The sequence below is a fragment of the Numenius arquata genome, chromosome 1 (assembly GCF_964106895.1).
Source record: "Numenius arquata chromosome 1, bNumArq3.hap1.1, whole genome shotgun sequence".
In the NCBI taxonomy this organism is placed as follows: Eukaryota; Metazoa; Chordata; class Aves; order Charadriiformes; family Scolopacidae; genus Numenius; species Numenius arquata.
Window position 1 is genome coordinate 24179740 of NC_133576.1, and position 1153433 is coordinate 25333172.

The 1153433-nt window shown below is 39.3% G+C and overlaps 12 protein-coding genes and 2 non-coding genes across 23 annotated transcripts; 7 read left to right on the forward strand and 7 right to left on the reverse strand.

Annotated features, from left to right (window-relative positions):
* The first annotated feature begins 10751 nt into the window (after nt 1–10751).
* On the forward strand, nt 10752–518502 carry EPHA6 (EPH receptor A6). 2 transcript variants are annotated; one of them, XM_074161043.1, is made up of 19 exons: nt 10752–10854; nt 51476–51540; nt 141007–141670; nt 281257–281412; nt 289452–289787; nt 367661–367785; nt 385332–385379; nt 385805–385967; nt 397055–397163; nt 401851–401921; nt 405783–405908; nt 413328–413513; nt 437252–437374; nt 453471–453532; nt 465891–466100; nt 503247–503396; nt 512800–512993; nt 515330–515479; nt 518388–518502. In XM_074161043.1, exons 1-19 carry the CDS (start codon nt 10752–10754, stop codon nt 518500–518502), a joined length of 3156 nt encoding a protein of 1051 aa, XP_074017144.1. The 2 variants fall into 2 exon arrangements, with proteins under 2 accessions (XP_074017144.1, XP_074017152.1); XM_074161051.1 differs by lacking the exons at nt 10752–10854; nt 385332–385379 and having other exon boundaries at nt 51484–51540.
* Nucleotides 518503–532096: 13594 nt separating this feature from the next.
* ARL6 (ARF like GTPase 6) lies at nt 532097–551095 on the forward strand. 2 transcript variants are annotated; one of them, XM_074148436.1, is made up of 8 exons: nt 532097–532175; nt 535425–535575; nt 537988–538049; nt 539816–539884; nt 542301–542395; nt 546043–546172; nt 547594–547649; nt 550185–551095. In XM_074148436.1, exons 2-8 carry the CDS (start codon nt 535453–535455, stop codon nt 550208–550210), a joined length of 561 nt encoding a protein of 186 aa, XP_074004537.1. In that variant the 5' UTR covers nt 532097–532175; nt 535425–535452; the 3' UTR covers nt 550211–551095. The 2 variants fall into 2 exon arrangements, with proteins under 2 accessions (XP_074004537.1, XP_074004529.1); XM_074148428.1 differs by lacking the exon at nt 532097–532175 and adding an exon at nt 547764–547776 and having other exon boundaries at nt 535453–535575; nt 550185–550221.
* A 13300-nt stretch (nt 551096–564395) lies between these two features.
* CRYBG3 (crystallin beta-gamma domain containing 3) lies at nt 564396–661642 on the forward strand. The gene is made up of 23 exons (XM_074166384.1): nt 564396–564563; nt 580222–580300; nt 594831–595267; nt 609409–614039; nt 614130–614392; nt 615375–615422; nt 615766–615881; nt 616939–617086; nt 623456–623595; nt 624952–625066; nt 626243–626278; nt 627395–627528; nt 629352–629478; nt 633684–633826; nt 635527–635653; nt 636636–636668; nt 640623–640732; nt 641245–641371; nt 651329–651468; nt 654926–655049; nt 657309–657467; nt 658089–658248; nt 659635–661642. The coding sequence occupies exons 1-23, from the start codon at nt 564445–564447 to the stop codon at nt 659721–659723; spliced, it is 7605 nt and encodes a 2534-aa protein (XP_074022485.1). The 5' UTR covers nt 564396–564444; the 3' UTR covers nt 659724–661642.
* Nucleotides 661643–662359: 717 nt separating this feature from the next.
* On the reverse strand, nt 662360–676495 carry RIOX2 (ribosomal oxygenase 2). 2 transcript variants are annotated; one of them, XM_074153509.1, is made up of 9 exons: nt 676064–676495; nt 674579–674698; nt 673226–673354; nt 670169–670272; nt 666755–666857; nt 665954–666119; nt 665291–665379; nt 663920–664030; nt 662360–662616 (listed from the first exon to the last, which is right to left on the reverse strand). In XM_074153509.1, exons 1-9 carry the CDS (start codon nt 676493–676495, stop codon nt 662455–662457), a joined length of 1416 nt encoding a protein of 471 aa, XP_074009610.1. In that variant the 3' UTR covers nt 662360–662454. The 2 variants fall into 2 exon arrangements, with proteins under 2 accessions (XP_074009610.1, XP_074009618.1); XM_074153517.1 differs by having other exon boundaries at nt 662361–662613; nt 676064–676485.
* Nucleotides 676496–684315: 7820 nt separating this feature from the next.
* GABRR3 (gamma-aminobutyric acid type A receptor subunit rho3) lies at nt 684316–715407 on the reverse strand. The gene is made up of 9 exons (XM_074145981.1): nt 715280–715407; nt 707672–707784; nt 698037–698104; nt 696295–696518; nt 693360–693442; nt 692353–692493; nt 689417–689569; nt 687082–687278; nt 684316–686079 (listed from the first exon to the last, which is right to left on the reverse strand). Exons 1-9 carry the CDS (start codon nt 715405–715407, stop codon nt 685777–685779), a joined length of 1410 nt encoding a protein of 469 aa, XP_074002082.1. The 3' UTR covers nt 684316–685776.
* A 37832-nt stretch (nt 715408–753239) lies between these two features.
* Nucleotides 753240–844531, reverse strand: DCAF6 (DDB1 and CUL4 associated factor 6). Of its 5 annotated transcripts, XM_074168262.1 has the most exons (22): nt 844202–844517; nt 827434–827495; nt 821185–821277; nt 815812–815997; nt 810697–810810; nt 809521–809656; nt 807461–807675; nt 804958–805051; nt 802062–802181; nt 801593–801838; nt 796131–796298; nt 789052–789111; nt 782280–782385; nt 778478–778593; nt 777588–777671; nt 777105–777417; nt 772143–772184; nt 766484–766622; nt 760383–760539; nt 758685–758773; nt 756783–756888; nt 753369–753813 (listed from the first exon to the last, which is right to left on the reverse strand). In XM_074168262.1, exons 1-22 carry the CDS (start codon nt 844293–844295, stop codon nt 753749–753751), a joined length of 2805 nt encoding a protein of 934 aa, XP_074024363.1. In that variant the 5' UTR covers nt 844296–844517; the 3' UTR covers nt 753369–753748. The 5 variants fall into 5 exon arrangements, with proteins under 5 accessions (XP_074024390.1, XP_074024398.1, XP_074024363.1 ...); XM_074168271.1 differs by lacking the exon at nt 772143–772184; XM_074168289.1 differs by lacking the exons at nt 789052–789111; nt 796131–796298 and having other exon boundaries at nt 753240–753813.
* A 472-nt stretch (nt 844532–845003) lies between these two features.
* Nucleotides 845004–853455, forward strand: MPC2 (mitochondrial pyruvate carrier 2). The gene is made up of 5 exons (XM_074153774.1): nt 845004–845206; nt 849472–849512; nt 851124–851208; nt 852276–852387; nt 853209–853455. Exons 1-5 carry the CDS (start codon nt 845101–845103, stop codon nt 853264–853266), a joined length of 402 nt encoding a protein of 133 aa, XP_074009875.1. The 5' UTR covers nt 845004–845100; the 3' UTR covers nt 853267–853455.
* Nucleotides 853456–860941: 7486 nt separating this feature from the next.
* Nucleotides 860942–879685, reverse strand: MPZL1 (myelin protein zero like 1). The gene is made up of 5 exons (XM_074152950.1): nt 879450–879685; nt 876103–876316; nt 871389–871521; nt 867951–868056; nt 860942–861396 (listed from the first exon to the last, which is right to left on the reverse strand). The coding sequence occupies exons 1-5, from the start codon at nt 879654–879656 to the stop codon at nt 861295–861297; spliced, it is 762 nt and encodes a 253-aa protein (XP_074009051.1). The 5' UTR covers nt 879657–879685; the 3' UTR covers nt 860942–861294.
* A 22192-nt stretch (nt 879686–901877) lies between these two features.
* On the forward strand, nt 901878–901949 carry TRNAP-AGG (transfer RNA proline (anticodon AGG)). The gene has a single exon. It is a non-coding gene; the product is annotated as a tRNA-Pro (tRNA).
* A 442-nt stretch (nt 901950–902391) lies between these two features.
* TRNAP-CGG (transfer RNA proline (anticodon CGG)) lies at nt 902392–902463 on the reverse strand. The gene has a single exon. It is a non-coding gene; the product is annotated as a tRNA-Pro (tRNA).
* A 2327-nt stretch (nt 902464–904790) lies between these two features.
* Nucleotides 904791–942822, reverse strand: RCSD1 (RCSD domain containing 1). The gene is made up of 7 exons (XM_074148729.1): nt 942673–942822; nt 914804–914911; nt 912134–912223; nt 910704–910775; nt 909211–909414; nt 907705–908381; nt 904791–906835 (listed from the first exon to the last, which is right to left on the reverse strand). The coding sequence occupies exons 1-6, from the start codon at nt 942676–942678 to the stop codon at nt 907719–907721; spliced, it is 1143 nt and encodes a 380-aa protein (XP_074004830.1). The 5' UTR covers nt 942679–942822; the 3' UTR covers nt 904791–906835; nt 907705–907718.
* An 8769-nt stretch (nt 942823–951591) lies between these two features.
* Nucleotides 951592–957620, forward strand: CREG1 (cellular repressor of E1A stimulated genes 1). 2 transcript variants are annotated; one of them, XM_074151807.1, is made up of 4 exons: nt 951592–951904; nt 953821–953940; nt 955226–955410; nt 955969–957620. In XM_074151807.1, coding segments are annotated over exons 1-4 (579 nt in total). In that variant the 5' UTR covers nt 951592–951631; the 3' UTR covers nt 955970–957620. The 2 variants fall into 2 exon arrangements, with proteins under 2 accessions (XP_074007908.1, XP_074007916.1); XM_074151815.1 differs by lacking the exon at nt 955969–957620 and having other exon boundaries at nt 951632–951904; nt 955226–955411.
* Nucleotides 957621–968858: 11238 nt separating this feature from the next.
* On the forward strand, nt 968859–1026118 carry CD247 (CD247 molecule). The gene is made up of 8 exons (XM_074155044.1): nt 968859–968962; nt 1015461–1015567; nt 1018174–1018227; nt 1019613–1019696; nt 1020419–1020454; nt 1021466–1021522; nt 1023495–1023533; nt 1024988–1026118. The coding sequence occupies exons 1-8, from the start codon at nt 968905–968907 to the stop codon at nt 1025051–1025053; spliced, it is 501 nt and encodes a 166-aa protein (XP_074011145.1). The 5' UTR covers nt 968859–968904; the 3' UTR covers nt 1025054–1026118.
* A 12634-nt stretch (nt 1026119–1038752) lies between these two features.
* On the reverse strand, nt 1038753–1089382 carry POU2F1 (POU class 2 homeobox 1). 2 transcript variants are annotated; one of them, XM_074144568.1, is made up of 16 exons: nt 1089355–1089382; nt 1084668–1084733; nt 1077651–1077751; nt 1074685–1074738; nt 1072923–1073042; nt 1071027–1071206; nt 1064963–1065089; nt 1055553–1055647; nt 1053073–1053246; nt 1049181–1049322; nt 1046879–1047024; nt 1045835–1046014; nt 1043126–1043231; nt 1042351–1042696; nt 1041450–1041538; nt 1038753–1039318 (listed from the first exon to the last, which is right to left on the reverse strand). In XM_074144568.1, the coding sequence occupies exons 1-16, from the start codon at nt 1089380–1089382 to the stop codon at nt 1039008–1039010; spliced, it is 2265 nt and encodes a 754-aa protein (XP_074000669.1). In that variant the 3' UTR covers nt 1038753–1039007. The 2 variants fall into 2 exon arrangements, with proteins under 2 accessions (XP_074000669.1, XP_074000680.1); XM_074144579.1 differs by lacking the exon at nt 1089355–1089382 and adding an exon at nt 1085914–1085935.
* Nucleotides 1089383–1153433: the final 64051 nt, after the last annotated feature.

Genomic DNA, 1153433 nt, shown 5'->3' on the forward strand with positions numbered 1-1153433 from the left:
CAGTTAAGAACTCCATGTTCTCTCCCTTTTCTGGCTTCTGACTATAAAATAATTTAAAGTGGTTTTGTATTCTGCATTTTGAAAATCCTCATCCTTGTTCAAAGGAGTTAGAAGTGACACAATTTAAAAAGCAGCGTCAGTGGCACTATTTTATTTCATCTTCCTCATCTCCATGAGAACAACATTTACCCTAATACTTCTTAGGGCAAAAAGCATTAACTTCTGCCTACTGTTTACTTTCAATATAGCGTAAAGTGAACATTTCAGGATTACCAGCAATCCAGCTTGAATAGAGGTTTTGGAAATTTAGGCTTAGATTATTAAAAGCATCTGTACCAAAATATTTCAAATGCTAGCTTGAGTTGTTGTGATGGACTGATTATCCCATGATCAGCAGTTCAAATAGATTTGCTCTCTTCCAAAAACTCTTTTTTCTTAGAAGCAGCTACATTTCTAAATTCAAATATCGAGTTCTGTGTTTATTTAATAACCATTTATTGCATTTTATGTCCAGTGATTATATATCGCTCTCAGATTCTGGAATTAAATAAAGATCACAGATCAAAAGATGACATGATTCATACTGCATAATGCTATATAACATTATAAGATTTAAGCTACTAATTCAGTTGCTAGGTTCCCAGATATACTACCTGCCCATTATTATTGTAGTTTTCCCCTATTACAGCAGCAGCTGATGACTACAACAAATATATTTAGCTCTGTGTATTCACAGAAATATCTTATTCTTCATAAAAATGATGGTGGTATTCAGGTAGACTCTTCTGAATTGATTTGGAGGGCATTATAATTTATATTTGTTCTTATGTTATCTAATAATTATTAACAAAGTTGACAAAGTATTTAAGGTGATCCAAATAAATAAATTTAAGGAACCAAAGTGGAAACTTTTCTGGTTTATGTGTTTTTCTTTTTTTTCTGTGAGGTAATTATTTTATTTTAAATCATCTTTTAAAGATCAAAAGGAGCTTTACTGAAAAACTGTCAGTTTCCACTAATTTCAGTGGATAGTGTGGTCCTAATAGGAGTCTTGTTGTGTGTTGTGGGTTGGAGATAAAATGTCTGGAATATAATATTGACAATGCTTGCTCCTCAAAGGCTTTAAAGAAAAATGTTTGTTTATCCTCAGTCCCTTTAAGCCTTGATTGGATCTTTTTAAACAGCCGATGCACATAGGTGTTTTTTATATAACTTACACAGAACCACAGTAAATTATACTGTGAATTAAACCCTGATGAATAGAAGCAACCATGCATCTAGAAAGTAGGTGTTAAAAACCTACTTCATCATTAGAAAACACTGCGAGGATTAGTGGCGAAATAGAGGCAGCCAGCTGAAGTTGTGGTAGCAAAGGCTCTTACATAGCAAAGTCAGGCAGTTCTTCAGAAAGAATGAAGCATAGCAAAGATAAAGCAACAGATACCTGTGTAAAGACAATCACTGTAAGCAGAGAAGTTTCACAGTTCAAAATAATCCCTCGAAGGAGTTATTGGCACAAAGTTAAGTCATGAACACACCTTGGATTTTAACTTTTTACTATTATTATTACCTGACTTTTTGCTAAAAGAAATTTAAACCCTTTCCTATAGAGTTTTGACAAGATATGCATGTTCTTGATTGATTTCTTTTTAGACTTATGACTTCTTTAAAAAAATGCCCATTTTAGTAATTCTGGGTGTTTTTTTCCCTCTATAGTGACACATTATGGAATAAATCTCACTTAATCTCACTTCCCCTCACTTAAAAATGCGGGAGGGGAATTCGCAGTCAGGACAAAGGGATGAGACTGTTTTTAAACTTTGTGACCTTTGGTCACTACCTGTTTTATCCATTACTGATAACTCCCACCTACGTGACCAGTTCAGCTACCTGTGATTAACATTAACGTCAGCAACTTTGGTGTCATAGCAAAAGCCTACAGCAAAGGTTAGGACACAGTTGAGTTTGTCTTCCTGAAGGCTACATTCTAACTCGTGTAACAAGTGATGTTTGTAATACTTTGCTGTCTCACTCGATTTTATACGCCGGAACACTACTAATCCTGTGCATTGAATGGAGCGGGGATCAGGCACTGAAACACTTTTTATACTAACAAAATAAAAAATCTGCCATACTAATTCACAAGAAAAAAAGCCTCAAATCTTTCTTTTTAACAATCGAGTCTTTGTCATTTCAACTGAAATTATTTTTTTTTAAATACAAATGGAATTTCTGAGGTTTTATAAATAAGGCTTGTTAGTACAGAACAACAATCTTTAACAATTCTCTTAATTCTTTATCATGAATAGCATTTGGATCCTTCCCCTGCTACCCTAACTTCATTTCCTAATTAACTGTAGCCTAGGGGAGAAAGAAGAGAGTAGAACAAAAACTTCGTAGATGTTGTAGGTGTTTTCAGGGTGCCATGGCTGTCCACTCAAAGTGTTAAGCCTAAGAACTTTCCTTGTAGTCCAGTCTAGCCCAGTCTCACTTTATGTGCTTTATTTGTAGGCAGATACAGGGTACCTTCAATCGGATTAGGTTTGAAGGGGAGATGTCTCCAGGAATACAGCTGTATCCACAGATACTGAAAAGGGTCTGCTGATCACAATGCCACAACCCAGCCTCTAATAAAGTAAATACATCATTTATAAAAACAATAAGAATGTAAAAAGCTGGGAAATTCACATATGAAAATTATGGAATTAACTACAGTTTGAGGATGTTCCTATAGTAGTTAATACCAGTCTGCAATTTGTTATCAATTTTATCATCTTAAAAATTAAACAATCCCTAAATGTTAACTTGCCAAATGCATAGTTAGAATATGCAGGCTACTTGATGTCCTCACGAAACAGATAATTTCTTGTGATCACCAAAATCGAGAACAAACATTTGAACTGCAGTGTTAGGTTGCATATTTGGAAAACTTAGTATATGTGCTAAAATATGTATGTGCATACTTACTGTTATACATCCATACATATACATACACATCTACAAATATTTAACAGTAGGTCTGAAGGCACAATCCCATGTCTCATTACAGTTATGTGCAAAATTCCCTTGGACTTCCTAATTTATTCCTCAAGTGTCTAATAAATGAAATGTCATTGCTGGTGGAAAGCAACATGATGTCCAAGCAAAACTGCAATTTTAGGGCTTCTGAAACTAATAAATGTTAATTGTGTCTAAAAGTGTTAGACATTTTGTGGCTACGTTAAGTAAATAAACTTGATGACATACTGCTATTTTTCAAAGTTAAATTAATAGGTTGTTGGTTGCATTCCAAGATGTCTCTTTCATGTTTTAAGAGCAAAGTAAAGGTTGCCTGAGAGGTCCAAATTTACTGAAGTCATTGTGAACAGCTGCTTCCTATGTATCTGCCAAGGACAGACATTTTCAGACTTAGAATAGTTTTTTTAATGTTAACACTTTTTCAAAATTAGTTACAGTTAAAATATATTTACGTTGAATTTAAGACTAAGTGACTGCACTGGATTAGTTTGGTGGTGGTAAAAGGACCATTGCATATAACTGAAAATAATTTGGCTCATCATTTCTGGGAATAGTTCAGATTATATCAGCTACATTGACATAATTGCCACCCATGTCTCACTTATGATATAGTTACTACATTCTATTGCTAGTTTTTCATGGGAACAATTGCTTCCTGTAGAGGAGATTAGCTCAACTTGATGTGCAGAAATGTATACATCACATCACACCAGTTACTAAGATAATGCAAGCATGAATAGGAGTTTCTGTTCAAACAGAACGTTAATCTGTGGGAATGATAAACACGTCTCCTCCAGTGCCTGAAGCAATTTCTGCATTAAGCTGTAGTTGGATAAGGGCAAAAAGATATGTCTTTATAATAAGTCTGGTTGTTTGCCTTTATTGTTATTTGTACTGAGCCAACCTCGGTGTTTTCTCATTTTCATCTACAAGGCAGCAGTACCAAAAGGGAAAAACAATCAGGAAGATTCAAATCTTTAAGTAGATACAGTATTAGTTCAAGTAAAATAGTATATAGCCACAGGGTTTGATTTCAGAAGCAACATATATTAAAGCATATGAAAATTTTTCCATTTTTCTAAAGTATTATAAAACTCCAAGTATTTAGATACAGACAGCTCCAATTTGTCCATAGCTAACATCATTCAAAAGCAAAACACCAGTTTTTATCACAACCTACAATATGAATTCATCTTTTTGACTTCACTTTTGGTTTCACAATTTTTATGAGTATGGTGTGAAATTTAAGTTCTTGCCTCTTCGTAAAAGGGTCCAAATTTAAATTTAAGTATATTTTAAAGATGTAAATATGTTTGTTAAAGTTTTAGAAGTAATATTTCAATGAAAATTTGGAACATAGGTAATTAAAACTGGGCACATAATCTTGTTAATGTGACCCAGAATGTTTATAGCATTACTGTTATACATTCACTTATGGCTGTATTTACTATTACTTCTAATTATTAAAGAAATATCTCACTATGATCATTAGTCGGTTCTATATATTCTTAGAAAATAATCTAAGAAGCTTTATGTGCTGTTAAGAGTGCAATCTAAGTCTCCTAACTTCTGGGAGATAAACAGTTAAGACACAGCCTTGAAGTATGCCCCCATCGCTCTCTCGGTTATGTCAAGGGGACTGTTTGGGTAGCGTGAATAGAATCTGGTTCACTCTCTAGTAACTACTGTTGAGTTTTTTCTCTTTTTTTCCAAAGCATTTTGTTTGTGAATAAAATTCTTCTGTGATTCGGAGACCAAACTCAATTTGCGATTAATTCACCTGGAATTATTTAATTGACTGGGATGGATAAAGCCCTTATATAAAAGCTTACTTGTCTTGGACTCCCAAGTTCAAATATGTAGTAATTAGTATGTAATTCTGCTCTCTTACACTAGTTTGGATGCTCTACTAAACCACAGTCATAGCTACATCTCTGACATACCTCTGCCAATACTATGAGGAAGACGTTGGCTCCTCTATCGTCAGTGAGGCCACAATATTTATTTTTGTGGTCTGGATGTTCCATTGCATTCCTTCAGGATCTGTGATTTAATTCATTCTGCTGCCTTTTTTCTGGAATCCCGTTGCCCCATTGCAGTAAGATTCAACTCACTAAATTTAAATATTGAAAATATTCACTGCCAAGCAATTTGTTATTCTTGAAAGATTTCAAGGACAATTCTATTACTATTAGACCTTTCTGCAAAACATGAAGTTCTTAGAGTGTATCTTCTGCTTTGCCTATTAATCCAAATAATTAGACTTACTCGAAGAAACTGAAAGTGAGAAACATGGCAACTGGTTTGCCTGTATCACCCCTTTAAAATTTGGATGTTTTGTTTATTTTATAAATTAATATGGAAACGCAAAAGCAAATACTGGTGATGAAGAAAGGGCTGTCATATAGGCTCTTTTGTAACTGTAATGTATAAAAATTTGAAAAAGTGTAATGTTTTGTGTAACATAACTTTGAAAAATGTGTAACATTTTATGATCTTGTACATCATATAATCTTATAATCGTGATTCAGTAGTTTTAGTGTAAAAATAATTTGAGGCAATTCAAAGCTTGTGCATGTAACAAGATGGGGATGAAACTACTATACTGCACATTTTGTCAGTAATTTCCCTAAAACATTGTTCAGTATAATTGGTTCATTGTCACTTAATTAAATTGCACCTTCTTACATGGTGCAAAGCATTAGAATTAGGGTGCTCAGAATATGTCCACGCTATATACAAGTCTATTGAGAAGAAAAATGTAATCTAGTAACATAACTTACATAATTAACAGGCAAGACTTGGCAAATGACTTTCCTGGATCCTGTATGTGTAGGAATCATTGCCTATAACAAAATATTCTGCAGCACAGTAAATTCATGACTAAAGTGTTGATGTAATTCAAATAATATTTTTAATGTCAGAATTCAAATATTTATTCAGCCTAGTTTCAGTATGCTTATCTTTCTAACAGATTTCTTCGAATTTACACTTTTCTTTTTGATTATCATCTGGGTTTTTTTCATTGCCTTTTCCTGCATCAATAATAGAAAAGGTAATAAGCCTGAAACTTTATGAACCTTCTATTTTTTTCCCTTGATGCTGGGGTTGTGTGTATCTTTTGAACGTGGAAAATTGACAAAATCCGCAAATACTTTAAAAAACTTCATGTGAATTGCTGCACATACAATAAGTACATTTGGGGACTATGGTAGGTAGGAGGAAAAGTGTCAGTAGTGATCTAGTGTCAACCTGTCATTAAGTATGTTAAAGATGGTAGTAAAGAAAAAAATTATGTGTATAATTCTGCAGAAACAAGAATACCATGTATAGCAAAATGGATTTAACTTTCAATTTTATGGGAAAGTGTAATTTATAACCCTGAATAAGAGACACACTATTAAAAGGTTAATTTCTGGTTAGACTGCCCAATCAGCGGCGTATTTATTCACTAAAAAAGCTATTGGCTCAGATTTTAAGGGATCAATATTACATTATATTTTTTCTTCGTATACGTGTTATAGTTTAGGTCAGTATGCACGAGTGCTACTCTTGTAAAAAATCCCAATGTAGGTGTCTTGGTCCAAATATTACACTAATTTTAAAATCAGTGATTCCTATTGAGTATGGCATGGAAAATGTCCTTTAAATTTATTGTAAATCTGTTCTTTTTCAGTGTCTTAATTAAAATGTTTACTTTGATCACAGTAAATCATACACAGTTGTGAATGATAGCTCAAAGGACTAAAACAAAATGCTATATTAATGGGGAATTTTAATTAAAAAAAAAAGGAATGCCTTTTCTTTTTTACAGGAAGTCGCAGTTTTATTATAATTAACACAATCATGGTACATTAAAGATAAACTATGTACATGAAACTACCCAAAGAAAAAAGGTCAGCCTATTACATGTAAATCTATGCCTAGGAAATAGGCTATATTTCCCTTCTTGTTTGTCTTGTTTAATAGAAATATGTTCCCTTTATTTATGAAAATGACAATGAAAATAGAGTAGCTATTTTTTTGTTCCCAGGACAGAGCAAATTCTGGCTTGTTTTAAGAACAGGGATATATGGACTTCCTTGCACCTACAAAAACATACTCTCTAGAAACCTGACTATGAAGGTTCTCGAACTGTGGTTCCTCTTCTTTGTTTTTCCTGGTGCAATTATCCCTTACAAAATTTATTGCTGCACTGTTTGCAATACTAAGTGGCTTTAAGTTTCAGAAAAAAAGAATGGGTCTATAAATAGGACTCTACATTTTTTATATTTAATATTTTTGCTCTCCTCCATTACCTTTACCCTGTTTGCATACATCTGAAAGATTAAAGCACAGTGGTTAAGATTTAATTTGGAATTCATGGTAATACACAAGGTTATAAAAATTTAATCTGTGTGTAGATGAATGAGTGGTGTTTTTTTTGAAGTTGTTCCCCCGGAAATTCTGTAGCCAGTTAAAAGTTGGTGAAGGGACACTTTAGAGAAGATGACACCCCTTTTAGCTGTTTTGTTACCTAACAGTTTTCTGTGGCTTGTGGAGCTCAAGGTTACCAGGAGGCAAAGCTGTGCTTTGCGTGTGAGAGGAAACACAAAAAAGATTTTGTCTATGCTCCTATCACATCTTTCACTGCCTCTTTTTTGCATTCAGCTACAGTCTGACATGACACGTAAAAGCAAAAGAAGTGGTATGCCAGACCTTCTAAGCTCCTTGAAGAAGCCTAATTTGGCTTCATTAATGGCAAGTAAGGCCGCATAATGTGCATCGTGCCCATATGACGTGTATGCAGGTGTACACAGACATGCACAAGAGCATATAAGTATATGGAGACTGCACACACACATATAAATATATACATATACATGTGTTACTTGGGCTGTCTGAGGAAACCCTATTATAAGAAGCCCAAATCTGTATCATGCAACAGCAGACCTGAGGGAAGGAATGTCAGTTTACTTTTGCTGTGCAAATTAACACCTGAAAAGTTGTTGTCAGTGGCTGCAGCCAAGCAGTGGTATTGATAATGCATGGGGCCCAAATGATTCATCTTAATTTGAGGGGCCTTTATATATGATGTCCCGCTCTAATTTTTTCTGGCAGTCTGGTTGGGAAGCACCTTACTACTGAACCGAGAATCAGAACAGAAGAAAAATTTGAATTCTCACCCATTATCCCAAAAAGCTAATCTTGTAATGTCAGTGCTGCTTTCTTTATGACCACGTCAATTCTAAAACAGGACAGTATTGTGACACATAGAATCACAGAATAGTTTGGGTTGGAAGGGACCTTTAAAGGTCATCTAGTCCAACCCTCAATCTAAAAATGGAACTTTCCTCCTTTTCTCTCCCCCATGGATCTAAGGCAAAATACTAATGACTATTTCACTATTTATAAATATTTGCTGAAGCTTTTGCTGTTAAACTTCTTTTTGTATAAAGGTTTGTTTCAGTACTGAACAGCTAAATATGGGAAATATTGCATTATTGTAGGCCTGCTGTAATCTGAAAAAATCCCTCTAAAAAATCCCTCTGAAAAATCCCGAATATTTATTTCTGTGTTGGCTTTGCCCGCTGAACAACTTGTTTGAAAATAATCCTTAAATTAATATTTTCTAAAAATATTCTTTATTCTTGCTTTACAGAGCAATTTTTTTCCATACATAGCTTCTCTGAACACCTGTCTAGGCACCTCAACAGGAACTATGAAATTCTCTGCTGCAGGATGTTGTAGCTGCACTACCCACTGCCTACGATGGGATTTGTGGACACTAAGAAGCCTTGGGAATCAAGACAGCATTTTTTCTCGGACGTGTGGATTTAGACGCCTGGTTTTAGGAACTCATATTCAGAAATACGGATATGAGGATCTTCCTATGGGGTAGGATTGGGGGGTGGGTTTTTTTTCTCCCTCCCTTTGTACAAATCCAGAAATTGAAATACACAGTGAATTAAACAACCGAAAGAGACCCAGGGTGCCCGGGGTGTGCTCCAAGTGCGGCACTTCCACGGCCAGCGCCTCCCGTCCCACCGCCAGCGCTGCCTCCCGCCGCCCGCTCTCGGCTGGCCCGGGGAAGGGGCGGGGGGGTGGCCACAGGGCCGGCAGATCTCAGCGGGACACACACCCTCACCTTCCCGCCCGAGCCGCCTTCCCCACCGCCAACCCTGCACAGCAGCCTATTGCCCGACTGGGAAAAAAATAAATGAAAACAACAACAACAACAAAATAACAACAAACAAAAAGGAGTGAAAGTTCCGGGGATGCCCCAACGCGGCCGCCTCACGCTTCCCTTCTCCTCTGCCCCCTCGGCGTAACTTTGGGAAGCGGCGCCCCGCCGGCAGCCGCCGCCGCCGGTTACTGAGGCCCTGGGCGGGGCTGGTTCCCCCCTCTCCCGCGAGAGCCCCACGCCGCTACCAGCGGGTGGAGGCCCGGGCCGGTGCCTCGAGGGCAGGGCGCAGCCCCCGCCCCGCAGCCCGCCCGCCTTTAAACGCCGGCAACGGCAAAGCCCCACCGTCGCCGCCGCGGCCCTTCCCGAGCCGAGCGCCTCGGCCGGGTCTCGGTTGTTTTTCCCCCCCTTCCCTTGTCAACTAACCCCCTCTAGCGCCCAACCGGCCGCATTTGACCTGCGGGCTGCCGGCAGCGGCGAGGCGAGGGGGCGCTTCTCCTCGCCTGCCTCACGCCCGCACCGCACCGCGCTCCCCTCAGGAGGGGCGGCTGAGGAGGGGCCGCCGCCGCTCCAACGGCTCGCCCGCCCCCGCCCGCCCCGCCGCGCGCGCCGGGCCTCCCGTTGGCTGGCGGGGGCGCCTCGTGCCCGGAGCGCCCCCCGGCGCGGGGCCGCGCTGGCCTCCCGGCGGACCCGCCACCCGCCGGACTGGGCGCAGGCGGGGCGGCCCCGCGGCCGCGCCGGAGGGGGCGATCGCTCCAGGGGCGGCAGGGGAGCAGCGGCGGCACCACCAAAAAAAAAAAAAGAAAAAAACCCCAGAACTGCAGCCGGCTGGGCGGCACGCAAACCGGGAGGGAGCAGCGAACATCACACGAGAGCCGCCTGGTTTCTGATTGCTCCGCGGCAGAGAGGGGGGAGAGACAGAGACTGAGAGGGGCGAGCGGCGGAGCCGGCGACGAGGATGCCGCCCCGCAAGTTTCCCTGATGCCTTCGGGAGCGTGAAGGAGGCGCCCGGCCCTTCTCCCCCTGCCCGCCTCAGGACCTCGGCGGCGGTGGCGAAGCACTCCGCTGTGGCAAACTGAAGCCCCCTCGGTGCTGCCTCCGGCCGGGGATGCGGGGGGCCGTGCGGCGCGGACGGGGGAGGAGGCTGCTCCCGCGGAGGAGGCTGCTGAAGCTGCCGCGGGCGCTTCTGCGGGGCTGAAGGTGCCACCGGCCGGAGCCGGCGGAGGGAGCGGGGCGCGACCCCCCCCGCCGCCGCCGCCTCGAAGTTGCCGGAGCTCTCCCGGCTCCCAGCGCCGCCGCCCCTCGCGGCAGGGCGGCAGCGGGGGCTACCGGCCCCCCCTCCTCACCCCCCGCCCTCGCCCTGCGGGCCGCCGCCGTGCCCCGGGACCCCGCTGGTGGATGCGCCCGCCCCGGCCCGGGCAGCCCCCGGCGGCAGTGCAGGCAGCGCAGCCCGCCGGGCCGCACCGGACCCCGCCGGGCGGGGGAACCGCGGCGGCGTTCCCCGCCGGCCTGAAGGAGGACGGGGAGCCTCGGCGGGCCGAGGACGCGGGGCGCTCGGAGGGCACCAGCCATGGGGTATTGTGAGGTGAGGGGATTGCTCTGGAGAGTCGGCCTCTTCCTCCCCCTGCTGACAGCGCGCCCCGCCGCCGCCGGTCACGTCGCCAGCAACCAAGGTAAGGGCGGCCGCGGGGCTCGGGGGTGCGGGCGGGCTCCCGACAACTTTTCGGCGGCCGCAGGGTGCGAGGGGCCGGCGGGGAGGCGGGTCCGAACCTGCGCCCGGCCCGGGGCAGCGGGGTGGCGGCCGTGGCGGGTGTCGGGGCGTCGGAGTGCCCGCCGGCCGGGCGCGGGGCTCCCGCCGGCCCCTGTCGGTAGCTCGGCGCGCTGAGGAGGCAGAGGGGGTGCGGGGCCGGGCGCGGCGGCCGGTCACCGCCCGGCGGCCACCTGCTTCTGTCGTGCGTGTCTGCGGCCCCTTGAAAGTTGGGTGTTTAACGAGAGGGAAGCCGGGGGGCTCTGCTGTCAACCCCCCTCTCCGAGCCGCGTCCTCCGAAGGGGCGAGGTGCCGTCCCCCGCCGAGCGGCACCGGGGGCAGAGAGATAACGGTGGGGCTGGCGGGGCGGCTGCGGGCTCTCCACAGTCACCCCGAGCCGGCGGCGTTTGTGGCTGAACTGCTTGAACAGCAGGTGACGGAGAGTTACCTCCCGGTGAGATGGAGCGGTAGCATCTTTTTAACTTGAAATGTGGTTTTAACGTTTATTATACTCCTGCCGAACTCAAAGCGCCTTCAGAACGGGTTTGAGAGAGCTCGCCGCGTGTTAAGAGAAATTGCTGCTCATCAGCGAACTGTTCAAAGGTGCCTGACTGTCCTTAACACCTAATTTTTACGTGCTACGGTCTGATTGTCCGAAAAAAATCCCATTTAAAGTCTTTGTCACCGGTGCATGGTCATCAGGTCTTCCTGAAGACAGTAGTTTAATTCTTTAGGTTGTAATGTGTGCGTTGAAGAAAAATGCCTCTGGATTAAGAAGGGAATCGTCCTGTTTTAGGAAAATAAAAATACAAATGCATAGCACACCCAGAGGATATCAAATTTTGTTAGGAAGAACTGAAAAAAACCCCATAACTGATTGTGAAACATCATGTTATATGTTATCGAACATCTGGATAGAGCAGAGCATTTCCTTAACTTCAGCATTCAGCATTTCCTGTTCAGTGTACATCCCTCCACTTAAGTTGTGGAGGATGTAGGATGCATCTATTCCTAAATTAGGAGCGTCTTCCCTACTTTTATTATTATTTTTGTATAATTTAGATTTCACCTAATGGGGTTTTAGTATGACATGAGTGAATATATGGGAACTGAACGGTAGCTCTAAATTTTGCTTCTGACAGAAATTATTTTACCCACTATGATTGAAAGGAGCTCTGAAAATGGCTGTGGTGGAAACTAACGGTCAGAGAAAACAGACTGGTTTTAGTCGTGGAGTACCATCAGTACTCCACGACTAAAAATATAGTTCATATATTTTTGCACTTTTGTTTTACAATCAATTTTCAGTGTTCATTTTATCCATATGGGTAACAGTAAGAAGAGAGATAAAATATCTGGAAAATATGACAGTATGGCCACAAATACACTGAACAATCAGGGTCAGTTATCACAGGGACATTTCAAGTTAGAATTATTCCTTCTTGTGCACGAAATGTGATGAATAATTTCAGTTTGTATAACATAGTCATACCAATGCTGTATTAAAATTCGCCCTTACTCATATCTTAGAAGACATCAGATTTTCACAGTAGCACAACACAGTTTTCCTTTTATGTCACTCTCATTAGTGCATGCTAATGTCTGCTACATTACCGCAAGGCCTAACAAGACACATGAAGGCGTTTTAAAAAAATCTGTTCGCTGTGTTATAGAATAACCAACGCACAGTATATGCATCAAAGGTAAAGAAATTTTATTAAGTAATGCAAGTTAAATTAGGTTTCTAAACTAGTATTTGAGATTCCTGGGATTAAATTATTAATCTTTAAATAGTGTTTTAAAAAGCAGGTGAGAAATGGGGAAAACAGTTACCATTTAACAGTTTAGACCAAAGAAAGGTCTGTCAAGGATGAAGTGGCTTTTTGATGTTGACCTAACTTTTCCCAACAAGTTCAGGTATTGACGTATTGGCTGCATAGGGTACTGATGAATTACCTAACTTGCGAATAACTTCTCTTTCTGCACCTTGTCGCAAAACTTGCAATAAAATGAGCAACCTCTTATCTTTGGTACTGTCATTGTAGCATAGAAGTCAAACAGTAAGTGCAACTCAACAAAACACATATAGACTGAAAATTTACTGAATTAATGCAGGTGCTTCAAAATGCACTCCCGACCCTATTAATAAAATGCTAGCAAAAGAGTTTACTTTTAATGATGCCTTTCTCTAAATCCAGGAACTGGATAAAAGAAAATTATTACAGTAAAGAAGTTACGCATTGTGTGAACACTTAACTGTGTAAGTTTATAATGCCAGTTACTAACATTTGGAATCCCAGCTGTAAAGAATGTTTTGAAATGTTGTGCAGTTAATAGAGGGGGGACTCTTAAACTTTCATAAGGTGATATTTTTAGAATGAACATCTTAGAAACATGTTTGCAATAATTGCTACTGTGCTTGCATTAATAATTAGAACTTAGCTTGCCTTTACTATCTAATATATGTGGTCTTCTATTTTGTATTTACAAACATACTCGAATTAATACTAAATTGCAAAGGAATGTTTTGTTTGGGTTTTTTGATTGTTTGGGGGAATAAGGAGGAAGGGAAGTAAGTTTGTTAGTCTGACTCAGTAAATGAACAGCTCTTCCACTTCATTCTTAATGGTTTATTTCCTGTTATTAAAGAGGGATTTTTAGATAATTAATATACTCCAGTCTTATAAATTATTGTTATTACTATGTTGGGATTAATATTTTTGTTTGTTTTCCTCAAACCAAAAGAAAAATATATTCTTTTGTATAGTTCCAAGACTCTTCGGTTGTCATTCTTCACCCAGTAAATCAATGTGTGGTGTCTTACAGTGTCTGTAGCAAGGCAAACAGAAACAGTACTATTGACAGGGAAGTGAACCTATTCATTCATCTTAATGGAACGGTGAGTTCAAAAACAAATTATGGCCATGCAAAGGGCTAGTTTTTACTGCTAAGAAAAACCCTGTAGGTAGGCAAGGCTGTGGAGCTGCATAGGAACAATATACCACTGCAGTCTGAAACAGAACTGCTTGAAACATGAGCCTCAATTAATGGTGTAGGGTGCGTGCTTGCATGTTCATCTAAATTTTCATTAGTTGTTCCTGACATCCATTTATGAACAAGTTGCATTATTATGCAAGATTTCAGCTTGTGTTGTAGGTTTGTTGTTTGGTTGCCAGAACACAATGAATTGGGCAATTACTCCTTAAACCTGAAAATACAGATAATAGCATCTGAGCTGTGAACTTCTTTGTGCAAAACATATATCAGCTTTTAAGATAAGGTTGCATCAGGTAACAGTTTGATGGTATCCTGTTCTAAGCAAGCATGCATATGTTTCCACAAATATGTAAACCAGAAAGAATTTTTGTACCCTGGTTTCTTTCAAACTGTATCTGCCTTGTCTATCACCAAACAATTAATTTCTGAAGTAAACTACAGAACTCATGGAGTTTATAATGTTTATGTCTATCAGTGAACTGTAAAAGGAAGTTCTTGCTTTTTCAGTTACCAAGTGTCAATACATCTTGTCAGGTTATGCAAGGTTGGTCTTTTTATGCTTCCTTCTAAAAGGCACCTGTATTCATTTTCTTCCTCTTACAAAAAAAAATGAGTTAAGAAATTAAGTCAAATGTCAGTTCCGAAATTCATATAGCCTTTATTTTCACAGTGATTACACTTGATGTAAATTGGGTAGCTCAAGTTAGGTAATAAAGCTTTTTGATTCTGGTATTAAAATCTTAGGCAGATTACTAATGACCTTGAGTTATTCATCAGTTCAAAGAAGTTGGCTTATTTTTATTCACATATTTATTTTTACATAAGTGTAGTCCATCACAGATAAGCACTCTTTCTGAATACAGCACTCAGAATTTTCCTGTAGCAACAAGGAGACCAAGGACTAAGTGTCTGTAGAGACTGAACTTCTCTCTGAATGAGACTGATGCGTTACTGCTAGAGCATATCTCTTACTTTAAGGTACTTACAGATACTGTGAAGAAGGTTTTGCTGATGCCTGTATTGTACTCGTCCTTGTGGATTGTGCTGTTCAGTTGCCCGGCTAGTATTTTTTGTGAGCATTTACAGCATTACAGAAAAATGAGAAAATTAAATAAACAAAACCATTGCAGTAAAAGTATGTCATTCTCTTGAGCGAAATAGTATTTTAGTCTCAAGCTATTAGGAAATCTTAAAAAACATTTTTACCCATGTGTCCCACATCCATATAGACTCGAGTGATAATGAAGATTTTGGAACCTCTACAGCTGTAGATATGCATGAAATGACTTTTTATCCAAAAGCCTCGATTTATATGCCATAAGTATGAGATGAACAGGTGCTTCGTGATATATTCCTGGTGTTGTATTTGGCAGTACTGAGTGCTGTTTGGATATTTTGGTAATTTGTTTTGGACAAATGAGAACAATTGGTATGAAAATATTAAACATTAAAAAATGTATAGCTTAAGCAGATATAGGTTAAAACCAAGTTCTCATGTAATTTGAAGGTGTGAAAACACCACAGAAGAACTAAAGTGTTTCCAAAAGTATACAACTTGGCCTTGTTGAGAAAGAAGGCAAGTCAGAATTTAAGCTAAACGTTATGAGGGAGTATGGAGAAATAAACTGAAGAAAATAGTTGACAGTTAGTGAGCAATGTTTTTTCCATCTCATGATTTATTTAGAGATAGGTGTTTTCAGTTTCAGCCAGCATATTGCCTGTGTTAGGAAACAAGCCAGTGTAGTTCTTGGAAATCAGACTGACACCAGCGCGGAGGGGACGACGACTGCCCTGCATCTGTCTACTCTTCTGAGGTCCTTTTCAAAGTGTCTGCTGCTGGCTGCTCTCAAGCTGGCCTTCAGTATTGGATAGCATATACCTTGGGTTTTATCCAGAGTGACCATTCTTATCCTCCTATGAATTTAACAGCTAATTTTTGGCCAGACAGCACTTCTTTTGGCAAGTCAAATAGTTCACAAACGAGAGGGGAAAAAGCATGCAGGAAACTGATTATTTTTTTTTTCTTATGGAAATCTCCTCATGTTTCCAGATACGTATTTTTAGACCTAAATAATTAGATCTAAACTGTACTCGAGGGTTTGTTTAGGGTATCTGATGTTAGACTTCTCACTTGAGAGTTTTGGAAAAGTCTAAAAGTTCAGTAAATGGTTTGTCAGTAAGATATAGAGTAAGTTAATATGCAATTTTTTTGCTAAATATTTTTTTGAAATTAAAAGCCTAATATGTTTACAATCTGTATCAACTGATTAGCAATATTTAGAAACTGATACACACGTAAAATGTGAGAAACATTTTATTGTTCTTGTATCCCACTATAGCATAGCTATGCTAGGATATATTCTTATTCCAGCTGTGTGGGTAAGATGGAATGTTTCCATTAGGATCACTGGATTTCTCTAACTTGACATTGACACAAAGAAGAGGCCAGCCTTTTGTTTGTTGTGCCTGTTAACATGCTGAACTCTCTGAGATACTGGTAGATAGTGTGGAAATAGACAAATAGAGAAGGAAATTATTTGTCCAAAATCTACTCTGACTTTCAGGAACCATGTTATCATGCAGAAGAGGTCAAGAAAAAAATATCTGTTTTGAACAACACATCTTAAGAAGCTGTTTTTAAACTTGTAAATGATATGCCAATCTTTATGATAAGTTGTTGGAACTAAGAATTACTACTGAAGATTTCTGCTACATGATAAAAACATGAAATTGTTTGGAGGATTTCTTTCTGATCGATACAAATCAACTTACTCAATTTTATGAGAAAATGATTCCCCAGACCTTTTTCTTGGATTACTTTCTAATTGTTGAGTGCCACTTCCTTATCACTTTTGTTTTTGTGAACTTCTGTCTTGGCAACTTGTGTAAAATTTAGGATTTTTCTAGTAATGTTTGTTTTTTCTTACTTGGAATAGGTTTGTATGACCTGTTAAAAACCTACAGATCTATTTATTTGTTTATTTTTTCACAGGGTTTCAAAAATTAATTTTTAAACTTTTCATTCAGTTTTTGTACTTATTTCTCAAAGTAATAGTTATTCTGAGTTCTGTTGTAAAAATGCCAGAATATTTTCAGACCATACAAAAGCCCATCAAATTTAAAAGTTAAATTATCTTAAAATGGTTCATTTCTCTCATAATCCCTTTAGTCTTCCATTCTACCACTTATTCCAGCAATCCTTGTACAAGTTCCAAGGATGCTTTCATTATCAGTCTTGCAACACCTTTTCTTTTTTTTTTTTTTTTGTGTGTAGGTAGACTGTTGATCTTTCCCATGTCTAAGAACAAATCTGTTCAGAATAGGTAGGCATTAAAGAGAAGGCACTTCAATTAATCCAGCATCCATTTGTAACGTAAGTACTAATTTTATTGTGTTACAGAACACAGCTTAGAGACCAATCTTGGCTTTAAATCAACTGCATGTTTTATATGGATATCTGAAGCTTCCATTGTATAAAACAAAAAACAAATAAAACACCAAAGCCATCCCAACAAAACCCAAAGCAAACACCCTCTGAAGTTTTTCCTGGTCAGTAGGAAATTTTTGCTCATTTAATTGTCTCATCCCCACAACATAATACTTCTGTATTCTGCATTTCTATCACTTACTGTCTTGGATCTCTGCATTTGGACTAAGTTCTGTTACCCTGTAAAAAAAAAAAAAAAAAAAAAGCTGAATACCTTGATAATTTAATAGAGTTTTATTAATTTTAATCAATGAAGATGTTTTTATGATGCTTTAGATACTTTTATAGATAATAAAAACCCACAATACACGGGTGTTTTCCCCCCACTTTACGATACTTTACAAATATTTTTCTGCTCTTTAAACAATTGTTTTACAGTATGTCATAGTATGCCGCAACCTTTAAGCCAACGGATACTATTACTTTGTTTTATGAATCTATTCACATTCTAAGCATATAAAGCCTCAATAATTATTATGTGTATTTAAAGAAAATAGGGATATTTTGATATTTAAACTAAGACTAGATTAAAAAATGCTGTACTATTTTTGACTGACATTTCTTTTGACATTCCAATAGGGTCAGTTTTTTAAAGTTCAAAAACATTTATTTTATGAGGAAATTATATCTAGATTGAAATTAAAATTTCCTTTCTGTAGAATAATCTGAGGATTTAAAATGTATTTTGTCTCTATAAACATTAAAATGTGGAATTTACATTTAACAACAGTTCTGAAATCCTGATTCAAAATCCTAGAAACATTTCATTATTAAAAAAATCTTAATGATATGACACATCATATAATAAACTGTGAATGTCGAACATGGACTTGAAACAAGGTGAATTAAAGAACTTTAGATTTGAATCCTTTCCCTGTTCTCTGAAAGTCTGTAAGGAGTAGGATATTATAAAATCTGTTTTTAAATGAACCCAAGCTTTTCAAGCTTTTATCCCTAACTCCTCATGTACGCTTCTCTGCCAAACCCCACTCTTTGTTTCAAAGTTCTGTGTAAGAGTGATTCATTTCTATGCAAAAAAGGAGCCAAACTGAAATTTTGAGGAAAGACTAAATGCTGATTTTGTTTGTATTACCTGCCAGAGAAGACCAAGCTTCATTCACTTGGTTACCAGCATCATGACCCTTAACATTTCCTTAACTGTGGTGTTAATGTTGCTTGAAATACTCTTCTGGAAAACATGGGGGTTGAGGGGGGGCTGGTGCAAAAGAGGAGCCCACACACACTCTCCAGGATGCTGCTGTAGGGGAGGATGTATGACCAGGGCTGGCCTCTATCTACAGATCTCTCTTCCTTGCTCCAGCTGGTACAAAACAGCTCCAGCATAAGAAAGGTGGAAAAGGTCTTTTTTCTTCTCTCCATTCACTCACTTTTCCCTTTCTCTTCTTCCACTGTCCTCCACCTTGTATGTGTTAATACTTTAAGATTCTACTTAAAGTCTCTAGGAAAAGCCAAAAATTTAAAGGGGTAATACTCTTGATTTTAATAGAAATTCTTGGTATGTGTTTAGGTAGATGTTTAAGAAGCTGATAACGTTTTTTGCTCTTAAGAGAGGTGGTTTTATTTGTTCAAAGTTGACTGAATTCCAGACCATCTTTGAAGGTGTCTGCTGACAGGTTCTCAAAAAAGAGTAATATCAGATTCACAGGGGCTAGATGCACAGCAGCTCCTCATAGGTCAGTGCAGCTCCATTGGATAGCACAGGCTCTTATGTGAAAAGCACTAATGTAAGCATAGCAATCCAGAGTGAACATTTCAATATACAGATATGTTAGCTGCATTTGTAATACGGCATTCCTTCATGCCAACAAGTTTTTGAAATTTTAAGTTTTAGTTTAGAATAAAATCAGTGCTAGAAAATAAAAATTTCTATGCAAAAAGAAAAGTGGGCAGTTGGCACCATCTGTAACAAATGACTGTAAAGGTACACACACAGAATGAGGACATAGTAAAAGGTATATTTACTGGGAGCTCTACTGTCTCAATCCATTTAATGGCTTCTGCACCTAGAACAAAAGGGGAAAAGTCACATATAGCAAACAGTATCATTGATGCATGCAATGAGTGATTTGTCTTGGCTGGGACCCTTGGTTAGAGTGCACTTGCTGCTGTAATTTGTATTCTCTGGCTGCTGGTTGCTTCTTAGCTTAAAATAAAGGAATAAAAGAATGTATTAGAAATCATTCCATAAAGAAAAGCACTAGCATTTTAATCTTGGTAAAAGTGATTATCTCTCTGAAATTTCCCAGGCCAATTTTCCCAGTGGGTTCCAGCTGCTGGTTTAAAACCAAATTCTATAGGAAAGTTTCTGCTAAAATTTAGAATTAAATTGTTCAAATATATTTTGGACATGTTAAAGTATGAAAGGACACCTAGCTTTTTTTTTCTGTGGTGCTCCCCATCTTTGTGGCTGAAAATTGATTGCACGAAAAGCATTTGGATGGGGGATTCATATTTCAAAATGTGGTTTGAATGGAGCACTTTCAGCTAAACAAAGTGGGACCATATAAAATTGCATAGTCCTTCATACTCCATGTCTGGCTGTGGAAGATTTTTGAAGGAGAAAGTAAGGGAAATGTAAAAACCTTTGTCTCTGTTAGGTTGCTTTTGTTTGTATTGCTGAAATTGCTAAATGCTTACATGCCAGAATGATACAGCAGGAACATCCACTCAGAGGGTTAAGTTGAATTTAATCATTCCTTTTACTGGCCTTTATTTCTTAGAGGAACATTTAATTTAGGTAAATATGAATAGTGTTAGTATTTAGGAATGAAGAAACGTGATGAGAGGTGTTGCACACGTGAGATTCTCAGCCAAACTGGCGCTCGGGCTGCCATCAGATGCGATGGAAACACAAACTCTGTGACAACAGTAGAAATATTTACCCTGTGATTTTGGTATATGATAAAAAACATCATTAAATTACAGATTTCCAGACTAAGAATTTCAGAAAAAATAGCTTAATTTGCTTCTGTATGAAATCTAGAGAAACACCTGATGGTAAGGGTAAGAATGTGCCTTTGTAAAATGGTGTATATTGGAAGAGATAAAGACATGTTGTATTCAAAGGAAGAGGAATCATTGTGTACGCTGCACAAAGAAAGAAGGTCTACTAGAGAGAGGTACTGTATAAAAGCTGCTTCTGAAGAAATCTGGGAATGTAAAAGCTGGAAATCAGGAAATCAGATGGTATTCCATGTCATGTTAATGGTTCCTCTTGATGCAGGTGAATATAGTGATGTTATCATATACTCCATTTTTCTACAGGCTAAAGGGCATCTTCTCTAGTGTAATGCTAGTGATTGGAAGAAGTCTAACATTCCTTGTTGCTGTTGTTTAACACATGGCTCTGTGCAAACATTAGGCTGCAGGCAGAGTTATTTTTTCAGTGTTGAATCTCTTCAAAACTATTATTTTTCACAATATTCCTTTGAGCAGGCCTTCTATGTCTTTATAGCCACTGAATTAAGGAGAAGAGTTAAAGGCCAAAGCTTTTAGCTTAGGTGATCAGTTTGTGACACCCACTGCATATTCCAAGAAATTTTCATGTGCTCAGAGGTAGGTGGCAGAGGTAGATATGATGTTTTGGTTTTCAGTGTAGTCTTCAGCTAAACTCATTGTTAATTTTTTCTTCCTGTACATAACTAAGTTGTTCTCTGCTAGGAATATTTTGTTCCTGTTTTCAAAATCCATGCTATATCAAAACTCAGTTTGTCAAAATGTTGAATGCAGATGAAGTGTATTTGTACTGCACAAATCAAAGATGTGAAACTTTCTTGCCATTTTGCGTATGTGGTCTCTTTAACAACCTGCCCAAAGTCAGGGCTTCAGTCCCACAGCAGAAGCCTTGGCCAGCTGGCCCATGGAGCTTTTGACTCCCACAGTCTTGGGAGCCAGCTATCTTTGATGTAGACAGTGAACCATAGTGACTACTTCAGTTGTGGCTTTTCCTAACTTGTGTGGGACTTGCTAATTCCATTAGTGTAAAAATGTAGTTAATACAGAATTTCCTTTCCTATTGCAATTTTTATATTTTAAAAAGTTTGGTTTTTTCTCTCCCTCTTCACATATCATCATTCACATAGGATGATGGTTTATTTAGATTGACAGTGTAATCCTCTACTAAATGATCTGAATTATTTAAGGCAAGAGAGATGACATCTTGCATGGCATAAGCATTAGACGGTAATGAAGGCATGCACCTTGCCAGTAGATTATGTTAAGCAGCAAAGGAATTTTGGAACTTGCAAGTAAAGTAAGCTAATTTTCAGGTAGCACACCACGGTTGTCCTCTCTAGGTTGCATAAAAGCTCTAATGGTCATGACCTCCCATTCTTTGGCTCATTTTATTACTTCAGTTGTCCTTTCCCTTCTTTCCTCTTTTTACCTTTCTTAACCTTATTCTTTCACTAGATGGCTTCTGTCCATCAGTGCCCACAACTTCCTTTTTTTTTTTTTTTCTCCTTTTTTTCTCATTGTCCCATTCCTCATTTCGCTGCATGTGGTTCGGGATGTTTGTCTTTCTTTTGCCTTCCTTGTTGTTCCACTCTCTCTGAGCTCGGAATGAGATGAGAGAATACAGATGAAGGCTTTTTGTACTTGTTGACTTGGAAGCCAGAAGATACAATGAAAGGACCATCTTGTGCAGCCTCTCAATCTTAGTATGTAGTATGCTTAGTTGCTCTGTGGTGACAATATCAGCACAGGCGAATTGATACGCGGAGTCTGTAAAGGATGGAATGCACTAAGTATGGATAAGCTTTGGCAGTGCCAAAATTTCAGATTACTGTAGTGAACATGTTCTGGTTGGGTAAATGTGAACTTATAGCAAAGGACATCAGTGAATGTCTATCAAGATGCTTGAAATCACAGAAATGCTAGTGTTCTTTAAGTAAAGATGCAAAACATATTTTCCCTTATTTCGCTCTTGGAAATGTTTGAACGGTTTTGTTTGATTTTTTTTTTTTTTTGTAGAAGTCCACTTCAAACACAGGGTTTGACATAGAATTTTTTAGGTTGTAAAATGTTGAAAAGGCAAAAAACTATGTTACCAGATGAGACACTTAAGTAACATGAGCCATAACCATAGTTAGAATGGAGGTCACACTTGTAGGTAGTTTCCCATTTTGTTCCTTTCTCATGGCACACCTGTTGTTGCCACAGTGTATCAAAAGTTCCAGTAATGCTTAGCCTATTCACTTTACTAATAATAATTTTCCTTACTAATTTTGTAACAAGTAGTTTTGATTTTAAGTAATGTCCTGAAGCCTTAGCATTAGTGGGTTTCCATTATGTTAGAGCAAATTAGGGAATTATTTTTAATGGCTATAGTCCGATAGATGTATTTTATACTTGAGAGATGTGCCTCAAGAAATAAAAGCTGATTGAAATTGGTGCCACAGATGGATATTTTGAAAACAAAAAAGAAATTCAATAATAGATTAGGCTTGATTACATGTTGACATTTAGAACTGCACATAGATAATGTTAAAATTTACTGTCAACGGGCAGTCTTCCTTATTTGCATTTGTACCTCCATTCTTGGTTCAGGTGGATCATGCTACATACATTGTAAAGGTTAATGAACAAATTACCATATAGCTCATCTAATTGTTCGGGCTTTAGCCTGGAGGGCTGAATATTTTATAATCTAGTTTGTCTTATGAGGAACCTAATTTGTATAATTTTTTTTGTTGTTTTATGAAATTCTGAATTGCGTGAATGTTCAGATGAGTGCAAAATAATTTATGAACTGATTTTCTGTCCTGCCTTCCTCCATACACTTTACTGCACTGCAGTTTAAGCATAGCTGTACCTGACTTGCATTCTTTCTAAGAGAGAAGAGAGTGAGGATCGTGATCTTTAGTTACTTCCTTTCCAATTAATAAATGTATCAAACAGTGATCCCCATATAGAGCATTATTTCATCTTGCTATGTAGTTTTTGTCAACAATACCTAGCTGTTTATTCCTATTTCATTTTGCCTTCTAGTCAGTTTTTTAATGCAGAACAGTACAATTACCTCCCTCAATAGAATTACAAAATTGATCTTTCCACCCAATTGGCCTTTGCAAAAATTTAAGCCTTTTCCATTTCATAAGAGTGGGGAAGAGTGGCTGGAAAGCTGCCCAGCACAAAAGGACCTGGGGCTGTTGGTGGACAGCCGGCTTAACATGAGCCAGCAGTGTGCCCAGGTGGCCAAGAAGGCCAACAGCATCCTGGCCTGTATCAGGAATAGCGTGGCCAGCAGGAGTAGGGCAGTGATGGTGCCTCTGTACACAGCACTGGTGAGGCCTCACCTCGAGTGCTGTGTTCAGTTCTGGGCCCCTCACTACAGGAAGGACATTCAGCTGCTGGAGCGTGTCCAGAGGAGAGCCACCAAGCTGGTGAGGGGTCTAGAGAACAAGTCATATGAGGAGAGGCTGAGGGAACTGGGCATGTTTAGTTTGGAGAAGAGGAGGCTGAGGGGGGACCTCATTGCCCTCTACAACTACCTGAAAGGAGGGTGTAGAGAGGGAGGTGTTGGCCTCTTCTCCCAAGGGAATAATGGCAGGACCAGAGGAAATGGTCTGAAGTTGCGGCAGGGGAGGATTAGATTAGATATTAGGAAGAATTACTTTACTGAGAGGGTGGTCAGGTACTGGAACAGCTTGCCCAGGGAGGTGGTGTAGTCGCCATCCCTGGAGGTATTTAAGAAATGTGTAGACGTGGCACTTCAGGGCATGCTCTAGTGCCCGAGATTGTTGGTTTGTGTCTGTTGGTTTGTGTCTGTTTGTTTGGCATTTGTTTTTTTTTTTGTGTGTGTGGTTGGACTCGATGATCTCAAAGGTCCATTCCAACCGTGAAGATTCTGTGATTCTGTGATAAGGTGACTAAAAAGTCCCAAGAGGTTGTTAACCCTGCCTCTCTGCCTTCCAGTTACAATAAATATCTTTTTCTTTTACAAACAATAGCTTGGAAAATAACTGTGTGTTGTTATTACTGCTCAAGAACTGAAGATTCTTTGGCATCTCTACTTTTTTGTATTTTTATTTAAAACCCACTTTTGCAGTTTGCAGGGATCCCTTCCTTTGCAGCAGAGTGCACCCTCAGCAAAATAGCTGATGACATAAAACTGAGTGGCTGATATGCCAGAGGGTTGCGGTGCCATCCAGAGGAACCTCAACAAACTGGAGAAAGGAGCTGAGAGGAACCTCGTGATGTTCAACAAAGGGAAGTGCCAAGTCGTCCACCTGAGGAAAAACAACCCCATGCACCAGTATGTGCTATGGACCACCCAGCTGAAAAGCAGCTTGGCTGGAAAGGAGTTGGGTGAGGGCACCAAGGCAAACGGTATCCTGACTGCATTAGGCAAAGTATTGCCAGCAGGTCGATGGAGGTGATCCTTCGTCTCTACTCAGCACTCATGAGGCCACACGTGGAGTACTGTGTCCAGTTTTGGGCTCCTCAGTACAGGAGAGACAGGGACATACTGGAGAGAGTCCAGCAAAGTGCCATAAAGGTGACCAAGGGGCTGGAGCATCTCTGCTGTGAGGAAAGGCTGAGAGAGCTGGGACTGTTTAGCCGAGAGAAGAGAAGGCTTGAGAGGATCTTATCACTATATTAATACCTCAAGGGAGGGTTCAAAGAAGACAGAGCCAGGCTCTTTTCAGTGGTGCCCAGTGACAGGAGCAGAGGCAATGGGCACAAAGAGAAACACAGGAAGTGCCATCTGAACATTAGGAAACACTTTGTGTTTTGAGAAACACTACACTCTGGTGTTTCTTAGCCACACTATTATGGGGTTTGGGGTTTGGGAACACCACGCTGAGGGTTACTGAGCACTGGCACAGGTTGCCCAGGGAGATTTTGAGTCTCCCTCATTGGAGATATTAAAAAGCTGTCTGAGCACTGGCAACCTGCTCTAGGTGGCCCTGGTCGAGCAGGGAGGATTGGACAAGATGACCTCCAGCGGTCCCTTCCAACCTCAACTATTCTGTGAATCAACAAAACATATCACTAAGCAATCCATATTTTAGCTGTGAATGTTTCTGTTTCACTCAGACTTGTCTCTTCCTAGCCTCAACAATATCTGGAGTGTATTCTAAGCTTTCCATTGCATTTAATTAAAGGACTTGGACAGGGAAAGAACATCTATGGAGGAAGAAAGTAAGTTGATTAGAAATTGAGAGTGGGTTAAAGTGGGTTTTCCTTTGAATTGTAACTCCGTAATTATATTTAAAACCCCAAATAATAGTCTGTTTGTATTTTTTCATCCATTTTGTTCTCTTCATCCTTGTGTGTGGACTGGCATAGGTGAATGTGTGCCATTTTGAATTGATAAATAATTTCAGCATCAAAATCTGCATTGGTAAAAGTGAAGCTGTGAATAATTAGTGTTCTCCCAGATGTTTCTGCACTGTGTCACATCTGTAGGATCATTTCAAGAGGAATCAGCTAGGATGTAATTTTACTAGGCGCTATTAAAGTGTGCAGATTCAAGAGAAACAAGCTTGTGTGTCAATGAAAGGCACTGTGACTTTCTTAAAGGGAAGTATAAGAAAGGACAGATGGACCATTTGAATATCAGAGCAGCAAACCAAGACCAAAGCTAGAGATAATAATCACATAATGAATATACATGCTATATATTCATTTTATTACTGTAAGGCAATGCCCAGAGAAATACAATGGCTTCTAGATCAACTGTGACTGAAGAAGGTATCACAAGGCACACCATAGAGAATGGGAATTTTATAACATCTAGTATACTATAATGATGCTAAGCCAAGGCTGGTGACAGAAATCAAATGCACATACCAGTAGGTTTTAATAAACCCAGACTTCCAAATATTGTGAGTTAGAGCCTGGAGTTCTTTTTATTTCTTTTGTCTTGCAGAGTGTGGCAGATGGTTTCAAACTTTTGCATCTAGCCAGAGAACCAAAAAAAAAAAATGGTTCTTTGGTAATAGCTCACTACAGCTGCTGGGTTTTGAGAGAATTGCTAAATCATGACTTGGGACTTGAGTGCATTAATATAGGTCCTGGTCATTTTCTTTGTGTTCTCTCCTCAGCTGTCAGTATTATTTCCATGTTATTTGAATAAAAGTGAAATGTAGCCTTTTGAGAAAAAAGTAGTTTTGAGAACCCTGTTGAGCTGTCTGGCCTAAGTGTCTTCTTCACCTGTACACACACCTCGGAACAGGAGTTGACAACATGATCTGTTAGCAAAAAATTTACATTAGTGTTCTGTACAGCCTCCTTATCATCACCCAGTGAGCTTAATAACTACATATGTCAGGGTTGGTGGAATCAGATTATTTCATGAAGTTGGGAGGTTCCGTTAATTAACCTGAAATTCTAGAAGTAGGAATGAATGAAAAAATCCCCAAGTAGGAAAATTTTTTTCACAACAGAAAAACAGCATACTTTTTGTCTATTTGCAAACAAGGATGGCTGAAGCGAGTCATCTGGAACTGCACTAAATTATGTAAATAAAATTAAAGATACACTTTAATTCAAAAGTGCAAAGTTTGGTTTATATAAAAGACATAAAGGGAATGGGTAGAACTGGAGCTGCTGCATCACAGAAATCAGGTCTAAGTACCAGACATGTACCAGTCCATGCTGATAGTATGGAGTGTGAATGTTACCAATATCGGAGTGTATCAAAGCAATATCAAAGGCTGGGAATGGAAGAGAAAGACAGTGGAGCACAGTTGTCTGTTTGGGTTACTGATGTTAAGCAGAAGGTTTTAGGTTTTTTTCCCTTCCTATTGTAGGAATTTTATTTTGCCTTTGAGACACTAAAAATTGGTTGAAGTGAATACTAGAGTTGAGTGAAGTGTTCTGATGTGATCAATGGGCCGAGGCAAATGGTATGAGGTTCAACAAGGCCAAGTGCCGGGTCCTGCCCTTGGGTCAACAACAACCCCATGCAGTGCTACAGGCTTGGGGAAGAGTGGCTGGAGAGCTGCCTGGCAGGAAAGGACCTGGGGGTGCTGGTTGACAGCTGGCTGATAATGAGCCAGCAGTGTGCCCAGGTGGCCAAGAAGGCCAACAACATCCTGGCTTATATCAGGAATAGCGTGGCCAGCAGGACTAGGGAAGTGGTTGTCCCCCTGCACTCAGCACTGGTGAGGTCATTCCTCAAATACTGTGTGTTCAGTTTTGGGTCCCTCATTACAAGAAAGGCATTGAGGTGCTGGAGCATGTCCGGAGAAGGGCAAGGAAGCTGGTGGGGGATCTGGAGAACAAGTCTTACGAGAAGCAGCTGCGGGAATTGGGGTTGTTTAGCCTGGAGAAAAGGAGGCTCAGGGGAGACCTTATCGCTCTCTACAACTACTTCAGAGAACATTGTAGCAAGGTGGGGATTGGTTTCTTCTCCCAGGTAACAAGCGACAGGACAAGAGCAAATGGCTTCAAGTTGCACCAGGGGAGGTTTAGATTGGATATTAGGAAAAATGTCTTGACTGAAAGGGTTATCAAACATTGGAACAGGCTGCCCAGGGAAGTGGTTGAGTCACCATCCCTAGAGGTATGTAAAAGACAGTAGACATGGTGTTTAAGGATGTGGTTTAGTGGTGGTTTTGTCAGTGTTAGATTAAAGGTTGGGCTCAATGGTCTTAAGGTCCTTTCCAACCTAGATGATTCAATAAGGAGAAACCTCTTTGCAGGTGACAGGTTTGTGTGTCTTGCTCATATTCTCAGAGTAAAACCAATTGCCACCATCTGAGCAGATGAGAATTTTCTACCTCTCCAGGTTGTATGGGACTGCCAAAGCTAATTGTGGTTGGAGATTTTTTTCCTTCACTGTAGCATGTAATATACTTTGCTTATTAGGTTCATAAGGACTCCTATCTTAAAAAAAAAATAGAAAAAATAAAGTCCTGTTATTGACAGGTTCTTCATAATACATCTGCTTAGTTAAGGGTCTTGTTTTTCACAGTGTGTTAAGGAAAGGGAAAAAGTTAGTGAGTTGATATTCAAGCTATGCAAAGAGTGATTGAATAAGTGTTTGTTCTTTTGCACTAATGTACTTAAACTTTTAAATGTGATTGTGGATGCTTGACTCTGACCTAGGGGATTCTTTCTTTTCTGATATCCGGTGTTCTTATGTCAAAATGAGATGGGATTACACCAAAATCAGTGAATAGAATGACGTGATTATTTGAGCTGGCAGGTACTAACTTAGGTTGACTTACAGTTACTCAGCACACACAAAAAAATTGCTTTGAATGTCTGGGGCTTGGGGTGTTTACCACATGGAACATATGTTAGAAGGTTTTTGATCGGTTTTAAAGTAAGAGAAAGCTATGAAAAGTAAATATTCTTGATGTGAAATGCTTTATGAATAATATAAGGTTCTTCTTGGTCAGCTTCATGGACGTAGTATTCTTCGTGCAGAAGTAAACATTTATGCAGCTGTAACGAACATAAGTATGATTTTCATTGTGGTAAAGTGATACAATTTATGACTAAAGCTCCTGAAATGGTAGTGGGCTATCCTTTTTTCAGCTAATAAGATGGAACAGTATGTTTTTTGTGAGAGAGAGGAGAAGAAAATAATAAGAAGGAAGAGAAGATTAAAAATCAAGTTCTTTTGGCTCTCTCTTACATGAATGTTCTAATTTACAAAATTTGGAGTTTAATTTTGGAGGAAAAAAAATCATTTGTTCAATACCACATCATCTCTATGTGTAAGCATACATATTTGTAGATTCCAAGCAGGTTCTAACACTTTTTTAAAGTACATTATTTTAAAAAATATTAAAAATAAATTCATTCCCGTGTAGGGTAGGGAAGAAATGCCACCAACTTGAGTCCACTGATTCCATTTTTATTGCTCAAAAGTGCTACAGTTCATAAAATTCAGTTTTACAGGCTGTTAGTCCATAATGTGGGTTATGTCCTTTGGAGACTTATGTTAAAGATAAATGCAGTACTTCAGAAAGATCTATATTGTAGTTCTGTGAAGAGGGTTCAAGAATTCTTTAACTACTTGTTACTGTGTTCCAAAAGGAAATGGGTTGGAGGGGAGAAGTTACCATTGGCCTTGGAAGACCGGAGGAAATTAGCAATGGAAGGGTAGGTTTATTATTCAGCAAGTGACTTAGTTTCCTTTGAGGAAACATCCCCAGCAGTCACAGGGATGGATGAAGGGATAAATAGGAAGAATCAACAGATCAACTCATGGCTAAAAGACTGGTGTAAACGGCAGGACTTTGCATTCTTTGATCACGGGCTGATCTACAGGTCACAAGGCATGCTGGCAGCAGGTGGGGGAAGCCTAACCCAAAGGGAAAAAAGGATATTGGGACAAGAATTAGCAGGGCTCAGTGAGAGAGCTTTAAGCTAGATTTGAAGGGGGACGGGGTTGGAACCAGGGTTACTAAAGTGGTACCCGGGAGTGGCGTGCCAGTGCTAGTAGGTAAAGGTGCCAGCACGGCCTTGCAACCTGTTGCAGCAGTTGATGTGGGAGAGAAAGACATATGTGGCAGTGAAGACATGAGGAGTAGTGATAAGATGGTAACTGCAGAAATGTCTGCACATGGACAGGTGGGAATTAGTGCTTGCCCTCCCAGAAAAATAGTGGGACGATTAGCCCAGCTGAAGTGCATCTACAGGAATGCACACAGCATGGGCAACAAACAGGAGGAGCTGGAGGCCATCGTACAGCAAGAAAACTATGATCTAGTTGCCATCACAGAAACGTGGTGGGAGGACTTGCATAACTGGAGTGCTGTGATTGATGGCTACCAACTTTTCAGGAGGGACAGGCAAGGAAAGAGAGTTGGTGGGGTGGCCCTTTATGTTAAGAGCAGTATTGTATGCCTAGAACTTAGCAATACGCATGATGACAGCGTTGAGTGTCTATGGATAAGAATCAAGGGGAAGACCAATGAGGCAGACATCATGGTGGGAGTTTGTTATAGACCCCCAAACCAGGATATAAAGGCTGATGAAATGTTCTATAAGCAGCTGGCAGAGGCCTCACGATCACTCCCCCTTGTACTCATGGGGGACTTCAACTTCCCAGATATCTGCTGGAAATATCACACAGCAGAGAGGCAACAGTCCTGGAGATTCTTGGAGTGCAGGGAAGACAACTTCCTAACGCAGCTGGTGAGGGAACCGACTAGGGAAAGTGCCCTACTGGACCTGCTGATAGTTAACTTAGAAGGTCTTGTGGGGGATGTAAACATTGGAGGTCGTCTTGGACAGAGTGATCATGAAATGATACAATTTTCAATTCTTGCTGAAGCAAGGCGGGTGGCCAGCAAAACTGCCACCTTGGACTTCCGAAGGGCAGACTTTGGCCTCTTCAGGAGCACGGTTGAAAGTGTCCCTTGGGAGACAGTCCTGAAGGGCAAAGGTGCCCAGGAAGGCTGGTCGTACTTCAAGAAGGCACTCTTAAAAGCACAGGAAAGAGCCATACCCAAGTCCCAAAAATCAAGCAAGAAGGGAAGAAGACCAGCCTGGCTAAATAGAGAGCTTTGGCTGGAGCTCAGGGACAAAAAGAAGGTTTATGATCTTTGGAAAAGGGGCCTGGAAGGCAGGGAGAAATACCAGGAAGCGGTGAAGATATGCAGGGGGAAAATTAGAAGGGCCAAGGCTCAAGCTGAGCCCATCTTGGCCACTACAGTTAAGAATAACAAAAAGGGTTTTTTTCGGTATGTAAACAGTAAAAGGAAGATTAGGGATAACGTGGGCTCACTGATGAATGAGATGGGCACCGTAGTGGTGGAAGACACGGAGAAAGCAGAGTTGCTGAATGCCTTCTTTTCTTCAGTCTTCACTGCTAAGGCTGTCCCTCATGAATCTCTGGCCTTGGAGGCAAGGGGGAGGGTATGGAGAGAGAAAGTTTTTCCTCCCGTAGAGGAGGACCAGGTTCGGGACCACTTGGCCAAACTGGACATTCATAAGTCCATGGGCCCTGATGGGATGCACCCACGAGTGCTGAGAGAGCTGGCAGATGTTATCGCTGGGCCACTCTCTATCATCTTTGAAAGGTCATGGAGAACAGGAGAGGTGCCTGAAGACTGGAGGAAGGCCAACATCACTCCAGTCTTCAAAAAGGGCAAAAAGGAGGACCCTGGGAACTACAGACCAGTTAGTCTCACCTCCATCCCTGGGAAGGTAATGGAGAGACTCATTCTAGATGTCATCTCCAAACAAGTTGAAGAGCGGGGGGTTATTGGAAGTGGGCAACATGGGTTTACCAAGGGTAAATCATGTTTGACCAATCTGATAGCTTTCTACGATGCTATAACTGGTTGGTTGGATGAGGGGAGGGCAGCAGATGTCATCTACCTTGACTTCAGCAAGGCTTTTGACACAGTCTCCCATAGCATCCTCATTGGGAAACTAAGGAAGTGTGGGCTGGATGAGGGGACAGTGAGGTGGATTGAGAACTGGCTGTGTGACAGGACCCAAAGGGTAATGATTAATGGAGCAGGTTCAAGCTGGAGGCCTGTAACCAGTGGTGTCCCCCAGGGGTCAATACTTGGTCCAGTCCTGTTCAACATATTCATCAGCGACCTGGATGAGGGGACCGAGTGTATCCTCAGCAAGTTTGCTGACGATACCAAACTGGGAGGGGTAGCTGACACCCCGGAGGGCCGTGCTGCCATCCAGCGAGACCTGGACAGGCTGGAGAGCTGAGCAAGGAAGAACCTCATGAGGTTCAACAGGGAAAAGTGTAGGGTCCTGCACCTGGGGAAGAAGAATGTCAGGCACCAATACAGGTTAGGCGGGGACCTGCTGAAGACAAGTTCTGAAGAGAAAGATCTGGGGATCCTGGTAGACAGCCAAATGACAATGAGCAAGCAGTGTGCTCTTGTGGCCAGGAAGGCCAACAGAATCCTGGGCTGCATAGGGAAGAGTGTGGCTAGTAGGTTGAGGGAAGTCATTCTCCCCCTCTACTCTGCACTGGTGAGGCCAGAACTGGAATACTGCATCCAGTTCTGGGCTCCCCAATTCAAGGGGGACAGGGAACTACTGGAAAGAGTCCAGCGAAGGGCAACGAGGATGATTCAAGGATTGGAGCATCTCCCTTGTGAAGAAAGGCTGAGAGAGCTAGGACTCTTTAGCCTGGAGAAGAGGAGGCTGAGGGGCGACCTTATCAATGCTTATAAGTATCTAAAGGGTGGGTTGAAGGAGGAGGGAGCCAGACTCTTTTCAGTGGTTGCCAGTGAGAGGACGAGGGGCAACGGGCACAAGCTGGAACATAGGAGGTTCCACTCAAATATGAGAAGAAACTTCTTCACGGTGAGGGTGACAGAGCCCTGGAACAGGCTGCCCAGGGAGGTTGTGGAGTCCCCTTCTTTGGAGATTTTCAAGACCCGCCTGGATGCAGTCCTGGGTAACATGCTCTGACGTGCTCTAGGCAATCCTGCTTCAGCAGGGGAATTGGACTAGATGATCTCTATGGTCCCTTCCAACTCTAAAAAAGTTCAGTGAAATTCAGTGAGGAAAATACTTTACTGTAACATTACTGGCATTGAAAGTTTTTTTTTAATTGTTCTTGACAGCAGTAGTAGTATTTACATTAGTCGTGTGTGCTAAGACTGTTTACACTGCATTGAGTGGCTCTCTTGATGGTAACTGGAACACTGGATTGGGAAAGACCCGTTACCACAAGCAAATGCCTCTTATGATGCTGTATAAAAAAGTGATTACTTTTCATCTTAAATCTAGTTAAGTGTTGTTCACTTATTACCCCCCATTGGAAGGTGGTTCTGAACTTCACTGCTATCAAATTAAAATGTGTTTATAAGCAACATTTATTAGCGGTCAATGCTTATTCATTTATTCTTCTGTTGGTGTCGTCCCAAAGCTTAAGAACATCTTTCCATTCTCAATTTTTATCCAACTACACTCTTGCAGGAGGAGTTGTATCTCTTCTTTTGGGTTTTGGCATGCTGTTTTCACCACTTATTCAATAGATAGGTGATCGCTATGACAGTTACAGTTGCCTTTGCCTGTTATTCATGCTGTTTTAATCTATTCTTTATTGAACAAAGGTGGCCAGAACCACGTACAGTTTTGCTGGTGAGGTTTTATTACTACTTAGTGCAACAGTAGTATTTTTATTAGAAATATCCGGCACTGTCTGTGATGGAATTTGTCTCCTCCATTCCTGAGTCGTTTGATTGGTCCTTGGTTGTCTTGTCATCAGCTGATATGTGCACATCTATTTGACTCCCACTTCATAAAAGAAATTCTCCTTAGCTCCCTTTGGATTGTCTTATGATTTGTATTTAATGTCCTCCCTTCTTTATTATGCCGGGTACAAAGAATCATTCCTTCTCTCCCCATAGCCCCCCACATAGTGTTCCAGCCTTCAGTTGTGTTGGCAATGCCTCCCAACTTTCCCATGAAAAAATCTCATAGAACAAACGAACTTTGGCCAAGGACATTACTTAAATATTAAATAAGATCAGTGTCGTGACTAACCTTTGAGGAATTACACTATGAATTGCACAATTAAATGCTGTCTGTCTCAAAAGTATGCCTTTTATGCACTTCCTCACCTCTTTTGCTCTCTATTTAAAGCAGCTAAAAACTTCTACAACTTGTTTCAGTTTCCTAACCCAGATTTATTTCTGACATTTGTACAACAAAATGTACATGATAAGATAGAATGTTTGCTACCAGTATGATGTTGCCACACAAGTAGTAATTTAATGATATCTTAACTATAAAAACACAAATCATATTTCATAATTTTTGTAGATTTAAAACACTTTTTAGTTTGTTTAATACTGAAATAAGGCTGAAAATGTACTGCATTCTTGAAGTCAAATTGAATGAAATTATCCTCAAATTTAGCTGTAATTTTACCTTAATGCATTATAATTCAGATGTCAGCTTTTTCTTCCATAATTTAATTCTGCTTGGCTATTAGAATCGCTCAGTACTTACTCTTGTTTTATTGCTCTTAGATGAAATAAATTAAGCTGTATAGCAATATAAAAGATAATATTCATTGTTACAAATTTGGCATTTACACAAATGAAACATCTTAAATTCCCCCTTCATCTGTTTTAAATTGAGATTTAAATCACTTGTTCTGATTGAGAGCAAGCAGTGGAAATAAGGGGACTGTGGACAATCAAAAAGCACACTGAGATTCTGATCAAGGCATTCATTATTGTTGGTGGGAAACAACGTTAAACAATAATTGATTGCATTCATGTAGAGGGTAGAGAAACCTGCCGTGAGATAGTGTTACATTCATAGTCTGAGAATGATTTTGAATAGGTGGGAAAGTGAGAGTAGGAAGCACAGTATTTCAAATTGCTCAGGTATGGCACTAGCTAGCTCTTGTAAGAAAAGAGGCCTTAGATCAATGTGGGTTTATGAAATTTATGTAATATCTAAAATTGAATATATATTTATTATCTCCCTTTATTGTTGCTTTTTTAACTAGGGATATAATTGTATACTTGATTTTCATCCTAAAATATTTCGTTTTAACAATGATCCTCTCTATCTCTCTTATTTAATTCTCATTATAATCTCACTAATCCTTTTTATAGGTAGAGAAAAAATATATGTAAGTAAAAAAAAAGTTTGGCCTGAAACTGTACTTAGATTCAACAGTTTAATTTAATGTATGCTAACTCTGTTGAGGATACTGTTTACTCCAGAATAACTCTATTATTGCTGAAAATGAAGCCTCATTTCTTGCAGACAGGCCTCTATCACACGAAGGGAAGACAGCTTCAGTTGTCCTGTAAATTGTCACATTTTTAAAGACTGTGATTTAGAATTTTAGATAAATCAGTTACTGATGACATATTTTGGATTCTAGATACAATTCTGATGGCAAGTTGTCCTAATGAAAGCATGTATGTGCAAAAACCTGTTAGCTGCCTCCCTTTTCCAACTTGTACATCATTCCTGATGTGCGAAGAATAGTAAACGTTTCTTTTTAACAGTCAGTGTTCATCATATATCCCATACAGCCCCTCTATCCTTTATCACTTTTCAATCTTTCCTGACTGTGTAACAGTCTCTGTATTTTCCTACAACCCCAGTTCTGTCTTCTGTTGTGAAATTTTTTTACTGTTCAATGAAACACATTTTCTTTCTTTCATTCCACTAAGTCTTCCCATACAAACGGTTGTCTTCAGGCTAACCATTTCTCCCTCAAATTTCTCAGTCTTTGGCCCCTCTGAAGCACTACCTCCATAAGGCTGTATTTCCTTTTAGCCTCATCAGTTCACAATATGCTCTTGCAAAGTTCATTGTCTTACTGCTCTAGTCAACCCACTCAATCCATTCTCTGCTCTCTAACCGTGCTGTAATATATTTCTTTTAAAGGAAACTAGAATAGCAAAACATGCAGTTTTGGAAGGTTTCATTAGCAGAACTTAAAAACTTGTGTTGATGATATTTCTAGTAGGTCACTGCAACCCAGTTTTCTCTGTGCTTTGATTATATCTGGTAAAATATTCAATGAAAGGTGGAAACAAAAGATTCTATGGAACTGCATATGTTGGGGCTTTAAAGGAGGGGTTCTGTATGAGCTACAAAATTTCATAAAGGAGGAGGATAAAGTGTTTTTCAAAGTACTTATGTATAACAAACTTTGGGAAGAAGTACAGGGGCAGTAGTAATTTTTCAGGGTTCGTCTTTGTTGTGTTGGTAAAAGCTATTTAACACTAGATCATAGATACATATGTACTGGATACTTAGATATGTAGATATGAACCTCATGAAATTCAGCAAAGTTGTGGATGCTCCGTCCCTGAAGGTGTTCAAGGCCAGGTTGGATGGGACTTTGAGCAATCTGTTCTAATCGAAGGTGTACCTGCCTGTGGCAGGGGGGTTGGACTAGATGATCTGTAGAGGTCCCGTCCAACCCGAACCATTCTATAGTTCTATGATTCTGTGACATACTGGATAGCCTTCCCAGACAAATTGAGCATTTTCACTATATTGTAATCTTCAGGTAGGAGCAAAGAGTAGTTTTAAAATTATTCCCCATTTTTCCTTTAATAGAATATAATTCATCTCCACAGTCATGGTGCTGTTTGTCCCCTTCTCACATTTTCTGGGCTCAAACATTTCAGACAGAATGGCAAAAGAGGAAAAAAAAAATTTGTAGAAAAATGTTATAAAGCAGATTTTAATTCAAACAATACCTTTGCAGTAATCATTCAAATATAAAGGCTCCCATATTTTGCAGTAACAGTGTGGATGTAGTCTTATATAGTCTATATTTGGCATTGCCTTCAAACTCCCTTGGCAGCACTCCAGCGATCCTCAGTGACATTCCCCTTGCATCTCTGGGTTGTATAACAGGCACTTAAGTCTCAAGTAGCCCTTTGAAGCGGTTCTTTGAACTAAGTCACTGAGTGCTACTGCTTTTCCCGCAGTAGTGATGCAGTGCTGTGCCTGCCAAATTATTGTGCCCAAGACATGTTCATTTCAGGTCGTGGAAGTCTCACAAATGCTTTCCACCTTCATGCGTGTTACATATGACAATCCCTTGTTACCAAAAAGACTACTTTCAGTCATATCAGAAGTGACTGTTTTTACTTTACAATGTTTGAGCAGGAATTTTTTTTTTGTTTATTTATTTTTAAAAAAGTATTAGTACTATGCTATTAGGTTCCAACATATTTTTTTTCTTCTGCTGATGTTAAAAGAGCTGTGGACTAGGAAGAGATACATTGAACAATGTTCCCTGCATCATATCCAAATCACCTCTTGCGCTCCAGAAAATTTGAAAAAATCCTAAAATATTATGGAAAAGCAGTCTTTTTACTTTCTCTTCTTGTTTTGAAATCAGAAAAAAAAGTTTATTTTCTCCAATTAGATTATCATATAGTCACAAAAGAAAAAACGAGGGTAACTGTATACTGTTGAGTATGAGACCAGTTATTTAACCGACGAAGCATTCCAGTTTACTACATGAATGATGGCATTCTCAGATCTATTTTATGCTCTTCAGTTATCTTTGAAATTTTAATCTCCGTGTATGTGCATTAAAAGTATATCATTCAAAGCTCAAAGTCTGTATACAGTAGAGGTGAGTACTCCATGCTGTCCAATCTTTTAAAGCAATTTGATCTTTGGTTAGATAGTCAAAACTTATTTCCTGTCACATAAATGACAGGATGTTGTATATTTATTTGTTGATAACGTTAAAAGTATTGCAAACCTGATTATTTTGTAAAAACAATTGAGCCTTCATGCTGATGTTCCACTGTAGGTAAAGAGACAGGGATATTCAAAGCTACCAATTATTAGCATGTACTTCAGCTTGACAGCCTGACCTAGCACCTGTAAAATGTTCATGCTGTGAAAGCTTGGTGCTTGACACCATAAATTATAAATGAAGAGCTAGTGGAAGAAGTGACAGACTGACTCAGTGAAAGAGAGAATTACAAAGCTGAAAAAACATTAAACTGACTGGCTGTGTGGATATTTAATCAAAGGAGATAAGAAACATTTTATCATCATGAATATAAACCTAGGATATCTCTGGGAATATTTGTCAAGAGTGGAAGAACTCTTCTTTCTAATAAGTTGCATTTACTTTGGTATGTTTTTGAGGCTCCGCATTAAAAAATGAAAACATTGAATATAGCCAAACATTAACCTCATGTTTTTTGAATTGCCTTTTGTGTTCCTTCCTGGAAGGTTTTTTCCTATGAGGTCTACTAAACTCTTTTTCTGTATATCATGGTCACTTTCAGACTACAGCAGTGAGGCCAACTGTATTAGATATTTCACTTCTAAAGTGAAACTTACCAAGCAAATGAGATGCCACTTCAGGAAGCAAAGGAGAAAAACTGATCATTTTGCTTGAGAGCGTTGACACCTTTGAAAGTCATGACTGCTTCAGCTTTGCTATGCCCAGTTTGTGGCTCTACTGATGACTTGCCCTAACTGCTGACAGCTAAAATAATTACTAATCCCATCATCTTTAAAAAGCAGAAAAAATACAAATGTAGGCTTGATAGCCCTCCCCTATCCTTTGTATGTCAGTGCTTTCTTAGGTCATTAGGTAGATCAGGGAGGATGTCCTTTTATTTGAGTATGAAATACTAACTTCATCCTGCTTATGTGGCTTTGGCCTAGTTCTGTAACAGATAATAATAATGTCCTGTCACTTATGGAGGCTCATTTATATGACTGGTGGATAAATTCTGGGTGGTTGTTCAGACTGCAACAATGCAACAGAAGAGGATTGAAGAGCTATGCTTTTCCACTCTCTGTACCACTTTGTTAGCATTATTGTTAATTTGGGAAAGCAGGGTAGTCAAGATCTGCGATTTATGAGCTATTTGAACTCTTTGCTTTCTGTATTATACCTTTTCTGTCTACAAAATAGGAATGACCTCATTTCATTTTGTGCTGTAAAAATAGGGACTGAGTGTAGGTAAACTCCTATTTAGCTGTTTAGTGTTAAGAAGTTACGCTGAGCTACAGAAGTAGTAGAAGTCAGAGAGAGTAGTAAAGAGTCTTTGGTTTCAGTGGATGGGTCTGTGCCACTGCAGAAGTGCCTGCCTTTGTGTTTCATGTCTGGAACTTCCTGGACTGCTGTTCCCGCATCTGATTTGACTGAATGTTGGAGTTTCAGCCTCCTGATTCTTGCTCTCAGCCTGTCTGAAGCAGTATGATCTGTGGCTCTGACCGCACCGGCAAGAACACGCACCCTCAAGGGCCCTGCCATAAAGCCTGAACTGGTCCCTTGCCTCAGTTCTTGAGCTAGAGAGTCTCAAACAGCTCTTCACGGGGCTGTGCTGCCAGTCAAGCATGAACTCTCTTTAGTTGCTTCAGCTTAACATCTGTCTATTCAGTTCCTCAGAGTCACCAAACAGCTAATTTTTCATTATGGTTATTAAGTAACTACTTGAGTAAGCAGTGGCCATCTGTCTTCCCAGTCCCCATTCGTCACTTTATCAGCTGTCCTCTTCAAAACTTCTTTCCTTAAAGTGACTGTTGTGGAAAAGGTCTGTATTGATTCTGGTCGAATGCATCTCTTAACAACCTTCCCAGTTACACATGGGACAAAGATAACAAACCCTTGCAATACCATTTCGTACTTCACTCATAGAGAGGCAAGGTCTTTGGATCAGTGCAGTGCAAGAAAGCATGGATGCCTACAGTGGGTTTGATTATCCGCATGAACTCTGAGGGGAGTTGCTCCCCACCTTGAAAAGGACATCCTAAGAAATGCAGAGTATAGGAGCAATAGTTATTGAATTATTAACCTGGTAATTAGTCTGACCGACAGTTATGTGTAGGTGTTATTATACTTTTCCAGAAGCTCTTGTATGGTTTTTTCACTTACGGATTGTTGTTGCATAAACATTTTAGTTCATTTTATCACCACTCAAAAAACTAGTATAGTGAAAGATGTAAAAGCAAATGCTTGTAAGAATGCAGAAGAGAAGAGGTTAACAGCCAAGTGGACAATATTAAATCTAGCATCATGACTCCACAAACCAAGTCCGAAACTAATAGAATTGACTTCAACACAGAAGTCCATTTCCTTACCAGTGCAAGGAAAGATAAATCCATTTGTCTGAATTTCACTTGTTTCTAATTTCCCTAATGAAGATATACTCAGGTTAATAAACAGAGCTGACAAAACTGTCAGGTATTCATGTTCATTTAGAAAAATCTGCCCAATAATCTACTGTTGACATGAACATGATGGTGAATTGAATATCAATTAGCTTTTTCAAGTCAGAATGAAAATTATTTCATAAGGCAGCTGGGCTTCTATCATAATTTTGCAACTCCTATTTTTAACAGGGTTAGCTCTTGACCTCCAATTATCTCACATGTGAAACCAAAAGCTTAGGAAAATAATACAGCTATGTGACATAAACCAGCTCTGGTGTTACCTTCTGGGCCTGTGGAGAACATTAATTTATCTCACTTATTTTAACAGGAATCCCTGCTGAAAGGGAGTATCTTGGAAATGAAAACCGAGTCCGTGGTTAAGAACACACTGCTTCCCTGGTACCTAAATCCCCTTTTTTCCCATCTTGTTCTTTGTGAGGAGTCCATTAAAGTAGAGCAGTCTGCTTCTACCTACCGGGTCTTATTCTTCAGTTCTATGTTCGGTGCCTGTCCTGCAGGGCTGACATCGCAGTGCTCAGCCCTTTCTGATGCATTACAAATGTAGGAATTCATCCCTTCTGGCTGATATGTGGATTTGAAAACCTCTTCCTGTCTTACTCCCCTATTTAGAAGTGCAGTGTTCAACTAAATCACTTTGAATTCACTTTGACGCTGCTCTTGGGGAAAAATCTGTTATAGGCTAGGAGAGGTAGGATATTACCAATTCATTATCCATTCCACAATTACTTGAGGAAAACTTGGGGTTTCATCTGTTTCTGAGGTAAACCCATTTCTTTTAGATGTGAATATGCTTTCTTTTTACCTCAGGAATTTTATTTTTCTTGTGCTTGTGAATAAGATTCACAGTGGAGAAGCAAGCACTTATGTTAGACCTCAAAGTACACAATGGTTACAGTTATCTTAGGGTGAAACAACCTGCTAAGTGGCAGAATACATAGTTAAGATCTAACTGTGTGCAATTTAGTATTACATTATCCCAGAAATATTTCAATGCAGAAAATGTCATGTATTTCTGCACTGACAGATATATTTTCTACATGCTTGGTTCGTTTGGTGCCAATGAATGTATCAGGTTGATTCCCAAGGCTCTGCTTGGTATTTGTGAAATGATATATGGAACCTGCGTTACTGGGAAAGGCCATATCTTTTACTGACTGGTGTTACGTGCCTGTGACTGATAAGTTGTTTAATTTCTCCTCTTTCCTTGGAATATTTGTCTGTATTATGAATAGGGCTTAAAGTCGTGTGATAAGGCAGCACTTTGATATTGAAAAAAGGAAGTCAATGTGTTATCCTAGTAGAATAACCATTTAAACACTTCTGTCTTTCGTAAGTTGCTTTAGAGAGATGTTCACCATCAGACTGGTGATATATGCCTGTGCAGAAAAACCATTAAAGCATGGACAGTTGCATTGGAGTGGAAGTATTATATAGATATTATATTATTTAGGTATTCTATAGATATTATTATACACTCCAAAACAAGGAACTCCTGTTGTTGGTCATCATGCAGGAAGTCTTTCCTCAGTTCTGTTATAAAACAGCAGTAAATGTAATTTCTTTTTCCTTCATTCATCTGTTTATTCTTTTTTGAATCCAGAGAAATAAGTTTCACAAGATGTTTTGTACAGAAAGCTGCTCCCAAGATTTCATTCCTTGGCTTATATAATTGTAAAGGCTAACAGTTGGCCAAATGGTCTCTCTTTTAATTGTACTAAGACTACTTCAGGAGCGAACTCTGCCTGTTAAGGATGTCTAAACAGAAAAAACCCTTTTTATAAACAAGAGCATCTAGGCATAATTGACCAATTTTCAGAATTAATCAGTTGTTTCTATTTTGTTTGTTTGTTTGTTTTTGTTAAGAAGCATTTTAGCACTATTCTAAGTAATTTTAATGCTATTAAAAGAGGCTACAAAAGTAATGGAAAAAACCAGAATACAAAATTTTACTATTACTTCTTTTGGGTGCAACGATTCTTATTTCCTGCAAATAAGTCTGTCCATTTCAGTTTTTATATCTTACTATGTCTTCGGGTCCAACTTTGTAAAATAGATATTTTAGTTTGTTCAAATATTTCTTCATCCTAAAATTAATAAAAAAAAAAAAAAACAAGTATCAATCATGTCATTTAAAGTCGAGGTGTGACAAGATACACGTATGTTCAATAGGCTGTGTACAGGTTATAAATTCCATTTTGATAAGTGTTTAAAGTATTGCAATTGCTTATTTTGCAATAAAGTGGCATTAAGAAGGAAGTAAAAATGCTCTTTTTAAATTAAGAAATGTTTTTGGTTGGATACTTTAAAACCTAAAATTAACTTAAAGCTTGACAACCTGTAGCCACAGACTTATTACTATTTTAAAATCCACTCTCTTGATTTCAGAAAGGTAGGTGTTAACAGTACTAAAAATAAGCCACAGTAAATGCAATAGGCAACTAGCTGATTATATGTTCTAATTATGGTATTTTTATTATTGAAATAATACATAAGGACTGGCATCTATTGTTCCCTGAATATAAAAGCCAAAGGCTTTCTCCAGAAGGGCAAACTTTTATGAACATCTGGCAAAATTTACAATATTTTCAACAGTCATTTCTAGATAAAGAAAATTTAGACATGAAGTAGACCATTTACAGATTTTTAGAAGATGTGGGTAAAAGACAAATACCTTAATCCCTTGGTGCTATAGAAGTCATAAAATGAATTTGGCCTACTTGTTGAAGATTAAGTGTCAAGTATTGCTGGGTTTAATTCAGATTTAGCTTTTTTTATAGAGACTTCGGAGGTGCTGAAACACACATTAGATTATTTGTTTAGAATCTCTGGGTTTTTTTCATCCTACCATGGCTACATGCCTTGTTATTTTGAAATAATTGTAAAATTGCATTTTTGTTCATTCAAATGTAAGTTGAGTGGAATGTTCATATAACTTTACTTTCCACAGATATAATCATATGTGATGTTCATGATGTGTTCTTCTAAAGTAATGTGATGATACAGTCAGGGATCAATTGCATAGCATTAATAATGAATATAAAAATCTGAATGGTTTGTGAAGCAAGTGGCTTATTTCTTCCTTCTATCTTCATAAACTCTGAATACTGAAAAGTATATGGAGTTGAAAAAATAAATATTTGGCAAATGAGTTGCAAACAGAAAGGAACACATAAGCTTGCAAAAGTGATATTTAATGAGTATAATAATCAGCTCTGGTCTTCAGTATGTCTTATCCACTTAATTGTTCAAATGAAATACCATATTATTCTGAGGTTCCATTACTTGCTACTTCCATTTCACTAGCTTCGGGGGTTTGACAGTATGTGGAATAACGGTACTGAGGATACATATGGAATCAATTGCCTCTGCCTCCATCAGTTCTCAGTAGGTACAAGAATTACTCTTTCATTTTAAAAAATTACATAAATTAGATCTCTCAGTGTGATGTCTTAGGATTTTAGGTAGCAAGAACAAAGTACAGCATTTGGTTTACTTATCTCACTTATTTACATGGGACGGTCGCATAAAAATATGCATTCCATAGTCCAAATGCAGTAAAATCTTCCACCAAAAAAGCACAAGAGGAGAATAAATCAGAGCTTCATCTTGCTTTTTCTATTTAACACTTAATCCAGTGGGGTTACTGTGATGTAACTGAGGGGTCTGCACTGGTTGGCAACGCTAATAATAATACAACATGAGAATAAAGGTATTCATGTTGATTTTTCAAGTGAGAATGGAAGAAAGGCAATGTGAAAAAGGATAATGTAAAACTGAAGCTTTTGGTATGAAAATGTTGGTTTACATTCTGGTGAGAGATGGAGCAGTAGGATTACAGCAGTCTTCTGCTCTCAGGAGAACATGCATGTTTGCACGTAAGGTAAGGAAAGGATAATTATATTCACTCTGAAATAGCAGGAGCACTATGAAAGTGTAGGAAAGCATAAAATGATATAGCAAAAAGCATAAATTTTAATTCATTTTTAAAATGATCTTGTTAAGAAGTAAGTAATAAGGTGCTCTAGGAAAAAAGGTTGAATAAAAATGGTGGGTAGTGTGGCATTTTATGCAAAAGAACTAGTGTTTGTTTTTAACATGTTAGCTCAGAGCCACAGTATTTTAAATTATATATATCTAGGTAGTAGTAGGGAACAGTAAGACTGAAACAGATGACTGAATCGAATCAGAGAAGAGGGTAAATTATTCCTTAAGCATCTGTATGTAATGTATGGAAAGAAAAATGGTGCTGTGGGGGAATTAATTTTTGAAGATGCTCACTTGGAGACCTCATGTAACTGGGAGTAAAACACCACCAAGTTAAAGACAGGCAGTAATCCAACATAAAAAATATTGCACCCCGTCTAATAATGTTGCAAATTTCTTAAGACTGAGAAGGTGAATTTATTATGAATGAGATGTTGGGTTTTGTACATGAAAAATTATTCTGATCAGTTCTCGTTCATTAGAGGAGAGTTCTAATCGTGTGTTTGTGTGAGAGTGCAAATATGAAAATGAAAAAGGTGAAAGCAGAAATTCCTTTTAAAAATTCTTGGTTGAGAAATCGTTGATCAATAAAAAAAGGCCAGTTTCGGATAAACGTTCAACCTACATTAGAGGTAACATGAAAGCAGAAACTAGAAATATACATACTTGTAATAATTAATGGAAAAGAGAGGATACATGTGAAAATCAATACAGGTTAGAATATATGAAGTGTAGAAACTTGAAAATAGAAGCTAAGTGTGTTCAGTAAAAGCCCAAGTCTCACAACACTCAGGATAATGGGAATTTCTCTATTGTATTAAGAATAAAAATGTTTGTGTGAATGGTATTGAACTATTTTTAGAAAGATGCAGAAAATAAGGTGTTCAGAATTGAGAAAATTAGAAATTAGTAATTTATTCACATAATGTGAAGAATATGAAGTACTCCCCATCTGGTGTAAATAGTTCTCTTCAAGAGTCCTGAAAGAATTGGCAGAGGAGATCTCTGGGCTACTGATGGTAAATTTAATGAGTTTGGGGACTCAGGGAATTCAAGAATATTGGAAGACCATAGGTGTTAGAGTACTGGTTTGAAAAGAAAAGGGAAGCACCATTAACCAGGTAACTAGATTTTTACAAAAATCACAGCCTTGGAGAGGATTTGAGGAGTCATTTAGCTTCCCGCCTCTGCCCCAAGGCAACATGAGATTATGTAGAAACCAGGTCTGACAGTGTTGAAGGTGTCTTAAAAGCCTCCTATAGTGGAGATTCCCCAGCTTTCCAATTAGTCACAACTATCGCTCTTCTTTACAACTGTAGGGGTAGTAAGGATTTTCCTGAAGTTTAATATAAAACTCTTTTTACTGTAATTTAAATCCCTTCTTCCTTTTTGGCTATTAACATAGAGAACAGATTATTCTCTTCTGCCTTAAACAGCTTTTTGCACACTAGAAGATTGTTAGTGGGTAGTCCTTCTAATTTAACCTCCAAGGTAAATGACTCCAGTTCACTCAGACCTTCCGGAGCACAACCTTTCTAGAGCTCTCATCATTCCCATTGCTCTCCTGTGGTGTCTTTGCAACTGATCCAGGTATTTTTTGCAGGCACTGAAAACTAGACACAGCACTGTTGCTAAAGGCATACAAATGCTGAGGAGAGGGGAAGGATTACTCTATATATTTTGCTGGCTATAATCCTGTTTATCTCAGTCAAACAGTGTTGTCGATACTTTGTTTACTATATGATTTGCTATGACTCCTGTATATTTTCCCGGCAGAATTGGTATCTAGACAGGTGCTCTTCATCCTTTATTACTGCAGCTCGTTAATCTTGCCTAAACTAGATAGCTGTTGCATGCAAAGTAATGGAAATGCTGGAAAACGATTCAATTGATACGTCTATAATGAATGCCAGTTCATTTGTTTTATGGAAAACAGGCTTGGTCAAAAAACCCAAGCATTTAAATAATTTTTCCCAGTTGATTACATGTTAATTGACAAAGGTAACTTGCATATTGCATATCTCCCTCTTCTTTCTGTCTTTCTCAAGCAGACAAGCTACAGAGGTAATATGTTTCGATTTTGTACAGTATGACAAAATACCACAAAGTGTTCTGACAGTAAAAAGCTTACCAAATTTTTTAGAAAATGGATTTTAAAAAACTGTACTAATTAGTAAAGTACTTTTTCAGTGACTCTTTAATCATAGAATCTGAGATATTCCTTATGCTCCATTCAAAATTCTAACTGGTCAACATTTTTCATTAGTAACATGGAAATAAATATAAAATCAATAGGTGACGAAAGAGTAGTGAGTAAAGAAAGAGGATATGCAGACAGGGAACAGCCTTTATTACTTGGTAAAGGTCAGTCCTTCAAAGTTAAACTTCTTTTAATATAAATGAATGGATCTTTGTACATTCAAGAACAAAAATGCAACCCAAACTGAAAAATAATGATGAAAAGGAGTGATTCTGTAAAGGACAGTGATCTTGATAGACTAATAACTGCCTATTGGTGCAATGCTGTGCTATAAAATAGGCTGATGTGACCTTGGGTATATAAACAGGATATAAAAATAGGCAGAGTTCTTTATCCTAATGTATGTTGTTAGAAGGAATGATTTCAAAATACTGCAGGTGATCCTATTTTTATAAATTAAAAAGACCATAAAACCTGAAAAGAACTGCAGACACTTTAGAAAAGAACAACAACTCTCTTGGGGGCTGGAAGTGAGAGACTTCAGAAGCTCAGTATGTTTGTCTTATAAATATAAAGTGAATGCAGTCAATAAGTAAGTTCTCAGAGAAAAAAAAAAAGCCACTGTTGCCTGTTTCTGAGTATCATCTGTCATGACTGCCTACCCTTCTGGAAGCTACTGAAACTTTCCATCTTTTATTTGGGCATCTTTTACCCAGTGCAGCAGAGAGACATCACAGAACCTGTGTAGCTCCTGAGTGTATGGTGTGCATTTGTGGGCGAAGCCACGGAGCAGACAACTAGGGCAAACACGCTGCCAGGCTAAGCAGCAAATGCTGCCTGTTCCCAGTGCAGGCACCTGGCAAGTCTCTGCTGGCCCAGCAGTTGTCATCTGGGTGGGATGTGTTGGACTGAGCTGATCTGTGTCTCGCCAAGTTGACTTCTTCTGAGTCTTGGCATTTTTTTTTTGTTTTGTTTTTTTTTTTTCCGCACTTGTATTTTTCTGCAGCTCCCTGAGTTATCGGTGTTGTCTTAAGAAATTAATGTCTGTTTGTCATTCTATTTTCCTTGCAAATCTTTGGCTTACCCACTAGAGAAGTAGCAGTGAAATGTATTAGTCCATAATGAGCAGGAAGTTAAGCTGCGTCATCCGATGGCCTATTCTGATGTCAGACTATGATTCCATGAAGCAAATTGGTTGAAATCCTTTATTCATTTAAAACTGTTAGATCAGACTGTCTGGAGATGTGTAGAGAGAGAAGAGGAGAAAAGAAACTGGTGAAACAAATGTTTGGAAGGCTTTTTCCTTGGTTGTACAGAGAGGATTGTAGAGTTCATCTTCAGTATTTTGAAATTAGAATTAAAATTCCACACTGTCAGTCCTTTGGAGCTCTGCTCATCATAATTTTAAATAAAACAGTTCCCTCAGGACGGGGCAAAACCTCTGAAAAGATTAATTTCAATTGTAAATTCTAATAATAGCAGTGTTAAGATATGTCCAAAAAAAAAGGAAACTGGAGCTCAATATGGCATAATGAGTTATAATAATGTAATATCTATTAAAGTATGTACTGGAAAACAAAGCTAAGCACTTTTAAATTCTAAGTCTGAACTGTGCAGTTAACTAAAACAATAGGTTTACAGCTGTATGTTTAAGTCTGTATATTATTGTTGGGCAAGTGACAGTATCCCTAGCTCAGTTATTTAAGTAAGGACGTGCAAGTGCTAAATCTGATTTATTTTTATCCAAGGAGATTTTTTAAAGAATTTTCAAGTTAATTTTGACTTGTGACATGACTTTGTAAGGGCAGACCTGCACTCTTTCACTCGTTTACTCTGTGAGTTTTACACTCTATATCACTTCCAAAAACTGGCTGCTGCAAGGGGACATTGGATGTCAGAAATGTCAATAACATTGCTTTGTTGCAACCAATTTATTTATAGCTTTTTTCATAAATATGAGCTGCAGTAGTTCAAGACACGCTTCTGCTTATCCTGGTAGTTAATGGCTTGTCCATAATGGCCACTTTGCATGAAGTCCTTTTGAAGAGGAATGGGACTTTTTATGGCATATAAAGGAGTATAAATAAGTAAACATAGGCGGCAAGGGTCACTAAATATAGCTTCCTGCTTCCATTAACTTTTCAGGGAGTTTTCTCTTGTTTTAAGCATCGTATGTGTAGCGTCCACCAACTCTTTCTAGTCGCTTTGCATGTGAATTTCCAGTTCTTCAGAAACTTTCCCTGTTCTGCAGTCAGAAGAGAAGTGTTCATTCCTGTATGCAATTCAGATGTATACATGTGGACCTTCCTCTTATTCTGGATTTTTTTATCAGAGTGAATTTTCTTCAAGGAGCTGGGAATTGGAAGCTTCTTGGCAGTGCAATTTTTCTGCCATCAGGTCTGTGCTGCTGGGGATAGACTGCTTCTTAATTACCTCATTTAAAGATAGCTTGGGTATCTCTGTCCCCCACTGAAGTCTATCATGTAGATATCTCCAAATCACTGAAGTATGTGAGGATTTTTTTACTTTTTTACCTTACCCATGTCCTCATTTTTATAGCTGGCCCTGTTGATTTCACCACTTTACTGGGCTGTGTATTTCTTTTCGTAAACATAAATGTTTACTTGATCTGCCCGTATTTGCACATTTTTTGATTGATAATTATTTTATGCCTTGTAGTACAAGTACTGTTGGGAAGACAATCTCAATTTTTATGATTTTCATTTCTGACTCAGAAGGTGATAGCATTCAAATTCTGGTTAGTAGTTGGTTGATGGAATTCTCCAGTTTGAGTTTCTACCAGATTTCGTGGATATAGGTGAGCTTATGTGAGCATAAAAGATGCTTGATATGTTAAATGTCTCAAAAACTGTATTTTAAAAAGACTCAGTTATTTGATGGGGTTTGCTTGGTAAATGTATACAAGAAATGTTATTAGATTATAGTTCAACTAAATTTAAACTTAGCATACTTTCAGTGATGAATTTACTCTAGTTCTTAATTTTTTTAATGTATAGCTTTGAGCTTTCAAATAGCACTTGATTAATTCAGGCAAGGAATTAATTAATTGAGGCTCCACTGAAGAAATGAATTAGTTTTCCTTCCTATATTTTGGGGCTTGTCCTTGGATGTATTAGTTTTGAATATCTGGTTGATGTTTATTAAATCATGATCCTGCTACCACAAAAATTGTGAAACTGGCACTTCAAGCCCCAATGCTGGTTGTAGAAACAGTTAATTTCTGCCTGCAAATCTGTAGGTTTAGCAGTAACATATAGTGTTTTTCATTTTATTATTATTTAATTCTGTATTAAAGAATTAAAATTTAATTAGAATAACACTTTATAAGATATAACTTCAGCTGAAAACCAAGTATATTGATAAATAATCCATGTTTGCTGGGTGGAGAGAGGAGGGGAGGAGAGATGGAGAGAAGGGAAAAAATGCTTAAGTGAACTGAAGTATTCTCAAAAGCCAGCTGAGTATTTGGTCTTCTCTATGAAAAGGAAATGTCTAAATCTAGTGGCTTAATTGTTTTTGGAGGTGATAGGTCCCCGGTACATTATACCTTTACATAGGAAACTGCTGCATAACAGACCAAAGAGGAGGACACTTTTCTGACTCTTCAACAAGAGTATGATGGCCTGATGCAAATAGAAAATACTATGACAGCTGTAAATCACAGCTTTGTAAGTAAGCAGAAGGCAGCAGTAGTCTCACTGGGGTTAGTGATTCCACTTTTTAGAAGTAAAATAGGGCTTGCAAAAAAATGTTTATCTTCAAGTTAGTCACAAAGCTTCATAAACTGGTGAAATGGTGAAGAGGTGGAGGGCAGAATACTCCCCTTTGTTGAATATTCTTTTAAAAATGTAATTATTTTCTTCAAATAAATCATTAAACTTTTATTTGGTTAATGCTGAGCTTGTTTTACCTGACTGCAAATTTGCTGATAAGACTATTTCAGTTTCAGGTTAAAAGTCAACATACATTCAAATATAGAGGAACTCTAATTGTCACTAATACAAAACACAAAGAAAGATGGTAGGTCAAGTTTCCTCTAATAAGCTGGCGAGTTCATACAGTTTCCATGCCAATGTGCCTTTTCCATAAGGCAAAAAAATATGACTTGGCTTCTGATGATGATGTTGATGTACTGCTTTATAAAAGCACATTATAGATAGCTCTACATTGATCGCTGGGATAGATAAGAGGTGGAAGATAGTGGGCAACAGTGTAAACGCCCCAAATGTAAGGATAGTGGTGTCATGTTGCAAACTACTAGCTTCATTTTTCTCCATCATTCAACCACCTAAGGAAGAACTGGAATTTTTGAACTGTAAGGAGGAACTGAGCATTCGAAACACACTAACTTGATGATTAAAGTAAACTGCCCTATACAATGCTTAAATTTATGTTTAAATCCTAATTTACATTTCTTAAATTGGAGGGTCAGATCAAACAATTCCATTAGAGGGCAGTAATACATGTAGGTACAATGTCTCATGTACTAAATATTTAGTTAATAGTCAGCTTCTTTATCACTGAGTTGGGTTCTGCATAATTTTTGCATTATTAGTGAAAAGAAAAATTAAGCTAAGACATTACATTAAAATAATGAGAAAGGTTTTGTAATATACAATAATGCACATCCTGTCATGTATTAAAAAACCAAAATGAGTATGGTGGAAATGATGCAAAATGTATGTAGCAGCTTTCAGCACTGTTGTATTCCAGCTAAAATGTCAACTTCGAAGTTGTTAGTTTTTCTGTGTTCTTTCTGAATTCTATGGTTTGTATATTGTATAACCAAATTTCTGGGAAGTTTATGGTTTGTTTTTTTTTAAAGCATCTTACTTTTGAAACTCTATTTTTCTTTATTTTATTTGCTTTAATGCTTAAGTCCATGTGCAGACTTTCTAGATTTCCAGACAAGGGATTGTAGAAACGTGCAGGCTTATTCAGGCACCTTATAATGATTAAGCATCAGTAATGTGTTGTGATTTGGCAATTATTTCTGCAAAAGATTAAGGGTTTTTTATGAATTGTATCTTCTGAGACATTTGATAATGAAATAAAAGCCATGAAAGCCTAACTGTTTAGATTCTAGTTTTATTCATACTCCCAACATTTTAGTTGGATTAATAGCTTTAAGCGTATGTACCTGACTAATATGGCTAGTTCAATTCATACCAGTTTAATACTTTACTGTACTGTATATGTTTCATCCAAGCAATACCGCAAACATACCATTTCTTTTTCCATTTTCAGTTGTGTTACTTGATACTACAGCTGTCCTCGGGGAACTGGGATGGAAAACATTTCCTTTAAATGGGGTAAGTCACTCACCGTTTTGGTTTTATTGTCTTGATTTTGGCATTCTGCCACTCTGGAAGTGAATGGCCATTATACCTGGGTGGATATTCTTGCTATGTCCACAGCAGAATAGACTTGTCAGAAAGATTTTAATTTTTCTCAGGTCTGGAGGAGCCTGTGTTGTGACTCAGAATAACAGATGTGAGAATGACATAAGTATACATTATTATACCCTTCTCTTGCTTTTCAGAGTGTTAAGAATCTGTCTTACTTTAAATCTGATTCTAACTGTTACACATCATAAAGTTCAATATTAAAAGTTCCTACACTGGAGGAATGTGTTATGACTACATTTTTTTGTGAAATAAAAGGAAAAATCGTTTTCCATTTTATATCTTGAAACAAAACTTTAATGATTTAAGTGAAGTTTAATATGGACTTTAGCATCTGGTGAAATGGTATCAGGTTAGCTAAATCAGAAAAACATTATAAACATGTTAACGTCATTAAATCAGTTTAAACATTTATAGAAGATATTTAAATAGTTTTGGTTTTTTCCTGCACTGACCATTCTATATTGTAGTTCCCTATTCCAGTTTAATGTCTTACATGGGTTCACTGTACTGTTAGTACAGATTGCCCGGAGGCGCTTGACATTGCGTACAGAGTGTTAGAAGTTGTCTGGTATACTTGGAGATGGTGTGACCAGGTGAGCGTGGGGAAGAGGAGCATTTTTACTCTTTGAAGTTCAACCATCAGTGTTTTGCCAGTGGCTACACTTTCAAAACCTGTCTTCTCTATCCATCTAGCTAATGCATGTAACAATATCAGAGGCGTTTGTATTTCACTTCTTAATTAAGATACAGTATACTGGAGCATTGAATACCTATTGTATCAGCTTCTAGTTCTGATGTCACTGTACACATTGTGCATCACTTATTTGTGTATTAGCTGGCATTATCTCTTAATTCTTGTGTATGAGGCATATAATTACTTGCTTCTCTGAAATATGCTCAGAAAATACTCTTTCTCTGAGTGAAAAATCTTTTTTCATTTTTAGCCATTTCATTTCTTGTGATCTGTTCCAGAAGGAAGCAGAAATTGTCTATCCTCAGCACCTTAATAATCCATTTTTATAAAATGCCCTCTGTGTGTCTGCCCTCCGGGATTTCAAGCAATGTGACATTTGTTAATCTCAGCCTATTTTCAACTTTATGGGTTACTCTTTCTCAGGGTTTTCTAGTTCTTTGTATCCCCAGACATAGTTTCAGTCTGTTACAGATACTTCTGCGTTTTACATTTTGCATGCAGTCTCATGCAATCTGAGTTACAATTCTGAAAGTTTTATTTCCTTCAAAAGTCCTAGACAAAGCAAATACTGTCATACGCTATGATGAGAAAATACAGCAAGGAATTTTTGCTTTAGCTTTGTGGTGAGCTCCATTGAATTGAACAGGGAGGCTGGCATTTAGAAAGCATACAAGATATAATTTCAGTTATTCTGTAAATTCTTAAAAGCTTTAGTTAGTTCAGTAACAATAACCACAATATACAAGCAGAAAGAAAACTGCCCTCAAAGTTGATTTAAAACATAGCTATTACAACACACCTGTTTTGGTTAGTCATACATACCCTTAACATTAGTTTTGCAGTATATTGAGGTTGTCGAGTGTTTTGGAACCTTTGCTGTGTTTTAAGAATTAGCTGCATATATTGGAATACACTGAGTTTACATTTGAATCAGTACTTGGGATTCAATTATTAGAGAAGAGAAAAGCAGTTTGTAGCATGAGGAAAACATACAGAATAAGGCTTCCTGGGACATAAAATAGACAGAAGAGGCTAGAGCGAAAACTGTGAGAGGAACTCCATAAATTAACTATGGAGAGGTAGTTAAGAGAAGTGTGCATGTGCTGTTAACTCAGGAAGAAAATATGTGTAATCTGTTGATGAATTAATCTGAGCTGTAAACAGAATAAAGATTCCTGTGTACTACAGCAAAGAAGGTTTTGAACAAACTTTTGGCAAGTTGCACAGGTGGTAAACACGATTTGGAGAAGGATGAAAGAACTACAGAAGGGTAGGGGTTGGAAGGGACCTTTGGAGATAATGTAATCTAACACCCCTCCCAAAGCAGGTCCACCTAGAACAGGTTGCACAGGAATGTGTCCAGGCGGGTTTTGAATATCTCCAGAGAAGGAGACTCCACAACCTCTCTGGGCAGCCTGTTCAGTGCTCTGTCACCCTCAAAGTAAAGAAGTTTTTCCTTATGTTGAGAGGGAACTTCCTGTGTTCTAGTTTATGCCTGTTGCCCCTGGTCCTGTTGCTGGGCACCACTGAAGAGAGTCTGGCCCCACCCTCTTTTTTTATTTCTCTCTTTTTATTTATTATTTTTTTATTTATTTATTATTTTTATTATTTCCCTCTTTTTATTGCCCACCCCTTAGATATTCATAAACTTTGATGAGGTCCCCTCTCAGTTTTCTCTTCTCCAGGCTAAACAGACCCAGGTCTCTCAGCCTGTCCTCATTAGGGAGATGCTCCAGTCCCCTGATCGTCTTCATAACCCTCTGCTGGACTCTGCCCAGTAGCGATAGAGACTATAAGATATTGGTCACATTCAGCAGGAGATGGCTGGATATGCATACAAACAAGGTCCTCCATTTCTCATAAAATTCCAGGAAAGGCTGCTGTGAGCAATAGGACCAAGTACCAGTGCTGCTGCACCTCTGAAACGGTGCTGAAAGAAGGAACAAAGTTTAGATATTTGAAGATACTGAAAAACTGCATAAAGCTATTAAAATATGAAAAGTTACATTACTTTGGCTTATAAAATATGAAGATATTAAAGTAAAAAAGTAAACTGGAATGTATTTCTAAACTGTTTCTATTTAAGTTATTCTGGGATACTGTACCTTCCACAAAGGTAAGAAGAAAATTGAGCTTACAATTGCTCATGTAATTAACAGAAGATGGCGTTTGTATGCTTCCTCATGTCACTTTTGCGTGCAATCTCTGAAACAAAGGGCCAGTGTTCCTGTTAATTATTACTTGATTCTTATTAAAATGTAAGGCAAAATAGTGCTTTTGGGGTCAGCTAATAATTCCCATTATACATACTGATTGACTAAAGAACAGTAAGACCGTTGTCTTTCTAAATCTTGCACAAACATCAGAGATGTTTTATGTCCACAGTGCTATCTAATCTGAGTCATTTATCTGTCCTAACAGAATTCATAATATGGGATAATTATTGGTGTGATTGAGATTATCACTGCAGAAATAAGAACCTATTTGTCCCATGATGGGCACGTCAGCATTTTCCCTTTTCCTGGATAGGAGTGACAGGTTTTAGTTTGGTGATGCTTTGATACAGGTTTTTGTTCAGATACTGACTAAATCTTACATGTTAATCAATTTTTTTTTCCCAAAATAAATGTGTGTGTGGTGTTTACGTGTGTAAGAAAAATGTCATTGACACTAACATTTCTGAGATTATAAGGATGGGATGATAGGTTTTCTTGAGACTGTGACATTAACAGAAGTCATTAATTTACTGGCATATTCAGTCACAAAGAACGTTTCCGTTAAATTAAATAGCAGCTGAAATATTAATGCTTGGGATTTGGATAATATTGAGTATGCCTCAGAGATTTTAAACTAACAGGCTAGGGTTGAAGTAGACGAAAAAAAATAGAAGGTATTCTTTTGGAATTTGCAGAACTTCAACCTTCACCACCAGGACTTTTTATTTATAGTAGATTCATAACATAATGTTTGCAAGCTTTCAGCAGTTTTGGTAACTTCTAGAGGTACCTACCCGAGCAAGTAAAGATACAACACAGTAGTTTTGTACGTGGCATTTGTATGCAATCCCATCATTTAGCTGCAGAGATGAGTCATGCACAACTGTGTTATCAATTCCTTGGTGATATAATGTGATTTTATTTTTTCATTTTCTTCTCAGTTATTTGTGCAACCTTCCTGAAGCATGAGAATACAATAGTTTTTCTTACAAATGTGCTTGCTTTATTTGCTTGACAGATTTTTTCCTTGTATTTTGAACAGGTAATAAATTGAGTGCTTAGAGCTACAAAAATGCAGCGTAAAACATTAATATCTTTGAGGTCAATAGAATCAGCTTTTGTTGATTGAGTTCCAATTTAGCTTCTCAGTGATGGGCTGTCTAAAATTTCTACTTTAATAATGGACACATTTGATACTTCCTCTGTTCTTTGGGCTACAGTTCAAAATGACCGATTGATTTATGAAAAAGCATATGCTATGGAATGAAAGTACATCTTTACTCAACAAACTGTCACTCCATAACCTTGAAAATGCACAACAAGTTTTTATTGATTGGTACAAAAAATGGGAAGGAGCCCCTTCATAGTTATCAAAAGAGGATGTGAGTGTGAGCTAGGGGGCAGGCCAGTCAAGTTCTTATGAACCGTTATCCAGGGTTCCAGCTGAAGTCTGTTTGCTGACCTTGAGGACAGTATTATTTGTCTTAGGTTTTCTCACGACACCCTGAGGTGCTGTGACTGTTAAAAGGGCAGGTTTTTTTCTAGGGGATTAAGAACTGTTTAAGTGGTTGATAAGGTTTTGACAATTAGGGAGGAAAGGAAAAAAACCTGAAAGCTTAACTGAAAGGTAGTGGTCCACGACCTTCATTTATCCATTAGCAGTACTACTAATAAAATAATGTACCTTAAGCAACTCCGGTTGTTGGGGTTTTTCCTTCTGACTTTAATGCAACTTTGTTTGTTATTTTTTAAAAAAATATTTATTTCCCATTGCATTAAGAAATGTAACACAATTTTGTGAGCAAAGTTTGCTCATGAGCTGTGGTTTGGAGACTATTGTCATAAGGGCCTGTCTATTCCTGAAAAACTTCTACCATAAGTACTGGTACTTAACTCTATGAATGCCTTATTTTGTATAAGCTGAATCTGCTTTGTAACTGTTAATTTGGAATACAGTGTTCTGTATTAATTAGTAATGACAAAATATTCTGCTTCTAACATAAACCTAAATTTTAACTTGTATGTAGCCACTTCATAAGCTCCAGAAACATTTTAAAATTACTATAAAAGAAGGGCAAGGTGACTCATAACACAAAGCTGTGAGAAATTATTTACATGTAGAAGAGGCTCGTACAAGCTACCTTGACTTGTCATAGTAGACAAAACATATAGCCTCAGCAGTAAAGAGCCTCCTAGAAGTCCTCTAAATTATTTGACAGCTATGTGAGTGATAAAACTATTTTAATCCCAGTTTCTGCAGTTATTTAAACAGCTTCCTTGTCAATTGGTAATTTTCCTATTGATTTATTCACAGAAGTAATTCTCTTTTAAATATCTTCTTTCTTTTAAATCTTTTAAGATTTTTAATAACTATCGTTAATATACAGGTTTAGGAGTTTTTCTCTGTTATGAATTTGTTGAGACTGAACTTGTCAAAGTACTGATTTTTTTTTTCCCTACCAGGCTGATTATTTTACCCTCTCTGATAAAATAATTGTTTTACACTATATGCATCAATCAACAATTCACTTTTTAGCTGCTTCTTAGCTAATTAGAAGACATTTCTATAGTTTATGGTAACACATTTTTGAATGGCTTAGTACTGTTTTTCACCAGTACTCACTTACTACTCCTTTTTATGTTGTAATCAGAGATGATACTGGGGTTTTCCAGTGCCAACCTGCAAACATTTCTTCCAATGTAACTGCATCCATCTTCACCTTCATTTTTTAACTGATATCTCTGAAGGTGATCTCCAATATGTCTTGGAACTTTCTTATATGGTATTTAAGATTTTTAGCTATTAATTTGCTTAAGTAGATTGATTATTTTTTAGAATTCTCCCAATTTCCTTTGAAGTCACATAAAACCAAAACAATTCTAACGAGAGAGAAGCTTAGGCTTATTCCTTTATTAAAACCACCAATAAACAAAGCAATCAGCAAAAAAAGTAGAACTCTACAATACAAAGTCATTGGATTCATAAAGAGTAGAAAACAGTGTAAGAAGTTAGCTAAGAAAGTTAACTTTAAAAAAAGAACAAAGAAAGGCAGTATGAATTTACTGTGTGAAATGATAATACAAGTATCGGGTTCAGCTTTAGGCACAACATACACAATATAGTAAGAAGGAGTATAAAGTGGGGAAATAATAAATGAAAGAGAACAGAGCAAGTAATGTGAAAGTGGTAAAAGCAAGATAAGCAAGTGTCTGAGATATAAGACTAAGATGTGCATAGTGAAATCGCTAATACACAAACAGAAAGTGAGGTTAGAGCATTAAACATGCTCAGGTAGCAGTATGGCATCATAAGAAAAAGGTAGGGAGTGTTGGTAGATACGGTGATAACTCGGTCTCAACATGCATTTCATATTACCTTGTTATCTACAAGCAGAGAACTACATTTTACAAAAGGTAACAACAAATAGTACAGATTACAGCATGAAAGAAATGCAAATTCTTCTAACTATACTTCCCAGTCATTTGAATTTGTCTATGAAATAGAAACCAGGTAAGTTATGTATTTGTAAATATATAAATTTGCATATCTACACGGTCACTTCAATATTGATTTAAAGGATGACTGTGATTTGAACATTTCATGTAGCAGTGTGAATTACAATATCATCAGTACTTCTAATCTTCACTTTTAATACTGTAACTATTAGAAATCAATAGATATTTAAATTCTTTATGACCAGAAGGAGCAATTTATCAGATTTCCCTTATATCAGGGGCTGTAAGATTTCAAGACTTGCCTTTGTGTTTACTCAGTAACAAGTATTTCACTGAAGTATATCTTTTTAAGAGTATATATTTCTTACCAAGAAACCATAATTTCATAATTTCTGTAATTTCACAGAATCACAGAATGTTCATGGTTAGAAGGGATCTTTGAGATCATCAAGTCCAACCAAAAAAAAAAAACATCAAAAAACCGAACAAAAAAAAAAAAACCCAAACAAAAAAACCACCAAAACACCACACACCACGCCCACCCACAAACAGACACAAACCAACAGGGCACTAGAGCATGCCCTGAAGTGCCACGTCTACACATTTCTTAAATACCTCCAGGGATGGCGACTACACCACCTCCCTGGGCAGGCTGTTCCAGTGCCTGACCACCCTCTCAGTAAAGTAATTCTTCCTAATATCTAATCTAATCCTCCCCTGCCGCAACTTCAGACCATTTCCTCTGGTCCTGCCATTATTCCCTTGGGAGAAGAGGCCAACACCCACCTCTCTACACCCTCCTTTCAGGTAGTTGTAGAGGGCAATGAGGTCCCCCCTCAGCCTCCTCTTCTCCAAACTAAACATGCCCAGTTCCCTCAGCCTCTCCTCATATGACTTGTTCTCTAGACCCCTCACCAGCTTGGTGGCTCTCCTCTGGACACGCTCCAGCAGCTGAATGTCCTTCCTGTAGTGAGGGACCCAGAACTGAACACAGCACTCGAGGTGAGGCCTCACCAGTGCTGTGTACAGAGGCACCATCACTGCCCTACTCCTGCTGGCCACGCTATTCCTGATACAGGCCAGGATGCTGTTGGCCTTCCTGGCCACCTGGGCACACTGCTGGCTCATGTTAAGCCGGCTGTCCACCAATACCCCCAGGTCCTTTTGTGCTAGGCAGCTTTCCAGCCACTCTTCCCCAAGCCTGTAGCGTTGCCTGGGGTTGTTGTGACCAAAATGCAGGACCCAGCACTTGGCCCTATTAAACCTCATCCCGTTGGCCGTGGCCCATTGATCCAACCTGTCCAGATCCCTCTGTAGAGCCTGCCAACCCTCAAGCAGATCAACATTCCCACCTAGTTTGGTGTCATCTGCAGACTTACTGAGGGTGCACTCAATCCCCTTATCTAGATCATCAATAAAGATATTAAACATGACTGGCCCCAAGACTGAGCCCTGAGGGACACCACTGGTGACCAGCCGGCAACTGGATTTCACCCCATTAATCACAACTCTCTGGGCACGGCCATCCAGCCACTTTTTTACCCAGTGAAGAGTACACTTGTCTATGCCATGATTCGCCAGCTTTTCCAGGAGAACGCTGTGGGGGATGGTGTCAAAGGCCTTACCAAAGTCCAGGTAAACAATGTCCACAGCCTTCCCCACATTGAGAAGGTGGGTCACATGGTCATAGAAAGAGATCAAGTTGATTAAGCAGGACCTCCCTTTCATAAACCCATGCTGGCTGGCCCTGATCCCTTGTCTGCCCTGCACTTGCCATGAGAGCTCACTCAAGATGATCCTCTCCATGATCTTTCCCGGTACCAAGGTCAGGCTGACAGGCCTATAGTTCCCCGGATCCTCCTTCTGGCCCTTCTTGTAGATAGGTGTCACATTGGCCACCCTCCAGTCATCTGGTACCTCCCCTGTTGACCAGGATTGTTGATAAATAATGGAGAGAGGCTTGGTGAGCTCTCCTGCCAGCTCCCTGAGTACCCTTGGGTGAATACCATCCAGCCCCATAGACTTATGCGTGTCCAGGTGCATAAGCAAATCATTAACTACTTCCTCCTGGATTATGGGGGGGTTGTTCTGTTCTCCATCCTTATCTTCCAGCCCAGGAGGTGGAACACCCTGGGGGTAGCTGGTCCGACTATTGAAGCCAGAGGCAAAGAAGGCATTAAGTATCTCAGCCTTCTCCTCGTCCTTGGTCGCAATGTTTCCCCCCGCATCCGGTAAGGAATGGAGATTCTCCCTGACTCTCTTTTTGTTGACGTATTTATAAAAACTCTTTTTGTTGTCCCTTATATTAATGGCCAGGTTGAGTTCCAGCTGGGCTTTTGCCGTCCTAATTTTTTCTCTGTATAACCTAACAAGATCTCTGTACTCCTCCTGAGTTGCCTGTCCCTTCTTCCAAAGGTGGTAAACCCTCCTTTTTTCCCCCTAAGTCCCATCAAAAGCTCTTTGTTCAACCAGGCTGGCCATTTTCCCAGCCCTTTAATTTTGCGCCTCACGGGGACAGCCTGCTCCTAGGCCTTTAGGATTTCCTTCTAGAAGAGCGTAATAATAATTGTGTAATAACTTCTCTCTGTAATTTGTTCCATTGATTAATTAGATCTCTGTTTAAAAAAGGGTTCCTACTTGTCTGATTCTTCTTTCTCAGCCTCATGCTCTATCTAAATTGGTGAAGTCTTTCATTGCTCCTCCTCCTGCTTCTCCAAAGTTGAAATCATTGTGTGGTTCTTTTTTGAAAATATGGACACGAGTATGTAGTATTTACAGACAATTTCATTATTTTCTGCAGTTAGAAATCATCATGCCACTTTACTGTTCTCCTGTTTAACCATCAAAGAGAAGAGATCCCACTAGGCTTTCTCACTAACATAATAATATTGGGAGCTCACATTCAGTTGGTTATCACTGTGACTCATAATCGTCTTCCAGAACTGCAGTTTTATATCACATAGCAATCTATCTGTTAGGTAAAAGTGGCATTTCCACTCCTAGATATGTAAATATACATCAACCTTCAATGAGTGTTCCTGACCAAAATATTTATATCATTCTGTGTGACTTTCGTGTTCTAAATATTTACCAAAGCATTTATCTTTGAAAAGTCTCATTAGAAAAACCTTAACAGTGTTTCATTTTTATAGCTAAAATATTATATTCACGATGCTATATGACTATATGATGTATGATAGTATTTCCTAGTCTCTGTAATCTCTGCTTGAATATTGTAAACTACTTTTAATCATGCATCACGGGACACCCAATATATTGCCTGAAAAAGGTCATAGCATGTTATGTTCACTAAACTGTCTTTATAAACACTGCTTAGGGTCATGATTTGTGGGGTGAACAAGATACTTTAGGGCACTTAAATCAGAATTAAGACATCTAATTGTATTTATAGGTTCTTATCTGCTCTGTGGTTGGAGAAGTGTGACTTAGTGAACAAGACATAGTAGTTCAAAGACATACTCTGCTTCTTAGTATGGCATATCATGGTGGATTAACCCCAGCCAGCAGCTAAGCCCCTGCCCAGTCACTTACTTACTCCTACCCAGTGGGATGGGGGAGAGAATTGGAACAGCAAAAAGTTGTGGGACAGGATAAAGGCAGTTTAGTAAGTTGGGGAAAAAAACTGTGATGCAAAGGCACTCCTTCACCACCTCCCACCAGCAGACTGTTGCCTGTCCAATTTCCAAGCAATGACTACTTTGAAAAAACTACCACCATTATGCCCCTCAGCTTGATTGCTGAGCATGACACTATATGGAATGGAATATGCCTTTTGTCCGTCTGTGTCCCCTCCCCACCTATTGCTCACTCCTAGCTTAGACCTTGAGAGAGCAAAGTGAGAAACAGAGATGGCCTTGATGCTGTGCAAGCACTGTTCAGCAACACTTACAACACGTGGTGTGTTATCAGCACTGTTTTGGTCACCAGTCTAAAACACAGCACCATACGGAAAACTATGAAGAACATTAACTCTATGCCATTCAGACCTGGTAAATGTAATTGAAGTTGTGTGAAAGTCAATAGGAAAAAATTTCAATTCCAAAAAATTACTCCTCTCTGAAGATGTTTCACTGTTATTTCAAGCAAATAGTAGAAACATAGAATTATTTAGGTTGGAAAAGACCTTTAAGATCATCAAATCCAACCATAAACCTAGCACAGCCAGAACCACCACTAAACAATGTCCTTTACCACATCTAGAGGCCTTTTATGTACCTCCAGGGATGGTGACTCAACCACTTCCCTGGGCAGCCTGTTCCAATGTTTGATAACCCTTTCAGTCAAGACATTTTTCCTAATATCCAATCTAAACCTCCCCTGGTGCAACTTGAAGCCATTTCCTCTTGTCCAATTGCTTGTTACCTGGAAGAAGAGACCAACCCCCACCTCTCTACAACCTCCTTTCAGGTAGTTGTAGAGAGCGATAAGGTCTCCCCTCAGCGTCTTTTTCTCCAGGCTCAACAATCCCAGTTCCCACAGCTACTCCTTGTCAGACTTGTTCTCTAGAGCCTTCACCAGCTTTGTTGCCCTTTTCTGGACTCAATGTCTTTCTTGTAGTGAGGGGCCCAAAACTGGACACAGTTCTCAAGGTGCGGCCTCACCAGTGGCCAGTGCAGGCAGATGATCATTTCCCTACTCCTGCTGACCATGCTGTTCCTGTTACAAGCCAGGATCCTCTTTTGGCCACCAAAAGAGGTTTTGGTGGTTTTTGGCCGCGTGGGCACACTTTGAATAGTCTGTGGAACAGTGAACTGCACCATGTGGAGAGATATTGCAGAAATAGCAAGAAGCAAAGTTTTAACTAAGACCAGAGAACATTTTTGAGAAAAAATACATCCAATTGTCTGAATTCTTGCCTCTATTACAGCAGTTCAACTGCAATAAATATACGTAGTTACATCTATGAAAGCTCACCAACAGGATTTCAGAGGTGTCACGGAGGCTGTAGTTTTCATAACAAGTTTAACAGAAGGTAGGGATTTAGTTGTCAGAACATTTTACAGGGATGAAGGAAAAAGAAGGAAGCTAATCAGATTTTCACACAATGTGGGGAATTTACAGAGATAACATTAAGTAAAATATTTGAAGTCACGTATTTGAGCTGTAATTTGGACATAATCAGACACCATGCTCTGCAATGCCATATTTAGAATCCTTTTTGATGGTCAAGACATATTGTATGAGGGAAAAGATAAACTGGGGGGTATTTTTTGAGATTAATTTCTATCTGCAGGGATTAAACAATTAGGGATATCCAAGATCTAGTAAAATGTCTGGGAAAGCTTTTCTAAAGGAATTGCTGTTGCTACTATAAGATGACTTGGGTGTGGGAGTCAAATTTCCATGTTTCTTTTAGGAGCATCTCTTAGAGCATAAAAGGTTCTCTTGGAAACTGTAGGTATGTCCCTGGTACTTTCAATGTCTAAGTAATTTGGTGCATGCCTGAATTTTTTTTTTTTTTGCCTGTGGTTCCTGTTAAAGTGGCAAAAACATTAATTTGCCTGCATGTGTGACCTGAAAACCCTGGCCAGAGAATTAGCTGTGACTATGCTGGGAATTTGAGTATCTATTGGATGAATGAAGGGTTACCAGAGCATGTTCCTTCTCATATGGTTAAATTCACAAAATGTACCAGGCACTATGAAGAAGAGATATTATTTGTCATCCTCATTTTTTTTTGTACATACATTTGGGCAGTATCCTCATTATTTTTCTTTTGGTTTTGTGTGAAACATCTAATTACAGATTCCACAGAGGATAGTTATTGGCAAAATACACCGTTGTGTTCTTATTTGGATATTGCAAACACATTAGGGCCCATTTGTGCTTGCCAGTGTGCAGTCACGGATCTAAAGCATTGATAGCCTAAAGAATGAGATATAATTTTCTGTAAATTAGAAAAAACAACCCACTTGTAGGAAAGCAGATATAATGAAGGAGGAATGTAAATGTACTGGAATGGTTCAGTACAGAACAGCTATATACTTAAATAGTAATCTGTAATAGTAAAGCAATACTAGTCTCTAGACTGCTCAACCAAAAGCAATTTATTGTATTTTTAATGGATTATGTAATAAGTCTGAACTTTATGATAGTTATGCTGCATATACTTTTTCCATTATTTTTCCATTCCTGTTTAATTTAGATGGTGTTGTATACAAATATATTCCTAGTAAAAGTAAAATTTCCTGTATATAGCTGGAACTATGGGCCACCTGCAAAGCATGAGCATTTTTCTTACTGGTTTTCTAGATGGATGACCTCTTATTAGGATATAAAGCTAGGAGCTTGTCATCTCCATTTCATCCTCCATGAGTATTCAAATATTTAACATAAAACATACCAAGCCACACAGCTGAAATTCAAGTGTATCAACTTAATAATGGAACAATATGATCCTTAATGAGTTGGGCTCTTTATTGGTGAAGATCAAACTTCCCCAACTCCCTCCTCACACAAAATACTCTTTGATTTCTTGCTTGACTGTATGCTTTCGTGACTGTTAAGCACTCTTGGGTTTTTGGTTTTGTTTTTAAAATCACTTTTGAATACCATCAGGAACACAGTGAAGAAAAGGAAGCAAAGCAGACAGTCTTGGAATCCTTGATGCAGAGAAGTGCTATTTAAAATACAAACCTTTTTTTCATTAAAAACTTTGTTTGTACTTTGGTTAGAACCTGTCTATGCACTCAGTTCCCAGAAACTGCCAATCAGCAAATGTAACACTATTTACTTCATTTTCTTGGCATGCTGATTTTTAATGTATCTTGTGTAATGCATATCCTTTAATTATAATGCACAAAGAAAATTGATTATTTTTTCAATGTATGTTTTATATTATATAGCAAAAGAGGGCTCAGAGTAGCAGTAGCAGTATTTATATTTTCTGTTATGTTCCTGCTGGTAGGTATGAGAAACACTTTAAGTAGCGGAGCACAGTAAACATTTGACTTTTTCAGTTGTGCAGCCCCACAAAATGTATGCTAAATCCTGTATTGTTTTTTCAAAAATATGTCAGTTGGAAGTTAAAATAAATCAGAGCACCACACATGGGTTGCACATCTGTGTACTGAGTGCATGAAAAATAGCTTTTAAGTCTTTGTAGGTTTCACATTCATATCTTGCATTCAGAAGTTTACAATATCTTGGGTTGGCAAAAGTGGCAGTAAGAAAAAAGTATAATTTAGTGAAAATAAACAGAATCTTGCCTTTTTCTGTAGAGAGAGAAGCATATTTTCAGAAGGAAACATACTGGGTTGAGGGAGGAAGAATGATTCAATTAAATTGCATGGGATATATTTTCAGCAGTGTTGAATTACAGAATCTTTATGGTTTCTGCCAACAGGTAAATACTCTGAAATGAAAAAAATTCACTCATATCTATTCCCAATTAAATATAATATTGTTCTGATATAATTTAGCATTCGCTGTGCACATACATGAGGCTTTGAAGAATGTCAAATTGAATGTTGCCTTCATTAAAAAATAGTGGAAAAGAAAGGAAAAAAGGAATATGGAAGAAAAACAATATTTATGGAAATACTATGTGCATACCGAACATATCTTTACCATCTGAACCATTGTATTTTTAGAGACTAAAACCACTATAATGAACTCATGGGAAATACTCCTTGGAATTCCTATGTGCTTAGTAAATGGTCTCCTAAATGCTTAAGCACTTGATAAATATCCAGGTATTCTGAAAAGCTATCTCTCTGGATTTTTTAAAGCCATAAAAATATTTCTTTTCCAAGAGAAAAAGACAGAAGTGGCAGGAGCAAAAGATGCTTCACTGCCTCAGGACCAGTTGCTGCTTTTTACTCATGTGCTGTATTCAGTAATTGAAGGAAACACTAAGCAAACTGCTGCCTTCTTTTTACCATTTTTAATGACAGGAATAATTTATTTTCTAAAAGTGGATCTTCTATGTATAATGAATCATAGAATCATAAAATGGTTTGGGTTGGAAGGGACCCTAAAGATCATCTAGTTCCAACCCCTGCTGCCATGGGCAGGGACACCACCTTCCACCAGATCAGGTTACTCAAAATCCCATCCAGCCTGAGCTTGAACGATTCCAGGGATGGGGCATCCACAACTTCTCTGGGCAACCTGTTTCAGTGTCTCACCACCCTCACCGTAAAGAATTTCTTCCTAATATCTAATCTAAATCTCTCCTCTTTCAGTTTAAAACTGTTACCCCTCGTCCTATCGCTATACTCCCTGATGAAGATTCCCTCCCTGTATCTCCTGTAGGCCCCCATGAGGTACTGGAAGGCTGCTATAAGACTTCTCTTCTCCAAGCTGAACAACCCTAACTCTCTCAGACTGTGTTCCTGGGAGAGGCCTACATTTTCCCTAGTCTTCCTTTTATCACTGACATACTTATAGAAGCTTTTCTTGTTGCCCTTGGTGTCCCTGGCCATATTTAACTCTGTCTAGGCTTTAGCTTTCCTGACCTGATGACTAGCTGCTCGGACAGTTTTTTTTCTGTATTCCTGCCAGGATACCTGTCCTTGCTTCCACCCTTTGTAGGCTTCCTTTTTCTGTTTGTGATTGTTCAGGAGCTCCTTGTTCATCCATGCAGGCCTCCTGGTGGTTTTACCTGACTTCCTCTTTGTTGGGATGCATCGCTCCTGAGCTTGGAGGAGGTGATCCTTGAATATTAGCCAGCTTTCTTGGGTCCCTCTTCCCTCCAGGGCTTTACCCTATGGTACTCTACCAAGCAGATCCCTTAAGAGGCCAAAGTCTGCTCTCCTGAAGTCCAGGGTATTGAGTTTGCCTTGCACCCTCCTTGCCACTCTAAGGATCTTGAACTTCAACATCTCATGGTCACTGCCTTACTTAACTCCAGAGTCTCTCCAGATGTGACTGGTCTTTCGTCTTCACTCTGCAGAGCAGTGAAGCGGTTCTGCAAGGGCACCTCAAGCTTCGGGGGAAGTCTCTTCCTCCTGCTGGTCCTTGCCGTTGCAAGCTTCCCTTCTTCTGGGTTATTGGCCCCTCTCCCTTCTGTGTGTGTTGGTGGGCGAGTTTTTGGTTGGTTGGCTGTGGATCCACTGAAGACTGTGCTTGGAACCAGCTATCTAACTCCTTCTCAGCCTCCCTGATGGTATGCAGACTTCTCACCGCCTCCTGCAGCTCAGCCACCTGTGGCAGGAGGTCCTCTACCCGGGCACACCTTTTGCAGACAGGTCTGCCACCTATCGCTGCCCCAGGAGAAATATTGAGGCACCTCTCGCAGTCTCAGGTCTGCACTGCAGACTTTGCTCTCAGATGAGTGCCCACCATTCTGCCTTGAGGGTCAGGTAGGATGAGTACCCTTGACCTGTGCAAATGGTCACGAACAGTGCCCAGTTGCTGGGTTATGTGTACTTAAATGAAAAGGAAAGAATTAATATATCCTTAATGATTTGCAGTAGCCTGAACTTATATTAGAAGCCTTTACTTAGAATCATCAGAAAGTTTAAAAAACAAAACAAAACAAAAAAGATCCCAGCTTTACTTCTGAAGCTTTTACAGATGTTTAAATGCTTTGAATGAATTTTGAAGTTACAGAAAAGTAACCAATTTATCAAGAAATCTGCAAAGCTGAAGCATTCTCTAAGCCTCTTTTGAATACTTAAGCACACACATAGTTCCCTTTGCAAATTGCAGTAAATCATTTGTGTTCTGATGGTGCTTTAAATTATGCAATGTAACATGGGTACCAACAGTTTCAACAGTTGTAAGATGGAAAGACTGTAAAGGAATAGTTTTTCTGCTCCACTGGAACTCTCACCAAGTGGATCTTAGTACAGCAATTAGGATCAGTTTGGGGCACAATTAAATACCGCTCTACTTCCCAGAGGTTTTTCCCTTGTGATGCTGAGACAGAGTTTTCCATTTCTTTTTGAGAAAGTGTGGAACCAAAAAGGATTCTATCACTACCATTTTGACATTACCTGCAATCTTTATGTTAGTTGCAGTCCTCAAGGGCTTAATACACTTGGTTTTCTTCCTTGTAGGCGGAGACAGAGTTTTCTCCCTGCTTTTCCTTGCTCCATTTCTTTTTCTTTGTCTGTATTTTATTTTCTGTCAAAAGGTTCCTGTTTTACCAGCTTCCTCAGTGACATGTCCTTCCTTGTCTATGAATTCATGCTAAAAACTCGAGTAGACATACAGGCTATGACTATTGCTAGCTAAATGATGGCCAAGAGGCAGTAGTTAGTGGAGTAGTGTTGGATTGTGTACACTCCTTGCCTATTGACTTCCTCCTTGCTGCTTTGAAGTGATCCCATTTACTGTCTTTAAGAAAAATCTTCCATGAACTCAGGGCTGAGATGAGGTCCTGGACCTCTTATAAACCTTGGAGTAGTAAAACTAAATCTGAGGCTACTGAAAAAAATTACTCCAGCTGTCCTAAAAGAGTGGTGTTGAAGAAATTCTTCTCTGCTCTCTTTGCCAGTTGGTCTCTGTCTCTAAACCTCTAGTACAACACTTGAGCTTGAAAATTCTTCTCTGAGGAACAATTAACATTTAAAGTGTGCACCAATTGCCAGTCTAAAATATAAAGAATTGAAAACTTAGGATTTAAGAAGAGGCACTTTACACAGTAATTTGCACACATGATTTAATGTGCATACCCTGCAAAGGGATCCAAACAAGTACAGAGGCCTTTACCACATGGATTATGTATTTATGTAAGCAGTCATAGCAGAATTGGGTACTCTTCACATATTTCTAATAAACTGCTTCAAAAAGTGGAAAGTAGATAATTTGTAGATATGTTTATTGACTGCTAATAAGGAAACAGTCATTTTTAATAATCACAATTTTGTGAAGAACAAAATTGAAAGAAACTCAGTAGAAAATCCAGGCGTTTATGATTAATAATTATAACTATATTTCAGATTTAAGAGGATAATCCTTCCCTATTGTATTTAATCAAAAGGATCCCTTCTTAAGAGTTTAAAACATAATATGTGACTTGCAGAAATAAATTGAAAGATCACAAGTGCTGTTGAGATGTAGAACAACATTTGAAGAATGCAGATGTTCTAGCTAACTTTTGTTTTGTTTTGTTAAGACAAGCGTATAACCTTGAAATGAACCGAAATGGATGGTCGAACTTGGCAAAATGGTATGGATGTCCTTTACATTTCTGGAGGCTTGAAGATCTTGTGGGGTTTTTTTAGAAACAACCAAAAGTTTTCCAGTGGACACACTCAGACAAGATGAAGGTGGAGGTGAAGCTGCCTCTAATGTTGGAGAAGAATCTTATCAACCAGATCTGTTTAAAAAAACAAATCAATAAAGACTCCCAAAAAAGGCTATCGCTAAATGGAAGAAATACAGATGAATTCAACTAGCAACAGTTATTTTAAGAAGTCTTTTAATATTTTTTTGGAATTGACTAGTGTTAAAAAACTGGGCATATTGCAGAGTAAGTAAAAAAAAGAACGAAAAAGTAGCAAAGTTTAAGTTAGCAGACACAACAGCTAAATTATGTGTTGATATGCTTAATATGGCCTTGTTCAGTGTTTTCTCTGCATGTCTTTTAGTACTTTTTGTCAGCTTTCCAGACTATAAGGAATACTCCCAATTTCCTAATTTTTCTCAAGGAAGAGCTCGGGTTTTTTTTGCCTCTCAGCTAACTGATACATAGATATTTTTGCATTATGCTTATCACTAGTAAGTCATGAAGTGGTGAGCATTAGGCATCTAATTTACACTATAAAATTTGGCTAGCAATGTTCAACTTACTGTACCATAGATATTACTGCATATTCACATGGCGTCATGGTATGTCAGAAGAATGCTACTAATAATTTTATATCAAAATAGTTTAAAAGGCAGATAGAATTCATTATTAACAGTAGCATAACTAAGGAGATTGCTTTGGTTCCCCGTTTCATGTAGGATGGCTAAGGGGATTGACTTTAGCTCCCTGATTCTTGCCATGATGATTAAGGGGATTTGTTTAAACACCCCATTTCATGTGGTATAGCTACTATAAAAGGATTAGTTTTGGATTCCACTTTCACGTGGGAAAGCTAAGGGGATTAGCCTTAGCTTTTCATTCCATGACACAATAACTAAGGGCAATTGCTTTTGCTGCCAATGTGGTTGCATCAAGATTTTTCTTGCCTTTTCTGTTCTTGGTTTTCCTCTGTTCCTACTGCCCAAAGTCATTTTACTTCAGGCTTTCTGCCCTGCAATTAGAAGGCCCATGGCCCATTCTGAACTTTTTATCCATTCAGAGAAATCAATGAAAAGTAATTAAATTCCATGTGGTTTTGTTCTCCTCCTCATTGAAACTCAAATGTTAGTATTTCTTTGGATAAAATCAAGTGTAGCAATTGCCATAACCATCACACTGTGATCAATTTAAAGCAGTATTTGATTTCTGACAATGAACATGACCATGAGCTTCAGCTGTAGATGAAGGACTTGTAGGACTATTTACACTACTTGTTGGAGCAAAACTGCAGAATCTCGAGCAAGTCCAATGAAGGTATCAGCTGAGCCACAAGTAGGGTAGCCAATTCAGTGGGCACCAAATCCAAGCACACAGGCACTCCAGAAGGACAGGATTTGTTACCTAGGGAGCAAAAGCCTAGACTTTATGGCTCTCAGAAACTCTCCTTGTGTTTCTGCACAGCACTGCTTCTGTGAATATACCAGTTCAGTAGAAAAAGCTCCGAGGCCTTTGTACCCAATTGCATTGTGCAGCTAGCACAAATTAATATTTTCAAACCACTTAGACAAATGAGATGTCTATATGTAAATTCAAAACAAGTACTTCATGCACAGCTAATGAATTTATGTCTATGCTGTTAAATAAACCAGGATCTGTGCCCTGGCTTTGAAGGCAGGTGTCTCCACAAAGCAATTTTAAGTACTTACTCTTACCTGAGTCTCTGTCTAGGGGATGAACAGTTTTTAGTCTATAAATCTGGAAAGTAAGGAGCTTCCTTCTTTGGCAATCTCTTTTCATATCTTTTTTATTGTTATTTATTTGTGTAGTGGAAGTGCTTAAAAACTTAGGGTTTTTCCTTCCAAGCGCTTTAACTTGGCCCTATCTTTAAAGGTATAGCTATTTCTTTTGAAGTGGCGTGCTTAAAGTTAAAAAAAGTGTTTAAATTCTGTGAAGAACTGGCCTTGTATATCCGTATTGTGTCAGAATACAAATGTATGTAAGCAATCAGAAAAAAACAGATGTTGGCAGTTTAATAACCATTAGCTTACTACAGGCCTCATCCATACCAGTTGCTGGGAGAAGTCCCTGTCTGACATGCACTACCGAGATGCACCATGCCCAGAAAATATCTAGAGGAGTTGCTAGTTGGCAAAGACCAAAGCCACACTGGAGGCTCTACTAACTAATAAGAAATATGGATAATAGTGCATGAGTGTTCGAAATCTACTGCCCTAGCCCTGTCTACTGTACTAGTACAGACATGTCCTTAGGGACAGTATTCTTAAGAGAATACTTGCAAAAACATATGTTGTTTTCCAGTTTTGATCCTCCACAATGGAATACGGCAGAACTATTTCAGCAGCTACCTGCTGCTGTTATTAGCTATCAGCTCAAAAGCTGGGTATTTCTGTTATGTGTGCGGTCACTTCAGTCTTATATATAAAGTCACGATTGTATATGAACATGAGAGATGTGCAAAGAGATACACACTCCTCGAGGATTGTTTGTGCTTAGATCTGATACATGGAGTTGTACAATTACCTGTTTTGAAATTACAGCACATTCTGGAATTTCTTTTGCACTTTGTGCAACTCAGTAGAACTCAGCGTTTGAATTTGTTCCTTCAGTGCCCTAACTCAGCTTTAAATTTCTAAGGCTCTTTTGCTGTGACACTTTGCCCTTTGCCTCTGAAAATAAAATGCAACAAAATAATTAGAAAAGAAAGCTGATTTTGTATGAAATTTTGCACCTTTCTGAAAAGAAAAAAGGAAAATGCAATGGAGAAGTTCTTCCAGAAACACTAGCGTGCCAAATACTGTAGTAGATCTTGAATCTTGTATGGAGTAGATAGTAGTATGTTAAGACAAACATGCAGCAAATGACCTTAGTAAAAAATAAAATTCTCTGCTATGTATTTGAGGTAGCCGTGCTATGAGAAATTTGGCTTTAGCTCAAGCCCAGGTGATTTACCTGCAGGATAGGATCAGTGTCTGATGAAGATGAAAACAACTTAGATTTTTTTTTTTTTCCCCATTTGGGTCAGTGCAGGAAATTTCGTAAGGGAAAATGTTTTGTTCTTCAAAATTATTTTGATTTATATACTGAAGACTGTTTCTAAGGGTAAAGGATTTCCTTCTTTTCTACAGAAGAGCCAGGATAACAGGGTAAGAGTTACTGCAATGGCTTTAATCTGAATATTCCTTCCTCACGGGAATCATCATGAATCTACAACCTGGTTGCCTGAGTTAGAGATCATTTATAATCTATGATTATTAAATTTTCTATTTCTTGACTCCCTTGGAGTAATGTAACTTCCTGCATGTATTTTAAAGTTATGAATATACAGTAAAATATGGTCCTAGGGATAACAAATTAATCACAAGCAATGGGATAAATTTTGTGTAAGAGTGAAGCTTGAATCTTTATGGAGTATTTGGACAGGTTTTTCACTGCTATCATAGTTATGCCTTTTTGTGTAGTACTGTTGTATATAGCAGGGCTTTTTAAAATTTTCATCACATATGTTTTGTGCCCGCAGAGTTATGGTTAGTCAGAAAAAAGACAGAACTTCAGTGAAGACAAATTTAGACATAGGAACATTTACTAAGAGTAATGAATTGTAGGGTTTTTTAACAAAATGTCAAAAATAGGATAATAGCAGTAACTATAATACATGGTTGTAGTCAACTGCATTACATTATACAGAGGAAAAAAGCCTAGAAAGCTTTTTTGGCTTTCAGCCCCAGAAAACTATTCTCTTTAAATGTTCCATTGAAAAGAAGTTTTTTTCTTTCCAATATCCCTCTTTTTCTTCTCTTTACAAAGTAAATCAATTAAATATTAGTGATACGTTGGCAGTAAGCAGAAAAACTAACCTTACTGTGGTTGCCATAGTTCACTTCCCACCAACTCTTGCAAAGTTTCAGAACAGAAATTTAAACTGAGACTTGACAGTTTTTGACATCAGTACAAGAATGATTTAATATTTATATGAACTGTAGTCCAAAATTGCCTGGCATTTTAGTGTTCTGCGAGCACTTCAATAAAACTTTATGATTGTGTGTGACTTCAACCTGCATCCTGCTGATTCACAGAATGCATAGACATGGAAAATATTCAATTATATATCCTGGCTAATTTGTCTTCCTGTAATGTTATGAAAAAATATATTATTAAGATTTTGTTTACAAGTATTAAAAGTCAGGTAGGGGATGCTTTTGGAAAGCTTTTGAATTTTACCTAAAATAAATGGTTGCATTTAAAACGGCATGTCTAATTATTTTTTAGACTTGTAATTTTACATACAACTATTGTAGGTGATGTGTAGAAGAACTGAAATGTCAAAGAAAAGTGCAGTAAGTGTTAAACTACTTGTTAAGAAGCGATATACTTTGCTGAAGCAACTATTTTACGTGATTGTGCTGGAAATGAAATGGGTTAGCTGCTAAGTTGTGATTTAAGAATAAGGTCAAGGCTATCAAAGATACCAAAAATTTTTCTGAAGATTAGTGAAAAATTGTTTCTGTACAATTCTGTCAGTGATTTTGTACAGTTTTTCAGTCACTTTGAATAGAACCTTTTTTGATTATTTTTTTCAATGTTTTGGCTTCTTCAAATTTCACTTCATTACAAGAGTTGAATGTTTATTACTCATTTTTGATCTGCTCACATTTACACTGATATTTAAAAACTGCTTTGTTTAAATTTTAGGAATGATGACATGTAATTCTTGTAGTTCCTTGGCATAGGATATCTAAATAGTGTTGACTAGTGTCATAAAAGTTCTTCTGCATCAACTGCATCACACCTAGATTCCTTGGAAGTTGAATTTTTAGATACTGTGTGGTTCATATGGCAAAGGAAGTACAGCCCTGTAAAGTTCATAGCCTTGTATGATATGATTTGTAATTACTTTCATTACCCTTGGGAATATGACATTAGAAGAATAATACTTTTATTCAAAATCTTAGTTTGTCTAAAATAATGCCACAGCTAATGCTGACTTACATGGTATTTGAGACAGCAACTTTCTTAATCCCAGGATTTTAAAAAATCCTTTCAAAGAGAAAAGTACATTTTGAGGCCTTAAATTAAAGGCAAATGTAAAGTTCTTACCATTCATGGATTTCCCGGCTTTTTTTCACTTATTAAACAGGGGACTAAATTTTACCACTTGCAGCTGAATGCAGAAGAAACAAGGAGACTGTCTTGGCCAACAGCTGAAAGTGGAGTACTTCCATATCTACACCTTGGTATAGATACAGATGGCATCTCGCATACCTGATGGAACTCCTTGATCTAAAAATGTGTGCAATATAGGTTAATGGGTGTGTCTTTTGTACCTGTTAAAGTCACAGACAGGGGTGATATGGACAGTATATGCCTTAGAAATGAGTGAAACCCTACAGAAACTGCAGTAGCAAAAATCTCTGAACCATTGGCATATAGAAGTGGCATACATTAAATGCATCTTACCAAAAGTAAATTCATCTACCTAAAATGAGAATGAAGGCAGGACAATGACTATGAACAAGAACAAAGTATTACAGTTAAATGCCTCTGGAACTGGAGCGCAAATACTTGGGCCTGTGTTTATGGGCTATATATATGCTCACCTGAGACCACACTGGGCATTTAGCTTAATCTGTAGATTTACACAAGGGATTTACTACATTTTCTGTCTGGCATACAAGCGTGCCAGAACATGGGGTTTATGCATGTAAAAATCCCAGAATTTTTAACTTCAGATATGGCTCTTTTAGTGCATTTAAGGTTTACAGTATGCATCTGTGGATCTGACTTTCCATTTGCCTTGGATGGGGACTACACAGCCAAAGGTCATTTTGTCAGAAAACTAGTTACACAAGTGTGCTAAGAGTGCAACTGGAAGGACCAGCGTTTTAAGGAAGAGGCAATTCAATAAAAAGTTTTAGCTGAAAATGAATTTCCATGTCCGTAAAATTTTTAAATAAAATTAAATACTAAGGACTTTCTTCTTAAGTGCATTGATAGATTGACATATCTTATAAAAAGGAAGCTCAATCTAATTTTAAAGACCCCATAGACAAATGACATAAATAATAAGATTTTCTTTTCTTGGGATCTGATTCTAATTTGAGAATTCTGAATGGCATCTTCTTTTCCCCTGTAGAAATATTGTGCATTCTTTTCTATCCCAAATACAATGAAAATAGTCTTCAGGCCATATGACAATATATTTTGTATATCTGGTATCATACCTTGGTAAAGAGTTGTTGAAAAGTTTATAGACTTCAACTACCTAAGAGAAAATATAACACCAGACAAAAGTACTAAAAGAATTTTGCTTATGAATCCTGAAATTAGTCAAGGGTAAAGGAGTGATCAACACATGCCACATTTTTTACTCTGATTTTCTTTGTAGACAGATAATGAAATACATTTTCCAGCAGAAAATTCAGAATGTTTTAGGTAACCGTGACTATTTTCAGTTTTGTCACTTTCAGTTTAATTAATTAAAAGACTGTGTTAAGAGCAGAGAGCATTTGTTTAATTAAGTAGTTGCTGACTTCTTAATAGCAGAAGTGACGTTATAATATACAAATATCTGTAGATCATTTTCTATGATCATGCATGTCTTGATATGTGCTGAATTTTAGAAAGTATTATTACATCCCAGTAGTTGTAAGTCTAGCTTTTTTGCACCCTGCTGTCTCACAAGTTTTCTGGCTTTTCTGGCAGTTCATTTGGCTTCCTTCTACTCCTTTCCAATCTGTCAGCAGGCTTGCAACATTTTCATTTCTGCTAGCTGCATCGGTTAGATTCCCCGTAGTGTTCAATCTGTTCTGCATTCATTTTGCCACGTTCTGTGCTGAATTTGTAATTGTGTCTAGAAATAGTAACTGACAGTTGGTCAGTTGGAAAATGGGACAGCTAAGAAATTATGATGACATTAGTTTAATGTAGTTAAAGCAAAAATATATAGGGTAATTTGATAATAAAGTACTTCATATGTGACAACAATGTTATTATTGAATTTTCTGAGTTGAGTGACATTTTGCTTTTTTAGAAAATATTAATACCTTGTAATTAAAATACATAGTCTCCATCTTTAAACTTTCACCACCATCTGTCAAATATCCCCAACTACAGCTAGCCTTTGAGATGCTGTGATCCCAGTTATCAAACACTGAGTGAGGATTTGCTCCAGTTTCCCATGCCCACATCATCTAAATTAGTCTAACTGGCAGGTATCTTATTGCCCATATATGTTTATATTGCTATATCCGTTGATTGTGATTTCAGACTTGAATGCCAGCTGAGCATATCCCATCATCAGTATGTCATTGTAGTATTAGAGTATCATGCAACTCTGAGCACTGGAGTTCTTTTTCTTTATTACGCTCATATTCATAGGCATAACCTCTAAATCTTCAACTTGTAAAATACATATCAGAGTATTGTAGATATTAGTATTCAAAGTATTGTAGATAATAAAACAAAAAAATAATAAAAAAAAATGCTTTCAAAACAAGACAAAACTGACCAACACCCCTGAAACAGCCCTTTGGCCTTCCTCTGTAAGAACATAACGAAAACAAATATGCTTGTTTCCAATTTGAAACAGTTTGGAAACAGAGATGTTTGTCTGTTTAGGATAGTGACACTATATGATAGCATCTACTTTTGCGATCTTAAGTGCTTCTTTACTACAACTATGCATTTGTGTTAAGAATATGTCAGCAAATGAATACTAAAGTGCTCCCTAAGAAATTTTTGAATAAAAGATGTGCTTGGGTTCTTAGTTGGGAAGGCCTTTTGCATGAAAGCTATGCTGGAAATGTTCATTACAGTAACTGCTTTAACAAACAGGAATTAGTAAAAGAGTGCTTCCCTTTTAGGTCATGTTAAGCAGGTAGTATTGCATGTGTCACATTCGGGAGTCATTAAGAACTACTGGGTTTGGACAGATATTGAAGGATTAACAAACTAGAAATGTTAACAACTAGGCAAGCACTACTCTAGTTTGAATGATGAAATCTGCTGAAAGAAAGAGTCACTACAGGGATTTTGAAGATAGCATCATTTAAAGAAAAAAAAATGGAAAAAAGAGATGCATAATGTAAGAGACTTTTTCTCAACAGATAACAACATGATCATTCCTTTAAAGTTTGTGAATGATGAGGTCATCTCATCTTGGTACATATTGCTGTTACTTTTTTGTGTTATGTATGACTTCATTACCAAATATAGACATGCTTTAGAATTCTGGTTTTTATTCAGGCTGATGGATAAAATCAGATAAAACACATCATGCCAAATGTTTACCAGATGTCTGAAGTGCTTCAGAAAAATTGCGTCTATAATGTAACTAAATTACCAGAAAAGAGAGTAAAAATAATCGGTGTAAATAATTTGAAAGTGCATGAAAGTGGCATAGTACAATTAGTAAAATTGATGCAATATAGATTAGACATGAGCTTTATCACTATTTCAAAATGTCATGGTATATTAGCGTGCAGTGGAATATACTGGTCTGAAAAATACATAATGATGTTTCACTGCAGTATGAATTTCAATAAAGCTTAGTAGCTGAGTATATTTTGTATATAAATTTTACAGGCCAGTTGCTATTTGGGAGATAATTTGCATCAAAAAAACCAATAAAGAGTAATGGGAAGGTTTTAGTGTAGTATTGCTTCAGGTAGACTAGGTGATGTAATACAGAGCAGAAATCTTTCAGATCAGTAAAATGGATCGTTTGACAGGTAACATTGATTTTGGCACAACACATTTATGTACAAGTTTGGAAATTTGGTCCATTCATAAATTTAAGAGACTATGAAATTATTAGATCAAATGTTAGAAATGCAAATTTATGCGTCCTGTATCCTACCAAGAAAAACTAGCCAATATTCCCATGTTGAGTGATATGATAAAAAAGACTACTGCTTTTGCAAGGGATAAATTGGCAAGGTTGCAGGTACCTTGGAAGGCAGGATCTTGACAAACTGAAGAAGTGGTGTTGAAAATTATCTGAGGGTGTGTTTTTTTTAAAAAAACAAACCAAGAAATGTGATAGAATACCACATGTGTGATAATACATCACAGAAATTTTGGCAAAGCTAGGCATTACTTACACTGCCTGAATGTCCGGGATAGCTTTGAGTCTAGGACAATTAAACTGATACGATATCACCATGACCTAACATATAACGCATTATTCATTGAAAACATGTATTACTCAAATACGTATTTTAATTTAGTATGTTTCTTACTATAGATAATACATATTTTAAACTACTTCACAGTTTCGGAGAACTGTTTAAGCATTTGAGTTGATGGTAGGGATAGGGAATTTTTCTAAACATTCGTTTTGTAGAACCCAAACAAAATGTGCTATCAATTTGCTGGTCAATGGGTCTTTGGTTATGTAAATGTTGTATCTATGTATCTTTTGGGCAGGCATAATCGGAAGGCCTTTCACCTAGGATTTAGTGATATGCAAACTGAATCACCATGGCTTCTGGCTTCAGGAGAACACTGATGGAATAGCTTGTGTTTCGCTAAAGAACACCCACAGAAATAAACTCTTTGTTGTAAACATTTTGCATGCTGTTCATTTAGATCTGCTTTTGGAACAGGTCACTAGAAAACTTTGAATTTATTCGTCTTTTTCCATTATAGCTTACAGAGTCCTCTTTTTCTTTACACGTGTAATGCTCTTCCGATTTAAAACCAAAAGTAGAGATTGAAATGGTGTCTTACAAAGAGGTACTGTTTGTGTTCTTTGTGGTTTATGCTGAACTATACAGACAAGTCAACATTGTTCTGTTGTTTCTCATTTGTTTGTTGTACTGACTGAAAACTTGCAGCCTATAATTTCGTACATTACCAACAGGTCATTCAGTAAGTAGATCCTGCACAACGTTTCTAAAGTGTTAAGAAAATAATTGCAAGTTTAGATTAAAAAGGGAAATAGCTTTTGCTTTTTGGTACCTTTTCTGTTACTGTAAGCTAATTCATCACATCCATGAAGTTTTGAAATATGTTTTAAAAATACAATTAGGGGCTTGTTTTAATTACTTAAAGTCCTATAGGTAAATACAAACCATCTTTCTCTACTGACCTTGCTTTACTCCTGTTAGAAGCTCCAACTGAAGGTCTCAATACTCATACTTTCTTCAATACAATTTTAAAATCTTTTATTACTATTTATAGTAGTTAAAATTCTTTCTTAGATTGTTTTTGATAGTTGTAGACTGTCTTCCAGTGGACATTTTGTTCATGTTGCCAGTTCAAGAAAGAAAAATACATAGAAGATAGGAGAGAGGAAAGAAGACTTGGTCAGGAACTAAATTTAGTACTTCTCCTTTTGATTAAGACAGGATCAGTGCACCCCAGCAATGTGACAGCCCTCTGTTATACAGTGAAAAATGGATGCAGTTAGGGAAGGTTTTGTTTATGCTCTGTGGTAGCCTACATGTTACTATTCTTTTTGTTTTAACTAAAGATAAAGCTGAATTAATGCTGTTACTTTCATGATAGCAGTCTATTAAGAAAAAATCTAATTTGGAATCAGATAGGAAATTCTGTTTGTATTTTCTGTCAAAAATCTGTGGAGTTGTTGTGGTTTAACCCCAGCAGCACCATGCAACCACTTGCTCACTCCTCCTGCAGTGGGATGGGGGAGAGAATTGGAAGATTAAAAGTGAGAAAACTCCAGGGTTGAGCTAAAAGCAGTATAATATATAAAGCAAAAGCGTGCATGCAAGCAAAGCAGAGCAAGGGATTCATTCACTACTTCCCATTGTTAGGCAGGTGTTTAGGGCCATCCCCAGGAAAGCAGGGCTCCAGTTAACTCATTTTTCCTATTGTCCCTCTAGCTATGATTAGTCACCATATCTCTTCTAAGTGGAATGGCAAAAATCAGTCATGAGAAATGGTTTAAAGGCCAGACAGCCTAATAACTTCTGCAGGCACACAAGAGTAGACACACTAATAGAGAAGAAGGAGGTGCAGAGTTCTGATATGATTTAAACAAAGAAAAGAGAAAAAACAGTGAAGATGTTTAGAGAGGGGTAACATGGTCATAGCAACAGGTAATTAAAAAAAGGCTATAGCAGTCATGTTTTGCAGAGACTGAAATGGGCTTGTAGAAATGAGAATGCTCCCTTCTAAGAGACAGGTTCCAAAGGTCAGAAGACAAAGAGTCGTGCCCATGATCTTTAGGGAAGAGAGCAACATTTGAATGTGGTCAGATGGCTCCCAAGTGACAGATCCTGTCACTGTTAAGAGGAAATGGCATATTCTGTTTTGACAATGCTAAGACTGGTAAAGGCAATGCCAGTAAGTCAAGCAAAAAACCTCACAAAATCATAAAACTATAGAATAATTTAGGTTGGAAGGGACTTTTGGGGATCCAACCCCTTGCTCAAACAAAGCTAATTTCAAAGTTAGACCACGTAGCTTAGGACTTTTCCAGGCAAATTTTGAGTATTTCCAAGGATGGAGATTCTTCAGTCTCTGGGCAGCCTAGTTCAGCACTTGACTGTCTTTGTTGTGAACAATTTTTTTCCTTATATCTGTCCAGAGTGCTCATTGCTGCAACATGAGGTGGTTTCCTTGTGTCCGTTCACTGTGTTCACAGCAGAGTCTGGTAGTGACTTCTCTGTGACCAGATGTTAATTAGCTGCAGACAGCATAGGAGATACCCCCTTAGTTCTTTCTCAGGCTGAACTCAGCTTCTCCTTACATCTCATATGCTCCACCCCCATCACCATCTTGTTGAACCTCTATTAGACTCACCCCAGTATGCCAGTGTTGTTCCTGTACTGGGAAGTCATGTTCAACTTGTGTCCACCAAGATTCCCAATCTTTTTCTGTGAAGTGGTTTTCTGGCCAATAGTTGCCAACCTTTACCACTACAGAGGCTTATTACTTTCCAGATGCAGGATTTGGCAGTTGCCTTTGTTGAACTTTCAGAGGTTTCTGTTTGCCCATTTCTCCAAGTCTCTGTGAATGACAGCCCTGCTCTCCATAACATTATCTTCTTCCTCTGCCCGAGTGTCATATGCAAAAAGCCAAAAGCCTAGATAAAGTGAAGGTAAAGAATAACTGCCACACTCCTCTTGGCCACACAGCCACTCATCTCATCATAGAAGTCGATCATGTTGATAAGATGAAATTTGCCCTTAGTAAATCTGTGCTAGGTCTTCTCAGTCACATTATTCTCCTTCATGTGCCTTCTTTTGAGAAAGATTTGCTCCATAATCCTCCCAGGGACAGAAGTTAGGCTGACCAGTCTGTAGCACCCAAAATCTTTCCTTCATGCCCTTTTTGAAGATTGATGGATTTTTTTCTAGTCTGAGATCAGACTTTGGCAGTAAAGACTGAGGCAAAAAACTTAGTGAGTGCCTTAGCTTTTTTCACGTTGTTTGTTCTCAAATCCTCTGCTTCATTGGGCAGTAATCCCACATTTTTCCCGTTTTGTTGCCAGTGTACCTAGAGGAGGCTTTGTTGTCACCTTTTACATCCCACTCCAGGTTAATCTGAGCTTTAGATTATTAAATTCTGTTCCTACATACCCAGGGTATGTATTCCTATATACCCTGTCTATATTCTTCTCAAGATGATCCTGTTTTATTTTTCCATGCACTTCCTTTTTGTGTATAAGCTCAGGCAGGAATTCCCCAATTCCATGTTGACCTTCTGCTATGCCTGCTTGGTGGCTTCTGCATTGCAACAGGACGTTCCTGTGCTAGAAGATCAATCAACCAAATATTGGAGACCAGTCTAGAATGTTAGGGCAGATTTGAGTCATGTAAAGATGAATGAAGAATATTTTTGCCTAGAGGAGTAAGCTTAGAAAGGCTAAGCAATTTTTCTGTATCTTTTCTGCAAACATTTAATGAGTTAAACTTTTGTACAAGTCCTTGGATAAAAAGAAAGTTCTAACAAATTAATTTGACCCGTACCAATAACTTGAACAGACAAATTTGCATGCTCATTATCTTTGATACGGCAAAAGGAAACACAGTATAAAATTATTACAATTTTAAAAGTTAAGTAGAAATGCAGCTTAAGAGGGAAAGAACAGAAAGTCATAATAGTTGTCATTATTATTTCTCACACCAGTCATAAAAATCACTGAACACAGTGCACTGCATTACTTTGATCACAGAAAAGCAGATCCCACTTCCTATTTTCAGCTATAGCTGCACTTGCTCAGAGATTGTAAAAGGGAATTGTTTTCAGGCTGTTGGAATCTTGTCACTTGTTCTCAATGTTAAAAAGACTGATTATAATTTTCTTTTAAAGTAATCTTTTGATTTTAAAATTCTACAACAATATAAGGACGTGTACACATGCACAAATATATGTAGATATGAAACAATAAATGTCATTGTGATGGGGTTACCTGTTTAGCCAGGAGAAAAGGAGGCTGAGAGGAGACCTTGTTGCTCTCTCCAACTACCTGAGAGGGGGTTGTAGTGAGATGGGGGTTGGTCTCTTCTCCCAGGACATAAATGATAGGACAAGAGGAAAAAGTCTCAAGTTGCACCAGGGGAGGTTTGGATTGAATATTAGGAAAAATGTCTTGACTGAAAGGGTTGCCAAGCATTGGAACAGGCTGCCCAGGGAAGTGGTTAAGTCACCATCCCTGGAGGTATGTAAAAGACCTGTAGGTCAGTGTTGGGTTGATGGTTGGACTCGATGATCTGAAAGGTCCCTTCCAACCTAGACAATTCTATGATTCTATGTGGCACTTAGGGACATGGTTCAGTGGTAGTTTTAGCAGTACTAGGTTAACGGTTGGACTTAATTATCTTAAAGATATTTTCCAACCTAAACGATTCTATGATTCTATGATAGTAGCACTTATCAATCCAGTTTGTATCACAAACATGCAAAAGAAAGGTGACAAGCATACTAAGATATTCCCAGGTGGACTAGAAACATGGTCTTGAGAAAAAGTAGAAAGTTCTTTTTGGATGAATGCTAATTAGCTGGGTGCTTTAGAGGAAAGACAGTAGCTTCTGTTTCCTTATTATATCCTCATCCAAAAAACCCAATGTTCTTTTCTGTCTTTTGAAAAGAAATGTGACTTCATCAAAGTTATTAACTGTCTGTATGAACTACCATGCTTTCTACCAGGAAATTGCTGAGTTTCTTGAGGGTCTGTCCTGGCGTCTATCCTATTAAATACCTTTTTCGACATCCTGGAGGAGGAGCTGGAATGTACCCTTATAAAGGCTGTGAATGACACCAAATTGTAAGGTGCAGTTAGTATTCTTGAGGGTAAGATTGCCATTCAGAGGGACCTAGGCAAGTTAGAGAAATGGGCTGATAGTAACTTCGTGAATTTTAACATGGACAAGCAAGGTTCTGTAGCTGGGATGGAGTAACCCATTGCAACAGTACAAGCTGAGTACTGATTGATTTGGCTAGCAGCTTTGCTGAAAAGGACTTACCAGTCCTGGTGGACAGCAGGCTAAATGTGAGCCAGCAGCGTGCCCTTGCAGTGCTGAGTGCTAACAGCATGTGCTGTTGTCATGGTTTCTGCTGGGATAGACTTGACTTTCTTACTAGCTTTCTTACTAGCTAGGATGAAAATAGTGTTGGTAAAACACTGATGTTTTTGGTTGTTGCTAGGTAGTCAAGGCCTTTTCTGCTCCTCACACTGCCCCACCAGCAAGTCGGCTGGGAGTGCACAAAAAGTTGGGAGGGGACACAACCAGGACCATTGACCCTGGCTGACTAAAGGAATATTCCATACCATATGACATCCTGTTCGGTATACAAACCTGGGGGAAGAAGAAGGAAGTAGGAGACATTCAGAGTTACACCATTTTGTCTTCCCATGTAACAATTGCATGCGATGGAGCCCTGCTTTCCTGGAGATGGCTGAACACCTGTCTGCTAATGGGAAGCAGTGAATTAGTTCCTCGTTTTGCTTTGCTTGTGTGCACAGCTTTTGCTTTACCTATTAAACTGTCTTTATCTCAACGCATGAGTTTTCTCTGACTTTTCCGGTTCTCTCCCTCATCCCAACTGGGGGGAAAGTGATTGAGCAGCTGCGTGGTCCTAGTTGCTGGCTGGGATTAAACCATGACATATGTATTAACAGGAGCATAGCCAGCGGTGATGATTATGCCTTTTTACTTAGCACTTGTTAGGCCCTGATTGGAATACTTTATCCAGTTTTGGGCCCCCAGTACAAGACAGATGTTGATTAACTCAATCATCTAGCAGCTCACCAGCATGGTTATGCCCTTTCAGAAGACATTGAGGGAAGTGGGTTTGTTTAGTCTGCAAAAGAGAAGTCTTTGGGAGGACCTAATATCCTCATGTCAGTGCCTACAAAGGGAAAAAGATAGAGCCAGAATTCTTGCTGGCATGCACAGGAATATGATGAGAGACAGTGAGCATAAAATGAAATGGGGAAATTCTGACCAGGTATAAGGAAGAACTTTTTCTCCCTGAGGGCAATTAAGCAATGGGACTGGGTGGCCAGAGAGGCTGTGTATTCTTCATGTTTGGAGGTTTTCAAGACCTGACTGGATGAAACCCAGAGCAATGTGGTCTGAATTCAGTGTTGATCCTGTTTTGATTTAGAGGTTGAACTAGATGACTTCCCAAAGTCTCTTTCACATGGATGATTCTGTAATTAATACATTAAAAAGAAAAATATTTCTACCTGCATTAACTCTTTTTGATCTGTTTAGGGAAATTTGTTGGAAGTTCTTTTCTATTCTTTTGCCTCCAGAATGAAAAAGCTGGATGGAAGCTAAGCATTTTTTGTCATCCTTGGTGTTATTGGTGTAAACTTCCTTAAATTTCTCTGATGCCATGATGTGTAGTGTTTAAAGTTTCACAGATACCTGAATGAACATGTATAATGACTGAAAGGTATTTTGACTCAATGGCCCAATGGCATTTGGAAACAAATACCTCATTTTAACAAATATGATATATAATAATAAAGTACGTTGTCACATATCCTTCTGGCAAATTGCTTATTTTTCACATCTTTGTAAAATATTTTCTAGCTAACATCATTGACCTGTTTGGGATTTTTTCTTATCAAGATGACTTGATGTAAAGCTTGTGTTCATTATCTTTCTTAAAGAGGGATTTGAGGAAGATAAAAAGTTTAAGCATTAAAAAAATAATATCTGACACTAAAGGTTGTTCCTGCAGCAAAACAAATCCACTCTGCTGTCTCTGAGAATTGAGTCCTTAGCGTAAGATGCTGTCTTGGTCAAGTTAAGATGCTTTTGCAATTTTGATTCTAAATAGCATAATAGGAGGCAATTCCTGAGAAGAGTGTATTTCAGTTGGAGTGAATTTCTCTCTAGGCTCTCTACCCTAACAAGATCTAGATATCATTTATCTTAAACATATTCTCAAGTTTGAGGCTGTGATACAGATCCTGTGGACTTTGACTGTATGTAAGGGCATCGGTTAGGAAGATTTACTGTGGTATTATTAACTTGATTAATTTATGAAGTTTCTCAAAGTCAGTGCTCTGGAGAAGCTTTACGGCCGTAGCAGGGGGTCTCAGCTTACCTGTACCAGTGGGGCTCAGTGTTCTGGGAGATGTGTCCCCCTCCTGTGTTCCATGGATTTCCACTCTGTCACTCCAAAAGGGTTCAGCATACCTGATGTTTCTGTAAAGCAAATGGGTTTTAACCTTTTAGGCTTACTGAGTTCAAGATAGTGCTGATAATATAATGCCAAATTCTTCCCATGAAAAACATCAAATCATAGTTGGGAAATGCAGTAAAAAAGAAGTGGCTTATCTCACTCAAGCTACCTCGGGGTCAGCCAGTAGTAGACCCATATTTGGAATTAAGAAGCTCTTAAAGCTTAAGAAGGCTTTTTCTTTCTCTTCCATTCTCACATCATTACACTCAATATAATGATCTGCCTCTTTACAAGAAGTGATTTTTTGCAATTACTGATAGCATACTCAGGGTTCAAATTTGACATTTTAAAAACAATATTTATTGTAGTGAGAACTTACATGGGGAGCATTTCTTTAAAGAGCAGCACTAGATAGTTTAATGGGAAACTGGTTTTACTGCAAGAGTTTAGAAAATGTAATCAAAACGTCTGATCTATCATAATAGAGCCTTTTCTCAGTGTAACTTAATCCTTTTGATCAATGGCACATGAATAGTTTTCTATTTCACAGGATCACAAAAGTGATTTTTTTTCCCCTACTTCAATTGAAGCACGCTTTCAAGTATAAAGCTCGACATACTGTTTCAGACAGCTATCAGCAACCATTTTGTTTCATCAGAGGCTCAGTGATGCCAAGGGAAACTGAAGGAAGATCTGCAAATAGGAGCCAGGAGTGACCGCAGGCGTTCCAGCATAGGTTGCAAAGAGCACATCACTCGTAGCTCAGAACTGTAGCATTCAGACAAAGACTTTAAGAAATACGATGTCAAGAGTGAAACATGCACATGACAGGAACTTTACATTACAACCGCTGCTTTCAGATTTTCTTCAGCCACAGTAAACAGCGGTCACATCCATACTCACAAAGAAACAGACATTGGCAGTGAAATGTGCTGAATTAATTTGAATTCATTTATATAAAAATTTCCCCTCTTCCTCTGATTTGAGGGATATTTGCAAGCCCACACATTTAATACAAGAACAGGTGTAAAATGTGATTGTTTTCCAGTGGGTCTTTTCAAAACAAATGTTTCACATGAATATTTCTGACAGAAAGAAAATGTGAAAGAGTTTGGCCCATATAGAGAAATATAGATTTCAACTTGCTTCCCAAAATTCTAATAAAAATGTTAAAATTTGTGGGAAATGATGCTTCAGCATGGATATGTAACAAGTTTTTGTAGGTGGTTTAATGCTTTTGGGTGGAATAGATGGATTAGAAATGTAATGTGTCTTGTAATATTTTAATCTTTTAATTTTATTTTCAGATACTGTAAAAGAATGAGAAATGAGATATACATGTAAATGGAAAAAAGGCTTTATCAAAAGTTTAACATTCTGTAAAGAACAATGTGTTTAAAACTTTTCTTTTTTTATAGGTGATGGGCCAAATCTTCTCAAGTTAGGCTTTCTAGTGAGTCGTGGGAAATAAAAATCAATAAAGGACAAATCGTCCTAAGAGACTGGAGATTACTACAGATCTGTCACAATTTCAATTGTGTAGCAGAGCTTCTCTGCTGCATTTGATGTTGCTATTTCCCGTCCCACTGAAGTAAAGGATAACAGTGGATTTGTTCACTTACAGAATGTTTTCCATATTGAGAAAAACATTAGCATTAATGTGCAGTAAAAGTTGTATTAAAATCTGAATGCCCCATACTCGATTGCAGGTAAAATAATGAACTTTTTTTCACTGTGATTTGATGTATCATGTCTTTGACAGTAATATATTCAGTGGAGCAGAGAACAAATCTTGAGAATTTGATCCTAGAAGGCATAATTTGCACAAATATTAACAAGTGGAGTATAAAAAACCTCACTCACTCAAAATACGAAGTTCACTGAAAACCTCCCAACTGCAAGGCAGCAGGCCACAGGCCTTAGTATGGTTGTTTCTGCTTTCAGATGTCGTCTCTAATTACAGGATTTTGCAGTCAGATTTTGAGGCTGAGGGTATAGGATCGCTAGTAGGAGAGTGCTGTAGGTGAAGCAACTGGTAAGAGATGGATCACTCTATATAAAGTATAAGTAGTACTGTTAAGGTGATGGTGGTATGTGGACGTGAATTAGACAAAGTTTGTAGGTGGAGGTAATTTAACTCATTAGACTGCTTCAGCCCACAATCTCGCATGCACAAAAGCCTTTCTTCTGGTCTGCTTTAGATAGATAGAGGAGAAAATTTGCCTGCTTTTTCCATTATATCGAATAGTCCAGTAAAAGCTATAACCTCCACCTACAAAGCTTTTGATATCCATGGAATAAAATAGTTTATTTCAACATGTAAAAGCACAAGCAGCTAAACAATAATATAAATAGTATGCAAATTTTAAAAGTTTAAAATCTCAAAGCACAATTACTGCAAACCCTTGAAATACAACAGCTACTAAAATCTTACTTGTCTAGAGAAATTGTTAAGCACTGGACAATTAAGAGTACATTAGGAATATTGTTTCCAACAATATTTTCATTCAGAAGGTAATTGAATCTTTCAATGTTGCATACTTTGGTGGGACTAAATAAAAATGCAAGTTTCAACATGTGCAATGTGATCTAATTTGCATAAAATGCACATTTATAATAAAAATCTAGAGCTCTGTGGGAGTAACTAAGGCTATGTTGTAGATAAATCTTTAGCCTAAGTTCATTTAAATATATGGAAGATTTATAGAAATAACTACACTTAAGAGATTCACGTAAGCAAATTTTAGTAAATGCTTAACTGTTTGCAGTATAAAGACTTAAAAAAGATTATACATTTCTAGAAATACTGAGTTTGACACAGGAGCAGAGAGACAAACTCAATAGAGTGTGTCTGAATGTGTAGGCTATGAGTAATTGCTCATTCACATTAAACAACTCAAGCTACTCCACAGATCTGCAGCCCTGTGACATGTAACCAAGTATCAGAAGCCCAGATTCTGTATAACTCAGGGCAGTATGGGATCAACAACTCCTTCACATTTCCATTCAAATCAGTGAAAACTGAGACCATGAAATGTGCTGATTGTTGGAACATGAGGACAAAATATAAAAAAATTTCGAACAACTGTCCTGTTAATTTCCTGTTTTATTAACATAGCTTGGAAGAAAATTTAAAAGCTGATTAGATATAATTTAGCAGATGTGTATGTGGATGCAGTAAAAATATTTATGTGGTCTTTAAGCAAACACAGATTAAAAAGTATCAAGGAAGCAGCTGAAGCTATTTTTGAAAAGTACGTGGCAGTCCTTCATAATGAGCAAAGTTTCATTCAAATTTGTATGCTGCTTATACCAGTATTTCTGTTGTGTCTTACTAATACTGCTCATATCTCAATGCAGGGGATGCTCCTTAGACATCTCAATGATCACAAATGAGTGTTAAGTTATGTATGTCTGACGTGTAGGCTGAGTATAGTGCTTCAATCTGTATAATAAAGTAAAATTAAGACAACTTAGAAATTCCATCGATTTGTAACACAGTGATTTTATGAAAATTCAGGAACCTTTGGCATCTCTAGTAATATTTTTTCCTCTTCAGCTGTTTTTTACATAGTAGTTTAGGAACTGTTTACTTGTAAATGCAGACTTCTGTGGCTCAGTTTTGCAAATGTAAATGTCTCTGACCATCCTAGCAAAGACTGCAGCAATCTGATTCTGATTTCTGAGGAAAGTCAGTAGGAAGAGATAAAATGTCACACTGTCTCCCGCAAATCTGTACCCACAGAGAGGGCTCTCTAGAATGACATCAGTACCCAGGTTGGTAGTTATGAAGGAAATGTATGTTCAGAATAGCACAAATGAAACGATGTACGTGCAAAGACTAGAATTACTGTTTAGTCTCTATTCCTAAAATTCATGACGGTTTATGAAAAAAAAAAATCTTTGCTACAATATATAATCAGCTTAATAGCATACCTGCCCATTAGCTTGAGAAAAGTAAATCCATATGTAGCCACAGCATTTCTGTGAAAGTCACTCCCCAGAAGGAAATGTGAAATTCCTGACAGCAACTTTCTATCTAATGCCTAAATCTAGCTGGAGCAGCACTTCAGGTAAGTGCTTAACAGTGGAACCCCGAAGCCTGGTTTTCTTCATGCAAGTGTTACATATGTGTGGTAGAATACACTAAATCAGGAGTATGTGCTTTTAACAACATTGCTTTCTTTTCCAAATAAGGAAAAATATCTTTCGTACTTGTCCTTGGAATACTCCATGGCCCAAAGAAATTACTTACTTAATGCCATTCCAGTTTAATGATCACATGAGGCTCTGTAATCAAGTGTACTTTGGAAAAAAATTACACAGGCTGATGAAAACACATAAGGCTTCTCAACAGACTGTCTTGTAACCTGTTCTGCTTAGCTGTGATGAAGAATGTATTTTGCCACAAGAGTGTATTGCTAATCTCTCAAATCAATGCTTCCTATGCAGTAAAGCTTCCATCAGAGATCTAATCCTGTTCCTATTTAAGTCAGCGAGAAAAATAGAATAGGTTTGAGGCCAATATATGCAGAGATCTATGTATTCTCTGTAAATAAACAGACATTCTACTTGTAATCAATCACAGGGCAAAGAGCAGCAAATATTAGGAAAATACATACAGATAATTTGCTTCTGTTACTGTACATTAAGCCTGTGATTTTACTGGCTTAAGACTTCTAGTGCGTAATAGTAGATAACACTAAAGTAAATGTTGCAAGGACAGAAAAGTCATTTTTGTATATTGCAATACTGCGTGTCCCTGAAGAATAGAATGTGGTAGGAAGACCCCCTAGAGTTCGTGTTCCAAATCCAATACCCACCCAGTACCCAATAATACTATTTATTTCTTTGTCTGACAACTTTGGAACATCTATTCTGGTTTCACTCCTAAAAGGTATAAAATATTGTGAAGATTTTTCTTTCTAGTCACTGGCACAGCAAAGAAGACAGGAAAATAATAGTGAATTCGTACTGCTTTGCCTCAAATCCCATTTTTGCCATTTGTGATCTTGTCCCATTATTTAGAATACCAAGCCTTGTTTTCAAAATGTTAATGCATTGAAAATGGTTAAATCTGTTGATAGAGTGTCAAAAAGCTTATGATAAATGGTTTCTTAACTGACAGTGTTCCGTGCCATGGAAACGTGCCATTTCCCATAGAAGATGGACACTTTGTCACTGCAGAGGCATTATGTTTCTAAGACAGGTGGTGTGGAACCAGTGTTGATATTGTCTTTCTTCAGATTGAGTAAATGTCACAAGAAATACAACCTGGTGCTGTTTACCTTTGTCATGAGTGGAAATGACAGATTGCACGTTGACTCTGAGTTACCACCATTTATCTCATCAGCTGTTCCCAGGGAAGTAGGTTAGAAGAGATTGCTGTTCACACAAGTTACTTAATTTTCCTGTTTCAGTACCTTTATTATAGGAGGTGATCCTTTCCTGTCTCAGATATTATGAAGATGAGTACACTAGTGATGGTAAAGCACAAGATGGTGGGAAAAGACCAACTAGATATGATCCATCGTAGCAGCTCAGCTCTGTACATGCTTACTGAAAACATTTTTCCAGTGAAAAAACCATTTCTAACTCACTTAGAAACTAAAGACTAGAAAAGAAGTGGCAGTTCGCAATATTGGTAGCCAGTGCCTATCTGATATTGACTGGGAGGGTATAATTGGAAGGTTTTGGGAAAAGGGCAATATATACAGGTCTGTATACATAAGATCATCTCAGATAAGATATCTTAACTAACAGAGGGAAATGTTTCTTTAGAAAAGCAAATGAGTTAGAGTCTCTGTAGTTTCATTATTCACAGACTCTGCTGGCCCATTTATAAATCTCAAAAAAACTACCCAACGCAGATTTTTTTTTACAGAACTAGATTCTAGAGAAATATTGAAGTAGGTGATGATGAATATGCCTTTATTTCCCAAATGAGTAAAAATGTGTTAATTCTGTGTACAGCAATAAGCTCTTTGATTTTTTTCTCTTAGATGCTAAATTTTGGGCTAAACGTTTAAAGGAGTAGTCCTGAGCATAAGCTTGCTGGAATGTGCATGCTTTCAAATACAGAAATGTGTAAAAGGGATATCAACATCTTGCTTTCCAGCAAATAGGGGGGGAAAAGTGTATAAGATGGTATAAAGCACAGTTTACAGAATGAGTAACTCGAGCTTTATGTGCCCTTCAAAGTGTCTTCAGCTTCTTGAGGTACATGGTTCATTAGTGGACACTTTAAGCATACATTCTAATGATGTAGTGCTTTCCAAGTGGTGTAGTAAGTGCAGTCGCTTACACCTGTTAGGTTTTTTTAGTATACCATCAAATATATTACATACTCTTTGTCAGGAAATGTAGTGACAGGACAAGGGGTAATGGTCTTAAATTGGAAGAGGGGAGATTTAGATTAGATATTAGGAGGAAATTCTTTACTGTGAGGATGGTGAGGCACTGGAACAGGTTGCCCAGGGAAGTTGTGGATGCCCCATCCCTAGAAGTGTTTAAGGCCAGGCTGGATGGGGCTTTGAGCAACCTGGTCTAGTGAAGGTGTCCCTGCCCATGGCAGGGGGGTTGGAACTCAATGATCTTTAAGGTCCCTTCCAACTCCAACCATTCCATGATTCTATGATTCTATGAAGACAGAAGCACAGTAATAGAAAAAGAGTACCTTGTTTAATGTAAGTTGATCTGTGAGACACATTAACAGCAAAACCACGTTATCTGTCGATCTGTCCTGCAACTCCATCCCGCATGCTCTGCAGGACAAGAGTTTTATGCTGGAGTAACCACCACAGCAAAGGCAAGAAACAAGATGTGCTGCAGCTGATTCCAGCCAGCCAGCTCACAGAAGAGACCAAACAGCAGACCAGAGACCAAACAGTCTTGATCTTTCCTTCATTTGGGTCACTGTTTTCATGCTCTGATTCTCACAAAATATTTGGAGTTGGTGTAACATGGAAATTTTCTGTAAGCTAAGCTAAGAAGTTCAACAGTTATTAATGGAATTATGGACAGGCAGGCAGCAGTCACAGAAACCTCATTTCTTTTGGAGATCAACTATCTCCTTTCATATGTTGGTTGGCTTGAAATCTTTTTACTTCTTTCTTTAAAGTCTCCTGTTCTTTTATTTTCAGTAAAAGGCCGATGAGACACTACCATTAAAATGCTATTGCAGAAGCTGAATCAAAGTCATTTCAATGCCTGTGAAATGCTGATGTGAGATGGCAGAGCTATCAATAAAGTCAGTTGCACACAGTTTAATAGAACAAAGGTACTCAGTCCTGAAGGCGGCCTTGGACAGTAAGGAATAAAAAATTTATGAAAGTACTGGAAAATAAAGGTGCAAGTGACAGTATAGCACAAGTGGGAGTGGGGGTAAGTGTTGAGACCTCCAGATGTTTAGTAGGTGAAATCATATGGAAATTATTTTCATATCTTTTCTGTGATTTGTAATGAAGGCATGAACGTAAATAAACAGTAAATGCATATTTCAACAATTTAATACATAATGGATCTGCATCTCCCTCTTTCTAGCTAGATGAATTTTTTACTTTATCTGCAGTAAGTGATAACCAATCCAGAAAGTCTATTCATCTCTCTCAGGTTATGCTTTGGTACACTTCCATATTGACGTTCCTTTGTATCCAAGACAAATTATTTTAGACTGTTCAACATCTTGAAATAGTTTATCCTCAGACTGTTGTATTTTCTCTACCAATAATTTCACAGAACATACCAGGACAGAGAAGCCAGTATTAGTTTATTGTATTGTAATGTTTTCAATAGCTAGCATTTCCACTAGCTTTAAAAGACTCCATCTTCTTTCACAAGTTAAATAGATTTGTTGTGTATTGGCAATTTATCTTCAAATATATACTTTAAAGAAGGTTAGGCAAATGGTAATCTGTTTGCAAATGCTGTAATTAGAAATAGCAATCACAACATCTTTTTAAAGCAGCAATTGCTTCAGTAGTTTGCCATATGTAAATTACTGAGAATTTCTCCTCTGATATCTTGGAGATACCTTTTTTCTGTAACCTTAACATCTGTCACAAGTCCAATGAAATTCGAAATACAGCTTGATGGAAGAGAATGTGTAAGAATGTTTTCACTCTGTGGTGCCTCAGAGAGGGATCGTCATAGATTCTTTCATAAACCACTTGTTATAAGTACTAGGAAAAATCAATTAGATCGATTAGATTAGATCAATTAATTAGATCTTGGGAATAGATTAGTTTAGAAGTTGTATTTAATATGTACAAAGACATATTTTCTGTCAAATGAATCTTGAGAGCCCTACATCTAACTTAGCCTTACAAAAAGGTTTTCTGACATGTTGTCCTTAGAATCATAAAAACCCCCCTCCTGTAAGATAAGCAGTGTAAGTGACACGCTGCACAGCATTCTAAATAAAACACTGGGCCTCCACCAAGCATTCCAAAGTCTGCATCAGGATTGTATTGGAAGGTAATCCGATAAATCCTATTGGAAAACTTGAGCAAGGAAGAGTCTTTTTCAGGTATTTTCTCCTCACATTAAATAAATACTGATATCGTAGTGTGTATGGTAGTAGTAAATGACATGGTGAATCATATTAAGTCATGAAGTTTTACGTGTCATACTTAAATAAATAATCACAAAATAGAAGTTTCTGCTATTTTGAATTTACACAGCTATATATGCTGCTGTTTTAATTTTTCTTCTTAAGGTATTGGCCACATACTAATACTTAAGAGAAAGACAAGAGAATTAAAATAAATATTGTAAAGAATATACATTTGGTATTAATGGATTGTTTTGTAACAATTCTGTTGCTGCTGCCTGGGTGGGAGCACAAGGGATGCTAGTGCTCCCTTTTCTGCTTCAGCAGCCCCAAAGCAATTAACAAAAAGTAGCATTCATTGTGGTAAAAGGCTGTATTTCATTGGAATGCCAATAAAACCTTGAAGACTTTTCTAAAGTCACCAATAACCTCATTTGAAATGCCTTGCATAAAAAAAAAGTAGGGACAGGAGAGTGAAAATTCAGACTTTGAAGCAGAGGTTCAGTCTTAATCCCAGAATTTAATTTTAGGGACAAAAGATGTAGAATTAAATACAACTTTAAAAATCATGCAGAGACAACTTGTTTATTTAACAAGTTGACTGACACCAGATCTCATGGTGGTAAATTTTACTTTCTTTAAAATCACAAGATAGATATATGAAAATTACAAAAGAAAAGTTTCATGCTATTGGTTTAAGTGAATAGTGCAAAGACAGAACCCTATACAAATACGGAATACACCTACAAACAGAGCATGAGTACTGCTTACTGAAAAGGTGGACATCTGTATTTCACATTTTTAAGTGCCTTTTAAGTTTTGTAAATTCCTTCCCTTTTCCCTAGTTATATCTACTGTTAGATAAATAAATACTTTCATAATCTAATGTGAAAAGACAAAACTCAACATATTTCCAGCCTGAGTGGGAGTTTGGGATCATTTGGTCCCAAGAAACCACCAAAAAGATAAATCACAAAATAATCCTCCATATTTTCTTAATCCCACCCATGAAGCGTACCTACTTGGTTGTGGAAATGATAATACAGGACTTGTTGCAGTCTGAGAACGTGCTCTTGGCAGTTTTTTAAACCTTTCTAGTTTAGCTGTGAGAACTGTAGCATAGAATCAATGGTAACAAGGAGAACACAACAAAATATTTACAGCTCATTCCATGCACTTATTCAACATGTTCATTGAGGGGCCAGGATAGGAAAGGTATTCTTCTTGTTGTCCCTTCTTGTATTAGATTCCTGGGAAGAAATATGTATGATAAAAGTAATGCAGAAGGGACTCTGATGTGAGAAAAATCATTAGATCACGGAAGAATCACTTTTATGATATTTCAACAGTAGAGATACACCACAAAATTCACAACTCATGGAGGGGCTCAGGCTATAGGACATGTAGTGAGGAGCAGTCCTTCCTCTTGAAACATATTTAATTTGAATTTATTCAGGAGATAGCACTCCTCAGTCTTAGCACTCCTCTACCTACATTAAGCAGCATTTCATTCCTTTGAAGCTGCAATCGTCTCGTAGTAGGACATCAGTGGTACTTGATGGTTTATCGAGGAATTCTTCACACAGAGAAGGCTGATCCCTTCCCACCTCCTTCCCTACTCTGTACTCTTCCATCTTTTAGGAAGAAGTGCCCTTGTGACTGACCTTTTCATTTTGTATCAATCTATGTGTTTATGAATATACTTGATGAAAACATCTAATTCAGACGTGTACTTCTTTTCACTAAGATCAGATATAGTGACGATCAACTACTTAAAGCAGCAGTGTAGCTGGAGTTAAGAATCCCTGAAATCTCTGTTTTTTCCAAGGGTTACAATAAAGCAGTTTTAAAAGACTGCTGTTTGAGGTAATCAGTTGCTTCAGGGAAGCATGCTGTTTCAGGTACCAAAGCAAAAACCTTTCTTCATATCCTTTCATGGTGAATGTGGGCCGAGTCCTACTTACAGAAATTCCAGTGTTCCCTTAGACAAATAAAAACACAGTGATAAAATATACATTTTCCACTCCCTAACCTCTGTTCTTATCCTAACAACATCCACATGAGGTACAAGTAAAGGGAAAATTTGCATTAAAGTGCATTACGGTGTTGATTTATAGTGGCTAATAGTTCTCCTTCTGTAAACTGTCATAAAGCTTAATGCAAAATGGATGCAGGATTTTTTTATCTTCTCTTTCAAATTCAGTCTCTTACATGGAAGCTAGTGTATCAATTTTTAATTCAGAAAGTGAACTTTTGAAGTCCTGACTGTATTTCTCTTTAATCTCTTTTTATATTATTTTGTCTGATTTTTCTATTTAAAATGTAAGTCAAAGTCAAGTAATGCACTCTACATATTCTGGAGTTTAACGTGCTTCAAGCCCATTCTCTTACAGCTATCTTTACTGCTACACTGATTGAGATTTTTTTTCTTTACCTGTCCATATTTCTGCTCTTTTAAATCCTTGGATATGTCTGGTTCACTCTCTTTTGTCTTCAAAACTGCTGTTCTTGCCCTAATTCTAGCATGTACAGTAGGATTCCTCCAAGTGTTTTTCCTTTGCTGGATATAGATCTTCTTTTGCTTATACTCTCTACTTTCTGTTCTTTAACTAGTTCTATTCAATATTTCTGTTCCAACTTGGTTACCTGCTGCTTTTAGCCTAAGTAATCCATCACATAGGACTTTTATTAAAACTTTCCCGCAGACGATGTAAACAGTGTTCTGTATACAGGCATTAGATATTTTGATGGTAAGTCCTTCGGTGGCGGATGATAAAAACTTTTGATGACTGTATCTGTCCTCGTGATTTTGATTTCAAATTGGAGCTGCTGTAGTTTTCGTGATATTTTTACTTTTTCCACAAAGAAAATTTAGCTTTTATTTTTTTTTGTACCATCTGTACAAATCTTTCCTTTTGGTTTAGTAGCCAGGCTAAAATGTACAGTGTGGCTTAACCTTTTATGCTTATTAAATATCTAAAATGTAACTGTCTTAAATAAGTAGCTTTGCTTCAGTAACATTGAACTTAGCTTCAGTAGTTATCGCTGCCAACGGGCAATGTTGTACTGCCATTATTAAATGAAAAAGTCATTTACTTAATAGGAAATGGTTAAGCACAAATACCCAATCAGTTGAGCTCTATAGCTCTGTGGTTAAAAGTTAGTCTATTGAAAATGTGACACGCATCTGAGCACCAAAGTTTTGGTCACCTTTTGCTGCTTCCTGTAGTGAGGAATTTTGCCACTCAAGTTCGTGATCTCTTCCACTGAAACTAAATACTAAAGGTAAATGTAGATGAATGTGTATAAGATTCTACACATTTAATTCACTACAACCTTGAGTCACCACAGTTATTAGCACCTCAATTGACATTTGATTTGGTTAGTGTAGAGCTATGAAATATAGACTGAAGATGTAAGTTTGTTACAGAGAAGATAATGTGGGGATAGTTTATTAAAGTCAGAGTAGATTTACTATCAATTAGGCACACTTAAGTCAAAAGTAGAAGTTGTCTGAAAGCTGTATTCTTGCAGGAGATTACTGTTCCACTAGCAAAGCACAAGATCCAGACTTACGTTACACAAAGTTGGAGGGAAACTAATGGAATAACAACCCTGTCAACAGACTGAATTGCAGTGGACTGAAATGGCTACAGTTTTGTTTGTGTTAAGGAAATACCAGGAATGAGTATGTGGTCAAAAGAGCAGCTGGCCGAGCAGAAACTACTCATATGGTGTCAGCCTGGGGGAGTTGTCAGTTGGAAAATCTGAGAGACAAAACCAATTTAATAACTGCCTTCCTCCCTTATAAAAAATGCAATGTTAAATTTAGGTAACTGTGTACCTATTATGTGCCTGACCTTTCATGGCATTTTCAACAGATAAACTGTCTTAGGATAGGAGTAGCGGGAGGATTTAAAGAGTGAAGAATGTGCACAAGCACATGGGTTGCTTAAATTCAGGTGTGAGAGCAGCCTGGACATGTTGACCTAAAAAGAGCTTTTATCAGGTTTGAAGCAACCAGTACTTTATTATTTGCTGAAATAGAAAGCAATTAGAATGAACTGTGAAGTCTCCGGGAAAAAAAAAAAAAAAAATCAGAAAAAGAAATGGCTAGATGTAAGGTCCAAGGAAATAGCTGTTTCTCTACTGGAAAAGGTTTGATTTTCTGGGGAAAAAATGTCATATTCTTTGTTAACTGTGACTTGTTTGATTATGCTTCCCTTGTGACTAAGATAATAATGAAGTTTCTCAATGAAGAGTGAAAGTGAAGACATAAAGTGGCTAAACATAAATGATAACAATAGTTGTAATCAATATAAGAGAACATAGTCTGGCCAGTACCTTTTCTCAAAGCAAACTAGGTAATTATTTAAATCCAGCTGAAGAACTGTCTAAATGAACAAATGAATGAATGAAATGAGTATTTAAGTAAATGCAAAATCTGTTTTATTGTCCAGTTCTAAGTGATGCAGGTATCTGGGAGTAGGCTGTTCTTCAGTACCTTGTGTTGGAAACTTTTTCTTGGTTCCTTGGAGAAGAGAGCTCTGTCAGTATGATGGATTTTTTAATGCCCTGTGAAGTAGTTTGTTCTCCTGCTCCTTTCTCTTTGGATTGCCCTTGAATTTAAGGTTGTTACAATAAATGTCCATGTTTTGCCAACGTATTTGGCTGAACAAGTAGGGAATGTTTTGTTCATCTTAATAAACAGGGGACACATTGGGTTTGTAAAGAACAGGCAAATTGCCAGTGTCTGGAAGTTACTGATGTTAGTTTGTGTGTTCCTCCTCAATTGTCCCCTTTTATTATGGTAGCCGATTGAGCTCTGTGAAAAATTTCCCTACGTTAAATTACTTATTTGTGAAAACAATGTCAAATGGATTGTTTGGGCAGATACATTAGTGATTTAAAAACAAAATGTGTCCCTCAGCATAATCAGTTTGGAATGGAAAGTACAGAAAAGATGTCTCTGTTTCCTCCTCCCACATTTACCTTGTTTGACTTGCTAATTTAATCACTAGTGCTGAAGCTAAGGCTCAAATTGTCAGTGGAAGAGGTGAGTGTCTCCCACTGATGTTGTTAGTTGAAATTTCTGTCAGAGTTGAAAGTAAATCACGAAGAAGGAAAAAACCAATAGAAATGGTTGCGGGCACTTGGTAAAGCCATTTTCCAGTGGGGCAGGGAGGCTGTTATACTCATCAGGTATATGGATTTAATGAAGAGCTGCTGCAGTAAGAGCCCCAGTAACAAAGTTCTTGTTTTCACTGAATGAGAGCACTGTTTTACCACTAGTTCATGTGTGGCTTTATAACATGCACAATTATCTCAAGATAAAAACGTGTCAGTTTTATTACTGTGGCATCCTTCGCACTTGGCTTATGGTTGACCATCTTTGATTGGAGTTGCAGTAAAATTGATTTGTCTTGTATTCCTTACATGTTTACTCTAGGAAAAAAGATTTTTAAGAGTGCAAACAAGGCTTTGGATGACTGTAGGCAACAGACACCGTTGAACAGCACTGGCTGAACTGATATATCCGCATTAAATATTTTCTTACTTATTCTGTTGCCAATTCAGAGATGAAATACATATATCACTTGGCTGGAGTTATTTGGTAATAAACATAATAAAGCCGCAAAGTAGTTCTGATTCCTAACATGGCCCTAATTAATTTTGTTATTCTTCAGTGTAGGAATGAGTATTGAAATCACTGGCATTGACTGTACTTATAAATATGATTTTTGTCAGTAAAGGGAGGTACACATATGTTGGGAATTGAATTACTTTCATGCAGAGAAATCGTATTTTTGCCTTAAAATAAGACAGTTGATAACCCACAATAGAATTGATAACCCACAATCCTCCTTTACTCTTCATAAGTGCAAAGCTTATTGTTAGTCACTGAATTATTATATGTTTAGAACTTCTATTTGATTCTAGTACTTTCTCAGGACTCAGATGTCATTTGTTAAATTTATTGGTTAGTATTTCTGACAAAGGCAGATATGCAAAGTATGTTAAAGCCTTAAGGAGCTAGTGTAACCGAAGCCTGTGAACTTTCAACACTGTTCATTCCAAGTCTTATCAAAGTACTCTCTTTTGGGAATTTCTCTGGATTTTTCTTTTTCAGAATTGAAATAGCCTATGCTGACTCTATATCTAGAGCCTGCATACTATGCAAGCTCAGTGAACCTCCATATACTTGATACAAACCTAATTTCCTGGTGGTTTTTTTTTTTCAAGGATTAACAGATATGCAATCAAACTTACTAATGCATAATTTAGATCAGTTAGCATACTCTATGCATGAAATAATGAATGGACTTTTCTTATTCATCCTGTGAATGATGTACACATCCCTGGTGCTCATCCTGTCACTAATTTCAAAATTTCATTCTAGGAAGTGAATTTTAATTATACAATAACTTTTAAGGTGGCAGTTGTGTTACTAGTTACTAGTTGTGTTACCTCGATTAAAAAAAAAATCAGGGAAAATTATATAAGACAATATAGTATATGTAAAAAATTATATGGTGTTTATGTGAAATTTGCTGGTTAATTTCTCTCCTTTTCTATTCCACCTATTATTCTTATTAGTAAAAACTTAAATAATACATCTTGCAGATCAACTTTGCTGACATGCTTGGCTTCATTGTTTCACTATTACTCCTAATAATTTTTATTTCAAATCATTATCTAAACTGTTTAACAAGGGTGCATCTTGTCCTATTGTAGTAGCTACATCGAATTCTTCAGGTAAAAAATCATAGCTCCTGCAAGCTTTGAAGTTAGAAACAAAACCAAATAATGTTCTTCAATTTCCAGAGGAAATTAACCACAAAACAGCAAGTCTTTATTTCCCTCCAACACAGATTCACCAATTGTGTGGTACCATCCAGTTGTGCCTCGGCTGCATTGCAAACTGCATTAGCTTTGAGATTTCACTAGATCAATAAGCTTCAGTTTTCCATGTGAATGTATGATTTGGTAGTTGCCAGACTGATTTGCCTCCTGGGTCAGCATGCAGCTTGGTAAAGGAACCAAGGGAGAGAGGCCTCAGCCTTGTATTGCAGACACCTGGGGAGTGCATAGTCATGGGAGAGGGCTTTCATTTAACAAATGAAGGTGCTTTCATTTACCAAATGCTACAGCTGAGTGGTTCATGGGTGGCCCTACAGACCTCCATTCTGGGAATCACTGCTTTAAAGGCAAATTGCTTCTGCGTTTTTCTTATCAGTATAGAACAAGCTCTACTAGCAGTGCCTTGACCTGTTGTGGGGCCCATCGACACCTTGGAAGCTCCATGATTGCTCTTTGTTGCATCAAAAGCTTTTGCCTTTCTCACCTTTGCTAATGAAGTGTGTATTTTTTGTATTCTACTGTTCTTTCTCTGCCTGTGTTTCTTCTTGCTTTCCCAGTAAGGAAGCAGGAGTTGCCTACCAACTTCAAGAACTTCCTTCACGTGAAGCTTCAATGTGATTACTTTAACCTATGCCACAGATTCTTAACTGTCTTATGAAACACTTTTCATTCTTGCCTTAAAATCTAACACAAAGTTGGCCAAAGGGTTCCCAAAAGTGTAATAAACAAGCAAACCAGAATGTAACCCTGATTTTTTCAGTAACCCAGAATCAGTAAAATTTATTCGTATTACTGTATTCTGGTAGAGTAATACCATCCTTTAAGGCTTCCCGGAGCAGGGAAAAAGGAGCAGTCTTCTAATTTCTAATGTATACCTCTTGCAGTGCAACAGTAGGATGAGCTGATGAGAGATTTGTTTGCAAAATTATTGATTCAATTTTTTCACATTTATTAGCTCTCTTCATTTTGTTCTCAGCTTCCTTCACTTTGCTGCTTCATGCAGCAGTATTCATTTGACTTAATTTGGAAAGATATAATCTGGATACTACTGTCAGTGAGCCCTGAAAATTCCATATTTTCTAATACAATGTTGCAAAAATGGCAGTTCTGACTACCTTAATCTCTAAGCACCTAGATGAGTTTGGCTTTCTGTCTCAAGCCAAATGTGTGTTTTTCCTGTCTGGCTAGCGTGGTCTTCTTACACTTGTTTATGTATTTTCCTTCTCCTGTGTTTGAGTCTCATTGTACGGAGAGTGGCTTGTTACCATAAGCCTTTATTTTGTATTTTGTGATGGCATTTGTTTTAGTGATTTGTAAATGTTGATCATACTTCAGGGGAAGTATCTGCCCACTCTGTAGGCGTATTAAAAGCTTGCTACTTGAGATAAGCATTTCCAGAGCTAAGGATTTATGAACTAGGAGAATAATAGTTGTTTTCCATTCATAGATTGCATTATTTGGCCAATCATGTAGTTCATGAGAGACCTATTATCCAGCATGGTCTTGCCACAAATTAGTTTTCCAAGCTTGGTGGATGAAAAAAGCTGTACCCGTTTTGTCAGGATTTCAACAAAACTCATGTGTGTCATAATCTGTCATAAATGTTGGTGACTGCCTAATCAGATTCTTGTCATATTTCCCTGAAGAAAACCATTTTACATACAGCTTTCCTTTTGGAGAAAATTGGTCAGACATATAACTCAAGGCTCTTTCAAAGGGAACTTTGTCACCAATTCTGTTGGAAAATGAATCAGAAATGTCATTTTCTCCCTCAAGCTGATGGGATTGTCAGAATTTAACTTTCCATTTTTGACTTTCAATATTCATTGCACACAGCAGATTTCTAAAAGTACTTTTCATTTCTCCTCATGGATAGTGAATCAGAGAGGTAATGCAAATTCTATTTAATCTTTCCCTTCTAAACATCTTAGCTTTCAATTTGTATATTCTCAGAGATTGCTGCTTAGTGTTGTCTTAGTATCTTGATAATTTGTTATTCCTGTGTGAGCACCCTGATCCCTATTTTGTCTGAGTACAAGTGGACTTATCAGAGTTTTCTACTGTGTATTTCTTGGCCCTTTTTGTCCTTTAGAAGGCAAAGGCAATGCCAGCTCTGCTGTTGCAGAAAACTAGCAAATAGCTTTACTACAAGAAGTGCAAGGAATTCGCCAATATTTGCTAAGCTTTTAACCTTTGGAAGCCGTGAGTATGTATTTTCTTCAGTACAGCATCATCCAGCTGGTAATCCATGGCTTCTTAATACTGAACTGAGGAGAAGGGGTTTCTCTTTTCATTGCTTTCTGCTTCTTTTAGCTTTCCCACCATGTCAATTGTACTACTGTGTGGAGACAAGAAAAAGTACATAGAGAGATAAGGAGATAATTTCCCGTGTCAAAAGGGTAAAAGTCTCAAGGACCTGAAATTCTTACATCTCATAAAATTGAGAGTTGCAGAAGGATGAGAAAGGCAAGTGTTTAGTGGCAGGAGGACAGCTGTGGTGTAGCTCCCCAATTAGCTGGTCTGATTTGCTGCCCCAGCTACAGCTGGGGGTTGTCCAAGCAAGAGCATTGCTTGCAGCTGGCCATGCTGGAAGGACAGAAATGAAGGAACAAAGGTGACTGAAGATGCGTGGTGAATTCAGGGAGAAGTTTTTTTATGTAGCGAGGGGCAGATTTAGAATGTAATTTTATAAAAAGTAAGGATGAACTTCTTTTCTTGGAGAAGAATTTCTTTGATCTAGGTAAGTTCAATGAGCATTGTAAAGAGAGCATTGTGTTTGTAGGTATTTTTCTCATAGGTATAGCTTTGTGCTCTGGCTTTTCTGAGTAAGAAGCATTGTTGGTTTTCTCCTTTTTTTTTTTTTTTTTTTAACAAGATGCTTATATGAATTTTAATCTTAGTTTAGCTACATGACCCAATAGTGAGTCACTTGGATGTTTTGCTCTTAAGGTCTAGCTGAAGGTCAACTTCCTCCAGAATTTATGTGTCAGTGTTTTTATATCCTGTGAAGATATATTAGTACCTGTTATAAATCCTTCCTGTTCTACTGTTGTTTTTATTAAGATTGTAGTCATGCTTATACACTGCAGTTTGGCAGATAATGAAGCCTGGATCTATCCTGAATAAACTCCTAGTAAGGTTCAGACCTTGCTTCAAAGAGTTTATAATCTATTTCTGGTGTAATACTACCATCCTGCCTTCACAGAGGATTTTTTTTCTCAGTTACTTAATAGCTTGGAGCTGACCTTTTTTGATGTGAAAGGCTCAATTCCAGAAGCAATTGCTTTGGCTAGTAGACTGTGTGAAGTTCAGGTAGGAGTAGTCGATCTACTTTGTGTGAATGCAAGCAGGCAACACCTCTGTTTCTGAAGTTCCTGAAATAATGTTAATATCCCTCTTTAATTGGTGCCCTCTGACACTTTTGCCTGTGTTAACTTGCTTTTCCTAGCTTGGCTCTTTCCCTTAACTATTGTCAAAAGGTTTTTGGCTGTAGTAAAAACTTTAGCAAAATCATTCTGGCTCTCTGTGTGCTATTTAGATATCTCTGCCAAAGAGACCAGAGCTAATGTATGTTCAGTTCCTGCAGCTCTGTACTCCACCTTATCCTACCTTTATATTTTGTAAGGGAAGCTGGTTTTGTTGTTGCTGTTTAAGCCATTCTGCTCTACCAGTTCTTCCTGCATTTTGAAAGGTACGGGGGCAACTTAAGAAGTTGTCTTCTTTCTGCCCGACAACGCTGTGTCCTGGTTTGAGGCCCAAACCATGACACACTGGTAGACTTTAATATGCAAAAAAAAAAAAAAAAACCCCTTGTAATAACACCTATGTCCACCTCTCCCACCCCTCAAAAAATTTCCTCCAGATGTCCGCTTCTGTGTTGTGAATGTGTACATTATAACAATCCATTATGAAAATATTCTCGTTAAACCATTAACTGAGGTTAGGTATTTGCCTTTTTGGAGGGAAGGGGTAGAAATACTAAATTGCTGTGTGTGGAACGCTTGAGATGGAGATGTATTATCAGAGCACTCACAGGTGTTGGATCCCTGTGAAGGCTCATCCGAAGCAAATGTTTGGAGCAGTAGAGGTTCGTAGCACTGAGAATTTTTCTTGGGAAGTTATGCTATGATGTGTAGGCAAGAGACCAACTCTAGACCCGTCTTTCTTTTAATGCACTTACAGTAACTGGGCTGTTTTCATGAATGCATGACTGTTCTGCAACCTGCAAGTGTTGGTTTATGTATTTATTTAAACAGACCCCACAGGAAGCAATATAGCCTGGCAGAGATGGAAGAAGACTAGGTCTTTGCCATCTCCAATCTCTGCTTTAACTCTAGGGGTCTCTGTGTCTCTATTCTTTCATCTATAGTGCAAAGCTGAGGTGCTCATTGGTAATAGATGGCATACTGTATTCAAATACCAGGAGGAATGCTAAGATAAAAATTTCATACCAGAATGAAAAATAAAATCTCATATTTTTAATTACTAATTTATGAAGCAATGCATTAATGATATTGGCTTCATCAGAATGTTTCATTTCACTTCTATTTTCTGAAAACTTTAGAATTTTCTAAAAAGCTTTAGAATATTTGCTAAATTTTAATGTGCCAAAATAGTATATGTTTGTGTTTGGGTTTTTTTGTTTGGGGTTTTCTTGTGTTTGTTTGTTTTGTTTTGAATTTCATAACAAGCTGTCTTCTCACCATCCTTAAGAAACCCAGATGAGAAAATCGGGAAAACCAGTCCTGTTGTTGAAACAAACTGTTCACAAAATATGATTCTTTGTGAAAAAAATAATTAATTGCCAAAGCAATGAAACTGCTGAGTATTTTCCCTATTTGCAAAGCCCTTTGAGATCTACTGATTAAAAAGTTCTGACAGAGGTGATGATAATAGTTATTTGTCATGTTGGCAACTGAAAAATAATGCATAGGAATTCATGGGAAAATTATTAATGTATTGCTATAACACTTGGATAGCTCAAGTGAATAAGTAATAGGTGGATAATTGACAGAAAGTGATGCAAGTAATCTAAATCTCATTCTAGTCTTGAAGTCTGTCAGTAGAGATGTTTCAAAAGTGGAATTTATGACCTGTGGGAAATTCAAATAGTTGATCTACAAAGCATATTAAAATCTTATAAAGGATGAAAAGGCGAAGCAATGAATATTTTCACATAATGAAAAGTTTCCAGAAATATGTAGTTAAAAATTAGGAGCAAAAACTCTTTGCATTTTGAGTGTTTTAAATATTTAAGTGATTCTGCATATTAACATAATTTTCCATATTGATTTCCAAATTAAAATTATACTTCATGTTCTTCTGACTTAATTTTTTCAGAATCAACCTAAATAGCAGGTTTGCATTGAACTATATTTTCTGAAAGTAACTTTTTTGGTTAAGAATTTTTTTTCCTGTTTCTATCCTTATTTTAACACATACAGTATCAGTAGTAGTTCCTTCTGGTAATGTCCTAATCATTATATGATATGTTTCTGTGTAAAAGCTTGAAGACATTTAAAAAAAACAACCTTCTCCTTACGAAATTGTAGAGGAGTAAGATGACATTAGAGTTACCTCTGCCTGTATCTGGGTTTTTCTTACAGTTCAAGTAGGGGTCTTGGGTTCTTTGGTTTTTTTTATGTCCTTATAGATCGCTTGGAAGACAGGTATAGCTTCAGTTTATGATTTAGTATATAGTGGTATATATAGGATATATGGTGTTGTCTGTTTTTTCCCTCAGGCTTGCGTTATGAACTGGTCAGGCTATATGAGGATTGTTCCTGTAAAAGTGTGACTGTGAAAATGATCCATAATGCTTTTTGTGCTGATGTTCCTATTTTGGAAAAAAGGTGCTAGATACAGATCGGGTCTCAGTGTGTCTTATGTGGTACAAAGACAAGAAAAATTATTATTGCTCTCCTAGTGTTTACCCTCTTTTTGTCTTCTCCTTAGTTTGTAAGAAGACCACAGAAAAAAAGCTCAAGGTTAGAAATAAATTAGCAAGATGAGATGTTTTTATAACCAAACACATAAAGTTGTGCATCTTGATGTGAGGATTTAGCAGTTAAAGATAAAAGAATGTCCAGATTTATGTTCCTGAGTGATAAAACGGCTGATGATGGGGACTTTGTAAAAAATGGAAGAGAAGGCTTGGATTTACTTTAAAATTAGTAGAAGTCAATATATAGAAGATGGAAAGATATCTGAACCCCAGTGTATTTATTCGTATGGGTGCTCCGAAGCAATGAAGTTGTGCCTAAACCACAGGAAAAGGAGTCTCTCTTGAATGTAATTTTGATTAGTTATGTTCTTAATTGGATCATATTATACAGTATTCCCACAGCATTAAGCATTTCATTCATGTTCAGAGAGCTCCATGTGGAATAAAATAACATTTCTGTTTTAACAATATTAAATTACATAGAGTGCTAGCAGCATATCCTACACCAGTATTTATTTGTAGGTTCACTTTCATTAATCTCTTGCACATTTTCTAGGTTAGCTGTTCCTCTGATATTTTAGAAGAGAAAGCTGTATTTTGATGAAGGGCCATGCCATATCCAGTCATGCTGAAATACATTTCAGTTTGTCCATCTTTTATTCTTTCATAAGAAAGAATAAGATTTAAAAATAAAGTATACTGAGGTTGTGAAACTTATTGCTCACCTGAAGTGTAATTTGGTACCTTCTGTACGTAGCACAATATTTATGTCAAGACCTGGGTTTTGTTGTTTTTTTTTTTTTAGATTTAAATATATAACAAACCTCCGACTGAAGTTGCCATATGTTATACTGACATTTTGCATTTCAGTGAATGAATACTACTTAAGTATTATTTTTTTTTGTATCAACATATTTCTTTTCTTTGAAATGTGAGTAGCCATTTATTATTTTTATGCATGCAGACCAAATAGGACTTGGCAAACTTTCTTTAAAAAAAGCATAAAGAAGTTGGAGGCGAACCTTCAAAATTCTTAAAGTTTTGAAGATTTGTAATGTTCAAGGGGACTCTAAATACTTCACAGTACTCTATTATATACTCTTTAACATGCTTGGTTTCTCAGTATTACTATTAGTAAATATCCCTTCCACAAAACTCATACTTTCTTGTTATCAAATGTGAAGTAAGACCTATGGAACAATCCAAGTGTGAGTTTTTAAGTTTCCAGCTGCTTTAAGCCAAGAAGAAAACTGGGGATTAAAAACATAGGCCAAGACAAATGTTAGTGTACAAAGCAGAAGGCAAAATAGTTCATTTGTGTTTGCTATAAAACTAATAGAATGTCGCTTCCTGGTTGAAAATAAATATGGCAAGTGGGATCCAGCTTTAAAAGGAAGATACCATGAATAGGAACAGTCTTTCTAAATACAGAAGATGCAGCTTAGTGCTGTGGATTTATTTCTTGTTTAAAGGTTTTCTTTAGCATAGAGTTTTAAAGGGAACGACTCAAACTTCAAATATCTTGTCCAATTCAGCAAATGCTTGTGGCCAGAAAAAGCATGTCATAAAGACTTAATTTTGAAAATACAGGTATGTTATGCTTCTGTATGTTCTAAGCAATATTTTTTCTTTTTTACAGTATATATAATTTTAAAGGAATCTAGATTCCAAAAAGTGAAAGGAAAAATAGGGTGGGCTGTTTTAATCCACCATTCATTTCAGAGTGAGTGGAATATTCTCGTGTCGCTTAACTAAAGTGTGTGTGTGCATACATTTTTTTTTTTTATTTATTTTATTTTGCTAACAAGCAGAAAAATTCTTATTTTACTTCAATCCAGTTTTCTTCCTCACGTGCTTACTACATGACAGAATAATTATTTGGCTCTGGGGTGCATTGCCATAATAATCAGAGAAGACTGGTTTTGTTGGCAAAATAGGCAATAGTTTATGTACCCCCTGAAGGAATCTTGAAGAAATTACCTAAAAGCTTCACAGGCTTGCTGGTCTAGAATTTCACATTTGGTCCATTTTAAGTATGTTTCTATCAAGACTTAATATACTACTCAGATTGGACTTGGTTTTGGTGATTTTTTTTTTTTTTTTTTTTAATGCTGTTGAAGTTATGACAAAACTTGCATTTACTTCGTTGGGATGAGAATGTGTTATTTCATCTAGAATATTAGAGAACTGCAACCTATTACAGTGTTGTGATAACTTGCATTTCAAATAAACATCAACAGATGGAGTTAATATCAGACGAGTAACAAAATAAATCAGTTCCGAGATGTTTCTGGCAGTGAAAATTTGTTCAGCATTCAGTTGAAAGTGGAGTCTTTCCAGTCAATAGTTTAATTTTTTTTTTGCTGATGAACATACGCTCAGTATTGTACTGTGAATATATCCCCATGCAGTAGAAAGTGTCCCCTTTTATTTGGCTTTTAGCACATACCAGAAGTTAAACTCCTCTACCGTGTATCAATTACCACATCTTCATATATCAAGCGCTACGGAGTCAGCTGTTCAAGTAACGTGAAAAAGCAGATGACGCGGCACAGAAAGGCCACTTGGTGACCATTCTGATGTGATACTATACAGCATTCTTACTGCCCAGAACGAAGTTGCTAAGACCACCAAATAAGCCCTATAAAAGAAAATATTTGATATAGCTTTCCTGTGATTTTTGCAGACCCACTTTTGACACTGGTCAAAAGGAGAGAAAAAAGAGGATGACCTTGAGAAGAATGTCCACATTGGACTCTGCTTCTACTATGCATGTTCATGCTACTCCTCCAATGGAGTCAGCTTGGATACGTTTTCAAGAAGCGGACAATGTGGTGTTCGTAGGTTCTTTGTGTGGTGTTCCTCAAAATATGCTGTACAGGATACTTCTCTACACAGTTTTGTAGTATTTTGCTTGGAAACATTGCTGGTGTAATTCTGCGGTATTATAACTTATTCCATGTTGAACTTCAATATTGTTTACTAGGCATTCTGAATATGAAAACTAATTTAGATGCGGATCTCAAAAGGCAATTAGTTTTAAAATTGGCTTGTTGCATTTTTGTGTTTGTATTGAGTGAATTGCAAGAGCTAAATCTTCTCTGTCCAGGAGTTAAATAAAAATGGCGCTTTTTTCTCAGCTGCAGCGATTCAGTGTGGGATCTAAATGTTCCTGATGTGCATTTTGGTGGTCTCTTACCACTTCTTGAAGAGCTTTTGCTTTGTCTATTTCTCATATCACTTATATCTGCAAAACCTCATCAGATACAGCTACCCTGACTAATCGTAAGGATTTTGCCTGTTCCTTAGTTAATGGCTGTGATGAGGATTTCTGTAGCAGCTGGTAGGCATTAGGCAGCAACCCTTGTTACATTTCAGTGAGGCTTGCATGCTCTGATGTTTGTGGCTTTCCTGACAGTCCAGCCCCTGTTGCTAACATTACCAGAGGAGGAGACAAAACTGGCAGCAGCAGCAGCATCTGCTGTCCTTCACTAGGACAACGCTACCTGTGAGAATAGATTTGGATGAAAGAAGGCATCCTTATTATATGTTTTGTGATGCTCTGAGCTGTTACTCAAGTTAGTCTTGCTTGGTAAACACTGATTGTATAAGCAGTTATTTGTAGGGGGTGGGAGATACGTTGGATTGTAATACAGCTTACTCAATGCTCTTGTTAGGTCATTTTCTAATGTTGAAATCTGTAGTTTGTATCACTTTGGTCCATCTAGGTAACAAAGTAGTAATTGGTGATTGGTTTCTTCTTCAACAGGAAATAATATATTATTTCATCTTTACCCCATATCTTAGAGATTTTAATTCTGCCGGATGGACTTTGTTCTCTCTGTGTTTGGCAGCTTCACCTTTTGCTTCCAGAGCTCAATGATAACATTCAGACTCTGTTGGTATCTGCGCTCCCTGTGGCCTTCCCGCTCTCCCTTGGGCTGCAGTACATCATGCTGCCACTAGACCACTGTGTCAGTTCTACTACAGCTTTTTATTGTATTAAAAAAAAAATTTAAACATGGAGAACTTGAGCTGCCATTTATGGATGAGCCATTTAGAGCTTATTGAATTTAAGTAATAAAGGATTCATAGCTTAATAAATTTCCATTTGCCTTACACTTTAAAATATGACATAAAGACAAGCTCGGAAGACGTACTGAACTACTCAAATCAATTGGGATTAAATGTAACAGAGTGATTCATTGATTCAGAATGTCAGTTTCTCACTACCTGATAAACTTTAATTTGCTTTTCTGTTGTTTTGTCTGCAAATGATCAATATTTAGAATATCAATGCAACTGTGCTGCTTAAAAGAAACACGTTTTCTTAAGGGATTCGAACCTTTTTGTGTAGGCTTTTTGTCATATTGGTCATTAACCATTTAATTTGGTATATCTGCTTAATGCGTAAAATTAGTAGTTAAATATGCATAGTGATTTCTGAAGAACCGTTAAGCTCCTTTGGGAGACTGCTGTGGAAAAGAAGTAATAATCTAGGGAAGAGGGGCTCAAAACATCAATCCCTTGTTCCCAGCAAGCCAATATCAAAGCATCCTTCGTGTTTTAGGGACGTTTATGAAATACTGTGTTAGGGTTTGAGATACTGTCACAAAAGATTCATTTAGAATGGCTCATTTAGGACTTTCTGTCCATTAGTTGTCTTCTACTACAGCTGAAAGCACTAGTGTTGGCTCAGACGTCACAACTCATAGTTGTGTGTTTTGGCAATGGCTGTACCCTCAGTAAACACCAGAATGTGGTGTGTGTGTCTTGTATGTATACAGACAACATCAGAATCTCGTTTCAAAGGTTATTAATGGTGCTATTTGTAGAGATCAACATCTTAAAAGAGAAAAGGTAAAATAGAAAAAGACAGTATAAAAAAGTTGAACAAATTGGGTATCTTGACAAGACAGTTGCAATTATAGCTTTAAACCTTCTTAAATTGCATTATAAAGGATTTCCGGGAGTTGAAAGGAAACTGAGGCCAAACACTAATGTTCTGTTACCACAAATATTCATCTTTCTTGTAGAAAATGTTTTTCAACTCCTTTTGTATATCTGTTAAAGGAATCTCTTTATTTTGTCTTTCTGGATACTAGGTGGGTGTTAGATAGCTTTCTAGTTGACTTTAAAATATGAAATTGGCTTTCTGGCTTGTCATGTTCTGTTGTAATTTTGTTCCTTCCAAATGAGCTAACAATACTTCTATATTACTTGGCCTTTTGTTTATTAAGGCAAAGTATTTTAGCAATTATGTCAATTAACGTTCAAAAGAGTTTTCAAAAAAATAACCTAGTAGCAGGAAAAGAGCGGACTGTATCATAAAAGAAGAATGTTAACGTGAGAATGAGATTAACTTTGAAGAAGTTTCTTTTTAAACACCAGCAATAGCCTTCCTTGTATGTCTTATTTGACTTTAAACTTTGATTTTTAAACATTTTACTGTAAAATAATTAAAATGGAAATGGCTTTATAAGACAGCACTTACTGTTAATTACTACTTAGATGTTTTGGTTCTAGATGTATAATTATCTTGGTAAAAGGAAAAGAATCCTCCAGACAGAGTTGGAATTTAATATAAAGAAGCAAAATGCTGTATGACCTTATTGCTCCAGCACTAATTACACTTTAATTACTAATAGGTACTAGTATACATGTTTCAGGAAAAATGAAGTTTTAAAATAAAAGTACAGCTTAATATTCTGAGGTAAACGAACAAAAAATCCTATTTGAATATTTTACTTGTGATTATTTTCTTCCTCTTAAAGTTGTGCATTTTAAGGAGAGCTTTTCAATGTTAGGTGCCTTAATGTGAGCATTTTAACTGTAGTTCTTTGGTAAAATAATGCTACAAGTTATTTTATATTTCATATTTCTGCGAAGTAAAGTCTCTGCTGGAGAGTTTGTTTTTTCCTAAGGAACTGGAAAATTGTTTTATTACGAATAGAAGTCATAGGTAGGTGTTAAGGAGGAAAAAGTACTATCTAAAACTTCTCTTGGATATACTTTTAATTGCACTTTGTTTGTTTAATGATATTTGCATTTTTAAGTTTGTCATGATGAAACTTCCAAAAGAGAAGTGATCTTCCAACACACATAACTTGGGAATAGAGTCTTTAACTGGTGTTGTCTTCTGTTGTTTAACTGCATTTTCCATGTGTATTTACTATGTGTACACTATGTATTTACCACAGCTCTTAGTATAGTCTTATTTCCCCTGTACAGTTTGCAAAACAGTTATAGAAAGGGAGATTGCAGTAAAAGATAGGATTATTTTATTACTGCATGATATATTGAACATGTATCAACAGTTGTCTGTGCAGTAGAAGTACGTTCCCTAGTGTATATGGCAACGGACAAAAGTGGTACTGAGGGGCTTTCAGTATGATTCTCCACTCTGCTGTAATTTAACTGGGTGTAGATAGGAGTTGATATGGATGTTACAAAATTGATGACAGAAGAAGAGAATTTTTATTCTTGGTTATCACAAAACATCAGCTGTGAATGAGCATCTTTTTTTAATATTAACCAAAGAGAGATAAGCACAGTGTTTGGTTAAGTCACTAGGATAATATAATGGAAGCATAGGAGACATCAGTATCAGTAAATTAAACATGCTTGGGATGTTCATTGAAATAACTTGCAGCTATTTTTGAGTTTGTTAGCCTCCAGAAGAGGGTCATTGTGTGCAAACTGCATATTAAAAATGGCCTGTAGAAGCATTTGGTTTTTAAGTCTGGTAATTGTGCCTGGTAGTTATCTGGGGGAGCATTTGGATGTGCACAAAACATGAGGGACAACAATTTGTTAGTACTATCTAATAGTACGATAATATTATATCGTATATAATATCGTCTAATAGAAACTATTTATAGAAAAATAATAGCTCAATTATGTGCCAGTGCCTGGCTGTTTTCCTGGACGTTTCATTTACCAGTTTAGTAGCTTTCTTGGATATTGAAATGCTGACCTACCTTTCAAGCTGCTTTTGAATAAGCTGATTATTATTTATTGATTGATAAGGGAAATGTTTGCTGTACTGAAAAATCCATGAAATAAGTTGTAGGCAAACTAGAAGTTCAGCTGAAAAGCACCAAGGTGCTGAAGCATATGACATACAAGAAGCAGCTGGAGGGTGGGGCTTCTTCAGCCTGGAGAGGAGAAGGCTCAGGAGAGCCAATTGCAGCCTTTTCCTGTATAAGGAGATGTTGTAGAGGCAGGAAAGGGGCAACATTCGCAGCCTGTGACAGTGAAATTTAGTTTGGACAACAATTTTTTTTTCACTAGTAAACTCTAGAGCAAATGCTGAGGAAGATGGTTGGATGTCCCTCCCTGGGGATGAGCTGAGCAAGACTCCAGGCACTCTTATCTAAATCTGCTGCTTGCTTTGCTGGGTAGAAGAGGTGGGAGTAGATGACATCCAGATGACACTTCCTTTTTTGGTTGGTTTTTTATTTTTAATTTCTTTTTCCCTCTGTGTTCGTGCAGACTGCCACTGCTTTTCTGCAGCATGGTGAATTTTGTAAGACCAGTGGCTATTATATTTCCCCTTTTCCAGTCAATGGGAACTTCACTGGACTGCCAGGACTTCTCAAGTATGGTGGATACTGGCTTAGCAACTTCATCTGCCAGTTCCCTCAGGACCTGCAGATACATCTCATCAGGTTCCATGGACTTATGTACCTTCAGGTTCCTTATATGGTCTTTAACCTGGTCTTCTCCTATAGTGGGCAGTTCTTCGTTCTCCCATTCCCTGCTTTTTGTCTTTTATGACTTGGGTGGTGTGGTTAGAGCACTTGCTGGTGAAGACTGAGGCAAAAAGGTCTTTGAGCATCTCAGCACTCTCTGTATCCTGGGTGACTAAGTCTCCTTTTTCCTTCTGGAGAGGACCATATCCGTTCGCTTTTAAGATGTTACTAGTATAAACCATCCTTTAATTATGAGCAGTTACCGTATTCCCTACTGAGGGATACACGCGACTCCTTTCCAAAGAGCATACGCTTCTAAAGAGCACTATTTTTTTTGTGGGTGATATCCAGGTGCTTTCAGCAGGCATGTGACATAGCAGATTTTTGGGTTTAAAGTATATCTCGCGTTTATTCCTATCCTGGATTATTTCCCGTACTAACTCCTATTATGGTTTTCCTAAAATGTTCTTAGCACTTGCAGTGTTCTTGTTTGATGTTATTCTTTCTGCACAGATAAATAACTGTTGACTTGTAGTGGTAATGAAAAGTCTTGAAGTAAGACTTAACTAACTACAAGGAAATTATTCTAGATTTATTTCCTAAGGGCCTCCTTTGTACTGTGGTTTTTGCCTATACTGGGAAATAAGAAATGCAAATGATAGGTTTCTTTTACCGCTTTACAATTTGACTGTCATTGCCGAAGATGTATTTTGGTTTTCATTACTCATATAATTTCCATAATCAGAGGAAGTTGTTCCAGAATCAGTAACTCTGTCAGCTGCAGCATCTGAAGATGATCACTGGGAAGTACAGACATGTTAAATGGTGCAGGGAAGTTCAAACAGCCATTGAGGAATCGTAGTTATGGCTCATCTTGTCTTCTAGATTCTGTTCAGGAACATTTCTTCTAAATAAGAGTGCCGCGGACACTTTGTCATTCAACAGGGCTGTGGTTTATACCTTGTGTTGTGATATAAAACCTATGTTAAATGTACCTTGGAAGTGCTATTTGCGTTTTGCCAGTGGAAAGTACCATTTGAAGTAGGGATAAATAAATAGCTGACATCTTAAAGTATATTTCTATTAAAAATGAACAATATGCACTTTTATTGGAACAAATATACTTATTCCTAGAGCAGTGCTGTAAGAGGGAAGAGGCAGGCTCTGATCAGCAAGTAAAATGTTTCTTTTTGAACGAATACACTGTTGAAGTCTAAGGCAAGGTTGTGAACTGTATCTCTAGAAAAGATGCAAAGTAATCATGTTTTAAAAACCAACCGAGCAAAAAGGAAAGTTTTCTTTAAGAGTCATGATCTTATTCATGTTATTTCATTTTTTTGTTAAGACAATAACAGAACTAATAGAAGAATAGTTTTCTATTGCAGGCAGTGATACTTGTGCTGTATGTGATTAAAGATAGACTTGTGGGAGGTGTCACTTGATGAACACTAGATAACTATCACTCCATGAAGAAACTTCTGTTTCATTTTCTGTTTTTTCCACTTCAGTGGTAGAAAAATCAATGGGTCTATCTGTTTTTTTATTTACTGAGCATGTTACATCAATTCCAAAGCTCATGTGACTATGGGGTGTGATTTTTTTTTTTTTTTTTAATTCAGAGCAAAACCTGCAAAATATTGAAAAGTAAAATTTTATCTCCTACTATCAAAGAAGCGAGAGTTTAGTTTGATATTTTTTTTTTTTAGTTGAGCTTTTTGTCCTTTTTGAGAATGTCACTGAGACTCTTCCAGGCACTTCTTTGTGAGTATATAATGAGTATATTTCTCTATTAGCCCATGCTAATATGCAAATCAAATACACTGATGTGCATAAAACTACAAAACTGCACGCAAACGTATATTTCAAAAAATGGCATGCCCTCAAAAGTAATGGTTTATTTAAATCGCATGCTGAACGTTTTCATGGTAACTGCTGCCACAGCAGTTCCGTCAGTGTCCTATCAAGTCTGTTCTCATTTTATAACAAAATACCTCAATTTCTCTGCAGGGGCCAGAAGCTACTTCATCTGTTTCTCTTGCCCAGTTCATTTAGCCTATAGATGTGTCAAATTTAATTATAAAACTAGACTAGAATATGAGACAAACTTTGATAATACTATCAAATGTTAATAATAAAATTAAATTTACAATATCTTAACATAAATATTTTATCATCTGTGTTGCATAACTTGCTGAATTAAGAAAGCCATTAGTGTCAGGTTATGAATACAGATGAAACACCCAATTCTGTAAAAGGTTTTATTAATCAGTAAGACACATTCCAAATTAATTGAATTGTTAGATCGTAGGATATTAGCCAGCTCTACAAAGCAGCCTTATCCTTGCATTTGTGAGAAATGCAGAATATTCTTCACTGAGGCTAATAAAATAGGATCAACAGTTTGAATTGGAAATAAATTAACATAAGGAAAAGACTAATTAATCTTTCCTTTCTTTAAAACGTAAAGGGAGAACAGACTTTCAGGAATGAAAGGCAAGCTGAAATGGTGTTGGCTTTGAGATTGTAGGGTCTCTTTTCTGGGGGGAGAGACATGCATGCTGTAACAGGAAACCTGGGAAGACAGACTGAAGATCTGTAGGTGCAGAAGGACATGTATATCTGTAGTGATTAAATGCAAGTACTGAATTCGGAACAATTCTTATCTTCATGTTATCAGATTTGATGTTTGGCTTTGTAAATCTCTGTTTTAGAAAAATTGAACTCTAGTTGATACTTGATAGTCTGAAATTCTTAAATATTGTAAGATTTCTTTGAGAAGCTCAACTGAATATATCGCTGCTTGGGGTTTTTCTTGCTTTCTTATTACTATTCTACTTGTCACTTTCTATCTGACTCTGTAGATTTATGGCCCAAATCATGTATCTCAATACTTGCAAACTGATGACCTGAAGCATTCTGGTTTTAATAAAGGGAAAAATAGAGCACAAATGGTTAAATATATTGCCTAGTTGTTCCAGAAAAGTTTGGCAGAACAAGCAGTACTATCTGTATTTCCTAAACAGTAGTTGAGCTCTTCAATCCCAAGTGATTTTTCCAGCTTTCAATAGATTGCTGTTTTCCTGTTGCCCACATCACCTACATAGAGAATGAGAGGATATGACACGGAATTTGTCTTTTAGTACAATGTTTTTGAATTTCAGTTATTTGAAACCCTCCCATCAGAAGGCATCATGGGTGCACTCCATCTTTCTCTCCCATGTTTTCAAAACTTGAGCAAATAGATCTTTTTATATTAAAGTAATGAAAAGGCTTACACTATAAGAATGGTATGAGAACTAACATTTGTATGTTTCTTGGATTTCAAATGTTTATTTATTTCAACTGCTAATTATAATCTGTATATTATTGGAATGAGAAGTATAACATAATTTTGAATGGAAAAAAAAAGTAGGTGGAAAAAGCAGATAAATTCTGTGGGTATTGAACATTAAAGAAAGTTTCTGTGTGTTCATTTTGAGACATACTCCTTGCTGCTGTAAGGGAGGTTGCAGGTGTGCACTGACACACACACACACACGTGCCTCACCCCAAGCAAATGCCTGACAAATAAGAGTGGTAAGTACTGATTCTTAGAAATGGGATTATTTTTTTCTTAGTATGTTTAACAAATAAATATACAAGAATTTTCACAAAATGATTTTAAACTGAAAAGCATAACTTTAAATGGAAGTATCTTCACTCTTTTCCCAGTCTTCATCAGAATACTAATGCCTCAGTTCCATTATGCAGAATATCAATTGCAGTTTTCTTACATTGTCAGAATTTAAATGATGAGAGGTATGCAAGATTAGGCCTGCCTGGTATGCTGAAGTTAAGCATGCTCTGTTTAGATGGCTTGCCTTAAATTTACATTTTGTCTATTACAGAAAGTAAGTAATGTATTTAAAAAAAAAAAGTAAAGAAAAAATATAGGTGTAATCTTGTAATAAAATCTGTGATTCATCTTATGGAGGTAAGGGTTGAATGATATGCAACCATAGGGTCTACAAAATAAAGCTGCAGTCCTCTCTGCTAACCTTCATCTTAACCTTCACAGATGGAGCTCAGTGAGTTAAAAACCCAAAACTTTATTACCCGTGCCCAGTAGAGTAAAGGTTGTTTTTCTTTCTCTGGCAATATTAATGATTTTCAGCTGACTGCATTTTAATTAAAAACACCAGGTAGCCTCTTGGCTCATCACATGGGAATGGTGGTGTTTAGCATCGGCAGACACTACCTGTGCATATGCACGCACACACACGCATAGCCTGTGCAGCCAAAGTGAGGCATTTCTTTGTGTAAGGAAGCATTTCACTCTCTCTTCATTTTTTTTGGGGGGGAGGTAATATCAGTTACCACAGGGAGGCTGTCAAGGAGATAAATTCCTGAGCTTTTCAGAGCTAAAGCCAGGAAATGAGCAAGTGTTTATTGCTTAAACAAGCTCTATGTTATAATCCATGCAAGTTGAAAATTCTTGTTCAAATGTTTGTTCACAAAAAGCTATGCTTGTACGTACAAACACGTGATAACTATTTTTATCCTCATCAAAAGTGAAACGCCACAGAAAATACCATCGATCTCTTTATGTAATTATTCTCTGGATGCTGTGTCTACACAGAAGTCAAGACACTTAAAACAATATTCTTGCTTTGAGAAGTTCTCTGCAACACATACCCAAAAAGTTAAGGCTAAGGCTGAATGGTACAAAATGCGTTATAGAAAGGGAAGACAAAAGCAACAGTTACACTAGTCTGAAAGTATTTTGTTCTACATGCCTTTAGTGCTTTCTAAGCCACCTCTACATTGAAACTTGCATATGAAAATAAGACAAAAATATGATGGAGTATGGTTTCTCCTGCTTAGAAGAATAAAGACAGAATATATCAGACTTTGTTTTACTTCCAAGTATGCTTGGGAAACAATTCTTTGAATTAGAATATCCATTTTAGTTGCGTTTGCTAGTTTCAGCATCTTTATAAAATATAGCACATGGATACACTGACTTTAATGTGAATTGAAAGAAACATGTGGAAAAGATGTTCTTGAGACAGTCCTACAGTACTATTCATCTTTGCTTAGCCAGGTAGATATGGGCAGACTTTGAAATCTCGAGATTCAGCTATGCTTTTAACTTTTTTCTCTTATCCAGTCAAATCAAGGCTCTTGTATTCTGTTGTCCCTCATTTTATTGGGGTTTTTCCTTCCCAAATTTTACTATAGTTTCAGATTGTAATCGGTTTGATGGGGGAGCCCTGGAAAAAACTTAGAAAGATGATAGCTCGCAGCCAGGTTGTCTGTGAGACAGCTGGAGACTTGGGGAGTATTCTGGAGCAGCATCCCTGCCTGTTTACCCTGTTCTTAAATTTCTCTATGAATCTACTGTTTGCCATTGCTAGGGATAGGCTGCTGAAACAGCTGGGACTTTGCACTGTAACTACTAGCCGTTCGTGCCTTCTCTCTACACCACTCTGAGTTATTTTACTGTTTTTTTTCTTGCTCTGCAATGTTTAACACTGTTGATCAATTCTGGCCTCCTGTAATACTAACAATATTGGCTCATATTTCAGGGAGTTTTTTCAGGTGTCACGTTCCACGCCCTTCCGTACAAAGCTTTTGTAATAGAAATCGTAAGGATATCAGCCATTAAATAAATATTCAAAATCCCAATTACAGTGATTCAACACTTTTTCCCATTAAATTTCTCTGATCTTGATAAACACATCCTTAAAGCGTGTAAACCATGACTTGGTTTTTTGGAATATACTTGGGTTTTGTTTGTGGGTTTTGTGTTTGTTTTGTTTTTTTTAAGTTAGTAAAACAAGCTCAATGGATGAAACCAGTAGACTATTACTCTGTAAATGAGAGGTAATCTGCGAGAAGGGAATACCGGCATTCTAGATAGATTATGTGTCCTGGGAAATGCCTAAGGTTCAGGAAACTTCAAGAGTAAGCATAGCAATATTTTATTACTTTGTGTGGATTTCTATGTCTTTAGCACCTTCATATGCTTCACTGCAGTTTTTCGGTGCTTCTGAAGAAGTAACTGACTAGAGGCTCTGGTTGGTTACTGGTTACTTCTTTGAAGAACCAGTGAACCAGAGGGCTTAGAGTAGTTGATCTTTGGGAATAAGTATGAGTAAGCAACTGTAACCCCAATATTGACATGTGTATTAGAATTTACATAATTGATACAGGAGACTTTCATATGGGTTACTCAGCAGGTGATGTCTTCCCTGGAAGTACCTCTGGAGATCCAGAATTAGAGGCAATGCATAGTCTGCTCTCAGCTCAAGAGGATGTAGGTCCAAATTGAGAAGGGAAGCTCTGGGGAAATCTAGTAGTTATATCAGAACAGTGATAAATGATAATACCTGAAAGAAGTCCTGCCTAATAAAAAAAAAAAAAGTCTGCTATGGTACTAACTATGCAAACTGGAAAATAAGTGGTTGAAATACATGTAGTTGGAAAGTAAGTGTTTGTAAGTAGCTGTTATCCTGCTGAAGTCATCTGGCAGAACATCAGTTTCTCTGTTTTATTAAGAAATATCCAAGTGACGCTTTGGAGTGCACACTCAGAAAATCAGCCCTGATTTTCTTAAATCTTAAGAATTTTAGAAACTTAACTAATTTCTTAAGTTTTGTATAATTATACTGTAGCATGCATATCATACTCTATTTCCTATGTTCACTGGTTATTTTTTTGTCCAAAATAATTTAGATAACACAAGGTGCTTTAAAATCTACCGCAATATTTCCCAAACTATTCCTGCCTGTGGAAATTTTTTTATCTGTGACAGAATTTGTAGGATTTGTGATCTTTACTAGCATAAACTATTGTGTTCCTGCTGGGATGGGGAATACGCTCATAACAAGACCTTGGGTTATAACCCATATTTTGAGAATAGATAATATTCATTCGCTTACAGTTTTTCATTTTGTTCTTGTGGACATCAATCTTCCCTCCATTAAAGGCTCCCTTATAAAGTGCTATTAAGATTAAAATACCTCAAACTAAGATTAAAATACAGTTGTGTAATACACTTTATATTTAGAGTACAAAAAAATTAAATGGCGTGAGCACACTGATGAAAAAGTTTAAAAATGGAGGGACTGCCTGGAATGTTTACTTTTTGAGATTACTTTATATGTGATCTGCTAAAAGCTAAACAATATTTTGTGAACACAGCAGGAGAAAAAAAGCATAGACAAAGTGCAACAGCTAAGACAAAATAAAATCTTAAATCCTTGATTTCAAAGATGCCAAATGAGCAGTTCCTAATTAAGTCTTTTTCCTCACTTTTTTTCTAGCCCTGCATTTTTTTTCAGATTCCCAACAAAGCCTCTGAATCACCTGAGTTCACTCAAGAGCTGTTGTATTATATACAAGAGACTATTGTTTTTATTTTACTGCTGTATTCACTACATTGACTGTCATTCTCCCACCTCCCAAAATCCCATGGAAAGGATAACTGTTTAGTTATAACTGCTCAGCGCCAAGGTGTTGAGGCAGTAGTGATTTTAAGAAAATACCCATTGTTTAATAAACATCCTTTTAAGATAAACAGCAAAGGGCACTAGACTGGTGGGGTTATCCTTGTTCCCTGGGATCCTCAAGGTGAAGCCTGACCATGGGCAGGAAGCAGCAGGAGAGGTGGGAGCCTTTTTAGGCTGGATTTCTTCCTGATCTGCAAGTATTTGCACCTGCACACAGAGCCCATCGTGGGAGGTGTTAGTTGTGCTGAACAACCTCAACACTGGCGGATAGAGCAGGGGATTTGCCTGAAGATGCATCACCAGGCAAAGATTTCTTACTGGGCCCCTTGTGTGTGTTACTCATGATTTCTGTGGAAAACTGGCAGGGAAGTAAGCGGATTTTCTGGTAGGGGCAGGGAGCTAGAATGCTGGGCAGAAAAATTACAGAGTCCTGCTGTCTGACTTACCAGAGAACTATGTCACTTTGATTATGACTTGTCTGTGATCATAAGATCTGTATGTATATTTATACTTTATGTATCTATTTATTCTGTATGTGTAAATAGTCATCTTGTATAACATTGAATTAATCTGTATAAAGAAAATAGTGTGTAGTTAGCACTCCAGATGTCCAGTGCTAAAAAGATTTTAGATGCCTAGTTTATATGCTGTGATAACAGTATGTGAAAAATAAAGGGGGAGTGAGTTCTTAGTAGCTCGCTCTGGGATTTCTTGATACGTTGGCAGCAAAGATAGTGTGCAACGTTTATGCCCCAAGCTGCTTCTGCTACACCACTCTCCATTCTCTTTCTCTGTCATGCTATTACAGTTTAGTGTAAATCATATTGCTGAGATGACAAAAAAATAACTTTTCTGCAACAAGAATGCACTTGGAAAGGAGCAGCCAGTATTTTAAAAGTCATTTGGCTTGTGCAGTGCTCCCTGACACAGCAATTGTTTCAGCCCAGAACAACTGAACGCCAACGAACCGCAGTGTAGCGGGAGGAACTGGTGGTGTTACACACTGCTTGTTTGTATGGCAGGGGTAGAAACAGAATTTGAAAATGTTGGGCACAAGCAACTCCACTGCACTAGCAATATGTCATTCATAAGCACTCTGAAGCGATCTCTGAGGAGAACATTCAAAACCAAACTCTGAAGAAATATAAGTAGTGGGAGGTGGGTGGGGGTAGTAGCGTCTCATAATAATGAGATAATATTTGGGAGGTGTGGAATAGCTATAAACCATGAGTCGCTGGCCTGATGCTTCTGATCAGTCTTGAGACCCCTTAGTAAGATGTCTGGAACCAGGATTGTTCTATAACTTCTACTCATTACTATTTCTGTTTTAACTTGAAACAGAAAGCCTGGCCATAAGTCTAAATAAAAATCTTATGTATGACACTAGATACTAGGAAGCAAGGAAGAGGCAAGTGGAAGTGAAGATGGACATGCATTTAGGGTCCTCTGTCTTTCTAGGGGTGGCAAATATGACAGAGCTGTGTCCATAAGTACTGCTGAGAAGTGATCTGTAATATATTTGGGGAAAGGGGAGTCAAAAGAGAGGTTGTTATCAAGTGTGAAAGAATCAGTGTTACTGACACACCACATGAAGCAATTGGGATATAGAGAGGACCTGCTAACTCCTGAAGAGCTCTTGAGTTGATACAGAAATCTTCTAGCACTTTCTAGACCAAATGTGATTTTTCTGTAGGGTAGCATGGTTTTCTTCTTGATGGAAAAATGTTTGGGTAACAGTTATAATGCCATTTTTATAGTAAATAGTTTTTCCCTATCAGGTAGAGGTTGTTTAAAGCGACTTTCATCTAAATTTTTTTTAGGTGTTTTTTTTCTTTTCCTTCATAATCCTGGGTCCAAGTGCCTCTTTTTCTATATACAAAGCTTATGTAGGAATACACATACAGGGTAAAGAATTAGGAAATCTTTGAAGTTATGGTGGCTATTTGTATCAAATTTTAAATAAATGTCTTCTATATAAAGTTGGATATAGAAATCCCATTTAATGGAAAAAACATTACTTTTATCTATAATGAGAACAAAAATATTACAAAAATATTAGACCCTAGTTTTGAGGAGTTTTTAATTCATTCATGTGTATTTATTTTGGTTTTGCCAGCTTGAGGCTTGAGTACAATTTTTTTTTTTTTTTCCAAACCACAAGTGTTACATCCAACCTTCCAGTCCATTCTGTGTCTGTCTTCTCTTTTGTTCAATCAACTACTTGTTTTCTATTTATAATGCTAAGATCAAGTTTTCTAGATGTGGCCAGAACAATGAGCAGCATGGCGACTCATCAGAGCATTAAAAAAAAGTTAATATTGACAGCTGTGATACTCTTTCCTCCCACATCAAATTCACGTTTTTGCCCAAAAGTTTTATCTGATACTTCTCATCTGCAGCAACTGTAAAAGATGAACTTTAGAGTTCCTGAACTGACTAACCAGCTAATTAGCCTTTCTGAGAAGTAGCCTGTTTGTTTTCAGAAAACAATATTTAATAGTGGAACTGAAATGAAAGTTTAGATTATTATTAAGTGCTGTTATTTACTTTGTTATACATATTTTATTGCTTTCCTGTTGGTGGTGGCAAAGATTAATGAAACCTTTATAAAGCTGGATAGAAACAAGGAGGGAAGTATATTAAACTACCCTAACTTGCTGCACGCTAATTATTGTGTCAGGTCTCATTAGAAAACAGATGCACACACAGAAGTATGTTTATTTTAACATATCTGCTTCAAGAAAGGACCCTGCAAATTTTAAAAGGGATTACAGGTGAATATTCTACATAAACCAATCTATGAAACAGTTTTCCCTTTGACTATCCTCCATTTCATGTTTCAGCAGAAGAGCAGAATAGGAAGAATTAGGAAAGACTTTACTGTGTTTTGGGGGTAGTGGAGGGTAGGAAAGGACTTGAATTCAGCACACTGTGTTCTAAGGAAGTACTTGTTCTTGCAGGTATGTAATTTCAAAAAAGATTATGAGACTGAGTAGCAGATGACATACCTCAATGTTTTTTGTACCTACACTTCATATGCAACACTCCTAAATCTGATAAATAAGGGCAGAAATCTTGACATAGCTGTTCTAATGAGAATCAGAGCGCTTTGTATTGAAAATGGGGTATGGAAGAAAAATGTGCCATTTAGGTGTCTATGTATAACGAATAAAATGCAGCAAAAATAATATAACTATTTTTATGAGAAGTCAATAGAAACAGTCTATTTCAATTACTCACAGACAATCATCGTCTGTCTACTCCCATCTACATAGCTGTGATTGACCAAGGGGAGAAAAATGTGTTGAAAGAATGACATTGATCTCTGGTGTCTGCAGTTATATGGTTATTTCTACCTGCTCTGGGCTGTTTCTTCATTCTCGGGTAGTCTCAGTCCCTTGCTCCTTTACATGAGAAGACTTGGGTCCTGTGGTCTCTTCCTTAGAGAGGAATAGGAAGATAAAATCTGAACATGAAATTGACTTTTCCTCCCTTCCCAGGGACTTTAAGTTCTTGTGGAACCTCTTAATTCTAAAGAATGGAATTTCTCTTCATAATTCTCAAAGCTGAATTGTATTGCTTTCTTCTTCCTGGGCCCATGAATATTCCAACATTTGCATTCCAGAAAACTGCAAGGTCTGTTAAAAGCATTATTTAAAAAAACAGGAAAACCTACAGAATAGGTGTGTTTCATAGCAAAAATTTAGCTCAGTCTACAGAAAATAAGTTAAAGATTTTTAGTCATGTTCTATAAAAATTGTCTGCTTTTGGTATACATTCTTTCAACGTTATTAATCTAACTTCTTTGAAAGCTTTTTTTTCAATGTTTCTTAATTAGACCAGATAGTCATAGAACTATTTTAAATAAATGATATGTGAAGACCCTCACTGATTTAGAAGTTCTAAATAAAAATCTAAATCTTGCTAGTGTCCTCCATAAAAAAAAAAAAAAAAAAATCCTGTGAAGACATATCCCAAAAAATGTTTGTTCTTTTTGCTGCTCAGAAATTACATACATGAATGGGATTTATTCTTATGTTAAAAGGATATCCTGCTGACAGGCAGTATATGTAAAGTAGGAAGATTGGACTAACATCTCAACAGTTGTGTTCAACTATAATTCTCTGTGTTCAACAGAGCATCATTCTCTTAGGGGGAAGTTGGTTGTGACAACTGAAAGGTCTTGAAGAAAAACAAGTGTAATCTTTAATTTGGTAAATGATAAATGAACCTGATGTCTAATTTAACCTATAGTTGACATTCCATGACCACAAATAGCTGCAGTGATTTGTCATTAGCTTGTGTCTGCTCAATATGTCTGCAAACAAAGTTATCTACAGTGGGGTCCAAATATTGCTCTAAGTTTCAATTAGATGTAAATATCGTATTATACTTAAGGTAATGAAGTGAGTATAAGGATAACTATTATAAATTCTGAAAGGTAGAAAAAAATAAGGTGAAAATTATCAGCCTATGCTTAAGTATCTCCTAGAGTTAAAAGCAAATGAAAATACATCAAGATTAAGTATCTTTATGTTAAATTGTATGCTTTTAAATGAAAATTGTGGGTCAAGTTGTTATCCTATGTCATATATGGTGCTCTTTGAACTCAGACACTCAGAATTTCACTGAATTGCCTAAGTATAATAGTTTGTAGGAGCTTTTTGAGAGTTTGGTATTGCTACATATTTTTTCTTACTATCACCTCTTTGGTTTGCAATTTTCAGCCTTATAAATTCCTTTGTGAATTTTGTGCCAGACACATGTGACTCAGCCATGTGGTCTGTGCTCACAAAAAGGTCCTGAAACACCTGGTGGGGGGGAATTGTGAGATTGTCACATGTTGCTGACTCTTTTTGTCAACACTTAGCACCAGACAGCTAGAAATATCTAAACTCTAGTTTTGTTTTCATGAATGGCATAACTGAAACAAATACTTCATAGTTGAAGGTTTGGACACTTACTGTTATTTCACCTAGAAAGGGATCATTTCTATGGGACCATAAGTCTCTGAAGAAGCTTCAAAATCTCTGCCACGAAAGAATAAAAGTACAGCAGAGATGCCTTCATTAGGCCTCACATTCAGTGAGGGTAAATCACTTGATGTGGTGGGACACTTCTACCTTTTATTTTTAGTTCGATGTTCAAACCATCCCTTCAAAGTGATAAAAGATGGAGACATAAACATCCTTTATCCATCACTGAGAAATGTTTTTTTGGAAACTGCAGTTGACTTGATCAGGACATGCTCCTAACACAGAATGCCCACATGGTGAGTGATGCCTCGTGTTACAAACCAGGTCCTTCTGGAAGGCCAAAGTTTGTTCTGTGTATCTTAGGGTGAATTATGTGTTCTTCTGAGAAAATGGTGAACTAAAAATAGAGCAAGTAAATAGATAGATCTCTCCACAACTCACTCTGTAGGGTTTTTCCCTTCAGAAATCTGAACAGACCTATGGAAAAATATACTTACTGAAGGTCTGTCCGTCATCATCAAAGGAAGTTATTCATTAAAGTAATATGTTCTAGCTGTTTTCCAATTTGGGTGAACCTAAAGAGATTGCAAAACTACATAAGAAGATAGCCTGGTCTACTTTGCCAAGTATGCAGACATGAACAAAACTTTGCCCAATATGTACCCATGTAATTCAAAGTTGTGCATGCAACACAAAGAATAGAGAGGATCCACTTTACACAGTTTATGAATAAAGTTATATGAAATGTTGTTCTGTCTACCAAAATAGAGTAAAATATAGTAAAATGAATTTTTCTCCTTTACTCTCAATAGCTTTGCCAGAAATTGATTTAGAGAGTATCTTTGTTTTTTTTTATCCAATTGAAGATATGGGTAATAGGAGGAGGGGAGGCTGAAAGAGGGCGTGAATTATTCATTATCGTAGTTCATATCTTTTCCTCTTCAGACGTATCTGAAGAATGCACCACAATGTAGAAAAGAGGAGATGACTGAGAGGTTGCTCTGATGGTACTGCACTCAACTCTAGTGAAGGGAGTGTTTTCGATACCAGTTTATATATACTATAGGGCAATTAGGACCTTGATGCTTCTTCCATTTGTGTGCTGAGAAATGGGATGAAAGGAAGGAGCACTGGGTAAGGGTAGCAGGTTGTTTCCTTCCAGTACATTTTAATGAGTATGATTGAGCCTGGGCTCTCCAAGGAGACAGTACTACTTTACAAGCTCTTAGTAAATAAGCAATTACTTGGGAAGTATGAACAAACTGATTTTTCTGGAAAACATTGGCGATTGTGTTCTTTTGCTTTCTCTTGCCCCTTTATTTTCCACTGTGTTTTGGAGTTCACAGACTATATGCATAAGGTTGATATGGATAGCGTTTTATTTTTGTTTCTTTTAAAAATACTGTTGACTTCTGATTTTTATGTATTTGTACACTTTGTTAAAGGTGTTTCCAACATGTAATGGGAGTTATTCTGCAGAATTCTTGTGCACTGCTCTGAATCAACCTAGAAAATGAGTAAATTTGTGATCCATGTAGCTAGAATATGCAAATAAACTTAGGAAATTATATGCAAATAAACTGAGTTGCTACTTATATTATTCAGCTTGTCTCACTTTCAATAATTAGTTCTTCTGTTCACTTCTCAGATTTTATTTCCAGAACTTTTGGGGTCAGTGAAATGGCAGGATACGATGCCATTGCTTTTGGCTTTCACTTGAGTATATCAACATGATCTCTTGCAAGCCAATAAATAATATTTTTTTTTACCTTTAATAATTCCAATAGCTCTAATCTTAGGGTTTTTTCCCCTTTTGATATTCTGATTGCTCAGAAGGGGTAAGTAGCTTGGAAATAAAATGAGGTGGTGAATCATGTTATCGCTAAGTACCAGTAACACTTCTTAGATGATGGTGCAAGGCATGAGGTGGTGGGTGAAAGATGCAGGTCTTCAGCTGCTCATCAGCAGTTTGCTAGCAGGTATTTCAGCCGGGTGTGTGCCCCAGAAGTGGGCTTCAGTTTGCCTGGTAGCACAACAGGTGGAGAGGGCAGTTTTGAAGGAGCCATTAGTAACGTGCTTAAAGGAATACTGTTGTGTTGCAGTAAAGTTTTGAAGTGGCATTGCTTCAGTTCATTTGAGTGTATGTGGTGTCAGATAAAGGCATCTGCACTGATACAGCAAGTTCCTCATTACTGTAACTTGCAGCACATGTTGGTAAAATTCAGTGATCTGTCACTTAACCTTCCCCTCATTATCTTTAGTTTTGCTTCTTTAGTTTTATGTCTTAGTTTAAATTAATGTGTTAGTGTTTGTAAAGCACTCCAAAGATGAAAAGTCTTATTAGCTGCTTTGTATAATTATTATTTTTAATTGTTTCCATTTGGTATAGTTTCAATTAAGAGCACTAATTGACTAGTGCTAATTCAATAAGAAGCAGAAATGGCAGGACCTCTTTTTTTTTTTTCCCTTCTCCTTTTTAAAGATTAGAGACTTTAGGAAAGAATTGGGGAGAGACAGGAAGAATGAATGGATAGATATTCTTGTGGGTTTTACTTCATCCATATTAACCTCATTGACTGCTTGCTAATGGCAGTAATTTAAATATGCCAATGCCCATGTAAAAACAGACTCTGGGATCCACCATTTCTCAGTGGGAAAACCTGGATCTTGGAGAGCTATTTACAGTTTCCACCATCACTAGTACTGAAATGTTTTTTCTCTGAGCAATTAGAAAATGAAAATGGGAGACTCTGAGTCACAGCCAGCTTTCTGAGTGTGCGTAGCCAGGACTGCTGTTTTGCTGTGATTCTGTGGTATTCGTTTAAAGCTCTGCTTCTTGGCGTGATAAAAGCAGAAGAGGATCTTCCTGCTGCTGAAGGGGAATTTCAAATAACAAAATTGAAGATTCATAGCTTGTAAAGCAAGTAAAAGGGAACTAATATTTGGAACGTTGTGCATTTAAGTCAGATTTGTGACTTGATGTCAAGGTTTTTGATGTCACAATTTTTGAAGGGGTTTTGAAGCAGTCAGTTATTTGGCTCATAGTCCTGTGTGCATTAAATCATAAAGCAGGCAAGGTCAGGCCTCAAACCGAGGGCTGAGGATATCTTCTACCAAGTGTCTCTCCCTGCCCTGATGTTATTCTGGCTTCTCAGCAGGCCAAACCAATTACCAGGGTTGAGGTGCACGGGGAGTGAGGGTATGGCAGGAGGGGATCCTACGGACCAGCTCCAGTTCCACAAGGCTTGTTGGGTCAGAGTCAGTGCAGTACTGACATGGCTGCATGGAGCTGATCACAAACAGCTGAGTAAGATTAATAGGTGACCTCTGAATTTGTAGAAATTTCTGAACGAGAAATGTAGAGACTACTCATGTTTTGTGGGTTTTTTTTTTTTTTCTTAAGGGTCCCTCCAGTTTAATTTTTTTGCTGTGTTTCTAAATATCTCTGGACACAGAGATTTTTTGGAGATCCAGTGAGTTCCCCCAGGCCGTATAGCTGATGCAGCCAGCTATTGTGCAGCATTACTGATGTATTATAACATTCCTGCTCCAGTTAGCTGGGAGGGGCGGAGCCAGCATTGCTCCAGCTCCCTGTATTCAGGAAATAAAGCAACACAGCAGCAAATCAGTGTTCTGCTGTTAAACAGCTAATATCTATTGGAGCCTGACTTAACTATACCTAAAGTCTGATTTATTTATTTGTTAGGTGTAATTTTTTTTCTCATTCATTGTTTGTCTAATTCTAGTCATCAGGAAGTATAAGAATTTACATGTATGTATTTTAAGTCACAATATCTCTTATTTACTAATGGGTGGCAAAACTTTTTTCTTACATACATACATCAGTTACTCCACAACAGACCCATGTATTTCCTCATGCAGGTATTGCTGTTTAACCTATTGCATTCTGCATGTATTCTTAGGTAATCCCACAAATCTCATTCAGCCAGGTGAGGATTGCCAGCCTCTTGTTCTTGTTAGCCTGCAAGCATCAGCATTATTCAGTGTTTTGTCTTGAGAGGGACTCTGCAACTGCTGGCAGCCTCTCTGCTAATTGTAGCACACAGTTCTTATGATTAGCTAGATCCAGCTCTAATCTAGTAGCCCATACCTCTAGACCACCTTTTTATTCATTATTATTACTATTATTATTTTCTATAAAACAGGTCAGCAAGCTATGGTGCAGGTTCCAGAGATGGCACAGGCAAATTTTTGAAGGGCATGCTGAGTGCTAAGAGCTATAGTATCTTGAAAAGGTATAGACTTTCTGCTCTCACTTTCCATTAAATTCTGAGTATGTTGGAAGTGTTGCATTACATAGGGGATAGGATGCCTCTGGAAAGGTGATCAGCAGCACTCTTCACCACTGAATTGTGGCATCCCTCACCACCTGCTGAGGTTTTACTAGCGTGTCTCATTTAAAAAGAAAATTACAGTCTGGCACACTATCCTTGCAGATCCTTGATGCAAGTCATTGAGCCTTTTATAGTCCATAACACGTTCAGGGAAGCAATGGTCTTGTTCCAGAGTATTGAGGAGAATGGCATTTTATATGTTAGTGGTTGGCTTCAATTATATATCAGGTTGTTATAAACAGCCTTCATATGTATACACATATGTGTGAATTCTTTTTTCGTTTTTCTTTCCATTTTACTGTGAATCTCTTTTCTGAATGTATTTTGCCTTCTCATGATCTAGAATGGAAGGAAAAGTGTATTGTTATTTCTGACTCCTGTTTTATACTTTCTTTTTCATATCTAGACAGCAGAAACATTATTCCATGAGTAACTCTTTCATTGGTGCCTTACGATACTGCTGTTTAGAATCTGGTCAGTAAAATGGATTGACTGCCTCAGTAGTTTGAGCCCTGCATCACATTATATATTTAGAAATGTAAACATGTTTCTTGACATCTTGATCTTTTCTAGTATGTGCACAAAGATCCCTGTTCAGGACCTGTGACTTTTTTTTTTTTTTTTTCCTTTTTTTCTGGAACAGCCACAATGCGCTCTACAAAGATAGAGCAGGGCTGTCCTATTGCCTTCTGATCCCAAAGTCCTACACTGGGTAATCTCCGGGTGAGAGTCGATTGTTTTATGTACCTGAAGTTGGCCTCGCTTGGATTGTAGAGCTCATCCCTCAAATGCCACCAAATCCTAGTCTTGCTTGCCTGAAGGAAACATTCATGAACAAGATCAGTTTCCAGAGCAGAGTGAAATTGGATCATCTGGAGCAGCTCATCCTCACAGTTATTCATATTCAGTGCTTCATGTAAATACCAGAAAAGCAACTTTCTGTTCTGGATTTATAGTTTTGAGTGCATTAACAGCTTTCTGAATCGTCCTGGCCACTTCAGCTGAAGAGCAGCTGTTCCACAGCCCAAGACCTATTAAGGCTTGCATTTGGAGAACACAGAATAATCTGCCGCTTTCTTTCCTGTATTCTCTTATTTATAATTCCCTAGTTATTCTTTATTTTTTATTTTTTTTAAATTCTGATTTGGTTCTTCCCTTTTAATTACATTTACTTCTATAGATTCTATGAGGAGTTTGCCATCGACTATCATAGTCTGTGCCTATATGCTGCTGTCTGTGTAGAAAACAGATATCATGTTTTCCTCTAAACCTGTGCTGCAATTGTGATTATAATTCTACAAAGCTAGTCTAATGCATGCTATATATTTATGCACTCCCTAAGCAACTTTAAACCAGTTTGATTTAAATGTATGACCGTAAGTAGTTTAATTGCTGTTTTATTTTGCTAGCTATGCCAACTTGTACTTGCTAGGAGATAAGTGAATAGCTGTGAAGTTTTGTCTGCTTTTTTTTTTTCTATTAAAAATTTTCTTTTAAATAGGCACATTTCATAAGTTCAGTATTATTACTTGTCTAATTGGGCTTTGGAGATCTGAGCGTCTGTTTTTGCATACAGAGTTGTATATCTTGAAAAAAGGTGGAGACAAAGAAAAATGAGTTAGAGGGAATGGGGGGAAATATTAATTCAATGCCTTTAACTTACAGAAATTCTGTGGTTCTTTTTGATATTTTTTAATCTTGCTGACTTCAGTGTCATGTTTTAAATGCCAACTGTGTTTTAAAATGTTTATTTTCCAAGCATATTAATTGGAGAGAAATGTTTTTCTGCAATTCTGTTATGTAGTGTAGCTGGTTTTGCTTGAATGTCAGTCACTACAGCAGCTAGATGCTTAAATCTGCATTTGCAGGTGGCAGCCAGCAGCTGTGCGTGCCAAGTGTGGGTCCTTCTCTATTGTTTCCTAGCTTAGACCTTTCTGATCTTATTTCTATGGAAATCATCTCAGTGGAGGTAGTATAAGGGAATTTTAAAAACTTTTAAAACTCTCTTTACTTTAACCATTCAGCTTGTTTCCATAGAAATGGGATCTAAAAGATTGTCAATAGCAAACAGTTGAAAGTGAGAATTCACTTGTAGATTTCATCAATGACTCCTAGCTGACAACTGCAAATACTGATGGCCAAAATGAGTAGTAAACCATTTATAAAAATGACAAAATAGAAGAACCAATTAAAATATTAGAAAAAATATGCTTTCTTTTCATCTTCATTGAATGTCATAAATGTGGAGATGCTTACTTAACTGTTCTTGCGTACACGGGTTGCACAGACACACTTGTAACTTTCTCTAGACTGTCTTTTAGGATAGCAGCAGTTCTATATAACGTGGTCCATCCCTTTTATTGTTAGGGACCTGACCTGTTCCAAGTGGACATCTGTGAGCAATGAGGGATATACATCAGAAAATTGCATTGCTACAGTTAAGGTTCATGAATTTTCAAATGCCAGCCTATGTCTTTGTGTAAGAAGTAATTGGCAGATACATTTCTGAAATAACCTCGCTCTCTGAAACCAACGGAGTAAACCAGATCTCTGTAGCATGAACCTTAGATATTTTGTTCCTTGATTTAGAAAGGAAGTCTTTCTCCTGTTGCCAGATAGGTAATAAGACTTACTACCATTGAGGACCTGCCTTTACAGATGTGTTTTCTTAGGAGGTAGTTAAATGCAGAATGGCTGAATTCAGCAGGTTTCATTTCCCAATCTCCCATCCTGTGTTCTTTTCATGCACAGCTTCTTCCTTCAATTCTCTGTATGGAAAGCCAGTGCTTATCCCTACAGGTTTTGCTCAACAACAAAAGACTTGTGTAGAATGTTTTACCCGGGGGCCCCGTTGTGTACTTGATATTCAAATATGTTGCACGCTAAGTCTGCCACAACCTTTCCTTATTCAGGATTGAGCTAAGATACACTGGTTAGGTATGTGTAAGTGCAGAACCCTTCATTTTTTTTACAGAATTATCCTTTGAGTAAAAGGATAAGGGGAAAGGGAAGGGAACTTTCTAGCTCAGGATACAAATGCAGCAAAACTTGTAAGGACAGAGGGTCTCTTCAGTTCCTTAAACTGCTGAGTAAAGACATGAGTCTAAGTAACCAGTGTCCCTACCTTTTCCTTTAAATGAAGTAAAATATCAATAAAAAGAATCTTGAGTTGTGCAGGAGGCTAAAACTGCCATCCTAGATTACCAAACTGCTGCTGGGATCAGTGTCTGAATAACTGTTATCTGAGATTAAGAACCTACTATTAATTCATCAATCAGTGTGACAACTTGTGGGAAAAGTGTCTTTCATTACACATGAAGTTATCTAGATATCAGCTTATTATGAAATAGTTATATCAAGCAATTGAAAATGTCTACCCCATTAATTGGAAAAGGTTCTTACAGTACAATTTGACATAAAAATAAAATATTGTAATGAATTCTTTAAGCACAAATAGGGCTCCTGCTAAACAGTGAGAATCTGCTTGGCCTTGCTTCTACGCAAATGGCACAATGGAGATTGCCAGCGTGGGAAACGAGAGGCTCAAGTGACATGGTCGGGAAGTGCCTGCAGTGCAGGTCTTCACATGGGAAAAGATGTGCCATTTCTGTCTCTGGTGCAGTGCCATCACTGCTCTCTGCTGCCCGTAGGCAGCACCTGCGACTGGAACTCAAAGAGGAATCATAGGGTTGATGTGGGAACTTGTGACTTCATGGTGCTGCCAGAGAGGGCTGGGAGATGACAACAGGGCAAGCTTAATATCCTCTCAGTCCTTCCTGTTCTACATTCCTCCTCTAAATCCCATGTTGCATACGGCTAGTACTGGGCAAATCATGCCAGTTGTCAATTTAACATTTCTTTTCTTTAAGCAGCACAATATGACCTCAATAAGGGTTTGCTTAAGAGGCTGACCATGGTTTAAAGATAAGTCAAGATTCAGAATTTGTTGAAATAACTTCAGAGAAGTTATGACTGCTTCCATGAGGCTGGAACTGGTCCACTGTGTTTACTTTTCTGTAGCGTGGTATCACTAAGGCTTTTTCTGATCAGACAGTAATGTGTTTAACTTAAAATATGTGAAATGAAATTTCTCTTTTCATAATGCTCATACAGCCTTCGGTGATACAACCTACTGAATTGTAATAAATGGCTCTTGCTGCTTTTGTATATCTGTAGTGTTTGGTTCAAAATTAGAAAAACAAAAAGTGGGAAACAGTGAAAACAGATTTTGGTATTACATATATTTAGTAGAAGATTTACATTACGTAATTGGCTCTTTATAGTGTTCTCCATACAGCTGTTAAATATTAGTGGTTCTAAAATGAAACAGAAGAAAGATTGTAAAGTAGCTTTTAGAGATATGAAAACCGCTGAGATTTTATCTAACTATAGTCTCAGTGTGGTTTGTAGCCTAATCTCATATTTTGTACATGAATGTGACAAGTAATCTTAAAATCTTCTTTCTACCAACCTTCAAATTCTATGTTGTTCTATTTTAGTGACATTTACTCCTCCTTTACGCCAGATGTGAAAGTAAAATGTAATCTCTTATCCATGCTGTCGTCGATTACAGTGTTAAAATAGACTTTTGAAGTCTTTCCTCCAAACCGTGTTTTTGACATTTCTTCTTCATAAGTCCTGGAACTCTAGTTGTAAGAGTTAGCTCTACACTGCTTCTGCTTCCATCAACATTATCGGAGGTTTTCCTTGTTTGAAAGGAACATAATAAAAAATTTTGAAGGTAATGCAGTGCATTGGTACACCAGGGGTCTCATTTTGAAGGAAGTCTGAACTGTCAGCTTCTGCATGTCAGGTTAAGTATTTTGCGGGGAGCTACCACATTCTTGTGCAAACATTACCAATGTATGCTTCCACTTGTTTAAGATTTTAGTGAAGAATAGTTTTGCACAACTGAAATGTTTATAAATACTTTTCATTTAATTAATTAGGAGGTATAACATGAAACACACCTAGAAGAAAACTAGTGTGTATTTGATAAACTGTTTGGCTTTTTGTTGTCTGCACTGAATTTAACTATTGCTTAATATTTCCTGGCTGTTTTTATCAGAAGAAAAATGCAACACTTATGTAAAATTAAAAGTAGATTGTATTTCATGCAGAAATAATGTGTCCTTGTCAGAGACTATCATGGTTCTGTCAGACTTTTCAGTAAATTACATTGACATTTGAGGCGGTGGAATTCACCTCATTTGTACTTAGTATCTGGCATTAGTAATTAAGAGCAACAAATTAGTAATTAAGTGTAACAAATTCATAGCTTTACTTATAAGCACACCTTATACAGTATGTCTCAGTGCGATGGCTAGGTTGAAACATTAGACGTTAAACATTTTTGAATGTATTTTATGTGTATAATGAATAGACTACTACTTCTGTTAAACATTTCTGCAAATGCCTCTTAAATGTTTTTCTTGCCCAATGCATGAATTCTTATAAATTGGGAGTGTAAGCAGGCTGTCTGGGAGCACAATGGAAAGGCACTGGCATGAAGCACGCAAGGCTTTCTTTGAATAAACTAAAGCACTGTCCATGTTTGATCAATCCATCTTGTTGCATTCTTTTAAACCAGTTATTGAAGTGCTGAGCCTTTACTTTTCTACAGAAGTAATAGATTTATATTATTAGCTACAGGGTTAGCAGCTAACTTCAGGGCTTTAATTTCTAAGTTCAAATCAAGATATTGATTCAAAGTGAATATATAAATATTTCTGAAGATAATCTCACGATAAGGGAAGGGTATGTTGGATTTCTTTTTTTTTTTCTTAGTATTTTAAGAGGAAGTAGTATGTTCAAGTTTTTTTTTATTTAAGCTAGTTTTCTCTGGTTCTGAAGACTGCTCTGTATTTTAAAAATTATGTTGTCATCACACCTGCTACTCTTTTATTCTGTTTTTTTGGTGGTGTGTTTTTTCTTGATTGTTGGGGGTTTTCGTTTTGTGTGGGTTCTTTGAGGGTTTGGTCTTTTGTGGTTGGGTGTTTTTTGTGGTGTGGAAGGTGTTTTTGGTTTTTTGTTGGTGGTTTTTGGGGTCGTAATTTTTGAGTTTGGTTTGGTTTTTGTGTTTTTGTGTTTTGTTTTTGTTTTTTTCAGAGACCTCTCTGGAACATATGGCACATCCTCCTTTTAATGTGTTTTCATACACAAACAAATGCAGAAAACCTTTTGTGCTTCTATTTGGTTTGATTTTTATTTTTTTTTTACTAAATCTACATTGTGGTTATATTTGTGTATAACAGAAATTTGTGTAATAATGCTTAAACTTATAGTACCTGTTTTATATGTGGAAAAAAGGTGATATGACCTTGGCTCACCTAACAGATATGGTAGGCAAAATGGGGATCAGCAGCCGAGAGACTCTTCCACTTTGTTTTTAAAGAACCTCTTCTGGTGGCTTTTAAGGCTTGGAGCTGTGGATTTTAATTAATTTTATTTAAAATGATAAAATAATACTTTAATCACTTTTTCTAATTCTTCATGGCTGTGGAATTTGAATCAATTCAAGCTGTGTGGGTTCATGCTTGGCAAAAGAGGCCTGGCCCACCAGAGCATGAATGTCCCCTTTTCCTCTGCCAAAGCCAAGATCTATTGCTTGTTACAGGGTAGACTTCAATTATATAGTTCAAACCAATTTGGGGACAGTGGCACAAAAAACCCTGTGCTAACTAGTCCTTCGTTGTATAATTTTGACCAAATCTGAATTCGTTCTGGTCTTGCCGTGAACGCTGAAGTAGCAGCTTTGCCTTTCTGAATGTGTACAAGTGTCACAGGCCAAAAGCCTTTGGCCTTATAACAATCTCTTAAGAGTCAGCAGATTGTTTGCCAATTTTTTGCCATTGTCTGGCTATGATAAGAAGTATGTTTTGTGATTCTTAGGACAGGATCTTCAGGAAAGGTTATCAGTTTTGCCGTGATAGGAAGAAACCCCAGAAGTAATGGCCTGTAGAGGACTTAATTTACCCTATTTTTCTGCGTAGCTCCCAGGCATATGCTGCAGTGACCAGGAATCCCAGTCCTCTGATTGCATCTGGCAGCACTTGGAATGCCATGAATTTCAACCACTGTTTAAAATCAAAGTTTTCAGGCTAATGGAGCCACGGGGTTTTTTTGGTTTGTTTTGGGTTTGTTTGGGGTGGGTTTTTTTTTTTTCTGTGGTTTTGGTTTTTCTTTGTTTTTTCTCTGCTGCTTCCGCTGTGATCGATCAATTCACTCCCAAAGAAGAAGGTGCGCTCTTCCACTTCCCCCCTCCCCATGTTGTTGTTGCGTGGGTTTTGTATTTCGTTTTTATATAAAGATTGTGTGAAAGGTCTCGGAGATGTGCTTGTTCTGCAACTTCCATGTTGTGACATCATTTGTTCTTAAAATTCAAGTAAAGCCAGCTAGTTTTCTACATGCTCACCTGGGCCTTAGAAGTCATCTGATGTCAGGGAATTTTTCTGAAAATGAGGACCTAATTCTTAAGTGATATCTTCTTCCTTCACAGAAAAAGATGAACAGATAAAGCTTTTCTCTCCACATGTCTTAAATAGTGAGAGATAGATATATATATATAGATATATATATGTAAAAAACTTTTTATTGCTTACAAATGGTAAACTAAACTTGTATTTCATACATTTTCTCAATCCCGTAGGCCTCAGGCCAACCCAACCTTCTTTGTAATAGTGAAGTCAGTAGGCACTATGAATATTCAGCTGCTGAAATACTCAAAATGCATCTTTAGGAGTGTAACTTGAATTTTAAAAATACCGATACTTTGTGTATTAGAGCAGAAAAATATGTAAGACTTGTTTTAACATGGGGCTAACAGAATTTAAATTTGTTTGAACAATGATGTGTAATGTCCATATCTTGTTTTTGTACTCAGAATTGCATACTGTGCATGATTTTAATGTGTGCTTTGCATTGTTATGTGTGTACACCTGTATATAATATAAAATTTTAAGATGCCCTACAGTGAATTTAACCAAAGTAACTGCAAAATATGAGGAAGTTGGTAAGAGTGGGAAATACTCCATGAACTTTCCAACTTTTGCTTTCTCAATTTTAAGCTTATGCATCTTTTCTACAAGCAAGTAAGTTTAGTCATATACATGTTCACAATAAATCTATTCCAAGTATGCTAAAGCATGAACATGAATCATGTATATTTTGATGTTTCATAGTATTAAAACAATGTATTCTGGCATTTTGAGGGATATTTATGAACAGTTTTTTAGTTTATCTGATATGTCAGTTTATATCTAGAATGCCATAAGACAATAGTACATCTAAAAGCCACACTAAAGCTGCTGGTAGGGCACTATATTTTTTTGAATACAGAACTATAACTAGTAGGAAGTTGACTCAATTGTATTGAAGCTATTTTGTGGATGTTGATGATCCTCTAGAGTAGCAGATTATGTAATAAATTAGGCATTTGTAGCCTAAGCATTTCATATGTCGCATATTGGTAACTTTTTGAAAATTCATGTTTTTGAGAGCCTCTATGCAGGAATCTTCACCAAAATTTAAGAACACTTTAGAAAAGTTGATAGAATGTGAAACCTTGGGGTTGTGTAGGAAGGGGTGGGGGAAAACAAAAAGTCCTCCTTCACCTCTGACCTGACAGAGAACTGAAAGAACAATGGTATGTTGCCTGTGACAGATCTTTTTTTTTTTTTTTTTTGGTGGAAATCAGTGTAATACAGATCCTATGGAGCAAGAAAAGTAACATCTCTATATACACAGTTAAAATGTTTCTAGGGCAATTGTGTAAACTGGGACAACCTACATCAAACACCTCAGACCCACCAAACCACAGTGGCTGCATCCCAGCTGCCGACTGCTGCCAGTGCCTGGCCAGTACTGTGTGCCTGAGCTGTGGACATTGCCTGGAGGACTGCCAGAGAGCCAGCCCACCAGCATAACAAACAGGACTGTTACAGCACTTTTTTTGGCCATAGATGATTGAATGACGTGCCCAGGAATATTCTCAGACTTATTAAATTTGCTAATATAAACATGGCAAGTATCTCCCTCTTCTACTGAGTGAGCCATTTTTAGATGTTTTTTATTAATAAAAATTTGTTGTAGGGTTTCTAAAATAAAACTTGTACCATTCAGTGGTTGGTATCTGCTTCTAAACTGCTGTCTTTCCACTAAAATTTAAGTAAATAATCTTAGTTAAGCCAAAGGTGCACATACATGGGGTGCTTGTGTGTATGTGTATACATGGACTCTGTGTATATGCATACACATAATACGTATTCTTCTTAGTTTTCAAACAATTTTATTTTCTTTTCAGTGGGATGCCATAACTGAAATGGATGAACACAATCGTCCTATTCATACTTACCAGGTATGTAATGTGATGGAACCAAACCAAAACAACTGGCTTCGAACAAACTGGATCTCCCGTGATGCTGCACAGAAGATTTATGTGGAAATGAAGTTTACCCTGAGGGACTGCAACAGTATTCCATGGGTACTGGGAACATGCAAGGAAACTTTCAATCTCTACTACATGGAATCTGATGAGTCTCATGGAGTGAAATTCAAGCCAAACCAGTACACTAAAATTGATACTATTGCAGCTGATGAGAGCTTTACCCAGATGGACTTGGGTGACCGCATTCTTAAACTCAACACAGAAGTTCGTGAGGTGGGGCCAATAAACAAGAAAGGTTTTTATCTTGCTTTTCAGGACATTGGAGCATGCATTGCTTTGGTCTCAGTCCGTGTTTATTACAAAAAGTGCCCTTTCACAGTCCGTAATTTGGCTATGTTTCCTGATACTATTCCAAGGGTTGATTCTTCCTCTTTGGTGGAAGTACGGGGCTCCTGTGTGAAGAGCGCTGAGGAACGTGATACTCCAAAATTGTACTGTGGAGCAGATGGGGATTGGCTTGTGCCTCTAGGACGATGCATCTGCAGTGTAGGATATGAAGAAGTGGATGGCTCCTGCCATGGTAAGGAAACATTGCTGGATTAGAGATATTTTTTTTTTTTAATTAAAAAAAAAAAAATTCTTATGATGTAATATGCACAGCAAATAGCTTGTTGAATATTGGAAATATTGCATCACATTTTCAAGGAATGTCCCTTGTCCAGAAATAAGCAAGGGTATTTGAAGTCATGATACTGTGAATTTCTAAGAAACATTTAGTTACTAAAGATGACCTTCATTTTGTCTAACTGTAGGTGTCCACAGTGTTAACATGTCTAGATCAGCAAGTCGCCTTGACTCCTTCTGTAGTTACGGGAGATAAGTGCATGCTTTGGAGCAGGATTCCTCTACAATGTTTTAGATATCTATTGCAGAATAAGATGAGCAGTAACTGAAAAAAAAAAAATATCTTTTTTCCTCCATATGCTTAAAAAGAGAAACTAGTCAATTAACTCGGGCTCCAACTTTCTTGTAAGCACATAAAGACAGAGGAGACGAATTCACCTGAAGAGATATCATTATCCATGCTTCTGTAAAACAAAGTTTACCTCAGTTAGGTGCTGAATGGTGTTTGCCATATTCTTGTGTCTTAAGAATTGTCTCTCTGAGGATATCTGTGCTTGATGGCTTCTCCTTAAGAATTTTGCAGAGACTGCACTCTGTGCTGGTATGTATAGAACAACATAGCACTGCACCTTGTCAATGTGACAGCGAATTAAGAATGTTTCAAATGAAGGTTTCAATTTGGAGATGACTACAAAGGGAAATATATTTTCTTCCCATATCAGCCCCTCACTTTCATAAGCAGGACAGCGAGCACTTGCAGGAGCAAAAAGCATGTCTTCTGCACAATCTAAGTGTTGCTGTGGTTCATTAACCCTCTGCTACTCTTGAAAGAGGAGTTGTATTTGCCAGACTTAGTGATAACTGGATTTCATGCACAAATGGAAAAATTCAGATTACTTAAAATTTTCTGCTGTTTAGAACATGAATACATTGCTAAAATGCTGTAAATGCCATAGTATACTTGAGTAAAGCCTGGGACTCTGACCTTTTGTGGATTCAGTTTGAGGCTACTATCCATGTAGAATATGCACATTGAGACTCTTATTTTCCACCTGCCAGGGCTGCTGGATAGGTGACACTTACACATAAAAGGCATGCATCTTTTCATATTGCACAATCTCTTAGTTGTTTTGTTAGCTTCAGAAAGAGTTACTAGAGGATACGTGTACTTTGTGTGTTCTCTTCTGCTGTACGTAATAGTTTCACAATGACTTGAGAATAAGGTACTCTTTCTGTAGTAATGATTGTAAAGAAAGTCTCGGTAGCCACTGAGATACCAGTCTGCTTTGGTTCAACACTTGCTTTGGAGCAAAAAGAAAGAGTCCATATCCATAAATTAGCGAAGTGACATTGCTATATTGCACAAATATTTTGCTCAAGAGCTCCTCAGATTTGATGGTATTAGGCAAGCTGCACAGCAACCTTGGATAATATAGAGCATTAAAAGCACACTATGCATTGTAATCAGAAAATGAATCACTTTGTTGTCTGGTCTCACTGGCATTAATTATCAAAATATACTTCTTGCAAAGATACAGTTTTGACACTGCTGTTACTGGAAGCAAGTATAATTTTCTACATAAGGTCAAGAGGTTTCTCTTAATGGTATAAGTATTTTCTTCAAGACATTAACGCTCAATGAATTTCTGTCCATTATGTGAGTGAGTCACACTGTAGAACTGTATGTGAGCAATATAACCAGCAACAAAAGCCCACAAAAAATGTCAGGAAACTTTTCCGCTATGCGTTGACTACACTGGTTTATTCAATTGTCAGTCCAGTCTGCTGCTGATCTGGTACCTCCTAAATGAAATGGAATACCCATAGCCATGAGTCTTTGCATATTCTTATCTGTTTGCCCTGAGAGTAACGAATTGCTAATTTAGAAAACTATAATAGAGCTTCTGTATGTGTTGTGAAATAATTTTTGTAGGTGTCTGATGTTGTCCATTTAGTCATCTCCAGTGTACTTGAATATGACAGGTTTTCAAAGTATGCTTGTCTTGCATTCCTTCATGAATGTCACGCCTAGGGCAAGCTGATATGCGTAAGATACTTTAAGAACTAAAGAGCGACGATTTCATTTCACTCATGCCCACTCTCCAACTATGAGCTGGAAGAGTTACTGTCAGGGTGGCCACATTTCCCTTTGTACCAAAGCTCCTGGGGGAGGTGCATGCTCGGGCAGCACATTTTTACAATGTGACTGTTTTTAGCATTGTGCACTGAAGTGAGATCACTACTTACGTTGATAGCAATTTTTCACATAGCCATAATGTCCCATTTTGAGACTTTGCTTTTTGGCTGAGACATGAATCGGACATTAAGAGATTAAAATATTTGTCATCTGTCTCAATACATCCTGAACTAACTCTTTCATATCCATTAAGTCCTAAAATACCTGAACGTTACTGACTTTCTTAGGGAAAATTTGTTTTTGTAGAAGCGGGGGGGTTGTGGGGAGTGGTAGGTGAGGGGAGAGGAGAAGCCACTACATCTTAGTCTGCTAAGACCTGAGTTGTATTTAATACAGTCTTCATGTCTTCAGGGTCCTTCCCCCAAAGCCCTTTTGTCCCTCCCATTCCACCTCTGGAATTACAAATCTGAGTCTTGGAAGTATTTGATGCCATTCTGTCGGTGGTTCTCACAGACAGACTCTGTGACATACTCAAAACTGATAACTATTACTTTCTTCCACATGAAAACAACTTTCAAAATAATAATTTTGTATTTTGAAATCTGTTCTGACAAGTAATTGGGCGGTGGGCAATGCTTGCTAATATTGAGTATTTTTTCCTATTTGCAAATGGTATAAAACTTTGAATTATACACCAGCACATGGCTCAGGCTGGAATAATGTGCTCTTTGTGGCAAATATGGCCTATCTGTTACAGAATTAAAAAAGTAAATTTGTGTTTTGATATTTGTGGAGATATACACTCTCTAGTCAGAAAATAATAAATGGCATAAGGAATGGTATCCTGCCTTTGTTATTGCTCATAGTTTCACAAAGCAGCATGAATGGGAATAAAAAAGTCTTTGATCAATTTTACCACTGCTGTTAAAATCATAGGGAAGCAAGTAAAGTAGATTTTGGCAGTTGAAAACAACCTAACTGGCAACATTTCAGTTATTTCAATATATGTTGGCTTTATACATATCTCTCCTTGTGCATCTATCAATATTCCCTATCCAGTGTATTTGCTTTTAAAAGCATCATTTCAGAGTGAAAGTATCTGAAAAGAATTCACAACTGGATTAAAAAATCCGTACTTCTTAAGTATAGACCCCAGTGTGTCTGGAACAGTTCAGAGACTCATTGATAGAGAATTTTTCATTAATTTGGGGACTTTTTTGAAGTCAGTGGGGAAAAAGTCACATTGATTGCAAGAGGTCCACAGTTATTTGTCATGTACATTTCTTAATGGCATAACCTGAAAAAATACCATCTTCTCCGATTGTGTAAACAGTCGATCACTCTTTGATTTGAATTTACTTTCAAGATTATCTTTTTTTCTCAAAATACTGAAATAGTAGGAGCATTCACATATTCTTCTGTTTCTTTAGGCATTAATAAACAAGTCAGTACAATAATTTGGCAATGTCTCTAATATGAAGTGCTTTCTTTGCTAAATCATTGGTATCAGCGCCATTCACAAGTCATAGCATAGAAGGTGGAGATGCTGCACAGGACTCCAATAAACATCATTTAAAAGTAGCAAGTTCAATGTCATATCTTCTCTAAATGTCAGTCCAAAACAAGAGTTGAGCTAAATTTAACAAGTGTATATATCAGGGCTTTGGGTGGGTTTTTTACACAGAAAGAAACAATCATGACAAGAAATACTATATAAACTTAATTACAACAATTCAGGTTGTCTTAGTTACAGTATAGTAATAATTGGGTGACTGTTAACTGAAGGCTGATTCTTTGATGATTTACCAAATTTTTTCTGAATTACTCAAGGTGAGTAATTAATTGTAGAGAAAAAGTCAATTATATATAGCAAATAATAATTGTTATTGTAATTTCAGAATTTATTTTAGAGTCATAACCAATCAAACACTATACGGGAGTGTATTTTAACTGTAAAAAAAGTTGATTTTTCCTGGGGAATATTCTCAGGAACCCCCTGGCCCCCTAAAGGATGTTGTGTGGTATGGCTGAAGAATTTTTTTTTTAAATGTAAAACAACAGGTATTGACAGACTCATCTGATTTTATTTTAATTAAAAACAAATGCAATTAGAAGTGGGAATGCAGAGTTCAAATTCTTTGAACTTGAGTTGACTGAACAACACTTCCTAGGGATGCTAATACCTGAACATATTGAGCACTTAATTGATCAATCGCTTCTTTCTGTTATTCATTACTTGAATTTGTCATAACGTTCCACTGTTAGGATTTCTGTCTTGGCAGCCTGTCTTCAGCCATTTCATCTGATTCAATTTGAAAATATTTTCATTTTGCAAATATGAACTAACCCTGTCCTCATATATGTACCTATAGCTTGTCTTTGTTACTGGGAAACCAAAACGTTCATGATACAGTCATCTTCAGTTATCTGTCTCCTGGCATCAAAACAGGAAAAGGAAAAAAATATGTACGTTGGAACAGCAAGTTTCCCGATAGTCACAGAGATACAGTATTGTGTAAGGTTCCTTTTGTTTTTTCTCCTATATATTTATTTACTCATGAGATATATGCTTCTTTGCCAGCCGGTAGGTACTGAAGGAAGATCATAGAGTCATAGAATGGTTGGAGTTGGAAGGGACCTTAAATATCATCGAGTTCCAACCCCCCTGCCATGGGCAGGGACACCTCCACTAGAGCAGGTTGCTCAAAGCCCTATCCAGCCTGGCCTTAAACACTTCCAGGGTGGGGCATCCACAACTTCCCTGGTCTCCCCGGAGCCTTCCCTTCTCCAGGCTGAACAACCCCAGCTCTCTCAGCCTGTCTTCATAGGGGAGGTGCTCCATCCCTCTGATCGTCTTCAGATGATATGCTCATCAATAACAACTCCATGGTTATTCTTCATTATCCTTTGTTTCCTCTGCGCTGTTACACGGTGTGTTTTGTTTAGCAGGTATCTCTTGATGACAACCCAGAGAGCAGGGAGGATGGGAAGGCTACAAAACTCACTGACTTCTTCCCCCTTCTTGGGTGTCAGAGAGGGAAGCTGTATATCACGGTCTTTTCTGCACTGATCTCCTCTGGAGAGAATTTAAATGTTTTTTGTTGTTTTCTTAAACAGTATCTGTGACTTATTATGTGAATCCAAGAATTATTAAATAGTTGTGGTGGTGGTGTTTTTGTTAAAGAGCCAAATCATTTATTGGAATTTACAGCAAATTTCTAAATACTCAAGTGCTCTAGAAGGGATTCACACTATTTCACTGTGCTTAAGTAATAATAGTTTATTTTACATAATTTATGTGAATTTGAAGAACTTCAGATTCCAGTGTTTTTAATGGAGGTACTTAAGACCTTTGTGATTACTACTGATATGTGTTTTGCATTGAAAAACCTACTCTTTAGCCTATATCAGGCTACACAACATTTGTGAACACTCACTGCATACTTTAACTTGAATTCTGAATGTTGGTAAAATGGCATGGAGGTTTGACATTTCCAAATTCAGTTTTTAGGTTGAACAACTAAATAAGAGGTTTTTAGTGCAATCCAAGAACATGATGCATGAAAAAACTTGGAATTGTGGATAATCACAGGTCTGTAGGTAGTACAGAAAAGCAATTGATAATGACTTGTTCAAAGCTTCTGAATATAATTAATCACAGATAACTACTAACATAATGCAAAAATTGGACTTAATTGGAACTAAAGAACTGTAGAATTTAGAAAAAAGTATATATTTACAGTAGACTAAAACGTAAGTGGTTATCTGAGAGGGGGACATTAGCAACACTTTCAGTACTTTTATGTTCATATGTACTGTTTTTAATTCCTAACTGCTAGGTCATGTGGCAAGCTATTTCATACTGTATCTCTTTCGTTTGCACTGTGCTTTTTCCACATACCCATAAAGAACCATTTTGTCCTTAAAGCTTGCAATTAGTGTGGATTAAAAATAACATTGAAGTGATTGAAGGAGGGAAAAGATGTGTCATGGACCATGTGGAATGAATGCGGTATTATTTACTATCAGGGAGGTGAATTTTTAGTGATTTGGATGAGTCTGAAGAGATCTGACTTGGCTGTATTCAATCACTTTGCCTTTTTCTCGATGTTCTTACGTTAGTTTGACTGTTATATTTCTTTTAATTTATATGTTTGTGCCCTTTTTTTATGCACTGGGTACGAGGCTAGCTCCTGCAAAGCTTTCAAAGATACGCACAAGTGTTGTGTGGCTTTGGTTCTTTTTAATCGTAGCGTTATGCTATCTTCTTTTCAGTGTCCTAAAACTGAGGACATCTCTTAAGTTTGTTATTGAAATGAACGTGTTTTTTTACTGCAGCAAAATGCTAAGAATTACGTAAGTACTGGAGGGCACCTGTTTTCAATGACTGCCTGGATTAGCAGCCAGAGAAGTCTCAATGCCATATAAATTCATGTTGTAGCTCAGTTCTAACCCTTTTTACTTAATCTACAGACATCTGCAGATTTGTTCAGTCAAATAAATTGTAATACAACAAATTTGATAAAACAGCTGGTAAGGGGTGCTGCTTTAGAAGTGAGGATTTAAAAAACAAGCAAAAAAACCCCTATTAATTTGATTTTTACATATCAAGGAAGCTACACTGATACTAAGAACGCAAATTGCTTGCACATTCTTGTCACATCACACTGACTTGCGTTATTTTGAGCAAATAAGGAACTTTACAATAGCCACCATAACCTGGTTTTCAATATATTTAATTGTAAAAATTCCAATTAAAGCTTTGATTTTCTAACTGCAGCTGAATAAAGTATGCATATATAGGAAACTTACTATTTGCAAACTGAATTAATCTTAGGAAATTACTGTTTTTCACTTTGATTCTGAAATGTGCATTGAAGAACACTATTTGGTGTGAAACCTACTTTGACAGTGGAACAAGAAAGCCAGCTTAGGTTAAATAGCAAGTTTCAAACTGAAAAACTGGCACTATTTTCTGTTCGTATGCATGGACGTGAAGTTTCAGAAGCAAATGCACGCTGATTACTCAGATATGTCTTACCTCAGGTTTTGTGCTAGTGTATACTGTTGAATATTGATCCTACCAGCTATCCTTGATAAACAGTAGACAAAAATTGTCAAAGGGCCTGCAGTGATTGATTTTGTTGGCGGTGTGTGTGTGACTCAGTAATACAGCTGCATGATGTGACATTAGCAGCAGCCCATAGTAAATTACAGTTATTTATTCTTTCTCCACTGAAAGAGGTACACTCCAGTGATGATCACACGCAAAACTTTTAACACCACTGGAAACAATTTTGTTTAAGTTCTATAACATGCACATATAAATACAAATGTATTTGTGTATCTATTCAACTATGTGTATAATTACCATATTTTAAAATTGTTGATTTATTATTATTTTCTAATTTGCTGTGCAGATTTCTTAGCCACTTTAATATCCTTCACATGCACATACACCTCACCCCCCCCTCATATGGGGTTTGGGTGGCAAGGCTGTGGTAGCGGGGGGGCTGCAGGGGTGGCTTCTGTGAGAAGCTGCTAGAAGCTTCCCCTATGACTGATTGGCTCAGCCTTGGCCAGCAGCTCTATCAGCAATAGTGGTAGCACATCTGTGATAACATATTTAAGAAGGGGAGAAAAAACCTGGCTGTGAAACAGCAGCCAGAGGGAGGAGTGAGAATATGTGAGAAAAACAGCTCTGCAGACACCAAGGTCAGTGAATAAGGAGAGGGTGGGGGTGCTCCAGGTGCTGGAGTAGAGATTCCCCTGCAGCCTGTGCGGGTTAGCGGTGGAGCAGATATCCACCTGCAGCCTGTGGAGGACGCCAGACCAGAGCAGGTGGGTGTGCCCAAAGGAGGTTGTGACCTTGTGGAGAGCCTGTGCTGGAGCTGTGAACCTATGGACAGAGAGGAGGCCATGCTGGAGCAGGTTTGCTGGCTGAACTTGGGACCTTGTGGGAGACCCATGTTGGAGCAGTCAGTTACTGAAGAACTGCACCCCGTGGGAAGGACCCACCCTGGAGCAACTCAAAGAGAACTGTAGGCTGTAGGAAGGACTCCCGTCGGAGAAGTTTGTGGAGAACTGTCTCCTGTGGGAGGGTCCTCATGCTGGAGCAGGCGAAGAACTTAAGGAGGAAGGAGTGGCAGAGACGAACTATGATGAACTGACTGCAACCCCCATTTTCCCTGTGCCTCTCTGCCACTTTGCAGGAGGAGGTAGAGAAAATCAGGAGTGAAGTTGAGCCCAGAAAGAAGGGAGGGGTGGAGGCAAGGTGTTTTAAAATTTGGCTTTATTTCTCATTACTTTGATTGGCAAAAAAGTAAATTAATTTCCCCTAAGTTGAGTCTGTTTTGCCTGTGACAGTAATTGGTGAGTGATCTCTCCCTGTCTTTACCTCAACCTGTGAGCCTTTCATTCTATTTTCTCTCCCCTGTCCAGCTGATGAGGGGGAGTGATCGAGTGGCTCTGGGCACCGGCCAGGGTCAACCCACCAAGTTTCCCCTGTGCATTAGGCTTACGTGAGGCACATCTCCCTGCTGTAGGGTTGTAGTGGGGCTGTGTCCTAGGATTGTGACACAAGAGATGGCAACAATTTTGGTCCTGGACTGTTGTGCGGTAGGCATGAAGGGGCTGATGCATATAGCCTGGGAGCTTGCGGGGGGGCTTTTGTGCTCTTCTGCATGTGTGAGTCGCCGAGGTGACAGAGAGGGAAACAAGTCTGTGAGTCTCTAGGTCTCCTTCACAAAACTTTTGTAAATCTGTGTGCAGATGGATTTCCCTATGTATGTGTGGCAGGTGTACCTGCCCTGGCATAGATGTGAAAAAAGCCCACAAAAACCTGACAAAGACCCACCAAAAGCCTGTGGAAACTCCCTGTTACAGCTCTTGTTATGCCAACACAGTGGTGGTCATCAAGGAAGCATTTTGATTGAAAGGTGAGGAAGTTGGGGTTTTCATGTAGGGGGGCTACATGACTGTATATGATCAATTCAAATCTGATCTTTGGGTATAAACTGGTGCCCCGTGAGAGAGCCATTTTGAGTTGGTCTCCCTCAGAGCAGCGGGTCTGCAGTCAGAGATGCTTCCCTTGGGTTGGGACACTATCCAAGGAATCTCCTTGAGGTTTAGAGCGCACGTTTTTTAGGTGAGTTTTTGTGCGTTTTGTCATCAACTATAAACCTTAGGAATTCTTAAATTGGCTGTGTAGTATTAACTCCCAAATAATGTTCTGAACTTGTGGATTGTTAATGGTTGTTGGAGTCTCAAAGTGGTTTTGGTTAGAGTAAAACTTAGTGTGGTTTTGTCACCATCTTGTAAAAATAAATCCTGTTTTGAGTTTGTTAGTCTGTCTGGCTTGATCTTGTGAGGTTCCTTGGCAATATGATAAGATGCTGTCTTCCAGTTGGGTCACAACAGCCCCATGCAGCGCTAGAGGCTTGGGGCAGAGTGACTGGAGAGCTGCCTGGCAGAAAAGGACCTGGGGGTGTTCATCGACTGTTGGCTGAACATGAGCCAGCAGTGTGCCCAGGTGGCCAAGAAGGCCAACAGCATCCTGGCCTGTATCAGGAACAGTGTGGTGAGTAGGACTCGGGAGGTGATCATCCCCCTGTATTTGGCACTGGTGAGGCCCCACCTCGAGTACTGTGTCCAGTTTTGGGCCCCCTACCACAAAAAAGACATTGAGATGCTGGAGCGGGTCCAGAGAAGGGCAATGAAGCTGGTGAGGGGTCTGGAGAATAAGTCTGATGAGGAGAGGCTGAGGGAGCTGGGGTTGTTCAGCCTGGAGAAAAGGAGGCTGAGAGGAGACCTTATCGTTCTCTACAACTCCCTGAAAGGAGGTTGTAGAGAGGCGGGGGTTGGTCTCTTCTCCCAAGTTACAGGCAATAGGACAAGAGGAAATGGCTTCAAGTTGTACCGGGGGGGGTTCAGATTGGATATCAGGAAAAATTTTTACACTGAAAGGGTTCTTAAGCATTGGAATGGGCTGCCCAGGGAAGTGGTTGAGGCACCATCCCTGGGGGTATTTAAAAGACAGGTTGACATAGTGCTTAGTGACATGGTTTAGTGATGATTTTTTTGTCAGAGTTAGGTTGATGGTTGGACTAGATGATCTTAAAGGTCCCTTGCAACCTAGACAATTCTATGATTCTGTGATTCTAATGGTAACAATCTAGTCATAAACAAAGTCTTCGTCAAGTCTTATATTTAGTTTGTCTGTCCCAAAATAGACTTTTGAAAATCTGGTATTAACAAATTCAAAAATATTTATTTTTCAGAGATAAACTGAGGCATGCTAACGTACATCTCATTGGTAAAAAGGGGAATAACAAAGACCAATAGGCTGGATGCTATGGTATGGTAAGAGGTGAAAAAGGAAGGCACTAACCCTGCATTACTGTCCTGCGTTCTTCACTGTGATGGACATTCCTCATGTCTGTCACATCCTAGAGAGACTAACAGCAACAGTGCTTCTCAGTTCTTGGGTAATTCCGCTTTTTTTTGCTTACCACACAATTATTTTTCTTGTTCTGGGAGTCAGTAGCTAATGATTGAGCTCAATCATTTCAGATTAATTTGACTTGGAAAATGTTCATTGCACTTTACACATGATCAACCTTAACTGTTTCAACAATCAAATATATTGAATGTAGGTAAGTTTTGCTTGAGTAAAAACTGTGTCCTGCGGTACTTAATGGATGTAAAAGTTCAGCATCAGTTGCTTGTGTCTTGTTACAACCGTAGGGGGCTTTTCTCCAGCTGGAAGAGAAGTATGATGGGGATTTTCTTACGGTTGAGTATATTCTCCTCAGTATGTAGTTTTCCTCAATGTGCTGAAAAAAAGTGTATCTGAATTCTGAAGATGTCTTTTGTGACAAGCACATGGAAGAGAGTAAAACTGTAATGGTTCACTTATAAAGGCCTAATAACACTTGTGCAGTGCAAAATGCTTTGTGTTAGGCATTGAATTCACTGAAAGTTGTGAAAGAGAAATACTTTGTGAGGAAGCAGTGATTTACAAACTTTGCCACTAATTGGACAAAGGAACGCTTTGACTGTGTGTACAGCACAATTATGTAAAAATCATGTCTTGGGGACTTCCATACGCATGTGTGGCTTATTCAGAGTTTTTTCTATTTGTTTTCATTGGAATTCAGTTTCTAAAATGTTTGTTCATCATTGACTTTTTGTGACGGAGCCCTGAATAATAAGTATAACCTGAGAAAAAAATCGTAGTCAGGGTGCTCAGTGAAAGTTTCCAAGTTTTTACACTACAGTAGGTTATGGATTTTCTTAATAATGATAAGCAATTTCACTTTAACCTTAACACTTTATGTAAACATGTATGCTTATATAATGTTTGGAGAGAATTCTGGCTCAAACTTTTTGGACTTTAGGAATTAATTTGGTTTTCTTAACGAAGAAAAGAAAATTTGTTTTTCTCGTGCTACTGCTGAGTGCAAGTGCTTAGATTTATAGTTTGAACAAATGGAAACATTTTAGAATATTATTATTATTATGATATAGATGATGTCCCTGTGAGAACTCATAAAGTTGAGCTCCAAAATCTGAAGGTAATCACCTGTACTTCCTCTGAGGCAGGTTATTAATGAGTAACACATTCACAAATAAACCATAAAACACATTCTGTAATGGAACTGTTCCCATAGAGGTTACCCATCATTTTATTCAGTCAATTATTAAAGCATTTATGCTGAGAAATGTAATTTCAAAAGCAATCAATAAAGGGTTTCCTCTTGCATGGTGTAGCCTGGGAATTGCAAGCAAGAGTGAAGTAGCTGCGCAAAGACATTTCTGACAGAAAGTTTGTCTTGAATACAAAAGAAAATGCATGAGTGTTTAAAAACTTGAACTGTTATTTGCTTTTTGTAACTCTCAGTAAGAATGCAAATGAGATGAGATTTGCTTTAGCCAACAGATTTATCCTTTTCTTCTTAAAAATTAAGGTTGAAAATAATATCAAAAGCAGTCCTTTTATGCAGCAAGATTGACAAACTATAAAGTCATTCTGTGCATTAGTATTTAAAAGATTCTCAGAAATCACACCCACCCACGCCCCCGCCTCCCCAAAATGTATGTCATGTTAGAGGCATCATTTGAGTAAAGCAGTTTGGAGGCTACTCACAAGCTTAAAGCTCTTGCCAAATGGGACGAAAAAAAATATTGGCTGGCAAATGCAATACTATTAACTGCAAGATTTATGACTGACACCTTTGTATAAGAGAAAAGAGAGAGGAATGAAAACTCCCATGAAAGTTGAGGTACCAGTTACAGAGATTTCTCTGTCCTCAGTAGTTTAGATCAGGTTTTGCACCATGATACTTGAGGGGGCAGAAGCTGAGTGATCACAGCTCCTCTCTATATGCACAACAACATCCCTGGCAGCGTATCTGCTCCACCGCTGCTGCAGGGTCAGAGAATGAGGGCTGTATGTTGCTCCCTGGGTTTTGTTGTGTGGGGAGAGCTCAGCGCCTTCAGCTTGATGGAGTTGAAAGTGATGGTCAGTTCTTCACTGTGATGTAGAGCACTGAGCCTGCAGCTTTCAAGAGAAATGATGAAGATGGATGCCTTTTGAGCTGCAGCGCTGTTTGAAGACTGTTGCAGGTCTCTTGGCAAGAAGAGAGGATTAGTAACTGAAACTTCAAAAGGTCGGCTGCTATATTAGTTTTGGATGCAACGTTCGGAAAGTTTTTGATTCTTTTTGGTCTGTAGTGCCATAGTGCTTTGGTGTGTTAGCGGTTTTACATCTTCTACGGGGAGCTGGAGAGCTCTGTACTGGGGAGGCAGCATCATGTGCTTGCTTGCAGAACCATTTCACATGGCACCTGGTGGTAATGTAAAAAAGGAAATGCAGCTGAACATCTGACACAGTTTAGAGATGCTCTTTTACTTTTTTTTTTTTAAACATCTGCCCCTGTTCTGGCATATCTCTTATAATCTTACAAGGGTGCTGTTGCTGGTACTTGTTTTACTGCTTTTTGGCATTATCATCATTATTATTACTGATCTACTTACTTTGCTTGCTAGGCATCTCACTTCCCATATCTGTGTACTCTGAACAAGTTCCGATGTGCTCTTTTGGTCCTACTGCTCTCTCAGCATCAGTCTTGCTGGTGTTTTATGTAAATATTTTATTTTGTCTCTCAATTCTTTGTGTCTATCTCAGCTCTCACATAGTTTAGAGTTCTTAAAATAATCTCACTTAGATATTCAAAAGACACACAAGGGGTTTTGTGCTGTTCTATGCAATGTTCCAAACATTTAGAAAAAAAACCAAAAAAACAAACAGCCCCAAAACATGGCCTGAAGACAGAAAATCCCTAAAACCTATGGTTCATAATTTTATTTTGATGTGTAAAAAGTGTATTGTATTTAAAGAGCTCACTTGCTGGGAAACATTTGGAAGATTCTGGTGACAAGTTTACTTGTATATCCCAAAGGTCTTACTTTCATTCTCCTTTTCAGGAAGTCAATGGCAGAAAGTTTTCTGTTAAGATTTTCAGTGTTTTGTTAATTAAAAGATAAATACTTCTAAAGATAAATGGGATAAAAGAAATAGTCCACATGCTGATCAGTGATTAAACTTGACTGTAGGATATGAAGAGAGTTGAATTGAATATCCTTTGTACATGCAAATCCTGTTTTCAAGATGGAATGTATTCATCTTTTGTTTCTTCTGTATCAACCTACTCTAAGCAGTGGATGCACCTCTCTAAGGTGCTTTCTGGCAAAAAGATTGCATTTGATTGAATGTATTTCTCCACAATTTTTCCCATTGTTGTTTGTGTTTCCCTCTTTATATGATTTTAGTTCCAACCTTCTTTTCTCCTACTTATGCCTTATTTTCCACTTCCTTTTATGTAAAAAAAAATAAATAACAAAATCCTTTAGTGTTTTCTTGAGTTAGTAAAGTTGAGTTTGTAAAAAGGGAATGAATAATTTCTTGATGTTTAAGAACACTGTACCTGTGCTGAACATTGTTGTCTAAGTGTACAGGATAGAGTTTGAGGACTGAGGTGTTTTAGTGCCTACGGTATGGAAAAAAATATAGCATATAGAAACTCAAGTTAATTCTTATTGGTTGGCGGATATTATCTTTTCCCTACAGTTTTATGCAGTTGATTTTTATTTTTTTAATAAGGTGGATTTTAAATAGTGTTGTTACAGCTGATAGTTCATAGCAGCTGCTTAATAACCATTTGAATGAACGTATCCTGATGTCCTTTCAGCTGCAGTGAAAAGTGAGATGTCTTTCTTGTGCTCTGCATTACTAATGGAGCCAGCCCAGACCTCCGCTGGAGCAGCCCCCATGGCCCCTCTTGTAGGAGCCCTTCTCTGCTGTTGGTCTCCATGTCTCGCCTCTTCCTTCCTTCTCTGAGACACCAACTGCTGATCACTCTGATTCCTCACCAGCAGCTCATGGAGAGTCTGTCTCGGACCTGATCTCCACACTATTACCTGTCACCTGGACCTTACCTGGCATGTGTCCATCATGTTTAAGAGATGTCATAATCCAAGTGGCAATACATAGGTTTTTGTGATTGAAGTAGATCTAAAAAGCTAAATTAACAGAGACTTGTTTACTGTCTGACACACTTCCAAAATGCAGTCCCATAGTTATAGCTATTTAATTGATGTGCTAAAAGTCCATTTCTTGAAGGGTTTTGGGGGTTTTTAATTGGTGGGTTTTTTTGGGTTTGGTTTAGCTCCCCCCCACACACACACACACCCCCCTCTGCTCCCCCCTTAATTTTACTTTTCAGAGTTCCATCAAACCACAGGAGAGTACTCTGCAGGGAAGAATCTTGACTTCATGAGAGGTGGCTGACCTGCTGATGCTGGTCTTTTGAACAGTAATTTCTATGAATTTTTCTATCCTGCAAAGTAAATATCTCGGCAAAGGAAGGTGATCCTTGGAAACCAACCTACTGCAGTAAGCTTGTGCTGTTTGAGGGATATGTCTGCTAACAGTAGAATAAATTATGTAAAATAGGTCTCGTACCTACCAGTGAGACATCTAACAGAGTCAAGGACTGCACTTGAAATGTCTCTCTTTAAAGAAGCATTGCTTCAAAGGGATAATGATCAAAGCATGAATAAATTCCCAAAGGACATGGAAATGTATGCGTAGAGAGATTATACTCCAAATGCTAACAATGAATGTTTAGTTATTTGGTATCTGGCTATTATATAATAATAGTTATGTATGTGAAATGTCTTAATTTTGCTGTGACAGCTTGACGGTATTCCCAGATGTTAAATATTTCAGAGCTTATCTTACATATATTCATAAACAAGATGAAAGTGTTAATTCTAATTAAAATGATGAACAGTTCAGTACCAGACCTAATAAAGTCCCTGTGGAACAGTACATTTAAGAGCAATGTATCTTCTATGCAGAGTCAAAATTTAGATTTCAATTTTACTGTAAACCAGTATTCAAGGAAAAACTGAATAGTCAAGATAGAAAAACTGTGAAAATTCATATTCAAAAGTCATTTGAATATTTGCAGTATTTTACATACTAGTATCTATGTGTATCGGCAGTTTAGGCAAGAAACTGGGGGTGGGGAGACCCAAACCTTGCAAAACTAATGAGTATTCCAGTGTTCTGAAGTATATATTTCACTCTGTGAGTAAGATCTTAATGGTCATATTCGCTTGTTGCAACTTTGTTTGCAATTATTTTAAAGCGATACTTGAGAAACCACAATTTTTAAATATAATATACTTTAATAATACAAGTATTGCATTGTGGAGAAACCTTATGCGTGTGTATGTTTAAGATGCCTTCATAGAGATAGTGACAATTTTAGTGTTGAATTGTTGGGATATTAGAGGCTGGAGTAATAGTTAAAGATGTAAAAGTATTTTTCATTTGTAACTCAGAATGAATTTTCCACCACATTTAACAGAAAACATAAAAGCAGCTGCAAAGTCACACGGAGTCAGGAGGCAGTAAAGGCTCTAAGGAGAGACCCAGGGGAATGCCTGAAGACGTGGTTGGTTTGTAGCATTTAGGATGCCAGTAAAGGCAAATCCTAGAGTAGGAGGATATGTATGGTTTTCTTTTGAAAATCAGAACAGTCATTCTTTGACTCACAGTAAATGAATAATACATTTGATTACTTCTGCATGTACTTCTCTTTGTAAGCAATGTGTTGTTATCATTTGGCATATTTATCTCATTTGCTTAAAATAATACACACAATTACCATAATTAGCAGGTCATGACCAAACCATGTTAGTATGAGAAATTCAGTGTTGTGATGGAATATGAGTTTGCAAAGTATCTCTTTCAATTTCCAGTAAAAGTCTGGATTCTCTTTAAAGGAAAGTTCTGGGGGGAAGTTTAGATTGATCCTTCTATATTATGCTTTTTAAAGTGCTTTTCTTAAAAACATGCAGTATGTTGATGATGCAATATTAAAAAAGAAAAATTATAGATTGACTGCAGTATTGAAAACTCAGAACTGTCTTTTGAGTAGCTTTTGGATATCGATATTGTTGGATCCTCTTTTTTAAAAGTTATTTTAATTATTTTACCATAACCATGCAAAATGTTTCACTTCTGTCACAAAAATCATATTTTAATCACACGTGATTAATATCTGGGTTTGAGAGGTCAGTGTTTTGTGATTTTGTGGTGGTGGTTTTTTTTTCTTTTAAGTATTTTACTTTTCATATATTGACTTGGCTTGTGTGGGCTATACAGTTTTTTGTAACTTGATCATTTGATTTTGAAGTAAAATTTCATGTGTGAAGTGTTCTTAACACTTGCTGAAATTCCAGATATTTAGTGAAGATTCCCAAAAAAACCCCTACTGTGTTTCACAGAAAAACAGATAAGCAGAAGAGAAAGAAATCCTTAATGTCTCTAATGAAACGGTCACCTTGTTGATAAAGTCCCATTACAGAGATTTTTTTCAGTGCTCTGAACTGGTTGAGATCTCTTCATGGCTCCTGGTCAATCTGGGGGAGACTGGCTAGGCTACTCTTGTTAAACTTCAGTGGATTTCCCTCTTTGATAAATGGCTCAGATTAGCTGGAAAAAAAAAAAGTTGTCATGAGTTATTATACATATATGTAATGAATCTGAATTTTGCTAGTGCAAAATGCAGACCAGTGTTTTGTGTATGTTTTAGTCCCTGGCAAGACTGCTAGAGTGGAAGTAGAGCAACAGTTCCAGATTACTGCCATTCTCATCCTCCTCTGCAACTAGTATATCAGTAGTTTATTAGCTATTGTGTCCCAATCTGTTAACCACCACCAAGTTCTACAACCACATCTCTCAGTTGCTATTACCAGTTTTAGAATAAAAACTGCAAGAGGAGAGAAGAATTTATTCACTGTTTTGGATGAACCTGAGTTTCAGAGAACTCTGCAAAACCTTCCTCTTTGGTAAATTATTTTCACCCCAGCCTGAATGAGATAAAATTTTCCTACCTCAGGAAAAATAGTCCCATCCATAACCTAAGAAAGAAATCTGGTTTCAGAAATTTTTAAAGGGGAGAAAGAGAACTTTGCTATACATATTTATTCTGGATAGCTGCAAGTGTTATGGTTGACAGCAACAGAGAACACTAAAACAGTTGAAGAAAGCAAATCTCTCTCCTACAGCAACATCACTATATCATGACATAACAGAATAAGGTAAATAATAGCAGTAAATGGTGGAATGGAATAACGTGATAAGGTATAACTCATGTTGTCTGATCACAGCTGAAGATGATCCAAGAAACACTTTGTTGAAAGGTAGTCTTGGACAGGGAAAAAGCTTTCTCTCCTCCCTGCTTTGTGTGGTGATGATTGGTAAGCTGTGAACTTTTAAAGCTTTCTACAGTAAATAACTAGAATGCAGAAATCGGTTATTGATGTATTAGTGGCTCTAAAACCTAGGCTTTAATGTGATATCAGGAGTGAGGTGTGGTATAGGGCCATAGGAAGCAAACTGAGTATTTCTTTTAACACAGACATTACATAGACTTGCAAATAATTTATTAGAGTATACTTACTCCGAACTGTGGATTTTTAAGGGGTGGTTCAGAAATTTCAGTGATAAACTGAAAACAAGACCAATTACATTTTTCAGAGTTTTTCTGAAATATCTCTATTGAACAATCATTATAAGATGGAGCCTGTTCAGTACATCTTTCAGACTGGGAAAGCTGCAAAATCCAATGTGACTCGATAGCTGAAATTAATAGGGACTATACATTTTTCAAACAGAAAGATTACTCATGTTTGCTATGGCAGCAAGAACGTACCAGCATACATATACTCAAGCACAAACCTAGATACTGATGTGTGTGCCATCTTTAATAAATAAGAATTTTAGAGGCTTTTTTCCATTTGCGGAGAATGAGTGTTGTGGGTGAGCTAGCAGACTTTTTGTTGCCTCCTATTGCTGGAGCTGGTTTTCTACTATGGTAATTAGGATAAACCTAAGGATAAGCGGACATCATTTAGCCAGGTCCTTTACTATTAGAACCTTTAAAACACCTCGCTTGTCCTTTACTGTTTATGTTAGTTTAGGACTCAGTTTTTGCATCCTACAAGGCTGATGGGTACACATGAAAATACTATACACTAAACTCAGATTTTTTCAGTATCAGGCCATTTAATAGTTAGCGGCTCTGGGTTATGAATCTGATGGGATTTTTTTATTATTTTGGAGTGGGATGACAATGCAATTTAGAGATGGTGAGTGAAAGTTTTGTAGTTTCGAAAGGAAAATATTGGCTAATTTCCATTAAGGTTATGCAAATCAGAACCGAGTCAATGGTTGACTAAGTAATTGTTAGTGCATGTGTGCAAATATAATCAGAAAAACATCTAGTCATCAACTTTATAGCTGTTAAATACTTGTAGAGGCTCAGATTAGAGGGAGGACAACATTTACAGGGATCAGCAGGCACAACCACCTTCATAATTGTCCATTACTGTGATTTAATACTTATGCAGCAGTTCATATATTTTTGGGGGGATTTTTTTTTTTAACTGTAAATGAGCAATGTATGAACCAAAGTTGTAGAAAAAATGTATTCTAACAGTTCAGGCTGCTGACATTTACATGCAAACGTATTATCATGCCATATTTAAACTTAGAACTAACTCTGTGATGTGTTTAAATCTAGAAACGCCATAACACAAACTACTGTGAATAGAGAAGCCTTGCATAAATTGAATTCTTCTAAAGGAAGAGGTGGCCTGACTAAATGAGAATATATTTTAAAATAGCCCACTTATACCCCGGGCAGCTGTAGCAAAAGAAGTAATCACAACATAAATCAAAAAATCTGCAAATAATTTTGGGATTGCTCTCTGTGGACATATTTTGTTGTTTTTAAAAATATAGGTCATACTAATCACCATAGCCTACAGAGAGAAATAGTCTTTTTTTTCTTTTACAGTAAATGTAAAAATGTTCCTTGCAAGCTGTCTGTGGATAAAATTATATGCCTTCATAAAATATATTGCCTGGTCTAATGATCCAAAACTAACCACATCACTTTAAAAAGCAGCATTGAGATAGCTTTTAGCCCATGAGTGTTGAATTAGAATAAACTTCTGTGTGACAATATCGTAAGGGAAAAAGATCCAAAGGAGAAATTCTTTTGTACCATACCACTGTTGTATCAGTGCCTGGGTGCTACTAGTTTTGTGCGTGTCTCCTGGTAGTACTTCAGAGAAACTTGTATCCACAGTGCAGCAGACAGGTCTCCCTCCCATGTTTGTGTACTGATGCAGGTCAGGAAGGTGGGGGGACCAGGGCTGGATGCTGGGAGATGCCCCCTGGCAGACAATATCTTGCTGTGGTCTTGTCCGGGTATGTGCACTAGCTGTGGTGTTTGATAGGAGTCAACTTGTCTAAATTATTCTGCCTACTCCTTGCTGTAATGGAGACATAAGGAGCTGAATCACAGTTCCCACAGAAGGAGGCTGGTGTGGGTGTAGCCACTCCTGCCATCCGGGAGCAGCATCAGCAAGAAACCCTCCCTCCCCGGGAGAAGAGCGAGGCTTCATCTTGGAAAGATCATGAGGGAAATAGCACATGTGATGACCAAGGGCCTAGAAGTGGGATGGAGAACTAAGTTAGCTTACTGTGTCAATACACGTTTTATTCATTTACCAGTCTCTGTACTTATCTCTTTTTACTGGGGCTGCAGTGTCCAAGCAAGGTCTGCAAGCGCTTCAGCACCTGAAGTCTCTGCTGGTATATTCTGTCAATCATGACCGGTTAGCATCTCTGGTCCCGAAATCTCTGTAGCAGAAGTTGTTAATTATGGTACTGTCTCTTTTGCATGAAGTTACTTCTCTGTAGCTAGAAACTACTGCATTGTAAACATGTTGTGAAAGTTGTAATTTCCTGATCTTCAGAAAGACGTTTTATCCACAGTGTGGAAACTCTAATTTAAAATGTTTAAAGTTTTTGTTTGTTTGTTTTATATGAAGTAGTATCTAGTCTTGTAGCCATACAGATAATATAATTTGTAAGGAGTAGCAAACAGTGATGGAATCTACTGGACAGTAGTATTCACATTTATCAGAAAATTATTTGTACATAATGGTATATAAAAAAAAAAAAAGGATTTTCTTTCAAGAGAAACCTATAAAACTTATCTCTGTTTCTGATTTATGGACTTTCCTACTCTTTAGGAATAAATTAGGTAAACCTGAAAGAAATGAAGGTGCAGTAGCTGTAAAACAACCTATTGATTTCTGACTAAATCTCTGTCTTTGGTAATTTTTACAGTTGCCTGTATCCAAAAAACCCACAGTGTAGTTACTAGAGAAGCAGTCTAAGTAATTGGTATTTGATTGGCTCTTTATACCTGTACCTTATCCCTCTTTACCTAAGTGTTAATAGCATTAACAGAGCAATTTAACCTGAAACTCAAGGATGAGAGGACGACAAAACTTTTCCTTCAGAAATGAGTAGTAATAATATTAAAGAAATTAATGTAGTATTTATTTTTGGCCTTAGCTTCCAGAACATCAGTACTTCTGTTTTTCCACATATATTCTTCTAGGCCTTTCTGCAGCTATTTTGTTATCCATTTCTGAAGGGTGTGGGGTTGTGCTTTCTTGGAGTTTTTTTTTGGTTAGTGGTTGTTCTGTTGGGATGTGTTTTGGGTTTTTTTCATCTTGTTTTTCGAGAGGGCTCCCGCAGGCATATAAAACGCGGACATTCTGAAGATCAAACAGAAGGTTACAAGATCTGTCATTACTGAGAAAACTCCATGATAAAGCTATTAAAATAATAATAGGTAGCTCCTTTTCTCAAAAAGGTCTTGTAACTGAGAGAAATGCGTGACCTCAATTCCACTGTGAACAATTAGATACAGCAAGTATCTTGAAAAAGGAATAACTTGAGAAAAATCTTTAAGTATTTTTCTTCTGCGTTAAACTTCTATGCTAGTGATAGGTAAGAAGATAGTGAGAAGGTAATGAATCCTTAAAAAAAAATAATCAGTACACTGTGCAGTTTATTGAGTATGTTAAATGTAAGGGAAGTTAGTGGTATTGTTTTGGGCTTTACCATCTTAGTCATGTGATTTAATTCCCTGTGAAAATCATCAGCAAAAAAATAGTATAGTTTAATCCTTGCTACATTTCTTGAAATCATTTTTTATTGGTTCTGAAATGTTACCTTACTGGTATACTCTGAGCTTCGGGGAGCATTCATTCTGCATCCAAACTGTACACTAATGGGGTGGAAAAAGAGAGGCAATGCTGGTTTTTATGTGTAAAAAAAGAGGTTGAGTGCATTTGAAAAGCCATTCTGACTTCACTGAAGAGTTAGAGCAAGCACTCTCATATTAGCGGCTGTATGTGAGATTTTATTGTTAGCTGTTTGATGGTTGGTTGTTTTTGTTTTTTTTAAGGTCACAAACTTCGAAACAGTTTGGATGGGGTTTTAAACTAATGTTAATGTTTATAGCGTCATCAGAAATGCTCATTATTGGAAGGTGTGAGAGGCCAGTCTCCTCTGATTCTTTGTACGGGAGACAGCTTGGCTCTACCAGCCAGTGATTCAGAGCAGGAGTCGAACGTAATGCACTGACATCTCCTTGAATCAATTGATCTCTCTCCATCACCTGAAAAAAACATTCTCAAGGCGAACCTTACAAGGCTGAAGTTGGCTCTTGTCTGTGTTGTCTTAGGAGTTATATAACAACATTGTCAGTGCATTGAAATTAAAAATAAAAAAAAGGAATGTATTTTATTTATTAGCAGCATCCCTGAGACAGTTCACTCTTCTTTTACCCATTGCATTTAAATATTGTCAAGATGTTACATTTCAAAACATAATACTTCCCTCAGGAAAACGCTGTGGCAGAACTTGCCATAGTCAGTATTCATAATGCATCTGCCAAGGAGTGTTTATCTCTCTTCTCCCTCAGGTTGTGATGCTCCTCTTCGGAGGGGATGTCTGCTGGTCAGTGTATTTCTCATTCTTTCAGAACAAGTATTTGCATATCAAAGGCTTGATAGGAGTAAACATACTTTATACTTCCATCTGTCATTCTCTTCCCATTGAGACACAAAATAAGAACAGTGTAGCAAGCAAGAGGTTTATTTTTTGTCCTTTAATTCTATACCATAGATAGAGTTTTCTATAGCTGTATTTCTTCCTATTAAGGTCTTTTGATTGAAGCTATCCTAAAAATAAAATCAGTACTCTTTGAAGAAATGGTGCTTCTGAGAAAAAAAACAGAACACCTTCCTCTTTCATTTCTTAACTCTATATTTTGTAATATTTAAAAGGGAACCAAAAAAATCATTGCAGAGTGTCCTCAGTCTTTCTTCATTAATAAAACTTCAACTCTAAGCATCTTTATCTTCCTGCAAATTTAATATTCTTTAATACTCTTTTCTAAAGCAGGAATAATTCCTTGGTATCTACTGAAATGAGAGCAGGTTGTGTTTTCATTTCTCGCTGCTTTTGCATTAGTTTTCAGTGGAAAATTTTCTTTGCAATTTCAAGGAATAAAATTGTCCAGAAACTGGTATTAAGAATGTATTAGAGATTGTCGGTAGAAATCAAATTGCCGTTAGTCTTAGTGTGTGCATTCGTGTTTATTTTAAAAGCTGAACTCATTCATTTAGGGAGCATTTAGGTGAGCATCCAGCTCACTTCCCTGTGCCTAGTGCAAGCAAAGCAAGTCTGATGCTCTCAGGGTCTTACAGGGCTGAGCAGCAGCTACACAAGGATCCTAGGGGAACAACAGTTCCTCTAGTTATTGACTACTTCTGTGGTGGTCTCCATAGGTTCAGCAAGGAAAGTAATACCAGTCCTCTGCTGTCTCCCATGGAAGCAATATTTTTCCTCTTTCAGCTTGCATCATACAATTTTCAGGGTGAAAATTCAGATTCAGTGCTGAGTTTCTGCTCTGTTTTCCCTTTTTATGATTTCTAAAGCTCTGCTGTTTGTAAATTGACAGGAGTTTGTTATGTGAGACCAAACAGAAGATCAGCTGAGGTTTCTTTTTATTTTAGTTTGAAACCAAATCTGGATTTACTGCCAAAGAGTTAAATTATCTTTGATAGAGAGGATGAGCTCACAAACTCTTTGGAGCAGGGCTCTCATATATTTTCATTTATACTTGTACAGTGCTGAGCCCAGTAGGGTCACAGCCTCAACTGGGGTCTTTGAGCAGTATTTTAAAGCTATAAACTTCTAAGACATCTGCTCAGCAGTTCAGAATGCAGGATGCAGTCAAAGGCCTCACTCTCTTTTGTCCTTAGAAGCCATTTCTTTGACAAAGGTTAGTGTGGAAGAAAAATATTCAGCTAAATGTCATCAATCAACTCTTGTGTCCAAAAAAAAAAGAAAAAAACACCTCAAAAAGCCCCAACCTGCCTGTGAAAGATCTGCAGATAAAGCTGGTGTTTTTCCTTTTCCCCTTGGCAAAGATTTCATAGGTTAAATTAAGCTGACAAGAACCACTGTTAATGCTACATAGCCTTAGTCATTGGACAGGTGTAGCTGCTAAATTAAATTCTATTTTGTTGTATGGGAAGGGATGCAATCCACAAACTCCATAAACTCTTCTTTAGATTTTTTTTTTTTTGAGTGATAGGACAAATATGCCAAAAATAAGTTGCTTAAAGTGCACAAGGTGCACCTGCCTATCTTAGGACATTTTGCTGCTTTCTTTAATCGTTTTGCTTGACTCTTCTCATACCCCATCAACAACAGTACTGAAATAATCAGTGGAATGAGTGCAATTCCTGACATTTCTTTTCTTGGTCAGGCTTGGGATTCTAGAGCTGCCTTCTAATGGACCTATTCATGGTAGGAGTTTGAAATAGAGCAGTTTGTGACAGGATGGTCATTAAAACAGTAGATTCCTTTATTTCTTAAGGAAAGATACTTGTTCCATGACTTGACTTTTCGGTCTTGTATACCATAACTTGACCTTTGTCCTCTGCATTGATTGAAGGGGACACGGGTGACCCAATAATGAAGATTGTTTCATGTAGATTGCTTTATAAATTAGGACAGTGATGTAAAGTGGCATCCAGTTCATACTAGAACTTGATAGAGAATATGAAGAATGTTATGTTATCGGCATGACCTCAAGCATGAAAAGAAGGTAGGTAGATACTCCCTACTAACCACAGCTTATACATTATAATATTGTATTAATATTCAGATATAGTGAATTCCAGTGACCTACACTAAAGGATGACTACATATTGGATGATTTATGACCAACTCTTCATCTGGCAGGAAATTTTCCTAAGAAGGAGGAGATAAAAGAAGGCCACTTGGAAAACTGAATGATTATTCAAGTCGAGTGAAAAAAAAAATAAAAAAAAAATCCAAGACCCTGTAATTTTAGCATGACAAATGGGTCTAGTAGACTTTTGACAAAAGGCAGAGACAGAAATCTTGGGTAGTTCTTCAAAACGGTTGCCTCTTTCAGTGATAACTTGCTTATATGTTGCTTTTGTTTTACTTGAGCTGGTTGCTTTTCACTTTAGAAGCCACAGATGACTATTTTTGAGAAACAAGAAATACGTCAAATTTTACTTTCCAATAGATGCTGAGAAGAATGAATGAAGCCACCCTAATTCTGGACTATCTGCTTTTCCTTTGTATTGTTAGTAATTTCTGTTCCAATGGGACTTATGATATAAAAACCTGTAGCATTACAAAGATTTTTACCTGTGACTTCACCCTTAAGAAGACATACATGTATAACTGGTATTTTTCAAAAGTGTGGCAATTTTGTGGAGAACTTTTTTCAATTTGGCAGTTGGACTAGATGATCATCGTAGGTCCCATCCAAGGGAACTATTCTATTCTATTTAGCAACATTTGAATAACTGAAATAAAATTCAACTAAGCATTTATTTTGAATTCTCAACTCTATATTCAAAAATAATGATAGCAAGTTTATATTTTTTATTGGGGAAAAAAAACACAAAGGAAAAAAAAAAAAACACAAAAAAAAAACCCCCACATAAAACCCCCAAAAAAGCTCAAACAAACACCAAAGCCCACAGGACAAAAACCACTACACACAAAGCCTGTAAAAAACTCAAAACAGAAAAACCCTAACAGGCTACCTTAAAATGAAACTTAAGCGCTGTAGTAGAATGGAAATGAGTTTTGTTATTTATTAGTAGAATTTAGAAATCTTAAAGGGAAAGATGCTTTGAAAAGTCTAAGTAAATATGTAGCTATGCGTGTTTCAATTCCACGTGATTTCAAGTCACATTTTGATCTAAATGTGCATATCAGTCTTCCGATACATTTTCTTCACAAAACATTTTAACATTTAGAAATGTCTGGATTAGTTTAGGAATCACCCTTGGGTATAACGTTTTCATAAACTTTGAAAATCGGTATAGTCAGATAATGAAGAGGGACTGGAAAGCAATGATGCGAAGTAGGACAGAAGTGTCTAAACTGGGCTTTTATCCTGTCTTTTGCTGCAGGTGGCAGCAAAGCCAAGAAACATTATGCAAACAGGGAGACATTGTCTGGGTATCGATATCCTTCATTTATTCCTACTACTGCTGAACTGGTCTTAAATGCTAGGTCACTAATAATTTCTTTTAGTCTCTGCTAGAAAATAACTGCAGGAATGTGAAAAGTCTAAGAGATTCCAATAAAATATAATGGTGTATAAGTAGTATCCAACATGACTGGCAGATTAAGAAACCTGCTCTGAGCCAGAAGAATGGGTCTCCTTTTATATTTGCTAAACTTTAAGTGAATTTTATCAAATGCCTTGTTGGTAATGAAAATATCAAAATTTTTTTTTTTCTTTTCAATTTCATGTAGATTAGATTAAAATGCAGTGTTGCTAGTTTTAAGTTGCAAGGTAAGATTTTGTAAAAATATTTCTGTATGTACCTCTGTATGTCAGCAGGGTACCCCACAGAGTCTCTAGCAAGACTGTAATCTTAATTCAGGGAGTTGCATATGTTTTTCATTAAAAACTCTTTAGCAGCCTTACCCCCTCTAAAGACATTGAAACAGTATTGTAGCAATAAGTACAAAGGATCTACTTGAATTATTCAAACAGTGAAACAGTTCAAACTGATTGTATCCATCGTGGCTGAATTTATCTTAAAGTAAATTGTTAGCCTGGAGGTTAATGCAGGAAGATCATACAAGAGCTCCAGGAATCTAGGGCTCTACAAGGTCAACAGTGTTGTAGAACTGGGCTTGAGAAGAGGGAACCTAAGCTGCTTGCATTTTTTTGGCCAATTGCAGTGTCAAAAGTGAGAAGGCTTTCTGCTGAGAGTACACCTATTACAGTATTGATTTAGCCAGCAGCTGAAGGGAGAGAGGATTGAGAATTTCAAACTTAACAGGAGGTTTGTTTGAGGAGAGACAAATAATACAAACTGGTCACTGTTGGAGGAATTATGGCTTGTGTTAGCATGGTGGAGTAATCACAACAAAAATGGGAAACCAGGTGGTTTGTGTTTGTCAGGAAAAAAATGGTGATATTCTTTAAAGATTTATCAATACTAAGAAAACAGATTATAAAGTTATAAGTAATATTCCTTATATTTTGTCACTGTGTTACTTATCTTAACCAAGTGCTCTAATGATAGAACAAAAACCTGTGCAAAAGTTGCCACAAGAACTTTCCTGAAAATAGAATTATAGTCCGTTTGGGTACAGACACATACATGAATGCAAGGAGTCAACAAGACATTGTTGGGCAGTGCAATGTCTACAGTTTTAGTTGAGAATTAGCTTTTAAAATGTTTTTTGTGTAGGCTTGATGGAGAGCAAGGGAGCTTCTCAGTAGGAATAATGAAACTATTCTTCAGATCCTTATGAATCAGGGAAGCACAAAAGTGCCAAACAGGAAAGTTGACAGGGTCGGCTTGGTAATGAGGGTTGGTATCTGAATCCAACTAGAGATAGCAGAGTTGGTAGTAGGCTGAGATAACTGAGCTTGGGTAGACCACAAGCAGCTTTCATAAAGACAAGGTGCTTATATCTGATGTTATAAAGGGGGAAGAAAGGAGGGATGAAGGAGGAAAAAGATGGCATGCAAAAGCACGCAGAGGTGATCTTTGCTCGTGCCTGTTCTGAATACTATTGTAGAGTAAACTGTGCTGTCAAGGCAAGAGAGGAAGAGTTACAGTCTTAAGAAATGAACTTGAATATGCATATGTCTTGGGGATGTAATAGGAAAACAGCCAACAACTATCTCAGTGGAGGAGAAAGCAGGAATTGGATAATAGCTTGGTCACTTAATCTACCGCAGAAGTGGGTAGGAAGAATATTTATAAAGCTATGCTTGAACTAAGTTGATTAAAGTCCATTTGAAAAGAAATACTTAGTGGCTTTAGGCCTACTTATCAATAAATCAGATCATCCTAAAAATGGTGATTTGTTTACTCTTTATAGGAGGATTAATTGATTATTAATTAATGAATAGGATTAAGTAGCAAACAGAAAACTTTGAATATATTGAATATTTTATGTAAGAGCAGGAGTTTCCAAAAAGAAGATAGACTTAGAGCCTTAGAAAAATTCTGTTTAATTAAACTAGTATATTTAAATTTGTCCGAATATTACTCCAAAGGAGGAGCTGGCTAATGCTCCTTTATCTCACTATTTATTTTACTACATACTATAGGAACCCTTGACAATACATCATTGTTTAATATCTTTTATTTGGAGACGTATTTATGGGTATTATAATCCTCTGAAAGTATATTAAAAACATTCCCCTTGCACAGGTAGAAATACACACATGTGCACTCTCTCCCACATACTGACCTCATTCTTTTTTTTCCAAAATTACTTTTATGTGATGCAGCAATGAATTCCTTCACAGATGGACCGTTCTTGTTCTTCCAATATTAGAGAACAATTATCATAGCAATTAGATAAAGAGATTGGGTTCTGTTTCACGTGGGATACTGTGTGATTTAGATTGATCAAGTAAGAACTGACATGATTTTGAGTCTGAGGCTTGGGTTTTGGGGGCTTTTTTTCTTGCATAAGTATATTTTCAAATATTTGTGAAATTTCTGCCATAACATTCTTATTGGTTAAGGTGCTTGGAACATATGCTGGTAGTCCCCAATGCTTTCCAAATAACTCCAACATTGTCATTTTGTCTTAAGCTCACGCTGTTCATTTTGACAAATGTCTAGTAAATTTTAGAGGTATTTTAAACACTTTTATAGTGCCAGTTGTTTTAACTTGGAATCATAGAATGGTTAGAGTTGGAAGGGACCTTAAAGATCATCGAGTTCCAACCTCCCTGCCATGGGCAGGGACAACTCCCACTAGAGCAGATTGCTCAAAGCCCCATCCAGCCTGGCCTTGAACACCTCCAGGGATGGAGCATCCACAACTTCCCTGGGCAACCTGTTCCAGTGCTTCACCACCCTCACAGCAAAGAATTTCTTTCTGGTATCTAATCTAAATCTCCCCTCTTCCAATTTAAAACCATTACCCCTTGTCCTGTCACTACACTTCCTGACAAGGAGTCCCTCTCCGGCTCTCCTGTAGGCTCCCTTCAGATATTGGAAGGCTGCTTTGAGGTCTCCCCGGAGCCTTCTCTTCTCCAGGCTGAACAACCCCAGCTCTCTCAGCCTGTCTTCATAGGAGAGGTGCTCCATCCCTCTGATCATCTTCGTGGCCCTCTGCTGGACCCGTTCCAACAAGTCCATGTCCTTCCTGTGTTGAGGACTCCAGGTGGGGTCTCACGAGCGCAGAGTAGAGGGGTAGAATCACCTCCCGCGACCTGCTGGCCACACTTCTCTTGATGCAGCCCAGGATGCGGTTGGCTTTCTGGGCTGCCAGTGCACACTGCCAGCTCATGTTGAGCTTCTCATCCACCAACACCCCCAAGTCCTTCTCAGGGCTGCTCTCTAGCCATTCTCCGCCCAACCTGTGTTTGTGCCTGGGATTGCCACGTCCCAGGTGCAGGACCCTGCACTTGGCCTGGTTGAACTTCATGCGATTTGCATGAGCCCATCTCTCAAGCCTGTCCAGGTCCCTCTGGATGGCATCCCTTCCCTCTAGCATGTCGACCGTGCCACCGAGCTTGGTGTCATCAGCAAACTTGCTGAGGGTGCACTCTATCCCACTGTCCATGTCTCCAACAAAGATGTTGAACAGCACTAGTCCCAGTACCGACCCCTGAGGAGCACCACTCGTCACTGGCCGCCAATTGGACATTGGACCATTGACCACAACCCTTTGGGTGTGGCCATTCAGCCAGTTCCTTATCCACTGAGTGGTCCATCCACTGAACCCATGACTTTCCAATTTTGAGACCAGGATGTCATGCGGGACAGCGTCAAACACTTTGCATAAGTCCAGGTAGATGACATCTGTTGCTCTGCCCTTGTCCACCAAGCCTGTGGCAGTATTGTAAAAGGCCACCAAATTTGTCAGGCACAATTTGCCCTTGGTGAAGCCATGCTGGCTGTCTCCAATCACCTCTTTATTTTCCATGTGCCTTAGCAGAGATTCCAGGAGGATCTGCTCCATGATCTTGCCAGGCACAGAGGTGAGGCTGACTGGCCTATAGTTCCCTGGGTCATCTTTTTTTGCTTTTTTGAATATTGGGGTTATGTTCCCCTTTTCCCAGTCAGCGAGAACTTCGCCAGATTGCCACGATTTCTCAAATATGATGGAAAGTGGCTTAGCAACTTCACCTGCCAGCTCCCTCAGGACCCGTGGGTGGATTTCATCAGGTCCCATGGACTTACGCACCTTCAGGTTCCAATTTAACTTTTCACATTTTGTCCATGTAAAACTTCCAGTTGCTTTCATACAATTTTGAATTAAGGCTGAAAGTGAAATCTTCTTAATTGCTGTATTGTCTTTTAAAATTATGCATTTTATGTAAAACTTCTTATTATTTTGATGAAAATTCTACATATGTTGACCTAGGAGGATTAATTTCCTTCAAAAAAAATTACTTTTTAAGTATTCTGCTGTGTGAGTTGGAGCTGTTGTTCTGCTTTGTATCTGATTTGGATTGAGAGCACAATGCTCATGAATGTTACTTAAAGATCTAATGGCAAGAGAATACTGTTTCCCATTTCAATTTTATTGTGTAACACTTGACCTTTTATTGGAGATGATACATTTTTCCGAGAATAAGCTGCACGCATTCAGGGATCTGAATTTGATTTGTAGTCTGCTTCTATCTGCGTCTTCCAAAAATGTCTTGTTATTGGGTGAATTTAAATCTCAGTATGAGAGTTGTTCCTGGAATGCTCTATTCTGTGGTAGAGTTTCCTTTTCTGACCCAAGGCATTAATTTTTCATCTTGCCTCTGTACAGCAGTGATCTGTGCTGCAGTGAAATTCATTTGGTATATTCTGAGGCTGGATAACCCTTCTGTGATGTTTCTTGGGTGTGTAGTCTACGACCCGCTGAAATGAAATTAAGCTTTTCCTGTCATGTCACTAATGATGATACTGGGACCTAAAAAGGCACACAGGTAGTCCTTTTTAACAGAGGATTTCTATATGCTGCCCTTCGTTTTTCTCAGGACAATCTGTAATGGCAAAAAATTAATCCCTTGAGGGAACGTTGGTGAACCACATAAGAGAGTTTGTATAGCATTTCTTACCCTGAGTCTAGCTGTAAGTGGTGCTATTGAATGTAGACTATCCTAGTCATCAGCACTTATTTTATTAAAAAAAAAAAAAAAAATCATAAGTCTTCGCAAAAATGCAAAGAAAACACTGCAGATTTTAAAAGATCAGTGTGTGAAGGTGGTGATGACTGATACCCTACATAACTCTAAGCTATAGAAAGAATAACTATCTGTCTTGGTATTTTGTACTGTTATTGATCATCTAGGGTCTCAGCAACTTCTATTTTTAAATCATTACATAGAGGCATTCCTGATGGTCTTCATGGAAACGGAATAATTCAGAAATCTTTGGTTTTTCTGTATTATCTTCATCAAAATTACTTGGTGCCAGCACAGGTGTGAAGGGGAGAGATCTTCCATTGGTTTTATGATAATATTTACTAAATTCCAAACTTCAGTTCTCCTGAGTTTACCTAAACTAGTTCTATTAGTAATGCTAATGTAAAGAACCCAGAGCATAAATACTGGCACCAAGCTTCTGGCACCTCCTCCATTTTTTTCTACTGGCTATCAAAGTTTATCTAGTGCATCATCCAGAAGAAGTATTTTTCATTATCCTCAAGGGAAGGCACAGCTGCTGCTCCACTTTGTGTTTCTTCAGTACAGCCTGACAAAGGCTGAGTCTGCCACAATTTTGTTTTGGTTTGTGCAGCATCAAACACATCTTCGGCCACTTGCCTTCCTCTCAGGTCCATCCATGCAGTCCATAACATGGCTATAAATATGCAAGCTCCTGAGGCAGTATCCAGGGCATTTTTGTTCTTTGTTCTTACCTCTCTTTTTCTTTTTTCATTTTTTTTTTTCTCCTTATGGCTCTGTTTCTGTTCACTCATCTCCTCTGTTTAGCCTGGTGTGAGCTCCAAAGTTAATCACGGTGTCTCCCCCATCTCGCTCATTTTAAAGGTGAGTAGGGCTGGCCATCCCAACAGCAGCTGGCCAAGCCCCACATGGGGCTGTCTCAGCTGGCATTGGGCTCCTGCTCCTTGGTAGCACAGGTGATGGGAATGTTTCTGCTGAGTGTTTGCAGAGTGGTCACAGAGCTTTTGATTTGCTCAGTGAATAATCCCAAACTAGTGGCAGCATCCTGATCAGAGAGATGGTAAAATAACTCCGTTGGCTCTGTGCTCTGTAGTCAGGTCATGCTAGCTGCAGGTCATGAGTGGATCCAAATTCAGCTTTGGCTACACTCCATGAGAGGATGCTCACGTGTCTCAAAGAAGAGACTGTGTTTCTTTCAAATAACTTGTCTGTCCTCCAGTTCTTCCATAATTTAGAGATTTGTCTTTCTCCTTCTGAGCAATGAAGGAGATGAGGCTGCTCCCTCTTGCCTGACCTCATGAGGGAAATCACAAGGCCTCCAGCTGTACATTTAGGCACCTTGCTACTATTTTGGTTCTTACATGATTAATCTAAGTATGTGGTTAGCAGCTAGTGAGCTCTGGTGATGAAGAATCCTCGCTTCTGTGTGTGTAAAATAAGAGTAACATTCATCTTGGATTTATCACTGAACTACCTCAAATGGTTTGATTGCTAAGTTTTCCGAACCATGAACCTGCACAATACAGAAAGATGTTTGGAGTTTGCATAAACCAATAAACTTATTTGCCTTACCTTATTAAGTTTATTCATATCGTCCTCTTGTAAACAAGCACTTGAGATCCAAAACAAAACAGAAAATCAAAGCAGTAAAGTCCTTAAGTTAGTTTTGTGAACTAAATTATTTAAAAGACTGTCAGTGTCCCCTGAAAAATTGTACATTCAGATCTTGACTGAAGATGTTTGCTGTCAAGATGCTGCATATCATCAAGTCCCTTTAACACTTGGAAGCTTTAAGTGACATATTCTGGAGAACTCCATCCCACCTGTCTTGTACTTAAAATGCTGCAGAAACACTGAGATTACCTTTACCAAAGGTTATCTTTATGCACCTAGTCTGAAATGAAGAAGGGAAGTTATATACTAGATATAGCCAACCCAGAGCCTAAGAATATTCGTGTTGCCCTTTTGAAGTACATTACAGGAGAAATCACCTGAAATGGATTAGGAGATCACCAGGAACAGTGAAAAAAGAGGAAAGGAAGGGGACTCTGGGTGATACCACCTTTTTGATGATGAAGTCTGTGACTCATGTTCTCACAGGACTCTTGGGAAAGGAGTGCACGTTTGGGGGCACAGTATTTCCATGTTCCATGTGTGATAATCTGACTCAGAACTGACCCCAGTATAGAATAAGAGGGGTTCTTTTGGGGTTTTCTTTGAAAACAACTAAATGTCTGATGAATGGAGCTCACTGCAAAGTACCAACTAGAATGGTACTAATATTTCAAGCTAAGCACAAAATCTATAACTAATTTGAACCTTAATTTAAGTAACACTTTTGAAAAATAGTCAACCAGATATGCTTTAATTGAGGCATTGGGTGGAACATCCCAACCACTACATAATTTGACATATAAAAAGCAATATAGTGAAATGAAAGAGTAAACTAATGAGAGAGTGATTTCGATTCTTAGGATCAGTACAGCTGGAGAGAATATTCTTTGTGTTGGAGCCTTGTATATACTGCATTTTTTTCTTTGATAATTTTGAAAATTATATTATCACTGATCAATTCAAATTGATTTTAGCCTCTTTGTAGTGGTCCAAATACATGCAGTTTTCTCTGTTGAGCTGTCACAGGGGTGAGAATAATTTAATCCTAATTGTATTTGTCAGTTCCTGCAGTGACAATATCATGCTTTTTCACCTAATACTAGAAGAATGATGTAATTGTTTACCATGATTGAACATGAAAGCGTAATTGAATTAACTGCTGTTGAACATCTTGCAAATGTTTTGCTTTGCACTACTGTTACACTTTCCAGTATAGCTATCTGTGTTCTGTTAGGCTAAATGAGAGATTTAGAGTTAAAATAGGGGAAACAACAAATAAAACTTCTGCTAACCAGACACATACACTCAGATTTAAGATGTGCTGGGGTCTTTTGGGTTCTGTGTTATCTATACTTTATACAGAGATGAGAAAATGCATTTAAATCATTTTGCTGTGTTGGCCTCAACTTTTCCATTTGCCTCCTCACTCTTTAGCTGTTGAGTTATTCACATACTTTATACTAAGTTTTTCACTCGTTAAACAATTTAATGTGTTAAAATTTTATCAGCTGCCATGTGTTTGATTCCTAAACTGGCAGTATAATACGAAGAAACATAAAATGCAAGATTTAGCTGTAGATGTATTTGGCAGCTCTGACTGAAGTTGATTTGCTTTGACTTGCCTCTTTATCAGCAAACAGGGGTATTGAGGTTCAAGAATAAAGCACTATTGGCCTAGTTTCCACCTCTACTCCAAAATAGCTAAATGATACAGAACTATTAGATGATTATAAATGAAGTGCTGTATTTATCAATGTACTTAAGTTGTTTAGCATCCTTTTGATGACAGTGAGCAGCTGTGAACCCAGTTTGCAGTTATTGCACTGCAGTTATTCTTTGCGGGTACTGCTGATGCCTCTAAATTCTTTCCTACGTTTTTTTACTAATATTTTTGTAGGTTTTTGTTGCATTTCTGTGTAAATTAATTAGTTCTTAGAAAGTGATTAGAAAATCTACACTAAAAATTACATTAAAGTGAAGGTTAAAAGTATAGATTAGTAATTTCATGGAAAAATACAAGAATATTATTATTAAACCCATAAAAATGCTTAGAGAATATTTAGAGTTATGGAAATGCCTGAAATGTAAAGGACATTAAAACAAGTTCGTATGTACAGTGTCTTATATTGATCCTCAAGGAGGAGGAACTACTCCAATAACTCCAGAAAATTTTCATTTTGTACTTACCGTTTCCTTTTACACATGAATCCTAGAGGAAAGAATCCGTAACATGCAGGGCAGTGCATTTTTAGGAATACAGAATCATCTTGACTCATGAAATTTAAGGACTTGCTAAGGCAACAGCGTGATCGTCATTGTGCTAAGAATATGCATAGTGTAAAATACAATGATATGCTAAAGTTTTCATTAGTCCTCACTTATGAGAATTTCTTTGCTAATTTTTAATATCATAGAATCATAGAATGGTTAGAGTTGGAAGGGACCTTAAAGATCATCGAGTTCCAACCTCCCTGCCATGGGCATGGACACCTCCACTAGAGCAGGTTGCTCAAAGCCCCATCCAGCCTGGCCTTAAACACCTCCAGGGATGGGGCATCCACAACTTCCCTGGGCAACCTGTTCCAGTGCCTCACCACCCTCACAGCAAAGAATTTCTTTCTGGTATCTAATCTAAATCTCCCCTCTTCCAATTTAAAACCATTACCCCTTGTCCTGTCACTACACTTCCTGACAAAGAGTCCCTCGCCAGCTCTCCTGTAGGCTCCCTTCAGATATTGGAAGGCTGCTATGAGGTCTCCCTGGAGCCTTCTCTTCTCCAGGCTGAACAACCCCAGCTCTCCCAGCCTGTCTTCATAGGGGAGGTGCTCCATCCCTCTGATCATCTTCATGGCCCTCTGCTGGACCCGTTCCAACAAGTCCGTGTCCTTCCTGTGTTGAGGACTCCAGAGCTGGACACAGTATTCCAGGTGGGGTCTCACGAGCGCAGAGTAGAGGGGTAGAATCACCTCCCGCGACCTGCTGGCCACACTTCTCTTGACGCAGCCCAGGATGCGGACATTCTAAGTATGGATGAAAAGCATCTTCATAATTAAGAGTACCAGTATGTATTTAAATATTTATGGCTCTGTCTCTATATGTCTGTGTCTGTATTTACACACGTATTTATAGATATGAACATGCACTTTTGTGTGTATAGTCACACATGCGTTGTTCCTGTCTTCTTGGGAAGAAATACTTAATCAGAGAACAATTTAAAAGATTTATACTTTATGCAACAGCCATTATCTCTGTCCAAGGCTTGAAGTATTTTTATTATACTGGAATGAAAAATTTTACATCAGTGGGGTTTTATCAGGTGTATTTTCAGAGGTTTTATTAATCTCAAATTTTATGATACATGCAGTATTTTATTATTTTTACTGATTTGGTTTCCTTCTGACTGTTAACATTGCTGTCTTTAAAACAAGGGAAGAGTGGTTTTGACAATGTTGCTCATTGTTTACTTCACTTTTGTAAACTTTGTCCACTAAAAGACTTGATCTCATTGTAATACACACTCCTTACAAGGCAGGTCTTGTTACCAGCATTAGGATAATATTATTGTACTTCATAGGATAGATTAGCATGGGTCTTCCAGGACTATGACAAACTGTCAAAACAAATATTTCTCATCTTTCTTCACTTTAGGATACTTCCTGAACGCAACCTACTGCTGGATGTTTCAAATCCATATTTCATTAAATGGTTGCAATTAACCCATGTAAATATATTATGTAGTTAAAATGCTGCCTTTGCTTGCTAAATAGAAAAGGTTTTCATATAGGAAATATTTTTTTATCTTAAAAAAAAATATATATGATTTCATTTTACTGTTCCACAGTGCTTCCTGCTTAAGCTGCAAAATGTTTTGTATCAGCTGATCTTTCTATCACTTGATTTTCCCCTGTATTATGAAAAAGAGCTGTATGACAGTGTTCTCACAGGTAAAGCTCAAAATTGTGAGAGGATGCCACAGGAAATACTTCATATGAATATTTCATAGATTTAAGAAATCGAATGCCAGCAATTTTTCTTTAGCCAATGTGGGCTTCTTTCAGGCACACTGTCTTCATTATTTGTCTCATTGTGAGATCCATCCATCCTTCCTTCCTTCCTTAATTAAGGAATGGGGTCAGCATGGGCAAGAACCAGGATGAGCAGCACTGTTTCCTTGGACCTGTGAGCCTCCTGCAGGGTCTATCTGGAGCACTCACTGCTTACCACCCCCAGCAAATCCCACTTCAGAGGCGATAGGAGGAACTGCGCACACCATTGTGTCCACAGGGTAGAGATTTGTAAGCAAACAGTATGAGAGGAAGGGTGGGGGCTGGAAAGGCTCCAGCAAAGCTTCATTGTCTGATACAACAGAACCCTCCAGCCTGCTCTCTCCCCAGGGTGGAGGGACCTGTTCGGTTTGGCTGATGAGAGAAGCAGCCAAGCATAGGCAGCCTTCTCTGTCCTTCGCTACAAAGCCATCTGTAAAGTTTGATGAGCTTGCTGCATCCCCAACCGCCTTGTCAGCTGAATGTAATGTAGCTTTCAAACTCTGTCTCCACATAGCTGTGCAACATCCAAAACACAATCTGGTTGCCATGTTCCTCTTTTCGACCCTAATCTGTAAGTGTTTTCAACCAAAGTCTTAGCTATCAAAAACAAAACATTTTGCAGTAGCACATATGCTTTTGTCACTTTTATATAGCTGAAGGTTTATCAGGGTGTGCATACAATTTTAGTCTCCCACAGGATTTATGAAGAATTTGTTCAACATCAAAATAACTTTAATTCCCGGTGGTTCAGTGTTGCTCAAAAAGTAGTTACAGGGAGTTAGCTTACACACTGAACTCCTGACTGTCCATGAGCTTGTTCCATGACTTAGCTCTGGACCTCAGCTAACTCTCTGCAGAAATAAATCCTGTGTAGTATAAGCAGCATGATAAAGCCAGTAAGAGCCATTAGGCATCAGGGACTTCTTTCATTTAGCAGTACACACCCAAGGAGACTAGAGAAGAAGGCTGCTCTCAGTTTAGATGCTGTTTTTGAATTGTCTAGTTCCACATTTTACTCCCTGTAGGAATGAAGTAAAAGGTGAATTCAGGAAAAACAACACATCTCATTTAAGCAGAAAAGAAACTACCATGAGCGGGCACATGGGAGCAAAAATTATAGTATCTTCTTTAAAAACACATATTAACATTAGTTTCACAAAATATAGAAGAGATGTCAGTAACTTTGTCTTCCTAATGAAGAAACTAAGAAAGGATATCTGAAATAAAGCAAATTATGAATTTTCTATACTTTCCCAGCTCTGCATTTCCAGATTACAAGAAATAATAGAGAATAATACTTAAGAGCAAAGAAACCCGCTGCCTCAAAATTAACTGAGGTTTTCCTTTCAAAAAATCTGAAATGTCTGCTTGAAACTTCAATCCTCTGAAAACTTTAATTAATTCTCAAGCATATTCTTTGACATAGGGTATAAAAATGAGAGTACATTTTTTACAAAAATCTTGTTAGAAGAATGCTTTACTGAACATTTTGGTACAAACCTGCTGCCTTAGATATTGAAAAATGACCCTTAAGATTGCGTTGCTTATTCGTCACTTTGGTTCCGATGTTCTGTTTCAGAGTTAGACTACAGCAGGGGAGAGCATAGCTTTTATAATCTTTTGTTTAATTTTCATATTGCCTAAGGCTAATGGTATTATAATCCTCCTGGGGAACAAATTTTAAATTCTTATTGCTTTACAACCTTGGGAAAATTACACTAGTCTCCTCTGACATTGAGAGTTGTGTGTATTTTTTTCAGTTAGATGCTTTTATATCTAATTATTTCATAGGAGCTATTTCTGTTAAATTCTTTTCCTGTGGCTATATGACAATTGAAAATGCAAATAAAATGCAAATAATGCTGGCTGCCAGTTCCTATCATAAAGAAGGTCTTTTCATAACTTTATCAAACTTAAACTGTTTTGTGTAAGGTACACCTGTACAAATTCAGTGCTGTCTTACAACAGGGAAGGACAGGAAGGCAAACGTGTGTTTGCTGAATTTCCCCTCTGTCTTTCTGCACCAAGATTAAAATAAGCAGGATTTATAGTTCACAAAACTGCCATTTGGTTTGTACAACTGCTCAAAGAAGCTACTGAAACTATGATCTGAAGCTGATTGAGACAGCAGTCTTGGTTGTTCTCTTACAGTCTTGTAAAATTAATATCTTTAATTTATTGCAGTAGATTACTTCCGTGACTTTCACAGAAGTAACAGTGAAAGAAGAATGGATACTATTATTTATACAATTGAACCTGCTGACTTAATTTGACTAAAACCCTCTTTTTTTTTATTCTCTCCAACTTCCAATAATAAATATCAACTTTTATAACTAATTCAATAAAATATAGTTAGGTTGAGAAGATTTTTCATTCTATTTTTGCTAGAAATTCCCTGCTACAGCTGATGCGGAAGACCTTATAGAGACATCAACAGCTACTGAATTTGCAGTAGGTGCACAGATGATGCTTTTAGAAATAGCTAATGCATTTGAATTTGATAGTCTACATCAATTAATATCCACAAGCTCAAGTATCTTGTTTATAGAAAGACTTTTTGACTGGGTCATTAGGTTTTAGAAAGATTTGTAATCTTCCAGGAATTTGATTCCACTGTTAAATCACTGGGGGACTCCTCACTTCTGCTCGAATATACTTGAATTATGACGGCAGGAAGCGAAGATGATTGTATTGTTGGCTCAAGTACCATGCTAAGGCAGATATTACCTCAGGGTTTCTGCTCTCAACAACTGAAATGTCTGTATGGAAATAGTGGTGGTTGCTGATTCTGATCTTGTGCCCGTTATCATCTGTTTATTCTCTGTTAGTTCTGAGTCAGAATCACAGATAGTAACCACCACTCCCATTCCCCCAAGGTTTTCATAAGAAATTAATGATTTTGAAGCTGTTTTCTCCTTTAGATATGTGAAGGTAATCTTCTCATAGTCTCATAAGTAACTCTGAGTTATGCTTCGCTTAACCATATATTTGATGCTCTTAATCAAGAAGTAGAAGCACAATACATAATAAGGTAATGTTCAAGTGAGAGATTTCATAATGTTTGAATACCTACAGCATCAGAAAATTATTCCAATTATCATAGTTTTAGGTAAAATAAACAGTTCTTATAGGAATAAGAAAAGGGGAAAAATGCTAAAATTAAACCGCATGAAGGGATCGATTAGAAATTTCTTTGATAAGCCTCCACCTATTTTATGAGCCAGACTCATAGGAAGATACGCTAAGATTTCTGTGTTTTCTGCTTCTGTAATAGAGAGCTCTCTCCAGGTGAAATAATCCTTTGGAGGCTTGTTGGTTTTTTTTAAAGACCATTTAATCTTGACAATCCAACATTTTAGGTAACTCAATAAAAAATTCAGAGAATAATACATTTTGAATTAAATTAAAAAAAACCTGTACCTGTTTCTTTTGCCTTCTGTGCTTTTAAGAATTAAATATTACTGTTCTAAGGTGATGGGAGATTTTTCTTATTAAAGCAGTTTAGACCTAAAATGTGATATCCATTTGATCCTTTGTAATTTGGATTACCTTTACTATAAATTGCAATATTGGCATCCTGCTAGTGTGGAACCAACTTCAAAATGAAAATTTTAATATCAATTCAACACTTTACACAGTTTATTTTGGAATAATGTATTTTATTACTTTGGATTGAACTGGAGGGCGGTGCATTATTTTGAAATTTCATAGTAATTTTTTTCAGAGCATTTGTTTATGAAAAAATATTTAAAATCTTTAAGTTAACCTACTTCGGGGTTAATCAAAGCAACAAATTCTGATTCACCTGATTTGTGGAGGTTTTTTTGGATCTTACTAGCCTAGGTTTTAAGACTGCAGTGGGCTCCAGAGCGCTTGAAAAAGTAGCATGGGTCTGCTTCTTTCTAAAACAGCTAAAAGAGACCAGACTTCTCTGTCACAAGGATTTCAAAGGTAGCCTGTAGGGTGAGCAAGAACAGGTCATCTGGAGACTGGTTTGTCAGCCACGGAAAAGTAGTAAGAGGCATCATTTACAAATAGATAAAGGCTGTAAAATGCAAAGTTAAATACACACAAAGTGTGATTGGATTGCCTGCATGAAGTAACTAGGTGATTATTTTTTTTTTAAATACTATTTTTTTTAAATCGTGTTGCAGGAATGTTATGGAAAGTGTACTGATATGCAAGTAAAACTCACCACATAGCAGTTTCCCAAATGCACTGACAGAGCATGTTTACTTAGTGTATTTTATACTGTACTGGACAAAATGATAAAAACTGACTGGTAAAGACAATTGTGAAAGAATTGGAGTTGGATAATTTCTTTTGCCATTTCAGTGGTCCTTGCAGAGCGCCCATGGCTCTCTAGTCTAAAACCCATTTCAAGATCCTTCCAGGGTCTTGGAATAATTATCCATGTCTAAAAAGTGACGAGAATTAAGTTAGTAAATATTACTGATCTTGAGTTTGTCACAAATTGACTGTAATCAGAGTGTATAAATTTTCTAAAATTGGTACTACCAATATCACCATGCTGTCTGAAGTGCAGGGGGTGACAAAATGCAAGGTTCTTGTGTGAGCTGATGCAGGCAGGACGCAGGAACAACCACAAAGCCACATATGACACGCAAAGAACAAATTTAATGTTGATATCTCATGAATCAGGGAATCTCCGGAGCGGCACCCAGGCAGAGGCAGGCAAGCAGGGGACACAGGCATTGTGGAGCGAGAGAGAGTCCTTATTAGCAAGAGAGTGAGACAACGAGAGCTCAGACTTGCTGTTCTCGCTTGTATTTCAAAGATTCAGGCAGGCAGGATTCTTTGCTGTGCTTTGATCTTCTTCAACAGCAGGGCAGGAATCTTGGGCATGTTCGATAAGGTGCCCCTGAGTCCATCACAGGCCTATGTTATTGAAATGCAGATGTTCTACTTGTTGAGCACATAATACTAAACAACAATTAGTGTGATCTATGTTTACAGTCCTCCTTGCCGATCTTCCTTTACTTTCCCGCAGTTATTGTCTTCTTTTTTTTGGGGGGGGGGCAGGAAACACATTTATTTATTTATTGTTAATAGAATGTGATCTTCAATAGGGAGGTAATTCATTTTTTATGATAATAGAATACACAGAACAAGATAGAAAATATATTGAAAAGTTTTATATTCATTGCATTTTTAGTGTGAATGGGTTTGTAAGTATAGTTGTTTTTACCAGTGCTGTGAATGACAAAAAGCCATACAAGAAAATTTTATTATACAGCAGTAAATATGTATAATGTCTCACAAACTAGACCCATGACAGGATTTCATGCAGAAAATTGTGAACAAACCTTCCACTCAACAAGAACAACAACAACCGCCGTGCCACCACCCCCACCCCCCCATTTTAAAGATAAATTTTGGCTCAATTCAACAGGAGAACTTTTACAGAGTTCAGAATCAGTTCCCTAAGTTTCTTTTTTTGACTAATAAAAAGAGAAACAAGATTGCCACCAGTTCTGCAGTGTGGTTAGTAAGTATGTTTCAGTATTTTCAGTAGCTTTCATAATTGGTGTATAATTAAACCTAATCAAAATACCTTTTTAATAAAGGAATAATTTGAGGTCGCTTGAAAATTTCACTCTGATAATGGTCAACTGTTCTCCAGTAACTTAGCTCAACTCAATGTTTCCTAAGACACAGGTGAAGTTGAAAATCTTAGTGTAATCTTGTGTATTGAAGTGGTTTGTTTTTAGGAAAAAAAAATATATCTGATGGCTTCATGGGCAATTCTTGTAGTTTTTAATTCTGAGGAAAGGTTTGCATTATTAAAGAGTAGTAGTATGTGATCTGTGTGATCGCTTTTGTGAGTTTTACATGCATCTAGCCAAATCCTAAACAAGAAAACCCCTGCTGCTGCTTCATAGTTTTGTTGAAAAGAATGGTCATAGAGGAAATAATGGTGGTTGTGAAAAACCAGAGGTGTGAGAAGGCAAATCATTGTCTTCCTTTTTCATACCGACTCTTTTATGACACACTGCCTTTAGAAACAACATCAGTGGAAAATTGCTACAAAGAGCAGTTGAGGGAAATAGAGCAGGAAAAGGGGAGGCTCACGTTTCTGTAGAATCAATATTTTTCTAGAATTCTAGGAAAAAAAAAACTGGCTAGCCTTTATATGGACTTTGTAGAAAAAAAAAATGCAAGTGCAAAAAATTAAAGAATTGCATTAAATACTAAGAGGAAAACTAAAAGTAAAAACAGACATGACATCTTGCTATTGGAAAGGAAATGAAGGAAAAGCACACACAGAAGGAAAATATCTATATGTTCACACTAATGGCAGAGCTGCTGCTGACATTGCAGTGAGAGCAGAATCAGGTCCCAAATGAATGGAAACAAAACTATAGTGTAAAAGTGTTTTGAAATGGTTTAGTTTGGGTGGGTAGTGGTGTGTGACAAGAAACTTCTGAAGCTACTGAAAATAGTTGAGGCAGTTGAAAATTAAAGTAATAAAAGTGTATAGATGGTATCTGTGTAAGAGAGTAAGTTGTGACAGAGTTGAGCAAAAAGATAACATACAAGCAGCTGATCAGAGTTAGATTTCTTACAGTGTGAGTCAGAGCCATATTCCAGATTCATTCAAACTTCTTATAAAGCCCAAGGCCTTAATCTGAGCCTACAGTACAATCTGCCTGGGATTTTGGTTCACTGGCTTCAATTTAAATTATCTTTGGCATTTCATTTCATAGTTTCAAGTTAAGTGCTTCCACATTATTAAAATGTTCTGTAGCTTTTTCTTACTATGACACTGCGGGTTTGTGCAATCAGAGAGAAGAAAGGAATAAATAAATGCTGATGTCAGTTGGAGCCCTAAATGAGACTTTAAAGGAGCCTAAAATTAGACCAGCTTCAGAGGAACACATTTAAGCTATTGAAACTTCAGTCAAAAAGTTATATCACTTAGAGAATTCCTTATGCAGCTGTCAAGGGCTGAAACATAACAATAGTAATGCTGAAAATTTACAGTTTTATATTGCTGTATCTCCATTATAATATTTACTTGTAAGGTTTCTACTTAGCTGAAAGCCAGAATGGAAAAAGTGGTTAGTTAACATAAATTCCAGCTACTACTAGAATCTGTGAATTAATCTCATCAGAAATACATTTTTCTTGCGGAACAAGTACTCTATGCTGAACAAATACTCTGTACTCAACCTAAATTATGCCACGGTTTATTATCTTGCATAGTCAGTGTTTGCCAAATTAAGTAATGCCAGATTTACCAAAAAGCTTGAACTGAAGATTAAATGAGAAGGTTGGAGGCAGTCTTGGGCACAGCGATCACGAAATGATAGAGTTTTGATTCTCAGAGAAGTAAGGAGGGGGGTCAGCAGAAGTGTCACCTAGGACTTCTGGAGGGCTGACTTTGGCCTGTTTAGGGGCCAGCTTGACAGGGTCCATTGGGAGGCATTCCAGAAGGGCAAAGGAGTCCAGGAAGGCTTCAAGAAGGAAATCTTAAAGGCGCAGGAGCTGGCCATCCCCACGTGCAAAAAGACAAGCTGATGGGGAAGAAGACTGGCCTGGCTGAACAGAGAGCTTTGGCTGTAACTCAAGAAATGAAGGAGAGTTTGTGACCTTTGGAAGAAGGGGGAGGCAACTCAGGAGGACTACAAGGATGTCGTGAAGTTATTCAGGGAGAAAATGGAGAGGGCCAAAGCCCAACTAGAACTCAATCTGGCAACTGCTGTAAAAGACAATAACAAATATTTCTAAAAATACATTAGCAACAAAGGGAGGGGTAAGGAGAATTTCAATCCTTTTTTGGATGTGACAGAAAACATAGTGACAAAGGATGAGGGAAAGGATGAGGTGCTTAATGCCTTCTTTGCCTCACTCTTTAATAGTAAGACCAATTGTTCTCTGGGTACCCATCCCCCTGAGCTGGATGACAGGGACAGGGAGCAGAATGAAGCCTGAATAATCCAAGGGGAAATGGTTAGTGCTACACCACTTAGACACCTACTGGTCTATGGGGCCAGATGGGATCCATCCAAGGGTACTGGGGGAGCTGGCGAAGTGCTCGCCAAGCCGCTTTCCATCATTTATCAGCAGTCCTGGCTAACCTGGGAGGTCCCAGTTGACTGGAGGTTAACAAAAGTTACACCCATCTACAAGAAGGGCTGGAAGGAGGATCTGGGGAACTACGGGCCTGTCAGTCTGACCTTGATGTCTGGGAAGGTTATGGAGGAGATCTTCTAGAGTGCCATCGTGTGGCATCTATAGGACAACCAAGTGCTCAGGCACAGTCACCATGGGTTCATGAAAGGTAAGTCCTGCTTGACTAACCTGATCTCCTTCTATGACAAAGTGGCCCACTTAGCGGATGAGAGAAAGGCTGTGGATGTTGTTTACCTGGACTTTAGTAAAGGCTTTGACATGGTTTCCCACAGCATTCTCCTGGAGAAGCTGGCTGCTCATGACTTGGATGGGCGTGCTCTTTGCTATGTAAAAAAGCTGTCTGGAGGTCTGGTCCCAAAGAGTTGTGGTGAATGGAGTCAAATCCAGTTGGCAGCCAGTCGCAAGTGGTGTTCCTCAGGGCTCAGTACTGAGGGCTATTCTGTTTAATATCTTTATCAGTGACCTGGATGAGGGGATCGAGTGCACCCTCACTAAGTTTGTAGACAACACCAAGTTGGGCAGGAGTGTTGATCTGCTTGATGGTAGGAAGGCTGTACAGAGGGATCTGGATAGGCTGGATCAATGGGCTGAGGCCAGTGATATGAGGTTCAGCAAGGCCAAGTGCCAGGTCCTGCACTTCGGTCACAACAACCTCATGCTACAGGCTTGGGGAAGAGTGGCTGGAAAGCTGCCTGTCAGAAAAGGACCTGGGGGTGCTGGTTGACAGCTGGCTGATAATGAGCCAGCAGTGTGCCTAGGTGGCCAAGAAGGCCAACAGCATCCTGGCCTGTATCAGGAATAGTGTGACCAGCAGGAGTACAGAAGTGCCTGTCCCCCTGTGCTCAGCACTGGTGAGGCTGCGCCTCAAATACTGTGTTCAGTTTTGGATCCCTCACTACAAGAAAGACATTGAGGTGCTTGAGCGCATCCAAAGAAGAGTAATGAAGCTGGTGAGGAATCTGGAGAACAAGTCTTATGAGGAGTGGCTGAAGGAGCTGAGGTTGTTTAGCCTGGAGAAATAGAGGCTGAGGGGAGACCTTACTGCTCTCTCCAATTACCTGAAAGGAAGTTGTAGTGAGGTGGGTGTTGGTCTCTTCTCCCAAGTAACAAGTGATAGGATGAGAGGAAGTGGCCTCAAGTTGCACCGGGGAGGGTGTGTGTGTTTAAATTGTATATTAGGAAAAGTTTCTTAACTGAAAGGGTTGTCAAGCATTGGAACAGGCTGCCCAGGGAAGTGGTTGAATCACCATCCCTGGAGGTATTTAAAAGAAGTATAGATGTAGCACTTAGGGATGTGGTTTAGTGGTGGACTTGGCAATGCTAGGTTAATGGTTGGACTTGATGTTCTCATAGGACTTTTCCAACCTAAACGATTCTTTGATTCTGTGAGAAATATAAGGTGACTGTACCTTTGCCTGCTCACGATATGGCAGTTTTCTCTTTTGTCAGTGGTAATGGACTTAAACTGAATGTATTTATAGTGATTAGATCTGGAGTATTCAATGTAGTTCTTTTAAGAAAGAAATGAAAGTAAATGTCAAAAATAATACTGTTCTAACACTTTTTTCATCACTATGTTTACCAGTAAGTTAAAAAAAAAAAAAAAAAAGATATTCCTAAGTACTAAAAACCAGAAGAAAATTTAAAAACTGCAATTGTATATATTTAATGCCCGAACTATCAAATTACCCCAAACTTAGGACAGTCCAATAGTATACTGCCAGAAACTGTTCAGCACATGCAGACTTGCTCCTGAGTATTATTTTACGAAAAATTATGTTGCCCGCCCAAACCACCCTAATTCTAGTCCCTAGAACTGGTGGCTGAAGTTCTTTTATCAGTTTATGCAGTTTTGTTTTATAGCGGAGCAATCTGTTGAAACAGGTTGGCAGCGCTGTGACTGAGCTCCGAAATGATCGTAGGAGTGGAGGAGTCATAAAGTTTAGCAGCTGTTTAGAAGATGTTCAGAAGATGTTAGCAGATGTTGAGCAGATTCTTGCAGAATAGGCTGTTTGATTGTAAGGAAATTGTAGCTAAATCTTGTTCAGGAGTTAATCAGAAGCCTTAAAAGGCAATCCTATCATCCAGAAGGTATTAGTTTTATATGAGCGAATATTTTATTTTCATTTCTTTGTTTTCAGAAGTGTTTTACTAAACAGTTCTGTAAGGATCTGAACAAGTTTTACACAACCTTATCTTGGTGTTAATAATAACTTTAGTTACCAAATTTCAAACCTCTTTCAATAGAAAAAGAAATGGGTTTGGTTGGGTGCATGCGTGTGTTTTTCCTTCCCAAGTGTTAGTGATTATTTACACAGTGGTAGCTGTAAGTAGAATATGACAGTGTCTGAGTGAATCATGCTGTGCCTGCATAATCCCTACCCTTTTTCTTTAAATATAACAGCAAAGGAATAGTAACTTTGACATTTCTGAAGAGTAGAGCTACTAACTGAGCTTGTAAAAGAAATGTGAAGTGGTATTTGATAAGCATAGTTTTTGTACTGAATTCTTGACAGGTTTTTGAAGGAAACTTCAAGTGCCTGGAAACCCTTACAGAAGAGCACTATTTTTCTCCTCTCTTATTTCTCCATCCATGCAACATATACATTATCCCCCCAGTCCATGCCACGTTTTCCAAGGAAGTATCTTTATCTCATGGCATTAAGTCATTAGCATTTTAGAAGGTGTTCCTGGCCGCACTGATGTTACATGGGGTGAAAGACACAATCCTCTTCCAGAGGTACTTCACTGGACAATTCTACTAGGGACCTGAGCTATCTTGAGTGGGACATTTTGCCAATTTTTCCTCTTCTTGGGGCACCTATCTTCCACACCTGCTTCATAGTGAAACTCTTCTACCTAATTTTTTCAGTTACCTTCTGGTAAGGACCTTTCCACGTCTCAGTCTGCATAGAAATGGCAAGAAAGACAAGGTGGATTCTGGTATATGCATTAAGTTAATACATGTCTGTGGAGATTAACATTTTTTCTTACTCTCTGCTTATTAATGAATCTACAAGGAATAACTGGAGCCAAGCACATTTCTGATGTCTTTTCAAATGCTTGAGTCATCCCATATTTATATCACCAGTCCTGATCTGAAGCCACTGAAGATGCACCACACCTCACAGCAGTTCAGTTTAAGCTGAGTAAAACTGATTTTAAAATGGAAGGGGCTTTCAGCCTCAAGTATTGTAGAGCTAACACTTTGCTATTTTCTTACCTCACAGATTAACAAGGTATTACATGTATAATGCTTTCAGAACAGATAATAGTTTCCAATATTGTAAGGCACTCTGTCACAAAAAATGTACAAAGGTACAAAACATACAGTGCTCTGAGTTGTGGTATTTTTCACACATACGTTGTCCTTGATGGAGAACTGGGAAGGTGAGGCTGAGCTCATGTGGATTTGTCAGGGGTTTGGTTTTATTTTTTTTCCTTAAGTGCTGGTATGGCATCAGAAACTAACAGTGATTTTACAAACTGTGCACTGTCCAGAGGATGTTAGTCCTTCCAGATATATCAGGTTGTATGGTTAAATACCCTGGTTTCTAAAAAGAAGTCCTGAGCTTGGCTCAGCTATAGGCTATTTTGTGTCTTCAATGGTACTGTAGTCTTTGGATTCCATTTTACATCCTAGCTCTTACTTCATGATATTTGTTCATCAACACCGCATGTTCCAATAATCCAAGACATTGAAAGAACAGCAAAGTTGGAGTACTAATAACATTTTGCTGTGAAGTACCACACCAGCCTTGCATAATGCTGAATGTACAAAACATAGCACTGGAAAAATAGCTTGTATTATGTCTGTAATGAACTATAAGTCTTGTTAATCATTTATAATTGTGCCCAGAAAGGAAAAGGGCAGTGGTTAATACTGATACTGCAAATGGCAGAATCCTGATTAAGTATGAATATGCACGGAAATGAATCTGCTGAGCAGTACCAGGCAACAGATATTTTGAGTCTGATGCTACTTTTCTTGTTCATGAAGTGGAAAAAAAATAGCTCAAGGAGGACAGGCATATTTGAAGAAGAGGGGAGAACAGTGAACAAGACAGATGAACTGAATTTTGCAAAATGGCTTATCTATAACTGCATTTTCATAAGAAACTTCATATAAGATGTTCATAATATAGAGAAAAATATCTATGTCATATAAATAAACACAGTTCAGTAAATGTGATTTTGTGATAATGTTTCTCTAACAGGAGAAATTAAGTTGAAACACCTGAAATTTGTGGTCACTCAGTCAAGAAAGAGGTGTAAGATTTTTGTGGGATTTTTTTGCTGTTTAAAAATAACTATATATAAATATCTGTGGATTTGTGAGTTTCCAGAATTTTGATACACAGGAATCAACTACCTTTTTATTATCTAGTAAGGTGGAGCTTCCAGCATCTTTAGCATTCTTGATCACTGCTTATCCTGTAATGAAGCACACATTTTTACATTGTAAAGGTTTGTTTGCGTGCATGCAGGTTTTCTTTCTAGTAGGTTACCTGTTTGAAAGAACTTATATCTTCTCTTGCTCAGTTTTGCTTTATTTGGTCTCAAAAGCGTCTAAAAAGGCTGATCACATGCACAGGATGAATAAAACCTGCTACACAGAAGAATCTTTTATTTTATGGAATTCATTGTTTCATCAGTACTGCACTTATAGCTTTTTACTTTGCTTCTGTCTTTTCTAGCTACTAATTTTATTTAAAATCAGTAAGGTGTAAGGACAAGTGGTCGTGCATTTGGTATGTGTAAAATAAAGTCCTTTACCCAGAAGTACAGTCTTTTATCTCTGTTTTCTGATGTTTAGTACATCATCAGCACCATTTGAGGTTTTTCGTGCCATGTCCAAAGCTCTACCACATACTATTAATTTTATTTAGCATCCACTGTCAAGCTTTTCAGGGTAGTTGGTTACAGGGTCCTGAAAATATATCAAAATTTCACTCAGAAAGAAAGGCTTTGTGCCTGTTCTGTACTTGTATGCTTGAAGTGCTTCCAAACCTTTTTCATCTTACAGGTGTCTGGAGCGTTCCATGGCACAGCAGATACTTCCTACTAAAATGATAAAGTCTTTATTTTTCACTGCTGTATTATAGACTAATAGCTCACTTCTCTGCATGCCGCTGTAAATTTATGTTAGTTTGCGCAGGACTGGGGCTAATGGAAATATGATTCCCTGAGTTAGACCTTAATATCCTCTGGTTATTGGTGACTTAGAAACCTATGAATTTAGTATCCAATGATAAAAAGATAGAAACATAAAATGAGTCAAAAGATACATGAAAACACTTTCATAACAGTCTAATATTCTTTTTGATCAGTTGCTTGTTATGAGCCATAGGATAAACTTTGTTTCCAATTCTGTACTGAATTTATCTTTACATCTGCCTGTTTACCAATTTTGGCACTAGAATAGAGGGAAAAACTGAGCATGTAGGTATGTATGTATTTATTTTCTCCCTTCCTTTGGCAGAGAGAGCTGGAAATGCAGCGCTTCTGGCATTGTCCCAGTGCAACAGAAATGATTCATGTTTGTCCAACAGCTGACTTGTGAAATTATGTGGCAGAAAGGATGCCTCTTGTCATTTAACATTATTTTAGACCGTAGATACAACGATGAACTGCTTTTCAAATGTGGCTTAACCTTGAGAAGTGACTTCCAAAAGAAGGTCAGGGAGTGCTCCATACGCACTGCTCCAGCAACTCCTCAACTAAACCAGCTGGAGTGCTCCATCCTTTGGGGGCAAACCACACCGAAACAACAGCAAAAACCCTTTGGTCTGCCTACCGCGCGTGTGCTTTGCTTTCTTCTGTCAAAAAGTAGCTTGACTGATATGGCTGAAGATATTTGACAGAGTGCCTAAGTGATATAACCTTCTGGGTCACAAAAATTTACATCAAACTTGGAGTAATGCTGTTATAAACGTAAAGTGACACACCACATAGCTAACACGTTCATGCAGAAGGATTCTCTAATATAATGAATGAATATGACCTTGCTTTAGGCAAGCTGCTTTGTGAGTGAGTGCTGAAAAATACTATGTGGTTCTTATGATATATGGCTTGCATTAGAGGAGCGTGATATTCACTTGTCAGCAGCTCAGCTTGCAAGAATCCAGAGGTTCGGGTTTTGCTTTGTAAGAAAACAATTAAAAATGGAGAAAGGAATTGTAGATGCTTCCAAAAAGAAAATAGGAAGAGTAATATAATATGTTATAAATATAATACCAAAATGTGTAATGTCTAACACATCAACATAGATGTTATTTATATAATATTTTATAATACAAATATATAATAGTAATAACTAACTCAGAAGGGTAATATGAACTCAGTGGCGCATGTATGTGGTGTGTGTTATGCTTATTTTGTCTGGCATATACTTGCTTTTCTATTAGTTCACATATGTTTATTTGAGGCTTTGAAATGTGAATAGACCCCGAAAGATCATTTGGATATCTGCTGTATGGCTATATGCACATGTTGCTATATACACACAATGTTTATATGCAGGAAGATGTCAGTTCTGCTTATCTTCTCATCCACTCACAAAGGCATAATTTGAAGAGGGAAAAATGTTAGATATCTGAGTCAGAGGATGCTGCTGTACTCAAGATAATTTGCTGGGCTGAAGTATCTTTGACAATAAAGAACAAAAGCATGTGAAATGAACACAAAACATTTTAAAACATTTTTTTAAATTCAGTTCAGTTCAATTACAGAATAATAAATCTTTAAAATGAAAGAAAAGTAAAGGTTAATTCCAATTTTATCAAATCTATTTCTTCAAGTTTAATTGATTCAAGTTTTAAAGACAGCATAAAATCTCAGTGAATTCTAGTTTCCCTTAACAAATTTTCCCCATGCTTATGTTTTTCTAGAATAATGCTTTCCCAATAACTGACCTACATTTCCAGTGATGCAGGCTTAGCCCACTCCTGCTTTTCTCCTAAAAACCCTAGTGCAAATAACTGACCTGCTCATCTCTACAGAATGCCTGTTATATATTTATAAGTACTTAATTTGTTGTTCCTTTTGGTTTTTTCCTCAGCTGACCATTCCTCATTCACTTAATTTTTCGTCGCTATAGTTCCTATAACTCACCTTGAAAGTTTCTTGAATTAAAAGTATGGTGATCTTTTCATTAATTTATTTTAAAAAAAACCCCACAAACTCAAACCAAAACAAAAAGAAACGAAAACCAACCCATCTAATACATTCCAAAAATCTTGTTTATAGTTATGTCTGTTCAGTTTGCTTTGATTTACATTAATAAAGCATCTTATTTTCCTTATAAGCTTCACGACTGCTTTTTTCAGTAAAGACTTCTCAAGCTGTATATTCTGAGCTAGGCAAAGCTGCTCTTTGTTTTGGTAATTTTATGTAGTAAAGGATTTCAGGTTTATATTCTCTTTTGTAAAAACTACATGGAGAAAAATAAAAACTTTGAGCTTTTCCAAATTCACCTTTGTTGTTTTTGAAAAAACTTACCGTATGGGTTTTTTGGTCTTCACACAGCTTTGTTAAGGTGATTACTCTCTCCGAGAGACACAAAGTGAAGCCTATTTAAAGAACAAAACTATTTCTGTTTATATATGTCTTTAAAGACACAGATGCGTGTGCTTAGCAGTATGTAGAAAACCGCCATAGATATATAGGACTGCAAATGAACTCTGGAATTCATTCAGACCATATCTCTCACACAACTAGATTAATAATATCTGCAGCATTCCTGATAGCTATTTATATAGATGATTCAGGAATGGATACAGCAAATAAATCCTCATGCTTCACTCTCCTTACTGTTCTCCTTCTTCCAACCTAAATGTTCTCCTTGCTCTACTCGCTGTAGATACAAAGTACAGGTCATCCCACAGTCCTTAAAGTGACCTTCTAACATGGCTGAAAACTTGTTATCATGACCTCAGTCTTCATTTCATGCAGTTAAAGAAGTCCAGGATATTTAAACTTTCTTTAAAATTGCGTTTTGTAGATGCTGAAAGCTCGTTGCTCTCTTCTTAATTTTCATGAGCTGGTTCATATCCTTCCTGAAACGTGGCACCTTAGAGGGGCCAAAATAAAGAGGACAAAATCTGATGCTTTTCTAAAGCTGAATTCAAGGACAGCTCTTTTTTTTGCCTTTTGCATCAGTGTGGTACTTTATGTTAGCCCACTAAGAATCCCAGATTACCTGATTGTTTTCTGCAGACTTCCTGCTTGTCTGCCTGCCTGCAGTTTACTAGTTCTGTATTTAGCTACTTATTATTTCTGCATGAATGTTGGATCTTGCTCTTTCTCATATTGAAAGACTTTTTTTTTAACTTGCAGTTTTGAATTCTTTAAAAATCCTTTGAAATTTAATCTTGTCCTCACATATTCAGTAATTCTCTCCCCTTTTGATGTCTTTTGGAAATTTAATAAAAATAGTTTATCCTCATCACAGATTTTTTGCTTGCAAAGGATTCTTAAACTGGTGTTAGCACTGACCTACCTGCTGGTAGGTATCAGTATCAGAAAACCTTCGGGTTTTTCTCGTAGATATATAGCCACCTTAATTCAAATGTCGTATCTAAGTATGCTTCTTTGCACTTTCAGATTGCAAGAATGGCAACAATATGCAGTTCTTTAGCATGAAATAGCTATCTGAATAGTATCTTCTATTAACAAGACAATATTTCGAAAGCACGCCTTGATTAAAATTATTTCTAGTTTATTTCTTAGATTATTAATAAATACAGTGTTAGACAGACTTACTGCTATGTAGGTTTTAATAAAGAGAGGAACAGTCCTAGGCTTGTAGTTTTCTTTCATTTCAATGTAGGTGCTATGATTTCAGTTTTATTTTAGTGAGCACATGTGAAGCTGAGTGAATAATGTCATAGACTGCCTACAGTAGGTTGAGAGTTTTGTAAATGCTCTTATTTATTCTGTATCTTTTAATAAATAAATAATTTTAGAAGCAACTAAGTTTCTGTTCAGCTATATTGAACCTGCACAAACACTGCAGCTATACACACGGTCCAACTAGACAAGATTAATCTTCACATGCCTTCCCTTCTCTTTGTGGAGCTGCTTTATAAAGGCTCTTTCTGGCCCCAGCTATTACCATAAACTTTTCAATCTCCTTTATCTGCAGTAAATGGGCCTTTTGCATTGATTATTTCTTCCTGATTGAAAAATGGGCAATTATAATCACTCCTTGTAACAAATGTACGACAGAACTATCGATTTCTGAACCAGAAGCTGTTAATGGTTGTACATAAAGAGGGCTTGGTAAATATATGCAACTATGTGTGAAAACCCTGTGCTCACTCAGCAGCACAATCTGATAAATTCTTGATTGACTATGTGTGTCCTGAAGCCATCTCTGGCTGGAGGGCTCCGAGTGAAACTTACTTATATTTTTCCACATTTGAAGGACAGCTCCACAAAATATATATATTATTCTGCAAATACAGTGTCAGGTAGTACCACTGATGATATCACTTAAGTTTGTGTTACTTTGGTGTAAGTGTAGGTCACAGAATTAACACTTCTGTCGCTATTTTTTTCACCTTTCAGCTCTCTACAAGATTATTACAGGTGTTGGCTGTGACTTAAATCCAGGATATACTTTTTTCCTGCCCCACAGGGAGTCTTGTAACTGGAAAATGAAGTGGGATTAACAGCATATTCTAATGTGTTACCTGCAGAGATCATAGTGCTCGTGGAAATGTGAGGCTAGGAAGGACCCCCAGAGATCATTTAATTCAGCAGCTGGCATTGATGCACGATGTACTGTACTTAACCCTGAAAGAGGTTTTTTCTAAGGTGTTTAAAACTTTCACTGAAAGAGACTACAAGCTTCCTATTGCTGCCTTTCATCATCATAAGAAGAGCTTTCCCTGTTTACCTTGATTCTCTATTTTGCAGCTTAAACTGGTTTTCTTTCTGCACATCATCATCTAATGGATAGCATCCTCTTTATCACAACGGAGAAGGATGGGGATTTTTTCCCTCCTCTGTCCCTCTTTTTTTTGTATCAAAGAAAACCCATTCCTTTAGTTTCACCTTATCTTTTTTTAATCTCTTTCCGTTCTTCTTACCACCTTTCAGGGTTTTTCTGCATACTTTTAGAAGTGTAGATGTATATATTCTGAATTTGTTGTAATTTAGTTCAATCACCTTATGTTTTATTCCAGCTATTGTACAGGCAAGTGAAGAAGTTAAATTAAAAATGTGCGATGAACATTGTCAACAAAAAGCATTACCTATCAAGAACATTCTAGAGATATGTTTGGTCTCCCTTTTTTTTTTTTTTAATGAACTTGGATTTGAAAGATACCCATGTACATAAGATTAAAGTTAGATTTATTAATGGTTTGATTTATTTTGGAGAGAGATGTAAAGGTTTTATTTAACGACACAGCCTGGAAGTATATGATTCGTAAATAACTTTAGACATGGGCCACGTGAAAATATGTCTTGTCAAGCTAATGATACCTGATAGACTTTATTGTTTATTTTAAGCATTTCTGTGTTTAGATACCATATGTGTGTGTGTGTGCGTTTGTATAAAATCATTTAAATTCCACTTAGCTGTTGCAGTCTAGAATGAGTTGTGCATCCTCCTGAAGGATGTTATACAGACGGACTTAAGTTAGGGGACTAAACTTAGTAAAAAAGGTTTTGTTCTAGATTTTTTTTTTTTCAGTTTGTCCTTTGAAAGTCTGGTCTAATGAAAAAGTTTTAAACAAAAAATTTCAAAAGTAGTAGTAGTGGTTAGGCCTGAATTAAGTTTCTTGTCATTATACTGAAAAATCAGGATCTATTGAAATAGCTCAAAATCAAATAATTGTACTTGTCCAGTTAGCCCAAGCAGTATCTTCCCAGCTCATTTCAGGTTACCAAGTGCAAGATTACATTTTGCAAACCTGAGACTAGAACAAACACCACTGACATTCTCTCTCCCTTGCTTCTCTCTCTCTTCCCACCCTGTCATCCTCCAGGGTCCCAGTTCCCCACAAGTTTTATTCTCTTGACCCCATTACCTCTGGGATTTTTCTGAGTGGGAGGACAGTGACATTATCCTATGCATGTGCCCTAATTATGACAATCAACCAGAATTCCCTTAGAGGCCTGTGAAGACTGTGGCTGTAGAGGGCAGAAGTTGAATGTGAAATGTAGGAGAAAAGATAGATAAAAGTTTAATATTCCTTAAAATGCCTTTAAGTGCTGCAACCCCTAAAAGCACAGGTCTATAAGCACTCCGTTAGAAATGGAGTAAGTGCTGTAAATCTGTTTGAAACAGCCATGTGCTTAATGCTGCTGTAGTCTTTAAAGAAGATGCAGAATGTGAGCAGCTAATGGTTTGGCCTCAGAAAGTCTTTCTGAAGTGTAGAGTAACGTGAGTGCCAAGTGTGGGAACAGTTATTTTTATGATGAAAGCCTGTGAATGAGACAGGTGTTTAGACAGTATTTAAATAATGGATTTTCTTAACACAGATAAATATTGGATTCCTCATTGCCTCACTACGCCAGCAAATATTTACTCTATTAATGATTAATGAGTACGTTTCGAATGACTTGTAGAATTTATGATGCTGATAGTAAATGTCTCATGAACTGGCCAGAAATATCTTCCAGGGGTAGGTATTAATCATGTTTATAATTGTGGCACCTATTGTCAAACCAAGATGTGGACAATATTGTACGGGGTGCTGTGTTTGCATATAAGTACTCTTGTACTGCTCTGCAGTACTTGTCATCTAAATGCAGACACAGGATGGGAGAAGGCCTGTCTTAAAACTGGCTTAGAGGTAGTGTTGGGGCAATATGCTATCTAGAAGTACCTTGGTAACAGTAAATACTGGTCATTTGGGTTCAGAGCTGTCTATTCCTTGATTCCTTTGCATATAATTTTATTTAACTTTATGTGTTCGTATGGGTTTACATTGCTAGGCAAATCCTGCAATTTTATGCAGTCTCTCCTGTGTCTATTACCCATTTACACAGGTGACGTATACTGGGGGATAGCAGAATTACTCCCTTTCTTTAAGGATGACAGTTGAAACTTTTTTTCCAGATTACTTCTAATTTATTCTTTCCAATCTAGTTGTGAGTTTCTAAATCAGAAATGGTACATCAGTATGTACATGAATAGTACATGGTAGTGTAGCAATAGGATGAGGGATAACAGTTCTAAACTGAAAGAGGGGAGACTCAGATTAGATATTAGGAAGAAATTCTTTACTGTGAGGGTGGTGAGGCACTGGAACAGGTTGCCCAGAGAAGTTGTGGCTGCCCCATCCCTGGAAGTGTTCAAGGCCAGGCTGGATGGGGCTTTGAGCAACCTGCTCTAGCAGGAGGTGTCCCTGCCCATGGCAGGGGGTTGGACCTAGATGATCTTTAAGGTCCCTTCCAACCCAGACTGTGCTATGATTCTATGAATATATTACTTTCCTTGTGTTATTATTCCTGTATTCACCAAGTCAAATCAGTCCAATGTCACTGTGCGGATCTAGCAGGATTGCCGTCATTTCTTATGTCATCATTCGAGAAAGGACTAAATTTGAATTTTGAGTCTATTATTAGTTGAATTTAGAGAACTGGTAACTGGCAAGTAACGAATTTGCTTTGCCTATTGTCTGGATTTTGATCTGATCAGTTGATTTGTTTCAGTTCATAGGTAAGGAAAAAAGTTTAGTGTCGTTTCAGAATGGAATAATTTTCAATACCCTAAGATTTTATGTAAGAAAAGAGGGATCTGCTTAAAAAATGAGAGAAGGAGAGGTGTCTTTCTGTGAGCACATCTGGCGAAACTATCCATCACTGAGGCAGCTTCAAATTGCACTCCTACTATCCAGTGAAGAAGAGGTCTCTTGTCAGTCCCAGCTCTGAGCACTTCAAGCCACACTCATTTGCTCAGAAGATTATGAAGACCTCATGTTCTGTGTCAGCCGAGAGTAGTCCAGAAAGAAAATGTTGTTTTGGTTTGGGTTCATACCAAACTGCTAGATTCTATAAATGCTGAAGTGTGTTTTCTATTATACATGTACAAACATTCAAAGTGAACTCTCGCAAGATACGGGCATGCTGAAGTATTTTTAATGCTGTAGTCAATCAGTAATAAAGTCTATTCAAAAGTTTGTTTACTCAATTTGATCCTATCATCCATTTTAATTATGTTTAAATGTCTTTAATGAGGAAAGATCTGTTAAACCATAAAGTTAGATGGCAGGCATCTTTTGTTCACAGTCTCATAAGTATACATTAAAATAAGTTACTTGAGTCTTTGGGGAAAAAGTCCAAATCGTAATGTTTTGACAATTATGTCACCTCTGGTAGTACTTATTCTACTCAGATGATGATAGTGCCCATTAAAATGAGAGCACAGCACACACAGAAAGAAAATACCCTCTACCATTAACTGTTTTGAATGAAGAACAGAGTAATAAAAATCATACTGAAATTTGGTCTGTTTTTAATTGCTGTGCAGTGCACAGCAATTGATAGCTAAAGTGCTAATTATTTTTAATGTAATTACATTTAATTATCATAATTGCTACTCATATCTCCTGTCCTAACAGAGAGATGTTAAGGGCCTTATTCACAGAATTGTTATGTTCCCATCATGCAGGGTAAAAAATGAATAGGGAACGTACGATGGTTTTTGAGACAAACTTTTCTAGTGACTGCATCTTTTGGGGGCTAGAATTTGCAATAGCTGTCAATTGCAGTGTGAAACTTGGAGTCGGCTTTTCAGAACTCTGCCCATGGCTTTTCCTCTTGGCTTCTGTAAATGGAAATGCAGAAACTGTGAGCAAACACCAGATATTCCCATTTCTCATCTTAAACTTTATCCAAAAAAGTATCCCCCTAGCACTTCAAAAAAAAGTCAGCAATTACACTTACAGTAGTGATTAAATACGAACCATTCTGATTGATTTGTAACATTATCGAAGATTTTTGTTAAAAGAGCATGCAGTTAAGATATTCTGTACTGTATTTCTGACATTAGAGCAGATATTTCATGTTTGGGATGTGTATCAATGATACTCATATTCCACATTGCAAATAATGTATAAGGAAATTCAATTTCTTTTTAAAAAGCACTAACAACTAAATATTCAGAAGTAGTAACTGGATTTTTGCTCGCCTTACTTGAGATGTACTTGAGTGATTTCCTCCTATAAAGTTAAAACTAATAGAAGGATCTCGATGCACCTGAAATTTAGCCCTGGGTCATCATTCACAGTCTTTAGAATGGAACTGTTTGATCTTCATAACAGTTAAGTAGCAGGTACAGTATTCTTTAGAGGGGATCAAAATCTATTAGGGAAAAATGAAAAAATCAAGTGGATATTGATTTGGATAGCCTTGTTTAAAAATATATTGTTAAAACTTAAAAAAAAAACCCTTTAAAATAAATCCAATGAAAAAAGAAGTGTGCATAGCTGAATGATAGAAGGCAATATGCTATGCTAAAGCAAGACAGCACACACAGCTTCCTTTTTGGTCTGGACAGAAGTGGTGCTTGTGCTTCACTGTGCTTTTGATGTATCTGAAATGTAAGCAAGTATCACCTGGCTAGTTGGTTTCTGTTCAGTCATCTATCAGCCATGACTGATAATGTCTACAAAATGTTTTCTAAGTATTTTAAAATCTATTTTTATTTTTTGTAGGTTGTAGTAAATACTGTAACTTCTTGCTTGCAGAAATGTGTCTTCTGGCTTATTCCCGACATCTCTTTTAGATCTCCTTGCTAGCCTACTTTTCTCCAGTAATACCAGGAATATCTAATTGGTGGGATTTGGATACTACATTCAGAATAACTAAATTATGGTTGGGAATCGAAAGCTTTTTTTTTTTTTTTTTCCTCATCAAAGTAGGAAGATGGGTTCTGAAGTGGGAAAGATGGGTTCATATGTTTCTTTTTTCCAGTGATGTAAGGTATATTGAGCATGAGGAGACAGTAAAAGATGGAAGCGGGTGGCAACCCACTGAATTCCACCTGCCTGTTCAGTGCATGCATTAGTGTACATTTGTCAGGATGCTTTCCAAAGTTACTTGATATTATGAAGCAATGTTTAAAAAACCCTACATAGACAGTACTGGCAAAAAAATGCTGAATTTTGCATTTCGGTTGATCTGTATTTATTGATTTTTCAGATACACAATAGAGATGTCCATTATATTAAAAGCTAAAAGCAAAATATTTATTAACCATAGCCATTCTAATTGGTTTTGAATCAGGGGAGAAGATGCTAGTTTTCCACATATAGTCACAGGCCAAGCTGTGTTTGAAGAAGCATGACTAGGTGATGTTTTCATGTAGATCTTTTGTTCATCCCACTTCCCTGAGTAAACTTTTCTCTTTCACCTCTTAGTCATGCGTGGGAAAATGCTGACAATTGCACTGAATTCTGATGTGAAGAACTGTTTGTAGTAAACTCACTTGTTGGTTAAAAATCATTAGTTTTTCCTCTTATACTGATTTGGAGGTGGGGTTTTTTTTGGTAAATCACTCAGCCAATACTTTTACTCCCTTAAAAATGAAGATGTTTGTGATGCTTGCAACTTTATCTTTAGTTCTGAACTTCCATTTAGTGGGAGAAATGACTGAAACAAAGCAATAGAGTCTAGAAACAGCTTTGTTTTAGTACAAAGTCAGTATGTGTGTTTCAACTAAACATTTGAAATTAAGATTTAATATAAGGAACAAGACTTTCCACTGTGTGTCATAAAGCAAAAGCCAAGAACTTTTATCCTGGAACTCCTGGTTTTGCAAGAAGTTCCTCAAAACCATTTCCAGAATCCCAGCACTTCCAGGTTCCTATTCCGAGAAACACTGCTGTTACAAAAGAAAGGGTGAATAACTGCAAATTCAGCCTGGCAGCAAGTGACATGGTTTTGTGACATCAGCATTTGATTATTCACATTTACAATTCAACTGAAATATTTATAGGTATTTCTGAAAAGATTTACATTATACATTATACTTGGTCAGCTTATATTTACAAGTTAATGTATTATCTAGTTAAATTTTTTTTTGTAATTTTGATATGTTATTTGGTGAAGGAATTTCAACAACCTTCAACAAAATTGCAGTAAGGTTTCTGACTTGCCATTTTACTTCTCTGTATCTAATCATTAATTCACCATATGAAATCCTGCTGTTATATTTAAAGTTTTATCACATTTGCTTAACTTCCCTTGTTCATGATCATATTTCTCCTTTTTTCCTTTAGCCTTTGCTGTCATGTGAACCTTGTATAGTTCTTATCAATCATGATTGCTCTATAGAGGTTTTTTTATATTGTATCACAGTACCATGTCTTTTGTCTCATATTCACTAATTTTTCTTTCATATTGCCTCTCTCGAAAGGAAGTTAATCTTTTCCAAAGCACTGTTAGCCATACCAGTTACATCATGAAAAGTATAATGCACTTCAGCATTTTGTTACCCAAAGTAATAGTAATGACTTCCATACGGTCAAAAACTCAGCTCCTCAGTTAATTCTAAGTTTTGGTCCCCTGAGCACCCACTATAGAATCACAGACTCACAGAATCTTAATGGTTGGAAAGGACCTCAGAGATCACCGAGTCCAACCATAAAATACAAAATATATTAATTTTCTTTTCAGCTCTTTCATTAAATGAACCAACTAATTCCCTATGAAACAAAACTTTATAGCAATTCTGGTGATAGTTTGCTGTTAGGACTTCATCAGTAGCTAGAATGGGTGTGATTTATGTTGTTTGCTCAGCCCTCACGTTAACTAAGCTATTATGAAGTAAAGAAACATCAAAAAAGAACAGTTGTGCTTTAAAACTAGAGCACCAAATGCTACGTAATGGGAACATGGCCACTTTGAAATAAGGGAATTAGCCACGACCCATATGGAAAGTGTCATTTTCCATTTGTTGGCTTGGAGATTATATGCTTAGCAGTGTGAAGCTAGATGTCATTTCTGGATTTATAATTGTGTTTACAATATTTTAGTGAACTTCAAAACTGTTCAAACTTAATTTGTGTGCAGTACCAAAATCTAATTTAGGTTTGTATACATAAAATTGCATATAACAGTCAATAGTAACGTATGTTCTTCAATGTAGGCACTGTGAGATTATGCTTCTTTGTAAAGGAATAATTGGTACATATTGGATACTTGTAGCTATAATTGCTCTCCATTGCTTTGTATTTGTCTGTCATTGTACTATGAGTGTAATTCCTAAAGTCACCAAACAAGGGTATTTTTAGGAAGATAATTTTATTTTAGTAGGATGCATTTTTCGCAATAAAATGCTTAGAGGCCAACAATATATTTCTTGTATAATCTTGAGATCGGTAAAAGGGAATGAACTGAAGAAAAGGAAAAAAAACAATAATGAGTGAGAATGGGAGCAGGATATAATAGAAAAATGGGTGTGAATAAAAGAAAAAGGATCATAGGAAATACTGTCTTTTCAGGGAAAGAAATTTGGAAATGCAAAACAGCCAAAAAAGTAGTATACTAGGTGCAAATATGCTGATGAGCGTTTTCATGTCTATTTCTTTAAGTGTTATACCGATATTACAAAAGTTGATACTTAATTTCTTCTCATTGTCCTCATAATGAAAAAAATGGAAGACAAGCAAATTATCAGTTTCTGATTATAGCATTACAGTGAATTCTCTCCTCGGTAAGTTGTATAAACATGCATATCAAATTATATTTTGCCAAATCATAGAATCATAGAATGGTTAGAGTTGGAAGGGACCTTAAAGATCATCAAGTTCCAACCCCCATGCCATGGGCAGATTGCTCAAAGCCCCATCCAGCCTGGCCTTGAACACCTCCAGGGATGGGGCATCCACAACTTCCCTGGGCAACCCGTTCCAGTGCCTCACTACCCTCACAGTAAAGAATTTCTTTCTGGTATCTAATCTAAATCTCCCCTCTTCCAATTTAAAACCATTACCCCTTGTCCTGTCACTACGCTTCCTCACAAAGAGTCCCTCTCCGGCTCTCCTGTAGGCTCCCTTCAGATATTGGAAGGCTGCTATGAGGTCTCCCCGGAGCCTTCTCTTCTCCAGGCTGAACAACCCCAGCTCTCCCAGCCTGTCTTCATAGGGGAGGTGTTCCATCCCTCTGATCATCTTCATGGCCCTCCGCTGGACCCGTTCCAACAAGTCCGTGTCCTTTCTATGTTGAGGACTCCAGGTGGGGTCTCACGAGCGCAGAGTAGAGGGGTAGAATCACCTCCCGTGGCCTGCTGGTCACACTTCTCTTGATGCAGCCCAGGAATGTTTTAATGGAAAATGTTTTAACTGGCAAAATATAAAACTGATTTCGCCAATCTTGTATTATTTTACCTTCGTTTTCCAGTATGCAGCCATTGGTTAGGCACAGAAACTATTCAGTTTTGGATTGTGTTCGAGCTTTCTGTCACCAAAAAAGACTCCTGAGAATCACACTCCTGCTAACTTCCAACTGACTGCAAGTGCATCCCCTGTAGTCTTTGTAAGATTTTTGAAGTAACTTTCCTTTTCAGCAATGTCTCTTCCAGTTCAAATGACTTGTAATTCAATTACCATTATTTTTTTTGACTGATTCTGTGAGAAACATGGGAGTTGTGTTTTGTTTTGAAATAGCTATGGATTTGTGCCATTCTTCAACCTATTTCTTGCCTATTTTCTAACCTTTGAGCAAAAGTGCCTGCACATTCATATCCAAAAATCACCTACACTAGTCTATAGTTGTTCTTTGCAGAGTGTATTCTCCTCTGGCTAATGCAGTGCAGCCTCCCACCCTTCCTACCTCCATCAGTAGGGCAAAATCTGCAGTGATATCTAGGAGTTGCAGGCCCTCACAAGAAGAGTTGTTGTTGTGGCTTGTATTTCAGCAGTTATGGATGTTTCATCTCATGAAACTCAGCGTATAGGATTCTTTGTAGGTGATATCTCAGCTATGATACTGCAAAGCTGTTTCTGCCAAAGGAAAATGTGCAACAGGAAAGAGAAGAAAAAAATCGCAACCTGAGGAGAGTTGGTAACAGGTTTCTAAGCACTACAGGTTTTATTTTCTGGGCATTCAGTTGTAATTGGAGATGAATATGAGTCTATTTGAGAGATCTTCGCTGTTCTGAAGAGGTAATTCTGAACAGTTCTTGGGCTGAAATTTGAAAGATTTTTCTTTTTTTTAATCAGAGTTAATCTCCATGCACTTTTTCCTGCAAAAGTATGGATCAAGAGTGAGACAGCAGTAGACCAGATGGGAGAAGGCAGTATTTAGTAGGCAAGGTTGAAATACACAGAGCAGCGTGGATGCCTGGGCCAACTTGCCATAAATGCTGCAGCTGAGTTAGTGCAGGGCTCTGTTGGGCATCTGCACCCTTTCTGCCCACAGGGTTGCATTGCAAAATATAGGTGTGGTAAAAATGCCTTGATACAGGATGGGATGCTGTACCAGCACCTCCAACAAAGTCTGGTCTGTGCTTTTCTGCCATACTGTAACAGGTCAAGCAGGTCCCATGTGGCTTGGGATTGTTTGTGGAGTAGAGGAATGGCTCAGCTGAACCACTGTGGAGAAGGAAAATGAGGTGGCTGGTAATTGATTCATCTGTATGCAGTATAGGGATAGACTCATGAGGTATATTCATATATCTGTACAATAAAATAGTAAGTCCTCTTTTAGTTTTTAGCCTTAAGCTTTACTATAGTGTGAAGAATACCAACACAAAATGGTATGACACCTGAAATAAGACAATGTAGTACATATTTTTAGTGTTCCTTGTTCAGCTTCTTGCACCATGTTGTTCATGTTTGTTCACTTTGTTTTTATTAACTTCTCATTGAGATGAGTTTTCCAAATTCTAATGAGCAGATTTTTTCAAGTGACAGATTTACCATGTGGTCAAAAAAACCCTAGTAGATAAAAAGATAAAAGGCTAAGGTTTTAATAGAAGATTAGGCTTCTCTAAATCTCTGGGAATAATTAAGATCTAGTTGACCTATGAATATTTATAAATGTGTTAATTAAGGGATGTGTGAGTGAATCCACCTTGCTCTGTCACGTACTCATTAACCCTAGCAACTCCCAGATGTTCATCATATCTGTGTTAAAGACAACCTACAATTCAACTGTATTATACGAGTTTGAGGAGGTCTTCCTAAGGTGGTGTTTAAATTTGTGTATTACCAAAGTAAGTAGCACAGGCTCAAGAAACACTCCACGCCAAAGGGCCATTTCTGTGGCTTCAGTGTTTTCACCAATGTAGCTGTAGGGGTGCTATGATGCTAACCATTCCTTGAAGAGACAAAGGACTTTTCAAAATTGTATTTCTTAGTTATTTTAGTTATTGGATTTGATTCAGTAACTTTGTATCCATTTTTTAAAAATGCCTGACTAGTGATAAATGAGTGTTTATAAGGGAGAGGCTGTGTGTGCTTCTTACTATTAATTAAAAAAAAACAAACCTGAGATTTTTTACATTATTTTTCTGAAATTGCCCTATTAATAACTATTTAAACATTTTAGTGAATGAAGACACTTTTCAGCAATGTAGCTCTTAATTTGAGTAGGGTGAGGAATTGTCTTCAGACTTGCAAGAGCAGTGCCTGGCCAAGGATCCATGAGCAAGAACTATTTCTGACTCCTTTATGGCCAGACTGGACTGTAGTGTTATCTAGCGGTATGTTTACAAAGGGTCACGTTAGCCAAGAAAGGTGAGTGAAATCAATTCAGAAAATTTAAATATTGTTTCTTACTCTGAATCCATTTTTAAAAGAGGTTTTTCCTCTTTCTGGAAGGAGATTATTAGCTGCTGTTTATTCTCAAGAAAGCCGGAGCTAAAGGCACCCTTTGTGAACACTGACCCCGTGCACTTCCAGAACGTTATATGGTACATAGTTAGCCCTATATAGAGCCAAGTCATGGATGTTTAATTAAAGTATACATTGTGTTTTGCTAACACAAGTCTCTTTGAATTGCATCCAGTCTGTACCTGGAGATACTGGGGGTTTAGAAACCCTCTCTGGTTTGTCTTAGTGTTTAATCTGCTGTTGAAATGTAATGCCTTAATCTGGGCTGAATCTGTCCAGTTTCTCTTTCTGGCTGATGGAATTTGGCTTCAGTTTTGGTTTTGTCCGGTCCTTACTTCCTGCAGTACATCAAAAGATCTTTAATACCTGTTGTTTCTTCCCTTTGAAAGTCCCATATACTGTAATTAAGCCACTACTAAATCTTGTTTGTGATAAATAAATAAATAGACTGAGCTCATTAAGACTCTGACCATAGGACATTTTCTTCAGACTTCAAATAGGTTTTCTGGCTTTTTTTTCTGCACTCTTCGTAGCTTTTCAGTCACCGTTCAAAATGTGGTCCTCAGATCAGGATAGGGAGTGAGTAGTAAGACCCACTCACCAAGATCTGCAAATGATGCATTAGACCTTTCTTATGCCAGCTTCTCAATAGGAGTGCTTTTAACTGTGACCCTTATATCTGTTTCAGGGTTAGTGTTTTCCATGATGCAGTCTGCTCGTCTAGACACGGGTCCCACTTTTATGCCAAAGGACACATTGTGGAATAGTTGCAGAGAAGGAGGTAGCAGAAGAAGAACAGGGGAAGGAAGACTTTTCAAAAATTGGCACTGAAATTACTTTTCGGCACCAAGGCATAACACTGATTGTGTTGTTTTTTGGCATTAGTGATAGTTTTAGTCTGATCTGGGAAGAGGTCAGTGACATGTTATCTGAATGGCGACAACTTTTCTGTATTATTGAATAAAAGTAAACTATGTGTGCATCCTCCCTATTGCACAACTGATTCAGAATAATATTAAGAGATAATTTTTCTTTTTTTTTTTTTAATTTCACAGCACATTCATTTTAAGAAAAGTTTTTAACTGTAAGAGTATGCGGGACCTCTTAGGACAGCAGCGATCTAGCCTCAGGCTACATGGAAATAATGGTAGTCAAAGATGAAAAAGCTCTGCTAATCACATCAACTCGCATATCACCAGTGGAAACCCTTATTGCTGTGTATGCAAAATCTGGATTTAGAATAGTTTAAACAGTACCTGGCTGACTTCTGAGTTGCCAGCATAAAAAAAAATAACATTGAATGTCGTGTGTCAAGAACTGGGAATTTGGCTCCAATGTAATAACAGCTGTGCTGACTCCAAATGAGCTGGGTGCCCAGCTGCTGCAGGTCAGTTTAAAGCTCCTGCCTCCCTGGCAGATGCTCGACAGGTCCTAGAGGATGGCCGCAGGCTGCTTTCAGAAATACCTGCAGGTACCTGTGGCCTTCATAGAGCAGCTGGGCAGGGCTGAAGAAACTGCATTTATTAAGCCACCTCCTTTCTGTTTTGCCATGTTTATGGGGTGTCCACATGGCTAACAAGTGATGGAGAGTGGTGGGAATCAAAAAGGGATGAGGCAGATGGAGGGTTTTTGCTGTTAGCTGTTAGTCCTCACAAGTAAATTCTGTTTTCTTCCTGGGCTGCAGCATTTCCCCTCTCTCTCTTTTCCCAGTCTCTCCAAGGAGGAGGGCCATGGCCTGTTGTCCACAGTCTTCCCATAGGAGGAGGAGGTAGAGCAGGAAATCTGGGTAATGGTGTAGCTTCTCCCACCCCTCTGCCCTTGGTGGAGCAGGGCATGGGGGGAATGCTGCTCACTGCAGTAAGGACAAGACAGAAGCCCTCTGAAAGAGTGTAAGTGGCTGTTTGCCTAGAAGGGAACTTAAACAAGCGGTCAGTGTTTTGTATGTCTTTATGTGAAAGAAGAGACAACATGACCCTTCCAGTAAAATACCTAAAAAAAAAAAAAAAATCTTTCCCCCTAATATTTTCCTTAAGCAGCATATTTCTCAATTTTTGATGTTTTTTACTTTACACTTGGCATTCCATAACTTGTGCCCAAAACGTGCATATCATATAACTTAAATTGAGGAGACTTACTTAAATTAAAGTTGCTTTATTAAACTACCCCTCATTCAGTGTTCACTGACGTGTTCCCTACCAGCCATTACAAGAAGATTTATTTGAAGATAGACTTGAAGCAATAAAGACTTGCTTTATCAAAGATCTATTATTACTTAAATTTGATTAGGTTTTATTAAAGTTAAGAATAGTTGGATCCGTTTTGGTGAATTATCTACATATTGGCAACCTAGGACTCCCCTTAGACTGATGAAAAATATTGAAGTTCATAATCAGCTGTTTTGTTTAAAGGGCATAAACAACTTAAAAGGATAGGAACGTTTAAATGTCAGACTAATTATCCCACTGTGGTCATGCTCTCAAAGGAGAATGATTCTCTGCAATGCAAAAGACCAAGCTTTTATTTCCGTACTAACATCTCTTCCCATAAAACTTATCTTGCAATGAGCATTGTTGTTAGAATAAGTATTATTGTTGTTAGAAATTCTAATATCAGTATTCCAAAAATAGAAGTTTCAAGCACATCTTTTGTTGTATCCACCTGGCTATTTCCTCCTCTCATTTAAATTTTAAGCTTTTAAGTGTATTGGGATTTGATTTTTAAGCTTTAAGTGTATTAGGGGTTGGTCATTTTTAATGTATACTTCTCTAACAGTGGGTATGGTGTGAAAATTAATTTCAAAATAGTTCTTTTCTTTTAGATAAAACCTCCCTTTAGATAAAAGATTATTAATGGAAGCATTCGTAACTGGGAAAAATGGCATACATAATAATGGAAGAGTTCTGAGAATTGCTACTTTTATTTTATTTGCATAAATATTTATTTTCAATATCATAGTATATACTGTACTTTTTACACTTCAGGAAGTACACTTCAGACTATAAATACCACGATGCTAAGCTTACTTCCAATGGAAGCAATTGAAGCTGGTTTCAGGATAGCATATAACATACCCTTTATCTTTTCTCTGATGATCTGGTAGAGAATAAACATCTAAAGCTGAGAGAAAGAGATTAACAAAAGGCAAATTAGCAGCAAATAACAGTGCTGGCCATATACCTTCCTTGGTTTTTAAATGGCTTTTTTTTGGCTCTGTCATTATCATCAGCACTAAACACATTTAAACAAAATAGCCTTCTTGGGAAAAAAGAAGTATTCATGTTTGTTTATTTTAAAAGTGTTGTTCAAAGAACAGATGACTGCATGGCAAACTAGGCCAGGATTTTTATATAGTAATATCATTAGAAAATTGTATAAAAGTGTATCATAAGCTTAAACTATAATGAGCTGTGCTACTTGTTAGGATGTAACTCATTTTTTACTTGCTTCGGTATGTGGATTTTCAGAGATTCAACAGCCCATCACTCTCAGAGACGCTAGGCTGTTTTCTTGGATCCAGTCCCACAGGAGTGCTGTATTGTCCGTCCCTAAATCAAGATAACTAAAGGTGTGTTCTGCCCACTACTGAAGTCCGTTGAAGTAAAGCGAGAAGATTCTCTGGCAGTTTGTAAAGAAAAGGCAGCCACCAAATTTGTCAGGCTCGACTTGCCCTTAGTGAAGCCCTTTTGGCTGTCACTGATCACCTCCTTATTTTCCATGTGCCTTAGCATAGTTTCCAGGAGGATCTGCTCCATGATCTTGCTGGACACAGAGGTGAGACTGATCAGCTTGAAGTTTCCCAGGTCTTCCTTTTTTCCCTTTTTAAAAATGGGGGTTATGTTTCCCCTTTTCCAGTCAGTGGGAACTTCACCAATTGCCAGGACTTCTCAATTATGATGGATAATGGCTTAGCAACTTCATCCGCCAGTTTCCTCAGGACTCACAGGTGCATCTCATCAGGTCACAGGAATCTGTGAACCTTCACGTTCCTTAGATGTTCTTGAACCTGGTTGTCTTCTACAGTGGGCAGTTCTTCATTCTCCCATTCCCTGCCTTTTGTCTTCTATGACTTGGGTGGTGGGGATAGAGCACTTACTTATGAAGACCAAGGCAAAGAAATCGTTGAGTACCTCAGCCTTTTCCATATCCTGGGTAACCAGGTCCCCTGTTCCCTTCCGGAGAAGGCTCACATTTTCCCTATTTATCTTTTTATCAGTGACATACCTGTAGAGGCTTTTCTTGTTGCCCATGATGTCCCTGGCCAGATTTAATTCTATTAGGGCTTTAGCTTTCCTAACCTGATGCCTAGCTACTTGGACAATTTCTCTGTATTCCTCCCAGGCTACTTGTGCTTTCTTCCACCCTCTATAGGCTTCCTTTTTCTGTTTTGAGTTTGTCCAAGAGCTCCATGTTCATCCATGCAGGCCTCCTGGCATTTTTGCCCAACTTCCTCTTTGTTGCGATGCATCACTTCTGAGCTTGAAGGAGGTGATCCTGGATTATTAGCCAGCTTTCTGGGGCCCCTCTTCCCTCCAGGGCTTTATCCCACAGTACCCTACCAAGCAGATCCCTTAAGAGGCCGAAGTCTGCTCTCCTGAAGTCCAGGGTATTGAGCTTGCTGTGCACCCTCCTGGCTACCTTAAGGATCTTGAACTCCACCATCTCATGGTCACTGCAGTCAAGGCTGTCCTTGAGTTTCACATTCTCCACCAGCCCATCCTTGTTGGTGAGAGCAAGGTCCAGTATAACACTTCTCCTTATTGGCTCCACTATCATTTGGAGAAGGAAGTTATCATGAACGCATTCCAGGAACTTCTCGGATTGCTTATGTCCTGCTGTGTTGTCCCTCCAACAGATATTGGGGTGGTTGAAGTGAACATGAGGCTGCTCCTATGTGTTTATAGAGGGCCTTGTCTGCTTGTTCTTCCTGGTCAGGTGGCCTGTAGCAGGCTCCCACTGTAATGTCACCTGTCCCTGCTCTCCCTTTAATCCTGACCCATAAACTCGCTGTCAGCTCCTCATCCATCCCCAGGTGGAGCTCCATGCACATGCACTCCCGCTGGTCATTGCCATAGAGGATGACCCCCCTTGCCTTCTACCCTGCCTGTCCTTCCTAAAGAGCCCGTATCCTCCCATTCCAACACTCCAGTCATAGGAGCCATCCAACCATGTTTCTGTGATGTCAACAAGATCATAGTTGATCTTAACGTGATGCTGTTTTAAACTTTGTCCTTAGCATCTATTTTTATCTCTGTCATCCACACACTTAAAACTTGATATATGAAACTCTTGTTTCTTGGTTACTGGAATATTTTATAGTTAACAATCTAATAGGAAGATCAAGACTTTTGCATGAAGATCATGTATGGTAGAAAGGGGTGGGGAGGGCAACACTTTTCAGGAGGTAGTCAGTGACCTGAAACTGAGACTGCTGATTGCTTACTTGTTGATATGTTAATGTGGAGTCATTATTCCAGAGAATTGAAGCTGAAAGTCAACATGTATATTCATTAATTCAGAATAAGCTTCCTCATTGTTAATCTTGGTTGGGGTATCTCTTTCCAGAACACCACTCTAAAGCTTTCCCTTATCACTTCGCCAAAATAACTGACAAATTTTCAAGAGTTTCTTAGAATAAACTTTATTCTACTAACAATAACTTTAGGACTCTCAGCTGAAGGCGCCTTTCTAAAGTAATAATTTTTTTAAGCATTTCGCACTGACAGTAGGGAAAGTTGGATTAAATGTGTTTCTGTAAAAAATTGTGCTTATATTGCAGTCAATGTATTGGACAACCAGAATAGGTTACAGTATTTTAAAATTACTGTGAACATACAATATGTTTATTCTTTTATAAACTACTTTCCTCTGTAATTCTGTGTGTAACAAGAGTTGTGCAACTAATGAAATAACATCTTTTCCCACATCAATGTTCTTTACATTTATTTATGACAAGTTTTCGTTCAGCTTCATTGTTAATGAGATGTCATTAAGGAATCAAAAATCAAGGCTGTGCCTTTAGCTCAGATTTAATTCAAATGTGCCTGTGAGAAACTGGAACAAATGTGTTTTCTCATTAGAATTAAGCTGTTTATGTTAAAGGTGTACAGACTGAATTGTCATTTACACTTACTAATAAAATTGTGTATTACCAACACATTTAATGTTCCCAGACAGTTTATAAGCTGAAATATTAAAATGTCATCTGAAATTCAGTGTCTGTCTAAAAGGCTGTTCTGATTCTCTTAAATTTAGCAAGAAGGCTGGATGTTATTTCTCTAGATTAAACTAAGTGTGTAACCAGAGTTGTTCTATATTTTTTTTAAAAATGTACCATATTTTTATGCATGGGGTGGTGAATTTCCTCTAAACTCTAAATTTACTCTTCCTCTGTCTATCTTGGCTAACTGATTAATTTTTTTAAATCTGCTGTTGGGATAAGTAGTGCCAGGTGGGTAGAATGAGGGAGAGCACCCGCTTTCAGCACTTCCCATCACCTTGGTAATAACATGGATTTCTCCTCTGGCTGCAAGCTGAGCTGCACCTTAATTTAATAAATAGAGAAATGAAACCACCACAATTACTAACATGAACAAAGTCACTTTGGTGACTCACAGTTAGTGCGTTGTCAGCCTAATGAATCCGGTAGTTCGTTTCCAGCCTGGTTTTGTACCACCTGCTCCCAGCCCTGCCCTCTGACTGCCCTGCATGGGGTGGGCATGCTGACGGGACAGAGGCTGAAGGAGTTGGAGACCCCTCAGCCTCCTGCTGGAGAGTGTGGGGGACATTGGAGGTACCAGCTTTGCCTGTATTTGCACTATTTTCTGTTTTAAAAAAAATAAAAATAAATCATTCCCAGTGAAAACATTTGAAATGTAGAGCTCAAGGCTGCATTGGACTGCGCCAGCTGCTCATTTTGTGTCACTTAATAGCTTCTAAGCACGGTTGCAGCAGCTGTAATTTGTGAACTTTAAGCTCTTGCAGCCTTAAATCAGGTATCTGAACTATTTCTTATCATCTGTCAAGGGTAAGAAAAGGGCTTTAAAATTCTGTGGGTGTTTTTTTTTTTTCCCTGAAGATTGCATCGTCTTTAGTGAAAAAGTAAAGTTATATTTCATCTGGGTAACTAATGTTATCTTAATTTTAAATACGCAAAACAGAACTTGTTGAAGTACATTTGTTTTTTGCAGATCAACATTTTCTTTTAAAGGGTAGGGTCTTTTTCATTTAACAAAATTTGCAGGAAATATACCCTTTTCTGTTAGTGAAAACAGTGGCAACTCTCAGTGGCAACTATATTAGACAAATATTTTATTAGTTAGTTATTAGGTGAAACTTTTACAATATTAAAACTTTCCCCCTGAGTATACCTGCTTCCTGTTCTAACTATTTGGGTGAGAATGTTATTAGTGTAGGAGTCATTAAAAATTTTGAAATATTTTGTTTTATTCATACAAGTAACCATTTTTTACTTAAAGTAAGAAGTAAGACCCTCAGGTGCAGAAATCAGCAGCCATCCCTTCACATGTAGATGCAAAATGGATCTTTCCTGCCTCTTTGCTGCTCTGAGGCAGAAGAATTTCTCAACCTATAAACCATGGTGGTCCACAAAACTGTTGGAAAGAAAGAAAAAAATGAATAATGTGGCAATTAAAATAAAAATTGAGCTATTGCTTCTTCTGCAAGTAGGGAAACTATAACCGTGATAAAGTCAAACTTTAGCTCAATATATGCTTTATGTTGTTTCTGACAATGTTAATGGTCTATGTTTTTTCTTAGCTATTATTTTTAATGTTTGGGTGATTCACTTAGATCTTACATGCAGAAAGAATATTCTGCCCCACCAATTGCACAAAGTTACTGACTTACAGATCCTTATCATTAAGAATATGAGTCTGATACATAGCTTGGAAGTCTTTGATATAGGCTACATCCATTTTGTTTAAAGTGACCTGTTTTATTCCTGGGAACAAAAAGTTATTGGGAAGGTGGGGGAAATTTCTGCGTCCCGGACTTCCTGGAGAAGAAGACTTCATCCATTTCATGTATCTGACAGTCTGCTGGGCTAAAAATACAGATGGATAGGAGAGTATCCTGCACAGTATTTGTGACATAAATCAAAAGACTGTTGTACCTTCTTCCTGTTTCTGTTGCCTTTTAAATGGGAATTAAATGTCTCAAGAAAACACCTATTAGGAAAGCAGAGATTAGAAAATCTGAAGGTTTCTTTATTCAAGGAGTTGTGGCTCTTGAGTCTCAGCTTCCTCTGTGTCCCCTGGTGACTGCCTTTGGGATGGGACTTCACAGGGAGTTAAGTCACCTGTTGCATATTAATGCACGCAGACCACTTCACGGCTCTGCAAGCCTATATATTAACCTATGCTTACTGCAACAGCTGTATCACTACCAGGTATTTTAAGATACCTCAGTTTTTAAAAGAACTATATAGAATAATATACTATCTAATTAAATCCCTCTGCAGATTCTCTTAGGGTTTGTGTGATGTTCACTAGGAATGCATGTGTTGGGATGGCAACTTTATAACTTTTCTCATTCTGTTTCTCTTCTACAAATGCTGAGGTGAGGGTTTATTTCTTAAAAGAAAATAGGGAGCTGATTGCTGAGACGAGCTTAAATTTGAAGTCAGGATGGCAAGGAACAGATTGCATATCAAACAATATTTTCTCTGTCAGTGGAAAATAGTAACAGAAGGATTTTCAGTTGGAGAAAATCATATGAGTAATGTAAGTAGTGTTTAAAATTGCCAGCTATTTAAAATGGAAAGAAAATTGCAAATACAGTTGGCAGAGCCCTCACTGGCAGCATTATTTCACTAAGAAGGCCCAAACAGGCAGATGGATAATGGTATATATCAGCTACCAAATAGACGGCTTTTTTGTTTCTCTGCATCTCTACTGCGAAATTTCAGAAAACCTTTATCTTTTAAAAACTAGTTCAATAATATTTAGCAAATAGGTCGGCATCTCCTATCTAAATAGCTTGTGCATTAACAAAAGGTTTAGCTTTGAAGTTCTTGAAATGGCAAATACTGACATAACATGATTAATAACTTGACTCATTCTAACTCTTCCTTTTTGAAGCATAGCTTCCTTTTCTTCTTTTTTGAGTGACTGATTTAGGGACTATTTTGCATCTACTTCTACAATCAAAAAGAGTAGCAACTTTACTATATACAATATATTTTAATAGAAAAATGTCTTGAGCTGCTCTATGATTCTGCTGTGCTCCAGAACCTTCTGAATCACGCAACTGGTGACCTACTTTTTGTAGCTAACTTTCTGAATTACAGCTGAAAATTTGAGAACAGTAACACATACAAACCAACACAAACAAAACAAGATGGGACTTATACTGGAACAAGGATGTTCCTGTGACTGTTGACAGAAGTTTGACCTGTTTTTATGAACATCCAAAATACCAGGTTCTTGCTGCAAATGTATGATCTAAGAGAACCTGCGGTTGCCATCAAAGGCTGGCATGGTATCTCCAGTGTTAAATGATCCTTAGAGTAAGAAAACCATATTGAAAGCGTATAATTTCTGTTCTGGAAGACCATCTACTTCAAGAGAAGGTACTTCTGCTAACCACCTCTCACATACTTCAAGAGAAGGTACTCCTGCAGTTATGGTTTGCAGGCTGCTTTATTGTTCAGTGCAATATTGTACATGTGGAATAGATGTGGTATTGGTTGTTGCGAATCTACCTTGCAGATGTTAAAACAGCTCAAAGATGGAAGAGATGCAGAGTCAACAACGATCTGTATTAGCATGCCTAGCAAAATGGAAATAGAAGAGCACGCTATGCCAGCTCAAGTCAGTAGATGAAGCAGGAGGAGACTGTTACTGACTAATTCAATGAGTTCAGGAACGGCCCTGGCAGTAACCCAGCCGGTGCTGACACAGCTGCAGTCTGCCACTCATGCAGCAACAGAAAAATTACCAATATCCCAGGCACTGTGGATAACCATGCTGCAGGTCACTGTAGAGATGCCAGTTGTGACGTGGCTGTGCAACATTATTGTGTCCTTGGGTGATGCCATACTCCACGTGAGGGAAGGATCTCATGTATGAACTTACTGAGGGGGCATTAGGGGAATGTAATTGATTTAGAGACTGTAAGGACTCTCAGTTTTCAGGGTGCCCAGTTTGTGATTCACAGCAGCTTGGAAAACCAGTGATTTTCCAAGTCTTAGTTCCCATTGATTTAATAGGACTGAGGTTCTGACTACCCTCCAATTTCTGAAGCTAAAAAGATTTTCAGTCTCTGTGTGGCATGCCATATATGTGCAACTGAAACATAAATTATAAGGATAGCTACCAAAAATCAAGGGGTTTTAATATGACTTCAGCTTTTAGCCTAATAAACAGTATGTGCTATCAAAGTATCAATTTTTATGCCAAGTGGATGGTGACAGCAAGGAAGCAACACACCAGGCATGTTATCATCTACTGATAAATTGCAAGGTAGAAAGATGGGTGGACAATTTGGGGGCATCTGGCTCACTGTAATTTAAATTAGGCATTTAAAATATCTTCCCCAGGAAGAAAAATAAAATTTTTTTTGTTCATATTGCTCATTGTAAGAGGTCTCTTGGTATAGTAATCCTTCAGTGCATGAGCTTACGTAGAGGATATAAAAGTAAATGCAGCAGATTTAACTGGAATGTATGTATATTCAGTGAAATGTGATAGAACACTCCTGAAATTCCATTCTTGTCTGGGAATGGATATTACTTTAAATTTCTTAAATATTACCAAAAAATGACTGACAGTGTTACGAGTAATATTTTGAAAAATTTACTGAAGAACACCCAGATGTGGAGATCTGTAAACACAAGCACCTTCCAGGGCTACAGGCTGAGCTGACATCTCTCGTGTATTTAGATCTTGTCACAGATACCCCTGGTGACAGTTGCAACTAGCTTTCCAGCTCACCAAGAAAAGGTCTGTTACTTTACAACCTTGCCAGCTGAAAAAAATTCTTCTGCTCTTTCTGTGACAGGTGTCTTGTCCCAGCACTGCGGTTTCAGATCATTGAGATCCTTCTTCACTCACCTGGTTCAGCTGGGCTCTGGCAGCAGTCACACATTTATCCTTTGTTAAACACACGGGTGTAAGCAGCAGTGAAGTGACACTCATCAGGTGGTTGGAAGCAGTCAGCGTAGCATGCCTTAGCTTGGGGCTGGAGGGATTTTTCACCCCTGCTAGAAAAATTCCACCCATTAGAAATCAAACTTTGATTTATGGAGAAAGCAAATATACAAAAATTAAATCACTTTTATCTCTGTTTATGAAGCGCTTTTCTTATAACTGGCTGAGATTGATTTATTTTTTTTAGGCAATGCTCACATTTCCCATTGTTATTAAGGGCAGCTTAAGACCAGCTGTCATTAACTAAACCACTTTTTTTATTGCAGGTAAAAGACAAATTGTTATTTAGAGTTAGAAAACCTCAAGATACTAGCAGGTAGTAATTTTTAAGTAAGCTTCAGTCCCTGGTAAGTCACCAGGAATGGGGAGTGGTGGAGAGCTGCTTTTCCAGTGTTTTGTGAATCACAGGTGGGGCACTCAGGAAGGGCATAGCCTAAAAGCTTGCTATCAGCTGTGTCCTTTTCCTTGCTTTTCAGCAGGGTCATATGTACAAGTATCTTCCTGGTCTTTTACTGTTTCTTCTCTTGATTCAATGTAGTAGATAGAGGTTCCCTCCCCCCTGAAGAAAACCTGGGTCTGCTGCTCCTTGACAACTCAAGGTAAAACCAAGCGTGCTCAAGGGTGGGCAGATGCCTGTGAGGGCAGCTCATGGGGAGCTGCACGTCACTTGGTCTGCCTCTGGCTGAGGAGACAGGTCTTGGCTCTCCCCTATCCCAGAAGGGGCTTCCCTACTGTCTGCAGAGAAAAGTCTGGGTTACAGAGGAGGCAATCCCTGCTCCAGATCACAGTATCTCCATGCATCACTGTTCAAAGCAGAAAACCCTGTTCTCAGTTGCTTCTCCACCATATCCTCCTGTGATCCTTCCTTCCCCACTACCACCAGTCCTTCCCACTGGTGCAGAAGGTCCCATCCTTCACCCATCCCTCTTCGTTTGTTGCTTCCCCAAAGCCCCCAGAAGCTTAAGCTGAGGAGCAGGAGAGGATGTGGGAGAGAGTCTTGGGAAGAGGACAGTAGAGGACCCCTGCCAGGTACGCAGGAGGAAAGAAAGTATTTATCCCTCTCCTTGACAACTCCTAAAGCACTTGCATTGCTGTGAAACCCCACCTCTCAGCTAAGAGAGCTGATTTATTTACAGCAGCCATATAGGTAAGACATTGTGGGAGACCAGTTGTTCCACAGTTGTGTGACTGGGTGGAAAAGTGGAAAATGGGAGAAGGGAGCTGTAGAGAGGAATCGTAATGGAGCGTTGAGGCAGAAATAAAGAACACGATGAACTAATTATCTGTAAAATTTTGTCTTTTAAATATTATGTCAGTGTTTTGTTTAAACATGTATATGAAATTTTTAATATACGCACATAGCCAAAAGCAATAATCTTCAAAACAATAGAGGAAAAAATAAGTTATGTCCTTTTTCTCATATGCTGAATTTCAGCCCTGAGAGGATTTTACCATTGAAATTATAAATCATTGGTGCATTGCTGTTATAGAATAAATGTGAGAGTCATAATTTGAAATGTAACTCCTGAAGGAATGGGATGATCTTGGATTATTAAAATATTTTTCTGTTCAAAACCAGAACAAGCAGAACGATCTGTCATGGTATTGGCCAACTAATTTGTCAGGATTTACCTTTTCCTGTTTGTTTTAGCAGTAGCTATGATGCATACAATTTGGCTTCCGTGTTGTTTGATGAGTATGTGTTATCCTCAAATGGGGTTTCAATACCTCTGTTTTCAGGAACAGATTTTCAAAACAGTGGTTGTTTGCTGTCATGTATCGTGAGCAGAGGAACTGTCTGTGTGTGAAACTTTTGTTTAGATTCAGGATCCTGTGCTTTCTTCTAAGTACAAAAAATAATTCTGCAGTGAGCGAGTCGATGAACTAACAAACATCCTTCAGTGTACAGGGGCAGGGTGGTCAAAGCCTGTCACACTCAGTGCTCCAACAACTTTTCAGCAAGGAATGCATAAGGTTGTTAGCAGAGATCTAAGCCTGTGGCCTAATTCTCTGTTTTACCTAACTCCCAGCACTTGCCTTTGAAAAGATGCTGGTGGTCACGCACCCTTGAAATCCAGGCTCTCAGTTTTAACAATCCTAGAAGCTAAATTGCATTTGAAGGGGATACCCACAACAGCAAAACATTTTATCAGTGTTGATAGGCGTAATTCCAAAAGAAGTGATCCTCAAGCACCAAAAATGGCTAGCAGCCTGTTTTTCTGAGACAGAGATGAAGAAGCTTTGTAGCTGGGTAGGAAACCGAGAAGGACTGGCTGTGCCTCCTGCCACTGGCCAACGCCAGCTCATGGAGTCCAGCGCAAGCCTCCCACAGGCAGGTCTGCATGCCCACAGCAAACTGCTTTTCAAACGGGAGGAGGTGATCAGCAATGCATGCACCGCTTAACTGAATTAGCCAATGCATCACTCAGAGAAGGTACATTTTCTTCATCATTCAAAAATGTAATAGTCTGACTGGCAGCACAGTTTCTTAACAAAAGATATATTGATTGTCACCATTACCCAGCGTCAAATCCTCCACTTCTCAGCAGGATCCTAATGAAACTGGCCAAAGGAGAACTAGTACATCATTGGATTGAAGTCAATTGAAGTTTTAAATGTTAGCTGATACATTGTGGATTCAGGGCACTGTATCTCAGTGACATTGGACGTATTGCAAAATGTGATACAAATGACCATTGAAATCTGCTGTTCCCCTAGAGAGAGAGAGAAATCACTTCTTCCATGGAGCCAGTTTACAGAATCTTTTTTTCTGTAATGTGCAGTGTCCTCTCATCACTGTTACTGGAGGCTGTTGGATGTTAAGCACTCTTGAAAACCAAACTAACAATACAGAAGTCTGACTTCAAAGAGCTATTTTTTAAAGGCGTGCCAAATTTAATTTTAAAACTAAGTTTCTCTATTTGCTATGTAAATATAAAGAAAATATTTTATAAATATAAATTATAGGTACATATACTTATAGCAAATCTGAATTAATTTCGCTTTTCCTTGCTGCATCAAGCACCCCCCGTAACCGAGAGCAGGTTGTTAACTTCTTTTTTATGCTAAATACCTATACATTCTTACAGCATATGTATACCACACCAAACTGCTGTAACACTATTTAAATTTACAGATGGATTGCAACAAACAAATCCCTGCAGGGTCTAAACATAAAGCAAATAAACAATTATAAAAATATTTTTCTAGAGGATGAGAAAATCCATGTCATTAAAAATAGCTGGTTTTTGCTACTAGAGGCAATTTCCATTTTCATTTATTATTTGTGAAAGGAACAGGCTAGGATATTCACGTTCTTATCTTGTGTAGTTGAGATGACTTACTTTATGAAAAGATTTGTAATACATTGTGCCTAGATGTATGAATGTATATTTAGTGTTATTCTAGAATACTCAATCATGGTTCAGGTGTCAGGACAAATTCCTCTTGGGTAGTTTTTGATCCTGCAGTATGATTGTGTGTGTCTATACAGGTAATAGAAAATTGGAACAGGGATCTTTGGAAAGCAGGGCATCTCCTGTCTGCCTGATGGTTCTGATTCAGTCAGGCCAGTGAGTGAGTGTGCTGCCATAGCAAAGTTAGTGGACTGTTCAGATATGCAACAATACTTCTTAAAAGTGTAAAACTCAACATTACACATTAGCAATATGATCACAAAAATCTGCTTAGGGAGTAAGATAAGAGGCTGGATACGTCTGCATAAAAAATCTGACAACAAAAACTACCTTTGGTGAATAACTTCTGCACTGTAACTTTCTCTTTTTCCCACTCCCCCCTCCTTTGGACTGTTTTGTGGAGTTTTTTTTAATACAAAGTAGATGCAATTAATGGGTGTTAGAATCACTCCTTTTTAATGGATCATACGAGACTATCATATCAAATGCTGAAAATGCTTACAGAAAATTTCTTGTAATGCTAGTAATGTATCTCTAACTGAAGCATGCAGAGGATCATAATGTTGGGGTTTTTTTTCTTCTGTAGTTGCAAGAGGATGCTAAACAACAGCATCAGATAAAAAAACGTAAATTTCTGTCTGCAGTAGCAGCCTATGGTATTTGCAGGTTGCACTTTGCTGTCTGATGAAGACAAAAGTGTATCCTCATCCCACGCTCAACATTTAAAAGGTGAACGCTGAAGGACAGTGAAATAATTACCAAGGAAAGAATATGAACCATTTCTAGATAATAAGCTTTATTAATTAATTAATTTCATTGCTGCTTTTATATACTTATGGCTAGTGAACTGTCAAAAATACCTTTATACTTCTAGTAGGCTCTGTAGCAGGAGTTGTCAGTGGTGTTGGGAATTTTCCAAGTAGAGGCCAATTGCCCCTACCGTGCAGAAGACTTCCAGCATTCCTTCAGTTTTGGGCTAACTACTGCAGTAGATCAGTAGTTTGAAAAATCTGCTTAACCACTTTGTTTATATGTAGAACAGACATAGTGTCTTTCTCTATTTATATAAGAAAGAAATAAGAAATGTATGAGCTCATGTATGGGGGGATTATGAATTCACAGTAGCAGTTTGTGTCTTATGCCAGTACAGCTGCCATGAGACCTTTCCACATAGTCGCCTTCTGCTGCTTCCCCCTCCTGTGTCCTATCCAGGGTGGTTATATTAAAAACTTTTAAATCCATGTCAGAAACAAATACCAGGGGTATTTCTTTGGTGAAGAGGACCAACTGCATTATAGGTTTGGCCAGACACAGCAGCCAGGGGGTGGGCAGCGCTCAGTACTGGAGGGGAGTAAGAGTGGCTTGGGCTGGGGTACAGCAGGATAAATTTTAAAAAGGGATAGAAAGGGTATTAGAACAGCTGCAGTTAATTGGAAGTGATCTAAGGGAAGAAAAAATGGGAGTCTTAAACAGAAGTTTTGATTTGGGAGCATGAAGTCTCTAAGCAGCCAGGTCTGCAAGAAGGTGGCAGTGCTAGGTTAAGGGAGGATGAAGACCCTTGGGGTGGAAAAACTTTATAAAATGCAGACTTGGGGGTAGCCAGGAGATACCAGGGAATGCAATGGCAGAAACTGCTGTAGTATTTCAGCTGTGATGTGAGGGGCTTGGGGAGGGACTCGGGAGCTAGTGGGGACAGCCCAACTCTGGCACGTCTGACTTGTTTTTGGGGCAAGAACTCAGACAAGAATACCATCAATACCTCACCCTGGCACCCTTTAAAAATTAAAAAAAAAAAAAAAAAAAAAAAGGAAGAATAAAGTAAGAGATATTGTAGCCTTACCTAACATTGTCCTTATTTTGACACAAGGTTACCATGTCTTTTCTGATTTATGTATCAGTCATGCTTTTGGGGTTTTTTCAGCGATGTGGAGGTCAGAAGGGAAGTCTCCCAGTCGCAGCAGAGGCATGTTCCAGTGTACAGAGACAGGAAGGGTCTGAGACCCACACATGACACAGAGAGGGTGCTGCGATAATGGAGATGTGGTAGGAACACTGCGCTACCTTTCCCCAGCTTGCAATATGCTATTTTGCAATAGCGCAGTGTAAGAACAGGAGGTGGTGCTACTGTGGGATGAACATGAAGATAAAGTAAAACTTTCTGTTAAATGTTTTCTCATTTTGCAAAGTTGTCTTTGTAGCAGCATACGTGGAGGAGAGGAGGGCAGGTAATTGGGGCTCCCTTGTTGATGCTTGTCAAGTTCTGACCACAAAATCAGTCCTTGCTTCAGTTCTGTTTCCTTTTTAGGTTCTTATTTAAATCTTTAGCCTGTTTGGTTCCTTTTCGCAATTCCTCACAAAGATGAGTCTTCTCTTCCCTGCACAGTCCTCCCTCGCTTCTGTAGTCTGTTCCAGGCTTCACTAATTGAGAGTCTTCACCCACACAGTTGGCAAATTTGGCTATTTATGTCTTGCCATTTAGTCTTCATTATCTTTATTTTTGGCATCTTTACTATACTTTCCTTCATAACAGGTTCATCTCTTCCTTTCTGCAGATAGGCACCTTTTTTCTCTTCTTTTTAAGCCGTAGTTAGCTCTTTCCTGCTTCATACGACCACAGACTTCATGATGTTTTTCAACTTGATCTGCTGTCTTATTCAGTTATCAGTTTTTTTCTGTCACCATATAGCACTAAACAGTCTGTTTTCCTATGCTTCTGCCTCTCTCAAATTAAATTCCTTCTGTATCTATTGCAGAGATTTTTTTTTAATATAAATATCTATATATTTATATCGATGTATAATTTACTCATATTTTATTACATATTTTGCAATAGCTGTTATAAAAGTACTATGCAACTAAATTTCTGACCATAAAGGGATAAACTTTCTCCATTATGCTTTACAATTTGCCAGAATATGAAGATATTTATTGGTTGTAACTGTGTAGCATCTTACTATTCCCTAAAACAGAAGTGTTGAGATTGTTTAATATGCCCTATATTGGTCAAAAAGCTCTGTAAGAATGGGAATTCTAGATCTTCATCATTATGAGCCACTACAATCTGGCTTTTAAAAATAATAATGAATAATAACAAAATTCTACATTTTTATTTGAAATAAATATTCCAAGGATTCATTGGTGGTTTTCATCTTTGCTTCATTAAATTGTCAAAATAGCAACATATTCTTTTTTACAGCCCAGAAAGTAATACTTTGTGGGCTGAGCTTCAAGATGTTACTTTTCAAAACGCAGAAAATAAACCCCCCGAGTTGTCATGAACTAAATAACTTGAATCACAACAGTAGCGACAGCCTGGTTTCCACACTGCTATGCAAGTGTAACTTGCCATTTTTAAAAATACATTTATAAACAGAAAGCAAAACTCAATCTAGATATTTAGTCAGAACTCTTTGCAGTTCTGGTTTAACAAAAAAAAAAAGCAAGCTGTTCAGTATATACTTCAATGATAAATTAAACAACGTTTTCAGTGTTATCAACTGTAATATAAAATATCTGGAGCCAACTGACTGAAGCACATCATTCATTTTATGATGCTGAGCTATGTAAACTGTATTGAATAAAAAGGAAAACTAGAAGTGAAAATTAATTAAACCGAAATGTCCATAATTGAATGGATATTTTCTATTACTCTGTTCATCAGGATACAAAAATAAAATTTATCTGACCTTAAGAATAAAATAAATAGCCTTCATGAGATCTATTTATACATCTTAGATTAGAATACGCTAGCTACATTGGATTATGAAGCTGGATCCACTGGGGTAGTGCAGCCTTAACCTACTTAGTGTACTTTATTTCATTGCCTTTAATTTCTCAGTTTTGTTGCATTTTCCTCTATGTTAATACTTAGCTGAAAAATGATGTTCAAGGTCTCAGTCGATTCTGATAATCATTTAGATCCAGGTCTTCACTTAGCACAAATCAGCCTCCCTTCTATGTATATGAGACTATTCTAGTTCTTTACTTCTGCATATTTGTCCCTGATAATTTAACTTTGTTATGTACATATTAAGTCCTTCCGGTAAGAAATTCATAATATATTGCGATGTTACAACTGACAGTTTTTTAGAATAAAGTTTGAACATTTCTTCCCAATAATTATACTGGTTTTTGAATCCAAAATTGAATTCATGAATAAAAATGTGTGAAGAGGAAACCATCTGTGTCTGTTAACTGCTGAACGCTTTGATTCACTTGGAGATTGATTGCTACCTCAGTAAAATAGGCACTTTTTTTTCTCTCAAAGTGTTACGTGACATTCATTCTGCATTTCCTTTTTTCCTCTTTTATCATTTAGCACAACGGAAACCCACTACAGAGTATCTGTAGATGCCTGGCACAAGAATATGAGCTTTCTTTTATAATGGTCCTTTCCCCAGTTCCTGTGGCTCATCAAGTGCAGCATTTCCTGAATAGCATCCACCACTTTGGGGTTCTCATCTGCACTTTCTGTCATTTCTCTGCCCTGAGGTCCAAATCCCTGACCTCTGCTACACTCAGCTGTGCATCCAACTTCTGCTATCTTTGTAAGACTATTCGAGCTTAGTCATGTAAGGGTTGTATAGACTTCTAAGTAATATAAAACCACATCTGTTTCACCCTGCCTAATCACATCTCTTGAAACCTTCTGGTTTATTTTTGAATCCTGTCATCTAGGAGACAAAGGCTTCAGTCACTCCAGATAACAGAATATGTCTTAGATGAGTGAAGCTTCGATAATGTCAATGGATTCGTGTACTTGCTGTATGATTGCTATTTTCCTTTTCTTGCTTTTTTATTTCTCACTTATTTGAAGAGTTGATGCTTTTAAACTCTTGCAGATATATCCATTACTCATGGGGACTGTGGAATTTTTCTAAAGGACAGGATATTGTCTTAATTATGATATTAAATATGAAATCAACTATTCCCTGTATTAGCTGAGACACACTATAATGCCACTGCAAAATATAACATTAACTTTAAAAAATAAAAAATTGAACAAGTTCGAAACTCTAGTCAACTGGTCAGGGAATAATATGCAGTATTTTTTTAAGAGGATATAGCAAACTTTTCTTTACATGATGGTAGCTTTGAATGAAAAGATAGAAATTCATTCACCTATTGCATAGAAAAACAATTCTATGAAAGTATGTCTTGTCAAATTAGAGGAACTTTATTTGAGTTGTTTCTAATCAGGTTGTATAGAGCTGATAAATTCAGACTTTTCAGCAAAGTTCTCTATGTCTAAGTAAATTTGCCTAGGCTCTTTATGGCTTTGACCAGTACTCTGGGCTTGACATTCAGAGATGTCAATAGATTTGGGAATCAAAATTTCCTCCTTCAAATATTGCCTACGTATATGGTGTATGTAGATGCATACTGATTCATTATCCTCAAAAATATAGGCATGAAAGTCCACACATTAGTTTGAACTTATTCTTCAAGTTTCTTAATAAATCTTCAGTATAAATACACTGTATTATTACAATTCTTTGAGATTTTACATGTTACTGGTGAATATTAAACATCAAAATGCTTTAAGTTCAAATTCTGAAGTGCGAGGCCTCTGACTGAAGTACATTTTCTATAGCATGTGTGATGGAAACACTGTAGATGCTGAAGTTATACCAAACTCTCCTTTCTTGCAGGCTTTATTGACTCTCTTATGACTTTTGACTTTCTTCAGGCTTTATCTGCCAGTCTGTCCTTTCAGATGTAGGTAGAAAATGGGAGTCAGAGTCAAGGTCCAGTGCTGAACGAAAGTGGTACCACTCAGCTGGGTGTACAATACCATACCAAGGAATCTCTCTGTAAAGAAATATAGTGCACTCATAAACCAAACAAAAATATAGTAAACAGTATCTGAAATATTGCCACGTCCCTAGCAACAAATTTGCCAGTGATTCTTCCTACATCAGTGTTCAACATTGTTTTGTTTTCCTTTTCATAATCAAGAAATGAAAGTTTAGTTTGTAACAACTACATTATAATATTGTTAGAAAAATGTTAACAATTCTATACTCTTATACATGCATTGTTTTCCACACAAATTTTCTTTCGGTTTTATCAATTTGCATCAGCTTAAAATGTGCAGTGTCATTTGAATTTCTTCATATCTTAAAATAAAAAGCCTCTCAGTCAAAAATGAAATGAGTGAAAATCCCAAACCTCATTTATAACCTACAGTTTAAGAATAACTTTTTGATTAAAGGCAGGTGATCTTGTAGTCAGATTGTAAAGCATTTTACTGCTTCTTGTAATTTAAGTGAAGCATTCCATATTAGTAGCAGCATATTTGTTTTGTGCTAAAGATTTCAGAGGGTTTTTTTAGTGCTCTATTGCTGTTCGTGTTAAGCAGATTATATCCATTGTATTCATCACCCTCTCTCTCGTTGCATAGCAAGGATTAAACTTCACTTTCTATGTGCAGGTAATAAATTATCTGACTTCTGAGTGTTCCTCCTTGCTCCTACTGAAGTAAATGTGTGATGCCTACTTATCATTTGTTTGCTTTTCTGATGGGCTAGCAAACTTGAATTCAGGAAAAGTGCTTCAACAGTCAGACACAATGCAATAAAAATTTCCATCTGCATTTTGAAGGATGTTACTAAATGAAATTGTTATTAAAGAAAAATCAGGTGCAATACTGATTCCTATCATGCTCTTTCAAGCTGTTTTCCATAGCATGTGGAATCTAAAGTTAACGGAGTATATTACCATGAGGACTGAAGGCAAGCGAGTTCATCTCGAGAAGCAAAAATGGATTTTGATTATTTATGGTCTTGCTTAACTTGGCTTAACAGACTCCTTTTCCTGTGGTATCATGAAGTAATTCCAGTTGATAATCCATGAATGATCACTCTGTTTTGCAAAGAGATGAATGCTCACAGGCGCAGCGGTCAGTGGCACGTTTCACCACATGTGAAGGATCCATTTAGACCACACAGGTTTTCAGAAGGGGTGCAAATTCCTTGCCTTTCCCAAGGCATCTAACAGGCAGTTCCCCTCCTGATACTCAACTGACTTTAGGCTTTAGGGAGCCTTCCCTTATACCTGAACCGTGTTTTCTAAACATTCTCCTAAAAATCCCATTTTAGTAGTTTTCTGAAAATCTAAAGAGTTGTGTGTCTGCTTGCAGTAAGTTCAGTGCCTGCTTATCCAGGTAGGTTAAAAGGTTTTTAGAAAACTGCCCATCTTTAAAAAATAGTCAGATGGAACAAAGAATAACTTTAATTGCTGAGGGCCTCATCGAACTAAATGCTGAAGCTGTGAAATGTGAGGAGCACATTATGCTTTCGGCACTGCAGTCTCCTTAATAGACTTCAGTAAATTACCCTCATTCAGTCTCCGCAAGCCCGGGTGCCGTTCACGTTCACTGCTCCAGGCAGCTCATGACAGTGTGCCAACACCGAAATGCTGACAGGACGCCAGGCTGTCTTTCTGCCTGCCTTTCACCCAAATTTCTGAACGTTATATAGCATCATGTGGTTTTGTATGGGAGACATATTTATTCTTAGTAATCTGTTAATGAACAGCATGCTTTCTGTTATTTTAGGTTGGAGGGATTAGATGTACAATAATAGATGTAGTAGAATGTATGGATCAGTCAAACATGAAGGATTTTTTTTTTATAAAGGAAAAGAATAAGTAAGAGCAGTTATTTTTCATCTCAAGCCATTCTGTGAGGAACTGGGATGAAGAAAGTTGTGGGTTTTTTTTTAAATCCAAAAGAAAAAAAACCCTCTTGAGTCACTTGCATTGTGAAAATCAATACTGTGAAGTTTAAGAGAGGGGGGGGGGAAGAGTTATTTATATAGTAAATGCTACAATTAGTGTTTCTTCAGGCTACAAGTGACTAATGAAAACATGTCATGAACTGGAAAATAACAAATACTTGGGAGGGTCTTTTAAGGAAAAAACAATGAATTTGTTTGCAGGAGGAAATCTCAGCCTTAAATTGCTTCCATTTTTTCCAGTGGCTTCCAGTGTTTAAGTTATCATGTAAATATGCCAGTGACATTTCTTAGCTTTTTTTTGGTGAGAAACGGAAATCTTTATTACAACTCAATTGATTTTTACAACACCTGTGTATTTTAGTGAAAAACTGTCTTTAGCTATAATATTTTACTTGTATGATTTTTATATTACAGTGCAAATCTTTTCTTAGCAGCTGGATCACAACATTTCATTCAATAGGAAAATGAAAGTTGCCGTGCTGACTCAGACAACACCCAGCTACTCCAACTTCCTTTCTTTAATAAAGCCAATATCAAACACTTCAGAGGGAAGTTGAAGATCTCCACAGATGTGATATCATCAGCCACACACTAGCTGTTATCTGGATCTCTAATAATTATATTGCTGTAAACTTTAAGAGCATGAAATTATATCTATACCAACATTTTTATCAATTATTCTGAAAATTCTTGATATAAAAATATATTTTCTTTGAAATATGAAAAAAAATTCTTTATGTCAGATCTTACAGCAGCAAGCATCATCTACATACCACATGCTGTTTGGAAACAATACATCTCAAGTTTTATATTCAAGTCCAATATCCATTGACCGTGATTGGGTTACAAAATAGGAAGAAATTAAATTTCTAAGGTCTCTTGCCCCTTAGTGTTCATTACCTCATTCATTTTTATCATGTCTTCACTATGGTCTTCGGTATTTAACTTGACAGCGCACAACATTTTGATTAAGGAACTAGAGCAATGCAAATCACTGTGGTATATATTAAATAGATTAAAGATTTTATAAGCTGTGGATTTCAAGAAGGAGGTGTATTTGGAGAATCACAGTTGATATGGCAAGTTTCTGTTGAAGTTTTACGAAGAACAATTCTTGTCAGGAAGAGGATACTAAGTAGAGTTTCCAGGCTGCTCAGTGACTTGTCTTACTCAGTAAATGTTGGGCTACAGCAAACAGGTTGTATTTGAGCAACAGCCAAATTACAGGGTCATGCATCCCCTGGAAAGCACTGCAGTTTCTAAGCAAATGCAGGGAAAAAAGACTGACTTCGATAAGCTGATACTATGATATTAATGAGATGTTATTTTGATTCCAGTTTGAATCCAAATACAGTATGTAATTTCACATATATCTGTGAATATATATATGTGAAGACATAAAGCATTTTATCTTTACACTTTTGACACACCTCATTGTATGTTTTGATAAAGAATAGATGTAAATCCTTTTTTTATATATATATATATGTATGTATTCTTTCCTTTAGTGTGATATGGATGTAAAACCCTACATGGCAATGGTTAACTGTGATAAGTCGCATACAGGCTATCAGGTAGTTACATTTTAGAAGGTAATCAGTTATTTTGAATTAAAGATCCTTTAGCATTTGGAATGTAAATTGTCAAATTAATTTATGAAAATTTTATTGCTATTTTTGCAATTGCACAACACATCCTTACAAAAAGTTACTGTGTATAACATGCAGAAAGAAAAATAGCAAATCTGTACTAACTAGGCAGTTGCCATAGAGAGCATATTACGGAATTTCTGGGGTGTAAAAATTGGGATCAGAGTAAAATTGTCAAAAGCACATCTAATTTTTAAAAGTCAATTTGATGTACATATATGTCTTTCTGAAAGTCTTCAGGAAGTAGTTATCAAGTAGCCAGATTTTAGAGGTGCAAATTGATATTTAACACAATTTTCAGAAGCACCGGGAGGAGCTGAGCTTTCTCTAAAATCTGTTGGTTTATATTTTCAGGACATGCTGCTGGTGTATTTTCCACGCTCAGAATTTTCAAGGCTAATTATTACAGCAGCCTGTTCTTTCTTCCCATCTGTGTGTTTACCTCTGAGCAGCTGAAAAGATCAGGGCTGTGCAGGCACACTCCTGGGTGGATTATTTACAAAAAACATGTATCTGTTACAGCTAGCAATTCCCATTATTGAGATAATTACAAGATGTTTATGAAACACTTTGGAGATGTTGTAGCTGAGATGACAAGGTCATTTGGCTGAAGCCACCTGCAGAAAGGAGCCTTTGAAGCTGGTTGCCCCTGAGCTCAGAGGTGGCTATAATGGCCAGAGCAGGTTTTCCAGTATTTTGCAGCAAGAGGCATATCACAGGAAAGTATTTTTCCTCATAACGTTCTTTAAGAATACATACACACAAATTAAGATTTGACTGTTTAATAAATGAGTATGAATAAACATAGCATGAACCTGATCGTTTTTAATCAAGACTTGAATTCAGAGGGTAACAAGCATTCAGAAAACCTTTTCTTAACACATTTGTAATATAACCAGGTTTCTCTGGATTTTTGTAAACCACAGATCATGATGGAAAAATTCCCAGCTGTACAAAAGAATCAATGCAGAGCCTACACTGGCATGAACTTTAAAATAAATCTCTTCCTTTTAGACCCCTCTCAGCTAAAAAAAAAAACAAAACAAACAAAAAAAAAAAGCCAATTATAAATACCTTTTCCTACTGCTTGGTTTTCTGCAATGTTTACTAGATTAACTCCTGCAAATAACTAAACAGGTACAGGGCTTATTATAGCTACAGTACCATCACAGCTAAGCTTTCAAGTGAGTAAAAGCGAGAAAATTGTTTTCAAAAAAATTAAGATCTCTGTCTTAAACATTCTGTTACATCCAAAACCTATACTAAAACCAAAATCTTCTATTTAAGGCCTACATGTAACACCTTTTCGTGTTCCCAGCCTCTTTTGTCTGGCTAACCTAGCCTGCGAGTTATCTTAGGGGACTGAGGCAAAGATAATATAAAATCAATTGAAGGGCTCCCTTTGACTTCAATAGTCTTTAGATCAATATGAGATGACTGTGTTATAAACCTGCTGCTTATAGCCCCAGTGGACTAATTTTGCAAAAGTTTTAAAGCTGGAGAGAGGCCGTACATCCACTGTACACATCTGACTGCAGGTATTCCTGTTGCTTGGTGGGCTGCACCAGAGGTGGCTCTAGGAGACGTGCAGAGCTTCCCAATACAGCAAGTATTCCTGTGGTTTACTGGATTCTTTGGGTGTCTGGAGATGTTGCTGGATTTAAATAGGTGAAACAGCTGGCAAAGGCCTGGTGACTTTTCCCATTACTTCCTGAATATGTTTGGGTATGTGTTTGAGGAATGTGTGTGTATGCATATGTGAATGAGTCTTGTTTTGCACATTACATTACTGGATAATGGCAACTCTCATTTACAATTTCGTGGAGAGCGAATCTAGGGGGTACAGCATATTTCCCCCCTTAATATGTACAGAGGAGACTAATAAACTCATTTAGTGTGCTGTTAGGTTTGTGTAACTGGAAATATTATGTGTACAAAGTGTTCTGGATACTTAGGTTTATTACTTTGGCAGTCACAGTTTGCTTGGTGATATTTCAGAGAGTATGTAAAATAAATGAGAACTCTTCCATTTATGTTGGCTTTCTTATTGATGAGCATGACTTGTTAAAAATCTTTTTTCTGGCTGACTGTGGAATTTGATTCCATCTGAGAATGGCAGAAAATTTTGCTATATTTTATGCAAGAAATTTTGATATTTTTTTTATGCTTACTGATTTTGTAATCTTTGATTATATGCATTTTTATCATAATGCAGGCTCCTATTAATAGATAATATATTAAGTATATTTATTATTCAATTTAAATTTATATCAACATATGGGGAAAATTATATTTAAAAATAAAGGTATTTAGTTAATTGAAGTTTAATTTGTATCAGTCAAAAAATCACTGTGAAGCTCATTACCTAGCTTTACAGGTATATAAAAGGCACACTTAGAAATTAATTCTTAGCTGTCTCTGACTGTCTCACCATTAATAATCAGTTGTTCTTTACAGAATTAGGAATATAAGCAGAATAAATATTTTTCTTTCTTTCTTTTTCCTATTAATTCCCAGTGAGCTTCATCAGATTATAGTGTTGTTGCTATTTTCAGAATATTCCTTATTGATTTCCATATATACCCTGAAGGAGGCTAATTCTAGGTGAAAACAAAATTCAGGAGAGCAAAACGCCCATTTTGCCGTTCAAGTTGCTGGTGTCACCAAGACCTGGTGTTACCTCCTGTCTCAGATCTTCTCCCTTCTCTCTCTCACCTCTCTTCTCTGTCTAATAGAGAGCAGTAGGGGTTACCCTTCTTTGGTGGGTATTCGGCTGAAATGAAAATGAGCAACAGAGTGGTTTCCACCAGTTTACTGAAACTAAAATAGAAGGCTTGGGATTTCTGGGTCGCATTGTAATGTTTGTGGACAAGTAGGCATACATTCCTTATTCCCTCTTCCCCTCCTCTGCTGACTTGATCTCTTCAGCATTGTCCAGTCTGCCACCATCCTGCTCTTTCAACTGAGACCTTGCCGCAGTCCTCATCTCCCTTCATTCCCAAACCTAGTCTCCATTTATTGGGTTCCAATGTCTGTCTCCCATCTCAGGTTGCATGGTTTGGCTCCAGGTTGATCTTCACAAACTGTAGCAGTTCTTCTCTTCTGTCCCTCCTTCACACTCCCTTTCCCTACACATAAACCCTACGTGCTTTGTTTCTGCATTCCTTTTTTGTTGGCTGCCAGCCATAGGCACTTTTTCCCAAAATTGTCATTCAGTCACATTCTCCTCCACTTCCCTGACTTTTTGTCTTTGTCCTTTAAGTCCTATCTGTTTCCTCTACATCAGCTGCTCCTTGGATCTGAGTCCTCCCACCTCTGCAAATATCCATGGTAGGATTTTCCTACCCCTTGCTCTTATTTCAAGTATTTGTCACAATCTAGCCAGGTGCAGGCAGTAACAAGGAGGATCTAGCTTCATCATTGTATCCCTGGCCTTAATCATGTTGGTATGATCTCTGGGGATGATACCTGTGATGACTCATGCACAGTAACTGTGTAGTTCAAAAAAATGCAAGCTGCACTTCACAGTGCCCTTATTCCAGTCCAGCTGTGTGTCTGTCGAAAGCCATGGCCTATCTCGTCAGCCACACTCTCCTGTCCCAGCTTCCTAGTCATCTGTATTAGTAATTTGGCAACCACACAGCGAGCAAGATCAACTTTGTCATTTGCTGACACAAAATGAACCTGTCAAAAAAAAACAGTTTTCTCTTACCTCTTCAGACTGATCCAACTTACATGTAGTAAGTGCTCATCAATTAAATCTTATGCAAGAGAGGAATCTGCTTAAAGTGGCCAAGTTGAGAGAGGAAAGTTGAGTTGAGAGAGGAAAGAAAAGAAATATAGGACTTCCCTTTTTGGCAGCAGTCTACCTTGCATATCCAATCTGCAAGCATTTGGAGTGGCTGCAAATGCCATCAGTCTTGCATATGATTGTGCTAACTCTCTGTGCATCATTTTTTTCTTCCAGAAATGCCAGAATTTTGTAGCTCTTTGCTTGTGCCATTAGGATCACCGGGCAAAAAAAGCAGCTTGCTTTCTCAAGCCAATTTTTTTCCTTTTCTGTTTCCGGTGTCTTTGCAATGAATTATTTGGTTTCTCCTCAAACTGAGCAATCCTTTCTCTCTCCATTTCCTGTTCTCTGGGAAGAACCAAGTTATTTTGTTCAAGACATCTTACAGCACAGTCTCAACTCTTTCTGTCTCTTCTCCATTTTCCCTTTTTTTTTTTTTCATAGTCAAGTAAGTCAGCAACAGGGGTTCTTGCAGTTTTTCATTTTATGAACTTTTGGCCTCATTTATTAGTTCAGTACCCTGGGCATGGAGATGATACTCGAAAGAAAACAAATGATCTTTTCCATAATTGCTTTGCACACACACACACACACAAAATGCTGAAGTATCTTAAGGGAAGGATTTTTATCTAGGTAATCATAACCTGAAATTGAAGCCATGACACAGAAAAGAGACAGATAAGTAGGAATGAAATTAGTACTTATTCAGGGTAGCTCATCCTTATCATCATTCTGCACACTTCATTATGAACTATAGATCTGAAAAATGCTTTTCAAACTACATTTTCTAATGTTCTAAAACACACTTTATCATCAGTTCCTCTTCTGACTTGTATACAAGGATCAATGAAGCAAGTAGTTCTGCCACCTTTTTCCCATGGAAATGAGAAAAATTATAAACTTACTGATGAATTTAGTAGAGTACTATCAGCTACACAGTTTTCCAGCTATGTAATGGATAGCACTGAGCATCAAAGAACATATATTTACTTGAGCAGGTTTGCAAGGATGAGTAAAGAAACAAGTTTGGCTGCTTAAAGAGTTTCTGCTAGTACCTGTAATGCAGGAACAGACAAAAGAATAAGTGAATTTTTAAAGATTAATTATTTTGGCAGCTGCCAAGTGTCTAACATCTACACTGCTGTGAGTACTGAGATGCACAGGGATGGCTACATTTGGGTGAGTGCTCAGTGATCTCTGGATTCTGCGCCACTGGCAGCAGCTGGAGGGGTACAGGGTGGAAGCCCAGGGCAGAGCCTGTGGGAGACTGTGGGAGACAGAGGGCACTGTGAGGCTCTACCTGTATTATAATGGAGTTAGAAAATACAATGCTACTATCTGCGAAACCAGATAAGTTTTCTTTCGGTGTAAGGATCAGAGGCACATGCAGAGACAGCGCAGTAAATTATTCTGTCCCATAAACCGCAGACATGAGCTTATAGTCACTAATTATTTGGATGATAAGTGCTACATATCTCTGATTCTGTAGTAGTCATTTATCAGTGGGGTGCATTGATAGATGAGTTGATCTTTATAATCTAACAGAGTGAGATTCATCATACCCGATTTTAGATGTCTACATTGGAACTAAAGCTGAGGCTTTATTTCTAGTCAGTGGAAAAAAATAAGTGATTTTGTAGCAAGATCAACATGGCGTATTGTAGGTATTTACTTTAGGGGGATATATATTAAGATAAGATGAATCACAGATTGAAAGAGCTTTCCATCCATGCCTAGAAAAGGTTTCTAAAAGTGACTAGTTCAAGTCAGATGCAAATATATAAGCATTTGCTTTTGTTCAGAAAAATGCTACTTATAACATTCTCCACTTCCTATAAAACATCTGCTTTGTATTTTGAGGATAGTGGTAAGAAAAATGGATGCATCTTGTGAGTGTTGTGTAGTTTTCTGAAGTAACTTTACTTGAATTACCTGTATGTCTGGAAAAGCCAATATTTCTTGAAGGAATGGACTACCTAGCTCTGTATCAACTACAAAAAAAATCAGGCTGAAGCAACTGCTGAACATGAGAAGCTTACGAAAGCAAGTGAAAGCTTTGCAGGGAACAGAATGCTACCAAAGATAGCATCGTCGGTATGTTTTCTGAAGCTAGTAACATGAATATGGTGAAAGCCTTTATTACTTGTGATGCACATGCCGATACACAACTCTTTATTAACGATGAAGATCATATGAAAAGGCACAGTTCTGTTGGTCTGAATCGGAAAGACATGCATATGACCTGTAATCCCTGCCCTGGAGTTTGGCTGTAAGTGTAACACAATCAATAACACAACATAAAAGTCTGCATTTCCCTGTTCAGCGTTGCTGTCTTCGGCTTTTCCCTACAGGATTATAATGCCCTGTCCTTGCAGTTTGGTGGAGGTAACAAGGCATGCTTCCAGCTGTCAGCACTTGCCAAAATGCTGTTCTGAGGTGCTTTGTGCCGAGTGCTGACAGCAACCAGCGATGGCAGCCTGTGCCCATCCAGGGCTGCTGCACCCCTGTTGCCAAAGGTCTATTAAAATTAGCCTCTCCGCTGACAGGCAAAAATGTTGTGCTTTTTCCAGTACTGTCAGAATGCCTATAGCTAAATGATTATTCCCCCCTGAGTTGCATCGCCTGACTTCACCGGTAGCCAGTTAACGAGGTCTGAGATCCACTAGTCCACACTTTGACAGTATTCGGATGACCCAAATGGAAAGCACACACTTTGCATACACCAGAACAGGTCTGAGAGGGACACACTTTCAGACAGGTTGAAGCCACCCAGTTATTTTATATAGTACATTGCTGCTGTTTTTAAACTATGCAGACTACAAATAAAAATGGTTTTTCTGATGAAGCAGCAAAAGCAGGCTTGTCCTGTGAGCTGCACCTGAGACTTTCCTGCTGAAATAGTATGTAGAGAGAGGAAAACGAGTAATCTTTTGGCTTTCTATACAGAAGTAATATTTGAAATGTGTTATCAGGCTTGCAAAGACTTTTGCTCAAATTTTTAAATCCTTTCTAAGATTTAACCTAGAAGAAAAGTTGTGCTGTTTGTTGTGTGTCTGTGAAGGCTCTAAAGAGGGGAAATCATCATGATAGTATCCAGTAAATTATTTCCTTATTTACCCAATTGCTAATCTCCTTAAAAAAAACAGATAAAAATTACTGTCTAGGCATCAATTATGTCCTTAGGCATAGAAGTGTTGGAAGTCACTAATTTTCAAAAATCTCTCTTAGCTTTCCTATTTTACATGTTATTTGGTGAGCTTAGCTTAGTTGCAACAGACTTAAGCTCCTCAGCAGAGCAGACATTTTTCTGTAGCTTTGTTTTTCTAAGTCTTTCATAAGGACTAAAGTCATTAGTGTTATTAGAAAACAGAGGGAAAAGTACCAACATGAAAAAGCAAACATTTTGTAAACATTGGGGGTAATTTTATTCTTTCACATAAGCATTTTCAATTTGCAGTAAGCCCTATCATGAGCTGAAATAGATACTCCAGATTGGCAAGTAGTGCTTCTACATTCTTCTCTCCAAGTAAAACATAGCAAAGTTAAATAAAAACTCTGTAAGTGTAAATATCATAATGAAATTGGCTGGTTTTCTAAGGGGTTATTTTGCACACTATTTCTGGTCTTTATGTAGTCTCCCTGTAGTGACCCTCACTCCTGATAGGACTTCGGTATGTGTGGGCCACTGCCAGCTTTGGCCAGGCCAGCTCTCCAGCCTGTGTTTCCTCACTCACTGAGAACAGAATTTCACCTTTTGTGGATATCCTCAGGTGTCAAGACTTAGTCTTAGTAAGCCTAGATTCAATTTAGTGAAAGTTGTTCTCAATTTCTTTGGGAAAAAAAAAAACAAAAGCAACAATCAAAAAAAAAAGAGTAAATACGAAGAGAAGAAAGGTATTCTGTGTCTTTGTTTTCTTTCTTTTTCCCTAGTAAGTTCCATCCTTGCTGAGGAATTTGGTAGGGGGTTTTGCTTTAGTTTTGGAGATGGGGTTCTTTTAGGGGGTCTCCTGTTTCTGTGCTATCTTCCTAATACTGTGAATTTTTTTATTAAAAAGTTTGGGCTAAGGAGGTATTTTGAGAACAGGATGTTTTCAGAGCTAGAGTTTGCTATATTTTCTTTCCCAAGGCAGATACTGCTAGCTAGTTTTTCAGTTGTATTTGCTTCTTAAAGTAGTCTTAGGACTGAGTTGAATGTACTTCAGTGCTCTAGTTGTTCCATTAAGTTACAATTTAAGAATGCTTTTTGTTATGCATTCCATAGTGATATTTAACAAGGTTGTATGTAGCTAAATATAATTTTGTTTTCCTTTTTTAGTAGACCTATTTGCTTCTTCATCCCCTATTCAATGTCATGCACAAAGCTAATGAAGTTCTTAGAACTTAAGCAAAGGATTGGTAGGACAACTCATTAATTACAAGACAAAGTATGTGATTTCTTGGTAGGATAAATGAACGTACATAGACATCTATTTTGCATGGCTGCTTGTAGTACCCAAGGTGACTTAGTAAAGCTTACCTCCGGTTTTCTCTGCAGTACTGCATCTCATGTACAGACATCTCCATAATTTTTTTATTTCCATTTGTAGATGGCCGCCAATATGTTTGTACTCTAATAACTTGGGGCTTGTTTCTGCTGTGATTCTGCACTGTTCTTTCCATTGAAACATTCCAGTTCATCAGGCTCTGTTGCCATACAAACCTCTACATCTGTTTGCCCCTTCTCTGCAATCTGCCTATGGTTCACATATGGTAGGAAGTTTAGACTCCTATCCTTTTCTGAAGGATTGCCTCAGTCTTCAATGTGCACAGTATAGCTTGTCCACTATATATAAATTACTTCTTAGAAAATCTGATAGCTAATGTATCTTTAAGATTCTTCTATAAGATCCTAACAGAACTGAGGATGCACCATACCCAGAAAGGCTGATATGTAGAATTTTAGTTGCAAAGAATAGTTTGACATTGCTTTTCTTTCCAAAGCAGAACAAAAACAACTATTGCCCAGCTAGCCTGTGACGTAACTTTCTTCTGTAAAACATCAATTTATTAGAGTGATACAAATACGACATTTAAAAAATTTCTTTTATATTTATATATTCCAAATCAGCAGGTAATGCTTCTACATTCTTCTCCCCAAATAAAAGATATTAAAGCTAAATAAAATTGTTTCTGCGATAAGACCCTAACAAAATAAAAATAGAAGGGGAAAAGAATGGCAGTCTGTAATAAACTTTTGTACTTTATCAGCTTTAACATACTGTGCTGGACATGAGACAGTACTTTCTCTCACTGGGATTAATATAGTGAAAGAACTGCTCTCTCAGTAATAAATATTCATAAATCCATTTAATACTGATAGGGAATTATGTACACATACACTTAGAGTGGAAGTATAAGGAAAGTATGAGCAGAGAAGTTGCTACAACCCAAAGCCTTGCAGAGGAAATGAAAAATCCTATCAGCTGCATTGATCCTAGGGCCAAATTACTAAGGGTTCCTCATATACTGGGAATACTACCCAGGTACTGGGTACAGGCCTCTTTAATGTATTCATCAATGACCTGGATGAAGGGATAGAGTGTACCCTCAGCAAGTTTGGTGATGATGCAAAACTGGGAGGGGTGGCTGACACACCAGAAGGCTGTGCCGCCATCCAGCGAGACCTGGACAGGCTGGAGAGTTGGGCAGAGAGGAACCTGATGAAATTCAACAAGGGCAAGTGTAGAATGCTGCACCTAGGGAGGAATAACCCCTTGCACCAGTACAGGTTGGGGGCTGATCTGCTGGACAGCAGGTCTGAGAAAGACCTGGGAGTTCTGGTGGACAACAGCATGACTATGAGCCAGCAATGTGCCCTTGTGGCCAAGAAAGCCAAAGGCATCCTGGGGTGCATCAAGAAGAGGGTGGCCAGCAGGTCAGCGGAGGTCATCCTCCCTCTCTACTCTGCCCTGATGAGGCCCCATCTGGAGTACTGTATCCAGTTCTGGCTCCCCAGTTCAAGAAGGACAGGGAACTGCTGGAGAGGGTACAGCAGAGGACTACAAAGATGATTAGGTGCCTAGAACATCTCTCTTATGAGGAAAGGCTGAAGGACTTGGGTCTTTTTGCTCTGGAGAAGACTGGGGGGAGATCTGATCAATGCCTATAAATACTTAAAGGATGGGTGTCAAGAGGATGGAGCCAGTCTTTTTTCAGTGGTGCCCAGTGACAGGACAAGAGGAAATGGGCACAAACTTGAACATAAGAAGTTCCATCTAAACACGAGGAGGAACCTCTTTACTTTGAGGATGGCAGAGCACTGGATCAGGCTGCCCAGGGAGGTGGTGGAGTCTCCTTCTCTGGAGACATTCAAAACCCACCTGGACACGTTCCTGTGCAACCTGCTCTAGGTGGACCTGCTTTGGTGGGGGTGTTGGACTAGATGATCTCCAGAGGTCCCTTCCAACCCATATCATTCCGTGATACTGTGATATATCTCTAATTCCAGAAATGCCTTTTGAGTGTCAGAAAGTGGTAGCAAAGATACTGAAAATATTTTTATCAACAGATTTACTAGAGATGGCAATGATTATGCTGTGTTGGTTTTGTACTGCCAGTCATTCTAAATCTCTCATGGAGAGGAAATCCTTTCTGTCATATGCAATTCATGTTCTTATGATTTAGGATTTCAAGATTGATATTTGGCAAAGATTTACTGTTGTGAAATAGGGGAGATGATTTTGGTTTGATCTGAGATGAAGTCAGGAACCTGCCTTTGCTGCTGCACATTTCCTGTTTTTATCAACAAAAAAGAACATAGTACTTAATCATGCCTCCTTTGAAATTCATTCAAGATCAGTGCCATATATGGGAAGTTGAATGACTGGAAAGAAGACTATAGTGATTAGATGTGTCTGCAGAGAAAGTGGTCAAGACCACCTAAAATCTATTTGCTTTCTCAGTATCTAGACTTAAACCTGTAGATTTCAGTGAACTACAAATGAGTTTTATTCCTCCTTTCCATTGAAAGATGTATATGGATTAATATTGCAGACAACAGACTGTAGTATTTATTTTCTAAACATTTACTCAATGTGAAAATGTTGAAACAAAGGCAAAAAAAAGAACTTGCTGTAGTAATAAAGCTGTGCTGAAAAAAAGCCCCCTCTTTTGGATTATCTGAAAAATCTATTTGATGCCACCTTGGAAGGCACAAACACCTAATTTCTTGGGACAAAATCTAGCCCTTATATTACCATGTTGCTATTTTAACGACCCCATGCAGTAATATACGTCTATAAGCTAGTGAGCAACCTTTAGGGGCATAAAAACTCAATTTCCCAAGATCAAAGATCCCTTTTTTTCCCCCTTGGGAGAGGAAAGCATAAGGCTGTTTCCTCCGTTATTAACATTTTGCCTTAGGGCAAGTGGCAACATAATCCCTATCATTTTTACCTCCTGCTGCTCCACTGGGAAAACACAATCCAGCCGCGTGTGTTTGTGGCTCTTCTTTTCATTTGTGTTTCCTGCTGTGCCTGTGCTATGACAGGGCAGCGGTAGGTGGCATAAATAAAGGAGAAACCTGGCAGAAAACTATAGACAGCTTCTGAGATTTTGAATTTGACAATATTTTGGAGCCTCATCATCTCTAGGAGAAAAGAACATATTTTTTGTTTAAGCTCTCTGTTTTCAGAGCAGCAAGGATAAAGTCCCAGCCCTTTAGCAGGAAGCAAAACCAAGAGCAATGTTTTCGCAGCTCCTGAGAACACACTTAGTTTCATGATTAAATGATAGTTGTGAATGTGTTTTCCGTTGTTATTGGGCTTTGAAACTGGTTTAAAATGAAATTCTAACTCACTATGAGTGAATGGGAAAGGAAGGACTTCTCCATTATCCTTGTGTGTGAAATACTATTCTTCTGCTTGTTACCCATGGAAAGGCTTTAGTGGTTCCTGCAAAAGAAAAGAATTATCTTAGCTATAGGTCTTTTGCTGGTTGATTAAAATAGATTCCCATTAAGGAATTTTCTCATCCTGTTCCACAGCAAAATAAGTCAGGCTGCCTCTTTTACTAAGACCCACTTGAGGCACTTCGCAATTTTGGAAGTGCATGGAACAAAATGGGTGGACTCTGTCCTGATCAGGGTAGCAACCATTTCCCTGTATTCCAGGCTCCCAGTCTGAGCTTTCTGTTATCATCAGAACAGAGAGCTAAGGACGCACCACACCCACCAACCTGATAAAATGTACCTTTTCTGTTGCAGAGAATAGTTTGACATTGCTTTTCTTTCTGGGTCAGAGCAAAAGCAGTTACTGTCCAGCTATCCTATGATAGCTGCAAAACATTAAGGTAAGAGAACAATAAAAATACACGTGTTTTGGGTTTTTTTCTTTTAGGGATACAAATCATAATCGTATGACTTGTAATTTTATGGAATATATATCTTACTTTAACTTACTTCGTATTTGTCTTTTATACTTAGTTGATTTTCTGAACCGAAGTTTTTTCTGTGTTGTAAAATAAGTTAGAAACTTTGATATTTTATTTAGAACATCTTTGCACATATAATAGCAAAATATAAAACAGAAAGATTAACATTGTATTTAGACACAAAATTTCAATTTGTTAAGAAAATTGTGGGTTAAAGTATTTATATTTTTTCTAGAGGTTTCATTGCCAACAGTATTACTTCACATTTCTTTTTGTAACAATTAACAGCAAAAAAAGGTACTCGTAAAAATTTTAAGTATCTTTCTGAATTTGCTTTGCAGTATAAATAAGAGTAGGAGGGGTATCAGTATTTAATCTGTATGTAATTTCTTGATGGAATACAGAACTCATATCAATGACAATGCATCTGTCTTTGGGTGCCAACTAGTTACCTGTGCTTTACCAATGGTAGTAATTTGACTGGAAATTTATAGGAATAAGTGTAAAATTTGCTGGAAAAAAGTGGATCCACTGAAATTAAATCTAAATATGTGATAGGAAAGAAAAAAATGTGTTGAAACTATCAGTACACCTACGAGAATCCGAAATGTATTGAGTGCTTCAGTTACTTCAGTAAGTTGATGACCAAAGACTGTATGTCTCACTTAGAGGAGTAGAACTGAAGTGACAACTGTTGCTCTCACAAAATATGGCCACAAATAATTAAAGTGAAGAATGAAGCTGTTACAATCTCTTGAATCAGCATGAAACTGCATGGGCATTAAGAAAATTGGGTAATAAAAAATTTTCTGCTTTGCATCCTACAGAAGATTGCTCACATTCAATGAACAGGGAAGCAGTCACTTAAATGTAGAGCATAAACAGGCTGAGGCTGATGATATTCAGTATGATTAGACAAAGAAACTCAAGCATAGAAAATCATACATTCCCTAACTGAACATACAGGGTGGAAAATTAATGGATTGAATAAGGGGATTTCTCTGGCCTCTTTTTTGTGTAGACTGAAACAAATTATTAAGAAACCTAGATCCGAGCTTCTTAAACTTGGCATGTGACATACTTCAAAGTGCTTATGAAAGCCATGTATCAAGAAGTTTCTTTCTCAGCATACAAATAGGTGAGGAGAGAGGTTGTGAGCTGCTTCTGTTGCCACTGCAGATGGTAGGATGTGACCAAAACATTTATAGTCAAAACTGTCTTGAAAAACACAATTTTTCAAGAAAAGAAACAAGCTGATTTCTAGTGTTGGCCTGTGTTTCGCAGTGTTTGGTTAGATAATAAATCTATGCATATGGTAATGTCATTAGAAAGCATAAGATACTTTTCTCAAGCGTAGCCTCTAATATTTGTTGTGGTCATAAACACTGCTCTTGAGACTCTCAGGTCCCTGAGCATCAGTTGGAAGGAAGCATCATCCATAGTATTCGGAAATGGAGCTAGGGAGCCCTTAAACTGACTAGTCTTTGCCTATAGACTAGCCGATGGGACTGGAGGGGATGCACTCAAGGGTGCTAAGGAAACTGGGCAATTCAAAGCGGGGCTGCTATCTGTCATCTTTGCAAGGTCATGGTGATCAATGGAGGTTCCTGATGACTGGAAGAAAGGAAATGACACAGTCATCTTCAATAGTTTTTGATTGTGATCACAAAATGATGAGTTTTTGATTCTCAGAGAAGTAAGGAGGGGAGTCAGCAGAACTGTCACCTAGGACTTCTGGAAGGCCGACTTTGGCCTGTTTAGGGGCCTGCTTGACAGGGTCCATTGGGAGGCATTCCAGAAGGGCAAAGGAGTCCAGAAAGGCTGGGCATTCTTCAAGAAGGAAATCTTAAAGGCACAGGAGCTAGCCGTCCCCATGTGTGAAAAGACAAGCTGGTGGGGAAGAAGACCGGCCTGGCTGAACAGAGAGCTTTGGCTGTAACTCAAGAAATGAAGGAGAGTTTGTGACCTTTGGAAGAAGGGGCAGGCAACTCAGGAGGACTACAAGGATGTCGTGAAGTTATCCAGGGAGAAAATGGAGAGGGCCAAAGCCCAACTAGAACTCAATCTGGCAACTGCCATAAAAGACAATAACAAATATTTCTATAAATGTGTTGGAAATGCAAGGAGGGGTAAGGAGAATTTCCATTCAGGGGGAAACATAGTGACAAAGGATGAGGAAAAGGCTCAGGTGCTTGTCCCCCTGTACTCGGCACTGGTGAGACTGCACCTCGAATACTGTGTTCAGTTTTGTGCCCCTCATTACAAGAAAGATATTGAGGTTCTGGAGCATGTCCAGATAAGGACAATGGAGCTGATGAATGGTCAGGAACATGAGAAGCAGCTGCGGGAACTGAGTTGTTTAGCGTGGAGAAAAGGAGGCTGAGGGCCGACCTTACTACTCTCTCCAACTACCTGAAAGGAGGTTGTAGCAAGGTGGGCGTTGGTCTCTTCTGCCAAGTAGCAAGCGATAGGACAAGAGGAAATGGCCTCAAGTTGCACCAGGGGAGGTTTAGATTGAATATTAGGAAAAGTTTCTTGGCTGAAAGGGTTGTCGAGCATTGGAAGAGGCTGCCCAGGGAAGTGGTTGAATCACCATCCCTGGAGGTATTTAAAAGAAGTATAGATGTAGCACTTCGGGACATGGTTTAGTGGTGGACTTGGCAGTGCTAGTTTATTGGTTGGAATTGATGATCTTAAGGGTCTTTTCCAACCTAAACAATTTTATGGTTCTGTAAGAGAGGCAAGCTCAAGAGGATGCAGGCCAATCAGTGTTGTTGATGCTGTGGCCAAGACCATTTAGCATTTGTATTAACCACCTGGACAATGGGGTGAAGTGCATATTCAGCAAGCTTGGGATTTAACACTGAATTTGAAAGCACGTTGGAGGGAAGGGCAGGCATTCAGAGGGACTTCAGTGGGCTGGAGGAATGGACTGACAGAAACCTCACGAAGTTCAGCACAGGCGAGTGCAAAATCCTGCATCTGAACTGGAATAATCCCAAGCACCAACACAGGCTGAGTGCCAACTGGCAATAAATCAGCTTTGCAGGAAAGGAGTGGTAGATTATACGTTAAATGAGCTAGCAGTGTGCCCTTGCAGCACAGAAACACAGCCACATCCTGGGTGATACTAGTGAGACTTCAACCTTCACACTGAAGGCAGTGATCCTTCCCCTCTGTTTGACATTTGTGAGACTGCACTTGGAGCACTGTGCTCAATTTGGGGCTGCCCAGTACTACAGAGAGACTGAAGTACTGGACCGAGTCCAGCGGCGGGCCACCATGTTGGTCAGGGGCCAGAGCACAGGATGTATGAGAAAAGGCTGTGAGAGATGGGCTTGTTCAGCCTGGAAAAGGGAAGGCCGATGGGCATCTAGTCATCCAACTAATGGTGGTCATTATAGAGAAGACAAAGCCAGATTCTAAGGACCACATGGGTGAAAGAAAAGATGCAAGTTGTAACATAGGAAATTTGTTCAGAAATAAGAGAAATTGTTTCCTGGTTGTTTTGAGGGTGGTCAAGCACTAAAGCACGTGCCTAGAAGGGCTGAGGAATCTCCATGCCTGCAGATATTTAGAAATTGACTGGATGAGTCTCTGGGCAAATGATCTACCTGAGACTTGTTCAGGTGACAGTGGGACAGGTGTCTCCACAGATTCCTCTTAACTTGAGTTATTTTGTGGTTCTATGAATTAAGAATATTTTCTGATGAGGTTTTTTTCAATTATTGCCAGGTAATACTGACTTAAAACATCTTTCTTGAACAAACAAATAAAAGAATTTAAATGTATTTTTGAAGCTGAATACACTTAGACTCTTCATGAAAATCTAAAAGGACAGAGAGTAGGAGAGGCTTTTATATTCCCTTTGACTCTTTCGAAATATGAAATGTTATTTCAGATAATGAGTTTCTGGAGAACACAGAACTAATGAAGTTTTAACAGTATTCAACCCTGGGGTTGTGGTGTCTTAGCTTAATTTCGTCCTCTCCCCTGTCCATATAACTAATCAGCTTTGAGAGCTGGAGTGCATATGCTCCTTTTCAAAGAGCAGCAGAGCAGCCACTCTTTCTTCTGGCCTTATGTTCACACTTTTATTACACTCGATGTTTATATTGGAAAACTATAACCTCCAGCAGCTAACTGTGAAAAACAAGGTGGATATAATTAACAACACTGCTTCCTGCTATTCAGAAACAGAATTAGGAATGATCCCTGCTTTGGTTTCTGGCATATAATAAGAAGTCATATTGACTTAGTATTTGGGCTCTTGATTCTCATTAGGAAGTTTTCTGGTCATGGTAAAAAAGACCTTTCTCAATACCTCATACAGATATATTTTCTTATAGGAAACATATGCATTGTCAGTTTCAGATTTGTTATTAAGAATAATTATAATTGCATATGCAGAGCATTTAAAAACAGATTCAAATATGGTTATGTTGATGTTCCTTCAAGATCTCTAACAGCATTTAATCCTGTCAGATGTTAGTAATGAGATTCAGTTGCCTAAACATAGAGTCTAGTGTTGTTCTAAACATCCTAAAGTATTCTTTCTGGTCTCCAGCTCCTTCTCCAAAAGGGCATAGGTATCCCACAAGTCCTGGTTTGTATTTGCCAGCCCATTTCATTTCGGGGCCCTGTCATCCAATTGTGTTTGAAACTGCCAAGGGGACTGCTTTGCCTCCATGTGCTGCATAAGAAGTGGCACCTTCCTCACTGCCATTTCGTAGGAGTGGCATCTCTTTTTTCTATATATGATGCTGTATCTATACACGAGTCTCATTCCTCAGCCCTACAGAAAAGGAATGAGTACCATGTGAGTTAGGGCAAATAAAGCTCTACCTGATTTGTCTCTCAGAACTCCCATTTTTGTATTTATCAGACTTGTGCATTAGCCTTTCTTTTGCATCTGTATATTTCCTCATGACTTTTTTTTGTAGTAGAAACTCATTTAATATGTGATTTATAATGGTGTCCAAAAAGAAGTTTCTTCTTGTCTTCTGTATCTATTAATCACAATAAATATTTTTTCCCCACTACTAGACACAAAAATATGTTAGGAATTAAAACTGTCAGTCTTAAAACTCTCTTTTCTATCCTTTCATAAAAGGTGTTATTAATGGAATAAAGTTTTTCAAATGTTGCTTTATTTTTATCTAAAACCTTACTATTCCATATTCGTTAATTATATAACTTTACATTAAAAAGCAGTCATAATTTTTATTATGCAAAATGCTTTCCTGTCTTCCACATCTCAGCTCTCTGGGAAGTGATATTTTCACTCCACCAGCTGGGATAGAATTCCACAAAACTGTTAGGGTTTTTGGGAGAAGCTGGAGAGCTATAAGAGGAGTCTCTGTGTATCACAGAAAGACGGATTGTACAAGGTAACTTGTTTCTTTGGAGTACTCCATTACATATCCCTCTGTAGAAGAAATTATGAAGGTTTTCCTAGGTTATCTAGGATGAAACTGATCTTTGCATAGTGTTTGAGGAGAAAACCACATTATCCAGTCCATATTGTTTTGCTTTATACCCTCTTTTAGTCTTCCTTTCCATATCACCTTGAACTTCATCAACAGCATTTCTTCAACAATTAAATATCTCTAAATGGAAAGCCTTAAAAAATACATTGTATTTTTTTTGTGTGTGAGTCAAATTCTGGGCTAGAGAACAGATGATGAGTAGACTCCCTTAGGTGTGTGGGTATTTGCATATTCATATAGAGAGGTTGGACTTATTTCAGTTATTTTTGCATTCTTGATCAGATTTGCTACTTGTGACAGCACTTGAGAGTGTGAAGTATCTGCCTACTTTATTTTAAAAATTTAGTCATGGTGAAGTGGATGGAAATCAATTTAAAAGTGTGGGTTGAAAATGAGGAATGTTCATCCAATATTTTTGTGATAAGTAGGGAATAATTCAATTCAGCACAATTGTACTTGAAATATAAACCCATTTAAATCCTATTATTCTAATTGCATCAGCTAATACAACAGAACTAGCCAAATTGATTCCAAAATGTATATATTGAAGTTACTAATTTCTTTTAGAAGAAAATTTGTTGGCCACTTCTACTGCAAACCGTGTATTAAATTTAAACATCCGAAGTTTTAATTCTTCATTATGCTTCAGGATTAATTTCTAGACTTTTTTTTTTCCTGATGCTGAAGAATATAACAGGTACAGAAATCATCCTATTCCAGTCACCTAGGATGATACCAGGACTCAGTTTTCACATTGGGATGAAATGTTAAAAGATACAGCATTGTTTGAGTCACCATTCTTTAGAAAGTAAGATCATGTATCTTTCAAACGTGGAAGGTAGCAGAGTGATCAATGGCTTTTTTGAAAGAATGTGGGAAGTATTGGTATATTCTCGTGTCAATAACCTATCCTCAGTAAGGTTTAATGTTCAAAGTGGCATAGAAGTTTATGTTAAGTATATAGCATCTACTGTTTAATTTCACAGTCACAGTGTTTGCTTTCTCTGTTGATGGCTCTGGGCTGCATCAAGTTTGAAGGCAAACAAATAAAACACAACTTCTGTCTCACAAAATCACATCAGTGGACATCACTGAACGTTTCATGGTTGCTCATTGTTTGAGTGCTAATATAATTCTGAGTTGCTATGGCAGATGTGCAAAAGGCCCAGTCTCGCACCAAGTTTATGTCATTCAAGATCCCTTCAAAATACCCAGAAAGAACAGCTCCTGCACTGCAGAGCTTGAAATGGAAACCCTTATGTCATGGAAATATTTAGAATTTGGCATGACTTTCAGTTCTAACCATCTTCATGTTAAGGTAGATTTCCACACAAAAGGAGAATATATTTTAAATTGAATCAGGACTAGGAAGGAAAATTGACTTTAAGCCCAGTTGAAAGCTGGTTTGATTATGTCACATTTCCAACCTGTAGCTGTTCCAAAACAAAATAACTAATAAATGGAGAGAGAAAAATAGCAGATAGCTTTTAAATATTTTTCAGTTAATTCAAAATAATTTCAGGTATTTTGTCAACCCTCTAATCACTACTGTTGCCTATGAATAAGTTATCTACTTTTAGTTTTATTTCTCCTTATTTTACTTGATCCATACAGATTTATTTTTATGTTTATGTGGTGTATGCACATGAAATGCCATAACAAGAAGAGCTGCACTTTCTATAGTTCTGTTTATCAATATTTGAACTGGCTGACTCTGAAGAATAGACTCATCACACTCTTTTCCTTGCTGTGTTGATGACCAGTTGCTTAGTGTAACTAAACGCATTTGTAGTTTCCTAGAATGAAGGATATTTACATTTTTATTGCACAGGCTGCATACCATTCATAGCTTTGACCTTGGGTTGCTTCTGTTCAAACTGGAACTTCGTGGCCAGTGAAAATTTCTAAGTATATGGATTTCCTGAAGAATCACATTAATACTTATCTAGATTTCCTGGGCTTTGCTGTTTTCCATTATTTCACGTGTCATGTACCTCTACAAACATATTATGTTTTCCTTGAATTTGACTTGTCTAGCGTGCTCTTTACCCATGTCCATGTTTTCAGTAATAGAGTAAACCTGTATGGAATCGAAAACATGAAAAGTTCAAAGTCTACACGTTCATTCAAACTTATCAAGGTGCTTATCTTAATAGTGATGTATTAATTCTTTGTTGCTCTGTCTTTTCATTAAGTAGTGTTCTCGGCTGCTGGCATGGCATGCGAATATTTTATTTCAAACTGTTCACTTGGCCGCCCAAGAGACTGCTAGTTGAATTCTGGCACTATTAGCATGTTTTAGAATGAGAATATATTAATCTTATACATATCTTATACATCTTATATATAAGTACTGCATAGATATTATATATTATATGGAGAGTATAAACATTAGATATAATATGAATGAGCCAAGTCCCAAAGTAGTAGTTAGACCATGAGTAAAGCAAACAACTTTTTGTGGGTAGAAGTTGTCTAGGGTTTATTCCCTCTATATTTCAATTTTCACACTTTGTAGTTTAATTTTTTGAGGAGAAAATGAATATCCTTGCCAAAATCCCCCTACAACTCTTAGTGCATCTCCATGCGTCCTCTTTGTTCCAGTGGAAAAATCTCAGTAAAGACTGCAATGAATTCGTGAAACCCATTGGTATAGAAACTTGTATTTCCCATTTAATACATTGGGACTCTTCATCAGTAATTAAAAAAGCATAGAAACTGGGTGTTTACATATACATTTTTATGTATAAAATTCTCTGCTTTTACAGCTAGAATGGTGAGTGTTTGGAATGCGCTTTTCAGCTACTGCAACTACAGGTTTTTGGAGAATAGATTGAGCATCCAAAGCCTGGCAACGTCAAGGCTTCTCTTCTACTTTTCCTCAGGAAGCCCATGACAAAGGTGGAGTCAGTCGTGTTGCCAGATCTTCCTCTATTTCTCATTTTGTTTTGTCAAGTTTTACTAACACCACTGTACTCTTGTTCTTAAACGTTGATGCAGCTTACCATGCTCATCTATGAGTGGTATGGCAGGCTAAACTGAGCAATCACTAATCTTGTAGCTAATTCTTGTTAAGAAACATTTTCCAAATGGGAGACTACTTCCCTCAACAGTAATATTTAGATTTTCTCATATACTTTGCTTATTTCAGTTTTATGGTGGGAACGCAGAACTTCAATCCATTTGATGGAGGCAGAAACACTGAAAGTCTTTTCACTCCTCCTTCTGATGCAGTCCACACAGCAAATTCACCTCTGAGCTGCTAGAAGTTGTTGTAAGGTACCTCTGTCCACAGTCAGCCTGCTGGAGCTCAAGTTGTTCACAGCTTGGAATCCCTAGCAGTTCTTCAGGACAGCTGGTAGGAAAACAGGCAGGTTGTTACAGATTTGTTACAACAACTTTTTTTTTCCAAAACACCAAATTTCTTCAACTAGCATTTTCCAGGGAAAAACTGTTTTGGTGGTAAATTGCAGGAGAGGTCACTCTATCAGTTTGGCAGTCTTACTACACAGCTATAGCTGTGGCCCTCTGAGTCACAAACGTTCATTTATGTGAATTGAATTTATAAGAAAATGAGTACATCCTAATAGGTATAACGCCTCAAGTAGGGAAGATGGCAGCAGAACCCGAGTGCCAGTGATGCAGATTGGGTATCTACTGAGAGCATGGCATGTTTAGACTGCGAAGTGTCTACCTGTGTGGAAATATACTCTTTTGATTGAGAGCAAAAACTGGGAGCTGCACGGTGAGGACTGTTATGGCATGGAGCTGTCTCAGGGAGAACTTGATCCTTAGTTAGAACCTGTGCTAATTTTCTTTGTAATTAGAGTAGAACTATTATTTTCTCCTAAAGATAATTTGGCTCTTCAAAGCAAACAGCATGAAATATGGCAAAATTGCTTTAATCACTAATATTACTAGATAGAAGACAAAGAGATCAGATCTGTTGTTTTAAGATTATCCTTTTTAATTATGAGAGCTTTTTTCTAACAGGTCATGTTTCTAGTTGGAATCATATTTTAAGCAACCTTCCATATTGAAAATCTTTAATATTTTAAGTCGTGTGTGATTTTCTCATTTGACACTGTTACCAGCTTAGTCTGGCAGCAGAGCTTATCAAAATCCTGTCTCCTCAGCACTGTGAATTTGTTCACATTCTAAAACTTCGGGTTTTATTAAATTAACAAATCAATAGCTAAAAGGATCAATGGATTCAGTAGCAGCTGGTTTAATCTCAGCAGAAATGGATTGCTGCCAAATTCTGTGTTGCTGTTTAAATTGATTCAGCCAGACATCTTTTGCTCAGAAAGTCAACTTTGGTGAAAGGAAAGCATTTTGTTTAAAAACTTTATATAAAATTGGTGGTGCTTTGTGCATGTGTGTGCATGGACAAACATGCACACGCACACACACACACACACATTTCCACCTTTTTTTTCAGAGACCCTAGGAAATAGAAGTTGCTTTACTCAAGACACCATCTCAGCACCTTTTTATGGGTCCTTTTTTTCCAAAGCTGGCACTGCTGTTTACAAAAATGAAAAACTATTTAATTTTTTTTCTGTTTATGTGGTGTTGGTTTACTAGTCTACGTCTCTAAGCATTTGATACTGCTTTCTATTTTCTCAGTCGTTCATCTGTATACATACAATACAGACAATTTCCATTTGTCACGGAATGCCAAACGAAAGGTAGCTAAGTACTTAGTAGGCATTTTACAGTCCTTATCACACGCCATTAGACACTAATGTACTATAATAATGATCTTGATAATTGCTCTCTCACCTCACAGCACACCTTCAACTTGGATAATACATTTTCAGATCTTTTTGTTTTATATAAATTTAATCTCCTTATTAATATTACATAATGAAAATTCTGCTATTAATGTTGAATGGTGAACGTGTAAAGTACCATATGTAGAACTGTAATTTGGATGGGCATGAAACGTTAGAAATTCCACTATTTGATGAGGCCAGTCTTTGGAGAAATTGATAATTTAAATGTTCATTGAATTTTGAACATTTAAGATAAAGAAGTGGACTAGGTCACTTTGTTCAGAGCCAAAATTTTCCAACTTTTTTTTTTGTGTGTGTGTGTGTTAGCAAATTGTTTACAGGGGATTTAAAATGTCATAGGTTATAGAACTTCTTTATCTTCTGTGAGAATATTTCACAACTGAATAGATATTGATGTCTAAAAGATTTTTTTTATCTGGACTACACTTTTTCCTTTGTTTTTCTTTTTCTTTTTTCAACTTTGTACTGTTACTCCACTAACCTATCACACACCGTATCCTCACTGATTACCTCTTCTGTGTATTTATATGCTGCACATATTTGTACACTATTTTCCTGTTCTTCTGGAGTTTGCTGCTTAGCCAATCTCCTCATATTTAGCTATTTTAATCTTTGTTTCTGCAGCACAGTACATTCTCCTTTTTGTTTGTTTGTTTGGTTGGTTGTTTTTTTTAATAATTCCAACTGCTTAAGCTCTTTCTAGAAAAGGGGTTCTCGGAAACGTAGATATTATTGCAGACAAAGTATCATCAGAACTGTTCATCAAAGGTCCTTGCTCAATTGCAATTGTGCAATTGTATGATGATCTTGTCAAAACCCTTAGTTACAAACTCAAGCTTATTTTTCAGTGATTTCTCACACTTTGATTCAGTGTCATTGTTTTTTGCCACTTACAGCAATTGTCTTCTATAGAATGTTTGTTTCCTAGTATTTTTCTTAGATGCATTAGGCTGGATTGACCTACTTATATTGGGCATCATGGGATGCTCATCTGAACTGTTTGACTTTTACGAAAATCTGGAGAGAAATGATTTGTGGTATCATTCAGCCAGGGGACTCTGTAAAAATATTAGTACGTCTAATACAGAGAAGGAAAGCAAAGAACGTAAAAATGCTTGGAAAGCTACAAGTTAGGGGGTTTTATGTATGTGTGTTTTAAATGTAGTGAGTTTATGGGCAGTACATTTTGTACATTATTCTAAAACACGCTAGAATTTTTAGAAGAGCCATTTTGAAAAGACATCTGACATTAAACAAGTTCCACAATGCATATCATGCTAGAATCATGCAAATGATACTTAGAAACCCAAGATTTTTTTTTTCTCCAGGTATATATGCAGTCCACTCATTTTCAATAACAGATTTGAATATTAAATAGTACTTATTTCAATGACAAAAACAATGTGATATGGTAACTGGTCAGTCAAGGAGCTGACTAAAAATAACTACTTATGGGAAGTGAATGTCTAATAAACATGAAAAGACCCAAACCAACACTAGTCTTAAAACAGATACAGTGAGTTCTGTTTGTCTCTATTAGATATGATAGGGCAAATAAAGTCCTTCTTTTTTCTGTCATTGCATGACATGAAGCGGAGGCCTTTTAGTTTTCTGATGTTGGTCCTGAAGGGGCACCCTCTGTAGCCTTCCAGCATGCTGAGCCCAAGTATTGCAAGAGGGACAAGGATATCTTCCATCCTTTCATCTCTTCTTAGTGGCCTGATTGAGTTGAAGTCCTGTCTACTCACTGAGTACATCTGACATTTATTTAATGAAATTAAAGTGTGTTAACCTTTCTTCATTATTTTCCTAATTTTCGTTCAACTATTTCAGCTTTTGGCACACCAGTTGCATATGTTGCATGCTTTTTTCCCTCCCAAAAGGGGAAAGTGACACAGAAGATATCTTACTTTTTTCTCCAGGGTGTCTTTCCCAACAAAATCAAGCCACCAAAATCATGGTGGCCAGTTTCCATTCCAGCCTCTCCTCATTTCTCCCAAAACCAAATCTGCTGGCTCTGAAATGCCAGAGATGAGAGAAGAAACATGTAATGACCTTGCTATTAGTGTGTCATATCTGCACAATCTGCATCCTTATGAGACTCAAAGTATTTCTGCCCATTTATTGTTGAGAGTCCTTAGATTTAAGATTTTCCTGTCAGGAGTTTTCCTTTCTTATTTCTGGGTGCTTTCTAAAATCAATTTTTTCTTTGATCTCTTATCCCTCCTTTTACTATGTCCTGAGGCTCAGTCTATCTCTGAGATCATAGAAATCTCTATGACGAAGGCATCGCTTCTGCCATAGTATGACCCAGACATTTCTCTTTCACAGGGAGTGCTGTGCTATCTAGTCCAGGTCATCAAAAACCCCAGGACAGAGAATAAAGTCATTCTCATCCACATGGCTGTTCCCAAGGTCTCATCACTCAACTAGTCTCCTCTGATTCTTCTGAGAATTTATTTCTATTGTTCAAAAATCCTTCAACAAAGAAAAATATCACAAAAAGATTAGGAAGGAAGTAGTTATGTCAATGCTGGCTATCTAGTCCCTGCAAGACGGAACTCAGGGAACAATCCTTGTGTTATTTACCTTCCTGTCCATATAACCACAGGCCTCTTTCTAGAGTTATAGCTGGCCTCAGAGGGAAGAGATTTCAGAATTTTTCACCTCTGTGCTTACATTGTTTTCCCCAAATATTTCCAATCATGGTAGCAAAGGAGGGGTTTTTTGGCTCCTTTTCAATAGACTATCTTGTTCTTGGGAAACATCTGATCTCTGCTTGTCTCTTCTCCCCATAGCCAAAATAGTCCAGCATCTGTGTCTCCACTGTCCAGGTATTTTGAGCATTTCCTTGATTTCAAGTCAAATATCAGAATCCCCTCAAAAAAGGCTTCTCTACTTTGGTGGGCATTATAAGTCAAACTGGTAGCTTGACCCAACTCAGATAACTGTAGGGAATAAAACACAATTGTTGGGCTAGCCCTGGAAACATAACAGGCTCTTGGCACAAAGCTAGTTCCTAAAGGGCTGAAATCCCAAAGGCTGTTGGATTTCTCTGTGTTCAGACCTGAATTTCTTTTCCTGTTCTTCCCCATCCTCTCTAATTTTGGCAGTAGTAAGTTAAACAAGCTCAATGCTTGGACTGTGCCAGAGTTGGGCCCCATGAGATGGGAGGGTAAGACAATATGCCCTTTATTTTTTCTACTGTGGTATATCAGCAGTTATCACAGCTTGACCTGACAGGTAAATCCATCTTCTCAAATCTTCTTCTTTTGAAAAGTCAAGAGACATTAAGAGGACTGCATTTTGATTTCAAGGCTGACATTTTGAACCTCACTTCAGACCACCTTTGCTGGAAGATCCATCTCATAGCTCATATTGAGCAGCATGGGCACAGAAAACCTCTGTTCCACCTACTGACAAGCCAGCAGATGTCAGAGACTTAGTGTTGAGCATGTCAGGTGATGGACTGTATGCACATTTTTAAAGAGTATGAAAGCATCCTGAAATTCCTGGGAATCTTGCAGGCTTCCCAGGGAAAAGAAAGACTACCTTTCCATGACAGTCCTGGGACAGATCTCGGAGGTGTCAGAAACATCACTAAGAGCTCCATTGCTTTAGGAATTTAGACCCACTTCTAACCTTCTCTCTTCATGAAAATGTGCTGAAAAACAAAGAACCTCTTCTGTTCTCTGTTTCCCTCTACTCCTTTATTTTTTTTTACAAGTTGTCATGGTAACATACTCCCTGAGACCAGGCTGGATCCTGGTCACTGATACTAAAGAAAAGTCATGACTCAACTTACACCTACACTACCTACCTAGCCCAGACTTCCTGTCTACTTTCATCTACCACTTTCTTTGGCAGAAAAAAATCTGCTTTTCTGGCTCTAAATGTTATCAACAAGTTTCTTTTTTTTTTTTCTTTTTTTGTATTAAATGAAAGAGATCTTACCCATAGTATTTCCTAATGCTATTGGGAATGCAGGATTAATATTCATCTTCAGAAAGCTGAATGCCTGTATGTGCAGGTTCATGATGATGACAGTAATTGCAACAGCATCATTTCAGAAGTGGCCCGGCTTGCACATAGTGCACACTGTGATTACAGTTTTTTCATAGAAAGAACTCAAATATGTTTCAGTCTATTAACATTTTCAGAGTGCACTCCTGCCCCTTTTGCCAAGATTTTTGTAGACAAAGTAGGCTAGGTCTCTTCCCGTGTGTTGACAACTAACTGCTGGCTGGCTTGCAGCTCCATGTAAAGCACGTAGAGCTCTATTTAATCTGCTTTTGGTCTTCAGTTCCCTCTTAGTATCTTGACCTTAGAATACATGCCTTAAAATTGACCAGAATTTGGGGTTAGGGCTACCGACAATGTGAATGTGCATATGAACAACACATCCTAAGGTGCCTCCAGTGATTAGTGGGTCATATTCCCTTCCTTGATACCCTTCACAATAAGCTGTGTTCTGGGGAGAGGCAGAGCATGGAGTGTTTCCTCCACCTCATTGTTCAAATTGTCATTACTAGCACCTAGCAATTCTCTTCACTCACCCCAATCCATCACAATATTTCAGTGGGATGGAGAGTGGCAGGCAATAAAATGTCTCCTGGAATATAAATCGGTTCCTAATTTGTTTTTCTCTAAGCCATTATTTCTTGCGTGATGGTCTTCTCCCAGGTGTTTTAGGCCTGTCAATCAGTTGTTGCAGGCACTTGTTTTCCTTTTCCAGGTTATGGTATCTCTGGACCTGGCAGTAACAAAGTGAAACACCTATCAGCTGTAATGCCATGTTAAACCCAAGCAAAATGCAAAGCTTGTCACAAACAAAATCTAAAACACAAACTACATTACCAGAAGGGCAAAGTGTTCCGCACCAGGACCTAGTTCAGTTCCCTGGATGTTGATGAAAGAGTGCTCTGAGCTTCCTGATCGCCGGTGGAAAATTAGTTGCTGTGAGACATTGACTGACAGAATAGGGATGTCTGTGCTTTCCCTGTCACAGGGGAGTATTTTGGGACAGTAACAAGAACTTCTGTGCCTTAGTGCTGCCTGTATCGGCATTACAGATATTTGCCTCATCGGTGAGCCTTCTGTGCTACTTCTGCTGGAAAGTTACATTTACTATTTGCCTGCAGGCCAACAGAACAAACTCACAGGCTTATTGTTTTACAGGTGATCAGCTTGTACAAGAGGGATTGGTTAGTCCTGCTTCATTTGTGAGCAGGTCTCAGGAGAAACTTTCTTACAACATGAGAGCACCTAGCAAGCCACCAATGCTCATGCACTGAATTCAGTCATAGGGAATTTTTTGATACTGCTGGCTATCTAATTATCAAATTGAGACGGACAAAACTGGACCATAGTGCTTAAAAAATAAATAAAAATAAAAACACTAGGTTATATAATAATAAATAAAAATAAAATAAAACCACCAGTGCCTGGCATACACTGAAGAAAAATGAAATAGGCTAGTAGCTAATTTACCATAGTAAATTTAGGTTGGCTGTTTTCTTAGCAGGGCACAGTTTATATTCTGTGCTAGTACTTACATCAAGTGTCCGGGTCTCTGCCTGAACTGACAGCCCCAAAACGTTTTTCTCTCTCTCTTTCTTCTGTTTCAATGGTCCTTTGGTACAGAAGACTCCATCGACTGGACCCTCCTTCCTGACCATGAATTTCTTAACCACAGGATGCATCTTCTGCAAGTTCACAATAAATTCACAGTAATTTCACGGAATCATGGAATCACGGATTTGTTGGAGTTGGAAGGGACCTTCTAGAGATCATCTAGTCCAACTCCCCTACCAAAGCAGTATTTCCTATAGCACATTACTCAGGACTGTATCCAGGCGGGTCTTGAAAATCTCCAGAGAAGGGGACTCCATGACCTCCCTGGGCAGCCTGTTCCAGTGCTCTGTCACCCTCACCATAAAGAAGTACTTCCTCATATTTGAATGGAACTTCCTATGTTCCAGCTTGTGCCCATTGCCCCTTGTCCTGTCACTGGGAACCACTGGAAAGAGTCTGGCTCCATCCTCCCTCAAATCATCCTTTAGATACTTATAAACATTAATAAGGTCTCCCCTCAGCCTTCTCTTCTCCAGGCTAAAGAGTCCCAGCTCTTTGAGCCTTTCCTCGTAAGGGAGATGCGCCAATCCCTTAATCATCTTTGTTGCCCTATGCTGGACTCTCTCCAGTAGTTCCCTGTCTCTCTTGAACTGGGGAGCCCAGAACTGGATGCAGTATTCCAGTTGTGGCCTCACCAGTGCAGAGTAGAGGGGGAGAATGACCTCCCTCGACCTACTGGTCACACTCTTCCCTATGCAGCCCAGGATCCCATTGGCCCTCTTGGCGACAAGGGCACATTGCTGGCTTGTGGATAGTTTACTATCCACCAGGACCCCCAGATCGTTCTCCTCAGAAGTGCTTTCCAGCAGGTCCATCCCTAACCTATACTGGTATCTGGTATTCTTCCTCCCCAGGTGCATGACCCCACACTTGCCTTTATTGAACCTCATTAGATTCTTCTCCGCTCAGCTCTCCAGCCTGTCCAGGTCACGCTGGATGGCAGCACAGTCCTCTGGAGTGTCAGCCAGTCCTCCCAGTTTGGTGTCATCAGCGAACTTGCTGAGGATACACTCTGTCCCCTCATCCAGGTCATTGATAAGTATGTTAAACAAAACTGGACCAAGTATTGACCCCTAGGGGACACCACCGGTTACAGGCCTTCAACTCAACCCTGCTCCATTAATTACAACTCTCTGAGTCCTGTCACACAACCAGCTCTCAATCCACATCACTGCCCCCTCATCTAGCCCACACTTCCTCAGTTTCCTAATGAGGATGTTATGGGAGACAGTGTCAAAAGCCTTGCTGAAGTCAAGGTAGATTTACTAGATTGGTGAAAACAGCTTGTAGTCTATATTAATAGGTTTCAAAATGATTGCAAAACTAAGAGTTAGGATTAGCTAAAGGTTAGGGTTTATATGTTATTATATATTTATTATTATTTATCACCATCTGAACAGGCCTCCTCTGTAATACGACAGCTGGGCATATTAATGTACGTATAAGTGTTCCCAGAAATTGTCTCATACAGAGGAAATGCTGGCTGGCAGTTGCCATGCGTTTGTCTCCGGTTAGAAGTACTAACAAGTTCTGTTTCTTTCTATTCTCTCCATTCTGGGCAGAATCCATAGTCAGTAAAAGGCTGCATTTTTTCCTTTTTGCCTTTGAAGCCCAAGAGAAACCATCAGTCATTTGTTCAGGTCCGTTCTATTTCTGTGTGCTTTGCTTGAACTTAATGTGGCAAAGAAGTCAAGAAAAAGTTAACTCCAGGTCCCTTGAATTATTTTGGAGGACTGAGATGAGTGAAAGTAAGAGGGAATCCATGGCACATTGCATCTGAAGTAATGTTCAATTTGTTATAGCATATTAAATCCTGGCCATTGCCCTACTAACATTGAACCTGACGGTACGCTTGCCAGATTTGCCCCGCCACTACGAGGATGCTATGATCTGCTAGCACTATCAGTTTCATTCCATGTTTCTGATTAGTGCATAAAAGGCCTCCCCAGTAGAATGGCAATTCTGCAGTTTACCTAAAATCACTCGTTTCAGCAGTGAGTTGTTTGGTGTTTAGTAATAAAGGACACATTTAATAAAATATATCCCTTAATAAAACAAAACTCAGCACTAAGTTATCAAAAAATGATTCCAAATAGTAATTAAGAAGCAACAGCCCACTCCTGTAGAACTGATCATTAACTCTCCATCATTGCTTTGAATGTGTGGGAATCATATTTTTTATTTAAACAATGTGCCAACTGCAGGCTGTGCTAAAACGCATAACCATCCGTTGCAACAGCTTGTCTGGCTGCCTGTGCATAAATTGCAATAATTGCAGCTGCTTTCTCACTCCACTGTGTATCAAACACCTCACCTTTGCTTCTGTATCTTTTATACAAAAGATGAGAGACGGATGATACTGTTAGTGGTCATTGAAATATTTTTGTAGGCAAGCAGACACCTCTGCCTTGGGGATTGTCTTGAGGGTTTTGGAGTCTTCCCTTATCTGTGCAGAGGATAACACACAAAAAGTATCTCTTCATCTTTTTATGGTTTAGGGATGGCTTTAGAAATCTGGAAAAACTTGCATACATAGACTCAAGAAGCCATAAAGGGATTGCTGTTGTTTATGTTGTGAAGAGAATTCCTCCTTTTTAGCTGTTTTTGAAAAGTCAAGTTATTTTTTGAATTCTAGTACTTTGCTACAGGCTATGAGTATGGATAATCCAATAATCTTGATGGTTCCTCAGATTTGCCTCAGCACTGGCACGGTGTCTCCCCAGCCTGCCTCCCAGGCTCCTTCACAGTTATTGAAGAGGGTGAGAAAGACACTATTTACATCTTTCACCTCTCTCAGGCATATTAGCTGGCTAAGTCACATTGTCCTGAACCGTAGTCCCATCTTCATGGCTATAGTACTATACCGATCTCAAAGCAAGCTCTTAGAATTTTAGACGAGGTCTCCTCTTGCTTGCTAGAGGTGAGTCATGACTGCTACTTGTTCGGACTCAGGGACAATATGTCTGTCTTTCCCCAATGTCCTGATGCGTCCATGCACCTGATGAGCATCAGCATCAAGGATAGGAAGGTGGTTGCAGCCATAATGCAGTATCGGCACAGGCTGAAACTGGTTTTTCACAAATGCCACAGCGGTCACTTCCTCTGCTTTGCTACAGCAGTGATAGCTAATAGGGACTCTTTTCTAAAAGCTCTTGCAGAAATCTTCTTTCTGAATTGAGAATTGGAGTTGAAAGTTCCTCCTCAAATGAGTTGGAAGTGGTTCTGGTTTCTGAGTTATTGTAGGCTCCTTATGAAAACATGCAATTTGAGTTTTAAACCAACCCATTGCAAAACTTTCAAAATACAGCTCCTGCTTCAGCCTACTGGGACGGGATGCTGAAAGCAGTGCCAGCAACGCAAGTGAGAGACTACAAGAGGGAGCACAAATGTTGCTGAGGTGGCTTACCTAGCGTGACCAGAATGAACTTTTGGTATTTACATTAATGTTTACAATTAATTTTTTCCTAACCTCCTGCTCAGCCCTTCAGTGGAAAGGCTGACATTGCAATCTGGAAGCTTATATTGCTGGGTTTGATTAGATTATAGGGAAAGGAGATTTTTCATCTTCCCACACCTCTTGCCAATTAAGACTACGAGTCTCATAGTTGATTCAAATCTCATTATTCCACAAATGTTGTTAAGATTGTGTGTATTTCAGTTTTGCATTAGAAAGGAGTCTATAAAGAAGCAGCTCTAATATTATGGATGAAATTTTAAAGATTTAATTGGGATCATGAAGGAGATACGAGGAGCATTATGAAGCCTAACACTTTATATAACACTGAACAGAGGTTGCTTCCAGTTTTATAGCTCAGCAATACTAAAACTTAGCAACTCACAAACATCCCCTTTCTGTTGGCTTTTTTCTGTTCTTATACTTCTTGATTGCTGTGTTAAGTCCTTTTTCTGTCTGTATTCAAAGATCGTCTAGGTTCATTGTTCTCTTCCAAATATTATCAAAAATGACTGGGAGTCTAACTGACGGGCCTCTGTGTGATTTTTGTATGTAAGCCTTGAAAGCTTAGCTCTGCTCTATAAAAGAGACTGATTAGTATCCATTCTGCAAGTGCAGTATTTATAATATATGACGGAAGAAAAGGGGAGGAGGACCAAGAGAGCTTGTAATTAATTCCTATTTATTATAAGTATCATAGATTATAGATTTGTAGCATGAGCTGATATCAAGCATAAAATCAGAGATGTTATATATGTTTTCCCAGACCTATACAACCTGTAAATGAAATTACCTTTAACTCGAGTCTCGTGCCTTTCTTAATTGGACTCCCAGTCAAGTCCCTCTCTGTCAGCTGTGATAGATTTGAAATGTATACATGCAAATTTATAACTGAGATGAGACTGCTCGTATTCATTTCCATTTTTGGCCTAAGCTGCTGCTTTCTTTGACCCCTAAAACATTTCTCATTTTAAGAATTACAAATATAATATGACAAGGTGGCTTGCTATTTCCTATCCTTAAGTAATATAAGAGAATCTTCTCATTTTAATCAATGTTTACATTTCATAACAAAAAAAGTTCTTGTATCATATAAATGACATTAATGACATCATGAGATGGAAAGATCTCCATTTTTTGGTTTCTCTGAGTTTTCAAATGAACTTTACTTGAGAAAACTTGTACAAATTGTGAGGAGCAGAAACAATCCCTATTTGTAGCATGTGTAGCAAAATGAAGACTCCAGTCTCACCCAGAGCTCCAGATACTGTAAGATGCATGTTCAGTCTGTGATGCAGTGGGATCAGAGTCTGGTCTATTTTGTACTTCCAAGGGAGTAAAGCACTTATCCTCTTTTGACTCCTATAGCACTTGATCAAGATGCACATATGCTTTCACTGAGTAATCATATAAATAAATTTTTTGTATAAAAATACAAAGAACAGCTCCTGTCTCAGGACAAAGACTTTTTCAAATTGGGAATTCAGAGTCTATTTATCCATGGTTCTGGCCTTAAGGAGCACTGGTAAGAATTCACTCTAACATAGAATACAGGTAGAAAAAATTGACAAGAAAGGCAGAAAAGGTAAAAGATAACATTTTGAAACAAAGTGACAGGAAAACATTTTTTTTAAAATTCCCAAATACAATGATTTTTTATTTTTTGTGAATTCATTAAAGAATTTCAGAAAATAATATATATAGGATATTATGCCCTGAATGCCTTTTATGCCATAAAACCAGAATGGGTAGAGAGGAAGAGCAGATTCTGGAATAATTGTGGAAGAAAAGGCTGGGAAAAGCAGCTTGGGAGGTGAGTGAGATCATCATGGTAGACAAGAGAATTTTCAAATTCTTGGAATGAAACCAACATGGAAGCAAATAAAACAAGTGATCCATGGTGCCACTGTAAAATACATTATATTTGAAAGAGATCTGGAAATTGCTAAGCAAAGCTAAATTTTATCTGTTATGCAGAAATACAGAGTAGGTGATCATACTGATGGTTACCAAAGACCATACAGTACAATTAAAAGAAGTCATAACTAAAATGCTCTGTAAATGCTGTGCTAGAAGGGTGACAAAGTTATATATTTTTTTAAAACTAAACATAATATTACATGCAAATTTGTGATTTTATATATTAATTGAACATGTAGATGGCAAGTATTAGTTGCAGTATTGTGGCTGAGTTTAACAGAGCCAGCTGTTTGTCCCTCTCCAGTTTTCTATGTAAAATTGAGTCAATTAAATAAATAGTATAAAAGTACAATAATAGTATATCAAAGAAATGTGCCAAATGGTACAGTCTGTTGTTATTCTTTTGATAAACACAGATCACTGAATTTTACAGTTCAAAATACTGAACAATGATAGTAGTAGTATCTCATTTACTGTCAGAATTGCAGACCCTGACCTTTGTCGCCCAGTCATTTTGTTCACAGTATGATAAACGTGTATAAAAGTGGAAACAAAAGGTGAAAATTGACTGCTTACAAGCAATCTGCCATCCCCAATTGCGAGATAAATGTAATGTTAACTGCTATAAGGCTAAGACACAACCAGGGTCAAAAGTTCAGTGGGTGAGTGGTAACTGTCTTGCTTCCTGTTATGTGTCTACCCACCAAGTTCAAGTAGCAGGACTCCAAACCTAACTGTCCTGTAGGTTTCTTAATGAGTATTTAAAAGCTGAAATGGAGTCAAACTTCATGAGAATTAAATTCACAATATGATGAGAAATGGGGATGCGGCATCAGTAGTTGTCAGTGTTGTAGACTATGTAATCCTAATTTTGCACTTATTTTTCTTTTGGTTTAGGGATTATTCCAGATATGCTTGATCATCTCTTAAATATTTAAAATTCTATGTATAAAAATTGTTGCCAGGTTTTTTTTAACATATGATTGCCCTGAAATGTTATCAATATCACATATTGTAAACAATAACAAATGTAAACATTTTTTTTTTCAGAATTAAAACTGCCATGTGAATTTATATATTTGAAAATGGCAGGATACCACAGCTACACAATCTTACTTGACTGATGCCAGTAACTTAAAAAAGAACCTTTAATCTAAACAGTCTCTAGTGAAAAGGTCAATTTTATGCCAAATATCTATCTGATTGTATGTTTGCAGCTGTGGAGAAGTGTCAAACAGGGAAAAAGGAAAAAAAAAGAAAAGAGTAAATCCAGTTGTAGGCTGACCTGTTGGTGCTGGTTACTGTTCTGTGGTGTTTGGTTCTCCATTTAACTAGCTACAGCCCTCCCTGGCCTGTGACCTGTGCAGGCCTTGCACCTGTGCTCAGGATAATTAGCTGGGTGACCTTGTCTCTGCTACAAGGCTGCTAGAAGACCTTGAACAAAGTCTCATTGACTTCTCTAAGCTTAAGGTTTTGGTTGGGATTTTTTGAGGATGGGGATAATGATTTTTATTTCCTTTGGAAAGCATTTAACACTGTAGTGTGCATCCAATATAGTTGAAAACTAGAACTAAGCTACTCTGGTACTTCTTCAGCAAACCTAGGAAACATTCATTTTTTGCAGAAATAAAGTTTTTATAATAATATTTACCTTTGTTCTTATGCTTGAATTTCTCTATCCATACCAGATGTGTTATTGGAGAGAGCATTTTTCACATCAACTTGGTTATTTGAGAATTCATATTAAATTCATGGATCATCTCTGTGAGATTCCTGTGAAATATCTTAGTATTTTCAGTAGAAATACTTAACTCTGATACTTGTCATCAGTCATGTGAAATATTCTAGACACAAGGATTGAGGATATGTCCCACATAACTACTTTGGTGAAACACAAATTAGAAACCTGTTCTGCTAAAGGGCACCATCAAGATTTCTGTTTTATGAAAATGAGTTTGGATTTGCATCACCAAAGGATTTAGTTATTCCTGTCTTATAAGGCCAATAGAGGAATATTTGAGACAGTATTCAGAGCTTTCCCGTGGGTTACCAAGGCATTGGTTATATATTGAAATTCATATAAATCCAAATGCATCAGTGGTGATGGGTCTGGAGAAGTTGGCAATATTTGATTATGAAATAAAAAAATTACAAGGATGTTGATGTCAAAACTACTGGGCAATTTGTCTGCTGACTTCTCTCCATTTCATTTGTGATAGATATATATATATAAAACCAGGAATAACAAAAGAGACATGCATGCACCTCCTCTACAGATCACTCATATATGTGACTGAGCTGACAAAGACTTATTGAACCAAATTTTGTACTTTGTTACTTCTTTGTTATTGTTACTGTTCATCAGTTTACGCTATCTACACTACTCTCTGCCATTGCATATAATACTACTAATAATTTGTAAGTTTTAGTCCCTGCTTTATGCAAACATAAAAGTTTAAAGCTTTTTTTAAAAAAAAAAAATAAATTGACCGTATCTAACAAAACAGTTTAGTATTCTTTGCTGACCTGTCATTCACTGGTAGGACAAGGTTGCAGTTCTTATGTAAATTCAAGGCTTCATTTAAACATGGAGTTTCACTATTCTGTAGTCGGTATTCCTGCTCTAGAGAAAGCAACATGCAGTATATTCAGTGGGGATAGCCATAAACGTGTCTGTACATATGTAAATACAATTCAATAATTATTATAATTTGGGGCTAAGTAAAGCAAGTGGTTCCACATGTATTCTGGGGAAAGGGAAAGTAAAAGGGAAGCCCGATTGGACTAATTACAGAATTTTGTGCATTGTTTCCATGGCAAAATTGGCTGGAACAAAGATACAGAAAAACTAATTGTTATTGAGGTGAGCAATAGATGAATGTAGTCGCTCTTACCCTGAGCTGTAATTAAAGAACAATTTTCTGAATGATTGACAGTAATATTTGATAACATAAAAATAAAGAACTTCTGTGTTAAAATCAATGGCAGTATGTCCAGTGAAGTTTCTGAGAGCAGAATCTATCATTAAAAGTGCCTGTATTTTATAGGCAGACACCACTTGTGTAGTAAATTTTAAAAAAAAAGAACAAAAAAAAACAAAACCCCAAACAACCAGAAGCAAAACACAACCTACGTTCTTTTAGTCTAAAATATCATCTACTTGGACTAGATATGGACATAAACTGGACATTTAAATGGATGGAGAAATTCCATAGTATAATGTATGGACTGCAAGTTGGTGAGCTTTATTAAAATAATTTTATGTGACAAATTAACAGCCAGATTGGTGATCAGTATTTGAATATTGTGTGTGCTGCTGACATGATATGCGACTGTATTCAGAAGGATCACATTGCGTTACTCCATGTCTTACAATAATGATAGAATAAAATAAAATTACTTAATATTTAGCACAGTAATGCAGAAGAAACAAAGATGTGTTTGAAATAATTTTTAATGACCAAGAAGATTATTTTCCTGTGAGGTTAGCAGCACTCAGAGACAATATGAAAGAAAATAGTATTTGATTCCCACAGAAGCACAAGAGCTGCATCTTCAGTGTTACCGAATATGGTAAATCAGAGCTGAAATAATTTGGGAGTCACTAATCATGTTTGGTGTGTTTGAAAATCAAGCTTGTGTGTTTTTCTACATACACACCAAAAAGGATTCTGTTTTAAAGACCAAATGCCCGATTTCATAAGAACATTTCAGCATTTTTTGCATCAGTAATTGCACGCCTATACAATTACCTATCTGTTTCTGGGCATTTATATATTCCCTGTGTTTACAGTAATTTTGCATGTGTGCACAAACTCCTGACTTGTACATACAAATAAAGCAGGGCCTTAAATAAATTGCACGTACAATTCCATACTTGAATGTGCAATCTTGGTAACCATAATCAAAAATGTAAGCATGTTTTTAAGCCGCTCCTTTTAAAAATTGGATGTTATAAAGTATTTCTTAAAGTGGGTTAGATTGTGTTCTCATTGCTATGATTTCTTGCTAATTATAATTTCTTGCTAATTATAATAGTGTAAAAGAGACCATTACGTAGAGAAAAAAAATATTGCATAGCTTCAGCTGATCTATTATAAAAGCACTTGGTCTTGTGAAAGTTGTGAACCCAAAAATGAGCAGAGATCTTAAATCTTTAAAAACTACAGTCTTATAATAAGGCCATAACAAGAAATGGTATCCTTGTAAATAGTGACTGCACTATTCTTCAGATTTTTATTGTTAATAACTGCCTGTAAGAATATTACATTCCTTCAAGGTATCCCTTCTGTAGAAAGCTGTTCTACAGTTTTGTAATAAAGTAATAAGTCATGTCAGGGAGAGCTTTAGTAGGCTTTCAGTGTACACCTTGAGTGTGTTCTGAGGCATGAAGCCAAGTGCCATTAATTATTTGAGAAGTGTGCTGGTAACTTACTATTCTTACACAGAAAATCGGTCTGACATAATGCCAGCCAACAAATGTCATTGCAACAGCTAGCAGCCTGGAAGTTTTGGTGCTTGTCAAAAGTTGAAACCTTACAGCTTCAGAAAAATTGCTTCCAGAAAAAGCACCTGCAAAACAAATGAAATTATTGCTATCATAGGAATTAATTAACCCAAGCTCGCAGATTCATTTTTTATGGACAAAGTGTGTCTGCAGATTCAGATGGTCTTTTCTTGCACACAGAATAGAGAAATCCTTGGTGAACTACCTAACATACATACAGAGTTGAAAACAGAAAGGTTTCTCATACTAGGGGGAGGAAAACAGAAGAAAAAATGGGAAGAAGGATAAGACAGAAATATCAGTTTATAGTATCAGTAGAAGGGGCAGAAAGGAAGAACTGCATGTATATTTTAGCATTTGATAAAGGATATCATAAGACTGACAAACTGCTCTCTATATATCAAAATTTTTTTTACGTATATCTAGTAAGAAAGCATTTTAAATATTGTATATGTATCTGATAGGAAGCACTTTGAATCTTTTTACTAGTAGGACATATTTTTCTAGCATTTAGTTATTATGCTCAGATCAAGAGATGATAATTTTATAACTGTCACCACTACTCTTAGGGATCTCTTTTTTAACATTCCAATAGAGAAAAATCTTTTTGGAAACCAACACCACATTGGCCACTACATGAACATATTTATGATACTGGGGAATACCTTACAAACAATAGAACCCATACTTAGTTGAACTAGACAACAAAGCTAGCCATGCAACTCTGAATTGGGAGATCCACCTTTTTACAATTATTGTGACAATGGAAGGAAAAAAAGAAGAAAAAGAGGAGGCCATAGCTTAAATGGACTCGACCATTTATTCAGCTCCTACTCTAGCGCCAGCATTTCAGAGCAATCGTCTGCTGTGGGTTTGCATTCATTGTGATCATGAAAGATACACAAATGAGCACCTCCTTATAGAAATGCTGCCTTCACTTTTATGATATAGAGATAGGTATTGTGCAAAAGGAACTAGCCACAAAATGGATCTCATATCTGCAGAACATTTTTTTCACTTACAGGAAGAAATATTTGATACAGTCTAATACCTATTTGCAGTGTTGTGTGATAAGGTAGGAGTCCTCAACTGTACATAAGAGTGTAAATGATTCTGTGAAAACAGAAGTCTTCATCACCTTCCAAATTGGACACTAATTCCTATTGAATTGATATGGGAAAATCCAGCAAACACAGGTTCTTCCCACAGTTATACTAAATAATATTTCTTACTGCTGTTATTCAGACTTGTCTTTTGTAGTGTTCACTGGAGTGTTGAGAAAGTTATCCTACTTCTGCCTTATCCATGCCCCCAAAAAGCCCTTCCAGCTACAACTGTATCCTAACCACTATTTCAGCTTTCCTTTTTAAAAAGCAATTTGATATGCTGAACAGCTCCTAGCAACATTAAATAAATGCTCCCTATGCGCATCATGATATGGTGTCCTTAGTCTAACAGATTTTCTTGATTTCCATATTGCTCTAGTCTGAGGACTACAGCAGCAACGTTCCAGGTCACTCAAATCCCAGCTTTTTACTGGACATGACTGAAGGAATGAAGAAAGCATTTTCTTAAAAATAAAGCTTTGTAATAATGGAACAATGATTAAAAAGTAATAAAATGCATTATTAAGATTGTACTTTAAAATTAAGAGTTTTAAAAGCTACTGTGGACAGATTTTGGGACTCAATTAATAACTTGTGTCGTTTACTGCAGTGCTGCATCGCCCCGACGTTCTCAGGGTTACATTCTCCTGCTTTTCTAGTTAAAGGTGATTACTGGAGGTGCTGGAGGTGGCTGCTTGGAGATGCAGTGATCTTTCCCTTCCATCAGACCTTCCTGATCCCAGGAGTATGCACTAGTATATTGCAGGAAATTACTTACCTTCTTTTTCACTGCTGTCACATTCCCTGATTATCATTTCTATTGTGTACCTTAATTAGCCTGACTGATTTCTTTTGTTCAGTATCTTCCTAAAACACAGTGATGTTCCTTTAAAAATTATGCAGCGTAGAAAATAGTATTTATACCATCTCCTTTGAAGATTTGTGCAGTCTGTTTAATTGTGGATTTTCTATGGGGTCTGTCTGTAAAATATCAACAGAAATAAAGACTAATTTGGGTACGGAGCAGTGCATTTGAGTATGCATAATTCCCACCTCAAACAATTTATTAGATTTCAGAGATCTCCACAACAGAGTCAGCAGCACAAAGCAGCGAGTCTCTCTTCTTCCATCACTAGTAAATCATCCCAGTCTTCCAACCATTTTGGTCACTTGCCATTTCTGTGAAATGTCTTGACTTTTTGTTTTTCCCAATTCCACAAATATCACTGTAGTGTATTTTTATTCTGTGGCTCATAACAACCTGCCTATATATTATTGGTGATTTGCACGTCATTGGGACAACTTCAAGACAGTGTGACAGGTGAGGACCTTCCAGCATCAATGTCCCTGCCAGAAACTGCTGATAGACATCAGCTATGGAAACTAGGGGCCAGATTCTGCCTTTACCACCTTTACCAATTAACAAGAGGTCTTTATGGCCGCATACAGTACATTTACAGTACATTTTGGTACACAGGTTTTCATTTGATGGAGGAATCATGCAATTCACCTCTGTGCCTGGGAAGATCATGGAACAGATCCTCCTAGAAGCTATGCTAAGGCACATGGAGGACAGGGAGGTGATTCAAGACAGCCAGTATGGCTTCACTGAAAGCAAGTCCTGCCTGACCAACCTAGTGGCCTTCTATGATGGAATGACTACATCAGTGGATGAAGGAAGAGCTACAGATGTCATCTATCCGGACTTCTGTGAGGTCTTTGACATGGTCCCCCACAAAATCCTGCTCTGTAAATTGGAGAGATATGGATTTGATGGGTGGACTGTTCAGGGGATGAGGAATTGGTTGGATGGTGGCATCAAGATGGTAGTGGTCAACAGCTCAATGTCCAGATGGAGATCGGTGACAAATGCTGTTCCTCAGGACTCCATACTGGACCAGCACTGTTCATCAATGACGTAGGCAGTGATGCCTACGACGAGTGCACCTTAAGCAAGTTTGTGGATGACACCAAGCTGAAAGGTGCAGTTGATACACCTGAGGGACAGGAGGCCAACCAGAGGGACCTGGACAAACTCAAGAAGTGGGCCTGTGTGAACCTCATGAGGTTCAACAAGGCCAAGTGGAAGGCCCTGCACCTGGGCTGCGGCAACCTCCGGTATCAGTACAGAAGGGAGGATAAGGGGACTGAGAGCAGCCCTGCCAAGAAGGACTTGCTGGTACTGGTGGATGAAAAGCTGGATATGAGCCAAAAATGTGCGCTCCCAGCTCAGAAAGCCAACTGCATCCTGGGCTACATCAAAAGAAGCATGGCTAGCAGGTCATGGGAGGTGATTCTGCCCCTCAGCTCTGCTCTGGTGAGACCCCACCTGGAGTACTGCATCCAGCTCTGGAGCCCTCAGCACAGGAAAGACATGGATCTGTTGGAGCGAGTGCAGAGGAGGTCCACAAAGATGATCAGAGGGCTGGAGCACCTCTCCTATGAGGACAGGCTGAGAGAGTTGGGGTTGTTCAGCCCAGAGAAGAAAAGGCTCCAGGGAGAACTTATTGTGGCTTTCAGTAGCTAAAAGGGGTGTAAAGGAAAGGTAGGGACAAACATTTTAGTGGGGTCTGTTCCAGTAGGACAAGGGGTAATGATTTTAAACTAAAAGAGGGTAGATTTCGACTAGATATAAGGAAGAAATTTTTTACAAATAAAAATTCCGGTGAAATACCGGAACAGGTTGCCCAAAGAGGTCGTAGGTGCCCCCTCCTTTGAAACATACAAGGTCAGGTTGGACAGGGCTCTGAGCAACATGATCTAGTTGAAGATGCCCCTGCTCATTGCTGGGGGCTTGGACTAGATGACCTTTAAAGGTCCCTTCCAACCCAAACTATTCTATGATTCCATGAATCATAAATCATTGCCACTATAAATAGTGAAACAGCTTGAAAATTTTGAGCCAAAGGTTGCAAAGTTCATGTGTGGTTTTTTTCATGCTTGTTCCTTGTAATAATGCCAGTAATGCAGTGCTGTAGTCATGTGGTAGTACAGTCTCTGTGCGGTTAAAAACTGGAGTCTTCCCATCCTATTAGCTTCTGTTTTTTTACCTAGTCAGCCTTTTAATTGACTCATGCCAGAAACAAATGTGTTTCTCTCAAATCACTGACACATCTTCACTAGTCAGAGGATAATCACTAATTTCTTCCAGACATGTCTAAGTGGCATAAAAGCCGCTTTTGTTTTGATTTTAGCCTGAGTTTGCTTTTCACTTTCGGAGCTTATAGAGGCATACATAAAAGGACCTAAGAAAATGAAACTGTACAGTCATCTCTGGGTTCCCCTTTAGGAGGTATATCTGAGCTAAACACACACGCAAAATAAGTTGCAGTAAGTTGCAATATAGCAACTTCCTTTAAAAAATTAACTATATTGACTCATCAGTTCAGTTTATAAAATATTTAAGGGGTAATTTTAAAAGTTTGCAGACCCTCTTTAAAGCAGTCTAGCCTGTATTATGAATAGCTTTTATTTTTATGGATATGGGCTTGATCTGTAGTTTCAATGCTTGATATTTCCAATCAAATGAGCCTCGTTTCAGCTGCTTATAATTTTGCCAATTTTGTATTCATTCATTCTGAAGCACTCCTAACTGCCATCTATCTGTTGTAGTAGTAAATTTCATTTACAATATTAGTTTTGTAAAAAATACTTCAGCTAGGTCTAATAATTAAGTGGAAAACAAAAAAGAAGTTAACAACATAGAATATACATCTACAGGTAAAATCTATAAATAAGGTGACAAATACAATGGGTAGGCAACCTGTGAAAGTGTCATTCTGCTTATGATTAGCAAAGAAAAGGGCACCAGGTACATGTATTGTTCCTACACTTGTCTCCATCTTGCCTGTAAGTTAAGGGAAAGCCAGAATATGGAGAGTCTTCCTCCCAGATCTTTGAAAATCCTTCTATTACTCGGCAATGATAATCTCCAGCAGCACTACCAAAAGCATCCTAAGTCACTGAGTAATTACTGCTCTGTATGTGAAAAGTGAAGTTTAAAAAGATTATTTTTGCACTGTAAAAGCTATTTGAGTCACCTCAGTGGCAGACAAGGTGTTTCTCTTTGTTGTTTTTAGAAGTCTTTAGCTGCCAACTTAAAAGTCTTTGAGAAGTAACTGATAGCTCCTTAAGAAGTGCAGAATAGTATTCACCTGTGCTGTGTAGTACAGATCCCAGCTCTTTGATGACCTATTGAGTTGTATCTAGTATGACAGCCAGTGATAAAATTAATATCATTGACTGTTTTCCTTGTCTGTTTGAATTTTTTTAATAAACCACAGATTCTTTAAAAACATGGTATGTGACCTGAATCATTGCTTAAGTTATTGTATTGCAACTAATATTTTATACAGAGAAAAAATGCATTGATGTGAACTGAAAATAGTTTGATATATACCAATTATCTCTTTTGTAATTTCTTCTAATCATTTTAATAAACAACCTCAATAGAATAGTGAAATATGGGAATGACAGAAAATAAGTCACTGGGGAAAAGATGAATTACCACAAGGAGAAAGAACAATTAATTTCATTTGCCTATCTTCATTAAGTAGTTATATGTGAGAAAGCAGCCTTATACCTGCCTCTTTTTTTCTTTCCTCTCCCTTGTTCCTCTCCAAAGTCAAGCATGTAATGCTCTTGTCTGTTCTCCACCTCAAAGAATAGAAATATTAGAGAGCAGAAGATATTGGCAAGAGAAGAGATTGACTGGAGCATACAAACACAGATGCATTTAAATGCATGCCAAAGCACACAGAAATATAATCCATCAAATTTACTGCAAACAAAAAAGGAAAATCAGTCTATTGTTCCCCAAAAGCTGGGTCATTCTGTCATTAAGTTTCTTAGATGTGTCTGTTGTCCCCTCCTTACCATCTGTAGGAAATGAACCAAACTAGAGCCTTGCTTTCTTGATACATGATGTCTTTTATTCTTGTGGTTTCAACTAATCAGTATGTTCCATAATTTATGATCTATCATGACTGGTCTTCCTCCAATGGGCTTTTCATTATGCCTCAAATTTCTAGCAACTGCCCCTGCGTAGTCTCACTATCAATTTGAACATGACCCAAAGTGAATAATCTCTCTTTTCTCGCAGCCCATTCATGACCTGAATAAGAGGATCATGTGAAGAAAGAAAAGACATGAAATTACTTAATCAGATAGTACTCACATTCAAACATTGTCATCATAGCTTCATTGTCTTAGTTCTGTAATATCCTAATCTTGATTTTGCGATTGCATTCTGCTTTTTGTAATATACAATGTGCATCTTTTGTTACACTCTTTTCTCCTGTTCTATATACTACTTCTAAAATATAAATTGGTTAAAATAATATCATAGTTCCTTGTTTCTGCTCAGTGGTAGAAGAGAACAGGCCTTATTGGATTGTCCTTTCTATAAAGTGATCAGATATCAGAGAGGTAAGAAGACATTAAAATTTGAATAATGGTATTTATTGACAGAATATAACAAATATGAAAGATGTCAGTCTCATAGTGCATTATCGGGTTTCAGTAAGCGGTATGAGGTGGAAAAGCATAGCACATTATGTGTTTTAGAAAGATTAAAACACCTCTTCCACAGCTACTGATGGTTGCCATTCATTGTAAATGACAACAGTCTTCTTTATTTTAATTTGATTGATGAGTTCTCAGCAAGCTATAAAAATTTTCATGAGAAATATCTTCCCCCACACAGACCTACCTAAAAGTTCCTCCTAAGTTTGCTTTGGATTCCACTTATTTCAACTAACTTGATAACGGTTGATTCAGATGTTGTAAAATTGAAAAAACTGAAAATTGGAATCAACTTCTTTCCATCACAATGACGCGCTCCCACAGAGCAGTGAAAATGCCCCTTTTTTTTCTTTTAAAGCAACAAGGTTTATGACCATGAAGATGAGCATCGCATTTGCATTTTCCACCTTTCATGATGTTTTGTATACATCATAACCCTCCTCAGGCTGGGGAAGAACTTAATGGCCAAACACTCAAGCAGTAAAGACTCTTCTGCAAAAAAGGCCACAGCTGCATTTTCTAGTAATCAACCCATGACCTTAATTACTGGACTGGGCAATTCAAAAGATCCTTAAAAATACTGTCCTTTTAAACCAAAAATTTCTCTTGAAAGAGAGTGCTATGTTTGTTTTGATCCGAAGTGGTTGGTCATTTTGGGGGACAGAAGGGAAGAAGGAATGATTCAGAAGTAATAAGGATTTTAAAGAGAACTCATTTGGCTTTGACTGAAACTGTAACCTGGAATTGACAATGGAATTGACAACTCTTTAATCACGAACTTCTTTATATTGCATCATGTGTATGAAAGGTAGCTATTAAAAGCAAGAATTTAGTATTCATCCTTAGATAAGCCAGGGCAGGATTTTGGTATGAGAAAAGAAGAAAGGAGCAGGGAAGCGTAACACTCTTCCCTGATTTTGCCTTACCTCATCTCTCTCTTCCTTCCAGCAAAGCTAAGAGGAGTCAGTTCCGGTGGCCTATATCTACAATGCTGCCTTCTTCCATGCACCAAACCTGCTGTCTTTCCAATCAGTGTAAAATTACTACTTGCTATAATCACAATTGTATCAGACCTAGTAGCCTTCTTTCAAGGGGAAAATCCCTGCTGTTCCCACCCCTCTTATCTCTAACACCAGAAATACCTTTTTTTTCATCAGTGACAGCAGGGCAGGATTCCTCCCAAATTTCTGTTCAGCAAAGTCAGAACAACACACTGGGAGGAGAACTGCTGAAATTGTGGGACAAAATTAAGCTCTTAAAATTACATTTGAAAAATTGGCTCTTGGATTCTGATAGGCAATCATCTATTATCTTTTTCAGTCCCATCTTAGAATCATAGAATCATAGAATCATAGAATGGCTAGAGTTGGAAAGGACCTTAAAGATCATCTAGTTCCAACCCCCCTGCCATGGGCAGGGACACCTCTCACTAGAGCAGGTTGCTTAAAGCCCCATCCAGCCTGGCCTTGAACACTTCCAGGGATGGGGCATCCACAACTTCCCTGGGCAACCTGTTCCAGTGCCTCACCACCCTCACTGTAAAGAATTTCTTCCTTATATCTAATCTAAATCTCTTCTCTTCCAATTTAAAACCATTGCCCCTTGTCCTGTCACCACTCTTCCTGACAAAGAGTCCCTCTTCAGCTCTTCTGTAGGCTCCCTTCAGGTATTGATAGGCTGTTATAAGGTCTCCCCGGAGCCTTCTCTTCTCCAGGCTGAACAACCCCAGCTCTCTCAGTCTGTCTTCATAGGAGAGGTGCTCCATCCCTCTGATCATCCTCGTGGCCCTCCGCTGGACCCGTTCCAACAGGTCCATGTCCTTTCTGTGTTGAGGACTCCAAAGCTGGACACAGTACTCCAGGAGGGGTCTCACGAGCGCAGAGTAGAGGGGCAGAATCACCTCGCGAGACCTGCTGGCCACACTTCTCCTGATGCAGCCCAGGACACGGTTGGCTCTCTGGGCTGCCAGTGCACACTGCCTGCTCATGTTGAGCTTCTCATCCATAAGCACTCCCAAGTCCTTCTCCTCGGGGCTGCTCTCCAGCCATTCTCCACCCAACTTGTATTTGTGCCTGGGGTTGCCACGTCCCAGGTGCAGGACCCTGCACTTGGCTTGGTTGAACTTCATGCAATTTGCACGAGCCCACCTCTCCAGCCTGTCTAGGTCCCTCTGGATGGCATCCCTTCCCTCCAGCGTGTCAACTGCGCCACCGAGCTTGGTGTCATCAGCAAACTTGCTGAGGGTGCACTCTATCCCACTGTCCATGTCACCGACAAAGATGTTAAACAGTACTGGTCCCAGTACCGACCCCTGCGGAACACCACTCGTTACTGGCCGCCACCTGGACATTGAGCCATTGATTGTAACCCTTTGGATGCGGCCATCCAGCCAGTTCCCTATCCACCGAGTGGTCCATCCATCGAATCCATGAGTTTCCAATTTTGAGACCAGGATGTCGTGCGGGACAGTGTCAAATGCTTTGCATAAGTCCAGGTAAATGACGTCAGTCGCTCTGCCCTTGTCTACCAAGTCTGTGGCAGTATTGTAAAAGGCCACCAAATTTGTCAGGCACGATTTGCCCTTGGTGAAGCCATGTTGGCTGTTTCCAATCACTTCTTTATTCTCCATGTGCCTTAGCAAGGATTTCAGGAGGATCTGCTCCATGATCTTGCCAGGCACAGAGGTGAGACTGACCGGCCTGTAGTTTCCCGGGTCTTCTTTGTTTCCTTTTTTGAATATTGGAGTTATGTTCCCTTTTTTCCAGTCAGTGGGAACTTCACCAGACTGCCACGATTTCTCAAATATGATGGAGAGGGGCTTAGCAACTTCGTCCGCCAGTTCTCTCAGGACCCGTGGATGGATTTCATCAGGTCCCATGGACTTATGCACCTTCAGGTTCTTTAAGAGGTCTCGAACCTCGTCTTCTTGTACTGTGGGTGCTTCTTCATTCCCAGAGCCCCTGTTCTTGCCCTCCGTGACTTGGGCAGTGTGGTTAGGGCCCTTGCCAGTGAAGACTGAGGCAAAGAAGTCATTCAGTAGCTCAGCCTTATCCACATCCTGGGTGACCAGGTCTCCTGTTTCCTTCCGGAGGGGACCCACAGCTTCCCTCGTCTTATTTTTATCCCTGATATATCTATAGAAGTTCTTCTTGTTATTTTTCACATCCCTGGCTAGATTTAGTTCTGCCTGGGCTTTCGCTTGCCTGATCAGGTTTCTGGTGACTCGGACAGCTTCTCTGTATTCTTCCCAGTCTACCTTTCCCTGCTTCCACCCTCTATAGGCCTCCTTTTTGGTCCTGAGTTTGTCCAGCAGTTCCTTGTTCATCCACGCCGGCCTACTGGCTATTTTGCCCGATTTCTTCTTTTTTGGGATGCACCTCTCCTGAGCTTGGAGGAGGCAATCCTTAAATACCACCCAGCTTTTTTGGGCCCCTCTCCCTTCCAGTTCTTTTTCCCACGCTACCTTACCAATCAGATCTCTCAGGAGATCAAAGTCTGCTCTTTTGAAGTCCAGGGTAGCCAGCTTGCTGCGCACCCTCCTTGCTGCCTTATGAATCTTGAATTCTATCATCTCATGGTCACTGCAGCCGAGTGATCTTCTCACTCCTTTTGCCTCAGCTACTAATAAAACTGCTTTTATATCAAGCAAGTCCCTTGGAATCAGAAGCAAACCTGTGTATGTTATCTATGAGTTAATAGTTTTTAATAACTCACTTAATGTGAACTGATAGTGAATCCATAAAAGGCATACCTTTGGGTACTTTTTAAAGAACACCTCATTTTAATATTATTATTTTGCCTTATTATAAGAGAAGGAAGTACTGCCTAGTTTCTCTAGCAATTTAAAGAAAATAGTTTTGAGTATGTCAAAATGAGAAAAAGCCACACGGATCTTCAAAATGGTGTTTATAGCAATGGTTTCCATTGTACTGCTTGAGGAGTCAGAAGGCATATGAGTCTGTACATGTTTGAGTTGCTCTTTCATTTGTTTCAGTTCTGTTTTCGTATTGGGAAGCCAGAAGACAGTAACTGCAATACATGCTGGCATGTGTAAATTTGGCAGCTGGCAGGAGAAAAAAAGAAATCTCTTTAAACTTGTGTGATGAAGTCTGAGGATAATTTTAGAATAATATTTCAGAACTCAAACCTGGCAGATTTATGATAAGATTTATTATATCTTGTTATTATTTATTTATTATAAATTGTTTCTGCTTTAAACACCAGCAAAAAGGCACATAAGGTTGTGCTGTGGCTAAGAATAGCAGGGACCCCTGCTCCAAGTAACTGGGGGCACAGTGAGCTCCGACCATCACAACATCCTCCGTCCCCAGCTCAGCTGCTATCCAGGTTTTTTCCTGACACAATTAAGAGTAGCCTCAGGCTTGCAGTAGTATGTGCTAGAGGATATCGACATCTCCTTCCTCCATCTCTGAAGGTGGTTATGCAGCACCTCCCAGCCTCTCAGGCCAACAGGGTGCAGAGGACCCAGCTGTCAGAGGCTGAACGTTCTGTCAGAGGCTTCTCATGGGACTGTAGGCAAGTCAGACGCATCTTTAAATCTATAGGGATGTCATCCTTGTCTCATTAAGGTGTTGTGAGAGTAAACATATTAAGCATTGCAAGTCTGCATTACTTAAATAAGGAAACCTTATAAATAGCTTTAGCGATAAGAAATTATCTCACTCTTTCTTATTAACAGATGGAACATACATAAAAGATAGATAATATGCTTTTGTTTAGTGATATTAGTGAAGTTGTCTAGATAAGCAGCAGTGAGGACTGTCTGTAAATTTGAAAGCTGTCTCTTTTAATAATTTCACATTTTATACCAAGAACAGATTTTTTTTTTTTTTATGTCCATATACCAAAATAAAAACTGAAGAATTCTATGATCAAAATAGCATATATGTCTAGGCTGGAAAGGAAAGAAGGTGCATTATACCTGCATGGACCAGATTTTACTTATGACCAAATCTTGCTTCTGTTGATAAGACTTATTTTCTTGTTTTACAGCTTGCAGGCCTGGATTCTATAAAGCATTTGCTGGAAATGTAAAATGCTCCAAATGCCCTCCACACAGCTTGACTTATGTAGAAGCTACTTCTGTCTGTCAGTGTGAGAAAGGTTACTTCAGAGCTGAGAAGGACCCACCAACTATGGCATGTACCCGTAAGTCTGATCAGTACTAGTGTCTGCAATTCTCTTCTCCTCTGTCTCATTCATTTTTGTTTTAAAAAAAATGGCATGAGTTTGTACCTTTTATGAAGGATCCCATTCCAGATAACCAAAAGAGACTTTTAAAATCAAAATTTAAACATCATATTTCCGTTTAGTCTAGATATCTCTAAAAATACTGGCACGTGTCTTAATTCGGTGACTTTAAGCTGTAGTTCTGAGAGATAATACAAAGTGTGTAATCATTGTCATATAGATAACAATGTTGAGTTTTAAACTACCAGTTTGCATTTTAAATACAGGAAAATTTGCTTGTACAAAAACTTTCAAAAAACTGAGGAGTCATGTAAAGACAAAAACTGATATGACATACTCTGCTGTATCCCCAAATTTAAATGAAAATTGTAAGAGAAATATCATCCCAAGACAAGCTAATAAAAATAACTCTAAAAAACCCAAGAAAATCATAAAAGGAAGGAAAAAAGATATATGCAATCAGAAGGAGATATAATTAAACTCTCTTCCATATAATCTTCTTTCAACAGAGAGTTATTCCCTCTCATACAACTGTGATAATGAAAATTCTTTAGATTTTTTGGTAATTTTTAAAATACAACATTTTGTGATTTTTGACTGACCAAAATTTGTCATGAAGACAAAACTGACACCCAGCAGTCTAGGGGCAGAACTTCTGACTGAGAAAAGATTTTTACTATTTTGATCAATGTGCTCATGCCTAGAATCATAAAACATAAATTTTCTTTTCACTTAATAAAATATTTCTCATAGATTTTCATACATAGTTCATTACTTACTGTGATTCATTTATTGGTCATAAAGCAACTATATCTGTTTAATCTCAAAACTGGCAACAAACAGTGGCAGTTAAAAATCTGTGGGTGAAATACTATATTTACATAAAAAATCATATTATTTAATGAAGACAATTAAAATCTGTTTGCAAATTTTCTAATATACCTAGTTTTCTGTGTAGCATTTTGTTAGCTCTTTTGGTGGAGGACTTGATTCAAGTACATTTTTTGTCACAGTTCTCTTGTTAAGAGAATTTGAAAAAAAAATAACGTTAAATACATGAAGTATTTTAATAGACGAAGTATACAAGAAGCTTAAAAGAGAAAACCATGAAAACAAAGTACTATTGCAATAACCATCAGTGTATTGTCATAATTTTGGTATCTTTACGCTGCATAAGGCAGCACCATGTAAAAATAACTGAGCTGACACTAACAGAATTAAACTACTTCCTATGCTCATGCTAGTCTTTCTAATGGGAGTATACTGGAGCTTGGAGCTGATTTACAAAGTCATAGGCACTCTGTAATCCTGAGGTCATTACATAGACCAAGACATTGTCCATCCACTAAATGGGAGTGATGGTCACCATAAATGTCATTCCTAGGGTTCAGAGAGGCACCCTAGTCCAACGCACACAATCTGCTGTCAGCTCACTCTGGAGCAAGGCCCATAAGCCTATCTTTTTGCACAAAATATGTGGGGGAATAAACAATGTTGTTCCAGACTTCCCACAGGAAAATGGTGATTACAAATAATTCAACTCAAATGAGTGCCCCAAGCACAGGCCATTAAAAACTTACCCACAGAACTAACCCACATCCCAGGCGCTCTTGACAGTTTCATGCTTAGAAAGATGATTTCACTCATGTATTATGCAGATGTGGTTCCATATTATTTATGTAATTGATTTTTCATCTCCAAAAGACAGTCCTTCTCTGAAAAAAATACTCATACATGGCTTTATGTTTCCATAATTATCTTTCAGGGCACAATTTTAAGCCCTTCTACTCATTACTCTCATTCTACACATGAGAGCTGTGTGGCATCAGGGAGCAGGTACCTACAACACCCCAGTGCTTTACCAACTAAAGCAAGGTGCTGAGAGCTGCTTTGGCTGAAAACTGTTAGGGAAGACTTGCTGCCAGACCTGCTAAGGATGTCAGCCAAAATAACTGAGTGAGTGGAGACAGGGAAGAAATCAGCCACAACAGAGGTACCAGTGCCCCATCTCACCCCAACTTGGGAGAAATAAGAAATAATGAAGGAGACAGTGAACCACATTCTAGTTTCTGCCTTGCTCTTGGTTCAGTGCCACCATGCGTTGCTTCTCATTCAGCCTAGACTGCAAGGTATCAGTACATCATTCTAGACTGCAAGGTATCAGTACTTCATTGGCTGTAACAGCTGATATATTCATCTTATACCTACAATGATGATTATTTCACTAATTGTCAGCTCTGCAAATAACACCGAGACTCTTGACAGGCAGACTGTATTCCAATCTTCTTGCATGTCATCAGTAATGAAGAGTCTGCAGGCCAAATTATTCCCTAAGTGATATCTTTAGCCCCACTGCTTTCAAATTACACTCTCAGTTATTAAAATTATGTTTCTGTCATAAATACAGCCTCACTGCCTTCGGTGGGTCTGTGCAGATGTGGCTAATTTAAATGTAATAAACAAAGATACAGATATGAGACATACTAAAATTTAGATTATTCCTTCTAAACTGTCATGATTTACTGTAATAAAAGGAGTAGAAAAGTTAGGGAGAAAAAAAAAAAAAGAGCCAGTATGACTAAATAGAAAAGGCTGTGCAGTAAACAAATGCCTTTGCTGCGTTACCACTTTTGGGGCAGATCTGCATTTTTGATATTCATTCGCAAATTTGTGTCCTAACATGTGAGATGTAGCATAAGAGATTAGAATGTTTTCTTGTGACTTTTTGAATAGAGTTGTTCTTTCATCAAACACAGAATGAATAGTAGATTCCCTTTACAAATTTATTCCTATTCAAACATTTTGAACCAACTATATTCATATCTACTTTGTGTGCTTCTCCAAGTCCTGCAAAGCAATATGCCTAAGATAGGTAGATATTTTATCCTCTCTCTTGTCATTCCTGTATAGAGTTAGACAGTATTCCTCACTCCAGAATTTTTCCTCAGTACTGGAAAACTTGCATATGCAGCATTATGAAAAATAAGGACCTTGATTTAAGAGACTATGAATTTAAGAGTTTAGCTTCAGGCATCCACTTTTTTCAAGATGAGCTTCAAATCTAATTTCATTAATTCTATTAAAGTGCACACTGTATGCATTTCCAAAATTGTACAGTTCCTATTTTTGCTTCATGTAGCTGTATTTTGTAAAAGAAGAGTCTGCACTTTGCAGAAAAGCATAATAGAATTCTCATTTTAATAAGAGGAAAGAAAATTACATTAGGATATATTGTTAATCTCTTTCTCCTAGCATTTCTCCCTTTGATTGGCACTTGTTGTCAATTTCTTGCTGTTACTCTTTCTCCTTATTGTATTTCTTTGCCATATGTGAGTACTCTATCAGTGATCTCTCTGCATACATAGTGAGCAACAAATAGTATCATATCTAATCCCCTGTCTGATTGCTCTGTGCATAAACTCTAACATTTCCCACTATAATGTAATTGGATAAATTGATCCATCTTTTCAAGGTCAAAGTCAGGCAGGCTTATATTGGGTCTCTGAGCCTGAATGCATCTCTTTCCATGTTATGCTTAAACAATTTTGAACCCAACAAACTTATACTCTGTTCAATAACCTCTGACACAAACTGTATCCTCTCTTTTTAAGAGTCAACACTACTCCAACAGCAAATTCAGTCAATGTGCTTGAAGTCTTTGACTCTTCTGCCTCTATTGTTGGTTTTATATATGTACTTTTTTGTAATTTATCATAATGTTCAGACTTGGGCTATTGGTTTGCAGTCACTGGCTTCCATTCTTCCTGCCTGCCTCACAGAAAAAGAATAAATTACTCTGAAAAGAAAAAAACGTAATTCTACACCAAATGACACTACTTATCTATGCTACATGTATGTATGTATATAAAAAAGCAGTTATGAACTCAAGAGACACAGCCAGATGCTGATTTTGAGTACTCTCAGATGATCATTAATTTTTGCCCTTCCACTGTAAATTCATTAGCCAAATAACACACATTTCGAAGAGTCCAGTAGTTGGTGAAGGACAGTTCTCACTTAAAAACCAACAAAGTGTTTTCCAGACAGTCATCACTCTGTAGTGTTTAAAATACTGCAGTACCCTCACTAGACTTCTGCAGCTTTAGATTTGCTCCTCTTTTCTTCCATGAAGGGCAAAATGCATTTCACTTTCACAGAGGGAGAGGATACACAAAACGAGATGCGAAGCACTGCATGAGGCGTAAACACAGTTTTGTTTCTGTTGGAATTGGCCTGATTCTCCATAAGATATCGATGCATCTACTCCACAGAGAGTGTAGAAATAATTCTTATAATTTGCAAATGAAGCAAAAGACATTGCTCACGTTTGGGCTATGTTTTATCTAAGAAGCATAAGAGCGACATTTTTTTTAATGCTCGTCCATCTGAAGTGTGTTTTACTCTTTTGCATAAAATCCGAAGTCATGAATTTTGCTGTGAGGAAATGATCCATAATTTTCACCAATATACTTGTTTTCCTTAACAATATAAGGAAATCCCTGAGAGCTTTGCACACAGATGTCTGCAGAAGGGGTATTGCTGCCAAGTTTTTGCAATGTGTCAAATAATCTTTGTATAATTTATAAATGATAACAAAGCAATCAGGCCACATTCATGAAAGCCCAGTGACACATAATTTAGCTGAATCTGAGGATTAGAATTAATTGTTTCTCTTTGTTCCAAGTTCTAAATCTTAGTAAATGATTCACTGCATGTCATTACAGCTTAATATTTGCATGAAATCACAGTTTAACTGGCATAATTTAACAGCAATTAAAAAGCTATTTAATCGTCATGCAAATTGGCATGAGGGGCCTTGAGTATGAAGGGTGTCTGAGTCTTTTTTTTAGTATTTTCAGGCGGACAGTAATATACTTTCAGACATCCCAAACATAATTGATAATGTTGTCCCTATTCATTGAAATGTGAATGTACAATAATTCATGTTTTCTCTTACAATTGAGGATTAAGTCCCAAATCATGAATATAACAGCCTTCAATATCTAGTACAAATAAAAAATAAATTTTTTTAAACAGTGTATTTTATCTACTGTATTGGTTCTTCTACTAATACCGTCTACACAGAATATAACGAAAATCTGATAGGAAATTAAAATTTACAGGGCCAGACAAAACTCTCCTATTGCCTAGATTCACATTAATTCCTGTTTTGGCCTTACAAAGTTGATGAAATAACATTAAAAAAACCTGAACTATGGTGACCCATTGTCATAATATCTATAGTTTATGTAAGATTAAATTTAACCCAGTTTTAAAACATTGGCTCAAATCCTTCAAGCAATTACACACATGCTTAGTTTTAAGTGCATGAGTATTACCAATTATGTCAAGGGGATTGCTGATCCGCTTAAAGTTATGCACATATGTAAGTGCGATTAAGACTCATCCTCCATATTCCTAAAACTCCTCATTGGTTTTAACAGTGGGAATTTGTTAAGACCAGTCATTATTTAATTCTCACAGCATGTTTTTAGAGGACCCGTAATTATTCCTGTCTTCTGCACATAAATAATAAGAACTGAAGCTGAAGTAATATGGGCTAGTTTTAGCTTATTCCAATCTCAGGACTGTTTTCCAGAGTAGCTAGAACCATCGACCTCACAGTAATTTTAATGGAAAGTTTAGAGATTTGTAAATCTGAGACACTCTAAGGTTGCAGGGGCTTTTGGACCACATCAGCATCTTCAAAGCTATACCTTATCTCTGTTTTCCACACCATTGGAAAATGCTGTATCAATATAATTCACTTTTGTTAGCAAGTTGCATTTATAAATACTATACTAAATATTACAGTATTTCAAATGCTTCAGTATTAGACTTATCACAAGGTCATAGTCAAAGACCAGGAAGGAAATACTCAAAATATTCTCTGTGACCATAAAATTTTCAAATTACAAAAATAATTTTCATCTGATGGGTTCCAGAAATACTGCTCTTCAGTAGAAATGAGCTACATAACATTGGGCTAAATGATTCCTTGATATGCCGAAAAATAACTGGTCTTGACTGTCAGGGGCTTCTGGGCTGCTAGCTATGAACTCTGCACAGATAGATATACGAGTAAATATTCACACAGTATATTTTTAATTATTTATTTTTTTTTGGCTGAGATTTGAGAGCCTGATTTGTATATGAAATGTTAGGAGGAGTTTTGATATTTCGTTTTCCTTCCTAATGCAAAGTTCTGGCCATTTATTTGACTATACTTTGGGCACAAGGTCTTGCCCTCACTCTACAAGTTGTTGAACTGGAATTTACAAGAGTGTCGATCAATATTTTTGTTTGCTTGTTTAGTTCTTCTCTCATTTTCATAAAGTTTTTTAAAAGGGCATTATAATATTATAATTATCCGACTCCCAGATTAACTGTTTCACTCAATTTGTAGGGTGAAATACACTCTGTGTAAGAATTAGCTGATGTAATTTGCAAATGCTTCATACAGTCTTCCAGTCTGCTTGAGAGGCCCTGAAGTAATGAAAAGCTCACTTGAAGTTAGAACAGTATCTCAATCAGAACTTTATACTTAAGTCTTGCTGGCAAGTTGTATAAATCATGAAAAGCTGCAAAGCAAGCTGAAAGTTTTCAAAGTTCTCCTAAGCATTGGCTAAGCAATCCATGTGCACTGTGATTTTATGTTGAGAGCTGGGAATATAAAGCTTATTCAACTTATTCAGCTGAAAAAACCTGGAGATCGTCAGTTGAGTTTACCACAGTCATCTTACATATATCAAAACCTGGAGTATAAGGCCTTGCATTTTGCCAAATCTGTGTTTCTTACTTAATTTTTATGGGCATATTTTAGGTCTATGTATAAATTGCTTTTGAAAACCATGTGTCTGTAAGTGCTTGGTTGAAATATGTTAGGTGGAAAAAGAAAGATGTAATAAGAGAGGGAGATAAAGTTATTCAGGCTTCCTTTAACAATTTCTGCCTTTCCTTCACCCCTTCACAAAAAACCTATCTGAAAAATCATTAGGTGATAAAGTTCTTCCATCAGACTCTGGAAGCTGATATATAAAGCCTCAGATGATTTACATGTGATCCTACACAGTAAGTCAGCATAACAACTTAAAACTTGTTGGACATACCTTGACTATTGTGGGATCCGTGGAAAATTGGTCACTCATGGTTCATCTGACAGTACACAGAAAGCTTTACCACCTGCGTGCTAGCTGAGAACTTTCCTGCTCTACCTATTGCTATTATCTTTGCATCCCTCCCTGCGGTCTTCAAGAATTATTTTTTCTCCTGCTTTGCAGCCGTCCTTTTAGATCTTTAGCTTGCAAGGTTGATGTCTTCACTGTTATACTGACGCTGATGAGGTGCCAGGTGGGAAAGAAAAAACTTGTAAACTGTCTCTCGTGCCTAATAGTCTTGGCCTGTTGCCACCTAAATCTGTTAATGAACAGCAGCAAAGAAATCCCTGGGGATAAGCAGTGAAGGATAAAAAAAATATCTGGCACTGCAGAACTAATACAAACAATTTTACCTCTTGTAGTTATTCCAAAGCTGTTATTTATTTATTATTCAATTTAGGTCTTATAAAACATCAAAGGTTATAAGTGTCAGAAGAACCTACATTGCTAGGCGTAAAATAAGGAAATACATTTTGTTGTTAAAGCTCTATCCCAGTATCCCACAAAATCAAGAGATATTTAGTGCAAATTTGTGTTATCAAGTCTAGATTCAATGTGCCCAAGTCGTTTTTATGTTGCCTTAAATTATTTCTGAATTAATTCTAATTTATTTAGATTATTCAACTTTTTATGATCTCACCTATTTGTTATTCCTGCTTAATTTTCCAGGACTGTAAGTATTTAGATAATGTTTCCATTGAGTTCGTTATTGAAACGTATCTTTTTTAGCTTTCATTTGCAAATAATTGCCTTAAGACTAATATATTTTTCCATGGTTTGTTTTTTTTCCTCCAAAATGGACAACTTTCACTTAACAGGCTTCTCCCTCCTTATCTGCAGGGCCACCTTCTGCTCCAAGAAATGTGATTTTTAACATTAACGAAACCGCTCTTATGCTGGAATGGAGCCCCCCAAGTGATACCGGAGGAAGAAAAGATCTCACGTACAGTGTCATCTGTAAGAAATGTGGGTCGGACACCAGCCAGTGTGAGATTTGTGGGGGAGGTATCCGTTTCATCCCCAGGCACACAGGTCTCATCAACTCCTCTGTGACAGTGCTTGACTTTGTGTCACATGTGAACTACACCTTTGAAATAGAAGCCACTAATGGGGTCTCGGAGCTGAGTTTCTCTCCCAAGCAGTTCACAGCTATCACGGTTACCACAGACCAAGATGGTAAGTCCCAGCACTCCGTATCTGTTACTGTGCCCCTGACACCTATGCACTTGTTAGTGGGATCACTTCATTTCTTGGAAGTCTGGGTCAGCAAGTTAGGATGTTTTGCAGATTGGTACATGTTTTTAAGTGCTTTTGGTGAGGATTTCCAGCTTCTGCTGATGAGGGCATTAAATACTTCTGGCGGTTGGCCCTTGACCCCAATACACAGGGCACAAAAGCATCTTCCTGTTTAAAATTAAGTGCAAGCTTCAACTACCTGAGTCTAACTGTATCAGTGGTTCATCCCTGTAAGACATTTTAACATCTGTATGAGCCATTTCCTTAGGTGAGGTATCCTAATAGATTCTTTTGTTCCTTCAGTTGTCTACCTTGCGTTATTGTTTTTGAAATTCTTCTTCCCCAATTTCAGTACAAATTCATGTTCAAGGCTGACGTTTATGAGAAACATGGGAAACTAAAAGAGTTCTATTTTTTGGTTTATTTCTGCAACTTTTTCTTCTCTCATCTCTAGAAATACTAACTATGCTAGGAAACAATAGCATAGGTTACCAACAAAGCAACCTTTATAGCAGTGTTATCTTTTGGCTTGTGTTACTGCAGATGAGAAGGTTATTTCAAAATTATCCCTTGCTGGCATTTTTTCCAGAAATGTTTTTCACCTACTGCGCAGTGACATTGCAACTGTAGCTGAAGTGTTTAATGTAGAACGGGAACCAAACTGGCAAAACGATGGTTTTGAGTAGAAGACGTGATAATATGAAAGTAAAAGTGCTAATGTTCAGGAGGATCCTGTTACAGTCCACTTATAGGAAGGCCCTGGGTTCTTTCACTGATCAGCCCAACAAAAATCTGCTTACCTGTGTATCTGGGACTAGTTTTGCTGATGAGGAAGTAATGACTTGTTTGCCTTTGGGCATACAAAAATTAACAGCTTGCTGTGGTGATGATAATGACAATGATGGTAATACTAATAATATTCATGAAAATAGATTATAAATAGCATGAAAACTATTCACTCACCACTCACGTGATGATGCTAACAGAAGAGCTAATTATATAAGATGCCTAATGATATATGCCTTGCACAGAGAATTGCCTCTAGGTCTTAGGCTATGTATCATGTTGTGAACCTGTATCTCTTTCCCTTTCTCAATAAAGGAAAGAAACATGGTGCCAGAAACTACCCCTATGTACACTTATTTTTAGATGTTTTGTTACATGGTACTAAATGCAAGTCACCAAGCATGCACAGGCGGAGGTCACCAGAGATACAGTTTGTTTCTAAACTGGCTAACAGCTGTTTGAACACAGGTCGTGATGTGTATTTAAGTGGTGGGCTTTTAAAAAAAATCCTGTCTTTTTCTGTTGTCTGTTCCTGGTTTATGGATATAGATTTTCACTGCGGTTTACTCAAAACAGGGAAAAGACCAATGTTTTGGTAATTTGTGACACACCAACAGTAAACTCTCGAGAGTAGGCTACTTGCATTCCCTCTAATAATTCTTACATTACTAAAACATGCTGTTGGAAGGGCTTCAGAGAATTTAAGACCAGATTTCCAGAAAATCTGTCAGTTTATTTGGATATAAAAAGACAGCTTTGCAGGAGAAAGCATTGTAATAAATGAAATGGAGGCATCTATAAACTGTAGTTATAAAGATAAAACCATTTTTGTAGGCTTACAAACTGTGTAGTTGTATAAAACCACATGCATGGTAACTATATATTTAGAAGTAAAAGAGAGAAAGATAATGTCATATGAAATATCAAATAAAATTAATGGAGTTTTTGTTGATCGAAGTTATTGAGAGGACAATAAACATTTTTTGTGAGTTCCTTTTAGTCATAAATAAGAAGTGATACAGAGAAAGCTAGGGTATCTAACCTCAGAATAGGAAGCTGTATAACCGAAGCTTCAGAACATTGCAGAGATTTTATTAATGTTTATAAATCACATTGAAGTACTCAGATGAAAGGATTAGTGACCTTTTTATTCTTATTGTTAGCCAGCTATTAGTAAACAATTTATAGTTTTTCCATATTTACCCAAAATACTAAATAATCGCCTTTATATTGCATTTCTTTTTCTATCTATACCACCGAACAGTAAACTCACTGTTACAATCTTTCCTTATAATCTTAATTATACTGAAATGGACAGTACTTATTGCATGGTGCTGCAGATTTGTGTACATGTTCATATAAAACAAACATCCAAGATTGTACACATGACATGACAACAAATCAAAAATATCTTAATATGTACGAGGACTGTATTACCAGAAGTCCAAACATACTGGTTTAAAACAATTTTTCACTTTTGATATGTCTAATATGAAAGAACTAGATCTATAATAAATTATACATATGCCACATATTTATCCCATGTTCATACTACCTTTTTATACGTGCTGGTTTATGTATCTTTTCATACATGCTGTTTTAATAGTTTTGGTATGCACATTGTATAAGGTGCTAGACCTCTTTATAAATTGTTTTCTTCAATTGTTGCATCTTTGTTAAGAACATAGAACAGTATCTTCAGCTGTTGTAAATCCAGACCATTCTGTTAACTACAATAATTTACAGCAGCAGAGGAGCTAGCATTTTACTTTCTTTGAGCACATTGGATTTACTTCCCTCTAGTGGCCCTTTCTTCTTGATGGATTATGTGAAATTAACAGATTCTTCTTTAAACATGCAAAATTTTTAGCTTGTTCTTCAGGGTTTTTTCTCTCTTTTTGGAGAGGATACTGCTGTTGGAATTTGCTTAATAACATAATGCAATGAAGAGTACAGTGGGCATCCATAGAAACTAAAGAATTATATTCTACCACGGTTAGTGAGTAGAGTAGTCTGAAAGCATCAAAGAGGGAGAATATTTGCTGACACAAGTGAACTAATTCAAAAGTGATTAAGGCTCATCTTTATGCACAGAGCTCTACCACAACTAATATTAAAATCTTAACTGCCTCCTCATGCAATCACCAGCATCAATAAGATTAAGTACAGTGCTCAGCTCTAACAATGACAAGAAGCAGAATAAAGGAAAGTAACACTTTGAAAAGGCTTTGCAAACTGCATCCTGCAAACCTCCCTGTAATTTGATGACTAAAGCATTACCAGACCTGATCAAATACTAAAGAAAAAATTGCTAACATTAGTGTAACTCATATAAAATTAACTTGGGAGCATATGTGACTTTTTTAGTTATTAATTTTGTACAAGTATTCATAAATTCAATATCTATGGTTTTGGTTTTCCTCTCCAGCCTTCATAAGGAAACAAAGTTTCTGGGGTCACATTGTCTGCCAGGTGCTGTGAACCTCCTAGCCAACATGAGATTGATAATAGAGAAAAAGATTTCACAGATATTATGTTCTCTCAAGTGTGAAAAATGATCACTTAGATTCACCAAGCTGTTGGTTGGGTCTACAAGTCAAAAAGCAAGGTTCAGCTACGTAAGGCTTGCTTACTGGACTAGAGATGCCAGCTGACCAACCACTTAACCTGTCAGTTGGCTAGTCAGTACAGAAAGAATATATATAGTTCCTGTATAACCACAGCATGTGCTGTGTCTTATCCAGCAATTGTAGCAAACAAGGATGGGGTAGATATATGTTAGGATGTGTTGCAGATGGAGAGATGAGGGAAGTGAGCTATATGATACTCTTGCATAGTTTTGTTTCTAAATGTTTTGAGGTATCAAAATCATTCCTACTTTAAATTCAGATAAATGGACAGATAAACAGAAAAAGATTCTGCTCAGAAAAGCACTTAAGCAAAGTCTCTGTTCAAAGAAGAATATTAGCAAATATTAATTGCTTTCCCAAATCACTGCTGAAGTAATTTGTAAACAACTGAAAGGTAAAACATGTTTTCAAAAAAAGCCTCGTCAAAAAATGTTTAACAATACCGTTGTTTAGAAAAATGCCTAGATGCCTTTTCTTTATGAGAGCAAGAAAGTTTTATACAGCAGTAAATATGCTGAGTATGAAGCAACTGTACTCAATCAACTACAAATCATTGTGTGAAGAAGCAGAGAATTATATATTGAATTGTAATTTATGTTTCTCTTATGACTAATGGAAGGAAGAGACACCTCACTATATAACTTTCTTAAAATGCCTTACAGTCTGCATAGCCTAAAGAAAATTCAGAAGTACTTGATGGTTTTCATGCATAATTAAAGCAGTAAATAATGAATAATTAAGCAAAACAGAACTTAAAACAATAGTTCCAATTTCCAAATAATAGTCAACATGCGTATTCACTCAGTGGGCATTCGTATGTTCTATTCCTTGAGAACTAAGGGGTTTTAACATTACACTCTGCAGAGTGGGACTAGAGTTGTGAGACATATCCTGAGTACATGATTGTACAGACAGATCGCTGCCTGCTCCGTTTCAGTCCGCCATTTCAACTCCATCACCAAGGAGAAGTGCTCTGTAGCTATAGTGATTCTCTGACTGAATAGTTTCCTCATTGTCTGGCCTGCACCTTCACCGCATCATGTCCCTCCTGTGGGACTCCATGCTGGGAGCCCCCAACTCACCTTTCACCTGCAAGTCCCACAGCAGAAACCTCCCCTAAAAACCTCCCCTAAAACCTCCCCTAAAATCACTGTCCAGCCAAGACACTTCATGGGCATCATTCCATTCATGGGCTCCTTCAATATGTCTTTCCTGCTTTGGTGAAAAGTTTACACTAGAGAAATACTCCTTCTGCTATTGCATCCCGGAAATCTCATTTTCTCCTTCCTCAGTTTTGCAGTTTGTGAGTGACTCTGGTCTCTGTGACATCAAAGACCTGCTACTAGTGGACAAAGTCTGAGGCATAAGGGACTTCACTCTGTCTGGTCACACACCCTATCACTATAGTAAAGACTTGTCTAGTTTTGCTGTGTCTGTCTAGTGTTGGCAGCCTGTGACTAGCTGAGGTTTTCAGGCAGACTCAGAAACCGCAAATCTGACAGGATTCCTTTGTCTAATACCTTTTATGTGACCCATTGGCATATATATCTAAGGTTATAAGATGTTTCCTAATTGGATGGTAAAGTCTTGTCTGCATCTGAAAGGGATTGCCTTTCAGCTCATCCCTTTTTCCAAATAAGTTATGGGCAATTCATTGATCCTAGTACAAGTGGTTCCTCAGACATATTTGTAGCCCAGTGTGCATGGTCTGTAGCACCAGCAACCTCTTATCACTCTCTTAGAGCTGTAGGAACTGAGGAATGCATGGAAGGATTTTGGTGTCTCTTCCAGGAATAAACATGACCATATCACCATGAATTATATGTCATATAGCATTATAATAACAATGCAGATGGTGTAAGTTTTTGAGCCTCATCTGACTGTCAGAAAAGCATCTCAGGGGCACTACCAGGATTTTCCAGGATTAATCCTTCTGGCTGATGAGAATATAGTTTCAGGATGCTCATTAGGGTGGCAGGGGAGTTCCCTGTTCACTCATCCTAAGTTGTTTCAATAGTAGCATCTGACTTTCACCCTAATCAAAAGTCAGCTTTTCTTTTTTTCCCCCGAGTCTCACATCTCTACAGATGTGATTGTCCTTTGTAACTTTAAAGTCAAGAAAGCTTCTCTTTTCCTAACGACACGATGAAGCCCTTTGAACCATCTTCCAAACTGTTTAGTTAATGGTTTATAAATCTAAAGGAACAGCTATTTCTAATCACTGATTGTCAAAATGAAATAGCAGGTCACATAAAAGCCTGTTATGAAACAATCACAAAGCAGCCCCCATCAGACATTGCCAGAGCTCAAGCTACATGAAAGAAAGATCATGAAATTTTCATAGATGACAATAAAGGAGAAATTTATGGGATTTGTTTACCTAACACCTACAGCTGTATTGATAGTTCCACCAAACTGTGTACTGTCATGGGAGCAGTGCAGAACAGTGCTGCTGGTGCTCTTTATGTGGAAAATTTGAGGAGAAATATTAACTCATTGGTTACTGGCTAGGGACAGTCTGTAAATGTCCATACTGAATGTGATGTGAAGATAGTAAAAGGGATTACTAACACAAAAAAAAAAAAAAAGTTTGAAATGCGTACTCTCTATTTTAAGTCACTTCTGAACAATACATTTAAATAGTACATTTTAAAAAGGTAATCACCATTATGCAATGAATATTCAGGCCAGTCTGTTAAAATATATGAATGTATATGCATATTTATGTCAGTGTGTATAGAAATTAAGCATTTACAGTTGGAAAGAAAACAACAAGGCAAAAATGCTAAATCTCAATTCTCAGACTTGTTCAACTAACATTCTGTTGAACACTCTTCAGGTCTGACAAAATTCAAAGTTTTGAGGCAAAGTCTTTGTGCAGCATAGTTAGAATCAGAGAATCGTCTAGGTTGGAAGGGACCTTTAAGATTATCAAGTCCAACCATCAACCTAACACTGCCAAAACGACCACTAAACAATGTCCCTAAGCACCACGTCTCCCCATATTTTAAACACCTCCAGGGATGGTGATTCCACCACTTCCCTGGGCAGCCTGTTCCAATGTCTGATAACCTTTTAGGTGAAGAAATGTCTCCTAAAATCCATTCTAAACTTCCCCTGGTGCAACTTGAGACCATTTGCTCTTGTCCTATCGCTTGTTACTTGGGAGAAAAGACCAATCCCACCTCTCTTTTGAGGTAGTTGTAGAGAGCGATAAGGTCTCCCCTCAGCCTCCTTTTCTCCAGGCTAAACAACCCCAGTTCCCTCAGCCACTCCTCGTCAGACTTGTTCTCTAGACCCCTCACCAGCTTTGTTGCCCTTCTCTGGACTTGCTCCAGCACCTCGATGTCTTTCTTGTAGTGAGGGGACCAAAACTGGTCACAGTTCTCAAGGTGAGGCCTCACCAGTGCCGAGTACTGTGCGACGATCACTTCCCTAGTCCTGCTCACCACGCTATTCCTGATACAGGCCAGGATACTGTTGGCCTTCTTGGCCACCTGGGCACACTGCTGGCTCATGTTCAGACGGCTGTTGATCAACACCCCCAGGTCCTTTTCTGCCAGGTGACTTTCCAGCCACTCTTCCCCACGTCTGTAGTGCTGCTTGGGGTTGTGGTGACTCAAGTGCAGAATCCTAGACTTGGCCTTGTTGAACATGTCATTATGTTGAACCTCATAACCATAGTTATTACCCACAGATTTTTATCTGCTGGTCACCTCTGAATGAACATTTTGGCTACTTTTTGCTGATGTTTCTTTACACGTATGCCTGATTACTACATAATAATCATACAGGAAAAACGGCTTTTAAAACAGTCTTTATTTATATCCTGAAGATTTTTTAAATACTTATAAATTTTCTTTAACAAATATGTTCTTTTTCTGCCGGCAGATATTGATGTTCAACCATTTCTTTAATACCACAAAAGTTAACCTGATTCCATTTACTTTCATTTCTCATTCACCAGTGTTATCCATTAAGCTAGTCAGAATATGCATACCTTTAGAATATGTTTCTTTAAGTTAGACAATATGAGGAGAACAAAATGAAATTCTAGTTTAAAGGAGGAGGGGAAAGACCTTAATCAATACTGTATTTTTCCCATAATACACTTACTAGTGTCGTCTTTCAGCTTTTATAAGTTTCTTTCATGGCGTAGCACACTATTATTTATAACAATTAGCAATTTGTCTGTGGCATGAGTTTTTCAGCAATTTTCTAACTTAAGTTGCAGTCATTAAAACACCATGTCCACATGCTGCAACAATTGTTTATTTAATAATAAAGTTTATTTCCATTTGTAAAAGGGACATTTGTGGAGAAAAATTTAAAAATAATCAATACACACAAATTGTAGGCATATAGCACTAGGTTAAGACATATGCCTTTATTTTGCTTGTTCCTATTGTAGTCAGTAGCTGTGACGGGCATTCAGCACATGATTAAGACCCCTAAAAATGAGATGTTTATTCATTGACTTTGGTGATTTTAAACAAGAATGTCAAATAAGCTTATTGGTGCTATCTGCACACCACTCAGCTAAGAACCGTGTTAGGATAATCAAGCCAATCAATGATATATAGTTAGAAGAATCATTATTGAGTATTCCGGTCAGGGTAGGGTCCAAGATATTTCAGATAAAAACTGGTGACTTAGGTAGTTAGAAATCTGTGCCACAAATGTTGATTGACCTACTTAGGAAATTCTTCAGTTACATTAGGAACCTTCTGTTTTCAAAGTTTACCTAAACATTTCTGAAAGCTATTTAATTTTATATTTAAAAAACAGCAACCACAACTCTGGTGTTCCCAGAGTATGACAAGTGAAATGACGATTTCTGTTGCGTTCTTGGCAAGAGGAGTGATTTTGGTCAAGGGTAGTAAAGGAAGACATTCATCACGGCTAGTCAATCTGAAACAAATTGTGTTTGTAGATGTCATGACATTCATGCAAACCTTTAGGGAGCGTGTTCAAAATGAAGGACATGGTAAATTACAAACCAATTTTGCTGATGTTTGCTATGGGGTCTTTAAAGCAATTATGTCAGTAGCAGGTTGCTCCGATTCATTTGCTTCTTAAAATGTAGTTTCTTCATTACACTCAACAACCCTTCTCCTTCCACTTCTGTGACTTTTCCATATGCATTTGCCTTAGGCTCACAGTTTGGAAATAGTTTTCATTTATATACAATAATGGCATTAAGTTGTGCGCATTGGAATAAGGTTGAGAGCACACTCAAAATTGCAGTTTCCTAAGCTTCAGAAGTCTATTTTACAGTTCTGTTAGTTTCAAGGTAATATTTCTAATAACATGCTTTTACCTTTTTCTGCTTGAACTAACAATAAGAGACATCTGTTTACTATCTTCATATCTGTGTTACATATTTGAGTATTTTCCCACTGCGGTAAAATTTATACCGGATCACCAATGAACAAATAATGAAGATCGCTCCTCTGAAAAGATTAAGCTAGCCAGGGTAGGCACACTTAATATTTAGTTTAGAAATGCATGTTGCCTTTAAAAACCCCTGTCATGAGTAAGCCTTCATATATATTGTAGTCTGAATCGTAGTCTGACAGAGATGAGGCAGAGCCTGACAACCAGTGTCAAGATTGGCCGGTGTATTGGTCAGCCAGGAGCAAAAGAAGGGAAAAAAAAAGACACTCTTAATCTGCTAAATCTTCTTTCCATTTAGCATGCAATCTCTGGTTTCCATTGAGAAATAGGTTTTGCATATTAAGTATGCATATTTTTCTATATTTATCCTCTTTTAAGACTTCCCTTAAAACCCTCACTTTAACAGAATATTATCAGATATTCAAGACATGGCTACAGGTTTACTTTTGCAGTAAAAACATTTTAAATTGTTTTCATACTTTGTTGACCCTCTGGAGTGAGTGCAGCTAATTCTGTGAAGGACTAACTATTCAAAGTATTTTGTCTTGGTTGTTTTCACTTACTGAAGTGACATGGAAGTTAGAAAACAGTGCATCAAAGTGCTTAATCTTGCTGTCTACATGTAGAGTCATGAGAGCCAAAAGGAGAAGGAATGTGATATACAGAACCATTCCCAAGGAAAATATGAGTGAAAGGATGAGGCATGTGAATTTTATAATATAAAAAAGAAACTTTTTTAAAAAAACTTAATTTAATAATTTTTTTTTTTTAAATTTATTCAGCAAATTAAATGAATAAATTATGTTCAACATATTTCTTTCTTGGAATAACAATGTCATTTTTGTACACTAAACTCCTCAGTATTTGAAAACAGAAATTTTAAAGCAAGTATTTACAAGAACTCTCTAATTGCAAAATTAGATCCAATGTCCCAAAGCTGTTTCACTGGAAGTCAGTTACAAATATCCCACTGAATAATAAACAAGGGAGGCCTGGCTCAGCTAATGTTTCCTGAACACTCTTGTTGTCTCCTCTACTTTTGCTTAGTTCTTTTGCCATCATTCACAGTACTCAGACAACTAGTCACAACTTTTCTGCTGAAGTTAATGGCAAACCCTATAAATTGCTCCAGTGTTAATTAAATCTCATTCTTCATTGAATTAATCTACATTTGCAAGAATTTTCTTTGTGCTTATTCTCTCTGAATAGAAAGTAATATTTTTAAACTTGTCTTTTCCATGTGATTTTAAATAATACATGCAACAGCTTCTAAATCATGTCATTGATCTGTAATTGTATTGAAGTGTTTAGAGATTAATGTGCATTATCTTGACTCATAAATTCTAACTTGTTATGCATTGCAAACAGCTGATGTATGATCCCGTAAGTTACTGACAAGTTGTTCAGCCGGTTTCCAATACTGTATTTTACAGTTTAGAAATAAATGATCTTTTTATTATATTAACTCAAATCTGTCTGGAAAACAAATTGTCTGATCTCAGTGACTGGTTTATATATACATAATATTAAACTCTAAGCTCCGTTTTTCAAAATTAGATTGTTCTCCTAAAATTATCAAACAATTGTTTTTATCCTGTAATTGAAGATCAAGGAGGACTAAAAAAAATTTTTTTACAGGGTAGAGTAATGGAGTAATGGGATTCCAGAAATTCAGTCTATAGTTCAAGGAGGATGGGCTATGGTCTCAACAATAGAGAAGATATGAGTCTGCCTTCTTCCCTCAACTAGTATATTTTATTGTAATTTACTAATTAGACATGAGGCGAATTTTTGCTATCTCATTGCCATATACTCATAGATATGATTTATTCTAATAAAAGGAAAATATTTTAACTGATATTTAGCATATCTCTATGCCAATTTACAGAAAGGATTGATTTCAGTTTATAAATAATTCAACTCTGACTAGAACATGAAATCTTTGGAGAGAGGAAATAGAGAAAATTGCATTTTTCTAATGCGATATTAAATACTATTTATCTTTTTAAATGCTGGCTTGTGTTTGGAAGTGATTTTTGTATGGTCACAGAAGTAAGTTGACGGCATGGAAGATTAAAGTCTGTACCTTTTCAGATAACATGTGTGACTGTGGAGCTGTATTAGCTTAGTTCCCTGGTATATATTACTTTGATGCTGGGAGACTATCTTTAGGAGAAGAGCATAGTTTTATCTGCATTGGTCTCCCTGATCTTTTCCTGAAACAATCAGGTTCAGTGGTGCCAGTTTCAATGGTAACTTTTGTTACATGCAACATACTGTAATACTGAAAACGTGATTAATCTCAGATGAACAAAGGGATGTTTGTGAGATCTTTGAAGCTAAGTCTCACTGTGAGTGGTCTCTCCTGTTGCAACCCATAGAAGCTGATGTAGAAGGAAGTAAGTTGTGTCCCAAAACCTCCACCCTTGTCCCACACACCTTCTGTATCTCATAGAGCCACCTGCACCAATCATGCTACTAGGGCACTACCACGGTGTTGTAATGTTTTTACATCACATTCCAAGGTATATAACAGGGAAGTTCTGTGCAGGTTCAGGGACATATTGCAGGGGATCTTTGTCTGTTTTCCAAGTAATCTAACATAACATTTACTTCATTTTCTTCCCCTTTAAAATGCTTGCTTTTCTGTTATAACCATTAATCTGTGACATGACTGGTTCATAAAGATGGCCTCACATTTCTAGGTAAGCACCCAAGATATTAGCTGCAAGACTGGGTGGAGAACAATTCCAAAACGCAAAAAAAAATCCATTCGGATCTTGCTTTTCCACGTGTATATACAGTAGCATTCTGGTTAAACTTTCTAGGTAACTTTACATTCTCATAAACATAATAAATCTAAGCTCTTTTAAGCAGCAGTGTGAATAAAATATTCTTAATTTTTCCATTTTTCCGTTTTAAGATGATGGTTATATTGTCAGACATTAAAAATGTGGCTTTCTCATGCAGTTTTAGGGAGAATAAGACTAACATCTTCAAAAATTATTTGAGTGGGTGGAATATATGTCAGTTTTTATGAGCAAGTCACTATTAAGTCTCTCAGTTGATGGAAGATTGCAATTAATTAAAATCTCAATCTGGAATTTCTTTTATAATTAAATATAATTTAAAGGATAAAAAATGCAAAATATTTACTATATATAGTTTTATGTCTATATGCATCTATATATTATAAAAACCTGTCTTTCAATATATGTATAAATAGTGTGAAAATAATGATTTGCCACTGATTCATTAGTCTAATACTAAATACATGTTAATGTGTTAGTCTTTTTGTTTGCTGTAAGAAAATATCAATTTACTTTGTTGAAATAGTTTAATAATTTTGTAATATTTTCATATTTACCAGCTAGATAAATGAGCTACATTTTTATGTAACACTAAAACTACACTTTCATTGAAACTATCCAACACTTCCAAAAAAGTTCACAGGTGAGAGGCACTCCATTCCTTACTGTCTCTGTTACTTTATATTTAAATTGTCTTCCCACCTTTCTGTTTAAGTTTTTGCAGTGACAGGTAAACATTTTAAGTACCTGATATATGTACAATCTATTTCCTCGGTGGAGTATTGTGGATTATGTCGTGATATGACAAGAATTGTAGAAAATTCTGTAGAAAATAAAGAACTTAACCACAAGAAGTTGGGTACCTCTTTCACAGTTACCGATATACACTCTGAGCGCTCCAGCAAGTGAGGGTACGCACAGAGAGTAAGGAAAGTGTGTGCATGTTTTCTGAACAGGTTTTCCAGGGAACTTGGGTCTCATTAAACATCTCAGTGAAAGTGAAGAGCCGAGAGCTGCGGTTCACTGAGCACCTTTGGAAATACTGCCCCATCACTGAGGTGCTTAATGGAAACTGGCTTGTTTTACAAACCAAACCTAGTCCTTTCTTAAACAATGAAATTCACTGGAATTGTAACATTTATTTCTGAAGGATGTGGGGTCACATATTATCTCGAACACTAAGTGCGGAGTAACTGTGAAAGTAAATGATTTAAGCGCGATGTGTTATACAATTACTTCTAATCTCTTGATATAAGGTGAAACACCCAAAACTGCGAGCTTTACACTCTTAGCCTAGTTACTAGGTGGCTAGTGTTTGGACCAAATTTTTCTGTTTCCTAAAGCATTAAAAAATCAGTTTATAGATTTTAGGGTTTTTGCTTTCTTATTCTTTTTCTACTTAGAAATTTCTGCTTGTCTATTGAGTTTGTTTAGATACCTTTACAACGATTAAATATAAAAAGATTTAGTACGGATAAATGTTATTACAGTATATTGTTTGGACTTTAAAGCATGAAAAGATTATTCTGAGTTAAAGCCTGAGATAGTCCTTGTAAGAATTACAGTATTTGCAACAGGAAACAAGAATAGCACTGATTTGTTGGCAGTAATACAAGTACTCCAGATTTTAATAGAGATTGTTTTACTTTTTGTGACTTTCACTGCAATTTTTATGAAAAATAATGTATTCATTTCTTTGAGAAATTATTTTTATGTAGCTATAAAAAACCAAATATGAAATTCATACACCCAAGTTGCTACCGAAATCTTCATTAAAAAGTTGAGGTTCCAAAATTAAATCATTGGAAAGTTTTTCAAGAAACCTTAATTCAGAATCAGGTTTTATGTTTTACTGTACAATCTAATGGCCTACATGGTTTTGGTCAAGTCTGCATGATAACATGTCGATGTTATTCTGCATCATCCTTATCTTTGAGTGCATGTGTTCTCTGTCTAATAAAAGAGAGAATTGCCCTCAAATCATCTTTGGCTATTTGACAGCTAAAATGTGGGAAAAGCTTCCGTGTTAGGATGACACTAATGATCTCAAAACAAAAAATATCAATTCCCCAAAAGATTATTAAAGATTTTAAAAATTGTAAGTCTCTTTCTGGATGGAAAACTCTGGTTGAGAAAAGGCTAGTAAAAAAAAAAAAAAAAAAAAAAAAAAAAACCAACAAAAAAACCCCAGCCAAAACCAAGCAAAAACATTCCCCCAAAATATCCAAATGAAGTCTTTTTAAACATTTTTAATTTACTTCCTAGTTTCTATAGAACAAGAATGGTAGGTTGTTTCTTATTCTGTGATAAAGAGGGGTATGGAATAATATGTGGACTTCTGTTTCTCTCCTTCACTCTCTGTTTTTCTGACATGGGTGGGTGAGTGGGTTTATGCCAATGCTATACACAGGCATATGTGGATGGCTCTATGTAGTCTTTATTTGTTAAGAAATGTATATATGTCAGTAAATATTTTAGCAAATAATAATAGTATAAAATATGTACCTATCTATTTAACTTCTTAAAGGCATATAAAAGAATTCCAACTTAAATTAACTGCTAGTTGTGAGATATTGGACCAAATAACCCAAATTATTCCCCTTCAAAAAAGTTTAGAAAACATAACTGACATTTATTTCACAGTAGTAAATTTAATGACATGTGTCTTTTTGTTTACTTATTTCTCTTAAGCTTTTGCTATGAACTTCTAACAGTGAAATAATACCTAGTATCAATTGTTTTAAAAAAGAGAATATACACTAGCAACAATCAAGCAGTCCAGGGACTGCTATTTGGCTATTACCACACGCTTCTTTAGGTTGATACACTCACCTTTACTTGCTTTGCAATATTTCCTGAGAACGTAACATCGATAGTCCACTTCTGTGCACCAAGTAGTGGCTTACTGCTGCAATAAAAAGTTATTCTGAGTATTTAAGTGGGAAAAGAACTGTTGGAAACATTAAATTCTTTCTGTCAGGCAGCTGGGATTTAACTGGAGCACACTCAGAAGTAAAACAGATTTTCATTGATCTGAGTTGTTGAATTCTTAAGTGTGGTTTATTTTCCCTTTGATTTTGAAATCCGTAAGTGCCAGTCATAGCTTTAAGAATGAAAATCATTGGCATGGGAGTTTAAATTAAAAGTGATGAATTGAGACTGCTAGTGACCACTACCTCAGCCAAACACAAATGCCATGACTGCAGCTTCAAATATTGCTGCACGCTCCATTTTAAATTAAGTGTGACAAATTAGGCAGGAAATTAATTGCTAGCTTGGAATAAAAACAATGATGCTGATTGGAAAAGGCATCATAAAACAATTTTTTTACTTAGCAGCGATCCCATTTGTCATATCAAAAAATAAAGAAACACTAATAAAAATTAGTCTGATTGAAAAAGTGGGCATTTGCTCTGGGTGTGTATATCTGTGGCAGTAGCTGTGTGTATGTGAAGGTGACTTTTCTTTGAGAATGTGTTTGCCAGCTTAAAAACGTAAGAGAAAATTGAATGATGCATGAGACATTCTTGTACCTAGGTTGTAGGTTGTTGGGAGTTAGGTACATATATCTCTATCACTACAGACTAGATATTAGAGTTGCTGTCAACTGTTTTAGTGGCAGCAAGTGCCAGGATGAACAATTACCCTTTAAGAGAGTGTGACCTTAAAGACCAGGCAGAGCTGTAAATCTTATATCTCCTTAACTAGTATCTCATTTATTTTACTTTATGTCCACTATGCACATATATAAAAGTGGACACATCAATATTCAGGAATTCACTGGACAACAGTTTCCCATTTCTAAAGTTTCGGACTTAATGCTAGTTTCATTATTAGTGGGACTATTTCACAACTAATCGGTTATTTGTTCTTTCTAGCAACACATTTGTTACTCACAAGTACTATGAAAATGTCCTTGGTAGTATATAAATGGATGAAGTATTTATCCGTTTGCCTCAGGTGAAAAAAGTATTTTTAAAAAAGCTACAAAAGCTGAAGTCAATGCAAATGAGTCTTTAACTCTTAAACCAAAGACGTAAGTATTTGAAGTTGAACATTTAATATGAGTTAATATAGAGTTCTCAGTGCAAAGGTGAAAGTATAAATAAGAGTACTAAACTGAGCTCTTTGTTTTCCTTGTTACCAAGCAGCTTGCTCAGCACTCCCTTTTATACCCTTGCATTTCCCTTCTGGCCTCATGCGCGATTTCTTTTCCCACTGCAAAGTTCTGGGTGTTGCTCTGCCTAGGAGTGACTGGTAATACAGACATTCATACATACATACATACACCACCAGTTGTCATCAGAAGATTGCCACCTTACTTATTCCTAGAGAGAATAGCATTAAAGGTAAAAATTGCTTTTGAACATCAGAGAGCGACATGAACGCACAGCATACTTTCAGTATCCTCTGCAATTTTAAGTCTTGCTAATCATGAAGTGAGCTAGTTGCTGTGTACTCTCAATCTGTCACTGTGCAAGCCCTATTTATTCTGGAGAGAGCTGTACAGTTTTAATCAAAATTTGTTACTGTGCTATGTCATTCTGCTTATATAGTTAATGATTTTCCAATATTGCTACCATACACATTTTCAAAACTTTAAGATTCAACCATAAACATTTGTTCAAGTCACACTTTTTGTTGTAGAGCCTCAAACCAAGAGTTATATTTTAGTAAACTGTTAAAATAATTGTATTAGTCTCATAACATGACCAGAGAGATAGTCTTCTAATTTGGAAACCTCTTCTTGTGGATTTTTTTGGTTTGTTTGGTTTTTTTGTTGGTTGGACTCGATGATCTCAAAGGTCCCTTCCAACCAAGAAGATTCTGTGTGATTCTGTGAACTAAAACTTGCCTTGCAGCAGAATAAATGTTGCAAGATACTAGATAGTAAAGACAGAACAACTGATGGACCAGAACTGAATGCTTAGAAGAAATTGAGTACCGAAAGAAAAAACACCTAAGCCGTGTGTATGGGTTGCATAGAAAGCTGTAACTTCTGACTGGATTTTGGAAGGACAGCTTTCTGCTCTATTTAAACTCCGGTGTCTTGTAATACCTGTCTATGTATTGTGGGTATTAACTGAACCCTAATGTTAGGGCTAGAACAGGGGACCTTCTGACCTTGAAAGGAAGTTTGCAATCTTTGTGCAGTTCACTGAAGCTCATGTAGTTGTGCATGAGCTTACTAGAGAATCATGCAAATACTAGTGCATGTTTGCAGTCTTGTTCATTTGGCAACTGTTTGAGATTTTTAGCATTGAGACTGAAGATTTACCACTGAAATCATAAAAGATTTGATTCTTTTTACAACTTTTCTATTTAGAATAAGCCTGGATGGACAGTTAGCACGATCTGAAATTCAGTAGTCCATTTGCAGCATTTAAAATCACCGTTTTGAAGTATAATTTTTTAATGGAATTATTAAAGTTCTATAAATTCACTTAGATAAAATCTGAGAAATCTTTTTTTTTATTTTTTCAGAAAATTCTGCTATAAAATATGGTAAAAATATGCTCAATAACTCATTACGTCTTTTGGGAACAGTGGAGACTCTGTGTACCCCTTTGGTGGTAGTATCTATTGGCTATGGGCAGATTCCTGCCTGAAGATTTACAATTATCTGAAAAAGAGTTTAGTCCAGTTAGTGCTTGCTGAATGAGTAAAAAATACTGTATTCAACATTAGAAAATATCCTGCAAGCTCGCTTAGATGAGCCAGCTAAGTACAGCCTGTCACTCCCTTGACAGAATAGTGGATTGGAGGTCCCTGGTTTGATCTGCAGAGGAGTTACTGATGCAGTACATTAACATATTCAGGAGTTTGGCAATGTAAAACCTCCTATCATGCACTTATCTCAGTTGGCAATTAATTTATTTTAGTCCTGCAAACGTTAGAGAATGTGAAAAGGGCAGTTTGTAGTCAGTATATCTTGCAGTTCAAAAGTAAGTGTTTAATTGTTGTCTAAATGAATGGGTTTCAGGCGTTTGATTGCTGCCGATATTGCTCCTCTTGATATGCCTGAGTAGCCCTATATAAACCATTATTTTTTGAAAGAAACATGTTTAGAAATACATTATCCTTACATACTCTGATGCTATCATAGATTCTGCTATGGCTTTTTCAGTGAAGGTCTATGTGTAACCATTTACCAGCATGCTTTTTAGCAAAGATATTTAACTACTCTGCATTCATTTAGAAGTGAGGCATCAGCTAGGTGTCGTGTCTTTTTAAAGACTTAACACTTATGTCAAAAATCACAATATTTTCTTTTTTTGCTGGTAACTGAAATCTCATCTCAGTTATAAAAAACATGATGCTGCTTAATAAAATTGGTTCCGCTTAATTTATCTCTGGAAATTTTAATTATCCTTGTACTGTCCCTTCAAAAGTACAGGCCTTTAATCTGAACTTTGTTAATTTAATAAATTCTGGTTTTCTTTTTTAATAAGTTTTACAAATTACTTTTTCTCATATCCAGTGATATTGTTGACTGGATATAGGAAAGCAATAAATTAAGACATTTATAAAGTCTTTATGCAGAGTCAGACCTACCTAATTTCAGCCTTTCACTTCTTCTTAATAGATGCTATCCCTATGTTTTTGTAAAAATACCTTTAATTTTTTTTTCTTTAAGACAAAATGATTTGTAATATGAGTAGGAGGACCAGTATGATTTCATTTCCTTCGAATTTGTGCTTGGGGATTTTTCCTGCTTCTCCTACTGATTTGGCTGGAATATTGGCGATAATTGCCGCAACTAGTTCACAGTTACATATTTATTGTTAGGTCTGTCTTTATGCAGATATAGATTCTCATGAAAGATACAGAAATATATATTTTGGACTTCTCTAAATTTGTCTGGTTGGCTCCAAAGTTGTTTGTGAAGAGCTAGCAAAAAGAGGGCAGATGATGGGCAGACAGCGTGGTCCCACAAACTGCTGTTGCAGAAGGCTGATGCCACTCCTCCCTAGGACAGAACAGATTTCGGCATAGATTTTTGTCTAATGTTTGATGGGTACGGAGGAATCACGAAAGCTCTTACAAATTGAGTTTTGCTTTTCAATCGCTGTTAAATCAACATCGCAGTAAACCTACTGGATGGCATGCCTCATAGTCATGTAGGTGACAGATCTGTCATGTCATGTCAGACCTCAGGGAAAAGGGGAAGGGAGAGACCCCCTCTCGCACAGTCACTGTACTGGAGAGGGTTGTGCATTGATCTGGAAGCCAAGATTTCTGCATACCCTCTGACTTTTTATCAGTCAAAGCCTCACATTTCTATACTCTGGGCAGCAAATATTATTCTACTCTGAAGTCACCTGAAAAATTGGACATGGTCATTTCTGGAAGATCTGGCATCTTCAACATAACCTTTGTTCTGCCAAAATTAATTTTCGTCTGATACTCAACCATGACAATGTGTAGATGAACTTGGTTTGGATTAACTTAAGTTAATTACGAATTGCTTTAAATTCAGTTGAAATAAGTCATTTGTAATCTAGAGAAAAAAAAAATCCTTCTGCATTATATTTGCTATCCTTTCAGAAAGCCATATTTAAAAGTGATTTATGTTAAACCAGGGTACGTTTTTCTCTCAACAATGGTCTCAGTTTCTGCTCTCATACACAAATATTTTCTTATGCTTGTCACCAGTTGAAAAACAAGGTGAAATCCCACAACTGCATAGGTTCTGAAAACAGTTACTCCTCAGGGCAGAGCTAATGCTTAAGAACATACTAATGCAAATAGGGAAATCTTATCTTTTTGCTATACTGCAGATAAACAGAGAACTTCATGAAGCAGAGCTGGTAAGGCACTCCCTTTCCTCACCACCAAATCCATGCCTTTATTAAGTTCTGAAGCTTTCTGCATATGCAAGTTATGTGTGAATAGGCAAGTGAAATTATTAGAGCCAAAAGCTGAAGGCTTGGAAATTATCAGAGCCTATTTTCCGTACTCTTGAAATACACGGGAGTCACTTGTTGGGTGCCTTGAAGCTCTGGAAACAACACTGTGAGAATGGATGCAGCCAGGGAAAACAGCAAATGACATCTTTATATTTCTAATCACAGAGCAGAAATAGAAATACCCCAAACAGCAAAGAGCTAAAGACATTTTGGTTTTCGCATATGCTACGGAGTGGACATTGAGACAGTTCTGACAGTCTTGGCATTTTCATGATGCTTTCTGGACCTCTAGGGCTCAGATAAGTTGTGAGTAGGATCTCCAATTTGTGACTCAGTCACAAAACCCTCAGTAGTCGGAATGCAGCACATCAGTTGTTACTTTATTCTTTTTATTACTACTACTGCTACTACTACTATTATTTTAAGTATCACCATCCCTCCTATGATCCTTATGAACAGTCAAGGGCTTGAGTGTTAAAGGAAAAGAGAGGAATTCTTAGTTAAGTTATACTTTTTCCCATCACGTTGTGAGATGCTAACCTTATTGTTGATGGAATTCTTCAATTCAGGTCAGGAATCAAGTTTCCATTTCAAGACAATATTTTAAAAGAACATTTTATTGCAGTTGCTAGATCCTAGTTGGGAATGTGTTGTACAGGCATTTATTTAGTTCTTTGGCTGAGCTTGTTACTTGTATCGGCCTGTATTCTTTAGAAGGATTAGAGGCTAGGTCACTTCAGAAAGAGACCTTTTCTTGCCTGTAAAACACAATTTTGGTTGCTAGAGCAGATTGCTACAGGTTTCCATCTTCATGTGTTCTGCATTAATGCTCACCAGCATTCATTCAATTTTTATTTAAAATTTTAATTGCCTCACCAATCACAGAACCTTCTTGGTTGGAAGGGACCTTTGAGATCATCGAGTCCAACCAATGAGAGGACAAAAAAGCAATTGGGGATAAGAAGAATAATCCTGTACAAATTACTACCTTTATAATTCTTAAAAAATACTTTATGATGTTTGCACAACATGTCAAATATCTCCTAAATGTAAAAGACATATTTCTTGCTGCAAGAATCATGAGAAACAGCATTTCCTATTGGTTTTACTGTCTCGGTTGCTGTTTACTGGATATAAACTTACACAGTGGTTTACTAGTTTCTGCTGTGCAAACTGAAAATGTGTTATTTTCTGAAAATCTACTAAATTTTTTTAAAATTCAATTTACTTGCAGTAGTTCTCTTCTGAAGTACTGGTTATGACTCTCATATATAATATTAACTTCATTCATTAACTGGCAGTTGTTTGTTGGGAGGTGGTTGTGTATATCTTCTAAGTGTACCTTCAAAGCTCTGAAATGAAATGAGGTACTGAAAGAGCACTGTGATCTGCTGCTGCTGCTGCTGCTGGTGCTTGTGCAAGGAGATGAAGGTTTGGTCTCTCTTCTCCTCCCCTAAAACTAGTGAGATCCTCCTCAGCAGTCACCCTTTCACCAGCATCTCAGTGCTTTCTGCTTTGCAAGGATGTCAAGAAGTGCTTCCTTCTGGCCCCAGAGCAACAGCTCACAAGGTCTCCTGTAGGCAGTGGCCCTGGACTTCTGCCAGCGTGCTTGGAAGTGGGGCAACCAATATTTGGGGGTCGTTTAAGTGAACACTTTCTAGACCATCAAATGAGCTGTTCAGGCTACCCCAAATGCAATAGCATTGTCTTAAGTGCTTCTGTCTGTTACCTGAGCATGCACACCACACAAATACTGTATTCTAGTTCAGCATAAAATTCCCACTGACGGGCTGCCATATAACTGCTCCCCAGTGGGACCCCAGCAGAGTGTTCGAGCGCTGCTGGGGTGTTAGGAATGGTCATGCTATAATTTAGCCATAGCCTTTAGACTTTGTGTTCATGTCTGCAATGAGACGTGTCAAGGATTTATTTACTTCTGAACTTAAATAATTCTAGCGATATCTGAAACAATTTCAGTCATTTGAAACAGTTCTTGTCCTAAGAAATGGCTTTTCTGTTTTCAGTAATATATAATATTAAAGCCTGGAGTCCAATTATACAATTTTCTGATGAATTGAGTGTTTCTTGTAATTGGAGCACATATAAAATAATGTGAAGATACACCTTTATTCTAAACGTAAAGCGGTCAGCTGTCTGGCTAATAAAGCAGTATGCCTGTTCAGGCTTCATCACTTTCACTGCAGTGTATTTAATTAAGGTCCTGTGTGCCTAAAGGCAAAAGCATTGAAGTTTGAGGGATGGAATGGAGTGACTGGAGACATGTACTTCTATTGGCATTTGCAACGTAACTAGTCAGAAATGTGCTCTGAAATATGATTGATTCAGACAAATGTGCCGGTGAGGAAATTTTAGGTACAAGCCTTCTCACTCCTCGCTACTAGTTCCGTTTTTCCACAAAGAAATGAAGGCTACAATTGATTTTCTTTAAGCTTTGTATGCTTAGATATTCTTTTCTAAAGTTTAAAAACAGGGCTATAACAAATACATGTGTCAAAATGCACACTTTGGAAAAAGCAGGGAGCTGTGGGCTGAGAAAGGCAGCAAACTGTTAAACAGTTGAAACCCCATAAGATTTTAGAAGTGGGTAATTATATGAAAAGGATATAGAAGTAGGAAAGTATTCAAGCTTTACCTATTAAAAAAAAAAAAATCATTTTTAGAGGGTATACAAGTTCAGTTTATATCTCACAGCACAAGTAAATATGGAAAGCCTTCAACGTTTCTGCCTGTGTAAACTACAGCATTTTCATGGTTTTTCATGATTTCCCAGCTCATCACCACTTAAGTCTCCTGAGCATAGTTGCATGACTAATTGATTTTTCATCTTACTGGCCATAATGAATATTGAAAAAATGATACTAATTGAGTATTAAAAAAAAATATCTAAACCATAGGTTTAACGTAAGCATACAGGTAGGAATCAAAGCTTTATTCTTTCTTCAAAATAAATCAGTTTTTGAACTTTCTAATTCACCACCCTTCATACTAATTGTTTGTCTTCCTTGCCTGGCAAAACCACTTAGACAAGATAATTAGGTGTTAGACATGATTGAGGGTCCATTTAAAATTGCATTTTTTTGTAAATGATGGGTCTGAGAAGCTCTGTATACTATAGCCAGTGATTTATGTCAAATGCCAATAATAGGGACTCAGATTTCTGTCTGATAAATAAATTGCTAAACATATTTGCTGTTAAAAAACTAATGTGACATTAGCCATAGCTATACCCTGTCATGGTTCTGTTCTTTGTTTATAGAGATTTTACATCATTCCCTAATAAAGGGTTCTCATTTTTAGCAATTATGAAACCTTTTAGTGCCAGTCATTAACTAAGCAAAAGATACAAGATGATTGATTTATACTAGGTTGGGTTTTTTTCTTTTTAATATTATGGATTGATTCTCAAAGAGTAACTTTGGAAATGTTTTTAGAAATGCAGAGAAAAAAAGATAACTGACAGCATACAATGAGACTATATGGATCCAGTCACTGCTGAAGTCAGGGAGGATTTTGCCTTTTGCTGCCCTTAAAGACAGGCCACGGAATTTTTTTTTAGAATTTCCTGTGGCATTGGGTCCTGCCTATGCTGACAAATGAAGAAACATATCTTTCCTTCTGGAAATTTCTCCTGATATGCACTGTGTATCTAAGATTAACAAAAGTAAATTTCTCGTGATAGTAAAAATCCTCAACAGAGATAATTTTAGTTATAAAGTAATCATTCCTCTTCTGAAAGTTCTGAACTTTGTGATTTCAAGGACCTTGCTGACTGATAGTGATGAGAATTGTATTAATGTATTTTTACTCATGAGTCTATTTTTTACTCTTTTTTTCAACTTAACAGGACAAATATGGTACCCCAGATCAAATCAATTATCCCCTTTATTCAGTAATATTTTTTTTTGACAGTTATCAATACCAGATAATTGAGAGGAAAATTCAAGAACTATTTACCAGTTACATGATCATCATCGGAAGTAAAAAGTAAAAATCATATATTTCAGAGTGGTTAGTAGGTTTTGTCTCTTTCAAAATGTTTTTTTGCTTTATAACTTCTTTTTGTTTATATATCAACATCCAGCCTGCTTTAGTTGTATTTGATAAACATTTACCCTTAGCTAGTGACAATTGAATTGCTATTATTTCATATGGCCACATAAAAATATTAGAAGTGTAAAAAAAAGTCTGACTCTTTTCTTCAATGATTTCCACTGTTGCAGGGATTAAGCTCTGTAATGTGCTGCAGGAATATTTAGGATGAAAACATCAGTCAGTTTCCAATGGCATTTCACAGATCTGTACACAGGGCTGTGTGATACTTCTGCCCATGGCACCCTTGTTGCCCAGGATGGATGGGATCCTCCCGTTCCTGCATCTGACTGTCGGCAGTGACTTCAGAGGGGTTTAGGTCACTTTGGAAGCTAATTGAGATAATGTGGGCATGTAACAATCATTAGGAAGCACTATGAAATCCTCACTGCCACAGAAATAGAACTTTAGACTTCCCTTCTGTAAAGACAAGTATTCCTTTATTCTATAAAAATCTTCACATCGCCCTCTATTATTTGCAGTAGACTTAAAAACGTTCATAACGTTTATGATTCTCAGAGGCTTAGACAGGAACCTGCTCGCTGTCATAAAAATTCATAGTAAAAGTTAGGCCTTAGAGACTGAAGGTGTATGTGACTTCCAGAGTTGGAGACAGTTTGTTTGAGAAGGTCTTGCTCACTGTCTGGAACAGTTCAAACCCAGAAGGTTACGTGAGTGCCTGCACATGTAATCGAAACCACTGTGGGATCATACAGTAAACCACAAAATACTCCATAAGCAAGACCACTCTGTCCAGCCTTTTGCCTAGACAGCAGGGCTACATTTTTTAATAGTTTTTTTGCTTATGTAAGCTTTTTTTTTTTTTACTTTTCTAACCTCTTTACTTATCATACCCTATTCCTCTTCCTTTTGTTTTTTTTTATTTTCCACTCTTTAATTGTATGCTATTGGAGCATATCTACATGACCTGCTGAAAAGGCTTTTTTTTTTTTTAATGGTTCTTCTATTTCTTTCACTGCTGATATTACACAAAAAAAAGGAACACAGCTGCCTGAGGTGCCAATTCATCACAGTAGGGTAGAAATAGCCCATAGTGGTAGGGTACTTTGCAGTACTTTAGTATTTTAGAAGTGATTTATCAAGTTACGAGACAAGTAGTCTATCACTATTTGATTTTTGTGTAAATGGGTTTCAGAATAAGGAATTCCTCACTTGCATAAAAATAATGCAATAATTTTTACTTCATCCTATTATTTTAACTATTTCTTAAATCTATTCCGTACTGTTTTCTGCATTTTCACCCGAACTGTTTGCAGCTAGAAATTTTCTGATGACACTGTACTGAAAATTACTAAGATAATTTAAATATCAACCTGATAAATGTAGCAATAATGCTATCTGATAAATTTACCAACTGTTTTATACAACATTTGTGAATATCTATTCTTACCGTGTTAGCACCCAGTGACCCAGAATAAGGATAGAAGTTCCTGTACAGAAGAACAGCATCAGCAAATGAAGAGAATCCTTGGTAAACAGAGAGTTCATGAAGGCACAATTTAGGGTCTGAAAAATGAGGAGCAAATAAATAAGGAATTGTAAAAAGGGGAAGGGAAAAGGGAAATGTAAAGCAGACAGTTGTGATTGCATGAGCTGGTAAGATTGTTACCACCCTACCATTTGCCCTGATTTTGTTTTGGGGGTATTTCATTTCAGCAAGATGATAGGCGGGGTCTATATTTCTTCGCTCAAAGGGACAAATGATGGAACAGAACAGCAGAATAATCAAATTGATAACAACTGACCATTTTATCATTCGTCTCTTCTGAATATAAGAATAAGAATAAAATAGAGACATCTTCTTTGGGATAAAGAACTTTCAAGTTAATTACAGATTGGGCAGTAAATCCTACTGTTTGTACAACTGTACAATTTTTAGATCATTACATCAACATATTTGTTGGACAATATTTAGTATTGTACTTTCCTGATGAAATGACTTGCCATAGTAGGTTTTCTAAAAATGAAACAAGCTAGAAGTTACGAAACAAGATTTAGTTTCTAAGCTGAATTAAAACAACAAAATTGCAAATGAAATGCCTTTATGAAATTTAAGATTAATTTCATCTATGTAAAATAAAAAGTGCTCATAAGTAAGGTGACATTTTCAGGAATTCTGCAGAATAAGCCTAAACTCACACACCAAAAGCATTCCTAAACAAATGTTAGGGAAGCTGGCAGCATTAATATCTCTTTAGCAAGTTGATCCTTATTAATACCTGGCTTGATATTGTCACCCAGTAAACAAATGACAGGAAAGATGACAGGAAATACACTGCATCTCAACTTAATGCAAAAATAAACTGTGATTAGAATATAAAGGAATACAAAAGAATAACAAAAGATGTGAGGAAAGTCAGGAAAGTGAAAAAGGTTGGCTGAAGTTTTCTCTACATTATTTATGAAGGTTAAATGGAACCCTGTCAGCCTGTGCTAAACTCCTTTGCATGACAGGGCCCTGATCCTGCTCAGGCAGTATCATGTGATTAATATCAATCTGAGAAAGGATAAACTTTATGATAGAAATTAGGCAGAAAGTAAATGTGATTTTCAGAGATGCAAGATGTCCTGGACTGGGTGTAATTTCCCAGAGCTTCTTGTGCTTCTCTGAGACAGACTCTGTGTTTGTAAGGAGAAGGTGCACTGGTGTAAAGACATTGTAGTAGATCCCAAATGCAATTAAACTGATGAGCAAGAACAGGCAAGTTGCTGACAGTTTCGTTGCTTTTATTTAAAATGCTCTATTCTGTAGTGTATTCTAAATAACTACCACCACCTCTGCAAACTTATTATCCCAAATGTAAGGATATACTGGCACAACACAGAACTTCTGAACACTAGTTAAAAAACAGGTGTTTCAGTCGATGTATTACTGTTCTAACATGGAAGTTATCTATCTCTAATATATGCAGCTGGCTTCCCCTAGGGCACTTGAAACTCCGTTATGCTTTATTGATATTTCCTTACAGGTTCCATACATACAAAGCCATTAGCTATCTTTTATTATTGCATTTTGTTTGAATTCAAAGAGGTCAAAATAGAAAAACTGATCTTTGGCAAATAATGTTTCCTGTTCCCACAGAACTCAGACTCATGAATGATAAAATGTTTGTAAGAATAAATGTGCTATCTTATGAAACAATATGCTACAGCATTCCTTTTTTTTATTTAATGGGATTATATTGGCAAATTTCATTACTAATTTTGGATTATTTTTTTCTTTTTTATGTATGATGTGAAGATATTTGCTTAGTGAAAGTCCAGACCAAGTATTTGACAGGTTTATATCTCTCTGTGGTATTGCATTCAGCATTACACTTCAGTGAAAATGTCTCCGGGTGGTTTCCTTTGTGCCTGTGACCAAACTGTTGTTGCAGTCATCACCTCGCCTTAATTCCTCAGTGAGCCTCCCAGGAGGGTTGTGCAGAAAGAAGACAAATGACAACAGGCCAGCTTTTGTCATTATGTCTGTGTATGTATATGGTAAATACCAGAGCAAACCGAAAATATAGAAAACCATCAGCTGCCAGCAGGCCAGAATAGTTGCTGGGCAGCAGTTGACCATTCTGGATGTTAATCTTTACGTTAGCATGACTGGCATGTGGCTTATCCCATGGATATCAGTATGAGCTCTCCTGTGCCTGACAGTAGTTGACAGGAAAAGTTTCTATTGAACATCAAACTGACAAACCCTTATGTATAGCAACTCTCAAGACAAATAGCTGTAATACTTACATAGGCTACAAAAGACTCTCTGAGGTCTCTCACAGCAATGTCTGATATTCGCTTGCAGAATACACATAAAAAGACAAAATGAAGCATGTGGTTTTTATTTTTTATTTAATTTTCAAATATTAATTTAAACCTCATGAACAAGTTTTTAAATTTTATAAATGTCAATATTTTCTTCTCCGTATATGCTTCTCAATGAAGCAAAGACAGAGAAATAAAGAATCAATAACTGCAATTCATAGCAGAAATATTTTTTTTTTTCAAAATCCAGAATTAGAATAGTAAATAACAAAATAATGGGTAAAGGACAAGATAGGTCTGCCTATGAAAATATTTGAATTGGTTTTGGTACACTGTCCATCAGATTTGTTGGGGCAAGATTGTTAGGTAGAAAGGATTAACAAAGGAAACCATCAATTCAGAAGAAGGTATCTATTCAGCTGTATTACTGGAAGAATATACCAATTCCTTTGTCTCCTTTGACATTAGTCAGAATATTGACATACATATGTCAATCGTAACATGTAAAAAAACCCCATATCAACAATAGATAAGTAATATGATACATGCATGAAATACAAACTTCTAATTCATTTTCTCTCCAGACAAAATTAAATCACTTTTACTATCATTTTCAAGGTAAGACTCAATTCCCTGTTACTCATGAAAATACACAGCTTTTCTGAATGTCTGTTTTACTGAGTCCTATATTCCTTTTAAATTTTATGTATCAGACTCAAACTCTGTGGCTTCAGTCCTTGTGCATGATACGGACACGCACAGCTAATGTGGCCTATTTCATGCCCTTCCTACAGTCCTGCAGGAATTTCGGCAAGAAAATATCCTGCAAGCTGATGTAGGAACTGGAGGGAGAGAGTTTGGCTGTCCTTCGTGAATAAGAATCTCTTTTCCCAGAATAACTTCCCTAATAGTATTCTGCTCATGGCTTTATACCCACAAGGAAATGAGACAGCTAGTAAGAAGGACAGCACAGACTTACAAGAAATGCCTTTGCCTTACTTGTTTAGGGATGGGTAAATGGTTGGCAAAAAGAGATCAGAGATTTGTAAGAAAGAGGCCATTTGGCTCTCTGTAACAGGGGATTTTAAATGTACTCAGTAATCTATACAGTATTACATGGCAAAATGAAGATAATATTGTGGTATTGAGAGCTTTGCTAGAGCAGAGCTTCTTAATCTGCTTCAGAGAGAGTTGTTTTATTTAGTAGTGTGAAAAAGCACTGAACCAGGTAACTCTTAGCTTTTTATATTAATTTTTTATCTGTTCAGTTACCGAACTACTACGTTCTCAGCATATTTACTTTGCTAGTTAACATCCTACAGATTAAAAGGCCTAGAGGAAAAGATTGTTTGCTTGCCTTTTTTTTAAGCATTATTCTATGTAAAGCAGAAAATACTATTTGCATTTTCTTTCCATTTATAAGGAAGTTTCTTGGTAACAAATGGAACCTTCAATACAATAAAATTTACATGAAACAAGCTGTCATTTGAGAGCTATGTGGTTGGAATGATGCCAGTCAATAATAGATTGCATACCTCTGGTTAATTTATTAGCCACCTGTTCCTGAATCCATTACAAAAGCACATTAAGATGCTATCAGGTTGGGGTAGTATATTGAGCTTCAGGCCTTTGAGGGTGTTTTTTATGTAAAATGATGCTAATAGAAAACTGAAATGAACAGTAGTACCCACTCCTCTCCATAGAGTAAAAAAAAAGGGGGGAATATTCCATAGGTTGCAATTTCTGCTTCCATCCTCTTTAAGAAATAATAGGTTTTTTATGAAAACATTTTCTCACTTAATTAAAATGGAAGCTAATAAAGAAAACTTAATAATGTACACAAAGATTGCAAATGTTAGTGCAACGGATGTCTTTTACAGACATATGGGAATGTTACAAAATTATGAGGTATTGTAGGCTAATTTGTTTACTGCCTTTCATGAGAGAAGGCATCATTTTCCATATGCATATTTCTGCAATTCGGAGCTCAATTTTTCATAACCTAGCTCCTCAGAGTGTATCAATGTCATATACACAGTTGCAAAGTAGAATTAGAACATCAGAGGCTAAGAAAGTAGTAAGATGGAGAAGTACACTGGGCAGATTGCCAGAGAAAAAGAGATTTCAAGAACATGCTTGGATAGAAAAGGAGATGATCCATCCTTTGTGCTCATTCAGTCTGCACCACTCTGTATTCTCCCTACGCAAATGAGACAATAAGAAAATACAGGTTTACTCTCAATACTGAGAAATAATACTGTCACCCTTAACATTGAGATCTCATGAAAAAGATCCCAAAAGAAGGTCAAAGTGCAGCAGAGTCCAGGAAGGAGCTATCACACCATTGTTTTTAGAAAAGGAAGGAGAGAGAAAACAGCAGAAATGGGAAGAGCATACGTTCTTAAATTATGTGCATTGTACTAATGGAAAATATTCATGTGAACTGAGTGGCCCACAGTGATTAGAAGCTTGGATATATATCTCAGTTGAAGGAAGTTGCACGTGGCGACTTTAGGATTGACTCACTACTAATTAGAGAATAGTAACTACTGAGCAATCAGAAACACATTTCTTCAGTATCTGAATTTGTTATAGACTATCTTATTCAGATTCTTACTGGCCTGATATAACAAGATGATAGCCAGAGGGGTATTGCTCTAGGCAAGATGGTGAAGAGAGAAGAGAAAAGCTGGACATGAGAATCCTAATTCAGCATCTCATCAAAAAGATTGTGAGAAAAAAAAAAAACACATCTGTGATGAATGCAGTATACCACAATTACCAGAATTGATTGAAACTGATTGAATTAGTCTTAGATGAGACAGCAAAAGAGTTTTCATGATATATCAGCCCTCTAAGTAGTAGACACAATTAGAAAGTTTTTAACGGCAGGTTACTTAATATTAAAGGAAGAACACAGTTTTAAGGCAGGAATGTGTATTGTTGAAACTGCTTTACTGCTACCACTTATTTCTGGGAATAAGCTGGAGTCATACTGCTGAAAAAGGCATTTGGGGTAGTTGAATCTCTCTCTAATGTTACTGAAGGATATTCTCAATTGATAGATAATGATTCAGGTTCTGTACTTACGGCTACACTTGGGTTCAGCCAGAAGGAAAAGTAGCAATAAAGCACATGGAAATTAGGGCCAGATCCTTTACTGCTTTTCGTCTTGTGTAGACTCATACAGTTTTGTAAAGACAAAGGAAAATACTGTTATTCTGAGCTGGTGTCTTCTAGATCTCATACTGCATGAATGCAAGTATGTACAGAAAATACATTGTAATAATGAATAAGACTCAATATCTCCTCAAGGAACAGCCTCACTGATATACCATTATTTTAAAAAATGTTACAGATACCTGATACAGGCTCTGCAAAGTCTTACACATTTCTTCAAGCCATCCATGCGTACAGCTTTTCTTCAAACAAAGTAATGCTGAGAAGTGCAAAGCAAATATATTTTTTTTTAGGGGTGTTGGTATGGGGCAGGATTGATACTCAGTGAATCATAGCGTTGTAGTTCAGAGCATTGTCTGCTTGTATAACCAAAGCAGAATGTATGTTTGTAACAAACTATTTTTAACACACTCAAAAGCAGTATCCTTGATGATTTAGTTGTAAGGGACAAATCTCAAATGACCAACACCAGTGGCATCTATCTGTCAAATATAAATAGAGTAGGGCTGATTTCTGACATTCCTTCTCTCCCTTATGTTGCAGCCTGGTGTAAACAGAACAACTCCTTTGGCAATCTCCTTTTTATTAAGGTGCTTCCTCCTGGAAGCCCTGTGGCCACACTGCTCCTTGGCCAGCCAGAAATACTGAGCAGGCACAGGGTGTTTGAAGCCTGAATAGCTCCTTTGATTGCTCTTAGCTGCACTGGGGGCAAAACATCCTGACCCAGACTACCCCAGTGATATGAAGCCTGTCTTTTCCTTCCACTATGCATGCTCTCTGATGCTTGACTTAGGGAGGTGAATGAATTCATAAAGACCAAGTGATTTTAAAAATTGCTGAAGAGTCAATGCATATATTTTCATGTTTTTTGCAACTTTTATGTAATTTTAGTCCATTATTAAAGTGGCATCTGTCTTGCAAATGCTTGTTCATTTTAATATAGTCATAAGTACTGAAAGGAGAGCAAAAGATTAAAAGATCACTATGAGTTATTTTTGTGAAAACATCTCATAATTCCTACTGGATCAAAATTTAATGAAATGAATTTTAAAACAGTAATGTTATACTGTTCCCTCTGTTGTACTGTCACCAAGATCATTGGTAGAGAGCCTAGTTCTGAAAAATCATGTTCCTGTCAGATCAGAAACTTTTTATTTCAGGTTCTGCAAAGAACTAAGTTCTATCTCCCTGCTCATTATAAAATGTGCTACGGTAGTCATCCATGAAACAATACATAGGCCATATAAAGTCTGGATAAATTCAGGGGGTTTTGAAGAAATTACACCCGAGCCTTTACATTTGTGAACATTGGCTAGAAACTGAACAATTTGATGTTGGCTTATGAGAAAGGTGCATTTCATAGCTTTATAAATGCAGTTATAAGTAGAAGGCTTTCTAAGCAAGTCATGTCCTCTAAGCTGGATGGACTCTAAGCTGTCAAGTTTCCCCAGTAGCTGTTAGGAAGAGTAACTTTCTAAATGTGAACAGAGCAAAATGTAGTGTGTGTGTGTTTGCAAGAGAGTTCTGCTGTGAAAAATTATTCAAAACTTAGAGTGAAATTAGAAAGTGGCTAAGGAATATATAGTTACTGAGAAACTACCTTTCTCATAGTGAGAATCTAGAGGAAGCCTGGCATAGAAACAGCATCTGGAAGAGACATAAAAATGAAGAAAGAGTTGAATAGCAAAAAAAAACCCAAATCATTGCCAGGAGGCTATTTCGAGGGAGGATGAAGAACAACATCAACAGGACATTTTGCTGAAGGCTTCCAATGCACTGGGCCAGTTAGACTTGGACAAGAAAGATAAAGACCTTTGCAGAACTGTAGAGCTGTTTATAAGTGCCTAGTGCCTTATTCAGATTTAATATGAATAATTTTGCGTATTTCACTTAATTTGCATGGAAATCAACTCTACCTGTGAAAAAAAGTATCCTGAAGACTTTAGTCAAGTGAGGACAGGCTTACCTCACCCACTGTCCTGCCATTCTTGGTCAATAGGACATTTCCTCTGAGGATAGCAGATGTTAGTCCAGCCTCATGAATATGTTAGCATTTCAGCTGTATGTCCAAAGAGGTAAGAGGAGGTATGAAGCGAAGCAAAGCAAAACAATCTGAACTCAGTGCATAAAAACCTTACTGACACAATAGAAAGTGCTGATGTTCACCACCAAGAATGAAGCCTTAATTCTAGAGACACTGGTTTGTTAAATGTCTTCATGGACATCACATAAAATGGGTCTTGCATTAAAGCACTGAAAATACAACAGTGGTATAATAGCAATAACAAAGTATAGTCTAGTGGGTAGAAATAGAAGATATTATGATAGACCTGTCTTGACTCTGGGACCACATGGTTCTTCAGTGCTCCTCTTCCTCAGCAGCTGAAGGGCAATGTGGAATCAGTACCACGTTGGCATTTTATTGTAGAGCAAAATCTGGAAGACTGTAGTCTTAGAGTGCTTGGATAGATCTCATCTTGTTCCCCTTTTCCACTCTTTCTGTGTAGCTGATGATGGTTGCATCCCTTCAAAAAGATAGGAAACATGGATTTTAATAGACTTTGAGATCCACAAAATATTAACAATCACCACAGGACGTAGAATTAGACTTCCAAAGCCCTTGTCTTGCTATTCAGTACATCACAGGACACGCTCCATTGCCCAGGGGAGTATGCAAGCCCACAGAACAGTGGTATGCTTCCCAGACCGTGTGCTGGCAGATCCACTGGCAGCAGCCTAGAAGAAACCAAATATATGTTGTAGGCTGACATTGTCTCTCTAAGAGCAGTTTTTAGCTAGTAGGTTTTCTTCACTACCTCTTAAATGATTGTCATGTTATAATTATGCAGGAATGAATGCCCATGTGTCATGAATGGAGCATGACAGATCGAGGGTTGTTGGGGAAGAAAATGAAAATGATGTGAAAGTATTAAACGCTGGAGAACAGAGTAAGATAAGGGGAGATGGCAAGGGACTTACTGCAGTATGAGAGTGATGAGAAACACAAGACAGGCATTTTGTTGGTGAGAGGTTTCACGTGCACTTTGTACTAGCCAGTAAGTTTAGCTGTGTCATTGTATCCACTGCTCGGAAAACTCAAGTTTTATTTTCCTGTATGATGGATGTGTCTGAAACGTAAATTTTACAAAACTGCTGAGGAAAGATGTATAAACTTATCCATATTTATAATTTTAATTTACTTGCCTTTATATGAATGCATATGGGCTCTAAATTCTTCCTAGAGTAATCTTTTCATTGTATGAATTGTGCCCCACACAATGAGATGCTAATAATAAGATCTAATCATTAGTTTAGAAATCATAACTCTCTAAATATTAAAAATTATATTTCCATTAGATTTCATACACATATTCAGTTAGACTCAGCTCAAGGAAGTCTGTGACACAAACCAAACGTTACTTGTTTCAGTGCTTACTCTGTCCCCATGTCTATGTGTTACAAATTTCCACAGTTCACTTTACCAAGCAAAGATGTTCTGCCTGTATAATAGGAAAATAACAGTAATAACCTGTACCTTTATAAGTGTCGAAAGCAGCATGTTCTCCCCTGCCATTTAGGCTCAAATTATCCCACATTTCAGATCTGAGTGCTTATAATCTTTGCAGAGGAGCTAAGGCTGGGAAACTCTACTGTTGTTTGCCAAGGCCCCAGCTGGTGTCTCTCCTGTGCTGAAATCCTTTTGATGTATCACCTGGCCAACTAAATAATGAGTGCTGGGCAACAACTCATTGTTGTTCCCAAATCTGGTGAAGTGTCAGGGCATGATCAGAGTTAAAGGAATGCATGCTGTCTTCTGAGCTGGCAAAGCAATGAGTAGTACAGAATATGTGAAAAAATCTGCCAGTTAAAGTGCAGTGAGCAAGCTCTTTCCTTGTGAAGCACTGCCACAGGTAATGACATACTTCAGAGAGTTAAGAGAGGAGTTGGCATTACAAGAAACTCTTTTGATTGACAAATCCTTCTCAGGTAAAGCAACAAATGAGCAGTTCACAGGAAGGAAAGAAAACGACAGGACAAAAAGCAACTCCCTGCAAGGCTTATGAGGCAACTCCCTTCCTCTCCACCCTCACAAGATGGAAGTTACATAAATATTCAAAATAAACATCTGCCTTGGAGGTTGGACCCAACCCTGACTATAAATAAAAAATAATAATTAAAAAAAGAACATAACTGGTAGGGAGTAAAGGGCCAACACAACACAGCTGGCACCTTTTTCTTAAAACTGAGTAAACATTTGCCTTCTGAAAGTATCCTTTTCCCTTAGCTTTGCTTTTGATCACTGTGAAAGTAGCAGATTACAAAGTTCCTGAAAACAAAGGGTCCAGGGAGCTCCATGGCAATTATTCCATCTCTTGCTATGAGGGTTCTCCAGTTAGGAGATTCTTCAGATTTCCTCTTGTGAGTGACTCAGGAAGGTTTGGGAGAAAAGTGAGCTATGTCCTTCTCCCCCTAAAGAGAAGGACATGCAATAGCTTGTCTACTTGTGAAATTAGCTGAATAGCTATTGCACAATAAATTATTCCACAGTAGCTGTCTTTAGACACACGTTATTGTGAAATATTTATTGCATTTTCTAATTATTCAAAGAAAAAAGTTCTAAGATATAAAGACCACACAGGGAGTTAAACAGCTAATTCTTTAATTCTTGTGAGGTGACCTATATAGACAGCTTCTTATCAATGTTCCAAGTGAAGAAAAATGTTCCACTTTTACCACCAATTGTGGAAAAGATGTACTAAACTATACTCACCATCAGTTGTTCAAAAGACATACTAAATAATATTCACCCAGCAAAGTGCAGTATCAGTATGCATAGTCATTTAATGATCCAACACTGCTTGAGATTTAATTTCCATAACAATTCAAGGAAATAAATATGTTTTGTGATCAGCATCGCTGAGTTACTCAGAATAAAATATAAATGAAACCCACTTGTGAACGGTTTGTAGATGTTCAATGAATACATCATAGGCATCCTATTCACTTATTCAATTAATTCTGTCTTTTCCCTTGTAGCACAAGTTTCTGGGTGGGAGGAAAGAAAGAAAGTGGCATCATGCTTCTAAAATGCACTCCGGTCAGTTTTGTTCTGTTATACATGGATGATACTGATGGAGTTAATTGGGCTGCAATGTATAATGGAGGTAAAATTTTGTGCTCACCCTGTGTTTACTTTCCAGTTACCCTGTACTTCTAATTTATTAGTAATTTAGTTCAAAATCCATGTCCCTGCTTCTTTTCTATTCATATTAATTAAACAGATTTCTTGCAAGCAAAATTCTTTCAAGTTTAATAGTACTGACATTTGGACTTTTTTCTTCTGTGAGTTAAGATGTGAGGCCTTAAAAACACTCATTTGGGGGCCAAATGAGTCATCAGAGCTCATTCTGGCTCGCATTTAGTAGTCTGTTCTCCTCAGGATGCGGTATAATGATGCTTAAATTATATCTGCATTTGCTAAGTTAAGATAGGCTGTTCTGTAGGATGAAAAAGAAATGCAGATTTAAAATACCTGAAGGGAGGGTGCAAAGAAGAGAGAGACAGGCTCTTTTCAGTGGTGCCCAGTGACAAGACAAGAGGTGATGGGCACAGACTGAAGCACAGGAGGTGTCATCTGAATGTCAGGAAACCGGCTGACCAAGCACTGGCACAGGTTGCCCAGAGAGGAGGAGACTCCATCCTTGGAGATGTAGGCAGTCAAGTCATCTAAGGATGCAGAAAGTTTCTCTGGGCACCTAAGTTCCCGGCTGACAAAATCTTTAGCTTGCAGGAATAATTCCTAGTATGTGGCATGTATGAGGTTAATTTACTAGTTTTCATAAGACAGCAGATTGCTATTTGGGCAGAATTTGCTTTTCTCACTATTGCTCGTAATTTTCACCCTCTGTAGCAGGAGATGGTTTGCAGTTTCCGTTTGAGCATTCAAAGTCAGTCCTGTCATCAGATCCAGGCAAAGTCAGGAAATTGTTCAACAGAGGCTCTTTCCCAAGAGCCAAGGGAAAAATGTTGGGTCGGCAGTTTGTAAATTCTTGGAAGCTCTTCCAGAATGCATCTGTTCGGGTTTTTTGAACAGGCAAAACTGTACCAACTCTACCAAACTGTACAAAAACATATTTACAATAGTAAAAAATTTATTTTTTTTTTTAGTTTGCCTCCTTGCCATATCACTTTATGATATCTGTCTGCTTTGAGGGTGCAAAGGAGCACAAATTTTAATAGGATTTAGTCTGGTTTGAGATTCTACCTTTCCTATCTAATTATTACTTCATACCTAATCAGGTTTGTTTCCTGTAACCATGTGCAAGGAAGTATCCAAGTTGAATTAAGGTTAAATTACAACTAAAAAAGCCTTGTCCTTTCACAGTAAGAGACAGTAACTTTATTGGAGAATCTTCTTTTGGGCAGCGGAACAGTGATACATCTCTCATTAAAAAAAAAAGGTGAATTAGCATTTCATGTTTCTTCAGCGTAGTAACCGAATAACTGCTGATACCTCTAGTCAGATTAAGACTGGGTTAGCTACTTATGTCAGCAAAAAAAAGGAAGTAATTTAATTCACACTTGACTGTTTGACCCAACTCAGTGTGCATATACCCATCATAAAAGATATCTGCCATAAAAGAAAGCTAGTTATCTTAGGAAATTAGGACACTTTAACAGTGCTTCACCAATTAAACTGACAAGTGTATCTACTGCTAACTTCAGTAGGAATACAGAGTGCCACAACAAACAAAGGCCAGGCCAGGCCATTAAGATTTGTATGGCACCAATACCAGGGCTTGTCTTGTACCATTTAAAGTTATTGCTTTGTGTGAAGTTATTCATGCTATTTTAAAAGGTGCTGTGGGTTATGGATCAGCCTATGTGAAGACAGAAATTGTCTACTTTGAAAAAGATGAAGACTACTGGGCTGCAGCTTAAGTCTGTCACAAGCAGCTGAGCAATTTTATCTTACTTGACCTCAAATAATATTTTTTATAGGCAGGAGACAGAACTGGGACTGACATGAGATCCTGTTTTTGCAGACTGCATGAAAATCTGCCCATATTTAACCTGTGTAAATATCCAGGTACCTGTGAGGGCCCAGCACTTATGAAAAGCTATTTATTTAGAGGACAACATGAGCTCTTAAGGAAAAAAAAGTCGGTACACCACACTTCAAGACATCAAGACTTCAGTTATTTAGTTTGAAAACAGACAGGGGCAATTTCCGGAACTGTGGATCCAACTTCCAAAAGAAGGAATTTTGTACTCTTTTTTTTCTGCCCAGCACCTGAGAGAATGCACATACAGCAAATGCCATATGGTTGATATGTTCCTATGTTGTCCACTGATTAGTTTTCATTCTCTTCTGAATTTTAGTATTGTAAACTGTCCTTGTCTCAGGTTTACAGATAGATAGAAAAGCTAGGGCACAGAGGCATGAGGCAAGTGAGATTTCACTTACAGTGATGCCACAAACCTCAAGAAACCTGTTTAAAATCTGACCCTGCATTATGCTCCCTTTCCCCTCTCTAGCAACTAAGGCTATACTTAGAGCTTAACTAAAACCTTTTAGTGTAGCAGTTAACATTTTAAAAGTCCTACTTCTTTCTAAGAGTCTAGTAAATAATATGTTAAAAGTATACTGAAGTATTTAAACAGTTAACAACTGATGAGTCTGACTAATTTCTATTATATAGATGCATTTTAGGACTTCAATAATTTTTAAAAAAAAAAAACAAACACTATGCATTAACCTAGAAATAAAGAATAGAAAATAGCTGCATATATGTATGCAACATAGATGGAACCAATTCTTTGATATCTCCTTAAAGAAATAACACCTGATAAATAATACTGCAATACCATCCATATTTTCTTTTACTTCAGTAATAAAATGGATGAAAAGACCAGATGAACTGCAGAAAGGAATTTCAGACATCCATCATCTGCTAAAGATCAGTCAAAATATTACTGTGGGACAATCTAGACAAACCCATTATTCCTGCTCAGGATTTTTATTCTGCTGGACAAATTAATTCATGACAAACTCCAATCTTAATGTCAGTGGGATGCCTGACAAGGCAACAGCATTGGTATACTTTCAAACCCTCATGTGAGAAGACATATGACAGTCATTATAATGTGGCTTGTTGATTTTTTTCCTATGTCACGTACAATTCAAATAAGGTAAATTGGTTGGATTTTGCTGAGGATGAATGGCCTTCACTTTTATAAACATTTCAGTGCTGTTTTAGTAATCAGTCGCAGAGGCAATTTATTGTTTTGTATATTGCTTCACTGTTAATGCCATTTGCAAGGCAATTTCTCAAGTAATTCTGATTAAGTAAAAGTCAAAATAGTCTTTGCTACCATGTCCATAGAATGATAGTTGCTGAAGATACAGAGCAAAAATAATGAGAAAAATGGCAAGAGCTCAATTGCCTTAGACACAAGTCTAAACAGATAGAATTTTTATGTTATCCCTCAATCACTTAAGTGGAATTTCTAGTTTATATCTTAAAATGCTTCAGAAGGCAGATATAGGGTGGGTATGTTTTTTTGGCGGGGGGGAGATGTTCTTTTAAGTGCAGAGCTGGTGGTTCAGGAAGATTGTCTTCAGCAACTCCAAGTATTACCTTGACTTTCAGATGTTTATTTTGATACGCTGTTAGTCAATACTGCAATCATGACATTTTATGCTGGAAGCTGGCATGTCAATAAGCCCTTTATTCTCTACAGGCAGTGCAGTGGCATTTGCTAACATTTTATATAAGTTTTTCATTGAGCTGTTAGTGTGTGAATGTCACTAACTGAAGCAAATTGAAAATGAAAAATGAAAATGGAAAAAAAAATTAAAAAAAGAAGGGCAAATTCCCAATTTTTACTTCCATAATGTATGATTTGGGATATCTCTGATTTCTGTAGAATATTTTCTTGGAACAGTCTTCTCATTCAAAATATGTTCTTAATTAAATGCACACCAAATGCCATGCAGAGGTAAGATTCGTATAGGGCCATATCCTCCTTGGCTTGCAAACCATTTTCTTTTGTCTTTGGGACTTGTACTATCTGAAGAATGTGATTTGCTATCTTGAATTATACAGTCTTAATCTTTGTTTAATACCTGAAACAAAAGATATATTTAAGTCCTTTCTTAATCTAGGTCCTATTCTAACATGTTATTGAAGCAGTGTTTTTTATCATTTCCATCCTGTAGTTTTGAACTGATAAAAAACTACCATCTTCAGCTGCCTTTGAGCCTCTTTCTTTCAAATCAGCCAGCGCACCTACTCTGCATCCTCTCAACTAGGTATACTGCTGTGCGCTCTCTCTTCTTCTTGTCTTCTGCTAATTTTCTCTTTGTCTACAGTTTCTCTCCCTGCTCTTCCTCTTTCATCTCAGCATGCAGTGTGTCAGCATTTCATGCTTTTTAGCCCCAAAGCTCCATCTCTTCACACAAAGTAGCAAAAGCACTGAAGAATATTTGTGTCATGGCTGAATTTCTGTTTGGGCTTTTCTTCTTAGATCTGTCCTTCTAAATACTGTATGTGTTTCTGTCTTAACAAGGGAGGTGGTTACTAAGGCTTGCAAGCCAGTATGAGAAAGAAGCATATTCTATAATTCCCAATATTAGAGATTCCTAGGTCATTCCACTGTTTGATTAAGATATGTCAGGTATGAATTAAGGCTTTGGTTTTGAACTGGTGTTTTCAGTATCTAGGAAGAATGTGTGATATGCACTACTGGTTTAGTTCCCAGCGCACTGTAAAGCTCATGAGTTATGATTTTTTTTTTCTGCTATATTATGTGATGGAAACTTGTAGCATAGCCTATCACAATGTAGATTTCGCTGTGTCAAAGGCAGTATGTACACATTTCGAGAAACATCAGTTTTAAATCCTTGCCTTATTCTTTTTTTCTATAAAGTGTAGAAATTAATACCAATTCACCTCACAAAGAGAATTTTGACACTGTATTTTGGAACTCCATTTACAAAACCCTAGAATGGGAACATGCCTTTTTAGAGCTGCAGCAAATATGATCTGGGACCATGTTGACTTAAGATAAATATTGAATGACTTCCCATTGAGTGAATATGATTCATCCTATTCAGTAACTACAGTGGTGGAATAATGGATTCATGCATGTAATTAAGAATTGTATCGGGGTTTAAATGCGTAGCATTTAATTTGGTAATGGCTAGCCATAATTCTGAATTATTCTGAATTTTGAATGTTTTGGTCTGCAATCTTACCTTCTAAACATAATTTAATATATGGATACTAGTGATAACGAGGCAGATACAACATTATCAGCTTATGCAGTTTTATCGTGATTCTTAATGTAACAGAATCACAGAATAATTTAGGTTGGAAGAGACATCTATGGATCATGTGATCCAAACCCAAATCAAATCAAGTCTAATGAGATCAGGTTGCTGAGGGTCTTGTCCATTTGAGTTTTGAATATCTCCAATGATAAAGATACCACAACCCCTTTGGTCAATCAATTCCAATATGGTTTCGCCAAATGGTAAAAAAATATATCGTTATTTCTAACCAAAATATAATGTGCTGCAACCATCACTTCTCATCCTTTCACTGTGCACCTCTGAGAAGAGTCCAGCTTCATTTCCTCTAAACCATCCTATTTGGTGCTTGTAGACAGCAAAAATATCTCCCCTGAGCCATCCCAGGGTTTAGCAGCCCTTTCCCTCCAATGTGTCAATCATTCCTAGCAGATTTGGTATTGATCACAAATTTGCTGAGAGCTTATTCCATCCCATTGTCTACATTGTTAATGAAGACATTAAGTGAAATTGGCCCCAGTAGGGTGAGCATTTTAGGTGTGATGCTTTTTCTTTTTTTCGCCTAAGGCCTCTAAAACTTGTTTTACCAAGCTCCAAAAATTGCCTTCCTTTGAGGACAGTAACTGATGATTGCTGAGTTGTGTATAGCCCTAGGATTTCTGGTACCATGCTGTAACTATTCTTTGAAGGTGTCTGCTATCATCCTGTGCCCATATTCCTTTATGCTGCAGTTAATGTCATCCTAGATAGTTCACTCAACATACAATAACTGCTTGTCATTACTCTCTATTAGTAATAGAGTATATATATATGACACAACGCACTACACCACATAATCATACAGAGCTAAGCAAAAGGTAAAACAAATTAGACAAGGATCAGTCACCTGGTCCTGAGAGAGTTGCTGTGATTAGCTGCATTAGTTGCAGGTAACCAAGCCAAAGGAGAACTTCAGGCAAGCCAAGATAAGTCCAGAAACCTGTGTTGTTAGCTTAACCCAAAGTCTAGCCTGTCACAAAGAATGACAACATCATATTTACTGAACTGTAAGTCTACACACAGTAGCACACTTGCATAATGAACCTAAATTCAAACACTATGTTTATCTTTTCTCCAAAGTATTCCTGATAGGTATTCTAATCAGTAGAGGTTTTTAATCACACCTAGTTAATCAGCCAGAGGTCTCCTACCACATAAGGAAGAAATCTTTCTACTGGGTGACCTGTCTCTGGTGAGAAATGCATGGTATACACCATAGAGAAAAGGTTTGAGGCAACAACTCTGTGACAACCAGCATCACACATAACCAGATACTCAAGCTCTCCACGCTGTGGCTACATGTCTGCATCACCTCACCCTCAGATCAAAGAAGGGCAATGTTGCTGGCATGAGGAACACTATGGAGAGATGCTAAAATAGCCAGCAGATCTGGAGATGAAGGGCAGTGCAAAAAACTTACCTTTATCAGTGACCACAGATTGAATCAAATTCTAGCAGTGCTGCCTAAAAGTTTGGGGTTTGTTTTTTACAAAACTGCATGATTCTTAGTCGGTCTTTTTTTTTCCCAAAAGTTGATTTGTGATTTGTTGCACGATAGGTTTAGCAATGCTTAGTTCACTTATTCAATTGGGCTGACAAGCACTTGGCAAACTTTAAAACTGAACTAAAAAATGGTTTGGTGGCAGATCTGAAGAGAAATGGACCTTGTAGATCTGTTCATTTTCTTACTGAGATTAAGATCTTTGATAATCCAAATTGTTTAAATACTTTTCTTTCCACTGAGAAATAGAATAAAAGAATCATGGGCAGAGTACCCAGCTCCAGATCAGATGGAAGAACTAAACCTAATAGTTTGAACTAAGCTATTTTGAAACTTGTTTTCCCTATATACAGTGATGGAAAACTTAAGTTCATTACACATATTTTCCATGTTAAATCTGTAGTTTGATGTAATACACAATCAATTAACCTATGATGTAGATTTTAGAAACTTTTCTCAGTTTTTTGTGAGGTTTTGTCCTGCAGGCAGAACACCTAGTTCTGAAACCAATAAGCCCAGTGACACCTCATGTGCTGTGGTATTGAAGTCTCAGGCACTCCTGCATGGATTTTCTGGGATTTCATAAGTGTTGAGAGTGGCCTTTTATTCAGTGAAGGATGTCAATAAAAGCTTTCTACTCTACTGAACTACTTTATACTTGTGGAAACTTCCTACCTGGAAGACATCTTTGCAAATATTCAAAACTTGACTGGACAAAGCCCTGAAAACCTGATCTAATTAAGCCCTGTTCCGAGCCTAGAAAGTGCCCTCTGAAGTCCCTTCCATTCCAAATTATTCCCTGTTTCCATGTCCAGAATGACTGGGATTGACCAGCAGCTCAGAAGCCTCTGAGGAGATGGTCACAAACATATAGATGGCAGGACATGGTGGTCTTTTTTTTCTACAACCCTAAGCTAACAATAAACAGGGTTATACAAGTACTCTAAATTTAGGTAGAAGCTTCTGCAAGATACATTTTTATAATAAAATTAAAAAAAAAGTTGTAGGAGCTTTTTTGCTTCGTTTGAGTTTTGGCTCATGTAATTAGCATTTGCAATTTGATTTTACAGAACACTGATGAAAAGCAAAAATATGCAATAAAATGTATTGGTTTAATTAGACTGATTAACAAGATTTTTTTCACAAGCATCTGGTACATGCTTATACTACAGAAATAGGAGGATCCGAAAAGATACTAGTTTATAAGCAAAAAAGGAATGAATAGTCCTCTGCAACAGAAATTCTAAATTGTTTTTGCTTTCAGACTTTTGTGTAAATGAGCTTAAATGGGGAAGTTAAGATTTCTGAGTAGGTCAAATGTAAACCTGAGAACAATCTTATAAGTTACAGTGAGCTCCATACTTGAAAAGTGCTCACTCCAGTAATTACTTCTATATGTTTCTGTGTCTTTTATGTGGAAAGGAAGAGACAGTATAGGAGAGCAATTTATAGAAGTTGTTGAAAACATCACTTCTCTAGGATCATTCATGAGTTTACCCATAGTACCATGCAGTTGTTTTGAATTTTTGATTTTTCACACATCTGTCTCTCATGGTTTGTCCCCAGGTATAAGAACTAACTAGTTCTTATTTGGTAAGGAAGCGAATAGTTACTACCGGAAGGATGCTGTCTCATTTTTAATGGTTTGGGGTTTCTTTCACTATAAACATCAGAAATTAAACACTGGTAGAAATTTACCCAAATGGTTTTATACATTTCTGTTGTGCAGTACATTGGTTATATTTTCAATGAGGGAACTCTATTACGTGGACCAGGAATGACATGGACGATGGAGAGCCCTTTCCTTGATTTCCTTTAACACTAGCTTGGAGAACATATAATGTGTTCTCCATGGTGTTCTTGCCAGAATGGTTTAGATGAAGAGGATTTTCTGTCTTTAAGCAAAAAAAACCCTTAACATGCAAGCATAAAATGATTTTTTAAGGGATTCTTCTGAGCTCTCCGAGAGCAACATTCCATCTCCTCAGTCACTTTGTGATTTCTAAACATCAATGTTTGTGTGAGTGCAGAGCTAAATCATGTATTTTCTTCTTCATGGCAATGTCTTCATGGATTTTTATCATATGGATGTCATACATCACAATCACGTTCCTAAATTTAAGCTGTTTTGAATAGAGCAGTTCATATTTTCTCTATACTTACTAATGACTGAAAGAAAAACTAGGGCTTTTTTCCCTCTTCTTCAAATGCATGTTTCTGAATGCATTGCCTTGGCAAAAGCTGAGATTTTTGAAGAGGCTCATCAAAGACAATAAATATTATCCTATTTTACCTTTATTGTCCACATTCGGTTGAGTAAGATTCCTCCCAGATTTGGGAAAACAACAAACCATTAGTCATGCTCTGAAATGCCCTTGTCTGCTTAGTAATTACAGAGAGAAGTGACACAGGCTGGTGTGGTTCGACACCACAATTATGTTAGCTCTACAGTGAGTGGTTGAGTGAAAAATCTCATTTCAAAAGCTTGCTGATTTTTTTCCTAGCTGTAAAAAAAGTCTTAAAATGAAAAACCATTTTTGATATAATGTACTCATATTCTTCCAAGTGAAGCTTTCCTCCCCACTTTCTCTTTAAACAGCAATAGAAGATATCAATAATAACTATTGTAGGAAAACTTAAAAGAAAAGCTTCACAGACAGCTTTCTTTTACTGGCAGCAACTGTATTTTACAAAATGTTTTCGTCTCCATTTTTGTCTCTGTCTTAAAGCTGTAAAGCAGCTCAGGCTTTATATACCACTTTATACGGTCCTAGAAGGACTAGAGAGGTTTAGGGATGGTATTGTGAATTAATGCCATTTATCTTTAGAGTTAGAAGTTAGCTTTAGGAGTTTATATGTAGTTTACAACATTATAAGTCTCATCTCTAATATTAGTTCAAGCATCCTCTTTGCTCTGGTATGTCCTTTTTTTTTTTCAAATAAACATTTTGTCCCACTGATCAGGTGAAAAAGGAAGCAAAACCTTCTCTCTTCTCAGTCCCCGCTTAAAGAATTATCCAGGAGTAATCCAGTTCCACCGCACTTTTGTTTTTCCCTGAACTGTAAACAATGCTGCATTAAAAACAGCTCTGCTAATATTCTATATTTTGAGAAGCCTCTTAAACCTAAACAAAACCAGTGATTACAGGTATACTTCTCTAGAATAATAAGGGGTTTCCCCACTTGGTGATTATCCTTCATTACTTATGGGTACCTGTCAGTATTCAGCAAGTTCCTCTGGCTAGTCCAAGGGCAATATCAGCTTCTCAGCCATCTTTCCCAGTGTGTTGGCAATGACATTAACAGACTGTTTGTATTTAGGCCTATAAAACCACACTGCAATGGAGTAAAAGCTACCACATGTTAAAGACATGAACGTGAGCTCATCTTACCTCACTGTAAATGTGGCTAGTCAAACGCAGACTAATCAAAAATAATCAAGATGTTAAATTTTAAAAATAAGTTTTAAAAAAATTTAACTTTTAGTACATGAAAGAAAATTAAATGCCCTAGGTCTACTTCATAACTGCGCCCATTGAAATACAATATGGGTATTGTAGACTCATATTGTCTACAACTGGGAATCTCCATTATGGGCTCGAGACAGACAGCTTGAGTGTCCACCTTCAGCTACCCACATAGCCTGCAAATGAGAGGCATGCACTCCTTCAGAATGTGCCCAAGTTAGGTGGTGGGAGAGCCCCTGTAGTTCTCTCCAGTGTACTTATTTCACACCTATGACTTTCACAGGAAAATACTGGGTTTTGTCATAAAATATTTAGCAGCAGGCACGGGACACATTTCAAAAGCAAGGTGATTCCTAAACCTTCTTTTTTCCTCCTCTGATTAAAGCTTTCAGTCACCTGGCAGGAAAAATTCATCAAATTCAAAGGAAAATTCATGTAATGTGAAATGCTGAGGATAATGTTGGTGAACTAATCTCAAAGATTCAGAAAAAACTTTTTTGGAAATGTGCCATTTTATTAATGCCTCTGCTCCAGTCTCTAAAAACAAAATATTTAAAAATTTTATTGTTAAGAGGGGATTCAGTCTTGAAAATTAATCTCTGGTGTCTTTCAGGTACTGTATAGTTTAAAAATACTGCTATTAAAAAGACATGGGTGGCCTGGCACTGACAGTACAGTACGATTGACCTCACAGTGCTTCATCTGCACAGCTATTGATTTTTCTTTTTCTCTTCATTTTGACATTTCACATGATTTAATCCAAGATTCATCATTTTGGAAATGTCAAGTTTAAGGTAGTTTTTTTATTGTTTGGGAAGACTAATCTTTGAAATGGTTTGCTACTTATCTTTTTTCAGACAGTCAGCTAAACACATCGGCACTGAATCAACTCGGAATTGACTGAGTGTATTTTTTATTTCTTTCATAGCGTATTCCAATGTGCCTTTTTACTGAGTAGCTAATTGTATCAAAGTCAAAGATAGCAGCAGTGGTTTGGATATATTTCCAGCATCTCGGCACATTTCATGAAAAAAAAGCTCTCTGGGGATAAACGCCTTTATGCAACATCACACTATGTGATGGGAAAGCAATAGAAAGCAAGCCTGGAACATACTAATGCAGTATATATTACAGAAATAACAGATAGTATTTCTTGATATTTATTCAGCACCTAATAATTAGATTTATAGTCAACAGATGCATGGGGTGAAGAGGAGTAGAAAGCCAAAAGGAAACTGGCCATCTGAGCTCAAAAGAAAAATATAAGCAGCACCGCAAACTTGAACTTGATGATACGGAGCTGGTGCAACTGCCTGGTTCCACTTTACTCCTGTTTGCTCTCCAGATACAACATCTGGTTGAAAGACAAAGAGTTTCTAAAACACAGTGCAGCCTTGAATGTCCTTCTAATGAGTGCTCCAACACACATTTGAAAGTGCTGAATGGCTGCTGAAAATAAAACTTACAATGTTTGTTCGCTGCATCAGTGTCCCACCAAACCCTGAGAGCCACACACTAAACTGTGTGACCTATCAAGAGATGTGTGTGCCACACCTCTATAGCTGAGTAGAGCTGGCCACCAGGAAATTAAAGAGGCTCTCTCCGTGTTTAGGATTTCATGAATCAGAAGATATCTGGCTCCCGGGACAACCCAGCGAGATTTCCTGTTGCTGTCTTGCTTTCTCCTGTTACTCTGGGTCTGTATTATCCAGCAGTCCTTGTGGCAGGTCTTCTCCACTGCCAGGCAGGAGATGTACCTGCCCTTGAACCATGTGGGAGCTGCTTACTTGGTTCCTGAAAAAGCCTAAGAGCCCGGGGCCAGTCAGTTGTGCCTTGATGCTGCTCTCATTGCAGCAGGCTGTGGTTGATCTCTGGCCCATGGAATTTTTCTCTCTGTACAGATCTGATCTGAAATGTGCTTTTCATTTCCAGACCATACTACTCACTTTCTCATCTCTTTTTAGTGACTTTTCTGTATATGACAGAATTAATCCTGTATGCTCTCTCAGTTCCCTGTAGTATACACCTTGTCTTTGTCCTACCCTACAACACAGCATCTTGCCTCAAGCTTAGACTAGCTACTGCTTGTTACCTTCAGCATTTACTGAAATGCTCATCTCTAGCTGTCCTTCCCAGTGTGTTACTCCCTAATGGGCAGCATTATCTTGACATTACTTGGAAACTTTCCCTTCAGGGTTAGCGAGGGAGGGGAGATACGTCTCATGGAAAGTAATCCTCTGTTTTAAATGTCTTGGTGGAAGGTACATAGGTAATATGATAAACAGGGTATGGGAAATGTCTTTTGAAATAGTAAAGCATGTATGGTTTACTTATGTGATGGGGTAGCTGAAATTAAGGTGGTGATTCATGCAAGCAGAAACCATCAAAAGAACCATGATAAAACATTTCAAAGAGAGTGTTATCTCAGTGGGATGAAGGTTGATTAATTAATTTTTGAAATGCTTCTCTGTTCTTTGTCCATTATGTATCGACCGTTACCTGGGCATGGGGGTAGCTGCAGAAAGCTTTGTCCAGTTCCTGTGTCCTCATCATCTTATTATTCAATACGCTTGCTAGGATCCAATTTTCTTCAGTGTTGGTGATTCAAAATTTCTTCTATTAACTCCTACTAACATTCTCATGACATTAAAGAGATACCCCTAAGGAAATAAGAATTTAATATTCTATAAAAGAAGTTAATCTAAATTTGAAATACAAGTTTTTATGAACTGCTGGCTCTAGTACACCTAACATTTAGCCCTTTGATGAGATTATTCAGTTTCTTACCTTGAGGTTTCATAGGTATACAGAGATGTGTTTTTCTACTCTTTGTAAAACAACCCTTTCATTGTACTCAGTGTTGCACCAGTTTTTGTCAAGTCATATAGATGTTTGTTTAATGATTATCCATATACAAATTGAGCTACCTAGCTGTTTCTGGAACTGTTCCATTAATATTGGCAGTATCCTCATTTCTAAGTACTTTGTGGGTTAATGTGGAAACAACATTACAGCTAGCTGACTAACCTGCCTACTCTTTCAAACCAAAAAATTTATTTCTTAGAGAACAATTTAATAGTAGTAGTAACATAGCAGTAGTAAAGGCTTCTTTGTAAAAACCCAGAAAAACCTTCTCCACTCCTGTATACTTGATGGGAGGCTAGATAGTAGGTCCATTCTAACTGAGACTTTAAACATGATTTATTTTTTCATAAACTATTAATGTCTTCATAAGTTGGAATTGGCACAGCAAAGTGGAAATTCAAGAACCTTATGAAAGCTAATCAATAACAAGTAGAAATAATATCTCATTTACTCACTTGCTAATGCAGGAAAGTTTTCCCTTTGTAAAAATTGTTTTAGTGACTGCAGTGCTTTTGTAAGATTACAGGTAGCAGAACTTGAGGCTGAACTTATATTAATAGGGAAAACAAGGCTAGTGCAAGGGCCAGTACTTTGAGTAATAACTGTGAACAATCAGCATAGTTTGACTCCAATGCAGGCGGACCATTTCAGAAAGTGTTTTGTCTTCATCCATAGCATTCCACCTAATCTAGTGGAAGATGTCCCTGCCCACGTCAGCAGGGTTGGAACTAGATGATCTTTAAAGGTCCCTTCCGACCCAAACCGTTCTGTGGTTCTGTGATTTATATCAGAACTACTACTTTACTGGTAGCAACTAGTCAGGGTATGTATTTATCAGGAAATTAAATGACACTACCGACCTCTATCATTTTTATTGTTATTTTTATATTTGCAGTAATTTAATTATTTTCTTTTAATCTGGGAAATGTTTAATGCCTTTTTGTGAAGTTTTGTTAGTTTTATATTTGCGGTATTTTCATTCCTTTCTTTTAATCTGGGAAATGTTTAATGCCTTTTTGTGAAGTTTTGTTAGTTTTATATTTGCGGTATTTTCATTCCTTTCTTTTAATCTGGGAAATGTTTAATGCCTTTTTGTGAAGTGTATGGGGAACGTCCTCTGAAAAGCAAAGCAAAGCAAAGCAGAAGTTCTTGTGTCTTACTAGGTGATTTTAAAGCTTGCTTTTAAAGGAACCTTATCAATGCTGATATCCAAATCCAAATATTTATCATTCAAATGGTTTCGTCTTGCGGTATTTTACTACCACCACACGGTTTCTAGTCATTTATTGAGCAGAGTGAATCTTACCAAGCAGAAGACATGGTACTGCTGTGAGATACACGGGGATGGATGCCTTTGGAATGGTATGCGAGTTGGATGTACGGGGAGGTGAGGGGGTGGGAGCGGGAAAGGACATACTTCGGCACTCTGCAATTAACATTTTGCAGAAAAACATACTATTATTAGAAACTGTATTTGTCCACTGCAAAGACTAACTTTTCCAAGACAGAGATAAACAATGACAAAGAATGAGGGAAGAAAAACAAAATAATGCTGGATATTTCCAGCAATGACTCGAGCTCTTATCAGTTGTGACAGCCATGCAGTCCATGCATTGTGCCATTTCAAAAAACAATAAAGCCTCCAGTGAATGTATCTGCTGATTGATTGATACTCCTGAAGGCCCCAGAGTACTTGAATCTAGTCAAAGTGGGTCAGCACAGTGATGCACACAGCACACCAATAAAAATAATTTGTTAAAGGAAAATGTTATCTCAGCACTTTACAATGTAAGAAACAGTTCTTATCATGAGATTTATAGGTGACCACTCATGAATAAATATATTTGATGCCAGATCTTGAAGAAACAGGATGACAACAAAATGGGCAAAAAAATATTTACTCTGCTCTTCATAATTACTGGGTGTTCTGCAACCATGCAGGATAAGTGTTATCAGTTACATTATTAAATGAACTCAGTAAATCATTTTCTTACACTTTCTCTTTTGCATTTTGAAGACAAAAATTTGTATTTTTTCATATTTTTCAGGACAATTAATGAGAGTGTTTTGGAAGCTATCAGACAGTATTTCAAAGTAGAGCTACTTGAATCGGTTATCTTGAATTATTCCTGACAAAAAGGCTGACATTTTTTCTGCAGATAAAGTGTTTGCAAATAACAACATTGCTACTGATCTCCAGTTCAACTTTATCTTTTTCATTCCATGACATTTATTAGATTAACAGTTTTGAGACTGTAGATTGAAGGTGATAAGAACAGGAGCCATCCTTTTCCTATATGTAAATATGGTATTTATTCTATTCCTTTATCAATATCTCTACACCAAATTTCAGCACAAAAAGATAAGGTGAAGAGCCTTAATTTACCTACTTTCTGATATTTTTTTTTGACCCATACAAGTAATTAAGTATAATTCTTATCTTAACTCCTTAACTCTTTCACATTTGTCTTTTTCCTTCCACGTTTGCTCTTCAACATGATGTTCACTCTTCTTCAGAGAAAGGTGAAAGACTTTTTTACATTCTTGCTTGAACACAGCTCTGCTATGGGTTCAAAAATGAACAGTAAAAGTTTCTTGATGTCGTGAGGTACACCATCACAGCATACATTTGTTAAATGAAAAGTCTTGCTGTGCAGAAAAGAATTGTCTGAAATGCCAACAAGGGCAGGTTGAATAGAGGCTTCTCTTTAAAATTCCTCCCCAGAAAGAGACCCGGGATTTTGAAACAGGGCATGAAGGGATCAGAAAAATGTCCTCTGAAGGAATGGAGAGGACGTGTAACCCCTTCCTCCCTGTAAGAAGTCAGTGAGGCAGTGTGCCACGGGTGCAAGGCAACGCTGCAGAGGGCTGAGCTAATTGCTGGCGCTTCTGCTTAAGGCAGATATTCCTTTGATGGGAAGTCTGAATTTCTGCTAAATGAAATTGGAAGTCTTGGAATGAGCATTCCTTAAAGAATGCCTTGTTGACTCCATCTCACCTAAACATACATCTCTCCTATATGGGGACAGCAATGCTGCCCTTCTAGTTCATTTGAAATGGGAAATCATTTGAAAAGTATGAAGGTTGTGATGGTGGCTCTTTGGCAGGCAGCAGTTGATTAAAAAAGATCATTAACTATCTTGAATAAAATATTGCTGATTCCCAGAAATATTAACAAACCTGTGGTCTAGTTAGCTGTGTCCATCTAATACTTGTCTTTGTTCATGAATGCTAGGACAGCCAAATAAGAAGGAAAAATTCCAATGCTGACAAATCCTATAAACTGTTGGGCAAGTTATGCTGGTTTTTGACAAATTTTGTCAGACTGTAATTCAATGAGGAGTTATGAAAGTAAAAGATAAGTGGAAATAGAATGCTAATGTGATTTAAAACTAAACAAGGCATCTGTCTTTTAGCACCATCAAATGGGGCAGAAACACAAGTCTGTGAACATACAAACACATTGTATGCGATTTCTGGCAATCTCCTTTCTTAAAATGAATGGAAGCAGCGGTAGCATACTTCACATATGTGAATTACATTAGACATGGTAATCAAGTCATTGTAAGTTTAAGGTAGCAGGTTCTGATTGGGCAATGTTATCTGTAAGAAAACAAAGATGACCTTTGGGATGAAACTGAAAGATGAGGTGTCAGAGAAAGAGCTCCATCCTGGCATATACTATAGTTTCTCCTCAAGGGTGGTAATTTGAAGTAATGAGTAGTCCTTGCTGAATGACCTTGTACATCTGCTACACTGCCTATTCAATCTGTAACTCACTTTACATCAATTGCACTTTTAGTACAATTAAATGTGCCATCATAAAGCCCTAAAAATGAACAACATAGTCTCTGCATATGTTCATAGCTATTTAGCCAGGGACTGGGACCGTGGCAGAAGTCCATCTTAAACCTTCTGTTCATGCCAAAGTGCAATTTGTTGATTGAAAGATGCTAGCTGATAGAGCCGGAAGAGGATGGCAGGATTTGCTTAGCATGCACAGAAGCACACACAAAACAATTTGAGAGTGGAATGCATGCTTGAGCCAACTTGCTGCTAAGAGGCCACCTGGATGGTGGCATGAAGAACAAACTGCCCTTTCCCTCCCCACCCCCATAGCCTTATCCTAGGCAATTTAAAATCCTTCACAGCGTAACGTGAGTAAAAATATGCTGCCATGTTGACAGCAAAGAGACATGCCTGCTTTGTCAGAATAATGATATCAAAGTAAGAATATTTTGGACGGTTTGTTTTCACATGGGTTCTGGTAGAATCAGAGTCCTTTTTTTTAATGCATACTTATCATTTGGTACATATTATAAAGAAATTAAACCCTCTCTAACCAAAGTGACCACCATCCTGCAAGAGAATCTGTGAGGATGGAGTGTTTGGAGGGGTTTCCCTGGGGCTACTCAGTGGAAATGCAGACAGACACTTTGCTCACTGAGGTGCTGTTTCTCCTGGAGGCACTTCCCAGCTGACTGTCACCTGTCACCACCTTACTACCAGTGGTTTGCCCACAGCAGAGGAGCAAGCACCCATCTCCTCCTGGTCCCCTCTCACACTCCCCGTGCTTGGTACAGCCATGCCTTGGAAACAGGAAGATTCACCTACCTGGAGTCTGGCAAGACCCGGGGAAGAAGTTGAGATAGCAGTTTAGAGTAAGTAAAAATAAAATCAGTGAACAGTATTTAGAAAGGTGTATTCCTGTTCAAAAATGGGGAAAAAAATAAGAAGGAAACTAGATCAACATTGGTGCTAATCCAGCAAGTAATAAGAGTTTGAAACCTTTAGCTATAGGGGAGAAAAATTCATGCCAATTTTGCACACAACCCTGCAGTATTTAGACAATAAACTGCTTTTTTTTTTTTGGAACTACCACTAGACAGAGATAAAGGCATGGATGTTGGTGATTCCCAAGTTATTCCTAATATTTTTCAAGTATTAAATTTAGGAATAGTTTCAGCATTTTGTAGAGACAAATAAAGGAGCAGTGGGAATTTTCTCCACTGAAGTCTTACCAAAATTCCTCTAGGTCCCTGCATTTCGGCTGCAGTTCATTGCTCAGAATCTTTTTTTCAAAATTATTTAAATGTGAAGTAGCTGATTGTGATTGCATTAAGGCCAAATTCTGCTGTGTAACAATGGAGTCACTTTATTTCATTTGCCTTTACACATTGAGACAACCTATTCTGAATCAGTGGGTAAACAAATGTAACAGAGTAAAATATTTCTGCTGCTTGCAATGTACAGTGAAGAACTGTATTAAAATTTCCTTTAAATTATTTTGCTTTTTTCTGTATTTTAATGTACTTTGATATTTTTGAAACTGTTAATTTACAGAATGGATTTTTTTGTTGTTGTTGATATTTGGTGAAAGCATAAAAGCAAAGTTTTTATATCTATATAATTTTCTTCATTATGGTAGGAGAACATGAAAAATTCATGTACTGAAGAAGAATCTGTTTCAAACCATCTTTTGGAAGATTAGCTGTTAGGATAAGTTATCAACTTTTGTAACAAAAGTGTTAGAACCTCAGTATAATTGGGTGAGCTTCCCTGGAAAGATTAATTTAAAGATCATGTGCATTTCTATCTATAGGTAGCTTTAAGGAAAGCTGACTCTATGTAGTCAGTCTAAACATGCAGCATCTACTGTTGTTGCTCCAAATTCTAATTAGTTGCCTGTGACCTGATCTGCAAAGAAGCTGCATAGCTGTAACTCCCATCTGGATGCTGTGAGAGCATAGTACATTTGGAAATCCAGGATATATTACCAAATACATATATTTCAAAATTGGTAGTAATTTACATTTAATCTTTAATTGTAACAGGTTATACCTTTGGTTATAAGGCTCTACAGCTGCTATATAAGCAGCTTTGACCGTAACGAAGGGATCCTGGACGCAAGCCATTCTATTTGAAATGCAGTTTCACCGTTATGTGCAGAGAGGCCAATATCCAGCTGATTCTGGTTACAGCAATGTTTCTGACACTGAGTTAGTCCAAAATAATCCCAACAGTAACCTGCACTGCTTATACATTATTTAGGATACAAATGGTCTCAGATCATTTCACGTAATTTTATTAATGTTGTTACATATTTCAAACGTTGGGATAGCCTGCTAGGAGTGAGAGACAAACACAGTTTATGTCCTCACTCAGGAAACCATCTATTCCTTTCCCTTCTGTTCTTTCATTCCTCATCTCTTGGATTCAAGCATTTGAGAAAGGGACCTTTTCCTCCTACCCACACTTTTCTTGCTAAATCATAAATAATGGATCATAATTGAGCACTTTGAAGTACTTTTATTGGCTGCCAGTGTCATCTACAGTATTTATCTTGTCTACACTTTACTTCACTGTTTCAAAATGTGGAATATCTGGGACTCAGGCCTGGTAACAGTCTAATCTTTATGATCTTGTTTACTAAGAGTTCAGATGTACAATTCCAGTTTTTCCTTCTGTCATATCTTAAGAACTTTCTTTTACCATTTTGTAAATTTTGCAAGACTAGATTTGTTCTGTCTCAGGATTAGATTCGTAGTATAGTCTGATTTTCAAAATTCCCCTCACTCCTCAGTTGTCTCATTTGCAATGCTTGTGGCAAAGCCAACATGTGGAGTTCTGGGATTAATTTGAATTCAGTAAGATAGCTGTAATCAGCCATCCCTAATCATTGTGGTATATAAATTCTGTGGGATTTTAGTACATCGTTTTGATCAGAGGGTATTTTAATTCTTCAGAAAATGTACTCTGCCTGTGTCTCAGATGGATAGTCCAAAAAACGCCTGTGTGCTCCAAGATGAATCTATGTGTTCACTAGCATCCAAATTTTTTGTCATTCTTACATTTGAACATGTAAGTATATCATACAAGGAGAAAGCAGAAAACTTATAGACGTAAACATAGCCAGGCTGGTTAAAGGTTTTCCATTAAAATTGTCATTATGGTTCATTTTTACTTGTACAAAGTCTGGTTTTATTGGAAAGCTTTTGCTTTCCATTTAAGAAACAGAAGTTTGAAAACTGAAGTTTGGCTATCATCAGAGTTGCAACTTTCTTATGTCACCCTCTTCTGTCTCCATCAGACAGTGTCTGACATCAATCACAATTGCCTAATGTCCCAAGAATTAGTTGCCTCCTTTACAGCCAGAGGAGGAAACTATGGTGCGTGTAGGAAATCTGATAAAGGAAGAAACTCATGACATGAGGCACCTGAACAGCAACTCTTAGGAAATAACTATAGGCATTCCTAAATTAAAGCATTTAGGGTTATGGGATGAATTATAGGACCTTTTTGTTCTTTTTATCTAAAGGCTTAAATGGATAATTACAATAAAGACAAACTTTACTGTCTGCTGAGATTTTCTCTGGGTGGGAAAACACCCTTGTCTTCAGGGATGTTATGAGATAGAAAAGGATTTGGATGGCTTCCAGACAGGAAAACTAAGGACAGAATTATTTTCTGTACACTACTACTGGCCTCTTTGACAACATGACATTTTTACCCAGAGTACCCTCCAAAGGGTCAAAATAAGCCACATGGAAAGAAAAATAACTAGAGTTTTGTGGCTAAATCAATTCTATTTCCTTTGGTTTCTTACCTGGCTGATCCTACTGGCAACATATGTTTGTTCACAAGGTTAACCCATATAGTTTTGTATTGTAGATGGACATGATGAGATAAATAAGCACTGGTTGTTACATGCACTTATTTTAAGTAAGCAGCGTCTAGTACAGTTGTTAGGTAATAGTAGTAGACTGATCTGTACCCATCTTTTTTTAAAAAAAATCAGTATTCATTCACAGAAGAAAAAAGTTTCAAGGAGTAACTAATATGAGTTTCCACAAGTGTTAGGGATAGATATAGTTGTAATAAAAAATGTCTTATGAAAATGAAAGCAAAAGTTGAAAAAAAACTAGAGTGCTGCAAACAGAAGTGAAAATACATTCTTAAAATGAACTACAAAAATGTTCTCTCTAAAAGCCTGTATAGTTTTAATATTTTTTTTCAGAAGTCTGTTTTTCATCTTGTTGTTTTTTCTTATATCACCATGGTTGCTTCACACCTCTGAAGTAATGCATACAGACTTTCACAAGTATGCAGTGAACTTCCAAGTTCAGACCTTACATTTTCCCCATCTAATAACTTTTCAGTAAGTTGGTAAAAGTTGACTGAAGTCAGATGGCATATCTCTATTTTCATACTGTTGTTTCTTACTACTGGATAAGAAAAGTCAGTTTAAACTTCCAAAGAACTTTTGTGTCTTTCTTCAATTTCCATTACATGGTAGTAGTGTAATCGTAATAGAAAATGTGGGAGCAGGAGGGTTGTTTTGTTTTGTTTTTTTACATGCTGACTGATCTGTTCATTCTAAAAACAGTTTGCAATAAATGTATATGTTGACATGACAACAAAAAATGTAATGCATTGTAAAGCCCAGCAGGATCTGCCTCTCATATGCATTTTTAAGTTCACATGCCAGGCAGACTTAAAAACAATCACCGTAGAGCCTTGCTTTCTGGACAGTTTAGATAAAAAGTCAGTTCCTACATAAGTGACCTGTTGGACTAGTGTGGGTACAGCATATAAATGGCTGTAGGCAATGACACATCAGTCAGTCATGCTGCTGACAGCCTGATGTGCCACCCTTGTCTCTCATCCTGCAGATGCTTAACCACCTGCAGCTAAAGTGATTGTAGGTGGCTTTCAGTGCACAGGCAGGGCAGGACTCTAGCTCATGACTGATTCAGTTGCAACATGCCTCAGCCACTTTGCTGCCAGAACACAGATGAGGCAGCTTCAATCTCTACATATTTTCAGTTTGATCGGTAGCCAAAATGTGCTTATTATTTTTTGACCTGTGGAAGGGGACTAGTTATTCCTTATTTTATATACTGCAGGATATATACAGTAAACATTCAAAGTTTTATGATTTACATGCAGACTAAATGTGTGTTATGGTTTGAGAAACCCACAACAATTTCTTGTCATTTGGAGAATTATTCTATCACCCAATGACCCTTCCCCACCTGGGAAGGGGAATTGGGGAAAAAAGGGTTGAAATGCAGAGTTAATAGAATAAGACTAAATAATTAACATTAATAATACTAAAGAACCAATACTGATCCCAATACCAATATAAAATACACAAGGATTATACACAGCCAATTCTATCAGCAGGAAGTTATGTACTCCCAGCAGTGGACAACAAATGTCAAACACTGCGAGTGCTACGGCTAAGGAAGGGAAGGCCTCAGCAGTCGGCCACCAGAGCAAGAAGTTCTCAGGATCACAGCCATCAAGGAAGACTAAAAAAAATCCTCAGCAAACTTTCTAATTTATATTGAACGTGAAGTTCATGGTATCAAATAATCCTGTTGGCCAGCTTGGGTCAAGTGCCCAGATCACACTCCTCCTCATCCCTGTACCTGGCTAACTTGAAAACACTGAGACCTTGAAACCCGCATACCATAGTTGGTTATAAAGTAAATATTATCACAAATTCAGATGCTAGAGTTCTTCTAAAAGTGCAGTTTTCCCAGGTACTGGAAGATAAATTAGTCCTGTGTCGCTCAAACCAGGACAATGTGCTATGCAAACATTATTAAGTAATAAATTTTTTCACATAAGTTTTTCAACCCATTCCCATCTTTGTTGAATTAAATGGCTGCTGTTTTGGTAATGATGATACTTAAGACAGTGCTGAGTTCTTTAACCAAGGGAGTCATGTTAAGGAGTATAGCTCATACTTTAAAGAAAGTAATGTCTCAGCCACTGTGAAACTTATGAAAAAACATCAATCCAGTGGTGTATTAATTTCAGCACCTACTTTGTGTGATTATAAAAGTCCACAGGCAATGCGGATGTCTCTTGGGTAACCCACTCACACAGTTGGGCTAATATTAAAGCTTGTCCCTTTTTTGGTACAACTAACTCCCTGCAGGCATTCCATAAGTTTCCTTGCAGTGGTTCCCTCCATAGGATCTTTTCCTTCATTGCTGCTGCAATAATACTGATGTCTTGAAGCCTCTTCATTCCTGCATTGCCACTCACTCAATGCACATCCTGCAGCCTTCCTCATCCTCCGTCACAAAACATGGATAACAAATGGTGCAGAGAGGACTCCTTCTGTTCCTGACCATCCCAGAGCAGTTTGTTCACCAATGAGTCTGCCCCAGGCCAGAGAAGCAAAACAAACCTCCCCCAGAGAGCCAGCCAAATGTGTGCACCCGTTATCAAGAAATTCCCGCATTTTGCTGGCCTGTCTGCCTAGCAGATTACCTTCCGATCAACTAGCTGGCAGTCCAAAGAGCGGAGCGGATGTGCAGTGGTTTGCTAACTGCCTGACTATGGGGGTAGCATATGCTACCTCAGCCTCCAAATTAACTGAAAAATTACTTTGTGTATTGTACGTAGAATCAAGTGAAAGAGTGCTGCATTTTATGTTTATTTGTGTATGTGACTCCTGTGACTTCATGCATGGTTAGCACTTTGCCAATTCATGATAAACTGGCTCCCTCCTTACATAACAGTTGCTGAATAAATGCAGATGGACTCCATGCTGAATGAACCTAGTGCATCTGAGATATACCAGTGGTGCCATAGATTGCACAGATCCACTACAATATGCAAGATGCAAGCAGATTCTCCATGCGCGTGCAGTAGATTCAGTGAGAAGACACCAGACATCACCACTGCACAAACACACAGAAAGATCAAATCAAAAAAAACCAAACAACAGAATAAGACTCTTCATCAAGCTACTAAGTACAAAACCAAGCCGGGCAGCAACCCTGCTCTGCTCACACATTCATTTTCTATTTCTGTTGATTATGATATAGAAGAGTAGTTGTACTGGATCACACTGTTGGTCCTCCTGGCCTCATATCCTCTCTCTGGCGGTAGCCAAAAACTGAAGATCAGAGATGAATAAGAGAACAGAAAAAGTTTACAAGACTCATTCCCTGAGTACTCACCTACCTTCTGACAAGTTGTACTTTGGAGACTTCCTTGCCCAGTAGCAGTTTAATATTTTATTATTAAATGCGTCTTAAAAAGAATCTATAACAACCCTTGGCAAGGAATTCTGCAGCTTAATTTCACATTTTGTTGTGGGCCCTCTCTGGAAGGAAACGGGAGACCTGGCCTCCCAGGATATGGATAAAGCTGAGCTACTGAACAACTTTTTTCCCTCAGTCTTCACCGGCAAGGGCTCTAACCCCACTGCCCAAGTCATGGAAGGCAAAAACAAGGGCTCTGCGAATGAAGAACTGCCCACAGTATGAGAAGATCAGGTTTGAGACCTATTAAGGAACCTGAAGGTGCATAAGTCCATGGGACCTGATGAAATCCACCCACGGGTCCTGAGGGAGCTGGCGGACAAAGTTGCTAAGCCGCTTTCCATCATATTTGAGAAATCGTGGCAATCTGGCGAAGTTCCCACTCACTGGAAAAAGGGGAACATAACCCCAATATTCAAAAAAGGAAAAAAGGAAGACCCAGGTGAGGCCAGTCAGCCTCACCTCTGTGCCTGGCAAGATCATGGAGCAGATCCTCCTGGAATCTCTGCTAAGGCACATGGAAAATAAGGAGGTGACTGGAGACAGCCAGCATGGCTTCACCAAGGGCAAATCATGCCTGACAAATTTGGTGGCCTTTCACAATACTGCCACAGGCTTGGTGGACAAGGGCAGAGCAACAGACGTCATCTACCTGGACTTATGCGAAGCATTTGACACTGTCCCACACGATATCCTGGTCTCGAAATTGGAAAGTCATGGGTTTGATGGATGGACAACTCGGTGGATAAGGAACTGGCTGAATGGCCGCACTCAAAGGGTTGTGGTCAATGGTCCAATGTCCAGTTGGCGGCCAGTGATGAGTGGAGTTCCTCAGGGGTCGGTACTGGGGCCAGTGCTGTTCAACATCTTTGTCGCAGACAGGGACAGTGGGATAGAGTGCACTCTCAGCAAGTTTGCCGATGACACCAAGCTCGGTGGCGCGGTTGACACGCTGGAGGGAAGGGATGCCATCCAGAGGGACCTGGACAGGCTTGAGAGATGGGCTTGTGCAAATCGCATGAAGTTCAACCAGGCCAAGTGCAGGGTCCTGCACCTGGGACGTGGCAATCCCAGGCACAAACACGGGTTGGGCGGAGAATGGGTAGAGAGCAGCCCTGAGAAGGACTTGGGGGTGTTGGTGGATGAGAAGCTCAACATGAGCCGGCAGTGCACGCTGGCAGCCCAGAAAGCCAACCGCATCCTGGGCTGCATCAAGAGAAGTGTGGCCAGCAGGTCGCGGGAGGTGATTCTACCCCTCTACTCTGCGCTCGTGAGACCCCACATGGAACACTGTATCCAGCTTTGGAGTCCTCAACACAGGAAGGACATGGACCTGTTGGAATGGGTCCAGCAGAGGGCCACGAAGATGATCAGAGGGATGGAGCACCTCTCCTATGAAGACAGGCTGAGAGAGCTGGGGTTGTTCAGCCTGGAGAAGAGAAGGCTCCAGGGAGACCTCATAGCAGCCTTCCAATATCTGAAGGGAGCCTACAGGAGAGCTGGAGAGGGACTCTTTGTCAGGAGATGTAGTGACAGGACAAGGGGTAATGGTTTTAAATTGGAAGAGGGGAGATTTAGATTAGATACCAGAAAGAAATTCTTTGCTGTGAGGGTGGTGAGGCGCTGGAACAGGTTGCCCAGGGAAGTTGTGGATGCCCCATCCCTGGAGGTGTTTAAGGCCAGGCTGGATGGGGCTTTGAGCAACCTGCTGTAGTGGAGGTGTCCCTGCCCATGGCAGGGGGATTGGAGCTCGATGATCTTCAAGGTCCCTTCCAACTCTAACCATTCTATGATTCCATGATTCTATGATTTTATAAAAATCACTTCCTTTCAACTTCATTTGATGCTGTCTAGTGTTTATGCTGCAAGAAGCAGTGATCACTCCTTATGTTCTTCATATCATTCAAGATTTAACCTTCCATTGCGTCCTGCTTTTCAGATTGGAAAGCACAAATCTTTTCTGGAGTCACTTGTGTGCAAGTCATTCCACAACTTCAATGTACTAACTGTGGTAGCTATTTTCTGAACCCTATCCCGTTCTAATATATAATGTTTGAGATGAGGGGACTAAAATTACCCACAATATTCAAAATGTGTTTGAGATGTGGACCTATGCTGTGGCAGTATGAAGTTCCATTTTGTTCTCTTTTCCTTTCTTTGTAATCCCTAACATTCCATTTAATCTTTTTATTACAGTTAAGCGCAGATCTGGCATTTTCATAGATCTTTCTTAGATCTTTCATAGATCTTTCTGTAACTCCAAGATCTTGCTCCTGGCTGGGAATGGTTAGTTCAGGGTTTCTTTTCCCTGGTGCATCACTCTCTTCTGAATTTCATCTGCCATTTTATTATCCAGTCAGTCCTTCCATAGTTTTTCGTAGTTAGTCTTCCTCTTTTACAACCCTGATAGGTTTAGCAAACTTTCTCATATCACCAGATCATTCACAAACATCTTAAACAGCACAGGATAAGCAAAATGTACAGCAGAAGGTTCCTAGTAACCTTGTTCCACTGTAAACAAAATCAGCATTTATTCCTGACCACTGTTTTCTAACCTCATCATCTATCTATCCATGCAAAGATCTTCCTTCTTTTAAGAGGCTTTGGTGAGGGACTTCGTCAGAGGTCTTTAAGAAATCCATGTAGTCTATATTAAATGCACCCCCCTTAACCATATGTTTGTTGACACTTTCAAAGGACTACAATAGGTCATGAAGCATGCCTTCCCCTTAAAAAATCCCATAATGACTCATCCCTGGGAGATCCCAGGTATCTGGGAAGCCACTAATCAGAATACCAAGCAGTTCCATGCAAGGGCTCACACAACTGTGAGGAGCAAAGATTAGAGCCTTGGAGCCAAGGTGGTGAGCAAGGGTTAGAGTTGAGGCCGAGGCATCCCACTTATGGGGTGACCCAACCTCACGTATCCCCCAGGGCTAGGACAGTATAGCATCACTGAAGGTTAACTGTAACTAAAACCCTGCAGGCTTGCCAGGTTGCCCATCAGCAGAGGTGGGGGCACAGGAGGCCCCATGACTCATGCCTCTGGGGCTGCACCCCACTCTCCAGCTGGAGAGCCTGGGGGATACCCCCACTGTGCTCGGCTTGGGGCCTCCCACTCACGCAAGAGGTGCTACTTCTCTCAGCAACCTGCAGTACAGATCTCAGAAGGGCTGTGCAGTTTACCAAACTGCTGTGTGCATGCACAAGCAGTGCATTTGAGATCATGTCTCCAAAGATTATTAGATTTCTGACAGCTTCTTACATTGAAGTACACATCTTCAAACTCAAGGAATGACTTCCACTTTTGTAGTCTGGCTTAAATAAAAAATTAAAGTACACTTTCTCTGGGATTTTTTTCTCTTAATTTATAAAACAAGTTCTCCACAAAACAAATTCCAAACAAGAACTATGTTTATGCAGCGTTATATTTTTGGAGTCCATTCATAAAAAATAATATTAAAAATAAAAGGAGACCTAATTTAATTTCTTATTCTAAGAATAACTCAGATTCCATGTTCTCATATTCTGAAATTAGAAAGGTACATCTGCTTATTATTTTTTGAAGCAGAAAATGGATAAGATAGCAATCTGGCTTCTCTTGCGGTTTTTTTCCATAATGCTGCTTTATATGTAAATATGTGTTATTCATAGAGAAAAAACATTGCATTCACTTATTACCTTAATGAGAGAAGAAATTTAGGTGGCTTGGTAACAACATACATATGAGAACTCTTTAAACTTATGAACTGATTATGTAAAATATGAAACATTTCAGACACTGAGAACAGTGTATATATGACACTTGAAATAGAATTATGTTAACTGAATATTTCAATTCTGTATTTATCATAACAACAATTGTCTTTACACATTATTATTCTGAACCACAAAGTGTCTACAAATCATATAAAATTTTCTTAATTATTTTATCAAGCTGTTTAAACATTGAAATATATCAACTGTTTTCTTCCTTGCTAGTTCCAATTACTTGAGAATGGTAATAAATGTCTCCTATCAGCTATTTTGTATTACTTTTGTATTCAGGATTGTGTGCTTACAAAACCATTGTGCAATAGTGATTATTGTTATCTTGGAATCTGCAGCACCATGCTTGTGTTTCTACCTGTTTTAAAAGGAAGCAAGCAACATCTTTGAAATTGGTATGTAGATGTTATAACAGGATTATACCTGATGGGAGGTTCTGATGCAAAAGATTGCATTATAAAATGTTTACTGCATTGTTTTAAAGATATTGCATGGTGATATCAAAGTTTATAGAATACAGTAGGGTTAGTGTGATTGCCATTTTAATAAAAAAAAATAAAAGCAGTAAGGTTGTTTTGTGAGTGTGGGTTAAAGGTGAGAAGTTTCTACTGGTTGAGGAAAGAGAACTCTGTTTCATAAGCTTTTCTGTATTTTTGCATATATTTATGAACAAAATTCATTAGCTTTTATGTCAGTGCAGTTACTGGTGTGTAGATATGATTGTGTGGAAGACACAGTTTAAAGATAAAATGTACGCACGAATATAGAGAGACGAATATAGAGATAGATGTTTTAAATATACAGTTGCACACATCATAGCTATATTCCTTCCAGTATTCTGTTGTGCAGCTCCGCTGACCTCCAAGCTTGTGGGACAAATTAGGACCATACAGTACACAAGATGCTTTCAGCTGAAGAGGTGCGTTTGCAGAGATGCATGATATGTTTGAGAAAGCACTGAGCAGTTAGTAGGTCCTAGGTGGGGAAGAGCAACATTTGTCTAACTCCTTCTTATGTCTGAAAAAAAAAAAAAAAAGGAGGCACCTTGTGTCTCAGTTCTGTCTTTCCAGTCTAGCCACTGAGAAGAGATGCAGAACATGGACCAGACAGGCTGAGGTCATAACGCTTTTAAGATGCACCATTTATAATCTTTAGAAGAAATGTAATTGCTAAATTTCTCTCATAGAATTTCATTGTGTTCTCTAAGGTCTTCTTTCACTGTTTGAAAGGGTAATGGTGCAGTATTTTTTTTGGAGGAAGGGAAAGTCATCTGTCTCTGGGTTTCTGGACAAGCAGCACTAAAAGACAAAATCCCATACAGCCCCTGAGGGCATTTTTTTGAGCCTGAGTTATTTGGTGAAGCACCAAAGAAGGTGCAGGGTGGTCAGTAACTTTAGACACCTAAGCAGGGTGCTCTATATCTCTGTCTGGAGGCACTATGTGTCTGCACTATTTATACAGGGTCCTGATGTTCCTAACTTTAGATGTTCCCATTGAATTAGATGCCTAAAGTAACTGAGAGTAGATGATCTGAATACCCCAGTGTAAATATAATGAGAACTGACCAGCAAGTGAGGACTGATAGTAAACTCAAAGCTGTTAAAGTTAGAAGAGTTCCTTCTCAGAGCAGCCAAATCCTCCCTTGTCAGACAGAGCCAATGAATTAATTATCAAAACAGCCTTTCTTCCTCAAGATTTTATGCATTTAGTCAAAGTGGAAAGTTTTGGAAGGACATTTCAGGGGAAAATCAATTTGCATAACATGAGCAGTTACAAACCCAATCACAATATATCTGACCACCCATGTCATGAGTAGTTAAGTCAACACCACAAATACTTTGTGATCACGATCATTAATGAAGCATAGAAAATTCTGATTCGTGGCAAAGTTAACACGATGGCTCAGAAAATTAATGCCATTGATGTGGGTTCCTCAAAATGATAGCAAGTGTATATTTTAGGATGAAAAACTCCAATACATAAATAGCCCATTTTTTTTCATTTTTCTTCTCCATAAGGTTATTGGCACAAAATTATTCTATGCAAGCAGAATAATATTTTTGAAAGCTATTATAAAGTTACTCTGTATGATTTATTTGTTGATATTTTTATCTTCCTTTTTGATCACATTTTACTAACCCTTCTTTTCTGAACAGTGCATATAAAGAACTAGTAGATCTGGAGTGCACACATCTGAATTTGCCAGGACTCTTTCATAGCCATGCTAAGATAGTATCTTCTAGATGTCCTTTAAGGAATTCCTATGTGTGTGGAAGATTTTTTTTTTTCCTATATCAAAGATTCCCTTAGTAGTTGCTACGTTTATGTGGTTGCTTTGCCCAGGTTTCACCGTATGTTTGAGTTCAGAGGGACTTGAGAAAATTACCTGTTGCAGAATATTGTAAGATGAATGTGACAGAAACAAAGATCGTTGCCAGTTACTGAGACATGGATCTGAATTAGAGGATCGTACTGTTTGATTTTGTTTGTTTGCTTGCCAAAAAACTTTAAATATCCTGTGTGGACACACTAATTTCTCAAACTTTACAATCAAACTCCAGACTCACAATTGAATCTCAAAGCAAAGTGTGATATTGGGCAAAGATAACTATTTTAAAAACTTGAGGATTTTAAATAGGAAAATTTACTTAATGAGAATAGTAAAAGAGGCTGAACAATATTTTGCTCATGAGAGTATTATTTTTTGAGTTATTCCAATGGAACAATATTGCTTGTCAGCAACAGTGCAATACCAGTGTCTAAACCTGATGGTGCTTAACACCCATGTATACATAAATCAGCTGTCAAACTGAAAGTTGTCTAAATTCTTGAGTTCTGCTTTTGTGCACGCTCTGGATTGCCTCTGTTTTGACAGCATTAGGAACCTTAGACATGTAGTATCATTTAACTCTAAATATCATTTTGAGGATCAGGCACTTAAAAGTTAGACCCTGAAGCACTCAGGTCTACACCACTAATATACTGTGTGGATATGAGCCATTAGTTCTTACAAGCAGCTACCTAAACTGCATAGCTGAGTGTTTTCCCTCTGTAGAATTTCTGCGGTGTGGGAGACTATTTAGGGATAGATAAAAGCTTATTTCAGAGGAAAGCTGAATGTAACAAAGTTGCCTTCTGCTTGGGACTGAGTTAAACAGAAGGCTCTCTAATCAGACAATACATCTGAATTTCAAAAGGTTAATCTAGTCCATTATTTTCTCTCTGAAAATGAGCAACAAGGGACATTGATGGAAGAAAATAGGGAAAGTATCAAATTATACTCTTCCAGCTCCCAGCAGTGTTCAGTAGCATGTTAGTTAATAAGACATGTTTTCTGTGTTTCTTGCCTGAATGTCTGTCAACTTCCTAGCTTTTTGGAGGCCACAGAATTTTTGTGGTCCTCTCTAGAAGAAAACTCTGTACGTGTCAGCAGGTCACCTAGACTTTGTCCCTCGGACAAGAAGAGGTTGTGAAGGGAAGGACAGCAGTTCTCCCTTCCCTTCCCTTCCCTTCCCTTCCCTTCCCTTCCCTTCCCTTCCCTTCCCTTCCCTTCCCTTCCCTTCCCTTCCCTTCCCTTCCCTTCCCTTCCCTTCCCTTCCCTTCCCTTCCCTTCCCTTCCCTTCCCTTCCCTTCCCTTCCCTTCCCTTCCCTTCCCTTCCCTTCCCTTCCCACTATAAGGGCAGAGTTCAACACGCAGAACATTGAAGAACACAAAAACTGATTAAGACAGTGCCAAGAAAAAGAACAGAAATACCAAAGGGGCACAAAGGCAGGAGCTGTGAGAATTCAGAGGCTCTTGCTAAGGCGGCAGTCATCAGATAATTAATTTCTTGGAAATAAAAGACAGGCTCCTTAAGTGAAGTCATGCACTGATCTGGAAGTGTGAATGCTCAGGTTTCTTCCTCACCTGGATCTCTGTCAGGAGATTGTCTATCAGTGCATGAGCATGGATATGTGTAGTACATATAAAACCACAAGCTTCAGGACATGAGCTAACGAGTAGCTAATAGTTGAAGAAGCTTCCCTTTTGAACGGTTATTCCATAAGTGCCCAGGATTCCACAAACCTTCCTTTGAAACATCTCTTACTGCCCGTTGTCTGATCTAATTTCTAGTCTGCTCTGTTTTCTTGTTGTTTTAATTTTTATACAAGTAAAAAAGATGAAAACTCTTTAGGTCCCAATGGTTCTTTAAGTCTGGGGAGTTTTGTCTTTGGGAATAAAAGAGATTCAATCTTCTTGAAAGAGACAAACACAAAAAAGAGGCATTTATTTTTCAAAAGCATTTAATATTTGGGTGACATGTTTTCAGAATATATGAATACAGTAGTGCAGAAAGAGCCACTGCTTCTTCTGAACCTCAAATCCTAGATGAAACAGAAGTTAGAGGTGAAAAAGATTACTTAGGGTGTTGACATTTCTAAAATTACTCTTGTGTTTCTCTAGAGGTCACCTTTAAAGAAGATCCATGCCTGATTTTGTACTAAGCTTCTGTGTTAATAAGAGTGATGAATGTATTGAACACTATGGCTGAAACTAGGGGATACATTTGATCTACTGGCAGCCATCTCAAAGTTCAGGATCTAAACACACAGCTGCAGTCTGCAATCTGTGCCACCTTAAAATGGTGTCTATGACAGGTATGACAAATTGCCCTTTGGAGTTGCCTGTCTCCCTCTAGCTACAGAGGGAATCAAGACAACTTGCCAAAAGTAAACCCCAGTTTTTAAATTATTTAAGTCAAGTAAAATGAATTCCACCCTACCTGACTAGAAATTGAACACCTATCAACAGTGCTTTTCAGTGATTCATGTACATCAAGTACAAACCAGTGACTTATTTGCCTTGTAGAAGCTTTTCTTACTGTCTGCATGCCAGACTTTAAAAGGGTGTGCTCTTCTGCGCATAGGTCTACATACTAAAGATTTAAAAGATACTTGACCCTATGTAAAACAGAGAGAGACCAAACCATAGTGTTTATTGTTATCTAATAATACTTTGTAGTGAACAGATGAGAGCACACTTTTGGAATCTTTTTAGCATATATGTGATATATCATATAGTTTGTTTGTAACATCACTGGGATAATTAATTTATGAAGGCATATTTATTTGGCATCACTATGATTTATAAAATGCTTTGTCAAAATCAACATCTGTAGGGAAATTGTTTGGATATGTACATTTTAAGTCAGTATCAGATGGGTCTCCATGCAGTTACACATATTCACTCAAAATGTTGAAGTACAGTAGCTCTGACATTCTCTGCACATGCCAACAAACACAGCTTTTACAGAAGGTTCACAGAAGATGTTCAAATGAAATATTCATGATTTTCTTGCTAAAAGAAAAACCTCTTTCAGACCTGTAAAGTACTGTTTGACAGAGAATGACCTACAATCTGATGTAGTCTCATATTTTCATATAAACAAGAGCAGGAAAGATTTGCTGAAATGAGTGCACATTTTAGGTTTGCCTTTGTTACATTGCTGGATGAGTAGCAATTAATGGAGTGAAAAGATTGCAGATTTCCTAGTGCTTTTTAACCTTCTTATTTCATTTTCAAACTTCTGAGATCAATTTAGCAGCAGGAAGTTCTGCAGTGCAATTTGGTTCCAGTTGACCCCAGAGGGGTTGCTGCTGAATGACACTTACTTACAGCTCTGTTTCGATAATGACACCTTGCTGCAATAAATGACGCCTTCTTAACCTTGTATTCCAATAAATTTATAGCAATTCCCAGGTTATACTTGGAGGTTGAAAACAAAGTTCTCTGGAGAAATGTGTCACCACAGGTTGTGGCACCTAGTAGTGCTGGCGTGATATTTATAATTTACATAGCACATTGACTGGAACACTTCTTTTTTTACACTGATTAACATCATTGTAGTAGCAATCTGAATCTTCTGATAAACCAATTTCTCCCAACTCCTTCTCTTTTAGCACAGGTTTCCTAAAAATGAAAACCTATAAGGTACTCTGCCTTCATTCTTAAGAGGAATCCTGCATGTCAGGAAGTTCCCCAGGAGAGCATACACATCAGTTTCAAATGGTATGCGCCACTGGCCAACAACCAGTGGCTTGCCATAATGTCTAAGTCAGGAGTAACAGTGAACAGCACAACACATAACATTTGAGCTTGTGAAAGCAGCAAATCTGCTCATTAAGGACACAGAATATAGTATACTGTTATTTCTGCTGTAGCTACAGCAACAGGGTTTATAATAATCATAAGAGGTGGTAAGAAGGGAAGTGATTTGCTTGGGGGGCCTCTTGTGCCCTTCTCTGTAACATCAAATAGTCCGTTACTTGATCCCAAACAAAATGCCTGGAAGAAGCAGATGAAACAAAGGGCTTTTTTTTTCCCCAGTTACCGTGTTCTTGCTGTGCTATTCAGCCACATATGTTGTTGCTACCTGATGTGTGCTGATATGCCAGTGCCACATGACCATAGTGTTGTCTTCTGCCAGACAAGGACAGAGAAGCTCTGATTTAGGGAGATCTGATCCCTCAGGAATCCCAGTCACCTATTAGGTCTTTAAGCCACTTCTTGTCTCCTGCTGCTCCAGCAACAAAAGGCAATTAAGGGAGCCAAGAATCTGCTTATTCTGATGCAAATCCCTTTGGTTGTCAGAGGGCATTGATTTGACATCATTTCCATTTATATGACAGGCAATCCTTTTCAGTTTTGCAGATTTTTTTGGTTTGTCTGTGATTCCTGGAATCACATCCTTCCACTAAGCTTGTTTGAACTGATTTTTTTCCACTTGCTTCAGAAATACAGAGCATATAAAGTAACTCCTTAAAACATACATATATGTAAAACACTTTTGTAATATTTTTTAGCTACTGTTACTTAAAGAAACATGTAATTAAAATATTTTAAATTGTTCACTGTATTATAAATTATGCCAGATACCTCACAATACTTTTGAACTCTGAGGGTTTTCTCATACACCTCATCACGGATAACAGAACATCAACACAGGCTTACTGACAGCTGATAAGGCTTTATTTTATACAATTGCTTTTAAGTATCTTGTGCTATAATTCATTTTGAAGAATCAGGGACTGAGCAGGTCCTGTTAGAAGTATAGATCTAGGAGTGCTTCTGTCTCAAGCTTGCAAAATAATGAATGATAGCACATCTTGTAAACGAAAGAAAATCTGTAGTGTGGCAAAATCATATGGGTGAAAAATTACTGTCTTCATACATAAGATCAACAATAGATGAGAAAGAAATCAAGCAGCAAGGAAGAAAGAATTGTGTTACGGAACAGAGTAGGAAAAAAATTATGCTGAATCTACATTTAGCCTGGAGGAAATCTGAGGGTTGCATCTATCATGACCTTTAGCCCACAACGCTGTAGCAGAATCCATTTTTTTATAATGGTATTATGTTCCCTTGGCTTCCATCCACCATTTCTGAGCAAGCAAAGGAAATCTGCAAGGGGAAAGAATTTAAAATGGAGGGAGAGATGATAATTATGGCTTGCTGGAGGCCTATTTTTCAGTAAATGAAGCGCTTCAAAAGAAGTATACTGTTATGCAGTCTTTTGAATGCAAACCTTTAGGGAACTAGTGTAAGAAAATAAAGCAAAAACATTATTTTTCACCTCAGACTTGTTAATTTGCTAGCTCTAATACCTTGTCAGGAAAACTTCATGCTCAACTTTTAATTCCAAGGTTACAGCCAGTAATAGTATCCCCTCCAAGCATTGTAACTGTGAATTACCACTGAGGTGATTAAGAAGATAAGAGATTCTATTATGTGAAGAATCAAGTATCTTATCAAGTCACCGTACTAATTGGAAGCAGCCTTGTATGATAAGAAAAAGAATTCTTATTGAATTCAGCATAAACCCAAAGATGCTTCCACCATGTGGACATCTTTAATATACAGAGAGATGGGTTATGAACTGAGGTTTTTTTATAAAAGTTTAATTTATGTTCATATTTCCATTATCTTTTTTCCATGTAAACATGTGCTTAATTTTTAGACTTCTCTATAGAAACACACACACACACGTCTAACATGAAAGTGGACAGATATTGAAAATAATGGAACATATCGACAATCACATCATACTGTTATTATAATCAAAAAATTGAAGAAAATCTCTAGAGCACAACCAGAAAAGAATATCAACATAGGTCTCCTGAATCCATACCACATTCCTCACTCATGAAATTGTCTCTCTTCCGTTCTCCTGCAAAGACAGCTACAGAAAGATTAGCAATCAAACACAAAAGAAAAAAGGGTTGAAATACATCTCTACTGGAGGACGAATAATCATATTGCAGAAATGAAGACCACTGTAGATGGTAGGCAGCATAACTGTATCCTTGTCAGTTGACTGATAATACATGTCACATATGTCATTAGTAAACCAGGCTGAAGGATTTTGGGCTCTTAGCTTCTCTGGTAAATCCTTCCTAGGTAAATAGCTCAAATGCTAATAATACTGGAGGCATTATCATTGATCAGGAAATGTTCTTTCATTACTTCCAGTTCTGTTACTGGAGTAAAAAGTCTCCCAGAAGAAAACATCTTTTTATTGCTTATTTACTTTCTTACAGACTTTCTAGAATCAGAAGTAAAATCAATATTTTTCTTACTGTGCCCTCAAATAACATTTTTTCCAAGTGTGGGATCATGAATTAAAATCTCAGACTTCATTTATTGCTATGTATAATATAAAGTCATACTCAGTGTCCAATAGTATAAAATTTCTAATACAGCTACAGAACCTAGGCTGGAGAAATTCTGTATAAATATAATAAAATATAGTAGCATTTTCTGCTATAGAAAAAGGTGCGAAGGTTTTTTTTACTGTTCAGAAAAGCGCTTGAAAATTGGACCTCAGTACATCTCTATAATTAACAATTATAAATACCACATATATGTGGTTTTACAAAAATTTGACAGTGGTGGTTTTTTTTAAACTATAGTTGTATTTGTAAAGAGAAACACAAATCTAGACCACCTTTTCCTTTCAATCTAATATTATCAGTAGTTTACAAAAAGTTTCTAGTATTACAGTTAAGCAAAAGGAGAAAATATTTGAAAGTAAATATACTTAAACCATATTCCATTTCATTAATTTCCTAAAATCTTTGTTGAATGTTTTTTGGATGATTAGGTAAACATAGATTTCGTAGTGTTAAGTATAGTTTACTGTGTGATTTAATTAATGTCATTATCCTGTGATATAAGCTTGAAAAAGTCCTTTTCTCTTAATTAACAGTCTTTTGTCTTCTGACCAACACAGACATGAAACCCAAGTTAACTTAAATTAGTCCTCACAGCATTGTGAGAACTTCCACCCTCAACTGTATTTCCCTTAATGAAAGAAATTGTTCCCCAACAAGAGAATGCAGGCTCCGTGCATGATGTTAAAGCAGGTCTTCTGCTCTAACTATATCGTACGAAACTAGAAGGGATCAATTAATGAGTTTTCAAAGAAAAGCAAGTTTTTCTGAGTGGGCCTCCATCAGTATTTTCCCCCAAATGCAGTTGGGAAGTGGCTGAGGTAGGAGAGAAAGAAGAGGCAGGAAGGGGTCTGGATTCCCTCCTCTGCTGGGAAACCCATACTCAGAAAACATGTGGTAAAGCCCTACATTTTGGGCAGTATGGTCTTTCCTGTGCCTTGAAGCAGGCAGAGGTCTCAAGGAAGGAATAACATGTAATTATACAATTTAGATTATTATTGGTATCTGTAGAAGTATAGAAATGTCTAACTAAATTAGACCACGTTATACCAAATGGCAGTATTTTACACATTGAGACCCACAGCCTTCTCATGATGATGGCGTCCAAAGGAGTAAAGTTGCAGTCCTCAACACAATATGTGTACAGTCCAGATCACCCTTCCCCTCCCTCCCCTCCAAATTTGTATCTGCCAGCCTTGGCCAAAACAGACACAATGCAGAGGGCAAGGAGGGAAGAAAACAACAGTGATGCAGCTGTTCTTGTTTGTTGGATGGTAGATTTTTTAACAAGAAAGTGGTTGTATGTAGCCAATTGGGCCTGTTCTGCCTGTAAAAGGACATTGAGCTTTCATGGTTTCTCTTCACCAAAGAAATAAGATTTGAAATGAGATACCAGAGTGGTAGAGTGCTCTCCATGTACAGACAGACATCAAGTGAGCTTTTGTCATCAGCTCCCCTTGAGTCTGAAGCCTCTTCAAAGTGGATTAGAACCATGTTAAAGTTGTTCAACCATGGAGACCAGGGGAGAAATGCTGGAAATTCTTTGCCTACTTTAAACAGTATGAAACAAGAAATTGGAAAATTAGAAAATGGACTAAAGAAAAAAAGCTTCAGAAATCCTACAGGTCACCTATTTTGAAATCAGGCAGTTACAGATAATGGAAGTCAACTTCAGAAGAAGAGCAAGTCTCTAGACAAATGACACTGGAATACAATCATAATTTAAAATACACATTTTCTGCCGTTTGAGTAGCATATGAGAAAAGGGTTTCTGAAAAAGAAAAGCCAAAGAGATTTAGAATAAAATAAGCTCACTCTGAGTTAAGGAATGAACTTTCATTATTCAATACAAATTTGAAAAGACAAAGAACTTATCAGACTAAATTAAATGAGGAGCTCAAAGCATTGTAGATGACTCATCACAATTCAAGAAATTTATAACAGTGTAGAGGAAAACATAGAGAGCAGATGGTGCAAAGAATCCTCACTACAAAACAGAGATCAGCGCTGAGCTCAAGAGCCAGAAACTATCCTTCAGCTTAGTACCAATGGCAAGAAAATGCTGCCATTAAAGTGATTAAAAGCCATGCTGTGCTTCTAAGCATTTTTTTTTTCAAATGGTTTCATTGGGTAACCAAATTAGAGCTCTCCTGCAGCTACTGGATTTGAAGCAACTAATTAAAAGAACTTCCCATTGATTCATCAAAGGAACATTAGAGCAGTCTTTATAAATGGGCAAATAGGATTTACCTATTTTACAATTTTCTGGTTAAAAAGAGATTTAATAGTAAATGGAAAGGATCTTTAGGGTCTGAGGAACTTCTGCTCTACTGAGCAACTGTTATAAGAAGCTGAAATTTCTCTGTAGAAAGTATTGCTTTTAGTAGCCCTTCACAACAAATAAAGAAACAGAAACTGAGCAAGCTGTGGCTTTTAATTACTTGATTTGATTTGTCTGTTTCTTTGTACAATAAATTTCTGACCGGAATACTTTTCCTAAAAGTCATTATTTCCTCTGAGATGTGAATAGATAACTTCTGTATGACAAATGTAGGATCACCTGGTCTAGTGGAAGGTGTCCCTGCCCATGGAGGGGTTTGGAACTTGATGATCTTTAAGGTTCCTTCCAACCTAAAGCATTCTATGATTCTATGATTTTTATGAACAGATAAGAAATGGTTAATGGTGGCTTTTTGTTAAAAAGCACACTTTTTTTTTTGCCCAGCACCCTAATACAAACACAAATATGCTCCTCATACTCACAGCCTTATGTACACACCTTCCCATTTTGATTTAGGGGATAGGGTGCTGGCACAGGGCTACAGGTGTGATATGAGCCTTGCTGTCTGGGGCTTTCAGTTTCAAGTCCAGGACAAGCACAGCTGGTTTAGGAGAGGATTGAAGTAATTTTCTTTCATAAATTTGCTACTGAGTTGTCTCCCAGGAAGAAGACTTGGGCTATTTCTTATACTGAACTTTTGAGAGGATCTTCTGTTGTGCTAGGACTGTCTTTTGACATGGGCTTACTCAAATGGAAGAGCTAGAGTGGTGAGCTCAGCTGAAAACACAAATTGCTGTATAAATTTGGAAATCAGAACCCAAAGAAAAATGCACCACATGCAGTACATATGAAAAGCTTATAAATGTTAGGTCATCATTTGAAGAACTGTAGTATCAGTAATCTGTATTTTAAAAGCCTAGAAAGGCCAACATAATTATATCCACAGTTTAACCTGGTGTTTTCTTTAATCAAGCTCAATCGTTTTGCAAGGATTTGGATGTCTAACCAGTGAACCCCCAAATGCAGTGAGAAGAAGCCATGATGTGCTAGGAAAGGTGGCCCAGCTGATGTCCTTTACCTGTGAGCAGGTGCACAGGGTGTATAAGGTGTATCTGAAAGGTTGCTATTGCTTCCTCAAAAGCGCCTGCAGATCACATCTCAATACCAGTGAGTGACTCAAACCAGCAAATAGTAAACAAATATATATGAGCAATTGCCCTCATAGGCCCTCGATGAGTGTTCAGCAAATACAAATCCATGTTTGCTAACTCCTGCTTTCCTTTAAACAGACCTATCTTTGTTCTCTGCTTGGAATAGCTGATTTTACCCTAGAGAAATATTATGAGAGCTCAGCTTCACCTGCAATTTCAAGAGTAAAACTTTCATTTTAACTGAGGGAGTAGTTATACGCACTCAGGGATGACATTTTGGCCCAGAACCTATGAATGCTTTTTATTTATTTATTTGTATTTTGTTCTCTTCTGTTACTAACATTATGCTGTTTAAGGACTCCCTGAAAAATAGGTTAATCAGTGTGGCAGGAATTCTTTTTTCCTCTCATTCCCTTGCATTAGAGCTGTGGTTAAAATGGCATAAGTACAGGTGTAGGACAGTTTTTTGTGCAAGCTCTGTTTTATCTACTTAATACTTTTGGTAGCTTTTTGTCATTCGGTGTTACATGTTGGGTTGGGGTTTTTTTCACTTGAGAGAGGACTGGTCTATTATACCACAGAATAGTTATCCCCAGGGAGGAGTGACAATGGATGGAAGTTTATTTTCTGTCTTGGATAAATGCCCTGTCACAGAGAAAGAGATTGTTATGTGTATGTCTGTGTGTAGAGTTTCCCTTTTTTCAAAGGAAAACAACCGGGTTTGTTTTCTTTACCATTTGTTTGCATTTTATAATTTATTTATTGTTTTCATTTATTAAACTTCCTGAAATGTTTACAGGAAAGAAAACTAAGGCGTGAAATTTTGTGACTAGAAACACATACTTATTTCATTTTCCTAGGGACACTTTCATTCAAAAGATAAAAACAGAAGTCATAAAAATGTGTTATTTTTAAGAGACAGCTCCTTGGAAGCTTAGAAGAGATTAAGATTCCTAATAGAGAATGGGGGAGAGTGTGTAATAAACTGATATTTATTAGTGGAATGACAAATAGTGAAAGCTGTGAACCACTGGAAGAATTTTTTTTATGGTAGCTGGTTTGTTCAGCTTACTCAGTTGTCTTCAGGATGTGACTGCTTTTATTGTAACATTTGGGACAGCTGTGCATCAATACTATTAAAAAAGCATTAGTGTCTGTAGAATGTTAGACTTCCTTTGACATGCTTGACCAGATTAATAAAACAAGCAAAGATCCTTTTCTAGAATACAATTTTTGCACCATTTGAAATTATTGCATAGATAACAGTGCATCTTCTCTTCCAAAAGGGCTGAAAACCTGTTTCTTAAAATCAGTTAGCCCCATAGTGAGATAATTTAGCTCTTGGGTGCACCCACCCACTGTGGGCCCCTTCCAAAATCTGCTGGAAGTGATTCTTACTCGCTACGCTGCTGCAGACCTGCAGTATCAATTACAGCAGGTAGATTTTGGGGGCACCTTTGCCCCCACAGTTTGCCCATAACCCAGTCCCTGCCACTGGCTGCCTCTAACGAGCTGGGTCTTCTGTGCACACAGGTACCTCATTGATGGGCTAAAATGCCCTTGCTGTTGGCAGCCCAGCTAGCAGGAACAGGATTCAATGCATGTGTTTTGAGCTGTGTCACTTTACATTACTCCAAAGAGTAAACTGAATGTCCATTTTACACATTTTAATTATGACATTTAATGCAGATTGTCCTGAGTGTAGAATTTACTGTCTCTGAAACATGGTTCTGCTCTGGACATGATGTCCTTGGAGCCAGCAGCTCAACCTGGTTGTGCACAGCCGGTGGTGGGGACCGACACAGGCGCTTCTTTCTATGTTTTTGTATATAACCATTTTTTAGAAGCTGGTCTGCACTGTAACAAAGGAGATAGTGGTATGTACTTGAGACATTAATTCCAGGTTATATCGTTTCCCTGAGAATTGCCATCTGTCATGCTTTTCTGCCTGGAGGTCACTCAAAGTTACCTCGGGTTGGTATCCTAAGACAGTAGGTTGAAAGGATAAACCGTGTGCTTCGTCTTTAACCCTTAGTTATCCTTTTCCCTTTCAGCACCCTCCTTGATAGGTATGGTAAGGAAGGACTGGGCTTCCCAAAACAGCATTGCCCTCTCCTGGCAAGAGCCGGACTTTCCCCATGGAGCCATTCTGGACTACGAGATCAAGTACTATGAGAAAGTAGGTCTCACTTACAGCATCACCCAAACTCAGATCCTAAAGAGCAATATGTTTTGTATTTTTAATATTAAAAAAAAAAACCTTTTAACTTTTCACTTGATCCCGTATACAATGCTATATAAGTAGATGTTCTATTTTGTACTGATTTTTCATTGTTTTACTTCTGACTTGTTAATGACTGTCTTGTTTCCCATCAAAATCAAGTAGAGCATCAGGCAGGCAGTAGATATACCTGTCTCATAATAACTACATTTACAAACATGGATAAATGGATCATATGCTTGAACATATTTTGATTTATGGACTGTAAAACTCTACATTAGAGTGACACTGAAACAATAGAGTTAAGGTGAATATCAATGTGATTTAATTCTGCAACATTATTTTGCAATAATCTATGCTTAAATGGGAGTGCACCAGCCTTGCTTAGAGGGTTACAAAAGATTACAAGGGAGAAAATGCATGGCATTCATGTCAAATTTCTGGCATTCTGTCAAAATTATGTGATTTCACACAAAAGTGAGCAGCAACATGCACTACAAGTAAATGTACAAGGTACATGCATAGCACACCTTGTGAAAGCATAATTGGAAGATTGCTTCTCCCAAATCACAAAATGCATTATGTCATTTCCAGTTGGCTACAGGGCCTTGCACTTGCAGGGTAAAACTTAGTGCTAATCAGTGCCTTCATTCCTAGAGACGTAGGCAGGATTTTTTTGGTGTCTGTGTCTTAAACAGTCACCTGCTAGGTCAGTTCTCTCTATTTCTCTGTCCACATCTGAAAGTCACAATGGAACTAATGGATATGTGAGAAGACCACAAAGAACAGAAATACAAGCCAAGTCATGAAAGAAAGATTTAGGGATGTTAGGCTCTGGAAATTTTCTTCTGTGGCTGCACTTCTCTATTGAGATTGTGCACCTTTAATGATGCAGAAAAAAAGGGTAAACTGGGAAAAAATCCAAACAATTTAAACAGCACAGCTAGAGGGAGAAGACAGATATTTCATAGCCAAAGCAAGGAAACCTTAGTTTCCTACACTAATGGAAGTCATTCAGGTTTTGATCCATTACCATAGTAAGCCACATTATGACTTTCAAATATTCAAAACCATTCATATGGATGTTAAGTTATGGATGTTAAAACTTATATTTATAAAAGACTTTTATCAATAGATTATCTGCTAGCACCTGTCAATACTGAGTGCAATGGCAAATAGCTCTCCTCAGAGGTCTACATATTGCTTAGATTTGTCCGTTGCACAGCAAGACTAGATACACAGGCTTCAGAGCCCTTTGTTATATAGAGTTTAAAGCACTATCTGTTTCTACCAAAAAGAACCATTTTCTGTTTTCACCTTTTATAACGCATAAGGATCTTGAGAAAATACCAAAACTTTTTGAGAGTCAATTCTATATGGATTGTATTGATTTTTTGTTTCTTATTTAGGAATATATTGGTACATATTTATGTGGCTGGCTGACAAGAGGAAACTTTGTTCTGCAGCTTTGCAGCCAAAAATGCAGTGAACATAAGCTGATTTAGGACATAATTAGAGAGCTGACTTGGCCTGTAAGGAGAACAAAAATTTGTAGGCATTCCGTCCAAGATGCTATGAGGTTTTGTCACAGTAAAAGGAAAAAGTTTTATGTGATATAACCAGAGAGAGAATATCATGATCCTGAAATAATACCGTATGTTGGGGCCTGGTAGTTGCAATATCTTATTTCTGCTAGATTATGAATCATTCCAGAAACTGTACAGTTAGCAACATTTGTCACCCTAGACGATAAGTGAGTCTTTACAGCAACACACAAAAAATCCATTAAATGTTTGACCTCAGAGATCTAAGATGCATTCTGAAAAGCATTTCTTCATAGACCTTCTTCGTAGTCTTCATAGATACTAAATATTTGCAAATTATCTCTGTTGATACAGGATGTCTGCCACATTCTGCAGTCTGTTATCTATCCATTCTATTTTATAATCCTTTAATATCTTCCACAAACAGCCCGGTACTTTTAAAAGAAAAAAATCTCTCATAGGCAGTATTGTCTTTCCCTTTAAAAATAAAACTCCAGATATCAATATAATCTCAGTTTCCTTGCTAATAATAATCAACTTTTCTCTTATACTTTAAAACTATTGCTCAGGCACTGACCAAAGCTTTTACTTTTTGAAAGATTCCAGGGCATCATAACCTATTTACCTCTTGCCAAAAAGGTTGCATGTTCTAGTCAGACGGAGGAGTGGGATAAGATATGGCCTTGTTACAGCCTTGTAATGAAGCTGAGTCCTTCTGTAGGAATTCCCTCATGGGAAAGGAAACACAGTACACAGTGGATATAAACCATACCAGCTGCACTTCAGGTTGTGCAGTTGAACTGGAAAATGCTTATTCCTCCTCTTTTCCACCCAAACCCTTAAAGTTAATCATCAAAAATTAATGTTCCCCGAGAGCTGTATTAAGCATACCAAGCTGTATACATATCAGCAACTGTATTAAGTTTAAGTTCTCCCACATGGCCCAAATACACCAGCTGGATTATATTTTCTGTTACACACAAGATAATACATAATTAGCTGAGAAAGCCAGTCAGTAGAGAAGAGATTTTAATAGGATGTACTCAAGCAATATCCCAAGGCATTGCAATGACATCTCTAAACAGAGAATATCTTGTGGAGCAGGATGGAGGGGCTGGCTGATGTTTCTTCACCTTCTTGTCTTTTGATGAAATTTACACTAAAGCCAAATCCCTTTGACAAAGTACTTCACTTTGTTGGCAAACTCAATCTGCAACTCACAGGCAGTTTTCACATAAAAATTTTAACACACCTCCATATGACAGTGAGTGGACAGGATATGTAGGATGTCAGATATGACTTTTCCTCCATTCCTGTATTATTTAGAGTTGAATTAATAAATAAAAGAGAGAAAATAACCAAGCAGTAGAGGCAAGGGGGAAATTAGTTTTCCAATGAGATTTTAAAAAGAGATGAAGATCCAATGAAACAGAGAGATAAAGTGCCAGATTTAAAGAATTAGAAAGCAGTATGACCTTGTTAATTTTTCTATCACTCTTTAGCTGCATTTACTTAACATATGCAGGAAACGATGCTCCTTCTTAAAATCTAATATTAAAAAAAACACCGCTCTTTCTTTGAATATTCATTAATGTGAATTAAAATGAGGCATCCTGAATTTGAGTAGTAAAATACATAAGAGACCTTGAGGTAAATGACTTGTTGGGAATAATGTGAAGATTTAAGACTATCAGTGAGTAATATTTTGAATGACAAAATTATTTTTACAAAAATTAATATGGAAAATTGTAAGCAAGAAAGTAATTTTGTCTTTCAGAGTTGTTTGCCTACAGTAGTATTCCTTATTTTAAAGCAAACCTATCTATCTGTCTAGAAATATGTGCACCATATTATTATTACAAAGCTATAGAAGATTATATATACAATAGATGGCAAAAAGATGTGGCACACAGTGCATGTACAGAGGTATGAATTGATATCCTTGCCATTTTTTTCCACACTTTTCAAGGAACAGTTAATCTTGTGATATGCTCAGTACCACACTGAAGACTAGCACAGGAATAGCACAGTCCTGAGAGCCCTGGGAATGCATCAACCTCACTTTCATGCACGTGCCCAAGTTGTTTCAATCCAGCTTTTTTTCCCATGTGAACTGCCAGTGTAAGGTGTGTGACTTATCCTGGTTTAGGATAACAGATGTTCCTCTTTTTTATAAGAAGCCACATCAAGTAGATCAGACAATCCTCTGAATTTCTGGGTGACATTTTGGAAAGGCGAAGTAAAATTAGTGATTTCTCTTCTATAGCCCTGTGCCTTTCTGTGAGGCCTGCGTGCCATGCGTGAGGTTCGTTGACCCTCAACCACCCTACTACTTAGCTAAACCGCTCCAGTCTTTCCACCTCTATTTTATGCATAATGTTTAACTGAGTGAGAAGGATCACGTTATGTTACAACTTCCCTATTTCCCTTAAGTACCAGTACTTTCTTAGTTCATATTTTGCCTTTACCTTAAATTTTTAAATAATGAAGAATAATAATATATGTACCAGCTCCAATCCACAGGAGGCTGAAGAGAGCCTGCAGACTGTGTCATGTTATTCATGAGCAGGCGTAGTCTGTTGGGTACTGTTATGGCTGAATTGTTAGCGTGTGCTGGTTTTTTCGCCAGCCATATTCTTTTTTTGTTGCTATACCTACCATAGCATGCTTGATACCCTTGAAAGCTTCATGACTAAATTTTAAAGTCAACATCACTGACAAGGGGAATAGGGAAAGGCTTATAAGAATAGAGATGAGCATATGAGCATTTCAGGTGCCTGGCCAGTCAGCAAGTATACTCAGCATAAGATAGCAAGCACTATGTTGTTGTCATTGGATGATCAGCTGGGCAAGTTTTAGCCTCATGCTAATCATACTCTTTTAAAACAAACACTTTGCTCCTGTAATGTTTTTCGATTTTTCAAATTATTTGAGGCGTAAGTAGAAATAGGCTGCCTACAAGTGAAATGTTTCTGATGTGACTAGAAGCAAGAAATGTAGGGCTCATGCCATAATACATCTTCATTACATTGTCAGCACGTACTCATAAAAACAAAAGCACTGAGTTATTTGGATGTATAAGAGTTTTTGGATAGTAGTATTAATCAGACCTTAGTATTTGACCATAGCTGCAGGAACAGATCAGCATGTTGTGGTGAGGTGTCAGGGCTCCAAGGAAGAGCCTCTGGCATTCTCAGCTGTTCAGAGCTCCTGGGAAATGAACCATGTCTGGTGAATGTTTTTAAAAAATAATCACTACAAATGCGCTTTGGGAGATAATCGTTGAAATGAAATCTCCTAGCTTGCTTTAGCATAGTAAGTGATGTTAAACAATCTTCTCAGTTTTCCTATTCTGCTGTTATTAACCTAGTTCCCCAAGGGAAGAACTGTAAAAGCCTTAGATTCTAAAAAGAGAAAAAAAATGTCTCAGAATTGTTGAAAATGAGGGTGAAAAATTATGAGACTCTCTGACCAGATATAATTTTTGCCTACAGGAAAAAACTTAAGGAACCTGCAGCAGCCATTATTAATGACACTGATATAACTACTATTAGGAGAAAAAGAAATCTGGCCTCTAAATATCAATTACATGCAGCAAAGGGTTTATTAAAGCAGTTCTGAGCTAGGCTTTCTCCATTAGGTTCCCAGTTTGGCTAGTGTCCTAATCGTTGTTGTCAATTATTTAGAGATAGCTTCTAAAGTTTTGTATTTAATAATGAAGTAGCCTACAGAGCTATTACTATTGTCATTCCTGCTGAACCAAAAAATCTCAACAAGAAATATAATGCTGTTTAAGCAAGCCTAGTGGACTTGATTTAAAAGAAAACGTAGTTCAGTCTCTGCTGATCTTGTGTTCGTGTCTGTAGCCAATACCATTTTCTCCAAGGAAAATTACATGTGCAATGCTTATTCCAGTAACTTCTAGAAGAGCTGCACAAATATAGTAAAAGTACATTAATCGTTACGAATAAATGGTCTTCAAATTCTTTCAAACACATAGACATAGGAGGTATGCAAACTATTACAAGGCAACAAATTTAGCACCACACAGCTAGTTTCACACCTCTAAAAAAACTAAATCCATTGATTTAGCAGCAGAGGTTGATTCCTAATAAAAGTAATTATTAAACATTTTTCTAGCCATGCAGAATTTGAGCTTCAGACAAAAATAGTTTTAAAAATAATTTGTGGACACAGCAAGAATAATAATGTTAACCGCAGGAATCAGCTGTTAGACTTAAGCATGTGATTAGGTAGGGTCAAAAATCAGATGCTGCTGTTTTATAGTGCAGTAAGTTTCAGCTCACTCTGACAAACTTTAGATGATATTGATGAAGATATTGTGAAAAAGAAACATTGTCTCTTCAGAGAGAATATGTCAATTGCGCAAAAGGAAGGTCCCTTCAGACCTAGACAATTCTATGATTCTATAAGATTAAAATGTTTAATCCTGAATTAACAAAATAGAGAACGTACCAAAACATCTTATTATTGTTGTTGTCATTGCTGTTATTATTAACTAGTTTCAGTGTGTTCACCTTTTGTTTTAGGTGCCATAAGTTTTAGTAGTATCTGAAGTTAGAGTTGTAGTTCCCCCAGGTACCTTAACATACAGTCAGGAGTCAAACTTTGCAGTTGAAAGTTTGACGTATTTTTCCAAAAGTATGGTGGGTTTCATGAGCAATGACCTAAATATAACTAGTGTAGCTGCCAAAGCATGGCCACCTAAGCAAAAATAATTTCCTTATTTATAAGTTAAATACAATTTTCAGGTCTCCATTTCCCTAAAACCTGTCAAAATGTTTCCTTTATACCTTCTTAAAGTAAGAACTAGCTTAAAAGTTCCCCAAAGTCTTCATCTATGAGGCCAAACTATTTTAAAAACTGAAGCTAGGACAGTGTTCTCGTAATACAGAAACAACTTACTGTTCATAAATTGTTCTTTCACAACCATAAAGATGGATTCACAGGTTAAATCAAGATGTGTACTTTGAGTCATAAGTGAGGTTACATCTTTGTATAAATGAAGGAATGTTCCAATATGAGGTATCATTTCACTTGCATTTTTTTTCCTGCAACCCTTGATACATTCGGGAGATGTTTGGGGAGATACAGGTAAAAGACATGTATTCCTTTTGGGGGGAAAACCAGAGAAAGTTCCTTTGTTTTTTCTTCTCTTCACCTGAGACTGGATTACAACTGCACACTAACCATGCAGAAAAGCAGATTGTTATTCCTTTTCCACTTTTAACATTATTTTCACACTGAAATGGAGGCAAAGCCACTGACTGCATAATATAGGCAATCTCTTTTTTATTAAGTAGTGATGTCTTTCTGGGTGAAGTCATTCTGGGAGAAGGGAGGAAAATATAAAGGGAAAGAGGAAGCTCTTTTAAGGAGAGCCATTCAAATTTCATGGAATAAAATGTACTATTTCCATGTTTAATATTAGTATAATCTTTTTACGACGTATTAAATAAAAGCTGTGGGTGTTGGGGGCTGGTTGTTGGAATGAAAAATGTGCGTTAGAGGAGCTTTTCATTTAAATGCGTGATTTCATTAGCCAACTTGAATTCATAGAAAGGGTATGTTATTCACTACCCCCTACATATCTTTACTAGTTCTGTACCCTAATAAAATCATAAATGTTTATTTTGTTGATTTAAAGAAACATAATGTAAAAATTCTCTCTTTTTCTTTTCTTTCTTTTTTAATGTATTAGTATTAATGGTTTCAAAGTGCCCTTTCTTGATGTTTTTGTCAGGGAGGCTGAATTAACAACCTATTATTATGTACTCCTTACCGAGCTGTTAATAGCTTTAGAGTCTTTTGCAGGAATTCACCTGCTGCTTATAGAAACATTTATGTTGCTGTAGGAACTCCACCAGGTTGACGCATCTTGTATTTGCAATGACCTTGCACAAGCTATCTGGTTTTCTTGCATGTGCTGCCAGAAATACTAGCATATTGTATTATCACCATGGCAATTCTTTAGTGACTGAGACAGGTCCTCCTTTTTGAAAAAGTATTGTCACCTATCTGTAAGTTCCTTTTTTAAATTTTCAGATTTTGTTTTGTTTTGTTTTTATCAACTCAAAAAGTATTATTTCTGGTGGTTAGTTAAATTAAAAATGGGCACTTCTCTGATACAAAAATAGGAACAGAACTTGTTTTGTCAGTTTTGGAAGTGTAAAATCAGCAGTTTAATTTACTTGTTAGATTTTAATTTACTTTATTTTTAAGTTACTTGTTAAATTTTGTTCTTTGACATTCATGTTAAACTAATTGGAAAATTATTTCCATTTTTGCTTTATACTCCTCTATTAACTCAATGAGGTGTTTGGAAAAAATATAAATATAAATAACATGCTATATTGTTGATGTAATGCCAGGATCTGCAATATAGTCATGATGCCAGAGATTAATTTAGCCCTTTGGAGTTAAAATTGTAAGATAGATGTTTGCTGTTGGCCTGCACTGAGACACACAAAAATGCACACACATGCTTACAAATACACAGAGAACGTGATATTTCAGTGACTTTTCAATAGCTATTGATATATTTATATCTAAAGAGGTTTGCATAATGAAAAATGCTACACAATCTCAATGGATTGTCCCTATATATAGATATATAGATCAGCATGTTCCCTCTTGCCTCTCATTTATTATTTGTATTGGAGTGATTAAAGTCAAACTTTAGTTAGTGTCAGAGTTGGTATCTCAGAGTCAAAATCCTTCCTCCAAAATTAATTCTTGTTGGATGATGTTGAAATCTATATTAATGTTGTCAACATTATTCTATATTTGTAAGTCCTGATTTTCTCTGAAAAGGAAAGTAGTTGTCTCAGAGAACTGTATACACAGTTAGCATGTGAAATACTCATTATCATATAACATTCATGTAGATTTAAGTTAATCCTAACGGCTTCAATCATTTATTCCAGATTCACAATAGCAACCTGAATCAATTATATGTATAAAAGTAGGTATTTTTCTTACTTAAATAAAAAAGCTTTATTAATACCACTGAACCATAGTTAATAGCTTTCTTATGTGTATCTGTGAACCAAGTAAACAACTATGAATAGTTTTGCTTTAAGTATGGCTTGTTTCCAAGCTGTTGTATACCAATAAGAATCTTTTCTGTATTTGCCAGGTAGGAAACATGCAGTGGCAAATGAAAACAGAGAAGTGTACATTAGCCTCCTCTTCTAAGAATAAAAGATAAATATGTAGAAAATTCAAGCCAGGCTCAAACCAATCTTAAAATCAGACCAGTCACTCTGCCTGTCCTACCATACTGAAAGGCTGAAAAACATTTTTAAAAGGAAATGGAAAGGCTTGTTGCCTCAAGAGGTTTTTAATACAGTATGTAGTATTTGCAAGGGCATTTGTAAATATGTATACATTGCACACAGCAGCTAAAATTTTCAAGCAAGGTATTACAAACCTGACAAAATGTCCAGCAGGTAACAGGAGCCCGAATCAAAATCCTGGACCTAACTAGCTATGGGCATTGTAGTGATACTGGAATTAGGTAAATTAAGCAGTTTTTGTCATCAGCACCATTAGAACTGAGTTTTGTGTAGCTGACTGAGTGCTGTACTACATTTTTAGGATTGGTAGATCCTTGAATTTCACAGCTTTGTCAATATGTTGTGCTTTTTTGTCAAAATAGAGCATTGGCTTTATTGTATTATAGCAAGTCACCATTATTGTAGAATTCTTCTGAAAAATTGAATCATTGCTGTTATATTGAAATTCCACTTCAGTTGTAAGATGCTTCCTTACATCAAAAATGTCTTCAAACTTCAATGTGAAATAGAAGAATGACCATTTTGTGTTCTGCCACGAGGGAGTGCAACAGCTTTGTGTGTACAGCATTACTGTGATTTTACCAGTGCTGGTAGTGCTAGACATAAGAAGATTACCTGTCATATGTTTCAGCAACTTAGAGACCTTCAGGTGTTTGGACTGTGGCCTTTTACATTACAGTTTTTTTTACATCACAGGAGTTTTGCCTTTTTATCTTTCCTCCAGGGTCTTGCATTTTGAAATTATAGATTTCATTATCCAGTGACCTACTTCCCATCTGTAACTAGAAGTACTGTTCCATGATATACAGAGATATGTTGAGTTTGACTGAAAAAAATCACTGATATTCATGATTATTAACTATTTCTTATAGATGAACCAGAGTATATTCAATGAAATAATCAGGAAACAAATTTAAAACAAACCCCCAGTATTTTTCTAAAAAGAGTTTGTAATTAAACTTGTTGCCTAAGGTTGTTTTGGAAGCCACAAGCAAAATTCGTTCAAAAAAATAATTAAGTAAATTCATGGAAGAAAAATCCATGAGCTGTAAAATGTAATGAAGCAAATTTAGTTAATTCTGAAACCCACTAATCTGCAGATTGCTGGACTCTGGGGAGAGTGCTAAAGGTGAGCATGGGGAGAAGGAACTTGTACTGCTTGTGTGTAGTCTGAAGTCTGCAGTGACATATACAGGACCTGATTCAGAAATTTGAACTATGAATCTTACATACCAAATGAATGACTTGGCAGTTAGCCCACTGGCTATATGTACATAGTTCTCTGGGCTTGTTTCCCAACAAAGTCACAGAAGGCTTCCATTCTTCAGTTTTTGCAGGAATGCATCTGTTTCCCATTGAGCTGTATTTGTCAGATGGTTTATTATCTCATTATGAAGTACACCTTACTGTTAGGTATCTCAGAGGAAACTGTGCTTTACTGTCCGAAGATGACAGCAATACTTCTGAATACTAGTTGAGTTGATCTTTACCATTTGTAAGTTAGTTCATACTTGCAAAGGTTCCTTGCTTCTTCCCAACACAAAAAGATAGTGCAGAGGCAAAAAAAAAAAAAAAAAAATTGAGTGGAAAAATAAGAAAAGTCTTCAGGGATAACTGGAAAGGCTGACATTTTTATATGCTGAAGTTAGAAAGACTCCTGGAGATACTGGTGCAGATGTTTTCACCGGTAAATATTTTTAATTAGAAAACATATGTTATCAGAATAGCTCATAACTGCTAGAAAGATGGAATTTAATATCTGCGTTTATCTGACAACTCAAGTCATGTTCCCCAGCTCCCTTTATTATATTCTGAATTGCACCCTGTTCCATCACCAACTTAAGGCACAGACCTGCTTTTATTCCTTTCAATTTAATCTCCTTGTCACTATGATCAGCAGTGTCCTATCTGCTGCCTCCACACCTGGTGTTTCTGTTTGGCTCACCATGTTAACCACACAGCTTTTGCTCTGCCCACCTCTCACCTCATTGTGCTGGCGAGAATGTTAACACTGTTTTAGATTTCCCTGTCCTCATCTCGCCTCATTTAATTTTCTCTTTTTCATGGTTCACCTCACATCAACTCATTTCTGCCTTTCCAGGTATATAATCCAATTAAAATAAGGTTTGGCTGGGTTTTGACCTTTCCATATTTTCTTTATGATTGGTTATCTGTTCTTCCCCTTTTCTTCTTGACAGCTTCACTTTATGTATGGAGAAAGTGATGAGGTGACTGACAGGCAATCAAAATATAAAATATTGAAAAGCCAACCAGGTAAAGCACACTTTAGTATTTCAGCTCCCCAAACTGTTACATCTCAGATTAATCACAAGGGAGATTGAGAAGGGAAGGGAGAAGATTACAACCTGAAGTGGTGAATGCCTTAAAATGCTGCAAGTTTCTTCTCTGAAGAAAATACTAGAGCCGTCGGGAATTTTCTCTGTGGCCCTACTTTTTCCTGTCAGTTTTCATCTTAGTTCAGATTGGTCCTCGGATCTCTGTAATCACTTTTCTAAATTTACTTTAAGTTTGTTGGTCAGATTTTTTAAGAATATGAATGGTATCTTTGACTATTATTTCTATTATTGTAATTTTTTAACACTCTGTATTGCAATGAGAATTGACCTAACCCTGTTGATCATATTGTAGTCAGGCAGTAATTAATGTTAGAAGCACGTTTTTGGACCTATGAGTCTTTTTTCTAATATCTTCCAATTATTATTGCTGGCATTCATGTTAATAGGTATACTATAGGTCAAAATAGTCTTCTAAGAGAAAATCAAGCACAAAATCAGGAAAGATAAAGAAGCTTTCAAAGACAGACTGAGTTTCCCAAGTGTAGTTAATTTGACTGATTTCAGTGTAATTACTTCTCATCTACAACAATCTATGTAAGATGAGGAACAAGATAAGACATGGAGCAATGGGCATTCAGAAATCATATTATGAAAACGTTTTATTGCAAAGTAAGGAAATAATTTTTGAGAATTATTTGGGACAAATTAGTTGTGAGAGGAATATAGGCAGTATAAATCGAAGGCAATTTCCATAAATTAAAGCTGTGGGGGCTATGTTTTTCTTGGAAAACACAGAGGTACAAACTCCACAGTTAGCTGTTATTTGTCTTTAATAGACTCTATTTGAATTGATTAATCACATATTGACTATACCTAGCAATTACCTACTGTTTTATTCTAACATGTATCGCAACATTAAAGTTCAGCTAACTCTGGAGGTAATTAAGTGCCATTGCAGCTGATTCCATGAGAAAAGTAAGGAAGGGGTTGGAGATTTCATTTTGTGATGGAGCAGAGCTATGATTAATAAAAGTCCTATCTTCCAGAATTGTGGCTATTCCTTTAAAATAATGATGCTTCTTCTGTAGGTCACATTGTGTATATCCTTCAAACCGATGTATCTAGGAAAGAGGAAAAATCTGACTAAATGGTCTCATAAAAGATTGTTTTTTACTATTGGTGCTTTTATTTAAACATTGATAATGTCTGAATCATGGAACTCCAAATCTTCTTTAATGTGGTTACTTATTCAGCTTTGACATTGTGCTTTAGTGCACAGAAGAAAGACCTGGTGCTTGTGCTATATAGATTTAATCTCTATTAGTATTTCCTTCTGTTAAGTGATAATGCTCCAAAAAGGCTAAGCAGGATTATATGGCTTAAGTACAGAATTTTCATGTTAGAGGACAATGGATATAAACTAGAAAATGTATTCGCAAGCAGATGATAGTAAATTCAGTTACTGTCTCCCTGGATTCTTTCCACACATATACATTTGGAAGATGTTGGTACACAGTTAAGTATGTTTTCAGCTCGCAAAAGCCTTTGAGAACCCTTTCCCCAGTAAGAAGGCTTTTCAGTTACTCATGAGACCGAATGAGCTATCTTGATTGTCATTCATAAAATAAGCTAGAGACAGCGTAAACTGCAAGAGAGTGATAGTTCCTGGAGCTCCCATTATATATTCTAAATGATAGAAAATTGTATTTGGTTATCATTTTTAATTGCTAAAATAAGGACTGATTTTTTTTTATTAGAGCCGTGTTTCTCTTTCCCACTCAAATATTAATGGTGACAAACCTTGTACACCTGAAAGTGCCTGGATTTTTATGAGTGCTTTACTGGTAGAGTTAATCTTTTAAAGGTTATTTGAGCACTATAAGCAAAATTCTGCATTTCAGCTTTTATTTCCATTAATCTTTTTATGCACTAAACATTTTTAGTTGTATATACTTTTTCTCACCTGTGGCATCAGAACGTAAACTCTGTGATTGCGTTATGAGTTAAACTGATAAAAGATCGTCACATTTTGGTTAGCCTTTATCAATATTTTACTACATTTTTTTTACTACATTTACTACTATTTTACACAAAGTCATCCTTTCTGTGCTGTTTCCCTCTGAAGTAAGGTGGAGATAAAATTAGAGAGTAGCATGTTCATATATAGGTGTGGCATGTGGAGGTTTATCTATTTATTTGCAGGTGTTAAACTCATCAAAGGAAATCCCCTTTCGTTTGAGCATATAAGAAAAATGGTAATAGTCATTGCTATAATGTAGGTTAAGGATATTGAATGAATATGACATTCATTAATAAAGTAGCTACTTTCAGTGAGGCATAATGAAGAACTATCATTTAATCTGATGATATCATACAGTGGAAATGTTTCATTAAGCATATGTTGATGGGACAGATCCCGCTGTTCTGGTGCATTGGAAAAGCAGAAAGCAACTCCGTTAAATCAGTTTGTCTAGTCTTAGACCATTAGCACCATTGTAACTTCCATTCAGTCAGTCTATTTCTTTAGATATGAAAAAATGTCTTGAATATAAAGGCAAGTATAAAATTAGGGTAGATACAGATTCAGATTCATACAGAGGTGGCTGCAGGAAAAGGTTTTATTCTGAAAGGTACTACCATTCATGCATAGATCAAACTGTTGCAGATTTGTGAACACTGTCTCTCATAATCAGAACTGAATCCACTCACAAGAAGAACCACACAAACAATAAGAAAACTACAGTTTTCTTAGAAATAGAGATATCATTTTCAAACTTCATAATGCAATTCTGTTTAACTTGGATAGCTAGTCTGTCCTAAGTTGTGTGACATTACTTGTCATTTGAATTATATTTATGTTTTAGTTACAGATTTTCACCAAGATAAATTTGCAGTGGGCTATGGAAGAGGTCTTATGAATTTCCACATAGCAGATTCTGACTAGTAGTTACATGAGTACATTATCTTCGATAGACTTCTTCAACTTATGTTTAAACCCTCAGCCCCTGTGTTCTCAGAACAGCTTCTCGTAAGTCCCATGCCATCTTAAGATCACAAATCCTGCTCTGATACTAATGGGAAGAATCAGAGCATTTCTTGTACTTCTCATTGTATATGAACTCCGAGCCATATGTAATGACCAATGGTTCACTTACTGCTTGCATGCAATGGGAAATACAGCCATATCAGCGAAACTTTTCTTTTGCAGATTTTGTAGTAGTATACAGACTAGATGTAGTCCTTGACATTTCCCGTTGATCCTGGTCCCATCACTGTGTCCAGGTCAGAGATCTATCACCAAACATACTGTGGCACCTTCTAGCCCACAAATGCATGCTTCATTTTGATGGAAAACATGGTGCATGGCAGGAGGGTTGATGTATGTCTAAATTTTGCCACAATATGAAATCAGGGTCTGGTAAAAGCATGTACTAATATCCAAGAAGTACATCCAAGTCCTGCAATTCAGAATTCACTTTTTGTATCCAGAATCCAAGCAGAAGTAAGTGCATATTACCTGTGGCAAGAGTAAGGCAAAGCATCCCATACTTGTCTGCAGACTAGAATTGTGTTGTTTTATTCTGAGATTGTCCTTAGCCTCCCTGGGAAAGATCATGGCAGAAGAGTGGCCAACCTTGAGAGCCACCCCCATCAACCTCAAATTGTGTCTCTCTGTGGAAAGCTCTGGCTTTCCAGGTAGGCTGCAGATTCTTGTCATTGTCATGAGAAGGGAGTAATGGCAAAGCATCCACTCTTTGGAGAATTGTCTTATGTATGAATCCCATCCAAAAAGGCTGATTTCTTTGTGTGAAAAAATGACATAAAACAATGTGAAGTTTCCAGCTATTAATCATTTTGTCTTGAGTTTGAGCAACTTTCTCCTCAGGTGCAGGCTTATGAAGCTTTTTCTTCTCAAACACACCAAGATGACAGATTCCCTTTCCCCTATTTTATTTGCAGTAACAAATCCTACGCCCTTTCCCATATGACAGCAGTATTACTTTTATGATCATATACTCCTAGACATCTTTTTTTTTGACTCTGTGGTAGATGGCATTAAGAGGCTGCAGAAAAGAAAGAAGAAAGGAAATGGGAGGGCATGGAGATGGGACCCCTCAGGGCTTCCCACAGGTAGCCACAGGCACATGGTGGGGGGTCAACAAGCCAGACAACCCTTGAACATGAGCAAAATACCTTCTACCACACAGAAGGGACAGGCAGAGATGGCCACTCATGAGGAAGCTGTTGCTATCCACAGCCTGCACACATAGATGGAGGGACCCATTTTGTTGATTAAATATTACCATCACGATCCTTGTCACACTCGTTATCTTTGACCAACTACAAATAATAAATTATACTTGATAACTGTCTGTCCACATCCCTGGTTAGGGGTCTGCTATATCCCAAATGCTGTCTTACACAAGCAGTATTTAGCCTGTAATAACAGAAATAACAAAACAGATATCGCTCAGATTATTTTTTTCAGAAATCTTTCCCAGTTCTTCTATGCCACTGGCCTTGTTCTGCAAGCTTCAGGGAGTAAATCTTATCATTGGATCTTGGGGAACGTCCACCAATTGTTGACAAAATTTCCATTTCTATCCTCCTCTGAAGGTACCTATTTCTTTTTACAATTCCATCAAATTTTTCCTAATTCTGAGATTGATTTTGAGCTGGTCCCTGGCTTGTGTTGAAAGACGTGGTCTCTTTGGGCAGAAACATACACACTTCAGTCAGAAACTTCATTACAAAATAAATTCAAGTTTTGTGTTCTCCAAGTTTGCATATCCTGGCCAAGTTACATGTTAAGTTATATGACCCCCCTACACATGAAAATCCCTGGAAGTTGCACATATAACAAGGCTATAAAATTAAATCAGCTATTTATGACACACTGAATGTTTGTCAAATGTCCATAAAGTAGTATGAAAACTCCTCTGTATTTGTAGGAGTTCTCTGTTTCCTTACAAATCTGAGTATTAACCTATTATTCCTTTTCTGGAATACATGCTTTTTTTCAAGTTGAAGCAAGCTTAATCACACAAAAAAAAATCCATCACTTTAGTAGGTTGGCCTGTCAGAAGAAAATAAATACCTTCTGAAATTTCTCTTTAAAAGTATGTCTAAAATCCACTAGCCTGTTCAAAGTGAAGTTATAACAAGTAAATCTTCTGATAGTTATAGAAGTTGTTAGACGGTATATTAATCATAGTCCCCATCCATGAGATTACATATACACTGTCTTACTATTTCAATTTAAAGATTCACTTCTTGCTGTTTCAGAATTTAGTAATAGACAAATCAACACTTCCTTTTACTATGGTTTCTCAAATTATTTCCACTGTTTGAAGTGAGCATTAAATGCAATTATTTTAGATATTGGTGATTGTTGCCTTCCTTCTCCTCCTTCACTTAACAGAATCATTAGATTATTTGTGTGTGTGTGTTTGTTAATTTGGTTTTCTTAGCCATGTCTTTGTACGCCTACCGGGGGAATACTGATACAGCTGCAGCCCTATGCTAATGTGACTTTGTTACACCATGGCTGAAGTTAGCATGTTTTATATAAACTGTTTGTTGTATATAAAGAATATAAAGAATATGTATCTTGCTCAGAAGAGGTTAAGAGTCAAACAGAATCTAACTGAAACCTATTCTTCTCCTGGTTATATCTCTTCTGTGAACCACATTGTTTCCTTCTTAACAGGCTGGAAGCACCCTTTGAATAACTTATACATACTATAATATTACTGCATGGTATAATAAATTTAAATGGTGCCCTATGGGTATCACAGTTGGATTGTTAAGCATATGCCAAGGACATTTCTGCTCATATGCCAGTTTGGAGACCAATCCTGCTGCACTGAAGTAAAGGTAGCCTTAAGGCACTATGTAAATGATTACTGGTTTATCAAGTGACAGTAACTAATGACAGGGAATAAACTCTCTCTTCTTTTAAGTCATCCCCTCATGTAAAAGTATCAGCAGCAGCCTGTCTAGCAGAGCAGCACTTAGCTTTCACACAGCAATCAGTGTGGCTTGTCTCCGTACGACAGCAGCTGGTCTGCCGTGGTAATTCCCAGTGATCTCTACACACAACTCTTATCTCTGCAAGAGTCAGGAATTCTCAGCAAATGCCCAGGATCAACTGCTAGGAGATAAACAGGGGACTTTTGCAGAGGCAGTTTCTCCTTACAGAGTGTGAAAGGGAATTTCATGACAACTACATTACAGCTACCTGGAAAGGGAAATTAAGCTCAACAGCAGTGAAGCAGTTGAACCATGCTAGAAGTTTACAGACTTTAAAGAAAAAGTTAATTTTTATTTTCTTTTACCCACAGGTCTACCCACGGATAGCGCCGGCATTTTGGCACTACCTGCGGGTAGAAGTGAGTAGCGGGTATTTGAATACTCCCACATCTTTACTTTACAGCTTACTAGTATTTACTGACCTCCTAGTTTGTCCATTGTGCAAAAAAAATTAGCTACCATTCTAGTTGCCATTTTCTGTGAATGTAGTCTTGTACTAATTCCATATTGTTTTGACTACAGTGTAATTACTAACCCAAGTCACAAAGCTGTGATGTGTTTCTATGCAAGATTAAAGACAAAAAATTGAAATCTAAGTCAAGGCCATATCATACATTATGACTATAGCACAAAATCAAAGTACAGAAATCCATATCTGCACCTCCTTTTATAAACACATTTTACATTCATGAGAAGAATGTGGCGCTTCAGTTCTGCTATATCATTTTTTGCAAAGTTTGTACAACTCAACTTGATACCATTTCTCCCCTCTTTTGTCCCTCAGGAGCATGAGCAGCTCAGCTATTCCTCCACAAGGTCCAAGGCTCCAAGTGTTATCATCACAGGTCTCAAGCCAGCCACCAAGTATATATTTCATATCAGAGTCAGGACGGCAGCAGGATACAGCGGCTATAGCCAGAAGTTTGAATTTGAAACTGGAGATGAAAGTAAGTTTCACTGAAGGAAAAAAAATCAAATACACTAGAAGTAGCACCTAATTCTAAAACAGTGAGACATTGGGAGTTTGAATGGCTGAATCCATACCATTTGCTTATCAGAAAATGACCACTGCTGTATGATAAAAAACAAGTAAGCCTCAGCCTCACACTCTGGATTTATAACAAGTAGAAATTTTAGCCCAATGCTGCAGCTGAAGGAATGTTTTCCTCTGCATAACTTCCTTATGGGTTCCTTCCAACTTGCGATATTCTATGATTCTGTGATCCTTTCTTTGCTTAAAGAAGGCAAAGACATCCTTTTGATGTCTAGAAATAACCTTAGTCAGGCTTTAAATAAGTCCAGCAGCTTCATGCAAGCTCGCAGAACACCTGATGGAGTCTTTTCTTTGTAGTTTTTACTGCTTTCAGACTCTACAGGTAAATAAAAAAAAAAAAAACCTTTTATAAGCATTTCCATCAACCAATAAGCCAAATAAATTTGCCAGTAAGAAGCGAAAAGCCTACATATTCCTACAGAATATGCAAAAAACTCTTGATGTATAATGTTCATGCTCTGAACAATTTTATATTTAAGTCATGTATTGGCCTTCATGTTCAAAGACACTACAAACAAGGTATTTATAAACATTTGAGATAAAATTATTGTAGTAGATACAACACTACAACACTCATTAATGAAATTACCTTAATTAACCAATTACGTATACTATGTTTTTCATTAGTGTTTTAAAATTCAAGTTGCTTAAGCTAAAGTACAGACTCAAAACTATATAAGTGTTTTCAAGAGCACCCAGGGGTTTGTGTTCCATTTTCATTGCGTCTTAACTTCTATTTCAAAAGTGTTTTAGGGATAGATTTCCAAGTTCTTAATGCCTAATGGGACTTCTTAAAATTTTCTGGGTACTTAAGCCAATTGGTTTGAGTAGGAGTTGAGCACTTGGGTGCTTTCAAGAATTCCAGTAGATCCTCTCTATATCTTCTGATGCAATAAATATGAGGCTTTATGCGCCCAGGGACATAACTCTTATCAAAAGTAAATGTTACTTAAGCGTCTATGAGCCTACATCATGTTTCTGAAAATGCGACTTACCCTTCTAAATCAGGAAGACTGTGGTTCCAGTGACATTTTTCTCATTAGCACTGCTGATAGAAACATCTCCTGGGAGTGAGATTCCACCCACTCCTTCCCAGCCCCACATCTCCTTCTCAGTTGCCCTGTTGCAACTGGCTGTTGGGCCGCATGATGAGCTAGAGTTCACATCACTCTTAAACATTTATCTCCTCTATTACTTCTAAGCGTTCAGTGTGAATCTTGATAGCAAAACATAAATATGCATTATATACTTGCTTTTTACCAACATTTATAGCTTAAGCTTGTGCCTGACTGAAAGTATTTGGTTTGTTATAAATATAAATCATTGTGTGATTTAAAGGAAATGTAGACAGAAGAGTTTTTGTTTATGATCAATTGAGATGGAGGTTGAGAGAAATTCTGCCACTGTTTGAAATGGTACCTGGAGCTAGGTAAAGACTTCAGTTTAATTAAAAGGGTAGTTCAAAGTACTGGTTCTTATTCAAATATTTATACAGTACTGCTTTAGATTTCAAAGGCGGAGGGGAAGCAAAGTAAATGCCTGCTGATAAATCTTACTTATTTCAGATTGAAGCAGTACTCAGTGATGAGTCAAATAATGCCTTGATACTCTCCAAATATCTTACTTCCTCACAGCAGTATTTTTAAAATTGGCCTAATCTTAACTTCAAGGCAATATCAGATTATTATGATCATTCGTTTGTGCCCCTTTCGTGACATGGGCCAAACGTCTGTATCTGTAACTTTTTCAGACAGCTAATGACAAGATTGAAAGTAACATCTACCATATACAAATAGTCTTGATTTAAAGTCTTCCAGTAATGGGGAGCTCACCGTATTTGTAGGTAGATAGTGCCAATGCTTAAGCCTCATAATTAAAAATTTGCACCTTATTTCTAGCCTGAACTTTTTTATTTAGCTTGCATCTTGTGACCCTTTTCCGCCAAATTGAAAAGCCTATCAGAAACCTCATCATCTAAATGTGTGTGCGATTTTAAAGAATTCTCCTGCCTTTCCCATATGATATAAATGTTCCCTCTCACTCTAAAAAAAAGTTTTTCCAAACATTGAATCATTTTGAAGCTCTCTAAAATTTTAACATCCTTTTTGAAGTATGACTTCAGAGCTGAGCCTGATACTGAATTAAACTGGAAAACTAAATCTATTTATGATGCCATAAACAGAACTAACAACACTTACCTCCTTATAATTCAGTTTTCTTTTACTTATAGGTCTAAGCAATTGCTGCCTGAACTAGAGCATTGTCTTACACAGCTGAATAACTAGAACATAGCAACATTTTTGTCAGTACCGTTGTATTCCAAGATACTGACCTACATTTAGATGGAGAGATTGGGGAGGGTTGTGTTGAGACTTGGACTGCATAGTTATATCAGTACATGTAAATGTTAACTCACCTTTGCAAATGCATCTATCTTACAAACCAGTCCAAGTCAAGCTGTGCAGAAATCTATCTTTATCATTTGCTAGTCTGGCAGTATGCAGCTCAGATGAAAATTTTCTGGTTTTTTAATATATATTCTACTCAATTATTCTGAAAGATATCAAATAATATTAGACCGAGGCAGATTATTGCAGCTCCATCCATCCCCACCCTCTAGAAACAAGTTGCTTGGTGAAAATTCTACATTTGCAGGTACTTTTTGTGGTCGTCTAGTTAGCCAGATTTTAATTCATTTAATGTGAGTTATACTGATTTTATATAAAGTTAATGTTTTAATGAGAAAGCTGGAAGAATAGAGTCTTTTAAAAGTCTGTATTGTCAACCGAAAATTTATCAACCAACAATCTCATAAAATGACAAAAAGTATTCCAAGTCATGTTTGATAAAAATCTGTCTCAATTGGCATTAACTTGTAACATCTTTTACCTGTCTACCAGTTGTACATGTTACAGTCTTATCATCTAGAGAAGAATTCCAGGACCAGCTGAACATCCGAGGTTATTCCATTTACCCCACTTGAATATTGACATAATTTGTTAACAAATAGAGGTAAAGTGAGCAACTCAAAATTAGGATTTTTCTTGAAGCGATAGACAAGTTGTAAAAAAGTAATGGTTCATCAGCTGTGAGACGTGTATATCAATGTCCTGAAACATCCTGTCCTTGGCAGGACAGTGCTGTCATGCCTTCTTCCGTTTACTGGTTGAAACACACTGGTGCTACTTCAGTTATATAGGATAAAATTAGATACATCATTATTTGGAGCACTAAGACATTTTGGTATAATTATTAATGGTGGTGCATGAGGCAGAATGAAGACCAACTCTGTAGCAGTAATCAAAAAACAGCTTTTTGGGAAGCGCTCTCACTTAGTGACCAGCAGACTGAGGCAGCCGTTGCTTGGAGAGCACGTTGTTGTTGAACTCTCCTCCCTGCTGCAGAGACCAATAAATGGAACATCTAAAAGAGTAAAATTTGTACTTTCTTTGTGAAAGGAAATGGAGTTACCTAGAAAAGTCAGAAAAATTATTTTCAAGGGAGCAGGGATGGGTGAATGGATGTTGTCAGGCATTTCTTCCACCATTAAAGCTAAGAGGCTGATGCTGGAAAATGTAATACCTTTGCAAAGCATAGTAGCTTTGCAAAGCTACTGCTTTTGACTGTGTTCCTTATTGCCATTTTATTCAGTCTCTCTGTTTCAGCACCTTACAGCAAAGCACTTCTAGCAAAGCTGTCAGGGCTTCATACACTCCAGCACACACATATGTACCACCGCTGTGGCTATGAATTGAAGCATAACGTCACTTGTAATTCCTGCTTTTATGTATAGAATCATAGGATAATTTGAGTTGGAAGGGATGCTTTAAAGGCCATCTAGTCCAACTGCCCTACAATGAGCAGGGGCATCTTCAACTAGATCAGGTTGCTCAGAGCCCCGTCCAACCTGACCTTGAATGTTTTCAGGAATGAGGCATCTAGTACTTCTCTGGGCAACCTATTCCAGGGTTTCACCACCCTCATTGTAAAAATTTCTTCCCTATATCTGGTCTAAATCTGCCCTCTTTTAGTTTAAAATCATTGCCCCTTGTATAGCTACCTGATTGTATTGGGAGAACATGGTATCAGGAGTAACAGCTGAGACAACACAAAAAACTCTGGTCCTTCCTAGGAGAGAATAAAATGTATTCTGAGACTGAAAAAGTATTTGTCCCAGGGCAAACATGCTTTAATCTCTAGCTGTTTTGTCTCTCCCTCTCTATTTTTCTGTCTCTCTTCTAACAAGCTGTTTATGGAAGACTTTTTTTGGGTTTTGGCTTTTTTTTTATAAATTAATGATTCAAAGCATTCTTTTTTTTTCTGGAGCAATGTTTTTTACTATATCACCTCAGAGGCCCTTGTGCCTAGAGGAATTTGTAAAATATTGAACAATTTACAGCTGTTAGGTAGTGCAGTGTTTTCATGCTGTAGCTTTCTTGTGCAGGGCTTGTTCTAAAATTCAGTGTATTTCCCATGTCAGCCTTCCTGTCATTAGGGAAAAAAAAAAAATTGGAAAGGCAACTAGTTGGCTTGTTCCAGAAGGGACCTAAGGGGCAAACTAGCACGTGTGCAGTGTGGACTAGCACTTGACTGAACAGAGTGATGAACGTAAGGACATGATGATTTTTAGTCCAAAAGCAATGTAGACTTTTGTGTGCTTTAAATAAATCATATTAACAATAAAAAATTAAAAATTTCAGAAATACTAATAGAGAACCTGATCAGGTATTTTATGAATGTGAGGACTGTGAAAAATTAATTGGCCTGAATCACTGATCTTGATGAAACAATAATTTCTTTACCATAGGCACAGATGGTGACTTTCTTGTATGCCAGATCTGCTGGATTCTCACATTCTTTCTCCTCTTCCCCATCCACAAAATCTATCTTTAGCTTTCCAGGCTCAAATCATGCTATTTTGGATTTGTCACCAGATATGATTTAGACCCTGGGCTCCATTCTTTACAGAACTTGAAAGCTCAAGAGAGGTGCCCCGAATCATTGATTCTGACAGAGGTCCAATATTGTTTCAAACACATGCTCTGACTCATGCCATGACAGAGAAGCTGTCCCTAGGATTTTTAGACGTAAATTGAATTGCCAATGCAAAATAGAGATTTTTTTTGTTAGAATGTTTGATGTTTTGACAATAGTAAATTAAATTTCTGCTTGAAACAAACAAATGAGATGGCACATATCTTGTATTTAGAAACTGTCTTGCTGGATCTCTCCCCATGTCTGCCTAGTCTTACTGTTCATTCAAAGTAGTCAGCACTGAATACCTCAGAGTGTCTCATTTTAATCTTGAAGTATTTCCTTACTGTGTTTTATATTTTCAGCCATTTGTTCTTCAAATTTGACTTCAGGCTATCTGATTTCTCTAATGTATGTGCCCAGAAGCCCCACAGATTTTACTTTTCCTCTGCATTTGCTAAACAAGAGCAACATCCTTACTCAGATCTCAAACTGCTTGCACAGGCTTTCCATTCATCCACTGGTCAGGAAGCTAATGTTAGGGGTAACGCTTGGAAGAAGTCTTTTCAAGCAAATCCATACCAAAACGTTTTACATTTTTATGCTAGTGATGGCATTCTTTTTCCTTTTTAGAAGTCTTTCTTAAGATTACCATTCCATTGCCTCCTCCCTTTCCCACATTTCCTCTTAGATTGGTGCCCATCAGCTCACTGGACCATAGGAACTGCCCTCCTGAAAATGTTGTTACCCTAATTAGACTTTATATTTTTCTTTCCTATTGTTCTTAAGCACTGTTGTTTAAAATACCTTGTAAATCCATCTGAAAGTCAGCTCGTGTCTATTAATTAGAGTTCCAGTTCTCACCATCCGCACTTATCTATCTTACAGCTACTCAGTATTATCTGTCTAGCTTTCTTTCTGTCAACTTTTTTATCTTTCAATCTGCTGGAAGGTCCACTGCCTGATAGATGTCAAATTGAAATAACTAAAGGATGTAGCTAAGAGACAGAAGTGAGCTATTGTTAGGGTTTCCAGCCCTTTTATACCAAATACACAACCTTTTAAAAGATTGTGGAGAAATTGACTCAAAGAAAAGAAAGGAGAACAGAGCTGGAAGGTTCTGTCTTTCATCCTCTTGCACTGTGACTAATTTCTACACAATTTCTTCCAGTCTGCCCAGTGAAGAAGTGAAGAAACCATGGGATATTTCCCTTCAACCCAGAGAGGAGGGGAAGTGCAGCTCCTCCTCACACATTTAGGTGAAGAACTCAGAGAGGAGCTGAGACAGGGCATAGGTGTAAAGAGTAGATGGTGGGGACAGAACTGACACCAGGCTGGATGCAGAAGGGATTTCTGGTCATGGTGTTTAGCAAAGAAACTGGAAAGATGCAATTAGACACTTTAAATGTTATTTCAAGCATATAACCTGAATTAAGCATGAATAAATGGAGTAAAGAGTTTTTCTGGTTAATATGCTTCTGGGTGCATGTATGATATACATAGTGCAGTTTTAAAATGAAATCACCGCTTTGACTAATCATATTAGTTGCAGCTACAATGTGCTTGAAGAGTTTTGACACCTAACCACTATAGTATACTATCTATAATCATCTGCTGGGTTAACTAATAAATCTTCCCTTTTCCTTGTCTTATGCTACTCATTTTTTGAAGGATGTTTTTGTCAAAATGAACTTATTGAGCAGACAGGCAGAAAGAATGAAACATGCTACCAGATGAAACAGACAGCCCAGTTAGGAAGGTACTAAGCTCCCTTAGGAGTCTTAGCACTGCTAGTGGTTTGCGTATTTCTGTTGCGCCACCACTTCCTCACCCTCTTGCCTGTCAACTCTAACTATCAAATGGAGAATGGCCCCGTACATGAGACACAGCCACATTCATCCCTGATCATAGAGCTACTAATTATCCCTGCATTGGACAAATTTGGGTGGTGTATAGTTGGCAGATATGAGACCATGCACTGGACAGTGTAGAAACAACAAAATACTGATTTTAGTTATATGAATGCTGGCCATGTTGTCTAACAAATGAGATTCTGGAAAAATTGCTATGTACTTCTATGTTTAAATGCAGCACTCTAACATGTACACACAAAGAGGTGAAATAAGATTGAAGGAACTTGCTTGGCTTTGCAACCTATCATAATGGTTTTTTAAACTCAGCTTTTCTGTCTTGCGTAATCAAGAATAGTCTTGAGGAGAAATGCAGGGTTATATACCAATATGCATAGCTGATGGAAAGGAAAAATGAAGGAAGAAAGCGCAGGAAATGACAAAAAAAGATTCAAGAGCATCCACAGCAGAAACAATACATGTTAAACCTCTTGTTATTTACAACTTGAACTTTACCTCAAGAGAAAGCTGGAGAAACAAGAAAGGAACAGAGAGATGGAGGGACATGCAGAATTTAATTTAGAATGACAAAATGCTGTAAAAATGTTAATTATTGACTGTCCCTGATTACTGTCTTCTCACTGCCTAGATAGGGTTTTAGGGAACCTTTTACCTGTGTGTGAGCAGTTTGTGTATGCACATACACATGTGCTTATCTATGTGTTTTTCACTGCACTGTGCCTTTATTGATTTCTAGAAGGATCACTTCAAGCAAAAATAAGTATTTCCATCATTTTGCCTTACCTGCCTCTCTGTCAGTTTTTAACAAATCCACATTTTTAAATTATGCTTGTCTGTCATTTGACATTTTTATCTGACAAGTAAATTAAGGTCATCAAGAAGTTTCAGGCTTGAAAGCCCCTTATAGTGATTTGGCTACTTGAAAAAAAAATCCTAATATATTGGACTCTGGCACCTCTGCCAACACAGTAAAATACAAACAAGAGAAACAGAATGATCACTTTTAAAGTATGTACAGTCTCAGCTAAAAATCATATTGCTTAGAGGTGGAAAGAACTAAGTCATTCTGGAATTTATCCCCTTCATGAATTTGACTCTGGTTCCTGATAGAAAATATATGTTATTAAACTGATAGATTGCATTCTGGTTTATCTAAAACAACAAGAAATAGCAGATCCATTCAGCAGAAATGATCCAGGAAATGTGAATTCCTTCATCTCAATAGCTGCAGAGTGCTTCTTTGCACCATGGAATCAGTCCCTACATTTGTACCTTTAATTCTCACAAATAAAGGCCTTGGGTTGTCTCCTTGGCAGTGAATGTCTGTTGAAGAAAATCACAGCTAATTTATCTGAGCCCATGGTTTGCTTTTCTCCTGATGAATTCGCTATTTTTGCACGCCTCTTTTTCCTAATGAAAATTAAAAAGGGGGGGTGGGGGTGTGGGGAGGTGGGGAGGGAGGGCTGCAGTTTGCCCGCTCACTTCCATTGCAGAGCTGAACAAGACTCATCTAAAACCTCTTCCATTTACAACTTCAAACTGTGTCTGGCTGTAACGATCTTTGCAACATTTAGCACAACCCCTGCTAGTCTGAAAATAGTATTCAGACTTTGATTTGGAGAGCCTGTTACTATTTGCATTGTTACTTGTGTGGCATGATGTTTGTTATGTTGCAATTTTCCAACTAAATCTGACCCTGAGGAACGTAACACAATGCAGAGCTAGAATCCACTCCCGTATCACTAGGTACCGTTTTGGAGATTAGCTATTCAGTGAGTATTTGCTACACCATTTATTAGAAGATGTATATATCTAACTTGTCTGTAGAGAGCTTATGACCACAGATCCTGAATGCCTTGTAATTTACTGCCAGTGCATAACTTCATTAAATTATATGGACAGAAACCTAATGACAGAAATTTAACAAGTTGGTTTTGCTGAAAATTTGACATAAACTACTATTGTTTTTATTTACTTTACTACTATTACAAAGCCAGTTTATGCTGTCAATTCCTAAACCACTCAAAAATATTATTTTGGAGCCAAATGTTTTTCTTGGAAACAGCATTTTATGAGACTTTGGGCAGCAGTGTGTGCATTGTATTGGGCTGCAAAGTGGAAGAATATAGTCAGTTGAGCATTCTCTTTGCAACAACCTAGGTGATTTCCCTAAGCTTTAATCATCTGGTGCCTAAAGAAAGCTGAAGATTTTGCTTATAGAACAGTTTGCAAGTTTAAAAAAATCAATATTTTAGATTTCCTGGTAAATCTAAAATGTACTTTCTTTGCTACATTTACTACTGTTGACAGAGGTCATTGAATAGAATTATTTATTCACCTTTCAGAAAAATGTTATGTTTCTCATGGAAACAGAAAGTAAGAATTAGGTAAATGTCACGTGGTGAAAATGTTCAAGTGTAACTGAATTTAAGAAATAAAACTTTGGAGTCACAAGGCAGGAGACAGAGAAAAAAACTGAGCCTAATTCTTTTTCTGCTCAGGTAGTACTTGCACTGTGAGGACCAACTGCACTGTAAGTAGGTACTTTGTCAATGTAAAGATTTAATATTATACAGAATAAATTCATAAAAAGAGCAAGTGTCCAGAGACCAGATAATTTCAGGTGATCTTTTTAAACTCCTAAATGTCCTACAAAAAGCAGAGAGAAAAACATGAGGCATAAGAAAATCTATATATTTTTTTCAAAACTGGGAGTCATGGTGGACAACAGAATGACCATGAGCAAGCAGTATGCCCTTGTGGCCAAGAAGGCAAAGGGCATCCTGGGGTGCATCAAGAAGAGTGTGGCCAGCAGGTCGGCGGAGGTCATCCTCCCCCTCTGCTCTGCCCTGGTGAGGTGGCATATGGAGCACTGTGTCCAGTTCTGGGCTCCCCAGTTCAAGAAGGACAGGGAACTGCTGGAGAGTGTACAGCAGAGGACTACAAAGATGATTAGGGGCCTGGAGCATCTCTCTTATGAGGAAAGGCTGAGGGACTTGGGTCTTTTTAGTCTGGAGAAGAGAAGACTGAGGGGGGATCTGATCAATGCCTATAAATACTTAAAGGGTGGGTGTCAACAGGATGGGGCCAGTCTTTTTTCAGTGGTGCCCAGTGACAGGACAAGAGGTAACAGGCACAAACTTGAACATAAGAAGTTCCACCTAAACATGAGGAGGAACTTCATCACTTTGAGGATGGCAGAGCACTGGATCAGGCTGCCCAGGGATGTGGTGGAGTCTCCTTCTCTGGAGACATTCAAAACCCACCTGGATATGTTCCTGTGCAACCTGCTCTAGGTGGACCTGCTTTGGCGGGGGTGTTGGACTAGATGATCTCCAGAGGTCCCTTCCAACCCCTTATCATTCTGTGATTCTGTTGCCAATCAGCACAGCATGTTATAGATAAAACTGTATACATTTTGTGACAATAAAAATATACACCAGACCTACAGAAGAGTGTGTGTGGCTACACATTGTGTTTTTTCTGCTTTGCTTCCTCCTGAACACAGTTTGATATCTCTTACATACATAGGACTGCTGCTGAGTTCACTGGGACAGTTGGATGGAGAGAAGTTCTGAATTAGATGCAGAATTAAGCTAAATAAAGCTAAAGAAAAAATATCTTCTAGTTCTGTGTTCAAAATCCTGTCATAGTTCCATTTAAATATGAGGAGAAACTTCTTTACGGTGAGGGTGACAGAGCACTGGAACAGGCTGCCCAGGGAGGTCGTGGAGTCCCCTTCTTTGGAGATTTTCAAGACCCACCTTGATGCAGTCCTGAGTAATGTGCTCTAGGAAATCCTGCTTTAGCAGGGGAGTTGGACTAGATGATCTTTATGGTCCCTTCCAACTCTGAGAATTCCTTGATTCCGTGATATTCAAACTTTAGTAAATTGCAAGTGTCTGGTAATGCCAGGTCCTCATTCTAAAAACCTGTAAACTTCTTCTGCCCTTTCTCATAGATGAGACATGGATTATGGTTTTTCACTTCACAGGTGCGTTTGCATCTGATGTCCTTGCTAGGCACCGAGGAAACTATTACAGAGTAACTGCAACGTTTGACCAGTGAAATGACCATTCGGCAAGAACCCTGGGTGATGGAGCTTTAACCTCTTTTCTTTGTGCTTCTCTTTCAGCTTCTGATATGGCTGCAGAGCAGGGACAGATTCTTGTAATTGCCACCGCTGCTGTTGGTGGATTCACTCTCCTGGTCATCCTCACTTTGTTCTTCCTGATCACCGGAAGGTAATTAACACTACAGTGTTCTTATTTACTCAGGGTCAGAGTCATCCAAAACTAAGAATTTAAGAATAATAGTTAAATCATTCACCACTTTTCAGTGCTAAGAGTTAGGCATAGTGGGGTGAACGTCGTCTTTGTTCAGCACTGCTCATACTCACCGTTCTGTTGTGAGAGTTGGCTTTTGTAAAAGCCCAGTTTGGGGAGCTAAGCAATTATGTGAAATCAGGAAATAACTTTGCTGTTTTAAAAGTTTCTAGACCTCTTGTCTGCACGGTGAGAATTTAAAAATGCAATGTATCTGCACCATCAAGGCTCTGACATTAGAAGACAAAAAAACCAAAAAACCATAGTATTTTTTCCAAAATCTCATAACTGTCAATTGCAAAGCTTTGGAGGGTGTAACCTTAGACTTTTTGATGTCTTGGGGTTGGCAATGTAGCTTGGTGAAGGTGCTTGAGTAGACAATTTTTTATTACTTTTACTATGTTAAATTTGTAGGGAAAATACTCATTTATATATTTTATATGAAATTTCTGCATTTATTAGGAAAAAATATAGAATTATGCAATGAAATGAAACTAAGGAAAACTTTACTCCAAAACAGAATAATTCTGCTGCCTGTGATATCACTGGTGAGCAGAAAATAGATTCCTGAAGGTCCTGTTTTATTGCTTTTTGGTTTGGTTTTTTTTGTTGTTGTTGTTTTTAGGGTTTTTTTTGTTTGTTTTTTAATTGTATTGAAGATATCCTAATTAAATTACATTACAGCCGTACTGTTGCACTGACAGGGGAATTCACCAGTCTGGACAATGATTTTTTTTTATAACTACCCTAATTCTTATACTTACAATTCTTTTAGTTGATGATTCCTTCAGTTGATGATTTGATCAGGATCAAATAATGACATTATGCAAATTGGATGAGAAAGCATTTTGATTTGAGTGGCCAGATGCCATGCTCAATTACACACTGAAGGTTTTAAGGGAACTCACAAATTCTAATTGGACTTGCTAAAAACACACAAAGAGGTTGGAACATTAGTCCTTGCTGGAGCTCAGATTCCCACAGGTGCAGCTGCTTCCATGGTTCCTTGTTTCCTTTTTCACTGAGCTCCAGGTGTTTCCTGTGTGATTTCAGGACTTCACTTGCTTCTACCGGAAGAATTTAAAAGCATTAAAGACATTATGTCCCTATCTCCTCTATGAGACATCAGTGGCACAGCAGTGCTGCCATGGATCATGAAGGCCTAAAAGCAGACTGATATTTTGTAGAGGTATGGGCCTTCGAGCAGAGGAGTCGGGCTCGTAGCTCCTGCAGTAAGCTCTGCAGGGGAGGTTGTGTGGGCTCTGGCTCCTCTCTACCCTTTTCCCCTCTCCTCCTTTAGACACATAAAACAGCTGGTAGAAGAGCCTCCATGTGAGGAGGTTTCTCCATGGAGTTTCCTTCTTACCAGAGAACCACAGAATCATCATGGTTGGAAGGGACCTTTGAGATCATCGAGTCCAACCATGCACACACACACACATAAAAAACCCAAAACAAACAAAAAAAAAAACACCCACAAAACAAAACACCCAACCCAACAATCTCAGGTACTAGGGCATGCCCTGAAGTGCCATGTCTACACATTTCTTAAATACCTCCAGGGTTGGTGATTCCACCACCTCCCTGGGCAGGCTGTTCCAGTGCCTGACCACCCTCTCAGTAAAGTAATTCATCCTAATATTTAATTTAAACCTCCCCTGCCGCAACTTCAGACCATTTCCTCTGGTCCTGCCATTATTCCCTTGGGAGAAGAGGCCAACACCCACCTCTCTACACCCTCCTTTCAGGTAGTTGTAGAGGGCAATGAGGTCTTCCCTCAGCCTCCTCTTCTCCACACTAAACATATCCAGTTTCCTCAGCCTCTCCTCATATGACTTGTTCTCTACCTGGCTTGGGGATAGAAAAAATCCGAAGTTGGGATAGGATTCTGCTCTATTCCTGTCCTGGTTGAGAGCCTGTGTTTACACTTAGAGAAAAGATGTTACACTGATTCCTCTGAATGTGATAATGGTCATCACAGAAGGGACTATGCCAAGAGACGGTGCCGCACTTTCAGATTTGTAATTAAGTTTGTATTTTGTTGGTATAGCATTACCTTTAATTTGAAAAGAAAGTGAAGTCCTATCAGTGTAGCCTGGAGGTTTTATTTGTAGTACCCCAGCAACCAAATATGGCATTACGGTAGTTACCATTATGTGAATTAATGATCTCTCTGCTAAATAATAAAACCAGTGAAGTCTAACATTCTTTGAAGTTAATGGGAGCACTTAACATTGGAACATATTGTGACCTTAGATAATCTTAGAAGCTAAGTAAATATTCCTACAATTACTACAAATACTGACAAACAGTAGGGTCTTTCAGAAGAGGAATTATTCACAGATAAACTTTCAGAAAAAATTACTGTGTGCAATCCTTACATGGAATTCTGAAACGTAACTCAAACGCTTCAAACTCAGGAATGAAAAAAATATGGAAATGGGTTTCTTTCTGTGTTTAATCCTCCTGTTTGCTAATGTTAAGGATATCAGAGATTCTCTTAGCTTTCTAACATCTTACTCAATGGGACCATTTCAATTGTGTAAGATATGAATTCATTTTGAAGTGCTGCTCAAATGCAGTGATAAGAAGGAGACAGCAAGAAAAATTTGAATAAATACTCAATTTACTCTAGGACTGGAGGTAAATTTCTGCTTGAAAAATGGGATCGGTACCCTACAGATGTGCTCTGCTTCACTGTTTAGAATTAGCAATTTGATGAGCTGTCGAGTCACAGGGCTGCTGATGAGTCTATTCATAGTGGAGAGGCTGGGTTAAATGAGCACCTGCCTCTGCACTTTGCTGAGTGATTATCCACTAAGAGCAAGCAGGAAGCACGGCTGGCAATTGCAGATAGAAAAATGAAAGCGACAAAGACTTCGTGCAGGATATGCAGTGAGACGGGGATCTTGGCTATATTCCAGGAATGCAATGCTAAAGCTCAGTGTGATTTAGTCTTATCATTACAGAAATTATTACTCTCCAATTGTTCTGTAGCCAACACTAGCAGGGAATGTGGAGCTGGAAGACTCCTCTGCTGGTGATTACTCACTGGCTTCTCTAGTCAAACTTTGGGACCACATCCATACTTAGGAGGACTGGACAGGTTTAAAGCCTTGTTTCTTTTGACTGTTCCCTTGGGCAGACACTTTAAGTATAAGTGCTTGTGTTCAGTGTTCTTGGCAGTTGGCACCCTGCAGACCAGTTGTTCAGGTCCTAAAAATGGCACTGGCATGCTTAGTGGTCCTAGCAACTGGTGTACAATCTAAAAATTTCCACAGAAGCTGAGAATCCACTGGTTGCTCATTCACTCTGTAACAGTACATAACCATGACAGCCTCAGAAATTTCTGCCCTTCAGGTGTTCATCATCACCTCTGTAGCAATGGATGAATTTGTAGGTGTTCCTACTCTGTTTCAGTAGTTTAAATGAACCAGTGAAATGAGGTGGTATGTTCACATATTTCTCATATCTCCATTGTTAGTATTTTACTAGATATGCTATCTATAATTATAGTCTATTTTACTTTATAACACTGGTAATGAACACATAGAGGCCAGTCATTTTTTTCAAGCTGGTCTTGGAACTAAATGTCTGTGCACCAAAGCACATGTCCACGTGCATTGCTGCTCTCCACTGGGCTCAGTGCCCCACCAGCCTTTAGCCCTTAGCCTAGCCCTTACTCCAAAAGATTTCCCTCACAATCATGCTTCTTAGGCAGTTCAGTGAGTGAGAAAGAGCTTTAAGAACAAGAGAAAATATTTTGTTCTTTCTTGACTGAAACAGATGCACCTATTATGCTGCCCTCTAAATCAGCATTAATATTCCTGCAGGTATGCAGCACTCAGGGTGAGGGAGATTTCAATACAGGAACCCTGAAAGCTTGCCATGTGGCAGTTTTCTCCAACATACCCTTGCATTGTCATGTAAGGTTGCTAGATATTCATGAACATCCACAGTCTTGGGTTGTTTGCAAGGATTTGCAATTTTATAGCAATCATACACGCATATGCTAAATCACCGTATTCACATAACAGGCTCCATGTTGTTTATCCCATACAATAGCTGCTATCTTAGAAGAAATAATAAGTCGGTGCTTGACTCAGACTGCAAAGAGCTACTCAGAAAAAAAAAAAAAGGGTGGTCCTGTTGTGAAGAAATATTTTCTTTTTTCATGAAACATGGTGAAATCATAGAAACTATTATCTTATGAAGAAAATGTGGGCTTTTTTGACCCACTGGATATGAGTTAATAGGATAAGGTTTAATTAGCACAAATCAGTGTATGCAAACAAGAATGCAGGGATGTAATAATTTATTAAAGTACCAGGATTCTTTGGAGGAGTCAAACTTGGAAATAAAGTATTGCAGCAAACTTGAACTTAAGTAGTCATTTTCATACTAATATTCAACCTTGATGTATTTTCGTTTGTATCTAATCTGTTTGTAGTTCTTCATGTACATTTCTCTTTTTAGATTCGTAACTAAACATATACTCCAAATGCAACAATTTTGGCTTTCATAAAAGTGCAGATAAAACTTAATGTAAATCTATTTTATGCATGGCAAGTATTTTAATTAAAACCTCACTTGTTCTTCTTAAAAGATGCCAGTGGTACATAAAGGCTAAAATGAAATCTGAAGAGAAAAGAAGGGCTCATTTGCAAAACGGAGATTGTAAGTAGTTCAACACTGTGTTATATAATATCTCTATAATGTTTTAAATGAAGAATGTTCATTGTTTTCTGTACAGCTTTTGCCCTTGATGTTTTAATCTGGCCATTTGAATAGTTCCTTATTTTTTGCACCATCAAGGGTGTTTATTTTTATTTGTATGTTCTCTTGAACAATTTCACTGAATTCACTCTAGTTAATAAGTTTTTTTGGTGTTCTGTTAATAATATTTATTAGTTTTTCAGGTATATTTCTTTGAATTCTCAACTGGTCTGGACTACATGAATTTCTGCCTCAAAATTCTATTCTTGGTGACTATGTGCCTTACTTGTATCCAGTTCTCTTTGCCTTTAGGGATCTACAGTTCCAGCCACCCAAGAAATAAAAAGTAGAATCAGTCGCTTTCCCTCATGTTTCTGCTCACTGTGAGATAAAATCCTGGCAATCTCTCATGGGCAGTATATCTGTTTATTTAGTTTAGTTTAACTACTTAGTTTAAATTACTAGTGCCACTGTTTTATGTTAGAGTAGCTATTTAAAGTTTTTATTTATTCAGAAGGTTTTAAATTTTATTATTTTTTTGTCATTTTTTATAACATCCCTGGAAATACTATGATCAAGACAGAAGCTAAGTCACCAGAAGTAAAATCTTTTTTCAAGTGACACCACTGTATGCAACCAAGTGGCTCTTTCTGTCAAGGAAAAGGGCACATTTCCCCATAAAGGGTGCTTCCTAGGAAGATTTGTTTGTTGTTTGTTTACAAACATGTTCAGAAGGGAAAGGAGGTGAAAACCTTTCTGCTGGAGAGTTTGATATATGCCTCTGAGACTGTGACTGAATTTGAGAAAAGCCTCACTCAGTGTCTTTCAGGCCAGGCTAAATGATGACTGTATTTCATGTTGACACAAAGCTTCATCTCAGAGGCTTCTCATTCATTTGCAACATCAGACTTGAGGGGACAGGTCTCTATTCATGTATGTGTTCTATAGAACCAAGTATCAAGAGGAATTACTGTGATTTACTCAAGGACCTAAGACTGTATTGCCAACAATACTCCCTCCTTTACACTGAGCACTCGGTGTGTCTATTAGAAGTACCTCCTTCATGCTAGCAGCAATATTGATCTGATTGCTGACTACCTATAGATTTGGTATCCGCATCTCAACTTGAGCAATTTGTGGGGCTGTGCAGTCTCTGCTGGGATCAGGATAGGGGTGACCTCTCCTAGACTGGCTGAAGCTGTTTAAAAAAAAGTTCCACTGCAAAACTTGCACTGGTTAGCATCGCCTGTTCCTGTTCCCAGATTTGTCATGTCCACACTTTGCATCGTGTGCTTCTGCTGTGTGCAGAAGAAAACCATCTCCAGTTCATCCGTCCTCTCTCCCTTGGGAGCTTGGTGTGAGTCAGAGGAAAATTTCAGGAAATAAACTCTTTGAAGGGAATTAGAAAGGGGTCTGTGATCTTGCTGATAATATGACATCCCACGATGTCTAGTGTCCTCCCCATTTCTCTCTGGTGTGTGTACTCTCTCAACCGTGGTCCAAATGGCTGTTGCACACTACTTAATGAAGCCCAGCCACATTGATGTATCCTGAACGTGTGTTCGTCACCGAACGCATTTAGGCTCATCAGATAAGCTGCTTTAGACTCAACTACTAAGCGACAAGATGAGGTGTACTTAATTCTTTTAGAAGAGATTCTCTGGACCCAGCTGCAGTACCCTCCTCTTATCCTGATAAGTTGACACATTATCTCCATCGACTTCTGTTAATGAATTGAAAGTTTTCCAGAACTTAATCACCACATGGCAGCAGCCTAAAGAAATTCCTATCCAGATAGTTCAAGAGAAACAACATAAGTTCTTGGACATACTATACTCAAGAACATGAGGTAGATTAGCCATGCCAGAAAATGATGGCTTGCTGGAGCCTGCCAAAGCAACCTGGCACCAACCCACTATTACCACAGCCATCTCCAAGGAAGCAGACAGAAATTATCAAAGCCTTGTAAATGCATTTCGATATTTTTGTTCTTGTCTTGCACCTGGCTCTCTGGTTGTTCAAGCTGATCAGAAGAGAACAAAGCAGCACAGTCCTCCAGGACCCATCCTTAGAGAAAAGGATCTCAAAGATTGGACGTGTTTGGCAAAAGGAATGTTCAACCATTCACCCATAAATGAAAGGAGTGAATTAGAAAGCACTGTTTTCAAAGTCAAGGACAGATTGCCTAAATTGAGCAAGGAGCAGCAAAGGGGAATATAAACTGCTTTGGCAGTAATCACTGTTAGCCTTCAGGATCTGCTTCTCCCATATCTTCGAGCCCTCACTTGGTGTCTCTGTAGACACCCTTTCAAGTGACCAGCTCAGAGCTCTGCATTTTCCAGATTTATCAGTGTCGTGGTTTGGCCTCAGAGGGCAACAAAGGACGACGTGGCAGCCGCTCGCTCAGATCGGGCCCCCCCCCTGCCAGCGCGGCCGGGAGGGGAGAATGGGAAGAAAAAGGCAAAAACTCGTGGGTTGAGACAAAGGCAATTTAACAGAACAGCAAGGGGAGCAAGAAACAACAACAATAATAACACCGACAGAGGAATATACAACCACGAGTACGATACCACCGCTTGCCGACCGCACCCGCGACGCCCCCCGACCGCCGCTCCCCTGGGGGATGACTTCCTTCCCCCGCCCCCCCCCCGACTTCCTGCCCCTCCCCTTCCCCGGCTCGCTCCTGTTACCCCCTGGGCATGGCTCCCATGGGATGGAATACCTGTGTCCCTGCTAGGTCCTTGGGAGAATTAACCCTATCCCCGCCAGACCCAGGACAATCAGCTGTAATTGAAGCACACCTTAAGGATGTGAGCTAAGTGCAGAGACTCCAAGGAGCCTTTTCAGACTGAAATATTCAATAACATTTGGAAAGGAAATGCTTACAATAAAAAAAAAAAAATCAAATGTATTTTATCTTACCCAAAATAGCATTTTCATTAAAACTTAGCTAGGGCTGTCATTTTTTCCTAAAAAGAAGTTTCCAAAAACTTAATTGGCCTCTTAATTTTCCTGCCTGAAATGCAACACCTCAAAACAGAGACAAAACAGCATAAGAGTTTGACACTGTCTTATCAGTTGAATACCAAACACAGTTTTCTGAAGGTCTTTGACTTTTTGTTCGTGTAGGACAGGATAAACTCTGGGACCTGTGTAGCTGGCAAACATGACAATAACTAGAGGTATAAATAACATTCAGAGAACCTAATACCCATGTTCCCTCCATTCTTTATACTAACATTGTTTATCAGTATCATTGCAAGCTGACAGGATGTTTGATTTAACAATACACTGCAGCAATCCTGAAGAAATATCCATGCTTTCGGTCACCCAGAACATCTCAGGAGATTTGAGCAAGGTCTGGCGGGACCTTGCTCACAGTTTGAGCCAGTTATTTTGAGTGCTTTTGCTAGCGTTGGGTTGGCAGAGTCTTATCCTCTGTCTGTGGAGTTGTAACACCCAGCTCTTTAACGTTTCAGAAGCCTCACATAAAAAGCCACTTGAAGGATAAGAGGAAATGCTTAAGTCCATGCCCAGTCAATTTTTGAAGGCCCTGGTGCTGCCAGCAAATGGGGACAACTCATGCATTCTACAGTTGGTTTCTGTGAAATCAGTAGCAAACATTAGCAATTTTGGTTCATTATCCTCTACCGTTGGGCTGTGGAACTTTAAATATGGAAGATTTAATATATTATTTCTAATTCTTTCAATTGTCTAGTAAACAAACAAACCAAAAGAAAAAAAAAAAAAGAGAAAACCATATTGTTACAGTGCGTTAATGTCAAAGAATGCTTGACTCCTAGTATTCTCTCTTTTTTGCAGTACGTTTCCCGGGAGTCAAAACATATATTGATCCGGACACGTATGAAGACCCATCTCTTGCTGTCCATGAGTTTGCAAAGGAGATAGATCCTTCAAGAATTCGTATTGAGAGAGTTATTGGGGCAGGTAAAAGTACACCCACTTTAAAAAATGTTTAAACATGGATAGGCTGCTTTTCTCAAGTCACCACGATAATGCAAGTGGTCAAGTATAGTACAAACCATGGGCATATTTCTCTGATAGCACCAGTTCATTCTCAGTTGTGGTGTACATGAGGTATTGTATTTGGCTAATATTCCAAATATGGTTATATTCAAGTAAGGAGTTCTTGACAGGCAGATTCTCCAAAGTGATAGGTTTTTCCCAAACCTTTTTTAAGGCTTTATCAATTTTTTGGGTAGGGTTGGATTTTGGGATTGTTTTGTTTGTTTTTTGATTCGTTCCAAAGGTACTCAAAACACTGTGTCACTCAGCATTTGCCATAGTTAGTGTCACATATTGTCTTGTCACTGAGGGGAAGATTAGGTCAGAATCTCTTTCTGGGGAGAAATAAGATCAGAATCTCTTTCGAGGGGGAGGTAAGATCAGAATGTAGCAAAAGTTGTTCTCAAATAGAAAATAGGAGTACAAGGTACAAAAGGAAAGGCTGGCTTGGGAAAGGCATTCTGTAGCTGTGTGGAGAAGGATCATTGGCAGAGAGGTGAAAGAGGAAGCTCTGATGGGAAGGTGTAGACAGCATAAAAGGTGAATTAGCCCCAACAGAAAGGGAAGGGGGGACACATCAGAGTCTGTGTCAGAAATTTTGATGAACGAAGGAAGAGAATCCTGAGCTCTAATTCCAGCTCTGAAATTTCATTTCCTCCTGTGAAAGACACTAGTGCTATGCCTGTCTTCAGTTTACATAATGTGGATATTTCTCTTTGTCCTTAAGATATTAAGAGTGACTGAATTTTGTAAATGACTGTCTTAAAGGTACTTATGATACTAACTACATGGATGTTTTGGATTCACTTCACTGTAATTTTATTTCAGTAGCAATAATTAGTATGTTCCATTGTCCAATGCCTATCTTTGAGCTATCCATTCTGGTCTTTCTTGAGCAATACTGTTTTATTACTTACTAAGTAAATGCCTTATTTACTTTCTCTAACTTTAATGCCATCAAGAACAAAATAAAATAATGTACAGTACAACAGACTGCAAAAATCAGAGTTACATCTTGTGGAAGGGAGTCAGTGGAAAAAAAAAATATTTTAATTTGCCTATAGTGAGCCCTCCAAAGAACTCATGCTAGCAACTATTGTCAGGAAACTTACTATCAGAAGACACAATGCACTGTGATTCCTCTTTTTTTATCCTTGTTTCATATGTCTTAGTCACTCAAGAAAGGAGAGGTATTTTTCAGTTGAGATTCCTTATTTAATGATACATTACTACACTGATAGCAACGGCTAAAATGTGCTTTATGCGCTAGAAAATGTTATGCAAATAATATAACAGAGATAAAACCTCATCTAACAAACAAGGGAGAGAAAGTATTGACCTGAAAGTAAGAGAGAAAATTCTGTTTCACACTGCAGTCCATATTGCTAGAGTACTTTAGAGTTTACCTAATTGCTTACGCTGGATAATATGTAGCTGGCACTGTGCGCCATTGGAATTATGAGCTTGAGAGAGCTCCCAGAGGGCTGACTTCTGCAGAAAACGTGCTATGATTTCTTTTATTTCCTCCTTTTCTTCAGACATACTACAGATATTGATGTCTTAGATTATAAAGCATATTGAACTATGCTAAGTGCTGGTATAACTGCTGATTTCAAAGGAGTTGAATACGACAGACAAGGACTGAGCTTATTGATTTTAGTTCAGATGAAAATCGTCTCCTTATTCTCAACTTAATTCATTTATGAAAATACTTTACTCAGCTTCTCTCTCCCTTTTGTTGTATGCATGGGAGTGAATTTTTGCCTGCTTTGACATATTTTATTTTTATATTTTTTATCTTCTCAAATTACTTGGATAATCTGCCATCTTCAAAGATATTTGCCTAGCAGGACTTGCAAACTGGTTGCTATGAGATTTAAACCCATTTCCATGCAGGCAAGATACAGGTTAAATACCATGCCTGAGGCACGGAGAGGACAAATTCTCACAGAGTTCTTCAATAGCTTCTAGGGGACATAACATATCATTATAATTCACAGCAGTCCTAAAGCTTTCTTTGTGCCTTCTGTCTAGTTCTATACTAAACTTTGCAAGCAGATATAAAATGAATTTCTTATCATAGGAGAATTACTTTTAAAAGATGTTAATAATTTTCACCTAAGTGAAACAAAAAATTAAATTTTTTTTCAAAATGAAACATTAAAATCTTTTAAGAAGTGAATTAGTAGATGCATTTCTGAAATTTGTTTTGCTTGAGCATTTTATTTTGATCAATGATTTTCATTTTGAATTTATGTAGCTTTAATTTTTCAAAACAAAAAATATTTCCATTCAGGAAATAAAAGGTTTCATTTTGAAAATGTCAAAGTGGAACATTGCAAATATTTGAAACTTTTTTCCTAGCCTTTTTGGCCAAGAAATTTTTGAAACTGATCTTTTCCTGAAAGCTGTTTCAAATTTGCTTTTTCAATGGAAAAAGTCATATCCAAAAGCTCTTGACAGTTCACTAGTTGCAGTGCAGATGGCTTTGAGACTCAAGGCAAGTTTTTTTTCCAGCTTCTTCTTTCAGCTTGCCCAACTCTGTACCCAGGTTAAGTTTTGAAGTATTTAATGATTATAATTTTGGGTGATGTGAGTTGGAAATGTACATTATATTACTTGGCGCTGAGTCATCTATTGCAGCTATTTGATGATGATACCGTCAAATCAGACTGAGTCTATGTCTATACATTCAGTTGTAGATTTAATAAACATTCCTTTTGCAAGTTCATTTAATTAAGTGGATAATAATAGCAAATGCTAAGCAGCAACAAATTAAGAAAGGATGATGAGCTTGCAAGATTACTTTGAGAAAAAATTAATTAGTGCAATCTCTTGTCAAAATCTTTTTTCAAGTCCTTCTAGTGGACATTTACTGAAAGCAACCACTATATTCTACGGAGCTAGTTAATTGAAACTTTGATCTCAGCTCTCCCAGTCTTCCCCTCTGGCATGGTTTTGGTGTTCCAGTACATCTGCAAACTCTCTGAATTACTATCCTCCCTTCTGGTGCTTTAGTGAAAATAAAGCAGGTAAAATACAGACTTTGCAAAGTCCTTTCTAAATTATTCATGCTTTACTCCATGTGTAGACACGAGAGATCTGCATTAAAGTAACAATATCTGCATATAAATCCAGATTCAAGATGGGTATGTAGTCAGGTTACTTTCCCTGAGTGGCTTCACATCATCTTCTACATTACATCTGGTTCATCTGAGAAGAAAAATACTGTTTTGTAGATCTTTTGATTGAGTGAAAGATTATCCAGATTAATAACTGTTAATGATCTCTTTTGTTAGTCTTCAAATAACTTCTGCTGATATCTTGTTTCAAACTGGAGGGTAAAGGCATTAGGGGAAACAGTTTAGAACCAAAATGGAGTTGCAGTTTGATCAAATATTCATAATAGCAAGCAGATTACAATACTAAAGGCAAAACAGAATCTAAGTGTAAGCTTATGTTTCTCATGGTAACATCAACCAAATAAACAGGTATTAATGAAGTTCACATTCTAGCAAGTTACTGTTTAAATGGTGAAATTGATTAGTCCATTCCCTTTTATGTTATTCACTACTTATGACAAAGTTTTACTGTTGTTTAATTTGATATGGTATATTCTCAGGCTCAAAAGTCTTGACCAAGTTTTGGGGTTTTTTTATCACTAGTATTAAATATTCCATGAGATCTCCCACTGGTTCATGACAAAGATCATTGGGCGTCTTTTTGCTGGTTCCCACAACTTGCCATCTATTCATTGCTGTAGGTTTTCTTCAGATGGTCCCTTTCAACCCCTCTTCATATTGAGCTTGCTGCACCAACTGACATGTTATCATATTGTTTGACTTTGTCCTGTCCATGACACTTTTTTCTGCCCCATCACATCTTGCTCTTTCGTTTAAGGCTTCAGCACCTCTCCATGGAAGGAATTCCCAGAGGTACTTTGTCAAGTCTGTCTTAAAAGTTACAATTATCCTCTTATTTTCTTTGTTAAAATGTTGAAACTCAAGGAAGAAGATGATTCTTCAGTTTTTCACAGAGAGTACACTATATTCTTTTTATAAGCTAAATCTTCTGCCAGTTCTCCCACAGGTCTAATGACTAAAACCGGGGAAAATGAGGTGAGCTGTATTTGGTGCTGTGACCTTTCAGATATATCAACAACAACTGTCTGTGTTGCAAGACATTTGTTTTGATCCCATGTAGTAATACCAGACTGCATATCAGATTTTTCAGTCTGGCTGTTCCTGTTTCTTTTTAAATAACACATATGTTATGACTGAATGATAAATGGGATGCGTGGTTTGCACAGGGTAAATTTCTAGACTGCTCAATTAGCTTCTTGTATAACACACAGGAAGATGAGTGGGGTTTATATCATTAAACCAGGGATTATTTACACTTTATTAAAACTGAACAGACAGTGAATTCTACATTTTTCTCCAGTTATCACCAGCTTCTTCCCTGGAGCAAGGAAAGATGTTGACTTCATTGACATCTGGCTCTTAGCTTCTACTTATTACACATGCAGTCATGAACCTTTACTGCTGCAGGGTCAACATTTGTCTTGTTTATCTTCAAACTTGAGCAATGAGACTTAGATTCTTAGATTTTAAAAATCCTTTTTGTTGAATACATTCCCCTTTGACTTTAAAAACATTCAAAATTCTTTATCTGAACAAACGTGCAGAAAAAGTACTCTGGCATGAAATACTGTCAAACTCTTTCTCAGTGTAAATAGTTCAATGCTTTAAATTATATTATTGATCTCCATCTAGTCTAAACCAGAGCTAGAAGTTATTACACATACCTTAGGTTTCTAAATGTCGTAACTGTCCATTCTGGGAGCTGATAATCACTTACTGTCTGTTTGATATCGTGTCACAAAAAAATTGCTGTTAGTTTTCATGTTCACCAGTTTATCAATCTCAATATCCAAGGGAAGTGAAAATTCTTTCTACCTGTACAAATCATGCATCCAAAAAAGGGAAAAGAAACAGGTCAGGGAGAAGACATGATGTTACTTCCCATGCTTTGGCTGTTGTACAGATAATAAATCTTGGGACTGTAAATCTTTCACTTGCCTCTTCCAATTTAATTCATTTCAAAACACCTGATGAACAGTCCTTGACAGTCCCTGAGGTATGAATGCCATTATTTCTGAAATTCTGAAGTTGTAGTACTCTTGTATAATCTTATAATAGTGAAATGATTTATTCTATAACCTATGCTTCCCAAATTATTCTCAAAAATGAGATTTTGCAGTTTTGCAGATTTATTGATCATGAAATCTCTTTAAAAATCTGGATATTAAGGCTCTAGTATTTTTGCTTTTCACTGTTTCACTAAGAGAAAGAAATTGGAAATTTTTCTCATTTTAAGCTTTTAAGTTTGAAAAGCCAGTAAGATGCAACAAGGTCATGGCTTTAGAGATGTGTTCTAGCACTGCTAGATGTATCACAGAGCATAACATTGATGTACCATGTCTCCTTCAAAACATTCAGGTTTCATGACTTGGTTTTATGTTATGACTTTGTAAATCCAAATTAGCTACTACTTTTTCAGTAGCAGTAGTCGGGCAAACAGACTTTTAAAGAGAGCCTTCTAAGAGCTAAAGAGGCAAAATCATCCAGGAAAATCCCTACCCAACTTCCCGTTTTGTCAAAAGATTCCCAGAACATTAGTCTGATGACAGCACATGCTTTGATTTATTTTTAAAAATTAGGTAGAAATAAAACAAAGGGTTTTTTTTTTTTGGTCAAAAGAAGACCTAGGACGCTTGGCTTTTGTTAGCTGTTTAAGAAGCTGCTAATTTATTCAGAGGTTATGTTCGACATCTGTTAATTGTACTCTTGCACTTGTTGATGTCTCTGTTTTGAAGTGAAAGACAAGCAATGAAATTGGTTTTTTTATCCCTCCACTCTTCCTGGATCTTATTGGCTAATAAAATTTCGCTTTATTTTAGTGGAAGCAACAGAACCTAATAAAATAAAAGCTCTATGACAATATCCATTCTAATCCTGTAACATCAGGGAGTTATAATTTTGTGAAGTGAAGCTTCTGTCTTTAAGGCCTCACTCTTCTAAATTCGCTTCTTATCTGAAGACATAATGTATTTGCAGAAAGAGTTCTCATTTTTTTTCTTTTGTTCTGCCCTCAAAGTTTAAGGAAAACTAATTCAGACAGCACTCAATGGAGGGAGTAACAAATTATTTCCTCCACTTAAATATATATCTGTGTATGACTTGGGTTGTGGGGTTTTTTCAACAGTTCTAATCCCAAAATAACTGGGGTAGAGACCCTGAACTAAGAAGAGCTTTGAAATACTTTTGTGAACATTGTTTCTCATTTACTGAATTATGACCCATTGAAAACTGACCTACAGGCATCTAGAGTATATTTGGTAGGGCTTTAAATAACTTTTGAGTGGCTTCAAGATCCAAGGAAAGTTGTGATTTCCATACAAACTTAATTAGTAAAGGGAATGCAAGGAGACATGCATTCTTTAAAGGCCCTTACATACAGGGGAACACATCAGGTGAAGCAAGCTTTGAGATTCCTCTCGTTACACAGCTCAGTCCTGATTTGCTGAAACTGTTGGCCTTTGGCTGTCTGAACAGTGAAATATGTAATTAATTTCAAGTAGGTATGTAAGTCTATTTAAATAAATCATGTGCAAGTGCTTTTCTGAGGCATAATAGCATTAAGTACATTTTAAAAGCTTTCTACAATTGGAGGATAGTCAGGTATTCTGATATAGCGTTTCTTGTCGTTTAGGTCTTAGTGCATGACACCTCTATAGATAGATATTGCTATAAATAGATATTTTAGATAGATATTCTCTCATCCTTAGAATTAAAATCTAAGTGTCATTACATTCCTTCCTCATAGCATGCTCAGCTGTATCACAAGCATATTGATATCAAAGTTCAGTCTCAAAGTGTCAGTAAAGCAAGATGAATCACACTGGAACACAAATGGTTTGGCTGTTTCAGTGAAAGTTCAATTTCCCTATGATCTCATGGTGTGGCACAAAGGAAAGTTGATTATTTGTTGTGAAGTAATGCGAATATTTTGCTTTTCTGGGATGTGATAAAACTCAGGAACTTGAATATCCCATCTGTTATTTCTCCATCCACTTCTATGGGACGTGTGAGTTTCTTGAATATTTTGTGTTCTTATTTCACTGATAACTACAAATAACTGAATTATTAAAAAAGACAGTTTTTAAGAAAGCTATCGATGGTTATTTTGAAAGATTAGGTGTTTAAATTCAGTAATACAAACTGAACTGTAGTTTTTCAGGCACTGTGAATGATCTAACAAATATTTTATCTACTTAAGGTGAGTTTGGAGAAGTGTGCAGTGGACGTCTGAAGACACCAGGAAAAAGGGAGATACCTGTTGCAATTAAAACTCTCAAAGGTGGCTATGTGGACAGGCAGAGAAGAGATTTCCTGAGAGAGGCTAGTATCATGGGACAATTTGATCACCCAAATATAATTCGCCTTGAAGGAGTTGTTACAAAAAGTAAGTTACTATTAATAGCTTTTTGTTGTTTTTCCCATTCTATGTAATTACTATCAAAATTAAACATTACTTCCACATTCAACATGGATTGCAATTCTTAGAAATTACTCAAATCATAAAATGCAGCAGAAAGCACAGAGTTTGGGACCATAATAGGAAATTCATAGCCTATCTGTTTCAATCGGAAATATATTATTTTTTAATAAAAATCATTCTCATTCAAATAAAGTCTTTACGGGTTCTTATGAAATAGCACTGTAGAGTTTGCTTATAGGAAAGTGGAATACAGTACAGAAAACCATAAATGTAACTGAGTTGACAATGAACCAAATCATCATGTCAGGCACCAGCTGCAGTCTTCTTTTCCCACAAGCACTCGCTCTATATTTGATTGTGTTTTACTGGTTTTGTTACCAGAAGAGATCAATTTCCTATCTTAAACAAATAAAATGTAAACTCTTTTCAAACTTACTGTACACTTGCAAATGATTCACTAAATTCCAGAATAATCTATGAAATGTTTTACTCCTTATACCTTTTGCAGCTGGCAAGAGATAACTCTTGCTTCTGAAATCTAGCATTTTTAGTGGGGTTATTGGCTTTTCTGAAATGCTGAAATATCTAGTTATCATTTAAGTATTAAGTAGAAGTCTTAAGAACATGGATGACATTTCTTTAAGGCCAATTTTTGCAGTAGTGAATTAAAAAACTCATCAGGTATACTCTTCTCAAAATTAATCATTGCCTCAACTAAGCAATATTTGCTGATTTGCAGTACTTATATCTTTCTAAACATCAAGTGTTGTGTGTATAAAACAATGATGTCCTCTTACTGTCACAGTAAATACACTAAATATGTTGTGAATATTTCCTGGTTTTACCTTGTTACAATATCAAAAGCTATGTTTGGAAATCACAATATACTAGAACAAAGAGGAAATTATAGCTCCTGAAGTCATGTCATTGGAATGGAATTTCAGGAGGTTCATGGGATGACCTTGTTCAAATCTGTCTTTCTGTGATTCTAAACTAAGATGAAAAGGATATTTTTTTTTCTTTTTCTGCACAGTATTGCAAGGATAAATTAATTATTATTTGGGAATTTTTGGTTACTTGACTAACAGAATCCCTTACGTTGCAAACTTCTGGAAAGATATGGCGTAGTCTTCTCCATTGCTCTCCCGTCAGTAATTGTTCTGCTGACAACAAACAAGAACACAAGTTAATACTGGATGAGCAGCATTGGAGATCTTCGTCAAGAGATGTAAATATGTAAGAACTTAATTGAATTTAGCTCCTTTCTTCATAATGAGCAATATAGCAGCAATTAAATTCTACTGGTCCTCACCAACATGGGCAGTTTATTAACCAGTATCACAGGTATGCCTAGGGTCCATGTGGTGGATCTAGTAGTGTATGTCTCATTTCTGAAAAAGGCTAATGGCTGTGATTTATGACCATTGTTTAAATCCAATTAGATGGTGCGTGCAGAGTACAGCATAATGTACTTGGCAATGGCATGATTGTTTAATCTTTGCCACATTTATAAATTTTCTTACTGTAATGTGTCATCATCAATCTGGAGAGAAATGAAGATTGCATTAAGAAAACAGAAACAAACAGATAAATCAGTGCTCCAACATTAGAGTATTTGTTCCTCTTCTACATTAGAGTATTTGTTCCTCTTCTACATTAGAGTATTTGTTCCTCTTCTACAGGAGAAGTGATTATAGATAACCTTAAGCCAAGAAGTCATCATTAGCGGTTCTGTTTTTCTCTAAGGACTCAACACACTTTATTATTGTTTTTGGAATGTTTGCTCAGAGGTGATATAAAAATAGTAGTAGGTGTTACTCTTATAGTCACACTGTCCTATCAAAATATGCATCTCTCCAAGATATAAAATAAATAGAAAATATTTGAAATAAAATATTTTTGGGTCAGGCAGGTTTAAAAAAGAATAAAACAATTATACAGCAATAATTGTAGAACGAAAAAAATATGTGAGTTATCAACAAATTTCACCCTAAGACACACAAAGTGCAAGTTATATAAATGGTAAAGGACAAAGTTGTGCAGTACTGCTCTGCTGCAGGGAAGAAGCTAGGAGGCAGGCTGAGCCATAGACACATGCACTCTGCTATGCTTTGGCAGTTTATCTTTAGGATACTGCCCCATCTGTGGTATTTAGAGAATAACATGGCTTCAGCTGGGAGCAGAACAGTTACCTTGCATTTCACTAAATCCTAAATCTAGGCTTGCACAAGCCAACACAGAACAGAAATTTCCTGTAACTAAAAAGTGTGCTGTAAAAGTGAGACAGAACCTTGTCCTAGCCAAATTTTTTATGTAATAACAGCATGATTAAAAGGTGCTTTGTGTTAAAACTTAGATTAATAACAGCAGAAACTATTTATCTGATGTACAGTTACAGTTCCACTAACCTATAAAGGCACATCGGATGCAGTAAATTTGATTAATAGACGTGTAATGCTGTTCTTAGCACATGCTTTCCTCTTTGTAACCATTAGTCATTAACTTCTAGCAGCTGCTGATATATATTGCATCAGTTTGTAAGCAGTACCTTCCATTACAGTGTCATTGACTATTGAACAAAAAAGTAAAAGGATTTGATTGTAATAAGCAGAAGTGCTCTACCAAGTCAATAGCTATTGACTGGGGCAATAACAAATTTGTCTGTTCATTACAAATGAGAGCTTTTATCTGGTGCTACCAGCTAAGCAGATGTTAACTTCTAAATGAGACTGTTTTCAAAATTGCTATGGAATGTGTACTGTACAGGATGAAAAAAATGCTAAACTAAGCCTGCTCAGAAACCTCTGCTGAAACAGACTTTTAATCCCCTTTTCTGCTTGCTTCATTTCTCGTTTGTCCTAACTTCGATCCCTAATCACAGAGAGCAGCAGGCAGAACAGTGGCTGTAGCACAAGCTTTCTGTTAGCAGAGAGTTCATTTCAAGGGCAATTTGCCGGGCCAAGGCAAATACACCGTAGCACAGGATCTGGATCTGATAGTTCACTTATATCAGAAGTCACAAGGGAAACTTCACTCCTGTTTGGTTTGCTTTAGCAACACCGTTCCTTGCATGGTTTGCCACAAAAGGCTGCTTATCACCTTGCAAATTGATGAGAGATGCTTAGGCACTTTATAAAAACACCCGTGTTTCCCTTTCAAGTCATATTAGCACTGTGATAATTTTGGGAGCTCTTCTTGGGTGTGTCAGGGCATGCTCAGCTGAGTTGTATGTCATTGTCCAAGCTGCTGCTACTTCATAAACAGGTATAAGAAAAATAAAGCTTCTTTCTCCAGCACAAGCATATGTAACCAACATTGAGATCAGGGCTATATAGAATTAAGACGTGTGTTCCACTGCTACTTCTTGTTGAAGTCTGTGTTGCAGACTTTCCATGAAAAGTCTGTAAAGTAAAGTAAAGCTAGGTTTACAGCAAACGCCTGCCAACATAACTATATCTACAAGACACATGAAAAAATAGTCTCTGACTATTGTACCTGTACTGGAAGAAGTCATTGGTGTTACACTAGCCAAACTAGAATCTATAGCTAGTTTAGCTTGATGGTGTCTTACACAATAGTTTAAAGCATGGCCTTGTAAGTACTGTGTAATACTGTGTCAATACCAAATATCAATGCATGCAAGGGCTTTATTGTAGTCATAATCTTAGTTTGCTCCTCTCCCCCTCAGACTTTACCCCAAATAACTTTCAATTTTTAAAATTAATTTCTAAGGAATTGCTTCCATTTCTGAACTTTGACTATTGGAGGATTTGCACCTGTCACATTTACAAGAGGAATCTTTTTAAGACATTCATTTTCTTTAACAACGTTCTGTATATTCTTATTCTCCAGAAGAATTTTCAAATTAATCCCTTCATAAAAGGAGAATCAATGAAGACAGCACCAGATTTTTGGTTCTGTGTAAGCTCACATCCCCATAACATCATGTCTAGGATTGGAATGACACCATCAACTCCCTTATTGTCTCCACACTAGTTTGCTTTAGTGACTTTAAAATTGTGAATGCTATCACAGTTCTGAAACCTTTAGCCAGTCATCTGGCAGATTAAATCAAAAGCTTTAATCATTGAGCTCCTTTTTAAATTATTGTGTACAACCTGTTCAGTGCAAGAGTCCTGAGGTGTACCTTGCCTTGTCCATGAGGAAGACAAAGCAGCATACTGATCCTCTTTCACTACAATTTGCAGTATGTAGCTCTTCATGTCTGACCCATTTCTCATTTATCAAAAATGCAGGAAATAACAAGGACATTAGTTTTTTTCAGTCAAGACATTGTGGTTTAGGCCTTTGAGCCCTTAGTGTAATGAATCTAATGTTAACTTTTTTTCCAACCTGTTAATAGGTTGAGGCTGTTAAATGGAGTTCAAAATTCATTTTGGAAGGTGACATATTTTGCAGTATACGTGTTTTTTATACGCAGCATTGTATACTTGGCTGTTATGCAAAAAGATTGAAGAAATTTTGTGGCAGTGTTTGTAACATTCTTACCTTGGTCATGGATGGTGAAATTGTTCTCCCAAGAAACATGATTGTGAAAAGTTTAAATGTTGATCTTTAAGAGTTAATTTGTGACTATTTGAAGTAGGCTATGCCGTGATAGCTTACAAAATATGATTATGATTATAGACCAAAAAAAGGTGACTTACATTACAGTATATATTACTGATTTCTGAAAAGTAAAACTTTTAGGGCCAGCAGAAACCATATGGTGTTAATAGATTCCATGTTAGCATTATAGTATTGTTTATAATCTAGAGCGTGACCAATTTCAAATCTTGACGTTTACTTCTATCAGTAATCTCGGTACATCACTGAAGACACTGAAGGCACCTCCAGGCACAGATGTACTTGTTGCAGGCCAAAATGGCTTCAGACCCACCCCTTGAACCCACCCACTTACACCTGCCTTACACAACACAGATACACAGCAGAGTATGAAGACATTATTCGTCCCTGAATATCTTCCATTGTGCTTATAGACAATCCACTGGACACAGAGTGGTGGTGACACTATATGTACGTTATATTAGCCATTGGGCTTTACAGGGCATTAGGCATAAAGCTGAATTTATCTGATGAAGCATATCGTAGCTGTGCACGTAATGATACCAAAAAAAAAGCAGAATTTCAATTATGCTATAAATTGTTCAGTAAGTGGAGCTGTAAATTTAAATTTGGCTCACTGCCTTTATTTTCCTTTGTATCCTGTTCATAGATAAATATCACAACATTCCTTCTGTTGTGAATTCAGTGTTGCTGTGGCCAGTAAATTAATGCAAAAACCACAACTACCACCCGCACTGTTAGCCAAATTTACTAGATCAATTTATTAAAATATCATCCAAAATAAAGAATTGAAAGTTAGAGCTGTGACCATGACTGCTGTAACACAGACAAAACTAAGTATCTATAGCCTTCTTGCAAAATAGGTTGCCCTTCATGAACTGGTATTCGAAGAACGTAATTAATGTTGATAGTACTGTTATTTTTACACATGCACGCATGTGTGTGGGTATTTCAAGTAACACATACAAACTACCATGCATTCCATTTGTTGAAGGTTGCTGGCAAGAATTAAGAATACATGATACTTAATTCTCCTGAGTGACACATATTTAAAAAAAATAGCTTTTAAACCTCTGGAAAAATTAACTTTTTCTTTCATTCATTACATTCTGAGAATTTTTTTTGCAAAAACCAAAGGGTCATTATGGTTTCCTGCAGTTCAAATCGGTCACATTTCTGTGTTCTACTTTTCTGTTTTGCAGCTAGCAAGCGATACGTTATAACTGTTAATTCTGCTGTAATATCTTTCACAGGACAATAAGCAATGAAGAAAAAACATATTGTCAAACAACTAACATTAGCAGCAGCTTGATCTGACCGCGACACAGTATCTCACATAACTGAACTGCTATAATTCTACTTTTATAGGTTACGTCTGAGAAACAGGATTTCACTTTCTTCAGGATCCTTTGCCTTCAGATGTCTGTATTCAGACATGTAGGACCTGACTTTCAAAGATATTTAGACACCTGGATGTGAGATGTGGTTCTAGCAGAAAAATAGGAGACAAATGTCATTCCTACCAACCACCATGAAAAGATAAAGTCTGGTAGATAACAAATGGCCAGATTATTTTTTTTCTTTTTAAGGAAAAGCATGGCCATCAATTTGTATAATTAACATCATTATTAACTGCAAGTGATTGCATTTCCATATATCGTCTGAATAAAGTATGCAATTTCTTCCTCTACCATGAAACTAGACAAGAGCATGGTACAATCAGTTAAAGGGCAAGATAGTTATAGTGTGTAGGTGCTATTTGAAGGACTAGTGTTTTTTTTTTTAACAACTCTAACCAGAAGATTTAATGAATAACAGGGGGAGACAAGATTACACTACTCTGACAGGTTTGCTGCAACAACATGGCTGATCTGTTGCCTGTGTAGGAAAGCCATATAAACAATGAGGAGAACAATTATAAATGACAATTGCAATTGCAATTGACAGTTAAAGGAGGGAGGGTGTTAAAGTGTGTATATAAAGCAATCAATAATCCTGATTCACAAGCTGTGTTTGGTTGATTTATTTTGATAACTGTGCATTCATTTGTTATTCTTTATATAGACAATAACACACTAGTAAATATACATGTGATTGACTATTGGTAAAGTCCTGCTGCAACTCTGTTGTTGCTAAATCTTTGCGGAAAAGTGAGGTGGTCTTACTGAAAATAATACCAAGACATGCTGAGTTTGAAAATAATTGATAATGATAGCTAAGAGAGGTTCTGCTGTATTCTAGAGCCTAGCAAAGTCAGATTATATCAGAAGCATTATTTGGTAAGCTTCAACCTAATTGTTAAATATTACAGTAAGCTCAAAATTGAAGCAGGGTTGTGTTCTTTTAAAAGGCAAATTAAATAAACTTTTTGCTATTTTTCAACATTAAATCATTCTCTTGTAATTCACAAAATATACAGCATTGGGCTCTGAAGGACACTGAGAGGTCATCTTGTCCATCTTCTTGCCTCAAGGCAGAATTAATTATATTTAAACTAGTCTGGATAAATGGTTTCCTATCCTATTCTCAGAAACCTCTCCTGGTGAAGATTCCACAGCCTCCCTGGGCAATCTATTGAGTGTTTATCTATCCTCATACTTAACCTTCCTAGTGTTAAATTGAAATATTTTTTTTACTGCACCTTAAGGCCATTAACTCTTTTCCTGTCCATGGTGGAATAGTTTGTACCTTTCCTCTTTGCAGCAATATTTTACATTTGTAGACCATTATAATGTCTTTACTGTCTTCAGTAAATCACCCAGGTTCTGTCAAGTCTTTCTTCACGGTATGTGTTTGCTAGACCTTTGGTCATTCTTAATGCTTTCCTTTGGACTCTTTCCAGTCAATTAATATCTTCTTTAAAGTATGGCTTTCAAGAGTGGATACAGTGGATGCTGAGCCTTACCTTCCACTAGCAAACAGGAAATAATCATCTTAAATGTAAACTGTGTTACTCTTCTTTCAATGTGTGTGGTTTTCAATAGCAACCATTGTTGGGTGTTATTTTGATTTAATATTACCCATAGATTGGGTGATCTGTGAAACAGCTGGCTGTCCAGTCTTTCCTCCAGGTTGTACTTGTGTGGTTGTACGCTGTCATCTCCATTGACCTCCTTTGTCTTCCAGAATTATGTTCTATGTTTTCTCAAACATTTCCCTAGCATGCCAAGTCATTTTGCTTTCTGAACCTAATCTCCACAAGCTCCTTCCATTTTGCTGTCTTTCTCAGATTTAGAAACACACTCTTAGTTCCAGGGTCGCAGTCATTAAGGAGAAAACTGAAGAGACGCAAAAGCCCTGGACCATACTATTTGTGGCTTTTCAGGTTGACAGTGAACCACTGAGGACAGTTTTCCAGCTGTTGTTACCCTCACTGTGCAGTAGTTTCACCAGAACAGGAAACAATACTGCACTGTCTTGACTGTGACCTATCCGGGATATGCGTATACGACGTTATTGTAACTCTCCTATCTGTGACACCTATTTGTCACAGGCAGAAATTAGGCTGGCGTGGTATTTGCTCTTGAGAAATGTATGCAGGTTGTTACTACCACACTGTCATCTTCTAAGTATTTGCAAATGTTTTAATTATTTTCTGGTTCTAACAGATGAAGTTAGTCTGACTGGGTCCTCTTTCCTTTTTAATGCATTGTGTTGTGGTAAACTTCATAAGGCTGAAAGGGTTATTTCATGTGTGAAAGGGTTATTGTGGGGACTTAAAAGTTCATTTATGAAGTGTTTGGAAACCCGGAGGGCAGAGTGCTATTGAAGCCATAACTATTACAACTAAATAATTTAATAATGCTGGAACCTTATTACAGATTTGTCAAATGTAATGAATATGATAAATCATATTAATCTTCTCTAGTCCAATGGATTTTAGGTATCTAAGAATGGAGGTATGTATCTCAGTACTTCTGCGAACCTCAGAAAAGGTGTGTCTTCATTAAACAGATACAAGATAGCAACTAGATTTTTTTGGTAAGTAAGAATGGTTTGGGTTGGAAGGGGACTTTAAAGGCCATTTAGGCCAACCCCCCTACAATGAGCAGGGACAACTTCAATTAGATCAGGTTGCTCAGAGCCCTGTCCAACCTAACCTTGAAGGTTTCCAGGGACGGGGCATCTACCACCTCTCTGGGCAACTTGTTCCAGTGTTTCATAACCCTCATCATAAAAGATTTCTTCCTTACATCTAGTCTAAGTCCTTTAGCTTAAAACCATTACCCCTTGTCCTCTCACAACAGGCCCTGCTGAAAAGTTTGTCCCCGTCTTTTATATAAGCCCCATTTAAGCACTGAAAGGCTGCTGTAAGGTCTCCCCAGAGCCTTCTCTTCTTCAGGCTGAACAACCCCAACTCTCTCAGCCTGTCCTCATAGATCCCTCTGATAATCTTTATGGCCCTCCTCTGGACCTGCTCCAACAGGTGCATGTCTTTCCTGTGATGAGGACTTTGGAACTGGATGCAGTACTCCAGGTGGGCTTTCACCAGAGTGGAGTAGAGAGGCAGGATCACCTCCCTCCACCTTCTGGCCATGCTTCTTTTGAGATCCTTAAATAACTTTTTTAAACTAATGTAAATATCTGTGTCTCCACTGAAAATAAAGCACAGTTATCTATGCTTTCTCATATCGGAAATACTGACAATCTTTATTAGTTGAAAGTTAGTACTTTCGACAATGTGATACTGCCAGGTTCTGGTTACCAGCTGTCTGAGCTCAAGTCTTCAAAGAAGAAACAAGAGAATATATTTTGTAAAGATACCCTAATTCACCTAATATGCAAAGTTAAATAGATCAGCTTTTATGCTTGAACTTTGATTGACTGATGAATGCTCGAGTCATTAAAACTGTTCTGGAAAAGCCGTAGCCCTTCTCTGGTTCACATCTCTTTAAATTTTACATTTGTTTGCAAGTATGTGAATAAGGAATGAAATAATAAGTTTTTCTTATTCTATGTTGCTTAGACCTACCAGTTCACTTTGCCAAATCTGTGATGAAACAGAACATGCAAGACCAACATCAGTAACTAGTTGAAGGGGGAATGCCAGCAGTGAGATACAGGTTAATACGTAAGGACAAGTTACCATCCTTAGATTTACCTGAACTAGAGTAAGAAAGAGCCTTGCTATCAATCTTTGGGGTCACCCCAAAACAGAGAGACCGTCAGACCTAGGGAACTGCTAGTTCAGCAGGTAGTTATGGTAGTGGTTGTCCAGATGTTCCACATGCTTTATGGTATAAACCTCTGCCTCAAGAAGTTCTATTGAGGCCTTTACTGCAGCTTAAAGGCTCATACCTAAATTTCTAATGGAAAGCAACAAGCTTGAGGTATCTTTAACAGCAGATTCATATGAAGAAGAAGAATTAAAATATGGATTGGTAGTTTTCTCATATAAATGATCTGATATTGTATGTTATGGAAACATGAGAATTGGATGTGAGGAAAAGAAACCTATTTAAAACATCATCTTCTTTCTAATGCAAGGATTGCTATAAACAACTGTAGGTGTAATGCTTTGGATGGGACAGAAAGAGAGCAGAAGAGAAAAAGGAAATTCTTGAGAAGGTTGTAGTACCAGTTTGTTTTAGCAAACTGCAGATAGGATTCTCTGAGTAAGGAAGACTTTATCTCAAACCAGACACATCCTCCTCACAGAGGACTCAAAGCAATTGTAAAGAAAGTTGCCAGTAAGGACGTGCTTTTCACATACAGATTAATTTTCCAGTGTACAGAAGTAAAAGCTGCTGAAAGTAACCGTTTTCAGTGATTAGTGAGAAATCCAAATTTGAAATTTGGAAGCGAAACGGTCATATTATACAATGAAAATCTGTTCAGACTTGTTTGAGTTATAGTCTGTTGAAAAGTGCCATATGTTTTTTGTGTTCTGCGCTGGAGAGCAAGTGAGAACTTTAATGACAGAGGTTTGCAGTGAACACACACCTGTGCATTTTTGCTTCTTGATCTCACTCAGAATTGCAGCTCCAGCCAAGGCAGATAAATTATTTCTTCTTCCACCATTCTTCTAGTACTATAATCAACATCCACACAAAATAATGACATAATTTTAATAGAGTTTTCCTTTGTAAACTGTTTATTCAGAATCTATTTACTCAGCCCATAGCTATGTTCTTTGTATATTCCTGACCTTCAAATTCTTTTCTTTACTGTCTCTCCAGTACGAGTCTTACTGTATCCATTTCACAGACTATAATTATCATTCTGATTCTTAATACATACATAGTTCAGGTTCCAGATGAATAAATAACTTAGATAGAAGCTGTCTGGGATCTATTCCAGGCTCTTGAAGTTTTGGTTGGAAATACAGTTTGCAAAAAATGCAGCTTCTTAAATCTTATTGTTCTTCACAGATAAACATAGCCATGGCACTGCTTATAAATCAGGAGTAGATGATAAAACTGTTAAGGGGAACACAACTGAAAGAGAGAAGCAATGTGGAAAAAAAATATATTTTTCAAAACCACCATAATTAGATGGTGTGAGTTTACAGATTATTCAGTTCAAGTATGTTCTTAATACAAACATGAAACACTAATGACAGTCCTGTAAACACATTTTAAGAGGCAAATGTATTCAGTCTGACATTCCAGAATAGATTCATGACTATATCAATTGGTAAATATTGTAATTTTTCTACTAAACTCTAACAAGATAATTTCTACTGAATAAAATTTGAAAGTAAATAAGTTTAGTTGGTAACGACTTCATTTCAATGTTTCATCTAGAGAAGCATAGTACAGAATTTTCATAATAGTAGAAATTTGAAACAAACTACTGTAGTTTGTAGAATTCACATAATTGATTTCCTTTCTTCCTGAGACAACAGAAACTTGTTAATGTCTCCCTACACTGATAATAATTTAACCACTTTGGAAATTGGTCTCCACTCTTTCCTTTTTCTTATTTTTTCCTCTCAGCAGTAGTTGAATACATTCTTCAGCATAAAAACAAAGTTTTGCTGTTTTAGATAATATTGGCAATTTACTTCCAGTTTTCAGTGAATGCCTTTATAAGCATTGAAAAATGTGACTTCATGATCTGTTCAAACACTGACTGCCCAATAGTCATCTTGTCAGAATCACTGTTGCCAAAACTAGCACAAGGAAGATCAGATGACTTCATGGCATTCACCCTTGACACCAAGCGGTCTTTGAACTTGAGAGAAAATCCTCTGAATACACTGATATCCACAAAAAGATAATTAACAAGCACAGCTAATTCTCTTTGGTCAGTAGCATTTTCCAAAAAAAAGGAAGCAGAAGTCCGATGTATATGCCAAAGCCCATCAGATAGCTACAGGAGCTGCCTACAGCCTGGCTTCTAACATGAGTTATCAGGTGTGGCTGGGACACCTTTATTAAGCCTAGGCACAGAGGTTTTTTTTTATTTAATACATAGATTTGTAAATGTAAACTATTATATAATACATTTATAGTCAAAGAGTTCATCTGAGGTCACAACAATGATAGCAATCTTCCTACTTCTAGTCTTGGCATCACTTATTTGAGGAAATCACTTGGTGTTTGTAACCAAGAAGAAAATCAAACCTTTGTAATTAATTTCCTTGATATTAGTGAAAAGTGAATTGTGAATAGTGTGAATGTGAATAGTGAAAGGAGTCCTCACCCTCAATTTATACTCTACATTTGTTTAACAAAAAATCACTTTTTGTCAATTGACTTTTTGGAACTTTGGCTCCAAGTGTTTTTCTTAGCTGAAAACAGAGTCTTTTTCAATGACACTAATTGCTGTCTAAAAGTGGAGAGCATTTATCTCATACCCCTTGTTCATACTGTTACAGGCTAGCAAGGCTAAAAGAGTAGATAATCAGAGCTTTAATTGCAGAACTGCAGAATTTACAGCAGGCAGCATGAATACATTCATCTTCAGATGTTACCCATGAAAAGCTATTTTACTCATTAAATTAAAGCTCACTGCATTTTTTAAAAGTGAAGTACAAAATTAAAACCTATTATCTCTCTTTTTATGGAAATACCATGAAAAAGAACATCTGAAAGTTTAAAAGTCCCTGGAACTTTACAACCATCCCATTTATAAGACCCCATCAACATTTCACATGGGAGATTCCTGTCTTAAAGGATGAAGAATTCCACATCATAGGAATGCTCAAATTTTACTTAGGATCTTTCCTTCCAAAATCACAAAAACTAGGTGATCAAAAGACAACTGAAATGAAATTCATATTGCTAATTATGAATGGGCTAATCGTTCCAAAAATCATTATGTGTACGAAATGAATCACAGAGGCTTTGGCCAATATTGCAGGCTTTGTTTTTTTCTATCACTACAATTTTAAAGTTTCCAGCTAATTTGGTAATATATGCATGAACATGAAATCCAAATGCACAGCATACAGTGCTTGGAACAACTCTAAATACTTAAGGATTTCAGAGTTCTTGTTCAGCATTGTGCTAAAGCTATTTCCAGTTTAAGCACCGACTGAAAAATACTTATTTAATAGACAGCTTAAACATACACAGATTGTTTTATCTCATAACAGAAGCACAGTATTTCCAATTACTATTCCATTAAGACTACAAAGATGATTCAACACAACAGTTGTTATTGCTGTTAAAAGCCTTAATCATATTAATGTTGTCACACCAGTCTTCTCAGCAACCAGAACTTCAGCGTGTATTGACATTTAACACATTACAAAATAAATGCCTATAGTGTTTGTAGAACTCTCTTCAAGTAATTCCTTCATTTTTTTCCCCCAAATTGCCTGTTTGTCTAGAAACAGCAAGGGAAATTAAATTAGATGTTAATATTCTACCCAAACATTCTGTAACTTCCATCAGTTCCTCTTTAGGAATTGTAAGCTTCTTTCAGCATTTGCTTTTTCTCCCACAGAAGTCATAAGTAAAGCCAAAACTTGCTATAATTGGGATTTTCTAAAATAGTCTCATTCTGTGTAAATATTCCTAAGTCTGGATTTATTCCCATCCGCCAATCAAGAAATAAGAGAACTCCAGCACTTTAGGTTCACAGGAAAGGATTGTCTTTCACAAGGATCTCAAGGTTAAACTCTTCAGGGTTGGAGACCTGAACAGCAGCTTTGCCCTACCGTTTATCTTCATCACATTTCCAGATAGACCCTTGTAAACTTAAGTTTGGCGCAGAGTTTAGGGGACTGGCTATAGAAAAGCAAGCCTTTTAAAATATTTTCACTAAGAACTTCTCAGAAATGAGGCCAAAACATGTGGAAGCTTTATTATTCCCAAACCAATGAAATTAAGGAAATTCAGAGTTAAAATCAAACTGAAAAGAAAACCCAACAAAGAATGGAAATAAATAATCCACACCTGAACTACTCCTTGTGCTATCATGCAAAAATCTCACAGGAAAAATAAGCAAAGCACCATTTGTAGAAAATGGGGTCTTTTTTATTATTATTGTCACTCGAGAAGAAAAGAGAAATGTTTTCAGACACACAACCCCTTTTTCAGATTATTTCGTTGAGCCTGGGTGCCAGAAAGCTTCCTTGCTCTTCCCAAAAATATTGCTTGGATGTTGAAAGAGACAAACCTCTGGGTTTGTATAACAGTTCCATGAGGCCATCACAACTCCAGCAGTGCTTGTGTCATGGCTGTGCTCGTGTCCCCACACTAGATCAAATAAAGGCAACACTAAGTCTCCCTTAGCCTACTGGTGGATGCAGAAAAGGAACAAGGGTTAACATTAAAGTTGCCTCATATGTTTTGTAATACACATTCCAGGTACAGGCTGAAGTTCACTGAAGTACATTGGTGTACTTCACTGTAAATGGTTGGTTAAACCTTAAGTATGTTTTTTGATGGAAATTCCCATTCTTATTTAAATACTGAATATGACTAATAAACAAGAGTTAAAAAAATCTTTACAGTAATTCGTTATACTTTAAATGCAGGTTGTTGCTGAATACTAAAATCAGATCAGATCAAGCCCTTCAAAATCATGGCATAGCCCTAGAATAACAAAATACTAAAAACTATTCTAGGCTTTCTAATCTTTACTTTCTCTAAACATCACAGAGCATGTTCATTCTGTATTTCTCTTAATTTCTACTGAAATTATGAAAGCTCTTTTTTTAGAAGAAAAAAAGGAAGTTACAAGCTAGCCACAACATACAGATCGATTAAGTTGAGTCACTTGTCACAGCTAGGCCAATACAAGGCAGGTAAGTACATATCCAAATCTCTTGCAAACCTCTGTTAAATTCTTTCATCATTCCTTCTGTCCTCCCTTTTGCTTACCCTTTTATGTTCTACAAAGCACACATATCTCCATACACATTTTTCCTTCTTCCAGATACGTGTATTTCTAGTGTTCACCCCTTTTCTATTTTTTCTAATAAGTATATCGGATACAAAGCTTTTTAAAAGAGCTCTTTAGAAATTTCTAGTAAGTTTTGCTACTGTTTGTAACTGAAAACTTATTCGTCAGCAAAGGTGCAATATCCCTGAATTTCTTAGAGTTGTCCTCCACATGTGTGTTATTTCCTGTTGCTCTTAGGGCACATCTGCACCACAGCTCTTTTGACTACAGCATTTCGTCATAAGAGACTACTACATCGTATTGTTTCCAGTGATCTAGTGGCTCTCTTTAAGAGCCCTTTGTGAATCTGAGCTAATTGAATACTTTGGAAGACTGCTGCACTTCTCAGAATAATCACCTAACTGTAGGCAAGATACAGTTTCAGTCCTACTGAGAATAATGGCACCTGACTTTGGAGAAAGGGCAGTCCTGCTGGGGATGTTGGGTGGCAGTAGGATGTTACTCTTCAGCCCGTTCTGAGAAAGAAACTTTCTTATGCAGAATAACAAGGAAAAAATGACCTTTTTTTCTAAAATAAAATTTTCAAGTGCACGCAATCTCTCTTAAGATATAGCAAAAAGACAAAATTTAAGCATCTATTATTACATTTTTAAGGCTATTCAGGAGAATTATATGATGCAGTTTGTTCAGTTTCTTAGAGAGCTTTTCCTAAAGTGTGTTTGATTGAAGGTAACCAGCTTGCTCACAGATATTCAAAAAATCCATTAAGTTTTCATGCATAATACTCCTAATTTGGGACGAGCTGAAATCTTGTTTTAAATGCACAGCAGAGTTTATTCTTAGATTAAAGCACCAACAGTGGCTATGTAACAGCACCCAAAAAAATGAAGTAGCTGGTCACTCTTTGATGCATGGTGTTGCAGACAAGTTCCTGTGATCCTCCTTTTTTGAGCCACTATCCTGACAGAATTAAAGTTAAATGTGGATCATCTTTTGAAGTGAGATGCTGAAACCCAGTGAAGTGAGATATTTACTCAGAGGCAGACAAAAGGAACTCTAGTTTATTCCAGGTGTGTGGGCAGCTGCAATGCAGACTAAGAATGTGGCTGAAGCTCATTGTAGCTCCCTTCTGAACAGGACATACAATTTTCCTTTCCATGGGCACATGTCAGGGAGACAGTATATATCCATGCCACATCCTAGGACAAAAGTGATTCCTCACTATTGTTAATCTCTAATCTTAAGAACTAGCAAGAGCACCCAGGTTTTGTAATAAAGACCTTGCTTGGGGGAGTATTCCCTAACACAGATTACTCTCGACTTCAATGTTTAGACACTACTTTGTATTGAAATTGTGAAGATTCATTATCTGAAGAGGTTCTGCCAAATAATTCCCTATATTACTTAATTTCCAGACCTTAAGTGGAGCAGAGCAGGTGCAAAGGTCTTCTGCAGGTTTAGATGTTGACATGAGAGCCTCCAGAAGGAATTCCAGTCTCACTGGTTAAAAATACCGCAGTGACCAGTCCTCAGCTGCATCCTTCTAATAGTAGTTTGTATTTTGTTTCCTTGTTTCTTCTATTCACACACCTTGACATCTTGCTAAATCTACTAACATAAATGATATAATTTCCATTGTAGTTTTTCCCTTGGAGATGCATCCAGAAATGACGATTTGTAACTTAACTAGTCAGAGTCTACCTGGTAAATGAAGGAGATGATGTTCTAGATTTTACGTTGGCTGCCTATTTAGGATATTTAAGTATTAAATAGTACTTTCTACTTTGAGTTAAGATTCCAAGCTGTATGTTTTACAACGGTGAGATTAAAAATTAAGGCTGCTTTAAAAGTTCCTTAGACAAAGGCAGTTAAAGACCTACGAGTTCTTGAAAGGGCATTAGGGAATGACATAATTATTTGTGAGTGCTCTGGGATGATGTAATTTGCTCAAGTGGAATCTGGGGAAACAAAATTGGACCACCCTTTGAAAATTTGCTGCTGATCATTAGAGTACAAATTTCCCCCTGGAAAGCAAAATACATTCTAAACAGGTTTTCATTTTACTAGCTTAGGTACCCGAGAGCAGAATTTAGCCTTGAAAAAATTTCACTGTGTTATTTGCAAGGTAATGGAAATCTTCCCATTATTTGGTTGGACTGTATGACCTCCAGAGGTTCCTTCCAACCTCAACCATTCTGTGATTCTGTTTCTATTAATTCAATAGGGATAAGCACACTCATTTTTGTTAATTGTTTAGGTGCTTTAATATTTTATGATATGTATTGCAAAATATCATTTAGTGATCTTAAAAATTAGATTTTCCTAAGACATAGGGTCTAGACATATGTGGGTAAAAATTTAGGCATACCACTATACTTGATACTCTATCACCTTTCCTTCCATGTGTCAAAAAGCTCTAAAAAATTATTAAAAGCGTATTCTAAATCTCCAGATTAGTGCATTCAAAACAGTTAAAATTAATTGTATATACCCATGATTTCTAAATGTACTGGAAATACAATCCAAGAAATTCATCAGGGATAAATTTTAGCCCTGCTTCTGATATTTTTTTTTCCATTCCAAGTCAAGCCTTTTGAATGCTTTACAAGGTCTGACATCATAATTACAGTTTTATAAAGCTATTCCTCATGAAACCTTCCATATGTTCGCCCATAAAAGATTATGAAGTAATGTTCAATTCCTGGTGGTCTAGGAAGAATAAATCAATAAAATCATGTGAGAGAAAAGTCGACCAGTTTTCAGTACTTTCCATAATGGATATATTACAAATAATTTTGGAAAAAATGCTCTAAACCTTCTTCTAGCATCCCTGAGGAAACATTAGTAACAATAAAAAGCAGGTTTTATTTTAGAATGGAAGGTGCTCATAACAGAAGCCAGCCTTCTCCCAGACATTGAGTGATAACATTGGATAATTCTCCTATTCACAAGCAGGAAAACTCTTTCTATATTCTGTTCTCTAGTATTTCATTACTAAATATTACAGTTCCGCCTTCATGAGAGTGCGGTTATAAGTGAAAACATCCTGAAGTCATTCAATTGCTTCCTGCCAAACTGAACACAAAAGCTCATTATAGCCCTTTGATTCGCCTCCCCAATGCCTTCATCTGCAGAGCTCCTAAGAAATTTCTCTTAGCTGTATTTTACAATCCTGATATGAAAAGCATCAAGATAACTCACTATAGAGGAAAGAATATCAGTGGGTTTTTACATTACTTACACTCACTGTGCGTTTTTCCTTTTTTTCAAATTCTAAACAAAATCTGTGGGGAAAAATAGCAAACGAAAGTCTTCCTTTGATGGTACTAATAATTTCAAGCTGTTAGATGCCCAAAAATATACAGCACCTGAAATGGTCAATTCCACCTGCAGAAAGCATTGGATCAGTTTAAAGTGTAAGAGATAAGAAACAACAAAAACAAATAGCAGGGCTGAAGAGCAGACTGCGTCTTCAGTGGGCTTTCTAACCTACTTCAGCCAGGACATCAGACACATCAGACTATAGAAATGTCCTTTTTAAAATCAAATCACCACAAGCTGCACAAATACAGTTGCTAAAGTAAAAAAAAAAAAAAAAAAAAAAAAAAAAAAGTGCTTAATTTGCTCCCAGCATGGCTCGGGGACCCTGGCACAAATGGAACTAGCTGATGGCCCTGCCTGCCTGTACCTGCGCAATTTAGCAGCTTCAGATCCCATCCCTGTGAGTCCTGTGGGCCCCAGAGGAGACCCTGTGGCATCGGCTCAAGTACAGCTGTGGTCATAGGGGAGCAGCTGGCAAAGAGAAAAGGGTGGGATGCAGGCCCGTGAGGACAGCCAGCGCTGTGCTGGCACTGGACTGTATATGGGAGCAAAACTGGTGGGAATGTTTGCACTCAAGTCAGCAGATGTGAGTGGGCACGTACTGTCACTAGCAGGATAAAACCACGTTCTGTTTCTGTAAAAAATTCTGAGGGTCTTCTGCTGGAATTTTCTGCAAAGTGTCGGCAGCAAAAATAATTGGTCAGGTTAATGTTTCTCAGCTTGCTTAGTCCCTGAGAGTTTTAAAGTGCGGGTTAGTTAATTCCTTTTAAATGCTTTTTACTATAGGTTACAAGGAAGGCCAATGGAATCCTGGGCTGCATAGGGAAGAGTGTGGCTAGTAGGTCGAGGGAAGTCATTCTCCCCCTCTACTCTGCACTGGTGAGGCCACAACTGGAATACTGCATCCAGTTCTGGGCTCCCCAATTCAAGAGGGATAGGGAACTACCGGAAAGAGTCCGGCGAAGGGCAACGAGGATGATTCAAGGATTGGAGCATCTCCCTTATGAAGAAAGGCTGAGAGAGCTGGGACTCTTTAGCCTGGAGAAGAGAAGGCTGAGGGGAGACCTTATCAATGCTTATAAGTATCTGAAGGGTGGGTTGAAGGAGGAGGGAGCCAGGCTCTTTTCAGTGGTTGCCAGTGAGAGGATGAGGGGCAATGGACACAAGTTGGAACAGAGGAGGTTCCGTTCAAATATGAGAAGAAACTTCTTTACGGTGAGGGTGACAGAGCCCTGGAACAGGCTGCCCAGGGAGGTTGTGGAGTCCCCTTCTTTGGAGATTTTCAAGACCCGCCTGGATGCAGTCCTGAGTAACATGCTCTGACATGCTCTGGGCAATCCTGCTTCAGCAGGGGAGTTGGACTAGATGATCTTTATGGTCCCTTCCAACTCTAAAAATTCAGTGAAATTCAGTGAAATTCCACCCTCCATTCCAACAGAAGTTACATGTTTCATGCTAGTCCGTTGTGTTCCACCAGCATTGCACCAGTATGTTTGGCGCCATTCTCTTCATCCATTCATTTATTCATCAGCCCAGTACTTTTGTTAATCCACATGGCAGAACTTTTTCTCCTTTGTAGATCTGGGACTCTTCACCACAGTTACATTGCTGCTAGCTCTAGGTCGTGGGGTGTGCCTTTGCTGTGGGGCGAAACGGCTGTTCCTTCTGGCTTGCCATGCAAGTGCTAATAAATGTGTGTGAATTAATGTATGTGCTCTGGAGCTGAACTAAGCACTAATATTTCCTTTACCCAGCTATCTACTCTTGCCCTTCTGCCCCGTGTGATATTATGCTGCTAAACCCATGCCAGTTTAGGATGCTACACCAGTGATTTCCCTATCAAATTCTACAATTTGTGGGATGATATTCCCCTTGGAAAAGCAAATGAAGGAGGAAGGCAGGCTAATTGATTCAGCATTCTGCCACTGCCTCTGAGCACAAGCACTTAGCTGTAATAATTGTGAAACAGAAGAATTTACACTAAGTTATAAACTAGTATCATAGAATTCAGTAAATGGCGGATGCCTCATGAACTATCAGCGATTCAGAGTATTGCCATATAGTTTTACTATTTCAATGCACTTTTCCAACTAATACCTGTAAGTAATGTAGTCTCCCATTTTAAGGTGGCGTGATGTTTATAGTGTATAACTATGGAATGGGGAGAGGTTGGTGTTTTTTCTTTATAAAACTATGCCTGTAAGCTGCTAAATAACAGCTGTATTTCAGTGCATTCAGAAATCATGGCTTAATATTTATGTCTCCTTTTCCTAGTTTACAACCAGTAAGACCTTATACTGAAAACTCTACCCATTAATGTAGCATCACCCACTGCTAAAATAATGAATGTTAATTTTTACACAAAACAACAGAATGTGTGTAAAGCATTAGTCTCTGTGTAATGTGCACTGGCAGAATGGCATTCCTCAAGAAAGTTAGTTAGCTAAAGAAATAATATGTGTCCAGTGTGGTTGCTTTAAAGAAATTGTTTAAATTAAGCATTAAGATTTCTATTGCTAGCATACACCTCTAAAAAAGTAATATTGCTTTTGCAATTTGGAGTGTAAAACAGCAGGATATAAAGCAGCAGGCACATTTTTGGTTGACTTTTTCTTCAGCTAAGCATGAGTCCAATTTGGAAAAAAGAAGAAACACTACATCTTCATTGTCCAATTAGAAAAAAACACAAAACATGATCAGATAGAAGGAGATGCAAATCTTTTCAATGATTTCCACAGAGAAGTTGATACTATTTCTGAGAAATATTTCTGAGCTGGTGTTTTCTCTTTAATAGCATGCTCCCACCTCCCCTCCTTCTTTGTGTGTTAGCAGAGAGTTTTCTCCAGTTCTGTCTTGAATACATTTTTGTTGTTGCAGATTTTCTATCAAATATGTCACAAATGTTTTTGCAAACAAGCAAAAATTTGAGTAAAGCTGCTCAGTTACTGTAAATGCCCAAAGCTCTTATCAGACCTCTGACCTGGTAGTGATTGATGGGACTTATAGGAATTAATTTTCTTTCCCACTGCCTGCAATGACAGTCAACATCAACATATATGGTCAGGTAATAGAGTCTCAAACCCTGTTGACATTGTGCAGGTGATAATACCAAAAAGCACCCATTTATTCATTCTGGGGCATATGCTATCTTTTAATTAGGACCATGCACGTTTTAACATCAGTGTACTTTCAACCTGTCTTTTGTCTGCATTTTTATGCTGCTGGATACTGATCAGGGCTGAATATTATCAACCTTGTCATTTTCAGAAGCTGCTTGTGGACTTCTAGAAGAGACTAAAGGAGGTCTTGTTCTTGTAACTCTGTATTCTACTTAATCAGAGACATTTTTAAGGTGACAGTGGACTGTTTGGATGGGATTCAGTTGCCTAAAATGGCACTAAATGCCTACTCTTAGATACCAAACTACTGCTTTGCCTCCTGCTGTCACTCTCAGAGTGCAAATCTCCTGCAGATCTTGTCGTGTCTGCCAGTCAAATGTGAATGTCTCAGATTTTCTACAGTGTCTCAAATGACACAAAGCATTTATGCTTAAGCAACTGAATCCTACCTTTTTCAGTGAGAGAAAAGCATTATTTATATGTATTCCATTAGTTATTTGCTGCTTATAAAGCCTCAATAGTTTTAGCACTCGAGCTCTCTTCTTAATACTCAGAGTGTATTGCTCCAAAATTTGCTGCTCCTTGTTTTTATTTCTGCATATGTACAACAAGGGAAATAAATTTGGTTTTGTCTCCATTACTTTCTACAACCAAGTAACTTAATGTAACACTGCTAGGAAACTTGGGTTATTTGTCATTTAACACTATTTAAATGTAGGAAAATGTCAATGGTGAAGCTCAAGGTGTTTGGCTCTGTTTGGCTTTTCTGAAGGTCTGTTCATATGGCATGTGACTCACAGTAGGTGTTCTTTATGGTTGGTATAATTCATATTTTGAAACAGAAAAGCAAAGTTTTATTTGGGAAGTCATCATATGTTCATTATTTAGCCTTCATGTTTTAAGATGTTCTTTAGTACCAAACATCTAGGAGTTTACGGAACAATTCTCCATTTTAAAATTGAATTTCTGTGTATTGCATTCTGGACTGTCTATCCATGATCACTTTTGAAAATATTTTAAAATAAAAGCTATGGAGTTTGGAAACACTTTGACAAGACTGACAGAGTTAGTTTCTGAAGTGGCCAGAGGGAAAACCTTTATGCCTTATCTTTAACCATCAGATAAAAAAATACACTATTTAAATTAATATAAGAGAAAAATTCAAATCTCTCTTAGGATACTTTAAGTTCAACAAATACATATATGTGTTTTGAGGTTAAATTTTCCTCACTACATTTTTATTAGTTAAAAAAACCCAACAGTTAGTTTTATTTTTCTCATTGTACATAAATATTAAGATGTTTTCTGTCTTTTAAAAGAACAACTATGGAACACCTGCAAGATGATGACACAAACTTGCCATTGCCTAAATTTTTTGGATTAATGCTTGCTTGATGTACTTGCAAAAATATGCAAATTATTCTGATTGTCAATTTAAATTTATTGCAAGATGGGAGAACCTTGACTCTGTGCTTTTAAGGAAAAAGTGTAAAGCTCTCATTTCAGATCCATCTTTGATGCTGGCATTCACTAAGCAACAACATGAGCTAGCTGAAATTTTGCCTCTATATCTCTGTACATATGCTGAAAGCTGAAATAGTGGATTAAATGATAAAGAGTCCTTATTTATCATCATTATAATAGATATGTCACAAGTACTTGTTTTAAAAGTGGTGGATGAGATAATCTGTTTCCAGAAATAAACTGTACATTTAGGCAATCAGAAGAACATATAGTTTCTTCTGTTGAAGCATAAAACCTGTAAAGCTTCTGGTGAGAGCAAAGCAGAAAGGGGCCATGTCACATGGCTTTTGCCTGCATTAATATATTGACAGGTGTTGGGAGATGCGATAGAAGCTCTGACTGATGTAGTTGCCCTGACACAGAAGTCAGTGATGTATCTGCAAATTCTGGTTCCCCTTCTCACCTTGCCTGACATGACTTTTGTCAGGTGGCTTTAAGATAATAGTATAAAATGCAGCTTTGCTGGTATGGCTTCACCTCTACCAGTCGCTATTTGATTTCTGTACAAAATGTAAAATGCCTCTATAATAGAGTAATCTGAAATGCATTATGAATATCCAATAGGTGTATTTTGCCTTTTAAAATCTCAAATTTTTCCATTCCTCCTAGAAGTGCTGGAATTCTCCACTTGCAAAGTCTGTAGAAAACAGGCTCTTTCTGGTTAAAGCTGTGTTTTGTATGACTTGGTTAAAAAACAAAGAAAAACTTTTAACTGCTTTTTAAAAGATTTGTTCCAGTGAAACCACTGTTAACTTTTTGGAGCTTTGGTTATTCTTTCTTTAAACAGTCAACTTCTTTTACCAGCCAAAGAACAAGTCATTTGATTAATCATCATTTTTATCTCTTTGAAAGGATCCTTTCCGACCATTGGGGTGAAGTCTCTTTCGAGATTCCTGAGGGCGGGATTTTTAAATAGCATCCTGGCCTCACATCCAGTGTCAGGGGGTGGATCTTTACCCCCCAGCATTTCCTCTGGTAGGTATTCCAGCCTATTCCCCCACATCGATTTTCCCCTTCATCCTTTGCCCCATCTCTCCACACATCCCAGGGCAACAGAATTTGGTATTGGTCAGACAGGGAGATTAAATGTCCCTTCCAATAAAAGAACCAAACTGAAAGGAAATCGAAAAGATAAATTACTTTTCAGGAATTAGTCATTTTCCTGAATCAATGCATAGAAATTGTGAGGGAAACTGATCTGTAGTTAAGTGGTCAACCTACATATAGAAAGAGAAGGGTTGGTATCCTCTAATCATGCACTTCTTGAAGCATGCCCATGTGCACCAGGGAGACATAACTTTTAAAATGCCTCTATAAAATCCCAGATTTTATGCAACTCTGTAACTCTTCCTTAAAAATTTATATTCCCTTGCTAATACATGGAAGCAAAACAAATTTGGAAATGCAAAATTTAATTATGTACTGTTGTAGTGTTTAAATCCTTTGCATGCTTCCACAGCTGCAACTTGTATCTCATGAAAACTGCCTTAACTTTCTTTAACAATTTTTTTAACAATTTCAACTACTATAATTCTCATTAAATGAGTGAGAAGACCCCATTGCTTCTGTTGCCAGCATGATATTCTGCATTGCTTCTGGTGAGGTCCCCAGCTGTATGATGGTATGTGGGACCCTGGAGGGTTGGCATAAAGTTGAGCGTAGGCTAAGAATAACAACGCCATGCCAGCTGAATGGGCTGCTATCAGATACTGGGCTGAAACAGGAAAGAAAGACAGATTAGAGGCATTCTCTCCCAGAAAGGCTGTATGTTATCCATTCTTTTCTGGAGCCATTAAATACCATCTTCCACCAAAGCTAATATATAAAGACTAAATACGTGTATCTTAATTATACTTAAAACTGAATCAAATTTCAGTTCTGTTCCTTTCCAAACTACATATTTCTAAGTAAAATTGATCTGTACATGTACCAATGTCACACTTGTACCCTTTCAGGACATCTTACCTGTAATGTTAATTACAGTTTTTCTTAAAGAGGGAAAATCTCTTATGGTAAAAGTAGAGAGGAAATTGAAAAATGACATAATGTTATTGATTTGCTATACAAAAGAAACCATTCTACTTCTCTATGCCCCATTTTACCTATTGCAGTAATTGTAGGCCTTGTTAATATAAGATGATTCTTACCTTTTTTTAAGTGCTATTATTTCTTTGTGTACTTTCTTCGAATAGAAGCTTCTCAGCAAGTTTGATGTCATTTGTTATGACTCTGTGTGTGTCTTTTGTCAACAGTTTGTAAAATATTTTCCATATTTTTTTCTCCTTGGGATATCTCAGAGTGTTTAATACCCTCAGGCTATTTTGACTCTCAGCATCACAATGAGATTGGTACCTGTAACCAAATAACTGTGGAAGAGGAAATACTCCAGGCCCCAGAAAATTCTCTGTTTTGAATATAGTGTTAAGTATAGTGTATCACTGATTCTGTTAGATTACAAATGGCTTGACTGCACTTGTGAACTGGCTTCTCACCTACGTACCTACCTACAAGTTTATTTTAGAAGTCCTCAGGACTGTTACTGTCTGAGTGCTTGTAAAGCGGTTTATCACGTTTTTTAGACTTAAATCATAACTCTTAAATGTGGTTTGTTTAATAAAACTCTTTCATACTTTCTTGCTATTAAATGTCTTTTACAAAGAATTCTGATTCAATCTGATGAAATATTCAAAACAGGGAAAAATGGAAATGCAGCTACATGATATGCAACATACACCCCACCAAGGTAATAGAAATAAATGTTATTGTTTGATCATGTCAACAACAACAACAAAAATGAGTCAAGCAGCAACCCTATGGAAAGAGAGAGACTGCCTGCCTTCTGGAAAGTGAGGATTGTCAGGCACTTGAAAGCCAGGGAAGAACTGTGATAAATCCAATGGAAAAGATGTGTTCCTTGAGAAGGAGCACATGAGGCATCCAGGTGGCATGAAACACTGCAGTACAAGTCAGAAATTGCTATTAACAAATGTACCCTAACAGTCTTAGCTGTAGTGCTGCTATTTAACTCTTCCTTTTTCACTTTATCATATTTGTATTTACATTAAGCACAATCTTAATTCTGAATTGCCTCTCTCTGTTACAGAGATGACCAGAGGATGCCATTTCCATTTCATGTTAACTTTCTAAATTGCTAAAACCAGCTTTGCTGTGCACAGGAGCAGAAAACCCACACATTTACTGCATTTTTTTGTCAAAAAAACCTCCAAACTGTTGAAGGGAGTACTGATTTGGGATGTGAGAGACTCAGTTACTGTGCATGATTCAGAGGAAGATATGTTTATCGTTGCATCCTTAATCACTTCAGTACAAACAGAGAAGCGACATATACTTTGTTCATTTGTACCAAAAAACACTGTACTAAACACCTGAACTTTTTTCTGAGTATTGGTTTACCAGGGAAAAAAGACACCCAAGGCAACAGTGCTCCAAGAAGGTGTTTAAGTAGTGATATCATAGAATCATAGAATCATCTAGGTTGGAAGGGACCTTTAAGATCATTGAGTCCAACCATCAACCTAACACTGCCAAAAACACCACTACACCATGTCCCTCAGCACCACATCTACCCATTTTTAAATACCTCCAGGGATGGTGATTCCACCACACCCCTGGGAAGCCTGTTCCAATGTTTGATATCCTTTTGGGTGAAGAAATTTTTCCTAATATCCACCTTAAACCTCGCCTGGCGCAACTTGAGGCCATTTCCTCTTGTCCTATCACTTGTTATTTGGAAGAAGAGACTGACCCCCACCTCTCTACAACCTCCTTTCAGGTAGTTGTAGAGAGCAATAAGGTCTCCCTTCAGCCTCCTTTTCTCCTTTTTCCCCCCGCTCTGTGGCCACGATTCATATGGTGTCAGGAGTGATCTATTATAGTTATTATCTTCTAGTGGTAGGAGCCATGGGGATTAGGCACACTACTGTGTTCTTGCTCTGCTGCTCTCTGCCTTTTCTTCCTTTCATGTTAGACTGTTATGTTACGTTTTGGTCCCTTGTGTTGTTGTGCAGCCCAGTTTGGGAGGGAGATCACACCAAGTACCGAGTGGCCTGAAGAGGGGGAAAGGGGTTGCACCATCACAGGGCCCAACACTGGGCCATGCACAGGGGGACAATCACTTCCCTAGTCCTGCTCGCCACAGGATATCTGTGTTACCATGACAGCCTCTGGCCGTTAGAACAGAAACAAGCAGGCAAAATCAACTGCCCGTTGCAGTCTTGATGCTTACCCTCTGAGGCTTACCTTCTCTCATTAAAAGAGAGAGGATTGCTGTTTGTGTACTGGCACTGGAGGGAAGCATGCTTGATTGCTGCCTTTGATAGCACAGTGACCCCACCTCCATTATCTGAGATGGTGGGCTCATATTGGGCAGTAGTCTTCAGAAACCTAACAGAAGTAATTAACGTTTAACAACTTTGCTGATCTCTAACCTAATTGCTTCGTATATAGCTGATGTGTAAGATTTCAGTGAATTTAAATACATGGAAGGCTTAAAATGTCTGTGTTATTCTGCTATTAGGGTCATTGGGAACAAAGATAATGAGATTATTTTTATTTACCAAAACCTTTAACTCAAGCTAAGTGGCAGGTTTACTTCAAAATAGTCAGAAAATTTATTCCTTACTAAAGACAAAATGCTTTTACACCTGTTTTCTACAAAACTCCCCACAGATGTTTTAAGTGAAACACAGAACTAAACTGGAAAGCCTGCTATAAGTAAGTATCTGGAAAACAGTTTGGGAGGGCAATGTAGCTGTTGGTTTCCATTTTTTCCCCTTCTAATTTTCTCTCAATAGTTGGGGGAGTAGGGGGAGTGCATTTCTTTTACCATTGCTCTGACAGCTGATGTTCAGTTTTGTTTAATTTGTTGTCTGCTTTTGCACTGTGCAGAGGTTCATTTATGTAAAAGGTACCCTCATTTAGCCAACTTAAAGATTAACTTATGCTGCTGGCATGGGGCATTACATCTTTCTGTATAAACGGATTGCCTCAAATGTAGGTGGATTTTAAGCCTAGACATAGCTATGCTAATGCAATAGTGCTTATATTTGATAGTTGCATCAAAAGTCTGTCACTGCTATACAGCCATTTCACTAGAAGCAATGCTTTCAGCAGGCCTCCAAGCATCTGTCCTAGATTTTTGCAAAAGCAAGCACATTTTTAAACAATAGCTTTCTTTTGATTTAACTATCATTTATGTCACAAATCACTTAGTTTCTTGTTATCCCACCTGTTAGCAGTACAAAGTCACATGACTTAGTTGATGTAGGTCTATAATGACAGATGGATTCACATAAGCAATAAGTACCTTTTCCCAAGTGATATCCTTGCATATATTAAATAGAATTCATAGAATCATAGAATGGTTAGAGTTGAAAGGAACCTTAAAGATCATCTGGTTCCAACCCCCCTGCCGTGGGCAGGGACACCTCCCACTAGAGCAGGTTGCTCAAAGCCCCGTCCAGCCTGGCCTTGAACACTTCCTGCGATGGGGCAGCCACAAATTCTCTGGGCAACCTGTTCCAGTGTCTCACCACCCTGACAGTAAAGAATTTCTTCCTAATATCTAATCTAAATCTCCCCTCTTTCAGTTTAAAACCATTACCCATCACCCTATCACTACATTCCCTGATCCAGAGTCCTTCTCCAACTTTTCTGTAGGCTCCCTTTAAGTAATGGAAGGCTGCTATAAGGTCACACTCCTCATCGTACTTAGACTAGCATGAGCTGTGGAAGATTACCCCTTCCTTCATAATTACGCATACACGCACACAAATATACACATATATATACGTTGTGAAAAAACAAATAACTAAATTGCCAGTGCTGCATCCATTTCTTCAAATTCCAGCTCTTCCAAAATAAGTACAGTGTTGTTTACTTCCATTTGAGGGAAATTCTTAGCTCACTGTTTTTGCTGTGCATTGGCAACTCTTGATTTCAGTCACCTGTAAAGGATTTCGTATATAAATGCATACCCATATTGCCAGGCAGAATTTAGAATAGAAACAATTATGGTATGCTGCAGTCTTTGAAGAGTGTCAGACAGATTGTTAAGTTTGCTGAGTTGGAAAGGAAAGGAGGGAAAGCAAATACCTTTCCTACTGTTTCTTTCAAGCTAAACTCCTTTCCTGAGTTTTTCTGTTGACAAGAACAACTTGAAATGGGTGTCAGGCTGTGAGAAACTTTGGAAAAGTTCCTGTCAAGCGAAACTCCCAGACCCCTTCATACTGTTCAGGCTTCAAACTACATTAGCAGGAGAGGTGGAAAAAAATATCCAAATTATTCTTTCCATACACACCTTTCTATGAACATCAGTGCTGTGATTTGCTTGTGAATTCTCTGATCTCCCCATGCAGCCAGCAGCTGGATCATTGCCCCTATTTCATTCACAGACAACATCACTGCTGTCTTGGACTAGGTAATGACAGGACTCCTCCTCCACATAAAGTACATTATACAGAGGATATCCCCAGTAAAACCAGGATTTACTGCCTGGTTGTCTATGACTGTTTGTCTAACATACATTGTAATATTCACATTTATTACAGAGAGTTTCTCAAAAAACTCAGACATAACTGTAGAATACTAAACCAGATAATTATCAGTTTTCTTTTCCCCAAAATTAATATTTTATTACACTTCCCAAGTGCACCTGAGTGAGCCCATTATTCTTGATATTGTATAAACTGACAATTGAAAGCAAATTGTATTGACAGACCCTTATTGAACAAAATTACTCAACAAGAACCATTAAGGAACAATTGTTCATAGTGAAACTCAACTATAATTATGGTACTCCAATAATGAGAAAAATAACTTCTATTTTTTTTTCAGTTAATGCATTTTTCCCTATTCTGGATTCCAGCACCTAAACTGCTGTTTTGTTTTGTTTTTTTTAAAATGAAAATTGTTAATTCTTGCTCTGTGACTAACAAATTGATTCTTTTATTGCATATGCATTTTCTAGGATATCTGAGCCAAATGGCTCTTCCAGTTTATTCTTTCCATCCTCAGTGCTATTTCACTGGCACTTCTAGCCCATTAACTCTACAACTAATACGTAATGGTATGTATTTTCTGAGGGTGGAAGTTCAAATATATGTGGACTTTTCCATTAGGCAGGCAGGAAATACTTCAGAACCAAAGTACGGATGAGCAGTAAGTAGCATGAATAGTGAGAGAAACTTTGTTTTATGCTGGTCCATTGGGGTTTAGCTTGAATTGTAAAACTGGGATTAAGCTTTGAGCGTAGGACTTTATAAAAGGAGGTCTCCATTCTCTACCTTTGCTAAATAGCTTATTTTGTGCTCAGATGGTCATCGTAAGCAATTCCAAACATTTTAGAAGTTCAGAAAAGTTTATTTCCATATGTGGTCATTTTTATATTTTATACAGTACTATTGCATATCTTTTAAAATCTGACTATAGAAAATGTGGTAGTTTACTGTAACAAGCATGTGAATTGAAGCAAGTTCTGTTCTTTACTAACAGGAGCAGAAAGGTAGGAAGAGCTGGAGGACCCTGATGGATGCACACAGTAATGTATTTGTAAATAAGCTACACACAGTTATTCTTTGTTTCAAAATGAAAGGAAAAAAAAAAAATCTGAACTCCCTGTTCAGTCCAGTGATAAAGCATTAGATGTGAAAGCAGAGTCAGAATTGTTTGACTTTTTGTGAGGTGGGAGATGGAGGCAATAGTTAACTTGAATAAAGTTTAGGGTTTTTTTGGTCTGTTCTAGGTAGGAAGCCAGTGTACCTTTACCAAATTCAGCTTGCTGAAGTACCATTCCCGGGCCCAAATTCTCTGTATGGTAAATAATCTGCCTAACTGTGGAATTTACACACTGGTATTTAACAAGCCTGTTTAGGTGCCTTATATAGTTGGTGAAGACTAGACAGTTTTGGACTAACTCATATGACCTGTTTGTGATGCATAGTTATGAACATTTTACTCCTTCCCTTGAAGTGCCTTTTTCTTTCTCAGAAAAAATCTAGATATCGCTAGCTATGGAGATGTCTCCACAATTATGGGAGTTAAGTTATGAGAGACGAGTGCTTTTGGTTTTCTTCTTCATGTGTCAATGAGTTTCCATATTTTTCTTATTTCTTCAAGACGTATATGTTTGTCTAAGAACCTCTGCATCTAAAGTTTGCTGCTTGACCCATCTTCATTGTAACTCTTGACTTTTGTTCATGATCAAAATCAGAGTTGAAGGGAGAAGCTTGAGAATGTGTGCCTTCATGTCCTGAAGGTACAAAACCTCAAAGAGAAATAAGGAAAAAACCCATGAGATCACAAAAATGTCATCATGTTAGATCCAGTGCATCCTTTATTTGTTGGAGCCCTGACTCATGGTGTTTTGTTTTCTTAATTTTGGATTTAGCAACTAATACATGTTACAACCAAAGCTTCCTTTGTGGATTTCAGAAACTTCAGGGGTATTGCTATGTGGCCTCCCCTGCTTCTTGAAATGAGAAATGATGCCTTTCTCATGTGTAGAAAGCAGCAAGATGCTCATAAGCAATGAAGGAGGATGTGGTGGCTCATCAGTGTTGTATAGCTCAGAAGTTTAAAGTATATGTAGACCAAAGGGAAATAGGAACAAAACGTGTTTGCTCAGATAGAAGTGGAAAAGATATATAAAGGATATTCTAAAGTGCAAGAAATGTCAGAATCTTATCAAAATCACAATCAGACATACTAATGAATAATCAAAAAATGCCCTGACATTTCAGAATAGGATTAAAATAATACTTTAACCATGTCATTATACTTATGAAAGCACAAAAATATGTTTTACTGTAATCTTATGTATGCAGTTTTTTATTTTGCTCATTTTCAAATTTCTGTTGTAGCTTAGAGCTTCTAAATCTAACAGACCTATGGTAATGTGTAAATTCACAATAGAGATTAAATAAGCTTTGTTTCTTATGTTCCATAAGTACCTCCTATGTATCATGGCGTACTGAATATTGATGAAGTGCAGAAGCCCCTGATACACAGACTTAATTTTGTTTAAATTCCTTTACATGCTCTGGGGTCAATAAGGCAAGTGACCCTTGATGCAGTCAGATTCTGTGGACTAATTTTGAACCAAAGAACTTCCCTTGCTCTTTCCACTAGAGGATGTAAAATGGTATGAACATTTAAAATATTAAGAGTAACTTAAGAGTGAAATGTCATTAGATTAAGTGAAATATGCCAAAATTCAGTTATTAAAAAAGTGAGATGAACTTTTTTGGTTAATCTAACTGGGCAGAAGTATCTCTCTTAAAGTTAATCTGAACAGAATCTGTTATTTATTATAGATATTTTTAATTGTTCTTCACTTCAGTGCTAAAGTGAAAGTATTGGAATTTTTAGGGTTCTAAGTCAAATTTCAAGCGATATAAATCTTATGCCAGAATCAGTTCTATTAAAAACTTACTTTTTCTTACATACACACACCCCAGAACATAATTAAATTAAAACTGAGCAGCCAAATATTTTGTGGCTATTCATTAACAAATTACATATTCTTGCAAAGAAACTAGTCTACATTCTACATCCTATTTATACACTGATAAATACTGCCTTTATTGCTGGGATTTTGTGTTTTAAAATGGGAAGATATAATCTAATATTTGAGATAGTATGGTCAAAAATGCAGTCCTTGAGCTCTATACATTGTTCTGACTTGTGATTTTGTCATCTCTTAAAACCTTTGTCAAGTCAGTATAAGGTAGTCCTTATAAGGCATGGAGATGACAGAATGGTTCCAGGGTACATGATGCAAACATCAGCTGTTTTAGTGACCTGTAGAAGTTCTTGGGCAACTGCCATAATTCAGATTATGTTTTAACGTACATCAGTTTATTCCAAGGGCCCAGGCTGGCACACTGCCCTCTCAGGATAAGGAGAACATGAAGACAAAGCAAAGCCTCTTTGTGCACACTTTCTGCAGATATGGTGGGTCCCACAGCTTTTTCTTGCAGTCTGAGGACTTGGTTTTGGTGTTACCTTGGCCAAGTAACTTTGCCTCACCATATATAGCATGGATTTATCTGTTTATAGATACTTGTATTTGAATAGATATAGTATTTGAAAAATAGTGTAGGACTCTCAAATGAGAGCATTAGATGTACATCATACAGCAGTTTTCAGATCTGGTCTACAAATGCACCAGCTCTTGTTCCCCTCCATGTATACATCTGAATTCTAATAAGCTATCTCCCTTGACTAAACTAACCTAACTATTATTATATAGATATAGGAAAACAGAGCACTAACAGCAAGAAGAGTAGGCTATACCTATGTGATTTCCTGTAAGAGCAGGATGCATATGTGTTAGTGCTGACTGTTTGCAAACTGACTTCTGAAGTCTCAAGAAGGGGGTTGGAAGTGCATCTTCTCTTTTTTGAGGCTTCCTGGAACAGAGGTCTTAGTCTGAGACCTTCTGTAATGTAAGTCAGTAATGCAAGTGGGAAGGCTTGCAGCAAAATTCCCATTGGTTTCACAAGTATTGATTTGGGTTAACAATGCAAAACCTGGCCAAACTTTTTTTCAATTGCTTTTTGTATTAGTTTTCTTTCTTTCTTTTTTCCACCATTGGTTTTGTGTTATGGGAAAATAGAATTTTTTTTCTAGTTGCTAAAATTAGTTCTCCTCCGATGCATACAACTGCATGATTATTAGTAGCAGGAGTGAGGAAACTGCAGTGCTGCAGCAAGTGGTTCTCCTATTTGAAGCAATATGTAAGGAACAGACCTAGTGTGAGATCTAGAAATGCCTTCCGAGCCCTGGGCATTTCAGTGGGGGACACAGAGTTTTACTGTGGCTGCTTTGCAGACTATTGGAATGCTGAAAGGCCCAGCACTACCTAAGGGAGTGCCTGTACATTTTGCTCTGTTAGTCTTATCTCTTTAGCTTTAGCAGGAGGCGAGTTAGTGGAGAACCAAAAGGCTTTGGAGAGAAAAAATGCCTGATAAGGAGATGATTTTCTGAGGCAGATGAATTCTGACCTGCAGAAGTGATGGAGCAATATTTTCTTGTATGAACTAGAGACCAGATTCAAACCTTTGCTGTTTGAAGTGGAAGAATAAGTATCCTGTGTTTATGTTAACAGATCTATTCCCGTAATGGTTATTAAGGATTTCATTATAAGTAAAGACTCTAGAAATGAGCATGTATTAACTGTATTCTTTTTGGAGGATTAATCTTACATAAAAAATTCATTAAAGTGGGCTTTGCTGCATTATTTAAAATGACAACAGGAGACAATAAGCTGAATATTTTGTCATTGATATGACACTTCAAATTGTCCTCCTTATTCATCACTCTACCACTCAACTAAATTGCACACTATCAAAATCTTGTGTTGTGGAAAAAAAATCAGAAGGAAAACTAAAAATATATGCAACGTAAATTTTACATATAATTGGTATTTTACATTATTCTACAATGTACAACTTCTTTTTTACATTTCTGCTTATTAAAGAAAATGTCAAGCAGATTGATCAATAGAAAATACAAAATTGTAACATATTCTGAGGTGACATTACATCAATACAGACTGTTTGTTATTTATGCTGGTTTTATTTGAATGGCATTACAGTACAGTTGGGTGGGAAATAACTCTCAGGTTAAAAAAAACCACCTTGTCAAAACCAGTCAGCCACTTGTCACAAGGTAGTATTTGCATCAAAACAATAAATAACCCCCACACCTTCTAGAGGTTCATCTAGGTTCTAAGTAATGAAATTCATGTCCTTTCCCTGGATCACTGAAAGCACTGATAGTGCTCTTGCATGTTTGATCTGGCTTTCTGGGATGCTGGGAGTCTGACAGGGATCTGCCAGAGCCAGAGTTACTCCATGTGCATTGTGCAAGGAGGGGAAGCTGCTTTAGCCAATACCCCAGACACATATCTGGTGTTGGGGAAGAGTAGGGTGGGCATATTTATAGTTTCACAAAAATTATGAAAGCAGTGAATGTGGCTATGGTATCAATATATGTCATGTATAAATACAGTTTCATATTGTTAAGTATGTAGTGAAATGATAAATTTGTTACATATTTGCAAATGCTAAATGTGATATACATAGTGTGTAAAATTCTGTTTTACCAGAACCAGGACAGATTGAAAACCTATTGCCTCAGAACACTATGTATATAATTCTTCTCCTTTAAAAGTCTATTTTCTTGTCATACTCCCTAGTCCAGCACTGCTGGGTATCTCAAAATCCTGCAAGAATGATTTGTTTGGCTGATTTGATCACTGAATCCGTCTTCAAACCTTTTTATATTTTGTCCATCCCCAATTCACACACGAAGTTTTGTGCTCTCCTCCAGCAGCGGCTGCAGTTTTTAGCTCCTAGATGCTCTTGACCTCTGTCTTTGATTCCAAGTCTTCAGCTGAAGCTGACACTTTTTTCAGTGTCCTTTTCCCGTGCCCTCTCTTATGTGGATCTTGACTGCAAAATTAACCCAGTTCTTCTTCAGATACTTGTCTAGTGCCTATGCCTGTATCTGCGTGAAAACACTCACCTGAACTGGTCAAATCTTTTAACAAGAGTTTGGGTGCCCAGCTATCTGGTGAGGTGCACCAGTGCCTCAGAGGGGACTCATGATCGGTCACAGGAGTGCCTTTTGGTGCATGCTCTTTTAGAGGTACAGATTTCCCTGGAGCTACGTGTGAGCTTGCACAGATGCTCATGTAGCAGGCTCACACAGCACTGGAATGGCTGTCTCTGTGCTGCAGCCTGTGCCCTTCTTCTGAGCCCTGAATGCTTTCCCAGTTCCCATCTGTATCTCCTCCCACTGCTGTTTATCCTTAAACTTGTTTCTTCAAGTAAAGAAGTCAATGTTTCATATATGTAAGCAATCATAAATATAGGAAAATAATGCAATGCCTTCCAAAATTACATTAGCCTACCCCATGATAAAATAATCAAAGATCGCTTCTCTCTCTCTGAGACTTCTCTGCCCTCCCTCCTTTTTTTCATTCCTATCCTTGTTTTGAGGATGAAAAATTCATCTTTGTTAGCACCATGAGAGCAACATGGATTTTCATAATGTAAGTAATAGTCTTTTGTCGTTTTTTTTTTTTTGTCTAGAGGCAAACATTACACTAGTTTAAAAATCTCCCAGTGTTATTTTTCAAAGACAATTTTGTAGTTCTCTTTAAAGCAAAAGCAGTATTCTGTGTTTGTACAGGGTTCAGCACAGACCTTAATCTTTTCTGGACTCAAATTGTACCACAGTATAAAGGATAACATCTACTCTTTGCAGCTAAAAAGGAAAATAACATCAACTAATGTCATCCATAGCCTTTTGTCTTACCAAGAACTTTGCTCTATATAAGCCCTGGGTTGGCTGCGTGCCTCTGACCCTTTGGAAGTTAGACATCCCAGATTGCTCTCTGTTATATGTAGGGTATCTGCCTCACAGATCTGGAACTGATGGAGTGCAACAAATATACACATCAGGATCCCACTGCCTGCCCTTGGGACTGGTGACTCTGTCTCTGGACTGAGATGCCCAATGTTGGATTCTCCCATGGATGTGCCAGAGTCAGCTGCTCATCCTCGTATCTCATCCAGCCTCTCCAGAGCCGACTGATAGTCCCATTCCTTCAACCATTTCTAAACTGGAGAGTGTTCATGCAACGCGAACACATGGTGGAATCACTTAAGTGCCTGTACAGGGTACTTAGCCAGGGAAGAAAATACAGCATTGTGATCAGTAATGGAACAGCCTGGTTGGGTATACTGTACTGGTTAGATGGAGAGGGCCACTTGATTTTCTGAACCTGTTTTTCCTACCACACTTTTGAAATCAAGACGTGTCCTACCTTACGTTCCCTGACACTTGACATACTTAAATTTGTGAAATGGTTAGACATCCTAGTATGAAATTTGCAGATGTATAAAATTATTGGAAAAGAATTGTTTGCTGGTAATAAAACCTGTGTGTTACTGCTTTGATAATAAACGTACCTACTGGCATCTGCTATGTAGCAGAATTTTTTACTATATCTTCAAGCAACTGAAACAATATCTGAGACATTTTTGATCTACAGGTACTCCAAAGACAAATACTATGCTGACTAAAAGTCTCACTGTACTGCCTGACACAGTCCAGCTTGGAATAAATAAAAATCTTCATTGAACTGCAGCCAAAATAGCATACTGCCAGTGCTGGCACACTAAAAGAAGATTATTTAAGAAGTTAGTGTTAGGATCCGGATTTAAGATTTTTGCTTGAGATAATTAAGCAACAGAGCTGGGTTCATTTTTGGGGTGTCTTGACACAATCTTTCATCAAGTTCATTTGAGATTTAGGTAGGATGGTGAGGGATACAGACTGAGTCTGTGGGAAGCTATCAGCCTAAGTGACTAAATTTATTCACCAAAATTCCTGAATACTTAATGATGTGCTAATTTTCCACTATACAGCGACCTGTTTGAAGACAAGTGTTCCTTATTTTGTTGTATTTATCAGATCATGTCATTCCTCTGCTATCATGTGGAAGAGCTGGTTTTGTGTGTGTATTCTTGAAACAACTCACTGGTATGATGCAGTATTTTCATCAGGGATGGCTTGATGTGTTAAGGCATCAGTCAGTTTAAAAACTCATAAACATTATCCAGTGAAAAGTGCATATAAATGCATATAAATACCTTTCATAGTTATTTTAGCCAGAAGTTCATACTGTTGGTCTGAGCAAAATGAAGTACAGTTTGTTGGGGGTTGGGGATGGTGGTAGATATTTTGAGAGAGAACATAGAAGAATTAAAAATTGTTATCTAAGGAGCATAAAAGATGTAACAAGAGCCTGTGAACCTCTAGAGAACCCTACAAAACAGATTCTGGAAAACATAGGGTGCCTAAGGATCACTAGCAGGAAACTAGGGGCACTGTTTTGAAGCTCAGTATCTCTGTTTGTCGTTCCTTTCAAATGCAAATCTTCCATAAAGGTGTTTTATTTGTTGATTCACACACACAAAAAAAAAGAGAAATTTCTGGTAACTTATGCTTGGCAAAATATACCATCTGAAAGTCTGCTTTACATCCCTATTTATTGCAAGACGATGTTGTCTGCAACAATTTAGAGATCACTCTTGCTTGAGGGAGTTCTGCATATAGTAAGATCCTCTAGCATCAGGCTGCCATTTGTTTACTTCCCTAGATTATAGAATTTTCCTTTTCCATGGAGATGACAGCCCCTTGACAATAATGAAATGGTAAAGGTAAGGGAATCTAGGTCATTCATGGGCTTGAAACTAAAAAGACTAGGCTATACAGGTAGTCATGATTAGCAAGCTGAAGGAAAGAAAACATTAATTTTTAAAATGTTCTGCTATCTGAGAGCTTAAAAGTGATGTATCATTTAAGCTTATAATGCAAAGCCAGGGTATAACCAGTGGATGTAGATGAATATAAATAACTTGATTTGGTGGCAGGTGCACATCTACAGCTGATACCAAACATTCAATTAAAAAAAAAAAGCCGGTAATTCTTCACACTTCAGAAAGTCTATCCCAAAAGATTATGAAGGCATCTGAGAATTTTCACAGAGAAAAAAAAAATGTACTATTGTGCAAACATTACGAAGCACTGTCTTATGAGGGTGAATACAGAAAGAACGCCAAATTTTATTACAAGAAATAAGATAATATTGTGGGGATCTCCAGAAAGACTAGAAGAAGCTATGTGAATGACCATCACCGGGGTGCATGGAATTCCAAGTCGACATGCTGGGAAGGAACAGAGAAACAATTCATTCATTTCTTCAAATCCGAGGTTAGCTGTAACAGCTCAGGAGAAATACCTGGCTGTGGCTTATTGTATATAGTGGACAGTTTAATAAACGCTTCCACTGTTAACCAAACTGAACAGAAAGTTCACATGTGCAGAAAGGGACAGTTGTGCTGGAAGGATCATCATGCCCCTCTATGCATTCTCACCCTGAACATTGTGTTTGTTTCTCATCCCCTCGTCAAAAAAAAAAAAAAAAGGCAAAAATAATTTGAGAGGCAGAGAGAAAAAAGTCGTGAAAGAGGCTTCCTTTGGATTTGAAAAATACTGGAACAGCTAGTATTGTATTGAGAAAGTGAAATGGGCAGGCTTGTGGTGTCACCACTTGGCACACATGGGTTTTCCACAAACCCCAAAAGAGACAGGCATGCTCAGGGAAAGAATAGTTTGCCATTTTAAGACTTTTTACCTCCTTCACAGTCTTGCTAACATACTTATTCATTACATTAGTTTTGCGTATATTAGAATGGCTCCTTTGTAATATTAACAATTTTTAAAAAGTCCTTGCTGCGCAGCCTGATTAGCATGCTAATTGAGTTTCTCCTGTCAAGCAGTTCTAGAGTGGTACCCAGATTTGGATATTCTTTTCTTCTTTTTATTCTTTTGAGAAATAAATGCAACATGTGCTTGTGCTTCTGCTTCCATTTGGATATGATCCCACCCCGGAACCATACAGGAAAGCTATGCTGGTTGAGGAAAACTTTGATTTGAGTAACATTGTATACATGTTATGTATGAATTCACAGTTTTACTGGATTATGCACACGCAATATACACACCCAATCTAGGAGAGCTTTTTGCGACGTCCCCTTCTATCTGCCAATCTGCATGCCACTAAATCATTATGATATTTTTCTTTGAGAGGAAAATTATGGCACTGAGTTTGTAATTTCTTGGACATTGTTTATGAATTATTATTTTTTTGCCTTAATTCAAATATATTCCAAAGTGTTGCATGGCAGGTGTTGCTATTTGGAAATAACAGGCTCTTCTTTGATGCTTTTTAAGGGGAGAATACACTGGAGTGAACGGTGCACATTCAGCTAATCCAATACCACCAAAAAAAAAAAAAAAAAAAAGAAAATAATTCCTAGAGAATAACAGAGGTAATTGTGTTTGTGATATAAATGAGGATTTTGAAAATGGGTAACATATTTAACTTCTGTGAATAATCCCTGTATAACAGTTGGAATTATAAAAGCCCCATGATATGTCTATAATCCTAATGTGTTTCTTTGCTGTTTTGCAGGCAGACCAGTAATGATTGTAGTTGAATACATGGAGAATGGATCCCTTGACTCTTTTCTGCGGGTGAGGTGCCATTTTCTGATGACATTTGAATAAGACGCCGTTCTAGGTTAAGATTTTAAATCATTTATAATAAACTAATTTCTACATAATGTTATTCATAGATTTTTAGTGATGAACATAAGCATTTTTCCCAGGGTACATTTGTAAGGTATAGTGATACATTAGTGCCTGAAAAAAAAAGGTGATTTAAAATTAAAAATATAATTGATTTCTTCTGCAAAAGTAGTTTCCACATTTAGCAAAATGTATTTCGAATAGTGTTTTTGTGAAGGAAAAGATAAATTGAAGCACAAATGCCTAGCCTTACAGAAGTGGTTCATTTTTCTCAATCACCTTCAAAAATACTTTGTTATGATTTTTTTGGTTGGTGAAGTGTAGAATAGACTCAGTAATTGATTTATAATTATTTATGGTTACTTACATTTAACAAATTGAATTAGAAAACAGTTCATGGGTGAAATGTCCTGGCATTAATTAACCCCTAAAGGTCACTAATAAACATTAAAAAAGGGCTACAGAAAACATGAATAATATTTGGTACAATTGTATTTAATTTTTCTTAGAAAAGTAGAAGGAAAGGATGACCCCCTAAGCTGAACTGATCCTAAAATGGTCTCTTTGTTAACAGAACCCTTGGAAATGCTCCAGAGGTTCACTGGCATAAGGCCTTGTGTGAATAATTTTATTGTCAAGTATTTAAAATTTGTCTTAAAAAGCAAATGTCAATCCTTACTAGCCCACTGCCTCACCATTGCTGTCTTGCAGAAAGGTGAAGCTGGTGTTGTAGGCAAGGTCGGGGCAGGGTATCAGGGGACTATGGTTTTGTGGACTTGTTTAGAAGGGTATCCCAAGTGCAAAGGAACAGTGTTCAACAAGGAGCTGTGAATATATTTGCAGGAAAATCTAGATGATGATGATCAAGGATGCTATGGCAGCAGGAAGAAGAACCTGCTAAGAGGAAAGGTTGAATAAGTGGGAGGGAAAGAACAACCAACACTTTAGAAAGAAGACTAAATCAGTGAGCGGGAGAGAGTCATACAGAGAGTACTTGTTTGACAACAGGTTGAGAAAAGAGGTAGCCACAAGCGGAGAAGAGCATCTGGAACAGAGCATACTACCCTAAGAACACATCAGAGCCATTACCTTAGATATTTCTAGACATTGTTTCTCCCTTCTTTCTGCTTTTGATTATTCCATTGTATTTTTTTCCTAGCATTTCCTGCTGTCCTCTTCCTCAACTCTCCCAAATATTTTTTTTTCTTTCCTTTGCCAAGACACATGAGAGACATCTGCTATGTTGTCAGAAACACACTAGCACCACAGTTTCTGGTGAGAATTTGCTGATCTCTCAAAATCAAGTTATTTTTCTGGAGAGAGTTTGGTATCATCAAGTTCTTCTTAGAAACTGGGTAGGTTTTAAAAATCGCCCTCCTTGCCTTTCAGGGTCATTTCGCTATCCATATGCAGCAGACAGACTGCTGCTGATTTGAGTACCTGGGGTTTCCCTGGTCTCTAATTTTTCAACAGTGCCCCAGGAAGACTTGCCTGGGCCTGAAACTCTGCTCTGTGTGTGTGTGTGCATGCAGAATTTCATAGAAAATAATAAAACTAAATACTGAAATAATTCATGAGAGAGAATTGCCTTTCTCTGAATTGCTCTAGTATGATATCTATATTCCCATTATTCTTCACATGCATTTATTTATCAGAATAGTTACTACTTATTAGGATACTTTAATAGAAACTGACATCAGCAAAATTATGATGTTATTGTGAAGCAATACTTCTCACATTGCGTCAGATATATTTGTAGACAAATCTGCTGGGAGAAAATGTGAGTTAATCATTTCTGCAGCTGGTTTCCATGTATATTATTTTAGTTTCAATTCACACTTCAGATATGGTTTATTCTTCTAAAATGCTTTTTAAAAGGACTTTAGATTCAGCATCCCAAAGCACTGTAGATATATCATCAGCACTTCTGTTAATAATTAGCAGAGCAAATAGCTGCAAAGTAACCTATTAAAACGAAACCCAGCTGCTTCATTAATAATAGTTGTTTCCTGCAGATATAAGTCTACATTTTTAAAAGCTTTTGTGAAGATAAAAAGAAGCAGAGAGGGTTTATCTTTAGCAATCCTAATGAAAGGTGTTCAGTGAATATAACAATTCTTATGTGGTGAGATTTGGAAGGGCTTATAAGATAGTCTATCTTTCTCACTATTTAAAAAAATCATTTGTTACAGTGCAAAGGTTTTACAGAGATGAGAAAAAAAGCCATTTCTCACCATAAAAAATATTTCCATCTACACCTCAACTTGCAAAAATTAACCAACACATCCCTCCAACCTGTCCTTCTCCAAAAGCCTGCAAAAACAGGTCAATTTTACAATTTCAAAGTGAAACTCTGTGATAAACCATGTGAAGATGTTCCATAAGACTCCTCAAGGAAGACATTTGCCATCAGCCTCCTCACCACCTTGGTGGGGTGTTAGCTCTCATGCCAGTGCGAGTTGTGTGAGGAATCATAAACTCCAAGTGAAATTCCCCTTGACCCCTAAACCCTAAAGTCCTGATAGCCTTTACTTCTGTGCTTTACATACAAGGAAATGAAGCACCATGATGTTGTCATCTGCACAGTATTGTGTACAAAGTGAATAGCAGAGAGTAGAAATTAAATCAGTTCCCCTGAATTCCAGGCCAGCAGCTTACACTCATCCTCCATATAATCTAGTGCTGTATTTTGGTTGTAGTTATGTGGCCAACTCCCCAAACAGGTGCCTTACTTTCTGCTATTTGTATGAATTGAACAGCAAGCTTAGCTAGATTATGTCTTTCCCACCCTACAAAATATCCTGTATGCTGGCTGCTAACTTTGAGCTTTTGGGGAAAAATTTTAGCATGCACTTGTACTATGAAGGTGCTTCAGTTATATTCTTAGTGGAAAAGTATCAGCTAAATAGAACCAATTCTGTAAGATGATGGTAATTAATTACAGCAATTGTGCACCACCAGACATCCTACATTGCTGGAGACACTTGACACTAAATTTTCCTCAGAAATCCTGCATTATTTTTGCAATTATATAAAATTCATTTCCATAAAATGAAACTCAGTTATCTTTTCTTCTCATAAAAGATTGATACATGTAAATTAATCATCTCTCAAAAGCATACCTGAAATTTGCTGTCAAGGAAATACTCATTTGACTAGAAATAAGGTACATGTGATTTTACTTCCAGTAACACTTGGAGAGATTTCTCTGAAAAAGGATATGAACTTCCAGCTTAGTATTTCCTCAGGGACTAGAGTCTCTTCTTTCAGTATTACTCCAGCAGCTGTCAGACAGGACTAATCTGTGCTTGGAAAGAAAGCAGCTAATACTTCAGCTTGTGAATTGAGGAGATCCAGATACAATTTCCTATTACCAACTTCACACACAGACTTTGGATGGGACATTGTCTTTACGTTCCAGTCACCTACCTGTGTAATGGAGATCTTAGCAATCACTTATTCTGCAAATGTATGAGGAAAATAATAAACATACAAAGAGTTGAAAGGGCAGCTATCTGTATTGATAGAAAGATGTGCTCTGTAATTAAATAGGATAGATGCAGTCAGATGTGTTTGCTCAGGTTTGTTGATACAGACTATAGAAGACACAACAAAAAAGACAGCCAAGAGAGATGCATAATAGAAAAAAGAAAAAAAGCCTAAAAAACACAAAAACTTTTTAACAAGCAGTTTGCCACAGCCATGGGTTTGAGATGCCAATTCTTTAAGCATGGCCATGACTAAGTAAACTACATGGGTATTGAATCAGTGTTGGGTGACCTTGCAATCTTCATACATGACATAAATGCAACCTCCCCTTTGCTGCAGGAAAGCAGAGATGAGTGCCACATTGCACCCTATTTATATACATACAGTAATATAACCCAGGTCTGAATCCCAGTTTCACTCCTTAGCTGTTTGTGCTGGACACCACAACATTTCCCTCAGTCTTGCCTGTCAGATGATTGCAATAATTCCTACAAAGGCCCTTTGTCTCCAGGTTGGTCCTTTCACCCTGATATACCCTCCCTGGCTCAGCCCACTGTCTAAGTAGATGCCTCACAGACTTATGGAGCTATTAAGTGTTAAATCTCATCTACTGTTTTCACACCTCCATCTAAAGGGTCATTCTTTGCTAAAGTTATTGGATTTAGCATCACATAGAGAGGAACAGGGTGATTAGAAGGCTAGGTGTCTTGTGTGTCTGCGGGGGCTACTGCTTCTTGGGTTCAGTTGTACAGAGTGCTGCTTGGAGAGCATCTGCGGGCTGTGGTCTGCACTCATCCTCCTTGTACACTGTTCTGCATGGTCATGGATTTAAGCCACAGAAAAGGAACATAGAAGTTGACTTTTGGGGATGTTTGTTTGTGGTTTGCCACTAGAATCATGTAAAATGAGCCCCAAAACTTTCACTAGAGTACTTTAACTTCTTTCAGTATTTTTTCTGCAGCTGCAGACTACCAGACTACTGTCAGTGTTTGATTCCTGCTCGGGGTCCAAGGTGTGCTAACCAACAGTCAGCACAGTGAGGCAAGAACCAGGGACACAGCAATATTAATCAGATGAGAAAACATGGTATTGTGGCATGTTCTGTAGCAGGCCTGACAGTAAAATAATCTATCAGCTGTATCCACTACACTGTATTTTCTCACCCTTCTTTATTAGGAAGGGAATGTGCACTCTCCAGGGATCAATGTGGGAAAGAAAGCTCCTCAGGGTTTGCAGCCTTTTTGCTTAACTGTACCCTGATGAGATAGATGTTTAGGTTTGAAAGATGCTCCAGTCTTGCCCAGTTTTGTGAATCTCTGAACTGTAGGAAGAAAGGATTCATTTACCTAGGGTGATCACAGGGTTGTCTTGCCTCCTTCATTATTACTATTTGCAATAGTAATGCTCCTATTCCTACCCAAAAACTTGTGACTGATATATTTTCTTTCACTTCAGAAAATTAAAATACTTGTAAAAAAAAGTTAGATTTATTTACAGGCATACATAGTAGGTTAAAATGTAAAATATATTTTGTTCTTCCAAAGAAAATATTTTCCAAAGATTCTATAGAAAAAATGCTTAACTGCCTTAGAGCACTAACTGTAGCAGACTGTACAGCAAATGAAACCCTGGAATTCATCACCAAATTTTAATCCCTTGAGGCCTCTCTAGCAGAGCCTAATATAAGTGTAAAAATGTGTGAAAAAAAAAATGTTACTAGAAGGAGAAAATATTATGAAATATTGCTCTTTGATGCAGTAATCGTTATGAAGTTATTCTCAGAGCAACTTTGCTATCAGGCTCACCCTTTTTTCAACTAGAGTTTAGATGCTGCGGCAGATACCTGCATTTAGTGAGTTGGGGGAAAGGGAGAAAAAAAGAAAAATGAAGACTTGCAGAAAGTTCTACAAAACAATGTTGTAAAGTATATGTTGTATATCCATCTAACATGGCCTCATTAGACAGAGCCAGCTTTGGGGAAAAGAGGCCAGATGGCCTTTCGTAAGTGTAACATTTCCTGTTATTATTTATCTGCATCCAGAGAGGCAACAACATTAGAGTTCATAACTAATACTCCTTCTTTTGCTTTCACAAGCAGCATTCATGTGCACCTGTATTTATTGGAGGCACGTTCCTTTCCTGGTAGGACAAAGGTAGCATTTTTCTTTCAAAAAATCTGATTCTTTAAAGAAGAAAACCTGCATTGGAGACTGCTGATACCAATTTTTTTTTTTTCTGAATTAAAAAAAAAAAATTGGCTATTAGAAACTGAGTTTGAATGAATGTGTTACCTTAATAGTGAAAGTATAAGTGGTGTGTATTTACATGATCTAAGATTACACTGAGAAGCTGTTGCTGAAGGTACAGAGCCAACATTTGTTCTCAAGTGGTGTTACCCTGATAAAAGGAGGCAGAAAACAGTATTTCTGATACTGCTGTGAGAAGTTCATTTAGAAATGCTGGATATTTTCTATCACTGTGGGTATTTTTCCTACTGAGCAGCAAGAAATTTATTATAAATTGTCTTGTATTTAAAGCCAAAAAGAATTTGACAGGTAATATGGACACTTTCAGTGTGCTTTTTATCTTTGAAAATTTGTGGAAAATACGTAAGAAACCAGATCAGAACAGAGCCAATGTCATCCATGTCTTTAAAAAGAAGGGAAAAGAGAAGCCAAGAAATTGCTGGCCAGTCAGCTTAATGTCAACTGCTGTAACATTTTTGGAACAAATTATCAAAAAAGTATTTATAAGCACCTTAAAGATAACAGCAAGATAAGTAGGACCCAACATGGATTCGTCAAGAACAAATTATGTCTAAAAGTCTTGTTTTCTTTTCTAACAGGGTACAAGCTTTGTGGATATGGGAGAAGCAGTTGATATCATAAATCTTGACTTTAGTAAGGCTTTAAAACTCTATCATCTCATGAGATCTTTATGAGCAGCTAGAGAAATATGGTCTTGATGAAACTTCTGTATGTGGACGCAGTACTGCCTGCGTACTTTATGGAGAGAACGGCCTATGGATGGAAAGATACATGAAGTAGGGTTGTTCTGCAGCATGTGTTTCCCCATATTTCATTAACCTCCCAGATCCTGAGACTATGACTAAACTTATGAAATTTTCAGGCAATGCAAAGCCAAGTAGGAACACAGGCAGACAGCAGAACAGAGTGAGGAATTAACATCACCACATCAACAAATTTAAGAAATAATTTAGTAACTAATTAGTTTTCAAAACTAATTAGAAATAAGTAAGGACAAGAGCACAATACTCCACTGAGGCTGGAATAATCAGGTATAGAGTAGAGGACAGAATAACTGTTCAGAAAGAAGTCGTCCGGAATAAATTACTCTAGAGGTTGCAGTCGATCAGGGATGTCATGTTGCTGTGAAAATGGCAAATACCACAATGGAATATACAAACAGGAATATCCCGTGCAAGGTCTGTGAAGTAATTTTTCCTCACACTGGTGAGGCCTCAGAGTACTGTGTCTTGTTTGGACCTTAATCTGTATGAAGTAGGTGGGCAGAGTCTACAACAAAACCAAAAAGAATTGTTACCAAGCAAATGAGATCCATGGACTGAACTTGTGTTTAGACCAAAGAACAGGGCAAGAGGGATATTTAATCTTCATGTACACAAAAAGCAGTTGCAAAGAGGAATTGAAATCTGTGCTAGTCAAATGCTATGCTCAAGGGAGGCATCTTATTTAAGTGGGCATCTTGTTTAAGATGTGGTATTGGCCCTAATGGCCTTTAAGTGCAGGATAGAAAAGCATGTCAGGAATGACACAGGGTGCAGAGATGATCTGGATTCTTCCTAAAAGTCCCTGTGACAGCTATATTCCACTGCACTTGGTTATGTCAGGGCATCCCTTTCTTGTTGCTGTAGCTGAATAATGAAAACAGGGTCAGAGGTTGCAAGTGTACTGCTGCTATTCGGCCCAGATTTGAGTGTGGCTATTGCATCCTAAATTAAGCTTTGGAAGGGCTTCATCTTGCAACATTTTTTTTAATAATAAAAGGATTTCCCATATTTTTAATAGTTGAAGAGGTACTTAGATTCTTGTGTAGGATGACTCAGCAGCATTTAAAATGAACTAAAGTAATTTCATTTTTTTATGTATTACAGTTAATGAAATTAGGTTAGTAATTGAATGGAATCCTGTTAACAGTTGATTAAACAAGAAATTGACAGTTGACCTAATTCAGTATCAGTAATATAAACCTGAGTGCAATCCACATGATAGTATGAAGCATGAGTTATACTTCCCGGAAATACCAATTTGCAACTTGAATTTTGGAAGATTTATCCTGATAAAGTTCTACCATTTACTTTGTGTGGTAGAATAGGAACAATACATAGCAAAACTACATCTTTCATATGGTGACCAGTAGGAACTGTCAGTAGTGAATATGATCCGTTAGATATAGACACACCATTTTCGATGCTATTCTCCATCTAAACTAAGATCTAAATCATCTGCAGTAAAATATTTAGACCTGCAGCAAATCCTATACTCTTCTCAGAATATAATGGCATAAAAGTGCTCTGACTCATAGGGCAAATAAAGTGGATTTTAGAATAGACAAAAGTCCAGAAACAATACAGTAAAATTCATGCCTCCAAAAGGTTACTGAGTAGTAAAATGGAAAAAAATCTTCTGATGAAGAAAAATTCCATGATCTTTTAGAAAAGCACTGAACTAGTGCATGCTGGAGCTGGAAACTAGAGAGTGAAAAGCAATTGGAGAAACTTAGGATATCATCCTTCCTCCCCTGCAGTAACTGACCCTCTTCACTGACCCATTATACGCCAGTGCTACTGAAAGGTCTGTAATAGGACATGAGGTTTTCAAAAGCAAACTGTATCAGAATGAAAAAACAACATTTTTTTAGGGCATTTGCAGGGCTGTATAAATGCAGTAGCAACTACTCAGATATTGCATCTATACTCAGCTGATGAGAAAAATTTATTTAGCAAAGCCATTAAAGCCTGATTAAAATTTGATGGGGTGATAGAATAAATGTGGGAAGTCCACTGAGGTCTGAATTGCTGCCAGCATTGATTAACACCCTTAACACCCCAGTGGGAATCCCATCAAAAGCATATTTCAAATCTCAGCCATGGGAATCAGAGTAAAGCCCTGGAAAACAACCACCATATCATTCAGATGGGTGGTTTATGTCCCTATATGACAAGTGAATCAAAGGAGATAAAGAAAGTTGCCAAAGGATTGGTTTGACTCACAGATTTACGTGGGGATTTACAAATGCTGAAAATACGAAGGCCAGATTCTTACCTGGTATAATTTCATCAACTTAGTTGAGTATTCCAAGGGTTAAGTATGGCCCATAGTCTCTGTCCTGATCAGCTTAAATCAGACAAATATTTTGATATATTGGAAGATAACAGTTTATAAGGGAATACAGCTGGCATGGAAACTGATGTAGAAGTGACTACAGAGAGACTTGAGAGAGAAGACTCTTTTGCTGACAGGGAAAATGTAGTTGTTCCAACTGCAGGGCTGGCAATGGAACGATATAAAACCAAGCATGAGAAGAGACAGGGGAGAACAGATGCAGAAAAGGATTCAGAGAAATATACACAAGGAGAAGGAAGACAGAATAAAAATGCAACTGGTATGTTAGCAAGTTTGTCATTTCTTTAAAGGTGGAGATAAGAAGCTTGAACTTTTTATGTCAAGGCAGAAGCCCAAAGAATTTTGAAAGGAGGAGGGAGGGAATGGAAAATGCATGAGATTGGTTTTGACTCAGGCATTTCTGCTACACTGGTAAGGCAAATGCTGAGATTTAGAAAGAGCAGAAAAAGGTTATGTTTTATGAAAAATCAGTCAACCATGGTCTAGATTTGAAAGAGCACAAATTAAAAAAGGAAGGAAGGAATGAATGCTTGTGATCCAAGGGGACAAAAGGTTAAGGGAGGTGTTGCAGATGACTCTACAGTTTGTTGAAAGAATGGAACTGTTAACAATGATAAGGAGAAGGTAAAATCTAGAAGTTTGGGGGATTGTGTTTGTTTGGTGGTTTGTTGCGGGGGGGAGGAGAGGGATAGGGGGGACTTGGTTGGTTGTTTTGCAAAAGTCATAGGTGCTCTGTTCCAAATCCTAATTCTACAGCTAGCCAAAACAAAGTTATCCATACAGGGTAAGTGTGAAGAGTATTAACTGTTTGCAACCAGCTTAATAAATTTTGAGTCAATTGAACATTTAGAATTATTAAATAAAAAGCAAACCCCAAATCCTGTGTGGCTTCATTACATAAAACATTGGCCAGAGTTCATGCCATACCTTTACGGGAAAACACTTAAAGTATTTAAGAGCATTGTCTTTTGACTCTCTTTGCTTAATTGCTAGATGGAAAGTTTTTATTTTAAATATCTTTCACTAGCATGTTTTGGACTCCGAGAGGTTCCCCTTATTCTTGTGCTAGAGGTCTGTGATGTGTCTATGTCATAGACCCACACCAGAGGATGGCTTTTTGTAAAATGTCTGGTTATCACACTTGTATCTTGACCCCCAGCTGAGTGTCATCTGCAGAACTAACTGCTTACAGGTGACTTTGGTGGAGACAACAAAGGAAGGAGGTTGCTTATAGATGCAACACAATTGCTTCCACTTTTGCATGGGGAATTTAGAGAGAAAAAGGCTCCAGAGCACTGACATAAGTGAGGGACATAAGTTGCTATAATCAGTCATAAATAGCTGGTTTCAAAGAAGTGTCATTGAATCTGCTTTGCTTGGATAAGTGTATGAGATGGCTGTGGCATTTGGCCACTGATGGAAGCATAGCTTCATAAATACAAAGGCTGCTGGGAAGTATGATGAGGCTGTGAGGCCTTCTAGTTGATAAGGTGTGTTGGTATCTGAATTTTTGCATTCTGACATGCCAGTTTAAAATAGTAACTTGGAAATCTAACCATGTAGCAACTATGCTTATCTTTTACCATTTTCTTTCTGATTTTTGTCTTATTGTGTTATAACCTGACATAGCGGTATTGGACAGTAACTGGTGAATGTTGCCTGTAATGCAGGTTTTCATATACTGCTGCACTTAGGCTTTTCTTCCAATTGATTTTATGAAAGGAATTGAAGGAGTTTCAGGACCCTCTGTCTGTTCTACAAATGGCAGAATCCATGTTGTTTGCCTCTTCTGTTTGCTAAGTTTACCTGTCTTTCTGTTTGTACCCAGTAGGTTTTACTTAAATAATAGTGACTTTAGGAACTAATTTCTCCAACTTCTTAATAGGCAAAAAGCTTTTTCAATTTAGTAGCCTGTTGGGCACACTAAATGACTTATCATTAAATAATGTATAATTTCTTAAGTAGCTCTCTAATATAGATTAAAGGCATATCTTGGTCTAGTGTTGCTTCATCTCAGAAAATAGGTTAATAACGTGAGAAGGGAGTAACACCAAACTGAGGTTTTGTGGTTTGTTTGTTTGTTTGTGGGGTTTTTGGTAATCTGAGTACTAATTCCCTATTTCTTTAAATGTTTATGTCCTGACTAGCTAGATATAGGTCCCAAAAAAATTGAATTGTGATGGAAATGCTGAAATACTTGGCTGATCAGGGATAAAGTTAAGCATATCTGTACAGTTCAGCCTGCTGCTCTGTTCGATCTAAGGAATTTACTGAACTTACTGTAAAGTTCTCCTCTACAAAAATCATCTTGCTTAAAGAAATGTCCTGAATGCTGATCAGAACACTGCAACTTTTCTGTATCCTAGTGCTGAAGGTGTTGAAAGAGAAAATGGAAAGTTAACTTGCTTGCAGGGAAGAGTTGTTTGTTTTTGTTTGGCTGCTCCTGCTAACATAAAAGCCTGACACACTGAATAATCCATGAGAAGCTAAATGTCTGCCAGCTGAGGTCACAAAAATACTGCTGTAAGCAATCTCCTGTAAATGGTAGATAGGGCAGACCTAAACCAGGCAAAGTGCCCATAATCAGATTTCTGTACAGGTACTCACTTGGTCCACACTGCCACATAACTCAGGAGCCTTCTGACGTAGGAGGTGCAGAGGAGATAACTTTAATGTGGCAGATAGGAAACTGAGGCCCACCAAGACTGACTGGATGAACAAGCGCGGTTAACAGCATAACTCTTATTTACATGTTCAACTCCCATAGACTTCAGCAGGAGTTAAGCAGCTTAATGCATTCATGGGACCAAGTTTAATGGGCTTAGTCAGCTAGGAAGACTTTGGAAATGCCACGTGACCTCTGAATTTCAGCCCAGATCTCCTTTTTAATCTAGTGTTTGGAGATTATATGGTGTTAGGTGCAGAACAGACACGAAGTAAAGTCCCAAACTCTTTCCAGGTTGGTTTGGTTTTTTTTTTAAACAAACAACCCCTCCAAAAAAGTGAGGTAAAGCAGTACCTCATGCAGACAATTAAGGCTGAGGCTGTAAAAAGAGAGGGGTTTTGTTTCCTGAGACCATGGGGTAAGATGAAGAGAGGATTTTTCTGTGCGTTGTTATTCTTGTATTAAAAAATAGTGTTTGGGGAAAGTGTTCTTAGTAACTGAGGAAAAAAGACATTAAATGCTCTCAGTAGGAAGATTGTGGAGCATGTGGAAAATGTGGATGAAAGGGGGGACAAACTGTATAATGAGAGATGGGATAACTTGCACTGCTGACCAGGTTAAATACTTGAAAAAACAAATTTGCAGTGGGTAGGTTGGCTGGATGGGTTACAAATGTATTTTAAATATGAGCTGTAGTTAATATCACTAGTATGAAATTAATGAAAAGTAGCTGTGTTCTTTGACCTTGCATCTTTACTTGCAGAAGCATGATGGCCACTTCACAGTTATCCAGCTGGTTGGCATGCTGCGGGGGATTGCATCTGGCATGAAGTACCTCTCGGACATGGGCTATGTGCACCGTGATCTGGCAGCCCGTAATATCTTGGTCAACAGTAACCTCATGTGTAAAGTCTCTGATTTTGGTTTGTCAAGAGTACTAGAGGACGATCCTGAAGCTGCTTACACAACAAGCGTAAGTTTGTCTTATCTAATTTGAACAGTTGATTGCCTCGTGCATCTTTTATTCCAGTTTCAGATTTGTCTGTGCCATAGGATTAGTAGTTTGAATTGGCTTTGTTCCATTCTTAGTCCATGTGGTTTAGCAGCACTGCCAATGTGCTTAAGGGAAGCTGTTTTGACTTTTGGCTATGTAAGGGATGTATATGAAACTTTAGCAATCATTTAATTATTTTTTTAAGCAAATGGGCAGGTATAAGTGGGAGACCTTTTCCATTCTTGTTTGGGTTTTGTGTTTGGTTTTTGTTTGTTTCTCTTTTCCACATCATTTCCCTTTCTGCTAACTTGTGTTCATTTACAAAGATATGTTATTAAAAACGGGGATGGGGAAGGAATCTCACCAATACCACTTCCAACGAAGCATGGTGTCAAGCCTTGCATTCATAAATTCAAATTTCCATTTTATTTTACTTAAGCTTACCTTCTAACAGGATATGTAGGAACTCTCCCTCAAGGTTTAACTGTCATTAATACTTAAATTCCTTATGTGATGCAAATAAATTGTTATAGTGGAAAATGGGGTTTGGGTGGGTTTTCTGGTTGGTTGGTTTGTAGTATTGGGGGGGGTCCCGCTGAAGTGAAAAATTCATGAACATGGAGAAGCATGTTCAAATTTTACTTAGAAGAAAAAAGTTGTACCTGCAATATGCAGAAAGTAGGGAAAGGAATGTGGTGATGCTAATAAAATTATAAGTTCAGATACAGCATTTTTTCACCATACCAAAATATTCAGTTACGTTCCTGTTATGATTATTACCACAACATTAAGAATCTTAGCTAATTATAAGCAGTAACTTCCATATCTATCACTGAAACTAAAATTATTTCAGAGTCAGGGTGCATTCTCATTAGTACTCTCACAAGATGCACAGAATTTGTGTGTTCCCATGATAGGGCACAGTGACAGAATATTAATAGAGATAATAAATTAGCATTAAATAATTTATTTTGACCTATTTCAACCTTTTTTCTATTTCATTTTAAAATAAGTGATGCATGGTCAAAACGAGGAGCTCATCTAATTTAACTGTATCGTAGTAAGTACTCTGGTGTATCTATTGAATTCAGTATAGCTATTGTAATGGGATTACAGGTCTTTTATATAAATTATATATACATATTTAGTTTAAGCCTAAAATAGGGGTGTTCTGATAAATTGGCTGTAAATTCCACTTCTTACACAGAACTGCAAGCTGACTAGAGGAAAACAAGTCACTTTGCAAGGTTTTCTATCAGTATTAATATGCAAGCTGGGCAGGGGGGAAATAATAGGTTTTTTCCTTTATAGGGGAGATTTCCCTCATTTAGTTCTCAAAACCTCTTTTGCTTCACACTGCTTCTTAGTATGAGGCTTGAAAGGAAAAATAAACATTATTGCAGATTAACAAATTATCACATGTTGGCTGAGCCTTGCTAATTGTCCATGTGAGTGTGCTCAGCTGGTGGCAAATGCCCCCAGTGACAGGCAAGTTAAGTTACATTGCTCAGCACTGATCATGGGCTAATCAGCTCAGCTGGTGGAAAGCACTGGAAATTGCCAAGCAGTCTCTCCCAGTTAGGTTCAGGAAAAAATACCAAATTATAATTTGAGGCTTTTGGCTCTTATTTATCCTTTAAGTTCCTGCTGGATACCAATACCAAAAAATTTGGCTTTTAGATTTACTTAGTACCTGTCTTTTTTATCATAGCTAGTGCTGCTTTTAATCAGGAAATGCTATGTTGTTAAAAAAAAAGAAAAAAAAAAAAAGTATTTCATGGCAATGTATCTGTGTTGAAGGACTTTCTTGAAACATAGGACAGGCTTTGATGAAATGCTCGCTATTTTCCTATTGGTTCACCTAGCTGGTTAACGTTGAGAGCCTGTGAGGCAGCCGTTATAGGTGGAATATTTCAGAGCCACTGCTTCAGTCCTCCAAGGTTGCAGCCACGTGCTGTACTAGAAAATCACGCTGAGCAGGTATCTATAGCATGTCCATCAGGATACTGCAAGCAAGGAGGGGACATTAGAGAAGCTGATGGCTAGTGGCAGGACCCTGTGGCAGCCAGATGTTTAAGGTGAATCAGCTTCAACCTTGAACTCCACAAAGCAGATCAAAAAGCTTTGAAACTCAGGTGGGGAAATGTGATGTGTCATTATAATATGAACTAGAAACTTTGTAAATAGGAAGAAAAGTCAGGCATAATAGAAAATAAAAGCATTTTAAGTCACTCATTCCTTTAATCCAAGCCCCCTCTGTTTTTGCAAGTAGGTCTTCACATCCAGACTTCTAATCACTGTGGCTTAGTCTGCCCAGTTATCTTCTGCCACCTCTGGTCCTTGGGAAATGTTTTTCCCTCATCCCTGAGGGCTGACTGGCTGCTCCAGTCCCTGTTCCATGTCATAGTCATTCTGTACAATCTGGTGATAGCCAAGGTTTCTGTGGGATGCTCTTGCCTGACATATGCTTCATCCTCTGGGTCTTGCTCCCCTCGAGCAGGTCCAGTAGATGTTCTCTGTAGACAGTCCAATAGTCTTGTTGCTTTTTTAATGTCACAATTATGGCCAAAGGTGCGGGAGAAGAAAGAAATTTTTGTTACAGTGGCTGTGGAGGACTCAGAGAAGACTTTCACACTTTAAGCAGTCTTTCAGGGTAACAAAAGAATAGAACCCCACACTGGATCTTGTGTTTTCTCGCAGCTTTTACTGACCATCAGTATGTCATTGACCTGTCTCCTCATCATGAACATCTTCCCAACAGCAGGCTGTGTGTATTACGAGAGGTTTTTATAGCATCTATTTAGTTCCATACTGTGCTTTTGCCGTATGAAGGTTAAACCCTCAGTGCTTTCACAAAGGTTCTGGTGCTTTTAGAATTTGTTTCCTCTCCACAGGGATTTTTCTTGGTAACAGACCAATACCTGTAGCTACGAGAAATCCATAGAGTGTGTTTGCAAATAAGTAGTATTATTTTTAGGCTCACATCTCCTAGTATACTGTTGTCTGTCAGTGCTCAGAGGAAACTGTGATTATTTTTTATTCACCTTTCTGTCTTAGTCCTGGTGTCAGAAATAGAACGATACAGTCGGCTGTTTTCTTTGGAAACAAGAGCTACAAGACAACCTAAGCCAATCAGGAGCTGAAAATTAGAATTTTTATATCCATACATCTGTGATGCTGTGGTCAATACTGTGTAAATGTATTCCCCAGACATAAAAATTGTAAATTCATGCAGAAGACAAATCAAATTTTATAAAGCTGTCATGCTCTGTGACAAAACAGGTTGTGTGCTCACAAAAACAGGCTGAAAGGCCCTCTTTGGGAATTTACTACATCTGAGCAGGCACAGCTTTCAGTCAGATGATCAACATCTCTTGCTTTGTCTTCCTTGCTTTGTCTTCCTGTTGTCATCCAATGTATGTAAATCCTCTTTACTTGCTGGTTTAGAATGGATCTTATATTCTTTCTGTCGGCATGTCCTCCCACATACAGGGCAAAAGTCAGGAATTGGAGTCTAGGAAAAGCCGTAACACTGATGCGGGAAAATCTGGAAAGGAAACCATGTAGAAAATGGCTACATTCTGTGCTCACACTGAAACACAGCCTAAGAGACTACGTTCAACTAAGTAGTGATTGGAAAACTGACAAATAACACAGTCAAAGGTCATTATGCTTCCCAAGAATTTTGGACTGACACTACTGGTTAGAGAGCTGTTGTATGCTTTAAATAGTCCATGAAAAGATTTAAATCCCAGAAAATAGCTTTCTTCTGTGAAGGCTTTGGGGTTTTTTTTGTCCCCCAGCCTATTGAGACAAAGAATGTAAGTATGGTTTTGGTAAGAGGACTGGTAGAAAAGAAGAAATTGGCCTCTGCTATTGGGAATTGCAAAACTTACTGCTAAATACAGTTTTAGAATAGGAAGGAGGAATTGAGAGCTAGGAACATCTGACTGCCAATATTTGTTTCAGACTGATCAGGAAAAGATAAGGTAAATTTTGGGATAACTGAATAGTATGGAGTTTTTCCATGGAGACAAAATTCTCATTTTTAGTGGCGGTTTCCAGGACAACAGTCACTCATAAAAAGACAATTCTAGTATATAAACAAGCATTTCTGGCAATACAGAGGACATCTAGGCTCTTGTATCCCTGCTTTTAGATAGTGTGTTATGTGATGCAGATTCATTTAGTTTAAAACATAGTCAGAATTCATGCATATTTCAAAAAGAACCACGTGCCTCAAAAAAAAACCCTGTTCACATTTAGCAAAATGTGTATGTATCAGAACAGGATCTGTGGCACTACTGCAAAAAGAACTAAACTGGTATTTCTGTTAAAGGTGACACGTTAATATTCTGTGTTAAATCTGATTTTTAGTGAGACAAAAAGGCTACAAACTAATTATATGATACATAAAGAAACATGTTCTAGACTTCTTTCTCTTCTCAGCTGTGTTTCTGAATTCAGCCTTAACATATAGAATATTTTCTTATTTCCATAACAATAGTTAGAGAATTGACTTACTGCATTGCATTTCCTGAATCATTTGATGAACTTTATGGGTCTGACTCTTCTCCAGCCAACTGGATGAAATACCCCATCTAGAGAGATTTCAGGCTTATTAGATTCATTAGAGGAGCAAAGCAGATTGATTGCCAGTAATCTATATAAATACTGGCAAGTAGCAAAATTTTGTGGGGATCAGGATGAGACTTCATATTTTTTTGCTTTGTTACATAATTTCCATATGTTGAGACATTTTCCATTTTCTCTTATTCATACAGAAATACTCAGTTTGGAGAGAGAAGGTTTAATTTTCTAAGAAGTAAAACAAGATGTAAAGGATTTTCTAGTTAATTTGGGGTGTCAACCAATAGTTTCTGAACAGCCAGAGTGCTATGACAAGTTTATCACCTAGACATTTGCTTTAAGACTCAAATTAACCATAGGCAATGGAGTAAATTGATTATTAGCATTCAGAAAAAGAAAAAGAGGCTGTGTACTGTAAAGGTTTGTATTAACCTGTTTTCTTGAAAACTAATTGGTGACATAAGGTTGAGCACAATTGTTGTCAACTAGTTAAGTCTGTAGGTAACACGACAACAGCATGCTTTGTCATCACCAAACTGAGAGAAACTTAATGATAGGTACGATGCATCATGACTGTGTTTGGTTCTTTGAAACCGGGCATCTAATTTGGAATCCCACCAAGCCTTTCCCTTATTTGAGTGTTGGTTTGGTTTTTTTTTTTACATTTGATAATACTAGGGACTGGCTGAAAAATGAGTGGGCCAATGTTGTTTGCAACAGGCTAATGCTCTGTGAGAAGAATAATATTTGTTCTTCTCAAGCTTTGCAAATTCATCTTGCCAGGCTGAAGCCTGGCATGGGTACTTTGCCTGAATACTCTGTTGAAAGCCTGGTTGAAACTGTGTGGCCTGGGCCTGTTTGTGAACCCCACCTTTCCCCATCTTTCCATAGCCAGGTAAGCTCTTTGCAGCAGCCTTGCTCTCCTCACCGCATCTATCCTCCTTAGCATCTAAAAGGAGGGCATGCACATTTACAAGTCCTCAAAGCCTTTCTTGCAGCTTGTAAGGTAGTCCTACAGTCTGACACCCCTAAATGGAAAATCATCCTTCTCTAGTGACATCTAGTAAGATGAGTAGGACAGACCCTTCTTCCCTTCATGGTACTTGCCTCATGATCTTCCTATTCAATTTGAAAATCCCCCCCTTGTCCCTTTCCCATGATATCCACTCTATAGCCTCAGATGCAGGATATTTGCTCAGACAGTATTTTGTAAAATGACAGATTAGCTGCAAGTGAGGGGAAAGGAAAAAGACAGCTATTTCCATGACTCTTACCATTTAGTTAAGGGATAAATATTTAGCCCTTGTGGTCACAGATGAAATGTGTGCTATTCATGACCTGACTTGCACTTTTCAGGACAAGTGCTGATGTTTGCAGAAACATTTTAACTGAAGTTTGTATCATTCTGGGGCTGCTATGTGAGATTATAATATTGTTTGTCAAACTAGAGATTCAGAACTCAATGGGATCCTGAAGAGGTTGTCTTTTGATAAGACAGTCAGTATCATCTTGCCTCATCATGATTGTTGTGCTCCTGCGCAGGAATCCGGCTCCTGGCAGCTGCCACTGCCTATCTCCAGACACTGCATGTCCCTGTTCTTAGCTGGGCATCAGCTCACTGAGTGAAATGGGTTGCTTTTAACTACAATATAACAGTAGGAATGACTCTAGTGGGACTCTGGTAGTAACATGTAAATATTTTCAAGTAGCTAATTCCTCGAAGCATAGGCAAGAAGTAAGTTATAAGAGCTGTGTTAATGTGCTCAGCATGCATGTGTGTATGGGAGATGCAGTAACTAGTTTTAAAGTGTATTTTGGGATTCATGTCAAGTGGTGGTAAGAGGAATCACCTTCATATGAGTTGTCAGCTTCAGCTGGATCCATTCCCCACTCTCAATGGACACATGGGCTTGGAAGCCCTGCATGTGATCCTTTCAAGCCTCTGTCTTCTGTTGTGTTGGCTTGGACAAAGATAAAAATGTGCTCAGGTTATGCTCAAGGACAAATAGTCAATGGGTAAAGAAGTAGCCACAGGAAGGAATGCCTTGAAAAAAAGACTTGTTGCCTTTTGGGTTCTAACAGTATGAGGTGTGATGGCTTTTAACAAGTAGTTGTTGTTTAAAAGGAACGGGAAGTCCCAAACTTATTCAGTTTAGGACATGGTGCTTGCTATTTACTTGGCTTATTTATAGTAGCCTCTGAAGAGGAAGGTATGTGTCTTTGACAAAATTTAAGTATTTTAATACATTCACTCTCTTAGATTCTCAATTCAGCTTTTATCCAGCTGTGATCCCAAGTTCATATAAGAGAGTTCATTTGGCAGAGAAACACAGTAGGAAATTTTATATTTCACTTTTTCATGTTCAAAATCATTATGTTGATGAACTCAACACAAATATGCCCTAACATCTTGGCTGTAAAAAGGGTGGTATTTTGCACTTCATTCCTAGTGTGACTTTCAAAGCATCATCCCATCATTCATCATAACCTAATTTAATTTCCAATGAGAAAAAGAAATTGTACTGTAATCAATCTAAAAATTGCTGCCTTTAGAGATTTGCAAGCTCTGCCTTTCTATTAGCTTTAATTTCAACTTTTTGTGTCTCTTACTCCTCCCATTTTCATATTAGCAAATTTGAGTATTAAACTCTATATGTATGTGCTTTGCTATTTCTCATATGGGTTCTCTAGTCACCTGTAAGTGTGTCTATGGAAAAACTGGAGGCATGCATTTACAAATGACTTATAGGGTAGGATTGAGAATTAACTACTTATAGACCTCAAGTGTCAGTGCTGTTGAAGATTGTTGCATCTAGGAGGTAAATGATGAATTGTTTGTAGCATTTAATACTGACAGTGATTGCATTGATTATTTTTTGGTATAATATTGTCTGGGAACAGTAAAGCATATTTTGGTGCAGTGGTTATCAACCTTTCTCAAGGCATGGATTCTTGAAATTTATCCAGTGGAGATGCAAACTTTGTTAGAAATATCCCATGTGTGGGTTTTGTACAGTGTACTGCACTCTGGTATCTTTCACAGATCTCTTTAAAGTATTCCACAGACTCTCAGGAGTCCATATATCTGAGGCTGAAAACGCACTCTGCTGTTGGAGTATTTTCTGTTGATTGACTGTGTACGTATTTTTATTGAAATTGTGGTAGCTGCTGTAGCAAGGAAAGACATAGGGATTAGGATTATGAGAGGTATCGCAACGCTCAGAAAAGATCTGTTTAGCTCTGACTGTCTACTGCAGAGACGTCAGGAGTAACACAGGAAACACATCATTGAGTCTTTACCTAGACTAAAAATTTGGCTTAAATGATCACTGGAAGCACACTGTTGATTAATGAATGGTCTAGGTCAGAAATATACACTCCTGTTTCAAAGTACAAAAATAAAGGTATGTTCAATTAAGTCAAATGATGGCAAATTAAAAACTATTTTAAACATGGCAAATAATTACACACTATGTGATAAAACTAACCATGGAGCAGATTGCTCTGGAAAACCATTTGGGCCAAGATTTCAACAAGTTGGGTTTTTTCTGGGTGCTTGCCATTGGGTGGTTGCATATTGTGTTTGTGGGTTTTGTTTTGGGTTTTTTTTTAACTTACAGAAAAAAAAGAGGGGTAAATATTCTTAGGAAGAAATAATATCCAGTTACTACAGTAAATAACAATTGCAAAGAGAAATGAAACCTCATATTTCAGCTGAGGGAAGGCAGGACAGAGAACAGGAAGAAAACAAATGTGAAAGAGAAGGAGCAAAGTGTGGATTATTTTCAAGCTTTCACATCTTCCTCTGAATCACCTGGTAACGCTACTGCCACAGGTTATGGGATTAGAGTACCCTGGGTTTGATTCACTATGGCAATTCTTGCTTCAAACAGTAACTCTAACCACTAAACCAAACTATCTGTGGATGTGCAGGATGTCTGTTTCTCGAAGTCCTTGAATGATGACTGCACTCTTCTAACAGACAGACATGCCCTATCTCATGCAGAAAGGGCTGTGCAGAATTCGCGCAGTGAAATTCTGTGCCACGTGCTACATAGATGCAAAATAAATCATCCCAGCTTCAAGATTTTTCAGTAAGCCATTGCTTTTAAGTACTTTAATTCTGTAAAATACTTTTTTTTTTTTAGTGGAAGCCACATCAAAATGTGACTGTGGGACTTGCAATCCAAATGGAAACATGTACTGGAGTACAATACAACAGAAAGACTCTGAAAATGCTGTACAGCAATAAAAACAGGCACACCCAGGCAAGCATATGAATCCGCAGAATTCTAAAACATTTTATGTGGCACTACTGAAACTTAATGTAGAATATCAAATGTAATTAAAATCACTGTTATTAGGAAAACAGTAGAGATCAAGAAAGGTAAGAGAATGTAAGGAGGCAGAGACTATAATTTAGTATTTTAGCAGTGCAAGTAGCGGCAAAAATCAGCAAAGGTAACTTTTGTAGATAAAATGATGCAAAAACTTCTTTGTTCAAAAAAATCATAAGAAAAAGACACTGGAGTGGATCTTAATGATGAGTTTAACTAACAGCTAACACAACAGAAGATTGCGTGGAATGGAACAGAGGAGAAAACTAGCCTACAAAAAGGTATCTGCAATTTCTTTATAGTCTGTCTATGAAAAAAAGCAAGCAATAATAAAGCAAATGAAAAACACCAGGCCAAGAGCTTTTCTGAGCCACCATAAAAAAGATAGATAGGTTCTTCAGCTAGATCTTGAATGTTAGCATGCTGATCTGGAAATTTATTTTAATTGAATTCATTTGTTTTGTTACCTGACTTTAGAATGCGGGGATAAGATTCGCCTTTTCAAATAAAGTTGGTCCCTAGTTTACATTCAACAGCAACAAAGGGTATTTTTTCATTGTTAACATTTTTCTGCAGTGTTGAGTTTCTGTTTTGCTTTGTAGTTGTCTCACACTGTTTGGGGAATACTACCTGGCTTTATTTTTTAATTCAGATATGAATAAACACTAAATAAAATATGCATCATCAAAGGCTAGGTGAGGATTTGTGGGACCATTGTTTTATATTTCATTCTATGTTGTTAGGTTTAAGACAGAATTCTAGAAAGCAATTGATATAACTTGGTGTGTCCTGTAAAAAAAAAAAAATCTACTTTCCAATTTGTAGTTTAAAACAATTGTATATTATGTGGTTGTCTCTGGGAAATGCAAGTTTCATTACCAGGAGATGCTGATTTGTTTGATGGCTTTGAAGTGTACCTCTTTGTTGGAGTGCACGTGGCTAGCCAAAGACATGAAGCAGTTATACAACATCCTACCTGTGCAAAGGGAAGAGGCTCTTTTAGCAGACCTATTTTGCTGTTAAACTTCCTTCTGCATAGATCATCACAGCATCACTGAGTCCCTGCTGGTAAAGAATGCAAAAGTAGTGCGACTACAAAGAGAGACTGCCATTTAGAAAGGAAATAAGGATAAGCTGGGGAGCTCCTGGAGCTGCCATACTTCAAAAGGTGGCGGTTTCTGACCATACCACTGTCTTAGGGGTATTTAATAGCCTGCTGATTGTCTCTCTTATCTCTACAAAAAGTTGTCATTAAATGTCTGCATAAAGCTGCAAAGCAAGGTTTTTATTTTTCTGTTTTTTTAAAAAACAAGTTCTCCAGACAACTTACATTTTGAAATGTTTAAATGTAACAAGTATCCTATTTACTTTCAGAACTATAATTGCCATTGCCTCTGGTGACCTAGTGATTTGGTTAGTACTGTGGGATAGGCAGAGACAGGGTCAGTTTACTAGTAAGGCTTAAATAATACCTTCCATTACATAAGAAGAAAATTATAAATATGTTTTAATTATGCTATAGCCTAAAATGAAGAATTATTCATCAAGTGTGTCAGAGCACTGGCTGGTTTTAACATCACCAAGGCTGGTGTCATACCATGAACTGGTAGAACATCTGGAAAGTTATTTGGGGGAAAATTACAAATAAGCAATACTATTTCTCTGTGAACATCTTAAATAGCTATGCAAGGACAGCGCAGGGGCGGGGGGGGGAAGCCAATACACTTGCAAATAATTTCTTGAGTAATAGTTAAATGATGACTATGAATCTCAGAAAGCTGCAGGTGATCTTTTTGGAAAGACTACAAATTGGCTAAGGCACAAAAGTTATTGACCTCTCAGCTGGATGTGAGAACCTTGGAAAATTCTGCCCGTACACACTGCTCTCCTTGGAAACCAAGTCCAATAAAGTTAAGCAGTATACTAATATATATGTATATACATTCACTATATACTAGAAGTAGTCATAGCATTTTATTGTTAATTCCTTATAATGCTAATAGATTTTTCTTTTAAAGCTAACAATTAATCTAATTTCAAACACAGCTGGTTTTAGCTGCATGTGGACTTTGATTGCATGCATTCATAATTTTTAAGTTTTTAATCAGGATTGCAATTTTCAAACTATAATTGAAGAAGCTATTGTAAACAAGCAGAACATGATTATATATTTTTAGTAATACTTGCATTCACTTACAAAGATACTATCCACACTTAAGATTAAAAATGTAGGTGTACATAAAATCAAAGTTCTTGCTTTGTTGCTAATTGTGTGAATTAATATAATCCTGAAAACCTCTTTTATTAGCCTATTGCTAGTAATGGAACACAGCTTATGTAGTATTTTAATGTTCAATGAATTGATCAAGGTGCAGTGTATCATAAAATATCCTTACCGTGTTAAATACATTGGAACATACCTGCAGTATGCACAGCTCCTGATACATTATTTAATGAGTTTAAAGTCAGTCCATTAAGGTCAGAGCTGTGGCTTTCAGTAGCATGTCACCTGACAGTAATTACAGTTACGGATGCAGTCCTGAGTAATGTGCTCTAGGCAATCCTGCTTTAGCGGGGGAGTTGGGACCTCTAGAGATCATTTAGTCCTTCCAACTCTGACAATTCCATGATGATGGTAGCATTCTGATATATAGAATAAGCAGAACTACCTCCTGAAAGCTTTGAAAAAGAACGTAACTCAGTCACGTGCGTGTTGGTTTTTTGCTCATTCCAAATTATTGGTACCTTTCAAAGACAGGTTAAGAAACTAAATTTGTTTACTGTGTGGTGTTGAAGTCAGAAAGGGTAAGCGATTCATCGGGAAAAGAAAACCATTCGGCTCCAGTGACCCAAATAGTTCAGTTCCAACTGTATTATTTAGCCATTGTTAGGTAGAAGGAAACAAGATCTGGTTGATTTTTTTTTTTTTGTTTTCATTTATTGCACCACTGTCCATGGGAATTTATGATCCATACTAAACACTGCTGTAAAAAGTAAATTCTCAGCATATAGCCATATAAAACTTCTGGGTTGAAAATTTGAAGTGGGTTGAAAATTTGAAGCACTTGGCTTCACCAGGTTTTTGTAAAGCTTCATAATTAAATCTTGACATATTCCACAGTACAATGTAATTCCTTTGTGTTATGTCTCTGAGTATAGTCAAATGAATTCCTGACTCTAGTCCCATATAAGAGTAATTTAAAACAACAACAAAAAAAACCCCACCTTTTACACGTGGTTCTTTAAAAGCAGTCGGTTTTTCAGATACAGTCAGATGCATATTTCAAAGCTCACAGCGAAGGAGCCTTGAAAGAAGGAGGCTCATACTGTGTCTTCGGATGCTATAGGAGATCATTTATGTTTCTGTCTTAATTTCCCCTGCTGTATTGTGTTTTGCACTGAGCATGCTGTGTCAGCTGCAGAGCAAACAATAATGACACTGGAAGAAACCAAAAATTCTCAACAATGCTGCTAGACCATGATGCGGTCTTATTTTTTAGAACTGGGAATTCCCAGACCCAAAACTTGGATGCACCTGTTTTTTCCAGTTTGGTTTTTTTTTTGTCTGGTTCGTGAGGAATTATCCAACACTGTATTTGCGTGTGACTCGCTAGTCCTGTGTTTCCTAATTACTTATATCAATTCAAATTTCTCAAATTAGAAAGAGGCATTAAAACTTCAGAGGCACTGTTTATGTTCTTATTTTAGGAAAATGAGTGATAATGTAGAAAATAAAAATCTGTTAATTTAGCAAGGATTTGACCCAAATTGATTTGTTAGGGTTTTTTTTAGCCTGGAATCCTGACATCTAATCTTCAAGACACAAATCTGAGGAAAACCAAGATTCCTTTTCTTCCTTTACTTATGGAAGAACTTTTTGGGTGTTTTGGTTGGTTGGGTTTGTTTTGTTTTATTTGGTTTTTTTTAATTAGGATTAGTGTTAATATATAATGTCACCAAAAGGAGGCAATCCAGAAATGAGGGAGAAGAGGGAGCAGGGGGCTTGCAGGAATACAAAGAGGAAAGAAAGCCTGACGCTTCTGAAAGTGAGGAGAGTTAGTATTGTTTTGATTTTGCTATAACCTAATGTTTGCTTAAGATAGTCATCTGCAAAGAGAGGCAGTAGGGGGTTTTGTGGGAAACACATCAGTGTGTTTCAGGAGACACTGAAGTTCAATGTGTACAACTTTATGAAAATGGATGAGGAGAGTAGGTTTGGATGCAGAACACTGTGAGGAAAATCTCAGATGCAGTAGTTTTGAGCCATGGTCTTCTGGACTACAAGTCACCTTCCCCATAGTTGGATTCATCAAAGAGAATCAGTTATATGTTCTTATGGCATCCCACTGCCTCACCTGAAAATTCAACAAGACAAAGCAAGTGATACTACTTTTTCACATCCAGTGGCAAAACCTGGAGCTGGCCAAATTTTGGCTGTGGATTTTAGCATTTACTGTGTAAGATTACAAGGTCCTAAACTGACACTTGATAGAAGTTGTAGGCTTTTCATTTTCAAGGACCTGCCCTTTAAAAATCTTAAGTTTAATTTCACAGTCAAAGATGATATCAAGCTATTACCTGGCTGAATAGTACGGCTTTTTTGCTTCTCGGGGTAATGTTGCACAGTTTGGAAGGTTCAGGATACATTAATGGTAGAAGAGCTCTCAAATAAAAAAATTTTTTTTTTTCCACATTTTTTAACTATTGCTCTTTATATAAAGAATCTTGCAAAAGGGTAGGCCCAGCTAAATATGAAAGAATAGAGTTTTAGCTTGATTTTGGCTTTTGTGTTGTGATGTGCAGTATTCGTGTTCCACCGTCTCCCCCTCACCCTTCAGGGACATCCTCTGCTCCAACTGCTACTGATGTCAGGGTTTTGATATTCACTTCAGCTACAAGAAGGAAGCCAAACTCATGCATGTCTCGCATGCTTATGAATTTTTCTGCTCACTATGATACTAATTCTAATACTTCTCCCATATAGGATGTCAAAGTTGTTATAAATGGGATTCTGTAATTACAGAAGGAAGTTTCTGAAGCAAGATATACACATATGTTAAACTTAATCTACTTTCATATTTCTGTAATAGAAATGTTAACTTAAGAACAAGACTGACCTAGTTATTCACCCAAATTAATCCCCAGTCAAATCAGCTAGAGGAATTTATGCTCACTATGTAGGAATTGTGATTTGCCCTAAATTAGAAGGATAACTATAGAAAGGAATTATTTATTGTTGCCTGTTTGCTTGCAAGAATGAAAGCCAGATTATTTTCAGTCACACACAAGCCCTTGGAAATCTCACTTGTGCACTTTCCTGTATTTATCAGATCTCAAAAATTCTGCAATGGTAAACTTATTCTTTTTAGTCTTGCTCTGGCAGATTTTCAAGATAGCAGCTTCTTGCCCAGCTGTGAGTTCTTCCCTTCATTATATACATGGTGGATGACTCATAGTTTACTGATACCATGGTGTCCTTTAAACAGAATGCCGCAGGAATATTGCGGCACAGTGGTTGTCTGTCTTAAAAATGTGTTAGACCTAGATTTGTATGACTGATAAATCTGGGTCAGACATCATAGTCTTTGCTCAGTACTTATTCAGGCAAAACTCCCATTGGCTTCAACAGGAGTTTTGCCTGACTAAGCACTGTGGGATTTTTGCCCTTAGTATCTAAAATATTTGATCTGTTCCTTGCACTTTGGAAGCATTCTAGAAGCAAATTGCATGTCTTGTCCTTGACTGCCCCACTGTGGCTGTATCATCTTCAGCTTAAAAAGTAGAAGAATCTTCTATCTCCTGATATCAACTGTATCTTCATTGTCAGAATATTTTAAAACTATCCACAGTTATATTCAAAGTAATTTCAAAATCTGTGTACATTAATTCTGTATATTAGTGCATGAAAAGGAAATGGGGGGTTATGTTCTAAATTCCTTGCTCCCTTTCTATTCTAGTCCTTCAGTTTTTTTGTTTTCAGTTATATATATTTTTTTGGGGGGGGGGGGGGGGGAGAGAGAAAGAATCTTTTCTTTTAAGAAATCTTGTGGCTTTTTGTTCTCTAGTATAGAATGTTTCACAGGTTCATATCACCACCTATTCCATACAATGCTTTTGGTTCACGATTCAAATGTCAGAAATCCATTAAATGATGGTTAAGGTCAGCACAGAAAGTTTTATGAAGTAACAGATGAGGCAAATGACTCATTAACAAACTCAAAAATTTCACTCTTTCTTAAAATAATTTTTCTTTGCAAGGAAGGCATTAGATGAACACGCTTAATTGACATCACTAAGAAATGTGCAGTAGTTGGAAATAAAGAAGGGCATATAAAGACTTGAAACCACATGGAAGAACTAGTTTTCTTAGTAATGTGGCCACGCTTACTGCCTTGATTTTGTGCTGTTTTTCTAAAATTAGCTGAAGTGCATTTTGAGATGAGACTTGTCATCCTCTCCCATAACACCACGTCACTAACTGTGCTTTCATTTCTACTCTAATTTCTAACTGCATCTGTCTTCACTCACAGTGTATTACCTGTTATTGCTCCCTCTACTTCCTCTTTTCATTGTATCTTGTTTTATATGGGACCCTTGACTGGAACTATCACATTTTTTCCATCAGGCACTCCACTTTTCATTTAAATTCTCTCTGGAATATCCATATCTGAGGTTTTAATGCAAACCCTTATGAATAAAACTGCAACCACCCTAATCCTTATTGTGAAAAATAAATAAATAAATAAAAGGCACTGGGGCTGAATAGCTCCCAAATCTTCAGTGTTTCTGCTGAAATAAATACTTCTAGTCATGGATATGCTGTCATTCACCGTGAACTACGAGCCTGGGGTGTGTGGACTCTTTCTCCCACTGTAGCACTCATTGCCAGTGCAGAAGTATATTTGGTAAACAGTCAGTTGTATCTTGCGAAAAACACACTTCTCCAAAATGAGGAAGCTGATAACAATATTCTGACGATTAAGAAATATTTACCTCCCTTTACTCAGACTCCCTTTAAATTCTTTGTAATAATACATACAGCAAACTCTAAGAAAATTTTAATTTTATGTCCAAATCCTACAACTCAGTCATCACACTTAGCCATTCCTCTTATTTCAGCCTCTTTAGCAATGTCATGGTTATGCTTAATTTATTTTATTGTTAAACACAGAGAGACTTTTCAGTGCAGATATACTCTCAAAATTGCAGGAGCAGTACTATTGATTAAACACTTAGGCGGGCATTCTCTGTTCATACTCATTTTCTCCTGGAGAAGCATGGAATATCCATCAATCTGGTCCTGCTTTGATTGTGTATCAATGAATAAACATTGCAAAATCATTGTAACCGCGTTTTCATATTATGTTTAATGTACTTATTTAAAACACATTTCTCTGAATTGATAATTTAGTTTTTCAGCAAATTATTGACATCATTAGCTTCATAAAAGTATCTAACCTGAAGAGACTTTCTTCAGCCTTTTCTCAAACAAGCTAGAATAATTAATTCAATTTGCCAAATAATATATTCAAGTATAGCTTTACGTAAATACTCTCGATATCAAGTTTAATTTGGTCTTTGTTCCCTTGGTCCAATTTTTGGTATAATTTTCTCAGGCATAGCTCTCTGACTAGTCTTTTCCTTATAAGTTTAGTAATTCATTACAGGAATTGAAGTAATTCGAACGTGTTTTAAAAGTAAACAGCTCCTGTGCTGGGACTATGGTTTACTCAGGATACTCACTTTTTCAAACATGCGGATGTCGATTGTGAATGGAAACGTATTCCCAGAAGTTGAGGGAGCCTGCGTGTATCTGTCTTGAGTAACAACTGCTTCAGTCTTGTTATTATAAATGAAAAGAATATATCATATGTTCGTCTACGTTTTACTAAGTTATTTAGTTATTTTTAAATGTTTGCAGTTGTAAAATGCGGAAGAAGTCAACAGGCCATCCTTCATCTAGGCATGCCAAGGAAGTATATTACAGCATTTCTTACTAGCATTGTGTAACTACCCATTTAATTCTATCTTTTATTAATTTTTGAGGGCTTGACTGTGTAGCCTTAAAATTTTGTTTACAGAATTTTCAGTTTATTATGTGGTTCAAAAAAAAAATATTCCTTCAGCAAGCTATTCTGGATAAGAATGGAAACAGGAGTACTACAGCTTCTCTTGGCTTTAGGATCAGATAGATAGGTGCTGTATTGCCTTGTTAAACTGGGACTTTATTCTATGCGCTAATCTGGGAAGCTCTTGACTTTCTCTTGTAACTCACACTAGAGTAAATTGGCAGCATTTCTCTTCATGTTTTTGTAGTGCTGTCCTGTCAGTGAGGCATGCCACATGGGCTAGCCTGCCTGCTTCTCAAGAGCTCATCTCTGCACCGTGTTGCTTTATGTTGTAGAGGTGCTGATGCTGGCTACACCTTATATCATATAAATGGATTACTTGTTATAAGCAATAAATTTCCTACACTAGGTTTTTTATCAGAAAGATTGAAAAACTTTCTGGGATCCCTTTAGTCTCTTGATCAAATTGCCTTTGTTCATGGTACAGCAATGTTACAATAAGAGGAGGTATAGGAAAAAGAGAGCAAATAGAAAGATACACCTAACAGCTGTGACTAACAAAAGGAATATATTTCATTGCATAGTATTGCTTCGGAAATTTGCTCAGCTCATAGATAAAGTGGGGGGGGAGGGGAACCTCAATGGGGGAACCCCACCACAATGCACTCTAAATTATTCAAGGAAATTAGTGCACGCTGTGTGTGCAGGCTTTCTTTTCAAAGTCTTTTCTAAGTGGGAGTTGCCAAAGGTTCATGAAACTGTCGCGCTCATAAATTATTTACCAGATCTGTTACACTCTTCTTGAAAGAAACGTACTGGGATCCATTGCTTTAGTAATTTCTTGAGGTTTTAGTATCTGTTTGCTTCTTTCCAATTGCATATAGAACATTTGGCCTCCATCAGAAATAAAACCATAAGTAACATCTGCTTCTTAATTAGGAAAGGATAATGAGGAAGGGTTTGTATATATTTTTGACATTAACTGTCCTCCACAGAATAGTAATATCACATTGCTATGTGTAGGTGACAGAATCATTTACAGTGTAATTTGACATGCAGAGGATACCGTGTTTCCATGGTTAAATATCTTAATGTCAACAGGTGTTCTTTTGAATTTCCCCCCTCTCAGGGCTTTACCTTTAAGTCCCTACTGGTAATCATGGAGAAAATGTTTGTGACAGGACTCCGAGTCCACCAGAACTTAGGGTAAACATGTAGATCTTGCTTGCAGATTAGTCTTAGTCAATGACTTTGAGTTGTACCAATCCTTTCTTATCTCTAGTAAGTTCCTCCTTTCCTCTCTGAGATTTGGCTGCCTGCTCCTCAATACACGTCTTTCCAGCTCAGCATGAACTTCTCAAGGTTGGCTCTTGCCTGCCAGATCCTACTTTCTCCCAACACATCTCTCCCTGAGCAGAGCCAGTATCACCTCAAGCAAAGGGGCCTCCATCAGAAGTAAGAGTACAGGTAACAGTAGTCTCTGTTACCTCTCCCAGGGCTTTCAATTCACTTTGACACAAGAAGAAATTGTAAATAGAGAAAAAAAAAAAAAACTGTCACACAGATTTGCTGCCTGTTTCCTGTATTGTATTCTGAAAAGACCTATTATTACTCCTTTTCCTGACTGAATGGCTACGCATAATGCTTAAGGAGCATAACAGTAAAGCTCTATATCTTTTATCAAACATGCTTTTTCTCCTGTTATACCTGAAGGCAGAGCCAAGTCCTTACTAAAAGCATATTATAGGTTCAGTTATGGGAACCTACTCATTTTAGTACACCTTTTATTGTATTTGAGATAGTAAGCAATTTCTTACATAATTTTGCTAGCTTCCTTGACAAGATTTTTTTTTTTTTTTTCCTGTGTAGGAAGTTTTGTCACAGTGGAAGTCTCAGAGAAGATAGTAGAAGCCTGTTTGACTCTCTGGTGTCATACTTTTTTAGATGGATGTTACTCCATCTGCCATTAACTGACCTATATTTTTTCCATGCCCTAAGTATCCAGTCACATCAGAAATCCTCTTTCATTGCTGCAGATGTTACGTTTTGGTGAAATGTACTTTCTCCCACAGATAAGGTACACAAATGAGAATATTTGATGCATGGACAGCTTCTCTCCAAGTGTGTGTTATGTCTCAAGACAAGACCTTAATTCCTGCCAATTTTGAGCAGGAATTTCCCAATTGTAAGAGGGCAGGGACTAAAGCTTGGAATAGTTTTTGTCCTTTTTCCTTTTTATTTAGTAACCCTACCAGTGCCACTGTGGTACCTCAGGGCAAAGGTTGCAAGCTCTACATGCTTCTTGATGGCACATTTAGACAAAGTTCCTTTGACTGGCTCCTCTGGAAGCCTCTCTCCGTTGCAAAACAGTTGGCCAAGTACTGTGTTTGCTGCTTATTTTTTAAGTCCATGCAACTGTCAGTCCAGCCTTGCTTTTGACCAAGTGTTATCAAATCCAGCTATTATATGACTGATTCCTATGATCTCCTCAGAGCTACGGATTGCAATGGAACAAGCTGTATCTTCCCTGGCTGAGTACTATGTTTCTAGTACTGTGCATACCACACTGGAGTGGAAATCTTGTGCATTATGACATGCATAGATAAAAGCAAGAAAAAGCCTCTTTTTCACTCAGCTTTCCACATGAATATTGCTATAGTGCTTTCAAGTTTTAAACATGGAAACATAAGGATTTGAAATTAAACTTTGAAATTGTTACAGGGGCAACATAACACCACCCTGTATACCACAGATGCAACATAATACTGGGGTTTTTAAACATTGTCTTGAGTTTTTGCTTTTAGGTTTCTGCTTGGGGTGTACTGCCTTGTCCTGGGCTTTTTGCACAGACTTGTTTATAACTAATAGTAAAAGGTATTTCCATTAGACACCTATAGATCAATTGATGTTCTTTGGTAATCTATGAAAAAAAAATGATTAAACACATAAAAACACAAGTAAAGATTGATGTGATGAACTAAAGACTCATTAAAATAAAATAAGACCTTAACTCAAGCTTTAAAAGTTCTGTTCAGAAGCTCTATCCTATTAAAAGGAATAGCAACACTGTATGCTCCAGTTTGTGTGTACAAATTTAATTACAGCAGACACACAGACTGGGCTCCACAAACTGCTAGCATCTCACTTGTCAGCCTATGTGATTTTACTCTCAGTTATTTTTGTTTGGGAAGAATCAACTCTTGGAATAATAATGAGACTGAAGCTTTTTTTTCCCCCTTCATTCTTGTAAAAGTAAGAAAAATTTAAAAACTTGCCCCTTAAAAGATTTCCCACCTTCCCCCACTCAAAAAGTACTTGTTAAAAAAATAGTGAACTTTCGCAATTTGAGTCATAATTGTTTCATGGAGGACAAGGCTGGACAAGCATTTATGAGGAACCTACCTCTCTCCACCCATGACCTTATTCTTTTATAAGAGAGATGTGTATTTTGGTAGATTTTTCTGTGGGAAAAGGCTATTTTTCATAGTTAATACGCACACAATTCTTCCTCGTAGCTGTGTAACACTAGCTTTATAGTCCATGTGAACAGCACCTTGAAGCTGTTAAGTGTTCCTGTAGGTTTCCTAAGCATCACACATTTTTATTTGCAGCTTCTATGTTGCTAATGTGTCCATGGAGCTAGCTGTTTATTGCTTATGAACAATTTCTTCATGCATGCATGTGTATTCTTTTCTGTAGGTCAGAGTGCTTCAAAATACCAAATCCCAATTTTCTGTCCTATTAAGTTTTTATAGGGTGATATCTTTCAGTAACGTAACAGAAGTTGATAAGACCCCATGAGGATTCTGGGAGGGTTATTCACACACTTATGAACCATCACAATCATCTCATTTTTATCCAGCTACTAAATATAATTTCACAGTATTTCCTGCTTCTAAGTATAAATACCTCTAACTACTTCATTATTTATAAGAAAATGTACATCTTGTCACAACAGCCAAAACTACAAACGAATCCTCAAACAAGAAAATCTTTCATGATGAGGCATGAAGATCAAAAGGATTTTCCCCTTTCGCTAATTTTGCCTTTTTCACTTATGTTTCCCACTTTGTGTCAGCTTATCAAAAGTCTAGAGCTATATACAGAATAGGTATTGGGATATAATTGATCTTAGTGCTTACTTATACAGGATTGTGACACTGTAGATAAAATAAACCATGATGTTTATCCTAGAAATGGACCAAATGCTGTGTATTCATTAGAACATCTGTGAATTTGGCTTGATGACAAGTCCCAGAGCAACACATTAAAGCCAACATTTTGTTCCTGCAGCTTAGTAGTAGTGATGTGTGTTTAATCAAATTAATGATAAGAGGAAAGAAATTTAATAAAAAAAACCAAACACATGAATGCAAGCCTAAAATATGAAACTGAACTTCCATTATGAAAGTTAGCACGCAGGTTGAACAAAAGAGAGAAGTTGTTATCAGCTTGCTTTCCAGTGTTTTGAGCTAAACTGAAAAAAGAAAATGGAACAGATTGTGTGTTCTTAGAGCTTAAATATCTTTCTGCTGGTTTTGTAGTGTTTACAAAGATCAGAGATAGGAGATCAACACTATTGTACTTTGGGAGACACACCGTAGTGTTGCATTGAGGAAAAGGTTTGATTTATTATAGTGAATATGATTCATTATTTAACAGTCTAGAGATTTATATATCTTACTGTTGCTTAATAATTTCAGCAACATTTCTCAATTGTATATGGAACATAATGCTAGGACTGGTAAGTATTATAAAGATTCCTCCAAGACAAAATTGTTAAAGATAATACCTGTCCTTGCATTGCACATCTAATCCTTTCCTGATGAGGTACATACTGTGAGAATAAATTTTATTTTCCTGTACCAAAATAGAACTGGTTCTGCTTTGACTATAGTTATTTAATTCTCTAAATCTGTATGTTGATTTTTTTTACTTGAGGACAGACTGCAAATAGAAGGGAGTCCATATAAATATTCATAGCAGTTGAGCGTTAATTTGTTCTTCTGTTTTTATAAGTACAAAATCCATCGTAAAGCTCTCTCTACCGTGAGATGAAGGCACAGCCCAGGAAAACAACTACTGCATAAGCTGGAACTTTATATCACAGGTTCTTGGTCTTTTACCTTGCAGTTTTACCCATCATAAATCATTTACAGCCTGTTTTCAGCAACAGTGAGTATCTAGAAATCCACTTATTGCCAGTGGGAGTTGCAGGTATTCAGCATATTTGATAGTCCTCAACCTCCGTCTCTGTTTTTCCTACTGTTAAATGGAGACAGTAGCTTCTTCAGAGGGTTGCCATGAGAGTACTTAGTTATGAGCTGTAAAGCACTCTGAAGAGCAAACTGTCTAAGCAGTGTTATTGCACCATTTTAATGTTTAACGAATTTCAGCGAAATTACCTCTTGGTTTTGGAAATACTTATAAAATATGAAGTGTGGAAAACAACTTTTCCTAATTTGGTTACAATGCTTGGAAAAATCATTATTGGTCAGTGTACCTCAAACAAATGCTTTATAGGCTTTTATGTAATTGTGAAGACAATTGGGGGACGATAGAAAAACAAGCTTGTTTTACTGACTCAAGATTTCTGTATGGTACATTTGCTGTGATTACCACAAATCTAAAGAAGGCAGTTCCAACCCTCGGCTTTTTAACCCTCAAATGCCAAGATAAACAAAATAATTTAAATATCCTCATGCTTATTTTTGATGGACATTTTTAATGCAGCAGCAATTGCCCATATCCCATTGCTGAAAATCTTAAATGATTGATTTTTTGAAGCACTTTAAAAGAACAAATGTACAATAAAATATCATGGCTTTTAGTCCGTGACACACTTTGCATATATTGTAAAAAACAATACACATGAAAAGCCTGATCAGTCCATTGCTTCCATTAACTCTATATCACTATGAGTTTGAAGACTCATTGTTCCCCTATTCTTGTTTTTCTGTTTATCTGAGTTCCAAACTGTGGGTGAAATGGGGAGGGCTAGAAAGACCAAGAGTGTTCCATCAACAACCCCATTTAGACAAATGAGATCATGATCACTCCAGCACGTCAAAGGGATCCTGGAGTGCAAAACACGAGCTTCCAAGAAAGAAAGTTTGGGGGAAAGTGGGGGAACATCTGTTCGTGTGTGGATGTCTAGAAAGCTAGCTGCAATTGCATCTCCTCTGAAAAGAGAGAAAGTGAAAAGAAAAGAAGTGAGTGAAATATTGCCACTGAGAATAATGCCTAAAACTATGGAACAAGAGATAAAGATGTTGGATTGGATCCTATGAACCCAGACAGATTAAGACTGGAGATGTACTTTTTTCAGCCAAAATAAATCAGCAGAAGCAGTAGTAGATACATTTAAAAGCCAAAGATCCCTAGCACCCACTTGTATTTTCGAAACAGCAAAAGTTCCCTAATTGAAGATCACTTGTAGCACATCATAGAAAAACAGAGGAATGATTGTGAGAAGAATATTTAATCAAGGCACTAAAATGTGATGTCCCAGTGAATGACTCAAGTACGCAGCATTGACGTGAGTGACCGCCAAGAGAATGACCACATTGGTGGGTAAGTATCCTGTGCATCTCCTGTGGGGTGCAGCACAGAGCAATGAAGGGCTTCCTTTCTGAATGCTACATCTTATCCTAGGAAGAAAATAGTGCATTTGTATGTGTGATTTTTCCTTTTAATTGTTTTTTATGTTATCAGTGATTGTATCGCATTCAAGTATTGCATTGTTTTTTTATGTTAGACTGAGTTATGCTAAAAGTGCAGCCTCATCTACCTTTCATTAGTCATAAGAATACATGCTGTGGAGATATTGATGTCCTAGCCATGGGAAAAGTTTCAGAGAGTGTGCGGAAAGTGTGGAAGTTTGTTAAGGAGGATAGATGGCTCATCCAGGTCAATTTCCCAGAGCACATTCTTGAGGTTGTAATTAGTGAGCTCTCTAGTGCCTGGAATAAATCAAGTAGTGTTCTGGAAACTGCTGATAAGGGATGATGGCTTCTTTCCAGTGTTGTGTTTGGTGGTGTTAAATCACTGGACACTGAGTTTACCTGACAAATTTTTCATCTTGATACCACTGTTTTTACCAGGCTACATATGACACCCATCCTTTGCAAGACTCAAGTTCTTTCTTCAGTTCTTTCACCTGAACTAAAGGGTCCCTGTGGGTTGTTGGGAATTACTGAGAATGATCACCAGTCTGCCCCAGAAATTTTCCAGTCTACACTGAAATAAGCAATGGAGGGATGCATGTGCTATAAAATATACCCCACTTCATTGTGAAAATAGGTGGTGTTTTGTTTAGATTCTGGCTCTTGAAGTGATATGAATTTCTGGTTTTGAAGATAGGCTTGAACTTTAGCACTTTACACAGAAGATCTTAAAAGTAAGGAGTCAAAACCATGCAGTAGTATTCCATAACTTCATACTTCATTGATATCAAGACCAGTTGGCCTTAATTTCCTTAAGTATACAAGGTTATAATCCAGAAATCAAGAGATGCACGTTTGTAAACCAAAGAGTAAATTGTCAGCTATCTATAGACAAAGGAGAAATATGCTTTTTCCTAAAATGTCATTAGGTTCTGCTTGAGTGCTTTTGATTTTCTCTCTCTTTCCCAATGCTATTATCTGAGAGTTTACCTTTAGATGCTGCAGGCACAGCAGTGCTGGTAGCTGCCAGCTGGAATGAGTATTGCTTCGCTGTCCACCAGAAAAGCTTTGGAAAGCCATTTCATATATATATGAATATATGCATATACATACATTTTTCAGTACATAAATGTAACTGTTATGACTGAAAAAAAGAAAATGTCACTGCTTTTTTGTGGCATAAAAAGGGACTTCCTGCAGAAGTTCTACCTATATATTATGCAAGCTGGCCATGTAAACTGACATGGCTGCCATGCATCTGTGCCTTAAGGCAGGAGTTTAACCAGGTTTGCCATAACTTAGGAAGATGCCTATGCTTAATTTGCATGAAGTCTTAATGCTAAAAAATATTTTAGTGGCTGTCGCTCAATGAATTTGTGGTTTAAAAAAATGATATGTCATTTACCAATCTACCTGTGCTAAATTAACATTTTTAAATTAAAAAAACAAACAAACAAACCAAACCAACCCACAACAAAACCACCTCGGTTTTCATTATTTTGAACTAGGTAGATTTTTTTTAGTGAAATAAACACACTGGCTATCTTTGTCTGTAGAGATGCTGAAAGGTCAAAACAAGTTTAAACTACTTTGATAAAGCTTTTTGGTGAATTCATGAGGGTAAGTCATCACTGCTTAGAGGGTGTATAGCAATTTATATAAATTACTATTCCAAGATAAACCACAGCTGGTCTAGCACCAGTGGCAAGTCTGATGTCAGAGAATAATCACGTTATTCCATGTATCTTCTTACCTTTGTATTATGCTATTCTTTTAAACAAAGTACTCCTGAGGGCTGTTTATCCCTAGATAATAGTCTCTACTGTTAAGTACTACTTCATCAAAATGTTTCTTTCTGATGATATCTTAATGTAATATATCGCAGAAGTGACAACTAATATATTATATGATAAAGTAAAATATCCCCTAAGTAAGGTACAGGGATGATAAATTATGTTAATATGTTATTCTCATTATATTATCATCAGTCAGATGATGATTTAGTAAGATGCATCATCAGAAAAAGATAATTTATATTTTATTACTCAAAACTTTATGCCATCTGGGGAATACAAGGAGTAAATTCAACTGACATATAGGACAAAAGGTATCCCAGTGCCACAATTCACAAACAGCCTAAATTAAAATATATCAAGTTATAGAAAAGTAGTACAAAACTCTAGAAAGAGCAATACTAAGAAATGTCGCTGTTGTAAAGGTCAGAAGCAGATTCTCAGTGTCTGTAAACCAACTTTATGCTAGTATAAGCACTATTTATTAAACTGACATTGCCATTAGTATGACTGGAGTTACCACCATAAGCATTAGTCAATGCTTTGTCCTGGTAAGGTGGTGATGATAATGAAATAGAAAATAACCTGCCGTTCAATGCAGGCAGTTGACAGAGATTTAGTTGAACATGGCTGTCTGCAGGAAGGCTCAACCACATTTCTGTGCCAAACAATTCATCATCAAACAGATGGTTATCCTATTATTCAACAATTTGCATGCTGCCACGCTGCAGTGATCTATGGACGATACCAGTATGTCACTAAACCAAATAGAAATATCAGAGAATCTTTGTCGTGAAGCAGCCCCTAACTTGGACTGAAAACTACTCTCTCATGTTCATTTCTTTGTAATTTTTTTTGTTATATCCTTCATTCATGCTTGTGCAGTTACAGTATGATAACACTGTGTTGTAACTTCTGCTGTAACAGGACACATTCCTTTGTCAAAAGATAGGGAAAAATTTATTTCACAAGGAGCAAATTTATGAAGCCTCCATTACATACATCAACTGCATTTTAATGCTACCATTATCCTAGTTCTCAGGCTATCTTCTGCAGCCTCAACAGCATAACTTCTGATCTTCTCAGAGTCTCCCCATGGCATCTTCACGTACCTCCAGCTTCTTGCTGTGTTCCACCAGTTTCACTTCCCTGGTAAAGCTTAGATCCCTCCCATGTCCCTGTGGCCTAATACGATATCAAATTACTCATAAGCCTCTTCCACATCCCTATACCTATCTCCCCAGTAGCCCCAATGTTTGCCTAGTTTGCCAGGTGGGCAAGTGGCAGCATGTTGTGCCCAAAGTTTTGCTGCCTGATTGGTCACTGAGCCACTGCCTGCTAGTTGCTGGCTTGTCCAGAAGAATGGCAGTGTACTGGCAGTATACTTCTGCCTTTCCGTGAGGAGAAATATTGTGATCTCTCTCCTTTGCTTAGATGCTGTTTTTGGTTAAATATGTTGGAAAGCAGGAAGGGATCAGCTGCCTAAGCGCAGTGCCCTCTGAGATATCATGGGGAACCTGAGGTCTCTGCATGGGACTGGCAGACACAAGACAGACCTGTGTTTTCCTGAAATGACAGCTAGCAAGCAAGTGGTAGGGTCTAAAGCGACAGTAAACACCATGTTTAGGTGATTTGATCTAGCCTTTGATGTCTTTCCTGTTTCTACTTTTCTGTCATCCATGCTTCTTGAAATTGCCAGCAGTTCAAAGCTATTAGCCTGGGTGTTGGCTGACAGACAGAGATGCTGGCAGTGCAGTTGTGGCTCATACACTTTATTTCTTTGGACAACCAGCAGGGCGGCACTGGGAGCATTTTGGTCTAGTGCAAGACAAACGGCTGTTACTGTCCTCTGCTGTCTCTCACTGCCCGCCTTGGAAAGCCATTCCTCACCTTTGTCACTCCCTGTCCCCATATGGGAAGGCAGGAGATGGTGCCCAGTATTTGACAGTTCCCTGGCTGCTGTCGTGCTTCTTGACCCTGGACTCAGCTGCTTTGCCTTCATCAGCATCCGTTCTCCCATCTCCCCTGCAATATATAAACAATATTTTAATGCACTATATGGGCTCACTTAAAGACATGAAACTTGCATGCTTCCCAACGGTCTGGGAACACTTTTATTTCCTTTTTTTTTTTTAATAAGTGAAATTATTTATTGCTGGTGAAAGATACAAGACTGAAACGTGTCATCCCTCCATGGAATAAATATAAGACCTCCATGCACCCACCCAATAGCCAGGGCAATGCTTTTATGGATAGCAGTCTGCCAGTTTATCTCCTTAGTACTAGGTCCTCTTTGTGTTGCGAAGATCCCCCTCTACTCTGCTCTGGTGAGACCCTATCTGCAGTATTGCATCCAGCTCTGGAGTCCTCAGTACAAGAGAGACATGCTGTTGGAGCACATCCAGAGGAGGGCCACAAAAATGATCAGAGGGAGGGAGCATCTCTCCTATGAGGATGGGCTGAGAGAGTTGGGGTTGTTCAGTCCAGAGAAGAGAAGGATCCAGGAAGACCATATTGCGGCCTTTCAGTACTAGAGGGAGCTTATAAGAAAGATGAAGATACACTTTTTACCAAGGCCTGTGGTGACAGGACAAAGGGCAATAGTTTTAAACTGAAAGAAGGTAAGTTTATATTGAGTATAAGGAAGACATTTTTTATGACGAGGGTGGTGATACACTGGAGCAGGTTGCCCAGAGAAGTTGTGGATGCCCCATCCCTGGAAAAGTTCAAGGCCAAGTTGGCTGGGGCTTTGAGCAACCTGATCTAGTGGAAGATGTCCCTGCCTATGGAAGGGAGGGATGGGCTTTATGATCTTTAAAGTTTCCTTTTAATCCAAACCATTCTGCGGTTCTATGGTTGTATGATCTTGGCCTTGAACAGCAACAGCAAAAACAGAGTACTGTTATTTTTTTATGTAAAGTTAGGAGGATTTTATTCTGTGTGTATCACTTTATGACACTGAATTTTGTGCCATTTTATCACTTGGCAAGTCAGTATCATAATATTCTTTGGCAAAGTCATCATCTTTACTACCATGAATGCCTTTCTGTTGTTACCACAATTTTACCTGTTTCCTGTCCAGCCTGTACTGTAGATTATTTCTACATACACTGCCAATAGAACATAAGAATTGGTCCATGGGGGATGCCACTCTAAAAACTAACCTTTTCTTCCTGATGGTTTGTTTCCCATCTTGTAACCAGCTGCTTATCCGTGAATTGACTGAAACTTAAAGAATTAGCAAACTCTTTTAGGAGAAAATGAGAAGTGAGCTCACAAAAATGTGAGAAGAACATTTAATTCATCAGTTACTAAGATATTAATTCTCCTCTGCACTTCCTGGGATGAAAACGAAAGCAATGATACTTGCAGGGTAGCTCAGCCTCATAATAATTCTGATCATCATCCTCTACGCATCAGTATGTGGCACTGTAACTTTCGAAAGAAAAGCCTAATTTTTATGACGTTTCCGTCTAATTTCTACAATAAAGTTTTGAAGAAGCCTTAGGTAAATAAAATGTACTGTACCACAGAGCAGGCTGTGTATGAAATTCAGTATCTCGGTTTCTCCATTCTCTAGTACAGCATCCCAAAGAATGCAATATGAAAAGGTACCCTGGAAACAGTACCATAGCCAATATGGTGTTTATTTTGCATTTAAATCCATTTCACTTTATCCTCAATTTTGAAGTTTCCATATGCTTCTGTGTTTTTATTCACCACTTCTAATTGCATGGTGTGGAAGGAGTTATGGCAGGGATTCAGGGACAAGGCAGTAAAGTATGACTGATCTGGGCAATATGGCAGCACAGAGAGAGACCACTTGATTATTGAAACATGGGAACTCTTTGTTGTGCATGTCAACTAGATACATGTGTGGAAATCACTAGCTGTGAAATCATTAATGATAGTTAATGACATGCAGTGTTCAAGCAGTGCATGGTAACAGTTTCCTTTTCATCCAATAATCACTTCATGAAGCCCTGGGCAAGTCAGGAGCATCATTGCAGAGACAAGTCTTTGATGATGCCTTTAAGAAAGCATAGTGCCTAGTAACATCTCTTTTTTTTTTTTTCAATTTAAATTACTTGGTTTTAGAGAATTATGTGTACTTGGTAACTCAGTTCTGCTGTAAGAGTGGACCTTGTAGCAAATTTCTTTGTTAAGGAGGTATGTAACGTAAGGCATCCTTCAAAGAAGCATCTCAGAACAAATCCCTTTCACCTTTTCTATTGACTTTAGTAGGACTACTTGTGTAAGCAAAGTGGATAGGCTCTGGATGTGCAGATTGAAGGACTCTGTAGGAGTAACTTTCAAGAAATTGGTTACGGCTGTAATGTGAGCTGTGCTGACACAGCTGGCAGATAGCTTGAAATTGATGCTCTTGAAAAGAGACAGATCTTTGCCAGAAATATTAGTTTCAAGAAAAATGACATTTTTTCCTATCATTACTGTCAAGTAGTGCTATAGTTTCTAAACTGGATTTGGTAGAGATGCGTGGTTCTGGTATTTAATTTCAGAAAATGAAAGGATTTCTCTGTTTTTGAGGGGCAAGCACCCGACACTGTAAAATTAACTGGTGCATTCTTAATCCTAGGGAAATGCAAAGTCTCACTCTAAAACGTTATGAGATTCCTTGGCCCCACCAGTCTCACCATTACTTTTTGAAAGAGCAGATGCAAAGGGGGTTTGCAAAATACTTGTGTTTATCTGTCTTTGTACAATCGTCTAGTTTTTACTAGGACTCTGAGGACATCACCAGTCCTTACTGGCCTGCCTGGCCTCTCCTGGGGCTTCCCTCCACCTCTGCCCATGGGCCTAGGGCCCCAGTTCAGCTCAGCCTGGGGCCATCGGTCTCTGTTCCAGTGACACCGCAGCTGGCCAGCTGTAGCCCTGTTGGACTGGAGTTGTTACAATTCACTGGATTCACCTTGGCCTTGGCTTGCTACCTTGCCTTCACCTGATGCTCACAGGATGTCGATAGCACCCATTGCCATCCTGCCCTGCTCGTCCTCCCAGGCACTGTGGGGTGCACCCTGTCCACGAGGGCATCGTCCAGCCTGCATAGTGGCTGCTCCCAGCTCCCCTACCCTTAGGGAACAGCCGTGATCCTGCTGCTCTCTGACAGCTTTAGCTGTCTGCGGTGATGTGTAAAACAGTAAACTTCTGAAAGTTGAATCTTTTTTTTTTCTCTTTTCTGTCTTTTCCTTCTTCCTCTCCACTTTCTCTCCCCTTCCTATTTAAAAAAAAAAACAAAAAAACAACAAAAAAAACCAACCACCACCCACACAACACACACTGAGATTTCAGCTCTGGAAGAGTGGGACCTCTGCCCATTTTCAACCACGGACCCCTTTTGCTCGATCTCTGGAATAAACTACTTTGTTCATTCAAAAACTAAACAAATACATGTTCTTAAAATAAATGGGTAAAAGCCTTTAGTCTTTCAATGAGCACCTTGTAGATGAAGGCATCACGGCTAAAAAAAGAGGTCTGTAGTCCACTTAGGTACACAAACAGGAGACTGATATCAACCACTTGTATTTGGTAGTTTGCTGTATCTTTGTCATTGTATAAAGTTCTTTAAATTGCACTGTCAAGAAAACATGAATGCAGGACAGATGTAAGTGGTCAGAAATATTCACTACCATTTCACTTACATGGATTTTGAGGGTCAAAGCTATGCATTTTTATCAGACTTTTTATTATCTTTCAACCCAAGTGAAGATCAATGCCTTAGAACAAGCAAGGGACTGCATGTTGAAGGGTTTTGCTTCAAAGGAAATGCTGCTGCTACTACTAATGAGAATCCCAGCTGTTTTAGAGAGCATTCCTGATTTCATAATGCTTCAATTTTTAGCACAGTAATATTTTAATTTGTAAAGTTTTGAACTATAAAATGATAGGGTAGGATATACCTGTTTTTCTAGAGGTTTGGTGTTTATGTGTACTGCTAATCAATTCATCTTACTGATGACCTTTAGGAAGACAAAACGACAGGCTGGGTGAAGTACCTTGGAGAAGCATCCTACTAATGTTAATGCCAGTTAACATGAAGTGTTTCTGTGGACAAATGTTTCATCTTCACTATTTTAGTTCTTCCAGTATCTTAAGTGCTGATTCTTTCCATCCATCAACAGCTTTCCCCCTTTTTGAAGACGTGAAATACATGTGTACTACAGGGGTTAATATTCACTAAAATGACATATTGTCAAAATCATAAATAACTTGTTCTGAAAATTTCGAATGCTAACTTTAGCATTGTTAATAAGGATATTTGAAAGAAAATGAGTATTTTTCCAGAGATTAAAAGAAAATCCAGTCTTTTTGAAAATCAGGGGGTTTTGTTCATTTCAGTTCTGATGGAAATGAAAGACTTGTAGAACTGACTGGAATTGGGCATAATGAGAGCAAATTCTGAAATGCGTTTTCAGAGCAGTTTTGTTATCTTGCCATGTAGTTTCTCTGATATTCCAATAGACACTAGAGAAGACTGTTGATAATTCTGAATAGTTCTAAATTATGATTTGACTATGCTAAATTCTGACTATTTGTAACTTTGCACATGAAAAATTTGATTCCTATGCTCAAATAAAAGCATTGCTCCAGTAAAGTGGCATAAGGCTTTTGTACAGAATGATGAATTACGTCCAACATTTAAAACCGATCTCTCTTGTTACTTTTGTCTCTCCACTCTGAAGTTCTTTTTTTTTTTTTTTTTTCTACCATTTCTGTCATTTGGGGTGGAGAAAAAGACAGATACTACACTTGTGTCACAGAAAATTATTGCACAATTCAATAACATCGTACAAAAAGGAATAGTAACTGCCAGATGCATAGGAATTACTGTGCCAGATTAGACTAATGGTGCACATAGTTCAGTACCTTTTGAAATAGACAGTTCTAGATGTCTGTGTATCTGGAACTGATGGGTTTGCACCTCAGCATTTAGTATAACTGCAGTGAGATCTGTGACAGTCACTCTGCAGCGTCTGTCATTCAAGGAAAATACAGAACAGGCTTTTCAACAGAAGCAGGCATTGTTTCACGTCACTGCTAGTTCTGGGACATTGTGAGTCTGATGCAGTGTGTTTGCTTCTGATGGCTTATGTGTATGGCTGTCTTTGTATATCCAGTAGGAGCTCGTACATCTTACATTCAATTTTATACCTAAGGCTCTCAGTGGTATCACTTCTCACTTTAATTAGCTAGCGGGCCATGCCAAAAGTTCTGGGCATCTAACAGGCTTCCTTCTTTGCCTCCGTGCCCTCTCTGTCATTCTTCACATCAAGCATTTTGAGCTTGTTGATACATCGCGACCTTCATCGTGGTAGAAATATGGACCGTAGCTGCCAGTTACGTTGTTCTGCTGGAGTTTTAAAATATGTTTAAATATTTAATTGAAGAAACTGTTAATGACTTTCATTTTTCAAAAAGATGTCTAACATAAAATTAAAAAAAAATCAAATGGGAGATGTCACAAACGCACTAGTGGTCTGTTGGACCATATATAACAACAGTGTCAGTTGCCTCACTGGGGTCTTTTCACATACCAGATCATAAGCACTTTTTTTTGTTGTAAACTCAAAGAAGAGATGGCATTTTGGGAAGACCATCTTTCTCATGCTTAGCTGGAGGTAAAGAATGAGGTATTTTGCAATATGTAGTTCCAATTTTGTCTTTAAATGTGCTGTTGCCGACTCTGTAGGGAAAGCAAGGGTGGGTGTGGGTGGGAGAGCGGGTAAATTTCATTTCAAGGGCTGATCTCTAAACAGTTCTACAAGCTAAGCAATGTGAGCCTAATATTCTAATTCCAAGGGGACTCTTGACACTGCATAGTAAAATTGCTTATTAAATTACAATCAAGAAAAAAATCAGGAGATAGACACTATTCAGCTGGCAGCATACAGAAAAAAAGGCTGAATTCTAATTATTTGAATAGCAGTGTTAGTGTTCTTTTACTATGTGAAAATAAAATTAGCTTGTCACTGATATCATCATTAATGTATGAGATCAGGCAGAAATACAATTTGGTTCCTAAAATGCCTCCTCCCTCTACCCCCCAAAAGAGAGAGAATAACCTAAAAGTAAAACAGGCTTCCATAAGGGCTTTCTGATACAGGGAGCTGTGACAGATTTCATTGCTACAGCACTAAAATGTAGATTTATAAATTATCTTAATTTGAAGATGGGGCATTGTGTAAACAGTAAGCATTGCATTTATTATTTTCCCAGTTAGATCAAAATGTAAAAGGGCATGTCCGATATCAGAAACACTGTTTATTACTCTAATCAGAAACAGGAAATATATTTTCAGGTACTCTAAACCTTATGTGTTCTTTTATTATGCATGAGCGGCTATTACTACTGTTCAGTCATATACATCTCTTAAGGTAGTCATACTGCAATCTCTGCCTTTAGAATGGCTTTCAAATAAATAAAACAACTTTTTTGCATAAAAAGATATTCTGCAAACATAATTAAGTATTGAAATTTACATTTTTATGAACATAACATCTTCATACATAAGATGAATCCATTGTAAAAATTTTAGAGGTTTTGCTTCACTTTGTCATTAGAGCTAGCACATAAGAATTTTATTTTACATTACAACACTGAACGCATCTTATGCCCTTGAACGTGAACTGCCTTGAATTTTGGTAAGACTGTTCTCCATTCTCATTTTCACACTCAATGAGCCACTACTGTTTCAGTACAAAAGGGATCAGTTAGTAAAGCTGTATCATGAAACTAGTTGTAGAATCTAATCAGATTCTTTAAAATTCATTTATATTTAGCCAATAGTCACAAATCTAGCTGCAAAAGTGGCTCGAGATGTGACTCTTTTTTGAATATAGTTTGGGAATACATAATCAAATTTATGAAAAGACTACACTTTAAAAAATAATTTTCCTATTATATTATCCATATTATGTTATAGACATTAAATGTAAAATTTATAAATATCCAATTGCCTTATATTTGCATGTATAGATTTGTGTTTTCCCTAAAAGTAGATAGTTAATAATTAACATAAGACTTTTCATTAAAATTAAAATACAATAAACTATTAATAAGAGACTAAATTAGAAATGTATTCTCATAGTAAATTTGTTGACTCATCACTTTGTCGTGATAAACAAAGTCTTACAGAAACACAACCATCTAAACTGGTAGACTTTTTTTTCTTGTCATCTCCTGAGATGTGTGATAAGGAAAGAAAATATGGAATTTTTCTTTTGCATCCTCCCTCCAATGCTGCTGTGGGACTCCAGAAAGTATCTTGACTGGACATAAAGCAAAAGGCATCAAGGGGGATTGCTTGGTAAGATGAGGTTCAGACAGTGAACTCTTGTGTTGGAGCAAGTGTCTCACCTTCTACATCATTTTTCAGCCAGGACTGATACGATGTTGATGAGGAAGGGCTTTTAGGGTTGTCAGGGCAGTGTCTCTTGTGATACAGATGAGCGGGAATGATGTTTATCTTTTTAAAAGTGTATGTGTCCAGGTCCAAAGGAGTTAAATGCCTACCACAACGATGTGACTTAGGCCAGGAAAATATTGATTGTCCCCAAAAACCTGCAGAAGCCAGGGATCTAAGGATGAAACTACCTAAGTTTGGCAATAAAATGTTTAAAAATAAAGGACTAAACTTGATCCAGTAAAAAGGATAAGGCCCATAACTCTGTGGTTTGAGGAGATACTTTGAACTATACCCTGCAGTTAGACACTAAAACTGTCTGTTTCTCAGAGGACACATCCTTTCGGTTGGACTGCCCAGTGTGTAGTGTACATTTGGGGCACTGAATATCTAAATCTTCCACTGCCTCAGGAAGCTCGGACTCATATATCCCACCAAAACACCATTGCAACCAGACTGTGAGCTCAAACATGAAATGCTCTTATCCAATTTGTTTAGAAGGTTTAGCTATTCCCCGGGGAAGAGATAAGAAACTAGGCTGATCTTTCCTTGGAGAACGTCCTATCACAAATCTCCTTTGTCACCTTATTTCTTCATTCTTATAACCAAAAGCACTTGTAATTGTTTCACAAGTGAGAGAGCTGTGAAAGGACCGAGAGCATGACACCCTGCAGTGCTGGCTAGGGCAGCCTCAGAGATGGCAGCAGGTGGGGCAAAAAGTTCTCTGCATTGCTGACATGCCAAAGGAGTGATCCGACCACCAGGTTGCTGGATTAAGAAAAGGAAGTAGGGGAAGTGCTTGGGCAAAAATACAAAATAAAGTATTATCTTTACCTTACAATTGCTAAAATCAGTAGGTGGTTTGCCACTGACTTCAACCTCAACTGAGCAAGCAAAGGCTTTTAAAAAGCAGCTGCAAAAAACACAACATACAAAGGACCTCTTAACCACTATCATAAATATCATACAAAATAAATGTTAACCGTACATTTTTCATCAGCAGGTGAGACTCAGTGATGAGAAGTTAGCTTACTGGCACATCACCAGAGACACGGAGCTTTGCTTTGAACACTTTTTGGTAGAACATAACACCTTCTCAGTCAGTCGAAGTCAAGCCTCAACAACTCTCAGACAATTTTTTTATATTTTCAAAGCGAATTAACAGATATTTACATGCTTGTTTTTAACTGCGGCTTCTCTTCAGTTGCCAAACAGGTGTTCTAGTTCATTTCTTCTTCTGTTTCTGTCAGAAATATAATGCTGAGCAGAATCTATTGCTGCTTGTTGAAAGCAACTAGTACTAAGTGAGCTCAGCTCTACTGCCTGCCTCCTCCTACCATCTAGTGGCACTTTAAGAATACTGCTCTCTCTATATATAATTTAGAGAGTTATATGGAGAATGATAATAAATGTATACTCTTGAAAAGAGAAATGTATCTGCAGAAGAAATACTTTGTTGTGAAAAGGGAAAATAGTTTTCATACATAAGCTATTTATGGGAGAAGAGACCAGGTTCAATGGTATAAATTACTAATGTCAGAAAAATTCTGCATGCTATGGTCTTGCAAAGAGTAAGTCAGGTTTGTTGATTGAATTCTTACAGTTTTGTGGGGTTTTTTTTGTGGTAGCACTTGGATTTTAAGTTGAAAGCTGCAGAACAAAACTATTCCATTTCCTAAGGAAACGCCTATTAGAAACACACTTGGTTTGCTATTTACCTGGATATTTAAAGGGCACAACAAAAATTTAAAGATATCATCAAAAGTAAAGAGTTATAGAAAGGCTATAGTTTCCCTTCTGTTTACATAATTTTATTAAGTGTTTTCAGTGCTACATTTTGCAATAGATATTTCTATTTCATTTAAGGAAAAAGAGATTAAATGTCAATGTACTAAAAATTTCAGGCTTGGGATGTTTTCAATCAAAAGGCATGTTCTGCATAATTATATGACTTTGAACAAACAAGAATCATCTAAAATGCTTTCTGTTCTTTGAATTGAGATTTATTATTTATTTTTTTTCACAAAGTGCTGGGTTTGGTGAATTAGACTACAAATGAAACCAAGTATTCATAAAATTCTGAAAAATGTATATTTCTTCCTTTCCACTTGCAGCAAATTGACAAGGCAAATTGACAGAAGGTAGAATGTAGAAACTCAGCATCTCAGGATATCTTTTGTTTTCTTTTCTTTTAAACATTTGCTGTTATATATTCTGGTCATATTGATAAGTTGTCAACATATTTTCTAGGGTGGAAAAATCCCCATAAGGTGGACGGCTCCTGAAGCTATAGCTTACCGGAAGTTCTCTTCGGCAAGCGATGCCTGGAGCTATGGGATCGTAATGTGGGAGGTGATGTCCTATGGTGAGAGACCATACTGGGAGATGTCCAACCAGGATGTAAGTACTGCCGAGGACTAATATTTGAGTTGTAGAAATGTTCCTTGAAAATTATTGTCGCTCCCTGCCCTGCTTTGCTTTCTCATTCACTTTCTAGGCTAGAACCTCAACTTAGTTAAATCAGCATAGCTCTGTCAACTTCAATGGGATAGTTAATTTATGAAACCTGAAGACCTGGCCTTCTATAACTAAAACTTTGACTAGCTTCCCCCTATGGATTAAAGATATATTACAAAGAGTCATAGCCAGCTTCCCAGGTTCTGATGCTGGCTGTATGTGGCTTTCACCCAAATTCCTGGGAATCTGCATCAGATATGCAAGTTGATGCAGTTCTCAGTCAAGCTATAAATCAAAACTTATTGAGGGAATACTGGAACTATTCTGATGATAAAGTTGGCCTATTACATCCAGTGCAGTCTGACAGTACCCTTCAATGGGCATACATGTTTAAATTCTAAAAGACTTAAGCTGCCATGAGAAATATGTTTGCCAATTCTCCTTTCTAAGAATTAAATAAATTCTGTTTTCCTGAAAAACTACATACTATAGGCTTAACCACAGTGCAGGACAATAGTTCTCCCTCATAACAAAATTGTGTTTTCTTCTGACTTTTTTTTTGCAAAAGTTGTGGCCAAAGCCTTCCCAGTTGAAAAAAACCACATCTGCTTCTAGTAAAATTGAAGGCTTGTCCTAGAAAATGAAGCATGGGAAAGGGGGAATGCTTTTTTCTCCACCACAATTTAAATTTTCACTAATTCTCATTTGATAGATCCCCATGACAACTCAAACTGGTAGACTAAGTCTTCACATCAGCCATCAATCTCTATGTCAAAATGCAGAATATTAGCCAGCCCATCTTAACCTCTCTCATATATGCGCCTAGAATACCTCTGCATTGGTTCTGAAGATCTGACAAGGCTTTTCCCAGATGGCTGCTTTTGTATTGTTGCTAAGTTATTCATCTGTTCAAGTCTGGTTGCTTGTTAAGGCTGATCAGTCATTTGGGGATAAGGATCTGAGCAAGGTTTTCATTAAAAAAACATCATTTCAGAGTGTTTCAGGAAGAAAAGCTAAAAAAAAACAAAACCACAACCCAAACCAGAAAAGACTAGCAGAACTAATAGAGCCTTACCTCCTTTAAATTTGTACTCTACAGCCTCACCAGTACTGTAATCCTACTTCTTTTCAGCATTTCTCTTGTGAGTTTAGTCTTTGGAATTAGACCACCTCTCCTGTACATCATTCTCCCCTGACAATGCCTATAGCCTCCATCCCACCTCCACACACCTACTTGCCAGCAGCCCAGCTCCCTACTGGTCTCCTTAATTAACACCAGGTATGGGACAATACATGCTGTGCCTGGTTTTGAGCTATGCTTCTGTTGATGGACCAGGCAGTGGTGGCTGGTTGCCCACCTGAAGATAACAAGTAACCACTGAGCTGCGGTGGACCTTTTTCTTCAGTGGAGACATTATTTTGCTAGTATCTGAACCACAGACACATCAAGGATTTACTGTGAAATAAGCAGATAAGCCCAGTAGGCTCAATTCTATTTCCCACAGCTAGCAGTCTGTTGGCATTTGAGATGCTCTAGAGTAACTCAAATCTGCACATGTGGCTTACGCAGGATGTGCAGGAGACCTGAGTTTTTCTGGAGCAACAACTGAAGGTCAAGCAGGATACCTTAGGGAGTCTAAAATTAGAAACCTATGCTTAGACAAGTGAATTAAAGCTACTTTTTCCCTGGGGCACAGTGTGAAATCATCTGTATACAGATTTCTCTAATATTTAAGTGTTTATGTCCTACAACCAACTTTATACCTCTGCCAGCTGCTGATTCCAACACAACTTATTTTATCTGATTCAAGTGGGCCAATGGATTCAAAGTTAATGAAGGAGGATGAACAGACAGACTCTGACTAACAATATGAGTACCCCAGCTAATTCCTTGCCTGAACTGAGAGCCACTTATCAGCTCCTGAACTACCATAGCTTGCAAACGCTAATTTAAGGCAAACTGCCATTGTTTTCCTTTAAAAGTCCCATTGTAAGATGTGGTGGTTTAGGAGCTGATTGCTAAGGAGTTGGGACAACACTTCAGCCTTGCAATAGCAGAGTGTGTTATTCTTGAGCTAATCTCGGGAGCAAAGCTGAACACAGACATAGCGACATCAGCTTGGTCATCATTAGTACACTGTTGCAAAACCTAATTATTCTGCATTGGCAAGGAATACACTTTCTATCAAAAAGCACATATAGCCTCAAATTTTCTGCCTTCCCAAACTAACAGATGCAATGATTAGTTTCACTATGAGCCTTCTTCTAAGGCGAAATTGAACTGAAAAAGAACCTGGGAAAAAGGTACTAGCAAATCACAGAATCACTCAACAGCTGAGGTTGAGGAACCTTTCAAGATGGTCTACTCTCAGCGCCCCCTGCTCAAAAAGGTCAGCTAAAGCAGTTTGTTCAAGACTGTCTCCAATCAGGTTTTGAATATCTCTGAGCATGGAGACTCTACAGCAACTCTGGGCAACCTGTGCCAGTCACCTGCACAATAGAAAAGCGTTTCCTTACATTTTGATGGAATTTCATGGGTTTCAGTTTGTGCCCATTGCCTCTTGGCCACTCAACACTCTCTGAGTAGTAAGTGCAATGTCCACGTGTGCCTTTACAAGCGAGGCTCACTGGGCAGTTACTTTTTTCCCTTCCACTCCCATTAGGACTACCTGTTTGAGGGCCTGTGCTAATCATAAATGCAGCAATGGTTCACTGTCCTTTCTGCTGGTGCCCCTGTCAGCTGTCACTGGCACATTCTCTGAACACATCATGGGCAATAGTCTTTTGCCTGGCTTTTCTCACCATGTAATTGGTATTTCATACCTCCCTTCCCTCTGCAGCACTCCAGTCATGGCTGGTTTTTTTAGACATTAAAGAAGCCCCTGAAGTCAGAGATACTCCCGAACAAAGTTGGCCCTACCATGGTGCCTGGCTTCTGTGCACTGCCAGTGCTTCCAACTGCAATGTCACCTCTCCGTACCTCTGCCCCTCATCTTGCCAGTCTGCTTATCTAGCTGCAGGTGATGGGCAGCTGGTAGTTACTGCAGCTTGATGAGGTGGGGGGAAGAAGACGCTTTTTTGCTGTATCATCATGTCCCACTGTAATGCGATCTTGTGCTACAACATGGGGAATTTCAGTCTCTATTCCAGTTACAAGTGATTTCATCTGTTGTTGGGTCAATTCTCTATGAGGAACCCAACTGTCATCGCCTCTCTTGCTTCTCCTGTAATCATAACCCTTCTCCTCACACCAGCTCTGTTACCAGCCCACCGCTTGACCCTCCCACTGCTGTTACCGCTAACTGGGAATGGGGGGAGAGAGACTTTCTATCAAGTCCATTTGGTCCCTCTATTCCCACCCTAGGAAGAGGGTTTGAATGACTGGTAAGACCCTCACATAGAATCTAAGTCACCAGGTGAGAGCAGTGCACAGCACAGAGCTTCATTCCAGCTGCCTCTCCCTTTCTTTGAGGCTGGCTTCAGCCTGTCCTCTTCCCCTCTATCAGACCCTACAACATATCTATTCAAGACCATGCCAGCAGTGAGAATTCGTAAAGCAACCCCTCCATTTAGAGTGTATTAAATATTCTGCTACAGCATGAAGATAGCAAGATTTAATTACTCCTACATCCAAAATAGAAGTATCTGTTAATACAGAATAATGATGTGGGCCTCATGGATGCTGCTTGTGCTAATGATGCTGACTCCTGAGGGCTTTCCCTGCAGTTCAGCAATGCACAGCACAAAGAACTCCTTTTCACCGGAGCCCTACCTACAGGCTTTCAGTGCCAAAATGTTAATAGTGAGCACCTGTGACATTCTAAATACATTTAGTAGCTCTAAATGTCATTGGGAAATTTCAAGTTATTAGACGTACTGTAAAGCTTACTTTGCTAGATATTGGGACATTTCTTTTAGTACAGTAAATTACCCTGAATTCATGTGAGCTTATTTTGCAGAAATAACAGGACTTTCCCAAAGGTCAGTGATACTGTACATACGGCAGGGAAAGTAACAGAGAGAGGCATGCACTAAACAGATTCATAAAAGACACATTATGCAAACAACTGTTATTAAGGTCTTACACAGGTATAGTCAGAGGTTCTGCTACAACAAAATGTCTGGCAACATTAATGTTTATTGTGTTTTGATCTTAATAAAACTCTTGTTAGCAATAAAATATTTATTGAATTGGGTGGGGTTTTGTAAAGTGCCAAAAGTCTTCCAAGTATAAACTCCGCAGATCTGGCTGTATTTTTTCACATTGCATCTTACGAATTGCTTTTCTAATTAAACAGCTTTGGGAAATTAATTAACTTTTTTAGACCATGGCTAAGTAAATGATGGCAGGGGGGTTGGAACTAGATGATCTTTAAGGTCTCTTCCAACTCTAACCATTCTATGATTCTGTGTTTTGAGTGGCTGCCGGTTAAACATTCATTTCTTACATGGGTAACAGAAGCCAGTGATATGGCCACCCTTACCCAAAGGGAGGCAATGCTAGGAGAGGCGAGTTCAGCGCTGTCTGATGTGGTGCCTATTTGCCACGTGTACACACCTTCAGTCAGATGAACAGTGGGGCTGAACTAAGTCTACCAAGGGTCTCTTGTCCAACCCCTCCATGACAACAATCAAATCACAAGGAGCCAGCGCAGGTAGCACAGAGCCTGAGCTGATGCGTAGAGAAGTGGTTAAGTGATACCTCCCACCCAAATAAACCCAGTCTGATTTTCAGAGACTACAACTGTTCACAAGTATCCATCAGGTCAGTGCAAGCCAGAGAGACTCAACACCTCTGCAAATCTAGCGTCCTCTATTTATATTCCTAAACAGGGATTTGGAAGCTGACCTTTAGGCAACTGAGTTTGAAAATGCCTCTCATAATTTTTTTTGATACTGTAGACAGTGTAATGTAGAGGCTCAAAAATGTCATTAACTTTGAGAAATGTTTTTGTTTAAGTAAATAACCATTTTATTATTGTGGTAAGTCACTTCAGACCTGTGTTGGTGCTGATTAATGCACTTCTTAGATGTGTGGCAGGCACCAGAGGTGTCCATTAATTAGGGCTGCTGCACAGTCTGTCATGTCTTATTGCTTAATTAATAAACATTAGCTAAGATATTGAACTTTCCAAGGAAACTAGTGTACTGATGAACAGATTGTGCAAAGAGCCTGGCTTGCTAATGTTCATGTGAGGAAAGGAAGATTTATATTCCATGCATTTGGTTTGTAGAACAGCTGTGAGTGAAGTCTACTGGGACACCTGTTTGAGGCCACTGTATAAATTAATGCATGTTGCAGAACTACAGTATTCAAAAAAAAAAATATATTTAATGGATTGTAATCAATATGCAAGAAAAGTACTGTAGCAAACAGAATAAAAGTCCTTACACTTACGAAAGTTTCTTGTAATAGTAAAAATAACTTACCCTAAAATAGTTCTTTCAACCCATACATATCAAAACACTTGGCAGGCACCTGGATTGGCTCCGTAACATGAGGCATGAGCAGCTGCCTCTCCCTCCTGGTAGATTTTTCAGTTGTCAGCAGGACACAGGGACAACGTCCCTCTGGACTTTCTTCTGTCTCAGTCGCATAAAAAAATCTGTCAGTTATCTTCTGAAAGCAAAAATCTATGTTACTGTTAATAATGAAACTATCAGAAAGATTACAGCTTAATTTTCAGATGCTATTTTTGCCAATTTCAAATTAATTTGAAATTAAAAATGCATAAATTTTATGTAGAAGTCCATAAAATATTTTTCAGATAATTTTGGTATCATAATTAATATTTAATATTAACCTTGTCTTCAACCTTTACTGCTATTTCTAACATCAAACAAAAATGATAAAATCTGTTTAACAGGCTCCAGTGTTTAATATCATCTGCACACAAAAATATATAAACTGAATGGTCCCCTTTATAAACATAAAAGCCTAAGTATTAAAAAGCATGAAAATAATTAGTGTTTAACTGTAAAAAATATTCATTTTCCCTTAGAGATTATCTTCTCACCTGCCAAAAAGCATTACTTGTAAAAATACACCCTGCCTTTTTTACTCACCTTAATGATGACCCACAAGACCTTCTAATGAGTTTTAAACATACTCATTGCTGAAAAGAAACCTACAGCATCTTTCTCAGTGATTGACGGCAGCACAGCATATTTGCATGTTTTTCTTCCTTTTGATGCCCATCAAGCGTTCGTCACAAACCTAGAACTAGAGAGCAGTAATCAGCCTTTTTGTTAGCAGACTCAGGGCTTTGTATGTATAGAAACTAAGCTAATATTCCTATTCTTACAGGTTGAAATAGATGGGACATTGGTTTGCCAATGTGGAAAGAGTTACACTGATTGCTAGAGATGTTGCTATATCCTTCTTGTAGATACAGACGTTTAGGCCATTTCACTATTAATGTGGTGCTTCTTCAACCTCAAACTGGAAAGGAAAAGGCATTTAAAAGATGTTAATATATATAATCTTTGCATAATATACAATATATAATTTTATATTACTAAGAAATATTTATTACTTCTTCCCTTTTATGTATATGGATATCTAATTCCTCTGTGCAGAGATAGGTGCTATGCAAGTAGAAAAGCGGGAGCTAAAATAAATAAATAAGGAGATAAAAAGCTCTAATTCTTCCTTTGAGACTTGACTCCCACTGCAGTATTAGAGATCACCACTTTACTCTTGCTTCTTAGACACTAAAAATATTACTTGCCTCACAAGGGATACTAATGAGGCAATATTTGCATTTTATTTTTAAAGTGCGCTGCTATTAATGAGAAATTATAATTATCCCAGTACCAGCTGGCATTTCTCTTCATACTGAAATGTTCCTTTTGAACAAGAGAGGAAACAAAATTCACTGTAACTTTTTTTCCAAAGATATGGTAAAATAGAACATGTCAGAGAAAATACAATGTCTGGAAAATTGTGGTTGCTTTGGTTTTTTCCTGAATAATTTATTTCAGGAAAACTTTATCAGCTCTCTATTGTTGTGTTAAGCGAGTGCTATATATCTTATAAAAGTTGAGAAGCTTTCCCTTGGCTGTACAAAGGAAATATATTTCAGAAATTCATCATTTATAATAGATATAGTTAAATGTAAAGACTATGATATCTGCATTTTGGGGCTGCTAAAGATTGCTTCTTCAGTGACAATTATCAACTAAGCCATACCCACCCTGTAACAAGTACCTGTGCTTTATGAAGCCACTTTGGACATACTGCTTAAGATACATGAGTTTTGACAATTTTGTGAATAAAATTCCATGCACGTGAAGTTGAATTTCCCCCAACCTGACTCTGTACCAGGAGTAATCTGGGTGGCATATTCATTGTTAGGAGGCAAGGCTTTAGAGGAAATATTTCTCTGGCAATCTGATGGTATTTTTTCCTGTAGCAACCATTTTGGCAGCTTGGATTTTGGACCATTAAGGTAAATCCCAGGGAGATAAACAAGTAGCCAGAAAAGCAGGTGGAAGGATTATCATATTGACATATCATTTACTGCTAGATATCACCTCTGCATGTGTGCGGCCAGTCCTGTCTGCACATATGTGATCTGTCAGTACTCACAGGTGCATAAAATTCCGAGATCCCTATGGCAGGTAATGCTGCCTTTGGAGCAGCCTGTACTTCCCAGTGCCGTTGCCAACAGGTCTGAATCTTACCCCGTGCAAATCCAGTTCCCTGACGCATTGCAAACACTTTATTTTTCCTGCATAGGTATTTCTGCCAGGATACAAGAGGGCTATACGCTGTAGGACCAAGTCACCTCACTTTATAAAACTCAAGACACCCAGTTATGTACAGCTACAAGAGTCTTGTTCCATTTTCTACCATGCCATGAAGGGAAGCTAAGGTCCTAATGTAGTTTCATTACTCTTATTTATTTGCATAATGCTTACAGCATAAGCATTAGGCATTGCTAAACAGAGGCAACAACATTAATTCAGAATCCAAAAAGAGAATGAGGATATATTCCAGGATAATAAGACTGAATATACTGAAGCTACAGCTAGTGCTATAAAACATTGATTCGCTGTAAACAGTTTAATGTACCCCCTTCCAGCTGCATTAATATGTCTGCAGCATGTACATACATCTGTGTGAAAACGATAAATGTCTCCTTAAAGCAGAGTGGGTATAAATGCAGTAGGTATGTTTCTCATAAGTGCACTGTGTTATTATAAATACCGTGTACAATTGTTTGTACTTTAGAGAACATTTAGCACTGGGTGAATTTTTACGTGGAAGGGTTATGGGGGGGTTTGGTCTTTTTCCTAGCTTTGTTTTTGATCAACAGCTTATTCTCTCCATTCTTTTATGTACAAGAAATCTTGACTATGTAATTTCTATCATCATCCCCACTGCTACCACCACTCATTGCAGAACATAGTAACCTTTCCTCCTGCTTTTTAAATCTGGCATAGAATGAATCCAGCCAGCTTTTCGTGGACCTTACCTACTTTTGCTACCTCCTATCACGCAGGGCTACTAATGTCTTTTTCAGACCATGTTTTTTGTTACCAGTGTTACTAAGAACAAGCCTTTCTTCAATTCTGATCAAATGTAATTTTTCATACATGTGATTTCTCTGTGACATCAGACCTGTTTCTTCCCAAATCCTGACCAAACACATGTTTTCCACATCTGCCAAATCTGAAAGTTTTACTCACTTTAGGGCATAGGGTAACATCATTTTATTAACTTTTGTTTAGCCATAAGGCAGCTTGGACATCCAGGTTTCTGAGACAGGCTGTGCAAAATAATTTGCTGCTTCAATGTAAGTCCGTGTGGGACATTGCCGGAATGAATCATACTCTAATGATCAGCAGAAACATATTATCACCAAGTCAATTTTCCAGGTGCTGCATTTGTAGTCCTTAATTGTATCGTGACATTGCCACACACTAACACTTTGTCAGGACATAAATATTTGAGCATCCCAGTATGCAGTGGCCATACCAAGTTAGTTTGTGGCCCTGGGACTCCATTCAGTACAACACCAACCTGCAGGCAGATGAAAAAGGCAGTGATACTTGTTAGTTCTTTCCTCTTTCCTTTCCTCCTCCTTTCTTGGCTGTTTGAAGAGGACGTCTGGCGAGCCTAAAAAGTGCCTACTCTGTTTCATATGCCTACAAAATATTTCTCATCTCCTCTGGTCAAACTCCTGTCAGTCCCGATTCCCTGAGTGAAGCCCCAGCAATGCATAAAGTGAGGGTGTCTGTGCCATTAATTCTTATCACTGGTTTCTAATTGTCCAATTTACACTGTCCTTTCAGCATTTAACTCTAATGCCCTGTAATCATATGCATTGTGTTTCTTTAGGTTATACTGTCTATTGAAGAAGGCTACAGGCTTCCAGCCCCCATGGGCTGCCCGGCTTCTCTTCACCAACTAATGCTTCACTGCTGGCAAAAGGAGAGGAACCACCGTCCAAAATTTAGTGACATTGTCAGCTTCCTAGACAAACTGATCCGCAATCCAAGCACCCTTCATACCCTAGTGGAGGATGTACTTGTGTAAGACTCTTTGCAGTACTTTTTTTGGTATAACACATGGTAGCTATCATTAGGTATTTTAGGGCAATATAGTAGGGGTGGGAGAGAGCTGCAAAGTTCTGAATTCATAAGGTTATGGGGGTTCAAATGACTTTAGGCCCCTTTTAATATTTACTTTATTGTTAATAAACTGTTGTATAAGGACTTTTTTCTTAATCGTGCATATTATATTAGGCATTTTTCTTTTTTTTTTTTTTTTGAGCTCTGTTTTTGCACTATCCTTAATCTTTGTTAATGTCTTTGTTCATTTTTTTTTTGGTGCTTCTCCTGTGTGCTTTTTCTGTCTTTGTAACTTTTGTCTTTATTCAGGAAACTGTCTCTCCATCTGACAGTGCTCAAGCAATTTCTGAACTGCGTTGGAGTCATTTTATGCAGAAAGTAGTTGTGTCTTAGCTCGCTAAATCTTTATTTATCTGCAGAAGAGTGGCAATGGTGACCAATAAGAGATTATGCTATTACCATTCCACCACAAATTCTTGATGGTGTTGCCCAAAGTTTTTTCCATCAATAATATTACAGAAATGAATGCAGCCGCAGGAGAAGCAAGGTTGTTGTGGAGGAATTTGTCAATTTTTGTAGGCTTATTGATCCAAGCTGTCCCTGGGTATCAGCTGAAATCAGTGAAGGACTAAGTGGCCTCACTCTCTTCATTAGCTGAAATTCACCTTAAAATAAAGGTGCTTTCATGGAGACCCCCTAGGTTTATAAGAGGTTCTCAGTGCCTGAGTGGGTCTATATGAGAGCCTCAGTGGGTTAAGAGGTTTTTGATATGGTTTGGAGAAAGGCTGAGCAACAGGACAAAGACTGAGGCAGGTATCTTGCCGTAGGAAAGGCTGAATGGAGAAGTCACTAGGAAAACCTAGAGTAAAGGCTACAGCCATTTCATCTACCACAAACTAGTGGGACTTATGGAATTTAATGCCATATAAGGGAGTTAGTAGTCTCTATGTGTATGTGTGTATAAATATATATATGACTTGCTACCTGGGTCGCTTTATTTAGACTAATCAGACTAATGCATTTTTATCTACTCTTATTTTAAAACATTACTTAAGATCTAAAAACTTATGCCTGTTTTCTTGCAATTGAGCTCTCATGGAGCTCACCTGCTTGGGAAAGTTTTTCCATTCATTTGGGAATGCTTGATGCATCCAATTGGAATGATTCTTTTGTTACTGTTAACTTACGAGGTCAGCAGTTATTCTATAGAATCGTACAATCATAGAGTAATTTAGGTTGGAAGGGACTTTGGTAGGTCTTTAGTTGAGACTTGTACTTAATAGTATTCTCCTGCCCTTCGTTTTTCTCTCTATAATTTTGATAATATGAATTAAAATCAGTGTGTTTAAAGTATTTGAATGTGTGGTTGAAACACAGCATGTTGAGATACTAGGGGGTGTTGCTTCCTACATTCACATAAGTCATCTTCCATGAGTTAATGTTGGCTGGCCTTGGCTGTCTAAATTTTCATTTTAAATAAACTATATATTTTTCCTAAAGGCTATCATAAAGCTTTTATAAACAGCAGTGTGCTTTTTCTGCATTCTGTTCCTATAGTTCCCCTACATAAAATGTGCAAAGTCAATGGAAGTTGTGAGCCCTCACCAGTGTGACACACAAGAGAAGACTGGAAATATATGCCCCAAAAACTGGAATCTTTCTGTTTCAGTTGTGATAATATTAGGGGAAAGAACTGAAACAGAAATGTGACTAAACTAGCTCCTTCATTTTTATTTGCTACTCCATATAATTCTAACTAAAACCAAAGATATAAAATTTTATTCTTTTTGCTTCTTTTAGGGTTGGTTTTAGGTTTTGAACACTGTAATCAAATAGTTTCCATTGCATAATTGTATAGCAATAAGGAGCCATTTGGGGGTTTTTTGTAGATAAATGTAAAAATTAACTCGCGGTGTTTTAACATTTTAAAATTGTATCTCATGTTAAATTTTGTCTATTTTGATTACTGTATTTGCAAATTTTTATCATCCTGAACACATAAGATCTGTAAAAAAAACATGCTGTGGGAACAAAAATAAGAGTAGTGGGAGAGGTCTGTTCTTCAGTTTGTTACTGAGCTGCAGTGCTTTAAAAAAATGTTTTGCCTAAGTTGTACAACTGTCATGATTTGTAAGTTTTAGACAACGGGTTAAAGAGATTCTCAGTTAAGATCTGACCTTTACAGCTCAGGCTGCTCTCTCATTCCTTCTGCCTTTTAATAAAAACAATGTCTACCAGAGTAAATCAAGTGTCATATTTTATACTGCTTTGGTAACCTTTGTACTTTGTTTTTACAGAATGCCAGATTCACCTGGTGAAGTTCCAGAATATCCTTTGTTTGTTTCAGTCAGTGACTGGCTGGACTCCATAAAAATGGGTCAGTATAAAAATAACTTCATGGCAGCAGGTTTCACTACTTTGGATATGGTTTCAAGAATGAGTATTGAGTAAGTATGTAATCTATTATCCCTACAGTGACTAATCAATCTGAATTTCTTTGGATGCTGCAGAGATGTAATTATCATGATGTATGCAACAGTGCTTTAATTTCCTTTCCTACCTAAGCTAATAAAAGACAAACGCAGTTTTTTACCAAAACAATGCAGGAGAAAGGTGTGATTAAGAGACCAAGAACTGACAGTTTCATTCTGTGACCATATCAAACACTGCCAAAGATCAGCCAGAGAAGATCCTTAAATATGTCTTGGGGGAGCAGTTTTGATCTAGACCACTGAAATCAGTGGCAAAAATCTTTTCTTACTTTGCTGTGAAAATCAACCCTGTGTCAGTTCTCATGTGGAAGTTGTTCCATGCCTTCTTGCTGCCTTTCTTCAGCCATCTCTGACTCCCATCTAGTATTTTTTAAATGAAAGTACTGCACCCAGTATATAAGGGATTGGGCAAACTATCGGTTAATATGGTAGGATAATGATACAATCTGGTTTTTTCTATATTCCCTTCCCATTAATACCTAATCTTCTATTTGATTCTAGGACTATCCATATTCGTAATGGTCAGTTAAGACTCAGTAATTTTACATGTGAAGTTAGGACTGGTTTTCTCCTGTGTGCATCACTTTACATTCACCTACGTTGAATTTCATCTGCTGTTTTATGGCATAGTCACTTAGTCTTATAAGATCCTTCTAAAACTTTTCATGGCTGGTCCTTTTCCATACTGCCCCGAACAATTCAGTCTCACCAACTGACTTTTTCACCTCTGTGCTCGCCTGTTTTTCCACACCATTTACTGATTTGCTGAACAATAATGTTTGACATTATGCCAGCATAGGTCCCTGCAGGTTTCCATTGGTCACTACCTTGTAAAACCTGGCAACTTATTCCTAGCCTCCTGTCTTTAAACTAGTTATTTAGTCATGCAAATATCTTCTTATGCCATAGCTCCTTATTAAGCTTTGATGAGGAAGCCTCTCTAAAGCTTTTGGAAATCCAAGTAAGGTGTATCAAATGGATCGCCTTCATCCATATGTGTGCTGACTCCTCCACTGGAAACAAATAATTTTATAAAATAGGACTTCTCTTTGCAAAAGCCATAGTGATTCAGGTAGATCATTTATCCAAGCATCCAATAATTCTGTACTTTACTATATTTTCCATTATGCCCTGTAACGATTTCAGGCTCACAGGTTTGTAGTTCCCCAGATCTCCCCTGGAAACTTCTTATTTTGCCTGGCACCACTCTCCATGCCTCAGGCACCAACAAATTTTAAAGCAAGTGTAAGAGAGATGAAACCTTCCTCTCTCACATGCCTGTTAGTAATTCCACTACTTCATCTTTGAACTCTTTTAAAACTCTTGGGTAAATATAGTCTTGTTGTGGAGGTGGGCTGTTGCTTGCTTTTTCAGTTTGTCCTATAACCTCTCCTGTCGTCATTTCAACTTCAGACAGATCCTCTGACAAGTACTCCATAAAGGTTTTGGCATGAGAGTCACTTCAATTTCTTACACAGTGAATATCAACTCAAATAATTTAGTCTTCCGCCAGTGGCCAGTCTTTCAGCATTCTTTCATACCCAAATCATCATTAGACTCTACAGACACTGGCAGGCTTCTTGTACCCCCGTGAGCTTGCAAAAAGATTTATGAGGAGTTTTATTATTCGTTGTCTTTTTCTGGTTGTTCCCCAAGGTGGTTTTTTTTTTTTAACCTGCCTTACTGTGCTTTTACAGATAATCTGCCTAAGGTTATCATCCTTTCTACTTTCTTTCTTTAGATACCACTTCAGCTTTTGAAAGATTCCTTCTTTCTTCAAATAACCTCCATTACCATAGGCCTGCTGGCTTCTTTCTGAGCTTTATCAGGCCTTCTTTGATAAAGGCTATGCATTGTTCCTGCATTTCTAATACCGATCCCCCTGTAAAGATTTATTCTTTTAGCTGACTCTCTTTAGCTTCTAAGATTCTCAGTGTTTTTGCATAGTCCCTGCTGACCTTAAGTGCTGTGTATCATCCCCTATGTGGATGTTAAGCCCAAATATGTAATAGTTGCTGCTATCCAGTGGCTCTTCATCTGGAGGATACAGAGTGGGCATCTTGAACTGCAAATCTGAAACTCAGAAAGGTCATGCCTCATCCCATGGGCTCCTTTACTAGCTATATTGTTAAACAATTTTTTAGGGTATCTAAACAGGTGATGTCTATGCTGTGTCCCAGTGTGGGATTTGCACAATTGACAGGGCTTATCTGAAGTTTCCTGCCCTCACCACCTCTGTGATCTTTCTCAGCATATTGCAGTTGATGATGTTTAGAGAACAACTGAACTACTGCAATTGTGCTGAATGCTGAGGGCTCTTTACCTCATATTGCCAAAAACTCAGGCTTTGTGGGTGAGCTACACACTCGTGGGTGCGGGTGGAGGGAAATCTGGGTTGAGATGGAAGATTCATCACTATTCTGATCTTTAGATCATCTCTCACCACCATTCCCCAAATCACCAGAAGCACAGCCTCTGTTATTTCAGTCTCAGGACTGCAAAAGTAAGTGTATTAGCCATGTTCCTTTACAAGTATGAGTGGGAAACATTTGCTGCTAACACTAAAACTGGGCTGTTAGAACCTACCTCTTAGGTTCTTCCTCGAGATTTGGAAAAATTACTTGACTGTATCACAACAGATACTACTGCTTTAAGATTTTTTTTTATTTTTTTTTTAACAGCTATTCTTTAAAGATTTGGAATTGACAGGTGCAGAAAACTTGAACATTTTTAGCTTTCTTATATGTCCCAGTCAGGAAGGTAAACTGTCCTGAAACAGAGCAATTTAGCATATATTTACAGTCTTTTGTGTGCAAGAGGCTTTACTATACTTGCATCCAAGGTGAAATTTTTTATCTTACAGTGACGTTAGAAGAATTGGAGTTGTACTCATTGGACACCAGAGACGAATAGTCAGCAGTTTACAGACTTTGCGGTTACACATGATGCACATACAGGAGAAAGGATTTCATGTATGAAAGTACTAGAATCAACTGTGTTTTGTGCCTCAGCATTTCTAAAATGGAAAAATATTCTCATTCTTCCCTTCCGCTCTTCCCAACTTCAAGAACTGCAGTCTCCTCGTCAGACTATGAAAGTACTTCTATGTTAATGCTTCCAAACTGGAATTTTTAATCACACTGCATAGCTCCTCCACCAGTTATCTGCCGATAAAATCCTGGCCTACTGCAAGACTCTTGCTACACATTGATGAATAACTCAGCATGGATGTGTAACTTTGTATAACAGTATTTGGGAAACTTTCATGAACTTACTTGAAAGTAGTAATCTATTTGGCCTGGTGTGGCTTCTTTATCGATGTATTTAGAGTTTGCTGGTAGATCAAAAAGTATTTGACTTCTTTCATGTTCTGTGACCATGTAACTTCCAATACCAAATGTGCAATCAAAAAGAAGTTTAACATAAATATTTATTTTATCTCTTAATTAAATCCAAATGTATGGATCCTACCATTATATTACTTTATAATAGTTTGAATGCTGGTAAGCCGGTGCCTCAAAATACTAGTATTGTTTGCAGAAATGACTGATGATTTTATGTAGCGAGTTTTCATTGTGTGAATAATTGGGAGGATAGGTCCTTGATTTTTATTTACTTCAGCACTCGACACTTTTTATGCTTTAAATTTTAGGTTAGGTTGGAAAATTCATTCATTGTTGGGATTCTTCACTACTCTAAACCTTCTGGTTTTTTGTAATTCAAAATTTTGAAATTTGCTTCCACTATGTGGCAAAATGTCACTGGAAAACTGATTGTAACGTTTCCATAACCACGGGTAAAACATAGTTGTCAGCTATATTATGGCCACAGACTTCAGAAAGCTTTCTGTTCCAAAAACGCAGGCCCCCGCTGCTTGAACTAAGCATAATTTCCACCAGTGGTAGTAGACCTGAGAGAGCCAGCCATTAGTGGGGCAATGTGCTTGTTCCCATGGGAGCAGGCTGGCCATATCATCCTCCAGTTAAAAGCAGCGGTACAGCCACCAACTAATGCTGGAAGTTACACGCTGTGGTATTCAGTTACCTTGTACATAGGCAGAAAAGGACATGTAGGACAGCAGTGTAATAATATGTTGCCTTGAGTCTACTTCTAACTGCTTTTAGAAGTAAAAAGCCGACTGCTGAAATGGAGCTCTGGTTACTACGGGCTAGATCTTCATTTAGTACAGATATCTAAATGACATCAAAGTCAATTATCTTTAGAACTCTTCAATAGCCATATTTACATGCAAGAAAATGGATGCAAAGGCCTAACATTAATATTTGTACCTCTCTAAGACTTACAGCTTTCATGTTTTCTTCAGACAACTTACACAGATGTGCTGGGCTACGATTCCAAACCTTTGCATGGGATATGCGCTACTGGCAACAGGGGAGCGAGCGCATGTCTGCATGCTGGAGAAGTCACACGCAGATCTACACGCATGTCACATGTAAACTGGGTGCAGATACTTTTGTTGATTTATACATAGTTTGGAGGATGTTTTTGAGTTATGTGCCATTCCAATATACCCAAGCATTACAACTGTTCTATTAAACCATGCATTTGGGTAATTAATATATGTGTATATCAAAATTAACTAACTACTTTATGTAATCATAATGGTATTTAATGCCTAATTTACAGCTTGTAAATCAAAATGTATTTCCTAACCCTTGGAAAAGGCTGCCATTGCATACCGGTGGCAAAGAAGGAAAATATGAAAGCAACTCAGAAAAGATAATGCTTCCAACCAGTTCAGAGTAAGACATGCTAGGTCTGATTCACTGTTGTCACTTTATTTTGGAATAACTGCATTAATTTTAGTGGAATAACAGTGGTGCACTAAGTAAATTTTCTTTTTTTCATTAAAACAAAACAACAGATTTAACTGAGGAACAAGTTTTCTAAAGATGAGGATTCACTGGTGTTCTACATTGCCAATTTGATGAGCTTGTTTAAAGATGGCCAGCTCCAGTCCTATTCTAGCTACAAAGGTAATTTTGCCAGAATGAGTAATCCCGCTGAACTCAGTAGGACTGAACAAGCGTGTGCATTTTACAGGACCATAGACCTTTAGCGAGGAAAAAAAGCATTTTTTCTTTTCCGTGACTGTCAGTTGAAAAATTCTGCCCCAATTCCACATCTGAATAATTTTTTTGGTAAAGGTTCTCTTATGGAAAGAAAATCATACTTACCTGAAGCCTTTTCAAAAAATACTGTCATCAGAGTAATTTAAAAATTAATTCTCCTTTATCATTTTGTTATCCATTTTACCTGTCATTGCTTCCGTGGCCAGCACCGTGACATCCATGGAAGGAGACTCTCTCACAATTAAATACATTAGCGAGGAGGTAGGAGTCTGTTATTTGTTAATGGGGTTTCAAAATTACTCATAACTAATCCAAACCATGAATGTGCACTGTTCATTCTCCTTTGCATGTTTTTTTCATTCCTGGTAGTGTGGATACAGAGTGGTGTGTTATGTGCACACAACCTGGATATATTTCCTGGAAATTAATTTCCAAATTTATCACACTACTGAAAATATATTTTCAATAGAAAAAATATAACAATATTAAACCATTTATTAATCAGATATATTTTTTTATATAAAAACGAGTTTGGGTAACCAGAAAGGAAAGAAAAAGGGATTCTTTGAGTGAGGATATTTATTAAAAACACTGTTAATCCAGGATTTTGTGGGTTCATATAGCTTGGGTTTTTTGTTGCTGTTGTGGTGCAATATGACACTTTTATAATAGTTATGTTGATCAAATTTACATTTTCCCCATTTTGGAAACATTTTGTTTGCTTTTGCTCTGATTCCAAGCCTGCTCTTGTTTTGTTTTGTTTTGTTTTGGGGAGGTTCCTAATTTTTTCATTTAAAACAAACAAAAACCCAACAGGGGTTATTTTTCAAATGTGAGCTTAATTCTGTGCAGGCCACAAATGTATATGTGAAACTAGAGAAACTTTCTCTGTACAGGGGGTACTTTCTTCAGGTGAAAATTGGCTCTATTTAGCTATCCTGCATATTGCAGTGTGCAGTTAGAGTTTAAATTTAACAAATTTAAGCAAATATAGTAGACTGGTTTTGAGACTGTGGCCCACATTGCAGAGTGCTTCATGACTAAAAATACTCATTAAAAGTTCACAAAATAAAGTGTGCATGATACGCAAGCCAAAAAAAAAAAAAAGGCATTAAAATGTAGACATAAGGAAATAGTTCTGTTATTTACAAGTAATACCCATGTGTAGATTTTTTTTCACAGATCTGATTGTCATTAATCTAGAATAAAATCCATCCGTCTGTACTGTTACCACTACTCGTGTATCACTTAAGCCTCCAAAACATAGCTTAAGTGAGGGCCTTGACTGCTGAGCAGGACGAGCTTAGTGTCTCTGGGCCAACAAGCGCACTGTCACAGCTCTCCGTTATGTGCCAACCACAGTGCTTCCAAAGTTGACCGAGAAGCAAGTTGGATGTCAATGCAGCCAAGTGCTGCATGGACAAATGGGATTGTCATCTAACATGGAAACCATATCAGTCATCCTTACTCAAGCTATCCCCAACTTGCCAGTCAGAGTCCTGAGACCTATTGGGAGGAATTCTTCTCACCTAATTTTGGAGGTCTGCATTTGAGCTAGTCATCCAAGGTTCCCTTTTAATCAATGAAGGTAAGTGGGCCCTTGTAGAATGTAAGTCATCTGACAAGTGTAATTATTTACCTCTAGGTTAGATAAATTGTGCCAAAGAAGCACTTGTTTCTCTGCACTCAAAGAGATCAAAATGACTAGCTCATATCCAGGCATCTGTGTTTGGTCAGACGAATCTCATGCATTGATTGTATCCAGTCCTTATGCTGAACCTGTGAAAAAGTGGAGATCTTGTCCGTAATGCTGTTTTTAAAATTGAACAAGTAACAGCAGAAGGTTTAGTAGATTTTGCTCATGAGGTGTTTGCACATTAGAATTACTGAGAAGCAATAGGACTCCATGAGGTGAAAGGAAGAGAATTGAGCTATGTAATTTAAATTTTTCTTAAACAAAAGTTACTCTTTTTGTTTCCCATGAATGTAAATTCAGTGTCTCTTCAATAAAAGCTTAGACACATGCTATGCTTTAAGACATCAGCCAATGCTTTTCAGCATAAGGCAATCCTTTACTTGCAAACAGTGCACTCAACAATAAATTCAAATAAATGAGTTGCTCTGGACAAAGCATTCTGTGTCCAAAATTGTATTAGGTCTTAGCTGGATTATTCTGACATGGAACTCATAGATTGTAGTACTTTGATTTTTTTGTAACTTAAGACTGACTATCCATTTTCCATTTTTTTATATGATGAACCTAGTAATGGGCTCCATTGATTTCTTTTTTAATGCAGATTCATACAGGATACAAAGGTGGGTCATAAGTAATGCACAGACACCCTTTATTCAGATGCAGTAGATTTACTATGTGGAATAGATGGGATTGTGGAGGTACCTAGTAAGACTGTATTAACCACAGCAATTTTCATCTTAGAATGACCCCCATGGACCATATCAGCCACCAAGGTAAAGCAGCATAGAACATACTTTAACCTGTATTGAAGATCAGTTGCTAAATGTCAGTGGGCCCCATTGCAAACTGAAGAATGTATTTAGCTGTTTTAAACTCAGCTGATGGAATGGTTCTATGGGACACGTTCTGGCAGCTAAGAATTTCTCTTATGAATACAGGGTATCTGTAGCTAACCCATCATGGGCTCAGTCGATCTTGGAATATGTCCTGCAGAGAGAGGAAAGGAGGTCTCACTTCTAATCCAGTCCAACACATCTTTTAGAGTAACAAAAGTGAGTATCATACTAAAAAGTCTGACTTCCATTTCATCTTCTAGGAAAAGTATTAAAAATAGAGACACTTCACTTACGGTATTTGCACATGGTTGAAGAGCACTGTATTCTGTGAAACAGTTTTCTTCCAGAATACCCTTGTTCACCAATTGTAATTGATCTTTCCTGAATAAATGGCAAATATAATCTTTTTTTTTTCTTTTTATAATGATACTATTGTTATTTTTTAAGAGTAAGGGAAATATGTGTTGGGCTGGGCTAACACTTAGTAGGACGGTGACCTTGAAATCTCCTGGAGAGACAAATGAATCAGCACAGAAAAGGAAAAAAAATCCCTAAGGACTACAATAAGGTGAAAAAGGAAGAACTCTCTGCATTGTGCTAAGGAGCTCTAACAAAAACAAGAGTTGCATAAGACAGTTCCATGCACTTGCAGCTCACAAATACCTTTTACTATGATATACTGTATTTAGTAGTGCATACTGCTTATCCATGAGTGCTATGGCTGTGTATAGTTCCTCAGATTATGGACCAGGACATGTTGAGCACATTATAGATAAAAAAATATTTGTCTATATGTACATAAAGAATTGTAAATATAATGTATATCATAATGTCTGAGATTTTTCAAACCTTCAGAATTAATTATCTAGCTCCCAATAACGCTAATGGGGTTGGTCTACTCCATTGACTTTTAAATTTTTTAACAGCATGCACTGTATGTGTATAGTACTTCCAAAACTTCCTTGGCTTATTATCTGGAAATGGACAGCCTCCCTTTTCCTCCACAGGCAGAAAAAACATTTTCAAAATGGCTTGCAGAAAGCTGCCTGGTCACCTGATGCTGACCACCACACCAAACACCCTTTCCACTTATTCTTTTCTGTACAATTACTGTAGAAGTTGTCAGTGATCATAAAGGGGAAGCCAAGTGCCCATGAGCCAGCATCTCTGGTAAGATGTAGTCCATGCTGTAAAAAGCTTGAGTCCTCTGCTGAAGTCACCAAAGGTGTTTAAACAGTATATAAATTATTTTCTTTTAAATAGCCATTTATAGACACTTATGAGGTTAAAATGAGGGAAAATTTCAAGGGAATATGAGTAAGGATATGCCAGCGTATAGTATAAAAAGATGTGCTGAATTTTACAAAGGAAAACCAACAAAAATGGTTGATGAAAAAACATGAGGTTAAAAAATGGATTAGAGCTAAAATATATTTCCATATTTTATATGTGAAGTAATATAACACCAATTCAGTGAAATCTATTTGTGTGTACATTTCTTTAAATATTCTACTTGAGTGTCTCTTACCTTTCTTTCCTGCAAGAGATTTCCCAAGTACATCTCTCTTCCAGAAAAGTTTAGCATATTATCTGATTTTTCATACCTCTGTAATTAAACTGGAATTAAAAATGCCAAGTCATGATAGTGAAGATACGGAAAAAAATATACTTAAAAGATCAGTCTCAAAATAATTTGAAGTTTTCACAGCTGTTCTACTTTGTTCCTGTCCAAAATTCTGACCTACGTCTAAGCATCTGAGCAATCTGACTGGTAGGTAACATCACGTGTGCCTCCATAATAATGTATGTGCTGCGCCATGCTCAGAAACTCCTGAAACAGTTACAGTTATGTATTTGTGTGGCTTAATTCATATTAGAAAGCTGATTAGAAATGGAACTATTTACATGAGTAGAGTTAGGCATAAGGGACTTGCAAATCCAAGTCCCTATAAAATATTTGTAAGGCAGCATGAGATAACATTATTTTGTCATTTTTTTTAACTTCAATACCACATATGGTTTCTTTGAGGAGTCCAGTATATTCATTGATACTATCACAAAACCTCTTGCGCATATTGTTCTTAATATGTGAGGAAATATTGCTGACTTATTTCTTCATTTGGGAAATACTACACATTTTGGGGAATATTAATCTCTAATGTGCAAATCAGCAAGCTGATTACAAATTTGTGAATAAACCATAATATTATAGGAATACTTCTCATTATTGACAATTCAGTGAAGAACTGCTAAGCAGCAGCATGTATGTTGAGCAGTAGATAAACCAAAACCCTGGGAGTGAAAATACACAAATCAAAGAGAAATCTAGCTCTCTGTATTATGAACTGTGTGATGCCTGGGGCCTAGACTGTATAGAAAGTAACCTTGAGTCTAGGATCTGGAAAACTGAATTTGGGGAAAATCTACATCTACATCCCAAATACTCATTTCTGGTTGTGAATGAAGAAGAAAGGGCCCATTGAAACAGTCTAGGGAGTATTTTTCTAGTATCATCACAGTGTAATGCTCTGAGGCTCCTCTACAGTGGGGATAAAAAAAGGAAAAATCTATTTGCTGGTTTTTCAGGGTCCAGCCTATGACAAAAAAAAGGGGTACAATTGTCACCATTTAGACTGGAACCTCCAGCAGGCACAATTCTGTAACTGAAATACTACTTGTTCCTCTTGTTGCATACTGGCATTTTTGAGAGGAACCTGAATAAACAGTGAAGAGTAAAGCTATCCAGGTAAGAGTGGCTTACAAACTGAATTTTCAGTTTTCTCTCATTCAGACTGAGCTCTACCTGAGAATGATTAAGAGGCAAAAAGGAAAAACAAAACAGGATTACTTTTTTTTAAGAAGCTGAATGCTCTGAGCCGTATAACTTACCATCACAGTCCCTTTATGTACAATAGGATTAGCTGAAAAATACAATATGCAGCCAATGTTTCAAACCTGTAGCTGATTTTAGTTACTAAACGCCAAATTCACAAGCTCCATTTTTGTCTTAGGAAGGTTCTACTCTAAACCAGCCGGTATTTCCAAATCCTGCTGAAAGACTTTAATAACCCTCTTGATTGATAGAGTAATTCCTGGGACAAGGATGTAACTGTGAGGATGTAAATATTTCACTGTCGATAGGCACGGTCTTGCTGTGACCAGAGTTCACGAGAGTTTGTTACCAACTTCAGTGGCAGTGAGATGGAGCCCTATGTTATACATACTGTACGTAGGATTCAGCTCTCCAAACAGATTCTCCTTTCCTGCACCCCATTACTGTCATGATTGATTTGTTGTTAGAGAACAGCACTTATTAGGACACATGCTGTCCTATCATTCAAACGTATCACTAAAACTTTTTGCTAGTTTTAATTTCTTTGCTGAGAGTTTCAGCTTGAGATGTAGTTAGTTCTTCAGGGCATGATCCAAAGTCAGTTAAATCCATAAGAAGATGCCAATAGGCTAAAACAGATTTTGGATCAAAGGTTTCTGTAGATTTGCATGGAATGGATGGCCTCATTTAATAGGGGACAAGAGAGTGCACTGAGCGTAAAAGACAATGCTACCACCTCAGGGATGTGATGAAATAGATTATGGCTACCTTCAACATGGCAGAGCTGAACTGCAAGGTACAAAAGGCAGTTGCTGAACAGCTGTTTTATCTGGAATGCGCTAGCATCTCTGAGTTTGGAATAAGCATTTAAAATTACCTACACATCTAATAGATTATACAACAGAAATGTTTTCGTTGTTGTTTTTTTTCCCCTAGAAAACTCCCCAAACTCCTGGATTTAAATTCAGGATAAAACAACCACCTCCATCAAACAGAACCTTAAAAAAAAAAATAGGATTTATCTATCTTTCTTCTTTCCTAAACATATACCATTATGCAATATGATCTCCCCTTCATAATAGAAGTTCTAGCTGATCATTTGCCTCTTTGAACAAGTTGTTTCATACTCCTAGTGCATTGCAGTGTAAGTTTTGAGATTTGTCAGTTAATGAAAGGCACAGTAGCAAATAAAATAACTAAGGCCCTCCTAGTGGTTCTGTTTACTAGACTCTTCTGTTAATTCCCTATCTCAAGAAAACCATCCTACTCTAAAATTCCTAACATGCAAATGCGTACACATTTTAAAGGTTATGGCCACGATCCCCTATCTGCCTCTCCCCAAGAAACAGCTTTGAATTGGCACTGTAGCATTTAAATACCATTTCTTTTGCAGCACTTTCTTCTCCCAACTTTTCTACATAAGGTAGAGAAGGCTATTTCAGAATAAAAGTGGGAAAAGTTGTTTCTTGGTTAACTCTGGTGAAGGAACTAGATTCAGTCAGTACTTCAGTATATGTTGCTCTTACCTACAGCCTTGCATCTGCTTCTGTTGAGGCCAATGTCAAAATTCTCTGATGGTATCAGTGACATCACGCACGGTGATGCTGTGACTGAAAACCCAGAGACTAACAAAAAGGGCTTGTTCTTATTTGGTGCAGTATAACTCCTATTGACTTTGGTAACAACAGCAGGTACTCAACACTTCTCAGGATCGCATCTGCAGTTTAACAAGGAAAAAAAAAGTCTTAAAAAGATCATGTGAAACCCTACTTACTGAAGGCAATAGTTTAGTTTCTAGCAAAGCAACCTTCATTGATCAAGTTTGAATTATTTGTTTTAATTTTGTCTCATTTTTTTTAAAAAACAAATCACTTTGACTTACAGAAAAAAATGCAAGAAAAGTATTCGACTACCTTCCAAAAATTAGCTTTGATTCACACTTGGAAGATAACGTGGTTGGTATGTTTTCTCAGGATAGCCTCTATCTATTTCTGTGTGTTGGTTTTAAACGTATCTGAATTAAAAGGGGGTTTAATCTCTGTCTCTTCTGTGAAATTAGATTGTTCACAACTAAATATGACTGCTCTTCATAGTTTGCTGTTCTAGCATAGCCATAAAATGTATCAATGTATGTGTATATATGAATAACTATTTGATGACAGACACTTTAGATTATATATTTAAGCAGCCATGTCAAAACTTTAAAGGTAGATGGCTTCAAAAGTAATGGTATAATCATAATATTTGCTAACTATTTTACAAACAAACCGTGGCCTCAGCACAGATCTCATATCCTTATCAGTAGTCTGAAACCCACCTTTCCTTTAAAGACCCCAGATGACACTTGTTTTGCTGTTGCTTCTTTTCCCCTTACCAAGATGTATTTGAATAATGACAACTACCTGTGACTCAGTCTTCACCATTCATCTCACAGAAAAGCAGGCTTGGTACTATACCTCCTGAGTTGTATCCTCATCGGTCTGAGCTTGTGTAGCATTGCATACAGCAAGCACGATTTGCTCGTTCTGAGAGACTGAACATTTCACAGCTGGTATCGTTGCTTTCCCCCTGGGCATGCCTCACTGCTCAGAATGACTTTTCTTCACGCAATATATCTCCCATACGTGTTTCCCCCTGGGACTGCCTCGCTGCTCAGAATGACTTTTCTTCACATAGTATAGCTCCCGTATGTGTTCCCATCGCATTTTTCCTTTCTGCTTTTTCACCAGTTTATAACAGTATTGCAGGAATAGCCATGAAATAAAAAGCTTACCATACTGATTTGCAGTCCCAAGGGGAATTTACATTAGAAGTGAAGTTGTTATTATTTACTGAAAAGTGGTGTTATCTTTTTTTATTATTATTATTGTATTCTATTCCTATGATAATATGATGTTCCATGTAAATTTTCATGTGCTGGCATGCCTACAAATTAATAGTGTAATAGAATGCTCAGCTCTCAACATTATGGTGTTTTTAAGGTGAATTGCATTACATATGCCATCTCTTTGCAGAAAGAATATGGGGTTTGGCAAAGCTACCTGCTGAGCAACATAATAAGATTTTTGTACAAAGTACAAGTTACTGATTATTATTGTATTTTATTTTTCTATGATTTCCTAAGAGGCATTATCAGGTCTTACAGATGGGGTAAGCCTGTTTATTAAGATATTTATTAGCAAATAAAAGTTACAGTACTGGTGGTTATTTTTGAGTTAATGGTGTTTGTTTTGCCTTAAGTTACTAATATAATGATACACAGTGAAGCCTGTCATACATGATCATGCAAAACCCCAGCTGCTTAACACAGGGTGGTGTACTAATAAAGATGGACCGGCAATATGTTCTAACACTTGAGATGCTTCAAGGTGTTGTTGTTTTTTTTCAGCAAAAGAACGCTTAATTATAGTGGACTCTTCTGTGCTTTCCACTGGGCATTTATGCTCTGATAAACGCCTTGTCAAAATGCACGTACAGTTAACAACAGTAGGAAAAAAAACTATACACATTAAAAGTTCCAAACAACAGCACTCTCTCCTTCTTGAGAGACAATGGGAATCTGACTTTTAAACAGACTTTAATGTGCTATTAAGTTTCTGCAGTACTGTTTGCCCTCCTTATGGCGGTTCACTGAGCCCTGCAACTCCTTTCATGCAAGTCCTTTTCTAGTGTTTTTCAAAACTCTCACTGACAAATGCAGTTTTAAAACTGATCACATTATGTAAATAATGCTAAGGCAGTACACAGTGATTCACAAAGAAGTGAATGCCACACACCATAATCAGACCCTACCTCCAAAAGTTTAAAATTATAATTAGCATTTCATTTTGTAACATCATATGCGTGCAATACAAAACTGAATAGAATCTTGTGTAGACTAATAGGAAATGAATGTCAGATGTCCACAGTCTATTACATCCTGCATATGTTACATGGGAAGAGCTTTCTCACGAAGGACTGTCAGGTTGTCTATAACAAAGAATGACTATTTTATTTTAGATCTTGTTACAGAAATGCCTTTGCCATTACTTGTTCTTCGTTGAGTTTAGAACTAGTTCTTAGATACAGACTGATTTCAGTATAAAAAGTAGGAAATGGCACCCTCCTCTAACACACATTTACCCCACAACCTGATTAGCATTTAGAAAGTGCTTCAACCCAGAATTTCACTGTGAGATTTATGCTACTTGATTTTCCTTTAGCGGCTCATAATGCCACTATGAGGGAATCTCATCTTTTAATCAGAACTTTTCTGGGTATAGGGAAATCATGAAATCATGACTGCAATTTACCTCAAACCTTTAATTACAATAAAAGCAACAATGAGAATTAGGAAAGCCAAACAACAGACAAAATGTTTGTTGTATTTTTAATCTTTGAAGTTTAACATGAAGCTCATTATAACTGGGAGCTTCTGACTTGGGATTTTTAGTAAAAAGAACCATCCACATCGCTATCAAACAACTATTTCTGCTGCTCTCACTCCTCTCCAGAAGGCAGAAGGTGAGGCGGTAGACTGAAAGCAGTGTTCAGTATAGGTGACACTAGATTAGGGTTTTTCATAACAGGGGTGTAACTCTGTGAAGGAAAATTGCTTCTTCAGACCAAGGAGCACTATAGGCTTCATTTTGGGAAGCAGAAGAAGAACCGCACACTCCACCCCTCAGTCATGGCTTACCTTCTGTTTAAAAGTGAAGGGCAAACCTGAAACTATGCTTAAAATCTGGGATTATGGAAATATGGGATTGTAGCGAGGAGAGCGTAAGTGAGGTTGGCTTGTACTGGCAGCCTGTGAGGGATGCAGATGGGACAGTGTGCTCAGCTGTTCCCTGCCTCAGCTTCTTGCTTCTGCACGTAGGGTCTCATTAGGGCTACAAAGATGATTAGGGGCCTGGAGCATCTCTCTTATGAGAAGAGGCTGAGGGACTTGGGTCTTTTTAGTCTGGAGAAGAGAAGACTGAGGGGGGATCTGATTAATGCTTATAAATACTTAGAGGGTGGGTGTCAAGAGAATGGGGCCAGTCTTTTTTCAGTGGTGCCCGGTGACAGGACAAGAGGAAATGGGCACAAACTTGAACATAAGAAGTTCCACCTAAACATGAGGAGGAACTTCTTTACTTTGAGGGTGGCAGAGCACTGGAGCAGGCTTCCCAGACAGGTGGTGGAGTCTCCTTCTCTGGAGACATTCAAAACCCACCTGGATATGTTCCTGTGCAACCTGCTCTAGGTGGACCTGCTTTGGCGGGGGTGTTGGACTAGATGATCTCCAGAGGTCCCTTCCAACCCCTTATCATTCTGTGATTCTGTGACTAGGGTTCTGCAGTGTAGGGTGTCGGGCTGAACACAGGGAGGGCGATACAAACCATCTTCTACATCCTACGAATACCTCCACAGGCATGAGAGAGTGAGGAAAACTCACATTACTGTTCCAGCTAAGCGCCTGTTTGGAGCTCATTTTAAGTGATTTAAGTAATTTCAAGTTTGTGCAGCAGACCCAGAGCCCACCTGACTGCACTATGCTATACGGCAAAAAAACTACCAAAGTGTTATTTCTATATGCAGCCGCCTTCCCAAACCCTGGATGTTTTAATTACCTCAACGACAGGCAGGTTTAAGATTTTCCCTGAACATCCTACCAAACTGCGGGCTCAGGAACAGGACTCGCTGTCAGCACCTTTTGATGGAGTTTCTTATTAGGCTTTTCTTCCTACAGAGGATTCCTCGAACTCGGTGCTCCTCTTGCAGCCGTGCTAGAAAGGCAGAGGAGCAGGGGTCGGAAGGAATTTACCCTGCCTTTGGATACCGAGGATGACACGGATGCGGTTCGTCTGTCCCTGTGATCGGGACCTCATCGTCGCTGGCAGCTTTGCGTGCTTGTCGTGTCAGCTGTGTCCGGGTACCCAGGCACAGCTGACACGGCAAGCACGCAAAGCTGCCAGCGGCGATGAGGTTCCCGAGCTGAGGCCCGCCAGCCCCCGGGAGCAGCCCCGGGCAGACCCCAAGCCAAGGAAGGCCGCCGCCACCATCTCCGCCCCTACCTCAGACCGGCCGTCGGGCCGGCTGGGGGCGTGGCCTCTGGGAAGGCACCGCCCCCAATCACCGGAAGGGGCTGTCGGGGGCGGGGCGGTGGTTTCCTCGGCAACGGCGCAGGCGGCGGCGGCTGGCGGGCCCGGCCGGCATCTCGGGGGCCGAGGTGGGTGCTGCGGCCGGGGGCGGCGGGGAGCGGGCGCCGGCCGCTACCAGCCTCTCGGGGGGGGACCCCTGTCCCAGCGGCACGGGGCCCTCCGTCCCGCCTTGAGCGAGGGGGACTCGCAACCTCCGCCTGTTGCCGCGGCCCTGGCCGGGGCGGCTCGGGACAGGAGGGCCGGCTGCGAGGGGTACTGCTGGGGGGGGCTCGGCGGCGGGGGGAAGGGAAGCCCCGTCCTCCTGGCAGCGGCGAGCAGCCCGGCTGTGGCCCCAGGCGCTGGTGGGGACCTGCTGGGCCCTGGCTCCTCACCCGCTCGCCCCAAGTGTGGTGGGAGTCGGGGGTCCTGCAAGAAACAAAAGAAACTATAGCTGAAGTTTTAAATGATGCTAACCTGAAAGTGCCTCCTATGGGCGGCTTGTGCAGCCTTGGTGTCTTAGAGTTTACATTTGGGTAATCCACGGAATACTGTGTCCAGCTTTGGAGTCCTCAACACAGGAAGGACATGGACCTGTTGGAACGGGTCCAGCGGAGGGCCACGAAGATGATCAGAGGGATGGAGCACCTCCCCTATGAAGACAGGCTGAGAGAGCTGGGGTTGTTCAGCCTGGAGAAGAGAAGGCTCCAGGGAGACCTCATAGCAGCCTTCCAATATCTGAAGGGAGCCTACAGGAGAGCCAGAGAGGGACTCTTTGTCAGGAGATGTAGTGACAGGACAAGGGGTAATGGTTTTAAATTGGAAGAGGGGAGATTTAGATTAGATACCAGAAAGAAATTCTTTGCTGTGAGGGTGGTGAGGCACTGGAACAGGTTGCCCAGGGAAGTTGTGGATGCCCCATCCCTGGAGGTGTTTAAGGCCAGGCTGGATGGGGCTTTGAGCAACCTGCTGTAGTGGAGGTGTCCCTGCCCATGGCAGGGGGGTTGGAACTCGATGATCTTTAAGGTCCCTTCCAACTCTAACCATTCTATGATTAAGTGGGCTTTTGGTGTCGTTTAGTTTAGAAGGGACCTCCACAGGGCATCTGCCCTGACCGCCTTCTTAAAACCTTGGAACCACGGTGCGTATAGCGCTCTATGGATTGTCACTGTCAGCTTAGCGTGCTGATAATTTGGAGTAGCGGTTTGCGATGTCTTGCTTAAGCAGCCACCAGAGAGAGGTGGCTGTCCCTGTCTGTGGAGCATCTCAGAGCTGTGGAGCATCTCAGAGCTGTGGAGCATCTCAGAGCTGTGGAGCTCACGTGGCTCTGCTCCCGAACAGCAGGCCACCGCTGTGGGAAATGCTTTACACGACTGGTTTATCCTCAGGAGCTTTACAGCCTGGTTAGTCACAACAAGTGACAAGTCACAAAAGTTAATCACTGGTGTCTCAGACAGGCTTACAGTTCTTGATAAAGGTTTATGGAGTTTGGTAACAGGCTCCTGGACCAAGCTCTATCCTAAATAATTTTATGACATGTCTAATGTATGCTATATACCATTGTAGGTAAATGTCAGCTGGCAAAAAAGAGGAACCTGTGCCAGGTGTAGCTGCTGTAATTCTTCACAGCTGAGGAAAATAATGGGAGAAAAGCGGCAGGGCAAGAGGTCAAGGGTACTTTTTTCCTCACTGAATTCTTAAATGATGGCTTTGCCAAATGTTATGACAAACTCCTAGGAAAAAAATGGCTATAATAAAAATGTTGCTAGGAACTGTTGTCAAATAATGTCTGTTTAGGATTTTGGGTTTAAAAGTGAAGTCCTAGAACTAAGTGCTTGCATTTTCTTCTTTTCCATTTTAAGAGTACCTGTAAGGTATTTTTTTTTGGACCTTATCTAGAATATATAGATAAGGCTCATGATTTGACTAGAAAGTAATGTGTTTTAGAACAGGGTTTTGTCACATTAATTTGATAATAAACAGTAAGCTTTAATCTGCTTTCAGAGTTGTATGTAATTTAAAAAAGGAGCGGGGCATAAAACAAAGGGATTTAGAAGAAAAAACATGAGCTTTTTTTCTTTGAGGGAATTGCTATAACTAATGTTGGGCTTGTTTAATCTGGTGACATCTGTGTGTAGCTGTTACACACAGAGCCACTCTGTAGATCACTACTAGTCTTGAATCAAAATGTACTAGATAAAGCTTTAAAAAGGATCTGTATGAAAAAAGTAAAAATTTGTACTGCAAACAGAGGTGATGACTTACATGACTTTGTTAAATTTAAAGATTTAAAAATAATTTCTATTAAAATGCATTTAATCACTTTGTAATCAGTTAGTGAAGAAGTGAGCCCAAATACTTGTCACTGATGACTTTTTTCCTCTTCCTTCTCCTGCCATGATTTTCAGGGGTAATTCAGATCGCAATCTGAGTTGTCCAGTGCTGTGTAGTTTTTCTTTATGAAGAGGAAAAGCAGCCTTCGCCACTCCACAAAATTCCTCTGGCATTTATTAAATACTTTATTATTGAATGCGTCTGCTGAAATTATTCCTAGTGGAATTCATTCAGGATAGACAAGGGTTATTATCTTTGCAACGTATGTTCAGCTAGGTACTGCAGAGGAATGCATGATGTAAGCTCCTTTGAATGTGCTACTGCTGGGTAACTCCAATCAGTGGGCAGGAGTAGGAGTTTGGCATCTACCTGAGGTGTGGGGGAATGTTACGGTGTCTGGCTTCATGTCTGTTGGATCTATTATAATCAGTTTCTATTTGTAGTGAACAAGTTCCTAATTTATACATGTTAATATTGACAAAGCCTATTACAATTAGAGTTTCAATTGAAGTGACAGAGGGTACTTTATTTACTTCGGGGTTCAGTTATATAGCAGGTGCTGAAGGAGGGAAATGTTGTTTTGCTTAGTTGTCTAACTTATGATGACTGATGGGACTGCTGAAAATTTTAAGTTAAATGCAGGGTCTTCCTTTTTTTTCTATTTGGTGGAAGGTAAGGAGGTATTGCAGTTGTGTGTCTATTCAGACTGCTCAGAATTATGGCAATATTGCTACCCAGTGAATCAGGGGCATTGCGTTATATAGAGAGGGCTATAAACGGCCAATCTGCTTTTGTATCAAGGCTTCTTCGCTATAATCAGCTTACACTCCATTTGCTTAGTATACCAGGCAAACCTGCTGTGACAGTGTTTGTGTAGTGTCTTGTTCACACTGTCCTTTTAAAAGTTTAAAGACTGCTTAGCCACATGCCCACCTACTGTGCTAGCACTGCTGTACATCTAACGATTTTCCAACAGCTATTTCCTTCCCTGGTTTTCTGAGCAACAGGTGATCCCTGTGTATTTGAGCCAGAACTATGGGATTGTTTGACAAGCTAGCGGGATGGCTTGGGCTGAAGAAAAAGGAGGTTCACGTTTTGTGCCTTGGCTTGGACAATAGCGGCAAAACAACGATCATAAATAAACTTAAACCTTCAAACGTAAGTAGCCTACTTAGTTCACTGTTGGTGTTTGTTTAAACTGGTTTTGCATGCTGTTATATGAAATGTGACCATGGAAAAGACATGAAGAGCTTTTTGATTGACTACAGTGGAACAAATATATTTTAAGAGTTTCCAACTAAATAAAACTAAATGAAGGCATCCACAGGCATATTATGAAAACATTTCCCAAAAGACCACTGTTAATGTGCCTCATTTTTTTCTAAGATCACCCAATATAGAAGGGTTTGTGATGGCTGAAATCAGGATCTGAAAGTTTTAAGTCCCTTAAATAATTGCTACAGGATTGCAATTACGAGTGATGTGTCCAACATTTGGGATTAATACAGTTGTATAACAACTTGTCTACATTTATTGTGATTATTTCAATCTCTTCCTGAGAAATAAGTATATAAGAAAATAGGAAATGAAGAGAACATGCACACTTAGTGGTGATGTCAGTATTTTTAAAGCAGAATAGCTTTCAAAATAAGTAGCGTTTATACTTGCTTATATATTTAACCAGTGAAAACTGCTTTTCGGGCCACTGAGAATGCCTAGTATTCGAAGCAAAGTTTAGACTAGGATTACCTTGTTTCTATGTGTGTTTATGGAATGAAAATAGATGAATTTTCATAGGCATGTTCAAGGCCAGAGGCTTGTGCATCTTGGTTATATGCATCTGGGGAAACTGTGATTTCTTCTGTTTACATCAGGACACAGCTTTTGGTTTTTACCTTCCATTGAACTTTTCCTGAAGAGTACCATTGGACACTGTTTAAAAAATGTAATATGGTAAACTAAGTCTGCTAGTCTTCTTAGCAATATAAACTTCTTACTGTCTGCTGCCAATCATTTGGGGGAAGTACTACAATTTTTACCAGGCAAATTATATATTTATGTAATTTTTGAGACTTTCATTGTAGCAGAGGTTTTATGTTGCGCCTTAAGCAGTAAAGGATTGCTCACTAGAGTTGAACACAGACTTCAAGTTTATCACAGTAATAGATATTAGAAAAGGTCCTAAGGGAATTACACAAATAGAATTCATTTGCTTTACTGTAAATTGTGTAGTGAGAATTTACTTCTGAATGTTTTCATTTAATGTGATGCTTTAGGAGGGTAGCTTTGCATATAACTTGTGTAAGTCCTGTCCTTGCAAGATATGACGAATTCTCTAATGTGCAACGAATGTCACTAGATCAAACTTGATGAAATTGTTTACTTTTAGTAAGTTCAACAGAGAGATGGTTTTGAGCTCTGGATCAACCCAACCTTCTGCTGGGTTGAACTACTACTTTGCCCTATGAGCAATATATTAGTTGTCTGGCAAATACAAGTGTTTCTCCATCTGTTTGCCGTTGTTTCTTCTGGGCCCAATAAATACATTTTAAATAAATGTTGAAGAAATAACTCCTCTTCTACTGTGCACAAATTTTCCCATTTTGACAGGAACTGTTTATGACGGTTGAATGCCATTTCCATAATGAAGCTGCAAGTGAACAAGCTAAGCTTGCTTCAGTTGTATGTGGGGAGTCAACTGCTTGTAGTGTTTTTCGTGAGGGGCTCTAGAAAGTCTATAAAAGGATTGCATGTCACTTTCTCAGACAGCTCTGTAGTCTAAGGAATGTGACCTTTCTCCCTGCTCAGTATCAATGCCTCTTAAAGGAGCTATTCTGTTGTACCAACTTAGTTGGTAGATTCCTTGGCTAGCTCAGCGGTAAATCTGGTTATCAGACAGATCTATTAATAATGCTTTATGTTTTGGCCATTCCTCTATGGTAAATGGTGATTTCTTCCAGTGGTCTGGTAGTTCGCATAGAAATATGGTTACGCCATTGCATAATGTCTGCTGCGTGCTTCCCACGATCAAGTAGACTCCTCCAGTCTGTTGACGGAAGTTGGGAGTATGGCCAATCTAATATCTTGATAGAAGTAAACCCTGTTTTATCTAAGAGGCTTGGGGTGTTGTGCAGACTTGTTTGGGTTGACATTGTGATTTCCAATGTGCACCGACGTTGTGAACTTTGACCTCAGTCGTAATCTTCAAGCTGTTATCTTCCATGTTAACCTATTTATTTCATAGGTAATATCTACACGTATGTACACACAGACTAATGTAAGGGGCTGAAATCTCACTCTTAAGGCTAAAATGTCTTCAACTTCGATGCTCTTGTCCAGTAGCGTTCACTGTATTTCCTAGAAAATACAAAACCTTGATTTTTAATTACTGTACTTTTCTGGGAACCTTTTAAATAAAAAGTATCTGGATTTGTAGAAAGTTCTTGTATTGCACAGTTTGGGGAAAAATAGTTCTGTAATGTATTCATTTATTCATAAATATATGTTTCACATATATTTATTTACGTTTTCTAACTCGGTTTTAAAATTTGTACTTTCTTTCCTTTAAAGGCTCAAACTCAGGACATCGTTCCAACAATAGGGTTCAGTATAGAGAAATTCAAGACATCAAGGTAGTAGTTTCTTTAATTTTCTCCATTTAGCATTAGTAATTAATATACAATAGTTGGACTTAATTGCCTCTTTCAGTGAATGTAACAAAGTATAATGTGTGGTGTTATCATGACATGACATCTGGGTTCCTGAAATATTGTCATACCCAGGAGCCCTAATCATGATCCACAACTTACAGTGTTAGAATATGTTGTATGTTTTGTGCTGCTATAAAACTATGTGTGTACATAAGTAAAAAGAAACAAAAAGTGTATAAGCATCTGATTTCTATCTGTTAAGAATTTTAGAATAGGGCACTGTTAAGACTTGAGGAGAGACAGCTGCTTAGATGATAACCTATATTCCATTAAGCACTCTCACTGGAGGGACTCTGCAGGGATTGCAGTCTAATCTCATTAAATGAAAAATGGTGGCCACAGCATTAGCAATGTAAAGATGGCAGAGGCAAAGGTGAGGAAAGGAGGAAGAAATCATTGGTTAAACGAAGGCTAAGATTTAGGGAAGGAATGTAATGAGACAAAGATATTTCAAGCAGGTAACATTAGATATTATTTTATTTTTCTACAATGTTCATACTATATCTTTAATGGGTGCAGTCAGTCTGCAAACCAAGCAGCATGCTCCACTGGACGAGAGATCTGCAAGAAAATTGTTTATTCCTTGAGCTGATATGTGGGATTGATACGTTTCGTATTTTTATAGGAGGCTCAACAACTGTATTCTGTCTCTGTAAGGTACATAAGACAGGTTTGGGGTTTGGCTGTGTGAGAATGTAAATTAATTCATATTGCTTTCCTTTATTCTCATCCTGTAGTAATACACCATGTAGAATGATTTAAAAAAACAAAAAACAAACAAAAAAAACCACTAAAACAAGCCCACAACCTATCCCAAAACCTCACTAATCTAATATTACAAGCAACATATTGTTTTGAGGTTGCTAATAACTTCGTACATGGCAGAGCAGCTAGTCTAGAATCCAATGGTGTCTGGATATAGAGTGGAAAGGATAGCTTTCTTTTTCTAAACCTCCTCATTTTGGTGTGGCCTCCACTCAGGGAGTTATTTGGAGCTACCCAAAACAGGAAAGCCTAATACTGAATTCAATGTTACCTATGTAGATGTTTCTGAATTTTCTGATTTCTCTGAATTTTTTGTAATGTTGACTTGCTGTGTTTAGCGTTCATGTGAAATCTCAAAGTTGCGAAGACTGTCCTTTGTAACTTGGTCACCTGAAGTAACCTGTTATTACCAGAATGTGATTTTTTTTCCCCTGAAGGTGGAATTATTTAAAAAAAAAAAATAAAATGGTTTTTATTGTGCATACAGAAGACTTTGGGTGCTATTGGTTCCTGTCTAGGGACAGAATTTAAGAGAGGCTATGGATTTTAAGTCATGGCTCATGTGAATTTCATTTACTCAACATTATAAACAATATTTGATACTAACGTGATAAAAAGAGAGGCTGAATGGGAGGTTATTTTGTATTTGATGTAACTTTTTATAATTGGTTTAGTTGTGTTATTCAGAGAGGAAACAAACATGTTCTCCATTGTGAAATATCTCTATAATAAGATCGCAAAACCGGGTAGGATAGTTTGAAGGCAGATAGAGTAACCAGCGTTCCTTTGGGAGTCTTTCTCAGTTCATTAGGATTCAAGTTGATCTGTCTTTTTTTTTTCTGTCAGGGTAGCAAAGAAAATCGTCTGGGTCTGGGGTTTTTTTTTCTTTGTTTCTGTGCCTCATACACTTCCTTTCTTTACAGTTTGTCTTTCACAGTGTTTGATATGTCAGGTCAAGGGAGATACAGAAACCTCTGGGAACATTACTACAAGTAAGCCTCTCATTCATTTTAAAGCATTGCAATTCGTATTAGATGTCATGTATGTTATTTAAACAGAGGTATGACAATATCTAGTGGTTAGAAATGATTCAGAGAAGACTTACACCTGGTGTTTGACAGAAGGTCATTTTGGATAAATACTACTTTTCTTTCTGTTCTAAAAAATGAAAATTTGTATATGCTGTTAATCAGCATGCTTTTGGGGACATCTTGTTGCCTCAAAGATCAGGGGAGCATACTAGAGATGGGATTTAAACGTTGAAACCAGGAAAAACAATCCTGTAAGAAAGGACCAAGATGAGTTAGGATTCCTATTTTTTTCTATTCTTCTGTAGGTAAGTGACTTAAGACCCAAAAGATATTGACTGATGGCTGAGATTTTTAGAGGCGAGGGAAATTAACCTCAGAGAATGAGGCAGATGTAACTAAGAACTTGACCAAGTTATTCTTAGATTTTGTTTAAGCAGGATATTTGCTGTACTTGATAACGCTATGGTATTGCCTTATTGGTAATAGACACCATTTTCTGTTTTTCTAGCTTCTAAAGAAACTTAAATCTTCATTTATGTTGTCTCATTGTTATTCTGTAATACCTGATGCTGATCTAAATAAGGTGAACAGTAGTAAACCACACATAAATAGCGTGGAGAAATAGAACTGAGAAATTCTGACAATTATAGTATTGATTAAATATTAATATTTAAGGTAATACATCTTAAAGTATTCTTTATTTGAGGATTAACACTTCATCTCCTTTCTGTGCAAAATGTGTTAGCAATTTGAAAACTTGCTGTGTGGGTAATCTTCATTGTTCAAGAGTGTTAGATATATGTCTCTCAAAATTTTTTTATTTCAATAACTGATGCCGTTAGGCTGCTCTCAAAATGCTAGCTAAGTGCTTCATAAGCAAATAATATTTCTGACTGCTGTTTTTAATGCAGTAACCATTCCCTTGTGTGGCATAAACTGCTTTTTTCATCTTAACAGTAAGGGAGTTTGTTGGGTAATGCTCACAGTGGACTGTGCACTTGTATCCACCTTTGTTCCTGATCCAGTGCAGTAGTCACATATTTATGATTAACTTCTGAGAATAATGTAAAAATAATAATGTGCTGTTCAGCTCATAAAGTTAACCAAGACTTAATTTTGCACCAATTGCAAAACGGCAATCAAATCTGATCAAGTATCTGTGTCTAAGTAGTTATTTCAGAGTACTTGAAGCTTTCCTTTTTCTTCTATTTGGCTTGAAACTATCTTCTAGGATGTCCTCAAAGTACAAATATAAAGTCTTAAATATATGCAAACTCATGTTGTATCCCTACTACTGTTACTTGTTTGTGAAGTTATTTTTTTTGGTACTAAATACATGCCAGGACTCTGATTTCTCTAGAAAAATACTGTATGCTATAAAAATTACTTAAGCTTTCTCAGCTAATATGTAAAAGAGTTATTTTCTGTTAAAGCTCTTTTGTGTTCCAGGAAAGAATGAACTTTCTAATACAATCTTAGGCTGGTCAGGTTATTTCTGTTTTTCAGTAGGTCTAGGACTGTTTCTTATCAAAATACGAAGGTAGATGATGCTGCGGGGTGAAGAATTTGTAGTGGTGTCTCAGAGAAATATAAAATGAAGGAGAAGTGAATATTACATTAAAATGTAAATTAAAAATACTTTTTGTGGTGTTTATAACTGTTTATCTGAATTGGTCAGACTTTATTCTCGTTTCAAGTAAGTTTCAGTAAATGGAGCATCAAGTCATAAAATATCAGTAATATTCTGAAATAATGAATTGAATAGCATGTATATATGTTGTGACTGTGGTCGTATTGCCAGCAAAAAGTCTTAATGACTTGAAATAGTTGTAAGTTTTTACCTCTTATTCAAAACAAAAGAAAGGTCCTGTTTATGCAGACTTTTGTAAAAGTTAAATTAGGCTGCGTATGTCTGGTTGTTAAATAGCTGTGGACACGGTTTTTTCAGAAAAGGTGATTGACCTTTCTCTAAATGAACTTGTTTTAGTGTAGGAAATAAAGAATTTCTACAAAAACTTGTTTTGAGATTTTCTTTCTTTGTCCACACTGTCAGAATAGCAGTTGGTTACATTTTAAGAGTTCATTTTTTAGCCTTAGTAGTGAAATGAAGCTTTTCTGAAGGGTCTGTGTAAACTAAACGTTGTATGAGTAACACAGCTAACAACCTCATGTCTCAAAAAAATTATGCAGGTTACTAAAAGGTTGAATTTCAGAAATAGGACTAGATTCAAACGTTAATTAATAACAACAGCAAAAATGAGAAAGAGGGAAAAATAAATCAAGTTTCATTGCCTTTTTTGGATGTTTCTTCTGAAGCCTTTTCTTACAGTTTAAGAGAACCTATAATTTGCCTCTTTGCTCTTTTTATGTTATGCAGAGAAGGCCAGGCCATTATTTTTGTCATTGATAGCAGTGACAAATTAAGAATGGTTGTGGCCAAAGAAGAACTTGACACCCTTCTGAATCATCCAGGTGAGGAGGACTTTTTCCCCTTCTGTCTCCATATTTGTGATATTGTCTTAAGAAAAGCTCTTACCTGAAACATTCTGCATTCTGAGTACTTTACAAATATTTTAGCCATTCATGAATACTAGAACAATAATAGTCTTCAGCAAGCTTGGAGTTTTTTATACCTATTCGCATTTACAAACTGATCATACTTCAGTTGGCTACGCTGAGTTGAATTGTTTTTTTATTAATCAATATAGATCAAAAGTTGCATTGTTTTGAGGAAGACTAGGCTTTGACCCTTTGGAAGCTGGAGAGCCTGTATGTTATGACAAACACATAGTATCTCCCTGTCTGGATTTTTCCATGAAGACAGCTAATTTCTTTAATGTGATTTTAAAATTTTTTTTTTAATCTCCTTTTTTTTTTTTTAAATTGTGCTTTAACTAGAGATAAGGATGGATAATTATATCAGTTTCAATTGCCTATAAAAGGATACGTGGGATAGAAGAGGATATGAGAGGATTCATGACTGGGGCGTTTGGTTTTAGGGGGTTTGGTTGGTTTGGTTTTTTGTATGAAACTATACTTTTTAAATTATGTCCTGAGATAGGTCAATTCTTTGCTGCTCTACCCTTCCATATAGCAAACATTACTGGAATGTTTTTGTTAGCAATATACAATTTTGACTTTCAGCACTTTACATAGCTGCTCTGACTAACCAGATTGTAAAGCTGCATAGAGGAAATTTAAAAGTGAAATAATCCTGTAATTTCTTATTTATTGAGATGGTAGAGCCTTAACTTGTGAGGGTTACCATGCTGACAGTAAGAAAGGAGAAGCTGACTTGCATTTCTAACCAAGAAAACTAGTATGTGATGGGACCAACTACGTTACTGTGATTTTATTTTCCGTGAAGGCTGCATATATATGATGTAGTTGAGTGTGTGGGAGCTGACTGGGCCCCCTTAATTTTATGTTTAAGGGTTTTGTGTTTGAAGTGGGGCACTTCAAATGCGGACACTGAAAAGACAGTCTTGCAAAGGTCAAAGGGGAGGATGAGGTGAACCAGAGGCTGCAGGTGGATTACACAGAGGCCAGGGAGCTTTGTATTAAAGCAGATATTAACCACTGTGATAAAAGGCGATCCTGTTTGTAAAATGGAAAAGGCATAGGACTGAGGGTGGGGGGGGTAAAGACTGCTGTAATAAGTTACTGGTTTATTACAATGCAAAAGAGTGAAAATATTAAGACTGAGGACATGCAAGCTTCGGCAGGGCTTTTCATTTAGGTATTAATAGATTATTAATGCTGATCTAGCAGGTCAGCGCTTTTCAGTTGTTGATGTGTTTGTGTCTTCTAGTTCTGAAAGACCCTGGCTATGGCCACCTAGTACATTCCCTAGAACCTGGAAAGGGTGGTTTTGTACTTCTGCCTTGGAGCAGCTCAGCTCAAATGCAGCAACAGTGTTCCTGTCTTACGTTCTGGATTTTGATAGGTCACATCTAAGAGAACCAAAGACAATAAAAAGTTCTTCAAGTAGTGAAGTTTGATAAAAGTAGCTGTTAACTGAATCAATCTGTAATTGTTTTCCTAATCAATATTTTTATTTGTATTATTGTTTTGCTTTTCTTCCTGCATACCTTGCTTTCTCCCCATCTATGCTTCTGCCTCTGTGAACCCCCTGGAGTGGTTTAAATTTACATGTTTACTTAAAGTTTAAATGTGTGCAGGCTAACAACCTTGAATCAATTCCTGTCTCTTAAAACCTTAGCAATCCTTCAGTAAAACAGTTCTCGCTCTTTTTGCCAGACTTTGCCTGAGGTTGTCAGGTGAAAGGGAATGTGTATTCCGAAGCATTAACATGGTAGAAGTTGTACTAGCTGGGACTGTTTTATGGCTCAGAACTATAAAGTGTTTTTATTTACATAAGTGGACAAAGCACTCTACAAATACCATCTTGTTTAATGATCACTGTTACTGTATTTTTTTTTTTTAATGAAACTTCATTATTCAGCATTTTTCAATATGGTAGTCTGTAGATTACTTGTTTTGGATATTGACTCTTGGGTCACTTGACCTCCAGCACATGCTTCTAAAATAAACTGAAATTCCTGTAAATTTTAAATTCTTTGTATTAGATTGCACATCCCATATGTCTAGTGTCTGGGTTTTTTTAAAAATGGGAAAAGTCATAACTACTTGCAACTAGAAAATGTTAACTTTCCATTAATAACTGTAAAAAAGTGTGGGGCTCAAATACTGCATAGTAAGAAACAATGTCATAAGGTAGGAAATAATGTAAATTCCTGCAACCACCACTTTATTTAGCAAACATATTTAAGTGTACCTTTATGAACCTATGTGGGTAGGTTGTGTCCCTTTTTAATTGCTCTGTAAAAAACACTGAAAATTTCTTTATTAACTTGGCTATTTGCATATGTAGTGTCAACCAGTTTCTGTGGCTTAAATTTACCCATAACCTGCAGCTTGTGGATACCAGGGTCCTTTTAATTAAACTATAGATTAATATAGAAGTTTCAATCAGGAGACACAAAAGCTGTTCAACTATGGAATCAAAACAGAGATTTAATGATACTCTGTGGTTGTATTTTGAGGCCTTTGATTTGTGTTAGAGGCTATCAGAGGAAAAAATGGCTCCAGATAGGGTAAATAGTTGTGAAAATTGTCAGTGTTTCGGTCAGCACTCATGATCTCTGAGTATGAGTAGATAGTGTTATCTCCGCTGATTTTGTGGAAAGGTTCAGTAGGCAGTTTGAAAAGAACCTATTTGGGAAAGTTCAGACCACTTCAGCATTGACAGTTCATTGGGGTGGTTTAAGTTCTTTTCCCATCAAGAATCGATTCATAGACTCAAATCTAGATTTTGTCTAATCCTGTAATTCATCTTTTGTTTAAATAATGTGAAAAAAGTCTTACAGTTAGTCTTGCTGCGGGTAATGTTTTGGCAGTTTAACGTGTCAGGTTGCAGAGAGTATTCTTTGTTTCCTTCCAATGACTCTCTAGTCTTTTGTGGTAATCAGCAAGGCTTATGCTTTTTGACATGAATTATGCCAGAAATTGCCATTGTACTTGGTTTGGTGTGTAGTTCTCACTGCTAGCTGAGAAGAGCTTCTGGAAAAGAAGTCCCTGTTCAAGTGAAGGTAGAATAAGGGTTGTGGAGACGTGTGCATTTTTTTCCATTTTATAAATTCTATGAAGTCATGGATGTTCTCCAGGATGCTAAAGAATAATACAGGCTACCCTTATGCAACCATTATTGTGAGGTTATGAATGAACACAAATAATTTTTGTGTCCATTTTACACATCCAGTCTGCACTAAGCTGAGACATAGCATTTGTAGGCAGCTGTTTCATCTCCTTTTGCTCAGCTTCACCAGCAATTTATACCTACAGCTTTAAATATATGTATAAGGTGGGGGAGAGGGGGTGGAAGATCCCAAAGGCTGCCAGAAAATTTTGTGAGCGTTCTTGAAGCATGCGTCAGAGGCCACGTAACCCAACAGTGTGCGTCTTGGTAGGATACAACCTTCAGAGAATTGCAGTTACAGGTGAGCAAGTATCTTCCTGTATTGTTTGTAGCTTATTACTTGTAGAGATGAATTAGTGTTGCATAATGTCATGATAATTCTATTTCTGCTTATGCATAGACATTAAGCACCGTCGACTGCCTATTCTCTTCTTTGCTAACAAGATGGACCTCAGGGACGCAATATCATCTGTAAAAGTTTCTCAGTTACTGTCACTAGAAAACATCAAAGACAAGCCCTGGCATATCTGGTAATTTTCCCTTTTTCTGCCCTTTTATTGGTATTTGTACATTGATATTTTAGCGCTCCCATGCCACTGCGTTATATAATATAAATTAAATCAACCAGATAAAATGCTGTGCTGCCACATGTGGAAACAGTAGTAATATTACAATACTTGCTATGAAACTTGTTTTAAAGGCACAATGCATTCATGTAGACTGTCTTGAAAATTTTCACAATAGAACTGTTAGCCAAATAATGAAACATGAAAAGTGAAATCAGAAAGCGGCTATTCTGATAAGAATATTTCTATTATTTTTTGCTGGGAAAATGAGTAGAATTGTTATCAGAGTGCTGTTGCTAGTTTTTCTTGCAGGTTTCAGAATATCAAGAATAAAGCCTTTAGAGTTCATTTTTTCCACTCTGCAAATGCTTTAGTAAACTGTTCTTGTGCGAATTCAGAGGCACACCTTACTCTTTGTACCATGTAATGTTTGAGGGTTGTTTTTTTTTCAGTTGTAGGAGTTAGTGTCTTTTCTTTCTGAAGGATGTAAGCTTTCATATAAATAGGATTATTTTTGTGCCAGTGTTCACAAGGAAAAAACCTTCTCCTTTTATCAGAAGTGTTTTATAGAAGTTAGATTTTTGTCTTATTAAAATCCTCAGATACTATAAATAAAAGTGAAACCAGCAGCTAAATGCTGCTGAAAACTACAGTAACTACAATTTTCATTTTAGGCCCTTTAATATTAAACTTGATTACCTGAGCAGTGTTTTGGGGTCACTGCTTTTTGTCTTTGAAATTACACTGATGAATTCCTGAGCTCTTTGGAAGATAATTTTATAGCTAACCACAGTAACAGCCCAGTTTCACTGCTGTTCTAGTTTTCATAAACTGTAGAATGAGAGGCCTTTAAACAGTTATACCCCTGTGATTCAAAGGGTAGACTTAGAGTTTTTTCAGTGTAGCTTAATATGTATTAACAGACACTCCTAGAGTTGCTGTTACAATGAAGTGTTGTACACACTATACTTTCTTCCTCAAACGTCCTCGCTGTGTATAGGAGCTGCGTGGGAGGAGGAGGAAAGGTGCTGCTGCTTCACTGTTGATGTAGGTAGCAAACATCCTTTATAGCACAGTCTGAGGAGGGCATTATCTGAGTGGAGGTGCCACAAAACGATGTGGCTGCCTTATGTGGGTGCTCTTCCAGAGCCCCTCGTGTTCTAGTAACAATTCCTCTGAGTTGAAACTGGAATTAAAATAGATTGTATCTTGAAATGTTGTTTCCATATTGGGCAGGTACTCTAGAATGTATCATTTGAGAAGCAGCCTTCTCCATATGAAGAAAACTTAAGTAACCTGTGCTCTGTAAATTACAAGTAAAGCTGATGACTTCACTAAAACTGTTTTTTTTGCAGTTTTTTTGTATAATTTGATTTGTTTTTCAGTGCCAGTGATGCTCTTAAAGGCGAAGGATTACAAGAGGGTGTGGATTGGCTCCAAGGTATGTAATTTATAATTCTCTTGCTCTATTTTCAGTCTGTTAAACTTTTTCGTTTTGTAAGGTTTTTTCTTTATTATTTCCTTTTGTTTTCTTTCTGTCCACTTCTGCTGTCAGACCAAATTACACAGTGAGTACTGATGCACTATCTCATATTTGTCTTTCATTTACTTCCTTAATATACACAAAAGATCATGTCAGTTTCTCTGACAAAAGTGTATCCCCTGAAATATTAATGCCTTCTCTTGCAAACAGTGTAACACTTTCTTGTAAACAGTACTAATTCCAGGTGTTCCTGCACTTCAGTTTGTTATTGTGGTAGACCTGTTTGTTCTTTAATTTATTCTCTCCCAGTTTTACATAACTTAATGTTAAGTATCAGGAAATAATGAATAAGCAGGCTAGAAAAACAAGCAAAGTACAGAGACAAATACACCAGTTCTTACTATTCAACTTCAGTTCTTTAATCTAGAGCCCAAATAAAGAATAGCTTACATTATAATGATCACAGCATATGCCGACACTCATAACTACATAGAAAATATCAGCTCCAGCTTAGATGTATTATGTACACTTTTTTTAATTACAAATTGGATATGGATGCTGTATATCCTTCTGTTGTATGTTGGTAAGGATCTGGTCTCTTGTCATCCCGCATACTGCTAAATGTATAGAATAGTGAAGTGTAGTATTGTTTTGGTAGGCTTATTCTAATTTTACCTCCCTAGTTTGCGTTGCTTACACTGTGAGTGTATTAGGTAGCATAGTATAATCTGAATCTGCAAAATGGACAATGTCTCTGTACTGGCGTGTTCTGTGCTCTGGCAGCCGCCAGGTGTCAGCAATGCTCCAGAGCTAATGCCACTAAACTCATTTCCTTCAAAATGCAGCTAAATAATATCCCCCATTGTCCTTCATTTAACATATCTCCACTTATCTCTGGATACCAGACTGTCTCTTCTACTTAGAATCCTTACTGCTAATTAGAAAGAGATGGTTTATTTTACTGTATTATAGAATACAAAAACATTTGGTCATGTTTTCAGAAGAAGGGATATTAGCCAAAACTGTCTTTCCAAAGAGATTTACTACCCTACAGAAGAAAAGTGATGCATCCTCCACCATCCTATTATAGAGGAAGATTCCGAATCGCACATTTGTTCCTAGTTTCAGGCATAGTTCTGATTTTTGTAATATTTTCCTGTGATTTTCTGCTTACTTTTGAGGAACCTTCTAAGTTTGGATCCAAATTTTGACTTGATGTTTTTGTACATAGCTTCAAGCTACTTAAAAGAATCTTAAATGGATGTCCAAATATTTTCTGACAAAATATTTAAGCTGTATATGTAGATTTTTAAGCATGGTAAGCAGGTGCTTCTGCTGTCACTCACCCACATAGCTCTTCATAGCTATTCACTTCTCATGGATTGTTAAGCTTCTTAATCTTCTGAGCTGAAATTCTTCATCAATGGGCCTGAAAAGAATTTCCTTCACCTCCCTGGCTCAGTGTCCTCAAAAGCTTAAGAGAGGTTGGGTTTAAACTGTATTGTTGCCCAAGCACATGCAGTTTGGCAATTATACTTTTAATGGATGAAGACGTTGATATTTCAAGAAAAATTTTTACTATGATTCTCCTGTTCATTCCTAGAGCACTGGAGGGAAAAATTTGGAACAACTCAAGTTATAGTGGGCCCTAAATCACAGCCTGTGGATGCCATAAAATTCAGGGGAGGAAATGGCACCTGGTTAATGAACACACAGTTCTCCTTGTCAACAGATATGCTTTCCTTAGGTTTTTTTTGCAGACCAATTACAGGTAGCTCACAGATTTGGGGAGGCAGGGGCAGGAGGTTTTGCCTTTTTTCCCTAGCGAAGGCTGGGTTTGCATATTTTGCTGTTTTGTACCAACGCATCTTCAGTAGAGTAAAACTAACCTGTTCACAACAGCCTGAACCTAGCTCATGTTCCTTATTAGTGGGGGAAATTTTCCTGATTTCCACATTTTGTAATGGGCACGGAATAGATTTATGCTAACTAAGATGATGTTTGAAGTCAATTTAGAAGTGGCAATCAGGCAGCAGTATGGAGAATTGTTGCTACTGACAGCAAAGAAGTTTTCATGCTAGTTACTCAGACTTTAAATCCCTTGCTGTTGAGGAGTTAGTTCATGTGTAGTTATGTGAAAGCTGAAATGCATACAAGGAATTGAAATACATGCATCATGACTTCTAGGCCTTATTCTCATCAAAGTTACCTTATAAGCCTGAAAAAGATAAAAATTGAATTATGTGGAAGAGTCTTCCTTTTTATTAGCAACGTTCAGGGGAAACAACATGGCTGTGGAGGAATTTCAGAAGTGAATGAGAGCACAAGGTGAAAACAACTCTAACTGCATTGTCCCTCATTCTTGTAACTACACTAGAATATCTATTGGTGTCATTCTGTAACCTGGACATAACCTGGTTATGTTTTCAAAAAGCAAAACAGCAAGAATTCATTTTACTTGTGTTAAGACTAGCTGTTTCTTTTTATTAACAGATCAGATCCAAGCAATGAAGACATGAGAGATAAATAAAAGATGTATGGCGTTCTCTTACAAACTTTGTCAGTAGGTGTGCAAATTCCTTGGAAAGGAAGAATGATTTAAAGAAAATGAACAGTTCAGCAGAAATATGCAGTGTTGATTTGTTTCCTTTTAGTATCTCTTCCAGGAAAACTGAATGTAGACAACATAGCACCTCAGGTATGCACATCAATGAATTAAATTGAATCTTGAGACTGGAGAGCATATTTTAAAAAAAGATTTGTGTTGACAATAAACATCTGCATTCATTTGAGTTTTAGATGATGACTAGCTGTCAGGAAATGCCCCTCTGTTTTTTTGGGGGACACATATTGACCAAATGGGTATATTTATTTTTTTGAGGAAGAATAATCAGCACTTCCTGAAATACAGCTGCTTAAAGATACCTACTGATTGTAGGTGCCCATTTTTAGGTATTTCTGCAATTTTTTTATTGTAAAGTTTGATGTTGGGTTTTTAGTAACCATCTACAACAAGCTTCTAGAAGAATATTTTGGTTTAATATAAAAGGATTCAACTATTCAGTGTATTTGTTATAGATGACTGCAGATGTTTTTAAGGAACTGCTTTTAAGGAAATGTTATGAATTGGTTTTGTGATATGCCATGGTTATATTTGCATTCCCATCAATAAAACTTCAAATGTACAACATGCCATGGTTTGGGTTTTTAACTTTAAATATGTTCTTTGATGGTCTTTATATCTTAGAGATTTTTGGTTTCTGTTAGTTTCACTTGGAATTTGTTTGCCCATTTTCCAATGGAAATAGCACTGTATATTGTAATAAAATGGTATCTTTTTTGCCAAGCTTTTTTTTTATTTGCATATATTTGTTACACTTTCTAATAAACTAGACTGCTCTTCCAAATATTTAAAGAAAATATGGTTGAAAGTTATATTTTGGAAACATAAGTTAAGGGACAGTTCACTAGATCACTAATATGAAATATCTTATACTTCTGTTGAGTATAAAAACTGTTTTACTTTAAGGAATAATTTTCAATGAACTTTCTGACTTCAAAGATGTACCATTGGTAACAAATTAAGCCAATGCTAAGGACTTTATTTGTGTTATGCCACTTCTTCCCTTTTAATCCCTCCTCCCTTGTCCAAGACACAAGCAGACTGGCACTGGCAATGCTGAAAGACTGTATTTAACTGAGTGATTAGCTGATTCCTCTGGGAGATGTAGTATGTAGATCTTGCAAAAACTTCCCCCCCTTATTAGCATATAAAACACACAAATGTTCTGTAAGCATGCCTTCTAGGGCTCGCTTAATAGAGGAGTATTTGGAGCCAAGGGACCTGCCTGAAATGGTAGAACAGTTTCATGTACTTTTGGTTATTATTAAACAGTTAATTTTAACTCCCCTGCTTTGCTAGAGGGAACTAAGTCTTACTGTAAAAAAAAAAAAAAACATCTTACAGGATATTACAATTCTGACAGTTCAGTTTGTCATGAAAGTATTTCTTTCATGTGTCTTGTGACAACTTTGGCCTTCTGTCAACTCTGAATCTAAATATCTATACAAAATCAAATGCAAAGGAGGAAAAAATAAATAATTCTGAGATGTTTTTGAATTGTGGGGCAGATAATTTTCTGATGTACTTTGCACTGGATAATATGGTAACAAAAATAATACTTGTGGGAAACATCTTTTGCTGAGTCCAAGTATTTAATAATTATTTTGATTCATGTATATGGCTTAAATGAAATATTTAATTGTAAGTTGCCATTAATTTTGTTTCTACCAAAGAAAATTTGAGTTCTCACATAAAATCTCTCTGCATTTCTGACTTTCTTGAATAATCTGCAACTTGATGGCTTTCTGATTATTTTTGGTTTTTTATGTTGGACTACACAAAGTACTATGTTTATCTTATGGGTTGCTTTTACTATAATGGGAAGCTGTTTGAACCTACTGCTTTGTTCTTCCACCCACAAATCTGAGGAAAGTACCCTATTGTCTTTTACTTTTTTCTTTCTGGTGTGGTTAGTAAGCCCTTTTTGAAAACAGCAGTTAGTTAGATTGATTATTGTTCCCCTTCTTGGGGTTTCCTTTGGGGTTTTTTTTGTGTTCTTTTTTTTTTTTAAGCAGCTTTTTCTGTTCCTCTCCTACCAGGACACTGGGCTGGATGGAGACCTGTTGGAAGGAGTGAGAATGGGGACAGTCCCATTAGTGAAATGTTTGATTATTTTTTTTATTTTTTTTCCCCCCCCTGTTACTGCTTCAGCCATTACTTGTCTCTCACTTCTAGAACATTTGTGATTGTTCTGTGAACTCTGAACTGCTGGAGACATGTCCGTGTGTTCACCCCTCCACTCCCCCGTGGTACACAGGCATACGTCCATAACATACACAGTTGCTATAGCCTTGAGCTGTTCTAATAATGTTGAGTTTGGCACAAGGAATGTATATTGTACAAAAGCCTCATGCATCTGTGCAAAAAGGCTTCTTTGGAGTTGTTTTCTGAGGGCCCAGTGACTTTTGGTCTTCAATGCTGTTCCCCTATTACATTTAGGATGTTAGAGTCATGCGTTCTACCTGGATGCTCCAAGACCGCTCGCATGTATGAGTTCATTGCACCTTAAAAACAAGGCAGATGCGTTCCTTTGGAGGCTTAAATGGCACTTGCAGAATATTCCTTTTTTTTTTTTTTTTTCCACGTTACTACAGGTGTATGTGGTAAGTGGAAACTTAAAAGGCAATAGAGTGACTGAAAGAGACCCCGAGAGTTTAGTCTTGACACCCCACACAATGTTACGTGCTGTTACTTCTGTGCAGTAAGCACACTGCCTGCCTATGTGTTTATGAATTTCCTTAAAATGTGCCTAGTAACGCATAAGACTATAGCATTTTCAGCTGAAATACAAGGTAATGGTTCTTGCATACAAAGCAGTGCCCTTTACATCTCTTCTTTACAAGTGGGGGGTATCAGGTAAATGTGTGAATCCTAATTCTTTCTAGCCTTGCTTCTCTGGTACTTGGGACACAAGTCCATGGGAACTTTGTGTTTAACCTGTAGCTACTTGCAGGTATGCGGAGCGTCTGCCTGGCCTGACAACTCCTGAGCAATTTTCTGTTAAGCAAGTGCAGTTCTAAGTGTTAAGATGTAAATGCAATGGATCCTTCTTTTAATCTCAGCCCTCTAACTATAATATGCTTGGGGTTTTTTATTTACTAATAAGAAAGATAAGCTTCTGTGAAAGGCCAGACATAACAGCTCAGGTGCAGTGTGTAGATGTCTATGGGAAAGCATTCTGGTGTGGTAATATGTGGAATGGTAATGTTGCATTTCAGTGCTTTCTTAAAACAGCTGTGCAACCCTCTGTCTCAGGAAGCAGCTTGTCCCTTAGAAGCTCTAACTAGGAAATAACATTTTGTCAGTAATAAGAAATAAAATTAATGTTAATTCAAAATGCTTGTCCTTAAAAGCAAACACTTCTATGCCAAGAAATGCAGTTTAATCTTAAATTTCATATTTTCTTTTTAAGTTTTGCTTGTTTGGGAAATTACTCTCCTTACGGTTAACTTCTGACATCCATTTCTTTAATTCTTTCGGGCCTGCCTTATTTCCATTTTACAGAAATCCTTACAAATCTTGCTCCTAAACTTTCTGGTCTGGTCCTTTCAACTTTTGCCAAGTACTCTGCTAGTGAAACTTTGCAGCTCCCTTCCTTGTTGTTTCTTTTGAGAAACAAAATAGGTAATGACAGAAAGTCACAGAAGACTGGAATAAAAAAAGCAAAAAAGGGGACTACTGAGAAAAGGCTTCAATCCTCCTCTTTCAAAGCAAACTTTCCTGACCTTTCTGAAAGGTTAACTTGATATGCCCTGATCTTTTTTTATTATTGCACAGCCCATAATTGACTGCTTAAATTGTAAAATGCACTGTGACTGTGCAAAAGTAATATTATGTCTACTAGCTAATCAGAATTCAGGACTTATAATGCTGTGTTATAATAAATGCCAAGTGTTTTTAGTAGTATTCTGTAACCGTACTTCAGTTCTGAGGCTCTGTAGCTCCTGTCACAGTAAGTTACATTATGAAAGCATCTGTGTTGGTGTGAACCAGTACTTTATAATTAATTTACCAGTATTCAGTCAGTTGGATTGCTGCTTAATTGGCTGAATATTTCTAGCCATATGAAGTTCTTGTTCTAAGAAGTACAGTGCGTATGTGATAACGTACTGTTCTCATTCAGTGGATGTCAGGATCTTGCCATGCAAATCAGCCATGTTTGCTTTTTCCACTTTTCTAATGATAGCAAAAAACCCACTCCCACTATCCTTTTTCAAAATCAATTCTTAAAATGAAGGCTAAGCCATTAATGTCTCTTGTCTACCATTAAATGATCCTATGTTTCACAAATTATTTATCAGAAGATGAACTTAATTGTATTGCCGTCATATTACTCGGGCACCAACTAACAAGAACGTAAGTAATTTATCTGTGATTCAGGGAGCATCTTTGAAGATCAGGTTAACTTGTTCGGTAAAAAAGTGCAAATTTCATGTTAGGCAGTCTTTTTAAGAACAGTTTTGTCTTTGGAGAGCGGTAAGTAGATTGTAGGCCTAGCAAGATATTTACTGGACCAAATTTAGTTTGCTGAAGAGTTGCCTTACAGTTCTCAGTAAAGGAAAGAAAAGACAGTACGGGAAGGATGGAAGAAATCAAGAAAATTGGGATGTGTGGAAGAAGTTTGTTTGGGATGAAGTAGAGTCATGCTAACGCTAATGAATATTAAAGAAAACCAAGCCTCTTGAGGGTCAGTGAAGTAACAATGATAAACGATTGCAGTGGATGCTTGGCAATACAGGCTCCTTAGTAAGGGAAGCAGCCCCATCAAACTCCTTTTGTAGAGCAAGGTAGTTGGTGCTGAGGTCCTGATGTCCCCAGTCTGTGTGTTTCTGAGTTTCCTTCAGCCTGGCTCCTTTCTGACCCTCCAGACTGAGTGTCCCTTCCTCTTTGGAGCTAGTTGGGTGCACTATGATCTTTCCAGTGTAGTTTCATCCAAAAAGAATTCAGTTTGTGTACTCGAAGCCTACTTTGCAATGTAAACAAAAGCACTGTCAATGAGGATGATCTTTAAAGTACCCTTATGACCTGAACTAGCATTCTATTGTAGGCATGCCTGTACAAACTTAAGAGGGAAACAATCCCAAAGTTTTAAAACCGTGGCATTGAAACCATGTAAAAGAATAGCAAAACTTGGCAAGAGGTCTCCAGATGCCAAGGTTCCCCAGGAATAATTCCAGTGAAATACCTAGTGAAAATACAAGTTTGTAGTACACAGTCCAGTTGGAACTGGGAAAGTTTATTCCACTAATAAAGGCTACAAGCATTAGACAGGGATTAAGTGGTAACACTTCCAATTTAGGGGAAACGGCACAATGTTAGTTGTGAGAAATAGGCAGTCATGAGTAAAAGGAGTTATTATTGGCTGTCAGGCATTGTTGCTGTTCCTGGTATTGTCTGTATCTATGATCGCACAGGTCTTACTAGGGGAAAACTCTGCAATGATTTTTTTGACTTAAAATCTCACTCTGCAAGTAAATCTCTGTATGTTTTAATCTTATCCACCACCGTCTATTAGCATAAACTGAACAGGAAAAAAGTGTCTAAAAATTGATTTAACAAGTAACAAATGAATTCAATGAACCAGGAAGTATATGTTGTTTTCAATGATGATAATATTCAAAGATTTTTTTTCATCATTTATTATACTATCAATGGATTACATGGAAGCGACTTGGTCCTGACTTAACATCTTTGCCTGTGACAAGTGATTTTGTTTTTGTTTTTGTTTTTTTTTGTTGTTGTTGGCCAGTAGTTGCATTCTTGCTTTAGAGGAGTAAGGATGGATGAAGGGTTTCTACTCAAGGGTAGTGCGTTTCTGCTGGGAAAGGTGATGCTTTTGTCTTGTAATGCTTCCCCCTCCTCCCCCCTGTTGTTAGGGGATCTTTTACGTTCTTAAGGTAGTTTTCAAAGGGAAAGTGTTAGTCTGTTTTGAGGTGCCTAGAACCCATGAATAATTGTCTGGCTTAAGTCCTCTGCTGAGGTTTAAATTAAGAGCAAAAAAATTTTGGCAGCAGTTTCAAAGCAGGCTGAATTGATCTATAAACTAATCCAATCTAGTGGTTAGAAAGTATTGCTGCATATTGCAATTAAGGTTTGAGCCTTACTATTTCTTTAATTGGCACCATTATAAAATAAGAACAATAAATTTTATCTTAGAAAACAATTGTAGAATAGCCACTTCAGTGCTGACTTACCAATATTAGCATATATACAGATCTTTTGTGTTGTAGCATTACAGTTTCTGGAAATTAAGAGGTACATACCCAAAATCGATTAGTCTAGGTTGTAGGAATATTTTTCAGTACCAAATTTCCTTTTCACCCGTTTCATAACTGCTAAAGTACTACTTAGTTTTCTGTCTACTCTGACATGTCATGCAGTGACTCAAAAAAGGATAAAAAAACCCCCACAACCTTCTGTGAGTAGTAAGTGCCGTACTTTCTTTGAGGTGTCTGTTCTGTCGCCATGTCATGTCACTTGAATAAATAAGTCCTTGATTTATGCAGGATACAAAATACCTATCCACTTTTTTCGAGGCTATAGCGATGCTTAAGTTGTTAAGTGAATGACACTTGATCTGATGTTGGCATCACACTAAATAGGAGCACTTCAATCAGTTCCTACTATAAAGAAAAGTTTACAGCTTTATTCAGGGAATTGATTTAATGAAGAGATAACGTGAACCTTTCTTTTCAGCAGCAGTTCAGCACACCCTGAACAAAACCTGCTGTACATCTAATATTTATGAGCTACAGTTAGTGCATCCCATAAAATGGATCTATTCTAGGGAAATCCCTTTAGTCTTATTACTCATATTTTATTAGACTAAAGCTGTATATTACATACAGAAAACATTTATAAAGAACAATATCAGGTAAGCCTGTAACTCAGTCTTTTTATATCCCCATTACCCACACATTTCCTTATGATGGTGTTTACTTCACTGAAAAAAGCTTTTCTTATCTGACTTCAATAATAATGAATGCTTGAGTGAGGAAACATAGATTATTCAGAATTTTTGTTCTTGGGTATTAAGAGAAATCTTCTTTTCCCTACTAAAGGTTCTGTTGTGTTTGGCTTAAAAAAAAAAAAAAAAAAAAAAAAAAAAACCAAAAACAAGGGAGGGGGAAGGGTGTCTGTTATGCTGTTACTTATCCAGCTAACTAGGCATAGTCTGATTAGCAGTCAGTTGCATTCTTATAAACTTGGCTAATATTTGTTTCTCACCCTTCTTCTGTATGCTATACATACTGTTCACTTTTATGTGAAACTTCTATGCCAAGAATTAGACTCTGGTTTTGTGTTTGTTCTGTATACATAAGAAAAGGTCTCGCTTTTTTTACTTTTTTTCTTTTTTAAATTTCTTTCTGGAAGCTTAAGTGGAGAGGAAAATAAGTTGTTCCATGAAACCAGATGGGATTCTGCAACATTTGCAGCCAAAAGCTTTTATGATCCCGTTTGGCTCAAATCCGTAAGAATTCTCCTTGTTAGAGACTGGTGTAATTACAGTCATTTTTACATACAGATTATTTTGCAGTGCATTTCTCTGGACACTAAGGATGATTCTTCCTTTTGGGATATACTAATACATGTGCTCGCTATGAATGTGGTAAGGGTTTAATTTTTTTATATATCTATTCTACTTTTCAAACATCTTGAATAATGTTTTATAAAGGGCTTGGATCATTGGGTTAACAAGTATTGTGTTGTGAAATCCAGCAGGCTAGACAAAGGGGTGGAATTGGTGCGTCTCTGACAGTGTTCTGTAGTCTGTGGTTCTAGGAAGCCTTGGGGTCCGGGGAGTAGTTTTAAAAAATCTTTGAAAGGTAACGAAAAAAGGCAAATCTGCTGTCCATAGGCTTAAGTTTACTGTACATAGATTTGTACCACAATTCAAAACCGCTTAGTAATCTGCAAACTGAAAAATGTACTTTTTACATGCCTGCATGGAAATAGGATAAGCCTTTAGAATATTAGTAACTTCATTTGATATTGGAAAGTGTGTAGATTTGTACAGAAAGGTGTATATTCCTTTAACTCCAAATCTGATATTCAAAAGACAGTCTAGATGGAAAAAGTGTTAAATTAATTACAACGTGCAAGTTGTTGGTTATGTATTTAATGGATTTCCTTAATTTGCATGTAAGACGCCTCTTTTTGAAAGCTCTTGCATTCTTCTGGACACTAGATTATTTGTGCTGCTTTTTACTGTACATATATTATATGTTAGAAGTTGGATGACATTACTGAAGCACTTTGTTTAACATCATTTTTCTAGTAAGGGTGGTGGGGAAGAGATAGATTGGCTTAGCAAGGAAGTATAATCCAGAAAAGGATAGTTTTACAGAGACCTCATTATATGAAATGCATATTTTCTTGAGCTCCAGTTAGGGTAGGGTGTTTTGCAATGATTAGCATTGGTAAGAGCACGGGAGAGTTTAATCTTTGTGTTCACACAAATGTAATTGATATGAGGTGCTATCAAAAATATCTTGAAACCTTTCCAGGCAAGCTGTGCTAAACAGCTGAAAGTTATCAATTCTGTTGGAATTAACAGAAAAGGATTTTGGTAGAGTAGTTAGGTGCATACCTACCACTGTAGTAAGAGGCTTCTGAATGCTTTTTGCTCCATGTCCAGGTGCAGTGATAGCCTATTTTTAAAGGGGTTCTGTGGGTGCATTGCTTATGTTTTATTTTATTCTTTACAATTAGTTTTCCATTTTAGCACCTCTGCTACTGGATAAATGTAAATGTCACAAATTATAGTGTGGAAAACAAATAGGGCTTCCGAAAAGTTGATTATGGGATTTTAATTATTACACTGAACTTTGGCCATAGGTGGCACAGTGTATAAATCTTATCCAAAATAATAAAGACCACAGTTACAGTTCTCAGTAATTGCAGTTAAAACTATGAGTCATTTCCAGCTGTCTTCTCCAGACACGACGACGGCATTTGAACAATAGCAGCTGACCATGTGGCGCTCTTTTAAACCATTTTCATTAAATCAAATGGAGGAACTGTTTGTTCACAGTTAAAGGATGAAGATTGCTGGAAGCTGCACAGTGTGTGCTTTACAGCAGAAGGTCATAGATTCATAGATTGGTCCAGGCCGGAAGGGACCTCCAAAGGCCTTTTCCACCCCGACCCGACCACAACCTCCCTCCGCACGCTCCCTTCTTTTTCACACACACCACCACCACACCCCTCCCTTCAGCAGCGGGCCCGCCATTTCCCTAGGCTTCCTTTTGCTGCTCAGGTACTTGAAGAAGCCCTTCTTACTCTCCTTGACATCCCTTACATTCATAGAGTCATAGATTGGTCCAGGCCGGAAGGGACCTCCAAAGGTCATCTAGTCCGACCTCCCCGCAGTCAGCAGGGACACCCCCAACTAGACCAGGTTGCCCAGGGCCTCGTCGAGCTTCACCTTGAATATCTCGAGGGAAGGGGCCTCAACCACCTCTCTGGGCAACCTGTTCCAGTGTTCCACCACCCTCGTTGTAAAGAACTTTTTCCTAATATCCAATCTAAATCTCCCCTTCTCCAACTTAAAACCATTGCCCCTCGTCCTGTCACTGCAGGCCTTTGGAAACAGACTCTTCCCAGCCTTCCTGTAGGCCCCCCTCAGGTACTGGAAGGCCGCTATGAGGTCTCCCCGGAGCCTCCTCTTCTCCAGGCTGAACAATCCCAGCTCCCCCAGCCTGTCCTCATAGCAGAGGTGCTCCAACCCCCTGATCATTTTCATGGCCCTCCTCTGGACCCGCTCCATCAGGTCCATGTCCTTTCTATATTGAGGGCTCTAGACCTGCACACAGTACTCCAGGTGAGGTCTCACCAGAGCAGAGTCTATCTAGCTAGTCATAGCTAGATAGAAATCATAGCTATCCTAGAAATCCTTGCTAACACCACTTCATCTATGTAATAACATATCCAAGACCCAAATCTTCAGTTCTCTTGTTTGTCTTCATTTTAGACTAAGTACAGATTAGAGATTTTAAAGTCATCAGTATTTGTTTCAACATCTGGACAACTAACATTCTCAAAAATAGCTAGGAAATATTACATGAGGTGACTCCATTGTGTGTACTTATTAATTCATGGTTTCATGCAACCTATTAGAAACTTTGCCGTAATGCATTCTATACTGGAAAGGAAAAAGATAGGTAAGGAATCATCCATTATTAAAATACTATTGCTATTTAAGCGATATGTACCTGTAGATGTGTTCTGTAACAGCCTGGAAAAGGGATTGCTTGTTAACAAGAAAAAGTATCCAAGACAGACAAAAGATTTTTATAGATAAATGCATTAGATGTGTATGAAAAAGAAAACTGAACTATGCTTTTGTTTAGTAGGGTTGTACCTCAAAACTTAAGACCATTTCTTACTGTAGTGGTCCAACATTGCAAGCAGTTTGAGAATGTGGTTTTTTCGTTTAATAGTGCTAAAATGTGCTTACAGAGAAAATGCTTAGTTTGGTGGTGTTAAGACTCTATTTCTGCCCTAGTTATGACTTTAATGTAGCAGGAAAGTTCTGAAACTGGATGTAAGGAGGGCTCTTCGTATACCAGTACGATGGAAACTTTCTTTTCGGTATTCAAACAAAAGAATTTGACTCAAGATTTTTAAAGGCCCATAAAAGGGAGGGAATTCAGAAAGCACAATTAAAATTTCACCATCTGCTCACTCTAAAGCAGTAAGGAGAAGGGGGAGGTTTCCCTTGTGCACAACCGTTATAGTCTGAATTGCAGTAGAAAATTAGTGGCTATGGAACTGGCACAGCACCCTCCCCTCTCGTACTTGAGATGCTGATTCAAGTGTAACTCCGAGTAGGATGAACTATGAAAAAAACCAAAACCAACATACTGAGAGCCTCAGCTTGACATTTTCTACTTCTGTGCCATTGTTTCCCTCTGCAACTATGTTTTAATGGTTTCTTACTGCCTTGGGCGATGCAATATTACCTCGTATGGGCCACATGTGAGTACTCTAATCTGAGGCGGAAAGGAACCTGTTTCCCCCATCTGTTTTGGCTTGCATGTGTTGGTGCTGCTGTTAATGCTGACAGCTGTGTTAATATGTGAGGCCACCTGCCACATGGTAGATATTGCATCTTTGGGTAAAAGCCTAACTTTTCTCCCTTTGTGGAAGGTGTAGATGGCTAAAACTGGGTTCCTGTTGGCAACTCCGCTGGCAGTTCCCGCTTCATTATTTTAAATGAGTCAAAATTATTTACTCTTAAGTCATGTGGTACGAAATTACTCCAGGGTATGCAAAAAGAAAGGGATTATTGACCTTGGGCCGTGTTCGTGTTTTATATTGATATAGTTTTACTACTTTGATTAGATTTTACTTATGTGCCTCCATAGAAGGCAGAACTGCCATTTAGTACACTTCTGTATTTTCTGCTTTTGGCTGCAGTGAAGAAAGCAGAAACAGATTTGAGCACAAAATGTTACTGTTTAGGATTAGCATTTCTGATTAGGTTGGTGCTTTGTTCTTGGACAAGCACAGCCCTGGTGCTGCACTCTGCTGCCCCTCCGGGCGCCTCGCTGGTAAGAGTGTGGACAGATTTTGGATGCAGCTAGGTGTTTTGACTGCCTCTGTCTCTGTGTGCAAACCACTCACCTTATTATACTTAACTACATCCTGAGGTGGTTATGAGGATTAATTAATGCTTAAAGCCTTTGAAGATACCGGATGCTTTATAAATGCTAATTATTATATTCAGGTTTGCTACAGTTTAGGGATTAGACCTTACTTAAGCAATAGGTAGTGAAGCTGTGAAATGTACGTGGCAGAGAAGAATTAAAAGTAATAAACAGTCACTGAGAGCTTAAGCCTCCCTACAGCCTGTTTGTGCAGTCCCATTTAATTGCTTTTAATAAATTGCCACTCTTCTAATTTGGCTTTGGAGCTTTAATTACTTTTATTTTGAATGTCAGAGGGGGTGTCTCCTCGTAATGTTCCACAGGGGCTGCTGTTATATTTTGTAGTTTTATACCCTGACTGCCATTCCCTGAGAATGGAACGCTATGTGTAGGTACGCTCAAAGTCTGTTTTCTTTTTTCTCCATATTGTTCTAGAATGAAACACTTCATATTTTTGTGCAGGTTTGGGGCATCTCTGTCACTGAGAGAATTGTCTGCTTCTTGTCTGGACACTGAAAACTGGGCAGGACCTTGCGTAGTAAGTGCTGGTGTCCTGAATAAGGTTTGTGACTGGTAATTACACCATGTGAAAGCTACTTTTTGTAACCTGTGAGGCAACCAGCTAGTGCCAACTCAGACTGATGGGTAAAGATTTAAGTAGATGTCCAATATCCACCTGTGTCTCTGTTTTGAAAATCCGTATGAAGGCTATATGAGACCTGAGTATGGGGGGAAGCTGCCTGGGCGCTTCTGAAAGGTTTTGCTTGTAGCTGAGGCAGTGGAAAGTAGACAGAAAAGTAGCTAGTAGTTTATTTCCAGGCTGTTTTACTGCTGCTGCTTTGCAGATGCACTCAGAGTACCAGTTTCATAGCCACCCCAAGTTGCAGCCACAGCAGGGCAATACGATGGCAGGGATAAAAAATACAGAGAGGCCTTGGGTGAATCATGGTCAACAAATGGAGAAGGATCTTAGAGGGGAAAAAAAAAAAAAGCACTGGCACACATTGCCTGGAGAGACCGTGGAGTCTCCATCCTTGAAGATATTCAAAAGACACAGCCGTGGGTAACCTGCTGCAGGAGGCCCTGCCCAAGCAGAGGGGTTGGACCAGGTGACCTTCCAAGGTCCCTTACAACCTCAGCCACTCTGCAATTCTGTGAGATGGCATGATGCAAACAGGAGCTGATAAAAAAGGTGTGAGGTGTAGGCAGTCACAAAGAACAGCAGAGATGCTCATCAAGGTAAGAAAGAAGAAAGTGTGGTACTGTAGTTAAAATCCTAACATCAAGGTTAGTCTAGTTTACCAGTAATTCACACTCAGTGAACCATGAAAGTTTTGCGCATCACTTCCACCTATAAAACCAGGGTATTTGTCACCAGGTTGCTGCAACGGCAAGGCTGTCTCTGTTGGTAGGGATAGCTTGATGTTAACTCAAGGGAGGCGACAGTCTGCAGAAGGAGAAAAATGAATTAAAAAAAAAAAAAAAACCACCAAAAAAACCCAACCAAAAAATCCCACCCAAACCCATGCCCCCTCCTTTCTAGGAAATAAATCTTTTCAAAAGACAGGTGAACCCCCTTCCTCCAAGTCACTTCTTGTCATCAGAAAGGATGGCCTGAACTTATCCCAAAGTGCCAGAGGGAGGTGAGTGGTGAAACAGCAATGCTACTGCTGCTGCGTACTTTTACTTGATGCAGATGCTTTACTGTGCTGGCATAACAGGCGTATACGTTACGTGGCGGCCAGACAGTGTGAAGCTAGTTACTGACTTTGCCTTGACAAACACGTGTAGTGTCTCGAAGTTGGCACGAGTTAAAAAACGTAGGGTAGCGCTGGTGTTTGCAGTCAGTCAGGAGTGTAAATTCTCAAGGCTGTCTGTCCTTTTTCTTACAGAGTTAATTTTCGCTTCTGATCTTTTCTCTTTGTTCGCACTAATTATGCCCCATTAACTTAAAAAAACAACCCAAAAAACCAACCCAACGCCCATCCTCCGGCGGAGGCGGCAGGGCTGCCTGTGGTGGTACTGCCCCCTCTGCTGCCATCGCTCTGCTCCCGCCTCGCCGCGCTCTCCGCGGGGCAGAAGCTCCCTCCCCGGGCGTCTGCGGACGGCGGGAACCGGTCCGTGATGCGCCTGCCGAAGGGAAGGACGCTGCCGCAGCGCGGATCGGGGTGAAACGCCTTCTCCTGCCCCAGCCTCTTCCTCCCTGCCGCTGCACCTCCCCGGGCGGCGGCTCTCCTCCTTCCCGCTCTTCGCACCCGGACCCTCTTTCCCGCCGCCCCCAGCCCGCATCGCGGCCACCCCGCCGGCGGGAAGGGGTGGGAGGCTGTGGAGCGGCGGCTCCGCCCTGGAGGCGGTCGGCGACCGCCCTCACCGGGGGAGGAGGGAGGTGTTTGCCGCCGCTGCCTCCCGCCGCGGCAGGGACTCGGTGCCGGGCGGCTCCTCCCGTCCCGTCAGCGTCGCGTCCCGGACGGCAGCGGCGATGTCCGGCGGGGGCAGCCGGCGGCGGGCCGGCCCTTCCTGGCATAGCACCTTCTCCCGCTTCTTCGGCAGGAGCCCCCCCGGCGAGGGGGCGGCGGGGCGGCCGGCGGGCGCGAACAGGTACGTGGGGGGACCGGACCGGACCGGCGCGGTCGGGCGCCTGCCGCCTTCCGCTGCCCCATCCCACCTGCGCCGTGAGCCGCCGGGGCGGGGGATGCGAGACCCTGCCGGCCGGGGGCCCCGGTAGATGTTGCGACACCAGCGGGTGAGGAAGAGAGAAGCGGGTGCGTTCACTGCATTGGGGGAGCCGGCCGGACGTCCCGCGGCTTGTGGCCCCGCTGCTGAGGTGCCGCAAGGCGCCTCGGCCGGGGGGCGGGCCTGGCGGGGCCGGCTCCGGCTCCTGTGAGAGCAGCCCCCGCGGCGGGAGAGCGGCGGCCCCGGCCGGGGCGGCGGCTTGTCACAGGGAGTTTGAAACCGGCGACGGGGCGGGGTGGCTGAACGCTGACATTTTCCGTTGTTTCGTTGGTTTTGGCGGTGGCGTTCTTTAATTCAACGTAACCGCGGTGCGAGGCGGGACCCCCGCGGGCTCGGCGTTCGGGCGGTGGAGAGTTAAGGGGGGGGTCCTGTCGGCGGTTGGCCTGACCGTTGGGCGAGCGCCGGTGGCTGCTCCCCCCCCCCCCCCGAGGCCGAAGGACGGGAGTTCGCCGCGCACGGCCGGCGGTGGGGCGGCCGCCCTCCCCCGGGTGTGCGGGTTCGGCGTGGGTGTCGGCGGTCGGGCCGCCCCACCGGCTTGTTCCGCAGGTGCTGCAACCCCCTTCCTTGGAAACCGAAAGCGGGACAGGGCGCGGAGGGGCTGCGAGGGGTTTGGGGTTTTTTTTTTTTTTTGTTAGTTTGGCTTGGGCTTTGTTTTGTTTTTGTCTTTTCAGTTTTCATTGAGGCTGGCGTAAATCAGATGTTAATGCAACATGAATATTAGCGATGTGTTTAAGTCTCAATGCAAAGCTTGTGGTTTATGGAAACCTGGTTATTAATAATTGCGTTTTAGCGCAGGGAGACTTTACAAGATGAAAAGTTTCGAAAACTTCTTGTGTATTTGTTCCTCTTCCTTTTTTTCTTTTTTTTTTCTGATAGCTGATTCTGTGCGTACCTAGGAAAGAAGTACAGATGAAGTTTCCTTCTGCTTCTCATGCAGCCTTATTGTTGGCCCTAGTTAATTAGGATATTTTTGTGGTGAAAAGGTGCCAGCTGGCCAGGCTTGTTTCCTCAGATGTCAGGTTTGGTTTTTTTTTGCTTTTAACATGTTGGTGTTAATCTTTGAGTCATTGTTGATACTGCATAGATTTGTGTTTAAACTGGCAGACAAGTAGTTTAATCAGATAGATAATGGGTAACACAGTATTTCTTGCAGTGGAAAAACTTTAGGATCTTGCTTTGCATATTCTCAGCAATCACGAAAAATAGCAGAACGTATTGCTATCTTATACTGGGCATCTTGAGTGGTCTCATAAATGCACCATGAAGATTTTTAACTTTGGGGGGTTTGCTTTACTTGTAAGCATTTGACACACCAATACATCACTAAGGACCCACCGGCCTTTCATGAGCACAAAACATTGCTCTTTATTTCGTAGGGAAAAAACAACAAAACAATCCAGGAGCAAGGCTACCAAATCAAGGGCATCTTTACAGTTGCAGGAGTAGTGTGGCTATTACATCTGGCAGGGGTGGTTAAGATGTGGGAGAAGGAGAAGGCTTGGAGTTGGTTGAGGACCTGAAGAGGCAATAGGAGAGGTTTCGTTGGACTACTCCTTGCCAGCTCCCTACAGCTGTGGTTCGGAATAAACAGAAAAGCGTAGCAGTCACTTTGGTAAGGAGGAGGATGATGCTGGATCAGTGGTTTGTGCACTGAACAGCCTATCTGTAGGTAGCACTCGTGGTAGACCTGCTCCACTTAACTTGGGGCTGGAGTCTATTATCTTTATCTAAATCACAGTTTCATTTCCTGCAGCTAAGAGCCTTTCCTTTATTAGGAAGCTGGGATCGTCCACGTAGATATGAAAAGGCTTGGGCCTCTTGGCCTTGTTCTTGAACTGGAGCGGTTAGCTGGAGGCTGGTGGCTGTGATTCCTCTCTGGAGTGGAACGGAGCAAAAACCCTTCCGCTCTGAGGAGCCCAATTTGGTATGTTAAGGAGGGTTTTTTTTTTTTTGTTGCGCTGGGTTGCGGCGTGGTGCGTTAGTCAGGAATGCTGATGTTCTAGTATTTGGTTTCCACTGGTAGCCTTCTTCACAGATTAGTGTAATTGCATACATTAAAGAGCGCTGGGTTGGGATGAGCGCTGCAGGTTTGCTCGTCATGTTTATTTAGTGAGCTTGGCTGTGTAGAAAAATGGATCGCTGAACAAAGCGTGTGTGTGTGGAGGGGGAACCAAGGCTGCTTGGTATGTTTATTGTTAAGGTGTGGAGTGCGTGAGGTGAGTTGGAGAGTACGTCTTTTGTGAAGTGTTATGAGAAATGTATACCCCAGGATGGGTAATTTCCCATTCAGATTATCAGTATGATATGTATTGGAACCGGATCAAATTTGAAATATATAGAAAAACTTTTGTATGGAGGTGTTTTACATAGGGTTGCCTTTCAAAAAAGCAGAACACCTAAGTAAAAGGGGCAGGAGAGGGAGCAGCATGTTATACAGGGCCAAGTACACCCCCAGTGATCCTGCATTGACCTCTGGAGACACACATCATGCTTAACGCCTATGCAGAACACAACAGTTTCCTAAGTTTAAAAGATGTGCCGAAATGAGCCTGTGTATGTCCAAAAGCCATTCCCCGTCTGCTCCTGCAAGTTAGGCAACAGTGGGTGGATGGCAGCCCCCAGCCCCGCAGCTGCCCCTCAGCTCAGCAGGGTATGGAGCTCTTGTCCTCTCTTGCTCCAGGCACCGTGTTCAGATTTAGTTTTAAAAAAGCAAAAACCAAACCCCCAACCTTCTATGGCCCTGGTTTAAAATAGAAGGAAGGGGAGGGGGCAGTTACATTGTTTGTTAATCAGCGTCTTAGACTCTTCTGAGAACCTCATTTGACGAAGAGCTTATGTTAATAACTTGCCCTTACAGCAATTTGTAGCTCTGATGAACATGAGAATTGCTGGAGGCTGGCTTGCTTGTGGAAAAAATAACCCATGCAGATGAGTTGCAAGTCTCGTGGCGGCAAAAAGCACAGCACATGCGTTAAGGGCTTACTTGGCTTTTACATAAAATGTAGACAAACGTGAGGTATCTCCCACTGAGCGCTTTCCTGCGTGTGTTCTTCAGAGTTAGGGCTGCTTTGAACAAGGGCTTCGGGGCTTTTCATCCCAGTTCTTTATCATTAATTTCCATCGAAGGCAGTCATTATGCTCTACTCAGCTATTTGCTGTTTTCAATAATACAAAATTGATTATTTGTTACCGCAGTGTTCATCCTGAAACAGTTTAAATCACCAGGGTGAAAAAATCCCATTGATTTTTTTTTTTTTTTTTTTTTTACTATTCTTATGGGAGTCTGATATTTTTATTTTTTTTTAATACATGTTTCTTTAGTCCATCTGAGTGAAGATACAGCTTTTACAGTGTAAGTCAATCCACTGTGGATTCTTTCAGAAATAAGCAGTTTCCGTGGCTGAGCAATTGTTGTGTTGCAAATAAGCATGACCTTTCAGGTCATGTTAGAAGCTGCCAAGGAGGTGTGACACTTTGCACTGATCGCTTTAACCCAGAGCTACCCCCGAAATCTCCTTTAAACTATTCGTTATTCTGTATATTATTTTGCAGGTTCATTTCAATTTTATCTTTTTCCCTCCAAGTACTCAGTTGGTGGTTGGTCAAATAACTACCAGTGCAAGTGGGCCTTTGTTGGGTTTGTCCAGATATTTCTTCTGCATCACTCAAGTGTACCAGAGACATCAAACAGGGAAGAGCAACCTTTTATTTGGCTTAAGAGGGCGCTTTTTTTTTTTCCCAGGCTGAAATTATTTTTCTGTTCATCCATTAGTTTCTAACTAAGAGCTTTCAGAAATGGAATAACTTTGTTTATTCTGCCTGAGGAGAGATTAGAGAGTCTCTTTCTTCCTCTGGAACTGCCAGTCATTGTTCCTGTTTACAAAGAAAGTGTATTTTTGTAGTTGTAAAAACTGTGCATTTGAGGATTGCTGGGAATTGATTGAAAGGGGAGTAATACTTTTTAAACTTATTTCCTTTGAAGTTAGTATCTCTTGGCTGGTTTTGATTCAGGTACTATTAACGTCTCTGAAGAAATCCAGTGTTTGCTGGAAAAATCAATCTCTGCTTTCTAATAAAGAATTTTTTTCCTTCAAAAGGCAGAGCAGGATTTTTTTTGTTGTTGTTAAATTTTATCTCATTTATGAGCGTCCATCAGGAATGATGGTTTGTAGAACCAGCAAGGGGAATACTCCAGCCATATAGAAGAATTCAAGTTAGACTTATCTAAGCAAGATGTGTTATGAAAATTTTCTGTTCGCTTGTGAATTTGGGTGTTTTTTTTTTTTCTTTTTACTTCCTAAGTTTTTCTATTATGACTTTTATTGCAGGATAATTCAAAATAGTAGCAAAGGCCCTCATTCAGCAGGATACCAAAGTGGTTGCCTATAATTAAATAGGTAAATAGTTCTGTGCACTGTAGTGGGACTACTTGTTTGATTAGAATTAGGCACATACCTACATGTCTCATGGGGCTGAAGGAGCAAGCCCAGCAGCTGACCTTGCGTGTGTGAGACATTTTGTACAGGAAATGTTACTAGAGTATTAAATATAATAGCAGTGCTTCTTGGAAGAAACATAGCAACATACTCGTTTCCCACTATTTAAATGTTAACAGCATTGTCTCTTTTCCAATTATTGGCATAAGTGCTAGAGTTAATACAAAAATATTTCCAAAACAGCTACGAGTCTTTGGTTTTAAGGAACAGCTTTGCAAATATGAAAGCTCCCTGGTCTTCTCTGGTGAAGAAAGGGCTCACAGGTGGAAAAAAAACCTATCCAAAATTCAGAAACATGTTACTGTGGCGATTGTATTTCTGATTATTGAAACTTCCTAAAAGGATGGAAACCGAAATACTGCTTTTATTTTCTGATTTATTTATTTTTTTATTTCATAAAATTTATTAAGTATATACTGTTATACTTCCAGACAGTAACGTAGCACTATGTTGCTTAGGCTTTCCAGGGCTTATTAATACATCTATCTTTCTGGTATTCTAATTTCTCAAATAGTTTTTATAGATTCTAACCTACTTTACAGCATGACTTTTGAAGACTTTTAAGATCAGAAATGTTGATTTCCTTTGTCATTTCACTTTCTCGTGTCAATCTTGCAATATGAAATATAGTCTCTAATTGTGTTGTGTTAATGTGATTTCATGACATGCCTTATTTTGAAATGGAGTCTTGGTTTTCTGAATGTTCCGGTGTCCTGGTTTGAAGTAAAACCAATTTTCTGTTCTGTAATTTTACATTTTAGCTAGGCCTCCTCTAACTCTCTGAAATTAACGGCATATTGTGGAGAAAACTGCTTGTTCTCAGAATGATAAGACCAATGTTTGTGCTCCATGCCAAGAAATGGTAGGCAGGGAGGCCCTTGCTTATACTTATTGCTATAACAACCAAGGTCAGCCAATTTCATTATTTGCCCCCTTAGAGGGTTGGAAATGGAAAAACGTAGAGGGGTCTCACCTGCAGGGAGGAGCGGACAGGACAGGTGACCCAAACCTGACCAACTTGGGTATTCCATCCCATCTGCCCCACGCTCAGTGTAAAAGCTGAGGGATCAAAGAGTTGACTCTATTTCTTCAATGGCCGACGTCCGAAGAGGACTCTGTTCATCTGCCTTTGATCCTGATCCGTGTGTTCCTGACTCCAGAGCTGGAACACAGTTCCCATCCATCGCTCAGTCCAGTCTGGGACTTCCCCAGTGCCTGCCGGTGACGGGACTGTCATCCTGGGAGCGTAATATGGTTTTGTATATATTGTATCTATTTCATTATTTTCTTCTTTTTAATTTTAATATTAATTCTTCATTAAAGTAGTTTAGTTCATTCTAAACTTCTAAATCTCTTTTTCTCTTCCTCTCCCCTCTTTTATGAGGGGGTGGGAAGGGCCATCTGTCAGTCTGGTTTTGGTAAATTCGGCCGAAACCACGACATCCGGTGTTTCTTAAATTTTTAAAATATTTTACTGAAGGCAGTATGTCTGCTTAAGCAGTTTGGAGGTCTTGCAGCCTAAGTGTATGCATCTGTGCTGTGTGGATCTGCGCTTCACCTATGGACAGTGTTGTGTAAGGGAAAATGTAGAAGGAAGTATTTCTTGTGAGCACACAAAGAGCAAATGCAGAAAGAATTCCAATGACAGCAGACTTTTTTTTAATCATCAGCTAAATGCTACAAATTTAGCCATCAAATTTATTTTGGTTGAATGGAAAATGCATGCTTTCAGTACAAAAGAGGGAACCTTGATAATGACTGGAAAGTATAGGATACTTCCCAGTGTACATTCTGTGAGTAAAATATGCGAGAACTGGAAAAGTATGTTCTTATGTTGAACTTGTAGCCTTATGTGCCTCTACCAAGAGTTTTCTGCTCCAGCCTGAGTAGAAGAACTCACTGCATTTTACTTGTGACACCAGTCTCTCTTGCTTGTTTTTTCCTGGGTGCTTTTTCTTACTGACATCTTTTTAAAAATCTGTAGTGCTCTGTTTATCAGGAGGACAGCAGTTGCTGCTTTAAAGCTTTCCTGGATTATCTTTTTTAATATCTCATATTTTCATGCCATTTGTAAGTACCATCGTTGATCCCTGACTGTGCAAACGTGCCATTTGAAAACAGTTGTATAATGGGCTGTCTATTCTATTATCTATTAATTCAATAGTTTTTACCCTAATAAACTTAAATAATTTATAAATCTGTTTCTGATATTATACGAAGTTTATGTGCCGGTGGCCAGTAAGGTTTATTTCATAAGAATGTTGAAAACTTTAACCAATCAGACTGGTAAATATGGAGCAGATTCTACATTAATGTTGGTTACTACGCTTGACAGATGCCAGAAGAAAAACCTTGATGTAATCTGGTGTAATCCTACTGCCAATATTGAAGTAGGCTCTGCTCAGAAACATTTATATTTCTTTTTTTCTAGCCTTTGTACGGCTGTTCAATACCCTCACATGTAAAACAGATTAAGTTATTCAGCAAGGGTGATCATGGACCATCATACTTATTTCACTTAGTTCTAGCTTTTAAATTTAAAGGTACATGTTCAATGTAAAGACATGGTTTGCTTCTTGCATTTTTCATGTAAATTTTCACTGTAAAATGTGACATATCTGTGATTTTATAGCATTATTATTTTCCATAATATTTTGAGTTGTATTTTGAAAGAAGATTACAAACATCTTTGTTTTATACTAACACACTCCTTGTATCTCACATTGTCTGTGTGACACAGCACTGCTAATGCAGAACATGAAGCTGACCTAGCTTTGCCACAGAAGCGAAGAACAGTATGAAAATAAGCAGCATAAACAGGTCTGGGAGGAAAAATTATTTCAGTTAACCTAAATTGCTTAATGCTGTCTGTAATGAAACCAGTTTCAAAGTGGAATAGTTTAATTGAATATAATAAGTTTTTTGCTATTCCGGCACTTAAATTAATCAGCTGATTGTGACACTTGTCTTGCCTAAGTTCCTGCCTTCTCCTCCTGGCTCCATTTTCTCCTTCTATGCCTTTCTCTGCTTTCTGTTCCTTTACCTCCACTTCCCTTCTTGTTTGTTTTAAATGAAATAGCAGCTTTACTTTCCATTGACCGTCTAATTCCAAATTCTCTAACTTGTTTTTATAATTTCCGTTTATCTTAATGTCTTCACTGCTCCTCCCCTATGTGTGTGGCCTAAGCTAAAGCACAGAAGTAGGAGCCAGAAACTTCACATACAATTTTCTGTGCAAACGGTTGCTCTCTTTTTATGACAAGCTCCAACAGCCTTGCCAGAGACTAGGGGAAGACTTTGTCATTGCTACTACCGTTCAGTTTCTCAGGAACAGGGTTAGCCTCAGGAATCTTGCTGAGAAGTTGGATAAAATTTTTTATTTTGAAGCTTTTCAAAAAGGAGCCGTATTGTGTTTGGAAGGGGTCAGAGCTATGTATTTGTTACTCTTTTTTGTTAAAATGCTAACATCTTTATTTTCTGTTAAAATACTAATGTATTTTAACTATCATTTGATGCAGAACGCATTTGGGGATCTTCATTGATTTTCCTCACAAATGTAAGATTCATCTCTTCTTGCCACTGGGCTTTACAGTAACATTTTCCTTACAATTAGTTTAACGAATGTTTAGTGTACCCTTGCTCATTTCATTTAATATACATGCCAAAAGTTTGATTTTTAAAAAATTGTCTGACTTTGTAGATCATGTTCTGATAGTTCTGGCTGCACAGCGCACGAATGGCTTCACAGGTGTGACGTTAGTATCTGGAGTAAGGTGTTGGTATTTCACTTTTAAGTCTATTGTATTTGGCTGGGTCAAAGGAGAAGGATTGAAAAAGTTGATTTACCAGGGCTTCTGGGTGACCCGAGAAGTTTGTAAACATGATGTTGATCCTAACATCACTGGTGGATGGGAATTGTCAAACTTGGTTTTGTTTATGAGATTACAGCTTCAGTTGACAAACTGTTGAAATAGCATCCTTAGACTTTTTAAGGCATCTGACTTGGTGCTGATGCTCCAATTAAAATATTTGCAAGTGTAATGGCAGTGGGCTAATAATCAACATACGGAGGTATATAAGAAGACTGGATGTGAAAAATAATTTTCTACTTGATCTGTTTGAAGAAAAATAAAAGGAGGTATTTTTGAATCAATTTATTTTGCATCTTCACAAATAATTTTGAAGAGGACAGAACGGTAGCATGTGAAGTTTGCAGATGATTAGGGCAAGAAGTATGGGAATCACCATGTCGATGACAGCATTAAAACCAGACTGAGTTGCCACAGTTGACAATCAGCTGAACGTGAGCTGCCAAAGTGGTGGCTCGGACAGAAAGCGTTCTTCTTGGATGTATAAATAGCAAAGTACATATATTCCGTGGATGAGCTTTGGTTACTAGAGTACTGAGTCTAGTTGCGATGTCCACAATTTATTATGAAAAAGGATGCTGACAAAGTTAAAAAGGCTCTGAGAAAAGCTCCAGAACAATTGATGTCTGGAAAACCTCCCTGACAGAATAAAATTAAATAGCTCAATAGCATTTAGTGCGTCTAAGAGAAGGTTTTGAAATGACAGGGTTACAGTGTCAGGAATGACTCTGCCTCAAGGTATATGAGATTTAAGTGCTTCGTATCCTAGAATACTTGTGACTTGAAGAGGATATTTGAACCCGAGGCCTTTGTAATCTGTCCCACATAGAAGTAGGTTGATCCTGTAGCCGAGAGATGCGGCTTGACAAATCAAGCTAGTAAGCCTAATTTTAACTAGTGAATTTAGTAGTAGTTTACATGTAAAAGTCTTATTTACTGGTGTGGTAGATTTACTGTTGATGGATGGTTTTTAATCAAAAACTGGTATCTTTTGGTCAGGTGTGAAAGGCTTGACACAGGTCTCCCTTGGTGAAATTTTGTAATCTAGATTATGCAGGAGGCCATAATCATAAGGGTCTATATGCCAAGCAGGGCAATCGGTATATATAGAAAAATATTATTCAGAAGGTCTGAATTTTTAGCAGTCATCTTTTTAATTACCACTTGGAAGACAGAACAGAGAAGAAACCAATACTAGCTAATCTATGGCCCTTTGCAGATGTATAATAAAAGTTTCATAACTACATTGGTCTGTTGGTGTGGTTTGAGAGTCCCTGTATGTGCTGAAACTTCATAGAGATTTTGGTCTTGCGCATCTATATTTGATAGTATTATTAGACTCGTGGTTTTCCGCTCATTCACATTCTTCAGGGAGGCTCTCACACAAATGGATTTTAAAGTACTAGGTGATGAGATCCTTGTTGGCAATCTCTCTGTTCTTCTGTTGAAATATCCTTCTGAAAGGTCGACGGTGAATATGTCACCGTGTCAGCACTAAGTAAAATTGTAAAGAAGTCATGACATCAAAACCAAATGAGGTGTTACTTCCCAGAGGGGAGCTTTAGTTATGTTCAGAGAGAGATAAAAGGGAGGGGTCGGGAACTGGCATTACAGCTCAAAATGTTGAAATTAAGAAACTAGCAAGAGGGAAACCTACAAATGACATTAGCAGAAGTGAGAACTCTAGCGGAGAGTGAATTGTATCAACAATCCCAAAAAACACATCATCTTGAGGAAAACTGTTTAGAAAATATTGGGAAGGAGGTGTCCCAAGTGATGTCATGAAACCTGGGTAGGTAGGTGTATGTATAGGTCAGGCTTACTTTATTACCATTATGTCACTAAAGCCAGATGTAGAAGCTTTTGCCTCTTGGCACGCTGGAGCATCTTTTAGGTCAGGCACTGCTTATTCTCTTACCATTAAAAGTCATCATATTAAACGGCTAAATGGTTTCTGAGTTAATCTGTAGAGAAGAGCATTTAAAAACGAATAATGCTAGCCTAATGCAGTCGCAAAGAGGGTTTGACTATTCAGGGAGTCATCTGTCCCTGAAGAGAGAGAGAGAGAGATGGCAAAATGCTAGTGCACTCACCTATCTGGTAACATCTGGATTGCACGAGGAGTAACTGCTGGAGCTGCTGCCTTCAAAGAGACTTTGCTTCTAAGCGGTGGGAGAAGGAGGGAGGGTCGACATCCAGAAGTGCTGTTGCAGTGCTGGCTGAGTTGAGCTTTAGCCAGCTGTCCCTGTTTGCTTAAGAGACTGCCCATTAATTTCCCCCTTCCCAAACAGCAATCAGCAGCCCGTACCTTCTGCTTGTAAAAGGAACCTAAAATGTCACGGTGGTTACTTTCAGTTTGGTGAGTTCTGTGTCTGGTCAGTCTCATCAAAACTTGCATGTTTGTGCTTTATTGTACTCGCATTCTGCCTGTAGCTTGTTTTTTTTTTTATCTGACACAACACATTTGCAATCTGCTGTGTGCATAACATGGGTGGGGTAGATTAATAAAGGAAGAAGGGGATGGGCTTTTAATTTGCAAGTTCCGAGGGATTGTTATGAAGGACAGGATGGAGGAAGCAGACTTCTCACACCATACAGAAATGCTGTGAGGGCCTTTTGAAGATGTGATTGTTTGTAATTGTTTTGTTCTGGTTTTAGAGGCAGTTGGAAAAGATCTCACAAACTTTGTACTTTAATTTGCTCCCTTAAATTGATTTTTTTCATGTCTGTAATCCCTCATTTATATTAACTAGCCTGAGTTTGAGTACTTCTGCTTACATGCATCTACTTTTTGTGGGAGCAACAATGCAGAATATGAACGTTTGTCTCCCCCATAAGAATCTCTAACCTCTCCTGTGTAAGCGTAATGATTAAAAACTTGGACCACAAATCTGCTGCTGATTCAGATACCACCTGTCCAAGTATTACAGAAAGGTCAAAACAGATTTTCAGCAGCTGAGGAACAGAAAGCGTTAGAAAATCACACAAAGAAAGGTTTGTGCAGAATATACAGAATGGGATCTTTTGCAACTTGAGTCTAATCTTGATTATTTAGAGAACGGGAGTGATGCTAATCAGGTTAGGCATCCTAGCAAGACAGTAGGGAAGAGCAGCAAGACAGTCGAGGAGAAGAGATCCCTCTACCTTCGCTGAAGATTAATCCATCCATGTTGGAGGCACTGGTATGTAAGAGAAAAGGGAATGTCTGGCAGAAATAGCAGCAGGAAGACAGTGGATGATGTATTTGAAAAGCAGTTGAGAGGCTTGGTTTCTAAGTCTTCATTTTGACAGTCTTTGTTACTCAGAGGATTATTTACTATTTCCATGCTTTTGAAAAAAAAAATCTGTAAAATGAAAGTAATATCTGCCTAAATATGTAAACAAGTGGTTGTGACAATTTGTAAATGACTGCCTATATAGTTAAGAAGTCCACGGAACCAGGTTGGCAGGGCAGAGGTGTATTCTCTATTCCTGGGATTATGCTTTGCTCTTTCAGTTCTTGGTGCAAGTGCTGAAATGCTCTCTGAGAGCTGGCTGATGTAGCAAAGCCATGTGAGTGGTTAAGCACAAGCCTAACTGGAGATGTGCTGAACTGGAGATAGCATGCTCAGTACCTGCCATGGCAAAGCACTCCAAAAATGCACCACTCCAGAAAAGCTTAAGGCAAGGATGAAAATCTGTGGAGCCAAATTTTAGATGGATGTAGCCCAAATGGGGGGGGGGAGGGAGAGGGAGGCAAGCCCTATTTCTTGGTGAGCCTGTATACACTAGCAGTCTGCTGTTTTCAGTTCTTAGTAAAAGCGTAAGAATTCAGTGGTGTAATACAGTGTAGCTACCAGGTCAGCATTTATAGCTATTTAATTGCAGAGATTGTCCTGTAGAAAAAAAATAATAAACCCTCTTAGAATACAGTTCTTGGAAGTATACCATCTAGCCACTAATGATAGGATAGCATGGGCATATAAAAAAAATTAAGAATGGGTAATTTTTAGCATAAATACTAAATGTCTTGCATATTTCCCAAGAATTAATTTAAATTGTGAATGCCATAGCTTACTAATTGTGTTCACTGCATCTCTGAATATAGACTTATACAGACAACATATGCTTACATTGCAACATAAGAGTATGTGTGGCATAATTACATTAGCTTTACTATGCTTGGTTTTGCTTGTTTGTTTTTTTTTTAACAGGGAGTGTAGGTTTTTGTGTGGGCCCATGAACTTTACTGTTTTATTTCCCTATTCAGAGAATTTGTGGGGAAAATACCATGTAGTGTTCCAAAATATGTGATTGATGTAATGACTAGAGAGGGGGAAGCTCTAAAAATCATAGGGGCTTGGTAGTGGGAAGTGATAAGCTGCATCATTTGAGCCCAATGAGCTGTAACCAGCCTGTTCTCTGGTCTGTGTCTGGTGTTTAGGCTGTAGAAGGCAATCTTGACTCTTTGGGAGAAACAAAACCATTTTATGCTAAACAATCCAAGAGGCGTGTTTCCAGCAAAGTGAGCTTTTGCACTATAAACTTCGTTTGTTCAGCGTGAATCATTTGGTTTCAGTCAAAGATCCATTTAAAACTGGGCCCTGGCTAAGGGTGGAAGAGGTTCAGAAGAAGGAACTTCAGTGGTGAAGTGAGCTTCAGGGGTGCGTGCTTGCTTCTTCCTGCCCATTGAGTGCCATTTGTTTGTGCGGGTACATATCACTGTGGTGTAAACTGGATCATGGGCTGAATTGTTCTTGATGGAAACCTCTGCTCCCCCCTTGATTTTATCCAAGGCCTTGGCCCTACCGAGAGCCCTGCTTGGCTGAGTTAAGGCTGGGAAGAGATAGCTGCGGTTGAGGAGGAAGGTGTGGAAGTTTCTAAAGCTAGTTCTGCTGACAAAGTCAGCATGTTGAGGAAGTACACCCTAAAGCAAAAGGTTCAGGAATGTAGAAACGCTAGAATATAAACCATGAAAGGGTGCGGGGAATTGCTTCCAGGTTTAGGTTTATTTTATGCTGCAAAGTAAAGTTTTGATACCTTTTTTTTTTTTTTTTTAACTTGTTGATTTTAAGGTGCTTATCTGCTGAATTGCATTCTTTCAGGTTGGTATGTACACTATGGAATTTCATAGCGATCTGTCCAAGCCTGGCTAGCTAAAAGAAAGTAACAAAGGCATGCATTTCAAATACAAACAAGAAGAAGGAAAGTGAAAAAAGTTTTGGGAAACAACATAATGTTGAATGGAAGAATATGAGCAAAACAAAGTGATAAAAGAATAGAACGCTGGTGATCTGTGCTGGCAATACTTAACAAAAGCAAGGATCTCATTTGTGGCCTGCAGACCAGTTCCATGAAGAGTGATATCCTGAAGCCAGGAAGAACGTCTGGTGGAGATCAACCTCATTACTCAGCTTTTAAGTACAGGGAATTCCTGTTCATGTCAAGTGTATTAGCATCAGGAAAAGCTAGGCAGATCTGAGAAGGAGGGAGAAAATAGGTTACGTACTGAGAATCGCTTTTATTAGTGTGCCAGATTGCCCAGAAGTGATAGTGACATCTTTGTCATGAAACACATTAACAGCAGAATAGGATAGAAAACTAATAGGATAGAATATTAATTCATCTGCTGTGTCTTTCAGGGAGGCAAAGAACAGCCAAGAGTTTCTGTCTGAATCTCTCCCTGAAAAAGCATCTTTGTGTTTATGAATGCATTATGAAAGATTACCTGAGGTGATCTGAAAGTACATGGTTTTCAACTTGAAGAGGATCTATAAAAGAGAGGAAGGAGCTTTTCTGTTGATGCATCTGAAAAGATCTGAAAGATCTTGAAAAAGTTAATTGCAGGAGAGTTCTGTTCTCATTTTTGTTCATGGAATGTTGTCTCTGAGCAGCTGAGAGGAAAACTAACATATAGTCAGACTGTCTTATGTATTTTTTGTGTATATCAAGGTATCTTTAACTCAGATGCCTAGTCCACAGTAGGAAGAAAACCTTTCTTTTCAGAAGTCTTACCGAGACATGCTTACCTGTGGTTAACACTTAGCAGTAGGAGTACCGCTATGTCTAAATCCTTTCTCCAAATCCTGTCAGAATTTAATCAAAATGCAAATAATTATTTTGTATTTTTATTTAAACAGCTTTCAATACAAATTCGGAAATAAGGGCTTGTGCATTTGTCAATAGCAAAGCTAAATTTCTAAAAGTGATGAAAAGGTTATGAAGTGATTATGACTTCATTGCAATATTGAGTATTTCTTATATGATATATTGGTACGAAGTTATTTTTCTTCTGCTTATGATACACAATGCAAGAAGTGATGTCTGTCATTAACATCCTCTAACGTTTTCCTCGATATGTTTTTGCTTTTAAGTTGCATGTAGCATAAAGGTTTTGATTAAAATGTTCTCTGCTGGATTGTTCTTAAGGATTGTTTTAAGAATTAGGGGTAGGGTGCGTGGGTGGGATGGTTCCCCTCATCCCAAAGATGGGCTCTGAATGAAATTTTGACCAAGGTAAATTGGTCAAAATAAGGACATACACAACTTTGGACTTTTGACTTTTAAAATGCAACAGTGACTGTTGCCTTGGTAATAACAACATGCTTGTTGTCCCCTTTCTAAAGTTTCTTCTGAATTTGCCTGCAAACTCCCACTAGGTATGTTCTGTGAAGATCTGTTAAATGTGGTAGCTGTGATTTGTGATGATTCCATCTGCCCTGAGTATGTTTCACTTCATCGCAGTCCTCAGTATAAGGACTGGGGGTACCTTCTAGCTGCCAGGTGTGCCAGATAGTACTATGGCAACGAATGCTGCTGTAGTAGATGATTGATCAACCACAGTATCTTCTTCCAGCAGAAAATAATACGCATCCACAGAAAGCTTGGGTTTCTTTTTTTCAGCTGAAAGAGCTGAAGTGCTGTGTGCTATTTCTGAATGCTTGAGTTTGAAAACATCTGTATGAGGTGAAACAGTCATTTTACTTCCTTCTTCAGCTTTTTGGGCCATGGCTTTTTCATTTGCAATATGTGCAGAATATGGGCTATGGTTTGGAAAATACATTCTTCTGTCCTTTTAAGATAATATTTTCATGTTTAAATTGAATGATACTATGTTGGCTCTCAGGTAGCCTTGAATAATGCCAGTTCTCACTGTTACAAAATATCTTTGTTTTTCAGTTCTGAAAACAAAGGGAGTGAAGCCATAAATTTAAAGAGCAACCAAAAGGAAAGCACAACTCTGCCTGCACTTTTGAAGGTATGATTTTTATTTACTAGTATTTAATTGAGCTAAAGCCCGCCACCTCTGCTTGTGACTACTTGCTAGTGTTCTGATGTTGGATGTTTTCCTGCACTGTGATGTAGCACCTGGTTGCCATATTCTCGGTTAGGGTCCATTATGCCAGGGTACTAATACACATGCAGAAGACAGAAAAACTGTCTGTGCTGCACATTCTTAAAACAAAATTCACGTTTTTGCTTACATTAAAGAAGTGAGAGTCTAGTGCTAATTCTACATGTAGTTAGCCAGTGAAGAAGGAAGCTAGTATTTTTATCAAACGATGGTTTCAGGTATTCCGCTAAAGCACCATTTTTATATAATTTATTAATATCTAACCAGCAAGTGCTGAATGCCTGAAGGTCTGCTGGTTGCCAACCAAAGCGCTAAAAGATCTTTCTGCTGAAATTTGTATGTATGTGTGTGTGTTGGCTGTTCTTCACCAGTGTTATCCATGTTAATCATGCTTGGCTTGTCCTGTGTTTTACTGCAAAAAAAAAAAAAAAAAAAAAGTCATGCTTCTCAGTGATCAGGGTCTCAGGGCTTTCTTCTATGTCACTTGACACAAAGTGGTGGTTGCCTCTAAAGCTGTGTTTAGATTTAATCAAATATCATAAATAATTATGTACAGGACAAGGCCTGGTGATAACAGCCATCTTTGCTGCTGTCACATCATGCCCTGCACAGAGCCATTGTAGTGATTCATTCACTAAGCACTTTTGCTTGGTTTTTTGTTCCTTTTCCTAGTTGTTTTAGTTTAATGCAGATAATGTTTTGGCTACTTCCCCAAAAGGGCCTTGACTAGTCTTCCAGATTTACTTGGGGGTGCAGCAGGCTTCTTAACACACTGAGATTTCTATCTTGTGTTGCATTTATTTGAGCACTAACAGTGCATGGAGAAGGAGGCGATCTTCTTCCTGTATGGCCTACAGTCCCTGTGTAGTTGCATCTTCAGTATGTAGGGACCAGTTGTTTATGCTTTGCCAAAAGTCAAGAGATGTTGCAGTTGCCTCCACACAGACTCAGTCCAACAGAGTTACTAGCTCAAGAACAATTCCATGTTGAATGTAGTTTATGTACGTCAAGGTGGGAAACAATGGAGTGACGTTTGTTAAGAAGCCCTGTGGATTCATGCCAACTTTGTCACTTCTGAGGTCCTGGAAAATGCCACTGAATGGCATCCTGTTACCATAAATCATGGGCTAATGATTTTATGCCTTGAAATGCAGGTAGAAAGGATTGTGATAAACCAGAGGAGATTCTACTGTAATAAAAGCCAAGTTTCTGCATTAAAAAAAAATAAAACTAAATCATATTTTTCTATGTTAGATTAGTGAAAAATTCTAAAATAGATTTTCCTTTTGAAGAAGGTTTTGACTGAGGAAGGGGATTCATTTAGCATACATGCACAGGACTTCAACACCAGGAGTTGCATAAAAGGAAGTATGAAGAGGGCTAGGTGTCAAGGAACAAGCGGGATGTGTAGGTGCGTCAAAGGGAGTGTAGCAGGTTTAAGTTACCTAAGAGTGTTTCTTTCTTATCAAAAACTAAATCTCATTTATTTTTTTAATTTAAAAAAGCCCAAATTCAGAATCTTTCTTGCTTAATCTGAATTTGTTGCAGGAAAGTCTGCTACTCAGAACTTGTGTTTTTGTAATACTGTACTAAAAGTTGGTGCCAATATTAATGTAGTAGAGTTTTGTTCCAAATATCTGATCTGTTTTCTGTGTCTTGTCATAACTTTTTATTTAATTGTATTGTCTTTGACCAGTGTTTAGAAGTCTAAAGTGTTACAGTGTGCATTACATTATCTTTGAAACAATACCTGATGTTTGTATAGGCTTTATAAGAAAGGTACAGTTTTCATATTACTAGAACGTGCTTGCTGTTCCAACTGTATTGAGAGCTTCCTGTTTCTTACTTCCCTCTTTCTTAAGCTAATCAAAAATCTTCTGATACACTTGAACAGTTTCACATGCATAGTAATGAAGTCCTTCAGCACTGTAATTTTGTATCTTGTGTGCACTGAAATCACAACTAGATAGTAAAAACTGAGGAGGTGGAGAAAGTATTTATTATCTACTGCGGCCCCCCTGCCCTTCTTTTTTTTGTGAAGAAAATATTTTTCCTTTTTTTTTTTTTTTCTCCTACTGCTGCTCCATGCAGCACACACTTGCATTTTGATAACACCACACTGTCCAGTGCCTGACATTGGCCAAAATAAGCTGTCTTGTGCAAAGATCATGAGAATGCAGCTGAACAGTTGGAGGGAACTGAGAGTGTCTCATTTGAAAGGGATAATATATGGTATTGAAAGACATTCTAGTTTTATTCGTTGAGTCATCAAGGTTACTATGGGCTAAAAAAAAAATGCGTTGTTATGGAAAGGGTGCTTTGTGAGGAATGTCTAAATCTATATACCTACGTGGATCAGGTTTGGGCAGGTTTCCATACATGGCCGTGTCTCTGAACCGTGCTTCTACCTACTCATTTCAGGTGGATGGTGACTAAAAGTTGAAACCATGTTGTGTCTGTCAGTAACCAAGTTAATAAGCTATCATGTTTCTGATAAAATTTAATGTAGACTTACATACTGTGATTTTTGTATATTCATTGGCTGTCTCAGCAGGAGGCTAGAAGCAAAATAACGGGGGAACTGTAGGTCTCTGATTTAGCAGCAAAGGTCGGACATCTAAATTGTAGCTGACTGGGTTGAGTGGAGCTGGGAAACACACTAAGCGACCGTAGCTCTTTAGCTCTTCTGAGCACTTTAGTTACCAGTTCTGTACTTTACCCCTGCTATTTTTTCCCCTGTGATGAAATATTTAGCTCATAGAGGGAGGAAAAGATATTTTAGTACCTTATGAAAATATGAAGCCTAATCTTTCTGTGCCAAGGTGACTTTATCAATCATCATTTGATCACTTCTGAGAAAATATTACTGAAATATATTTACCATGTCTATTAATTCATTGCCAGAAAGTACACCATCACCCACCACTATTTATTTACAAATTTTGTTTTACTTCTGTTTCTTTGAATTAGAGCTCTAAACAGTACTTTTTCTGAGTAAACGCTCCATTTCAGGGATGTGATTGTTGAACAGATGGTTATGTGGATGTAAACAGTTCTTGAACTTCATGTTTAGTGTTCTAAGTATCTGCATTACATAGTGTCTAGTACATGTTAGTATATCATTAACCTCACTTTTAGTGCTACAAGGACTTTGTTTTTAAAAGGAATATTGCAACAGTTTCACGTACTTTTGCTTTTGGTAATGCCCTTTAAAACAGAGGTTTATAACTGGGACATAGGTATTAGCTGGGTTGTGTGGAACAGCCACCTAATAAGCTAACACCACTACTGTAGCGAGCCACGTGCTGGAGAATGTTACATTACTACAGTTTTGAAGAAATCAAACAACAATCTTGTTGGACACGCTTGGGATAGTTTCAGTAATAGTGAATGTCTTAGGTCAAAAGATTTCCCTGTCTGAGGTTCTCATCCAACTGAAGGCTTTGTTGTGGCAGTGTAGGCAAATTCACTTGCCTGCCAGTCGTCATCCTTCCTGTAGCAGTGCATGGAGGAAATAGCATATTATCATAGAATCATATCATAGAAAGGTTTGGGTTGGAAAGGACCCCCCCCCTCTGCCAGGGGCAGGGACACCTCCCACTAGACCAGGTTGCTCAAAGCCCCATCCAACCTGGCCTTGAACACCTCCACAGATGGGGCAGCTGCAGCTTCTCAGGGTAACCTCTTCCAGTGTCTCACCACCCTCACAGTAAAGAATTTCTTCCTACTATCTAATCTAAATCTACTCCCTTTCAGTTTGAAACCATTACTCCTTGTCCTATCGCTACACTCCCTGATAAAGAGTGTCCCATCTCTCCTGTAGGCCCCCTTTAGGTATTGGAAGGTCACTATAAGGTCTCCCCAGCACCTTCTCTTCTGCAGGCTGAACAACCCCAGCTCTCTCAGCTGTCTGCCTCGGTGAGGTGCTCTAGCCCTCTGATCATCTTCGGGGTCCTTGCTCCAACAGGTCCATGTCCTTGTGTTGGGGGCCCCAGAGCTGGACGCAGTACTCGAGGTGGGGTCTCACCAGGGTGGAAGAGAGGGGCAGAATCACCTCCCTCGACCTGCTCACCACACTTCTTTTGATGCAGCCCAGGATGCGGTTGGCTTTCTGGGCTACGAGCGCACATTGCTGGCTCATGTTGAGCTTCTCATCCACCAGCACCCCCTAGTCCCTCTCCTCCGGGCTGTTCTCAATCCATTCTCCACCTAGCCTGTATTTGTTCTTGGAATTGCCCCAACCCAGGTGCAGGACCTTGCACTTGGCCTTGTTGAATTCATGAGGTTCTCGTGGGCCCACCTCTCCAGCCTATCTAGATCCCTCTGGATGGTATCCCTTTCCTCCAACGTGTTGACTGCACTACATAGCTTGGTGTCGTCAGCAAACTCGCTGAGGGTGCACTCAATCCCACTGTCCATGTTGCCAACAAAGGTGTTAAACAGCACTAGTCCCAGGACTGACCCCTGAGGAACACCGTTCATTACGGGTCTCCACTTGGACGTTGAGCTGTTGACCGCAACTCTTTGAGTGCAACCATCCAGCCAATTCCTTATCCATTGAGTGGTCCATCCGTCAAATCTATGTAAAGACAAGGATATTGTGTGGGACAGTGTCAAACGCTTTGCACAAGGCCAGATAGATGATGTAATTTGCTTTTCTCTTATCCATCAGTGCTGTAACCCTGTCATAGAAGGCAAACAAATGTATCAGGCATGATTTGCCCTGAGTGAAGCCATGTTGGCTGTCACCAGTCACCTCCTTATTTTCCATGTGCCTTAGCATAGTTTCCAGGAGGATCTGCTCCATGATCTTGCTGGGCACAAAGGTGAGACTAACTGGCCTGTACTTCCCCAGGTCTTCCTTTTTTCCCTTTTTAAAAATGGGGGTCATGTTTCCTCTTTCCCAGTCAGCAGGAGCTTTACCAGATGGTCACAACTTCTCAAATATGATGGGTGGTGGCTTGACAGCTTCATCCGCCAGTTCCCTCAGGACCTGCTGATTCATCTTATCAGGTCCCATGGATCTGTGCACCTCCCGGTTCCTTAGATGGTCTCAAACTTGATCTCCTACGACGGTTGGTTCTTCATGCTCCCAGTCCCTGCCTTTGCCTTCTGTGACTTGAGTGGTGTGTCTAGAGCCCTTGCTGGTAAAGACCAATGCAAAAAAGTCATTGAGTACCTCAGCCTTCTCCATATGTCTGGTAACCAGGTCTCCTGTTTCCTTCTGGAGCACCTACATTTTCCCTAGTCATCCTTTTATCACTGAGTACCTGTAGAAGCCTTTCTTGTTGCCCTTGACATCCCTGGTGAGATTTAATTCTATCAGGGCTTTAGCTTTCCTAACCTGATCCCTGGCTGCTCGGACAATTTATCTGTATTCCTCCCAGGCTAACCTGTCTTTGCTTCAACCCTCTGTAGGCTTCCTTTTTCTGTTTTGAGTTTGTCCAGGAGCCCCTTGTGCATCCATGCAGGCCTGCTGGTGATTTTGCCTGACTTCCTCTTTTTTAGGATGCATCGCTCCTGAGCTTGGAGGAGGTGATCCTTGAATATTTGCCAGCTTTCTTGGGCCCCTCTTGCCTCCAGGGCTTTACCCTATGGTACTCTACCAAGCAGATCCCCGAAGAGGCCAAAGTCTGCTTTCCTGAAGTCCACGGTAGTGAGTTTGCTGTGCACCCTCCTCGATGCCCTAAGGATCTTGAATTCCATTCTCCCATAAATGATTAAGAAGGCGTTCTTAAGCATCTCAGCACAGGAACTATTATGTGAGCTCTGTCAGGCAAATGCAAAAGTTTGAAAAAGTATAGGTACAAATACAATATATCAAATGTGTAATTTAGACCTCAGTATTTCAGTAACATTAAATATTTTATAATTTGGGTGCTAGTCAAGCCTGGGTGCTAGTCACCTGGATTAACCAGAGACAGTCTCAATCTTCATAGAAAACACAGGGGCAGAAAGTACTGGAAAGATTATCTAGTCCACTCCTCTGCCCCAAGGTGACATCTCTCTATCTGTGTCATACCTGACAGAAGTTTGTCTAACTTGTTCTCAAAGACCTCCAGGGATGGAGATCTCTAAGATCTCTGCAACTTCGCCAGACAACTGTTCTACCAATTTCATAAACCTTATCATTAGAAAGTCATTTTCTTAACCATCCCATCTAAATCTTTCTTGCTACAAATTAAACCTGGTGCTAATTGACCGCTGACAAGTACTCCTGTGTGCTGTGAACATGGAGAAGAGATTATTTTGTAGCCCTGATTTCTCACATGAATTTAATTTCAAGGTAACATAAAGATGGATGTATTTAAACAGTAGACATAGTATTAAAATTTGATGGCGAGGACTGCAATTATGTGATAAGATGGAGACAGATTCTTTTTGGACTTGCAACAAATAGGACAAGAGGCAATGGGTGCAAGTTAGAACATGGGAAATTCCAGTCACCTGTAAGATTTTTTTTTTTTTTTTCTTCTTTTTCCTCCTATACCATAAGGGTGGTCAGATACTGGAATAAGTTGTCCAAGAAAGTTGCAGAAACTTTATCCTTGGAAATACTCAAAATGCAGCTGGATGAAGCCCTGCTCTAACTGCAGCTGCTTTGAGCAGGAGCTTAGATTGCGCGACCTCCCCAGCCACATTCCTTTCAGCCTAATTTGTTCTGTAATTCTCTGTCACATCATTTTTCATCTGTGTGAATTCACGTAAGTTTTAAAAAATGTCCCAGGAACTTGCAGAATATACATAGCTGTACTTAATGTCCATAATTCTGACTTTATACTTAGTTTTAAGTTCTACAAAAAGTTAGAAATCAAAATGAAGTCCAGTTTCTTAGTTAACCACATACTTTTCCATATAGCAGGTTTTTTTTTTCATATTGTCATGGTTTTATTTTATATTGTCTTTATTTCATATGTACGTTATCTAAGTAATGTCTGCTCAGCCTGTGTCTGAATGCCTGCTGAATGGCTGTGTCTTAGATCTACTAATTAGAAATCAGAGAGAGGGATTTTTTGTATTTTGGGAGTCAAGGGAGATTGACTATTACTGCCAATCATGAATTTTTGAAAATTACTTAGAAAAGCTGTTGCTGCCCACAAAACAAATGAAAGACAAAACCAAAATATTTTTGGAGGTTTGCATAATCAAGATTTCTCTTGTGGAACCTGAAAGCAGACCTTTATCTCTTTGGCGATGATGTAGGCTTTTGTTGAAATGGAATTTTATAGGCAAGTACGTAGTACCTTCTGGTTTCCCAGGACACTTTGTTAAATTAATAGTGTTAACAGCTGTATGTGTTCAGGAAGACGTTTCAAGATCATCTTATCTAAAGTCCTGGTAAATTCCTTTGCCATACTGATTTTTAGAAAGGATGATCATGAAATATGCTTCCCTCTCTACTACTTTAGTTCTTCAAAGAAAGGATCTTGAGCAGGGAACTTCATTTCAGGATAGGTGTAAAAAAACAAAACCAAAAAAACCCAAAAACAAACTTAAACCTTGCTTAGTTTGTCACCACCAAGGAGACAAGTGAGAAACCAAAGTGTGATGCCAGATGCTATAGCCTGCCAATAGAATATAAGTATGGATGGAAATGCACTATCTCACCCCCCCATTCCCAGTGCAGTGCCTGCTTGTGCACACCTGCATTGAAAAATTGAATTTCACTTTTATTTTTTAATTTATTTTCAAAGGTCAGGGAATTGTCAAGTAAAAGAGGATAAAAATTATTTCACATTTGTGAAAACATTTTCACTAAAAGGCAATGGAAGTGTAATACTGGGAGATTTAGCAGAAAGAACAGAGCAAGACAAACAATTCTGTTCTCTCTGGCTCCATACTAGACCTTGTACTAATAAGGCAATAGTTACATACTGAGAAGGGAGTACCAATTCTTAATCTTTAATCACAGATTTACTGTAATTTCAGGAGAAAAATCAGAAGGGAGAAATTGAAGTAACTTTGCAAATGGTGTAAACAGAATATTTTTTTTTTAAATGATAAAGTTCACTTTGTCGATTTAGGGACTTTGACTGAGTTTACAATTCCCTGTAAAGGTGACCTAGCAGAAATTTTATTTCAAATTGTACCTCCTTTTTCTCTACCTTTTCATTTGAAGTGTTCGCCTTTACCACCTTGTTTTTTGTTCTCTTGTCAGGGAAGGTGAGTCTCTATACTTCCACAGATTTCAGGAGAGCACTAGAGTTTCAGAGAATGTTTGTTTCCTCTTTTCTTTCCCGATCTGACAAATTAAATCTACATTAAGGACTCCTTGATGTCTCAAGAATTCAAATGGATAAACAAATTTTTAAAGTCCCAGTGCTGAACTTTCAACAGAGGCAGTTGTCTTTCCAAATGTTAAATAGTCATTGAATTTAAATAGGTGTATTTTTAAAAATGCAAAAGTGATACAGTTTAACTCAAAGTCCCTTCCCGTTGTTTAACTTCTACTCCTGATTATGAAGATGCCATGAGTTCATTAGTTTTCTAGTTACTCTTGTCTTCCAGGGTTGTCATGACCTGATTTTTTCATGTCAAAACAAGCAGAGGAGGATGCGGAAGGAAAACTTCGCAGTATAAAAAAGCCAAATTATCCAGAGGTTCAAAACATTGGTTATTTGTAGAGATACAGAGCTCATATTTAACTTAAATCTCCCCAAGACCCTAAGGCCGTCTTTGTTAATCTTTGGTTTTTTTTTTTTCTTTTTCTGATAAAGGTATTATTTAGTTAAAGGTATTATTTGGTTAAGGTATTATTTAGTTAAGACTAAATAGTTTTTGACATGGTGGAAGTCCTTTGTGTCATCTCTATCATCACTCTAATTACTGACATAAATAAGGAAAACCGACTTGGTGCATTTTTTAAATCCATTTTTCTCATGAACACTAGCAACAGTGGGCTTTTAGGAGTTCTCTGCTTATTGTGTATTTCACTGTCTGATGGTACTTTTTCCTGATTTTTTTTCCTAATGCTATGCCAATTTTCTTAAACAAATCTTGTTCCTAATCCATGTCTCACTATGTCTGGTTCTTTTTCATTAGATTTCCATACGTATTGCCTCCCATTGGTTGAGAATGCTTAACTTCTTTTCATCACAGTAGTTAGAAAAACTAAAGCTTATTTCATGTGTGGATTTAATGTACCTCAGTGTGTCCTACTCTTTGCAAACAAGTGGGAGATAACACCAAAGATGCTTTAGCCTCCCAGAGAAAGGAAATCTGCTGAAAACCATGCAGTAGTGTGCATATTGCTGTTCAAATTAAATGAGATGCTCATAATAGTTAAATGAAATGCAGCCGTCTTAGCTATGTTGAAAGGTCAAAGCTAAGGCTAGGACCATAGTTAATTTTCCAGTATTAGAGGTAGCAATGCCTAAATGTGCTACTTTGTGCACCCAACACTTTAATCTGCAACTCCTAAACTGCTTCTATACGCTCGCAAACAGAAACCTGGAGTAGTGCTGTGAGTGTTTCTTAGATGAGTAAATTGACATGTTGGGGTTAAATGGCTCGTTGAAGGTCCCTGGGGTGAATCAATGGTAAGCCTAAAATCCTGAGGGCCGGCTATCTTCTCTCACATCTGCAGGTGAGATGGGGTGGTTAAAGTGCAGGAGTGCAATATGCTGAATGTCCTTCAGCAGCAGCTCCCAGTGCAGTAGGACAGATGGCCTGTGAGAGGTCTCCACGTGGCTGGCTGGAGTTTCTGCTTTGTAACGAGCATTCGTTCACGGGGGCTGCAATCTGAAATGTCTGGCTGTTGTGGCTGGAAGCTAATTCTTTCTTCATGGAGACCTGTGTTTTAATGCTGTTAATGTTTTCATTTCATTCACTTGTTAGGGCAATAAAAGAGATTGTATTCTTGGCAGACGGACGTAACCCCTGCAGAATGAGCACCTCTGGCAATTTGAACTTTTGCCATTCAACTGCTGAGAGACGGCGGCTACCAGGGCGGCTGTTCTCAGCTGGTACGAGGCAAACCTGGCAAAGTAATCTCTCTTCAGGGTGCTGTTGCACCACTGGAGCTGCACTTCAGGGAGTCTGTTCACACTGGTAGCAAGCCCTGTGCCTGATTGTGTAGGTGCAATTAGGCTTTGGGTGTATGTCTGTGCTACAGTCAGGAGCGGATTACAGCCTGCAAAACATACCTAGTCTACCGTTGAATAAATTAGCGCAGATAAGAATCACGCTTGGGACATGACATCGTGGGCTTGTCTTCTGAGTCCTGGCTGCCAGACTTCTCTGCAGCGGTTGCTCCAGCAAGGTGAGACAGCACTACCTGACTGTGCAGTAGATACAGCTTCAGCTACCGCTGCAGTCTCTTCAGTCACCTGATTTAAGTCATAATCTTGTTTCACGCTCTGTCGAGCTTCCCCTCTGCAACAGCCTCATTGCGTGTGTGGTCACAGGACTGTAGGATAATTCAGGTTGAAGGGACCCCAGGATGTCATTTAGCCCAACCTCCTGCTTAAAGCAGGCTCAGCTATAAGGTCACACCAGGTTACCCAGGGCTTGCCCAGTGAAACTTTGAGTAGCAAGTTGCTAAAGGAATAAAAGCTAATTAAAGCTTTATGAAGCATGTCACAAGCAGGAAAGCTCACGGAGAGTGGGAAAGGGAAGGCAAGGGAAGACTAATGACAGTCCATATACCAAAGGAGCAGAAAGACAACACTATGGCAAGAAAACTTTTTTCCTTGCATCAGCAAGCATCTCAAAGGGAATCTGGAAGGTAGGTTTTCATCCAAAAACTATTGTTTGCGTGGTAGGCCTGATAAACCGTTCAGACTGCTGTGACAGTGGAAGAGGAATTTTTATTTCTTTTTTTAACTGATGACATGAAGTGTAACTAATGAGAGAATCGCTGGTATTCTTCCAGTGTTCTGAATATCAGACTGCTCAAGTCTAATTGCAACGCAGATGCAACTGGTCTGTCAAGGTCAACTAAAGGCCCTAACTGTTGAAAACTGGTGGGATATACCAGGGAAAGGATTACTTTGAGTATACCCTACGCCCGTGCCTTTTTTTCCCTGAACATTTGTTGGGGGCTTCTGTCAGAGACAAGCTCCAAGAAAGGCATGGGAAATAATAAGTGAAAGTTATTGTGATGTTGCCTCGTGGAATTGCGATCATACTGCTGTGTTCATCAGGCGCTTCTGCTCCTGCTGTGTTGAAGGCTTACTGGCTTTATAGATCATGTGCTTTCATCTCTGTGATTTAATGTGCCATTATCTTAAAATACAAACTTCAAAATCTGTAGCATGAACATTTTTGTTTGTGTAATGCCTAAACTGTGGTTCAAACTTTGAATTGAGATTTTATGGGCAAATCATAAAACACCAATAGGTCATACTCTCTTGTATAGCAAAGGTAAAGAGGAGCAGGAGGGATATATATATATGGAGAGTAGGATTGATTATATTGAAGGGAAGAAAGAAGGATTTGCATAGTTTCTGTGTTGGGACTTAATATCCACGTATATCTTCAAGTAAGCACGGTGTAAATATTCTCCAGGGCATTTTTTATGCAAGATGCTATTAACCCTATGGTTAAAGGTATGGAAGGACCCTTTCATATTAAAACTTCCTGTTCTTTTGATTTACCAAAAGTTAAGTAAGGAAAGGAAGATTAAAGAGAAAGGAAAGTCTAAATAGATTACTGTTTCTGGAAAGAGAGACTGCAAAACAGCTTTTCATGCAGGGTATGAATTACGCTTACAAAGAAGCAGCTCAGTCTTTACAAGCGTTATGTCTCAGAGCGGCTAGGGGAAGAATTTCACATGTAGCCATATTTGAAGTCTCAGTTCCTAATAGGAAAAAAACCCACTAGTTCCTGAATACAAATTACTTTAAAAAAAGATATGCCAAAAACCAACCACCACCACCAAAACAGCAAAAAACCATAATATTAAACTGTTGACAAGTTTTGAATGTAATAGTTTCTTTTATAGTTAATGCATTTAGCTGTTAACTTCGTAGATGTTGTAGTAATTAATATGGATGTTTATAGCCTATAACAATTACATCTGCAGAGAAAATAGTAAGATTCGTGTGCACTTCCTGCACTGAGATATTCTTTTAAATCTGACAAATTTATGTGAATGATACTAATCACAGAACAAGGAAGAAATGCCTTCCCTCACTTAAAGTTAAATCAAAAACTGGTATTGATGAATGCTGAGGTATTAATCCGAGTGAAGGAAGAAGCATAGAACCTTGAAGTTGACTATGGTGAATCATTCTTGTATCATCAAGTTTTGGAAATTAATTTTTCTCTTATTTCTGTTTTATATTTCCTTATGCAAAATACTTCCTCTGAGATAAAGTTATTTATTCAAGAGATTCATTCCAGGTTTGCATGTTACTTGCATAGTTTGCCTAGCACTGAAGATAGCAGCCAGCACTGTAGTACATCTGTAAGCTGTTGTCATCTTCATTTCCAGGGGTGGGTTTGGGTAGAGTTGACTTGTAAAGTAGTAAATCCCTGAATAGCACAGGAGTGACTACATCCCTTCATGAGGCATCAGCGATTGGTTAGTGCACTATGTGGGGAAGCAGGTGGGATTTGTCACAGGTGGGATGAAAAAAGGCTGGACTTTGACTTAGCTCACTCTTGAAAGTTTACTTAAAAGTTTAATGTGGATGTTTAACTGTCTTGCTTGTATGAAGAAAATAGAGGTTGTATGGATTTCTCAAGGGCAAATTAGTGCCATTCAATTTCTATTCTCGCATAATTCCATTTTCAATACATAAATCTGATCACTTAATATTAAGTAATTGCATCTACTCTTTGTATGAAAAAGGTGAAAAAATATTGCTTGAAGATTAGAGACCACTGCTTCAATATCACTAAGTATAACTTGCAAGTTTTTTAAGAAATGGCAGTTCCCCAAGGATTAAACCATGTTCATTAAAACGCTTTTTTTCACCATTAACATGATCCTAGATGGACTATTAACAAATAAGCCTACTTGCTTATTTTAGGTTACTTGAAACAAATATATCTTCAAGTTGAAATAAGATTAGTGACCTTTGAAAATAGTAGCTTTCTGCTTAGGTTGGATGGGTAGGTGTTATCCAATTTGAAACAATTACTCTTACCCAAAGATACTGTTGACACAAAATTTTCATAGGACTTTTTGTTCCCATTCTCCTTTCCCACTCCTGTTGAGCAGAATAGATTTCATCTAAGAAAAGCTGCAGTAACTTTATTCTGTTTAAATAAACTGTTTTGAAACAGGGATTGAAATTACAGGGGTTGTACTGTAAAGATACAGCAGCAGTGGCATATGGCACCCACTCTGAAAGGTCAGGATGAGGGGGAGGAGCTCCCTAGAAAATTTTAGTCTAGGGAAAAAGCATTTGCAGATTGTGAAGCTGAAAATGTGGCTACATGTGGTGTTTGTGAAGCCTACCAGGGAAGCTGCATCATCTTTTTGGGCAGATGGTCTTGGCAGAAGTAGCAAGGGCTTGGGCAGCGGTTCTTGGGTCTGTAAGAGAAGCTGACACCAAGGAAACTCAAGGGTGTAAATCGGTGAGGAACAGAGCTTGTCTTGCCCCTGGAGCTACCTCCACACTCAGCTGAGTTGAAGGAAGAAATGAACAGATGGTTTAAATGAGGTGAAGCCCTGCCTTAGTACTAATTAATTTCAGTTAGCTTCTGAGCTGACCAGCAGTTCAGAAGGTGGTGGATGCACATGGGTTGTGGTGTGTAGGACTTTGGCTGTATGAAAGACTATGCAGTTTGAGCATTGCAGGCTATGGAGCTGTGTGAGATTACAAAGAGAATTGGAAATATAGCTGTGTGGTTAATTGCCTGTGGAGTTGAAGGAAAGCTGGCCAGAGGGTGCAACATGGGGTCGCTAGAGATAGCGGGTAGAATTAATCTCTGGCATGTGAGCTGATTCATTTTATCCAAGTTCTGTTCTTTATTCTCCTGGTTTTTTTACAAGTGCAGGTTACCCTATGTTTAAGGCTATGTTATGTCTGTGTTTTGGTATGGTGTTCTTGAGTGTATTTGCAAGCTGAAAACTGTTCATCTCACAAGTGCATATAGATTTGTTTGTAAAGCTGTGCTTTTTGAGTGGATTGGAGTCTGAAGTGTGAAAAATTGTTCCTTGCTTCTTCCTTATTATTTTTTCCTGCAAGTTGAAGCAATTGTTCTCCATCTGTCCTTCTGTATTTACTTCCACAGCAGCTGCTTTGTGAATCTTCTAGCCTATGTAGTCCTTTGGGCTCTTTGTAAAATAGGGACCTTCTTAGTGCAAAAAGAGAAGAGAGAGCACAGGGCTTTGATCTTAAAACGAACCCTTAAACAACAGATATACTGAAAGGAATACAACACATAGCAGCAAATTAAAATTAAGGGATTTGGGAAAATTAAGGAATGTGGGAAAATGACAAGCAACATCATCTTTATGTGTTTCTTATATTTATCTTAGGTTTGTCAAAATGAAGAGAAGAACCATTCCACGGAAGAACTCAGCAAGTCTGAAATCCAGGAGGAGCTGAAAAAGGCTAATAGTCTTCCTAGTTTGACTCCTGGAATCAAAACAGCAGATAAAGACAAGCAACCCCGAGAAGGTTTTTTTCATTTTCTTGGAAGCTTATTTAATATTGCAACAAAATCTTCTGTGGTAGAATCTAAACCCTCCACCTTCCAAGATGAACCCAAGAGATGTGAAAAGGATTTACAGAACACAAATACCCTTCCGGAGGACATGCAGCCAAAACGTCCGAGAATTGAAGAGTCTATCTGTTCTACAGCTAGAATAAAAGAGGATTCTGTAAATAAAGATGATGCCATCTTAAATAATATCGGAAAAGATATCTCACAGGATCTGCAAGGAGGCTGGAAACGATCTGCAGATGCACAAAAGTAAGTTTTGTAACTTAGTATTAAATAGCTTAATGTGTGTGCCCAGAACTACTTTGACTAAGTTCTGCTGACAGATGACTGTCATTTCTAAGGATAGTTGGAGTGTCCCTGACTCACCTTTGTGCGAAACTCTAGTAGCAACTACTTCAAATAAATGAGAAGTCAGCTGCAACAAAATACAATTAAAAGAAGGTTTTCTAGAAGTCTCCTGACTATGGATAGATCCAGTGTAGAACTGTCTAAGTGTTAAGAGACATTAAAGATCTGGCATTTAGAAATACAATTAGTATTGTATATCTGCGTTTAAAAAAAAAAACAAAAGTGTAAAGAGCTTATTTCCATCCATATTGTGGGCTAAATAAAGGTTTGAATGTTTGTCCTTTTTATAACTCCCTAGTTCACTGGTTTTACTTCTCCAAGTAAGGTTTCCTTGCTTTTAAATTATCTTTCCTGGTTTATTTGACTTGGTGATTTTTGCTTATGTGTTTTGTTTCCTCTTGTTCTTTGGGGTTTTCCTGTAATGTAAAGAAAGTTATATAAAATACTTAATTAGCCTAAATATGGAACATCCTTAACAGTCCTGTAATGTTTCCAAAAAAGATTTAAAAAAAAAAAATGGTGCCAAGGGCGCCAATGTGTGTTTGAAAATAGAAAAGCAAAAACATTGGCTGTGGTCCACACTGTATATTACAAAATCATTCTGACTGTGGCATAACGTAAGTAATAGTATTCCAAAAACATTTGTAGCTGTTATGCTGAATATTTGACTATGTGTAGGCCAGTACAGCATAGGTTTGGAGTTAGGAGTGTATGTATGCATGGGGTATCTGTCCAGTTTTTGATACATGTGTAGGATATGGACATGTCCACAGGCAATTAATCTGTACATAATGTTTTCTCAGATTCTCAATAGTGCCCAGGATATTTATTTCAAATTTAAGCTTAAAATAATGATTTGGGGTAACCAGTAATTGTATCATAGTTCTCCTGCTTGTATTACAGAATGGAACGATGTACTGAGAAGAAACACCTTTGTGTTTTTTTTTCTTTTAAGTTTTATAACTAATTTGAGTTATGCTCAGTGTATTTATCTGTGGCATGCGGAGTGTTTCACCTCTATATAGGAGGTCAGAGATTTCCAAAGTAGCCACTTAATGAATTTCACTTCTATGCTGGGGATGTCTCCAGCACTATGTCCTTATTTATCATTCAGTAGACTAATGTTTTGAGGTGTCTTGTCATTCACCTTCATATTATAAATGTAGTGGCTGATCAGGATATGAATAGTTGACATGATACCTATTCAGGTGAACTTAAGGCTGTATTTCCACCAACAAAATACAGTACTGTTTGTAATTAATAGTAATAATAGAGGTTGTGTTCTTGTGAGTATTCTGGTTTGGTGTGTGACGTGGTTGACTGGTTTTTATTACAGATTCTTATCATAGTAGCACACACCTGACCGATACTTTTTCCAAACTGCATGTTGCAGCCCAGCACCACCACTTCATTCACCGTGATATAGAAGCAAATGTCTCCTCCCTGTAGTTGTTGTCTGGAGAGAACTAGGACCATTATGTTATTCAGTCTAGTTCCCGAACAAACTGTATTTCTTAAAACCTGTTGGACAGGCTGGCTTGCTGCATCAGTCTCTTGCTGCTATTTGCTGTTTCTGTAGTATACTCTGCAAACCGGCAGGTAAGTCGCATGCCATTGTGCCAGGGGCTACGCAGAGATACAAGAAAAGCCACTCCTTGCCTCAAAGAGAGTTTAGTCAAAGAGACATTAATAGATCTTTCTCGCTTTTTATTTCGTTCCATGTAGTTTCTTCCATATTGTATCTCAGCATACCTTCTGCTGTACTTTCTTAAATGTTTGCTCTTTTTCTCATTCTCTCCGCCCACAGCTACTGATTGTATTATTCAGTTTGCAGTAGTAGTTTGTCATCTACACAGATGGGGTTTTTTTCTTACTCTTTTCCCCAACAAAGTCAGTCGTCTTATATGCCGTACTCCTTTAACCTACCTTGAGTCTCTCCTATCTGTTCAGACAAATATGAGTCTTGGAGACTCAACTGAAGGCCCGGTATGGGGTGAACTAAACGTGGCAATTGAAGCCTGCAATAAGTGGGTGAGAGGCAGCCATGGACAGCCCTTACATAGTCAGTCTTTTTTTTTTTTTTTTTTTCTCCCCATTCCCCTGGCTGATGCAATGAGGAGCTGGTGCGCATCTTTCCTTCCAGTTAGAAACCTCTGCTGCTGGCTTTTCGAAGTGTACGCGTGCGCTGTGTTTGACTGTCCCGTTTTATTAATGCCTACAGGCCTGTGAGTAGGAGCGGTGGAAGTGACAGAATGTCTTGGGATTTTTTTTTTTTTTGCTCCTCTGCTCATTTTATACTGCTGCATTTGAGTAGATCTTGAGCAGTGAACTGATAAGGTGCTGGGCAGCCTGTATGCACAGTTTAGAGGGTCAGATGGTCTCAGTCGTCCTTTGCTTCTTGCACTGATTTTTATTAAGGCATTAATAAAAGCTTACAGAGTTCAGAAGGTGTGAGTATTAACTCACTGAAGTATCCTTGCTCTTTGCAAAAATTTCTAAGTTATTTTGGTTTTCTTGAATTCAAAGTTGCATTTGGCTTTTTCAGTTGACAATGTTTTGACATTGTCCTATGTTGTTAAAGAACCTACGCAAATCGGTGTAGATACTTCTTAGTATAGTTTACCTGTCTCATGGTCAGGCAAGCATATAAAAATGAGTGTTGCTAGTTTGGAGGTAAAGGTAAGTTGGTCTATATACAGAATGAAGATTTTCCATGGAAAATTACTTTTTTAGGTGGAAGAAAACTTGTGTGGTTTTTGTTGTTACTGCTGTAAAATCAGGCAAATACTAAACCAGTCATTTTCCTTTTAAACTCATTCTCAAAAGTATAGTGTACATTCTGCCCTTTTTGGCTCAGGATACAAACGAGTTAGACAATCTCTGTAACTTCTGTGTATGTTTTTCTATGCCTGACTACCCAATGTGAACTGTGTTTCTGAAGCAATTAGTTAAGAGAAATTAAAATGACAATTTGGAAGCAGAGGTTTGCACTGTTTACCTTTTTAAAAGTTTGAGTCAAGGATTAGCTCTGTTTTCTTTTATGGAAGTGATTATGCCAGGATTATTCTCCTTTAGTTTATCAAAGTTTAAAGGATATAGAGCAGGTTTTTTTCTTTTCAGTACTAGCTAGCTTCTTTACTAAATATACTAACTAACTGGTATTCATTTAGCATAGTTAAACTGTAAAAGTGCTCCTGATTGCTGACGATTGGCTAGATTTGTAGAAACTAGTATGAAGTAGTTGGAAGTGGGTGCTAAAAGCACATGAATAATGATGGGAGTGGGGAAGATGCAGCACAATAGAACAGGAAGGTCCGTGGATACCGTGAAGGGAAGGGATGGTGTGAATGTGGTCTTTTGCTAATCTCTCAGAAGACTGGGTCCCAAAAGACAGATGAGACATGCTAGTCATCCATATAAATTCAAAGATACTATTGATTTCATTGATTGTTATGTTAAACTGCAATTTTAGCATTTAATGTAGAGGCAAATTGAAGCTGAGGGCTTGACAGATCTCTAAGACCACACTGTTTCCTTTGTCATGAGGAACATTTAAGTGAATTCATTAATTCTAAACTACTGTTAAATATTAAATTAGACTTTATCTGTGGTTAGGGAGGAGGTTGCAATGATAAGTGAAAAAGGGACAGTTGTTAGATTGCATAATCCCCATTAGAGTTGTTTAAAAAAAAACAACAACCAAACCAAGCAGTCTTTCAGAACTAAAATACCTACTGAATGGTCTCAGATGCCTCTACGAAGAAGACAACTTCATTAACCTTACATCCTTCCAGCAATGTTTTGCAAAATACAAGGAAATCAGACTGTTCTGATCTGTAGACTGAGGTTAATTTTGCCCTCAGTGGGAAGCCTGGCACTTGGGAAAGACTCAAGTTTCCAGGCCTTGAGCCAAGGAAAGTGGAATTCATGAGCTCAGTCTGTGGAGTACATGTTTGTGAGGGACAAAACGTGTCACATTATTCGCCCATCAATGCTGGCTGGTTAGCTCAGAGGTAATTGTACCTTAAGGACTTCTGCTCCTTTAATCCAGACATGACAAGCGGTAGAGGAGGAGCACAGAGGACAAAACCATGATAAATTTGGCAAAGTCTCTAGACCACAATTACTGTGGGCAGTAACATAATAATTGCAGCACTGAAGATGGGTGAGGAGAGTTGGATTGTCTAAGTCTCCAGTTATTGCATCCCTTAGTCTTCCGTTTGTCTCGAATGACTGAAGATTTCCTTGCCATTGAGAAGTGAAGCAAGCAATCGGGCTTGCAGTGCCCTATAAAAGGTTAATGATGAAGGAGTGAGGTGGGTAAACTATAAAATACAGTTTTAAAGTAATGCTTATTCATCTCTAACTGCAAAAGAGAAAAGCAAAGTAATTTATCTGCTGCTAAGTGTAGAAAAATCTCTTAAGTAAGATGGCAGCTTTTGTGTAGAAGAGTCCCCAGTGGCAGAGGGGTAAGTATAAAAGTGGAAAGTTCATGTTTAGTTTTAGACTTTGCACTCCTCTTAATGATACTAAAGCCAACCTTTAACTGATGAAATAAGCCCTTGAAATAAAACCATGGACCCGTAGCTATGCACTTCACCTAATTTCTCACTGCTGAAAGCCTACATGAGAGAGATCAAGATTTCATAAAGTAGGTGACTAATAAAACATGGATTTCCCCCATTATCTTTCTTTCCTATAATGTAAGATTTTTTCACTTGCACATATTGCCTTTCACTAACAAGCAACGTTTTAGCTTAAGAATTGAAGCTTTTTCAGTAAGGCTCCTGAGAATGGACTTCTGCAGCGCATACCTACCATCTTCTCAAGAATACCGGTCATGGTAGTAAGCAGTATTTTCTCCAGGTGACTGAGAACACCACTCTGACAATCTATTTTCCTTTCTTTTTTTAACTCCAGAAAAAAAAAAAGAGAGTAATGACCCAGATCTGTTCTGTTGACTGCTTGCCATTTGCCTGTCTTCTAGTAGATTTCTTTATTTTTGTAGCATCCAGTAACAGTAAGTGGTTGTTGGGTATAGTGATGTGCAAAACAGTAGTACTTGTGAGACTGCACAGTTTGTTCTGGAGTTCAGCAAGAAACCTTATTGCATTGCTGAATGCGGTTGATGAGATGAAAGTCAAAGTTGTACCCACTCTAAATGTTTTGATTATAAAATCCTGACCATTGGTTAAGATGCTAATACCCCAGTTCGACAAAATATGTAAGATCCTGGCTTGTCCCTACTGTTACGAACCTTGTGGACTTGGAAGTGAGAAGGAGCTTCCAAACCCACAACTGCAGGGATTTTCTAACCATAGCTAGAAGAGATGAGAGGGTGATTTCAAAAGCAAATGCTCAAAACAGTATGCTTTTACACTTTGCACCCTACCAGGAGCCAAGTCTTCATAATAGTTTAGTAAGAGCATTGCAAGCTATTTCATTCAGAAAGGCAGGTAGCTTCAAGGACAGACAAATTTCAGACTGTTTACACTTCTGTGTTGTAGCTTGTTGGGTTTTGTGAGGGTTCTTTTGGTTTGTTTTGTTTTAGTCTAGTAAACCTGTTGCTATACATCTAACTGCATAGTATTTCCAATCTTAGAACTGTCAAAAATCCTGGCCTTTTATTTTGCTCTGTTAGCAAAAAATCTGATAAAATCCTTCAGGTCTACATAATTCTGATTAATGTAATCCACCTTTGTGTTACTGTTCAGGTGCAGGCTTGTGGTGATACAGAAACAGCCCTTAATTTGGCTGATGGATTGCGCATTGTGGTTTTGATTCAGTCAGTAGTGGCAGCATTCATCTTTCCCTATAGATGCCTTTAACAGACAATCAAGAGTCAATGAACGGAAATTAAATCACCTAATGCCAAGTCATGGTCTCACTAGGTAATTCCTGAGGAATAATGTAGAAGAGTGAGGTATTTGTTGAAATCAAATCCTCCTTGTGGTCAGAGCCGTATTCTTCTGTGTAATTGCCTACACAGGACCTATTTTACATACAGGACCTGAACATTTAAAAACATAAGTGTAAACACAGCATGGCAGTGTCCATCAATTTTTGAAAGCATCTGTTGGGTGATGACAGTAAAAGGAAAACAAGAGCATGATTACTATGATGATTACTTTATTATAATAATACATGCATTAAGATTCTGACTTTCCAGACAAATGTATATAGTTATATAGTAATATACAGCCTGTCAGAGACAGGAGAGACAGCTGTTTCCCTTTGTAGTAAGAGACTGCCTTGGTGGTGGCTCTGGGGAACACCAGGACAGCTGCGGACCCAGGGTGGTTCTGCCAGCACGTGCCCTGCGTGCCTGCGAGCACTGCTGTTTGGACCTAGATCAATTACTTTTGTTTTTAATTCCCTGATGCACTTGAATTCCACGGGCACTTGTAGCAGCACAAGGAGGAGCGAGGGGTAGAGGTATGCATCTTGGTGTGGGGAAATGGAGAGAGATGTAGTAATTCATCTTCTGATGGCTTTCTGGCTTCTGCCTTCAGAAAGCAACGGTGGAAGTGGTGGTGTTCAGTTGCGGGTGATCAGATGAACAGGGAGTAATTGCTGAGAGTGACCTGCTACTGCTTGAGAGAGGGTTATAAACGATGTGGGTAGCTCCACCCTTGTAGGATAGTCAAATATGGCCCAAAATTGATGTGGAAAGCTGTCCTGGGGAAGGATCAGGAACATCCTGCCCCTAATTCTGTTGGTGAACTGTGAATGGAGGCCTCCAGCCTGCAGGGGTTTCCCCAAACTCCTATGGAAGGATTTAGTGTTAGGTCACTTAAGAAAAGGGATTCATTATTCTTAAATCTTTTCTTCCAGACACATCTCTGTGCAAACCTTAATCTGAACAAGGTACCCTTTCACAGTACTTGCAGACTTTCAAATTTTGATGAGAGCCCAAGCCTATGTGGGTCAGCTGAGACCTTGTCGAGATAGGTGCTGTGCTGAGATTTAGCTACCCGTTCCAACAGTGGGGTGGGTGAATTTCAGGGCTCTGCCGTAGGAGAAATGCAGGCCCAGGCCTGCCTGCCAGAGAAGGGTACCTGCCCAGAGCTGGGATGTGGGCCAAGGAAAGGTTCTTGTTGGCACAAAAGCAGAGATTTCTGTGTTTCTGAAGGATGAAAGCTTCATAGTTTAAGAGCAATTCATAACAGATGCATGATGCAAAATTGACCTAGATTAATTAAAGCTGAAAATTAATTCACTGGGTTGTTTTTTCCACGGAACTTTTTAAATAGGGTTTTTCAACTGTTTACATTTTTACAGTGTGATTTTGAAGTTAAGGAGCTACGTGCAGTGTAATTGTTCAGGCCTCCTAGGCCTTTGCTTGTCAGTAAGGGCCTAATCCTCACACCTTCATCTTTACTGTTGTTGTGGTGGCAAGTAGCATCAGAGAGAGGCATCGCTGGGTTCCTGCTTTAAGTAGGTGGTTGGGCTGCTAGAACACCGCATAATCATCTTTGGTTGCCTCTTCAGAGCACACGCAGCACTTGTATAACGCTCATAGGCAGGTCCCAGTCTAATCTCCTGCTGATACATCTGCCTAGCTCCCCCTGGCATCAGTCTTTGTGAAAGGGAAGAATAACTTCCTTGTTTCTGGCATCCTGATGTCAAAACCTTTGGTTTCCTTAATGCATCTGAAGCTATGTTCTTGCTTAAGAGTAGAGGGGTGTCCTAGCTTCAATTCTTCATTACGTATGAGGACAGGCCAAGAGGAGTGGCTTTCTTTAGCCTTAAGAAGAGAAGGCTAAGGGGAGATCTTACTGCTCTCCTCAGCTCTCTCATGGAGGCCTTAGAGGAGATGGAGGAAGACTCCTCTCAGGGACACGCGCTGTTGGGACAAGAGGCAATGGGAATGTAGGATATTGGGAAAGACACCATGAGGGGGGTCAAACACTGGGGCATGTGCACAGGGCTCCTATCCCAAAGGCCCCTCCTCAGAGGTTCTTGGAAGTGGTAGGACAGGGCCCCGAGCACCCTGGTCTGGGTGGCTCAGCTTGGAGCAGGGGCTGAACTGGATGATCTCCTGGGGTCCTTTCCAGCCTGTATTACAGCTCTGTGCCCGAAGGCAAGGCCGTCTCTCACAAGGTAACTTTGTGCCATTCAGCTTCTGAACGTGATTTGCTTTTCGTTGGAATTCGCAGCATCTTGTAACCCCTCCTTGCACATCGGCCTGAGGCAGTATGTGGCAAACTGCTGCAGAAGCCGCGCAGGCCATGCTTGTCCATGCTCCCTGGAAGAGGCAGGTCAAAGGCATTAGAGCACCTGAATATCTGAGTGTGACAGAAGAGAAGGGAGGGAGAGCTGGCTGAACTATCTGTGGGGCGGTGGGGGAGGCGACAGTGGCAGGTAGGTGTCCATGGATACTTCCCACAGGTACGGGGCAGAAAGGTCGGCTGCTGCTGGGTACTGGGGAAAGATCCCAGCTGGGAGTGATCCCAGACCCTTCGTGCTGGTCTTGGTCTTGCAGCTGCCAGTGTTTTGGGTCAGCCTCGATTTGTACTTTCTTCCTTCACACTCAAAGAGTAGGATTGCTTTCCCAGATGTAGAAAATAATCAAGAAGTAGTACCATGAAGGGCAAGGGGAAGGAAAAACATTCCTTGCTAGGTCACAGAGACTACATTTGGTTTTATTAAAATTGTCATTGACTCTTAATTGTCCTTATGGAACATTAGCTTTGAAATTTCCTGCAGAATCAACTTTGTGCAAATCACTTTGTTCAGCCAAACTTTTGACCTTTTGAAATATACATTGTGAAGTCCCAGGATACTAGGTATTTCAAACTTCAGATTTAAATCATGAAGCTATCCCCTCTGGCTAAAAAATAACTTTCTTTCATCTAAGTTGTATGTGGCAACTTTTCAGTTAGCCCACAATGTCTTTTTTTAAGTAAGGCTTTTATTTTTTCCATTTATGAAGATCTGACATGAGTGTAGAAACCAGCTGGCTGGATAAGTTGGATTCCACCAGAAAGCTTTTCAAAGTGACTTTAAGACAGTTGTTTCCAGACAAAGGACCTTAACATAATTAAAAAAAAGTTGTCAGTTAAGTATGCAGTAGGAAAAAAGCTAAGTGGAAAAAATTAAAACAAACAATAGCATAATTTTAAAATAGTCAGGGAGGGGTAGACAGGAACCACAAGAGACGTACTGATTTACATCAGTGGTTTTCAGCCTGTAGCCTGCAGATCTCTGCTCTGGGAGCTACTTCTAAAGGGTCTATGAGAGGAGATTACGGGCAACATGCACACGTATGCGTGAAAAAATAGGAGACTGCTGGGCTGTGGAGAAAATATATAGGAGTGAGGTATGAGGAAGAAAATGGTCACTGCATGTCTTGGGAGAGCCAAGTGTTGGCATGGTGCAGAAATAGGCCAGCCAGCAGTATGCTTACACTTCGGCACTGCTGAGCCTGAGCTAGTGAGCCTGGAGCTAAGCAGGGAAGCTGGTTGTAAGGGTTTTCTAGCGTGGATGTCATGCTGTATAAATGAATTTGTGCTGCCTGAGGATCTGAGGTGCTGTACCCATGTAGTGCTGTATCATGCTGTATGATCTTCCTCCATATTTTTGAAAATAGTCTGGGGTTGTCTGCTTTCTACGTTATTGTAGGTTACAAATACGAAGTTTTTTGTATTTGTCAAAAGGGGGTCACCCCTTTTGGAGGGTCACCATCTCGATGACATACACTTGAAAAAGATACAGACAATGTAGTCTTAATGGATGCATTGAGATGAGACATTCAAGGTAGTAGGTTTACTCCTGCTTCAGGGCTTCAAAGCTAACAAGATTGTTTTATAACTATTGCCACTTTTTGGGCAAGTTACACAAGATGTCTTGTCACATGAGACGTCAGAAAATGCTCATCTCTCCTTCTAGAGTTAGCCCCCCTTGAACTTCTTATTTCTCTTTCAGAATAGAAGAAATCTCTACAAGCACCTACTTTTGACAAATTTAATGTAACTCATGTTGACATCCTCTCTTGTTGCTGTCAAACAGTCTTTTGTGAAACTGAATTAAGGCTTTATAGGGAATTGAATAGCTTCCTGTGAAGAAGGGAAAGAAGGAATCTTCCAGTATTTGAAATATATGACAGAATACACACTGGGTTCTGTGTATAATCAGGCTTTCATCTGTATCCTCAAATGAGTTTAAAAAAAAAACAAAAAACAAAACAAAAAAAAAATTGCAAAGAGGTTTTTAAGGTAAGTTCTGAACTGATATATTCTTTTGGTGATCAGAAATTAATCGTTACTTTAAATGTCTATGAAACAAGTCTCTAGTGACACTTTCAAAAGATTTTCTGTGACACAGGCTGCTTCTAAATCTGTTTCATAAGACTTACAGCTGAATTGCTGCTGCCACATAGGAACATGAGTGTTCATTTTTTAAATGTCTTGCTGTTGTGTGTGAGCTTTCAGATTGAACACACTTCTGTGTACTCTAAAAGTAGATGCATTAGGACTAAAAGGTCTCTTTGCAAATTCTTTATAATATACTGAGTAGCAAATTCTTTATCAAAGGTCAGAGATCCTGAAGTTGCCATGTCTGTGGAGGAGAGGTTGGTTCCCTCTTAAAATAGCATCCACTGCAGAAAGTCTTGGTAGAGGCAAGTCTGCAGGAAAGCAGAGCTGTGTGTTAGGAGACACTGGCAGAGGCCAACTACTGGATGAGGCTCTGCAGCTGAAGGGGTGCTTCAGCTAGTCAGGATTGAGTTTGTGTCCAGAGCTCCATAGGGCAGATTGCTCTGAGTCTTGCTCAGAATTCAAATTGATCAATCTGGGCATAAAATTCCCTCAGAACACAAATGGAGAGCAAAAAGAATTGGGAGAAATGATAAAAGGCACCACACAGGCAAAGAGAAATTTCTGAGTATGTTTGTTTTGACTGACCATGTGTTATAAGTGGTATAATTTTTTGTTGGAATTTGTGGCTCAAACCAGCATGAATATAGGACCCCGTCATGAAGGGTTCTCCTTGTCATCCCATTATAGGCAGTATTCTGTAAAATTACCTTATTCGTCCTATTTCTGGATGCTTTGGATTTAAGAATTGCTGAGTTTGTGGGAGAAATTTGAAGGCAAAGTTGGATGTGGGAGACAAACACAAGGACATTTTCCAGGTTTGTGTGAAGCACTGGTTCTTGTCACATGCTTATACATAAATTCTGAATTCTTCCCACTGCATATCAGACAAAATATCAACAACAGGATGAAAGATGCTCAGCAAAAGTTAATTGTCATCAAGCCGTTTATTCAAAAAAATGCCTTGATTGTGATGAGGATGAGTCTTTAGTGCATCACAATACCGTTACTGTGCTCACTTTAAACATGTATCATTACAGTTTTCATTTTCAAGAATCCATAAAACTTTTTTTTGCGGATTGATACCAACCTGTGTTCTGCATGTTTTCTTGAAAGAAATTTTGTCTGGATTCAGGGTGGTCGTAGATCTACTTTTATTTTTTAGGTTGGCCAAAGTATGGGAGAGCTGATGGATTTTGTAAAAGCTTCATAGTGATTATTTAAAACATTTTGATCCCATTCTGACTTACTGAGTAACCTCTCCTCGTTCAGTTAAGGTTAATTCTGAATGAGAGCATGGTCAGGTCTTACATTCTCAAGACTTACTTTTAATATGGCTGTGACTGTTTGATGATGAGTGAATGTAGTGTACTTTAGAAATCAACAAATCCTTCCCCTAAGACTTTTAGGATCCCTGGAGCTTTGGAAAATATTTTCTAATGTAGAAGACAGTTTTCTGTATTTTTTTTTTTTTAAAGGAAAAGAAAAATTATCATTTATTTTTTTCTCTACTTCCCTTTCTCCTGCTGTGTTTTGGTTTTTTCTGCTCAGAAATGTGTATGTTTCTTTGAAGAGGTATGAACGCTAAAGATAGCAGCTTAAACAAATGGTGTGCGTGTTTAGCAGCTACCACTGTTGGTACCTCTGGAAACCAAACTAGTGCTATAAAAGATTAAGTATTGGTATCTAACATTGCAAATGCTTGGGAGACATAGTGTTTATACACAAATTTCCTGTTTCCTCTATAACGTAATATACCTGGCTAATAAAACCTATACTGGGATTCTGCTGTGGCCTCCACCAGGGAGTAAGATGCATTTAATTCCAATACAAATTTAATTTTCAAGTTCTCGTAATGTCTAAGTTCCCATATTTTGGCATTAGTCTAAATATACCTGGCAATGTAAAACATGCACATAAATGAGTATTAATATCTCTGTTTTAATGTTTATGTACATGAATAATTTCACTTTTAGTGCGTTTATACTCTGCATGTCAAATACTGCACAAGGAGGGAGTTTACTGGTGATTTTAAATAGTATTAAGTTCACTCTTCAAAATAAAATTATTATTGAAGTAAGAAGCTGGGCTTCGAAAATAGATTCTATTGTAGATTGGTCAATCCACTTGATTTCTGTATTTTTCTGTACCTATTGAGAGAATACATACTCAAAATCCATACAGACAATATTTTAAGGTATAGTTCTCAATGATACTCAAATTAACAACATTATTTATTTTGCTGTTCAGTTTTTCTTAGTAAATTTATGTTTTATTTCTCACAAATTATTTGTCCTTGACTCTAGAACTGTAATAACTTCTCAATAAACATGAACTAATGGTAAACTGCAGAGCTTTTTAAAATGCTTTAAAGATATTTTTTACTTATTGTATTGCTTTTATATTAGAAATCAAAATCTTAGATAACTCTTTTTTTTCAAGAGACTCTTCTAAAGCAGTATGACAATTTCACAGACAGGTGAACGGCCACTTCCAGCCACTGGGTTAGGAGACATAGGGTCAGACTGGCTAAGAATTTGGAAGAGTTTGTTCTTAGTTTAGGTGTGAGCTGAGGCAGAATGGAATTTAAGCACAGTTGGAGAATCTGCTTTGTCCTAAGGTGAAGAATGGAAAAGCTGAAGGTCACATTCATATTGTCACTGCCTGATTTTTGTGAGAGTTCTTTAACTGACAGGGGGTTATAGGAAATAGGGGGGCAGGACAGAAGCATTAGAGAGAATGGTGAATATCTGTGATGTCTGTTAGTTTTAAGAAAGAAGAAAACCTGCCTTTTCAGAAAATTGAAAGTGACATGCTCTGAATTTATCCTTAGTGTATCAGAAAGAGCAGTGAAGGATGAGGTTTACGGTTTTTCCATGGCGATTCTTTTGTTTGTTAGTTTTTGTGTTCACTTTTTCTGCTAATAAATGAATGGCTAAATCTACCACGTCCTTGTTACTTTTCTAAGCTTCTCATTTTGGTATTTCTTCCAGCATTCAAGCAGCCTTCGTTCTTACCTGATATCCATTCATTATCTTTCCTTACTAACCTGTGGTTCAGAAAGCATTTCCTGTTGTATGCTTTATTTTCTCCACATGTTTTGCTTCTCCTGGTCCTGTTCTTTACAGTGTATTGAGAGCTTGGGTAAAAATTTAAATTTCAATTCAATATTTTAATGAACATTAGTACAGTAATTGTTTTTCAGTTTTAAAGTATAGACATGGTTTAGTAGGGTATAACATCTTCACAGAAGCATGCTTATTTCTGTCACTGCAAGTGTTGATTTGCAGTGACATTTGTAAATAGTAATTCCATTCTCTAGTAGAAAGCAAATTATAGAAGTTGTTTATAGAAACATCTACTTTGTGCTTATAGTTCAAGTTGACTTTTTCAGTAAAAGGTAGTGTATGTATCATTTGTCACACAAACCTGTATTTAGGAAGAGCAGAAAAAGGAGGAAAATAGCATTGTGTGCAATCTACAGTTTGTGCTAACCTGCGGAGGAGAACAGTATTGTAGAAGATGGGTAGTTACAGTGCTTAGAGATACAGTTTAGTGATGGTTTTTGTCAGTGTTAGGTTTATGGTTGGACTAGATGATCTGAAAGGTCCCTTCCAACCTAGACAAATCTATGATTCTATGATCTACAGTTTGTGTTAGCCTTTATTATCATACTAGCTATTTAGATGGTCGTCTTTGTGCTGCTAATGATGATCTTTGTTACAGGCAGATGCAACAGAAACCAGAAGCACCTGCAGTCACTTATGCAACGTATCGAGGTTCTGCAAGGATTAGGCAGCTAATGAAGAATCAATCAGAAATGGCTGAAAAAGGAGAAGAACATACTGAGGCCAGAAATGGTTCAATGGTCAAAGAAAATGGACAAATCCAAACAACTGTCTCTCTGAAATCAGCACACTTAATAAAAGAAAATGGAGAAGATGAGGGTAGAGGTCATGAAGACGATGTCATAGTAAATTCTTCTGCAGTTAAAATGGGAACGAAAAAGTCTGGTAATGCTCAGCATTGCATGGGTACCAGTAAACATGAAATAACTGCAAAGACCACAACTTCATCTACTGAATCATCTCATGAGACAGACTTAAAACATAAACCTGCTTTAGCTGCAACAAAAGTTAAAAGGACATGTTCACTAGATTCCTTACTGTCATCTAGTAGCAGAAACAATGACATCATAACCAGTTCCATTTCCCAGATTAACAGTTCCCTTAACGTGAGTTCTGCAAGTGATTTGGTTGGAAAAGAAGTTGGACTGCTGGGAGAAGCAGAAGCTCAGTTTCAGGCAGACAAAAGTGCCACTTCTAACTTTGATAAAGCAAATCATTGTCATAAAGCAGCTAATAAGGAGTCCACACAGGAAATGCAGGATGAATGTTTACATTCACCCAAATCAAAAAATAAGACAGTTACTGAAGAAATACAGGTGAGTAAGGAAGGACATTGCTGTAATCATCAAATGGATAGTCAATCGGAGCTAACGTTGGATGTCCAGATGCTTCATTCCAGTACCACTACGTTTCAGCAGCAAGCAGATCAGCATACAAGTAGTGCAAATAAAGACAGTGATCCAAGAAAAAGCAATACACAGAAAACCGTGCCAGCTCTAGAAAGAGAGCAAAATTCACAGACCTTTCTTGCTACTGCTCTTTTACCTTTTAATGAACAAATACCCACTTCACTTAGCGTGGAATCCAGAGGAGAAGAATGTGTAGCTGGAGGTAATCTAACTGCTTCAGTGTCATCTATTAAAAATGATGAAGATCTAGTCATGGGCAGGGAGACTTGTAATGGAGAATTGAGTGATTTAGGGGAACAAGTGCATGTACAAAATGATCACCATTTAATCCTTGTGGAGAATTCTAAGGATACCGCCACACTGCAGACTGGTTTACCTAGTCTAGAAACTGAGGGTGTGAAAATAGTGAAGGTTTTATCTGAAGTTGCAGCGGAAAACCGTGACAATGTATCATCATGCATACATGTGTGTGAGAGTATGAAGTCTAACTTGGATGAGCTGACAGGACCTCTCTCTGTTACTGATGAGTCTTCTTTTGAAATTGGAGGATGTTGCTCAGCTTCTCTTCATCCTAGTTGCAAGACCAAAAATCAAACTACAGGGAAAAGAGAAGTCAGTTTAAAGGATGTGCGAGAGACTGTTCCTCATCCTGATCTTGAATATGAGAAGAGCAGATCCTTTGAGCCTGTAGAGATGAGCCTCTTGGAAAGTTCAGTTCCTGTCCACAACTGTGGACCTGTTTCCCTTGAAACTCTTCAAGACGTTCCTGCCAAGGCATTAGTTATACTCACAGAAAGTAACACAGCAAAGCCTGCACCTTGCCCTTTAACCAGCATTGACAGGACAGATGATCATACTCCTGCTGCTTCTGAAATCGACAAGACTGGTATGACTGAGGTTGCTCTTGTTCCTTCTGAGTGTAAGGATTATGTCTCTGAACTTCCCTCTCATATTTTTAAGTCAGAAGAAAACATTCTGGAGGCTTCTTATTCTGCCTTAAGATATGGAGAAAGGCCTTTGACCAACCATTCTGCTTTCATCTGTGAAAAAGATGTTGATGTTGACATCGTTTCTGAGTCTCCACTCATTTCTGAAGATAAGCATATTAATTTTTCTTCCAAGAAGGAAAACAGTAATAAGCCTAGGATATCTCCCACAATACTTGATTCTTCATCTGTTAACCAAGGAAAAATGCCTTCTCCTGCCGCTAACTCTGGAAATGGCCAGATTGCTAGATGGTCTGCTGCTTCTGAACAGGACAGCTTTATTTTTCCAGCTGCTGAGTTTAGCAGAATAATCCCTGAGGACAGAATGACCGAGGCACCACTTTGCTCAGAAGACCTGAGAGCCTCATGCCTGGCTGGTTCTCTGGAACCTGAGCTTACTGCAGCTATACTTGATTGCTCTGCTGCTGGAGTAGATGGGGACAGTGTTTGCATCCCCAGGCCCTCTTCACCTACTCTGGGATCCAGAGAAGCCTCTAATCTTTCCATTTCTGCCTTGGAAACATTGGATGTTGCTCAGGGGAACAGTTATTCCTCCAGTCACAGAGCTGGTAATGGAGCAGAGGAGGTCTCCGCACAACAGGCTGATGGCAGTATCTTGACAGAGGCAATGCCATCACCCATCTGTCCTTTGAAATTTTTGGAAATAGCATCTGAGTCAGCCTGTACTGAGAGCGTGTGCAGAAATGTGGTGGGACAGGTGAATCTTGGTAACCATACTTCTGCTATCTCAGAAGCCCCTTCTGTGACGAATGATCAAACAGCTGCCACACCTGCAGAGTCAAATGAGCTCTGTTCTGAGGAATTACAGGAAGATACTGATGGGAAAGGACTAGAACGTGCTAAATTCCAAGATGCTGCTGTTTTGTTTAAAAAAGCTGAGGAAATAGTGGACTCAGTTTTACACTTGGCTATAGAAGAAATAATAGCAAAACAAGCCCTTGGTGTCTGCCAGCTTTGTGGGAGCAAGGATGGTTTAATGAATGCAGATATTCTAAATGATCAGAAAGCTGGAACTGTACAGCTGAAAGCAGAAGAAATCCAGTCAACTGTGCCATCATTAAAACATTTTAATGAGAGCAGCAGAGGAGGCTTATCTTCATTTACAGGAAATGAAACAGTGGATACAAATAATCAAGATGAAAAGATACTATCGTACATCCCTGATAAAATTGACCTACATAGTGCACTAGCACTAAAAGCAAAAGAAATAATTGATGAAGTCATTAACTCAGCCAAACAAAAACTGGCATCCAATCAGTGGCAAGGCAGTGAGAATAAAAGGCCCTCTGAAAAGGTTGAGCCCGAAGATAAGACTGAAACCCCAAAGATTTTAAACCCGGATATGAAGTTACCTGCCAAAAAACAGGAACCAACAGAGAAAGCAGAAACTCAGAGCGTAGCTGTAAACTGTGAAAAGGCAGATTGCTCAGGTCTTCCTTTACTTCCAAATAGCATGGAAAATGGCATAGATTGGTCCCAAAGAGATGAAAAGATACCAAATAATGCATTTACATGTCAAACAAATGGATTTCTACCCACTGATAGTTCAGCAAGGCCAGAATCAGATCTGATGACACCAGCCCAAGAGAGAGACAATAAGAGGGTGTGTGAAGGTCTGGCTGCAGCAGAGTTGTGTGGCAAAGCTGGAATATCAGCAACTAGTAGAAAATCTGATGGATCTTTACATTTCATACATAGAGATGCTACTGTGACAGAAGAGATGCTTCTGTCATTGCAGTTAAAAAATTCATGCAATAATACAAATTTGCCAAAATGCACATTGCTGCCAGCTGTAAATGTTAATTTGTCATCTTTTATGCCTGATGAAGAATGTAATAGCATGCAGAGTGAACCCAAAGACAATAGCAGTCCTTGGGGTTCTCTGGAAAGCAATGCAGAAGACAGTCCATATGAACACTGCAGAAGAGAGGCTGCAGAAGAAGTACCTGCACTAGTAAAAGCAACCCTAGAAGATCAAAAGGCAGGGGAAAGTAAAGAGGAACTAGCAGAAGGGGCAGGTAAGATAGTAGAGGTTAATACTGGATTAAATGCACAGTTCGCTGTACCAGAATTGTCTGTTATTGGAGAGGGCAGTGAAGGCCAAAACTGCTTCAACACAGTTTTTGTCCAAAATAATCAGAATCTGAAGCAGGTACAAATGAAGGATCATGACATGAAGAGAAACGATCAGCTTGAAGAAAATGGTCTGGACTGTAGTGATGACACGAAGGAACGAACAGAACTTTTGGCCATTTCTCCACTAATTGAACAGTGGGAAAACAATTCTTTTACTATAATTTATGAAGGTGCCCTTCAAACTGAGAACAAAGCTGTCTCAACTGATGATACGCAAACTGGTTTGCTTTCTTCTTCTGTTCTGCCTTCGGATAGCATAGATCATCTAGCATGTGAAAGAGCAAAGAGTAAACATGAGCTAGCCTGTCTTTATGGGAAGGATAACAAGTCGAATGAAGCAACAGATAGCCGTAGCTCAGAGTCATTTCTGAGCGTGGAGGCCAAGCGCTGTAGAGTATATCCTTTCTCTTTGTCTCCAATATATGAAGACGACAGCTCCCAAGAAGACTTACTTTCCACAGACGTGTCGCCAGAAGGCCGTCCTAGTGGAACATCTAAAGATAATACTGAGGACAATTCTGTGCTGTCCCTTCTCCAGTCGGTTTCTGAACGCTTACAGTTTACTACTCGGTTCAGTAAAGAGGATGAGGAGGAGGGAGTGGAGGATGAGGAGGAGGAAGAATCATTGTATGAAGAAAATATGCTTGATGCTGAGAGAGAACAAGAATGTCTTTCCAGTCAGTGGAGAGGGAATTCAAAAACAACCCTTCTATCAAACAACCAAGCTAGATCTTTGTTTCCTGAACAATCACCTCTTCTTTCAAAAGAACAGCTTGACTCTAAGGAGCAACCAGAACTGTCCCCAGATGCGGCTTCTCCCAGTCAGACACCTCGTAAGCTAGTTTCACAGAAAGCTGATGCCACTCTTAAGCCTCCTCCTACTAGTGTGTACTACCAGTATTTGAAATCTGCCAGCGATTGCTCCTCTGAGAAGGGGACCAGGTTTGGAAGCATTCTCCAGGATATGTTGCAGCCAAAGATTCATTGGTCTCAAGACAACACCATGCCAAAACTGGAAGAATTGTCAGCGGTAAGATGTTGTGTCACATCATATTAATAATCAAAGTGATTAGCCCACATTCAAAATTGCTGTCTCCCTGCTCTCCTTGCTCCCTTTTAAACATTGATTCTTTGATCTTAAACAGCCTAATTACTCTCGTTTATGATAATAGCTTTAAAATAAAAAAAGTCTTCCAATAAAATAGTTTAGAAAACATAGTATTCTTGGTTCAACACACAGATGAAAGTGACTTAATTATAAAACAAAAGATGTGAACAGAAAATAAAGTAGGAAAATATGCATCATAGCAAATCTGTATAGCAGCAAAACACAGACTTGTCGCTGTTAAGGACATTTCAACCTGAAAATGATGGAACTGCCTTCTATATGAAAATTGTTCTTTCCTTTCTTTTCCTTCTGAGATTAGTAGAGCTGTATTGTCCAAAAAAAATATAAACACCTGCTTACTGGTCTATTTGATTGCTTCGTCACAGTCTTCTACAAATTGTAGCTCAGTTAGTAAGTAAATAATATAGCTGCTTCTGTAGATTAGCATTTCTTCTTTAATTTATTTAAAGCAATGGCAGATGAGGGCATGGAAACAGTTCTTCCAGTATTAGAAATTGAAAAGGCCGCATTGACCAAATGCGTAACTGAAGAATAAAGCCTGCCCATGATGCTGGGAATATTTCAGTCTGTGGTAGAGGCCTGTTTTTGGTTTTGCCACTGTTAAAACATGCAGTTTATTGTTTGCTGGGAAAGGCTAATACATTTTCAGAAGTTGTAACTTTTGTAATAGTTCTTTCTTTCTAGCACTTGCTGCTTTCTGCTGATTGTTTGATTCTGTTAAACTGTTTACACCAACTCTAAATGACAGTGAAACAAATCTTGGCTGTTTCTGCTAGTGACAGTTGCATACATATAAGGAATACTGGACCCAGAATAGTCCATCTATGTTTTGTGCTGTTGTTGTAGATGTTAATAGTTGTTTTCCATGTCCTTTTCATTTCAGAACCTCATTGATAGGGCAAGTCTCAAATACAATCCCAGACCAGGAAAGGTAAGCAAAATTAGTGTCACACAATTCAATTGACACGTGGAATAATTTGTTACACTAAAATTTTTGAAAGGAAAGCATCTGAAGTTGTTAGTCTAGTTTTCTGTATTTTAATAGTGTATATGCTTGCACATGCTAATAATGAGATTATATTATTAAAAACCCTCCCACTAGTAATTTTACTGTATTTCTGTCAGAGGCTGCTGGTTTAGTTCAGTAGAGAAAATGTGTAGCATATCAGTTGAGTGGGCACAAAGTGAAATGGGTTTTATTCCAAACAAAAAATAACTGTCTATACTGGATGTTGAAATGGGCCCTCATTTGTATGCATTGTATTTTGTTTCAGATTATTATTTATGATATTTATGGCAATAAAAGTAAACAAGAAGTTCATTCTGACGTGCTAGATACCACATCCTGGATCTTTCCCATTGGAGCATTACTTAGGATAATTAGAGGATGGTAAGAAATCCAAGTCATATTTAAATAAAGCCTTTCCAAAAGACTGTATATGTTTTTCTTTTGTATTTTTATTTTTTATTTATGACACACGTCTGATCTCCAAGAGTGTCTTTTTCTTTCTTTATAATTAGACTGATACCAATGAAAAAAAGCTTGAAACAAGGCTTCAGATGCTGCCATACATAAAAAATATTGTTTCTCCTGAGAACTAGCTTCAAACAAAAAGTTTCTAATAGAATCACACTTAAGTTTAAACTTATTGCCTGAAGTGCTGAGACAGTAACAGCCATACTTGTCACTAGAAGCATGTGTATGCCAAAGAAAATGTTGTGTTTTTTTTTTTTTTACACTTCAGTTTCATTATACAGTACCTGTTTCAAAAGGACCATAAAATGAACAATCTTAGCTGCAGTTTGTAATGTAGCATTTAGAGGAATGTGGATGCAGAGGGATATACTTTATACTTTATACCTTATACTTTAAGGTAGATTTTGCAAGTGTTACTCAGTTTCCATTGGGAAGCTGGGGCTTCAGTCAGTTGTTGCACTGGAATTTAGTTGGTGGTGTTCACAGTGAATGTTTCTGACTGTCAGCCATAGTAACAATGCATGTCACATTTATGCAGTTTTGAGGCAGCCTTGTTTGGTTTTGCATACATTTCTTTCATGTCCTAAGAAATACTGAACGCTGTTATTAGTATGCATATGTTTTATGCCTTGCATAGTATCTGCCCGAGCAGGACATGTTTTCATGTGTTAATATATTTGTTCTGGTAAAATAAGGCTTTTTATTTACATTGTGGTTTAGCTGCATTTTTATACAGTTAATATTTTATGTTGGGCTGCATCCTGGAGGAGACTGTGTATTTTGCTTTCAAAGCTTGAAGTACAAGCTCTGTATTTATCTAAAGTGAATGTGACTACTGAGGGACAGCATAAGAAAGGTCTGATAGTTGGCTTGATAAGAAGAGCACATTACTGAGCTTTCCAGAAAATGTGCTGTATAAGGACAGTCTTACCTAACAGCAGCAACTCAGTTCATGATATCATTCTTACAGTTGGATTTTGTATGAGAAACCAAAGTTCCAGGGTCGGAAATACGTACTAGAAGAAGGAGAGACTGTGCTGGATCACCTTTGGGATCTCCCAGGTGTGAAACATCGTCGAAGAAACCTCACAGTTGGTTCAATCAAACACGTAACAAAGGTATAGAGTTTGTTAATAATATACTCACCTACATAATTACTGTGTTTGCAATAGCGGTGTATTACTGGCAGTGGACAATGTGTGTATTCTGTGTTTCTGATTTTATTCAAATTTGCTGTGAATCACATTTTTTCACCTTCAAGATAAATTCCAGGGCTTTTGCTGTGCTAAATTTCTCTTTCTTCCTGAGCAGGTGGATTTTCTTTCTTTGCCACTATCTTTACCTGACACAGTGACTCCTTTCCTTTTAGATGCTTACCTGTCCAGTTAATTGAAATTAAATGGAATCAATTTGTATTTTCCAAAAGAAGTGTTTATCTTAAGCTTAAACTACCTACTGTGTCTGCATGGCTTCTGTTTCAGAAGTTAGTAGTTGGGTTTCCAATCCCATTAGTATGGCGTAGCCTCCGAAAATTACTGTCGCTCCCTCTACAGCTTTTGTGCTGTCTGTAGGGGTTCCATGTGGACAAGTGGTACACCTCAGCATCTGGCTCTGTGTACAGCCAGAAGTTTAAAAGGCATTTTGTTGAAAAGATAGGAATCAAATGCCTAAAACTAAATATAATGCATCCGTTGTTATGCAGTGAATGAGGAATATATTTCCCAGATCGTGTGATTTAAGAGGGCTTAGTGCTCTTGTTGTTTAGCATAACATTCCAGTTATTTACAGGGCAAAGGCCCTTTACTGCGAGAAAATTATCATTTGTATCGCAATGTGAAAGCTTTTCAGAAAAAGTAGTGTTTCTTTGTTCTTTGCTGGTACAGAGGTCATTTTAAAACTGATAACCTTTTTGTCATCAGTACATAATGTCATAATGTCATAACAATTAGAAATACTTTTTCATTCTCTTGTTAAAACTTAATAAATAAATAAATTCAAAAGAGGCTGGCTGATAGCATGAATAATGAGGTTAACATTTATTTGAGCTGAACAAATTAAAAACATTGACCAATATGGAATATGAATATTGATCAATAATGTGGGAGGCAGCTAAATAATTAAAGAAATACCACAATAACAAGTGGAACTATAGTCTGAAGGTAAGGAAAGCTGGGTGTGTCTTGGGTATCAAAGAAAAGCCTTTGATAGGAAAGGCACTGTGGTTAACTTCATCCTGCTCAATAAAAATCTTAGTAATACAGCTTAATAGGTTCGAGCATTGTTCTTCTCCCAGTATGTGATTCATTTGTATGGAACACAGATGGAAAGCTTTATTACAGTACACTAGTTCAGTAATCAACACTGTTTCTTGTGTAACTTAAACCTGTAGCATGTATGCTTGTTTGGTGGGAGGACTTTTGCTGTTAGTCCACAGGGCTGGTTGGAGCTAGGGTGGATGTGGAACTCGCTAGGGTGGGTCTTGTCCTCTAAACCTTGATTCACGAAAGAATCCCTCCTTTTTAGGCTGTACTTCAGCTGCTGTGGAACTACTTTTAGAATATAGTTTGCCAAAGTGCTAATTTTTTGTTTGTTTGTTTTTTTAAATATAGGCATTAGTTTTAATTGATAAATAGCTGTTTCTTTTTCAGGCAGCTTGTGTGTATGTGATCTAAAGAATCACATGTTTTACTGTCATTCTCTTTTTCATAGGCTGGGTAGTTCAGTGGCTTTTCTCCTGCACAGTTTGGTCATACTGGCTGTGTGTCCAGGCTGTCTGGCTTGTTTTCTGATTCTTAACTGGCTTTTTGTGGTGCTTGTTTAATGGCTGCTCAGATGCCTTGAGTTAGCAGATTTGAAAATTGGCTAAATATTTGAGAAGAAAATGGCTTGCCAGAAGAGAAAAACAGATGTTTACTAAAGAAACAGCAGGAGGTACATTTAATATTATTTTTATTTCTTACTGGCAGATGTTAGTTTGCTGAGAAACAGTCTGCCAGTAGCTTCTTCCTCTGATTTGGCTTCAAGCCTCCACAAAAAGCAAAGGTTCTGTTAGCTTTGTGGTTAGCCTGTGGCTTGACTTACTGTGGATACACACATTAAATGTATCCATGTGTGTTTAATTTGAAGGAACTTAGGAGGCTGGGGGAAAAGATCCCAAAGGAACAGATCATGCAACTAGTAAAAAGAAGACCTCTTTGAAGTAATGGGAAGTCTAAATTCCACCAAGGCAAGTCAACATGAGCCTAAGCTAGCAAAATCTGCCTGCACTTGCGGGTTCAATGTAGCTCCTGCAGAACAATCTATTTAGCCAAGTTAGTTCTCTCATCTACTACAAAGGCATACCTTAATCTTACAGGATTGGAGGTCTTTTTCTATCTGTTTCTGGAAGATCAGAAAGGGTGCTAAATGCTCCTTTCCCAAAAACAAGAGCTGAGAGGAGTTGCTGATATTTCCATTCTGGAGTAATCATTTAAACCACTAGTTTGCAAGGTAATGAGATCTGAAACAGCAGTTTATAATCTCTGTCTGCAAGACAGTTAGGCAGGGAATAACTGGATTCCTTGTGGACTCTCCTTAAGCAAAGCTCTTGTAATGGGAATGTTCACAGTATTACGTGAAGGGCGTGTTTCTTTTTTTTTTGTGTGGTTTGCTAGGTGAAAAGAAGATATTAATTCAAGCAGCAACTACTTTGTCAGATGCCATAGGAAGACACCTAGTAGCTTTGGATCGTCTCATTGGGTAGTTGGTATTTACAGGACAGTAACCATTAATTTCCTTAATATTATTTTATTTTACTATCAGCCTTGTTGAGTTCTGTAGTTTGGTTTGGTGGTGATGGGTAATAGCAAGAGTGGTACACAGCAGGAGGACTGGGAGAAAGTTACGAATGGATAAAAAAGGCTGGAGGACCAACAGAGAGTGAGATTTAAAATAAAAAATGCTGCAGAAGCTGACATGTCCTAAGGACAAATTGTGTATCAAAAGTAAGATGCATGTCTTGACTGTATTAGCAACCATGTGAATACCAGAGCTAATTAGGCCTGGTTTTCAATGGACTCTTCTCTCATCACTGTTTTGGCATTTAGCTTAAGAAGCCAGACTTGAGTAATTCTTTGTCCTGTTGTTGACATAAAAGGCTACCTCATTTAAATAGGCTATTTTGATTGCTTCAGTTGCTGCAGTTTACAGCTCCAAGGAGAAGACCTAACAGTGCTCAAATTATTAGCCCTGCTGGTGCTGTTAGGGCTATAACCCTAGATCCAGAAGAAGAAGAAACAGCTAAGACCACCTTGAGGGGGTTGAAGGCTCTGGGTCTCTCACTTATGGTGGAGCTCTTTGGTCAGACTAGAAAAATGTCAGAGATGCCACCAAAGAGTAGTATTTGATGCTAAGGTCTTGAGAGTCATCTTAACCCTCTTCAGAAGAAACCTTAACCTTTCTACTGAGAGGCTTTTTTGGAAATGTCTTCTCTGTGAGCTAGTGAGAGTGTTCCCCGTGCTTTTGAAAACATCTCCGCTCCCAAAAGACTGTAAAGGAAGCACAGGCATTCCAGGATAACTGTGTGGAGGTAGGAGGAGAGTACTGCAGAATAAAGGAAGACAGAGTGGGATGCCTGGAGGCGATGACCTACCAAAGCATTTGCTGGTTGTGTGTAATCATTGGAAAGGAACGTAACTACCTATTCTGTTTGCTGTACTTTTAATGCAGTTTTTGCCTGATGTGTCAGTAGGATAATGAATATAGCATGAGTTTTGACTGCTTGTGATGGGGGTGGCAGGGCCGGGGGGGTATAGGGAGGAAACTTTCCTGTTCTGGATCTGGCCTGAAACACAATGGTAATAGTTTTGCATGGTAATAGATTTGCATGTGGGTATCTTATTTGAAAATCTTGACGCCTTGCAAATGAAAGGGCTTTGGACTGAAGGATCTAGTTCTCAACCTGAATGCTATCATATTTGTGTGGTTTTCATTTTGTTTCTAAAGATGGTAGCTTTATTAGGAATGTTAAAGAAGCATCTGAAAGTTATGATGCCTATTAAATATGCTCAGGCAAATATGAACATGCTAGGGCAAATATTTACCAAGCTACAGTTTACATGCTTTAAATTATATAAATTAATGACATAGTACTTGATTGTACATCTGCAAATACGTAGTGTTCACCTCATACAGTAATACTAAATTTTACCATTTTCTGCAGTGTGCAGACTCAATATTTAAGTCAAAATGTATATTTCTGATTTTAAATAAAAGTGCTTAGAAAATATTATGTACATCTTGCTCAAACACGTTATTACCTTTAAAAATAGATACTTGAATTGCTTTTGACAAAGACCTCAGTTTACTATGGGACACCTTATGAAAGGACTTTATGGACTTAATCTAATCACAAAAATGCCATTGCAATGAGAAGAGGTTATTTTATGACTGTCAAAATCTGGCTGGAGGGAGATGGTGATAAGTAGGAGAGATTTTATTATGAGTGCTTGTGCTTTACCTGCCCTTGGGAGAACTGCTACATTCTTCCTCTGTTGAGGGTGGAACCTGCCTCGTGAGTTTCAGAGTCAGCAAACTTGAAAAGAGAATACAGACTGGCTTTTTCCAATCTTCAAATGAAAAAAAAAGCCCAACAACCTCCTACTGAATTAAAATTAAAAATAATCCGTCTCGTATTCTGTCTGAGCCTGCAGGCAAAGATACTTTATTTTGCCACTTGTCTAGTCTTGTAAATACTTTGTTTCAGAATTTATCTGAAACCATTAAGAGTCTGGCATCATTATTTGTGGAATTCTTATAGGTGCAACTTCTGGTTTTCTATATCAAGCTTTATTGTTGGATTCACAGATTTCAGCCTTCTGACGTATCGGGTATTATTAGGAAAAAAACCCATGAACATTACATATTTCTTAGCTGTGATTTAAGTAAGATACATAAACATGTGAAAACTATGAGAAGACTTTTTTTTTTTAAAACTTGTCTAGCAATACACTTAGAATTGAAGAATGGTGTTCCTTAGCACTTTGCCTTAGCACTGGCATTGTACTAAAAGTTTTTTTCCCTAGTTTTTCTGCGTTTGCTCATTGGAAAATAAGAATTTCTGGTATTGCAGTTTTTGTTCTGAAAACTAATAATGTGCATTGTTTGCAAGGTACAATACAGAGGAAACATGAGTTGCCAAAACATTTTACTGAGTTACTTCAGGTCTCATGAGGAAAGTGAAATAATATCCTGAAGTCATCTATTACAATTGCCACATTCATTGCTGACAGTTAAATAACTACTGAAAGAACTTTGCGAACCAAGAAGGGGTGTGTTTCTAGGTGTCTTCATGTCTCTGTCATGATGTGACCCTGCCGGGGTCCTCAACAAATCCAGTAACCAGGTGCTTCCATTAGGGCACCCTAAGGGACAACTTCTCATCCCTCTTGTCCAGTGCACCTGCAAGGAGCATCTTCTTCCAGCCACATTTAGGACTTTCAAGGTCTTTTTATGCTGTCCAAGACCTTGGGCCTAGTGCAAATGGTCCCATGAGTCAGGAGGGTAAGGGAAAGGGTGCTGTGAAGTTATCACTGAGAACTGAAGGTTTCCAGCTAGAGCTGAGCAAACTCTGTAAGCATGTGAGCTGCCTTTTACTGTAATAGCAAGACTGTTCTGCAGTGCACTGCTGAAACACGGCCTTAAAGAAGATCTTCATTGATTCGTGATGTGTTTGAATGCCAAAAAGTATTGGCAATGCATTTTATATAAATATTATTAAATTAATGTGGTTCACTAAAATCCCTGAAATTCTAGAGATCATGTGTTCAACAAGCTGTTCTTCAGCATGGTGTCTATCAATAGAAAACCTTCAGTAAGGTAACAGAGGTTGTTGCTCCATAGTAACAGAAAAATTGCTAAAGTGTTTACTTACCAAAACAAATATTTTCCATTACTCTTCTTTTTCTTTCTTTGTCTAAAATGCTGTAGAGTTATTTAACATGACAGAAAATTGAACTCACATGGCTTGAAACTGTAGTCAGATGTATTACAGAACTTAATTATCACTGAGTGGGGAAAGTGGGAATGAAGTACTAGACATTTCTAGAAAGTTTAAGTTGTACATGCGTCATATGTGTCTACATGTGTGTTTTGGAAGCACTGTCTTTAAAAAAAAATAAAATTCAGTATTATATGCATGGTTTGTCTATCAGTAAATACTGTTGAATCATTTACTTGGGGAGTATTTAAACAGCTTTTTGAAGGTAGCCCAACAGGCATAAATACATAGTTTTTCTTCGAAAGTTAATGGGAGCTGGAACTTTACTTCCCTTAGCTTTTCTAAAAATCTCAGTATTTATTTAAAAACCTTCCATTGGATGAAGCCAGGAGTTAGGTTAAAAGGGTGAAAAGAGAGGGGAAAAGAAAGAGACATTACTGATCCTTCCCCGCTGCAGTGGGGCAGACTCTGCAAGTGTGGATAAGCCTTACGTTTTGATTTGTTTCTGCAGGACTGTGGCATTCCAGAGGTAGAGTTCTGCCTGGCAGCTGGTGGTACAGAGGGATTTCCTATTTGCATACAGAGTGCAGTTGCCAATTTAGAAGAACTGGATGTTGAGAAAAACCCTTACATAAGTGTCAAATCAGGAATGTGAGTACTGAACCCTTTGAATAGCATCTTGCCAGCAGGTAGACGGGTAACATCATGGGGTGAAAGTCAGTCAGCAATAGGAACAATATTTGGGGGGTTTTTGCTACAAATTGGTTAACATATAGTAGGTATTCCCAGCTGTACACTTCAGCATTGTGCTATCTGGTCTTCTAGTGGTGGAACCAAATTTTTGAAGGCATTTTTCCTCTAGTTGCTTGCAGAAGTCTTCTATAATTCCATCTTTAGGTAGCTTTATAAGTAGAAGCAGCAGCTCAGCTATCATTAGCTTTTAGTTCATTGGAGAATAGATACTGCCTCCCTCGTCACCCACCCTGTTATAACAGTAACACTATGGCTGAATACCAAAAAATTAGTATTACATCATCCAGGCATTCCTGAAGCTACAGCCATATCCTGGCTTTCTGGAGAAAGGTGATGCAATATGATACAGGCCCCTTGGTATCCCAGGATTTTCCTATATTGAGCAGAATAGTCTGTTTCTTAGGTAAACGGCCAACACTTCACAGTTCTTGAAGTCTGGGAATTCTGTGCTCTTAGAAGTCATTACAGAATGACATTAGCTATTCTGTTAAAAAGAGTCTTGAGTTTGCCTTTTCATGCGAGCCAAGCCTTCTTCCCTGTGATCTCACAATACACATGTGAAGCTTGAGGTGCTGAAGGAATTAAAAACAAAGTTTTGTCTCTAGTTTTGATAGAACTTAGTCTAACTTTTAACTGCTTGTAGTCTCTGTGCATAGTTAAGAAAGTAACTTTCCATATGGATCAATGCCTCTTCCTCCATTACTTATTTGGTCTACTAATGTTCTGTCCAAATTCCACATTCATCTTTCTTTCTGATTTAAAATAGTCTGAAGGAATCTCTGTATTTTTAATGTTCGTATTAAAGTTATGATGGCCTGCTTTCCAAAGGAGTGCTGTAAATGATCGTATTTTAATAATTTCCACTGATAAAACTGAGAGGGATTGATGTTAGAAGCCTTTTAATTCCTAAGGTGGTACTCCTAGTTAAAATTTGATGCAAGTGTCTAATCCTCAATGCTGTCTTTGGTTTTGTATACTCTAGTGTAACAAACTGGCTTCTTAAAGTAGATGAACAAATTGGTAATTTTCTGCTCTTTCATTCATGTTTAGCTTGGATTGAGAAAAAGTATTTGAGGTCTTTTTAACATTGATAGTGCCAGTGTATTTAAATACAGTGTGATTTTGATGTGCTGGCAGTGTCTAAAACACATTGTCTAGCTCTGATGAATATGGAAAGAAAAATTATTTTAATAAGATCATTGTATTTGTAATATATATGATGATATTAATAACTCCGTATCCTTATTGTTACAGATGGCTTGCTTATTCAGACCTCAATTACAAAGGAGAGATGAAGGTTTTGGAAGAATGCGATTCACCATTTGAAATTCCTTCAGCAGATGTGAAATCTCTGCGTCCCTTAAAAATGGTGAGGACTTCACGATTCCCTGAAAGGTTGCGTGCCTGCCCTTTCCTACTGTTGCTCCCCCAGGGGTTTTGATCTAAATATAACTTAAGTTCTAACATCCTTTCAGAATTAATCCTTAAACATGTAACACTCCTCTTACACCACAGCGCATTTGCAGTGTTGTAATGGCACAGCATTCGCTTGTTCCAGGGCTTGCTGGGCTCCTGCACCTGCACAAGTAAGAAGACATAGTCAGAGGGAGCACTAGCAGACCTTCCTGGGGAACTGCTGCTGTTCAGGGGAAATAAATAAGGCAGAACTGGCAGGCTCATAATCGTATTGCAACCAACACCAATTCATTAACTGAAAAGGCTCTTCAGAAGTTGTTGATTTTCTCTTTTGATGGTACAGCTAGAGCCTGCTGGGGATGGAAGACTAGGTGAGGAGTGTATTATTGAAAAATGCAGAGTAGTATTCCTGTGACCACACATTGCAGAAAAATCTTGGGAGGTGCAGCTATTTTTGTTTTGATAGACAGCATGTAGATCTAAATATGAAAGAGATGTGGAAGGGTATAACACGTAATTCTAGTGTATATATAGCAAGTCTTCAGAAAGAATTTAAGAGCCACAAAAGAATAAGGCCTAACAGCTGTCTTTTCAGTTGCTCATGGAAGGTAGGTGTATCATTCCCCCACAGAACATCACTCACTAACATTTCCAGAGAAAATGCATTTGTTGTATTTGTTCTGTGACCATAGACATGAATATGTCAGCCTATGTTTTTTATCTCTTCCATAGTGTCTTAGTGTTTCATCATTTGCGCTTAAGAAACTTGAAATATATACAATGCAGCTTTAAAAGTTATATTTTAAAAATCAGTCAGTGTAAATTAGTTAAGAAAACACAAAGTAAATATTTGCTTTAGAGTGCTAATAGACAATGAAGGAATATTTTAAAATTGCTTGCACCCTTACAGGCTTGTCAATGCACTGATTTTGTTTGTAGGTCAGGTTTATAGTGTCCCTGGCCTTTATGAATTATCAGAATATTTAAACTAGTTTTTGATTTGGCCAACACTGAAAATGGTGAGTATAATTACAAAAACTTGATGCTCTGATATACTGTAAAATACATGTCAAAGCATAACTTTAAGTTTTACATAAATAAATTTTTTTCCCCCCATCGTTTTTTTTAGGGTGGACTAAAGGTACAAATGCCGATGAATGTCAAGGTAAGCACTGAGAATGAAATATGAGCACACTAGAAACAATAAAACCTTTATTTAAACTGGGTTTTTTTTGTTGGGTATGTGATGTTTGATTAAGTATTCAGTGTTTACTGCTGATGGAGAATTCGCTAGTGCTGTCAGGTCCACTTTCTTACTAGTGTTTCATGACACGTAGAAGTAGTAGTAGTTGGTTTTTGGTTTTTTTTTTTTTTACATACTAGGACAATGTGAATTTGCTATAGAAAAATTGTAAAGCTTTTACAACATAAAATGAATTTTCCTGACTGACACATCAGTTACTGTAATGGAACGGGCTCAGGAGACATTTTTCCATTTAACATACCAAGTTTAAAAAAAAAAAAAAAGGAGGGCGTGGGGAGGAAAGGGGCAGGAATAGGACCGACCCTTCCTATACCTGATCCCAATACAAGAGTCATGAGTGAGACTGTGACCCTCTTGTGATTTAAGGAGCAGAAAGCTAATCCAGAGTTATTGCTCCTTTTCCTTCCTTTTTCTATTTCTCCACAAAAATGCTAATGCTTTAGGTAACTTAATTATACAAACGCATGCAAGAATCAGAAGGTTTTCTAATAAGTATTGCAATAAATATTAATATTATTAGTAGCTGATCTGTGTGGTTTGGCAGATGAGGAATCCAAAGGGTGTGTTAACTGCAGTAACTGAAATAACTTCAGCAAAGTACAGAGAAAGACCTCTTGTCTACTTTTGAGGGGTCAAGCTCAGTGTGTCTAGCTGTAACCAGGTAGCATTCGCTGTAAGCTAACATACACTGCCCAGGCATAGGATTACAGGATAAATCACAGTCATGTAGCTCCAGAGTGCATTCATGTATATAGAATTGTGTGAATAAGTATCCTTCTGTGACAATGTCTGCAAATAGCCTGTACGAGCCTATCTGAATTCAAATAGGGTCTCTTCAGCCTCTAGGCCACTCAAGAATCAGAAGGGCTGGGGAATGCAACCCTGAATTTTCTTCTTAGTGGTGGCTTGTTGGGGGTGGGGGGGAGGTGTCTTCCACATACTGTAGCAACATAGACCCCCAGACTTTCAAATTACTATTCAGGGCATGCTCAGGGCATTGTTCAACATGTTTTCTAGATAATAATATATGAGAAAACTCACTTTGGAGGGTGGTCCAAAGAGTTTTCAGAAAACATCGGTTCTGTCCCAGCTTTGTTTGGTAACGAAGAGGAGTTTCAGGAAATTGGATCTATACGTGTAATTGGTGGAGTGTAAGTATATTGTACTTTTGTATTTATTTACTTTAAAATAGGAAATAATACTAAATGCTAGGAAGTGCTAACTAAGGGGTGTTTAGAATCTCTCACTGTGAAATATTTTGAATATAAAGGAATATGTATGTCTCTTGTCAATGATCAGCCTTGGATAAAGCAACCTCTCCATGTGGCTTATTTATCTAAGGGAATACAGGAGGGTAAAACTAAGTGGGTGAGAGGTGTGAGGTCAATGTTTACCATTTGGATGCCAAATAAACTAGGCCACTTTTTTCCCTTAATGACAGCGTTCACACAGAGCTTCAATTTATATTGCTTTATACTTCTCATCATGTCTATTTAATTTACTGAAATGACCTTAGGTGGGTGTGATCAGTCTTCAAGTTGACATTTTAATGCCTCTGAAATCTGTAAACTGTTTTATTGTCTTAATGGTTTTCCTTTGCCACCTGTTGCATGTTATCTGGAATTCAGAATCCACCCTTATTTTCCTTTGTTGAGGCCTCAGATTGATTCTCTGTTGCCCTGCCCCTCTGTCCTACACACAGACGCACAAAAAGGGCTGTGTGACGCAGTCGCTGGGTGGACTGCTCATGAGGTATGCTCAGCTCTAGCTATTCTAGAGAGGTACCAACCCCATGCATTGTTCTTTCAGCTTCTCCCAAGGCCCAGCAGGATAGGACTGCTTGAAAGCATGCAGGATGGTTGCTTCTGCCAAAGAGCTCAGCAATAAAATAGTTCTCAGAAATGTTACTTTTTTTCTTAGGGGATTTCAATGTTAATACCTCAGTATAAAGATTCAATAATATACATCCTTTCAGGCTGTTGTCAGAATCTTACAAGCACCAAATTAAAAATAAACATAATTGTGAATACTCAAATAACCTATTCATAAATACATAATGTATTAAGCTATCTGGGAAACCTCAAATTACTAAAAATCATGCTTCTTTCTGTTGTGGCAGCTTTTATTTTTAATACTGTGGTAACTTAACCAGCTGAATTAATGTAAACCAAATGATACTAAAAGTAAAGCTATCCCTGCCTGCCAAATTTCAATGCCGACAGAATTTGTACAGCAGTTCTAATACTTAACAAGGGAGTTTTAATGAAAGAAATGCTTACAAGAAAGAAAGAAGGAGAGGGAAGCGCTTTTTCAAATTAGGATCCATTAGAGCTTTCAAAAGCTGATGTGGAAATGCCTTCTTTTAATCAAGCCATATCTATTTGTTCAAAATAATTTAAAAAATGTATTCCCTTAGTGCTAAAAATACTCCACATGCAATATATATTGTATATATTCAATTATGTCTAATCAAATATGTGTTTGTAGGTTAGAGCAGGAAACAATATAAGCGGGTGAAGTTTTGTTCTGCTGAAATCCATTCATTTTGTCACCAGCTCCAGCAAGGGCAGAATCTCATTCTTTATTAATGAAGAGATCTACTGCTTGGTTTTTTTCATTGATAATTGGTGGCTTACAGTGTTTTGGCCACTAGATACATACTAGCCTCTGTAGTACCAAATATTGGTATTGGGAATATGGCTGACTTGAGAAGGAGGTACATGGAAAAGCATTACACAAATAAACTGTTGTTGGAGAAAAAAATCTCACCATGTGATTCTGATCCACAAAGAACATTTCATGGGTGCCTGTTGTGATTTCAAAGAAGCATTGCTTTGTTTGTTAGCTGAGCCTGTGATACTCATCTTAGTGTTCTTAGGATGTTCTCTTCCCCTTCTATTTGTTATGGAAGGTCATTTGTGCAGCTGTTCTGCTTTTAGTTATTTCTCTTTCTCTTGTTGTGTGGTTGCTGTAGATGGGTTGCCTATGATAAGGAACGCTACAAAGGCCATCAGTACTTGCTGGAGGAGGGAGATTATGAAGACAGACACTCATGGGGGGGAGCTGACAGTGTCCTTCTGTCTTTCCGGTTCCTTCAGGCTGTAAGTACTTTTATGAATTTCACACAAATTATGCACAGTTCAATACATAAAGAGGAAAGTTATTCTTCGTATATGGTACAGCTGTCTGGGGTTTAATCATTCCATTTTTGCCCAAGTTCACCCTCATTCTTTTCCTACTTGCTGAAATTTAGACTGCACTCTATACATTGTAAAGCAGAAGCAGGTTCTAAATACCCTTTGTAAAGTTCATGCAAAGAACGTATCATGCAGAATTCCTTGTATACCTGCCAGATTTTCCAAGTACCTCACTTCAGCACTTCAAGCTGTTTAAATCTCTAGAACAGAATTTTCTTAAAAGTTTAACATGTGTAAGTGTACAATGTGTAGTTCTTTATTAAAATAAAAATAGCTTTTCAACACAGCAGCTGTTGCAAGCCTTAAAAAAGCATTACCCTCTGTCTCTGTGATTTTTGTGCCAGAAAATTTTGGCAGCAAAAATAATCACTGTGAAAACATCCCTGCTACTAAAATGTGTTTAGTGAGGACGAAGATGAAATAATAATAAAAACTATATCAGAGTCCAGTATTGGAAGCAAAGTTAGACTTTTCAGTGGTGGAGGAACATGGGGTTAGAACTTCTTTATCATTTTCCTTGGTTTGGGTTTTTTTTGTTTGTTCGGGGGTTTGAAGTTTTTTATTATAATAGGAACTTTGTAGCTCTAAATACAGCTGCAGAGAGTGGCTTCTTTTGAGAATTAGATTCTTCACTCTGAGATTACTCAGTCTTGTATACTGAGATTACTCATCTCCTCATCTGAGGAGATGGCCAAGAATTTTGTGAAGTTTGAAGATAGGCATTTCAAGCAAACTCATTTTCTCAACAGTCATTAAAAAAAAAAAAAAAGTTAATGCAAAAACAAAAAGGCCATGCTTAAATTCACAATTTGCAGTTTTGATTTTTATGAAAGGCATCTAGGAAAAGCTATATTTATAATCAGAATCTATCATATAACTTAAAATAAAGACAGGAGAATAAACTGAATTGAAGAAAAATGTCCTTCACTGAATAATTTATTTTCAGGTTTCTGAGAAAAGCAGGCAGGAATTTTCTTCTAACTCCTCGTTTTCAATGTACAGAACCCTATTCAGTTATTAACTAATTTCAGGTTTTTGTTCTTTTCAAGCTATATGTAGGGTACTTGAGTAACTTCAGTTGATCTTTTTAAGTCTTCCTCTTGGCAAAGGGCATAATTACAAGCTTCAAATTGTGCACGTGCCTAGTAGGGATGACCTTCCACGTATATGCATGTATTTGACTCACACCTAGAACAGTCAGGATGCTCAAGTCATTAACATTTTAAAAGTATGTATAATTTGCACTCATCTATCAACATACAACATTCAAATTGGCATATAAATATATATCAATATGTATGCATTGATAATAAAAGTGTAAGTAACACCTTTCCTCAAATTGTAGCATAACTAAAGGCAATGAGCTAGTTGCCAATAAAATGACTAATGGCATTGGCATTTTGTTGTTCAGCTTGACCAACAGATTGCCTGCCTCTCTGATGTGCAGTACATAGGTCAGCGTTCAGGCTTGCCATATGCTCCCTTCATGACTTTGTATACGATACTTAAGGTCAGGATTTAGTGCCAAACTCTTATTTTCAAGGGGACCTGGGCAAAAATCCAAAACTAATTCTGTGTGCCTAAGGCCCCTCGCTGCACAGCAAACGTACTACCTCTTCTCCATAAACTCAGAATTTCTGTCAGAAGTGCAGTAAAGGTTGTGATGGTCTCGGACTCTGTGTGAGTGTTCCTGGATATCAGATCTTTATTGCTCTTACCTAGGAATTCTGTTTTACTCAGATGAATTCAAGAGTCTCTGTAGAAGATTAAGGGCTTTATGAAATGTAGCCAAATTGCATTATTCATGGTAATCTTAGGTAGGGAGCAGGTCTGGGCGTTGACCCTGCTCTTTATATGTACTAACTGGTGTGGTCTCAAGTAGGGGCCAATCCAGCTAGATTTTTTTTTTTTTCTCGGGCATGACACCAGGTGACCTTGACTGTGTTGGCTTTAAGGCCAGCCCAGACCTGAAAACAATTTATCCTGGCTCACACAGCATGAAGCTTGAAGCTATGTATCTGAGTCAGCTCCAGGCAGAGTCGGATCAAATGTCTTTGTGCCGTGCTCCCAAAGCAGGGAGCATGGTGCAGAAGCACATAAATGGCTCTGTAGAGAACCAGGCTGGGTACGACATGCCTCGTTAGCCTGTGTCAGTACCAGCTCTGTCAGTGTGGCTTAGTGCTATGCAAAACTATTCAGATGTTCCTGCACCATGACACTCAACATGACGGGTTCCACCAGAGCTTATTAAGGCTAGGAAAATCCAGCCCATGTTTCTGTACAGATACCAGTAACTACAGTTGAGCTGAGGCATGAATTTAATTTCCTGACAAATCAGAAAGGTTAGACGTCGCACACAAAAGCGGGATTGTTGCCAAGTCATCCCTCCCCACCTACCAGTGAAGATGTACCTGCATGTAGGCATACTGCAAGAGCTTTCAGGTTTTGTCTGTCTTAAATATTTCTGCTATTTCACTGAATTTCACTGATTTTTTTTTAGAGTTGGAAGGGACCATATAGATCATCTAGTCCAACTCCCCTGCTGAAGCAGGATTGCTTAGAGAATGAACAGTCACAAGCTCTCATGTGGGGATTCGGACAGTGTTTTGAAAGCAGAGATAGAAAGGACTTGTAGAATTTTATTTTCCAGCATACTGCCCAGCTCTGTTATCAGCATCTATATTGGACACATTTGGAGTCAAATACAGGGCTTGCTTCTGAGGACAGACAGCAGTTTGTACTGTGTTCTGGTTTGGGGGACAGTTGCATTTGCTTCTTTTCTGCACTGTCAGAGAGTTTGTGAAGCTGGGGTTTGCCTGTGGCTGTCGTGATCAGGGAAAGAGCAAAGCTGCTGAGACTCTTTAAGTGGAGCAGAGTATGTTGCCTTTGGAGCTTTCCCACTAATGTTTTCAAGTCTAAAATGATTTTCCGTTGGTCTGAAAGTCCATTTTTAACTATTTCTCCTATTGCTTGTTGTAAGAGAAGCTGTAGTGAAAAGTTAGGGAGAAAAAAATGATGGCTGAATTTGAAACATGTTTTAAATGAAATTACAATTGTGGATATTTCAGTATTTTAAATTTAGTCAAAGAAATTATGTGCAGATTTCATATGCTTTTCAGTAACTCTTAGAAAGTCTTTGCTTTAGGACTGTTGAGCTGATTTTCATTTGCACTAAAACTGTACTAGGTTTTTTTTTCCCCTCAAAAGTAGTCTGAAGCTGCAGTTGTTCATGATGATTTTGGCAAAGGCTTGATAGCCTTTTCTCTTGTTAGTAAGATTTACTTGTTTTCAACTCATTATAACATTGCTGAACATTTCAGAAACACTGAAATTTAATTGAGTGCATGCTTTTTGTTAGAAGTTAAAGGAATAAAGTGAACGGATTGTTGTTTTCCATTTTCCCAAGCAGTGACTGAACTGTGTGCTTAAAATTGCTAAGTGGTTAAAAAGTTGGAGATTTGAAACCCCAGTTCAAGTAATCTGAAGCTGTGCAAGTAATCTGGTCAAAGAACTATGGTAGCTGAAAGCATAAAGCACTGTCACATGGCTATGTAAGAGAACATGACAGTGTCATGTGGGATTGATTTTATAGCTATAGTGATTAGTCATACAATGGATGTATCCAAAAACTACAAACCCCTTGTGCTGGAAAGGTGATCTTGTCCAGTCTTTTCCTTTCCATGTTTATTGCTTTGTTGCTGGGAAGGGATGAGGAAGGAGGACTTGAAGTAAAAGACTATAGTCACGGTAATGCTTAGAGTAGTCATTTGTGAAGCTGTTGGAAGATCAATGCTAAATCCTCAACCCTTCCCACGTGAGCATCTTTGCAGTCTCAGTCATCCTCGTAGAGGAAAGGATGGTGCTCAGGGGCAGCAGGTTCTTCCCTTCTTCAGTGGAAACCACGGAAGGCTCTGTCAGATTGCCAGGCTTCCAGCTAGCCACTTCAATGCCAAAATATCCCATAAAGATCTACGCAAGGGACCCAAGTCCCTTCACTGCTTTATAAGACACTCTCTTTCAGGCTACAACTCTTTTTGCAAAATGTTTTATGTTGTATAGTGTCACTGGGCTGTGACAGCCTGTCTTCTAACTCCTGTGCTGCCTCTTAGGATTTCATAGAGTCATCAGTGGCACTTTTTCAGTCTGATGATGAAGATGGGAAAGCATTAGACATCATCAATGAAGAAATCCCTGATTTGGAGCAGGCTGGATTTGGCCCAGAGACGAGGTCAATTCTTGTGAGAAGTGGAGTGTAAGTCTACTGAAATATATGGATGGAAGTATTTTTGAGCACAGTTGGGTTTGGGTACATCTTTTGACAGAATATCTTTCACAAGGTACAGGTGGTAAGCAATTGGGCAAGAACAATGTTTTTTTCAGTTTCCTTGGTAAATGGAAGGAAAAAAAAACCTTAGTTTTCTCTAAATCACATGCCTACACCTTGATTTGGATCTGGGCATTCTTGTTACTAGAGAAGGCTTGTGATGTTCCTCCAGAGGTCACACAGACTGTAGTTTCATGATCCAGGAGCTTTGGCAGTAGTACAGAAGAGGGATTGTAGGTATGCTAAGAACTGGGGATACCTTTTGGGACAGGTAGAGCCTGTATAGAAAGGATGATCTGTGCCTTATTTGTAATAAAGTCAGGCTGCTGGCACTGAAAATGAAAATACTTTTTAGAGAACTAAAAGCAGGGGGTTAACCCAACAGGCATGGAAGAGTACCTGGTTCAAGCTGATACATCCTACAGACTTAGCTAACTTCCAGTGTGCATATGTGAAGTCCAGGAGGAAAATAAACAGCACAATTGCAATAAAGAAGGAAGGTAAATTGGACTGCCTGCAGTGTCTGTTGATGGACATATGCAGTATTAACTGATGGAGCAAGGACAAAACTTGAAAGTGCTAGAAGCCTAAAAAATAGTATGGGGGAACTAGAATACTTGGCATGAAATAACAGCTCTAATATAGCAGATACTGCAGAGATACACAGGAGGGATAAGCAGAGGAGCTACCAACTCTATAGCAATGATAGAGTAGGCTATTATAGGCAAGGGAGTGGTACTGTACACGAAGAAGGAAATCCAGTGCTAAAACGTCAAATACATTATGAGAAAAGAGTGCTATGGAATCATATGGCTGGAAATTCCAGACTTTAATAGTAATTATAAAAGTGCAGCATTAACATTGTTGTGCTTACCCTAATGATGATGGTGATAGGGGTCAGCAACAGTTAAATGAAACTGAAAAAGCTTCAAACTTAGGACATAGTGGGGGATTTAAACTGCTCCCGTAGAGACTGGGTATTAGTGTCTCATGAAGATGAGCTACAAAGATGAAAGGCTGGGACTCAATTTGGAGAGGAGATGGTTGAGGAGGGATATGACTGAGATCGGCAAAATCCTAACTAGCCTCCATCTACTTCTGCCACTGCCAAAGAGTGTGTGCAGGGCTAGAGGCACCCTCAGTCTTATGTAGTTGGGGGTTTCTTTTTTCTAAAATTGCAACAGGGAAAGCAGAGTGGGAGAAGCTTGAACTGCCAACCATTGCAAGCTTTTGCTTTAATCTCATCGAGGCTTTTTCTTACACCATTTTTCTTCAATCCAACTGCAAAAGTTGGAAGAAAGAGCTGTCTGATGGGGGGAAGCTGAATAGGTAAAGGTTCTGCTGAGAGAGATTAAAAAAATTGTCTGTCTTCTGGGCTTCACAGCAAGGCATCATCTCATGCTGAATGTATATTTGATAGAAAGGCAGTGACCCAAAGTTGTACATTTGTCAAAGTAGTGTTTGCAAAGTAAAAGCAGAAAATGAAGCATGTGACAATTACGTGCCTCTCATTGGGTTTGATGTTACACTGTCAGATGGAAGATTGTTCTATTTAACTTGGTAGTATTTTCATCAGACTACACAGAAAAATGTGATGTTTTCAGTTTAATTTTTGTGTCATTCTCCAGGTGGGTTGCATACCAGCAGAAATATTTCTGTGGAGAACAATATGTATTGGAGAAAGGAAAATATAAATGTTTCTTTGACTGGGGAGGATCTAATAACATCATCATGTCAATTCGACCTATTAAGTTGGTGAGTTACCAGAACTTGAGAAGGGGAGAACCTAAAAGAAATCAGAGCTTTGGAGTTCAGAGCATACAATAATATTGTAATATGGGCTGTGCTATTTAATCAATTTGTCTATTTACTTGAAAACAATTTAAAGACCCTTATGAATGACATAATGAGTCTGTCATAATGAGGACGGAGACTGAAATGGACGCTGTGGATCTTTCAGTCGGTTAAGATGATTGTCAGGGAAACCTCATAAGAAGAACTTCCCTTTAGCATACTACAGTAATAGAAAGAATTATCCTGGCCTGGAAAGAATAATTTGCCTTAAAAGATAGTAATTTATAATGCCTAATTCATAATGGCTGTAAAAATACTTGAGAATTTATCTGGCCCGTATTGGTTTTGTATAACAGAGATCTGATTATTTTGTTATATTTGTGCTAAAATATTTGTAATACATATAGTGAATAAAGACAGAAAATATTTTTAATCCATTATTAAATCTAAGATAGTGTAACTTTCCCAAATAGATTACTGCTGGAACCATCAAAACTGTAATGCAAAACAAAGGCAGTCCTCAGTAATAAGTATATAATAAATGGTACTACTGCACTCAAAATGGGAAAGGAACATTTAACCTTGTTTTGAAGAGCATGTGTTGAAACAGGCGTCAAAGTCTTCTGTTGTTTTTAATTCTGTCTTTTTTTCAAGAAATAGACTCAAAAATAAGCACAGAGACATTTACATGGGCTCTAATCCACATTATATGAACTGAGTAATGCTGATGCAAATTCTGTGTGGAAAGGCACAGAACAGTCTGGCAGGTAGTCATGAGCTTACAGGCAGCTGATGGCAGGGGCCCAAGAGCCTGGGAAGTGTGTTTTCACTCTGCTCTTGAGTTTATAATTAACAAATTTCAGGAACTTGACATGTCTCCTAGGAAATGAATTGTAATTAATTTTATTTATTTATATGCATGTATATATATTTGTTATTGCAGGAACCGCTTGGAACGAATGAGCCTCCACATTTGGTATGTTGACATTATATAACAGTCTCTAGTACTAAACTGCATTTATTAATTAAATACAGGTAATCTTGAATGTTGTTACTTCAGATGATACCTCAGTATTATCATCTCCGTACAGCCAACCAATGATGGAGGAAACTGGTAGATTTATAAATATTAAGTTTGCTAATGTTCTGCTCTTTGCTTTATTGCAGATCATACATACCCTTGAATATTCTGTCCTCAAAAATGCAAGCAGTTCAGTAGGTTTTGAGTAACTTTGAGTCTCTACAGCTGTTTATTTTCCTCCTCTTTCCTTCCTGTTTCTGAAAACTTGCTGTCACCTGCATTCATCCTTCTCTTTGTGGTGTATTTTCTTTCCATTATTTAGCATTGTATCTGGTTTGTCACTATCTTGTTCACGTATGAGGTGAAGAATAAAGTGTAAGCTGCAGAAAATTGAACTACACTCTTCAAGCCTATAGATGTATCAACAGGGGAAGTTGGGTTTTTAGTCTAGTCTTTAGTCTTTGTAGTCTGCTTTTCGTAGTCTCCCAAGCACGTATAGCCACTCCGTAGGAGTAGGCACCACTTGCTCCGTGCTTCCCTTTTCCTCACAGTAACATATGACCTTAACTGAACACATCTTGATTATAATAAAACTATGATAAATCTCTTCTACAATACTTTCTGATAATTTCCTTGAAAGTTGTGTCTAACTTAATGACAACTCATAAGGAGACAGCAGTACCTATAATTCGCTTTTAGTCTGAAGAATAAGTTAGTTTAGTGTTTTATACTTTTGGTCCTTATCTTACAAGGTTATGTTCCATTAATGTACCTTTGTGGTATCTTTCTGAAACAAAAACCTGCTCAAAGTGTTTGTGCTCATCACCAAACATGGTCTGTGTCTCCCACAACATTCTGTGCCAGCAGGGCTCTCCTCCCTTCCTGCATTAGTTGTTTGATTTCTCTTTTTCTGTCTTGGAGCGTGCTGCTAGCGATGAGCTAAGTGGTTATATTGCTCTCTCTATGACATGCTTTTAATTAAGCTAATTTGGAAAACTTTATTTCAAGAAACATGACATTTTTTCAGGCAAAAGAGACTTTAGAGCACAGTGATTCTGTTTCAGAAAACTTAAGTATTTTGTCATCTGGACATGATTTTGCTCTTTCTTGCTTGGATGGGCACAGTAGCCGTAAGTGCGTGGGAAATACATACGTTGTGTTACTTAGCAGGTTGACCACACCCTTCTTTTTCTCCAAGTATTCTAGTTCTACAATTTTATCATTAACCCAGGACTACAGGAAATGTTTCCTGTCTGAAGACATAATTGGTGTATTATTTTAGTCTTAAACACTGATTTCCTGCCAGACCTATTCATATGACAGTTTGCAGCCAAATCCAAAGACTCGTTAAGTACATTCACAGTAAGGCATTGGTAAATGATACCAGATAAAATAAACAACTCAGAGGAAACCAATGGGATCCAAACAGTTGAAGATAATTTTCTCTTCATCTTCAGCTCTTCTATATTTTCAGGATCTCCCTAAAACTATTCTTTGAGTGCTTTAATCCAGTTTTGCAGACCTTCAATTCAAACCTTTGAAGTTTCAATAAATTGTGCTTTACGGTTTTTTTATTTGCAGTAATAAGTGGAAAAAAAAAATCCCCTGTGTGTATATATGCACAGTCACCTTTAAATACTGACATATACTAGACTCTGTTTTGCCTTTTTTGTTCTCTAATAGCAGTCTTAACACTGTTTGTAAAAAAATACTTGTCCTGGTTTATCACAGTCCTGGTTTTCATAGGATTCTGCCATAAAGCTAGGGAAGGAAGAACATAATTCATATTGCTACAGCTCTTTTAGGAGGGGTAATATTTTGAGTAAGTTTTTATGGGAAAGCATTTAATCGCTTAGGGTAAGTAGAGGACAGTCTTCTGGATAACTATGAAAAATTTCCCATTCAGAGTAAAATAAAAATTCCCATGTATGGAACAGTCTCTTTGGAACTTCAAAGCATGGTGCGTATGAGCTGGCAAATCCTTAAGCATCCTAATGTTTGACCCTTGTATAAGCCATATACTGGTTATTTTGAATGATTCTACATTTTCCCACATTTACTAAACATACATCTGAGCTAAGGGAGCTGTTTTCACTGTCTACAAGAGTGTGTCTTTTTCTTCATTTCTGTTTTTAGTTGCTCATCAGAAATTGAAAGGCAACTAATTTTTCTTAAATCTGTCAGTAACTCCCGTCACCTTTTCCTCCTCCCAGGCTGCCTAATAAACAAAGTACATATAATGTAAGTATGTCTCAAATCACCAACTCTAAAAAGTCAGTCACTTCATTTATTAAAAAATAAAACTTGGTTTTGTCCAACAAGAACAAAGCCTCTTTCAATAGCAGCTGACTTGTGCAGATGATTTAGGAAGCAGAGATAATTGCTGGGATAACTTGTATTTTAACATGCTGTCCGTTGACTTATTAGGAAGCAAAACCTCATATAGTGATGCCAAACCCTGACAAAGTAGAGATAGCTTGAGACTAATTGGAGATACACAGTGTTTTCACTGAGGAATCAGTATTTCACCCCAGCTTTTGGGTGAATTAAGATCATAATTCATTATTAGATAAATTCTATATAAAAATTAGTTATAGATCTTTCAAAAAAGCCTTGCATAGCATCTGGCCTATGAAAGAAAGACAGGGTGTATATATATATTCCTTTATAAAGAACTTTGAGTTGAGTGGGTAGAAAATACTATGTAATTACAACTTAAGTAGATGCTTTGTGACACAGCAGTGCAATTATATTTAGAGAAAAATCAGTTACACTTTATTCATTGTATTGTAACTGATTTGTGTTCTCCAATTTGTAGTTAGAGTATGCAAGGCGAGGTTAAGCCTTTCTTGTTCTTTCTAGAAGGAAATATATTCATTTCATTTAAAAACGTAGACTGAGCTTTTCCATAAAATCATCTGCTGATACTTGTGTTTGGTCTTCTTGCTCTGTACTGGCAAAAGCATTTGATTTCTTTTCTTTGGCAGGAAGCTAGGCCAATTTGGGGCATGAAGGGGGAAGTAGCTCTTGCAACAGCCGTCGTGTTTTTCTTCCATTACAGAATATGAGCTGTTCTCTTGATACAGTTAAATTTTTCATTCTTTTCCAGCCTTTCTTTCAGGCCTTAAAGTGAAATTCACCTCAGTTACACAGTGGCAGCCCAAGGGTACGGAGTTCTAGGCAACTTTGCCATAGATCATAGGCTATATCATACATTTTTCCCTTTTTTTCTTTTTCCTCTTTTACTACAACACTTTCAACCTTATTGCTTTTTCAGGGTGAACTGATCACATCTTACTGGTAGGGTATGGTTCAATGTAGCTCAAACTTTTTCACCATGACGTGTAAAAAAAGCTTAGCTGAACTTCAGAAGTTCATGGTGCATCTACCAGGCTGTACCCAGTTCCCCCAGAAATTCTCCTGCTAGTTCTTAGATGAGAAACTACCTGCTATCACTGTGGTCACAGGAGATTCCAAGGCACTTTATCAGCTGTATCTTTTGACCAAGACTTCCTGGTCCTGATTTGAAGACTGGATTGCTGAGCTGTAGCAAGAGTTAGCTGCAGTTCAGGAGTACTTTGAATGGAAGATAACATCCTTGAGTCCTAGACATGTCTTTTTCTCTGGGCCCTCTGCTGCTGCAGTTAAACTTACGCTTGATACCACTGCCTTAGCATCACTGGGAAGCATCCTGTATGAGACCCAGAGACGATAAAACACTTGATCTTTCTGAAAATAAAGCATATGTAGAAATGTAAAAGATGTCTTAAATGCAAAATCATTCTTTTTATTGTATCTTTTTTAATTGAATGGGTACTTCTCTAAGAGCACAGCTATTTCTGTTTACATTAATGATAATGTGTTCATTTTCCTTCTAGTCATTGGTTTTGTTTTGTTTTGTTCTTGTAGCTCAAAGCTTTCAGTAATACACATTTCCAAGGAGCATGTATAGATTTCACAGCAGAAGTTTCTGATTTTACATCATTCATACCATGTTCTTTTAAGGTTCTTCGGGGATGGTAAGTCTGTTGTTTTACATGCCACCATTTTAAGTAATATGAAATATGCTACTAAATTTCAGACAGCTGAAAGTGCGTAACACATGCCCATCATACTCCATCATTTCTTAGACCCTTTGTCTTGCAGTGCATCTCAGTAACTCGTCCTGTCATTGGTTTGGGGAGTATGCATTTTGTTTTCCCTGTGGGAAATTTGCACAGTTACTGTGATTCTTTTGTTAATTCCAGTTAGAATTTATTCCAGATTTTGAGAACTTGGTACAGTAGAAGTGTCTGCATTCCACTTGCGTCGTTTGACTCTGGAACTGAGATTTCTGTACCACATGATTTGATTTTTGCTGCTTTGGTTGCTTTGTGGCATAGCCTTTCAAGTCACCTTACTTTTAAGCTTAACAAGAACAAACAAATTTTTTATTCCTTACTTTCTTAGCAAATATTAAATCTTGAAAAAAACCTTACTGTTAGTAAGCAGCTAGAGCAGCTAATCTTTTTTTGTTATATTATTCTTGCAGTTGGCTCCTGTATTACCAAGGGGAAATCACTGACAATCACTGTGTGCTGGAAGAAGGCCTCTACGTTGACCTCAGTTCCTGTGGCTGCCCGACTGCTACAATCAAATCCCTCAAGCCTATTCAATATGTAAGAAGTTTATTAAAAAAAAATAACATTTTGGAACTCTTTTCCTAGTCAGATGTCTGAAGCAAGTGCTTGCGCTAAACAAACTCCCACTTCAGGGAAAACAGTGAAGTTTGTTTTCTTGGCTTACAGGGTTTTTTGGGTTAGGAACAAGTCAGGCTGCGTGCACGCATGCATGTGGTCACTTGTAGTCACACACACTTTTGGGTGTTCTGGGCTCAAAGTTGCTCTCTTTTGTAGGAGTCACATTGGCATTTTTCTGACTGGTCTTTATAATGCAGCTCAGCAAGCTTAGTTTGCAGCGAGACGTTGATTTTGTCATACTGTTTAAGCATACAGGACTTCTTTTATTAGGCTTACGGCCAATGTTAAGTCTTAAAGCAAAGCACGCACAGAAGACATGAAAGTTGAAATTACAAGATAGCATATACTTGCAATAATCTGTTTAATTTATTAACTGTTTAGCAGAAATATAAAAATGGTTTTCACCTCCTAATGGGATCTCAGATTGTGGGTCAATAAAGTGGTATAGTATACCACGCATGTGGCCCTTGTGTATGACACATCAGATGGCCCAGTCCGAAGCTTATGTGGCCATCCTCTGTCTTGGTGACTTCTGAGATACAGGACAAGTACTTATTGCACATGCATATAGTCTTTGTGTGACTTTCAGGTCATGTTGGTTGTACTACCCGTGCACACAGCTGGCAGTCAAGTGACCTATTGTAGCAGTAAGGTGAGTTATGAGGTCCTCTGTGATCAGGAGGTTGGACAGGAATGCATTGAAGTATCCAGTACAAGACAGATACAGCTTTTTGGATCCTATTGTAATCCTGCACACAGGACATATGCCTCTGGAGTCTTGCTGTTATGTCTGTGCCTTTATTCCATATCTCGGTGTGCTCCTATGCAAGAGCACAAAAGATTAGCTGGCTGTAACGCTGTCAGTAAAAGAGAAGAAAGGGGCTGCTCTGCCTACTCCTCTCTAGCACTGACCAACTTCTCCAAAACTCTTCCTCCTTCCCTGATCTCAGAATACAAACTCAGTCTATGTGATGTTTGCCCTTCAATATAACTCTTACGAAACCAGGCTTTAAAGATTACCCAATTCGTTTTTCTTCAAGTATTAAAGTCCTTTTTCCTTTATGTGAACAGATTTTTAAAAAACAAAACGGGTAAAGAAAAACCCCAAACACCCAAAGCCATGGTAATGGTGGGAAGGACGTACAACTCGAGTTTGAGAGCTGGCCATGTCTCTAGGTTACATAGGTACAGTGACTTCAGCGGAGCTATAGCTTCCCACCTGCCGAGAGCCTGGTTTTCAGATTAAAGATCTCCTTTTCACGTTAGGTTTTTGGACTCTTGCTCTGCTGAATCAGAATGAAGTTTTGACGTGATATGGTAGGTCTCATCCAAATTCCCCAGCCGGTAATCTCATAGGGAAATAACTATGCAGTTTAGCATAGTTGGAAGCTACTGGCAGCCCTTGATTACTGAGGGCCAAGCCCTGGGAGAGAAGTGTGTTTGGCAGGCTGTGTGTGAGAAGCTTACACACATCTTCCTGTACTTTGTAAGTGGCTTGCACCTCTTAGTTCAGTTCCTCTCTTGCAAATAGGAGCCCTTGTATTTTACAAAAGTGAGGCACTAAGCAGCGTAGAATGCTATTGAACCACACCTGTTTCACAAATAGAAATGCCCTCATCGGCCCCTCACACGTTGTGCATGCTAGTTGCACAGGACAGCGCTCAGAGGCATTGTGTAGTACAGACGTGATGTTAAGCACGCAGCAGTAAGCTTGGTCAGTGGTCAGAAACAGCTGTAGTTAATTCTGTGCATTGTCCACAATGCAGTGTTCTTGGAACAGAGCCCTTTTTATTATAAGGTATTTCTGTTAGCTCATTCAAGAGACCAGCGAGCGTATACAACAATTCCACTTGGGAATACCTTTACTGAATTCACTTGTGACATTGGGAACCCCTCCCATTGTTCAGCTTTAAATACCAGCCCAGTTTCAGACCTAAGGTATCTCAATAGCTCATGTGTAAGAGGGAAAATGTTTAACCCCGAAACCAAGCCCCAAATGTGCATTGTCTCCTGCTCTCCTTTAAGTGAGATGTATTTGCTGCTCGTGTAACTGTTGGAAGGACTCTTGCACCAGGGGAGTGATATATTGCTTCACTGTGTGAGGTTTCTGCATCCCAGATGTTGACTAGCAGTAGAGGCCCATGTGTGGCACTGGCAGAAGGGAAAAAAATACGCTTTTAGTAGTACAAAGAGCTCATAAGGCTAGCTTGTTATCAGCTTTTGAAAACAGTCCAAATCCATTGACTTGTGTAGGTGTGGTCCAGCTATGTATTTCAGAAGTAGATTGTTTCAGCCATTCCTTCGGGATAGAAGAACAAATCTGCTGGAGGAAATCGGGACACAGGATCTGGGTATTCCCTTTCCAATTTGCAAGATTGTAATGATTATTAACTATATGTTACCTGGATACCGTGCAGCTGAGTGAAGTCCCAACTCTGGGCCTTTATCTTCAGGATGTGTATAAAAATATAGATTCTTTGTGTGGTGCTAACTCCAAAGTAGCAGTGAACCATAACAGTCAGCACAGGCCACTGACACCTGCGGGGTGTGCAGCTTGGCTGGGCAGCCATGCCGATTTCTGCATCTGACCCTGAATCAAGATGCACTTCCTGTTTCTATCTGTTCCGGTAACTAAAAGGAACATCTAGCAATGTTTTTACTATTGCATGTAGCAATAGCATGTAACTTTTTGAGTTTTCACTTAAAATCTGTAACAGTTTTGAGGGGCTTTTTGGATGTTGTCAGCTGCCACAAGATTTCTGGGCTCTCCATTTTGGAAGGAGAATTTGACGCCTAAAGTTAGTACTTGTAGTACTCTCTCATGGCATGGGTGTGCTTTTGTGACCTGATGGAACAACACTGTAAGGTGGCAGTGGGATTTTTGGGACAGAGCGAGGTAACAGTAATGCCTTAATCTATGTGAAACAGCTAAGAACTTCTGCAAAGCCTTCACTGATTTTTTTAATTTTTTTTTTTAAACCAGTTGAAGATAAGGAAAGGATTTGAGGGAATAGTTTGTTCTCTGGAAAATGCAGAAAACAAATATAGCAAATTTTCTAAATAAGGAAAATTTCTTAGGAAAGTAAACTTTTGAGTTTTTAGATTGAAAATGTCCAGAAATATAGTTTGTTTGTTTAAGAGCTTAATTACATAACAAAATGAAAAATCTCATTCTAAATCACTGAGTTGGCCCAATTAGAAAAAAAAAACAAACAACAAACTTTCAGAGCAATGAAAAATTAATTTGGATAAGAAACCAGGCTCCAGACTAGTGATGGTCTGATTTCTTCACTGTGATAACAGTATTTTAGGTTGATTAGCTTTTATTGTAACCCTTAGCTCTTGGGGGGATGTTTTATGGGCTCTTTGCTAAAGAGGGAAGTTGTCATCATTTAAGTATAGCATGCTACCCCCACCCCCTCCACACACACTCCCCCATTTCTCAAGAAATTCAAATTAACATGGTTCCACTTCAGTTATTTAGTTGTTTCCCCATTTGCTATGCATTGGTGTCACAGAGGAGTTAAGCACATTTTGCAACCAGTGTCCTCTACTGTTTGTTTGGGAAGTAGCAAAGCAAAAGTTAGGTAGACTCACAAGGAGAGCCCATCTTGGCTCATTCTCCGCAGCGTATAATACTCAAGCTAAATCTTTATGAGAACCTACCTGTATTTTTCCCCTGCTGTTCCCTTTTGCTCAAATTCAGACTGGGCTGTTTTGTCCTTCTGGGGGCGTTTAGGAAAAACTATAGGTTAACAAGAGGATACAAAGAAGGAACAAAGCACCTTGATAATGAGAAAATAATGTCCTTTGGTTTCAGTGTTCTGGGAAGAAAAATAGTATTGCAATACTCATGTATTAATCTAGATTGCATATTGAATAGTGATGTGTTACGTGGCCTCTTCCCTTCTGAGAAGGGAATGCTTCTGAAAGACCAATGAGTCTTTTTCATGTTATAAGTGGGGAAAATAGGCTAGAAAGTATATCTCACAGGAATGTATTTCTTAAGTGAACAGACAGTTACACACTTTGGAAGCCCACTTAACATTAGAAGGGTATACAGCTATTTAGTAGTGGTAGAAACACTGGAACTAGTGTGACTCGCCTCTCATTGTCTTCTTTCCTCTAAAAATCCCAAAGCACTCTTTAAGAAATACTCATTGATGGAATTTGCTGGTATTGTTGGTAGTATCCACTCTGTGGGCAGGTAAAAGCATAGCACAGGTTAAGGGCTGCTGCATTCGCTGCAGAGGTGCAGGTTTCCATGCCTGCATCAGCAAGGAGTTGCCTTTTGCGGTGCTGTGAATTCATAAGGAAAGCCTGGGCAGCTCACCTGGTGGCAAGAGAGCAGGTGAAGTCAGCTGGGCCATTTATAGTGCCATGATTACTTATTGGGACATTTTCCCAGTGTTTGTTGTTTGAAGTGGTTAATCTTCTGTGATAGAAACCCTTACAAGATGTTCTTACAAAGGGGAGTTCAGCTCCAGTGCTGCTTTTTCTCAGACGTGTTGTCTTGTCAAACTCCCTGTAGTATTTGATGTGACTTACAGGGGCAAGAGCATTCAGGATTGTTGCAGTGAGCAATTAGTTTTCCTTCTAAAATGTTAACTTCAGCTCTAAAGTCAAACTAGTCTCATAGTTTCTAAAAACAAAATTGAGATCTGGGTTGTAGGTTGTGCAACGCCTTTTTTTTTTTCCTTTGTTTTTTCTTTTCTTTTGAGGCAGTCCTTATTCTTGCTCCGATCGATTGTGATAGTTCCTGTATTTCTATATTGATTATCTTTTCTAAATTAAATACAGGTGTTAACTAATCTCCCCAGCATTCCTGTGAGGCAAATAATGAAATCAGATAAAAAAATTTATCGGTGTTTCCCAGGGCCGGGCAATGAGTCATTTTGTGTAGCTGGGACTGGACCGTGGGTGTTAACATCCAGTGCCGTGTTCCTCTCCCTCAGCCAGGCATCCTTCCCATGCTGAAGGGAGTAGCCTGGCAAGCACAGCTTCAGTGAAGAAAGACAGTTGTAAATGATGAGTTAGCCAAGACTGAAGAGTAAAGATCTTTCCAAGGATGTTGTAATACAGCTGTGGAGGCTCCTCTAGTTAAGGCTCTGGCGAATTCTGTTTGCGTAGCAACGGGCCAGCAGGGACTCAAAGTGGGGAAGTGTACCAGCCCTTGCCATGAGTGGGTTACAGTCATGCTTTAATCTGGCCCTGCAGATTTCTTTCTTTGGCTTTATTCAGGCTTTCCCATCAAAGTTTGCAAGAGCGAAGTTTACAAAAAAAGGTGTGAGGAAAGGTGTTCTGGGGTGAGCCCTTCTCAAAAGGGCTTTATTAGTAATAATTTTAACAAAATTCATAATGAAAAATTATCCGTATGTTCTCCATAGCTAAAATTATACTTGTTTTTATTATAAGCATGTGTGCAAGTTCACTTGTGCGCTTGGTTTTCAGTTGTAGGACATTCTAGTTAGCTTCTTTGTGTCTGTACACTACTGCTTTTCAGTGGGTCAAGCACCTAAGCCTTGCACTGCAAACAAAAGGCATTTGAAAGGAAGCTCATCTTGCACTGATCTTTGTTTAATATCAAACACTTCAGGTTTGCATTGCGTTTTTTCTGAACGGGTGAAGTATAGAATTCTCTTCTGAATTGTGAAAAATTTGTGGTGCACAGCTTCTCTCCACTAAAAGAAGGTGGAAGTAATTTCAGTGAATCAGGAACTGGCTGGATGGCTGCACTCAAAGGGTTGCGGTCAACTGTTCAATATCTAAGTGGAAGCCAGTGATGAGTGGTGTTCCTAGGGGGTCAGTACTGGGACCAGTGCTGTTCAACATCTTTGTCGGAGACATGGACAGTGGGATTGAGAGCACCCTCAGCAAGTTTGCCAACGACACAAAGCTGTGTGGCATGGTCGACACGCTGGAGGGAAGGAATGCCATCCAGAGGGACCTGGACAGGCTTGAAAAGTGGGCCTGTGTGAACCTCATGAAGTTCAGCCAGACCAAGTGCAAGGTCCTGCACCTGGGTCACGGCAATCCCATGCACAAATACAGGCTGGGCAGAGAATGGGTTGAGAGCAGCCCTGAGGAAGGGGATTTGGGGATATTGGTGGATGAGAAGCACAACATGAGCCGACAATATGTACTGGCAGCCCAGAAAGCCAGCCACATCTGGGCTGCATCAAAAGAAGTGTGGCCAGCAGGTCCAGGGGTGTGATTCTGCCCCTCTACTCCGCTCTGCTGAGACCCTACCTGGAGTACTGTGTCCAGCTCTGGGGTCCTCAGCACAGGAAGGACATGGTCCTGTTGGAACAGGTCCAGCAGAGGGCCACAAAGATGATCAGAAGGCTGGAGCACCTCCCCTGTGAAGACAGGCTGAGAGAGCTGGGGTTGTTCAGCCTGGAGGAGACTCCAGGGAGACCTTATAGTGACCTTCCAGTACATAAAGGGGGCCTACAGGAGAGATTGGGGGAGACTCTTTATCAGGGAGTGTAGTGACAGGACCAGGGGTAATGGTTTTAAACTGAAAGAGGGGAGATTTAGATTAGATATTAGGAAGAAATTCTTTACTGCGAGGGTGGTGAGGCACTGGAACAGGTTGCCCAGGGAAGCTGTGGATGCCCTATCCCTGGAGGTGCTCAAGGCCAGGCTGGATGGGGCTTTGAGCAACCTGGTCTAGTGGGAGGTGTCCCTGCCCATGGCAGGGGGGTTGGAATTAGCTGATCTTTAAGGTCCCTTCCAAACGGAACCATTCTATGATTTGAGGGGAAAGTCTGAGCTGAGCTGAACCATGCAAGAGATTTTTAGTACGTTGATTTCCATGGCTTACCTTTCAGCCTCTGAAATCAACACAGTGGGGAGGGAAAAAGCGGTCATTTTCATGGCATCACGTGCTGTATTAGGCGTAGACTACCACACCTGTTAAGTAAAGAATATCACTGTATTTAACAGTTCACAAGGCTGCTTATATCTTGAAATGCTATGTAAATATAGCCTTCCTTAATCACCAGCCTCTTGAATATATTAGCTCTCTTCAAGTTTCTCCTTGGACACTGGCATTAAAAAACAGGACAAGCAAAACCTCTTGAAACTTTATTGGTGCTGGTTTAAGCAGGGCAATTAGTTCCTTAACGCACAAAGATCAGGCCAAGTAATTCTTTAGTGCTCTGTCATTCTTACAATTGACAAGCTTTCCCCAAAGGATGGCATTTCAGGTAGTTTCCTTGAAATAAGTATGAAATGAAACTAAGGTAATGCTGACCTAGATGTGGCAATGACTTGCCAAATGTGGGTAAATATAGATGTCTTTAGCTTACCTTATGAAATTGGGGAGTGGGGTCCACCTAAAGCAACTTCCACGATCTGAGGTTGTCCCCTCTTGTATTCTCTATCCGGTTGCCCTTCCTCTGGCTCTCGGAGAGCCCTGTTCCTCCCTGGCCTGTTAGGACTGAGGTTTGATGAAGAGAGCTGACCCTGTCAGTCTCATACTTCTCTATCGGTGATGACTGTTCAGCCTGAAAATGGGTGAAAGTGCACCTCGGCGTTCTGCAAGGAAGGGTGGGAGCAAGATGCCTCTGTAGTAAGCGTAACAGCACAGCTTCAAAACCTTGTTTTTTTACTGTTGGTAGTTTCCATGGAGCTATGAAAACAAAATCAGAGAAAAAAGCCAGGCCAAGTCACTGCTGCCAGCTGTTGGTATAAAACGGTATATATAAAGTGAGTAATCAGCTCATTGCTCTATATATGGTTATGGAAATATGAGAGCTTCAGTGCTTGGGACAGCATTGTGTTTTCTTTTTCTGTGCTTCTCGTCTGTGCCAGCATCGGTGGAGTTCTGCTGAGGTCTCACTAGAGAGGTGATATCGGTCCTTGTGATGGATTGTGTCTGTGTGTCATAGATGCAACGTCTGCTGCGTGCTGACAGGCTGGGGCTCTGAGCAACCGGACAGGGCTTTCTCAGGCCCATTAAGTTCAAACAGTCTCAGCCACATGAGAGAGTAATTTTAATTGACTCCACTAATTTGCTGTTTTGATTCATGGTGTATAAATGGATATGCTGGACCAGATGACTTGTCCATCCAGTACAGCATCTCTGTCTCTTAACATATTGAATATTGCAACACCAGGATAAATTTTAGGCTTTGGTAACAATGTCTAGCAACAATGATGCCAAATGGTGTTTCCCATGCTTACTAATGTACTTGTGAAAATTTTCCCTGTTGGACCTGTTCTGGACATGGCTTCTGGTCTCCACTTAGGTGAAAGCCAGTGCCAAGGGAGTAGGCTCTTGTAAACCAGAGTGCGATGATACTGCGTTGCTGAGCAAAGCAACCTGAGAAGTAGCTGCCTGCACTAGATCTGCTGGTCTAGATTTCAAAGTAAGCCTTCAAACACACAGTGTAAATTTGACCCACTGCATCCAACAGAAGGTGGGTGGGAAGAACTGACATTCCAAAATAAAAAACGGTATGGGTTTTAATCTCTTTTTGTTTTGGAACATTAGTTTTTTAGGAGTTAAATGGGCTTTAAAAATCTCTCCATGTGGATGATCCCAGGTTCTTCTTTTAAAAGTCTCAGCAAACTCCCTGGCCATGCAGTGTTGCATGACTTACATTGTCCCCGCACTGGTCAGCAGAGGAAAGCAATTTCTCTGAGGCAGGATTTGAACAACCAGCTACATACCAAGCGCACTGAGTCGGTGCCAGTAAATTCGTAAGTCCTGAATCATGATTGAGCTCTTCAGAGGCACTTCACTACATGTGCCTCTTCAAACATGAAAGTTAAGTTCTCTTAATTACTCAGTGCCTGTGTCAACTTTTAATTCAAGATTTTGTTTCATTCGTTCCACCTGAGGCCACGTCCTTGCTGCAAAAGAAATCCTACCTTTTGCCTGGGCTGGCTATCTCAGGGTAACATCTCCTAAGAGCAAGGTGACTTCCCTGGAGAGGCTGCCAATTGAAGCAGTTGTTCAGACCTATTCCCTCTTCCTTTACCAGCTGCACCAAGATATAAATTACAAGGGCTTATGATTTTGGTTACGATACTTCCCTTATGGTTTTAGGTTAAAAATAATGAAAAATTGTACAAGTGTTCCTTGTACGGAGGCACAGACTTTGTGTATTTAAATCTGTTCCCTCTGTGCTTTTCTGCTGATCTTACAGCTGTACCACATTTTCATGCAAGCTGATCTTTTTATTTGCTTTCATAGGCAATCTCTCAACTGTAGAAAAGGTCATTAAGTGAAAAATACGCCAATTCTACAGGAGATTGAAGGCGTTACTAATTATGCTATTTCTTCAAGATTGTCAGAAGAAAAATAGGAATGTCTGTTAAAAACATTGAGAACTTCTGATGTTTTTAAGCTTTTCCAATTTGTATATCCCTAAGATTTTTTCCAGTGAACCACTACTAATTGAAGTCTAAGGACAATAGACTTGTGATGTGCCTCAGTAGTTCAGATGCAATCTATGGATCACCCTGAAAACTACTGCTGTAACCTGTTCCATCAATAAATAAATAAACTGGATTTATGAAAAGGAATCGAGGCCCTGATGATACAAATTGGATCAAAAAGAGATTTATCAAATGCAAACAGAGGCCTCTGCGTCTCAAAGTGACTCCCTGTGTCTGGCCTGTGTCAGTGGGGCACTATGCTCTTGATGACAAAGCCACTGATAAATCCAGTATGTTTCAGCTCTGTGTGCTTTGTTGGTGGATGTACGTACTTTTTTTTTTTTTCCTTGCTGTTACATTTGCTAAGGGAGCATGATCTAACCTAAAAGCATGCGGAAATTAACTGAAGTGGGCAAATGCCTAACAACAGCAATTAGACTATTCCTAGTAAAACTTTGCTTTTTTTTCTTCTTCCCCCCCGCCAAGGTTTTTGCTGAGCCCTCCATCAGTCTGTTCGCTCTGGAATGCTGCAAGGGCAGAGAGCTGCACTTCAGTGAAGCCATCAATTCTGTTTTGAATGAAGACCTTCATTTTTACACTCAGTCTGTATGGGTGAGAAGTGGATTGTAAGTATGCAAGAAATATGGAAGAAATATTCTCGTCAGTTTTGCATTATAGGAGCTAATATTGAGCATTTATTTTTCTCCCGATTGCTGCTTTTTTTTCATAGGATGTATTTTATGTTCTAACGTAAAACGTATTTTGAGACAATATAAAATAACAGAAATGCAATTGAATGCTAGACCCACTTTTTGTATCAGGACCCAAAATGCAAAAAAGCTCTGGGCAGAGGTTGTATTTCCCCCATAATAATCATCCTTTTATCCCTTTACAGTAACGAACAATAGAGCCTGTGTTCAAGCCAGGAACCAAAAGTAAATAAGTTTTGATTGCTGACTTACAAAGACAGGTAGAGTAAACTTGGACTGCCTTTATTAACTGGCTGTAAAATACCAGCTATAAAGTGCAGTGATTTAACATAAACCACCGTGGTGGTTCAGTGAAGCTTGACGTGCTGATCGGCTGCCAAAGAGGCAGCAACTTCTGAGAGAAGCTCTGGGCAGATCTGACAGCTGGAACAGTAACTTGCTTCTGTTATTTGTTTAAGCCCCCTCCATGAACGTGAATACACACCCAAGGTCTTCTGTGAAAACCATTTTACATCTGCAGAAACGACCTTCTAACCCCTTCCATGTCTTCCCCTTCCACCTTTTGGAGAAACTCCGAAGTATTCTGTCTTGGCCAGGTTTTCAGTCTCCACATCCACAGCAGCAGCAAGTCACTTGCAGTCTCATCCTGCAACTCAGACTGACTGGAAGCTGCTGTTCTTCTAATGTGATACACAATTTCCTGTGTTTATTTTTTAACCTTTTCCCTACCTTTTTCACGTAGGGCTGTAATTTTCTCGAGAGATCTTGTGGGATGACCTAAAACCACACAAAATTTGAACTGATTGGGCAAGGAATTAGTGTAGACTGTTCACGGCTTAGTTATATCTCTGTTGTGTTTACGAGGAATTTTTCAAATGCATCTAGTCCATTGCTACCTAGAAGCCAGAACCCTTCTATGGCGCTCTGTAGCAATGCTGCTGAGCACTCCTCTGATTCTTTGAGGTTGGTATTACATAGCTAATGCTGCAGAGCACCGTGAACTGTTTTTTCTTTCAGGAATTTCACACAAGCATTTTTCCTGAAAGGTTAGTTAAGGACCGAAACTCCCTTTCTTTAAGAGCAGTCAGTGGCAATTGACTTTAGCTGTGGGCCCATAGTGAACATAAACTTCCCAACAGAGCTTGGCGAACTCACTATAAATTCTAGTCCCTATCTTCTGTGCCGCTTCCATCCAGAGCCCTTGCTGAAAATATATGGAGTGAGCAATCATCTGCTGCTGTTGTCTTGAGGTGCCCCAGGTGAGAGTGGCAAGCAGTTCCTGTTTGAGGCTGAGAATGTCACATACCCATTGCCTGTGATCTGGTGCTAGTTTAGAGGAGGAAAGGCCTTCTCTGGGAGGAGCATCTGACTTACTTCTGGTGGGAGTGTGTCTGGCTTCATACATCCGTGGAGGTGTTACAGTCTAAAGAGTGTCCTGTTGGGGAATGTCTCTTTATGAGCTTTCTCTGCCCTCTCATCAAGGTGTGGAACTGGAAATTAAATCGCTTTGCCCGTGCAAAAGCCTTTACAGTTGGCTGTAAAGGAAGGGTGACGGCTTTGGGAGCACACAGTAGAAAAGCACAGGAGAGTGAGCGCAACAGTCCAGCCCCTTCCCCATCTTCATGTTCATTTCTGAGTACCCCAGCCAGGTTAGCTGGTTCCCCGTCTCTGGGAAGGGTTGAGGCAGAATGGCTGGGCTTTCTCTGAGCTCCTTGTAATGCTCCCTAGCAAATAGGCCCTCCATAGTCTGTCCCCATCCCACACTGCAGATGATAGGCTAAAGGCTGAGGGTGGCAGGTGATCATGAGAAGTCTGTGAGTCACCTTGTCTGTGACCAAGAGTTCAGGAATGCCGATTTAGAGGGTTTTTTGGCTCCTTGCCCCAAAGCCTACTGTCAGCTTTAGGCAAATGACAAAGATTTATGTAAACATACCGATGGCATCTTGCTGCCAGGCTTAGCTACAAGGATCCTTCCTGAGCCAACTGACCACCTCAGTCACAAATGGCACCAGCCTGGACTGGGGCTTGGCAAAGGGGGCTGGGGTCTGAGGCACTCCAAGGTGTGGGTAGGATGGCACAGTGGGGGCTGCTGGTCTCTCTGCCTGAGAGCTGAGGTGCATTTTGTCTGTGTCATTTTTGCCCAGCCTGGCTTCACGTGGTTATTACTGTAACAGTCTTTCCCCTCTGTTTCCTATAAACGTCTGCTTTGAAACTGCATTTCAAATGAGACCGTTTGATGCTCTGAGAACAACCTTAACAGTGAATTCTCAGTGACTTGACAGAAAGCATCGCAAAGAAAAAGTCAGGAATGTGTTAGAACATGCAGTGGCGGCCAGGCTGCTCTGGATACCTGTTAAGTCAGGAGGTATAGGACTTAATTTGAAGAAACAGTGATACCACCTCATTATGAGGCAGTTCACAGCTGGCACACTTTAGCCTCCACGCAGTCCTGAGCAAGGCTGGCTGTCAGTTTCTCAGATTAGGTGCAACGAGGAAAGTAAATTACAGGTGCTGTGAGCACTGGTTGTGGCTGTTTTCTCAGTGACTTAAGAGTACAGCTGTCCCTCATGTTCTTGGCAGCTGACCTGTAAAACAGGTAACGTGGGGCAACCAGTGTTTGCTTTGTGTTCAGAGGAGTTAATGAGTCAAGTGTTTGGGATGCAGTGTCTGCACAACAATGTCCTATTGATATAAACAAAACCAATCTGTGATCCTGAGGCTGCCTTTGTAAGCAGCAACACAGGATTTAGTGGGCAGTTGCCCAGATAACAAGGGGTCTCTATGTGTCGGTGCTTTAACTCTGTGTGTGCTAAAGGATTCAACCGTGTCCATGGCTCAGAATTATTTATTACAGTAAAGTCTGTTACAGTAATGTGTAGGTTTTGGAGTAAATATTTTGTATGTGTTTTCAGACAAGTGGAATAGCTATAAAAAGCTTTAACTGTAATAAAATATTGGACAATATCCTTTCGTAATTAATATGTACAGCCAGGCAAAGCTGCAAGTAGTGCAGTGTGGTGTGTGGCTTTGTAGTTTCCTGATGCATGCCCACTGAAACTTGCATTATTCCCATCTGGGTTCATGCAGAGGTTCTCATATTTGTGGGAAAAAAAACTGGGAGGAGGTGGGTAGGAGAGTGGGTATGGAGTTTACAAGTTTCAGGCAGGCAAACAGAAAACAAGTCTTAATTTAGACAGCGAACAGTTAAACCACTGAAATGGCTGGCATTTTGCAGCACAGCAATAGAGGTGTGATGTTAGCGCTACCGTGGAGAGGTTTGGGGGCTTTCAAGAGCAGAGTCCTGAACACAAGCCTGTAGTTTTGTTGTGCTGCAGTTAACTGTAGTCTTTCGTGTTCTGTTTTCTGTATCCAGGTGGATTGCATACGAGGGATGTAATTTTTTAGGAAAGCAGATTCTGCTGGAGCCCAGTGAGATTTCGAACTGGAACGAACACAGCGGCTGGAAAGTAATTGGCTCCCTTCGTCCTATGAAGCAGGTAGTGTAACAGTGTATGAGGACAATGTTTTGGTTTTGGACAGGGATTAGCACCCAAGTATCAGCTCTACCACTAAGTATAATGGTGTGCATTGTGCTCCTTAAATCAGGCCAAATGATGACAGCCAGAAGGACCTACTGGAAGATTAGCGAGGCAGAAAATTCCTCCAGTGACAGTTATTGAGATCTATGTTAGGCTCCTAAAGGGAAATAATTCCTAGTTTCTCTGAGCCAAGTTTTGTTTTTCTGAATAGCTCATTAGCATGTTCTGTAGATGCTCTATTTTTAAATTTTTGCCCTATAACAATAATAATGAGAGAACCAATTCTATATTGGCTTGTTTCATAATTAACATAAATGCAAGCAAGAACAAATTTTATTGTGCCGTAGCCTGGATTTCCAAAAGAAGCAAAGTTTACGCAGTTTTTCCCTCTCTGCCTCGCCCCAAGTAACACCAATTTCAATCTCATTCAAACATTCAGGTCTCAAAACCACAACGTTCGTAGGAGCTCTGTGAAAGGTAGATAGAGAAGCAAGACTGAGATAAATGCCCCTCAGTCAAGGAAAAGCAGGTACAATTCTGATCCTCTGCCTTTCCAAGAGACAGCAGGTACCCAGTGACACACCTAAGCTCCAAACCAGTCAAAAGCACGTGTTGCCACTGCCCAGTTAGGCAGCTGTGGGAGGGCAGCGTCTGGGCAGACAGGAAAAGGGAAGGGGAGAGCGGCAGGGAAACGTGAGCAGCAACCCCACTGGAAAAGAGGTTTTGTTAGCTCTGCTTCTCACAGAACGGCTTGTTTCCACTTAGTGACAAATGCTGCTTTATTTTTAAATATTAGATTCAACCGTGGAAATGTTGCCGTGAACAAAAATAATCATCTTTAGCATTAGTTATGCATTATCTGTCATCCCCGCCCTCAATAAGAAAAGTAAAGATTTTTTTTTTTCCCCCCCCCAGTGATTTGTTAGTCTAAGATGTTGACAGCTCTATGGAATTCTTTGGAAGTGGTAACTACCAAAGGATCCCTTTTTGGTTCTATTTTTGCAAATAATAATGAAAATAATTTGGGCTGAACTTAAAACCAGAACTCTCTCCTCAGCCAGCAATCTGAAGAGCTATTATATTTGGTAGCATCCTTCTTTACACTGCAACAGCGAGCAGCGTTACAAGGCCTTCTTCAGCTCCTTTGCTGGGACGTTGGCATTTGGGGTTTGTGTGATTATTTTGGGGGGGGGTGGGGTATTTTGTTTTAAATTCTGCAAACTGAGGACTTCCTTGAGTTTATGCAGTCACCTACCTGTGCTTGATGCTTCTGTGGGCAAATGGTCTTTTGGGGTTTTTTTTGAGACTGGAGTAATTCTATAAACTTGCACTTCATGTTTCTTCCTTCTGGCTCCATTACAAATCACAAAACCGGTTAAGCCTGCCAGGGTAAGAGGCAGTGCAAGAAAAAGTGAAACATTTGAAACTCATGCAAAATGAGACCCAAAAATTTTGCTCAGTGACCCTTCATTGTAAAGGGCCTGATCCCTAAAGGGTATGAACCCTTCCTTGTAAAGAATAGCTACGCACCGTGCTAATACACATTAGTTTATTGATGTTTGGTGGGAGAGAGGCTTTACTGTCTGTACCTTAAGGTTTGTTTTAATATGAAAAAAAGGAGATTCAAAGCTCCCAGAAGAAAAACTCTGCTTGAGCTGGGATTCCAGCAGAGCTGCCCTTTATAACTCACTGCTCTTTATTTGCGCCAAAATCAGTGAGTAACAGAGCAAAAGCTTGATCCCTGAAGTAGCCCTACAAAATCTCCTTATTTTTTGAGTAAACAGCGATGCCAAGCCAGTACCTTGTTTTCTATGTCTGTTCAAAAGCAGTGGTGTAACTCTCGGCTGTATATTCCAGTTAAAGGGGGCTGAAGTTGCTGGATACGTAACTCGGTAAGTTTTGTGTCCTGAGAACAAAAAGCTTGTGAAGTACAGCCCATTTACTGGCCTTGGAATGAGCGAAATGTGCTTAATCAGAGGTATTGGCATATCACAGGAATTAGTTCTATAAATACATTTTTTTAAAAAAACAACTATCTGCCATTGCTGTTCACTGCTGCTTTACATTCACGTGTCCAACAAGGATACAGAACATCCTCATCTGAAACTGGAAATGGAACACGTACTTTAGAAAACTGATAAACGATGGAGGGAAGGCATTCTCACGTCAACTTCCTTAATCTCTGTGTTATACCCATTTTCCTTCACACCATTCCAGCCAGCCGTGTACCTCAGAGTGAAGAACCGAGCCCAAGGTAAATATTTGACAGTCGCTGGAAGCCTAGCAGATATAAGAGCAACGTCAGTGTGTGCGTCCCCGTACAATGGCAAGAATACCCAGATCTGGCACTACTGTTGTGGACTCTTCAAATCCAAGGTGAGTTTCCAGATGCTGGAAGCGGGTGAGGTGTGTCACCTGCTGGCCTTTCACCTTCACTTCTTGCTTTTGCTGTTGGCTAGTGTTAACACCAGGACACTAGTTAACACTAGAGGCTTTTGGCCTCTCCCATGCATCTTGAACCGGAACTCATAACCTACATCCTCCTACTACATAAGGACAGATTTGATCTCTCTGCTTTGGCAAGTTGAACTGCTTTTCACATCTGTCTAATGGGACTGATGTTCCTGGAAGTAGGAACCTGGTTTTGTCTAAAGTCACAAGTTTAAGTTTATTACCTCTAAAGAATTAAGAACTTCTCTGCGAAGTACTATGTGAAGAAAAGCTGTAAGTGATTTTGTATTAATGCTGCCCTTGGCAGGCTGTTATTAATCCATAAAAGCTGACAATTTAACATAAGAAACACCTGAAGTGACAAAGACCACCACTTTGATCAAGCAGCTGGTCAATTGCTGACTAACCTGTTGCCAGCTTGCTTGCCAGGCTGGGTACCAGCTACAGCGTGATTACTGCAGTATGCTCCGTGCCAGAAACAGAAACAAGGCAGACACAAACCGAAGGCTTTGTGGCCCGGATCTCACTTCTTCTCTTGTTCCTTAGGCTAACAACGCCTGCCTGGATGTCATTGGTGGCAGAGACATCCCTGGGGCCAAAGTTGCGCTCTGGACAGAACACGGGAAGGACAGGCAAAAGTGGAGATTCAACGAGGATGGAACCATCAGCTCATACCTCAGCGACCAACTGGTGCTTGATATTAAAGGTATTTAAAAAAAAAAAAAGGGGGCAAACAACTAACCCTGGCATGTTCTAAGTGCATTTTTTGATTGAGGTTAGTTGCCGTGTTCAAGCTCTTTTTGTATTTAAGGTTAAAGACTGAATCCTGTCTTTCCTGGTAGGTTTATGCTACTTGGCAGTAGGACAAGAAACAACAGGCCAGTGGGGGAAAACCTTACTCTTTTGATCCCAGAGGTTTACGTGGATCAGATCTATTCCACTTGAGGCAGTTCAGTACCGCTGATGCAAGAACTGCAAGTTACAGAAGACAAAATGTTGAAGGAAAAGCAACCACAAAATAAGTGCAGCTCAAAAAGAGAAAAGTGCTCACTCCTTATGTTTTTGCAGTGGTGAAAATTGTCATTGCTCAAGTCCTAGTCCTTCTAATTATCCGCTGTGATAGAACCACCTCAATGGAGAACGCCTGTGCCTCACACAATTTGTTCAAGCCCCGCCGCTGGCACTAGGGTTTTATCCCCTAGGGAAAGGCTGCGGGGCAGTGACTGCGCAGTGGCTGGCTATGAGGTTGGGGGCTCCGTGGTGCTATCTTCTCAATGTCCTATTGGCTGTCTGCAGCTCAGATCCGACCTCTGCAGCTCAGGTTTACTGATAATGAATTCTCAGCCCTGTGATGTTGAACTAATAGAGAGCATTTCCTGGCTTCTCGAACTAAGGAGTTTAACCACCATTAGTAATTCACAGTTACTACAAAGCCATTGAACGCACCTGGTGATACTGATGGCAACTCTCTGACAGTATCAGAAAGCTGTGCTGCCCAGGCTACTCCAAAACACAATGCTGACAGCTGGCGTGGTGAGATACCATCTCAGAGATCTTTAGAACATTTCTTTCTTTTAGTGGATTTTTATTTATGGTATAATGATAAAAAATATGCACTGTCACATCTATGCTCCGTGTATTCAAAGGAGAGAAATTTTATTTTAAGGGCTCCCTAAATTTGTGGTTGAATTTGATATGCTACATCAAATCGCCTCATGTGTATCTGTAAATCTGTGTATTTCTACTATAGCAATACGCACCTTAAAAGTCGAGGCACACAGCGGGAGCTCAGGATCTGCCAAAGGCAAAATCTCTGCAGAGGTGCTGTTTCGGTGCACAAAGGTGCAGTTCAGGACTCGGGTTTGTGGTGTGCTCTGCTTCCTGACTAATGGAGCTCCTCGGGGCCTAAGCTGGCAAGTGACCATTTGAAGGTGACAAACGTACAGAGGCAGAGTGGACACCAACCCCCTACCTGGTGGAATTTCTATTTTTCAGCTGATTTTCCTACTTTATTACACTTTATAAAGATTATGCATAGACTTTTCTGAGCATTTCTTTTTAAAACTTTGTCCTTCCTGATTTTGTTTTTAAGGAGGAAACTACTATGACAAGAACCACATCATTATGAATCAGCCGATAGATGACAAACATTCACAAAAATGGGATATTGAAATCTTGTGAGTAAGACCCACCACGCAGATGGTCCTTGTGTGGGTTATTAACATCTAGAGGGGGACAAAAAGCCAACTACTGAAGTCACGCACCACTGGAACCTTAAGCAGCAATTCCGTTCTACTTTCCTTCATACCAAGCACCAACTCCTAAAACAACTGAATTTTGCACAAATCTGGAAGACGGGAAGTCGATCTAGTGTCTTTCTGCAGGGAAGCTGATTCTTTAGAGGCCACTCCTATGAAAGTTGCTATTACTTTTCATCTGAAGTATTATAATGCAAAAGACCAGACGTAAGTTTTGTGGGATATGAACTGCAAGAGCTAATACAGGAAAGGCTCTTTAGAAACGTTGTCTTTCCCTTCCTTGCAAACGGATGGGAGCTCACTGAAGAATGAATGCACTAAGGAGCTTGAAAGGACTTTGATGTCCTGAGTGAAACTGTGTGTGCTCCAAGCCATCCTGAAGCGCAGATCATATCTTTTGCTAAAATGCAATTTATTTTGTTCATAAAGACAACTTTGAACTGAAATTACCAGCTCAGCGTGTGAAATGGGGCAGTAGAGAACGCCTGACTCTCACCCCCCTAATGTTCATGGTAGACCTTTGTCTTCATTTGTTTTAACAATACCAAATTTCCAGATTCAGGAACCGGTTTTGCTGACCCATGGCCTGTTTCCAACTCATGAAATTTTAAGTTATGGCTGAAGGTCACCTTTAACATGGAGCTGTGTGTACATGTATCAAAAGAGAATAAACAGTCCTGGGTCAGGCTAGACTTCTACAAGGGCTAGCTGCATTTAAAGCAGTAACGATTTTAACTCTAGCTGTATTTTATTTGATGTATATAGGTTAATTTAATACAACATAATTTGGTCTCGAAACCATGTCTTCCTTCAGAAAATAATTCATCGCAGTGTGTCTTTTCAAAGGTGCTGGCAGCCTGCACTTCAGCGCTTGCTTAACGTTAAAAGAACAGCGTTAACTGCGTGTTAGTGTTACCTGTGGCTCATCAGCAACATGTACATCTTACCCCAAAGGATGAAGACTTGAGACTAGTGGTCCAGACTGCGACATGCTGGTGGCTTCCTCAGTTTCAGCACGATGCAAAGGAGGCTACTAGCTCTCGCTTGACACAGACAGAGCCAAATACCAACCAAGTTGTTACAGGCTTGAAAAGCGCATTCCTCACTCAACACTGACAAACACAGAAGGAACTGCCGACAGCTCTAGGGCTGTAAACACCTGACATGGAAGAGAAGTCCCTTAAACCACTGGTAACTTCATTTGATTTCAGCATCACTAAATTAATCTACTTCACTGAAAATGTCGTATTTTTTTTTTTCCTTATTTGTATATTCAGGGTATGTATTTCTGTAACTATTTAAAGAGTTTAGGGTAGCTAAAGACAGATGTTTTAGTTTCCGAAAGCTGTAATTATTCCAGCTGCGCATTCAAACAGGATTCATCCCCAACCAAATGAAAATACAGAACCCTAAGTTTGCCACAGAAATAAAATATATGGATGTCTATTTTTGTATGAAATGGAGTTCTATATCGTACTATTTAAAAAAAGACAAACTTATCTACTTGCACTTACTATTTTACATTCTAAAATTATGATAAATTTGCTGTTTAAGTAACAGATTTTTTCAAATGTATGTATATATTTTTTCCAACTAAAGCACTTGTTTAGCTTTTTTTATGTAAGTCAGCATATCAAGTGTTTGACATGTGACTTGCTTTCCAGATGAAGTTTTTAAAGCCTGTGTAAAAAGTTCCAGTCTTTTAAAACCAAGAACGGCTAAATCGCATGTGGTATGTGAGTGTTACATAACAAAGTAAAGCAGGCTTTTGTACTTAAAGAGCTCTTGAATGTAAAATGCTAAGCATGTATATTTTAATTGTATAAAACTTTTTTTAGGAGGAACATTTTGCTTGTTGGTTTCTTTTTTAAACAAACTAAATACAACAATAGTTTTTAGCAGATGCCAAGTGCATTCCTGTAAAATATTTCCTTCCAAATGGACGAAAAAGGGCTAAGCACATTGAATATGTGACTGCTGTCCCATTAGTGTGCATATTGTGTTCAAGTATTAAAATAACTGCACTGCACCCATCAAAACCCATTCAAGTGAGCACTGAAGATACAGATTGCGGTTCCAGGTTTGGGTTACTTTAACCTCTACCTCCCCCAACACCACTTTAAATGTAAAATACTTACTGTTTGTTTATTCCAGAGGTGGCAGTATCTCAGGGGTTTTCTTGGGCAAAGTCTTACCCCTTTGGGAAACAACATGCACAGCTTTTACTGAGAAGCTTTTGTTCTCTCAGGGCAAACAAACAGAACAAAAAGGGTTTCTTGCTGGTGAACTTTAGGAATGAAAAGCCCAAGGTCCTGGAGCCCTGCTCCATGAACACCTTTAGATGTCCTCCACATCAAGGCATATATCCAGAGGGAAGCTCTGGTGTTACCATGAGCGACTTCATCCATCCACAGCCACGGAGCTGTGGCTCACTGGACAATGAGCAGCTTACCTGTTTTTCCCAATGCCCATTTTCCCAAAGCTAAGGATAGAAAAGTAACATTTGGCAAAGAATACATATTGCAATGCTTTGTTAAACACCAATACAAACAAAAGGATGGATGGATTAAAAAAGTAATTTAATAAGCCTTTCTTTCAAGAGACTCTTAAAGGCCAGAAACATTACTTATAGGAGCAGCTAATTCAGAAAACCATCAAAGAACTTCAATCAGACATTCAGTCCACAGTGACAAGGCAAGGTTTTCTTTTTCTTCATCTGAGATAAGGTTAAGCTCTTTAACATAAACAGTGCTGCTACTCCAAATTTGCTTCAGTGCGTCCAAGTATGACAAAGGAAACCGCAACCCGTGCGTCTGCTGGGGGGAAAAAATTAAATAAAAATTCTTGTTAAGTGCAGCGTCCCTTATTACACAAGTGTGTGTTAGGCTAGAGGTACTCCTCTCCCACACCACACTGGGATTTCTGACAGCATCCTGCAAAAGATGCAGTAGCATCCTGCCAACTTTTTTAATAGACAAATAGCTGAGAGCTCTTCCATGTTCTAGCACACCTGATGCGGTTGGAAGGCTCAGTGCATGGAGTCTTCATGTGGTTTCCACACTGAAGAATGAAATAATTTTAAATGTACACTCTTGCTTAATCCCGCCTGTTATTTTTGGAAGATCATCTAAGTTTATTTCTATCTGACACATGCAGTCTTTGGCTGTGGTTTGACAGACCCCCAGAGGACGCCCCCATTAGTCCTGGAGTCTTTGAGGGCAGGAAGGTTTGCGCATACTGTACAGGTGCCAGCGTACGACCTCAGCTACCCCTGTTCTCTGCTCTCGAGGACCAATGAGATTTACCTTAAAAGGCAAGTAAAAGCCTTGCTGTAATTACTGAGACAAGAACAGGCTGGGTTCTGCTTTGCATCTACGGTGTATTTGTACAGCCCTGTACTGGAAGTGTTTCAGGTCACAGACCTAAGATAGAGCACCTTACTATCATAAATGGGAACAAAGCGTTCCAAAGCTCACGCCCACTCTTGAGGCGTATTTACGATTTGAGCAAAAGCACATTGTACCTTCCCTGAGTAAGAATGGAGACAAACCATCTGCAGCCTTATTAACAATCTAAAAAGTTCCCTCCTTACAGTTCAGGATTAACTCTTTACTCCCGATGCTGACCACCCCCACCCAAAGATGAACACCCTTGTCTTGCGGTACGTTCCAGCAGATACAGACTCTTACACGGATTCACTGTGGCATAAACATGGCACATGGGGCACAGTGATTCCCTGCTGCTACTCAATGTGGGCCAGCATTTCCAGTGGCCTTAATAAAGGATGTGCTAAAGGACACACAAGTCAGAGACGCTTCTAGCGGCTCCAGTAGCTTTGCCAGCTAGCACGTAAGGCCTGAGCCAAGAAATCCTGTTAACGTCGCAAACACTCAGTTACGCATGAGATTACATTACTTACTTCTACTATTAGCTGCCTCTGTCTTGCAGCCTCAGCTCGTCCGGGTACTTAGGGGATGGGCAGAAACGCTTTGGGTGCTGGGAGCACAGCACAACAGGCCCCTACTACCTTCTTGGTCAAGCTCAGCTAACGCAGCAAAACCCGAGCTGGTTTTTGTGGGTTCGTTTAGCAGCTTTTGGTGTGCATTTGTGGGAACAAACCTGTGATATGACTTCCTCACTAGTAGTGTCATCTTCTGTCCCCATCATGTGACTTTCTCTCCTGTTCTTTAAGGAATGATACACGTAAACCATCTCTCGGCGAATTTCATCCTAAAAGACAGCAGGAAGGAAGCGGTTACACATAAACCACACCCTCAAATTCATTTAAGTCAAGTGACAACGTTAGCACCTTAATTCTGGAGTCCACTGGTGCATCAATGAAAGCAATTCACCCTCCTAACTGAATGGTCCAAGAGCCATCTACTACAGCAATAAGGGAGTCTCCACAACTTCTGTGAAAAGCTATTTACAACCTATAATCTTCTGCCTTAGTGCTGCCTCTACTAGACTCACAGGACTGAAGCTGTACAGAAAACACGCCATTTGAAGTGCACCTCCTAGAAGAGCTTAATGAAGGATCATCCATCAATGAATTTCCACTCTGATACTGATCTCTTAAAAATCATGTAACTGTTATCATTCCTTTGTCAAAGCTCTGTGGGCAGGTCTCACACTCAATCTGTGGATGCAAGTCTCGCGTGTGTGCTGTCATTCAGTGTTTATGACATCAGAAGGCAAGGTGGCAAAAAAAATTGCCAAAAAAAAAAAAAAAAAAGTTTCCAAAACCTACACAGTCTCACAGCAATATGGACCAAACAAAATGGAGGAGAAAAATCAGAAAGTTATGGTATGTTTTTCTTGAAGGCTAATATTTTACACATGCAAAAAAACCATTGTACAAGATGTTCCCTTCCCACGCCCTTCCCCCCTTTTTTAAAAGTTGAGACAACAAAAAGCACTTACAGAATTTCATACTATTAAACCTTCATAGATAAGAAGTAGTCTGAACACGGCATAATCCAAGATCCCAGCATCTACTTTGTGAAATAGCTTAGTAGTGCCCCTAGCACCCATTTAGGTACAAAGATAACTCGTAAGTGAAGACTAAATGCAACCAGAGTCAGTAGCAGCTGCAACCAAGGCCCTCTCTTGAGGCAACTTATTTTTATAACTTATTCATGCTCTCAAATACAAAGACTAAAAAAAAAATAATAACCCATTATCTAGAGCTATGGAGGCCATTTAGCAGCTGCAATGATCTCACCTCAGATAAAAGCCATGTGTGTACCCTGCAGAATCACAGACTAAATTTAGTTCTGTAGCTCTCCTCCAGAAGGCAGGAATGTGCCATATTACTGCTTAACAACACCCCCCTGATCTCCTAACAAACCCTAATGGACTGCGGGATCCACCTAAGTGTAGCTGCCTGACCCTTTTAGACCAGTGCAACAGAGCAACAACTTACATACTTCACACTCCCCCCTCCGCGCTCCCACCCCAAGCCTATGAGGGTGGCTTCATTATACTTACAGAACTCTCTTGATCTGGTTCCACTGTAATGATGGCGTGATCTCTAAATTGCAGTCTGATTTTGCTATCTATTTTTGGCAATTTCCCACCTAAGAAAAAAATTCTCCATTAAAAAAGGAAGGAAACCAGACAAACAGTGCAAATTGAACCCTCTGTGCGCTACCCACTCTCTTGTGGCTGGATTTTTTTTGTTAACCTATGTTTTAACACCCACATTTTATCAACCTTGGGGGTAGAGGGGGGACAGAGAGATATTTTTTAATTCTCTCACCTTTACAGTTACAAATAGCTGTAACAACAAGCTAGAGCATAAGGACAAATTCTACTAGTTAACAATTTTCAGTATACAGTAGTTTATTAAAGCTGCCAATTTCATGGAACCATAGAATCGCCTAAGTCGAAAAGGACCTTTCAGATCATCTCGTCCAACCATCAACCATTTCAGTCTAGGATAATCTTTATTTCACTCTGAGAGACGTGTCATCTCTTCTGCTGGACACAGGGAATTAACCAACTGAGATGTGCATATGCACACGCGGAGCCTAGCACAACATGAAGCTGATGCTAGACTATAATCTTTGCCTACCATAAAATACCAAAAAGTCGTAGAGTTCACAACAGCTCTACATCACATCGGCCAGTTTTGGTAACTTCAAAATCTACCTGGAGTCAAAGCATCAGAGTCACATCCCAAATAAGGTGGCAACCGGTTCATAATGAAATCTTTCTTCATGTCAGACGATCTCAGTTCTCTGGTGTTTTCCAGACGGTCTGCAAGCCTTCTCAAAAGGCTACTCAGTTTTTTTGTCGAGTCAGCTATATCCACCTGCTAAATATTCACATAGAGTTGCTCTCACATGAATTCAAGCTACACAGACTAACCTAAAGATGTGCAGTAATGCAGTGAAAATCTGGACACTCTTGTTCTATCTTTGCAAAGGGTAGCATTTACTCCCAAAACACAAAAGTTCGTTTCTTTTACACATTCCTCATGAGCTGTTCACACAACAAAACTGATGCTGGCTTCCCCTCACTCTGGCGCTATCTGCAATGCTCAAGGACTTGCAAGTGTCCTTGAAAGAGAGACTTGTTCCTTCTGCTTGCTGATGAGCTGATAGATTTACAGCTTTGCTACTTTTAAAGATTCAAACGCTTGGCCTGACAGGAACTATGCCTGTCTGACCAGCTCCAAAGCAAATACCATTACTTTTAGAAGGAAACAAGGCCTACAAGGACACTGTGATACAAAAGACAGGCAAGTGCAATGAACTTGGCAATGCTTCAGCTGGAGCAAATGTTCAGATGGAACAGTCATCCTAAAGTCTTCAAAATAAGTGGCTCTGCTGCTAGACAAGGTAGTGCCATTTCACTGAGCTTTCAGAGCAGATCAATCAGACACGTGCTTGCCTCAGTGCTGGCATTTCAGCTGGATGCACTATCATTCTCTTAGTCCCACCTACTTACCATAAGCAGTTGCCTTGGTATGCTTGTCCGCAGCGCCACATCTTCTTTTGCTGTATCAAATACAAGGCCAGGAATTGCATCTAGTAAGAAATCTCCCCAAGAGCTGAAGGACAGGAAGGAAAAAACCAAAATTACTAAAATAGTTGCCCTGAAATAAAATAGACATCTTAACTGATACCAAGGGCTGGAAACGTAGCGCTCCAATTCCAAATCTGCCTCCTGCCTTTGGCCCTTCCGTTACCACTCTGTAGTCTTATGCAATAGCTCACTCTCATGGCAACTGCATGTGTGTCCTCACTAGCTTCAGGTCAGTGCCACCCCTAGAGGGAAGGAACTGGCTTGAGAAGGGTCCAGTTTGTTCTGATTCAGGTGCTTTCCATTTACCAATGGATTCACCTTAAAGCTGACCTCAGTGAATAAAGAAATTCCTGCTGGGGCCATTATTATACAATCAGATGCACATACGGCCTCACTGCACACAATGAAGTGTGTGAGGTTGTGCCATTTAACATCCTTTTGAGACACTTACATTGAAGGAGGAAATGTACCCAGGGTTATCAAATCCAACGTGGCATCAGTTTTTAGCTTTGCAACAGACTTAATTATGACCCCAGGAACAAGACCCCGCCATATCTCTACAGGGATTTCAATGATACCTAATGGGCACCTTGTAGGTGTCTTGTTTTGTGGTAAATCCCCATTCTTAGCCTACATACTTAAAAGAAAAAAAAAAAAATAAAAGGCCTTTGATCTCTGCACTTCTCTTCCCCAATTGTAAAAATAAACTAGAGGAGGGGAGGGAGAATTACTGCCTGCACCTTCTTTGTCTAGCATGAGTCAGCCTCATTAGCAACAGGCGTGCCACTCACACAAAACTGCTGTCCTGTCCACAGTGACCTCTCTCCCTACCACATCCTCAGAGGCTGGTTCAATGGGCAAACAACCAGGGCAAGTGCCCAGCACCCAGGGCTGCCAGCAGACTCCCACCCAACTAAGGCAAGGCAGCAGAGCAGGGCCTGTCCTCCAACGTACACTTCACCCTCTGCTCTTGCTCTCCCTCAGCACCCCCCATTTTCAGCACTGATCTCTAGACACTACTTTAAAAAAAAAAGGTATTACTTGTTATAGCCTCTTTTTTTTTTTTTTTTTTATCATCTCCACTCAAGGGTACCACTGTCTACTACACACTAGGAGGGAAGGACTCTGGCTGATAAACAGAATTAAGACTTCTTACTGCTTCCCTTCTCTTGCCCCCAGTCTCCATCTGCCAGCTTCTCACTGCTCTTCCAAACTGCCCTTCTTGTAATGAACTCACACACACTTCCCTGCCTGCTGGGGTCTACCTCAGAGGAACCGTGCTCCAGCACACAGTGGAGTCCCTTTTGTCTTGGTGCTAACAATCCCTGAAAGCGCCACCTCCACCAGCACTTCCTGCCCTCCAAGCTCCTTCTGCACATGCCGCTTCCAGAGCGGGCACAAGAGTCCAAGCATCCTCCATGATAAGGACAGTTATTTTCAAGGAGTTCTCTTCAATTTTCAAGGAAACATTTCCATACTTCCATCTACAAGCCAAATCGAAATACAACCTGTAGGGGGACAGCCGCTCATTTTACCTATGCTTGCTGAAAGCAGGTTCAGAGGTAGGTTCTTACACTTCATTACCAATAACCTTAATGGATGATGAGTCCGATTTCATCCTTAGAAGAACAGCACTCTTCAAGCTTTTCCTTTTTCCTCTCCTCATTCTGACACCCAGGGAACACATTCCCTGACAGCACTGCTTCTCAAGTAAATCACTGGACTGGCATTTGGCTTAGGCTGTCACAGAGAAACTGCCCCGACTTCACAGAAGCCTTGTCAGGTCTCCAGCAACCCTGTTATAAGGAACCAAATTCTTGTCTCCCCAGCACCACTTGACCAATAACGCTGCACAGATCGAGCTGGTCAAACCCTGTTGTGTGCATTCAAGAGGACTCCTGCACACTGGGCTGTAAAACACCACTCCAGCCCAGCCTCCATCAACAAGCCAAACACCCAGTTATTCTAGTGTCACTCTTCTGTCTCTGTTCAGTTCACTAAGCCAGGGTGAGAGAAGCGCCAGGTCAACAAAGGAAGCGGTAGGACGAAAAAGGCAGGGGAAGGGAGGAAGGGCAGGACAACTCTTTGGAGGCCACTCACTGCTGCTCACGCTGAATGTGCCATCAAACTTGTTAAAGTGGCTCAGCACTAATATTGCCTCCTGCATAAGAAATGAAGTCACTCTTTGCAACAGCAGTCCATGTTTACAGAAAATAGCTTTTTTTTTTTTCAACCTTCTGAATAGAAGAATAGAACATGAGTGTAAACTAAAACCAGCCGAACCCAACTTTTATAAAGACTCACACCTTTGAGCAGCTTCATCTTAACCCTCTCTCCAACTTGCAGGACTGGCCACATTCAGGGCCACCAGCAGCGCTGACATCCTGAGCTTCCAGAATGGTACAGCTGGTGGTTAGAGATTCATCTTACAACCATCTAGAATATGACCAAACTTGTTCTGCCCTGTTTTGTGGCTAACAGAAATCCTCCCCAATTCCTAACTCAGGCCAACGACTCCAAACCCAGCCCCTGAGAGGCTGATTCAGTGGCAGGAGCATTTCCCTGTGTGATAATATTTCAGTGGGCGCAAGGATCAGATGTGTGTCAAAGGAAAACTGACTTGCATGCACAGGGTAGGACATAAAAAACACATGTAAGCAGAAAATATTTACAAAGGAAGAATTTGCAGCAAGTCAGGTGTGGGTGACTATTAAATGCAGGAGGAAACATGATGAAAGGAGTAACTCTTGACTCTTTAGGTTATGAAATGAACAGTAACTTCAGGCACTTGTGAGAGATTTTTTTAAACACAACAGTGAGTTTACAGTTGTAACATTATCTTCCACGTTAAAGTCTACAGCTGGTAAATAATACCATAACCAAATAAAAGGCAATCAAGCTTGCTGCATGAAAACCTGGTAAACGGGCTGCTTCAAACAACAAGGGTCTCGCTCCCCTCCTTGCCCCAAACCCTAAAACTTCAATTACTGCTTCAATTACCAGAACACTAGCTTAGATTCCGTCACTAACAGCAGGACACATATGTAATAGTGGGGTACCTACATATATTCTATGTCACCACATCTCTGGGGTGAAGGTAACATGCCCTATCCCTGTATTACTCACAGAAAAACAAACCACACAAGGGCTAAAGAGAACGAACACAGAAAAGAGCTAAGCCCAGCTCATTACAAGGTGGGTTTTTTTTAAGAAACAGGACATCACTTCTTTGAAACATCCGTTTCAGGTCTGTACTATTCACACACATCATCTGGCAGAGGAAAGCCATTTTCAGAAAAGACATACTTAAAAAAAAAAAAAGTAAAGAATAATTACTTGTTTTGGTAGGTACTGATGGTCACGTGTGTAGAATAGGCGATCCCAAGAGGAGTGTCAGCTTGGTGAATAGTCCCTCTTGGGAAGTACAGTAAGTCACCTGGCTGCAAGAAAATGAAAAGAGAATTGATATATTTAGGGCACCTGGTCAAATCTTATGTAGTCAAAATAGAAAAAATACTCTCTGAGCAGACAGACTGACAACATGTATTTTTTTTAAATCACAACCTAGAGAGATCCTCTATTATATACTTTAATAACATAAGATACAGCACGCTAAGCCAGAAGTTTGGTAACTTAAATTTTCCAGCTCACTGTCAATATTTACATGAATGCTCCAGCTCAGCTGCGTAAAGGGGACAAAGAAGCAACTGAGATGAACCTGCTGACAATGCAGTGGCCTAGCAGAGAAACAGTGCAATGTGATTTTGTCAGATCACGTCAAAAGAAAAGGCCAGCATTCCACAAGGAAAGCCAAATATTCTATAAAGATGGTAATCTGTTACAATACTGTTGTCTTGGAATTTTCAGTTAAAACACTTAAAAAACAAGTACAACCTTCCTCCTCCTTACCTTTCTTCTCACCTATCTAAATTAAATCTCCACACTGATAAAAATTTAGATTAGAGAAGTCAAGATAAGAGAGAAGCGCAAAGCACACAAAATTGCCTCCAAGAAGGAAAAATCAGTTTACTTATGGCTTCTCCTATAAACAACAATATAGATGGATAGCACAGTTAAAGAGATAATTCAGAAAGCAACAATGATGAAATTTGATTCCATTTTAATTTTACCATTCCATAAATTTGGTCACATCATCTCCTCCTAAGAGCCTACCAAACTGTCTGACAGAGATCTATTTCAAGTGAGTACTACTTCATTTTTCTTTTAATTGAAAGGTTTCTTTAGACTATGAGGCTTCAAAGGACTCGGCAAGATCAATTCTCTTCATCCATTTATAAGAACCTGCAAAGCATCATAGATCAGCTATGTATGATTTACTTGTTCTGAAGCAAGCCTCTCTCTGCCATTAATAAACTGCCTTCCTTACCAGTGTAGGGACTACACTAACCAGCTAAGAGGATTCTGAATTCTCTTCATCTGCTGTGTTTCACATCCCCAGGTAGAAAACAAACTGGAGGGACAGTCACATATGGGAAGGGTAAGAATCCTGAACACCTACCAGAGAAACCGCAAACTAGTCTGCAAGATAAATTATTTCATGGTGTAGCACCCCATGCCTGCCACTATGAAGCTGGGAACATGATTTTTCAAAGCAGTCTTTGCTGCAAAGTCCAACTCTTATCTGCTGGGCAGTCTCATCATCATTCACATGAGCCAGCAAGCACAACACTCTTCAATTAAAATAATCAGAATCTTCACAGACTCCAGGTGACAACACCCAGATTGGGGCAGGACAGAGCATTTGACAAGAGACAGCACAGATCTGATGTTTGCTGCCTTCTTACTTCTGAACTGGAGGAATACGGGGCAGACAGAGAAGTACCAGTAAATTAAATGGAAAATCACACACGAAGAAGGGTAGATAGCCAGCTACCAAATAAGCTCTGTGCTTCACATCAGTAACAAACCAGCCATGGCCACAGCCTGATGCCACGTTACCAAGACACGCTGCAGCTCGGGCATTTATACACAAGCCAGCGTGCCTTTGTTCTGTCAGCTACCAGTTTCTGGTGCGAAGGGAGAATACCAATAATAGTCTCTAACTGGTCCATTTGTTCTAGTCTGCCCAAGGATGGGAGGCTGCAGACAGAAACGCAAAAAAAAGAGAAAGGAAGTAGTCTAGAAAGATGTTTAGGGAGAAAGTAAGAGTCATCTGACAGCACCCCTATCAGATACAGCTCCAGACAGACAACCAAAATCTAACAACAGCCACCCAGAAGAAACGGATCACAGGAAGTCAAGAACATCAAACAGAAGAAAAAAAAAAAAAAAAATTAAATTTTAAGCCTTTTTCAGACACCAGTATTTTCACTCCACAGTACTGGTACAATGACTTGTTGAATACATCATTATTCCATAAAAATCAAAGGCACTGAAGTCCAGCCCAAAATGTCCCAGAAATTAAAAAGGGAACTGTAAATTAATAGACTTTGCATCACCCAATACATCATGACAATTGAATATTACTATCTGTGAAACTACACAGCTAGCTATGTCAGTATCATACCCAACGTATGATACTGTTGTCCTACTATTTCTAAACTACCTACACCCAAAGGCAGGTCTCAACACCGGGAAGAACAGAGACCTTGCAGAGAGTAGGTCCTATGACAGGCCACAAGGCAGAGAAACTAATGAGGCTTCCAACACAGAGCAGCACTGTCTGCTAGACAAATAACACGCTTTGAAAGCACAAGCATGTAAAACAGAACGGGACAAGTACCAGATGCCCTGCTGTCAAAGGGGCTGCCATTTATTAATCTTCATGAAACACTCTTTTTATTCCAAATAACCAAAAGCAGCCAAACACTTGATTTTCAGGTTGGGAAAAAGAAAAACAATTAAAGAAAAACAATACATCAAGTTAATATAGGATTTAGTTCATGCTTTTGTTTATCTGCTGAGGATAAATATTTAAATCTAATTCACCAGAACAGGGACAACCTGTGGTAAACCAGTAAGTCTTGGTGCATAGAAGGATTAGCCTGATTGATTACAGACAGCATGTAAAAGCATAAAAATATTCCATAACCATACATAAACCCAATGTTTTTTCTACACACAACTCCACAAACGTGATCCAGGATGCCCAGCTTGGGAGTCAGGGTGCCCAGCTTGGGAGAATCTCCAGAAATAACTGGTTTCTTGGTCCATTATTTAAATATTAACGCAAAGGATACCTTTGAAAAAGGATAGGTTAGACAACTATCACCCAAATTTCTCATGCTCACAGTGTTTTATGCACCAACCATCCTCTCAATTTCACAACCACGATCATTCAGAATACTGTCTTCAAGAAATGGACCATTTTAAACATAACTACTTTTCTGGCAACCATAGCCCAGACCACGTAAAGCAATTAAATTATAATACCTTTAATATGAATTCATGTGTGGGATTTCCAATCCTATCTTCTGATTCAACATTATATTCCCGAGCTAAATGCACCGTTGGTTTATAGAGTCGCCAGTGTTTCTCGCCTTCTAGCTGAAGGATAAACACCTGAAAAAGACCATAAATCCAAATGCATAAGGAAGCCTTGCTGCCCCTCACACATCCAACTGATCAGAAATTTTAAATTGTCTTCTCACTTGCAAAGTCTGCGGAACCATGCCACAAATCAGGGATAGAAAGCAAACAGAAGTGACTCAGGTTGGTTTGGTGACAACAGAAGAAACAGATTTCACCTTCCCTGCTCTCAGTTACTGCACAGTATGTCAAACAGGATTGCTCTCTCATGACTTTTTAGATGTCTACAATGCTGTAGTGCAATTTAAATTTGCACTACTTCTTTAGGCTCTACTTAGAGAGAACAGAGAGAAGAGTTGTGAAGTGTGATCTGCTTTATCCTAAGGTAGGCATTTGGAAATCCCTGTTTCTCTCCAGTCACTTAAATATGTGCTAGACAACTAACTCTAAAGTAACACCTGCCACACAGATATTCAAAATATCAGGTGAGAGAGGTCTTATCACCATTCTCTGACAAACAGAACATCAGAAACATCTAGGGGATGCTGTGAGCTGGGGGTTGATGACTCACACCAAAACATGCAGGTTGTGGGGCTGCGGAACAACAAGCATAAGGAAAATGAAACTCCAGATGTATTTAATGGAAATGAAAATAATAAAAAGAAAAAATACATATAAGGGAGAGGTTGTTTGTTTTAAGCCCAGTTGTTTTTTTAATGCAGTGTCTATTTAAATGTTTCTTTTAGAAGCTTAATTTAAAATGCATTTGGACCACAGGACTTCATACCAGTAACTTCTTAAAAACTGTAGGACCAACAAAACGGGAACCAGTGCAACCAGTCTGTTTTCACTGTCCAGCTGAAGAAAGAGCAAGTACTTAGTAAAGGAAAACGGACTTCTAGATTCTTGGGGTGAAAATGAAAAAAAAAAAAAGGGTGCTAGAAAGCTTCTGCAGCTGGGAAAACAAACTCTATTTTCATCAAATGGAAATACGAAGTCTGGAAAGCACAGTTTAAGTAATATTACTGTTGCATATTACTATTAATACCTTTTCGGTAAAACTATAAAAGAAAAACAACTACTAAGAAACACTTGCAACCAATTACCGTAAGTTTTCAGTGGAAAAAACATTTTTCTATAATAAGCTGTTTTATGAGGGGGGGAGGGGAAAGGGGGGGAAATAGCACACATACAGGTATCCACTGCCACTAACAAAAGCCCACACACAATGTCACAGACAAGATCGTGCTGTCCTACCTCAACATCATCGTAGTGAGGGGGAAGGCCCTGAGAGCCCTGGGGAGTAATGTAAACATTCGACCCAACCAGAGACCCAAAGTAGCACTCCAGCTTTTCCTGAATCTTCCACAGCTCCTCCTTTAAAAAGAAACGATGCTGTTACTAATAAAGAGGTCAGCCAAGCCAGGCTGCCATCCAGCCTACAGCCTCCTCGTTGCTTGGGAGGTTTTTCTAGAGAACAACCACAGGGAGACAGAGGCTGGGAAGGCAGATGCTCTGTATGAGTGTTTCTCCTGAAAGCAAGCACTGTAGATGAAAAGGAGATCTGCTGTGAAGCCAAGAAGTCTGGTGCCCCAACATAGCGTCAATGTTTGTTCTCTTCCCTGTACCATTTTTAGGTTGCTAAAACAGACAAACAAGGCTAAACAGAGGAAAATAAACCATCCCACAAACAGCAAAACTTAGGACAATAAGCACATGCAGGATTTGCGTTACGTGGGCTAGCATCAAAGACAGCACACAAAGGTTAGAGACCTTTTTCCAGTGACTCCAATTGTTTGGACATATTCGAGAACAAATTTTACTCCTCCACATCTAACATGTGACGGACAATGCACTGAAGGGATGACTCTCTTATCAGAAGATGTCAACTACCAGACCTTCAACCAGAATTTATGTAGGTTCAGCTCAAGCTCTAGATTTCAGCATAAGCCATGCAACAATTCAATTTCACCTGCAGATGCCCCTGCTGCTGGTCATTACAGCTACGCTCAAACCAAGATCAGCCAGCAACATTATACTTGGGAATCAGCTGTGTATTTGGGTCCTTAGGGACCAATTCACAACTAAATTGTGTTGACACTATGGGACAAAAAAAAGAATACCTAAATCCAAGTATCTACAAGTATGAGACCTTTACACAACTGTGCAGACACCACTGCCTCATTCCAATACGTGAGGATTGCAAAGGCATCAAAAAGAACAAGTGAAAGGACACTCAGCTAAAATGGGGTGGTACCCTTCCATGCTGCAATTCAAAGCCAATTCATTGGCAGCAACGGCAGAGTGTCCTGGAAATACTTTACATGGTTTCACACGTTGCCCTCCATTGAAGAAAAGCAGTACAAAAGCCCCTATTTGGAGAAGGAAACAGTGGGGCAGAAGGAATAATTTAAGCAGACACAGATGCATCATCATCAACTTTGTGTATTTATTTTTTCCTAAACTTTTATGTGAGAAAGCACGTTCTTGTAGAAAGAATACTTAATATTATAGCACGACTCAGATTTTGTACTGCAGAAGCACTGAAACATGAGGGTGGTGCAGAAGTATAAAGCATGTTTTAATTAATACAGCTCTTGTATAGATTTCAGCAGGTCACTGATGTCAGCTACTTCCCCTAGATTTACTGGGGACAGAGCTGAAACTATGTCAACTATGACTCAAGCAAAGTATACCACATTATAAAGCATGCATTAATTACATTCAATGAAACAATCCAACCTTAAATCTCTGAGGCTGATGAAACTGTATTGTTGCCTTTTTCTGGTCAAAATCTTTCTTCAGCTGCATGTAATTCACTTTGCCTTCTTTATTTAAAACTTCCTTTTTTCCATTCACGCATCTGCAGATATTTATATCTCGCCCATAGTATAGACCCTGGCTGCACAGCGCCTTCAAATCTGACACCTGGAACAGGGACTGGTAGTAAGCAGCCACCAGGGGATCATTTCTTTGAACAAGCAGTGGCTTTTGCTCCCAGTACTCCCTGAAAAACATCCCTTGTTTGATGGGAGAGATCAAGCTTCCAAAGAGGCTGTCTGGGTTCTCAAAATTCATGACTGAGGGAGAACAAGCTGCTTCCACCTTCGCTCGTTTACTCTGTGCGTGCATTTCTTTTCCCATTTCGGCATGCTTCCCTCCTTTCTTGGGCATGTTCCTGTTCAAGAGGAGAGAGAACACAGTGAACCAGTAACACAACCTCAAGAGTTGACAGGCTCAGAGCAGCACCTCTCGCCTTATTCACTGCATTCAGAGCATGCTGGGAACAGCTCTGCTTTCAGATGCTATTTGCTCCAAGCAGCAGAAAAAGGAAAGCTCACAGCAGGCCTCCAATTCTCCCTCAAACCTCAGCAAACTCCGAAGGGCTCTACTGGGAGCCATTGCACAGGAAAGCTCAAAACTCACAGCTAAGTTTATACTACAAAACATGCAATGAAACCCAATGGCCCACACAACACATCTTTACAAATGCAGGAATCTATCCACACAAAGAACTTGTTGTAGACGGGTCTTCTGTAGCAAGAGCTGCAAATTATTAAAACATTAACTCAGCTTTAAGAAATTTAACGACAATATGCAGAGGGGGATGGAGAGGGGACAGGATGATAAACTTGTACCCCATTACACTTCTTTGAAATGAATTAACATTGGGGAAGAAAAAGCACAATGAAGACTTCCCACCGACCTTCCAGCCAGAGCATGATGGAGGATGTATGGCATCTCTAGCGCAGAACCCAACCAGTTAAATGCAGTGGTTGGTGTGGTGTGTGTTAAGGTAAGCTTTCCTTTCAAGTTGGCTTACACATCATAAACCCAGTGTCTACAGAGCTGTACAGTTACCACACTAAAGCTTTAGCAGGACCTACAGAGAAGGCAGCTACTGCAGCAAGGGGACACTGACACCAGTACAACAGCACGCACAAGAATACAGTGAACAGAAAACACAAGGAAATGGGGCACAGAAAGAGGGAGGTCAAGCGAAAGAGTAGATCACTGTGAGAGAAAAAGAATATGTAACCAGGTTCAGTGAGCGAGGATGATTCAATTGGCAAGGGGGTTACAGCAGCTTCCAAGGAAACAGAGCAGACTCCCCTGCAGGTGGAGCAGGTTTTAGGAACATGAAGTAAGGGCACCTGCTTGAGGTCTGGGAACAATTTGATGCTAAATTATGTGACAGTGACAGGCATCTAGTGATGCTCATCATGCAGTCGCCCACATCTCACCCTGTGTCAGGGTCTCCATACTGTATCTTGAATGGCCAGGTTTAGCAAAAACCAAGTTTACAGAAGAGAGGAAACATTGCTAGGGCTTTCTTACACCAAATCCTAAAATTACAAGATTCTGCTTTCATTTCTGCAAAGCTGTCAAACTTTGTGGTTTATGCAGAATAAAAAGAATTCTTTCATCCAAGCACAGATGTTTAATTTTAAAGTTGGAAGTCATTTACTTTGTTTTTCCAGGTAGATGATAAGCTTGTGTATCATTATGTAAAAATAAGAAAGTTAATTGACAAAGAGTTTAGCTGCCAAGTTCTCAGGAAAGTTAAGGCAAAAAATCAAGTAACGGTAGGTCTAACACCATAGTATATGCAGACATACTTGCCTTAACTTCTGCATCAGCATTTCATCCCCCAGAGTAGCCCAGAGCACCAGGCAGCAGTAAAAGCCTGCCTGAGAAGCTGAGTTAAGTATCCTGACAATGAGCCAGCACCAGGCCCTCTAGCACCACAGCTTGCCTGCTAGGTCTGGGCTGGCCAACTCAAACTGACTCTGGGCATGTCTGAGCACAGTTGTGAAGCCAACACATGAGGAGATAGAGCACGCCAATGCTTTAATTTGTAAGTAAAAAAAGACAGCTTTAGTCCCAAAAGTAAATGCTCTCATTTATGAAGATGCTTTTACTTACACAGCTCCCTTATCATGAAACTTGAATTCCAGTTCTGGTATTTGCACACCGTACTAAATTCTCCTATGCAGGACACCTTCACTGCTCACTAACTCCTGGAGGCATGTTTCATCAGTAGTTCCTGGAACAGCCTGAACACCAACAGTAAACAACAGTCACCTTAGTCCTACAGGAGGGAATGCACATCACCACCTTCCTGAGAGGATGGACATTGCCAGCTACAGCAAACTACACTTCTCCATGAGGCAAGGGAATGCTTAAAAAAAGACTGAAAATTAGTCCCCAGTTGCTAGCAACATCTGAAGATGCTGCCGGCACCAAGATCTACAACTGACATCACCAAACGCCAGCAACACAAATGCAACTAAGCCTGAACTGCCAGTTTTGAATCCCAGACCTAAATCCATCATCTCAATCTTTCAGCTCTCTCACACTGTATTTAACAAAGTTAAATTCAGATATGTACTATTCACAGAATGAGGCTACATTTACACAATGTGCTGTTCTGTATTGTTTTGTTAGTTATTACAACTACAGAACCACAGAACGGTTCCGGTTGGAAGGGACCTTTAAACATCATCTAGTCCACCCTCCCTGGCATGGGCAGGGATACCTTCCACTAGACCAGGTTGCTCAAAACCCCAGCCAACCCGGCCTTGAACACTTCCGATGACAGAACATCCACAACTTCTCAGGGTAACCTCTTCCAGTGTCTCACCACCCTCATCAGAAAAGAATTCTTCCTTCTACCTAATCTAAACCCACCCTCTTTCAGTTTAAAACCCTGCCCCTTGTACTGTCACTACAAGCCCTCGTAAAAAGTCTCTCTCCTTCTTATGAACCCCCTTTAAGTACTGAAGGGCTGCAATAAGGTCTCCCCGGAGCCTTCCCTTCTCCAGGCTGAACAACGCCAACTCTCCTCAGCCTGTCTTCATAGGAGAGGTGCTCCAGCCCTCTGATCATCTTCATGGCCCTCCTCTGGACCTGTTCCAACCAGTCCATGTCTTTCTTGTGCTACGGGCTCCAGAGCTGGATGTAGTACTCCAAGTGGGGTCTCATGAGAGCAGAGTAGAGGGGTAGAATCACCTTCCTCGACCTGCTGGACACACTTCTATGCAGCCCAGGATATGGTTGGCTTTCCGGGCTCCGAGCACACATTGAAAACAGGTCAAGAGAGTTGGGGTTGTTCAATCTGGAGAAGAGAAGGCTCTGGGGAAACCTTATAGCAGCCTTCCAGTACCTAAAAGGGGCCTACAGGAGAGATGGGGAGGGACTCTTTATCAGGGAGTGTAGCAATACAATGAAGGGTAACAGTTTTAAACCAAAAGAGGGTAGATTTAGATTAGATATTAGAAGAAATTTTTTTACTGTGAGGGTGGTGAGACACTGGAACAGGTTGCCCAGGGCAGTTGTGGATGCAGCGTACAAGGCCAGGCTGGATGGGGCTTCGAGCAACCTGCTCTAGTGGAGGTGTCCCTGCCCATGGCAGGGGGGTTGAACTCAACGATCTTTAAGGCCCTTTCCAATTTGAACCATTCTATGATTCCATAATTGCTGGCTCATGCCCAGCTTTTCATCTACCAGTACACCAAAGTCTTTCTCTGCTGGGCTAGAGAAAAAACCCAAAAATAGAATGGCCCTGTTCCTGCTTCAGACAGAAACAGTTATTTCACATCAGTATTTTTCAACTCGCACACCAGATGTACCTGTTTGTAAGTTCAGGTCTCTAAACTGGCCCAGCAACTGCAGGGGGACTCAATTCCCCCTGAAGCAATGGGGAAGAAAGCTGGCCACAGCGATTCTGAGGCCACGCTGCCTCCACTGCTCCCCCTCACCGCTCTGCCACTCCGGGCTACTATTAAACTTCTTCCAGAAGAGAAAAATACGGAAAATTGTGCTCCTGCGCCCGCAGCAGGTAGGGGCCAGGCCTCCTTGCCCCCCGCCAGCCTCACCGGCGGGCGTGCTCCGCTGCTGCCGGGGCAGGGAGACGGTGCCGAAGCCGCTCCCCGGCAGCTCCGGAGGGCCGGCCACGAGGCCGCCGGGCCCGGCGCTGCCACAACGCGCCCTGCACCCGCGGACGCCTTTCCCCGCGTCCCACCAGGGGCACCGAAGCCCGGCGGGGCGGCGGTTCGGCCCGTTCCTCCCGCCTCCATCGCGTCCCCCCTCCCCTTAACGGCTCCTCTCCCCTCATAGACTCCGTGGTCTCTGCTCCTCGCGCGCGCACTCACCCGGGCGGCAGCGGGCGGGGCGGCGCCGCGGGAGGCGGCCGGGAGGAAATGGCGGCCGAGGCGGGCGGGGAGCGGTGCGGGCGCCCCCGCGGGGCCAGGCCCGGCCGCGCTCGGTGAGGCGGGCGGGTGTTGGGAGACGGGGGGGGAGGAGGTGTTTCCGCCGGCCCCGCTCCTGGAGAAACGGGGGATTGCGATGGCCGGCGTTATGTCCAGGCGTGCTGGGGGTGGAGAAGGAGGCGTCCAGGGAGATGGAAGTTACCACAAAAAAGACATTGAGGTGCTGGAGCGGGTCCAGAGAAGGGCAACGAAGCCGGCGAGGGGTCTGGAGCACAAGCCTTATGAGGAGAGGCTGAGGGAGCTGGGGTTGTTCAGCCTGGAGAAAAGGAGGCTCTCTACCTTATCGCTCTCTACCACCACCTGAAAGGAGGTTGTAGAGAGGCGGGGGTCGGTCTCTGCTCCCAAGTCACAGGCGATGGGACAAGAGGAAACGGCCTCAAGTTGCACCAGGGGAGGTTCAGACTGGATATTAGGAAAAAAATTTACACTGAAAGGGTTATTAAGCCTTGAAATGGGCTGCCCAGGGAAGTGGTTGAGGCACCATCCCTGGAGGTGTTCAAAAGACGGGTTGGCATAGTGCTTAGTGACACGGTTTAGTGATGTGGTTTTTTGTTTTTATCAGTGTTAGGTTGATGGTTGGACTAGATGATCTTAAAGGTCCCTTCCAACCTAGACGATTCTATGATTCTACGTCGAGCAGGAATAACGTTCACTGCTATCAGCCAGTAGCAGCAGCCAGTGCTTCAGGCCATTCAACCTCGCTTGGTGGAGAGAACGTGATGTCAACCTTTTTTTTTTTTAACTCCCAAACTAGAAAGTTTTAAAGCAATCACAACTTGAAAACATAATCTGTGCAAGAAGTATTTCTTCTCCATCTACCCAAGTTATTTAGCATGTATTTGCAAGAGATAATAAGACTCCTCGTTTTGGAAACCAATCGGAAATTACACAACAGTATATCCACTAAGGTTATTACATGGATTAAATTAGGAGATACAACATAAAACCTTGTGGCTATTTGTATCAAATTTTACTTCCTACACACAGAAAGGTCTGGGCTTTCACTGAGTTATTTTTTCCTGGTCCAAAATCTTGTTCCAGAGCCCCTCTGAGGCTCCCTCAAAGAAATCTTCAGAATCCTCACCAAGCGCAGGAAAACTTCTGGAAATATTTTTAGTTACCTTTATTAAAGATGCCTATTCATGGTTTAATTTACATTGGCTGAAAGACATCAGAAAAATGGTTAGGTAGGTTTTGCTAAAGTTGAGTTCTTCTGTACCGATAGCTTGAAGCACAAGCAGAGCTGCCAGCAAAAGGGGAATTTTGGAAACCTCAGCAGCCTTACAGTGCGTGGCTAATATAAATAAAAGTTATGTTGGGCATAAGTTAGCTCCTAGAAGGACCTTTCCATGACAGATAAGAGAGAGGACTGTGTTCTATCAACAGCTTGTGGAGGGAAATAGTAGAGCCTTTAATGTCTAAAATACCAGTTCAAATCCCTCCCTTTATAGAAAATGGTTTTGCAGCCCTGTTCGTCCTTGTGGTGTGGTTGTTACTCACACAATAATAACTCCTGCTTCCCTGGCACTGGCTGGGTCTTTTGGAACAAACGTTTTTGTGATTCCAGTGGGTTCTGCCTTCGTGAATGCATCCAGCAAACTCCTGTGTGCTGAATAGAGAAACTGGCAAAATATAATACATGGGAAAAGGAGATGGAGGACAGAAAATGGCAAACACCGCTCATCCTGTTCAGTCCTTGTTCCTTCACCACCTGGACCACTTGGGTCAGCAGCTGACCAAGACATCGTGGCCACTTGACCATGAAATACAGATTAATCAGCATATGGATGGGTTACCAGAAGAGAGATTTTGCCGGGGTGAATCCTAAGGTTATCCTAATTGTACAAATGTGTACGAATTAGTAAAACGTAAGTTTCTCTAGAAAGCATTTTTCTTTCACTGGGCTGTGACTTTCAAAGAAAAAGACAACATTCTCTACTTTTTGACTCAGTTCATCATGACATCACTCTACATTCCGTACACTTTGCAAAATTTATTAAATTGTGAATATTTTAGTGTAAACACTCACCAAGAGTTGGGATATTCAAAGACATATATTTTACTAACTCTCTGAGAAAGAGGTCACTGGCATGACATTCTGCTTACTTCTTTCATGAGAATTATAAAGCTTTGAAGAATCGAGTGGTACTCCAGACTTAAAAGTTTGCATCCCCTACATTAACCCTCACAGGATGTTTTCTTAATAGACATGGGTGTAGCAGCACATGCTAAAAATAGGAAGGCCACATCCTGCACCTCAGCTGGTCACAGAAGCCATTATAAGCTGCTAATTCTCTTCCAAAAATCCACAAAGTACTCCCGGCATAACTGCTTGAATACCACTAGGGTGAATACGCAAACGAATATGTATTTACGTGAGGGCTGTGATGTTTTAACTTTTAGTAAATGCTGTGGGATGTAAAATCCCTACATTTGACTGGCTGCAAAACCAGCCACAAATAACAGGAATGGGAAATACTTGTGAGTACTGTTTTTAAAGACTTCCATGCTGGTCTGTCTAGACCAATTGACTAGAAGTATTTATTACCATGCCCTTCTGGAAGATAATACAAGCTTCAGAAGAAGGTCATGTGAGTTTTAATCAGCCCTCTAATGCCCTCTAAACAATAAGGTCTTTAAATACTGTTTGTTATTTTTTACTATGCATACCAGCAAGAGATTTTTGAAGTGTAATTGATCCTGATATCATCCCTATCACTCCATAAAGATGACAAATTACAAGCTTTGCTGTAAGAGTATGCAGTTAAATTTCATCTTCATAATGTGCAATTTTCTTCATTATCATCGTAAAACTTGCTATGTAGTAGTCTCCATGGGGAGAACGCTTTGCCAACAGTTACATTCACAGTTACAAAATAACTAACAGTTTCCTCCATCGCAGCAAGCTATACAGTGTTCTGGCACATGTATAGGATGTGCCCGGAAGGTAAATGCAGGCAGGAATCTCTTTTCCTCCACACTTCCATGTGTGGGCCTGCTTGCCGGGACAGCCTACACGGGGCTTGGGCAGAGCTGTGCTGCAGGTGCTTTTGCTGGTGGAGATTCTGTAAGAAATTTAGAAGAGGGAACTGGGTTGGGTCAAGAAGCGCATGGGTATTTTTTTCCTGTTGGAGGCTGAGGATTTGCTGTTGGCTACAGAACAAATACCTCTTCCTGTAAGGCAGATAAAAAAAATATATGTGGAAACAATGGTGTTATGTTAGTTCATGTGGAAAGTTTAGGGGACACACATCTGGAGCAATTAGATGGGATCTTCTCAGGCAATCTGGAACATCTGTGCAGGATGCCTTCATAATAGCAGTGCAGTAACGAGGATGTCATGGTAATTTTTTCGTATATCTGTATTACACATTGGCTCAGCTTGAGGTCTAGTGTGCTGTTGCCGTTGCCAAAGCCTGTGTGTCCTTTGGCTTTACGTTCCCAGCATTGTCATTCCTGGTACGGTTCTGCTTTCCATGACAGGATTTCCTGGAAGAGTATCAAAGCCGTCTTAGCTCTGATCATTTGTTTGGCAGCAAGCTGGCTGCCAAAGTACCCACTCACTCCATCAGATTTCAATCACCCGGCATGCACTGTGTCACCACCTTCTCCGGCTCTATAATTGGGAGCTTGACAAATGCAGCTTTTTGAAACAGTAAAAGACATCACCATGCTATGAGCAAACAATATTGAAGGAGGAAAATCAAATAAACCAGAGAATGGTTCAGGCTTCCAAATTTATTCCCATTTCCTAATCTTGGCAAAGCGGTGACCGAGAATTTACTTTGTGGCATTTTTTGCCACCACAAAATATTGTTTTGAACTGACTTTGTAAATTTAAACTCACTTCATTAAATGACAGACAAACCCAAGAAATTTAAGTGGAAAATGCTCCTAATTTGGGAAAGTTGCAAAAGTAATCTTGATTCTTTTTTGGAGCTATGAACGCTTTTTGTGTGTCCCCGAACATCCTTAATTCAACCTCCTTAGCCTAAACCTAGGGATATTTCCATGCAGGATTCATCTGGGACAGATGGGATGCCTGTATATGGCTCTCTTTTGGCACAGCTGCTTCCTTTTATTTCCTGTGTGTCTCAGTGTTATCTTGAACTGTGCTGGGGATCAATGCTGCAAGCAGGCATATGTAGCTTCTCCTCCCTGTGACATTCAATCTCAAAATCCAAAGGGGGAGGCAAAACCTCAAGCTCATGGATGCAATATAAAGCAGAAGAACCAGATTGTGCTGAAGACATGGTTTGTTTGTTTTCTCGACAAAGTTTCTAAAATCTCTGCCTCAAAGCCTATGTTTCTGAAATGAACAGATATGCAGAAAGCAGGTGATTACAGCAGGATTACGTGAGGCAGAGGTGTGTGGGTGTCACATGAGAGGCATAGCTTGTGCAGGTGACACTAGTCATCCACCTGGGAGGTGGCTGTAAGACACTGAGCGCATCGCGTCTGGGACATTGTTCCTCTGCTGCCTCTGGGACTAGTGATCAAGATTTCTCCAAAATGGAGGCCTTTCCCAGTGATCCTGTGGAAAGTCATGAACAGCTGACAGGGTGAGGGTTTGTGTTGATGATGCAAAATGTACAAAGCCCCATCAGTTTTGCTTCCTGCCTTCTGCTGGCCCCTACTCCACTGCTAAGCCATAATCCCTTTCCCTCTAGTTTACCACCCAAGGACAAAGGCTTCTGAGGTGCATACAGGTTGCCTAGCGAAATTGAAATCCAGGAACTGAAATAAGGATTGGAGCTATTTGAAGACAGTTGGTGCTGGTTGCCTACTAAAATGGACTACAATTGGAGAACAAACAAAAAGTGTGATTGAAGAGGAATGGTTACAAAGTGTAGGTAGAGACTGGATAATACTTCAGGTGGGAGCTGCTTTGTGTTTAGGTGTGTGACAAAGGAGCCCTCAGTGAGCTCACCTCTTCTATGCTACTGCAGTAGTAGCATGTGCATTAGATTGCCCCAGCAAAGCACCGCACAGTCCAATTGAAAAAGAAACCAGACTCATGGGAGTTTTTCATTAACAGTTTTGCTGCTAACCAAAACAGCCTTGTATGACACAGAAGTCAGCTTCAGAAACTTTTAACCTTTTCCTCTACTGCTGCTGCATTATTTTTAAAGCACGATGCTACCCTCATACTCAAAATAATGTTTAGCTTATAATGATTTTTGTTCATATGTACAAACCCCAGTAAAAAAAGTTGAACACAATATACACACTGGGAAATATAATCCTGGAATACGTGTCGATAACATGATTGTTCTGTAAAATAATCCTGCCCACGTTTCCCTTCAGAGATCTCTTCCTCTTTAAGCGAGGTGTGTCCACATTGGAGCCGCTGGCTGCACCTGCTCGAGTCTCGTTTTCTTCACAGCGGTCTGAGAAACCAGTCAGGTCCATGTCTACATCTGTGTCGTGAAAGCAGCCGTCAAAAGCCATTGCTTGCACTGCATCAATACTATACATTCCTGAAGCCTGGCAACAAAGAACAGTAGTTATTTTGCATCTAGCAGGAGCCATCTTAGTAAATGATAAATAAATAAAACAGAAAATAAAGAAAGCTTTCTCTTCGGTGTTGTTCTCTTTGTGGCAAGCATATGGAGAACAGGGCTACCTCACAGTATTGCTATCTGTGGGGCCTGCCCCCTTGTGCAGGACATGAGTGAGGAAGGGGATACAAGTGATAGAACACACTTGTCTGGCTGGCAATATGTGCCCCAGCTTCTGAAACAGAAAAATCAGACTCTGCCTTACCTGTAGTTCTGTGTTGCTGGAGTTGTGGGAAATCACTTAAAACATTTCCGTGAGTAGATTTTTGATGGGATTATCAAATCATGTGAGCAACATATCCACCCCTTTTGTGTTTTTCCCTTACGATATTCCAACAAATGAGTTTACAGGGGGGAGAGGGATATTCTTATTTTTGAAGCATAGGTTTTAAGTGAGTGCTTCATAGAAAGCAAATATTTAACTTGTGAACGTTTCTGCTTCAGGCACACCTTTCTAAAAATGACCTTGTCACTCATCTGGTCTTGGGACAAAAAGGCATCATTAAACGCATCTCCCTAATTGAAAATGGCGAGAAGTGAAAATGGAGAAGGAAAAATAAACCCTGCTTCATGAGAAACAGGAGGGAATATTACATGGGAATGCACTCGTGGGATATATTTCAGAGAAAGGAAAAATACCTTGATCAATAGGTATTTGAGAATAGAATGAAAGTTGCCTTCCTTTGGGGAGAAAAAAGTAATCAGGAGATGTACTCAACTTCTGTCGCAAGAAAAGGCAAGGAGAGAAAGCACAGACCTGCTCAAAATCTCAGAGAGGATGACACATTTCCTCCCTTCGGCCAAGTGAAGTGAGATACAGAGTGGAGTCACAGAGTTGGTTACTGTACTGTTATCACAGTGGTGTATCAGGATTACTTTGTGGCTTCTGTGATGCTTTCTGAAGGCAACAAAACACAGAGGATTGTACCTTGCCCCTTTTTTTGAGTTGCTTTCTCTCTTCAATTGTGGTGAGATAGTTCACTGCTGCGTATTCGATGACAGACAGGAAAACAAAAAGGAAGCTGATCCATAAATACACGTCCACAGCCTTTATGTAAGACACTTGAGGCATTGAGGCACTTACTCCTGTCATTATGGTTGACATGGTCAGCACTGTAGTTATACCTGCCAAAGAAAAAGGGGAGGTTATCATAATACTGGCCAGCTGGTTCTGTTTAGCTCATCACCATTGCTTGGACAGTGCAGCTTCATGCGGGCATATGATTGACACTGCCTTTACCTTCATTGCACATGCTCTGAAAAGTGGAGTGAACCATGAAGGACCTATCACATACAATACTGCAACTAGTAAATCATCTCTCTGCTCAGATGCAGAGATCTAACTGCGTACAGTTATAGCTGCAGCACACCAGGTTTGAACAGTGGGGACGCAACACTGGTGATTTAGCAGCATCAGGAACACATTTCTATGACAGCTTTAGGCACTGCTACAGAGAAGTGAAAGCAGGTTTGTGGTTTTCCCTCACTTCCTAGAGCCAGGGTCTGCACTACACACTTTCTTGTCCCACAGAATCACTAAAGAATTACCAATTTGCCTCCAAACCCCTTCTCAAATTGTACTTCTTGAGAGCATATATCAGCTTGTATGTCTCTGTCATAATACAGAATACCATGGGTCTCTAAAGACACTTTAGCATAAAAATGCTATATTCATTGAAGCTAAGATATAAGTTTTGTTTACTTCAGTGCATCCAGAATTTCAACCTCATCTTTTCAATCTCTCCTCTTACATGCAACTATTCATCTCATTTTGTTTTGCTCTATCTCAGAAAAAAAAACAAACCCCAACACCCAATCACAGCCCTGCTTTTAAAGAAATGAATGTAATGCTGGAAGTGAAGATATCTCAGTAAGATCTGTGAGGCAGCACTGGCTGATAGCATGGTCTTTCAGCTGGGTCTCAGTATAGCTTTTCTGCAGTTTTATGCTCATTCAAGTTCAATGGAACATATAAGAATTTTCCCTCTCCCTCTCTGCAAGTTTCTTAGGTTGAAGGATGGAGTTTGAAATATACCATATAAGAGGAATTCAATTTATTTAAAATAAGTAGAGTTTAGGCTAGAGACCTAAGCTTTTTCAACTTTGTTGTTAACATTGCCTATAAATTATGTATGATTATGCTAATGAAATGTGTGTTATTCACAGAACTCCTGATGCATAACCTTGTGCAGAAATCCATATATAAATTAAAGAACATAATCAGCAAAATCATCTTACCATCTTGACAACATTACAAATGACCTACTGAGAATGAAAATTTTATTTTTAAAGATTAAGTTAAATTTCTTAGAAATAAAAGGAATTGGTAGATGCATTAATAGACATAGATAGGAGGTACCATAATTTGTTTCTAGACTAACAAATAGATTTATATCTCATGTATTAATAGCTTTAGACTGTGCCAATAGAAAGGGGTCTGAAGTGCTACAGTTCTATTTTTTCTACATTGATACAGCTACAGATAAAAATCGAGGATTCCCTCAGTACATGCAAGTTTGTTTCTTAAAGATCCTCAAATTTTCACTTGTCTTAAGAAATATGGCAACATACAGTTGGCTTCTGGGAGTAGCATCAGTGAGAAAAACAGGAGTTTCTTTACTAATTCTTAAACAAACAGTACCAGGACTTAGATGCATTATGGTTACATTAGATATCTTAACAAATTTCCATCAGATCTTCACAGAGATGCTAATCTTTGAAAAAATGTACTCATTCCAAGGTCATCAGCATTGAATTCCCAACAAAGGCAGTCTTGAAGTAGTATCAACTGATTCATCACTGAGAAAAACAATAACGTTATTTAAAAACCCCACTGTAATTAGTCTTCTAGTCTTTTTCTCCTGAGCTGTGGTGTTCAGAAATAAAACTATGCCCGACAAAGAAGGGCTTTGCTACATAGGACAAGTCAGGAAATTGGTTCCGAGTTGGGAGGAAGACACTAAATATTTCCAGAGAGAAAGCAGAGCTGCAAAGCTTTTAGATAGATTGTGCTATGCCTAGTAAGTATCTCTTATGAACCATGGATTTGGGGAGGGATATGACTACTACCCGTTACTTTGCTGGGAAGAGGGGAGGAAGAAACCAACCTAGTCTTTGCAAAAAAAAAAAAAGGGGGGGGGGGAATGTGAAGTATAATATACTTGTTCATGTTCTGTGTAAATAGGAAGGAAGCTGAGGTAACTTAAAAAACCTCTACCCTATCCATTCTATACTACCCAAAAGAATATACATTAAAGGTTTACCTAGTGATACCCTGGCAGGAACGGCTCTTCTGTCAATCCAAAATGAAACCCAAGACAGCATCACCATCAGCATGGCTGGGAAATAGGATTGTAGCACAAAAAAGAAAATATGTCTCCGGAGAGCAAAGTTTATAAAAAGTCGATTGTACCAACCTATTGAAAAAAGAGAGAGGAACAGGTTGGGGGAAAAGAGAGCTGTGTTATTTGTGAGCTCTGTTCACTGGCCCCCTCCTTCCAGTAGGAATGGTGTATCCGCATCAGTACTACCAAATGCCTAAGAAATATTGCCACCACCTTGTTTTTATATGGTGCTTTCCAAACTGTCAATCATACCTCATTAAAATACTGCTGCCTTGGCACTGAAGGATCACGACTGCATAAATAAAATGCTGTATTATAACTGAGGTTATAATCGAAAAAAATCAAAAAATCGAAAAAAAAGTAAATAGACTTCAAGTGAAGCTGCCGGGAGAATACAGACAGAATATAATTGTCCACTCCAGCTAGGACAGTGAAGCCAACACCCTGCCTTCCCGCAAAAGTAGCCTGCCTTCTCTCACGCCACAAATACGCAGCAACAAGAAGCATTTCTTTCCCTGCGGTCAGACCCGTTTGCCGGCCCAGCGTTGACTTTAGAGGAAAGGGTGCCATCTAGTGAATTTTGGAGCATGCTCTCTCTGTGCAGCAAAGCATGCGTACTGTACCTTCTCCGATGGGAGGGAAATCAGTTTATAGTGAGGTGAAAAGAAAACAAGAGTGGCCGGCTGCGCAGCATCTAACTGTCTAGTACAAATAGAGACATCAATGAGCCTGCGTCGGAGCAGTCATGCCATCACGAAGAGCGACTTATAAAAAAAGAGTATCTCAGCAATAATCCCATCTAATATTAAACACGCTCTATGTGTTTTCAGTTGTGGAGAAGGTTTTTGGTTTTAAAAATTATCTCAAAAATGCACTGAAATTGTTACTCCTTTGGAGGCCCCGGAACTCCAAAAGCCTAAATGCATGTGTGGTTCACTGAGATTCACAGGAAAGGATATGAAGAACCTAAAATGCAGAGGGCTGCTTTGTGAGTAGCATTTTTGTCCATTTTTTGCCTGACACCGTTCAGGGGGAGATAGCTCCCATTAGAATTGTTCTGATTGTTCCCCACTATTACTTACTCTGTGGGATGGGGTCTGTGTGTAACCATTTTCTTCCAACAAGAAGCAAAATAAAAGAATCAAGAGAAAGTGGAACCTCCTGACTGAAACAAAACCTCAAAGCCAAAGAAAAGTGTATGTCTACAAAGAGCAGCATTCTAATTAACAGATGCGGTACACACATTATTCAGGTACTTCCCAGTGGTCCCTATGCCTTAAAAAAAGTCTTTCCCTTTCCCTTTACCCTGCTGAGTAAGCTCATCATCAAAACATCTGCATGTAAGTGTTAAGCAGTTACGCTTTGCAAAGTCAAAGGTGCTGTGAAGGTGCTGCAAAGGCCTGGGTGCAGGGGTGGTATGAGGTTGCACTGTTGTGCACGAGGCCGTAGTTGCTTGCATAAGTGGTTTTGATGAGAATAGCAAGGCAGAGAGAAGCCAGCTGAGTTCCCAGAACCCAGTTTCAACACACAGTGATAACAGCCTGGTGGAAAATATCCCAGTCTCCTTCTTGCAACAAGGACAAATTTGACACAGCTCTCAGCAAGGCACAGTTGTGATAGTAAGGTATGACTTGCCCTCTTCTCACATGACAGTGGGTCTTGAAAGCTGGAGCTCTGTTCTTAGCTCATACACAAGCAAGAGATAAGGATGAAGAACCTGATCAAGCTGTGAATTCCTCACTGCTTAGGCTGCATCATAATTTAAACTGGAATTTCTGCATCCAGTATCAGCCACCTCAAACTTGAATCGCTCTTTTTTTAAATGCAGAAAGAAGCTATCCTGTAAATAAAATAGAGTAAATAAATCTATTTGCAGCTTTCCTGTATGTCTTAAAGACTTTTTGTCCAGTGTTATGCATTTTATCATATTATATGGAATAATTTCTATTTTATTAATCTGCCTTGATATAAAGGGCAATATCAACACTGAAATGAATTGACTCAGACTGGAAAGTAGAGTAGCAAGCATGCTATTTTATCTGGTTAAAAATGTGTGGTTAGACTACTTACATAGAGAAGCAATTCAAACTTTATAATTGCATGTGCAAATACAAAGAAAATAAAACCCACCTTGCATGAAATCAAGACTATAATAAACTCCTAAAGCCTTATGCAGTTTGCCAGAAAGTATAGTTTAAGGGAGAAATAAAAACCTGTCTGGGGCAGATACCTGTATTTAAACAATGTAGCACTGACATAAAGGAATTTTTTTCCTGAGACTTTATGTATAAACAGGGAACATTAAGCAAACCATGAATGAGACCTCAGTAGTTTATAAATGCTCTCATGTGGAAATCTTACCATTAGTAGACTTTTAATGATATTTTACGGCTCAAAAAATGAGGAGATTTTAGACAATAAAACACACTGGGTTTCCTCTTGTTTGCTTTCTAGTACTTGACCCTTTAGGGTTTGCATTTTCAAGCTTTTCTATATAACAAGGACCCAAAGATTCCTATAAACCCAATACTCCAGTGACTTTCAGAGAAGCACCATGATTTTGCAAGAGCTCATAACAGCATATGTTTGGTTGTTGTGCATTTTTTTCAGGTTCTTACTGTCAGATGTTAAGTTACAAGTTTTACTGTGGCCTATTCTTCTAATATCAAGAAAGTGTTACATTGGTAATATAGAGCCAAGGACATAGGCTGACAAAACCGGTATGACTGACAGACCTCATTTTAACTGAGGTCTCTTGGTAACAGTCATTTATTAGCAACAAATTTGAATGTGAAAGATATTCTGCATGATTGTGTCCTGTGCTTCTCTCTTCTAACGAAAGGGGCTTACTATACCAGTACTGCTGTAAAAAGCTAGTCCACTGGAAGCACTGAATTCTTCGATGAAAAACTGGGAGAGGGAGATGTGCTCATCTGTGCTCAGGGACTTGTTTCCATGTTTCCAGTATAACATCAGATCATCTTCATTGTATGCATCTATGAGAAAGTAAAAAGTAAATCACCTCTTCTGCTGGAATGTTTCTGGGGTTTTTTTGGGGTTGTTTTTTTTTTTTTTTTTCTTATGGATAGGAGAAATAATACCACTGAAATAATTTGGGAAAACTGCAAAGAAACATTTTTTTTCCAGCAATTTGTCAGTTATTGACATGGAAGAATTTGCAAAGACCATATTACACTTGTTCCAAGTGGAGCCCAGTCCTTTCCCTGCCAGCAGCTTACCTGACAGATGGGGGACATGGGCATGCTCAGGGTCACAAGGCACATAGGATTGGAGCTCTGGAGCTGCCACACTGAGCAGACTGCCTGAATGCTGGGGATCTGTTCTCTTTTCCAAGACTAAACAACAAACCAGCATCCCAGTTCAATTCATAATCCAAATAAGAATAAATTTTGACATGTCAAAAGGCTCTGCAAAACAGAATTACCTTTCGTTGTCCAGCTCTACCGATTACTACAGATAACTGAGTCAGGGATGACAAAGCAGACATTTCACAGTAACATGAGCACTTATTTTCATTTTTCCATGAGGTCAAAGATTGACATCTTATTTTACTTTTAACATGCACTTTTTTCTCAGAAAAAAACATGATTTTTGACAGAAGGAACATTTTTAGATTCAAGCCTTACAATATCAACCCAGTCAAAACCAAGCAGAGCGCATCATGGTTTCTCAATCTTCCCAAAGCTCACCAAGGTGTGGCAAGATCCCAAACTGACCACAATTTAACATGTGCAGGTTGAAGGTTCTTGTCACACATCAAAATAAGTTAAAAAGGTATTATGAACAAGATAGAGCATTGGTAAGAAGGCACACATGAAGAACAGGTATGAACTAAACTTACAGCTTTCCAGTTCTAAAGAACAGTTCTGAGTATCCAGAGGAAACCTACTGAAATCCATGAAACACATAGCAGAAACTGTTATTCTGCAGAAAGGAACAGAAAAACAGAAATTAAATGAAAATTTTCACACTTTCTTACGTCTGTGCAGACATTTTAGTGAGATCTCCAACCAAGCTGCTGTTTAGAATCCTAATGATTGAGTTTTTCTACTTTTTTTGGAAGCTTCTAAAATTGCTTCAAGATAGTGAAATTAAACTAAATTAGTGAGAGAACATCTTTTTAAAACATAAATAGTATTTCTTATTAAGTACATTACCTTCGATTTTTAAACCCTTTACTGGCCTGATCCTTCATTGGCCTTTCACACATTTTGCTTTGAAAGGTTACACTTATGAAGATTAACAAGTGGACTTCACATTTCTTGACTGGATTTCTCATAGATTCAAGTAGATAATATTACAGGCTAGAGCAAATTTTATTCCAAGTGCTATTTTCTCAGCTAGAAAGGTTATAATTAATTGCATAAAAAGATAAGCTGCAATTTGTGGAAGCCTACGGTCCTTTTAAACGCCATGGAAATGCCTTATACTTTAAAAAGCTTGAGGAAATCTAGGTAAAGACATGATTCTGCGTTCCACCTGCTTTTTCACAAATGTATAGAAGATAAATGCCCCTTGACATTTCAACTAATAAACAAAAAAAAAAGCTAGAGGCAGCAATTTAAATATGGTAAATATTGCCAATTTCCCCTTTCTTGTCACAGCTTGCATGTCATTTGATGTTTTAGTTTGATTTTTAAGTTTTCCTGAAACTGAATCCTACTTAAATCCCAGGGATTTAAGTTATAAGGGATATACTGGGTATATAAGTGATCTTTGAACACCTGTGATCAGTAATCACACTGTAGCTAGATTTTTACAAGTGTAAGATTTTACTGGCTTGAAATGAGATTGTAAGAGTGGTACATCTTTAAAATCATGCATAAGACTTCCAACTATGGATGTTGTTTCCGTCTTTTAGCTATTGACTAAAGGATCAAAGGAACAACTATTTTAGCAACAAATCTGGATTTTTGTTCTGCTTTGCTTCAATAAAATCCTGGATGCTAGGCAATGAAAAAACTGTGAAATATGCAGATTTCTTGCACATAAGTATTTGGAATATAATCTACTCACTGCATGTAAAACCAGCAATACAAAAAGGATGTTTTAATGAGCATCTGATTCTTTAGGCTCATATACATTAACACCACTCCGGATAGGAACATACTGTTTCCCCTTAATCATTCTAAAACCTTGATTCACCAGCCTGTAGGTCAGCCCTTTCCCTGCATCTCAGTTTGATAAGAACTGATAGAGGAGAAAAGGATGAGTCCCTATGTCCAGAAGGAAATCCACGGGTTTGGCAGGGACTTTGGGGCTTTGCTGTTCACTGGCACAGGAAGGTGAGGCTGGCTGCAGGCTCATCTGTCAGAGCAAGGAGGAGTCACCCAGTACACACCACCTTGTAATGCAGGGTTAGGGAAAGATACCTATGAGAGCAGAGAGGATGAGGGCAAGGAAGAAAAGTAGAGCACCAGCTTGAAAACGTGATGCAGGACACGGAGCACAGGCTCCCATCACGAAGGGGATTCTGAGCAATAAGCAGATGTAGAAAATAGATTCACAATGTCCACCTGTCAGCTCTACTTCTTCCTTTTCCTTGACTCCCATGTCACTTTCTCCTTTCTCTCCATTTCTAGCCTTCCCATCATGTGCTCCCTTTGGTTTGTAACTATTTGTGCACAATTTCTTACTATTAATCTTGTTGATACTTTAGCCCTCCAGCAAACTGATAGAATGTGTTTGCCGATCTTATGTCTCTTCACCACTCTTCCTTCCCCCAGCTGAATGTATGCCATACCCCTCACATTGAGAGTCACTGCTGTAAGCCTTAGTATAGTAGCTTAGTTCCTCTGATCCCTCTCTCTCTCTCATGAAGCATTGAAATGAATATAGCAATAAAATGCATTGTTTCTTACTGGTCAGTGTGATTCTTGAACATACACTATTTTAAAGTGGTATACAGCCGTTGTTGTCAGGGTTTCTCTATGAGAGGGTAGATAAATTCATTACTTGTCAGAACAATTATTACATAGCCAAAATCTCAAGCTTGTATACATCTTCAAACTATCCAGAGTAGATGAAATATCACCTTCCTCCACAGCCTAATTAATAACAAATGGGAGAACTGTGATTTCCGCAATGCACAGGCCTCTAGGCCTTTACCCTGGGGGGGAAAATTCCTCCATTAAAACTATTTCTGCCACATCATCCAAATCTGCTTCATAAAGAAAAGCAGTGACATGTAGATAGAAGGGAGACACATTTAATGACCTTGCTGTTCCAGTCCTGGAATTGCTATTTCACTTTCCAGTTCTCTGTAGTCACACAACACACTTGTCTAACGCTGCTGGTATCAGCACCAATAACCTTCTTTCTGTGTCTATCTGGAGCCTCGATTAATATCAATTATATGTTTACAGGTATCCCAGGGTGAAAATAGCCAAGACAGACAGTTTTAAAAGACTCGGGAAAAAAACCCCACATTCATTCTTTGCTAATAATTTTGGGCTTTACTGTACTCCACAGTAAAACTACTGCAATATTGCTAAAACTACTGGCAACTTCAGTGCTATTTACAAAAACTGCCATTATCCTGTGGCAGGAAACAATATGTGAATGATAGAAAAATATGTTATCTATATGTTATCAATCCTAAATTTATTTTCCCACTGGTACATTAGGCACCACTTCCCAGTATCTGATGCCAGGGGATTAATGTCAGTCCAGTATCAGAATCTTAACTGCAAGTATTTCCAGTACTTTCTCACTGTACAGACTATTGGTCCACAATTGGTGTCTTGTATTTTCTTATAAAAGGGTATTGTTCTTACCGTAGACTGAACAGTACATTGCCATCAGGGTATACTCGGAGCATGACATTTTCCACAGTTGTATCATGGATGAAAGATCTTTTGGAGTGTACAAAAAATACATCAGGGACCCAGATCTTCTTGATCAGTCTTCCGTCAAAAGTCATACTTTTGTTTTTGTTACTACGAAATGAAAGTCTCTCGTCCTTCCAGTAATGTCGGAGATATAAAGTCATTGTGAAGTCCTTTGTTTAATTAAAAACAAAAGAAGACAATGCTTGTTTTATTCACATACAACAGAAAACAGTACAAAGGAATCAACTCTCATAAAGGATCAATTTCTTCTCTGGACATCATCTGGAGGATCCTCAGAGAGGAATCAAATGCCACTCAGTGAGTTTACATACAGATTGGTACTACCTCTGAAATACCGGCTGTTTGCATCATCACTGGTGTCTGAGTCTGAGGTTCATACTTCATTTATATTTAGATAAAACTTTTACAGATTTCAGTGGTCTGCTGGATTGAGCCATCAGTGAAATGAAAAAGAAACTTTAAAACCAACCAAAAGCAAATGGAAAGGGGTTTCCTTTGGCAATCTTCACAAGCTCTTCCCAGAATGGACTGTGGTTCCTTTACAAAAGGATTGAGTTCTTCATGAGCATTTGGTCAATTTGTAAAATCCATTAATCTGTCCATTTTGTACAAATACTGCACAGGGGTTTTAAATTACTGCATTTATGAATTATATGCATCATAAAGAAACAATATGATGAATTTCATAAGAGTAAATAATTACATTTTACAAGAATTACTTTTTTTTATATGAAAGATTGTTGCAAATATTTTATCGTCCTATTTAGAGAAATAATATGACTGCAAATATACACGTGGAAAGAGATGGAGAGAATGCTGCAAACCCAGTCTGAGCTTCTGCACAGCCTGACTGCTCTGTGTTTACCTACGTAACTTTTGCATTATTAGGCAGGCATCATTTATCTCAGTAGAACAATTACTTCTGATAAGAATACTGGGAAGATACTTAGGTCTTCCCCTGTAATATGATTTTATGCTCCTGTAATATGATTTTTTGATTTGGGTAGGTTTGCAAAGGAATGCAGGGGTTCATATTGACAGATCCTATTGCAAACTCAACACTACGAGTAGAGCTACACTCACTGTGAAAAGATATTGTAAACGAGATGCCTTTGCAAAGTTAGCGTGCTCTGTTATTAGTGCCAGCAACTTGGCACTAACGTCTGGGTGGCATTATTAGTGACAATTTCGGCTGAGGAATGAACAGCCTGAATTCCAGTGCTACAGTGAGGGCATCTTCCTAGGACCATTCCTGGAACTGATTTTTTGATTTCCATTTGTTATGACCACAGTTCCACATGCCAGAAATGATAGGAATATTCAGATCTGCAGAAGCAAAGGAAGCAAAGAACATGAAGGCTCATCATCTGATGTGCAGAGCAATAAGAGCTCATGTGGCAGCCCATGGGGTTTACTGACTGGTTGGCATTTTCAAATCGGAGCACTATCCATTCTGATTGGTTCCTCTTACCCAGGGAGAAACTCAACATGTTCTTATAAAACACTTGCTAGTTTAAATGAGGATGACTTGCGTGTTTCAAGGCAAGGTTGTGCTCTTTAAGGGTTTGCTTTCTTTAACTCTATTATTCTGTATCAACCAGCTGGATGTTTCTGAGACCCTGCCTTTTGGCTGAAATTCTTTATTTCAGTTCTACTAACCAACTTACCATGTCAACTTCAGATATGCTGTCAATGCTTTCTACCTGCACATCAATGCCCACAGGTATTGGCGACCCTTTAATGTAACAGAATGAAAGAGTGATGAGGAGTGTAAATCCATATTTTTAAAGGGAAGACTGTGTATTAGCAACATACAGAGAGCACCCCAACCCAGCATTTACTATGGTCTGTCTGCCTTAGTACACTGAATGAGAAAGTCCATGGCAACAAAGTAAAACCCGATGCTAAACAGTTGTAAAAATAGGTACAAAATCTTTTTGCAGCCAGACTAGTTGTTATTGGCATTGTAGTTGGGACAGCCGTGACAGCTTCCATGTGGTGCCAAAGCTAATGAACTGCTTAGAGTGCTATTTAGAACTGTCATAAGGAAAAGCTGAGTAAATATATCAAATACATCAAAGATTGCAAAGCCTGCTTACCAGTTCCAATGCTTATTCCCACACTTACAAACAAAATATCTATTAGCCTTCTAATTATCTTTACTTACTTAACTATTTAAAGTTTGGCACAGATATTTCTGAAAAAGGATTGCTTGCTCACTACCTCATAAGGGAAAAGCTTTACACATATTAAGCATGTTCTGGGATGGAGTGTTGTGTGCCACTAAGTACATAATTTATTATCAAGTACATTACATAACAAACTGCACTAGGTGACTTGATTTTGTGTACTACCCCACTCTTCCATGCCACTGAAAAAGGCTGTGAGTTTATAACACAATGGGATCTGAATGAACAAATTATAAACCCATATTTGTATTTTTACAAGAAAGTGACTGAAAATCAATTAAAAATTACAGCAAAAATATAAAATTATTTCCACTCTCTTTAGTATACAATATCTAGAATGAAGAATATCTAGAATATCTAGTTCCATATGGGTTACGAAACTGTGTAATCTTCAGAAAACAAGTAATTCCACTAATACAATTGATTAATTACTTCCTTACAGAGGAGGGAGAGGAGAGAGATGTATGCATACATGTATATCCACACACCCCCCCCCGAATATTCTGCATTTGGCATGAAAATCAATAGTAATTATTGTGTATGGGACTCCAATTACATTTGTTAAAAATAGTAAGTTAAAATCTTTTTAAAATACAAATTTAAAATAACCTGGTAAAAACACGAGTACAAGGAAGTATGAACAGCAGGAGATACCAACAGCTTTTTTAACTTGTCTTTCTCTCTTTCTTATCTTTTCCTTTTATTAGTGTCAAGCCAAAATAGTCCAGAAATATCACCCTCCTGATAACCAGCCACAATACTGTGCCTCTTTTTGGAATTACCCTTAATTCCAAAATAGCAGCCCTCGAGGATTACACAGCTGCCTCCAGTTCTTATCAGTAGAGATCTTGAACTATTTTTGAGTTATTTTAAAATCTGGCTCTGTAATCTCTTGATTTGACTTGTATTTTTTAATGGAGGGTTTGACCCTGCACAGAACAGACAAAGATGCTTTGTGCATGGGAAAGCAAGGTAAAATGTGTTCAGAGTTTGCAGGGTACACAGGAGCACATTTCAGCACTGACAAGAGCTGTGCTGCCTGGCTCGGAAATCATGTCTCCCTCTGAGAGGAATGCATCGCTCAGTCTTTTGGCCAAAGCTGAAAACAAAATTCAGGACTCCAGACAATAAAGTTCAGCCAATTAGTTTATTAGTAAAACACTAGACTGCACTTGGGAAAATGCTGCTTCTTTTGGAGAATAGAGGCAGCAGGAGACATCTGCCCTAGAGGCTGATGTACAAGAGTATCAACGTATATACCCAACCAGGCTTTTTCACACAAACCAACAAAAATTCTTATGCCTCTCCTAAACCGTTTTTGACCACTTCTTGTCTTTGTTTTGACCACACCGCACAAGTAGTCTACTTTATGCTAAATACCAACATGTACCAAGTATGGGTACAAAAATGCCTGCTTGTAATCTTAGTGGAGTCATCCTGTCAGTATTCCACCAAAATCTGAACTATCATGTAAACTAAAGACAGGTTTTGCCTAAGTAGAAGTCAATGTGGGATTTATACATGATGAGAACATCATTCACAAGCAGCATTCTCACATTATTTAAATGCAAACACCGCAGAAGGATGAGGTGTTGTCTATCAAGCTCCTCATTTGCATGATGGAACGGGACAAGCCTACATTGCAGAGCTGACACCTGAGCTAGCTGTGCACAAGGCAGGGTGGCTCAGGGCACAGGCTAGCTGTAGAAGGACAATACTGCAGCCTAGGAACATGATCAGTACTAAAGCTGACGACTATGCCAGTAGCAGTGAAGAGAGAAACCTGGCCTCATCGCCGTTGGCTCCCTTTAAAGTCCATGCAATGTAATAGGCACTTTCTAGATTTCTAATTGGGGTGAGGTGGCTTGTGCCTTGGAAATGCCTGTTGGTTACCAGGGTTGCTTAGAGTGACTGCAAATAGGCAGATGAACTGGATATTATCTAGTCTTACCAAAAAGCTTCAACTTCTCTATATTGTAGGTGGGTACAAACTGTTACTCTGGAACTGTGGCAGAAGTGCATGGTAGGATATAGTGGAAGTGCTCATATCTGAGCATACATTTGATTTTAACTGGTATTACTAAAACTTTCGGGGATGATTTTCATGACTAGCATATTAAAAACTGTGGATTTAGTCCTGATTTTGTAGAACTATGGGAGTGGAAAGGGAGGAGAGAGGAGCAGCTCTCTACATCAAACAATGGTGTTACCCGTTTCTGAGTCAAGGACAAGTCTAAAGCAAATAAAGTTAAAAGTTAACCACCAACATTCTTCAAACAGGTAATGAGCTACCTGCAAATCATATCACAGAATAGAACGACTGGCTTTCTAAGTACATATATATCATGTGTAGTGAGGAAAAGTGACAGCTGCTCAAAGTGTAATGATGGACCTCCTAATACTTTCTCAGGATTTGCAAAAATTACAGACAATTTCCTACCCAACAAGCACTATTCCAGTGTGGGCACAATTTCATTCAATAATTCCCCTCATCTGGGCAGATATAAAGGAACTTATCACAGAACTAGAAATTTGTGGCAGCTTATGATTATGTTGATTACATGCACACAAACTGAAGTGCCAGTCATACATAAATACACACAGAGGCACTTCATTCTTTGAAAAGACAGCTTGCACTAAGTTGGGAACTGTTATAAAAGTAAGTCATTGGAGACACTGAGTAGCATAAAAGAGATCAAAAGCTACGGCCAGGTGAAATACAGTGGATGGTTCTAAAATGAATTAAATAAAAACGGAACTGTTATAATGAAATTTGTTCCCAATTAGGTAGAAATGCTAGAACTGTGAAACAGACTTCTTAAAAAGAGATTCCTATTCTCTATCCGGTGAAAGGCAAAAGACCATACTCATGCTGCTTAATGAGAAAATACTGTTCAGTCTAGCATTCACCACAGACAATTATTAAACCACATCCCTTTATCCCAGCCCTGACCTATTACTGACTGATCATAGCAGCTGCGAATATTTTTTTCATGTTCTGACTCTACTTTGGCAACAAATGTAAGTAGATGATAAAGACACTAAACACTCCATATATATGCAACCCCAGTCACTTCAGTGTGCTGTTTTCTAATCACTTTTCTAATCTAAAGTGTTTTTATATTTTTGTCACTGACACCCCCACCCCCATAAGATACATATTTGTCTTACTCTGGTTTAGGTCTTCTGAGCTTCGTAGTCTTCTGGGAACATTGCTCTCTGTGATTAAAAAACAACTCCACTAGAAACAGTAATAATTAACTCTTGGGAACATGTTGCTGAGAAGTGTAATTTTTTCATCACTTGGATTTGTTTTACCACGATTGGATGTTTTCAAAAAATAGCATTTCAATAAGCTTTGGAAAGGATCCTAAACCAGCCAGAACAGTGAAGTGATTTGTCTACCCCTAAGCCTGCGCCATGGCTTTCTCCCTAGTAAACTGAGAATTTCAATCTCTGCCTGACCATCAGGGAACAACATCAAATTCACTTTGAAAAAAAAGTAACCATAGCAAAGCTGTGTTTTTTATTTCCCAGTATGACAAAACTGGGGATGGCAGAGAGGATTTTGTTATTAAATTGAGCAGCTTCAGTTGCTTCTGGAGCATTGCTACAAATCATTATTTTAGAGGGATTAGTGATTTTCACAATGGAGGGTCCACAGATTTTCAAGATAATTACTCCTCAGCAGAAAAAGCAGAATTGTTTTCAGTTGGATTTATCTCACACAAGCCATTTCCAGTCTTTTATTTTAAAGGTTTAAACATAGCAAAAGAATTCCTTGATGAGCATGGAAATTTTTTAATAGATAGCGCAGCAGCCAAATTCTCTTAATACCCTTTTTAGAGGGATATTACATAAAAAGGATATCTTTTTAGCATATTAGGATCAATTTCTACAGTAATAATGACTGGTTTAGTGAATTCTATATACTTTTGTAATAGTCAGACCTTTGAACATGCAGCAGATTGCACCTGAAATTCCATAAGGTAAATGTCGAATTTAGAAAAACCAGCCACTGTATCCCAGTTGGCTTTGTAACAGTGTATGCTGGAAAAAAGTTAGGCCTATAGAAAACTCCCAGGAGGAGACAGAGACCAGGGAAGGATTAAGGTCTATAGGAGTACTGTCTTCTAAAAAGGGCTTGTGAGCCTATAGAGGAAGAAAACCAGATAAAAACATAAACAAGCTCCGGGGAAGTGAAGCTATGGGGATATACTTACTTTCCTCTGGCAATGAGTGAAACAGGAGAATTACTGGCAAAGGTATTTTATTCTTGTTACTGCTTTGTTTCTTTCTAATTTATGTGAGAAATGAAGGTGAACTGGTATTAGCAGTAGCCAACTCTTGGAATGGAAGAATTAGCAATGTAAGAGAAAAAAATCCAGGAGAAGGAGCCTATTAGAGGTCTTGTAAATTACCAAAGTATCTCCCTCCTGTTCTGGACCCCAGCTATTCTTTCTGGTAACACGTGAGAAAAAGCCATTCTCCTTTCATCAGAGTGAATCTTCTCCACCACAGTGAGAAGAATTTTCTCACCTTTCAAGAAGGGCTGTGGTGCAGAAAAGAAAACAACTTGGTGGCAAAGAGCTATTAGAATTGCAGCATTTTTTGAGCATTCATTGGGCCCTATTTCCTTTCCTTCCCCGCCCCGCTCCCCCCGGCTTTTACCTTCAGATGAATTCTAATTTAGCTTGAGGAGAGAGAAAGCATAAGGGGGAGTGACCTAATGGGATCTCTATCCTCTGAAAATTTAGAATTAAGATTATGCTTAATTGCAGATTGGGACACAAACTGTCTAGAAAGACTGGTACTTCTTGACCGGCTAAATGCTACTCAATTCTTTTCCATCATTTCTAGTACTTGCTAATGTTTTTATCCTCTATATCGGTTGACAATAAGAGATAACTGATTTCAAGACTTCTTTAACTAACACACTTAGCACAAGAAATGACAGGTCCTTAAGATGCAATGTAAAAGGAAAAGAAAGTTGTCATACTTCAATAGATATGTACACAGTGAGAACTTGCATGTACACAGTGACAATGATCATGTGGGTCCACAGTCTTTAGATTGCAACATCGTTCAGACTTCATGGAAGGGTTTTACTGTCAGGAAAACCAATGCACAGAGGAATAAAAGAATGACCTCTTCGATACGCTAGTCTAAGATTTTTTTTAATGGCAATGTTAATTTTTAGTAAGAGAAGACAGGAAACCAAAAGCTCACACCAATGACTTCTGCCATTATTTTGAAATAAGATAATTCAGAAAATAATAGGATATAGATAAATAGATGTATAGTAGAAAAGAAAGTAACTTTAATGTATTTCTAAGGATTTGTTCTAACACCTCTCTCAATGTACACAGTTTTGGCTGCTAAGGCAGCCTGCATTGTGGCTCTCAGATCTGAGCAGCTAGAAGTCTCTTTTCATTGTCTGATGTTGGCCTTTGCTCACCCTCTCTCACTGAGTTTAAAACATGGTGATGACCATTCCAAGATGTGTTGGCAACATAATTTAACCTCTTACTTTTTCTCCAATCCAAACTTGAGCTATCTTCTCATAGATTATGAGTTCAGTGGGCTACTGAAAAATCAGTATTTCAGGCCACAGTAGAATAAAGATATGTAAGTCATGAAAAGCTCTGATTCTGAGTCTCATTTCCTTTGGTAGGACCTATGCAGACAGACAACCTTACCACAACTGGCAAGTATTACTATACCATTGCAGGACCCCTCATATGCTCATATTTTGGCCTTTATCAGTGCTTCTGGAAGAAGCATGGACCAAACATAATTCCTGGTAAAGCTGTTTGAGCAAAGGAAACATCTGTGCTCCCAGTCCAATGTCTAGTGGAATTACTCAAATCACTATCTGTTTGCATAAGTGGGGGTCCATCTATTGGAGACTTCCAAACAAAAGAGGACCATGACATTACATAGAAGGCAACAACAACAACAAAAAATCCAGGAAAGGGAAAAAAAACCTCAACCCTCTGCCTCCCCTCACCCCACCCCCAAACAACAACCCAAGAGCCTGCACTTAGGGAATAAGTGCAATGTAACAATATAAATTCACTTTTTAAAAGAATGTTTGGGTGTACTGAATTATTGGTTTGCTTCACTCAACCTCACTGTATAATGAACTGCAGACAAAGTAGGATTTCTGTAAAAAAAATGCAGAAACAGCTTGCTAGTAGTGTGCTGGTTTTGCTTCATCTTTACACAGTATGCCCCTCAGACTTTGATCTCTAATCTGTTAATAAATGGACAATGTCAGGACTAAATTTTAAAATCAACAGTCAGAGAGTCAAATTCTAATTGTGCAGCTGGAATGACATTTCAATCAACAGACGAATACCAAAATACACTCATATAAACGACAACAGGGTTGTGTCCATTTGGTCAAAAAAAGGATCTCTTGCCTCCACAGAGCAATGATATACTTTTATGAGAAACCAACTAGTCATGTCAGCAAAGTCACAATTATTTCCAGTAACACTGCAGCCGGTAACATCAGTATCCAACAGTTCTACATTCATTTCTCCCAGGTTTTTTTCCTGCACATATTTGCCCAGTTTACAAATCAAATTCAGCATGTTCTCTCCTTGTTTTTCCTTAGTTACTTAATTATACTAAAAACTTTGGATCTTGTAGTCTGCCTCATTTACTTTGCATCTGTGGGGCTAAATGAAATCAAACAAGCCAGGTTTAGATTTAAGAGTTCCCTGAACTGACGGATCTCCAGCTTGTTCAAAACAGCATGAATTTTCCAGCTGCTTTTTCTCTCCTAAACTGGTGCAAAGGATGATTGACCTTCTCAGGGTAAGGGGCATAGTGGAGCCAGATTAACAAAATCTGTCATTCCAACTCCCTGACATACCCAGAAAATCACAATGGAGTATAAGAAAGGGCAAAAAAAAGGTCCCTCTTCTAAAGGTAAAGAATAATTTTAAAATACTTGTTTTTCACCCAGCTGTTTTGACCTGGTTCTTTTTTCGCCCATCAGTATTGTGAATTGATGCACTGTGCTGAGCTGAATAAATCATGCACTGTGACATGTGACAGATACAAGACCTTCATGAATCACAGTACTGAAATGCTTCATTAGATTTGATGAAAACAAACCCAAAATTTCACCTGCTTTAAATACATAAAGCCACAGTGTTGTAAGTATTTGTGCAATTCAGGGCTGTGTTATGACTGCTGTGGCAATGACTGTAGCAATGGTATCTCTAATTTCACCTTCTCTAGTTAAGTTTCCTTCTGCTCCACACTTAATCATCAGCATTCTTTAGAGAAACCCGTACTCTGTCTCTGCTGTCATACAGTAATTCTGGGTATGTTATTCAGATTCGTGTTACAGTTGGTGAGTTTTGTCCTCTGATGAGGTCACACTTGTGTACTAACTCTCTGCTGTTGCCTTAATAATATGCCTCTTGTGAAAAACAAACCATTCTTTACTACTGTAGCATCACTGAAATCAATGGTAAGATAAGAATAATGGAATATAAATTTGGGATCAACATTCATTTTGCTGAGACTTTTTTCACTGTGTGCTGTAAAAATGCTAATGGATTTATGTTTTAGTGTTAGAGAGATTCATGGATAAGTTCTGAAAATTTGGAAACATGTGAACTATTGGATGTGACTGAAAAAAATGTTCTATCATCCATTATGGCATGTGGATGACAGAAGAGGAGCAAAGCTGATGCATTCTTCTGCTGAAAGCTATTTCTGAAAGACAGGAGTACAGCTGAAATCATACCCATGGCAATGTGATTATTGAGAGGCCTGTGCAATGAAGTCAGTGGAAAAACTACAGCTGGCTTCAATAGGAATTGAATGGGCTCTATGACTAGTCATCTGAAAATAAAAGGGCAAGGGGAAAAAGCCTGGTACAGATTTGCGGGGTGTAAAAAAAATCCTCACTGCCTGTGGAAAATTACAACTACCAGATCACAAGGTATATTCTGAAAGCTGCTTTTATGTACATCATAAGTATTGCTTTCTGGGATGATCTAGTGATAAAGTACATCCCAAACTGTTGTTTGTTTTCAAATGCTACTTCCTTTCTGAGATGACACTCTCAAAAATTTAAATTCCTTGGGTGGCAAAGCAGGTGGTAACAAGATGTCCAGACTAACAGATATTAGATTACACAGGTATCAGACAAGATATAATCCTAGCTTTTGTTTTCAAGAAACATATGTATCTCAACTATTGTTCAAAATCAGGCAAGATTTTTGCTCTCAGACAAGACATAATTTCCAGGGTAACAAGAAACGCTTTCACATTCTCCCAGTGCATCCAGAGAGCCTTTTCTTAGCCCAGGTCCTCCTCCTCGCATGCTTGCCAGGCCCCAGGTCCCAGCAGCTGGTGTCAACAAGAATAGTTCCACAGACTTTAGCTAGAGTCAGAGATTTATGTTTGGTCCTCGTATATTTTACTTTGGCTTCATAATCCAGAGCAGTTCAGTCTGTTTTCATGAATCATGAACACAGAACTGGTGACGCAAAGGCTCGGACAAAGCTTATTAGTGGGGCAGCTTTCTCATTTTACCTTTCATGAAGGGGAGTCAAAATTGAATCCAAACTGTGAATATCTCATTGAATACTCCCTTTATCCACATGCAATTTAGTTAAATGAAGAAATAATCATCATAGTGCCCAACAACACAGAAACAACATGGTAATAAACTGAAGGCTGTGGTAGTTTTTTAATTTTGCACAGAGCAAACAGATTTAGGAATTGATGGTTCATTTCAATCTCTCAAAACAAATTTGATGACTAAGTAATTTGCTAATTGCTACTAGACCATGCAGTTTACAGGAATACCTTAATCACTATTCTCAAAGAATCTTATTCTAATATTTTTTTAATCAGTTCAGAAAAGGAGACAATTTGAACAGTTTTTACTATTGATATGCTAAACACAAAAAAGTCCCTTGCCTTCAAGTATTTCTGGATTTCTTTTTTTTTTCCTGGAGTACGACAAAAGACATGAGCTGCAATTAAGTCTGTCATGCAATTTTAAGTGATACTGAGTTTAAGTAAACTTCCAGAGAGAGGATAAACTATTAACCAGCACAGCACAGGCATGTGCTGCTTACCTCCAAATCCAGGTCTCAGTGCAAAGTCATGGTCCTCTATGCGAAGAAGCTGCTCAGATTTAAGTGGCCGTACTTTTGTGCTGTCAAGTTTCCTCATTTTAATTTCTCGCTTGCTATATTTAAAAAAAAAAAAAAAAAAGTAAGAAACTTTTTTTTTTTTTCTCTGCTTGACATTCAGAGTGCTAGTTAAACTGTCCAGAATACTGGACAGTTGGATCTGGTATGATAAGGGAAATAACTGTGCTAATAAAGTTGGAGAAGGATATATTGGAAAAGGTAGGGAAATCAGGCATGAAGGTGCCCAGGTCCATGAGGAACACTAATTATATATAAAAAGTTCCAGGAAGAACATCTAGCTCTTCTTCTGTTCCCCTCAGATATTGTATCTATCATTATATAAGAGATTATAACTGAAAAAAATATTATTCACATAACCACTTGCAAATCAGACTTGGAAATAACACCATGTATCCATAGTTTAAATCACTGCATTCATTATTCATATTACAGAGACAATTATACTTTTTATTATAAGTATTTTTTTTTCCCTGGGAGCTCAAATGGGTCAATAATTTTTCAGTAGGACTGAGAAACTGATGGTCCTGGATCCAGAGACTTGTTTTTTGAGATCCTCTTAAACATCACTCAGATTTGAAAAAGTTGCTCGTTAGCTTATCCCCTTATTTGCTGCCCAGACATGCAGTATTTCTTTGCATCAAGAGTCCTGTCTCTGCATTTTTCCCCATGCCACACATAACTGAGCCTCTGCGTAGCACCAAGGCAACACAGATGAACCTGTGCTTTAAGCAGGACGCCATGAATTCTGTACGTCTTTCTGATGACTGTTGCTAACTTTCTTCCCTTCACAGAATGTACTGCACAATATCCCAAACTCCACTGGGAAATTCACTTGCCTAAGAATAGACTTGAGCTCTCCAGACAGAGATCTCATGTTCTGGGCCTGCATTTAAAATGAACAGCAGATGCCCATCACAAGGCAGACTCCTTTTCCATTTTTCCTATAAAAAGAAATGACGGCACAGACAGCGGAGGGCTCTGGTACAGGCCCATATCACAAAGGTATTGGGTTAAAACACAGACAAGATCTACAGTCAGATCTGGCAACTGGTGGATGCAGGCCATAGAAAGTAATCATTACATTATTTGGTTCTCCTATAAGGAAAATGCTACGGTGTTTCCTTAGGTTCCCACTCCATGTTGCAGGTCCTGCTTTAAGTGGCTGGCCCCAAGTAATACCAGAACTAGCCATACCCTAGCTGCAGAATTATGCCTAGCCGTGGGCCCCCATTTCAGGAAAGGCATGGGAAGACTGTAAGAACCTATGTAGTTCAATTTAGAGCAAGAAGACTGAGGGAACACATCACAGTCTTCAGAACACATAATGAGCTGTTGCAGGGCCCTTTGCTCCATGTCTGCTTCCCAGCAGGACAAGCAGTGGCAACAAGGGAGATCTGTGGTACACATCAGGAAAACCTTTCTCATGGTGAGAACAGCGAAACATGGGAACATTACTTGGGCAGGTTTTGAGACTCCTTTCACTTGGGCTATTTAAGAATAGGTTAGACATATACCTGTAGGAATGACTTAAATACAGCTGCTTTCCCACAGGCAAGGGCCTCTCCCTAGACATAATTTCTTTCACGCCTTCTGTGATTCTCTGGGACTTTGTTGTCAGCAGCTCTAATTATTACTTTAGATAGAATGATAGAAATCTTGTTCTGAAGATTTGCTCTGTAGTCAAATACTGCTTAAGACAAGGTATGGAATACCTTAGGATAAGATATGTGCCTGTATTTACTTTTTTTTTTTTCTCCTTTCCCCCTTTTTTCTTAATAATCAAGCCCAAAAAATTATATTTTAAAAAGCTGTGTTAGAGGAATGCTGAGGTGGCTGCCGGACTATTCAGAACTGTTGTAATTTACCTTAGTATTCTTAAATGTCTTTGGCAGTGTTGTCTGAACCAAATTATCATGGCAATCGGAACGCCCATCAGGCATTTCAAATACAGACTTTAGATTTTTAAGTATGAAAATAACGCGGATGCTAAAATGAAACCCCGGACTCCAGAGAATTAAAATCACCACAAAGCAGCCCTGTATTAGAACAGAATGGGCAGTAGAACTGAACACCTGCAATGCTCTGCAACAGGTATACAAGGAAATTCTGCTGTTTTGGAACCAGTATAAGAGAAAATGATGAATTATGTTCAGAATGCCATGGCACAGCTAATACAGTTTGGAAGCATTAGGTTGTCACTGGCTGTGCCAAGGAAAATACCTGTTTGATGCTCCAATGATTTCACTGGAAAAAGCAGGCTAAAACTATGATACATCTATTACAACTTCTTACTAGAAGAAAGTATGTGACTGGGAAAAACTTTCCCTAGTCACAAGAGGCAAAACATAAGCTCCCAGGGCAGGATTTTTTTTCTTAATGAACCACTGAGAAGAGATGTTATGGGATTTTAATATTCCTTCTGTTTTCCTGAATGAGGACAAAATAAACAGAAATGCTGCCTATATGAAAAGCATCTTTTGTGCCCATTTACTTGAACAGCCTCTTCAAGCTGATGTTTTATATACAAATGGTGGAGTGTCTATAATTATTTCTAGCTGCTATCAAAAGTGGTTGTTCAAGCGAGGTAATTCTTGCAGAGGCCAGAATAGCACTTTTATTACAAATATGCTACATCTTTTCTTCAAGACCTTCCTTTGGCAGAATATATTTTTTTTATTGTAAAGGAAAATAGGCTTACATGCAGAGATATATGCTCATGGTACTTGGAATTAATTTCATGGACACTGGTAACATTGCATGTGTAAAGGTACTAAAACAGAACAATTCCATAAAAATTTCTAAAATAATTAAAAAATAATAAAATTCTGCTTCACATTTTTTCTCCATCTTGACTGCTTCCCCCCCACAAAGCTGAGAAGTGTTCTCCAGCAGCTATTCCTTTAACATCAGCAGCTGGACTCCAAATGTTGCTCCTTGGCTAAGAGTTACAGCATTAAATTGCCCTCACTGCAGCATTACAGTTATTTAACTGATGATTCAAAGGCACTTGCATGTATGTATTTGTTTACTCCCAAGAAATCCTAGATGCATATCTAACTATTGATCAGCACTACAGCATTGTGAAATCATCAGCAGATGTTTTCTTGAGTGATTCTTTCCATGGCACCAATTCCATTAAAAAACAGAAGAGACAAATCTAACTAGCCTCGGTCTCAGGAAAGCTTCCTGAGGTCAGTCAAGACATACTTTTCATTCTCACAGAAGCACAGCAAAGACACAGATTATATTTTGGTTGCCTGGCAGTGTGGCCTCTTTATTACACAGCTTTGGCCAGTGCACCATAATCTAGGAGTCTAAATGAAGTAATTGATTCTGTACATTCACTGTATGGAAGACATCAGGCTGTGGTGTTTAAGAGGAAAAGCCCACACAGAATCACAGAATCGTTTAGGTTGGAAAACACCTTTAAGATCATCAAGTCCAACCATCAACCTAACACCGTCAAAACCATCACTAAACCATGTCCCTAAGCACCACATGTACATGTCTTTTAAATACTTCCAGGGATGGTGACTCAACCACTTCCCTGGGCAGCCTGTTCCCATGCTCGTTAACCCTTTAGGTGAAGAAATTTTTGTGAAATCATCAGCAGATGCATGTATCAGTGGATACATGCACCTAAGGAAAGGAAATCTCTCTTAACCTACCTGGGGTAGTAGTAATAAGGGGACTCTGACAGATGGCTTGGTATTGGCATAGATCTGGGCAATGATCAATATAAATTTGTTGGTCTCAGTAAGGCACATGCTCAAGAAACTACTGCTTCTAGTTATAATAGCTCTGCTTTCCACAGCTGTATTCCAGGCAACATTTTACATTATGCAAATGAAATAGTTGTCTGTAATTAAATTCCAACAGAGGTCATAAAAAGCACTTGAAGTGTTTCAGATCACATAGGGAAGACAACCCTGCTGGCACTTACATATGAAGTTAATAGAAGCACTTAGCCCTTTGGATGAATAAAAGTTGGACGCTTCACTACCCAATACTGTTGTATGGACTCATGGCTTGATACCTTGGTATCTGACAGACCTCTCAAAGAGCAGTTAGTCACTGCCTACAAAACCAAAGCAACTAATTCAAAATTCTTTGACAATGGACAAATATGTGGCAGGCTTTTAAAGACAAATTTAGCTGCTCCTACCTAACCTTGAATACCTAATAGTGAATGAAAGGTCAAAGGTCTGCCTAAGGGTACTTTTTGGTTAAAACATTTAACCACATAATGCCATCACTGCAGTTCCATAACCAGTAGCATTCATGGAATTGATGTGGTTAGTATCCCATCTGGTTGTCTTTAACTTAACAGGTTATCAAAAGTGTACGTTGGTTCAAGGAGGAATTGGACAAGTTCACGGAAGAGAAATCCACTGAACGTCACTAAATCTGCAGAAATTACATCCGACACAGGAAGTCTCTGAGGGAAATCTGGTGAATGGATATGAGTGGGAGTATTAGACAGAAATATCTTATTTGTTTGCCTTGTTCTTATTCTTCCAAACTTGTGATTACAGCCCTTGTTGGAAACACATCACTATATTACATAGACCTTTGCTAAGATCCTGTGTGGCTGTTCTGCTCTTTTAATACCCTGCATAACTAATTATATAGCAAAAATTCTTGGTAGGAGACTGGAGGAAGGCTGAAGCACCTCTGGGTATTCAGGAAGATATCAACAGATTTCCAGCACCATCCTCATCATGACAGATTTTGAAAAATCTGACTCTCATGTCTTAGGAGGGATAGTTAGGAGCAGTTTTGGATTTCAGTTACACTAATTCAGTTACACTAAGATACTACACTTCCTTTATTGCTGCAGTATGGGTGTAGTGGGGGAAAGAAATTCTCATCATATTCAAAATGAAACTAGATAAGTCTATGAAAAGAATACTATGAAGGACCCTTTTATGAAAAGAATACCCTATATTTAAGCTTCTTTCAAGTGCTATGTCCCCAAGATACTCTAGCTACTACCAAATCAAAGGTATCCAAAAGGTAGAAGTTACAGCAATCTTATTTCCAGGAAAGTCTATGGAGTTATAAAACAGTGTGATCTCTTAAACGTTTTAACACTTTTATGAAATCTTGAAACACAGATAAATGTAATAATGAAATTTTATGGTTCTCTCACACATAAAAATGCAGTTCAGTAACATCAGTAACATGTAATGTCAAAAAGCCCAATATTTTGACAGTCAAATGTTTTGTTCTTTGCTGTAGGAAATGGACCATGAGAATAATCTCTTTCTCATGTACTTTTGGTTAATGCTTTAAAATCTTCTTTACAAGAGACTGCAGACAAATAGCTTTGGAGGGAGAATTGGGTTACTCTATTAAAACAGTAGAACTTGTAGGTTAAGTAACATTTTCACATGGGATTCTTTTTAAAAGGCCACCCATTTAACCAAGGCCATCTGTCAGCTGTGTCCCTAATAACCCTAGTGCTAGCTGAAAGGTTTTTCCCCAGAAAGAAAAAGAGGTTGGTGTAAAGTCAGACCCTGTTGCAATGTACTGGAGGATAATGCTGCCTTTAGAACAAAACTAGAGAATCAAACAAAGAGAAATTAAATCCTTTCCACAGAAAAGCTGATTTGCAGCTGTTAAACTTTGGGATATTCTGCGGCTCCGATTCTGCAGTCTTCTTCCCAGTTCCAAATCATTAGGACCTAGGAAATGAAGACATGGAAGGCCAAAACATTGCCTTATGTAAAGAAAACTGCTATGCCAGTTAGCATCAGCTGAGAATGCAGTCCTGGCATTCCTCCTTGTTCCTATTCTTCCTTTCTGTTAACACACTTCTGCCTGTCTCACAGGATTGCCGTATGGATACATTTGTATGGATTAGTAAAGATCTGCGAAGATGGAGAGGACACTGTGCTAGTATTGTTACTGCTGCCCTGTGGCAAGAGGTCAGCAAAGGATGTCCAGCAGGATGCCACAAAATGTGCTGTCTCCTGTCAGCAGGCTTCTCTCCTGCTTTCTGATTCTTTATGTCACTGACGGAGCTACTCCTCTCAGCTATTGCTGAACAGGACAAATGCAAACAACAGTAGCATATGCTTCCCTTTTACCAATGACAAAAGAGTATCAGCTGATCTTAAAATAGACCTTCCTTATCACTACAGCAATAAGAAGATATTTTATTCTGTTTCTTTAATTGCTTCCTGAAACTAGCAAAGCACCAGATTAGACCTCTTGTTGATATTAGGGCTACTTCTATTTATTTTGTTTTGTTATTACAAATAATCATGCACCAGCACTCACTCCAAAACTGGCAGTGAGTTTGAAACAGTCTGCTAGATATAGCCATTCCTTTCATGAGCTTTTGGCTTAGACCTAACTTGAACCTGTGACCTTGAATTGAAATCCAGAAGTACGGAGCGATCTAGCATCTCCAGACACTTACATTGTGTCACTGGGGTATGTTCTGTTACCTTGCATTGCTTAAATCACCAATGTCTGTGATTTTATCCAGACATGTAGGATTCAGAGATATGTCACTGCTGGATTATCACATAAGAAGTGATACAGAAGGTAAATTGCTGTATACCTGCTACAAAGCATTTAACTTGAAAAAACGAACAAATGAGAGGAGTCTACTTATGTTATTTTTCTTCAATATGTGACATTGTATGAATAAACTTTAAGCTCCTCTGCCCATTTTAATAGGGGGTCAAGTACATAGAACAACATAACAGTCATATCTCTTCTCCTTCCTTAAATGGAGATACTTACTACAATTTCTCCAGCCTCCCAACAGAGATTTTGCTTGGGTTATCACTGGCAGTCATTGGTCTGTTCACATACTGTTAATCTAGAAACACATTCAAAGACCTCACATAGCAGATGTGATACTGCATTTGTGGGAAAAAGCACTAACACTTTGCACAGAAACTCATATGCAAAAACCTTTATATCATTATTCATTTTAAACCATCTACTTGATTGGGAGACTAAGAACAGGGACAATCTTCAATGTCTAAAAGCATAAGTATATTCCAGAAAGGCAAAACACTGTCACCACTACAAATGAGGTACAATTCACCTCATTTAGTGTCATAAAAATGTCTTCTGTATCTTGATAGTGTAGCTATTCTGCTGTTCAGGTAATGGAAGTCACTTTATAACACTGACATAGAACTTCAGAAGGCATTTCTGCTTCTTGCAATGGGAGTGAGGAGGCAAGAATACTTGTTACATCACAATAGTTGTCTGTTATCACAAAAGTAGCCTGGTATCACAGAAGTTAAAAGAGCGGTGTGTGGGTGTGAGTGTGTACATACCTGCATATACATGAAGCATTCATGAAATCACAATATGAAATGTCTGGTTATGAAAAATTAAATACTATTTCACCATTTCTGTTTTGGGAACACCCAATTAATACTATGCATACTATAAATCCAGAAACTGGAAAAACAGGACAGTGAACAAAAAGAGTACCTTGACATCTTGCTGACAGCATAAAGATTATCAGATGAACATAGCCAGAGATAGTATATTGCTTACCTGTTATGCTTTCTTAAGAATGAGAATTGTTGCCGATGATGAAGATGGTGATGCTGACTTTGAGAACTGTTTAGCACTGCTGTTGGCCACAGGCAGGAGAGGAACAGAAGTTTCATGACCAGGACCATCTCTTCCAGAAGAGAAATGCACCTAATCAGCCAATCCACCTTGCTGACTTTTTATTTTTAGTGTTTTTACTGTTTAGAAACAGCATAGCATACAAAGGATGCATGTGAAGCAAGGCATCACTGAAGACAGAAGATAGGGGCATCCCAGTTCTGATGTCCTCGTCGAGATCCCCTCATATTTTGGCAAAATCCTTCAGCTCTACATCCCTGCAGCACCTGCTTTCAAACCAGAAGCACCTTGCTTTTAGAAATGTAGTAGATATAGCAATTTCTTTGGCCAGGCTGCAGTCTGATCCATTGCTTCCACTCTTTCAGCATAGGCGCATATTTGAATTCTCCATCACCCGCTCAGTAACCTCTTCAACATAGCCTGTGCAGGCAAAGTGATGTCAAACATTTAATCCCCCTTAAATCCCACACAAAACCATACAAAAATCTGCTTTAATGACAAAGGTCTCTAAATTAATCTTGCTTTCTATATATGTGTGTATCTGCTCAGAATAATTTTCTGTACAGATCAAGCTCTTTCATTAACTGTATTGTACATTGTATTGTCTTCCCAACCATTAATATCATTTCTGTTTTTGTGATCTGCAGTAGCAAGCATTTTGTCTGTAGATACAGAACTACTTTTGGACAGCACAGTATCACAGAACAACTCCAAACGAGAAATACCAATGACATTTGGAAATACCAACAATCTTTTTTTTCTTTTCTTTTTTTTTTTTCTTTTACAAAGCTCTGCAGCTATCTACTTAATTTACCCTAAATTTACAAGGTATGTTCACGTCTATGATCCAGTATGCTTCCATCACTCCTAATTTTATCTTTATTTCATTTAGTCTGCCCTGCCTGTTCAATAGCAGATTGAATTGGAAAATATTTTATTAACAAATTGTTGCTTAAGCAATAACTTGAGCATGCCTGCTTTTCCTATGAAAGGTGGTAAGATTTCTTGTGGGCTTAAAATTGGGCAATAATGGACACACCTTCTTAGCTGACACAGCCAAATTTATCCTGTTCAAGCCATCAGCAAGTTCAGTGATTACCAAAAATTGACAGCATGTGTTTATTTTTCTTTATCTAGAGAATTAGAGATATAAGACTGAAAGTTAGGGAAATGGAAATACCCAACCTCTGTCTAACAGATGTAGAAGTAATTCAGGTCTCCCAGCAGTAGGCTTCTTCCTAATTAAGACCAAAAACCAGACGGATGAAAACAAACCAACACTGTGTCTGCTGAGACTGTTAACACCCAAGCACATTGGGATAATAATTCTGTGATGCAGGCATCTGCCTCCTCAGAAGTTCCCTGAGATTCCCAGCTAACTTCATTTGGGCTAAGAAATAATTCTCAGATGCAAATGATTTCCAGGAGGACATTACCAAAGGACAGCTAATTCCCACTGTTTTTTCCATTTGGTGTTTAACAGTTATCTGCCTGTGACTTAAAATAATAAAATAAAAAAATCCCTTCTCAACCATACATCAAACTTTAACAGTGTTGATTGAATTTGGTGGCCTGGATCAAAGGCTTTCAAGCCTATTACCCACCTCATTCTACATTGTCCATAGTTTAATCCTTTCCTGTTCAGCAAACTTATGGAAGATCATTTGTAGCTTGACCCAGGAACTGTCAGATGGTGCTTCCAGCAGATCTGGTGTATGTATTCCCAGCGTGGAGTTTCTGGAGAAAGTAAACACAAGCTGTAGTTAATAAGACCTTTAACAGGTTCCATTAATTTGCATTATCATTTGGGTAGAAAAGGGAAAATAAACAATAACTCTAACAAGAATTTATTCCAGGTAGAGATAATACTTGTTCCTGAGCCAGTCCAGTTAAATTGTCTAGTCTCATCCAGCCTACGTATATCAAAGTATCAGCACACCTAATTAAATTACATATAAGAAAAGATCAAAGAGCCTCCTCTTTCCCCACCCAAGCACAGGCCAAACAGCAGCAGGAACAGTAGCAAATCAGATAAAGAGCTAACTACACTGCAGGCTGTGGTAAATGTAAACATTTCTGCACGTTCAGCTATCTGCACGTTCATCAGTATTAACTCATTTCCAACCCTTTTGCCCAACTGCAAAGGAGTAACAACATGGACATACTGTCTTCTCTGTTAATAGTAATCATCCATGCTGTTTCCAGAGACTTTGGGGAAAGCTGTATTTTAGACGTTAACATCATCCTTAGCTGAAACTGCTAGCCGTTATCCTCACTATGCGGGAGACAGAATGGGAAAGGAGAGGATGTTCCAGGTGCTGAGGTTATCCACCAAGAGCTCTGAAGGGGATCACCCTGAGGTTAGATTGTGTCATGGTAATGCATAAATGTGTTGACTTTGTGTGCTGACCTCAAGGAATTTAAATGAGTCCACTGAAAATAAATAAGTAAAAATTGTCTTGTGTATTTGTTTCCCAGCTGGAAAAGGGAGTACTTAGAACCCCTGCTCCAGTGATAGGGCAAAGACAAACGAGTTGGCTTTGCAGAATGACTGGTGTGTCCCTGGCCAAGCCGCATATGGATGTCCCTCCCTCCAGAAGGCACATCAGCCAAGAGGGAAGTCTTTAACATAGAAAGAGACAATTAGATGTTGTTTTCATTCAACTATCAGCACCCCGTTGTTTTATTATTCCTGGCTATAGCAAGAACTTTATCACTAGGCTGTGGTGCTGAAAAGACTGCTCCATGCAGGATTTCCAGAGCATGCCCAAAGTTCCTCTGACTGCCCCTGCAAAAATCAGCTTTATTACAAAAAAAAAAAAAAAAAAAAAGCTGGATGCCCTGACATATTCCACCACCTTCATGCCATTGATGTCATAACACTAAATATTACCTTGAGGGACCCTGCCTAAGCACACTGAAAAACTATGCACTACCCCTCTGTCCTTGGCTATGGCATATTTTCAGAAACTAATTGTCTAGCCCACACATGCGAATTCTTCCAGAGGGACTCCTGCGGAGTGAAATGGTGAACGCTTCCATTAATGGGTGTGTAATATCAGTGAGGGCAACTAGATGTCACCCGCTGCAATAGGGTTTCTTCATACTAGAGTTGTTTTCATTTTCTCTGGGTAAGAGAGCATTACACAGAGCAGATTATAGTATCATTATAAATTACCATTAAGAAAACAGGTTAATCTCCTATGCATTTGCCAGTAATAAATTCTAAAAAGATCTGTCTTTGCAAAAGAATAAAGACAATGCACTTTGCTTGTATTGGTTGAGTCACTGATAGATCCCTGTGTTTAAACACAGAACACTGTCTCTTTGCTATCATTAAAATATTTCTTTAAAATTATCCCTTCTCTGTAGCCTGTGAAAAGTTTGTCATGCTTATCTTTCAAGGGCAAAACCCAATGCATGGTAACACTGCAGAAGCTCATTGAAACAGTTTACAACCAAACAAGCAAGCAAAAGAAACAAAGGTAAATACACCACCCAGTATCAAAAAATGAGATGTCTTCATTTAGTGAGCAAAATAAAACGTAGTCTCAGGTAATTACTGTCTGGATTCACAGATCCTTCTCTGCCACAGATCAGGAAGCAAAGCAAATTGACAGCAGCTAAAGAACAGAAAAATACTGAGAATGAAGAGATGTTTCAGAGGCTGGAATTTCGCAGAAAATCTGAGCACATCTAAATGCCATTTTAAACATATGGAGCTGGAACACCACAGCACACTAGCACTTAACAACCTGTAAATTGACTGCAATGAGAAGAGATGCAAGGGGGAGCGTAGGTTTAACTGGCATGTGTTTTTTATTCTTTCGATCAGAGAATGAAACACAAGGAAAAAATCATTCCTAAGAGTCTCCTAAGAGGCGCTCATTTCTGATAAACAACCAGCAAATCATAGAAAGCAGATTAACCACAGCAGTGACTGTGAGAGTGTGAATGCAATACTGCAGCACAAGAATAGGTAACATGGTGCTTTTCTATGGTAACTGACTCAGTGCATAGCACTTACCATTTATATCATGGTGACTTGAAAAAATACTAATCAGAATTAAGGACACTTTGTCCTGCTTATATAAACACAAATGACGAACCAAGTTTCCAGAATAAGGTAACCATTCACATTTTCTAACAAGATGAAGTGAGAGGAAAGCAGAGACTGAGCATTATGATTCCAGTTTGCAGATCTCTGAGCAGATGAAGTGCTTTACTTGACACTTGCAGTGGCATCCAGCTCTTATGGTCCTGCTCTTTATCACGTCTATTAGTAGGGGTGCAAATGACCACTCATCGCTGTCCCAATAGTCTGAGGTAACAAACTGGGCACGTTAGGACTGCAAAGTACTAAAAGAAAAAAGAATGTAAAAGCCAGCAATACCCACAGCTCAAAATCTGTGCAAGATTTTTGCATGGTGCTTACTGAGATGGACTTTCAGCCTGGGGTTTTACAACCAGCTTAAACAGAACTATCGGGCTACTGCTGAAAAACACTGTCCTCCCCTTCATCCCTGCATTGCGTGACTACTTGCTGCACTTGCTTCACCATCAGCAACTATTCAAACAGTTGCTAAAGGAATGGGCAGCAGTGTGGGAGGCAGGACCTCGCCCCTCTCTGTGGTGACACATGGCTAGACTGGCTTAAGCCAACCTTGAACTGTACCCTTAGTTTCTGCTAGGCAATATGAAAAATAGCAATAATATTGAAGTAAGCACATAATATTTTCCAATGAGTGTTTAGTTCTACTGTAAAAAGAAAATCCTGGTTGTTTTCCTTTTCCCTTTTATGGGACATAAAATTTTTGCAGCCTGAGTACAAATTTCCTGTGAAATTATGGTTCTGGACTTATTCTTATGTTTTTCTTAATATCTTGCTGTCTGTGGAATTCTCATATCATCAAAGGGAGCATTCCTGATATAAAGCAAAGCCCACTGCAAAGGAAAAAAAACTACAGATGCACAGTCACCAGGTACAGTCTGCACATACGTACCGCCTGTATCCAGACTGCACCCAGGAACTTCTGGGCTTCATTCTGATGCCCTGTAAAGTCTGGCTCACCTCACAACTGCTTTAGCATGTTGAACACACAGTCTCTGGCACGGTTTTCCTAAGAAATTCTCTGTTCTGACAAGCTCCTCCAGCCACGGTTCCGAAGCTATTCCACTCTTCCAACCCCTCAAACATTCCTATTAGTAGTAAAGCTAAATCTCAACCTTGTAATCTAAACTCTAAAGCACAATTAGGAAATAACACGGACTCAGAAGCCACTGTGAGAAATACAAAATATTTGGCTTCCAGTTGGCTTCACTGGCAACTGAGTGGTCAACACATCTTAAAATCAGTACTTTGAATATCATACACAGCCAAGTTGGCAACACATGCTGGTGAGAGATCAAAATCCTAGAAATCAAATGTAACTTTAGTGAGCTGCCTTTGCTTCTCATTAGAGAACAATCATAGAATCATAGAATGATTAGAATTGGAAGGGACCTTAATGATGATTGAGTTCCAACCCCCCTGCCATGGGCAGGGATACCTCCCCCTAGACCAGGTTGCTCAAAGCCCCATCCAGTCTGGTCTTCATTTGTTATGTTTCATTAAGATAAAGTGCAGTTCATTAAAAAGTAAAGGACAGCTAAACAATCGCCTGAACAGAGTTGTCATGCTACATGAGGTCTCAGGTACCTGAGACATCCATTCACAAACAGGACGTGGGACCTGTAGAAGGTTTGCAGCTTTCCAGAGCAGCAGCTAGTGGCCTGGAGAGTTGGCACTAAAATGGCGTAAGACTGGAGACTAAATTCCACTCCTGAAGCTTGTCCAATTTCCTACTGTCTTCATCTATTGCCTATTCATCCAAAGCAATATTTTAGAACTGTAGTGGGGGACCCCAACAAGACCATAATCCACCTAAGGAAGACATATTTTCCCATATAAAACAGCCTCTTAATACCAGACTTGAACAGATGACTCTGTCTGGCACAGGGGTCTTTTCTTCTTTTCCTTCAATTTACAAACTCAGGCTTCTGTTTGCTCTAAACCAGTGGTGGTTGCACACTTTTGTACAATCAGATATTTGGTTTGAAAAAGTGATGTGAACAACAAAGAAAAACGACATATTTCCCTGATTCTTTGCATTCCCTATTTCCAGATCCTCTAAATTGAGGATTCTTTCCCTTTCATCATTCTGCCATGGACAGAACAATCACTAAATTAATTTCATCCCTAAATCCCTTTACTTAGCTTCTACACCAGCAATTCTGAAAGTAAAATAATCAGTTTTACTGCCACTAGTTAAGGAACAACCTGCGTCTTGAGAGTGATCTCTGGAAAAACATGCAGCCATATTCTTCCTAGATTTACACTTCTCGTAAACTCAGTGGCAGGAAACTTTGCCTTTCTGTCACCTCATGTTGATCACAGGCACAGGATACAGCTATCCTACTCCTGGATTTATGTCCATCTCCTCCCAGGAGGAGTTTCTAGAGTTTGCTTATTTACATCTGTAGGATATATTTCTTTAAAAATCTTTTAGCGTCTTTCACAACCAAGGGAAGATGGAAGGGATAACCCATGAGCCTGAGCAAGCCACAGAAAACAAGGGTTTGCAACAGCATGGTGTATCCCCAAGAAGTAAGCTAGTTTGCCATCTGTATGGCCTGAACACTGCTTCATTCTGAAAAGCAATATACACTGCATCAGATGTTTTTTGTTTTTTTTTCCTTTCTTCCTTGCCAGTCTGGCAAGTACCACTGTCTCTCAGCAGCGCTTACCAGTTAGATCCTACTGCTATCTGAAGTTCTTTTGGCTCATTTCCCTCCACAGGGATTAAAACAAAACAATTCAGCAACTGTGTTTACTCTTTTCTTGCTGCCACACTGATGTCTATTAAGCATTTTCTACAAAGGGAATATCAGAACGTGCCCAGTTTGTTATTCAGGAGTCAACAATATCTCCGATGGGAACTAATTTATGAAATGTATTGCATACTTACAAAACTCCTTTTCTGTCACCAGTGAACATGAGGAGAAAGAAAAATTGCTGAATAGTGGAAACAAATGTGCCTTTCGGCTTTGGCACTGCAAATTTTTTTTCATTTTACAGTCAAAACAGAGACAGATTTATTGATTAAAGCCTGATCTCTATTGGTCATAAAACAGCTTCAGAAGCTATCAGGCACATTCAGTGTGGCTGTTTTCCAGGCTTTTCTTCCCCATTGATAACTTCCAGAGAAACATATGCTAACATCACAGAGCAGGTGCTCATTTCAAACTGGGAAGCCAATTTTAACTACCTGAATTGTATTCTTAAGTAATAGATATTTAAGTTTTATATACTAAAGCCTTAGTAGGGGACACCCACGTTTGGGTCTTCTAAGGTTTTACAACCTGCGTTTTCCTACTAGCTGCTAAAAGAATGTATTTCTAAATCAATAAGCATTTGAATAATTCATGTTTCCTGTCTAAGAATGAAAAAACACTATTTTTTTCTACATATTTGGATACCTTGCAAGGTAGAATGGGCAAAGGACCGAGACAGAGACATACAGAAATAGAGGGAATAAGCAACATTTGAAATTAAGCAACTGTTAAAAAGAATAAATTTATGTTAGAAACAAAGTTCCAAGAGGAAGCATCTAAGCGTACAACAGGAATACTTCCCTGTGGAATTTGCAGGTAATGCTGCTGTTGAGTTTCTTCCATTTCTGTTTCAGACAGTCTTTTGACACTTCTGTATTAAGAAAATCTTGAAGGAGAGAGAAGCTAAGTGACGGACAGTAGCAGTGAAGATTGTTTTGAAATTTGCTTGATATGCGAAAATATCTGTTCCTGATAAGGACTGTTCCTTCCCATAATTTCAATTAAAAAATCTTAAATGAAAGCAGAAATAACCAGGATTTGACTGTTAACATAAAGATGATTCCATACAAATATTTGGGCTGTGAGCTACAAGTATCCTGGCTATGCCGTGTTCCATCTGTAAAAAGATAGGTCAAATATAGTGGAGATCAGATTTGGAAACAAAATGGAGCACCTTCACTGCAAGATCACCCCTGCTGGGATGCCTTCAACGCAGAAATGTTAACCTGTTAACTGCCTTCAAATGCAGGAAAAGCTATGGGGGACACCAGAAGGTGTGTACATGGTTTCCCTAAGAGCATCGAGTGTCTGCCTTATCACAAAAGGAGATACGGACAGATACCCACAGAAACAAAAGAGCGCAGCAGCAGCTTTTCAAAGCCGGGACAGACACAAAGATGTATCTCTTCATAGCTGTATAAGGATGTCACAAGATCAGTGGAAGTTTGCGCAGGCTATCTGCGCACAGGTGATTATTCGCATGTAATACGACAGATACACGCAAGGATGGACATCAGGATACACAGTAGTACAGTCACTCACAAATGCGTACATACAAAATGAAGAAAAGGTATCAAGTTAGGCACAAGCAGAGACGGAGGAAATAACAGCAAGAGAGAGGCAGACAAAAAAAGCACGGAGAGAAATCTGCAGCGACAGGCAGTTCCCTCTTCTAGTTCTGCCTCCTCACACAGCCAGGCCTGACCACTGGGTGCTGACGTGGGGCCGAAGATAGATGAACTCTGCCCTTCTCCTTCTTCTTTGGTCACTATTTTGCAAATATTTTCCTCATTCTGGAAACACCTTGGCAAAAGCACAAGATCTTTTTTTTTTCCCCCCTTCTTCTCCAGACGTGTCCTCAGGCAGTGTTTTCTCTTTCGAAGCCGCACGGCAAACGGCCGAAGAACACCGCGTTCCCGACAGCAGAGGAGCGCCGTGACCCTTTGGCGGGGAACGGAGGGGGCGGTTAACGCCGGTACAGAGATGGCGGTTAGGAAGTAACGGTCGCTACCGGCGAACGGCCGCAAGATGGCAGCGCTAGCCGCGCCTGTGGTAGAGGGGCACCCACAGGTGCGGGTCTTCGGCGCCCCGGCAGGGCCCCGCCCACACCGGCAACGGGCGGCCCGGGGGCTCCAGCCTGGCGGGCCGGGTGACCCGGCCGGTCTGCCCCTCCCGCGGCTGCGGTGGGGAAGGTTGTGGGGGGGCGAGAGGGGCTGGGGAGGGGGGAAGGAGAGAAAATGGCCTCCGCGGGTGGCAGGCGGAGCAGAGGGAGAGCTTGCTGGAGGGGTGGGAGGCTCTTCAGCAGACCCGAGGGAGGAGGTCCTTAACCGGAGTGAGACGAAAGCTGTATGAACGCCAGCAGGAGGTCCGAGCTGGGGATTTTTAGAAAGTATAAGCTGATAAAAAGAGAAGGGGACAGCAGCGGGGGGGATGTGGGGGGGAAGTGGATGCGAGGCTTGGGAGATGTCCTGGTTTGGCCAAGAGGAGCCCAGTTTACAAGTCCATGTTGAGCAATCTCCTTTTCTTCAGCAGACTTTTGCTGAAGGTTGTCCAGAGCCACCTTGTCCAGACCTTTGCCACAGGTTATCCTGACATTCCTTGCACAGACTGATTTCCAACCCCTTAGCACAATAGTAACATAGGCTCTGGTGACTATAATTTAATCTTAATTTCTTTAGAGACCGTGGTATATTAGCTGGTACAAGAGACCAGTAGAAATCATTTAAAATTGAAATAAAGGTAGCAGCTACATAAAGTACAACCAAAAAGCTGTAGGTGAACAGATGGGCTTTAGTCAGACTGATCAGAAATAAGAACACTAGGAAAAGTGAAGACATGAATTAGGAAGAAATGAGCACCCCTCTCCACACATAATAGCCTAATTACCTTACGTAGATTAAGCATATTGTAGTTAGTGATGGTACACAGGAGAAGTCTGCTCAGAAATGGTGTTCCTGGCTACAGAGACCCAGTCTAAAGCATCAGCATCCCTAACAGCCTGCAGCAGGGATCTTCACAGCATCTCCTTGTCTTGACCAGGGGATAGGTATCTCCTTGTCTTGACCTTGCCACTGCCACCACCTTTTTCTGTCATTCTTTGTGCATTGTTTCGCTCTTTATTTTCTTGTGATAGCTTGTGCTGGAGATCTTAAGTAAAATATTTTAATCTATTAACTGCGAGAGGTCCCAATTTCTCTGAGTCCTTGTAATTCACGTTGTATGTAGGGGAACACAGGCCCGAGGCCAGACGCTGGTTCGTGCCATCAGACTGAAACACATCCTCTGTTGTATAACCTGACCCAGACGGAGTATCCTACTATCGCATGGCCTCTGCCAGATTACATAAGGTGACACACCATCTGTACTGACATCTGTGACCTGATGCAGGTGGCATCACTCTGTAGCACATGGTAAGTAGTGGAAGAGGCTCCTTACAGCCCATGTCCTTTTTTCACTTTTAATCTCATCACCTCACCACAAAGCATTCCTAGAGACTCAGCAATGGCCTTCGTCTGTCACCAATATTAGCACAACTGTCAAAATAAAATAAAGACTACAGATTTGGAAATCATTTGGGAGCCAATGTAGTAGGCATTTTGCCCCCAAACTTCAAAAGTTGTTGAGCGCAAAAAAATCAGGATGACTTGATGATAAGTGATTTTCAATAATAGATATGAGATACTGTTTTGCTTGCCTTTTACTTTGTTAGTCTTGAGTGGTCACATTTAAAAGCTTTTCCAATAACAAAAGTAAACAAAGTTTTGTTTTACAGGAAGTGTTGATTTGCCAAGTATTACAGCCTGTTCTAGATCCACAGTGTTCAGGAGAATGCCATAAAAAGGAAGGTGCTAAACTTGCTAGGTATAGCTCTGTGCGTGGGGTCAGTCCATAGTGTGTGGACCTGGAGAATATGAAGTGAAAGAAAGAAATTTTATGCTTGGGAAATGCAGAGATACTCCTGCATCCAGAGATAGCAGTAGTATGATTAATACTGTGTGGATGGGGAAATGTACGTGCAAACTCTGCCTGAGACATTTCCAGAAGTATGAGCTAACTGAGACCTAGGACCTTGAGTCCTGGTCAAAAATTAGGTTATTTTTTTAGGGGCACTGGATTTATGTCTCTTTCTGAATAAACACTGAGTTGATTAAAACCTGTAGCAAAGCATTGGGTTTCACAGGCACAGGGACTCGGCATCTCAGACTCACTACAGAATCCTCTCCAATATTTCTGAAGTGGATTTTTTTTTTTTTTTCTTTCTGTAACAAAGGAGCTTCTCTCCGCACAGGGAGGGCAATGTGCAGCTGTTTTCAGTGCACAGCATTGTGTAACTCATTCAGGCTTGATCACTCCTGAAGAGTGCGACCCTCCCACAGCAGGTTTTACCCCTCAGTCCCAGTGCAACCAGACTCTCAAACGTGCCCAGGCTTCCAGAGTTGCAGTCAGCAGCCTCAGTCAACACCCCACAACTCACAGCCCCATGAAGTTCTAGAGAACACACGGCATCTATGTGCACTGATGGATTATTTGACATGTGGGTGCCTCCTACCAATGGCAGTAGTGACGGATTTTATTCCTAACTGTTTTTAAAAGATCACATTGAAAATACATGTGATAGCATCCCCATTTGCATCATGTGAGTCTCATCCCACTGCATCAAGAGAGAACTGAACGAGAGGTAACAAACTCGGGGCTCTAAAAATCACAATTTGTGAAATGTTAGGGAAAAATAAATGGATTCTGATTGTTTCACTGAAAAACTATTTCTCTCTTTTCTGTTTTTCACAAGGCTTCTTTTACCTCTTTGCTTTTCAGGCTGCAGCTCGAGGTGTTCAGCAATAGAGAAAAAGGTAGTCTAAAGGATACAGGGTCCAGCATATCACGATTCAATGCATCAGAGAAACAGGGTCAGTTATTAACCATCTGCTTTCTGCAGCCTGCAGGGTTTTCAGTATTTTGTAAGGAAAGCTGTTTGAAAAGCTATTTTCTGTCCTGCAGCATTAAATGTACATACCTACTTCTGTATTCTTCATTGCATTTGTAGTTGAAAGCATTGGGCAAACATCCATTCCTCATTGTCTGTAGAGTTTCTACCCCTTTTGTGACAGTTCGCTGATCCTGCAGGATCTTCATTCCAACCTATATAAAACTGGTACAAAAATACATATTAATACAAATATTACTACTGCAGCAAGAGTGAGGTAGGCAGCTATATCACTACTGCTAAATATTTTTCCTTATTAAACACTAGATCAGCAATGCTCTGATAGGAAGCCTTATCTACAGGAGGAAAATACAGGGTTTGGAAAGAACCTGGAGTCAGCCTAAAAGTGCAGCTACACAAATTGAAGTAAAAAGCAGTCATGAAGCTTTTTAACACCCATTGGAAATGATTCACACTTTTGTTTACACTTTGAAAATCCTCTTTGCCTTAAATTTTCTCTTGCGGACATGTGTTTCCATGTGTTTTTACAAGACAATTTCTCACTTTCATCTTCTCCTGCCCAGAACACAGCTAGTCAAGTAAAAGCTGTAACTCGCAGCAAAACCTCCCAAGAATATAAAAGGATTAGGCAAGGGTGTTATTATTAGCTTTGTCATCACTGAAAATAATGCATTTTCATTACACTGGAATATCCTTCTTTTTCTAAGATCTTACACAAGACAAAGGGATGATTTCTACCATGATGCAGCTAGGAGAATTCAAATTCAAATGGGAAGTATGGGTCAGGATGCAACAATAGTCATACTGAAGTAAAAGCTCATGAATCATCTCCAGGGTGGCTTACTCAAAAAAAAAAAAAAAGATGTTTTGACATTATGTCAAAAGACAGAGTAGTTGTTATTCATGTAAAAATTCCAGAGGAAAACAAGAGATCATCAAAATCCATTTTACCCTTTCTGGTGGTGGGGAAGGCTTTAAAATGCTGTAAAAGGGCCATCCAGTGTTTTGGCCACTGGCTTTCATTTCACAATGGATGTAAGATTCCACTTTCTCCATTTTATATAACCCAGTGGATTGATTAGCAGACACTAAGGAGAAAGAGAACAAATGCAAACACACCTCATCTAAATAGCTACATGGGTATGCCCAGTACAATCAAATATGACAAGCCCAACCCAATTCCTATTTCTTTTCTTTAATAGTGAATTTTAGAGGTAAAACACAATGGCTCCCAACATCTATTTTATCAGAAGGCGGCAAGTGATTTTCTTCAGGTCCTCAAAGCCCTTTGAATATATATTTAAAAAAATAATTTTAAAACAAATTAATATTTTTAATCTAGGAAAGTTTCTAAAGGCTCTAGTCAAGGAGCAGCAGCAGATCAAGATCCTAAGGATGGATATAAAAACATTACAGTCTCCATTCCAAAAATCACGTAGTATTAGACAGAGTCTTTAAACGATAGCGCAGCCCTTCACCATCATTTGCAGCCACAGGAAATTAAAGAGCTAAAATTGAAGCTGACAGGCAGAGCTAAGCATAGCGCTGCCTGCAGCACGTTATTTCCTCGGTGTCATTGCTGATGGACACGTGAAGCCTGCAGTCCGTTCATCTATAGATCTGTTGCAGGCTTACAGACTGACAACCTAAAGTTCCTTTGATGCTGCAGACCCCGAAATGCAGAGGTTGGCAAGCAGACTGGTGACCAGGAGCAGCCTGGCAGCTCGGACAGCGAGCTCAGCACAGGCAGAGCAGTGGAAATGAGCTGCCATCGAGTTCCTTGCCGCTGTGGCTGGGCTGTCACTGCGTCCTTGCTGCTGCTGAAGCTTCTGAGCCACCCTGAGCGTCTCACGGAAGTGAGACCATACAGAAATTGCTGGACGTTCATTAGAATAATCTGAAAATGGGAAACATTCTGCAACATCCCCTCTCTGTTGTTGTGGAAGAAAATACTGTACCAGAGCCTGACTCATACAGTTGCTTCCTAATCCACTTCCATGAGCAGCCTGGCTGCCAGGGATGGGCAGGGATGGGATGGTAGCTATCTTGCCTTAACACCCAGTATGGATGTAAGCCACACTGCTGTCACTGCCAGGCAGGGTTTGCATGATTCGCCTTAGCGTAGAGGACAGTGGTGAACCCAACAGCAGTTAGGGGAAGGGGAAAGAGGAGGCCATCATCAAATGGACAAGCTTCATGTGTTAAACTTAGCTCGTAGCTGAAGTCAACACACTCACAATGTGACTGCCTGAATCTGGCATCTAGAGGAAAATTAATTTAATTTTGCTTATATCTCATTTTATTCCTCCAGCAAGATTAAAAAGAGTTACAGAAAGGCACTTTTACATTTATTCGAAAATAGAAAATACAATTTTCCTCAAAAAGGAGAAGCCTTTTCTGGAGCTGACAGACAGAAGAGAGAACTGGGCTGACAGAAGAGACTATTCTCAGCATTCTCTGATATGAAGGGGTTTCCACCATGAAATGAGTTGTTAAATAAATACTCATCAAAATAACAATAATTTACTTAGTTCTAGAGTTTAAAACAAACAAACAAACAAAAAAAACCCCACCCACCTGATGGTTATCCTGAAGAATGGAGAAGTCTGTTTCATTCAGAATTTTCCTACATTTAGTCTGGCCTGAAACCAAGACACAATTTCTCCACCAACTCCGTGAGATTTCCTGCCAGTTAATAGCACAGCATACCAAATAAGCATTGAGAAGTCTGGGGCAGAGCATCCTAGAATTCTTCAGACCCCAGGGTCATCCAAACACCCTGAAACAGCCCTTAAACTTCCCCTGCAATTCTTGGGTCCGATGGATTTTAAGCAGGTGGAAGCGTGGGTGAAAACTTAGGGATGTTTACACCTGCTCTGTGGAAATCGCACTGATTACGAGTTAGTTAAAGACCCATTCTATTTTTGAATTTGATGCCATAATTATTTATGTTTGGTTAAGTGGAAACTTTGTGTTATTGTAGCTTTTAATTAGTCATACAATGCATGTTACGTTCCCTTGTAAGCCTAGCCCATCTTACCTGATCTTGCAAGTATGAGTTCCTCTTCTTCTGTTGGTGTTGCAACTCATTAGTTACTTCACACAGTATTTGGAACGGAGAAAGTACAGTTTTTCTGCATTTCCAGGGAGGACCACTTCATATTACAGGAGTTCCACCCTTCTGTGCTCACCTTCCAGAAATCGAAATGAAGCAGTTGCATTATGCAACTGTTATGAAATGAGAAAAGCATCAAAAACCTATATTTATGGGGAAGAATTATTGCTATCAACCAATTAAAGGTAGAGAGAGTGTGGTCTTCTTTCTGCTTCTACTCAGGAAGCAGAAAGAAATTTGTCATCCCAAGCTTGAAAAGATGAGATGCAATAGACAGGCAGATATCTTCCTTATGAAGCATCATCCAGACCATACACCAAGAACAGGCTATAGAAAGCAGAAACATAACATTGACCTGAAGTCTGAAGTCTTAAATAAGTTTGCCCAGGAATTCAAGGTCTGAATTAGGAAGATTACATAAAACAGCCTAAAAAACTGGTTTTAGCTTTTTAAAACTTTTTTGTTTTTAGCTCTTTCTTTATTTTTGACTGCATTATTCCTTATTTATTGTTTTATTTCTCTGTGTTAACATGGTGGTTGCTCAGACCTCAAGTTGTTACCAGCTATGCACAGTGCTGGAGAATCGGCAGACTCAACTGGGCTGGGAAAGAACCTTCTGAAGGCAATCACTTCAGGTATGGTTGACTTGGGAGTTGAGGTTGCGCAAAACCCCTGAAATACCTGATTATTTTAAAAACAACAACTTAGGGTAACTCTCTGATTAACATCACTTGCAGCAGGAGGGATAAGATGCTGCATCCTGAATAACCAGTTGTAAAGGGATTATGTGATTTCCCTTAACATCTTCACATTCCACATACCTGTAGTGTCAGATCTTAATACGCCATCAACACTGTACAGAGCGGGTACAGTACGTTGTGGGCATCCATTGTGTTTTATCTCTGCTCTCTGTACAGAGCAGAGAGGTACTGCTCTGGAGAACAGATCAGAGCACCTAGTTTCAGAGCCTCCCTCCACTATTTTATAAATAGAGCTTTAAAAAGGCAATGGTGTAACCAATGATCCCTTTCACTGCTCTGAAGGGCCACTTAGAGTAGCTACCACAAATGATCCTCTTTCTAGTTTACAGCTCCATGAATTTTGCCATGACTTCCAGCTGATATTTTCTCTCTGTCCTGTAGATCTCAGTTTAGATAGTCCTGAACATTTTCTGCATTGTTAGGAAAACTGTTCCTCTACTCTGCTTTCATGAGACCCCACCTGGAGTACTACATCCACTTTTGGAATCCTCAGCACAAGAAGGACACGGACTTGTTGGAACAGGTCCAGCGGAGGGCCACAAAGATGATCAGAGGGATGGAGCACCTCTCCTATGAAGACAGGCTGAGAGAGCTGGGGTTGTTCAGCCTGGAGAAGAGAAGGCTCCGGGGAGACCTCATAGCGGCCTTCCAGTACCTGAAGGGGGGCCTACAGGAGAGATGGGGAGGGACTCTTCATCAGAGAGTGTAGTGGTAGGACGAGAGGTAATGGTTTTAAGTTGAAAGAGGGCAGATTTAGATGAGATATCAGGAAGAAATTCTTTACTGTGAGGGTGGTGAGGCACTGGAACAGGTTGCCCAGAGAAGTTGTGGATGCCCCATCCCTGGCAGTGTTTAAGGCCAGGCTGGATGGGGCTTTGAGCAACCTGGTCTAGTGGGAGGTGTCCCTGCCCATGGCAGGGGGCTTGGAACTCAATGATCTTTAAGGTCCCTTCCAACGCGAACCATTCTATAATAATTCTATGAAAAATAAACAATCCTATTACCAACTGAGACAAAACAGAGGGAAGGAGAGGAGCCATGGACCCAAATGAGTAGAATTTTGTTGCAAGATATTGCCCAGATCATCCTGTCTTTCCCTGTGGGCTAGGGCTGCCTAAGGCCACTTGCTCCAGCCACATCTTCTCCTCCCAAGAAGCTCTGAGGAGTATCTGGGACAATCCTGTGATAAGACTTGCTGAAATAAAGCTGCCATGAACCTGTTACTTGAATCTCAGCAGTTCTCTTCCCTAGTCCCACTGAAGACCATAAAAAAAAAAAAAGACAGACCATAATTGACCCAGCAAGACTCAGAAAATTCTGGATGTTTGGGCAAAACTCACAGGAGGAGGATGGCAGGTACACTCTGCATCTGGATAGCAGGCAGTCACCAATGACAAGCCAACACGGCAGAACGGTGGGCCAAGGATTACCAGCTCAAACACAAGGTACAACATGATGGAGAAATTGAGTATGTGACTGCAACACTGCACTTAAGCAGTTGAAATTGGCAGCTATTTTACACAGAACATTTTAATTTTTGAGAACATTTTAATTCCCTAGTTTTAAAGAAATGCATTTCCCTCTCCCTCTTTCTTCTGTACATTACATCAAGCCAGCTCCCATGTGAGTGAGCGTAGGGGACTATTGCTCATTCCTAGCCATATGTTTCTGTCAGATGTTTATTTGCAGGAGTGACAAATAGTTCTGAGCTTTTGAAAAGCTACAGGAGGCATTGCCGTTCTGTACTCCTACCTCATTCCTGCAGTCACAGCCTGTACTGCAGTCAAGGAGCAGGCAGCTCCCAGGCAGGCAGGGGGAAGGAACAAGACCCACAGGCCAGGCAGATGTGGGCTGTGTAGCAGTACCCTTACACCGTGAAGGGAAATGCTCTGGAAGTAAAGTGACCCCTCATTAGTTACAGAAATGCCAGTCAGTCTAGGGAAGAAGATGATCCCTTCTGAGAAGGAAAAGCTAGTGAAGGAAAGGAGAACAGCGAGACTGAAAATCTGGCATCTCTACTACTGCCCCTGTCTTTTGGTCCATCAAAGGGTTTTTAAACCTATGCAATTAAGACCTTGTATCCTCTTAGTACCATTATCCTTAGCCGCAGTGAGGCAAACGAAGCTTAAAGGTAATGCTTCAATCTTCTCTGTGTATTTCTTTTCATAAAGAGTAAAGGCCCTGTATAAATGTGCTTTTAATGTCCATGTTACTTACTGGCAAGTTTGGATGCCCACAAGACCTTAAAACAAAGAAACAAAATCCTGTGCCACAAGCAGAAGAGGGAAAGAAGCACTCCTCAGAGAGAAGCCAGATGAAAGGGAGAGCCATAACAAAGATTTGGAGGATATCACAGAATGAGATGTTTCATTTGAGGTGTATCCTTGGTACCAGCTCTGATGGTAATAGTGGATTTTCTGGGCAGGTATGCTTAACTCCTGAAACTAATCTTGGTAGTTATTAATTAATCAGACTGGTACTACCCACCACCATGAAAAGAAGGCAGAGAAAATTTGCTTTTCAGTGCAGAATTTCTGTTCCTCCTAAGGAAAATAACAGGTTTCTGCTTTTCTTTGTTGTGAGGAGCAGATGGAGGCTCCAGTATCTTAAGGGAGTTGGGGGGGTGGGGGTGGGAACTGGAATGGATCCCTCTGACAGTCTGGCCATCCCAGCAGCCACACGTTAAGAGTATTGCTAGTTATTCTTGAAACACGGTAATGCAGTTATTTTCTAGCAATTTGTGATTTTCTAGATGTTACTCCCAGCTTTCAGGAGATTTAATTTTCTACAAAGGTACCAGTTGTGCTAAGAACTTGGTTTTTGCAACACCTCAGTGGAAAATAATCCATTTTGCACTCTTCTAAAAACGTCCCTTCATTTCCTTTGCTTTTTACGTACTAGTATTCTCTCCATTATTTTCAACTGCTTTATCTTCTTTGCTTACAGGTGCTGTACTTCTCTAATCTTAGAAAAGTTGCCCTTCCTCCCACTCTACCTTTCTGACTTTCAGTAAATTAACTGGTGCCTCCAATGACAAGAGAATCGATCATCTCCTCAAGCTGTCTCCGTAAGTCTCAGGCAAGTTCTCTGTTCATGGGACCTTGTCTTCTCTGACAGCTCCCTTCCTGGTTTTCCTCCAGTACACTTCACCAGCGACTGCTAAGTTAAGGGAGATATTACTGTTGCTGTTTTACCTGGTTGTTCTGCCACTTTCATGAACATTTCCTTCCCTGACTGTCAATGATTACTCTTGTTTTTATCCTGTCTGCTTCAAAGACTGCTCCAACTGGATAGATCACAAGTTTCTTTTCACCCAGCATCAGTGTTTCCCCCTACTTTTTACTGGTTACATTTTCCCACTGGAGCCCTCTCACTCTCTAACTTCACCTAGCAGCTCTATGCTGCTGGCTGCCAAATTCATCTCTCTTTAGCCCATCTCCAGAGCCCTGGTAGCTTTGTACCTCCAGCCGTTTGCTTAACATCTTCTCATCTGTTTCTCCCACAAAACTGGATTAAATGATCCTTATTTTTTACATCGAGGTGTGATAGCTAAAATGCAAGTGATGATTCAGCTTTTACATTCCTTACCCTCAGTTCAAGCAGCTCAACCAAGTCAGGAAATCGATTTCATAACCAAATGCTGTAAACTTATTGCTTATTTGTCTAATTAAGCCAGCTGAGAAAGATTGCTTCTCATATTTTCCAGCATCATTTAAAGCCATTAACTGTTCCACAAAGGAGGTGGGTGCCTGGCTGCAAACCTGTGGGTAAGGGTAGAAGAGCAGCCATTCCTAATGTTCAGCTCCTCAGCCAAACCAACACTTTGAGAAGGCTTTAAAAAGTAGTATTATTGTTATCATCTGGATACTCTTACCTAGTAGGATGTAAAAAAAATGAAGGTGAGCGGACTACCAAAATAACTGCTAATTAGCCTTAGCTTTCTCCAGTATCAACCTATCTGTGGAATATAGTCTGAAATCATTTGGCTTGGGAAGCCTGAAAAACATCATTAACTATTTCATTAACTGCCTTGTCCTAACAGTGCACTTTTTGAACCAAAGGGATATGGTTGCCCTTTCAGAAAGAGGTGCTCTGTAGCTGTGTTTCTGCTGGCAGCAGGGATCCAATACTAATGTCAAGTCAGTAGCTCGAACTATAATGAGGGACACTTGGATGGAGCACAAGGAGAACAAAGTCCGCACTGTCCAAATGTAGACCAGAGATTGATCAGATTTTCTCAGCCCAGAGGAAGCAGGCTGAACTCCTGCAAGTGAAGGTTGAAAAAGTCTTTTGATTTAGAGTTAGAAAAGGAGCCATGGCCAGCAAGGCTCTGTCTCCCCACCCCCTATCAAGCGATACATCCACTAATCCCACAGAAGTAAAAAAAAATAATAAATCAAAACCCCAAACACACTGATAACACCCACAGGCACACACTTTACTAGTGATTTTTTTATAGGCAGCAGGCTGGACATTTTATCTTTGCTGAGGGAGCTGTGTGGTTCACAACAGCTGCCCTAGGACCATAGCAGCTATCAATCCCCTTTCCAGAGAGAGCACTGTAATCTCTTTTATTCTCAACTTCTAGAGAGCATATTTCTGTTCTAAACATCTTTTGATAACACTGAGAAGCACCTGTTGAATAATAGGAAAAAAAACCTGTGCAGACAGGTAACTCAAGAAAACCAGAGACACCTTCGCCGAGTAGAAAAGCAACAACCATTAGCAGGTCCCTGCTGATGCCCCAGCTTGGTTCAGTACCTCTCGCCTCAGACACCCGTGTGTCCTTTCTTCTGAACGGATTGCAACTAGCTCAAAATTTCGGTTTGTAATCATCTTAGCGATATTCTGTGTGCTACACACACACGGTAATTTTCATCCACAGCCACACTGCAAATTCCTTGCCACTAGCTGTGCAGCTATCAGCTTCTTAGTGCCCTAAATAGCTCCCGTGCGTCACATTTGAGCGGCTCCCCTGCTCCCAGCTGACATTCCCAGCCCACAGAAATCTGAATATTCCTGCACAGCTCCTCAGTTTGGGAAATCTAGAAATAACGTGCTATTTTACTATTTATTTCTTTTCAGGTTTTGACTTGTGGATCTTCTGGAGATAGTAAAAATGGATAAAAAACCCCTGCATATATAACGCTTGAATTCAGCAATACACGACTGTGCTTTTTAACTGGTTCCTGGGCACATTTGTCATCATGAGGCTAAGTCCTCAGCATAGTTGTTGCTTTGAGTAAGACTAGCCTAGATAATTTGACCGTAGACTTAGAAAGGTGGCTCTAATTTGGACTAAAAATACACTGGCATTCCTTCTGCCTTATTCTTAGCCACACAGCTTCCCTCTCAAAGAGGCAGAACCCTTGTGTGCTCCTTTCCCCCTTATCCAGACTTTCTTCACTCGCCAGTGCTCCTAAACAGGACACAACCCTGTGTGCCTCTTTCCCAGCTCCCACTTTCAAGTCCCATCTTTCTGTCAGGTGAAAGTGATACAGATTTAAAGATTTAACACCCCCTCAGCCCCCCAAAACCTACTTGATTTCCTCTTGTTTAGGCAAAGACAGGAAAGATTTATATAATACAACCTTCAAGTTCGGAAAGTGCATCAGTAGGTAAGATGTTATATTAAAATAAGGTCACAGAAAGACAGTTTTATTCCATTTGCACTGAAGTTGACAATTGTTTTGCATTTTTTCTTGTTTAACTAAGACAAGCTGCAGATTCTTTCTGAACAATATTTAATTCCACTAACTATTGAAGTACATTATATTGAATCACATTAAATATACTGAAGTAGACCTTGTTTACTCCCAAATTAATCACAAAGTGTTAATTTTACCCGCATTTAATCTGGACAGAATATTTTCACTTTCACTATCTTAAAAGCTCAGTGTTACACAGAATTTGCTCTCTGCTTAACAGATATTATAGCTTAAGGCCGGATTTTTCCCTAGAATTTATTGAGGCTCAAGGTTGCAGCCATCCATACAACGCCAGGAAGTACTTTGGTAAGGTACGGCCCCACTAGACAGGAGGGAAGTGGCTGAAGTAGCTGGGTAGGTTTAGGTGCCTCTGGGCTGCTTTGAAAAACCCACCACACGTTTGCTTCCAGTAGTCATCACGTTGCATTGTACGGACAACCTCAACACTGCCCTGTGTGCTACAACCAGTGGTCCCTTATGAAAGTGTCCAGTTTTCATCAAATCACGCATAACTAGGGTCCTTCTGTCCATACTGCACCTCAGACCTAAGCCATCACAGCATAAATAATTTCTCCTACAAAAATACTCCACAGTAAACAAATGCCTCCATGAAAACTTGGCCTTATCCCAGGTTATCCACTTACCTACAAAAGACCTACTATCCCTGCAACATCCGTTAACACTCCAATGGTTGGTGTAATGTTAAAAACAAAATGTGCAATGCAACCCTGCTGATGTGAATTAAAAGAGAATTGGGTTGCTAACATTTTATTGAGTAATCAGAGTATTGAGGGTGAAGATTAGGTGCCAACGCTGAGGGTAGTCAGCAGTACCAATGCTGCTGGTTTGACTTCCTTCCTTATCCATTTGGATGCTGAAAGAGGCATTTAGGGGATTTAGGACAAGGTATGCCACCCTAAAATCCCAGCCCCTGGGCACAGCTACCTGAAGCCTGCAGACAGCCTGGAAGCGTAGTTTGGATGCATGCCAACCTCTCCCTGGTATGGACATCCCATCCTCCTAAGGCTGTGCAGCAACAGAACTGCACAGTAAGTGGTTTGTAGAGGAAATTGAGAAGTGCTGTCTCCTCCAATTACTGCACGCTGCAAATGAGAATGTAAACAGATTATCTATCTGGCAATTGACAGCAGAGTGAAAGTTAACATCAGTCCATTCCTAACACAATCTCGTATCTTTTTCAATCTGCATCCCAGAAACAATCAAAGTAATAGTTTTGTGAACTGTCATTGCTGTTAAACAAAAAAAAGTGAGTAAAAGGCAAGATAGTCATGACCTTCTTGAAATTTTTTCAAATTTCATATCTCCTAGGCAAAGACGCTGGGGATCAATTCTTCCCTTGAAATTAAAAACAAAACAAAACAAATCAAGCAAAACCCCAGTGTTTGGGTTGGAAGAACTAACATAATTTTAACTGGATATGGTTTTTTGTCTTGGGTATTTTTTCTTCTGTTGCATGGCCAACTCATAGTTGGCTGTTGATTCATTCAAAGTGCCTCGGTATCTTTGCAAGCTTCTAACAAGAAAATGTGTTTTCTCCACTAACAATTCTTGAAGATGGTAATTTGGCTTATTAAATGTTCTCCAAGCCCACTTTCCTGTGGTTTATGAGCTCTTGCTAGCTTCAGTCATCTGGAGAAAAATGACTGAGGCCCATAATACTCCAGTAAACAGTACTTACAAATAGCTACAACAAGCCACACAAGTGATATCATGCAGAGTTCATTATTTTGAGATCAGCAATTACACAAATCTCATGCTAAAGTGTTTCTGTAAATTATAAACGAAGTCCACTGGGATCTTTCAAGAATTAGAATGTTTTTCCTGGAGAAAACATTAGTGGCACCGAAAGAGCTGTATGTTGACTCTGGGGACCCATTTTGCTGAAAGCAAAGATGGGGAGGTGATCAGCTGGCTCAGAGATGTTGAAAAGGCTTAGAAAGTCCTGTTCTTCTGTTGCTGATTTTGGCCCTAGCTTACTGGCTTGAAAAGTCATGGCGTGCTCTGGAGCCTTTTCTCACTCGCTGGCCATGTCCACAGGCAGTTTCCATTTAGAACTTTTTGGCAGCATTTGTCGAACTGTTAATGTCTGAGAGTACAGTTGTTGATACCTTGAGTCAAGTGCTGCAGATACTGAAGAGTCTCATGAGAGTATCATGTATAACACACAAAGGCATTATGTATACATATCTATAAACCCAACATGTGTACTTCATCTTGGTTTTCTTCTGCTGTGAAGTTGGTGTTCATCTGGATCATTTAATATGTAATTATTATTTTTAACATGTGCATTTCTTTAGCTATCATTGTGTACCAGCTTTTTGCTCCCACATTACAACCCATATTAGTTGTCCTCTGTGTTTGATACATCATTTTAGGAATACAATTATTTTCTGCTGGTGTCTCCACCACTTTGAGTCATATAATGAAATTTAGCCTTAAAACCGTTACAACAGGAGATAATTTATGAAACGCTAAACAAGAAGCCCTCCCTCCCCCCAAGAATTGACTAAGACAAGAACAAAAGGAGTAATCATGGGTGATAATTGCATTGTCTCATTCCATTTTCTTCTGAAATCTTATTACAGCTGTCCCAAGAAAACATGCATTATACAATCCAAGTAATGAAAAAGTAATTCTAAAAGCTAATTGTCTATAAAAATCTGGAGTTGATCCTTTACTCCTTGGAAATAGGGAGGTAATTGCATTGGTGTGCCAATTCGTGGAGATCATCACTGGAATATTAAATCCAGGTTCAGAGTACCAATTTGGCTACCTCATAAGGTGCTGGAAGAATAAAAACACATTAAAATATTGCAGCACGAGTATTCAAACACAGAGATGACTTCTCATTCTTTATGGGTCTATATCTGCTAGAAAAATGCAAGCAAGATCCAGTGGCTAAAAACTGATGAAAAATTCCACGGTCTGGGGCAGGAGGATCAGACAAGCTGATCATCCTGGTAACTTCAAGCCTTAAAATCTATTGAAGTGATACACCAGTTCGGAAAACAGTAAGATACCTTCAAGAATTCCTTCCAAGGCACAGGAAACTAGAATGAGAAAAGGAAACATATCACAACTGGTTACGTACAAGTAATTTTTTGTTGCTCCACTGATCATCTTTCATGCCAGAGTAGTTACCTCAAATTGCAGATCAAAGGGCAGACCTGGAAATAGCTACTGCAAAGACAGCAAAAGAAAGTGAGAAGAAACATTGCTGTTCACCAAGGGAAATGAGGATACCAAAGATACAGTCTGAAATGCTTTGTGACTGAAATTTAACCCTGTGAAAGAAAACAAATCAACTTTGCTTGGGAGTGGCTGAAGAAAGCATTAGGAAAGAAACATGAAATAATACCTTAAGTTCTCTATTGTTTTTTCCCCCAGCTTTTTCTTTTGCAGAGGGAATTCATTAGGAGACTAAATTTGGACTCCAGCCTGCCACTTATCACTGGCTCTGCTACCCCCATGGCCTCAAGTTGATGCTACAACAGAAAGAGTCCGACAGCCCAAATGCATTGGGAATTCAGCTGACATCAACATATCTTCGATGACAGGTATCACCTGAATATCTCGATGGAGACATTTAACAGCAGTATAGACATTTAACAGTGACGCTTCCATGTAGATAATGTTTAGCAGACCAGAAAAGAAATACAGAGGCATGAAGTAACATACACATGCATTTTATAGCAGAAAGAACCAACCATGCTCACCTCATGAAAAAGAGAAAAAACAACCCTGAATTCAGGTATTACATGTAGTCTTAGTAGACAAGTGCCATAATTATTCACTTTCCAAATAAAACTGGACTGAGAAGCATAATCCCTTTATACTAAAATTCAACTCCGCTTGGTGCTGAGGTAGAAGAGGTTCCATAAACATAGATGTCTATGGGAAAGTGGTATCTAGGAATTTATCTTACTTGAAGATAGATGACTGTATACATGCAAATCGTTTTATATAAAAAGGAAATTACAGGAATGTTGGGGGGTTTTTTTCCCCCCAGAAAAAAAAAAAAGTCATATGCATTAAGTAAGATCTCGGTGATTTAGTGAAATGCTACTGTCCAGGTCAGATCACACAACCATAACAGTCTTTCAAGTGTAGTCACAGTGGGAACAGTACAAAAGTCAGAGAGATAACTGAAGGGTTGTTGAACTGTTGTGCAGGGCTTAAAAATAAAAACCTGATTGTCTTTTACTTTCACTGGAATACCCTGAGGATAAGGGCAAGTGATCTTTTTATGCAAAGAGAATAGCTTGCCTCCTAGTAGAGTCTGAAGAATTGAACAGTCTTACTCACAAAAATGACAGAAAAAGGTGATTCCAGGTTTTGATCCAAATTTGTTTTGAGTAGGCGTAGGATTTCAATTCTGTGCCTTTAAAAACTGGCAGTTTAGCAAAAATGTCAAGCTGCATAATTTCCCACTGGCTAGAAAAATACTGCTGATGATCTCTCAAGTGAAACTGAGCAAAAATCCTTATCTCACAAAAACAGCAGGTATTTTTTTTCCTCTGTGTTATGTAATAAAAAACCAGGTGCATTCTTCGCTTTTCATTGTATGCCAAACTGCAATATGACATTGGAAACACTGACTCCTCATTACAGCTGCTGATTTTTAAGAGCCCTCCCTCAATATGTATTTTGGTTGTAGGATTAAGATTAATCTATAAAAAAGGCCTAGAATCAATTACTACACGCTCAGTGCAGATTAATTAATCTGCAGATTCAGCTATGCAAAAATCCCTGAACTCATCCCTCAAGCAAGGCTGTTGATAAATGAATAAAACTGACGCATTCATCCTCGACTTTTCAGGTTGTACCACACAAACAGATGGAATGTAGCCCAGAACGAATGGACGTGTCCTACAACCACCGTCCCTTACAGCTCAAAGCCATGGCCTTTAAAAGCAGCGTATCCATCAGCTGGCAACTGCTTCAAACAAGAAGCAGAAGGGGACACATGTCAGATCTGGCCAGCCCAGGGTTTCTAATTCAGGTGCTTATAGTGGGGCAGAAAGCCCAAGGCTGAGTCTTTAGAGCGTGTTTACAACAGTCACCTTTTTGTGCCACCCCTCCCCCAAGAGTAAAAATTAAGGAAATAGGATGCAAATGTAGAGGAGGATGATGTTCATTCATTTGCTGCATATTGAATATAAGGACGAGGGATCAACTGAAAGGTGGTTTCTAAAGAGTATACCGAAAAATCACATCCCATCCTTGTTTCCAGTTGAGGAGTTCAGGCTTGCTTTTTCTACCTGAAAAACTCTACCAGCTGACATTTAATGATGACAGCAATGAATTTTTATGTTAAATAATTTTTGGATCTCTGCAGCATCCACCACAGTTTTAACATCAATGCATCATTTTTGTACGACTAATCTAACGATACTGAATTTGATGCATTATCCTGATGCTTTGCAGTCCTAGCGATACCTTGGTCTAGTTTGTTGAGCTACACTTACCTTTACCAGATCCAGGAGACATAGCTCACCTGAAATCAGGAAGGGAAAAAGCAACACAGATTTTATTGCTATGGTCTGTCTCTGGGAAACCATTGAAATCACTTGACGAGAAATGCATTTTCAGTTGCCTCAAGGGCTTGTGTCGGATGCCAGAGCCAAGGGTGACTCTGATGATTAGGACTAAAAGATAAGAAACACAAGTAGATACAACCAAAAGGATGAAATGTGTGCAGGGTTTCAGGCGGGTTCACTGAGCTCTCAGTACAATTAGAAAATTGGGAAAGAGAAGTTCCCTACACTGTTTTTCTGAGTAAACAAAAAAGGTATTTTGCTTTTCCTGAAGAGCCAATTCATTTCTTCATAGTCTGCATTTTTCAGCAAGTGAAGCTGATTTTTTTTTTTTTTTTAATGTTCTTGTAGAGCCAGGGAAGTGCATTAGAAATTGCTAACATTTATCATTTTCCTTGGCAGGATAGTTAGATACTTTGGTTTAAAAGAAATTACACACTGATGGTCTCTCTTAAAAAAATGCTTTTAAATAAATAACGGGGGCTGTTGAACAAATGAAAAATGAAATCAGACCAAAAGATAAACCAACTATTATTAGTTCTACAAGAAAATGGTGTCCAAAATTAGCCGATGCAATTTTTGTTGGAAGAGAGAGGCTAAAATTATCTCCAGCTAAACTGGGCCTCCCGTATCCTTGTCATTTAGGAAGTCTTTCAGTGACATGCCAGCAAAGACTAGAACTGACAATTATTTGCAGCAGAAAAAAGAACAATAAAATGGAGGTTATAGGAAGAGTTATTTATCGTGCTCATCTGACAGCCCAAATTAAATGAGATTAGGCAGAAGTGCCCAGGCACTATTTACAGGAATAATCATCTCTTAAAATAGACTTTCATTTCCCTTTGCTCAGTCATAATTAGGAATGTCAAATTTCTTCAAAAAAAAAAAAAAAAGACACGGGAGAAGAGAAGGTTTCACTTCCTCTTCTTCCTCAGAAAATGAAAATATGAGTAAGAACTGTAATGACCATTTGCAATAAATATTTGCTTACTAAAGAAGCTAAAATTTATTTATATTTTTGAAAGTGAAGAATGCCTTGTTCATAATCTAGTTACTGTATAGGAAATATGTTTGAGTCTGTTAAACAAATATGAAGTCTTTACCTTTGAACGATGATAAATCTGTTAGCAGACGTGGCACTCGGATGCACCCCAAGGAACCTATCCTGAGACACCAGTAAAATAGGAAAAATTTAAGAAATGCTGTAAGTACAAAGCAAGGGTATAGCTGAGCAGCACAGTGAAAAAGCAGCACACAGAAATTGTCTTTAGATTATGGATACCAAGGCGTATCATTTTTCTGAAAACAATCTTGGAAAATGAACTTAATATAACACCACATTCATTATTATGGACTTAACACTGCACACAATAAATGTGGCTCACAAAAAATGCCCAACCCAAAGCAGTAATAATTGTTTAGAACTACATTGACTTTTTATACACCTATGGTGCTGGTTATTTTTTTGGGGTTGGGTTTTTTTTTCCCCCCCTGATTTCTGCCCTTAGACACACGAGCTTCCCACATGCTCAGGTTTTGTGTACTCAATACAGCTGGCTGACAAAGCACACACTCTCCCTTAAGAGAAATGTTCTTGTTAAAATGTGGTCTTGGGCCATGTTGGAACAAGATGTTTCCTCTTTCATTTCATATTGTTTTGTGAACAGAAATTTCTAAGGACATTTCATTTTGGAAACATTTCTGTAACAAAATATGTTGCCTGTGCTCTGAAAGGAGTTTGGTGACTCCGACAACATTGATTCCAGCTCGCAGCTGCCTGGGATCCCAAGTCCTTGGCTCTGGGTGTATCTGAGGCTGCTAAAGAGCTTAACTTCTCAGAGGAATGGGAAGCCCTCCCTGTCTCAGCTGGCTGCTCCCGAGAAGGGGCTGTGGGAGCACTGAGTCCCTGGCTCGGGGCAATCCACAAGGCTTTCAAGCAGGCTTGGATTACATGGGAGTTCAGCGAAACCCTTCCATGTTTCAGGTGAAACATATCAGGTTCAGTGAGCAAATCTGGGAATAAATGAATGCTTTAGATTAAACTTTGCTTCTGACTGGATCTCCTCCTCCCTGCTTCCCTGTTGCAGAACCTCCCACATGCCAACTCGACTGCCCAGGATGATTTCTGAATCTGCATGTCTGGCTGTGGGGTACCACCCTCTGAGGCAGCTGAATCCCATCTGTCTGCCACCCTCCAGCCCAGAATTTCGCCCAGAAGTTGCATTTTTCTTAAGCGCTCCCCATCCTAGGCAGTTACCATGGCAACCCAGGGACAGACTGTCAGATGCCGATCCTGCTACAGCTCCACTTCTGTCAGGATAGAGCTACATTTACTACCCAGTGTAAGTGGAAGATACATTTTATGGTCTTTACCGTAAGACCTAAGGTGACTGAAGAGCTCAAGTCGTACCTCCACAAACCAACCACGTTCAGAGCTGTTATTCCCATATCAATCACGACTAATTACATTTTTGTACCAGCCTTTTTACATCTATTGTATCGAGATAAAGTCCCAGGAGCACTCAGCGTATCTGTGCAACAGCAACGCCACTAATGGTTTACCAAGAAATACACTTGCTCCCTTGCCTCAAGAGAGAATTCGAAGTTGCCAGGGTGGAGGAGTGACATTAAAGATTTTGAGTCACGTCCTATTTTTAAAAGGCATAATATGGGTTGGTGGAAGGGGACTCACCTTAGAAATCTGAAATTATCTGAATCCCAGTTTTATTACTAGGCTTTTAGGTGTTGATAAACAATTTGCTTCCTCCTTCACGCTCAATTTCTCCATCTGTTGAAGGGGAATTCTAACATTGGTGTCTCTGTAAACTGGACCTAACAGCATTTTAAAGCAAAGCTGTATAAAAGCTAAATATTAACATCATCACCACTTACGTCATTACTGCAGGTGATACCAGAGCACAGTCAGAAGAAGATGCCAATGTTTGACTCAGAGGGCCACATGTTGCCTAAGCATCCCGTGTTTGCTCTCTGGTTGCCAGCAAACTTAGCGATATGCTTCTAAACCCTGGTGGGCACAAACTCAGGGCTCTGGTGCCAGACAGAAGAGATTTCCAGACTTGCTCTTCCATCTACTCTGGCTTCAGTAATACATCCTAGTGGATGTCCCATGTTTTTCAACCTTCAGTTTCACTGAGATGCCAGTTACCTTCTCATGGGAAGCAGAAAAGCCTGTTTCTCTTCTAGATATGTAGCACAGTACAGTTTATTTTCCTGTATAGCTCTACAACTTGAAAATACTTTCTTGTAGCAGTGTCATACAGCCATTACACAGCAGCACAGGAGGCTGTATTAATCTGACAATCAGCTTTTAACGCAGGCTACCCCCTGCCATACTGCGTGCAGGTGGCATTGGAGTGTTTTTCTGCAGCTCAGCTACGCGTAACAGCCTTTTCTGTAGCATCCCTCTGGTTTTAGACTATCTTTCAGTGAACCAAAAATGACTGCTGCATTGAATATTTTCTCCTTCCTTGGGTGTAATTCGGCTTTTCGTTTATCTTCACCTTGCTCTCTTTCAGCTGCTCTCTGTCTGCTTTCCAGGGAACAAACACGTGGAGGGGAAATGGAGACCTTTCTGCTCCTGCATCTCACATCTGCCTGGCCACTGACAGTCCAAAGGGCCAAGAGTCCAACTACCCCCTGCATCTTGGCCTCACTGTCTTACATCTTCTTAGTCCCTACACCAAACTGCTTGATATGTAGCCAGCAAACTGAGGGGGAAGATGTTGTGAGAAGAGGGATGAGAGAAATAGTCTCTCAAATTAAATGATGAAGCTCATTCAGTTTCTCATTTCTGTACCTTTTGCCCAGCTCTCCCCTGTAAGAGTGTGTAACAGACCAAATTTAGAGTCTCCAGATTGCAATCAAATCCATTCACCACAGTGACGCGCAATTCATGGGGTGTGAACGAAGCTGCATTTTTGAGCACTGACGTGGATTTTCAGCGTGGTGAGGGAGAGCATGCAACTCCCACCATCAGTAACACTCATACCCAGCGGGCTGCCGGGGAGGGGGGCACACATGGCGTGGTTGTGAAGGGGTGAGGAGCTGGGACTTGCCTTTGCCACGGTGAGGGGGTGTTGATGGAGGCAATGATGGCAGCTCTGGGTGTGTTTGAGAGTGTCATGGTTTCGGCCAAATTTACCAAAACCAGACCGACAGATGGCCCTTCCCCCCCCTTCTCCCCGCCCAAAAGAGGAGAGAGGAGGAGAAAGAGATAAAGAGATTCAGAAGTTTAGAATGAACTAAACTACTTTAATGAAGAATTAATATTAAAATAAAAATAAAGAAGAAAATAATGAAATAGATACAATATATACAAAACCGTTTCAAGCTCCCAGGATGACAGTCACATCACCGGCAGGCACTGGGGAAGTCCCAGACTGGAGTCAGCAACGGATGGGAACTGGATTCCAGCTCTGGAGTCAGGAACACACGGATCGGGATCAAAGGCAGATGAACAGACAGAGTCCTCTCTGGACGTCGGCCATCGCAGGAAGGGGATTGACCCTTTGATCCCTCAGCTTTTACACTGAGCATGGGGCAGATGGGATGGAATATCCCAGTTGGTCAGGTTTGGGTCACCTGTCCTGTCCACTCCTCCCCACTGATGTGACCCCTCTACGTTTTTTTCGTTTCCGACCCTCTAAGGGGGCAAATAACGAGATGGGCTGACCTTGGTTGTTACAGCAATAAGTATAAGCAAGGGCCTCCCTGCATACCATTCCTTGGCATGGAGCACAAGCATTGGTCTTATCATTCTGAGAACGAGCAGTTTTCTCCACAATATGCCGTTAATTTCAGAGAGTTAGAGGAGGCCTAGCTAGGGTGTAAAGTTACAGAACAGAAAATTGGTTCGGTTTTACTTCAAACCGGGACAGAGAGTCTCCCTGCACTTGGACTGAGCAATAGCTCCTGCCACAGGGAGGGTCACGCTCTTCACTGCACTCATTACATGACCCTTATGTGCAGTGGTAGCAGGTGCACAATATAATCAATTTTTTAAAGAAAAAAATCTCACTTGAGAAAAAGTGAGTCTTCTATTTTACATCCTTGAGCCTGTAAAGCGTCTGTAGTACAACCAACATCCAAGCCAAATGGTTTTGTCACAGCATCTAACTTTATTTTAAAAGCCATATTAATTTAAAGATTTACGGAAACCTTCTTTGCTTTTTATAATTCTGGGTAAAAGAACCACAAATTATTTTAGAGCACAGTATTTTCTCTTTGAAATGCTCATGAAATGAGGCAGAAAACAGTCCCAGACACATTTTTCCCCACCATGAGCAAAAGTGCTGAATCAGCATCCCATGCCCTCAGAGCTCCCTACTGACAACTGTGGCAGCATTAATTAAAGTCAGCAAGAATTGAAGTGAGAGCACCAACTCATCTCGCACCTACTACCGGCTGGTCATCACACTCTGCTGAATAGAGATCCAGTCTAGCCATCTTGGAAGGTATGACGTTCAACTCGCCATAAAAAGTACCTTGTGTTAACTATTATTCCTTTAGACAATTTAACAATTACAGGTTCATTTTTAACTTATTTTGGTTTCAATTAAATTACTTTAGATATGCATGGGGCTCCAATACAAAAATGAGAAGTAGATAGGCAAGAAATTTTATATATGATAGACAGGGAACATCAGAGTCTCAGTACTGGAGCATCTTGCTCAGTGGTGTAGACAAATGGAACTGAAAAGCAAAAAGGCTCATTAACAATTAATATACTAATTATAGAACGCAAAGAAGCTGTATTCAATTAGAAACAAATAGCCAAGTAATTACTAGAAGAACTGGGTCTATGATAGCTGGTTTTGAAGGTGCAGAGTGGGACCAGAACAATTTGTCACGGGGCCATGGCACCGCCATAGCCACACCAGCTCAGCAGAGTGAGATGATCAGTACACACTAAAGTAAAGGTGCATTTACCCTGGACTCAGAGGGAACCATCAGGGTGTCACATGAGAGAGGAAAACGATAGAGCACGGAGGTGAGCACACCTGAAGCCTATGAATTCCCCCAACAGCTACAAAATTGGAGGCTCGCTTGTATTTGTTGTGAGAGCAGCAGGGTCCTGGGAAGGGCTGGGGTGAGCACTCTCCACTGCTGTTAAAAATTCACAACGGCAACTCTTCATCCTTTTGGCACAAGTTTCACCACCCATGTTTAAGTTGCAAAGGTAGGGAAAGAGTCCTCGGGAGAAAAAGTCCACTGGGAGACAGGGATCAGGGAGCTGAGGTGAGGGCTCTGAGGCTACTGGGGATAAAGGAGCCAGAAAGATTTTGGGGACTTGCCTTTTACTTGCCCTGCTGGCTGGGCAAAAGCAGTGCCCAGCTAATGAAAAGAGACTTGCTCCTGATCCCCGTAAGCCTGTCTTCCTCCCTCCCGGCTCTCCTTCTTTCACTACTCACCAGGACTAAAAATAGTAGCTACGGGCAGCCAGATTGCACAGGCCAAGGGCAAGTCAGGAAGGAGAAGATACTGGACATGGGGTCTGAGCATTGGGTCATCCCACAGAGGGGAAGGAGAAGATCTGCAGAGCTGTTTGAGAACAAATTCCCTGGGATTTGTTTTCCAATTAGTAACAAAGCACATTAACAAACTCTATTTAGAAGGGTTTTCACTTAAGTGAGACTTTCCTAAATTAGCAGCCGTCAGTCCTGACGTGGATAGTAAATCTGTCAAATTGCATGGATTGTACTAGTGTACAGCCTTCCTCCCGCAAAAAAAGGGAAGCACGTGTTGAGTCACAATCAGGAAAAAAAGGGAGCATGCTTTAAGAGTAACATATGCCTATTTTTCCTACCAAAACACCCTGTTGTGTATTTTAGTAGTAGTAGTAGTAGTTGTTTTTTGGACTCAGTTTGCTCTACTAGCAAAAGGAAATTAATCTAGAGGGGAGCACTGACAAAAAGTTCTTAAAAGGCACTGAGAAGGTAGATGGTAGCTTTTCATCAAAAGAACAAAGCAATTGCAAACAATAAAAAGAACATTTAAAACTAAGGAAAATAGATCTCTATTAGCCTAAAAAATAACTCACGCTCCACAGTAGAGAATGTCACTGAGAAGACAAACCAGTTGCTTACACAGATAAAGGCATTTGGACACGTTATAATTCATGAAAATAGCTTAAAATTGATTTAACCCCACGTTTCAAAGACTAAATCAATCTCTGTTTAGGCAGGGCAGATGACCTCACTCATGCCTTCTGTGTCATTTCCTGCACTTCAGCTGAGGCTTTTCGAGTTGGCCTCTTGTAGGGGACATGACTGTGGACCAGGAGGAATGTGGGCTTTGACCTAACTGGTGCTAACTGGCACCTAATTTTTCAACAGTGCTGTCAGCTCTGGCCCATGAAACAGCGCAGTATGGAGGATTCCCAAGGATTGTTAATGAATGGCCTTTGCAATAGACCTAAGCCTGGCTCAGCGGGATCTTTCCATTAAAAAAAAAAAAAAAAAAAGACTTTGTAAACACAACCACTCAACCTTCCAAGGGAGTATCTCAGCATATTCTCCCACCCCTTGCACACAAGCACAAAGGCACTTCAACAATAGCTACTTTGCTGGTGCAAGGACAGTGAAACCTGTATTAAACATTTCTGGAATTTCTTCCTCAAAAACATCCTTTAGGACGTTCTGAAAGAGTTCAAGATGTACACAATAGCGTACGGTAACATTTATCTACTGCTTAGGTAAGAAAACTTCACAATAAAGGTGATGCAGGATGTCATTAATGAACCTTGTCCTACCTTCATCAGGGGAAGGCATGAAGAACTAGAACTTAAGCAGATGGTGGTTTGAACAGGCTCAGCGTCTTCAACATTTAAAATAAAGAGATTGCTTCCTACAGCGACCATCTGCCCAAGCTTCAAGACACCAAATTATTTACCAGGAATTGTAGCAACGCATCAAAGAAGTCGCTTTTGATCTTTGCAATAGTCTTAAGGAATACCCTTTGTGGAATGTCTTGAGTGACATCTGAACCCTTGCTGTAGGCAAGTGCTCTTCTGAGGATGTGAACATGGACAGCAAGCTGCTGCAGGACAGAAGGACCAGCTTGAGCATACGTACAGTCCTGAGTCCCCCAAGTAGGAAAATAAGGTGATCCCCGTATTCACACTCACAGTCCTGCCCATCAAATTTGTGCTGTTATTATTCCAATTACAAACTAAAGGTTTCAGATATCTTTTAGTGGCCAGTTAAATCAGCTGGTCGTTTGGTGCTTAACAGGAGTATTATGGTCTGTTGCTTGGTCTTTTCCTCGCACTGGCTTACTTGAAAGGATGAATGATGGTCTCAAGTACTGTATCACTATGGCAGCAATCAAATCAGCGGGAAGTACACATCCCCAGATTTTCGTTTCCGCACACAGGACGCTCGTACCAATGCAGCACAAATGAAGGCACTAGAGGGAGCTCCTGCAGCATCACCCACCTCAAAGCCCCCAATCTGATACCAGACACGGATTGCAAGATTTGCTGCTAAAATTTTGAGATTTTGGATTGTGGGTTGGTTTATTACTTATTTATTAACTTCTCTGCACATCTGGATAGCATTTTCAAATTTTCTTTTGCTGCTAACAAACTTTAGCGTTACCAGCATCCCTCTACTCCCGCCAACAGCTCCTATTATTGCATGGCTCTAGGAATTGAGACTTCATCCATTATCTAAATGTTTATGCAAAAAACCAACCCAAACACTACGGATATCTTAGTGTTAGAAAAATGGCTTGAAAAGCTTCACTGACATTTGAAAAATCTTCCAAATATTAAACTGTTGCCTTCATTGGGATTCAGCCCTCCTTTTAAACAGTAAACCCACAGCTAAGCATCTGGAATTAAAGTTAATATTTAGCCTTTGAATAAATAAGAGACCTTTTGGGAATAACGTGCTTATTGAGGAACTCTGGCAAAAAGCCATTTACAAGATTGTTGCTTTTGTTTTATATTGTATGCCCTTTGCTGGCAATTGCTATGACTAAAGCATAAGTGGCAGAAGCAGCTTTTTTATTTTTAGAAAGACATCCACAGTGTTGACTTCTAAAGCCTCTCTAGTGAAGACAAAGGGTATCTCTCCGTACACTTCCTTGAGAAAGAGTTTGTTTTCAAAAGGCAAAAGTTAATAATTTCTAAATGAAAAGAGCCAGGCTTCTGTAGAAACACCATGGTCATTCTTTTTGGAAGCAAATACATCTCAAATATCACCTATGGAGAACTAAACAACTGCATCAAACATTGTGTTATTGTATGTCATTCACAGAACTGCTCAGGACCCCTAGCTGTGGTAGAGGTCCACCATTGCAAAAGATGCCACACAGAACAGAAACATGGCTTTATTCCTCCTACTGCTAACAGCTAAAGTAGAGCAAACAACCCTACTTTATATATACACTAAGTCCACTATATATATTTACTGTGTAGTTCTTTAAAATCTAATGAGGAGTACTCTACGGTGTTACAAAAATTCAAGGCTATTTTACATGTGATAGCAAAAATATGCTTTGAATAGTTCTAGACCACTCTGTTCCCCCCTCCCCAAACAGGTGTACCACAAAATCATTAAATATTTTTTCATTTCTTGCTGATCTAAAAATGCTTGCTCAAAATGCTGTCAGGAGGAAAAACTAACATTTTGCTCCCTTCTCCAACAAGCAGGCCACTTCATCCTTGTGTCACCAGAAAAGAGAAATATCCATATCAGCTGCTACTTTCAATCCATACCTTAAAAAGCAAACAAACAAACAACTTACCTTGACTTCTTTCACTCTCCCTTGTTCACAGAAGATACATTCTCAAATGCTTACCAGATTTCCATCCTTTGTTGCACTGACCTCCTCTGGGTGCGAAGTTTCCCATTTTCCACAACACTGCAGTGTTCCGAGACATCCATTCTTCTCGGCAACCTCTGCCTCCAAAACCTTCAGTTATTTTCTTTCAGTTATTAACCCACAGTTTTTCTCCTTTCCTAAATTCACTTTACTGGATCACTTTCAAAGCTTCTATACTTTACTCTTCCTCAGTAGTTTCCTATCTTTGTTTTTTTAAAAAACAAACCACCCACCCACCCATCTCCTGAGACATTTCCTCTCCCCTCACATTATTCTTCCCTTGCCCAAGTACCTTCATTATTACTGCCAGCTGAGTTCCATATAATTACCATTTCTCTTCCCTCACAAATCCTCTCATCTCCTCCAATAGTTTTAGTTTTGCCTTTCCTTCCATGTATGTGATTTATATCCCTTCCCCAAGCCTTTTCAGCCTGTGCCTGCACCATGAACCAGGATATCAGTGTTGTGATAATGTTCTTTCTCATTTAGTGTGGGGAATTCTTTTTGTTGATGTAAGCAAAGTTTGTGAAGATTGTGTGATGAATGTATACTTTAATGATAACAGGGTAATGAAGCCTCCAGTACCCTCATCCACCTCATTTAGAATTCTTCCCAGCCTCTGCCATCCTTGGCAAGAACACCCATTGAGGAAAGCCACTCTATTCCCTGTTCCACTTTCCTTCCTTCACTTCCTCTTCCCCACTGCCATCCAAAAACGTATGGAGGAAGGGTAGAGTCTGTTACACGAACTGAACTGCCCTCCTTCCCAAATAATTACTCCCAGGAAGTAACGCACAGGAATTTTCAAATTAATGTTCCTTTGTACTATGTTTCCTCTATTCTAAATACAATGGAAATGAAGATTTATCTGGTGCTGTTGCAAACAACGCGTACTCATAGATCTATTACTGAAACACAACTATTTCACCAGCACTACAGATTCAGGCATGGAGAAATGGCACTATAGTAAGACTGCTGGTGAGACGATTTTGCCTCTATATGTGCGGGTTATGCCCATGGAAATGCAAGAACCGAGAAGCACGGGGGTCTCAAAGTCACAGAGAATCCCAGTGCCCACTGTAAGAAATAATTGTATTTGTCACTCTACAAACATTGTAAGAAAGAATGCAAATTAAGGTAGTAATAAGGTTATAGTTACAAGGTGATAAATCAATGGTTGCACAAAGAAAAAACACAAAACTACTTAAAACAACCAAATCTTTTAATTAGAAAGCAACAAACATGCAAACAGCAAGTATAGAAATTTATTTGAACCAACGTTTTTACTATAATGAAAGTTACTTTAAAACATTGATCCAAGCTCCCACATTTGCAGGTTAAGGAAAATATTGCACTTTGCATCTTCTAGCACCCCTCATACATGGCAAAACGTTTTAAAAACATTTTTGCTTATTTTAACTTGCACACTCTCCCAAAGTCATGCACACAGTCATTCAAAAACAAAAGGTTAGGTTATCCAAAAGCAATACCTTAGAATTGCACTAAAGCTCTGTAAGGAAAAATATAATTAATGTCTTATACAAATTCCATTAACGTCTAGGTGCTTGCACACAACTGCTGGTTACTCTTCATCTTCGTTTTCATTCTCCTGACCAGATCCTTCTGATCTGTCACCTTCCAATCGGTCTGTAAGACACAGATTTAGTAAAGAGAACTTCCAAAGTTTTCATTTTTGGTAAATATTTATAATATACTGTCTCCCTGGGCTATTACACAATGGAGAGTGGCTGTGGGTTATACAGTAGAAGAAAGTCTGTATGGACTGACAGCAGAGACTGGGTAGAAATGTTGTAACAGGAAAGGAGAACAGGAGAAAAGCCCTAAAGGATTTCTAGGCATGAAAGTGAAGTTTGTGTACAAAAGGAAAAACCTTGTAGCTGCTGCCTGGTTGTCAGCACAGGAAAGATGAGTGCAAGCATAATATTAAAAAGAGGTGGTGGATACAAGGGATTGAAACACTGTTCTCAGGAGCTGAAACTAGAATAGGTGCAGTTAGAAAATTGTGTACTCCAGAAAACTGTATACATCAGAAAAAGTACCTTTTGCTGTAAAAGTTTAGAGAAAGGCAAATACAGAAGCGTGTGAGGGAACATGATTGGCCCAAGATCTATCGCACAAACAACATGTGCTGTCAGGTTAAGAAATACTCCACCATAACAGATTTTTCATGAAACTGTTCTAACTCAACCATTGGGCAGTTGAGTATTTTACTCCAAAGAAATCATAACAAATGAATTAAAAACCGAACTAATACATTCAGTTGCAGTGGTGGTGAGGCATACCACTGGGCTGGGTACAGTGGCATCCCCATGGCTCTCTAATTCTCACAGATCAGTGAGAGGTGAAAGAGGAGCAGCAGCTGCTGCCAGGCACAGCTTCCTTCCTACTTCATCACCGTAAGCCCACGGCTCTGCTCAGCCAGTGCCAGAGTCCCCATTTTCAGTATCTACAGTCACTTTCATCTACATGTACCGTTCTGTTAGGTTTCCACCCCATATGTCATACCAGCCTCCCAAAACTTCATCTTCTTTCTTCCTACCCAGTATGATGTCTCTCCATTGTCCTACATCTTTAGTGTCAACCCACTGCAGTCAACTTCTTCAGCACTAACAACCAGAAACACCAGTTCCCAATGGTAATTCTCCATGCAACTCTTCATAACACCAGTTACAGTCTCTAGGGAACTGCCCCTTTGCTGAAGGGATCATAGAATCATAGAATCATAGAATGGTTAGAGTTGGAAAGGACCTTAAAGATCATCTAGTTCCAACCCCCCTGCCATGGGCAGGGACACCTCTCACTAGAGCAGGTTGCTCAAAGCCCCATCCAGCCTGGCCTTGAACACCTCCAGGGATGGGGCATCCACAACTTCCCTGGGCAACCTGTTCCAGTGCCTCACCATCCTCACTGTAAAGAATTTCTTCCTTATATCTAATCTAAATCTCTTCTCTTCCAATTTAAAACCATTGCCCCTTGTCCTGTCACCACTCTTCCTGACAAAGAGTCCCTCTTCGGCTCTTCTGTAGGCTCCCTTCAGGTATTGATAGGCTGTTATAAGGTCTCCCCGGAGCCTTCTCTTCTCCAGGCTGAACAACCCCAGCTCTCTCAGTCTGTCCTCATAGGAGAGGTGCTCCATCCCTCTGATCATCCTCGTGGCCCTCCGCTGGACCCGTTCCAACAGGTCCATGTCCTTTCTGTGTTGAGGACTCCAAAGCTGGACACAGTACTCCAGGAGGGGTCTCACGAGCGCAGAGTAGAGGGGCAGAATCACCTTGCGAGACCTGCTGGCCACACTTCTCCTGATGCAGCCCAGGACACGGTTGGCTCTCTGGGCTGCCAGTGCACACTGCCTGCTCATGTTGAGCTTCTCATCCATAAGCACTCCCAAGTCCTTCTCCTCGGGGCTGCTCTCCAGCCATTCTCCACCCAACTTGTATTTGTGCCTGGGGTTGCCACGTCCCAGGTGCAGGACCCTGCACTTGGCTTGGTTGAACTTCATGCAATTTGCACGAGCCCACCTCTCCAGCCTGTCTAGGTCCCTCTGGATGGCATCCCTTCTCTCCAGCGTGTCAACTGCGCCACCGAGCTTGGTGTCATCAGCAAACTTGCTGAGAGTGCACTCTATCCCACTGTCCATGTCTCCGACAAAGATGTTAAATAGTACTGGTCCCAGTACCGACCCCTGCGGAACACCACTCGTTACTGGCCGCCACCTGGACATTGAGCCATTGATTGTAACCCTTTGGATGCGGCCATCCAGCCAGTTCCTTATCCACCGAGTGGTCCATCCATCGAATCCATGAGTTTCCAATTTTGAGACCAGGATGTCGTGCGGGACAGTGTCAAATGCTTTGCATAAGTCCAGGTAAATGACGTCAGTCACTCTGCCCTTGTCTACCAAGTCTGTGGCAGTATTGTAAAAGGCCACCAAATTTGTCAGGCACGATTTGCCCTTGGTGAAGCCATGTTGGCTATTTCCAATCACTTCTTTATTCTCCATGTGCCTTAGCAAGGATTTCAGGAGGATCTGCTCCATGATCTTGCCAGGCACAGAGGTGAGACTGACCGGCCTGTAGTTTCCCGGGTCTTCTTTGTTTCCTTGTCCTAGTACCTGCTGCCCCAGGAAGAGCTGCCAGTGGCCTCGTTAATACCTCCCACAGTCCTGTATCTTCACACCCTCCTTTGCCCCTAGACAATTCCAAGCCCACAATGACAGTTTATCTTACAGCTCATTCCAATCATCCCCAATAGCTTTCCTATCACACAGCACTCACCTTACATATCATTCCTTAGTAAAGAAAAGTATTTTTCCACATCTAATTAGTACTACATTACAAATAAGCTATTTCAAAAAATATATTTTGCTCTTTTCTTGCTCTTCATTTTGAGGTAAAAAAACAGCTGCAAAAATGTTGCAAGTCTCACACTAAAGAAGCAATTCTGAAGTACTTCTATTAAGAGACCCTTGAACAGCCCTTGAATCTTCTCACCAACCCCAGGTCTAGCCACAGATAGCTGAGGATCTTGATGGTTCCCCAATCCATCTCCTATTTCATAGACCAATATGATAGACAAGCTCTTCAGAAGTCTCTCACCTGCTCTTATATGATTCAGCGAAGCCAACATTCGTAACATAAAAGAAGCTGGAACAGTAATGGTGTTTCTGGTCTCTTCCAGCATTAATTCATTACGTGTTATAACCTGGAGGCAAGGCAAGGAAAAAACCAGCATCAAATATAAACATAAAATTGTACTACATCAATATGGGTTTTTAGATATGAAGTTCCTATGCAAAAGGCATTTACAGAGTCCAAAATTACACTAAGGGAGCAATATTTTAATAATTACTATCAAATACAGTTACACCACTTGTATGTGGTAAGAAAAGTCAGACAGTGGACTCTGCCTACAGATATCTAATTGTCCATCTAAAGAATATTCTAGTACGATCACCATTCCGTTGTCCACACGCATGGTCGATATTAAGATGAGCAACTGAGAAAAACATTTGGAAATGAGATCTTGCACAAAATAAGGAGGACTGATGAGCAAAAGCACTGTTAGAGATGGCAACTGTTGTAGATAACAAAGTTCTAGCACCAGCACTGGCCCAGAATGTGGGAAGGAAGCAAGATGAGGTTAATGGCCTCTCAATTTTAAATACGGTTCTATATATCTATACTGAACTTTCCCCAAACACAATGCTTTCTGCCTAGACCTTCCCTTTTATGTAAAATTCAGTTTACGTATGTTGGACACTTAATCTAGCCAAACTTAACATGGTGAAACTATTTTATTTTTATGAACCTCTCCTGTCCTCTACGTAGGTATTTCAATGCAGGAATTAAATTAAAAAACAAAAACCACATAAAATTACAAACCATGACTACAGTCAAATTTTCTGAAAGTTCTACATATTTTATTAAAGCAAAAAATAATTAAATCTCTAAATAATTTGTTACTATTAAAAATGAAGTGACAAAAGTATCAGTACAATAATTACACTTAGCACACATTTATGTTTAGCAATACACCTAAACCCCAAAGCCTCCAAAACATGTCAGAGGTTAAAATCTATCATACAATATACAAAGAAGCATCACTTCACTCAGTGTTACTACTAAAATAACAGGAAAGGTTTGAAACCCACAAATTAATCAATTGGGTTATTTTTCAGGGGGGCAAGGGGGTGGTGGCTAAGGGTTGTGGGTTTCTATTTGTTTTAAATATATTTAGCAGTAATGCAGAGAAATAACAGCTATAAAACCCCAGTCTACTATATCCCCACTGTCCAAGAGATTGCACAAAAAAACCCCAAACCACCTCACAACCAAATTTGCCCTAATATATTACTTACAGAAAAATATCTAACATTTTAATAAATTATGTTATATAAATTACTGAAGTATGATTTTTCAGCAGTCAACTGTATGATCATCGTAGGCCAGTTGCTATATACATTGTTATTGCTTTGGAATATGAAAACAATGTGCTACATAAATTTACATAGAGACTTTTATAACTGATTGGACTTGCAATATTTGCTTTATTCCATGAAGTTCCCAATTTGCAATCTTAACCATGGTCTCCTTTTATGCTACCCAATATTTAATAGGATTGATTTTTGCACTCCCTGTTCTTCTATATATAGTTTTATTTCCTTCAGTTAATTCATTTGTTCAAAGACAGGCACTACCTTCATTTCTTAATTCCTGCCAGTTTTGCTCCTATATCTGTTCATACTTTTTCCAGCTTTTTTCACGTACGTAACACCAGATCATATCATATAATTTCTAGGAGAGTTAATGAAATACAAAGTGGGTCTGTGTGCTGCCAATGATATGAAAGTTTTCTATTATAAAGGGCAGCTTTTTATTTGTAGCTCATTTGTTAAACATTAAATAAGTCTGTTAATTCAATATCAGTAATTTGCACTGAAGATGTTTACAGAATTGGAAGATACAACATTGCTGTGAAAAAGGAGGAAAGGTTCTTACCTCATCTGCAAGTTTTCTGTTAAAAATCTTGGATTCTTCCAAAGGCGACCAAATTTTTATATCATAATCAATACCCGAAGAGGCCAGAACTAGAAGTAAATAACAGTAATTCTAAATTAAACACGTTCTGTCTTTACTAGTATTTGCCGCACTTAACTGTGGGTGAAGAAAAATACTTCACTTGAAGCATTTACTTGCAAATGTCAGCTCACATGTTGAACATACAGCTATGTAATTACCAAGTCTCCATACTAGATCTGAGCTATGGATTATATATTTTTGGATATATATATGTATATGAAAAAAACACATGCATACATCAAGCGCCTCCTTTTGTAAATTAAAAAAATAAAAAAGCACCAGAATATACATAAGATAGGAGCAGAAAGTAAGAACAAACCCAGCCACTAATAATATATTTCTGCTGACAGCCTGGTAGGTATGTGTATTAGTAACAAAGCCTTAGGATTTGTAGACCCAGATAAAAAGACAGAAGCGAGATAATTTCAAACATTTTGACATTTGATAATTTCAGTGTATTTCATGTAAATTCACTTGACATTCAAATGTAAAGAAGCAATAGATGCTCTTATAAACACTTGTTAAAATACGTGAAAAAAGAAGTAGCAGAATATCCTCTAGATCATTGCATGAAACCACTACAGGAATAAAAACTCAATAGAAAGATCTCAGTAGCTGGAAAACTGTACAAGATTAACTGTCCTACAAGGAAGATGACCTCTTCATTACATTTCAGTGTGTGACAGGCAGACAGTCGCACTCCACCAAGAAATCAGTAAAGCTACAGGGCATTTTGAAAGGTGCTTCTAAAAGAAGTGGCCAACCTACCCACACACTCTGAACATGTATAGGAACACAATTTCACTTAAGTGTTTAAAAGTTCAAGGCTTATCTAATGTAGGGCAGTATTCCGTATTTCCATAAGCTGTCTGAAAAAAAAAAACCCAGCCTCTTCTGGTATCATTGTAACAACTTCATTTGCGTATTTATTTACAGCTGACTGTTACTCTACAGCCATGTAAGCTACGAAAAAAGAAATAACACAAATACTTTCTTTGACCATGTTAGAAGCTGCAGAACAGTTCAGATTTTCCATCTACATGTCAGACGACATATGATTCCTTCTACTACTTTGGTCCATCTTTTCTATAAATATTTTCCCCTAAATACAAATTAATAGAATTTCTATGAATTTTATTCATTCTTCCAATCTCACAAAGCCAGTGAGACAGAGACACCCACTTCAATTAAATCTTTCAACAGACCCAAGTAGATACTAGATTCCAATATCAATTCCCAAAGCGTTGCTGGCATTTCAGTGACCCCATATTTCCCTCATTAATGTCATAGAAAACATTTAATGTATTGAGGGGGAGCAAGAAACGGAGATTCTTCTTATTACAACCTAACTTTCTATAAATACAATGACAGTAACATTTTCATTCCAAGACATTATTGGGTGAGGAGGGTTTAAAGGGCCGAAGTTCATTAGTAAAAGACAAAATTAAAAGCAGTATTATCTAATTGACCAGTATTATCTAATTGACATGGGTAAAAGTGAAGAATAGTTTATTAATCACTACAATGCTCTATTGAGCAAAGAATTTAAGACTGAGCTTTAAAATGCTTTACTACAGATAACCTGAACAAGCAGACTGTCAAAAATGATCATCTTACTCGGGTCAAACGGATGAGGCTGAAGACAGTTCACCACATGATTATCAGCTTCCAGCAGCATGAGATGTTCAGCAGTATGTCGATCCCATATAAAAATATGGCCACAATCTGAACCACTCATGACAAAGTTAGATCCCCAAAAATTAGCTTCCTTTATCTGCAGTAAAAAAACAAAACAAAACAAACTTTGTAAGACTAGCTAGTGGAAAGGACACACTCAAATTTCTGCAATAACACTGCCTCTGAAGTAAGAGCTCTGCATATGCAGAAACAACATTTAAGAAAATTTAAAGGAAACATTTAAAGAAGAATGATCAAAAAAAAAGAAAATTCAGAAGGCTATAGATCTCCACAGCAAGGTGGCTGTCAACAGAAAAAAAGAGCGGAGTTGAGGCAGACTGAGCAGTTTGGAAATAAATGACAGCAAATTTGTCACTTTCCAAAGTGACAGTAATGATACTGGAAACAGGGTTATGTGAAACAGTTTTTGGGAAGAGTTTGGTAAATTAAAGCACATGACAGGCTAATCCCTGGTGGGGATTTTCCATTTACAGAGGAAGAGGAGACAAGACAGAAGCTTATGAAAACTGAGGGGTGGGAATTAACTGGGTCTGACAGATAAAAAGGGGTCATGAAATCAAACTTAGGAATTTTTTCTCCCTCCTCTATAATCAATCGGATAAGAACTAAGACTTCTTAGTCCAAGGCCAAAATTAAAGTTATAAGCCACTGAACAAGGAAGACATCTGCGTAGAAGTGACCTTTCAGCTTCAGCTATCACAGTAATAGCAGATGAAATTAGAAGCATGTCTCCCTGCAAGTGGAACCAATAATATCACAGTTTTCTTGAAACAGCAATGATGCATTCTATTCTATATGGTTGTTCCTACTATTACTTTGTTGAGGTATCTGAACACCTTTGAAGAATGTTTGAAGCAACATGGTTAACGTTTGTCACATATCAGTAGTGTTCCCATGCTATCAGCAAAGAGTACATGTAATATCTTGCCAACATGGTCTATTTATTATTTTTTTAAATACACATGTTGCTTTGTATAAATTTAGAGAGCAAAGGCAGTGAGTTGTTTGAGGGCCTACTGTTTACACTGAAGGTCATTCTAGCATCTTGGACAAGTTTATGGAATTTTAACTTTGCACTGACTGGACTAGCATCACACAAATTACATTAATTTTTAAATCACTTGCTCATTAGAAATTCTAATTGGATGATCTTTGTTTTTGGCCTACAGCTAACTCCTCTACAATGTTACTGTTAACGCAGTAGTTTGACCCTGGATTATAATTGGCTGTAATTAAAATGTTCGAGGAAGACTTCTCTGATTGAAGAACTATACATTTGAAGGAGGAAATTCTACACCTCTGAGAATAAGATTGTAATAATTTTTATTTGGAAGATGCACAAATTACTCAAGAACTTTTCATAAACCAAAAAAGATGGGAGAAAATTTACAGACATGGCATTGTGAGTTAAAGTGTGCTCATCGGTTCGTGAATGAGCACAACTGGGCCGGACATGCCATTGATTGAAGGGTACTGAAGAAAGATCCACGGTCCTTGAGAAGGCTTCCAGAATACCAGCCACCTCTCACTGCAACTGTATAGTTTGTTGCAGTGCCTCACAGTCAGTGAAGTGATGCAGACAGCGTGCACTTGGACTTTTCCCTTCTGGCAGCTTCTCCAGGAAGCTCTCATAGCGCTAAGGAAAGCTGACTGAAGGCTTCCTTTGGAGCAGGGAGACCATCTCAGCAGAGACAGCAAAGGCTTCCTGTCACAATCTGCCGTTCTTCCCCTGCCATCAACACACAGCCTCTGCTCCTTCTCTCCATGCAATGAAGAGAGGAACATCCTCTGGGTAAAAGGAAAAGGGGAGTGGTTAGGAAACAGTATGCTCATGCTTTAGGCTAGTATACTATATACTGGTTTATTACATCATCTATTTCCCTTTCCTTGTATAAAGTGCTATAATTCAGTAGGTATTTAAATGCTTTAAACTCCATAAATATTCATGGCTCATCAGCATCACTGTTCTAGATACACTTTTGCTAACAATGCTGAGAACACTTTTCGAATGAAGTGACCATCTCTCCCCTCAAAATGACTAGACCGTCTTGTCCCTGATTCTGAGAATTAAAGAAAATAGCAGATACAGTCAATGACAAGACAGCTAGTTTGACCTGCCCTTGACTTGAAAAAGTCTTTGGGAGACAAGCGAGTAGATAAATCTGAACTTTTTTCTCCACTTTGTTCCCATCCGTCTCTCCAAAACACAGTAGCGTCATAGGACTATAAGAATAATATATTATCTGATAATCATTTATACATATTAATTATATTTTTGTATAGATTCATATACTTAGACTATACTGGTTTTATTTCTTAAACATTATTTATTTATAAATAATTACTTGTGTAGTAAATGCTGTATTTCTTAATTGTGTATTTACTAATTCAGCGGGAAAACCCAGACTCCTTGAGTGTTTCAGAGATCTGCAATCTCATGAGTTTTGGAACTGAAGGCAGCTGAAGCGCTCTGTCCTATGAAACAGCAGCGTTACAATGAAAATGATTGTGTAAATGAGAGAGAAATTGCAGGCCAGGAAAAAGTGGCAGTAGTATCAGATATCCACTTCCTGGAAATATAATGCTCATATTATTCTACACCTGTTACATTCAAATTATCTTTACGATTACAACCTAAATGAATGCATCTTATTCAATTTCTGAGCCAAAAAACCCCACCCTAGAATATTTTTTTTCAAGAAACAACTATTAGGTTTCTTAAACGTAGAATAATCTTTCTATGCCACGGCCTCTCTTGCCCTCCCTTCCTATAAAGATGTAACCCACACAGAGACAAACAAGTCTGAGCAAACAAGGATGGGTCACTTCACTAATGATTAGAATCTTCTTCAGAAATCACTTCTGATTTTACTCAGAGTAGGACACCCAAATAACCATTGTTAAACTATTTAAAATAGGAACAGGCTAGACAGCAGTATCTTCTTCCGTTGCTGCCCTACATCATCTATAGGGTGAGAGGTTAGATGGAGTTGTGGAGGGAGTGGAGGAGAGACATTGCTTCAAGAACAGTCAAAATTAAATCACAAGATGTGAGCTGAAAGCTCCATAATAGTCTGATGTTTGTGCTGGAGAAGAGAGTCTGAAGTTAAAAATGTCATCCTACATGCAGGATTACACTTTAAACCGTTACCTCTTACGAACTCTTTATATTGACATACACTGGGCAAAGAGATACCCATGTAAACAGAAGTTTCCTACGCAGCAGCTTTCAGAGTTCACACAGACTATTTCCAGTTTGAAGTTTAGCATAAAATAAATTCCTAATTTTTGGTATGTAAGAATACCTCCAGCATAAGGGCCAGAATTTTGAGTTTGAGATCATTTACACAGAATCCTACTATGGAATTATTTTCTAGGTAACACATCATAATAAAGCTCTCAAGAGGTCAGTGCCTGCATCCTTCTCTTTCTTTTATCCATAGTTTTCTCAGAAAATGCACTGGAGAAAAAGACAGAGATACTGTCTCACTCTGTGCTTTGGCCCAGCTACCTGGATTTAAAAATCACCATGATAAAGCATCATATTAGTAAGCTGAACCCTTACTGCTGTTAAAAATATGTACTTTATTTCCAGCATGAGTATGTCAGTATTAAATTTCAGGCTTGTCATATCTTTAACTATAGAACATGTACCAATGATTGCAGTCAGTGCAATAAAGTCATCCCAATGTCTAAAAACAAGCCAGAGAAACTGCATTCTTGATTCTGTAGTGAAAAACATGTTTCCAATATATTCATCTTTTGGCAGCTTTTGTCTTATAGGTCCTCTTAATATATAGTTTTCATTATCCTGTTAGAAGTACATCTAAACTATTTCCAAAAATAAATTTCCAACTTTATATCTTAATTCTCAATTATGACTTCTTCCTTTATATTCTCTGATGCAACTGCTGATTTTACATTTCTAATATTCATAAAACCTAATTTTAGCACCACATAAATTAACACAACTGAAAGTCACATTTAAAAATGTTGTTTTCAAACTTATATACACACTCAATTCTTCTGTATGCATACACAACTTATCCCATTTATTAGGTATACCCAGATGCTCCATTGAAGAAAAGTTTCTTTAAAAGTCAGTATCTTAAAAGTGGGACTTGAGACTTGGTGCAAGTGGAATAGAGGAAGAATGGCATATATACGAAAGGAGATAAGAATAGGACTGGAGGGAAAAATAGCGAGGAAAAGAGAGGACAGACACAGAACTGAACGTATATGGCAAAAGACAAATTTTGAAGAAAAGAAAGGGATTTGGGGCTCACAAGTGTTTTTTTCTCTTCTAAGAACTAAAGAGAAACAGGAAATCCAACCTTCATCATTCCACTACCATCACAACCCCCTGCTGCTATACTTTTGGGTCTGTTTCATGAAAAAGCATTAACACCCAGTACTCTAATGACATCATTCGAGTGGTTACATGGCAGGGATCTGCGTGCTGGACCTAAAAACGTTCCAACCCTGCCAATAGTGCAAGCAAACATCAATATAACGCTACTTATCTTTTGCTTTCTGACAAGGTAAGAATCACACTTAAAATATGCTTATTAAAAAATTGTAAGATTGCCAAATTAAGTTCTCAAAAGTAAGAAAGTACCAGACTTACTCAACTTGCCTGTATAACCTTAATTCGGTCTCTCTCTCTCTATATTTTTAATACATACACACACAAATATATATATATATCTCTGCATGTATTAAAATAGTTCATGTTCACGTAATTGACAAGACAACTTTATCCCTGGGCTGCTCAGGTGTTCAGGAAATAACCTCTCTAAGCTGTTGCCTTCACAAATTTAAAAGGGAAATACCATCAGCCCTCACCTTGCTGGAAAGGGGGTATGGATCAAAACAATAAAGTGAAGTTTGCCACCACAGAAGCCAACAGGGAAAATTACAGCATCTTCCATTGTGTGCATTTCTCATCATAGGTGCTCATGTGAAACAAAAGCAAAACCACCAAGCCACATCCCAAAGAAACCAAACAACAAAATCCATTAAATAATCTGTAAATAACACATACACAGATGGAGACTGAATTAAGACCACTTAGGCAAGCTTAGTTTTAATATCGCCTAACTACAAAGTGCTGGACGCTATGACTTTTAAACTAATGGGGTTTTGAGTAATTAAAATTAATTTCTGAAACACAGCGCAAAACTCCTTGCCTTAATCAAAGTTTATTCTAAGCCTTGTTCCTCATGTAGACTGAAATATGCATTTACTGAAGCATTTTCCCCAGTGTAATCAAAGCCATTCATGCATAATCTAGAAAATTGCTTTTGGAGGGACTACTCCTCAGATCATCTGCAAAATAATACACTTGCTACTTCTACAAAATGCCACCTAGTACTCAGAACTTCACATCTTCAGCATACTGTAAAAAGGAAAAAAAAAAAAAAAAAAGAAAAATGGCATTTGTTTCTCATGCACCACTGCTTTACAAACACAGTGACTGCATTTTTCTTAAAATACAGTATTTTGAATGAAAAAGACAGAATACCTAGTACTTAGATTATGATTTAATAACTAGCACTATTTCCTTTTTTTTTTTAATTCAGAGATGTCAAGGCTCTTCAAAACTTTGATTTAATCCTCACTTTCCTTTCCAAGTTGTTCGAAATTATTATTTAATCTTTATCTTTAAAAAGATTGGAAGAGAAAGTGAGGATTAAATCATAATTTTGAACGTAGGCACATTTTATAGCACTTAAGATGACAGACAAAATGAAGAAGTTAAGAAAAATACCCAAGATTTCAAAGGAAGTTAAGGGGAAAAAGTCTTAAACTCAAGACAGCTTAAACGCTTAGCATGGTGACATAACTGTCACACTAATTTTAACTTTCATTAAGAGCAAATTATGTGGCTTCTAACTGACTATACAAGAAAAAGTGCTTAAAATGCATTACAATATCTTTTTTGGCCAGTATATCAACGTGGCAGCTACACTGATTCAATCCATAAAATCTCTACAGTTCCCAAAAGAAAGAGTTTGTACCATCGTTCGGGAGTTCCGATGACCTTTATAAACCATCTTTATTAAAGGACGTCTAATATTCAACGTTTCCAGTTCTTCCATTTCTTTTCTTTCTTTCCTCCTTCTGAAGAGCTCCTGAATGCGGGCAACAGCAGATCGTCTATAAATTGCAGACAAAGAGAACACTACTGAAAGTCCATCTCTAAACACAGAAATGGGCTATCAAAAGGACTAAAAAATAATAATTAAGCATTCAAACACATTCTCCATATGTTTGGAACATACATCAACATTATCCCAAATGTAAAATTACAGACTTTAATTTTTTCCATCCTGACTTAGAACAAGAATAGCATGCAAGACAGTGGAATGTCAAGTGATGCAACATTTTATTCCCTCTCTGAAGAGCAAACTTCAGCTGTTGGCAAAATTCACATGCTATTTTATTCTTTGTTGCTACAGATATCCTCCACCCATAATGAGGCAGCAAAATTCTGAAGCGAAAAACCTACGCCAAAACCGAAGTTTTTAAAATTTTAAAAATTACTAAGGATCTAGTGTGCCTTCCAGTGTGATTTGATTTTTCCCCAAAATTTCATTAAATATATTTCTCTTCACTATTTCTGTATGATTTAGGCAGCTTTAAGAAAGTTCCTACTAAGTCGAGAGATGATCTGAGATCAATTATTGTAGCAACTATCCAATACGTTAGCAGTGAGGGACACAGCTGAAGATTTCCTAAAATAACAGAGAAAAATTAACCAAATTATATATTTTGTTTTGTAACTGCTTAGTTCCAGGAATCTACTTTTTGATTAATCTGTGAAAAGACCCTGGTGCCAATTTTTTCCTCTTTAGGTCTAAGTTTGCAGATTCCCTTAATTCCAGATATAACCAAACTGTCACATCCCAGCACCTGCACCTAACTCTTTTTCTTCTTTTACTCCATGTCAGGATTGCTGTTAGCTTTGAGGTCCTGAACAGTCCTAGGGGAATGTCATTCTCAGGAGGAGGTACAGATTTTACCAGAACGCAAGCCATCAAACTATAACAGCCTTTATATGATCCTGAAAAGTAAACTCAGGCAGAACTGAATATATTTGCAACTTCAGGGTACTGCTACCGGAAAGGTAGTAACCTAAATTTGTCCACAAGTGATGTGGTATAGTGTTTTAGTCACCGATTCTCTTGCAATGAATCTTCTTTTCCAGAAAAAAACCCACGCCAGGTCTCTGTCATAACTAATTCTCTCAGCCAGTTGTCTGCTTAGATTTTTGTTTCATTTTTGTTATAGGAGAAAGTTGGACCAAAAAAGTAAGGTAAAGTCAGTGCTATCCTACAGCTAGGTAAAGAAGGAAAATGAATGCCAGTATTGAGTCATTCATACAGATTTAAAAAACAAAACCAAAACCAAACCACACCACAAAACAAACCACAAACTGTCATACTAAGACAGATATCTAATACAGCTAAGCTTTCAAAAGATATTCTAACACTTTTTTTTTTTTAGAAACTAGAAGAGATTTGTAAGCACTAGCCAACAGATCCACTTAACAGTGGACTATTATAATACATTTCTTAGAAGTTTATCTAGTAAACAATCCCAGAAAAAAGACAGACTACCACTCCTTTCTTTGTGAGTGTTTTCTATCTCCTCAAAATGTCATATCTAGGCAATTTTCTAGTTCCTCCTTCTTATACTACACTAAATAAATATGCTGTATTTGTTAGTTAGTCCTTATACGGAGTCTCAACTTTAATCTTCAACAGACTTAAGAAGGTGGTTCTTCGCAAGGTCTTCATACAATGGAGCAACAAAAAGAAGCTCAAGTTCTTTACTGTGGTTTAAAGATCACAGAATTATTCTAAACAGTTTACTTCTATATGAAGGAAAAAGAAGGGTGGCATGTATATGACAAGCTACATAAAACACTTGCAGATACTTTAAACAATTATTTGAACATATCGGGTTTTGTACTTGCTTTTAAAAAAGATAGGGTTTGTGTGTGAAAGTAAAATCAAGAATCATGTAATAAAAACTACTCTGCTACCAACCCCATCAGCAATCACACAGCTTTGGAAACAGCACACACAGCTCTTCAGCACAGTAAGACCCTTTTGGTTTCAGAAGCGTGCCTGCTAGCCTTACACCTATCACTTACTATGATTGCTATTTGTATTTTCGATGTATTTATCAACATTGATTAATAAAAGATGCAAAGTGAAAAAGCTGAGAAGTTAAATGTCATTAGGATTGACAAAGCAGTAGACTTGTCTAGCTCTTTCAGAAGGGTTACTTGCTACATAGCAGTAACAAGTCTTGGGATTAGAAGATGGTATTAAAGTAACTAATTTGTAACCAAAAGTAGTTTATTTCCTAATTTTTCATTGTAGCATTTCCAGAAAAATTAAACTCCTCCTCTAAATTCCCACAGGCTTGAAAGCAGACATTAGAAAAACCCTCAAGACTATTCAGCAGTCAGAATCATGCATTTTTAAATAAAAGCAGAAGCACAGAAGCAACTTTTGGTAAAAACTGTCTTTCAACTAAACCCAGCTCTGAATTTAAAATACTGATTTGGGGTCTTACTTTAAAAGGCATGAATGGATTTGATATTCAGTTATCTTGTAAAGTCGATGACTACCTTCAACAGGGAGGATGCAGCCAACTACATGCGGCTATAACTGTGATACTGTTATCGGGCACTCTAGTAACATACTGCTAAAAGCAGGAACCTGGCAGAGGCAAGCCTTCTCCAGAAAAGATAAATACGAGCCCAATCTAATGACATTTCAGAACAAAAAATGTTACAGTAAAACCAATGAAACTGAACTTTTAGTTATACCCTTATCCTATAGGTAGTGCTCTGATCTCAGAATAATTCAGTACTACTGTCTTGTTTGCAGTTATAAAGCCCTTTTACATGTGTTTTGCCAAATTTTGTGGCAAAAACTTACAATAAAGTTGGTGTGTGTAGTTTTAGTAAGATTGAGCCCAAAATGATGTATGATACTTTCATTATTTCAATGGAGTGTGCCTTGTGAAAAGGTAATTTTAAAATATTACTTCCAAAAGTAAGAATATAGACATAAACCACAGCACAACTTTTCCCCTTATGATCAGCCAGATTTGAAGTCTTCAAAGTTGATTGTTATAAAGATCAATTATTAAAAGCCCATTTCAATTAAGCCCTTGATGAGGCTTAATCCTGAATATGGATTTAGAAGTGAAGCTATTAGTTTCAGAAATAAAAAACAAAACCACAAAAACTTTGTGATGCAGACTGATCCACAGCAACATATTATAGAGAGAAATGGAAAAGATGTAAGCATGTAAGTTAAATCTTAAAAAAAAAAAGTTGCATATCACATCGGGCATTTTCCGTACGTTTAGAGACTCTGGAGTGCAATAAGGATTCTTTTAAATAAAAATCTATGCAATTTGCACAATTAAATAACTAGTTTGTCTATTAAAGCACAATATGTCACATATTGCTCTTTAAAAAACATATTTTATTTTTTTTTGAAAGAGAGCTGCAGACCTCAGTTTCCAATCTATATTACTCAACAATTTCTGGCTAACTAGCCCTGCATGTTTTAAAACAACTATGCTCATCTACTAGTTCGAAGAGAGAGTCAAAATAAATGATATGTTCTTCAAAAGAGGGGAAAACCGAACAATTATCCATCAACTGAATCTGTAAACAATCTACAGGAATTCTGCTACAAATGGTCTTCCTCTACAGATCCAGATGTAGTGGCTGCCATAAAATTAATCTAGTACCCTAGATAACCCTGCTTCTTCCAAACACCATTATCACAGACTGATCATCTGGAATGGGCTGCCCAGGGAGATGGTTGAGTCACCATCCTTGGATGAGTTTAAGAGTCGTTTAGATGTGGTGTTGGGGGATATGGTGTAGGGAAAAACTTTGTAGAGTAGGGTAGATGGTTGGACTCGATGATCCCAAGGGTCTTTTCCAACCTGAATGATTCTATGATTCTATCTCCTGACCTAGGCTGCAGCAGTTGGTTGTAAAGTTCATGTGTACTTGTTTCCTTTTCCCATCCCTTTTGTCTCAGCTCTGTACTGAGCTCAGTATTGATTCTTCCAGTATCAAGGATTTTACCCTTCTGATTTTCTCCCCTGTCCCACTGGGGGGAGTGAGCGAGCAGTTGTGTGGGGCTGAGCTGCCCACCAGGGTTATCCCACAACCACCATATTAAAATTTAGATCCCTTTTCTAAATATCAAGATTTGATTATATTTCCGATTTTAATTACCAAATAACCATGTTCCTTTAGAAGCCTCTAAACCTATGGAAGAGATTTACCACTGCTATCAAATTTCAACCATTAAGATAGTTCAAAAACAAGGGCAAAACCATCATGTTAACAGCACATTGACTCTATCCTAAAGCCCAGGTTATTTCACTGCTGATCATACAAAAGGAAATGTTTACTGTAATGCACTCCAAGAGACATTTCCTGCCCTTCCAACACAATCAATGTTTCAACTATTTTCAGCTGCAGAACATTTTAAATTTTTCACCTGATATGCTACAGAATGACAATGAAAATCAGAGAAAAATATACTGATAAAAACTTCTATGCTGAATGCATCATTCATTTTTATATTAAATTTATACCAACATGGAACAAATATTCCCATGGGCTGTGCTGAAGAGCCGAAAAACTCCACAGTAAGCACACAATATAGAAATAAGACCTATCATGAAATTTAAGTACACAGATTCCTGAACCTTTAAGAAAGTTGCCGAGTTAAATCCATGTATTTCAGTTGCAGCTAAGATTGGAATACAAGACAAAGAAATACATGTCTGCGCTATTTTTCTGTAGGCATTTATCATACAGGACTCAAGCTAAGTCTCTTTACATTAATGAAAACATATGAAACCATATCCCGAGTCTCTTCATTTCCAGCCACAAAAAGCCAAGATCTTAATTTTCATCATGAGAATTATTTTGTGCCATTTCCCCTATATATAGCCTTTGGCATTAAATCACAGTAGATAGTTTCTCCCTCTTTACGGTGTTTGGCCGAACACAATTGCTCAAATTGCGTTATATGTTCTTACAATTAATTCACTCAAGTATTTCAATGAGGAATATGAGATCAAGTGACTTATTCATTTAACTTCATTAAAAGAAATATTGTATAAGATTGAGCATGTATCTTGCTAAATCCATATTACCAAATATAGCTTTAATAATTATGCTCAGTTCCATGAGCTTGATCAGGCAAAAAAATATAAATGGTCTTCGATACATGTATTCTTATTTTTTTGTACAGAACTGTGTGTTCTCTACTACCAGACAAAGCAAGTCAGCAGTGGCACATGCAAATATAACACGTTCCTCAGCAGCTGAATTAAAAAAAAAGTATTTGCTTTCCATAAACTACACGCTTTTCAAATTCCATTAATTTCTATGGCACACAATAAAAAGGTTAATAGGTTGTGAAATGTATACACTGCCATTTCTTTTCAATTTCCATGCAATACATGCAGCTAAATAGAACTCAAGCAATATGCTCTGTAATTCATAGCGCTTAAAGTATAGCGATTCTTAAAATGCCAGTTAGATATGAAACACAAGAACCTGATAAATTCATTATATGGCAATAAAAAGGAGGGGGGAGGAAGAAAATAATTAATTACCTCATTATTCTATCACCTATCGCTGTTCCTCTGATATTATATCTAGTAAAGGGAACAACAACTGAAGTCATTCAAATATGCTGGGTATCACGTTTTTAAAAGGTTAGCATCTATTACAAAATGTGTTCTACGTATTCCAACTGAGAAGACTCCTCCTCAGAGTGTTAGTATATGAGACTACTTTGATTTCAGAAAAAAAATAGTATTTAGATTACATAACAGTACACAAAGTTGATCTTATAAAATGCAGTAATTCTTCACAGATCATAGCAGAAGTGGAAGCAGCTGCATAATTATTTCCATTTTACATTAATATTTGTTTGAAATTTTAACCTACTAGTTCAACATTTTCCAGGCTTAACCTCTGCTCGTAGATCAGCTTCTGTCAAAGTCCAAACAAAATTAATTCAGTCATTTAAGTAGGAAAGCAGCCCTTGGAGAGTTGTTTTGACTAATTTGTGAAAATTAAGATCAATCCATCAAAAACTGCACTCTGTGTATAAAGAACATACATTTTGCATAGATTTCCTTGCCCTCCCACCTAAGATTACAAAGTATGGTGCTAAAGCAAGCCATATTATCTCTGTTCCATCTGAATTTTCTGAACTTAGCAAATTTTAAAGAAGATATGCTATATGCATACTTTGAGACTTAAAAACCTGCATGTCTCCTCATATTTGTAAGAGAGGGGACCTTTAACTGTGGACTCCCTCAAACACCCTAAAGGTTATTTTCTCTGTTGAGTATCTAGCTCAACCGCTCTGCTGTACAAAACAGGTTTCTTCTTTTTTTTAATTTATAAGTATTCTGTGCAATTCCTTATACATTTTGTTCAAAAGAACACGTACTGACTAGCTCAATGACAATTAAAAAATTAAGTAACTATTTAGCTTCTTTTAGTCACTGATCTTCACCATTCCTATAGTGATGCTCAGTGGCTAAAGAAATGCTACAGAAAAAAAGCCAGATATCACATTCTCAATTATTTCTTTCAAAGAAATATCTTTCTGTGTTGAAAACATTCCTAGCTGACTCCTAGTCAACATTCAGTTGACTTAGCAATTTATAAACCAAAGGATTGTGGCATTTCTACACATTTTGCTGCTACTATTCTAAGACCTTTTCAAAATATTAAAGCGGGTGCAAACTTTGTGTTTCTGTATCGTTGCATAGTCTTTTCTGACCAATTTCAGGTTAGTTGGTGAGAAACTATCTATCCTTGTTGTGTTTTGAGATTTACAAGCATCCACAAAAAAAGAGTATGCCCATTGTATCTATTCTTAGATTATGTAAGAGAGAAAAAGATCTAATCCTTGGTTTGAAAACATTAAAAGTTGGATTTGTACCCAAACAAAATTCAAATAACAGAAGCTCTGCAAGCATTAGATATACAAAATGGACAACATTCTATTCATAAATCTGAAATCTACATCCATTTACTAAACTAAAGTGAGACTAGAGGAGTTGATGCAGCAGGCAGTTCTCCATTTATTTAACTGCAGCTACTGTCAACAGAGCTATCAAAAGGGTATTTCTGCCATTTCTTTTCCTTAAGAGGAAGTTTAAGATCATGATTTCAGAGTACAGAATCAGAAGTGTACCCTTCCTTTCTCAGTGAAGAAAGTTATACTTTGCAGTGCAAAAATGACTCTGAGACAGTTTCCTTTATCTTCATTTCCCTAACTGTGGAGTTTCTCCTCAATATAAACAATAGCTACTTATTAAATATATAAAAAACACAACCTAAAGAAACATAAAATTGGTTGTAGATAAAACTAGTAATGTTATAATCTAGAAAAGGCCTATTAGTCAAACAGCTTTTAGCATTCTGTTTCAGAAGGGTATAGCCTCTTTTTAATTTTTTTTTTTTTCCTAGAGAAAAATTAGAATTTGTTGTGCCACTGCATAGAATAGGTTCACTAAAGGTAGATCATTACAGGCTAGCTTTATAACCTTCTCCAGAAAGGAAAAAGCAAACAAATAAAAAAGCCCCAAAACAAACTCCCCCCTAGATATTCTAGAGAGAGAAAACCCTGCTTTATTACTTCTATATTAATGCCATTAATTATCTTATAGGATGACACATTGGAAACTAAATTATTAGATAAACTTGAGAAAATGAGATTTAGTAAAGGAATTGTTAGGTAACACAATTTACTAAGTGAGAAAAGAGAAAATGTAAGCCTATAGGAAGCATACTGGTGGAGTTAAGCACCAGTCTTGCACGCAATTTTGTTTAATATATTGCTAATAGTCTTTGAGTAGGAATGTACTCATGCAGTGCATTGAGGACATGAGGTTGGGTAACTTTATATTCATAAAGGGGACTGTAGGATCTTGAGAAAAAGAGGAGGGTAGAAATTCAGTAGTATAAAACTGACAGTCACACTTCTGAGCTTCCTTCTGGTGAAAGATAAGAACACATCAATTAGAACTGACAAAGTCAGAAAGACTTCAGTATACTAACTGATCTTGTGTCTGACCGCAAGCCACCACAATGAGACAGGCATAAGCAAGAGAGGAGAAGGATATAACTACAGCTCACTTGTGTCTCAGAGTCTTTAGACCAGCAGTAATACTCAAAACATTAATCCTAGCAAAATCCAAACAGTGCAGTGTGCATAATTCTGGTCCACCATATTCAGGAAAGAAATGGAACATGGAGGAGCACAGACCTGAACAAGCACAATGGCAGGAAAACCCCAAATTTTTAATGCTAAGAGTGAGAAAAACTTGGCACTCTTAGTCTGGCGAGACAAAAGCTGAAAATAGACAGGATGAACATCATTCAAATGATAAGCATTGAGCATGAAAAAATTATTTCAATCAAACCAGTATATTAGCACAAAACAAAATTACTAATTTTAGTCAATTTTTACCCATTATAGCAGCAATGTTTTGAGGTAGCTTTCTACTAGTTATGGGGCCAGAGGGATTTTATATAACTTTGATCAGTTTACAAAAGGGATTATATGCTATAACAACTGTCATAGTAGTAGTACAGAGGACTTCCAGTTCCTTTCACTCTATTTCATATGAGATAGATAATTTTAAGAGGGCTTATGACTAGCCTTTAAGACCATCAGTGCCTGCTTTCTCTCCGGAAATTCAAACTCCTTTGAGCACATATAGGACGTCTTACTTTCCTTCAGTATCTCAGAGAGCATTTAGAAACTCCTGAAACCAGAAGAATAGGAAGGAATGTAATTCAAACATATATCTGACTGTTCAGAATTTAAGCTAGAAAACCTCACTGCTTGCATACACACAAAAGCAGAACAAAATGAATTGGTCAGGCGTTAAACCTGAGCAATGAAAGCCTGGAGGCAATCCTAAGCCAGTATCGACTACACGGAAACTTTTGTTCAGATTTTATTTGGGGGAAGAGTGAGGGAGCAGGAGGCTGCATGAAGAATTTTAATCATTAATTTAGTTGAATGATCTTTCCTATGTGATATATTTGAACTGCTACAGGAAGAAATCTCGCTGCACACAAAGAAGGAAAAAAGGCATGTCAGATGAAGTGTGGCTTCATTTAAGTTGTCCCCACTAGTGGGAAATTCTAACAGCTATATGATACCTGGAACTGTCGTTCTTATTACATTACTATAGAAACTATTACATTATAGAGACAACATAAGGTGCATGAAGAGAGGCTAAAAATCTCGCTCGAGAACAGAAATGGGATTAAAATTGCAGGGCTTTTCACAGTTTGCTCTTCAATCACTAGATCTTAATGAACATTGGCTTTGCAGTGGAAACTATTTCTGCCATTAGATATTTATCTACAGTTACTTAGTATTGCCTGGGAAGTTAATGGATTAAGACAGAATCTGTATATATTGGCTTTTTCATAAAACTTTCATTTAGTGAGCAGAATTACTCACGCTATGTAATAAGCAACCAGACTGTTCTTTTTGTCACTACTGACAACGCGGTGGCTTATGACTTTGGGTTTTTTTAACTGCAAATTACTCAAAACTTTTTCAATACACAACTATTAAGTTCTTTCTGATTTCCTAACGAATACATATTGTAATGCTTCCTGTAAAGTATTTGCATTGCTAGTGTAAAAAATTAATAGCAAAATAATGATGCCTTTGAACAGGATAGGAGTAAAGCTAAGGCATCCGATACTAGGTTACACAGCATCTAAAACAAGTAAAAAAAGTATTTTCTTAAGTCTAACAATAGAGGTGTTGCTTAAATCATTATTACAGCTTTTAAAAAGTCCAAGAATTTAAATTAGTGAACGAAGGTATTAAACCAACAATACCAAATTGAGGGCTAAGTTTACTGAATGATCAATCAAGTATGTACAGCTGTTTATATTTTACAAGAAAAAAAAATACACAAAGCCTAATAAATGCGTTTTTCATTAATGACAACAACTAGTAATATACCTTTTTTTTTTTACTGCCATACATACTGATATTGAATAATCAACAAAAGGAAAGGGATTACAGAGTTTCTCCTTCAGAGAAAAAGAAGAATGAAAAATTGAACACATCAGTCAAACTACAGACAAACACAGCATTCCTGAACAATAACAGTTAAAAGCCCTTGCTTTGCCAAAGTAAGAACACCTAAAGTACAGTTGAAAGAAAATGTAGGTCCCTGTACACCATACTATACTTTCTATACTTATGACCATAGGGAGACTAATAAAAAAAAAAAAAAAAAAAGAATTGCAAATATTTAGCACTGGGGTATTCAGCAGGCAAGAAACAAGAACAAACAGGTATTAGATCTGTAGGAGCTTGCCTGGCTAGGAAGGAAAATATAGCTATACATATCTTACATATAGGCAAATTAGATGCAGCCATCAAGCTCTTGGCTACTTGTCAAACAACAACTTACTTTAATTGAGGATATGAGGCATGGGTTTCTAGATCTTCCATTAAAAAAAAAAAAAAAATAATAATTTTGCCAAGCAACAGCAGAGGTAAGTATTCCCCTAACCTGTGTCCTGGTCCTCCTCGATACCTTGCCCCTGGGATCAGAACAGGATCATCATCACTATCATCAGTTTCTTGAAGAGCTGAGGTCCTGGTAGAGGACTCGTCTAGAGTTGCAAGCCCTGAGGATTCTGGGTGTGGCTGAGGTTCATCATTTGCAGCAAGTGAGTTGGCAGTGGATTCAGTACTTTCACTTGAAATTTCTTGATTTGCACTTTTTTCATAGGAGGCTTCTTCCTCTACATTTCTGGAGACAGCATCAACATTTTCTTCTGGTTGGATTCCAGAATGCTCAGGATCAGGTTTATTCAATACAGCTAACAAAAAAAAATGTGGGAAATAAGTCACAGCATTGATGATTATAGCCTATTTTAGAAGACTTTATAAACGGTCACAGAAGTTATGCATACTGACTTTATATTGGATATTTAGTTCTTCATTTTCTACTTCTTCATATAACTATATTTTAAAGAGTATAGCTACATACTTGCTTCTGTTGTCTCTACATTTTCATCTGTAGTTTTCAGTTCTTCAGCATTTGCACCTTCCTTGTGAGATTCATCAGGAACTCCTGAATTAAACAACTTAATATTAAACCACATTATTTCATTTAGATGCACATCTGTAATGCAAGCAAATCTAAATGATACTAGCACTCCTAGATCAAATCAATCAAAGCAATCCCCACCAAAATCCACATGCCACTTTACTGAAATCTCAGACATTAATCACATAAAAATTAGCATATATAATCCTATCTAGTTGCCCAGGCTAATATACTAACAAAGAAAAAAGTATTTCTTTCTTGTTCCTTAATATCCTATGCTATGAGAACTTTAGCTGCAAAAAGAGCATTAATACTCTTTAAACAGATGATCACTTACTGGAAGCTATTATTTCTGAAGACAGAAATTAAGTTATCCCTTTATTAAAAGGGATTATTTTTTAAAAAAACATTTCTCTGGAACCAGTCATTTGACTTGACTGTCCTTTTGGCAATGAATTGAGCAAGACTACCGCATGTAACAAAATGCAGTGAAAGCTTGAAAGAAATGTAAGAAAATACCTAGCACTCATTTATGACTGCAAAGAGCAGTTGTTTTATTCTTCGATACAAATTGGGGCAGAATACGTCCTTACGAAAAAAGAATAAGGGGTTTAGAACTGAAGACAGGATATGTAAATTTAGTTTATAGTTATTTGCAACTACATCAGGTCGGTATCTTTTCCTTTCCTAAAAAAAATTCACAATCTGTTAAGGCTGTATTCTGCCTTCATATGCATGTGTATGAGACACCCATTGTGTTCAATGGTAGTCATGAACATATGAGAGCAGAATTTTTACCTTAGCATTACAGAAATAATGTTATATCTTACTTGTTTCTTCATCTTCAGGCCCTGACTCTTCTGAGGCTTTTGTTTTTACAGAGTCTTCTTGGTCTTCAGTTTTGCAATGACTTCCACTCCCTCTAGAGCTTGAATTTGTGCTGCTCCTGGCAACATAACATGGAAAAAAACCCCAAAACTTTAGAAATAATGTAAATAGATAAGATCATTGCAATAGCACAGCCTGACCACCATCATCTTCCTCACTGCAGTCTCACAATTCAATAGTTCCTGGGATAAGCTACAACTAACATCCTTCATAGTAATTTCAAAATTCTCTTTTATTACATCCATCGCCACTCATACCACACTATTCCTCTATATCACAGAGCCCTGTTCTCTCCTTCCTATCTTTTTAATTTTTTAATCCTTTAAAGGACTTCTTCATTGCTTTTCAAATTATTGTTAGAACTCTAAAGGATTTGCTCTCTTTCACTATTTACACATTTTTTACATGTATAAATGATCAGAGATCTTATTAAAGATATTACAAGCTGTCAGCTGAGCACTAATGCATAATCTTATCCCATCCAATACAAAAACTGATTCAGATAATTCTTCACCATTAACTATCATTCTTGTACCTTTTGAGGCATGGATTTCTGATGTCGGCTTTCAGTCCTCAAGGTTTTGTTATTTCTCAAGATTTACTATAAGCTGGTACTTGAGATTTACTCCCCATTCATGTTTAGATAATTATTGTGGAACACCAATTTCTGTTTACAATAAGGAAATTTATTCCTCAGGAAATATTCAACATTGCTGTTCTGAATGTCATCAAAACGGTTTTTAGACTCTCTAGAAAAAGCCTTTATTTTATGAAATGTAAAGCCCTGTTCCCGAGCTCTCCCATTCTCTCCTGACCCACATCTAAGTTGTGGCCTTGAACTTAGGCAAGTCATTGGACAAAAGTGGAAACAAAGATGAGTTTTGAGAATTATAAGCATGATTCTGAAGAATTTAGACTGTATTGTTACAAGTACCTTCCTACCTGTGTATGCTATTACTAAACTATTTTAAATATGCTACATTGCTAGAAGCAGCACAAATCATGCTTAGTCTAGATTCTTGAGAATCTAGTCTAGGCTTCAGTCTAGACTCTTATTTTCACACTAAATATGAAAGCCTTTACTCATCTTGATGAGCAATATTCTGGTTCATTGCTGTACTGGATTTGGAGTATGTAGAAAATTTTTGTTAGCCCTTACAGTATTTCTTCTAAATCAGAATTTTCAGCATTGTTTCTAAATGGACAGACGAGAAGAGTACTGCTATACATGAAATTGAGGATTTTTGCTATTTCATGCCTCATATGATATAACCACTTTTATGAACTTAAATACAGTCTAAGCACTAAGATTTTTTTTTTTTTTTTTTTTTTTTACTCTTAGGAATCTACTTTCTAGCTCAATGCTAATTTACATTCATGTTTTACTCTGCTTTAATTTTTACTTAAATGTTATTTTTCACACCAGCAGTTTCACAATGAGGATGTTTTTGAGAGAGCAAAATAACACCCTGTGCTTTTGTTACATTATACTATCTGCTACTCTCTGCTTCCATAGCAGGTTTTCCATTTCCCCAGTTCTCCACATAACCCTTCTTTGGACCTCTGCCAATCTGAATCAGTTTTCTCGAAAGCATGATGAAGATTGCACACAGCATTCTAAGTCACAAAGCAAAGCAGAACTGAGCAGCAGCAATAGTAATGCTCACCCTTGGCTGAAGTCTCCCAGATGGTGGGAGACTCCCAGTATGATCTAGAATCATATTTGCCTTTCTAGTAGCTGCACTATATTACAAATGAAGTTACTGGTAGGTCCATGTCTTCTTCCATTTCATTTTCACAACACTCCCAATTTTCAGATTAGGTTTTTGTTATTTGTCCTGAAGTGCATCATTTTGTTATATGGAATTGCATCCTACTTTTATTATTCCATTCTTTGGCACAATGTTTTTAGTTAGCCTCTGAGTTGACAATGCTTTGCAACTTTGTCCCGCTAAGAAATGCTTCTTCCTCTCACTACACTACTACAAAAGCTCCATTAAGTTAGCTTGCCACCGTGTTCAGTTTCTTTATTGATCTATCTGTCCTACTTTGAACAGAAGTTCAACATATAGCAAAGAATCACACATTTCCTGGAAACCCAGACAGTTTCTCTGTTACAATATGTATGTTTCTAGAACCCATTATTCTGTTAAATAAAAGATTCAATAATCATGCACATTACAGTTCCCACAATTTTGGTTTATTTCCCACATACTGCTTGTTTTAATGTCTTTCTATCTGAACTGCCCTAAAGCCTTGAATATTGCTACTGTTAGTCTTAAAAGATCATGATGTTTAGTCCTTCATTCTCCTTTGGCATATTTGACGTTTGTCATTCATATGGTACTAACCCTTGGCCCAAGAAATTTGTTAAAATACTTGCTATTAGGCAGAATATATATGTGAAATTTTAGCAGTTTTCACTTGGTGTTTACTTCTCCAATTACAGATTTTTGTAATGAGTAATTTTCCTCATCTCCATTCCCTGTACACTCAACTTTTTCTTAATATTGTTTTTGAGGTGGTTGTTCATTCAAATTTTCCATCTTCAGAATCACTTATATCATTAACTGTTTGAAGTGTAAAATGCATCTTTCAAATTTTTGTTTAAAATAAACACAGAAACAAATTTTAATTTGTTTTCTGTGATAGTGGTAGCAATATTTTAGTATTACATTAAGAAAACCCACTAGAATAAACGGACAAAACATTTGCTAATGCTCTATTCCTCTTGTGAAATTTGCCCATCCTAAAACATTAAACAAAAATGACTACAAAACTAAATGCAGAATTAGTTAAAAGCATTACAGCAAAACCAATTATTTCAAAGCTTGGCAGATTTGGACTCTACAGAAATGCAGTCTGACAGACTGGTTGAACATAACTGTCACAGGATTTCAGATTCATGTGGGCAAAGTCTTCATTCTTGTGAAAACACACAGATCACTGTTTCCAAACTGCTATGGGCAAGGTGTATGTTTTACGTCTAAAGCCACAGCACTCAAGAGTAGCTAAAAGTGTTGTGTGTTTTTTTCCCCTACAGTAACAAATGCCAACAACAAGTATTTCTGCTTACTGTCTTCTACTATAGTTTTGAAAACATAGGCAAAAGAACAGAAGTAAGAGGAGATAAAATATGGGAGATCCTGAGATGCTCTAGTGATAGACTTTGATACAAAACCAAGTAAGTCAGGCCAATTAAACAGTATGCATTTATTATCTGAAAAGGATGCCATCACTGTAATACCTAAGCTATCCACAAAATGGATATCTTAATCATATGCATTCATCAACACTCCTCAGACACAGAAATACTAATTTCACTGTACCACACAAAAACTAATTTGCAGAATACCATATGAGAAGTCTGGCAGAGCAGGGAATTAAAACTTAAGTGCTAGCCCTGGACCACCTTTTCATCACTGTATTACCCTCCTTTAGGAAGATAGTGAACACTAATATTGTGCTAGGGTTTGATGAAGACAGCACGTTCCAAGTTATGTTAGCATTAAAAAGATTCACAGTAAATACCACAAAAGGAACTCTTGCATGAATTTCATGTTAAAGTATGACTGTCTTTTATGTTCTGAATGCATTAAAGGACCACAACCATTTTAAATCATCTATATACCTAAAAATATACATACACCATACAGAAAAAAGAATTTATCTGCATCTATGCTAGACAAGCGTTAGTGATATGTGCTGATCAATAATCAGTCAAAACCAAAATTAACTTCTTACCACTCATCAGTGAAGTCCAGTTTTATCGTGCTTGTAGTCGTTCCTTCTGTACTGTAGTGCAAACTTAAAACTGGTTCACCTGTTCCTGTTCGTGGTTTATCATTCTCTGTAAATATGGGGTTGATAAAGTTTGGATGGGCATCAGTAATATACATAAATCTGTTATAATTCTGAAGATTCATTTAATTATCCCAACTGAGGCCAAATGCGGTAGTAACATGTACAATATATATTTAATAGCTCTTACAGCCCAAGCAAAAAGTTAAGACGTTTCAGAGTAAACACACCAAATTGGCAATGCTTTAAAAATGGCCTAAAATTATTTGTATTTCTAAGAGCAAACAAAGAAGTTGCAGATTTATTTACCTGCAGGTAAATAAAATTGCAGATAGGTACATGTACACACAATATTTCCTTTATAAGCAGATCCCTTTTCTATCAAGTATATTAATAAGAAGAATATCGAATGTCTTTAGAAGTGGAGTTAAGTCTTTTTTGCCTCAGTAAATACACATCAAAAAAAGATTATGAGATCTAGACACAATCAGTGATCTAGAAAAATCACCACCCCCTTTACATTTTTTTCTTAGAACCCAGTCAGCTACCAATATCCTTAGACCTACTGTAAATTGTCAGCTAGTTGCCATAAAAACACTGTAAATTCATGTTCTGAGAGCTTCAGGTTTAAAAAACCTTTCTAATTATGATAACTGTAAGCAGAAGGGGAGTACTTGCAAAACAAACTTTTCATGATGGCCAAAAGCAACAAAAGTGAATCAAATTGAAAACCACTGCATATATAGCTTTAAGGATGTTCAGTGGGCTCCTTCGAAACAGAACTGCACAAGTCCATCCACCCACCACTCCCAAGTAAAATTCATGGCCACATTCTATCTATATGCATGGCACAATCGCCATTAATACTGAAGCTGGGTTTAAACAATACTGAGAAGTTCATGGAAAGTACCATCACTACAGAGGTGACATTCTCTCAGAACTCAGATAGTTTAGTTAATATTAGGCACTAGTCAAACGACTGCTAAGAAGCCTATGTAGTCTTGCTTTTCAGGAATGCTGAGCTTTTTATCTCAGGACTGTTTGGACAAAAACATGTAATGTTTTCTCTGGTTTACAGAGTAGAGAAATTTGACTACTGTTTATAGAGTACAGAAGTTTGGCAGTATTTGCAGGAGACTGACACTTTAATAAAGTAAAACCTTCAGATCATGTCTGGGTAAACATCAGTTAAAATCTGATGCTTGATTCAAGCACAAACCTACAAATTCCCCCACTAAAAAAGCTATTATTAAAACAGTAATGGTTACAATACTGTCATAGGATATTTCTTTTAAAAAATACAATTAAGTTATAGGAAATACAAAACAGCACATAAGAATTTAACCTAATGATCAATGCTTGAATTTTTAAACTACTGACAGGCAGAAGCCCACTCACAGTCTCAGAGCAGTGATCAGCTGCTCCAAAGAACTTTAAATATGTATTTCTACATTTTCTGAAGAGAAATTAAAAAAAACCCTAATCAAAACAAAGCACAAAACCCCTGTAAGAAAAAAAAATTGTGAAAGAGAATTAACCAATTACAACCATGATCCTAATCATACATAAGGCACGGGCATCATTCTATACAAAGAAAATTTCATAGCCTCTCTAAAATAGAGGTTCCAGTTACACTCTTGTTAGAGTGGAGCAAGGATAGAACTGATCAAAAGCAAGGTTTCCAGTTCCTGAAATAAACTGAGTAAGAAAAGAAATAAGTGTAAGAAAATATTTTATAGCTATTTTGAATGAAAATGACATATTCTTTCTTAACTAAACAGGTGCTTTCTCTGGTTTTTGGCAACCTATCAGCAAGCTTCTCTTAGTATAAGTCTGTTCAAACTTTGAGCATCCCTTCCTAAGCAAGTACAAATACCGATCATTCCAACATACTGCACAAGTCATCAGGAGCTGGACACTGAATTTCACTGAATTTTTAGAGTTGGAAGGGACCATAAAGATCATAGAATCCTAGAATCATAGAATGGTTAGAGTTGGAAGGGACCTTAAAGATCATCTAGTCCAACTCCCCTGCCGAAGCAGGATTGCCCAGAGCATGTCAGAGCATGTTACTCAGGACTGCATCCAGGCAGGTCTTGAAAATCTCCAAAGAAGGGGACTCCACAACCTCCCTGGGCAGCCTCTTCCAGGGCTCTGTCACCCTCACCGTAAAGAAGTTTCTTCTCATATTTGAGAAAGAGTGAAAAAATGACATAGTTCGAGAAGTCTTCACCTTCCTCGTAATAGGTACGGACAAGACATATCTTTGGATCAGGAAGCCAGATAGGCAAAGAAAGAAAACTTACTGCCTTGAATTGTCCAAGACAGCCACCAAACAATGACTATACTGTAATTTGATACTGCTATACAACATTTGCTTCAGCACAAAACTAATTAACGTGACTGTCCAAAGTAACAAAACATTGCTATCACATGGTGAACCTAACTGAATATTAGGCTTGTGTTATAAAGCTCAGATCATATTAACATAACAGTGCTTTCCTGTCTAAAATCTAAACGTCAAAAAATTTAACTCAGATGCATAAAGACTGTCCTCTACTCTTTCTTAGTGTGGAAGCAATGCTCGTATTTATTCACACTCCAGAAGTTGGAAGAATTGCTGTAGACTTTCCAAAGAGGGCACTAAGTGAGAAACTATTTTTACAAATTTCTGGAGACAGATAACCTGTTAAAACCATATTGTGTAATAGCTTTTTCTTAAATCTACAAAAACATGAGCTAGAATTTGGATTGGGTTGGTTTCTTCTTTAAATAGCTTTAGGGCATGACACTGATAAGAACAAGAAAGATGGATGAGATAAGAATCTGATAATAAGCTGCACAGAAATAGTTGTGAAGTTCACTATTTTATATTAAACTTACACTGCTAATGAAAGCTGAATGGGAGCATCTGTGAAGAAAGCCAATAAGCTTTGCCTAGTACATAATTGAACATTCTTTTAGAGAAGACACATAAAATCCAGGAGTCATGAACTCTTTGTTTTCAAGAACAATGTGACTGCCAAAGAGCGACTAGATCAGAATGAAGCACTGTTCTCTTTCACTACTAAGTTCATCCCACCTGGCCAGATCTACTTCAAATTGATAAAAAAAAAATGAAGGGAAGAAGAGGAGAAGTTGTACAGCTTCTGTAATTTACGGGAGAGCTATTGCCAAAACTATTAGTCTGATTGCAAGGTCTGGTATGGTAATAATTGCTTCAAGAGAAAGTTGTAGCTTGCCAACACCTTACTAAATTCTATTCCAAATTTTCAAAAATACCTTGAAACTTTACTTAGGTTTTACAGCCAAACACGCTTATACTTTCAAAATACTATCAATAACTTAAGTCTTATTCATAAGCAAACCTGTCCTAGAACAGACACTCCCATGAAATGGTCCATTCACCACATAGGTGCCTACAGAAGGAAGGTACTTTTAAAACATCGCCCTTAAAACTGAAGACAAAATTTCATCCATGACCTTATTTTAAAAAAAAAAAAAAAAAACCAAAACCGAAAACCAAACCCCACAACTGAAAGCAATACACGCTTCGTCCCTAAGAAAATGAACCTGTGCAAGTGTAACTTCACAAAGACTGGGGGTCTTCACTATGAAGTGGTAAGCATACAAAGACAGGTTTACGGATTGCATTATATAGTTAAAATAACATTGTAAGGAACTTCAGGCTTGTTTCCCACGTCTCAAATGTTGCCCTATTCACTAGTCTATTGGCAACTCCACAAGAAGAGGACTGATGACTTTTCATGAAGAACTTCCACAATAATTCCTATCCAGCACTAATCACTGATCAGCTCTGCACATTCTGAAGACAGGGTTATATTTTGGGGGAAAACCTGAGTGAGTTACTTCTGAAGGGAGAAAAATTGATCTAAAGAGGAGAAATAAGTGGTGTATTTCAGAAAACAGGAATTCCATGGGAAGGCTTAACACAAAAATTCATCAGAAGCAGGTGAACTTGGAGGGAAGGGTGGAGATTTCTCTATCTGTTGAGGAACGCTGGCTGACTGAACAATGCTACACTGATACCAATCAGTATAAGGCACAATGATGTCTAAGGGAAGACAAAAAAAAAAAAAAAAAAATCAAATAATTCTTTGGACTAGCCTAATCTATGGCTGAAGGCATACAATGCCTTTGTCTAGATGACTCCTATACTAATTAGATGTAGTACTGCACTTTATTGAAGGAGGCAGTACAGACCACGCTGTGCCTTACAATGAAGCACAGGCCTGAAATTCTCGAGCTTGTACCTGCAGAGCTTACTACAGATCTGGAAAGCTCTATATGCACAACAATGCTCAACCAGTTCGTCTCATTGGAAAGCAGGGCTAATTAGCTGGGACACAACACACACCAATACAGTTTCCAGGACTAATAGTACTGTTTATGAGGAACTAACTCTGCCACAGCTGACATACCAGTTTGTTCTAAGCCAGCTCAAGTATCTATAATGTGGCACCGAACAATCTGGTATGGAAATCACCATAAGGGATTACTAAACCCTCGCGCTAACTTGCAAATATCTAGAAATAGCAGTAATCAATATGGCTTCTGTGTATGTAGGAAGCAGCATTAAGATGGTACGGGATGTATATACATATTTACACTTCAAAGTTACCAAGCTAGTTCTCTGGCTTCAGGTTCCCTCTTTAATCATAGCAATTCAGGCAGTACCTTACAGTCATAACACTGCCTTTACACTGCAACAAATCTAACAGCCACCCTCCATTACTACAGTCACAGTAAAAAAAAATAAATTAAAAAACCTCACCCAAATATTGGAAACTGGTCCAACAAATGCAGTACCAAATTAAGGAAAGATAGGAACAAGAAAGAAAAAGCATTTCTATATAAAAAGAACTGATATGACTTCCTTCATTAGGTACTTGTATTTCTTTGAGATTTCACTTTAAACATAAAGTGAAACTAATGCAGTTTAACTTCAAAAATTCAACTGGATCTCAGCAAAGTATTCTTTCTGGTTATCATTTGGACAACAGATTTCCTAATAAATTACCTCCTTCTCCAAATTCCTAGTTTTCAAACTAGAAGTAACATTCTGTGTCTTTTCAGATGATCCTTATACTCAAAACAGAAAAACATTGCCTTAAAACAGAGAACTGGTCTACCAATAAAGTCTGGATAACCAAATGGGTTTTGGGGTTTTTTTGCATGTTAAAATGCATGAAGTGCTTTTATGAGAGGAAACCTCTTTGTATTAGTTCAAGTAATTTCTTAATGCAGGAAAAAGTTATTAGAAAAAAACTCCCAAGAGTCTATTACAACTATGCAATTAACAATAATAATACACAAACTAGTTTTTAAGGCAACTGATCCTGCTTGAAGAGTAATATGATGCAGATTTGGCAACTGATTTCTGGGATCAAAACTTCTGGTTTTATCTTTGTTTTCAGATGGGCTAAATTTACAACTTCATGGAACAATTTATCAGTTTTGCAAAATTTTTGCAATTGTAAGAACTTTAGTAAACATACAGACTTTCTACGTTAATTCTAGTTTATTCTACTCTAATCAAATAATGCTTTATTCTGAGTTCATAGCAGACAGCATAACTTGGCCACTAATTATAAGGAAGTTTTCCAGCTAGGCCTGACTATTGGAGTGATGTAGACTACTGAATCATGAATAATTAGCAAATTTACACACTGAGGTTTAAGACTATTTCATTACAAAATGTAATTCCACAAAATGAATTTATTTTGTCAATATAAAAGATAGCTTGATTTTTTTCCCCAATGTTCTGGCATCCCAAAATAAACCATAATCTCAACAGTTGCCAAACAGACTATTTTTCAGAAACGGGTTTTTAAAAAAGCATTCTAGTTCAGAATGTGAAACAAGATGAAACAGCCAGCTCTTTTGTGGGATTTGAGCTATTAAATCTCTACAGAGGCTTTGATATGGAAGTAAGCATAATGCAGAATGTATGAAAATCTATTTTTAAATTACCATCTATCACTCATTAATTATTCAGGCATAAATATTCACTACAGATTACATTGGTTCAGCTGAATAGGGTCACTTATGGCCCAATTCACTGCTCACAATTGGAAGACTGATGAATAATGGACATAGAGAAAGCTCACAAGTATTCTTTCTGCCACCAGCCCATAAGGCATCTACAGAGAAACACTAGTAGTTGTTTAGAAAAAGGGGTATAGGACAAGGGGTTACGGAGGTAAGATGCACCTAAGTGCAACAGGTGGTCTTCAGTTACTCAGATTCTGCAAATATAACAAAGCTACACATCTCTCTTGCATAAGATAATCACATAATGCCAAATTAATTTAAGTTACTTCAATCATGACATTTGCATTTTGATCCAAGAAGAACCATTCAGAAGAAGACTATTTAAAGAAATAATTTTACTTTGCATTTAAAAAAAATAATAAAATTCTAAATGTCTTTAGAGTACATAAGACATTTACTGTACCTACACTGAATGCATTAAGAACTGAGCATAGGATGGCTTTTGAAAACAATTAACCTTACTCTGTTACTCATATTAAGAATTAAATAATTAATGAGTTTCCAGCAGATCTGCTTACAGAATTCTACTTTATGTAGATGAACAGCATTTTTAGACTGTTTATCATCATGAAAAGCAATTTTAAAAGGAAGCATTGCAATCAACTATGGCTGGGTATGGCGCATTTCCTGTCACACGCACCCTGTTGCTCATCAAGTGACATGGATCCAAGCTGTTTGTTAACCACAGAAGAAGGAGAATCTGAAACAAAAACGAGATTTCAACTTAAAACATAAGCAGCAGAGAACTGCACAGCAATGTCACGATCATATGTTAGTTTAAAATAAAAAATAAAAAGCAGCAACATAAGGAAGCCTTGGGTTTGTTTTATGAGCAGCCAGCCATATTGCATTTTCTAGGCATGACAGAAGCAAAGCCACTTGTTTCAAATCATTATGTACTTCTTTAGGTAGTCATTGAACAGCCTGAAGTTTGCTGACATGTCGATATTAAAAATGCCTGTCCATTACCAAGGATTTTACTATGTTCTTCAAATTTCTAATATGTCAGGAAAAACACCAAAGAGTTATGACTCTTAAAGCCTTTGCTCCAGCTACCAAATGACACTCGTATTTCAGACCATGTGCTAAATGTAAATTTCAGAATATTGACACTTTAACATAAAATACTCAATGGTATACCAGTATCTTCAATATTTATACCTATGAGCATAAAATGTAAAAGTTAAGACTGTTTACAGTGTATAGAGTGTTTAAAACATTAAAGCACCAAAATACATCCCACTCATATATTGATTTCAATAGTTCTGCATTCCTAGATGCTATACCTCAGTGGCATCTGATGACTGAGAACATGTCTGCATGAGTTTATGACAGCACCACACCAGTCTTTGTTATAAAAAACCTCATGTAATCACAGGAGAAAAATCCCAAAACCCCCAGAAATTAAGTGCATTTTTATCCACTGGACACTACCAGTTAATAACTGCCATCAGCACTGCAGTCACATGAGAGATGCAAAGTTCAGTATCTTCTGTGAGTCTATTTTCCTTGCCACCTCTGAAGACCAGAGGTTACGATGAGCTGGTGTACATAAATTAGTGCAGTATTTCAAAGATATTGGCTAGGCTACCACATCTTGGTTCCATCTGTTAATCTTCTGTTATAAACAAATTCACGCTAAGCTAAAAGGATTTAATATCCTGTATTATCAACTGAGTCATAGTCTGCCAACAGCACAGCATGCTAAAGGAATTCTTACATAAATTTAAAACCTATACAAGGAAAGCAATGAAATAATACACTCTCTCCTAAAGGAAGCTCACTTCCAGGTTTGGACGAGAATCACCACCATGACCTATTTTGGCCACGGTGCTAAACTGACAAAGCTGATTTAGATACATACCCTCAAACAATATTTCATTCCCAGCCCTTGGTGCAAAAAACAGTGTGTTCCTTTGCTACACTGATACCTAGAGTAGGGGAGGGGCCAAGGAGTCAAGAACAGAGACCAGGAGAGCCTGAGGTGAGCTCATTGTGTTTTGGAGGTTGGCTTGTTTTAGTAACTGAGCTTATGTAGTTTATTTTCATAACTGGAGAACATAAACTTGGCCCTGTTTTGTCTCCACCTTTGTTCAGCCACGCCTATGCCTCGCACCAAACACATTTAAACCAGACCACAGAATTTGTCATCAGATTCAGATGGGATGTAGCTTTTAAGTATGAGACTTGTAACATTAATGTATTTTACTTTCCAAAACTGCAGTGTGCTTTACATATAATTTCTAATTTAGAAGAGAAGTATTTACAGCAGAGTTTTTTCAGTGGAGCTGTAAACCACTTTTTAGAATATAAATCAGAGAAAAAAAAGCTGGTGTAAAGATGCACCATGTCATAAGATGATCTACTTGTATTCCAGCTGACTCAGCACATGAATCAGTACGCCTCTCTCGAGAACAGGCTGGCTTTGATCAGAGTCTCAGTTATGAAGCCCATGATTGGGATTAACCTGTATCAAAAGTGCTAAGTGCAGGGGAGGTCTTGGACAGCAAGCTGAGAAGCCTAATGACAAAAGACGGTGATTCTCAATCATGCTCTATCTCACACTCCAATTCTTCCTATAAGCTTGTATGTCCTTTTAAAAAAGGTGTATCATGCTGCCAAAGATTTCACTTGGCTAGAAAAGCTAATCTCATCAGGCCTTTAATTCAGACCAAGATGAACAAAAGAAATATGACTGAACTAAGATATTTTAATTATAAACATAAGAAAATACATTTTACTACCCTTATCAGCATTTCTAAATTTTATTAAGACCTCACATTATACAACAGTAAGAAAAAGTACGTATGTTTTACCATGTGCACCATTCAATCACAGTATGTGAAAATGAAATTTTTTCTAGGTAGCAGTCCATGCCAATGTAGGCTTAAACCTTCCACATTCCACTTTTATTTTGATGTCTTCTCACAACTTTGTGAATATATTTCACTTGTAAGACGAGAATTTTTAAAGAACATATAGAAAGTATCCTAAATATTCCAGCTAACATGACTACGAAACGAGCTCAGTTTGTAGCAATTTTAAACTCACTTTTTTTCCATTTTCACGTCCCCTGAAGCTGCAGATCACCAGCACCCCTTGAAGTGGCACTGCAGTCTGGAACCCCACAGCACAGGCAGGGAAATAAACATGACCATGAAACCAGCCTAGAGAAGTTCAGGTAAATGCCTCTTTTTTTAATATATGGCTTTGTTTTGTAAAAATTCTTAAAAAGTACTTTAATCATTTCTGATAAAGATTTTGAATAAAGTATTACCAAAACCATGCCATATAGTTAAAAAAACAAACAAAAATCCAAACTCTTACCTGAGCCTTCACTGGCTGGGTCTATATCCCAATGCTGTTCACCACTGGTTGTAATGTCACCAGTACATTCTAAACTGGAACACCACTTAAAGAGGGAACTGGAGATTCATAAATTTGGGGAACCTCAAACAGAAAATAGAAGATAATTGTGAAGTCAGTTATATGCTTAAGGGTTTTCCTGTAGTTTGGGCAATCAGCACCTGACTTCGGCAAAATATTTTTTTTTTTTTAATGCCACCTCTGTTGTTTTGGTTAAAAAAATTTTCCTCCTTATATCACTATAATACCAGCTCCCATGTGACAGTCAGGCTTGAAGCAGTGAGACCCGTTTTTAAAGTCCTAAATGTGGTACATACAGTGGACCTTAATCTGAGAAATTAAATATTTGTTTTAATAATTAGGAATAATTGCTTTGCACAGTAAGCTCTCAGTTACATATTTTGGATTTTAAATAGATAAATTTCTATTTGAATACAGACATATAGATAAATAATAGACACATTTCTATTTGAAATGTATCTGTATGTTTACAAAGAATGTAGTAATAGAAACTGCAGTCATCCCCATGTTCTTCACAGAAAGCTTTAACACAAAAATGAAGGTCCAGTTTGTTCCGCTTTAAAAGCACTGACATAGACATAGACTTCCGAAACAACCAAAGGTAAAAAAAAAAAATAAAAAAGTCAATGTGCATCACAGGTTCTGCAATATGTAAGCATACACATGTATGTATCTTTATTCCACAGTAAATGCAGTCTAAATTAAATTAATTTTTCCTCAAAAAACCCCATTTGCATTACTTCATATTTTTGTGGGTAAGATTATGCACGCTGACCGCTATAGGAACCCTGATGCAAACTGATCTATAATATTGATTTATTTTTTGTTTTTCACTTCAAGATCAGCTGGTTCATGTTTCTGTATGGTTCTTATGTTTCCCCATAACAGGGGAAGAAGGAATACAGTGAAAAAAGCTGGTGAAGCACAACAGGAATTTCTCATATTTATGCATAAAAGTAGAAAGAAAAGGTAATGTAATCTTTTCTCAAATTGCATTCGAGTCACTTAAAGTTCTCAAAAAGAGGAGTGATGTAGGTAACAGCCATGCATACACGGCGTATCAGCACTGTGCAGAACAGCAGTAACAATAGGTTAAAAAGGTTTACTTTCTTTGCAGTTTTCATATAGTACATACATGCTGTTGTTTAAATACTGCACAGGATCTAAATATTATAAAATGCCACAAAAAGGAAAGTCAGAACTAGGCTTTGTTGGAGAAAACATATAATAAAAAAAAAAAAAATCCCATAAACAACTTACACTAGTTCACTAATTAAATAAAGCGACCATCAAAAAAATCTGAAGCTAATACCTAAGCAAAGGCTTGAAGACAAAATACACTTGATGCATGCAGCATATACTGCTTCTAAAACTCTGCCAAATTTACACAATACTTATGAGAGACCCACTAAAACAAAGTCTCTTTGCTATCTGAGGATGAAATATCTTTTTCCTCACTGTCAAATCAGTCCACTGTGAATCATTACTCAGTTAATTCACTTTCACATTCAACAACAAACTTTTGACTATATTTTTCTAAATAGTGAAGGTTAACTATTAACAGATACAGCTTACAAATTCCCACGTAACTATTACAAGTCCTTAAACAAGGAGACAGAATAACTACTGTATAGTTTAATTTTCTATTAAACTTGTAAAAGCTTCCAGCTCTTGACATTTTCTACTAGTAATTTCTTACATGACTGGAGTATTTTTTCCCCACTCTGTGTCTACAGCTATAATTGAGCTTCTGGGATTGCAAAAACAAGGATTAAGAATAAAATACAGGTCAGAAGAAATGGCCTTAGTCTCACACTGAATTCCCAAAGAAATTGCAAGTGTAAATTATACAAGTTTTGCCAGAATAGGGATTGAGAACTCGCAGCTCTGGGCCAGAAGCTATGACACCATTTCACATCGTGGCAGACACATTTTGTGGTGTAATTTTTGTTTGAAAATTTACAACTAGTATGTGCCTGAAAACTGAACATCTCTGCCTCAAGACAGAGATAAAAGTCAACCTTGCAGAAAAAAAGACAGAGATTGTCTCTGCATGGGAATTTATTATTAAAAAAATCCCAACAAATAAACAAAACCACCAAAAAAAACCCTCAAAAAAACACCCACAAAAAAAACTCAACAACCCAAAACTAAGAACTTATTTTTCTCCTACCACATTTCTGAAATGCCAATTTACCACAGGACTGGAAAACAATTGTCTCTATGGAGAAGCGAGAGACCAAAAATCGGCAGCACTGGATTTCCAAAGGAACAGATTTCCACGTCCAGAGTGCAGAAATCTTAAAAAGTAGACATGGCAAGGGTGATCTGGATTTGCCAATCAAAAGAAATGAGTTTCATTTGTTCCCTCCCATAACAGGGGAAGGAGGAATACAGTGAAAAAAGCTGGTGAAGCACAACAGGAATTTCTCATATTTACACATAAAAGTAGAAAGGAAAAGGTAATGTATTCTTTTCTCAAATTTCTTGAGGACCAAACACATTAAATATTTAAATTAGAATTCCTTGTTTTAAATCTTCCACTGTCTATAATGCTGAAGGTAACAAATTCCACTGATCAGACCAAACAGCAAAAATATATATCCTAATGAGCTGGAAGTCAGGTAGCAAAACTGTTCCCCCTTCCTCTCCTCATAAATAAATGTTGCCATAGTGCAAAGCGAATCTATCTTTTGAAGTAATTACTTCAATAAGTAAAACTGTTAAATTTGCAAATTCATTGTCATCACAGGAAGAATGAGGTAAATATTTGAATACTAGTTTCCTCCAAGGCTGTGTAGGTGTTCTGTGGTTCCCTGGTGATCCCAAACGAAACTATCAGTCCTTCCCATTAGTTCCCTTAAAATTCAAAGCACATCAGAACTCAAAACTCCAAGAGGCCATGACGGGATCCAAACTAACTACAGTACATCTCTGACTCCCAGTCAAAGTAATTACTTAGCTTAAAGCTTCAAATTTCTGTCAGTATGCATCCTACAGTATGTTGATGCATAAGCAACTGGGAGTAAAGAATTATACTGCATCCTTGAAGGAGCACTAAGAAAGAGATGGGTGAGACGGTATCTAGTGAAGCCCAGACCAACCCAGACTCCAGAAGTGAAACTTCCAGAAATACACTTCCAGGTGAAAATTCTACAAATATGGTTGTAATGAAACTTTTTTTTCCAACTTCAATTCAGTGGGAAACAATTAAATAAAAAAAAATTTAAGTAATTCCGAAAAGAAAATGGTAGATCAAGATCTATTACATGTAAGTGTTAGTCCATCCCTAGGATAAGCACACAGCCCTCCAGGACTTACTGGTTTCCAAACACTCTGAAAACTCATCGTAGAATTTTCTAGTGTAGGAAGTTATTCAAAATTCAGTAACTACACATTGTAACTAGTGCACTAGCCACTGTTATATCAAATTGTTCTGTAAGGCTCCAGATAGATGAATAGATTGAACCACAGAAAGTCAAGCTGTGAATGCATGACCCAGTCCTTATAAGTAATTTAGCCACACCTCAACTGTCCCTGAATTTATCCATAGGAGAAAATTGCTAGACGTTACTTCTCAACACAGAATATGCTGATTTTTCACACAGCGTGCAGCTCACTCATTTTTACATGGTGTCATGACAAAGTTTGCTTCAAGTTTATGCTTTAGGGTTTACCTCTTTATTCATATGCATGCTTCTATCCTAACTGTCTCAAGTGTCTCTTTATTATAAACATCTCCAAGGCTTTCTTGTAATAATTTTTAATCTCAATAAGACAAGAGAAAGAGGATGGTGAAGAGTCACTCTGCTCAAAAAAGGAGAGCATATCTGGGGGCTTTGGCTTGTTACAAGTATTTTCACTATACTTACTGTAAAAACATAGCATTTAAGACTGCCAAAATTCTGTCTTATTGAATCATTATCCTGATTTAGAACATATGCTAAATGAAAGCCAAGTCTTAAATGTTACTAGTGGATACAATTAACACCAAAATGCAATTTCAAGCGTGTAAGTACCTTACTTTATTCAGGACACAGCAATTTATAGCTCAACTGCTCTAACAAACATTGCACATACCTGATACCATGCACCTAGGAAACTTTCTCCATAGGCTATCATTTAGCTGTATAATCCAAACATGTTAGATAAATGAAAACTGTCAATATTACTCTTTCCCTAACCATGTGATGATAAACACCACCACATGCAAGGTAAGACAAGCAGCAAATGCATTAACTGTCTTGTTCTGGAAGAGAAGCATCTCAGCGAACAGCAGCAGCACAAACTATAACTACGTTAGCTGCTTAAGAAACCTTGACAAATAACAACCTGGTGTCTGAGGGTCCTGTGAGGAGCCCTTAGAGGAGGACTGATCAGAGGAGGGCGACTGTGGCGCTGAAGCCTCAGCTAGCTCTCGCTGTCTCTGTTGTTCTGCCTTCTTAAGCCTCAGTCGCTGTAGACCCCTACGGATTATAGCTAACTCAGGTCCCATTAATTCTGACAGACAGCGAGGGAGGGGGAAAAAAAAAAAAGTATGTAAAAGAAAGAAGCATTGAACATACAATATACAGAAAAGGGAGGAGGGGTGGGAGGGCTGACAGAGAGAAGCAACAGATACTAAGTGTAATTACAGTGAAAAAAATTATGTAAAACATTTACTAACATCCAGAAATTATAAAATAAAACATTGAAATGGTTTTTCTCTTCCTAAATGCATTAATGACAGGACTTAAAAGTTCAGGATTCATGCCATAAAATACACTCCCTCCCCATCTCCGACACTTGAACCATTTAACAAAGAATTCTTTAACAAAGATAGATAGATCCTGACTGATTCAAAACAAAGCAAACAACAGAAGTATTCATTTTCATGTTCCTAACTCATAACAAATGAGAATATTCATAGTGTAAAGTTATGCAACTGTGGTCTACAGGTAAGTTTTCAAAATGAATGTGATAGCTTCCTGACACGAAGAAAAAAATTTAGTACAATTTTGATCAAAACAAACCTGTGAAAAAAGTAAACTGTGGCTAAGGAAATAAGTGGCAGAACAGCATCTAACCGAAAAATACACTATGAACTCATTTTTTGTCTCAGATATTCCCAGTGGGTGAGAAGTCAAAGTCTGAAAACACAGCTAAGTGGTCCTACAGAGAAAGTAATTTATTGGGCCATAAACAATTCTTAGTATCATTTGCTTAACAGACTATTTTTTCAGTTCCATGTTTAGAAACCTCATTGTTTTCATTGTTTTGATTTTATTAATTTGTCACTTATACCGTTTTGGCATTTACCGGTTCACTGTCTGATTAAGAGTATTTTTTTGCAAACTGCTGAAAACTAGGTGTCCAAGTAATTTTTTATTCTTTCCATGCTCTTTGCAGACTTTTTCCACTTACACAAGTGGAAGCAAGCACTTCTCTTAACACAACACAAACTGTGTCTTTCTTAACAATAGCTGAAGCACAACATTGACCTGAACCAGCGCTGAACTACTCTCATCTATAAGATGAGTAGAGAAGCTAATTCAGACTCAAATATTCACATCAAATGCTCTAGCTAGTTCTGCTATAAAATGCTGACCTAGACCTATCCTGAAAGTGTTTTTATCAAGGGCAGCCTGGAGTATTTTGTAGATATGAGGAAACCCGCAGAAAAAAAATAATCAGTACTATGGAATGTTAAAATACTAGAGAGCATTACATTGGCATATCACCTTTCAACCAAGCAAAAGCTTTGCAAATATTCTGTAACCCTAATTCACTCAGTGAAGCAAGCAAATTTCAAATTTTTTTTTTCATAAAAAGAAGCAAGCCCAAAGAGAGAGTCCAATCATTCAAAAATCAGTGGCAGGCACCAGTTAACACTGAATAGTCATGAGCTCTAATGTCCTTGGTCTAATACTACTTCTGTGAAATACATCTGCCAGTTTATGGTTGGTGAGGTAAAACAAAAGAAAAGATATATTTTCTAAAAGGAATATGGCATCAAAGAGATTTGCTATGAAAGTTTTCATGTGCCATGAACATTTATGGAAATTAGAACTCCAAATAGTCTAGAAAACACTTTTAAGGAAATTTCAATGATGTCTAAAATTGCAGTTTTCAGTACTTGCTGCTGATCCCACTCAGTCCAGAGACAGTTACAATTTAAGATGTAATAAGAACTACAATTCAAGATGTAAAGAGATAACTACTATCCTGAATATGTTCAATGACAACACCTTTTAATACATTTCAGAATCTCAAAGAAAATGTTTATTTTGCCAGCAAATGGAGTGAGGAAATAGAACTGGAAAGAGAAAAAAAATAGCTATTGCCACTTTCCCATTCAAAATTTAAAAACAAAGTTACCTTGTATATCAGAATATATATATCAGAGATATATATATCAGAACAAATATTAAGCTTTGCCCTAGCTCCCTCTCAATGGTACCAATGTGTATCTGGTGTATTATTTATGGGGAAAAAACATTACTATATTTTACAGTTTGTTGTATCTGATGTTTATTTGTGGTTCAAGACTACAGCATCTTAAAACTAATGTAAAAAATTAATTAATGGTTTCCACTGAATGGGCCAAGCAGGGCAAGAAAATCAATTTCTTGGTTTTTTTTCCTTAGTGACAAGCATGAAAATCTCCAGCAATTGTTCTGTCTCATAATGAGACAGAACTAAAAAAAAAACCACAAACTAAAACCCAACACTGATCTCATTGATTATTTGCAACTTACTCAAGTGTTTCAACTGTATTCTTCTAGAATACACAGTCTGATAAAGAGACTTATCTCAACAAGCTCCAGTGCTGAACCATTTTTGTACTGATTTGTTTTGAACATGCACTTTTTAAAAACATTAAGAAATTAAGTAATTCATACATAGAAGCTCAAATGCTCACCATGTGGCATATTTTCTGGATCACCATACCAACAATATATTTGAATTATAATATATATGCAAAGGTACTGCTATTTCAAAGACAGCATTACCACCAGTGCCTGTATTCAGAAATCTGTAGAAATGATTTATGGAAAGCTGTTTATAAGTCTTCCATTCTATAGTATGAATTTATGCTCCAATTCTAAATAAGTCATTACTCGAAAACATATTTTTCATTTGCTAACTCTTTGCTACAATATTCAAACTGCCACCACTTTATGCAAAATGATGGCTGAAGGCCTCTCGCTTTCCTTCTTCCGTTTTCCAGAATGCTTCCCTAGTCATCCATCTTTTACAACACACCTCTATCTGGTCTTCCTACTCAACCCCACTGTATTTAAACTACTATTCCTATTACCACTTTCGCTATTCCTATCACTCCAACAAGCAGCAGGTTTTATTCACCTCTAAATGCAGCTAAATAAACTCAGGGAATCCTGTTCTTGAAGCAGAGTGCAGTGTTTTCACATTTACAGACTAGAGACTGAGTAAATAAAATCTCATAGCTGAGCACCATCATGGGTTACATAAGTACACAGACACTGTAAAATGGAAATTCAGATTCAAGCCAACCTATCCATAAACCCACTGCTACTGCTCTGCCATGACCTGCTCCCTCTGTCCATGAGCTTCCCCTTTTCCTGAACTTGCCTGTGTTACACAAAGACTTGTTTGACAGTAACTTAAGTGTTTTAAAAACAGTGCAAATGAGACAAGATGCTTACAATGTGTGCAAACATATAATACTATTAAGTTTACTCAAACAATTTAAAGATGACACCTGGTCCTAACACTAAAGTCTGCATACAGCAATAAAGAATCCCAAATAAAGTTTTGTTTGATTGTTTGTTTCTGTGGGTTTGGAGTTGGAAGTGGTGTAGAGGCACTGGGTGTGGTGTGATGGTGACTTTTTTTTTTTTAAAGAATCAGCAGCCAATCTGACATCCTACTTAGTTGCAGTCAAAGAACCTATCAAACATGATACAGTAAATGAGAAAGTATCCACTGTCTGGCAACAGAACAACCACCACTACACCTTTCAAAACTGCATATAGAGAGTCTTAAATGCAAAGTAACACTGGGAAAGAGGTAATGCTCTTACAGAAGAGCTGTATCAAGAAATAAAAAGTTCAGCTTCATGCTAGCAGAATAAACTTTTACTTAGAAATTCAGACAGATTCAGAGAAAAAACACTTTTTCTAGTCAGCATACATTCTTTAAAATGCAGGATAGAAAATGCATCATAATTCCAGAAATGCTCTCTAGTGCATTATCATTATGCAACCCACAAAGTTTCAATGACTTGAAGCAATTATTTTTAACATGGGACACACTCTCCTGGCCACTGTAAGCTCCAGAATATACCATATACTTTAAAAAATAAGTAAATAGATAAAAATGAACCCTTGGTAATGTTATGTGTTCTTTGGTGGCTATCCTTCTGCACCAAAGATAGGGGCAGCTAAACTGGGTTACACTGAATTAGAGTAGATTTAATCAATTTTTTGTGCGCGTATTGTGAAAAACTTTAGATTGCAGCAAGTTGATGCCAATACTAATAAAAACCATAAGAGACTAAAAGCCTCTGCTACTAAATAAATTTTCTAGCATTGATTTATTCTAGAAACAGTATCTGACTGTGTGTATTGTCATGCTTCTGCTCACTGTTTATTTCCTCTAATAAGTATCAGACTACTTGCAAGGTTTGAATGGGTGAGAATGATTCATTTAATGAATTTCAACTTATTCCTTTAGCTTCCCTGCCTTTCAGATACCAGATACCTCATAATTTCTCAACCGTCCCAAAGATTTTGGCTGCAGCAGCCACAGCACACTTTAGCACACTTTACACAATAGCACACTTTTCCCTAGGAAATCCCCCTCTCTCCTTTACTCCAGAATATCTAATGTAGGGCCTGAAGATGCTAGCAGTCATCTTTTCCAATGACAATGACTTTGATTTTTTACAACAGAATTGGTACAAGACAAAAGGTGAATTTATACAAAAACCACAGGATTTTAAAATAATCAAGCCTGAATCTATAGGTGTTTTGGATCACATCAGCCTTTCTACCACAACTGTAAGGCCTAGAAACTCACTTTAAAAAAGTAAAAATAAACTCCCATGCAAATATTTAGCTCTAAAGGCTGTGGCATCTTTGCCAGCATAGAGATGGAAAAGGGCAAGTCAAAGCATAAGATGCTCTTTTACTACCCAAATAAGTTTCTGACATGGACAATGGAATATACTTTCTTTTTTTTTTCCCCCACAATAAGTCTGCATTAAATACAGATGAGTTTCTTTAAGATATACAAACTTTAAAACCAGCATGTAATGTAATTTATTAACCAATAGCGGAATATCACGCAAGGTGAGCCCCATCCACCCAGACACTTTTGAAAAGCAAAAAAAATAACATTGCTGACTGAAATGTTGAGGATGTGGATTCTTGTAGGAAACATTCTTATAACAGGCATAGGTTCTGCTATTCGCTGCACTGATGCTGCTACACTCAAATCACAGCTGAAGAAGGCATGATGTTCCTTATACTCCATGAAGAGAATAGTAAGTTTAGAAAAAACAAGCAATGTTTCTTTATTTCTGCTTCAAAAGACAATACTGCTTATCGCCTTTGAGATTCCTTCTTCAGACAAACATATACAATTGATGGTTTTGCTCTTTCTTTAAACCACAGCTGCAGTCACTTGCTCACTGTAAAATACCTAGTCATCATTAAAGATGCACGAGAAAGAAAACAGAATGAGATCAATTACCCAAAAGATCCTAAAATAAAACTGATTCTTATTGAAAGCATTTTTCATAACCAATGACAAGATGGATTTCTTCTCACCAGACTGATGGAGCACAGGTTGAGCTGAGGCCCCTAAAGAAGGCCTTTGTTCGTTATCAGGAGAGGACAATAATGAAGTTGAAGGGGGACTTTCTGTTGAAGACGATGTTGAAGGAGCTTGGGCTGACATTGTAGAAGAGGAAGATGATGGAAGTTTCTCAGAACCATCTACTTCCATTGCAGTTTCTGATTCTGTACTGGGTGGCACGTTATTAGTTGTAGGAGCATCTGTCCGGTTAGTCCCACCTTTGATTAAAAATAAAGCAAGAAAAACAAGAGCCCAAAGGTAAATTTACTCTGCCTCTAAAGATTCCTTTGCATTACCATTCATATGGCAAACAAGCATGCTCAGTTCTTGACTTCACTAAAAATTAATTTACACTTCAGAAAGGCTGATATTCAAGGCCTGTACATCCAGTATATACCTACTTTCTGTTGTAATTATTATTCTCGAAAAGAAGGAAATCACCTCTAGACCGTGATCTTCCTCGTCCTCGATTGCTTTGTGCAACTTCACTAGCTTCTTCAAACCATCTTGAGAGCATGTCTGACATCCTTTGCATTAGAGAGACATTAGGACTTTGCTCGCCTGTAAAACAAGTAATGCTAAACTTTTATCTACAAGTTTACATAAGCATTCATTTCCCCATTTCCTCCATAAAAAAAAAACAACCCCGCACTGCAAGCTATGTAACTAATAATCCCCTGAACCAGCTCCTTTGTTTCAGCATAGCAAGAATTGCCAGCTGAACACGGCACCACATAAAACCCAACAATCCTTCCTCCTTTTGTTTTATACAATTACCTGGTGCCTTTGTACACATGAAATTGTGAAATCTATGTCATTTGGTTTAAAATGTTGGTTAAATAAGTTAAGAAAGCCCAGATTTTTATGTTTTTCCAGCTAATTATAAAAATAACCAATTTTATCATTAAACAATGAAAGAGCAAAAAGGCTAGCATAAAATTAGCACACAATGTTTTTAGCATTTCCAAAAGGCTTCTTCATGACTTAGATTTTCCTCATAAGCACAATTTAATACAAGAGCCAAGCTCTTTTGGGGATTTTCATTTTCACATTTTGGATCACGTGTCACAATTGCAAAGACTTTCAAACCACAAAATCTTTTACGTACTTTCCTTCAACAGAACTCAAAACATTTCTTTCTCATTTTATTTCTGTTTTTATTACACATGAAACAAAATTTGTTTCAAGAAAGAAGACAGGAAAAATTCCATTTGTAAAGGGCTGAAATAGAATATTTGAATCTTTAAGTGTTGTTTGTATTCTGTGAAATGAAAAATACTTTTGTACCCTGCATAGAAAAGCTAACACTGAAAGATTCTGGCGCATACTTGGGAAGAACATGTGTCTCAAACATCAGTGCTGCTGCCTGTACAGATGACTGAAAGACTATGAGCTCAAAGACTAATCAAATATCTGGAGCAACTGATTATCTTGCAGGACTGCATATAATCTTCACTCCTAGGATATAACTTGAATACATCATTATTAGGCTTTGCTTTTAGATTATTTGCTTGAGTTTAAAAGACATTGTTGGGAATGAAGAAGGAAAGGGGAACATATCAACCTGAAAAAACAATGCCCCTCAGTCTGACCCTAATGTCCTTGCCTATCCTAACTTCCACACTGCAGGTCTCTGACTCTCCCCCTGGATCCCTCATTCCCTTCCTGTACCCCAGGCAGAGGAGGTTTGACCTCAGAAGCTTAAACCGCAAAAAATGGAATGCAACAGCTGAAGAAAACAGACAAAAGGTGGTTAATGATGGGAAGACGGGACAGAAAAATAAGTCACAGGTCACCATATGCCTATCTATGCAATATAGCTATTGTCTCTCAGTCACTATACAGTTGTATCAAGTAATGCACAGTAAAGATACTGAAGCTTTGTTTTGAGAAAATAAAATTCTAGCCAATGTCTATACTGGTCGAGTCTACTGGAGGAGTCCTTTTCTCAGGCTTGATTTTCTCTCCCCAGCAGGTTTACTTGATATTACCGGGAAATGACAGCTAGAAGGACAAAGAAGATTGAAGGTGAAAAAGAATCTGGATTAAAAAGTAACTTTGTGCAAAGGCAAAGCTACAACTTCTTTTGATGGGAAAGACCTGCAACAAAATTATAGCAAAAGCGTCCCTAATATGAAGACGTACACAAATAAGGCCTTTGGAATTAAAGCACCAAGTAAGCAGAATGTATCCTGTGATATTAGGATAAGAAGGCACATGATGAAACTATGAGAACAATTTAAAAGAAAGAAAGTATTCCTTTACACAGTGGGCTTCCTGAATTTTTTGCCATATGAAATATTATCAAACAGGTTCAAAAAAGGATTACAGAAATTCACAGGCAATAGAACCATACGCAGATTTCAAAGGAATGGATGGGAATGGACCCTCTAAAGCTTCTAATCGAGTAATTCTGAATACTAGGGGAGCAACAAAAGCAGCAGACTATGATAAGAGGACAGGCTCATGTTCACTCCCCAAACAGCATCTCCTTCTGCCTCTGTTGGATACAGAATCCTACTCTACACGGACCATTAGTTTGATACAGCTAGACACTATTATACTAGTTTGGTGAATCAGGAAGATAAGAAAACCAACACAGAAAATCTGGAAAGGGAAACAGTAGGCAGAAAAGGGAGACAGATTTAAGGGAAGTAGAGCAAATGTACCCCCACAACTGTCAGATTTAAAGAGAAACACACCATTAGATGAAGAGCAAGATGAGCAACAAAACATCCTCTGCCCTGCTATGGTATCCCATTTTCTGACTAAAGCATAGCTTTGGAAATGCTCTATCTACTGAAACCCCAAGTGAGTGAGTAATATATTACACACACGAACATGTAAGTATAGTCACTACATGTGTTTTATTAAAAAAGTGAAAGATACAATATTAGAATCCTATTCCTTTGAAATCCAGTCCCCTAATGTAACCGTTACAGAGCACTTCATTTGTAACTTCGATTGCATATGAGGAAGGGAAATACATTATTTGTATTACTACATGACAAATGACAATGAAGTAAGCTCCCCTTGATTTACATCAGCCTAACTGAAGCAGCACAATTTTTCTGGTAAGAATATTTTCAATTTAGATTTTTTTTTAAATCACTTTAGAATAGCAGTTCTGTGTTAAACTCTAAGAAAACCATCGTAAGACCTAGCTGATTCTTAAAACATGGATAGTTTAAATCAGAAACACTTACCTATTTCAGGAATACTCAAGAAAATTTGGAAAATAAAATCCAAACAAAAACAAAAAAAAACCCCAAAACCCCAACCAAAACAAAACACACATGCAAAGACAACAACCCCCCACCAACTGCAAACACTTTACCATCTCTTTCTCGTTCACTCTCAGGCCTTGCTCTTGGTCCAGTATCTGACCAATCCCCTCTTAGCCGCAGACGTTTAACAGGAGGTTGCCGTAACTAGAAAAAGTAAAAAAAGAAGAAAGACATTACAAAGCTATTTATGTTAGACAGTACAGAATTATAAGTCTAAATATAAATGCAATATCTCCATTTTAAGTTACATAAATTTGTACGTCACAAAAAAAAGGAATGTCAGCCATATGTTCAGACCAACTATGAATAAGCACAACACTATCAATAGAAAGCAAGAGTTGTAGCTACGTAGAAGTTCAACAGTCTAAATCAACGACTCTCTGAACTAATGCATCTTTTAATTCATGCAATATTAACTTTACTAAGTTAATTGAGGCATTCCATACTGAACAATGATAATTAAGGTTTTCCAGAACTCAGCATGAATTCTGCAAAAACATTCACCTTTTCATGTTAAAAACTACATGGCAACTTCAGTTTAATGAAATGTGGATTTGCGATTAAGCAAAAAGAAAAAACAATCAGACATTAACAGAACAAAGAAATTAAGTGTATTGACTGGATATTTCTAGGTTTAAAAAAAAAAAAAAAAAAAAAGGAAAAAAAGGTGAATAGTCGTGCTTACAATTTTAAATTAAATGTAAAACCCCTGTGGTGACAGCATGTTACAGTGCTAACTTTAAGTAGCCAGCAGATTCCAGAACAAAGCTTTACATTCCTTTTATTCTATACAACTTGAAGTCAGGCTGAAATAAAAATAACATTTAAGTAAAATCATCTGGCAAGAAGAGATTACAGGACATACTCTGTGCCTATGAAAGAAAAGAATACACAGGATCTGTTCTTAACAGGCGGTCACAATCTTCTCTGTCCATAGTAACTGGGCAGTCAATTCTCCACCAAATTACTTCACATCAGATTAACATTACATAGAAGAAAGGGAGATGTGCAGAACCATTTGTTCACCACATAATTTCTCCGGGTTCCTCTTTGCTTTCTCCTGCCTCACTGAGGTTAACAGTGTAAGTCAGCTAGACATCTTTCCTCAATCCTAGAGATCTACACCCCCTTCTGATCAAAAATATTTGTACTAGTAATGGTAGCCTGAGGCCCAGTAAATACAACATACTTATTGCTAGTAACAAGCCCCAGGCTTAATATGAAGCTAACACCACAAGCCTCATGCTTGTCAGGCTTTGTCTGGACTTCACTTGCTTGGAGCATTATTTTAGCTCATTTAGCTGCAACAGCAATTGTCTAGTGACGAGGTAGACCAGGTGATTATCACCTAATTTGCTTAGATTTGCATAAATGTATGGTCTACAACCTCTTGTTAACAGTTTTGATACATACAGGAATGCCAACTAGCTAAACTGTGCAAGAAGGAACTACCTATGACCACAGGATACTGCTGGAGCATAAAGCAGTACGGGCACGGGCTGACAGCAGGTATCCTGCAGGTGTGGACACAGGAAGATACCAGAGACTCAGCAACTCACTCGTGGCTGTCAACTGTGCTCTAAAGGCTGGACCCAAGCAACAACTGTTTTAGGGGTAACAACAAGGAGAAATAACAAGCATTTAAAAGCAAAAACATGCCATATTGGCAGACTAATAAAAAAATCCACATCATGTGAAATGCGTTTAAAAACACAGCCTTCAAGCAGACTAAGAGAAATAAGAAGAAAAATCAACATCATGCTTCTCCCAGCAAAGAGGAGGAAGAAATCACCATCATTATCATCACACTCATCCTCCCAGCAAAGACAGCAGGATGCTGACAACTCATTGTAAAATCCTTGAGGCCCCTGTCTCAGAATAAAGGTAATGACCTCAGCATACAGAGGAGCTTGTGAAAGGGTGAGTGTAATGCCAGAAAAAAAATAAAAAAATAAAGGAGTGGATGGTTGAGGGAGTGCTGGGGAAGCTGCACTGTAGTTAAAGAGATTTGGTTTAGACTGAACAGAAAATTTAGACTGGAAGGTTCAGCATCATTGTAGCTGAGTTGATAATTAACAACTCCTTATGTTCTGGTCACACTACTGAAACTTTTAATACTGCTCAGTAGCAGTGGCTCACCTCCTCGATCTAAACATTTTGTACTCCTTCATCGCTGTCATTAAATGATAACTTTTAACAAAGCGTATTTATAACTGATTTCAGGGAATATGCTTTTGGTGGCACAGAAAATAACAGAGAATACACCTCAAGAGTGACCTGCTACCCTTGCTGGTCTTACAACCCGAGATTCACATAGATGTATTCTCATCTTTATGAGAGGGAAACCAGTCAAGAAAGAAAACCAGAGTGACAAAATATTGCAAATATATAAATAAATATATTGCAAATATGCAAATTCTGTAACACAATCTACTTGTCACATCTCAATCTATGAACAGCAACATTAAGATTAATTTAAAGGGAAATACAACTGATATAAGTGTGCCACAAGAAAAAAAAACAACATGAAAACAGGTCATCTTAATCACTTGCCTCTTCCCGTCTCTCTTCAGCAGAAGGAACTTTAAGTTCTCGTGCTGTGTCATCCTTGGGATCAAACAAGTATATGTAATCTGAAGAGTAGCTAACAAGGATCTCTTGACCATCTTCACTATAACATAGAGATGTTACTCTGCAGGATTTGTTATTGAGATGAGGAGGAACAAAACGTGCCACCATTCCAACAGTGCCCCTACCAGCATAATTCCCTATGTTTAAAAAAAAAAAACCACAAACAAAAACAGAGTGTGGGGGAAGAAGAGAGAGAACTAAGTGACACATTTACTATTTTCAGAAGCTTCAATATACTCCTTATTTAACATCCAACAAAAGATTATCAGAGAAAAGCTACATATCCTATAGCTTTTGCATTAAACTGTATCTGAACAGTGACATGAGATCTTACTAGTATTTTATATTTTTGTTTACAAACACTATGTACATTTAGAAAAAAATGAACACATACACACACACAAATATATTAATATATCACATAGCATCCATGCACAGTCATGTGATGGGTATCTGTCAAACGTAGTACAAATGGAAATTTTGGAACCTAAGAACACTTACACAATAATAATGCAAATCTGTATCTACACATAGATTAGAAAGGAATTCATTATATGAAACTTTGAAAATTTAGGATACATGTCTCCTCTTCCTACCCAAAATGTTTTAAAAAAATAATAGTTTTTCTTCTATGAGACATAATAATACTGTCACTTTGAAAATGCAGAACTACACAATACATTGAACTTATTGTGCTTCCCTGGCAACTCACCTCCATTCCACACACTAACACAATCCTAATTCTAGAATTACAAATTTGTGAGCAGATCAGTTACTTATAAAAAGATCTAACGTTGAGAAAAACAGACTGCTCCAAAAATTCATGATTTGCCATGTAACTGTTTCCCAGATGGCATATCTACTGTGTCTTAGTATGTGCAACAGTCTGTTCTTGACCACAGACAAGTTCAGAGTTCATCATCTCATACTACATAAAGACTGAAACAGAAAGTTTTAAATGAAAATCAATAGTTTGCTCACTAGTCATAGAATACCTCACCCCTTAAAAAAAAACCCAACACTGAAACACCAAGACAACCCCAAAACCCTGCAAAACAAACAACAGAATGCTATACCAATACACCCAGAAAAATTACAGTCTTCAACATTTTGACTTTTCTCTCCTTTGCTCTATAGGCCTGCATACCTGAATTCATTTTATTCCTGTATTATTACAATAAAAAAGTAGGTACACAGTACCTTTTAATCAACTCCCTAGAATCTGTTTCTTAGGCAATTCTCACAGAATTTTGCTGACCACTGTGAGGAAAGGGAGAGATCTTATAAGAATGTTAGCTTGATGTGAGAGGTATTTTTATGTTTGAGTGATCTTTACTGTTTCCTTTCTCCTCCATCACAATCATCAACAGGAAAATGCTGCTAGAAATGACAGATTTTGTGACACTGATTACTTGCATGAATGTGTAGGCACAGCTATGTGTATTAATTTATATTTGACAGGCTGAGAGAGTTGGGGTTGTTCAGCCTGGAGAAGAGAAGGCTGCGGGGACAACTTGTAATGGCCTTCCAGTACCTAAAGGGGGCCTACAGAAGATATGGGAAGGGACCCTGTATAGTGAATGTAGTGATAGGAACACATTCCAGCGTGGCAGAGTACAAGAAGATAAGAACTTAATTAAAACTCAGATGGACCACCACAGGCTGTAATCACTAGCTTTTCAGAATCTTGGAATCACACGTCTCAAGACAAAAGAAGAGATACTACAAAATGTCTTTTTCTGCATTCAGTATACAACATATTCTAGTAGATGAAGAGATTAAGTTTACTTCCTTGAAGATTTCTGTATTAGCAAATACTAGAGTGAAATGAGTCTATTATTACGAACCATAGTTCTCAGAGAAGAAAGCTATACTTCATTCAGTACTACACTTCGGTCATTCACCATTTATTTTGAAAAAAAAGAAACTAAAATTGGAACTGCAAATGGGTGGAAAAGCTTACTGTAAGGTACGGTTCCTACCTGTTGCTCTTGTGCCAAGCATTCGCCGATCATATATTCTTACTGAGCTATCAGAACAACCCACAGCAAGATAGTATGGGATTGGTGGACAGATAGCAACAGAAGTGGCAGCACGCCGACAGTTTATTAAAATATCCTGGAATAAACAAAAATACAGCTCTCAAATAATATCTCTGAACATTTGAAGTATAATTCTGTTTTTTACTTCAGTACACAGGGCCATTAGTCAAGGAGGTTTTGAGAAAACTAGGTCTGGCTCTGTGAAGATAGATTGTAAATATGTCAAGCAGAAAAGTCACTGCAGAGAAGGAAAACTATCAGAGAAAGAAATACAGCGAGATCAACTAAAAAAGAAAACAACCAAACAAAAACAAACCACAGGAACAAACACTTAAAAATACATAAGCATAACAGCTACAGATTTATAAATTAGCTTGCACCTTGGATTTTCCTATGAAAAACAGAGACAGCTGTTGAGTCAGAAGAGCACCAAATAGGCAGAAACAGTCTAAATGAATTTAAAGGATTAGAACAGATATCATCTACAGACAAATAATTAGACAGAGGAAAAGAAAGAAATAAATCTCTATATGGTAAATATGCATAAAGCAGAATAAAATTAATCGAGAGTAGTAATACATACTTTGGTGTCAGTTTTTCTCCAACTCAATATTAAAACTGTTTCTGAAATCCAAACACCGTGAACACCACCCATACCTTACCTTCTAGGGAGTAATACAACTGACTAATTTGACCTAGCATAATTCATTACCAAATCTTTTCTTATGGAGGGACAAGGAATGTTCAAGAACACGAGGCTTACTTTTTGCCTCCAACTCTACATTCTATAGTAACTAATGTAAACTGGACCAAGAGATTCAGTTTCAACACAGAATCTTTTCTACCATATCTAAAGCCTCACATCAAAGTTCATAAACTAAAAAGTGCCAAAGAAGATATTAAAATAAAATAAATTAAAAATAAAAAAAAAAAAGAAAGAAAGAAAGAAAAAAAGACTCCCCAAACTTTTTTTGTTTCTTGGGAAACATGTTGTCATCTCCACCAACGACCCTGAAATCTATTATTTCTAAAAGCCTTACCAGAATTAATATCCTATGTTTGTATGATGTACAGCTCTACATTTAGGTCATCTTTATTAAAAGATTTCACTCTTACATCTTTACAATCTTCCTTTGTGCAACTTGTTTTGATTCGAGTATCAAACCATCTTACAGTGCCATCTTCACCACAAGAGAGGAAAGTATAGGGATCATTTGGTACTGTCATAATCTGCTCAAAAAAAAAAAAAGAGAAAAAGTATTAATACTTCCAGAAATACCATTAAATTGAAAATAAAAGCATCAACATTTTGAGCAGCAGTAAATACTGAAGCAATGATGACTCAGTCAAGTTTTCTATTGAAATAAAGATGACCACTGATGTTTCTTCATTTTCAAGGAAAAGTTTGAACTATTGAAGTTGAAGCAAACTGAGGAATGTCACATAAGATTAAATATTTATAGGTCAAAGCTTACAGTTATTTTATTATCTTTTAATAAGCAACACATTTACTGCAATCAGTTTTCAAACAAGTATTCAATTTGCTGCAATAATTCAACAGAACCTCAGTTTACTTTTTATCAACTAATTGAAGACAACAAAAAACCCCCAACTCTCAGAAGTTTGAATGACATCAAAATACTAGATGGCTTTTATGCCCATTGGGCCATCCCTTTACATTCAAAATAGTCCCCTGATGCAACTGTACGTGAAAGGCTGTTACTAACCTACCTCCTGACTGCATTTTTTTTTTTTTTTCCCCACTTTTTAAGAGAGCACCATATTCCACCATTTTCCTGACCTCAGCCCTACTCAAACTACGGAAGACTGAGATGGATTCTCACATGTATGGCTTCACCCAAGAAGGCCTCCTTAAGACAAAATAAAAAGGCAAGCAACCATAATGTTAAAGCTGAATTCCACAGGTCAATGAACACGCATGAGATGTCATGGTTTTTTACACGCTACCCCTTAAATACAGCGAACACTGTAGAAACTAGATGTATTTTTATTTTCCTACACTACTGCTACTATCAGTAATTTCATAGAAATTTATAAAGCTACAAAAGTCAATAATAGTGTAATATGCTAGTTCAATAGAGCAAATGAGTGATTCTATAATGCTTTTTATGTGACAATTTCTTCTCCCTCCCTCAGCCCAACTCCTAGTAAAAGTAACCTACAGATATCTGTGAATCTCTCTACCTAGAGTGGGATTACAAAAACAATCTCTGCAGGATTCAGCATTTCTTCTTGTAACGCTCAGTACATTAACTGAGACAAAATGTGCTGTGCCAAATCTTACTGCTGACAAACAAGAAGTTAAACAGTCGTAACAAAGCCAAGGTTTTAATAACAACAGAAGAATAAGTTCTGAGCTATGGCCATTATTCTTCAGTATATTAGCATAACATATTGAAAAAAGTGTTTTTCACTATACATTCACACAAATTGATTTTATTAGTGTAGTTATAAAAGCCAGCAACTGTTTGTCAACCCACTAAATCCTTCCAGTATTTTTGCTGTATTTCAAAGCAGAACTTGCATTGAAAACGTTTACTTTGTTCCAAGAATGTTGCTGAATGTGGTATAACCCAGCAAGCTCTTTTTTCTAGTAGCTGTTCACATTTTTTTTTCTGTTTATTTCTGTTCACACTAATACTATTTCACAATATACATGTAATAGTGCAGTACACACCTCCACTTGCACATTCCAAATTTTATGCGTGGTGTTTAAAAACATACTAAGTACTTTAGAAGCACTGAAATGGAAAAATTGGGATGTGCATGCTCCAGTAATTAAGAGTCATTGTTACTATATTTAAGTTCAACAGGTACACATTATATATCTATATATATATATATGCAACCCTTTTTTACTAACTAAAAAACCCCCTATTTAACTGTAAAAAATATATAGCTATATGATCATTTTACTATCTGGAAAAAATGAAGGTAAGAGTTGTCCATAAAAATAAATTCTCTTTCTGAAATGCAATTAGCATGAAGGGCAATAAAGAAAAGCATTTGGCCGAGTAAAAATAAACTCATAATGGTCTTGTATAAACAACAAATCATCCAGAAACATGTTTCAAGAACATTTCTCTCCTTCTCTACTTATTCAGTTCTCCCCTAGAATTAAAAACAATTGTCCAATTATCTCAGAGTTCGTAACAATTTACACAAATTTCCACATTCCTTTATTTCAGTAGATGTTTTCGTAACGTCTTGAACTGTCACAAACTCCAAGTTTAAAGCGCAGTATAAATTCAAACCACATTCAAATTTAGAATGAGTACCTCAGGGGCAGATGATGTTAGCTTTTGTTATTTAGGGAATCCAGTGAGTCAAAGTTCTATATTTAATACGATGATGTGGTTACATGCAGCTGGGCAGTAACGTCACTATATTTTGAAATTATTTTCCCACTCCAGAAACCTCAGTTACTTCAGCTTCTAATATAGCGCAGATTTATATCAGCCATTTGCTTAAAACCCCCTGCTATTTACTCTATTATACTTTCATATGCCAAGGCCAAAAAGGTCTGCTATACCACACAATAATATATGCATTTAATGTTCAAATATCAGGTTTAAGACACAGTAACAGAATGTATAGTCTTTATAAAAAGTACGTCCCAAAATGTTTTATAATCCTATCTTTTCAAAGACTTTTTGAAGAAAGCTTACATTTAAATATGTTAAACCTCAGTGCAAAACAGGCTAAGAAAAAAAACTTCAGAGAGACATAGTTGTTAAAATTGTCGACATCATATAGGGGTCTTGAGATCCCTTCCATTAACTGTGTTTAAAAACAGTATAAACAACCAAAACAGTATTGCACTACTGTCATTCAAACAACCATGATGTCCTCTTGTTAACTTTATTTGCTGAGTAAAAATCATCCCCAATACCACCGCTTTGACTGTGCAATATAGCAATGTAATGTCCATACTCTCTTCAACTAATGGTTTTGAAGAAATTTACTGTATCCCATACAACTAGTTACTGTTCAGTTATAGTCATTCTTTATAGACAACAATGAAACTTGCGTCTTGATTTGCTAGACTGTTGGACTCTCTGTATTCTTCTAAAATATTTTTCAAACTCTTACTATCTGTTCTGACAAGCTTAATTTATTGTACCTGTCAAATTTATATTTATTATCTGGTTTAGTAGCTTGCAATGTGCATACTATCATCATTTGATAACAAACAACACCTTGCAAAGAGACAGCAGGCATCTCATATTACAGGTTAAAAGTGTTTATGTTCTAGCCTTGGTTACTACTCTTGACCCACAAGCACAACTGGCAACTGCTTTCATTGACTTTTCCCAGTTTGATCATTGGTTTGCAGCACCACCTGGTGTCAATCAGTCTATGTAATCAACTAAACTGTTGGTAAACCCAAGCTGAGGCAGATCAAAACTTAAGACCAACACAGTGACTTCTCATGAACACTTTTATGCCCTCACCAACTCTTTCATTTGCAGTACTCGGAGCAGCCTAGCCCATGACCCCAAACTTCACATCCCCAAACCCACTGCTTTAACAATACTTCTACCACTATCTTCGTGTTTCCTCAGCACAGTATCCATAACCATTCTCCTATTCTCAAGCTCAAAAACGTTTTATATGATACTCGCAGCTAGCTACCCAGTTAACAGAGGTACCCGTGGAGCCAGTAACTGGCTGCTCCTCAAGCCTGCAGCCAGCCAGCAAGGGAGGGCTCTTATTTCCTCAGGAAGTCACAATGCAATGACCTGACAGACCCCTTCCTCAATGAGGACATTTCAGCTTTAAGAAATAGCACCTCTCTCTCCAGATACTCTTATGCGAAGGCAGATTTTATTTGAGGTAGAGAGAACATCCAATCAACTTGCAGAATCCACAGACTAGCATACAGACTACTATATATAGTAAACTTCAGCAAGAACTCAGGCAGTTTAAGCTTCTGATTGGGAGCCATAAGACCGATGCTATTCAAAGGAAACAGTAGTTTCTCAATCACAACAAATAAAAAGTAAAATAAAAATAAAATAAAAGCAAATAAAAGCAGATGATGCGAGCCTGGGATCCAGAATTACATTTTGCAAAACTGCAAATATAGTCTTGTATAAAACCCAGGTAAAACCAAACCAAAGCAAAATCAAACCCACAAATCCCAGAAAAAGAGTGAATACCACAAGGTTCATTCAACTGACCTACAAAATTACCCTGCAGACAGGAAGTGTTTTTGACAAAACCTTTAATGGAACATGTGTAATTACAACCATAAGGATACATTTACTACATGATCAAAAATGAATTCTGGTAGTACTTCAGCCGTTTTCTTTTCTCACACAACCTTTTCATGTCCCCCAATTTTTTTAACGGAGATTTTTAAATATTCACTTAACATACAAAGAAAGATTTAAAAGCTTGCTATGAAATCTGAGCTAAGTAGTTTTAAAAAAAGCAATGGATTTGGATTTTTTTTCCTGTGTGTACACTGTGGTAGTGTTAAAACAAACAAATAAATAATCAAAAAACCTGGAACATTTGTAACCTAAAGAGAAAATAGCTGTATTTTTTTCTATTTTAAGTATAGTAAGTTTTACAAGCAGCAGATTTTGCTGACATTAAAATAAATAAATAGATCAATAAATCCGACCATCTTCCTAATTGAAGTAACACTTTGCTTCTTCACTTGCCTATTTATATGAAAAAAACTTCCAAGGGAGAATTGAAAACATTGGCTCCAAATTTACACATAAAGAGTTAACTAGAATATAAAATAGAGAAATTACGTAAAACTTTAAATACATTTTTTCAGATTAAGTTATTCACATATGCTGAAATAAGCATTTCTTAGAAGGATTTAAATTGCAAAAAAAGGCATTTAACTGTTGAAAAGCTGTAGGGAGGGAAGAGGGGGATAAAATAAAAATGCAAAACATAGCCACTGCCCCCACCTCTCAACCTACTTCAGAAAGAAATTCACAGCACAATTTAAATTAGTTTTGCTCTGCAGAGGATTCTTTCAGTGAAGGTGTATTCAGCTATTACATTCACAAAAGAAGTGGTCTTAATGACAGTACTTTTTGGAAAGTCCTCCATTTAATTTAGACAACATATTTCTCTTTTAAAGCCTACTCTAAGAAAAAAAAATAAAATAAAAAAAGCTAGATGAAGGTTCTTTAATTCTCATCGAAATAAAGCTTTCATAAGTCATATACTTTTGTGAGGTACCTCATAGGTAGTTCCATAGTGGCACGTATACTGGCATTGTCTGTTGGTCTCCGCATCTTGTTCAACATTAGTGTAAAAAATTACTCCATCTCCAGAACAAGATACAATCTGTTTGTCATTGGTGCATGGTAAGAATTTTGCACTAAAAATATTGGCCCTGTGTCCTGAGCGAATGGTTGTTAAGACCTAGGGAAGAAAGAAAAAGGAAGGCTGTATCAGGTTAATATTTTCAAAGCAAATAAAGAATGTGAAAATAACACAGACAATGGTACTATAAAACATCAGTTATGTACAGGCTGCCAGTAACCTACAGTTTACAACAGAACAGAGAAGCTGTCTTTACACCAAATTTCTTCTACAAACAAAGTCGTTCCCCAAGAGACGTTCACTTATGCACTTGCACAAAGTAGTCTGCAAAATGAAATGGACTGGAATGCAACTGCCACCTTTTGTTTTTAAAATGCTAGTTACATATCACATCACGTTTCTCAAAGTAAAACATTAGTCCAAAGTGATAGTGCAGCCAGCCAGCCTGTCAGTGAGCATACTTTTAGAAGATCCAGAATATTGTGGGTCAAGAAGAACAAGGCATTATAATCCAAGCCAACTTTATAGACTTTAAAAATTGATGCTACTCTTAAAATAAACCCACTTTAAAAAGGAGAGATGAAGCTTATAAGAAAGGATGTTTTGAAACCCAGTCAAAAATAAACAAACATTTACGAACATGATTACAGGGCAATAAACTAAGACTTGACTTGGTCTCAATGAATGTCATTCATCTACAGTACAGCAGAGAAGCACATAATTTACTTCACCATCACAGTTGATTTTAAACATTTTGTGAACACTCTTTATATTTCCTAACATACTTATTAGTCTTTTAAAACTAAAAAAAAGCCCTCCCATATGTTTTCCTATGCACTAGTGAACATTCTATTCTTACCTTATTTCTCGTATCTGCAATATTAAAACCAAACTGCATTTTCACCAGTAGTAACAGGAAAAAGATACTTCCCAAGTTATTTACAGTATGAAAATTACTTCTAAATTTCCACTCAATTAACTTAATTAAATAAAACATTACGTAAATGAAGTTGCTCTGTCAGTGATAGCTGGTGCCTAATACTTTACAAGTGCTATTTCACACTTTTTAAACAATCCACATACACACACAGAAAGATTAACAGTGTATCTCCATATTTTGAAAGATACACAAGGCTCAGTATCAAAATCAGGAGGTATAATCCATTCATTTTATTTCAAGAAACCTGCCTCTTCATTTAGATTTGTTCAGAATTCTGCATTTTACTGAAAACCTTCAAAACCCAGACACTGAAATTAGGAACTCAGTATCAAAGGACCAACTGAGAAGTCATCCATAAGTCACCCCAGTTCACATGACAAAGACATGTCATCTGACAATCCCACCTCTGATTATACATTATTGCCACTGTGAAAGAAATATTGTTGTCCTGACAAGAAATCCTTTTTGATCTCCCTAATAAAAAATAATAATAATTTAAAAAATCCAAACAACTAGGGGCTTCTTTACAGTCATAGATTACTCTTGCCAGTTCTCCACCACCTCCTCCCTATTACTGAATATATGTAGGAGGACTTTTCTCACTTTGCTCTGCTGCACAGGGTCCTTCTCTTAGCAAACTAAATGTGCTTCTTACTCTTCCCCCCTTTTCTCACAGATCTCAACCTTGCTTTATATGCAGCCAACAGCTAACTTATTCTAACCTTCAGCTTCAGTTTTCCCTATCTGCAGATCTCAGTTTAGACATGGAGATCTACATCTGATGATTGCCCTCAAACTTGGAAAAACTCAGATTTTTCTTTCCCTCCTTCCCTCCTCCACTGTAAACTGAAACAGCATTCAGAAATATATACAGCTACACATTTTCAGTAGAGTTTTCTCACAGGCATACCTAACCCCATCTTGCCTGCCCCTCAATTTCCTGACTATGTTGTGTGGTGTTGCAATAAAAAGTATTGAAGTATTAAGCATTTATTAATGCAGAAGATTTTCCATGTCCTTGACTTGCACTGTACATCCTTTTCTACTCTGGTTATTACACTGTCTTAGAGAGGGGGGAAAGAGGCATAAAAAGTTGCTTGTGCCTAGGCAGCAAAAAAGACAAGAAAACTTACGCAACGTAAAACAATACCACCACCTTACTCCATTGGAGCATTTCACTACCAACACCTAACAGCCTACAAATATTTAACAACTGAGTAAAAACAGGGGGGAAACCAAAGAATTTCAGATGTTCTTCAAAGTACTTAACTAGCAGCAGTAATTCAGCCACCCTCATAACTTTAGCAATTGCTTAAGTTACATGTTACACAGAAAATCAGTTGAAGAAGCAACAAATTCAAGGATTCAAATTGCATTTCTTAAAAGTGTAGGTTAAATTTTTGGGACACGATTACTAACTCACATAGGGATCTCAGAAGCCTGGATACAAGTTCCATCCCTAACAATAAGTACTTTCCTCCAAGAAAGAATTTCTGGCAGCTACTCCATTATCTTCTTTAAACCTGAAATGTTTAAGTTCCACATCCAAATGGAAACTCTTTACAATAAAAAGAAGAAAGTCACCGTAATGAACAAAACAGTACTTTTATGGTCACATTAAAAACTAAAACCAGTTTAAAAAGTGGTTTTATTTCCACTCTAGCTTACTTTTTGAAAAGAAGCCTGTTGAAACAAATGCAAGTCAAATATCAGTGGGTTTCTAAGCCTTTCATGATGTAGTTAATATAGGATTCCCATTTAAGATACTCAGCACAGAATCATTTACAATCCAGCTTTTTCAATAGTACTTCCTTTGAAGAGGTCAAACCCCCTTTAGAAGTAAAGGAAAGCAAACTTAACAAAACCGCATCCTAAAATTAAAAGTAGCAATCCTGATTCTAGAAAAGCTGTAAATCTTCAGCCCCGCTAAGCACCCTCCAAAGCCTCCTCAATACTTTCTCATGTGAGCTGAACCCTTTCTTTCCCAGAAGGTAAACCATGCTAAAGATTCAAAAATCCTGAGTGCAACTACTCCTATGAATCTGTCTTCACACTGGTATCAGCTGAGAGAAGTCTCAGGCTCCATTTAAAGGCTTTGAAAACTGAGTGGGTCAACTTGATGTAAATATATACCTTCTCATCTTTTTGTACCATACTTGTAGTGGGTAGAGCTTTAGCTCCAGCCAAACTTTCCCCCCGACCCTGCCCCGAATAACTTGATGCCTAAAACAAATAAGATGTGGAATAAAAGATCCACAACAATAACTATTCTCAGACATCCCAAAGTACAATAAAGTGCTCATCCTTTTGATTTAGATTTGCAACTACTATTAGAAATCACAGTAACATATTTCTCCTCAGAGGCACAAACACTATGAACATATAACCTATTCAAACTTGAGAAATATGTCTAGAAAAAATTCTCCTTCTGAGATACTTTACATAGTAACAATCAACATTTGCATCTGGCTATACATAACACAAACTGGAGTGAAATATAAAACACGTAAATCAGAGTTAAACAAGATTAAATGCTTCCTTATTTGATGGTTGAAGTCTATTTTTGCTACTCTGGCTAGCTTGTAACAGAAAATACGGTGCTAAGGATATCTGCCAAGATGACAGAATTAGAGTAGAGTTCTTGTACCAATACCAATTTGCTCCCCTTTCCTATATTGATTCTGTTACTCAAGCCAGAGGAAATAAGCTAACATAATTCTAACAGTCATTAAAAATGGCATCTCTGGTACATTTCAGGAATAACACCGATTATTAAGTCTTCTGACTAGTACCTGCTGGCTTATAATTGCATTTGCATATATGGGGGGAAAAATAATTTAAAAAAAATAATAATCTATCTGCTCTGCTCTTATGTTTACATAAAACATGTTTACATGTTTTTTTTAAAAAAAAAAACAAACCTCAGCTGACTTAAAAAAAAATAAGAAAATAAAACATCTCCTATATTTCTCATTTGGCTTAAGTGCAGCAGTAGTACACAACAGGGGGAAAAATACCCCACAAAATCATCCCATGAAAGCATAAAGTTTAAATTGCTGCATCTATTAAAATATTTTAATATAATAAGTATATAATAGGATAATGATATAGCAGCTATCCCACAAGGATATATTAAAATAAACTCTGCACAATGAATGATACTGAACACCCATTACTTGCCTGAAAAATTTCTACTTTGCGAGTCTCTCCAACACTCACTTTGGAATATATCCTTCATCGACTTCATAGCTGTCTTAGATACCTCCTCTTCTTCAGCTGAACTCTCAGTCCAAGAGAAACCCTGGTCTAACAACTCTGATCTGAACTTTGTCAGACTGATACCAATAGTTGAAGGAAGAGATGAAGTTTGGAATCTATGGCTCATTTGGGGAAGCGAGAAAAGGGCCTTACCTATAGGCACAGGCAACACTCCAGATCATTATTATTTTCTCAACTATTATTTTCCCAACACAGCTCTTCAGGAAGGCAAAACATTGATGCCTCCATAACCTTCTATTCAAACTCTCTTCCACCATACCAACCACACATTTTGGTTTCCCCACCACATTTAATTTTTCAGCACCTCTTCAGGGTTTAGTTCTCAACCTCTGAGAAAGAGTGGAAGAGACGACTTCATCCGAACATTGCTGAACAGGATTCCCAGCACTGAAGGACACAGTTCAGAGCATCTGTTCTATCAAGCTATCAGCAACTCCTTAAAGAGCAAAGTGTGGAACACTGCTACTACGTGATGAACGCTAGCTGACATTACTGGAAGCCACACGACTGCATTAGAACCTGTGTGAGTGCAGGCATGGAAAAGAAGAGACCTTCACAGCACTTCTCCCTTCACAAACCTGTTTCCACTATTTCAGTACAAATTCTCCATCCACATACATGCACATACAAGGCAATGTAATTTCAAATGGTAATCAAGTATTTTAATCAAGACTGATACTTCAAGAACATTACACAGAAAGACAACTCAGTATACTGCATCAGCAAAACCTAATACAATATTTTAAAATGAAACAATTTATCTGACTATACGATTTCACAAGAATTACTGAATCCTATTGGTAATTCTGACACTAATCTGTTGTGAGACCATGTTCTTTTTGTGCCAGGCCACCTACCGTAAAATCGGATAACACCTATGTTGCAAGGGATTAGAATACTAAGGTTTTCAAGGACTGTGAAGTTTTATTCCCATTTATAAACACTCTAAAGTGCCTGATATTATCTTTGACAGATAATTAGTATCTGAAAAATAATATCTTAATATCTTGAAAAATAATAACTTAAATCTTATTTGAAAATTACTTAGTATCCAGAAACAAACCTACCTTTCTGCTGTAGGGATTACTAATTACCAGATTGGTGTCATCTGAACCAGATAAAATATATTCTCCTGTATCATTCCAGCAAATTGTATTCACCTGCATGAATTAACAAAAATTAGTTTAGACTTACAATTTTCAGAACATTAAAACATCAACACTTATCCAACACTACAGAAATAGGACTGAACAAATTCAAGTGAAATGATGTAATTTCTAAGAAACTAGCATAAAAAAAATATTTGTGTTCTTATAACAAATTGTTAAGGGAATCACCTGCTTCACCTATGGCATCTCAATTACTCCCTCTGCTACTGAAGAGTTCATCAGGTAAATTAAGCATTCCCACAAAGGCCCCAGTAGCCACGATTTTACACATTCAGGTGCTTTATTGTACCAAATCTACCCCACAGAGGTCTCCAAATTTGAACTGGAAGGCATCACAATGCTCTCATTATTGTAACTTCTTGTATGGTATACTGTTACCACATCCAAATTCTGACCTTTGTATACTTTTCAGTGACCACACCTTCTCAGGGATCATGTAGAAAGCACTGCAGAATCCATCCCAGATCCCTTTTGAGAAGTGTGAGTATGCTGGGAAAGAAGAATCCTACAGTGAGGTACAAAATTGTATCGGGAGAACTTTACAATATATTTCCTTATCAATTCTCCTTTTCACAAGACTGTGTTTAATAATGTATCTATGAAATAAAGCTGTAAAAGCACTCAAAATCCAGTAAGTTCTGAAAGTATCCTTAGAGTAACCCGTTTTCAAGCAGCAGCTCATGCACAAGCACCAAAGACCGCATGCATGACCATTATTATTTCAAGTAGCCTCTAAAATAGCTTTAAGTGTCAAACTGCAGCCATCAACATCTTCTGTTGGCTATATTCAGTTGGCAGAATAACTGCTTTAGTGTGATGTATCAGAACAGACTATATAATCAGTAAAAAACCCACTTTGTTCTACAACCTTTTCTTAAGCTTTTTTTTTTAATTAGTATTCAAATGTCTCATTCTGGGCCCAAAAGACAAAAATCTTTTTGTTTAAAACAAATATACCCATTTTAGTTACTATTTAAATCACAAGCTTAGTTGGGGTCCTTAAAGAGGCAAATTGCAAAGTCAGAATTAGCTGCTTCAGATTGATCATATGGGCAACAACTTGGCATACTCATCGAGGAGCTTAACAGACATGCCTATGGCAGAGTTAGCTCAATACTCAGCAGCAGTCAAATAATGTTAGGAATCATTAGGAAATGCACAGAAAAGCAAACATCATTCTGTCAGCGTGTACATCCATGCATGGCAAATCTGTGTCTTCCACACAATGCAATTTTGGTTCATATCCCACTCTTGTGTTCTCCATTTCTATTACTGCCCATTTGAAAATAGAAATTATGAAAAAGAACGACTAGGGTGATCATAGGTATCTAACACCTTTTATTGCAAGAAGCAATTAATTCATACTACTCTGGGGAGGGTATATGACAGAAGCTTATGAAATCACAAATGACATGGAAAAAGAAAGAAATAATTTTCCATGGATCTTTACAGTGCAAGAGATGGAAGGTCTTCAATGGAACCATCACATGACACACGGCATTTCACTAAAACTGGAATTCATTATCATAGAATGTCCTAAACACCAGAAGTGGAAGAATACACATTTTCATCAAAGAAAAATGAAAAATGATCAGAAACAAAGATGCAACTTTCACCTCCATCTGTCCATTAAAGTGGGATGTGTTCTCTAGAATACCCTTCAAGTACTGTCTGCTTGCCCCATCTCAACTTTCCTCAAAAATCAGTACTTGCCAATCTCAGGGCCGAGTTACCAAGCTCGACTGAGCATTGGTATGACCTTGCATGGCTACTCTTACGATTTTATAACCCTGGTTGTCAATCACCAAGAACCATGCATTCAACTAGCCTCCAGATCCATCTATCATTGACATAACCAGTCCTGACAATGACTGTACTTTTGAAATGTTGTCAAACATAGCACAAACACAAAACCCAAGAATGTTCATTTTAATCTACATTTCCTTTCAGGCAGAAAAATACTACTCATTGCCCTAGAGAAACCAAAAATGCAAACAGAAGGATACAAGAATAAAAACAAGAACAAAACAATGAAAAAAACAAGGAAGCTGCCAAAAAATTAAAAACCATGATGTGAGAAAGAAAAGCTAGCAGAAAAATTAAACAAATTGAGGGGGGTCAGGGTGTGTATATATGCGTTCAAAACCAAAATCCAAAGGACAGGAAAGCAGAGAAAGCATCGAAGATGCAAAGGGGATACATGATTATCTACATTGCAGCATCACAAGCCTACACAAGACATCAGTCATTCGCCTTCTAAATTCGAATTCATTGCACTGATTGCCTCAGCGTTGAGCAATTTCAACGCACCCTGCCCAGGCCAAAGGTGGTTCAGAAAAAAAATCCTGAAGTGAGATGACATAACCAAACGTGTACTAGAGGTCTATAACTAAACAGGCTTTTTATTCTGTACCAGATCACCTTCTCAACACTACTGTCAAAAAATAAGTTCAAAAATAACAAAGTCTTTCAGTGAAATAAGCTTGATTTTTTTTTTCCAGAGAACACCAACTTTCCAGTAAGTGATCAATGCACAACATTTCTCAGTGTTCAGGAAAAGCTATTGATTAACAGTGAATAACTCCAACAAATATGCATCAGGATCACTGAAAACAGATGCTCAATATGAGCTGATGAAAAATAATTCTTGTCTCATTCCATGGTAGCAAACCAACTATTAAAACACACTGTAAAATGAGGGCTAGCTAGAAAATTCGTTTGTCTTTCAAAACTGTGCAGAAAAGCCACATATCTCCTAACCTTCACAGCCACCTAAAACCCATCTAAGCCTAGTGTAACAGTTACTACACTAAGGGTTTGAAATTATTGGGAAAAGGTGTTAGAGCCAAAAGAAAGGATATATCGAACACAAATGACAGACAATTACTACCAAGATGAGAAAAGTCAAAGGGTGTGTAATTAGCTTTTTTCTATTAAGTATACCACATTATCAACTGTATCTAATTTTATTTGCCACCCAACTAGCTTTGAAAGGAAGCAGCAAGCACTTTTAATTCATTAATTAAATAGTAAAAAATAAATTTACTATCTCTGTGTTTTCCTCAAAGACAACGCAGGAGGCAGTACAGCCAATCCTTAAAATACTGAAAAAGCTAAGTCCTCATGTCTATGCAACGTAACAGTAGAATTAACTCTTTTGTGAACAGGATAGTTTAACAAAATACAAGAAATAGAAGAAAGGAAATAAAAATGACTGTAGATATCCAGAATATCAGAAAGACCTCACAAGCAAGAAAGGGAGTGAAAAAGGCACTACTTTTCATCTGTGGAGGAAAAGGTAAAAACTAAACGTTCTAACAATTTGCAAACAAACTTCCTGTACTAATTTAAGCATAGCTTTGAGGACTACATCTAAAAATTACTTGCTCACAGGTGCCATCCTGAAGGAGATGTATGCCACACAGGATGCTTTTTTGTTACTGAACCGAATGTCTATACATAGAAATGAGAAATTATTCCTCCAGGTAATTCTCTTTCCTTTATTTTAAAATGTAGTTTTTGCGCATGTCAAATGCTCCATCTACCTACGCATTCTGCAGTTCTACCTTCCTCAGCTTTCACAGGACCAGAACTGGAAGAAAATAAGTAATATTTTTACTTCAATATGGTTTATCCTCTACTTCCCTCACACTTCATCACCGATGGTCCAAATTGATTCTCTTTCAACGTTCCTCCTTTGAATTTAGCCACTTCATACAGAAAGCATCTCATGTAATTTTTTTACATTTCCTCATCATCTTAAGCACCCTTTAGAGTTACCACAGAAAATGGCAACTTCTGGCATACATATGACCTCACTGAATTGGACAATGTGAATCTTGCTGAAAGAGGCAAGTCATGCCCTGGAAGGATAAGGTTACAAGCAGACACCAGTGATTCAGTAGACTAATTCAGTTAGTTCACATACCACTAACTAGAAACTGTGTCTTCAAACGAAGTGGAAAACTGCACTATTTCTAAGACAATGGTACCTAAACTCTGAGATGAAAATACATGTATCTCAAACAAAAAGGTGCTATGGTAATATTACTGCTACAAGAGCATGTATACTTGAAGTAATTCATAGAACTATCCTCTTCTTCAAAGATATTGTACCTAAATATGATTATACATACAGTCGTATTTCCCACAGGATCCCTCTTTTGTGTAACATGAATCAAATGGTAGGTAGGAAGTAGGACTTCATTTTTATCCTCAATTAGAAGAAAAAATTCTTGCCTTAAGTATGTTGTCCACCGTGTCCAATTACACAGCATGCTTTACATAGAAAATACAAGTCACAACTTTTTCCACAGAAGAATGCAAATGTTTTAACAAATAAACCAACCAAAACCCCAAAACCAACCACTGCCCTCCAATGCCCCAAAAAACTGCAACTACCCCAAAAAATCCAAACTGTAATTTCATTTACTTTTATTTCAAATTTTTTTTAAGCAAAGTAGTAAGAAATTACACTGAATGGTTGTTAGCCATAAAAGACTATTCCCTGAAAAAAGCCACACAGTAAATGAGTTAAGAACTCCTAACATCCCATTCTTTAAAGGTGGACAGTTCTGAGCAAATTTAATTTCTAAAGACATTTTTCAAATAGTAGCAGTATTTTAAATACCAGAATATAATGCTGTAAGTTCACAATTAGAACATTTTCCACCCAGTAAAACAATTAAGTTAGGCCACATATTAAAGCATAATTTAAAAGCTAACACAAACAATTAAAAATGAATTTTCAAATACATATCCACCAGGTGGATCCAAGCAACACCAAACAGCCAACACCAAATTTGCAATTTCAGTTACATGACACAGAGGTAGTTAACTAAAATAGAGATCAGTCACTCCAATTAGATCAAGTAGTGAAGAAATACTCTTTTCCCATCCCGTGTCTTACAGGTGAAAATGGCTATTTTTTAAAGAAAACAAAGAAAAAAACATTTAAAAACCCCAACCAACTTCAGGAAAAGAAACTTGAGAAGTGTCATCTTAAGCGTATTTGAGGAGATGAAAAACTACTAGAAAAGAAATTCTGAAGTAAAAATCACTGTTACAATCTTGAATACAAAACCTGAATCAAAGAATGGTTTGGGTTGGAAGAGACCTTACATTGTTATTCTTATAACATTTCCTGAAATAAATGGGAAATTATTGCATTTGGGTTTTTAAGTCAACACCATCTGTACGAGAACATTAGACTTACCATGGCAGTCAGTACAGCAAAACACATTAGCTGACTTTTTATACACAGCAATTCTAATCCTTGTCTTTCCCAGTCTTTCTAGTTTCTTGAAAATGTACACAATTCAATATCATACTTCTGATCTCAAGCCAAAAAGCTAGATTTTATTAACATTTTTTCCTTAAAACTACTACTGTGTTAGCAACAGCTTTTGAAATAAACACATTAAAGTATAAAATTTACACTGACATTTTCACTTTTTATAGCACATCTAGTATCTTTTCACTTTTCAGGTATCTTGTACAACAAAGACAATGCTTTCACAATCATGAACTTCTGCTCTATTCATCAAAGGTAATCTGGTAACCTCGTTGCCCTTTACCTAGTTTAAGTAAAATCTTTGATTTAAAAGAATATGACTGGACCACTTTCAAAAATTAAGTATTTAAATAAGTAATATTTCAAGTTATGCTATTGCCTTTCAAGGGAGTCTTATTTTTGTTTTTATTGTCTCTTTAAATAAGCATGTAGCATTTGATCAACTGCTTTTTAGACATGGAGAATAAATCACTCAAAACACTAATACAGCTTTAAGTCAACAAAATATATCAACATAACACAAAACTACTAAAGATTCCATTTAAAGGTTTAAGATGAGTTCTAACTGAAACGATAATCATGCATTTTCCTGCCACAGGAGGTTAATTCATTCAGCAGTGGGATGCAGAATTAAGATATAGGAATGGGATTTTGTTTTGCTTCAAAGATAAAGTGTCAGATGTTTAAAAAGAAACTAATACCTAGAGAATTCAGATGTAGGTCTCAACAAGCGGAGTTTTCCAGCTCAGCTTTAATACATGGTATTTGCATTTTTAAGTTAAGGAACTATTACCGTGGCAACAAAATCACAATTTGACATCTTTTAACAAACAAAAAAGCAATAAATGACTTACACATCCATCATGCACATTCAAGGTTGCTTCAAGTTTTAATCTTTGGATGAATTCTCTTCTCCCTAGAAGAAAAATACTAATTACATACTCTTAATAACACTGATGAAGTAATTAAGGCCCTGCTAATGGGCACTAACAGGTAAAAGCCTAAACAATAAAAGAACCAAAATATAAATGCAAATCTTTAAACAATTCACATGGTTCTCATTTTACAAATCTTAAGACAAGCACCACGTTTCCTAGCTCTTCCACCACTTTTAATAAGAGTGCAGAAATGGCAAAATGAACATTTCATAAGTTTACAGGTTGATGCTTCCTCTAAAACTAATAGCTAAAAAGCAGAAAATAACCCTATGGTTAACTTAGCTGAAAGACACAAGTACAACATAGTTCAAGAAGTACAACCTTTTGTATAGGAATATAAAGAATAATGTGTTTAAGTCTCAAGTAGAACGTAAACCATGGGCTTGTAATTAAAGCAAAGAACTGGAAGTTGATCTTCCAAGCATTATCTACAAGTCTAGATCTCCTCTTAAACTAGAGAAAACCCAATTTGTTGGGTTCAACTTGGGTTCAAAATTGAGTTCAATTTTGTTATTACTGTTGCATTTTGAAAAGTAGCATTGAAGTCCAGTACCATTCCATATACATACTTAAGGGATAAAACACAAAGGAAACTTTTAGAAAGGTGATGTGAAAGGAAGAGATGAAGGAGAAAGAAGAAATCTATAAATGCATATTGAGTAAGGCAAGGGCCCAGGAATTTTATGTACTTACTCCCTATACACAAGCTGACTTACCACTGCACTTAAAAGCACTACTGTACTATACACATGAAGAGGGAAAAAGAAAGTATATTGAAAACAAATGTGATCTCTTCCTGAACTAGATGTTTAACCAAATAGCTTCAACTGTCTTTTGAGTGACCCTGTTTTATGTAAACAGGTTATAATGAACCTAATAATCCCCAGAAAGCACTTTTCTGAAGAGAGAAATACTTATAAACCTAATCTTTTTTACTTAAATCCTAAAAGCACTTAAACTCAAGGACCATTATCTTTTTTTGTACTGTGTTTGTACAACTCAGAACAAAACCCCAGGTAAGAGCATTAAACTGTAGGCTTATGTTAGGCTGCACTGTTTGCAAACATGAAACCTATCAAATTCACTCAAAATTAAACTTCCTGCTTTCCTTCAAGGAAACTACGGAGTAAGAGAAAGAACTGCAAAAGAACCCTCTCCACACCTGAAAATCCTATGTTTCTGAACTTGTTTTGGTTCAGCTCAAGGCAGAACCATTTCAGAGCCCAGCACTGCCTCTGGCACTAAAGCCAAAATTTGCAAAAGTAATTTCCCCTCTCTCCACTTGCTTCTCCTTAATGCCTTTTATTTGTCCCATATAATCTCCAGCACTGAAAAAGAACACCTAATATCCATAACTAGTCCCTCAAAATCACAGGCTGACACAGCACAACCTTCCCTGCCGTACTCCCTCAAAGACCAGGAAACCCGTCAAGCAGTACCAATTCCTGTAAGTACACTGCACCTCATTTAATGTTCATACAGCTTTCCCGCCATGAAAAGATACGTTTTGGTACCTATTTTTTACTGGAACTAGAAGTCAGCTCCAAAATTCAAAATTGTTCATAAAGAAGCTCAAGTACCCCCACTGATGAAGACCATACTTTGGCAAAATATTTTTCCTTTTTTAAGAGGAGGTACCGACTGGACGATATGGTTATACATGGCCTGCTTTTAAAGCTCACCTAAGCTAGCTTCAACAAGATAAAAACGACACTTTCTTGTGCCCATTTTATAGACGCTGAAGTTGTGACATCTCAGAAGTGCTACAATTTCCATTAACCAGGAATAGTCGTCATTACAGAGAGATTAAAATACCAAACTTCATTTTAAGCACGACGCACTACTAGCAAGAATGTATGTATTCTTGAATTGGGAATACATCTACCTACCTCACTATTCTTTCTTTACCACTGTGCCCTATCCATTTTTTTCCCCAGAAGAACAGAGTTTGAATGTAGTTGGTTGGTTAATGGTTGGTTTACTGTACTTTCCAGTTAAATCCTATTATTATTAAATTTTCAAATCACTGAATGATACATGTATTTTCACGTATTCATATACAGATTCATATTTTCAGGTTCATTTCATTTCTACAACATTTGCTTGTAAGTAAATGTGAACACTGAGGTGGGAAATATCACCTGCTATATGCTTACTTTGTATAATAGAAACCTAACAATTTCCTTCTAGGGTGCTACTGTAATTCAAAAAGCAGCACAATTTTACGTGACCCCCCAATAGGATAACTTCACTAAAAAAGGTGTACTCTGCAGGCCAACACAAAAATCTAGTGTTTGCCAGTCACATCCCACTTTCACTTGCAGAACAGAAAAGCTTGATAGCAATGGATGATTCTTGGGCATAGCAGTATATGCATATGATACACCTGGAAGCGAGATAATATCTACAGACCAACACACAGGCGCTTGCTGAGAATCCTCTGAACAGAAACACTGAAGGAGATTACTTCAATTCACTTTCAAAAGCAAGCAGAGCACAGATTTTCCTCCTTCCCATATGGTCTGGTTTTAATCCAAATCACTTAAATCAGCAAGCAAGAAACAGTAAACGTGTTCTAATCACATATTCAATTGCAATTTTTATTTCCTTAAAGAAGTCTGTTGACAAAATTAGGTAAGAACTGACTTCTTGTTGCTGTTAAGATTAGGATTTTTTGGTCTTAATAAGAACATAGTAGCTGTACAAGTTTCAGTAAACGTTTAATTTGAGATAAAGACATATGGCGTCTCAGGCTCCCCTATTTAAAACATTAAAAATAAATTGTTAGGATTGCACTTGCTAGCATATGTGATTTGTTATATATCATGTGATCACTAACTAAATATTTGAGGGAAGAATTATATACAATACATTGTAGTTTTATTAATTACATTAATCACATTAACATTAATCAATTACATTAATAATACATAATTTACATTCATTTTAATTAAATACAAGTAAAACTACAATAAAGAGTTTCTTTATTCCCTAAAATAAAAATAGGGCAAGGGAGAAAACAGTTAAAATGTTTTGCCTCCAAAAACCCTCCTATTTGATAAAATACTGAACACAGTAATGACAACTGATTGTTTCTAGTTTACCTTATCATTCCAAACTAGAACCACCAGATCCTGAATGTTTTTTTTCTAAAATAAAAACCAGAACTACCCGAATAAACTGATCTGAAGAAAGCACAGTCTCTGCATTTGCTGTTGTTAAAAGCTGAGTTAAATCAGTGAATCTGTGTTCCTTGCAATTCAGCAATGACTTCTACAAATTCATTGATTTGACAAAAAAGCTTGGCAATAAGTTGAGTACTCGAGTTTTGCAATATTTAATCACTTGAATATTTTTGTCACTTTCCCATTTTTATCACATTAAACATTAAAACCACAATACTGTTTATCTGGTTTATTAGTAGGCTACATTCCTTTTTTCACTCTTCAGGTGCATCACAACTCTTATTGCTGAACAGTCAAATTTTCTTCATCAAGGACTTTGCTCTCCCAGGTGTCAAGAATCTTCACAACCCTTAATTCTTATTCATCTAATTCTCATTCATCTACCTGTTCCCTCCTCCTTCCAATGAAGGCGACCCTCCTGACTCTCCCTTCAGCTAAGATGATGGAGGAGACCCAGGCTTTTTAGAAAACCCCATAGAGTACTTTTTCTTATAAAATAGCATCAAGACCTCTATCAAGTTTTCCCCACTAATACCGTGTACAGGCTCTGTAAGAGCCAGAAACTGTTTCTTTTTCCCCTTAACTACATGTCACCAGAAATGGAATAATTTAAATCTGTAAGGATGGTTTAATATATCATTTCTTATACTCAAACAAGGCTTGTGTAAGACACGGGTCAAGCGATCAAGCTGTCACTACCAAGACCATCTCACTGGACAGTGGAACAAACATGAGGTTTCCTTTGAAACTGCTACAGTGAAACTATCAACAAGAACAAAACAAAACAAAACAGCCCTGTTAAATTTCAAATGGCAATGGTCACCTCCTTGTGAAGTGTTTACAGAGCTGAAATTTGGAAAGCTATCAAGCTACATGCTCCACCCCACCCATTTTCACTAGACATTATGCAGTAACTGATGCCTCAAGGTACAGTGCCACTCTCAGTACAGTGATCAATAACTTTTTTAGTTTATATTAAGCTAGAGACTAGAGGCCCGTTTCCAAGGCCACATTCTATGTACAAAAGAAGCATCGCTGAGTTATTCATAACAAATTTTAATACAGAAAAGTGGGCAAAAGAGAAACTGCAGCTGCTTCCTTGTAACTTATTTCTTCAAAATGTTCCACTGCATACGTCAAGCCAAACGATGCCTTGCCACTCCCCTTTGGAGAATTGCCTAACTGGTGTTTGAGCACATGCACACAGCTCTAATCTCACTTCAGGGAGCAACACCAAAATACCACAATGTCCCTCGTATTCCCTGCTCACAACAGTTATGGCACCATTTAGGTCACAATCCTCTGTTTAGGAATTGCTGGTCAGATGCCTTCTACATGGTTATTTTGGCAGAGGTACACGTACCTCTCTTTTGTAAGTGACTTATTCAATGCTACTTCAGAACTGATGACAGCAGTAACGTTTAATGCTTCAAGCATGTAAAACCTTCATACATTTAAAACGGTACTCCAGAATTTCCCGTTGCAAAAGTACAGATCATTTCATGAAGGTGGTCTAGCTTTATAGCACATTTGTGCTCTACAGAAATATAGCTAAACTTTGATTCAAAGCCACACCACCATGGGATGAGACATTAAAAGACAACTTTTATTCAGAAAACCAGTAATAGATCCTGTTTGTCAAATGAACACTCATTCAAGCTGGCTCCTTCCAAGGCCAAGTCCCTTAGCGCTAGCTTGCTGTGACATTTGGAATGCCCTAGTTTAAAACTGAAATGGAGCCAGCATCTGTTCCCAATGCAGAGCACATGTTATCTTGCACTATAAGCACATTTAAAAACTACTCTTGATTTTCCAGGGTAGAGTTTACATATTTCTGAAGTCACTCCATGAAAAGATGGCAGGCCTGGTTCATTTGTATATGGATTATTTTGCTGGATTGACTATGTGAAGTTCTTCATAGTGATCTAGTGTAACTTTCCATCCACACCTCAACATGTTTTTCCTTAGCAAGTGACTTGGAATATTCTATTCAGTTAACAGAATTCTCCATATATCACTCAGCAAATGGGACTATATATCAAATTAACTTTCATTTAGGTATGTTAAAATTCTTGAAGATGAATTAAAATCTTGAAAAACACTTGTTAGTTATATAGGCTGACAGTAGCCTTATTTTATAGGTATTGAATCTGTGACACAGGAAACTGAAGCAATTTATCAAGGGAGAGAGTGAATCAGCAGTACTGCCAGAAACCAAATCCATTGGTGTGACCTCCAGGCCTTTGATCAAGGCCCTGCATTGTATTTCTTTTTTGTTTTGTACTACTGTATAAATACCAAAAAAATGGTAAATCTTGGTTCTGTTGATGTTTAAAAGATTACCTTTCAAGTTACTATGAAAAACTACTTCATTATGGTTCAAAACAGATAACCCAAATTCTTCATTGCTCTTAATGATAAATCATCAAGACCGAAGGTCTGAATGCTATACAGAAAACACATTTTAATTACTATAAAGAGACTTAGTTGCCATTTTAATACATAAGAGCTTTGCTACTACATACCCAGCATCAAACAATTTGGAATTAATGAAGCTTGCACTCAAATCCTAAGACCCACTTCAGAATAAGCTTCATGTATTAATAAACACAAAACTTTCACATATTAACAGTAAGACAGAAACTACTTAAGATAGGACACTATGCCCTGAATTACAATCCAGCAAGCCTGTAATATCTCCTGGTGAGTATACTTACAGAAAATTTGATCCCAAAAAACCACAAAACCAGATCTGCTGAAGTAAAAAAAAAAAGGAAGAAAGTTCAGCAATGTTATATATTTTATGGTAATTAATAAGCATTTTGGAAAAGACTTCTGTTTAAGTTTGCTTCTAACGAATCTGCAAGAGTAAGTTACCATAGGTAACAGCACAGAGAAGATTTGTTTGCATTACTATGTCTGTAATTAATTTTCAAACATATTTCAGATTCTAAAAGTAGTTATGCCTGAATATAAGCTTCCATTGGGCTCCATCACTGGTAAGGCTACAAGCATTTGAGCTTTAAACCAACGTGTTTAATTCCTGTTTGATATCTACCATGTTTTATGATTGAAAGATATGTAATACACAAAATTAAATTGTATCAATATCAACTTTTTAAGATTTTTTTCAGTGGCAAAAATGTGGCATAAAGTACAACTACCCATCTTAGAGAAGGCATTTTATCTGTATATTTTAAGTACTAGCTTTCGAGCAAGTGTGCTACACTGACTAGTAGTAACTGAATTTCATTCACAGGTACACCATATTCTGACAGCTATCCTGTCCCCACTTACGCTGCCCACAGTAAATTCTTCTGTGTCATTCTTGCCACAGATTGCAGATGAGTAGAAGACAAAATGAGCGTGGTTTTGTGACAGGAGAAAAAATACCACAGTTTTCAGCAATTTTGATATTCATTCAATCCTTTATAGTCCAATGATCCAATACAAACTATTCACTGAGATAAAAGGCACTTGAAATTTTTATATTATGTCACGAGTATTTCTACAGAGCAGAGGACAAAAATTCATGTGATAAAACAAAGGGAAGCTGCATCTATGTAAAAGACAACCAAAGGCAAAAAGATAACACGTACCACCCTACTCTTCTCAACACAAAACTACCTGAAATAGCTTAAGTGTGACTACCTGGATGTATGATTAACCAAATTCATTTTCTCTTTTCTCCACCAGAACTAAAATATGTCTCCCAAGTAAACAATTTGAAATTCTAAACCAGATAAACATAAAACTGAAGAAACATCAAATCAAGAAAAATACATTTGAGCCCTGTTTTGTTCTCAAAGGAATCAAAGAAGGCTTCCATTAACTGAAGGCAAAAAGAAATATTATTCAGTGTTGCAAGTAGGAGTAAACAGCATTACTGTAGGTTTGAACATGTCTTTGAAAATGCTTTTCTCCAACTGATGAAAAGTCTTCATCTGAAATAGTATATGGAACAGTAATGCACGTTGAATTTTTTTTTGTAAAAATGCTATTAAGATAGTAACACAGACAATTCTTACAACACTTTGGGAAGTACACATCACATTAAGTACTCTGCTTTATTTTCTCAAGGACAACTTATCTGTGTAACACCCAAGGTTAATTAGGAGCTCTGCTTTTTGGCAAGAACAGATGATGTCTAAGAAGCTGAAACAGGGGCATGACTCTACCTCCATGCAAAAGTTAAGATTGCTAGCAGCAGAACCGTGATCTTCTATCATCTCCAAGCTCTCTGACAAAATGAATACCGGGGCGTGGAAAATCACTAGCAGAAGGAAAGAAAAAGTTACCGGAATCTGCTCTTCAGAGAGAAGCACATTCCTAGCAGGCACATCCTCTTAGGCTGAAGACAGGTATGCCTTATACTGCTGCCAGTCCTTCCATTATCTTGAAGCGTCCATCAGAGGCTACTGCTTTTCAAATCAGCCAGCAGGACTAATCATGTGAACATCCCCTAGCCCATTCTGAACAAAGGTTCTGGGGTAAATAATAGCCTACTATTTAAAGCTGTTTAAGCTAACTCAATACACATTTTTAAACAGATTAGGAAGTGATTATACAGAAGCTTACCACCCGTATCTAGAGAGACATGTCTTCTAGCAAAAAAGCAGAGCCTGCCTTTCCCACAAGGATGACTCACTGAAACTGAGAATTTGGACAGGGAGGAAATGAATTAAATCATTTACTATTCTGCACACCTACCTAATTAAACATACCATTTAATCCTGAGTAGTATGGGAATTATACACTGCCAGGTTTGGGAGAAGGTGCAAAACAGACATAGATAGACACACCATAACAGATACAGGTACATAACTCCATGAGATTACAAGTGGAAACACTTGGAAATTGCCTGGGATCAGAATTTAAAGATAGATGACATCAAAAGTTGATGTAAAGTAGAAATCTGAGTCTTGGTAGTAGATGACTATTAAGTAACACTGTGACATAAGTTGAAGTATCATCGGGGATTTAAAAACAAATGAAAAAAGCCTAATTCTAAAAGTTACATTGCTTGTTGAATTAAACTGTATTCATCCTAGATGACCAAAAAACCCTGTTGTTTATCTCAAGAGACTCATTTTTTATCAAAGGGAGTTTTCAGGACATAGTGATGTTCCTAAAATAAAAAGAAATTAAGAAGTAACCACATTTTTCCTCATTTCCTAGGAAAGGTAAATAATGGGAGCACACTACAATAATAATAACAACAAAGCCATGTAACCTGAATAAAGAGGGGGCGTTGGTTTAGTATAATAGCTTTCTATATTGATGAAGTTTCAGTAGTTCAATAGAAGTTGAACTACTAATGGTTGAATCACTAACGGTTCAGAACACATTCAGTTCACAGAGGAGGGAAAGATGGATACTCATCTTCCTCATATCTGCTAAGTAGAGAGCAGCAGCATTAATATGCATTCAATTTTCCTGAGGAAATCCTGTAAATCCTTGAAGAACAAAATGATTAAAATAAGGGGATATTAAAATTCATTGAAGTGACTCAGATTCCATTTCACGATATTCACGTTCAATATTTAATGATTCAACACATACGAAAGCTTTTGGGACATATCTGAATCAGCAACTCGCTAAGCCCCAAAGATACAAAAATGCTGAGACTCGCATTTCATCAGTGAAAAATCCAGCTGGCATACTTCATATCTGAACTGATATTTTTCCTTACTGCTGGGACAGGACTAGTCTCAAGTGTCAACAAGTTCTTGATATGTGATCGGTTATATCCCACTGGACTATTTTGGGGACATTCAAGGATAGAAGATCGGGAATCACAAGCAAAGTCACAAGAACTCATAGTATTGCAGAGCAACAACTTAAAAGTGACTAAACACAGATACGCTTAATGGTCTACCCTAATGCAGTTAATGGAAGCAATCCAACTGGAAGAAGGCTACAGGGAAAAAAATATTAAAAAAATAAATAAAAGAAAGAGATCTAAAGTGATCTCCCACATCATTGCCTCATCCTGAAATACAAATCCAGTACACGCAGTACATGACTTGTTTTTGCAGCAAGAGACAGCTTTCATGTATCCAAAGCTCATTATTACAAGATCAAGGTGCAACTTAACTATGAAGCTGTCTGAAACACTCAGTATCAAGACAGAGGCAGTCATTTACAAAGCAAATACATTCTTTGTACAAAGATTGTCTTTAAAAGCATACAATGTAAATTCAGTGAAATACTGCAATCAAAAATGAAAAGATATTTAAAGTGCACACAAATCTTTACAGTCTCCAGCTGTTTGCATGAGAAGATCGAGACTCCAAAGGATATAGAGAAAATACATTTGCATCCTAAGACTGAGTATAATTCAAATAATATAATTATACAAGCCTTGGGACTACAACGTGCTTACATACACTCACACTTCTTGGCAACCTTTAACACATATGATTAATGTTCAGTGCACAGACATTACACATAAGGTTAATCCCTTAGAAACAAAAAGTACAAGTACGTCTGCATAATTCACCCCATGTCAAGCAAAGCTGACAAAACTGTAAACAACTTAAAAGGCTTCCTGAATTTCTGAAGGACAGAAACTCAACAATCTGAAATGGTTGTACCAAGTTTTGATCATTTCCTCCTAGTTTCACTTAGGCTGGACGCACTTGTATACAATGCCAAAAATCCCTCTTCCATTAATGTTTTTATGCTGTATGTCAAGACACAACAGCAGCACAGAAGCTAGCGATTTAGAAAATTAAAACACCAAAATTCCATAAGTAGTTTTTTTAATAACAATATCTGATCTAGACAGTACTAGAATAGAAAAATAGAAAAAAATTAGAAAAAAATAGAAATATTAGAAAAAAATAGAAAAATAGAAAAAACAAGACCCAAAAAACAAGCTTCAGTAAAGTAGTCCCACCAAAAACCATAATAATGTGAGAGTCTGTAAGGGTCCACAGTTTTCCACAAATTGATGTTAGTTCATAAAAAAACAGAAGTTGTACTCCTATCAGTCCCCAACATCCTAAAAACTAACAGTGGAAATTATTCTCTTATTTCAGGACAGAGTGACAGAAGGCACCGAGTAATCCCAGATCCTGCATATCTTTTTTTTTTTTTTAAAAAAAAAAAAAAAAAAAAAAAAGAAAATATACTAAAGTGATTGTCAACACTTTATCACTGAGTAGGAGCAAGATGAGACAACACTGAGCAGACAGCAGCAGTAACACAAACCAAAACAATTAAACCACAAAACACACAGGGAAGATGTAACGGAGAAAAGGTGAATGATATTGTTAACTACAAGCAAAGATTCTTGAGATAGTAGCAAAACAAGCAATCAAATTTACATAATGTAGTGCTACATGGCTGAACCACTTGCAAGTCCAACTGGCTCCTGCGCCTCCACTTCCATAGCTCAGTCAGTCTACGAGCTAAATAATCCCAAAGATAACAGAAGGCTGATTAAACTGAAATTAAAATTAAGTATTCAGCACTCCTTAATCCTGCCTCCCAGCCCACGTCTCTTTCTGGTTTTCTGGTATGTAACAAATTATAACCAGCCAGCTGTCCTTTATTTGTTGCCTTGTCCAGATGATTCTGCTATACTATGATTTTACTTTCCTTTACTGATAGCATGCTACTTTCTACAAATTATTCTATTAAAACATTTAAAATGGGTGTCTTTATTATCTCAGTTGATTTACTTGGAACTAGAAAAAAAAGAATCATTAATCTTTATGTGCTAGGATCACCCCTAACATTTTTTTTTAAAAGCTGTTTTATACATACGCATTGTGCCTTTCTATTCCTTGGTACTAATTTAAATGAGATAGCATCAGGGAATTAATTTTCGACATAGCCTCCCCATTAAATTCCTCCAAATTCAATTTGTCATCAACAGGTCCTGATGACACATTGCTCTTTCAGTTGCCCATCTGTAATTTTTTTAAGGACTATAGTCGCTAAGTCTTGCTTTTATTAGCAGGGGAAAAAACCCACAACATATCTAATTTAAGGCAATACCTGATCACTGCCCTTTCTGATGTTTTTTACAATTAAAAAGTAACATTCTTTTTCTGCAATGCTCTTATACATCTTAAGCTTTTCTATACAACCACTGAAAATTCAATGACTATAGCAAATTTCCTCCCTGACATATATCAGATTGAGCATGCTAAAGATGTTTGGTTTTGTTTCAAAGATGTATTTTCCTCTAATTCATTCATTACACTGTGAACTTCAATTCTGACTATTTCTATTAGTCTGAAAACATCACTAATGAAAAAAAAAAAAAAGGAAGTTCAACTCTATCTTTCTTAAATCTTCAGTTAGTCTACTTTCACAAAGTATTTGGTGTGTGCCAGAAAATATCACTACAGAACTGGTTTTCTGCGCACGCACCAAAGTGCAGTGGAAGATGCTGCACATCAGGAAGTTACACTGTTTGCATTAAAACAGCAGTCGATCATGTCTGTCCTCATACTCAGACAACCAGGTAAATTTATAATGGTCCTTTTTCAAGCAGCAGTTGATTTCCTAGACTTGTAGAAGGAAAAACAACAAAAAATACCTCTACCAATTCCAGGGTTTAGCTGTGACAGATGAGTGTTTTTAATTCATTCTGGCAAAGAAAATTAATGCCAGAGGTTTAGGACATGAAGTGTAACAGTGCACCTGAAAATAACTAAACATCAAAAGTATTATGCAAAGAATTAAAGAAGAAAGGCTGATTAAACACTCTGTGACTATCTCCAAGTCTGCAAGAGCACCAACTACAAAGCTGGTAATTTTAAAGCTGTCTGACCCTTCTTACTCTGCATTATTTTCAAAGAGTAAGATACCACGTGTCGAAATATAGCTGGAGCAAAAACTGGGGAAAATAACACGTCTCTCTAGTTGTTCTCTCTAACATTCGAGTTTCTATCTCTGCTGGTTTTTGCTTGTTTGTCCAAGGAAAAGCAACAGAGAGAATGAACGTTCTCAGTATTTTATGGAATTAATTTCACTCTCATACCCCGGATGATGTATTTTAGGAAGAACTTAATGTTCAACAGCAATACCCAACTCCCTCTATATTCAGTGAGCCACTAATAAGGTAATGAATATAACACCATCAATATCAAAACTAATCAGCTGTCCATACACATAACAGCTATCCTTGCCTACCCTGTTTTTCACCCTACCTATGAACAGGGCAATTAACCTACTTCAAAACTGTAATTAGTTTTGGTTTTATTATGGTTCATCTCAGGAAAGAGGGGGAGCTACTGACACCTGATTAGTTTAGTAAGTTCTCCCATTTCTTACCTACATAATAATATATTTACAGTTCTCTTTTTAACAACAGACGATGAAACTTCACAAAATCTCACCACAATGAACCTAACTACTGGTTTTCTTACAGTTTATTTATAAATTACAAACCTTTCCCAAATCTTAAAAAACAGAATGAGAAAAATATAGTATTAAGGTCACACCCTCACAAAAAAATTGCCCTACGATATGAAGCAGTCTTTAAAGAAAAGGGAGGGGAACCTCAGGAGATAGCATCACACAACACTCTCTCTAAGAAATCTGGAAAGATTCAAGTTCTAATATAGTATGTGAAAAAGATGTCAGAGATTAGGGAGAAACACCTTATTTTGATTCCATTGTATCAAGCACCACAACTTTTGACAATCACCCTGAGCTAAGAAATGGAATCAGTTCCTTTCTACAAACTATTTAAGACTATTTAAGACATCCTACATAGATTTTCTCTGGATAACCTGCTATGCCAGTTAACAACAACAAAAAGTCTTCAGTCTTCTTCCTGGCTAAAGAGAGCCACCCTCCGCAGCATGACCCTTCACAGAAAAGCAAATAAACTCATCACATTAAATACTTTAGAGGAATTATGGACTCACTTTTTTCTTGCAATAAACCCATTCTGCCATCTCTCTAGTCAAATTATTATATGCTATACTTCATTCACATAGAGGCTTTTATTGTGATGGCACTTAGCACTTTACCTGCTGTCAGATCATACACTCATTAGTCACTGAATTATTCTCACAACAATACAAAATTGCAACAAAGATTTGGGGATTCTTGGGAAAGTATCATGACTGAATAATTACAGTTGCGAGTTTCAAAGCAGAATTTAAATTGGACACTACAGTTTACTAACAATGTTTTTCTGTGTAAAAAGCACTGTGATGTTTTTAACAACTGAAAGTAGTCTGAAACTCAGTTTCCATCCATGATCCAGCAGCAGGATTCCTCCCACTAGCACTAGGCTAAGAGGATGCTCAAATTCAAAGAAAAGAGCCTCCCCTAGGCTTGGCTTTCTCTGGAGACTTCAGATACAAGCACTGTCTGAAACTGAGACTAATTAGCCTACAAATGCTGAAGAAAATGTAGCTAACATACACTGATAAGACCTACATTTTCCTTCTATCCTGACAGTGGGAATTCTTACCAAATGGCAACATCTGGAAGACACATCCCAGGTCCGTATGTATTGGCCCATCTCCAGAAGACTTTTCTCCAGAACTGACTAGGTTTCAGAGTAATTATTTAGCGATCTTGCAAAATCAGAGAGAGTTTTGCAAGGACATAAATTCCAGGAGTGAACTATCTGCACAGGAAGGTACAGTATGATGCACAGATCCTTCCTGGAGCAGCTATTTTCAAAAGCTGAAACAAGCTATAAATAGAGCACCGCTTGATTGCCAGTTCACATGAAACTAAAACACAGAGTAAATAGGAAACAGTAGTTAGTTCTCAGATGTCTTCCTTCAATACATAGTCACCTCCAATATTCCCATTATTTTACATCATAGCATAACATCACCATCCAAATGAATGGTTCACTCTATGCAGGTATCATTCATACACGTCTTGCTTCCAACACATTGTGAACTGCATTGTTAGTTATGGACTTGCTATGAGGTTTCTCCTTTGATTTGCTGGTTGAAAAAGAGCAGCAGACAATGAAGAGACATAACTGATTTTTTGTACCAGTATCCATAGTTGTTTTGACAAATTTACCAAAAAAACCCCACTCCCAAACAAACAAACAAGAAAAGCAAAAAAAGCACACGGGCAGTGTCTTGAGTCTCCCAATCCTATTACTAAGTCAAAATTAAATGCTTGACTTGCATTTGTTCTGTCTGTCAGACTGTTGAAACAGTATAAAAACAGTATAAATGGGATGAAGCCTTACTTCCTGTTCAGACTAGATCAGCAATGACCGTCAATCAAACAATGTCACCCATCTCTCTTCACTGCCATCTCAATCTGTGTCCAAACAACGAAGCTCCTACATACTGAACTGCTGAAGTCTGAAGAAGAGACCCATATATACATTAAACTGCACATAAAAAGGGACAACAACAGGCCTGTCATCTGGTAAGTCTGCACAGAAGCAATCACATCTGACTAGCAGCAAAATTAGTGTATCTATTAAGGCCACAAATGCCATTTTGAATACAAGCATGATGGCTCTACAATACAAGCACACCATGTACCAACTCCAAAATGTGATTCAAATTCCTTGCAGCAGCTTACACCCTTCCGTTAAAGGCAGAAGTCAGTAAGGACTGAGCAACTCTTAGCACCACCAGTGCAGATCTTACCATCAATTCAGTGGGAAGCCTGTCCGAGGTCCTATCTTCTCAAGGCTATAAAGCTACTGAACATGTTCAGGTTAAATGAAAAACAGTAAATATGAGACCTTAATATAGTCACCAGATGGATTTTGTTTTTAACTAGAGTTATGTGCATTTTATTGGAACCGTGTCCAGAAAAGAGATCTTAATAAATTTGGATGATTTCTACTTCAGCTGTCAGAGACACAATCATGTAAAAGCAAAAAAAAAAAAAAACCAAAACCAAAAAAAACCACAAAACAACAAACAACAAAAAAACCCCACCAAAACAACCAAAAAAACCCCAAAACAAACAAACAAAAACCAAACCCAAGTCTTCCAGTGCTTCTTCAAAATCTACACACTACTGTCCTGATTTTAACATTGAGCTTTTTGGCTCCAATTGGAGCAGGAAAAAAAAAAAAATTAAAAAAAAAAATCCTTAAGTATACAATCAGAAGGATATCCATGCTTGATCACTTAAAGTTAGGACAACCCTCAGCTAAGACTTGGCCAAGCACAGCTGTCAGGACATAACAAAAGTCAAAAGCAGTTAGATCATTAGTTTTCAACCTTTTCTAATTTTATGTGCAGGTAAGTGGTATACACACATACACCCCCTCTATAATAGGTGGAAACCTACCGGGAACAGCCTTGCTTTTCTCAATTACCTTTCGTGGATTACTGAGTGCTCGGGGACCATAAACAGAAAACTACTCGGTAATGCGATATGCCACCTTAAATTCCAGCAGGAAACCAAATGAAAACCAATACTAACCACGGTCAGAAACGCCTAGGAGGTACCAAAAGATAGACTTTTTACAATGCTGTGAATAAGTTCCCTCTCAAGTACTCAACGTTTCCACTTAAAAGCAGGAATTATTTTGCCACACAAGCACAAAGGAATGCGTTTGCGACCAATAAGCCATCTTCCCTGGAGAGCCACCCACCCCAAATCAGAGTGTCATTATGATATATGCCATAGATCGCCACACCTCCAAAAAAACGCCAATAAATATTTAAAAAAAAAAAATAAAAAATTTGGGGAAGGGGGAGACGCAGAACGCACGCAAGCTGCGCCATTACAAGGAAGATTATCAAGTTCTTCTACGCTAAAGAAATCCCTCCGAAGCCCCGTAAACTGAAACTAGCGCTATTTTTAACTGACGGCACTCACAAAGTGAAAATAACTAGCGTGGCGCTTGAAAGAGGCAGCAGCGAGAAGGCGAAGCGTAGTCAGAGAAACACCCCCACCGCCCCCCCGACCCCAACCCCCGAGGGCTACAGAGCAGTTGTGAACACAAAGACACGCCAAACCAGCCGGCACCCAACACCTTCCAGTGGCTCAGCCCAGCAGCCTTCAGCTTCCAAAACCCAGGAAAACACCTAAAAGCGCGCGCGCACACACACACACACACACACACCGAGAACAATCGCCATTATCCCAGCATTTACGTGGAAATTTTTTTTTTTTTTTTTTTTCCCCTCAGCAATCTTTTAGAGGCTCGGGGACGGTAAATCCGGAGCCGGGGCGTAAAACCGCGGCTCCCGGTCTATTTTGAGCCGCCGCCATCCGCCACCGCCCCGCCGCCCAACTTCCCGGCTGGATCTTCCCCTCATGCAACAGTTCCTTCAGGGAGGGACAGGGGCGACGGGCAACGGCTCCGGGGGCCCTCCGCGTCCTCGGGGCGGGGGTCCGGGGCCCTGCGGACCCCCCTGAGGGGGCGGAGGGCTCGAGGGGGCCACGGGGAACTTCGGAGCGAGGTGGGGCGGGGGGGAGCGGCGGTTGGAAGGGGGTCCTGGCTCCCCTTCTCACCTCGGCGGGGGGTTAAGAACGGCTCGCCGGCGCCCGCCTCGCCCGCGCCCCTCCCGCCGCGCCCTTACCCAGGTAGTGCCTCCGCAGCAGGCCGGGCTCCTCCAGCCCCAGGCTCCGCTTCCGCACGTCCCACAGCAGGTGGGGGCAGTGCCCGCGGGACATGCTCCCGCGCGGGGGGAAGGGTGCCGGGTGCTCCGCTGGTAACGGCCGCCCCGCACGATCACCATGGAAACCAACCAACCGACCGCCCGGCCCGCGCGCGCGCGCGGCCGCTCTCACGCTCGCCTCGCAATGAGGCACCGACCGGGGAGCGAGCGAACGGCGGCGGCGGCGGCGGGGCCGGCGGCGGCTCTGGGCCCCGCCCCCAGGGCATGAAGCCCCGCCCCCGTCACGCCCCCAGCCGCGAGGGAGGGAGGGGGCGCCGCGCTGCGAGACCGCCGGCTATCTCGCGCGAGCTGGTTAACGGCGCCTCGGGGGACACTCCCGACGTCGCGTAGTCGACTGGTGACGTCAAGGTGTTCGGCCCCGCCGGCCAAACGGGTCTCGGTCCAAAGCGTTTTGAAGCCACGAGGTGGCCATCTTGTGTCCGGGCCTATAGCTGTGGGCCGGGGTTTCCACGCGCCGGCCATCTTGCATGGGAGAGTGAAGTGAGTGCCGGCGGCCATCTTTGAGCCGGGCGCCCGTGCCCTTCCCGAAGACGCCCCGGGGGTGCCTCCTTCGCGGCTCTCCTCACGAGGCCGTGGCCAGGCCGCCCTAACCAATAGCGCTGCGCCAAACCCCTTCGGCCCGCCCTGCCTCTTGCAGAGGCCGCCAATCAGCGGGCGGGGAGCGGCCGCTCCTCCCCCCGGCGCGGGGGTGACGGGTGGGCGGGGCTCGCTGGAAGGACGGCGGGTCGCGGAGGGACAGAGCTGCCGGCACCTGCTCGCCCGCCGCTGCCTGGCCCCCGTGCCCCCCGCGCTGTCCCGCCATGGCGGCCGCCGTCGCGGGGCTCCGCGCCTCCTACCACCGCCTGCTCGACCGCATCGAGCTGATGCTGCCGCCGCGGTTCCGGCCCTTTTACAACCACCCGGCAGGTAACGGGGCCTATAACGCCGAGCGCGCGAGGGGCCGGGGGCTGAGGGGTCACCTTGTCCCCTCCAGTTGGGTCGGGGGGTCCTTGCGGGAGGAGCCGGCGGGGGTGCCAGAGCGCTGGGCAGCGGGATCTACCGGGACGGGGAGGGGGAGGTACGGTATTGGCGGGGGGGGGGGTGTCCTCCTGAGGGGGGGAGGCGGCGGAATCGGTGCCGCAGGGTCGCGCCTCCCTACACCGTGATTCTGAAGCGGGGAATGCTGCCTGAGAGCGGGCTTGCTAAAGGAAAACTTCCTTTATTTGGAAAGAATTAAAAAAAAAATAAAAAATCCGGATAGGATGTAATCGTTCCTGCCGTCTCCTGCGCCGCTGGAGCGTGGCTGAGCGTCGCCCTACCCGCATCGCACGCTCTGAAGGCAGGGAGCGGCTGGGCTACCCGGCCCTCATGCAGGGGATGCCATGGCTCCCTATGGGGCCCGAAGGCTTCAGAAAGCTCGCTGCTTTCTAATGGACGTGCTGAAAAAATAAGGGGGACCGCCGCAAGGACTTGTGATCTTAAAGCCAAGCTGCTTTTTTGCTTTATTTTCTTTCTGTTGAACGCGGCGCCCCTACCGAAGACAAATCATGCCCTTTATGAATCCACTGTCATAGCGTAAGTGCTCCCGTGGGAATGGAAGGGCTCGAGTTTCCCTGAAATGAGCTACCCTTACCTGACCTAAAGCTTATCTTTACTTGAGCAAACATGGGGTTTGTGTTACTAGGGAGAAACTCCTTATAAAAAGATCTGCTTCAGTGGCATTTACGTGATGTTTGTCATGTAAACGAATTGCATAGGGTAGTTAAAAAGACTGCTCGATAAAATCCTAAAATTCCATAGGTTGCTGTTCTCACTGTTTTGTTTCAGTGTGATATGGATCCTTGACTCTTCACCTACCTGGAATATGCACTGTGAAAATGGACTTTGGTTTTTAGTCAGTTGCTCCATCCTCCTATAATGGTCCTCTCTTGAAAGGAAAGTTGTTGTTTTAAAGAAATCACAATTAAAGAGTGAAAACTGCAGTTATCAAAATGTCTGATTTATACTGAATTCACTAGACCTATATATATATTTAACATGAATGTAACTTTTGTTTAAAAGAGTCAATGTGCCCAGCACTTCCATTGTAAAGATGCCAAGCCTTTGAGTGCTGCATTCATCCTGTGTGATATCTGGCAGCTTGAAATTGCTTTTATTGAATACAAGGCACGGCGAGCAATGGGAACATCAATGTTCGTTCTTCATCAGAACTGTAGTACTAATTGCAAAAGGCTTTGGAGGTTCTCTTGCAGTGCTTTTCACTTCATGGCTTTTGGGCCACTTTTGTTCACCAACATAATGTTGAAAGTAATAAAAAAAAAATCCAGTTTTTAGGGACTCCGTGTATTTATGTATATATACATATATATATGCCATAATCCATACTGATGGCATAAGTGAGAAAAGCCACAGAGCAAGCAAGTATCAAAACAGAACCGCTGCCACTTTTGTTTCAGCCTTGAATGTCTTGAAAGTGGGTCTGTGAGAAAGTTATGCAATAGATGTCACTCTGACTGCAAAACAAGCTGGTTAATAACGAAAGGCTCACATTTTATCTCTGGTGATAGTTTCTAGTCTAGTTTAGGAATATAAGTGTCATTATCATGAAATTAGAAGTCACTTGTAAGAAATGAAGAACAATGCTTACTTCTTTTCTCATACAAAGAAAGCTTCCAGTAAAATAATTGATGCCTGGTCTGAAAAGCTCTTTCTTTGGCTGGCGTTGCATAGAGCAAGGCTGCTGGAGGACGACAAAGAGCCTGGAACACAGCACACCAACTTCCCTGGAACAGGGGAGCAGGGAACATGGCTCTTGGCAGCCGCGGGGAAGCATGGGCTGAGCTTGTACTCCCTCTCCTTTGGCTCTTTGGTTCAGTTTGCCTGATTAAACTCTCCAGGACAAACACTTCTTACGTTTAATAGAGATCATAAATTCTATAAACTGGTCATACACATGATATCCAGATTAGCCTCTGGTATGTCCCTCCTCTGATGTGCTGCTGTCAAATTCATCCTTGAAAAATTCTGGGTGTCAGGATCTGGGAAGAGCTCACCCCAGCTGGGTGCTTACTGGCATGCCTCCAGGAGGGGCATTCCGCTTACGGAGTTTGACATGTTCCCTTATAGCAAGGTTGGCTTGGTACCTTACTTGTGTTCAATTGTTTCTTACTTTTGTAGTTGGCAGTTTTAAATTATCGAGTTATCTATTATTAATAAAAATCAATGTCAGTCTTCTTGAAAACTTTACTAGTTGTTTAGGGAATGTCAATGTAATAATTTACTCTCACGCTATGCTCTCCAGCACTCCAAATCTGTATTTGTGTTTCAGAAGAAAATAGATAACAGTAATTAAAGCTACTTCTGTGGGATCTTTGTAAGTCTGATTTATAAAGAGCTATATCTGAAGCCTGATCCTGACATACTAAGTAGCTGCCTAAGAGAAGAGGAACTGAAATTTACATCTTTAAAGGATGAATATTGAGCTGTATTTATTCAACAATATTAGACAGTTTTAGTGACTGCACAATCCCATGCATCCTAAAAAAAATTAAATCCTGTGTAGGTAGAAACATTCAGCTATCCAAGCAAGAAGTAATGTGGTAATAGTTACTAACAGAGGTTTGAAACTTGATCGCTCTCACAAGCAGTGAGAGTATAAGAGGGCTTTATGCAAAGCTGCCAAGCCAGTTTTTGTTCCATTCTGTGCTGCAGTTGCCCTGCCCTTTTATAGGGCTTAGTTGGCTTTAAGGTGATGGAGCAACCGATTATCTGTTAACAATTAGTCTTATCCCTCAAATTATGAGTTGCTTCACAGGTGCTTGCTGTAGAAACCTGATGTTTAATTTTTCCCAAGTCATAGTTTTAAACCTGAGGGTGCTTAAAACAGAGAGTATAAATAGATACTGCAAGGCCTTTTTAAGGCTGAATTGTTAGTGAAAAATTAGCTCATGTAAACACTGGGACTTTGGTTGCTTGCTTTTTAACATTTATATTTTAAAACTTTACTCATAATATGTAATGTATTACAGGAAAAACTTGGTGTTGTCTTGCATGTTATCAGAATACTGAGCAGTGGCTTAGAGAGACCTAAAACTTAATTTGTTTTGATTAAATCAGAACCAGTGTCCTGACTGTCTCCCAGTGCGGTGGGTTAATTTGGATCGTGGTGTCTCTTTTAAAACTTCAAGCAGTAGTCCTAGATTAATGATTTCTGGCACAGTTGTCAGTCTGCATGCTGTACGCGTGGCATTAACAGTACGTTGTTTTAACCAACCAGTCGCCGCTTTAGCACTGCTGTAAAACACGTATAGTTGTAAGAGAGATGTTTTCCCTGCAGATCTCATCCCATCCCATTGACTTTTCTCCCTTCCTTCTGTAGGTTTGTACTTCTTCCCCCATAATCCTGCTTTGCCTATTGATAGATTATTGGGGTGTGGGATTGATTGGGTGGGAAGCGTTGTTTCTGCTAGAAAGACATGGGTATTCAGAGGTGCAGATTAAAGGTGAATGAGGACACTCTCCTTGTGACATTTACTGCTACTTATGTTTGCCATTTCTACTCTTATTTTAACTATGTAATGCTGCTGTGCAGCATGTCTTCTGTAGCATCAAAAGATGGGCTGTCATTTGAGAAGGGAAGGAGAGACTCACTTGTTACAGTTCCAGTAATAAAGTATTTTGGGGCTTTAGTTTACAAGATTCAGTTCACAAAGTTTTCACATACTAATTCTGCTACTCCAGCTGTAAAATGGCTTTTAATCATTATATAGAAACTGTCTTCACTATTCCTAGGCCTTATCCTAACTCTTTTCATTATAAATGCATTTTCCTTGCTCTAGTGTCCTTGGTTGCTTAAAACCATCTGTCTATAAGCTCTTTTGTTACAGCAGCAGTGGTTGCTTAAAAATGGAAATACAAAATCCTACTCATCTCTTGCAGAAATGGGTGGACTTGTTACACCACTGACAGTTGATGCACTGAGTTGATGAACTAAGAGTATTAGGTGACAGAGCTTAGCTTTTACAGTGGTAGAAACTGTACTAATATACACAATTTGTTATTTAAAAACAAATGAAACAAAAAAACAACCAACCAAAACAACAAACTTACTGTAGGTATTAAAACAGCCACATCTCACTGAATAATTTAACTTCTTTTCTTCCCCCCCCCCCCCCCCCCCCCCCCTTCCTCAGGTCCCAAAACAGTGTTTTTCTGGGCACCTATTATGAAATGGGTAAGTATAATATGCCAGCTGGTGTCTGGATGTCAGTCAGAGGGCAATCTGCAGCAACTCATTGAGCAAGCAGTCATTGTCCAGCAGATATCTGAGCCTACAGAAAGATTAATATCCAGGCTCTAATTTTTAATATACAGGGAGGAACAAAATTAGCCTTTAATAACATATAGCACAACACGTAGGGGATACAACAGGGGAAAAATGCTTTGTGGAAAAATTGTACTCTTCGCTGAAAGTTTCACAAAAGCTTTCTCTTGTGAAACGTTCAACTGTTGCTCAAGGTAGGCATAAGCTAGCATATCATTCAAAACTCTTAAAGCTGGTATTTCTTCTGGGATTGAGGAATTTGAAGAGTACCTTAAGGAAGCCAATTCCTAAGCCTCAAAATTTGAAGGCAGGTTAAAGCATGTCAGAGTGTGAGGTAATCTTAAGAAAACACTAGTCTAAAAAAGAAAAAAAGGCAACAGCCATGTCGGCTATCAGTAGCGTTCTGCTTCCTGTGCAGCTCTGCTTCCCACTTGGTTACAACCCTTGGCTGTGTTTGTGCAGGTGAAGTATATACCTCCTCCTAATTCACTGTACTACTCCTAGTTATTGTATTGGTACAGATAAAATAAATGAGCTCTAAAATCATAAAGCTGTTTGATCTCCTTGTTTGATAACAAGCAAGGATATAACCTGTTCTTCTTATTGCCAGCTGGTTCATAAGTTTGCCATTGTGAATCCCAACTTTATATGGGTCACAGGCAGCGCATTATGCTGTGAGCTGTAGCAGTTACCCAAGTGAGCTGAAAGCCTGTACCTGCATGGCACTGCTGCAGCAACATTATTCCCATATGTGAGGCAGCACACGGAAGTCTCTTCCCTTGAAAACTGGTTTCTTGATTGGAGCCAAAGCAGTCCTTAGTGGCAGTCAGTGAATTAAAAGCATTAGGACTCCCTTATTTGTGGCAGTTTGGTTTTCTGGTCGGTCTTTTGGTGAACTCCTGTAACATGAACGTGAAATTTTCTTTCCAGTAGAGGGCAATAACACAACAAAACAAATCAAGCAGTGTGTTTTCAAGTTGTCGAGCAGATCAGCCAAGCTGTTCCTCACCTCACCTGGAATTTTTTTACTTTTACTGAAATTATATTAAAAGAAGAATAAAAAAGAATCACTTTAACCTCCTCAGATGAAGCTGAATAAAGACTGTATGGTGTCACACCTGCATCTTTACTGGAAATATCTTAGCCCAAGCTTTGGGAAGAAGGGCCTTATTTAGATAAGCTTCTGCTTGTTGCATGAAAACTTGTTTTTCAGCTGCTTTCTTAAGCAGCTGTGCTTACTTTAACCTTGTTCTTAAACTAATACAAAATTGTCACTGCCTGGGATTTTATTGCAAGCCAGTTGCACCCCCCGATAACTGTGTTCTTATTCCTACCACAAGGAACTAGAAGTATATGGTGTCACTGGAGTCTAATTCCTCTGCTCATATAATGCATCCCATCTCCTGCATAATGCACATAGAATAAGTCCTGAGTTCTGAAGCAACTTCCCCTTGTAAAGCATTTGATCTGTTACAGGAGGTCCTGGTACTGGACTGGTGCTCACTGAATTTCTCTTTACAGGGTTTGGTATGTGCTGGAATGGCTGACATGACCAGACCAGCAGAAAAGCTCAGCACAGCACAGTCTGCAGTGCTAATGGCCACAGGTAAAGCCAAAGTTACTCCATGCTTTTACGTAGCACCCTCTCTAGAACTCTATCCACTTCTTTCCGAATTCGCCATCAGTACTAATCCACTTCTATAGAAAAGGCTTAACTATAACATGCTAACTCTCACTGTTACTGCCGCATGATAATTCTAGGACAGACCTATGCTTGTTATTAAATCTGTAAGAGATCTGTGATTATGTAACAGTTTTCTCTACACGTCTTAATTTAGACTTGTCCAGAGCAAGTTGTTACAAGTTAGGATATGAGTTTCATCTCTGAAGTTACAATGACACCACTCATTCCACCAAGTGACCTCTTTTGCTCCAGGTCAAGTAATTTTGAAATCAGTTCAGGATATAGTGACTTTTTTAGAACAGACTTTAAGGGATTAAGCAATGGTAGGGTAATTACACTAACATAACTGGAAAGAATTTCCATGTGTTAAAAGAACTTGGAAGCAGTGGTACATGGACTGCTGCACTGCTGTCTGCCATGAATTTTCACACTGGCAGAAACAATATTCCATTACTCTGCTGTTCTACCGGATCTTGTCAGGGGATGGAACTTGTGGCAGCTGAAGCTGAAAACTAAAATTACAGCTGCCACTTTCTTCCTTCTCCGGACTTCATTTTGATATCTGACACAGTGCTGTGCGTTTTGCATGATATGTAAACCGTTCTTGACTGGTAGATTCTGTAATGTCTAAGCTGTTGCAGCAAGTGGGATATACTACAGCAAAATGCCACTCTCCTGCAACTGTGCTGGAGAATTAAGGTTTAGACTGCTGTAAAGTACAGAGGATCTTTGTTTGATATTAAGACTATGATTGACCTTATAGTCTAGTTATTTTGGAAAAATACAATACATACCCATAGCTGCCCACTGGCACTTGATGTGCTTCTAACTGAGAAATGGCTAGTTATAAGAAAGGCAGTTGTCTAACATGAAGTTGTAAAACTTGTTTACTTAAACTGGTCCGTGATTCTCTCTCCAAACTTGGGGGAATGTCTGAATATTTCACTTTAAAGACTTAACATCTTTAAACTTTCCCTTTCGTTCAACAGGCCTTATTTGGTCGAGGTACTCTCTAGTTATTATTCCTAAAAACTGGAGTCTGTTTGCTGTGAACTTCTTTGTTGGCTGTGCTGGTGGCTCTCAACTCTTCCGAATATGGAGGTATGTATTAAGAAGAGCTACTCTACATACTATAACTATTCACACCACCTAATCTTAACCAGGAACTTAGAAATTCTGCTATCCTCAATGTCAGTGCAACAGGCAAGAGAACCTGAACAATTAAATACTTCGGAGCTTTTTTTGCTACATTGTTGAGTGGCAATAAATAGAATCATAGAATCGTCTAGATTGGAAGAGACCCTTGGGACCATCGAGTCCCACCATCTACCCTACTCTACGAAGTTCTCCCCTATACCATATCCCCCAACACCACATCTAAACGTCTCTTAAACACATCCAGGGATGGTGACTCAACCACCTCCCTGGGCAGCCTATTCAAAAAAAAAAAAAAAAAGCAGCTTTAAATATTTTCAGTATAGCTAGAGCACATTTTAAGGAATCCTCTACGTAAGCTGTAGATTCTGGGTTTAAGGCATTCTTTAAATGCAGTAGGTCTAACTGGCAAACAGCCTAGACTTTCTCCTCCTCATAAGCTTTGCACTTCTATCAGCTTTCAGTGTTGAATGACGTCAGTTCCAGCTGGATCAAAGGGTTCTTAAGCAGAGCAGCATTTTTTTTTTTTTTTTTTTAATTATTTTTGGAGGGAAAATTTGGAGTTTTCTAGCTTCAGTACTGGTAAGGAATGAGGCAAACTTAGCAACTAATTTGGAACTTCTTACATGAACTATTCTACCCTGAGTTTCTACCCTCAAGTCCATTGCCGTTTTAAACCTCCTCTGCTGAACAGATGTTAGGCAGACACTGTTATAGTAACTAGTGTTCTATTCTTAGTCTGTGCTTTTTTTTTCCTCCCCCTATAGGTATAATCAGGAGCTAAAAGCAAAACAACAAGAGCAGCTGCAGCAAAGAGATGCTTAACCCAACACGTCAAATCCAACAACGCACAATCCCTTCCCCATGGGACCTAGCTTCACTAATTTTAATCTTTTTCTCCTCTGAGAAAATGAAAGAGGAAATTTGAATGCCTAGAGAGCAGGTGTTTTCTAAGTGCAAATAACAAAGTATCTCCATACGTTTAAATAAAGTGCAACATTTTAAATTGAAGTGAAATTGTGTGTCTTATATTGTCTCTTTAAAAGAAACATTGTGGATTGTGCCTTACATAGATTCATAGATTGGTCCAGGCTGGAAGGGACCTCCAAAGGTCATCTAGTTCGACCTCCCCGCAGTCAGCAGGGACACCCCCAACTAGACCAGGTTGCCCAGGGCCTCGTCGAGCTTCACCTTGAATATCTCAAGGGAAGGGGCCTCAACCACCTCCCTGGGCAACCTGTTCCAGTGCTCCACCACCCTCATGGTAAAGAATTTTTTCCTAATATCCAATCTAAATCTCCCCTTCTCCAGCTTAAAACCATTGCCCCTCGTCCTGTCGCTGCAGGCGTTTGTAAACAGACCCTCCCCAGCCTTCCTGTAGGACCCCCTCAGGTACTGGGAGGCCGCTATGAGGTCTCCCCAGAGCCTCCTTTTCTCCAAGCTAAACAACCCCAGCTCCCTCAGTCTGTCCTCATAGGAGAGGTGCTCCAGCACATGAGTTGCTGGGCCTCACCTTACCTGACTGCTGAACTGTGCTGGGGGTGACACGGTACTGGTGACAGAGCCTCAGAGTGAAGTAATTTATATCCAGGAGAAACAGGTAACTGAGACAGAGTAGCTTCTTCAGGATTCAGCTTTCAGGAAAATGAAGGCCTTGAAACACTGGAGTTTTGCAAATTCCTCTTATTAAGTCTCTCTCCACCCCTACTTTCCCCCAATCCTATTTGAGTTATCACTCCAGCATTGCAAGGGTAGAGAGGAAAGGAAACCATTCTATAGTTACAAAATCTACAGCACCTTGTTGTGGCACGAATGCCCTCTTTCGCCCTATGTATAATGTTATACATTATCCAGTGCAGAGTATGGTGCAGGATAGTTTAAGGAAAGCATTCTTGTTAAGACGTTTGCCTGACAGTCTGTCAGCTCGCCTTTTTCAGAGGCTGTCCTGCCACGAAGCTATTTCTCTCCTGTGTGCATTCTCTACAGTTTCACTTGCGTTTCTTAGTTCTCCCACCTGAAGTGGTAGTACAGGGTAACAATTCACGTGGTGAAGTCTCCAGCTCTGTTGTTCATGGAGCAGACAAAGACTGCAGTGACTGAAGAGTACTGCCAGAAAGAGGAGAGGTGTATTTCAGTCCCCCTCTCTTCCCAGTCCCTAACCAGATAAGACTCGTCCAGCAAACCAGTAATGGGGAACAAAAAAAAGTGTATTAAAATATTCACAAGATTACAATAGAAAACATGAAAGTCCATTAAAAAAAAAATACCCAGGATAACTGTTTCCAGATGAATCTGTAAAAGCAAAAGCACTAACAGTTGGTACACTGGCTCTTCATGTAATCAGGCCATGCAATGCGTATCTAGCTCCCTCACACAGATTATACACCCATCCTACAGGTGTTTGTTCTCTTGCATTCCTCCAAGACAGAGGTTTACAAAAGAAAAGTACCCAGTCTATATTTCCATCTACATTTACCACATAAAACCAGCTGGCATTGCAGGGAGACAGAAGAGATTGCACAGCACATTGATCTCCAAAGGCATTCAACTTAACAGTTTAGAGTGCAAAAATACCTTTAAATGAAAGGGTTTATTAACTTTAGGGCAGTGAAGAGAAGGGAAAGAGAAGCCTCAATAAGAGTATAATTGCTGAGCGTAGTTAATATGATTTTGTAGTCTCCTGTATAAAAGTGATACCTAAATACTAGCACCACAGGGATGTGGCCACAGCCCAGAAGTCTTACCCACCTTCTCAGCTTTGATGGTTTTAAAGAGAAAACATTTCCATCACTTATTATACAATAAGAACATTTTGTATTTGAGGTCCCAGGTAGATGCATTAATAATGTAAAATTCCAAGACAAGATTTCAATAGAGAGTGAAGGCGTTTTGTTTATAAATCAAACAGCCCACACTTGACCTCAATGGATCCACTCTACGGCAATGCAGCTTCTAAGTTGCATACACACAGTTACTGCAGTTACAAGACAGATGGTTACCTAAACAGTTCTCACAGGTTTAAAATAGTTAAAAACCTAATTCCAGCTTTTCTAGTCACAAACTGAAACATCACTAAAGCTTTGAGAGAAAACAAAACCCTACGGGTCTCCGGTTATAAATGACACATCATTCAATTAGTTACAGGGACGTATTTGCCACCCTGTGATGGCTCTTAATGGCATTTAGTGAGCGTGCCAACCATCTCCCTCACAGAACAACCGCTGAAGTCAAAAGGGGCGATGGACATTTGATGTACTGAGTACTGCTACCAATTTACTTAGGTTGATACTTCATGATTATTTATAATCCCCTTCTCAAAATTCATTTCTGGTAATCAAAAATAAGGAAGAATATATCCACTGTTAGTAAAAAGCCAAAACTTTTCCACTTGGCAGTTCTGTTAGAAACAGGGAAGATGAATGATGCCATTCATATCCCTGGCTCTAGGGGGTGCCAGCTGGCTTAGCTGCCAGAGCCCAGCCTGGCGATCCAAAACTGCACTCCTACAATGAGTAGATCCCTTTTACCCATAAGAGACCTTTTCTCCACATCCCCCCCCCACCCCCCCCCCCCGAGCTGAGAAATGGATTTCAGATTGATACCCGTTTTGTTCGCATGATGAATAAAAGAGAATCCATTGTGAGTCTTATACATCACACAGACCTTCCCCAGGCTCCACTATCCAAGAACGATGACCCACGTACAGTTTTAGTTGTTTGCCTCCAGAGAGGCTGCCGACCCCTCAGCCGTGCTGCAGCAAGCCTGCCTGCTACACAGCACTTCTTTTTAAAATAGATGGCTGTAGAAGAGCTAACAGCAGCACTACAACAGGACAAGGACAAAACACTTAGTGTTCCTCAAAGTCCAAGCTGTTCCTTTCCACCTGCAAAGAACAGCATCAGAGAATTAAGAGAATAGCAGTAAAGCAAACAGAGTTAAACGTCTGGTCACCATAACATCAGGATATGATGATCTTGTCAGACTTTAATCTCTGCTTGCTACCCATCGAGGCAGTAGAAGCCCTCCATCTCCTGAGACTTTACTAAGTAAGCCAACTTAGCACCGGTCCCTTTTCATCAGCACAGATTATGGTACGATTAAACAAGCTAAGTTTAAGGGACAGAAAGTTCACAAGTGTTGTCTCACATTGCCTCAAGTTCTTTTGACTTCAGCCTGAATATGTAATTTAATAGCTACATTGGTCATGGAAACATGACCAAAAAAATAAAAAAAAAAGAAAGAAACTAAAAAAAAAAAGAAGAGAATTCAACAGCCTCCACACTGGAGAGGGATTCAGACCGATTTCTACTATTCCTTGGGGAAGGGGCTTTTGTTTTCTAAAAAGATGCTCAGCATTTTAAAAAAAATACTTCCAAGTTCATTCTGCCTTCACAAAGAGGATGCAAGCAGCCTTGCAATGAGCCTCCTCAGCAGTATAGGCAATATGAACAGACCTGTAGCTAAACAAAAGCAATGGAAGGAGAGGTTTCCTAAAGTTAGTTAGCACCAACCACATCAGTGTGTTTCCTAACGTTAGCACCAGCCAGATCAGCATGTCTCCTAAAGTTAGCACCAGATCAGTGTGTTTCCTAAAGTCAGCAACAAACAGGTCAGCGTGTTTCTTAAAGTTAGCACCAGATCAGTGTGTTTCCTAAAGTCAGCACCAGACCAGGATTGCACTCAGATTCTCCAGTATACTCCAGCAGGAAAAGAAACAAACATTAGTAGCAGACTTCAGAGCCAAGGACAGCCCCATCTTCTCATAGCAGCAAGTTTTTGATTGCTACGTTCATCGCATCTCTCCTTCTAAATGTCTGGGGAGAAAGATGGTGATGCGCAGGGATGAACGTAGGCAGATCAAAATCAAGTTTCTCCATCAACCATGTCAAAAGCGTTCGTTTCTTACTAAGCATAAAACAAATGTTGGGAAGTAGCAGCCTGGTAGATAAGGAAAGCAGCACCAGCAGGGTTCATCCTGATCTTAATGAGGCTTCTAACAAAGGCAAGTGTTGTCAGGAAACCAGGCAAGTTTGATCCTGATGAAAGAATGTAGTATTGGCATACCCAACTTCGTTGGAAAAAAAAAAACAAACCACTGTACAGAAAACAGTTATTAAGGTTGCACTGTCATAATTAAAGGACTATCTAGTATGGTTCTGAAAGGGTTCGCCATAGGACTAAAACTATTTTTTATTTACTTGATGTTACAGTGGAATGTAGGCTTAAGTTTGCAAATATCAAGCTAAGAGTGTTGCAAGCTCACTGGAGGCCAGGATTAGAATTCAAATGAAGTTTTCAACTGAAAAATTGAAGACGAGGTCTGAAAAAGCCGTAACATAATTTCAGTAGAAACAAACTTGCAGGCAATACAAAACCAGGAGAAATTGCTGGCACACCAGATGGTTCTGCTGCCAGTCAGAGGCACCTGGACAGGCTGGAGAATTGGACTAAGAGGAATTTTAAGGAAGTGTGGGCTGGATGAGGGGACAGTGAGGTGGACTGAGAACTGGCTGTGTGACAGGACCCAAAGGGTAATGATTAATGGAGCAGGTTCAAGCTGGAGGCCTGTAACCAGTGGTGTCCCCCAGGGGTCAATACTTGGTCCAGTCCTGTTCAACATATTCATCAGTGACCTGGACGAGGGGACAGAGTGTTTCCTCAGTAAGTTTGCTGATGATACCAAGTTGGGTGGGGTGGCTGACACCCCGGAGGGCCGTGCGGCCATCCAGAGAGTCCTGGACAGGCTGGAGAGCTGGCCAAGGAAGAACCTCATGAGGTTCAACAGGGAAAAGTGTAAGGTGCTACACCTGGGCAAGAAGAATGTCAGGCACCAATACAGGTTAGGCGGGGACCTGCTGGAGCCAAGCTCTGAAGAGAAAGATCTGGGGGTCCTGGTAGACAGAAAAATGACAATGAGCAAGCAATGTGCTCTTGTGGCCAGGAAGGCCAACGGAATCCTGGGCTGCATAGGGAAGAGTGTGGCTAGTAGATCGAGGGAAGTCATTCTCCCCCTCTACTCTGCACTGGTGAGGCCACAACTGGAGTATTGCATCCAGTTCTGGGCTCCCCAGTTCAAGAGGGATAGGGAACTACTGGAAAGAGTCCAGCGAAGGGCAACAAAGATGATTAGGGAATTGGAGCATCTCCCTTATGAAGAAAGGCTAAGAAAGCTGGGACTCTTTAGTCTGGAGAAGAGAAGGCTGAGGGGAGACCTTATCAATGCCTATAAGTATCTCAAGGGTGGGTTGAAGGAAGAGGGAGCCAGACTCTTTTCAGTGGTTCCCAGTGAGAGGACGAGGGGCAACGGGCACAAGTTGGAACATAAGAGGTTCCACTCGAATATGAGAAAGAATTTCTTCACGGTGAGGGTGACAGAGCCCTGGAACAGGCTGCCCAGGAAGGTTGTGGAGTCCCCTTCTTTGGAGATTTTCAAGACCCGCCTGGATGCAGTCCTGAGTAGCATTCTCTAAGCAATCCTGCTTCAGCAGGGGAGTTGGACTAGATGATCTATACAGTCCCTTCCAACTCTAAAAAAAAAATTCAGTGAATTTCATGAAGTTCAAGAAGGAGTAGTGCAAAGTCCTGCACCTAGGGAGGAACAACCCCATGCACCAGTACATGCTGAGGGCTGCCTGACTGGAAAGCAGCTTTGCAGAAAAGGCCCTGTGCGGATCCATGTTGAACATGAGCCAGCAGTGTGCCCTTGCTGCAAAGAAGGTAAATGATATCCTGGGCTGCATTAGGCAAAGTATTGCCAGCAGGTCAAGGGAGGCGATCCTTCCCCATTATTCAGCACTGGTGAGGCCACACCTGGAGTACTGAGTCCAGTTCTGGACTCTCCAGTACAAGAGAGATATGGACTTACTGGACCAAGTCCAGTGCAGGGCTGCAAAGTTGATAAAGGAACTGGGGCATCTTTCATATGAGGAAAGGATGAGAGAGCTGGAACTGTTAAGGCTGAAGAAGAAAAGGCTTGGGGGGGGATCTCATCAATGTGTGTAAATACTCAATGGGAGGGAATGAAGAGCACTACTCTTCTCAGTAGTGCTCACTGGCAGGACAAGAGGCAATGGACAGGAACTTGAAAAAAGGAAATTCCACCTGAACACAAGGAAGCACTTCTTTGTACACAGACATTGTAGAGTTTCCATCCGTGGAGATACTCAAAACCCAACTGAGCACATTGCTGGGCAACCTGCTCCAGCTGACTCTGCTCGATGAGTGAGGGTTGGGACTATGTGATCTCACAAAGTCCCTTCCAACCTCAACCATTCTGTGACTGATTCTGTGAAATCTTTCTCTGGAGATATTCAAAACCCACCTGGGTGCGTTCCTGTCCAGCCTGCTCTAGGTGAACCTGCTTTGGCAGGGGGGTTGGATTAGATGATCTCCGAAGGTCCCTTCTAACCCCTACCATTCTGTGATTCTGTGAAATAGACTGAACCCTTAGGAAACGGGTAAGAATCAGAGAGAAGGGGTTATGGCAGACCAGACTGAGAATTACTTGCAGCACAAAAAAGCCAACACCACATTGGGATGTGCAAAACAGAAATCCTTCTACTATACGCTACTTTGAGAAGACCACTGCTGGAATGGCACTTCTAGTTTTGAGCACCACATTTCAGGATACACATGGGTCAGCTAAAGAAAGATCCTCTTCAGCAGAAGAGAGGAATCAGAGATCCTTAACAACCTACAAGGAGTTTAATCTAGAAACAAGAAGCTGGGAAATCATATTCAAGTGGCAGACTTGCAGAGAGGAAGGAAATAAACCGCCCTCCGCATTTTCTGTGCAAATACAGGTTACACAAAAAACCACACATCAAAAAAAACAGAGACTGAAGCCCTCGATTTCCTCCAGGGATCATTCAGCCTCCACTACAGGCTTTTAAGAACAGAACAAGTATCTCTAAGGAAGTGACAGTGGTATAATGGAGCCATGGGAGAGAAGTGAGGGAGTACTACAGCTTCCACATCCCTTGGAGCCCTTTTCCATGCTTATATGAAATGACAGAGCTTTGAGGAAGAAACATTTCATTGAGAGGTTCAGCAGAGTCTGAGGCAACCACCTACAGCTATAGATTCCTTTAACTCACTAGCTCTTAAGTTTTCACAGGTAAACTGCCATTTCACAAAATTCATTAATTCAACGCTATCTCTGTACCTTAAAGGACTAAGCTCGAATAGATGGGCTCAATACAGAAGTAAACAGTTCTGTGACCTGTGTGACACAGGTCAGGTAGGCCTAAACACTTCCTTCACTTACACTGCTAAGACATATATTTCTGATAGCTAGGAGTCACAATTTGGCCTTACAAGACCAAGTGAGAATCTCTAGTTGATATGAGAAGGCAGCTCGTACTAAGAATCTGACCAAGGAAAGATGAATACCCTGTATGCATAAAGAACTCTGTGAATATAAAGAAGATATCTTCTCTATATTCACTTCAACAAAAGAGATTAGGACCTATAAGCAAAAAAAAAAAAAGAATCTCCAGGTCAATCTAGAATCTTCAGGCATCTTCCAGTTTCTCCATTAATAATCAAGATAAAAATATTTTAAAAATGTGATGCGAGTTTTCACTTTCTCTCTCGTCACACAAGATACTAAAAAGAATATTGGCAATTTATAAGCAAAATTCTTACCGCATTTCAACATGCAACATTGGTCTCACTTCTGTACGATTAAATAGACTATTTACACACAATACATATATATCTTTCCCTCTGTATGCACATGCATTGGTCCTAGCCTAGGCATCAAAGGCCACATGTGAGTTCTCTGGGTCAAATCTTGTTCAAGCAGTTCCAGTCTGAATGTGTGTTTTCCTTTGGATAGCTTAAGATCTCGTCTCAGTTCTTCCGAATATCAGCATAGACCACAGACTCTGACTTGTTAATCTTGTCGCTGTGCTGTCCTCCGGAGTGATCTAACTGCGCATAAATGACTGGGCCCTGGGAACAGAACAAAAAAAAAAACCACGATCAGTATTTTTCAGGCCATATTGCCCCTTGCTTCTGCAGGGGCTGCAGCAAGACCAAAGCTAAACCAAGACCACAGAGCTTTTATGACTGCTAACAGCACTTTGAAGCAGGTGGAATGAAGCCTCACCTACAAATGAGCTCTAGTCTGCCACCTTTCTCCTATCAGGAGCATGCTAAACAGCACCATTTCCTCCTTTTAATACTGTTACAGCTGCTTGCTTCTCACAAAAAGCAAAATCTAGAATTTTTTGTTCTGAAAAGCAGTAAATTTTACATGCTATGCAGCAAAGACACGTGGCTTAGTGAGATGCACGCCAGATTTAATGTTTTTCGAGAGGAACTGTACTACAGATTTACCAGTAGACAGCAGAGTATGCATCCCGATACTGCCACTCAAATCCTGTAAATCCCAGCACAGCTCAGATAATGAGGGAGAGAACAAACCTGCAGCCATGTTACAACACCAGTCACTGCCCAAGCAAGTGACGGGATCAAGACTTGCACAGCAGCGAGCCAGAAAACACCGAAACGGCGCAGTAATGCAGAATATTCTTACCTGACTTCCAAGCCAACCCAGGGAGTGAGTGCCTCCACAGACACACTGGGCAAGCACGGCCACACACCTTCCTTATATTTGCTGGGGTGCAGTGGAGGACACGACAGCACGGCCTTTCGGCAGAGCATGCAAACACGCCAGCGCCTTCCTAAAACACCATGTCCTCCAAAAACACAGCCCACAAGAAAGCGAACTGCAGCTATTCGAGATGGGCTGAGAACAGGACTGCAGCCTGTAAAGAGCAGGTACCCAACAAGACAGGTGGGACCTTTATGGAAAGGTCTGACCTGCAGCTCCGATTCTGCACACCCAAACTGACATAAGCACAGAGCAGAAGGCTGCAACCACCTACCAGGTGACCTCGGCAGAGACATCATACACCACACACACCTCTTGTGCAGGAAGGAAAGGGACTGTCCTATCTGAGGGTGGGGGAAATCATAAGGAGAGATCTTTTAGTTTGGTTGCAGCTTTTTCAGCAGTTTTTGCTTCAAAATAATTTCATCTATTTAATTCTGCTTCTGTTTCCCTTATGTCCCAGGAAGAAGTCGCCTTCACAGGCATTTTTCCCATCTCTTTTTCCCCAGTACTTTTGGTATCCTGTCAAACTAGAAAACATCTCTATGGAACTGACCCAGAAATCCTTCCATCCATCTTCCAAAGCAATGAGGGACCAGAGATGAAAAGAGACCTCCTGTACAGAAAATTAAGTCTTTGAAGGACCATATAGGTACACTTCTGCACAGCTGTTTTCCCCACAACACAATAGCAAAGCATGCATCTGCTAAATACCTCATTCTCTTTCAGAGGTAGTTTAAACCCAAAGTTTCTATCTACTAGGTAAAGTACTTCCCAAGTGATAAAGAGGAAGGAGATGGACAGAAGGATGAAAGCTTGTGAGCAGATTTAAAATGCTGAATATAAATAACAGACTGAGGAAATGCTCAAAAGAGAGATACTGATGTCTCAGAAAACTCTAGATTTAAAGTCTCATCAGAGCCACTTTTTTGTTGTTTTTTATTTTTTTTTTTTACACTGTTGGCTCTCATGTTGTTCCGGTCTCCAACATTATATATACCCCACCTGCAGTACTGTGTCCAGCTCTGGAGTCCTCAACACAGGAAGGACATGGACCTGTTGGAACGGGTCCAGCAGAGGGCCACAAAGATGATCAGAGGGATGGAGCACCTCCCCTGTGAAGACAGGCTGAGAGAGCTGGGGCTGTTCAGTCTGGAGAAGAGAATGCTCTGGGGAGACTTTATAGTGGCCTTCCAGTACCTGAAGGGGGCCTACAGGAGAGATGGGGAGGGACTCTTTATCAGGGAGTGTAGTGACAGGACAAGGGGTAATGGTTTTAAATTGGAAGAGGGGAGATTTAGATTAGATACTAGAAAGAAATTCTTTACTGTGAGGGTGGTGAGGCACTGGAACAGGTTGCCCAGGGAAGTTGTGGATGCCCCATCCCTGGAAGTGTTTAAGGCCAGGCTGGATGGGGCTTGGAGCAACCTGCTCTAGTGGGAGGTGTCCCTGCCCATGGCAGGGGGCTTGGAACTTGATGATCTTTAAGGTCCCTTCCAACCCAAACCATTTGATGATTCTATGATTATATCAGTATTACATTACTAATTCCAATTAGAGTGCAGTGCCTATACAAACTTCAAGGCAAAGTGACTTTTGTTTATTTGTAAGCAATTCTGGAATTCTCATTGGCCTGAAACCGTAGGTCCAGGGTGTGATAGGAAGTGCTCTTAAGCTGAATTTATCAGATTAAAAAAAAAAAAAAAAAAAAAAAATCTACCACTGCACAAAGTATTCATTATGACAGTTCAAGTTTTGTTCAAGTAATTCTGATGGGCCAATTATCACTATTCTAATTTTATGCCAGGTTAAATATAGTTATTCTGCTGCAACCAGCATGTTAGGTGGTGGTGGAGAGACTGACTGGTGTGATCAACTGATCCAAACTGAGCTATCATTGTGTGGATGTGTTCACTGTGATCTAAATAAGTGGTAGATTAGCTAACACAGAGAAAAGGAGGATCTCTTATAATGATTCATCTATTTCATTTGCTGCCAACTGGTTTTCTAGCTGATTATAATCAGCAGCAGGGCCATCCTTCCAGCATTTGATACCTCCAGTGATCTGAATCTTTGTAAAGATTCTTCTTCCACAAGTAAAACCTTTTAAAAAGTCTAAACAATTCAGAACTTTCACCTAATCCCAAATAAACTCATCCTGACTCTTCAGAACCAGAAGACTGACCAGCACTGCCACATAAAACCCAGCATTTCCCTAAGCCTTGAGATTTTTCCATTCAGAACCAAAGGGTAAAGAGTGGCAGGCACACCAATACTTTCTAGAAGTTTGTCCACAGTCATGAATTGCAAGTTACGCAAAGAAATAGGAATTGCAAAGTTAGACCACCGAGGTCTAATAGATTTTTTTAGATTCTGAAAGATGTTGCTACCATAGATTCCAGCTCCAGGAAATTTATCTGAAATTTAAGTCAAGATTCCCAGCACCATGAACCTTCCCAGGATCCTGGGGTCCAGTTAAAGCCTGGAACAAAGCCTGAACAGAGACTGTTCAAGCATGTCTTAAACCAGAAGGAGCAAAGCCAGAAATCTGCACTTAAGCTAATGTAGCTTTAGTGCTTCCCACTTCTACATTAACAGACCTACCCGCTTAGGAGCTCTATACCATACCGCTTTGTACATCAGAAATGCACTTCTATGGAAGTTACTCTTTAAGACGAGTGGTCCTTCAGCCTGCCTAGAAATGAATACTTGGCTGCTTGCAAAGCACAAAGACAAATGATAGCCAGCCTGGAGTTAGCGTATCTTGGGACAACACACATCCGCCTTCCAGTTTGCTTGCTGCAACCCAGATTACTAGCTAAGCACAGACAGCCATCTGGGAAACACATATAGTTCTTGCCTTGACTGGAAATGCTTTTCTCACTCATCCAAAGAACAGTCATGGTAGAATACGAGTCACTACAGAATGATGCCACGGAGAAGAAACACCACATACAAATTTGACAGGACAGAACATACCTGCTGGGAAGAAAGACACAGTGAAAACAAGTGGAGTTGATCGAACCAACTGAACATTCGCAGAATCAGATATGCATACTTTCAGCACTACGGGGGACTCCAGAAAGCAAGGTCCACACTTTCATGAACTTGCACCCAAAACACAAAGGAAGTGCAGGCTCAAGTGCACTTTCAGCCGAGAAGCTATGTGGACACATACTTCATCACTGATTCTTAAACTGACACATAAATAACAAAATGATAAAACTTCACTTAATAAATTTAATTTAAACGCCATTCTTGGAGAGTGAACACCTCTATTAGTGTTTTTAACTTGCAGAGGCAGGGGTTGTGTATTTGTACTCACAGTTTTTCACCAGTGAAGCACAAAGCATTCAGTCACTTCCTACACATCCTACCAACTCAAAGGCTATAAAGAAGCCCACAGTCCTTTACTGTTTGCCCGCAGCACTGACTCTCTGAACCACTGGTCTGTAATTGCCAGGCAAGCCAAGACACAAAAGTGTGCCTGAATCAGCAAACAGCCTGCAACAGCTTCTGGGAACTGCTAGGAACCTGAATACAAACATTCTACCTACACAACAGCTCAAAAGCTTGAATACTACAACTAATTTCTTGATTTTGGTAATAACCTGGAAATAGCAGGTTTTACTTATACGTGATCCTAGTTTTCAAACATGTTAATTTGCATGTTGATAGCACCCTTTAAAAAAAAAAAGCCAACAAAACCAACAAAAAAACCCCCAACAATGGCTTAAAAATATAAGTGTGATCAATTGAAATTTAGTTTCCTCACTGATTTAAACCATCTGTTCAAAACCTGATCTACCTTGATTTTATTTTGGATCTTTCTAAAGAAAAGTAAATATGTTTACTTTCTGTTCAGTAAAGGTGGGACAAATGCTTAACAGAAGGCAGAGGAACCACTTGCTGCTACAAATGTTTGCCAAGAAATGAAAATCCAGGCAAAGCTCTCCTTGTCTAACAAAAGAGATTAAAAAACTAAAAAACTAAACTAAAACTAAACAAAACTAAAACCATTTCCCATGCTTTTCCTTTGAGGTCAGCAGTGTTAACACTTCATGTTTTCCTTTAGGAACTTACCTGCGGGAAGACCCTGGAGGACCCTGTCAAGGAATAAGCAGACTGGAGTGACTACAGAAGGGCAAAAGCACACCAGTTCTGAGTTAAATTTACTCTAACATGTTCCTTCCTGTACATTGAGACCCAGAACACTGGGGACACGGAAGGCTGAGGACACAGTAAGTTTTCATACCAAAACATTACAGAGAAAAGGAAAATATTTCTGCTTTCAAGATGTAAGCACATAACAGCAAAACTCTTCCTCCATGCAGCTCTCAAGGCACTTGCACGTACTGCTTCATACCATGACAGTAATTAGATAAAGCACCTTTGTCTTTTGACATAGGGAAGTTAACTCCAACAGCTACTGCAACATACATCGCACACCTAAGCTTTTTTTCTTTTTTTTCGGGGGGCGGGGGGGCGGCAGGGAGAAAGGGGAGGAAGGAAAGGAGGTGGGAATCTCCTGCCTCTTTCACCCATTCTAGGAGCCCCTACCATGAACTAGAAAAGATGAGCTTTATCTAGGCCTTATATGCAGCCTGCTGCTACTGGAGACCAATCCAGTCAAAAATTGAACTATTTTTAAATCTTATAGCTGGAGCATATTGCCTTTATGTTCAGAGAATAACTGTTCTCTGAAGTCAGTAGGTAGCTTTGTGGGCCTACGTGCTAAAACTCTGGAAATACTGCATCTGCCAAGTAAGATGCATTTCAAAACCAGACTGGAAGCCCAACAGAGTAGGGACTTTAACTTTATCTAGCTCATTGGCAGCACTGTATTTTTTTTCTGTAGTGTTAACACATTAACACATATCTCCATTATTTTGTTGGGAGAAATTAAGAAATCAGGTAATAACTTTGATTTAGAAACCCATTGGTTCACACACTACCCTGCAGCCGCTTGCTAAAAGGTGGCTAGTTAAGAAAAAGTCTATTTTGGACTTAGACTCACTCAGGATCCATACCTCCACAGGAAAATTGTTGGGAATACACAAATCAAGAGGCAAGACACAGCTTACAAATAAGGAAATCCTGTTCACTGTTAATAAGTAATCATATACTGCACAGAATCCCTGTCTGACTCATGCTCTCTCCCTTCTAATTTCCCATGGGCTGTTAAGCCTGCATAAAAGTCACCTTTTTCCTTCAAAGTCAGCAGAACTCTGCCAACAGCAGCAAGCACAAGACGAAGCGTGGCAATTTCAAGCCCACAAAAGTTGGGTGGCTCAGCAGAGGAGAGCTCTCAGCAGCAAGAATCATCTTCAAACTGATCACCACTACTCAGTGTTTGCACTGCGCTGGCTCATTTCCTTGCAAAGGAAGAACACGCCACAGGGCATCCACCTTCACAGTGATGAGAGAGTAAGTAAAATTCCTCCCCATTACAATCCCAGAACAGATTAGGCAGGTTTATGGGGTGATTACACATCTAGTAAATAATGTTGTCTCTACATTAAACAGCTCCTCACCGCCCACTCCTTGCCGGGCTCTCACTCTCGCACTTCACTACTGCTTGCGTATGTCAACGCACAAGATCAGAACCATCTTTTTTTATACATTACTACAAACAGGGCATAAAACTCCACCTCAACTAAAATCAAGATGTTATTCTTCCAATTGCATTAAGTCTGCTAACAGAAGAGTTCACCAATCCCAGCTTATTGCCCACCCCTTGTTCAGAGCAGACACTTTTACACCCCAGCCCTCATCACCTTGACAGACAGCACCCAATTCGTGTGTCCCACCCTGCCTTTATCTTTTCCATACCATCTCCCACACAACTCTAGGAGGATCCTGCTTTGGGAAGCAGCAGGAAGCAGTTTACCTGGTGTGATCTGGCGGGCACGCTGTTTACCAGACCCTCTGTGTCGGAGGGCGACTTCTGTGGAGCCTGCTTAACCGGTGACATCAAGCTCTCAGATGTACTGCAGCTGACGAGGTGGCAGAGCAGAGTTTGCACGACAATGTTCAAGAGGCACACACACAAAAAAAAAAAAAGAACAAAAAACAAAAAACGAATGATGGCAAGATGAATGTGGCAGATTATGCCAAAGTAAAAATGAACATAATGGATTCTGAAATAAACACATATAATTCTCCATCTCTCCCCAGACATTTTTCTATCCTTCCTCCCAGAGTCTCACTGGCAAGAAACATGAAGGAACAACTATTAACATAGCACAGCAGCTCCTCCAAACCCCGTTCCCTAGATGTTACCATTCAATCCCACCCGTCTAAAGCCATGCGTGCTCTCCGCTGAGGCTTCAGATTCAGTTAACAATGGTAAAGAGCAATTATCTTCTAACTATGAGCTAAATAGTCCCAGTCACTGAGGCAAGTGTTATACCTGTGCTACAGTTAAAGCAAGCACTTGCAAGAGCCACCAACCCTCCATATCAGCAAGGTACTTCCTACCAAACTCCCCGTTAGTTCCCTTTCTTTTGGCTAGGCTACAATCCCAAAATAATTCTGCCCACTCACAACAGACACTAGTCTCTGGAACAATTGCTTCAAGAGTCACACATGACATGTAAGCTATGTGCCCTGACATAGCCACTCAAATATCTACTCAGGCAAATCTTGTTTTTCAAACAAGAAAACTGTCTCGCGGTGAGAACCGACACCCCTAAAAGAAGGTTGCCAGTTTTCACACTCTGTTTGCTTTTTTTCCATCTGCTTAAAGCAGGACTGAAAAGAAAACAAGCAGACAGAGAAATTAATACCACAGAGCTAAGTATATGAGTAAATGCCCTTACACTTAACATCAGTAGCTTCTGGGCAATGCAGTAATGGGTCTCTAAATGCTAGGTCTACCTCTTCATACCCAAGCACCCAGGAAAGAAAACTAGCCACCTCCTTGACAGCAGACACAGGAGTTCCCTTTGCTACCACAACCCTCCAACCACTAGGCATTCTTTCCCCACCATCTTTGAGACAGACAGTGTACAAAGCAAGTACAGAATACAAGCAAACGAGGACAGTGACATTAAGCAGACCACCTCCTCACAGGGAAATAATTTTTTATCCTGTGGTAAGTCTAACCATAGAAGACTTAGCTCCTCACACATACAGCAGTAAGAAAATAAAAATACTGCCCCCAGCCATCACGGCAAGGGGCTCTTACTGTCTCAAACAGAGACAAAGCAGCCCTTCTGTTACCAAAATGATGTAATCATGAATTTTTTGATTTATTCAGAAAATTCTTCGGAACTACACTATCTAAAAGTCATAATGCAGCCTTAAGCAACTAATGCGCTTAGATCGCTGCAAGTTTTCAAACACACAAGCTGTCTGAGCCAAAGGAACGCTTATAGGGAATTTACTTCTATTTTGACACAGAAAGGGCTCTGAATTTCCTGTGCTTTAGTCAATGCACTGGCAAAGTTCACTGTTGGAAGAGATGGAGGGACACCACTTGGGATAAGCAGCAATCCCACCCCAGTTAGACATGAGACAATGAAACCCAAGCACCCACTGAAATGCATCATCCCTTTGCCAACAGATTCCAGCACAAATTACAGTGAAGTTATGTTAGTAGAGAGCTAGCTGGTTAGTCAGCAAAGGAAGAGGAAATGTGTACACATACACACAAGTATTAACAGCAACCACCAATTTGATTAGTTACCATGGTGTCTAGTGGGACTGGAAGAGAAGACCCAGCCCTGTTACATTCCCAATCTGGCGTCTATATCAGGATCTCTGTAAGGAGAGGAAGGTAAGCAGGATCCGATCCCAGCACACCAAGGCAGAAAGAAAAAAAAAAAACACAAAACAAAACACCAAAGTCAGAGCATGAATGGAGACTGTGGCCATGCAAGGGTTCCAGATGCCACGCAGTGCCCCAGCCCACCTCAGTTCAAGGCAGAATGGTTATCTAAGAGTAAGTGCATCTCACCACCACCGCACACTGGGTTAGCATCATGTAGAAGATAGTCCGTAAGTTTGGAGGAGGTCACAGCACACTTGATTTCTCTTTACATGTCATGCAGAGCTGGCATGGTCAGTGAAAGCAGTATTTAAACTTCAGAGATTACTTTCCCGAGAGAGCAGTTAAATCTACTACAAGAAATTACAGTGCATGAACTACTGCTCCAGGCTCAGCACCAGCATGTGTCCCTCAGCAGGAATACACCGTAGAGCAGGTAACTGGGAAGCAAGGCAAGCGGACCACCTCACGCACACTGCTGGTGCATGAAACTGCAGGCTTCTTTTCAGTTCTTAGAGGAAGGGCACATGCAGAAAGGGAAAACCAGGCTTTCCACACAATTTTCAGCACACACAGCCACCTTTGCTATATTTAGCCTTACCATTGGGCAATAGCCAACTCACTTTCTCTAAGCTCTCCAACTGGGAAAAGGATAGGGCAAAGTTTAATTTAGAAATCCCCACAAGTTTATTTTTGGAGTTATTTTCTTTTATCCCACAGGCAACCCAAAGAACCTGCAGGAAGCAGGAACATTTGTTGGGAAAAGAACAAAAGAAAGTTATAGGTTTGGGGGTTATTTCTAAGACTATATATGTAATTTTCGTTCTTTCTTATAGAAGCAAGTTACCAGCTAATTAGAGAGGAGAAAAGAGGAAGCACTTCCCCCACCAGCACCAAGCTCCATCACCACAGGACTCAAGTCTGCCTTTGTTAGTTCTTGTTGCTTTTTCTTATGTCCACTCAAAGATCTATGCTTCACTTTGGAGTTATCCTCCTAACACTAAAAAGCTTGCAGGGTTGGTAACTTAACAAAAAGTAGGCAGTGTATGAGAATGGATGCAGAGCGGATACTCCTTCTTTACTTTGAAGTGTGGTGACAAATGGGGTTTTGGCAAGTATAGTCCAGGCTCAGAAGCCAGACACTGGTAACTGAAAAATCCAGTCTTAATCTCAACACTGAGCATTCCTTAAGAGTGCATGTGTGGCACTTTTCTTTTGGGATGGGGGATGTCAGGGGGAAGCAGAGCAGGAGGAAAGGGAAGGGGAACGAGGGGATCTTGAATTAAACGTTCAAAGGGCATATACACTTGTGGCTGGGGATCAACTCCAACATATAGTGATTTTCGGGTGCAACTCATGGTCAATAGGTCTTTTCAAGCATAGTACGAAGATAATCATTATTATAGGCAGATGATCAGTGTTCCACATGGACATACTCTATCTCTAGCCATGGTTGCCCAGACTTGGCTGAAACTCCTACCCCCCTCTAAGTCCTCCCCCCTCTGATCCTGCTGCTGTTCCTCACATCATCCACAGGTGAGGAGGGAGATCTCTTACCCAGAGTATCGTTTTTTAGAGTTGTTCTTTCTGATGACAAGACACACGACAATAGAGATGAGCGGTGAGAGACCTGTAACCGTACCGATGACTATCCCTGCCACCATGGCAATGGGGAACGCAGGCAGGCTGTCTGGGGAGAGAAGGGAGAAAACATTCAACTCTTCTGCATTCCCTGATTAACAGAAGTTCAAGCCACAAATACTCTTGACCTTGGATTTGTTTAGAGCAGAAGGCACTAATGCAATACCCAGGAATTATAACATGCAGCCTAAGTGGTAGTGACAGCAGGCAGCCAGCAAAATAACGTATGAACAGAGCACACACCAAGGGTGTTCGTAATGTCACTGTCCTTTAGAAGAGAGTTTATATTGAACCAAGAATTTTTATACGTCAGGGAACACAAGTGACAATGAGGACAACCCTCTCTTATTTTGTATCTGATGGGGAAAAAATAGAGTTACACTCATCCGGCAATACCCAGCAAGGTCAACAGGAAAAGGCAGGCACGCTTGAAAGCAGATCTGAACGTAGCGCGTTGCTAACCAACTAAGAGCACTGAAGGCTGGCTGTTCTCTGGGTAGCATGCAGCAGATAGCCTAGTTACTACCCATGATGACTCTTAAGATTGTTTATACATAATTCTGGTGTCTCAAAATACATCTCTATACATTTCTACAGAGTCATTCTTTCCTGTCTTAAGTCAGGATCATTGCACGATATTAGAAATACACTTACAGGAACACAGTATTGCTTTACTCACATTTTCCCCAATATAATTTTGGGAGAGGGTAGGCCAAGACAGAGCAGCCAGAAATAAAAGCCAATCAGAGAATGAGAACAAATCACTTGCAAGGTAAAGAACACACAGACTACCATTATAGCTTTTCCCAGGAAGAAACAAAGTCCCTCCCCCTGCATCATGATTAATGCAAGGAACGTCTCAGACCAGAAGGTTTCTCACAAGACTATATGCTACACTAGCTACTTGAACCAAATACAAGTGACTCAGCGTAATGTCCAACAGGTAAAACATCTCACACAGAAAAATCCTTCTCAGATACCTGCATTGTTGAGGTTGGAAGAGATGTCTTGAGATTGCCTAGTCCAACCCCCCAACTCACGCAGGGTCAACTAGCACAGTTTGCTCAATACCCTGTCCGGTTTTGTTTTGACTATCGCCAAGGACAGAAGACTCCATAACCAATTTGGGCAACCTATTCCAGTGTTAAACCACAGCAAAAAAGTGGTTTCTAATGTTCAGACAGAATTTCCCATGTTTTGACTTATACCCATTGTCTCTTGTCCTGTCACTAACACCGCTGAAAAGCCTGGGTCAGTCTTCTTTAGATCCTGTCAGTGTATATAAACACTCGGTGAGAGGATCCCCCTGAGCCTTTCTTCTCTTTTGCAGGCTAGACAACTCCAGCTTTCTCAGCTTCTCCTTGTATGAAAGGCGGTCCAGTCTCTTAATCATCTTAGTTTCTCTTCTTAGTCACCCTTTGCTGGACTCATTCCAGCAAGGACTACAGGCCATGCTTATACAAAGCATTCCCAGAAAGTTTGCAGTCTGTAGACCAAACCCATTTTGACATACTTACCTAGAAGGGAGCAGCACAATGCAGTACCCTGAAGCAGGGGCATCATACTAAAAAACCAGGGCTTAAATTTAGTAATGTTCATTTTGAATTCAGCAACTTTCAGGAGAAGGGTTACCTGATCTCTAGCCATTTCACTTATCATACCATCATTTGGCCAAATATTACATCAGCAGCTTTCCTAGCTCCCCAGCGTTAGATGGCAATTCATAACAACATGGTAATTCAGAGTCTTAGTAAGAAATTAAAGATGAAGACATCCCTTTTTTCCAGAACCTCTTGGCAGCCCAGAGACCCATCTGCTATTAACAGAGTCCTACAAATGGCAATACTTTTCAGGTACAGAAGACTAAGATTGTGTTTGAGCCCCATGCAAAGATAAACAAATTTATTTTGAGGCATATAAGAAGTAGGAGTTCTTGAGTTTCTGTGCTTTTTCACCTTTCCAAGAACCCCCACACACACACTTTTTCAGAGCAAGAAAGTAAGCAGCAACCCAAAACTATAGTGCAGAGCTGCAAGAGTGATACGAAAACTTTGGCTCTATCTAGTCCGATAATTTTCTAATCTGATAGATTTCTTTGAATCAGGAGGGGCTTTTTGGTTGGTTGAATTTGAGTAAAGGACAGCAGTTATGTTCTGTTGACAGAGGTTTTTAAGACCACATAAAAAATGCAACTGTTTGCATGTGAAACAGTCTGGCCTTATTGTCTCTCAGAACATAGTCCAACAGACTATAGAAAAGCTCACACAATTTTACGACCACATAGTTCAGTTGAAGAATGTCTCCCCCTAGTTTTTCTTATATTTTTCAGCATTCCACACTTACATTAATTCCTCATAACTACTTGCAGAGCAGCCAATGACTTCATTGTAACAGACAGTCCCAGCTACATGACCAAACACCAGCCCTGAAAACTAATATTTAAGTTAACAGCTTAACACAAGCCAAAAATCCAGCCTTTCGAAGAATACTTTTCACTAAATATCACTGTAATTAAAAGCAACTTCCATTTTTGCTCGAAGTGTGTTAGTATCAGTTTTATCAAATACTGAAGGTATTTGATAAAACTAAAGCTTTCCATTGCTGCTAATGTTTTCATATGACAATTCTAATTTTTTCCACAATGAGAATTCAGATCAAAGATGGACTACCTCCAGATAACACAAGCTGCCTTGAACACAGTGTTAAGTAGCTTCCTATTTCAAGTAGGGGCAGCCTAACGTAAGGACTTGTAGTTCCCTACAAATTTCTGTCATTTAGGCTTTGAAAAGTAGTCCTTTCCAGATTCAGATGCACTAGCGAAAGAACAGTCTTGTTTCTCATTCCTGCCAGTAGGATTCTTCCAATGTAGTTGATGGAGCTGTTGGAGCACTATGTAGATACTGCAGTGAAAATCAGCCAAGTTAGCTTGGCTTGGCAATTTTGAACAGTTAAGCCACCCTGGAACTTATTAAATATTTAATCCAAAATGTAAGGCTCACCAAGCATTTATGAGATCATTTAAATGCATAAAGTATGTATGTGGCTTTGAACAGTTTACAACACCAGACATGACTCAGAACAATTAAATGAATACATAGTAAAAAAAAAAAATATATATGCACAAGAGTCAACATGCACTTATTTCAATTGAAAAAATTTCTCCAGCTCAGTTCAGGATGAGTTACAACCTATTACAAGAGCAGTACTTCCAGGTCAAGTCAGAATGCAAGATAGCATTACAGCTATAGCTTGAAAACCTGTTTTCAAGGTCTTCCTAAGAATTTGAAGAAAATTGTTGCAGCATTTTTCTGATGATGAGAAGTATTGCCAAATACAGGGTTCCCTTCAGAAACAGTGAGATTCTCTTGTCCAGATGCTCCACCTATGGGGAAGCCGGCATGCAAGTCTGTTAAAAAACATCAGCTGAATTAGTGTACTGAAGTCACTCTCGATTTGCTTAACCTGGGTTAAAATCTGAAGAGGCTTTGCCCAGACAGCCTGACTTTGCCAAACCAGCAGTTGCTTTACTGCTTCTTCATAGAGACTATCAGCACATTGTATGAAAATAAACTGACCCTATTTTATATAGATTTCAAACTTCCAAGAAACAGAAAGTTCTAAGTGATGGCAGGACCTCCAGAGGTCCCATCCAACTCAAACTGCTCTGTGAAGAGAAGGGTTAGATATAGACCATGGCTACAAAAGTACACGAAATGACCTCATGAGCAGGGGTACACACCTGTTATAGCAGCAGTATTATTCTAACTGGAGCATAGGTATCTTCCCTAACATATTAAAATCTAATGGAACAGCTGTATCAGCACTGACATTTATGAATTCAACATTTATTCTTGTCATTATTAAATATAAATTTGGAAATCTGATCACCGAAAGAACCATTTCATTTTAGGAACAGTCCCACTTTGGCTGACCTCCAACTTAGGTAGAACAATCAAATGTTTTGGATGGCCAAGGGAAATTAAAAGCCAAATTGATATACAGAATATAAGTGCTCTTGAACTGTGGTCATTGTTGCCAAATGCTAATCAGAAGCTTTAAATGACTGCAAGTAGCTAGCCCTTGCAGTTTATAAGGGTCACCATAGATACTGTAAGAACATCCGAGTAAAAGAGCCTGAATGTACATCCAACACAAACACCTTCGCATCAAAGAAAGCAGCATTTTACTGTCTGTCAGTAAGTGCTTGGGCCAGATTATTCATTTTGTTTTCCAGTATATATACTGGATAGGTTCCAGAAAGAAGGGTCTGCCACTTTCTCTCCTTGGTCCCCAGATTTCGAAAGTCATCCTAACTCTTCACATACCATAATACAGAAAAAATCAGAAGACTTTGAAATGATAAGATGGGTTTTCATCGAGGTTTCCATCAGCTTTTGCTAATACTTGTTAAAAGCATAGGAATCAGTGGGTATAGAGGAAAAGGGTATGACATTTAGTGTTTTAAACAGCTGACAGAATATCAATTCGATTATTAGGACCTGGAAGAAGACAATTAAAAAGACAGTTGTTCCCTCCAGGCTACTCCCCCACCCCCAAGAAAAGTGATATAGACACAGAAGGGGGAGGAAGGGGTGGAAAGGAAAGAAAATAAATCATATAGGGTGAATACCTTTCTCCACAACTCTAACTCGGATTTCTCCTGGTTTGACAACAATGTCAGGTGGGTTCTTGACATCACAAATGTAAGTGCCGTTGTCCCGGAACTGCATGTTTGATATACTGATAGAAGCATCTTTCTTGTTAAGATCTCCAGCCCAAGTGATCCTGTCTTTAAATGGTATGTCCTTTCCAGGGTATGGCTTTCCATTAAAGTAATAGAAAAACTGTAGTCAAGGAAAAGAGGATATAAGAACAATCCAATTAGAGAATACAGAGCTACAATGCTTCTCTCACTGTTACAGCATTCCCCCAGAATCCACTGTATTATACACAGCTAGTATTTGAGATGTTTTTCCTCCTGCCTCATCACTTTAGTCAGGCTTGTTGCTTCCTGATCACATAACCATGCTATGGCTTATACCTCAAGATATAAGACAAGGAGGTGGGTGAAAGAGAAAAAGGCTGGTAACCTGGGAATAATCAAAGGATAGAACAGTTCTGGATCACAGCCATCTCTCTTTCAGTCACAGGAAGCCTTCTGCATCCTAGTAGGAAAAGGATACCGAGTTTCCTATCTCATGTTTTGCTACGTGTTACTTATAACTATAGCACCGCTAAGTTAACACACAATACCCTCCTTCCCTCCACCCCCCAAAAAATCCCATGAGCAATTTAGAGTGCACCTAGCTGTTTTCCAGAAACCTTCACAGTGACTAAATATAACTGATTCCAAGTTTTTGGGTGACTAAGTTGCACATTGGCCCTGCGCTCCCTAGACATGACCAAAAATCCTTGAAGAATGAAACTGTTTCGTACAGTCTGAGGAGGAACTGCATATTCCCTCACTATACCTGACCAAAATTGAAATTTACAGCAGTAGAAGTGCATAGACCTCTACAGGACAACTCTGCTTTCAAATATATAGGGTGTTTGAACACTGGCCATTAACCCTAAGAGAGGGATCAAGGCTGTATTGCAGGACCACGTTCATTCTTAATTTCACATTCTGAAAGAGGGAGAGACAACATTAAATCAACCAAGAATCACCTCAAACTCTCTTCAGTTCAGTCTCCAGTGCAGGGTTAAAGAAATTTAAGGCAACATTCCAGCTTCCTCTTTCTACAACCTTTTTTACGAAGCGGTCTCTCTGCCACAACAGACTGGCTACAAGGTATTCAGGTCATCTCCCATCTCTTCTCCTGTTCCTACCCTTGCCATTCCAACATCTTTTCTATCAGACCCACACTCTTCATTTGGCAGAACGAACCTGACCCAAATCAGGTATGTGCACATGACCATCTGTTGTGCTGCAGTCAATCTGACACTTATTTGTTGTCTACAGGCTAGCATAAATCCAACGACCTATCTCATCTGGTAGGGAGTCTGCTAGCACACAGTCATCTGTCAACATTTCGGAGGAAATCTGCTTCAGTCTGCAGCATTTCCAGCTGGATTATAACCTTTAGCACAGAGGCACTGCATTAACACACCCCTGTGCACAGGGGGGAGTCATCCAACTGGAAGTCTAGAAGGCAAGAGACACATCCCTTAGCTCTCTAGGTGTCCTCACCTGGGGCAGGAGAAATCACAAAGTAAAATACATCCTGAAACACAAGCTAAGCGACTCAAGTCACTCCATGCCCTTGATTCAGTGATTTAACGTGAGATTTCTTTTGAAACCTAAAGCTGATGGGTTTAGAGCGGTTTAAGCCGATTGTGAAACTTTGCTGTCATCAGATGTTTCATTCACACAGAGATGTGTGGGCATGTGGAGGGGGAAGGGGAAGCTTTCAGTCAAGTCACCCTCACCACCTAGCCAACAGATTGCCAGGGGACAGGACCGTCTTCTTCAAGAGAAGCATGGGCTTAGCTCAGACATAAGCTGATGATGAGACTCATCTTTCAAATTAATGCCCACCCAGCCATGTAATTGACATGACTTGGGTTCATTAAAAAAATCTTCCCTCTATACCTTCCTCAGCCCCTCAAAAGCAAGAGGGAACTAACATCAGATCATACGGGGTCACTTCTGCTCAAAGATAATTTGCTTTTCCCTCAGTTGTCCTGATAACTACATCCAGGTAGAACGTCTGAGTTGACTTCACTTCCAAAACAAATGCTACGTCTTGAAGTTGTATTTCTACAATAAGGAGTTTGGACAGTGATGCAGAAAGGGAATGGCAAAACAGGATATATGGTGGATTTTTCTATGGAGAGCGGAAAACATACAAACAGATGGCTTCTTTTCACCCATCCTGTTCAACATTGGCAGGAAATATGCCCTACTTCCTTAAGCTTTTGCCCAGCAGCTGCTTTGGCTTCCTAAAGAGAAGAGCTCCCATTTCAAAACTAAATATTTATTCACCGAGAGTTCAGAAGCTGATTCTTTAGAGCTCTATAGATTGAGCAAGATGCTCATACACTGTTTCGAATCATCTCTATTCTGAGCATTGAAGGGCTTCTAGAGTTTAAACCACCTCATGTCTGCAGCAGAGGGAACCTGCAGAGCAACCTGTTGTCCCCACACCTTCCCTGTTGCCCCAGAGTCCCTTGTTCTGCCTCCTCCAAATTCTGGCTCAGGGCAAGGAATAAGAGAGAAGCAGAAATGTCAGAAAGCTCAGACTCCAATGCGCACAGCTTATGCGACAGAGGAAGAAGACAGCTAACAACCTACTGAGGCCACTTATTTGAAGGTTCATACCCAAAGGATCTGAGCAAACTTGGGCTCAACACAAAGGAAATGAGTGATGGCAATTACTATTAGCCTAAGTTGCTTCCTAGACTGATTTTTTTCTTGTCAGATAACTCAATATGAGAATGTAACTGCTTACTGATTTGAGCAATTCAATTCTGTTCTGAAAACAGGGAGACTGGTCTTATTTTAAGCCCTTTCAAATAGAGGCTAAACAGTACACAAGCAGAAAACAAGCAACACGCACAACACACAATGTAACACTGTAATATGGAAATTTAAGTTCTGTGACCACTATCATTCAGTGCATAGCTCTGCAGCTCAGTTCAAGTGCAAGAGGATATAGAACTTAGAAGATTCCTAGATGCACATCTACTTCATAAATACTGCTACCACACCAACATCCCTTCTCCTCTAAGTAAGTACTAGTATATTTTACAGCCACTGCACACTCCAGCCTTTGCAGAGATCTAGCATATAGCAATACTTTTAAAAAACTCTAAAAGTTCCCCTAAAAGTGATGTCTCCATCACAGTGATGGAGACAAGAGACATGGAAGGAAGCTCCAATCCATATCTGCTTGCTCCTCAGAACCAACTAGAAGGCTTCTGCACACTTATCACAGCCTCCCCTCCCAGGTTGGTTCCCCTACAGCCATTCCTTACTGAGATACGAGTTGCGGCTCCCTCTGGTTGAAAACTCCAAGAAACAGATGCTGCGCTGCTGATCACTTCCACGGATGTAAATGTGCATGGAAGCTTTGCGTCTGTCCCATTCTCCACAAATATCTCCTCCGGTGTGTTGACCTCTACTGCTGATACTTTGACTGTATGGGAAAGGTAAAGAGAGGAAAGAAGGAGAAGAAGTGGCATCAGTGCTGTTTCGAGAATCAGGAAGTTGAAGTGGTAACTGTTCATATCACATTGCCTATAAGTGGAAAAGAGACGAGACATCAACAACTCCTACATCAAGTGCACAGACATTGCGTTATACCTGCAATAAAACCACGTACAGAGCAGGCCAGTTCACTTCTCTTTCCTTGTATTATCTGTTACAGGATGTTTTCCATCCACAGATGTTTCCTCTACAACAGTTTGTGGAAGTCAATTCTATGGTGCAAATGATGAGTTTAAAACTCTTTCCTACTTGCTGTCAGCAGACACTGTAATAAATAAGCTCCATCGGAAGAACTAACATCTTGGATCCAGCTATTACTCAGTTTCCTCTACGGCTCACATCTTGTTTCCTATCTCCAGTTTTTCTCAGCTGTAGGTAGAACAAAAGCTCACCTCCAGAAACCTCTCCGGCTCCCAGCTAAGCCACCTGCTTCTGCTCTCTGGCATGCTTCAAGGTCTTCATGTGCAAGACCTCATAAATAATCACTCAGATATAGTTCAGAAGCATGAGAGTAGTATAATTTTTTTGTACCACGAGGCTTACGCATGGTAAAAACAGGAAGCAGACCACAACCACCCCCCAAATTTAAAGTAATCAAGGTTAATACTGTGCTTGTGCCAGTAGTTTTCCTACACAGTAAGTGAAATTCAGCATGATTTGGAAAACCCGTTGAATATATTCTTTATCTGGCACCTTTTAAACTGCAAAGATACTATCCCTATCTAGATTTAAGCAAAGATACATCTGTACATTCATTCAAGTTTACGTTAAGAAAAAACACGTGATCTTGTGACATCACAAAAGAATGTCTTCCAGCGTTTGTGTGATGCCCACATGAAAGCAAAAATCCTGTAAAATCACTGTGGGTAGGGCGCACATGTGACATGCACCTGGAAACTCAAATGTAAGTTTTAATTTTTATTAAACCATGGTTTTCAGCATAGAGATTGAACTAGGAATCTGCTTCTGATCACATGATTCTATGTTTCTGGGCTACAGTATCTTAAATTCAGGGGTTTTCCTCCCTTATTAGAAGAGGAAAGCAAGCCTTCCTGCTTCTTCAATATCTTAGTTGATTTATTTCTCAGCTTTGAATAAAACAGCTCTTAAAGTAGGCAAACTGAAGAGAAATATTCCAGTCAGTTTAAAAAAAAAACAACAGAACAACACAACAGAAAACTCCCACCTACGTCAGTTCTTAAATCATAGGGTTTATGCTTTTAGTCAGTGAGAGTTAACAGCTCAGCAGCCTTCAGTTCAGTTAGACAGCAAGCTTCTTTCAAGTGATACAACCATCCTAAGGTGTAGATTTGCCATAAACCAGGTTACTTTGTTGGAGCTTAAAATTAAGCAAAGCCCATGCTCTGTAGAGAATTTTAGAAACCATCTTTTACGTATGTGGAGCCTTGTTCTCCAAGAAAACAAAGCCCACATGAGCTGTGCCACTTCACGTCTTCTTCTCTTGCCCCACGACCACCGAGTCGATTGGGCAACTCCAGCTGACCACTGTGGCACAGGCCACAAACACGGCAGGTAGTGGCAGCTGGCCCTGCAATACAGACTGCCTGCGAGCTCTGGAGCTGTACTGCAGTCAGTTAAGTGGTTGAACAACAGAAGAGATGAAAACACCTTGACCACCTGGGTGCACCCAACAATCACTATGTGCATGGCTTTGTAGGAACCGCTGTCTCTTACCCAACCAGCATGGCAAGCCAGGGGAAGGCAGAGCACATGCCCAGGGGACATGGAATGAGCATGCAAGCACTGCAGGGATGGGAGAATTTAACATACCAGTTTAATTACAATAACCAAAACCAGACGAAACCACCATTCATTCACTTTGCCATTCAGAGTCCAGGCTGTTCACTTCTTAAACTCACTACCTCCTCAGTCCCATCAGGTTACCCCTGATCCCTCGGACTCCCCTGTCTTCGTTGTTCTCGTTTCAAATGAGTGAAAGAGAAACAGCACCCTAAAAAGAGGGTGATTTTTATCAAGAGGTCGTATCCTTTCTCTTGTACGTACTCCGACTACAGGCCAAAAAATATTCTTCCGTAAAACAATTACCAAATATTTATTTGGAATACACAAAGGCTTCTGGCAATTCAATGAAATGAACTCAGAGCTGCTGTGCTTTATGTATTTTTTCCAGTTAATAGAATAGAAAAGAAAAAAAATAATCCATTGTTTTGAGTCCAAGCCACAGAACAAGCCTCCCTTTCAACCATAAAACAAGCAAGATGCCCTCAGCATTTGTGTAGGAGGAAAAGAGTCTGCACAGACATTGTCTGCTTGTACGTGGTACGGAGAACTCCTTGCCACACACAGACAGAGCACAGATCTGCTTAATCTAAAGAAGTCATTGTTCTAAGTCACTAGCAACCTGTGACAGAACCGTAGTGAAGCAAAAGGAAAAAAAAAAAAATCTCCAACTTCTCTCTCCAGTCTAGGAAGGCAGGAACTATGTAATATTGTACAGATATTTCCAGCAAGTCTAATTTTCATACATGCTATTGTTGGCTTAATTTCAAGTTTTTCTTTGCTCATTCTCTCCCCCCAGCACAAAAAGAGTCCCTCTTTTCGTTTGTTCTTTCAGTGTATACCGCTTCAAAAAAATTTTTCCTGTCTCTGTTGTATTACAGCATGAGACATAAGCACCCCAAACCTTAACATAGTTGTTCAGAAGTGGTAGAGAGGACATAACATTTTACATTTGTTCACCCTTAGCCCTCTGCTCCCATACTTTCACTGATACAGTGGCAGTTCCTACTACCTTGAACTCTCTGCCCTCCTCTGCCATATTAAAATCCACATGAATCACCTCCGACTTTATCTCTTTTCCTTCTCTTTCCACATTTGCCAGGATTACATCCTTCTTCCAGCTCCTCAATCTATTCAAACACTTCAGTTGGAGAAAGTTGAATTTTGAGTCACATTCCAGTCACATTTACCGCTGTTCCATTCCTCAAGCTTCCTCAGCCTGAGCTCCTCTCAAGAGGAAAAAATGTATCACTGTATGAGAGATAAGAGAGCTTTAACAAGGGAAGATCTGGAAGGTACGTAGGGCAAAGATAAAACATTTGCTCTTCTCCCATAGATCCTCCTTGATCCCATCACGCTTCCTGTAGCCCCAATATTTCCCTCTGAATCTCTTCTAGCCTTCACTTGCTTTAATTCTTCTTTTCAGCAGAAAGATGCTTCTATTTTTCCCACCTACCACCAAAATCATTGGAAAAAATACACCTGTGCCTCTTCAGCCATTTCTTTTTCATTTCTTAAGTGTTGTTGGAGCAATTTTACTCCAATTACAACAACTCTCACCAGCGTAATTTTCAGCCTCCATACTTCAATGAAAAGACTCCGTCCTCATCTTCCTTTTCAGACAATCTTCCTCTTCTTGAAATAGGACAGGACACTCTAACTTACTAATCTTACTACTCTTACTTACTTACTAATCTTTTTTTACTGTTCCCATCACGGAACTTCATTCTCAGGTCCCTCCTGCATCAGCGCTTTCTCTGTTCTCAGGTCTCTCTTTTCTCCGTATCTTGTACCTGCAAAACAAGTTCAGTTCCCGTCACTGCACTGACTACTCAGATCTATGTCTCTGCTCAGGATCTGTCTCCTTATGTTCAAAGAACAGCCTCAGTCTGATATCTTTGTCAGGCCTAAGTTTCCAGCTCACACTAAATGGGACTAAGACAGTGCTCATTTCTTCCCCCAGAGCCCTGCACAACTGCGTTTATCACCATGGACCAGCCACATGTTTCTCCAACTCATAACCTGTACAAGCATTTTTGACTCTCAACTCTTCTGAGGTCAAGGCATAGTATTGCACAGTTTCTAGCCACCCACTCAGCTGACACTGGTCTAAAAACTCTATTTGGTATCTTGGCCTTCATTACTGCGATGTCCTCTTTGCTCTGGACAGACAGTAAGTATGACAGTTCCCAGTAATCAAACTTCTTCAAGGTTGATGTTAAGAACAGGAAGATACCATATGTGCACAATCACTGCTTTCTTCCATGAATTGACCATAGAAGATGTAGTACTCAACATATGCACACCTAGAGTAAGCATTATTCATTATACAGCATTGCCACCTAATTGACATTGACAGGCTGAGAGAGCTGGGGTTGTTCAGCCTGGAGAAGAGAAGGCTCCGGGGAGACCTCATAGCAGCCTTCCAATATCTGAAGGGAGCCTACAGGAGAGCCAGAGAGGGACTTTGTCAGGAAGTGTAGTGACAGGACAAGGGGTAATGGTCTTAAATTGGAAGAGGGGAGATTTAGATTAGATATAAGGAAGAAATTCTTTACTCTGAGGGTGGTGAGACACTGGAACAGGTTGCCCAGGGAAGTTGTGGATGCCCCATCCCTGGAAGTGTTTAAGACCAGGCTGGATGGGGCTTTGAGCAACCTGCTCTAGTGGAGGTGTCCCTGCGCATGGCAGGGGGGTTGGAACTAGATGATCTTTAAGGTCCCTTCCAACTCTAACCATTCTATGATCCTATGATGCTAATCTTTATTGACTTAATACTGTTTTAACTTACTTGCTGTGAATGAACAAGACCTTCCTAACTCTGAAGGTGTAGCTCTCCGGTAGCTTAAGCAGATCTGAAGATGCAGGGCTTCTTGATTTCTTCCTAATAACACCAGCATGACTGCCAGGTTACACAAAACTAGTGGAAAAGCTCCATGTTTTCAGACAGTTCAGCCCTGGCCCAGCTCACAACCCCCAGGCACTGCGCCACCATTGATACTCCTAAGAGTGGCACCAATGTACTGCTCTGAAATCACCCCTGTGAAAGAAGCCTTTACAGTTACCAACAGCAAAGTATAGGATGATAAGGTCATTCAGAATTGGCAGCAGGCAAGGATTCATAACCACAAGAGTGTGCATCTAGTTAGTTAACGAAGCTGTGGTTAACTATTTAGCTTTCAGTGAGATTAAGAACAGTCAAGCTAACAGTTTTCACCAGAGTAACATGAAAGACTGCAGCACTGCACTGGTGAGTGAATTAAACTGCTACCTTTGAAATGGGGTACACCTTGATCAAAAAACTCGTAGAGGAGATGGCAGTTGCTGTCTACAGCACACCAATAGGAATCCTCTTCACAGGTGTCCTCTCCGAGACACCTTTGGCCAGGTCAGCTGAGATTCAGCAAGTCACATCTGGTGGCAACTTAGCCACTCACATAGGCTACGTCTCCTCTACAGATTACCTTACAGGTCAGAGCCTGGATTCTTCCTCTTGTCCGCTACCACTAACTGCTTACACTCAAAGCTATATTCTTGATTAAACACAGTAATATATAAATTATGGTCCACTCCCCAGAAAGAAATTACAAGGTCACGAGCTGACATAACAAGGTTACATGGCATTACAGAAATTCACCAATGCATGTCACAGTCATTTAAATGACATCAAGCATCCAAGCAGTCATCCCTGTTTCAGTATTAAGAGACTCTTGCCCCCAAACTATGTTATAGTATCAGTCTCATCAGAATTTTAAATCCACATTGTAGTACCTTCTAAACAGTCCCTCACACTTGGGAGGATCTGCTCAAAACCTGCAGACTTACTTCACTTCCTTTGAGCTCTCTTAAGTGCTTCCAAAACTTTCAGTAACAGCATCTCTATAAATCCAACAGTAACTAAGCTGCCAGTGCTTGGAGATCAATGCCTGCTAAAGTTGAAGTGGTTTTTCCTACTTTTACTTGTATCCCCTGGTTGCTTACCCTTGTTTCATACTGGTTAAAAATAAAATAAAATAAAAGTATCTTTCAAGCAAGAATTGTTTTTATTCTACATTTTTGTATACAGAAATAGGGCCCCCACTCTACCAGGCAAAGGTCTGGTTTGGTAGCACGTCACAAAGAAATCCTTCCTTGCACCGAAGGTTTACACTAATTAACATACAGCTCATTAAAATTTAATTGTGGACCATAATCTCCACTGAGATCTTGGATCCAGTGAAAGGGTTCTGTTCATTAAGGCTATGAACATGCCAAAATAAACTTGATTCCCCTGGATCCAACTCCGCTTGATCGCTAGGAGTCCTAACAAACTAAGAATGCAAACAACTAATAATATAATCACGGGCATCTTATTTCCCCAAGCAAACACAGTCTAAGCAGAAACTTTTATCAGATCGCTAAACACTGGATGCTTACAGCTCCCCAGTTCCCATCCTACACTGGGAAAAGCATTACACGCCCTTCCTCTTGAAATGGTTAGTCATCGGATTATTAACTAACACAAGCAACTTGCTTTGTTTATCTTAAAGATACCTGGTAATACAATCATTTATACAATTTGTAAATAAAGTCTCTGATGGATGAAAGATCAGGAAATAAAAAGTCTGATGAAGGAAAGATAAAAAGATTCAGACGTGCTGTTACAGGTAACAAGTTGATGACAGAGTCACAGATCGGGACAATGGAAAGAAATGCATTAATCAAACAGAATCTGAGCAGTTCACATTTCAAGGTCTTGATTAAATCACAGAAAAGTCAGTGTATTGATATGTTCACTGTGGTTTCCCCAGCAGCCCAGAAGTTTCATCAGAAAAGAGGATGTGGGATTTTCTAATGACTAGGGTTCATACATCACAAAAACAATATACACTTGTGAAACAGTGCTTTCATTAAGAAATACTCTTACTTCACGTCAAACGTACCGTGAAACATCAAGTCTACTGCCGGCATCCCTCTCAACTACAGTTGCATGACATTTAGTTCTTTCTCCCACAAAGCACAGTTTCCTAGTACAATCAGCATGAAACAACAACAGCATGAAACAACAACAGCAAGACCCCTACAAATATTTCAGAAAACCAGCGCTAAGTTATAGTCCCCTACTGCAATTATAGGCACTTATGTCCCCACAGGCCATCATTTCTTCACTGTAGATTAAACACCTGGTGGAGAAATCCCAGCTTTCATGTCTTAATAGACAGGAGTAGACATGCCCAAATTGCACCTCTGAAACTCCACAAGATCTGTTAAAGCACCCAGATGCTGCATCAAATTTCCACACAAAGAATTCATTTGCATCATTTAGCCTGAACGTGGAAGTGAAATCCATGCCAGCCATTCCACCCAGGAGCAAACCATGCTGTATTTCATAAGGACAACACACAAGTATTAAGCAGCCACACACATCAGCGTAACAAAAAAAGAGACTGACCATCTCTACATCAGAAATCCATTATGGTGCTATCTGGTCTGAAGTATATATATTTCTACATATATGTTCTTGCATGTCATTGTGGTGGGTTGACCTTGGCTAGCTGCCAGAGAGCTGCCAACTGCTCTCTCACTATCCCTTTCCAAACAGGGGAGAAAATAAGATGAAAATGCTCATAGGTAGAGACAGAGACAGGGAGATCACTTACCAATTACTGTCCCAGGCAAAACAGACTTGACTTGCGGAAAAGTAATTTAATTTATTGCCAATTAAAAAAGAATCAGGTGGTGTGAAACAAAGACAAAAACTAAAATACGTTTTCCTCACCCCTTTTTTGGCCCCCAGCTCAACCTCATTCCTTCATTCCCAACTCCTCTACCTCCTTCCCACTCCCAAGCAGCCAGGGAGAGATGGAGGGTTGTGGTCAGTTCATAACACCTCCTTGCACCTTTCCCTGGTCCAGCATGGTTTCTTCCCATGAGCTTACAGTCCTTCAGGAGAACCTAATCCATCCGGGGGTCATCCATGGGCCGCAGTGTGGATATCTGCTCCAGCGTGGTCCTCTCCACGTGCTGCAGGGAAATACCTTGGTCTCTCACAAAACTTCCAGGAGCTGCAGAGAAATCTCTGCTCTGGTGCCTGGAGCACCTTCTCCCCTCCTCCTTCTCTCACCTTGAGGTTTGAAGTGTTGCTCCTCGCTCTTTTTCTCCCCTCACTCTTCACTGCCTGTGTGGGTGCTTTGTCCTTTCTTAAACATTATCACAGAGGTGACACAAGCTCAGCTGAGAGGCTCAGCCGTGCCCTGTGGCAGGTCCAGTGGAGCTGGCTGTGTCAGGCATAAGGCAGCCCCAGCTTCCCCTCACAGTGACTGTCCCTGCAGCCCCACCACCACCAAAACCCTGACATCTACACCCCATACATTCATATGTGACACAAAGCAACATCATCTACAAAAATGATGACTAGACAAAGTCACATCAACTAATCTTGACGTCTAAGTATAAAAGCAACTAAAACTAAATTCTGCTGCCTCAAAGGAGGACAGAAGAGTTTAGTTTCACTCTCAAACGCTAATCACCAGCACAACTTTTGCCTGCTGCCACAACAGCTCCCCAGGTTGCCAATCTCATCAAGCAATTTGGGCTGCTGAAGCAAAGAGAGCTTACAGTCTTCAGTAACACAGCCGGTCCTGCAGCACCCTACCAGCTCTATGGAACAGAAAGCAAAGCTGCTGACATCTAGCCCATGAACACCTACCACCTCCTGCCGCCTTGCTGCTAGGAATGTTCATCCCCCAAGCAGAGACAAGCTCAGAAGAGCATCTGCTAACACAACGTTCACTTTCCCTTGGCCTCTTTGCACATTCCGCTAAGCTCTGCCTGACTCAAAGATGAGGGGAAAAAATAGCAATTTGTCACCCCAAGTGAAAGGAAAACAGTCTCACCGAGAAGACTTAAGAAGGCTGTGCCAAATCTGTTCAAAGCAGCCAGTAACATCCATGTATCTCAGCCCTGCATACGTCCGTGCACCTTGTTTGACAGGACTTAAAGACAAGTCTTCAGAGTCACTAAGCTTTGGTACCACCTTCTGGTCCCACACTATAAAGTCAGTTTTTCAGGTGGTCTCCTCCACATGATTCACTGTTGCTCATTGTTCTACCAAGGGGCAGCAGAAGAACCTATGCTGAGATTTACTTCCAAAGCCCATGCTTTTAACCAGAAGTGAGGAACAAGCATGAGAAACAACAAAGAACATCTGAGCTCCCTTGCCAGCCAGGCCACAGATTTCTTGTTCGATCCTGAGGAAATCATTTCACTGGTGTATCACTCTCTCAATGTGGAAGGCATAAAATGGAGATGCTTGTAAAAGTGCCAAGATCCATGAACAAGTAAGCATTTTAGTTGCACTGTTTCATGCTCCAATTAGAGTCAGTCATACATCAAGTCTGGGCAAATGCTTACTTAGTCTCGAGGCAAATAACATCTAGCCCTGTTCTAGTAACTTTTCCCTGGAGATCACAAAGCAATACTTTCCTACCTATGCTGGAATCAGGACACCAACCAAAAGCCCAGGTACTTTCCAAACCATCCATTCAACAGCCCTTAAGTGGTTTTCCTTCTATTACCAAGTAAGTTTACAAGTGTTCAAATTCAAGTAAACAGTTCTTGTTGACAAAGTCAAAACCAAAACAGTGAAAAACCCAAAAGGGCAAGTTAAGTAAACCCATTCAAAGTGCAAAGGGTAACTGGAACAGCTGATGGCAGCTGTTCTACCTCTAATCTTGCAATACTAACATAGTCATTAACAAACATAGCGTATTACTCCTTGGGCAGAGGGAAAGATTCCAGAAAATGGGAATTAAGATTAAAGAAGGGGTATACAGAACAAGAACATAAAGAGTACATCTTAGAAGAGTCTCCTTGAAACACACCAAGTTTTTCCCACAAAAAAAAAGGATATCATTAAGCTTACTTAACTAAAAAACTGAGAAAAGCTGGGTACACATGCTCAACAGGTGGCAGAGTGAGTGAAGAAAGCATCCCACCATCACAAACATTTCCTAAAATTATTATAGCAATCCACTAAAACTGTCACAGTGTCTGCTAAAGAAACAACAGTATGAAGAACCAGAGTTGTAGACAAAAAAGAACCCCCAAAAACAACAGAAAAAATCCCAAGGTTGTGGACAGTAGACACGGACATGTCACTGGCTGGAACAAAAGCTTTCCTCTAGGTCAGCACTGGATATTAGTACTATTTGAAGTAAAACAGTGTTAAAAATACCAGTCATGTTGCCAACTGCTGATGGCGTGCAGCATCTTTTGACAAACTCTAGCATTGGCAGTGTGGAAACTACCAATTTCCAAAACAAACTTGGCAGTAGAATTTAGAATGTGGATACGCAAATTTCATGAGGAGATACAGTGCAAAAGGCTACATATCAAACAGACATAAGAAGCTGCCATTTTTTTCCCCTTTTACAGTAATCAATCCACAAAGTTGCAACCAACTTAGTGACAACAAATCTATATGCACTGAGAAACATTTGCAGAAGACACATTTTGAACCATCGAAGGTATTACCAGTGTTTCACTACTGGTCACTCCCACCTGTTATCATTCCCAACCCAGCATCATGTCCATCTCTTGTCAAATAATGGTATTTTCACCAGCCTGAAAGGCGAACACAAGGTTATTTCCTGCAGGTGGAGAGACCCAATTAAAACCTGTTAAATAAAATCCCATCACTTAACAGAGCAAGGAGATAGAGACAGCTGAAATTAAGTCACCCAAATGATTACCCTCCTCAGCTAACAGGGTACCCAGTCACATGGCCAATCTGTTCTGGTGTGACTAGAGACTTACTTTCAGCAGTTCAAGCAAATCTGAGGACCAGATCCCTTACTGCTCCAGCGACTGCTGAACGCCTGCAGCCAGCTCTGGCACCTCACTCACTGCAATCTTACACTTACTTGCTAACTTACTTGCTGAGCAAACTCATAACTAGCTATGACCTGCAGTAGCACAACCACAAAACCAAAAGAAAAACCCCATGCTATGTATTTCAAAGCATTGTTTCACAAGAATTTGTTAGTGATGGTGCCAATTTAAATAGCTCCCATGCCCACTTATAACATAACGAATCTGACCAGGAACTAATCCACGTTCAAACCAGCCCTTTTTCCGTTGTTTTCTTTTAAACCAGACCAACACCCTAACCCAGTCCACTGTACACCATATTTGTACAACAATGTTCAGAAGCACTGAGCAGGAGCTTCTTCATCTGGCTCTTCCCAGGAATGCTTGCTTCTCTTTTGCAAAGTGTTTATGGCTTCCCTTGTAGCATACTCTACATTACTTCCCCAGTTTACACATGAGGTCATTTCTAGAGCCATTCCTTTGATTAGAGAAGCACCTTTGTCCACATCTGTGCTGACTTTGTGTAGCAGCAGGGTATGCAGCATCTCCATGCAGCCATCATCTCAACACCTTCCACTCTGAAAGAGTCAAGCAATCCTGTAAGGCCTCAATCAGAAAACTTCAAGACATAGTAACCAGTCAGATTTTAAAAATCCTGCTGCACACATGGCTTTGTAGAATTTATTACCAAGAGGGAGCCTTGCTCACCATCCTTCACTTGCACGCAGTACAAAAGTTACTGAAAAGTGTAACAGATGGCTAGCAGCCAACAGAAGATAAACACATCCAGCGCCAGCCATTTTGCCTACCTGGAGCTCACCTGCCCTGATTTACCTCCACATCATGAAGTGAAAGTACTTGGGAAAGTGCCACCACCCACACAACTGCCGCACTGCCCAGAGTTTAACCCTCCCTTCAGGATCAGAACCTCAGTCTGCTTTTAAGCACTGAAGGTAGAGTGTAACCAAAGTTTCAGCACAAGCTCCCTCAATACCCCCTAACATCATGTGTGTAAAGCATTAGCAAATGTACTGCAAAGCATCTTTTTCAACTGCGGGGTTGAAGGTAAGATAGCTCATGAGAACAACCAGCCCTCCTGTTTTCCTTATGCACTTTAAGCCAAAACCTAGGAGCAGGACCAACTGGAAAGCATCAACTCAGTAGCAAAATAAAAATGCAGGAGCTGAAAGGCACAGTAGCGAAAGGGAACAATATACAAGGGTTGTGGGCTAACCCTGGTGGGCAGCTCAACCGCAAACCAGCTGCTCGCCCACTCCCCGCAGCAGGATGGGGGAGAGAATGAGAAGGGTAAAAGTGAGAAAACTCATGGGTTGAGACAAAGACAGTTTAGTAGGTAAAGCAAAAGCTTTCATTCACTGCTTCCCATCAGCAGGCAGGCGTTCAGCCACCTCCAGGAAAGCAGGGCTCCATCAGGTGTAACAGGGACTTGGGAAGACAAACATCATAACTCTGAACAGCCCCGCTTCCTCCTTCTTCCCCTCCGGCTCTTATTGCTGAGCACAACGTCCTGTGGTCTGGGATATCCCTCTGGTCAGCTGGAGTTAACTGTCCCAGCTGTACCCCCTCCCAGGTCCTTGTGCACCCCTAGCCTCATCGCTGGCAGGGCGATGTGAGAAGCAGAAAAGGCCTTGGCGCTGTGTAAACCAACATAAAACACTGGTGTGTTACCAAGGCTGTTTTCATCACAAATCCAAAACACAGCACCATACAAGCTACTATGGAGAAAATTAACTCTATCCCAGCCAAAAAGAGTACCAATACGTTTACTAGATACAAATATCTTCAAATAAAAAAAAAACAAAACAGCTTATTCAGCACAAGTTACAGGATGGTCCTGCCACTTTAAAGATAAAAAAGATGGGGAAAAAATAGTAATCAGTGGAACTAGAGGAAATCACCTAGCTGAAGGGCCATCTCTTAGCTAGCTCAGACAGCAAACAGTACTGATGTTAACCCTGCCTCAAGACGCATACCCATAGCATTTGAGCTATGCGTACAGCTTACTGCTAAACTCTAGTCTGAGTAAACACTTGCTCTTCTAAGTAACTGCTGTTTTGAGATAACAGTAAATCACTGGAGTTCTCCAAGCCTCTTCACCAGCAGCAAAGCCAGTTGAGAACTTCTTGTCCTCTCCTGCCACAGCTTCCTCTTATACAAGACCTTGGCATTGAGCTAATCACTGCGTGTGGGGTCACACTAACCCAGATCAGCAAAGTAATAAAGATAAACAAACCACACACACAAAAAGACACAAACCATAAGGATGTAAATGTTTTCATACCCAAACTTTCCAGCTTTCTGATGTATTCCTAGGATACCCCGAGTTAGCATTCAATAGTATACAGGACTGTTTACTTTGTTAATTTATCAGTTAATTACATGTAGGTGCTAGAAAGAGCTGTGTATGCCATACATGATCAAACCACATTATGCCATATCACACTTGGAGGACTCCCGCTATGGGTGCTAATAATAAGCTTTAGATAGATGACTTCATTATGACCTATATAGCACCTCTCTAGCAAAACAGTAATTCTTTAGAAACTATTCAGATTAAAATCTTTCAAGTCAAACAGTACAAGATGTCTGCCTTGTAAAACTAGGTTTCATTTCTTTGGTCTTCCATCTAGACTGAAGGTACCCTGTACGGTACACAAAACATTCACCATAGCGATATGGTTTAGTGATGGTCTTTGTGAGTATTAGGCTGATGGTTGGACAAGATGATCTGAAAGGGCCCCTTCCAACCTAGGCAATTCCGTGATTCTGCTGTTATCAGTCAGGATAAGATAAGTCCACAGACAGACAGTGGAACACAAACAATTGGAATTCAGGTAACAAGCAAGCCCAATTATTATTTACACAGAAGCAGAGGACTGTTGGGTGGCTAGGGTCATGAATAACTGAGCAGCCATTTTACAAGGTGGAACAAACCCACATTTTATCAACAAAACATTAAGCTACAGTCTTTTCAACAAACTCAAGAACTTCTTGCTGCTGCAAGTGAGGTGACCTGAGCATCAGTCCCACTCTCAACTCAACCAGCAGAGAGAAGAGTTTATCCACCTTTTCCCTTTGCAGAACCCACCCAGTGCTGCAGGCAAGGAAGTCTTCCCACCTGTAGCATCAGTGGGCTCAGCTTAAAAGAACTAATGGCTTTTGATGGGGTGAAACAGCAATTCTGACTAAACCTGGCACAAACGCGAAGTGGGCATTGCAACCCTGACTTACACTGTTATACTCATGAAACGTTTCAAGCAGCAACTGAAACGTGCAGGTGAGCTCAAAGCAGTAACAGGCACTTGAGTTATTTAACCTTCCAATACTCCTCTGCTTGTTACTGACCTGTGCACAGCTACAGATGCATGTGAGTGCGTATAAAAGAGGTAGTAGGAGAAGGAATAAACCAAAAAGATCAGGCTTTGTTGGCATCAATAATAGCAGAAATATCAGTAATATTCTTTCTAGACATTCTTTAAGACTTTAAGAAGCAATCAAGCACCACCCTCATGTTAAACAGAGACACAATATCACTTTAAGTGATACTTACATGGCTTACAAATTCAGGATTGCAAAATAATCCATTTTCTTGATACTCTTGTGTCCTGGGTCTGGCGGGGATAGGGTTAATTCTCCCCAGGACCTAGCAGGGCACAGGTATTGCATCCCATGTGAGCCATGCCCAGGGGGTAGCCGGAGCTGGGAGGAGGAGGAAGTCATCCCCCAGGGGAACGAGGTCAAGGGCGTCCCGGGTGCCGGTGCCATCAGCAAGTGGTGGTATTGTACTCGTGGTTGTATATTCCTCTGCCAGTGTTATTGCTGTTGTTGTTTCTTGCTCCCCTTGCTGTTCTGTTAAATTGCCTTTGTCTCAACCCATGAGTTTTTGCCTTTTTCTTCCCATTCTCCCCTCCCGGCCGCGCTGGTGGTGGGGGCTCCAGTCTGAGCGAGCGGCTGCCGCCTGGTTCTTTGTTGCCCTCTGAGGCCAAACCACGACATCTTGACTAGTTGTTCAAGGCTCACCCACCCATACAAGAGATTATACCTAGACTAAGTACTTATGCCACAAATGTCCACAAGATAACAAACATTACATTTGACAATGATCCTTCATTCTTACAAGTAAATGAAGCAATCAGGTTTTCAGATGTCTGAGCATAAATAAACAAGATGAACTTCTAATGCACGCATGCAAGAGCACACAAAAAAAAACTTAGTTTAAAAATCAGTTATCTGTATTTAGCTGTAAAGCAACAGTTACCTGCTTGGCAAAGTAGACTGTGATGTTAAACCAAGCCTGTATAACACAGCAACCCCCCTGACCCCCAAGTAGTATTTCTGTCTTGCTGCAGATTATTGACCACAGGAAACAGGTCTGCCATCAAGCATATGAAGGGGCAGAAGAAGAGCCACAAACCACGGCAACTAAGCGATGCAGCACATTACCCAGGCTCACATCACATCCAAGCAACTGAGCAGCAACAGCCCTCCAAAAATGCCGCTTCTGCCCTTGCCCTTTTGCTTGGCAGTTTTTGATTTCTAAACCTCTCACTAGACGAAAATCCAGCATGAGGAAAGGGGAACAGAAAGAGGTCCTGGAAAAACAGCAGGAACGAGAAAGACAGGCAGAGTATTTATTACACAGGACTCCTTACACCCCAAACTCTAGAGAAGGTTATCTTTTCCCTACCAATCACCAAGCTACTTTGCACATGCAAAAAAGGTGAAGAGCCTGCACACTTGTCACTTATTCCTGTACAAAGATGTAAACCTTTGTCCTGGTTTGAGACAGAACAAAACCAATTTTCTTTTCAGTATTTTTACTTTTCAGTTAAGTCTCTTCTGACTGAACTCCGAAATTAACAGCATATTCTTCAGACAGTGTCTGCTACTAGCAGTTATAAGGCCTGACGCTTATAATTAATACCAAGGAATGGTATGCAGAGAGGCCCTTGCTTATACTTATTGCTATAACAGCCAAGGTCAGCTAATTTTATTTGCCCCGTTGGAGGGTCAGAAACGGAAAAGCGTAGAGGAGTCCCACCTGCAGGGAGGAGCGGACAGGACAGGTGACCCAAAACTGGCCAACAGGGTATTCCATCCCATCTGCCCTGTGCTCAGTATAAAGCTGAGGGATCAAAGGGGCCAACTCTTCTTCTTCAATGGCCGATGTCTGAGAAGGACTCTGTCTATTCGTCTGCCTTTGATCCCAATCTGTGCATTCCTGAATTCAGCTCCTGTCCATCGCCACGTTCAGTCTAGGACTTTTCCAGTACTTACCAGTGACATGATCATCATCCTGAGAGCTCAATACTAGTTTTGTATGTATTTCATTACTTTCTTATTAATATCTTATCTTTTTATTGTTAATATTTCATTATAGCTGTTTTAGGTTTTTTCAACTTCCAAATCTCTCTCTCTCTTCCCCTTATTCTCTCTCGCTTCCCCTTCTCTGGGGAAGGGAGAGGGGTTAATAGAGAACATCTGTTGTTCATTTAGTGGCCAGCCCAGCCTAAACCTTGACAACCTTGTGCCAACTCCACACATGGACAAAAAAAAAAAAAAAAGTGCCTTTTCAAAGCAGACAGGGGGATTAAGGATGTGCAGCATAAGCACAGAGAGAACCAGCCAGCATGGGAGTAACTTCTGATTTGGGGTTAGAAAAAAAATCAACAGTTGTAGGGATGGGAACAGAAACATAATCCAACACAGGTAAGATAGTGATTTTAACATCCATTTATTCACTTTTTAGGTAGTCTCCACCCTAGGAGGGTGTCTTCCAAAAGAATTATCTTGTAGCTTTGCTTGGGTTTAAGATACTATATATGGTTACATACCTCAGACTTTGTAGAATGATCTACTACTCCTAGCTACCCATAGCGTTACTGTAGTTGTACCTTTTGTTGTGGTCAGGGGAAATATGCACCCTTTCTTCTCCTGTCTCCGTACTTATTTTCAAAGAACCTAGTTTTACTGTAAACTATGCATATGTCATATCTACCTACTTAATTCTAAATATTAAGGCTGTCTCTGCAGATATACAGCAAGCCTTAGTAATCTCTACTTACGTTTACTGCAAAATGCAGTCATCTTAAATCTAAACAACAGTACTACTTTGAAATAAGAAGTTTTAAGTTTCCTAGTGCTCGGCACAGTTCCTTATTAAACCTCATTCCAGATGGACTTAATAGTTTTACACAGTTTTCCAAACAGATGACCCGAGAAGTCATCAGGCTTCTTTAATGATTCCTATTAACTTACTTTGCAAAGTTTTACCTACTAAGCAAGTATTGCTAACCAAAAATATTTTCAGGTGACATACCATCATTGTTCACCCCTAGTATCTACACACGCTGAGCTACCTTGGGAAACGTGTACAATCTTTTCACTTCAGAATTGGATGTTAAACATAGAAGTCTTTGCCCTGTAAGAATATAAGGCACAATGAAGTTAAGCATTATCCTTGCCATTTCTACCACTCCACAGCTTTGTACTTATTCTTCATCTATACGAGTCATAAGCACTTCATTTTGGCTGATGTAATTACCCCTCCGCCCAAATATTTCACCACTGACCAAATCAAAGGTGTTTTCTAAGTCATTTACCGCAACTCCAGCGTCCCCATCTGCCGGTCACCTCCACGCCACACTTTGCCTCTCCTCCACAAAGATGACTCGCGTCCTCCGACTTAATAACCGACCGAGCCTCGTGGTTTGGACACCAGAAAACCGGGACACCGAGGAAAAAACGGGCAAGCGCTGCTGCTACGGGGCCGCCGCCACGCGTCACGCCTATGGCACCACCGGGCCCCGACCACGCCGGCACCGCGATGCGGCCCGCGGGGAAGGCGTGCCTCCCCCCCCGCCCCGTCCCCCGGGGACAGGGCTCCCACCGGTGTCCCGCCTGTGCCAGGCCCGCCACCGGCGCGCCGGGAGGGGAGCGAGCAGGCTCCCACGGCTACGAGGGAAACGTACCCACGACGCCGGCCCGAACCCCGCCGACTGAGGCGGAGTGGGACGGTTTTGAACCGAGGGGGCAACGAACAGCAAACCCGTACGCTGCCCGCCAAATCACCCCCCGTTCCGGTAACCCGGCGACGACGATCAGCAACGGCGTTTAAAGGGACGAACCGTCTGGCTCCCCGGGAGCCCCCAGCCCCCCGAGCGGGGCGAGGTAGAGGCCAGTGAAGGGCCCCCGAAGGCCCGGCGGCGCCTCCACCTGCTGGGCCGGGCCTCTTCTCCCGACCGCAGGCAGTCCCCGCCGGGCCGGGCCGGGCCCGACCCAGGCCGCCGCCCTCCGCTTCTCAGGTCGGCTCAGGCAGCTCCCCCCGGCTCGGGCAGCTCCGCTCAGGCTACGAGCGCAGCCCCGCGGGGGAAGAGGCGGCCGGCCGGCCGGCCCACGCTCGCTCACTCACCGGCGGTCAGCGCGGCGGCGGCCAGCAGCCACGCCGAGCAGGGGATCCCCACCACCGGGCGCCCCGCGGTGCCTCCGGCCGCTGCCATCTTCCTGCCGCCACCTCCCCTCGCCCCCATTGTCCGCCCCCGGCCGCGGGCCCGCCCCCCGGCGACCCGCAGCCCCCTTCCCTCGCCGGGATAGGGCCCCGCCGCTGTCACTCGCACACACCTCCTGCGCCCCCCTCGCCCCCGCCCCGGCCCTACCCCGCTCCCCTCCGAGGATTGGTCAGGAGAGCGATCCGTCAAGTCCGGGCGGCCCTATCCGAGCAGGGAACGCACTGGCCCGCCCCCCGAGCCGGGCACGTAACTAGCTGCCCCCCCACCCTACGGCGGGCGTGCTGCTGGGGGTGCGGCGGCCGCGCCCCGGCTGTCCCCGTTCGATGAAGGCCGGGGGACCCGCGCACAGAAGCGCAGCGGCGGCATCATCATCATCATCATCCCCAGCCGTGGCGGGAGGGATGGTCTAGAAGCGCCAAGTCTCGCCGCTGACAAATGCCTCGGCCCCTGTGGGGGACAGGAGGAGCCCGTGTCGTCGCGGTGCGTACGGCCGCAGCCTGCCGGCGCTCCGCCCGTACCGCGCCCGCTGGCTGGGCTGCTCGCCCCCCTGCCGCCCTCCGCAGGAACGCGGAAAGGGAGCCCGCGGCAGTCAAGTGCCCTCGCCTCAGGCTCTGGCGCCGCCCGGGTTAACCACCTGGGCGGAAAGCTTACCCGAGTGCCTGCGGAGGCAGGCTAGGCGTCTGCCTGTTGTGCACCAGAGAATACTGACGGCAACCGACAGTCACACAAACGGAGTTGTGCGTTTGTCAGTCAAGATTTAGAGAGGGGCTGTGGGGATGCCGCGGCCTGCGAGGCACGGGTGAGGATGGGTTCTCCCCAACTCCACCGAGATGCTTCTCGTTCACCCCTGCTTCCTCGGAGAGCTTGTTCTGGCCTGTGTTGCCAAGGAACGCAGGCTCCTTCAGAAGCTCCTGCTTACACCGACTGTATAGCTGCCTTTCGCCTGAAAATACCTGTCTGGAGTTCCCCCAGCCCACTGCCTGCCTTCCCTGCTGGCGTAGGCCCCCTGAGACCACTCTCTCACCCTTCCTCCTCCTTCTCCTTGCTTTGACCCCCTCTCTTTTGGGAACCTCCTTGCGTACGTTTCTTCTTTTGCGAAGCTATGTATTTTAAAGGAAGTTGCCCAAGCTTAGTCTTATCACAAGGCTATTGCTCACTCCATCCAGAGGCCTGCAATGTACTCCGTTTGCTCCTGCCCAGTGATGCCTGGATGCCGGTCCTCTCCCAGCTGCATGTGCCACCACGGATTCTCTGCCGTTCTCTGGCCACCTAATCACACCTGCAGATGAAAGAGGCCACAGGAAAGCCCCGCTACGATCTGCCACAGTGAGAAGGGCCATGACAAAGCAAACCCCTGCAAAAACAATTTTTTTTTTTTTTTTTCCAGCTGTGATGCAGGCACCAGGTTCACAGCTCTGGTGGGATTTAAAATGTAACAAGGTATGCACTCATCGCTCACACCCTGGGGGGAGGCTCTGGAGCAGGTTCCTCAGCTATGTGTGGCCGCCAGTCACAGGTACAGCCCTACGAGTGTACCGTTCACTGTGTAGTGGTACTGCTGTTCAATACAGGGAAAAGCTGGTCTGCTTCCTGTAGACTATTTTTTTTCCGGATAGTAATGATCAAATTACTGTCATCTGCTATTTCCAGAAGAGGAATTGAGGTGCTGCAGCAAACCTAATTTGTCCTGAGGAACATATATTTTGTAGGTTGTTACCATTAAGGTTATGACAAAAAGAACCAGGAACACTTCTCAGTGTAAGCTGTTAAACGCAGAGCCTACAAGCTGTACTGCACAATTCCTTAACTCATCTCAGCACACAACCCCCTGATAAGCTAGCACAATTGAAGGTGTACTTGCTGCCGTCCTTTTTCCCTCTAGCCATGCAACTCTACTCTCTGTCTACTGATAATACTGGTATTTATCAAGTTTCTTAGTAATTCAGCTCATTTAGCTGGCAACAAACTTTTTTTTTTTTTCTATCTGTGTATGGAGAGGTAAGGAGTCGCTTTTCTTCACGCTGAACCCATTCCCCGTAAGGTCAGACAAGCAGCAGTGACAGAGCAAGACTGCCCCGACAGTGGGGCGGAAGAGACCACAGCAGCCTCCCAGCCGGCTGCCGTCAAGTTGCCTGACTGGTTTCTGAGCTTTGCAGTAAAAGCAGCAGTCAGTCCCACAAGGGAAGGAAAAATGCTTTTGTGTCTTTTTTGTTTCCACTTATCACAAAAGGAAGACCTAAAAAAGTGTGTGTCGCTGGGGAGAAGGTTAAATACTTTTTTTTACGGTCGCTGTTTATGTTAGAAATTCAGACCTTTGTTACCCTACTATTTTGGAGAGCTCTGAAATAGCTTGCCAGAGAGAGCAAGCAGGATTATGATGGCAGATAAAATAAGGGTAACATCTTCTAGGAGAAGTAAGTATACTCAGACTGATTTTACATTTTTAATGGTTTTGATTGTTTTCTATTTAGCCTGCATGTCTGTACCTCCTTGACGAATTGTGCAGTAGACACTGTTTAGTGTGCAGAGATTTTGCATTCCTGCAAAAAATACCCCACCCAACCCACTCATTTTGGAGCAGTAAGAGAAGAACACGAGAGAGAAAGAAAAAACAGGCTCTATTGGTAAAAGAAAGTATTGGGTGTCTATCACAACATTACTTTTTCCTCTGCAAGTTGGAGAAATTATGACTGGCAGATACATTTATGTTTACTCTGGTTAAATAGAAATGCAGCAGTTTTTTCAAAACTCAGAGCTGCCAGCAGCACAGTAATTGCATATAGTACTTGAAGAGTTTGATAATTATTTTTCTGTAATCCAATTAAGAAGAATGTCTTGGATCACCCACTATGCAAAGGTAAGTGTTCTGAGGAACCCTTACAATGGAAAAAGATGCTAATGATGAGCTACTCCAGTGCTGAACTGATGCAAAGGAAGGAACAGCCTGAGCCACAAGTATTCTTGATAATCTTGATATATAAAAAAGCCCATAAATTAAAGCAATTATTCTTCCAGTCTCTCCCTCCTACCTTCCCTCTAGTTTCTTGGAATAAAGGCAAAGTTAGTTTAGCGACTCTTACTTTATGGAGCCAAGAGCCAAGATAGCACTCACCTCTAGCCTGACCAGCACCAGCGTTTGTTGTAAGAGGACTCTGGTATTTAAACAGGTGTGTATAAAATCGTCACCTGAAAAGTAGGAAAGTAATGTCACCCCTGGTTGGCTGTAGTACAGTTTTCAACTATGGAAATGAACCGTGAACTTCCCTTCTTTTGGTTGGGGTTTGCGGTTTGCCTGCTGCGGTTAATGGCTAGACATATATTAGGCAGATTTTGCACACAAGGGTAGACAGGGTTGCCACAGCGATTGGAAGAAACCCGGAGAACGACATTCGCACACAGCAACAGTACATGTGCACATTACTAATGAAGTAATATGCGGTACTGCAAAAAAAAAAAGAGGACAGGCTGCACATCTGAGGTTTGTTTGAGCTGTCCCAACAAGGCCACTGCAGAAGAACTGTCCCTGTAAGCCCCGACCACTTCTTGAGGGGCTTCTGGCCGCATAGGCGAGGCTGCTACACCAGCGGGGCAGGCATTCAGGCGGCTGTGAGTGCTGGCTGCCCGCTTAGCTCACCCCTCTCCCCTTACTACCCTTACCGGCACCCCCAGGCACAGGCTGAGGTGAAACACAGGGGTGGCGGTCTCTCAGGCTGAGGCAGGGGGAAAGCTTCCGCCTCCGCTGCCTCCGGGCTGCTGCGAGGAGTCAGACGACAGGCTGGCACCGGCCGGCGAACGCTGGCCTTGTCACGGAGCCCGTTTAAACACCACCTCTCTTTTATGTAACGCTGTTTCCTGGGACCTTCTCACCCGTCTCTACTGGGAGCTCGGAGGCACGCCGGCAACAGAAGGGCGCCTTCGTCTCTGGCGAGCGCTCCCCGCGCCTACCTGCAGCCCGCTTCTGCACCGCCAACGGCCAGTAACGGCCGCCAGCTAGGTTCAGCCTCGCCGCAGCTTTCGAGCCTTTCTGTTGAAGGAAGACAAATAGTCTCACATGGCGGCTCGTTGGTCTAGGGGTATGATTCTCGCTTAGGGTGCGAGAGGTCCCGGGTTCAAATCCCGGACGAGCCCGTGTTTTTTGGGAGATTTCTCCTTTTTTTTTCTTCTTTCCATCCTTCTTGCCCCGCTCCCGCCCCAGCCATGCGGGCAGAAGCGGGGCCCTGCGCTCCTCGGGCAGGCAGCGCCGGCGGTCACAGAGAGCGAAGGGGCACAGAAAGGCCTTACAATGAGGGACGCTTTCCCATTTTAGTGCAAGAAATAAGCGTTTAATAACTCACAAGGAAGATTAGGGTCATCCCTCAGGTCTTTCGCCCCGCACGGGGCGTCTCCTCCCCCACCTCCAGCCCCCACTCCGCCGTGCTGCCGGAGCCCGCCGCTCCTCCCGGCACCCGCGTGGGCTCCTCACCGTAGCCCACTCACCCGCTGACGGGCGGGCCCGAGGTAACAAAAACACCGGGGGGGGGGGCACCGCAGCGGTTCAAAACAGGAGGCACTAGCCCCTCCCCTTCTTAGCGGGCTCGTCCGGGATTTGAACCCGGGACCTCTCGCACCCGAAGCGAGAATCATACCCCTAGACCAACGAGCCGCTCTCTCTTGCCTCCTCCCCAGCTCTCTACTTCACCCACTTCCCGCCTCCTCCCGCCCAGCGCCACTTACCCTTCCCCGCCCAGCTGTGGGTCTGCCCTTCCTCCCCCCCACCCCCCCGACTCCCAATGGTTCTGCCCGCCGCTTCGGGAGACACCATTCCTGTCCCTCGCAACGGAGCCTGCTGCCATTTCCCCTTGTCCCCCCCCCCCCCCCCTTCCGCCAGGGTAACCCGTGGCATCGCCCTTCCCCGACCCTACGGCTCCGCTTGGTAGAGACGATTCCGAGTCCCCGGGGAGGCGGGGGGGTAGGGGGGACAGCGACCCCCGCGCAGATACCGCTACTGCGCTCTTCCGAGGGGGAAGGAACACTCCGCCGCTTCGCGCTCGCGCCAGCCGCTCGTGGCGGGCAGGCAGGCAGGCACGGCCAGCCGGGCCTCGAAGGCGGGCGAGCTCATTCTCAGCGGAGGGGAAGGGGGGGAATGGGACACACAGAGATTCTCCCCTTCCCGCCCCCCACGACGGCTTTGGTTTATCCTGGCCCGGTCGTTGGGCGCGGCGCCGCCTCGGGGTGGTGAGGAGAAGGGGGCGGCGGAGGCGGGTGGCGCCTCCTTGAGTCGGGGGCCGGACTGACAGACAGACAGGGGCTTCCATACACTTCCCCACTCCTCCCCCCACCTTCTCCCCTGCGGGGTTGTGTGAGGGGGATACGTACGTAACTACGCATGGAGGTGTGTATGAGTCCGCTCTTGGCAGCCCCGCAGGCGGGTGAGGTGAGGGCCTGTGGGGTGGCCGGGCCTGTTCTGAGGCAGCTGGTGGTTCCCTTCCCGACGGGTGGCCCCAGGAGTGGCCGTTGGGCCTACCAGAGGCTGCAGGGGAGATGGCATAACAATGGGCCTCGGGCTTCCGGGGAAAATGCCCCAGCGTTGGGAGTGTGTTACTCGGGTGCTGGGGCCCAGAGAAGCCAGCAGTGTTCCCTTTGGCTTCTAAACCCACTCCACCCAGCTTCTTTGGCTCCCACTTTGTCCCTGATGTGCTATGTCCTACTAATGCCTCCTGTCACCCTCAAGCTTCCCCCTCATGTTTCCACACCTCTGTACCAGCCTCTTGGTGTCCCAGATACTTTGAAAAACGCTATTCCTCCCATCAGTAATTGCTCTGAGTCCTTACCTGTTCAACACTTTCTTGTGGCTCACACTACAGTTTAAACAGTCCAATCAAAAAATAAGCATAAAACCAACAAGATCCCAGCCAAACACAACTGCAAGTCTCCTTGCTCTTGTGCCACATTCCTTTGTCCGCTTTGTCTTTACTCTGGCTCTGTTTTTCATCCTCAGCCCCCCAACTTAAAGGTGTTCTGGCCTGTAAGGTTTTTACTCTTTTTAGTCTTTCAGGCACCATCCACACCAAAGAAATTGCCTAAGTTATATCAGATTTTTCTTGCTGAGAGCATTTTCCCGCTCAACAGTCAGTGAACTTACACCTGACATTATACACACCAGCCTTAGCAATTTGACAGTTACGTATAGGTCTGAATAAGCATCCCTAGCCTACACACCAAGCCAAGCTGTGCTCTCCATTTCAGTCAAAACTTTTCGAATCTGTACGCCTTGTAGATACGAGACCATGCTGCCCAAGCCAACGTTTCCTGATAGTATGGATGGGGCAGAGATACATACGTGTCTCCTCTGCTTTTGCAGTGTCGTGATCCTAATGCTGGCCAAGGAGTCTTTTCTAAAATTGCTTTCACTTCACCTGCAGATGGGGCAAGGTCTGTGCGCTGCTTGAGCAAGCATTGCCCCAAGAGGTATGTGTGTGTGGATGCCTTCAGCTGATAAACAGGCGTCTTTCTTCCTGCAACTTTTAAAGCCATTAAGGAGGAAGATGGTGATGCAACTTCTGGCTCAGAAAGTCTGTAAACTGTCGATTGCAAAAAGCTGGGAAATCTCACAGGAAGGATTACTGTGTGTTGCCTTGTTTTTTTATGTTTCCCCCTAACAAAGATGCTGTTGGAGAAATGGTAGAAGGCTGGATGGCTTTGCTTGCTTCCCTTCCTAGATACCTGGTACCTGCAGGGCAGGGGCAGGGAGTGTGGCAGTCTGCACAAGTCACTGCTTGCCCCAAAGAACACCTTCCTTTTTGGATTGAGCACATTGGTTATTGCTGTTCTCCAAAAGTAAAAAATGCCACAAATTAGATTAAAATTGAATGTTGAACTGTTCCAGTGGCAGTGGAAATTCCACCCCTCTTTTGCCTGCTGCTACGAGCGCTCCCTACCCTTTCTCAGGCTCCTTCATCTCCCCAGGAGGAAACACACGGATTTTGGGTTGATTTTATTCCACCTTTTATTTCTTCTGTTTCTCCCTCGGATTTCCATTCCCTTGCTCAGGACACACATACTCATTCTCTGAACAGGCACACGTATATCTATATATACAGTAAGGCACAATCACTCACATCCAGATGGGACACTCTGCTGAGAGAAGAAACAGGGTACAGCGAATCATTGCAGCCTGCCCTGAAATACAAGCTCTAAAACGGATTAAAATGGATTCAAAGGCAACAATGCTCCACAACATGGCTCAAAAGGATGTGGGAGTCGTGTTTGCCAGCAAGCCCGTGCTATGCAGGAGGGGCAGTGCCGCTGGCTCTCAGCAAATGACACCTCGGTGCTTTCGCCTGGGAAAAAGAAAGGCAGGGCACAGAGCCACTTCTTTCCTCACAATTTTAGAGCTGGTGAACAAAAAGGGGATATCTCTCAAAACCTTCGGGTTTGTGACACTGCTGTGTTGCAGAGCCCACTCCAGGATGGCCGTGGGCTGTGTTGTGTAAAATGCTTGTGCCTGTCCAGGGACGAGTCAAGCCTCTGACTCTGCTCAGCTTAATATTTGCTGGGAGGAGCTTTCTGATGGATGAAGAGGATCTGGCTGGGTCTGCCCTTGGTCTCCGTAGCTGTGGCTGTGTTGCTGGGTACTAGGTGGCTGACGGCAGGTTCAAGAACTGGCCCCTGACCGTTCACACCATCTAACCACTTGCTGACTCCTTGCCTCAGCTTTTGACGAGTCTGGCTCTCTGTCTCCAGCAAGACCAGACTTGTCCACAGCTCCATGTCACGCTGTGGACATTAGCCGCCTGGCCTTGAGCAGCTTTTTATTCAGTATTGCAGGTACAGCTTCAAGCACTGCTGTCAGGAAACTGGTCAGGTGAGGGTCTGTTATCTGTCTTTCCCCGAATAACTTATTTCTTGTACATACTCTCCAGATATAAAGCTTTTTTGGCTTAACAACGGCTAGACCCATGACTTAACTAGTACCCCAAGAGTGAATGCCAATCTAGTACCGTGCCTGAGTTCTTAGCAGGGACTGGCTATCTGACCTTCACCAGTTCTTATTCAATCAGGCCATACAACTGGAAACTCAGCCATCTAAGACCTCTTCTTTGACATACATAAAATTAATCAGCTGTTTCCAGTAAGCCAGGATGCTTTCTATCACGAGTGGCACTTGGTGGCCACACAGTGAAAGTGTCAAAAGAGGATCAAAAGATTGGATAGGTTCTGGAAGTGAGAAAGACTGATGGATGGGTGGCCTTTCTAAGTCTGGACTGGATCCCAGAGCCAGGTAATAAAGCTTGCCCTGTTCTACGCAGCACGTCTTTTCTGTGCATAAAATCTGTTGGTTGTTACTCTCCACCAGCACTAAAACCACCCCAAAGTTGAAGCACACAGAAAAATTGCCTATCACAGCTGGCTGTTTCACAGATCAGCCAGCTCGACCCCCACTTCAAAGGGATTTTATGCTTTATGAACAATGTCCTAAGAGTCTTCCCCATATTCGGGGTTCACATTGTCTGCCATACAGCATATATGGAGAAAACATACTTTTTCCTACTGTTAAAACATCATTTACTTAAATTTGAAAACCAAGATATTTCAAAAGAAGCTACCAAAAAGGCACCATACATGTATGTATGTAGATAATGAATTTCATCTAAGACCAATGCAGGGGAGAAGAAAAAAAACATTTTGGAGCAGGATGAAAGAGCATAGGGACCAGGAGTGGTGGTGGCTGTCGGCTCCAGGACAGCATGTATCGGGTCTCTCAGTCCTCAAATATCACTGAGGAACATCAGCCAACACCTCTGTTTTGAACTCCGAAGTGATTGCAAGCCAGTCTCTTGTTTCAGCTGTCCCAAAACATGATGGTGCAAAGCAGAGAGCTGGTGAGCAGCCACTCAGCTCTGGGATGAGTCTGGACCTTGGTGGGTATCCGTATTCTGCTCCTCTCCTGCCACTGAAGGTTTTCCAGTAGCTTCCACCTTGATTGAGTGAGATGGCTCCTATTCACGTTAAGTCTCCTGTGCCCTGATTGGGTCCTTTTGAGAGGGGAAAAGTAAGGAAATTACGAAAAATAATCATGAATCTAAGTAAATACAGTGCTGGGGTGCCTGTGACGTGGGGGGACTTCGGTCATTTCTGTGCTAGGAGGCAAAGGCGAGCTGCAGCCTGAGCACCAACCTGCTTCCTTCAGGTACTCCTTGCCAAACCAAGGAGGCATTTGAAGAGGGGACAGGTGGTTGAGATGGAATGAGATATTTCCTCAGGCATCTGTGGCTACATTATCAGTGGTTCAAGAATAGGTGAGAAGGTACATGGAACAAGCCCTGCTTTAGCCAGTCGAAGTCCTCTTTTATTTCAAGTGGCAGGGGCCTGTGCTTGCATGCTTCCATGATCATGGAACCGGTATGTGTACAAATACTATTTTTGCTGGCAAAGCTAAAAGGCCAAACACATATAGAGAAAATATATACGTATGTATGTAAACACGTAGACAGAATATATATGTATGCATGTATGTATACATGTGCACACATATACATAAATATGTATATGTAAGGAGGCATACTGAGATAGTATATACCTGGTTACTGCTAGGGAGAAGTGCCTTTTACTGTAAGTGCTTTCAAATTGCTTTCAAAACAGCAATTAAGCAGGGTGCCTGCTGAGCAGAGCCTCTGTTTTACTGAATCTAGAATAGGCTTTGCTGCTTCTCCATCCTTTCTCTCTGCGACACCACCCATGAGGGCTGGTTGCTTCAAATACCACTGCAGGCCTGAGATTTGATACTCTTGAGGTGTGGGGAGCAGCAGGAATGTTGGTGTGTTCTGTCACAGTTGTCATTTTCATTAGTAAGCAAAACCCTGGGGTATTTTTTAGGAGCCATCATCACGCTGACCCGTCTTACCTGTGTGCCGTGGTTTACGCTGTGTCCTGGTCCGGCGTGGCTGACGTTGCAGCCTCATTGGCAGTCTCTGAGTCCACCGCGTCCTGCAGCGGTTCAGGTGCCAGTGGTGTTTCTTCAGTGTCTGACGTTCTCTGTGCATCTGTGCTCTCACTGGTCTCCTTCGCTTCAGCTTCAGCTTCAGCTTCAGCTTCAGTTTTAGCTTCTTCCTGCTCCTTGTCCCCCTTTTCCTGTTCACAGGCAGTGCCTTGCTGCTCTTCTCCTTGGGAACCCTCGCACACCTTCTCCTCCTTATTTCCAGAGGGAGGCTGGGGAGAGTTCTCCTGCCCTGGCGCATCATGACACACCTCCTCCTCCTCCTTGGTATTCCCTGTGTTACTCTTGCAAGGAGTCATTTCCTCTGCCTGTTTTTCCCCCTTTTCTTCATCTTCTGATCTGCTGGATCCTTTCCTTGGTGGGGGCTTCTCATCAGACCCTGTCTGTTTCTTTTGCTCTTTGCTCCCTGTTTCTACCTCCTCTGTCTTGCCCTTGGGCCCAAACACCTCATCCCCATCTTCCTTGGCACCATTTTCTGGAGAGGTGATGTTGACCCCTAAATCTTCCCCGTCTCCATACTCGGACAGAGATCTTCGGAACTTCCTGGAGGGAGGCCTGCGCTTTATCGATCCTCGCGTCCGCACCTTGGAGGCAGGAAAAGCAGACATTGAAGCAGTCAAGAGAGCTGTACTGGAAAGCAGGAAAGCACAACAGAGGAAAATACCATGGGGAACTTGATTGCTACACTGGTGGCCTCACTTTTCCTTCTCTGCTACCGAAAGGTAGGGAGACGAGGACTCCTACCCATGAGAGACTACTTTTGAGGACAAGCAGATTCCTAGTATATGCCTCATTCTGTAAAGCTGGTGCTGGAGGTCACTTTCTCATTTTAAAATGTGGCTCCTTGTCCAAGGTAGACCCTAACCCAAGGACGCTGCGTTCTTTATGTAGGTGCCACTGACTTTGGATGTCTTGGCCTTTTCTACTTTTGGCAGTTTAGTGGTTGAGGAAGGAGTCTGCACTCCAGCTGAGGATAGTGAATGCAGGTTACCCCACCCTGTTTAAGTGCTGTGAATTCTGTGGGACACCTGGCAAACCATCGTACTCTGTGTGGCTCCCTAAACTGCATCTCAGCCAACCTTGACATTTGCTGGGAGGTGGCACCACCTCCTTACAGTGCTACCAGCCACCCTGTTACTGCTGAGCTGAAGTGACTGAGTCCTGCTTCTTTACCCCTTCCCTTCACCATTGGGCCAGGAAGGCTGCTGGAGCTGCTAAACCACGAAGATCCATTTGCAGGTCTGCAGAGAGGAGGCTCCACAGAGCCTACACTGAAAGGCTGTTTCGAACCCAGGGCACAGATCTCCTCCCTTGGCTACAAATGCACATTGCTATGGCAGGACTAAGGGCTAGGGCCTCCTTCTTCGTCCCCAAGGGATAAATGTGATGGAGAAATCCTAGTACATACCCTACCTTGTTATAGAATTGCAGCTGAGTGCCTTCCGGGGGTTGATCAAAGCTGACTGGCGTCTCGTTCACATCGCTGGGCTGGGACTGAACCCCTGGGCTGCTGGGCGTTGAGGGAGGGGTGCTGAACGGAGAAACCAGGGCTTTCAGACCAGGGCTTTTGGGAGATGCTCCCGGCAGCAGAGCAGCTGGAGCAAAAGCCAGATTGGCCTGTAAAGAAAAATCCCCATCACGGGTGTGCATGATACTGGTGTGTACTACATGCGGTAACCACACGGAGGAAGCCTTGCTCTTGCCACGGGAGCTGCCACATCTCTCAGCTGTCACAACCCACGTACCTTCTGGTTATGGGTCTCTCTTGGTGACACTGTCAACAAACAAGTCCAGGCAGAGAAGTTACGACTGGACATTTGCCCTTCCCCAGCAGCTGGATCTCGGGACGCGTCCTTTTGTCATCCTGAGGCCTTTTGGGATTTTCCAGTGACCCAGCCAAGCCAGCACAGCCTACAGCGGCTGAGCCGGGAGAAAGTCTGAACAAGCAGCCAGCAATCATTTTGAGATTTAAACCATCCCTGTGTGTGGCCAAGCAGACCTCGTATTTCCAAGCCTGTCTGCTGGTCTTCTGAACGATGTGCACAGTTGTGAGGAGCGAGAAGACCATGGAAAGAAGCACGTTTGTGATTAACTATGGCAAAACATATCCTGCTGGCCCGTCACTAAGAAGCTCTCGTAGGCACATGTCTTTGGGTGCATTAAGAGGGAATAGGCTTACATTGTGTCAGGGCAGCCAAGAGGCATTGAGCTCTGGAGTGGCACGTGCTGCCAGGAGAGGCAGCTGGCAGCAGCAGGGCACTATGTCTATGGGTTATCGAGCGCTGAGCTGCCCTCAGCGGCATGAATCAGGGGCTGCAGCAAGATACAAAAAGGGCAAGAAGCACTGGGTGTGTTTGTGTGTAACTGGGGAAATCGAGGTGCAGGGGGTGCCAGAGCCCAGAGCGCACTCCCCACTGCTAGGACTGTAGCTGCCTGCGCTCAAGGCCGGCTCCCTGATAGGGTCCAGGTGACTTAGTTTCATTTAGACCACTGCGAAGAAAGAGCTGGAAGAAGTCTCAGCCAGGGTTTCCTGCACTTTCTCTCGCGAGCTGCATTTAAACTGAGGCTCCTGCCCCTGCTCCCTACCTGAGGTATGCTGCTGACATACCCACCCCCAGCCATGTACCCCACAGATCCAAATGATCCTGACCTGCCTATAGATGTGCCTGAGGGTCACTGGACTGTTTCTGATGCTGGTTGCCATTACTAGACCTGCTCTGCCTTCCTTATTTGTGTATTGTGTGACTGGGCGCTCATCGGTAAGGCCACTGCCCTGCTCACCTAGCTGTCACCCTGCGTTCCTGGATCCCCTTCCCCTCTGGCTGTTCTGCAGTGGAAGTAGTCATGACAAATGCCAATCAGTTTTAATTTGCTGGGGCAGATATGTGGGCTCCTCCAGGACCTACCTGCAGCTTTTCAATCATGGGGGAGCTTTTCACCTTGACCTTGGGAATGGGGCAAGCGTTTGGAGACCGCTTCTGTAAAACAAAATGAAACATGAAAAAGTCACAGTAAAGTAGGTGAAAAAGAGGAAATACAATGAAGGTAGAAAACTTGGAAGAGATAAGCAAAAAGTGCTAGTAGGGGAGAAAATGAAGCCTCATATAGTGTCTTCACACAAAAGATTGTTTTCTTCTTTTCTGACCCTGCTCCCTTTTTGTTATCTAGCCATCCTAGGGCTCTACATTCATGTATCCTTCCTTTGGGAGAAAGGGTGATAGTCTGTCTGCTTTGCGGCTGAACTATCTGAGTTAGGTGATGTGTAATGGCTCTGCTGCTATATGGCCTTCACTAGGCTATCTAACCTATGACACAGTTTCCCCTGGTATTATTTCAGGACCAGACAGATTAAAATTCTACCTCTTAAAGGGTACGAGCTTTAATGTTGGTAGACATTGTGAACTTTTTGTGACGGGAAAGACTCTCTGACACCACTTGACTAACAGAGTTAAAGGGTACCCAATTACTATGGGCAGGAAAGGCCTAAGCGACTAGAAAGGTAGAGCTATGAAAGGCTGAAAACAGCTTGAGAAAGGGAGAGCATTGCTTTGAGAAGGGGCAAATTTCTTTTTTCAGTTCCAAAGGAAAAGGAAGGATTCCAAGATTTTAAAGCTTGTACTCCTTTGGCATGGAGGCAGAAAGAACCTGTAGCTGTCAGAAAAGAAGGACGAAGAACCAGCCCCTTGTTAAGGGCAGGTAACAATGTGAAATTTGGTGGGTAAACTTCATACCCTGAAATACAGAAGGGCAAAAGTGACTGGAAAGGGCCTGAGCATAAACTTTAGTGAGTAGCAGCCAGCCTACTGGGACCTGCTCATTCAAGGGTGCTGTATGGAGGACACCTCCAGACAATATTCTGTAGTTATTGTTTACAGAACTCCTCTTGACTCTGGATTAATTATTCCCTTTTTCTGAAGAAGGAAAAATCTCAAGAGCAGAACTATTACGCTACTATACTCAATCTGCTAGACTTCATCTGAAAGCAACAAACAGCATGGTTGCTCCCTGCGTTAAGTGCTGTTCAACTCTAATTAAGTGCCAGCAGTTCCTGCTTTAAAATACTTGAAAGGTGGTAACTGGGTGGATCTGTCAGTGGTCTAAGGGTAAAAATAAAAGCAGTAGAAATGGGATGCGTATCCATGCTACAGGAGTGGGAAACAGCATGGAGCTGACTCTGAGTCAGTATGTATGTGTGAGCAGGGAAAGGTTTGATGCTGCTTGATTGATACCTTTTGCTGCACAGCCTGACCTCTCTGCTACCTCCAAGCTTGTGTCTCAGGGGAGAAGAGGTTGCAGAGAGGAGAGACCTTGTCCCCCCTATTAAATTGATACTCACTTGCTGATCATTGTCACTTGTCTCGGTTTTGTGGGAATACAGTGGAAGAGAGCATGGTGGTTTCCTCCGAGTTGGCTTATGTGGTGGTACCTAAGAGAAGAAAACAACCAACTCAGCAGCAGGGAAATCAGGTTTTTTAAAAAAATGAAGTGAAATTCAAGCACCAAAGGGCATGCTCTGTAAGTGACCTGGTTGGATGGCAGGGCTCAGCTTGTCTAAAGGAGTCATCCAAAGGCAGCACAAGATATTAGCATTTGGGAATGTTACACATGCATGCTAGGTGTGCTTGTAGCATCTCAAACCTAATTCTAGTGTTGGAAGAGTAGTCTATATTCAAGCCTAATCCTAGTGTTGGAAGAGAAGTCTATATCTCTTTCCACAGCATGAACCACAGCACTTCATATTTTGTGCAAAAGACACTCTTCTAAGCTGTGGAGGGTGGAGAAGCCTATCCAGAAGCTTCATCTTCAAAGCATCCTGCTGGAAAACCCCTCATACTGTTATTGTTCTCTTTCCTGTCTTATTACCAGGATTTCCTTTTAATGAGTCTCAGCTGCTTACCTGGTTCGTGATTTTCCTATTTTGCATCTGGTATATTTTAGGGGCAAAAAGGGTAATTCTGACTTTTTCAACATACTCTACAGCCCTTTCCGTTTCTCTCTAATGAAGAAGAACAACTTGCAAAGGCAAGTCCTCAGCCATAACCTTTGATTTGACTAAGATTCTCCAGGGAAGAAGGAACAGGACAACTTAGCAGCAGGGACACCAGTTCCTTCTGAATGTCCTCGGGCACTCAGAAGTAACAGAGTGCTCACTAGGAATGAAGAGACACATAGCTCAGCACCTGTGGAGCTGCTTCTTCATAACTGTTGCTCTGGTCTTGAAGCCAAGATGTCTCGATTTTTATGCCAGGTTTGTAGTCTCCTGCCAAGCTGTTAACACACTTTTCATGTGTTTAAAGAGAAAATACTTGGATAATATTGTGGATCTTGGATAATATTGTGGATCTTGGATAACATCCACAATATAATATTTGGATAATTTTTTTACCTTCTAACAGGCAGGCATATGAAAAGTTGGATTATGGTGTCTTTGCCCTCTGTAGAGTTGGCGGTCTTGGGGGACCTGTAGACTTCATGTCACTTAATGTCTGGTGGTGCGGCACCCAGCCATGGCAACGCTGCATCTCTAAGCAGCCAAGGACAGCCCTGCCCGTATCCTTATGTCATGCTGGGAAGCAATATTATCATGTCTTATTGAAACCCCACCATTTTGCAACCATGAAATGCTGCACTGTGCCACAGTGAATGTATCAGAGGTTCCCTTGTTGATAGGTTCCCCTTTGCTGACACAAGTCAAGCAACAGTTAAAGACCATCCACTCAGCCATTAATCTGAAGCCAGCTTGAGAAAGCTTATAGGTAAGTGACAGATGGCTTGGAGAGAAAAGACAGAACACGTTGTCCTCTTCTGTCTCTGGAGAAAGTGAGTTTCCTCCCACTGTGAGGCCCCTCCACACTGCCTTGGCTTGGGAGCCACAGAGGTCTGCAGATAGCACAAGAGTGGTCTGGGAACTTCCTGCCTTCATAAGGGTAAGGGACTTAGTGCAATTAAATCCCATACCTTAAAAAGAGGAAATGACTGTAATGGGACAGATGGAGTGGTGTGCTGGTGACTAGACGGGGAAAAAAAAAGTAAAAAAGTACTTTGAAAGAGACAGGCTATTCCCATCCTGGGGTCTGGCTAACCTTTGGGAGTGCTAACCAGTAATAAATGGTGGCATGCCAGCCCTGCAGGACAGAGGTCACCAGTGCATCCAGCCAAAGACAGGAGGGGTGACAGGAAGGATCCCCTTAGGCCCAGCCTGGGACATACTGAAATCAACTGAGCAGCGGAAGGAAGCAGTTCAGTTTTAAAGGAGCACCCACTGACTGAAGAGGGCCACCAGTAAACATTTATGCTTCTAAAAAAGTGCATAATGATACAGGAGGCTCTCCTAAAATGTCAATCTCCATCCATAAACACTCTGGCTTTCCATTCCTCCTAAGAGAGGTATTCTAATGTTTTGCTTATCTGGTGAAAGACGGCTTGTGAAGTAATGCTTGGCATAGTGGGCTTTCAATAAGATGAGATTTCAGCATGACAGAGGTAGGCCCAGAGTCTGAAATGTCATTGGGAAGAGATAATGAGGGCAAGTAAAGAGACAGCTTTCTCTCTCAGACCCTTACAGAAGGAATTACCTGGAGGAAACCTTCTCCTTTTGTGAACAAGGTGTTAGTGACTTGCCACTGGCTTCTACACTCCATAATCTGTTACTTGCTTTCTTTTGCCATAGCTCAATATTAGCTATTTCATTATTCATTCTTGCCCTCTGCCCACAAAAGCCAGCCCAGATAGTACCTGCATTGCTGTCTGCTACTGTTAATTATGTATGTGTACCCTATCAATCTTTACAATATCCAGTTGTCCTGAGGTATGCCTCTACTAAAATACTCATCCACAAGTCGGCAATGCATGGAACATGATGTCATAGCTTGCATTGCACTAGGAGACAAATCCTTTGTGAAGAGTCAAAATCTAGGTGGAATCTACACTGATGCTGTAACTTGCACAGGCAGAGGCGAGTGCCTCATTTCCCACTTGATTACCTGCTGGTTGCCGAGCTTCTTACCTCTTTTCCAGTGATACTGGCTGCTTGTTCTTTGAATTTCCCTGCTAGCTGGGCCACTGAGGGTGATGCCGACTTGTCCACCTCTGAGTTGGTCTCTGCTGGCCTGTTCTGACAAATTGGGAACAGCAAGTTACAAGCAAAGGCTGGGAAAAGCAAGCAGGCTAGAGAGAAGCCTGTGTATGTGTTATAAAGTTCAAGAGTAAGCAGGGACTTAAAGCAGAGTTTCTCACATCTGGCATCAATCATCCAGTCTGAGAGCAAGAGGTTTGGGAAGACAGGACCTAACAACATTTTCAAATATCCCAGAAAACCAGTAATTCATGCAGAGCCTTTCAGCTCTAGCTGAAGAGCCTACATTCAGTATTTTTCACTGGAAGCAAACTAAGTATTTCAAGCCAAGTGTCTGTTCCCCATCTCTTCCTCGCAGTGAGCAGATGGAGCGGGGCAGTACAGGATATTCCCATACACCTTCTCAGCCCTCCCATCCCTTTTTTACTGCCCTGGTCACTGGCGCCCTTCCTTTTCCAGTGGTTCTGCTGTGAGAAGCCATTCCATGTCCTCACAGCAAGCCAGCATCTGCTTGGGGATGTCCCTGTGCTGTTCTGCTCTTTTGGCAGTGAAATACTCAGGCGGGTGGGGGAGAGGGAGGAAATACCAGGGCTGAGAGAAGCTTTCCCTCCCCTAGGTCAACAACAGGCTGAGAAGCAAGAGGCTTGTTGGAGACTTCATGATGCGGCTCTTGCCACAGCACACAGCCCTGGTGTCATCCCACATTTACCGTGTTTTCTTTGCTATGTGTGTATCAAGCAATATGAGTAGAAAGCCCTGAAATCAAAGTTGATGAAAGGAAACCTTTGTTCTTCATCTCTAGTATCTGATGCCAGGGAAAACTGAACCAGAGGAACTGAGAACAACTAACCAACAATCCTTGTTTTGTTAGAGGCGGAGACCTCTAAACAAAAACCAGGCTATGAACCATCAGCAGGGAACCTCATACCTCCGCTCCCTGTACCACCACCATGAATGCATGACCAGCACCACACTTCCCACCCCTCTGCCTCAATACTCTTCTGTTTCTCAGGCAGAAAGTTTCCCCAAAGGCTGTTGCTAGAGGAATACGTTCCTGCTTCTCCAAAGACTCCAGCAGACCCCTTCCTTTTCCCTTTATGCCACTCTGCCTGGAAGGTACCTGCTGTCTTGTTAACACAACAACTCCTTCAGCATTGCTGAAGGTGAAGGGCCCTCAAAACACCGATCTGGCCCACATATGGACTATTTCCCTTGGGTCACCACACTACAGAGGCTGAAGAAATAGCTGTGGAAACTTGAAATCATATTAGAGAAGAAACTTCTTCAGGCTCCAAGTTTCTAGCTTGGAAGCAAATTGAGGAGTTTACATTAAGGTTCATCTTATCATCTGCAGCTTAGAGCGCTCTCCAGTCTGAAATACCTGGTAGAGAGAATCATGGCTACGGCCTGTTTGCGTTGTGGAAAAGGGCCTTTCTCTTTCTCAGAGAGCTGTAAATAAGTGCTCTTCTTTCTCCTAGGCCCACAAGCCCCAGTAGATGTCTGCCATTCTCTGTTTCCAGGATCCTGACTACATTGAGGATAACTTCCTGACACAGCTGGTGAGGGATCTGACTAGGGAAGGAGCCCTGCTGGGCTGTTGTTTGTGAACAGATGATTGTGGGGGATGTGACGGCTGGAGGCTGTCTTGGGCACAGTGATCACGAAAGGATAGTTTTCCATTCTTAGAGAAGCAAGGAGAAGGGTCAGCAGAACTGCCACCACGGACTTCCGGAGGGCGGACTTTGGTCTTTTCAGAAGCCTGCTTGATAGAGTCCCTAGGGAGGCAGTCCTGAAGGGCAAAGGAGTTCAGGAAGGCTGCACATTTTTTAAGAAGGAAGTCTTAAAGGCACAGAAGCAGGCCATCCTCATGTGGCAAAAAATGAGCTGTCGGGGAAGAAGACTGGCCTCATTGAACAGAGAGGAAAAAAGGGAAAAAAGAAGAGTTTGTGGCCTTTGGAAGAAGGGACAGGCCACTCAGGAAGACTACAAAGATGCTGTAAGGCTATGTAGGGAGAAAATTAGAAGGGCCAAAGCCCAACTAGAACTTAACCTGGCTTTGGATGTTAAGAACAATAAAAAAGTTTCTAAATAAAAGGAGGACTAAGGAGAGTCTCTATCCTTTATCAGGTAGGGGTGGTAACATGGTGACAAAGGATGAGGAGGAGGCTGAGGTACTTAATGCCTTTTTTGCCTGAGTCTTTAGTAGTAGAGTAGGTTGTTCCATGAGTACCCAGACCTCTGAACTAGTAGATAGGGGTGGGAAGAAGAATGAAGCCCCTGTAATCCGAAGGGAGGTGGTGAGGGACCTGCTCCAACACCTGGACATACACAGTCTGTGGGGCTGGATGGGATTCACCTGAGGGTACTGAGGGAGCTGGTGGAAGTGCTCACTGAGCCACTTCCCATCGTTTGTTTACCAACAGTCCTGGCTAACCAGCTAACCAGGGAGGCCCCACTGGACTGGAGGTTAGCAAATGTGACGCCCATCCACAAGAAGGGTCAGAAGGAGGATCCGGGGAACTACAGGCCTGTCAATCTGACCTCAGTGCCTGGGAAGGTCATGGAACAGATCACCCTGGGTGTCATTTTGCAGCATGTGAAGGATGCCCAGGTGATCAGGCCCAGTCAGCACGGGTTCATGAAAGGCAGGTCCTGCTTGACAAACCTGATCTCCTTCTATGACAAAGTGACCCGCTTGGTGGATGAGGGAAAGGCTGTGGATGTTGTTTACCTGGACTTTAGTAAAGCCTTTGATACGGTTTCCCACAGCATTCACCTGGAGAAAGTGGCTGCCCGTGGCTTGGATGGGAGTACTCTTTGCTGGGTAAAACACTGGCTGGAGGGCCGGGCCCAGAGAGTGGGGGTAAATGGAGTTAAATCCAGTTAGCAGCCAGTCATGAGTGGTGTTCCTCAGGGCTTGGTATTGGGGCCGGTTCTCTTTAACATCTTTATCAATGATGTGGATGAGGGGATTGAGTGCACCCTCAGTAAGTTTGCAGATGACACCAAGTTGGGTGGGAGCATCAACCTGCTGAAGGGTAGAAAGGCTTTGCAGAGGGATCTGGACAGGCTGGCTGGATGGGCCAGGCCAATGGGATGAGGTTCAATAAGGCCAAGTGCCAGGTCCTGCACTTGGGTCACAACAACCCCTTGCAGTGCTACAGGCTTGGGGAAGAGTGGCTGGAGAGCTGCCCAGCAGAAAAGGACCTGGGGGTGTTGGTCGACTGTTGGCTGAACATGAGCCAGCAGTGTGCCCAGGTGGCCAAGAAGGCCAACAGCATCTTGGCCTGTATCAGGAACAGTGTGGTGAGTAGGACTCAGGAGGTGATCATCCCACTGTACTTGGTTTGGTGAGGCCAAACCTCAAGCACTGTGTCCAGTTTTGGGCCCCTCATTACAAGAAAGACATTGAGGTGCTGGAGCAGGTCCAGAGAAGGGCAACGAAGCTGGTGAGGGGTCTGGAGCATAAGCCTTATGAGGAGCAGCTGAGGGAACATGGGTGGTTTAGCCTGCAGAAAAAGAGGCTGAGGGAAGACCTTAGCGCTCTCTACAATGACCTGAAAGGAGGTTGTAGCAAGGTGGGGGTCTGTCTCTTCTCCCAAGTCACAGGTGATAGGACAAGAGGAAATTGGACTCAAGTTGCACCAGGGGAGGTTTAGGTTAGATATTAGGAAAAATTTTTACACTGAAAGCATTGGAGTGTTATCAAGCATTGGAACAGGCTGCCCAGGGAAGTGGGGGAATCATCCCTGGAGGTATTTAAAAGATGAGTAGACATAGTGTTTAGCGATATGGTTTAGTGATGGTTTTTGTCAGTGTTAGGTTGATGGTTGGACTAGAGGATCTGAAAGATCCCTTCCAACCTATGCAGTTCTATGATTCTATCTCCTCCATTAAACTTCCCATACACTTTAAACCAGCTTTCCTGCATCCAGCCACAAAAGCCATATCAAGCTGTCTCTTCTCAGTGAACTTCTAGTACCTTCCCCCCATCTTTTCAGCCTTCATTAGAGTAATTACAGGCAGGGGAAGTAGCAGATAAGGGGAACGGAAGAAACAGTGAGGAAAGCAGATCAGAAGGGCAACCTGCTGCACATGAAAAATGATGGCTGGGCTAAGTGAGGAGGGAGAGTGGTTCCCAGCTGCAGGCTGGCTCCCTGCTTTGAAGGGAGGGCAGGCTGGAAAGAGGAGGGAGCAAAGAATGAACCTGGGAAAGGCAGGATGGATTAGGAGGCTTGGCTCAGCATTGCAGCTCCCAGGATACCTGGGCATGGCGGAACGGACACCTGGACTGGGGACTCAGTTGAGGCTGAGGAGCTGCAGGTGCACGGTGTCCATGGTTTTGGATTGCCTCCCTCATAGTCCCTCTTTCTCCAAGAGCTTCTTTCACAGCCCTTTGCTTTTACCCAGAAAAGACACTGCACTTCCTCTTGGCCTCTTTGACCTCTTGTTTTGGGGTGGTTGTGTTTTTTCTTTCCTTATTTTTTTCTTTCTTTTTTTTTTTTTTTTTGAGTAACACTCTGAAAACACAGCTCTCTTTCTTTAGGTTTAATCAAAGCTGTGAGGCTGGAATGATTCTGTGTTTCTTGTTTTGCTGGTAGCAGGCATTGATTGCAACGCGGCTCTCGCCGGCATGAAGCTCACTGGCCAGGGCGCAGGAAGCAGTGAACATGCCATTCTAAGATTAGCACAAGTAGCCCACGGGCTGTGTCCTCCCGAAACTGCCAGCTGCAGACTCTCTGATTACGCTACAACAGGAAAAGTCCTTTCTCAGATCCTTTCTGGCAATTACACTGCTGTCTTGTATCCAGCTTTTTCTACAGCTTTTTTTTTTGTTTTGTTTTTTATTTTTTTCCCCAGCTGGTGTGGCAGGCTCTATGTCTTCTAGTCAAGGAAAAGCACCATACCAGGGCACTTGGGTGCAAAAAGTTCCCTTCCTTGCACTTCAAGAAGAACACTGTTCCCCTGACTTCCAGCGGCTGGACTGGCAGTCTCCCTCCCACTGGGAGGCAGGTGGGAAGCCTCACTTTCTCGTTCTCACCCCAGAGCATTTACCAGCCCTCAACCTCTTCCACGACTAAGACGTTCGTCTGCTCCTCTCACCCAAGAGCTCAGTGCTGGCTCTCTTCTGCCCCACGATATTAATGCAACCTCTTCCATTTCTGGTCATTTTTCCTGTCTTGGTGACACAGGCAACCACTTCTATGAATTATGAAGAGCAACAGCTCTGCTCTTTTTTGGCAAAAAAGGTGAAATTACTCAGTTGTGAATTTTGCACTCTTTGCAGTCAACTGCTGATTCTTTTCCTTTTCAGAAGAGAAGTGTGGTCAGCCTTCATGAGCTAAAACCAGTGAGCTAAGGTAGAAGACTTACTCCATCAGTAATTTGGTGACTGCTGCTCTGAGGTCTTTTACTGTTCCATAAAAATAAGTGTCGAAGCATTGTATATTCTGAAAAAGGTCAGACAGAGCAGCAAAACAGGAATTGAATTATACCATGAATGTAAGCATGGCACTGTTTGCAAAAGAGGAAGTGCAACTAGCAAGTTCTCTGTAACGGGTTTCACTTTCCTCTTCTAAATAAATTTATAAAATTGAGTAAATTTGAAAATGGCTTTCAAACTGAACCTGGTCCTATTGGCAGCACTGGAGAAGAAAGTTCTGTCTTTATTTGTGGGTTAGGTACAATCATGGCAATTCAAGCTTTCTACCAAAGCTTCTCCTTCCTTATGTTTTGGAGTCCTTGCCTCTGTTGTGAGAGCAAAACTGCACACCAGTCCCTGATTCTGCAGATTGCCTGAAGGAGGGCCACTGGTTTTAGCCCAGATCCCTGCTTCTCTCACAGGCTGTGCCTGTTGGAAACACCGCTAGATCCCCACAGAAATGTCCCACGCCATCCCTGCGGTATCTTTTCATGGCGGCTGGGAAGCTCTCTGAGTGGAGATGCCTGGATGCTGTGGCACAGTCAGCTCTGGCTAGCACGGTCCCAACTTCACTGGTGATTTAATGTGCCAGAAGATGTGGGGGCTAGTAAGGCTGCCTGATGTGGGAGTAATAATGTCTCACAGAAGGGACCAGAAGTACAGCAATGTCATTACCTGGCTCAATGACATTTGCTGATTCTCCCAGACCCACTGTGGGCAGCAGGTGAGAGAAGCTACACGTTAGAGGCTCACAGAAAAGAGGTCAAGAGACTGAAGAGTTTCTCTGCACATCCTGTTTGAGTTCTCACAAAGAGCTTTTCTTAAAAATCATGGATTTGAGCTCAGGTGGGGAGTGTCACTACAGACAATGAGTTTCTTATGAAACAAAAATTGCAGAGAATTTCCACTCCTGTGGAAAACTGGAAAGCCAGAGGTGGCTTTGGGGATGAATTTGAATGTCCTGCTGGGACTGGTGCAAAACTGGCTCCAACAGTCCTCAACTTGCAGATTTGGTCATGACCCACCCCCTTGCAATTGAAAGCTATTGTGACTCCATCTCACGGGACTGGCATCCCACCAGTTTTGTCACTGTCCATAATATGCTACTGGAAATGCTAGTCTGAAAGGGTATCAGGAGCAGTGAGAAGCAGATACTGAAGGAGAAGTTCAGGTTTGGATTTGTGCATCTGGTTTGGCTGATGAAAAGAGCCAAGGTCTTAGCTGCCATACAGTGGAATGTTTTGGCTTAAACTGCACTTAAATATCAGCTGAATGCCAGCAGAGATTTGCACAGCCCTACTCTCCTTCCCTCCTCTATGAATCCTCTGACTTGTCTGCTTTTGTTGGGAGGATATTTTGGCCAGATGGAGCACCTTTTATCTGAAATGCAAGTCCTCCACAGCATCTTGCAAGACTGGAATATTCAGCGGCTATGAGATCAGTGATGGTTACACAAGTTTTGGTACTGGTCCTGTGTACTTTCCACACCCATTCTAATGCAGCTGCACCTAGACATGGTTTTGAGGCCAGTCCCTGACCTCTACATCCCACCCTTCCTTCTAAAGATCTTCACAGAAATGATTCCCAGCAGCCAGTTCTCACACCGGTCCATTGTGTTGTCCACCTTCCCATGCCCTGCGCTTGCACAAGCTCTGCAAATGTCCCCTGTGACTCTCACGCTTTTTTGTTGTTGTTGTTGCTGCACATACAATCTCCCTCAGCAAAAACAAATATGGCAAATATAATGACAAATATAGTGTGTCAGAGGCAGACACAATAAGGCACCCGAGGCTCAGGGCTAGTCCCTTGATTGCACAAACAGGATCCAGAAATAGTGATCCTCAGCACCCAGCCCTCAACACTGCGCTGTGAGAAGGCAGTTGTCAGTATGACAGATGAAAGCAAGAGAGGGTGAGTGCTTTTGGGGTGCAGTTTCATAAGGTCCTGGTATTGGCAGAAGGGCAGTTATGTTTCCAACTGCTCATTCTCCCTTGACCTTTCCTTTCCCCCTCCCCCCCTCCCTTGCACCGGTGTGAGTTTGTGGGGCTGTGCTGTAAACTGGATCGCTGAAATGATCTGGGCTAAAAATACATCCCTTAACTCTTTACAAGGTTATTTTTAACCCAGATCATTTCAGCAATCCAGTTCACAGCACAGCCCGACAAACGCTCGCACTGCCGTAGCGGGAGGGGATGGAGGGGTGGCGGGGGCAGTCTGCAGTGCAGGGGTGAGGACTTCCCTTTAACCACTCCAGCCAGAGGCTGAGGAAGTTGCATGCTTATGTGTTCTCTCGTTCAGAGGGCTGATATGACAGAAAAATCATATTTTTCCCTGCCTGCTGGTAAAGGCTGTTCTGGTCTGCGGCACCAGTATTTCACCCTGCAATCTGTTGCCTCCTGCCTGACATGCAGCTGAGTGCAGACAGTGAACCCAGGGAGCACCTGTGAGCCATCACGGGGAGCACGTTACCAACACTTGAGTGATTTGAAAGGTTTCCACTAAGCATCCACAAAAGCCCCACAACTACTGTTTCCAGGAGACCCACTTCAAAAATCAGCAGCCACAGAGGTGGCTGGGGAGTGTGTTTGCCTGGCTGCATGGCAGAGGCAAAGCTCTACACCTGTAGGACCTGCTCAGCTAATGAAGGGAGAGGGATATGGGATGCATCCGTGGGGAGGAAATTATACTTAAGTCAAAATAAACCATCATCACGCTCTGCCTGGAGGCCAGTGAGAAACTCTGGGAAGCAGTGCTGTGGTTTCCATTGAAATTAAAGCGTCAACCCTCACCGCAGCACTGGGTTTCAGAAGGGAATGGAGCCTCTTGCAGAGCTCCCCGTCCCTGCCTGGCTCAGCACACCAAAGGCAAATGACATGCTCTCTGTGCAAAGCTTTCCCAGCCATGACACCTACCATTCTCATTTTTCAGGAAGGTAGCTGCAGGATGTGAGGAGCCAGCCAGTCATAGGCCTTGAATGCATGGGAAAGCTCATACCACATGCACTAGGGTAACTAACTCTCTCAGCTTTGGGAGCAGTACAGCCTTAATCTGATAGAGCTGCCTGTTTTTCAGCATAACTGAACTCATTCCTAATCAGCTTGGCTGAATAGAGCCATTCTCAAACTTCTTAAGTACCTGTTTCTGACACAGAAAGCATCATTTTGGGAATGACACATTGAACTGCAGTGTGGAACGTGCCTCCTTGCAGAGCTCCCCAGGGGGATTGAATGTCTCCTACCCCTGTGGTGAGGTGCTGTAGCCTCTCTCCTGAAAAGACTCCCCTTGCAGAGATGGGGTTTAATGAACTGGAGGTGTCCTGCTCACTTGCAGACCAAGCAAGGGAGAAGTGATGACAGTACTAGCTCCTCCCATACTGCCCTGCCGATTTAGGGTGACCATTTCCATACACAAGAGCTAATCCCTTCTCCTGGCCCCATCTTCTTTTTGACCACTGAGGCCAGCTGGAAGCAAAAAGCTGCTGAATATTCACACAGTACATCATCTAAGGTACAGTTCCTGTCTATCTGGAGAGGACATGAATTTACGCTCTGGAAAATGCATCATGAATTCACCTATTTACCCGCCAAACACACTTGCATGACAGACCAGTCCTACATTTTTTAAAGGCCAAAATAATATTCAATAACAATGCAAATCATAATAGAAATGTCTGCATGAATTGAAGTAATAAAATCTTTCCTTCGGTTAGGAGTATCTTTAGTACCTGTTCTAAAGACAAGCATCCAAAGAGGCCAATCCACCAAACTATCCTTTTCTCCCCCTAGGTTCATTTAATGTTCAAGGAAGACAATCTAAAGAAACTTGGAATGGGTCTCTGGGTGTTGGTCTTAGCCTTAAAGCAGAAATGAAGAACGGACAAATTTAGGTTCACCTGGACAAATCTGCCACTCTTTTTGCCTTGTTCAATGGCAGGAAATAGGTAACTGAATTTTCATTTTCAACCTCTTCTTACAGGCATCAGTTATTTTGGCTCTGGCATTTTAGAAGTGCAGTTAGATGGGCAGCTCATAATGAACTCCTCTTTAAATGAACTAAAAAAAGATCAAGAATGATTTTTAATTAGGATTGGACCCAAGTTACTGACAGAAAAATCTCTCTAGTATGTAGTTGTAGTTTCATTCAAAGCTATCTCTCTGCATCTGCCATTTATATGAATCCCTGTTTGCACCTTCCTGCCAACATAACCTGAACCGATTCGTTTATCTGTGTCCATGTGAGTACATCAGTGGCATCAGGATCATATTGAAAGGGGAACATTGTTCAGACTGGGAAGGGAGAGGTAAGTTCGCAGGGCAGGTTTAAAACACAAACTCCCCCAAAGGATCAAACTGAAAAGCAAGAGGGTGGGAAAATACCTGAATCACAGTGTGAGGAACTGGACGGGAAAAATCAGGAAAGGCTGCTAACCACAATCTGAGCCTGTTTATTCTCATCGTGATCCACGAAAGCATCAATGCAGGCTGAACACAGCTTGCCCAGGAAGTGGGTGGGCTCACACTCTCCTTGGGCCATTTTTGCATCCCTAGAAGGAAATCTCACGATGCTTGTTCCGACTGGAGCTCAGCAGCATGCTGGGACTCTGGCTCAAGAAGCAACACATCCCAAGATGTAAGCCCTGAATAAACAAACCTCTTCTTGCTGCACTGACCCCTCTCCATCCCAGCGAAGCATCTTTCTTCCCATCTCTCTCTTTACCCTTCTTCACAAATCATTCTCACTGGAGACCTTCCAGCTCTCTGTTTCAGGGAGGATTTATGTGGTTTATTTATTCACTTGGCCTCTTATCTGGCAATGAGGCTGCTCCTTGTCTGCTTGTGGTAAATTTTAATCATTGGCAGAAGCCCCGGCTAGAAGTGGCTTCAGCTGTGGCTCTGTGATACCTTATAGCCTGTCCTGTCCATCATCGTGTCAGCATAGCCCGTAGCACTCTGGGTTGCAAGGCCAAGGCTCCTACCTGCATTTCCTACGATTAGTTATAGAACAGGAGTGATAATTACTGTGCTGTGCTCCACCAAAGCAAAAGCTACCGTGTAAGCCACTTGCGCACCTATCTCTGGTGGGGCTAGGCTAGCTCTGTAAACTTTGCATATCAGAGCTTTATCACAGTTACTTTCCAGGAGAGGACAAGACCAGAATACTTTGCAGATCTTTTAGGTATATTTTAATGCTGGAAAAGAAATAATACTTTTCTACTTCTCTCTTTCTGTTGTGTTTTCTTTGATAAACCTTTACCAGAAGCTAAACACCTCCATTTCACATCCCAGATGAGAATTTTGTGAGCTTTAAGAATGGCAGTGTGCACAGAGTCCTCATCCTTTTCCTCCAAGCTGCCATCAGATGGTTGAGCAAAGAGAAATAACTGCCCTCAAACTGCCATGGGTCCCTCACTGCCGGGATGCAGGAGTGAAACACAACAGAAAGCTGAGCCAAGAAAGTAAGATTTCCATTTGAAAGATTCAAAGAAAGAACATTCCGGGGCTGATATCAGGACACACAATCCGGCTGTGAAAGAGTATTAAGGGTACGTTGACACGTATAATAATGATCCCAACACGCAGTGCAAAATGCTTGGCTCTTGTTTGCAGGGACTGGCATTTTAAAGGTCATGCAAACAGGTTTCTAGTTTGACGTGCAATAAAAGGAATTAGTGGTAAGACTCTGTCTTTCTCATATGAGAAAGTGTACAACTGTGCATGTACAACTGTGCAGAACCACTGCACTTCCAAGATCAAGCTTTTTCTACGTTAAAGTCAATCCTCAGCCAGTGCGGGGTGGCCTCCACGTTTGGTTGATGCCACATGCAACAGATTCAATCTTCAATCTTGCAGCTCCAGGGAAAACAATCTGCAGCCTGTGGGAATATACTGGGAATGCTGGAGTTTGGGCTCCAGATTTCTGAACACTTTGTGAACACAATGGGACCTCAGATTAGGTTTGGGACCAGTCTGAGCTCCTGGGCCCTGAAGACAGGCTTAAGACTCCTCTGACTCAGGCACACATCTTCTGCACATATCTCTAGGTAGCTGTATATTCTGGTTTCCTTCAGACAAGGGAACACTCACTAATTGAGAAATGTCAAAAAAAAGTCAAAAAATACTAGGCACAGAAGTTTTGGAGACAGACAGGAGATAAGGACTCGTGATTACACATGCTACCTTCAAGGCAGTCAGTGTTGTTAGAGCCCAGTGATCTTTAGCAGCTTTCTTTGGTTCTAGTCTTGAAAACAGGAGCTCTCACAGCAGCCCTAATAAAGATTTGACTAGAACTACTGAAATGCATGTTGCAGAAACACAGATGTCAGATCTCCTCTTAAAACTCTTTTTGTAACATTTTCAGTGGAGACCAAGCTTCTTGCCTGAGTGTAAATCACTGCTGGCCTGTCTCTCAAAGTCCGCAAATAAGTTATCCACAAGAACAACTCTGAGAAGTACAAAATCCCTCCTCAGAGTGGTACCTGGGTCAACATTTATCCCACCACAGATGAATGAACACCGAATGAGTGTGTGTCTGAAGTCAATTGCAAGGCTGTTGCATGGCTATAAGGAAAGTGATGAAGAGGAAGGAGCTCTGACTGTAATACAGGGCAGAATAGTATGAGGAAGGTAGGCTTCGAAGGAGGGTTGCACATTTGTTTTCAGGAGAAAGGGCAGGAAAATCCTTCTTTACACAAAGTATGTAAAAATATGTAACATTTCCCTGAGTTTTCAACTCAGGGCAACATTTTTCTCAAGACTTGCAGTGATCTGGTCTTGATTTTCTGAGAGTTCCCTCATGAACTGCTGCCGTCTTGGCACTCAGGGTCAAGCACTTCCCGAAGGGTAATGTGAGGATATTCCAGGTCAGCAACGATGAGCACCATTCATCCAGAACACAGCAAGCAGCTCCCAAATACAGTGCAGTAATTTCAAAACTACAGAGACTCAAATCTGCCAAATTCAAAGGCTCACAAAAGCAAGATTCAGGGATTGGGTGGAGGTGGGAGATACCTTGTAGCCAGAAACTAGTAAAGGGACAAATGCTTTCCAAGGGAAGGGGCACAGTGTTGAACTTGTTTGCTGTGTTTCAAAGAAATGGTTTATGTACTCTTCACCCTTGCCTACTGAAAGTAGAAGGGAAACTCCTGCTGGTTTTCCCTCTTTCAGTGGTTTGAGCTACCCACGCCTATGTGTAAAAGGGCCTGGATAGTTAGCACGGTGGTTGGAGTGAGGCTTTTCTCAAGAAAGCTTTGCTACCTGTTTGGATCAGAAGCTTGCTCAAGGTCCTTCTCTGGTAGCTCCCTCCAAGTAACCTCGGAACCGCCTAAAGCTCCAAGAACATCAAGGCAAATGGTTATCATGAATAAAAACCCACCCTAATCATACTGGGCAACAGCAACCACTGTGTGGTGGCTGGAGTTAGGCAGTGTGGTTTAAGAGCACCACAAGTGCAAGTGCATCTCCATCACCCCCTGCGATGCTGTGGCCACCTCTGTCAGTAGAGCCAGCTGGTGCCGGGTGGGAGGAGAGGGGCAGTGGAGAGCAGCCAGTGCCAGATGTGCAGGCAAGGAGCTGTGTCCTTCACAACAGAATTATAGGAAACATCTGTAGACATCAGGAAATTAGAAGTGGTAAATACACTATCTGCTTTCTGTTTCAGAGAGTGACTGCAATGAAAAAAGAGATGAGATAATCGTTATTTTAACCTCCTCTCTGAGAAGTCCCTCCCCTTGCTGTTGCCGTATTTCTGCTAGCAAAGCGGGTGCAATGCAAGTGTTACGAAGCATCTTTTTTCATGACGGATGGTTGGTACCAATGCCAGCTTTCTCCACATCTTCCAAAAGGCATTTCTTCTCAGCAAAGTAACTGCATGAAGTCTCAGTTTAACTTGATGAGGTGGAACTTCTGCTGCTGTCCTCACAGCCTCCTGGGCCAAAAGTGGAGAAAGCAGCCTCCTGTTTGCCTCCGTGGAGCTTGTTAGTAACATGTCCTAACATCAACACTTCAGTCTGGAAAGGCCCTTATATAGGAAGAGTATGCCAGCCACCTTGCACTAGTTGTTGGCTGGTGTTGAAAATTTCTGAGGCTGGATTTATGGCAAGTTGTTCTTTTCATTATGCCATGGTATGTAGCTCTCGGGAGCGCCTGGCCAGTGCTTGCTAGGCACTGCCTGGTGAGATTAGCAAAAGCAGCAAATATTATTGTGAAAGGTACAAGTGAGATCTTAAGCCCCCCTCCCTTTTAGTAATGGCAATATTTGGCAATTGCCTAGTGCCTACATGTTTCCAACACTTCATGGGCCGGTTCATTACAGCAGCAGTACTTCAAACCTTCATGGTTAGGACCCTCTGCTGAGAGGGCAATGTATGGGCTTGTGCAATTTAGTGCTTGTGTAGCCACAGCTGCATACCCTACAGAAATGGTCCCAAGGGCAGTCAGGGTTTTATCTGTCAGCAGACCACCAGGCAGGTGCACGAGCTCCCCTCTGCCCCTGGGAACCTTGAATTCTTTGCTAGGTGTTGGCATGGCTTTGACAGGCAGGCTGGCAAGTGCTCACCCTAGCCTTGTACAAAGCACTGGATTAAAAATCATCTCTTGCTAGACAGACTGAAGAGTTTGAAGCCCACACCCCCTGAGAACAGAATGGGGATCCCAGGCTGTCTGCTTCCTGAGCAAGTGTCTTTTCATGTCTGTCAAAGGCTGCCAAGAACAGTTTGATTGAGTGCCATCGTTACCAAAAGAGGCAACGAACTGCAGCACCTGGTCTCTGCCGGGCAGCGTGCCTGTGCAGGGGCAGCACGTATGTAACCTCAGCCCGTCCCCTATGGAGACATGAGCCGCTCTTGGCTCTGCCGTGCCTTGTGCAGGATAAGGCATCTGGCTGTTCAGCCATGACTTGCTGCCCAGAGAAGGAGGCAGCAGACCATTTAAAATGTAAATAAATTATTTTGTGTGTATGTGTAGCGTTTTGGGGGTCCTTGACTGAGGTGACTGCAGAAACGAAACCTCCAGCAACACATGGGTGTCACCATTTCCTTTTCTGTAAGAAGCAATTTTTGCGAGATGCCTGATCCTGTTTGCTTGCATTCACCATGCTCAGAGTATTCTCCCAGGGAGAGGAGTAGAGAAGAGAGATGAGAATGTGGGGCAGGAGGAATGTAACAGGGAAATGCCTAATTTCTAACGCCAGCTTGGTCTGTGCAGCAGACCACCCATGGACAGGTCAGGTGGGGCAATCCCAGGCTTGTGCAGAAGCAGCATCTCGGGCACTGATTGAATTTTAATGTCGAGCAAGCAGATGTCTAGTGAAGTGAAGGAACCAGCAAAGTCAGGCAATGTTTGCAAGGGGGTTTTCCAGACAGAAGATGTGGATTGTAGTGTTTCAGTTCTGCATTAGTCCTGTAGTTCATCTAGGACACAATAACTTGCCCTCAGCTACTCGAAATCCAGGACAGACTTTTAGTCTGGGGCTTCACAAGCTCCATCTTGACACTTAGTCCTCCATGGCACACTGGTTCTCCACAACACATGTTGGAGCCTGAGGAAAGCTGCCGTGCGAGGCCGAGCAGCCCAAGCAAACCTGTAGTAAGGGATCTGAGACCCACAGTCAGAGTGTTGCACAACTCATGGTGGCATCAAACTGGATGTGTTCATTTGGTGCTGTGCTCCCAACAAAGGGATTATTATCCCAGTCACAGCTCTGCATGAACATGCACCCAGATGGAGTATCCACATTTCACCTCTGTATCTGTGAGAAGTAGCCGTCTGGATTTTGTATGGTACAGGGAACTTCGGGCACATATTAACTGAGATGACCTGTTGCCTCAAAACTCTTCCTGAGCAATTTCTAAGGAAGTCCAGCACCCATGAAGGACTGATTACCTCCCAGTGAACTGATTTTTAATGGGATTTCAGTCTGGTTTCTAAAGATTTTTTAAAATTTCGTAATATCCAGCGTGATTATAAGGGTGTCTTAAAGACGCTTTGCTAGTGAGACAACAGATTTCACATCTCGGTCACATGCATCCCCTGTTTGTTCAGCTTACCCTTCCTGCCTGCAGCTGCAGGGCTGTACCCTAACAATTGTCTATGCACAGTAACCTGCGTGGGCTCAGCAAGCAGAGTCAGACGACAGTTTCCCTCGACCACGAAGTCAACAATGTAAGAGGAAGAAGAAGCACAAAGATGTTCAAAGGAGTAACAATAGAACAACTGAAATGAGATTTAGTGCCAGAAGATAGACTATTCAAAAGGAAAGGTCCAAAAGATACCTGAAGGGTAAGGTGACTCCTATTGCAATGAGAAGACAGGAGGCTGGCATGAGAGGTAGGAAAGTGAAATAAAAGGCTGTTAAATACCAGTGAGGCATGAGGCTATGTGGGGAAGAAGCTGTGCCATGTACAGTAAGAAGGGATCATGATCATCAAGATCACTAGGTTTTTAAGACGCATGACAACTTTTTCTTGCTTTGCTTGCAGAGGAAAGGGTAGGAGAGCTAAGTGGAGAGGCAAAAATCTACATTGCCAACCAGGCCATTTCCCTATAGAAAGGGAGACTGGCTGAGAGAGCAGGAAAAACAGATAAGTCTCATTAAGGAGTCCAATCAATTCAAGAAGAAATGACCTCCGCCTTTCCTGTAAAAGGGCCATGCGTATGTAATTGCCTCATTACAAGTCCGACACAGCTGCTTGCAGACAGGCCAAGCAGCCAACATGGAAATAATTTCAGGCAGCAGGAAAAGGCTTGTGGATAAAGTTGATATCTGGCTGAATGTGGTCATAGCCAGTCACACAAGTGGAGAAATAATGAAAGGCACAGAGGCTGTGCCCACACAAGCAGTATGACAGCCTTTCTCTGGAGCAGCTCCTTGCAAGAGGGATTTTCTGTCACACGAAAGAGCACCAACTTCAAAAACTCATCCGTGCTGGGTTTTAAGCCCAGACATACCACGCAGGGTTCTCCCTCCTGAGTCTCCGAGGTGTGCTAATGTCTCCATTCAGGACTTTGCCATGATGAGGGCAAGACATGCCTTTTCAAAGGAGGCTGAGATATTTAAGGGAAAAAAAAGAAATACGGTGAGATTCAAAAGCTGATAGTTTAGTATGTGGCTAGTGCAGGTAGTGATGTATTTCAAACCATCTAAGTACTACCCAGCAATACCCTGTACACTGCAAACTGGATCTGAGCCACTGGTAACCTTAAGCACAGAGATAAAAAAATGCAACTAGTTTAACAAAGATCTCTGCAATCACTGAGTTTGACTACACTAGAAGACTAGGTTAATATCTCCTCTCCCTTTATGAAGTCCTGGGAACTTAGTGTCCTGCTATTTCCTTTGAGTTAATATGTCTTTTTTAAAAATACTGGCTGTATTTATCTGGAACAAACAGTTTCAGAAAATTACTTTTCATTTTTTCGCTCATTATAATAAGCAGTTGGCCTTAAAAGAACAATGTTCATGTTGCATGTTGCAGGGCTCTTCCCTTTCTCCAAGTGAACACCAGTGATATATCTGCAGTCTTTTTCCATCAAGTTTATTATCACTCCAAGTGTTTCTGGGGAAATATATTGTGCCTCTAAAACATGAGTACTGCCAGTGAGCCAGAATGCTGCAGCAGATACACTGAGAATTCCTGTTACTCAAGATTTTGAAAATTTGGATTGGGGTGCTGAAAACAAGGTCCCTTACTCTGAAATGCCCCGTCAAATACAGCCCTCAGCTCCTCTCTCAAAGAAGTTCATGATGAAGGAGGCTAGTGGGCATTAACTTGGCAACAGGATTTCAGTGCCATCTGAGAGCCAATGCACCACTTTCCTAAATAATTGAAGATCCCTACTCTCTTTCAAGCAGCACCACTTTTCATTTCTCCAAACTTAAACTAGATGAACACCTACACAGCTTTCAACTTAGTTCAGGAAACCTCTGGCTTTCCTGGTGTGTCAGATAGTCCTGTTGTTAACTCCTCTCTACGTGATGGGAGTGCTCTAGCCACAAATGCTGTCTGAAAACTTGGTGGATACAACCAGACATGAGCTACTGCAGATATCTAGAATAAAGATAATATATGTGGAAGACATACTAGAAAGAAATGGGTTATTTATCAGAAATTACCCATTGAATAGGTAAATTGAGGAGGTTGTGTTGTTTTAGGAATCCACAAACAGTCCGGATGTGGAATAGCTTCTTTGGAGTCAAGGGCTGATCTCTACCCCTGGTAGAGTGATGCTGATGTCTTAATCTACAGCTGACAACAGCTGTTACCAAGACAGCAGTCTGGCTGGACTGGAGCGTATTGCTTCCCATGTATCTCTAGCTGCTTGTACAGCCAGTGTCTGGGATTTGTCCTTGGGATACTCACACTCTAGGAAGTGCCTCCATGGGTGGAGAAGTGAGATGGTAGTACTGAAGAAGAGCAGTGATGGCCGCTGCGAGACATAGCCTGCTTACCTAATGTGCTGTTTGCACCAGCTGCTTGTACAGAGCTCCATTCCTGGCTGGGGTTTTCCCCAGGATCCTTCTCAGCTTCCCAATGTTTCCCTCTCAGACATCTGTTTTTCTTAATGGTCTGGGAAGTGTACACAGCCTGTCAACTTTCCCCAAATTAATTAATGCCTCTCTGTGTGTACTTCCAGGCCTTGTTCTAGGGAGCTCTCATCGCTCTAGAAGGATGAAGAGTGAGCTAGTGGAGGGACAACCAGAAAAATATCCCAGGCTGCCCACAGGGAGAGGGGGAAGTAATGCAGTCTGTGGGGCAAGTGCATCCCATCCCACGTGAGCCCAGTCTCCTTGACTAAGGCAGGTGGCCAGAAGGGCTGGGCGTGCACACACAGTATTTGAGAGTGGGGAATAAAACACATGAGCTGTGGTTATCTGATACAGGCCTCTGAGATGAACGGCTTTCCCTTGGTTAAAACATGCCTTGCAGAAAACCATTATTTTAAACCACCTGAATCACGGTATTGCTTTAAGCGACTTGCATAGCCCTATAGCTGTAGACACGATGCAAGGTTGTACCCTGCTCTCACCTACAGACACGGAGATGCTCGGGCAGCTGTTATGAAGGAAATGGATGAACAAATGGAACAGTCCTTGTACTAGGAAAGGCCCCAGCCCGATGAATCACCTTTTAACTGCTCTTCAGTTTAGCTTCTCCCTTGCTTGCCTCGTGGGGGGAGGAAAAAAGCCCTGCTTTTAGCAGAGGTCTGGAGTAAGACAGACTTCAACAGAATGAGGCTCAGATGCAAGACGCTTCAGGTGGGACGAGGAAGGGACCGCTCTTGAACTGACAGTGGTTAAAGAGGATGAACTTTGAGCAGGTGCATGTGCAGTCTGTGTTAATTATCTAATCTGAAGTTATTCAGAAGGTCAAATTGGAAAATGAAGTCACTGAACTGTCAAAGAAGGGACACAGAGAATGTGAGGAGCAGGGACAATTCAAAATACTTCAGTTAAATGCTTTAAGTAGACTGTGATACCTCCCCATTTAAACACACACTAGAGACAGTCTAGTTGTAGCAGTACGGGGATTCAAGTCCTCTTCATTTATCATGCTGGGAACAGAAAATCAGAAGGGTAAATGAACCTACACAGAGCTCCCAACTGCTGCAGCTTCCAGGACTCATCAGTTAGGACTGTGCTATCTTTATAACACATTGCTATTAAATTAGGTCTTCACTGGATACAGGCAGGTCAGAGAAGGAGGTTCATGTTTATCTGAGCCAGGAATTTAGTCTGAAAAGATACGCAGATATGGAGCAGAGGAAAGTGATAGTAAGCACTCAGCTAGCAGCAAGCTTGAGGTGTGAATGCTAAGCTATATCCACAGAGATGTCTTTTTAGCTGGACTGTGGAGGGCTCAGCAGCCCCAGCAGCACTGCAGATCCAGGTCTGCGAGGCTGCTTTCTCAGCAGCTGCCCTCCCTTCGGCTCCATATGGAGTCTCCAGTTTTCAAAACCCCTGAAAACCAGGCCCTGCACTGGGCAAACGAATCCAGGCAGATGTAATTTACAGTTATGTTTGAAAATGCTTGCCTGAATTTTCGGCCCGGTCTGGATCAGGTCTCATGATGCATTAGGAACTTAGTGATTTCCATATGCAAATGACTCTACTACATACCCTAAGGAAAACACATACAAGTAATTCTTGAACTGCAGTTTAGCCTTTGACATGGATTTTCTTCTGTGATCTGAGGAAGATAATTATCTCTGTTTCTGAGTTAACCTGCTTATAACATTCTCCCAACAACCCTGTAAAGGAGAAACCCAATGTTTGCAAGAGCTTTGAAGTACCCCACCAACTGCAGTGCTCTATTTCTTTTTCTTGATGGCTGATTGAAACTCTTACATGTTCTTTCTGTGGCAAGAAAGGGGACTAAGTTACTTCAACCTCAGGCACAGTTTCTCCGGTTTAAAGCTGAGCCACCGGAACCAGGTGTCCAGGAAGCATGGGCTCAGTGCCTGCACACCACTTGCTCAGCGAGTAAATCAGCACTAGGAAGCTCTGGCCAGCATGTCACTGAATTCATGGACTTTAAAACAAAAAGAGAAGAAAAATTATATTCAACTTACAAGAGAACGATCCAGCAATTTTTGAGTTGCAGAGCAGAGGCAGAAGAAGTAAAGTATGACAGTGTCATTACTTGATAGCTTTTCTTCCCCATGGGCTACAAAAAGAAAAGGCTTCCCCTTTGAGAATCTACAAACTAAACTGGTGCCTGGTACAAAGGCTTGAAGAGTTGCTGTAGATGATGCAGGCTTCAGTTTGCTAGACCTGAGTGTGAAGCTGCAGTAGGGGATGGACCCTCTGAGACTGGACCTTGAGCATCACACTCCTAAGCAAAGCCCTGAAGGGCCTGGCACGGAGAACATCCCTGGTGGGTCACCCACATTAGGTGCTTGAGGTCAGAACTGAGAGTAGTGTGAGATGCCAGTGCCAAGGGCAGGAGGCTGGGGTGGACAGGCAGAGTCAAGGAAGGTAACTCAGGTGTGCTCAGTGCATGCTCAGAGCATACAAAGGAGAAGGAGGAGAGAGGCTGAGAAGAAATCCCTGTGTGGCTGTGGGCAAAGGCTTCTTGAGCTCTACTTGATCTTATGTGAGATTAGAACTCTTGATATGCGTGGAAAAGACAACTTTGCATTGAGCTCAGAGATGAAAGAGAAGGTGCTAAGACTGTTTTCTTACTGTATGAGTGACCTGTTTGACTTGTTACCTTTATGTCTCCTGTCACCTCATGCTCCAGTGTGTTCAGCAATCCATCCCTTTTCTTCCACTCTGTCCGCTTTACAGACACCTGCTGTCTAGAGGACCGGTGTGCGTGCCTGTATTTGTTTGCATGGACAGCCCTTCTGCCTCTAACTGGGAATGAATACCTTGAAACTGGGAATGAAAACACTGGGTGTTCATGAGGGGACAGCTTTGACAACTCTGTGTGCTTTGTAAAGATTAAGTGGGGAACCAAATTATACTGCGCATATTTCACAAGTTAAACACATGCTCGCTGCAAGGGCCCAAGGGGTGAAATTCCTAGGAAACCTGGCACACAAGCTCAAGTGTGTGTATATGAAAACAGGACCTGTTTCATCTGAACTTACATCAGGGAAACATGGCACTCAGCAGAAAGGTATTTCAAGATGATTGACTTGAATAACCCATGATTGCTGTTGCAGTACAGCTTTAAATGATAAAAAAACCCATTCCTGAAACAGGAAAAAAGAATACAAAGAAAACTGGTTTTGTGTTTTACATGGGCAATAAAAGAACAGTTCCCAGACTTTTGCAGATACGATGCCAATTTATTTTGACCTAAGTTTCCCATAGGCAGAAGTCTGAAGCTCTTGAACAATGTGGTGTAGCAGGAAGGAATCATAAACGCTTTTATGGCCTGATACTGAATAGCCACTAGCTTCTGCTGGCAGCCCCACATGTGGGAGCGTTGCAGAAACTGTATGGTCCTGCCTCTCTGGTGGCCCTATCAATAGTATGGCTTGAACGCAATAGAAGATCACTCCTGCCGTTATCTTTGTAATGCTCTGCCCAGTCTATTTTTGAATCTCTCATGGGAAAGAGGTTTCCACTACATTTGCTTTCCACTACACTACTCCAAACCCTGCTAGACCTCACTGCTAGAAGTCCTTCCTGCTATTAGGTGAGAACCCATCTTCCCCTTAGTTGCATCTCATTATTCCTAGGTGTAATGCTTTTCTGATGTACTAACTCATCCTGTTTCCTCTATGTTAAAAGTTTTAGACTACTGTCCTCTGCCTTACTGCAAAGCCATACTGCCTGGTTTAACTCCATTCTTCTGAGTCAGCTCTCCCTCTCCTTTGAATTTTTGTGAATTTTTTCTCTGAACAAGAAGTCGTTGGTCTGCATCCTTTAAATACCGAGGTTTTCCGAACTGCACATGTTGACTCTGTGTGCTTGAAAAGCTCTGATCTATGTGAGCAATAAATTTCTTGCCTTAAGAAGCAGCAGGTAGCTTGGTTCAGTGATAGAGAATGCGGGAAAGGTATATTTTGTGAAGTGCTTCAAGATGCTCAGAAAAGCACCACTGCATGTCATAGCTACCAACTTGTACAAAAGCACAATCTGAGCTGCGGTCCAATCATGCTGAGGGCATGCATTTGAGAAGCCTGAGATGAACAGTGGCTTTGCTGAAGCTGGTCGTGGTAAATCAATATCCTTTGCAGATTGGCCACTAGTCATCCACACTGACCAAAACGCTGTGTTCATCTTGTTACAAAGGGTAAACAGGTTTATTTGTATAAGGACATTTGTATGCAAAAACCAGCTTACCACCTTGTTGCCTGTTGTGTGGGGTTTGAGCTCTTTTAAAATTTCATGCTGAAGAACAAAAGAAAAAGGGCATGCATCTATACCCGCTGCCAGTCCAGCAAGTGAGGTCTGGGTCTTTGCTTTCAGCAAGTGATGTGCTCATATCTGCCAAGAATTTGGTCTGATGTCTTTTTTTCTTTCTAACAGGTGAAAACTTCATTTGGCCCTAATGGGGCAGAAAAGCCTCATCCCTGTGAGCACATTACCGGGACCCATAGACTGATGATAAGATATCATAAAGATATGCCTCAGGCTTTATGTTAATGTAAAAGCGTTTCTGGCATGAGACTCATAGCTGGATACATTGTGGCTTGGATGAAGTGAGACTTAAATCCATGCCTAAGCAAGACTCCATAAGAACTAAGTGCCTCATGCCTCTGACATGGAAATAACATGGTTCTTATGCCTCCATAAGAACTAAGTGCCTCATGCCTCTGACAATAACTAGATGTGAAGCAACTGTGCAGTGAGTGTGTAATAATAATTTCTCCTCACACAACAGATCTCCTGCCTCTAGACCAAATTCATTCTTATGCATGCCGTGTTGCAAACTGCTAAAGGCATACAATTGTAACAAGCTGTGTCTCTGCAGTGTTACAGCACCTACAGGTAGCAAGGCGGCTTCACCAATAAAATAGACAGATCCTCCAAACAGGTTCTTTTGCTGCTGAGTACAGCTGCCACCTCAGATCCCAAACTCAAGCTGCAGAATTGCTGTTTTAGGAAAAGGAGCATCCACCTCTCTCCAACTGTTAATCAACTTGGAAACAGGAAAACCACCCCTAGTTTGTATGGGCTTGGTCATTTCCATGACGAAAACCAGCAGAGTTTCCTAGCGGCACCTATTGATAAAGCAACACTGATGTTTTCCCCTGTTCTTCAGACAAGCAGATCCTGGGAAGGTATGAGAGAAGGTATGCATAATATGCTGCTCAACAGTAACATGTCCTGTCAATTGGACTGTGGAATACAGGGAAAAAAAAGCTTTTCCAAAACAATGTCACCATGACCTGGAATACTCAGATGCCCAAAGGTTAAAATGGGGAGTGAGAGAGAAGAGGGGTTCAGAAGAACCATCCCTTCTCCAGTGACACAGGAAAAGCTTTAATTCTGCAAACCATTTACTCTGGGGTCTCTGCTAGGTACAAGTAAGGGTCACAGAACCACCCATGGGGTTTGGTTTTGTTCCTTTCTGTCCTTCAAGACGGGGACTTCATCCAGTTGCTGGGATGTGGAAGTCTGACAAACCTGATCCTTTCCAGCTCTGCTGCAGACATGCTATTTACTGTCAGGCAGGTCCTAAATCTGCCCAGACCTGAGGAGTAAAATGGGGTCATATGGTACCTCCCCTAGTATATTTAAACACTTTTCCCTTTATCTACTCAGACGCTCTGCATGAATATGTCATTTTGATGAGTTTGGGAGGAAACACTGAAAACAAGTGTATTTGAGGTTAAAAAGCTCTGTTAAGCAAAAAGAAAAAAGGAGAGTGGAAAAGGAATGTTTTAACTTTTGGAACGAAAACCAAGCAGCAGAGCTTCCTGAGAAAGGGAAATTGTTTCCTGGCAGAGCTAACCATGGCGTAATGCCTGTACTTAATCTTGGCTCCACAGCTGCAAGGGTGGGCAGAGACCTCGTACAACCCAGTTCACCTCTAAGTGGCTTACTGTCTTTCTGCTCTGAGGACCATAGCGGTTACAAATTTCAGCCCCCTTGTCTGCACAGTACCAAGTCCCCTTTCCTCCATCCCCTCCACTTCAGTCTTCTTGGGTCACGTATACCCCCATATCACCCTAAGGATGATATACCCTTAGTGCAGTTTTCCTAGAGACAGGGTAAGTGCCTCTGCTAAAAGATAGTTTGGGCAAGGGCATCATTCCCTGTGGCTCCTGGAAGGATGCAGCAATTGGGATACTAGACCTGGAAATGTGCTCAGTTGCAATGTCTCGCTGACCACATCCAGTGGTGGCTTCTGACCTCTCCTGTTGAGGGAAAGGACATGTTTGAGCCCTTAGAGGTTTCTGCAGACTCCCACCGAGATGAGAAACAGAGAACACAGAGGAATTTTCTCCACGTTGCTCTGCTGCTCACTAGAGGAGTGGGGCAGGACCCAGGGCCTCTTTGTGGTATCCTCACTTGACACAGGAGGGAGCCTTACTGAAAAGAGCAGTGGTCCCATCACTCCCCAAATGTCCCAGATGAGGACATTTGGTGGTGTAGGGAGAGCACAGGGCCTGGGACTGAAGCCATGTCCAGGTGGTTTCCCAGAAGGGAAGTGGCTACGCGAGCAGAGAACTGGTCTCAGCCCTGGAAAAGCTTTCCTTCTTCTATGCCAGTGTCGCAACAGGCAAAATCAAGATCTAGCAGGAGCTAGTTGTAGAAAAGAGACATGGGAATGGAGATGTCACAGAGAGAAACGAAATCTGTTTGTAGGCACAAAGAAGAGGAGTGCCTTCCCAAAATAAACCTGGTTGATGCACCATCACAGCTTAGGGAACCCATTGCACTGTAGGGAGCCACCAAAGTGAAACTCAGTCTTTGATTGCTTCCCCTTGCTGTGCAAGCAAAGTTCAAATGTCTCCATGCTCCCAAGCTCCTACAGAGAGGCTGGGAAGAGGAATGCCATGACTGCTGTTGAATACAGGCTGCAGAAAGCCACAAACACTTTCAGCAGATGCCTTAACCCACTACGTCTTCAGCAAAGTTTGGTATACCTATGGGAATTAGACAGCTTGGACCAACTCTGAAGGTGTAAACTAACAAACCAGTACAATAATTTCTGATCCTTTTTATACCGTGAGCGCAAAGAATGTTTATGGCTGCTTTTTTGTAAGTGGCTTAGCTTTCATCAGTGTCAGCTTTACACATATTTGATATGAACTCCTCATATTAACATATAAGCTTCATGATTTCAACTTCCTTTCATCAGCTGTAACGCTGGAAAGAAAACTGGTTCTCAAATCTATCTTGCATCAAGAAGTTGGTCTTCACAAAAAAACCCCTAAAACCCTGAAGATAAGCAGACTCACAAAATTACATGAATTGCAAGAACGGGGTTTTGCTCTCTTTTTCTCCCTCTTCGGGATCTTAAATGGTTACAGTTACTGCTTTCCATGTGGCATGCTCCTGACAGCAAAATGGATGAGACTGTAGGTACTTGCCCCAAAGGAGCAGCAAAACCACTACCCACTGTAAGAAAGCAATCCCAACTATCTTGCTTCTGAGGCCGTTTCAAAAATAGGGTCTCCCTGCAAGAGACGTGATGGAAATCAGCTGGCTAGGTCAGCCCTCTGCCTTTTTCCCCTAATACTGGTAATCCTCACGCATCCCAGTAGAACAAAGATCTTGCCAGTTATGCCAGCAGGAAAGCAGAGAGCAGCTCTGCCTGCCACTGATGAAGCAAATGGGGAAATGACAGAACTTTGCATTCCTGTTGCACAGGACCATTAGATCTGTTTTTTAAAGCAAAAGACTGTAGCATGTCTCTGGGTCCTGCTCAAACTGCCTGTGAAAAGCTCTCAGGAAGAAACAGAGCAGAGAATGGCAGGTGGGAACTCAAGTCTTTGCTCTTAGCTCTATTTTGGTCTAGTATCATCCTACCTTTGGGACATTAACCACCTTTTTGGAGGGTTGGGGCAGGAAGAGAACTCATAAAAAAAGGCTTGGGAGTTGAGATGTTTTAAAAATAAGAATAGATGCAGCAATCTCCAGGTGATCTGAAAACAAAGTAACATAGGGAAAGAGTGGGAAATAGAGGTAAAGGAACAGAATCAAGAGCCAGGAAGTCTTAGGTTAAATACTTCAGAGAAGCTTCCTGACCGTTAGACCTGCTGTATGTGTCACATGTGTCTCCCAGAAGGAAATGGCAGGTCTGCCCCTTTCTACTCTGAAACACCACTGCGGCAGACAACAGAAAATACTCAGGGGGGTGCAGTCCTCTGTGTGTGGAGAGGAGAGGGATGGGGGAGAGTGTCCTCAACGTGACGAAATAGCTGCTTCAGCCCTAAATCAGTCTTTGCTCTCTTTGTGACTTACTCTGCACAGTAAATTACAACAAATTAAGAGTTCAACTCCCCTTCCCTTCTGAGACATCAGAGGATACTATATAGTGAAAAAGAATTAAAAAAGCCTTAACAGTTACTGATCCAGGCTCTGTCAAACCTAAAAACCCTTATAAAGCTGTATATTTGTCATGCCACATATAGTCTGTGCTGAGCTGATTTGATCGCTGCTTGGTCCTTCTCCAAAGTAAAATCTGTTAAGTTAGTTTGTTGAGGCCATTTCTTGTGATGAACATGCCTGATCTTTACCCTCACCTGTAGGGCAGGCCAGCACAGTTACCAAGGACTGCTATGTTAGCACCTGGGCATTATCAAAACTGCCCAGCTGAGCTATGTGCTGGAAATCTTCAAAGAAAAACTGTAGTGGTGCCTCAAGCACACTGTTCCCTGCCTTTGTTGCGTGTCCCCTGCTGTTGGGGCTACACCAACACAGACAAAGCTTCTCTGGGAAGATAATATAAAGTGTTTAGTAACATCTGTGTTTAGCTGAGAGAAATACCAAAAGTCCTCTTTCGTCATTTGAGGTTTTGCCAATGTTGTAATCGCCTTTCTATCTCCCGTGCCCCTCCGAAAAATAAATTTTTTTTTTCCTCCACCACTTAAAAAACTGTTTGAAAAGCTAGCAAATCTGGGCTGACATGAGGGAAGCAAGCAGCATCGCTCCCATTTCATATGAACGGGAAAAGACGCAAAGGGAGGTGAACTGCCTTGCCCAAGAGGGTGTTACACAGGAGAAGGCTTGAACTTAAAACACCAGGAAAGCCTGACTCCTGCTTCTACACCCCTGTCCACCAGCCGTGCGCCCACCCAGAGACAAGCGCTCGAACTCTCCTGCGGAACAGGACACACAGCATGGAGAAAGGTGCAGGAAACTCTCCAGGCATGTGCTAGCCATTTACCTCACTGAAGAAACAGTTCTTGTGTCCTCTTTCCTGAACCCAAATGCTCTATCGATAATGAAAGTGAGACCACATGATCCACGTGGAACAGGGGTACACACCGCTCAGGGTCTAAGTCCCAGCTGATGCTGCTGCATGGGTTGGGGAGGAATCAGCCCCAAGGATTCCCCAAGGGATTCCCCCCCAAGGAGCCTGCTAATCCTGTACGGTTTGTTCACTTCTCCTTATGTCTTCGTTTTTACTGAATTTTTAAAACCTCCTTTCAAAATGATACCTTTTAAAACGTAACTCTCTATCCCACCTCAGAGACTAAAAAAGTAAATAGCAGTCCTTCCTCGTTCCCCTGTCACAGATGTAATTTCTCCCCATGCCGTCCCCCTACTTTCTAAATCTGGACTAAAACCCACAAAATATTCTGAGGTGCATGGCAGGGGCTTGCGGGGGGAGGTGGGGGAGTAGAAGACACTTAGCCGAACCTCTGCGAAAAGATATTTTGAGCTGCCTTTAGTGAGAAATTGCCTTGCAAGGTGGAGCTAATGCAGATTGAGCAGCCAGTCACAAGCTAGTGGAAATAAAAGTTTTCTTTACCTCCATGTCGTGCAAGAGAGAGGTGTCCTCGGGGCAGTCTTGCTTCCCCACCCCTTTCCCTCTTATCTGTGGGAAAACTTCAGCCGAGCCAGGGCAAAACCGCGCCGCTGTGGAGGGTATGTAATATTCGAGCTCCTGCTCAGCTTGAAAACTGAGAGAGCCCAGCGAGTGGCCCTGCACTACGAACAAGGAAGAAGGGCGGGTGGGTGAGAGGAAGGGAGGGAGGGGAGAGGAGGGGGAGGCAAGGCAATGAGGGTTTAAATTTAGACACAAATCTAAACAGATACTGTCCTTCCCGGAGTGCTGGGCTCGTGAGACAACAAGCAGCAAACTCTGCTACTGCGCCCAAACTTGGGGAACACCATATGTGCATTTTGTCCCTTCCTTTCTTTCTCCCCTTCATATTTTCTATCACCTTATCTTCATTTCCCCCGCCCTGTTTTGCCCCTATTTCTCTCCATTGCTTGCAGCTGCTCCCTCAGTGTGTCTGCCTGGATCTCTCCCCTGTCCACGCTTACCTCACCAAGCCTGCAGAGTCTCTTACTTGCTGTTTATTTGTGAGGAGGATCTTTTTTCCTCTAACTGCAGCTTCCCTTCTCTCTTCCTTCACACTCTGATGTGTCTTTAGAGTGGTTAGAGTGGCAGAAGAGGAGCAGAGCGAGGGTGATTATTGCGTTTGAACAGAATTTCAGGCTTCGGTGCGTGGCTGGGACTCCCAAGGATGACAGCAGTATCAGCAGCACTGTGCTGCTGGGTGACTCCCCGAGGAGAGATCAGGGCTGCACTGCGAAGGGTGCCGCACAAATGTGGGCACAAGTAGGGGGTCCCCTTGTAAGGTGTCACTGGCTAGCTGCAAAGCAGGACAAGTGCTTTCCACCCTGAATTCTTGGTCAGAAGGTGCAGGGTGTTCTTCTCTCCCTTCACAAGGAAGGACAGACTTGTGTGCTGGAAGTGAGAAGCTTCCTTGGTGGTAGAAAAATTCAGATGGGAAAAAATAAACTTCAGGAATGTTTTGCTACGGTTTCCCTTTCCATTCAGATTGCACTGTTGTAAACTAGACATCTCTTTAAGCAACTGCTTGCATATGCTCCTTCTCAAGAATTTCAGTCCCCACCTCTTGAGAGCAGGGTGGTGCAGAGGAATTTGGAAACACTCCCTTTGTCTTCTGGTTTCCTTGCCGTGCATGCAGCTGCAAAGTGACACAATGTCATGTCGTCATTTTTGGGATGATACCTCGGGGGCAGAAGAGTGCTAAAGCATCTTTTCTGAAAGGGATGCATACTTTTCCTTCGCAGTGTTTCACAAGTCCCTGCTGGCTATGGCGGAAAACACTCCAGAATGGATTTAAATGTGACCTTCATAATATCCCAGATTATTGTTACTGATAAATCATCTCGACATAGTTGTTCTTACAGTATAGTTAACTTGCTGAACTGCATGCTGTAGGACTCTTGTGGAATTAGCAGATTTAAATAATGATCTCGTTATCTCCCAAATTCAGTATACAGCGGTTACTCAGTCCTTAGCCAAAAGAATGATAGGCTGAGTTGCTGCAATCTGGAGATTGGGCAAGCGGACTAATTAATCTTTTATTGCTGAAACACTGGATTAGTTGAAACCCCCTCTGCTATAGGCAACCAGAAGATGCTGCAGCTATGATATAAGAAAATAGATTAAAAAATCTAAAAAGATATATAAAAATTAAATGCCTTCTTGATTGCAAATCCTATAGATTTCTTAAAGTCCTGTCAATGGTAAGCCAGGAGAGGGGATGGGAACTGAACTGAAAAGCAGGGTGAGGCCGGGAGGGCAGGATGCTTTGGCTGCCCATGCTTTGACTGCTGTCTAGACAGACGACGGGTTTCACACTCAGAGATTTCACCGTGGGCATTGGCCACAAGTGTCATTTTCAAGATGTCTGCCATGTAACAGACCTTCAAAATCACATACCTCCAATGGTTGCTTCATGTCGCTCAGGGTCTATTTCAGTATTTTCTTTCTGCTTTCAGGGGTTGTACTCTGCAGAGGAAACTGTTTGCTTAGGTCTACTGAAAAGGAAACTGCTAGGCAGAGATAGTATCACTTTACCCGTACTAATAACGCAAGGTAGTTGCAGCTGCCCCACCACAATTCTTCACTCTATTTATTTCGGCTCCCAAATATCTTGCCGCAAGGCAAATCTTTTCTGCCAGCATGATTCCCAAATGCCATTGCTCTGAGCGTGGTACACAGTTCTCAGTTTATTAGTGCTAAATCTTTCTTCCTGAAGGAGCAAGGAGAGAACATACAGAAATACTGTGTATGTTTTTCTGTGGACAGGAAGACATGAGGTGTGGATTTGCTCTAGACTTTCTTGTTTCTGGACTGAAAAACACTAGAAGATCTGAAACAACCAACCTACATGCTTTAACTGCAAGAACCTTGTGACAAACAATATTAAGGGAGGTTATACTGAGGAACTGGGTGTTTTACATGATGTGTACGTGCAAGTATGAATGTGAGATATTTTAGAGTATGACTCTCTGCATCTCTGTGCGTATATCTGTTTACAGACCTTCTGGGATATAGCAGTGTCTATGTGACTAACTTCTTTGCACATGCAAAGAAAGTTTTTACAACTGTTCTGCTGAGGAGGAAAAAAATGCAGTCATCTCAACTGCCATTAAAACAGACTCTAGGGGGAAATTTCATCTGAGTGAGAAAATGTTGCAGTTTTGGACCCCTGGATTTTGCAGCTTCCCAGCTGATTCTTTTCAAGATGTGTGAGGCCAGAACAGCAAGTTTGCTTCAAGCCAAATGAGTGGTGCTCCTGCTACAGGCAGCATGTGGGGGATAAATGCAAGGAAATCCTTTACCCTGGCATGCCTGCAAAAGAGGTAGCATAACTAGTTCTGCCATGCTCCGAAATGCCACGTGTAATATTTGCTGGCCTCTTGCATTTTGGCTATGAAGTGTGGACAATGGGGCCTCTATAGGTCAAGAGAAAGCAGATGCCGGTCCTTTGTTCAGAGACTACTAAGAAAAGAAGGCTTTTGAGGGCATCTGAAACTTTGACTTAGATATTTGCGTCCACAGAGCTATCTCATTCGGGTGTGTCTGTCTAGGTGTCCAATCTGGGAAGGTATGTTTGTCAGGGTGGTGGATGAGCAAAGGGTGGAGGGAGCTGTGGGTCCCTGCAAAACAGATTGAATCTGTGTATTTTGTAAAGGCATTTGTTGAGGGTTTAGTAGTGTTCAGCGTCCGTATCTGAGATTGTTCTGTCCACCTCTCTGTCTGGCTTTAGCTGCTACTCTTCCCATCATTTTCCAGAATTCATACTATTAACCAGCAGCTGTTACCACGTTGGGCTTTTGACCCCCTGAAAATGGGGTCTCAGCCCTTCCTGTTCCCACTCAAGCAACTCAATTCTCAACTGAAAAAAGGGGGATAAGGTAACTACAGAAAAAAAGCATTTGCATTTCAAAGATCAATCAACTCTAAAAGCCAACATCCTGTTTTGGGTTGGGTTTGTACATCAGCTCCCCTGAAAATGGCAAGCTGACAGGAAGCAAACGTGAACAGCATTTTCTATGGGAAACTCGCTTTTTGAACCCACCATTCTGCTGTGTTCTGAAGTATCTGCTCCCGCCGACCCTGCCCTCGCCCCTCAGCATTAAACTAACACTGCAGACGCCAAGCCTCACCCTCCTCTTCAGGGAGTTATCAGCAGGAAATGAAGTCAGTTGGAACGCTTTGTACTATCGACGGTTTTTGCTCTAATTCTGCAGCTGCGACGAAGCACGTCTGAGCGGACACACACATGCTCACGTGCCAGCGCCCGCGCATACACACGGACCGGCGTGCCAGGCTCTGTGCACCCCTGGGAACCGATGTGAATGGGAAAGCCCCATTACCAAAGATGCTTTGACTAAATGAAAGGACACAGTTACAAGTGATTCTAGCTAAGCTGTGTTGGATAGAGCGCGAGACTGCACGTGTTGCGCGGTGACAGCATAAAAATGTAGGTGACAGAGACTAATTGAAAGATTGAATCATTTCACATGTTCCTGACTATCAGCCTGCACCTGACTACTAACATCATGGTTCAGATTAACCAGGCTTCTTAAGTCCCAGGTCCTGGGCAAAAGCCTGTCCCTAAGTGGAGTAAGGTTAGGAAAATGCTGTACTGCTCAGGGAGCATTTCACCTGTGACGCTTTACCTGAATGGCTCTGCTTGTAGTAACAAGATCACACTGAGGTAGATGACCGTCAGTTATACCAGGCCACCTGGTTCTGGTAGGTGGCATACAGGAAGCTAGTGTCATCTCTTGCAGCGCTTGAATTTCTTTGGAGAGCTCTTCTTTCACTGCTGATCCGCCTGATTTCAAAGAACAAACTCACCCAGAGTATTAAGAGGCATGGCTACATCCCATTATATTAATATAGTGATGGGACAAATATTATCAGCATCAGCCATTGGCAGCTTGCTTCTAGGCAACGATTCCTCTACCAGTTACTAGTTTTAATACACAACAAGGCTTAATATAAACAAACAAAAATTTACAATCAAAACATGGTGCTGACGCAATTACAGGTATGGATACAACCATGGTTTTGATTAAGTTTTTTCTCAGGCCAGTCCTGCTTCCCATCTCTCAATGTCCTAGAAAGCGGTGTCACATCTGGCCCTCGCAACAGCTTTCTCATCACGCAGCCCAAACTCCGACTGAACAGCAAGATTTTCTGACTGAACAACATTTCTGGTCGCTAACAGGTTTTGCACAGAGGAAGCCTGCATGGCCACTGCCTGTCTTGTGGCTGTTAAAAAGGTAAAAGGACTTTCAGCTGCATACCAAGCCAGTGCTATAGTCACTTTACCTTTTTTTTAAAAAATACACTGATTAAGGGGTCAGAAGCTAAGTTCCCAACCAAGTTAATTTGGGAGTGTTGAGGACGAGAACAAACACATGCATTATGCACAAGCACACAACCCCTTTTTGTGTTCAGCTAAGGTCTGTGTTGTGTGCCATTCCCTAACAGTAGTAGCACCGCATTGTTCAGCAGGGCTGATACCTCCTCAGGAGGATATCTAACCAACGTTTTTAGAAACAATTTGCATGGTGGGTCTCACGTGGCACAGAGCATTGGCACTTCAAAGCACTGAGTACTTCAGCTTTTGCCAGAGCTGACTCACAGGTCAGTCGCTTCTGTCAAATGCAGCGGCAAGTGACTTTAATCACTCTGGCTGTCATTTGGATACGGAGAGCTGGCCTGGCTCAGAAATCAAGTGCTACACACAGCAAGACTGCACAGCCCGCAAGTGTTATCTGGACAAAGAAAGGTTTCTGTTCATGGATAGACTGCATGATCTAGACAGGAAGCCTGGCCCAGAGCGTAGCTAGACTGTGTGTCTGAAGAGAAACCTTGCACACCCCATCTAACACCCATGGTATCTAAAGAGAGAGCTGGCTCAGGGCAAAACCAGCTATGAAGAGGGCAGACAGAGCAGGATGATACACTAGCCAGGATGGAGACCTTGCCCGCTTTCTGGCTAAAATACACCTTCTCTGGAGACACAGTCCCCAAATTCAGCCTGAGGCCCATCGCATGTAAGCCACACTGAAATTAAGACTGTTCCATGAACTGGCCAGCCCCTGGAAGGAGTAAACTGGCTCAATCTATGGTGAGATATTACTGTCTGTTTACCGTTTTTTAATGTAAATAAGCACGAGTTGAAAAGGAGAACTAGTGGCTAGCAATACTTTCTTGACCTTGTTTTGCAAGGATGCTGGGCACCCCTTGACATATTGCACCACAACAGAGAGAATCCTTCTCCTTTTTCTGAGATCTAGCTGAGGAAGTGAGAAAGCCTGGAGATTTATTTCAGATAACCCATCCTTTCAGAGCAAGCTGAAAGAGTTAAAGACCTTATCCCTCACCCTACAGGTTCACTCCACCTACCCATCCAAGAAAGAGGGGACCAAAATGAGCCCCCTCCATTAAGTGCAATGTGCAAGACAGTCGATTTGCCTGTGTGCGCTGCCCACTGCAGAGAGTATTCAGTCTAATAAATCCTGTTCTCCACAGCACAGAGACAACATTATTTGGTTGCATAAATCCTGTGGAGTGCAGAATTCCCACCAGACTCGTCAGCCCAAATCTTGCTGGGGTTGGGCAGCAGCACCGCTTGGTGGCTGTGGACCAGGACGGCTGTGGATGTGCCGTGTGGCTGGAGGGGCAGAGGAAGGCGAGTAAAACCTGGTAGACTTTGTTTGGACAGGTCATTTTCTCTTGGCCCCTGAGATCCTGCTGTATGGTCCCAATGGTGGTAGGGGGAGTGCGTGATGATCTTCCATGCTCTCTACCAGGCTCACTTTGACTTTCCTGCCACAGGGGCTGTGCAGCTCCAGTAACGGGCACCCTTCTTGGAGAAGGAGGGAAGGCCATGTTCAGCAAATACATACATCTAAACTCCATAACTTAAAAGATTTCCCTCCTTCCTGCATTTTCTTTTTCTGAAATAAAATAAAATAAAAATGAATTGTCAAGCCTGCATCCCACATCGCCTTTATCTTCTTTCCTTTCTATCCTTTTTTTTTTGCACTGTGGCACATGTTTCTACTTCCACACTCTCTCCATGGCATCCCTTCTTTCCTGTGCTGACCCCACCAACCACCTCCTGTCTGCTCCTTGTCACGCTCCTCTGCTCTGCAGTAAAATCATTCACACACTCATCCCCCCACACACCTCCCTCTACCACTCATCTCTTTGACTGTATCAAGTAAATACTGACCCCCCTCAGGTTCTCAGAAGGCAGGACTGCTTAAAAATGGAGAGAAACAAGCAGTTTCTGTGTATGCACGCACATGATAGAGAAAAGAGGAAGCCATGTCTCTCTCTTTTAGCTAGCAAAATCCCTAATGAAAAGAGTTGGTTGCAGTTTGTCTTCCTCATTCTCTTCTTTCCTAAGCCGTTTCCTCTAAATCATTTTTGTTCCTTTCTTCCATACTCTTTTCACTCCTGCAGAACAGCAGTTGTCTTTTTTCCTTTCAGCACGTTCCATTCCTGCCCCTCATCTAAATATATCGTATAATCCTACAGACATTTAGACAACCTTTCACACAGTCCTTTCTCTCACACCTCACCCCTTTTCTTGCTGATTTTCTCCTTATCACTTTGCCCTGAAATATCACTTGTCCTGCGCCACAAACAAGGCTGCCTGTATCGTCTTTGTTGCTGGAGAATTTGCTACTCACAAGCTCATCTACCTACCCCAGCTGAGTGGCTGCACATCAGGGGTTTAGAGAAGCCTTTTTTAAATTTTTTTTTTTTTTTGCTTTTCAGTGATAACAAAACACGGGTTTCTCCTGAGCATCGCCAGGAGAGGGCAGCAGCGGAAAGCTCCGTGGTCGGTGCCCCGGAGGGAACGGCAGGCTTTCTGCCCGCGCTATGCAGGCAAGGGGAATCCTGGAGGAAAAAATATTTTGTTCTACCTGTACACAACAACAGGACATTACACAAACGGTAGGGAGTGGACGTGTGGCGTGTTTTCCTTCCTGAATTCAGCCCAACGAAATGATTCATCTGGGCTGCTATAAGCTACGGGTGCTATGGGGCAACTGGGGGCAGATGACGGTCACCCACAGTTAGTTTGGGTTTCTCTGTGCTACATGGCTGTATACATAGTGTAGACATACTTGGTAAGATTGAAGCGGAAAAAAATGGAAACCTCCCATCTTCTAGGCAAAGTTGAATAAAGTCTCAGTATTACCCCAGTTAAAAAAACATTTCTTTACACAAATCTTTATAAGGTGACTGAGCACAGGGTGACAGATCAAATGAAGTGTACCTCAGGATTTATTTCTGTAAGTGATGCAACTGAATGCCAGGAGGTTGTTCAACTTAGTGAAACCAGGTCTTGCAGAAGAGATAGTTTCGACATACATCCTGCAGTCTGCAAGGGCTAAGACCCGAGCTGTGCCTAGCAGCAAATGATCCTATGAGCTTTACAGTCCACACCAGTTTACAGACAGACCTTGCATGTTCCAATTAAATGACAAGGTTTTCCTCAAGGGAAGCGAGACACAAACACTTGTTGTGACGCACAACCAGCCTTTGAGATTGATTTAAGAGTAGCCAGCGGTAGCGGGGCCGATATCTTCACAACCACCCTGTAGATCTGACTGGCTTCCCTGGCCAGACAAGCTAGGGGCAACCCCAGGGGACGGCTGCCGGGCTCCCTGCTGCCGCTATGACCCATCCCGGGTCGCTCAGACCTTGCAAAACGGACCGGCTCCCAGCGAGTGAGTACCAGGCGGTGGGCAGCGCCGCTCCGCGGGACTGGCTCTGCTTCAGCTGCCTGCAGGCTGTCTCGGACCACCTACACAAGCGGCGCCAAGAGTCGGAGCTGCCATGTCCGGCCGCGTCCTGTCAGCGGTCCCCTCAGCCCAACAGCCCGCCCACGAGCCCCTCCCACCCCCGTTACTGGGCTTGCGCGCTCCTCTACACTCCCATCCACCCCACCCCACCCCACCCCACCCCCAATCACGTGACGGGTGCTGGCTAGGCGCGCCTGCCGGCCGCCCGCGAAACGTGATTGGCAGAGAGTTCTGAAGAGGCTTTTCATTGGCTGCTGTGTTACTAGTATCTCCTCCCCCTTTCCCTCCCCTCCCGACGGCGCGGCAGCGCTGTCAGAGTTGTTTACAACCGACGAACGACGTGAGGATTGTCCCCGCCTCCCAACAGCTCTCATTGGCTAAAGAGAGCGGGTATCGCGAGCCCATTGGCTGACAGCGGAGAGGCTAATTTCCCACTCGCAATGTTGTCCCCGGCGTGCCCTCATTGGTGAAGGGAGGGCAGGCAGTGTTGCTCCGATTGGCGGAGAGCAGAGCGGGTCCGCCCCTCCTCGGGCGGGGTGGGGGCCGTTGGGGCCGGTGCGCTGGGGCGCCAGCAGTTGGTGGTGGTTGGCGGCCGGTGAGGGATGGCTGGGCTGGCGTTCCTCTGCGCGGCGGCGCTACTGCTGGTGGCCCGCGGGGCCATCCCGCCGCCGGAGGAGGCGGCCCGCATGGCGCGCTTCGTGCTGCACAACTGCGACTGGGGCGCGCTGGCCACGCTGTCGGCGCAGGAGGGCCTGCGCGGCCAGCCGTTCGCCAACATCTTCTCCCTCAGCGATGGGCCCCCTGGGCCGTTGGGCGGCAGCGGTGTCCCCTACCTTTACCTGACCGACATGGAGATCTCCGTGCAGGATCTAGAGGTGAGCGGGAGCAGCCTTTCTGAAGGCAATGTCGTGGTGCTGACTGCCTGTCCTGTGGATGTCACCTCGTTTGTGACTCTTGGGCACTGTTATTGGCCTCTGAACATCTAAACGTGAGGAGTACTGTCTGTGTTGACACCTAGTAGTCCTCCTAATAAGTTCCTGACGATGATGGTCTGATAAATTGCTTGGCAGCACTCCGGTAGAGGAAGTGGCTGAAGCTTCCAGAAGCACTGACCAGAGAAATGAGGGGCCACAGAATCATAGAATGGTTAGGTTGGAAGGGACCTTAAAGATGATCTAGTCTCAACCCCCCTGCCATGGGCAGGGACACCTCCACTAGAGCAGGTTGCTCAAAGCCCCATCCAGCCTGGTCTTGAACACCTCCAGGCATGGGGGCATCCACAACTATATTTAAACAGGAAGAATGTCACAAAAAATATCAAAAAGACTGGAAGTTGGTAGTGTGAGAGGTGAGCAAAGAGGGCTCCTACACAGGCAGCTGAAGGGATAGTAATTAAATCTCTGGAGCTTACCGTAAAGGCAAGTGCAGAACGAAAGGCAGCAGAATGGCACGCTAAGGCTCTGAGGGTGCGTAACTGGCCTTCTCTCAGATCTTTTGCTTGGCTGTGGTCAAGAGAGAGTTGGGTAAAAAAGTTAGGGAAATAGTGACCATATGTCTCCTTTATTAGAAAAAATTATTGGTCTAGTAACTATTACAGTATTAGTAAACCAAGTAAATACAAAACTTAAATAATGGAAATTTTTCAGACTTTGTTTTACTATAAACCTTCTTTGTTGCCTGTCAGATTTTAGTTAGTTACATTAAAATAGTTTAATTACGTATCTAAGTGCTGTAGAAAGTCTAACTTATCTTGCATAGTATCTACTTCTCCACCCCAGCTGCAGCCTTTTGTTTTCGGAATAACGTAAAAATCATGGTATAAGCTGCTAATGAGCACTTTCCTTCAGAAGGTTCCCCAACAGATCCTTATTCTGCTGTTACAGGGCAGAAACATTTGACTGTGATAGTCACATGTACGGGAGACATCTGATAGGAGATAGTGCTGAATAATCATGAGTCAGCTTTTCTGTAGTTAAGCAACTTCCTATCTGTCAGGTGGTTGCTCGTGTTTTATCAGTTCAGCACTACCCTGCATAGTGTTTAAGTGACTTTTGGGGGTTTCGTTTTGAGACGAGCACCTTTAACGAAATTACCCACAGCACACAAACTGTTGTTGCTGGGAGATAATGAATTTTGGTATGTGACATTGTGCAGTAGGCAACCCTGTTTTGCACTAATACTTTTCAAGCTGTTCACCAAATTAGCTTTAGAAAAACAATCAGATACAGATTCTGTAATTCTTCAAGTTAGGTGTCCTAAATATTCAGGATTCTTCAAATCTAACTTGTAAAATTAATTTTAAACTTCAAAAGAGCTGACCAGTTTGGGGGCACCCAGGAGGCTTGTTTTGATTGGGGGGGTTGTTTGTTTTAATTAATTTTGTCAACAGTTTTGAAACTCAGTTGGTTACCTTTTCAGTAACTTTTTTTCCTTTCACCAGAATTAATGTAATGAAAGTTCACTGTATGTCCTGTATGTATGTAAATTGGAATATAACATCATTTGAATGTGAAATGGCTAGGCTATATATTGAATTCAGAGTTTTAAGGAGTGCTGTTTTGTAAGGTTTGCGTTTTACACTAACAAACTTAAGCACACTTCTAAACTGGGCTTTCTTTCAGATTTGGAGCTCATCTAAGTAGGCTTTCAAATATAGTTAGGAAGATGACAGCTTTGTTCTTTTTACCAGTAACACTGAGCTGAGTAAAGTACTAAAAGCTGGAAATAAGGGGAGTATGACATTTTTCTTCCAGAAGTGTGTAAACCTCTTATTTTATTACTTGCATTTCAGATCAACTCAAATGCCTCCTTAACTGTGTCTTTGGCACAGACTCCTTACTGCAAGAAGCACAGATATGATCCCCAGAATCCTCTCTGTGCCCACATAATCTTCTGTGGGAGTATTGTAAAGGTAAGCAGCTGAAAGTTGACGCTGGGCAGGTATTGTTTAGTGGATGGTGAAGAGAAAGGTTAGCGTTTGTGTGTGAAAGTATATGAAAAGATGTTATGTACTGTGATACCAGAAGGCTAGCTTGTAGTTTGTGTGAAGAAAATGAAGTTACTACTTGATATTTGCAGGAGCTATGTCTGTAGCAAGGAACTGGAGGAAAATATTGTATTGAAGGAAATATCCCTCATTCCTCTAGACCTGTCTTGAAACTAAGAAGTCTAAGGCAATTCTCTTGCGAATGAAGTGTGAAAGTTTTTCCATCTCTTTCGCTCAGTTAAATTCTTTGTTCCATGTAGTGTGACATACGCACTTCAAAACTTTACTGAAGTAAATATTAACCTCAGCTATAAAGTTACAGGTGTTAGAGACAGGAAAAAGTGCATTGTATTACCTGGCATCATTGCTGCCAGGCAGTATTCTTTCATGCAGCAGTACTTTGGTGTCCCATAGAAGGAATTTAGAGGTACACGTGTTATTCATTGAAGATCTTAATCCTGTTATTGAGGATAATGATTGAGGATGAGGACTTAATCATCCCTGTATGCTCTCATCCATGCTCTCTTGTATGATAGTCTAAATTCTTATTTGGTGGTTTCACACCTCAGATATTTGGTCATTACACTTCAGCAATCCTTTAATTGCTGTCATGACTTTCTCATCAATAATGGAATTGTTTATTTTAATTAGTTCCTGTTGTACTATACCCAGAAATCAAACCTGTTTATTTAACCCTTAAAGTATTTGCACATTGTATATTAGGGGCTGTCACACATTTCAGCTTCCCTCCTTTTGTAGATTCCGTTGTATCATCCTGTTTGTGTGTGTATGTGTGTGTTTGCATGCATCTGAATACCTTTGGATCTGTTTGTGTCTGTTTGAGTGAGCATATGCAGAGGAGGTAAATTTACACCTAAGCCATTGCATTGTACTAATTCAGCAAGAATCCATACTTACCTGTTTTGTGACTTGTTGAAAGATTTATTTTTATGTTGATGAAGTACTTTCTTGCTTATGCTTACTTTAAAAGCACCCTTTTGATTTAGTATTAAAATCTTGGAGTTTTTGTCTCTCATGTATAGTTGTACACCACGCTGAAAGTAAGTGGACTCTGCCACAGTAATGAATCCTTTAGGACAAGACATGGCTAAACAGCTAAAAAAACACTGCTGACTGCAGTGCGCTCTCTTCAAAAACTTGTCTTCACATGGCTGTATCTTACTGTAATATTTTGCTGGTTATTGTTTAGGTGAATGATTCAGAGGCGGGCTTAGCAAAAAAAGCATTATTCAGTCGCCACCCTGAAATGGAAAGTTGGCCTAAGGATCATAATTGGTTCTTTGCCAAGTTCAACATCACCAATATTTGGGTCCTGGACTACTTTGGTGGATTGAAAATTGTGACGCCAGAAGAATATTACAGTGTCAAGCCTTAGTAAGTACTTAAGTTATGCTGCTTAACTCTCAGTATTTTTGGAACCTGTACGTATTATAACAGTACATATAACCTGTGTCTGGCTTTTTATACATACTTATGTCTTTTCACTAAGTAGTATATTGGATGCAGTGTCTGAAATCATAAGATATGTTTGAATAGGGAATCCACCTACTTAATATCTAGTATCTATAGAACTGTTTATGGTTAACTGCACTTGTACCTCAGCTTAAATACAGTTTCTTGAGAGGAAGGACTCCTGTACAGTGGGCACAGTCACTGTCCTCTGAATTAATTGCAAGACAGATGATGTTTTGATCTAATAGATAAAAGTAGTGAGACTATGCAGCATTTATGAAGCTGTATTAGTGGGATTGCAGCAATATTGCTTAATGTTTTTTCAAAACAAAATTGCTTTTGAATCTATCATTATGATATTGAAACATAGAGAAATTGTATTCTATTGTCTACATAAAACTAAGTTTTCAAAACTTTCAAATATGTTTTAGTGCAGTCAACACTTATGCATTTGATTTCATTCATTCTTACTCCTTGTAGGTGGAAGAAGATCCTTGGTGATGCTGGCTGTTTCATGAAAGATTTATTTTTTTTCTGCGTATTGTAGAGCTGAATTAATGAAGAAAATGATCAAACACATTGCACTATTAATGAGCTTCTGAAGCAAATGTAAATTCTCACTAACCAGCACAGCTTGAATCATGTCATATTCAAAAACCTTTTGTGCATAAGCCATAACTAAATTTTATTCATTGGACATGATTCTGGAAAGATGTCTCTTTGTTGACAGTCTGCATTCAGAAATGCTGTGTTTACTGGTAACTTAAGGGTTAGTCCAGTTCTAAACCTTTCAATGCCTTAGTTAAATAATATATTTGTGAGCACTCTCCAATTTTATTTCATTTTTAATAACAGTTTAGTTTATATTTTTGTGGCACAGTACCATAGGATGACTCAGTTGACTGTGTAATGGAAAGCATTGCTTGTATTACAATGGCAAATGATATGCTGAGTTCCCAAATTCTGTTAAGAATTTTGTTTGCATGATAATATACTCACTCGTTTCAGACATTTTTCCATTTTACTACCTATATTGAATGTGCTATAGAATATGATTGTGTTTATGCAAACTGTATGTATACCTCAGGATAAGTTCTTGATAACTCTTCAGCTGGCAGTGGTTATATGCCCTGACTCTTTAAACGAAGCAGGGTTGTAATAACTAAAGCGTCAGACTTATGTAAGAAGAGTAGTATAAGTTTGTATAAGAAAAGTAGTTCCTTGTAAATTCAATGAGAATGTTGTAAAGAGTAAATGTGTATTGATTAGAAATCTGAAATTTTCAGCTTTGCTAGTCTGATCAAATGGCAATGCAATAGCTGTTACTATCTTCGTCAGTAGAACTGAGCAGATTTTTGGTTTTGGAAGACTTGCACAGCAGTTCTGGGTTAGTAACCCAGAAGTGAGAAAGAAGCAATAGAGTATGACACAGATGATTTGTGACTTGTAGAGAATGAAAATTAATGAAAGGTGTGCATAATTAATTCTGTATTAAAATAAGCCACACACAACCACAAAAGATAAATTAACACATTTTTACATCCTTTCTCATCTTCCATGTGCTAAGTTCACAAATATCCAAAAGGGATTCTGAACAATTAAGTTGATTTTACAATGAGCAAATATCACTTAATTGACAGAGTAAAGAACGTGAGAATTTAGACTCCTTAGAGGCAGATCCATATATAGAATGGTGGAATTGATCATAGCAAATCATCTCTACATCTTCATGTCGTTATTATATCACTACTTTTCTCAAATACTGGAATGATCTGTGACAGTATTTTTGATGTAACTTACTAAGTTTTTCTTTTCCGCAAGGGGGGAAAAAAGGGACTTGTTACTTTATCAAACACATTGTGTTCTACTATTTGAAAATTAATTTAGGATCAAAAAAACTTACACTATGGAAACAATTTATGTTGAACAGATAAGACTGACTTTAGGTATGAAATTGTAAAATATTTTTATATAAGGCATAACAATTGTGAAAACTCAAATGATGCTTTGGTATGGACTTGATCCTTTCCATGGGGACACCTGAATGTATTACATGTCACTCCATAACTTCTGATGTGTGAGACTGATGATACTGGGCTTTTGTTAAAATTAAAGTATTTTTTGACAAGTGGTGTTGAGTGTTATTTATTGCACGTGCAAGAATATTTTTCTCCCTCATGCGCTCTTTCACACAAGCACCCTCTCTTCAGAGTTAGTGTTTTGTTGTCGCTCTAGAGGCTTTGATGCTTGCTAGAATAAATGGTGAAACACCCCTATTACACCTGGCTTTCCCTCCTTGAATGAAATAAGCACCTTCCTGTTTCACTTTCTTTTTTTTGCATCTAATACTGTGAAATAGAACATAATAATAACAGCAGAATTTGTGAAAGTGAATACAAGGATGCCTTGATTATTTCTTCTGGCTAGGGCTTCTTCATTTCTAAAATACTCTTACTGGCAGGTGGGTGTTCAGACATCCCAAGTTAATGGTTACTTGGAAAGACGAATGCTGTAACTCTTAACTGTCCCCAGTTTCTCGTTCTTCTGCCAGCTTTATGTGCATGACTTCATATGGTTTGGAATATCCCTTTGGTCAGTTGGGGTCAGCTGTCCTAGCTGTGCCCCCTCCCAACTCCTTGCTGGCAGGATGACGTGAAGCAGAAAAGGTCTTGGCATTGTGCAAACAATAATTAAAACATTGATGTGTTATCGACACTGTTTTCATCACAAATTCAAAACAGCTCCAAACAAATACTATGAAAAAAATTAACTCTATCCCAGCCAAAACCAGTGCAACACCCTTGAAAGAATCGCTTTCATTTGAGGGTTTGGTACAGAATAAAGCTGCTTTTGTTTTGTCTCTGGTTGTATTGTTGGATTTGGTGTTCCTATTAGTACCAATTCCTAAGTCTTTTCTGATTGAGAATGGAAGGGCTTTTTTGGTAACAATTCATCTTGAACAGTTTTGTAATGCTACTGCATTTTATCAGAACAATTTTAGATCATCCAGATCTCTTTACATTTGAAATTTGAGAGGATCTCAGCCAGATGCTGCTTTTGGAATGGTTAAGCTGCGTGTTGGAGCTGGATTTGAGGGTTAATCAGAGAAGAGCTATCTGGAGTTGTATCTATGCATCTCATTGAATACTCTGATAAAAAGATTTTTGTATGTAGAAGTGGAACGTAAAGCAGTCGAGGGCATCAATCATATTAAACAGCTCTCTGTTTTTCTCCCTTAGTTAAAAGTTAATATCACTAGCTTAAGAAAGTCATCAGCTTTTGTCCTTTTTTTCCGCACATTTTTTCTTCTCCCTGTGCTCACTTTTGTTCTGTTAGGTTCATTCAGGGATTTGTTGGTGAGTATGATTGCTTTTTACCCAATATCCAGAAGTGACATTGTGGCTTAGAACAGAAGAGGCTGAGTTTAAGAAATTAATACAGCTGTAAACAATGAATCAGCATTTTGACTTCTGGCTACCTGTATCCCCTACCATGGCATGCTTGACATCTCTGAGCATATTCTAAATTGTAATGAAGTCACTCTCCATACCAAGGAAGTATCTCCTTTCATAGATAAGAACCTGAGACACAGGATAACCTTAGGCACCCTAAGTCACAGGATGTTTGTTAGCTGGGAATCTAATTAGGGTAATCTCGGCCTGTCCCTTTAACAATATAGTCATGTTTTTCCTTTATGTACGAATGTTGTTCATTGACATGTTTGTGTTTCTACTTCTTGATTTTCAATTTCCATCCTGTGTTTTAATGTAAGGCTCTGCCCGATAGATTCTTGCAAAAAGCTACTTCATTCCAGAGTAGAGCTAATGTATATCAGGCATTAGTTTAATCCTTTATTCAGTTCTATCTGGAATAAATTTCTTAGCTATTTAATGTTTTTATCTGTGATCTTCACAATAAAATAGAGGTAACTCAGAGTATTAGATTAATACAAAAGCTATTACTCATAAATTAATGGATGAATTTGCTTTCAACAGGTTTTTCTTGAATAACAGCACACTGAATCTAGGTTCAAAATCAAACTGTTATGTTATTGCTGAACACAAGAGGGTGCCATAGACTTACATTCGGGTTGATTGTTAAATACTTGATACTTAAAATTGGTCATTGAATTCATCATAACTCAAAGATGCTAGGAAAGCATACAACAGGGGGCATGATACAAACAAATTCTTTCTACAGTGCTTTACATTATGAATGCTTTCCTCCATAAACGCAGCAGCCTGCTAGCTGCTGAAAAGGAAGCAGTCATCATTTTTTTTGTGTTTTGTAATCATTTTGTGCTGTGTAGAGCTAAGAAGCAATATCCATGAAAATGATTTAAAGGTCTTTAAATTAAGAAACTCCAGTAAAGGAAACGGAGGCAGGTATAGAACGCCTTGGAACATCGACTGGGAGCAGCCACCTCCAGACTCGATAGTGTTTATGTCTCTCAGTACTCACTAACTATAAGAATTCAAAGTGAGGGTGTTTGTTAGTGTGATGGTGCTTTGGCTTAGGCTTATTCTTAGCTGAACTAAACCACCTGATTCTGATTTGTAATTTCCAACAGCTAATTAATCTTGTTGGATGTGGATTGTCTGAGTGTCCCCCAGCCTCTCGCCAGCAGTTTGGGCTTCCTGTGCTGGAGGCCGGCCCTGACCATGTGCAGGTGTTTGGGTGGTGAGGCAGAACTGGGAAAAGCCTGTGTCAAAGCTTCTCCTGTTTGCCTGGGTGCTGTGCTTGAGCTCAGGCCCTCACTGCTTCCCTAGTCTCACTGACTTGACCTCAAACCTGCCTCAGCTGTGGTTGACCCTGGTTGCCGTCACCCAACCTGCTCTTCTTGTCCAGGTACTGTGAGACTGTGTATCTTGGTGGTGAGGCTACTGCCCTGCTGACCCTGCCAACTCCTCTGCTCTGGAGGAGCAACTGGCCCTTGGTGCTCCCCAGCAATTGTATTTTTCCTTCTAGGAAGCTCAGTCAGTGAGCTTCTTGAGCCAAAGTCTTAGAGTTGCTCCCAGGGCTTTCTGACTGAAGAACTTTTGTGTCTAGGGTTTCTGTGTTGAATATTATAGTGTAATAAGATTAGAGTATAAGGGTTATTCATTCTGGCTGTAATAATTAATGTCATAGCCCAGTCTTCTATGAAAACAAGACGTATGTAACCATGTTGTCTGGGCACTTGCTTTTGTCAGATTTTTTTTTTTTTTTTTTTACTCAGTGTGATTTAGATTTGTAACAGGTAGTGTGACCTTGAAGCCACAAAGCTCCTGTATACATCATGACAATTGGGAGCTCAAGAGAGGAAACAAAACCCAGTTAAAGGTACAAAGGTCATGCTTTTTAAAAAATTTGAGCTTCATTAATTGTGCTGGTTGCAGTACTGCCTGCAGTCTTCTGGTTGACTGAGACCAGGGATGCAGTTAGTATGTGAAGTGATGAAATTTTGTATTATTTAGTGAATGTTTTCTTTTTACTCAAAGAACCTGATAGCGGCAGAGATTATTCTGAATTATTTTTTCTTTAGCTCCTCATATCCTAGATAGAAAAGCCTTAAAGATTACTCATTACTCTTTGCTTCTGATTCCTGTAGCTGCTAAGCTTATTTTTGCGTGTAATTTCTCTAGTTTAAACAAAAGAGATGGCACACTTATGGTGGCAGATCCAACAACTGCTGAGGGTCTTGTTGAGAGAGGGGAGCTTCTCCCTCAACCTCAATAATGTTTTCAATATACCCATACAGGTCTAGAAATACTTCACGTTATTTTTGTTACTGCCACTGACTCATGTTGTAACCTTACCTATTTTGCACCCTTCTTCCCCCGCACCCCGCCCTTATCTATAAAAATGTAAATAAATACCAGCTTTTGGGATTCATGTAAAAATACTTGTAAATCATCTCAGTACCTTTAGATGAGAGGACTGCTTTTTTAAAAATAAGATGACTTCTGATTGCTACAAACATAGAGTAATTTGACAAAAGTCATGCAGTGGGTATGTGTGTGCAAACATGGAGAAAGACACTTTCCAGAGCTATTAGGTAGTATGTATGTAATTACATATGTAAGCATTTATATTTATATGAAAATATTGAAGATACTTTGTATTTCTATAACGTTTTATGCCAATGGAACCTATTAAACATCACCCAGTATTAAAAAATAACTGTTTCTATATTGAAATGAAGCAATTATTTAGGGATAAGAAATAGAGAAATAATTGCACAAAACCTGCAGTATGTGATCGTAAGAACCTTGTATAGTTCTTTCCTGTTGGCATTTAGACAAAAGCAGTTGCCTAATCAAGCATGAATTGGATTTTTGATTTGTTTTAAATGCTTAAATGAATTTCAGTTCACTTAATTAAGTTTTCCCCCAGATGGGCTTTTGAAAAATACAGAAGTAGTATGCGTTAGGGGTGAAGAATGGAAGAAAAGAAAGGAAATGAAGATACTTGTCACAGGTCTTAAAATCTGGATTCACAATACTTCTATATACATGAAAGACATAACCTTACTGATCAATTATAGTCTGTACAACCAAGCCAGCAAATACTGAAGGTGCTCTCTAGTTAAAAATAGCATTTTCAGAATGTGTGTTTAGTGGTAGAGTCCCAGAATTTTTCTACATGTGCTATAATGTAATCACAGAAATTCACCTGCAATTAATAAGTGAAAATGTTAATGATATGAGAGAGTGGCTTGACTAGCCCAAAGGAAAGGAAGCTTTGTGCTTCCTTGTTAAGATATGACATCAGCAGTGGTCTCTCCGGTGCATTAAAAAAAAATAATCCAGAGCAGATCATAAAGGCTTTACTGGGGAGGAAAGAATCAGACATTACACATTCAGTAGTCTCAAAACTGAGTATTCAGAGATGGTGCATTTTAAGTTTCTACTAACATCTTCGTTATATGTTTCCAAAATCCATGTTGCACTGAAAATTTTAAGACCATAGCGGGAACAGGGGACTGCTAGTCACAAAAGCCCCCAAAATAATGAATAGGAATTCATTCTTACAGTACGTCAGGGCCTGTTTATCACCTCCCATAGGAAACATACACTCATGGCTGTGTTTGTCTTTATGGCTCTGCACAGGTGTCTTTAATTTTTTTTTCTCTCCTTGGATGTGGCAGGGTTTCTATTCGCACAATGCAGCTGCAAGGAGTAGTGACAGTCAAGTGATTTATTTTTTTTTCTTTTCCTTGGAAAAGCAGTATTTTCACCCACAGAGGGGAGCAGTTGTAGCGAGACCGGCTTCTCTTGTATCCCCATTGGGAGCTGCAAAGCAAGGCCTGTAGTTAGACACTGTCTTCTTTCCAGCTCTCTGTTTGCAATGCTGGCAAAACTACAGGGCAGGGACTAATCCTCTTGGAATGCAGCAATTATCACTAAATAAGTATTAATTGCTGCATTCCAAGGGGATTAGCACAGTTGAACCCAATTATAGCAAAGTGAAGCTTCACTGTAAGGCACTACAATGCATTGAAATACAGTGAAGCAATGTAGGACTGTCAGCCTGCAACATTTCGTCAATAAAGGTTGTGGGCTTACATGCTGTAAACAGCAGACTTTTTCTTTTCGGTGTATTAAGTCTACGGCGAGAATGGCATGCCTTGCTGGGGGCTACAGCTTGCTCACCAGAGAAAATTGTTGGTTATTCAACACCCATTACCTTTGTGTGAACACCTCCAAAAATGATTTTGATACTTGTTGAGTTAGTTCTGGCACTACAGCTGTCTCTCCCTGCTGGATCAGGGGCAAGACTCTGCAGTCTGTCTGGATTCTCCTGTCTCTGAAGTTGGCCAAATCCTCCATCAGGTGATGCAGGTATTAATTTTGCCTGCAAGTACTAACTGTATCAAATAGGCTTAGGAGAACTTTTGATAACTGACCTGTGCTCAGACCCAGCAGTCTGCGGTGATGATTACAGGCAAGCTCTCTGTGGTAGCAATACATGAGCCAGAGGGCAGTGTGTAGTTATTTTTATAATCCTCAGCTTGACTGTGGTGTAGGTTTGTTTTTTAGTTTTTATTTATTTCCTGTTAAAACTGCAAACCTTGCTGCTTTTTTTTTTCTTTTTTTATATAGTACAGTCAAAGCATAACCAGTAAGCATGAAAAGGGGATGCTTCTGGGGATAAATCAGCCCCTTGCATTACAGCTGTTCCAGGATTTCTTGTGTCCAGAGAAAGAATGTCATATTGATGCACAGAACCAATTGAATGCATACCTTGGCTATTTTATGAAAGATGTTATCTTTGCAGATAATGAGCTGCACCTTAACCAATGTTAAACACAGCTGAGTTGTACTTGGGGACCACTTCAATTCCCTGACCCATTCTGTTTCAGGAACCATAGATCAAATCTTGCAGTCTTCCCAGTGCAGGTAATTCTTGAAATCCACTTTCCTCTACCCGAATGTTTAGATAAAGAGTCAAGTTTAGCTGAGAGCTTTTTCTTACCCCAGCAGGGAGGGTTTTATGTGTCCACTGTGGCCTTGTCTGTATTGAGAAGAATAACTGCTGGTTCAGCTAAACTAGTGTTGGCATTCATTTCTAGTCCAACGTTAATGAAATTCTTACGAACTGAGTGAAGTGAGTAAACTGAAACATCAGTATGGTTTAAACTGTTGGGAAAAATGCACATAGGAGATTGCCTAGTGCACAACATGGGCAGGAGGCGACGAAGTTTTTACTGTGCTATGTAGTTCCTAGAGATGCAAAGATGAAATAAACTGAAAAGAAGGCAACGCTCTAAGCAAATCATTCCTCATTGCGTAATTGCAAGCTGTATGAACACAGGAAAGCTTTTTCCTAGAGAAGAGACCACTTCCCCTTTATCTTTTTCTGTACTCCTCAACTGCATGTGATTTGCATCTTCCATGCCGTACTTGTTGTGAGAATAACTCATAATACAAGCACGATTGCTCTTTTGTATACTTTCATTGTATTTAGATTATAGTGATAAGCTTGCCTTATTTCAAAAGCTGAAGGATGGGGAGGAGAGAATTTCCAGGGGCACTGTCATGCAAAGGCTTCTTCTGACTCTACTCACACTTCTATATGAAGTCCATATACTCTATTTCTCTGACCTTTCCCTATCTAGACATCAAAACACACTGGTCCAACTACCATTCTTCCAGTGTGCCTACTCTTGCCATTAATCTTCCTTTCGTATACAGCTCTTCATTCCTTTTCCTTACCTTTGGCCTCAACTCTTTATTCAAAGTGATAATTTGCTGGCTTTCTGCCGGAGGGAGAAGCTATGATCAATAACAGGAGGAGACAGGGGTCAGTGGAATAGTGATGAGCAGTGCCATTTGCTCCTCTGAAAATAGTTACCCAAAAATATCAATAACTGGTGTGATATTATTTTAGCTTTTGTATAAGACATCAGTGAGATTTAGGTAGCTTTCAGTGGAAGCAGGGATCTCTTTCACTAATTCCTTGTTTCAGCCAATATTCTGTTACATGGGGAAGTGGACAGAAAGGGCTTTATCTGGCTCGCATTGGAATATAGATCGTGTACCTGAGCACAGCCATTTCTGGGACTAATGACACCCCTTTCAGGTTCAATGCATGGTGGCTGTCATGGGCTGTGTTTTGCTGCCTTCTGGCAGTGAGCCAGAACCCATCTCCAGCCTTCCCTTGCAGCTTTTGCAGTAGTAGTGTCACAGAGGAAACCCTCCCCAACACTGGGAGAGAGCAGAGCCTCAGCAGTACTGTCTAGGTATCACAGAATGGCATGCAGCACTAGGTTTTGGGTGCTGGAGTAATACTAGTGTCTAATAATTTTGGTATTGACTGTCAGAAGATATAATAACTATTAAATAAAAGGATAATACTGCTTTATCAATGTATTAGCCTTCATTATTACAGACAGCAAGGAGATAAATATCTTGGTCTCCTTTTTCCAAGAACTTCAATCTACTTTGAAGTCAAAAGACTATAAATCCTTACTTCTTATATGCACAATAACTCTCACCCTGCCAGTTGTCTTAGAATCATAGAATAGTTTGGGTCGGAAGTGACATTTAAAGGCCATCTAGTCCAACCTCCCCTGCAATGAGCAGGGACATCTTCAACCAGATCAGATTGTTAAGAGCCCCATCCAGCCTGGCCTTGAATGTTGCCAGGGATGGGGCATCTACCACCTCTCTGGGCAACCTGTGCCAATGTTTCACCACCCTCACAATGAAGAGTTTCTTCCTTATATCTAGTCTAAATCTATCCTCTTTTAGCTTAAAACCATTACCCCTTGTCCTGTCAACAAACCCTGCTAAAAAATTTGTCCCCATCTTTTCTGTAGGCCCCCTTTAAGTACTGGAAGACTGCAATAAGATCTCCCTGGAGCCTTCTCTTCTCCAGGCTGAACAACCCCAACTATCTCAGCCTGTCCTCATAGGAGAGGTGCTCCAGCCCTCTGATCATTTTTGTGTCCTCCTCTGCACTCACTCCAACAGGTCTATGCCCTTCTTATGTTGGGGGATCCAGAGCTGGATGCAGTACTCCAGGTGGGTCTCACCAAAGCAGAGTAGAGGGGCAGAAGTACCTACCTCACCTTTCTCTTTCTTTTCTAAAAATTAGAAAAAAAAAAAAAAATTAAAAAAAATTATTCATTGAGATACTTGTGCTTCCTTCCAGCCTAAGCTCTGATCCTGAAGTGTATTAATAGTATTACTATTGTAAATGCAGCAATCTTCTGTTGAGCCAGTTGTATTTTGATGGGAGGAGGTTGAGTTTTAGGCTTTAACATGCATCTAAGTCAAGTTTTCAAGCTTTTTTTTTAATTACCAGTTGTCTAAAAGGTAGTTTTTATTTTTGCTAATAAAAGTGACATTTTTTATTTGTTCACATTTGAAAACGGCACAATAGAGAGTTCTTAAAAAGTGAGAGTTGGCATCACCATGCCATGTGGTATGATTTTCATATAAACACCTTAACACTGTGCTGGAGAAATTACTTCTGTCTAATATCTCCTCAGGAAGATTTTTCTAAAACTCCAGATCTCACCCTTCTTAATTTCATTTCATTATGCTGGGTTTTTTCTCCCCTGTATTGCTGTTATGAATCCTTTTATTAGTTGCTGCTGCTTCTTAATAGTAACAATAAAAATGCAATGGGAAATGTTGAGGAGGAAGTACGCCTAACCACACCTTGGATCTCCCCTTGCTTTTTTTCTCATGCATTTAAAAGTTCTGTGGTGGTTGGTTTGTTTTTTGCTTGTTAGTTTTTAATAAAGAAAACCAAGGCACCAAAAAAACCCAAACCCAAACAACTCCCAGGTGTCCCTGATTCCTAGTTCTCTTTGACTTCTAGTGCCTTGTTTTCCCTGTTCTCCCTTAGGACTTCCTTATCTGTAAAAGCTTAACTGCCATAGCTATAGTAAGGTTAATATGAAAAGCTTGTTGGGGTCCTCAAGTAAAAGCATAATGAAATGATTTAATATGGTTAACACAGATCAGTTTCTTGGGTTTTTCCAGCTCATAGTGCAAAGCATTCTCCTGAGTGACATTTGCTGTGTTACTGCTAAAGTGTGCTTATTCTGTTGCCTGTGTGGTTATCCGCCGCTGCCTACGGAGCCCTGCGTTAATACTGCCCGATTCGATCCCTAACTTGGCTTCATAAGGAAAAAAGTGTGATTCTCCTGGCTCAACCTGCTGCTCACCACCATCCCAACCGCTTTTGACCTGAGGAGTCGAAAACATTAATCCAGTTACAAAAAGGAGACTCAAACATAACCTGTTCCTACTCGGGGTGTTTTGTGGCTAGCTGCAGCGATCTTATTAGTCCCCTCAGAGCAGCAGAAAAACCCAGGGCGTTTTCACTTTCGTGCTGGGCTAGTCAGTTGGCATGTACATGTGCTACCTGGGCAAGGGGGCAGCAGGGGCTTAGGGTGGCACAGGAGGCACTGCAGTCATCGCGCTGGACCTGTGGCACGCTGGTTGCCACTGGGCAGACCTGCTTAATTTTGTGTTGCTCTGAGGACTCTGTTAATGGGCGAGCTTACAAGGTGCGGCCGAAAAGCCCTGTTAGGTCCCGGACTGCAGCCACCTTCAAACCACCCATCCCACTCCTGGGGTTCGCTGCTCCGCCTCCGGATCTGTCACTAGAGGACAGCTTCAAGCAGCAAGGAGGTTCAGTCTTGTGGTCCTCTCAGTGGGTAGGAGTGGCGTACATGAGCTAGAGGCTGCAAAGCTTTCTGTTTCAAGCTGAGCAAGAAGATGTGCACCATGCTCTCCTGCAGAGATGACATGGGCTCTCCTTCCCTAGGGGCTGCAGCGGCTTGGAGGACAAAACAGCTCCAGAGCTCCACAAGTGCTGATACTCTTTGGAATACAAAGATGCAGTGTGTTCACATCAAAAGGCATCTCCGTTTCTTGGGTACAACTGACATGAGACAGGCAGGGCCAGTTTCGCTGGTGTGTTAGCTCCTGTGGAGGCAATCTGCAAGGACGGGCAGAGCCCAGCTCTCCCTGGGGCTGGTCCCCCCATAGCCCTGAGAGTGCAGCCATTGTAGGTTGCTTGCAGCAAGGCCATTAGATTCACAGAATCTTCATGGTTGGAAGGGACCTTTGAGATCGAGTCCAATCACAAAAAAAAACAAAAAAACCAACCCAAACAAACAGACACAAACCAACAATCTCGGGCACTAGAGCATGCCCTGAAGTGCCATGTCTACACATTTCTTAAATACCTCCAGGGGTGGGGACTCCACCACCTCCCTGGGCAGGCTGTTCCAGTGCCTGACCACCCTCTCAGTAAAGTAATTCTTCCTAATATCTAATCTAATCCTCCCCTGCCGCAACTTCAGACCATTTCCTCTGGTCCTGTCATTATTCCCTTGGGAGAAGAGGCCAACACCCACCTCTCTACAACCTCCTTTCAGGTAGTTGTAGAGGGCAATGACATTCAATTAGATTCAGAAATGAACTTTATATCTTTACCCAGCTACTTGACTCTAACTTACAATTTTAAACCATACTGCACACTGGACATAGTGATATTTCATCCCTTTTGAAGCCAGGCTGAATCTGACATATATACTTTCTAGGCCTCGTATAGACATCAGCAGCTGCTGACTGGGATGTCCTAGGAACCATCAGACAAACCGGGGAAAAAAAACCAAAACCCACCAAAAACCCTCTTGCAAAGGGGAGAGGGGGGGGGGGGGGGGGGGGGGAGGGGGAGAAGAAAAACAAGGTAGGAAAGGAAACCCCAAACACCAATACTGAGAACGTAAGCCCCAGCCCTCGGAGGCCGCCTGGCTGGCGGCAGAGGGAGGCGGGTGCTCCGGCAGGGCTGCCGGCAGGTGGTGAGCTTCCTGCGGGGAGGTCCAGGCACAGCACAGCCCTTGGAGGCCACTCTTCTCCTCCGGTCCCTGTGGCCTCCCGCTCCCCAGCACCGCCCGGGCCCGCCAAGATGAAGGGGAGGAGGATCGTGATCTTTGCCATCTTGCAGGCACGGCTCCCAGTCACAGGTAAGGCAGGCTTTTTTTTTTTATTTATTATTTTTTCTTTTCTTACGAGGAGCTATTTTAAAGCTCTTTTGAGGAAAGAGCACTGTGTATCTCTGGTGGGCTCCCCACCATTTTGGTAGCAGGAGGGTGTTTGCATGAGGACCTTGGTCACATCTGTCTTCCTAATGGTGGCTGGAATCGTGGCTGCCCGCGAATGGGGCAGCAGGACTCGTCTTGTTGAACCGCCCTGCGATGAAGAGACCCTCTGGAGGGCCGGTAGGAGAAGGTGAGGGTGGCGGCCGCTGTCGGCGCGGCCTCTTCCTCCCCTGCTGGAGCAACGGCCGCAGCCCAACAATGACTCGCCATGAAAGAAGGCCCTTGGCCCTCACCCAGGCAGCTCTCCTTGGGATTCGTGAAGGGGGGGGGGGGGGGGGTTGAGGCAGTAATGAAAACGTAGTCACTTGCAGTAACCCACACAAGAGAGGCTTTTAATTTAGTTGGGTGAAATTAGAGCCATGTTCCTCGTAACGGCACGTTGGGTGGTTGGTTTGCAGCAAACGGCAGACTCGGCAGGCTGGAGACAGGGGTTGCAGGTGATGAGAAAAAGGATTCCTTTCATGTCATTTTTGCCTTTGTGCCACTCTCCGCTGCTTTACAGCGTAAAATGAGGTCATTTTTACCTTTATATATTTACTCGTGGTGGTGTACACGCTGGCCCCGCTCAGGCAGAAAGCGAAGCGGCTTTGGTATGCACAAATCTTCAAGAGTCACGTTAATTTTGGGAGAGAGGAATGTACTGCTTAGTAGATCAAAAGAGCAACAAAATTTATATCCAGAGAAGGCCTCAGCCGAGGCCTGATTTTGGAGAAGTTAGCCAATGCCAGTAGGCCATGTTTGAGTATGTATTAAAGCAAAATCCACTGGAAGAGTTTCCCCCCCACACGTTATGTCCTAACTGTACTCTAACAAACACACCACCCTTACACTGAAGAGCTTTGGTGGCTGCCACAGACTTTTTATTTGAAAGTTTTCGGGATATTAGGGAAGGGTTTCACAGCCACTTGCTAATGCTGTGGAACCAGTTCTGGTAATTTGTGGAGGTTTCGTTTCAGGAGAATTTTAAGCAGAGTTGTATGCTCTGTGGTAGGCATGCCTTCTGTTCATCCTCCATTCAACCTCAGGAGCTTTTCTCCCTTTCTGATACTTAAGTATGATCTGTACATAAGTATGATACTTCTGTACTTACATTTTGTACGTTGGTCTATATCCATAGATAAGTATAGGGCTATAAAGGTACGGAAATTACTTTAGGACAAAATGCATCCGCAAAAAAATATCTTTTTGCATTTTCTTCTTTTAATCTGTCACAAGATATCAGTAGTTCAGGCTCCTATTTGTGTATTTTTAGCAGAAAGGTTTTATTGAAAAATATGTAACTCAGTTTGCAGATGCGTAAAGCTAGCCCTTTAGGGGTCTCTGGTGCAAAGCTCTTAGGGGTATTCACACTCACAAAGAATACATGGGATCAAATTTTGGACAAGCTACTGTTGCTATTGATTCGGAGATGGCTGCCTGTGGATTTTAGGGGAAATATTTTTGGTAGGATATCTGTAATAGTTTGAAGAATAGTAGTATTTAGCCTAAGAGTATAGGTAGCATAAAATAAATGTCGCATAAAACTTGTGGAATTGTTGCTATGTTATTGGTGCAAAATACACAGCAACAACAATGTAAGATCATCATGAATTCAGTGTAAAATGAGATCGAACAGATGGGTTTTTCAGCTCAGAACTAGGAAAAAGAGCAAAGATCTGCTGCTGCCTGCAGTGTTTTCAAGCCACCTTAGAGTGAATTTTTACTTTTTTGTAAAACAAGCTTACAGAGGACAGAGATTCAGTAAGCTGCATACCACCTTATAGCGATTTCATTCCACTTCACTATCGTGCGTTTCGTGCCTATTCTTTAAATGGTCAATTGAAAGATGCTGTCAAGATTCGGACTGATGGACTTGCAAGGCCTTTCATTTTGATCTTTCGAGTACTGAAGTAAGTACATCAGGAGTGAGAAAAAAATGCTTTAAATTAAGTAATTCTAGAGATGGGCCACAAATTCTGATGCAGATTTTGAATTATTGACACCAGACCACAAATTTCAGAATGTTCCAACTTGGCCTTTGAGCAATTATAGAGGTAAGCCATATCGTATACATACTTAATGTTCTGTGTTTCCCTCTTCAAAGGTACAAAAGTATACATCTGGAAGTTTAGCTGAGGTCCTCCTATAACCCCTCTGTTAGAAAGCGTGTAAGCATAAATAATTTTAATTTCTGAACAGATGACTTCATTGATCATGTTGCTAATTGAGACATAAGAAGAATATTAAAATTCTTCTACCCAAATATCACAATTAAAATGGCAAAAAACTTTGTACAGTTTACAGAGCTTTTAGTCTGAAGTATTAACAGGCTTCAATGGCAATAAAAAGTACTGTGTGCAATATTGTAGAATTGCTTCTTTTTTTTTTTTAAAGGCTGATAAGATGACACTTCGATTTGCACAAATAAGCAGCACACACATATATATAAATATATATACGAGAGTTCTTCAAGGACAGCCCTTCCCTGTTTTTCACTTCTTTACAAAATCGCTTTTCTCAGAATCATCTGCTAAACAGAATTGGGCACTGTCCTGTTTTTTCCTAGCTCTGTGGAAACTAAAATCTGTTTGCCTTTGGCAGATACTACTTGCACCGCTTATTTTCACAGTATTTTGCTGCTCTGCATAACTCTGTCTTCTGCCCACTGGGTGCCATGATGTCAGGAGCCTTTTTTTAATCTGTTCGTGGACAGGAAAATAAAATGGACAGGTAATGGGTCTTAGAGTTCATTTGTTCCTTCCTTTTCATCAGATGACTTAGCAGGTCTGCAAATGAAAAGATTTATAAACTAAAAGTTGTTTACAAGCCTACCTGGGAAACCCAAACAAACAAATACAGTCTATTTTGGCTACCACCCGCGTGTCCTTACGCGCTGTTTCTTAAGTTCTCCTAGCTGAATTCTTGTTACACCTAGGGGAAAAAAAATATCTAAAGGCTAATTTTACATGTTTTATTTCCTTTTTTGCCTGCTTTTTCACAATGATTCATTAATAATTCATGGAAAAAAAACTAGGAACTGGCACATTAGTGAATGGAACAAAATGTAGGCAAATGTAGCCTTTCTTTGTAAAGGGACATTTATTGAGCTTTTGCAGTGCTATATTCAATTCCCTAATGCTTGTTATAGAGAAGTGCTTTCTAGCTGAACCTTCCAAGCAAAATTCCTAACGAGTGAAGTAACAAGGTAATGATTGCATTCCTTTTTGGTTTTTCATGTATGCTAGATGGAAAGTATATACAGAATGAAGAAGATTATCAGAAAATATATTTCTCCTGTGTGTGCCCTTCTTAAGACTATATGGATAAAAAGCCGACATGGGGGAAAAAATAGGTCATTCAGTAGCAGCTTAAAGGCAATGAGAACTTCATTTATGAATGAATGTTCATGTGAGGAACACTTTTGACAGCCGTTTTCTGTTATTCACACAAACTTGAATTGTAACTAGCACTGAGAGTAAATCCATGAGTAAGGAAAAGATATATATATATATCTATAAAAATAAAGCATTTGTTTCCTAACTGCCTCCAAACTGTAACCAAACTCCCTTTAAAAAAGAAAGAAAAAATACTTGCTTGCACAATCCATCGAATCCCCCTCCCCTCCTCCAATTCATCATGTATATATGAATGTCTATAGTGTATGTAGAACTCTAAGATGCATCACCTATTCTGGCAAGAAAGTGGAGTACATTTTTAGGGTGGTATTAATGGAAGATACCTTTAATAGGATTTTTTTTTTAAGAAGTATCTACTTTGTCTGTGTGCATGTGTACTCATAAGCATATTGTTAATTTTCACCGTTCCACTGATACAACTTCGGTCGACTGCTAAATTAAAGTTTCACTGCTGTTTCTTTTTAGCATTAAGAAAACAATGTATGCTATCCAGAGTCTGTGAGAAGCTGAAATTTTGCAGATTTTTCTGATTTGCACTATTACATAATGTAACATTTTGAGACTGGGGTTGAATAGCGTTTTCAGTTCTGTAATTCAGTTCTGCTCCTTTAAAAAATGCGTAGTATTTTTAGCTTTTAAAATATGACAGTCCAAATCAGATATATTTTTTTTTTCAGAAAACCAAGGCAGGCATTTAAGTCCAATTTGTCCTATGCAGCTGATTTATAACTTCATATATAACAAATGGAATGTGCAGGCAAATGAAAAGCTTAGTTTGCAGTTCTTCAGTCTACTCAACTCAAATGCACAGATCTTGGAAGACAGTGGAAATGCATGTATTTAGCCACCTATAATGGATATAGCCATCTTTGTGAGAGCGAGTTACTGATGTGTAGTTCTTTCAGTCCTTTGACAATTTAGCTATTAAAAATAGAAGAGAAAACAGGTAGCTCCTAAGCCTCAGAGATCACAAGCACTGGTGTCTAAGCAAGTTCTGTTTAAGGGGTAGAAGCCATCTCAATTTTTGAACCTTACAGATTGGAAATATTTGAATCCCTACAAGTTTCCTAGGAATAAACCATCAACCTTTGGAAGCCCTTTATATATTTTGTTCTCAATACGTTGTTATACATCTGCCAAGTCTTACAAGAAGAACGTCAAGCACAGAGTTTTCCATCTCGACGTACTTTTGGTATCTTAGAGTGTGTTAAACATTGTGCTTCTGGCAAGCAGGTTGCGAGGCCTGATGAAATTCTCATACTATTTGGCCTATTTCTTTCATGGGATGTACTTGCAGTGAAAACTTCATATATATCCTGACTTTCTGAGTAGTAGAAAATTTTTTAATTTGTCATATTTTTAAGTGAAGAAGCCATGATGATAACGCAACTCTTTGAAAACTCAGGCAATATGGAGGTGAAATATATACCAAATTAGAATTTGATGGAAGCTGACAAAGGATAAAGGTTGGAAATTTTTTGACAAATTATAGCATAAACTGTAGTAGGACACACTGAATAAATCTAGAGGGTGGCTAGTTGTCAACACTTGTGGGTTTTTTTAAGAAATCTCACCATATATGATTTACTTAAAACTCAAGGTATTGTCTTAGGTGAAAATCTTAACTTTCACCATAAATAAACTTTTCTAGTTTCCTAGTCAGGTTTTCTAGCTTGCAAAGGAAATCTTGAAAATGCAAGCCTTCATGGCTCCAGAAAAAGAGCAAATCAGCTATATAACCTGTCACTTATAATGATTTTTTTTTTTTTAAGGCAATTGCTATTTTTGGGGAGTGATAGGCCAGCCTGTATCAGGATGCTGCAATGCTTGTGGTTGCAAGAACTGTAAATAGTTTCCTGGTCAAAAAGAAAAGCACGTCAAACATTTAGAACCAGAGAATACCTAGAGAAGCTTTCCTAAGAGCCCCAAAATTTGAACCATAAAAATGAATTAACAAATCTTATTATTAAAAAAAAATAAAATAGTCAAAGTAATGGACTAAGCCACTTTTCTAAGTGTTCTTCTAATGGCATAAGAAGTGATAATGTGATATCCAGGAAATTAATGAGGGAAAACTAATCTGGGTGGTGTTTTATTTCTTTTCAAGTAAGTGTACGTTGGTTGTAGCGTAAAGGACAGAGCTATGTGACTAACAAACCCTTTTTCTGGTTTTTCATCCAAATTTTATAATCTGTTTCTTCCAGCCAGAAGCATGGGTGTTTTGTATTCATTTCACTTGGAATGTTGCTCTCATCGGCATGACAGCCAAACCTGAAATAAACAGAGCCAAGTATTTATTAAAATGCTTCCCAAATATTTAATGCTGAAGTACGTATTATAAATTCATTCCAGTTCCTCATGGCATATATCTCATCACATAGCAAACTCTGATTCCGGAGTGGCAAAACAGCAAAATGTCCAGGTGGTAATTACTAGATGGGTGAGAGCAAACTCTCATAATTGGACAGATCCTGCCAGTGGATCGAAGATCTTCTATAGGAGCAGGGCCCAAACTGATTAGATACGTTGTGTGCAAAATATATTTTTTAATTAATTAATATAGGAATTAAACTAAAACTAAACATTAACATACAATAATTCATTACTTACCAGACCAATTTGAAGGAAGAGTTTGGTAGAGTGTGACAATGTCACTTCTTAAATACTCTCGGCAAATATCATTTCAGTGAAAGAGATCGGCTCTCTAGTGTTAGATGCTGCACGTTCCTAGTTATCAGGTGTTTGTTTTGTCATTCAGAAATAGCTGAATGATTTGAATGATGCCTTTAAGAATTATACGTAAACGGGATTCCTGGGCCAAGACCTTACAGCTCACAATTAATACAGCAGAATTTTAAACCTTTGCGAAGAAAAATTTTGACTTGTATCATATTATACATTCTAGCCATATAATTGCTATAATACTAGATCATTTTTTCTGTTGCATATCAGCAAGCTTCAGTCTGAGAACCCAACATCAGATCTTTGGTAGGAGAAGTCATTTCTGTGTCTATCCGCTATGTGTTGTTGCAATTTACATTGTTTCCTGTCCAGCCATGTAAAACTAATTGCAAGAAAGAAGTTTTACCGGAATTATGTGGAGTCATCTCCTTCTCTTTCTCTCTCCATGATGCAAATTTGCACGTTATCATCACTTTGGGCTTTTATGTAAGAAAGATAATTTTGGCAGCACTTTGTTCAAGCATGCAGGTGCGTTTCTGAAGGCTGAAAAGTAGAATAAAGTCTTCCAAATTGTTTTAAGAATCATATTCTGAAGGAAGGAAGACAGTATACAGAGAGAGAGAAATATTATATAATTGATATCATGTAAAAAAAAGTCTACCAAAACTAAGTTTCTAAGAAGCATGCAAACAGTTCTGTGAATTGCTCCGAGTATAGTTGCTCTGTTCATAAAATGTCGTGTAGCGAATAAGTTTCTTTTGGTAATTTTTTAAGAATGTTATTTCAATTCTATAGATTTCTTCCTAACAACTTGCTGCTAATTTTCAGGAATCATTTGCTATTTTATGTTATTTTGTGGTTTATTAACTAAAGGTATGATACCTGACTGAGTTAGTGTGGACAGGTGAACTCAGGCATTACAGATCAGAACCTGTTACAGGAATTTGTAATAAAAAAATTTCAGGAAAGGTGTATGGGAGTGATGCTGTATGAAGTAAGGTAACTATGCATGTTTCTGTTACGTTTTTTATTATAACTTTTTTTTTCATATTTCTCAGGAAATGCAAAAATTCTCGCTATTAATACTGGTTGAGCACTCAATCTGTTGGAATTTGAAGAGTTACTAATGCAACACAACCGAAGTGATCCATGTGATAATTAACTGACTTTGGGGGCTTACACTAGTGACAGACTTGATCTCATGTTTGGTTACCTGCAATTTTTTTCTCTTCAGTTGCCTGCAACATTTTCTTCATTAGACATGGGCTTCTGGTTCTTTCAGTCTCTCTCTAGACATGTGTAAGTTTTGCTGGGTGGGTTGCTCTGATGGATAAAGTATAAGAATTAAACCTTGCAGGTGGTAAGCTTAAAAAGAATTGGTGAAAGAAAATGAGAGAAACCCACCATTTGCAATAACCGTCCCCTGATTTCCCTTTTCCAGAGAAGAAATGGGCATAATACCCCATCACAAGTTGCCTAAGTTTTAACTTCTTGAAGCTATTGATATTTTAAATGTAAAACTGAGCGTTGGTGTTTTATGAGCGTGACTATACCCAGTACAGCAGAGAAGATAAGCGAGGTTAACCCATCTGAATTTCAAGCAGAAGGTCAAACACCATTCCAGTTACTTTAAAAAATGAGCATCTAATATGTGCCATAAAAATTTCTGGAATTTAGTTTCTCAGAATAAGCATCTGAAACAGAAAGAAAAAAAAAAATCTCAGTAAAATTATTTTTAATTGTGTTTTCAATAGGACCCAGTCTCACTTCTATTTGAGTAGAGAGGTGACAGGAGCTTTGCCTACACATGCACATCATGCTGTACATAAGCAGAATTATGCAGTGAACACTAGCACCCACAGCACGGTGCCGTAACTGGGTCCATGTGGGTCAAGGCGCAGAAGGGTGGCTGTGGACTACCAGCGAGCCAGAAAATGCACTCACTTGATAGCCCAAACCACTGCACGAAGTGATTGCTTTTTCATCCTCAATTTTGGCAGATGGCCTCTACTTTCTGCGTCAGACTCAATGCAGCTTGCTGAGAATATTAATTTCATTTTCCCTTGCAAATTAGGAATAATTTTATTGAAAATAGCACAACATTGTCCATTTTATTTATACAGAAAGTTTGCAAGAGAACTCGGAGTCATTTGTTTTAAAGCAACTGCCTCCCAGATGATTAGCAATGCTGTCTTAGATGTGATGTGAAGTTCTGATGAAGACTGCTTATAGCTTCAAAATTATGGTCCATCCCCAAAAGTTTGAAAATAACTACAGGTCTTTAAGAGATCTGTTTTGTGCAAGAGCCTTGACTAAAATAGAATGACATTTGAAAAATTATGCATACTTGGTGCATTACTTGACTTTTTTTCTAAGTGTGTGTTTTGATCATATTTCCAAGTGTTTCTCCTTGTCTCAAATGTTAAACAACCAGGAGAGTCTCACAAAATTACTTCTCTCTAGAAGAAAAGAAGCAGTTTTAATTTACCTTGTTCTGAATTCTCTCTTAAATTTCAGGTGTCTCTAGTATTAAAGTGATCTAGTCAGAACTGGAATTTTCCCTCACCTGTCTATTTATGCAGCTAAATTAATGTCTTTTCTTCTAATATCTCAGATGTTATTTTACTACTTGTCTCAAGTCCCAGCAGTGCTATAATGCACTTGTTGCTGCTGTTAGCTATGTCTCTTCTGACAGAAAAGCAGCAGCAGAGTTTCAGGCTTTATTTTTTTGGGGTTTTTGTTTTTTTTTTATAACACTCTTAAAGAACTTACAGCTATGAACCTTCAGCCCTATCTTATTGTAACATCTTTTCCAGGGTGTTTTTATCTGATTTTATCTTTTTCAGCTGCAAAGAAGTAGCTAACAGGTTTGCCCTCTTTCTCTCTTGCTCTTCTTTTTACATCTTGAGCCAAATGTCTATATGTTAGACATGATGGCTTTAGTAGATGAATATCAGGTTTAAAATAGAGCTTAAAGGGAAAGCTTAAGCTTAAACTTGCTGCAAAAATTTGCAAGATTTTAATTCCTCCCCTTCTCTTCCCCCCTTGTTTTCCACTGGGGTAAACCAAACCCTTCCAAAGTATTTTTGTGAAACATCAAAGTCTGAGAGCAATTAGTGTTCTGTGTTTGGGAAGATGAAAACCCAGATTCAAGTCCTTATTCTGTCTGACTCAAAACAGGACCTTGAACAGGACTCCCACTCAAAGCCATTGAGACACCTGCTGGTTTTGAGGAGACATTCTAATGGGAGTCTGGAATTCCCTAATTAATATGCCATCAGAATTCATACTGGAAAGTGTTTCTGATGAACAAGTATTACCTCAGTAAACCTACACAATAAAAAAAAAAAAAAAATCTCAACTTCAGCTGTAGTATTTTTATGGACTCAGTTTTATCCTTTGCAGTCAATTAATAGAGTACATGTATTTTTGTTCTGCAGAAGACTTGGTGTTCTTGCCTGTCAGTGCTACAGCGTGGAGTGTGTATCTTAAGAGGTTCCCCATCCGTCCTTGCAAAAGGTGTTGTGCTTTCTTTAGTAGCAACTGTATTTCAGCACAACCAGAATCCCTAAGCAGGCTCCTGTGTTTGAGACTGTCTGCAAAATGGGGCACAAAGGTGGTGCTGTTCTCTTATGCATGGATGTATGAGTAACATCAATATGAGTATTGATAATATATGCTTATATATCGATGATTCTGCCACTTCTGAAACCACATGTAATTATACAGGAGTGGAAGATTTAGAAGAAGGTCCTAGGCTACTAAATCTTGTGGGAATGCAGGGATCTGAAGGAGTCAACAACCTGAAATACGATCAGAAGAGGCAATCTGAGAAAGCCCAGCATATGCACCAACCTTTCTTGAAGAGCAGGATTATCTAGAGCCAAAAAGGAGGGGTTCAGGTATTTAAAAAGATTTGGCAAGTAGCTTCACCTCGATATGTGCTGTCTACATGCTGTAGCTGTAATATGGGGATAGTATTTAATTTCTGTCACTTTCCCCTTCTAATTACGTCACATCAGTGTTTTAGTAAATGCCGCTTGTTTAAACATACCTAAACTAGCTTGAAATTAGCTATCTTGTTTAGGCAGCTCCCCAGTGGTGCCAGCAGGAGTTTTACTCCAGGCAAACTGCTTGGGCATTTACCAAACTGCTCAGCCAGATTTTTGCAGCTCACACGAAGATCTATGCTGAAGGAAATGCGCTGTTATCAGCTAGTTGAAAACCAATTTAGTGATACTTCTGTGACCTGCTCCCACCTCCATAATGATGCATCGTATACAAACATTTCAGAAAGGAGAAAGTTTCTCATTCTGTGCCTTTGGGTTCAGTGGGGTCTTCACCTCCTTTCAGGCTTAGGGTCATACTATAATAAAAGCATAGAAGTGTTGAGCTTCATGCATAGTTAGAAGTTATCTTACACCCAAGGAAAAGAGTGCCTCTAAGTAGCTATACTATCTAGCTTTTATTTGTCAATTTGCACATATAAGTGATTTTACGAAGTGGTTTTATTGAAATCTGCAGTTAAATAATGTTTAATTCCTAAAGCAGTTTTGTTTTGAGGTTTTCATTTTCAGTGTTTTTTTGTTTCTGTTCTGATTATCTTGTTTTGTTGTAGTTCTGAGTATTTTAAGAGTATCTTCTGGTGCTTTTTAATCTGTGTTATTAGGAAGTTTGCCTCTACAATACAAAGAAAAATCAATATGAATGGAATGTAAATTTTTTAAATTGTGAGGTGTGAACTTTGATATCTTGTCTGAAGGATTTGGAGATAATTCTGACAATTCCCATCATCCTCACTGCTCTACACAGTCTTTATCCCCTTAGTGAAACAATGCTATTTTTTAGATAAAGCAAGAAAATGGAAAAATGGGGTCGCAGTTTTGTACATTTAATTGTAGCTGATTTACTGTGTAACCTTTAGAAAGCCACTGGAATGTGTGTAGGCTTTCCAATAAACCAGTGTCCAGGCTTAATTAAGATGGGCCACTCTGTTAGCTTTTTTTGTTAACTTTAAATTGCTTATCCAGTTGTTGATCTACACATAACACTCAGAAAGTGTTAACACTTGGTCCTGAAGACAATATGCTATTTTAGTGTTTGATTAATCAACAAAGAGGTTTATTTGCCTGTTTCATGGTGGTGTTTTGAAAACTGAGATCTAACAAGTATGCTTTAGATCCTCCAGCGTAATGTATTTTGTATATAGGAAATTAAAATAGTGGTTGTGTCTGATTTGCTGCTACATTCACAGTGACCCTTACTGCTTCCAGGACAGCCTTTGTTGCATTGGGAAAGTAGTTAACCTTTTGCCTTCCCTCTCTTTAAATAACCCTTATCATTCCAGATTCAATTGAACTGACGAGAGAAATGAAAAAGTAAAAGCTCAGTTGTGGACATGCTGTTAGTCTTCCTGAAGTGCAGAGAGAGAGGAAAAAATAATGTCCTGTATAGACTGTGTGTTATTTCACACTTAGAAAGCATCTTGAGCTCTTCAGAAAATGTGCTCTGGAGATGAAAAACTTTTCTTGTGCTTCATGCAACACATGCATGCTGTCACTGTTCATGCTGGTACAGCTCTTAACGTGAAGGTGTTTAAGCTGGTTGGCATTCGAGTGTTATTGTTTAGAGACAGCACTATTTGAACAATTATTCTAGCCACCTTTTACTCCCACAAGAACACCTATGCTAGGACCTGATGATTGTATTGTCTAAATATCTCATGTAGCCTAATTAAAACATATGTTATTTTTAATGGAAATAGTTCTTGCTATTTCAGTAGATGTTGAAGTTCAGCTCTCAGCTGTCTGTCTTCCTATAACTGCATGCTGCTTCTCTCACAGGTAGCTCCTGGCTACTGAGGACTTGCCCTATGCATTAACTATTAACCAGGCATCAAGGCAAGAACTTCCTTTGGGGATTGACTGTAGTTTCTCTGCTCAGTTCAGGTAGCCTTTTTTGCCTCAGGCGCCTAATAGAGCACCTCAATCTTGAACTCCCTGGTCTTTGGCTTCTGAGAAGTGAAGTTGCCTAAGGGGAGTTATACTTCAGCAGAGCTTTTGTTCAGGGTGTTTTGGCTTATACAAGGTAATACCTGTAATGTGGCTTGGAAAATGCTCAGTGCATGGCACTTACTTATTATCCATGTACCATGTGGAACCAGAGCGGTGTGAGCTTGCCTGAAACCTACTTTGGAATTTTTTTCCAAAGCCTTTCAGTCTTGGGGTCTCAAGTTGAGAAGGGGCAAGGGGAAGTGTGAAATATTTAGCAACAGACCCCTAAAAGCAAGTGACACTTTGAATGGAGTTTACATACAACTCAGCAAAACATTGCCTCTTCAACATCTGTATGCAGCGTGCAAAACAACACCCACTAGTGTATTTGTGCAGAGGATTTAAGACAAGTGATGATTGCTGTCTAAAATACACTGAGAGGAGAGAAGATGAAATGAAAATGAGAATGCAGATTATAAAAAATAGCTATCAATGAGTTGCTTCAAAGGGATCAGAAGAAGGATTCACACCATCCGAACAGTTTTGGCATAGCTTATTGTTGGGGCAAAGAGGGTAGAAACTTGGGAGCAGTTTGCTGAAGTTATGGAATCGACTTTTTCAGATGGCTGGCTGTAGGAGCAAAAGACAGTTTGCCAAGGAGACCTTTCCCAGTCCTTTGTTCTTATTTATATATTTGAGAGGTACACAAGAATACCCAATGTTTAATCAAGCATATTACAGAAATATTTGTGCTATATAAGTTAATGGCTAGATACAAACACAGATGCTATTGACGTTGCACAAGTGTATATGTGGAGAGCAGGACAAAATTGCATGGATGTGTTTGTAAGCATGTGTTACAAGCAGATCCATGCAAACCCATTAAGTTCATATGTGCCATTTGGGATATTAGCATGAAAATTTGTTTCACTTCCGTTATTGAAACCATTTTTAAATGTAGATTTAATAAGGATCAAAGATGATCTTTAGCAAGTATTTGTTTACAGCTATATGCCTGCATATTAAAATCACCATATTTACTTATAGTCTTTCATCTTTTGTCAGATAAACAGCAGTTTTCTGTGAGTAAGTGAAGTTTTACATTTACATGCATGCAGCCCAAGGTGAGGGAAATAGTGTTTTCTCAGCTGGTGTCAGGAATAATGGAATATTTCTTTTTTTAGACTTGACATTACAATTTCAAAGACACTGAGTGCTGTTGTTTCTGGGACCTCCTCTTTTTCTCTTCTACTTCCTTTCCCTTGCCGAGTACTACCTGGATTCTGTATTTTATAAGCAAGAACTGTGGGTATATCTTTCTAGTTACTTACTTTCCCACCAGTGACACATCTGAGATTTATTATTATTCCTGTAATAGTAAATACTGCTATTAAATGGTTTGGAAATCCAAACAGAAAATAGGAAATCCATAAATGTGAATTCATGAGTACCTTTTAAAGTTTCATTAGATTTGTTTTTCTCTGACCATATCCCTGGATGTTCTACACACACATACGTAATGTCTTGCACGTGTCCAGTGCAAGTCAGTCATTCCCAGGTATCCTTCCGACCTGACATGCTGAACTTATAACCCAGTCTCTACTTGAGGTCACTTTTTGAATGAATAACACAAACTTCTCTCCTTTGATGATCCATGTATGTATTAAAGATTCATCTGTCCTGATTCAACTTCTCTATATGAAATTGCAATTTCAATATTTATTCTGTCAGCTAGTTTACACATGCCTTATTCACCCTTTCTTAGGTGAAAGTCTCATAAACCCTATTTGTGTTTTTAGTTTTCATTCATCTTATTTGTTTACTTGCTATTTCTTAATACGAATCTGAGATCATGGTAACAGATCAATTACCTTATCTAATTCCACAAGCTGTGTAGTCTCAATAAAAGCTGCTACAATTAAACTGAATACTTCAAGGTATATGTGTATTAGAATGATATACATGTCTTAACTAAACAACAGGATTTTTCACTTGGGTAATGGAAATATTAATGAAATGTGAAATACTGTTTGATAAGATCCAGTTTGCCCTGATTTGTGAAGCATAATGTTAACATAATTATTGAAAAATAAGATCAGATGAAGTACAATTTTCTAACAAAAAAAAGGCACTGTGTGTGTGTGTGCCTGTCACCTTTTAGAATTACATTATTGGAAGTTAAAGGCTAGCAAACTTCCTGGCCTTAAAATATTGAATTTGTTGAATAGCAAGAGCCTCCTAAGAGTAACACCTTTAGAGAAATGTGTAATTTTCCTGCTGTAAAAAAGCTTTGAGAGAGAACAAAATCCTCTCAGTCTCTTTACATGGTCAGATTTGCTTTATTATCCCTGAAGGACAGACAAGGAAATGAAAATACAAAGAATCACAACAGCTTTCCTCAAACCTCATAGTGGAAGAATTTAGAATAGAAGAACTAAATGATTGTTACTGAGGGTAAAATAATGATTTGACCTGCTCACTGGGTTTTCTGATTCAGATGATGTTCATATAATCTAGCGAAGTACATTCAATAAAGTGTGTATTTTAGATGAGAGGAATATGTGAAAGTGGTTATGTAAGCAATGAATTTCTTCCTCTAAAGCTGCACCTGTCCCTTCCTGTGATATTTCTGTCTCCAATTGTTCCTCTGTTTGGTGTGGAAGTAGGGTGGGTTTTTTTATTATTATGGTTGGCTTCATGTGTTCCACTCTCTAGAATCTAATGCTATGTTTCAGTAGTAATTTATTTTTAGCAGTGAAAGTAATAAAGGAAAAATAACTGGTTAAAACTAGTGCTGCTTCAGGAGAATTTAAAACAGAGAGGAGAAAGGAGTAGTACAGATCTTTTTAATGGAATTGTGCAACACAAGATATTTTTTTTTTTCCCTGTGTACGCCTTTCGTATACAGGCTCTCTGAACTGTCAGTGGTGTGGGAATAGCAATGGTAGTTGCAATTAAATTTAAAGAAGGGGCTTTTCAGCAGCCTTCTTGCTTGATTCATCACGCAATAATAGACAAATATGTTTAATTTCTGAATTTTTGTGGTTGATGGCCTTTATTAGCCAGCTTACAAGTGTGAACATAATGCAGCTCTGTGACATCCAGGCTCTAAAATTTACATCAAATCCCAGTTTTCTGAATCATAACAAGTCTGAAGTCTCTAGCATAGCAATACCTGCCTCTGCAGTTATTATTAAATATAAACAACTTGTCTGTTGAATTCAAAATTAAAAAAAAGAACATAATGTTTTTCTGTACTTACTTTGATACTACTTCAATAAAATATTCAGTCTTATGACAGAAGATATCTAGGCAGTGGATCACAACCATGGCAATTCTGTCAGCTCCAGAAAGGTGTTGATGGGTTGGTTTCTTAGAGGAGAAAAGTCAAGACAGGAAATATTAATCCAGCACCATACATCTAGTTGGCTGTATGTATAAGTCTGAGACATAGTAGGCTACAAGGAGGGAGACAAGTCTGATTCATTGGACTAGATGATCTCTAGAAGGTGCCTTCCAACTCCAACAATTCCGTGATTCTGTGATTGTGCCATCTGATAAGGGAAGAGTAGGGTGTGCTCTGCCATAAGGAAACAAACCTTTGATATGTCTTTTTTGATCAGAGAAACCTGTTCACATTGCTTACTCTGAGTTATAGGTCATTACCACGCTCACTTTCCTTCTCCTTCACTGTTGGACCACTGCTGGTGGGCGGATTGTGTGGGGCCATCGAAGGACAGAGGCCTCAGCACCATGTTGTTCAATGTGTGAGATGTTGCCGTCATACCCGGTGTCATGTATCAGAAACTAACCGTGTGAGTGTTGTACCTGGTGTATGAAATTAGTCTAGGTTGCCTACGCAGATTTTTGACCATTATTAGCACCTCAACAAGTATCAGTGTTGGAATATGAATGGGAAATCTCCTAAAAGCCTCACTGTAGATGGACTGCTTTGGAAAGCAGACAGAAAGAAGCCACTATGCAAGCAATCAAGCTATGATGCAAAATCAGCTTTATGTTATTTGTCATTACAGTGTGGCTAACACATTTTGGTCTTGCAGTGTAGACAGGACTGTGAACTGTGTCTTCACCTTGTCCCTGAATTAAGTGATAGCCTTTGGTTTTGGTTGGGCTGTAACATGATTTGAGAATGTGCCTTGACACCATCTACACTTCAGAATAAACTGTGTTCCTAGCAGGGATGAGCAATTATCATCTCATGAGTACCACCTTCTCCCCCAGTGTAGACTTTTAAAATCTTTTAATGAATCAGCACTTGCTACTAATCGCATTACATTCATTAGTCTAATGATTTCTTAGAAATTGAAGTGCTTCATAAGCATTAATAGGTTGCCACACTACTCTTCTGAAGTAGTGTGTTCCTGTAATTTCTATTCTAATGGGGTAAATCAAGGCACGATCGGTCGATTGCCTTTCAGAATGCCATTGGCAAAGACAGCAATAAAACAGACAATTGCTTTACCCGTTAGCTGTAGTATGTTTCCACATTTGAATTCATGATGGACTAATAGAATGGAAGACCAGACTACAGCGGGCACGAAATTGTTTATGCAAAAGTGTATTTCAGGACCCTTGATTATGAGTTTTCAGCCAGAGCAAGGGGAAGTTGTTTCATGTTGCTATTTGTGAACAAAACCAGCAATATAAATAGAAACCTGTGTTAAGATAAGAAAAGTATCTCCACACAAGCTGTTGAAGCAAGAATGAAAGACTAGAGGATAAATGCGGTGCTGAAGCATGTAGTAGATGAGTTGTAAGATACTCTACATATCTTTACAACCACCAAATAAAAAAAAAAAATCATCAGCCAAAGCAAAATCTGATTAACAGAAAATAAGTACCACGTCCAGCATGCAAAGGCAGAAACGTAGAGCATGGTTAAAAGCCATTCAGTGCTTCATAACAGGATGCTGGGGGTGCTGAAAGGTTACTATGCAGAAAAGTCGAAAAGGACAAGAAACATGGAGATAAAGAGTGAATGAGATTCATCAGTTAGCATTTAGGTTAAGACAGAAGGGGCGTTGGGAAAAGGAAGTCCTACCTGATATCAGATACAAGATTTGAGACTGCTTGCTAAAAAGATAATATCTTTCTATGATATGACCCTCGCTACTGGGAATGCTAAAGATGTGCTGGAGACCACAAGAGTAAGGCAGCAGGAATTCTCTTAAGCAATCGTCTGTTAGATGGAAATGGCAAAGCTGGCATTTCCTCGAAAGAGTTGGACATCAACAGCTGAGATTAGAAGGGGATCAAGATGAAAATAATCACCCAAAAACCTGCCATGAATATGTTCTTCTGTAGCAAAATGACAGATTGTTGCCAGAAGGGAAATCTCTTTGCTTTGAGTCTGTTTTTCTCTTGAAATGGCAATGCTGCAACTGCTGTATTAAATTAAAGGCTTCAGTGGAAGGAAAGTGTATCAATCCACATTTTTGATTTATTTCTTATTTCTGGCAGCATCTTAATACAGAAGTGCATTTTCTTTTTGTTTCAAGAAAAATACATATGAAGAGCAGTAATAAGGTCTTGAGTTCCCGGGGGATTGGTATGAGACTGGATAGTGTGTCTGCGTCGACCTGGATGACCTAGGATTAGTGCTGGGTAGCAAACCCTCAGCAAAGCTGCTGCTGGTCTTTGAAAGCAGCAGGATGATGCACATTTGATTACCTCAAAATGTTGGCAACTGAATGTTAACTGAAAAGGTATGTAAATTTAAAGGAGCAGGGGTTTTCCAAGGTGTTGAAAAGCAGTGGGAGGCAGAGTAGCCACCATAAATTTTCTCCAGGCACAGAGGCTGAAAATGTTTTGAATCTCTTCCCTGTTAGACTTGCCAGGCTAAGTTAATGGCAAGAACCAGAGAGGCTTTCAGGAAGGCACTGTGTGGGTGTAGAAAATGAAAACATAGTAAGGCCAGAGTCTTGAATTTATACAACGAATTAGTTCAATAATGTCACGGGGTCTGAAGTTATGATATTAATTCCCCTCATACAGGAAAACCATGGTGCCTTTCACTGCTGGGTATCATATGATGCCATTGCATACCTTTCCCAATTGTGGTGGTTTTGGATCCAGGACTGCCACTGATCTGCCATGTGGAATTCAAACAGCCACTGCCTCTTTCTGTTCCTGTGCCCCTTACCAGCCTTTGCCACTTGTGAGCACCTCACACAGTCCAGAAATTAACGCAGTAATGGAAGCTAAGATTAAACAGATTCACAAGTCTTTGCAGGATTGAGGTATGTGCAGTCTTTTGAGGACAACTCTTGTATTTAAGCAGGTGTACCTGTGATACCACAAACAGTATCAGCCAAAACTGCAGTGGTTGAGGACTGGGGGCCTCAAGACTATTTAATGATTTATGATAGCAATCGAGTCTTGCTGTTATCATTTTATGGGCACTGAACTCATCAATGAGCAAAACACAACCCCTGTAGTAAAGCAGATTGCTCTTGGGAGTTTCATGTGAAGCTAACTGAGTAACTGAGTACCTCTGTCAAAAGTCTGTACGTAATTTAAAACAAGAGAGCTCGATGTGTTTGTGGTTTTGTTTTGGTTTTTTATTTTAAATTTTCTGTCCATCTCCAGAGACAGTGGTGTTTTATTGCAAGAGCATCTTATAAACAACGTCTCTTCCACTGTTGACTTGTTTAGGGCCAAAGAGGCATTTCAACACTGAGGCTGACCCCTTTTGTTTTCAATGTCTTCTGTGCACAGCCTCCGAAATGCACAAGTTTCAGGCTGCTTTCCCCTCAACTCAGCAGAAAATGTTAGCACTGCTGATCTCTGTGACAGAGCAGTGGGTGACAAACTGCCTTGTCATTTCAGTCAAAGCCACCCACACTTGTCATTAGATTTATCCAGGGTTAACCGTTCATTACGCACCAGCCCGGGCTGCCCGGGGTAGCTGTTTTTCTTCATCTCTTGTCATAACTGTTGTAGGTTGGAGGCGGGAATGAAAGCATCTGCTGGCTGAAGTGCCAGCTTTATTCTTGGAGTTGGGCAGTCAGCTGAAAGAAAAAACAAATGGGGACACAAATTACTGGGTATGCAGTTCAGAAGGATAATGCATTTTGTAGAATTAAGTTTGTTTAAAAGAAATTATATAGCAGCTCTCATCTCCTCCTACTTACTATATACCCTACTTTTTGCGCATGTTTTCCTATGTTTCTCTTGTTTCCTTCTCCCACATGAAACTGCTTTTTAGGGTGTTTTTTGCTGAGAGATTTTGCTGTTTTAATTGGAATGTATTCAACAAAACTCATTACAATTTCTTGTGCCAGTTTTTGTTTAAAAATGCAAACATATAAGAAAAGATGATGTAGACTCAGCTGGTATAATCCGTTTCGCAGTGTAACAGCACAACTACAAATGCATTTTATTTTTAATTTTGTCATCTTATGTCTCAGTGTATTAACTTTCTCTGGATTGTAAACTTATTTTTCTTCTTCTTGTCTCTATAGTGTTAGGGTAATACAGTTCACTGCCTTATCTCTTGCAAGTGGGAATCTTGTTTTGAGTCTGATACTGACTTGCTTTGCCTCCCACTTACCCTACAGCTAAGTGGTAATAAAGATTTTTTTATTATTATTTATTTTTCATTAAGTACCATACTGTTTGCCCTGCTATACCCCTGGGAGACAGCTGCTCCCTGAGTACCTAAGGGAGAACAGAATAATTAGATTTTTCTTTTTTTTCCCAGCCACTGGAAATAAAATGAATATATTTGAGTTATTTTGAATAAATACTCTACGTTAGACTTTTTGATCTGACAATTTACTACAGGTGCATTAGACCTTTGATTGAATTTTCATAGAACGTTCAAGTGCTAGGTATAGTGCACGTGTATTTTTTTTTTTAATGATTTAAACTACCTCAATTCTGGCAATACTGCCAACTGTTTGTTGCTACTGAGTAACTTGCATCCTAAGCAATTTCAATGACCCAGGCTTTAAAACAATGTAGCCTATTACAGAGTGTTTTCTTATTTCCTTCAAGTTTGGCCAACCCCATATAGTTAAAAGAAGCATGTATGGTAATAAATTTATATAATTATATATTATAGTATCTTTATACATTTTACAGCCATTTTATATTATCTTTAATATGTATTATTGAACTACATAATATTTCAATATGCTGCATGCTAAAAGTAAGTGTATTCCAATATTGTTGAAGCTTTCCAAGAGAATATAGCATGTATCTCAAATCTGCGCTTGTGGGCAAGTCTTTCTGATTATGGCCATTAAAATAAGTGTTTCTTTTCATACAGAAAAGCAACATTAGGCATCTGACATGCGTCTTACCCTCAGTGTTCTGAATGATAGGACTGGTATCAGTGACATTTCTCCTCGCCTGTAGAAATACAGCAAGTAGACCAGAATAGTTTTTAGGAACTTCCTAAATTTTTTTCTGTCAGGTACCTGGTTTGTTCAGATCATCGTACAGTGCAGCAGACACAGGCAGAGAGGTTTTAGAGCTGTTTATTCCTCCTCCCCATGCACCACGCAAATGCTTTGGAGCCTCTGGGACAAACCAATGCTGTGCAATACTGCTGCTGTGCAGGTGTCCTACAAGAAAACAAGTCCAGGGTACCCACAGAAGGACGAAGGAGAGCTAAAGCGCCAAGAGAAATCATTGCATCCTGTCTCCTTTACTGGGAGAGAGCTTATGAGGACTGCTAGGGAAGAAGTGAAGGAGAACAGAGTTAAGTCCAAGGGATTTATAGTATGATTGTCAAGAAAAGGGAAGCGGAAGCCACTCCATGTGGGGCAAGGTGGGATAGTGCTGAGATACAATGGATGTCATCAGACACCCATTATATTATTTATAAGGTAGTGGCAGGTGAATGTTTTGGCCTGATACTCTAAGGGGCTTGGACCGAGGCCTTCTATTGGGATGAATGCGAGCAGTGAGACCTCAATGATTACTCAGAATCAGGCCTTCTGTGGTTACATGGGATTATGTAGCTACCGATGCCCTGGTTTGAGTTTGATTGTAATTTATTATTGGATGATTTAAAATTGGAGAGCTTTTCTGTAAGGTATATGTGGAGGGGGGAGAAAAGGGAAGATGAAAAGAAAGGGAGGAGAGAACGACGCAAATATTCTGTAAAAAGGTTAAACTGCTTGCAGAGACAGCTAAGGTGGGAACAAAAGGGAAAGCATCAGGGGATAAGCAGCAAAGCATAAGATTAAGGGGAGAATTGTAGATATGATGGCCCAGTAACTTACTTTTATATAATCCTTTTTATGTTAGAAATGATCCTGGGAAGCCAAGCTGTGGTTCAGAGACAAGATGCAATTCAAACACTGCTTTGATTGTGACCTCTAAGACAAAGGTAGAAATGACCTTCCTAAAGTTTTGCTTATATAGATGAGGATGAGCACAGAATCCCAGAGAGAACTCTGGAGTCATCTCATAAAGATTGTGATGGCTGAATCTCACACAGCATGAAGCTGTGATAGCAGTACCTCCCTTGCAGGTAAGTAGGTAGGTTTGGATAAACATCTATGTCCATCTGAACTCTCCACATCAGGGTTTGTTTTCCTCCCTTTTAACACTTTCTGTCCTCAGATATTTCAGTTACTCATGCATCAGTTTTCCGTGAATAATTCTTACTATTTATTCACTGACTGGCCAGCAAAAGTTAGGATTGAACCAGTACAGGGTCAGTTCTCCGTCTGACAGAAGAATAGTGAACATGTTGCTAATACTTCAGGAACAGGAAGAACAGGGATCAATTACAAATCTGTTCACCTTGTGTCTCAGTTGTATGAAATGCTTCAGGGTAAATTCTACTGGAAAGTCACAAGCAAGGAACATGGAAAGTAAGATAAAATGCAAAGCAGCTTTACCAAAGATTGATTATGAGGATAACTAAACTGATTACTCAATAAAGGATTATTACTTATCTTCACATAGGAATGGATGATGGATTTATCTGGGTCATTTTCCACGGTGCTACATGGAACAGAGAGGAGGGAGTTTAGTATATGTATTGTAAAGGGCACAGCGAAGTGGCTTACAAGAAAGTGTTAGTAGGACATGCTACAGGAGAAAATTTGGGTCTGAAGAGATGATTAGTCAGAATCTTTAAGACCTGATCTGGATATTACTATTTAATATCATAGTTAATAACAGTGGCAGAAAAAGTAGGAGTATGTGAATAAAATTTACTGATGACAAGATAGGAACATGTCTTCAACATAGAAGCAGATTGTACAATCAGACAGGATTTCACGGGCTGGTAGAAATAAATGAAATGTAATAGTACAGAGAGGACAGACGTGTTATGGGAACCTATAACAAATTTGTGCCCTACGTAGGGGCTTGTCAGTTGAGCATGTTAGTGGAGTAAAAGGACTGGTATGTTGATTGTCTGCAGTAGCATCAAAACTAACAGTGAGAGAAGCATCGTAAAAAGAGATTCCAGGATATATTAAAAGGTGTATGTGCCATAAACTGGAATAATATTTTTGTCACTGCTAAGATAAAATTTTGCATTTTTTTTGGTCCCTCAAATACAGAAAGAAATAATTCAAGTGGAGCCGATACGGGAAACAGCTATTAGAAGGATCAGGGAAATGTGCAGAGAATGCTCGCTACCGTTTCTGCAACAAGTGCTTTTATAAACACAGAAGAGAAGCAAGTTAAAGAGTGTTTCCCTTTCTCTGGCAGCACTGTCAGTTTAAAGGCTTCCTGCCTCTGTTCCAACCCTGTGCCTTGCCCTTGCCTGCAGGCAGCAGAACCGCCCGTGAGAGCCCAGGGGACCAAGGCCATGCAGCAGATGAAGGGCAAGTCCGGCATCGGACAGCTGCTTATTGAGATGGCATTGACATACAAAAGAAGATACAGGAAGCTCTACTTTTAGATTAAGCTAAAAAAATAATAATGTGGGAGCAAACCAAGTTAATGTTCCTCCAGTGTGCTGCTAAATTCAGAGGGAGCAGGACTAGAGCCTTAGTTCAAACCAGCACGTGTGATTTATTATTTTTCCCTGTATTTCTTTTAAGTGCTGAAGGTGTAATAAGTTTGCAGGAAAACGTGACTTTAGGAAAGAAGGTGATAGGTGAAAAATGGTTGCTTAGCTTTGTGTCAGTGAGCCTGAGATTGACATTAATCCCTGTCTCACTATCTGCATAACTAAACTCAGTCTTGCAAGAATTATTTACCTGGTTCTGTTTGTTACAGAATTGTCAATATGTCATGTATTTGTCAAGTATCCCGTGCTTTTGTTTTTGTTTACTATTGAATGCAGTCTAATTATGTATATAACGCTGACTTTTTTTTTTTTTTCAAAGCATGTAGGGTTGGCAGTTCAGTGGCTCCACTTTTTCTACCATGTCTAACCTAAATTTCCTTGTACCTTGTCAGTAGCTGTATGCCTGCCTGCCTCTATAAATGTTTTCTGCTCTTCTCTAGCAGATGCATGAGTCCTGACTGCTTACGTAGCTTTAGGAGTTGCTGAATGCTTATTAATGGTCACCTGTATTGTTTTTTCTTGACCTCATTGCACCCTGTTGTTTTTGAACTGAAACGTGCAGGCGTGCTGATGAGCTGGAAAGCTTTTCTGCAGTGGGAAGGGGTGTACTGGCAAAGAGGTTGGCTGTAAGACTTACATGGAAGAATGTGTTGGTGACAAGAGTCGTTCAGTAAACATCTTCGAGTGTCGGAGCATCACCAGGTTGTGACTCTGGGGCACAGTTTCGGCGGTGGAACATACGTAGCTGTACTGTGGGGACTAAAAACAAGCAGAAGAAAAACCCACGTAGTCAGAAAGACAATGACTTCTGTGAACTCTGGTGTTTCCGCGTGAGGCTGACTCCCGTGGGGTCCGCTCTTGCCTTTTATCGTAAACGGTAGCATGCAGCTGAGCTGGTGTTTGCCAGGCAGACCTAAGCCACAGAAAACTCAGTTTGACTTTTCTGTGAACCAGTAGGGTCAAGTCTGCAGTTTGATAGGCCTCTGACACTCGTCTTTTTGATTAAAGGCTAGTGATATGGTTCTGCGCAATACAGAGGAAGATGCTCTATATCTCAAAAGATCCTTGTTGACTAAACCAGGGAAGTTTTAAGTAAAAGTTATATCCTTGCCATTCAGTCATTGAGTTTTCTCCATCTGACACTGCATAGACTAATTTTAAAATTCAGGCTGTTACATAGTTTCACATATAATTGTAGTGACTTAAACTGATAAATGCTGGTCTTTTAATACCAGTATAGCAAAGAGATGTTATTGACCCATATCAGAACAAGAGATCCCAAAATAGTGAGACTTAAGACTGTTTTCTGGAGTTAATTGGAAATCTTTTATCTGTTTTGTTTTAATTTTTTCAAAAGAGTTCCTTCGTAACAGCCAGAAGATTCTTTGATTTAGAAAAGACATGCTGTTTGATATTTAGAAAGACTTCATGAGAATTAAAAATCAAATATTACATGAATATGTATGTGGTTTTATTTCTACTTCAGATATGTCAGGAAACCAAACCAAAAATGGTAACAAAAATATTTCAGTTTTAATTTTCAGAAAGAAGATGCTTGTAAATTGTAACCTCCTGCTAACAGGTACTCTGAGCTGTTATGCTCTATGAGCATTTAAGCAAACACAGAGCTTTTTCCTTTTTTTTTTTAAAATAACTCCATAGATACAAGCTAGCAGCCTGAAGTATTAAAACTGGTTTTCTGCCTTTTTTTTCAGTGACACATGATCTTTTTTCTTTAAAAGAAGAACTGCAGTGTTAAGCAATGAAACCATCATTTTTATTTATAGCACATTGATAAACATAGCTTGAACTTTTTAGCGTGCAAAGTCAGCTAACAGTCTGGGGCACAAGAAAGTATGACTTTCCATCCCTAGAGTGACTTAGAGCACACATACTCTTTTCTTCAAAGTGCACTGGGTCAAAATAATTCAGTTTTTCAGCTTTTTTGGGTGAGTTCTCAGGCTCATCTCAAGGTTGAAAAGGATGTTCAAGCAGGCTATTAACTTACTAGTTAAAGTTAGAGCTTCAGTTTACTGCTTCAAGGAGGTTATAATTTGGGCCCCGGGCAGTTACTTCTCTTTTAGCATAAATGAACACATCAATTATGAAATTTAACATGTTATTCTCTCTGCAAAGAAACACGTGCTTGTGGTAACATGGTATAAATACCAAGTACAACATAATACATGCTAAAAATTGAAGACTTTAAGAAGTGGAGGCATGTTGTGGGTTTTTATTTAATAACACTTATTATCACAAAGTCTTTTTTGTCTACTCTCCTGTTAAAAAGTTAGTCCTTTTTATGAGAAACGTTAACAGCCTGCAGTTTAAGAACTTCATCTTCTTGTCTTTTGGTGCCCTGTAACTAACTTTTAGTGCCTGGGGCTCTGCTATCTGTCAAGGCAGTTCTGGGGTAGGGTAGTGCAGTATTTTGAAGGAGAGCTGCAACATGCTCTCTCTCAGAGACTTTGGTTTCGGCTTATTGATTATCTTCTTAGCTTCTGTGACTGTGGTGACTGGGTTTAACAAGTACCGAGAAGCTAGCATTATTATAAACATAACAACCAGTTTTATAGTTCTTTCCTCCATGCAGTTAAGATAGTAAACACAACTCTCTGTAAAGCACCACAGAAACTCTCTAGTAGCCTAAGATACCGTATACTGAGTTCACTTATTAACCTGATTTTCTTTAGCCTCTGAAGAGGCTGTCATTAACTTCTCACCTCTCTCTAAAAGGTGATAATTTTTCTTCAAAGCTCGGCTGCTGGGGTTCAAGCAATTGCCTGTATCTTAAGGTTTTTCCTTCAGAAAAACACGTATATTCTTTTTTAACTTACCAATTACAGAAAAACTTGAAAGTGTGCATGGCAAAGAGTCTGATTAGAGAGAAAACAGAGAATGCTACTCTTTTTGTCTCATGATCTCGGGGTGGGAGGTATGAATGTAGTTTGTAGCGTTTCGATTGCCTATGATAACACAGGTACCAGAAAACAGTTTGTTGAAATACATAGTAGTGGATTAGACAGGGCTAGCACACAGGTGTGAGTACTAACACGCGCATGTTGTTTTAAAGGTTAGCATTGTTCCTGACATGGTCTAGCTGGCACTCCAGGAGCGCTAGCAAACAAAAGATCACTCTCTGGCGCTGCGAATTACAGATTTTGGTCATGGAGAACAGCCCGGTCACTCTTTGTGAGCGGTATCCTTGGGCGCAGCTGTCCCCTGGCTATATGGACACGTTCAGGGATGCTTCCTGAGCCAGAGGCAGGGCTTGCCCACTGATAGGGGTGATTAACAGCAGCAAGAATAGCACTGAAAATGCTGAATAGATGAAATAGTTTAATTTTCCGATGTTTTTTCTCTATTGCTTAGATCTCTTCCTTTAAATACAGGAGTCAAATTATGAATGAATCTGCAGTGACTCTCCACTCAAGTGGAAAATATGTTATTGTCTGTTTTTATGAATCCATTTAAAGCTGCTTACTCTTCTTTTCCATAGCTGCTTTCTGACTCTTTCTTCTGCTATTATCCAGCTTTTTATCATGCTTCCCCAAACTCCTTCCACTCCTTTCCTACCAGACACTGATATGGAAGGAGGCAAGAGTGACACAGCCGTAACACAAGGCTTGGTGGGTGCTGAAGGTGGTTTCATGTTAGTGACAGGCATGCTCTTCCAGCACAGCCCGGAGCGGAAGGGACCCTGCAGAAGGAAACCCCTGGGGAGGTGGGAGCTCTGTGCTCTTTCAAAGGTGGCGCAGCTTCTTCTGCGCTGAGGTCCCTGGCACCCTCCTGTTGGTGAGGCAGGGAGGCAAAGCAGGGCAGGTGGCTCCCTTCACTCCTGAACCTTTTTTTCCTTTCACCCATGCATCTGCCTGACTGAAAGTCACTGGTGTTGTATGAGTGATTTGTTTGGCTGAGAATCCTCCATGCTCTGGTCTGTAACACACGAAGGCAATGAGAAGAAAGAGCTGGGGTGAGTGCAGGTCTATATAAATGCACATACACGGATGCACCACACAGCCCTCATATATATATGTGTGTGCATAGATATGTATGCACATACACCCTTGGTATATGGCATTGCATGTATGTTTATTTGAAAGGGAAAGACGGCGAGCACGTTGCACCTAAGTGAAGAGAAAATGGCAACGGGTGAACCAAAAAGTTTGAGGTGCTCACTTAAACTGAATAGTATCTCTGATTTAGCCAAGTCCTACAGCTCTGAAAGATGGCATCAGAGTAGAATCCTATTATATCTCTATATTTCTTTCAGTATATTTGTCACTGACTTATCAATAGTCACTTCAGGAGCAGAATGCTCTGAAGCAACATAAATGCAAAATAATGGGGAAAAGGCAAAACCAATGTTATTGAATTGAAGATAGTTATCAAAAGTTCAGTATAGATTTTTATTTTGATTATTCCACCTCCACCACGTGATTGGAATGAAGTGCTTTAATCTCCTTGTATAAGCAGAAAACCTTCAAATACAAATATTTTGTGATGTCTTTGCATTTCTGACTGCAGCTAATACCAGAAGTTCTAGAATACTGCAGCTCTGTGAGCAGTTCTGTACTTTGCGATTACCTAGAATTTGTATTTCTTATGAGAAAATTATAGTCTAGCCTCATAAGACTTGAATTTAAACTTTTGGATGTTTATTCTGACTTCTGAATGACAGAAGCTGGATTTTGTTTCTTGCTCATTGGAGCTAATACAGTATCTTCCAGGGACCACAAACAGGGCTTTCTTGCCCTTTGACATAGTAATTTGACTTATTTTTCCCTAAATCTATAAAGTCAATTATTCAGATTGAAACCTTCCAGTTGCTCATTATGAAGGAGTGGGAGTTGGCAAGAAGTATTCAGAAAATTCACATTGCTATTCTGGGTGCTTCTTATAAAAAAAAGGAGAGAGAATTTGTGTATCAGTGGTTACTCTATATGGATGTGAATTTATTTTTCCCTCTAGCAATTTCATTTTTCAATTCCAAAGTCAAAGCTGCCTTCTGAAGAAAGATCTGTATTTTGCCTTTTATTAAAAAAAAAAAAAAAAACAACCAACCCAAAAAAGAAGAAAGAGCAACCTTGTAGCCTTCCTTTCCTCTCAGCCTGTTGGGCAACATTTGCACTTGCGCTGCCCTGTTGCACACAGAATCTGGCTGTGCAACATAGGATGGTTTAGTGTGGGTTTTTCTCCAGGCTCCCAGGATGAGCTAAGAGCTGAATTCTTCAGCTCAGGCAGCAGAGGTCCAGGACATCAGATGTCAAGGCATTTGGTTCTCTCTGTTGAACTCTCCGGACACGTCCCATTTCATGGATGAATGCAACACCTCCTGTGAAGACAGCCACATTTTGAAAACAAACAAACAAACAACCCCTTGCCACCACCATCTTGCTTAAAAAAAAAAAAAAAGAAAAGCGCTTTGGTGTACAAGACTGCGTCATATATGTATTGCCGTCAGGGTGTCGAAAGGGCTTTCTTTGGAGCCAGATACTTCAAAGGAAAACCATGCTGTACCATGCTGTGTAGTGGGGTTGGCAATATGCTTGTTTGGTTGAAAACCTATGCAGTCTTTCTCCAGGGTCTGACACTTAGAAGAGGTGGGACATTGATCCCAGACATTCCTGCTGCTTCACGTGTCAACGGGGTCACCTATCTGATCGTTCACGGCATGTCTCAGAGGATCGCTTGCTTGCTCCAGTCTCCTTGAAGTCCTGCGTTTGGGAAAATGACGTCTGTGACCCAGATGTAAGGAAAATACTATGTTGATGTTGCCCTGTTTTAGTGAGGCACTTCTTTTTGTATTCATTCCTGTAAAAAGAGAGGCTGAATAGCCCTGAAATTACAAAGCCCTCTCCTACACTTACTTTATTTTGAGGTAATCATTTCTAGCTCGGTTACAGCAGCTTTCAGCAAGTGCTTTCTCAGACACACCTGGTATTGCCTGTCTTTGCTAACAAAAGTCTCAGATGTGTGTTTGCTGGGGCGGGTGTGTAGGGGGGTAGATACGTATCTGTCTAAGGGAAGCGTAATGTCTCGCTTTGAGGCTTCAAAGGGGCCGGGGTGTGCGTGAGTGAGGGACCATGAGCTCTGTTTCGTCACTGCAGCTTACAAGTGAAAGCGACTCGGTGGGCATGAATATTGTGGTTGCTGTCAGACAAACAAATGTGGCCCCCCGTGATTCTCTCAGAGCATGGGAACAAATCTGTGTAAAAAGGATGTTCAAGCCATTTCATAACCAGCTTCATAGACAGGTTTTGGAAATACTGTAAGGGCTACCAGAAATCAGTTGCTATGTAAAAGGAAGAAAGGTTGAAGAAAAGGGATAAAAAAAAAAGGCACTTGACCTTACTGATATAAACATGTCCCAAGAGTCAAAGAGGATGGAGATTTCTAAAAGAAGCAACCAGCCTGTGTTGTGGCAATGGAGCGCAGCGCAGCGGGTCGTGAAGTGCTGGAGGGGCGCAAACGCAGGAAGCAGGTTCCCTCCCTCACTGACCTATTGGCAGGTGAAAGTAAACCAGAAAAATCATGGCGATCTGCCGGGCAAACAGTTCCTGAGGAGTTCCCGAAAATGGCCTGGCAGCCCTGACACTGGTGCCATGCAGCGTACGTGTAGAGATGCTCTCTGTGGTAGAGGATGGGGGATTTTCCGAGGCTGCACCGCGATGCAGCAGCAAGGTGCTGGAGCAAGAAAACACGTTTGGTTTTCTGGAAGTATGGCATTGAGCTCTGATTTGTATGGTCCACACTGAAACAAAGACCTGATCCTTTCTGATCAAAGTACAGTGTATCTAGAATGTAAAAGAAGGGCAAAGAGAAGTCATACAGTATCTATAGTCTTGTGTGGTATCTACGGAGAGACACGTATCGTTACCGACAAAATCTGATAAAAGGGCTATTAGTGGCCGGGATGGAAAGCTGTAACATAGAGGTGAGCAAGTTGGACAGGTGTAAGAAATATGATTTATCTGTCTGCAAAGGATAATAAGGTAGTCATTCTCTACTTAACTACAACTATAAAGCTACGATTAAAACCAGCCTGGAGAGCGTCTAGTGTGCAATGCCCAGGGGGGACGACAAGCATAAAAGGGTGCCCTTGGTTGATGTCATGGCTCTACGTTTTCTGTTCCTCTGAATTATCCTGATCGGCACTGAGAACGTCATTAAACTGCAAGTGCTTTTTCATGCTGAGAAGTCCTATTTTGTCTAACTTTTTACAGTACAGAGTAATTTTAAAGAATAAGAGAAATACTGAATAGTCTGTGGGTAACTATAAAAAATAATTTAATGAAGTCAGTTTAATGGTTTTCTGTCCTTTTCTGCCGTTAAGATTATCTGCATAAAATGCACTCTTTCTCAGCCTTTTGACAAGTACCCAGGAAGTTTGTGCATCAGTTGTTTGGGTAGGATCATTCTGATTTCAACACATAATAATCACTTCAATGCCTTTTCTAGAGATTTCCATTCATATGTAACCTAATAAGGTTACAAAGTATATTTTTAAATACAATCAGACATGATTTTGCTGAAACTGCTAGGGTTCTTCTCTTCTGACTTAGAGCGGTGCATTTGCGATTTGAGGAACTCTCATACAAACGACTGGGACAGCATTGCCAAATTCTCTATAAAATTGCAAGCAGCATGCAGAACTGATTTCTTTCATTTTTACACTTCTGCTCAATAATAAAAATAAAATACAATCCCTGACTGAAAATAAGTATATTAATTTTGCTTCATAAGTTGCAAAGTGGGCAATTATTGGACAAAATGGCTATACATTTTTTCCATTAAAATGCTGGTGTCATCAGGCACGCTAGAATAAGCACAAAACCTTTCTGTGGTAATTAGTAGAGTTGGTCAAGGTTTCTGGAAATCAAAGGGATTCACAAGTTGACCTACATGTGTTAATAAATTTGATTAGAGCTTTTATTATCAATTTCAGCACTGATAGGTAACTGCATGGATGGTAAAATTCAAGTTGCTTGTATGCTAGTAGAACTTGATCGTTCATCTACCCTCAGTTTGCAGAAGAGGAATATGATCTTGATTAGAAGCAAGTCTGTGCAAACAGACAAATGTAATCCCTTCACTAGAATTGCACTAATCTGCTAGGATAAATTCAAATATCAGAGTTTATTTTGTTTTTAAAATATAATTTACTGACACTTCATAAAAAACTAAAAGTACAGCTAACTTTGAAAGATGATTTCTTAAAAAATCGTAATTATTCAGTTATGCCTTGAATTACAAATTGGTTGTGCATGAGTTCTAATCGTGCATGGTATCTGTTATCAGGTTATTCTGCAGATAGCACAACCAGCTGCAGAATTCAATGTAATCTCTTAAAAGCTGCAGAAATACTAATCTCTGAACAGCCTATCTAGAGGGTATTTTTATGCCACAGTCAGCTGAGAATTTTAAGTGAAGCAGGATATTCAGTGGGATGCTTTATTTAGCTTTACCTAGGCTATAAATTTCACCATAGAACTGTCATTCATTTACTGTTCCTAAAGAGTACATAATAATTTTGCCTAAGATTTGTTAAGCATTTTTTTGCCTTATATGCTGCCAATATTATATTAATTAGTGCTAGAAATGTGATAGAGAAAAGAGAAGAAATATTTCTTCTAAGCTGGTAAACTGTGTCTTAAACCTGTAGGGTTTGGATCACTGATTGATAATGGTAATAAAATACCTGAACAGGTACTTTCTCTGTTGCAGGTGGTTGGACTTTTTCTTTTTTAGGGACTTTAACTAGTCTGATCATAAACCTGTGAGACCGAGGTACATAACAGTGGGGCACTGAAAGAGAATGAGACTTGCAGCAGGGATATTTGGCTTTAGGGGGCTTACAGCATTAGTTTGGTAAAATAAAATTACCTTATGTCTATGCATTTTTGCTTATTATTTCTCTGTTGAAATTTTCTTCAGTGTTTTCTTCAGCATATGAAATGCAATGTATTTGTTTAACTAAAAATAGTGTTTGCTCTACAGCTGTAGCTGTATCTAGATCTGTATGTATCTTATTTAGATAAAAAACCACTAATGACAGTGGATGCTATCATATTCTAGAAATTTCGGGTGACTGCATGGAATCTGTCAGGTAATGACTTTTTGTGTTGTGTCCAAGCTGAAAATTGACTGACAGGACATATACATAGTGAATTTTTCCCCATCATTTTTTGTGCATCAGCTTAATATTTTAAACAGTATCAGATAGAGCAGGTTACAAAGTCAGACTTCTTTAGCTTTGTGCACACGGACTTTTCTCTTATACCTTTGTTATCTTCTGCATGTGCTATACTCTTTCTCAATGAAATTGTTTGGAGAATTGCAATGTGCAATGACCTGAACCATCTGGTCCTTCCTGCCTTTTTTTGCCATGTAGTAAATCATTCAAATGTAGTTCTTGTAATGGACTTTGAGTAAACTATTGCTAATTTTTGTTGATAAAATAGAAATACACACTTTAGGGTGTATTTCTATAAAAACAATGCTCTTTAAAGTTAAGGGTTTGGAGACAACTACTTTTTTTTCCTGGCCTTTGATGTATAGGCATGTGAAAATGAATTGCAGAAGAACAAATTATAAAGTTAATCGGAAAGCAGAGTAGAATACAGCAAAATTAAAGAGTAAAGAAAGGGTTTTTTCCCAGAAGAAAATATTAAAGCATCATAGCTCCTCAAACTTAATTTTGTTACAATAAGAAAAGACTTCTTGTATAATGAATGTTGTGTTAGAAAAAACATTTGTTTCTACCTTTTAATTATTGCTTATCACTACATGTTTCTTGTGTGTCCTTGAAGGTATGTGCATGTTTGCTTTGGGACTAAACCTATTCTCATTGAATTCAATGGCCTGTGCTGACTCCTGTTGAAATCAATGGTGTAGAGAATGAATTTACCCATTACAGAATCTGTTTTTTAGTGGGAAGAGAACGGGCCATTTATTTACATTCACTTGTGCTTCCTCCTCCATTTTGGTGCAATAAACCCGACTATAATCCTCTTGAGTGCTGTTGGTTTGAATAGCTTTACTTTCTTTGTAAAAACAGGGTAACTTCTCCAAACAGTTTTCAAGGGATAGATTGAAATAATTAATGCACATCAAATGGCTAAATTGGTGGGTTGTTTAATGGGATTAATTCTGTGCTTGCATATACAAGAAACTCCTGGAGGCACAAATGAGAATACTGCAAAGCACCTCAAAGTAATATTTGTCCCTAGTACCTTCCCTCTTCCCCTCTATCATATATGGAACACACACTAAGTCCAAATGTGAATGAATTATGGATTAATCAAAGCTAGTCTCAAAAAAGCACTTGTGTTGAGGGAGAACACTGTTTTGTTTTATACAAGCCCATGCATTATCTGGGCAGCCCAGCTTTGTGTTACCTATTTTAAGTAGTACAACGTACAATGAGCGGTTCTGTGGCAAGAAGAAATTTTAACAGACAGAAGTAGAAGAAGGGTTTTCATAGAGAGTACATAGCAAAAGTAAATGTAATGCTAAGGAGCCTTTTCACATCTAGGAGAAAATTTATTTCCTTTGGGCATTTGATCATTTCGCAGTCTTTCACCCCAGCCAACAGTTCTGTAACTGCACTTTCCAACATTATGCTTCAAATAAAGCTTACCTAAGCTCCAAGTGTTATGAAAAATGGAGCTCGTATAAACTTCCTTTGCATTCTAACTCCATCTCAGCTGCACATAGAAAGTAAACAAATACAGTTTCCAGGCAGTCTTTTTATCTGTCTGCACATCTTAGAGGCTTCCCGATAAGGCTTTTTGTGGGGAAAGAGGGGGTGCTTTAAGTAAATATAATGTGAAGATTTTCATCCATTTTAGATACTGCATTAAAGACCTTAAAAGAAATACGTTTTATGAGATTGGCAAGCAATTAGATCAGTGTACTGATTTTGCAATGCATAATTCTACACTTACAAAATTAGTTGGAGTAGAAAAATCAGAGTGAACATAATATCCATCCTAAGTGGCTGTTTCAGATATATGCTCTAAAACTCTAAGATGTGAACATAATTGTTCTGTAAACTATATCTGGTAAGTGGCTGAGAGATATTTGTCTACATTAAGACACAATGAATAAACACAAGGAATCTAAATGCTCTAGAAATAGCTATGACATTCTTCCAGGAAAACAAAACAAAACAAAATCCAGTCCTAAACAACCAGGTGGGATTTCTGTGTGTGGTGTTCCTGGAAAATCTTTTCCTGAAAATCCTGAAGAAAAGCCAAAAGGATAAATTCAGTGCTGTAAATGAAATTAGTTTACATTGCTGATGATACCTCACCTTTCTAGGTTCCTTGTACCGATTTACATGACCTAGACAGAGCTTTTCAGAAAAGGGCCTCTCTGTTTCTGCATGCCTTACAAAGTATGATGTACACATACTAAACTTCACAAATAAGATCGGCTTTGTAGCTTATAGCAGTGTGCGTGTTCTTATCAGACTTGTTTCCTAATAAGCTCAACCTTATGCAGTCACTGTCTTTATCAGTTGGTTCATTTCCACCGAATTTAACAGAGGCGTTAAGGTTTCAATAGGCAATTAAGTTTCTCCAGGTTTCATGCTGGATGGAGGGAGAAGCTCAAGGCAGAGCCTGCGTGGAAGCAGCAGGAGCTCAGCAGGGACCTGTTTGGTTTGAGCTGCTGTTGGCCAGCTGATGGACCTCCACAGCAAATAGCACCGCTGGGCAAGGATGGAGTTGTGTGACCTGCAGGCATGTGAGGGCGGGAGAAGGTTTAAGACATGTTCAGAGATGCTGGAAATTTTTTTTATAGTGTAGGAATAAAAACAGAAAGAGGAGAGGAAGCAGAGATTTGCACCTGGGGATATAAAACAGAGAATACAAATTAATATGATGAGTGATTTCAATAGCTTTTTTTTCCCACCTGTTTGGTGCTAACTTTATGTGTCTATAATTCAACTTGTTCCTGGTTTAATGCAAATACAGATCAACCTCTGAAATGCCATCTCTGTCATCATGTGTTCGACAGTTTAAAGAAATAGATCCTGCAGCATTCATTTTGGTGGACTGATGTCAAACTCTAGTACAAACTCTCATGGGTTGAGTGTTACTGTTGAATATTGTTGGTTTTTTTCCTTTACAGAAAAGATCTGCAAAAATCCTGGTATGTTAATGTTCAAACACTTTCTTCTTCTGCCCCTCTGAAACCAGCACATTTAAGAACAATGTGAAATCTCAGAGTCTTTAGTGTGTTGTCCTGTTGTCATCCCACCCTTTTTGAGCATGAGCCAGTCACATTGTCATGAAATGCTTGCAGGAATTGATGGAGATTTCCTGGATAGAGGGAGTGCAGAACTTGGCCTGTGCTTTTCAGACAAGCTGACCCCAGAGCCTTGCTATAGGTCATTAAAGTCATGTGCAGTATTGTCTGTAATTATCATTAGCAAATGAACTCTGAGATTGAGCCTCTTCTGGAAAAGGATTTCATGTTATTAGTAGGTCTGTGACATAAGTTTAAATACAGAGTAGTTACCTGGACTGTCAACAACACATAACACTGAAAAATTTAAAACTGAAAAAAAGAAAAAAAGTCTACAATGCTGAGGATTTTCTGCTTTACAAAGAAATGCAATTTTAATGCCTGTGGTATACATCAACAGCAGAAATTGTGATTTATTTTTTTCCTAACCCTGCACCATTATATTCTTAAATTTGGTATTCTTAATAATTTTAGATAGCCTTACTTGGAAGCTCTCATATTCCCTTTCAGCACAGTAGTTATTATGACCAATGAAAAATTGGAAAAAATACAGTTAATGCAATAGAAATTAACTGCCAGAATAGATAGCGGGCATGATTGGAGACTTTACTTAACGTTTGTAAAAGTAGTTCAATGGCTAACAGATACCTCTGTTAATACTTCTTGTTTGTTAGTGGTGATGTAGAGATATATTTTAAGGTATATATTGAATACTGGAATTAAATTGATAAATTTTAATATTAGTTGCATGCGCCGTAGATACGGGTAAAGCATAATTGTTTACTTTCATCTCAGTCACAAACACTGATATAGGAAGGTGAATATACAGGAAATTTTCTTTCTGATGAGATCTTGAGTCCTTCTTTCCTTGTTTTGCTTTTTCCACAAGTTTGCCTATCCATAGAGAAGCAATTAAGAAGGCACTAACTCACTGACTCCTCGTGTCCGGGATTTTGAAAACATACTACATTAAAATAATACTTTTGATATTCTTATCTTATGGGTAGCAAAATAAAGGTATTGCATAAAGTCATTAATAAGGAAATTATTTCCTCTTATTTCCCCCACCCTGCCACAGGAATGCATTGCTTTTTAACAGTCCTTAATGCAGTCAAAATCTATATATAGGCTCTTCATATCTGCCATTTCCTACCTATGTATGAGAAAGTAGGTCTCAAAAAGTAGCCTTTTTTTTTTTTTTCTTATCCTGTAATGCAATCTGAGATAATGTTTTCTAAAATTGGGTGTAGTCCCTCAGATGGCTTGTAATAAAATGTAGCGATGGAGGCGTACTATCCGCTGTTATATCACTTGGCAGAGGAGCACAGGCCTCCGCGGTGAGGTGTTAATGGCAATATAAAGCCATGCCCCTGCGGCCCCTTGCAGATCCATGACTAATGCCCTTTCTCTTTAGCAGCGTTTTACTTTGCCACAAAATTTTAGATGTATAGTTGCTACATACTAGGAAAATGTGAATGCTCCCAAATTAGAGGAAGAACATTTCAGAGGTGGAAGAAGCAATTCCTTCTTTTCTCAAGGGAATTCGTGAGGGTCTGTGGAGTTAGGGTTTGTTCTGAGACCCTTTGCTGAAGGGCTCCGTCGAGTATCAGGCAAGGTTTCTTGTGATGCTTCCCTTTTGTGATAGTTTGTCTGTTGGCTCTTTTTTATGAAGTCTGTGAAATGCTTCATGTTCAGGGTGTTGTTTTCAGGGTGGAATATTCCCCAATGGTATTACTATTATTGCTAAGCTTTCCTGAGCAATAATGCAGAACGGATATGCAGGGAATTAATATTAAACCAAACTCTTAATCAACCTTTCTTTTTACTCAGCATGTAGCTGCTGTTGCATGGGGTTTTGTCTATCCATCTGTTAGAAAAGGCAGGACATGACACACATGGCTCTCCATTAAGTGGGTCAGCAGCAGGGGACCGAAGGCCTGCTCCGAAACCTCTCCCTCTGTGATGTGTGTAGCTACTACAACGCATGGAGCCTCAGCCGTTGGGGCCGGTATAACCTTCTTCCTGCCTGATAACCTGGGGCCGCCACTGCCTCTGTAAGATGATTTAACTATTTCTCTGCTTGACACCAAACTTCACTAGTAATTTTTTTTTGCCTTCAGAAGTCTTCTTGCAAGTGGATGTCTGTACAGGGACTGCAATCAAAACATCTTGAGACTTTGCAAGTCTTAATACAGTCTACTCCCAGCTCTCCTGCTGGATAAGCTAAAGTAAATCTTGCAACCTTTCCATGCCTTTGCATGTCTGCCTTCCTTATGATGCAGTCACAGTACGTATCTGCTGAAAAACAGTACATGAAGAATGGGTTGAAAGCCTTGGATAACAACCACCTGGGTTTTGCAAAAATTTGTTATAGGCTTAACCTAAAAAAGTGCATGGCTTTCATTATTGAGGGTTTGGTGCCCTTCCTGACACTTGCTCTTTTGGCACAGGTTAGATCTGGTGCTGTAAGGGAGCTTAGATGGGAATTGATCTTGGAAAAAGGAGAGGAAAATTGGTTCCATCCCAGTAGGATTGCCTGTGATGAGCATATGGTCACGGCTTTGACAGTACATCAAGGACAGTTCCTGTGATTGTCACCACTGTGGTCCATGTTGGCTGCAACGCAAGGAATTGCTCATGGGCCAACTTACTTCAGCAAAGAGCCTGGTAGCTGCAGTTCTCCCTCCAGCACCTCCACCAACAGCTTGCATTGTTGTGATGGGAAAGTTTCCTACTTTTCTTCTCTTGCAGCTAATAAAGAGAGTTGAAACTGAGCTCAGCCTGAGACAAGACAGTCCTGTTAAGTCTCTTGTTGGGTTTGTGCATCTCAGCACTCTACTTGGAAACAAGCTGCAAAATCAGAGTAGTCCCTCCCTGCGTTAGCACTGAGACAAGAAGAAAACGCACTGATAAGTTTGTGCTTGCCGATTGACTCTGAATATTTTGTGCACAGATATTTCTATTACTTTATTACCCAGCTAGTAGAAAGCCATTTCCCACCAATACTGATAGCCAGCATAGGCTTAATGACTTTTGGAATTCTGAAACTAGGATAAAAGGGACTGGGGAGGTGCCTTATAAATCTCCCAGTTGGGAACTGTTCTTCATGTTTTCGGTATACTTGATTACTGGAGCTATCAGCAGCGAGCTAGCCGCAAGCTGCTTAGCATAACCATACTTCCACTGCTTTTTGTAAAGTCTGACTTAAAAGTGTTAATTTAAAGTGCTAGGGGAATGTCTGCCACCTCTGTGAGGTGCACACTGAACAGTGAAACACACCTGATTGTGATCAACAGCATCTTGTGTCTGACTTAGTGTCTCTTTATTCAACCTTGCTGCATGTAGTCTCTTTTGGGATTCCCAGTAAGTCGAGATGTAGACTGAATTCTTTTAAGTAATCCTCCATCACGTGCAGTGGGTTGTAGGAGCTAAACATGAAAAGGCCACCTAACAGTACATCAGTCGGGAGTGAGTTACTGTTTTGGGATGCACACAGAGAACTGGTAGGGGAAGGGAAGGGGTAAGAGACCTAGAAACAACCATTTGAATAATAAATCTTGCCTCTTGGGATACTTAACACCAGATCAGATTAGACAATAGAAAAGTTACAGCAGGGAACAGCCTTTGCAATAACAGGACTAAACTTCTGTTATCCCTGATGAAGTAGTAAAAGCAAGTGTCTAATCTAAAAACCCTACAAAAACTGGAAGAGCTGCGTGGCTTGCATCTGTCACCTGATCTTGTTGGATATCCAGGTTCTGCAATCGCCCGCTTCAGGAAAGCCCTTTGCACCAAGTTCTTGCAAAACTGAGAAGTGAAAGCAGTTGCTTTTTCTGAGAATGACTGACTGTTTTGATGAAGTGAGGAGTCCCCTTCCAGAGATGAGCAAGGCGCTCCCCTCCTTTCCGTTTCTGACAAGGCTCTGGAGATTTGGAGGGCAGAAAGATTGCCTTATTTTAACAATATGTTAAAAGTTAATCTTCTTCATCTTCAGACTGCAAAGGTAGACCATTTATTGGTTTTTTGCACACACTGGGTCCCGTTTCCACAAATCAGACAGCTGTTGGAGGTATTCCTGTTTTCCTCCTGTTACAGTACCCTGGACTTGAGTGTTTATTCCATGATGTGCTAGAAAATGTTTGGCCTTTTGTGGCATATTTTCCTTCTTTTGATTCTATTTCTTCCCAGACAAATCAGATGGAAACTTGCATTACTTGAACTTTGTGACAGTGCCTCACTGAAAGGGATCCTAGCAGAGTATGAAGGGCTCTCCAGGATCCTAAAGTACCTTATCTTGACCTCGTGTTTCCATAGTGCTACCATCCCTTGGCATAAAAAAGTGGAAGTTAATGACCTGAAATACTTTCCTTTTTAAAATGTAGTTATTCTCTGGCTGCCTAACATCTGGTATTGTAACCTGAATCCTGATCTGGTTTGCTCCTTGGCTATAAGCTGAGGACAGCAGGGAAACATAATGTTGAACTTCATGTGCGTTTGGTCATGTTGTGTTTCATAAATACATGATGGTGTATTGACGACAAATACAAGAGTCTTCCTCGGTGCTAAAGGAAGGAGTGGTGAGGAAAAGAAAACACAAACAGTAATGTAAATAGCTTTTAACTTTTTTTGCCAAGGCAAGTGGCTGGTATGAAAAGACAAACCTAGCAATTTCTTCAGGCAGCAAGCTCAATGGCATTTTGCTGTCGATAGGGTTCTTGTATCTTCCTGTGTAAGATCCTGCTGGCTTTCCTTAGGCAAATATGTTTTGCAGGTTTTGCAGATATGGTAGTGGGGAAGTTCTGTGTTGAAAGTGTTACTTGGCTCTGTAATCTTAATATAACTTAATGATCAACAGGACTATCTTTAGTCTCTGCACAAAGGGAGAAAACTCCTGACTTCACATACTTGGTTTGATGCAAGGGACACCTTTCACTTCACTCATTTCTGTTAACTGGAAACTGTGCACGTCAGATCTGTTAATACACCATACCTGGTGTAATCCAGGCATTGTCGCTCAGATTTTCCCATCTGTGTGCCCAAATGATGGCAAGGAGGGGCCTCTTCCTTCTGCGAGGGAAGAAGGATTGGGCCTCTGCTCCTTCAGTCTTGGACTGTCCCAGGTTTGTTTATTATTTATGAGTAAAAAATACAGAAACATATAAGTAAATAACCCCCCAAGATACATATGTTCCTTGTGAACAGGATTATCTTTCATAATTTTGGGTGGCTAACGCTTAGGCATTTAGTCTGGGCTGTCTCTTCAGATGTAAGCCTGTATACACTTGAAGTGAAGCACCATGCGGGGTACTCATCTCTCTTCGCCTTCTGCCCCGAGCCCAGGCAGCTATCTTCAGTTCAGCGTCTTGCTTTCAGACAGCGGCAGCGAGGCAGGATCCATCGCGCCCGGCCTCTCCCTGCGTTCGACCTCTGTAGAGAAAATCTGGTGGGTGCCTTATGTGCGACGTGGTGGCGGTGGCACCCGCAGCTGTGAAAGTCTGACACCCCCCCTCCCAGGTGGGAGTCAGGAAACACAAACCTGCAGCAAGAGGTTTTTGGGAGGTAAGGGGTAGGAGTGAGGTGAATTGCATGCAGTGACTGCGAGTCCCTCAGATCACTGCTGGAGGAGGATGGTGGTGTCTGAGAAAAGCTGCCTGCTTCGCCTCGGCGTGTAGCTGTGGCAGCTCTGGGTTGTTGGGAGAAGCCAGTACAGTTTCTGTCTTTAAACACCTTTGTATGTAACTGCAGTTGCATCGATAAATCTCTCATGCTGGGATTGGTTTTCATGGGCTTCACTGAGAAACTCAGTTTTAGGGAAGATAAAACTCTTCATCTATAATCATGTTACTGAATTTTGGTAACCCCTAGAAAGAAAACTCTTAAATGAATCACTTAATGAGGACCATGGGAGAGAGAAAATTTTATGGTGACAGATTTGATCTGAATTTACAAGTACTTCAGCTTTTACAGTCTGTACTTCTTAAACTGTTACCAGGAATCATGGTCTAACTCAATAGAGACACGCACTAAAAATGCTGGAGGGGGAAAATCCTATTTTTAAAAAAAGCACTGGCATGTTTCATGGGTCCAGGCCGTGTTTCAGTGATTTGCTTCAGCAGGTCGCTGTTGGGACTGGGACCCCAGGCAGCCTGAGGGTGCAGCGCCCGCCGATCGTGCCATGTTTCGGAGCGGGGCAGATGTGCCTGGATGTGGGGGTTCGGGACTCCCCAGCTGTCTCCATGCCTGGAGCAGGGGAGCTGCCGGAGGTGCATACAAGCAGTGGGTGGGCAGGTGGCTGGAGATAACCCCCTGGCACCATGGCCACAGGCAGAAAAGCTGGTGCTGGGCCTAAGCAGAGGAGTTGAAACTGTTCTCCGAAACCACACCACACAGCTCTCTCGAGGCGGGCGCCCGCAGCATGGCCTCCCTCGCCGGCCCCCGGGCTTCCTCTCTTTCGGCTACCGGGGTTGCTGTCGGTCTGTTGCTGGAGGGTTTTTTTTCTCACTCGCTTGTCACCAGCAGTTTGGGGTTTTTGCTACCCTCTCCTCTCCATACTTTAAAAAGTAAAAGGCGGCAGGGGGTTATTGCGGGGGCAGTGGCAGTGCTGCTCCGGGGGCGTGAGTGTGGGGCAGGATGATGGAGGTGTGCGAGCCCAGGGTCTGGGTGTGCGTGTCCACGGACCTGCAGCGGCGTGAGAGGTTGCCCAGGCACAGAGGAGGGCAGGGCTGCATCGCTGGGTGGGAGGAGAGAAGAAGAGAGGAAGAGAAATCCAGGGTTTGGAAGGAGAAGGTGCTGGGAAGAAACTTCTCAGCGGTAGATGCACAGCTTGGGAAAGAGTCCCGACCACGGTGGCAGGCACCTGGGGTTTGGGATTGAGAAGGGCTGGCAACCTTGTCACGAAAAGTAGCAGTGCCCCACTTACTGACCCTGTCTCTTTGCCTGCTGCCTCATCTGCCACGGCTCTGCCAGTCCTCTTGTCGGCTTTCCATAGCTTCTCCTGTACAAACTCCTAAAAGAAAAATAATTACCTAGTGCTATAAGTTGCATAGTTTGTTTCTGGTTTTCTTTAACATCCTGGTGGTCTATGAGTAATTGTCATTCCCGCTGTGCAATGGGAGAGCTTAACTGTGCAGCTTCATTGCATAGGAGCACGTGCTGAGCGCAAACTTTCTAATTGCTATTCCTTCAGAGCTTGCTTCCCTCCTGAGACAGAGCACCACTTTGACCTCATCCTTAGGCCCTCGTATATTCGTGTATCTAGATGTTGGCTCGTGACTCAATTCCTTTTTGATGACTGGAGAGAGAGAGAGAGAGATGCTGTTTCTTTGAGCCACGTTTAAGCAGTCAGCTTGGCATCGTTTACAATGCAGTGTAACTGTATTCCCTGCGGGGCTGTGACTTGTCATTAGCTGTGCCGCGTGCCTGTACTTAGACATCTTCCTTTAAAACCCCACTGTATTTTACTGGACTGCTGAAATTGTGCTGGTGAAACACTGGCGAAAAATGATTATTGAAAAGATGCTGTGCCGCTCACGGCACTGGGTAATCCGTAAGTTTAACAAAGTGGGAATTATCAGTGAAATGTTTTATTATTTGTGCTTTGTTCTGCGTGAGGCAGCTGAGTGTGACGGCTCCCTCAAGCCTGGCAGGTTTGGCTCTGCCCACCTCCCATCACCAGCTCACCCACTGCAGCGCTGCGACCTTGCCTTCAGCCCCCCAAACCATGTCTCAGGGCTGATGAGGAGCAGAGAGTACATTTTGGTAGTGCCTAAGGGACTGGCCTTCTGTTTGTGCATGTGGTGCAACTATTGAAGAGGCAGTAACCCCCTCTCTAACAATTTTAAAAACCTTAACTGATCCTGTTCACATGAATGGATGCTAACTGTTTAAACTGCTACTTCGTATCTCTTTGACCTTTGTTTCAATAAGCTTTGTATCTTTCGTCTTTGTCTTGCTTTCTAATCCGGAAAGCTGTTGCAAAGGTTATTATTTAGAAAGTACTTTGTACCTTTTTTTTTTTTTTTTTAAATATAGAAATCAAACATATTAAGGAAGGCAAAGACATGAACTAATTAATTTTCTTGGTTTGTTTCTAAATGTTGAACTTCATCATTCTCTCAATACATGTTTTTTCCAGGAACCATCACAGCCAGGCTATATCTGGCAGGATTTCCCTCATTGAACAACTTTAATGCATTGCCTGGGATACCAGGGGCCAGGCTGTCCCAGATAAGCAACACGTAGGCACTTGGGACTGCTCTGCAGAGTCAGAAAAGGTTGAGCACGGCTGACACGGAGCTACAGCTAAGTCCTTGCACGCTTGACTTCTCCTCCTTAGTCCTCTACGTCTCCTGCTCAAGCTCCTCCCGGTCTGAGGAGTTTATTAGTGCTGGAGAAATACCAGACTTGAGACGACAGTGTGAACGTGCCCTGCTTTGGTACAGGAAGAGGGGAGTCAGGGCCAGGATTCCCAAAGCCTTTTTCAGTGGCATCTCAGGTACCCCCAGGCTTCCTGGCTCTGCCTGGCTCTGTGCTGGGCTGCTCGCCTTCCTTACATTGTATTTCTGATCTGGGCGCACCACTGCAAATCCTTGAGCTGCTTCTGAACACATCCAGCTGGAGGCCAGGGTACGCTGGGGCAGGCTGCTGCACTGTGCAAAAGCAGCTGAATTGCTGCTAGAAACAAATTGCCTCCGGGTGCCGTACAGCTGTGTTCCCCAATGCTGTGTTTTAGCTACCAGGTCTAATGGAATTCAAGCTGGTTTTGTGTTAAACCAACTCTGCCGTAAAATATTATCCTGTGAATGTTTAGAAGAAAAACTCTAGGAAGCTAATCTCAACTTGTTTGTTGGTTTAAGATACAATGTCAGGCAAATAACTTCATCTCTGTCTCCATTTACCCCATGTATATGAGGGTTTATAATCCTGAAAAAAATGCGGTGAAGGTTATCGTTTATAAAGTGCTTTGAACCTTATTTTCAAAGTAATAGAAATAGGAAGGGAAGAAGGAAAACTGTCTAGGATCTTAATCTTATTTCCATGGATTTGTTTCTAAAAACATGATTTAAAAAAAAATGAATGCGAACTCCTATTTCAGACAAGCAAACAAATCTACTGTTTGGAAATATGGGGTTTTTTTCTGACTGTGTTAGACTCTCAGTGGGAACAGTGGTTGTACCATCATCTGCTTGAGAGTTTACAATTACATTACCAAGTATCCAGGCACGGCTTTTCAGCCATGCTTTATACAAATTGCACACTTGAGCAGTGCGACAGGCTACCATCATTAACTATATTTCTGCAAAGGAGACTTCCTCACGGTGGCGAGTGTGTATTGCCTGAGTGTCGTCTGCAAGTTTCTTCTAATGAAATCGTCAGCGTGGACCAAGGGGGCCGGGAAGAAAACCCAGCACGCAGAATGCTCCTGCTCTCAGCACTGGAGTAATCCAGCACCGTGAAGCACTGCACTGAGTGGTTCAACTACCCTCCATCACAGCTGGTTAATAAGAATTGTCGTACTTTGTTCACCTTAGGAAGGAGATGAATCATATAAATTCTTTTCAATTTATCTTCATTGAAGGGCTTCACAAGCTCTTGATCATTCTTGTCTTTCTCTTTTGAACTCCCTCCAATTCTTTGTACAGAGCACATCTCAGATTCATTTTTAAGTGACTTTTTTTTTTTAAATAATTGTGCAATACAGCTTTTATTTTGGGGATGGCATATTGGATCTATAGTTAGTTAGGATTCTTGACCTGAATTGCTTTGATTTTTTTTAGCTGTATTTGTGAACTTACTGCATGTTTATGAACTGATACAGGGGCAGTTTCATCAATTTTAGCTGCTGAAAACCAGCAGTATTACTGTGCCCTGCTTGATGCTGCCAGGGTATAAACATACGCAATGTTGACGAAGAAATGAACATCAACATCTTCTGAGTAACAATTTTATTGAGTTCTCAATTAGGGTAGTAGTGGATTTTTCTTCCTTAGAAAAGTTTTAACATTTCTTTTAAAAATAAATAAAAATTAAAAATCTTCTGGGGCTGATCCAGCCAACAAGAGCCAGCCAGTTGAGGTTGCTGTGCAGGGAATTCAGGTTTAAAACCTTCTTCTCGAACCAGAAGCACGTCAGGGTGTCTCATGTGGTATCTCATGGATGTGTCCTGACATCTGGGGTTAAAAGTCTGTCTCTCCTGCCAATAGTTCCCTTCTCATGATTAATGGTCTCCAACATCCCCAAACTGGAAGCCCAAGCGAACCCTCACAGAGAAGACACTGCAGCTTTATGGTTATGATATGTAATCTGGGATACAGGAGATGCATCTTCAAATTCCTCTTCTGGATAAAGTAGAGTAACGATCCAGAGCCTGGATCTCCAGTCAACTATGATGGTGTCAGTCTTTCTTTACATTTAACATAAAATTTTGTCCTGAGAAGCCCTTCCCTAAAATTTTGTCCAAACGGACATAGTTTCTCTCTCACACACGTTTTAGTTGATGAAGGAATCCGTAACGAGGCCCCGTACTGAATGTCTACAGGAGATGTTGCTGGGTTTTCCCAGAAAACAAATGCTCTGCATGAGGTTTTCTTGCAGTAACTGCGGCGTTAGTGATCCTTGCTTATCTCCATGCAGATCCTGTGCTCGCTCCCTCACCCATGCCTGCGAGCTGCAGGGAGCCGAGCACGGACTCTGTGGGGTGAGAAACTCTGGGTGAAATGTCCTGTACTGGTTGAGGAAGGTTGCAAATGTTTCCATCCTTGGAGACACTTTAACTTAGCTGGCTGAGGTCCTGGACAGCCTGGCCTAACTGACCCTGTTCAGAGTGAGCGTTGGACCTGCTGTGGTCCCTCCTGACCAAATTAATCCTATGATTCTTAGTCAGATTTCTATCATCTCCTTTGCAAATGGACAGACTTGCCCTCATAATGGCTATTTTTTCGTGAAGCACCATACAGCACTGCCACATTTATGCTATCAAGCACTCAGTGATACAAATGGCCTTGTTTGTTGATGTGTCTGCTGTTTCCATACAGATGCTATATCCGTTCTTGGACTGACAGACCCAAGACTCTGCTACTTACTGGATGGATTCCTCTTCATTTACGCAGTCATCATGACAGCCCTTTTTGTGAAAGCGAAGGTCAGTCTATCCAAACACTGGTGCATTTGGCTTTGGTGGTGTAAACAAGTTTGGCTTAGCTGGAAAGTGGGGGTGGAGAGGAAGCATGTCTCTTAGAATTAGACCTTTTAATTCTTTTACTTTCTTTTTTTTTTTTTTTTTTTTTTAACTTCTTTTCTGATGCCAGCCTGAGTAATCTGGGGGAGCTCTTTCTGAGGGCTCATGAATGGAGGAGAAAAGAGTATATGAGAGGATTTTGATGCTACAGTTATGGATGTTGTTATAGATTCTGGATATTGTAGCTGGGAAATGCCTGAGCAACAGTGATATGGTTTCTTCTACTGCTTTGTCGTTGGAAAGAGAGGAGGGGATATACAGAAAATTCAGGATAAATGCCAAGCTTGTGAAGGATGTATTAAAATGTCTCAAGAAGTCAGACATCTTTGATAGTATGAGTGTGATGATGCAAATGATATAACCCCCAACAACCACAGGAGAGGAGTCGGGGAGATGGGACGGACACAACTTGATGGGCTGTTGTTACCATCCAGCATCTGTTCAGAATCCAGGGAGATGCTTAATGGCCTTAGTGCGCTTCCACGGAAGAAGATGTGATGGGGTCATGTACCTTTCAAGACACGTACATGCTCTGAGAACTCTGCTAATCATAGGAGAGGCGCTGTCTGCCTCTCCCCAACACAGGGCACTCCGGTGCAACTGTGCTTTCAGACAAGCCTAAGCAGGCCAGAAGGTGTCTTGGCTGCTGTCTGTACATCTGGCTCAGCCTCCCCGCTAGATGCAAAGGCTTGCTGCGCTTAGGATCTTGGCTTGCTTCTCGCCAGGTCGTGGCTGAGATCACCAGCAGGAGCCCTGACGGGGTGATGTTGCTCTGCTGCTGGTGCCCCACCGGCTCTTCGGTGGGATCGTTTCTCAGGACCGCAAAGCCAGTGCTGAACCCAGAGGGAGGGAGGGATGTTTGGAGGAAATGAGCAGAATTTGGTAATGGCGAAGTGTAAATCCTGACTGCAGATGCTGTCAGGGACTGTGCTGCTCTGGGACTGGAAGTCTTTTTGAGGCTGTTAGGTGGACAAGCTGGTGGGGCACACCGAGCGTGCACTGTGGCCGCCGGCAAGAGCTGGGCACCTCGCCCGGTGAGGGGCGACAGTGCCATAGTTAAAGAGAGCTTGGCAAAGCATCCAAGGAGGAGCATGAACCTGTCACAGGCAGCTGCTGCAGCCGCTCTTCCTCCCCCACTCAGCGCGTGTCTTAAGCGTGGTGCTGCCAGGGCAGAAACTCCTGTGATTTCACCCGCTGGGGCTCCCTGCAGGGACAGAGCTGGAGCTGGAAACGGCCTCCTGGTCGGAGGCAGCAGCCCTCACATTTAGGTCCGGGAGCGCTCGCTGTCCTCCCGGTGTGCCCGGCTGTTTGCTGGTAACACGCGTAGCGTTCAGCTGCAGCAGGGAGGCTGTTGCACAGGGGAAGGCAGCAGAAGAAAGGGGAAAGCCTTGCCTGTGGTTACACTGGGACCTCGCAGACGGAAGCAGCAGAGGCGCTGCAGCTGAAACGCTACCATAGAGCACCGAGAAGCTGGTGGGGCATTTTCCAAGGGGCGTCTGTCTTGTCCCAAACCTAAGACTTTTTTACAAATCGTCCAAGCTGTGTCATATCTCTGACCTCACCTCCTGGCCGAAGGACTTGTTTGTGAAGGCTTTTGCCAAGGGCGCAGCCTTATCTCTGTTGTGAGTTTTTTATTTATGGGTCACACGGATGATGCACGTGAACATTTAGGCTCCGTTGCAAGAAACATGGGTTAGATGCTTGGTAAGTTACTGGCCCCACCAAAGGTTCAGTGGCAATAATGGCACTTTCACAGGGAAAGTGGTAGGGTACATAACCTGCAATTACTACAAATACAACTTTAAAAAACAAAGTCAGTTTTATCCTATGTCTAAAAACAAGCCCATCTAGAAACTTGCTTTTAATAAAGATTTTAACATATGGTAATAACTCAAGAAGGCTAAGCAATACAGAATTTAGTCTGACACTGTTTTTTGAACGGACTGGAACACGAAGTAGAAGCTCTTACTGGCCTAAAACTTCCCCAGCAAGCCAGGTGCTGCTCCTGAGGGGTGCGGGGACCCCCTGTGCCTGCTGAAACTGAAGTCACCGAGGAACTTTGCAGGGAGCACTTTTGTTGGAGGACTGGGGTCTTGCGGGATGGAGGATGTGTGTGGGGGGGTGCTTTTGGTTGTTAACAGCCCCAGATACCCAGTTTTTCTTAACACAGGCTGCAATTATGATTTTATAGCCTGATGGAACTACTTCCAATTGCACAGGATTATGATATGCACAGAATAGGAATGCAAAAGCAGTGGTGGTGGTGGGGAAAAATCACCCACAGGTACTTTGAGTAGCAGTGACCTGGTGTTATGTGCAAGTGAAATGGCCTGGCTGCGGATGCAAGTACCAGTGCAGCGGTGGCTTGTATTGCCTGTAGCCCCATCGGTGCCACGGGTGGCTGCTTATGCATTGCCCTGTTTCTGGTGACAGTAACTTATAGGAGAGAGGGAATGAAAGGCCTGAAAGGAGCCACTGTCTCTCTGCTCATGGTATGGTCTCTCTTCCAGCTTACCCGGGCCTCTGAAGCACAGCTGCAACCAGGCCAGGATGACGTGTATAATGTAAGTAACTACTATTTTTTGTTTGGTTGTTTTCAAACCTGCTACCCAGACAGGCCTTTTGGGGCACTTATGGATAGTGAACTGCCTGTGGATCAGAGAAAATTGATGACCCAGCTAATGAAAGCAATATAACCAAGTGTGCAGCACAGCAGCTGTAAGGACAAAAAGCAAAATCTGACAAGGGCAGCTTCCGTTGTCGCTTGTCCGCTGGATGCTAGGTGGTAGTCATGGGCCGTAGGTTCCTGATTTGAGCCCCTGAGCTGAAGGCATAGCAGGACCCCAGGCAGTGCTTGGTGCGCTGCAAAATGTTAATGCGCCTGGGAGAGCGCTCTGTGTGTGTGTGCCCAGCCCGCTGCAGTGGGCTTGCAGCTCTTGCGGATCGCTGTTGCTCGGGCAAATCAGAAGCACACCATCACCCTGTTGTTGGTGCTATTTAATGTGGGCTGGAGAAAGGTTAAATGCCCAGGAATGCTGCGTTGCTGACTTTGGGAGACCGTAGCTCTTGCATCGAGTGTGTGGAGCCTGAGTCATCGCAGTCCGGCTGGCTCTGTCCAGGAGCTTTCCTGTTTCCCCGCAGCATGAGACCTGTTGTACGAGATCGTACTGGAGGTGTACCTCGGCTGCTGTGCCCTGACTGTAGCCAGCATCAGATGGGTCTACAGGCAGCGAGAAAGGGCAGAGCCAAGATCCTGTCTGTCCTTCCTAGCTAAATTGCTCACTCATGGCAGCATTAAACTCCAGCTATTTTTGCTACGTCTGGTTGTCTTTTGATTTTAATTTTTTTTCTCTCACGCTTTTGACCATAGCCACATCCTGTGATGAGTTCTACTGTTTAACTGTGTAATGTATGAACACCAATGCATTTTTTTCAATTTAAGAAATGTTGCCTGTCACCTTTTCAATACCACGCTGTCAGCTGTTATTCTGACCTGAAATCTCTCCTTTGCCCTCTTCCAAGGTAACCTTTCCCAGATCAGAAATGCATTGCACACAAAATTTCTACAGCCACTTGATGCAAATTTAGATGAGCTCTTCTGTGAGAAAAAAATCAAGCTTGTGTACCTTCACCCACCAGTGGGTGAGAAAGCATGAAAGTCAGAGTCCCTCACCCTCATGTGCTCTCATTTTCAGCTCATTTCTACTTAAGAAAGGTTCTTGGTGCAATGGCTTGCAGTTTTGTGCTGCACAAACCACTTGTTGTTTCCATGGCTTAATCACAGAAATTTTAGTTGACAATTGCATTAAGGGGTAAAATACTGTCTAGCTCTGTTAAAATACTCATGAAGCTGGACACCAAACTGGGTTCCTTTTCTTCTCCTGCATTGCCAAGATCTATTTTCTCATGATCATAATGTTCATCACTGCTTCTTGCTTTCTCCTTTCAGAAACTGTCTCGTGGACACCGCGATGAATACGATGTTCTGGGGGCAAAGCGAGGTGCAGACCCTGAGCTGGGCGGGAGACACCAGGTAACTTCCTCCCACACATCCACCTTTTTTTCTTTTAATCTGGTTCCTTCCTTGTCACGTCTAACCGCTGTTTAGACATGCAGGCATTCATCACGCGTTTGCTAAGCACTAGTGCCTTCCTGGAGAGGGAACGGTAACAAGCTGTGTAGTAACTCAGGCGGTGCAGCGTGGCGGGACAAAAGTAAACCTGCCCCCTTCCTCCCCCTGGCTTTGATCTTTGCCCCTCGCACCCCCTGTTCACTTTGCTGAGAGCTCGCAGCCACCCAGAATAGGAAGTGACACCCAGCCGTGGGGCGGATGTGGAACAGGCAAGGCAGGAGTGGGTGTTTCACGAGAGCTCGCTGCACGTGATGCCGCCACACAAGTGCCAACAAAGTAAAGCAGCAGCCAAAACAACTGTTTCTGCTGCAGAGCTCAACGGTTTCAAAGGAAAAGGGAGGGGAAACCTTCTGCATCAGCATGTAGGGCTTGCCTGCAGGTGACAGCTGTAGGGATTGAGCAGAGAAGAGCTAAGTTTTACCAATTATTAAAATTAAATTAATTTTCCAGACAACAAGTTGTCTTAACAAAGCCTTATAGGTGGAGGCAAGATGGGCTGTAAGGGGTACGGCACACCCACAGAGCTGTAACCGTGCCTTATAGCAAAACGCACAGGCACATATAAGGTGGTGGAGGATGCTGGTAGTGCAACATGTGGGCAACTTTCATCTTTTGTTTTACAGCAGAGAAGAAAGAACCCTCAGGACACCGTCTACACTGTGAGTAGAGAGAGCTGGAGGGAGAGGAGAGGGAGGGAGGGAGGGATGGAAATCGGAGTTTCTATGTCATAGGAGACTTTTTCCCCCCTACCCAATTTCAGCTTTGGTTCAAGCTTAACAGCTGCTTTCAAAGACTTCTCTTCCCTTCAACCCTCCCTTTTTTGCTAGAAAATTTCTGCTTCTTTCTCCATGATAGGAGGAAAACATTGGCAGATGGGGAAAAGAATTTGGATCAAGACCCCTGCTGATCCCTTTATGCTAGCCATTAGTGAGCAACCAGCCTTCTTCCCATGTGACTGATACTGTGTTATTTTATGTACTTGTTCTCCAGCCTCTCTGACAAAGAGCAAATGCCAGTGTATCTAAGAGGGGTTGCTTAGGAGCCTTTTGATTTAATTGATTTAACTCTGGCTAAATGTGGTGGTTTGCGCTCCAAAGGATGGCTACATGAATGCTAAAGCTCATGTCTTGGGTCTTTCTGGATGTTCAGTGCTTGCTTCTTTCCAAGACTGGTCTTCATTGTCATCGAAACAGACACTGACGGTCACAACTGGTCATAAGCATTTGGGAACCGCTTCCCCAGATGGAGGAAGGAAGAGCTCCACTTTCCTAACCTTCACCCTGCAGTGTTAGACTTTTCTTTGCTCTGGGTCTGAGCTGCATGTTCAGGTTTCTCTCCTGAACAAACGCTGCTTACAGCTTTTCTTGGGCCTGGCTTTGATTGTAGTATCTGGTGCCAGTCGAGGTAAATCACTTGGTTGAAGGTAGAGTTCTGTTCATTAAGCATTTGGAGATGAGGTGGTATTGATATGCTAAGCAGATTTGATCATGTATAGCATCTACTTAAATGCACATCGGTCAACTCCCACCGCTGTCCCTTCTTCACTGGAATAAATATTGAAGCTTTGAAGGCAAGGCAGCCCCAGAGGCACAGGCTTGGAGTGTGGTCACCCAGGGGCTGGCTTGGCTTTTCTAGTAACACGCTGACTCTTTCCCCCTCTCTGCTTGCAGTCACTGCAGAAGGACAAGATGGGCGAGGCATACAGTGAAATCGGAATGAAGGGAGAGGTGAGTCTTACTTTCCTGCCTGGGGAAAGCCTGGGATGAAAAAAGTCTTCATCGCCGCTCCCTGACGGAGCGGTAGCCCCGGCTGCACAGTGCTGCCTTGCACAAGGAAGTCCCCGTGTTGCACAGCGCCTGCACGCACAGCTGAGAGCGGTTACCTTTTTCTTATAGTAACCAGTGTGTTTGGTGCAGCAGTAAGAAAGACACATAGCTATGGCATTACAGTAGCCATAAAACAAGGTGATCAGACAGTAAACTTTGTCCCACGGGCTGTATGCCAGCAGTGTCCCTGGGTGGACTGAATAATGTTAAGAGGAAATGTTTCAACTTTCGGACAGAAAAATTCTGACGGCTGCCCCAGCTGAGGAGGCAGAAGGTATGAGATGGGTGAGGAACAGTTGAAGGACATGTCTAATTCCACACACTGCAACGTCTGTGGCCCAGAAACACACATTTAGTTGAGCATGTTCCTCCAGAGCAATTCAGAGCTGGGGATTCACGGTTTCCCCTCTATGGGCTGTCGAGGCCGAGCTGCCTTATAGGCACAAGTAAGCACTTGCAAACTCCTCCTTGTGCCTATCTTCAGACAAGTAATGGAGAAACATTCTCCTTCCCCCACCTCCACCCTCAAATTTTTAAGAAGGAACAGCTCAGTTATGTGTAAAGCCAGCAACAGATAGTTTTAGCTCTGTGCACAAACTGCTGAGGGAGGGAAGAGTCTGTTGGAAAAAAAACACATCTAGGGACACTGTTTATGGCAAAAACAAAAAACAGCTGTGACCTACACAGGTTCTATATTATGTCAGTGTCTAAAATATAACCTTTCATTTCCCTCTGAAAAGTGAAAAAAAAAAGGGCATTTCATACCAAAGTTCTATGCTGAGAAATGCTGAAGGAACACCAACATTTAATCCCTTCCCCCTTTTTTATTATTCTAATACGCACCTGCCAGATTTAAGCTCAGTTTACAAGCTACGAGCATATGAAGTCTTGCCATGTTTTTACAACTGTTTCTATTACTGGGGACGCCCTGTCCCCCCTCCCCCTCCCCCCCCAAAAAAACCCCAAAACAACCCACCTTGCTTCATTCTAGGTACATGATCATTTAGCAGACTGCTGCAATTTTAATTGTGGCAGGCACCGCTTTTTGCCGCATGTTCCTGAAATGTTTGTGATACTGTTAACGACCAGCCACGGGCTTGCCGTGCCAGCCTCCATCTGGGGGGGGGACGGGGACTGTAGGCTCTGTTGTCCCTTGCTCTCACCTGGAAATCGCACTCCCTTCAACTACTTGGCTGCTTTGCCTGGCAGCTCCTGTACCCCTGGGAACGCAGCAGCAAGCGGGTTCAGGCAGGTGGTTTTTCTTTGTACCTGGCTGGTCTGAGGAACATTGTTTGTATGCTCTACTTGTACCATGACAGTCCCAGTACCTATTTTACCGAATCCTGCGTGACTTTGTCCTCAGACAGCCTTATTTGCAGCTCCTTTGAACATCTAGACAGTTTACCAAATGTGCGCTGGAGAATTTCCTTACTTATCCATGCCTGTCCAACAGAGGGCAGAGTCCCTCCGACACCAGGTGAGATGCAGCAACTTAAAAAAATACAGCCCCATTTCTTCCAGGTGTGCCTTCAGCCCATAAAACAATCGGTGTCTACAGGATTGTTGCCAAATCTCTATACAAACAGTAAATCAAAGAAATAGCAGCATTATAACAGTATGACAGGAAAATACATCAGCAAACCAAAGTAATTTCCTTTTTATTTCCAGTCCTTGCTATTTTCTCCTTCTACAGCCCTTGCAGGGTGTCTGGGCTGGTCCAGACTTGGCAGGTGCTTTCCCTCCTGCACGGAGGGTGATCAGGCCAATCGTAGCTGCTGACCCTCAGTACAGGATGGGGGGAAAGGGTTTCTTTCCTTTTGCATAATGGTAAAAGCACCCATTAATCTATGGTTCTTTCTCTTTCCAAAAGCAGCAGAGGCGGCGAGGCAAAGGGAACGAAGGTCTCTACCAGGTAGGCAACACATCCAGCACCTGCTCCCCTCATCTATCTTCATGGCTTAATTGCAGCCCCTAGTTACATATCTCAGCACACTGTTAGCAACGCATGATGAAGCGGAGCTTTCAAAGCACCTTCCTTGAGGACAGTTCCTCAGATTCAGGGCAAAGACCACACTGCTGGTACTTCAATAAAGTGGCTGCATGTTCCAAATACAATGGCAGGAACACTTGTTTAGCTGCTCTGGTAGGAACCATTTCTGCAGCCCTACATCTTGGAGAACCACCTTTTGACTGCAGCAGATGACACAGATAGTTCTCCGAATTATTTATTACTTAAAAGGAAACCTTCAGGTTGCCAAACAGCTGTTGTAACTCAAAGCTTCTGTGGTTCAGCCCATCTCGCTATAGCTACAGAGCACAAACTGGGCAGCACGTCCAGTCCCTCGGGGCACTGGGGGGGTTTCAGTGTTGCAAGGGAGCCCATCAATAAGCTCGCCTTTGGGCTGCCAGGCATAATTGTTCCAAAATGGATTTTACTTTCTGTAGAAGCCTGGGCATTGTCACCAACATCTCAAAATGACAAAAATAAAATACGTATTAAAAAAGTTCTTCTGAATGCCAGGGAGTTCCTCTGTAAGGTGGCTTATTTGTAGCTAACGGTACCTTTTTGCAAAACCTGCTCTGCTGCTAGTCACAGGCAGCTGATAAGCAGCGCTATCCTGTCAGTGTGGTCAGTATGCCACTAAATACTCAGAGCAGAGCGAAGGGTAGCTAGGAGTTTTAAAGCGGGCACCATGTGTCTTACTGAATCCTCACTCTTAGAAGCCCCAGCTCCCTCAGCTCTGGCTGCCTCCTGGGCTGACCTGCGACTGCCACATCTGCTGCTGCTCCACTCTGGGAGCGGTCAGTTCCAGGAGCACAGCAGGGAGCCGGAGCTGGAACTGGCACGTCACAGGTGACTTTCTCCCACCGGAGCAGGCCGGCAGGCGGAGGACTGCTGCATCGCAGGCAGGGGTGTGAGGGGTTGCTGCCCGGGGGCTCACAGCTGTCAGAAGCCCCGCTGCCAAATCACCCAGAGTTGCATCTGACTTCCCTTCCAAATTACAGAGTAGACGTCCAGAGAACAAAGCTCATGATTTTATGTCTATTTATTTAATTAGCAGACAAAGTTCACTCTTAGTAGCCAATCGTATGCAAATAAAATGTACTCTAAAGGTCTGCATAGGATGAGTTGCTGTAGTCGTACGTTCAAACCAGTTATTCAGGATGTATCTTACCTTCAGGTAAGTGACAGCTATTGACACCATGCAAAGACTAAGGAAACACCCATGAGTAAAAAAATCTGTAGGAAAGAAAAAAATAATTAAAATTATGCTACTGAGCCCCTGCCATCCTGTCCCTGGCCAGTCAGCTTAGGGAGAACTGAGCGCTCACACTGGTACCTCACCTGTTTTTCCTCTTTTTCAGGGACTCAGTGCAGCAACCAAGGACACTTACGATGCTCTCCAAATGCAGCCTTTGCCCCCCCGCTAAGTGGGAGTCACAGAGGGGATGGGCACGGGTGAGAGATGCCCACCCACCCTGGGGAGGAGAGGAGGGAGAGCCTTTTTCATCCAAAACAAGCACCGTGTATTTTCTCAGTGCATCCACCTACTTTGGCTGGTGCACAGAGAGAATATGTCTGGACTTGGTCAGTCCCTTCTCCCTTCCCTCTTGAATCATCTAACTGCAAGCTTTAGCTATTAAAATGTACATATCTGTAAAGTTGTTTCCAGTAATAGTGGTTATTAGGCCCGTTTTTGTAAGATTTGTGTTGTGGGACCAGACCACACCAACTAAACCAGCTGTTGCCATAGCTCTTGCTTGCCTTCCAGGGGTATCAAGACACGTAATTATGATTTCATTGCATTCTAAGAACTTGTAAAGATAGGGCTGTAGTTATCTCCTGTAGTATTTATCTTTAGGCTATCTGACATGGGCCAGCTAAAATTTTTGCTTTAAATTTACCTTTTAAAAACTGCTTCAGAGGGGGATGACTTTTTTCTGCAATTGTAAAAAGTGATGTGATGTTACCGTAGTGAAGGACAGAGGCTAAACGCCAGCTTTTCAGTACAGAGAAAACAAGCATTGAGCTCCAAGAAAAGATCAAGCAATGGCATTGCCACTCATCCAGCGCCTGGAGCTAAACGAGAGCCAGGGAACCTGCCTAAGAGACTTCTCTAAGATACCCCTCTTCCAATGAGAACAAGAAGTATGGACTCTCCTAAGAGAGTAATACTGGAAAACCTGGAAAAACCCACCCTGGAGAAACTCATGGCTGAAGGGTTCGGCTGAAACTTTTGTCCCCTCACGTTAGCAACACCTACAGCTCTCACTGCAGAACAGGCTCCCCTTGTAAGAGCTGGCATGGTAATTCCCATGTCAGGAACAGACCAAAACAATCACTTGTGGGCAACACAAACTGTACAAAAGCCAACGTAAATGCAGTTTCCAGAGCAGTCTATCATCAGGTTACCGTTAAAAGACGATGCAGATATTCCCAAGACATACTGATTCAGTAATGTAATGCGGTTTTGATGAATTAATAAAGTTAGCGTCAAAGACCCGTGTGCGCGTGGTGAACTGCTGTGGGAACAGCACAAGCTCAGCAGCTGATGCAGTCAGCGGCTGGACCAATTCACACCCAGCAGCAGCATCTCCTAGGCAAGCTGAGGAGGGTGGTATTCTGCTGGGAGCTTCTAAACACATCCTGGGAAGTGGGATGGGATGTTGCGATGGGGAAGAAATTCTTGGGGAAAAAACATCACCTTTATATATAAATGGATCTTGATTTCAAAACACAGCCAACGCTTGTTTCGGGGGCACTCACCGTAGGTGTGAGGTGACTCTTCTCTTTGCCTTCAGGAAGCAACTGAAGCTGTTTTTCCTTTTAGGAGAGGAGTTGATAATACAGAAGCAGAATAAAAGCTTCAAGCGGAGCACAAAAACCCTGGGCTCTCCTCCATTTTGACAAGACAAAGAGCATGAAAGAGCAATCTCCCGGCGCAGTTTGACGCAGCAGGGGAAAGGGGAATTAGTCTTCCCCGGACACACTTAAAAAACTACAAACAAGCGCATACATGTTAAAACACTTGGAAAATGGTTTAATGATGTTTACAACAGAAATGAACTGTACAATTACAGTAAGTTTAATATATATAAAAAATTACAGCAGACAAATGCATCTACACAAAAATCTACCTTTTCATTCTGATTTACTGTAATCTACACAATCTCTCAATGCCTACAGCTATCTGTAGACAACCACTGGGAAAATAATATAATAATAATAATAATAAAGGACATCTTTAAAGAGACAGCATTTTGCCTTCCTCCTCACCCCTAGTGTGATCAGCGAGGTTTTGAAATGTGTGGGACTCTCACATTTCAGTTTCAAGAAAAGCTTGGGTTGGGTTTGGGTAGGGGTACTCCCGTATGGCCCTCCATTTCAAGTGTTCTGCTGACCTGAAGCGTATAAATGCAGTATAAGAGGAAGGGCAAGAGAAAAAACCCTCCCAGCCAGTGTAAGCAGGCGGTTGCACAGAGTAGCGAAACCATTAAGACTGAAAATTTCTCTTATTTAGAAAAGAAGCAAAAAGGGACTGCCCAGACGCTGCAGACATTCACAAATCATCAAAAACTATTGCCGGATTTAGAAGAAAGGGCTTGTTTTTCAACTCCTGATTCTTCGTACAAAGGGTTAAGCTTTCAAACGAACGCGTTAAATATTTTTTTAAAAGAAAATTTAAGCCACTTCCTCTTTGGCCCATCCCTTAAAAACAGTGAAAACCCCTTTACGCTGAGAAAGAACCTCAGGTCAATGGGGAAAAAAAAAAGAACATGCTGTCTCTTTAAAATGAAAGAAAGAATCCCAGTTGGGAGCGGCCGTCAGTGAAAATGCGATCCAAATTGGCGGTCTGGTGGAAATTCCTCATGGAATATTATGTACAGTTTAAAAACCCTTAGTTGTTTGTTTTTTTTATTATTTATGAACACCTAGGCAGTGAAAACTGTTATGTTAATACATACATAGACACACCCAAAACATACAAAAATACTATTATTTCAAACTACTAAGAATAGGACAAGTTCAGTTATCTCCATGCTATGACTTTAAGAGCATTACACTGAAACAAACAAGAATTTAAACGACAATTTTTTAATATCCCAGAAATATACCAAAATATACATCTAAGCTTTGGAATTACTGAGGTTAGACTAATGCAAGTGCTGGGTAATCGTACTTAATACACAAGTCTAAGGTTCTGCAGGAAAGAAATTATCTTTGGTATCTGCATCAGGCTAATAATATTAACATTTGGATTTTGCTTTGGGATAGAGCTTGTATGACCCTAGAACCAAACACCCCCCAATCAACTGAGATTAAAAAGATCCATGTAAAAAGTTCCTCCATTTGCAATCCCCCCCCAAAAAGTTAAAAAGTCACAGGCATCTACCTAGCATAAAAGGTTGAGAAATACAATGCATAGTTGCACAGTGGTGCTGCAAAAATAAAAGAAATCTAGAAAAAAGGAACTAGAGGAGAAATGAAAAGCTGCTTCTTCTTCTTTCAGGGATTTCTCACAACAGGACAGCCTCTTCCAAGCAGTGACGGGGGAGGGGGGAAGCTCAGAAGTGCACCTCAGCGTGTATTAATCAACATCACCCAGCCCCCAGAGGGTTAAAGCACCCAGCAGAGCAGCCAATCCTGCACCCAAGTCTTCAGCTCCTCAACCCACCTGCGCAGCCCCCGGCCGCCCCCTCCCAGCGCCTGCGCCCCGGATTTCGCCCCTTTCCGGGGCGGCAACCCCTCGCCCGAGGCAGCCCCTGGAGCCGGGGGCCGGGCTGGACCCCCGGGCTGGACCCCGGCAGAGACCCTCGCCCCAGCCAGGCCGGCCTCACAGGTGGGCTTGGTGCTGAAGACGCCCTTTGTCTTTGGTTTGTTTGTTTGTTTTGAGTTTATACAATCATTAGGAAATCTTTGGTTTTGGCTGGAAATTTTAAAAGAACAAAACAAAACAAAGAAACCGCCCCCTCCCGACTTATAGCAGCCACCGTGACCTGACAAAGCTTCTCTTTCCCATGGGGGTAGGGGAACTACATTCAAATAAAGATGGACCGGGTTAAGGATGCAGCTTCTGGCCAGGCTGGGGAGCGGGGAAGGGATACAGGATTGTCAAATAATAAAGAAGAAAATTAAATATTTGGAGATTTCTTTCTATTTTTTCTTTTTTTTTTTTTTTTTTTCCCTTTTTTTTTTGGTCATGTTAAAAAGTGAGTAGCGTGTTCGCAGCACTGGGCTGAGCGCGCCTCCGGGCCCTGGAGTTCAGCGTGGCTCCGGGGCAGGTGCCCCAGGGTGGGGAAAGGCAGGACGGGCGGCCCTTTTCCGAGGAGAGTGGAGGGGAGGAGGTGGATATTCACAGACTAATCAAGAGGACCCCTTGTAACCAAAGGAAATAAGGTAAGATTGCAATTTGCCCTCACTTTGCAGTAGCTTTTAAGCAGCGACATTCAGAGGCGTTGGGGGGTCACTCCCCAGGTTGCAGGTCACGGGGTGCTATAGGCCAGAGTTCAGTGTTAATCAAAGGAGGGAGGGCAGACTTGGCAACTCTGTAGGGTTTGGAGAAAGTTAAAGCAAGTTACTCAGTTACGAGTTAGAAATGAGGTATACGACAGCTCCTGTACCTGTGGCGGATAAACACCCCACACCTACTCACACCTAGCCTTAGATACTACCACAGAGGAAGGAAATGGAACAACGGCACTGGCGGGGACGAAGAAGCTACTGCCCGGGTCCTTCCCACAGACCGCCTGCAGGTGAGGTGTCCCACGGGGACCAGCGCTACCCCAGGCCCCGTCACACCACCTGCGGGCGACTCTGCAGCCATCCCTTCCCTTCTTCCCGCCTGGCAGGGAGGCCCAGTCCAGCTCCCCAGGAACTGGCGGGGAGCGGCGCGGATCTCCAAGCCTTTCACATTGCGTTTTCCCCTCGGACTCGCTGGGGTGCAGGGAGCACCAAGGTCACAGAGGCCGACACGTGGAGAGTGAACGGGGGAAGAACTAAAGGGTTCGTCTCAACTGCCTTGTTCTCAGGACACTGTCACGGGTGCTCTCGTTCCTAAATTGTTTCTCAAGGGGGTTGTGCGATCTCCATGATTTGCCCCTTGGCACGCCATTTCCAATAGCCTAGGGCTCCTCCTGTTTGAAGAGTTTCGGATTTCGATAGCACCGCAACATGCCGGTTTCGTCCGCACACAAAACGTTACGAAATAGGCCTTAAGTAGCTGCTGCTACAAAATTCAGCAAAGGCAGTGTGAATCCTGAAGTGGGGCCTACAACAGATAAGAGTATTTTCGGAGGAAAGGGGAAGCTACCTTAATAAATTAAGTATCTTACGGTTTTATGTAAAGCTCTGCGGGAGAATATTCACCCGCAGACCGACACAGTTTTAAGACACATCAGCATTTTGGTCTGAGCTACTTGACAATGTCCTGTTTGGTAGAGAGATGAAATAAGGCAGAGGGGGTATGTTCCAGTTCCGGGGCTGAGCCTCAGCAGCACTAAGGAACGCCAAAGGGTATCATCTTCCCTCGCCTCCCACAAGCTGTTTCATTTCCTTCCTCAGATTTGTTTTCCTTAAAGCACACCTTGTTTTCCACTTCTTTTGTTCCAAGTGCTCTTTTCTTTGAGAAGTCATTTCTTCAATATCCCTATTACCTATCTATAAATCTAACTAGCTCTTTGAAAAGTCACACAATATTAATACCACTTTTACATAATGTCAGAACAACAATTCTATTAGTAAAGCTTTCAGTGAAGTTCTGCAACCCGATTGGTGTCCGGAGGAAGAGTAGCTGGACAACCCACCTCTCCCCCTTCCCCCCCCCTCCCTTTCTTCACAAGAGCTCACCAAGTTCACGGATAAAACAACTCAGCCCAATAGCACGATACATGAACATGTACAAGGCTACTTTGGGGAGCAAAGAAGGGAGTCTTCAAGGTCCCTCCCTTAAGAGAAAGACCATATGCAAAAGCTGTTGAACAGACTCTGACCTTGGACTACACTGCTTCCACATTCAAAGGGAAGAAACAGTTTTCCCTGACTGTATCCCAACATCAGCCTAAGACCTGCAGCACCGGGCAAGCCCCACACGCCGTTTGTCTTCACAGAGCCAAAGCAACTCTATGCAGAAAAGGTGGGAGTACCCACAAGAGATGAGGTCCTTTCAGAAAGGGACACTGACCCAAAGCTCAACAAAACCCCACCCAGCTTTTCCTCTTACCCGCTCTGAGAACAGCAGAGCTGACAACTTATCAGTGCCTTTGGTTCCCTACGAGGCCACCGGGAATTCTCCTGCCCCGGTGGAGTCGAGCTCCTTTAGAAACCCACCTCCCTCGATCGCTACACGCAGCCAGGCGCACACACGCACTTGCACACACACCCACGCACAGCCCTCTCCTCCTCCCCGACTCCATCGGCCTTGAAGGGAAATGAGAAGGGAGCCTTGGGGTCCGGATGGAGGAGCTGAAACACCCTCCCAAGGCAATAACCACTCGCTCTTCCGCTACTCCCACTGCAACACCAAGACGTATGCCAGGAGAGCGACCCACTCCCTCGCCGACAACCCCTCGAGGCTCCTCTCCCACGACTGTCTCGCAGTATTTCCACCCTTTCTGGCATACCAGCCAGGTGTTAGGAGTAGGTTAGCTTTCACTTCTCAGTTTGGTTTTTTCTTTCATAGTTTTTGGTCTAGACAGGATTAGCATTGCTATTAGAAAAGGAAGTGTTTAAAAAGTTTTCCACCTAGTATCAAGCACTACAAGCCCTACATTCAGTAACAAGACAAGGGGGATAAAAGGAACCTGTTTCACTTTTGCTCTCCCAGATAGATTAAGATGCGACAACCATTCTTCTCCCTCCCCGAAGTTAAACACAACGGACTCGGTTCAGCTCTGGAGCAAGTCAACTAACCGAAATGGATTTACACCACCTAGGTTGATTCTAACCCAGTACAGCCATCTTTTTCTCCCCGAGCGTCCCGGATACATGTTGCCTCATCTTTAGATCCCAGCGAGGGGCAAGGAAAGGCCAAGAGGGAGGGAAGTGTGCGCACACTCGAAAGGACCCTGAACAGCAACCCAATCAGTAACCTGCATGCCACCACGTGCTGTGCTGCAGATTAGACCACAGATAAACCAACCAAACAACAATCCCAAACCCAGGAGCGACAAAATGTTTCCTTTGGCAAGACAGATACAAGGAAAAAAATTCATGAGCAAACATTTTCCTTCTAACACAGTCAACCCCTTTCTCTGCCCCCAACATCCACCCACCCCCACCCAACCCTATAAAGTTGTAACCTATAAACAGGATCTCAAATACTTACAGCATAATCATGTTTATCCGTCATAATAAACATCAGTTCAACTAAACTCTACAGCTAGAATTATCTCCACTATTTATAAAGTTTGCTTTTCTCTTCTGATTTTTTCAGTTTAAAACCAGTTCTGCGACAATGCTAAGCTATGCTGAGGTATTTTATGAAGGTGCCAGAAGCCAGCTGCTACCCACAAGTATTGTTCTCAGAGCTGTATGGTGCTACCTTTTGCTGCGGGAAGATGGGGGAAGGAACAAGGAGGGAGAGGGAAGGAGGGAGGAAGGGAGGGGGCCCAGATTATTCCAGTTACGGATGGTTCTTAGCAGGGTATCGCAGACAGAGCTAAAAGCAGCCCCGAGACAAAGCACAGTAATTGCTTCAGTTTTAGGAATTTGGTCAGAAAAGAGGTACCTGGTATGTTCTACATCCTGACCATATCTGTCTACTCAACTAAAAGGTGTCTCTTCCCTTCTCCCACAGTTAAACTACTTGTAATTCCAGTGCAATCTTCCTAACACCCTTCTAACAGCATCCCACAGGGGTAAAAGCTCAGAGCAAGTACCCACTAAGAGTGTCCTGGGAGAAGTGGCAGACAGATCCAATGAAGACAGAGAAACCGAAAAAAAATCAAGTTCATTTTCAGAAGTTACTCTGTGTGTTTGTCTGTGAAGATATGCAAGCACAGGCATCGCCTCTTTCCATCTCCCCAAAAGCACTGAAACTACTTGCACTGACATACAGGGAGCCAGGTACTGTTCAGAAGACTGAGCAAAAGATATGAACATTTTAAGAAATTGCAAACCGTAAGAAATTGAGCCAGTAACTTCATGGCAAAGCCTCCTCTGTCAAAAATCTTTAAAGTATTTCAGGGGTCTCCCCACTGGAGAGAAGAAGACGACTCACAGACAGCAATGGGAGTGAGATTTAACAACTGCAAAGAGCAGAACCTCTGCAAGGTGTGTATCTTGAGTTCTGTATTGCTATAGTATTTTGGAGGGGGAGGGAGTAGTAAAAAGACTTATTGGTTGCAAAAATATAAACGAATTTGAGTTGGCTATGTGAGGACTGACAACCATAAACCCAGTGGGGGGCAACAGGTTAGCTTACTCCTTTGGTAACACTCCACCCTAGGCAACAGTCAGGTGTACATCCAACAGGTTGTACCCATGCCCTGTGGATAAACATTATTTAACTGTTTCAGGCAGAACAGGAATAGTGACTCTTAAAAAAGTTAGCATGGCAATAAATTGATCTACATTTTAAACTCCTGGTAAAAAACAACTATCATTGAAAGTTTGGACCAGGCGCACCATTTTGTTTGTCCCAAAACATTCTAATGACCATGAGAAGCTACTTGTCTCTCTAAGATGATTTGGTAAACTAAATTTTTATCCAAGAAAATATCAATTGATATGTAAGGTAAATCAGATGTTCTTTTAGTTTATTATCTGTGGTATGGCTCCAGGTATAATGGGTGTTCTGCTCCATCTGTAAGAAAGAAAGAGGGAAGTTCTGTTTTAAAGACTGTCGCTCTGCAGGAACACGCACAGTTAAGGAATTAACACTGCTATCTCCTTCAGTAACTCAACTGCAGAAACGTGTGCTGAGCCAAAGCGTACTGCAAAGCTTATAGAGGTGACGTTTCAACATTAGAAGGAACCAAAACATTAGGTTACAGTTCAAAGAGAAGTAAATAAAAAGAAATTTTCTTACACAATCGTTGTCATGGATGCACATGGAGAATTTTCTCTACTGTGCTTTGATAATGGCCATTCTCTTGCTGACCCCTGAGCAAAACTGGTTATTTCTATGATGCTGTTTTGGTTGGTTTTTTTTAAGGAATTAATTATCCTAAAATACTATGGCAAGATACCAAAAGACCAGAAGTATAATTTTTTTGTCTACATTTAATGCTCCCTGTAAAGTATGTAAAATTTAAATAAGAAAAGGGGTAAAAACAGAGACAGAGCTCTTGCTCAAATGAAAAGCTATCATACTATGAGAGAACATTTGTTCTTGTGTGTTAAGATCAGCAGATAGCTTCTTCGCTCAGTGTTGGCAGCCCTATGATTAACCTAAAAGGTGCAACAAATCATAAGCTGTAACTCCAAATACATCAGGAGCTATACTGTTTTCACTGAAAATCTCTTTGTCAGTCTGTTCATTTAAAGATAAGATTCAAACTTGAAGCTTCTGATGTCCTAAAAGGTCTATAATTCAAGTCATCAGAATGTATGTCTTCCTCTTAACGTTCTGGCGTTTTAGTTTTCTCTTTCAATATAACCTCACTAACACTCAAAGTTACTGAGCAACAACAGCAACACACTCCTACACGAAGATCCATCTAACTTTCAAGCATGTTCTCCTTGCTGGTTCAGCTGAGCACAGATTTCCCATTCATGGTTAAGTGACTTTTTGACAATTATATATTGAAGCAGAGGATCTTAAGAAGTAGTGGAACAATGATGTGTCATCAAAAGTTACCCAAAGGAAAACAAAAAACTGATGTAACACAGCCTATGGGCTGGAAAAAACCCACCTCTTAAAAACCAGGTGCTTGTGCATGTAACAAGCACGGTATCTCCCCCAAAATTTTTTGAGTGCATGCACATACACACCATCTCAGAGCAACATGATAAAATGCACTTAGACTAACATATACTGCACACTAAGTCAGAAACAAAATAAATCCTCTTAAGGAGATTTAAATAGACAGATGTGACTCCTGTAAGCAGCCATATCTGTGTGTACTTTCTATGAGCTGTTCATGAATCATTCTACAGTGAGTACAGAGAGTGCGTTCCGAGGAAATCAAGAGTGCCAAAGCCAAACTGGAATATATTTTCCTAACATCAGAAAAAAATTCATCACTAGCCTACAACAGCTCATCCTGAAGCCATTTTCTAAACTGTTCTTCTAGACCTTCAGGGCATATCTGTATTTGTGCCTCTGTAAATCTCTTGCTTTTTGAGCTAACTGTCCCTGGCTATGATGAGAGAGTTTTGCACCTCCTCTTTTCCTGCTTATGTCCTTCAGCATACTTGCAACTACAAAAAGCAACCTACACATATTTAAATACAGAGATGTGGAGCCTTGAAAAAGAGCTGCTATTATCCTTTCCTAACACACTCCGAAATTCCTTCTGGTCCTGGCTGACAAATCAATATGGGAGCAAATGTACCAGCATACAGCTAGAAGACTGTCTAGAAATGAACACTTGCACAGAAAATCTTCCTCAGAAAAGAACAGTGAGGAATTAAGGCTGTGAGCATGTAACAGAAAAATCATCTCTGTTCAACATATGAACCCACTGATACTGGAATAAGAGATGTAACTATGTGTCATTGGAGGAAAAAAACAAATTTGTTTGCTAAATGTATGTCCTGGGTCTTTCAGCAAGTTTGCGACAATGTATGTCCCAGTGTCTACTAGGACAATAATTCTCCATTTTCATCACTCAGATGCATCAATTTCTGCTGTCAGCATGATTATGATTTAAAAAAGAAACTTCTGTTAAATTGTAGTACACGATCTCATATTCCTTTCATGCTCTGAATGAGCCTAACCGCTCTAACTAGGCAGATATAGACCTACTGCCAGTCTCATTTCTGTCTTTCACCTAAGCACTGGAGGTAGTCAGTATCCATGAGACAAAATACTTCTAGGGATGAAAAGCAGGCTCCAGGAGTAACAGTTAGTCATTGGGATGTTTTAGAACAACGAACCAGAGCACACTGGTGATGGATGCCATGGGATATGTGCTGTTTGGGTATTATGTCAGCTTCTGCAAGAAAAACCAAGCCCTTTCTGGATATGTGGCTACTCCGAGTTTCCAGTTTCTCTCAGAAAAAGACTTGCTAAGAAATTCCCTGGAATCTGGGCCCCAGAGAGGGTAATGGGGTAGAGAGGAAGAGGGTAAGGGGGTATAAGGTGCTCACACCAAAGCCATGTGACCAATGCAAAGGTAGTCAGGAAAAAAAGCAGATTTTTATAATAAATAAACCATCCAAGCTGCATTAGTGTTCCAGATATGTACTCAACAAGACCCTCTCCCAACCACAAACCAGCAAGAATGGGACATGAAAACTCATTCAGACAGCTAATGGCACAGTCTCTTTAAACTGTGGAGAGAGGATTTTCCGCTGATTTAAGGCCCACCGTTCTTTGTGTTTCCTAGATATATGCAAGGATCATGCCCCCCTACCCTGCCACAAACCCCTCAGGGAGTAGAGGATACACCGGAGAAAAGACCGGTAGTATCCCCCCTTTAAAAATAAAAAGCTTCCTGATAAATCATATTTTTGCACAGGCGTTGAAAGTAAGCAGGAACTTTCAGAGTCAGGAATGAAAGTTATAGCTGCAGTTTTTCCCATCCTCTTACTTCACTGAACACAAGTCCCAGGGACTTGCACTCCTTTGGTAAAAACTGTAGTCTGTGCTATGGCCTCCAGACCAACATAGCGGGTACCAGCATCTTCTCCTTTTCTTCCCTACCTCCCTGAAGCTCACCCAGCTATACCTTTTACTGCTCTGAAGCTATTACTGTGGGCCATTTCTATTTCTGCAGTATTATTCATAGCCCTAAAAGTCTTCTGCACAGCCTGAAGTCATAGAATCACATCAAAAATACTTTTTATCCATACTGGTGGGATAAGGGTGGGACCTGTTGGATTAACAATCCTCTGACATTGCCATTCTATTTACACATCAAACAAAAGAAAACAAATTAAAATCAAGTTAAGAGTCTGCCCCAAGGATAACACAAATTACCAACCAACCAAAAAAAAAAAAAAAAAAAAAGATTAAAAACAAGCAGCAACTTTTATATAAAATTAATAAAAACAAAAGACAAATGAAAAAGAAATTGTCAGTAGCATCTATCGCCTCTCTGCATCTGAACTGCACTTATACAAACTAGTCCATTAGTACAGCAGCTTGCTAGAAATTGACTTTGGTTCAAGCTTAGTTTTAAAAAAATAAAACATAAAAAAATCAAAACACATTAGAAACGGTGGACGGACATTTGTTAGTTTCCCTGCTTGCAGTTCACTAGTTTTGACATTTTAGGGATAATTGGTTTAAATACTCAGTAAAACAGGAAGGTGGAGAGTTAGAGATGAACAGAGCAAAACCATGGCGGTGGGGGGAGAGATAAGGGGTTCTGCCACTTGAGTGCAAACGCAAATGCCACATGCTCAGGTCACAAACCAAAGCATATGTAGAGTTTAAAGTTGCTGCCTTCTGGATCTTGGATGAGAAGCTCCAGGATCCCCCTGAATCATCAACAAAATGAACATAGCTGCATCAGCTCATTATTTTAGGACACTCTGGTGACAAAAGAAAAGGGGGTGGGGGGAAAGGGACTCTTCTAATAACCTCGCTGGCTACAAGTAATTTAGTTTTATACACATGGCAGAAACCTTTAAATCCATCAGGAATGGAAAGTTCAAAGTGAACTGCATTGCAGTGATCCAGTCTTCTCTTTTCAAAAATTTTTTTTGGTTCAGGTACTAGATTGTATATTAAAGAATATACAGATCTAACTTCTGTACAGTTCGTTACTCTTCCTCATCCACATACATATCCGTTGCTACATGGATCAGAATCAACCTTGAAAAGGTCATTCCAGTGGCAGGCAAGCCCTGACACTCTGGTCAGAGATGCTTATTGTCATTTTCAGACAGCTAGCAGCAACACAGCTCAGAGACTACATGAGATCACCCAGGTATGTGCAAAGCCCCAGAGTCAGCTCTACTGTGTTGGCATAAACGATGGCAACTTCTGTTCTCGTATTGTTGCTTCTGTCGTTTGCAGTCAGAAGCAATTTTTTACTCGAAAGTTTTTCTAAATACAATGTTGGAAGCATGAGAAGTAACGGAAGTAAGGAATATTGCTATCAACAGGGAGAATCTGATCATTTGAAATCCTGTACCAATTCACCTGGTGGGAATCTAGGACTGCAACTGCTGCTTTGCATACTGCCAATTAGCTTGGATAACATTTAAAAAGTATTTGTGTATGCTTTTAACAGCAAAATCACATCAATAGAAGAGCCATCGGTATGTCACAGAATCTAGACTCAGGAGGTCAAATCCCACTCTGAAGTAAAAAGGAATCATGCACACAACATTTAAGAGCAGAATTTGGTCATTTTGTCTAAATAATTGAGAGAAGGAGAACTGCAGTTTGGAACTAATTCCTATCTCTGCTTAAAAAGCATAGACCAGCCTGGAAGTTTGCACACAATGATCTCTACTGCTACACTGAGCTTCCTGCACAAATGATGAACATAAATTCTTCTGACCCCTCCAAGTAACCATTAGACAAATTCAAGGATGAGGAAACTGTTCAGAACGTTCCCAGAAGATTAGGACAGAAAGTCTATTTGTGCTCCATTCTTCCTCTCCACCCTCCCGCCCTCCCCCCATGGTGTGGGAGCTCGCTGAAAATAATCCAGGAGCAAAAGACAAACGCGTCCAAACTATATATATAAAAATAATAATAATAATAATCATAATAATAATAATAGAGATACACCAGTAATACAGGCCTGCCTAAATTGTACCAGTTAAGAAAGGAACCCCCAACACGATTGATACGATTATAAACACCTTGTATGACATAACGGCCTGTACAACAGACCTATAAAATGATAATTAAAAAAGAAAGATATTTAGACCAAAAAGAAAGAAGAAATCCCCTTCCTATGTTTGAGTTGATAACCCACCTTAACTTGTCATTGTGACTGCTGGAAATGATAAGTAGTCCTTTCACTTTTTTTGTGGTTTTTTGTTTTTTTGTTTTTTGTTTTTTTTACATTTTTGGTTAGAAAGTTCTCCGATCCATGAAGCGATCCTGAAAAGACAGTGTTTATTATAAAATTAGGCAAATGTCTGTCCCAGCTTTAAATCCTTCCTGTTTTGCTTTTGATTTTTATATTTTTCCTTCTCTCCCTTGTCCCCAGCAACACGGCGAGAGGATGCCCATCACATTTTCAGTTTATAAACCCCGCTGGCAGCCAAATCCACCGCACAGTGAAACAGGCTGCTGGCAGCACAGCTCAGCCCGGCTCACTGTGCCTTGGAGGCAGTAGTGGTGGTGGACGTGGCCCCGCTCGCAGAGGCCACCGTGAGGAGAGAGTTCTGGATGGACTCGGCTGAGGTGGAGGTGGCGTGAAGGCTGGCGACTGGTCCAGAGGCCCCTGCGGAGGCTGCAGCTGCAGAGACCAAGCTAACCGGGTTGCTGGTGAGCAGAGAAAGGTTCTGAGGGTTCAGGAACAGAGGGGCAGTTACGATGTTAGGAGTACCTCCGGCATTGGCAAACACCAAGTTTCCAGTTGCATCCAGTGATGTTATTGGAAGAGAGCCACCAGATGCAAGAGCTAAAAAAGGGAAAATTGAGCAGGGAGGAGATAACATTAGCAGTAAGCAAGAATGCAAAATGTACCTAAAAGCAACTGGTCGCTGCATTGTCCTTTCTTCGATATGCGTGCTCTCTACACCACTAATGACAGTCACCTCATCACAGGTTGTTTTTTAAAAGAACAATTCTTTATGAAGAGTGGACAAGGCCTTGTAGATACTAAAATGCCTCTGTCGTCCGTTCCTAAACTAAATCCATCATGCCTTTCTTCAGATCTTTAACTGCAATACTGGTCTATGTTTCCTGCCACAGAAAACCTGTATGTTCTTGCAACCTGTACTGGAAAGGGTTCAGATGAGTGTTCACATGAAATGACAGCTATCACTGGATAAAGGTGGTCATGTAAGCTCGAGCGTAACATTTTAAATGTTGACATACAACTACTGTTCCAACTTATTCTCACTGGTCTACAGGGTTCAGTCTGCCTTAGATTATGATCTCCTAAATTTATCTGTGATACTTTACAAAATGGTTCTTCCTTGTACCCTGGAAACAAGATTTAGAATCACAGAATGGTTAGAGTTGGAAGGGACCTTAAAGATCATCAAGTTCCAAGTCCCCTGCCATGGGCAGGAACAACTCTACTAAAGCAGGTTGCTCAAAGCCCCATCCAGCCTGGCCTTAAACACTTCCAGGGATGGGGCATTCACAACTTCCCTGGGCAACCTGTTCCAGTGCCTCACCACCCTCACAGTAAAGAATTTCCTCCTAATAATATCTAAGCTAAATCTCCCCTCTTCCAATTTAAAACCATTACCCCTTGTCCTGTCACTACACTTCCAGACAGAGTCCCTCTCCAGCTCTCCTGTAGGCCCCCCTCAGACATTGGAAGGCTGCTACGAGGTCTCCCCGGGGCCTTCTCTTCTGCAGGCTGAACAACCCCAGCTCTCTCAGCCTGTCTTCATAGGGGAGGTGCTCCATCCCTCTGATCATCTTTGTGGCCCTCTGCTGGACCCATTCAAACAGGTCCACGTCCTTCCTGTGTTGAGGACTCCAAAGCTGGACACACTGTTCCAGGTGGGGTCTCACGAGCGCAGAGTAGAGGGGCAGAATCACCTCCTGTGACCTGCTGGCCACACTTCTCTTGATGCAGCCCAGGATCCAGTTGGCTTTCTGGGCTGCCAGTGCGCACTGCTGGCTCATGTTGAGCTTCTCATCCACCAACACCCCCAGGTCCTTCCCCTCAGGGCTGCTCTCTACCCATTCTCCGCCCAACCTGTGTTTGTGCCTGGGATTGCCACGTCCCAGGTGCAGGATCCTGCACTTGGCCTGGTTGAACTTCATGCGATTTGCATGGGCCCACCTCTCAAGCCTGTCTAGTCCCTCTGGATGGCATCCCTTCCCTCCAGCGTGTCGACCGCGCCACCGAGCTTGGTGTCGTCGGCAAACTTGCTGAGGGTGCACTCTATCCCACTGTCATTTGTTAAGCTAGTTTAGAGGATATTTGAATACATAGGTTAGCTAGCTCTTTAGGCACTTGCACCATCTAGTTTTTACAGATGACAAACTATGAGACACAGACTAAGAGAACAACTCTTGCTAAAGTCAGTGGAACCTTCTGGCTGCATGGCACTTCCAAAATAAATCTTTACGTCTCTGTATAAGGATTTATGTATTTAAAGCTCTACATAGGGACTTTAGGATGTAGGTCATTATAGGTTCTTTTCAAATACATATGAGGACAAGAGTTCAGGCTCAAGTCTTGCTCAGAACTGCCCTCCTAACAGACATCAAAACAGTGCAACTCCGCTCAAGCTTATGCTGGAAGAGCTATAAAAAGTAAATCTCTAACCTGCTGAAGATACATGCCAATAGGGGGAGGATAACGAAATAAATTCCAGATCACATTCAGCATCTTAAATGCCTCCTGTAAATCACTACAAGATCACACACATTTCTAATCCCCTTTCTGAAGTTGTACCTGCTCTTACCTGTGATACATAAAATGTATTTGCAAATTTTATAAAATGTTTATTTGTATAACGTTTATGTCCAGTGCTGAGGAGTCACTGTTACTTTTTGGTAGAGAAAAACAAAGCAGGTAAACTGAAGTGGTATAACCGAGATGCATTAAAAGGAACACTACTGACCTTGAATAGTTGCCAGTGTACTGTTGCTCATCAGGGCCGGGCTGAGAGCACCACCTAATGTCCCTGGATTGAGGCTGAGTAAGGCACCTCTGCAGGAAGCATGATCACGGAAGAAGAAACAAAGACAAAAGGAAGAAGCGTTACTTTTAAGAAAAGTTTGTCACTGTCAAGTACACCATCATATTTAAAAAACAGGGAGAGAGAAAAGACCAGAGATTAAGGGCTAATTTTAGTTTATTTTAGTTTTTCCTTCATGATGCCTTGAGTAGACGTTGCCTTTCAGCTGCGTAGTTAGCGACATGCCTGAAGTATGCTGTACTGTACGACATGCTGTAAAATATTCTTGTAAAATACTATAGGGAAACTGCCACTCGTTAGAGAGCTACCATCATCTCCCAAATTCAGGCAAGAAAGATGTAAATCAAGAGGAACTGAAGAAACAAAGAGTCACCTCTCAGAGCAAAATTTTTAAAACCAAGACTGCAACAATACATCATCATGCATCTTTTACAGCTTCTTGCTCATGATGGAGAAATGAATAGAGAGTTATGAAGTGGGTTTAGGTTAGCTCTCCATTTTACAATTAGTAGAACAAATTCTATGATTTACTGGTAAGTTGCAACTCTTAAGCCAAGCTCTGCAGTGGAACGGATGACTTATCAAATAACAACATTGCTGCAACACAGCTTTTTCATCCATAAAATGAAAACAACATTTGTGTATGTTGATGGGAATGGCCGGTTACCATCTACAAGTAAACCTTCAGAATTTGAGATAAATGACCCTACAATCACCAAGTGAGCTACCAGAAAATAGCAATACATAAAAGCAATTTATCCCAAAGATTCTCCTGCCCTCTTCTGTCATCTCACCTAAAAGCATGTGAAAAATTCATACTTACCCAGCTGCAAACTGCGAGGATGCCATCAAGCCTGGGTTTAGTCCTGCTGCAGCAGCCATGGCAGCAAGACTTGCATTTGCAGGCAACTGTGCAGCTCCTTGTAACGCAGCTGCTGCCGCTGTTTGCAACCCTGATGCCGTTACCATCACCTGGCTGGTCCCAAGAGGGGAGGACAAGGGAGTGGAGGTTGTCTGTGTTGTGCTGGTCTCACTGGCACTGGATGCCTCTGAATTGGAGGCTGAGGCAGAAGGGGAAGGACTCAGGGAGGGTGATGTCACTGCTGAAGAAGCTGGAGGTGCTGTTGAAATCACTGTTGCCGTGTTGTTGGAGGTGGTTTCTGTTGTGCCTAGAAGATTGATTCTGGTTAGGTCACTACAAAACACAGATGTGACTGCACAGAAACCAGTACCCACCTGTACTGAACTGCACATCCAACTGAAAGGGGGACAAACACACATTTCTGTAGGACCAAGAAGCACCAAGAGTCCAAATGAGAAGCTCAGACTACAATGGAATGACATTTTCCAACAGGAGGCTGAGGAGCTCTAGAAGCTAGCAATGGATTATAGCATATTTCATTTCAGCATCAACTGTGATTTTAAACCCAGAAAAGTCAATTGAATGGTCACAAAGACTGAAGTTTCCTAGTGGAGTAACAAGGAAAAATGACAAGAATGTCAAGGGATACCAGTGACCAATACTGAACGACCATTTGAAGAGTTTAAAAGGGGAAAATGGTAGAGGTTAATGTGGGGGCAAAAGAAATCGGGCTTACCTGTGACTGACAGACTAGTTACAGCAGGACTGGCCAGAGGGAGCACAGGATTGACAGTCAGGGTTGTAGCTGCACTGCTAGTCACAAGGCTTGGCGTGGTTGCCACCTGGAGGTCAAAAAAAGAATACAACTGCTCATCTGTTAAAAGACAAAAAGAGTTAGCTACTAGACTTGGATTTCTTTCTTCCCATCATCAGCTGAGGAAGTTAGCAGGGAAAACTGCATATAAACTAACTTTTTTGTAATTCCATTACTTTATGATTCAGTGGAATCCTAATTACCTTCTCCAATTACCAGCAGTATCTTTATTCTTAATCATTCAGTATTTGAAGGGAGATATATCCATTACACCCATATAGTCTCGGGACTGCAAGTCAGCCCTCCCTCTCTGCCTCCCCCCAAAGACAGCACCTTGTTTTAACAGAGTCAGTCTTATAGAAAGAGTTAAAAATATGTATTATTTATGCATGGTTTTTTTTTCTTGTTTAAACATCTTTTGAGCTCCAAATTTCTTTCTCTGATAAAATTATTTCAAATGCCCCAGCATTAACAAAGGTATTTAGGGTAATGTGTTTACATTGATAAACAGAATAACATTTTGCTTTTACTCAACCAAACTATACGCTCTGCTTTGGTAAGTTTCCTTATGCCAGAGGAAGGGTCTCTGAATTTTAAAACACTGAAAAGACATTAGCTAATTTTACTTGTGGACAGCTTATTACAAGAAAGCTACAATAAACTGAAGGTATTACAGATAAAAAACACCAAAGATTGAAGGCTGGAGGAACTAGCTTATGAGGAAAAATTACATATAAGGAGAGAAAGGACTTTTTATGGACAAGAAATGGTGTCCAACAGTAACATTTGAAGGCTGTTATACATCAATGAGAGAAATGAATCCTTTAGAATTGCCCAAGAGAACATAGCCAAGGATACAGGCTAAAACCTTCCTCCTTTCCACTCTCTTACCTTAAGTTCATTATCAGAGAAATCTCTCTTATGCTGCATATCCTCTTATAGGAAGTTAAATGCTTCGTGCATTTTAAACAAGACCAGGGCTACTGGGACAGATCTAAAAGCTTTCTGCCCATCTCAAATAGTGTATGAAATAAAGAAGAGCTAGATACACAGCACACTTCCCACTAATGCAACCCAGACATTGTATCTGTCATCTGTGCACTGAACAGGTAAGGCCAAGGTCACTATCCACATTTGAGACCAGTGAATGACCTAGAATAGGTCACATAACCCGTGTGGTTACAATGACTGACTTCAGCCAATGCAAAAGAAGGCTGCCATCAAAAGGAGCACTCCTCTCCAATCCTGCTTCAGAGCCCTAGCACTTGTGCAGCCAGGCTACAAGTCAGATTGGTTATCTAGCCATACCGAAAATTCATCATTGTTCTTCACATGGCTAATTTGCAGTCAAAGTACTAAACCAAGCCCATAAGAAATCAACAAAACGCATAGCCAGTGGGGGCAGCGGGGCTGGAACATCCATTTGAGTGGTACCACAGTCAGTCTTAAGAGAGGCTTACAATGAGTGAAAATGCTTAGTGAAACATTACTGAAAAAATGGAGACTGTGGTTAACACCTCAATTTCTTACATACAATGGTAGTTTATAATAAACGGGAAATCTACGTAGGAAAACTTTCTTAAGTTGCAATCTGAGTAAACTTGCATGGTTACTAAAACACACTATCATAAATCTTGCTTTGGTAGCAAGGCATGCAACCTTGCTTTCCATTTGGAGGGGGGGGGAAACCAAAACAAAAACCCACTAAGTACATTTATCACATTCCTTCCCCTGAAACAAAAGGCTGCATGCACACGTCCTGAGACACGGATGAGGGGAAAGAATGACACGTCACCAAAATTAATGGTTTAATGAAGTATTGGAAGATATTAGCTACTATAGTGATGAGGGTGGAATAAATACTACAAAAGGACAACTACAGGCTACATAAATTCCACCACATTCCTATTATTATTCCTATTCCTACTATGAAATCTAATAGCTACTGTTTCTATTTATGAAAACAGACCTCCATGGACATTGGGAGCAAAGGAGCTGAAGGAACCTTGATGCATGTGTTTTGTTACTCTTATTTTCATGAAGTTTGTGTTTACCTGAGGCAAATACAAGTGTGGGAAATTAATTACATGAATATTAGCTAAATTGTTTCTTTGTTCCATGCCTTTTTTGTATAAATCATTCCTAACTAAAAGTGACAACAGTATCACTGGATTTGTGTGACTTAAGTCTCCAAATGATACGTTTTACTGCTGCTCATCTACTTATCAGAGCACACAAAATAAAAAGGGAGGAGTAAAGCTGTTAAGCATTTTTTTTTTTACTATTATTTTACAAAAAGAGTTTGAGCAAGACAGGAAGTCCAGATATAAACTGGACCTACTATCTGGAATATGTTCAAAGCAATAACTCCAACTGCAAATTTGCTAGTCAGAATATTTACTCACGAACTGACTAAATACAACACCCAAACAGAAGGCCCAAATAGTGCCTGGTTTGTAAGCATTATCTCTCTCAGATAGTAGTATGCAAGTAGGATATTTAAAATGCCAGTAAAATATAAATTTTTGAGAACAAGTCTGCTGCACAAAGGTGTACCATGTGCTACTTCCACAGTGAGCACAGAACTATCTCTTCCAGTGACTTTTGTCAACATGGTTTCTTGATTCTTACCAGTGAGGTTGGGCAAGGGAAAATTGCTTTGATGGGCGAGCTGCTGGTTCCACCACTGCTGGGTGGGTTGATCCTTTTCTCCTTCTGGCGCCGGTTACAGAACCAAACGCGGATCACCTCCTTCTCCATGTTTAGCTGGTCAGCTATCATGGTGATCTCATCCGAGGTAGGCTTTTGGTTCTGAGAAAAGGAAACGGTACTTGAAAAGCTGTGAAATTACCTTCTGAATTTTTACATTATGGCTTTTTCTTCACTAGGCAGAAATCTGGACGGGCCATTTATATGCAGAATCTGGTCGGTGGTACAGTAGAGATGGCCCTCCACCTTCCCAGTTACAGGAACATTTCTACCAACAGTAAGCTGTGTTCCACAGAGACAGGTGATGAAGACTAATCTCACGTGCTTCTTTTTGAGAGAAGGAATCTGACTTGTGAATTAGTCCTTCAAGGCATTCTAGACTTTGGTAAGCAAATCTTTCTTTCAGCATCTCTCAAAAAGGAATAGGACAGATTAACTATAGCAATAGCCAAATGAACCCCAAGTTGTCTAGACCTATAATGAAAGACAGGTAGATTGAACAGGCTACTTACAGAGGCTATCTGCCCATACAGCTGCACAAAGTACCTACCAAGAGTTAACATAAAGCCAGCTAAAAACCTCACATTATATATGTTTAGACTGTCACCCCATTTATCCATCCTCAGAAAGGGTAATCTTTTTTTCTTCTCTTTGATGTGCAGAGTATCAAGCTTAGATCTATGACTCAGTATCTTGGAACATGAAATCACAAAGTCAGTGAACAGCAAGAATCAATGAGGGTTTTTTTGGAAGGTTTTCTGGTTTTCTTCGTTTTGTTTTGTTGTTATTTTTTTTAAAGTGAAGTAGATGTTGATGCGTGCTTCTTGGCACAGCCTTTGTATTCACCTTGTTTAGTACAAGCACTTTCCTAAATAGCACAGTAATGGGTTCACTCTAACACACATGACTGTAAAACTAAGTTTCTTCATTTCTGTATAGGCTGAGCAGAGCAACAGGATCACTGACCTCCAGGAAACTCTTCTCTAAGGCCACACGTATGTTGGTCTCTATGCTGGTGCGTTTCTTCCTCCTACGGTTCAAGCCTTCAATCCCTTGCCCTTGAGAATTCAGGGCACTTGGGCTGGAGAGAGTTGAATCAGATGAGAGGTTTTCTGAAAAAATAAAGTAACATAAATCAGGAGATTTTATTTGAATGCAGTGCAGTCTAGTGCAAGTGTTCTTTACCTGTGCAAGGTATGTTAAAACTGACTCTGTATCCCAGATATATAGATTTCTGAAGATCATGTGCATTAATCATTGTACTTGTAAATTACACTTGAAATTTAAAAGTTACAAGTAGGCCTAGAGGGCGCTCTCTGCTCCTGTAAGCTACCCCAGTATCACAATACCTATATAAAGTTGGTCTCCCCTTATCTCATTCCACCCCACACTCATTCAGTGCAAGTCACAGTTTAAAGAAAAAAAAAAGCAGTAATTGATAACCATGAACCACAGGTGTATCTCACAGGCAATTATGTAAAAATCTGAGCAGCCTGAAATTTCTTTTACCCACTCTGCAATACACTAGAGGAAGTCCATAGTCAGCTTCACAGTGTTCAACCTCTTCTCTGGAGATCTTAGCAGATAGTCAGTGCTATGCAGTTCTACCTAACAGCCTACGCAGTTAGCAGCTCCCCCTCCTCAGCTTCACTAGGTCTCTAGCTGTCAACCCCTAATCCTGTCTTTTTGGTTCCACAGAATAGCAAAGAGAACACGCTCGACCCCACTTTGTAGCAGAAAGTGCAAAATAACCAACAGGCAGGTTCCATCAAGGAATTTAAACAAAACGATTAATTATGGCTGGAAATCCCTCACTGCACTGAGGTTTGTGGGTAATAAGCTGGTGTCAAAGTTCACAATGCCTAAGATCATTCAGGTTGGCTCAGATGGGCAAGTACATTCAATTCATTGTTTTCTAGATTTTTTTATTATGTTTTTTTTTTTTTTCAGTAATGGCACCCATAAACGTGCTGAAAAGCCTCTCTGTCCTCAAAACCCCACAGAACAAGCTGAGTTCTGAAACAATAAATTCTCCAACACTCTGATGTAATGTAACGGAAGGGATCATCAGTATGCTTCTCCTGCCTGCTTTTACCTAAAAGTAGCCTTTAAAGTTATCCAAATCTTTCTTCCAAAGATTTTCATGACACTGAATCAGAGCCAAAAACAATGGTTCCCAACTTTCAGGCTGTGAAGGAACCCGACACTATTTATAGCCCTTAACATAACAGATCCAAGTATTTCTTCAAGCTAGCAGGAAAAGCAAACTATGACATTCTTTGCAGCACTGGACTAATCCAGTGTTGCTGGAAGGTTTGGGGACCACCAGCCTGTGGACTAGAGCATTCAGTGTGAAGATCTCTATGTTTTCTAACGCAGATCTAAATTACCTAAAGATAACCCCTGTCAGAAAAAGAGAATGACACTCCCTTGTTTCAATGAAGGACAAATTTTCAACACTGCATCCAATTACTTTCAAAATTTCAGAGAATAACTGTAGGCACCAGCATAAAGCTCTCTTCATTTTGGTAAAAATAGGAAGGCACACACCGTCCCTGCCATCTGTTTAGCAGATCTATCAGTTTTATACTATGTACAATTGTATACTTGGAAGAAAAAACTGGCTGACAAGCACTCTTAAACAGTTTCTATCCTAACACCTAGCTCCACCATCCAAGCTCCTTTTGCTGGGGGGGGGGAGGGGAAAGCAACACTATCAACACTGGCATCATAAATAACTTACATCCCAGGGAAAAAAAAATTCTGGAAGGAAAAAGCAAAACCTAACCCACAAAAACTATTCCTATGGGGAGAAAGAGGGTGTTTATACGGACCCTTGGAAAGAAATGAAAAGAACGTACATAGGGGTGTGGGAGGGGATGAGTGCAATAAGCTCAGCCTACTGAAATAACAAACCATGCAACCCTTTCTCTACTATACATCTGAAAAAGAAAGCTAGAAGAGGATTAGAAGTTATATGCATTAACATACATGAAGAAGGAAAACCACGACACATATTATACCTCACCCCATGCAATTATTCAGCTGTCTGCAGGACACAATTCTGAAAGTTCATATTGGAACAATTTTGGATGTGCATAGGCGCATAAAGAGGGAAGTATGGACCTTTATTCCTACACCTTTATTTTTCCCATGGACAGTTACAAAGATTGGTAGCTTCATAAAACCATAAGGGCACAAACGAAGCAGTTCTTCAGAATCCTACTGATTTTGGTAGGCTGGTGAAGAAATACACAGACTCATTCACCTGCATCATTGAGCCACTTTTCCAGAAGTGGCTTTAACTTGCACATGTTCTTAAAGCTGAGGTTCAAGGCTTCAAAGCGAGAGATGGTAGTTTGGCTGAAGTCATTTCCATAGAGTTTGCCCATAGCGAGCCCAACATCACCCTGGACAAAGAAAGAGAAAAAAGGGATTCACTAACATAGGCACTTCCAAAGCAAGGAATCCTGTCACATTCTTGTGTTCTCTCAATGACTCCGCTGCTGCGTGGGATTTCATTTTCACAGAAACTTGCTCAGCGTTACCAAGATTCATGCTAAAGCAAATAATCATAAAGAAATGTCAAACCTTAGTCAGCTTAACCATGTAACTCTTTCCAGGAAATCTCTGAATGCTTTGTCTTCTTAGCGTTATCACTGAGCAGAACATTTCCCTAAATATTAAACTGGTAAATTTTTTCATAGTTCTTTAAAATAAGTAGAGGCCAAACTCTCTTTAGGAGCAGATTTAAGTATCTGCGTATTTCACATTGAAGAAGAAAAGTTCAAATTAGAAGAAATGCAGTAAATTCATGTTCTCAACACTCTTGAAAAAACTCTCTTGAAGTCCCTTGAAAACACTCCTGAAAACATGTCTGCAAACATATATCATATTTAAATAGATGCAAAAATATTCTTATGTGAATTTTTAGTATCTTCTGAGGTTCAAACCAAACTTCTCCCCAAGATACATATTTCAAAGCGGACAAAAAGTTGAACCATTTCAAATAGTGATTAACTGTAGTCTTCACTACCATTACCCATCTGCCAAAAAGCCATCCAGGAGATTTACAGACAGATGATCATCTCTTTACATCTGTTATTGCCTTTCAAAACTCAGTTTTTGCTAGCTATCAGACATTTTGCTTATCCTAATATATATATGCACATATATACATCTATGTAGTTCACACCTGGAAAGTCTTATTAAAAAAAATTTAAAAATCAATCCACTCTGGATTGATTGGTCGTCATTAAAAACACCATAATGTTTCTTATTTTGCTTTAAAGCTGGAAGATCCTCCCCTTTGAACAAATGTATTTATTTTTTAAGTATGCAATTTGGTCTAGTTTAATTTAAATTTTTATTTTTTAACACAAAAAAGTACGAAAAGTCTAGAAGAAGAAACTGAAAAGCTTGAGCATAGTTAGTGGAGTTTAATTGCAAGTGGGTTAGTTGGACTGTGCGTAAAGCTTCCTTTCTTTCCTTTTAGGTCAGATCCACAACCACATCTTGATACAAGTATATTAATAGCATGCAGAGTGGCCACATCCAAGCGAGGAAGAAAACAACCTTTGGTAAGCTTAGTAAATTGTGCAGGTTGCGTAAAGAAAACAATTTCCTTCCTAGAAGAGGACCAGAACAATCGGTTTGTACACCCTTCAATCAGAGGAAACACGTGGGAACTCACATTTATACCTCTACCCATATGCCAGGATTCTGTGCATTTTAAAACTCATAAATCATTCCAAGAGAAGTAAAATGGATGCTCTACTGGGTTTATGAAGAAGAAAACCTGGCTATGTAAACCACTTTAGAGATAAGTTGATTTATGTCTTGGCAGGAAAGAGTTATGAAATTTGCTCCAGTCCCCCAGCTAAATTTAATTCCGGTATTCATGTTGTTCTTACTAACATTTGCCATCTGATTTAAAATGAATAGTTAACCATTTCTTTGTCAATAGTTTTCAATGCCAAAAGGTGGCAGCATTTCAGCTGTAGGCAAAGGAATTTACATACTGGGATGAGAATTTTATATATTGGAATGGGCCACTGAAAGGATGGATGGAACAGAGGATAAAGGCACTGTATACACATCTGATCTACTCTGTAGCTCTGGTGCTGAACTGAAACTGATTATAAGGTACATCATTGTTGTGTGTACTGGTCTGTTAAGAAGCTCAGACAGACTAGCAGAGGTAATACCTTTTATAGAATAAAAATAACATTGTCTAAAATGTTCGCTCACATAGCTTGGATCTGTACTGACCAATTAGTCACATACCTGCAATAATGCCAAGATGCAGTACGCTCATTGTGTCTCTATATGTCAAAGTCAGAGACATTTTTAAGGAAAACAATTAAACAAAAGGATTTAAATCCATCACCCACTTTTCAGGGTGGCAGAAGAGACAGAACTCCTGAAATTCAAAACATGCTATATTGTTCACAAGACAGAATGCAGTAGTGATTAGTTTGCAATGCAAACTAAATCTTACAATTATTTTTGAAAGGCAGGGGTGGCGTGAGTCTGAAAAAGCTTACAGTACCACTGGAAATAAATTTCTTTTATCCACTGAAAGGCTATTTATCCAACTATAGGAAACCAAAGTAATAGGGCTCCCTAATTATCATCCATTTATGCAATTAGGTAGAAGTTATCAGAACTGCCTAATTATACACATACAAACTCAGAGTAGGATAGGAATGATCAAATGCAATTTTATCACTTTCTCAAGATTCACTTTTTAACCTCAAAAGCAAATACTGAAATGTAAGCCTGAGCAGTTGTGTTCATTTTTCCTTATCATAAAAATTCACAACAGGGTCAATAAAGAAGGGTTAACCTATAACTTAAAAAGTCTAGTTGAGCCTTTATAATCATCTCACAGCAGGGCAGATTAAACATAATAACTAAAGATCTACATGAACCTCCTCAGTCAGGCTATAGGGAAGCTATTGTATTTTATTCTATTCTGTTCTGCTGTATTCTAGTTTTTGTGTGTGTCCATCACTTGTATTTCTGTGCCTCCCTCTAGTGGAAACGGGGGAGGGAAGGAGGCACACATGCCAGCAAAACGCACTTCATTTTACTAAGAACATTCTGTTCTTGAGTTATAATTAAGATGCTGCCAGGAACTTTCGTTATGAACCCTGATTTTTCAAACATTTAGGACTTTGCCAGAAAAATAAATCTGACTTCAGCACATAGTTTCAGCTAGATAGATTTACTTAGTCCAGAGGGGGGGAACAAATCACATATGTTGGATTGACTGCTCTGAGCTCAGACTTTTAAATACCTACTTTGATTTTTGCATGCTATTTCTTCTAGCAAAAATATGCCTATGCTTACCACAGACTCCTGCCAAAATTAATTGTTTACCTGGACAGATATTTTAATTTTGCAGGGAGAAAAAAAAAAAAAAAATTTATATTAATAAGAAAGAACTCTTGGATCCAAGGACCATTTCCCTTCAACAGAATAACAGAAGATATAAATGGACTTTGTACTTTTAATTGTAGTCCTAATTCAACCCCTTTCACTATGTTCAAGATTACTTTTCTTCTGTTCTATGGGTATTTCTGAGCTTTTAAGCAAACCAAAACAAACCACAACTCCAGTTCACCTCTGTAAGGAGAGAACTTCAAAGGTGACAGTCCTTTCAGGTTTTGTTTAGGAACCTAAGCAAAAGCATTAAATACAGAAATCATTGATGTTTAATAGGAAAATATACTTGAGAGATAAAACCCCTTTGACATCCAAAGCAACTCCACAGTTGTGATATACTTTTTAAACACACAGAGCAGTTAATTGTGCTGTGTGATTTTTTGGAACTTTGTACTTCTGAAGGCAGCTTTAAAGTGCTTTGTCCCATTCATTTGACATCCTACAGAACGAACAGCGCACATGCAATGACATCTGGAGCTGGTAAATGCACGTACCTGCTGGGAAAATGGCTATGCTTTAAAACCAACAGGGAAGTAAGATGGATGTATGGCTTTTTCTGTTATTTCTTAGAAAACCCCTACATAAAGGCCAGAGCATAACCCTATTTAAGAAGGTTCTCCTAGGAAAAGGTAGAATTGTAGTCTCCCTCCAGACTTGAAAGATGAGACCTCAGATTCCACACTGGCAGGCACTAAGGTACGCAGTCTCACCTGAGTGAATCCAAGTTTGATCCGTCTTTGTTTGAAAGTCTTGGCAAACTGCTCAAGCTCCTCAAGGTCACTGGGCTCCTCCAAGCTGGGAGTGTCGATTCGCTTTGGTGTTGACTGGCTCTGTGGAAGTGGCTGAATGGGGGTCGCTGCTATTGTGCGTGTTGGGGTTGCTGGCTATTAAGATAGCAAGGAAAAGATGAAAATCAGACTTAAAAGAATGATCAGCAAAGATTACATTCAAAAAAGGTATGTGGGGTTTCTGTGAGAAAGATCCATGAATTTGACACTTCCAGCAATCTGAAAGTTCCTCCAATTTATTTACATTCCTCTCAAGAATGAGCAATCACAATCTGGAAAACTGTATTAGTATGACAGCCTTTAAAAGGCTGTGTCAGAACCAATTAAAGAAAAGTAAGAGATGTTCAACGCAGCAGATAACCAACAACTTTCACTAGCTACAGAAGCTGCTCAAAGAAAGGCTGAACACTCTTACTTGATATAATTCTATCATTTATAGACAGCTTGGCATTCATCCCCTTTTAATCATTTTAAAATTGAATTTACTGCTTGTGTGAGGTGGCAGATTGTCATCAGCCCAAAAGATTCAAGCCTCCTATTTAATCTTGGAACAGTGAGCACATACAGGTGCAGCAAACATGGCACATTTCCTATAATGCCGTCTCTTGTGACTGATTCAACTCCTCCAGCAAGAAAAAACTAGATCTACCTCTAACCCTTCTGTTGATACCTGCAACAGTAAGAATTAATGTGCTGGTGATACAAGAAATTATGCAAAGGCAACCTGCAGAAAATAATTTCTTTCTGGTCACATTTTTCTTCTATATGAAAGGTTAATTTTCCAGGAAGTCCACACAAGGTTCAGTATTCCTTAGCACTGGCATACTAGGGCATTTTGCTGAAAAACCTGAGCATCATGGAAAACATTCGCAGGTGAACAAAATATACTAAGATGTGGTATTGCACAGTTCAAGCTTTATGTGCAACGGGAACATTGGAAACGTGTTTTGAGTGCATAACTCTACCTTCTTACATGCCATAGATGGACTGACATGCACAGACAAATAGTTTACTCTAGTTAAAATCTGTTCATTTCAGCTGAGGCAGTTAAGCAAAGGTGATGTCACGCTTTTATGTTCTATGCCCAGTTCTGAAACTACAGACTCCTTCCGGGCAAATATGAACAGCCTCAAGTCTATGCAACACTACAGTACTATGCAAAATCTATGCAAAGGTCCAGAAACGGCTGCTCTAAAAGGAATGGCCTACATATAGCTGAGTCTTTACGTAGTTCCTTATGTTCTTTTCCTCCTGGGTTAGTGCAGCATTTTGCAGTGCACAGCAGATGGTAGAGGGAGGTCAGGATCTATAATTCCGTTACCTGAGAAATAATGTGATCATATATGATCTTTCTAGGATTGCAGATATGTCTCAAACCATAAAGGTTTTTAATATGTTTTTAATTTACATTAAACATAGTGGGTAATTACTGCAGTATATCTTTACTGACTTCACCCCCTTTATATAATTTATCTTCCCTTTGCATTTTTGATACCTTTTTAAGTCCAAGTATAATCTTTAGTAGGGAGTTATGTTGCTAACTGAGGTATGAACTACAGAGGTGAGACAAACACCATTTTCCACATGGTGCATGAAAAATACTATAGGTGGTGTAATAGAAAATATAGTTTTCTAGGACTCTGATAGTCTCAGGCATCTTACTACAGACTAAAAAATTCTTGTATGTAACCAAGTTGGCAGGAAGATACCATATATTAAATGATATTTGAGAAACAGCATGCAGTCATGCAACTAAACTGCACAGTAAAACCCAGAGTGAAGCAGAATTAAATTTGCAGGCACGTGCAACCTTAAAATTGCTTTTCTTATGGTCTGAAAGCTTAATCATAGAGCTTTAATATTTTAACATGTATCTAACAGAATATTTTAATGTATTTCTAACACTCTCTTCACTTTCACAGAAGGTAACTAATAAGACTGGCAATGACTTAGCAATAATAACAAAACAAGCAGGCTACAATAAAGATAGATTACCCCTGCAATCTTTAGAAAAAAAGATACTTGTAAGTCATCCTCTTTTCAAGCTTTTTAGGTAGCTCACACCTTGCTCCTCTGAATTTCACAAATTTGGAGATTGTCCAAGAAAGCCTTACAAGAAATCAAATGATGCTCTAGTGACATTAGCTGAAGATATCAGTCATGGAAATTTTCAGATAAAAATAAAAATTTAGAGTGTTAAATGAATGAAAAGATGCATTTTCAGATGGAAACTACAAAATTGAAGTTACTGATAGATTCAGTGTAGAGCTGAAGTATCTAGAAAAACAAACTCATTATTATAGCTACAATATCTACTCCAGTAACTAATACAAAGGGTCCATTCACTTGCAAGAGTTTAAATCCCCTCAAAGCAACTCATGAATTGTAGAAATAAGCCTGACCTGCGAGGCAAGGGTGATGCTTGGCTGAGACTGCAGGAGGTTGGCTTGGCTTTGCTGAGGTAGTTGCGTTAAGAGATTCTGCGCTTGCAGGAGACCTGGAGAGAGAAAAGGGTGGGTTTGGTAAAAGATTAAAAAATGAAATGAGATGAAACAAGACTCTTGACAAATAATGAAAGTTACAAAAAATTTGAGATGCAAGCCTTCATTTCATCCCTGCATAGGTATCTTCAGACATCGGACTTTTCAGTCCACAACCTCCTTGCATTTCCCTGAAGTATATATGGTGACAGAAAGGTAAAAGACACTAGTCTCCTCTGCAGAAGGAGTTTGCAAAGATCTAGTTAGCCCAGTTCTGTGCAGGAATCATTTATTGTCCCTTTTAGCTTGCAGATTCAGGTAAACTCCTTCCTGTAACCAAAAGTTGACCAAGAATTAGGAAGCCATATAAAAATAAACAACCGAACACTAATCAGATCAAATCCAACAACTGAATACTAATCAAAATCACAAATTTGGCTCCTTGATCACTCCTATTCTGTACCAAACCCATGCCAGCTGCCTAACAAGAAGGCAACTTTCTCTGGCAAACTTAAGCAGACCACACCAGAAGACAAAACAAGCTCAGATAACCTCTTCCTGGCTGAAATAAAGGGGAAATCTTTTGGAAAAGGAATCAGAACTTAAAGCTTCGGTAAGATACTGAACACTGCTTAAACTGCACAAATAGAATAAACATTACACTGTACATATGAAAACCCCTGCTATTATGAAAAGGTGACAACATTAAAGAACAGTTGGGACTGATGTAACCAATACACACAATATGCTGTCATTCTAAACATAAATTCTCTTACTGTCTGCTACTTCTATGGTTTATCTTATCTTTCAGGAAATTGAGACATAGCTTCTAGTTAAAATCTACAGACGCAAGCATATCTGATTGTTGGGGCTTTTTTTTGCACTTCTAATATTAAAATTTATACATTTTTAAGGGGTAAGAATCTTAACAAAAATATACCTATAGTTAGTCACATCCCTCAATTTTATTGTGAAAAATATTGCTGTGACTTATTAGGTAACTCCTGGCTACAACTATCATTTTCCCCTATAATAATTTAAGAATCTGATTAATTAAACCTACACTTAATAGGCATCTTCAGTATACCAGCTTCCTAGAATCAGGGGGAATGATGGCATGACAGCAGATGGACTCTATGGCCACTCAGAGGACAGAATACCAAGTAAGTACCACTTAAATTCTGTAATTTGAGTTCGATGTGGTCTGTTCTGGCTCATCAGCTGGCCAATCAATCACAACACATCACTCATGACCAGCTACAGAATACAGATATGGGGCACAGGAATTTAGGACTTGATAAATACTGAGTGAGAAACTGAATGGTTTATGCAAGGTTAAGGCCACAGGAGCCACGAAGAGAACGACTGCCATGGGTAGGAAGGAAAAAAATCCTCAATGAGGGATACCAACTACAAAAGAATTTGTCTTCTGACAATAATATTACTGTAACTTTTTTTTTTTTAAACAGTGTTGAATATGTATTTTAAGTAGAATGTGTTGCTATCGAAATGCTTAAAACCTACAGAATAAAGCCAGCTGCTTATGCAACATAATAGCACAGCATAGACAACTATGTAAATTTGCTTTGCACCACATAATCAACATGCTCCAGCTGTGTTTTTGAAAAGCCACAGCATGGGAATGGATCAGCTTAAGGAACTTCCAAGACAGCTACCCACTACAGTTACACAGTGCATTTTACAATGCAAATATTTGTTCACTTACAAGATGTTTTCAGCTGCCCAAATCTAAATATTAATTAGTGAACAGTCACCTCTAAGTGAAGAGGTTTTGACCTTCATTTAGTAACAGTGAATTTTAACTGACAACTTGAAATAGAAAGGGGCAAGACATCACACCGACACTATAGGGAGGCTGACTAACAATGAAACAAAAAATAGGCAGCTGACAGTGACCACATTTGACCTCTAATCCACTGGTAACACCATCAATCACAAGTTACTGACTCATCTTATGACTGTAATCAGAGTGGTTAGGACTGTCCTTTTGTGATTTTTTGTCCTCAAAGAAATCCCAGAGGATGTTTTTCTGGCAATAACACATTTGCAGAAGAGCACGAGATGATTTACACTCTTCCTCATTTTATTCTCACTCATATGTTCTGAAGTAATTATCACTGAAGAACAGTATAAAATATTCTGAACATGTTTAATCTAGTCAGTTTTTACATCATGTTATTCTATTTAAGAAATACTGATACAAGGCTTCTCAGGCAGAAACTAGAGAAAGAACAACCTGCTGCTGACTGAAGTAATGATCAGGGGATAAGGAAAAAGAGTTGAACTGTTTTGGCAAAGTATGAATCTCTTCCACTCGCAGTCTTTTCAGAAAGTTGCTGTGCACACTCTTTGGACTCTTGTTGATTTCCATAGGTTTGCAGCTGCAGTTTTGCTCTTTTCAGACATGACTTGTACTAGTCTAAGCTTCACTTTCACTTTTTTTCCTGAGAAGAAACTACTGGTCCCCACTTCAGTCCAAGATAACTTCAGTGACTTAACTTATAGGGCAGACAACACAGCCTGTTAAATACAGTGTTAAGTCCAAAACTCCACCTTTTGCTGAGATGTTGGTGTTTCAAACTCTGCTGTTTCCTTAGGGACTCATACTGGCATCAATACCATTTAATATCTTTATTATTATGGGACAAAACATTCTCAGCAAGTTTGTGGACAATACCAAATACAGAGAGAGTGGTCAACAGGCCAGAAGTCAGAGCCTAGACAGGCTGGACAAACAGAACCTCATGAAGATCAACACAGGAAAACACACCATCCTGCACAGGGGCTGGAATAACCCTGTGCAGCAATACAGGGTGGGCACTGGCTGGCTAGAAAGCAGTTTCGCAGAAAAAAAGACCTGGGTGTCCTGGAGGACAATAAGATGAACATGTGCCCTTACAATAGACAGCCAGCCACATCCTGGGCTGTATTAGCTAGAGTGCAGCCAGCAGGTCAAAGGCTGTGATTCTTCCCCTCCATTTGGCACTTGTCAGACCACATCTGGAGTACTGTGTTCAGCCTTGGGTTTCCCAGTACAAGACACAATGACATTGTGGATTTTGTACATTCAAGGCTCACCAAGGTGGCTAACAGGCTGGAACACCCATACGAGGAATGGGAAGTGAGCTGATTGTTCCACCTTATAAGAAGACTAAGGCGAGGTACTATTGCTGTCTTCAAAGCAGAAATGGTGTCTTCTTAAAGAGTGCACAGTAATGAGATGCAACAGACATAAGTTGGAACATGGAAAACTTCAAGTAGATATAAGGGAACTTTTTTTTTCTTTTTCTTTTTTTTTTTTTTTTTATCCATGAGAACGGTCAACTATTGGGGCAGGTACTCAAAGAGCTTGCAGAATCTGCATCCTTGGAGATGTTCAAACTCAACTGGCCGAGGTGCTGAGCACTCTGCTGTAATTGGACCTATATGGCCTCTAGAGGTCCCTTCCAACCTATACGATTTTTTTCAACCTATAAAAACTAATATTGTACCTGCATACTTAACTTTACAGAGGTAGTACCTGTAACCCCCTGCTTTGGGTTCTAAGAGCCCAGTGGTATTCTTACGTTAAATAAGGCATACAAATCACGTACGTGACGCTCTAGAAGTATGACTGCATGGAGGCAGATATGGATTTATGCAAATGTATGATGCTTTAAAGGTATTTAATTTTTTTTTCATAAAGTAAATGCATCTACCATCATCCAGGACTTTTTCTGTAATGCCTATGAGTAGCATGAATAATGGCCCAAGCCAAAAAACTTTTCCTGCCAGCCAGAAGTCACCGAGGACTGATCTGTGGTTCAGTTCTTACTGTCTAAAATTAAACACAAGATAAAACAAACATTCAAGTGCAGATTTTTTTCAGCATAATTTTTAAAAAGTTGGCTCAAAAGCATAACACATAATTCATCCCTAAATGATCTCCCAAAAGAGGGAATTTTTTCACCTAAGAACTTGACTGCTTTTTCTCTCCCAAAGCTGTTCATCTTCTCACAGACATGTCCTGGAAGTTAGCTTGCAAGACAAAGCCATTACAAAGTCATAATTTGATTAACAGGAAACAACTGAAAGGGAAGAAAGAAGGGTGTCACACCACGTAATACATACAGTGCCCTTTGATCACCTTTGTTGATTACTGTTGATGCAAAGAAACTTCTGGGCACTTTGGTGCACCTCATTTTATGAAATCCAGATCTTCCAAAATGGGGACTCGTAATTATATTGGAATCCAACACAAGAGAGAAAGTACTAAGCTATGCATTCGTACAAATCTTTTCCACTGAGATTTTAAGCTGCTGCACCTTTTGCAATATCCAGGTATCCTTTAAGATCAGTTCAAGACCATGATGCAAATGTGCTGAAGTTGGTGAACTGCAGTTTTGAAGAGTACCAATTCAGCAATCAGTACAAAGGTGCTGCCACACTACTTCAAGGAAAGTCAACATTTTTACCCATTGATGTTGTTTGGATGGTAAGAAGCAAAGACTTGATTTCAAAGAGGACAACACATTAAGAATTTAATTCATATCTTGGTAATGGGTATTTGCAGCACAGGGGAAAAAAGTCACCATTTAAATCACTTCTTCCAAGTTCTTCCTCATTCCACTTCAAGCTTTGCCCTCTTATTCGGGGAATGAGTTTGAGTCAGCTAAATTTTACTCAACTGCTGTTTCAGCAAATATGCTGTCATTAAGAGTTTGTTGACAATGAAGAGCTGACAATGAGGGTCTCCTCATCTGCATATTACAGGGACTAAAGCACTTTCACCTAGTTCACATAGCGTATTATTAACAAAATGAGGAGGAGTCCTATAAGGGTAGTGCAGGTGTACAATCTCAGGTGAGATGAACACTTGTCTATTAAAAATTTGATGCATCTGAGGAGAAACACGGGCAACTTCAGGCATCTTCCTCCATCCTCACGCTGGGTGAGGGAGCTGCACTCTGCTTCATGGTACCAGAGGCTAGCAGGATGGGTACCAAGGTTTAACATTTATTATCCCCTTTTTAAAATGTGTGGTATTTTGTTTTGGGTTGTGGTTTGTTTGGTTTTTTTAATGATAAAAGTGAAGACTCGAAGTCTGTAGGACAAGTGCGCAAGAAGAGGACAGGACTGGATTTGACCTGCTATCATCATGCCAGGTGTTTTTACAATTAAAAAATGAAATCATAAACAAGGTCTTTAATAATAAACAGCAACAACTTGAGAATAGATAGGCACAGTTTCAATGTTTAAAGCTAATTAGTAAGCTTGTCTTCCACATTTGCCTTTCTGGATACTTTCTTTATAAGTACTGTTTCTAAATCGCCTTGACAATGATGCAGTCTTTTCTCAGATCTTAACAACCTCTGTTTGCAAGATTAATTTAAATGAAACACAGCACCATTTCCCCTCTCCATTCAGATTTTTACTGATATGATTTTTATTGGCAATATCTTCTAAGTAGAAAGGCAAATGGTCATCTGATGAGGGTAATATTTTTAAGAAGCAGCTATAATTGCAGTAAAGGATGTTGAATTGGTTGTTCTAGAGACAGATCTATTAGATACAAGAACAGATAAAAGAAGTATAAAGACTGTACAAGGTGCTACATTCCTGCCTGTAACTTTAACAGTAATATGGGGACAATAATTGCTCTGAATAAGAAATCGCTCCAAATTTCTATTTCCATCCAGACTTCTGCATATCTGCTGAGGCCTGAAACAATTCCTTCAGTTCTGATGTTACCTATTACAAGCCGTGAAAAACAGGAACTTTACAATTTGTTTCACGCAAGTCACTGAATAATCAGAAATCATGTGGAAAAGGAAGATGACTACATTGGACATATGGCAGTGGATTTACAGGGAGAATTTCATATCCGTTACTGTGATCTATAATGTGTGTTGAAGAAAGGTAGCTAAATAACATCATGATTGTTGATTAATATTTTAGGTATCAAATTTTCTAAAATTTTTCAGAAGTTGGATCTACGCCATGACTTTCAACCCCTTCCAGGAATCTAAATATGATTGCATTACACTGCATCCCATCACCTAAAAGAAGCTTTCCTCTCCCAAATGTTTACATGTCTTCTACAATCTTGCTTAGAAATACTATTCTTCACTCATTTCCCTCAAAACTATTCTCTTGTATTAAAAACAATGTTTCTCATTTACATGACTACATGGCATCTACAAAATATGTACTGTAGTCTGTAAAGCAATAGATTTCTTCCAGAATAAATAAGCTATAAACAAATCTGAATTTTCATTTTAGTTATTGAATGCATACATATATATATAAAGCTGCGTGCAGTACCAATGAGGCATCCACAAAAATACAAATGCCGTTGGTTTTAAAGAAAGCTCTATGCTAGCTTCTTCAGAATATTTATCATTTCATGAAGTTGACTAATGGAGCAATAGGACAAGAATAACATGGAAAAGTCAGCTGCAACAGCAAATAACAAAATAAAAATATACACTTTCTCAACCTTTCTCATAAATAATAACACACTGTTTGAGATCTTCTAACAATAACCATGAAATATTGCAAAAAGCCATCTCAAAAAGTGAGATAAGGGGTATTATGACATACATGTTGCTTTATCATTGAGTGCTCATGAAGAAAACGAAATCTATTTAAGCATTTCAGTTGGAAGGTTGTCACACGCTAATGGCCTACGGTCAGAACACAGAATGTAAATCTTCCTACATTTTGAGCTATTCAGTTGTCCAGGCTGTACATCACTGGCAAAACATGGTGTTCTACACACACTGCGTCACTGATGACAGCAACATGCAGGTCTTAAATTGCAATGAAGAAATAATTTTCAGAGATGGCCCCTGGAAAAGGTACCATGAAAACCTCTACTGGTAGTTATCCCACTTCAGAAGATTTTAAACAAACAGACAGACTTCCTTCCTTTCTGTAATGCAAACAATTCATTTTGAGAGAGCAATATAATTTACTTCTGTTAGTTTCCTTTCTTGTGAAGCATCTTCAGAGATATTTTAGAAAACCAGCACAAGTTAGCTGAAAAATGTAGGCAGACATTAATGCTAGGGAGTTTTTCAAAACAATGTTTTTATGCTTGCTGTTCCCTTAAAAGAATTTATTTTTTTAAAAAGCCTATTTTAAAGAATCCTTGAAATAAATTTTAGTGATGTTTGATTTCTTTTAGAAGAATATAAGTTTAAGTTTATAAATTCAGCTTCACTTTAAGAAACTAGTGCATCACTAAATGCCTCCATGAATAGTCTTTTAGCCATTTTCTACAAGTGCTGGTATAAAAGCTTTCCTAAATCAAGTCCCATTAAAAAAAGTTAATTTTGACTAACCCTTTTCAAACGTGAGAGCATTCAGACAGTGAGAGAGCTTCAGTATAATGGAAAGCCAGTTCTAGCCAAGTCACAGTATATAAGAAGGAACGATGCACGAAAAAATTGAAAGGAACAGGGGAAAATAAGGTGCAAAGAGCTGCTTTATATGACAGCCAGGCTCTGGAGGCCTCTTCAAGCATAACAGGATTTGCCTTCTGAGCAAGAATCTTTGGATTACCAGACCTGAACAACTGTGTAGAGTTCATGTAGAAGAGAGAGGGAAAAAGACCACTGGAGTATATCAGCATAAGAGGCCATGGCTAAATACAGTTTTCTGTGCCCATCAACAAATGGGGTGCAATCAGTACTGTAATGTACTTCAACACGAATGCATTAGTTCCTGTACAATGTCATCACTGGTCTGGAACACTACCACCTACCACTTGGTTTGCCTTTGGCATGTAAGCCATACCCAGCGTATCACCAAAATACTATTCCCAAGAGTTGTTATAAAAAATCAGGCTTTCTAGCTCTCTTCCCAAGGTGTAACTATTATTTCAGTTTATGACAAAATTCACTGGACCCTCTTTAGTCTTAAGGACTTTTCTAGTCTGCCGCAAGGACTCTTGATTTTGTAATCTTTTTCCAGACTTCTTCCGGACTTTTCGCTATCAATACAGACTAGGGGATGAGGTATTAGAAAGCAGCCCTGAGGAAAGGGACTTGGGGGTGCTGATGGATGAAAAGCTGGACATGAGCAGGCAGTGTGCACTTGCAGCCCAGAAGGCCAATCGCATCCTGGGCTGCATCAAGAGATGTGTTGCCAGCAGATCCAGAGAGGTGATTCTGCCACTTTCCTCTGCTCTGGTGAGACCTCACCTGGAGTACTGTGTGCGGGTCTGAAGCCCTCAATATAAGAAGGACATGGACCTGATAGAGAGGGTCCAGAGGAGGGCCACGAAAATGATCAGGGGGTTGGAGCACCTCCCCTATGAAGACAGGCTGAGGGAGCTGGGGTTGTTCAGCCTGGAGAAGAGGAGGCTCCGGGGAGACCTAATAGCGGCCTTCCAGCACCTGAAGGAGGCCTACAGGAAGGCTGGGGAGAGTCTGTTTACAAAGGCCTGCAGTGACAGAACAAGGGGTAATGGCTATAAACTGGAAAAAAGCAGATTTAGATTAGACATTAGGAATAAGTTCTTTACCATGAGGGTGGTGGAACACTGGAACAGGTTGCCCAGGGAGGTGGTTGAGGCCCCTTCCCTGGAGACATTCAAGGTGAAGCTCGACGAGGCCCTGGGCAACCTGGTCTAGTTGGGGGTGTCCCTGCTGACTGGGGGGGTGTGGGTGTGTGGGTGTGTGTGTGGGGGGGGGTGTGTGTGTGTGTGTCGGACTAGATGACCTTTGAAGGTCCCTTCTAGCCCAGATGATTCTATGATTTGTCCTGATTTGAAGTAAAACAACCAATTTTCTGTTCTGTAACTTTACATCCTAGCTAGGCCTCCTCTAACTCTCTGAAATTAACAGCATATTGTGGAGAAAACTGCTCGTTCTCAGAATGATAAGACCGCGAAACCACGACAGAATTTTGTAGCCCTTTTATCATTGACCTAATCCAGACAGCCCACACACCCCCCAGGCCTCCTCCTAGGATTCTGCCTTTGAGTTCTGGTGAGTTGTTTTCTCCAAGTTCTCTTCCCAGTAGACTTCCTTCCTGAGAGCCTGACCCAGAAATTCAGATGCTGCAGTATTTCCCAAGAGGCCTTGCTGTTAACAAATGTTCCTGTGACATGATCTCTGGATTGATCCTCCTTGAGAAGTGAGCTGCACACACTTCCATAAGGCTTAGGTCTAACACCCAGAAAGGGACAACCTGTTAAGAGTCTCCTAATTGCAATACAGTTATTTGTCCTAGGGAATATCAACAGTTAGTGAAGGTGTATGAACCACCCCAGTTTCACCGTCTCTAAAATGCTATGATTTTCTTTTCTGGCAAGGAGCACTTACCCTGCTGCCCCTGCGGTGTTTGTGAGATGATGAACTGTGCTGGCTGCAAGTTGGTTGTTGGATGCACCAACACAAACTGTTGCAGGTTGAGATTCTGCTGCTGAAGCTGCTGCAAGTGCTGCAAATCCTTAAGGAAACAGGGGAAGGAAAAAAAAAAAAAAGAAAGAAAAAAAAGAAAACAAAGAAACAAAGAAAAAACAAAGAAAAAAGAAAAAAGAAAAAAGAAAAAAGAAAAAAAAAGAAAAAAAGAAAAAAAGAAAAAAAGATAAAGGAAAAGAAAGAGCTGTGTGTTAGACATTTAAGTCAGCCATGACTCCCAATGTAACTAGATTTCCTATCAACCAGTTACATTCTGACATTTAGAGATAAAAGTGGCTATCAAACAATAGCAGTCCTGCTACTAAATATCCTTAAGGCTGGCAACTTGAATTCCACTGTCCTTCATAAAACCAAACAAAAATTGTTTACCAAACAACCCAGTAAAATATTTCCAGCACTGTTCTGCTTTTTAAAAAAAAATAAAAAAAAAAAAATTCAATCTCCCTCCCCCAAAAAGCAGAATTTTTCAAATACTTTAGACTTATCAGCACCTGGATTTCTCAGACTTATTTTTTGAGGATGCAACTCTGCTACAAAATTCATTTTTGACAAATCAAGCATATTAGCTGGGAGCTATTTTTTTATAACAACAACAATCTGCAATTACCATTCTAATCAGCAATAGGAAAGCAAAAATTTACAGATTCCTAGTTCACACTTTGGTTGTTCAGGTCAATTTTCAGGAAGCAGCTAACTCAAATAGTAAACAAATATACTTCATTAGTTCTGAAACAAATTACAATAAGCTTAATAAACATGGCTATAATTAAGGTTAACATGAATAACCCAAAACATTGCACTATTGTAGAACCCTATTTTTATTTATTTAAACCATTCATAACTATTAATTTTCTATAATTAAATGACTGGTCTCAACGTAAATACTAATCTCTGAGAAACTGAATCATCAAGAAAAATGCTTCAACTTGCTGTTTAGCTGGAGAATGAAAACATAGAGAACCGCTTAAAAATATTCCCCCCAAACTAGTCTTTTTCTTCTAATCTTCTCTAAACACGACAATAACAAAAGTAACTGAAATTTGAAAATTGAAGCACAACGTGAAGCCAACCAACATACAGTGGTAATCTATGAAAACTGTCTACACACATATGTAGAAACTTTCCATCTTTCTGAGAAAAAGCTGTTTCAAAATATCTGCCAAGCAGATGGACAAAAGACTGAAATATTTCCCACAGTTACAGCCTCCCATTAAACAAACCAATTCAACCAAACAAAAAACCTCCCAAAACTCTGTTTCAGGGGAGTTACTCAGATACAGGGGTACCTGTTTGCAGATTTTGGGTCCAGCTGTGTCAGAAGACGTTAACAATGCCAGTTTGCTTCTAAACAGTGCTCAATCTGGCTGCCTGAACGGAGCTGCTCATTTTAATTTCTTTCCTAACATACTTGAGTTAAAGTGAGCCAAGCTAACAAAGACCTGCTTCTTAAGGACAGTGAAGTGGCCCCCGCACATTTTGGCTGACGCAGGTTATTGTGCACTCACACTGGCTGCTCAGCAATGGATATGAAAGGCCATTAACTGCCAGCAACGGAGATGGTGATGGAAAGTCAAGACAGATTGACACAGATAACTTCCTATACATACAATACAACCATTTGCAGACTATAGTTATCTGTCTATAACCTTACATTATTTTAAGACTTAAAAAGTTGGAACAATTTCCTTCTAGGGAAGAGGGGTGGGGAGTGTCAGTGGGTGGAAAGGAGGACTAGGGAAGAAAAAACCAGAGTCTCCATTGATTTATGAGACCATAGACATGCATTATAAGAAAATGACTACTTAACCTGCATTACAAAGACACCGGCCATCAATCACTTACGGAACTTGGTCAAGTTAAGTCAAAAGCATGCAGTGTAATAACATGGTGGACAGATACCAGACGCAGTGCTCTTTAAGAAATGGAAACTTCCATTTTATAAGAGAATGGTAAACTTTTAAAAAGCGCCTGCCAGCACAAAAGTATGTTTTTAAAGTCGATAGTATTGTTCGCTTTCAGAAAATTTGAGACATACTGCAACCATTCCTATGAAATTGAGGTCAATTTCCTTACTAAAAAAGAAAGAGAGATAAAACTGCTCCAGTTTTCCCCAGGAACTCTACGTTTCTTTTGACTTCATATCTTAAATTTACATTGGTCAGAACTGCTGCTAAAAACTCTCATTTCTTGAGCCAAATGCAACATGGACCTCCACTCATTTATTCATTGATTTTCAATGCTTTACTGGTTACCTTTGCAGACTGAGCAGGCCCTCCAGCATAGAGGGGCTCATACTGAATTGGATGTGAGGACTAGATGCAGAGGAAGAAACAAATAGAAAGAATAGGGCAAGCTGACTAATGCTGTGAATGCTGGGTGGAAGAAAAAGAAATGTTGAGAAGATGAAGGATGAAAATCGAGGTGGATAAGAGTAGAAACAAAAGGAAGAGTTGGGATGAAATTCTCAAAGGAAAAAGCACAGACAGAAAAACAGATAGGTTGAGGACCTCCCCCATCAAAAGCAAGCGAGTGAAAGCCCCCAAGATGACCAAGTAGATCTCAGACGATTTGAAGAAGCATCACCAGAGATAGTTACATACAAGAAAGAATACAAAGAAACAGCGGATCTTGCAAAGAAGCAAGACCAAAGCAGGAGAGCTTTTCGTTTAAGACTATAGTCTTCATAACACAGGGTACCCAGCTAAGACATGACAGCTCTTATCATCAGGCTCTCATACTTTAATATGAGAAAACTGTTTTTAAATTGAGGCCTCAGGGATAACTGGTATAAGCAATCTTACTCTATGCATCTGCCTTGGTTAATGGTATCTCGGCTGAGTCTTGTTTAAATACAGAAATATAATTCTGTACTGCAGAATGGAAACGATACCTCCAAGGCTAATCACTCTTAAATAGCCCTACCAGCCCCTCATATTCATTTGAAATCCAACTTTATTTCTACCTTGGGAAAGTTTTATTATTTAGTTAATTGTAGCGTTACAATAAATCTCCCAATAGCAATCATGCGAACAACCCTGACACTGTTTTCCTATACTGACTTTTTTTTTTCCCCCCTCAGTGGTAAAATCTGTATAGCACAAGCACAAAGAAAGAGATGGAAGGACTTTTGTGGAAACATGCATGTTTTCTGATGCTGCCTAACAATTTAGAAAGATCAAAACAACCCACCTCTTATCTCAGCAGAATAATTGGCCAGGTGTTATGTCCTGCCATGAGGAACTTTTTTTTTGTTTTTAAAAAAAGGCATCTAAAGTTTTAAATTTGATGCCATGATCTCTAGTTACAATTTCAGTACAAACTTGAGCATCTCTGTCATTGTGAGGTTTACATCATATAAACACTCATCATGGATCCTGAAAACAAGTAGAGTTTACAAAGAACTCCAAAACGGTTTAGGGAGAATTTAGCATCAGCCCAGCAGCAGTACTAACATCTTACCAGACTGCTGCAGCAGATACTTTACTTTAACTGCAGTGCACATTAAAGAAGTCATGCTTGTGCAATTAGTTAATTAAAATAAATATGGTAATCCCCCTGCTGCAAATACCTGCCAGTTAATCAATTATTCAAAAATCATCAATTAAAACAAACATTCAGTTATTTGTGTAATCAGCTATATGTTTACAATGGCAACACAAACAAAGCTGAGCACTGTTTATAAATCAACAAGATGGATCAAAAAAGCATAGTGTTATCCACCTACAAAGCGAGATGGTAGAAATTTTCCATCAAGTATCCCGAATTATATCCAACACCTGCACAAATTATGCCCTCAACTTTCATCATAAGAAGCTGCTAAGAAGATGCAACCAAGCTACATTTATATATCAAAATAACCTGTCCTAAAAGAAATTAATTGTAACATCAAACTTTTAAGTAATTAGGAATGCCAGAAAACAAGTGAAACTTTAACCTGTTCCCCTTGTGCTACAAATACATATTATATGGTGGCAACTATATGACCACATGTTATTTTCCATAAAGCCTTTAGCTCATTCATGCGCACAAACCAGACAATGCTCACTTCAGAAGTTCCTATTTGACAGCACGTGCCTGATCTTTTCAACTCTTCTCAAACACTTCTCTGAAGATTTGGTAAATTCTGGAGAAAAACCCAGAACTAAATTAATAACTGCAAATGCTTTACAGATTTTCATAGCTTTCTACTGAAGTGGAAGAGCGGAATTAGCAGCATCTCACACATGCGCAACAATGCCTTCAAAAGTATCCACTAATTTGGCGGCATATTTGACAAATGTAAAGCCAGAAAGTTCAAGATATAGATTTTATTACTATGATATTCCAACACTCCACACTTCAGTAAAAAGCAGATCTCGCTATCTTAAGCTGCACACCTGGATGACAAGAGGCACACACCTGTGGATCACTTACATTTAGGTTAAAAGACACGCATAATAACATATGGCAACTCTGTGACAGATGCATGGAGAGATGTTAGAAGCTAACCATCAACTTCCTTGAAATCTGTCTGTATTATTGGCTACAGACAAAGGCTTAACAAAATTAAGAGATGATCTTGGGGGTCACAAGTTTCCTTGAATGCTGCATTCTTGAGTCATCTCCAGATCATGACAGTGAAGTGGGATCCTTTGCTAAAAGAAGTATTAATATCTGGTCACATGACTTGTCACAGTGCACCAAGATGCTCTATGTGAGCCGTCTGTGGACAACATCAGTACTGGCCTTTTAAATGTGGGATTGCATCACTCTGGCCTCTGTAGGCACAGCCAGAGAGGTCAGAACTTTTAGACCAACACCACAGAAGTTTGCCACTTCAGCTAATAAAACTGATAGCACAACCAGGAACCAGGCTGTTACTCAGCTAGTGGACTAGACTAGCACAATAAAGGAATAACACATTTCACCAATGGACTTCATATAATCACAACATTTCTATTCTTTTATTTCTTCTGGCCTCATCTTCACTTTTTACACACTTCATCCCAGTTGAATGCAAGTGAAAGCAGTCCGAATAGAAAGCGTCAGACAGTCTTAAAGAACCCACTCACTGTAAGAAGCAGCAACTCTGGAAATTACATATCCAACACACTTTGTACAGCGAAACTAATCAAACTGAAATATTACATACTAAGAACCTTAATCTATGCAAAGATGGAACTCAGCATCAGCAACACAATCACCTACTAGTAGTACTCAAGATGCCTATGCTGGTACATTCAGTTACCCTTGTTCAGAAGTCTAAGGAGTTTCCATACTACATATGCTAAGCGTAGAGTCAGTGGTGCTGCATTCTCCACACTGAATTAAGCAAATCCTGGAAGACCCAGGAGGATCTTTGCTGCTCTTGGTAAGCAGAACTTCCTTGGCAAAGAGTTCTTCAGAATTAAGAATTAACAGGTCTTTAGCAGCAGACCATAAAACTGGACAGATTCTGACGCCAAACACATTCTGGCAAGTCTTTCTCTAGACAGACAGGAGTGCCCATTCTTTGTCACTGAACTCTAAGCATTAAGCACCAAGCTAAAATAGCACACAAACGTGTCACGTCAAACTGCCTTTCTTCAGCTCTATCATCTTGCTGTCTGGATCTAAGAAGCATCCTTTGTGATACATAGGTACCCCTTCCCATCCACACAGGTCTCAACAAGTGTCATTCTACGGGCATCTTTCTGTACCTCTTTTTCTCCTTTCTCAAGCTAACTACAAGGAGGAAAATTCAGAAAATACAGCATCTGGTCAGATTCTGGAACAAACTCAGAAGCCCAGCGATACTGATGAGCGGCTGGTACACATTCTTTGCTAAAGCTATCAACTTCAACCTCATCAGCTAAGGATGCATGAGGAAAGACTAACAGTATTCAAGGACTCTAGAAACTCACTGAATAAGGAATAAAAATATTATTTGAATGATGCAATTAGTCAAACCTCTTTATTTTCCACCCTCTCAAGCCTCAAGGCTCACCTGTGCAATCTGTATTGGCTGAGATAGAGGGATCTGCGTCATCGGCGTTGCAGCAGAGGCCGAGATGGTGGCACCAGCAGCGCTGTGCTGCTGACTGGCTGAATGCTGCACTGCAGCCGCCAGCAACTGTGCCTGCGCCTGTTGTAGCAATAACTGTTGCTGGGCTGGCGTCAACGTGAGCTATAAATAATTAGAAAACACAGCCATTAATAATGGAAAGAGCCACTTCAGCTACAAAGTCATTAGCTAGCTCAGTACTAGTTGTATTAACCAAACATTCCTAGAACTATCACTACAGTTCAGCCATTAACTAGCCCACGACTCTGGCCTTAAGTAAGGACAGCTGGCTACTCAACACAGCATAGGAACCAACCTACCACAGACCTGACATAAACCAAACCGCACAAACACAAACATTGGCGCTTACTGGAACCTACAGAACCTAACTCTCCTCCTAAGTTTTCTTCACAACTCTACCAGGAGGTTCAGGAAAAAGGTAATTAAGTAGCAAGCAAAAGAAAAGAATCAGTATTGCCAGGATTTGAAAGGAAATTTACACCCAGCAGAACAGCAAGTGATTAGCCAGATGAATGAGAAGCAGGAACGATGGCTATGGCTACTGAACAAACTGATAACACTCCAGCTGCTTCACATTAGCATGAATCCCTGCCATATTCCATCATTTCCATTATGCCCTAAGATATAAGTAAAGAACATGAGCTCCATTTGTTTCTCTCCAAGTCTCCCCATCTGCCTTTTTTTTTGCAGATAGAATAGAGTTGGCAAGTTTACATCCCTTCCCTTTCCCAAACACGCATTATCTCTGTGAAACAGGTGGCAGCAGTCTCTCCTTTACATGTAAATGAATCTTGATGCCCATATTTACTACAATCCATATCGGCATAGGCTTGGAGTTCTGAATGTTTCACTACTGCAGACAATCATAAATTAAAACAAACCAATGTTTTTTGAGAATGAGGAAAATAATAAAATATGCTGGGTTTTAAGTGTCTCACTTTTAAAATGTTCACATGTAATGAACCAAAACCTAAATAGGATGTTTATTTACACACTAGTACATGAGAAGATTTAACAACTGAACTTGAAATTAAGACATCATTTCATTCAAGTGAATTATCTAACCTAATACTTCAAATCATAAATATATTGTTGGAGCAACTGCCCTAAATTCCTTATTAACATGCATACTCTTAAAACCGCAAAGCTGATTATGTGGAAGCAAACTCTTTAACCAAACCAGCCCATTCACAAAACTTGAGTTTTTAAAAAAATGACTGAGAACATTTACAACAATTCAGAAACACCAGTAATCCTAAAACAACAGCTATTCCATAATTACTCCCAAAGCCTTGCAACTAAAATTGGTGGGTCAAAACAGAAGGGTTGAATAGGCTTAAGGCAAGCACTAATTGAGTTACTTAAAAAGAAATGTTTCTGTGTTTGAGAAGAGGAAGAATTAGTGTCAGCAGTTCCCGTCAGTTTTCTTCTTCACCTAGCTATCTGATAAGATTTAGTCTCATGCTCCCATGCCACATTTTAATGTTGCAAAAAAATAAAAATTCCTCTTTATGATATCAGTGACTTTTTTATTTATACACACACCAGGTTTTAATTTTATTGCAGAGCCAAGACGGATACTGAGAACAGAGAGAAAGGTTTGATTTTTTTTGAAGCAAATACTTTGCAACAAAAAATAAAGATTAAGGTCTGCTTTCTTATAGGAAGATATTTTCTGTCCCTTCTTTCACTCAAGTTTCTTCCTATGTTAAAGGAAATGACAATAACCTTCACTGACAGTTCTGTGGGGACTGCCGTAGATACTGCCATCATCTGCCGGACAGGAGGCTTACTGCAGTGTACTTGGGTAAATCTTACCCCAGTGATCTGTCCTCCGGCCAGCATGAGCTGGGTCTGGGGTATGGCCGCCTGCACTGAAGGCTGCTGGGAAGGCTGGCTTGGCTGCTGAGAGTCCCCAGATTCTTCATTAGATTTAGACTAGTCAAAAAAAAAACAACCAACTCTTTATAGTGTAAAACAGATGTTAATGTATAACACTGCTATCTCAACACTGCACAATAAAAATCTTTCATCTGCATACAAAAAGCCCTTGGGTTTATTTTAAGAGTGTGTTTAAGCAATGGCTCTGTGTACCCACCATCTCAGCTACGATTGCTCAAACATGTCTGTAGGTAATGCAGTTTAAACAAAACAAAAAGACTCTCAGGTCTTTTGTAACTCTTTGACATTATTTTCAGGTCTCATTTCATTTTACGCAATGCAACTGAAGCTGATGCTACCTTTCACCATAAAGAAAGAAAAGGTTGTTAAAATTATTCATTGCCTAAAATGCTGAACAATAGAATGAGAGAAAGCAGATTGTGTTTCCATTTTCTGTATCTGCATCCTGCACTTCTAAGTCATCATACTGTTGGCTTATAGTTTGAGAAATTCTCACAGGTTTACCTACCTACAGACAGCAAAATGCATAATATATACAGTGCTTTTAAATAATCAAAGTTTAGCATTTATTTAGTTGAATGCTGCTTTATTTTAAAAGATTTGGGGTTTGGGTTTTTCTTTTTGTGGTTTTGGGTTTTTTAAACAGAAGAAATTGTGAAGACATGAGGGAGGAAATGCAAGTGCATGAAGAGGGGGAGAGAGTTTTATGATAATTAAAACTGGTTATGCAGAACATTAAAATTCTGCATAGATTTGCATATTTTCCACCACCTGTTTTGGGGACTGCAGAGCAGGCTAATTAACATAAAGGCTCTGATTAATTCTGCCAGTCATTGAGCGATAATTACAGCACAGGACTGTAAACATTCTGCACTGGAGATACAGCCTGTTTGCCAACATCTCTCTCAGGGATGGAAGTTTACCATGGCAACCAAGGCAATTTTCTGCCTCCTTCCTCTTAAAAGGAAGGTCACTATACCTCCTCTTCTTTCCAAATTGTTATTATGTATAAGTGGGTCCACATTCTATTGCATTTCATGTAATGCACTACCTACATTCTTTAATAACAAGCAATACTGAAACCAGTTTTCAATAAAACTGCATCCCTTGCCCCTTAATACAGTACTGAGAGGAAGTGGCACGTTAACAGATACACTGAAGTGTTCAGCATCATAAAAAAAGTTTGAAAGCTTTGTTGTCTTATGTACATTATTAAATAACAATTACTCTGACTTCTACTTGAAATCACTACGTGTTACTTACACAAGCAACCTACACTAGCCACATTAAATAGTTAATGTTACGCTACAGTCCTACATTCAGCTACCAGAAGTAAGGACAAACTGCAAAGTACTACTTGCTATGTTTAAAATAAGTGAATAAAGAGAAGAACATGAATATTCCTGGAGTTTTATAGCTGTCATGATACAACACCTGACTGAAATTCAGTATAAAACTATGATCACCACATGGTTTAAACAACTCCAGTTTGTGAACGCTTTCAATTCTGAATCTGATTTACAGTTGTAAAACTATTCTACCTTCATACCTATCACTTGCAAGACCAGTCAGAATGAAAAAACAGATAACATATCATAGGTTAAAAACTATCTCTAATGGGACCATAATGCTGTTTGGAATGAGAGAAGGACGAGCAGCAGAAGGAAACTGTCTTTACCTGTACATTTAAGGACTGAGCAGCAGCCTGTAAACTTGTTCCAGCGAGCTGGACCTACAATACAGTGCAAAAATAGAAATGAAATAATGTAGAACCCACAGAAGACTTTAACGATGTAAACAAAGAACAACCTCCCCACTTGCATCCCAACAAAAACTGCCCCAAGAATAATGCATGTCCCTCTAACACCTGAATCACTGAGATAGGGGTTGGATTTAGGCTGAAAAAAAAAAAAAAACCTGTAAGACTCTTCCACCATGTTATTTGCCTACCTCTTGCTGAAAGTATTCCTGCCTAGGGATCTGGATGCTATCATGAAATTGAGTTGAAACAGAACATTTTGGGGTGGACAGGCTAACTATTCCTATTCCTGTTAAAAAAATCCAGGCTTCAAGGGAGGAGGTTAAGCTGTGCTCATCATCATCCTTCTAATATTAGAGAATGGGTCTTACCCCAAATAACGTACACTGCATTCCCCTGCTTCCTTATACGATAGAGGAGCAATCACCTGCACAGCACTAAACCCACAGCATAAACACTCTTCCTCAAATCAACCCGTTCAAGTATTTGCAGCCACTGAAAAGGAGATCTCAATACAGAGGGCTAGAGACACTTTACAATGGCTGTATTGATTCAGGTATACTCAAAACTTGAATTCAATGCTTGTGATTAACAGGTCCAAAGAAGTTCTTGTGCATTAGCAGTGAAGAAAAACTGATGCTTCAGAAAGTGAAATTTTTTAATAGTTTTATTTTATCTCTAATAAGGATCTTCTCTGTACAACAAATGCTAATTTTCATTTACTGAAGACTGCTTTAATCAGTCTAGCCTTGTTTCTACAACCACTCCTACGATAAAGAAGGAATGCTATGTAATTAATTACCAACACTTTTAAAGGTCAGAGTTACAAGCCTGCATTGAATTCCATCTCTGGCCATGTTTGAAAACCACTGCTCATTTGAAAACCAGGCAACACATAATGATACAATAAAGCAAAGCAAAACGTAGCACTCCTGCCTCTATAAAAAGATGTCCCCACATAATATAAAAGAAAGTCCACATATATGCAAGCACAGGAAGAAGACTTTTAATTTAAATTGCAGTACATGAAATTAATAACTGAATATTCAAACAGGCAACCCTTAAGAGTCACCTTGGAAATATTTCCTACCACTCTAGATGAAGGTACTAGACTTACTAAGCATGTTCTACATCCAAGCAAACGCTCTTAGAAAAGCTCCTCATCACAAGCAAAATATAGTTTGACACAGTTGACATAATCTGAGTTTTTAACATGAATTAACAGCAGAGAGTAATATAAATAATAATAGCCTGCTAATCTAAAAATATACTCAGAAATAATACTCTAAAAATTACATAATAATACAAAAAACACATAAAAGACTACAAATGTATCTCACTCAAGTACAGCCAGCATACTCCTGAAAATCTCTTTGAATGCAGTTTGGACACCCCTTCTACCATACAACAAACATTTTCTAATTAGAAATTAAACTATTCCTGAATGTTGCCTACAAGCTAATATTTTGTATTAGTCTGGAGGAAAGCACTGTGTGTTAAGGTGAATAATACCCCACTAACAGCAGCCGCACTACAAGAGGACTGTTTGACAATAGATTCCCACACACCTGCAGGTACATAAAAGAATAGCTGAGATTTTCCTTTGAACTAGAGTCTCAAGAAATGAATCACACTTTATCAAACATGAAGTTATAAAGATCCTGACAACTGCTTAAATAAATACATTACCAAAGCAAGATAAAGCACTGTGCTAAATACAATTACTGTCCTGGATCAATCTATATAACAAAACGAAGACTAAAACAAACACACAAAATTCTGCCGAACAGCTGTATCTGTCTTGGTGTTAAACACATACTGACAACCCATGAAAACTAGTCAGCTTCTCTCCACATAAAGGCAGCTTACAACAGTCTATTGGTTCAGCAAATTCAAACACTGGCGCTCCCTAGGTCCTATATAGCCCAATCTGCTAGGAAAATTGTAATTATGTGGCAAGATGTGTGGAATGTTCCATACAATAAAATGGCAGTTCAGAGCTCTTAAACGAGGGCATAAAAGCTTCAGTACGTCAATTATACCACAATAACTGTGCAACCTCAGACCTCAAACATTCAAGGTCAGCCAATTAGGTACAGTATTTTAAAGTTTAAACTTGGTCCTGAGGAAGGGAAAGAAATTAGGACATTTGTTTTCATACATCAAGTGCGAACAGATAAAAAACTACAAAAAATGCCCCTTAAACTTCTCTTCACCTAGGGATGCCCCATTTTGCTTCAGCCTACATCTGAAGTTCAGCTTTGATTCCCTAAACACTGCAGCAGCAGAACAGAGGGACAGCACTAGAAGCCTGAATATCATCTGACAAACAGGTCCTTGAAATAGCTTTTAAAAAAATAATTAAAAAACTCACAAGCCGTATATGCTTAAGTAAGTACTATCACTTCATATTTCTAGTTAACGTGTAAGAATTTGAAAGAGTGAAGCACAGTGCTAATAGCACTTCTGGTTTCTTGACTAGGTAGGGACAGTTTCAGAACCTTGGCAGCTGGTAGGGATTGTGTTGGCCCAACAAGAAGATTAAACTTTACCTTGCCTTTCAATTTGATATCTCCATGAAGGTGGGTTTTTTTAAAATACAAATAAAAGTACCTCAGGCATTCTCAAGTCCCCAAAAAGGGGCTTTCTGGTTCCCTCAAATAGATAGGCTTCACCCTATCTGGACATTCTGCAGCCTAAGGCACTGAAGTGAGTGCTACAACAAGAACCTTTTCCCATCCGAGCTATTTAAGCACGTGGTCTACCCATACGTTCCTTTACACAACTACCCATCATTTATAGAAAGAGAGAACACAGAACATACAAGAGCAGCTGCATTTGTACTTGCCCAAGTCTCCCCTACTTCGAAATGGGTCTTTTCTTACCTGATGAAGGTGCCCAAGGAAGGCCTGGGCCTGGGCTGTAGAGATCGCTCCTCCGACAGGCACAGGCTGCTTTTGAAAGTCCAGGCCATTTGTTTGTGTGCCTGGAGAAAGAGAGATATTAAGAACTCTGAGTTATTACTTTTATGAAATGGAATAAGAATTAATATTCCTAAATCTCCTGCTATTCTCTTGATACTATGTAGTAGAAAAATACTCTGAGATGGGGTGGGGAAGCAGTATCTCTTCCAGACTTTGGTAATACAGCATTTGTCAGCTGAACAAAATCATCATCCTATTTTCTTTAGCTTCTATCATCTTACCTACTCTATGTACGCTATTACGCCATCATTCTCTACTACGGTTTGAGGATCAAATGGGTGCATGCTGCTAAGGTTAAACGTGTTTCCATTCTCCATGCACTCTCTATGCAGCAGCTGAAGACTATCTTCAAGTTCAGAAAGTGGCAAGAACAAGGTTCCTTAAAGACAGGTAAAATAATACTTGAAAACAGAAGTACTGTATATACATAGCAGTTATGGGCCACAGTTTTAAGATACCTCCACATGTCCATGAATATTTGTGCTCTCATTACATAAGATAACTCCCTGGGCTTGCTTTTGCTCTCACTCACTTCCATATAACTAAAACCATGTAAGGAAAAACTGATTGTTTCCCTACATTTTTGTTGTTTTCTTCCTAAATAGCTCAGAAAACATGAAACCCCCAAATAATCTGGTTGTGAGAAGGGGGGGGAAAGACCATTTTTTTCCATAAGAAACTACCACAGAATTACAGAATTCTGCCAAGAGGAGCTATAACCACAAACTTTTAAAAATCATTCTGTGGGGAGATGATAAAAATCAACATTAGGGATTATCAACAACTGGTTTTGTACGTTGAGTATTACTGCCTACAGAGACTAACAACAAGAAGGGAGACGCTACGTGTATCAGGCTGCATGGAATTTCTAGAACAGATGATGCAATCTTAAAAATTGTGTGATTGAAATGAAGTAAAACCAGCTTTAGACTTGCATGTTTACTCTTCATGACAACCAAATTTTATTCAGTGCCTACAGACAGATCTGCAACTAACTCCTACTTTAAAATTCCTTCCATCATTTACACTTTCTGTCATAAAAATCTAGGTTATCTACTAAGCCAAAGACAGTCACAGTTGTTAATCAGCAACAAGGGCTTGCTATTCCTTAGAAATATCAGCAAAAGCAAGTAGGCGTAAAATTTGATTAGTAAAATACACTATCCAGTATTTTAATTGCTATTTTGACCTATGAACAGCTCACACAGATAAAATTTCTAAAGATGGAGTCACTGTTCAGTTAAATATAGATACAACATCAATGGTCAAGCTTTCTAGTACCCAAGTAAGGTACACGCCTAAGGCGGCCCTTTGATGCATCTTTGGTGGGGGTGCTGTGAGGAAGAGTTGGCCTACTCTCAAGTTTTTAGTTCTGTGCTTTGGGCCAGGGTTTAGAGACTTAGGAGACATGTGCAGCCAAAGATCCACAGACATGTTAAAAATACTCAAATTTTAAACTACATACAATTATTTTGCTTAATGAATCTAAAATTCCAATCCAAAGTGAATGGAAGGACTATCACTGGTCTGAATTGATCTTGAATGAATGAAACTTGGTTGCATTCCTCCCAACAAAGGTAGATAAGGTCTGTTGGAAAGAGGTAAAGGAATCTCATCTATTTTCATTCTTTCCAGTAAACTGCAGAATTCTGTCAATGCAGAAGCCCAAAGGGAGTGGGAAGATGACTGGGTAAATATATAAAAATAATTGCTGACAAAAAGCTACTGTAATTCAATGGAAAAAGTCTACCACCTCCTTATTTAAGCAGATGCTTTGAGTAGTTTTCAACCTATGGTCAGAGACCCCCATGTAGGAAAAAAAAATACACATAAGAAAACCTACTGTAAGGCAGATATTCTTCATTCCAATTGCAAACTTGTAGGGGTCAAAAAATTATCAAATTTCTGAGAGGACGAGCTGGAAGCCTCACTTTAAATAGGTGAAGCTGTTCCAGTTAACTAACTTCCAAAAAGAGCCTCAAATCATGATACCATATTAGAAGAGCACTGCTGTGCCTGTGTGCAAAAGAAATGCTCCAGTTAGCACTTCTACTGACTCTTAATATGGAAATTTGAAATGAGTCTCCTAGGGTTGATAGTTTTGAACAAAACAAGTTCCAGAACTGAGCTTAAAATCTCCATGGGTCCCAAAAACCAGTTTAGAGAGGTACTGAGAGAAAAAAAACATTTTGTTTAAATTCAACCTTGAAGGACTCCAACTCCCTCTTCCCACACCTCCCAAAACCAAACTTGTAGCAAAAAAACCCAAACCACACCTGTTCACTCTCTGTTCTACTTGCATCTTAAGCTTTCTTTGGTATTTGGAAGTACAGTGTCCCTTCCCCTTTGGATGCAGCACAAGTTTTGGAAGGAACGCTACCCTGGTTGCTTGTACTTATCACAGAATGCCTACGTCTTTTGAAGAACAGCAGGGAAAATGAACTTTGAGTCCACCATATGAGAGGCCTTGCTCTTAAGGTGCTCATAAGGATGTGACAGCACTCCTGTGGAATCCAAGAAATCTGATCAGGAGACCGGAAAATAGAGCTGTCAGAAGCAGAAGGTCAGCACACTTGAGGACATGAAAGGACCAGAACGTCACTTCTGCTCAAGGTAAGAGTTAAATGCAAAAACCCACGGTGATTTATAGACATGGCAGATGCAATCACAAGTATTGTGATTTTAACAATCCCAAGTATTTATGTCTTTTTCCATCTCCATCCCAGCTCCCATAACCACTAGAGCTGCTCTAATAACTCACCCACACCAAAAAAACAGGAGTGGAAACTCTCCATCTTCCTTTTCTTCTTGGTTCCAACTACATTGTCCCTGTCCTTCCCCTTCTGGTAGTTCACGGACATGGCAGCAACGCAATTCACCTTTCTAACTGAGTAAAAAAAACTATTCATGTGAACTGTTCCCTTTTTCCTTTGGCCAAGTTAGTTTTCTGCCAGTTATGTGAGATGAATTAACTTACCCTAGGGCCCAGCAACCAGCAGATAATGCAAAGCAGAGGAGGTCAGAGACATGGTAGTAGGGAAATGAGCCTCCCCTGCCCCCAGCAAGGTATAAGACTGAATCAAGCTGTAGGATGAAATTTTCACCCCTTACAGGCGAAGTCCAATGCAACTTAAGCACATTTAAATTCTGGCATAAATTCAGTCATGTGGTTAGCTACTTCACAGAGTTGGTTTGGATGAACACTAATACTAAGTGCAATTAATTTTCAGCCAAATCAAACCTTTGAAAACATCTCACTCGGTGCCACTCCAGGGAAAGAAACAGAACACTAAGTACCAGGATACCCTGAATGTGGATTGGAATTGTACCTGCAGAGATACAATGGAGCAGGCAAGATAACACTGCACCTGCAGTCAAGGAGAAGAACGTACTCTCAAAATCCAAGAGCATAATCATCAGGCTTCAGTCTGAGCTTACAAACTGCATAAGAAAGGAAGAGCAGTGAGGAACTACAGGTCTGGGTAGATTTGGAGTAAGATGCAAGAAAGGACTCGGGAAGCGAAGACAAACAAGGAGAAGGATTAACTTGAGCGGGTATCTGCACTGTGCTCCAGGAGTCATCTTCCAGCACCAGCAGTGCATTTTCCCATCTCCCTCTTTCTGTGCGCGTGCATTGAGAGAGAGAGAGCGCGTGATCCCCAATGCTCAGGAATTGTTGATTTCTTGTCCACATTACTAGTAAGGAGTTTAGCATTGAATGTTTACCCAGAATTTTATCAGTTAAAGAATATTTCATGGCCCCTCTCCTACCCTCCTATAGACTTTCTTCTTATGGAAGCTGGAAAATCAATCTTTGGAAATGAAGCAATGCAAACATGAATCCTCAGAATCCCTCCAAATACTACACTTACAAAAATTACTATTTTGATGCTATGTCAATGCGTGTCATAATACTACAGTTTCCACAGACATTATAACCTTGGCTTTCATAGTACTGCATTCACACAGCTTTTAAAAAAGAATATGCATTAAAGAAACAAAAAAGTTAGAGTTGTTTTGGAAAATTTTATGCTGCAACAATAAAAAGGAAACCAAAAGGGTTATCCATTTACTGTAAGACACTCTTCTTACCTCTCTCTATTTTTTCTAGTAGATACTAAGTAGACTGTCCACCCACAACTGAAGGTTGGAAAAGATTTGTGTAATTCTGCAATACTGATGACCAGTTGATCAGTTCATGTTCTTGTGAAAACAGCAATCTAACAAATCTTGTACTCAAAGACTTTTTTGTTGTTGTTTTTAATTAATATGAAAGAAGGTCACTTTTTCGGATGCTTTAGTAGAGTCCAGTTCGCACAAAAATTTTAAAAGTTAGAATCTGTTTCAGATACTCTATTGTGACTAACGTATTCAGGGGACTTTACTACATTCCCAAAATAGTCAAGAGTCAGAAACACAAACCCCTAATTTGTTAACTTCCATGAAACTTAGCTGTTAGCTTAGAGAATCACTGATGTTGTCATCTTTACCAGTGGCAACTGTATTTTTTTTTTCCTCAGGACACTAACTCTGCCAAATACAAATTCCATGCCCTACACTGATTTCTCTTAAAATTTTCAAATTGCATCAGCTTACTACAGTTTAAAACAGGAATGACCCAAACAAACATCCACTGAAGTTCAAAAGATAGACCAGTAGTGCCTACACAGCAGACTCAAGTGATTCACAAATGTCACTGGAAAATAGACCATGACAGAAAGTTACAAAAATAAGAACTCTTGAGTATTTATAAAAATTATCTTCACGTATTTTGCTTCACAGCCTATGCTCCCCAGATAATCAATGGCACTTCCAGTTCCTTAGCATCTGAGTCAAAAGCTGACTTCTTTTCACAAAGTATGCATAGAGCTCAGAACCATAATCTAAGTACCCTGATCAGAAGCCTAAAATCACATTCTGCGAGTATTTCTTTCAGGGTTTAACACCTGCCAGTTGACTAATGCAACTGACGCTTGAGCCCCCAGAGAACATCACAAATGCTGTTAATTGCTACCTCCAGTGGTTTATGAGCACTATATTAAAAAACAAAACAATGACTGCAGAACAAAGGGTCCTCAAAAATTCTAGATTATTTTATTTTGCATCATTTAAAAAGTCAGGAAACAAACCTGAAAGGAGGGACTGGGAACATGTAGACTACGGAAGCAATGTTTGCAAAAAGTACAAACACCATTAAGAGTCAAACTTTTGCGATAACTAACCTCAGTATTAGAGTATAAAAAATACAGATGTTGTATCCTCTTTTGTGATGAAAGCACCTACATGCAGCTTTACAATCCATCAATTTCTTTGTACTATGACCAACACCTTCACACTGGTGAAGTATTTGCCTAGGAGAGCAGAGCCAGGGTTCTGCTGAAGCAGATGCAATACTTCTGTGATAATGGACTACCTTTGAATAAACCAAGTTCTCCTCTTTAACAGCTCAGTTTAGGTGAAACTGCTACCTAAAGCTGCACTTAAGGAAGTGCGTTGGGAATGCACTCTTTGGAGAAATACACAGGACAGTGTCGTCATACAGAGCAGGAAGTCTGAATTTTCTCAGTTTACACACACCATCCGACTACAAGGATTCTATACGGAATATTTAAAACCATTGTTCTCTTGATGCTATTTATGATTATGAAGTATTTAGAGACCACGTTTTTTGAAATAATGTTTTATGTCATCCTAAACCAGTATTAAATATTTAATAAATAATTTTTGCACATAAAAAGAATTGATACTTCTCCTATTACAAATACAATGGAAATTATAAAAACTGAGGTGCCACTAATAAAACACACATTAATAAGTCAACAGAATTCCTTTTGACTGACCCCATGCATTGGCAGAAAACATCCAGCCTCTCAGATCAGTATCAGGAACATTCAGTCACTCTTAGCTGAATTAAAGCCTTGCACAAAGAATGAGGAGACAGCAGCATAAAATGAAATAAATTGTTAATTTCATCACAACTCCAGAGTTTAAAATTAAACTCTTATTATTGAACCAAGAGGAGGAAAAATAATTTTCCTCATACAAAGTAACATGACTTCTCTCAAAGCAACAAGAACAAGTTCCTTCTCATTAAAATTTTCTCTTTCCAAGTGCTATTCTGAGCTCAGAGAAGATTCTGAGTTAGGTTAACCTATTTATTTTCCATTCAGAATTGTGATTTCTCTTGCTTCCAAAATGAACATTAAATTACCTCCACAAAGGTAATTAAAGCATGAGATAGCATGATTAAGTTATAGGGGCTTAACAAGTTTCTACAACTGGCTTGGAACTTGGCCACATTTTATGGATGTGCCACACTGGCCCTGACACAAAGGCTATCCTTCCCCAGCCAAATTTCAAGGTTCTATTCTAACACACAAAGTGAATACAGAAAAGCTAGCTAACTTTTTTTTTCTTTTAAATATTGAGAAATGATGCTTTCTCCCTTTGCCTTGTTCTTGAGGACTGTTGTGAGAGCTTGAATGAAATCCAAAATGAAAACAAGATCAGCCAGTGGCCCACATCCGCCAGGGAAAATTTCAACCCAAAAATAAACGACGGTGTTAAGAGGTGCTGAAGGTATGTTCTGCCAGGAAAAAAATGTGACTACTTATTGTGAGCTAGTGCCACCAGACCTTCCATAATATCAGAAACGTTACAGATAGACAAAGTGGGGAAGGGGATTCTCACATGCAAAGTGTGGGTGGTGTTCCAATATAGTAGGTGTGAATAACACCCTGCATACAGTAGAGTTAACGACAAGACAAAAGTGTTCCCAAGTCTCTAAAAACAGTAGATGGTGTGTGTGTGTATTTTGGTTTGGTTTTTTAAATCCTGTAAACTGGTAAATAAATTTGGCTTTTAATATACATTCAGTTCCATCATAAAATATCCGTGGACCGATTCATCATTTCTTACCTGTGTTCCCATCTCCGCTATCCATTGATGGTTTACTGGTTTCTGACGGATTGTTCATTCTTGAGTCTGCATTAAAACAGAAATAAAGATAAACTAATATAGCAATAAAACCCCAAATCTATTCATGCTTTCTTGTCTAAGGGAACTACAGAACATCAGGAATTTGATATGTACTTTACCTTAATTCAGACTGTAACACAAAAAGAATGATCAGAAGCAGAATACAATACTGAATCTTCCAGATAAATATTGTTTCAAAATTTTGTATGTCATTATTCCCATACGTGAAAACATGGTGTTAAGGGAATAAAAGACAGCATGCTGGAAGGCTGGTAGGTAGGAAGAGATAGGTAGGAACTTAATTTTCAGTACAATGTAAGTTACAGAATCAAAAAGGGGTCAGGGTAGGGGGAAGAACAATGACTACATCAAGATTCAAAAACATTAAGTCTGACCACCATGGCCTACATTATTCTTGTGTTGTTTCCCCCCACCAAGAAAAAGGAAATTCAGTCACCATAATTACATAGGTGCCATTTTTCTAATACTGCATTTTTATTTTACAGGAATGTCGCTGATATTAAGTTATTTTATATTTCCTATATATTAATGCAAAACCATATAAATATAAAATAATTCCTCTTTCTTCTCCCTCTGGATGAATCTATTGAAAAGTCTGCTCTTGGTTTCAAAGCTTGTCAGCTGAATATAGTGCAATGCAGAGGGCCTCTCCAGATGGCAGACAGAGAAAATAGTTTCCTTATATAGGAATCTATACAGATGTTCTGTGTACAGCATCAGCTGTCCAGCTTATTACCTCCTCATTCCTTGCTACCAACCTCAGTGTGCCACATTATCACAAACCAAAATTACAAAAAGAATCTCAAGACAGACCAGTTCATAAAGTGACGCGTAAGCAAATCCTTAAGCACACTCTTCCATTCCCATACCCAGTTAAATGCAAGTTCAATGAGCTCAAAATGAACCCTTTACTCCAGGATATTGTCTTCCTAGGTGCTTAAAAGGTTATCCGTGTCATATACTTTCATCAAAGCAGTGGTTTCCAAAATACCAATGGGCTGAAGAAGAATACAGTAACAGCATTATCTTCCCCCCAGATACCTCCAAGAATGCCCAGACACTTCACTGCTTGGCAGTCTATGAGAGTTGGAAATGAGAAGTCGGACTATTGTCGTGTTCCATCACGGGCTACTGCACAGGGAGACCAGTGCCACCCTCAGGCTACCAGAACCAAGGGCGACAGCAGCAGAGGAACACAAGCACAAGCCAGGAGGAACGAGGCTGGTGGACAGGGCCTGAATGAAAACAGGAGTCGTGACGAAGCCTGGCTGGGAGTGCAGGGTGGGAAGAGGAGGGAACTAGTTAGAAATGCAGCACGTGTGAGAGAAAAGATGAGAGACGTCAACCTTGGAAAAACTCCAATAAGCAGTTAGGAAACACAATTTAAGATGCATAAATATTTTTAAAAACAAATTTAACTTTCCACATAAACAACTGCTTCAGTTGAACCTAGTAGGGCCTAGAAAAGCCAGAGGACTGTAGCAAACAGAAATCTTTCGTCAACAAGTTAACTCAACCTCTCCAGAGCCCCAACTCTTCTCAGAAAAGTTCCTATGCCTATGATTAAATCTTTCAAGTGTCAGCCACATGTAAAAGAGATTTGAACTATCAATGTTACTCTTCGTATAGAGGCAGACGTATTAAACTGGTTTTTGAAAGGGCGAGTGAGCGAGGAGAAACTTTCCAGCTCAGTGCTGCTGGCCCACACTTCAACCAAAGGCTGCGAGTTTTGCCCCATTTTTCACAACCTCTGCTTAGCAGATTCAAGCTATGAGTTAGTAGGTTTGTTAGACTTTCAGAGTCTTGAAAGATAGAGCTCTTCTAAGGTTGCAGATACAGAACCTATTGCTTCCCAGCTCCTTATTTTGTCATTTTCCACATTTGGATAGTATGATCTACACTCTAGAAACAGAACATGGGTTCCACTCATTGCACAGAAACGTTTGTTGTTGATGTACCCCTCCCTGCTGATAGATTGGTGTGTAAAACAAATACAAAGTATGTTTCTATCTAGAAGTTGCGTGTACCTTAAATTGAGTTTACTGTTGTGGCAACAGCACATTTATTTAAAGTGATTATAGGCAAAATTCATTTGATAAAGAGCATCAGTTCATTCCTTGACACACAGATGGCTACTGAAATTAGTTTAGGTTCAGAGAACCCCGAAAGGGAGACTTCACTTTGGACACAAACATGAAGAGTCCTCAACCAACAGGAAAATGAGCAAAGACGGCTTAGAAGTCCTCTAGACTGGTTGCAGAAACCAGGCTAACTTCATGGGACTACTGGACATAAGATTGTGGTTTTTAAGCCCAGGGCACAAGGATCGTCTGAACTCGTGATAGCACTGACCACAGAAAGGAAGAGTACAGGCTGAGAAGATCATCTCTCAATAACATGGCATCCATTCACTGAACCACTTCAGAAAGCTCTCCCAAGAAAAAAAAAAAAAAAAGTATCAGAGAACCTCCTGTGCTAATCTGTTGCAGAAACTGAAATATTAGAGCCACTGGGCAGGATCCTAATGCTGGAATAAACAAACTAAACACGGAGTGGGGGACACAACTGTCCTGTACACAGAACTCCAAGCAATGTAGCGACTGTTCCCTCTGTATGAGGAGGTTCATGCAACAAACCTTCCCGCGTGACCAGCAAGTTTGTTCAGGACAAAGTTATAACCATACAGACTTCTTTTCAGAAAGCAACCAATACATGTTTTTCTTTCAGGCTATGCTGGAAAATAAAACCTTTTAAAAAAGGTTTTCAATGTTTCCTAGTACTAGACATCCGCATAAAGTTTACTCAACTACCAAAAGCATGTCTAAATGAAGACTGTTTTATTGTAAAGATTCATCCCTAACAAAGACCTCAAACATTGCAATTGCAAAAAAGCAGCAATTTGGATGAAGAACCATCTTTCTGGTACTGCTTAGGTTCAAACGAAGGATAGCATCCATTATTTCACCAGCTGACTATTTCTTGTTCAATCTGTGGGCTTTCTACATGTAAAGCATCAAGAACAATGCCGCTATTTCCATTGCAAATGGTATGACATACATCTGAAGCACAAAACTGCTACCAGCAAAACAGACGCATAACCGCAGGATACTAAACCTACGGATTCATTATACGTCAAGTAAAAAGATTATTTGGTTTATACATCCTCATACAATTTCTGCTTTAAAGTTAAAAGAATAAACAAATGAAGTAGGCTAAAAAAAACCAAGCCATAATGCCTTCACCTTTTCTTTTTCCTTTAGATCTTACTTGGGTTTTATATAAAGGCCCTGGGCTACAACTTCTGCCAACATTATCTAAAAACAAACTCCACAGAAGGAAGGATCGAAAGCAGCAGGTGCATGATTGAAATCAAACTCTCAGGAGCGAATACATTCAGTACTGCTACTCTGCTAGCAGGGCTGAGGGTGTCGCAAGGCAGTGCCCTGCCAGGCTTTCACACACCCTCAGTAGCATTACATTTCAAAAGGTATTCAGAAGAAAGAAGCGGCAGACACCGGACCAACCTGGAGTATTAGGGACTGTACACAGCTAGTAAAACACAGGTAATCTCAACATGGAATGTATCATTAACTATTTCCTTTCTCCCATTAAAGTGAAACTGCCTAATACTCCCATCAGCACCAGCAAAAATGATTCATTGATGTATATGGCAAAAACCGAAGTTCAATGCGAGTGAAAACATACCGAGAATTCTCTAGAAATTAATTTTTTAAAAGCCACTTCATATTCAGAAACAAATATTCAGATGTCTGCTTTAAAATTTACCATCCAAAAGTATATTCTCTTACTTTGACATATAACTTCATGTAAGAACTTATATATAATAGAATCAAAAGAATAAGGAAAAAAAAAAAATCTGTATGTTGAGCTTTGGGGGAAGAGTCTTGAAAATAAACAAAACCTATTGTAAAATTGGGATGATCCATTATTGTACATAACTGTAAAAGACATGAAGAAGAAATTATGGCATGTCTGTTGTGCAGTCCTAATGGAATCTCAGCACAGGAAATATGTTACCCCAGTAACCTTAGGCACAGCTTGCAACGGTATCAATGGCAACAACTGTGCCCACCACCTTATTTTCTATTACGCATGAAGAACCTTGCTATTTCATTAAAAATACACAGACATCATATACACTCTGTTGGGGAATGGCTCAATACAGCTACTACATTTTTTGAGACTGGGACTGTCTCTTATTTATTTTAATGCTTTAAAATTCATAACACACATATACTCAAGTCAAATCCAGTGTTGTTAGAAGCCAAATGCTTCTCAGATTGAAATCCTAAAAGCAAAGGTCTGTATTAATATCACCCAAGCCTAGCAGCATCTCTCTCCAGTGCAGAGGAAACGAATTCTCCTGGAGCGAGGGAAAGAAGAAAAAAATCAAATCACGTATTTCCCTGGTACAGATCTATCTGTCTACCAGGAACCTATTTGCTGCCGATTCACTGGTGAGCTTCAGCCTTACAAACACCTTCTCTAGCTTCTGCATATGTGATTAAGCCTCCATGCATAGTCAACCTCACAGCCTCTATTTCCATATTTAACGCTCGTAAGAAAGAGCTGAGCTGGTACCCACCTAGAACGTAGTCGCTGCAGTCCAGCATTGCTGTGGTATCCTCTACAGGTTCAGATAGTCCAAGGAAAGGGAGAATGGCAATTTCTATCAAATCTACACTACTGCTCTCGACCGAACACGAAAGGGAGCGGGGAGGTAGGGGAAGAAATACAACTTCAGTTACACCATAGCAATCTTCAACTGAACAGGGAAACTTCAGTTGCTCTGTGGAGTTTTAGTCTCTCCTACTAGCTGTGTCTGACATTGTCAAGGCGACTGAAGCGTGAAAAGTTCCCCTTTTTGTAATAAAATAGAAACAAAGATTGCAGCTGGCAGTTTCCATAATGAAGCTTAATCAGTATGCGCCTGATTAGGGCCTTATGCAAATCTCCCCTCGTTAGCACAGCAGCCAGCACTTTGAAGTCCATGAACAATTCATTTGCAGAGTACACTGAAAGCGCTCCCTGCATAATTTAAATCACGGTATAAATATTTATCAGCTCATTTGCATATTAATTGGCAGTGCATGAAGGGAAAAATTATCTCCCGAGTGCCAGCATAATAATTAGGGAACAAAATGAATTTTCTTCCAATAGCTTGGCTTCTCAGCCCTAACTCAAGCACAGTACCACAGGGGAGCAAGGAGGGGAAGAGACAGAGTTCTGTTCAAATGCCACTGAAATGACACGTACAAATTAGAAACAACTCTACAGACTTAAGCACCTTTAATCTTATTCCTGCTGGCAACAATAACTTCAGTAATAAAGGGGATTTGGAAAAAGCTTTCTACACAATCCAAATAATCCCACGAAAACAATTAGCAAGGTAGAAGCTGAACACAAAGCTGTCAAACCAGTGCTTGCACATCTGCGTGGAGTTTTCCACATCTGAACATGAACTGTCACAAGAAGGTCCTGGGATGGAAAGAGACTACCACCAGAGCAAGGAAGAGGCACGATTTCCTTTAAAAGGCTAAAGAGCTTGGTGATTCATTATCGGGTAATCCCTTTGCCACGGCCAACTTAACACCAGTGGATATGTCAAGTATTGTGTAACATTTGACACCCACTAATCTATCCCAAGTGAAATCAAAATAGATTTAGTCTTTTGCTTCCCAATGACTTCCAAGAAAAAAAAAAAATATCTACTACTAATCCCCTCCACAAATGTACACAATATAGCTAAACAAAGCTTACTGCAGAGCTACAGTTTTCGAAAGGGGCACTTTACAGCCAGGTTGCACCTTTGAGCCACCCAATGATAACCAGAACATACTTGCTGCTATGACCACAGAGCACGCTGAAGATTGGACAACTGGGAACAGGCTTTGGTCTGTGGGGGAATCAGTTTTCCAAAAGTGGTCTACAGAACTAAGTGTACTGACAAACTATGAAGCTAGACTAAACCATTTCAAACAGTTTGTTTACCACTCAAATACTAGTGACCTAAACAGTAAGAACATTTATATAAAAATTCAAGTGTAATGTGGACATCACAATACTTAATGTTCAATATTCTGATCAGGAAAAGATAACAGGATGATGCAGGTTACTACAGGGTTGAGCCAGCCACTTCCAGATGTTAATGAGAATTTAAAGAGTAAGTTATCTTTTTCCTTCTTTTTTCTTATAAAAAAAAAAAAAAAAAAAGCTAGTTGTACTTTGCTTCTCCTCATTTCTAAAGTGAATTTAAGCACTGCCTCTCCGAACAAGAGGGAGCGAGAGAAAAGGAACTTCTCAATCATCCAGTACTGACTGGAATTTATCTCCATGCTTGACCTCTTCTTCTGTTCAGGTTCATATCTCTACTTAACACAAGATGTTCCCTGCTATATATTAACATGAGTGATCTACACTTGAAAAAGATTGCAGGAAGGGAAGGTGCTCCCAAATGCGGGGAAACAACTGCATGTACTGAATAGGTTTCCCTAATACCTTGTTTCCAGTTTGTTTTTCTACTCATTCACATGTCCCATTGAGACCTCTGAGGCACATCTCTATGATTCGCAGACCTTCAGGAATCTTCCCTCTTCCATATGTGCTTTTGGAGTACGCTGGGAGATAATCCGTTTGCTTCATCAGAAAAGTCTGGACACAAATGGTATAATAAGCCAAGCACTTAACAAAGCAAGTGCCAGTTTAAGTAGTGGCCGAGCTGGGACAGCCAGTAGTGTAGTAAGAGGACAGCAGTGTTATCTTTGGGATCCTTTTCAGATGACAGTCTGTGTTGAGCTGGTTAAACACAGGTGCAGTATCAAAAGCACATGACCGCAGGAAGTGACCGTTAAAAGCAGGCACGTGTGTAGCGATGGATGACTTGTATCAAACAACAGAACAAGCAAACAGCAAATAAAGGCCAGGGAAGAGTGTACCTGAAGCAGTGTTAGCAAGTGTGCTGGTGGTAACCACTGTGCTACTCCCTGTCCATACTATCAACGTTGCATTGACAGCTAACAAGGAGAAGACAGAAGTTTTCTTCCCATTCCCAACTGTACCAACCGGTCTGCCTTACAAACACCAACCCTCACGCAAATGTTCATTTGAACTCTAACTTCCACTAACCTGCAAACTGAAATAAAACCTTATACAATGACTTTTCAAACTAGGGCCACAGGTGGGGTGTTGCAGGGGTGGGAGCAGGGGGAATCGGTGGTTCTGGTATTCTTCCAATTCTTCCAGTGACCACTTCATTCTTTGAGAATTTTATTACCTTCCCTTTTATGTAAGGTCTTAACTTTTGGCAAAACAAAACAACAAAAAAACACCCAAACAAACCAACCCATTGTTTCAATAGTCCACAATAGGCCACACTACTGCAACTATTTATCTGCTAGGCTTTCGAAGGAGGCCTGAAGACACAAATAGGAAAAGGTTTGGAGAGGACCAGTGCATACCACCCTGCTTCAAAACCAACGGCAGAATATGTTAGTTTAACTTAGCTTAACTTTCTGTTTAGGTTCTGCCACATCATTGCCCATTCTTTTCTTTCTTGATTCTTAAGAGTTACTTACTCTCAGTTATCCTGAACCAAAGCCATACTGCTGGTACTCACATTTAAGGAAAATACCATTGTGGGCTTTGCACACAAAGTTTCATTTTTCCTCCCAAGACACCTCTAAGAAGAGAGAGCGGTGCACCTTGTAATCATCAGTGCAAAAAACTCTCCACATCCCGCACAACTACAGACATCTCAAAAATTGCTTCTCTCCTCTTCACCCAATTCTACAATTCTTACATTGATAATTTTTCCCACATAATTCTATTCATACTTTTACTTAAATCCAAAGGAACCAAGCCACTCGCATGGAGCCAGGTATGACAAAGAAAGATGGTCTTCAGTCAAACACTTCAGAGTCTGCAGATAAGGCTTCAGGACACTCCTTCTAGCCCATCTCTTCCTCTCTCCCTCTTTACGTATCCTTCCATAGCTTCCCCTTTCAAATGAATGCTTTTGTTTTGCTGTCTGTCCCACCAATATGTCACTTTATTTATTCAGTTTAATGATCATACTTGATGCTTTAATACCTTACTTTTTGAAAGGGGAACCTCATTTTCCCCTGCAGGTTATGCAACTCTTGGTTAGAACTCCTTTTGTGTCTTCTCTTTTATTTCTCCTCCTGTTTTTTTTCCATTTATTATCCCCAACCGACTGACTGTAAACTCCACAAAATTATTCCCCAGTGTATCATCTATTGTACATAAGTGTTGTAGACAGGGAAAGCTGTTACAAACTAAGGGGAAAGGACATTTGAACTCTTATCTTCAGATGGTTGATTAGACTTTCTTTTCATTTTTTTAAATAAAAATGAGGCAGAAGTAAGAGATAAAGGGTAAAGTTATTATCAACATTGTTCTGTTCAACACCTTGGGGGGATGGGGGGTGAAGAATCTTAATTTTTATACAGATATGTTTCCATATATTAGTAAAATGTCACTTACTACATGCCCTCAGTGACAGCTAGGAACTTTCTGCCACTAGCCAGCTCTGTGACAAGCATGATCATTGTAAACTTTGCAGGCATGCTTTCTGATACAACATGGCAAGATTACCCAATAAGCAAAGAACTCATTATTTCTCTTTTGAGCAGTGTACTTAGAGTGATACAAGGAAAGGAAATATGGTATTAATTGTATCATATTAGCATACTGCCTTCATTAGCGTATCAGTGTCTAGTATATTGCATTTTGTAGAACCACTGAAGAAGACTGGTCACCAAAGCTTTGAAAATAGTGCATGACTAAGCACAGTCAACGAACACCGGCAACACTCAGAGTAAGGCTGCTTTCTACATGCCACGCCAGCCAAGACCGTAGCAGATACAGCTAGCCCTAAACTGACATTACACAGAGCTACCACATTTTAACTCAAGACAGTTCCAAGTCTCCATTCCAGAAACTAACTGAAACCTAATAAAAATTTCATCAAACAGAACTCCAATGTGTTATAAAGAAAAATTCTAAAAATCACGCACTTCAACAAAATAAACTGTTATTAAAGTTGGCACAATCCTCTTAGAGTAATTACGGACAGACAGACAGTAGCCTGTTCATAGTCAGGGCAGCAAACTAAGCTCTAATTTTAGCCACCACCTTTGACTTTGGCTTACAAAATTGACTTTATCTTAAAATTGCTAAGTTCGCTTTGAAAGCCAAAGAGCGGTTGTCTGGAAAAGTCAAATAAAATTGTCCTGGTTTAGAATTACTGGTCATTACGCAATTGCTATGAATTGGAATTTTACTCTACATCTAATTTTACTTCTCTCTCACAAACTCAAATCATAACTATCCTTTCAAACTTTCCACCGCATAAAATGTCTTCCAAAATATTTTCATGCACCTTTTTTGAAGAAAATTAAGTATGCAGACAGCTAAGCAGAAATGCTAATTTATCTTATCAGAGCAGGACAGCAGATACTCGTAAGCACCTGACACATTAATATAAAGGGGTTTGTTTGTGGGTTTGCTTTTTTAAGTGTCCCTTATTTTTGTCCACAGAAGGTAGCAACTGTCATGGCTTAAGTCATTTTTTATAGCAAGAAAACTGTGGTCATGACAAACTCACAGTACAGTACCATCATATGAGGAGGGGAAAAAAAAGGGGGGGGGAGTGGCACGAGGTGGGGGGGATGGGACAGAAAGGAAAATAAATACCCTTATTAAAAAATTACAGCATTATGTCTTTCACAAGCAAACTGAGCCTTATTTGAAACTCATTGTTAATGCTATCATTCTGGCACACCATCTGAACAGCTCTTACTCTCCCCTTACTGCCCAGAAGCCATAACACATAAAGGATTCATACTATGTTTATATCAAAGTTTTTCTTTCATTCTGTTGAGTGTTTTCTGTTCAAAAGCAAAGGATATAAATTCAGTGCAGTCAACCCTTGCTGTTCGAAACCACAACTTTGATCCATTAAACCATCATAACATTTACTTAGAAATCATGGGATATTTTGAAAAGCAGGAAACATTAGGTCTTTACATCTCCTTATTTAAGCACTCATGTTTCACTCATATTATGTTTTCAAGGTTTTCATCCCTATTTTATAATGGCTTGAGACCTTTATTAATTTATTTATTTACATGCACCAAACACTTACCATAAGCACTGACTCCAGCAACTTAGTTCAAAAAACAACCCAAAGTGACACACATTTGAAAGCAAATCTGTGTTTTTTAACTGGCATTTGCACCTGCCAAAGAGCTGTTGCACAATAGCACATTTTAGTATTTGCAGGAGGGCACTCAACTCCTTTTGATTTAACTAGAAGTTAGCATGGAAAATGAGCAAATCATGCTTTGATTCCACCACACTTGAGGTATGGTTCTATATCATTACATATTCATTACTCTAGTAAACCTGCACATGAAAAGTAGTATCCCAAGTTAAGCAGGATTTTTTTAAAAACACACACAAAAAGATTTTAAAATGTAAATATTTCAAGGAAGACACCTGTTTGAGATTTTAACCACATACATGTGGGTCTCATCTTCCTTTAGAATTGCTGCTTTCACAAATCTGAAATACTTCACACTGACAAGTATTGAACACCTGGAGCAGATGTATACTGCTTTATTAGTAAACACCTCTTACATTTTATTACTTTTACAAGATTTGCATGCCTCACATTGTTCATTGCAGTCTTTCTCTACCTTGTGTCCTCCAGTACCTTTTTTGAAAAGCAATGATGTGAAGTTACATGAACAGAACACAAGGGAGGGCTGAAGAAGTCAGTAAGATTTCCAAATTTGAGAATAAGAAAAAAAAGGCAATCTAAGGGCACAGGCCTATGTAACAACAGTACTGAAACAAACAAACAAAACAGAACAAAAAAAAATCCCACCACCTTGAAAGCTTTTATGGGAGCTTGGGGCAGCTGGAGAACCTGAAGCACCGCCAGGTGCCAGCCACCTTGAAGACTGGGGTGACCCCAAACTTCCCCTGGCAGGGAATGCAAACCCATGCTCACGTGTCCTCTGGACCTAAAGTGTGCTGGCACAACATTTATGGGAACACACATGCAGTGGCTACTGAAATTGTGAACACATTTGAATGGAAAAGGTAAATGTAGTTCATACTACCAAAACCCTAAGCAATGAAGATGGCATAAATACTGCTAGTTTGAAATTGTTACTGCAATACACATAAAGAATACCAAGTATCTGAGTAAAATTTTTCAAATATATAAATCACAACACAATCGATCTGACAACATATGAAGGCTACTTATGCCAAGCTCAAATATTGAACAGCAGTATTTGTTTTAGCAGTTACATGACCTCTTACACTCTGGAAACATCACATTTGCCTCCCCATGTCCACCTGCATAACAGGGACAGGCCTCCAGGGCTTAAAACATTATTTTTAAACTCACCTGTAAATCAAAACATAATGCCTTATGCAAACACACTGTTTCTCTGTTCTCCACTTTGCCAAAGTAGTAACTACTAGTCTAGCCTGATGAATAGGGGCTCTGCAAAGAATAGACTAATTCAGTATATGACTAAACCATACAAGTCAACTCAATTCAAATCCCAGATCCTCCACGCCACCTGTCATTATACGCACCACAGGTCATTCTCAAAATACATAAATCAAAGTCACAGGTTTAAGTTTATTATGGTTTCTGCTGGAGCCAACTGGATAAATCAAGACCAATAGCAGAGACAGTATTCAGCTCTAGTTAGCATTAGAGTATTTGAGAAAAATTAATAGAAAAAAGCACATGCAAAACCTCTACAGTTCATGGTATGAAATGAAGTTGAACTGCTGTTATCACCATCCTTTGCAGAAAGTGCTTTTGCTCTCTCTTCCTTAATAACTATCTCAAATCTGAAGGAGGATATTGCTTTAATGCCCTCAGCACACTGATCCAGACACTATTAACACCTGTAGAATCACAAGACATGTCATGAGAATGCTTCATTCTGAAGCTTAAATTATTTGATCTCAAAGAGGAAGAGGCCAAATTCCAGACAAGCTGCTTTGTATGTTACAAATTGAACAAAAAATTGCCAGATGCAAGATCTGAAGGAAGAAATGGAGTTATTCACACTGCAGACGCTGATTCCATCCATCAGTGCACCTATCCAAGTATCTATCATTTTGGATGGTCAGAGCTAACATAAGACTTCATTTGCTATCAGTGAGAAAAAAAATAAAACTACAAAGTTCCTGGGCACCTGGGTCTTTAATTTATGATAATTCAGGAACAGTAGAAAGTGAAAACCACAGCATAACTATACATATAAAGTATTACCTACACGAGCTTTTCCAGGAAATGTTCACAAGCAGAGTTTTGCCCATTTTAGCTGCTATGCTGTGCTACAGCAGAAAAGGCATTGATTAGCTTTTCCAGGAAATAACCACAAAAACGGGCTTAGCAATGCAGCAATGCCTACCACCTGTGGCTGTGTTTGCAGAGGATTTGCTGGGAAGACATGCACATTTTATTTGCAAGCCCACGGACACACACCTCTGAAAACAGGAATGTCTTGTTTATTTTTCCTATGAACCTGAGCAGAGGTAAACTTTTCCGCACTAGCCTACTTTAGGAAACTTATTTTGATTGGAAGTGTTCAGTTGACAGATATAGAAGCCTCTCAAAAGAAATTGATGATCTAGTTGCAAATTACAGGGTAAAAGAAGTCAACTGAAAAAATTAGGTCAGAAGGCCTAACAAAAAATTTTAAAAAGTGATACTCAATATTTTTAATTCTCAGTTGCCAATTCCTCAATAAAACACAAGTTTCATATAGGCATATCTCACCGTTTTCACAGAGAAACCAAATATTCAAAATAGGAGGCTTAATTTAGGACCCTAAATAAATGCCTGTCAGTACTATGGCCATGGGCCATGAACACTGAGTCAGCAAAAAGCCAGCAGGAGCGCCAGTAGCTGCAGCCCTGCTCAACCCCACTGCTGTGCTGCCTCCTCTCTGGCACTGTCACAGACAGAGCTACGCAAGAGAACTGAGCTGTGATAAAACTACTCCAGTCGCAAGGAGAAAATACTAACCCAAATCTGTTTCTTAATCCAAGGAGAGAAATGTTTACCTTGTTCAAGCAAAAGGCTGCAAGGAGGCAGGAACAAACAACTGGGCAAACTGTTTCAGCAGCACTTTTATTGTCTACAGCTTAAATCTAGTTGTATGTCACATATTCACCTATCGAACTCTATCACACAACTTAGGTGACAAATAGAAGAAATTAAAACATCACAACAACTATTTATTTTGGGACACTGACTCTCAGCCCTAATGTTGACAACTTGATCAGTTATTATACTTACACATGCAAATACTCCTCCAATTCTCCTCTTGAGAATACTCTTTGATTCCTGGTGTCCTCACACACACCGTTCCCACGCTCAAGAAACAGAAATGTGATTCCTACACTGTAAGTCTTAATATAATCACTTATTTTCATTAGATGTGATGAAGAAGGCATTAAAACTGTAAGGTTTTAAAATTATAAAAAATGGGGAGTTTTGATGAGACACTAACAGAAGCAGGAACAGAGTAACAGCTACAATTATACCAGTAAGTGCTTTACGTAGACCTGGCTTAGAGCGCTAAACCCCAAATTCAAGGAATTGTTCCCAGAAGAATTTTAAAATAACTGCTAATAACCCTATAATATCATAGCAGACCAAATTATAGCAAATAAACAAGCAGCATACACTTTATAAATGTCTGACATATATATAAAAAGCCCATATGTTGGTCTACAGCATCTCTACAGGCTGAAAACTTGAACCTTCAAGGGGGATCAAGGCTCTTGGTGACTTTACAATAGATCAGAACTGAAAATGCTACAGGCAGACAACCAGCCATTAACCCTCAGAATTATTTACATATGTATATATAAAAATAGTTACACATATATATAAATTTTTTGTTTTATCTATAAACATACATACTTTACATATATTTACACATACTATATGTGCTTTATATAAAACCACATATACTGTATTATATTGAGTGTGCATATATAGTATATTATATATGCTCTCTCTATGTATAAATATATAATAAAAAGTACTGGGGTAATTTCAGATTTCTCAAAGCTGCTAAACCTCCTGTTCTGAAAACAGTTTACATGTTCCTGTAAGACATTCCTGCAGAAAGGTACCCAGGCAGTTTGCCAACCTGGTGGAGGAAATGGCACGAAGAGCACGTCAGCATACAGTGTTGTTTTAATCACTTTTGTCCAGTCTTGGTCAAAAGGCAAGTCAATGTAGTCAGAATGAACAAGCAAGAAAAGCAGCACAGCGCTTAGGTGCCAGGACACCATCATCCACAGAAATCCAGCCACAAACAGCCTGAGAGTTGCCAACTGACCACTGCTACTGACTTGAATGAAAATTATTCCACAGCGTTCTTAGGAAGTCACAGTCACCACCAAAAGAGCAGCAATTTGGTATTTCAGGGAAAAAAAAATTAAAAAAAATAAATATCAAGCTAAGCTCTCCAGCAACACTCACTTACATTTTAATATTTCACTGAGTTGAACTAACATGCCACTTCAAAAGAATGACCCATATTCCATATTGCCTTCACAATCCCTCACCACCACAGAGGGATTACTCATTAAAAATGCAGAGAAAGTTAAATTCTTGGGGATTTAACTAAGTTAGAGGCAATAATATCAAAAAAATCCCTTGTGACATTACATTTTCAACAAGCCTCACGACACTGGCAAAAGGCTACAAAATTCAGAACCTGCATGAGTCTGCAAGAACCATGAATACGAGCAGCTTTTCCATCCAATGTGACAGTCTCAAAATGACAAGCCCTTTTTTGCCTGCCTACCGGCTAGTCTACACTCCTCTTTTCTTCTTTTGAATTTTCCCCAACTTAAATTGAATGCAAATAAGCCAGGTGTGGTCCCCAGAGCAGTAATCTGCAGATAGTCCCCACCGAGTTCCCATAGCAACTTGCACAGCTGGCCATGAGAAAGGGGTTGTGTTGCTTCATACTGGCTACAGAGTTTAAACACTCACCGAGTGAAACACCAATTATGGCATCTTGTTACGGAAACAGCTACTAAAAAGCACATCCATTTTTCCTTGATTAATACAGGAAAATAAAACTCTGGATATGCTCTTAGTTCAGCAACTGCTCAGCACATAAAGTGAATATCTATTATTTGCAGGAGGCAACGTCTGCAAAGGAAATGGCTTCTCTCTTCTGCTGCAAGGTACTATAGTTTAAGAAACACCGCACCATTTAGAAAATGCCTGTCACTCTGTAAATTGCAATCAAGAACATAACGGCTGAAAGAGAGAAGTCAGAAACCCAAATACAAATCCTTCTGGTCAAGTTATAAGATGTATACAAGCCGGCACCTCTCTTATAAGTGCTTTGTAATATTGTCATTGTACTCTTCCTGTATATGCTTTCTAAGTCTCATTCTAAAAATCTTAAGTTACCCCGCAACTGACAAACAAAAGATAGTTCATCACATACATATCCTAACCTTTGTTCCTTACCTACCAACACGTAACCAACTTGATCTCTTTCTACGACCATGTGACCCACCTTCTCGATGCAGGGAAGGCTGTGGACGTTGTCTACCTGGACTTTGGTAAGGCCTTTGACACTGTCCCCCACAGTGTTCTCCTGGAGAAACTGACGAATCATGGCATAGACAAGTGTACTCTTCACTGGGTAAAAAACTGGCTAGACGGCTGTGCCCAGAGAGCTGTGATTAATGGGGTGAAATCCAGTTGCCGGCTGGTCACCAGTGGTGTCCCTCAGGGCTCAGTTTTGGGGCCAGTCTTGTTTAATATCTTTATTGATGATCTGGATAAGGGGATTGAGTGCACCCTCAGTAAGTTTGCAGATGACACCAAACTAGGTGGGAGCGTTGATCTGCTCGAGGGTCGGCAGGCTCTACAGAGGGACCTGGACAGGTTGGATCAATGGGCCAAGGCCAATGGGATGAGGTTTAATAAGGCCAAGTGCCAGGTCCTGCATTTCAGTCACAACAACCCCAGGCAACGCTACAGGCTTGGGGAAGAGTGGCTGGAAAGCTGCCCAGCACAAAAGGACCTGGGGGTATTGGTGGACAGCTGGCTTAACATGAGCCAGCAGTGTGCCCAGGCGGCCAAGAAAGCCAAAGACATCCTGGCCTGTATCAGGAATAGTGTGGCCAGCAGAAGTAGGGAAGTAATGGTGCCTCTGTACACAGCACTGGTGAGGCCTCATCTTGAGTACTGTGTTCAGTTCTGGGCCCCTCACTACAGGAAGGACATTCAGCTGCTGGAGCGTGTCCAGAGGAGAGCCACCAAGCTGGTGAGGGGTCTAGAGAGCAAGTCATATGAGGAGAGGCTGAGGGAACTGGGCATGTTTAGTTTGGAGAAGAGGAGGCTGAGGGGGGACCTCATTGCCCTCTACAACTACCTGAAAGGAGGGTGTAGAGAGGTGGGTGTTGGCCTCTTCTCCCAAGGGAATAATGACAGGACCAGAGGAAATGGTCTGAAGTTGCGGCAGGGGAGGATTAGATTAGATATTAGGAAGAATTACTTTACTGAGAGAGTGGTCAGGCACTGGAACAGCCTGCCCAGGGAGGTGGTGGAGTCCCCATCCCTGGAGGTATTTAGGAAACATGTAGACATGGCACTTCAGGGCACGCTCTAGTGCCCGAGATTGTTGGTTTGTGTCTGTTTGTGGGTGGGGTGTGGTTGTGGGCGTTTGGTTTGGTTTTGGTGTTCTGAGATTTTTTAGGGTTTTTTTTTGTTTTGGTGGTGGTTTTTTTGTTTGTTTGTTTGTTTGTTGGTTGGTTGGACTCGATGATCTCAAAGGTCCCATCCAACCAAAAATATTCTGTGATTCTGTATCCCACCTCCTATTCATTCCACTCCTTCCTGCGCACAGAGCTCACCGCTTTCGCCTACATCCACGCCCGCAACTCTTCTCCTTTACGTTCCACCCCAGCCTTCTCACTGTGTCCCCTTCCATATCTGCTGGCCAAACAACAGGGAGAAGGCGCTGGGGCTAATTTGGTGTACTGACTGGCTATAGGCGGGTACTTGTTGGTCAACTGGCCAGATAAGCAATACAGGTAAAGACTATGCTTCCTCTGCTTTTCCTTTAGCATGGCCACAAACAGAACATCTCTCCTCTTCTCAGACTGTCGTTTCAAGTAAGATCAGCCCTACGGGCTTAGGGAAAAGGGCCTGTGTATCCCAGCTAATATCCTATGGCTAGCAGGGGTGCAGGAACCAAAAGCTGATGCTTAGGTAAGAGCACAGGAACACAGAAGGTACGTAAGGCACTTCTCCCACAAATTTTCTTCCTCCCACGAATTGCAACTCAAAGACTTTTTTAGGCAGAGGATGTTTATAAACACTAAGTGACCCTCAAAGAGTTTTTCTCTCCCATGAATCCATGTCAACATCCCTTCGAGCCCCTGTAAACTTTTAGGAGCCAGTCTGCAGCAAGGAGTCCCACAGCTTAAGTACATATTGAAGAACATTCTTTTTTAGTTTGTTTTGAATCTATCTTCTTCTGTAGCATTATTTCATTTCCCCTAGTTCTTGCACAAAAAGAGACCATGAACTGTAAGCCTCTATTCACCCCACCATGCTACTTCACTGACTTCTGCCATATCCCTCCTTATATCTATCTTTTTTAGGATGATAATCTCTAGCCTACAAAGTTGTGCATAAAAACTATGAATGGCTTCCGCTCAACAATTGCTAATGCTATTTTTCTACATCTTTTTCATAAAGGATGAGAAGGAGAGAAGAGCTGCACTGTACAGTACCCAGGAGAAAGAAGCAGTAATGGATTGTGGCACAATGCTATTTTTTCTCACATGGCTTTGCACTTTGTTCTTTTCCTGGTAAATCCTAGCATTTGTTTTGCTTTTTGACTACTTGTTGAACCTCAAAATATAGTCAATATTTCCGTGAAAAATTGTAACATGAAACATCTCATACCTGGAGCGTAAAGAGTGCCTATACTACCGCACATAAAGTCAGGATCTTATCTCTAACTTATTCACCACTTTCAGGAAAGCTACAGGAGCTTAGGATCATTGAAATATCATCATTTGTTCAATTTGCTTAAAGTTGGCCAGCTGTTTATGAAGGAGAGGGGAAAGGAAGAGTCAAGACAGAAACAACATAAACCTCTCTTTTCTTATGAAATCTGGCTTAATAAAAATAACAGTATGACGCTTATATATTTCAAAAGAGCAAACGGTTGATAAGAAATAGACTCAGTATCAGTTACATTTGTGCTGACTTTACAAAATGCCTGTCTTTGTACACGGCTTAACCATTTCTCTGTAAGAGATCCCTGTTTTTCAAGGAGGGCAAGGCAACCTTACCCAGGAACTTTCAGCTTCTAACTATGCAAGAGGCCACCATTATGCTAGCTGTCTCATATATGACTATACATTTGTGTATGAAAGGGGAAATATAAGCAAACAGGGGTTCAACGTGCATATTCCAAGTTAGCTATAAATTTTATTCATCCATCAACCTAGAAAAGACATTGTAAACCTGTGAGCTTTATCCATTACCTGACCTGTGGTAAGTATCCTTAATCCATCACTAACTTGAAAGCTGCTCATTTACTTAAGTAGTTTTAGTTTTACTTTTCTTCTCTACCCTTTCTGCATCCCTTCCAAATTTCTTTTCAGGCTAATCAGCAGCACTTCAAAGAAACAGCTGAGCTGGTGGTGTTAAAATGACCACGGAAACACACAAAGCTTTAACGGGGTACGACCACTGAGCAAGTGAAACATGGCATTTAGTGTTAAAAATGATGACTGTAAGCCCACTCAATTGAAAAAAAAATAAAAATAATCACAATTCATTAGAAGGGGAAAAAAAAAAATTAGTATTCCCCTATAGGCCTGACATAATACGCACTTTAAGAACCACACCATGTTAACATTAACAGTCCATCATACATTAACAAAAGCCAAAGAATTAAAGCCTCAATGCTCTTGGTCTGTATTGCAAGCAATAGGTTTACACAATTTACAGAAAGAAATGGACATACACATGGCAGAGTCTGGAATTTGCAAAGTTGAGAATGAAGAGATTTTACAATGGAAGTGAACATGTCATTTTGAAAGAATTTCAAGTGTAGTACCAGTACTAACACTGGCATAGCAAATAAATGTGTCAGGCGTTAAGAAGAGAGACACTCCAAATGCAAACATGCATGTGCACGCACACACACTCACTCATATGTATCTTTCATATCAACAGAGGCAGGTTTTGTATATCTCAAAAATACAGAAGATTTAAGCACATATTGATTCTGTTCCCTACAGTTCTCATCTCTGCTGTGGTTTCTATTCATGACATTTGATGCATGCTGAGGACAAACTTACAATGGAATTGCCCATATGTAATTAGAATGTCAACTGGCCAGATCAGCACTAACCCTATACGTGGTACTTGCTTACGAAGAACTTAAATGAGTGGTGGAGCAGAAGGGAGAAGGTAACAGGAAGGACTGAAGGTTTTGACTTCTCAAGAGACTTGGAGATGAACGTTGTATTTTTGTGCTAACGGGAGACCATTAAACTCTCCTGTGTAACTCAGGCATCAAGTCTGAGGTGATGGATTAGACTAAGAACACCGCATTCTGATTAACACAGTCCAAGAGATGGAGCTCTACCATTTTCCTACCTTTAGCTGTTTAACTTGAAGTCCCTTTTTTATAAGTGTAAGGCACAATTTAAGACTGAAATCACCTAGGATCAGTTTCCAGCAACTGGATCTTGTTATACATTTTTGGCTGGTTAAAGTGACTTCCTTAAACAGAAGTCCCCTGATGTACTGTGAGCAAGTCACTGTTCACTCGGTCCAACTTGGTTTAACCAAAGATTCCGAATTTCAAATTCAGTTTGACAGGCTTTTCACACTCTGAATCCATCATGACTCTTCTCAGAAACATCTTTGACTTTGTCGACAACTCTTGTGATGTTACAAATTTCCTAGTAGAACCATAAGATTAGCCTCAACTGTATTTATAATTCAAATATTGTAATTGCTATCATAGGTACAGTCTCACTCCAAAAGCCATTTCCAGATTGTAATTCATCACAATTCAATTAATTTTTAGAGTCTATGTGTTTCAGAGCACAGGCTCCTCTTCCAAAAGTGGAATCTACAATCTACATTGCTAGATGTTTAGCAGACACTGTATTTGGCTAAACTAAAATACATGGTTCATTTCCCAGAAAAATTGGTGAATTCTAGATCCCTTTGTAGTAACTGATCTGCTAATTGCAACTCCACCAATCTTTGCATACAGTGAAAACTTTACCAATGAAGTTTCCATATTTCTTCTCGATCATTGGCAGGTAGATTAGAGTACTTGCTGAAGAAAAAGACATAGCTAGTAGATTTTGACTTTCCATTAACAACTATATAGAGATTTTTCAGTTATCCTGTCCTTAATCCTTTTAGTATGTGTTACTATTGATTTTGTATCACTTTAATTTGGTAATCGATGAAGTAAGCCATTCTAAATCAGATACATTATAAAAGAGTGCATTTTATCAATACAATTACAAAACAAAGCTTTAATCTTAACAAGAACTGAAAAAGCTTACAGCAAATTCATCTGAAAAGACTTTCTCTCCTACCCCAGAACACTGTATAAATTGACATTAGATTATTTTTGTTGACCAAAAATTGTCTATCAGCAAATAAAATTATCTAGTCACTCAAGTAAGTGCAACTGGCCTCTAGCTTTTGAAATAAACCTGCCCCTTTTTTTCACATTATTTATTGACCTGCTCACTTTTCCGCCCCCACGCAGCTTCCTTGGCCACATAAGATTTACTGACATCAAAAAATACATAACATCAACAAATTACAGAGATTCCTTTCCAGTCACTGTAAATGACTAAGTGCAAGCTGCCTCATCCTGCAGATTTTAGAAATCCAACTCATACAATCTCAAGCATTCCTTTTCCTCCCCGGTCCCGTTTACTTTGAGAATGACACTTTCCGTTTTTAGGGAACACTGAAGGCCTCTCAGAAGCAGGTAATTATTCAACCAAGTTCAAAGACTCCATTCTCACTTGTGACCTTGATGTTACAGTGTTAAGAACACATATGACCCAAGGTAGTTTTCAGTCATACTAGCTTAACTCAGTAAACTGGTGGTAGGGGGTGGAGGCAGAGGATTCTTAAAACAGGTTAAGAAGTGTGAAAACTTGCTAGTGATCTATGTCAGAATGTAGGCTCTCACCCGTGCATGTTTCCAAAAGTGCCTGTGGAATACAGCTCCATAGGCTAGTCCGTCAACCTAACAGCTGGCTCACACCAACGAGAGGGGAGGGGAGGGAAATCGCACCATTTCCTCTTTTTTGGGGTTGGTGGGCATTTTTTTTTGACACTACTTTATCAGGCCACAGAGGTGTTTAACTAGCACAAGAACTTGCTATCAGAGAAGCAGGGGGTGGCTGGGGAGCAGGGCGTTTTGACAACAAGCTGCTGTGGTGGTTCACTTTGCCTCAAAATCCTATCTGCATAAATATTCACCCTTTATGATAAAATCATAATCATATACCAAGTGTTATATGTAAATTTCACAGTGGAGGCATTTATTGACATTGCTTGAGCTTTATCAGCTTGCTAAATACCAGGAAAAATAGATTAGGGTATTGTTCCAAACAACTCCTGTGTACTTGCATCCCTATACTTGAGAAAGGTAGATATTGTAATTTCGCATGACCACATCAGACAATGCTTCCCAAACCACTACTGTCTGCCCTCGTTATTTGCTAACCAGGACATAACCATCTTGGAGAGAAAACACAGACTGCTATTTCAGAAGAAGAGTTCAGTGAGGAAACTGATGAAGACTGAAGCTGAGACTCCTGGTCACCCAAGCCAGCAGAAGACCAGACCCCTGGGCTGGACTCCTCTTTGCCTCATCCAGGGAGGGGGAAGGGAGCCAAGTAAAGAATTTAATGTCTATTTTTCAATATATTTTTTTTAAATCTATAGCATCATTTTTAATAGCAGAGTATGGGCAGTTACTTGTCTGTCAAGCAGCTTTTGTTGATGGAAAGCAGGCAGCAGAGGTACAATTTAAATAAGTCATCATCACTGAGTTTATTCTTTGATTTTTCTCTTTTATATTATTTTTAGAATATCAACCATCAGTACTTGTGCATTTCTCTGAAATCTGTTTTCTCAGAGATTACTTGGCTGCAATAGTCAACAGGTAGACTCCAAGATCAGGAAACGCCATCAAGCAGCGTTCCTCGCAATTCCTCTTTCAAATTTTACTTCACTGCGCAAGTTGGGAATCTGACAGTATTACTTCAGTTTACAGCTAATCTATCCTACCTGCATAATGAATCATCGGTTTGACTACTAAATTAACAGTCAAATTAATAATTAATTTCTAATTAATTACAGAAACATACATATCATATTAAAGGCCCCTTTTATTGCTGCTGAGCTCACCTTATTTGTTTTTAATACCAATTTTTACTAATAGATTTTTATTATATTATCACACTTAAAATCAGAGAGATGTTCAGTCCTAAATCATGCACCCACTATTTTAGCTGTTAAGATTCTTTAATTGGTAATGTTAATACCACTGACCTCTCTAGCACAGATTTCATGTTCCAAAAGCTCCTCCTCACTTACAGTTTTCATCATACACTCCTACTGCAAATAATCGTTCCTGCTATTTCTTTGTCCGGTTTCTGGATCTCTGCTGGATAGACATCTTGTGCATAACTAAATTTAAGCTTTGCTTCTCTGAACAGCCTTTCCATCTACACTTTTCTATTCAAATCAACAGATAGCATCTGTTTAAGTGGTCATAAGTACCGTTGCGAAGAGATGAATCACCTAACCTAAAACTTGCCTGACTACAATTAATACTAAGTACAAGAAACCTCACAGTGGACACCCATGGAATAGCCTACTTATCAGAGAAGTTTCCTCCTAATCCCCTTTGGTTAGCGCTTTATTTGTTCCCTGTTGTATAATGGTTTTTCAATTCTTTACAAAGGCTTTACAAAGCTTTCATTTAACCCAACATAATGTACTGTAAATGAATAATCCCTTTTCTTTCCTGATCCTGTTAATCTTTTGGCCTCAGTTACATCTCACAGCAGTGAGATGCAAATGGTAATTATGCAAGAAGTATAAGATCTGTATTTTGATTTCCATCTGTCCAATACAAGTCCAGCACAAGAGGCAGACAACTGAGTGCTTTCCTATCACCATGGGAACGTGATTGCCAGGAACATACCAAGAACAACATCTCATATTGACTCCCAGAAGCCCCAGTCAAGTACCTTCTACTCATTAGAGCCTCCTTTATCTCTTTTGTCGATTCATATTTTTCACAAAATCTTGATTATTCTCACTGTAACTCACCCTGAGGACTGAAGAAACATTGTCTAACTCATGTAACACCTCCTCCTTGTTAGCATTATGTAAGTCAATTATCTCCATAATTTATATGGCTGTAGAAGTAGTCGAAACATTTTATTAATGTGACAGTGAAAACAACCAAAGCTGACAAAGTTGTAAGCCGACCCCCTTTTTCCCTGGCCATACCTTCCGGTGGGTCACACCAGCACTCAACTGACCCCACAGTTGGCGAGTTTAGCGAGTTCATAGAATTGGGCGGCAGAAAATTAACCCTTCCGAAAAATCAATTTCTGCAGCTAAGCTCCCCAGCTGCAATGACTACGGAGTCGGACAGCACAATGGAGCAAACGCCACTGAGGGTGGGACTGAACAGAATCAATCTGGTTTGGTTTAAATTGTTTAAAGCACAGCCTCACAACACATCTAGATTTTATAACCACTGTCCACTACTGAAATAGAAAGGTCTTATTTTATTTCCTTCCCCCAGCCACAAAATGGTTCTACCTCTTTCCTCACATTGGCCCTGGTGGTCACCTAACCAGAGGGAGAGACAATTTGACTTGGCAGCCCAGAAGAAAATTAACTTGATAAAAAGCTAACAGAAAACTATTTTTATTTCAAGTTAAATCAACTATACGCGGAAGTCGAAGACTGAAAACTGACACAAGGACAGAGGCTGAATCATGAAGGAGTGGGAGAGAGAGGTGAAATGGTCTGTCCTTTCGGTGAAACGAAACTTAAAAAGGTTTGTGCTAGAACTTCAGCACAAGGGTGAAATGGTACAGCAATGTGATGGCTTACCACTGTTAAAAGGAGGCCACACTCCCCACTTGGGTTTCCCTCCATTGCTGACTGTGCTGTGCTGTCTTTGTCACTAGTGGGCCCCTTACAGAAGGGTATATAACTTGCCAGAATGGTAGAAGACTTTCCAAGGGAAGAGAAGTAAAGGCAAGATGATGGGGCTGAAGGTAAGGAGTAAGGGTAGTCCCATTTTAGCTTCAGAGAACTGTTATATCGGCTTAGCTATGCTTGGAATCATAACTTCAGCATATACACTTCTCCTTCAGAAACAGCAGTGTATGGTTATACTGTTAAGTACCTAAAAAATAATGATGTAATCAGATATACAAATGTAGGAGTCACTTGAGTCACCATCACTGCTATTGGCAGCCGACTGCTACCTTCTCCACTACGTTAGTGACTGTACACCGTAACATTAACTTTCCTCTTAAATAAACCATTGGACAGAGACCACTCAAAAATCTTACACTGCAAAACACACTTCCACTCTTATGTCATCATTTTTCTTCAAATACAAGACAACATGCAAAATCCAATGCATCAAACAATGTCAAGAGAAAGCCACAGAAGACACTGCCACAGTATCAAGTCATGTTTTGTCAATACTGGTTCAAGACAGCTGAAGCAACGCTCATCTTTTAGAATTACTAGTTAGGGTTTTGCCATCGTTTGGCAAGCATTTCTTCTGGCAACCATCTCTTCTGAATCCAATTCCATTCCCCTCCATTTGTTTCCGCCCTTGCTCTACTCCTTCAGTTCTACCAGTATGGTCATTTGTACAGTCTCCCAGGAACAGGATTAAAGAATTGACTATTGTTAAAAGTAACTGTACAGTTCGCCATACAAAAGACCCATCTACCTTAAGGGCATATTATATATATACAGACAATAGACTAAGGATGAGATTCTCCGATTTACTGAACTTCTCCTGCAATAAGTGTCTCATCTCTGCATTCATTTTCCAGTAAGTGATGAATCTTATATTCTTACCGAATTCTTTCCTTTTATGAGAACAGTAGCAGAGTTTCTTCTACTTGACCATTTACTGGGAAATATGTAGAACTTAGTCTCCTTGAGACTACCATGCCCCTGACAAACGTGACCAGCTGGACAGCTGATGGAAAAAATTTTAAGAGATGGGATTAACAGTCACCATAAACAAATCATCTCAACTTTCATTAGAAACCAGGCTTAAACATCCCCTTACCAATATAATCCCGCCAACCTATGAGGTTTAATAAAGCTCATAGGCTTTTAGTATAAAATCTAAATTAGGGCCTGTAAAATGAATAACAAAGAACAAAAACATATTCCCAAAGAGAGAAAATACGACCTTTTGTCAGTACATCAACTTTTTTCCCTGCCATCTAGGAAGTATGCAAAGGCGTATTTACCCTCCTCTTAAATATTTCTTTCAGTTCTCCCCCATTCTATAATACGCTATGTGTTTATTCCATAGCCTCTCACCCTCAACTCGAGGGACAGGCCATTCTCTTAAGTCTACCTTATCAGCTTCACAAATGCACGGTACACTGAGGTCAAGGTGTAAGGCAAAAATTCCTACGGCTCAAAGCAAGTACAAAGCATGGAAATGCTTGAAATAAAGGCTGAAACAGTACGTGCTCTAGGAGGGCATGCCTCAAAGAACCAGATTCACACAAAGGGGAAAAGAAAATGTTGCGCTCCAATTTAATCAAAATCCTGGACACAACAGCTGACTCCGCAGCTCTGGTGACCTGAAGAGTAATTTTATTAGCTGTAAGAAAATATCCATTTTCAAGTTGCAACTTCCATTCCTCCCTTCTTCCCCACCTTGCCCATGAAGTGGAGGAAATTTACACAAACACCATTTTTACAGGTTCCTCCTCAAGAAATTCTCTCAAATGGAGTAAAAGAATTCCCTTGCTTTATTTGGAGCAACACGTTTGTAAATAGCAGGCGTTGAAATGCTAAAGAATTCCTTTTAATTTTAAAGCAGCACTGGCACTTGGAACTTCTATGCTCATCAGAAACTCAAAACACATCTGAAAAAATAATATTAAAACTGCAGCTCACGCCTTTCCACAAAAGCTAAATTTCAGTGCAGTTTACATAATTTAGCAGGAGTAGAGTAGGCAAAGCTGTCCCAGTAATGCTTTAAGTGTCTGCTGCACAACAGTTCAGTTGTGTTCAGTTTTCACCTGAAAAAATACAGTTGTTACCTATGAAGGCAGACTACAATACATTACACTGTATATTTTATGCACCAGTAAACAGTAAGATATGTTCCTGTTATTTTAATAGCGTTTTGCCCATTTGTACACAGCATACTTTTAGCTTATGTCTTTAGTCATGATTTCCCTACGAGCAAAAAGGGAGAATGAAAGTGATGCTACTTTTTTGTTTAATATCTAAATAGGCTCTGACTACCTGCAAGTCCTATTTAACTTTACTCTGACACTGACTAGTAAAGCTCTTGAGCAGCAGAAGCATCTCAGTAGCTTACTCTAGGCAAAGCAATACAAACACTGTATAACACATATTTGTTTTGTATTTGGAAGATTGTTTGCCATTACGTAAGTTGACTTTTATATTATGAAGAACTTCAGTTTTACGGGTATGAATAGCATAAACCACTGTCCCAGCCCAGAAAACCCTAATTTCTTAAAAATGAATCAAAACAAAAAAGTGAACATTTAAAGCTCTCCCATTCTTATTACCAGAATATTTCAACAGAAAACAGTAAGATAACTCAACTAGCATGGAATACAACCACATTAGCACTTTTTCCTCTACAAAACACAAGATAACTCAAGTCTGCAATCTTCACTGGATTAATTATTTCTCTACCCTTGCCCCGTGCAAACTCCAGCATGCTTTGAACTGAAGACCTTTATGGTACAAGTCCCAGGAGATGCTGAGAAGGTGTTCTCAGTGGAGCAAACTTTTCCAGAGAAATCACTCTCTGATTTGAGAGAATTCATTTATTTTGGCCTTTGGGGGAACACTGCAAGTCCCATGTATTTGTTCAAGTCTTTACCTAGCAAGAGCAGAATCTCTTCTAGGCTCTGTCAGGCTCATGCTGATCTTGCAACATCTGGCTGTGTACAGCCACATTGTTCACATATTTTTAATTTTGTACATTGAGCAATTTTAACCCAATCTTTTAAAGAACACCTTTTTTTCAGTCCTTTAAAATAGGAATTTTAGAAAATTCTTCAGGTAATACTGATCAATTATACAGAGCTAACATATAACATTTTGAGCAACAAAGAAACAATTAGTATTAAACAAAAATATACAACAGAGAAGTCAAGGTGAGGTAAACCTTAAAAGATGGAGCAAAATGCTGTGCAGGCATGTGAACCATTTCTAATACTGAGAATCACAAAAGACATTAAAAACAGGAAAGGCATCCCAAGTGGCACAAAAACAATTTCTACACACTAAAAATAAGAAATCTTACTATTCAGGAAAAAGTAAAAAAAGAGTAAACTAAAAACAAACAAACAAAAAAGGCTGCCGAGGAAAAGAAAGAAATTCATTTGAGAGCAGCCTTTCCATTTTGAACAGCCACAAACATTTCAAGCACCTACATCATAACCGCTCACATAATTAATTCAGCGTAGCAGTCAGAAACAGCAATACTGAGACAGCCACAGTTCAGCAGTCTGCACTTCGCTGAAGGAAATTTTTCCTGAAGACAGATGCCACCCGGAGGAACAAAACCAGAAAAACAATCAGTTGCCTGACCACAGGCAAGGCAAGGAGAGATTAGAACTGCAAGTCTCTCTCTTCTCCCGAGACTACCAGCCTGTGTTAGCAGAACAAACCTGCACAGCCAACAGTGGTAGCAATTTTCTGAAGGAAGACCATCCTGGTTTCAGCTGGGATAGAGTTAATTTTCTTCCTAGTAGCTGCTGTGTTTTGGATTTAGTATGAGAACAATGTTGATAACACATTGTTTTAGTTGTTGCTAAGTGATGTTTACATTAGTCAAGGACTTTTTCAGCTCCCCATAAAAGCTGAGAGGGAGCATAGACAGGACAAGCCGGCCAAAGGAGCATTCCATACCATAGACGCCATGCTCAGTATATAAATCGGGGTCTGCTGGCGGGCAGGAATCTGCAATCACTGCTCGGGATGGACCGGGCAATCAATCATTGGGTAGTGAGCAATTGCATTGCATCATTCATTTTGTATTTTCTATTATCATCATCATCATTATTATTTTCTCTTCCATTATTATTCTATTAAACTGTCTGTATCTCAACCCATGAGGTTTTTTCCCTTTCTCTCCCTCTTCTCCCTGTCCCACTGGGGGACAGGCAGTGAGTGAATGGCTGTGCGGTCCTAGTTGCTGGCTAGGGTTAAACCACAACAAAGACAAAGTAAGCAGCACTCTGGCTAAGGAAAAGCAGACTGGCCTCAAAGAGGGTTGCAAGAAGAAAGCATACATGTTTCTCCTAAAGGCAAGCACAACCATGAACGCTACTTTTCAGTTGCCTAGGATCACACAAGTGTTCAATGTGCACTGGTAAGCCAGAAGACAGGGATTTTTGCTCACTAACTAATTCTTTGAAGTGGATTGTCAGCAGTGATTCTCTGTTTAGGAAACCTATGTTCTCTCAGCTGAGAAAATTACGCCTTCTGGGGAAAAGAACTGTTTGGGCCCTGCCCATAACTCCCATGGAGAGCTGAGCATTTAGACTTAACGGCTGATAAGCAGCCACAAACATGACACCTACATTTCCTTTCCACCTTCTTATACCGTACGTTAATACACACCAGGAAATGTAGATCTATCTGGAAGAGTAACTAGTTCTGTTAATTAAGTATGGATAAGGAAGATATCCACGAGAATTTAATGTAAAATTGCGTACTGCAGGACTACTCTCTTCCCACATGGGTATTATGCCCAGAAACAAAATCTGGGATCAGAGTGCTTAATACTAGACAATGAATTTCATGCAGCAGCTCCAAAGTGCAAAAGTCATTTATACAACTCTCTAGACCTCACCAAGAATACTGGCAGGTACTTCAACACAATTTTTACAATATACACTCATACAAATACACAACTCAGAAGAAAACTGGGGGGCAATGACCACTAAACATAAACCATGGAGAACAGATCATAGAATCATAGAATGATCTGGGTTGGAAGCGACCTTAAAGATCACCTAGTCTCAACCCCCCTGCCATGGGCAGGGACACCTCCCACTAGATCAGGTTGCTCAAAGCCCCATCCAGCCTGATCTTGAACACCTCCAGTGAAGGGGTATCCACAACTTCTCTGGACAAGATAAGCATAGACACCCCACATCTCTCTAGTTAACAGGCTAGGGCTACATTTTAAGAAGTGCTCCACATCTAAAACCTTCTCCTGAGAATGGATCTTCCTGAATTCTAATGCTACACACATCCAAAAATCAACACAATAGACTCCTGGTCTGAAAATGAAGTACAGGCAGGAAGATACATACAGAAGGAAAGATCCAACTTAAACAGGTTTAGAATATGGCAGTAGTCCCATCCTATCTGGAAAGACTATCGTGTCACGGTAAGCAGAAAAGGGAAGAAATCTAATCAGAATACAGGTTTCATGGCTTTCTTTGCTACTACCATTCCTTGCAGCAAGAAATTTCAATGGAAGGGTAAATGTTCCTAGAAGCTGAAAAAAAAAACCAACCAAAAAAAAAACCCAACTATAATGCTCACTGTTAATAAAGTTAGTAAATTTTGGGCACAGGAGACCTTGGTTCAGACGTCCCCATTTCTAATATACAAGCAAATCATGAGAAAATCCACAAGAGATAATTAGATATTCGTTTGACCCTTATGGTACCTTTAACAAGGTAATGCCACAACAACAGAGAAGTATATCTAAATATCTTTATGGATTTGCCCTTAGAGCCTCAGTTTATTATCTATAAAAATCCTTCCTGTCTCACAGGATATTGTAAGGAAAGATCATGAGGCTCTCAAATACTGCAGCTGCAGTGACAATGATTTAAACCAGAGACACATAGCTTGATTCCAGTTCCAGAACAGAGAAGATCTCATAGAAATAGTTCTAAATGCAAGGTAAGTCTTTAAAAATCTCTACATTCAGATGTGCAGCACCAAAAAAACTGGAAGGGTGGTGAAACCAAATAGGTTATAATGAGTAAGAATAACCTAGACTGTGTCAGTGAGAACTAATAAGAAAAATAAACATCGAAGATGAAGAATTAGAGTTGGTGGAGGATTTTCTGGTATAGCAGAGATTTTTGTTTCTGTTTTGTTTGAGGGTTTTTTTGATTTGGTTTGTGGATTAGGTTGGGGCAGGCTTTTTTGGAAGAAACAACAACAACATATTTCACATTAAAACAAAGTATGCTATCTTGAGAATAGCTCACTGGATTTGATACCAGTAATCTGAACTGGGGTGGTCGATTGTGCATTGCTGTAATTTTCAGAGACCACTCAGACCTGAAAACCACGGCCAAGTACTGCTGAGATCAGAGTCAAGTGACTAGAGACAAAAGAAACCAAACTGACAAGATGAAATCAAGACTAATCTTATCAATTATGTCCAAAAGCTCCAGAACTGGTTGCCACTGTCTCAATCTCAAACAATACAAATGTGGGGGTGATGAAAAGAAGGAACGAATGCTATAATGAAACAGACTGACCAAGGTCATATAGGGGAAAAAAAAAAAACCATCAAACCAACCAAACAAAAAAACCCAAACAAACCAAACAAGCAAAAAAACCCAAACACAACAGAGCTAGGGGCAGAAGCCAGCACTCCCATGTCCAGTCAAGGTGATGAACCTGTCCTCATATTCCTGATGACTCTAGAAACAGAAACACATGGAAAACACAGTGATTCTTTTTTCTAATCCAGCAGATGGTACACCAAAAAAAAAAAAAAAAGCAGCCAAGTCTCTAGCACCACAAGTTATAGCGTGTTGCTAACCTGCATTAGATAGCTGTGTGCTTGCAGCTGTACAAAATAACTCAGATTAGCTTTACCCTTAATAAAAGTTTACAGACAAAACCGTGTTGACTGTTCTTGTACATGGACAGTTAGTGTACGCCCTTCAGAGTAAGCGGTTACTATAAGGTAATATGTTTGCACGTGAAGTCCTGTCTTCTCTTTTCTAAGGGCCAGTCAGGATAGAGGAGCCACCAAGGAGAGGTGCCATGCTGGACCTTGTTCTCACCAACAATGAGGGGCCCATGGGGAATGTGAAGCTCAAGGGCAGCCCTGGCTGCAGTCACCATGAGATGGTGGTGTTCAAGATCCTTAGGGCCGCAAGGAAGGCACACAGTAAGGTCACTACCCTGGACTTCAGGAGAGCAGACTTTGGCCTCTTCAGGGATCTGCTTGGTAGAGTATACCTTCGCAGGTTGCCCTGGAGGGAAGAGAGGCAAAAGAAAGCTGGCTAATATTCAAGGATCATCCCCTCCAAGCTCAGGAACGATGCATCCCAACAAAAAGGAAGTCAGGCAAAATCACCAGGAGGCCTGCATAGATGAATAAGCAGCTCCTGGACAAACTCAATAACAAAAAGGAAGCCTACAGAGGGTGGAAGCAAAGACAGGTAGCCTGGGAGGAATATAGAGAAATTGTCCGAGCAGCCAGGGATCAGGTTAGGAAAGCTACAGCCCAGATAGAGTTAAATCCAGCCAAGGACATCAAGGGCAACAAGAAAAGCTTCTACAGGTACGTCAGCAATAAAAGGATGACTAGGGAAAACATGGTCCCTCTCCAGAAGGAAACAGGAGACCTGGTTACCTAAGATATGGTCAAGGCTAAGGTACTCAGTAACTTTTTTGTATTGATCTTTACCAGCAAGGGCTCTAGCCGCACCACGCAAGTCACAGAAGGCAAAGGCAGGGCCTGGGAGAATGAGGAACCACCACCTGTAGCAGAGGCTCAGGTTTGAGACCATCTAGAGAACCTGAAAGTGTACAAATCCATAGGACCTGATGAAATGCATCTGTGGGTCCTGAAGGAACTGGCAGATGAAGTTCCCAAGCCACTATCCCTCATATTTGAGAAGTGGTGGCAGTCCAGTGAAGTTCCTGCTGACTGGAAAAGGGGAAACATAACCCTCATTTTTTTAAAGGGGAAAAAAAAAGGAAGACCCGGGGAACTACAGGCTGGCCAGTCTCACCTCTAAGCCTGGCAAGATCATCAAGCAGTTCCTCCTGGAAACTATGCTAAGGCAAGTGGAAAATAAAGAGGTGACCAGTGACAGCCAACATGGCTTCACTAAAGGCAAATCGTGCCTGACACATTTGTTGGCCTTCTACATTGGGGTTACAGCATTGTTGGACAAGGGAACAGAAACAGACATTACCTACCCAGACTTGTACAAAGCATTTGGCACTCTCCCACATGACATCCTTGTCTCTACATTGGAGAGACATTGATTTGACAGAAGGACCACTCAGTGAGTAAGGAATTGGCTGGATGGTCACTCTCAAAGAGTTCTGGTCAATGGCTCGATGTCCAAGTGGAAACCAGTGATGAATCGCATTCCTCAGGGGTTGGTACTTGGACCAGTGCTCTTAACATCTTTGTTGGCAACATGGACAGTGGGACTGAGTGCACCCTCAGCAAGTTTGTGAACGACACCAAGCTGTGTGGCACGATTGACATGCTGGAGGGAAGATATCCCATCCAGCGGGACCTGAACAGGCTTAAGAGGTGGGTCCGTGTGAACCTCATGAAGTTCAACAAGGCCAAGTGCAAGGTCCTGCACATGGGTCAGGGCAATCCCAAGCACTAATACAGGCTGGGAGGAGAATAGATTGAGAGCAGCCATGCTGAGGAGGACTTGGGGGTGTTGGGTGATGAGAAGCTCAACGTGAGACAGCAATGTGGACTCGCATCCCAGAAAGCCAACTGCATCCTGGGCTGCATCAAAAGAAGCATGGCCAGCAGGTTGAGGGAGATGATTCTACCCCTCTACTCCATTCTGGTGAGACCCCACCTAGAGTACTGCATCCAGCTCTGGAGTCCTCAGTGCAGGAAAGAGATAGATCTGTTGGAGTGAGTCCAGAGGAGGGCCATGAAGATGATCAGAGGGCTTGAGCACCCCTCCTATGAAGACAGGCTGAGACAGTTGGGGTTGTTCAGCACAGAGAAGAGAAGGTGGCCTACAGGAAAGATGGGGAGGGACCTTTTATCAGGGAGTATAGTGATAGGACGAAGGGTAATAGTTTTAAACTGAAAGAGGATAGATTTAGCTGAGATATTAGGAAGAAATTCTTTACTGGGAGGGTGATGAGACACTGGAACAGGTTGCCCAGGGAAGTTGTGGATGCCCCATCCCTGGAAGTGTTCAAGGCCAGGCTGGAAGGGGCTTTGAGCAACCTGCTCTAGTGGGAGGTGTCCCTGCCCATGGCAGGGGGGTTGGAACTAGATCATCTTTAAGGTCCCTCCCAACCCATACCATTCTATGATTCTATGATAGACCACACTGTCATGGCAAAACAGACAGGTGGTCATTTCCTAAACCACTGTAGCCTGAAATCTTCACCAATCAAAGAGGACTCTTTACTGAATGTGGTTGAACAGATTTTGCTACATCAATTTCTAATTAATTTAATATTTTGTTTTGCCCTTAGAGTGTCAATACGCAAACCCTCCTCTACACAAGCCTGATAAGAGCCTGATTTAACACAGCAGAATGGTAATAAACTTTGAAGTCAGTTTTGCTCTGTGTTCAAAATCTAACATGCAACACAATCTTTTTGCAAAAGTTTCCAGTTTATGCTACTGCCTGAAAGAAATGCTAAACAGAAGGCAGTTAAACTTAAAAAGAATAAGCTCATATTATAACCTAAAGCAAGCTAGTGAAAAAGAGCCCATTCCAATGGCAGAGAACTCAGAGTGCTAGCTACAGTTCAAAGCATATGGAGCCTTGCTTATTGTTGTCGGCAAACCAAAGAATGAAAAAGCAGAAAATCATATTTGTTTTAACTCAATAAATTTTACATTTTGTGTGATGAGGATGAGAGTAGTTATACGGCTTCAAAGCTCTACTAGGAATCTAATAAGAAATATTAGCCCTTTGGGAAGGAGTAGATGATGTAATGGACTACTTATCCTGGACCGACCCCATGAGAATCTCAATGACTAGAACAACCAACCTAGTATTTCAGAGCTCTGATAAGCAAGCCTTTCCTGAATGACCAAGAGTCCAAAATGAAGACAAATCTGAGAAACTTCTGGCAGTGTCGGTGCAAAAGAAAGAAATTCCATTTTCACATTACAAGAGAAAGTTTTACATATAGAAAACCCTTTTGATCAAAGTAGCAAATATTCAGTCCGTACAGCTCAGGCACATATGGTAGCTTGGCACTTGTAGAGCATTCAGGGTATCACAGACATACAAGAATGCTGAGATCTTGAAAATACAGTGGCAAAGTGACAATCTTTACAAAAGCTGTGCTCAAATTAAAATACTTGAAAACCAAAAACCTGTTTTAAAAACCTCTCCCAAGGAATCAGAAGGACCTTAGGTAAAAAAAACTGGCATGGAGGCTAGAGAGGCATTTGGTGACATCATAGCCACCTGCTGATGGCACTCTGTGACCTCACCATTGTCTCAGGAAGAGGGGCTGCCATTTGAACAGTTGAGCTTTTCCCTCCCCCATTCTCAACATTTCTCAATCAACTTGAGGGCCTGTGTTGTCATGAGGAGGGTAAGATCATCGCTGCTCTAACTGAATAGGATTCTTCTCATGTAGGGTAAGTTTCAGCCATACCAGCACAGAGGCAAATGATAAAAGAGCAGGCAGAAGTACACACCTGAAGGCAGGAAAAACAGGATCTCTCATGCACCACAGTCTTGAAGTGTACTGTTAAGACTCATAAAAGCATCTAAATTTTCACCAGGAAACCTGCAGTTTCACAAGTCCCATGTTCACAACCCTTCACAAGAACAGATCTAGGTGTACTTCAGCTAGTTTAAAGATTAGCATCTCTGCATGTCACATTCTGTGCTTTTTGAAGCTATGACATGGATCGCTACTGAAATCTGGTTTTGCAAGTGCCAACATAGTGGTGCAAAATCATTCTGAAGACATCACCGCTTCTTAAAAACGTTCATCTTATTTCAAGAGTAGCAATCTAAATGTTTTCCATTGTGGGCTCTACCTCAAGGCATTCAGGACTATTGCTGAAAAGTTGCAGTTCCTATGTAAGGAACACAGTTTCAAATAATTAAAACTAAGCCTCTTGCTAATATGTTCTTTCATTACTTATTTAAGAAGTCTTCAGTTGAAGCCACCAAGTCTTCTACTACGTCACTGGTCTTTATACAGAAACTACCAAATAACACTCAAAATTCAGGCCCTAAGTCTGTTTTGGACCGGCAGACATACAATTGAAAATTCACAGTGGTCCCTTCTGGCTGTACATTATGTGTTCTTAAAAGAAAAAAGATGAGGAAGAATAAAATCTGATGGAATTTAAAAACACAAGTTATCAACAAGATGTTCCCGGGAAAATCATTCTCCTATTAGTGTTGGAAGGAATACTCAGAAGCTGCCACCCACTATTTATTGTGTTGGCAAAATGTATTTATATGTAAGTTCCTTTTCATATTTCTAGACATTCCAAGTAGTATTAAAATCATATTACTAAATTGCATGATACAGCCTTATCCTACCTCAGAAACTCTGCCTCTTACTCTATCCAACCGGAGCCTTTTAGTCCAGCGGTTCACAGACTTGTCAGCGGTGATATGTGCATTACACTCAGTACACAGCACAATTCCCAACAAAAACATCTCTATGCTAGTGATTGGTAGCTAACACTAATCAACAGTTGCTGTATCTAAACCAGGGATGTGGCAGCTGCATCTCCTCACCCTACTTCCAGCAGCTGCTGTGACCATCCTGACACAGTCAAGATCTTCACCTGCTGCTCAGGGCCAGGGTGCAGATCTGCTCCCAGCATCAACCAAAGATCACTCTGATCAGTGAACAGAATATCCCCACAGGCAGATGGGGAGGGAGGGTTTGGCTCAGATTTGTGAGGCTGGGGAAGATATTACAGGTACAGCTCCATGATGGAGTAAGAGGACATAGGTTAAATGACAATAGGAGAGGCTACATGACAAATGGTGCATGGTAAAGGGGAGGGGGAAGACAGAACAAAGGTTCATCTTCCACACTTAGGCAGCTGTAGCCTCTGCCATTAATCACAGCATCCACATCTACCACAAGTAGATGTACTACTGCTACCTATACAGTATTCTACCAGAACACCTGAAATTACTGATTCCATTTTAGACAATCCGTTGTTACATAAAATATGGATCAAAATAAGCCAATTATATACTGAAAGATCATTAAATGCCAGCATCACCTCCCTCCCCACACAGCAGGATGCTAAGTAGGCCAATTACAAGTGGATGGGAAAGTGAGTTTAATTCCTTTGCAGGGAAGGGCGTGTGTAAAACCTTGCTCACATACAGAGTGAAGAAAAATCTAACTGATTACAAATCAATAGCATTTATTGTAAAATTTCTTATGCAAGATGATCAACAGCGGGGAAAAAAAGGAAAAGAAAAAATACAACTTTCCATGAAAAGTCAGATTTCAAGGTGGATTTTCCTTGCCTTGTAATCTACAAAATAGACTGATAAGAGTCATTGTTATTTCTTTAAGTAGCCTTGTTGACATTTTCTCTGGAATTGCTATGTTTATAACAGTATATGCTCATAAAAGCATGTACTCCAGGAGGTGAGGTGGTAGCATTAAGAAGCAGTGCCAAAAATGAAAATAGTAGGGCATATTCCATTAATGTTTACATATTTAACTGTGTTACAAAAGCTAATAAAAATACTTCATGTCAGTAGAAATGCAGAACTAGAAGATGAAAGCAAGCACAAATACCAAATCGAAGTGATATCCTTGGAAATCATTTATTTGGAAAGAAGTTGGGAGAACATAAATTTCAAATTCCAATAAATACTTGTATGCTTTACAGCAAATTTGCAGAAAATTTAGGCAATAATTATGCTACCCCACATCAGTTATTTTCATCTTTCAAGACTCTGCCATAAAAGTCAACTCCCCAAAAGATGCATTTTAAACTATTAGCAATTTTTGTCATTTAAGTACTAAAAAGTTTTCTTGCAATTTTAGGTTTAAGATACAGTGTTTTACACTGGTTTAAGTTTTTGTATATGCATGCATACATTTCAGGGCTACGTTTAAACTTCTCTTCAGTAAGAAGGGTCTGACCAATTTCTTTTTAAAAGGCATGCACTACAAAATTCACATTTTAAACCTATCTAGGTCTGAACCTTAGCTGGTACTTTTCACCAGAACTCTGGAACAGATAGCTGTCCAAAACAAAGAAAAATAAATAATCAAGAAAGGTTAAGAGAAGATTTCTATAGCTTTAAAGTCTGTGGCATGCATCTCCTCATAATTCTGATTTAGCCCTATTTCCGTGTTTATTTTTGAAACAGGAAGAAATTATCAACTTCCCTGAGATACTAAGTGTAGCTGGGGCACAGAGGCAACATGTTGAGAAGAAAAGAAAACATCTGTATTTCCTTCCCATTCTCTTCCACCTGAAATAAATTCTTTGGCTGCAGTTTGTCTTCTTTTCTGGAAGCATTTACACAGTATCTAATGCTATCCACCACCATGACTACCCCTGGGGCTTTTATGAGGGTGGGAACAATCAGTATAAGAATTACTAGGGACATCAAAGAGACAAAACATTTATTGAAGAGGGAAGAGGAAGAGAGAGTGTGAGGTAACGAGGGTCCTACTGTATTTACCTTATGTGCCAAGCATGTGGACAGCAATAAAAACCATGTAGGGAGCAATTTTGGTCAGAGAAAGAACACGGCAGCCTAATGGGAGGCCTTTGTTCTTCAAAAGGGTCTCCTTTTCCCCTTTTGTGCTTCACTTAATTCATGGCATCTGAGCTGCTCTTGAACTTGACAGACAGAGAGAAGGAGGGGGGAGAGATGGAGAAAGGGGGAGACAGAGACACAAAGAAAGAAAAAAGAAAAAAGGACTTCAAAGAGTTTTCCTTTGAAAATTCAGTTGTGCTGTATGCATTGCTGAAGGTTTTAGATTCAAAAAAAGGGCAGAAAACATTTCATATAATTTCATCATGGGGATAAATTGTCCAATGCTCTTATTAAGAAAGCTAGAAGAAAGGAACAGAACAAAAAATTTTTAAAAAAAAAGTATCTGAGCTAAGGAATATAAATAAAACAGAATTACTCCCCTGGGTGCTTTTTATTTATTTTCATGTTAAATCTTATTCTCAATGGATCCCAATACATTTATCAAAATCCTATCAAAAACATCTGGTTTCCAGTAGTCACCTGAAAGGCATACATTTTCTATACAGCCCCATCAGAATTCCCAGCACAGCGATTCCCGCTCAGAGAGCGGCAGGAGAGTGCCAGCACAGCCAGCGCCATCTGGGGGGCGAGCTCACAGATGGACATCGACCGCATCTCCCAAGCGCAACGTAAGGCTGCTCTATGCAAACTGTTCAAAATCACAATTTTCTGAAAAATTCTTTATCGTTACTTACAATAAGAATCAACACATATTAATTCTTCAAAGGACTAAGTGGCTTGAGCCTGGTTAGCTAAGGAAAAAACATTATCTGAGACAGGCTTCCAAGTTCGGTCCCCTCCTCTTTGAATTGCTTGAGCATGCTCCAATAGCTTGCTCACAGCAGTTAATATTAGCTCTCGTAATATATTCGGCTTTTTCACCCTCTTTAAATATCCATGCCATAGGCAATATTTATATGAAATAATTCATAACTGCAGCAGACTGCACTTTTCTCAAGCATCTTTTTTTTGTCCACTAGACCACCTCCTCCCCTCAATACTGTGCATCAACTACTTACACATAATTTATATAACCCTTTGCGGATTTTTATCTAGGATGTATCTACTGAAAATGTTTGCCGATAGTATTCACAATAAAACATGAGATTGCAGAATTTAGAGAGATGTATGTGTCAATACCACAATAAATTATTAATAATTGTTTTAAGTTAATTCAATGAAAGATTTTTAATGCATAAGGATCTTAAATTGTCCCTTACTGACAATTAACCCGACTCCTTCCTGATTTACATATTCTGACAACATAAGCATCTACCTATAGAACTCTATTTCCAGAGTGCAGAAAGTAACAGTAAATCTATAATGTAACTTTCTTGCTTGATACTGCTCTTTTCATTACTTAACTATTCTAATTTGAGAACAGGTATTTTCTTCATATAAACAAAAAAAAAAAGGTACCCACAAAAAAAAAAAAATTAAATTTATTCCATAGCTTAAAGCACTTTGCTTCCTTTTTCAAATAGCACTATGAAGTACAGCCATTTTTAAGGATATGTATTTTAATGAGCCTGAACAAGGTTAATTTTATTTGGAAGTCCAAAGACATAATTAGACTATGCAAATTATACAAAAATGTATGCTTATAAACTGACAAGCAAATAAGCCTCCAGCAGATTGCCAGAGCAGCCATTGACATAGCAGAGTTTAGTTGTCATTGTGCTCTATAGAGATTTCTGTCTCACACTGGCAGCGTATTTATACCTATTATGCTACCTGTAAGGTAACCTGGGAAACCCCATGAAATAAAATTGGTAGAATTGTTTATCAAAAGCTTGTTTTCTATGATTAAGAACTGTTTTCTGAAGCAATTATTGGGGGGGGTGGGAGGGTGGTGAGAGAGTGGTGGTGGTTTGGGGTTTTTTTTTTTGGTTGGTTGGTTTTTTGGTGTGAGGTTTTTTTTGTGGGTTGTTTTTTTTTTTAAATACGGGCACAGAACCTGTACCTATTACATCAACTTTACTAGCCAGATTTAATGTATTACAGATTATAGATACTGAGTAGAAGCAAAAAAGATGGAAGTAAAGATCTTACAGAGCAACTGAAGTAATTGAAGATAAAAATTCAATCTGTTTTGTGCACCAGGAGTGTCTGAGTATTAATTAAATTTATAAAACACTTTGAATACTGAGAATGTTACAGACATATAAAGCAGACAGCACTGAATACTTCTGATGTACTAATTATAGAAATGTAAAAAATTTGAGACCATTACTAATGTAACTTTGGGTAAGAGTAGAAGAGTTGAATCCAAAGATTCTGCTGCCTTCTCTTGGAACTTGTTTGCCCCCACACTTGTTTCTTTTCAAGAGCAAGTTCACCTTTGCCACCCAAAAATCTCACACATACCTGAAGAGAACTGCAGTCACAAGCATCGTCTGGTGATGCTGGACAGCATTTAATCTCTTACAGCTGGCAAAGCAAATATACTAATGACTACAAAGACTGGCTCTTTCTGAGAATTCTCACGCATTTTTAAAAAGTCACACAGAGACATGTTAAAATTACCCAGAGTTTGGACTATCTTAAACATGCCATGCTGTGAACAGAGGCTTGTCTGCTAAGTTTTCATATATTATGTTTGACCAAAGCTTTTCTTATGTTTAGAACATTTTAAGGATAGATTTATTTATGTTAACTTGCCAATGCCTGTAACGTAAGTCCATCTTATTGTCTTCTTCTCAGAGCATTCCTAGGATCCCTCTCCTCCCCTGGCATAGTTTCATGAAACTTGCAGAAAAATTTCTAAATACATCTGCCTTTCTGTCAAATTGGTCGAAATTAACCAAAAGATTAGAAAGTTAATGAGGGAACTGGAAACAAAGACACACCACTCTTCAAGAAACAAAATTAAAAATAATTTTTTTCCTGCAGTAAGACATTCAATTTGTATAAAATCTTTCTTCTGACTTAAGCCTGATAGTTCCAACAACCAAATCCTGACAATTCCCAGCCAAAAGAAAAACCAGCTTTATGCAGCCGAACATTTCATGTGTGTGGAAAGAAAATACCAAATACTAAACAGCCAATACATATCAGGTTGCTATTGACCGATAGAATAGTCAAACCACTCCTTCAACAGACTGATCCTGAGACATTTTATCACGTGTGCACTGGAGAATAAGGTGTTAAGCACAGCTTCTGAAGGAAAGAGTGTAGCTATCCCTTAATATCTGAAGCAACAAGCAAAGTATAGTCACATACCACACTTGAACCAGTCATCAAGAAATAGTTTATAAAGCAACCCGAACAAAATACACTGCATTAGTCCAGCATACAGATCACAGAAGTCATTCATCATGACACTGACTGGAGGCAGCAGTTGTATTATTTTAAAGTTAAATAGAAATATCATCTGTTTATTTTGTTAGTGCAGCTTCCAGGCATATGCTCACTTAGCTTTCAGACAGAGAATATGTATATTGTATAAATAGCTTTCATACAGCCTTCCTTCTCCTGTGATGTGCACAGCAATCACCTCCCTACTTAGAGGCTTTCTATTCTAGAAGTCACTATGTAGATTACATATTCCATCTTAAATTACTTACTTCCCTTAATTGTGCATATCCATTGGGAATCCTTCAGAGAATGTCTCCAGAAATGTTGTCATGCTACCAAAAACAGGTAAATGCTCAGATTTTATTATACTTTTAAGATACATCAGATTTCAGGGCTATACTAAACCCACAGTAAGAAGTGGGGGAAAAAAGAAAAAAAAACCACCAAAAAACCACCTAATAAACATAATCATGATAATTATCATCATCATCCCTCCACATTCTCTTCCTGTTTTTACTCTTTTGATATTCTTTCCTAATCAAACCACAGCCCCAAAAAGATGAATGAGTACGAACTCTAGACTTCCTACCAGTGTCTGTCTACAAACACAAAACCACGAAATCAAACCAGAACCAGAAGCAATCAGGCAAAACATTTCTCCATTCCAAAGATACTTTACTAATATCAGATTGCTTCTTCAGAGAGAACTTCAAGCAGACCAGAAACAGCAGTTATAAACTGAAGTAAATATAAGTTATTACACAAAGTTCTTGACTTTCCATCCTCTCCTGATGTCTGTACACTTGACCTTCCCACCAAGAATCAATTTAGCAGCAGCTTGGTGGTGGGCAGGTGGCAGCACAAATAAAAGGAACACCGGACGGGCATGGAAACGTGAGATCCTTCCTGTTCAGCAGCAACCCACACTTGTGTCAGTTTAAAAAAAAAAAAAAAATCACCACTGAATTAAGGGCATCATATTGGTGCCACAGTTCCCCAAAACAAATAAGCCAGGCTGCAAGTTAGCTGCACAAAGATCATGTGAAGGGACAAGATTCCCCCCAAGAGGAAACGCTCCCACTGCTTCCCTCTGTCAGATAGCTGCTATGTGGCATCAGGGGAATTGGTTCCTGAAAATGAACCCTGAAAAGAGGGATAGATTTCCATTCAATCAGCAAATTAAACCAGCTACATTTTAATTTTTCAATTACAAAACACTTGGGGAGGAAAGGTATAAAAACTAACAGTCAAAGGCAAGGGGATCTGCAGCGGCCAGATACCAGATAAACTGTAACATGAAATTGCACTAGAGGTAACATTTCTGCAGGACTTAAGAGCCAGTGTGCTTATAGGAGCCACAGTATAGATAAAATCCACCCTCAAAAAAGACCATCAAGGGGAAAAAAAAAAAAAAATTACATCTTGTCAATTGCAAAATACAAAACCCTCAACTTGGTTGGTACAAGACTCTGTAAGGTGACAAATTCTATCACTGCTTACCTTTAGTACCCCTAGATATTTATATACACACCTGTGTCAAACTGAGTTTACCTGATAGATGGCATATATGAACGTCTTTTCACCCACTCTCACTATACTTTTATAGAACGGTATGTTCTATGAAGGTAGATTTGGGGGACATAATCTGCCCTTTTTTGCAGTTGAACAGAAGAATACTTAAACTTACTTTACCTGTTTCCATTTTCTGGCACTTTGTTAATTAGGAAGTCCTGAATGATTATGAGATTCTCTAAAAACATTAAACCAGTTTAGTTATTTCTTCTTCGGAGATTTGTCAGTTCTAAAGGCAATATAAAAACAGTGGCCGAACAAGCGGTCAACGGCTATTCCCATCTTTGCAACTTTTTTCCATAGCGTAAGAATATCTCTTAAAGAAGGAAATGCTACCTAGGCAGCTCAGCTTTTCTTGTATGCATACTCTTATCCAGAGATGGACTTGCTACTGACACTAAGTAGAAGTACACAGGGCAGTTGCTGTGTCAGTTCTCCCTAAGCCAACAGTGCCACCCACCTCCAGCTCTCCAGCTTTGTCAGCTGTAAGCTCTCCCTTTTTTTTTTTTGGCCTCCCCATCCGTCTCTCACAGCAGCTGCTGCTGTTGGAAAAAGAGAAGCTATTGTCTGAACGACAGAGATACACTACTGCTTGCACAAACATAGGATTAGACAGCACTTCTGTACCCCAAATAAGGCAAGGTCTGATCTATATACATTACAACTTGTCAAGTAGTTTCAAATTCTGCTGAGGAGTTTACGTAAGCTTCCCAAATCTCATGAGGCAGAAAAACAAGGAACCATGTTCTCATCCAAACAGTCAGATGAAGCTTATGAAAACAGTAGCCTTGAGACCTGTGGCTTCAGTGTAATCCAAAAGCTTCAGTTAAACAGTGGTATAAAAACTACATATTGTTTTATCACATCTTGATAACACATTCTACTTCTTTGCACTGAAAGAACACTACCTCCCTGATACCTGCTTTAAAATTACTCTACCAGAAGAGTCTACCTTTTGTCTTGGCACAACACAACTTCCATGGCAACTTAAAACCACCCTTCATGCTGATTTTATAGAAGCCAGGAGACTCATAAAGGACACTAGAGTAGAGGGAACAACTTCCCTCATGACAAGGCTTTGTGCATCGTGCACTAATGGGTATTTAAACAAAGACTGACTCATTTCCTCTCAATTTATTCGATCTTATTTTACTATAGTGAAGTGGCAATAGCGAACACTTGGCATCACCTTCATTTTAAGAGCAACTGATTAAGATATCACAGCTCCATGAATACTGCTTCACAAAGCAGCAGCTCAAACCAGGCAGTTTACAAATGCCACCTAGGAAACACATTGCTCAAGTCCTTCTAATGGCTGCTTACCTTTTGCAGTGCACTATTGGTGACTCTTCACTTAGCTGTACCAGTGTATTAGTAACTGATTTGGATTAATAATGAAGGATGCTTTTAAGAGCATTCACTATTAATTCAGTCAGAAAAGCATTCTGCTACAATAGCTTTTCTATCTGTACAGCATTTCTTTTTCAGGAAGCCGACATAACAGAGCCAAAGCTTTTTGGTAGCCATACTATTCTATTCTTACAAATTCTTATTTTTGAAAATTCAAGACAAAAAGATTCCTGTCATCAGTGCTGGATTACTACACCTGTGATCTTTAAGTGTTAGTGAGCTCCAAAATTGACAAGAGAACTATCCAAAGCTAACCAAATAGCACAATGCAGATATTTGACAGTAATCAGAAGAACGAAGCCTGGACAGCACAATAAAAGCCAACGGCCGCGAAGGGTTATTGTAGCTTGAATAATGTTCTGTGAAAACTACAAATTGAATATTGAATAATATAAAGTAGACTGGGGATTCAGAAAAAAATAATATCTGAATCTAAAAATTAAATTCAAGACATTTGCTATTTCTTGGGCAGGAAAAGTAAAGGAACATACCTTTGTGTATTGAGCCATACCCAGTCAGAAATACCTTTTATGAATGGGACAACACTAGGGATTACTTACTCAAGCAATACTTGATTGAAATAGTAGAGGAAGAAGGGGGAAATTCATTATCTATTACTGTACATTTATTCAGTATATTTTATCTAATGATCACAAAATACACCCCAAACATTAAAACCTCAAGCACCCAACAAGGCAGGGAACTTTCTGATTATTTGGGGATTTGTTTGTTTGTTCTTTGCGGGCGTGGGTGGGTTTGCTTTTGTTTTTTTCACTTGAAAGCTTCACTTGAGAAACTGAGGAACACATAAGCTAGGAAACTTGGTTAAAATACCATTTGGAGGCAGTATAAACCAGTGAAAAATCTCTGAAGTTCTAACCTCAGGTCTCTGAATTTACTCACATTAACATATTTAAAAGCAGCACACTAATATTTGACTTGGTAATAAACCCTTATTTTAAGAATTTTATTTCATTTTGTTTTGCTTTGCTATGGAACCTAGTATCTCAGAGTTTCCCTTGCTCTGTAAACACACAAATTGCAAACTATTTCTTTTAATACATATTCTTTACCTTATTTCTTTGCTCCCCAGTTAACAGCATATTTATTCTGCTAAACTGTTTTTCTTATTTCCTGTCTCATTTACAATATCCAAGACCTTAAATAGTGAGTACATTATGTATGTGCAATACCTTTAGCTGAATATGCACAAAGTAACCTCATGCAACCTTAATGTAGGGAAGAAACAGCAACACCTCAGGGCGGAATTTCAGTCAAGGGAAAAATCTGCTAATGCTTATGAAACAAACCCCCTCAAGGAATTTCAGTTGAGACAAAAGAATCCCTATCACAACAATAAAACTAAAATTTGGTGAAGATGGCTAGATGTCAAGAGTTGCAATGTTCCTGCAATAGGCAGTGCCTCTCCACTGCTGGCTCCAAGATCAAAGCTCAGAAACCTGGAAGCCTCTGACTTGGAAAGCAGAAAGACAATGTCAACACTGTAGGTTTTATTATGCCCCTTTGAAAGACTGAATTTTTTGTCTTTCAGCAAATTTCCACAAGCACACCAAAGTTCTCATTTAGAAAACCTAATATCCAGTCTCTCTTCATAGCTAGCACTGTTGTACAGTGCTACAAAGGAATCTTTAACTATTCTATTCATCCCCGTACCAGCTTTATTCTTTCATTCAAATCTTCACGTTTCACCAGACTCCCGACAAACAGACACCTACATGCAAAAATAAGTTTTTAACTATGAATGAATTATAATAGCATTCCTAGTCCCTCCGTTACTGTTGCGATGTCATTAAATTAAGATATTACAGCTAAAAATACATTCTCATTTCAGGTGGAAGGCAACTGTGCATTTAGTATTGTCACTGGATTAGACCCCTTCATTTCATAGTGCTGAAGGAAGCCAAAGCTGTCTTCAGCTTTTATAATGAGAAGCTCCCCATTCTGAAATGAAACAGAGTAATCAGAACCATGGCTACTTCATAAAAGTGCAATTCTTTACCGTGTGATATTATTTCCCCTCAGTTGCTGTTAAACAGCACATTAAAGAAGATATTTGTTGTACAAGGGCAAGCAGTCTTCCTGCAGAACAGGTGACACTCCATCAAATGGAATTAGAGTTCAGAAAGAGTATTCATTTCTTCTCCTTTGTACATGAGGATTATTGATCATGGTAGCCTTGAGACAGAACTGCAGACACCAAGAGCTGGGTTCTCAGGAAGAAAGCCAGGAAGTGCTGTATCATTTCTCGATATTTGGCCATTCAGTTTTACCTTGAATTAAAGCATGTCATACTGCTAAGACTCCTCTAACAAGCAGAGTGCCTTCTTCCAGTGTTAGCTTCACATTCGAGACTTCAGGGAGGTAAAGTACCTTTGAATTGCTACTCAATTGAATGGCTATCTAAATGCCATCATATGAAACCCAGGGAAGGGCGTTTTGAAATTACTGTTTAAAATATCAGAATGCCCCATTTTGCAGCAAATGCATACAAAAATCTGTTTCCACTACAAATGTAAGTTCTGGCACTCAACTGCAGCTTTGCACTGTGCTGCCAGTTTACAATCCCAACTTGCAATGCATTTACAGACTCTCTGTTCCTACAGAGACTCTCTAAGCACAAAAAAACTTCCTTGCTTGAAGACTATAAATACAAAATAGGCTTTTACTACTGCAAACTTGGACTACCTTTTCAAGTCAAACAGTCACAAGACTTCGTATGCCAAATATTTGTTTCTGCTCACTAGAAGCATCAATGCTACAAGCAGTCTGGCTAGCATGGATTTTTTCACGTGCTTGAATCTCTGTAACGATACCATCCTTATCTGACGAACCTGTATCTGGAGAACTTTTGTGTGTCTAGAAGTGACACCAGGTATTATGCATCTTCCTGTCCCATTTCTCATTTCAAAACACTTTTTTACTCAGTAAAAAGCAGCTATCATCTGCTTTAGCCACTCAATGACTCACTACATAAAAATCAGAGTTGCCTAGCAAAAGTGCTATATCCCGGTGTTGTCCAAGTGGACCCCATTAAAGCCTACAAAGTCAAGTCACTCCAAATGGGATTCAAGTATCCTGTAGCTGGAAACAAGCTCTCCTGGTGTGTTTTAGAGAAAACAATGTATTTCAAGCAAAGAATTTATCCAGGTATTCTGATCTAGTACTGTTCCACTCTCCTCAAGATTATAGGTGAAAGAGTCAATGGCTCTTATGACGAATGAGCAAGGTCAGAAGCCATTCAGATACAAAGTTTTTCATCTATGATCCTGCAAGCCTGGATGGTTAAGGACTTTCTCCTTTCTGGCTTGTGTGTTTGGGGAAGACAGAAAGATGGGAAAGAAAAAAAAATTACTGTCGCTCCTGGCAGAAACATTTTCACAGAAAAAAAAAAGGAGCCCACCCAAAAATATTTAAACGATTGTTTAAACGTGAGCAACCCTACCCCCATCCCCACAATTGCCAAAAGAAAACAATAATTGAAGCCTAGCAATACATATCTCACTCAAGCTTTTTATTCACACAGTGGGCTGGAGTGCCCTTGTGCAGGCACTACTCTGTCCTAAGTACCCTGCAATCACTTGGCATGGCTTTATTTTTCCATTCAATTGCTTGGGCTTCAGGGGCAAAAAACGAAAAAAAAAAAAAAGGAAAGAATCTCTCTAAGAAGATCATTAAGATTAACCAAAAATAAGGTGAGACACGGGGCCGGGGGGAAGAGCAAAACTGAAGAGAATCACAGATTTTGTCAACCAACTAAGTTTGCGTCACAGAGGACAAACCTCAGAGGAAAGTCATCAGAAGAGGAATTACATTTCTATTATAAAGATGAGGGGTGAACATGAGAGAAAAATGGGAGGAAATATGTGTAAGGTTTCACTCATAGAAGGAAAAAAAAAAATCCACTTCTATTATTTTCCTTCTGAAAGGCCATAAAGAATAAAATACTCCAGCTGTTAATTTTAAGATGGCTTTGCTTTCTTTTTTTCTTTTTGGAACTTGAAAAGTGATTTCAAAGCAGTTCTTACAGTTCCCTCCCCTCATTAGAAAATTCTGATCACACAACTAAAAGGACTGACACCTGGACGAACTGAACTGCTTGCCAGTGTTACAGCAGGAAGAAAAGAAGAGGAGAATTCATCAATTGCAGTACTGAATATGAGTTCATTTATACAGAAAAATGCGCATCTTATTGAATGAAAGCAATATGAAAGGAAAATGCCTCTGCAGCAGCACATCATACTAGTATTTAAACACTCAAGTGTTCAGGACATCATTTTTAAATATAAAAAGGAAGTAAATCCAATATGGCTTCTCAAGCAAAGGCTCTGGAACAGAATATCAGACATCATGTTCCTCCTAACAAATCTGTATGTCTTCTCCCTTTTGTAGACACTGCACAGCTTAAAATACAAACCCACCAACTGAGCTCAACCAGTTGAGTTGTACAGTCTCTAGATTTCAATTTCATATTTCATTTTGGATTAAAGAACAAAACTATTATATTGTATGTGCATTTAGTAAAACATGATAGTAAAGGGAATTCTTTTGTCTCAAAAGAGGTTTGTCACACGCACAGTGCTCTACATGCTCTCAGAACTGAAATCATCCCGAGAAACCACATATGGAATGTTGCAATCCTCTCATAGCCCAATAAATGCTGTTATCTCTGCCGTAAGCACTGTGGACAACTGTCTTGAAGAGAACATTTCAAGGATACTTCTCTTCAGTCTGACTAGATATAAACATTATATGTTTATTACCCTCATCCTGTAATTAATTGTTGCTGTCTACACATGAAAGATAGTGCTCATTGCAAACAACATCTTTTTTTTTTTTTTCTACTCAATCAATGCTATCTGAGAAGCAAAAGCCAAAGCAAACACCACAAATTTGAGGAGCCAGATGAAAAGCCAATCTCTGCCTAAAATCTTGAGGTTGCATTACTTGAACACTGTACTTATTGCAATTGCGCCTTTTTAATTACATGCATTAATAGACAACTGTATGACAAAAGAGTAAGTCCATTCATCCTAAGATTTCTCCTTCACAGTTTGTGACTTTTCTCTCAAAAAGCATTTACTCCAACAATACTTTGCAGTTACAACAGGGCAAGTATCTCTCTGTATCTGCTACACCACAGACATAGAGGTGAAATTCACCCACATGACACACTATTTAAAAATAATAAAGAATATGTAGAGTGTTCTTTTCCTACAGAACTGTTCTTTTCCTGCTGTATCATTCTCCAAACGCTTTCTGATGGCTTATTTCCCTGCCTTTGTGCTTCCTCTCCCTTTCCCCCAAATCTTTTCCCTGCCATAGCACTGTAACAGAAGTAAGCGTGTGTGTTTGGTTAGCAAGGAGAGAATCTTAAGCAAGACAACAAAAAGAAAAGGGTGTAAAAATATCTCCTTTCCCAAGCCCCCAAAGAACAAAATTATCTAGAGAAAGCAAAACCAGAAATCAACAAGTTTAATCACAAAAGCTGTTGTTACGTTACTGAAATTAACCCTCTCTTCTCCATTTAGTACAGAGACAGCCTACATTTTGCTGCAAATGCAGTGTGTTAAAAAATTGGATTGACTAATGTCATTAAATGAGGCCACCTTATACAAAGCTATCACCAGTGGTTTTCACTTACAATAATACAGAGTAATCTTTCAAAGTTCCTGAACTTTATATATATATGGTTATATATGGTTATATATGGTAATCTGCGTACACAAGGAACGCTGCTTCATGCCTACTACTTGGAACAAAAGTCAAACTTGACCACCCAAGTCATCACCTACACTGACTGCAGAGGGAGCCTCAGTCGCTAAGTCTCAGTAAGTTCAAATTAGTTACGGACACATTCATAAAGCTTTTTTTGGGAAAAAAAAAATATATATATAAGTGGATTAACTGTCTTTTTTTTTTTTTTATTTATACAGACAGCTTTATCAAACTTTTCCGTGTTAACCATGTATATATTCTACTTTTAAAATATCATTTGTTTCAGAGTTAGAAGAGGCTTAGCCAGGAGGCGAAATTATCGAACAGAGAGCTGGTTCTGTTTTACTTCAAACCAGGACATTGGGAAAGTTATTTCCCAAGATTTACCTTTGCTTTTAAAGAGAAATTCAGGACTCAAAGGTGTTTATCCTAACACCATGTACATAACAGCCTCAAAAATCCCAAAAGGGCTATAGCAAACCTTCACCTTTTCTTTCTGTTCAAGTGGGACAGTAGGACAGTTTGTTTCTTCAAATCTGTGTCTTAAGTACAGTACCTTTTACTGTGCTTTAGGATAAAATAATATGCATAGTAACACATCACTTCAACCACTAGTGGTATGTGTTTCTGTTTCAGTAAAATCAAACTTAGTGCCAAAAGGAGGACAGGGAAGTTCTTTATCAAGGAACTGCTGAAAAAGTATCCCCATTTTTTAAAGAAAATTTACTGTATTTCTACATTTCTGTGTGAAAGGTAATGTTTCACTATTAACTCAGGCACAGTAATTTCCCAAACTGATGATTCGATGTCTGTAATTTAATGATTACTGTTGAAACATGATTCATTTTATTATTGATTCATTTTATTACCAATTCATTTAACGCTAATATAACAAGGAGGAAGAAAAATAGTTGAGATCACCATGAAAAAACCCTCATGTACCACGGATGCTGGCAGTTAATAGTGAGTTGAAAAGTTATGTATTTAAGTACAACCAGGGTATCGCATCCAATGATTAAACTCAAAGAATGTCAGAGAATGCTCTGGCAGTAATACATGAAACGAGGAAGTGTCGATTTTTTTTGCTTTCCCAACAAGAGGGGAAAAAAAGGCATTTTTATTGTCATAGCACTTCCAACAAGTTGATATTAAAAAGGAGATTTCATGCCAAAGTTGGCTGTTTAATCAGATAAAGAAGGCTTTCCTATTTCCCATTGTATAGATCAAGTTGGCTACGGGAGCCACACAGAGCTTTGAGTAGTACATTTTTCCGTGAGGGCTGTATCGTTTGATCATAGTGAACCACAAGGACTGCTGGGTAATCTGAATCAGAGCTGCAGAAAAAGGGAGCCAGGCAGCCTGCTGAGGCCAAGATAACCATGTCACCCCAGCATCCCACAGCACTCCCAATCGTGGACCTAGGTGTGGGGGGGAATCACCCATCTCCATTTACAAATTTGTCATGGAGCTTTTCACAGGGTTCTCAATTAATGCAGTATGCTTTCTCCAAAGCTCATCTGTAACGATTTTAATATACGCTTGTTAAGGCCAGCCCCCCTGTACTGATGAAAATTCTCCTGATTGCTTTCAAAACATTAAATTTCAAACCCTTCTTTGAAAGGCGAGATGTAGAATTTTCTATATAGGTCTTAGCAAGAGACGTAGCAATTTATGAAGCCAATAAAACCCTGTCCTCTAAAGACAGAGTTTTTATTAGAGGACAGGACACATCTAAAGAGGTGTCTCTCTACCTGTGATGCTGTTCATAGCCTTCCCCAGCAGACTGGAAGCAGCAAAGGACTGGTGGCTTAGGTCACCTGATATTCAGAATTATGACAGATGAACCCGTTGATAGGTTAATAGGTCAAAAGGGACCCCTGAGCAGGACAAGTTTAGAAGCTCAGCTTTTCACCAGGTACTGTCCCTGAAATACCTCCCTGGCATTTCCAGCCGCATAGCCTTTCTACAGTAGCAAGCAGCCCTTCAAGCCTTCACTTTCTTCTGTTGACTCCTCTTTCACACTCTGATTCTGAACCAAATTTGGTTCTGGGCTGTGAAGTAGGCACTGCAAGTGACCCATCCAAGCATTTTAACTCTCTTCACTGAAAAGTTTAACTCTTTTTCACTGTTGAAGCTGCTGACCTAGAGAAAAAGCCTTCAAAGCTGCAGCCAAAAAAGTACCAAAACACCACAGTTAGTCCTAGCCCCTGAACAAACACAGACTCAAGCCACTATCTGCCACTGTATCCTAAAATGCAAGCTAATTACCTTGCCATACTTCCACCACTATTGCCATTCCTTCATGCACCACCAGTATTGGTAATAACTTACAAGACAGGTTCTAGTCTCTCTGTATAAGCAAAGGATGTAAAAGCCTGTAATGTGAATAAGGCATTAATGTACTATCTTGGTTTTACACTGTATTTTTAAGTAGAAGCAACAGCACTAACTGAGGCAATTCCAATTAGCTTATTTATTTTCCAGGTCTCAATGGGCAAGAACGTAACTGGTTCTCACAGAAGAATTTGGAGTGGAATAAAAGAGAGTACTGAAAGTTTAGGGTGTTTCATTTAATAATTCTAAAAGAAAATGGTTGGGGGGGTGGTGTGGTGGTTTTTTTTGTTTTTGCTTCCACCGCACCATCATCCCATTCTCTTAAATGTTAAGTCTGAAGAAAGTGCAGCGGGTTCCCTTCAGATCTATACACTGCAGATAGGCCATATGCCCATCCATTAATAAAAGAGAATAAGGGGCTCAACAGTAAAATGTATTTTTGCTTTTTCCGTTCCAAGTTTCCTTTCATTTTTACACACTGAAGTTTTGTAGAGGTGAACACTTTTCCTAAGCATTCAAAAACACTTCTACACTCCCCTTTCACTTCTTCAGAAGAGTTTGCATTGCCAAGACACTTGCAGTCCTGAGCTTTAAATTCCATATATATTCAGTCTGGTATTAACTGCCACAATACTATTTCTAAATGCAACACTGGTTCCTACAAATACTGCTGGGAACTGAATGATCTAATCTCCATGTGACTAAAAGTTAAGAGTTTTGAGTTAGCAATTTTTCATGCAGTTATGTCAGTTTGCCATTAATAAAGCAGTTATTCCCTCCAACAGCTTAATCCTAGAATTCTGGACTAGCCCAGGCTGGTCAAAAGATCACTTGGTCCAACCTTTTTTGTGGGAAAGGAAGCCTAGATAGGAATCTCTAGCACCTGTCCAATTGCATCTTGAAAACCTACAAGTTTAGAAAAATCTTAATGTTTAAAAATTAATAGAAACTTAAAACTCCACCTAAATTACAAAAGGGCTACTCTGAGGGTCATATAAACCTAGTCTAAAACCCAAAAGCTTTAGCAATCAAATAATACCCTCTCTTAAATCAGTGAAACCCTCCATGTGCACAGGCATTATAGTAAGATAAAAATGTTTACAGTTTTGAAAAAGCATTTAGAGAATTTAACATAAAGTACCCCGTCAATAGCACACATAGGCTAATTAAAGAAAAAAAGCTACTAATTCTAAGCACTGCTATTGCCAACATAAACCAGCAAATCTTCAAGCACAGGACCTCTGCACTTAGGTAATGGTAACAGTACCTGCAGCAGTATTTTGCAGTTTGCAAAATATTAGTAGCTCATTAACAAAAAACATCTATGACATATTCTTAACTCCATTTGCAGCATGCCAGAATTCAACTTCCATAATATGCTTATCATAAATGACAGGCTACACAGAGTATTTTTTCTTTTCTGCAGAAAGACAGCTACAACTTTGATTCTCCTGTTATGTTTTTCATCTTCCTTACACACTGTCCGTGATAACCTCCCACTTGCTAGTGGGTGCTTTTCAAATATCCATTTTTCTCCAGAGGAAGAAAAATGCGAAGAGGTCATTTAATTCTAACCTCACCTAAATGGATATATGCTCAATACAATTTAATGCAAATGATCACTGCAGCAGTAAGCCACGGGAAGAAATCAGCACATCCTACATTTTCTCCTGTTATTAAAAAGGCTTTCAGCACACTTACAACATACTGAGGCCCTACTTATACATAGAAACTACCTTTGTCAAACTAAGCCAAAGGTGAAGAACATTTTACTTGCCAAGGCCAAAGAAAGCCTTACAAAAATACCTGGCATACCACTTTAACACACTTTGCACTATTCACTGATAATGTAGAGTCAGATGGCCCAGAAGTCTCAGGCAACCTTTGAGTTAAGCCAATAAGCCAGCTCTAAACAGACACACAGCTATGTCAACAGAAGAAATTCAGGCTAGTTAAACTCAATGTTTTTATTGGCATTTTTACTGAGCTATATTTGGAAGTCCTATCACTTTTAAAATAAAGCAAAAATGCTAAATACTTCTCTTTGACTATTAGAAGGCAACGGAGGACAGGGTAAGAATATGCGCTGAACATTCAGTTCTGCTACCTGTGAAATGGAGGTGCACAACCCGGTGACAAATGGAAGTGCTCAGAGAGCAGAAAACAGCTGACCATTTCCAAAGGCTGATGGGCAGGAAGTTTCCTGATACAATTTGCAGGTCAACAAACCCTTGAAAGGAGACTAAGAAAACATTTCACCTGCTTCAGAAAAGAACAGGACTAAGAAAGGCAAGCCAGAATTGAACAAATTATTCTGGGAGAAAAGACGTAACAGGACACTGCTACTCTCACATTTTCAGTTTTAAAAGTAGACACATTTCTCTCAGCTGAAAAGAATCACATCTGAGTGATTAGGGAAAAAAAAAAAAGATCCTCTTCGTTCCTGTCAGCAAACTTCTTGGGCTAGTATACCTGAAACAGGTCTAGACAAATAAAAATACAAGGTCTCATTTCCCAGATTCTGGGGGTGAATTTAAAGGTAAGCAGCAATTAGGTTTACTTTGAGAGAGAGATCTGGATGATATTAGTCATCATTACCACATAATAAGTTACAGTATCACACATAGATGCTTTTTGGTTTGCTAGCAAGATCTGAAGAAAACTGAGAATAAAGATAAAATACACTGCAGTGAAGTCACTGTACTGAATTCATGACATCATAATTGTTGCCATGGCAACTAGCTAGTATCAAGCACAGAATACTGCCTTCGCTGCAGAATCAAGGAGCACCTGTGCTGCCACAAAAGAAATGTTCTTATTCAAACACAAATCTAGTCAACAACACAGGAAATAAGATATTACTGTAAGTAAATTGCCTTTTCAATACCTCTTATTTTGTTCACCTGGTGTGAGACACTCGGGCACACATAAAGAGGTCTGATAAAGTATATACGTGATAAAAAGAGTCTAATTGAAAAAATGATGTTTTTCTTCCAGTGTTCCTCAATTTTTCCAGTACAGAGTAATTCTTCTCTTTGCGCTTTCCTCTCCTATGCATATGACTGCAGTCATATACAACAAACCTCTGTTTAGATACAAAACAGAGGGCAAAAACTCCAAAGGAAAAACAAAAACAACCCCAAACATTTTCCGGTTTTTATTTCAACAAGCTAGACAAATAGTCAAATTGGAACTGTCACACAGCAGCAGAACTAATTGATAAATAACATATTGCCCATTTAGGAGAGCCTACAACTCCTTTTGTTTAAGGACTGCCCCAGCAGGGCCTTCAAACACCAGTCGTGTGTTTTTCAATGCACTCACTAAATGCAATGCTTCAAATCTGCAGGGCTCTGAGAACAGCCCGAGAGTAGCTTTCTTGTAAATAAAAACCTCATCCCCATCCATTCCTTCTTGTAAATAAAAACCTCATTCCCTTTTCCTAGTCCTCTTTTACATGAGGAATCTGCTATTCCCAGCTCCTCACCATTCACAAATATAAAAGCTTCAAAAATTAAATTTTTTTTTTTTTTAAAAAAAGCTAAGCAGTTGACAATTTCTTAGGTCACAATTAGGTTTGTGACTAACGGTTAAGCATTAAATGCACAAATGCCACACTTGATGTTGCAATCTCAAATATTTGTTGAAATAAATCACTCAGTATTACAAAGGCACAGGAAGGAAAACACACCTGAAAATTAACTTCTTCATATTAACTTGCTGAATAAAAAAAGTCACAGCTCTAGGTCAGTAATATCAGACAGTGTTTCATTGTTCAACCTTAGAGCTGATTAGCACCAAAGAAATTGTCTCAAAACAAAATTTAAGTATACTTTATAGTGTGGTCTGTTTGTTATTTGCTACCTCAGTGGTTCTTAAAGAGCAATCCATAAATTACTGCTGGACCAGAGAACGCTTCCACACAACCATATGTAATTAGTCAATGTGTCTAAACAGTTTCAGGATGCATTGATGGGTTTTTTCAGCTTCTAAGAAAACAAAATTGTTCTAGTTACCAATTAAACAGCAGCACCACATATCTATATTGGCTTTGTGCCTTTCTTGGACACTTTCTCTATTGCTATCAAGTACAGCAATTACACCAAAACCAAAGGACAGAAGTACCGAAGTAACTTATCTCTCCAGTCCCCGCTCACTTTAGAAAGACTGTCTCAACAAATGAGTATCAGACAAAGCAGAGAATCAAACCAATAAAATGAGTTCTAGATACAGATGGTTAGTTGACAGCTGTATCCCATATGTTTGTCTTAAATGTTCTGCTAATATTATTTCACACAACCAAGAATGATGATCACTACTTGAATGATGATGCCATGAAAATCCCCACTTTAACTAACCTTGCGCAGTAAGAAGTGTAGTCAGGAAATTATTATAGCTGACAACATATTCTGTGGAAATTATTGAAGGTGTCAATCTACTCCCTGCCACTGAGAAGTAAAGAAATGAACGATCTTCCACATGCTTTTAAAAACCTTAGAAACAGACACTGTCTTTGGTGGTAACTTGTGTATACAAGCATATATCCTAATACATCAAATATAGTTAATACAACTGCCACAAACTTGGAGAACTGAAAGAAGCAAGTTGATAAAACCTCAAGCAAGTCACATCAGTAAAGCAGAGTTCTCAACTTCTCTGCAATTCTGAGTATAAATTTATTGAAGTGTCTTTATTATACAATTCACAGACCTACTTGTGATGTAAATACAGGACAAATGGCAATGACCTTCCCTTCCTTATTAGTACACAGCATTTCTAGCTCTATCCCACACAATATGAAATCACTGCTTAATAAGTAATGAAAAAAATACCACTGTCTGCCGTTAATTTTGCTTTTTGAAAGACTGACATATTAACTGACCCCTTAAGCAACTGATCTGTCTTCTCCAAGTGCACAGAAAATTATGAATTGTCTCAAGACTTTAGAGAGCTTTTCATATAATTTTAAAATGAACCTGTGAATTAGGCTTTCCCCAACAGTCCTTCTGTTACATTTAACTTTTGCTTATGTTAACACTAAGAAGAGGAATGAGAAGATGTAAGTGCTGGCCCTCCTTTGTACATGTTTTTTATTCTTGTATCATTCATTTACCAATATTATAACAGAAGTAACAATTGAAAATTTTCTGCTAGGATCTTTAGAGGCGCCCACAACACTTGCAAACCCGACTAGAGATACCACAAAGTGGTTGTCCCTCCTTTCTCCCCCAGCAAACCAAGTTGAGAAAGGCTAGGACATTTAAGATGTCAACTAACTATTCTAACTCCTACGCCTTTATTCAAGCTTGCATATAACAAATCCTTTCCACCGCTGCAGAGAGTTCATTATCCACAATTACAAAAAACTTAAGTGTATAAACACTTAAATACAATGCTATATCCTTTAAATTTAGCCGTTAGTTTATAAATAATTGTGTTCACTATAGATGTTATTAAAATGGAATTTTAATAATTTAATGGAATTAAAATTATCACCACTGGAGAGGTGGGCCCAGATGAACCTCATGAGGTTCAACAAAAGCAAGTGCAGGATTCTGCACCTGGGAAGAAACAATCCTCAGTATAAATACAGACTGGGGGATGAGGTATTAGAAAGCAGCCCTGAGGAAAGGGACTTGGGGGTGCTGATTGACGAGAAGCTGGACATGAGCAGGCAATGTGCTCTCGCAGCCCAAAAGGCCAATCACATCCTGGGCTGCATCAAAAGAAGTGTTGCCAGCAGATCCAGAGAGGTGACTCTGCCACTTTACTCTGCTCTGGTGAGACCTCACCTGGAGTACTGTGTGCAGGTCTGGAGCCCTCAATATAGAAAGGACATGGACCTGATGGAGCGGGTCCAGAGGAGGGCCACCAAAATGATCAGGGGGCTGGAGCACCTCTCCTATGAGGACAGACTGAGGGAGCTGGGGTTGTTTAGCTTGGAGAAAAGGAGGCTCCGGGGAGACCTCATAGTGGCCTTCCAGTACCTGAGGGGGGCCTACAGGAAGGCTGGGGAGGGTCTGTTTACAAAGGCCTGCAGCGACAGGACGAGGGGCAATGGTTTTAAGCTGGAGAAGGGGAGATTTAGATTGGATATTAGGAAAAAATTCTTTACCATGAGGGTGGTGGAACACTGGAACAGGTTGCCCAGGGAGGTGGTTGAGGCCCCTTCCCTTGAGATATTCAAGGTGAAGCTCGACGAGGCCCTGGGCAACCTGGTCTAGTAGGGGGTGTCCCTGCTGACTGCGGGGAGGTCGGACTAGATGACCTTTGGAGGTCCCTTCCGGCCTGGACCAATCTATGAATCTATGAATCTATGAAAATGTATTACAAGATGTGCCTGGATCCATTTTCAATTTTAACTATGTTGGGAACAATACCAATGAAGTAGTTTTTCCCAGCACAGGCATGGCTGAAGCATGTTCTCCAGAAGTTCTAGGGCACTGGGCTTTAGGAAGTCCTTAGTGTATTGGAACAAGTCCCTTCTGCACCACTGAAGTGAACAATATAAGGTGCAACCATGCTGCAACTAGGTTCCAAACCAAATTAAATCATATCACAATAAAACACAGCATTTTTCTCTCTCAAAACTGAGAGGAGATATTCTTTACAATACCACTGTCTCACACCTTAATGAGAAAAGGAATAGCCTTGAAATAAAATAAGCTCAAGAATTTTACAGATTTCTGCAGTCCCTGTCTGTAGGATAATTCTAAAACACGCTCAAGACCCTAAGTGAGTCTTAAGGAGTTGAGAATCTGCACAGTTGTGGATCTTTTCCATGAAGCAGTAACAGAGGATGAATTGTTAACATCCACGCTCTTACCTTCCCCGTATCTTCACAAACTAAGAGAGCAAAAGAAGCTTCTAGTTCTCTAGTTCCCTGATAGGGGACTAAAAATTAGTAGGGAAGACCTTGGAGCAATCCCTCATTTGTTTTCCAGAGCTAGGAATGTGCCAAGCAGACAAGGAACATCACCTTTCCTGAGCTCTTTCATGGTGCGCCTGAGCACTTAAGGATAGAAAGAGAGCCATGTACAAAACTTAAGATGGACTGAGAAATAAGAAGGAAGGAGATTTTGTTTCAAAGAGAATACCAAAATCACCACACTGGCTCAGACCAAGGATATACCTGACCCTCCTCCAACAGCATTCAGCAGCAAATACCTAGGGAAAGAGCATAAAAACACGGCAAGTAGAAGGATAGTTTCGTTGATTACGTTCCCAAAAGCCAAGAATTTGCAGCTCAGCACCTGCCTGAGCCAGAGGTGAAGAACAACATGCAACAGACTGCTTAGCCCTTCTTTGTACAACCTTGCACACACTGAAAAAAGGAAAAGGGTAAGCAGCAAAGGTTAGTTTAAAACTAGATACATTAAAAATTTCGACAACTTCAGAAGATCCTTTCCCCACCCCCCCCAAAACTGAGTAAAATCACCTTTGGAAAATTATCAGGTTTCTAGTTTACACTTTTCCCCCTGATGTGTCCTCTTTTGAGAGCTTTAACTAAAAGTCTGCCCTACAACTGCTGCTACTACATTTTTCTAGAGCAGTGGTTGGCAAAATTTAATAGACAGCGGTGCAGCCTGGCAGCTGATGGCTTCTTTTTTAGTTTGGTACACCCTTCATAACCAAAGAGAAGCTATGCTGGCAGTAAAATAATAGTTGGATAAAGGTTAGCAATGATGTGATTCAAACAACTTGCCGTGTGAGACAGTGTGACTGATTTGAAGTCAGAAGCTACTAGACCTCGGAATAAAGAAATATACAGAAGTCTAAGTTCTCAGCTGTTCTGAAAGATACTCTTAAGTTCCCAAGTTTAGCTAGCTTCGTTGCCATAAGCTGCCTAAAGTAACTATATTCTGACCAAAATGAACAGCAAGTAAAGACAACCTTATGATGAAATCCATTTAAGGTGAATGACTCGTAAACTGCGTGCTCCACTTGAGATACTGGAAATACTCATAACAATTTACATTGTGTAGCTCAGATTAACGTAAATTCAATAAAAACAGGAAAGTACCACTGGGAAGTTCAATATAACCCGAAAAGTACCGTGTCTTTCTAACACTGAGAACAGACACTCTCATTCAAAAACAGATGTTAAAAGTGGAAAGTTACTGCTCCCTTTGCCCTCCTACCTCCAGTTTCTCCACGCAATCCCAACCCATTTCTGCCAGAAGCTAGGACACAGTTTTACACAGGCTTTGTCAAAACAGTCAATACTCCAGAAAGCGATGGCCCAATACTCTTCCTGCTTATGTTCCCACTTCTTTTTGGCAGCAGCCCATCCTTAAATTGGATTAAGTGTAACATGAACTGCACCCTCAGGTATGATGACAAAGCAACTCAGACAATCCCTCACTCATAGATTTCAATCAGAATTATCTGCGCTACTTTAGGCAGCTTAGATCACAGTCTTTACTAACCCAGCTAATTTTAACTGAAATGGCTTAGACAGTACTCAAATAGGCAGACCCAACTCTAGATGCAGAGGAACAGGAAAATCCAACAGTCAGAAGCAGACCTAGAAGCAACTGTCCCCAGCCCAAGCTTTCTGGTACTTTTTCCAAAGCGTGTGTGCAAGCATTGGAGGATGGGGTGGGAAAGACTCCCAGAGAAACCAGTAGGGAGGGGAGGTAGCATTTCCTGGCATATCAATATCTTTGCAGCCTTAGAAATAAGGAAATGCAAATATCTATTTAAACCTACATTTGAAAATTCAAATAGAAGTGATAACCTACTAAGATCAGCAGGTAAGAAAAAAAATTATGAATAATTAGAAAGGCATCTTTGAAACAGGATGCCTGGAAGAAATCTGAATCTCATTTCTCATTCAGTAGACTGCATTAAATAATAATAATTTAGAAATGAGTGATTCATCAAACATCTGAGTCATTTCTACCTGTATTCATTGTACAGTCCTCCCCCTCAGCTATATCCAAGTAGTATAAAGCCACAACTTCACACTGGTATGGTCAGACACAAATTACTAAGTCACATGGTATATTTCAAATAAAACTGCATCATCGAAAGGACAAAGAGAACAAATAGTGAAGGAGCTCACTGCAAAAAGGATGGTGGCTTCCTAACAGCTCTTAAAGAAAAGAAGGGGAAAAAAGAAGCAAGCTACATCTCCAGCCTGATTCAACAGGCTTTGCTACACTTATTTTAAGTCTTCAACTGCATTTACTATTTTAGCAACTTAGCTGTTCATATCTTCATTTTCTAAAACTTCGTGCCCTGTCATACAGTGTCAAACATGCTATATATGCTACTTCATTTCTATACAGCCAAATCTGATTTCTGGGAAGAAAAAAATAAAAGGAATTATGAGCAAAAGGTTCCTTGTCACAATATCACAATTTATAGAAAAGATGAATCTGACTCAGAGTGATTCTGATAAATGGCTGAAGCAGTTATGCTTGGGTTTTTTGTGGTTTCTTTTTTTAAAGGTTGCTTTACAGGGCTATCAGTCCAAAATTTAGCAGAAGTAACAGTGTCTGTAATTTCCGAAGTACTTTTGCCAATATGTCCTTTTAAGCCACAGCCCTTTTTAGAGAGGTGTCTCACTGTAAGCAGCACTAAAATAATGGGAGCCACTTAAAGGTCTCATCCACAATTTTTAAGAGTTTCTGCCATAGCTACCATTGATGCAATCATACCTATGTCAGCACAAATCACACCGAATTTTCAGCATCTATTGACTTCTAAGTTACTCTCTTTCTTAGGTGCAGTTTCACCACTGGCTTCAGTGTCTATGCTTAGCCTGCTGCTAGAATAGGAGGTCCAGCATAGTGCCCATGGCTATACATTTCCATCACTTCCCTTGGGCCAGTACCATTTTAGATGAACTGCAGTTCATCAACTCAATCAACTGCAGTTTCACAGTGGTTTATGCCAATCTAAAAGCAAAGCTAAGTAATACCACTAAGCTAACCAGAATGCTTGCTGCTGCTTTTGGCAAGAGGAAGCTTCCTTTCTCTTCCTTCTTTCCCCTTCCACCACTTTCACTCACATGGTTCTACCCTTTCTCTTGCACTTGAAGGCCTTTATTGAGCCAATTTCAACTCACAAACCAAAGATCTAAAATTATCTGGGGCTAGTTTTGCACCAGGTTAGCAAGTTAAGCTACAGCATCCTGGAAATCAGTAAGGGCTAGGACTGGTGCCAAGTAAGTGGTAGGATCACATGGCCAAGAGCATGACTCCCCATTTATGCCAACAGGAAAGCCATCAGAGAGAATGAAATTATGAGAAGACTTGGGTCAACATGTGTGCTTCTTGTTCCCTTCCTTGATTGGTACTGCTATTTGTCTAATCTCATTGTAAGCCAGTTCAGAGAGCTAAACCAACAAAAAAACTATTCATTATTTTTGGCAAGGCTTGTTTTCTGCCAATTTAATTCCCTGAACTAGCTCAGCAAAGGAATCAGGCAAGCATCTGCACCAGTGCAGAGAAGGGAGCAGGAACACACAGGGAGATGAGGACAGGCTCAAGCTGATTTAAACTGTCATTGAACTGCATACCCTACAGCAGATCTACATCACATTGTAGTTAGAACTGACAGTAATCTGCCTTTACAACAGGAGGCCTTCATCACTGACAAGAGTACAGGAACAGTACCAGCACTGAAACATCCTAAGCAAAGTTTAACCTGGGCACAAGCTGGGATGATTACATGTAAAAGCAGAACAATCACAATATTCTTACCTTCAGAAATACTACAAAACATTAGCTAATTATTCCCCCAGCAACACCTGTGTGAAAATGCACTCTGTAATTCCTATTACACAGATTTAGCCCAGAACAGCAGAGCAAGCAAAACTGGTCACCAACTCAGGACTGGAACCCAGTAAATCCTCTATACCAAACCAACACTTCATCACTCAACTGTGTTGTTTATTAACCCTAAACTAATTCAATTAGCCATCAGCAGTCTAAAAAAAAAACCTCCTTTTGCAAAGACTTTGTAATGCACTACAGAGGTCATAATTTATATTATATATATTTATATTATATATAATTTATGCTAACAAACGTGGATATTTCCCAGCCAGTTGTGAAATAAGAAATTAGGGAAAGGAATAATACTGAGATCTTAAGTAATTATTTCCTTTTCTACAAAGAAAAATAAGTGCACATGAAACAGCACGAGGGTCTATTCACACAATTCAAGAAATTTAATGCAAAGAACTATAGAAAGGAAAATACATCTATGTACATGTTCTTTCTCAGATCAGCAATTGTCAAACAGTTTCAAGAAAAATACAAGCAACTACTTAATACTCACTAACCAAGACCAATATCATTCCTTAAATTTATCTCCCGCAATCAGTCCAACAAATCCCCTGCTTAACTTGCTCTGTATAACAATGTAGCACAATAGGAAAAGGGGTGGGAAAATTTGTCAACACAGAAGCAAATCTCTGCAGTAGTAAACAGCCAGCACTGTAAGTCTATCCAGCAACATGAGACGGTCTCTCATCCACATACTAGCTTAAGCACCCAAACCAAGCATATCACATTCGGGACACTCAAGTCATACTTAATTTTGTTCAACACCTCCTTTTAACAACAGCTTTGTCACAGAGACTGAAAATATGTGTGTCATAAAAGACAGTCAGTTGCCAGGACTGCCACTGATTCTCTCAAGATAAAAATAATGAAGCTGTAAGTACAAGTTGCAGAGGCTGCCTAATTGTCAGCAGTATAAAATATCAGAATCAAGATTATTGTTCTATGGGCAACAACAGTTTGACTGGAATAGAAAACAATGCTGGGAAAAAAAGGTAAGAAAATTAACTGACTAGATCTGCTTATTAACAACACTGTATTCTGTTTTGAAGTCTTGAACTACACAGGAGACAAAATTTGAGGAAAGCAAATGAAAACTTATTGCATGCTACAAAAAACGAACGCAAATTTGTCAAAGAACAAGGAGAGAAAACCAACATGTCTATGAAGCAGATGAATGCTATTTAACAGAAAGAAGCCGAATGACAGATCAATCAAACAAAAACATTCTGGACAGCATGGACAAAAAAACATTCACCCCAAAACTCCTTGCTTTCTCACTCGTCTAAACATACAGAAAAGAAAAAAATGTGGCCCTCTAAATATGGGATTTACCACTTGAAATTTGAGAAATAATATTTGACAATGGTGTTCAAAATCTCACTTCTCTGGAGAATGTATTATTTTGATCAAGCAGAAGTAGGAACAACAATTCTTCACACCGCATAAGAGACTCCTAACACAGATCGTGTTGGTGCTTCCCAGGTTTAACAGACAGACTGAGTTGAAGGCTACCTCACTGATTCTGTCAAATGAGGCAATTCCAGACATCATCACCACTACTTGCTAAGACAAGCACTCAGAAGCTATCCACATTCAGCATGAGGAAGTCAGTATTAACATTTATTTGCTTGAATTATTACTGCAGGCTAATCTTTGAGAAACTGTTAGTGACAACAAACCTGTGATTTTTTTTCCTCTGGGAAGCTCAGAGTTTTCCCTGTTCCTTCTAGGAAGTGAGGAGTAAGCCCTAGCTTCTCACCATACTGACACATACCTTCCCAATTCTCCTCCACATGCAGCAGCATGGCACTGACACAGCTTAGCTTATTTTCCAACCAGCTGCCAGACCGGTAAATTTTGGCCAGTTTTGAAAATGAAAAAAAAGGAGAGGAAAAAAAAAAAAAAAGAGGAAAAAGGCAGAGCCACATTGATAACTGAGCAGAGGTAATCAGGCTATTTCATGGGGAGGGCAAGCCTTCTTCCTTCTGTCCCTAATAAAATAAAAGCTGAAAGGACAGCCAAAATAGGAGAACCTATTCGCGTGGTAAGAATTAGGAAGTACAACCCTCCAGCCTCACCACAGGCAGGTAGTTCAGAGGCAAGAAAAAAAAGCTTCTTTTACTTCCCACCCACCACTGATAGAGAAGGTCCAAGAAGCAGCTTAAAATCTGACACCCATCAGTGACAAACTAGCATAAAAGCCCTTACTCAAGATTGAGGAATAATACCCATGCACTAGTCTCAGCATCTTCTGACAAGTGAAGATGACGCCAGGGTTTGGGAAAAGGGGCTTCCCACAAACATGCTGCCTGTGGGTTTCACTGGTGAAGGCACATTGCTATCCACATCATGTTCCAGTGAAATTTTAAGCTATAACACAGACACACAAATATATGTTTGAGAGACATGCATCTGTGTTTTGGCATGTAAATACCTGAATTCAGAGTTATAAACCCCAGCTTGGCCATAAAACTGCACAAGGCCACTGTCCAGTATTCCATTCTATAAAAATTACTAAAACGTCAGTGACAAAGAAATTTTGTTTGCAAGATGCAATGTACATTTTTATCATGCTGGATAAAATATCTACAGTCTCAGCAGTGGTTAAATTGCTGCTATAAAGGAAATTGTCCTCAGATAAATGGTTTCCCTATGAGAAGGTTTCAGTGCTACACCTCACCCCAGGTCAATAAATCAAATTAACGGCACCTTGTCCTCTGGCCAATGACATCATCGGCTTGACCACATCTTGTGAAGCGAGTGCAAAAACATATGCTATTTAAGGCATGAAATCATATTACTGCTTTTTGTCCAGCCAGCCTTGTGCTGTTGGTCTGTGAAACAGTCAGTCACCTAACAGTCTCATTACCGCTTCTACAGATTTCCTTCTTCTAGTATTCAAGGCCTGTCTTCACCAAGGGTGAAGAAAAAGGGTAAATAACCCGAGTCGTTATTTTTTAAATCAAAATGCTTTTCATTAGCTGCAGCGTAGTATTTTGTGACAAATTAAATTTAGAACCAAACTATAAAATACGCCCTCTGCATTTGTATGTGAACTGTCTTCCTAGTCATGTTTCAACGATGTTTACATGCTAATCTGGCACTATTACTTTGAAGTACCCTGCTGTTAGGTCCTTCTTCTCCACAGGGTGAAAACAATGGTCACTAATTAAAACCTACACAGTTTTATCTGAAACCCATCCCTGCATAATTTTTTTTTTTTTATTAGAAAGAAGCAGTAAATAAATAAAGTAGTCCATTTGTTTTCTTTCTAACTAGACTAATATCTGGTTTAAAACTGAATTACTCCAGACAATTTAAGAGGATTAATTTCAATTTTCAATTGGTGTTCTTATGACACAATCACAGAAAACTTATCTTCCTTTCTAGACCTGTACTGCCTCCTAGTATCTTCTGTCTTGAAAGCCAGATATAAATGAAAGAAAAAAAAAAAACCCAGAACAGTCAAAGATACAAGCAGCGACAAAAGCATCTGACACACTGCACTGTTAAACTGCATCCACACTAAGCAAAAAGAAGGTGAATAAGATTATCTTCAATGTATTCAATTCTGTTTGTGTTCAGAGGGAGGAGGAAAGCTGTTCAGATTTTGAGTGTGTCTTCTATAGCTCTCTCAGTGCCAGGAAACGTAAATTAGAAGCAACTCTCCTTTAAGGAAAAGAATCAAGGACAAAGGGACCAAAAGTGCCCAAGCCTCTGAAAAGCAGATATGAAAGGAACAGCTTTACAGTCTTGAGTTGCTATAAATTAAAAATAAGCTCCTTATTTAAAAGACATGAGTGTTTGAGAATCTATGAGCAGATCTGATGCTGCTCAAGCCCCAGGAGGGTTTTGTTTTTGCTGGCAGGGGTGGAGTGGAGATGGGGGGGGTCATTTTGGTTATTAGTAAATAAATCAAGCAGCAGAGAGTGAGGCCTAGGCTCCTGCCAGAGGAGCCAGGGCCTAGCTCTCCCCCCTCCTCTCCTCACACAGCCTGGGTTTGATCTCGGGGCCCTGTGGGTTGCCAAGAAAATTTAAAAAAAGCGAGAGAGCGAGAAAGAAGAATCATATTGAACCACAAAAGCACATGGGGCGAATGTAAAATATAAACACGGCGTTGGGCTCTGAGTGGCTGTTATTAAAGGTCTGAATTACTAAACATGAGAGGCGGGGAAAGCCAGGCGGCCATTTCAATAATATAAACCTCCCCGAATTAGACATTATTCAAATGAGAAGGAGAGGGAGAGAGAGCGAGCGAGCAAGCAAGGGAGAGGGACGGGACCCGCACTCCAGCGCCAGCCCACAGGGGCTGCCGGCACCACCGCCCGCCCCAGCCCCGGCACCCCGGGCGAGGGGACGCGGGGCCGGTGCCTAGCACCCGGGGGCCGCAGCACCCCTCTACCCCCGGGAGCAGGAGGATAAACACCGCCGGGGCAAATCCTGCCTTCGGGGGTGCAAACAGGCGGCCCCGCCTGTCGGAGAGGGGCACGGAGAAACTCTGCCCGCACACCCCCCGAGTCACCCCCCATTGAACCTGCCCTTTACTGGGGGGAGGGGAGGGGAGAGGGGGGGTGAAGAAAGGGGGGAGAGCTTTAAATAAAAAGCCAAACCACGCTCTCGTCCCACCCCTCCCCGCGGCCATCCGCACCCATCCACCCCACGCCTGCAGGCCCCAGGCTCTGGGGAAATAACCCTGGCTGGGGGGGATGGGGGGGATGCGGGGGAGGGCGGGGGGGCAATGAGAGACGAGACGAGACGAGACGAGACGAGGAAACAGTCTTTCTCCCTTCAGCCGGCCCCACCGCGGGCCGGCACCCCCGTCCTGCTGCCGCCGGCGGGGGGACCTTGCCCCACTCGGGGGACCGCTCACACACACACCCCCCCGCCGCCGCGGCCCCCGCCGGGACGGCTCCAGCATCATCCCCCCCTCACTCCCCCCCCCCCCCCCCCCGCCATGAATATGTAAAGCGGCTTTTATTGTGGGCGTGCGGGCCGGGTGGCGGCTAGCCACCTCCAACCGCTTTTGGGTGGCGGGGATGCCTGCCCCCCAAGCTTCCCCTCCTCTCCCCCCCATTCACCGACTCCCCACCCCGACCCCACCGCCTCGCCGTTGCGCCGCTGCCGCCACCCGCGCCGCCGCCCCCCATCGCCCCACTGCCTGCCCCGGCGCCGGTGCCCCGGCGTGCGGGCGGGTGCGAGTGCGGCTCCGTGTGAGGGAGCGGGCGAGGGAGGGAGCGTGTGTGTGTGTGTGTGTGTGTCTCCCGCACGGGGAGGCTGCTTTCCTTCTTTCCCCCCCCCCCCCGCTCCCTCCTGTGCCGTTAATTATAATAATCCTGAGTACTAATAAATTATGCTAAGCGGGGCGGGCGGGCGGCGGGGGGGCCGCGTGTGCGAGTATGAA

What these genes read in the sequence shown, in the direction of transcription:
- EPHA6 (XM_074161043.1), top strand. Translation starts at nt 10,752, where the DNA reads ATGGGGTATTGTGAGGTGAGGGGATTGCTCTGGAGAGTCGGCCTCTTC. An exon ending in TCACGTCGCCAGCAACCAAG is followed by an intron (nt 10,855 to 51,475) that starts GTAAGGGCGGCC and finishes TTCCATTTTCAG; the next exon opens with TTGTGTTACTTGATACTACA. An exon ending in TGAAGGAGTTGTTACAAAAA is followed by an intron (nt 413,514 to 437,251) that starts GTAAGTTACTAT and finishes TCTCTTTGAAAG; the next exon opens with GATCCTTTCCGACCATTGGG.
- ARL6 (XM_074148428.1), top strand. Translation starts at nt 535,453, where the DNA reads ATGGGATTGTTTGACAAGCTAGCGGGATGGCTTGGGCTGAAGAAAAAG. An exon ending in GAGAAATTCAAGACATCAAG is followed by an intron (nt 538,050 to 539,815) that starts GTAGTAGTTTCT and finishes CTTTCTTTACAG; the next exon opens with TTTGTCTTTCACAGTGTTTG. An exon ending in CTCTGGGAACATTACTACAA is followed by an intron (nt 539,885 to 542,300) that starts GTAAGCCTCTCA and finishes TATGTTATGCAG; the next exon opens with AGAAGGCCAGGCCATTATTT.
- CRYBG3 (XM_074166384.1), top strand. Translation starts at nt 564,445, where the DNA reads ATGTCCGGCGGGGGCAGCCGGCGGCGGGCCGGCCCTTCCTGGCATAGC. An exon ending in CTCTGCCTGCACTTTTGAAG is followed by an intron (nt 580,301 to 594,830) that starts GTATGATTTTTA and finishes TATTTATCTTAG; the next exon opens with GTTTGTCAAAATGAAGAGAA. An exon ending in AACTGGAAGAATTGTCAGCG is followed by an intron (nt 614,393 to 615,374) that starts GTAAGATGTTGT and finishes TTTTCATTTCAG; the next exon opens with AACCTCATTGATAGGGCAAG.
- RIOX2 (XM_074153509.1), bottom strand. Translation starts at nt 676,495, where the DNA reads ATGCCCAAGAAAGGAGGGAAGCATGCCGAAATGGGAAAAGAAATGCAC. An exon ending in CTCACTACGATGATGTTGAG is followed by an intron (nt 673,355 to 674,578) that starts GTAGGACAGCAC and finishes GGTCTTTTTCAG; the next exon opens with GTGTTTATCCTTCAGCTAGA. An exon ending in AACCAGATCAAGAGAGTTCT is followed by an intron (nt 664,031 to 665,290) that starts GTAAGTATAATG and finishes GCTGTCTTTTAG; the next exon opens with GATGAAATTCGCCGAGAGAT.
- GABRR3 (XM_074145981.1), bottom strand. Translation starts at nt 715,407, where the DNA reads ATGGTCCTGGTCATGAAACTTCTGTTCCTCTCCTGCCTGTGGCCAACA. An exon ending in ACTGAGACCTGGATTTGGAG is followed by an intron (nt 698,105 to 707,671) that starts GTAAGCAGCACA and finishes GTTACATTAAAG; the next exon opens with GGTCGCCAATACCTGTGGGC. An exon ending in TCCTGCCAGGGTATCACTAG is followed by an intron (nt 687,279 to 689,416) that starts GTAAACCTTTAA and finishes TTTCTTTGGCAG; the next exon opens with GTATAACTACAGTGCTGACC.
- DCAF6 (XM_074168262.1), bottom strand. Translation starts at nt 844,295, where the DNA reads ATGTCCCGCGGGCACTGCCCCCACCTGCTGTGGGACGTGCGGAAGCGG. An exon ending in CAAAGGAAGATTGTAAAGAT is followed by an intron (nt 809,657 to 810,696) that starts GTAAGAGTGAAA and finishes TGTTTATTCCAG; the next exon opens with GATATTTTAATAAACTGTCG. An exon ending in ACCTGTGCTCCATCAGTCTG is followed by an intron (nt 796,299 to 801,592) that starts GTGAGAAGAAAT and finishes GCTGTCTGTCAG; the next exon opens with AATTAATGGGACCTGAGTTA.
- MPC2 (XM_074153774.1), top strand. Translation starts at nt 845,101, where the DNA reads ATGGCGGCCGCCGTCGCGGGGCTCCGCGCCTCCTACCACCGCCTGCTC. An exon ending in CTTTTACAACCACCCGGCAG is followed by an intron (nt 845,207 to 849,471) that starts GTAACGGGGCCT and finishes CCCCTTCCTCAG; the next exon opens with GTCCCAAAACAGTGTTTTTC. An exon ending in CAACTCTTCCGAATATGGAG is followed by an intron (nt 852,388 to 853,208) that starts GTATGTATTAAG and finishes CTCCCCCTATAG; the next exon opens with GTATAATCAGGAGCTAAAAG.
- MPZL1 (XM_074152950.1), bottom strand. Translation starts at nt 879,656, where the DNA reads ATGCCACTTCTTCTCCTTCTTTCCTCTCTTTACCTTTCCCATACAGTC. An exon ending in AGTTAGAGTTGTGGAGAAAG is followed by an intron (nt 871,522 to 876,102) that starts GTATTCACCCTA and finishes TTCTCTCCCCAG; the next exon opens with ACAGCCTGCCTGCGTTCCCC. An exon ending in TGCCCGCCAGATCACACCAG is followed by an intron (nt 861,397 to 867,950) that starts GTAAACTGCTTC and finishes TTCTGTTCCCAG; the next exon opens with GGCCCAGTCATTTATGCGCA.
- RCSD1 (XM_074148729.1), bottom strand. An exon ending in CCAGTATCACTGGAAAAGAG is followed by an intron (nt 912,224 to 914,803) that starts GTAAGAAGCTCG and finishes TTCTTCTCTTAG; the next exon opens with GTACCACCACATAAGCCAAC. An exon ending in CCATGATTGAAAAGCTGCAG is followed by an intron (nt 909,415 to 910,703) that starts GTAGGTCCTGGA and finishes TTTTCTTTACAG; the next exon opens with GCCAATCTGGCTTTTGCTCC.
- CREG1 (XM_074151807.1), top strand. Translation starts at nt 951,632, where the DNA reads ATGGCTGGGCTGGCGTTCCTCTGCGCGGCGGCGCTACTGCTGGTGGCC. An exon ending in TCTCCGTGCAGGATCTAGAG is followed by an intron (nt 951,905 to 953,820) that starts GTGAGCGGGAGC and finishes CTTGCATTTCAG; the next exon opens with ATCAACTCAAATGCCTCCTT. An exon ending in TCTGTGGGAGTATTGTAAAG is followed by an intron (nt 953,941 to 955,225) that starts GTAAGCAGCTGA and finishes GTTATTGTTTAG; the next exon opens with GTGAATGATTCAGAGGCGGG.
- CD247 (XM_074155044.1), top strand. Translation starts at nt 968,905, where the DNA reads ATGAAGGGGAGGAGGATCGTGATCTTTGCCATCTTGCAGGCACGGCTC. An exon ending in CCCTTTTTGTGAAAGCGAAG is followed by an intron (nt 1,015,568 to 1,018,173) that starts GTCAGTCTATCC and finishes TCTCTCTTCCAG; the next exon opens with CTTACCCGGGCCTCTGAAGC. An exon ending in AGCTGGGCGGGAGACACCAG is followed by an intron (nt 1,019,697 to 1,020,418) that starts GTAACTTCCTCC and finishes TTTGTTTTACAG; the next exon opens with CAGAGAAGAAAGAACCCTCA.
- POU2F1 (XM_074144568.1), bottom strand. Translation starts at nt 1,089,382, where the DNA reads ATGCTGGACTGCAGCGACTACGTTCTAG. An exon ending in AACACCGCAGGGGCAGCAGG is followed by an intron (nt 1,055,648 to 1,064,962) that starts GTAAGTGCTCCT and finishes TTCTCTCTCCAG; the next exon opens with GTCTCCTGCAAGCGCAGAAT. An exon ending in TCAAACTTGGATTCACTCAG is followed by an intron (nt 1,049,323 to 1,053,072) that starts GTGAGACTGCGT and finishes TTCTTTGTCCAG; the next exon opens with GGTGATGTTGGGCTCGCTAT.